Genomic DNA, 1153433 nt, shown 5'->3' with positions numbered 1-1153433 from the left:
AAGTGTACATATTTGCTCTAATAGTAATCTGTGTATTGATATTGTTTAAAATATCCTGATTTACCTTTTTTATCACTTAACTATGAACTATCTGAACTGTCTAGATTGCTGATTCTAAATGGTATCATTTGATTCCTATCTGTTTCTATGGAGCAATGACCTTATTCTAGTCTGGCCTTTGTCTTCCTTCCTGGCTCAAGTTTTAAGTTACATTCTTTCTACTTGGTCAGAACATAAGCCATTTACAAGTTATTTTCCACCTTTGGCCCTGATCCTTGTTTAACTTTTAGATCCACATGCTCTAAATATACTTTAAATATACTTTAAATATACCACATACTTGTCATTATTCTTGCCAGAAGTTGCCCTCACCAGTCACCTCTTGATCAAGATAGAATCCATCCTCTAGCAGGTTATCTCAGAAGGGCTCATGTGTACAGATTTCTCTTACTCCTTGTATATATAATTTTTCAATAGCCTTGATACTTGAATGATAGCTATGAAGCATGTAAAGTCCTTGGCTCACAACTTACTTCCTTTCTTTTGGTTATCTGAAAATAATGCTCCACTCTTGTCTTGCTTTGCATGTTGCTCTCAAATATACTGATGCCAATACAATTTGCATACTCTTTTAGGTATTGTGGCTACTGTGTCTGGAGGCCTTGAGCACGAGTATTTAAAGACTTTTTCTTTAAAGTCTAATAATTGGGTAGGCTTTGTCTGTGACTTGATCATTCTCAGTTTTCCCAGGCACAACCTTGACCTTTACATAAATTTAGGTTTCCTCCTATTTCTATAAGGGTTCTTGAATTCTGCTTTTTTTGTTGTTGTTGTTGTTTAAGATTTTATATATTTATTTCACAGAGAGAGAGAGAGAGAGACAGAAAGAGAGGGAATACAAGCAGGGGGAGTGGGAGAGAGGGGAGCAGGCTTCCCACTGAGCAGGGAGCCCAATGTGGGGCTTGATCGCAGGACCCTGGGATCATGACCTGAGCTGAAGGCAGATGCTTAATGATTGTGCCACCTAGATGCCCCTGAATTCTGCTTTTAATGTATTAGTTCGACTCCATTGTTCCCTCCAATTTTCAGGGACTCCAATGTTCTTGAACCTGGGGAAAGAGGTGGGATATAGTAGAAAAGTGGAGGAACTAGTTTGAGGTAGGAACACAGCTAGCTCATTACTACAATGGTCAAGAAAAGAGAGTGTGGAAATGGATGCTGACAGGTGGTCTTAGGAAGCACACTTTTAGTTGCTTTGGTTTTCTCAGTGATAAGGAAACAAGATTAAAGCTAACTCTCTAATTCTCCCCACCCAGAAAAAAGGATGGTGAAGAGTCCATTTGCCAAATTTAGATTTGTGGCCTGAATATGAGTCATTTACCAAAATTTGTGAACTATGTTTCCCGAAGGAGCTCTACCTGGTAGAACACCCAGAGCTGCTTCCTCCTGGGATTCGTTCATGTCCAGAGGGACCGAAATACAGCACTGATGGGGAATATGAATGGAGGGAGAGGCCAGATACACCTCTGCCAGGAATCTGGAGGATTGTCTGTGGGAGGTATGAGGACCTGCCTTGTAGTGTTTTGGAAGTAGTAAGAGAAAGACACAGGGACATGGCTTAGAGTGAGTATAAGAAAGTGTAAGGGGCTGGGTAAGGCTGTTGTGTGAGGTAGTGAATCCTCTCTCCCATGGAGTATTCCTTAAGTGGCTGAACATCATGATGTCGGGGATGTTGGCTTAGAGATCCCTGGGTCAGCAGGGTGATTGCCAAATAGTCTCCATAGCAACTCCAAGTTGACTATTCACTTTCTCTCTCCATCCAAACCCCCTGTCAACAGCTCTTGTCCACTCTACCTTCAACATATATTCAGAATGCAACCATTTCTAGCTTCCTCCATCAGACTCCCCCTGGACCAATAAATACATGGTTTTGTCTCTCCTGAATTATTTCAGTAGTCTTCTAGATAGTTTTTCTGCTTTTTTCTTGGCCCCCACTCCCTTATCCCCAATCTATTCTCAAAACAGCAGACAGACTGATCTGTTAAACTGTAAGTCAGATAAGGCCACTCCTCTGTGTCAAATTCCACACTACCCATAGTCCTAAAAATGGCCTTCACAGTCACATGTGATCTCTCCCATGGCCTCCTGCCCCAGCCAACCAACAGCATGCCTCCCTGCCCTGTACTTCCTGCTCACTTACATAGGCCCATTGCTATTCCTTAGACATACCAGCCGTGCTCTGTCTGCCCTCAGAGGGTCTTGGCAACTTTTTCTTCCTGGAATACTTCTGCCTCAGATATTTAGAGAGCATGCTTTTTTTCTACTTTCTCCTTAGATTCCATTACCTGTTCAGAGAAACTCTGCTTGTCCACCCTTTATAAAGAAGCACTCCCATTCTTTTGTGTTCCTTTATTTTGCACAGTAGTATTTATCGCCTAGCTATTATGTATTTAATTATTTGTTTATATTCTGACTGCTTTGTCTGGCAGTGGCTTTGTCTGGTTTTCATTGCTAAATTCTCAGTGTCTAGAAGGGGCCTACTATAGACAGAACCGGTGCTCAAGAAATATTTGTTAAGAGGATGAATACGTGAATTGGTGTGATTGTGTTTTCAGGACGACACAGGACAATCTGACAATCAGCCACGACTTGTCTCCTTCCTCTTGGAGGCAGGAGAAGGACCAAGGCTTTTATAACTCAATAAGTCTTTAAAATCTTATTATGTTCCAGTTCCAGGTAGGATGAAGTAAGCACAAGGCTGTCTCTCTCCCTCCCTGGGTATAAAACCCGGACAGAGTACATGTTGCAGCTATCTGAAGTCTCTGAACAGTAAGTACCAGCAAGTGGACTGGGGGATGGGGGAACCAGGAGTCCAAAGACCACCAAACTGGTCATGAATGGGACATATTTTGTACTTGGATCTCTGCAGAGCAGGACTTAGCATAGCCTGACACCTCAAGTCAGTGCTTGGTGAGAGATACAGAAGAAATACAGAAGCAACCCTCTGGTTCTGGTCAGAGCAGTGAAACTGGGAACTCCTACAACGCAGAGCATAGGTGCAGGGGTGGGGGCTCTGATTTTTTCCTTTTGCTTTTCTCCACTCTTGCGTCCCAGCCATCAGGGGGTGGGGGTGGGGGTCCATGGCAGGACCGTAAGTGGGGGCAAACATGGCTGTCAATGTAAAAAGGCAAGTGCTAGGACTCTGAGGAAGGGAAGCCTGTATTCTGAACTCAGGGTGCTCTTTCTTCCCACTTTCAGGGTGTGTATCCCCAGCGGCACTTCAGGACTCTTGATACTTCTCACTCTTACCTATCACTTTTTAACCCAAATCTGTGAGGTTGGGGGTACAACATGCTCTTGAGGACATAGCACCTGTTATGCTTGGGACCAGTCAAAAAGTCTGGCCCCAGGCCCTCTGTACCCCAAAGATACCCCATGTCTGGGACCTGCTCATCACCCCATCCAGGGCCTGGCCTCTTCAGAGGAGGAGCTGGGCTGGCTGGTTGGATCACAATGTAGAGCCACCAACCTTCTAATAACTGTTTTGGCCTCTGGGTCAGCCGTGACAGCCTGAATATAGGGAATGGGTAAAGCTGGAGCCCAGGGGAAGGGACAGAGCAGGAACTCTGAGACCTGACCTTACAGAATGTTTCAAGGGCACTGAATGGGCCAAGCCATGGCATCTGTGATGAAAGATGGGCATCTGAGAGACAGCCTCACTTGATTGCTCAGAGGCTGCATGAGGAGGAAGAGGAAGGCTCTTAGCAGTGTACAAGGGGGGCGAGGGGCAGGGAGGAGCTTGTGTTTCTTTACACAGCTCCTTCTAAGCACTTCATATGCACTGTGCCAGTTAATCCTCACTAAACCTGTGACATGGGGTAGGTCACCTATTTTCCAGAGGGGTAAATGGAGGTACAGAGCAGTTAAACCTCTATGCCGAAGGTCATGGTCCTGGCAAGTGATAAGGCTGAGTAAGCCTTCAATAAACACATTTGCTTCTATTGGAATTGGTATGAACAAAACTCAGAAAATTCTTTGATTCCTAGACTTTTGAATCCCAACCTGTGGGCCATGAACTTTAGAAGGCAGAAACCAGCAGCCGTGTGAGGGAGATGTAGCAATCACAACAGTTCACATCTAGTGGTTTGCTGAATACAAGAGATTCTGCCCCCTGTCATGAGAAATGAAAGAACACCAGCTATGCCCATGGGACCTACACAGGTCTCCCTGAGGAATTTATCTCTGACTGACAAAGACAGCTGGGTTTTCCACACATCTCCCCTGGTTGCCTTGTCTCTGAAGAATGTGCTGCCAGGCAAGGATGGGCTGGCCAAGTTCCTCAGGGGCCATGGGGGCCCTCTCAGCTGAGAGAATTCATGGCCCACTCTGAGGTTCCCTGAAGGCCTCACTTATCCAAGAAAGAGACTAAGGGAGTCCAAGTAGGAGTCAGTCAAGACAGACTGCTGTTTCTGAGGAGTACGAAGCCTGAGGAATAAACCCCAGCTTTTGGGTTGAGGGTTGCTATGGTCCCGTGGGCTTGCAAGGGAGAGTGTGCCTCGGGCAGTGGGCCGGGGGCAGCAGGAGTTTCTTTCGAAGGCCCAAATCAAGGGGGCTGCTTGTCCCTTTCTGAGTGAGGGGCTTTAGTCTGGGCCTCAGTTCTTTAATTGGTAAATGACAATGAAGAGAGATCTAGCTCAGGGAAATGTGTCTTTACAAGCTGAGAAGTACAGAGCAATTAAATACATAACACATAGAACTGGGGAAGCAGAAGTGCTAACAGCCTCCCTTGTATTCATTATGGGTGCTACTGAGCACATTGTCATCATTTACTTCATATTCATGATAATAGTCAGTATGTTGTGTTCTAGAAACACGAAGCTGGCATGGTCAGAACCTCGGAGGCCATCCAGCTTAGTCTCCCTTATCAGATATTAGAGCTCTCTAGCTACTGTTCATGCCAAGGAACACAGATTTTATCCTGAGTAGAAATGAGCACTCAGGAATGAGCAGAATTCATCTGGGGATGGAGGAGGGGTTTTCACGCCACTCCCCCTCCAGGCAGCCAGAGCTATCGGATCCATTCTTGCCCTCTTAGATCCCTGAGTGCGGGTAGAGCCAGCATTCAGCCTGGTCTGCGGTCACCACCTGAAGAGGAAAAGCAGATATGGATGAAGACGTGGACTGGGAAAATTTCTGTGGCATCTGCTATCCTCTCAGCCCAGTGCTGAGGGAAGAAGGAAGGGCAGAGAGAGGCCCAAGGGGGTGAGGGTGTGGGGGCGGCCCGATTCCCCAGGCCCAGAAGGCCCCAAAGGAAATGAGCCCAGATGTTCCAACTATCAACCAAAAGGCCCGGAAGAGCTGTTGGTATCTCCACAGAGCTACATGTGACAAATATGGCGGGGGGCGCCAATTCCCTGTGAATCCCACCCCCCCGGCCACGATGAGGACCACACCCCTGCCACGTGCATCTGCTACCTAGGAGTCAGGCTTTCCCACAGTTGTAATCACTAAGAAGTCCCACACACCAGGGAGGAATGCTGCCCCACCGGCCCCGGGACTTGACCGGTACCTGAGAATGGTCGGAAGTCCCATTCCCTCATGTTGACAGAAACCCCTCCACAAAATGTGATGATGCCCAGGAAGGTGATCCCACCCCTTCAAGGAGCTGTTGTTCTGCTGTGGAGGCATTGAGGCCACAGCAGGTGGTCACTGCGGGAAGGGGAAATAGAGGCAGCCATGCACCAGGCTCCCTTCCCTTTGATTCTTACCTCTCCTCTCTCCCAAGCCCAGTCTGCCTGGGTGGGTGGAAGGTAAACAGACTCTTGTTTCAGCTGAAGCAGGAAGGAGTAGGATAGAAAAACTCTCTTAAAGAAACCTTGTCCATCCCAGCCTGCTGCAAGACAGGCTCTGTGGGGGCCTGGGTGTCCCCCAGGCCCCCAGCCATGGGGGAAGCAGAAGTTCTGGGCTCAGCCCCAAGGCAGGCCACAGGTGCGCCAGGACACCTGGCCAGGGTGCAGGAGCTCGTCCACTCCAGGGGCTTGACTTCAAATGGTTGTAAGTAGAGGGGCAGAGCTGACCTGCAGGACTCAGAGGGGAAGAAGGGGAGCAGAAATGGTGGGAAGGGACCCACTTTCTTCTTGTACCAGGACCCCAGTGCACACCTCAACCCCTCCCTTCCGACAGCCCTGAGGTCCTTCACTGGAGAAAGGAGAAGGAAGAGGAGGAGGAGGGCTCTTCTCCATCTGTCTCTGCTCTCCCTTCTTGCTCAAGTGGGATGTGGAGGGGCCCAGGTCCTATGGGCAGGTCTTTTCCCAGGAAACTGGAGCTCAGCAGCACAAGGAGGGAAGGAGCCTGGGAAGGGCTGGGTGGGTGCTCTCTACATCTGGGAACAGTGGCTTTTCCACATTCATCTCTTTGTATGAAGGAGGTGGTCTCCTGCTCTGTGCTCCGCTTGACTGCCACTGTGGGCTTTGATTCCTGTGAAAGAGAATGATGATGGGGAGACACCTGGAAGGCAGGTGGGAGAGACACGGAGGCAGTTTCCAAGACAGGCCCAGCCTGTGTCCCTGTCCCCCAGCCAGCTGGTCACCCAGATTAGGTCTGTCCCCTGAAACACAGGGGGGGAGGTTGGGGTGGGAAGAGGCCATCTTTAGATCATCTTAAAGGAGAGGAAATGCCTGGTGATTCCCAGACCTGTACCCCTGGGGATAAAAATATATGTTTATAAAAAATAAAAAAATTTAAAAAAAAAAAAAAAAAAAAGGAGAGGAAATGTCAGACCAGAGAGGTCTGGGTGTTCGGTTCAGGTTCCCCACAGAGCATAGAAGGGAGCCCCTGGCCTTGCAGAGGAGATCTCCTGCCCCCAGTTGGGCAGTTCTGTCCTGTTCAGCTCAAGCCCCCACTTGTCACAGTGAGAAGGGAGGTGAGTGAAGGAAGTGCGAAGGAAGCCACTGAAAAACATCCCACAAACCCCCGGGGGAGTCAGCCTCTGGCTCAGGTTGAGACTGGCATGGCAGCTCCTCCAGGCTTGCCCTGCTCCTGGAAGTCCTGCACTCTCCTGCCACCTGCAGGGTCGTCCCCTCTGGAAAGGAGGATGGCATCCTTCCACGGGAGATAAAATACACAGGTAACAGGGTGATGGACATTAAGGAGGGCCTGGGTGTTATGTCAGACTGAGGAATCATTGACCTCTACCTCGGAAACTAATAATGCACTATATACTAATAAACTGACTGACAGAGGACGAGAATGTGGGGCATGTTGGCAGTTGTGACAGGAAGGTTTCAGAGACTTGCACCCAGGTCTTTCAAAATGTCTCAGGGCACGACCCTCCTGCCCTGTGCTCTGGAGAGCTTTGCCCAGCCCTTTCCATTCTGTGTGCTGCTCTGAGCCCCTTCACATGGAAGCAGGGGCTTAGGGGACCTGCCAGGCCAATGAGGACCAGTCCTGCCCCTCGCCACTAGGGCCAGCTCTGAGGAAGGCTCCCACTTACGTCTCCACGTTCTGCTCCGGGAAAAGATCTTATTGAACTTCTTGGTCTTTAACCATGAAGAGGGATGGGTATTCTGCTCTTCTGATTGTATGAATGACCACGCACACACAAGTACTTGGAGCATCCTTGAAATTAGTCAGGCCTGAGTGCTGGAGAACAAGGGTCATATCCATTAGAGTTTCGTTGTACCTCGACCACCACAGACCACGGGTGCTACATGATCCTGCATTTCCCACATACCTCCCATTGGAATGGGATGCCCAAGCTTGGAGGAGGAGGCACTAGGTCAAAACAACCAGAAGCACAGGTCCTTGCAGTCCCCCTCTTCCTCCATCTTCTTGTCTGGGCAGAGATGACATCCCCTCCCCAAGATGGGTCCTGGCCTACAAGTGATAAGGTGGGGGCCAGGGAGCCTGGGTGAAAGGGGAGCCCCCTCCATCCTGTCTGATCTCAGACCTGCCTCGCCGGTGCCCCACGTCTGGCTATATTTAGCAAGCTCAACTCTTTTAACTAGAGCGACTGGGTCACCCCAGCCCTACCTCCCTTCCCGAGGACTCTGCAGGGGCCAGCTTCTCACACCTTTTAATCAAGTCTTCCATTTCTCCAGGCAACCCACACGAAAGGCCTGGGCCAGGTGGTGAGGATGCTCTGGCTCCTACACGGAGGCTCTATTTTCTGTTCTGCCTTCTTCCAGGCTGGGTAATTATGGATCTGTCCTCGGAGACGTTCTGTTTCTGAGCATGGGCTGTTAGAAAGCCCATCCACGTTAAGCGGGTCTCGCCACTTCTGTCTGGTGTTACACTGCAGAGTACTATATCACAGACACACGGCTGCCTCTGCCTGTGTAAACATGGTTGAGTGCACGCTCTGGCATGTGGGGCAGTGTCTGTGCGTGTGTGTGTGTGTGTGTGTGTGTGTATTGGTACATGAGCAGTGTGCTCATTGATCAGTCAGTATTTGCCAAGTGTCCACTACATGCCAAGCCAAAGTGCTCTGGGTGCAAGGCACACCATCGTGAGGGGCAGGGGAAGGATGCTAAGGAATGAAAGGGGCAGTGGGCTAGCTGGGAGTGGCTACTTTGGATAGGGTCATCATGCTCTAGAGAGACTTGAAGCCTGGAGGCCAAGCATTCCAGGCAGAGGGAATAGCAAAGAGAGAAGCTCTAGAAATGGATGAATGTGGTGTTTGCAGCTGGAGAGCCCTAACGTGGTTAGGGGAGGTGGGGCAGCAGCTGGTAGGATCTGAGGTCCGGGATGAGAGCAGGGGCCAGGTCCCAAAAGGCTTCAAGGAGTCAGACCTTGGACTCTGCAGTTTCCTATGGGCCCAGTTTCCTATGGTGCCACTCATTAGCTGTGTGACCTTGAACAAGTTACTTAACCTATCTGCGTCTCTGGGACGGGGGTGGTGGGAGAGGTATGACAGCACCTCCTTTAGAGAGTTGTGATGATACAATGAGTTAATAGAAGTAAAGGGTTTAGTATGCCACCTGTCTCAGAGTGCATAGCCATTCTTTTTAATAAGTATTTGCTATTATGAGCAGCCTTACTGTTAGTACAAAAAAGGAGCTAAGGTTTCAAGAGATGGACGTTTCTCCGCTGGGACCAGTTCTGGTCTGGAAATTAGGGGAGACCTGAGCCTTACTCCTTGTCTGTCTACAAGTCCCTGGGTGTCCCATCCTCTAAGTGGGTTCTAGTCTTATGAGACCCCAGCTAAGCAGGTGATACAGCAGTAACCCCTGAGGTTTTAATGAGAAGATAAGATTGTTACCAGAAAGGGAGTTCAAATCTCATCAAGAGAGTGTCATAGGCAAGATAGAGGTCAAAGGACACACCTGTCGCCTGAAGCTGGGAGGGGAGACAAAGCAAAGAAATGAGAGGGGGCAGGCATGGGGCTGGAGGGGATTGGAAAGCAAGGCTGGTTTCCCATAAGGCGTCTGTATTGATCTGGGCCTGACCATGCACTATGGGGATGGCTGGGATGAAGGCCCAAGGTCAGATAGGCACTGGACTTTTCATCATTCAAATGAGGGAGTTGGTTGAGATGATTAATAAACTCTTTTAAGGCACTCCTCTCAAAACATCATGGGAGGCCGAACTGCTGGCAGGGCTAGAGGCGTACAAGGAAAGCATTCTTTGAGAATAATGAGCCCCAGGTCTATGGTAGTCTTGGGATACAGTGTTTGGTTTCCTTTTTCTAGCTGGAGGTGGAGAAAGAACTAAGGTTAATAGTCCTGGCTAGGGTCCCACTCTGCGATCAGACCTCTTAGGTATGTAGCCAGCCAGTTCTGGGGAGGACTGCCAATAGAAATACTGGCCCCGGGGCGCCTGGGTGGCTCAGTGGGTTAAAGCCTCTGCCTTCGGCTCAGGTCATGATCCCAGGGTCCTGGGATTGAGCCCCAAATCAGGCTCTCTACTCAGCAGATAGCTGAGCAGAGAGCCTGCTTCCCTTCCTCTCTCTGCCTGCTTCTCTGCCTACTTGTGATCTCTCTCTGTCAAATAAATAAATAAAATCTTTAAAAAAAAAAAGAAAAGAAAGAAAAGAAATACTGGCCCCTCTCCCCAACCAGATGAGAAAAAAGCACTGACAAGTTCTGCACATTTACAGACACACATTCATATCCCTGCCATGGACAGGTTTCTGAAAATGTTTAGGTATATCAAATTTTTGTAACTCAAATTTTGTGTTCAGTGTACTTTGGCTGCTTCCTGTTTAAAGAAGCCTGGTTGCAAGTTCTTTTGTGAAGCAAATATCCCCCCTCCTATAAATATCAGTGTTCATATTTAGGCTTTCAAAGTATGGAAGCCCCTGTCTGTTCAGGTGTGTGTGTGTGTGTGCGCGCATTTGCATTCATTCTGTCACATAAAAGGATCCATGAATAAAAATGTTTTCCTTCTCTCTCAGGCTTTGTTGTGATATGTTGCTGGAAAAAAAGACACACTGTTCAAGCAAAGGGCAGACCCTGAGCGGCTCAGATCTCTATCTGAGTGAACTTCCCATCCTTCCTGCGTCTGATTGCTGCTCCCCAGGGTAGACCCCATGGGCCCACCTCAGGGCAAGGCACAGAGGGAACCTCATAACTTGGGGAAAATGCAAAATCTGTCTGCTGCCTGGAAAGGGGGGCAGGGGAGGCAGATGTGGGGGGCATAGAAGGGGTAAATGGGGAATTCTCCTGGAATTCATTCACAAGATTGCACGCTACCATCAATTATTCATCAGGAAACATTCAGGGGGCCACCATTATGTGCTTTCTGCTTGTCTGCGGGACCAGGGTGGCAGCCCTAACTGTTGTTTATTTCACTGCTCCTAAGAGTGGCTTGATTTCCCCTGGTGAATTCATGGCGCCTCCCTGGACTTTAAGTCTTATCTCTCCACCCCACACCTCTGCTTTCTGCCTGGGGAAGGGTCCCCCACCCTCTCCATACTTCTGCAGGCTGGCATGGGGACTGGCTTGGGAGCCTCTAGAAAGACTCTTCTCCATCATTTATTAATGGTCCCTGGCCTCTTCCCTGAAATAATTAGGGTTGGGATATTTTCATATCATGCCGTTAATTGCCATCTGCACTGCTTAACAAGTGAGGGCACTGGGTAGTAATCTGGAGGCCCACCGAGAATGGGACATGAGTCACGGTGTTGGCTGCCACAGCCTCAGGGCGAAGGAAGGGAGGGCGGGAGCTGGCACTGGGATGTGGGAGGTGCTGGACTCACAGTTCACAGGGAAAGTGCTAAGAACCAGGCTTCTCCTTTGGGAGCAGGAGCGGGAGATGAGATCCTGGCAGAAAGCTGGGTTCTCACCACAACAGACACCCACAGGATGTCCCAGGAGCTGCCTCAAAAGCACGCAGATTTGGGATCAGAAGCCCTGTGTTCTAGCCCTCTGTTCCCTGAAGCAGAGTCTGAGCTGGGGATTCCTCTGTGTGTGTGTGTGTGTGATTTGTTGAGGGAGCAAGAGAAGACAGGAAAAGAAGAATCTAGGCCAAGATACCACTTCAGGCAAGGTCTGGCCTGAGTCTGATCCCTTGGGGAAATCTGGAACCTGAATGGCCCCTTGGAGTTTGTCCCACCTGAAAACAAGGGGCCAACTTTGATATTTAGACATCAGTGTTATTATTAGTCAAGGACTATGGGGGGGGAGTCATGTGACAGAGGGTCTCATCTCCTGGGTGTATCCCAGGAAGATGGCTTCTATCCTGCCAAGTAAGGACCACCCATTGGAGAAGGCAGAGTTGTGAGCCATCAGGAACCAACAGCCCAGCAGCTTGGGGATGGAGATCTGGGCATGGGCGGTGGGTGGGGGGTGGGGGGTGTCTCTGACACAGCCTTCCGGGCTAAGAGACAGCAGACATCTGGACTCTTTGAGCGTCCGCAAAGAGGACCCACAGGGCTGTCTTGAGGCACAGAGGGTGGTGCGGAGGCCATCTTGCCTCCGCCATGTGCCCTGGAAGTACTCACAGGTACTACCACACGAACCCCAGCTGCTCAGGGAAGGGGCACCCGGATCCAGCGCTGTAAGCAGCTGGGGCCCCAGACTAGCTTTTGGCTGGATTTACAAGGCTTCCCTCACCACACTCTGGCAGGGCCTGGGCGTCCTTCATTACACAAATGTTTCTCTGGGAAGGTATTATCCTTAGGGATATTTTACAGAGAGGGGCTGATGTTCGGTTCTTGGTCATGAATTCCAGTGTCCCGCCCAGGCCGTGTTAGACTAGAGTCAGGGAGAGGGATGAGGGCCAAGCAGCTAGCCACTGAGGAGACTGTAGGAGGGGCCTCTTCCTGCCCTCGTCCATTCAGGGGCTCTGACTGGGAGGCTAGGAAGGGCTGAGCACTCAGGCTGGTGAGAGCAGGGGGGGATGGTGGGTACAAAGGAAGCCCTCCTCCCTGCCCCACTGAGCCCCCTCTTTCCTTATACCTTGCCCTAGCTCCAAGGAAGGTGTCTTCTGTGCCACAAGCCAGAAGGAGAGGTGATTCCTGGGGGAGGCAGTGTAGGAGGGGAGAAGAAAGCCCTCCCTCCCTTGTGGCTACTGGGGAGGCAGGCAACACTGGGGTCCTAGCAGGTCTGTGGGCTAGAGTGGGGAGGGGGGGCATTGTCAGAAGAGCCCTCTGCTGAGCCTGGGGCTCTGCGTGGCATGGAGGACAATAACTGTTGAGAGTGCTAAGGTCAGAAAGGTTGACCTGCTATCAGAAGTTTCTGGGAGAGAACAAAGAAATGATACTCTGGCACTTTCCACCTCAAGAAATGGCCCAGAGTCCTTTAGCAAACCATCACCTCCCCTTCCCCCGTGAGGTACCTCCGTGCCCCCTCAGGATGGTGCCAGCCTAGCCTTTCCTGGAGCAGGAGGGGTTCTACTCCCAGGACACCTTCCCCAGTCCTGACACCTGGCTTCCTGGGTGCATCCTGTTTCTTGGGAGGCAGCGGTAGGCAGGCTGTCCTGTTCCTCTGCTGGACTAAAAAATCCAGAAAATAGGAAACATGCACTTTAGTCATCATTAATGGGAATGTGAAATTATTTCTTGGGGGAAAACAGCATCTGTGTGTGTGTGTGTGTGTGTGTGTGTGTGTGTGTGTGTGTGTGTGTGTTTCTGTCAGGGGCCAGGTCACGCTGTCCCCCATCCCAGGAATATAGACACCTACTTGAGGAGGGGGTCAAGACTCAGCAAGGACAGGCCTGACTAAGGAAAGCTCTGGCCACTGCTGTTCACACAACATGAGGTTAGGCCCTGTGTCCCTGAGGTGGCCTGGACAGGTGAGCAAGGACCTGCTTTAAGGTCCAGAGACTTGGATTTCCTTGGGGGGATCCCGATTGGGGTCAGGCCCAGGGCACTGGAGAAGGGAGGTAGTATAGAGTCCGCCAAAAGGGTCAGGGTAGGCTGCATGGGGGAGGTGGAGCCGGACAGAAGTACGGCATTTCAGTTGGGAGGGAAGAGGAGGGAAGAGGGATTGCATCGGGAGAGCCACTCTGCTATCCAAGCATGGAGGCGGGAAGCAGAAAGGGAGGCCTGGCTGGAAGAGAGCCTTGCAGGAATAGTTAAGTATCATCGACACTAATGATGTCAATACTAACTGAACACCTTCCATGTGCCAGGCACCATGCTTAGAGCTGCACAGTTAACTTCTTTCATCCTCACAATAACCCCATGGGAGAGGTACTACTATTCCCATTTTAGGGAGGAAGACACTGAGTTCCAGAGGTTAAGTAACTGGCACAAGGTCACAGAGCCAGTGAGTGGTGGGATCAGGATTTGAACCGAGATATCCCAGCTCTGGGGCCTCTATCCCTAATCAGTAAACCTTTGTGGACAGGCCAGCATATACTGCGTGCTTCTTGGGTGCCAACACCATTCTGAGCCTTTGATTCATGGAGTCCTTGTGGTTAAGCCCTTTACAGAGGAGAAAACTGAGATATAGCAAGTTTCACACAAAATTCCTCAAGGTCACCCAGAGAGCAGGGAAGCCCTGCTGGCCCCCAAGCAGTTGAAGTCTAGTGACTCCCTGTGGTGTGGGTGGGGAGACAGTGTGGGTGGGGCCCAGGACATGGAACTGGGAGGTGTGGACATGCTCCCAGGCCCTAGAGCATTTGTGTGAGTTGATCACCAAGAGCGAGGAAGGATGTGGGCAAGATGCACACAGCTGGGGCTGTGCCAAGGGGCCACTCATGACTGGGCAGGAGATGCAGCCAGCTGATAGGCACGTGAAGCCCTTTCTGCAAACCCTGTTCACCGAGCAGCGGGACAGTCTTCCCAGCTGGGGCAGAGAGGCTTTTTCTTCTGTCCCTTACTCCTCCTGCTCCCAGGGGGCCTTCAGAGGCTGGGGCAGCGGCCAGGGTCTGCCTCCTCTGTGGTTCCCGTGGCCTAGTTTCCAGGCGGCTGGCAGGTACTGGGCCGCGGCAGACAGGTTATAAATATCCCCAAGTGACAGCAAGGCCTTCACTGACGTTGATGCGGATTAAGCCAGATATGCAGCCTCAAGGTCACTGGCATGGATGTGGCTTCCACCACTCTCGGTGGGTCTAGGTGAGGGGGGGTGGTGCAACGCGGCCAGAGCAAGGGAGCATGGGCTCACGTCCTGGGGGCCAGCCCAGCTCAGACTCTTCTCCGGTCCGGTCCAAGTTTTTCACTCCAGCTCTTACCTGCTCAGTTCCCCTCTAACCTCCCCCTACCCCCAGCCTCTTCTGCCTGCCCTGGAGCCTGCCCTGAGCAGGTTTTCTTGGCCCATCGGGACCCCAAGGCCCTTAGGACATAAGGCCTTGGTAGGGGTATGGGTGGGTGGCCAGGTAGGAAATAGGTTGTCAGGTGGGGGAATGGGTTGCTAGGTGGGGACGAATAGATTGTTAAGGTGCCCGGGGTGGGTTGTCAGGTGGGGACATGGAGTGTTGGATGTGGGGATGGGTTGTCAGGTGAGGAGAAGGATTGTCGGTGGGGTGGGATAGGTTGTTAGGTCAGGGATGGGTTGTCAGGTGGGGGGATGGGTCGTTACTTGGGGGATGGGTTGTCAGGTGGGGGATGGGTTGTCAGGTTGGGGATGGGTTGTCAAATGGAGGGAATGGATTGTCAGGTGGGAGCACTTCCTGGCCTGTTCCACCTTCTGCTCTAGCCTCACCTCCTCCCCTCCTCCCCCAGCACCATATTTCCTTCACTCTTTCTGAATGGAGCTGGGCAGGAACTCTCGGCTGTGCCAGCAAAGCCGTCCCCCGCTCCCTGGGGATGTCACGTGTGCATGTGTATGTAACCATGTCCGTCTGTTTATCTGATAAGATTTAGAAATCTCAGAGTGTCCCCACGAGGTGGGACCTGAGGGACTACCTCCTCTGATGGAGGCTGAGAGGGCCCATGGGGAGGACATGGCTAGAGTCCAGGTCTTCTGAACTTTCTGACTGCCAACCCAGTGCCTCCTGATCCAGTTCAGTGCCAGGGAGCCCGAGGAAGGTCTTAGCAGGACCCTAGTTAAGGAGCTGATGCAGGTGAGGAACACATGGGCCGGGGCTCCTCTGGCCTGGCTTCGGGGTGGATGGCTGCTGGGGCCAAACCAGCAGAGGCCGGGCTTAGGGCAGGAGGTTGAGTGGTGCTCACAGGCTGGGGCCAAGCTGAAACCAGGCCAGGGCTATAGGGTAGCTGAAGACCAGACGAGCACTGGGGGTACTGGACGTTGTATACTGGTGCTTGGCATTGATGTCCACCCCCTTCTGTGGTTCCCTCTGTATGACAGCAGCTAGAAGGATTAAAGTGACATTTCCCAGAATCTCATGTTGCTGGGATTCTGGCTGCGATTTAAATTTTGCAGACAAGAGGCATGCCTGTGGGATATGGAAGGTGGCAGGAGCCAGAGGCCATTCCTGCTGCAACGGTGTTGGAAGCCCAGTGGGCTCCAGCCAACAAGAACCTTTGCAGCACCTGGCATATCTGTGGTCTTGCCACCGGCTGCCCGGTGGGGCCAGCTGTGGCAGCTTCGGTAGTCCCAGCAGTGGCAGTCGCTGTCTCCTGGTCTTAGGCTCACAGTTGTGTACAGGTGACCTTAAGCCAGAAGCCTAGCAGTTGTCCTTGACCTTCATTGGTCTGACCCATCTGACCGATCTGGAAGTTCCTATTTCCCTTATATGTTTGTTTCTTCTTCCTCCCTCCCTCCCAATTTCTCCTTCTTCCTTTTCTTTCCTCCCCGCTTCCCTACTTCCTTTCTCTCCTCCCTCCCATCCCCCTCTCTCCCTCCCCTCCCCTCCCCTCCCCTCCCCTCCCCTCCCCTCTCCTCTCCTCTCCTCTCCTCTCCTCTCCTCTCCTCTCCTCTCCTTTCCTTTCCTCCTTATCTTCTTTCTTCTTTCCCCCAGGTGCTGGTTTTCTGCATGAATTGACACACGGGACAGAGTGGGAACAGGTGGATGCTGGGCCGAGTGCAGGACTTGGGCCAGATTCAGTGAGCCTGGCATCTGTGACAGGACACAATGTGGTGGGACAGAGCTGCAAACCGCGGGTGTCTGCAGAGCCAGGATCAGAAGCTCTCTGGGCTTCCAGGCAGGAATGACGAATTGGTCTGGACCCTGAGGAGAGATGGTAGACCTCCTAGCAGACCCCTTCAGAGATAACCTAGCACCCTGTTCAGGGACCGGGGGTTCATCCCTCCTCCACAGAGCCAAGGTGAAATGGGAAAGCAGATCCAGGCACAGTTGCCAGGAGCTCGGGAGCCGAGCTGGGTCAGGTTGCCGAGACAATTCTAATTCATCCCGAGGAGGACGTCGTGATGGGTGAGCTGACCCTTTCAAGAAGGCCGGCTGGAAAAATGCACAGACTGTCAGGAGCGTTTCCTGGGGAACTTGCCCAGGCTTCCATAGCCCCGCAGGGCTCATCTTGAACTCCTCACTGCCTCCAGGAAGCCCAGATGCAAATCAATCTGGAAGGAGGAGGCCCTTCCAGGTTGGGGGGATGAGGGGCACACCCAGGCTTGCCTACCTGCCATGCCTACCTGACTGAGACCTGCAGCGAAGGGGACGGGGAGATGGAAGAATTGAGGCTTGGAGAGGATGAGCCCCTTGCCCAGGTCCTCACCATGGACAAGAGGCCACGGGGGTCATGCCCATATCCAGGGCTCGTGCATCTTCTTGGCATCGCTGTGGCACATTCTCTTTACATGGCAGCATCTCTCTCTCTTTTTAAAACTATGTTATTTATTCATTTGAGAGAGAGCATGAGCAAGGGGAGCTGCAGAGGCAGAAGGAGAAGCAGGCTCCCTGCTGAGCACAGAGCCCGACATGGGGTTCATTCCCAGGGCCCTGGGATCATGACCTGAGCCCACGGTAGACACTTAACTGACTGAGCCACCCAGATGTCTCAGCAACATCTCTTCTATCAACTCAATGTTCATGGAAAAACAACGTTCATGGAACATCTCCTTCTTGCAAGGACCTAGGGAGAATGGCCCCTGACTACTTCCTGGGCTGATGGGGAAAGGCAGGAGGAGCAAGATAAGCTTCCATCTCATAGAGACAGTGCTGGAACATTCAAACCACTGTCACCAACAAAATAACCAGCAACATTTCCCAAGGGCTCACTGTATGCCAAGCTGGCCCCGGGGCTTCGCAGGTATTAACTCTGTCAACAGCCTGAATGAGCAGGTCCTGGCCCCATCTCCATTTTAGACAGGACATAATCACATCACAGAGAGGTTAAGTAATGTGCCCAAAGTCACACAGCTAATAAGTGCGGGGCCAGGGTCTCTTAACCATGGCCTAGGCCAACAGAGCCACAGAAGGTGGAGCAAACACACAGACGGTCTCACCAGCTGCTTAAAACAGGCCCCTGTGGGGACTTGGGGACACACCCAGGGGAGGTAATTGACCTGCCTGCCCGAGATCTTCAGCCCATAACTAGTGTAGCTGGGTTTTCAACCCTGATGGCTGGTCCCTGATACTTCCTTGATGCCTTGACCCATACTGGCTGGCAGGACACATTAGCTGACGGAGAAGAGGCGACCTGAGTGTTATGGAAAGGGAGCGTCCTCAGACACCCTCAGCTGTGAGGTGGAAGGCCTCTGTAATTTAGTTTATGGCGTGCAGTCCTGCTGACCTGCATCTGTCATAAGGGGCTTTGCCAACAGCCTCCGTCCCCTGCTTGAGATGTGCAGCCCGCCTCTGACTGACGTCCGCTCAGCCTCGCAATCCCCGAGAGTGATTCCGTCTCATGGATGAGAGCCTCCGACATCTGTACCTGTCGGGCGACAAATCCACACGCACGCTCCCTGTCTGGTTAGAGATGCACCCGGCCTGATTAGGCCTGTGAACCTGCCGGCTGCTCGCGAATCCCTTTACTGGGAGGCTGCAAAGAGAAATGGAAATCGGGGGCAATTCTCGCCGGGAAGTTGCCTGGTGACGTGTCGGGAAGGGCATAGCGTGGAGGCAGGGGGGAGTGGGCAGAAGGACCCTCATGTGACGTGGGGATGGAGGAAATGGCCGACCAGCAGGTGCAAGGCAAGGGGGCCCCGTCCCTCCTCAGTGTCCTCAGTAAGGGCCACGCCGGCTGTGGCTGGACAGAGTCCCCTTGGCGGCCTCTCAAGTAAGCCCCGTCGTTGCCATCCTGGGCTCTCCCAGCTCTTCCTCTCCCTGCCTGTCTGTGTGCTCCTCCTCTTCCCTCTGCCCTGCCCCACCTCCACTGACTCCCTTCTAGCCATCTGACTTCCCTGCCCACCCTGCCTGATTCTCTGAGCCACTTCTCTGACACCTACTTTTCCTCCACTTTTGCCCCCAAACCGGTCCCAGCCCCCCTCTCTCAGGACCCCCAGCCTGCCCACCTCTCACCCCTCTCCTGCCACGGGAGGTAGAGAAGGTCCACACAGCAGCCCATAGCAGCGTCCGCAGCCCCCTGGCAGGCACCATCTTCAAGTGCTCAGATTCTGCAGACTGCCCAGGGGACAGACCGATGATGTAGGATGGACGGGGGACAGGACAAGGCAAGGAAGGGAGGGCAGCCCTGGAGATGGGGAGCCTCAGCTCAAAGACCTCTGAGATCCAGGAGACAGGGCTTCTCCCCTCTGAGAGGGAGCAGGGATTCCAGCACTGGGGCAGAGACCAGGGCAGAGGTGGCCCATGAGGGAACTCCTCTCACTCCTGGCTCAGGATGTGTCTGCTCCCTCTTTCCTTCCGTCTCCCTGTTCTCTACTCTGTCTCTCTGTCTCTGGGTTTCTCTCACTTGGCCCCTTGGTCTCTTTGTATCTCCAGCTCCATGCAGTGTAAAGGGGGAGTTGGAATAACTTCTCAGCATTAACCATCGCTCCTGTGCGGGGCAATGTTATCTTAATTGAGTCTCAGCTTGTTCACAGCCACTCAGTTGCCATAAATAATGGATGTCCAAGTGGACTGTAAACCAGGGTGGAACAATGCAGCACGTTGTGATTGCCACCAGCTCCAGCTTTCTGCGAGGAGCCCAGCCTCCCTCTTAATAATGTATGGTCCAAACCTGCCACAACCAGACATCTAGAGGTTCCCGATGAGAAGCCCCAGTGTGGCTATGGAACAAAACAAAGCTATAGGGAAGGAACTGGGAACTTTCCCACAATCTGATCCTTTTAGTGCAATGGCAGTGTGTGTCCCAAAGACTGCAGGTCTTCTGGACAAACCCTCCTATCCACGATGTCACTAAGACACTGAAACTGACCCACTTTCTCCGTGTGCACTAGCAGATGGTCTCTTGGTCTATAGCTTTAATCTTGAGGTATGAATCCTGTGGCTGTCTGCTCACCAGGTCCCTGAAGATGGCACCATCTTCTGCGCATGAAGCAAGCTGTTATTTAGAGAGTCTGAAGCTATTTAACACACTTGGGCTGTTTGCAGAAACTCCCTGTTTGTAGAGCCTACCAAAGATTACAAAATGAGGGCTGTCTGCAGACTTGGATGCTGTTGGCTGCTTCTGAATTCTTCCCTGAATTCAGTCAATGCCTTACTCATCCCCAAATTCCAGTGCCCACGTGCATTCCCCCTCCTCCCAGCTGCTCTTCTGGCTCAAGATCTTCAGTTCTGCCCCACGGACCACCCATGTCAAAGATACCTCCACCACTATCCCCCATGCTTCTGCTGTGCCCAGAAATAATCTATGTGAATAGGGCTGAAAAATTCATTTCAGATCTTGAGGTTTCTGGGGCGGGGGGTTGAGAGTGCTCTGGAAGGGTGCCCCGTGCTACTCAGCTGTGCTTGGTAGGTGAGGTTCTCAATGCTTCGAGGCTTGCTTTTAAAGCTCTGGGCAAACACAAGCTATTAATAAATCTCAGTGTCCGCTTTATTCTAACACATTCTTGTTGGTTTTGTTTTGGATGCCTGTGGGGTGGATGATGGGAAGCAAGCTGTGGTTGTTTAGTGGTTTTTAACTTTAATGGCTTTGGTAATGTAGCTAAAGCCTGTTCAGCTTCCATTGTTACTGGTACCCAAATGCTTCAAGCACATCCTCACCAGGTTTCTGGTTATCTCTGTAACAGGTCAGGCTGGAGGGACACAGGTCACTGGGATATGGGTCCTCAGAGGAGCCGGAGGTGGTCCCTCTGTGACCAGAATGGAAAGCAATCTCTTTCTGTCCAGTGCTGAGCCTCCCGCTGGGACGGCCTCTTCGTTTCCCCTCCGCGTCCTCAGACTCATTTTGTCATAGGCGGATTTTGAAATCACTGCTACAGGGACGAATGATACTCCTAGTAACACTTTGCGTTCCTATCCCACTGGGCAGCTAACCCAGGGTTTCACAAACATTCCTGCATGAGTTGTTCACGAAACACATGAGGGAAATGAACTTCGGAGATGTGCGGGACTTCTCCAAAGGGTAGACTCCCATGCAGCAGACGCCACATTCAAGTTGCCCCTCTGAACCGCAGTTCTCAACCACAGCATGAAGGTCAAAGAGAACCTCAGCTCCCTCAGGAGTTGCGGGGAACGCCCTGAAGTTTTTCACAAAATACTACGTGGCAGGTGTGTACAGCTGCTTCTGGGGCGAGAGGCTGGTGCTTTCACGAGATGTCAGGACCCCCGCGGCCAGCCTCATGTAGTCAAGACTTCCACAGTCTCATGCGCCCATTGGCATGTGTTCATTGATCACTGCAGGTGCAGGTGGGGGGCACTGGGGGAGCAGATGACCAGGGTGCATGAGGGCCTTGCTCTCAAGGAGCTTTTGTTCTAGTTGAGGAGGAAACAGGCAAGTGAGTTAAAATAAATTAAATGAAGAGGGAAATGCTAGAGTGTGCAAAGAGGCAGGAGGGATATAAATAGGATGATGACCCAGGAAAACTGGGATGGCAGGTGGGGAAGGTCGCCCTGTGACGGGGACCGGAAAGAGTCTCCTTCTTTCCTCAGGCTGGGAACTCCTCAAGGGCAGAAACTGTGTCTCCCCCGTCAGACTTGGAGACCTGGAGCGGAGGGAACCATGAACTCGCCTAACCGCAGGGGTCTAGTGGCATGCTAAGCCCTTCTGTCATCTTAAAATACTGGCAAGTCTGAAATGTCCCTTAAACTTGGGGATCATTCACTCCGTTTATTTGACAAAGACCTTCCCAGTCCTAGCCTCATAACCCCGGTCTTCCTCTCCCTTGGAACAAAGATCACATCCTTTTCCATCCTTATGATTTCTTTCCCAGCATCATATTCCAAGAATAGAGATGGGCTAAAGCTGGCCAGACCCTTTCCCTGGGCCTCCCGCTGCCTCTGCCCCTCGGCCAGGCACCCCTCCTCCCACCCACCCGCCCCATGTTTCAGAAAGCTCCAGCCGCCTGTCCCTCTCCCCTTCACAGCTGAGCATGTAACCGGAATTGGCTGTTGTAATGGCAAACTAAACGATGCCCTAATACCCAGATCAATCTTCCTGTGAAATAACTCATTATTCAGGCTCCAATTGCGGGGGATGGAATGAAGACAAGAACAGTTAATGGAGAAACTGCTGTACAGGTAGCATTTGGAAACTCCCGGGCTAGGGGAGGAAGACAGAAAGGGAGGGGCCGGGCCTGCCAGGGGATACCCGGGCCGGCCAGGCTTTGGAGGAGGGGATGTCAGGTCAAGACATCTCCCCTTAACTTGAGAGGACAGGAAGCTGGATGGTGGGCCACTTCTGTAGAAAAAAAAAAAAAAAAAAAAAAAAAAGAAGGTGGGGGCAGGGCAGAGCCAGAAACAAGCTATAGGGTTGCAATAGGTGACGCTTTGTTCCAACTGGTCCCGTGTTGTCCAGAACACAGGGCTCTGGGGAGACAGCAAGCCAAGCCACAGAGGCAAGGGCCTGGGGGAAGAGACTTAATCTTAGAGAATGGCCTCAGACCCCTGAAGATCATGCCATGGAGAACAATGAACATGGCGTCTATGCACACAGCTGCCAGTGGAGGGAGAGAAGGAGGGCCAAGAGGTCACCCCAAATTTGGGGTGACAACAGGAGCGGTGAAGCCAGGACCTCCTCTGGGGACCCCTCAGCACAAAGGGTCTGCGCCCCCATCCCCAGCAGGTCACCAGGGGCTCCAGGAAAGAAGGATGCTGTCGGAGCAACTCTCCATCCCAATACAATTCATCCATCCATCATTCATTCATTCATTCATTCTCCAAACATTCCACATCTCCTGCTATGTTTCTACCAGTCAGCCTCAGGGGAAGCCATGGTCTGAGAGTTGAGAAACCTGGGTTGTAATCCTAGCTCTGGGACAGATTGGTGGTCTGATGCCAAGACAGCCTCATCGGATTCTCTGGGCCTCGGTCTCCTCATCTGAAGGGTGAGGAGGCTGGGAGTGGGGACAGCAAAGGTCGCAGGCAGCCCTGACGTCAGAGCGTCAGCCCTCAGGGCTGAGGCTGACTGCGCTGGGGGCTGAGATGGGAGCAGAGAGCATGTGGCAAGTGTTTGAAAGAAAGACAGAGGAAGAATGTGACGTAGAGAGAGAGAGAGAGAGAATGGTGGCAGAGAGAACAAGAGAGAGCTAAACCGAGAGGGGGAAGGAAGGGGAGAGGGCAGAGGTGGGGAGAGGGTAATCATCTGAAGAATGAAGAGAAGATCCTGTTTGACCCAGCTCCGTTCAACACCTTCTTGTTGGTGTATCTACCACGTGCCAGGTTCAGTTCTAACTTCTGGGGAACAAAGGCCGATAAGCCAGCGGCTCACCGCCTTTGAGGAAATACATGATAATGTGGAAAAGCTGCAAGATAACACAATGTCACCATTTTTCTATGGGGACCTTCATCTCAAATCCATGGAGAACAAAAGCAATAGCTCACACTAGTTTCTTACTAACTAGCTTAATCTTTACAGTAACCTTGTGAGGTGGTTACAGAGTATCATCTCTTGGAGAGGTGGGGAATCTGAGACTTGGTAGGGGGGTGGGGAAGTGGGCAGTTTATGCTAAGGTCGCCCAGTCTGGCACTGGTGGAGTTGGGATTCGAACTCAGCAGCCTGGTCTCAGAGCCTGTGCTTAACCATCACCCTGTATGGATAGACGGGGAAGCCTGGTGTAGAGAAATGGGACCTGCCCTCTCCCAGCCTCCGGCAGGATAGAAGCAGCTCCTAGCAAACAGCTTCATTCCAAAGAGGACTGATTCCTTCCCCTGCGTCTGCTTTGTTATAAAGATAAGAAGTCTGGGGGCACCTGGGTGGCTCAGTGGGTTAAAGCCTTTGCCTTCAGCTCAGGTCATGATCCCAGGGTCCTGGGATCGAGCCCTGCATCGGGCTCTCTGCTCAACAGGGAGCCTGCTTCCTCCTCTCCGCCTGCCTCTCTGCCTACTTGTGACCTCTCTCTCTCTCTGAAAAAGAAAAAAAAAAAAAAAAAAAGTCTGGGGCTTCATAAAGAAATGCACCTTCTAAGAGAGGAAGGAAAGAAACTGAGTTCTGCCCAGGGGAGCTCTGACTCTGCCCACAGTCAGGACCAGCCCCTGGCCAGGATGGAAAGCACATCAACAGGTTTTTCCTGAGACTTTCTAAACTCTCTCTAAGTGGTAGTGGGTGGGTAGTTTGAGTCTCTGACCACAGACTAATGATTAATTCTCTCTGAAACTTAGTCTTCCCATCTGTGCAGTCAGAGGTTGAATGATACCCATGCACTCTTAATTCTGTGTCCCCTCCACGTATCTCTCCTGTCCTGCATTCTTTTCAGGTGTCACAACTATAAATGTTGTATCAGAAACTGGTTCAGGTGGTAGGCTTGGCAGGTGAGCCATTTCCCACAGGCAGATGAAGAAACAGGGAAAGGAAGGGCTTTGTCTTCATACTGAGGAATCGATTTGCCTATCTGTGCTGAACGATACAACCTAAAGTAGCTAAAACAAGACACAAGCTTATCCCTATCATAAGAGCAATTTGGAGACTAGACAACCATACTAATAGGCCGGATCTTTAGTGTCAGGGACCTGAGATTTTTCCGTCTATGTCATACCTATACTCTGAATGTGGCTTTCTCCTCTTGGTCCTAAAATGCCTGCTAGAGATCCAGCCTTTGCAGTTATGTTTCAACTAGCAACTAAGAGAGAAGGGATTTAGAAAGTTGTGCCTTCTCCTTTTTAAGGAAGGTTTCACATAAATCCCATTCTATGCTTCCACTTAAATCTTGTTGGCCAGAACCCAGTCCTGTGGATACAGCGAGCTTCAAGGGATGCTTGGCAATACAGTGTTATCTGGTAGCTGGCTTTCCAGCCTGGTGCTCAGCTAGCACTTTTGTTACTCTCAAAGAGGGGGAGAATGGATATTATATAGACACTTAGTAGTCTTTGCCTTTTTCTCTTGACTTTAAATATGCTGATATCCAGGATGAGGGAAATTACCAGTCAGGGGATCTATCACCAAAGGTAAGGCCTTGGCATAGAATGCAAGGACAGGAGTCCAACATTCTAGATTTGTCCAGACTGGGGTAGTTGAAGAAGCGTTAAAGGCATGTGACAGAAACTCCAAGCGTGCGGCATGACAGCTGTTGCACTTGCTTGTTCCCCTCTAACTTCCTGTGTCCTGGGCAGGAGAAGGCCCACCTGGAGTAAACCGATGGAGGGGGAATGGGGCTAAGCTTCCTCGCTGTGGGGTTGGGAGCCAGGGGACAGGGAGCTGGGCATATGGCCTGGGAGAAAGGGAAGGGGGAGCAAATGCAAAACGTCAGTTGTTTGGACCAAGGACAGGAAAGTATGGACTTCTTGTCAGCCGCTGAAGCTGATCATGGCCCCAGGGTGGGTCCCCATGGAAGACAGAGAGGGGCCGCTCTTGGGGAATGGGAGAGGGAGAGCCCTGGAAGCTGGCTAATAGCGAACACACTCTGCAATGGAAATGGTGTTCTAAACAGAATAAAGCTTGGGAGGCAAAACAAAGCTATTCCACTGAATAAATGTTCTGCATTAAAGCAGCCAGAATAGCAATGAATTAAACATCAGGTCTGAATGAAGGGAAAATGCCGTGATTTATAATTGCTTCAGGCAGGAGGCAGCCTGGGAGAGAGGCTGAGGCCCCATTGGGGACCGGGTTTCCCCACAGAGTTGTGGAAGCACTGAGAAGAGATATGGGCTGCCTTCAGGATGGGGAGGCTGGAATGGAGTTTTCTAGAAAAAGGGGGCAGGCTGGGGAGAGGAAATGTTACCAGGAAGCCCAGCTGCTCGGCTTAGCTTTGTTGTGTGACCTTGGCTAAGTCACTTGGCGAGACGGTCCTCCTTTTCCCATCTGTCTGATGGGGATAACAACACCTGCTTCATCTCGCTTGGTCCTCTGGAGGATAAAGGAGATAATGGAGGGTAAAGAGTTTTGCAAGTATAACGTGCTGCTCTTGCTTCCCTGGTCTCTGCATCTCTGTGAAGGCTGTGTTCATGCTAATGCTGGGCTGTCTGCTTCTCTAAGGTGATCTGTCTTGGGGAGGCAGAAGACAGGGAGGGGGAAGAATAAAACAAGATATATAGAAATGCCGCTCTGGAGATGCCTGTCAGAACAGCTCCGTGTTGGTGGTCTCCCCCCTTCCTGCAGGCAGCCTGACGTTGTGGTGATGATTCTGGGGGTCTGGCTCAGAGTCGCTGCTCACCTGCCTATGAGTATGGGACAAGGGCAAGTCAGGTAACTCCTCTGCATCTCAGCATAGTAATGGTACCCTGTCTCAGAGTGTCCTCGTGAGGATTACATGAGGTGATCCGAGCAAAAATACTTGCAGTGTTGCTTGGCACATAGAAACTGCCGTGTAATTGCTAGCTCTCATTAAATTTCTCAGCCCGAGCCCATCCGCTACACATCTAGAAAAGGAGCCACGGACTGGCTTTAGAGGCTCCTGAATCCTGCCAAAGACTTGCTACTCATACTTTGCTCTGCACAGGAATCCCCGTGGAGGTTTTGTTAAAATGCAGATTCTGATTCAGCACTCCTGGATGGGAGTCCAGGATCCTACGTTTCTAACCAGCTCCTGGGTAATGCCGGGGCCACATGTTGAGAAGCAGAAGTTGAAGGGATGGTCGCTATTTCAGGAGGCTGTTGGGTGCCTCCTGTTGTGCTGCTGACCCTCCGTCCCCACGTCCCATCTGAAAGGAGCTGCTACCCAAAGCTGCCTTCCTGGGGGGGGGGGCAGGAATCACTGACATACAAGAGGGATAAGCCTTGATTTTCAACTGACAGGACTTTATCAGCTCACAGAAAACCACCCAAAAGGTTCAGGCAATCTGTCTTGCTGGGATATTTCTGATCTATTACAAATGACACAAAAATCCATTCCTAAAAATTCCCAGCATCTGACGATGGTGCCAATGCTGCTGGGAGAAAAGTGTTGAGTGGGCGGGCGTAGCTGTGGGCAGCTCCCCGCTGGACGCCCCAGATCCTGCCAGGCTGACAAGCCTGTCCCTGCGGACTGTGTGCCTGGGGCACCTTCCCTTCCCTGAGCCCTGCTTCCTCGGAGATAAATGGGGATCGCAAGAGACCACACTTTATAGGGCAATATGCACGGATGTGGAAAGTTGTTCAAGAATGACTAAGGGAAGAAACCAAATTGCAGAAAAGCCCAATGCCATTTTAGAAAATGTACAATAATATATATTTGCAAACCCACGGGAGCTTCTGAAGGTATATATACCAAACTGTTAGTAGCAGTTATCTGGAAAGGATTATGAAGGACTTTTACTGTCGATATTGTGAATCTCTATATTATTTGATTTTTTAAATGATGAAAATGCATTACTTTTGTAAATTTTGTAAAAAAGAAAAATCTGCTTAGAAATGGCTAGGGCCAGTCTTACTGGAGAGAGAACAATTGGTAAGATCGCTACCCCTACCCAGCCTAGACCATAGGCTTTGGGGCCTCAATGAGAGTCTCACTTTGCTCTCACTCACTGTGTAAACTGGGCAGCTCCTTTAATCTCTCTGAGCCCTGCATTTCACATCAGCAAAATGGAAATGGTAGTCGTATCTGAACCAGAGATCAGTGTTCAGGGAGCACTGGTGAGGACCAAGCAGCAGCTCCTTTCCCCCGAATTTGGACACCACACACCCCCCAATCCCCCACCCCCCACCAGAAAGCAGGACAATGGGAAGGCTGGGAAACCCACTAGGCTTCTTAGAGTAGCGGAGCTGGGGTTTCCTCCAACCAGCAAGGAGAAGAACAGATCCTGTTGCCCAGACTATGACATAGCTCTCATTACCCTACCTTCCAGCCAACATTCTCAGGCCTCCAAACCTCTGTCTCTGCTGTTCCCACTCCTTGGGAGGCCCCTCCCTCCTTCACCTGGCTACTTCTTGCTTACCCTTCAAGACTTGGCTCCTGCAGGAATCTTCCCTGAGCCCCTTGCCGGGCAGGAGGCAGGGGGCACGCTCGGCGTGTTCCCTCAGCAGGCTACATTTCTCGAACTCCCTGGGCTCATCCCACTTCATAGTCATCGTCTCCTTCCCTGTGTATTTCCCGTTTAAAACAAATGGGCAGGTATAGGTCTTATTTGTCTCTGAATCCCTGGCACCTGGCAGAGAGCCAGACACATATTTTTACCTCTATTTCAGCTTTCGTACATCTTTTGATTTAATCCCCTCCAATTTGTCCTGGAATGTCCTCGTTGGTTCTTTTGGGCCAAGGCCAATGGGACTTGTCTACAAGGAAGAGGGAAATAGAAAGGGGCGGGATTGCCGGGGTGGTGGTGAGGGCATGGTGCCCTCTAGTGGCCAGGTGCAGGGGCGGCTGCAGCATCTCTACCAGAGAAAAAAGGGAGAGGTCAGGTGGGACTGGGGCCCTCCATAAGACCAATGAAGGTCCCCACGAGCAAGAAAATGAGAGGGGGACCGCTGTGCTAGCCGTTTCCCCAGTGCGGTTGGGAGCAGTCCTCCTCCGTGGACCCACGTAGGGGCTGTGGCTTGGATTTAAAATAATTGCAAAATAAGAGGAAGCCCAGAGACTGCCCCCTGGTGGAGAGAAGGAGGCAGCCGCGTGGAGGTGCACGAAGGCAATCCTGAGAGGGGGAGGTGAGACGCAGAGATCCTGGAAGTGTCTGATCTGGAAGAGGGATGTGTCTCCTGCTCAAAGGCTGGTGAAGGCCTGTGAACAGAGAGGTCCTTCAGCTAGGGGGGCCTGACCAGTTTTCTCTTGCAGGGAAATCATATTTGAAAGCCTCTTGCTCCGCCCATCATCCTTCTAGTTTTGACATCCACGAGGCTCCCTTACATCTCCATGACCTTCCCTAAAGACCCCCTGCCCCAGACCCATCAACCAGAGTCAGCAAGTGCTGGACAGGCCCCCGTCCTTCCTGTCATATGTCCCTAGGGACATTATTAGATATCTCTCCCTTGCCACACCTCTAGGACATCACGCCCCCAGTCACCCCTTGTGCCTGGCCATTTGTAGGGCCAAGGAGGGGCTCACTGAGACCTTTTGAGCAGCCAGCCTACCTCCTCAACATATCTCTCCCTCTCAACCAAGCTTCACTGCCTGGAGTGGAACGTAAGTCTTTTTGCTGCTCTATGAACCCGTGTCCCGGAGTTCTGTCCCCTCCCCCAAACTAGAGAGGTGCTCATTAGCATCCACCTGTCTCCCTCAGCCCCATTTAACTCCCACTTCCCCTAGGCTTTCCCTACAGGTTCTATTTTTTTGCCCCAACTCTTCATCATTTCTCCTATTGGCTCTGGCTCCTCCCCAGAACCTCCAAATCCTTCTTAAATGTGACAGCTAAAATAAGATCCGGGAGAAGGCCAAGTGCAGTGGGATGATCGCACCCTGTCTTGCATGTGCTGCTTCCTCCTTCCTGGGTCCTGTCCCAGAGGTGTAGGCTGGCCCGTCACTGGGGGTGTTACCAGGCTTGTGTTCCCTGTGGTCGCAGGTCCCCTTGGATTTTCTCCTTGTCTCTTCCTGGATTGGCAGGGCTGGCATTGACCTTCTAACAGCCTTGCCTTCTATTTCATCCATTCTGAATGGATTGTTTTTCTAATCCACCAAGTTTCTCCTGCATTTTATCATGGCTTTCTTGGACTGTGTCTGCCTTCTGGCGCCCCAGGGTAAGCCAGGATCTAGTTCTAAGATGCACCTAACTGGCTTTGGTTTGTTCATTTGTTTGCTCACCCATCTATTTAGTTAAGGGCTCTTTAGTGAGTCCCTCCCTGGCACAGGCCGCTCTGCTGGCTTGGGGATAATGCCATGTCTAAGGCAGGGTGGGCTGTCACGGAGGACTTGGTCTCAGCAAGCAGCCTTGATTTGGGGCAAGGGCTGTCCGGGGGCCTGTGGGGCACTATGGGGGACTCACGGTCTCTCTGGGAGAACTCACTGTGGCATAGAGTAACTATATTTCTGTAATTCCAGGGAGGTTGTAGTAAATGAACAAGCAAAAAACACCAACCTACCAAACCAAACCAAACAAACCTCCAAGTCCCAGTATATTAACACAATAAAGTCCCCCCCCCCATCATGTGTGCATTCCAGTGTAGGTTTTTTTTTTTCTTTTTAAATTTTATTTATTTATTTGGCAAAGAGAGAGAGCACAAGCATGGGGAGCAGCAGTCAGAGGAAGAGGGAGATGAGGTTCTCCACTGAGCATGGAGCCCGATGTGGGGCTCAATCCCAGGACCCTGGGATCATAACCCAAGAGGAAGGCAGACGCTTAACCAGCTGAGCCGCCCAGGTGACTCTCTGTAGGTTTTGACTCTCTAGGACAGCCATCCTTTCTAGAGATTCCAGCTGCTTCTGTCTTATGGCATCATGACAACACATGTCAACATCCAGGTTAGTGTGGCAGGGAAAGGAGAACTTGGGGATCCCACCCACACTTGCTTGTAAGGGTCTTGGACCACAAGACACCCACATCACTGCTGTCCACACACCACTGGGCAGGACTGTCTTATGACCCCAGCGTCAATGCAAGAGAGGCTGGGAGATGCTGCCTGACACATGTTCAGATGGAGGAGAGAGATTGGTGAACACATAACGTTGTCTCTCCCACTGCGATGCAACACGGCTGGAGCTTAGACAGAAAAGGTCAGCGAGTCACCAACATCCCTGTCAGCCCTCTCTCTTCAGCTACCTGTTTTCAAAGTAGCTTTCCATCTTAAAGAAGAGGGCTAGGGCCAGAAGCCTGATATTTCCTACCCAGGGAGGGCCCTCAACAGGTTCCCATCCCTGGGACAGTCAGTGTAGACCTTGGCTCCAACCTGAACTCGTGATAGGATCTTGGCTAAGGGGCCGCAGAGTCTCAGCACAAGGTGGTCTGGGGATGCCACTGGGTTGGTCTGGAATCTGTTGTTCTCAGATCCCTGCCATGCCCTTCCTGGGCATCTCAGGGTCTGGCCAGCTGCAGGCTGCCTTTCCCAGACTCCGTGTCAACCAGGTTGTGTCTCCCTGGCGGGGACTGCAGGGGTCAGAAAAACAGCAGCAGGGGACTGCCCCTCTCTCCCTGCCTGGAGCAGCTATGGCCCAGCTCCTGTTCTCGAGGCCATTGTGGTCCTAGCTGTCACCGGTGACCCCCTACTCCCAAGCTCTGTTAACAGCTCCTCTTCCCTCTCTCTGTCCAGCTTGAGAGCTGGCTGCGGCTTCTGGAGGTTGCTAATTTCTAAATTGCTTCACCGCTCCATTTGGCTCTTGGCTCCTCCAACATCGTGTAACCAGGCCCTGCAATACATTCCCTCCATTGTGTACTCGAATTGATTTCTCTTTTCTTATTTAGATCCAGACTGGTACACCATGGACTTGGCAGGACCCTGGTGGGGGAGGGAGGAGGCAAGTGGGCAGAAGGGAGTGGATATTAAGTGAGGTAGAAAATATGACAAATAGAGATCAGGCACAAACAATAGTCTCCTTCCGACCCCTCTTTTGTGGTCTCTAACACAGGCATTCACCCTCCCAAGGGCTGTGTCCTCCAAATTGGTCCTTGGCAAGGAAAGGTGAGGAGAGTGGGATAAACGTGTGTTAGAATAGACCCTGGTGAGCTGGTCCTGAGGCAAAGGAGAAAATGGGCCGAGCCCAGTCCTCCGAGTTAGAACAGAACTTTCTAGGAACCCCGTGTAGTCAAGGCCTGGGCTGCCCCATCCATCCCAAAGCCTTGTGGGGGGAGAGCTGGTGGGGAGATGCTGGGGTGTGGGCAGGGCCTCGCTGCATCACTTACGTCACTCTCAGGAAGGGGACCGGCTCCTCAGCCAACACGATGGGCTCACTCCGCCATCCATCCCGGCCCAACTCATGGCAGCCCCGGCCGCGCAGGCAGCAGGCAACAGCCAGAGTTCTCTGTATGCAGAAGAGCAGCTTTGAGGCGGGCAAATAAATAAAATCAGAAACCATAAATAAAACCGCCAGCCTTGCACGGGGTGAACCAGCAGCCCCCTGGGGAGCTGGGCTTTGCTTGGTGATTAAATTCCAAGCCAACCCAGCACCACCGGGGCTGTGGGGCCGCAGCACAGATAGACAATCACAAAATAGTAGAAAACTGAGGGATTTTGGACTAAGATTCAGAACTTTAAAATTTGGGGGGACCTTCCTGGTGGCTCTCAACCCCAGCTGCACCTTGAGATTCCCTCTGGCGCATTTTTTTTTTTTTTTTTTTTTTTTTTTTTTTTTTTTTTTTTTTTGTGGTAAACCAGAGGACCAAACCCTATCCCTCCCCTGCCCCTGACGATGCTGACTCAGTGAGGCTGGGTAGGGCCTGAGCACCTCTGATGTTTCTGAAATGTGCTCTGTTCCAGAAGCTTCCAGCTCCACTGATAAGGAATTCAGGGGTTCTGAGAGCAGGGCCAAGGGGTTCCTCCTTGGAAATCGAATCATGCAGCTCTTTTCCCAATGCACAGAAGAAATCAAAGTAATGATTAGAATGTTCTGTATTTAAAGTTTTCCCCCATAAATTTTTCCTCTCCTTTTGGCACCTGCTGCTGCGTGCCTGCCAGTAATCAGTGAGAAACCAATATGAACAGAAAATCTCAGAAGCAATTGATCACGTCTTTTTTTTTTTTTTTTTTTTTTTTTTTTTTTTTTGGTAAGCCCATGTGCTTCAGCTTATGTTTTTGTATTGTGTTTCTAACACAAATTTAATTAAAGGTAACATTTCCAGGCGATTTAAGCTCTGGATAAGAAAATCAGGTAGTGCTCAAATCTTCTTTAGAACAATGTGGGTTAGGTATAAATAAATAAGACTCCATCTTTTGACCATCCTCAATGTGTCCAAAACAGATGGTACAGCCTTCCTAGAGGTCAAGGCCACAAATCTCAGAACTAGTCTGCCAGAGGTGAGTGTCAACCCCACTGCGAATTAGGCATGAGCCCTTGAAAAAGATAACCTCCCCGTGCCTTAGTTTCTTCATATGGGAACAGGGATAATAAATAGCATCCATATCACAAAATAAGTCTGTGTATCTAAAGGTCTTCAGTTGCATGGGACACTTAGTGATTCTATTAGCTAAACCCATTTGAGGATTCAGTGAGGGTGTGAGGCAGCAGAGTTAGTATCTTTAAAGTATGCTTTAATCAAAGCATACTTTGAAATGGTCTTTTTTCCATTCTTTTTTTTTTAAATTTTAATTTTTTAGAACCATTTTAGGTTCATGGCAAAATTGAAGTGAAGGTACAGAGATTTCCCATATACCCTCTCCCATACATATGCCAGCCTCCCCACTGTCAACATTCCCCAACTGACAGGGTACATTTTTTACAACTGATGAACTTACATGGATTCATTAATATTTTCCAAAGTCCGTGGTTCCCATTAGGGTTCATTCCAAGTGGTGTGTATTCTATGGGTTTCAACAAATGTGTAATAACATGTATCCATCATTATGGTATCCTACAGACCAGTTTCATTGCCCTGAAAAAAAATCCTCTGTGTTCTGCCTACTCATCGTGGCAACCCCTGATCTTTTTCACCTTTTCCAGAATGCCATAGAGTTTAAAACATATAGTAGGTAGCTTTTTCAGATTGGCATCTTTCCCTTAGGGATGTGCATTTATGTTTCCCTCGTGTTTTTTCGTGGCTTGAAGGCTCATTTCTTTTTCACACTGCATAATATTCCATCGTCTGGGTACCACAGTCTGTTTACCCATTCCCTACTGAAGGATGTCTCGGTGGCTTCTTCACATTTTGCGGAATATGAATAAAGCTTCTGTAAACATCCACCTGCTGACTTTCACGTGGACATAAGTTTCCAGCTCCACTGGGTAAATGCCAAAGAGAGCTACTGCTGGATTGGATGGTCAGACTATGTTAAGTTCTGGAAGAAACTGCTAAACTGTCTTCCTGGGAGACTACCATCTTGCATTCCTACCAGCAATGGATGAGATCTCCTGTTGCTCCACACTCTCGTGGGTGTTTGGTGTTGTCAGTGTTCTGGATTTTAGTCATTCGGAGAGATGTGTGGTGATAGCTCATTGTTTTCATTTGCATTTTCCTGATGACATATGAGGTGGGGCCTCGTTTTGTTTCTCACTTGCCAGCTGTAGATCTTCTTTGGTAGGGTGTCTGTTAAGGTCTTTGGCCTATTTTTTAAATTGGATCCTTTGCTTATTGTGGAGTTTTAAGAGTTCTTTGTATGTTTTAGATAACGATCTTTTATCAGATGCATCTTTTCCAAGTATTTTCTCCCAGTCTGTTATTTGTCTTCTCATTCTCTTGACATAATTCTTAAATCACGCAGTAATCCATGAGTCATTCTCCTTCTAAAACCTCCAACAAGATAGTGGTATATAGAGAATTACAAAATACCAGCCCCTCTTCAAGAACCTCTCCATCCCAAGGCCACTTCTTCCCTGGCAGATATCTGCTGTTTTTCAGCAGTCTGAGCACTGCCAAGTCTTCTCTTCAGTCTTACACTTCTGTGTAAGTAAGACACCTGTCCTGTTGTCTAGGGACTGACAGTCTGGGAGGGCAGACAGACAAGCAAAGAAAGCACGGCCGAGGGTGGTAAGTGGAAAAAGGGATCTAAGAGGAAGAAGCACGTGTAATTTTCCAGCTTTACCTGTGAGGAAGTTTACAGAGAGGTCCTTGTACCAGATAAAGAGCTGGACTAGTGGTTCTCAAAGTGGACCAGCAGCCTCAGCATCAACGAAGGCTTGTTAGAAATGAAATCCCCAGATCCACCTGTACCTGTGAGTTAGAAGCTCAAAGGGTAGGTTGCAGCAGTCTGAATTTTGACAAGCCCTTGAGGAGAGATTCTGATGGATGCTGAAGGTTGAGAACCACTGCCCTAGAACTAATCCCTCCAGAGGCATTCCCTGAGACTTCCTACTCTCCAGCTGAGAAACCAAGGAGAGCTATGGACAAAATGGCTGGAGAGCTGCCCCGGGGAGGTGATGTCACAGGCATGAGCTCACCCACCGCAGCAGGGGCACTGAGCAGAGCAATGAAAGGCACACAGCTGCCCATTGGGCGGGGGCGGGTGTTCGGTGTGGAGAGGAATCACATTAGCCATTTCTCCTTCAGACTAGATCTCTTCCTGGGAGACAAGTCTCAGCCCCTTCCCTTTGCTTAAGGGAAGTGTCACTCCACACAGCTTAGCGGATTCCTCTGGAGGAGTCTGCAAAGTGCACACACCATCCATAATGAATGAACCCATTTCCTGTGCAAATCAGGTGGGAGTCAGGACAGATTAGCCCTGGTAATGAAGTTAAAGTCAAGCTCATCTGTTTGCAAGACTTGTTGGGAAGTCCAGTTCCCTTGGTGCAGCTCCGTCTGTTGGGAATGGAGCAAAGAAGGAGGCATGATGCTCCCTTGAGAGTGTGTGTTGCGTGTGCGTGCCTGGGCTCCCTTATGTGTGTGTGTGGATATATTTTCCCGTAGATATTTTTAGGAGAGAGGGAGGAATATGAAAGCCATATTGCACAGCCTGAGACCCTGTCTTGATACAGTCATGGCTGAAGCTCTTCAGCCTCTTGCTTTACACCTTTGCCCTACCTAAGACCCAGGTCTGGCCCTGACCTACAGCCTGGTATGTGGGTAGGTGAGGGAGCTCTGCTATTTCCTCAGTGTGAACCAATGATTTCTTCTTTCAAGGTTTACCTATTCACAAGAGTTAAGATGACAAAAGAACCATTAATTGCCCATTAAACCAATTGGCTCCTCCAAGGGAATAAGTCCGTGAGAGCAAATTACCATGGAAGAAAGGCAGTGAGACTCAAGACCCTCCCTCTTGCCCCCAGAGTCACCCACCTTTGGGTTCTCCCCATGATTACTTTGCCATCATTTGGCTGGCCTTGGGAGCACTATGCCTCCTTTAGGGCTGTTTTCCAAACAGGCCACCTTTTCTTTCCTCTTTCCTTAGGCTGGGAAAGTTAAATAAGGCTTTACTGGAAAATCAAGGATATGATAAGAAAAAGAAAATGCAAAATATTACAGACAACTGGATAGTCTGGATCACAGGGACATTCCCACTTCAGGCAGCTTGGTCCCCCTCCCTCCCCTCCTCATGCCAGCCTCATTATGCTGGGTGCCATCTCAGCCCCCTTGTAGCTGAGATTTAGGAAAATGAGGTCCAAAGAGAGAAGGATGCTCCCTTCTGGTTGTCTGAGAACTGCCTTCTGAGTTCTGGGTGTCTGACTGAGGACTCCACACTTCTAGGTAAGACTGAAAGAGTATAAGAACATTCTTTTTAGGGAAGATAGTATCCCTTCCCCACAAAGGGATACTATCCCCCAAAATAGGCACCGATGCTGGATTTAGACCAATAAAGGAAGTCTAAATCAATTCCAAAGACAAATAAACAGAGACTTAAGGGCCATTACTCTAGAGACATGCCCATGTCCCTGCTTGGTCCCTAGATGGTTAAGACTGGCCTTTCTCAAGCTGCTATATACCCTTCTGACATTGACCTCATGCCAAGAGATGCACCTGGTCCTGCCATCATGCATCCTTCGTTTTCACCCTCCTCTTGGGCGCCTGGGTGGCTCAGTGGTTAAGCCGCTGCCTTCGGCTCAGGTCACCCTCCTCTTAAAGTGGGCAGGCTTTGTTCTGAGCCTAGGACTCCCAGTCTCCCTTCTCCAACCGACATGACCTTTCAATACGTGAGCCATGACTGAAGAAGCTGCAGTAAAGGTTTTCAGAATTACTTGAAGGTATCTAAGAATCTATAGCAAATATGGGCCTAAATCCACACAGAACAAGGCCCAGGGTTAGAGGGGACTCGCAAGTCCCCAGGCATCAGCCACATCCAGGGAGCCAGGCCCCAAGAAAGAGGGTCTGAGGGCTCAGACTCCTGCTGCTTCTTTCTGGGAGAGCCCAGGTCTCAGAGGAGCACATGCCATTCCTCATGGGGGAAGTTAGCCCCCGCCTTTGCTGAAAACCTTTTTATGGCTCCCAACACTTACTTCTGATAAAATCCAAATAGCTCAGTACTGCCCACGGGCCCTCCAGGCCCTTGCCCCTTCCTGGGTGCCAAAGCCACCCATGTGCCTCCTGTCTGTGTTCCACACAATCCTCTGCCTTGTGAATTCTGACCTATCCCGTACAAATGGGACCTCCTCTGGGAGTCCTCCCTGAGGATCCTTGAGCTCTTCTGCAGTCGCCAAGCACCCATGCCTCTGTCATGTCTCCCACAGAGCTCCTAACATCCTTTGGTAATGATTTGTCTACAAATCACAGCAGGCTGTGGACCCCCAGCAAGTGTGGAGGGTGTTTTCTTGTACATTTTTGTCTCTCTGCCACCCACACACTGAGGGACTCGTAGGAGAGGCCAAATGAACAGGAACTGAAGAGGTTCAGCCTAGCCCTGTCTAGAGAGCCCCGCGGAGCTCAGGAGAACATGGATTCCCCAGGGACTCAGCCCGTACAAGGGCCATGCTTTTCTCCTAGCAGGACCCACTCACATTCCCAGAATGCCTTTTTGTCTACCAAAATGCTAAAGCAGAAACTGCAGGGGAAGGAAATATGTAGAAACCCACCAGATGACTTTCCTTATTGTCTCTATGCCAGGTGTCCTTGGAGGGGTCAGAGCCCACTCTCCACTCCTCCCACCTGCCAGATGGCTTCTTTGTAATAGGCAGGTCTAATTTTACAGCCAGAGGGAGGCAGCAAAGATGGAAAACTGCTTCAGGGACTTTAGTACCCTCCCTCCCACGGGACCAGGCTCCTTCCCAGAGAGCAGACCCTCAGAACCCAGAGCCAAGACCATCTTCAGACGTGGGCAAAGAGTGCTTACTGCACCGAATGGTGAGGGAGGGAAGCTGTCTCGGGAAGTGGCAGCTCCCCATCTCCCTCAAATACCTCTGCCCACTGACTGTAACACTGCTCTAAGGCCCAGCAGGGACACTTCATACCTGGGGGTGTGGGTTTAGACTCTAGAATTCAGATGTCCCTGAGAGGGATAATAACTTGAACAGTTATAAGTATATTCTTCAGGAATAGCCACCTTACCAGATAATGAGAACTGTCTTAGTCTGCCCAGGTGGCCATAACAAGATATCATAGACTGGGTGGCTTAAATAATAGCAACTTATTTCTTATAGTTCTGGAGGTTGGAAGTCTGGGATCAGGGTACCAGCATGGCTGGGTTCTAGTGAGAGCCTTCTTCCTGGCTTATAGATAGTGTCCTTCCGGCTGTGTCCTCATCTGGCAAAGAGAGTGCTCTGCTGTCTCTTCCTCTTCTTATAAGGGCACTAATCTCATTGTGGTCCTCCACCCTCATGACCTCATCACCTCCCAAAGGCCCCACCTATAAATACCATCTCATCAGGGGTTCGACATATGAATTCGGAGGCATAAAATTCTATCCCTCACCACCCCCAAATTCATATCCTTCTCACATGCAAAATATATCCATCCCATCCCAAAGCCTTAACTCATTTGCATCAACTGTAAACTTTAAAATCTAAAGTATCATTGGAATAGCTACACCAGACATGGGTAAGACAGATATGACAAAACCCTTCTCCATTTGTGCACCTGCAAATCCAGATAGGTTATGTGCCTCCAGGCATAGGAGGAAATACTCCCATTCCACAATGGAGAAACAAGAAAAGAGGAAGGGATAAGGCATCCCAAACAACTCAAGGAAGGAAAACTTCACTAGATCTTTAATCTTGGGAATAATCCTCTTCAGTTCATTGCTCTACCTTCTGGACCCCTGAGGTGGGGTCCAGTGTATATATATTTCTACGAGTTGGAATTCTGGGTCCATTTGACTGGTGAGGAAGTTGAAATGGGCATGATCTAAGTCACCCAGTGGATAAGTAAGGAACTAGCTAGGCTGTAATGGAAGCCCAAGACAGACCCTCTTTTTCATTGCATTCTGGCCATTGTAGACATAGTCCTGTGTCTGGCTCGAGCATCTTCTATGATGATGTTTCTACTGATGGTCCTCCTTGAAGAGAAGTTGTGGAAGGACTGATATCTCCACATCCCACCCCAACCAGGCATCCTCTCCTCATTCCCCCAGGGATCTCCAGCTCCTCCTGACCACACAAGAGTTCCCTGGCTCAGGACGATGGTGTGCTGAGAGCTGGCATCCCCAAACCCAACTCACCCTGACTGTCTCAAGCCCAGAAAAGGAGGAGGACCCTTTGGAACTTCAGGGTTTTCTTTGCTGGAATTTGGGAGTTGAAGTGAGGAGAAGGTGGAACCCAGGGTGTCTCTCAAGTGAGGTCTCTCCAAAAGCACCTACAGTAAGAGACACTGAGAAATGAACAGGGCTTTCTACTTCACACTGGATGGGGAATCCTCAGGTTCTCCTTTGAAATAATTAACTAGTCAATAATAAAATGAAGAATAATGTGGGTTTGAAGGGCTTGGAGCCTCAGTCAATCAAACATGTGAATGAAGAGTTATTTCTTTTCAAATTGAAATAGAATATACATACAATAAAGTACACAGATCTTAAATGTACAGGTTGTTGAATTCTTACCTATGGATACACCTGTGTATCAATACAGTTTTCTTGCACCCTTCTGCCCAGGCTTCCTGGATTCCCCCCTAGTCTCTAGTCCACCCTAGAGGTAACCACAGTTCTGATCCCTGTCACCAAGATTGCCTTTGCTTGCTCTTGAACTTCATATACATGGACTCATACAGTACGTTTTCTTCTGTGTCTGCCTTCTTCCACTCAGCACAGTATCTGTGAGATTCATCTATGTTGTTGTGTGTAACAACAGTGTGTTCATTTCCATGTGTGCATGTACCACAAAGTAGGTATCTGTTCTACTATTGATAGACATGGCTGGGTTCCAGTTTGGGGGCCATTATGAATAAAGTGGCTGAGGACATTCTGATGCATGTTGTTTTATGGACACAAGCCCTCATTTCTCCAGGGTACATGCATAGCAGTGGAATTGCTGGGGTTTAGAGAGGCTTTCACAGTACAATTAGATTATCTTGGAGGGGTGGGTCAGAGACACTGGTCTCAAGGACCCACCTCACCACTGTTTGATGTTGGGTTGCCTACTTGCCCTTTTTGGGGTCTCAGCATCCTTCATCTATAAAATGAAGGCTAAGACATCCCTCAAGTAGTCAGTGGAAGACCTAAGAGAGAGAATATAACACCTGTCAAGCTCCTAGAACAAGCACCCTTTATTAGGAAACTTAAGAGAATAATAGCTCTGTCTACTTCACTCCACTGCTCATATTTCATTCATCTCAGCCAAGCCTCCCCTCAGGAAGAGAGTCCCTATGCTCTTCACCTCAAAGCCAGGTGAGACATGTAGGTATGCACCTGCCTTCAAAGCTTGTACCAGTCTCCTGTGCTGGAATGATGTGCCCTGTAGGGCCGACATATATGGCTTGTACCTTATCTTCTGGAAAGGCTCCTAAGAACCATGTGATTCTGTTCAGGACTGCTAATCACAGACCCCATTCCTGCCCCCACAGGGCCAAATCTGAGATCAGTGTAGGGTTGATCACATGACACAGGCCTGGCCAATTGGAAGCCTTCCCTAGGAGCTTTTCAAACAGGATCTCAGAAAAGAGAGCCTTTTCCTCTCTGGTCACAGTTTCCAGACAGGGCCACTTCAGAGCTGGTCATTGATCAGTTTCTCAACAATTCCCTACTCTCCATCTACAACACAAAGCATAAAGGTCAGTGAGATTTGAGTTTATCCTGAGAAGAGCTGGGGAGCAGAGGGGAGAGAAAGGGAAAGAGACAGAGCTGCTGACAGCCGTGTTTTTGATTCCAGGCCAGCTTCTTTGCTAGCCTTCTAAGTTATTTAGGTACAGGAGACAATAAATCCCTCATTCCTTTTAAGCCGCCTTGAGTGAGATTTCTGTCACTGGTTCCCAAGATAGTTCTGACAAATATATTCTATGTAAAGAGTTCACACCAAAGGCCCTTGAGGGCTTCCCTCTAATCCTTCTCAAGCTTCATCCACTTGGCCCTTCTCTTTGCACCAAACCATCACAAGCATGCTCCTTGCTTTTGAAGCTATGGTCAGTGGTCCCTTATTAAACACATACATGGCATGTCCAGCCCTGGTGTGGGTTCATGCTGCATGGAAGGGAAGTGGAAGGCCTGTGTCCCCGACCTTGAGCTTTGTACCATTCCTACACAATTTCTCATAATTGCTCTCTGATTTATGCTCCTTTCCTTGGCGTGATATTGACAAACGGAAGATTTGATAGATTCTCTCCAGGTCATCTATTTAAGGTATCCTCAGTTAGTGCAGGAAAGAAATGATGTTCGGTTTTTAAGAGATTGAACTCCAGCCACACGTTATTTTTAGCAACATGCCCAGAGACCTGAGAAGCTGTCCCGGCCCAAGTTGGGGAGTGGGCCCATTGGCCCCAGAAAGATCGATCCTGCTTGACTGCCGCCTTCCTAGGTGGTCTCAAAAAACTCTAAAATTTTGTACCAGCAATTCTCCTTAGGAACAGGCGCATAGTGAGAGAGCAAGACACCTTGACTCTGTAGGCAAAGACCAAATAAAATTGAAGGAAGAAAAAGGTGAGTTTTATCTATTCCTGCCCCAGTGCCTCCAGGACCCTAATAGCCCATTAAACCAACTGCCTGACATGGCCCTTTTGAGAGGGATGCTGGAACGCAGGTTACATTTAGCTGCAATCTTTGTTTGTTTGTTTGTTCTCGTTCTATTCACATCCTTTGCCATATTACTTTGTTGTGTGTACTCACCTGGGTGGAGAAATATCTGTCCCTTGACTTGATTTTAGCTTGTCATGTGACTGCCTTTGTCCAAGGAGATATTCACGGGGAGATATGAAGGAGGCTAGGAAAAGTGTCTCTTATACCTCAGCTCTTACGATGAGCCCATGTCCGGGCCAGCCTGCTGGAGGATGAGAGACATGTGGGGTTGAACCAAGTCAGCCTCGTCCTCCTAGCTACAGCCAGCCCATGTCAGCCAATAACCAGTGCACCTCCTGACACATGAATATATCCAGCAGAGGCCAAAGACGTAGACAGCTGAGCCCAGTCTTTATAAACAAAGACCCATTGTTCAAATGTTTACAGTCTAAAGTCATTGAGTTTTGGGGTCATTTGTTAGGTAGCATTAATTGTGGTAACACATAACTAATATACCTGCTATCAGAGAAAGATTGTCAAACCACACATGTATAGACAAGCTGGGTGGGTTAGAACACTGAACCACTGAAAGATCAGCGTTAGTTAACATATTTGAAGCCAAGAGCTTTTTAAGAATTGCTTCCTAGGGTCTACAATAACTGAAGTATATATACACACATATATAAAGTATAGATATAAAGTTAACCAATTGTCTCAATTATAACCAATTTATTGATATGGCAGTGAGAGCTATTAAGTCATTTAGAAAACAACTTCAGCTGTTAGTCACATAAAATATTTTCCTTGCAATGGGAACAAACCTACAATTTTCTTTATTACAACAATCTTGACCTTTTGTTTCCTCTGCTTTTTTTTTTTTTTTTTTTTTTTAACTTTTAGTCCTCCATTGCTAGCGACCCCTTCTCCACGGGTACCCAGGGCTGCCCTCTGGTTAAAATGCAGTGAATCCTCACATACTTGGGCACTGGAATGGGAGTGGGACTTGAAGTACACTTTTCTGCCAAAAAAATTCTATGATTGGAAGAGAGGAAATGGAGAGCTCAGGGAACCTGAAATGAGCTACAGAGCGCCATGGTGGCACGTCCTTGAAGATTCATATTTAATCTAATAAACCTACATGAAATTTGCCAGCAATTCTGTATTAATGGTCCCCTCAGGAGTCCTGCAGAAACAAACAATCTTTTCTGAAGAACACATTTCAAATACAGATATCAATGAATTCTCAGATAAAATTGCAAAGAACATGAGTTCATGGTTTATAATCACCAAACACACAAGGAAGCAAGCCACCATGGACAAGAGTTATCAGAAACAACAAACTAGAAATCAGATCACCAAAAATAAGAACGATTGCCGTCATAGACACCCAGGACAAAAGTAGTATGTTTGATGCGTTTAAAGGATTGAAGGGGCATTGAAAGTAGAAGGGGCAAAGTGAAGAAGAACTACCCAAATCAACCAATTTGCAAGAACTAAATATGACTTTCAAAAATGAAACAAACGATGAAATAAAAAACTCAGTAGAAGAGGCCAATAGCAGAAAGCATTGCTGAAGTGAGAATCCGTGAACTGGAAAACTGACTGAGTTGAACTCACTGCTAGGAACCTGGGTCCGTGGCATAAAGAGACTTGAACTCAGTTGTTGGGAGTACCAGTGGTAGCTGGACCCAGCCCAGCTGGGGTCCGTCCCCTGTAGTGAGATGGGCGGATAGAAAAGCACTGGCCATTCTACATTCACTTTTAGGGAAGACTTTGTGGAATTGTGAGGACAGAGAAGCAGAGGGAGGTCTGGTCTGTTCAACAACCAGAGGCTGGAGGATCACTTGCAAGGTGGCCCACCTGGCTATCAAGCTGGTGCTGGCTGTCAGCTGGGAGCTTGCTGGGGCCTCAGATCCTCTCCAGATGAGTCTCTCCACCGCTCATTCAGACTCCCTCACAGCATGGCAGCTGACTCCCCAAATAGAAGATGGACATGCATGGCTTTTTTACTATCTAGCCTCCAAAGTCACGTGATGTCACCTCAGCTATCCTCTTTTGGTCGAGATAGTCACGAAGCTGTGCCCTGGTTCAAGGAAAAAAGGGAGTGAAAAGGTTCTAGAAGAGCATATGGGATGAGAGATGCTGCTGCACCTTCTTCAAAAAATGCCACAGGTGATAGCAATCCAGAGTCAGGTGATGGCTGGAGACCTAGGCATGCAGCCAACAAAGGCATCATCGCTGGGCTTGGATTCAGTGGCAGAAAGACACCCCCTGAGTGGGGACAGTTGACAAGAGCAAGGCCAAGCCTGGGAGTTTATTAGCAGATGGTATAACAGAGTGATTAAGAGCAGATTCTCTAGTCAGATTCCCTGCATCTGAATCCTGGATTTCCCAGTTAGTGGTTTAGGATCTCGGGCAAGGAACCTGACTCCTCTTTGCCTAAGTTTCCCCATGGATTGGGATAACGATAGTACTTACCTCACAGGTTTGTTGCGAGGATTCAGCCAGTTAATATAACTAATTGCTTAGAACAGTGTCTGGCCCACGGCAAGTGCTGTGTAAGGATAAGCTAATATTGGTAATAGGCTGTTTCACAGAAAAGCACCGGGAACCAAACAGGGAACAAAACTGCCAAATGGTGTGTATCAGAGCTCTGAAGTAAGGCAAACTTCCAGCAATGAGAACTTCTGGTGATGAGAAGGATACTGGGGGTAGGAGTCTCAGAGGCCCAGGGGTGGGGGAGGTGGGGCCTTGGGGCACCCAGGAAGGGGTCCTTGGAGGGGAGAGAATGGTCTCTCACCTGGGGCCTGGCAGTCTCTCCAGGCTCAGAGGCAATACCAAGTTCAAACACTCTAAAATACTCCGCAAGGTTGTTGGAGCCATAAAAATAGTGAGGAGTCCTGAGGCTACTTAGAAATAGAACAACTGTTTTCTCCTTAATGAGCTGCCATACGAAGCATTTAATTAAAACTGCCAATACTTCCCGAGAACGTGGACAGAGGGAGTGTGGAGGGGCTGGGTCCCTGGAGCTGGCTTGTCAGGGATCTGAGCGCCCCGCAGGGGTGGGGTGCATCCCTAGCCTGCTCCTTTTCCACCAGCTGCACATTGGCATTCCAGGTTCCTGGGAGCCCTCACAATGGTTTCCACCCTCCTCATCGTGGTGAAGAGTCACCCTTCCCTGACCTCACATCTCTATGGGGCCACCGAGGGCAACTTGCTTTGCCTCTCTAAGTTTCCATTTCCCCATTTGGAAAATGGAAGTAAGGAGACCTCCTTGCTAGGGCTGATGTTGGATCAGAGGAGATATATCCTGGAGGGGCCCTGTGCTCCTTTCCTTCCAACCCTGGACATTCCTGCTCAGAACAGTGGGGACCCTGAGGCCTGCAGGATTCCAAGCCATATGCTGTAAGGGGCTCCTGGACGATGGGCTCCTGAAGACCAAGTGAGTCTGGAAACGCTGTGTTCTCCTTGCACAGTTTCCCATGTGCAGGGTGCAAAGCACATGCATATTTTAAAGATTCTGAGGAGTTCTGGCATGGAGACTCCTGCTTTGTTTAACCCCGTGTTTTCTAAAATGTCTCACTATAGAAACACTTTTTCCCTTCTTTCACATGAATTTTCTTTATGTGTTTCACCCATGAGCACCATGGGGTGCAGTCAGAGGAAACAGTGAGGTGGCAGAAATCACATGTGCAACGTCACCTCATCTCATCTGAGAAACAAGGGTAATTGGGACGCCTGGGTGGCTCAGAGAGTTAAGCCTCTGCCTTTGGCTCAGGTCATGATCTCACGGTCCTGGGATTGAGCTGCCTGCTCGGCAGGGAGCCTGCTTCTCCCTCTCTCTCTGCATGATCTTTTCTCTCTGTCAAATAAAAAATAAAATATTTTTAAAAAAGAAAGAAAGAAAGGGTAATTAACACCCACCTTGCAGGTGGCTGTGAGGATGAGAGACGTTGTACACAAAATGCCCAGCCCAGGGCCTGGCACACAGTAGGTGGTCAGGAAGGGAAGCCTCCCTGACTACACAGGCACACAAACACAGGGAATGATACTGGAGGATGCACATACCAAAGGGAGAGCTGAGACAGGGCCTTGACCAAAAAGGTCAAGCTTGGCATGGGCCAGCTGGGGCTGAGCCTACGGCCCTTTCAATCTCTTAGATCATCGTGAGGATGGTTCCCAGCAACAGGCTAAAGTTTGTGCTTGTAGAGGAGGTCTGTGTGGCCTTGGTCAGGGCTTGGAGGACCACTGGGCACAGGGACAGGTAAGGGAGTCAATAGTGACTCTATTTATTGAACACCTACTACATGCCAGGCACTCTTAGTCACCAAGGATACACTGCTGAACCAAGTTCCTGCCCTCATGGAACATAGACTGTCAACCGGATTTTTAAAAAATTAATAATAAATTAGGTGAGGATAAGGAGCTACCAAAAAATTAAGCAGAATATAAAGGGATGGAGAGGGATGGGTGGGTGTTATTTTCCAGAGGATGGTCAGGGAAGCCTCTCTGAGGAGCTGACGTGAACAGAGAGTGGGGAGAGCCAGGTGATTTCATTGTCACCTATTGTCATCCTCACTGCCATCACTAACATCCTCATCTCTGAGCCCACGCCTGCCTGGTCAACTGCTGAGCTAAGCACTTTTCAGGAACAGGCCTTCCCCGGGTGCACTTCCAGAAACTGCCACAAGGTGGAGTAGTGACTCTAACCGGTCTCGGGGGCTGAGATTTTTGCGGAGAAATTCAAAAGACTTGAATCCAAGGCTAGAATCCTATTAAGGTTGAGAATCATCTCTGGCTGTCTGCAGCCCCAGGACCCATAGAACTGGGTTGTAATCAGGACCTATGGTGTGGTGAGGGTCTCTGGCCATCTGCCACCCAGTGAATGGGTGTCTTGGACTGGGTGGTGGGGGGATGGAGGGATAGAGAACCCCACAGAACTTTTAGGGAAACTGAATGAGGGAGGATACACAGACCCCCAGCACAAGGTCCAGGGGGTCCCAAGGCTGAGACTGGCACCACCCAGAGAGCCATTCCAGCCAGGATTTCTCCTCATGTTGGGTGATGGCTTTGGAGGTTTAAGACATCCCTTTGCTTCTAGCTGAGGGGAAGGCAGGTGAGGAAGTGGCAAGAGGAGAGAGAATTGGCTGTAAAAGCTGAGTCCTGATTCAGTACAGTCAGGCAGCAGGGAGCAACAGCATCTCTGCGTGTGGTTTATGGCTGGCTAGCTGTGCCTACAAATTCATCTCAGCATCAGGAGAGGCAGCTCAGAGCTCCCTGGTGGCCTGCCACGATTCTGTGGTGAAGGGGACCCGCTCAGACACCCCTCCCCGCCCCTACTTTCCTTTGGACAGTTCTTGGTGGCAAAACTGCCAAGACCCCCTGTTTGGGGTCATCCCTGAGGGCCTAGTGAAAAGGGGTAAGGTGGCTTGCTCCTCTTGGCAGCAGGACCTATGTCCTTTCCCCCTCCCTGAGAGAATGGATTGCCCTCCCAGACTCATTCCAGAGAGAACTGCAGGGTTTCCAATTTTCCTGGTGTTTTGCTCCCCAGTAACATGTGAACAGATGCTACAAGGTTCTCTCTGTAGGGATGGCAGATTCTCCACAGCGAGGTTCTTTGCTTTATCTGGGAGGAAAAATCCATTTTGCACTGCTCTGTGATTTCACTAATCTTTCAAGGCATGCGCTGAGGACTTAGGGTGTATTTTTACCTGTACTCTGGGTCTTTCCTCCTGGAAAGGGAGCGAATAAAACTTCGTATGGTTATCTGGTCAACTTATTAAGATAATATGGCTAACAGCTCCTGTCACCTCATCAGGACTCCGCAAACAGTAATTATTTTTAGGTCTAGAAAGGATGAGGCATATCTTCATATCTATGATCTTGTTTAGTCCACCAAACAACCCTTTTTGGTGCATTCCTCTTTTTTTTTTTTTTCTTATTTCGTTAAATTTTTTTCCCACAAGAAATACCTGAGAACATTCTCATCATAACAGGATTGAGCACTGCATCAATGTTTGGAGTAAAATATAAGCATCGCCCCTTACCACCCCTTCAGTATATTCCCTACCCCACTTTCCTGCACACAACAGACTCCCCACAGGTAACTAGTGGTGTAAGTTTGGTGTTTTTCTTTCCAGGCTTTAAATATATATCCTTTTTTTTTTTTTTTTTCCCCAGCCAACCTCGTCCTTGAAGCTGTAAAATTCCGTTTCACATCAGATAGCATTAGATGAAGATTATCTTTTGAATAAACTGGAGAGTTCCTGTTTCTCTCGGGCAGCATTTAATTCCATACCAACGCTCAACACGTTAATTGCAAATGAGCTTTAGAAAACAGGCATTCAGGAAGTGGTTTGGCAACACTATGTAAATAATTCCTGTTAAGGTCTAGACAGTCATAGAGATATATATGCGGATTCTCTGACTCACGTTTTACCAAATGGCCACAGCCTCTGTTCCAAGCCCTGATCAGGGGATACGGCGACAGATCCCAAGGACGGGTTTCTTCAGGCCACCTTCTGCCAAAATGAGTAGCCAAACACAGAGGATGTATCTGGCTGCACGAAGTTTAGGTCATACCAAATTCTGGGTTTTGGGCTCTGTCGGGGCACAGAGGACAGGGTCCCGTGGACTCTAAAGAACCCTGAGGGTTGGAAGTGGACCCCCAAGTCCTCATCTGCCCACCTGCCCTCAAGCCTTCCCAGGCAGCAATCGCTGAGCCACACCTCCTGAGTGTCTGCTGGCCCTGGGGTGCACTCTTCCACCCACCCCGCAAGCCAGCTTCAGGAGCTGGGTACGATGGTCGGTAGTCCCCTTTTATAGGTGAAGAGATTGAGCTTTGAAAAGCAACACATCCAAGAACGTACAACTAGGAAGAGGCAGCCCTGGGACCGGAGCCTGGTTGGTTGAAATCCCAGTTTCAGCAAGGGGGACTCATTCTTCTATTTTCTTTTATTTCTCATTTATTCTTTCATATTTTCTGGACATAATATGTGAGTCCATTCTGATTATATGTAAAACAAAAATGAAACGCTTTTCAATCCCCAGTAGTTTCTTCCTTCCCCAGAGCTGACCGCTCTTATTTGTTAAGTGTGTCCTTCTGGACCTTTTCACACACACACTCACACACGTGTGCACACACACACACAGTTGCTATTATAAAAATATAAAAGAGATTACACTGTGAAAATATTTCTATGATCTTTCTTTATTAGCAATGTATTTCCAGATTCATATATTTTGACTTATTTCCTTTTTTTAAATGGCTGGACATTGTTCCGCAGTATGACCATGTCATAATTTTGCTAGTCTCTATTGATGGTCAATTTACTCATCTATAAATTGGAGATAACAGTTGTAGTTGCCACACAGGATTATTAAGAGATCAAATGAGATAATACATATAAATAGCTAAAAATTAGTCACGGCACACGATAACCACACATGCACAACTATTAGCTATCGTGATCTTTACCAACATTGTCATTGCTAATACTGGTGGACATCATTTCCAGTTTTTTGTTATAAAGGATGCTGTAATGAAGTCATTTCTCTTCCTATTTTGTGTGCCTATGTGAGTTTGCCTGTGGAATAGATTTCTAGAATGTTGGGTGAGGAGTCTGGAGAGAGAGGTAGGGTGTTTCTTCCCTGCGTCAGCCCCACGTCTACGATGTAGACATTGTTCTAAAGCTACAGTTCCACAGGGTAGCCCCTCTGCAGACTCTGACTCTCACAGGACCCAAGGAACAGTCTCCCCCTTTCCTGGCCTCTTTAACCCCTGAGTGGTGGCAGCTTCCTGCTGCGGCTGGCTTCTGAGGGGCTTTGCCGTCCTCTGACTCTGCTCATTCCACTAGAAGCTCATCCTTTATGTCATTGCCATCATTTGAACCATCAGGGCGTGACCTCTGTGTTCTGCCTGGACCCTATCTAACACACTGGCCTTTTGTTTTCTACCAATTGTCTGTTCATATTCTTTGCCCATTTTCTATAGGATTGCTTATGATTTATAAATACTTTTTATCAAACATGAATAATAGTTCACAAAGAGGACATTTTAGTCTCAGTTTATCTTAAAACTCTTAATGTAATACATGTTTATAGTAAAAAAAAAAAATTTCTAGGGGCACCTAGGTTGGCTCAGTCAGTTAAGCATTGGACTTTGGCTTAGGTCATGATCCCAAGATTCTGGGATCAAGCCCTGAGCCTGGGCTCCCTACTCAGTGGGGTCTTGCTTCCCCCTCCCTGCCCCTCCTCCTTCCCTGCTCATTCTCACTTTCTCTCTCCCAATTAGATAAATAAAATCTTAAAAAAAAATTTCAGTGACATAGAATGATAAAATAAAAACCAAAGGTCCTGAAGGAGAGGCCTCCCCCGTAAGCTCTGGATATGCACAGGGGTGCGTACTGACAAATCAAGGAAGATGTGATTGTGACTATGGACTGGACACTTGCCACAGTTCCAGCCTCATTCAGAGGTCATTCCATTTCTGAAGATTGTGCCTTCCCAGTTTCAGCCAGGGCTGCACACCACTCCTGCAGTTGGTCACTCCATGCATGGTCCAGGGAACCATTGACTGGCACAGCTGTTCTATGGACACTCTCCTAATTAATCATCTTGACTTTGGCCTGCCTTCTACCTCTGCCCCCCAATTGTAGACTGCAATGGAAGGGGTCTCTCCCACCCCTGCCACCATCCCCAAGTCTTGGTGAGATTGGGGTGGTGGCCCCTGTGCTGGATTCTCCCCTTATCTGAGTCTGTCATTCCCTATTTTCCACCCAGACCTCTGCTGCTCTGATAGCTCCCTCCTGTCCATAGCAGGTAATGGGTATACTCCCTTGGGAACTTCTTAACTGTCACTTCAGTGGAATTTGGGCAAGTGAAAGATATGCTTAGTCCTATATAGGAAGCCAACATTGACTCAAACCACAGCAAATAGTTAGTCCTATATAGGAAGTATATGCTTAGTCCTATATAGGAAGCCAACATTGACTCAAACCACAGCAAATACAGGATTGTTGCAGCTCATGGGGGAGGTGGGTCAGCAGTGTAGCCCCATGTGTCCTCTCTCCCTGTCCTCCAGCCCTTCCTGCTGGCCCCTCCCACACACATGCACCCACCCACCCTGTCTGCTCTCAGACTCTGGGACAATTGTCAGAAAGCTTGTCCACACTGCCACCTCCTTCAGAGGGCCGTGGCCAGAACCTAGCTGGCATTATGAGTTTCCTGTCACTAGTGCTCAGTGTGGGGTCCTTTCCAGTCCCTCCGGTCCTCGTGGCTGAAGCCCAGTGCCCATCCCCCTTCTCCTGAGACTCTGCCTGCCCCAGCTCCTTGACTGTTGGCAGCCTGTAGCCCACTGCCTGACATGGCCAATAAAGTTTCATGTCACGTCTAGAGCAGATTTTAAGCCCAAGCAGCAGAGTCCAGTAGTTGAGACAAAGATCATATGAATCGCAAGACCTGAATTATTTACTGTGTGACCCTTCACAGATGGTTTGCTGACTCCTGCTCTAGGCATTCTGTTCTCCCCTATCTGAAACAGGGAGAAGACTTTGGGACTTTCTGCCCTTGATCTCGTGACCTGGTCAGTTGCTCCTTCTGAAGAATGAAGGAGGTGACCCTTGACCCCTCTCCCTGGTGGTCAGGGTGACAAAGCCTTATATATGGTCCACCATGACCTGGCCTCTGGGCAGGGATGGATGTGTGTGTGGATGACCACACACAACCAGGATCACAGTCTGCAACATGGCCAGGCGGCCAGACAGACAGACATAGGTGTGACCCCAGCCCATCCACTGTGGGTGAGGAAGCTCCCCTGGAGGAAACACTGGTGAGGGTGGTATGCTTGGGGAGGGCAGACTAACAGGTTCCTTCAGGAACCCTATCTGCTAGACAGACAGGGTCATGTCTCTGCAGTCATGGGTGGCCCAGCCATGAAGGCGTTGCCCTCAGGCAGTAGGTGCATGTTCCTCAGGCAATGCTGGGAACTGAGTTCAAGAGCTCCCAGGTGCCACCCCTCCAGGGAACCTTGGAACTCTCCATCATCCCTGGGACACCACCAATACCTCCTCCCTTACCCCTGCCCTGCACCAGTCCCAAGATAACCAACAAGGTAATGCCTTAGAAACTTCTAGTTCCATGATCTACAGAAGCTTCACAAATAGAGTTTTACGTGAACACAGCTTTGCCCATTCACTTACGTATCGTCTTTGGCTGCTTCCTTACTACGATGGCAGAGCGGAGTGGTTGTGACCGACTGTATGGCCTGTGAAGTATGAACCATGAAAGTTCAGGATATTTAGTATCTGGTTCTTTCTTTCTTTCTTTCTTTCTTTCTTTCTTTCTTTCTTTTTTAAAGATTTTTTATTTATTTATTTGACAGAGAGAGATGACAAGCAGGCAGAGAGGCAGGTAGAGAGAGGGGGGGGGAAGCAGGCTCCCTGCTGAGCAGAGAGCCCCATGCGGGGCTCGATCCCGGGACCCTGGGATCATGACCTGAGACGAAGGCAGCGGCTTAACCCATTGAGCCACCCAGGCGCCCCGTATCTGGTTCTTTAGAGGAAGTATTTGCTGACCTCTGATATAAATATCTGCCCTCCAGGGTTGATATACATGAACTAATAAATATAGAATTCTCAGAACAGGACCTGACAGGTGCACGTAGAGAAATAAATAGATGTCAATGACAGGGAATGTATCAGCTACTGTTTCCCCTCTGCCCTCCCGCCTCCAGCCTGTCCAGTGGAACTTCCTCCAATGATGGAAATGTCTCATCTGCACTGTCCCATGCAGTAGCCACCAGCAATGTGCGACTATTGAGCATTTGGAATGTGGCTAGGGTGACTAAGGAATTGATTTTTTTTTTTTTTAACCAAGAAACAGACTCCTTTTTTTTTTCTTTTAAAGATTTTTTAAATTTATTGGACATAGAGAGAGAGCACAAGTAGGCAGAGAGGCAGGCAGAGAGAGAGGGGGAAGCAGGCTCCCCGCTGAGCAGAGAGCCCGATGCGGGGCTCCATCCCAGGACCCTGAGATCATGACCTGAGCCAAAGGCAGAGGCTTAACCCACTGAGCCACCCAGTGCCCCAGGGATCGAATTTTTAATTATGGTTCATTATAACTGATTTCTGTCCTGACTTAAAATAATGCATGTGACTAGGGGCTCCCATAGTGGACCGCAAAGTCCCATGAGAAGACGCATGCCTGGCATAATGAGGAGTGCTTGGTGAATGTGGGCTTTACTGGGTACTTCCCTCTGATCTTCCCCTGGCCTCCATCTGCCCTCGTGGCCCTGTGCTTTTCCTGCCCTCTTTGTCCCACTTGCTCTCCTTGGGGCATGACTTTCCTCTCCCTACTGGTGTTCCCATCCATACCCTGCTGGGCTCTGCAGGCCCTTCCTCACAGAGTACCCGTTGGCATCCACGCCTCATCCTTGGCCAACTTAGCTGTCGCTGTAAATCAGCCCCGATAATTCGCCATCTGGTCCCAGACCTTAGCAGAAGAGCAGAGGGAGCCAGGCCAGGCGGATTCTGGCTGGAGGCGGGTCGGGAAACCAGGCGCTCCATCATTTCTGAGGCTGGCGTGGTACTAGCATGACACCTGGTGCCAGGAGTCTGTGCCAGGCCTGGGGTGGGGGGTGGGGGGCGTCAATCACCGAGGAGCCAGGGGCCTGGAGGGTGGAGAGTGGCCGGGAGGCTGGCTGCAGGTGTCTGGGATAGGGAGCAGATGGATGGCCCAGAGACAGCAATAAGGACAGGGCTCCTGGGCAGCGCCCCTGGAGTGTTATGTTCTATAACCAAGGGGCTTGTTATCATCGCCACAGCTGTGGGCCCTTGTCAGCTGCAGGAAAGGGCGCTGGGGAAGGGTTGTCGGAGAGTGGAGTCCCCATCCAGTGACTGCCTGTGCCCGGCCACTTTGCCGCTGCCAGCCTTCCCCTCATACAGAGGTGGTCAGCAACAGGGCGTCACTGCCCGCCCTGGGTCACTGAAGGAGGGCACCAGATTAGAAGGTGGTAAGGAGACCCTGGGCCCAGAGCTCAACGAGGACATTTAAGTCATTTCTGACCCATACAGGGCTGAGTAAGTACTGAATCCTCCTACTTTTTTTGGGAAGATGCAAGTGGAAGGACTCAGGAAACCTGAGCTCCAGGCCTGACTTGGCCTCTGAGAGCCAGCTGTGTTATGGGACGAGTCACTTGCCTTTGACTGGAGAATGAAGGGGTTGGACTGGATCTGTCATTCTTCATTGAATAAAGGGAGGGTGTTGAGAAACCTGTGGGGGACGCTTTGGGTTGTTCCAGTAACTAGGAGGTGTGATGGGCATGAGCAGGGATGGGGCGGCGCCAGTAGGGGAACCGGGGATGCCAGCATCCTGCGAAAAGTGATTGTTCCACACAAGAGAAGTCATTCCATGCCTACTGGCAGGATGGCTTCTGGTCCCTCCTGCTGAGACATCCTGTTTGTCCATAGCAGCTGGTGCTGGTGCTCCGTGCCACGTCCCTGACCTTGACCTTTTGACCCACTTCTGGATTAACTCCCAACTGGCAACCCCTGCCTTTCCAAGCCCTATGCCTGAGGACGTTCTCTGGCAGCTGAATTCCTCTCTGCCTGCCCTCCTGGCGGCCAGACTGCTGGGGAATGAGCAGGCCCGGGGGAGCAGCCCTCACCAATAAAAATACAAGCAGAACCACAAGGGACTTGGAACTTAACCAGAGCCTGAGGAAGGACAGTGGCTGGGGCAGGGCATACAGATGGCATGGACCCCATGCTGCCCAGTGTCCCCATTTCCTGAGCAGACACGGGGACAGCTGTGGGAGACACCCAGATTCTATTTCTCTCATTGGTACCTTTCTCTAGGCCGATCGCAGGGTGCAACCACTCCCTGGCCAGAAAGGGGGAAGAAATGCCTCAAAATACACCAGTTCCGCTGTAACCAGTGCTCAGTTATTGATAAAAGCCGATGATGCTCTTCCCCTGCATCACGGGGCTGCTTTTCTCAAAGGAGGGGATGGAGTAGCTCATGGCTACTTTCTATCTCTCCTCTTCTGTCTGGTCTCCATGAAAAGCCCAGCATTTACCCTAAATGGTCCCAAAGACCAGGGGCACCCACATGGCCATGAGTTAGGAAGGAAGTGTGTGGTGGGAGCAGGGGAAAAAGCCAGCTGCTCCACAAAGAAGAAAATGAGGCCATGTCTATGAGGCAGACAGCAGAGGTTGGCTTCCCCAGACATCATTCCAACCTCTTTGCTCCTTCCCGACATTGTCACCCAAGCAACAATTGTTCTAGCCAGTGAGTTACAGTAGATACGTGCTAGAGCCCTTGCGGGGACAGTGTTTGCTGACCTGACAAAGATGCTACTGCTCTCCCCTCTACCAGGCTTCTACCTTCTTCCTGCTGGAAATGCAAATATGATGGCTGGGACAGCAGCAGCCATCTTGTGTTCTGAAGGAAAAGACTAAGAAAATCTAGCTTTGGTGCTGACGTCCTTGAACCTGTATCAGCAGCTACAAAACTCTGGATTCTAGTCATGAAAGAAAAACCACCACCACAACAACAAAAAACAAAAAAAAAAACTCTCTTTCTCAGACACTGCAGTGGGTTTTCTCCTCATTGCCACCCAGGACATTCTTCTTCTTCTTCTTTTTTTTTTTTTTTAAGATTTTATTTATTTATTTGACAGAGAGAGATCACAAGCAGGCAGAGAGGCAGGCAGAGAGAGAGGGGGAAAGCAGGCTCCCTGCTGAGCAGAAAGCCCAATGTGAGGCTCGATCCCAGGACCCCGAGATCATGACCTGAGCCAAAGGCAGAGGCTTAACCCACTGAGCCACCCAGGCGCCCCTGCCCAGGACATTATTAACGGACACAACTGGCCATGCTTTCTTGCCATTTCACCATTCAGTTGCATCAGAGCCCGTGTGCACCCGGCCCCTCGGTCCAGCTTGGCTTTGAGACCATTGCTGTGGACATTGGCTACCCATGATGTCCTCTGACAACACCTTGTCTGGGTAGCTCTGCCACTCCCCCTCCCACACTCTGTCTTGGCAGCGGCTGCCTGCAGCAGCCTGCTCAGCCATAGACATCGGCACAACCCCAGAAGTGCAAGGATGTCGACCCTTGCAGGGCAGGAAGCAGCCAGTGACCAGCAGTGATCAGGGAAAAAGGAAACATGGTCCCTCCTTCCCCCACCACTCTGGGTAGACATTTCCAAAGCAGTCGGAAGGCGCCTAGTATTGGTAAGTCACACTTACATCAGCTTGCTCTCCTTTCATTCTTCCCTCCCCCTCCATTTCTGATCCTTCCCCCAATACACTATTCATATCCAAAATCTTGTTTCAGACTTTATTTTAGGAGGGGACGGGGAGGAACCCGGCTAAGACATGTTAGATCACTGGGTGATCTTGGATAGCTTGCTTACCCTCTCTGGACTCAGTCTTTGCTCTATATAGTGGATAGGTATGGGGCCGTGTGTTCTCTGCCCCTCGCCCTCCTGGGGTATCCCTGTGCCCTGTCCTTGCTCGCACTCATGTCAATGGGTCAGCCCTGACTGAAATTTCCCCTGAAGCAGGGCCCACGACGGTCTCCACTTGTTTGTGGGGGATCTGGTCTAGCATCAAACACAGTGAGTGGAGAGGGAGGAGAAACAGCTAGAAGGAAGTGTTAATTACAAAGTGAAGCAAACCAGAAGGAACCCCTCAGGCTCAAAGCCAAATCATGTGAAGGGACAGAGGGTGGAGGTTGCCAGGCCGACAAGAAGCCCATTAATGAGAATGAGTCGGCGTGGTGTGTGCCAGCGGGGGCAGGGGTCAAGCACGCAGCCCGGTGCTAATTAGCTGCAGTGGTTTTGGTCATAGGTCACTGAGGATGGAAAACACTCAGTCCTGCCAGGTCATTGCTGAAGGCGTTGGGGGAGAGAGAAGGGGAACCAGAAGATGGGTGAGGGACCGCTGAGCAGGTGGGAGTCACGGGGCTGGGATCCATGGCTGGCAATGACTTGTCAGATCCTTTGGAAACAACCCCAAATCCCAAGGTCTACTCCTGTGGGCTGGTCAGAGGCCGTTCAACAAGGCTTCACTGAGCACCTGCCTCTACCAGGCTAGGGGTAGAGGGGACATTGTCCCAGACCTCACAGAGGTCTGGATCCAGTGTGGAAAGAGCTTCTAGATGGGGCAAAACACGGCCTAGGGAGCACTCACCAGGGGGTGAAGCTTCAAGAAAGGTTTCCAGGGAGAAGCATCTTCTTCGTTGAAATCTGGGAGAAAAGGAGTAATCCAGGTAAGCAAAACAGGGTGGCTAGGATGGGGGAAGTATGCCTGGCAGAGGGAGCTGTGTGTTCAGATTTCAGAATGGAAGACAGGCGTGACAGGGTTAAGAGCCACAGGTCCTCCTGGATAACTATCCCTCAGCCGGTTGCAGCAAGCCACTGCTCACTGGGACACGTACCTCTGGAGGGCCCCCCACCAGTGGCTTCTACCTTTTCCCCTGGGCCTTCAGTGGAGTAGAACTGAGTGGCTCAGGGTGTGGCCCAAGCTGGTGGCCTAGACCCTGGGCCTCCAGCTTAGGATTCCATTCTGCCCTCTGGAGTTGGAACCAGAAGGGAAACTGTTAGGTGACAATTCCAGGGGTCAGATGGGAACGAATGTCGGTCACTCATTCATTCACTCAATAACCACTAAATGCCTATTCTTTGACAGCCTTTCTGCGGGGTGCAAGAACCACAGAGATAAATAAGTCTTGTCAGAACCCTGCCCTCCCTGAGAACCCAGCACTAGGGAGAAAGACACATAAATAATCACAGAAAATTTTAACGGTCACATAAGCAAGATAGAAGCCTGTTTCTGCTTCACAATCAGTTGGCAGAGATAGGCAGCCCAAGGCTGGTATCGTAGCACTGTATGCATCTGAGACACATCCTTTTTTTCTTGTTTCTTAACCCTCCTCAGCACATAGTGTCCACTGTGTGATTCAGACACACTGTAGCTGCTAGAGCTCCAGCCATCTCAACCACATTCCAGCTAACAAAGTAGAGGAAATGAGAAACAGCAGGGCACTCCTCCCTTTCAGGACACTCCCGAAGAGTTGTCTACACTGCTTTAGCTTTTGTCCTATCAGTCAGAATTTAGTCAAATGGCCATACCTACTTGCAGGATAGGATGAGAATACAGATTTTACTCTAGGAGTCCACGTGCCCAGCAAAACATTAGGGATCCCATCACAAAGAAAGATGGAGGATAGAGATACCAAGAACATCTAAGCAAAAACTGCTAGATCACAATCCTCCCTGACCAAGGATGGCAGAGTTCTGAACTAGAAATTTCCACCTCTGTGTCTGATTTGGGCCAAGGGCACTCTGTTATGTGTCCATTCCAGGATCTCAAATGGTTGTTAGGACCTAGGAGACTGGATCCTTGTGGGCTCTAGCTCCAATAGCAGACTCTCCTGCCCAATCGGCCTCCTCAAGCCCAGATTTTTGTTCCTAGCACTACTTGCCAATAAGGCTTTTACCTTCCTAACTGCTCAGCCTCTGCTTCCCAGAGGTCCGCAAGCCCGGGGGTGCCACAGACCCTGTTCCTGCATCGCTGTGCTCTGCTCAGTGCCACTCCTGCTTCCAGCGGCTGCTCCAAGCCAGGCTTGGACCCCCTTCTAGCACCTCTCCCGGTGCCCTGTGTCTCTTACTTCCCGCCCAGGGCTTCAATGATGCCTCAGCAAAACGATCAAACTCATGTGAGTTCAGTCCTTGGTGAGTCACAGAGAGAAACTCCACCAGGTGAGTTATCCGCAAAGGAAACTTTATTTGCAGCAAATAAGGACATCATGGGGAATAACTTCCAAAGTCCAAAGACTCCTGGAGCAAGGGTGGGATGGGTTCCTTCTGTTTAGGGTTAGGATGAATTTTTAGATGGGGAAGCCTTGTCATCGTTTGTGGAGGCTGGCAGAAGTTTTCGCAGGTGCCCTTAAGAATTCTCACCCCTACACGCACAGTGTCTGGGATGTAAATGAGGCTTGGGCTCTATTTGGGCGGAGACTTTAGTATTATGAGGTAAAGGTAACCGCTGGGCACTCCGTCTTTTGCTTGAGTGAAGAGATAAGCTGGAAAGCTGAGTTTATGGAAAAAATGTGGGACACAGATCAGTAAGTAGAAGCAGGTAGACAGTAAAATTCAGGTCTTAGGGTCTAGTGGGTGACAGCATAGGTCTCCTCGGGGCACTTGCCGGGTGCTTAGGTGCCTCCAAACCAGAAAGCATGGCTTGCCCTGGGCCCAGAGCATTTTTCTGCCTTTCATAATCCTGGGTATAGAGCACTGGGACACTTTGTTCCACGAAGTTCCTGAGACGTCCCGCTGGGATCTAGCGCCTGTCACTCCCCGGGCCAGCCAGGCCCACAATGCAAACTTGGAGTGACTCCTCCTGTTCCAAGTTCTGTTTCCCCATGTCCCTCCCTCATGCTCACAGGGACTGTTAAGCTGCCCACAGGCAAGCAAACCCCTCGGACTGCTCTCCAGCACCTGGCCAAGATGCAGGTTGTACACAGAGGCTTTGCTCTGTCTCTCTCTCCCTGTCCCCCCTCCCACCAACAGATCAGGAACTGCCCAAGAAGCACTTGACCCAAATTCAGAAACCCACGTTCAAGTCCTGGTTCTTTTCAGTGGTGAGTCCCTGGGCTTAGCGTCCCGGTGTCCCCACACTCTGATCAGTTATTTGACACTAGGTGTGCTTCTGTATTGGTCCTGTGTTGTACACCGTCAGGACACACTCTCGTTTTGTTTGGATGGTACCACCCTTGGAGTTTTGCAACACAAGGCCTGGATACACCACAGGGTACATTGAATAGTGAGTGGATGCTTCTAACATGTTGCTTGATACATGGTAACAGGTTTATGGAGTATCATTCCTGCCATTAGTTTGGGGATCTCCTGAGGGCAAAGGATCTGTCTTTCTCATCAGACCGAGAATTGATGAGAGCTAAGACTATGTCTCCTTTATGGGATAAGAGAGCTTTCTGAAGGCAGGTCTCTGCCTTACTCCAACAGCTAGGAACTCCTCCACTACTCTTCTGACTTTCTGAGAGCATTAATTCAAAGTCTTCTCTGAGGGCAGGGCTGTGTCTCCCCTTCAGACTGGGGCTCTCTGAGGGCAGGGCTGTGTCTTCACCTCAGACTGGGGTCCCTGAGGTCAGGGCTATGTCTCCCCCCTCAGATTGGGGCTCCCAGAGGGAGGGCTGTGTCTCTTCTATCAGACTGGGGCTCCTGAGGGCTAGGCTGTGTCTTCCCCCTCAGACTGGGGGTTCCTGAGGGCAGGACTCTATCTTCCCCTCAGACAGGCTCCCTGAGGGCAAGGCTGTGTCTTCCCCTCAGACTGGGGGTTCCTGAGGGCAGGACTCTGTTTCCCCTCTCAGACGGGGGCTCCCTGAGGCAGAGCTATGTCTCTTCCATCAGACTGGGGCTCCCTGAAGGTAAGACTGGGGCTCCCCTCAGACCGGGGCTCCCTGAAGCAGGGTTGTGCCTCTTCCCTCAGCCTCGGGTTCCCCAAGGCAGGGGTGTGTCTCTGTTCAGACTGGGGGTTCCTGAGGGCAGGACTCTATCTTCCCCTCAGACAGGCTCCCTGAGGGCAAGGCTGTGTCTTCCCCTCAGACTGGGGGTTCCTGAGGGCAGGACTCTGTTTCCCCTCTCAGACGGGGGCTCCCTGAGGCAGAGCTATGTCTCTTCCATCAGACTGGGGCTCCCTGAAGGTAAGACTGGGGCTCCCCTCAGACCGGGGCTCCCTGAAGCAGGGTTGTGCCTCTTCCCTCAGCCTCGGGTTCCCCAAGGCAGGGGTGTGTCTCTGTTCAGACTGGGGGTTCCTGAGGGCAGAACTCTATCTTCCCCTCAGACAGGCTCCCTGAGGGCAAGGCTGTGTCTTCCCCTCAGACTGGGGGTTCCTGAGGGCAGGACTCTGTTTCCCCTCTCAGACGGGGGCTCCCTGAGGCAGAGCTATGTCTCTTCCATCAGACTGGGGCTCCCTGAAGGTAAGACTGGGGCTCCCCTCAGACCGGGGCTCCCTGAAGCAGGGTTGTGCCTCTTCCCTCAGCCTCGGGTTCCCCAAGGCAGGGGTGTGTCTCTGTTCAGACTGGGGGTCCCTGAGGGCAGGTATTAGGAGCCTATCTTTTCCTTGCTCCTAGCTCAGCCGCTCTTACTCCTCCAGGCCCTCCACCCCTTCCTGGCACTGTTCCAGTCTCCTTCCTGCTCCGAAAATGACCGTTCTCTTCCAGGCCACATGCTCTCCTGGTCTCTGTCTCCCCTGTTTTGGCCGGGTCAGTCCCCTGCTCATCCCTGCTCATTTCCTGCTGTCCTCTTCCCGCCTGCGGTGTGTGTGAGGACGAACAGGCCGCATCTTGTTAGCTGAGCTTACCCTTTGGTGATTAAAAGGAACATCATGCTGCCAGCAGAGTAATCCTAAGCACAACATAGAAACCACTGCTTTGAACCAAGAGACCAACGGGGACATTCTGTGCCTTTTCCCAGCACAGCGGGAGGTGTACAAAGCTGGCCCAGGCTCCTAGGGAGATGGGTGGCGGAGCTCCCCGGAGAAGCTGCCTGGTCCCCTCTGGTTTGCGCAGAGGGAGTGAAATCCCTCCCCAGGCCAGGTTCATTAACAGGCATCTGTGACCCGGAAGCATGGCCCTCTTCCCCGGGAAGCTGCTGTGAGAACAGCGGCCGAGGCTGGGCACTGGGGCAGCAGAGAAGCTCACACTCAGCCTACCTGCTCAGGGACTCACCCCTGTGGATCTGCTGCACCCCTGCCCCAGTCCACACCAAGGATTCCCTCCCTCCCACTGCAAGGGAAGCCAGAGCTTCTGGGACTCCTTGAGGTGCCTGCAATTTTCCAAGACACAGATCCACGTTTTATATTCATTTCCCCTTCCTTCCCCTCCCCCTCCCTTCCTCTCCTCCTCCCTGACGTCCATCATTAGACGTAGATTTTGGGATGGTGCTCAGCCCTAGGGAAACACCGTCAGCAAGGGAGTCAGGACTTCCCCAGGGCACTTTCGTTCTAATAGAAGAGATATAAGCAAAGAAATGATTATAATTCTAGGGGCGCCTGGGTGGCTCAGTCAGTTGATCATCTATCTGCCTTCGGTTTGGGTCATGGTCCCGCAGTCCTGGGATTGGACCCCGCGTTGGGCACCCTGCTCAGTGGGGAGCTGCTGCTCCCTGTCCCTCTGCTGCTCCCCCTGCTCGTGCTGTCCTCGCTGTCACATAAATAAAAAAAAATAATAATAAAAAAGAAATGATTATGATTCTAGAAAATATTAATGAATAGGGGTGAGGTGGTGGTACAAGGCAAGAATACAGGGTGTCTTATGTAATCTGGGGTTACAACCTTATATAAGAAAGCCCAAAGTTGGGGTGCCTGGGTGCCCCAGTGGGTTAAAGCCTCTGCCTTTGGCTCGAGTTATGATCCCAGGATCCTGGGATCAGGTCCGGCATCAGGCTCTCTGCTCAGCAGAAAGCCTGCTTCCTCCTCCTCTCTCTCTCTCTCTGCTTGCCTCTCTGCCTGCTTGTGATCTCTGTCTGTTAAATAAATAAATAAAATCTTTAAAAAAAAAAAAAAAGAAAAGAAAGCCCAAAGTTGCCATGCATCAGGAGTTGTCACAATTCACCTCTTCATTCATTCATTCACTACGTACAAAGCACCCACTATGTGCCAAGTCCTGTGGCCTGGATGGGAAGGAAGCCGACAGCATCCTTACCTCTCCCCTCATGTCTCTAGATGGGGAGACAGATGAAGGACAGCTCAGACAGTGACCGTTACAGTAATACCCGGCACCAGGCATTTTGTCTTTCAGAGACTTTCTAGACTTTGGTCCTTACTCTGGGAGGCATTGTCCCTCATTTTCCCTCCTCCCCTACACGTGAGGCCACCAGGGTTTCTCTGGTTGAGTCTTTTGAATCTCTTGCAGTAAAAACAATAGAAATTCTGGCAGGTCAAAAGGAAGGCCGACCCTTTCGTAGGAGTCACTATGAACCTGCTGGTTTACGATTGTCCTTCTCGGCCACACTGTCCCCTCGGGGGCCGCCTGACAAGTCTTTGCTGGCTGGACTGAGAAGGCCAGTGTGGTCTGTAGGCCCGTGCAGGTGCCGATGCTGACCGGTGTTTCCAGGCCTGACAGAGGCCCACTTCTTTCCTTGATAGTGACAGTGTCCCGAGGCCTTCAAGGGGGAAATCATTTTAACTGTAATGATTGCCTTTTACATATGTCTATTGACTTTTCTCCACATTCCATTGGTGTTTTCCAATACTTAGTTAACAGAACAGCCCAGTTTTAGCAAGTCCAAGCAAACGAGGATGTGCTTATTCATTGCTACTGTTCCAATCCAGCAGGCCTCAGCCTTGGGGGCCAGACTCACTCTGGGAGTGGAACGTCAGTCCCTTCCTTCTCTTGACTACACTCCAGGCCTTGCAGGAACTCTCCAGCCCGGGGGAGGGAGAGAGGAAGGAGACCTACACATGATTCAATTCACGGTTATCTGTGGTGCCATTTCAAGGCCAAGGACGGGGGATAAGGGTGGGGCAAGGGAGGCTGTTGAGTCCTGGGAGGTCTTTGTCTCATTCCAGGACTTAACCTAGCCCTGGTCAGGCCTGACAGTATGTGTCAGAACTTGGGGAAGTGCGTGGAAAGGCCCCAAGAAGGATCATCTTCCTCCAGGGCAAGGAGGGACACGGCCCCATGTAGCAGGTGCTTCAGAACCTGAATAACATTTCTGTGGCTCTCCCTGTTTTGATCTCTGAGCTGGAGGGGAGGATCCTTGTCTTCTTCTGCTATCTGAAAGGTTAGAGCAGGCCCCACCCACATCCCCCCTGGTGCACACCAGCCACCCTACAAATCCCTACAGGTGCTTTTAACTGTTTTTCTAAAATAAAATGTTTATAAAATACTTGGCCTCTGGAGCCTTTTCTCCTGTTCATGGTGAACAAGAGGAGCCGAGCAATGACCATCGCAGGGACGGTTCAAGCCATGTTTGATGAGAGTAGGGGCATAACACCCCAGGATCCTCACTGCCGGGGCACAGGAGTACAAGATGCCCAGCCTGCCCTGGCTCCTGGAGCGCCTCGGGCAGGTTGTCAGCTCTTCAGTGCATGTGGCATGGGCTTCCTTCCCTTCCCCACTCCTCTTCCTGGGCTTCCTGGGATCTCTCCTATATAAACTCTTTGCACTCAAGTACTTGACTCGGGGCCGCAGAGGGGGACGCCAAATGAAGACAGTGGCATCAATAGGTGTGTGGACTCAGATCCCATTTCTAGGACCTAGAGCTTGGGCCAGTGATTTAAGCTCATTTTGCCTCTTGGCTGGTAAAACGGGCATAATGACAGACCCTACTTCATAAAATTGTCTGAAGATTGCAAGGGTGATTACACAGAAAGCTTTATAATAAATAGTACCTGACTCATGGCAAATGCTCAGATGTTATTTAAGTGTGAGCCCCACAAGATCACAGGCATTTGCAGTCCCGCACACCAGGCATTTGCCTTAACTGTTGTGAGTCTGGGCTCGGGTGCCCAGCCTGGCCTGGCCCCTGGCCCCGCAGTGCACTCTGCCTCTCCTGAGATCGACAACCATTGCCGGGCAGGGGAGTCTGAGGCAGACCCCGGATGAGTCCTTCCAAAGACACTCATCCAGGCTGTGGAGGTCAGACCTGGGAGTGACAATTTCTTATTAAATGGGGCCTGTTCTCTGGCTTCCCTTCCCTTCATGCTGGGCAGGGGTGACCACAAGAGGCCCAGGGCAGCCTCTCTTAGGACTGCAATTTTTAATTAGCCTCTGCTCTTTGAAAAGACTAAAATGTTACACAAATGTGAGTTGTTAATAAAAACAATTAATCTTGTTGGGGCCAGCAGGGTCTCTCCCTTCTCCTTGATGGGGGCAGTTCAATAGAAAACAAAAGGGGGACCAGAGGTCTAGTTCCAGTCTGTTACTAACTTACTCAGTGACCTTAAACAAACCACATCTTTTTTTGTGGGGTCTTAGTGTGCTCTTTGATAAAATGAGGTAGTAAAGACGACTCCCATCTCTGATTCCAAGGCAGATCTCACCAAGGGTTGTAGGTGGGGGACCAGACATTTACCACCTAGATGTGCCCAAGGATTTTCACCCATGGACTAATTTATTCTGCACATGACCCTGTTGTATAAGGACTGCCTGGTTTGTAGACATGGGCACCAAGATGGGGAGAAATTCCCTAACTCATCCACTGTCGTGAGTTAACAGTGATGGGGCTGGGCTGTGGGATCCACGTGTGTGGGTGTGGGTGTGGTTGTATGTGTGCACTTGAACGTGTGTGTGCCTGTCGGTGTGTACACGTGTGTGTGTGTGTGTGCATGTAGGTCTGCATGTGTGTGGGTGCACACGAGTGGCATTGATCGACATCCAGTTTCTCCTGAGAGGTCCTGAATGGCAGGCACCCCCGTCCCATTCTCTCTCCTCTCGCTGTCCCCTCTCCTTTCTCCCCTCGCTCCTTCCCTCTCCTTCCCTTGTCTCCAGACAGCACCACCTGAATTGGTTTTCTTTTGAAAAGAAAACAAAGCCTGTTCTTTCCAAACTCCAAGTGCTTTTACCTGCTGGAAAATCCATAACTATTAACCAGATCTGCTGGAGGGGGGAAAATCCTGGGACCTGCTGAGATGGTTCTAGCAAAGGCGGTCACTCTCAGGAGCTGGTTAAAAATTCAGAGGGAGCAGTGGGCATTGGCATATGATATGAGGAGCAGTCTTTTACTAAAGAGATTTAATGGCCCACAATTCAATTTGAACTGAAAGAATCCCCCCGACGACTCCTTATAAAGTCTTCCCGAGCCCTAAGTCGATATCTATGGGGCTGGTGAGGAGCAACTATCGATTAGCTGTCTCTGCCAATGAGCGTTACAAGCCAAGGAGGCTGGAGGGGAGTCGTGCGCACAGTTACACGGGCGGCACCTTATAAAATCGGCCCGTATTGACTGGCGGCAGTGCCGTCCAGGCCGGGACAAAGGATGGCTCATGCGGGGCCTGAGAGCTAATCAAAGTCCCTGGGAACCCACTGAGACGGATGAAGCCACAGTCTGCTCCCCTTACCGGGCGGCACATGACAAGGGGACAGAAGTCTTGTTTCTCCTCATTTCAAGTCCACCAATCCCCGGGGGCGAGGTAAGACCTGCTCCTACAAGACTTCATGTTTCCTTGTGTTCTAACCAGTTAGCTCACAAAAGAAAAGTAGGAAGTGTCTGGGATGCCCCATTGTCCTCATGCCGCCGATTCGGCGACCTCGGCTGCACAACAATGTAAGTAACCAGGATTCCAGAGTCCGAAAAAAGGGACTTCTGGGCATTTAAAAAATCCTCGAGCTAAAGCTTATGCATTAAAATACATGCAGCGTTCAAGGAATAGCAATTTAGGCCCTCACGCCAAACCTGTTCACTCTTACTTTATCCACAATTCTAATACACTTGGTTTTTCTGGTTTCACATCCCCTTTTTATAGGAAGCAGCAAAGAGGATCTAAGCAGGAAAGGATGACTCTGTTAAAGGTAGTAACACTATTGGCAGCAAGAGGTAACAGCTGGCAGAAAGAGCTAAGGCAATGCACCTTGAAACCAGAGTGGAATAGACCTAGGCAAGTAGTCACACGCTCCTGAGTCTCTGTATTAGTCCATGCTCAGGCTGCCCTAAATAAATACATACATACATAAATACATACATAAATAAATTAGTTAAATTAAAGTAAATACCATAGACCAGGTACCTTAAACAGACATTTATTTTCTCTGAGTTCTGGAAGCTAGAAGTCCAAGATCAGCGTGCCAGCAGGGGTGGTTTCTGGTAAGAGCTCCCTCCCTGCCTTGCAAAAGGCCACATTCTTACTGTGACCCCACTGGACCTTTCCTCTGTGTGCTGCGAGGAGAGAGAAAGCCTTGGTGCCTGTCTCCGTCTCCTCCTGTTCTCATACAGAGAGCAGGCCTGCTGGAGTAGGGCTCCCCCGCTTACGATCTCATTTAACCTTCATTACCTCCTTCAAGGCCCCATGTGCAAATGCAGTCCCAGGGGTGGGGTAGGGCTCCGACTCAGTTTAGTCCGTCACAGCCCCCGTAGTCTGCAGGGCCCCACCCGGTATGACAGCTGATGATCAGAAAGAGTCATCTGGAACAACCTTGAAGTCATGGGTTGTCACTTCTTTTTAAGATGGGGGGGAAATATGGGCAGCATTTCATAAAGATTTCCCTTCAACAAGTAGAGAATATTTGCCAAAATATTGAGTTGTAAGGGAGAGAGCTCCATTTAAAAAGAGTAAATATCATTCATTTTTTTAAAAGATTTTATTTATGTATTTGTTAGGGAGAGACAAAGAGTGAGCACAAGCAGGGGGAGCAGCAGGCAGAGGGAGAAGGAGGAGCAGGCTCCCTGCTGAGCAAGGAGCCCCATGCTGACCTTCATCCCAGGACCCTGGGATCTTGACCTGAGCAGAAGGCAGACACTTAACCGACTGAGCCACCTAGGCATCCCTAAAAAGAATATCACTCTTGCGAAATAATTCTTTTTCAGAGCCCTGACAGAGCTGTGAACAATATCACCTTGAATGAGGGTCCTTTGAAGAGAGTTTAATAAAGGGGCTGTTTACAAAGGTATGGGCAGATAGCGAAACTACAAGGTGGAGAGACAGAGCCCAGTAGCCAGGATGGGAGGGGTGAGATGTATGCCCCTCAGATACATGGGTCAGCCCAGCTCACTGAGCCCCTGAAGACAGAGAAGTCTACCCACAAAGAACCAAAATGTTCACTCCAGGGCTCAGGCAGACCACAGCAAGGAAGAGGGAGATGGAAGGTGAGTAACCTAATCTCTCTCTCTCTATCCACCCTCCCCCCAAGCTCCAGATCTGACCAGAAGTCAGACAGCAGGGGGCCTAGGGGTTGATCGAATGGTTTCAGCCTCTTTGAGTAGAAAGTGGACTTGGAAGAGTAAAGCAAAAATGGTCTCTGACCTGGTCCAAGGTGCACAGGTCACCTTGCCCATCCCTTTGTGCGTTGGGTGCAGGAGCTGGAGCTGGGGAATCCCAACCCTCTCCTGATTTCCCTCTTCCCATCTCTGGCCCAGTTGGATTCTCTTGTCCTCCATAAAAGTGGGGGGGGAGGACTCACTTAAAAAGCCTCCCCAGCAAACCTGCTGTTTCTCACCATCAAACATACACAGTGGCCCCTCTTCAACAGGAAGTGGAACTCCTTTCACCCCATAAGGCATTTCCAAATGAAACACCACCACTTATTTATTCCAACCTTGCCCAACCCAGGGCTGGGCCACCACCGGTGCTGAAAGGAACAGAGCCGGAGCCCAAGCCGTCTTCTCCACACCTGCACCAACTGATTCGCACCAAACGGCTCTAATTAGCACATTCCGAGCTATGATTAGGCTTCCAGGGGAAGCATGCAAAATGCCATTAATTATGGATGTGATCTTAAATTATTCACTTGGAATGTTTTTTTTCCTTGATATGCCCCTTTCATCTCCCACTAACTTTTTGTCACATCCAAGAATAGATCCAATTAAGCCTCAAAAAGCGGAAGTTTGTTATGCTAAAGCAAAGGTAAACTGAAAATTAATCACTTTTTTTTTTCTCCCCAGTTGTGGTGTTGGTGATCAGGAAGCAGCCCAAAGAGGAAAAGGCATTTGATTTTCTTGCCTACCTTTCCTTTCTGCAGCATTGTGGTCCATATGGCTCCTCCGAGCTGCCTTGCTCTTTCTGCTGGGAGCCTGGCTGAGGATGTCTTAGGTGCCCCAGAAGCAGGTCCTAAGCTGAGGATTTGTGTGCGAAGGATGTATTTGGGAAACCAGAAAGGAGCTGGGGAAGCAGGACAAGGAAGGTGAAGCAAGGTACAATTTCAGGCCATGTCTCTCAGGCTCAGCCTGATTCTGCGGGGGAGCTCTGTAATGTAAACTTCACCTGGCTCTCTAAGGCAAGGGAGCTGAGTCCTCAGACTCCCGCACCAGCCAATCATGGACTCAGGGCTGCTGGGGGCTGAAGGGGGTGCCAACTCCCAGGCATTTACTTGCCTGCTGACTACAAGTGTGAAGTAAGCAGTTCTCAAAGGCAGTTCTTTGAAAAGAACATCAGGCAGAGGCCATTAGAAACAAAGTGGAGCTGGAAACCGACTATACAGAATGGCAGAGTCTCCACTAAAGGGGCCTCAACGGGATCATACACAGAAGAATGGGAGCTGGAGAACAATTCTGTTTCAGGCCCTCAAAGGTCAGCATGCCTGCAGCGTGGTCTGTGGGCACGGATGCTCCGAGCCCGTGTGTGGATCCAGCACCGTGCTGTGTGCGGCGGTAGAGATGCTGGCAGATCCCTTGGGGCTTACCCTCACTGCCAGAAACCCAGCTAACACAAAGGGAAGGACAGAGTGGAGGGTGTCTAGATTAAAGACAGAGATGAATGGTTGAGACTTAATTGCTGGAAGGGTTCATAAATGTGAGTCAGAGCTGGGCTCTGGAGGATGGAAAGGAGAAAGAATGAATCCTTACATACGATGGTTTATGAAAAGTACTCTCCTGCGTGTTTTCTCGTTTAAGGATTGGAATAAGACTCTGAGGTGGTATAATGTCCCCATTCTACAAATGAGAAAAATTGAGGCTGAGAAAGGCCGTGGGGTGACTTGTGTAAGACGTTCCAGGGTCCCGTGGCAAAACCACACCTGGAGTTTTTGGCTTTGGATCTGAAGGCCTGTGTGCTTTCCTCTAGTCACACTGTCTCCCAGGGAGGAGGTCTGCAGACCAGGAGGAGAAGGAAGGGCGTTGGGTGGGAGCAACAGTTGGAGGAAAGGGTTGGTGGCTGAAATGGGCCTATAAAGACCATCAGGAAAAAAGCTCGTTTAATTAATTTACATGTTGTGGTGACATCATAAGCCATTGGTTCCCACCCCCTTGACCTGCCCCTACTTGTCACAGTGGAATGAAATAGTCTCTCTCTAGAAGGAACCTAGGCCCAGAAACAACCCCCAGGGGAAGTGGCTGCCCATCGAGGCCTCTTGCTGCAGACAGGAGCCATGCAGGTGCCCTGAAGGGCCAGCACTCATGCAATATAGAGGCAATGCACATGCAAGCTGAGAGCCAAGGGTGTGTACAGGACAGGAAGGACCCTGTTGGCCAGAGACCCAGGCCAGGGAGGACTGCCCCACATGAGCCAGAGAGGCCAGAACCCAAGAACAACCAGAGATGACAAGGACAGTTCTGCCTAGGGCAGTGGCTGCTGTCCTCCATCTCAGCTCAGTTTCAGGGTGGCATTCAGGAAAGATGTTGTCAGACATTTAGTGAGCATCCACTATGTACTGGACAGAAGTACCTAGCCTCCCATAGACTCTGACTTGAAGTATTTTAAAATCCATTCAGAAATTTTTGGTCCTTCTCCCTTCAAGTGGTGAAGCTAGATTCCCCTGTATATGGGCAGGATTTGATGACTCTTTCCCTAGTCAGCAAAATGTAGAAGTGATGATGTGTGACTTCCAAAGCTAGGTCACAAAAGACATTGCGACTTCTGTCTGCTTCTCCTTCTCTCGAATGGCCTATACTGGGGAAAACCAGCCAGCACAGTGTTAGACCCTCGTGCAACCTTGGAAGAGGCTGAGGTGAGGAGGGACAGAACCTCCCACCAACCCAACATCAACTTGGCAGTCCTGTGAGGGAGCCATGTTGGGAGCCGTTGCTCCTTCTCCTGGGCTCCTCCAACCCCGTCAGTCCTTCAGGTGACTGACATCTTGACTGTAGCTTAATGACAACCCCAAGCCTCACCACCCAGCTAAGCCATATCCAAATTTCAGACCTAGAAACCATAAGAGAGAAAGAATAGTTATTGTTGTTTTAGCCACTAAGTTTAAGGGGACTGGAGAAGCAGCAAAAACTAACACAAGACAGAGTATCCAGAACCCCTTGAAAACAGACTTTCTTGATTCCACCTAAGGCACATATCAGCACAGCATCACAGTAAAAACACGAAAAACCTGAATCCAACAGGTTTAAAAAAAATTAATTCAGCTAACCAATATATAGTACATCATTAGTATCAGAGGTAGAGGTCAGTGATTCATCAGTCTTATATAACACCCAGTGCTCATCAAATCACATGCCTTCCTTAATGCCCATCACCCTGTTACCCCTTCCTCCCTCCCCTTCAGCAATCCTCCATTTCTTTCCTATAGTTAAGACTCTCATGATTTTTTCTCCCTCTTCAATTTCTTCCAATCCAGTTTTCCCTCCCTTCCCTTGTGGTCTTCTGCACTGTTTGTTATATTCCACATGTGAGTGAAACCATATGATAATCATCTTTCTCTGATTGACTTATTTCGCTCAGTATAATACCCTCCAGTGCCATCCATGTCAATGTACATGCTAAGAGCTCATCCTTTTGATGGCTACATAGTATTCCATTGTACATATCTGTCACGTCTTCTTTATCCATTCATCTGTTGATGGAATCCAAAACTTTCGAAAATAATGGGCAGCTTTGCTGAAGATTCTTTAGGAAGAGGAGAAATCTGGTAGGAGTTGCATCTCAGAGCAGAGACCCAAACTCCTTACAAACTTCCTTGCCCTCCTCTTCTTTCTGGAGAATGTTCTCTAGATGTATCTGCTTTTGCTGGATCTCACAGCCCATCTGTGTTCTTCCCCAGTGCTTCCACAGCTAGCATTGTTTCAACACTCTCTTACCTGTCACCCATGGCCAGTACATCAGAGGAGTCACCAGGAAGGACAAATGCACTTGGAAGATTACATAGGCTGGTCCTTTTCACATTCATGTGAGCAGCAGTGACAGATGCACAAGGTCAGTGCAAGTCCAGGGCAGAGCATGTCACCTGCTGGGGGGAGGGGCACCAGAACTTCACAGGCAGACGAGCTAAAACGTGGAAGATACCAGGAGAAGGAGAGGCTGCTCCTGGCTGAGTCCTCAGATGGAGCAAAAGCACCATGACGGGAGGGAGGGTGGCATGTTTGTGGAGCACTCCTCCATAGCTCTTATTCCTGAAGAGAAAACTCCAGAATTCAGAGAGCTCCAGCCAAACTGCCAAGGAGCTCTGGGATTCTCGGGGCAACTTGAGCTTGCCCTAACCTTGAGTGTCCTTCCCTTCTTGGAAAACAGCCCTCTCTGGTTCAGTTTGGTCACCAAATAGTGCAGAGGGCTTTGGGCCAGCAAGCTCACCTCTCTGGGCCTCAGTTTACTCCTCTGACTACAAGACACTCTGCTGATACAAGAGGCTATGCAAGGTCACATGACTCTCAAACTGTGATCAGCTTAGGAGAGCCTGCAGAACTGGCTCAATGCTGATTCTGAAGCCAAGTCAGGGCCTGGGAATCTGCATTTCAACAAGAGTTTCAGGTACTTCTGCTCCAGGTGGTCCTCTCATTTTAGTAGTTTTCTAAAGTGTCCCGATGCCAAGAATTACCTGGGAAGTTGTGAAAATAGCTTCCAGATCCTGCTCCTGGAGATTTCGTTTCTGGGAACCAGCCTAAGGCAATGTTTCCCAAAGTGTGGCCCCAGGAGCAGCAGCAAGAGGCACATCTAGGGATTTGTTGTACCACCCATGCAAACTGCCAGGCCTCACACTAGAGATACTGAATCAGAAATCTGTGGGCAGTGTCCCCAGTTGCTTGAACCAGCTCTCCAGTTGAGTGTGTGCTTTGCTAAAGTAAGACATCCACTGGCCTAGAGTTTGTGTTACTGAACAATTACGGCAGGTCATTCTTAGCATTGGAAAAGGTTGGGAAGCCTTGCAATCACTAAAGGCATTTCCAGTTCCTACTTCCCAAGGTTCCAGAGAGCCTAGATTCTCCCCAACTTGCCTCTGTGCCTCTCTGGGAAAAGGTGTCTAGGAAACAGCCAGTATTTCCCCTTTTTAAGTAAGATTCAGAAGAACTGGAAACTGTGTGATTACACTCCTCCCCAGTATACACATGCCCCTTGTATACACACACCCACTTCTCCATGCCTGGCATCCAGGGGCTCCTTTGAGAAGTGGAGGCCATGGACAAATGTCCTGAACCTAAGATTTACCAAGAATGACGTTGGGTCTGCAGGGTCCACTTCCTTTTATTAATTCATTCCCGCCAGCTGACATCTCATTTTCTGGAAGGTGACCTGTGAAGCCTGGTTCCCTCGCCCCTTCCCCCCAACCCCTCTCCTTTTCCTCCCTGCAAAGCAAGAGCATCCCTCAAAGAATAACAAGGAGATTGGAGCAGGTGCTTGGCCCACTAGTCATCAGAAAGATGAACAACTTCCTCTGCTCCCCTTTCAATACATTGTTAATTCTAGGGAAGACCCTGTGTCTCAGGACTGTGGCAAGGAAGGGCCATTCCTGGTCCCTCAGTGTGCTTTGGCTCCAGAAGACCCTTTCTTCTTTCCCTTTCTCCTAGGGTGCCTAAAATCCCACAACAAACTGCAGCAAACTCTCACCTACACACACACACACACACACACACAGACACACACACACACACACATATTATTTATGCACCCATCCAACTATTCATTCTTTCAGCATTTATCTATTCAGCACGTTCTTGGGCTCAATAGGAGTTGAAGGTGCTTGTGATTGCTTGATCCGAAAAAAATATTTAAGCCTTGGCAGACAAAGCTTGATCCCGGTGGCTGCATTAGAGCTTCCCCAATACCTGATAAAGGGATCTTATAGGTAGAGAGGATGGAACTTGGGTTAGGAGGGTGGGGTGAGAGATGGCATTGGGGAAAAAAAAACCCAACAACAAAAAACTTGTCTGCCTTTAATTCCTTTAATTCACCCTAGACACATGTTTACTGGGCAGTTCACACAATAGGGGCTCGAGAGAGGCAGTACAGAGTATGACCGGCAAATTCTGGGCACCAGGGTATATCACCCAGTGGATTTCCTCCTGTGTTGTTTGAGAGGCATGGCGGCGTTGGGGGCAGAGCCTCAGTTCAGTGGTCGAGAGGACTGAATGGTCTCGAGCAGATCCTCCTGAGCTGCCATCTTGGAGAAGCCAATTTATCTGTAAGCCTTCTAACTCCCACAGTTAGTGAGGGAGCTCTCTGCCAAGTGCAGGTCCTCATAACCACCCTGCTGTTACAAGCAGATGAGATGGGATGGCCGCACCTTGCAGGCTGGGGAGAGCTGTGTGGCCTGAGTCATTCTACAAAGATATATCTAGCACCTACTATCTGCCAGACACAATTTAACTGGAGGTCAGTGAACACAATGGACAGAAATCCTTGTTGTCACAGAGTTTCTGGGGCAGGGGCAATGGATGGTGATTAAACAGAAAGCAGGTAACAGATAACACCATCTGGTTAGCTTGACTACCACAGTGTCAAGGGCTCTGGAGAAATATATAGCAGAGTGAGCAGGTTAGGAAGTACTGAGGAAAGGGGATGCTGCCATTTTATATAGAATGGCTAGGGGTGCCTGGGTGGCTCAGTCCATTAAGTGTCTGACTCTTGATCCTTGATCTCAGCTCAGGTCTTGATCTCAGGGTCCTGAGTTTAAGCTCTGCACTGGGATCCACACTGGGCTTGGAGCTTACTTTGAAAAAAAAAAAAAAAAAAAAAGGAATGGCCAGAGAAGTTTTTTAGTAAGGGACAAAGTGACCCCTGAATAGGAGCTGAAGGAAGTGGGGAGGGAATCACAGTGTCATCTGGGAAAAGAGCATACCAGGCAGAGGAAACTGTAAGTGCAAAGGCCCTGAGGTGACTGTGGCTTGCAAAGAGCATCAAAGTTGCTAATGGAGGGGGAGCCAATTGTTAAAGTTTCAGAAATTTTGACAGACACCTTCAAAACACAACTGTTATCTAAAATTATACTACATAGGGTTACCTGGTGGGCTCAATCAGAAGGGCTTCCTACTCTTTTCTTTTTTTTTTTTTTTTAAGATTTTATTTATTTATTTGACAGAGATCACAAGTAGGCAGAGAAGCAGGTGGAGAGAGAGGAGGAAGCAGGCTCCCTGCTGAGCAGAGTGCCTGATGCGGGGCTCGATCCCAGAACCCCAGGATCATGACCTGAGCCTAAGGCAGAGGCTTTAACCCACTGAGCCACCCAGGTGCCCCATCTTTTTTTTTTTTTTTTTAAGATTTTATTTATTTGTCAGAAAGAGAAAGAGAGAGCACAAGCAGAAGGGGCAGAGGGAGAAGCAGGCTCCAGTCTGAGCAAGGAGCCCGATACAGGACTCGATCCCAGGATCCTGGGATCATGACCCTAGCTGAAGGTGCCACTGAGCCACCCAGGCATCCCAGGGCTTCCTACTCTTGATCTCAGAGTCACGAGTTCAAGCCCGAGGTTGGGTATAGAGATTACTTTAAATAAATAAAACCTAAAAAAACTAAAATTACACTATATAAATTATATATACTCTATGTTATATAAATTAAATACTATATCAAAAATATTAATATTAAATAATTATTAAATAATATATCAAATATTATATCAAAAAGAAAAGCAATAAATATTCAAAACCCATTATTTCCTAATTAGCTACACTGTACTATGATCCATACTCTTCAGATTATTTACATCTCTTGTGTCTGGTGTAAATAGCATAAAATGGAGTGCTATCAGGCATCTTTTCCGAAATATGCATAAAGTGACAGCATGTCGGTAGCTTCCAACCAGCCATGCTTGGGAGTATTTATTTACACCAGGGAAATTGGCGAACACTACTAATCATTTTGGCTTCTTCTTTTCTCCAGATAGCAGATTTTTAACACTTTCTAGCCCACTGCACCCTGCAGAACTGATCTGAGGCAAGAGCTTCCTTTCAAGCCGGAAGGTCTCTGAGTCCAAAGGAGGCTGCGGGAGGTGGTGCTGAGAAAAATCTCAGGTAGAGACAATCAGAGTGTGTTGGGCAGGACCTCCAGCCCCAACTTCCTCCCTGAGTCTCCATATTTCTCTTGGAGCTGTCCCTATTGCCTTATTGCCTCTATGTCTCCAATTTCCCAGAGGACTGCCGCTGATCCCTTATTTGCTCAATTCAGTTTAGGGGTCCATCTGAGCTCCTTTGTGTGCCTGGCCCCGTGCTTGCAGCCCCCAAGGTATGATGATGATGATCACAGTTAACATGCATTCAGGTAGACATGGTTATCGTCCTCCTCTCATAGGGACTCTGAAGCACAGAAAGATTTAGCAACTTGGGCAAAATTGCACAGCTAGTAAGTAGCAGTCATAAGTTGAACCCAGGCCATGGTTCCGAGAACCTGCACTGTCAACCAGAAAGTGATGCAGCGAGATGAGAAGTGGAGGCCCTAGCCTCAGGGGGCTCATGCAGAGATTGGGAATGTCTGCACCTGGAAGGATAGATGACATTTGCCGGGAAGAGATGGCACTCAGAAGAGGGGTTCCAGGTGGAGGGAACAACCAGTGTGAAGGTCCAGTGGGAGGGTTAGAAAGGGAAGTGTTTGGGAATAGCTAATGGCCCTTTGAGGCTTTTTCCATATCCTCACTAATATTAGAGAAGTCTGCCTTTGGGTGCTTGAAAGCGACAACTTTCCCCAAATAATTTATTTTCGGGTTTGTCTGTGTTTGATAGTTCTTTGCTTAGTGATTCACATTTCACTCCAGGCAGTAGTAAAGTGAATTACTTTTCTGAACAGAGACTGGGGAAATTGAGCACTCGCTTGTGTGTGTGTGTGTGTGTGTGTGTGTGTGTGTGTGTGTGTGTTGAGGTGGGAGGTGGTAGGGAGGAGCACATGCAGCATGAATCTGGCTTGGGATTAGCATTTTCCTCAAGTCAGTTGATGATGTGTCTCGAGCAAGGTTGGGTAGTAGAGGCTGGTGGGAGGCTGGGCAGGGAGGGGGATGGCTGTGCACAGATGTCCCCATCACCCTCTCTCATGGTTCAGAATCTGCTGGTCACTCTCAAGGGGTTAATGGGACAGTGAACATCTCTGAGTCAACTGTTGTATAACCAACACCCTCTATAAGAGCATCTGGGCAATAAATCTCCCTTGGAATGACAAATCACTCCTTCTGAACACTGAGCAGAGCCATGCCATATGCAGAATTTCCATCTCCCCAGATAAGCCTGTTGGCCACTTTATACCTGCTCCTTTGAACTGTAAGCTCGCCATGGGCATCTTAGGGATTGTATCCTATAAGTTTAATGCTGCTTTGGTAATGGGTTGCAGAAAACAAAAAGGCCCCAATGGAAATTTCCAATGGGCTTTGGAAAAATACTCTTGGGCAAGATAAGAATTTTTTTTTTTTTTTTTGCCTGGAATTTTAAAGAGGAGACTGCTGGTGAACAGAGCCCAGAGACTCATTTCTCTAGAAGGTACCAGAGGTTAGGAAAATCTTGAGGGCACTCACTACTCCAGCCAGAAGCACAAGATCTCTAGAACTGAGAACTCAGGTCTGAGAGGTGAGTGATCCAGGACAATGTCCATTTAACATGGCAGAGGAAATTATGGAATAAGGCCACTGCACCCAAGGTGGGCCAATGGTGAAAATGTGGGTTATATGTGTCTGGAGGGGCTCCTGCAGAGGTTCAGAGGTGACTCTTTTGCACATGTAGTTATTAGGGATTGCTCATTCTGAATCTAAAAGATTGGTCAACCTCCTCCAAATCAGAACCTTTAGCTACAACATATTTTCCTTTTTGCCTGGGCTACCAGGACATTCAGAGGTAAAATTAGTGTTCAGGTAGTGACCAGACATTCCAGGTTCTTGATATGTCTATTTCTTGGTGACTCTGGTTTTGGTCCTTGTTAAAACTGTGCTTAAAAAAAAAAGCGGGGGCGGGGAGTGGTGGGCACCTGGGTGACTTGGTTAGTTAAGAATCCAACTCTTGATCTGAACTCAGATCTTGATCTCAGGGTCCTGAGTTCGAGCTTTGCATTGGGCTCCACACTGGGTAGGGAGCCTATTTTTTTAAAAAAATATATTAGAGGCATATAGTACTAAAATAGAAGTACTTTTCAAGGATGCCTAGGTGGCTCATTTGGTTAAGTGTCTGCCTTCGGCTCAGTCAAAATCGTAGTTTCTGGGATCTAGCCTCGCATTGGCCTTCCTTCTCAGTGGGGAATCTGTTTCTCCCTCTTCCTCTGCCCCTCCTTTTTGTTAAAAGATTTTAAATAAGTAAAATCTTTAAAAAAAAAAATAAAAAAGACGTGCTTTTCAAAAGCAATCCTTACTTGCAAAGAGTGACTCTTCTTGAGGCCTGCAGAAGAAAGGTCACTGGGGAAGAACTACCTGATTAGCGAAGGGGGCCTTTGCTCCCCTCTATGTGGTGTGGCTCTCCTCACCTTCAGGACCCTCTGTTTCTCTCATGATGATCCTCACTTGGTACCTCTAATAAGGCTACCTCCCCAGTGGTTCTAGATTCTCCACATCTGTCTGGCACCATCCCACCCAAGTCCATCCAGGCGTCATCCATCCAGTCAGCCAGCCAGCCATTCATCCACGCCCCCCTCCACTCTTTCAACAAACATTGAACATTTTTCCTCTGTACTAGTAATATAAAGATACCAGGACTCAAGTCTAGCAGACTTTGCATCTAGTAGGGTAGTAGATTTGCCCATGAATAAGTTCAAGAGGTGTTAGACAGCTGGGAGGACAGTCAATACAGGGTTCAGAGAAAAGGAGAAAGCATAGGCTTTGGGGACAGCCTGTCTAGGCTTCAGATCCTCACCCCAGCACTTGATAGTTATGTGACCTTGGGCAAATTACTTGACTTCTCTGTGTCTGTCTTCTCAACTGTTGAATGGTATCCCACTGTACCTACCTCAGAACGTGGTTGTGATGGTTACCCACTGTTCCGTAACAAAGTATTCCAGCCATCTTATTATATCGCATGACCTGGTGGGTCAGGTACATAGGCAAGGTTTGGCTGTTTGATGATTTGCTCTGCATGGTGTCAGCTGAGGTCACCCAAAGTTTACCCAGCTGGCCTGGAGGGTTTCAGATTGCTTCACTCACGTGACTGGAAGGCTGGGTCTAGCTGGGATGTGGACTAGAATGTTCAGATGTGCTCCCTCCAGCATGAACATCTTGGGCTAGCCAGACTCCTTACATGGTGGTCCAGGGCTCTTGAAGAGACTGTGCCAAGAGATGGAAAGGAAGGCTGCTAGGATCTTCAGGCCTGATCTAGAAATGGACACAACACCACTTCTACCACAGTCCATTTGTCAAAGCAGACCTCGAACCTGTCCAGTTTCAAGGTGAGAGGTCACAGAACCCATCTCTCCAGTGGAGGAGTGGAAGGAGTCCATGGCCATTGTTTAAGTCACCATGGATACAAAATGATGAAATGAGTTTAGTACACAGAAAGCAATTAGAGCAGTGAGTGGCAGAATAAGGGCCATAAAAGTGTTTGTTGTTAATGCTATCATTATCCCTCCTTGAGCTGAGTTTTAAAAGGTGAATCTGAGCTCTCTTAGTAGACAAGGAGCTGTGGAGAGAGGGGATTGGAGAGTTCTAGTTAGATCATATTGTTTGCACATATTTGTATCTTGTGAGCAATTGGATGAGAGTTCCTGGCCTTTGCTAATTGAAAGTAGATGATCAGATCACCAATGTATGCAAAACATGTAACTGACTAGTAATTAATCATCTCACATTCCTCTTAAGGAGGAGCAGGAACCTAATGTAGTGGGAGACATGGAGGACAGGATGTCGCTTGGAGGCCACCTCCTTACTCAGGATGTGCAGGCTCAGCTCTGAGGGGCTCACGGACCCTAGGACACACAGATGAGCAGACACAGCTCTGGGCTGCTTGCCTGGGTTCCCCCTCCCGGAGCCCACTGCCTAATTGGAAAGGGCCATTTCAACATCTTAACAGAAAATGGAGTTTTTCTTTCCTTGATGTCGTGATTTGACTGGGAGTTAGCAAAGCATCAGTAGAATCCTAAATGTCTACTTAGAAAAATCAAGCCTTCATCTCGGCTTGGCACGGGGCTCCGCTCTCCCCTTGTGGGAGGAAGATAAAACGCTTTCATGCGTGTCCCCCTGCCTGTGAACGCGGGCTGGTTAAACATCTCTGGTAATGGCTGAGCTGTGCCAAGGATTTTATCTCTTCCCAGGAACAGTTCCTGCCTTTAAATGGCTTCCACAGGGAAGAGCCATAACGCACACTCAGAACACAGGCTGAGAAGAACGGCTTCAGGGCGCAGGGAGTTGTAGAGGGACAGGCTCAGCCATGGTGTGAGCCTTCAGCCCTTTACACAGATTACCTTATGGAATGGAATCCTCACTACAGTGGAGGACAGGGGTGGGGGAAAGAATGAGGGTTATTTTGACCTCCTTTTACAATTGACAAACCTGGAACTGAGAAAGGCTGAGTAGACTGCTCAAGGTCATGCCCATGGCACGGACCAGAATTACAACAGCTATCCAAGTGTGTCTGACACTTGTATTTTTATTCTACCAGGAGATAGGTGGGTCTTTCCCATCTCCCCTCCATTGCTCTTCACCCTGTTGCAAACCCTCATACAGACAAGAACCTCTGAACTCAGAGGGTCCCCACTCTGACAAATGATTAGGGTCCCAGCTTGGTTATATGGCTTCTTTAGGAAGATCTCAAAACATGGTGTGTGCTCAATTTGAACCTAGAATGGAGAGCACAAGGTGTGCTGAAAGAGAAGGAAAGGGAGGCATTTTAACAGAGCCTTAGAAGAAGGGTGAGAGAGGAACAGTAGACAGATCATTTTCTTGCTTGGGGAACCAAGAGCTGTGGGTTCCACATTCCAACCATTTTGTTAAGACACCATTTCATAACTTTGGAAAAATTATGTCTCTACTAAGAGCCCCAGTTTATTCATTTTAGAGTTGAGAGACTCTGCTCTAGGCTTTCTGAGGTCTCTGAGTCCTAAGACTCTGGAAATTTATCAGGGCTGCTGCATACAGTTGTATGGGCTGTGCACTATACAACTCCAGGTAAGTGCCCCTCACAGACTGCCATGTGAGTTGTACATTGCAGTAGGCCTGGATTCTATAAAGGCAGGATGGAAAAAAGGACATAAGTAGGTGGTGAGGTAAAGTGGGGAAGGGTTCCAAGCAGGGAGATGGAATGGCCTGTGACTACTCTTTTCTCCAATTAAGAGGTAGGCAAGTACTTACACTGCATAAAGGAGTGGTCAGGCAGGTATGTCTGATTCTGTAGAAGAGGATCTGTGGGGTTTGACTCTAATTACACTCACTACCCACATCTGATTAGGACCACTTAGATTGGCTCTGATTCAGAACGATAGAGCTGGTGTACTAGGCAGAGTTCCCTTTGATATATGAGATGTGGGGTCACTGGTTTTCAGAAGCAGCTTCCTATCAGAAGTCCTCCGTGACTGAGTCCTATAAGCCTACAGACCCTCAGCCATACTTCCTTCAGGGTTTAGGTGTATGCTCTGTACTTGCTGATAAACTACTGCCTCTAGAGACACAACAGTTTATCCCCCCTCAGACTGGGATCCATGAGGGCAGGACTGTGTCTCCTTCTAAGACTGGGGGTTCCTGAGGACAGGGCTGTGTCTCCTCCCTCAGACTGGGGCTCCCTGAGACAAGACTGTGTCTCCCCTCAGACTTGGGCTCCCTGAGGCAGGACTGTGTCTTCTCCCTTAGACTGTTTACTGACCTCAGAAAGATGTCTCCATTCTTAAATTATTTGCTGTTCACTGAGGACCTATTAAGTGCCAGGCACTATTTAGGAACTCAGAATATTATGTCAATAAACAATAAACACTGTTTAACAATAAGTGCTAAGAAGAAAATAAAGTCACTAATGTATGACAGGGTTGTATGGCTATTCCAGTTGTGGTTTACAAAGACCTTTCTGAACAGGGGCTTCTGATCTGAGATCAAATCATAAGAGGCAACCAGCCCTAGGAAGGTCCAACTGCAAGTGCAAAGGCCCTGAGGTAGGTAAAGAGGAACAGAAAGGTCGGTATGTCTTGACCTAGTGGCACAGAGATGAGGTCAGAGAGGCTGGATTAGGCACTATGGAGATGTCACCAGGCCTTGTAGACCACAGTGATGAGTGGAAGCTGGCAGGGAAGTGGTTGATTCCCATGCCCTGGGACGTCCCTGAACTTTCTATGGCTTTTCTGTGATATTCTGACTGGGTTGAATGTCTGCATATGAGAACTCTGTAGCCTGTTTCACCCTTCTCAGCTCCCTCAGCTGCTCCCAGCAATAAAGGTGAAATGTGCTGCTAGTGTGATTTCCTTTCTGCAGTCACCCAGGCCCAGATTACCCCCCTTCCCTGCCTGCCTGGGGACAACACTCCATGAATTCCCTGTTCCTCCAGCCTTGCTATTACAGACCTGGTCCTGGAGTTCAGCTCTCATTTCCTGCTCTTTAGCAACATCTCTATCAAGCCAGTGAGGGGAAGACCTCCTTGACCCCAAGTTTGGATTTACAGATGGGGTGCCTGAGAAGCGTGTGGCTAGAAGCTAGACGCTAGAAGTGTCTCAGGAAGGCCCTCGCCTCCGGTTGGTCTTATGAAGCTGACAGTAGTCACCTGAGGCCCCCTCCCCCACCACTACCCAGCCCTTTCTCCACTCCCACATCCCAGACAACCAATGACAGGGGTCAGTAAGTGCCTGGCCTTGTCATTTCCCCCACAATCGGGCCAGGAAGGGGCCAGGCTAGGAAGTCACTGACCTATTGATGAAATTTGGCAAATTGTTTAACCTCTCAGGTTCTCCATTCTCCCATCTGTAAAATGGGAATAATGGCATGGACTTTGCAGGGTTAAAGTTAGAGAAGAAATACTTGGGAGGGGGCTCCCCACGTCGTACCATGTAACATATCTCATACTGACTATGTATCAGGCACTGGTCCTCGTTTTTACTGGGGACATCTCATTTGGCCTTCATAGCCCCATGACCAAGGCACATTGTGATCCCCATTTCTCAGATGAGGACACCAAGGTAGAAGGAGGCCACCCAGCTCTCCAGAAGGCGATCAGATGAAGGGATGCCACTCTCTCCCTAGGGGACATGTGGAGACAGGGGCATGTGGTTTGGGGTTGTCACAGCATCTGGGGTGGGCAGGCAGGATTCCCGATCAGTGTGTCCCCTGGGCAATGTGTGGAATAATCCTACACAAGAAGAACTGACAGACCCCTAGTGACAATAGCATCCTAATTTGAGAAACACTCCTTCCAGAACAACTCCTTATGAACAGAGAAGAGACTGAAATCCAGATCGGACCTGGTGCACCAGGTCAGAGCTAGGACCAGAGCCATGTTCCCCAGGACAACCAGCACCTTCACTACACAGAGCGCAGGCCAGGATTTGAACTGCTTTAACCTGCCTTCAGGATCAGGCAGGCAGGCCTCGATGAGTCAGGCCCCTGTGATTCCCCAGTTCCCTGCTTACACAATGACCCCCTCACCCAGCCTCAGCATGAAAGGTGACCTCCATTAGCTTTAATCAGGGTCTCAGATGGCTACTGCCCACGGCCACCTCCCACAAAGAGAAGGTGTTGATCGTGATATTTCTGCCCTCAGTACCCTGTAATTAATAATTGCCATTAATCTGGCACACTTTGTCAAATAACGCAGGGCCTAATTGGCTGCAGAGATTTTCTCCTTTTGATTGAGACAGTCCTTCTAAGCGGTTCTGCAGCCAGCAGCCTGTAACTCAGCAGGACCTGTCAAAGGCTGCAGTAGGATAATTTGCATGACATTTAGGGAGCAAAGGTGAGCAAAGGGGTGGAGGAGATGGGCCTTTTGAGCTGGGGACAGAGGGGCAATGATTAGGAAGTGCTGGGATAGATTTATTGAACTCTTGACTCCCTCTGGATGCCAGGCGGAGCAGCACAGGGTTCTTCCTGGTCTTGGTCCAGCCCTACTTCCTATTTCCACTTGTGAGTATGTGGATCTGGGGTAGACAGGCTTCTTTGTGACCTAGTAGGGGAGGGGGGCATTCCCTCCTTTTTGTGGTCCCTGGTTGCATCTGTTAAAATTCTTTTTATTGTAAATGATAGACCACTTAGCCTGGCCTTAGATAACATGATTGAATGAATAAATTATTGAAAAGTTAAGAGAGAGAGAGAGAGTGAGTCCTGGCTAACTTCAGGCATGGCTTGTTCCAGGGATCCCCACTGGCATCAGGACTCAGAGCCCACTTCTTTGCTATTCTCTTGGCTCTGCTCTACTCCTGGATGAGTTTTCTACTTTGGTCACCACCCCTCCCCACCCACCCACTACCACAATAGTGGCTATGCTACCATCCGGACACACAGATCCTTCCTGAGAGGTCCCTGAAAAAAAAAAAAAAAAAAAGAGAGAGAGAAAGAGAAAGTAGCTTTGGAGAAGCCCCTGGCAAATATCTCACAGCTCACTGACCCAAATCTGTGGTGTGTTCCCTCCACTTCCTTCCTCCAGAATCACTATGGTCCAGGTGATGGAATTAGTATCCCTGGGGTCAAAGCATCATATTTGTTACATAGAATAGGAATCAGCCACGGGGTGCCTGGGTGGCTCAGTGGGTTAAAGCCTCTGCCTTCAGCTCAGGTCATGATCCCAGGGTCCTGGGATCGAGCCCCGCATGGGGCTCTCTGCTCAGCAGGGGAGCCTGCTTCCTCCTCTCTCTCTGCCTGCCTCTCTGCCTCCTTGTGATCTCTATCTGTCAAATAAATAAATAAATTAAAAAAAAAAAAAGAATAGGAATCAGCCAATTATGACCCCTGAGCCAAAGGACATGTGTTCGCAGATAGTGTTCTTGGAACACAGCCATGCTCTTTTTTTTTTTTTTTCCTTTGCATATGTAATACCCCTAAGTAATTCCCCTGGCTAACATGTATCCAGTGCTTACCTGGGCCGGGTGCTGTATGGATTTGTTTAGTCCCCATAAGCACCCTATGAGGTCGGGATGGCCATGAGTCCCACCTTACAGATGAGAACAATGAAGGCTGGAGAGATAACTTGTCCCAAGTCACATAGCCTGTGTGGGTCCTCTGGGAAGCAGACTTTAAGATTTACTGAGGTTTGTTAGAATTAATGCCTGTGACAAATAGAAAAGGGGAAGGGAGTGGAATTGGGCCAAGAGAACCTTCAAACCATAATGTAGACCTAAGAGCTAGGAAAGGAAAGGGGAGGGGCAGTGCCTCCCACTACCATGCACCATGATGGAGTCTTTGCCAGCCCGATGTGGAGGAGAGCGCATTCAGAGGACAGCTCCGGCACCCTGCTGCGGTCACTGCTGTGGCTGACAGGGAGGAGCTGGCCCGGGCTCCACAGCTGAGGTGGACCCTAAAGGTGCTATGGCCTGACATTGTCTACCAACCACCCTCCTGACAGCAGGAATTTGGAACAGCAAATTGGAACAGCAAAATTGCAGGGGAGTCTGAGAGGCATGCTTCTGTGGCCGCCTCACAGCTTGCAGCTCCAGAATAACCCAGGACCCAATCTCCAGCAGTCTGGGCCAGAGGCTTGCATGCTGACGCCCCTGCTATTCCTCCTGCTGGGTGGGGTGGAGCAGAGAAAGGAACTGGAGCTGAAGCCTGGGTCCTATCTCCGGCTCCGCCAACAATGGGTCCTGGGGCAAGCCACTGCATTCATTCATTCCATTCATTTATTCAGCCAGTCGGTCCAACACCTCGTGAGCATTTGGGGTGTGTTGCGTCCTAGGCTAAACCCCAATTCAAATGTAGGCCGTGGCTTCACGGAGCTCTCTTGCGGGAATGGAGGACCACCGGAGGACCGCAGGAGCTCACAGCAGGGCTGGACAATATCATAAGATAGGGATAGGCACAACAGAGTACAGAGATCTGGATGCTGTCATGGGCCCCCATCTGCATCTGAGAAAGGGAACAGTTGGACTCGAGGATCTCTGAGACTCTATAATAATCAGCTGTGGGTCCAGGCTGGGGAATCATGGGGTCTGCTCCAGCAGATCACAAGGCCGGGATGGGGGTGAAGACCTGGCCAGGGAGGCAGCCTGAGCCTGTATAAGCTGGGACATGCACAACCACCTGTCCCTGCTTCCCAGAGGTGGCCTGTTCTGTCTCCAAGCTGCATAGTGAGTCACTGACCTGGGGGCAGGTTCGCACCCTCTGGTTCTGGATACAAAGCTCTTGGTATCCCAGGCTGCAGGACAGGCCCTCCATCTCTGCCTTCCTGCCGACCGCTGGTCCAAGCTGAGAGCCAGGCCAGCTGGGCAGGAACCATCAGTTAAACAACAGACATTCATCAGCTGATAGATGAGGCCTAGGGAGATCAGCAAACTCATTTGAAAAGGCAACCACCTCGAATTTCCTTAGTCCATTTCCTTACCCAGCCTTGCCCAGACACATGACCTTGAAGAGGTCCCTTATCTTTCTGCAAATTATTGCCAGGAAAATCTATGGCCAATTAAACAAGCAAAGGCTCCTTTTGTACCTTTTACTTGTGCTCTCTTAAATAAGCTCTGGCCTGAGACATGCGAGAAGATGCTGGCTTCGCCGCTTCTCTTCATCAGAAGAAACATCTTCCCCCACACACAGGCTCCAGGGTTCGGTTATTAAAACAGCAAAACCCAAATGCTTCCAAGATAAACTCCTGATAATGCGATAATAGCAGTCACTCTGGAGAATTCCAATTGGTGCCTCTCACCAGGGGAAATGTCATCAGCAAGCAAGCATCCCGGCTAAAACAACCCCACAGGTAATTTGCTGGTTTACTGCTCAGGTGTAAAACACAAATGCGACTGGGTTCCAGTGGCCAATGGAAGAGCATTGACAGGGACTCCTGGGTGGCTCAAGTCATGATCCTAGGGTCCTGGAATCCAGTCCTGCATCTTCCTCTCTGCTCGGGGGGAAGGCTGACTCTCCCTCTGCCTACTGTTCCCCCTGCTTGTGCTCTCTCTCTCTCTGACAAATAAACTAAATCTTACAAAAAAAAAAAAAAAAAAAAAAAAAAAGAAAGAAAGAAAGAAAGAAAGAAAGAAAAAATGAAAAGAAAATTATTGACAGTGAAAAGTCCTTTTCCTCAACTTTGCCAGTGAAAGATCCAGAAACACCAGGTGCCCCTGGTCCGTAGAGTCTTCCTCTCTCTCACTCCAAAGCCATTTTGGGCCAGTGTTAAGAAACATGTGGACGATGGGGACTTGGGGGTAGGGGAAGGCCAGAATTTCATCCTTACAGTTAGCCAGATCCCACCCACCTACTGACAGAAATGTTGTGGTTCAGAGCCAAGGGCCAAGATAAAACTCTTGAGATGAGATGTCTTCTTTGCAAAATGGTGGTATAATCAAAGTACAGGGAAGGACCCCATGGGCAGAAAGAGCTGTGCTGGGGTTGTGAGGGGTGACTGGTTATTTACCTCCAAGTTGGGAGGGGGTCGGAGACAGCACAAATCTCCACGGTATTTTGGAAGCAAAGTTTCCCAGACCTTGAGGGGGCTAGCTCTCCTTAGGAAAAGGTCATTTATTGCTGTTCAGTAAAAACTCAATCACGAGCCCCTGCAGATGTAAATCAGTGGGCCCTGGGCTTGGAGGATAATTGCTAACGGGTACCTTGGGGGGTAGAAATAAGGGAAGTTTCCAAAGGAATTTTTATATGCTGCAGAAGACTTACAGGATTGGGGGTGGGGGGTGGGAAAATGTTAGGCTAAGACTGCCTTTTGCCCTTAGCAAAGTGTTAACATCGAGGCAGAGGAGCTCCCCTAGGAAGATCACTCTTCGTGTTGCAAGGACTTGTCAGCGTGCTGTAGGCAGTAAGGAAATTAAATCTTTTCTTTTGCCTTTGTTTCCCACATCACCTACCCTCTCCCAGCTTTGCCAGTAGCACAGCATGTGGCCTACTCCTCACTGTGCCCCCAGCTCAAGAGTCCTTGTCTGGTCTCTAATTTTCTTTTAGTTTCTGCCTGTTGATTCTCTCTCTGCTCTTTTTTCTGTCCTACTTCCTCCTCTTCTCTTCTCCCTCTCCCGAGGTTGGTCCTCGGTGACGGCTCTTCAACCTGTGTGTCCTCCTGTGAAAGTAGGCAGCTGGTTAGGCTTTAAAGGATGCCTAGAAACTAGCAAATGGGGAGTTAAGCCCTTTTATCTGGAAAGGTAGCAACCTGCCCTGCCGCCAAGAAGCCAGATCAGAGCAGACAGGCCCAAGACCAAGAGAGTCGGAGACCCCAGCCAAGTGAAGGAGCAAAGCACAAAGCCCTGCTCCCAAAGATATCCCCTTCCTAAATAATAAATTCTACCCTTCAGATACCATCTGCAGTAAAAGAGAGACCCAGATCCTGGACACAGCTGTTCCCTTGAGCTCCCCACTCCCACATCTCAAGTGTACTCTCTCTTTAATAAACTCTTTCCTTGCACAACTCAACCCCTGTTCGGGTCTATCCACTGGGCAACACTACCGCTCACATCAGGAAATTCCTTCTAAGCCCTAGGCCAGTCTTGGGGTGTCTCAGCCACATTTCCTCCCTCTCCTCACTGTCCTCACTCTGGTGATCGCAGTCTGGTCCAAGGGAATGGTCAGCCTCCCCAGCAGGCAGAACTAGAGCCACCCAAAGCTGCCGCCAGCCCAAGGGGCAGCTCTGTGTCCACTACATGGAAGTGTCCCTTCCTCAGGGCAGATGCCATTTCCATAGCAGAGGGGATATCCCAGAGGACTTTAGCCACATGCTCTCCCTTGGCCAGGTATCCCTGTGTACAGGGCAGGGAAGACAGGAATGCCAGGACCTATTCTCTGCAAGACGCAGCTCTGGGGATAGGAACAGAGGAGCCCTCTGTGGGCTAAAGGGAGTCCTTTCCACTGCTAGGGGCAAAGCAACAGCTATCGACAATTTTGGGGTATAGACTTAAATGGAGAGCTTTTTTAACATTGAAGATTCCTCCTCCCCCCGGGAAATCTGCAGGACCTGGGGTGGTCTGGGACCCCAGAATCAATCTCCCCAGGGGACTGAGCTGCAGGCCACACTTTGAGAATCCCTGGTTCCCCAGTGCATGGCCCCAGGACCTTTTCAAATTTGCATTCCAAGAATGAACCCACGTTAGCTTTTGCTCCCCAAATAATTATATTAACCTGTAAGTTTTGTACATGTGATATTGAGAGCTAGGCTATTAAGTGATAGAAAGAAAAAAATTGTTAAAGATAAAAATAAATATACCTGGAAGATAAAAATCTTAAAGATAAAAATAAATGTACCTGGAAGTTGCAATATTTCCTTCCTGCCAATGCCCCTCCCCCATTCTGTCTTTTAACTCTCAGGGTTAAGGTCCTCCCCTCTGTGGAGGCCAAGACCACAGAGACTGGGAGAAGAGCTTTAGCCACTGAGAAAGGGAGTCACCACACGGGGGGGGCAGATTCTCACCCAGTCCTACCCTCTGCCTTCCTAACCCGAATTAGCAATGCTGATTCCCAGGATCCCACTCCTGATGACCAGGGTGACATCTCAGGCTTTGCTTCCTTCCGCCGTGTTCCTCCTGATTCCATTTTTTTTCAGAGAGGACAATGGAGCTATGGCGGGTCATGGCAGGGCCCCGTTGGCTTTTGAGGTGCTCCTTGACAGTGAATGCTGTAGACCTATGCCCCATGGTTTTGCCTTGCACTGAGGATGTTTGGGCATTTCTCTCTGTCACGTTCGGCCTCAGCCAACATGCTATGAATCAGGGGTGTGCTGATTTAGTGGTATGTCATATTTCAGGGGACAAGCTTCCTCACCTGTAAAATGAGATGGTTGGCCTGAGGGGTTGCTAAGGCCCCTTTCAGCTCTGACAAGGAGTAGGGGGTCCGTAAAGCTTGGTGGTAGCATTCAAGAGTAATAGGTAAGTAGGGACACTCAGAAAACAACAGGGAAGAGGAGAAGCTGCTTAGTAAGGAGATAACCATCTTCCAGCCAGTTCTCAGGGAGAGAAGGACATGAGAAAGTCAAGGTTACTGAAGCAAGGACAGTAGGACCGCTGGGCCTGGTACCACGCAGGATCAATAGCCATGGGATCTGGATCTAGAGCAACCTCTGCCCAGAGCAAGTTCCCTGAACAAATGTTGTTTTTTTTCACAGCCTCAGCTGCTTTTTCCAGACAGGAAGGCTTGGATGATCACCATGGTCCTCATCATGGGTATCATCTAAAATGGGTTTTTTGGGGGGCACCTGGGGGATTCAGTCAGCTAAGCATCTGCCTTCGGCTCAGGTCATGATCCCAGGGTCCTGGGATTGAGCCCCGAATCGGTCTCCCTGCTCTGCGGGTTGCCTACTTCTCCCTCTCCCACTACCCTGCCTTGTGTTCCCTCTCTCACTGTCTCTCTCTCTCTGTCAAATAAATAAATAAAATCTTTAAAATAAAAATTTTTTTTTCAAAGTGAGAGTCATGAAAATAAATTTTAATTATTTAGTGAGGCAGGTAGGGCAGGGCAGAATGGAAAGTTTTCTTGAAAGGTGTGCTTAAGGGGTATGTGTGTTGTGTGTGTATGTATGAGATATAGAGAGAATGAGAGAGTAAGCAACTGAAGGGACCCCATGAAGAAAAGCTGGGCATTTTCCCCCCTTTCCTTCTTTTCCTGCTTCTATTCTTGTGAAGATCTGCACCCCTGCTTCACACACGCCTTCACATATGTCTTCCTTATGAAGGTAAAGGAGCTAATGATTTCTTCTGCATCATCCAAAACAACAGACAACATCTAAGCAGCATCTAGGCGAGGTCATCATGATTGTTTTTTCAAGACCACTGATTCAAGACCTCTTGATGTGAGGACCCTTGGCTCCCGGGCATAAATGACTTATGGAGGACACCTGAGCACTTGTCCTTGTTTGACCAGTTCCTGGATGCCTAAGGACATGCACACGAGACCACCATTCTCAATAAAAACCAAGTCCAAGCAAAAATGAGACTCATGGCTCCTTTTCCTTTTGAAGTCTCCCCAGTGCTCTGTCTCTCTTTATATATATCCTCAATAAAATCTGGTCTCACTTCTTTCTGGCTCTCATTTGATTTCCATCCTTTGCAAAGGTTGGTTCCGTGGGACCTCCTGTGGGTCCTCGGACCCTGTCTGCCTGTGTCATGTGTGCACAGGCTGGGTCACTGTACCAGTTGGGGTCCAAGGGGAAACAGAAGACATGCTTAAATGAGAACAGTCTGAGAAGGGTTTAATAGACTATTTACAAAACCAGGGGATAGGGAAAGCAAGGTGCGGGACACAGAGACCTTGGTCAGAAGAAAAATGGGGAAGGGAATACTTTCCAGAATCCCATAGAGGAGGTGTGAGGAAAAGGCCCGCTTGAGAGGAGCCTTGGCTATTAGTGGAGGGATAGCCAGCCTACTGTGGCAGAGCAGGAAGGAAGCTGGGAGAGCAAATACCCGAGCCTCACTGCCCTCCCTTCCATGTCACACTGGAGCTGCCCAGTGGCCCTAGAAACCCGAGGGCAACAGAGTCACATGTGCAGGGCCCTATACCTCTTGGGGCAGAGGACAGCAGATCCCAAGGGACAAAGGGACAATTTCTTACACAGGGAGGTGTCAAATCTATTTCATACCATGGTTTTCAGCAAAAACACTTATGAGCCATCGCCCACCAGAGACTAAGTTTGCACTGGGAGCCTGCATGAGTTATAGTCAGTCTGAATAAGGCCGGAATCCTGGCAAACTGCCTGACCTTGGACAGACTACTGAACTGCAGGCAGGCTGGGTCTGGGGACCCAGAGAGGGGGTTCTACAGGACTAGCTAAGAAGGTCCTTGAATTCACCCAGGATAGAAATCAGACATGAGCCAGCAGGAGAAGAGAGCAGAGCTTGTTGAAGAGGGAAAGAGAGCAGATACAAATGGACGCTCTGGGAGACTCCAAAAGGAAAGGAACCCAAGTCTCATCTTTGAGGTCAGTTGTTTTTATTGGCAATTGTAATTTGGTGCACATGTCCTCCTAGGTCTTCAGAAACTGGGCAGAATGAGGACAGGGTCCAGGTGTCTTTTATAAGTCACTCATTCCCTGAAGCCAGGGGTCTTGGCATCAAGGTGGCTAGAGTCAGTAGTCTTGGAGAACGTTCAAGAGGACCCCGCCTGGTCACTTCTTAGATATACCTATTGTGCTGGAAGATTCCAGCACATCATCATCTCTTTGCCTCCCACAAGGAGGACGTATGCTATTTGCATAACAAGGTATGTGTAGAACGATCTGGGGATACAGGTCCTAGCAAGAACAGAAGCTGGAAAAGAAACAAAGAGTGGGGGATGGATTTTTTTTTTCCTGGGGTCCTTTCAGTTTCCCTGTCCCAAAGCCATATGAGCCTGAGCTCCGATACATGCAAGAGGTGTGAGTGATGCCGACTGTGTTGGCTTATCACGTGCACTACAGATAGTAATTGGGAAATGCCAGGTTTGTGGGGTGTTTGGTAGGGACAGTGGTGATCCCATGTTCTAAATGCAAGAACAGGAATTATTCACGGCCCCTTCACAGCACTGGGCTTTGGGGAGCAGTCTGGCCCATCTCTATTTCTTTGAACCTCACCCTTGTACGCTGTGGGCCTTCTTTCTCTCCGCGCTTTCCACCCAGCCTATGGTTACTTTGTCCTGTAGGCAATTATTGATGGAATGATTTATAAATTACAAGGTGTGTATTGTTCTTGGAGAAAGCACAGGCCAGTTGTCAACAAAATTTACTGAGAAATTAAGTGGTAAGAAGAATTAAAGCCCAAGGAAGGAACCAGGGCAGAAGCAGGAACGGAAGGAGCTATTCTGGGGAGCGAGGGTCCTGAGTATTCTCCGAATAATTTCCAAGAGCCCTGCACCTCCTGGGGGCAAGGGGCTTGTTCCAGCCCAGCGTGTGGGGGGCTGGGGATTGGGGGAGGTGGAGGTCATCCTCTGCCCCTGCAGCCACAGTTTAGGTTGAACCCATGTTCCCCCAGGCCCCTGCACAGCAGACCCTGCCTTTTGACTTTATGGCAAAAAGTCACTTTATTTCTCTCCTTAACAACACCAAGAGTCCCTTTTCATGACCAATCAAGCCAGATTGCCCAGACTTCTATTAATGGACCATATCTACCAGGAGTTCAGTTTTCTCATCTGGGAAATGGAAATGATAACTCCCATCTTAAGGGATGGCTGCAAACTGTTGAAATCAGGGATCTAGAAAGCCTTGGCCAAGTCTATAAATGGAAGCTTCTGGTCTGGCCCATCCTGGTAAGCATCTTGCACAGAGAACAGCTCTGGTCATGCTCCCCAGGCAGATGAGGCTCTTTCTCTGCTGTGATCCTTCCTCTGTGACCAAAAGCTATTGATGCCATTGCTGACTGCCCTGGGCTCTGGTAAAGGTACTGATAGTTACACGGGGGCGGGGGGGGGGTGTTGAGGGGACAGCTTTGCATTAAAATCTGGGGCTTCACTCACTTTCCAGCTACACATACACACACACACACACACACACACACACACACACACACACACACATGCTTGCTGGAGGCTATACATGAGGCTTGTCCTTTGTGCTTTGGTAGCAGAGGAAGAGGATCAGGAGAGCAAGTGAGGAGCACTGCCTCGAAATGATAATAGTACTGCGGCTCCCACAGATGCTTCCTCCCAAACGGGCTCCTGGCTGAGATTGGGGTTCCAGAACTGGCCTGCTCAGGCTCATCCCTAATCCTAGCCTTCTTGCTCTCCTGCTGGGTGGCCTTGGGCAAGATACTCAGGCTCTCTGTGACTTGTTTTTTTTTTTTTTTTTTTTTAACTGCAAATGGGGACCCTGGTACACTGTGATGCAGATTTCCTGAGTCAGAAGGGGGCAGGAGGCTGGGATAAGCACTGACATTGATGGAATGCTCCAGCATGTGAGGCTCTGGCCGGCTTCAGCTGTATCACCGTCATCCCTCCAAGACAGGTGTCCAGTGAGAGGCGCCCTTAGAAGAACTAGTAGTAATTCCATCATTATGGTTATTTTTCCAAATATAATTTCCCAAATGGGACTTGGGACAAGTCGTGAAGATCCTTACACTTCACCGAAATAGCCAGAATGAAGAACGGGAGGACATTCAGTTGAGGGGGAAAACAGGGGCAAGGGAAGACTGCGCAGAAGACCTTTGGCGTGGTGCTGTGGGGTTTCCGGAGCTGGGCCGTCACGAGCTCTGAGCACCAGAAAAATACGATCAGTTGCAAAATTCACTGACGAACGCAAGTCGGTTGCAAAACGGCTGAACAGCCCCCCAAACAGAAGGTTGAAGAAAGAAGTCACACACAGCAGAGTACGTGCTGTGCGATTCCATTTATATAATCAGTACAAGCACAGGCAAAACTAATCCACGCTGTTAAGTCAGGTTCATTGTTCTCCTTGGGGGTGGGGCAGTGACAGCAGATTGGGGGCAGGGGAGTGGGCTGGGGGTCCAGGTAATGCCCCATTTCTCCAGCTGGGTATGGATGACCTAGGTGTTTACAGTTTGTGAGAATTCATTATACAAGAGGTGTTTGTGTACATGTATTTTTCCCTGAAAATTTCAAATCAAAGCAGTCGCTGGGGGAAAGCACAGCTTTTCTGTACCCTGTGTGTGTGCAAGTAATGCTATTGTTAATGACATAAATAAAGAGCTAACCTGCATTGTGTGCTCTGCTGACCAGTACATGGATTTCCCTCACAGCTGTCCTCCGAGGGGGGCTGGTGCCCTTTTACAGAACAGCAGCTGAGGCTTAGTGAGGTTACGTCACTTTCCCTCACACCCAGACCCCTTCCCTGGCAGAACACGCTCCCCCACACCCCTACCCCCATACCCAATAGTGAACACCTGGAAGATAGAGCACACAATGAGGCATACAACTGGTGCTCAATTAATGCTTGAGGCACAGAGGAAGCAAGGAACATCATTGTGTTGTCACCTGTCAGCCCATCTTGGCATTTGGAAATCATTTTTGTCTCCTGTCTAATTTTTGTCCCACTTATAGGCAGCACCAAAGGGCACATAACTGCTTTTGTTGCTAGTTCTAGAACGTTCTGTCTCTTGGGCCTCTGCCTCTGAGCTGCACAATTGTTTGGCGTGATTGAGGAGTGAAGAGATATACTTCTGCTCTCACTGAAGGGAGCACACTGGGATGGGAGAAGGAGGATGGGGAAAGAGCAGGAAGGTGAGGGTGTTAGTGGGGAATGGATGCCTAGGCCTGACTCCCTCCCTCCTGCCCAAACCCTTAGTTCTTAACCCATTGCCAGGAAGTCAAAGTGAGTGAATGACCCCCAGATGGACAGCCCATCCCCCCACTGCAGGGCCTCCGTTGATCCTGTCCCTATCCTCTGTCTTGGCTCCTTCCCACCCTACTGGATTCTTCCTCTGGATTAAAGTCAACAAATAGCCCAATGTGTGGCCAGTTCACCAGGAAGCCTGCATTCCCACTCTCCTAGCCGAACCCCTAGGGATTTGGTATCTCCTGCAGATACCAAAAAGCTCCAGAGTCCTGGGGGGTGGGGAGGTCGGCACCCTCTTCTCATCCCAGCAGCTCTTTCCCCTTCCCTCCAGAATTGTCAGGGACATGACTTTCCTGCCCTTTGGAAGGATCGTGTCTTTCTGCCACTGCTTGTGTTACACTGAGTCAACATTCAATGAATAATGAATTATAATAATAATAACTTGAGGAAATTTATGCCCTAGCTTCAACTGGGTCCAAAACATAAAGGGAAAATTCACTGTAAATTACATCCTGGGACTAGCAGGTGAATAATGCAAGCGTCTTTCCCCAGAGACTTCCAAATCAACTCATTTAAATTAATAAATCCCAATCTCCTCTGTGCCTGAATAACGGGCTTATTTATATGTCTTAGAATTGGCCAAAATATCCGAGCAAGGGAACAGAGCAATTAGAATGCTTTCTTTACACACAGAGATTTTGGAGGTGCCAGCTAAGCTAGCTAACTCTTGTTTTGGCTGAACGTAGGAAAAGGAAAAAAAAAGAAACCCAAAACTGAATTCAGTCTGATGAATAGATTGCTTCTAAATCTCCATGCTGCCAAATAACCCAATTGCCTGAATTTTTCACTCTTCAGTTACTTTCTTTTCTGATTATCTAGGGATAGGGCTTGTAGGCCTGAAACCTTGATTTGGACCAGTCTTTCTTGGAAAAAAAAAAAAAAAAAAAATCCTTGCCAAGCTCAAGACTGGAAAACAGGGTTTGTTCTGACAGATCCTCTTACGGAAACCCCTTGTATTCAGAGCCGAAATTTAAAATATTTAACAGAATGCGGGTATGAAATCACCAATCAGAGTGGGGTAGGAGTGGGGCACCATGCAGTGTTAACTCTCTAGTTTGGGGGTGTTAGGGTGGGGCAGAGGGGGATCCTGGAGGAGAAGCAGGAGGGCAGCCGCTCTTTACCAATGGGAATGAAGATATTTAAAAATTTCAACAGTACAGATGACCAAATAGCAAGTCTGCCTCTGTGAGTTAGAAAGGGCTGGGGGTGGGGAAGAAGTTCTAATCTGCCTTTTGTGGGTCATATTTGTTTTCCTCCCTCTGACCTTATCCTTGGGCCGTCACCCTAGTTCACACAGCTATGGGGCAATGCAATTCTGATGTGAAGTCTCTGGAGTTAGTCAACTTTCATCAGTTAAGGGCACCGTCCCCAACCAATCTGCCCTCACTTCAGACACTAGCCACAATTTTGGGTATTCTGCAGAGCTACCCATACTTCAGACCAACTGGCTACAAATTCAGGGGTAGCTCTTACCTTCTCAAGTTTGATAATTCACCAGAATGACTCGTAGAACTGAGGAAAGCACTTTATTTAAAATTATCGTCTTATTATAAAGGATATAAAACAGGGACAGCCAAAGGAGGAGATACAGATGAGGCCCAGGAGGATCTTACATGCGAAGCTTCTATGTCCTCAGGACACTTCACCCTCACAGCACATGGATTGTATCAGCAACAAGAGAAGCTCATCCGAGCCACTATCTGGAATTTTTTGGGATTTCATTATGTAGGCATGATTGAAACCTTGGCCACAAGTTGGCCATCCCAGGAGGTCGAGGTGCTACCATGGTTCAACATCCCAACCATCTAATCACATGAGGCATGACAGGTCCACATCTTGAGTCCTCTTCATAGCAGAACCTCAGGTGTCCTCTACAGGCCCACAGGAAATTGCAAGGTTCAGAGGTTTCCTCCCAGGATCCGGAGACAGAGAGCTGCCAAATTATTATACCACCTATGGCTTAAATGAACATGCTTTCACTGAGGCCTAGCTTCTGTGTCCATTAGGTATATCCTACAATGCTATCGTATGTCTGGGGAGTGAGGAAGAGAGAGAGAGAGAGAGAGAGAGAAAGGGAAATTGAGCAGAGACACAAAAGCATCTGAGAAGGTGGAAAGATGCTGAAGCACAAAGAGCCTTGGACTAGAAGTTGAGCCCCTGTTTCACGTTGGGTGGAATGTTATCCTCAGGATGGACAAAGACAGTGGTTATTCTGCCACTAAGAATCACTCAGTACTCTTAGGATTTTGGCTACAAGCTGGAGGATAGGTGGTCTCAAAATGGGCTAGAGGATGCGAAGAATTGTGGTGAGTGAGGCTATCTTGTAGGACATGGCATGTCGGAGTAGGGAATGGCTTGTGTCTACAGTCTTCTGTGTGTGTGTGTGTGTGTGTGTGTGTGTGTGTGTGCCTGCATACACACATGTGAGCATGTGCGAAGGTGAAAAGGAAGGACAAGCTAAGTTGACAATACTCTCCAGATTTGGGGTACAAGATGAACCAATGGCTGATAAATGGTGTCCCTCTCACCATCATGCCTCAGGAACCATTTAGAGAACTTTGGCTCCCCACTCTTACAAAGTTGGGGCCTGCCAGATTCCCAGGGAGGGAGTACATTTCTGCCAGGGGACACTGCACTTGAAGCCATGATCACAATGTGGTCATCTGGGGCTCCTCCTGCCAATAGACCTCTTGCAAGCCAAGGAAGGAGTTACCATACTCTTCAGCAAGAAGTAACTGGCCCTGGCCACGAGGGGAGCTAGGGGTCCTGCTACACACTGCGGGCAGGGAGAAACATATCTAGAACTCAAGAATTCACTGAGCTGGGTCTTCCATGCCAGGTAATGGCCAAGAGTGAAGTCACAGCCTGACAATGGCAAGGTGTCTCAGACCCCTTGAAATAAGGCCCAACAGTTTCCTACCAGAGAAGAAAACCAGATCAGCGGATCAAGGAGAGGGACATCTAGGATGTGTGTTGGAGGAGGGAGAGGATGAGTATCAGTGATGGTCTCAGGACCAGTTACAATGACAGGGACCATAGCTGGCCCCACAGAGCTCCCTGTATTAAGTTTGGGCCAAGACTGTAGGCAGCCACCACCATGAAGTATAGATATTCTAGGGTGAATTGGACGTAATAGAAGACCCAAGAAGATTTTAGGGTTTCGAGGGATGGATGGTGCCACCCACCTGTACTGCTTCACACCCTCTTGTCCCCACTTCTCACTCAGCCATGGCCGTGGCAATCAGTCCTGTGCAGGCTACCACAAGCCTTGTGCAGCTTACAATATCATAGCATCTTACCTACACCCATGCCATGTACCTCTTGCTTCCTGTTCTGGGGCTTCACAGACACCAAGGCATGGACACTGGCAGGAGCCCATTCAGCGCGCACCCATGAGCGATCCAGAAGTGTGTGGTACTTACAGCCTGTGAGGTCACACTTGACTGACGGGGGACGGAAGATGGTAGACTGGGGCTTCTCCCTTTCATTCTCCAAGCACGGACTTCTGAGATATATTTCTCCCAGCTTCCTGTCAAAATCAAACTCCCGTGGCCCATGCTAGTGGCCAGCTTATGAAGAAGACTTCTGGCTTTCCTTCTTCTCCAGCTTCACTCTCTTGCCCTTCACTTTTGCTCCATGGAGTCACATGTCAAATAAACCACCTGCACACAAGCCTTTGTTTTGGCTTCTGCCTTGGGGGATAAGCAGTCTTTTTCAAATGTTTATTTTCAATACAGAAGCTAGAGTGATCCTTATAGGAGTTTGAGCTTGAATCCTCTGCTCAAAACCTGAAGTTCCAGACATGCTCCTCCCAGCTCCCACCTTGTGGCCGCCCCCACCTGCCCCCAGCTCCTTAAGGTAGACAGGGTCAGTTACCCTCACTGGAATAGCTACCCCTCTCCTAGGATACCTGGAAAGATCTGACCCCCCAACAGCCGCTCTGATCTCATGCCCCTCCACCTTCTCTCACCTACCCACTTCTACTCATTCTGCACTCTTTGCGGCTCTCAGACACATAGCCAACCTCCCGCCTCAGGGTTTCACTCTAGCTCTTCCCTCGGCCTGGGGTGCACTCTACTCCAGATGTTCACAAAAACAACATCATCACTTTTTTTTTTTTTTTTTTTAAAGATTTTATTTATTTGTCAGGGAGAGAGCTCAAGCTGGGGGAATGGCAGGAAGAGGGAGAAGCAGACTCCTCTCTGAGCAAGGAACCCAGTGCGGGACTCGATTCCAGGATCTGGGGATCACGACCTGAGTTGAAAGCAGTTGCCTAACCCACTGAGCCTCAACACCATCATTTGTGCCAGTGTTTCCTCTAATAGTATCTCAAGGGAGAGCAGCCAACTCTCCCAATTTGCCTGAGACTCAGAGGCTCCTCAGAAGGTGAGACTGTTGGTGCTGAAATGACAACCCCAGACACACGGGATGCTTGCTCACCATATTTCAATGAGACCAGACTCTTCTATTTAAAAGTTCAGCATCACTTGTTCCCTCCCCTCACATCCCTGATTCCCACTTGTTCTGCTCTTATATTTCTTTTCTTTTCTTCTTCTTCTTTTTTTTTTTTAAAGATTTTGTTTACTTTATTTGACACAGAGAGATCCCAAGTAGACAGAGAGGTGGGCAGAGAGAGAGGAGGAAGCAGGTTTCCTGCTGAGCAGAAAGTCTGATACAGGGCTCGATCCCTGGACCCTGGTATCATGACCTGAGCCAAAGGCAGAGGCTTTAACCTCCTGAACCACCCAGGTGCCCCATATATTTCTTTTCTTTCATAGGATCCTCGCCTCCAATCTCCTACGCGGTTCACTTCAATGTGTTAGGTTTATTGCTTCAGAGTGTTCCCTTGCTGTATCCCTAGAATCTCGAACAGTTGAGGCAGGGTTCTCAAAGTGTGGTCTCAAAGTGTGCTATCTCTGGATAGCAGCAGCGTCACCTGAGAGCTTGTTAGAAGTGCCAACCCGTGGGCCTTACCCCCGGCCCAGGGAGTCAGACACTCCAGGGCTGAGCTCGAAGATCTGTGTGTTAACAAGCCCTCCAGAAGATTCTGAGGCACATTAACGTTATGATGTTATGCTAGGTGCCCTAGCACATAGCGAGTGCTTGCTGAATGACTTCTTGTGGGGTGGGTCCTCTTCTGTCTTCTACAGAAATGCGTCCTTTGTGAGCTCTTCATATAAGGATTTGACTCTGTACCAAGGATTTGTTACCTTGAGCCAGAGGGAGATTTCTCTCCCAGCCTGTGAGCTCCAGCTCGAGAGCAGCCGGGGTCATCATAATTAACCCAACATGGGCTGCCTACGTGCTGTGACAATATTTCGGTGCTTGCTTATCTCAGTATGTAGAAGGTGTTAGAGAAATTGAGCTGCCCTTACATTTTCCCATGATACCTGAGCTGTATTTTTCTTCTTTGACCGGGAAACCTCAATCAGCAACATTATGGTGGATTATTTCAAAGGGTCGGATGGGAGTGGAGCAGGAGAGAGACGCCTGCCTCGTTGCCCTTCCTGCAAAATCAAACATTCTTGAAGTACCGCAGGATTGATTAAGGGTAGACCTCAGGAAGGACTTTCTGAAGGCCAGAGAAAGTGAAAGGGACCTAAAGAAACCGTGAAACCCTCTCTCATAAATGCTTGAGTTGGGGGTTGGTCCTAAGTGTGGGCAGAAGAAATGACCACAAGACTTTCTGGATTTAGGGAATGGATTGAGAGGTGACTGCCTTTCTGTGAGGACTCAGACGAACCGGGGTTGTCTCTCATTCACCAGCGATGAGGCTTTGAACCCATTTTTCCTGGTTTCTTTACCTCAGGGTAATTAAATTAATTTTCAACATTGGCACTACGGAAATTTTTGACTGAATAATTATTTGTGGAGAGAGCTGTCTTGTGTATTGTAGGCTGTCTAACAGCATCCCTGGCCTCTAACCCCTAGACGATGATAGCGTCCTCTTTCCTAATTGTGACAACAGAAAATGTCTCCAGACATTGCCAAATGCCCTGGGGTGGGGACCATTACCTGTACTGTGAGAGTCCCTGAGGATCTATAAGTTCTTATCATCGAAATCCCAGGTTCTCAAATAGAGCAAATACTTTCCCGTGACCCTTAGGGCAGCAGAATTATGGTAGGGCTTTACTCCGAGTAACAGGGATGTGTCACATAAACCATGGGCCACAATGAAGCCAGCATGGCTCCTGTCTGATCTCTTTAAAAGGCTTGTCTTCAAGACAAGCCGGCAGCATCTTCAATAACCCCCTACTCTGGGGATTTCAAACCTAACTGGGCTAGTGGGGTGGGGGGCACTGATGTCACACACCAGAATCCACCCCCTCCACTTGTAAACCAGTGTCCTAGGCCACGCTTTCAGCAGAAATGAATGGCTCAGTGTCATAGCCCACCAAATCCCCAGTCCAAGCAATTTTTGAGGCATTATCCCCAGAAAGATCCTTTCAGGGTGAGGCGAGCAAGGCAGGGTCTCGTCTTGACAAGATCTGGGATCCCAACAATTGGGATTTTTTTTTTTTTTGCATTAATTTTGATTTTTTTAAACATGTTGCATTTAAATATTACTTCACTCCTGAGTTATTTGGTGTCCCTCTGAAATGTTGCACCCTAGCAAGTTTCTCACTTGCCTCCCCCTAGACCTGGTGCTGACAAGATTTTATGATCTGGAACAGCAGGCCTGGAGGTGAGAAGCATGGTCAAGGGAGTAACTAACACTCAGCCTGAAGGCTCAGAATACCTGCTGTTGCAGAAACCCCCACAGCCCCTGCTGAGTGTGAGTGCACTGAGGATAAACTAGGTGGAGCCACCAAGCCCCAGTCCTCAGTGAATGAATGGTCTAGGGCACCACACATCATTCATTCCTTTACTGGCCGTCATTCTCTGAGGACCCACTCTGATGCGGAGTGATCATTTGCAGGCAGGGAAGACAGGCTCATAAACAAACGTAGCCTAATGCCCGTGATAAGGACGGTACAAAGCACCGTGGGAGTCTGCTCGGGCAGTGATTCATCCAATCTGATCGTTGGGGACAGAACCCAAATGCAAGATTCATTCTCAACCCAAGAGAGATCTTGTCAACCACAGGTCATTTTCTGCATTCGCTAACAAGGCTGCCAGTCACACCGTGAGATGTGAACTGGGGATTTACTTAGCCTCATTTGCTTTAGTCACTTGGGTAGTAATCAAGGGACCCCCCACTCCCTTCGTACAGCTGAGGCTCGGTCGGGTAGAAACAATTAATGAAATTATTCCCACGTAATTAAAGGGCTTAATTGATGAAAAGCCAGGGTACGTTTTTTTTCCTGCCCACTCTTTTTTTTTTTTGAGATTCAAGTGGTAAGAGTGGTGGGGACTTTCAATGAGAGGGAAAAAAAAATAGGCTTGTCAACAGTGGTCTAGCTCTGCATTTTACAGATGAACAAACTGAGGCCCAGAGTGAACAACTGAGTGGTTCAGAGTGCCAGTCTTGAAAGAGGACCTGTAAGTAATCATGGTGCAGGCCCACAAGTGAGGGGAGGGGTGTGGGGGACAGAGGTGTCTACCTCCACTTCTCTGGTTGTACAGGGAGGTACACAAGGTTTTTCTGTTAAGAAATTAATTAAGCAACTGCTAATCCTTCCAGCAGCGATGAATAGAGCTAATAACCCAGTGTTTGGTTTGTGGCAGAAGGTAAGGTCCTTTGTGGCCAGTGCCAGGTGTTCCACACTTGAGGGAGGAGGGGCTAGGTGGCTTAAAGGAGGCTGCCCTCACACTCTTGGTCTCCGCCCAGCCCCCCTGTGCCTACCCTGCTATGCCTTTGAACACCCCGCAGTGGAGGCCTCTGTTCACTCACACTGGCACTCTCTGCTCAGGAAAGAGGGCAAGAAGCACCACCAGCTCCATTTCATGGTTGAGGAGATTGGCATTCAGAAATGTTCAGGGATTTGCCCTGGGGGCATTTTGCTAATCACATTGTTAAGCACTTTGGCCCCAGAGCCCAGATCATGTATTTTCTGCTCACCCCAGGCTCTCTCCCCAGTCCTGCAGAGGCTCTGCTCCTGAAATACATGGGTCCTAGCTGTCATCTTTCCACCATGGGGCTGTATGTGGCCATCTCCGGCCATCACCAATCGGGAGACCCAGCACAGTCTACCTTTGAGTCCCCTCTGCTAGAGAGTTCTTTCTTATAGCTACTTTGCTCTCTTTATATAAACAGAGCCCGTCTCCCCCACCAAGACTCCCTGCACTAAGGACTCTGCCTTTTGCCTCCTGCTAGCCCCTGGGTCTGGCGCAGTACCTGGCTAGATATGTGCTCCAGAAACATGGGCTTGCTTCCCCGGCTCTTGTACGGCTGACCTTATAATACCCAGGTGAAGATGATGTTGGGATTCTGATTATCCACCCTGCAGCCAGCCCACTTCCTGGATCCTGCAATAGGATGGTCTTTGTCCTTGAAACAAGGGATTACAATGCGGATGCTTGGGGATGGTTGGTGTGGAGCTCATGGTTGAAGCGGGTACCCCCAAAGGAGAGAAGACCACCTCCGTGGTCTCTAGGGATACCTCAGGTCCACCTAGGTGAGCAGCTCATCTCAGCTCCTATCCATGCCGTTTCCAGGTAACCACGGGTCCTTTGCTTTGTCAAGGGAGACAGAAATCTGGATTTTGCTGTGAAATTCCCTGATGGGACAGTGTTGGTGTTAAATCCATCTTTTTCAAAAGACACTGTGATCAGATCCAACAGAACACAGGTCTGGGCTGCCTATCTGCTTATTGGGGAACTCGACTTAACATTTAACACTTTTGTAGGCTGAAAAGATGGCAGGAAGGGGCCAGGGTGGGTAAGGGTCTGCAGGAGTCACTAAGGATGCCTTCCCCGTCCCCTCCCACCTTGTAGGGGGTGCAAAGGTTTTCCTGCTCTGTTCTTGAAACAGTACCCTGTGTCCTAAAATGCCATCCCCTGCTCTAATGGTCTTAGAGTCTCCGCTCTGCCCGCTCACCCCCCCCCACCCCCACACCCCTGGTTTCCACAGCCCAACCTCATCATTCTCTTTTCTTCCTTGTAGGTAAATGAGAGGGAAAAAACCCATCAAGTCCCATGCTTGCCATGGCTTGGCAATGTTCGACTCAAATGTCTTCTCAGCGAATCTCCCTGTTTTCAATTACCTCCTAACTTACCTCCAGGGAGCCCAGCCAAGCGGGAGGATTAGTAAAATAATGAGTTTAAATTATTTAGTTTTTTTCCCCCCTGTCTTTATTCTGTGGCAATATTGAATCTAATCCAGGTCCAGATGCACTGGGTGATACATGACAGGTTATGGCTAAACTGATCTCATTTTCAAATTAATATGCAAATTCCCTCAGAGCTGAGGAATGGAATGAAAGAGGCCAGTTGGGGACAGCAGGGAAGAGAGGTATGAGCAGAGAAGGAGCAAGAGGGGTGAGGAGGCTGCAGCCCCCCCCCACCCCCTGCCCCGTGGTCTAATCAGAATCTTCATATGAGATACAGGGGAGGGGAAATTTGCTAACAGGGAAAAATCATCTTTGTCAAACAGAGTCCCCAAGTGTACTCATGTCTCCCTCTGCAGGGAGGCTGTGGGATCTTTGGACAGCAGAGCTGTAGGGGAATCCTTCCCCATTTCACAGATAAAGGAACTGAGGCCCTAACATAAAAAGCAAGTTGGGAGCAAGGCTATGCCTACAAGTCGGAATACTGAGGTCCCTATGCCAACAGGAAGGTGTGTGTGTGTGTGTGTGTGAGAGAGAGAGAGAGAGAGAGAGAACTCTCCCTGAAGTGTGTAGCAGGAGAAAAGAGATTCTTTATTACTCCAGACTCTAAAAATATGTCCCTTTTAGTTTAAGGAGCAGGTCCTCTGTGTATGGGATTCTCCATTGGGCCATACCCAGTGCTTGGCCAGAGTGCTTATCATTTCTGATAAATACCAGTTGGGTGGCTGAAAATTCTGAAAGCCGTGAAAATGGGGCACACATTGGGTCACATATGAGAGACAGGTTTTTGCCCTATTTATTAACTTAATCATCAACTTCAGAAAACCAGTGGGAAAGCAGACTCCTGGCAATGACCTGCCAGGAGAGACTTCAGAGCAGAGGTGGCTCTAGACTCCAGGGCTCCTCGGTCTGTCCTAGGGCAAGCTCTGTCTCCCAGGCCAGCTCAGTGGGAGCCACCAGTGTGGTTGTATCCGGCCTGGAATCCCATTGTGTGTTTTGAAAAAGTACATGGAAAAATAAGTTATCTTCCCAACTCACCCTGGAAGATGGGTTATTGGAGGGAAGGGGCCACTGGTTGCACATGACCCGTAGCTAGTGAAGAGGGAGTGGTGGTTCTCTGGGCCAGGAGGGAGCTGGGCCCAGGCATAGTGTCCTGGTGCAAAGATTGATGCCTGGGACGCTTCATTAGGCAGGATTGTCTCAGCAGGATCTCTGTTCCCTTAATCACTTAATCTTCATGTTGGTTTCCTTAATGTGTATTTACCCTCCTGTCTATTTGCTTCTCTGAGCTGACATTTCTGCTGTCACTGGGTCTGTGTCTCACATTCTGGGGCTGTTGAATGCTAGAGGAGGGGAGGCTGTGAGGACAGAAGCTGGCAGACCAATGGGCCTGGAGCTGGAGGAGTCAGCAAGAAGGGCTTATGGAGACTTGAAGAGACTTGCATTGTCCAAAATGATAGCCACTGGCCAAACATGGCTGTTTATACTTACACTAATTAACATTTAGTAAAATAAAAAATTTAGTTGCTCAGTCCTCCTAGCATTCACATTAGTGTCCAACAGCTACCATGTGGCTAATGGCTATTTTGTTAGCATGAATACAGCATTTCCATCATCATGGAAATTTCTGTGGGATGATGCAATTTTCAGGTGGTTTTTGTGTCTTAAGCATCTGACGCCTGGTTTGATTCCCAAGAAAATTTCCCTGGTCTCTGGGCTCTAAGTCCACCTGCGATGTCCAGCTCAGGGCTCTACCTACGGTGGGGCTTGCTATGTGACACCCCATTATCCAAAATCAGAAGAGGGGATGAAGTGACCCAATTCATCCATCCAGGAGTCAAGCTATATTTCAGTAAGAACTCTTAAATTGGTCTTATAATCAACCAATTATAAGTGGGAGTCAGCCCCCTTTGACTTGGGGAGGAGGGATTTCAAGGTAAGAAAACCAGTGAGTACAGAAATGAGGTGGTGTTGGGCTTCTGGGGGTGACACTGGTTCCCTGCTGGGCCTTTCCTTCCCAAATGAAGGGCTTTCCCAAAGTGCAGGACCACATAGGAAACAATAGTTTTTAGATGGACTGCTCTGTCCAGCACCAAGGACAGGGAAGAAAGGAAGGAGAGTGGAACGGAGGGAGGCAGGGAAGGAGGGAGTGGGGAAAAGAGGAATCGGAAAGATGGGAAGGATCAAGATGAGTATAAAACCCCTGAAGCTGGGGGCTTGGTTAAGAGTCTGCCTTCAGCTCAGGTCATGATTTTAGGGTTTGGGGATCGAGCCCTATAGACTCTCTGCTCAGTGGAGGGCCTGCTTCTCCTCTCCCTCTGCTCCTCCTCCTGCTTGTGCTCTTTCTCTCCCTCTCTAACTCTCAAAACAAAACAAAAAAAACAAAACAAACAAAACAAAAAACAAACAAACAAACAAAACAGCAAAAAACCCAAACAAAACAAAAACCAAAGCTGGTACAGTACCTTTGAAAACGTCACAGGTGTCAAAAGCCACGTGATTGCCTCGCATGGTGCTTGCAACATAAAGATGAGGAGGCAGGGGTGCCTGGGTGGCTCAGTGGGTTAAAGCCTCAGCCTTTGGCTCAGGTCATGGACTCAGGGTCCTGGGATCGAGCCCCACGTCAGGCTTTCTACTCAGCAGGGAGCCTCCTTCCTCCTCTCTCTCTGCCTGCCTCTCTGCCTACTTGCGATTTCTATCTGTCAAATAAATAAATAAAAATCTTAAAAATTAAAAAGAAAAAAGATGAGGAGGCAGCCGGACACCTATTCTTATCATGCCCATTGTGCAGATGAGGAAATTAAGGCTCAGAGAGGTTAAGGGCCTTGTCCAAATGAGCCTTCTCTGGCGCCAAGTGGCAGTCCTCTGTTCTGCCTCCCAAGTCTTGTGGCTAAGGGCCAGAGCCACAGAGTGCTGGAAGACCCAGGCCCCGAGCTGCTGGAGGCAGCGGCAAGGAGGAGTAGCTGTATGCAGACTGTGGAGTAACAGGTCTTATTTGCTGGCTGAGAGCAGGAAGCCATTCAGCAGTGGAAGCAGCAGGTGAGACCGCAGGAGAGGAGCTGCAGAGAAGTGGAAGCTGCAGTGGAAGGTGGAGGAGCTGAAACAGGACGCAGAAGTGAGCTCAGCAAAGGGGAGAAGGGGGGAGGGCATGCAACCACTGCACAGGGAAAGGAACCTGCTGCCTGAGCCCTGGGGTCACCTGTCAGGCCAGTGGCCAGCTGGCCGCCGGCCACTGACCCGCAGGGCTGGGAGGTAAGCAGTGGGGCTGCTGGGAAACTTCCAGGTTTAAGTTCATCTCCCTGGCAATTACACTCTTCTCAATCAAATCCCTTTTTGTTACAAGCTGCATAGCAGGTGGGCTGTCAGTGTGCCCCCCACTCCAAAGTAGGGGGCTGGTTGTCTTGATTGCTATTTTGAACATGTTTAGCAATGCTGCAGATCCAAGTAATGAGTACTGTGTATGTCTCTCTGTGACCCCGTACAAATGCCTGCGTTCACGGGTGCACACTCACACACAGACACACACACACTCATGTATCTGTGAACTGAAATAACAGTTTCTCAAAACAGTACTCTTATTGAGATGGACTCTCCCCTTCTCCTTTCTTAGCCACTCTTGCCTCATCTCTGTATTTTTCTTCCCTCTCATTCACTTCCATGGGGAAAAATGCTGGTCACAACCCACTAAATTGATTTTACTCCTCACTAATGGGTCTTGCCCTACAGTTCAAAGCACAGTGATCTGATGAATTGTATGAAAACCTCTTGCTGCCCTTCCTTCTTAACGATGCTGCCTACGTGACCCTTCTCTTTTAAAGATGCAATCTCTGGGAATGTGGGCCTCATAGAAGACCAGGTGAGGGTCTGTGGAGGCTTCTTCCTTGAGGCAGGAGGGGAAAGAATCTCATCATTTCTCCTCCTCAAACACAATGATGCAAATGATATTTATCCGAGAGATGGTCAACTTCCTGGCATGGGAGTTGCCTGTTCTTGTAAAGTGTATCAGCCAGGATAATGGGCAGAGTTATCAGACCCGTCTGTGTACGTGTGCCAGGGCCCACACCAGGAACTTTCAGATTTTATTTCATTTACTCTTTGCTCCAATCCTGCAAGTCCAATATCATTAGTCCCATTTTATAGGTGAAAAAAAAAAAAAACTGAGTGCAGAGAAGACAAATAACTAGTCTAGGGTCACACAGTGGCAGAGTTGGGATTTAAATCCAGGTCTCTGAATATCCAGAACCTCTATTATCTCGGGAACATGAGATTATTTTAACAGTTGAACATCAGCATTACTTCAGAGAACAAAACTGGCGCGTCTGGTGTCCGCTCCCTGTCCCTGTCTCTCTCTCTCTCTCTCTCACACACACACACACACCATGTAATTACTAAATCACATCTGTATATAATTTATTGCCCAATTTGTCTTGACACATGTACCAGGCATAATGGATCCAGCCATATTAGGTCCCCTTGTGCCCCTTCTGAGAGGAAAATGAGCATGATATGAGAGATGGAAACCTCCATGGGGGGTTGTCTGTACGCCAGCAACCTCCTTCTAGTGCAAGCAAAAAAAAAAAAAAAAAAAAAAAAAAAAATTCCTCAGACTTCTTTGTAGCTGTTTTTCTGCATGTGAATTAAATCTTCCAACTGAATGTCTTTGCACAAGACTTGGGAAACAAAGATGAAGTGGAGGCCATCTTGTTGCTTCTTTGGGTTGTTTCCACTGGAAAGGGAGATTGAGGAGAAAGAGTGTGTCCTCCCAGTGATGGCATTCCAGTGCTCGTGCTCCAGCTTCTGGGTGTTGAGAAGTAGCTGGAGTGGGCCCAAAGACTGAAAACTGTATCCTAGGCCTGATCTTCAGCCTTGAGAGTAGTTCAAGAGAGACAGATCCAGGGGCACAGCTGTAGGCTGGTTTCCTGAGTCAGGATTCCTGGGCCCTGCCTCATGGCTGTGGGTATGATCTCAAACTCAACAGCAACAGTGGTGGCCAACAGCTCTACTAGTTGGTCAAAGTCATGGTATTCTAAGGGGCATTCCTGGACCCAGCCTGAAGCCTACACACTTCTTACATTTCCCAGAGGTTTTAGGCACTCCCCATTCCATGTTCTCAATCCCTTTACATTTAAAATACCTAGTTATTTTCCATTTCTGGTACAGAACCTAGCTGATTCATTTTCCTTTGCCCTCCATACCCAGAGCATCCAGCCCCCTTCTAAACATGCCCAGGGAAGAGACTCTCCCTTCCAAGCAAGGATGGCTCTTCTACCACCAGCAGCTGAGGCTTGGTTTAGAACCCTGCTCAGTTTTTCACTTTGCCTCAGTGATTTCTGTGAAGTTATCTGTGCCTATTGTTCACAAATAAAAATGTACTGTCTCATGGACTATTGGCTAGTTTTGTTAGTCAGAACCCTGTTCAGAATCAGGGAGTCTCAGATAATTAATCAGGTAATCCTTCTCCTTCTGGGTATTCTGAGATCCACAGGGATTTCTGTCGAAGTAGGAGGTTTCTAGGGGGAGTCCAATAGGCTGCTTTCCAACCCTGGAAATTGGAAGGGTGTCATTGTGACCAGCTGAGCCCTTGGAAGCCAATTATAGACCACATTTTCAATTCCCTGAGTTCCTAAGAGTAAGGGGAACAGGGTGTTTGTCTGTCACCTGGGCAAGATTTTGTTTGTTCCCCCAAAGAGGGAGAAGTAATAGGGTCTGAGTGATTGGATTCCCCTCATCCAGGTGTGGTCCTGCATTGATGTGATTGCCTGGTTTGAGGAGGTGGCATCTACAATAGGAATCCTGGGATGGAACCACAGGCAGAGAGAGCTACCAAGCTTGCCAAACAACACCACTGAACAGATGAACAAGGCAGAGCCCAAAGAGAGGAAGAGATTGGTCCCAGGTCACAGTGTGAGTCAATGAGAAGATAGGTGACAGCTCTGGACTCCTGAGCCCCAGCTCAGTGCTCTTCCTATCTCAGCACACCATCTTCCCTTTTCTCCAGAGCACACAGGAGAGAGTCATTTTTCCCAAAAGATGGGACTGGGAACACAACCATCATGGTGGAAAAGCTGGGGTGTGAGTTAGCTAGTAAATTGTCCCTGCCCCCCTTTTAGGAGATGAGTTGCATCCACCAGGGTCCTGACAGTAAACAGATGGCACACCAAGTGGGTCATCTGAGGAAAGTTTGATAAAGGGACACTTACAAATCTCCACACGGGGAATGGGGAAATGATAAAGGATTGTACAGTACTGTGGGAGAGGGTTTCGAATCCCACCCTAGGTTGGAAGGCCAAAGGGAAGGATAGTATGTGAAACACAGAGAGAGAGGGAGTTGTGTGGAAAGCCTGTGTGACAGGAACTGGGACCTTTGGTTAAGGGACATGTCCAATGTTCAATGTAAGCAACACTACCAAGAGTGAACCAGGAGATAAAGACCCAGATTTTTCTCTCTCTCTTCCTGCTCTTCTGCCCCCTGCCAGTGCCTCCCATTGGCTGAACCCAACCAGAAGTAGGGGAAAGGGGACCCAGAGATACAGTGCACAGGAGTGAGCTTCTTGGGCACAAACAGTGTGGGGACTGGATCTAAAAGGCAAACTTTTATCAAGAGTCCTTCGCCTTGAGGTCAGGGAGAGAATCAGTTCTCCAGTTTATCTGGGTACTTGCAGCAGGGGAGTGTGAATGGTGGTTTCAGAGAACTAGCCCTCCCCTGCCTGATTAGAATCCAATTCCCCTGTGGAGAGATCCCAGGGACTGCTCAGCCTACCATGACCCTCAGAGATTGAAAGGAATGGCTTCAAGCGCATCTGAAAAGCCTCGTTTCACCAACTTTATTTCTTGGGGAATCAAAAGGATATGTTTCTACGGAGGGGTGATTCCTGCCAACCTAAAGAGGCATGTAGAGACCAACTAATTTAAAAGTCACTTTAGAGATGGGGTGGGAAGTGGTCTGAGACACAGAGCAACACTCTCGGAGCATCCCTGAAGCAGCTAGATTAGGTTTGGACATGTCCTTTAGGCCAGGCACCTGGCATTCCTTCTGTTTACAAATGGCTGCAGCTACCTTCTGAAGAAGGGAGAAGATGGGCAGGAATGTTGGCTGCCATCAGAGTATATGCAGCTATTTTTAATACAATGTGGGAAATTTCAGGGGACCAACCATGCAAAATAGACTTAAGGAGTATGAAGAACCTCATCCAGGTAACTTAACACCAATTTATACATTAAGTGGGCTTGTCTCAACAGTTCCTAGTTTTTGGCTCTGTATCTCCCTCTCTTCTTGGGACTGTCCTTCCACTGGACCCTCTCTTGCTGGATCACCTCCCTCCTATCCCAGGCCAGGCAGTCTTCTTGCTCCCCAAGGTGTTTGATGAAGGATAGCCCCTTTTCTTCTGGGCACCAGGTTCCCCTCCTCAAGCGGGGGTCTCAAAAGGGCAGACAATGTTGAGACAATGTGTAGTTTAGGTCCTTCAAAAAGCAGATGTGAAGATGGGATTGAGTGTGCAAGAACATTAATAGTGGAAACACCTGTGAAGGGAAATGCAGAAAATGTCAAGAGAGGCTGGAGAGCCCATGTAAAGAAAGAAAGACCCTGAATGAAGGAGAGAGAAAAAGAATGTTGGATGGGAACATTGAAGGCTCCTGTGGACTCTAAAGAAGGTTTGGCAAGGCTGCTGGGATGTCCTCAAGCCAAGTCCCTTGGCAGAGGAGCCTGAGTTTCTCAGGGACCTGCTTACTTTAGTATCTTTGTTGCATTCCATCAATGGTTAGCAGCAGTCTATTGAAAGTGTGGCCTTGGCACAAATGTGGCAATATATTTCAGAGCACAGCAGCTGGGGCTCCTGAATAACTAAGATCCTGGTAGTCAGATCTGTAAGGTGCATTCTCAGGGCTGCCACAGCTCCCTACCATGTCCAGCTCACCTTGTTCTCGGCTCACAGATGTTCCTCCACTAGGCTTTACTCCCTGCCTTTTTCAGTGGCTGAAGACTATGTCTTCCATTCTGATGAATGTGTTTTTTCTTTCCTTCAAGTTTCTTCCTCTTGTATGATTTTGTTTCTTTCCTTTCCTTTCTTTTCCTTTCCATGGACTCTTAACACTTCTCTAACTCTTTTACCCTTCACTCTTTCATCTGAATATCTCATATCTTGTTGAATCCAGTTTTCTTGAAAGTCTCAACATTGTCTCTTGAATCTCCAATCTATCATAATAATAACCTAGTTCACCAGTGTTGAACAGAAAACTCCTTTCCTCCTCTCCCCAACTTCAATATCCCCTATGATTATGAATCCTTAACAAAATCTTATCAACCCAAATCCACCAGCATAGTAAGAGGATTATATGCCATGACCAAGTATGATTTATCCCAGGAATGCTAGGGTGGTTCAACAGAAGATAAGCAATCAGTGTAATATACCACATTAATAGAATGAAGGGGAAAAATCCAGAGGATCACCTGAACTGATGATGAATATACATTTGACAAATACAATATCCTTTCATGATTTAAAAAGCACTCAGAAAATTAGGAATAAAAAGAAACTTCTTCAACATTATAAAGAGTATATATGAAAAATCCAAGACTCAATGGTGAAAGACTGACATTTTTCTCTCTAAAGCTCAACAAGAAAACGGAAGCCTGCTTTCACCACTCACATTTCACCACTCAACATTGTACTGGAAGTTATAGTCAAAGCAAGTAGCCAAGAAAAAGGTATAAAAAGCATCCAAATTGATAAGAAAGAAATAAAATAATTATCCATGTATACACACACACACACTCACACACACATATATATCCATATATAATTCCATATATATACATATATAATTATCCATATATATATCATCTCAAAGAAACCATAAGAAATCATCTAGTAGCAATAAAAAAATTCAGCCAAGTTACATGGTATAAAATCAACAGTGTTCCTATAGTTCAGCAATGAACAATCTGAAAGAAATTAAGAAAGCAATTTCATTTACAATAGTGTCTAAAAGAATGAAATACCTAAGAATAAATTTAATAATGGAGGTAAAAGCCTTGTACAAAACTACAAAATATTGCCTGCAGAAATTAAAGAAGACCTAAATAAATGGAAAGGCATCTCTTATTCATGGGTTGCAAGATTTGATATTGTTAAGATGACAATACTACCCAAAGCAATCTTGAAGATTCAACATAATCCCTATAAAAATTCTAAGCCTTCTTTTTTTTTTCCCCCAGAAATGGAAAAGTCGATCCTCAATTTCACATTGAATTTCAAGGAGCCTGGAATAGCCAAAATAATCTTGAAAAAGAAGAACAAAGTTGGAAGGCACATACCTCCCAATTTCAAAATTTAATACAAAGTTGCAGTAATTAAAACAGGGTGATACAGATGTAGGAAAGACAGAGCACTTAATGGAATAGGATTGAGAGTCCAGAAATAAATTCATAAATCTATAGCCAACTGATTTTCAATAAGGGTGCCAAGTTTATTCAAGGGGAAAGGATAGTCAATTCAACAAATAGTGCTGGGACAACTGGATTCCCAAATGCCAAAGAATGAAATATGACCCCTACCTCACACTATATACAAACATTACTCAAAATGGATCCATGGTCAGGGTGCCTGGGCTGGCTCAGTCAGTAGAGCATGTGACTATTGATTTTGGGGTTGTAAATTCAAGTCCCATGCTGGGTGTAGAAATTACTTAAAAAATAAAGTCTTAAAAAAAATGAATCAATGGCCTAAATATAAGACCCCAAATCATACAACTCTCAGAGAAAGAGTTAGGGGTAAATCTAAATGACCTTGGATTCATTAACAGGTTCTCAGATATGACACTGAAAGTATGAGCAACAAAAGACAAAAAAATGGATATTTTGTACAGTGGACATTATCAACAAAGTGAAAATAACTTACAGAAGTGGGAAATACTTGCGGATCATGTACTGAATAAGTGTTTAATACCCAAAATATATAAATAATTCCTAAACTCAACAAAAAGACAAACAACCCAATTAAAAATGGACCAAAGACCTAAATAGACATTTTTCAAAAGACAATGTACAAATGGCCAGTAACCACATAGGAAGATGCTCAACATTATTTGTCATCAGAGAAACGCAAATAAAAACCACAGCAAGATGCTACCTCATACCTACTGGCAAGATGATCATAAAAGCGATAACAATAACAATCATGAAAATAACAAGTGGTGGTAAGGATGTGGAAAGTTGGAAATCTTGTACTTTGTTGGTGGGAATAGAAAATGGTATAGCTGCTATAGAAAACACTTTGTTAGTTTCTCAAAAAGTTAACATAGAATTATTGTATGACTCAGCAATTTCACTCCTGGTATATACATAAAACAAAAAGAGATTCAGACAGAGACTTGTATACCAGTGCTCATGGCAGCAGTGTTCACAACAGTCACATGGTGAAAACAACCTAAGTGTTAATCACCAGATGAATGGATAAGCAAAATGTGGTGTATCCATGCAATGGAATATTATTCAGCCATGAGACAGAATGAAATTCTAATACATGCTACAATATGGAAGAATCTCGACAATGTTTTGTAAGTGAAATCAACCAGACACAAAAGGACAAAAATGGTATGATTCCACTTATATGAAATATCTAAAACAGCAAATTCATAGTGACAGAAAGTAAATTAGAGGTTACCAGGGACTGGAGGTAGAAGAGGATGGAAGATTTATTGTTTATTGAGTACAGAGTTTCCATCTGGGATGATGGTGATGGTTACACAATTGTGAATGTAGTTAATACCATGAACTGTACTGCTAAATATGGTTAAAATAGCATACTTTACTACGTATATCTATATTAAATATAGATAGTAATATATAATATGAAATACTAAAATATATAATATAAAAATAGAGAATATGGGGTGCCCGGGTGGCTTATTTGGTTTAATGTCCCACTCTTGGTTTCAGCTCTGGCTAAGATCTCATGGGTCATGAGATTGAGCCCTGAATTGGGCTCTGGGTTCACTAATGAGTCTGCTTGAGATTCTCTCCCTTTGCCCCCTCTCTAAAATAAATCAATAAATCCTTAAAAATATAGAATATAAATCTACATAGTATGTAAACTATTCCATATTAAATACATATTATATATTCATTTTACCACACACACACACATTTACCACAACTTTTTTTAAAAAGTGCATTATTATTGAGCTGGGGACCACTGTGGGAAACTGGAGTTCAACCCTGTTAGTCCTACCATAGGGAACCACCCAGAATATACTTTAGAATGTCTCTTTGAAGAATGGAAGGCTGGGGTATTTGTCCACTGGTTTCTGTCTCCCTACAGTTGAGAGTAGCCCTTTGGATTGTTAACCTCTCGACATTTCCTGGCTATGCCCAAGGGTGGGCTAAGTCCTACACCTCTGAGAAAGGCCAGAGGCAAAATGCAGAACCTTTCTATACACCCTGAGGTGGGACTCTCTCTGTCATAGACAGTGCCGAAATCAGTGATATGAGGCACAATAAACTTCTGCTGCATGTCTCATCCTCCCCAAGTCTGGAAACTCCCTTCAATCTGTAGTGTTTTTGGAAGAAAGTGGTGGGTTTGTCCATTCTCAAATCTCAAGATGATGACTGAGGGCTTTCATTTCTGCCAATATCTGAAGACAGATAGGATGATGGGTTGAGTCCCCAGGGGAGCCTTCTCAGGGCTCCCCAAACAACATCACCAGCATGCAGTCATCAGGGTAATAGCACTGAGGGTGTTCAACTGAAATGCAGCCCCTCTGGGGTACCTGTCTTTTAAGTATCACTGTATTCAGTTTTCCTTCCCTTCTGAAACCTGAATCTCAGAAATCCAGGATGGAAATAAAGATTCCCAAAGAGATGTCTTCCTAGAAAGTGAACAGATGATTACAGTATCTCCCTGTGGGAAGATAAGGCAGGGACTTCCAGAAGCAGGTCACCTTGAGGGCAAAACCCAGTATAAGTGGAAACACTCAGGTCATGGGGAACAAAGACAGGTGAGTTTCTAAATCTAACTGCCTTTGGAAATCAGCACTGCCATCTCAATATGGGCAAAAAGTGACAGAAATGATGGAATAAACCATCTCCTGGCTAGTGGAAAGAAACAGAAATAGAGGTCAGACTCTCTCAGCCTCCATGTTGCTATGAAGTCTGGGCACCCTTCCCTTCTCAGTTCTCCCCTTCCTGAATCTTAGTTCTCCTGATTGAAAAAAGCATGTGTTAAAAAGGAGACAACTCCTGGGGTCCTCAGTCATAGGATCCTCATTTACATCCATCTTGGGATATACATTCATGTTACAAGTTTCCTAGGCTGAATCTTCCTTTGCTGAAGTTTGAGGGCATGGATTTTTGTCCCTATCATCCCAATGGGTTAGTATTGACTATGTGTTGACAAGCACTCTGTGCTGAGAGCCTGGCTCTGACCTCTACAAGCTCCTGTCATCAAGAGAAAAGACAGGTGTATATGGGGGCACAGATTAATCTTTCCTGTCCTTTTCCATCCTCTTTGTGGAATTTAGTCAGAGCTTGGTAAGTGTGAATTTGGGTATGAGTAGAAGTTGGTGATAGAAAGGACTAGTCATTAGATAATAAAGTATTCATGAGAAGCAGCATGGCATAACAAGGACAAAAAGATTTGCAATTAGAAAGAAGTTCAAATCTTGGCTTTGCAGCTTATTAGCTTTATTTTCTTGAGCAAATTAATAAAAATTTTTTTTTTTTTTTGGTTTGGGCAATTGGGATAATGATGGCACATAGGGTTGTTTTTAAGATTAGCAATAATCTATATAAGTACCTGGTGAATACCAGCTGATCAATAACTGGTGGCCATTATTATTTGGGGCTAAGGCTATAATAGTTAGCATTCTTTTGGTTGCAAGCAACAGAAACTGACTGGCTAAGTTAAACAAAAAGGAACTTAGTCTGGAGGATGCTGGGATAGCTCACAAAAATCAAAGAAATAGCATAACCAGGATGCAAGATGGACAGATTATAGTATCACTTTGAGGATCTAAGCAACAGGAGGAATGGACTTCCTTTCAAGAAAACACTTTTGGAAAAGTCACCTCCAAAAATACCTGGAAGGGAAAAACCACAGAGTTCAGACATGACCCTTGGAAGCCTTGCTACTTCCTGGGTGTCGGAGCCAGACACTGGGAAGTCCTTGAAGACCAGACTACCACCTCAATTAGTGTCCACTAAGATGATGACCTCTTAATGATATCCAGGTCTGGGCTTGACCTTTGCTACTTAAGGGGTCTTGAACCCTGCAGAGTAAACAATGTGACTTTCAGCTGCTTTGAATGAGGTTCTGACAAGTTGAAGCTACCCTCTTCTCCCAACACATACAGCCACAATAAGCTAGAGGATGATTAATGGATCTTGCCTTGCTATGTACTGCTTGCAACTACAGTCACCAGTTACAGGCATGGTTAGAAAAAGATTGCAGTCTATATTTTGTGTTCATTGGTTTCTACAAGCTTCCATTATGCATACTGCTCATCAATATCTATCATATAAATTATACCACAGATGCTTTTGTGTCACACCTTTGCATGCTTCTTGTTCCCTTAGAAACCCAATGAACAGAGAGTCCTACCAACACAATGTCCAACTTATTCAATGAGGTAGCACAGTACTTCCTAGAATACCAAGTGTGAGCACTGAATGGAGCCAGAGAGATCAGCTGGTCCAGACTCTCAGTCCTGGCTGTACATTGGAATCCTATGAGATGTTTAAATACTAAGTGCCCAGGCCCCACTTGCAGAGATTCTGATGTAATTGGTCAGGTAGGGTCCAGGAGTCAGTATTTTAAAATAACTCCCAGGTGATTCTCGTGTGAGTAGAGATTCAGAACTCTTGATTTGATCCAAGCTTTATTTCACAGACAGGGAAGCTGAAGTGCAGTGAGGAAGATGAGGACCTGTGCTTAGGGTCACATACCTGATTCTTTGCTGAACTGGGACTTGAACCCAAATGTCCTGATTATGCATTCAGTGCTCATTCTCCTTGTATAATTGGCTGCTCTTGTCCTGTGAAAAGTTGGAAGGCTTCCAGAAGGAGTGACACGACTTGACATGGAGTTGGGATGGAGTTTAAGGCTGAAGGAAACCAAGACTAGGGCAAGCAATCCTGGGACTCTGAAGCAGTGTAAATGAACTTTAAATGTGAAACACACATTAGAAACTGTAACATATCATACCATGTCAGTTTCTGGTGTGAGTGACTATGCCAGGGAGCACTAGGTCATTGTTTTGCAAACCTGTAGTGATGTGAAAGAAAAAGGCCACTGCTCAATATTTGAGACAAAAACTGGCCAAGAGACTCCTCTCAACTCAGTTTGTCCTGGGACCTTCATGTTGCTTTTTCTCTATGCAGCTAAGCTTGTACCTTTTCTCAGTGTAGGGATACATGCCCAGGTGGGAAAAAGTTTACAAAAACGGTTAAAACACAAAATATATAACGGTTATATCTGGGGGTGAGGGAGTATGAATCAGGGAGTTATACACCGGGGCCTGCTTGGAACGAAGAGATATGCTATCCCTGATATGAGGAAGTGGTGATGCAACATGGGGGCTTAAGTGGGTACGAGAAGAATCAATGAAACAAGATGGGATTGGGAGGGAGACAAACCATAAGTGACTCTTAATCTCACAAAACAAACTGAGGGTTGCTGGGGGGAGGGGGTGTGGGAGAAGGGGGTGGGATTATGGACATTGGGGAGGGTATGTGCTTGGGTGAGTGCTGTGAAGTGTGTAAACCTGCTGATTCACATACCTGTACCCTTGGGGATAAAAATATATGTTTATAAAAAATTAAAAATTAATAAAAAAAAGGAAAAAAAAAGAATCAAAAGTGAGGATATTATATAGAGACTTAGATGACAAAAGAAAAAGCAAATACCTAGAAATTTTACTGATTCAATTTAAAATATAATAGTTTTCAAAAATATAAATATGTTAAATATCAGAATTGAATTCTTTTTTAAAAGGAAACATTTTCTCTAATTGGGGTTCAAAGGCTGTGCTCCCTATCTTGAAAATTGATTTTAGGGGCGCCTGAGTGGCTCACAGGGTTAAGCCTTTGCCTTCAGCGCAGGTCATGATCCCAGGGTCCTGGGGTCAAGTCCTCATCGGGCTCTCTGCTTGGCAGGTAGCCTGCTTTCTCCTTTCTCTCTCTCTGCCTACTTGTGATCTCTTTCTGTCAAATAAATGAAAAAAATCTTAAAAAAAAAAAAAGAGATATGCTAGTTAGGAACAATGTCTCTAAACAAAGCAGACTGCTGGATTTATATAGTTTTGGAGTCAGGGATAATTTGGGGATTGTAATGATTTTAGAGCTGAAAGCAGGCTAATGCTAGCTTTGAAAGTGTGCTTACTTAAGCAAGACTGCACTAGAGTAAGCTGGCTGCTGACTGAGTCACCTTCAACAGCTATCATTAGTTGTTTTTCAGAAGGGTGTTCAACGAAGCAAGTTATCACTGATAAAAGACTGAGGTAAGTTGTCACTGATCAAACAGACTTAAAAGTGGTTCTATAAAATCAGTCTTTGTCTAGATGTATAGAAGTTTCATTTTTATTCTCAGTCGGTGGTAAAAAAAATTATAAGTTAAGGGATCTATGTGCCCAGATTGAAAAAAAAAAAAAAAGAAAAGAAAAGAAAACCTGAACCAGTTGTCTAGCATAATGCTTCAAAATTGACCCAAGGTGAAATATATTATTGCAAAATTTCAGAACACCAGGAACAAGGAGAAGATTCCAAGTCACTTATAACTGATCGTGAATCAGAATGACTTTTGACTTCTCAGTAGCACCTGGGAGCTAGAAAACAATAAAGTAGGATCTTAAAAATTCTGAAGGAGAATTATCTTCAACTTAGAATTCTATACTCAGCCAAACTATCACTCAGAGCAGAATAGGTGATATTTTTTAAATAGGCAGAGTATGAAAAAATGTACTTCCTTGTGCCCTTTCTCAACAATATACTTGGGGATGTGTTTCACTAAAATGAGAGAATAGACCAAGAAAGAGGAAGATATACAATACAAGGTAGAGGAGATGCATCATGGCAGAGAGGCCAATATGATAAATGGAGGTCCCATGATGACGGCTGTACAATAGGCATAGAGGGCAATTGGTCCAGATATGTGTGACTTGTGATATTTCTTGAAGATTTATAAATGAGGATCCTAGCTGCCTATATTTTTAAAAAAAATCTACAGATGGAATGTTCTGGTGAGCCCAGTGCCTATTTGCTCTAGACTTGTTATAACTAGGTACCCTGCTCCCAGAATATGACCAACAAACAGTTCTGCTTAGTTTCCTGTGGGAGATTTCATCTAACAGGGGCCACATTGCCCTGTCCTTACAGGGCTATGTTTGTGCTTGACATTCAGTTTAGGGATACATGCATAGGTGGCAAAAAATAAAAACAAAGAATTACTAATATAAAACAATAGGATGGTTGCCTCTGTGGGTGAGTGGTTATACAATCGAGGAGGCGTAACACACACAGAATTTTAAAGTACTGGCATTTCTTAAATAACCTCATAATGATTCTTTAAACTGTAGCTATTTCTTTTTTTAGACTCTTCTGTATGTATATTTCACAATTTAAACAATCTGTATCATTTGATATAAATAAACCAGCAGTCATGCTTACTAAGCTTCTTTCTGAAGGTGATTATTTTCAATACTATAAAAGGCTCACTGAAAACTCCAAATGGTCAAGATGAACAGCTTCACTGTTCTCTTCCTGCTACAGCAGAAGAGATATAAAAAATAAAAAATAAAAAAATAAATGGCTGCCTGACTGTTTTGAAGGGTAAACACAATGGAACATTCTTTGATTGTTGATTACCTTGTATATTTATTAAAGACAAAACAAATGCTAATTCTCTCTCTCTCTCTCTCATACACATACACACTCTACAAGACTTCCTAATAATTGTTCTATTGGAGGAGAAGTATTTCTTTCTTGACCATGAAATGACACCTGAAACTTCCCACTTAGCTGACCCCAAATGGGAACAGGAAGAAGAAAAGGGTACACTCAGTCTAAATGTGTGCTTATGTGAGAGGGTAAGAGAATATGCCCCAAATGAGCAGTGGCCTTTGGCAATGACCTCACCCAGCAGTAGGACTATGGCACTCACCAGTCAGATCAGCTGCTGTTCTATAGGGAAAAGCCTAAGTAAGATAAAGGGAAGAAAGCCCAATAGTAGTCACTCCAACATTCAGCCATCTTAGAGAATACAGTGAGTCCCCTTTAAGGAAACCAGTGGGGGAGAATCAGCTCCCTGTCCTGTCCAGAGTGAGAAACACGCTAGGTGTAAAAGGAGCAGTATCAGTCAGGATTCAACCAAAAAAGAAGATCCAGCTACAGTGACCTTTAGAGAGTATGCAGGACTACTGTGTCACTCCTGCCTTCCAAACCTTACTCAGATTTTTCCTGTGGCCAACAGTAGCCCAAAATCTACATTCTAGGAAATGCATTTCGGACATAGCCAACCTAACACAGCATGAAGCCACAGTCCATGCTTTAAGGATATAACATCCACATACATCTCTCTCATTTTTTCTCAATCATAAACATATCAACATATTTTATTTATAATCTTTAACGTTTAAGAAAGTGTTTTCTATATACAATTGCATTTGACCCTGTACTTACTCCCAACATACTATTACTAATAAAAATAAGATACTAATAATGGAGTGTCTCGTAAATGTCTTAAACCATGCCATTTTAACCTTTACAACAAGTCTATTAGCTATGTATCATTTTCTACCAGTTTCAGATAAAGAAATTGGAGCTTGGGAGATACATAGGTCTTTATACAGAACCTCCAAATACAGGCAATAACAAAGTCCTGCTTGTACCGAGGCAACTCTGTTTTTCAGACCACCAGTAACACACCAACCTTTCCTCATAAGAGGAGACAGCATTCTTTTTATCCATCTTTAGGTTAAATGAATTCTCTTCTAACTGTGTCATATCTTCCCTTTAATATCTGAAGATACAAAGTTAATTACTATTAATACATCTTAGTTGATAGGATGGGGAGGAAAGATGGGTTAATATCTACAAAATGCATTCATGTCAATAGAAGAAAAACATTCATAACTATTTGCCTCTTTGTTTCTGAATGTGGTTATATAATTATAGCTGGCATTTATAACTTACTTTCTTCCACTATTCATATTACATTCCCTTTGTTCCTTAGCAAACACCTCAAATGCTCATGCTTCTTTGTCCAGTGGGGTGACCCAAAACTTTATGTCTCAAGAATCTGGGTCATTGGGTTTTTGTAGTTTTTCTGTTTAATACAGATGGTGGGAGTATTAGCAGGTACTCCAAAAAATTGCCTGCGTTCCATAAACCCACCCTTATCCCCCTGTGTAGTGTCCCATTTCCCCTTGTTAGTCAGGATGAATCACCCCAGTTGACCCTCTTTCTTTATTTGTTGATTCACTGACATGAAGGGCCCGGAGTGGCAAGGTGGCAGTCCTGACTTCCAGTTTAAGGAATCATAGTTGTGTCTCTTGACAGAACATTTTTCCCTTGGCAGCAGAGCTCAGAGTAATGGGGCTGAGAAGCAAAAATTTAGCTGTGACTCAGTAGGAGTATCAGTGAGAAAAGCCAATATCTTTTCTACCCTCAGATTCCTGTCCCCATAAATCCTGCTATAGGTGAAAGTATATTAGTTTGTGATTTAAATCATATAATACATCCTGGAGAGCATTGTCTCAGTCTTATAAGGTGTTGCCACCTAGCTAGAGTGATGACCAAACCTTCAAGTGACTCTTCCAGTTGATTTTTCCCTCTAGGGTAGCTCTCAGTCCCCAGATCAGGAACCAAAGGAGGGGGTTCTACCAGCTACTATGTTTACTCCAATTACATATTCTTAAAATACAGGGTGGTCTTGGGGACCCACTGGACCCATTGTGATTACCTTATCTCCATAGGCCTCTACTCTGACTCATGAACCACAGGGGCATTTTGAATCTCCATGAACTAGTGTCACTGTCCATTAATCCCTAAAAATTCTGGCTATTTCCCTTTCCCACTGCTTATTCTCCCTGGTAAATGGCCTTTGGTCCTTTTGCGGAAAACTAGGAGGAAGATTTACAGCACAAAATTTTGATGTTGTAATAGGGTCTTTCCTCAAGGAAACCTGGCCTCTTCTTTCTGGAGGTTCTGGGCCTGTGAGTTGACTCAAGTCTGAGAATTGGTTGAAGGACTGGAACCCTCCATCCTGGTAATTTAGACTTCTGTTACCATACTTAAAGCTTTCCACTTACATCAATCAAGTAAAAATATAGTAGGTTGTTTCTCTATCTCCCTTTTAGAACCACCATGATCAATACCAAATATTTCTGCTGGTCAGACCATTCTGATTACTGCTTCAGCTCTGTTGCCCACAAGATTGTCTTGTCACTGGTCATTAGGTGACATCACCATTTATTCCCCCATCACCCAGGGATCCATTATTCCCACTGGATTCAGGGAGCCCAGTTTGATGACAAAATTTCCCATGGCTATTTCTGGCCTTTAGAGTATAGTTACTATAGAGCTCTCCTCCACGATGCCAGGTTTCCCCTGGTGAATAAGATTTTTAGACCCTTAATGAAATGTGTAACCCCTAGGTGGACATATATTCATGGAACGGGGGAGTGGGTCTTAAATAAAAATTCATTCTAGCATTCTAGTTTCCCTAAGCCTTTGGGAGGCTTCCTTTACAGTGTACCAAAGAATAGCCGGCATTTGAACTTGATTTAGTATAGGCCACCATGGGGTTCAGGTAATTCTGCCTAACCCAACATTACATTTCTCACATTCTGATCTAATACATTTAAGTAGCATTTTGTACATATATTCTTCAGATTTCTATTTATATAAATTGGAAGAAAATCATGAAATTCTTTTCAGCACATGTGGAACCTCTTCACAGGTAGCAATGCATACCCTACCCTCTGGGCCTCGTCTGAATTTTTGTCTGGTTATTGGTCTAAGCAATGAGAGGTGGCAGTAGGTCCCAAGAAGAGTCAGTAGTCCCTTACAAGGCAACTACCTAGGGGAGACTGTTACAGGCTCCTTCTATATGGGGAAACTGACCTCCTCAGCAGGAGTAGAAGAGACTGCTTCTTTTAGAAAAGGAGAATTGGCAGGGTTTAGGGGTTCAAGGTTTCCAGCTTCAGTAAAATCTCTTCATATGTCCGCATTGAATTCTACCCCACACTCTCTTTCCCAAGAAAGCCCCTGAGGTTAGCCCAAGAGTCTAAGAGGTTGAAATTCAATTTGCATTGTAATTTAACCACCTGTGAGATTAGACTTAGGGTTTGATTTTCAGAAATCTTGGTGGCTACAGGTGATAAAGATCTCTTTTCAGTCAGGTTTTAGAAACCCTTAGCAGATCTTAAACGGGAATTCAAAGCCCTGAGCATATAATTTGCTTCCTCCAAGTCCTCAAACACAGGAGATACCAGCCAACCCCATTATATTATTTTGTCACCAAAACATTCTACAGCAATAACCACCTGGTAACCTAAAGCCTTGCCTTCCACAGATACTTGATGACAAATTTCTACAAGTGTGCAGACAAAAGAAGCTGTTGTCTACTGTTTGTCATGGGCTGCCAATGTCCTCTTTACCCCTGGGTACATGGTCATTAATGCCTTTACATCTAATCAAATCAGACGACTCACCACAACTAACCCAAAACCAGTTCAGAGAACTCATCCTTTAGATTCTGTTTCCTGGAATCACATCTGATACCCAGTTCTGTACCAGAGATACAGTAGGCACAACATAGAACTTGGGGTTTATTTGAGACATTTGACATTATCTGGAGATGGTAAAATCTCAGTTCAGCTATTTTTTACTGTCTGGTGCTAACCCTGAACTTCTGCACAGGTGCTGTGAAGGGAAAACTTGAACTGGGGTTGGAGTGGGGGTGGGCAGCAGAAACATCTGGATCCCATGAGGAACGAGCTGAAATCTTTGATTGTTTCTCCATCTCCGAACTGTCTCTCTGGATGAATTGAAGGAGATACCGGTGTTGTCCCTGCAAGGCCATTCCACATTGGGCTGCTGGAAGGGATCTCATGAGAGCTGGAGTTGCAGAAGACCTTGCTACTGCCCATGCCAGCAAGGGGAATTAGCAGACCGGCAAAACACATGTGAGCTAAAGCAAGCTGATTTTCATCTTTCAGTGAGTAATCATGGCGAATGCTTCACTTCTATCTTTCAAATCTCCTGTCCATTTCTCCCATGGCTCTAAACCAAGCACATAAGGGGAAGGGAATTCTGGGAAATGCAGTTCAGCTCCACCAAGTCCAGAAGTTATAAAGGTACCATAGTATGCTGGGCAGCTAGAAATACATGTGCAAATGGACAGATTGGAGAAACAGCACGGTGTTCAGGGCAGTTGTGGACATATAAGTTTGTCCAGAATCTCCCCTTTAAATGAATCCAGACTATCCACACTAGGATTGTGAGGAAAGCTGCACAGGCACAGGGTACTACAATCTCAGGTCTATTCAATCCACCACTCTGGATCTTCCCTTTGCTGGTTTTCACTGCCCCAGGCCTTATCTCTATACCGCAGCTCTGAGCCAGGCCCATCAGATTGTTGACTTGCTCCTGGGCCTACCTTCAGCCTCTGGCCTTGCTGTCCTGCTGCTGACCTCTGGCTTACCTGTAGGACCTATAGATGCCCAGTTGCTACAGCCCCATGGACGCCACCTAAACAGATCTATTGTTCATCAGCCCCAACAAAGAGAAGAACAAAAGCAGGAAAATGAGTTTTGCAGAGGAGTAAGGATAACACTGTTGCTTGCTGCTGATGGTAAATTGTCTAGCACCTATGGCTTTTATGGCTTTTTCTTTCTTTATCTGTGTTAAGTCTGGACAAGTTTGAATGAATCATGCCCCTGCCAAGCTGCTTGGGTTGTGGGGGGGAGTGCTGTGAGTAATAGACCCCTATTTGAATTATGGTTAAGAAAATCCTACAGCAGTTGGAGACCTCATGTAAAAATAGCCCATTCACGCCTCCCTAGAAATGGTTTGTTTGGTTTTGCTCATTAAATGTGTATAATTACACCTTAAAGTTGTTTTCATTTGCATTTCTTTAATTGATAGTGTGAATGCCTTTTTCCTTGATATGATTTACCATCTAAATTTCCTTGAGTTAGCATTTTCTTTTCATGTGTTATTTTGTGAAATCTGGGTATCAATCTAATGTATTTAATCAAGTCTTCATATATTTTGGGCAATAAATTTTTCTGATTATATTTAAATATATTTCCCTCTTCTGTTGCTATTCTTCTGGTATTTCTTTCATTGTTTTTCAATGTACAAAAGTCCTTGCTTTTATGGATGTCGACATCCATCTTGTTCCTGATGATATCCTCCATTTTTAATATTCATAAATTTATTTCCTCAAGAACTGTGATAAATGTTCTGTTGTATTTTCTTCTAGATAATTTGTTATGGATTGGATTTTTATATTTTTCCATGATTCCTCTAAAGTCTATAGAGAGTAGTATTGAAGAACCTGGACTTTGGTGTCAGAAAGGTATGAGTTCAAATTCTGTCTTTGCTTCTTCCCTCCCACTAACCATGGAAAAATGTTTGTCTTCTCTGAAGCTGTTTTCTCAGATTAGTTTGCCATACCAGTTTTTCTTCCTTAAATACTTTTGAGAGGGAAATATAACACACACAAAGTGCATAAAACATACCTGCATACCTTGTCATCATTTCTACGTTACTTCTTCATCCTTCATTCTCCACTCTTCATTCTCCATTCCACTCTCAGGTATCCCTGGAGGCTTAATCTGAATTGCATAAAATGCCACTTTTACTGTGGGCACTGCTGGCTTATGTGATACCTGAAAAGGGGGTGTTTGGAGGCTGACAAGATGGCTACCACTGGTAGGTCTGACCATGGAGGTAGTTCACCAAGAAAGGATGTCTCCAAATGAATTAGTAGAAAGATGAACCAGAAACGGGGACCCAAAATTCCATGTTTGCAAATCAGAACTGGGAGGTTAAACAGAGAGGGTGATAATGAAATGAACAAAGGAGGAAGGAAGTGGTCAAAACTGTGTCTATAACATGGGGTATCAATGAGGTGCTCCTTTCATGATGACTTTGCCCACCCTAATAGGCAAGGAGAAAGCACTAATGGGGCTTAGGAGCACTGGGGAAACATAGGGATGCTCTTACCATACTGCATTTGCTATTCCTTGGCATGAGGTAGTTTTCTCTCTCCAGGTATTAATGTCTTCTTTTTGCCATTAAATATTTATAATGTTATTTGAATAAATCTCTCATGGTACAGGTTGATATTCAAATTTTTATTACCATAAATGGGCTCTTTGTTTTCATTTTTCCTTCTGTGTGCTACTAGTATGTAACAATGCAATTGATTTTTCAGGCTGTATCCTGTATCTCATAACTCTTACAGAGTCCATTTATTACCTCTAATAATTTTTTGGTTGATTTCTTTTGATTTTCTAGGTTGCTGGTAAAAAGCAACATTTTTATTCCTTTTCTTTATATATTTATGTCTTTTATTGTCTTTCTTCTCCAGTAGTGATTGCAGGCTCTTCTAGTGCTCTGCTCAATAGATATAAGGAAGAAGACATCTTTGTTTTGTTCCTGTTTGGTTTGTTTTTTTTTTTAAGGAAATGACAAACATTTCTACAACATGTGTCACGCCTCGCCTATATCAGACCCACAATATATGTAGGTCAAAATGAGATGAATAATCCACTTTAAATAATTAATGCAAATAATTTAAAGAAAGAAGTTATCCACCTAATCTTGTATACAAAATGGATTTTTGAACATGCCAAAGATATTTCTGGAACATATTAAGATAATAGAATGACATTTGCTATTTTGCTTTTCTACTAATAAGGGTCAATTATGTTAAGGCTTTTAATTTCTGTGTGACAGTTTTGATCTCTACAATTAAAACTGGTTTGGGTTTAGAGATTCATTCTCTTAAGATTCTTAAAGGATTTTTGCATTTGTTTTTCCAAAATGAATTGTTCTAGTTTGTTGTTATGATTGGTATCTATCCCATGTGAATGAGCCCACATTTGCCTCAATGAATGTTAGCTAACATTTTATCTTCTTTTATAATCTTATAGACTACAATAAAAGTTAAGTACCCTTGATTTTTCTGAAAGTTAAGAAATCTACCTAGGGAATCGAACTGGAGTAGGTTCCTTTTGTGGGATAAATCTTTAATAATAATACTCACTGTTTCCTTTTCTGTTATTAGTCTAGTTGTGTTCTCCTTTTCACATTAGCTGGTGGAATATAAAAACATGTATGAAGGATTATGCACTTGTAGTTAGATATCAATTTTATTACCATGTAACTGAGAATAATTTCCTACTAAATTATAATAAATACAAAAGAAAAATGTATTTCCATTCTCACTTACTGACTTTACTAATAATCTCCTTGAGGCTGGGACTCAGCCTGGTTCACCTATTTTTCCACAGAGCCAAGTGCAATACAGAACTCACTGGAGGCATTAAGTAAATGTGTACAGAATGAGTGAGACAAAGGGGGACCCCCTTCCTGCATAAGATGGAGTTTTAGTTTTCAAAGCTGTCTCTCCTTGATTTTATTCCCAATTCATACTTCATCTTTATATCTTGGGACTCTGAAGTGTTTTATGAAATAATATATATTTTTTAATTATTTATGTCTTGCCTAGTCTGAAAAGGTGAATTGAAATATTAAAGGACATAAAAACATTGTAATTTTCAAGGTAATAAAAAATGTTAGGTGTGAGAAAATAAACATGTTAAGCACTGAGAAGGGTTAGATATTTGCAATAAATGGTAAAATTTAATCTTTAATTTTAAACCAAAGACTGTAGGAAGAGATGAAGAGAGACACTCGCTATATCATACTTAAAGGATCTACCCTAAAAGACGATCTAACAATTATAAATATTTATGCTTCTAATTTGGGAGCAGCCAATTATAACAACCAATTAATAACCAAATTAAAGAGAAATAAAATCTTGCCATTTGCGACAACGTGGATGGAACTAGAGCGTATCATGCTTAGCGAAATAAGTCAAGCGGAGAAAGACAACTATCATATGATCTCCCTGATATGAGGAAGTGGTGCTGCAACATGGGGGCTTAAGGGGGTAAGAGAAGAATAAATGAAACAAGATGGGATTGGGAGGGAGACAAACCATAAGTAACTCTTAATCTCACAAAACAAACTGAGGGTTGCTGGGGGGAGGGGGGTTGGGAGAAGGGGGCTGGGGTTGTGGATATTGGGGAGGGTGTGTGCTTTGGTGAGTGCTGTGAAGTGTGTAAACCTGGCGATTCACAGACCTGTACCCCTGGGGATAAAAATATATTATATATTTATAAAAAATTAAAAAATTAAAAAAAAGAAACACTTAGATAATAATGCTATAATAGTAAGGGACTTCAACACCCCCACTCATAGCAATGGACATAATAATCTAAGCAGAAGATCAGCAAGGAAACAGGTCTTTGAATGACACTTTGGGCCAGATGGACTTCACAGATATATACAGAGCTTTGCATCCTAAGAAACAGAGTACACATTCTTCTTGAGTATACATGGAACTTTCTCCAGGATAGATCACAGACTGGGTCACAAATCAGTTCTCAACAGAGACCAAAGGGCTGGGATTATTCCCTGCATATTTTTAGACCACAATACTTTGAAACTTGAACTCAGTCACAAGTAGAAATTTGTAAGGAACTCAAACACTTGGAGGTTAAAAAGCCTCCTACTAAAGAATGAATGGGTAAACCAGGAAATTAAAGAAGAATTTAAAAAATTCATGGAAACTAATGAGAATGGAAAAACAACTGTTCAAAACCTTTGGGATACAGCAAAGGCAGTCCTAAGAGGGAAGTACTTGTAATGCAAGCCTCTCAATAAATTACAAAATTCTTAAATACACAAGCTAAACTTACACCTAAAGGAGCTCAAGAAGGAACAGCAAATAAAGCCTAAGCCCAGCAGGAGAAGAGAAATAATAAAGATTAGAGTGGAAATCAATGAAATAGAACCCAGAGAAACAGTAGAACAGATCAGCAAAACCAGAGAATGGTTCTTCAAAAGAATTAATAAGCTCAATAAACCCCTAGACAGACTTATCCTAAAGAAAAGAGAAAGGAGGGGCACCTGGGTGGCTCAGTGGGTTAAGCCTCTGCCTTCGGCTCATGTTGTGAACCCAGGGTCCTGGGATCAAGTCCCACATTGGGCTCTTTGCTCAGCAGGGAGCCTGCTTCCCTTCCTCTCTCTCTGCCTACTTATGATCTCTGTCAAATAAATAAAAAAAAATCTTTAAAAAAAAGGAAAGAAAAGAGAAAGGACACAAATTAATAAAATCACGAATGAAAGAGGAGAGATCACAATCAACACCAAAGAAATAAAATAAATTCTGAGAACATATTATGAACAACTATATGCCAATAAATTAGGCAATCGGGAAGAAATGGTTTCATTCCTGGAAATTTATAAACTACCAAAAATGAAACAGGAATAAATAGAAGATCTGAACAGATACATAACCTGCAAGGAAATTAATACAGTAATCAAAAACCTCCCAAAAAACAATAGTCCAGGGCCAGATGGCTTCCCACGGGAATTCTACCAAACATTTGCTGAAGCTGTTTCAAAAAATAGAAATGAAGGGAAAACTTCCAAATGCATTCTATGAGGCCAGCATTACCCTGATCCCAAAACCAGACAAAGACCCCATCAAAAAGGAGAATTAAAGACAAATATCTCTATGGACATAGAGGTCAAAATACTCACCAAGATATTAGCTGATAGGATCCAACAGTATATTAAAAGGATTATTCACCATGACCAAGTGGAATTTATTCCTGGAGTGGAAAGTTCGTTCACCATTGCAAATCAATCAATGTGATACATCATGTTAATAAAAGAAAGGTCAAGAATCATATGACCCTCTTAATTGATGCAGAAAAGGCATTTGACAAAATACAACATCCTTTCTTTATTAAAACTCTGCACAGGAAGATAGAGGGAGCATACCTCAATATCATAAGAGCCATCTACAAAAAGCCCACTGTAACTATCATTTCCAATGGGGAAAAACTGAAAGCTTTTCAGTTAGCCAGAGGAATGTTGAAGAAGCCAATGTTGGTGGCATCACAATGCCTGACTTCAAGTTATATTACAAAGCTATGATCCTTAAAACAGCATGGTACTGGCACAAAAAGAAACACATGGATCAATGGAACAGAATGGAGAATGCAGAATAGAGAACTCAAATCCATGGTCAACTAATCTTCAACAAAGTAGGAAAGAATATCCAATGGAAAAAAGACAGTTTCTTCAACAAATGGTACTGTAAAAATTGGACAGCCACATACAGAAGAATGAGGCTGGACCATTCTCTTACACCATACACAAAGATAGACTCAAAATGGATGAAAGACCTAAATGTGAGACCTCAGCTGCAGGAACTTCTTGCTAGACACATCTCCAAAGGCAATGGAAACAAAAGCAATAATGAACTATTGGGACTTCATCAGGATAAAAAGCTTCTGCCTCACAAAGAAAACAGTCAACAAAACTAAAAGGCAACCCATGGAATGAGAGAAGATACTTGCAAATGACATATCAGATAAAGGGCTAGTATCCAAGACCTATAAGAGCTTCTCAGATTCAACACCCAAAATCCAAAGAATCCAGTCAAGAAATGAGCAGAAGACATCAGCAGACATTTCTCCAAAGAAGACTTACAAATGACCAATAGGCACATGAAAAATGCTCCATATCACTTGTCATCAGGGAAATAAAATAAAAAACACAAGGAGATACCACCTTACACCAGTCAGAAAGGCTAAAATTAATAAGACAGGAAACAAATTTTGGCGAGGATGCAGAGAAAGGGGAACTTCTTGGACTTTTGGTGGGAATGCAAGCTGGTACAGCCATTCTGGAAAACAGTATGGAGTTTCTAAAAACAGAGTTCTAGAAAACAAAGCTCTAAAAGTAGAGCAACCCTATGACCCAGCAATTACACTACTGGGTATTTACCCCAAAGATACAAATGTAGTAGAATGAAGGGACACCTGCACCCCAATGTTCATAGCAGCAATGTCCACAATAGTCAGACTGTGGAAGGAGCTGAGATGTCCTTTAACAGATGGATGGATAAATGTGGTTCATATATACAATGGAATATTATTTAGCCACCAGAAAGGATGAATACTTACCGTTTACACTGATGTAGATGGAGCTGGAGGGTATTATGCTAAGGGAAATAAGTCAGTCAGAGAAAGACAATTATCATATGGTCTCATTCATATATGGAACATAAGATACAGTGTAGAGGACCAAAAGGGAAAGGAGAAAAAACTGGATGGGAAGAAATCAGAGAGGGAGACAAACCATGAGAGAACTTTAACTATAAGAAACAATCTGAGGGTTGCTAAAGGGGAGATGAGTGGGGGATGGGGTAACTGGGTGAGGGGCATTAAGGAAGGCACGAGATGTGATGAGCACTGGGTGTTATATGTGACTAATGATTGTTGAACACTACATCTGAAACTAATGATGTGCTATGTGTTGGCTAATTGAATTTAAATGAAAAAAAAAAAGAAAAAATTTAATCTTTAACTTTGTGGTTTTTCATAGTGCATGTTTAGTTTCCCGGTGGAGTTTGCTTTATGGAATTAAGTGTAGATATTGTCAAAGTTGTGATCTACGTGCCTCTTCTAGAGTCTCTGTACTTTTCCTCTTTGCTATACATGTGCTCTTGGCTCACCACCATTTGCTGTACTGATCTCCCTACTTGGAGATTTCATTCTGCCTGTGCCGGGCCAGGTAGGGGCCAAGGGTTCCAGTTCTCTACACATGGTACAATTTCTTGCCCTACCATCTGTGAAAGAGGCCAGCATTTGAATTTTTCTGACTTTAAATATAACCTTTCTTTTCTCCTTGGCCCCATGAAAAATTCTCTCTTTGTCTTTAAAGACAATTAACAAGTCGGTCTGGTTTCTGGAGGGGTAGAGAAATGCACCCCCCATGATATACCTGCTAAGTTTGCTTTTCTTTTCAGAATACCTTTAGTGATTTATTTTTAAAACTGTGTCTTTCTTATTCATTTAATTTTATTTTTTCAGTGTTCCAAGATTCATTGTTTATGCATCATACCCAGTGCTCCATGCAATAAAAAATGTGTCTTGTATGTTGGGCTTTTTCTCCTTCTTCTAGCAGCTCCTACATTCACATTTTCTTGATCTGTTTTCAAGCTTCATAAGTTTCTCTTCATTTATCCTTTTTAACAAAAATTTGTGGCTACATAGTACCGTAGTACTGGTTTCTCTTGGAGAGCCAACCTCTGCAACAGGGGCTTGTAGGAGTCTGATCTAATACATAGTGCACTTCCCAGCCTGCTGCTGGAGAATGTAGTCTAAAGGGGAACAGGGAGGAGGTGAAGCATGGGGCAGGGGAGGTTTGAGGGAGAGAAGTATATGTGGGCCATGGAGAATTCTGCAAGCTGGTATGACAACAAGCTTGGAAAATGGAATCTGAGGCCTTGAATTAGTGAGGAGGTTGCTGGAATCCAACAGGCTCAGACTAAATCTGAGTTTAAAGACATTAAACTGTCTTTAAACCCATGCCTGGGTAGCTCAGTCAATTAAGCGCCTGCCTTTGCCTCAGGTCATGATCCCAGGACCCCAGGATTATTGAGCCCCGCATGGGGCTCCTTGATCAGTGGCGAGCCTGCTTCTCCCTCTGCCTGCTGCTCCCCATTCTTGTGCTCAGTCTTTCTCTGTCAAATAAATAAAATCTTAAAAAAAAATTAAAAAGACATGTATGTTGCATGTTAGAAACCGGTCTTTCATGTGTTGAAATCAAATAATAAACAGGCTAGGGAAGTTGGACCTTTCTCTACAGACATGAGCAGGAAAGGAATAAAAATCCATATACAAAGAAAGCTGCCAAGAGCCACAGAACTTGCCTTCCCTCGTCCTGCAGTGCTGGTCCCAGGCTGGCTGTGAAATGTGGTGCCCCAATCCGTGCACAGGAGCAATGACCTCAGGTGACTCAGGTCTGACCAGAGCTTTCTGGAGTCAAACTGTGTTTATATTGTGTCCCTGAATCTTATACTTTTATCAAGATTTTCTTCTTTATCAGGAAAGAATTCTTTTCTGCCTTTCCTATCTATGGGTCAGCTGGGGTTGCATGTTGGTGTCCCAGGAGGCAGGTTTGGGAGGGAGTCACTGAGCTGTGATGCTCTAGCCAAGGACAGCCTGGCTGACCCCTGGGAGCCCTGGTACTTCTCAGAGTCGTCTCTTCATCCCCCCTGCACCCATCAGGCATTGGGTATGGACTGCACTGTGGGGACCATGACCTTGGGCAAGTGGCTCTCTGCAGCTGCAGCAATCCTGAAGAGAAGGATCTGTCAGCTGTGGGCTGTGGGCCTCCTGCTGCCAGCACCATTGTCTGGGCAACACTGAAGGGGGATGTGGGCAGGACTTGCCAGTGCCCGCCACAGCCCTGCACCAGGGCCTGAAATCACCAGGTTGAAAAGCCTCTGCTTGTAAAGAGTTCAGACTTCACCGTGTGACTGGGAGACAGGGACGGACACAACCCATTTTCATATAATATGGCAATTACTGTAACTGCAGTGTGCTTAAAATGTCAGCATGGGTTTGTGTATAAGTATGTAGAAAGGATTATTTATAATTACATGGGTTTTAAATTAACTTTTAAAACAAAATATTTTGAAGTCTGTTTTTCCTAAGTCTGTACTCAGCTACAGCTCTTATTGTTCTATTTACAAATCCACTAAATTTTAAATAAAAATGAAATGATCATTTTCCATGGGACTTTTGAATAATCCATCAATTCAAGATGAACACATTTAATTCTCTCTAAAAGTCTATTCTATACACTTAGGTAAATTTACTAAATATTTTAAGTTATATTCATATATTAATATCTTTTGTTTCCTCATTAATGCTTTTAAATACCTCATGACCTTCTGAAATATTTAAATAACTGTAGTAAATTGACTTAATTTATAAATATCAGGCTAACATTAAAAGTTTCACTAAAATTACTAAAATAATTTTACAATTTTCAACCTTAAAATCACAACCCTAAAATCAGTTATTAGGGGGTGCCTGGGTGACTCAGTCATTAAGCGTCTGCTTTTGGCTCAGATCATGATCCCAGGATCCTGGGATCAAGCCCCACATCAGGCTCTCTGCTCGGTAGAAAGCCTGCTTCTCCCTCTCCCATTCCTCCTGTTTGTGTTCCCTCTCTTGCTGTGTCTATGTCAAATAAATAAATAAAATCTTTTAAAAAATCAGTTATTAGTTTTAAATTGGTTTCTTTAACAAATATATTGCAAGGGAATTTTTAAAAATATGAAATGATTAGCCATGAATTAAAACTTAAAGAAAGAACTAATCATTATTTGTGGACCTTACTTGGCTTCAATTCAAAAGAACAGAAAAAACTCTTAACAAAACATTTATGGCATTCATAAACAGAAATCTGAACACTGACTGAACCCTTATTGTTACTAAGGGAGTATTAGTACTTTTTCTATATATATAATGTGCTGTGAAATCTGGGATTTGTTTTCCAATTACGTGGCAGGTGAGAAGTTGATGTAGAAAGGGAAGGTTTGTCCTTGAGTTCATGGTAATTGTTGAGCTGGGTGATAGGCTCCTGTGGGCTCACTGGACTATGCCATAAATGTTTGTATTTGTTTGAAATTCTGCATACTAAACAATCTTCAAAATTTAAACTGGAATTTTAACGCCAATTTCTGAGATGCCTTAAGATACTATATTTTCAATAAAAACCCATGAAATAATAAATTCACAGATTGACCTTATGTACACAAACCATATTCTTTACTAATCTGAAAGCACGAATGACATGGATGTGGTTTGTTTCACCATCTCTTCTAAAGTTACTTAAGGTTGAAATGATATCCACTGGGGAGTGGGACTCACTCCAGGGGGTCAGCATTGTTTTAAAGCCCTCCAGGTGATTTTGTGGGGCTGCCAAGGTTGAGAACATTGTTCAAATACAGCATGAGAGTCTCCTGGAGGGCTTGTTATACTGGGTGTTGGGCCCTGCCCCCAGAGGTTCTGATCCATGGATTTGGGTAGAGACCTAAAGGCTTGCATTTCTCACAAGTTCTAGGTAATGCTGATGCTTCTGGCCCCAGGACCCCACCTTGAGAAACACTGTTGCAAGGCAAGCAGGTGTACTACATAAAGAGAGTGGAAATACCTAGGTCAATAGCTAGGGTCCATTACACTGATAGTGTCTCATGTGGACTGAAGTTGCTTTCTATGACCAAGTATAGGAATGTGTGTGTAGGGGGGGCTTCCTATTCATTTGGGCTTTTGCACTTTTTGTCCTCACACCCTCAAGTCATTGTATCTTCTAAGAAGGGCTTCGGAAAAGCATAGATAACTTCCTTCATCCTACGTTTCTTTCACTGTCTACCTGGACTTTCCATATTTTTAGCTCTCTTAAGACAATGTCTTTTGCTCTAGACAGAAGGCATTTGAACGCAAGAGTTTAGGGTCCTGAATCTCCTCATAGTTTGTCTGATGTTGTCACTGAGTTTTAGCATCACAGTCTGCCTGGGGAATCAGGGAAGGCTTTCAGAGGACGTGGCTTTTAGGTGAGCCTCAAGGGATGAATAAGAGTATGGCAGGTGGACAAAGGAAGCACAGACAGAGGGAACAGTCTGTTATTTTCATAATTTCTGGTATGTCAAATGGGGTGTGTTGAGGGCTGTAGGAGGAGGGAGGAATGAGAGATGAGGCTGAGCAGACAGGCAGGCAGGGACCAGGTATTGTGGAGGGGGCCTCGTATGACATGCAAGGGAAGAGTTAGATTTATCCTAGACACATTGAGGGAACTAGTGAACACTACACCAAAAACTAATGAAGTACTATATAGTGACTAACATAACATAATTTAAAAAATGAAAAAAAAAAGAATTTTGAACAAAAGAGTGACCCTATGAGATTTGCATGTTGGAAAGATTATCCTGGCAGCTGTGTGGAGGATGGACTGGGGATCATGCCCAGAAGCAGGAATTTACCAGCAGGGAGATTATTTGAGTAAAAGAGATACATGAGTACCTGTCCAGGGTATTTGTAGCAGAGATGGGAAGAGAAGACAATGATAAAGGATGGATAAGCTTCCATGCTGATAAGAGGGCATGTATGTGTTTGTAATCTGCTTTGTCCTGAAAGTATTTAAGGCAGCATAGTTAAATGCATAAAACTGAAACAAAAATAAAATCTTTAACAAATGTAGAAGAAAGCAGGACAAACAGAAAAGCAAAATAAAGAAGATAAGAAGAGGCCATGAAAAAAGTTCACGTTGGGGCATTTAGGTCCTTACGTTTGCCCAAGGTGGGTCATGAACTTGTCTGACTTTCTAGAAATCAGTCAAAAGGGAGGCTCAGTCCATTACTTGACTCACAGAAACCATAATGTAAAAGCACTCCAGCAACTTGGGGGGAACACTAAGGGACTGGTTCTGAAAATAGACAAGTTTCTCCCATGGAGCCTCTGAAGGAGAACAAGGGTTGAGGTAGCAAACCAAAGTCTTAATGTCACAGAGTGAAGGGATCTGGTTTTCTAAGAAATGGTTCCTATGGGTAGAGAGTCAAGAATTTGGACAGAAAGATGGGGATTGCTCACTGTCTTTCCCTTCCATGAGGGGCCTGGTAGGCAGCTACCAGGCTGAGCTCTCTGACTTGCAAATATCAGTCCTGTCAAGCAAAGGCGGATGCCTTTCTAGAGATAAAACAAGACAAAACAAACAAACAAACAAACAAACAACAACAACAACAGCCAGCAATAACAGTAAAGATCAGAGAGGTTCTGGAGGAACACAAATCGTAGCCAAGCAGATGTGGAAGATCGAGCCAAGGATTTGGTGCCTTATAATCCAGAAGGCTGAGGGACTGGTTAGCAAGTTAGACCAATGGCTTGGTTGAACAGTTATGCAAAAGCAAACAAAGCAAGAGAGGAAGCGGCTTTGAGGATTGGTGATAGTGAGAGAAATAGTGTTTACTTTGGGGCCACACTAAGTATGATAATCCTGAAAGTATAATCAGGTTTTTTATGGTTTAGTTTTGGTCTTCATGTGCTGTAGGTGCTTCCTGCCATACCCATTTGGCCTACCAAGGAGGTCATTGGTAACAGTTGCCCTGGCCACCCATGGCTTCCTGTCCTAGAGGGCTTTCTTCTTGATGGAGCTAGGTAGGTTGGAAATATTATGAGTTACTGTTTCAGGAGTGACCCTCTGCCAATAATGGACAGGACTTGGTGAATAAATGCCAAACATCCCACCCCTCCAAGTGGATGGTTCTTAGGTGTGTTCCTTACAGCATCTTAGGCAGGACTGACTGCCAGTTGCCCACAGTGGTGACCCACTCATCATTGGGTTCCTTATTGGCTTTCCCACTCCGCATGGAGCTTCCTGGGGTCACTTTTCAATTACTCAGTTGCATGCAAATCCTTATCTGAAGACTGTCGCTGGCTTTTTAGAAAGATTTTATTTGTTTATTTGAGAGAGAGAAAGAGAAAGAACACAAGCAGGCAGAGGGGCAGAGGGAGAAAGAGAAGCAGATAGCCCACTGAGCAGGAAGCCCGACACAGGGTTCGATCTCAGGACTCTGAGATCATAACCTGAAAGGAAGGCAGAAGCTCTACTGACTGAGCCACATAGGCGCCCCAACAGATCAGCTCTTTACAGTAACCATATATGCTAGTCCTTTTTAAGGCGGTTCCTGAGCAGCAGAGCCCGAGATGGGGATTCCCGTTCATGATTTCATTCATTCATTCATTCATTCATCCATCCATCCATCCATCCATCCATGCATCCATCCATTTATTTATTTAGAGAGAGAGAATGTGTGTGCACAGAGCATGGTGGGGGTGGGTAGGAGGGGTAGAAGGAGAGAGAGGAGTGAAGCAGACACTCCTCTGAGTGGGAGTCAGCTGAGTGGGAAGCCGGAGATGGGGCTTGATCCCACCAGCCATGAGATCTTGACCTGAGCCAAAATCAAGAGTCAGATGCTCAACCAACTGAACCAACCCAGACACCTCCTTGTTCATGATTTATTGGGGCAGTCCTCCCAGGAGAAGAGGGATTGGGGAAAGGAAGGGCAAGGGATAAAAAGCTAAGTAAGGATGCTGTATCAGGTAGCCATTTGCATCAGCCTGATCCCACAGGGAGTTCTGGAGTGCAAACTGCGCTGTTAAAGTTGATTCTCACCTTAAAATCAGGAAGCCAGTCCTCTGTGCCAGTAGGTGTGTTAGCTGAGGTCTGGGGAGGCAGGTAGGGTGTACTGCCTCCTGGAGCCAAAGACCTCCCTCTTAGTCACCTCCCAGTGGAGGCTCTCCTTGGCCCTGGGCAATTCTCCTGAATGCACAAACACCCGCAGCATGCCTGTGTGCAGAGGGACACCATCACTGCCCTCTATAGGCATTCTAGAGTAGGACAAGCTTGTATACGGGTTCCTGTAGTTCTCTTTACATTTATGCCTGCGGACTCTGCCAGGTAGTATCAGGGAGAAAGAGCTAGATGAAGTTGAATCCCTGCACTCAAGGAGCTTGCTATCTAGAGAAGGAACTAGACAGGAAAACAGTTTTTGAAGGAACAAGAAAATCACATTGCAAACACGTGAAAGCAAACTGCCTGGGAGCTTAACCCAGGTGGAGAATTTCCATCTGAGGGGATGACAACCCAAAAAGCTTGATAAGGAAGAAATATTCCAGGTGGTACTTAAATGTCATCTTGAAGGACCCTCTGAATGCTAAAATATCCTTTAGATGCTGTGGGGCTGGGTCAGCTGTTGGAGTTTCCATCACCAGGAATGAGGGCTACCCTTCCCCCAGCCCCGACACACACCACACTCTTGTCCTAAAGTTGGAGAAAGAGGCATTTTGCTGGGGTAGTGGGTTTTTATTTCATCTACTTTATTTTTTGTCTTTAAAATATTAGGTTGTTCTTATATGCTTTGGGAGAATGCTGTCAGTATTCTCTTCATAGCTGTCCTGCCCTAGGATATCCTACATAGGAGAGAGAGGACAAGCTCCTCTCTCTCACTCCGTCTCCCTCTCACTACTTAGCAGCCTTCATGCCTCCATAACATGGGCCAGGAATCCTCTCCCGGGGGTAAGGCAAGGGCTGGGTGGTCAGTCCGTTGGGATGTAGGCCTTAATTCCTCTGTGAAGAGGGGGAAACCATGAGCAGCTTCCCTCTCCTGCCCTGTGTGGTCTGAAAGGGTACACTCCCCAAGCAACAAAATAATAGGTTTTCCCTGTCAGTGTTCAATTCCCTGAGCCAGTCCTTAATAAGGTCCACATTTTAGAACCTACTTAAAGCCCGTATTGCAGGGACTGTGGACAGTTTGGGAATTATTAAAAGAAATGGAACTTTTCTTTAATTGTCTTCTGTTGAACCTGGACTCCTGACCCCACCCACCCAGTACTTTTGATGGGGGGGTCAACACTCCAAGAGCTGGGGATGGGGTGGGACTGGGAGTTCCCAGAAAGCAGAGGAATTCTCAAGGAAGGAGACACAGATTAAATCTCAAAGCATCTCTCCATTTATTTAATCTCTCAAGGTTTCAATCAGCCAGCCCTTACCTGACTAACTCCACAAACCAAAGAAAAATCATATTTCCTCTTGAGTGAATCATTTATATCCCATGGTCCAGCTGCTACCTTAGAGCCTTCCTCAAAAGCATTGACAGGCTTGAAGCATCCCCACTTCTTCTAGTTCTTTCTATCTCACACCTCCCTCCCTGGACCACCCCACTCAAAATTTTCTACCTCTGTTAGTGCCTGGCATTGGGGCTGGGAAGTGTGGGAGAAAGAAAGTTCCAAATCCACAGCCTTTGCCTGTGAGAATCTCACACCGTGGGAAGATGACATGTTGCGAGAAGGGATGGCTGTTCTCTCTTAGAGAAGCATTGGAAGGAGGAGAGGTGACTCTCCCAGTCCCACTCCCTGGGCAGTTATCCCTGCCACCCACCAAAAGACAGAAGCAAAGAAGGAGGGAAGGCATCTAGAACTTTCCACATGCTAGCACGGTAAGAAGGATTTTATGTAATGTAAGGTTACTTAATCTTCTTGATTATTATTCTCATTTTTCTAGGGAGGACAAAGAACTGACCCAGGGCCACACAGCTAGTAAGCGTTGGCACAGGATTAATGACAGAGCATGCCTGAGTCCAAAGCCTGTGGTCTTTCCACTTTACCTTGCTGATCAAATGAGTGAAGGTTTGTTATACAAATATTAAATACTCGCCCCAGAGTCCCTGGGGCTATTTTTCCCAAAGCCAGATTGCAGGCTTTGGGAAACCTCAGAGGAGGAGGGAAGGGGTGCTCTTGCTGGCTCACCTGGAGAGCCTGCCCAAATAGGTATTTTTTTTTTTTTTCTCAGCATGCTGGGCCCTGCTGGCCTAGAGACCAGAATAGGGGAGAGATGCTCCACTGGGGGACATACATGGAACCCCCTTGCTACATACACGTCTTCCCAGGCCCCCACAGATGCATGCAGGGGCAAATGGGGCTCTTCTCACTTGTTCCTGTGTTCCATCAAAACCCAGACCAGAGCTTCACATGGCAGGACAGTGGCAGACAGGAAGACCCCTCAGGCTTCTCCCTTCTATTTCAGAGTGCATGTGTATAGGATATTGGATTTAGTTCTCATATCCTCTGCACAAGTTTTGCAAAGCAGATGGTATGCTTCCTCCTCCTCCTCTTCTTCTTCTTCTCATTTTTGTTTGTTTGTTTTGTTTTGTTTTTAAACCAACCTAGTGGTTCTGTGATGAGCCCTCTGGGTCCCTTTCAGGAGGAAAGGATTCATTTCCCCACCTACCAGGGTCCTGAGGATTGCCTCAGCTGAAGAGAGCTTCTTGCCCAGGGTCACACCACTCCCATAGCAGCCCACAGCCAGGGACAGATTGACACAGGGATGGACCAGTGTAGACCAGGTCCATTTTCATATCCCTCCCACTCCACCATAGGGTCAGAGAGACCTGTGTAGACTGTACAACAAACAGAGCTCAACTTCTCCCTCTGTCTCTCCTGCTTCTACCCATTCCTTCCCCAGCTGATCCAAAGAGCCCCCCTGCCACCACCGAGAAACCTCCTGCCCATTAACCTCAGTTCAGAGTCTTCCCCAGAGCACCTACCACACCCCTGAGGCCTGGGCAGTGAGGTGGTATCTGAGGTAACAGAAGGAGGCCCACATGGAGCATCGGGGGTCCTCTCTTTTGTGTTCTGTTTTGCCACTAACAGGCTTTGTGACCTTGGAGAAGCCATTTGGCTCTGGGCCTCAGTTTCCCCACCTATGCCAGGAGAAGAGTTTGGACAAGTTCTTAGTTCACTTGAAAGAACTTAAAAGAACTCACGTGAGAACTGTTTGCAACCCACAACTTCCATGTTCCCCTCTCATCTCCCTCCTAGTCCCTGACTTTGTAGCAGGGTCTGGGCATGGTCCCTGGGTCTCCTAAAGAGATGGCCTCCTGGGCCCAAGCTGAGAACTAAGGAAATCATTCTCCAGGATTTGCCCCTACCCTCTTTTCACTTTCTGTCAAAAGAGAGCCTCACCAGATTGAGAGAGCTTTGATCTTCCAGCAACTTCCATCACCTGGCATTTCACTGGCCAAGGGGATCATGTGAAAGCCCACTGTCCCCCCATTGTCTGCAAGTCCGGTTTCACACTTTGCTCTATCTGACAAGGTGAAAGTGCGGGATGCCAGAAAGAGGCAGGATGCTGTGCTGCATCATGTACGGATGCACTTATACCTGGCAGTGAGGGCTGTAGGTGTGGGTCCCTGTGGTAACAAGATTCCATATGACAAGCAGCAGATCTATGTCCCACTCCCCATGCCCTTCTCTGCAGTGCCCCTTACCCAGCTACCAAATTGCTCCAGCCCACAGACATTTCCAGCAGCCTGCAGAAATGGAATTGTTCTGCTTCTTGGTGTCCAGTCCCTGACCTAGGCTCTCACCATTTAGGTCCCTTCTTCCCTGTCACATTAAGGGTCCATAATCCCTCTTCCACTCTCCCTTTCCTCTGGGCCAGCTGGGCACTGGCCACACGACCTTTAGCCCTTGGCTTGTTTCTTACAACTTGAGCATGACCAACAGATTAGAGAATTACACATGGTTGGCAATACCCCAAAAGCCCATATTGCAAATCGACCGTGCAAAATGATCAGCCTGCAAGCAGAACATCTGTGAGCGGCTCAGGATGACAGGCACCACGACTTGGCAGGACTTCCTGAGAGCAGAGACTGGCCCCTCTGTAGACCTCAGGTGGCTCCTTGCAGCCTTTGATTCTACAAGGCACAACTGAGACTTGGGGCACTGCTGGATCTCTTTCTCAGTACTTCTGCTCTTGGCCTCTAGGGGGATTGCCATCAACTCCTTTGTGAGACCTGTGGTGCAAGTCCCATCTTGCTCATCAGACAGGGGTGTTTCAGAGGGCAGAAGAATCATATCAGACAAGGGCTTGCTGGGGGGAAAGGGTATGTCTTCCAAACTGGGGTTGCCTGAGGACAGGATGCTCTGTCTCCTCCCTCAGATTGGGTTCCCTGACAGCAGCGCTGCGTCGCTCCCTCAGACTGGAGCTCCCTGAAAGCAGGGCTATGTCTCCCCATCAGACTGGGGCTCCCTGAGGGCAGGACTGTGTCTTTCCTTCATATTGGGACTCCCTGAGGGCAGGGATGTGTCTTGCCTCAGACTGGGTCTCCCTGAGACAGGGCTGGGTCTCCCCTTCAGACTGGGTTTCCCTGAGGGACAGGGTTTGTGTCTCCCCTTCAGATTGGGGCTCCCTGAGGCAGGGCTGTGTCTCCCCTTCAGTTTGTGGCTCCCTGAGGCAGGGCAGGATGCTAGATATGGGGATTTCTGTAGGGAAGCCAGACAGACAGGAGGACCCCTGTGGAGGGCACAGTCTTAACTGAGGAGATAGACTCCGGACACACAGAAGCATGCCAATATTGTGAAAGGTGAGTATAGACCCCATGTTTTGTGTGGCAAAGGGGCCTGAAGACATGACTGGGGTGGGAACAGTTAAGTAAACATTTTATCCCCAGTAAAATAGCCAAGCTTCTCCATGGAGATTGAAACCTGTTTACTTAGCTGAAACCAGAGCCATTGAATTCTATGTCTCACACTCTCCCTCACCCCCACCCACACACCCACTTCCTCCTAATCCCCGGGAGCCCATTTCCTACCATTCTGAGAACCTGGTCAGAGGCCCAGAAACACCCAGAAAACTCCCGCCATCCTTTCCAGACATCTTCCTGTGTCTCTCATCGGGAACCCTGAGGATTTCTTCCAAAGACGTTGGGATCATTCCCCTTTATTTCCCTAGTGTGTGTTTTTTCCACAGTGGGTCATTCAGTGTGGAGATGGTCTTCAGTCAGAAGGAACCTGCAGGGCACACATCCTCTGTGATGAAGCTGCAGGAGGAGATGAGCCCTTGAATTTGGCTTCCCTGCTGTTCTCAGGCTGTGGAGACTGGCTCACCTCCTAGTGGCAGCCGGGTCTCACTGTCCCAGGGGAAGCCAGGCTGTCTGTCTCACCCTCCATCCCATGAGACCTCACTCTTGAAACCCTTCATGGAGCATGCTCACTGCCTGTCCACCCCCAGCAGTGTCCTCACAATATCTTCTCCTTCCCAGGCACCCTCTTCTTCCAGCTCTGTAGGTCACACTCTCGTTAGCCTTCATTTCCAGGCCAAATCATTTTTCATCATTTCCTAATTTCTCTTACAAGTTTTGTAAAAGTCAAGGTCCCTGTTAACGAACAATAAGGTCCGCTGGGGAAGTGGTGGAAAAAGCCACCTGAAGGGTTAAGGTCTGCGCAGTGTCCCGTGCTGGTGACAGCAGGTTATGGCTACCTCCCCTGGGCCCAAAGGGCTGACGGGATGGAGTTTCTTCTAGAAAGGCAGACAGTGACCATAGGGAAAGGGCTGCCAACAGGGTCTGTGGCCTTTCCTGAGCCCCCAGCTGCACTAACCTGGCAGGGCAGGATCCCAGGTAATAAAGATCTCGTCTCACTTTCCACCTGTTTCCCCATCTCCTGTCCATACTCCCGAATGACTGATCCCAACTGGAAGCCAGAAGGCAAGGCATCTGTGGACGCAGCCCCTTACAGGTCAGCCTCTCCAGGGGCAGAGCAGGGTCGGCGGGCCAGAGAACACACCCAGACACCTAACAGAAGTGATGACGGCACGTTTATTTCTTCCGGTTCTTTCCTAGTTCTGGGATGCAGTGTGCTCTCTGGGGTCAGTCATTAAATGTATTCTTCTCTGAATGCTGACTGTAGCAGAACCTCCCCCATCTGCCAAGTCCTGTGGCAGACCTCGGTGCATAGAGATAAGACTCAAGTCCTGCTCTCCTGGAGCACAGAGCTATTTTCCTCCCATCAGAGGGCTCCAGCTGCACGGTTTGCTAAATGAGGAGTAGAAGGGAAAATTAACTTACGGACTCGAACCTGCTAATCATAACCATCAAACCCAGATCAGCACTTTGCTACATGCTTTTCCATATGTTATTTCATTTACTCTTCCCTGTGACTTCATACTCACCATTTCTATTATCCTGCAGACGGAGAGGACACAGCTCAAAGAGGTTATGAGGTTTGCTCACGATCGCACAGCTAATAAGCAGCAGAATTCCAAAAGCAAAGAATGCTCTCTCCTCTGAATTGTCTCAGCCCCACCATCTGCCGTGTATGGAGCCTGCTCCACTTTCTACCCTGCGCTATCATGATTTGGGATCAGGCTTTACCTCTCAACCCCCACCCTGGAGCTGCATGAGTGGCTTGCTTTGTGTGTGCCGCACCGTGCCCAAAACACAGCATAGAGTCTGTTAGTACTCGTGAACTGAAGGTTTCAGCAACGAGACCCAAAATACTCCCAGACCCTGCTGAGACCAGTCAGTGAAAACCTCAGTTGAACGTGGCCTGGGAAATCAGGAATCCCAGGTTCTTGTTGGCATAAGACTTATAAGTGGTCATATTTAGGCTAGCATATAGTAGGCAGGCTGAGGGCCTGGCGGTTTCCAAAAATCATTCGGTAGTTCAGAGATCTCTCCATGCATAGTTCATAGACAAGGAAAGTGGGCTCTAAGAGCTTAAGCTTGAGGCCTGGCATCTGGCACATGGCGGACTCGGCATTTGAACCCCTGACCTCTTTCTCAGGCCTTGGCTCTTTCCATGCTACCAGGCCTCCCCCTGGTGGTAGAGGATTCTTCCACTGAGACGAAGGATTTCCAAGTGACCCATTATAGTCCTTCCTTGTCTCCTACCCCTCCCCTCAGCCCACACTCCCCATCCCACCTCACCTGATTGTCCCTCTGCCCACTGGACTCTGGTAGGAGGAATCTTACTGGAGAAAGAGTCACAGTAAAGAATCAAGGATGAAACTCCTGGAAAGGATTCTGTAGGAATTCCTTGAAGTATTTGCTATCCTCCCATCCTCTTCTCTTTCCTTCTGCCAGATTTTCTGGTATTCTGGACACACACAAGTTCTCACAGCCCATGCCCTAGAGAGCAGGCCCCGGGACCGCACACGCGGCTGGCTCTTCAAAGGCACGGCTGTTCTGTCCCCTGGTGGGCGAATAAACACAAAATGCTGCTGTTAAAAAACAAGTCCATTTCACATTTCATTTTGCTTGAGAAAATGGGAATTGCTGAGGAGATGCATGGAGGTCAAGCTCCCCCGGAGTTTTGCACGGGGTCCCAGCTACTACCTGAACCAGCCAACTCCCATGGTCCTGCTGATTACTTGGCGGTCACTCAGTTTTCTTCCCATGCCTGGCCTGGAGCACCCACAAACACATGCCCACTCACATCTACACACTATCTCTCTTTTACCTACACTCCAGAGTCCCCAGAACTCAATAGTCAAATGGAGGCGACTTGCTAAATCCTAGTACCTTGGCGTGGCCTCTAGATACTCATTTCTAATCACATCTTCGAACCTCAAGCAAGGCACAGCCATAAAAGAAGGGAAGCCATTCATTTATACTGTACAGAATTTCAATTTTTCTGAGGTTCCCACACAATCATCTTTTATGAGCTATAGTAAAACCACATGTTTATACAGTCTTTCTCCCTAAGTCCCAAACATTTTAGCAACATTATCTTATGTAACACCTGGGGTTTCAGAAACAGGGCCTGAACAGCCAGGCATCACTTATGCAAACAGTTTTGAATTTTCCAGATGTATCCATTTCCCTTCGAGTTAGCAAAAAGCTTATTTGGAAGACATTGCTTCTCCCCTGCCCACCACCCCCAATCCCTTTCCCTCCACCTGCAGGTAATATTTGCTTTTTAAAAGAATCTCTGCCTTTGCAGTAACATGGAAGAGATTTTTCTGATTTGTTTTGCAATTCCTGATGAATATCTTTATCTACATTTCTGTTATAGAGCAGCAGGGTACTACCTAAAATTAAATCACAAAGTCACTGCTTTCCTCCCTCCTACCCATGCTCAAAATCTGGGATCCACCGTTAACTCTTTTGTGCTCTTCATGTCCTGTACTATTTTAGCTACCAGGACCCTTCACTAGTCGTACAAAGTGGTTTCTGCATCCTCTTTTCATTTCCCATTGCTGCCATCCTACTCAGACTTGTAAATTCACAGTTAGGCTAGTTCACCTGGCTCTGGAGAAGTTGCCTGCTTTAATACATCTGGCACATTCTAGCCTCCTAAATCTTTGGATTCTCTCCTCTGCCAAAACACTGGCTCATGGCTGCCCAGTGTGTGTGTGTGTGTGTGTGTGTGTGTGTGTGTGTGTGTGTGTGTGTTTGTGTGTGTGTGAAGCCTTACTGGAAAACACAACCATGCCCATTTATTTACATACTATCTATGGCTGCTTTTGGCCAAGTTCAAAGCCTCAATTATTTACCATCTGGCCTTTGACAAAATTTGCAGACCCCTGGTGTAGGGAGTATTGCCTGTATCCCGGAGGCACATGGGCCTTGTATGACCTGGCCTCTATCCACTCACCTTCCCCACCTACCCTCTGTGCATGTCCTCCACAACCCGGTACTGGTATCTGCCTAAGCTGGGCGGGCCCCTTAACCAGCCTACATCTTGCCTCTCTACTGCTATCCATGCATTCGCTCTGCCTGGAGTTTTCTTCCACACGCCCAAGCTCCTGGCAAACACCAGTCGTCCAAAATCCAGCTCCAGGCAAGAGGACCCAGTGATGCAGTCTCTGCAGCACAGCCCCACCTCCCTCTCTCTCTCTTCCTGGATTCAGGGCTTTTGTTTCTGAACTCTGACATCTATTTCCCACAACTTCGGCTTATATATGTGTTTCTCCCTCCTTAGGCCACAAGTTCCTGAAGAGCAAATATTGTGTCTTAATCTTCTTTTTTTTTTTGTATCTTAGAGCCAAGTGTTACACTTGAAATATAGTAGATTCTCAATGTATATTGAATGACTGAATGAATGAGTGAAAAAAAACACTGCTTAACTCCTCATCTTGTTCCTTCCTCTTTTTGTCTAGTTAGTTAGTTAGTTAGTTTGTCTAGTTAGTCCCTAACCCACCTCACTGATTCAGGCCCTAAGCTTATGTTGTCCATAAGTGGTGCTGTCCACTCCCTTCTGGATTCTAATCCCTTCTCCTCCAGAGGAAGCCCCTGCTCACTCCTGCCCACACTCCTGTCCTGCTCACCTCTGGTCAGTGTGGCAGCCAGTGACCCTCCTACATCCCATCTTGCTGTGTGGTTTTATTGGGCATCTCTTGCCTGACTGGTAAAGATAGGGACCATGGCTGAGGACTCCTGCACCAGAATCTGGGCTCTGCCTTTTTCTTAGGTCAATTCTCCTTTTGCAAATTAGTACCTCAAATTTCCTCATCAGTAAAATGCAAGTGATTGGATGTATTTCACTAGCTGCTAATGATGTGGGAAACAGAGGCTGAAGAAAAATTATTAAATTTCCTTACCCACTGACAAGCCCTTAAAACAGGCAGAGTGACATTCTTCTAGGGACTCAACTACCTCTACCTTTATACTTTGCTGAGGGCAAAGGGCAGTCATAGCCTGACTGACCCCTAACCCCAACCAGGATCCTGTAAGTCTACTTTAACAATTCCTTTTTAACTTCATCTCTAAACCCTCCAAGATAACATGTTGACAATTGTTCCCAAGCATATGGCCCACTGATATACATCTAAAGGGTCTCACAAAATGTTTTATTACTGGTAATAAATAACCTTTTTTCCCAACAATAACTAGCCCCTCAATGTCCTGGAAACCATGCTTCCAAAATTCCTCAGAGACTTATGCCATCCCTACCCTCCTCCCTGAGTATATAATGGACAATTCTTCACAGCCCTGGGCAACAGCTCTTTCTGCCCATGGGTCCTGTCCCAGTGCTTTAATAAACCACCATTTTGCACCAAAGATGTCTCAAGAATTCTTGGTCATCGGCTCTGGACCTCACCCCACTGAACCTCACCTATGTTCTAGAACTTCATCACTAAGATGACCCTGAGGGATGCACATATATTCATTCATTCAACAAATATTTATTGATCATGCCTGAGGTACTAGTCAGTGATGGGACGAAAACCGAAAAACAACAAGAGAACAAAACCAAAACTTAACAAATAATAAAACTAAGACCCCCATAAATCCCTTCTCTCATGGAGCTTACTTTCTTACTGAGGAGACAGACAAGTACAGTACTTAAAAGGGAGAGGTTCTTGGAGACTGACGGAGCAGAAGAGGGTAGAGATTACAGTAGTCTTAGATGGCAGTTTATTTAAAAGGTTATCTGCCTGAATCAGAAAGGTCTTTTCTTATAACCCTTAGGAACCCCCAAGTCATGCTTTATCATGTTAGCCAGTGGGGGCAAGCACCTAATCAAAATACTCATGGAATGAAAAAGGAAAGAAGGAGGGAAGGAGGAAGCAGTTCCTTCAACATTCCTCACCAAGTACTTTCCAGACATTTCTAATACCAGCCTGGGGAGGCCATCCATGTTCAAAGCATTCTTTCAGGGGTGTTAGTTGGGCAGTAGTGGTGGTGTGAGATGGATCGGTGAGGGAGAAGCTGAATTTGGAGAAACCAGATGTGAGGAGGTTCATCCAAACACCCAGAGGGGGGTTCAGTAAGATTACATTTCATGGGACAATTTGGAGACTAGATCCAAGGTTCCTCAGAAGGAAGCTGGGATTTCATTAATTCTCACCTGATATCATAGTTACAGGGAGAATTCTGGATATGACAAGTGGTAGCAGGTGGTAAAGGAAGAGAGGGAAGGAAAGAGACCAAGCTTGGGTTTCTGGACATTTCTTCCATCCATGCCTTTCCTTTCTTCCCCACCCTAAGCCCTTCTCCACAGTGAGTCTGATCCTCACACCTGAGTCCATCCCTCACACACCAGACTTTCCTGTGAACCATGTGCCCAGAACCCAGTCTGACCCTACTCCTTCATTCCCTCAAAAAGTAATTACTCCCGGGGCACCTGGGTGGCTCAGTGGGTTAAGCCTCTGCCTTCAGCTCAGATCAAGGTCTCAGGGTCCTGGGATCGAGTCCCACATCGGGCTCTCTGCTTGGCGGGGAGCCTGCTTCCTCCCTCTCACTCTGCCTGCCTCTCTGCCTACTTGTGATCTCTCTCTGTCAAATAAATAAATAAAATATTTTTTTTTTAAAAAAGGTAATTACTCCTGAGTGTGAGATACAGGCTCTTCAGTCTTCCAAGACACACAAAAATCAGGGGGAAAAAAGGTACACATGTGCATCATTAGGCCATGACCTATTTGAAGCTGCTCCATAAAGTGGAAGGAACTAGACGGACCTAAGGTCAAATCCCAGCTGTGAGAATCTACAGTTCTGTGACATTAGGAGAGCAAATATGGTGTCTTCTCTCAATTTTCTGATATATAATTTTTTTAAAATATTTTATTTATTTATTGGACAGACAGAGATCACAAGTAGGCAGAGAGGCAGGCAGAGAGAGAGGAGGAAGCAGGCTCCCCGCTGAGCAGAGAGCCCAATGCGGGGTTCCATCCCAGGTTACTGGGATCATGACCTGAGCTGAAGGCAGAGGCTTTAACCCCCTGAGCCACCCAGGCGCCCCTCTGATATATAATATTAAAGGATACTTTCTTAAAGGTAAGATTATGACTCTTATATAAACACAAAATGACTATGTGTCAAAGTTATTATTTATCTTATTTAACTCATTAGCTAATGAGGGAGCCACTAAGATAGAACAACTGGCTGAAGGGAGAATTCAAGGATTACCTGTCTATGGGTGATCAGGAACATTGAACTCAATTTACAAAGATCGACAGAGCTGGTCAATAACCTTTGGGTAATAATCAGCTGCATCTCCACCAAACATACTCATTTGCATTTCTAAGGCCAAGATCATTTGCATTACTATCAGTTTTCTAGGACTTACAGATTGTAAATAGCTCAAAGACAATGAAATGCACAGACCCCACAGAATCAGATAAGCTGGCAGATTGCACTCCAGAGAACCCCCAACAGTCATCTTTTCATTGTTGTTCCTTTTTTTCTTCCCCCATTTTAGCCTTTCACAGATTTTCCCAACAGAAATATGGTGATGTTACCTGAGGTAATGTAGTTAAAACTCCCAGCACAGTTCCTGGCACATAGTGGGGCGCTCTGTGTCTGGAAATTTCCTTCCCTCTCTTTCCGTCTAATAAAATCTCAAGGAAAGAATTTTTCAGAGGCAAATACAGCTAGAGAAATGTATAACAAGGGTTCCAGGATTCAGAGGTGAAATTTCTTGTCTCTGGCTGAGAGTCTTTCTGATAGAAGGGGATGGGTCACCTCAGATCTGTCCCTGGTAGCACTTACCCCAGGGAGGATAGCCAGGACACCTGTGCTGGATTTTTGCTCTCATTTTATAACACATACACTGCGGCCACTCCCGTATCTCGTGTGACTCACAACTCAGTGAGGCGGACTGTCCAGTATTAGAGTCATTCTTATTTTACGGAAGAAGAAAGTGATTCAAGGATTAAATAGCTTTGCTCAACTTCATGGCTGGTAGGCAGCATCAATACTGAACAGAATCCCATGTTTCAGAAGACTTTGGGAAAAAGATATACATCCAAGACCCTCCCCTCTCCTGAAGGCCTGAGTTTATTGCTTTCTCTTTGTATTAGAAATCTCTGAATCAAACTCAGCTTTTCTGGAACAGACAGGTTTAAGCAAGTATTAAGTTTTACATTACAGATTATTAATCTGTTACAGTGATTTTTATCAGCCTGTGAAATAACTGTGTATGTAATGTAAGGTTCCTAACTCCGTCTCCAAACCAAACCCACAAGCATTCCACGGATGCTGGTGTCGCTGGGTTCAGGGGCCCCTGAATGCACAGGGGCAGTCCCAGGGGATGGCTCCGTGGGGGAACAGTTTGCTCCTGCAGACAGAACCTATGCCAGATAAAGGACAGAGCTGGGACAGTTGTCTGCAATGACCACAGTCTCCACCCCAGCCCTTGAACTCTCCTCCGTGCCAGAATCTGAGTCCTTCTCCTCCAAGGGCCCTTGGCTGTGACCTTCCCTTTACCCTTTAGAGCAGAGAAGCCCAGACTCTGCAAACTCCCAGCAGTAGGCTCCTAATAAAGGTTTCTGCTTTTGACCTCTTGCTCCTCCTCAGCCCTAGCCAGTTCACAAGGAGTCACATCATGCCACTCAGAAAAATCCAGTGGCTTCCTGTTGCAAAGGGAGTTTTCCGGTACAGACTGAGCATGGCAATTTAGTGTGCAGGATGTGTAGTAGGGAATGCCTTCGGGATGGACAACTTCAGGGAGGGAAGATTGAGTGGAGAGAGGAGTTATGCTACAATGCAGTTTCAACCCGTGACAGCTTCAGCCGTCCCCAGGAGCCTTCTGGACAACTCTCTTCAGGAACTTGCCATATTTCCGTATCCTCCTCTTGCTACTTCCACCTCCTCAATCACAAGAAGAAAAGATACAGATACAAGGGTCCTTCCTCTGCTGATTTTCTTTCTTCTCATTACCCCAGGCCTCTGTCACACTACAGACAGGACAATGTGGCTGTTGTCTCATTAATTCTCTGATTTCATGTCTCCGTGTCAATTAAATGTTTCCATATTCCTATCCCACAGCTTGAGGAACAATATTAGTTTAATGTATTAAGAGGAAAGTAATTAAATATTTGTTCTAGGGTAATTGTATATAAACTGCATGACAATTGAGCTGGTGATGTAATTAGTGAATCTTAATTAGAGGCCCCTTTACAATCAATGTTTAATTTACTAACAACTGTTTTGGCTTAAGAGCAAATTAAAGGCTTGTCATTGGCTTTCCACACCCATTTCAGGCAGAGCCAGCGACTTACTGGCCACAGTAGTGAAGCCTTCTCTGCTGTTGGCTGGCTCTGTGATCTCCAGGAATTCTTGGGTCCTCTTTGGAACTCAATTTTATTATCTGCAAAATGGGAACATTGTAAAGACTAGGATTAACAGCATAAAGTGCGTTAAGCATCTTCTATTACTAAGCATACTACTACTAGAACAGTTGGAAACTGTTCTGAGCACCCAGGAGCAGCTCATTATACGTGGGCAACTCATTTAGGCCCCAAAACAACCCTGTAATTAGGTGCTATTTTTATCATCTGCATTTTGCAGAAGAGGAAACTGAAACAGAATAGTTTTTTCATGGGGCAAAGAAAGAAAGATCTGGCTCCAGAGCCCAACCTGCCATCAGGTAAGGCCTACTACCTCTCATTATGAAGTCTAGCTTCTCCTTTGGTTCAAACGGACTGTGTACCCCAGCCCTCCCAACACCCAAGCCCTTCTAGTTCATTGTCATTATTTCTCCCTTTTAGGCAAAAGCCTGCTCTATAGCTGAACTCTTGGCTTTGGTCTTTTCAGATTTGTTACCAAAGCTAGTGAGAAAGTAAGAAAGGATTTCAATTTAAAATGGAACCAGAGGCTATGAAATGGAGACTCTGGGGCACGCACCCTCAGAAGAATGGAACTTAGGAATTTAAGAATCTCATTTCCTGTAAATGCCTGATTTATAGAAGATGGAGATTCCTTTCTTGACCAATGAGCATGTATCAAGAATCCCTCCCCATTCCTAAGTCAAGTAACTGCTGGATTCTGGCTGACCTTTGTACTCCTAGCCCATAAATATAGCACTCTCCAAACCCTAAAAAAGACTTACTTGCTTGGGGCATCTGGGTGGCTCAGTGGGTTAAGCATCCAACTCTTGGTTTCAGCTCAGGTGATGATCTCACAGTTGTGGGATCGAGCCCTGTGTCAGTTTCCATGCTCAGCAGGGAGTCTGCTTGAGATGTTCTCTCTTCCTCTCCTTCTGCCCTCCCCTTCTCCACTCTCCCTCTCTGTTTCTTTAAAAAAAAAAAAAAAAAAAGACTTACTTTCTTATAGCTTATTAGAGCACATGTTTCCTGAATTTCAGTTCCCTTGTTTTTCCTGAATAAACTCAATTTCTGGTAATTTGAACTTGCTTCAGTTTACCCGTTTCTTCAGGGTGACCCCAGTAACATCCTGCCTCACCAACTCCCATTGCCTCCCTGTATCAGTTAGGATGGGCTAGAGTACGCCACGGCAGCAACCTCAAATCTAAATGGCTCACACAGAGGTTAATTTCTCATTCATGTTCCATGTCCAGTGTGGGAATTGTAAACAAGTGCTTTGCCTTATTTTCTGGACCTCCAACTGTCCATTTATGGCTCTGCTCTAGGCCTTCTTGCCTCTAGAACCCAGGCTGACAGGATCCCAATGTCATCAAGACCCAAAAAGGGAAAAGAGAAATAGCAGATCAAGAGCTGGTTCTTAACGATTCTGCTCAGAGGTACTAGAACACATGAGACTCCAGCTCCCATTTTATGGCTAAAGCAAGCCACACAGCAACCCCAGAGTTCAACAGAATGGGATTTCTATTCTGCACTTCCTCCACTTTGCACCCTTGCTTTCTGCCTTGAGATAAGTCTCCATTGCTCTGCCCCTGGACTCCTGAGTGCTGCTCCAGGGCAGAAAATGACTTCTTATTGGAATGCTGTCTGGAAGGGCTTGGGAAATAGCCCATTGTGAATACCTGCAGTCCAGAAAATAGAGGAAAATATTTATTTACGATTCATAGCATCTCCCTACATGGTATCTCAATGTCTTTCTCCGCTGGCCTCCTTCCTTTTCTGCCTCCTTCCTGCCCCCAAATTCCTGACTCCATTCCTCCAGAGCCTGCATAACTAAGGCTAGGAAAATGCCCCCAGTTATTTTCATTGTGTAAGTGTTACAGTCCCCTTTGTGAACTGACTCTGAGCTCCATTTTTACCTCTCTGTGTCCCTCTCCCTATCTTAAATGGGAGAAATGAGAGGCAGAAGAGCAGGAGGCAGAGGGTTTCTGTTCCTGCCCCAGCTTAGCCACTAATACTGTCAGCATCACCAGGGGTAATTTTAGTCTGCCTTGCCTGCTGCCTTATCCCAGCACCCTGCCTGGCACATGGTAGGCACTCAATTTTTGTTTCTAGAGTAAATATTTATTTATTCATATGAATGAATGGGTGGTTGGAATTCCCTCAAAAAGGTTCTCCAAGGACCCTCCTAATTCTGAGTTTCCCTGATGCTATGTGATTCTATAAAATTCCCACTCCCAGATTGTCTTTTGGGACTGACAGGGCAGAGATACCAAACCAAAGAGCAATAAATGTGCAAGTGATTTTATACCTAATTGACAAACTAAATGTAGATAAATCACTAGAACCAGATGGTACTTGCCTGAGAGTACTGAAAGAACTGAAGGGTGAAATTAGAGAATTGTTGGCCACAATGTGTAAGTGCTCGTTACGAAGGGATGTGGTGCCAGAGACCTAGAGAGGGTGGTTGTGCTGCCACAGAGGATCCTGGGAACTGTTGAACAATGAGACTGACCATGAAACCAGGCAGGTTATCCACACTAACAATAGAGTATCATCATTAGCCAAAGCTACATGCCAGCATAGAAGGCTACTTGGTTCTATAAGGGGAAATCTTTCCTGGCTAAATCTAGAATTATGTGTGGAGACACATATGGGTAGTGGCAAAGGGCAGCCAGTGGAGGAAAGGATTCTGGCTTTCAGAATTAAATGCTAAAGTCAAAAAGAAAAAAGAAAAAAAAGAAAAAGGGACACATCCAAATCTTAGAAAAAAATCTGATTTAAGACAGGAAACTGTGTGGAACTACTAATGATTTATAATTTCATAGGTTTTTCAGCCTTTGAAAGATACTCTGGAGACGATGATCTTTACAACAACCTTATGAAATTGGTAGAACATTTTTTATTAGCTGTCATTTGAGAAGTGACACAGAAAATAAATGTCTTGTCCGAGTCACACAGTCAATCGGTAGAAAGTCTTACAACCAGAATGCAGGTTTCTTAAATCCCAAGTACGTGTTTTTTTTAAACAAGATGTTTCAGAGCTCAATACCCACAGATTATTCTTATTTATCATGAGGAAGCAGACATACGAGCTTTCCACTGATTAATGTTATATGACAAACAACCTCAGAAACTTAGTGGCGTACAACAACAGGCATCCATTGCTTTTGTAATAAATGGGGTCAGCTGTGGGTGGGCTGCTTCATTCACATGTCTGGGAGTCAGCTGGTGGTCAATTAGGCGATGATCAGCTGATTCAGCTCTGCTCTATGTATTTCTCTCCTTTCTTCTAGGACCAGCAGGTTTACCTGGGCATGTTCTCAAAGACTCAAGAACTTATGTGGAAATACACAGCCTTCTTGGGGCCTAGGCTTGGATTTGGCATACCATCACTTCTGCCTTATTTCCTAGACCAAGGCATGCCACATGGCCAATCCCAGAGTCAAGGGGTAGATCAGGCTATCCTGCCCATGGTGGGAGATCCCCACAGTACATCCCCTGGCAAAGGATGAAAACTTGGGGTTATTATCACACTCAACCACGGAAGGCAATTCCAGTATCATTTCTGAGTTTGTAAAGGACTAAGCTATGCGTGAGAGTGAAATGCCAAGCAGACAGAGTTAAATACTCTGCAGGATTTGGGCCCTGGGGAGAAAAAGGTCTGAAAACTTTAGTTTAGGATTAGGGTCTGCTGAAAGTGACAGGACAAACTTACATAGCCAAGCATGGAGGTGAGCACCCTCATGCTGATGTGGTCACCCAACTTCATAAAGTTTTTAAACTCCTGTGGGTCTTTGTCGCACCATCCTTAGGGGGAGGGATAACGGTACAATGATGCTTCCATCTCCACGGGGTTGCCTGCCATTTGAAACAGACAAAGCAGCCAGAAAACGCCTGTCTCATCGCCACCTTCCAAACCTCACATGAATGCACATAGTGTGTGTGTGTGTGTGTGTGTGGCAGGGGCGATGGGCACCAAATGTGCATCCAAAATCCTAGCTGCAAGGGAGCCTAGGAAACATAGTTCTAAGCTTCTAGCCTTTGCAGTAAAGGAAAACACTAGAAGTTGAGAATGAATGTTAAGGTCCAATGGTCTGGATATACCATACTTTGTAAAAAAGAGGAGAACTTCCAAGAGGAGAAAAACGTATTTCAAAGGATGTGCTTACAAAAGAGTATCATAGTGCTGAAGCCTGGAGGTTTGTGTCCCCTCAGATTTCACATGTGGAGCTCTAACCCCAAGCATGATGATATCAGGAAGTGGGACTTTGGGGAGGTGATTACATCGTGAGTGCAGAGCCCTCATCAATGGGATTGGTGCTTTTATAAAAAGAGTCTCCAAAGAGCTCTCTCATCCCTTCTACCAGGGGAGACTACAAAAAGGAGATGGTCATCTGTGCATCAGGAAGCTCTCAACAAATACCGAATCCTATTGACACCTTGATATTGGACTTCTGAACTCCAAAACTAATGTTTGTTGTTTATGAGACACCCAGGCTATGGAATTTTTGTTATAGCAATGCTGAGGGACTAAGATGCATATATCTGAAGCATATATGTGTGGCAAGAGTGTAAAGTGTCCAGGGTTCAAACAGCTATTTTTTTCTCTGCCCCTCTCTCTCCTCACCTCAGCTCCTTGCTGGAAAGATTGGCATTAGACCTGTCCCCTTGAGAAGTGGGGAAGGGGGAGAGTATGAATCTCCTGTGGGCAAGTCACCTATCATTCTTGCCTTGGAAGGCCAGGGTGGGAGCTGATAGGACTGGGGAGATGAACAAGTGGTTGCAGTGAGTCACCATGATCTTTTCTAACCCACCCACGTGGGGCTCTCTGCGCCTCAGAGAGGCACAAATAAATACAGAGGCACATACATTATTAAGTGTAATTACATTGTTACTTATAGGTTCAATTAAATACTCTGGACATTTTTATAACATAATTTGAGGTGTGATGCGTGCAGCAACAGCATTAACCTTTAATCACAGTTCTTTCCCTTCCAAATGTTGTAATGACCCCATTAATTAGTAATGAAATGATTAAATAGGAATAGAAGCCATCGGATCATGATTCTTCTCACTGAGTCCTCTCCTTAGATTTAAATGAGGCCTTCTGACCTTCCTCCCCCAAAGAAAACACATCTCAGGATGGGTGAAAGGGAGATGTTAAATTTTATGCAGCCTCTTCTCTCCCAGAGGTGCAGAGTAGAAAAGTAGATAAGACAAACATTGTGTTATCAGGGATATTCAGTGCTCACTCTTGGGATGTTAATTTGCTCCTTTGTTTATTTGATAATTGTCCCTTCTCAGCATAAGATTTGGGGATGGAGAGTGGTGTGAGTGATGCAGTTTGGAGCAGCACTAGGCCTTTAATGAAAGCAGCTCAGTCCCGATTATTTCCTTCTACTCACCACTTTCTCCCACCTTCCAATTCCCTCCCAGAAGCTCAATGGACTTTAGAGAATCTATTTGCCACCCTGTGCTTGAGTTGTCTGAAGTCCACACACTCATGTGTCCATGCCGTCCAGCCATCAACTCTCTTTCTGCTGTGGGTCCTTCCTGGTTTACTGGCTAACATTGTGTGTCAGAAATTATGAGAAACACTGAGGAGATAAAAGCAAAAATTGTTGCTCTTGGAAAACCCTGTCAAACTCAGTCAAACTGACCGTTGCAATAACATATTAATAATAGTGATAATAGAAAACATGGTCTAGGGGAGGTTCGGAGGAAGGGCACCTGATTCAGTCTAAAGTGTCATGGAGGGCTTCCTGGAGAAGGTGACATCTAAGCTGAGTCTTTTATGATAAATGAAGCTAACAAATGAAGAAACAGGCAAGGACAAGTATTCCAAGCATGGAATATATCATGAGTAAGAGATCTGAAATAGCTCCTGTTCCCCCTCTGTACTTTAATCCAGTAAATACCCCATAAACTTTCCCATATGATATACAATTCATGCAAATCATTTTCACCCTGCCCCAGTTCCTGGGCCCTACCCCAGTTCCTAACATTTGGGTCTGGCATAGATTTAGCATCTTACTCTGGCTCCTGTGGACAAAGAGGCTGTATCAGGCTCTCCGGTCTAGGAACTCACGGTTATCTTCAGTGACTCCCAGCAAGGTTCTCTACACCAGTTTTCTGCCCTTAGCTTCCTGTGCAGCATACCTTCTCCAGTCCCCTCCCCTTAGCTCCATCCACCATTGTGCACAGCCTGCTCTTTCCAATTTTAAGAGAAAATTAGAAAAACACCACCATATGTCTAAACACACGCACACACATTTTGTGCTCTGGGCCTATCCAGCCACCCAGCTGCCCTCACCAACACTTTCTTCGAATCCTGGGCCCAATATATCTCTGGCATATACCTTCCTCTCACTTATTTAGGCCTGATCAGACACACAAAGTATTTCTGATTTTAACTAAAATACAAATTCAGCTACTTTAACTGAGAAACCAAATAATAACAGCTTAAATAACATAGAAGTTCTTTTTCTTTTCCATAGAGGTCTCAGCGACTCATCTAGTACTGGCAGGGTGATTCCATAATCATTAGAGACCCAAACTCCTTTTATCTTCTTGCTCAGACTCCTTTATCTTCATGCTCTGTCAGCTTCTGTGTGCAGCACCCGCCTCATGGCCACAACAGCTGCTCCAGCTCTGTCCTCTCAGGGAATGCAGGGCCATTCCATTTAAAGACTTTATTTATAATTTGTTCACATCACTTTTGCTCACACACACCAACACTTAGTCATAAAATGCATGGGAGGCTGGGAAATGTATTCTGGTGGCTATGCATGTCCATCTACCCATTTTAGGTAAGAAAGGCATATGGGTTTGGGGAGACAAATGGTAAACCCTTTATAAATCTTTATATAAATAATTATATATGTATATATATTAATATATATTTAATATATTAATATTCATATATGAATATCTGTATTTAATATATAATATTTATTTAATTATATTAATGTATTTAATATATATTAACTATGTATTAATTAAATATAATTAAATAATTATAATTGATTAAATTTATAATTATATTATAATATAATTATATTTATAATTATATTAAATTTATAATTATAATTAAATATAATTATAATTAATTAAAGATATTAATATATATTTTATATATTAATATAATTCATATATAATTAATATATATTAAATATATCGAATATATTAATATAATTAATATATATTTGATGATAAATATTTATATAAATACATTTTTATATATATAATATATAAATCTTTATAAAACTCTTTATAAATCTGCAAGTGTGGGGCTCCCCAGATTTATCAGGATACCAGGAGGCCTGATAATCTTCTGGCTGTAACAGCTTCTTGGCCTCTCTTCCTGTCTTCAATTCCTCATTCATTCAAAATATACTGAGTAGCTACTAAATGGTAAGCCCCAGGCCTTGGTAAAACAATTAACTAACACATTGCTAAAAGGAGAGACAAGTTGTGGATATAACTAATTGTAATATTTGTTTAAAAATGAGAAGTTTCATTAAAAGGCACTGATAAAGAGCTTCAGAAATTCAGGGCATGGAGAGCTCTTTCTTGAAGGATGGGGGTGACTTCATGAGGAGGTAGTGTTTGAGCTGGACCTTAGAGGTCAAGTATGATTTCCAGATTCAAAATGGTGTGAGCAACACTTCACTTTTCTTGATATAGCATTTATTTAGGAAGGCTGCAAGGATCTCATCTTCCTGGTAGTTGAGAAACCAGGCACAGCAGGGAGAGGAAAGGAGGGCCTTCCCACCTGGTTCCGGTGACCAGAGTAAAGCTGTCCCTTACTGAAGGAGTTTGGGAGAATTGCAGAATTCAGGTTATACCCCACGCTATGCTCTAAAAGGCACATAGTCAAAGGCCCTGAACTCAAAGTTTTTATAATCATTAGGGCTTAGAATGGCAATTGGGAGCATAGATAATGGTTCACCATTATTCATTGTTATTGTTGAGGAAAAAAATGAGAACCAGGAACTGTTTTAAGTGCTTAGAAATGGTTTTAGTTATGCAGGGAAAGAAGAGATTCTTCTGGGTTGAAGTGATTAGAGAGATGGAATTTTAGATGATTCTTGAAAGATGGGTAATCTTTTGCAAGGTGGAAAGGAGCTTATGGGGAATTCCAGGGAAAAGCCTGATGGGCAGGGAGAGATATTGTAGTTCCAGGAGACACTGGTATCTTAGTTTGGATTCTCCAAAAGACTAAGGGTTTGCGTATAAGTAGTTTACATGGAAATAATCTCAGAGAACAAGAGGGATCAGGGAAGTGAATCTGGAAAGGAGGGAGTACCAGCTAAGGATGGACTTCAAAGTTGCTCTGTTACCAGTGCCCTCCCCATGTGTACCTCATCCAGGGCACCTGAGGCCTGCATAGCAGATGAAAGAGACTTTTGACTCCCACCTCCACTGGTTAAGGATGTTAACTGCCATGTGAGCCTGTGGGAGTGTTCATTGGGCTCCTGCAGGTGTCCCATGCTTCCTGGGTATCAGAAAAGTCCCAAGGCAGGAATTCAAGGTGCGCAATGAAGGCTAAGGTGAGGTGCTATTAGAGAACACAGAACACCTGCTCCGAGCCTGTGTGGGGCTAGAAGGAGAGGGGCCAACAGGATGGGAAGTGATACCCAAGAGAGGTCCCATTCAGGAAGCTTGAGACATTCTGCCATAGTAAACACAACTCAAGTATCCACAGATACAGACAGGGAATTCAGTGTGTGCAGGTAGTGGGAGCAGGAAAAGAGGAAAGAGGAGAGGGGATGAGGTGGGGGAGAAGATATGCACACGATGTGCTGACTTATAGTAAACACTTCTGACGAGGAGGCTGCAGTGTGTGATTGTGGGGATGAGAAAGGAGAAATGCTGGGGGCTCTGTTCCTTCTGAGCACATGCCCAGAGAGCAGTGGAGCCCCGAGGGAGCAGACAAGGCAGAGATAGAGTTAAAAGCTGGTAGAAGAATGGAAAGTGGGTAAACATGTAGGGTTTCCTGATATGAAGAAGGTCAGGTCCATTTCTGGGACACAGCTTTCTCATTTAAGAGAGGTTGGAGCCATGCTTTCATTCTTCAGAACAATTAACATAAATTCTTTGAAGTTCCTGGAGCCAATACAATTAGGAAGCATAAGCCTTGGACAGCATTCAGGAAGCCATAAATCTTGAACAGATCCTTATATGAAATTACATCAACATGATGGGCGATGTGGTAGGGAAGGGTCTACTTGGCAGGAATAATATTCCACACTAAATCTTGGAGTTGAAGGAGAATAGGATGACCTGTTAGTAAGGGATAACAGTGATGGCACATTTACAGTGGTCCGAGCCCTGTTTTAGTCATTTACACGCATTCATTTCCTTAATCCTCCCCGCAATCTCAATAGTAAGATGCAACTTGTTTCTTACCTCTGGGACTATTTCCTAATGTGCAAGAGACATACAGGTGCACTAGCTCTTCAGATTAGTGATCCTATTCAGAAAATTGTTGGTGGAGGTAATCAAAAAGATATGACCACTGGTTGACCCTAGAGCTGGATCCAGGCAATCAGGGGCTCTTCAGTTCCTCCACATCCTTGGAATGTACATTCTGCCTACCATTGACACAGTGGGAGCTGTTCCAAGGATACAACCTTGAGATGCTGTTGAAACCATATGGAAGGTATATGGGACTGAACTTAGTAAAGGCTTTTATATAAACTTTTAAGAGTTGGCTGGTGGGTATGGAGATCTACTCATCTTGCAGCTATCCAAGATAAACCTCATATGTAAGTTTCCTTTCTTATTAAACCTGCCACTTGGTTTGCCTCTTCCTTTCAGTATTCCCTTGCTCTCTATATACAAAGACAGTTTGTGAACCAACAAAACATTTTCACAGTGGCCAACCCATAATGGGTGCTCAGTGATATCTGAGATATAGGGTTTGGTTATAAATATGAAAGCTCCAGGACATTTCAATATTTGGAAATAAGAAGAAATGTTTAAAATCAGCACCATTTTGGACTCAAAAACTATGGTTTACCCATAGCATTGTATTTCATCAAACAAGTATCTGGGCGGGGAGGGTGTTGCCTAGGTGATTCAGTTGGTAAAGCATCAGACGCTTTTTTTTTTTTTTTCATTTTTTAAAACCTTAAAAAAATATATATATAAGGTATTATTTGCCCCAGAGTACAGGTCTGTGAATCATCAGGTTTACACATTTCATAGTACTCACCATAGCACATACCCTCCCCAGTGTCCATAACTCAGCCACCCTAACCCTACATCCCGCCCCCCAGTAACCCCCAGGTGTTTCATGAGATTAAGAGTCTTACGGTTTGTCTCCCTCCCCATCCCATCTTGTTTCATTTTTTCCCTCCCTACCCCCCAACACCCTCCACCCTGTCTCTCATTTCCTTATATCAGAGAGATCATATGGTAAGTCTTTCTCTGATTGACTTATTTTGCTTAACATAATACCCTTTAGTTCTATCCACATCATTGTAAATGGCAAGATTTCATTTCTTTTGATGGCTACATAGTATTCCAGTGTGTGTGTGTATGTGTGTGTGTGTGTGTGTGTGTGTATCACATCTTCTTTATTCATTCATCTGTTGATGATGGACATCTAGGTTCTTTCCATAGTTTGACTATTGTGGACATTGCTGCTATAAACACTTGGGCACATGTCTCCCTTCAGATCACTACATTTGTGTCTTCAGGGTAAATATCCAGTAGTGCTATTTCTGGGTCATAGGGTAGCTCTATTTTCAACTTTTCGAGGAACCTCCATACTGTTTTCCAGAGTGGCTGCTTTAGCTTGCATTCCCACCAACAGTGTAGGAGTCGATCTCCTTTTCCCCTTTCTCCACATCCTCACCAACTGTTTCCTGACTTGTTAATTTTAGCCCTTCTGACTGGTGTGAGATGGTACCCCACTGTGGTTTTGATTTGTATTTCCCTGATGCTGAGTGATGTGGAGCACTTCATGTGTCTTTTGGCCATTTTGATGTCTTCTTTGCTGAAATATCTATTCATGTCTTCTGCTGATTTCTTGATTGTTCTTTGGGTGTTGAGTTTGATAAGTTCTTTATAGACTTTGGATACTAGCCCTTTATCTGACAGATCATTTGTGAATATCTTCTCCCATTCTTTCAGTTGTCTTTTGGTTTTGTTGACTGTTTCCTTTGCTACGAAAAAGTTTTTGATCCTGATGAAGTCCCAATAGTTCATTTTTGCCCTTGCTTCCCTTGCCTTTGCTGATGTTTCTAGGAAGAAGTTGCTGCAGTTGAAGTTGAACATGTTGCTGCCTGTGTTCTCCTCAAGGATTCTGGTGGATTCCTTTCTCACATTGAGGTCTTTCATCCATTTGGAGTCTATTTTTGTGTGTGGTGTAAGGAAATGGTCAATTTTCATTTTTCTGCATGTGCTGTCCAATTATCCCAACACTATTTGTCGAAGAGACTGTCTTTTTTTCCACTGGACATTCTTTCCTGCTTTGTTGAAGATTAGTTGACCATAGGGTTGAGGGTCCATTTCTGGGTTCTCTATTCCATTCCATTGATCTATATATCTATTTTTGTCTGAGTGCCATACTGTCTTGATGATGACAGCTTTGTAATAGAGATTGAAGTCTGGAATTGTGATGCCACTGACTTTGGTTTTCTTTTAAAACATTCCTTTTTGGTAGGGTCTTTGCCTGGTTTGGGGATCAGGGTAATGCTGGTTTCATAGAAAGAGTCTGGAAGTTTTCCTTCTGTTTCAATTTTTTGAAACAACTTCAGGAGAATAGGTGTTATTTCTTCTTAGAAAGTTTGGTAGAATTCCCCAGGGAATCTGTCAGGTCCTGGGCTCTTGTCAATCTCGTTACTAGATATCGGTCTATTCAGGTTGTCAATTTCTTCCTGGTTCAATTTTGGGAGTTTATAGTTTTCCAGGAATGCATCCATTTCATCTAGGTTGCTTAGCTTATTGGCATATAACTGTTGATAATAACTTCTGATGATTGTTTCTACTTCCTTGGTGTTAGTTGTGATTTCTCCCTTTTCATTCATAATTTTATGAATTTGGGCTTTTTCTATTTTCTTTTGGATTAGTGTGGCCAATGGTTTATCGATCTTATTGATTCTTTCAAAAAACCAGCTTCTAGTTTCATTGATACCTTCTACTGTATCTCTGGTTTCTACCTCATTGATCTCAACTCTAATCTTGATTATTTCCCTTCTTATGTGTGGAGTTGGTTTGATTTATTGCTGATTCTCCAGTTCTTTAAGATGTAGAGACAGCTGCTGTGTTTATTCTGGGTCTTTTCTGATTCCATATAAATTTTAGGATTATCTGTTCCATTTCTTTGAAAAAAATTAATGGTATTTTGATAGGGATTGTGTTAAATGTGTAGATTACTTTAGATAGCATAGGCATTTTCACAATATTTTTTCTTCTAACCCACGAGCATGGAACATTTTCCCATTTTTTGTGTCTTCCATAATTTCATTCATGAGTACTTTATAGTTTTCTGAGTACAGATTCTTTTTTTTTTTTTAAGATTTTATTTATTTATTTGACAGAGAAATCACAAGTAGATGGAGAGGCAGGCAGAGAGAGGGAGGGAAGCAGGCTCTCCGCTGAGCAGAGAGCCCGATGCGGGACTCGATCCCAGGACTCTGAGATCATGACCTGAGCCGAAGGCAGCGGCTCAACCCACTGAGCCACCCAGGCGCCCCTGAGTACAGATTCTTTACCTCTCTTGTTAGGTTTATTTTTAGGTATCTTATGGTTTTGGGAGCAATTGTTAATGCGATTGACTCCTTAAGTTCTCTTTCTTCTGTCTTGCTGTTTCTTTATAGAAATGCGACTGATTTCTGTGCATTGATTTTATATCCTGACACTTTACTGAATTCATGTATGAGTACTAGCAGTTTTGGAGTGGAGTCTTTTGGGTTTTCCAAATAAAGTATCATATCATCTACCAAGCACGAGCTGATTCAGATGCCTTTTATTTCTTTTTGTTGTGTGATTGCTGAGGGTAGGACTTCTAGTACTATGTTGAATAGAAGTAGTGATAGTGGACTTCCCTGCTGTGTTCCTGACCTTAGGGGAAAAGCTCTCACTTTTTCTCCATTGAGAATGATATTTGCTATGGGTTTTTCATAGATGGCTTTGATGATATTGAGGCATGTAGCCTCTATCCCTACACTTTGAAGAGTTTTGATCAAGAAAGGATGCTGTATTTTGTCAAATGCTTTTTCAGCACCTATTGAGAGTATCATATGTTTCTTGTTCTTTCTTTTATTAATGTATTGTATCATATTGATTGATTTGTGGATGTTGAACCAACCTTGCAGCCCAGGAATAAATCCCACTTGGTTGTGATGAATAATCCTCTTAATGTACTATTGGGTCCTATTGGCTAGTATTTTGGTGAGAAATTTTGCTTCTTATTGTTAATCCAGGATATTGGTCTGTAATTCTTTTTGATGGGGTCTTTGTCTGCTTTTGGGATCAAGGTAATGCTGGCTTCATAAAATGAGTTTGGAAGTTTTCCTTCCATTTCTATTTTTTTTTTTTGGAACAGTTTCAGGAGAACGGTTATTAATTCTTCTTTAATGTTTGGTAGAATTCCCCAGGGAAGCCATCTGGCCCTGGGCTCTTGTTTGTTGGGAGACTTTGATGACTGCTTCAATCTCCTTACTGGTTATGGGTCTGTTCAGGTTTTCTATTTCTTCCTGGTTCAGTTTTGGTCGTTTATATATCTCTAGGAATGCATTTATTTTTTCCAGATTGTCAAGTTTGCTGGTGTATAGTTGCTCATAATATGTTCTTAAAAATGTATTTCTTTGGTGTTGGTTGTGATCTCTCCTCTTTCATTCAAGATTTTATTAATTTATTTCCATTCTCTTTTCTTTTTGATAAGTCTAGCCAGGGGTTTAACAATTTTATTAGTTTTTTGAAAGAACCAGCTCCTAGTTTTATTGATTTGTTCTACAGTTCTTTTGGTTTCTATTTCATTGATTTCTGCTCTTATCTTTATGATTTTTCTTCTCCTTCTGGGTTTAGGCTTTATTTGCTGTTCTTTCTCTAGCTTCTTTAGGTGTAGGGTTAGGTTGTGTACTTGAGACCTTTCTTGTTTCTGGACAAAGTCTTTGTTGCTTATATACTTTCCTCTCAGGACAGCTTCTGCTGTGTCCCAAATGTTTTGAACAGTTGTGTTTTTGTTTTCATTTGTTTCCATGAATTTTTAAAATTTTTCTTTAATTTCTTGGTTGACCCATTCATTCTTTAGTAAGATGCTCTTTAGCCTCTATGTATTTGAGTTCTTTCCAACTTTCTTCTTGTGATTGAGTTCTAGTTTCAGAGCATTGTGGTCTGAAAATATGCAGGGAATGATCCAAATCTTTTGGTACCAGTTGAGACCTGATTTGTGACCAGAATGTGATTTACTCTGGAGAATGTTCCATGTGCATTAGAGAAGAGTGTTCATTCTGTTGTTTTGGGATGGAATGTTCTAAATATATCTATGATGTCTATCTGATCCAGTGTGTCACTTAAAGCTTTTACTTCCTTGTTGATCCTTTACTTTGATGATTCATCCATTTCAGTAAAGGGGGCGTTAAAGTTCCCTACTATTATTGTAGATGTGTTTCTCTGATTTTGCTATTAATTGGTTTATATAATTGGCTGCTCCCATGTTAGGGGCATAGATATTTAAAACTGCTAGATCTTCTTGTTGTACAGATCTTTTAAGTATAATATAGTGTCCTTTCTTATCTCTTATTATAGTCTTTGGCTAAAAATCTAATTTATCTGATATAATGATTGCCACCCCAACTTTCTTTTGATGTCCATTAGGATGGTAAATTGTTTTCCACCCTCTCACTTTAAATTTAAAAGTGTCTTTGGGTCTAAAATGAGTTTCTTGTAGATAGTATGTTGATGGGTCTTGGTTTTTTTATCCATTCTGATACTCTGTGTCTTTTGATTGGGGCTTTTAGTCCATTTATATTCAAGATAACTATTGAAAGATATGAATTTAGTGTCATTGTATTGCCTGTAAGGTACTGTTGTTGTGTATTGTCTCTGTTCATTTCTGGTCTGTTACTTTTGGGCTCTCTGTTTGCTTAGAGGACCCTTTCAATATTATTTTAGGGCTGGTTTGGTGTTTGCAAATTCTTTTAATTTTTGTTTGTCCTGGAAGCTTTTTATCTTTCCTTCTATTTTCAATGACAGCCTAGTTGGTATAGTATTCTTGGCTGCATATTTTTCTTATTTAGTGCTCTGAATATATAATGTCAGTCCTTTGTGGCCTGCCAGATATCTGTGGATAGGTCTGCTGCCAATCTAATATTTCTACTTGTTAGGTTACAGACCTCATGTCTCAAGCTTCTTTCAGGATTTTCTCTTTGTCATTGAGAATTTTAAGTTTTACTGTTAGATGACAGGGTGTGGACCTATTTTTAGTGATTTTGTGGAGGGTTCTCTGTGCCTCCTGGATTTTGATACTTACTCCCTTTGTCAAATTAGGGAAATTCTCTGCTATAATTCACTCCAATATACCTTCTGCCCCTCTCTCCCTTTCTTCTTCTGGGATCCCAATTATTCTAATATTGTTTTGTCTTATGGTATCACTTATCTCTCAAATTCTCCTCTCGTGGCCCTATAACTTTGTCTCACTATTGCTCAGCTTCTTTAGTCTCCATCATTTTGACTTCTATATCACTAGTTCTCTCTTCTTCCTCATTTATCCTAGCAGTAAGAGCCTTCATTTTTTATTGCACCTCATTAATAGCTTTTTTAAATTTCAACTTGGTTAGATTTTAATTCTTTTATTTCTGTAGAAAGGAATTTTATTCCTCCAGAAAGGAATTCTCTAATATCTTCCATGCTTTTTTCAAGCCCAACTAGCACCTAGATAACTGTCATTTTGAACTCTAGTTCTGACATATTACTAATGTCCATATTGATTAAGTCCCTAGCCATAGGTATTGCCTCTTGGTTTTTGTTTTGTTTTGTTTTGTGGTAAGTTTTTCCACCTTGTCACTTTATCCAGATAAGAAGAGATAAATAAGAGAATACTAAAAAGGTAACAATGACCCCAGAAAAATATACACCAGCCAAATCAGAAGAGACCTGAAACCAGGGGGAGAAGAAAGGTGGGAGAAATATATGTGTGTGTGTATATATATGTATATGTATGCATATATATACATACGCATACATATTTTGGAAGGTAGTTTCTTCTAACAGACCAAAATACATCCCAAATCAAGTGCGTGACTCTGTTCCATTCATCAGTATGTATGTATGTGTGTGTGTGTGTATGTATATGTATGCATATGTGTACACACACACACACACACATACATACATACTGATGAATGGAACAGAGTCACGCACTTGATTTGGGATGTATTTTGGTCTGTTAGAAGAAACTACCTTCCAAAATTTCAAATACACACACACACACACACACACACACTAAGGGTAAACATGATGAAGAGACGGAATATGACTATAAAGGTGAAAATTAAAAATGATTCTATAAAAGGAATTGATAAGAACTTGGTTGAAAGAAGAAAAGAAAGAGGAAAGAGTGTGATCAGGCTGGAGACTAGAACAAAGCCATGTGCTAGATTTAGAGTATATTTTTATCTATTAGAAGAAATTATATCCCAAAATTTTAAAGAAAAATAACCCATATATGTATACAAAAAATAAGTTTAAATACAATGAAGGGATAAAATATGACTATAACAATGAAAATTTTAAAAGATTTTTAATAAGGTATTGATAAAATAGTTTAAAAAGTTAAAGTAGGAAAGAGGAAACATTTAAAAAATAGAATAAGAAAAAAAAATAAAATTAAAAAAAATAAACTTTGAAAGACCAAAGGATCATGGGGGGAAAAGCCATGAATTCTATGTGTTGTTTTCCCCTAGCTCTGCAGTTCCTCAGTTCTCATTGATTAGTGAACTTGGTCTTGGCTGCATGCTCTTGCTGATCTTCTGGGGAGGGGCCTGTTGCTGTGATTCTCAAATGTTTTTGCTAGAGGCAGAATTGTACCACACTTGCAGGGGCCAGGCTAAACAATTTGCTCAGGTTGGCTCTCGGGAGCTTTTGTTCCCTGAATGCTTCCTGTACAGCTTTGGAGGACAGAAACGAAAATGGCGGCCCTCCAGTCTTCCACCCGGAGGAGCTGAGAGCTTGGGGTCCCATTGTCCCCAATATGCCCTCAGAGAGAAGCAGTCAATCCCTCTCATCTCCCTGGTCTCTGGCCATGCTCTGTGCTCACCTGGCCTGTGACTGGCATTTTTATCTCTGGCACATGGCCCCGTTTTGAGTCTCTGAACCCAGAAGATTCCTGCTGCACTGCTCTTCCCAGAGCAGGAAGGTGAGTCTCCTCAGATCTGCCATTTGTGGGGTTCCTGCCCCAAGAGCAGTGGCCTGACTGTGCCTTGGATCACAGTTTATGGTAACCTCAAGCTGAGAACCCACTCCTTGGCTCCATCTTGAAAGACCCTAGAGGACCCACACCCAAGGACGCACTCACAGACCACTGGATGCAATAAGCAAGAGGATTTTATTCGGGCATGCTCGGACTCCCAGGGACACTTGACCATGAAATCCGCGAGGGATGGGTCAGTTTCTGAGAGCCCCGATCTGTTTTGGGAGTCCCTTAATATAGAATTTTACAGTCCATTACATCAAAGCCCTCACTTTTCTAGCCAGTAATTTCAAAGCATTACAGTAAGGCCTACACATAGTTAGCCAATCCTTTAAAACCAACCATACATTCTGGCCAGTCACCGTTCAGGTAGTGTACAGTAGAGGGTACGTGTTGAATTGCACGTTTCTAACCTTTATCTGTATACGTGCTGAACCGCACGTCTCCAGCTAGCGTACGTGCTGAACCGTACGTCTCCGGCCTTGGTATGGGTTGCGTCTCCGGCCTTGGTACGGGAGGCAACCCTTATCAATTTTACTTAGTAGTAGGGGAAATTCTTAACAGGGGAAGGGTATAACTTTATTTGATTACACAGCGAACGAGAGTTTAAGCAATTTTTCATTTCTTAGCAAAGCATTAGAAGTATTATTATACAGAAGCCAGAAACAGCTGGGTTAAACACAGATTTTTGCTATTCGTTATCCTGTTATGCTGCTTGCTGACTCCCTTATCTATGGTCAGCTGGCCAGTTTCTTAGTTAGCATAAGCTGGTTATAAAAAGAATGTTAAAACTTATAGGCTACACTATAGTTCTGACCTGGGGTCCTTCAATCTCTGCAGCTGGCTTCCTATTCTGATACCTGGGAGCTCTACCACCCTCAGACACTCCTGGTCTTTGTGTGACTGCGTGGGTCCTGAGACCACACTGTCTCCACAAGGACTCCACCCCTGGCTTAGCCTCTTGAGCAATGTCCCTCAGTGGAGCAGACTTCTAAAAGTTCCAATTTTGTGCTCAGTTTGTCTCTCTCTTGCCAGGGGCTGGCCCCTTCCCCCATGGTTTATCTTCCTGTTGCTTCTGATGCACTTCTCTGTGCATCCTACCTTCCAGAAAGGGGTCGACTTTCTGTTCCTAGAATTGCTGCTCTTCTTTTCTTTCTCTTGTTGAGTTTGTAGATGTTCAGAATGGTATGATAATTACCTAGCTGAACTCCTGGGACCTGATGATATTTTGGTCCCCTACTCCTCCACAATTTTGCTCTTCTCCCTAAGCATCTGACTCTTGATCTCAGCTTAGGTCTCAATACCAAGGTTGCAAGTTCAAGCCTGCATTAGTCTCCATACTCCATGTAGTATGGAGCCTACTTAAAAAAACAAACAAAAAAAAAAAAAAAAAGGGAGGTTAGGGGAACCAGGTGGTGGGTATTGGAGAGAGCACAGATTGCACGGAGCACTGGGTGTGGCGCAAAAACAATGAATACTGTTATGCTGAAAAGAAATAAAAAATTTAAAAAAAACCCAGAAAAACAAAAACACAAACAAAATAATTCTAGTATCTGTGGGATGCTATACTGTTCTGGACTCAGAGAATGCAACCTTGACCTGGGCAGACAAAATCCTTGACCTTGCAAAAATTAGTTCTCCTGGGAGGTGTCCTTCATTAAATAGCCCCATATGTAAACAAATATTTGCAAACTAATGAGTTCAATGAAAGCCAAATTCAGGAGCTAACTAGAGGAACCTGATCTAGTTTGGTATAAAAGAGCAGGCTGAGTCCTGCAGGATGGATTGAAGATACTAGGTGAAGGACTGTGGAGAGGGAAGAGGGAGAATGTTCCAGAGAGCAGAATGAGGTCGGGCTTTTATCATCACATAAGGTAGAGCTGGAGTGAGAACATGAGGGAGGCCAGATCTTTGATCCTAGTGTATGGGAAGCCCCTGAATGGATTTAAGTAGCTGGGAGGATTAGTGCTATCTTAAAAATGTTGCTCTGGTTTCAATGAGGAGAAAGATTAAAAAGGGTCAGTGGGGTATAACAAAATATTATAGAGCTTTGGGCAAGACACAATTGTGCCAGGTATTTCCATTTTTTCTTCTCTGGTGCTGCTTTGTGCTCCAGGAAGCAGACCTCGGCTCCTTAACCAAACCCAAATAGAGACGTAGGAGCCTTGTTGGGGGCTCTATTATGGTGACTCAGTATGCCCTGGATGAACTTGGGAATGAGTACACCTTTATATACCTATGGGGAAAGGTAAGCAAGAACATGTCCTGGGAGAAAAAAAAAAAAAAAAAAGCTAGTGGAAGTGGTACTTTTACATCTGTGTTTAATTTTAAAATCCTGCCATGACTGGATTGAAGCTGGTTGAGGCCAGTTTAATGTTCCTCTGAGCCCCAGCACTAGCATATAAGGACTGTCCTCATGGGCTGAGGGTCACCCCTGGAGAGCAGACATTGTCTCCCTGCACCACACAGTCAAACATATTTCTAAGTAGCAGTGGACATCAGACAAACCTGAATTTAAATTTCAATTCTGCTACTAATTAGCTATGAGGCTTTGGCGGTGGGGGGCGGAAACTAGCTTCTCACACTCAGATTTCTCATTATAACAAAAATTTATTAAGCATCTACTATAAGCCAGACAATAGGGCATTCTTGGATCTTTATACACTGCTATGGACTATTTGTGTCCCATTAAAACACATATGTTGAAACTTAATCCCTGATATATGGTTAGGGAAGTGGGGTCTTTGGAAGTGATTATGAAAGTGGAGCCCTCAAATGAGATTAGAACCTTTATTAAACAAGGTCCCAGATGGATCCCACTCCTTTGGCCATGTGAGGACACAGTGAAAAGATAGCTGTCCATGAACCAAGAAGCAGGATCTCAGCAGACACTGAAACTATCTTGAATGAGGAGAAATAAATTTCTGTTGTTTATAAGCTATCCAGTCTATGGAATATTGTTATAGCAGCCCAAATGGCCTAGGACATATACCTTATATAGTTAACCTTCATTTTATAGATGGGAAAACAGGCTCAGAGTAGTTAAGCAACTTGCCCATAGTTATCCACAGCTCAAAAAGGGTAGGATCAGAAATCACACAAGCCTGCTTGACTCCAAAGCCCCTCCACATCTCCCCATTGTCTGCAGACAGAATCAAGAAATGAATGCCAGAGTCTAAGATGGTGCACCTCTCTGTGGATATCCAATATTATCCTCTTGTTTATTGAACTGTTTTGTTGTCATCTTAAAAAAAAAATGTGGGGGTGCCTCGGTGGCTCAGAGGGTTAAAGCCTCTGCTTTCGGCTCAAGTCATGACCCCAGGGTCCTGGGATCAAGCCCCGCATCAGGCTCTCTCCTTGGTGGGGAGCCTGCTTCCTCCTCTCTCTCTCTGCCTGCCTCTCTGCCTACTTGTGATCTCTCTCTGTCGAATAAATAAATAAAACCTTTAAAAAAAATAGATGTGTCAGACACATGGTAGGGGACACTGACTGAAAATGCTGCTCACCTCATTAGCTTGCTCCTCACAAACATTTTCATCTCTTTGCCCCCACCCATCCCACCCTTACCTCCTCCTAATTTCTCTTGTCTCCCTCCCCAACACACCTCTCCCTTTCCTTCCTCTGTCCTCCCCCTTGCTGGGCCATGCTCTTCAGACATCTCATTAAAGTAATTGTTGACCTGAATTCCTATTCTCATGCATCTATAATTATGCTCCACAGGAACCCCTGGGGGATTCAAAACAGACTCTTAATCTAGTCCACATGAATCAAAAACAACTCCCAAGAAAGCAGTTTAATAGCCACAATTAACGGAATGCTATTTGGCCATCCATGGGAAATGTTCCCAGTATAGCACTGCCCACTTCCCTGGTCTTGGTGCTCAGAAACATCAAAGGTACCATTTAAAATGGGTAAGACTTTAGGGTTTAATTTAGTTTTCCTAGTTAATTAACCAGATGCAAAGATAGGTAGTGAATTTTGTGAACAGGATTCCATTGTCTTTACTTTCTCTCCTCTGGGCGAAAGGACCTCATCCAGCCCTTGAAAACAGTTTTTCTCCAACGCAATGTAGAGGTCAGTTCTGCCTATCAGCCCAGGGCCATATATGTTTGTGTATATCACACCGTATTAACAGCAAGGCCAGAGACTTTTCTGCACTTTCTCTGCATCCACTCTCTCTCCCAACCTCAAGAAATCCTTCCCCCATCTCCCCTTTCCATAAATTGCCCACCATAAGACTTCCCCTTCATGGATACCAGGCACCAGCATTGCAGGAATGCCCCCATCAGCAGGATGAATGATCCAACTGCTCATTTTGTGGAAGGTTTCAAGAAAGGTGTGGATGTCAGCACCATCTGCCAGCCACACCCTGGGCAAAGAACTTTTTTCAGGACCGACCTGGAGGAAGACTTGGGTGGGTAATGCCTTGAGCACACCTCCCTACCCTGGGGTCCTTCACTAGTTAAATACCATTTTTCTAAAACCTCATCTGTCTTTCATGTATAGTCTGTAACAGTTGTTTTCAAACTTGAATATGCACCAACATCTCCGGGAGGGCTTGTTAAAACAAATCTCTGCTTCTTAGTTAGGGCCATTCTAAAAGTTCTTTGTGATGATGATGCTGTTGGATACAAGGTCTTTGTTATTCAAGGTATGTTATCAGTAACCAGCCTCACGAGCATTACCTGGACACAGGCTGGAAATGCAGAATTTCAGATCTGAAATCAGATCTGCTGAATCAGAAACCACAATTTAACAAGATCCCCAGGTGATTTGTGTGTGCAGTAACACGTGAGAAGCACTAGTTTAGAGGAATGTTCCTGAGGTTCTAGATAAGCAGGAGTTGAGAGTAAGCTGAGAGGGATGACTGTCCCATCCTGCCAGGGATGTGACAGGAAACCAGTGTCTTCAGAACATCCCTCACCCCTCCCTTCTCACACACACTCACATCCTCTACAGTCACCACCAATGAGAATTATCTCATTGCCCATCTCTGCCAAGGCCTCAGTTTTGGGACAGTTGGGACAGGGAATTTTGCTAGGAAGACTCCACCCACTGGTTTTAGGCTTATTGTTAGCACCTCTGTTCCCCTACAGATGTCTGCCACAGCTGTTTCGGTCCTATAGTTGCTTGTCTGTTTCTCCTTGGAGAGGGAGACCAGCAGCTATTAGTTCCCTTTGGCTTCTAGAATCTTCTTCCAGAAAGTAATTAGAGACCAATAAGATCATTTTGTCTTATTGCTGTTATACCATATCAGCTCTCATGAAGCAAGATTATTATGCATCATGGAAAAAAATTAATCCATTTTTATAATTTCTATTATTTCTCTGTAAAGGGATGAGAAGTCATTTTCTCCAATACCAAGAACATTAACACATCAGCCAGCCTCTGTACCCTGAGCTACACAAGACCCTCTAGCATTCAGGGTTCTTACTCTAGCAGGAATATGTAGATTAAGTGGGGGAAAGGCACAGACACTCTTTAATGGTTTAGGGACTTTACCAACATGTCTTGAACTTCCCAACTATTCTTAATACACCTCTGTTGCCTAGGCTTTGGTCTACATCTGTGTTGGATTTACTTTTTTTTTTTTTTTTTTAAGTTAAAGCATATGAATGGTAACAGCTGAATCTTATTGAGCTGTATATCATTTAGCCAAGATATTTATATGGCAGATGATGATAATAATAATAACTTAGTACTTACAATGTACCAGTCATTATTCTAAGTGTTTTCTATGTATTAGCTCATTTAACCTCACAATAACCCTGGGAGGTGAATATACTATTATAATCATTCTATTTTACTCATAAAAAACTGAAGCCCAGAGAGATTACATAATTTGTACAAGGTCACATAGAGGCACATGGCTAGTGAGCCACAAAGTCAGGATATGAACCCAGATTCCTGCTGTTTAACTGTTATGATATACTACCTCCTGAGTTCTCAAAGTTTATTTATAGTTATGTCAGGCAGGACATTAACTTTTAAACTATGGATAGAGAGAAGAGGCTGAGTTCTTGCTCTGAAGTCTCTTCCCTCTATCACTGATGATATTTGGTCTTCCTGATCTTGCAGGCCAGTTTTTTGTAGATAGAGCTGTTTCTAGAGTCCATGGAGGTCCAGAACTTTCTCTCATGTCCCATAAGAGGCAGAATTTATTTGACTTCTTTATAGCCATCTACTCCTCCTTTTCCTTCTTCATCCATCCACTCAGGAAACGTACATCACACTTGCACCACGTTCTTGACCGGAGTGGAAGTCATTCTACTATCCTTCTGTCTGCTTACAATGTAATGGTATAAACAATCGCGCTTGTAACTGAACACAAGGCAAATAGAATGTGTGTTATATGGAGATGCAAGTAATACCTCAACAGAGCAAAGCACAACTTATTAATCAGAGTGTGAGGTCCTCTAGAGAGATCAGACCTTGGTCATCTTAATTTCTTAACCACTGGTACTTCAGAAAGCGCTTGACAAAGCACTTGGTGAGCAGGTTGAATGAAACTGGACTATTGGAGGAGGATCTGTGAAGATTTAGCGTCTCAGCTGAGTCTCAAATAATGGAATTATTTGTTAGTAGAATTTTGATTTGTGCAGAAAATGAGGGAAAGGAAGTCCCTGGCTAGTGGAACAGTAGGGGTAAATAGAAGAAGCCAGGAAAATGAAGGACCTGTTGAGAGAAGAGAATTGACAGTGGTTTCATTTAGGAAGCACGTGTTTACAGAGTCACTTTTCAAATGCACTACAAGAATAAGAATTAACCACTGAGTTTAACATTTTTCTTTTCTTGGAGTTTTTCTGATCCCAGGTTGAGTGTCTTTATCATGTTCACTTGCCACGGGGATGTTGCACAGTCAGTCACCTTCTTGTCTAAAATGTCTTCAGTCTCCACCTTCTTCTGGCTGCACAGGTCTGACCTTGAGGTTCCTGAAACATTCTCACTCCCCACTATAGTTCCTCTGGTTATAAGGCTCCTGCCCTACCTCATCACTTCATTCAGGTCCAAAGGGAGACCTGCAGCTAAGCCCATGAACTCAATCAGGTGAATTGGCTTTTAATGGATGGACTCCTCTTATGGCTCATCCCTTGAAGGGATGGCAGGGAGCACAGGGGCTGTGAAAATCAGGACTAGACAGTCCCTCTTAAACCCTGCATTCTTTCTTTCTTTTTTTCCAGAAACAATGCTTATTTGAGGTAACTGCTGGGGAAATTCAAATCCAAAGAACAAACTAATAGGAAATATTGGGAAAACTGTAACAGGTTAACAGAAACAACTTCTTCAAAGGGAATTTTGAATACTACCTTTTAGTATTATGCCAACTTCCCTAAAGACACAAATCCTGGGGATGCTTATGTAAACCATAGATTCCAAGGCCTTCACCCAAGATTTACTGAACCATAATTTCCAGGATAGAGCCCTGATAACCTGGCATTTATCAGCACTTCAGGTGATTCTTAACAGGAAAGTTGAACACAAGATAATTATGCATTTTGCCTCTGAACAGGCTGTCAATCAAGGCTGCTGCCAGTGTGGGAAGCTTCCCTCTGCCCAGGTGTTGGGTGAAACCTGATATTAAAATCTCCCTCCCTTTCCCGCTATTGGTGTTTTATGGAACAGGAAACAAGTGGAGGGTATGGGAGTAGTTACTGATTGAAAGGAAGGGAACCAATGAGAAACATAGGAGCCACAGCCTACCCAGGATGCTTTTGGGGACAGGGCTGGAACTAAGGCTCCACAGGATATAAAAACCATGCTTTGTAGCTTGCGGAGTAGTGTTGTGTTCATAGAAATGGCTGTGGCTCCTGGAAGATGTTAGGGCAGGTATATCTGCTGAAGCTTGCCTGAGTTGGGAGGGTGGGGGTAAAAAGCACTTTTTTGCTTTCAAAAGAGGAAGCATTTGGGGGAATGGTGGTCCAGCAGCTCTCTCCAAAAGCCGGTCTCTCTTGGCATTCTCCTGTATGGGCTTTTTCTTTTGTTCTCTTCACGGAGGTCCTGAACTGATAATAAGGACACCTGTCCCATTCTGCTTAGGGAGGTTTTTCTGTCTATCTGAAAAGTCTGAAAAACCTTTTCTTCATGGGTTTTCTTCTCTCAATGAATAAGCCTTAAAACTTATGGTAGTTAAAGCAAATTTACATCTCTTCCTTGGGAAACTTCTCTTTCTCCCAGGAATGACTTTTTTCTGCAAATGGGTTGTTCCAGTAACTAATAGCTTTATTGATGGGGTGAAGGTGGAGAAGGTTAGCACTGCTAAACTCCAGCTATAAAATCAAGCAATGTGAAAAGCTTGTCCACCTGAGGCCCTGAACTGGAGTATATGGACCTAAAGGGATGACTTGCTGTTTCACACTCCCAAGACCCAAATCACAAGTTTCTGGGGAGTGGGGGGGTGGAAAGAACTTCTCCTTAGCCTTTCCTCTGACAGGGTGACAAATTCAGGACTTTCTTCCTATCCCCCGAAGTTCCTCTGTTCTAAGTAAATTCTGGCCTGGAGTCTCGGATCCTAGAGATTGCTGCTCTTTGCTTGCTTCTGAACATTTTCACCTGAGCCTCTAAGCACTCTGAAGCTATCCTCTAGGGACAGAACTGCTGCATGGTAAGAGTGTTGTTGGACAAAAACCTGACAAAACCTAAAAGTTTGGAGACCCGCATGTTTTCTCCAGCTGAAAATATCAATGTGGGTGGAACTAGGACAGCAGATGGTAGTTGAGGCATCAGCCCTTAAAGATAGTTTTCTTCTAGGGATGGTACTAAAGTTCTCCAAGATCCATTCCAGGAGAGTGCTAGTGTAGGAATTGGACTGATCGGAGTTTCTCTAACAGGGTTCTAGCCATACAGCTCCCTGCTGACCTTATCTGAGCAAACCACGCACTTCTCTGCTTCCCTTGAGAGGAAGTAGTGCGTAGAGTCCATGCTACAGCTGTGGCGACAGCTACAGCATCATGGTGAGGAGCCTGGCCTGTCTGACAGGACCTAATACTAAAGCAGACTTAAAGACTGAAGGCCCGAGAGCAGCAACTGAAGTCTACGTACACATGAGGGGAACCCTGGGGAGCTATCAGAGAGCTCCCTACATCATGTGGCAGCCTGAGAAGCAGGAGAACCTGAAGCTTGGAGGTAATCCATCTGCTAAACTAGAACGCTGAGTGGGAAGTTCTGACCTTACCTGAGAATCTAGCAAGGCCAGTTGGCATGGAGTTTGCTCAGCTGAGCCAGTTCTGGGCCAAAATTGACAAAGGCTTAAATACAAACTCCAAGGCAGCTCCTCTGAGAGCCACTCAGTGTTTCAGGAGCTATTGTTTCTCTTCAGATGTGTGAATGGTGAGGTCTGGATTAGCACCAGCAGGAACTGATGTACTATTGCGGTGGAAACCACTGCTGTCCAAAGCCTCAAATCTGATCCTTCATGTAAAAACCTAAATATAAATAAATCCTTCACAGCAGTGTGGCATAGGATGGTGAGCTTGTGCTCAACTGGGTTCTGTCTCAGATTCTTGTACTTACTAGGTCAGAACCTGGGCAAATTACTGATTCAGGGAAACTGGCTTAAACAGGTTTTGTGATTAAATGAGACCAGATGCAGACAAAGGCCCAACTAATATAGACTCAATAAATTTTAGCTGCTAAGTGTCAGAATATTCTGCCCAGTGTGATCCCTATGGTTCTGTCATGGTTGTCTGACTTGACACAAGCACTTTCTCTACATCATGAACTTCACTTGAACTTCATTCCTTATAACCTCTGTAGCTTGTCAGTCTAAACCCTGCTTGGTACCTCATACTTTGCTTACCTCCCTCTTCCCAAGTAGACTCTTTGCACCTGGAATTACATAAACCTGTTATTGTCCTGAGAAATTGCTTCGAATGCCTTGAGTGTTGCTTGTTAATTGCTTAGGGATCAAAGTGGTTGGGGTGGATGGATCTTACAAGGTCGGAGCTAGGCCAGTAATATGGAGAACTCACTTAAGGCTGCAAGTAGATTCCCTAATGAACTAAAACCAGGGTCTGGATAAAATCTCGAGACTCCTGTAGGTTGAACAAACTGGCAAACAGGTTCTTTTTGTAGACTACAAGTGCCACTTGAGGCAACCTTGACCTCCATCCTGTAGCCATGGCTCTAACTTACCCTTGATAACTTACTCTTGATTGAAGGCCATAAAACTATCCAGGGACTCCTCTACAATCAGCTGCAGCATTCAGTTTAGCAGCAAGTCCTTGGGGGGGGGGGTGGCAGGCAGATAGGTGGTGGGACTATAGATACCTGGTAGTGACTTAAGCCCAGATCTAATACCTGCCTGATCCTGGCAGGGCCCAAGAGCTGTAACTTGGGCTGCTACTCAGAGTTAACTTCACTTGGGTGACACTGAGCTTTGTGCCAAGTCACAAGCCTTAAGAACCCATGGTTTGGCGTTATACCCCTGAAAGGGGTCCCAGCTTACTCAGCTGTTAGGTTAGGCATAAGCTAGGTGAGGGCCAACTGATGCTGCCAGGTGTTGCTGATAATGGACTGGATGGTAAATCCAGTGGCTTGTCTAGGCTTTGTCTCCTGCTTCTGGAGAACTGAATGGAGGAGGATGGATCCAGAATGAGGCAAAATCTAGACTGATGGTTTCCAGGGAAGCTATTATGACAAAGCTTGCCTTCTAAGCTTTCCCTAAAGGCCCTCAACAGAGAAATGTGGTGGTTCATGCAATCAAAAAGCTGAGGTCCTGTAGACATCAGGGCTGGATGTTGCTTCAGCCTGGGTTCTGCCATTTCTTATTTTAATTGAATTAAGCCACCAGAGTATTTGGCCTGTTAAAATGAACACACTAAAGCCTATTTCTGAGCCATGAGGTTTCAGCTATAATCAAAGGGAGCTTGGCCAGTCGTATAACCAGTAACTATCAGTTGACAACCTTGTACTTCTTCCCCTGCCTAAGTTCTTTTGTCAGCATCCAGTGTGGTGCTCAAGAGATTCCTATCTTTTGCATAGCTCCCACCCCCTAGCATAAGCTATCCTCAACCCTTACCTGGTTAGTATATTCCTTTTTTCCAGCTTGGTTCCTGGTTTTCCCTCCTCACTAAGCTGCATAACCCTTTGATAGGGTAACTCTTTACTTTGGAAGTCACGGTAAGTGAGGGACAGTGGGGAAGGGGGTTTATTTAGCCAGGTCCTTTTCAAGTGGAGGCCACCTAACAGGAAGAACAGAAGCTCACTCTTTTAGGACTAAGACTTCCTTCTTGTTCCATGAGGGAAGGAGGTCCTCTTGAGGACAGTGCAGGCTGTAGAGGTTCCCACCTCTTGGCCAAACTCCACTTGTCACAGCCCATGCTCTCCTACAGAGAGCCTAGTCCCTGAGCACTTGATGAATCTCCAGCCCAGCATGCTTCCTTCATGGGCATGGGGTAGGTGTTGGGCCTGCTTGTGACCTGTCTGGCTCTATCATCTTTACCAAAAATGATGGCACCATGGCATTGAAAGCTCTTGAGGTGATTTGATATAGTGTGGGAACTGCACGAAAGCCTTAGACTAAGAGGTATCCTTGTGGGGAAGAAATGGTCTCTTGCCATCCTTTTTTCTTCGAGAAGTTTTTCAAGAAATCAAGGTGAGGGCAAACTGCTGACTCCTTGGACACTTGTTTCAGAACTAGTTGCTGGTTCTATCTACTCCTGTCTGCCCCAGAATTACCTTTCTTTGTGGCAACTTTACAGTGTTAAAGCAGGACTGAGAGGACTGATACTTATTTCAACCAATTCCTAGATACCATACTTTTACCACTAAACAAGCTCTTCTGGAGCTGGCTATTCCAGGTCCCCACAATCTCATGCACAATATAATCTGACAGTCCTCTTAACTTTGTGTTCTCTTTGAAGAAAGCCATAATTGGCAGAGGAGGAAAAAAACTGAATAAATGGCTCTTCATAGGAGAATCCCAGAGAAGTTTAAGATCATTCAGATCTGTCCATACTCAAACTTCAGAACTAGTTTACTTTCCCAACCTAACCATCTAAATACCCAAACAAGTCATTTTCAGTCCCCTTGCTTGGAAAGAAGCGCTTTGTATTAGGGATGTTGCAGAATTAATTAATTTCTTTCTTTCTTTCTTTCTTTCTTTCTTTCTTTCTTTTTTTTTTTTTTTTTTTTTTGCTGGCGTTAGGACTCCTTGCCTATTATACACTTGTTTCGGGACGCCTGGGTGGCTCAGTTGGTTAAGCAGCTGCCTTCGGCTCAGGTCATGATCCCAGCGTCCTGGGATCGAGTCCCACATCGGGCTCCTTGCTCCGCAGGGAGCCTGCTTCTCCCTCTGACTCTGCCTTCCACTCTGTCTGCCTGTGCTCGCTCTCACTCTCTCTCTCTCACAAATAAATAAAATCTTTAAAAAAAAAAAAAAAAAGACTTGTTTCATATCTAGTCTGCCCGGTGGCTTTCTTTAGGGCTGCTGGAGTTCTCTTGCTTGAAAAGCCTTTGCTTCAGTAACAGAACAAAGCCTAAGACAACTTTCAGGATTCCATCCATTTTAAATACAAAAGTAGTCTAACTTGTTCTAAACCATTAAATGTTTCAATGACCTTTATTGCATTATCAACCTCTCCTTATTGACCTGAAATGCTTTTATTCTAAATTAACCTAAGTGTACTTCTACTAAGCCCAGTATGAAAGGGCTTAGAAGTAAGGTTTCTTGCTGTAGGGACAGGACTGCTAAATTAACTGAATCAGCTCCTAGATCGATTAGAATTGAGGTCACAGGGTAAACTTCTGTCCTGGAAACTGGTGGGAAAGATAATCTTACCTTGCCAAGAGCAAAAGCCATAGCTGGAACTAGCAGCCAATCAGTGGGAACACTTAAAGGATAATTGTCAAACTGCAGGAGGCTCTGTGGACTAGCTTGAGAGTTAAAAACTCTGGGTACCCGGTTTTAGGAGATCCCCACACTTCCATGAGTTTTACCTCCTAGGTGGGCTGTTTGGGCATGGAGAAACTGGTCCTGGGTTTTTAAAAGAAATAGCTGGCCTGATGGAACAATCTCCTGGAGATCTACCTTGGCTAGCTAAGAAGACCAAAACCCAAGCATTGCCTGAAAGCAAAAAGGAAGGGTGGGAAAGTCTAACATGTCAGCCTGAGGATCCATAGGTCCTGCCTAACCTTCTATGCCAGCATTGCAATTTGGCTGGAGTGGAGCAGGACATAAGATCTGTGAGGGGCACTTGGGAATCTGCTATCCAAGCTTTTAGAACTCCGCAGGAGGGCTTTTTCTGGTACTTTGTCAGGTAGTCCTGTTTCCAGGCTCCAGCCCAAGGGTTTCCATGCTCTATCCTGCCTTGCTTCCATGTGAAAAGCAGAACTGAATCTTCAGACCTTCACAAGTGCAGTTGTCTTGTGTTGCTAGAGTAATCTCTCAGATGCCTACTTAGTTGCTAACATTTAGATAGATGGTAAGTAGGATATAAATCTGCAGTGATTAGAAAAAGCCCTTAAAATCTCCCCAGGACTAAACTCTCCCTTCTGGCTTATAGCTTACAAACATTTTAAGTCCACTGGAAGCCGTATTGCTTGACCTGGTCACCTGTATGGACTGGAGTCTCACAGTGAGGAGACATGGTCTCCTTAAATCCAGCCCATTAACACTTCACTGTAATTAACTCTTGTTCTGATTTGTGCATTTAAAAAATAAATGTTGATCATTCAGACCACTGCAGAAGGTCTTATTGGGAAGGATTCCAGCTAAGGGCAAGATCCCCCCCACCAACCTGTCTAACTCTCCAGAGTCCAATTTCTTTGAGTCCCATTTATTTAATGAGCAGGCATGGATGGGAGTGTGACAAGTTCTATAAGGATCTTGTGTTTAACTTTTGAACCTATTTCTTGTTTTTTAAGCTGCCATGTCAAGTATCTCCTTCCCCATGTCAACAAGATTTCTAGACCTCCATTTGATACCTGATGGCCCGTTTACTTCCACCTTCTGGCCAGGAATGCCTCATACTATCAGCTAGTCAAGATTCAAAAATCAGCTGGCTAACAAGCTAACCAAGAATCCAAAAGTGGATTTCTTCTCTGCTTGTCTAGTGGCTCTCAAAGGTGGACTAACAATGGTACCACACATCCCTTAGGATTCATTCCCCACTGGAAGAATTGAAGACTTCAGACTAAAGCAAAATGTTCCAAAGGTACTGCAACTGCTTCCCTTCCTAAGTATGAAACTAAAATTTGAGGACACTATGCTTAAAGGCAAAGAAGTCCAGGTGCCAAATCAGTCCTCGAGCTTTCAGTAAAATGGTTTTGTGATCCTATGGCATGAGTTGTTGAAGTACCCCATCTAGGGTCCATAATTAGACTTCTAAAATTCAATGAAAGAATTTTGGCTTGTCCTCAGGGGTAAGCTAATCTTGAAGGTTCTGTGGTGTTTCATGCTTGGAATCTAAGTGGAGCTAGCAGATAATAGAGAGCTTGACTTATGCTCCTCTGACACCGGTCTTGTGAACATTTTAACTTTTCATAGAATTCATGGACTTATTGCCTTACTCTAGAGTTCACTGATGAAAAGTAGATGATGGCTGTATTAGTTCATGGCATACATGTTGCATGCAAGTTCTCTGCAAGGGTTTCCTACCCACTTCCTCATCATGCAAATATTCACTTGTATATCTGAAATATGTAACTAAACATCTAACACTATAAAAATGGACTTTGTTTTTTCCACATTTCCCTATAAATATGCTCCCTTGGTATTAGATATGTAAGCTGATTCCCTACTGACCCAGGTAATGCTAAGTGAACTTGAATGGAGAGACATTCTTAGGCAACTATAGCAGCTTTTTGGAAGTACGTAGGTTTTCCTCACCACTTGAGTCAGCTCTGTTCTAAACTTGAGCCTCCTGAGCAGTGTTAAAGACCTTGGATGAACACGTTTTATGAAGGATAAGATCTACTTATTGGGCACTATCTGGAAACTAAACATGAGAATTTTTTAATACTTCTGAGAGAATTAGTTTGGGGAGATTTCCCGAGGTAGAGATGGGAATTTTGCTCTCAGCTGTTCTTCTACTCATATCTTTTTTTCCAGCTTAACTAGGTCTCCATACTTTTTCTTTCCTTTTTTTTTTGGAAAAAGATGACCTCTTATGTTCAGTTAGCCAACATATAGTACATCATTAGTTTTTGATGTAGTGTTCAATGATTCATTAGTCATACTTGCATACTTGGAAGCAGTGCCAATGAATCCTCCTTGAGCGGCAAGATGTGAATAGAACTTTTCCTGACTTATCAAAGGAGTAGAAGACAGTTACTGGAGACTTAGTTCTCCTAAAGGGTCACTGATGAGAGCTAGAAGCAGAGTAAGAAACTAAAGTGTCTTCCGCCTTGGTCACTAAACTGAAAGGAGGCCAAGCTTGGAATTGGATAGTATTGGGAATTGTTCAGCTCCAAACTCTACATGTAACTAAGTACCATCTGCAGAGCTGAACAACCATCTGCAGAGCTGAACAAGTAGCAGGGAAGATAGCCCTATAGGGTCAAAAGGGGATTAAAGACTGTGAGTTGTCCTACTTGAAGGAATGCCTGCTTTAAAGGAATAGTACCAGGCACTGGCATCAGCAGCAGATAAAACTAAATGGGAGAGGAAATCCAATCAGAAACCAAGAATGTAGATGGATCAGAATGTGGTTGATAAACCATAAGATAAATCTTCAGAGACTATAACCTAGGGAGTGTCTGAGGCCCTTAACACTGTCCTGACTGTGCAGTAGGGTGGGTTAAAAAGTCTACTAAGCAGAAATATAGAAAATGTGCTAGTGGGAAACACTTAAATCAACAAAATGCACTTTATTAAGGATGCCTTGAGGTGAGGTTCAGACCTAACCATCTCTCCAGAAAACTGGAGGCCTTCTCTGTACCTACTCTAGCAGCCTGCAGCTGTTGAAAAAGTTGGGTTTGGACAAGGAATGAATCAGGCTTTTACCAAACCTCCAGTTGTTTATGTACAGTCCTTGCTAACCTGAGCTTTCATTTGTACGTTAGCCTCTGCCCGGCTATTCCAGTCTTTATGTCCCCATATCTGTTAACCAGGAAATCTGAACAAAGTGAAAACTAGTTTCAAACTTAGTCACTTTTCTAGTCTTGGAATTTAACTATCAGAACTAAAAAGTAAGCTTAACAGTAACCTCATTTGAAGATGGTTTATAACCTCTGAGTTTCCTTGAAACTAGCTCTAGATACAATGCAATGGCTGTTTTTTCTATGAACTTCCTCAAACTGGACATACCATGGGGTTGGCCATTAGCATGCTTCCTTAAAGTGGTTGAAGCCCAAGAAATTCAATCCTGAGAACACTTTTAGATACTTCTACCCTGACCTCACACTGATGGCGCTCTTGGTGTTCTAAAAGTAGCACACCTACGTGCCTAGTGAATGCTCAATAGCCCCCCACTTAAAGACAAGTAGTAACTTAGATCTAGATTAAGATGCTCTAAATCTTGGAACTGGTGAAGCTTTAACTTTTGCATGAAATTAAGTTTGAGGGGAAGTATTGAATATTGTCACTGTCTAGTCAAAGACTTGAATTGTATAGGAGTTGACTAACTTTCGACTATTAATACCCACCCTGGCTTACGAGGGACTCTGTACAGAATTTTGTAAAGGGAAACTTGAGTGAGCAAACAGTATATTCATCAGCTGCTTAGTCATGAAAGATCTCAGAATGCTTATGGCTGGCAGTAAAACTCTGAAGTAGAAGTACTAATGGAATGGCAGACCATGAGCTGGAGTTCAGAGAAATGAACATAATGAAAACTGCCATAGTGGTGGCAGTAGAGCTTAGTAGCTATACCAAGTAATGTCAAGATGGACTTGCTTAAAGAATCCCTTAATGTGTACATGTGTATGCCTTCTTCCTGAACCTTCCTCCTTGAAGTGCCCAATCAGATTCAGTCTGTCTTCTGTACTTGCCCATCACCAACCCCATCTGCTTCAAGACCTAAATTTTGTGTAGGGTATGCACTTGTCAAATACCTATTTCATGGAAAGGGATTGGAATCCTTACCACCCATCCTACTCTTGATGTTAAGATTCAAGGTTTCCTAAGTGGCCCTTGAAGAAAAGTTCATAGATCTGAAAGATTGGGGAAGCTCTTCAGTTGGACAATAACCAAGTAATGAAGAACAAGGGAAAACTAGAGAGGATTGGGAAGACCATTCACCTTAAATGGAGGGGAGGGTGAAGTGCTGGAATTCACATGTCTGTTCTGACCATTGAGGAACTTCAAACTTAGTCCTATCCTCCTAGAACTTTCTCCTTCATAAACCTGTTAAATCTTCTAGAAGACAGGTGGCCAAGCGTGGCAGGCAACCATTAGCTTATGGAAATGAACCTGAGGTGGAACTGCAGTGACTTTTTTGCCTGAGCCAAACACAAAATTAGAACTCTTTAAAGACTCTCACAGAGAGCTGGCAGCTCACAAGCGGGGAAAAAGCAGAGGGAGATGGAGAAGCAGGCACTAGGAGCCTGACATGGAGCTCCATCCCAGGACCCTGGGATCATGTGCTGAAGGCAGATGCTTAACTGATGAGGCACCCAGATGCCCCAAGATTAGAACTTAAACACTCCGACTTCGTAATTAACTTTGTTTAAAACCTATTCAAACATATCCAGTTCCTACTGAGGTAAGGAGCTTCTGCTTCACCTGAAAGGATCCCATTTTAGTCTGGATTTCCTTGAAGCCTGATATGAGCATTTGTATTTAATATTTGGGGTGTGGTCCCAAGATGGGTGGAGATAGAGTGTTAGTATTCCTGTTAGTTTCAGGGGCTTAATTCTGAGACCACCCAGATGCATTCAAAAGCCCTCCAGGAATGATTTAAAGGGTACAGAGCTAGAAACACTATCAGCTTGTATGCTGCAGGCTTCTTTTAAAACTTAGAAAGTTCTTCCCTGCATCCACATAACTGGAGACCTGGATCTGAGAGTTAATGCTGGAGGGGGTTCTACTGGGCAAAATGCTCAGCTTGAAGTGTTGATGCCTACATGGAGCCCTAGGAAATCAGACTGCAGGTGTAGGCCATGACTGAAATTGAAAGTAAAGCTGAGCTTGTTGGTATTCTCAGGGATTGCATTAAATGTGTAGATTGCTTTGGATAGTGGAGACATTTTAACAATGTTTGTCCTTCTAATCCATGAGCATAGAATGTTTTTCTATTTGTGTCCTCCATAATTTCTGTAGGTTTTGGAATACAGATCTTCTAACTCTTAAGCTTATCCCTAGGTATCTTATGGCTTTTGGTGCAATTGTAAATGGGATGGGACTCCAGTTTAGGATGCTACAGCTTCAGAAAAGGCTTGTTCATTTAGATACAAGATATTGAGAGTGCCAGGGAATGTGGCCTGCATGTGGGCTCACATTGGAAAAGTAACCCAGGGTTTGTTTGTTTGGGGGGGGGGGTTGTTTTGTTTTGCTTGTTTTTGGTCGTTGTGCAAAATGTTTTGTTTCTAAAATATGTTAATTGTAGTATATATGGTTAATCTTCAAAGCTGAAATTGTAACAAATGCATAATATGATGTCCTCTTCTAGCCATAATCTTTTTCTTATCATACATATTACAACTAAAGCTACATTTGAGTACACTGGCAACACTTTCAAGGAACAAATAATGCTATGCTAAACCAAAAGCAAATTGAAGGCCGATTTTTAAATGTTTAAGTAGAGAACAATCCCTAGAGTGGTAATATTTCTCACTATTCCCAATACCGTAGCTTTCCCAAGCTGAGATTCTGGCACCTTTTTAACAGGAGGATAATGCTTTCTTAAGAATGATTTATCTAACTCCATTACAAAGGTAGTAGACCTCCCTCATAATAGGACTAAGAAAATGAGCTTAACCTTGTTTGGGGAACACGGGAGTATAGGAACTGTACTGAATCTGAAAGCCATGTGCTGGAAACATCCACTGGTTAGGGCAATGGTGGCTAGCTATTCCTTTTTAATTCTCCCCTCCCTCATTAGTCCACAAGTGAACTGGCTGTTCTCTAGTCCTCATTAACTGATACATTCTCCACCCTGTTCTCTGTTGCAGTAGGGGTAGACCCTTATGCATCACCTAGTAGCCCCTGAAAGCTGATATCCAGATAGGTTTTGCCACTGGGAGGTATTGGCTAGAAAAGATACACGTGCTTAATTCCCAACTCCTGCTTTATAGGGACTTCTCAGGCCATAGGTATGTCCCTCAACCTGTTGCTCCTGCCATGTATGTATAGGACCTTCCTTCTTCCATAGTTCTGGATTTCACGGAGTTCAGTAACTTACTGCCTTTTGGCTTTATTGGTTGGTAATAGCTTCCCACCACTGCCAGCCCCTGTTTCCCTCTGCTTTTGTTGGCTTAATACTTTATGTCCCTCTGAGGCTTGCCAGTATTTTTCATTCAAACTATTTGAGTTCAGTTACCTGACACCTAGAACTTTCCATCTTTTTAGCTTAGAGAAGAGTAAGACTCCCTAATGTCTTGTTGCTCTTCCATACTAGAGGAGAAGTAAGGTTCCTCTTTATCTGGTATATACAAAGAGTCCCTTCTGGGCCTCTTGGGAGATATGCCAGACAACCTCTGAATGGAAGGAAGTGGGAGTCTCCACCTAATGTTTCTAAGTAACTAGTTCAGCAGAAGACCCTAACCCATGACATGATAGGTGGAGAAAGAGATGGACCAGGAGCCACAAACTATAGCTGATACAGGATATGAATATCCAAATACACAGATGCAGGTCTACCTCAGAACATCAAGTTAATCTTGGAAGCTGCAGCCTGGGGGTCTTATTTCTGGAGAGGACATACCCTAAATTTGCTCCTGGAAAGACTTAGGGGTCAGGCTTTAGTTCCAATCACCCAACTTGGATATTTGGTTCAGTATCCTCCAGTATCTATTCAGTGCTTCAGAGGGATCACTGGGGTCAAGCACAAGGCTGACAGCCTTTGGTAGAATTCTGAGCTACAGAAGTATCAAGGTACATACTTTGCCATCTCACATAGTTTTATCCACATCCTTTCTCCCAGGGCTCCTTGTCTCTCACTTTGCAGTCTTGTCCCTCCTAGAACCCTGATCACCCACCTAAAACTAGCCATTAGTCACTACTCAGTAGTTGTACCCTTACACTTGTTTACTTCTTCTCCCTCAAGCAGGTGACCAGATACAGGGCTTGAGTTTTTGCCCATGAGGACTTCTAATAGCGCTGCTCTCGGAGCTATGAATGAGACTGCGATACAGCATCTTTTTGGCTCACCGATATCTAGCTGACCATCTTCAGCCAGTCTGTCTCAACCAGTCATGAGGACTGCCTCCCCATATTACCCAGTAAGGCCTAGATGTCAGTTGGAGTTATAAGTGACCTGAAGCTCTGGGCCCCTATGTATTCTACCCTCTATAATATTTCCGTTAAAGTTTCCAACTATGCTTAGACTTGAGTCAAATACCATGAATGAAATAGCAGCTCTAGTTCTATAGTCCCTTGACGTCTTAGTAATCCTGCCCCTCTTAGAGGCTAGAATCAGATCAGGAGCTACTTTTATGAATATTGAGTGGTTCTGTGCTATAGAACAAATCTATTTCCCCAGAACCCATGTGCTGTCTTTATCTATGTGCTCCTTTGACATCTCTTATCTGTAGTATCATAGGGCCCAAACTGTACAGGAGATTATATAAAATCCTGGACTTTTTGTAGAGCTTTCATTCTAGGCCTTGCTGAATACTATTCCCAAGCACAGGTTTGTGCTGTTTCTCAAATCCAAAGAGGCCTACCAAGGGGCAGGAGGTGCAAGGGTGCTAGAACAGAATAATTATTCTCTTATGGAATAGATGTTCTGGCATACCCCAAACTACTGGCTCCCTCAGTCAAATAGCTGGCCTCTGAATATCTGAAGGATTAATCTTCTACTCTTTGGCATGAAGGTGTTCTAGTAAGGACGTCAATAACTTCTTGATGTTCATCAGGTTGAACACTTATCATTGACTTAATAGACCAATGTGAACTGTGGTCTTCAGAATCTCAAGACTATAGACATCACTTACACTATTGTGGCAGAGCAGGAAAAACCTATAGATCACTGAGATTAAGATAGTATACTGCTGCTCATCCCAAGTAAATATGACCCTCAATCTTGCCATAGGGGTTGAAGAGCATGAATTTACTAGATCAATAGTTTTTGACTAAGTGTTCAAAGGGACTGATCAGTAGAAATGACCCATCTAGCACAGAAGACCATAATTGAGATACTGTATTGAGTTTATGCCATAATTCAGCTCACTTCTCTAGGAGCCATCAAGTGAGCCCCTTCCTCAAAAGTCTTTTTTTAAATTGGGATGATATAGCTCCTAAATTACTTCTGGCTGTGTATGGAGGGAAGTTTTAGGGGATTCTACTTGGTCTTTCCCACCATGATTTGCTTTTGTTCCATGGGCTGGGAACTAGTGTGTGGTTTTCATCAGTTGCTAAGTGTGTATCTGATTAGGTTGTCTGGTCCTCCTCATGAGATCTAAGTCTACAGACTCTCGCTAGAGCCACTGCAAGATTCTCTTGGTCACATTTCATTCCCTATTCCTCACATATCCTATCCCACTTCATTGAGGGGAATTAATCAGGCTTGAGATCACTTGATATCTGGGTCCATTCAGACCGTCTATCCAATAGCCTGTGACCTATGAGTGTTCCCTTTCTCCATTAGTTCCCCCAGGCTAATGGGCTTAGATCCTGCGTAGGGAAGTGTGGGTGCATAGTTACTGTACATTTGCTGTGACATTGTAGGTCCTTTAAGGGAGCCATCTATTTCCTTCAATCTATGGACTGAACCTAGCAACTTGCTTAAATTCAGAACTTGGGTGAGGAATCACAGGGTTCAACCAGAGGAGCAGAACCTGTAGGATGAATATAGCAGTAATCTGAATTCATTATAAGGAATTGGCCTATGCGATTGTGGGGGCTGGTGAAGCAAATCTGAAATCTACAGGATGGACAGTCAAGATGGAAAGATAACAGACAAGTTGAACTCCCAGGCATGAGCCAAAACTACTGTCCACAGGCAGTTAGAAAAGGAAGATCATGGACAGGATTGAATTCCTTCAACTGATAAAATTACCCAGATTATCCAGGATAATCTCCCTTATTTAAATCCAAATGATGGGGGGCTTTAATCACATCACATACCTTTTTATAATCCCTAGATTAGTGTTTGGCTTAGGGGCCAGTACTGAAGCCTAACCAAACTAACACCAAAGTCCTCAGAGGGATCATGACTTTTCCTTGCAATGGTCGATATTTACCTTATCTGTTCTTGATCTTTTAATGATCATACTTTGGCTGCCCATCTTGCACTCCTAGGCATAACATGGTTTGAGCTATTGCCACACATTTTTACAGGTCAGGACCATTCTGACATTGCTACCAGTTATGCCTGCTATACTCAGGAGTTAAGTGTAGTCATATTGACTGACACCAGAGAACCTAGTCCCATAGCAGCATCTCTTAGCTGACACACAGAAGAAAGCCCCGCTGGAGTTCTTGATAGGTCAATGAAGTTACTAAAACACTCACCATCCCTTTAGTGAAAGCCTGTTATTTTCCCAGCAAAATTGTCAGGTGGTGGCTTCCCCATCATGAATTATGCTCTCATGACCATCTTTGAGTCTTTTGGCCACTTAATTACCGCTCACCCCCTTTTATAATAGGCCACTGGGTCCAAGGATCAAGGAACCATCCCAGCAGGTAGAACTAGCTTCAGGTGAGGGTATTAAGGAGGGCGTGGACTGCATGGAGCACTGGGTGTTACTCACAACAATGGGACATGACATCGAAAACTAATGATGTACTGTATGGTGACTAACATAACAAAGAAAATAAATGGTTTAAAAATATGCTTTAAAAAAAAACTAGCTTCAGGCACTCTTGCTGAGATTTTAACTCCTGAGCCCTAAGAAGATAATCCTTATTAATACTTTCCTCCATACAGCCTGTATTCTGTCCTCCAAAATATTCCAGCTCCTGCTTGTGTTTGCTAGATCCTACTTTTTTTTTTTTTTCCCCAAGGAATAACCTACTTTCTCCCATTAGAGACCTTACTATCCATTCCATATTAACATAACCCTGTTTACTGGTGCCTCTACCTGACTTTAAAGAATCCTGAGGGGGCACCTGGGTGGCTCAGTCATTAAGCATCTTCCTTCAGCTCAGGTCATGATTCCAGTGTCCTGGGATCAAGCCCCATATCCGGCTCCTTGCTCAGCAGGCAGCCTGCTTCTCTGTCTCCAGCTCCTTTGTGCTTGTATTCCCTCTCACTACCTCTCTCTATCATAAATAAATAAAATAAAAATAAAAAGAATCCTGAGTGTCCAGACAGCACAAATATATCTTGCTTAGCTGCATGTGCTGGCTTTTTGCTGTGTCCTACATGTTCATGAAGGCCTGGTTTTGAGACTAGTTCCATCTTTCATTAGAACTGAACACTTTAGGAACCTACATTCCATACATGATCATACAAATTTCAATATGGTCCATGAAAATAGTTCTTAACCTGCACCTATTTAGAGAACTACCTCAGCAGTTATTAAAAGGTAACTCCTAAAAGCTGGACTTACTTGAAGGAGGTTGAGAGTTGGAGATCTAACCCAATGTTTTCTTTATTGGAGCAAAGAACCATCCAGCCTGTGTACTAAATTGGAATACTCATAGTTCAACTACAGGACAGGGCAAGAACACAAATCAAAATCCAGTCCTCAAGGGCATGAGGTAGCCATGGAAACTTGGTCTAGCTTGAAGGATGAAATGGTAAGGCAGGTTACTGGGATCAGAATGGAAGAATTCTAAAGGTTGGTGGTTGGAAACCGCAAGAAAGTGAAGACAAAGGTCCCCCAACTCCTTGGTTACTTTTATTATAGCTTCCTTTAACCCCAGCCATGGGAAAGTATAAGTTGGAGTAGGATCAGAAAACATCATGAAGTCAGGGTATTAGGAACAAGTTAAACTCCTAGATATTCCATGTCTATACCTTACCACATCTTTAACAACTGGGACTCTGCCTGAATGATCCAGGATACCAGCTCCATAAGCTTGGTAGGGTAAAGATCTAGAAATCTAACTCCTAGACCTCAGGTAAGATCTGCCTTAATTTGTAATGAAAGGCAGGCTTTATAGATCCAGTGAACTTGTTTAGTAGGCCAAAGCTCTCAATCAAGGGGTCCCTGATCCCTGTTTCAAGTTGACAAGCAAAACCATATGATAACCGACTCTCCCTGCTTAACTTATTTCACTCAGCATAATCTCTTCCAGTCCCATCCATGTTGACAGGCAGAAAAAAAGCTTAGAGACTAGATATTCCATGTGAAAGTAGGGAAACCTATTGTAAGCATAAGCAAACCTATTATAAACCTATTATAAGCCCTACATGGAGGCACATGCATGTTTCTTTTTAATTTTTTATTTCTTTTCAGTGTAACAGTATTCACTGTTTTTTGCACCACACCCAGTGCTCCATGCAATCCATACCCCTCTCTAATACCCACCACCTGGTTCCCCCAACCTCCCACCCCCTGCCCCTTCAAAACCTTCAGACTGTTTGTTTCAGAGTCCATAGTATCTCATGGTTCACATGCATGTGTCTTTAAAATATCTTCACAACATGCCCTGAAATACAGGTACTATCAGTGAAGATAAAGAGCATCAGTCTTATCCTCCTGCATGGACTCATGTAACATGGCTTAATTACTATCCAGCACTGACATTAATTTGCCATGCTTTGTCCATCCTTTTGCTAACGTCTAATCACTTGCTGTGTTGAATAGAAAGGATGATTAAAGGGCTCTTAGGCTGGTTGCTTGTTTGTGACTCTTTTGAGATGCAACATTTACCTATCTTAATGGGCCCAAGTGGACTTAAAAAACATTGGCATCAAGTTTGATCTCTTGACCTACCTTGTGGCTTATCCTTTATCTGTTCTGTTCCTTCCCTTAGATTCCTGGAACAAGATATCTAGAGTCTAGATCCCAAATTTGAACTTCTCACTGCTTTGAAGCATATCTTGGCTCAACCTCCTTTTATGTCAGATTCAGGGTAATCGATCTGCCAGACTAGAGGCTAGCCAAGGGTATATAAGTCAATTTATCCCCAAAAGCATTAGTCATGTGATCTATCTGGTAGAGCATAGTGATTCAGACTATGGTTTTCTTGATGAACATGGAGAAGGATATGCTGGTACCGTTTTCAGGAAAGCCACTAGATCCTTCTTCCAAAACAATACTGTTATAGAATCACTCTTCCAATGGTAGTACCTGATAATGCCCACCCATTCCATTCCATGGGAAATAGGTACTGACTCTGGATTCATGGAGTTCATAGGAGTCTTAGGATATGCAGAAGCCTAAGAGCTACTGAATGTTGTGACATAGGGATGACTAACCAAAAAGTGATCTCACCCATGAAGTAGCATACCAAAGGACATCAGAAAGGGCTTCCCCATGGAGTATGAGAAACAGCCAGAGCCTTGACTATCTTTCCTGGAGGTAATTCTGATAATCTGGACTACCACTGTGCCCTGGTTCTCCCAGAAGCAAACTAGTAAACCTGTTTCACGAACAAGAGCTGGATCATCAAAAGGTAGTTAGTCATGAATTAAGATAACTACTGGATATCAGAATGGAAGAAACCAGAATGGTAACTGACATATAGAGGAGAAATTCTGAAGACTTGATTTTTGAGACCCTACTGATTCTGGAGCCTTGGGAGCCAGTTCACTGGCTCGCCCAGACTTCTCTAAATGGGCAAACATTTATACAGGACACTTATGCCCATTGACACACATAAAACTTGACCTATTGCTCCCACTACAGTAGTAAAGATGACAGACCATTGATACTTCTGTGGCTAGTCAACTTGTGAACTCTCAGCTAACAAAATTTTGTTATCTGTTCTATTGATCTAAGTCACGAATCCAGGAACTACAAATACACACTACTCTTTATTGTGAAGGGAATATTATCAAGTTGAAGGATTAAGAATAGCTTCAAAAGATTGTCTATCAACCTGAAAAGTCACATTGCTACCTGTCTCCTGTCATATCTTCTCTGAAGATTTACTTTCGGTCCAAGAGTTCACTTTATTTTTTTTTAATTCTTTTTTAAAGATTTTATTTATTCATTTGACAGAGATCACAAGTAGGCAGAGAGGCAGGCAGAGAGGAGGAATCAGTCTCCCTGCCCAGCAGAGAGCCCGATGCAGATCCTGGGATCATGACCTGAGCTGAAGGCAGAGGCTTTAACCCACTGAGCCACCCAGGTGCCCCCAAGAGTTCACTTTAAAATTATTTTTCAAAATGTTGAAAATAGAACTGCCCTATGACCCAGCAATTGCACTACTGGGTATTTACCCTAAAGATACAAACGTAGTGATCCGAAGAGGCATGTGAACCTGAATGTTTATAGCAGCAATGTCTACAATAGCCAAACTATGTAAAGAACCTAGATGTCCATCAACAGATGAATGGATAAAGAAGATGTGGTATATATACACAATGGAATACTATGCAGCCATCAAAAGAAATGAAATCTTGCCATTTGCAACAATGTGGATGGAACTAGAGGGTATCATGCTTAGTGAAATAAGTCAAGTGGAGAAAGACAACTATCATGATCTCCCTGATATGAGGAAGTGGAGATGCAACATGGGTGGTGAAGGGAGTAGGAGAAGAATAAATGAAACAAGATGGAATTGGGAGGGAGACAAACCATAAGTGACTCTTAATTTCACAAAACAAACTGAGGGTTGCTGGAAGGAGGGGGGTTGGGAGAGGGGGGGTGGGGTTATAGACATTGGGGAGGGTATGTGCTTTGGTGAGTGCTGTGAAGTGTATAAACCTGGCGATTCACAGACCTGTACCCCTGGGGATAAAAATATGTTTATAAAAAAAATTAAAAATTAAAAATTAAATTATCTACCAAAAATCTTGGACACATGGTCTTTTTCCGTTGTTTTTTCAAGGCAAAATTTTATTTCTGTACACTAAATGGCAGCATCTGCAAAATTTATGAAGATGTAGATACTACATAGGGCTAGGCATAATTCCGTGACCATGCAGTCAAAAGTAGTGACAATCTCTCACAGGGAAATAAATCCTCAAGCTCAACAGTTTAAGCAAATGGTTTAAGCAAAATAAAGATAACTCCCATTAACTTCTTGCTGAATGAATGATGTAGAATTGTCATCTATGAACTCCATTTAGTTTGGCCCTTTCAGACCTTACTGGTGGTGTAAGTTACCAAACTGCTTTTCAGAGGTTATAAGAACCACAAACTGTCCTTTGACCCATTTCAGTCTCCTAAATGGAAGAGGTAGGGTTAGAGAAAAGCAGTAAAACTGTGTGTATTGAGTCAATAGATTGGTCAGACTAAACCATGGCACTAACTAGATTTGCCTAAAATATAGAATAAGTGACTAACATAACAATAATAAAACTCTCCAGTAGTGATAACACATGTGTGTGATTTGATAGTTGTGGAAGAACCCAATGAAATGAGTAAAATACTTAATGATTATACTGGCATTGGAATTAACCCATTTCTCAATTCTGAAAATTTAGTTCTAAGACTTGGACTGACTTAGACTGTCTGACAGTACCATCAAAACAGACACTAATATCCCTGGGGACACAGGCCATGAATGGCATTCTCACAGAGGTCTGAGATTTGTTCAGAAAAATGACTGCTTGCTGTGAGCTAGAAGATGGATTTCATTGCAAGGCCAAACTGTCAACAAATAGTCACTAGTCTATAGCTGGGGGTCCTTGTCAGCTCCAGCATCTTATCCCCAAAGGGAGAGCACCTAACAGTCACATCCCTTCTCAGGTTGGGTGTCTAACCTTCATCTTTGATATACCTATACCTGGGTATGTAGGTCTAAATTACTTCTTGTGAGTTGTAGCTATTACTCAACTTTACATGGCAGCTAATATGTTGAGAATCCCTGGACCATGGTCCTTAATTTTTATCTTCTCTAATGCTCTATTCATAAGTTGTGTCCAGGCGTATATTTGTTTTTTGACCAGAAGTGTGTGTGTGTGTGTCTGCAGCAGGCTCTGAGGGAATTAAGATTATAATTCTGTTATAATCCACTGAAATCACCCTGGTAGGGTACCTGGTGCCAAATTTGGGTGTTCTTGTTCTCCCTGCAGAAAACACACTGAAAAGGCATATGCATCCTTGAAAGAAGTCATACCTCTGTTTCTAGTATGTACTTTAGTTGCTAGTTTTGGATTGTTAAGCCAGGGTGGGGGTAGAGGGAGTGACTTCATGAGCTTGCCATAAACGTGGTAAGTGAGTGTCCCAGTTTCCCTGGGAAGAAGACACTTTCACTGCTAAATGAGCATCTCTGGCAAACCAAAACTAGTTGTGCACCCTAAGTAAAGCACAGCTACAGAAGATGCATGTTGCCTGAAGAAAACATTTGATTAAATGTCTCAATTTGACCTGCACAAGTAAGTTGTTAGATTTCATCAAAGACCTATGGAACAAATGACCAAATGTGGGCACTGCCAGTTAGGATTCTTTTTTGGCCTCCCTGGCTGACTAGCAAGTGCTCTGGACTTGCTTGGTATCAGATGTCTTAGTGCCTCCAGATGTTTTTGTAACTGGGGCTGGTGTTATCAATGGACAAGGAGAAGTCCTGTGAATGAACACGGCACAGGTATATTGAGGAATGGAGCTCAGAATGTGCAAGTGTGTCACAGGTGACTAGGGCCAGGACAATTTCAGAGGCCTGAGGCGGGATAAGGAGTTCCTTAGTAAGCGGAACTTTAAAAATCAAACATGGGGAGTTAGAAGGGGGTTGGGGTAAATTGGAAGGGGAGGTGAATCATGAGAGACTATGGACTCTGAAAAACAATCTGAGGGGTTTGAAGTGGCGGGGGGGGGAGGTCGGGGTACCAGGTGGTGGGTATTATAGAGGGCACGAATTGCATGGAGCACTGGGTATGGTGAAAAAAATAGTGATACTGTTATGCTGAAAATAAATAAATGAAAAAAAATAAGTAGAAGGCCAAAAAAACCAAAGCCCATATGCTATGATAAGGAACCATATTCTGGAAAAGACAGATGACTTTTTGGGATGGTAGAACTTTGAGGATTTGGATGATAAAGTATCAAGTATTGGCTATTGAGCTGACCCCCTAGAACACTGTGTAAAGTTTCCATGGGCTCGAGGGTTTGTAGTGGATTTGTCTGGCTGATTTAACGTAGGATTGAGGGATCAAGATGATAAGAATGGGAATTTCCAGATGCCAGTCTTGAATGTCACAGGGGAATAGAAGTTCCCCAGATACTTCAGGCTCCCTCTTTGCACATAAGCAAAGCAAGTTTTTGCAGTCCCAAGTTATCTCCCTAACCAGGATAGCAAAAGAGCTATCAGGATGAGTAGAGTTTCTACAGCCTTAAAAGTTGGCAAGAACCCACAGAACTTTTCTAGTCTGAAGATTATAGATCACCACTCCTTGTACTTAACTCTCCACCACTGCAGGGTAACCCTATGTACAACATGTGAGTTTGAACTGTGGAAGGAGGCCATATAGTAGGAAATCCAGGGCTTAATATTTAGAGTTGAAGCCAGTCAGATTTTGAGTGATGGAAATGGTATAAGATAGGTTATCTTTCTTGGATAGAGTAGTTGATCCCAGTATCAACCATAGAAACTCATTGTTATAGCTATTATTCACGAGCACTTGAACCAAAAGGTGATAATCATCTAACTCCAAATATTCTAAGCAGAACTGTGGGTACTACAGAATCATGGTTGATTGACTTTGTTTTGGCAAGTAAATGTACTTTCAAATGTACTATATTTGAGGGACAGTCTATTTTGGCAGAAGTATGATCAGATTATAGGATGGAATAGAGAGGCAGTAGGTATTTGTTCAGATTAGGTTCATTTAATCTAAGAAGGTAAAATAAAGGACTCAACTTTTTTAAATGAGTCAAACAGACCCCTAAAGCATAATATAGTCCTATCTATAAATCCTTATGACCAAAGGCAACAAGGAATATGTTCAACATCTAAACACTAATTTTATGTGGCCTCCATGTTAAAGGATTCCTATTACAAGAATAGGTCTCATTTTGGGGGTGAGATTAAAGTCAACAATGCAGACCTCTCCTTTCAGGATTATTTGGAATTGGTCTAGGGAATCATCCCAAAGTACTTACCCTGTGTCTTCACCTGTTTGCATAGCCTAACATAATCCCTATTGTGGGAACTTGGTTTTTGGAGCCTATATCCCCTATGGGGATTTAACTCAGTACTGCTCAGGTAACATTCAGTTCACTGCTCCTACAACAATATACCCGGGGAGTGAGGTAACGACTTCTGTGAAGCTGTCTCATCAGTCCATTGTTGGAAATATCTGTTGCTTCTAGACATACCGTTACTAGGAAGTCAGATGTCAAGGTAAACTAAAACTCAAATGGCATCCAAGCTCTATCAGGCTCTCCCTGCTGGGAACAAAGGGCATCATCAAAACTGGGCAGGTCCTCAGAGCCAGTTAGAGTCAGTGGTCCAAAATAATGCAGTCTAAAACAAGGGTGACGCTGAAGGGAAGAACTGATGTTGACTATGAGATTCAGAATAGAAGGGTTTCAGGCCCTATAAAGGCAGAAGCAAAGATAAAAAATGAGAAGAATAAGACAGAATGCTATTCAACTTAAGCCCAGTGGCCACACTGTGCTGGCAAAGGGATGTTGAAAGGCTCCTACTCAGAGCTGCATCAATATTCAGAGATAAGAATGTATCTTTGTAAGGTCTGAAATCTATATATGTCCCATATTGAGCTAGGTGAATCACTCTTCAAACCCTCTATATCTTGGATTTCTTGATCTTTCAAGGAAGTTAAGTTTCTAGGAATTCTCACTTCAAAACCTAAGCAGAGGGAGAAACAGACTCCCCTCTGAGTGGGGAGCACAATGCAGGGCTCAATCCCAGGACCCTGGGATCCTGACCTCAGCAGAAGGGAGATGCTTAACCAAGTGAACCACCCAGGTGCCACTGACATATTGATTCTTTTAAATAAAAGAATCTGAAGATTCTTGAAGAGAATCTGAAGAGAAGAGAAGGTCGCTGAAGAGAAGGTTGGTAGAGGAAGGGTGCTCAGACCCTCCTCCACCACCTTGGAAGCAGGAAATAAGTCTCCCAAGTGAAAACTACCCTCCCCATATCAGGAGGTCGAGAGACATCCCCATCCCCAGACTGGGAAATTTTGAGCAAAGTAGGCTGTAGAAACAACCCTGGTTATTTTTACTAATGTACCACTCCCCCCAAATGCCACTGAGAATTCTTTACTAATTGAGCCTCTTCAAATTATGTTTTTCTTTCACCTGTGACTTCCTCACAGGTATATTGTCTTTGTCTAAGAAGTATACAAACCTCCTGCTGTGATCCTTTCTTTGGTCTCAATTTCATTATTGGGCTTCCCTGTGCATGTAATAAAACTCTGGCTTTTTCTCCTGTGGGGGGAGAGAGAACTAAGCATAGGTAGACTTGACTTACAATCTAAACACATCTAAAATCATTACCATTTTTTTTTTTTTTGTCACAGCTTTTACTGTTTCTGGTTTTTTGCATTACTCAATTTCTTACTACTGTATTAGTACTTGGCATATATTAGTACTTGGCAGTTAGTTTTGGCAGTTAGTTTTGGCTACTTCTGTTATTTCATCTTTCCTACTATAAGTTATGTTTTTAAATAAAATGGATAAAGCCTATGGCATAAGAAATGTCATTCTGTACCTGAAACCTTTACATCTTTCATACTTAATCCTTTCTTACATCAGTTTGTTATTGCTTCCTCTTGTGTACCATTTCACATTCCTTCTGCCTCACCTCTGATCCAGCTATGGTTCCTAATATAACTGATAGTACCTTAATTCACTCTCATACCAGCTACTTCTTAATTTCTGCCTCAGAGCTTTTCTCTAATTTGGAGGCATAGGATGTTCAGAATCCATGGAGTATTCATGCCAAGCAAACTGGTAGTATGGGGTACTTAGCATTCGGAGGCAATCCTTGGCAGATGGAAGCTGGGATCCAATGGATAAATGCATTTCCTTATCTTCAGTCCTGGGATGGATTCCATAAGTCTTAAGTAAAATTGTTGGAGAAGCAAACATTTGCTGGTATTGGTGGCCAACTTAATGCAAACTTCTTTTGGCCTCCCCCTATCTTTACTCTTAAATCATTCCCTGATCATGTCCCTAAGTAAACCATTGGTACAAAATATTTTTCTGGTTTTCCTGAACCTGAAACAATAGTATCTTGATCAACTTTCTCTCCAGTCATCCTCTACTTGTTGTTTTTGAAACCTCTACTTATTCTAGTGGGGTTCCTTTTCCATTCTTCATGGTTCTATCTAATCCCGTGTTTACCTTAATAGCTTCCTGGTAGATCTTCAGGGATCAACTCTAAGTCCTGGTGTGAGAAAAGTCGAGAGAAGGGGTAAAATATATTCATGGAACAGTCCTTGGGATAGGGTTGTAGGTATGTTGCTGTTGAGTGGCACCTAGTTCTTAAATTATTATGCTCAAATGCCATTATGGAGCCAACATGCCACATTAGGTTTCTTTGAGTTCAAAATACTTCTAGTCCAATAAACTTGGAGGGAAGAAAGGGGTTAGGAGACGTACTTTCAGTGGAAGGACCGCCAAATTATATCCAACTCTTCCATCTTCACCATTGTCTAGTCATGCATCTATATCCAACTGCAAGAAAGATACGGAAAAGCAGTCTCTAGTTGTGTTTCCATGTGCCTAGAGAGAACCTGTTACCACTGAAGGAAAGAACATTGAGGGGATAACTGGCAGATACCATCACCTTGATCCTAATTTTCAGACTGTCTTGCCCTTTGAGTGGGGGGAGAGTATTAATTTGCTTAAACTCTTCTAATGTAGGACTCAGCCTGAGATGCACAGGATGGAAACAAGGAGTGAATTCAAGACCAGTGCAGAATTCATGAAAATACCAGTAAGTGGTCACTGACCTGGGTCTGAAGCTGAGAGCAAGGACCCCTGTTTTGATCTGTGTTCCTTAAAACGCTTTTCAGTCTGACTAGGATGCCAAAGATGTAACTTGCTTGCTGGCTCTACTTGTAAATCTAGGTCTATGCTTGGCCCATTTGTCTAGTAAGTTCTCAGCATCTTCCAAGTTTTAGGACTTCCACAAGCATGGGGGAAAGGTCAAATATTGCTAATAACTATTCTACCATTTTTTAATATCTGATTCATGCTAATGAAGGTACGGTAAAGCTTGTCTTTATGATCCAAGATGGCCAGTTCTCTAGAGATGACACATTGACAAGAACTATGACACTCACAATTGTTTGTTCAAGGGATGCAATCTACAAATGCATCTTTTTTTCATTTATTTATTTTCAGCATAACAGTATCATTTTTTCACCACACCCAGTGCTCCATGCAATCCGTGCACTCTATAAGACCCACCACCTGGTACCCGGACCTCCCACCACTTCAAACCCCTCAGATTGTTTTTCAGAGTCCATGGTCTCTCATGATTCACCTCCCCTTCCAATTTACCCAACCCCCTTCTCTCTAACTCCCCATGTCCTCCATGCTTTTTGTCATGCTCCACAAATAAGTGAAACCATATGATAATTGACTCTCTCTGATTGACTCATTTCACTCAGCATAATCTCTTCCAGTCCCATCCATGTTGCCACAAAAGTTGGGTATTCATCCTTTCTGATGGAGGCATAATACTCTATAGTGTATATGGACCACATCTTCCTTATCCATTCATCCGTTGAAGGGCATCTTGGTTCTTTCCACAGTTTGGCGACCGTGGCCATTGATGCTATAAACATTGGGGTACAGATGGCCCTTCTTTTCACTACATCTGTATCTTTGGGGTAAATACCCAGGAGTGCAATTGCAGAGTCATAGGGAAGTTCTATTTTTAATTTCTTGAGGAATCTCCACACTGTTCTCCAAAGAGGCTGCACCAACTTGCATTCCCACCAACAGTATAAGAGGGTTCCCCTTTCTCCACATCCCCTCCCACACATGTTGTTTCCTTTCTTGCTAACTTTGGCCATTCTAACTGGTGTAAGGTGATGTCTCAATGTGGTTTTAATTTGAATCTCCCTGATGGCTACTGATGATGAACATCTCCCCCTTTTGTTTATCTTCTGATATCAGTCCGACTTTCCCACTCTGCTTTACCTTCCCACTGGCATCTTCTGCTCCAGTAGAGATCCAGACGTGTATAATTCTGATCTCAGGCTGATTTTCGTGAGTGACTGGAGATCTTTGGAAGGTAATCAGCTCACTTTAGGGTGCAGGTTGAACGGGCGCCTCCTCCTACTTTTCCGCCATCTTGTCTCCCCCCCCCCACCTTCATCATCACTACAAATGCATCTTAAGGATGGAAAGTCTTATATAAGGAAAGCCTAACTCTAACAGCAGTACCCCACCCCTCTGAAGCAAAAACCTAACTCAACCACAAACTTGTTTAAATCCTGTTAGAGAAATGATAGTCTTCCTAGAAAGAATGTCCCAGTTCTCAACTGATTGAATTTAAATTAAAAAACCAGATTGCTGAGGCTAGGACTTCTAGTACTATGTTGAATAGCAGTGGTGATAATGGACATCCCTGCTGTGTTCCTGACCTTAGCGGAAAAGCTTTCAGTTTTTCTCCATTGAGAATATTTGCAGTGGGTTTTTCATAGATGGCTTTGATATTGAGGTATGTGCCCTCTATCCCTACACTTTTAAGAGTTTTGATCAGGGGACGCCTGGGTGGCTCAGTTGGTTGGACGACTGCCTTCGGCTCAGGTCATGATCCCGGAGTCCCGGGATCGAGTCCCGCATCGGGCTCCCAGCTGCATGGGGAGTCTGCTTCTCCCTCTGACCTTCTCCTCGCTCATGCTCTCTCTCACTGTCTCTCTCTCAAATAAATAAATAAAATCTTTAAAAAAAAAGAGTTTTGATCAGGAAGGGATGCTGTACTTTGTCAAATGCTTTTTCAGCATCTATTGAGAGTATCATATGATTCTTGTTCTTTCTTTTATTGATGTGTTGTATCACATTGACTGATTTGCGGATGTTGAACCAACCTTGCAGCCCTGGAATAAATCCCACTTGGTCGTGGTGAATAATCCTTTTAATGTACTGTTGAATCCTATTGGCTAGTATTTTGTTGAGTATTTTCGCATCTGTGTTCATCAAGGATATTGGTCTATAGCTCTCTTTTTTGATGGGATCCTTGTCTGGTTTTGGGATCAAGGTGATGCTGGCCTCATACACTGAGTTTGGAAGTTTTCCTTCCATTTCTATTTTTTGGAACAGTTTCAGGAGAATATGAATTAGTTCTTCTTAAATGTTTGGTAGAATTCCCCTGGGAAGCCGCCTGGCCCTGGGCTTTTGTTTATTTGGAGATTTTTGATGACTGTTTCAATCTCCTTACTGGTTATGGGTCTGTTCAGGCTTTCTATTTCTTCCTGGTTCAGTTGTGGTAGTTTATATGTTTCTAGGAATGCATCCATTTCTTCTAGATTGTCAAATTTGTTGGTGTAGAGTTGCTCATAGTATGTTCTTATAATAGTTTGTATTTCTTTGGTGTTAGTTGTGATCTCTCCTCTCTCATTCATGATTTTATTTATTTGGGTCCTTTCTCTTTTCTTTTTGATAAGTCTGGCCAGGGGTTTATCAATTTTATTAATTCTTTCAAAGAACCAGCTCCTAGTTTCATTGATTTGTTCTATTGTTTTTTGGTTTCTATTTCATTGATTTCTGCTCTGATATTTGATTTCTCTTCTCCTGCTGGGCTTAGGGTTTCTTTCTTGTTCTTTCTCCAGCTCCTCTAGGTGTGGGGTTAGGTTGTGTACCTGAGACCTTTCTTGTTTCTTGAGAAAAGGCTTGTACCGCTATATATTTTCCTCTCAGGACTGCCTTTGTTGTGTCCCGCAGATTTTGAACCATTGTATTTTCATATCATTTGTTTCCATGATTTTTTTCAATTCTTCTTTAATTTCCCAGTTGACCCATTCATTCTTTAGTCTCCATGTATTTGGGTTCTTTCCAAACTTTCTCTTGTGGTTGAGTTCTAGCTTCAGAGCATTGTGGTCTGAAAATATGCAGGGAATGATCCCAATCTTTTGATACCAGTTGAGTCCTGATTTAGGACCAAGGATGTGATATATTCTGGAGGATGTTCCATGTGCACTAGAGAAGAATGTGTATTCTGTTGCTTTGGGATGAAATGTTCTGAATATATCTGTGATGTCCATCTGGTCCAGTGTGTCATTTAAGGCCTTTATTTCCTTGCTGATCTTTTGCTTGGATGATCTGTCCATTTCAGTGAGGGGAGTGTTAAAGTCCCCTACTATTATTGTATTATTGTTGATGTGTTTCTTTGATTTTGTTATTAATTGGTTTATATAGTTGGCTGCTCTCACGTTGGGGGCATAGATATTTAAAATTGCTAGATATTCTTGTTGGACAGACCCTTTGAGTATGATATAGTGTCCTGCCTCAACTCTTATTATAGACTTTGGCTTAAAATCTAATTGATCTGATATAAGGATTGCCACTCCTGCTTTCTTCTGATGTCCATTAGCATGGTAAATTCTTTCCCACCCCCTCACTTTAAATCTGGAGGTGTGTTTGGGCTTAAAAAGAGTTTCTTGGAGGCAACCTATAGATGCTTTTGTTTTTTTATCCATTCTGATACCCTGTGTCTTTTGATTGGGGCATTTAGCCCATTAACATTCAGGGTAACTATTGAGAGAGATGAATTTAGTGCATGGACAGCCACATGCAGAAAAATGAAATTGGACCATTTCCTTACACCACACACAAAAATAGACTCAAAATGGATGAAGGACCTCAATGTGAGAAAGGAATCCATCAAAATCCTTGAGGAGAACACAGGCAGCAACCTCTTCGACCTCAGCCACAGCAACATCTTCCTAGGAACATCGCCAAAGGCAAGGGAAGCGAGGGCAAAAATGAACTATTGGGATTTCATCAAGATCAAAAGCTTTTGCACAGCAAAGGGAAGAGTTAACAAAATCAAAAGGCAACTGACAGAATGGGAGAAGATATTTGCAAACGACATATCAGATAAAGGACTAGTGTCCAAAAATCTATAAAGAACTTAGCAAATTCAACACCCAAAGAACAAATAATCCAATCAAGAAATGGGCAGAGTACATGAACAGACATTTCTGCAAAGAAGACATCCAGATGGCCAACAGACACATGAAAAAGTATTCCATATCACTCGGCATCAGGGAAATACAAATCAAAACCACAATGAGATATCACCTCACACCAGTCAGAATGGCTAAAATCAACAAGTCAGGAAATGACAGATGCTGGCAAGGATGCGGAGAAAGGGGAACCCTCCTACCCTGTTGGTGGGAATGCAAGCTGGTGCAACCCCTCTGGAAAACAGCATGGAGATTCCTCAAAATGTTGAAAATAGAACTGCCTTATGACCCAGCAATTGCACTACTGGGTATTTACCCTAAAGATACAAACGTAGTGATCCAAAGGGGCACGTGCACCCGAATGTTTATAGCAGCAATGTCCACAATAGCCAAACCATGGAGAGAACCTAGATGTCCATCAACAGATGAATGGATCAAGAAGATGTGGTATATATACACAATGGAATACTATGCAGCCATCAAAAGAAATGAAATCTTGCCATTTGCGACAACATGGATGGAACTAGAGCGTATCATGCTTAGCGAAATAAGTCAAGCAGAGAAAGACAACTATCATATGATCTCCCTGATATGAGGAAGTGGTGATGCAACATGGGGGCTTAAGTGGGTAGGAGAAGAATCAATGAAACAAGATGGGATTGGGAGGGAGACAAACCATAAGTGACTCTTAATCTCACAACAAACCCAGGGTTGCTGGGGAGAGGGGGGTTGGAAGAAGGGGGGTGGGGTTATGGACATTGGGGAGGGTATGTGCTTTGGTGAGTGCTGTGAAGTGTGTAAACCTGGTGATTCACAGACCTGTATCCCTGGGGATAAAAATATATGTTTATAAAAAATAAAAAATTAAAAAAAAAATAAAAATAAATAAATCAGTCAGTCACAGAACTATACTTTGAATCTTTCCTCATTCATTTATAGTAATATAAACAGGCCCACTAAAAAGCTGTGGTTGGGACTTTTTTTTTTTAAGATTTTATTTCACAGAGAGATCACAAGTAGGCAGAGAGGCAGGCAGAGAGAGAGAGAGAGGGAAGCAGGCTCCTGGCTGAGCAGACAGCCCGATGCGGGACTCGATCCCAGGACCCTGAGATCATGACCTGAGCTGAAGGCAGAGGCTTAACCCCCTAAGCCACCCAGGCACCCCCTTACTTAACATTTTTGAAAGGTGGTACAAGTGTCTTCATTGTGGACTTGATTTAAATTTGCTTCTGACATTACTAGGACACCTTCTGAGTAGGCCAATTGCCCCGTTACTTCCCTGCATCTTGGAATACTAAAAGAAGCAGAGATGTTTGTCATTTTGTTTTTAATTAGTCACCATACAGTATGTCGTTGGTAAGAAGCAGAGATTTTTTTTTAATAAACCTACAAAATATTACTTCAGAATGGCCAGCTGGATATGCTGCAGTCTCTTGCTGAAATTTGTCCAGTGATGATTGATACTCCCCTTCCTCCTACCACCCTTTCCCTTCATATGCCTATACTTCTGCTGATCTGGGTTACTTGCCTATTGAAAATCTAAGACACCACTGTTCCAATAGGACTGAGGCCCTAGTTAATAAGTCATTATCATGCTATTGTTGAAATTACTTACACAGTTATCTAAAACATGGGAATACCAAGAAGCCTCTCATGTTTCCAGACACATTTCTTAAATCCCTGTTATGTGGCAAGAGACTTATCTTAACATAATAGACTTATCTTAACATGCTTGCAGTTTCCAGGTCCTCTGGTAGGACCAAAAATTGTTGTCATATTCCCATTGTCTATCTACTTATAGAATGGATTTCTTAGTTTGAGACTTGTTATATAATTTATAGTAAACCCTTGGGTACAGCTGCCAGCCAAGATACTGAACAGGAGAAGCAAGCCCATACCAAGAACTTTAAAAATGCATATTCCCATTAAGGATTAATCACTGCTCCTTCACTAGTTATTCCTGCTAATAAACTACTTTCTTTACTTGCTGATCTAGGAGTTCAGATTCAGTAGACCCTTTGCTGTGTCCTGACAGAGGCATTCTACTTTCCCTCCTCGATAACCACACATCAAGTCAATAGCACTTAAAGGTCTATGGAAAAGCATTAATTTCAAGTGGGCTATGATAAAGGAGTGATGCTCCTTTTATCCCTTGCTTCCAAGACCCATGTTCTCTAGCTAGTGGGAAGAAGACCCCATATAATAGCTATTGGCTTGAAATATCTCTTCTTAAAGACTGTGCCCAAGTACTGAAGTATTTTATGTCTCGGTTGGTTTAGGTCTTTATGGTTCATGTCTTTATGTTGGTTTATGTCTTAGCCATACCTTCAAAAAGCCATTCTAACATCTTTTTTTAAAATTTTTTATTTTTTATAAACATATATTTTTATCCCCAGGGGTACAGGTCTGTGAATCTTATTGGGCTTGCAGTTTCCAGGTCCTCTGGTAGGACCAAAAATTGTTGTCATATTCCCATTGTCTATCTACTTATAGAATGGATTTCTTAGTTTGAGACCTGTTATATAATGTATAGTAAACCCTTGGGTACAGCTGCCGGCCAAGATACTGAACAGGAGAAGCAAGCCCATACCAAGAACTTAAAAAATGCATATTTCCATTAAGGATTAATCACTGCTCCTTCTAGGCCCAATGGGATCCAATATCCAACATGACCCCAAGTTACTGGTCTACCTCGTTGAGAGAGAGTGAACTTCTCTACATAGCACCATCAAGATGTAAGCATATGCCGCTTACAGGTTAGATATTCAACGGTGGCAATAACTAGATAAATTTTGTTGAGAAGGAGTTCATGCTGTTGGTCCCATGAAATAATTTTCTTTCTTGTCACCATGAATACTTCACTGGTTCAGGAAGCACTAGAGTGACTAAGGACAGAAGCTGGTTGATTTCAAATAAACAAGTTAATCATTTTATCTTGTTCAGTATCTTTCAATGTCTTAATGAACATTGCTGTTAGACACTCAAATCATTCTACTGATCAAATGACCTGCCCCTTCCTCAGAATTTTATAGTCCTTCTTCCATTCTCATTTCTTCCAGACACTTGACGAAACAACAAAACCACTTGCTTAGAAGTCCCTGAATATCCTTGCCTCAGGCCACTGTCTTTCCTGTACAGGGTTAGATATGTAGGATTACCTTGAAGATATTTCAGGTAAGGTTCCATGCCTCTGCAATAAAGTGAGTCAAATGAATTTTTTTGGTTTTCCACACATTCAGTCTACTAAGTGTACATACCTTATCTGTGCTTTCAATGAGTTATAATTTGCTGGGGGAAGGTTTTGCTTGATGGTTGCTGACTGATCAGGGTAATGGATGCTGAAGGTTGAGGTGGCTATGGGAATTAAGACAATGAAGCTTGCCACGTTACTTGTCTTTCAGGAATGATTTCTCTGCAGCATATAATGACCTACGTTGGCATTTTACTCACACTAGAATTTTCAGAATTGGAGTCAATATTTTCAAAACTTGCCAATGTTTATCAACTAAGTTTATGTAATATTCTAAATCCTTTATTATTCAATCTTCACAACGTCTTCCCCAGGAATAGATTCCATCTCAAATTTTCTTTCCTTTTTTTTTTTTTTTCAAACTTCTCTGTTAAAGTTTGATCATGAGACTGTAGCAATTCAGCCACCTGTTCAGACTCTTGTAGTTCTCTTGATCCTTCCACACATCTGAAGTTATCTTTACTGAAGTCTTAAAATTTTGTTATCCATGAGGGTTGAAATCCACTTCTCCCAAGCTCTTATGTTTTGACAATTTCCTTTGAATCACAAATGTTCCATCTAGGATAGCCTTCTTTCCAGAAGGCTTCTCTTGAGAGGCATTACTATCCATGGCAGCTATAGCCTTATGAGATGTATTTCTAAACAGTAAGACTTGAAAATCAGAATCACTTTTTGATCCATGGACTGCAGAATAGATATTGTGTTAACAGGCAAGAAAACGCTAATCCCCTTGAACATCTCCATCAGAGTTTTTGGGAGATCAGGCACGTTGTTAATGAGCAGTAATATTTTGAAAGGACTCTTTCCCTTTAGCAATAGTTCTCAGTGGTTTTAAAAATTCAGTAAACCATGTTGTAAACAGATGTGCTGTTCTAGGCTCTGTTTCATTTGTAGAGCATAGGAAGAGTAGAGTTAGCATAATTCTTAAGGGCCCTGGGATTTTCAGAATGATAAATGAATTTGAAGCTGATGGTCAAGTCATTGGCTGCATCAGCTCCTAATAAGAGTCAATCTGGTGGGTATTGTGGAGGGCACATATTGCACGGAGCACTGGATGTGGTGCATAAACAATGAATTCTGGAACATCGAAAAGAAATTTAAAAAAAAATTAAAAAGTTAATTGTCTCTTTGAAGCTAAAACCATATCTGGCTTCACTTCTCTAGCTATGAAAGTCCTAGATGTCTTCTAACAGAAGGCGGATTTTCTATATTAAAAGTCTATTTAGTGTAGCCACTTCCTTAATTATCCTAGATAGATCTTGATAATTGCTGCAGCTTCTACATCAGCACTTGCTGCTTCATCTTGCATGGTTTCTAAAGCCTTATGAACCAACTTCTAGGTTCATCTCTAAAGCTACCTTCCTCACCTTTCAGCCTTAACAGAACTGAGTCGGGGTCTTGTTCTGGATTAAGCTGAAGACTGAGATTTTAAGGGAATGCTGTAGCTGGTTTGATCTCTATCCAGACCACTGAAATTTCCTCCGTATCAGCAATAAGGCAGTTTTGCTTATTTGTGTTCACTAGAGTTGCACTTTTTTTTTTTTTATGTTAGTTGCCATACACCAAACACATCATTAACTTTTGATGTAGTGTTCCATGATTCTTGCATAAAACACCCTGTGCTCCATGCAATTAATGTTTTGTACTTTAAAAATTTAATTCTATTTTTTTAGTGCTCCAATATTCATTGTTGATGCACCACACACAGTGCTTCATGAAATGTGTGCTTTCCTTGATACACACCACCAGGCTAACCTAACTCCCACCCCCCTCCCCTCCAAAACCCTCAGTTTGTCTTTCAGAGTCCAGTATCTCATGGTTTGTCTCCCCAACCCCCGATTCCCCCAATTCACTTTCCTTTCCTTCTCCTGATGTCCTCCGTGTTATTCCTTATGCTCCATAAGTAAGTGAAACCACATAACTGACTCTCTCTGGTTGACTTATTTCATTCAGTATAATCCCCTCCAGAACTTCATTTTGCTTACTGATGCAAGATGCCTAACTTTTCCCTGTTCTGGCTTCTAAGCTTAATCTTGGGTAGCTTTTGACTTAAAGTAAGACATGTGCCTCTTTCACTTCAATACTTAGAGGCCACTATTGGGTTATTAACTGGCCTAATCTAATTCCGTATCTCTGGGAATAAGATGGGGAGACCTAAGAGGCCAGTTGAAGTCTCATGGGCATGGTTCATGCCACTCCATAACAATTATAATGATAACATCGAAGACTATCAATCACAGATCACCATAACAGAGGTAATATTTCAAACATTTTCACTAGAAGAGCTATAAAATGTAACACTCCTAGAATAGTAATATTTGGGGGGAGGGGAATGGCATCAACAGACTTGATTGACACAAGGTTACCACAAAACTTCAGTTTAAAAAAGCTATGAAGCACAATAAAGTGGCATAATATAATGGTATATGTCTGTATTTTCCAAATCTATGTCCACTAAGAGGCTTTCCCCTTATCAGTGTTTTTTCAGACTATACCCTAGCACAGCTATAATACAACAGTGGACATTCTACTAGCACCTTCATTGAGCTTTGACCTGGAGCCACTTTTTTTTCCTCCTGTTGATTGATTGTAAGAAACTACTCCCCATGAGGTAATGTGTGAAATTGGGGGAAGAGATGATACTAGGTTGGACCACATGCTTATGTAACTTGTGCCTTCAAGACTTCACATCCCACCTGAATGTACTATGTCCATTTTTAAAATGTTTGACTTTGCCCACCTAACCTTGTGATTTGGTGGGTCTTTCTATACTAGCTCATGATGGCAAGTACCCAGCCACTTAGAAGTCCCAAAGGTAGACCCCATAGTCTTCTAGGGCCCTGCAGTATGTCAGGAGCTAATCTATGACTAAATGGTTCCATGCTGCAATTAAAATGGCTTTGCTTCAGAAGTCTTAGGGCTTTCAAACTATGGCTTGCTAGACATTCCCTATTGGTGTTTGTACCAAAGCTATCCCTTATTGGATTTGGTTGGGTTCTATAGGTCAAGTGGCAGAACTTCCTTACAGAGCCATCTACCTTTGGGCCCATTTGAAACTTGTTTTGTTTTTGTTTTCCTATTGGAACTTAGGCCTTCAGCATAACCTGACAAAGCTGTGATCACCAAGACAGCATGGTACTGGCATAAAAACAGACACATAGACCAGTGGAACAGAGTAGAGAGCCCAGATATGGACCCTCAACTCATAATCTTCGACAAAACAGGAAAAAATATACAGTGGATAAAAGACAGTCTCTTCAATAAATGGTGCTGGGAAAACTGGACAGCTATATGTAGAAGAATGAAACTCGACCATTCTCTTACACCGTACACAAAGATAAACTCAAAATGGATAAAAGACCTCAACGTGAGACAGGAATCCATCAGAATCCTAGAGGAGAACATAGGCAGTAATCTCTTTGATATCAACCACAGCAACTTCTTTCAAGATAGGTCTCCAAAGGCAAAGGAGACAAAAGCGAAAATAAACTTTTGGGGACTTCATCAAAATATAAAGCTTCTGACAAATATATTGGAACAATGTTCCCAAGTGTCATATGCGGCTTCCATTTTAAAACTGTCCCCCCCCCCCAAAAAAAAGCAAATTTTGTCACTTTCTCTGGCAGTAGGGAGCACATACTGTGTCCTTTATCTGCAGTGTCCCAGTATATATCAGATGACTGGAATCTTAAAATCCTCACATTGGTAACACTCTGGGTGTGGTTTCTCTTGACACCTGGCATGTCTTTCTAGGGCAGCCAGGGAACATGCTAGTCCTGTCACCAGGTATGATTTGCGTGGCCTCAACATCGAGGATTAATGTGGTGTTTTGTGGTATATCAGGGTGATCAAGATGCTATGACCTTTATAACCAAAGTGTAGGAAAGTTAAGTCTTTTAAGGCTTTGGAATTGTACTGCTTGACCTCCTCCTACAAGTGTAAACTGCCTCAAATCATCTCATGGGAATTGAGAACCTTTCTGCCATGCTCCTAGAGCATATCAGGTGCATGTCATATTGGTATTTTCAAAGATACCACATCTCACAAAGCAGCTGCAGTTGGGGTTCACATGGAGAACTAACCTTTATCAATATCTGCCATGATGCATCTTGTTTGTATAAAGACCATAAATAAGATGCAGTGCTGGTGATCCCCATGTTGAGTCTTTGTTATGGTGTCATCCCAGAATTCAGTATTGCTTAGAATCAGTATGTTGGAAAGAACAATTCCAACCCTTGAGACTGTTCTTCTCCATTGCTCTATACACCAGGCTAAGGAACAAATTGAGTTATTCTAGATTCAGGTCTATTCATCCTAAGTATGCATGCCTACACTCAGGAAATACTTCACAAGGTAAAGTTATAGCTCTGGAACCATTAGACTATGTGAGACTGACCTGAGTTACAACTCTTACATGGCCTCTACTTTGAAGGAACATGGCAACATTTCAAATCTCTTGGTCTGAGTTTTAGCTCTGATGTTAAGTAGCCCCTTGTGTAAAACATTGGTAAACATATCAATATGACCCTTTATCTTGATTAACAGTTTTCTTATGTAATTGGCTGCTCCCATATTGAGGGCATAGATATTTACAATTGTTAGATTATCTTGGTGCATAATCCCTTTAAGGATTATGTAGTGTTCTTCTGTATCTCTGACTACAGTCTTTAGTTTAAAATCTAATTTATCTGATATGAGAATCGCTACCCCAGCCTTCTTTTGAGACCCATTGGCATGAAAGCTGTTTCTCCATCCCTTCATTTTCAGTCTGGGTGTATCTTTAGGTTCAAAATGGGTCTCTTGTAGACAACATATGGATGGGTCCTGTCGTTTTATCCAATCTGCCATTCCAGTCAAAATTCCACTGGTATTCTTCAAAGAGCTGGAGCAAATAATCCAAAAATTTGTATGGAATCAGAAGAGACCCCGAATCGCTAAGGAAATGTTGAAAAACAAAAATAAAACTGGGGGCATCATTTTACCTGATTTCAAGCTTTACTACAAAGCTGTGATCACCAAGACAGCATGGTACTGGCCTAAAAACAGACATGTAGACTAGTGGAACAGAGTAGAGAGCCCAGATATGGACCCTCAACTCTATGGGCAAATAATCTTCAACAAAACAGGAAAAAATATACAGTGGATAAAAGACAGTCTCTTCAATAAATGGTGCTGGGAAACTGGACAGCTATATGTAGAAGAATGAAACTCGACCATTCTCTTACACCATACACAAAGATAAACTCAAAATGGATAAAAGACCTCAACGTGAGACAGGACTCCATCAGAATCCTAGAGGAGAACATGGGCAATAATCTCTTCAATATCAGCCACAGCAACTTCTTTCAAGATAGGTCTCCAAAGGCAAAGGAAACAAAAGCGAAAATAAACTTTTGGGACTTCATCAAAATCAAAAGCTTCTGCACAGCAAAGGAAACAGTCAAAAAAACAAAGAGGCAACCCACGGAATGGGCAAAGATATTTGCAAATGACAGTACAGACAAAAGGTTGATAACCAGGATCTATAATGAACTCCTCAAACTCAACACACACAAAACAGACAATCATATCAAACTTGGGCAGAAGATATGGACAGACACTTCTCCAATAAAGACATACAAATGGCTATCAGACACATGAAAAAATGTTCATCATCACTAGCCATCAGGGAGATTCAAATTAAAACCACATTGAGATACCACCTTACACCAGTTAGAATGGCCAAAATTAGCAAGACGGGAAACAATGTGTGTTGGAGAGGATGTGGAGAAAGGGGAACCCTCTTAACACTGTTGGTGGGAATGCAAGTTGGTGCAGCCACTTTGGAGAACAGTGTGGAGATTCCTTAAGAAACTAAAAATAGAGCTTCCCTATGACTCTGCAATTGCACTCCTGGGTATTTAACCCAAAGATACAGATGTAGTGAAAAGAAGGGCCATCTGTACCCCAATGTTTATAGCAGCAGTGGCCACGGTCACCAAACTGTGGAAAGAACCAAGATGCCCTTCAACGGATGAATGGATAAGGAAGATGTGGTCCATATACACTAAGGAGTATTATGCTTCCATCAGAAAGGATGAATACCCAACTTTTGTAGCAACATGGATGGGACTGGAGGAGATTATGCTAAGTGAAATAAGTCAAGCAGAGAGAATCAATTATCATATGGTTTCACTTATTTGTGGAGCATAACAAATAGCATGGAGGACATGGGGAGTTAGGAGAAGGGAGTTGGGGGAAATTGGAAGTGGAGGTGAACCATGAGAGACTATGGACTCTGAAAAACAATCTGAGGGGTTTTAAGTGTTGGGGGGGTGGGAGGTTGGGGGAACCAGGTGGTGGGTATTAGAGAGGGCACGTATTGCATGGAACACTGGGTGTGGTACAAAAACAATACTGTTATGCTGGAAAAAAAAAAAAAAAGCTTTGGTAAACAGCCTTGACAAAGGATTAAAATAGTTATGGCATACTTACACCATTCTGGAGACACACTTTGGTAAGATTCTATTTATTACCTTTAGGTAGTGAAGTCTAAGTTTGAGGACTACTTTAGATCTGGCAACTGGGTGAAGAATCATGATTTATACTTCTCTGGTTAATACCATCCTTCCCAGCTCTCAGGACTCTCACTGCCCCCAATCTGCAAGTCAAATATTCCAGTCATTTGCACATATTCCTTGCATGTTAGGAAATATTGTGTACTAGCCATGATCAGAAGTCCCTGCAAGCCACAATACACTGGTGGCTATGCCAGGCTTTCTGCTCTTCAGAATAATTTCTTTGCCTCTAAAGGCTACATGCCAATTCTGGTTGCTATAACCATCTATACTAGGGAGCTCTGTTTCAGAGCAACTTCTTTCTCCTTTTTGGCCTGTAAAGGACAAACAGTCCACCCTAAGCTTATAAACAATTACTTGTCCTCTTTAATGTATTCTGTATTGTCTTAGTGAAGGATATGTCATCTGAGATTACTAGAGGGAATGCAATCAGCTGATGGGTATATTACATATATTACATATATTACATACATTATATATATTATGTACACTTATATAAGACTAATGCTGCTGAGCATTGAAGCCTTGACACTATAGTCAGTTCTGGAACTTCCACCTTATTTGTAAAGGCCATTATGATGTTGAAGCTTGAAGAAAAAAATCTCAGCATTAGACCAGCTTTGGGTGCCCTGTTTAGGATGTTAAATCCTATGCAATAGTGGTATGTCAGTCTATCTGGCTTTTTAATCAGCCCACACCCTTTCTAACACCCTCAATATCTACTTTCCAATTCCTGTTGACACATAGTAGGTTGTAGAAATATTTCAGTGAATGTTTATTTCTTCTTAAAGAAAGATTATTTTCCTCTTCAGGAAGCCCTAGTTATTTGCCTTGATGAATTGAGAAAAGGTGCGGAACTAGTTTGATGACAAGCATTATCTTGTATCTGGTTTTTTCATTTTTTTTATTGTTATGTAAACAATGAATCTTGTATCTGTTTCAGGTGGTATCTTAGCATGATCTCCAGGAAATGGGCAGTGGATTTCCACTTGCAGGTGAAAGGGTCTGCCATCCTGAAGGTTTCAGAGAAATCTGATTCAATATTCTTGGGCCCATCTACTTAGGATAACTCTGACCCAGGTCTGAGTTCTATTCCTCCCTTATTGGGTCTTTGACTGTAGTACGGAGGACCTACCAGTAATGTACATCTAATCTTCTGCATCTTTGCTATTCTTCAAGCCCAGAATCAAATTATTATAGCCCTTTAGTGTAGGATACAATGCCCTCTTTTTAGGTTGCCATAGAGTCCCTGGCTGTCACCACACACCCTAAGTTTAGTTGACAGCTAGGAGTCTGTCCTTTTTTTGTTCAGATTTCTAAAGCAATTAGCAAGTACCAGCCAACTCTTCAACTATTACCATTGTTCCCATACTGTAGAAGTGCTAGAACTGTTGGAAACCCCAAATGTTTCCCCTTTATTCTGTCTTATCCAAATACACCATAGGTGAGTCTCAACTGTGATACTGTATCATGCTGGCAGCTATCACCAGCCCACTTACCAATGGCATTGTAATACTTACTTTCAACTTTCCAGTTCCAAATTGCTCTCCTAAAAGTTTTCTTTCTAGGGCCTCTTCTGTTTTAGCTCAGCTTCCTTGAAAGCAGAACTCGAGACCAAAAAGTCAGTGTAAGTGGTCTACTTGAAAATGAATTCCACAGAATAGGACTTGGAAAAAAAAAAAAAAAAAGAGTGAAAAGGAAAGCATTGTGGTTTCTATCATGGGCAATGGGAACTTGATGCCACTGAAATCTCCAGAGATGTATAGGATGCCTTGCAACACTGTCAGTCAGAAGCCTGGGAATCAGGAACCTCTTCTACTTAATGGATTTCTGCATTCCATTGGTAGATGGTTGCTTTCAGGTATTTAGCCTGAGAGCTGTTGGTGGCTCGCTGGAAACTGATCTGGGGCAAGAAGTAGTTTCACCTCAGTCATGTTCCTCGTGTATCAATCTCCACTTTCATGGAACTACAGCTAAAATCAGCAATGGGCAGAGGGTATATGACAACAGATATGTTAAGCTGTATATGCTTCTAGTATTTCAATAAACATTTGAAAAATGTTATGAACTACTTCTAAATTTTACCCTTGTTACTTTTAAATCATCTTAGCATAGTCTTGAATTAGAATGTTTTCTTGGCCATGAGTGACATGTAAGCTAGTCACAGAAAAAAATCAATGAGTTTGTTAGAATGTAGTAAACATTGTAATGGAAAGTATTCAAAGCTAAGGATTTTTTTTTCTATATTAAGTACATAAAAACTAAATAGCTCATTCTGTACCTGCCAGGAAAAGAAGGAATCTACTAGACAACTTGGAGAATGAAAGGACTCTGTGGGCTAATGGCTAAGTGTTGGGGAAGGTCATCAAAGACATGACTGCTAGTTGCCCCATGACCTGAACCTGGGTCCTCAGACTCCTCACTACCATGGCATGGAATGTGGGTTTCACTTGCCTTTTCTACCTCAAAGTCTGTTCCAAGGACCTAGCCTTTAGATAATATGGTGTTGAACACCTGCATAGTATAAATGACTAAACTCCGTTAAGGCTTCTTTATAAATTCTAAGAATTAGAGTGAGGGGATCTATTTGTCTTGCTGCTGTCCAAAACCAGCCTCATGTGAGGTCCCTTTGTTAAAGCTGCCACCTACCAAACTGCAACGGCCTGCCTCTTTAATCTCCCTGCTCTCTGCATATGGGGGAAGTTTCAGATCATATCTAGGAATCTCTCTAGAGTTTTGTGAACTTCCATTAAGGTGGAGGATACCCTTCTCTAGGAGGGGATATATTCTCCATTAACAAATTAAGGGAGTTTGTTGGCTCCAGAAACTGAGAAGGGGAGAGGCTATGAGCCTGTGTTTCTCCAGTTTTGCTTTTCTGATCACATCTAAATGATTTGTCTGGTTTAAGGTTGAAGTAGGAAGGATGTTTCCAACTTAAGGGGGTGAAAAGAATTATCCAATGTCCCCTGGGTCTCCATGTGTCCCTTCACAGAACTTTTGTTGGCTCCATGCCTTGGGAAGATGGTGAAAGAGCTAAATGTGAAGAGGCCCCTGGAGATATGAACTAAGGCAGGAGTTCCCTGCTTTCCTACCCTCCTACCCAAGCTGTGAGTGGAGACAACCCAAGGTGGAGGGGGTAGAGTGAGGAGAGGCTAGAATTGGGAAAAAATTTCTGATACCAACCTAGCCACAACTTTCTGCTCCAAGCTCTGCCCACCTGTTCTGCTCAGCAGATGGTGGCTAGGATCTCAGTAGAGGGGCTGACCTAGCATAAGTATCCCCATTCAACTGGCCAAGTCCATGCTTATTTGGACCATACTTCTTTCCTCAGCACTTGGTGCTTACTCTTTCAGGAACTTGATGTATTCCTGGGGGCTTGTGGAAAGGCACTACAATTGAAGCACCCCTGTACCCAGGCTTTGAGGTGAGAAGTGAAGCAAAAGGGTCTTGGGAACCTCCAATTGCACTTCAGTCTACTGGGGAAGATGAACTTGGATCTACCCCACTGCCTGCTTACCTCCTTACCCACTTTCATAGGGTAAATAAACACTTGTGCATAGACATAAACATTATAAACTTTTTGCACTGGCTATGACTTCTAGGATGGTGTTGGATAGAAATAGTTGTTGTCTTTTAACCTTGGGGAAAACAATATTTCATAATCAAGGATGGCACAATCCACAGGTAACTTTATGAATATTATTTCAGTTAGGTAAGTTGTCTATTTCCTATTTGCTGAATAATTGTGATGAATAGATATTAAATTTTGACCTGCTTTTCCTGTATCTACTATGATTTCTCTCCAGTTAGTGTGATGAATTGATATTTCTCTTTCATGTTAAACTAACGTGGCATTTCTAGGATAAGTTTTACATAGTTATGATAGTTTTATATTTGTTGGATTTAAGTTAAACGCAAAAGGATCTTTGAAATACTTTGAGGCATCTTGATCTATAGTTTTCTTGTAATACCCTTTTCAATTATATCAAGGTTATTCTGGCCTTAAAAACAAGTTGAAATATTCCTTTCTGAGTTTATGTGGAATCACTTCTTTGTCTGATACATGCTAAATTTTATAAATTGAGGAAAAATGATAGTCCACGTTTTGCAAGAAAGTTGTCAAGACTGGATTAACCATGGAAGAAACTTACTGCAAGAAACAACAGTTGTGAGAAAATGGGAAGAATCAATGAGGCTGGAAAACTCAGACTGCAATAGAAGTCTGGCCTCAAGTAAATGGAGAAGGAATGAAGTTTTGGTGGAATGGCCTTAAGCTGCATTGAGTCCAGCAAAAGCTGCTTGTCAGGAGTCCCACCTCTCCCAGGAACAGACCATTAGTTGTACCTGAGGGTTCTCCCCCTCTGCCATTATCAGTCAATGCCTGGGAGTAGCCATGAGAAGTGTAGCCTTGGTGTACTATGCACTGATATGGTTTTGAGCACAGTAGTGCAGGACATTGTTTAGTCATCCTCCCTGCAGTCAGATTTGAGATTCATCCCCTGGTTGTCACAGAAGACTCTCTATTTGTCACATTTCTATGCCATGGCCTAGGAGTTGAAGGGCAGACCTAATTGAGTATATACTACTACTGCTCTAGATCATCTCTCCCAACCCCCACCATGGGAGCTGGAGCCAGATGCTTGGGAAGTGAGGTGGACTTGACCACAGCATGTTCTCTAGCATCAGCTTGCAGATGATAACAAAAACATCTAGGCATACCAGATCTTCTAGATTCTAGTTAGTTGGTATGGTTCCCATGATCAGGATGGTGTCTTTCTGACTAGCAGCAAGAAAGAGCAAAGATGGTGGTAATCTAGGACAATACTGGAGCCCTCAGTATTGGGTAGGTAGACTTGGGCAATATTGGCATTGGTGGATAAGCCTATTCTGAGGGGCCGACATGTACTTGACATTAGTCATCTGTCACAGCTCCTCCAGCAACAGGCTTGTTCATAATATTCCTGGTATTGAGAAACATGAACTATAGGAAGCTTCTACCAACTGAGATGGTAGGTCTTATTCATGAAGGTGCCCCACAATTTCTGTCTCCTTAGGTCATGAATTCAGGGTCCTGGGACCAAGCCCTTTTTGGGCTCTGTACTCAGTGGGAAGTCTGGGTATTCTCCCCCTCTGCCCTCCCTCCCCCTCGCATGTATTTGCACCCTAAGATAAATCTTTAGGGTGCCTGGATGGCACAGTTGGTTGGGCCTCTGGCTCTTGATTTCAGCTCAGATCTTGACCTCATGATCTCCAGGTCATGATATCTGGCTCTACGCTCAGTGTGAAGTCTGTTTAACCCTCTCCCTCCCTTTTTGCCCTCCCTCAAACCCCATGTGTGCTCACTCACTCTCTCCACCTCCCAAATAAAATCCTTAAAGTAAAAAAATGCCGTGTGTAGCCCTTACCATCTGGACTGGTCTGGTTGCAGTTATGGTTGCAGTGTATTAGAAAATGAGGAGCTGTTCTTATTTCATGGCTTCCTCTGGCATGATCCTGTGTTATCTTTGGTATAGGGTGCCCAAGACTTTTGTACTGTGAGGCACAAGATGTATTTCAGAATCTTAGTAACAAAGCAGCCATACTCTAAGGCTATGAATCTAAATTTTGACTCTTGTAAAAAATATAAATAACAACTTAGCTATAAGAGTCAGACCAAAGGACAATAGGTCCTTCATGTCCTGGAGGAAGGCTGTCACATTCAAGGTAGATTAGGCACAGGAGTTCCTTTTTTATGTGGCCTTTGTTGGTGTAAGTGATGTCTCAGTCCCAAGTGCTAGATTTGTCTTTGAAGTTGTACTGAGAACTCAGTTTGGTGCACCCTCGGGTTGGAGCTTCTTGGGCTCTCCGTACTTAACAGTGACAGGGGCAATACTTGTGCCAGATGGTTCAGAGAGGTGTATAATCATGGCTTAAACCTGATCCCATTGGTGTCTAGCCAAAGTGGATGGCTTTATTGAAGACATCTCAAGGCAAGTCAAGGTTGAAAAGGACTGAATTCTGGGGCCTCTCAGAATATTGCCTACTTGTGGACTAACTTTGTCTGGAAGTTGTGATTAATGGCAAAGCCCTGCCTGACCCATAGCTTAAAGACCTCTCAAGTTTGGGAAAGACCTAGCACCTTTAGTACTGGTTGTTTGTGATGTTATGAATGACGTGAGAGATTGTAAGTCTAACCTAGAACTATCCGGGACTTAAGGAACATAGCAAGCTTCTGAAGTGAGCCTGGATTTAGGGTATGCGTACTAGGAGTAGGGTATGAGTACTAGCTCAGTACTCCTTTGTGTCTACATGGCATATAAAACCTTTACATACTACTATGTCTCAGGGGCTGAAAGTCTTGTTTTTTCTAGCCCATGAAGTGTCTAAATTTTCATATTGCTATATCATTTCTACCTTTTGACACAGACTGCCATGGCAAAATCCAAGGAAAAAAAACAACAACAACAACAAAAAACAAAAACACCACAATGCAAAAGCAAGAATTTTGTCTAAGTCTGGCTAGGATGGTATTGATGAACCTCAAGTTGGGTGGTTTCCAGTTCCCAAGCAGACAACTTGGATGGTACATCTGTTTTTGTTGCTTAACATTACACTCTGTTCTGGGTGTACACCTACAAAATAACCATTTGAACATCTCTGGTTCTGAATCAATAGTAGAAACTAGTTACAGGAAAAAAATTTTTTTCAGAATCATGAAGATGTTCTATCCTGAGAGATGAAATGCTCTGAATCTATTCTGACTTAAAAAAAAATTCTTAGGACAAGAACACCCAGAGAAAGTACATCTTGGTTTTGCTGAAATCCTTATAATAGAATTAAACTAATGGGAATAGGCAAATGTGCATGTTCCAGAGAACTTTAAGGATGAAGCATTGTTTAACCTGTATTTATAAAATAATATTTCTGTAACTTAAGTGATGTACCAATTCTTGTCTCCTCCTTTTTACATCTCTACTTTCTTTTTCTCAGGGGCCAAAATTAGCTTGGCCAGGTACTTGTTTAAGTGACCGTAGCTTGGTCCGGGGAAGCCAAGAGCAGGGTAGGAGGTGAGGTCTCCTGAGGGAAATAAGAGGTCTGAGAGCCACAAAGACAAGTAGGGACCATAGGTTGAAGGAGCACCTCCACTGCTGCAATTGACTGGGAACTGTGTCCAGAGGCATTGGAAGTAGAACTTGAGGGTGCCCTTATATCAGTATTAGCCTTCTCAGTTCATGTCTATGTTCCAACAGGAGCCTATTGAATAAGTAGTCTGGCTGGATAAGACAATAACCAAACAGATACCTTGTTGTTATAGCTAGATTTTCTCTAGATTCAGGTTATGATCATGTGAAGAAGCAGACTTTAGAATTGTTCTTCTGGCCAATGCCCCCTTAACATCTCAGGGATTGGACATGGTCTGGTGATCAGTTATCAAGAATCTTATTTCCCTCTCTTATCAAGGAAAAATGACTGTGAGCAAAAATACTCATTCAAGTCCAATTCTTCTGGTCTCTGTAATATCCAGCACAAACACACACCTTTTAGTTCCACTATTTGCATCCATTCTCTACCCACCCTTGCCAAAACTTCTTACAAAATGAAACCTGGAGAAGTCCTCTGCCTTTCTGTCTCTGCACCAAGTACCAATTAATCAAATATTTGAAAACTTACTTTGTGCTGGGCACACTCCAAAGTACTGGGCATACACCAAATGTGTTGGAAGCACACCAAATAGAATTGGAAGCACCAGAGCTCTGTTGGCCTCATGTTTAAGTCAGAGGGTTAGGGAGCCAGAAATATGCAGGTAAAGCCTCCAGACTAACTAGTGTCAGAAAATCTATTAAAGTGTATAGGCTCAGACTACTGCTCAGTATATGGGGGAACAACAAGTCAAATATGTTTCTATTGACCATTTCCCTCACTGAGTACAGATAGCTAGACTTCAGGACCTCTACCATTCTGGGGATTGCTTGGAGAAGGTGGCATCAGATCAACTGCTGTTCTGAATTCCAAAAGTGTTATAGTTAGAGGCTGTCAGACATTCCTCCTCACTAGTGTCCAGTTCTTTCTTGATAGGAAGCTTGGAGGGCACACCTCTATGGCTGTTACAGTCCAACCCCTATGCCATGTGGATGTAGGTTTGTATACATGTTCAAAGAACAGGTCCTCCAGGGTTCTGGTAAGTGTCTTGTACTGAAAGAAAACTTCTTATAAATACTTGTGTGATGAATTATCCTATTGCTTTAATTGTCCTCAGAGCCACAACTAGTGCTCATGTCTTCACTTCCTGCTATACTTCAATTCTCTCTGCTCTCAGATATCACCTCTGCTGGTCTTCATGATTTACCTAGGTACCTTTTTTGTTTGGGTGCAGTTATAATTGGGATTGATTTTCCTTGACTTATCTGCTTCAGTGTTAGTGTATAGAAATGCAACTGACACCTGTGCTTTGATTTTTTTTTTTTAAATCTTGCCACTTTGCTGAATTCCTGTATCATTCTAGCAACTTCTTCCTGGAGTCTTTTGGGGTTTTCTACACAGAATATCCTTCATCTGTGAAGAGTGAAAGTTTGATTTCTTTGCCAACGTGGATGCCTTTTATTCTTATCTGATTGCGGAGGCTAAGACTTCTTGTACTATGTTAAATAGTAATGGTGAGAGTGGAAATCGCTGTGGTATTCCTGACCTTTGGGGCAAAGCTGTTTTTCCCCATTGAGGATGAGATTTGCTGTGGGTATTTCCTATATGGCTTCTAGGATATTGAGGTATTTTCCCTCTATCCTTATACTACAAAGCCTTTTTGTTTTTTTAATTTATTTTCAGCATAACAGTATTCATTGTTTTTGCACCACACCCAGTGCTCCATGCAATCCATATCCTCTCTAATACCCACCACATGGTTCCCCCAACCTCTCACCCGCCCCGTCCCTTCAAAACCCTCAGATTGTTTTTCAGAGGCCATAGTCTCTCATGGTTCACCTCCCCTTCCAATTTCCCTCAACTCCCTTCTCCTCTCCATCTCCCCTTTTCCTCCATGCTATTTGTTATGCTCCACAAATAAGTGAAACCATATGATAATTGACTCTCTCTGCTTGACTTATTTCACTCAGCATAATCTCTTCCAGTCCCATCCATGTTGCTACAAAAGCTGGGTATTCATCCTTTCTGATGGAGGCATAATTCTCCAGAGCCTTTTAATCAAGAAAGGATACTTCACTTTGTCAAATGCTTTTTCTGCATCTATTGAGAGGATCATACGGTTTTTATCCTTTTTATTAATGTGATGTGTCATGTTAATTTGGGAATGTTGAACCAACCTTGCAGCCCAGGGACAAATCTCACTTGGTTGTGATGAATAATCTTTCTAATGTACTGTTGGATCCTCCTTGCTAGTATCTTTGAAAATTTTTGCATCGATGATCATGAGGGATTGGTCCATAATTCTCCTTTTTGATTGGATCTTTTGTCGGCTTAGGGATCAAGGTAATGCCTCATAAAAAAAGTTTAGAAGTTTTCCTTCCTTCCTCTATTGGAACAGTTTCAGAAGAGCAGGTATTAATTCTTTAGGTGTTTGTAGGATTCCCCTTGGAAGATATCCAGCCATGGATTCTAATTTATTGGGAGCTTTCTGATTACTGTTTCTATTTCTTTGCTGGTTGTAGGTCTGTTCCAGTTTTCTATTTCTTGTTTCGTTAGATTATATCTAGGAATGCATCCATTTCTTCCAGATTGCCTAATGTATTGGCATATAATTGCTCATAATATTCTCTTATAATTGTATTTCTTTGTGATCTCTTTTGTTCATAATTATATTTGGGTCCTTCCTCTTTTTTCTTTTTGATAAGTCTGGCTAGGGATTTATCTATCTGTCTTTCAAAGAACCACCTCCTAATTTTGTTAATCTATTTTTTAAAATTTCTATTTCATTGATTTCTGCTCTAGTCATTATTTCTCCTATTCTGAATTTAAAGTTTATCTGTTCTTTCTCCAGCTCCTTTAGGTATAAGGTTGGGTTGTATAATATTTATTTCTCAAAAAACTTGTATTGCATTTCATACTTCCCTCTTAGGACTGCTTTTGCTGTATCCCAAAGGTTCTGAACTGTCATGTTTTCATTTGTGTCCATGTATTCTTTTAAATTCCTTAATTTCCTGGTTAAATGACCCCATTTTTCTTCTTTTTTTTTTCATTTTTTTTTCTTTCAGATTTTATTTATTTATTTGCCAGAAGGAGAGAACCCAAGCAGGGAGAGTGGCAAACAGGGAGAATGAGGCTCCCCACTGAGCAAGAAGCCCAATGCAGTACTTGATCCCAGTACCCTGGGATCATGACCTGAGCCAAAGCCAGACACTCAACCAACTGAGCCACCTAGGCGTCCATCATTCATTTTTTAGTAGGATATGGTTTAACCTCTATGTATTTGTCATCCTTCCCATTTTGTTCTTGTTGTTGTTGACTTCAAGTTTGAAGGACTGTAATCTGAAAATATGCATGGAATATTCTCAGTCTTTTTGTACTGGTTGAGACCTGATTTGTGACCCAATATGTGATCTCTTCTGGAGAATATTGTTCCTTTCTGGTCTTTGACAAGAGAGACCAAAAGTAACAAAGGATCCCCTTTTAATTCTTGCAGGGCTGATTTAGTGTTCACAAATTCCTTTAGCTTTTGTCTGTCCTGAAATCTCTTTATTTCTCCTTCCAGTCTGAATGACAGCCTTGCTGGATAAAATACTCCAGGCTGCATATTTTTCCAATTTAGCACATTGACTATATCATGCCAATCCTTCCTGGCCTGTCAGGTCTCTGTGAACAGGTCTTCTGCCAGCCTTATGTTTCTACCCTTGTAGGTTAAGAAGTTCTTGTCCTGAATTCTTTCAAGATTTTCTTTTTCTGATTTGCAAGCCTCACTATTATATGCTGAGGTGTTACCCTAATTTTTTGAGGGGGGGTTCTCTGTAACTCCTGAACTTGAATGCCTGTTTCCTTCCCAGATTATGGATGTTCTTAGCTATGATTTGTTCAAATAAACATTCTGCCTCTCCTCTCATCTTCTAGTACCCCTGTTATCTAGATATTTCATTTTACAGTGTTGCTAATTTCTCAGTCTTTCATGATCCAATAGTTTTTTCTCAGCTTCCTTATTTTCCATCATTTTGTCTTCGATATCACTGACTCTTTTCTACCTTATGTTATCCTCACTATTAGAGCTTCCATTTGTGACTGCATCTCAGTAATGGCATTTTTAATTTCAGCCTAACTAGATTTTCATTCTCTTATTTCTATAGTAAAGGATTCTCTAGTGTCTTCTATGCTTTTTTTCAAGCCCAGCTAGTAACTTCTATAACCACTATATTCATTCATTTATTTAAATAAATGTTTTATTTTCAGTGTTCCAAGAGTCATTGTTTATGCACCACACCTACTGTTCCTTGTAATATATGCCCTCCTTAATATCCACCACCAGGCTCACCCATTCCCCCACCCCCTCCCTTCCAAAACCCTCAGTTTGTTTGAGTCCAGTCTCTCATGGTTCATCTACCCCTCTGATTTCACCCAGCTTACTTTTCCTTTCCTTCTTCTAATGTCCTTCATGTTATTCCTTATGCTCCACAAGTAAGTAAAACTATATGATAATTGACTCTCTGCTTGACTTACTTCACTCGGAATAATCTCCTCTAGTCTCATCCATGTTGACAAAAAAAAGTTGGGTATTCCTCCTTCTTAATGGAGGCATAATATTCCATTGTATATACAGACCATATCTTCTTTATCCATTCATCTGTTGAAGAGCATCTTGACTCTTTCCACAGTTTGGTGATTGTGGCCATTGCTGCTATGAACATTGGGGTAAAAATGGCCCTTCTTTTCAGTACATCTGTATCTTCGGGGTAAATACCCAGTAATGCAGTTGCAGGATCATATGGTAGCTCTATTTTTGATTTCTTAAGGAATCTCCACACTGTTTTCCAAAGTGGCTGCACCAACTTGCATTCCCACCAACAGTGTAGGAGGGTTCCCCTTTCTCCACATCCTCTCCAATACTTGTTGTTTCTAGTCTTATTAATTTTGGCCATTCTAAATGGTATAAGGTGGTATGTCAGGGTGTCTTTTTAAATTTTTATTTATTGATTTCAGTGTTCCAGAATTCATTATTTATGCACCACACCCAGTGCTCCATGCAATACGTGCCCTTCACAATACCCACCACCAGACTCATCCCCCCCACCCCAAACCCTCAGTTCTTCAGAGTCCACACTCTCATGGTTTGTCTCCCCCTCCAATGTGGTTTTGATTTGAATCTCTCTGATGGCTAATGATGGACATTTTTTCATGTGTTTGTTAGCCATTCATATGTCTTCTTTGGAGAAGTGTTTGTTCATGTCTTCTGCCCATTTTTTTTTTTTTTGACATGATTATCTGCTTGAGTGTTTGAGGAGTTCTTTATAGATCTTGGATATAAGCCTTCTGTACTGTCATTTGTGAATATCTTCTCCCATCCCATTGCTTTTTCTTTTCTTTCTTTTTTATTTTTATTTTTTTGTTGTTGTTAACTGTTTCCTTTGCCTTACAGAAGCTTTTTATTTTGCTGAAGTCCCAAAAGTTCATTTTTGTTTTTGTTTCCTTTGCCTTTGGAGACATATCTTGAAGGAAAGTGCTGTGGGCGATGTTGAAGAGTATGACCATCTTAAATTCTAGTTTAGACATTTTTCTTATATCCATATTGATTAAATCCCTGGCAGTGAGTACTACCTTCTGTTCATTCTTTTGGGGTGAATTTCCCCCATCTAGTCACTGTGTCCAGAAAAGAAAGGAGAAAAGAAAAAGCAAAAAGCAATAACACTATTTTGGAAAGTATTTCTTGTGTATGCTGTGTACATCCTGCTGTTGTGTTTTGGCTACTTTTTCCCATTGGCCCTTCCTCTAAGAGTTCCTCCTTGTTGGTAGTGGGGAGTGTTTGGACCTTTAAGTAGGTGTGCTTCGATAAGTCTCTAGGAAAAGTGAGTCCCTGACGTGAATATTCTATCATGCCAAATGTATCTGCTGCTTTCTTTGAACACTGATATTCTGTGACAAGCTGTGATAGTCTAGCCAGGACCCCTGCCTGGTGTGTCTCAGAGCACCCCATCTCCTGCCCTGCCTCTCAAGGTTGTACCATCTCCAAGAAAATCCAGCTTTAGGATTGCTTCTATCAACAGCCTTAGCCTGCAGGAAAGGTACCATTAAACTTAGTAATATGGAACCTCTTTCACAGTACATTGATGGCCTTGATTAATGATATATCTGTGTCCTCTCATGGAACATCTGGATTTTCTGGTCTTATGCAATTCATTCCAGAATGCCCAGAGATTTCTAGTGCTTTCTTCTTTGCTCTGCAATTTCAGAATGATAGAGACGGTCAATTCTAAGGAAAGTTAAAATACATAAGTTTCCTAAAACTGAAATTGCCTTATCTCTGGGAGTTCTTACCAGTGTTTAAATATAGTGTCCTGAGAAAGTACTCCTAGGTTTTACATTCTTCTCCTTCGAGCAAGTATCCTTAAAATCTAGTCCTATAAATATTCCTTGGGTTTCTGATGTTTGCTAACTAGTTCTAATATCTTCTTGGGATATAATTGATTTCTTCATTTATCGAAACTCAGTATGTCCTAATCTCAACTATGTTGAGGTATGCTGAGATTTAATCCTGGTTATTAACCTGGCATTCAGGAAAGGATGTCTCCCTATGGGGTAGTCTGTTAGCTTGTGTGGTAGAAGCCTTTGTGGTGTCTTCCTAAATTGGGGAGGAGGAGGCAAGGTCCTAATAGAGGTAGGTACCTGCTATTGGCCATAAAGGCATTTGTTCAGAGCTGACTAAAGGATCTCTACCTTTAGGCACATCTACTCAGATTTCCCCACCCCATGTTTCACAGTCCCCAGGTTTTTTGAACTAGGGCTCTGAAATTGTGACTGACCTGCCTTCACAGAGCATTCAACCATCTTTTTTAAGCTTGGTAACTTTGAGACCCTGAATTTGTTCCTCAGCTGTGTCCACTCTATTGCAGGAGATGAGGGCCTCTTAGAAGCTAGCTACCAGAGATACCTTCTGGCTCTCACTTGGCCTTAATGAACTCTTCAGTCTCTCATCTTTCAGCAGGGCATCACTACAATGTACTAATTAACCAATTCCATTTCCCAAGTACTTAAAAACCTGAATCGTTGCACTGGCCAGAGAATTCCCTCCACTTCCCCTTAACAGGAACATCTTCTTGATCATGGTTGGCAAATAAATTGCTAAAAATTTTCACCACTCTGTATCAGGAGCTACTTTTGTCACACATCAGTTGGGATTGGGTCCTTCTTAGCTGTCTGGACAGAGGTGATTCAGTCCCCAAACCATTTCTAACTATGTTGAGTCCTCAAGAGAGTAAATGCTGAGCAAAGTTGGAAACAAGACTTATAGGGGAAAATACCTAAGAGAAAAGGAAGAAGAGGCAGGCATCAGGAAGGCAAGCCTTCAGATGGCAATGCTGATCTGACACTGATCAATAGGAGGGCTGGAAGATTAGGTAGCAACTCAGACTGCAGTGCCATCCTGAGAGTCTTAATTCCAAAAAGAAGATTCATTGCAAAGAATACTTATAGAGGAGTTCTTAAAGCATAGCAAGGGTAACCAGAACATTTCTATCTTAAGTGTGGCCTTAGTTCACATGCTGTGGTGGATCTTGCAGGTGCTACAGACGGAGGCTGTTGGCTAGTGCATTCCCTGATGATCTGACAGCATACTTCTGCCTGAACATCAGTCTAGGCAGATGTGTTCTCATGGGAGAAATAGATAAGATTTAAACAAGCTATTTTTGATTAGTGATAAATTCTATAAAGTTAAAGATAGGATCTGGAATTCATTGTAAAGGCAAAGAGAGTGGTCAGGAATCTTTCAGAGAGGACATTAACATTTTGTCCTCTTAAATTTTTGGGTTTTAGAATGTAAGGACTTTAACAGAAATCACAAGAGTCCTGGAGCATAAGTAGCTAGAATGCTTGAAGGACCAAAAGGAAGTCATGTGGCTAATATTTAATGAGCAGAGGGAAGAGGCAGTGAAAAGGAGGGCCTATATCATGAAGAATCCCAAGTCCATTGTAAAGAATGTAAGTTTCATTCTATAACAAATGGAAAGCCATGAGGAAAGTTTCAAGCAGTGGAGCATGGAGCAACATGAATCCCTTTTTAAATCCTCACTCTCCTTCCACTCTTAGTCCCTATAATCTGCTCATAGAGGAGCAGAAAAAAATGTCGCTGGGGCTAAGGTGGGACAGTAGAAATTAAAAAGTTGGATAGATCCAGAGTGTATTTTAGGTTTATAAATATATATTTCTATCTAGAAATGAAGTGAACAGTGCCTGCTGTTAGGTATAGAGAATGAAGGTGGAGAAGGATTCCTTGCTTTCTGTCTCCCTGAGTAGATTTTAGTGCCACCAATAAGATGGGAAGGACTAGAATAAAGTTAGGAGTAAATCCAAATATTTTTGCCCGCTTAACTTGAGATGCCTATTATGGTGCCCATGTAGAAATGTCATGTAGATGCTTGGATGAATCAGGAGCTTAAGAGAGGAGAAGGGAGTTGGGGGGAATTGGAAGGGGAGGTGAATGATGAGAGACTATGGACTCTGAAAAACAATGTGAGGGGTTTGAAGTGGTGGGGAGGGTGGGAGGTTGGGGTACCACGTGGTGGGTATTATAGAGGGCACGGATTGCATGGAGCACTGGGTGTGGTGCAAAAATAATGAATACTGTTATGCTGAAAATAAATAATAAATTTAAAAAAGTATTCAAAACAAGAAATTCTAAGTTGTATCTATTGTTCTCTATGGTTATGTGGGAGGACAGTCTTGGAGCTGCTGATTTGACTACATATCCTCAGAAATTTGACCCAGTAGAAGTTCTTGAGAATAGCAGGTAGCAATTACATGCTTTATAATCAGCTTTAGGGAGCTGTCAGTCATTAGCCAAAGGTTTGGAACTGCTTTATGAACTTGAAGCAATGGCAGTAATGGCGTCCCAGAGAGTCAAGAGGGGAATGCTCAAGGCTAAAGGTACACACAAACTCCTCAGAACATTAGTACCAAGATATATATATATATCAAGATGTGTCCTAGTTCCCACTGGACCATCTAAACTTGGTATTTCTCTTAGGGTTTCAGAACCAAAAGACTAGTGATTTCAGCAAAGTGAAAACTAGCTTGGTTATCAACAATTTCTTTCATAATGGCTACAGAGCTAGACTTCAGGGTTTAAACCAGAAGTTTCTGGTTTAAGTAAACAGAGTAGGTTGCAGGTACCAAAACATGGAGAGCCTAGGAGTATTCCTTTAAGCAAGAACTATCCTGAGTGTTAGGTAGAAAATCAGAGGTTCAAAAATGGTCCATGGCCAGACTAGAAAATGATTTGAATTAAAGGACAGAATAACTCAATTTTCCTCTTGTGACTCTCCTCCTTTATGAAGATGGCTGTGTTGAAGACTCACCGCCCCAATGACAGCTACACTATCTGCTAAACAACTTGAAAGGGCATGTGTGACTTGGGAGTTTGAGATCAAGATAAGAGGGGTATGTCCTTTAAGAATCAGTGTAAAATACTTTCATTTCTGGTCTAGATCCTGGACATCAACCTTTTGTCTGTACAGTCATTTGCAAATATCTCCTCCCGTTCCGTGGGTTGCCTCTTTTTTTTTTTTTTTTTGACTGTTTCTTTTGCTGTACAGAAGCTTTTGATTTTGATGAAATCCCAAAAATTCATTTTCGCTTTTGTTTCCTTTGCCTTTGGAGACATATCTTTTTTTATTGTTTTTTAAATTTATTTTCAGCATAACAGTATTCATTATTTTTGTACCACACCCAGTGCTCCATGCAATCTGTGCCCTCTATAATACCTACCAACTGGTTCCCCCAACCTCCCACCCTACCCCCGCCACTTCAAACCCCTCAAATTGTTTTTCAGAGTCCATAGTCTCTCATGGTTCACCTCTCCTTCCAATTTCCCCCAACTCCTTTCTCCTCTCTAACTCTCTAAGTCCTCCATGCTATTTGTTATGCTCCACAAATAAGTGAAACCATATGATAATTGACTCTTTCTGATTGACTCTTTTTTTTTTTTTGATTGACTCATTTCATTCAGCATAATCTCTTCCAGTCCCATCCATGTTGCCACAAAAGTTGGGTATTCATCCTTTCTGATGGAGGCATAATACTCCATAGTGTATATGGACCACATCTTCCTTATCCATTCAACCGTTGAAGGGCATCTTGGTTCTTTCCACAGTTTGGCGACCGTGGCCATTGCTGCTATAAACATTGGGGTACAGATGACCCTTCTTTTCACTACATATGTATCTTTGGGGTAAATACCCAGGAGTGCAATGGCAGGGCCATAGGGAAGTTCTATTTTTAATTTCTTGAGGAATCTCCACACTGTTCTCCAAAGAGGCTGCACCAACTTGCATTCCCACCAACAGTGTAAGAGGGTTCCCCTTTCTCCACATCCCCTCCAACACACATTGTTTCCTGTCTTGTTAATTTTGGCCATTCTAACTGGTGTAAGGTGATATCTCAATGTGGTTTTAATTTGAATCTCCCTAATGGCTAGTGATGATGAACATTTTCTCATGTGTCTGATAGCCATTTGTATGTCTTCATTGGAGAAGTGTCTGTTCATATCTTCTGCCCATTTTTTGATAAGCTTGTCTGCTTTGTGTGTGTTGAGTTTGAGGAGTTCATTATAGATTCTGGATATCAACCTTTTGTCTGTACTGTCATTTGCAAATATCTTTTTCCCATTCCGTGGGTTGCCTTTTTGTTTTGTTGACTGTTTCCTTTGCTGTGCAGAAGCTTTTGATTTTGATGAAATCCCAAAAATTCATTTTCACTTTTGTTTCCTTTGCCTTTAGAGACCTATCTTGAAAGAAGTTGCTGTGGCTGATATCGAAGAGGTTAATGCCTATATTCTCCTCTAGGATTCTGATGGATTCCTGTCTCACGTTGAGGTCTTTTATCCATTTCCAGTTTATCTTTGTGTACAGTGTAAGAGAATGGTTGAGTTTCATGCTTCTACATATAGCTGTCCAGTTTTCCCAGCACCATTTATTGAAGAGATTGTCTTTTTTCCACTGTATATTTTTTCCTATTTTGTCGAAGATTATTTGCCCATAGAGTTGAGGGTCCATATCTGGGCTCTCTACTCTGTTCCACTGGTCTGTGTCTGTTTTTATGCCAGTACCATGCTGTCTTGGTGATCACAGCTTTGTAGTAAAGCTTGAAATCAGGTAACATGATGTCCCCTGTTTTATTTTTGTTTTTCAACATTTCCTTACAGGACAACAACTAAAGCATCCTGGAAATCCCCACATCCAGAGTTGAATTCATGTTCACCACTATGCATCTAGGTACAGTTAACAAGTAGAGAAGTTAGTGAAATAGGTGAATTAGAGGCTCTGAGTGAGGGATAAGTTAATGGCACTGATAATCAGTGATAAGCAATAAGTATTTCATTTGGTTTCTTGGAGGCACAGTTAGATATAGACATGTTTACAAAGTTATGCCTTAGCCTTCTGGAGTATGGCTTCCCTGGACTATTGGTAGCTGATTATATTAGAGCATGAACTCATGGAGGGTGGTCTGAGAATCAATCTAGTATATTTAGTCTGACCACTAAAATCATGGTCCCAAGATGGGAATTAAGCTGACATTCAATATTTTTAAAAGACTGTTAGAGAAAGTTATTTTATGTGCTCAAAAGATAAGGACCCTGAGCTTTTGCAAGCTGCCTTGGGCCTGTTTCATACCTCCATGCTAAGTAGTGCCTTATTAGGGATAAACTCTTGTTGCTTGGCACATCTAATGGTTATAGATCAATTTGCTCGTGGTTTGCTTCTATATTTATTACTTGCTATTTATGATTAATGGCTCATGTATTAAGATGCCTCTAAATATCCCATGCCCCAAACATTAACCCATGACAACTGAAAGATATGGCAATTTAATGGCTTATTCCTTAAATAAGTCAGCTGTTAATAGTTTGGGTCCACTCAGGAAGCCAAAGTCAAAGCTAAGTAGTTCAATGGAAGGAATTAATGTGGGCAGTAAGCTACAAAGGCATTTTAAGAGCTGGAAGCCAAACAGGAAATCCTTGAGAAATCCAGACTATTAGCAAAAAGCCACTTCTAGGGTTGCCTGGGTGGCTCAGTGGGCTAAAGCTTCTGCCTTTGGCTCAGGTCATGATCCCAGGGTCTTGAGATCAAGCCCCACATCATGCTCTCTGCTCAGCAGGGAGCCTGCTGCCTCCTCTCTCTCTCTGCCTGCCTGTCTGCCTACTTGTGATCTGTCAAATAAACAAATAAAATCTTAAAAAAGAAGCCACTTCTACCTTTAAGGATTTGAGGGTAAAGGAGCAATGGTAATACTATAGTAGGGGAGATTCCACAGAGGGGTTTAGAACCATGGCAGGGGATGGTTGAAAGAAACTGGACAAGGGCTCACTCTAGAAGATATAGTGAAATGGCCACTTCTGGAGGGATTCTGCTGAAGTTGTGATATACCCTGGTGTCTCCCTTCTGCCTGCCTTCCAGTCCCCCACCAAAACTTCCTGTTGGCCAAGTCCAGCTGAAAGCCAGATAGCAAGGTAACCTAGGGAACAATTTGCTCTTGGGGTCATGAAACTTTCTTCTTGCTTTGGTCTGTGTTATATAGCAAAGACAAGGGTTAGCACAACATCCCAACCACGTTATACCTAGGATGTGCTCTTCAGTGTTTACCAGCCAAGAATAGTCTGCCTTCTAGTTCCCCGGTTCCCTCATCAGTGAATAATGTACCTGACACATGTTTAATATCAAATTATCTAAGATTTTATCATGAGCTAGTATGGTGTGATGGATAAAATTGGTACTGGAAACACCAGGTACATAACACATTCATAGGAAGGAGCTGTCTTTAAAAAGGATAACAGGGTAATCAGGATTTCAGGATTCTTGCTACTTGATTTTTATATTAGCAGATCCAGTAACTTAATATTGTGATATATTTGGTCTTTAGCTGTCTGTGGGGAGGCCTAGTAACTGTTTTTAGAGGTAACATTGAGAGCATCTAGAGTCATAGCTCTAGAAATGAATGTGATCTAGTAACCTATGGCATTGGGACAATACTCCTAAAAGAGTAGTTCTAGTAATTACTGAAGGGATAAAAGATGGAATGCAAATCTAACATTCTGAGGAGTGCATAACATCCACCTGGATGGTGCTAAGACTATGAGTGCTGGAAACACCACTGCTTCCCATCTTCCACTGTCAGCCTGAGATTTCTTAACAGATCAGCATTGGCTCCCATCTTCCCTCCTCAGCCATCAAGCCTGAAGAAACCATATAGAAGCAAACATGGAATCCAGGAATAATTACCATGGGGGGCTTCTGGACAGACTAAAAGGGGTAGGGGCTCTTGATGTGATATGAAGTGGTATACATAAGATGACTAGGTTAGCTCATGACCAGCAGAAAGATACCCAGAACTCTGTACAGCTCTAAGAAAATCTCAGTCACCCTAACAGGTACTTTCTGGTACCAAGACTGCCCATAGAGGGATCCTATTTTGAGCAGAACTAGCCAGGTTCTGGTGTGCTGTGCCCTGCCCAGTCATTGGGGAGGAGCTACCTGGGTGAAGATGGTCCTTATTTCTTTTCTTTTTTTTTATTTTCCTGGTGATTGACTTTATTTTTTTATTTATTTTTTACTTATTTTCAGCATAACAGTATTAATTATTTTTTCACCACACCCAGTGCTCCATGCAATCCGTGCCCTCTATAATACCCACCACCTGGTACCCCAACCTCCCACCCACCCGCCACTTCAAACCCCTCAAATTGTTTTTCAGAGTCCATAGTCTCTCATGGTTCACCTCCCCTTTCAATTTCCCCCAACTCCCTTCTCCTCTCTAACACCCCATGTCCTCCATGCTATTTGTTATGCTCCACAAAAAAGTGAAACCATATGATAATTGACTCTCTCTGATTGACTCATTTCACTCAGCATAATCTCTTCCAGTCCCATCCATGTTGCTGCAAAAGTTGTCTATTCATCCTTTCTGATGGAGGCATAATACTCCATAGTGTATATGGACCACATCTTCCTTATCCATTCATCCATTGAAGGGCATCTTGGTTCTTTCCACAGTTTGGCGACCATGGCCATTGCTGCTATAAACATTGGGGTACAGATGACCCTTCTTTTCACTACATCTGAGTCTTTGGGGTAAATACCCAGGAGTGCAATTGCAGTGTCATAGGGAAGTCCTTATTTCTGATACTACAGCAGATCCCAAAGAAGCTGCAGCTGAAGGCTGTGCACTAACTTCATAAATTGGGTCGATTCTCTCAGGGAGATCTGAGTGGTACATCTCCATGGTTGCTACAATGCCCATATAATTGTTTTTACACTCCAGGTATCATAATTGGGCAACGGTTACTACTCATAATTGCACTAGGGCAACAGGCATAAACTGGAACTACCTGGGCAAGCTGACCCATACCATGTCCATAAGTATAATGGCTGTGCCCTGAGACAAAGAGCAGCTGGCAGAACTGTGTTAGAGAATGTGACTTCAGTTCTGCTCTTGGCCTCTTCCACATGATTGCTTTGAGATAATCATTGACTGTTGCCTAGCAGAAATCAATAGCAACACCACATGCTGATACAGATGCTTACTAAATAAGATCAGGTTAGCATGGAAGCCCTGATACCTAAGGGGGCAATGATCAGCCCTCATTTGTTTCCAATCTTGGAAACAAATCCTATCCTTCATCCTATCCTCTTATGGAGCTGGTGAATTCCAGTCTGGGATCCTGCTTCTTCCTAGTGCTGCCCCTCTCAAGCAGGGAGCCCATAATCTAAAGTTTCTTCCTGGAAATTACAAAATTTCTTCCCCGAAATTACCAGTGCTGAAACAACCAGAATCTTGCCTTTTGGTCTCTATTCAACATGGTATTATTGGATAAATCCTATCCTCCTTAGGGAACTGGCATTTTCACAGGCCCAAACAAGACCCTGGAGTACAATACGTCAAAAGGAAAATTGAACAACACAGACCACTGGAAGCAGAAATACTGGAACATTCAGACTGAAAACATAAATTATAACAAATAGACCCAAGATAAAAGATCTTTTCATTAAAGTGGTGCATAAACAATGAATTCTGTTACACTGAAAAGAAATTTTAAAAAAAATAAATGAAAACAAAAATCAAAGAATCAGATGTAAGAAAAAATAGAAGTTAATAGGACATAATGGAAGAACAGATATAGCTGAAGAAAAAACTATGGAGTCAAAGATCAGATTGAGGAACTCTCTCTGAAGGGACAGACACATAGAAGATAAGGAAAATAGTAGAGGATAGAAAAACTGTAAACAAGCACATAGCTTCAAAAAAAAAAAAAAAAAAAAGCTGAAGTAGTAAAACTTCCCAGACACAATTTCACTTTCCAAGAGCTTGTAGAATGTAGAAAGAAGCTCTACAACTAGGGGCAATAACAAAAACACTTAAACCATTCCCGGGGTGCCTGGGTGGCTCAGTCATTATCTGCCTTTGGCTCAGGTCATGATCCCAGGGCCCTGAGATCAAGCTCCCTGCTCAGTGGGAAGCCGCCTTCTCCCTCTCCGACTCCCTCTGCTTATGTTCTCTCTCTCACTGTGTCTTTCTCTGTCAAATAAATAAAACCTTAAAAAAAAATCCAAAAGCTTCCAGAGAAATTACCTACAGAACAAGAATCAGAATCTCACAGGGCTCAAACACTAGATGAAGTAAATGCTAGAGAACAGTTCTTAAAGAATTGAACTTGATTTTATGCACCACTTTAAAACTACATATGTAGAAAATAATATGAACAATGTGCCCATTATTCAGTTTTAGGAACTACATTTTTTTCAGTCATTTTACCTGAAATGTTGATATAGGTAAGAAACTTTATGGGTTTCTACCTTAGTTTGCCTTGCTGAAGTTCTTTCAAAGCAAATACATGGTCTCCTATCCTTCTACCCACAAATATGGATTGAAAAGATTTTGTTTTTGTGTTTTTTTTCCTTTTGGTAATCCCTGTCCTGCATCTACAAAACCAACAATCTCTTAATAATCTTATCAAACTGCACTGCTTGTATCAAATGTCTTACATCTGGCTCATTCAATTTGGGCTCCGAACAAGTCCACTGCCTTTGGTTGCTGCCTTACCCAAGCTCTCTAGGAAATGGAACTGAGGCAAACACTGATTGGTAATGTTTAATCCGAGAGGTGCAACTCCCAAGGAGCATTGAGGGAAAAGGAATATTAAAAAAGAAGAAGAATAGAACATACATATAAACTTGTGTGTTGCCACTGCTTCACAAGACCACAGCTAGTTTCTGCATCTGAATCATAGACAGTATAGGGGGAAGAAGGAAGAATTAATTTGTGGATTTGTCCTGCCCTTTAGCCCTCACTGGTCAAAATCTACCTCTGAGTAAGCTCTACCACTCTACAGATGGTTAGCTAATCCATTTGGCAGCTGGAGAGAAATACAAGTCCCAGGAGTACAGTATGGCACCTCATCAGAGCCCAGAAGCACTTGGAACAGAAGCTCTAGGCATGCTAGTAAGCAGTGTAAAGGTATAGAACAGCATAGTGTTAGTCTGTGTCTGAAAGACAGGTGACTCCAAGAGAATCTGAGGGGATACATCCAATGTTTCCACTAGTGTTTAGGCTGCTTAAACTTCTTGTAACTCTACCAGTGTCCTTGATAAATTAAAGAAACTTGGTCACATGTCTTTTAGAATGCCCTACTTTCTATACTTGCCTTTTTCCACCCAGTATTTAACTTGTCCTGCTTTTACCTATATTTACTGTAAACTGGTAGTGATGCTACAAGTTTCAAATGTTCTTTGGTGAGAAGACACTATAGGTGACCTGTGCTTCCTATTGCATCACCTCTGAAAGTGCAATATGTGCCTGTTCCATTTGCAGTGGTGCTAAATCAACGATAGTTTCTCATCAGGACTTGAACTCCTGGTTAAGTTACAACTAAAAACCCAAGTTCTGCATGCTTCTCTATCCATATGCTTTACAATATGACTTTGCTGTTCTTCCAGTCAAGAGTGTGTTTCCTTGCTCTTAGACTCTGAGTTGACTTTAACTTGCCTTGGAACCTAGAATGTGGCAGAAACTGCCAGGTCAAGCCTAGGCTTCAGTGAGCTGTGTGTCTTCATTCCTTCTTCATGAGAATGAGCCCAGGCTATGGTGAGCTGACTGGAGATGAGTGCATCCTGTTATCCCAGCTGAAACCATTCTAGACCAGCCTTAGGCGAGCTGACCTTTATAGAGAGCTACCTCTATAAAACATTTTGAGGCCAAACGTATAAAAACACTGCTAGGCAGACTCCCAGAGTTCTTCAGAATATTTCTCAGTATTCAAAATATTTTCCCTAGTCACAGCTGCTAGCAAGGATGCTAACCCTAAGGGTCAATGGAGATTCATAAGGTTAGAATCTATGTGCCCAGGTGCTAGAGAAGGTATGACAATGGTTGCTTCAGTCCTATTTCCTTAGCCTCCAGCAAAGTACTTCCTGGATTTCTGCCAATATTGTCAATAAAAATGGAAAGCTGGTTTGAGCTACACAAACCTAACTGCTACATGAAAGAACTGTAGTATATGGGCTCTTGCCACTTTGCCATGCTTTTCCCATCAGTCCCAGCATTTGGGGAAACATGAAGAAGGAATAAGTGATTTCAAACCATAGTATTCAATAACCACTACCATCAGAATTCCCAAGGCATGAGTAGATGCTGTAGCTAGCCTTCTGCCAGCCCTGTCAAGCCCTATGAGTCTGTCATGCTCATGTTGCAAAAGAATTGGTAAATGGTATGAATGTCCCAAAGCATAATGGGCTTACCCAAATTGTTTTTATCCTGATCCACATACACAATTTGCTCATTTAGGGCTTTGGGTTAGACAGTTCCATTGCAAGTACTGTCTTCTGGTTAGCAAGGCCCATAATAGCCAGTCTGATTCCTTCCAAGGAAGTTTCCTTTTGGTATTGAGATAACGATGGTATTTCAGAATTCAATACTCCTGAATTGGCTCAGTAGTCCTAGAAGAATACCCCATTCGCACCAAAATTCTGGTCAAGCTTCCTTGGCTAATGGTGTTTATAGATGAGGAATCCTGGAATTCAGGTGAATATTTTTGTTTCTGTCCAATTTCTTAGAGGCTACTGAAATAAGATTAGGATTGGGATAAGTGGCAGCTCAGAAACACAGGCTTAGGTTGCTAGAACCCTACTCTCTAGTTAGGGTTCTCTGTAGGATGGTAAATGGACTTGCTCCTTATACTGTTTTGGGAAATGAGCATAGCAGTCTATAATCCTTTTAAATTTTGGTAGATGCTATAAGCCTGCTAGACTCAGGGAAGGAAGATCATTGGGTCAGTTCCACTGAAGTCTGTCTTTTCTCTAAGGGAAATTTGTAGACTGGCAAGTAGTATGCTTTATTTTGAGATTTTTAAAAATTCATTTTAACTAATATACTGACAACTTCCTACATGCTTAGCTTTAAGCTATGCAATTCACATAGTATGTTATATCACAGGGCATTTGTGGTGATTAAAATGAAAGTAGCATTCTTTATGGAAACAAGTGAATGTTCTGAAGTCAGGCCCTGGTTTAACTCCCATCTCCACTTCTTACTATGTGAACTTTAAGTTTCTTTTTTTTTTTTAATTTATTTTTTATTTATTTTCAGCATAAAAGTATTCATTATTTTTGCACCATACCCAGTGCTCCATGCAATCCATGCCCTCTCTAATACCCACCACTTGGTTCCTCCAACCTCCCATCACCCCTCCGCCACTTCAAACACCTCAGATTGTTTTTCAGAGTCCATAGTCTCTTATGGTTCACCTCCCCTTCCAATTTCCCCCAACTCCCTTCTCCTCTCTAACTCCCCATATCCAGTTTCTTAATTTGAGCCTCTTACTTACAACATCCTTGTGGATAATGCATTCATTCTGAGTTGAACCTTTTTATCTTCAAATGGTATTAAAATATCCAAAATTCTAGGAAAACTAGTGGTGAACTTAAAAATTCCCTTGGAATTCTATGGGCTAAATAAAAAATAAAGGTAATATAGTATGTTAAGTTAAAAGGAAAAAGCCCTATCCTGATAACCACTATTGTAGTGGTTTCAACCTCACAATAAAAATATCAGCCAATGAACTGAGGGGTTTTAGAGAGGAGGGGTGACAGGAAGGGTTAGCTCTGCAACAGGTATGAGGGAGGGCATAGATTTCATGGAGCCCTGGGTGTAGAATGAATCATGGAACAATGAATCATGGAACACTACATCAAAAACTAATGATGTACTGTATGGTGACTAAGGTAACAACAACAACAACAACAACAACAACAACAAAAATAGAACAGAACAGAGAGAAAACCACCTTTGTCATTTAAATTCCTAATGCATATTATGGTCTGATACAAGCTCATTAACTCCTCATGGACTAATATTAGTTTGTAGAATGGCATTGGTGTGTGGATCAGACTTAGTAGCCCTGATGTATATCTGTTTTCTCCACAGTGGGGCCAGACTCAGTCATGCTCCCACTTAACTGTAAGAACCCAGAAAACATTGTATCAGATGATGCTGTATCTTCCCCAATCATACCTGGTTTTCCACTCTGTGGTCTGCTTCTCCCTCTGCCCTTCCCCTGCTGCTTGTGTGTTCTCTCTCAAGTGAATCTTTATTTTTGATGGGCAAGAGAACATAAGAAGGCAGAGCAACAGATGAAGAGGGAGAAGCAGACTCTCTATTGAGCAGGGAGCCTGATATGAGGCTCGATCCCAGGACCCCAAGATCATGACTTGAGCCGAAGGCAGCCGTTTAACCAACTGAGCCACTGGGGTGCCCCTCAATCAATCTTTAAAAAACTTGGAAATTAACAAATCTTGCAACAATTCAGGAAAAAAAAAGCACAATATAATTGCAAGATTTGTGGTATTTTAAAATGTCCTACTCCCTTCCACCATCCTCAATGCCAGCTCTGTAGTTAATGAAATCAGCAGCCTGACAGTAACAAGAGAACAGAATAGGATTAGAACTCTTTCAAAGCTTGATTTACGAATTGTCACTATCTGTCCTATGTGGTAGTTTAGTGGAAGACACCGTGCATAATGCCGTCTTTCTTCAACCTGACTCCATGGTCACCTATAGCAAAAAGCTTTTTCCTGAAGGAATTCACCAAAAACAATTAAACATCAATAGTTTAACATCTCATAATAACACCATAATAGTTTCCTAAGACTGAGGATAATAGTTGGGGGGAATGCTAAGCTAACCAAAAAGCTTAAGAGGAAAAGCCAGAAATTAGATGCCTGGAGGAGATTTAGAAAGCTCCAATATATTCCTAGGAATACTAGAAAGTCAAAGACATGTGGCTGTGTAAATGCCAGGAAGTACCTTAGAAGGCTCTGTGGTCTCACCTCTTTCTGATCTTAAAGCTCTGCAAAAGCTGGAAATGAAGGTTAAGGCAGTTTTCAACTGTTTGGCTGAGTTCTGAAGACTTAGAAATTCTGTTAGTATTTCCTTGGTGTTAGTTGTGATCTCTCCTCTTTCATTCATGATTTTATTTATTTGGGTCCTTTCTCTTTTCTTTTTGATAAGTCGGGCCAGGGGTTTATCAATTTTATTAATTCTTTCAAAGAACCAGCTCCTAGTTTCGTTGATTTGTTCTATTGTTTTTTTGGTTTCTATTTCATTGATTTCTGCTCTGATCTTTATGATTTCTCTTCTCCTGCTGGGCTTAGGGTTTCTTTCTTGTTCCTTCTCCAGCTCCTTTAGGTGTAGGGTTAGGTTGTGTACCTGAGACCTTTCTTGTTTCTTGAGAAAGGCTTGTACCGCTATATATTTTCCTCTCAGGACTGCCTTTGTTGTGTCCCACAGATTTTGAACCGTTGTATTTTCATTATCATTTGTTTCCATGATTTTTTTCAATTCTTCTTTAATTTCCCGGTTGACCCATTCATTCTTTAGAAGGATACTGTTTAGTCTCCATGTATTTGGGTTCTTTCCAAACTTCCTTTTGTGGTTGAGTTCTAGCTTTAGAGCATTGTGGTCTGAAAATATGCAGGGAATGATCCCAATCTTTTGATACCGGTTGAGTCCTGATTTAGGACCGAGGATGTGATCTATTCTGGAGAATGTACCATGTGCACTAGAGAAGAATGTGTATTCTGTTGCTTTGGGATGAAATATTCTGAATATATCTGTGATGTCCATCTGGTCCAGTGTGTCATTTAAGGCCTTTATTTCCTTGCTGATCTTTTGCTTGGATGACCTGTCCATTTCAGTGAGGGGAATATTAAAGTCCCCTACTATTATTGTATTGTTGTTTATGTGTTTCTTTGATTTTGTTATTAATTGGTTTATATAGTTGGCTGCTCCCACGTTGGGGGCATAGATATTTAAAATTGTTAAATCTTCTTGTTGGACAGACCCTTTGAGTATGATATAGTGTCCTTCCTCATCTCTTATTACAGTCTTTGGCTTAAAATCTAATTGATCTGATATAAGGATTGCCACTCCTGCTTTCTTCTGATGTCCATTAGCATGGTAAATTCTTTTCCACCCCCTCACTTTAAATCTGGAGGTGTCTTCGGGCTTAAAATGTGTTTCTTGGAGGCAACATATAGATGGGTTTTGTTTTTTTATCCATTCTGATACCCTGTGTCTTTTGACAGGGGCATTTAGCCCATTCACATTCAGGTTAACTATTGAGAGATATGAATTTAGTGCCATTGTATTGCCTGTAAGGTGACTGTTACTGTATATGGTCTCTGTTCCTTTCTGATTATTCACCACGACCAAGTGGGATTTATTCCAGGGCTGCAAGGTTGGTTCAACATCCGCAAATCAGTCAATGTGATACAACACATCAATAAAAGTAAGAACAAGAACCATATGATACTCTCAATAGATGCTGAAAAAGCATTTGACAAAGTACAACATCCCTTCCTGATCAAAACTCTTCAAAGTGTAGGGATAGAGGGCACATACCTCAATATCATCAAAGCCATCTATGAAAAACCCACCGCAAATATCATTCTCAATGGAGAAAAACTGAAAGCTTTTCCGCTAAGGTCAGGAACACGGCAGGGATGTCCATTATCACCACTGCTATTCAACATCGTACTAGAGGTCCTAGCCTCAGCAATCAGACAACAAAAGGAAATTAAAGGCATCCAAATCGGCAAAGAAGAAGTCAAATTATCACTCTTCGCAGATGATATGATACTATATGTGGAAAACCCAAAAGACTCCACTCCAAAACTGCTAGAACTTATACAGGAATTCAGTAAAGTGTCAGGATATAAAATCAATGCACAGAAATCAGTTGCATTTCTCTACACCAACAGCAAGACAGAAGAAAGAGATATTAAGGAGTCAATCCCATTTACAATTGCATCCAAAACCATAAGATACCTAGGAATAAACCTAACCAAAGAGACACAGAATCTATACTCAGAAAACTATAAAGTACTCATGAAAGAAATTGAGGAAGACACAAAGAAATGGAAAAATGTTCCATGCTCCTGGATTGGAAGAATAAATATTGTGAAAATGTCTATGCTACCTAAAGCAATCTACACATTTAATGCAATTCCTATCAAAGTACCATCCATCTTTTTCAAAGAAATGGAACAAATAATTCTAAAATTTGTATGGAACCAGAAAAGACCTCGAATAGCCAAAGGGATATTGAAAAAGAAAGCCAACGTTGGTGGCATCACAATTCCGGACTTCAAGCTCTATTACAGAGCTGTCATCATCAAGACAGCATGGTACTGGCACAAAAACAGACACATGGATCAATGGAACAGAGTAGAGAGCCCAGAAATAGACCCTCAACTCTATGGTCAACTAATCTTCGACAAAGCAGGAAAGAATGTCCAATGGAAAAAGGACAGCCTTTTCAATAAATGGTGCTGGGAAAATTGGACAGCCACATGCAGAGGAATGAAATTGGACCATTTCCTTACACCACACACAGAAATAGACTCAAAGTGGATGAAGGACCTCAATGTACGAAAGGAATCCATCAAAATCCTTGAGGAGAGCACGGGCAGCAACCTCTTCGACCTCTGCCGCAGCAACATCTTCCTAGGAACAACGCAAAAGGCAAGGGAAGCAAGGGAAAAAATGAACTACTGGGATTTCATCAAGATCAAAAGCTTTTGCACAGCAAGGGAAACAGTTAACAAAATCAAAAGACAACTGACAGAATGGGAGAAGATATTTGCAAACGACATATCAGATAAAGGACTGGTGTCCAGAATCTATGAAGAACTTAGCAAACTCAACACCCAAAGAACAAATAATCCAATCAAGAAATGGGCAGAAGACATGAACAGACATTTCTGCAAAGAAGACATCCAGATGGCCAACAGACACATGAAAAAGTGCTCCATATCACTTGGCATCAGGGAAATACAAATCAAAACCACAATGAGATATCACCTCACACCAGTCAGAATGGCTAAAATCAACAAGTCAGGAAATGACAGATGCTGGCGAGGATGCGGAGAAAGGGGAACCCTCCTACACTGTTGGTGGGAATGCAAGCTGGTACAGCCACTCTGGAAAACAGCATGGAGGTTCCTCAAAATGTTGAAAATAGAACTGCCCTATGACCCAGCAATTGCACTATTGGGTATTTACCCTAAAGATACAAATGTAGTGATCCAAAGGGACACATGCATCCGAATGTTTATAGCAGCAATGTCCACAATAGCCAAACTATGGAAAGAACCTAGATGTCCATCAACAGATGAATGGATCAAGAAGATGTGGTATATATACACAATGGAATACTATGCAGCCATCAAAAGAAATGAAATCTTGCCATTTGCAACAACATGGATGGAACTAGAGCGTATCATGCTTAGCGAAATAAGTCAAGCAGAGAAAGACAACTATCATATGATCTCCCTGATATGAGGAAGTGGTGATGCAACATGGAGGCTTAAGTGGGTAGAAGAATAAATGAAACAAGATGGGATTGGGAGGGAGACAAACCATAAGTGACTCTTAATCTCACAAAACAAACTGAGGGTTGCCGGGGGGAGGGGGTTGGGGAGAAGGGGGTGGGATTATGGACATTGGGGAGGGTATGTGATTTGGTGAGTGCTGTGAAGTGTGTAAACCTGGTGATTCACAGACCTGGGGATAAAAATATATGTATATAAAAAATATATGTTTATAAAAAATAAAAAAAAAAAAAAAAAAAAAAAAATTCTCAGGCCCTGCTCCAAACCTGTAGACTCCGTAAGGAGTAGGACTAAGGAATTTGACTTAATAAATTATCCAGGTGATTCTTAAAAAAAAAAAAAAAAAAAAAGAAATTCTGTTTGGACACAGGCACAGAGCTTCTCAGAAAAGGCTAGAAGATTTATGGTCCCAGGTGATTACCTACTGATCGAACAGTTTTCCTTAATCACTTAGCTAACCGATAGATTTCAGAAGTCACATGACAAAGAATACTGATCTTACTTAATAAAGTTACTAATTGAGCAAATAACAGTAACCCTGGGGAGAATCTGATCTTCAGAGCTGCCACTTACATTGTCCAATTTTCAACAAAGTTGAAACATAAACTGCCTATCTACAAGAAAAATGCAGTCAACAAACTGTCCTGGGAAAACCCAGGCATTGAACTTGTTAGACTTAAACCAGCTATCAAATATTTTCAAAGAAACTAAAGTAGCCATGTCTAAAGTATTCTACAGGAAGTCATGAGAAAGAGGACTCATCAAATAGAAAATACCAATAGATTTTTCTAAAAGACCTAAATAATAATTCTCCATGCAGAATTCTTCATGTTGGGGGGATAGGCCCATGTTTGATAGGATCCTTCTGAGAGAAGTTTGGACAGTGTCAACCATCAGGTTTTTTTTTTTATTTATTTTTTTATTTTTTATTTATTTTTTTTTTATCAGCTTAATTTTAGCTCTAGAAGTTGAGTCCAAAAATACCAAATATTGGAGAATTTTTTTTTTTTAGGAGCAAAAGCCAACTTTATCTGTAATTGTCCACCCCAATATGCAGACAGTTTCTTCTTATAGGAAAATAAGTATGACAGTTGGGTCCAAAGGCTCTGGTTTCTGTTGTGTTTTTTCTACCATAAAAAATAGGGGAATGAATATCTCTAAACCATAGCTTTGGGTATAGAATCAGACCTAAAGGAAAACAGTGGTGAGAGAAAATGTGGAGAGATCCCCCTGGGAATTCTGGTGTGACCTAAAACCGTAATATTTACATTTTATTTGAGAGCGAGAATGAGTAGGGGAGAGGGGAAGCAGGCTCCCTGAACACTGAACAGGGAGCCCAATGTGGGCTCCATCCCAGGAACCTGAGATCATGACCTAAGCTGAAGGAAGATGCTTAAAACACTAAGCCACCCAGGCACCCCTAAAACCATAACTTTTTAAATCTATGGAGCTTAACCATTATGGCAGTTCTTTGGATATCTAGTTTGTTCCTGTGCTATAGGGATCAATAGCCTTAAGGAGGCAGAGCAGCTGGGACTGGACCAGCTAGTAGTACTCTGGCTCCTGCTAGCACTCAGACTGGGAGAGGTACTGATAGAGGCAAGTGAACTTGGAATTCTCCTCTTCCAGACACCCATACACTTCCACGTTGTAAGAGACAGAGGATAAGGCAGGCACTGTGGTCACCCGCCTGTCCAGCTCAGGGTCACACTGTTGAAAAACCCTGTCTGGGTTTCCAGTACCTGCCTCTGAGAAATGAGAAACTCTGGGGAGAATAGGCCCACTGTTGGCAAGGTGTCTGGGTGCTGGAACTGTGTTCCTCTTGGTTGAAGGGGTATGGGCTGGAAGCCCTGCTTCTGGCTCTTCCTGGACACTTTTTCTCCATTTAACTCAGTGGTACTTAAACCAGATTTTCCCTACGGTGTACTGCAAATTGATTTTGAAAAATTTTTTTATGCCAGTGCTTCCTGGGTGATATAATCTGTAAAATGAGTCAGGAGAAACAAGGTTTCCAGCTCTGCCTTCTGATAGGAGGTGAACAGGGTGTGTTCTTGGCTTCTCTTCTTCAGTTTTGACTAGTAGCTGGTCTGCCATTTCTGCTCGGTTAGTAGGAAGTCTTCCTCAGGCTTGCTGTTGTCCTCATTGTGTTTCCTCTAACACAAGTGTTTCTAAATATGGTGTTCTAAGCTGCTGAATAATGAAGAAAGCTCCAGTGGATTATTTTACCCAGAGAGCCTCCAGCAGCCCTGGACTCCTCCCTTCCTGCTCCAAGGCACCAGCCCCAAATATTGAAGAAAATTTAAAATGCACACATATCAAATAAATAAATAAAATCTAAAAAAAAGAATAAAACTAATTTTTTTTTAAAATGCACATATAGCTTGGGAAAAATGTTAAGATTCAAAATATTTAACTGTACCTTTCTTGAATAAACTGTAGTATAGCCACTACAGGGGATATCATCCAGTCTAAAAAGCCATAGAAAAACACTTGGGGAAAACCATAATAGAACTATAGATACCAATTATACTGAATTTATAATCACTATATTTTCTAACTATAATGAAAAAGTAGTACATAACTTCTAACTTTTTATATCTTTAATGAACATATTTAAACTTTAAAGAAAACAAAACCAGGATGTAGCATAAATCCCATGATCATGACATATTACTAATAGCACAATTTATCTTGCTGCCACCAAGCTCTTCTCTCTCTAAATGCTTGTATATGAAATATTAAGGTCCTAGAGGATCCTAACTTGTGATCTCTTCTTACACTGATCTGAGACTTCTTCAGGAAAGCCACACTTGATCAAGGATGATTAGTCAGTGAACTTAAAATGCTGTGATGACTTGGACAGGCTTAAGTGGCCTTATAAAGACAGGCTTCACAGATGACGAAATAGTTCCCCATGCAGTGGGGGAAGGCACCACCAAAACTGGTTAGAGGAGGGGGGTTATTAAAATGGACCTAGAGTCCAGCCTCTTCAGTTTGCTCTGCAAATGGAGAAAAGACTAACATGGAAGCTGCAGTAAGAAGGGGTTCCATTACAGATATTATTAACAAGATGCAAGATCTTTTGAATCCCTGAAGCAGATGTCTTGGGGAGGTAGTTCATTTGGCTATGCAAATAGTTTATCAGACTTGCCTTTGAATAGGGCTATTCTATGGATAGTCTTCTATGAAGGATCTAGGCTCTGGTGCACTACCTTTATAGATGGCTAGATAGCACCAGCTTCTGACTTTTGTATCTAAAAGATTCACTTAGGGACAGTACTACTTGAAATATCATCTCACTGATATACAACAGATATTTGAGTAAGGCTTTTCCCTTAGCACTTCCTTTCCTGAAACCTGACCTCTTATACACTTCATGTGTGGAATTGCATTTGTGCTTTCAAGATCTTTGGGGGAGATAATATCCCTAGATACTGAGCTCTTATATCTTGGATTAACCACATCAGAGAAAATGGCTATTGTCTCAAGCCACCAAATTCCAAAGCCTTTTCCTCTGTATTTGAAATAGTGTGAATGCATCCTGCCCCCTTAGGAGTTTGAGGTCTTCAGGAGAGAAGCTGGCTTCAGGAGAAGGACTTTCCATTGGAAAATGGGCCTGATTTATTTTCAAGGCCTAGATCTGCTTTAAGAAGAGAAACACCTAGAAAATTGGTGTTTTACAGGTAGACCCAAAGATCAAACAATGAATGGATACTTTCTTTATAGACCTTTGTTTATCCTGGGTTTCTTGGATGAGTCTTGCCACCTTCTCTCCTTGAACCAGGCAGGTGGAAGATGCCAGCCTAGGAGGCTTTCATCCAATGTTTTCTATTAAGTTCTGTCTCTAGGTTTACCCCCCTCCCCACCAAAACATACATATACGTACATCCCACACCATACTTGGAAGCCAATAGTTTCCTGTTTTCAGTTTTTAGTGGGTTGGTCTCCAGTTTCTAGGTAAGTGGAATGTGGAAGGCATTCTCACCAACCAACATACAGATCAGTCTAGAGAACATTTGATCCAAGCTATCAGTGTATCAAGTATGTATCAAGTATCATAATATATATCTAAGATATATCACTGTAGACCCTAACAACAGGCTGAGACATGAAGTCTCTGGAACAAAAAGAATGTAATATACAAATGTACAAATGTACAAATATACAAGGGTCAGTCTGAGTATTCATAACTGAGCTGGATTTTGGTAGCCAAAGTAGATCAAAGACTTAGCACCAAAGAGTTACCAAGACTTACAATCAAAGATGTAGTGAACAGAAGAGCCATCTGTACACCAATGTTTATAGCAGCAATGGCCATGCTCGCCAAACTGTGGAAAGAACCAAGCTGCCCTTCAATGGATGAATGGATAAGGAAAATGTGGTCCATATACACTTTGGAGTATTATGCCTCCATCAGAAAGGATGAATTCCCAACTTTTGTAGCAACATGTACGGGACTGGAGGAGATTATGCTGAGTGAAATAAGTCAAGCAGAGAGAGTCAATTATCATATGGTTTCACTTATCTGTGGAGCATAACAAATAGCATGGAGGACAAGGGGCGTTAGAGAGGAGAAGGGAGTTGAGGGAAATTGGAAGGGGAGGTGAACCATAAGAGACTATGGACTCTGAAAAACAATCTGAGGGTTTTGAAGGGGCGGGGGGTGGGAGGTTGGAGGAACCAGGTGGTGGGTATTGGAGAGGGCACAGATTGCATGGAGTACTGGGTGTGGTAAAAATAATGAATACTGTGGGGCGCCTGGGTGACTCAGTGGGTTAAGCCGCTGCCTTCGGCTCAGGTCATGATCTCAGGGTCCTGGGATTGAGTCCTGCATCGGGCTCTCTGCTCAGCAGGGAGCCTGCTTCCTTCTCTCTCTCTCTGCCTGCCTCTCAGTGTACTTGTAATTTCTCTCTGTCAAATAAATAAATAAAATCTAAAAAAAAAAAATAATGAATACTGTTACGCTGAAAATAAATTTAAAAAATTAAATTAAAAAAAAGAATTACATTAATCAAGGCCCACAAGTTTCAGTCTGGAGAATAAATAAATGGAAAGAACAAAGTAGCACCATGATCTTCCAAAAAGACTCAAGAACATACAAAGTACAGGAGCTATAGCATGGGTTTGGCAGTGTCAGACAACCTATAGATTTCAGTCTCAAAGGATGCTGTGTACTCTCTTTGTATCCATCAGGGTCCAGCCAAGAAAACATCCCAATTATCATACCTAATTCACAAGGTTATAATGAAAGAATTGTATCTAGTTCATCATAGTAAAGATGTTAGACGGACTGAAAAGGCCAACGGGAAATTTGAGGCACCTCAGAGTTTAGTGGCAGAGGAAATCTCTACTATCTCTGTGGCTGGAGGGGTAATGAATAGAGGTGTTATTATTAGTCCAAGGGGCATAATTCCAGGGGGAGGCAAAACAGATGCCACCCAAAGCAGATGTAGAGGTGGAGAAATGTGCTTTCTTTCTGGCTTTCCCATCTTAACCCACTGCCTCCCATTAGACAAACCTCAGCTAGAAGCTCGTTTGCCAGGAACCTGGGAAAAGAAATTCCTTTAATAGGAGTTGATCCTTACTAGTAGGCAAGGCAGAATAGCACAGGAATGGATCTATACCCTTTATCTAGAAAACTTTATCTAGAAAACTTCTCATATGGATGGACACAGGCCACCAAAGTAAAGTCTTACTTTCATCTTTATTATGGCTATATTTCCTCCCAGACGAACCTCCCCTGCTCCTATGTAGATTTTATTATTCATGGAGACCTATTAAACTAGGCCTATTTTGTCTCCCAGTCTCTTCCAGCCCCTGGCTAATATGGAGTTGCTCACCAGAGAATTGAGCTGTTCATTTATCTGTGGAGAGAAAGCCCCATAGTGGGCTTAAGACTGAATTGATATCTACAGTCAACCCAGTGAAGTAAGAGACGATGGATTCTGCCTGTCACACCCTGTCATTCTTTCTGCCTGTCCCTTGACAATCCCTGGCAGAGTATCTCATTGCTTCTATGGATGAGGGGCTAGTATCCACCAAAACACCATACATAACTATGATTTATGCTCACCTTATAAAACTTCTCTGTCCTTTATTATCTTCTTACTGTTTCCTGTTGGAGTACAGAATCTCACCTGATTTGACCATCCAATAAAAATTCTAAAATAATCATAAGCCTTTATAGATGGGAGGACAGTTCTCCAGTGAGTCAAATGATCTTGACTAAAAATGCAGGTATTCAGAGGGCACCAAATATTTATCCAAGCCTTCCTTTTTGGAAATCAACTAAGTATTTTCCATTTCATTTATTGACATTTAAAAGACCTTTTAAACCCAAGAGAGCCATCAAATCTAGTTGGAAGCCATGTTGTAGGACAGTAGACCCCATCTATACTTCCCCTACCTCTCCTTACTTTGGAAAGGGAAGGAAGAAATGACAACCCCAGACCTGCTTAGGCCCTCTCTCAAATGGACAATTTCCATCATAAGATAGACTTAGTGGGTGTGACCAAGTGCTTGATTGGCAGCTCAGTCAATCTTGATATCCTGTGGTCAGTACACAGGCTCTGAGAGGACCCAGGATCTGCTTTTTTTGTTGGGGGTGTCATAATCTTAGAACTCAAGGGATCAGAGCTGTCATTCTGCTTGAGCTTGCCAAAGACCATTCATAGCATGCCTATCTGCCCCTGAGATCTCAGATATCACTAGGATTGCTTGCTAATATGGTCCAAGTTTGCATTATAGACAGGATCTACTGTAGTACTCCCTATTTCTCTGAACTCTACTCAAACAACTTCAAGGACCCAAGAAATGGATCAAAGTAATTTTCCCAAGGCTGTGGCATATGCAATGTACATTCATGGAAATGGGGGAAGGGGAAGTTAAGAATAGTGTATGTGTTCTTCCCAAATCTAAGGGCTGTGCTTCTTAGTAGTAGGTGGTCAAACTAGAATAGTTGTCTTTTAGCTTAAAATATTGCAGCATGCTTCCAGAATATTGTACCATTTAGGCCTTACTGTCATGGTAAACTCTCATGTCTTATCATCTACATTCTGGCATACATGTCTTGGACATTTAATAAACTGGTTACTCCTGTCCACTGGGTCCAGTTATCATGATGTCACCAAGTACCCAGTGTTCTGGAGAATGTCAAGATTTCTGTCATACCAAACTGTTGTAACAGAGGGGAAAAAGAACAAAACATTGCCACAAGGCAATGTCATTTTTTACTGACAGGATTCTGAAAAATGCATTTTACAGATTAATAGCTACATATAAGTGTCAGAGCTATGCTAATATGCTCCCATAAAGAAACATCTGGCACAGAAGCTGTGATTAGATCTACTATTTAAATTTAAAATGATCAATTGTCGTCAGTCATACCTATCTGGTTTTTTTAAGGATCAGAGAAATGATGCGATGATAACAAACAATTGCCCCCACATCCTTTTAGGTGTTTGGTACTAATCCCTATAATTCCTCCAGGGAATCTGTGTTTTTGATAAATATTGGGAGGTTGGGATGGGTTAAGACGGTGATACAGTTCAGAGAATTCTACTTGGTCTGGCCTTCCCTACCTTCATATCTTTTATTCTACTATGGTCAATGAACCAAAATGAGTTAATAAGCTTCTAAGTATTCTATCAAAATCCTTCACTCTAAGGACTGTAAAGACACAGGGTGGATTTGTTGAGCCATTGGCCCCACAGTGGCATGAATGTGAACCAGGACTCTATTTACTCCCTGTTTTTCATTAAACCTAATGTGAACATGAAGCCCATTGTGTTTGGAGTTCCCTGGTATAGATGCTACTCAAGTATGAGTATTCCTTACCTAGTGTACAACTCTAAAATGGCTCTCTATATTTTTGAATAAACATTAGGGAAATATTTACTTTTGTGATATTGTAGGGCTTTCCTCAAGAAGACCCATGCTCCTTAAATATGACATATTGTTCAGACCTGGAAACTGCATAGACTTTTTTCATTGTAATACTGACATCAGACTCAGGTTTTGGCCCTTGAATTTTTTTTCTAGTTGTACAAATGGGGAAATACCTTTGTTGCTGATCTGTCTCACCTCTAGAATGCCATGTATTAGTCAATGTCACAGATCTCTGTGGGTTAAGGTATCCTGAGACTATGCAGACTTTGCTGCTTTTTATAGAAATTATCAACAGATATGAGGTCAGGAGGTAAAATGCTACTTCCTGACCAGTGTAGAATCTTACTATCCCCACTGATGTTAGGAGCCAAATTCCACGGCAACATCTTCTACTGCCAAATTTTGATTAGAAAGGACAGTTTAGCAATGATGTTGCCACCCTAATGGATTCTTTATTGCCTGAGTCTCTTAGGAGAATGTAGAAGACACTACCAGCCTATTTAGGTGAAAGATTCTCTGATCTCAAGCAAAAATCCATGTAACATCCTCCCTTCACTTTTTGATCCCTTTTACAATACTCTGCTGAATAAATTCAAGTATTTCCTTTTTGTTTGCTATAGGTCAATATTTCCAAGCTTCAAAAGAACCCTCTATGTGACATCTGATTAGGGTCATGTCCAGATATCCTAGCCAGGATATTATGTCCTGAGTCATGGAGGAGTGTTCTTGTGTCACACACTCACTTATCCAAACTTATGTTCTTCTAAGCTGCATAATTCCAATATTAAAAAAAAAAACAACAACAGCAAAAACAAAAACTTCCATGTTCTTACAGGTACTACCATATGAATTTATCAGGGCTTGCAATCCTTTCAGTGAGAAGTTTCTTCATCTCAGGACAGAAACTGAGTTCTTGGCTTGGGGGACCTGACCCTATTTATTTCCCTTGAAATAATAAGCAGAAGAAGGGGGTGGATTTTTAGGCATGTAACATCCTTCAAGGGATCTGCCTTGTGTAATCTTTTCATGATCTCCAGTCAAGGAGAGCCTGCTGCTTTCCAGCAGAGGAGAGGGGAGGATTACTTCTCCAAGTTTGGAGGATTTAAAGGATAAGATTTTGGTTGTTGGACATCACCCAAATGTACCCATCCTGAGATGCAGGGCCCCACTTTTTGCCCTACCAAGGCTGTGAATGTAGAAAAACCCCATCAAGAGTCCTCACATCCAATGTCATTGGTATCTCTGCTACCTTCATAGTCAAATCCTCAACCTGATTTATCAATGTGGTCTGCCCTCCAGCTACAGGAAATGAAGATTTCCTTAAGTGAAGTCCCTGAAATGTCCTTTTACAGCATGAGTTGATAGTAGTCTGTTGATCTATCTTCAAGTTTTTTAAATTGTTTTTTTTAAAAAAGCTCAGCTCTTCTATAACCCTTAATTTTCATTATTACAATACTGTTCAATATTGCAATACCAGAGCCACTGCATTATCCAGTGCTTCCCTCTCTACTTGTACCTCCACCCAGGAAAGGTGAGTTTTAAATGGTTGTGTTGTAGGGTGTTGCTTGAGATCTCAACAGAATCAAGACAAGGGAGATCTTCCAAAATCATCTCTATGAAGGATGCACATCTGGGGCACGTATCCACTACTCTACTCCTTTTACATGTTGGTGGAGATATGCCCTGAAGTTAATACCCCTCACTTCCAAAATGTGCTTACATGTGTGCTGAGCTGACTTCAGGGGCTTCTGAGAACAGAAAGCACAAAGACACGTAGCTCACTTGTAGCCAGATGCTGTCAGCATGAGTTCAAGCTCATTTTAGAAGGGCCCAAAACATCTATAGCCAAAATTATAAGTGAGCTAGGGGAGTGTGACTCAGAAAAGGACCTGTTACTGTCAGGGAAAAGGGAGCAATAACAACCAGACTGACTTCTTAATATTGTCAGACCCTCCTGAGACTCTATGTAATTTGTGCTGGCAGTTCACTCATAAGAGAGAAAGGAAGAATTGATCTTCCAGCTCCTGTCTCCCATGAGTCAGAGGCAGGTTCCATGTAGCCTTTCCCTTTCATCACATTCACATGTGCCTGGGCACCGAGCAAAGATCTCGGCCATCCGATGTCCCACATCTGAATAGGGAAACCCAGGGGCAGGAGTTGAGGTGTTAACATGAATGTGATACAACATGCTGTTAGGTTATATCATTGCGAAACCTCCTGCTAGAGCAAGGAATAGGTGAGACTGTAGGGATCTGAAGCTCTACGCAAAAGGTATGATGTAACGTATGATACGTTAGGTGGGCAAAGATAGTAAGAATGTCAAAAGATTGATCAAAAAAAAGAAAAAACACTACACAGATATGACCTGAAGGACACACGATCCCGCTCACCAATCAGAACCTAATAATTCAGACTATATGCAGTTTCAAGTACACATGAAATGCTTAGAAAACACCCGACATCAGGCCACAAAGTTTCAACAAACTTCAAGGCACTGCCGTCACCTGTTTTGGTCTGGTTATCCCAGAAACAAGAGCCTGGGAAAACAACCTGGGTACAGGTGACTTATTTGGGAGGTGATTACTGGGAGCAGGAGGGAGGAGGGGGACAAGAAAGGGCTGTAAAGAACATGAGGAAGCTAGTGAGACTTGACCCCACTGGGGGCCTCTGAGGAACCCTAGAAAATGTGCAGCAGGTGTGCCTCTGAAGTATGGGAAGCCAGAGAATGTATCCATTACTTTTCAGCTCTGCTAATTTGATGGTTGCCCTCAGGATCATCAACTCCCTTACGCTGAGTTACCCTATCTCCAGATTGAGTGAGTTCCTGGTTTTTGGAGAAATCCCTGAAGAATGGGAAAGAAAGGACCTAATTAGCATGAAATCAGGTGGGCCAAGGGATTGGAGTTGGGCTGCCAAAACTATCTGCTACACACAGATCACCTTCTCTGACCCAAATTTTGTTATCTTCGTTGAATTCAGCTTAACACCCACACATTTGGAATCTAGGAGCCATCGATAAATTCTTGGTCTAAGAAAAAATCCTAAAGAAAGGTAGAAGATACTAGAAATAAAAGATAAGTGCTGCCATAAATCAAAACTTAAAGGATACAGAAAATAGAATTAAAAAAAAAAAAACTTAAACTACTTTTAGCACTTCCTAGGTTTGTGAACAAATGTCACTTCTGCCTTTTTGGATTTTCTGTGTGTATATATATACACACACACACACACACACACACACACACACACACACACATATATATATATATATACACACATACTATATATATATGTGTGTGAGTATATATATATAATCATATGTATACAATAGCAGAAACCAATGAACTAAAAAGCAGTGATTCTGTGGAAAGGCCAAGGAAATAGAAGCCTGGTGAAACTGGTGTGAGTGGGCTCTGTTGGTGATATTCCTCCAATCTTAACACATCAGTGAACACAGGCTAATCTCCAGCTGCAATTGTCACATCGCTGTGTGAGGGCTTTCCCCAAAGCTGTAGAAGACCTCTTTGTCTTTGCACAGGGCAGGTCTGACAGGCTGGGGAAATTAACACATATTTGAAGTTAGTCGGTTAAATGTCCCAGTGTGTTTATACAGGATACATCAGAATTTCCCCCAGGAGATTAGCTCCAATCATTCCCAGTGGTAAGAGCCTTAATAACCCATCACGTATTGGTTGTCTTCCCTGGTCTCTCCTCTCCACTCTGCTTACTGGTGTTTCCTAAATAATCTTCTTGCACCCAAATTCTTAGGGTCTACTTTTGGGAAAACTCAAACTAATTGGTCAAAAGAAGTTCCAAGTAAACATTTGGATTTTTGAAATGGAATGTATTTATAGATACAGAATAAGAATTTTATGAGCCACTTTATGCCAATTTTGAAAACTTGGATAACATGAACATTTCTAGAAAAACAGTATTCACCATAACACAATGAAGAAATAACATATCTGAATAGTTCCAAAAATAAGCTCAGGCCCAGACTGTTTCTTAATTAAGCTCTCTCAAACAGTTAACTCCAATCTTACAAAGTCTTCGAGAGAAAAGAGAGAGGACCCTTTCTCAATTCATTTAAAGCCTAAATAACCTTATTAATGAAACTAAGGATAGCACAGAAAGAAAACTGGGGGCTGTTACTCATGAATAATCTCAACAGACTATATAGCTAATAAAATTGAGCAACATGTCCCTTTTTAGAGCGCTTTTATATATGTATTTTTCAGGAATGAAAGTTTGGTTCAAAGTTGGCATATCCATCAGGGTCCAAACAGAAAAACAAAGTCCCTTTGATTGGTATATCCAGTCTCACGTTGAGGTCTTTTATCCATTTTGAGTTTATCTTTGTGTATGGTGTAAGAGAATGGTCGAGTTTCATTCTTCTACATATAGCTGCCCAGTTTTCCCAGCACCATTTATTGAAGAGACTGTCTTTTTTCCACTGTATATTTTTTCCTGTTTTGTCGAAGATTATTTGACCATAGAGTTGAGGGTCCATATCTGGGCTCTCTATTCTGTTCCACTGGTCTATGTGTCTGTTTTTGTGCCAGTACCATGCTGTCTTGGTGATCACAGCTTTGTAGTAAAGCTTGAAATCAGGTAACGTGATGCCCCCCATTTTATTTTTGTTTTTCAACATTTCCTTAGTGATTCGGGGTCTCTTCTGATTCCATACAAATTTTTGGATTATTTGCTCCAGCTCTTTGAAGAATACCGGTGGAATTTTGATAGGAATAGCACTAAAAGTATAGATTGCTCTAGGCAGTATAGACATTTTAACAATGTTTATTCTTCCGATCCAAGAGCATGGAATGGTCTTCCATCTTTTTGTGTCTTCTTCAATTTCTTTCATGAGTGTTCTGTAGTTCCTCGAGTACAGATCCTTTACCTCTTTGGTTAGGCTTATTCCCAGGTATCTTATGGTTCTTGGTGCTATAGTAAATGAAATCAATTCTCTAATTTCCCTCTCTGTATTTTCATTGTTAGTGTATAAGAAAGCCACTGATTTCTGTACATTGACTGGTATATCCAGAGTGTTTTCTAGTACAACTGACTTTTATATAGGTGATGGAAAATTGGAAAAGCTTAACAGGGTTCCTGAACCAACCCAGAAATTAACAAGAGTACACACTTTATAATTTAGTTTTGACTACTCTTGAATTCCATATAATCTGATACATTGTTTCCTGGGGTAGAAGGAAGCTTTCTCAGGTAATAGAAATGTTCTTGCCCAGAGAAGGAGGTAAGAATAAACATATCAAAACTCACTGTACACTTAGCATATATGTATTAATTATGTGTACCTTCTATAAGATCTTAATTAAAATAACGTATCTTTAGTTGAAGAATGCTGCTAATTTTTTTTTTTTTTTTTTTTTTTTTTGCTAATTTTTACTTCAATGGATCAACCAGTTCATTTCATTGTGACCCCAATGCCCAACTCCTTGGCTACCTCTCCAGAATTGCTCATTAATTCCTTATTTTCATATCTTTGAACCATAAAAATATATTTGTGTTTTTTCAAGCTTTTATATAAACCATAATCCTTCTGTGGTCTATTCACTCATTGTGATATTTATCCAGGTATGCTCCTGGATTTACACATTATTCATCACCAATTTATTCCAATTGATAATTTGTAAAGGTTTGTGCATTTTCTTGTTTGTGGACTTTGAGTTCAGATGCTTTCTTTTATGATTAGTGTTGCTTTGTACATTCCTGGACAACTCTTATACGGATATACACTATCTCCTTGCACGTATATCTCTCAAGGGTATATACCTGGAAGTGGGTTTTTAGAGCCTGGATATTTTTAACCTTATGTTTCTGAGTTATACATTCTTACTAGTAGGATATAATAATTTCCTTTTGTTCCACACCTTTGCCAACTCTTAATATAGGCAAAAATTCTAAATCAGACAAAATCATAACATAATACAAGAATCATAATTTTAATTGATTATATACATGAAAATATGTTCAACTTGAATTCATTTTTTGGCAAGGTTTCATGGTAGATCTATAACCTTATTTTTGTGCTCTGATTCCTAGGAGTTCTCCATCTATTCTGGGTACTAACCTTGTACTTATTTTAGGCTTCAAATCTTCTGGTTGTACCTTTTATTTTCATTCCTTTAGCTTTTGAACATAAACTCTTAATAGTTCATGGATAATACTTATTATATTTAAGAAACATTTTATTACTGAAGTCATAAATATATTTTATAAAGTTCTACCTCAGGTTTAAGTATTCACCCTAGTCACAAACCAAGTACAGATGAATTTAATTCTATTTTTCTCCCTATCTATAACCTATTGGAGAGTACATCCCTCCCCCTGCCACTAGCCAGCAATAGAACTGTCAGTATTAAGTTGCCGTATGCATGAGTTCATGTCTAAAATCTGTTCTTTTAGTCTATTTGGACATCCCAGCCCAATACCATACTTTTACACCTATACAAAACTGACAGCTTGTATAATCCTAAGAAACTGATTTGGTAGTCGGCACACTTCCAAGTCAAGCCCTTGGCTTTACTTAACCATAATAGCTTTCACTTGCATTTTGGGTAAAATGCTAAAACAGCTGCCCTCCTCCTACTTACCAGCAAATATGGTGAATCAAAAACGGTATCACACCCCAGAAGGGAGTGGTGGAAGGTTACATTTACAAATATCTAAAAGAGACAAGGACAGTGGTACTCATCATATCTCTATTGAATTCACCAGTCTGATGGCTGCAAAAAAACAAAGGATCTGGAGTGAGTTTGCTATGTCTACTAGGTAGCTTCTTTTGCAGCTGCAGGGATATCAAATATGTTTGTTAAAAAAGATTAACTTGGGGGCGCCTGGGTGGCTCAGTTGGTTGAGCGACTGCCTTCGGCTCAGGTCATGATCCCGGACTTCCAGGATCGAGTCCCGCATTGGGGCTCCCAGCTTCTTGGGGAGTCTGCTTCTCCCTCTGACCTTCTCCTCTGTCATGCTCTCTCTCAAATAAATAAATAAAATCTGTAAAAAAAAAAAAAAAAAAAAAAAAAAAGAAAAGATTAACTTGACCTTAGGTAACATGGTATCCAATCATTAATATGATAAATATGTTCTATCAGAAAAACAGAAGTAGTTCACATTTCCATTGAATGGATAGCATTATTAAATTGTCTTCTCCCAGAGCTGTGTAAACTGTTCCATACTCTCAAAGTTTGAAGAGATCAGAACCATCAATGTCTGAAGGACAGCATACTGACTCACCCTACTGATGGCATGCTAACTGGACTAGATGAGCAGAAAAGGTTAACACATTAGAGATATTGGTAAGGCAATATGCTTCTTAGTGTAGAAGACCATTCATATTCAGGGGCCTACTCATAAGTAAAGTTTTTGTTTGTTTGTTTTTTGTTTTTAATTCATTTTTACCTATTTGTCAGAGAGAGAGAGCACACAAACAGAGTGGCAGGCAGAGGCAGAGGGAGAAGCAGGCTCCCCGCCGAGCATGGGAGCCCGATGCGGGACTCGATCCCAGGACACCGGGATCATGACCGAGCCGAAGGCAGCTGCCCAACAAACTGAGCCACCCAGGCGCCCCCATAAGTAAAGTTTTTATAACTCGAACTCAGGGGTGTGTTGTGTTATTTCATGCAAAGTAAAAGATGAATTACTATACCTTATACCATGAAGAAAGCCTAATACTTGGTGGGGCTTCTTAGGTTTGAAGGCAGTATATTCCCACCTAGGATGACTACTTTAAACCACATACTGTGTGACAAAGAAGGCTGCAAACTCCAAGTGGGGCCCAGAGAAGAAACTGGCTCTTTAGTAAACCAGCCTATGCTGTTTGAGATCCTCTAGAAACACTATTAGCATGACTGAGCAATCCCTTCTGAAAGGGTTAAAGTACTAAATGTCTTAGGCTTTGTAAGACATCTGGCATCTGCAAATATTAACTCTCCTACTATAGTGCAAAAGCAGCTATAGACAACTCCAAAAAGGTGGAAAAACAACAGGTCAGCAGCAGTCCTATATAAGCTCAGAAATTGTTATAGCTTTAACTCTTTTTTTTATTATTAATTTCTTTTCAGTGTAACAGAATTCATTGTTTATGCACCACACCCAGTGCTCCATGCCATATGTGCCCTCCATAATACCCACCACCTGGCTCCCCCAACCTCCCACTCCCCGCCCCTTCAAAACCCTCAGATTGTTTTTCAGAGTCCATAGTCTCTTATGGTTCATCTCCCCTTCCAATCTCCCTCAACTCTTAAATTAGGTCTGTAATCCATTTCAAATTAACCTTTATGTATGGATTAAGGTATGAGGTAGAATTTGTGATGAACTCTTTCCCATATGAATACCTAATTATTTTAGTCATGTTTATTAGAAAAAGGCTTACTAAATTATGTTTGTACCTTTGTTAAAGATTGAACATAGAGAACTATTTCTGGACTCCTGTTGTACTCAGGGAAGGACTCAATGCCCAAATACAAGGTATAGGACTATTGGTCACCTTCCATCTGTTCTTTAGGGTCTGCCTTAGCTTTTAATGTGAGGATGTGAGGTCTTGCTCTTCAGGGAAGCCTCCAACCAATGACTGTATCACCACGTTGGTCAGTCATTGGCTGGAGGTTGTCCAGAGAAGAGCTTGCCCTAGTCTACTGCTACTTTGGTTAAAGAATTAGCTATTTCTATCCATTTTGGCCCTCCCCTCTGAAGAAAATTTTTTTCATTGCAGATACTTCCGGGTCTGCATTGCAATCTTGTGGACCCTCTTATCCTCTCTCTCTTCCAAGTATTAACTCCCTCAAATTTTTTGCATCCCTAAGCCTTGAATATGCTCCTCAGAAATCTTAAGCTGGCCAGTAATCTATGACTACTCTTATGCCGATATCACTATCTTGACTATTGTAGCTTTTGGTCTCAATTGGGTAGTAAAGGTCCTCTACTTTGTTCTATATTAGAATTACCTCAGCTAATCAATATTTATTTCTGTATGAATTATTGTCAATTACTACAGAAAGAGCTGATATCTTGTTTAGTATTATGTTGCCTATTCTCTCCCATAGATCTATATAGCCATCTTAACATGAGTTAGGTCTTACTAATGCATTAGAGATCATTCTACTTAGATCTTTTTCTCTAACATTTTAGATAAATGTTATACTTCAAAAATAAAAAAAAAATTGAAAATAAGGTCTTTTGTCAGTCAACATTGGCTCAGTTCTTTTTACTGGACTTTAGTCCAACAAACACTTCAAGAGAAGAATCAGTATATCCTAAAACAAAAGCAAAAAAGAATCAGTGGAGTAACTCAGATTGGAAATAGCAGGCAGCCATTAGCACCTCATTAGACTAATAAGATAAAATGAAAATATGGCAGTCCAGGGTCACCTGAAGGCTATCTGGCAAGTGCAGGCAGCATGGAGAATATGTAGTCACTAGAAGATGGTACTCAAATCTGAGAGAAAAGTCAAAGTATTTGAGTTTCTATTCCTCTACTGCCCAGTATTCTGTTAGTATGTGCCATTTGCTGAACAAGCCAGAAGCTTGTTGACAGATGTTTTAGTTATCTACTGCTACATAAGAATACTATGACTGTTGTAGCCTAAATCAACATATTTATTAGCTCCATTCCAATGGATCAAGAGTCCAGGCATAGTTTAACTGGCTACTCTGCTTCATGGTCTCACAAAGCCACAGTCAAGGTGTTGGGTGAGCTGTATTCTCATCTGAAGGCTTGACTAGGAAACAATCTACTTCCAAACTCAGATGGTTGTTAGTAAAATTCAATTTCTTGTGGTTTTGGACTAAGATTTTGTTTCTTGCTGGTTTTTGGCTGGCAGCCATCCTCATTTTCTAGAGACTTCTGGGTTTTTTGCCACATGGGTTCCCTAGACACCAGTGAGTGCTTCATAAAAGTCGAAAGGGAAATAATATATTTACAAGATGAATGTCCCAATCTTACATAAAGTAAGCATGAAAATGGCAGATTTTCATTTTGTTTATGTCTTATTAGACTCAGGTAACAGGTCCTGCCCATTTTTGAGGATCTTCACAACTATGTGAAGAGGCCAGGACCATGAGGGCTATCTCCAGAGGTGGTGCATCACTAACAGGGGAACCTGGAAAGTCCGGTTTGCAGAGAGAAGGGTAGCAATTATCTAAAGACAAAACAAAGGACTTGCATGAACATGATCTTTTAGGTGTCAAATATCAAATGGTTTGAACCAGAACTATTTTGGCCACATCTATTTCCTTTTCTGCTTATTGATTTCACTCCATTCCAACCTCTCTTATAGCCAATTACTCTAGCATGTGTTAAATGTCTGAAAAAATGCATCTATCTTTGGGTAATAGGTTATAGGTATTTTTAATTTACATAAATGATACTGTGCTATAGATCTCTCATTTTCATTAAACACTCCAAGATTGGTGATGGTTGTTATACTACATGCAGTTTATGGTTTCTAACTTCTGCAATTCAATTTTTCATTTTCTAGAATAAACCTCTAGATTCATTGCCAGCTTTTCTTAACACCAAAATGAATATTCTAGAATATTCCCTTTATGAATCTATGAAATTATGTCTGATAATTCTAGGAATGTGACTCATTAGCTTACATCTCTTCATCTCCTATCTGATACCATTAAAGTAGAAGAAAAAATCTGGAGCTCTATGCTAAATTGATAATTATACATTGAACTCTGTATCCTATTAACAGAGCATACATTTTCCAAACATTCCTCGAAAACTAATGGAAATCAATATTATAGTGGATTAGAGATTCCTAAATCTCAAAACATAGAAATTACATTGTTACAAGAAAATATAACTTGCAGAGAAAAAAAAAATTCCTATAGCCTTTCCTATAGCCTTCTAATTTGAAGTGCTTTGCTTCATAACTCCTGGGTCAAAGAATAAATACCCAGAGGTAAACCCACAGCCTTAAATACTTTCAAAAAACACATTTTTCCATTGTATCTACATACCACATCTTTATCCATTTGTCTGTTGAAGGGTATCTTGGTTCTTTCTACAATTTGGCTATTGTGGACATTGCTGCTATGAACATGGGGTGCATGTGCCCCTGGCCACTAACTGGTCACTTAGCTTTGGACAACTGGTTTCTCTTCTCTGTTTAAACTTACTATCTCTAAGGTAAGCTGAGATCAGGGGGAAGAACATGGGGTGCATGCGCCCCATCTGTATCTTTGGGGTAAATACCTAGTAGTGCAATCACTGGATCGTAGGGTAGCTCTATTTTTAATGTCTTGAGGAACAGTACATATATATGATGGAATATTGCTCAGCCATCAAAAAGGATGAATGCCCATCATTTGCATTCATGTGGATGGAACTGGAGGGGATATGCTAAGTAAAATAAGCCAAGCAGAAAGAAACAATTACCATATGATGTTGCTCATGTGTGAAGCATAAGGAATAGAGCAGAGGACCACAGAGGAAGGGAGGGAAAACTGAATGCAAAGAAATTAGAAAGGGAGACAAACCATGGGACTCTGGACTCCAGTAAACAAACTGAGTGTTACAGAATGAAAGGTGTTAGGGGGATAGGGTGACCAGGTAATGGGTATAAAGGAGAGCACATGTTGGGACGAGCACTGGGTGTTATATGCAACTAATTTAGTGCTCAACAATTCAACAAAAATTTATGATGTACTATATATATGTTGGATGACTTAACAAAATGAAAAATAAAAGTTAAAAAATAAAAACTTCTTTTTTTGACAAAACATTCAAGCCTAACCATAGCTTTGGCCAAATTCTACAAACACTTTTTTGTTCCTGGTGGTGGGTATCCACATATTGCATAGAGCACTGGGCATGGTGCATAAACAGTGAATTCTGGAACACTGAAAAGAAATTTTTAAAAATTACTCATAAGGGTTAGGTGTTTATCCTTTCTGATGGAGGCCTGGAATTCCATTGTATGTATGGACCATGTCTTCTTTGTCCATTCATCTGTTGAAGAGGGTCTGGGCTATTTCCACAGGATGGTGAATGTGGCCATTGTTACTATGAACATCTTGTAGAGCATAAGGAATAAAATGGCGGACATTAGGAAAAGGAAAGGAAAAGTGAATTGGGGGAAATCAGATGGGGAGACAAACCATGAAAGACTATGGACTCTGAGAAAAAAACTGAGGGTTTTGGAAGGGAAGGCGTAGGGAAATGCATTAGCCTGGTGGTGGGTATTAAGGATGGCATGTATTGCATGGAGCACTTGGTGTGGCACATAAACAATAAAACTTGGAACATTGAAAAATAAAATAAAATAAAATTACCAAAAAAATCACTAAAGAACAAGAAAACAAGCAGAAATTGACACACAGTTGGTAAATGAGCTTGCTCTTCAAGGAACTGGGCTGAGTGGGGAATAGGCTTCCACTAGCCTTTTTGAGGGTTATGAAGTAGATGTGTATTGGATAAAAGATAGGACCTGGCCACTAACTGGTCACTTAGCTTTGGACAAATGGTTTCTCTTCTCTGTTTAAACTTACTATCTCTAAGATAAGCTGAGATCAGGGGGAAGAAAGGGAGGAGAGAGGGAGGTTTGACAACATACTATTTAAGTAAATACTAGTCTTAATTTTGACTTCAAAACTATTGAGCCAGAATATCTAAGCTTATGGATGTCAAGAGGCTTAAGCCACTGAGTCTATCCGGTTCAGTAGAGGTCCCTCTCCTACCCTCTACTTTTGAGCATAACCTACAGGAAGTTGTTTGTACTCATCCCTAGAGTGATAGAGATAAGTGGGCAGTGTTGTCTTAAGCAGAAGATAGTTCTCTGTGCAGGACTCGTGGGACATGAACTCGTTGTTATAGGGGAGTAGGACTACTTCAAGTCTAGCACCGCTTTTGACCTCCCATTTCAAACATAGCCACATTGTACTTTATGAACTTCTTTCTAACATTGACAAATAAGGTAAGGAATAATAAATGTCTTCAGCATGTGCTCAGTTTACCACCTTGAACTTGAAATATGATAGCTACAAATACTTCTCCCTCTCTAACATCAACATTATTTAACTTGCTGGGATAACATTACAGTGGTGAAAAATTGTGGTAGCAGTAATGTCATTTTTCTAACTAAATTGGATGCTTCTAATGGTTCATCATTAAATGATGTTTGCTCTAAGCCTTTGGAGGATTCCTTGTATTGAGTTACAGACATTTCCTTTTATTCCTAGCTTGACAAAATTTACTCAAAGTTTGCAAATGCTTTTTTTTTTTTGAAACTTGAGATAAACCACATTATCTCCTTTAACATGTTAATGCAGTGAGTTATTGATATTCCCTTCATATTGATCTATCCTTGCATTTCTGAGATAAATTCTACTTTGTCCCTATATATTATTAATTTAATATACTGCCATGTTTGATTTTCAAATATTTTTAGCTTCTTTGAATCTTTGTTAATGATGTTGACCTATAGCTTGCTGTTCTCATTCTCTGTGGTATCAAATTATGCTAGCTTTATAAAACTAAGCAATTTTCATCTTTATTTTGGCATTTTCTTTCTTTGCACAATGTATCCTCTTTTATCACTCAAGGTCTAAACCAGGGAAACAGAAAACATTTCAAGTATTTACTACAAAGGGAATCTAATCCAGATAATGAGTTCTTCTGAAGATGAATGTGCTAGAAGCCAAACAGGGGATTGAGATGGTGAGGAAACTGAAAAAATGGAGGCTGCAGGGATCCAATATCAGCCTAGGCTGGGGAGATAATGAGGAGGAAACTGTGTTAGGAAGCCCAGGTTGGGGTACCTGGAGAAAGAGAAGCCAAGGTGGGTCTAAGTCCCAGAGTAGCTGCCTGAGACAAAGAAGGGGGAGGAATACCCTGGATTTCTGCTACCATCCAATCCCCTACCAGCCTTCTCACTGGGCAAAAACTGCTAAGACCCAACAGAATGGGGAGCCTGGGAAATTCAGCCTGCAAGTACAGTCAGCCCTCTGTAGTACACTGACTAGAACAGAAGGACAAAGACTGAAACTGAAAACAAATGTCAATAGTTTGGGATTCATTCCAGGATCTTGCTATCTGAACAATGCTATGAACGTTCTTGAATGTGTTTCCTGGTGTACATATTTAAGAGATTCTTTATGGTGTAATCCAGGAGCTGTTGGGCATGTAGACCTTATATTTTATTGGAAACCACCAAACTATATTACAGTGCACTTGTATGTTTTCTATCCTCAGCTGTGTATTAAAGTTCTTGATCCTTGTCCCTAACAATATGAGTTTCAGGGATCTTGTTTGCTTCTCCAGACTCCCTTCTTTTCTCCATTCTCTTCTGTGCTTCCAGAGGCTGACCTGAACACTTTATCACTCAGACTCCCAGCCCTTTGATTGGCCTTGCCAATGGGGAACACTGGCAAGAGATCTGAAGGAAGGTAACTATTCTTCCTCCAGGTCCCTCTAGGGGTAGATAGCCACTCTTCACTCTTCACTCTTCCCCTTGGTTACTACACTATCCAGTGTTTTCCCTCTATATACTGCCAACATTACTGTAAAGAATCCCTTTGCAAATTGTCTTATTTTAAACTGATTAAGCCATTTAGTTCCCATTGGGTCTCAGAAGGATAAAGAGTATTCATCTTCTGAATGGTTGCCAATCTGGGCTTCCATAATCTTGTGTTCAACTTCCATCCCCAGTCATTAGTGTCATTGAACATCTTCATGTCACTGGCTATTTCTGCTTATGTGAGTTTTTCTGAGTTACAGGAGTTCATTATGTAATCTGAATATTAGTCTCTTTTTGGGTTTATATGGTAAAAATATTTTCTCCAAACTTAAAATGTGTTTTTTCTCTATATAATGCCTCTTTAATACTCAATTCTTTTATATAGCACAAATTAATCCATGCTTAATGTGGTTTTTTACATACCAAAAATTTCTTCTACTTTACCTCAAAGTCCTAAGATAACTTCAGAAGACAACAGAGTAAGCTGCCTTTTACATCTACATCTTTAATATATTTGGAATTGACACTTTCTGCACATGGCGAGAGGTAGGGTCCATACTCATGTTTTTCTATATGAATAACTTCCTGTCTTAGACTCATTTGTGGAAGCATTCATTCCTGACTCACCCCCTCCCTGCTCTGAGGCAGCTGTGTCATTTTAGACTTCCGCATACTTGAGTCTATTCTGGGTTCTTCATTCTGTTCTGTTGGTCTTCATTACCACTTTTTAGTCTTTTTCTAGTAGAACATGCCTCTGCTTTGTTTTTCTTTAGCAGTGCATTAGCTATTCTGGTCCCTTTGCTTTTCATATAAATTTAGAATTAACTTGTCAATTACTAGAGAAAACAAAACTTTTGGAGTTTAATATAATCCTGTTAAATCTGATTATGGATGTATTTATTTTGACATTCTGCTTGTGTTCTTAGAGCTTCTAGAATATGTGGTTGTTACTTTTTTTAAGTTTTCAGCCTTACTATCTTTATCCCTCACTTTTAAAAATAGACTATTTTAAAGTAATTTTAGGCTTATAGCAAAATTGTGCAGAAGTTAGTGTTCAAATGTTATCCCTTGGCCCCACTGTTCTATCTCCTACATATTTCTTCTGCCTTCTTTACACTCTTCTCTTTCTGGGAATTTGATAATATTAAACCATGAGATATTGTTCTGTATGTCTTGGATTCTGAGGGGTTTGTTTTGTTTCAGTTTTTACCATTTTTTTCTATTCAAATGTCCTCAAGTTCATGGATTCTGTTTTCAATTAGGTCAAGTCTTCTGAGGAGACATATAGAGACAATCTTTTTCTGATATCATGTCTTTTGGTAACTTTTCCATTTAACATTTTAATAGTTTCTATTTCTCTGCTGAAATTTTCTACTCATGCATATTGTCTGCCAAATCTTTTATCTGATGGCTTAAAACCTGTCTGCTGTTCTAGCATCTCAATTTTCCTTGTCGGTTGTGTTGACCATTTCACCCTTTTGTAATAAGCAGTTCTTCCCATTCTCAGTTTGAGCACCAGCTACTGTGAAGAGATAAATAAAATTCTCACTTAGAAGTGGGCTACTAGGCAGTTAGAGGTGGAGGTATGGGGTAGTAAGTCAATATGATCGGATGTTGACTTGGTTTTGGGGTTTTGTTAATTCTCTTACCTTTATGAGTTTCAGTTTCTGTACTGGAGTTTGCTTTCCCCTTTTGTTTGTGGTGCCAGAGTTTGGTTGGTTGGTTGGTTGGTTTTTCTCTGTGTTCCTGTCCATCCTCTGCTGTTAGCCATTTCTCAGTGCCTATACCATAAAAAGGGATCTCTCCATGGCCTTCCTCTGCCCTTGCAGTAGACTTTTGAGCTTGTTACAAGTGCTAAGATTATGACAAGGGCAAAGCTGTCCTCTATTCTCCTTGACCAGCCTTAGTCTCAGGTTGGTCCTGTGTGCTTGGTCCTCTGGGGGTGGTGGTTTCTAAGCTATTCTACCCTGTACTCATGGCAGCAACACTCTCCCTGGTCTGAGCAGCCAAACATATCCTACCTGACCACCAATGGTATCATGCCTCTATATTGGTGTAGGAATGGGGGCAGGCTATGGGTTTTCTGCTCCCTTTTTCTCCCAGATGCTGTGGCACTTGTCTTTAGTCCTGGAAACAGGAAACACCTCTCTTACAAAAAAAGATGAGTTTTGCTTCTCTTCCATAAGCTTTGGTCTTTGCCATGCTCTGGGAGGAGAGCATTTCTCAATCCTCTCCCAGTAGCACAATAGTTTATTTCCTTTTGAGATTAGGTCCAGGGAAGGGGCAGTTATTTGTACCTTGCATCCAGCTGCAGTTAATCCTGAGCTACATGGCTATGCTACCAAGCAGAACTCTCTGGTCTCTGCCCTACTCTTTCTCATGAACAGCTCAAGAAGGCCTTTGACAAAGATCTTGAAAGTGAACATCTCATGTTTTGCATACCCAAATATTTCAAACTTTGTCCCACACTTGGCCTTTAAGAATTCCTGAACATTCTGAACATTCTGATTTCTTCTTACTCATTTCTATGCAGGCTACTACCCCTCCCTTCTGTGTTCTGCCAATGTAAGATTGTTCTCTCTCCTCAGAGGAGATTAACACTCTGGAATCTAGTTCACTTGGATGCTTTGTAACCTTAGGCCTCTGGGCTCAAGACAAATTAAAATTTTGTAGATCATCTGGCTTAAGGGAAGAGTGTTCTTTTGAAGTTTTCTACACTCTGAACAGAAAGTATACCTTATCCTCCAATTCCTAATCTGTACTGAGTTTTTCCTTGATCTGTGGATTACCTTACAAGTGAAACTCTTAATTCCCAGATATTATATTTTCCATCATTTTTATTGCTTATTTCTAGTCTACTTTCATTTAATTGGCATTCAGTATAAATTGCTTTTGAATTTTGCTTTGCTTTATTTTGCAGAAGTTCTGCATGTGCTTGAATGTGTTTTGCATTTACTGGGTACAGTGTTCGCTGTATGTGCTCCAGTTTATTAATTACAGTGGCCAAATCTTTGACTTCCTTACTGATTTGTCTGTTTTTCTATCAGTTACTAAGCCAACTAGATTAATAGTCCAATATGATTATAGATTTTTCATGTCAAAAGAACTACAAATCTTAGCTGACATATTTTGAGGCAGAAAAGCATTAGAGATAGTTACTTCAAAATGATTGTTCAGTTTGAGTACACATAATAACTTGATCTCAATTTTTTTTTCTGACATGTTAGACATAACTTTGGGTTTTAATTTCTTTCTATTTCCCTCCATCTCTTTTACATAATTATTTTGTAGATCATGTGCATAGCTAGGTTTTCTGAGGCTTGACATCTTAACTGAAGCATTTAGCCCTTTGTTACTAATACTTGGATTTAAGATTTATTCCACAAGGTCTGATTCTTTTTCTCTCCCTGCTTTCTTTTGAACTGATTACAGTTTTTTTCCCCACTATTTCCTTCTGTTAATGAGGTTATTCTTTCTGTGATTTTAGTGGCAATGTTAAAAATTACAAAATGCATTAACTAACGGCTAATAATCAGTAGCTTAGCTCTCTGCCTAGACAACTTTACAAATTTGAGGTGTTTAATCTGTTGAGGTTGTATTTATTCTATCTTCAGCCAGTGAAAGCCTCTGCCTAGAGTTGGTACTCCAGAATTTTTTTTAAATGTTCAGTTAGCCACTGTATAAATACATTATTATCTTTTGAAGTAGTGTTCAATGACTCATTAGTTCCGTATAACACCCAGTGCTCATCACAACATTTGTTCTCATCTACTTTCGTGCAACAAGACCAAATTGCAGATATTAGGGGAGTGGCAATAACTTCTATTATACCAATGACTCCCAAATTTTGGTGGAGATCAAAATACCTACCAAACTTGGTGGAAAATATAAAAGCAAGACCATTTCCTGCCTCAATGAGTCTGGGCCTTTATGCTTGATTAGCATTTCAGGGGATTCAGATACAGAATTTTAGTAGCAATGATGCTATAATGCAGAAGGTTCTCAGAGTTCTCATCTGTGGTTGTTAGGGTACGGAATCGACCACCCCTCAATTAGAGAACACTCTCGATAATGCAAGTCACATAGCGAGGTTTATTTCCAGCTAGCTGGGGTCCAAGTATCTACTTGGCGCAGCGATTTTCAACAAGGACCCTGAGGACTTAAAGCCAAGGGTTTATATAGCATTTTCAAGGCACTTTTTCATTGCTACATACATATCATGCACCCTACTTTGATAGTTTAACTTTGTTTAACCTTTTGCCACACCGGGGTCACCCTGGCATCATCCTGGCAGTGAAGAGAGATTTAGGTTTAGAGGAAATTTAACTTTATTTACATTTCCTTCTGCCTTAGCCTCCTTCAGTTCTAAGGTGGGACCTTAGGGCTTGAGGAACTGAGCCCTTTGTCTCTGGAAATTGGGCCATTTGCAGAGATAGCCCTTTTTGTTGTAAATCACCAGGATATTTGCAAACCAAGTGAGATTCCTGTCTTGCAGGATTGTGATCTCTGTAAGTTAACTATTTGTTTTTCTTTAATATCTGGTCCCTGTGGCACCCTTGCCTAACCGCCCTGGTGGTATATGATTAAGTTGATTTTTCAGGTTTTAGCTACTTTCTCTTATCTCATGTCACATGTGCCCTGTGGGCTGGTTAGGGACGCTCAGTAAAATGGCTTCCCGGCCTTCAGGATGGCTATTCTTATGCTAATCCACTCTTACAGTGCAAGACGCCAGCTTTTGCTTTGCCAAGATGGCTGTACTTATGTCAGGGCATTCCGAGGTGGGTACAGCCTTGTTTTTCTTGGCCTTCACACCTGGAGCTGGTTTCTGGGACTTGTTTTTAAGTCCCTTGGGGGAGGGGAGCAGGGACAGTAAAATAGGTCCTTGCATGGTGAATGAAGATGACCTAGAAATCAAAGAGGATATATTGGTTTATACAATTTCTCTATCATTTGAGAGCAAGGGAGGCAACAGTGATTACCAGGATTGAGAAATTGGTTGTTAATGGCCAGAGTAGCACTGGTGAAAGAAAAGGGAAACACAGTTCAACTAACTACAAACTATGGCATCTTCTAAAGGAATTCTCATCTTCTATAGCCAAAGTGCACATGCTAAGAATCAGACCCAGGATATGATTAGGACAATAGCAGAATTACAATGGATGTTAAATTCTACCTCTGGTATACTAAAGTCTTCTAAAGTCGGGTCTTGGTAAAGGAGTTAGAATACTGGTTTAGACACACCTGGGAAGATGCATTTTAAGTCCTTGAACTACTCATTTCTCAGAATCCTTTGGACCTCTCCTTTTGCTTAAGGGTAATGCAGAGGCCTCACCTGAGACATGTCCCTCACAAGGTGATATTTACTCCTTTATAAGAGATGCTGCCAGCAGTGTAAGAGGGCTCCCCTTTCTCCACATCCAACATTTGTTGTTTCCTTTCTTGTTAATCTTTGCCATTCTAACTGGTGTAAGGTGATATCTCAATATGGGTTTGATTTGAATTTTCCTGACAGTTAATGATGATAAACATTTTTTTCATGTATCTGCTAGCCATTTATATATCTTCATTGGAGAAGTGTCTGTTCATGCCTTCTGCCCATTTTCTGACATGATCATCGTTTTTTGGGTGTTGAGTTTGAGGAGTTCTTTATAGATATTGGATATAAGCCCTTTGTCTGTAGTGTCATTTGTGAATATCTTCTCCCATTCCATGGGGAGAAGAGTGGGGGTATAGGTGAGCCTGCTGGGGGTATTAAAAAGGGCACGTATTGCATGGAGAACTGAATGTGATAGGTAAACAATGAATCTTGGAAGACTGAAAAAATTAAAAAAAAAAATTTAAAGATGCCCCATATCCCACACAGCTTCCAGACCAATTACTGGTGTCAAGTTCTGCACGACCTAAGTGGGGCAGTCTCTCCTTGAGACAAAGAGGAAGGATTATCCAACAAAGAATCTATAAGACCTGGCTACTCTGTCAGTAGGAACTCAGAACAGACTTATGGATCTTAAAATTTCTAAAGCAGAGAAGGTAGAAGAAAAAGCCAGACAATGGAGAGTTGTTTGATGTGAGGTGCCCGCACAGGACTAACTAATGTCCTGGCAAAGATGTGGAACCAGTCTTGATATGCTGCTCGTATAGCTATCAGAAGTTCTAGATAGGGTGGGAATGTGGAAAAATGGCCTATATCAGCAGTCTTCAAACTTTGCTGTACATTCAAATCATGTAGGGAGATTTTTTTTTTAATCTTGACCCTTAACCTTCCCATAATCTCTTACAAATAGATCAATCTCAAGACCTAAGACACAAACATCAGTTTTTAGAATTCCCCTGGTGATTTTTGACATCAGCCAAGTTTGAGAGCCACAACAGCAAATGTGGCGATAGCACAGTTACCTTGTTAAGTTTTGGGGAAAGAGCTCAGAGATGGGCCAGCTACAAGCTTTTTGTTTCTTCTTTTTTTTTAACAAGTCAGGATGTTCCCCAGGGTGCTCCAGGGATCAGTCTTTTCCTTAAAATGCTTCACACTAGTGATAGAAGGCACCAGCCTCACTAAAAAGCAGAAGTGGCAGTCATCTACAGGCCTGGGTTGGTGGTGGGTTTATATTGAACTGGACTCACTGGTGTCCATGAAAATAGTAGGATTCAGAAATAGCAGAGGTCATGCAACAGCACTGATCACATCTACATTGCTGTAAAGCCAGAGTAGCAAGTAGAAGTCTTGATCCACGAGGCAATTAGACCATGACACAGCTAGTGCAAAAGATTGACAGCCACAAAGGTATTGCTTGACCTGTATAACAAAAGCAATCAAGAGCAGGTGAAAAAACTTAAACAGGCTGTCCCAATAGGGAGCAGCTCTCTTACTCACTTTTCACACTTGAGCTAAATCCAGCTAACTCACCTTGAAGGAAGAACCTGTGATATTACAGCAAATACATACAGTAGTGATTCCCCAAAGTCCATTCCCATCCTATGATCATTTGTGTGAGGAATTATATACTAAAGAAAAGAAAACACTAAGCTCTTTCAGAAAGTGCTGGATAAAGAGTTGCACATGTTAGTTATATGAGGGATGGAAAAAAAATTCTCTTGAATTTCCAACTAGACAGGATGTAGGGGTCTAGTAAAATCCTTGGTCAAGGATTCTTCAGAATGTCTGGTATCACTCCATGGTTATTTCCTTACTCCTCAGTGAGTAACTATGAAGGTATACTTGGAAAACTCTCATGTTTCTCCTATTCTGGGGACTATATTTTAAAACATATGAAGCAGGTGGCCTGAATGGCTTGAATATTTGACCAGAGTAATCAAGTGTTACCTGTTCCCTAGAATGCCCCAGCAGTCACTCCTTTCTCTAGAACTGAAGGAAAGCATTAATGAGGATGATGCCAGTCTCTATGAGAAGCTGGTGTGTTGGAGGTCTCTTGTAAGCCAGGCTACATGATTATGGCAGGGGCTACACAGAGTTAGGCTTCCTGGTGTCTGTGGGGACAGAAGGATTCAGAAATGCAGAGGTATATCACAAGCACTTAATTACATCCACATTGCCTCTAAGGGTTGCCGTGAAAAACCATGAAGTCAGAGTGGAAAGGAGAGACCTTCATCCACAGGGCTACTAGACCAGAATCTATGAGGTTAATAAGGAAGTCAGATAGTGAACAGAAGTTTTGATTTATACAACCAAAAGGAACCAAGAGTAGATGAGCAGAGGACTAAGACCAGTTGACCCAGTGAAAAGTCCACTATCCCCTGCCCAGTACTCACACCTCAGCCAGCTGGCTAATGTGATAAGTACACAGAGCATTCACTCCCCAAGTCTTTCCCCAAAAGCATCTATGTTCACTTAATTTGAGGAACTCAACCCTATGAAAAGGAAACTACTCAGATTTTCAGGAGTTGTTGGATACATTACTGATATGAGAGACCTGCAATACTTACAACTTTTCTATTAAAGGGTATGGGGGGTAGTTATCACCTCCCAAGTTTCTCTGATCCATTCTGTGGTCCTTTCCCATTACATGTGAAGGCCTGTCTGTAGTGGTTGGATCCACTTTGCAGTTGGTAAGGCCGTGTTGTTTCCTGGTATGTGGACTAAGGTTACACAGGCAGGAAAGACCTCCATTTCAATCCTAACCCTTCAAGGGAGAAACCTGTGAAATTATACCCCACCCAAGACTGAAAACTGGAATGCTGTATATTAGAATGTATACTGGAACGGTAGGTACTACTGTTACCTTGAAATTTTAAAGAATGTAGGAATCATGGTTCTCATCAATCATATCCCCATTCAGTGTTGTGCATGGTACATTCAATAATCAGATGGACTCATGGTAGATCATGACCAAGCCCAACAATAGGCACAAAAAGGAACACAGTCTGTTATTGTATATTGCATAGCCCAGAGGCTGCTGGCCTGACATACTTGAGTATGGCCTCTGGTCTACAGTTGATACATCAGCTTTGGTGCACTTGACATTCTGCCATTCTGATAGATGGGTACATATTCTGTGCCAACAGCCACAGTGAGCCAGGGCCATGGAGAGTCTGAGGGTAAGAAAAATCTAGAATGGGTGGTAGAAGAGGAATAGAAGAGGAATATCAATCCTGACCCATTACAAATTGGTTCTCCCCAAAACAGGTGCTAATACAAATAGGGGCATAAGATATTAAGGATGAGCAGCTGCAAAAGGAATGGGAGGAAGCCAATTAAGTAGATAAAGAAGTCAAGTTGAAGCATGCTAGAGAGACCTTGACCAATTTGAGGTGCTCTGATATAAGAGTTGCCCATCAGTGTCCCATATTGTGCCTAAACGGCCATTGCCTTATTTTCCTTCTTCACTCACTGTGCTACCCCAGGAAGAAATCTACATTGAGTGGGAAGGCTCTGGTATAGACCTTAAAGGAACTGGTGAACTGGCAAATTCCAATTCCAGGATGGGCAGCATGTTGGCCAGGCTAGATTGTCATAGTGGAGTTAGAAGGTAGTTGAAGTCCTATGAAAAGTGGGGAAATAGATGTAGATCACATCAGCAGCTTCACCCACATGCTTGAACTTGCCAATTGCCAACCTTTCTGTTTACAAGTGGGGTCTGCTCTCCCCTATATTACCAAGGCTGTCAACTGATGCTGTCCCTTTTTGTGTAACCTGGTTAGTATAAAGCTGCTCTCAGTCTCTTTGAAATTTCTTCATTCCTTATTTCCCTAGATTGTTCTGTGTTTTGGTATGACCTTGGACCATACCAAGGTTGATTTCTCCCCACCTAGTAATAGTCCTATTCCTGCCCTATTATGGATTCCCTATAGGGCCCAGTGTTATCAGAATTCTTTAGCCTGACTACATTGAGACATCCCAGTCACTGGAGTGAGCTGAGCTGGTAGGTGACCACATGGTTTCTAATAGTAGGAATGAAGGTACCCAGATTTCAGCTGGGAACACATAAAGTTGACCAACTACCAGCAGGGTGCCCTGATGTCTGGGAAGGCTGAGCTAACTGAGAAAATTAAGTATAAGCAGAGTCAACATGGACAAAACTTATAATAAAGGATTTACCAAAATCTCATCCCAAAAATATGAACTAGGAAAATATCATCAATGTTTTATCAGAAAGATACAATCAGACACTAGTGTCTTCTGATCAAGTTTCAGAGCACAGCACTTCTGGATTCAGACATGCACCATTCTGGACTCCTTCACCTGTCAGGTTCCAGCAGCTCTAATGCTGATTAGTACTTTTCCTGCAGTCTAGGAAGAAGGGTTGCTCTGATATAAGAGTTGCCCATCAGTGTCCATATTGTGCCTAAATGGAAGAAAGCATATTGTGCCTAGGAAGAAGGGTTGCTGCTACCTGAGCTAATTGCCACAAAACAAGGGATTTTTAAGAGCTGCATTATGAGTCGTCAGGTTGTTCACAGCCTTGCCTTATTGTGCCTCATTTGGAGTGTGAGACCACTGGGGACCTTCTGATTGCACATCAGATGTGCATAGGAGTTAATAGTCCTTGGGGCAATTTTGACAGTGGGAGAAAGTAGGTGGTGAATATTCTCCATCACTTGGAGGGATTTGGGGGGAAATTACTTCCTTGGTCTCTAAAGACTTTCAGGCCAATTAAGAAATCAGCTTTTTAGGGAGCTATGACCAACCCAGAAATATAATTTATTATATTTGCCATCCCACCTCCCTTGTTTTTTCCCTCCTGTTTTTCTTTATTGTAATAAAGTATAATCCTATCAGCAAAAAAAATTTGTTTCAGGCTCTGTTCTGGAATACATGGTCTAAAATCAACCCCTATTTTATTGTTCTTGCTAAAATACAAATTTGATTCTAAAGTGCCTGCATCTAACTTTTAATGTGTAGAAGACAGATGAGACAGAACACAAATGACACCAAGGGAATAAAATCTTCCAAATCTAGAATCTGGAACTATTCACAGAGCAGATGATCCACTTTTAAGGAACTGTTTGAAACTGAGTGGATTTAGATTTTAATTGAGAAGAGGCTTCAAGGGTATTGGTGAAACTTTATTTCTTGAGATGAATTATTTATAAACATAGATGTTTACTAACTCTTTAAAACTACATGGGCCATAACTATTTCCCCTCCTAATACAGACCAGGTCAAAAAGTTGGAGGAGGAGCACAATTGGATATGGGACAGCAGTTAGGTTTTTGGTTAAGAGGATTCCAAGTCTCCAGTAGTTGGAAGAAATGTACATAATTGGTGAGAGATGTAATATTCAGTTGTGACCTGTTGAGGTTTGAGGTAATAGAGATGTTAATGATTCTAAGGTCCTCAGAGGTGCTCAATCAGATGATGGTGTCTCTTACTAAAATGAGAGGCAAGTTGAGAGGAAGAAGTTTAATTTTGTTGGAACTTGATTCCTGTAGTTCATTCATGTAGAAACGGATATTGGTAGCAGGCTGGACAGAATCCTGGGTGGAGAAGGGGACCTGTAGGTGAGCAAATACAAGACAGTTAGTGACTGAGCTTACTCCATGTCTTTTAGACCTTGTTTTGGGGGAAACCCAAGCTGAGGCTGATATGCAGATAGTTTATTGCAAACATAGCAGGACCAAGTGTTAGTGGGAAATGAGAGACAAGAAAGATGCATTGAGCTGGTCATCACTACAGGTGACTGATTGTTTCATCCACTGATTGCCAGGAGAAGAGAGAAGAATTTATTCCGGGGAGGGTGGGGGGGTTCTTGCTTCTATTGATCAAATGTTGTCAAATGTAACTCCATGGTTTCTTAGTCATGTGTGCATAAGTACTGAGCAGATTTCCAACAGCGTCTATGTGATAGAAGTTCCAGAACAGAAAGCCGGGTGGGCGACATGATGTTGTGTTGCTCTTGGGTGAAACTAGTCCCTGTTAAAAGAGAGGTGAGGTCAGAGAGAAGTGGTACACAAACATTTCCAACCCATTTCAGGGGGAGCACACAGAGAAGTAAATATAATTGGCAATACCAACCTTTAAGAGATAGGTAGAACAAGGTGCCTAGAGGAAGACTTCAAGGATTAATAGGAAAGGAAAGAGGGAAAGTTATCCCAAAAGCTATGGGGGGGATTCAAAAAGGAGGGATTAGAAAAATGGTATCAAATAAAGCAAAAATCGAGCAAGGCAGGTTGTGACTAATACATTTGGGGAGTCATTAGCTAAAGTCTAGTTCTGGAATGAAAATGATAAAAGGCTACAACATAAAAAGCAGTAAATATATTGTGATCTGTGTAGACCAATGACGTAGTATGTCTGTATACTCCTACTATATGTATATGCTACTATACTGTGGTATGTACATTTTCAAACAGTCATGGAAAACAAATGCCCTAAAACATCTAACATTTAATACAAAACCTCTTCACAAAAATATGAAAACATTAATTTGTCAGTGATGTGAAAATAAGTGCGCTATTTTCAAGTTTTTTTTTAACCTCATTTAATACAGCATTTTTAAGATCTAAGTTTAATTTTGTTTTGATTGTTGATTTTAAGGATTGATGTAGCTGAGAAAGATACTTTACAAAGATTGGTAGTTCAAGATGAAGGAACTCTACACCGCTTGTGGTTTGTTATATTGTGAAACTCAATGTTTAGTTCCATCTACCAATCATGCAAAACTGATTTTTTTGTGACTTCTGGAAAATTCCTACTCTCAATGTCAGTTAATGGGTGCAAACTAATTGGAAGGTGTTGCATTTCTACATTTAAACAGTTAGCCCCCCAAACCTGCCGAAATTATTTGAAAACCTAATTTTCTAGTCTGCTGAACTCTTCCAGATTTAAGTATGCAGGCATAAGAGACTTTAGTAGATACTTTTTTCCTAGTATGCAATCTCAACAGTAGCAACATGTCAAAATGTGCTTTTAAAATACTCTGTGCATAGCATGATTTTTTTCAAAAGATGTTGTCCCTATATCACTCCTACAACTTCACCTTTATCTCTTGTCAAGATCAGCAAATATGGAATATTAGAAATTTTTAAAGGACAAACGCATAACTCATTTTTAAGTATATTCTTTCCATTTTAGAGATAGGGAGTGATTAATTTTTTTCATACTACAAAGACATTTGGGTCAAGTGCAAAGTATAAAAAGCGGACTATAGTTTAAAAGTCTTGTGTTCATGAAATTAGTCCCATGAATGACATCTTAGTACTATGTACCTTGATTTCAACTTCTTCCTGGCAACTTCCTATTTGTAAATGATGTGACAGATGAATTGCACACGGTGTAATATCTGTAAGCTTATTCTGGGATAGTAGCTATACTTATATTTTCCATGAAGGGGCCATTTATTGTTGAGTGTGGCTTACAAAAGTAATTTTAGGTGTATATCATTTTTTTGAAATAGAACCTGGCAGGTACCACAATCTGAGACATGTTCAAAACATTTATACTTTCATCCAACTGTATTGCAACCTCCCACACTATGTAATTTGTTCTAAACCTTGCTGCTGCAAATCTTAAGTATTTTCTGAGCATCTGCCAATAGAATTTGGTGATAGAGGAATACATTTGGCTTATTCTATTGTTTTGGTGTATTCTAGCAATTTCTATAATGGTAGGAAGAGCCAAGTGACAAATGGATTTTTATCTTTCACTCTTAAACACCAACTGCTAAATTTAGTGAAATCTTATGGAGTATTGGAATAAGAATTACATAACTCTATAGAGCACTGCTGTCAGTGGAAATTCTTCTGTTCTGCATGCTTAGTATAAATGTATCAGGATTAGCAAGACTTCAAAAATGATATTAACCTACCCAGTCACTGTGTATACTTAGAAAATGGAATTTTTCTGCTATTACTCACAAACATTACCCTAATAGTCTTGATAATTTTAATTCTTCTGGAAGATTTCTTGAACTGATTAGTTATAACATGGCTATTGAAGAATTTTACTAGGAAATAGAAACTATTAGGTTTTCAGCTCTGCTCAATTGCTTGTATCAATCTTTTCAGTCTGTATTTTCATTGCAACAATCTAAATCACATGCTGCCCATGTTGTGAGGATTCATTTGAACAAAATAATTGTCATCACTCAGTGATGGTTTGACCTAAATGGATTGATGGGTAGGCTGTGCCTAAGGGAGACTTTGTCAGCATTTCCAGATTGTGGAGCTCCCTCTCTGCCCACATCTTGTGTCCCAGGTAACCTATGACTATCCAGTGCACAGAGGAGCAGAAATCAACCTGTATGTCCAGTGTCCTTATCAGAATTTACCAACATGAATGTGAGAATCTCTTTGCCCCAAGACGTTTTATTGGAATAGTCTGTAGGTATATCCATCTCAATTTGGAGACTCCTGCTGTATGAACAAACATATTAAGGAGCTGATCTATAAGGAAATCAGTTAGAAAAAAATCAAAGTTAATTTTTTTTTATTAGAAAGGGTAACAGTAGTATTAGGCTAAGGGGAAGGGAATCACTGGGAAAAAGCCAAAGGTACAGGAAGAGAAATAATAGAGTAAGTCAGAAAAATAAGGAAAAGCCTGGTATATAGGAAACATGAGGAAGGATTAGCCTTCTAGATCAGAAGAGGCCATTTCCTGATAAATTGAAATGGGGTGGAAGATCCTAAGTAACTTTGGAGATAGAGCGCTGAAGGAGTTCAGAAGCTGGAGGCAGGGCTATGTGCTAGAAGGAAGGGGCATTAGGTCTGTGGAGACAAAAATATTACAATAGTCGCATTATGTAATGAGAGCTAAGGAAGTATATGTGTTAACTTCAAGACAGTCACCTTGCTCTTCCTCTGAGAACTAACTGGTTTATGAAAGCTACAGTTGTGGTAGCCAATGGATCTCAAACCAGAAAAGTGGCAGAGTAAGAGTCTGGACTCTATATAGGCAAACAAGTGCCCCAAATGCCCAAATACAGAATGATAATAAATGTAAGGCACATCCATCCCCCAGTGAAAGACTGCAAATGCTCTCTGGACACCTTGAATAGACAAATAATAGAGCTGAAAGAAAGCTATTAAATGTTAGATCTGCCTATTTTACAACATCAAACATTTTTTTAACTACTGTTTTGGTCTTTTTTTTTTTTTTTTTTGGTAGTCATGTTATAGAACAATTCACTCTTCATATGCAGCTTCAACATTAGTGTTCTGATCACTAGCAACATACGGAGTCATCAAAATCTTCCAGAGCTTATGTGCTCAGTCACATAACAGACAATAATACTTGAATCAGACACAGCTTCAGGAAAGTTGATACCAGGCCACAAGGACCCATTTACACAATGTAATCAGCCTTTTCCCTTATTTTTCCAATGACAAGAGATTTGTTTCCCACAGCATAACTTACTCTGATGTTTCTAAAAGGGATCTCTAAAAGGTGTGTTTATAGTGACCTCCAAACTTTGGTTGAGGACAGGAGATCTACAAATTAACAATTAACAACTGATGAACAATTAACAAACTGGTGTCACTGTGTGCACACAACTGCTCACTGCTTTTGCCAATTCGGTCAGATGACCTGTAGCATAGTTCTGAACAGCATCGATTGGAGTATTGTGTGATTAATGCAGTCCCCCACTTTTACTCAAAATAAAGCCACTGCAAGATTGCACCAAAATGTGAGTCACTGTGAACTCAGTCATTGTAAAGCTCAAAGTCATTGTAGAGCCTCATAATCTCTCTTTTCTGAGAGATGAGCTCTTGAGGGAAAATTGTTATATCCAGGCATATGCCATATGTTCTTCATAACCCACAGTCCTGGCAGCATACTGCATGACACATGGCTAACTTTTAACAAACAGTCGCTAGTGTAATAGGGTCAAATGATGAATATTAGAGTGTCCTCTGCCTCCTCCCCTTCTTCCTGCATCTCTGCCATCCCTCAAGCTCTTGAGAGTCATTCAGATTCAGGTAATCATTTAGAGGAAAACACGAAAAGTGAGGAAAGTTATGTTTGTAATAGAAAGAGGGACTCTACTGCCAGGAGAGAAAATTATTGTAGAAGTTAAAACGGGGGAAAAAAATCTTGGGATGAGTGGGAGTGATTCTGGAGGCTGAGCAGAGTTTAGAGATCTGCCTCCTGTGGGAATGGCAAAGGCCATGAACGGGGAGAACATTCATGATCTCTCACTGAACAAAAGATTTCAGTTTACTCTTCAGGATTTTACTCAGTCACAACACATACTTCACTATGTTAGACTGTTTCTTTGAAGAGACTCAAGGACCTGGATTGTCTTTGAGGCTAGACTATGATCACCTGATAGTACCAGGTGCTTGATTAGGGATTCTTTCAATCCTCTGCAACTCTGAGGCCAGTCTTCAGATGAGAAATCCGAGGTTCACCAGTTGCCTCAGATCCTGGTTATAAGCAGCAGCTCCTAAGAGGCACACTCAGGGGATTGTGAAGAGGAGGAAAGACTTCTCCTCTACCTTTTAGGTTCTGGGACTAAGCTTGATTATTAAACTGGCAAAAGAAAGATTAACAGGAGAAAAGCATATAAACTTTACATGATTAGATGTTCTTCATGTATGTTTGAAAATAAGAAATGAAGACCAAAGAAGCAGATAGGATTTGCATACCTTTTCAACAAAGAATGACAAACTGGAGAGACAAGGCAAAGTAAAGTGCAGCTTGGGCTAGGGGCAGTAAATTGTAGGACTGATTGAGGAAATAGGTAGTGGAAATTAATGAAAGGTAAAGTTTGTTAGTGGGTTGATTTGTACAGATGCCTCTCAGTGTTGACTCCCTGTCTCCAATGATAAGAAAGAAGGGGGTCAGAGAGCCCTTTCTGCATCTGCTTTTTCTCAAGTGCCTTCAGCTCAACTATCAATCTATCAACTGGCATGTTTTGTGGGTGGCATATTCTGTTCTCCTTCAGTTGTATCAAGCTATTGGGTGTTCTTTTAACCATTACTCAATTATCCCTCTTTATCTCCAGATGAAGAACCAAATTAACATAACACCATCTCAGGAAAATAATGGTAAATAACTCAATGTAAATGTCAGACTGCAAAGGGAGAAGGGACAGAAGTTAAAATTGTTTTAGAGGGCGCCTGGGTGGCTCAGTGGGTTAAGCCACTACCTTCGGCTCAGGTCATGATCTCAGGGTCCTGGGATCAAGTCCCGAATCGGGCTCTCTGCTCAGCAGGGAACCTGCTTCCTTCTCTCTCTTTCTGCCTGCCTCTCTGCCTACTTGTGATCTCTCTCTGTCAAATAAATAAATAAAATCTTAAAAAAAATTGTTTTAGAACAAGATGGAATAGATACCCAAGCTATCTTGGGCTGGCGCCATGGCCAGGTGCAAGATGTTAAAGAGGTTTAACTATAGAGGCTCTGCTAAAACTCAGGTTTCATAGAAGGGGAAAAAATAAGTATCTTGTCAAAGGTTGATGGGCAGAGAATCCAGGGGAATAGGATATCCTAGACCCCTGTGTCAGAGTTGTAACAAATATTTTCATGGAGGTAACAAACTGGTGCCTGGACTCCATTAGAAAAGGGGTCAGTGTCTTTCAGTGCTGGAGTTAAGCTTATCTGACCTGCCTGTGGTGGAACAGATTAGACTATTAATCACTGAAAATAACTTTATCCTATATTTTGTCTGCTTATATCACTTTAAAAATGAATGTAAGATTGTTTTTATCAATTTCCTTTTAATACTTATTCTTTATTTAGTTTATTATTTAAGGGTTTTTTTAAATTTATTTTTTATTTTCAGCATAACAGTATTCATTATTTTTTCACCACACCCAGTGCTCCATGCAATCCATGCCCTTTATCATACCCACCACCTGGTACCCCAACCTCCCATCCCCCCGTTCCTTCAAAATGCTCAGATTGTTTTTCAGAGTCCATAGTCTCTCATGGTTCACCTCCACTTCCAATTTCCCCCAACTCCCTTCTCCTCTCTAACTCCCCATATCCTCCATGCTATTTGTTATACTCCACAAATAAGTGAAACCATATGATAATTGACTCTCTCTGCTTGACTTATTTCATTCAGCATAATCTCTTCCAGTCCCGTCCATGTTGCTACAAAAGTTGGGTATTCATCCTTTCTGATGGAGGCATAATACTCCATAGTGTATATGGACCACATCTTCCTTCTCCATTCATCTGTTGAAGGGCATCTTGGTTCTTTCCACAGTTTAATGACTGTGGCCATTGCTGCTATAAACATTGGGGTGCAGATGGCCCTTCTTTTCACGACATCTGTATCTTTGGGGTAAATACCCAGGAGTGCAATGGCAGGGTCATAGGAAAGTTCTATTTTTAATTTCTTGAGGAATCTCCACACTGTTCTCCAAAGAGGCTGCACCAACTTGCATTCCCACCAACAGTGTAAGAGGGTTCCCCTTTCTCCACATCCTCTCCAACACATGTTGTTTCCTGTCTTGCTAATTTTGGCCATTCTAACTGGTGTAAGGGGATATCTCAATGTGCTTTTTTTTTCCTTGTCAAAAAAATTTTTTTTACTTTTAATTTTTTATTTTTTATAAACATATATTTTTATCCCCAGGGGTACAGGTCTGTGAATCACCAGGTTTACACACTTCACAGCACTCACCAAAGCACATACCCTCCCCAATGTCCATAATCCCACCCCCTTCTCCCAAACCCCCTCCCCCTAGCAACCCTCAGTTTGTTTTGTGAGATTAAGAGTCACTTATGGTTTGTCTCCCTCCCAATTCCATCTTGCTTCATTGATTCTTCTCCTACCCACTTAAGCCCCCATGTTGCATCACCACTTCCTCATATCAGGGAGATCATATGATAGTTGTCTTTCTCTGCTTGACTTATTTCGCTAAGCATGATACGCTCTAGTTCCATCCATGTTGTCGCAAATGGCAAGATTTCATTTCTTTTGATGGCTGCATAGTATTCCATTGTGTATATATACCACATCTTCTTGATCCATTCATCTTTTGATGGACATCTAGGTTCTTTCCACATTTTGGCTATTGTGGACATTTCTGCTATAAACATTCGCTTGCACGTGCCCCTTTGGATCACTACGTTTGTATCTTTAGGGTAAATACCCAATAGTGCAATTGCTGGTTCATAGGGCAGTTCTATTTTCAACATTTTGAGGCAAGATCTCAATGTAGTTTTAATTTGAATCTCCCTGATGGCTAGTGATGATGAATATTTTTTCATGTGTCTGATAGCCATTTGTATGTCTTTATTGGAGAAGTGTCTGTCCATATCTTCTGCCCATTTTTTGGATATGATTGTCTGTTTTGTGTGTGTTGAGTTTGAGGAGTTCATTATAGATCCTGGATATCAACCTTTTGTCTGTACTGTCATTTGCAAATATCTTTGCAGATGACATGATTCTTTATATGGAAAACCCAAAAGACTCCACCCCCAAACTACTAGAACTCATACAACAATTCAGCAACGTGGCAGGATACAAAGTCAATGTACAGAAATCAGTGGCTTTCTTATACACTAACAATGAAAATACAGAAAGGAAAATTAGAGAATATTCCATTTAATATAGCACCAAGAACCATAAGATACCTGGGAATAAGCCTAACCAAAGAGGTAAAGGATCTGTACTCAAGGAATTACAGAACACTCATGAAAGAAATTGAAGAAGACACAAAAAGATGGAAGACCATTCCATGCTCTTGGATCAGAAAAATAAAATTGCTAAAATGTCTATATTACCTAGAGCAATCTACACTTTTAATGCTATTCCGATCAAAATTCCACTGGTATTCTTCAAAGAGCTGGAGCAAATAATCCAAAAATTTGTATGGAATCAGAAGAGACCCCAAATCGCTAAGGAAATGTTAAAAAACAAAAATAAAATGGGGGGCATCACGTTACCTGATTTCAAGCTTTACTACAAAGCTGTGATCACCAAGACAGCATGGTACTGGCATAAAAACAGACACATAGACTGGTGGAACAGAGTAGAGAGCCCAGATATGGACCCTCAACTCTATGGTCAAATAATCTTCAACAAAACAGGAAAAAATATACAGTAGAAAAAAGACAGTCTCTTCAATAAATGGTGCTGGGATAACTGGGCAGCTATATGTAGAAGAATGAAACTCGACCATTCTCTTACACCGTACACAAAGATAAACTCAAAATGGATAAAAGACCTCAATGTGAGACAGGAATCCATCAGAATCCTAGAGGAGAACATAGGCAGTAATCTCTTCGATATCAGCCACAGCAACTTCTTTCAAGATACGTCTCCAAAGGCAAAGGAAACAAAAGCAAAGATGAACTTTTGGGACTTCATCAAAATCAAAGGCTTCTGCACAGCCAAGGAAACAGTCAAGAAAACAAAGAGGCAACCCACGGAATGGGAGAAGATATTTGCAAATGACAGTACAGACAAAAGGTTGATATCCAGGATCTATAATGAACTCCTTTAATACTTATTCTTGTTCAGAAAATCTAGTATCTACCTCTGGAGGCTGGCCCCAAAGTATTGAGAGCCGTAGGGATAAGTGTGGTCCTGTGAAGGAAGATCAGTCCTGTTCATTCCTGTTAGTTACTTCCACAGGGTGGAGTCCCTGAGAGTGAGTCTGGATATCTTTTTATTCTATTAATCCAAATCCAGTCAGAGATGCAATGGGATTCTGTTACAATGCCAAAGTTACAGCTTCTTAAAAAAAAAAAATCATATTCCTGTGTTCAACCATTGTTTCCAAAATGCAATGTTTGTGTCAAGGGAGCATCCAGCATCAATTTAATGTCAGTTTGAGCCCAGACTATCAACCTGAAATTCCCTCTTTCTCTAGACCTATTTCAGGGACCTCATTGTACTTTGCCAAGGCCTACACCACCCCCCACTCCCCCTTTTAATCTAGGGGAGAAGTAGTAGTGATATAGTGTGAGGAGCCCAGGGGCTTCGAAAGAGATCTCTTCACTTTTTATGTCCCAATTTTGCACACCAAAATAAGAGTTGCCCTTTGCAGAAGTTCATGTTACAAATAAAGCCCAGGGCAATGTGACTGTCCTCAATTGTTTTTTTGTTTTGTTTTGTTTATTATTATGTTAGTGATTGTATGTCCTAAGTTGCTAATTAAAAATTACAAAATGCCTTTCACAATACATAAGGAAAAATTAAGTATGGTGGGCATTTAGTGCTCCATGCAGACTCTCAATTCCTTTTGTTAACTATGGCAAAGATATATAAAATTTAACATCTTGGCCATTTTTAAGTATACATTTTAATATTTGGTTTCACAACAGTGAATATACTTATTTCCAGAACTCTTTATTTTGCAAAACTGAAACTCTATACCCATCCCTTTTCTCTCCTTCCCACTAGTAACTGCATTCTGTCTATGAATTTGACTATTCTAGGTACTTCAACTAGAATCACATTTGTCTTCTTGTGATGAGCTTGTTTCACTTAATATAATGGGTTCAAGATTCCACTGTGTTGAAGCTCGTGAACTTGTTTGTCAGAATTTCCATTAAGGCTGAACAACATTCCATTGTATGTATATACCACATTATGCTGATCCATTTACCCGTTGGATGCTTGGGTTGCTTCCAACTTTTGATTATTGTGAATGTTACTATGAACATAGAGTACAAATCTCTCTTCAAGACCTTGCTTTCAATTCTTTTGATTATAAACCCAGAAATGAAATGTTGGATCATATGGTAATTCTATCTTAAGTTTTTTTGTTTTTTGTTTTGAAGAACCACTAATGTTGTCTTCTGTAATGACTACACCATTTTACATTTCCACCAACAACACACAAGTGTTCTAATTTCTTCACTAATTTCTTCACTCATCATTTATTTTCTGTTTTTTTTTTCCCCAGAGTATTTACTTTTTATTAGGCATGAATACGACTCTTTTTTTTTTAAATTTAAATTCAATTAGTCAACATATAGTACATTAACCAATTAATAACCAAATTTAAGAAACACATTGATAATATAATAATAGTAGGGGACTTCAATACCCCACTCATAGCAATAGATCATTCAGGCAGAAGATGAACAAAGAAACCAGGGCTTTGAATGACCAAATGAACTTCACAGATGTATATAGAATATTCCATCCTAAAACACCAGAATTCTCATTCTTCTTAAATGCACATGGAACTTTCTCCAGAATAGATCACATACTGGTCACAAATTAGGCCTCAACCTGTACCAAAAGACTAAGAATATACCATACATATTTTCAGACCACAATGCTTTGAAATTAGAATTCAATCACAAGACTTGGAAGGAACTCAAACACTTGGAGGCTAAAGGGCATCCCACTAAAGAATGAATGGGTAAACCAGGAAATTAAAGAAGAATTTTAAAAATTCATGGAAACTAATGACAGTGAAGACATTTTTGTACAAGAACTTTTGGGATAGACCAAAGGCAGTCCCTAGAGGGAAGTACATTGCAATACAAACCTCTCCCCAAACCACAAAAATCTCAAAAATACAAGCTAGCATTACACCTAAAGGAGCTGGAGAAAGAACAGCAAGCAAAAGCCTAAACCAAGCAGAAGAAGAGAAATAATGAAGATTAGAGGAGAAATCAATGAAAAGAAACCAGTAAAACAGAACTGATCAACGAAACTAGAAGTTGATTCTTTGAAAGAATTAATAAGATTGATAAATCTCTGGCCAGACTTATCCAAAAGAAAAGAGAAAGGACAAAAATTAATAAAATCATGAATAAAAAGAGGGAGATCATGGCCAACACCAAAAGAATATAGAGATTTTTAAGAACATATGAGCAACTATACGCCAACAAATTAGGCAATCTGCAAGAAATGGATGCATTCCTGGAAACTTATAAACTATCAAAACTGGTTTCTGGGTTTTGTTTTGTTTTGATAGTAACCACCCTAATGGGTGTGAGGTGATCGCTCATTTGGTTTTATTTATATTTCCCTAACTATTAGTGGTGTTAAACAGCCTCATGGGCTTATTGGTCATTTGTATATCATATTTGGAGAAATATCTATTTAAGTCCTTTGCCCATTTCTAAGTTGGGTTGTCTTTTTTTGTTGAGTTGGTATGACTTATGTATTCAGGAAAGTAGCCCCTTAACAGATAAATAATTTGGAAATATTTTATCCTTTTCCTTGGGTCATCTCTTCACTCTGTTTATTGTGTCCTTTGCACATAAGTTTTAAATTTTGATGTAGTTTAACTTATCTATTTTTGCTCTTATAGTATCTAAGAAATTCTTACTAAATCAGTGTTATAAAGCTTTCCCCTTATGTTTTCTTCTAAGTTTCACAGTTTTAGCTCTTAGGATGTGTAGGTCTTTGATTCCTTTTAAGTTGTGCTATAAGGAAAGGTTCCAACTTCACTCATTTGCATGCATATATCCAGTTTTTCCAATACCATTTGAAGAGACTATTCTATCCCCTATTGAGTGGTTTTGACACCCTTGTCAAAAATCATTAGACCATATATGTGAAGGTTTACTTCTGAGCTCTCTATTTGTCCATATATTTGTCTTTATGCTGGTATCTTACTGGGGCTTTGTAATAAATTTTGAAATTAGGAAGTGTAAGACCTCCAAATTTGTTCTTTTTAAAATTTTTTATGAAAGTATAAAATACAGTATTAGTTTCAGATATGTAATAATTCAACCATTCTATACATTTCTCAGTGCTCCAGATAAGTGTACACTTAATATCCTTTATTTCACCCAACTCCCTACCCACCTCCCCTCTGACAACCACCACTTCTGTACTTAAGAATGTTTTGTCTTTTTCTTAAATTTTATGTATGAGTGAAATCATATGGTATTTGTCTTTCTGACTTGTTATTTTTCAAGATTTGTCTATTCAGGGTCCTTTAACTGTGGGAGACCACAATAAGGCTTGAGACAAGGACCAAACAAGGCTCTGACTTGTGCCTCCTTTAAAGTCTGAATAATCTAACAAAAGGTTTAAGATGGGAAAAGTTGAGTAGCACTGAGAAAGGGTCTGTGCTATGTGTTGTGTGCTCACCTACGTGACTTCCCACACGCTAGCTAAACAAATGAGATCAATTCAGTTGGGGTCACAAGTTCATGGCTGGTCCTTGCTGCCCTAGTACAGCCCATAAATTACTTTCATGTTTGCTGTATCAATACAGAACACTTGTACCACCATCAACCATTTGGCTTCACAAGGTCTGCTTATAGTTACTTGTGAAACTTATTATGGGAACTCGTGGTTGTTTAATTAGACACAGATGTATTGCTTCTCCTATTATAATATCACTATATATATGGCCTTAATGCTTTGAATAAACTTAGCACTGTTGGACATCCTCCTCAGTGCTCCTCCTGCCCCCACCTCTCTGCTTCTCAAGTTCTTCTCTTCATCCTCTTACCCTCACATTCCTGGTCAATTTGTCATGCCGGCCACAACAAGTCGTGCCCAAACAGGGACCTGAGAACATTTCAAGGGAGTGCACATACAGGTAAGTAGTCAACTGTCAGGTAAGGGGAGCCCAGGTTGACAGGTGACAGCAGGAGCAAAATAACATGGAGCAATCGCAGTCTATAGAACAGGTCTTCATAAGGCTTTGCAGGCCCTTATGAAGCAAAAAGGGTCCAAGGTCTCTAAAAGGGCCTTGCAGATAATTACGTAAATAAGCCTTCTTCTAGTATACCCAGGTTGCTTGGCCATCCCTAGCAAAGGGGACTCTGACTTTCTCTCCCTCTGTTTCTCCTAATATATGTGGGGACTTCTCCCTCACTCATTTCCCTTGTTAATGGCTATAACTGAAGCCAACTGGGGTTAGTCTAACTTGAGACAGAGACTGTAGGGAATATATTCCCAAGCAGCTGCTGAAACTCTCTTTGTTCTGGGGAAGTTTCCCTGTCTTCTCTGGCCCGACTTGGACTGCTTAACCCTTCCCCCCTTGCTGGTGGGAAAACGTGGTGTCTGCTCCTCTCTTGGAGCTGATGAGCTCTAAAACTGGGAATCCTTTCTCTGCCTCCTATCAGCACTTTGTTTCTTCTGTCTCCCCCTTTTCCTGTTTCTGCACCAATGTGCATGAAGCCTGCATGACTAGCCTTTAGATCACGCACCATGGCTCCTTCTCTCTTCACTGTCAAGGAGCAAGAAGAGCACCCCCTGGACCTAACGCCCCCCACTCCAGATCTCCCCACTCATGTCTCAGGTAAACATTCAAAGTGGAGTGGCCCCAGGTGGAACGTAAATCAGTATTGGAACTAAGTTAAGTTTGTTGGTTTAATTAAGATAGACATGTCTTTGAAGTTACAGCAGTAAATGTGAAACTTTTATTCTATCAAAGTTTACTGAAGGTGAAATAAGCTTATGTTATTTGATAAAATCTGTTAGCAAAGAAATGACTAAACTGATAGTTAACTGTCTCAAGGTCTTAATGGGTAATTACTGAAGTAGCTTTCAAAGTCTTTAGTAACCTAAAAGTTTAAAGTTTTGGTTGTATGACAAATGGAATTAAATTATGGACATCTTGGTCTTAACCAAACAGGGTAAAATGCTAAGTCATTAATTACTAAACATAGGTTTGTACTTTTGACTTCTTACAACAAAGAAAATAAGAATATTTAAATCTGTTGGTAAACATGTTTTGCACTTAACTGATTCATAAATTGGCATCTAAAGAATTCTGTTGTAATCGTTCACAATTGGTTAATACTTAGTCTTCACTAAAGATTAAGGTGTTTTTAAGAGTACAAAATTCTACTAACTGTAAGACTGATAAAAACAAAGTAAGCAAATCTATGGAAAACTAGATGATATGTAAGAAATATTTAAGGAATTGAAATACATTGTATTAAATATAAAAGGTAATTTTGTCCTAAATAAGATGGTTGTTTGGAAGAAAATGGCTTGGGACAAAACCTAAATGCAAAAGAAAGTTGTAGAAGTTTTATGAAGTGAAACCTTCAGAAAAGGAGAAAAAGACCAGATGCCTGATCCTGTCCTCCACAGAGGATGCGGTCATGCTTGTGTTTTTCCTCAGGATGAGGATACACCACGCTGGCTTCCAGAAAGGTGGTGCCGTATCCTCTCGTCTCCAGCAGAGGATGGCTCACCTCACGTTGAATAGCCAGAACAGATGGAGAAAAAGACGTCTCTTTGCTTACAGCCAGAGGGATGTTTCATGCAGAACTCTGGAAACTGGTTGCTGCCCTGGGACCAATCTGAGTGTAAATAGTCAGAAATGGTTATACTGCCACAAAAGACTTCAATCTGACTTTGCGGACCTGTGTTCCTAGACCTTTTTCACTGGTAGTGGGCTCAGGATCAATAGTTCTCACCTCTTTCCAAGGGGGACATCAATTGTATAATATCCATTGTGACCATTGTGTGTTAACAAATTGTCTACCTGTGTCCCTGCCTTCGTCAGGCACAGGTCCCATGATAGTGTTTGTAACTATGCAACCTCCATATATGTTATTACCTGTGGAAGTGAAAGGACCTTGGTATGCTAATTATGGTCATCAGTTTGCCCTTGAATTGCAGTTGCAGCTGAAATGAGTCAAACGTTTTCTGGGTCTATTGATAGCAGGAATAGCAGTACTAGTAACACTCATTCTGGTTGTTTACTGGACTCCTCATTATATTACCTGATTTTCTTTTAATATGGTGCATTGTACAGATTTGTACTAGGATAGCAATGATTACATGCGCAAGCACAAATTCATGTGCTTGACTTATTTAAAAAGGAAGAGGGTGATGTGGGAGGCCGCAATAAGGCTTGAGACAAGGACCAAACCAGGCCCTGACTTGTGCCTCCTTTAAAGTCTGAATAATCTAACAAAAGGTTTAGGACGGGAAAAGTTGAGTAGCACTGAGAAAGGGTCTGTGCTATGTGTTGTGCGCTCACCTATGTGACTTCCCACACACTTGCCAAACAAGTGAGAACAATTCGGTTGGGGTCATAAGTTCATGGCTGGTCCTTGCTGCCCTAGTACAGCCCATAAATTACTTTCATGTTTGCTGTATCAATACAGAACACTTGTACCACCATCAGCTATTTGGCTTCCAGAGGTCTGCTTATAGTTACTTGTGAAACTTATTATGGGAACTCGTGGTTGTTTAACTAGACACAGATGTATTGCTTCTCCTTTTGTAATATCACTATATATATGGCCTTAATGCTTTGAATAAACTTAGCACTGTTGGTCATCCTCCTCAGTGCTCCTCCTGCCCCCATCTCTCTGCTTCTCGAGTTTTTTTCTTCATCCTCTTACCCTCACATTCCTGGTCAATTTGTCGCGCCGGCCACAACATTTAACATTCCTGAATTTTATGATGGATTATTTTTATTTCTATAAAAAACACCATTAAGATTGATAGGGATTGCAAGAAATCTGTACATCAATTTGGGCATATTAATTTCTTAATATTCTAACTAATGAACATGCTAGCTCTTTCTGCATATGTGTGTTTTTAATTTTTTTCAGCATTTTTTAGTATACTCCTCTCTTGCCACCTTAGTTAAAGATATTTCTATGTATTATATTTTTGATGCTATTGGAAATGGAATTGTTTTCTTTTCCAGGTTGTTTATCATTCATATATAGAAAAACAACTGAATTCTTATTTTTTATATCCTGCAACTTTACTGAACTAATTTATTCTAACATGTTTTTGTGTAGAATCCTTAGGATTTTCTACATGTAAGATTGCTAACAGATAATTTTACTACTTTCAGTTTTTCTTAATTGTACTAAGTACTAATTGTACTAAAATTTCCAGTATGATTTTTTTTTATTAATTTCTTTTCAGTGTAAGATAATTCATTGTTTATGCATCACACCCAGTGCTCCATGCCATATGTGCCCTCCATAATACCCACCACCTGGCTCCCCCAACCTCCCACCCCCCCGCCCCTTAAAAACCCTCAGATTGTTTTTCAGAGACTATCCAGTATCCAGTATGATTTTAAATGGAAGTTGTCAAAATAGGCATCCTTGTGTTCCTAATTTTAAAGAAAATCTTTCAGTCTTTAACAATGAAGTATGAGAGTATTATTCTAGCGTAAACTTACATATATAACCTTATTATACTGAGATAATTTCATTTCCTTTCTGGCTTGTTTTTATCATGAAAGAGTATTGAATTGTGTCAATTTGTTTGCATCTCTGATTGTGTAATTTCCCCACTTTTTTTGTGTGTGTGAGAGTGTACACATGAGTGTAAGTACAGGGAGGGACAGTGGGAGAAGAGAGGAATCCCAAGTAGACTCCATGCTGAGAGCAGAGCCCGATGCAGGGCTTGATCTCACAACGCTGAGATCATGACCTGAGCTGAAACCAAGAATTGGATGCTTAATCCACTGATCCACCCAGGCTTCACTCCCTGCTTTCATCTGTTAATGTAGTATATTGATTTCTCACATGTTTAACCATCCTGGAACTCTAAGAATAAATTCGGCTTGACCATGTGTATAATCCGTCCTTCTAATGTAGTGATGAATTGTTTGCTAGTATTCTGCCAAAGTTTCTCATGTCAACATTCATCATAATATTGGTCTGTAGTTTCCATGTGTCTTTATATGGTTTTGTAATTAAGGTAATGCTGGTCTCATAGAATGAGTCTGAGCATGTTCCTGCCTCTTCAATTTCTTTTGATGAGTCTGAGGAGTACTGGTGTTAACACTTCTTTACATGTTTGGTAGAATTCACCAGTGAAATCATCTGGTCCTGGGCTTTTCTTTGGAAAGTTTTTGATTACTGATTCAATCTCTTTATAATTCATAAGTCTGTTGAGATTTTCTATCTCTCCATGATTCATTTGGGGGGGGGTGTTTCTAGTAGTTTATGTATTTCATCTAGATTGTCCAATATATTTGACATACAATTATTCATAGTATTTTTACAACTAATTTTACAGAAATAAAAAAAGGATTATAATATCCCCTCCTCCATTTCTGATTTTATTTTCAAGTTTTTCTTTAAAATCCAGCTAACATACAGTGTAATGTTAGTTTTAGGTGTACAATATGACTCAACACTTCCATACAACATCTAATACTCATCACAAGTGCTCTTCTTAATCCCCATCACTTATTTAACCTGTCCTTCCCCGCCACCCTTCTGGTAACCACCTGTTTGGGTTTTATAATTAAGAGCCTCTTTCTTGGTTGGATTGGTTTGGATCCTTTGTCCACTTTCTCATTTTTTTTTTCTGAAAATCCATGTATGAGTGAAATCTTATGTACTTATCTTTCTCTGACTTATTTCACATGCATAATACTCTCTAGCTACATGTCATTACAAATGGTGAGGTTTCATTTTTTTATGGCTGAGTAAATAAAAATGTGTATATATACAGAAGACACTTCTTTGTTCATCAGTGGGCACTTGGACTACTTCCATACTTTGACTATTGTAGATAATTTTGCCATAAAGATGTATGTAATCCTTTGACTTAGTATTTTTGTATCCTTTGGGTAAATACCTAGTAGTGCAATTGATGGATTGTAGGGTAGTTCTATTTGTAACTTTTTGAGGAAATTCCATATGGTTCTCCAGAGTAGCTGCACCAATTTGCACTCCCACCAAGAGTGCAAGGGTTTTCCCATTTCTCCACATCCTTGCCAACACCTATTATTTATTGTGTTGACTTTAGTTATTCTGACAGGTATGAGGTGTTATCTCATCATGGCTTTGATTTGTATTTCTCTGATCAGTGATTTTGAGCATCTTTTTTTTTAATTAATTTTTAATTTTTTTTATAAACATATATTTTTATCCCGGGGTACAGGTCTGTGAATCACCAGGTTTATACACTTCACAGCACTCACCATAGTGCATACCCTCCCCAATCTCCATAACCCCACCCCCTTCTCCCAAACCCCCTCCCCCCAGCAACCCTCAGTTTGTTTTGTGAGATTAAGAGTCACTTATGGTTTGTCTCCCTCCCAATCCCACCTTGTTTCATTTATTCTTCTCCTACCCCCTAAAACCCCCATGTTGCATCTCCACTTCCTCATATCAGAAAGATCATATGATAGTTGTCTTTCTCTGACTGACTTATTTCGCTAAGCATGATACCCTCTAGTTCCATCCACATCATTGCAAATGGTAAGATTTCATTTCTTTTGATGGCTGCATAGAATTCCATTGTGTATATATACCACATCTTCTTGATCCATTCATCTGTTGATGGACATCTAGGCTCTTTCCATAGTTTGGCTATTGTAGACATTGCAGCTATAAACATTCAGGTGCATATGCCCCTTCGGATCACTATGTTTGTATCTTTAGGGTAAATACCCAGTAGTGCTAATGCTGGGTCATAGGGTAGATCTATTTTCAACATTTTGAGGAGCCTCCATGTTGTTTTCTAGAGTGGTTGCACCAGCTTGCATTCCCACCAACAGTGTAGGAGGGTTCCCCTTTCTCCGCATCCTCGCCAGCATCTGTCATTTCCTGACTTGTTGATTTTAGCCATTCTGACTGGTGTGAGGTGGTATCTCATTGTGGTTTTGATTTGTATTTCCCTGATGCCGAGTGAAATGGAGCAATTTTTCATGTGTCTGTTGGCCATCTGGATGTCTTCTTTGCAGAAATGTCTGTTCATGTCTTCTGCCATTTCTTGAATGGATTATTTGTTCTTTGGGTGTTGAGTTTGCTAACTTCTTTATAGATTTTGGACACTAGCCCTTTATCTGATATGTCATTTGCAAATATCTTCTCCCATTCTGTCAGCTGTCTTTTGGTTTTGTTAACTGTTTCCTTTGCCGTGCAAAAGCTTTTGATCTTGATAAAATCCCAATAGTTCATTTTTGCCCTTGCTTCCCTTACCTCTGGCGATGTTCCTAGGAAGGTGTTGTTGCAGCTGAGGTCGAGAGATTGCTTCCTATGTTCTCCTCAAGGATTTTGATGGATTCCTTTCTCATATTGAGGTCCTTCATCCATTTTGAATCTATTTTCATGTGTGGTGTAAGGAAATGGTCCAATTTCATTTTTCTGCATGTGGCTGTCCAATTTTCCCAACACCATTTATTGAAGAGGCTGTCTTTTTTCCATTGGACATTCTTTCCTGCTTTGTTGAAGGTTAGTTGACCAAAGAGTTGAGGGTCTATTTCTGGACTCTCTATTCTGTTCCACTGATCTATGTGTCTGTTTTTGTGCCAGTACCATGCTGTTTTAATGATGACAGCTTTGTAATAGAGCTTGAAGTCTGGAATTGTGATGCCACTAACTTTGGCTTTCTTTTTCAATATTCTTTTGCCTATTCGAGTCTTTTCTGGTTCCATATAAATTTTAGGATTATTTGTTCCATTTCCTTGAAAAAGATGGATGGTAAGTTGATAGGAATTGCATTAAATGTGTAGATTGCTTTAGGTAGCATAGACATTTTCACAATATTTATTCTTCCAATCCAGGAGCATGGAACATTTTTCCATTTCTTTGTGTCTTCCTCAATTTCTTTCATGAGTACTTATAGTTTTCTGAGTATAGATTATTTGCCCCTTTGGTTAGGTTTATTCCTAGATATCTTATGGTTTTGGGTGCAATTGAAAATGGGATTGACTCCTTAATTTCTCTTTCTTCTGTCTTGTTGTTGGTGTAGAGAAATGCAACTAATTTTTGTGCATTGATATTATATCCTGACACTACTTAATTCCTGTACAAGTTCTAGCAATTTTGGAGTGGAGTCTTTTGGGTTTTCCACATAGAGTATCATATCATCTGTGAAGAATGATAGTTTGACTTCTTTGCCGATTTGGATGCCTTTAATTTCCTTTTGTTGTCTGATTGCTAAGGCTAGGACTTCTACTACTATGTTGAATAGCAGTGGTGATAATGGACATCCCTGCCGTGTTCCTGACCTTAGCGGAAAAGTTTCAGTTTTCCTCCATTGAGAATGATATTTGAGGTGGGTTTTTCATAGATGGCTTTGATGATATTGAGGTATGTACCCTCTATCCCTACACTTTGAGGAGTTTTGATCAGGAAGGGATGCTGTACTTTGTCAAATGCTTTTTCAGCATCTATTGAGAGTATCATATGGTTCTTGTTCTTTCTTTTATTAATGTGTTGTATCACATTGACTTGTGGATGTTGAACCAACCTTGCAGCCCTGGAATAAATCCCACTTGGTCGAGGTGAATGATCCTTTTAATGTACTGTTGAATGCTATTGGCTAGTATTTTGGTGAGAATTTTCGCATCTGTGTTCATCAAGGATATTGGTCTATAGCTCTCTTTTTTGATGGGATCCTTGTCTGGTTTTGGGATCAAGGTGATGCTGGCCTCATAAAATGAGTTTGGAAGTTTTCCTTCCATTTCTATTTTTTGGAACAGTTTCAGGAGAATAGGAATTAGTTCTTCTTTAAATGTTTGGTAGAATTCCCCCGGGAAGCCGTCTGGCCCTGGGCTTTTGTTTGTTTGGGGATTTTTGATGACTGTTTCAATCTCCTTACTGGTTATGGGTCTGTTCACGCTTTCTATTTCTTCCTGGTTCAGTTGTGGTAGTTTAATTGTCTCGAGGAATGCATCCATTTCTTCCAGATTGTCAAATTTGTTGGCGTAGAGTTGCTCATAGTATGTTCTTATAATGGTCTGTATTTCTTTGGTGTTAGTTGGGATTTCTCCTCGTTTATTCATGAAGTAGGTCCTTTTTCTTTTCTTTTTGATAAGTCTGGCCAGGGGTTTATCAATCTTATTAATTCTTTCAAAGAACCAGCTCCTACTTTCGTTTATTTGTTCTATTGTTTTTTTGTTTGTTTGTTCCTATTTCATTGATTTCTGCTCTGATCTTTATGATTTCTCTTCTCCTGCTGGGTTTGGGGTTTCTTTCTTGTTCTTTCTCCAGCTCCTTTAGGTGTAGGGTTAGGTTGTGTACCTGAGACCTTTCTTGTTTCTTGAGAAAGGCTTGTACCGCTATATATTTTCCTCTCAGGACTGCCTTTGTTGTGTCCCACAGATTTTGAACTGTTGTGTTTTCATTATCATTTGTTTCCATGAATTTTCTCAATTCATCTTTAATTTCCTGGCTGACCCATTCATTCTTTAGAATGATGCTGTTTAGTCTCCATGTATTTGGGTTCTTTCCAAATTTCCTCTTGTGATTGAGTTCCAGCTTCAGAGCATTGTGATCTGAATATGCAGGGAATGATCCCAATCTTTTGATACCGGCTGAGACCAGATTTAGGACCCAGGATGTGATCTTTTAGGGAGAATGTTCCATGTGCACTAGAGAAGAATGTGTATTCTGTTGCTTTGGGATGAAACGTTTTGAATATATCTGTGATGTCCATCTGGTCTAGTGTGTCATTTAAGGCCTTTATTTCCTTATTGATTTTTTTGCTTGGATGATCTGTCCATTTCAGTGAGGGGAGTGTTAAAGTCCCCTACTATTATTGTATGATTGTTGATGTGTTTCTTTGATTTTGTTATTAATTGGTTTATATAGTTGGCTACTCCCATGTTGGGGGCATAGATATTTAAAATTGTTAGATCTTCTTGTTGGATACATCTTTTGAGTATGATATAGTGTCCTTCCTCATCTCTTATTATAGTCTTTGGCTTAAAATCTAATTTATCTGATATAAGGATTGCCACTCCTGCTTTCTTCTGATGTCCATTAGCATGGTAAATTCTTTCCCACCCGCTCACTTTAAATCTGGAGATGTCTTCGGGTTTAAAATGAGTTTCTTGTAGGCAACATATAGATGGGTGGTTTTATTTATTTTTTTTTAATACATTCTGATACCCTGTGTCTTTTGACAGGGGCATTTAGCCCATTCACATTCAGGGTAACAATTGAGAGATACGAATTTAGTGCCATTGTATTGCCTGTAAGTTGATTGTTACTGTATATTGTCTCCGTTCCTTTCTGATCAACTACTTTTAGGCTCTCTCTTTGCTTAGAGGACCCCTTTCAATATTTCCTGTAGAGCTGGGGATTTTTTTGCAAATTCTTTCAGTTTTTGTTTGTCCTGGAAGCTTTTAATCTCTCCTTCTAATTTCAGTGATAGCCTAGCTGGATATAGTATTCTTGGCTGCATGTTTTTCTCATTTAGTGCTCTGAATATATCATGCCAGCTCTTTATGGTCTGCCATGTCTCTATGGATAAGTCTGCTGCCAATCTAATATTTTTACCATTGTATGCTACAGACTTCTTTTCCCAGGCTGGTTTCAGAATTTTCTCCTTGTCACTAAGACTTGTAAATTTTACTATTAGGTGACAGGGTGTGGACCTATTCTTAATGATTTTAGGGGCGTTCTCTACACCTCCTGGATTTTGATGCTTGTTCCCTTTGCCATATTGGGTAAATTCTCTCCAATAATTCTCTCCAGTATACCTTCTGCTCCCCTCTTTCTTCTTCTTCTGGAATCCCAATTATTCTAATGTTGTTTCATCTTATGGTGTCACTTATCTCTCAAATTCTTCCCTCATGGTCCAGAGGTTTCTTGGTCTTCTATATAGCTAATTCTTTCTTCTGCCTCATTTATCCTAGCAATGAGAGCCTCCATTTTTTATTGCACCTCATTAATAGCTTTTTTGACTTCAACTTGGTTAGATTTTAGTTCTTTTATTTCTCCAGAAAGGGCTTTTATATCTCCCAAGAGGGTTTCTGTAATATCTTCCATGCCTTTTTTGAGCCAGGCTAGAACCTTGAGAATTGTCATTCTGAACCCTAGATCTGACATATTACCAATGTCTGTATTGATTAGGTCCCTAGCCTTCGGTACTATTTCTTGTTCTTTTTTTTTGTGGTGAATTTTTCCATCTTGTCATTTTGTCCAGATAAGATTATATGAAGGAGTAAGTAAAATAGTAAAAGGGTAGCAACAACCCCAGGAAAATATGCTTTAACCAAATCATAAGTGATCCCAAATCGTGATGGGGGAGAAAGGGGATAAAAAGAGATTCAGAAAGAAAAAAAAGAAAAGAAAAGAAGCAATTAAAAAAAAGAAAATGAATAAAGAAAAAGTATAAAAAAGAACAAAAATATATATTAGTTAAACCAGTTAAAAAATGTTAAAAAGAAGAAAAGGGTAAAAGTTAAAATTTTAGCAGAAGAAGAGGAAAAAAATTGAAAAAGAAAAAAAAAATTAACCACAAGACCACAGAATCATGGGGAGGAAGCTATGAGTTCCGTGCTTTGCTTTCTCCTCCTCTGGAATTCTAGTGCTCTCTTTGGTATTGAAACTGCACTCCTTGGTAGGTGAACTTGGTCCTGGCTGGATTTCTTGATCTTCTTGGGGAGGGGCCTGTTGTAGTGATTCTCAAGTGTCTTTGCCCCAGGTGGAATTACCCTGCCCTTACCAGGGGCCGGGCTGAGTAATCCCCTTCGGTTTGCTTTCGGGAGCTTTTGTTCCCTGAGCGCTTTCCGTAGAGTTCCAGAGGACAGGAGTGAAAATGGCGGCCTCCCTGTCTCTGGCTTGTAGGGGCCAAGAGACCGGGGCCCCACTCCTCAGTGCACCCTCAGAGAACAGCGCCCAATTACTCCTGTCTCAGTGGCCTCCAGCCATGCTCCGAGCTCACGGAGCCTGTGATGGGTTCAAGGTAACTCTGAGCTGGGAGCTCACTCTTCAGTTCTGTCTCTGTAGCCAGCTTCCCTGTTCTAATATTTGTAAGCTCTGTGACACTCAGACACCCCCGATCCTTCTGTGACCCTGCAGGACCTGAGGCCACATGTGGGCTTCACCCCAGTTTAGCCTCTGGAGTGATGTCCCTCAGTGGAACAGACTTTTTAAAGTCCTGATTTTGTGCTCCATTGCTCCACTGCTTGCTGGGAGCTGGCCCCTTCCCCCAGGGTCTATCTTCCCTTCACCTTGGATTCACTTCTCCGTCAGTCCTACATTTCAGAAAGTGGTTGATTTTCTGTTTCTAGAATTGTTGTTCTTCTTGTCTTTGATCTGCCATTGGATTTGTAGGTGTTTGCAATCTTTAGATAAGCTATCTAGCTGATCTCCTGCTATCTGAAGTAGTCTCAGCCTGCTACTTCTCTGCCATCTTGACTCCTCCTCTTGAGCATCTTTTTATGTGTCTGTTGGCCATCTCTGTTTTCTTTGGAAAAACATGGTTTTTTTTTTTTTCATGTCTTCTGCCCATTTTTAAGTTGGATTACTCATTTTTTGAGTGAGTTTTATAAGTTCATATGTTTTAGATACTAATCCATTATCAGATATGATTTTTTCAAAGATCTTCTCTTACTCCATAGGTCTCCTTTTTGTTTCATTGTTTCCCTCATTGTACAGAAAGATTCCACCAAACTGCTAGAACTGATAAAGCAATTCAGTTAACTCACAGGATATAAAATCAAGGTACAGAAAACAGTTGCATTTCTATAAACCAATCATGAAGTAGCAAAAAGAGAAATTAAGAAATCAATCTCCCTTACATTTGCACAAAAACCAATAAGATATGCAGGAATAAGCCTAACCAAAGGGTTGAAAACCTATACTCTAAAAACTCTAAAACACTGATGAAAGAAACTGAAAGCAGTACATAGAAATGGAAAGACATTCCATGCTCCTGGATTGGTAGCACAAATATTGTTAAAGTATCTATACCCAAAAAATCTACACATTTAATGCAATCCCCATAAAAATAACAACAACATTTTTCACAGAGCTAGAACAAACAATCTTAAAATTTGTATGGAACAAAAGACCCCAAGTAATCAAAACAACCTTGAAAAAAAGATACAAATCACAATTCTAGATTTCAAGTTATATTAGAAAGCTGTAATAATCAAAATGGTATGGTACTGGCATAAAAATAGACACAGATTAATAGAATATAAAACAAATGAACCCACAACTATATGGTCAATTAATCTTTGGCAAAGCAGGAAAGAATTTTCAATGGGAAAAATGGTCTCTTCAACAAACAGTGTTAGGAAAACTGGGCCACTTTCTTACATCATACACAAAAATAAATGCAAAATGGATTAAAGAACTAAATGTGAGACCTGAAACCATAAAAATCTTACAGAACACAGTAATTTCTTTGACCTTGGCCATAGCAACTTCTTTCTAGATACATCGTCTAAGGCAAGGGAAACAAAAGCAAAAATAAGCTATTGAGGGGCACGTGGGTGGCTCAGTGGGTTAAGCCTCTGCCTTCGGCTCAGATCATGATCCCAGGGTCCTGGGATCGAGCCCCACATCGGGCTTTCTGCTCTGCAGGTAGCCTGCTTCCTCCTCTCTCTCTGCCTGCCTCTCTGCCTAATTGTGATCTCTGTCAGATAAATAAAGAAAAAAATCTTAAAAAAAAAATAAGCTATTCAGATTCATCAAAAACCATTTCTGATTTTAGTTGAATCTTTTTTCTTAATCTAGTTAAAGGTTTATCAATTTTGACTGTTTCAAAGAACCAACTTTTGGTTCCATTTACCTTTTTTTTCTCTTCTTTTTTGTTTATTTCTGTTTTAATCTTTAAAGCTAGACAAAGAAGGAAATAAATTTTACTACTCTTTATAGTTTCTTAACATGTGAGGTTAAATTACTGATTTAAATTTTTTTTGAGGTCTTTAAAAAGTATGTTTACAGCTATAAATTCCCCTCTTTTGGGGATACCTGGGTGGCTCCTTTGGTTAAGTAGCTGCCTTCAGGTCAGGTCATGATCCTAGGGTCCTGGGATCAAGTACCACATTGGGCTCCTTGCTCAGCAGGGAGCCTGCTTCTTCCTCTCCCTCTGTCTGCTGCTCCCTCTGCTTGTGCTCTCTCTCTGTCAAATAAAATATTTTAAAAGATAAATAAAAAATTCCCCTCTTTTCACTCCCTCTCCTTTCATTACATTTCATTAGTCTGGGCTTTTTTTTTTTTTTTTCTTCCCCCATTCATCTCAAGATGCTTTCTAACATCCCTTGTGATTTCTTATTTGATCTATTAGGATTGTGTTGTCTAACATGAAAATCCAAAAATTTCTGGAAGTTTTGTTTTCTAGTTTCAGTCCATCGTGATAAGAAAAGATATGAGACTAATGATGTAATATATATTGGCTAATTGATTTTAAATAAAAATAGAAACTTTTTTAAAAAAGATACTGTTCAGATTTCAATCCTTTTAAGTTTATTAAGTCTTGTTTTGTGGCCTAACATATGGTCTTTCATGGATTATGTTCCATGTGAATTCGAGAAAAATGTTTTCCTTCTTTGGGTAAAGTGTTCTATATATGTCTCTTATGGACAATTGGTCTATAGTGTTCAAGTACTCTACCTTTTATTGGTGTTCTTTCCTCTTTCTGTCCACTATTGAAAGTGAGGTATTGAAGTCTTCTATTTTAGAACTATTTTTCCCTTCAATTCTATCAATATTTACTTTATACACTTAGGAGTTCTGATGTTTGGTGCTTGTGTTTATCATTATTTGAATTCTAATCCTTTTATTATTCATTATACAAAGTTCTTTGTTTCTTGTAACAGTTGACTTAGTCTATCTTGTCTGATATCACCACAGGCATCCCTGCTCTTCTGTTCCTATTTGTGTGGAATATATTTTTCTATCCTTTCACTTTTAACCCATGCATGTACTTAGATCTAAAGTGGGTCTCAGGTTCTGAATGTCAGTTTAGAAGTCACCACACTGTCTTCACAAAAAATAGTTGAACAAGCAGGAAAAATTCACACTTCCTCTTATATCCATAAGAGAGGGGGAAGACATAAGGCAAATTGCTGTCCCCAGACTAGAGAGAGAGCAGGAAAATATAGGTAGTCATGGCTTACAGAGCCAATACAAGCAAAAACTATTAAGAACCAGTGCTGGGTAAGAAAATTTGAACTGTAATTCACAAATTCCTGGAGGCTTAGTGTGAACAACTCAAAGTTAAACTCTAAGGGACCACAGTATTTTGAAATTTACCTCTGAGCTCAGCCAAGTTTCAACAGTAAATACTAGAGAAAAATTTCCTCAGGCTTGCTGCAGGAAGAGGGGAAAGAGGAACCATTTTGAAATATGCCAGAGAACTCTGTACTTTCTAGGAAGGCCTCCCTTCAGTGGAAACTATTTAACTACAGCTTAGCCTGCTGGAGTTCCATCAGAGCCTAACTGACCTGGGGACAGGAAATCCCTAACTCCAACCCATTCCAGCCAGCCTGTTTCACCAAATAATGGAGAAAAACTGGAAAACATTTGAAATCTAGTCCTGAAGCTCACTAAAAGACTGAGACCTAATTATAGAACTACAGAATATTCCCTCTCCCTTTCCCTTCATATGTCATCACCACATTATTGAATGCCTATTTACTGTTCTTTTTTACCTGGTACATCAAGTCTGGCTATGGCTATCACGAAAAAATTGTACTGATTATTTCACAATATATGCGAATATTCAATCACTGTACACCTGACACTAATGCTATGTCAACTATACCTCAATTTAAAAAAAAAAAAATGGAAAGGCATACCAAAGGAGTGGGGAGGACATAATTTGAAGAGACAGAGCAAGTATTAGAGCTAGACATGGCAGAGATGTTGAATCTAAATCTGGCTTTAGATTTAGATTCAGATTTAAACTGGGAATATAAAATAATTATTATAATAAGGGTGTAGTGGATAAAGCAGACAGCATACAAAGACAGATAGGCAATGTAAGCAGAAATAGAAACCCTAAGAAAAACAAAGAAATGCTAGAGATTAAACCAAAAAAAAGTGAAAAATGCCTTTGGGACTACCTGTAGACTAGATATGGCTGAGGAAAGAATCTCTGAGCTAGAGAATATATTAATGGGATCTTTAAATCAAAAAGCAAACATAGACTAAAAGTCCAAAGACTATGGGGCAACTACAAAAATTACAGCATATGTACAATGGAAATATCAGAAGGAAAAGGAACAAAAGAAACATTTGAAATAACTCAGATTTTCCCCTAAATTAAATATCAGACCTCAAACCACAGATCCAAGAACCTCAGAACACAAAACAGGATAAAACTCAAATGAAAAACAAAATCTATGCTTTGGCATATTTATAAACTACAGAAGATCAAAGATATAGAAAATCCTAAAAGAAGCCAAAGAGTGGGCACCTGGGTGGCTCAGTGGGTTAAAGCCTCTGCCTTCGGCTCGGGTCATGGTCTCAGGGTCCTGGGATGGAGCCCCAAGTCCGGCTCTCTCCCCAAGTCTGGGGAGCCTGCTTCCCCCTCTCTCTCTGCCTGCCTCTGTGCCTACTTGTGATCTCTGTCTGTCAAATAAATATATAAAATCCCAATTATCATATGGTTTCACTTATCTGTGGAGCATAACAAATAGCATGGAGGACAAGGGGAGTTAGAGAGGAGAAGGGAGTTGAGGGAAATTGGAAGGGGAGGTGAACCATGAGAGACTATGGACTCCAAAAAACAATCTGAGGCTTTTGAAGGGGCATGGGGTGGGAGGTTGGGGGAACCAGGTGGTGGGTATTGGAGAGGGCACGGATTGCATGAAGCACTGGGTGTGGTGCAAAAACAATGAATACTGTTATGCTGAAAATAAATTTAAAAAAATTTTTTTTTAAATTCAAGCATGAAGAAGGGGGAGTGAAATATTTTAAGTATTAAGATAACCCACCAACCTAAAATTATGTACCCTGTAAAATATCTTTCAAAAGTGAGGGAGAAAGAGTCCCCGACAAATTAAGGGAATTCATTGCCAGTAGACCCTCTTTGTAAGAAAGGTCAAAAATTTCTTTAGCTGTTGAGTCAGTTGAGGAAACTGGAATCTAAAGTTTAGGACCCCTAATCCAAGGATTTGGTTGGTATGGGGAAAAATCACTATTGCCCTTCTGTCATCCCAGAATTTTGTCAGGAATATATTGGTTCTTCATACACCTTGATGCCCCTCAACAATCCTTAAGGAGTCTGGAAATAAGTAGATGGGAGACACCTGAAGTATTGGAAGTAAGGCCAGCCATATGGTTGGTATGGGCTGGGTGGAGGTGAGGATGGCACCCCAATGGCAGGTGGAATGACCTCTAAAAGAGGCCCTACAACTGAATCTGAGGCTGACCTGGGTAAGACCATCTAGGAGAGGTGCTGAGCCACCTTCTGTAGACCACTGAGTCATGGAAATGGCAGAGATGGTAGAGGGGAATCTTTCCCAGATACCCTTATATGACCTCTGTGGAAGAAGAATAAGCCCTGGGAGACTGAAGCACTGTTGTATTTTTTTTTTAAGTTTCTCTTTAATTTTTTTAAAAAAATACATATTTCCTAGAGTATTTTTTCCAACTTTATCGAGGTATAACTGATATACAAAACCATAAGATTTTAATTCTTTAGAGAGAAGGAAAACGTAGGTCAAACTCAGATTTATATAAAAAAGGAAGACAATCAAAGAGGGAATAAATGAAGGTAAAGTAAAGTGATTAATTTGTAGGCAGCATATAGTCAGATACTGTGTTTTATTCATTCTGCTAATCTGTCTTTTGATCAAGTAGTTTAATACATCTACATTTAAATTAGACTTTGTTTTCTGTATGTCTTAGTTTTTCTGCCTTCCACTTCCTCCTTTACTTTCTGTATTAGTGTGCCTTGATATTTTTGTCATGACATGCCCTGATTCCCTTCTCATTTCTGTGTATATTATATATTTTCTGTGGCTCCTACCAGGATTACATAACACAACCTAAATTATAACAATCTATTTTTAACATGATAACTTCAGTTGAATACAAAAATTACCTTTACAGTTCCATCTCCCACACTTGATCTTATGTCACAATGATATCTCTATATTACATACCAATTAACAGAGACTTAGTTTTTATTATTTTATCTCAAATTTTATAAGACAAGAGTTATATAATAAACTAAAAAATGGCACAGGATTTTATATTTATCTATATATTTACCTTTACCAGAAAACTTTATATTTCCATATGGCTCTGAGTTACTGTCTGGCATTCTTTCAAATTGAAGGACTCCCTTTAGTATTTTGGTAGGACAGCCATGAATTCCTTTAGTTTTGTTTTGTTTTGGGGGGGTTGTTTTTTTTTTTTTTTTAACCTGAAATGTATTGCTCATTTTTGAGGACAGAATTTCCAGATTATTTTTCCCTGTCAGTACTATGAATAGATCATCTCATTAGCTTTTGGTCTATAAGAAATCTGATAATTTTAAGCTCTTGTACATGGCAAGTTATGTTTCTCTTTCAGATTCTTTATCTTCCACCTCTGGCAGTTTGATTTGGTCTCCATGCTCATCTATTTTATTTTACCCTACCTAGAGTTTATTGAGCTTCTTGCATTTGTACACCCATTTCTTTCATCAAATTTGAGAAGTTTTAGGCCATTATACAAGTAAGCTCTCATTACAAGCAAGCTTTTTTTTCTTTTCTGGGACTCCTATAATGCATCTATTTGCACATTTGGTATTGCTCCATAAGTCCCTCAGATTCTACTCACTTTACTTATTTTGAGAAAGAAAGAGAATAATTGTAAATACTTGTCTTCAAGTCCACTGATCTTTTTTATGTCTGCCTGTTCAATGGGCTGTTGAACCTCTTTAATGAATTTTTCACCTCAGTTATAGTATTTGCAGCTCTAGAACCTACCTGAATTTGTTTTGTAATTTTCACCTGTTGACATTCTCGTTTAGTTCATCTATCATTTTCCAGATTTAGTTTCGTTGTCTCTGTTCTCCTTTAGCTCATGAACATACTTAAGTTGGTTGTTTTAAAGTACTCCTCAAATAAGTCAGAGAACTGTATCTATTTAGGGTAAGTCTGTAGAGCTTTATTTTGTTCCTTTATGTGGGTCACATTGCCCTTTTTATTCATTTTCATTGTGATCTTTTGTTGAAAATTGGGAATTTGAAAAAATTCACCTCTCTATCTTTGCAGACTTTTATGCAGGGAAGAACTTTAAGCAGTCCAGCATAAAGGTGTAACGTTCTCTCCAACCTTTTTTTGGTGATGCATCTTCCCTGGGCCTATGTGTGCTTATTCCAATTCCCTATATTTAGGTTGCTTTTAAAGATCTTAACTTCCCTAAGCATTCCAAGTCTTACCTCTGCTTCTTAAGAGGCTTTGATGTCTTATTGTATTTCTTTGTCCATAATCTCTTGATCCCAAGAGCCCATGTGCCTGTAGCCCCCCAGCAGCTCATGGACTGTGGTGCCTGCCCCCACTTTCAGGCACCTCCAACCAGATATCCAAATCCTGCCCTTCCCTGAATTGAGAAAAAAAGTAATCTTTTAGGCAGCCCCCAGACAAATCATAATATTGTAAGCAAGTTTAATTATTTTCCTTCCCTCCCGAGGGAAAAACCAGGAATTGGGTAGCTTTTTCTCAACTGTTGACAGACAGGATGGGGCAAGGGTAGCAAAAATGTCAGTTTTCTACTATTTTGAGTACAGCTTTTTGTTTTTACTGTGGTTGGTGCAGCTTCTTAACTGGGTTCTGGAGTTTTTCAAAGCTACTTTGGCTTACATATTGCTTATTCAGGGGGTACTCTCAGTTCCTTTTTACCATTTCTGTATATCCCAGCTTTGAACTTTTGCCTCCAATAGCCTGCATCTGAATGTCTGTACTTGAATCTGCCAGTCTGGAGGATTTCCCTCAAATTTGGAACCACCTCATCTGCACGTACAGGGAATCAGAAGAATCTGGGAAATTTTCTCCCTGGGGCCATCTTTAGCCAATGACTGTCTCTACCTGAGGCAAAGGGAGCTGGGTTTTCCTATCTCTGTACCCATAAAATTTGGAAACCTAGCTTTTATCCTCAAGTTCTCTTGTAGAATCAAGCTATACCCAACCCTCTGTGTGACCTTGCCTGAACCCTATACCTGCTTTGATTTCTCCCCTTTCCTTGCCCTGCTTCCCAGACTACCTTGCTACTCTCCTTGGAACTTTTCCCTAATCACATGTACATATCCTCATGTCAGGGTCTGTTTCTGGAGACAATACAAAGTATATGTTGCATTTCTCCCTCAACAAATAGCAACTTACAGATCATCAAGATTAATCAAACCAAAAACTGCACGTTACTCTACATTAAGCTCCTCATTATAGATTTTGAAAGTAGGCTTTTCCTAAACTGTCTAATTTGCAGAAGATCTTAGATATTGCACAGGAATTTGGGACAAGGGAAATCAGCATGGAGGAGAAAATCCCTTGATTACTGGTCCATTCAGATCCTAGCAGGAAATATATGGTACATTTCATAGATTTAACTAAAGAGTAGTTAAAAAGGGGACAATTTAATGAGGCAAAAGTAAAGTTAAGGGAGATAACAAAGAATAGTGAAGCACAAAGAGAACATCAACAGATTGATCTGTTATGGCTACCAGGACCTGGAAGTATATGGGGAGGAAGTTGTTACTGGAACCCAGTACAAGCTGTAGCCATGGGAGAAATCACACAGGAGTTGTGGCTTTTGGTATAGCAATACAGCCACTGCTCATCATGGCCTGTCAGGAAGGAAGCATGGGGAATAAACACTCCATCCTTTCATTCCACTCACCCTCTGAACTCCTGTGAGTGCCTTCCATTGGCTGAATATTCAAGTCAGAAGACAAGTGTGGAAGGCACATATGTCATTCCTTCCAAGGACCTCCTTTCTGCCCAGCTGCAGAAAGCCAATCATTCAAAGTTATGCCGGAGTGGGAGCAGCCCACATCCAGTGACTGAGCAAGGTGTGTTATAAAGTCCCAGCTATGTCTTCCACTCAAAGGACACTAAAATGGACAAGGCTTAAGAAGTCTTAGTCAGGCTGGTCAAAGTCTGTTGGGTGTATTTCAGTTTGGTCTCTTTCTGCTTGGTCCTGCTTTCTTCCCTCACTTTCACTGGTGTTGATACCTAGTAATTATCCTGCATCCCAAATTCTATTTCAGTGTCTCCTAGAGAGATAAACCCACGACAGCAAGAGAGATGGGTGCTGCCTTCCCCATAAAACATCCTCCTATGTACAGAGCAAGATAGAGAATAGCTCTGGAAAGGTAAATGCAGAACAACCAACAAATAACTCATAAACTTACACTTACTCCTAGTCCTGTGCTTTCAACTGCTCCCTCCCTTTCCTTTAAGTGTAGAGTGAAAGTGAACCCAGTGCCCTGTGATCTGAGGGCGCTCACACAGTTTGAAGACATGTGCAGGGACTGGTGGAGCTGTAGTGAGGTGTATATACCCTCACATGCTATCCCTGTCACATATACACTCCATGTGAGAATCTGTACACGTTGTCACCATGTCTCCAGGGACCTGTGTTGCATGATGCATGTCAGGCCTTTGTGCAGCTCCCCGCTGTGTGCCATCAAGGGAAGCCCCACACAATGCTAAATGATGCGGCTCTAAGTGAGCTGATTAAGCAGTTCAGTTACCCAATCTTCCCTGGGAGACGAGGAGGCTTCTGGGGACATGCCTGAGGGAATCAGAATGGGATTCTAGTGAAGGTGGCTAGCATGATCGCCTGCCGTTATGGTGAATGCCCCTTGTCCTAGGGGCATGCTGTGCTCAGACCTGAAGGGCAGTGAGGAGCCACTGAGATGGAGAGCTGTTGGACTGAAGCAAGCTTAAGGCAGAGTCTGTTCTGACTACCATGTTATTTGTTCTCAGCCCCTCTGGCTTCTTTGAGTAATTCTGCATCTCAACCAGATTTTTTTTTTTTTTTTTTTTTGCATCTGAATATTTGTTTTTGTTTTTGTTCTTGATTCTACTCTGAATCCTGTCTCCATCACATGGGAAGCTCCTTTAAGGATGGGACTATATCTCCTTTGCAACAAGTTTCTCCATGTTGCAGGGAGAGACTGAGACAGACTTCGGAATACCAGGTGTTGATCCCTGGTCAACACCTATAAAAGGAAGAGAGAGGAAGCAAAATGGGGCAGAGAAAGAACTGAGATTCAGACTCTGACAAAGCCCGGAGCAACCTTACAGGGAACTCTGCAAACACTGGAGCCCATCAGTATTGGGCTGAAATGCCAGGTCTTTATTCATATACTCCTGTTACTGGGCACAAACTACCCCAGAAACACGAGCATCCGGTTCCTTCTTGATGGACATCTCAGTGGCACATTTCCATGTCTGATGTTTTCCTAGATGAGGCTTTTTCTTGCCAATTCTCTGTGAACTCCAGGCAGTGGAGGGGAAGGATAACAACCCCTGAGTCCCTGAGAAGGAAGCAGGTGGGGCCCTATAAGGGATCATGGTAGTTCCTGTTAGACATGAATTTCATGTCTAACTTGAGCTGGTCTTGAAAAGCTGGGCTAGAACCAGAGTCACAGCTACCTCTGGCACCTCCAGCTCCTTCCTCCTTCCCTAAACAGCCAGATTCAAACTGAGACAACAGGACAGAGGCCCTGGGAATCCTCCTTGGGGAGAGCTAGTGATTACAGAAAAGTAAATGCATTAAAGAACTAGATAATTAGATAAACACAGTAATTCAGAGTTAGCAAAGCTGCAGTATTTCCTTGAGATAAGAATGCTTTTCCTCTCTTGGATACTTTTTGTCCTTTATGATAATCTAGAATAGCAGTTCTGCTGTTTTGGAGCTAGAGGAACTGAAGTGCCTTCTCTGTCCTTCAACCTTCTCCCAGCCTCCCAGGGACCCACTTTTGGGTGTCAAGAGCAGGAGGAACATTTTAGGCCAGCTGTCTTGTCCAGAAGCTGGGAAATGGCTCTAGAGCAGTTTCAGTCCCCTGAAGATTCCCATAAACCTACTCTTTCTCCACCTTTGGGTAGTTGGCTAAAGGCTGTGCTGTGGCAGGGCTAGATAGACCCTAGGACCCATTTACCTCTGTTCCCTACCTGACCCCAACTGTAGCCATTTGGCCGCTTGTCACTTGTCTTCCTGAGATGCTGTCTGTACAGGTGAGGCCCACTTTGCCTTCTGCCCAGCCCTAGTTGAAAGGCAACTGGAGGAGTGTCTTTGTGACATCCCTCAGGACTGCACTAAGCCAATTCTCATAGGCACTGGGGCTAACTTCACCAACTTTCAGGATCCTTCCTGGCTGGGGATGCCCAGTCTCTGACCTCAAGAGCCACCTCTTCCCACAGACCTGAATCTGACTGTGCCATATGCTACTTCTCAGGGTATGTCCCACTGTCAGGGGCTCCTTGCATGACCTAAAATACTGCTTATTGGCATAGGGTTGGTGAAACAGATGCTGATGAACACTAAAGCTATTCCTCTTTCTCTCTGGGCACCTGTCAGTAGAAAAGCAAGCAATTCCCAAAACCTGCCTTCTGCAACCTCTATCAGAGAAGGGAGCTGCATGCCAGGTGGTACTACTGATGCTGAGGCTGATAGAGCTCTGCAGTGTCTCATCTCTCTGGATATGTGCCAGTGGAGTCCCAACAGGAAACAGGCAGCTCACTCAAATTTGGATCATTCGGTGAGGGATTATTTCTAAAAGAACTCCTCAAAAGCTGTGAGTGATATATAGGAGAACCACAGAAGTAGCCTATAACAAGCAATAAACTTGTCTTCCTCACCTTGGGGCCCAGAGGTGATAAGGAGGGGAGACTTCCAGAACTCAGGGAGCAAGTCCTGAAGAGAAGATCACCTTGAGAGTAGCAGCACCCCTTGGTAGAGGTGACAACCAGCTGAAGGTGACCTCCTAGCGGGAATAAATCCTATCCTCCCTTTGTTCCTCTCCCTTTTGCTGATATCCTGCCTGTCCTCCCCATGAACTGAACGTAACCAGGGACCAGAGGGTGGCAGCAGAGCCTGTCCATCCTGCTCGGCCTCCCATGGCAGAAAGGGTTGGGAATGGTGAATGTGAACAAGTGGAACCCATCTGGTAGGGTTTTCCTAATTTCCTTTTCAGTTAGTAAGTATATGCCCTCATCAAATCTCATTCTCAAGAGTTAACTGAAAGACTGTATCTTTATGTGCTCGTATTTGATATCTATTGCTGTGTCACAAATTATCTTTTTTTTTTTTTAATTTCAAATCCTGGCTTTATTATTCTTAGACTCTTAACCAGGTTAGCACACATCCCAATAATGTTGAACATTAGGTTTTCTTTCACTAACACTCAAGAAATCATATAATTATTCAAGAAAATATAAGGATGTTCTTAAAGGAGGTAGAGCTTACATTCTATCATAGCTTCTGTCCATCAGGAATCTGAGGCAGCAAATCTGGGTGGTTCTAATATAGGGCATCTTCTGAAAGCTTGACTGGTGCTAGAGGGTCTGCTCCCAAGGTGGCTGACTCATGTATCTGTGGTTATGGTGACCAATTCATCCTGGCTCACCCAGGAAAATTTAAATTATTGTCTGTGGCTGCCATGGCATTCTACAATGGAGGCATTAGTTGGATAGTTCAGACAGAGACCAGTTGGCCTTCAAATCCTAAAATATTTAGGATTTGGTGCTTTATGGAAAAGATTACTAGTACTTGACCATAAGCCCATGGTGAAAATCAACTCCAGAGGAGATACAAAGTCTTTCAACCTCCACATTGGTAGCAGCCTAGGTGACTAGACACCCCCAAATACTCCTCAGGACTACAGTTAGGCTATCCCTACAGGTACTGGGGCTGGGGTTTCTGAGAGTCTTAAGGATGACATCTGGCTGTGGATTCCAAGATTCTGCAGCCTGAACAGTTTAAATATAGTATAGAGCACTTTAAATAGGTACTATCGAACTTGGTATTCTATGTGAGAAACTCATTAAAGTCAGATGGTGTTGGTGACCTGTCCATGCTTCCTGGCTTTTACCACTTTAGTACACTCATGTTTGACTTCTAACTGCACCTATAATTCTTTACCTGAGGGCTTTTTCTGGATGTTGAAATCGGGTACATGGCAGTCTTGAAGAGTCAGGGAATTAATGTCACTCACAGCAGTCCTTTGCTAATGACTAACAGGAGGTGATGTATTAACACACCTCTACTCTGAGGGGAGTTATATGACTCTCCAGATTCCCCAGTGAAACTATGTTCCAGTTACCCACAGTGATAATGAGTTTGATGACTACCATGCATTGACTGCCTTTCCTTCTTTGTCTCACTTCTTTTGTTCCTTATGGGTGTTTTCCTGGGCTCACCTCCTAAATAAACTTGTTCTCCAATCTTTGTCTTAGAGTTCCTTATGTCAGAACCCAACCTGAGACATAAGAAATTTCAACATGACATAGCCTGAAAAACTTTTAGACTTAGCCTAGATGGCTGATTCCAATGGCTGTTTTTGTCACTTATTTGCTGTGTCTTTGGTTTGATAGCAGAATGATTTTTTCCAGTTTTCATCTATAAAATGGGAATATCAAATCCTGACATGAATGAGAATTCTCAAAAATCCCCAAGAGTTCTTATGTGAATCCCTGAGTCTGGAATCCTAGATGAAATTTTCTGAATTTATCCCTGTTCTAGGCACAATAACCAACTCTTCTTTACCTTCTATCAGTGCTATGGTCAAGAGTGCTTCCCTGAGTAGCTGCTTAAGTAGATCAGGCAAGAAAGGACAATGATGAGAAATAGCACCTGAGGGTTTTCTCTTCTCTAAAGAGCCTGAGCTCTAGGTTTACCTTCTTTATTGGAGCAAGTAGCTGGAACCAGTTGTATACATGGTGCTTTTGTATTTAAGATACCAATGGGCACAAGTGAGGTTCTCTTGGTACCCAAGCCTGGGGGCAACTCCATCTGCTAAATTTATTATTTTTTCAAATGTACGATGATGCTAAACCTACTAGTACCCTCTTAGTAAGAAGGAATAATGGAGAAGTGGTGTTCCAGGGGAATTTAAGACATGACAGAGACAAATCTATAGGTCAGTGGCACAGGAAGTATCTGATATGTCCTGAATATAATATACTTCGACTGAATTATTGAATCAGATCTTAATTTCATTGTATCAACTAATACACAATACATACTAATTTTATTCTGTTAGATGATCTAACATTGGTCTATGACTTGAAGTCCAATAGGTAGAACTACATAATATTAATCTCAGCACTGAGAAGACTTCTTATCCCAGGGATGAGAGTGAGGGCTGGAGAGAAGGGAATGGTGGACTAATAGCTCTAACATTTCCTACTTTGTGAGACTAAGTAGGGAGGCAGGACAGTACCAGATGAGAATTCTGGGTAGAATACGTCTCAGAAGAAGTACTGGAGGTGAGGAATATTGAGCAAGACTGTGATAGAGGGGGTGGGACTGAGGAAAGGGTAGGCTGGCAGAAGTAATAGTATGACCAAAAGGCTCATATTATGAAGAAGAGTTCAAAAACTTCAGGAATATTTTGGAAGAGATTGAATGGTCACATAGGCATGTGGTTTTCAAATTAGTCTTGAGTTTGAATCTGGTGTAACCACTTACAAAATAAGAGAACTTAGACAAGTTGTCTGATTTCCACTATAATTATTTAAATTATATAAGATGGGAATTTATAAGTAACGCTTAAGGGTGTTAGGAGTACAGCAGCCAACAAGGTCAACGGGCTAGCATGGTGCCTGGCGCTTAGTAAATAATCAACATATGGTGGTCACTGCCTTTATCACTCCATGTTTGAAGGCAGACCTATGGAAAAGGGGCAGCAGTTGCTCTGCATGGCTTTGACAGTAGAAGTTGAAAGAAGACATATTTATTTGGCTTTAGAAGAAATTTCCTGGCTCTTAGAGCTAGATGAATAATAGAGTGGATCCTCCCAGGAGCCAGGGGACCCTCCTCCAGTACAAGTATTTGAGCAGCAGCTGCTACAGGCTCACTCCTTGGCTGGACTGCTAACGGAGTTTTTGAGACTACCTTGGATGGGTGGTCACATGAGAGACTGAGATCACTTCAAACATCTGTGAATGATGTTTTTCAGGCTTACTAGACTTTGAGGGGACCCTGTTCTGACCAAACACTCTGAAATCAACTCTGTTTCTAGATCTTTCCTGTTTAAAACCTTTTCATATCTCATTGCCTGATCAGGGATTTTTATTAGAAGAAGGAGGGAGAGAATAGGTATGAAAAGTGTTCTGACCTCCTTTAAATCTAAGAAAAAATGAAATTACATTCCAGCAAACTTATTATGATTTGCAATTCTGCATATAGTCATGCCCACCCTAGACATGTTTTTGAACCTGTGAAAATTAAATCATTTTTAAATGCCCTGGGAGAGCTTACTATTTAACTCCCATTGGAGGAAGATTCTTATGAAAAAGGATTCATAATAAGATGATTGGAACTGTGTGTATTAGATTTAAAGTGACTAGTGAAAACCATTTTCTAATTACTTATTATAAAATGAGAGTTGTGTTCTTGTGGGGGATTTCTAGGATCATTGGCTAGAAGAGTGGAAGAGGGAGGAAAGACAGACATCAAGCCATATAGATCCTGGTTCTTCTAGAGATGGTCTTGCCATGCCCTTATGAGCTTCCCTTTGGATGTCATCTGGTTATGTATGTTATCTGCCAAGGCAGAATCTGTGATTTTCATTTCCCTTGGACTTTGAGTATCAGGGCTGACTTATAACTTACAGTATTGGTATCTCTGTGCCTGATAGTTTTGTCTCAATTTATAGGACAATTGACAGCAGACCCACTAGGCAATTAACATTCCCTAGGAGCTGCCCTCAATTAGTGACTAAGAAGAGTATAAACACCCCAACTCACATGCACACCTACACCTTAGAGGGATTATTCTGAGGCATTTGTTTTGCACAATTACCCAGGGTCTCCAAGTGGAATTAAGTTCCAGTTGCTTTCTATAGCTTTGATACTCCTTCTTTCCCAATAACTTCCCACACTGCTATGAGTTCCTCTGCACTTCTCAAATAAGCCAAATCTTCATCTTAGGGCCTGTTTCCGGGGGAATATAAGCTAAGACCTGAGCTTTGTAAATTCCTTACACACCGTACTTTGAATTATTGAATGTCAGACCTGTGTGTATATGCATACACACACATGCACACATATTCTGTCTTTAAAGTTCATGAGAAGGAGAGGTGTAGCCTGGATGCTCTCATATACAAGCCTTTAAGCTGCACATGGTAGAGTCATGAGAGCTGGATTGGGCTGGAGGGTTCAGGGAGCTGCACTCTGGAAGTAATAGGAGACCCATTTGGCTAGTCGCTGAAAGGTCACCTCTTAAAACAAGGGCATAGATGGGCACAGAGGGACAAGTTCTAATTCTCTGTTCTCTTACCCTGAAAAATACCTATTTATCAACTCCAGAAAGGTATAAGGATTATTCTGTTTCCAAGGTGAGTCTTTAATGTCTGTGCCTTTTGTAGTCCATTTGAGGAGGACTACTGTGTGGATGCCTACCACTGTCTCCTACAGGAGAATTATCTGGTTTCCAAACAACCTGTCTCTACCTATAGCCACAGAATTGGGTGCAGGGTCTCTTTTTTGTTGTTGACTGGAGGATTGGTGAAGTTACTATAGCTTTAAATGCATTGTTTCTCCCAAGGGAGATTACAGCCTATTAGGAAGAATTGAGTAAAACTGAGGCAAACCCCACAGGCTTATTGGCTGGCTCCCATATCAACAAATAAAATTCAGTCAGTGACAATTAGTTTCTTCTAGATAGGAGTGAGGTTGAAGTTAATGCAGGTCCAAAGACCTGGGCTGGCTGAGGTTTCAGTTAGTATGGACAGATACTCTTTATTTCACTTGCCCCTCACATTCCCATCTATGGACAGATTGCCTGGGGCATTTAGAATTTCATGTTTTTGAAGAGGAGAAAGTGATGGTCTCTTAGATGGTATAATGGGCCTGTTTTGTGGGCTCCTTCACACCCTGTGTGTAACCAACTCATGTTATAGAGCTTATAGAAGTGCCTGGCTCCATGATCAGAGGTTTTGTGACCCTGAGCTGGTAAGAAGGAACAGAGAAGAATCAAATGATCTTTACAGGGAAAATGAATTTTTGACTTGAGATGACATCCAGTCCTTTTTCAAGTAAATATCATTTATAATTTGCTACCAGTGATCAAGTTATAGCCAAAGGCAACAGATATATCCATCAGTACCCTTTGGTTTTCTGTTTCTGGTTTTCATTGGTACTGAGAAGTGCCCTCTGTGTTCCTTGATTTTCATCTAGGGGTTTTCTAGTAGGAGGGGGCATTTCAGATGGCCTTGTGGAGAAGGGGACAAAATGGAGAGACATAGTGTAGGATTCCATAAGCTTAGAATCTTATGTTTAATTCCTTTTAGTTACCTTATTTTTTAAAAAAATTTCTCCCCAGTTAAAAATAATTCATAGCAAGACTTTTGGGAGGGAAGGAGAGGAAGGATGAACTTTGCTGAAGTCATCCCTCTGAGGATCTGGAACAAATTGTGCAGAATAAGGAGTTTATCATTTATCTCCAGAAATATCTATAAACCGGTATATGTGACTGAGGTTACAAGGTGAATATTTAGCATCCATGCCACCATGTGGTCCATTTGAAGAGGAGGGTTCTGGTGAAGCTTCTTAAATCTTAGGCAGAGATGACCAAGTCACCAATTCAGCATCTGGAAGCTGGGCCAGGTTGCAGACCAGTGTAAGACTGCAAGACTGTAAGCTGCCTCAAGGAAGGCAAGACTGTCTTATCCACCTTCATTTCCTAATGATAAGTAAGACTTTTTGATACAAGTTTGTGTTTGGAAAATGCAAGTTTGATCAAATAGCTCCCAGGAACTGTCTGGGCTATTGGAGGCGAGCTCAGAGATCTGGGCTCCATAAACATCAGCGTCCTCAGAAGGGAGAAGTAATTACAGTCCTGATACTTAAAACATGAGCCAGAGCTTATAGAAGTGCCCGGCTCCATGAACTATTTTGGAAATTACCAAGTGGAGTAGGCAGCCAAGTTCCATAGGGCAGGGGAAGGGTCTCTTTAATCTTCCTGCTTTATGCTCCTTCCCCTCCCAGCCTTCCCATACACAGGTGTCTACACTTTTGGTTCTCGTCAGTCCAGACTGATACAGTTTTTAGAATGTTTTGGTGAGGTTTTGTGGAATCCAAAGCCAATGGCCAAGAAAGAATTCTTGATATACCTTTGGTGCGAAATGGTGGTTTTAGTAAAACATAGGGACAGGACCTGTGGGCAGAAAGAGCTGCTGCTGCTTGTTGTTCCCTGTTGCCCTCTGCAGCCCTGGAATTATGAGGAGCAAGTGATTATATACCTGGCAGTTGGGGTAAGTAAAGATAAAGGAAGTTCCAAAAGGACTTTCATATATGAAAGACATCTCAGGATCCTGGAGGAATGTTATAATCTGCTTATCTCAAGTATCTGTCAATGGTTAGAAGAATATTTAACTTTATCTATATTTCCTTCTGCTTTTGTTTTCCATATCACAGACCTGCCTCCTTTGCAAAAGGAATTTTCAGCTCAGATTGACTTTAGGGTTGTCAATGTGCCTTAGATAGATACATGCAGTTATTGGAATACCCCTGACTCTTGTGTTCAGTTCTAAGTCAGTGCTTCCCATCCCTTTTTATTCCAAGGAACACAGAGAGAACATTCATTGTACTGAGGTCTCTGAAGGCCACTTGCCTGGAGGCTCCAGCTACTCAGGCTCCTACCAACTGTCCCAAGAACTAAGGGAACCTGTATTCCATTCCCCAGTAACCTGTTCCAAGTGTCCATTGGAAAGATTCCTTTTAAATAGTTTTCATCTTCATTTGTTCCCACAACACCCCATTTTCATGGGGGGAAAAAAATAGAGAAAAGTCAATTACTTTCAAGGCCAGACCTGGATGAAATAACTTAAAGGTTCATTCATTTAGCAAATATAATGGGTGTCTTTAATGAGCCAGTTACTGTGCAGGGACTGGAGATTATCTGATGAAGTAGATGGAATGGTCCCCTCAACAAATAAATAGGCAGTCACAATATAATGTGAAAGATGGTGAAAAAGGCACTTGCAAAGGAGCTGCATGGTTATGGGGGTGGGTTGGGAGAGGAGACAGGTTAGAGAGCTTTAGGAAAAAATCATGTGCATGAGGAAGAAAATATACTCCTTGAGTTCTAAGCCAGAAGTCAGTAAGTCTTAAGGGGCAAGATGATCTGCCACAAACATACACTGTAGCTCAAATGCAGCAAAAGACAACACATAGCATGGAGGACATGGGGAGTTAGGAGTTGGGGGAAATTGGAAGGGGAGGTGAACCCTGAGAGACTATGAACTCTAAAAGACAATCTGAGGGTTTTGAAGGGGTGGGGGGTGGGAGGTTGGGGTACCAGGTGGTGGGTATTATAGAGGGCACGGATTGCATGGAGCACTGGGTGTGGTGCAAAAATAATGAACACTGTTATGCTGAAAATAATAAAATAAATAAAAAATAAATAAAATATATAAATATATAAATAACAAATAAATAAAAAATAAATTTTATAAAAAGACAACACATAAAAGAATGACTGTGGCCATGTTCTAATAAATTTTTACAGAAACAGGTAGCAGTAGTGAGTACATTTAGACTAAGCGCCATAGTTTTTCAACTTACCTAAACTAAGGAAGAATAATCTATCAATCTCTTTAGATTTAGAAACACTAGAAGAGGGAACTCTGGAGAATTTTATCTAATCCAAATTTGGAAAAATGAGTCTTGAGTCCACAAGTCTTTAGTTAAAAATAGAGACTGTGACATATGGCTCCATGCAGGCATCAGTATAAAGGCAAAACACATATCCCAGAGCATGGTGTGGGGCTAAATGCTGAGGAACCACTGACCTTCATGTAGAAAGGGAAAGAAAAGAGGCTTGCAGGAAATGGCAGCAGAAGGGTTCCAATGGAAAGGTGTCCAGTGAAGAACTTTGAGATGAGGCTGGCTGAGTATTTCAGGAAGGGTATAACATTCTTTTTGTTTCTAGTTCTGCAGGGATATAATCCTTCATCCTATATCTCCAGCTTTTCAGAAGATGGACAATAGGTGAATCAGAGACAGTTCGTTTCCATCAAATAGTCCATGTGTTTCCCAACGTTCCTAGACTCCTTTGCAATTAGGTTGGGACTATTTCTGGCCAATGGACAATGAGTAAACATAACATGTATAACTTTTAGGGTAAGGTAGTTAAGATGTTTTCCCTAGATCATTCTCTTTTCTTGCCATGATAATCACAAAGGCCTAGAGTTTCAGATGGCATAGTTGCAAGATTTAGAGAGGTGACCCAATCTACATTGTACTTTATATGAGCAAAAATTAACATTTTAAAGTATTAAGTGGCTGAGATTTCAAGGTTTGTGATTAATACAATAGGCTTGGTAGTGGTGCTTTGGAAAAAATCTGCATGGGCAATTCAGGGTAGAGACAACAATAGCCACAGGAAGTAAGACATTGAGTAACTAATACCTACTTAAAATATTTGGAGTTGAATACCATGTATTAAGCAGGATATGCTAGATTATGCTATAGTAACAAACAGCCACAAATTCTCAGTCTCTAAACAAAAAAAAAGTGTGTTGTTTTTGTTTTCATTTTTAAATTCATGTAAAATCCAGTTTGGGGCTCCAGAGATTCTCCAGACTAGCTCTCTTCCATGTGATATTGTAGCTTCACATCAATACTTTTTTCTACTATTAACTGGGGTAGAAGGGAACAGAATGATCATTGGTGGGGTAGTGAGTCAGTGATCGGCAGTTAAATGCTTCTACTCAGAAACGACATACAGATTTCATTGGCCAAATTACATCACCTGGTCACACTTAACTTCAAGGGGATGGGAAAGTACAAGTGCCCTCATGGATATCCGTGAATAGTGGTAATATCTGCTACACATTCCCTGCTACAGAAGCTTCCCAAATCTTGGAACTGATGTAGTTTTGAAATGTTGGTGAGGTCTGGAGTTGACAGCCAAGAAAGAATTCTTTAGGTCCTCAATGCTTTATTAAAGTACGGGGAAAGGACCTGTGGGCAGAAAAAGCTACTGAGGTTGTGAGGAATAGCTGATTATATAGTTGGGAGTTGAAGAGGTAAGGACAAAAGGAAGTATCCTAAAGGACTTTCATATGATTAGGACTTACAGGGTACTGGAGGCCTTGCTATTATTGCCAAGCTTAGGTTGTTTTTCCTTCTAGGAAGGCATTAATGTTAAGCCAGTTGGGAATTTCCTGGAGAAAAGTTATACTCTTTCTATTACAAGTCCTTGTCAATAGGCTACAGGTTATAAAGAAACTTTTGTTTATATTTCCTTATGCCTATGTTCTCCAGATCAGTCATGGAAGACAGGGTGATGTTAGGGCTCCAGGAAATTGAGTTATGGGTCTCTGAAAGCTAGGCTATTGATAAGAGTGCTTTTTCCTTATAAATTACTAAGACTTTGGTAAACTGATGGAGACTCATGTCTTTCAGGACTGTGATCTCTATCAGTTACCCATTTGTTGTTCCCTTCCCTTGGTTTTAGGCAGTCAAGAGTACTGAGAAGTGTCACAGATATCCCACCAACGAGTGGTGTGAAGGTATGTTGTAGGGTGTCAGCTTGTGTTTTGTCTCTGGCTTGCCTTCTGCTCTATCAGAAGGTATATTCTTCCCAGAAGTCTAGAAAACTTAAGACTTACAGAATGAGTAGCAGTTGGCCAAGGAAAGAAGGGTAGGTAGAAGGTGGAAGAGCGTTCTTTCTAAAAAGGAACATGTATTTTTTTAAAAGATTTTATTTATTTATTTGGCAGAGATCACAAGTAGGCAGAGAAAGAGGAGGAAACAGGCTCCCTGCTGAGCAGAGAGTCTGACTTGGGTCTCGATCCCTGGACCCTGGGATCATGACCAGAGCCAAAGGCAGAGGTTTTAACCCCCTGAGCCACCCAGGTGCCCCTAAAAAGGAACATATAAAGGTCTGCAAGCATTTAAGGAATAAGACTTTCAGTGTGAGTGGGGAAAACAGTCTAGGAGTAGGAATATTAACAACACATTTGGACAATTGTGCAAAGCAATTTAAGGCAAAACTTCTGACGGTTTGGGAATGTAGAGTGCTTATGGATATTTCATACTTTTTTTTTTTTTTTTTTTTTCGAACCTGTCATGTGTACCCATGCTGGCATCTGCTATAGTGGAGATGGAGAGCCTAGCCTGAGAAAGTCCAGGGCACTTTAACCCCCAATTTTTCTGTTGGCAAGTGTGAGATTTCCCAGTATCTAAGATCTTTTTAGATAACTTGCTACGTCCCTGAACTGACTAGACCCCTCTAAGCATTTAGCTCCCCATCCCTCCCCTCAGTGAGTGACAAGCTAAGTAGAAGGTCTTCACCATGACATTATCTCTGGTGAAATAAGTAGTAACCATGGCTGTTTTTTCTTGCCTACAACAGGTTTACAACAAGGAGGAATGGGATGAAGTTATAGCAGAAGGAAACATAATGCTTTAGACCCAAGCTCTCTGATTTGGGTTCAGAAAATAAGAGCCCATGTTAAAATTAAGGTCTGACAACTAGAATTCCATGATCTCACCCAATCTCTTGCTCTCTGATCATACTACTTAGAGGACCCCTGAAATAATTCATATGTGGGGATTTATCTGAAATTAAACAATCAAATAGTCTAGATTCTATAAGAACATTCTCCAGACTAAAGAGATGGTGATTCTTTTAAACAGTTTCCTTTGCTTCTGTATTCTTTCTTTCACTCTACAGTACCAGGAGAGGAGACATAACATAAATATATGTTCAAATTCCATTTAAAAATCACAGGAGAGGATATACCCTTGGATTTGTCTACTATAGCACCTGTATCAAAATAAACTTACTTTTAATGGAGTGGGAGTCAAATTATACTAATTAAAGCTTCACCAGTCATTTATTAACATGTAATTCCCAACATTTTATGGTTGTCCTTGTCTTCATTTGTCCCGTTTTATGTTTCTACTACTCCAGCACTCTTATTGCGGTTCTATGCCCAGATCATAACTTAAAGTAGAAATGTTCCTTGAGGGATAAGTTATTAACCAGAACATTCTGGATATAAAGCTTTAGTTTATAGGAACAACTATAAAGTCAGGAAATGGGGCATGATCTGAGATGTGAATGTATGTAAGTGGAGGGCAGACGGGCATTGAAGACTTTTTCCCTATGGACTCCTAGTTCCTAGAGTGTTGGAACAGTCTTATTTATCTTTCTACCCCAGTATCTGACATATATAATTAAACAACTTACAATGTAACCAATTCCCTGTCAGTCGCTTCCAACCATAAAGAGAGCTGGTCAAAAAATGAATGAATCCACTAAGGGTACTTTTCCTAACGGAATTTCCCACTTTCCTTTAGCCTCACTGTTGTTGCCCAGCTTGTGTCAATGGGTTGAATCCCCTGGATCAAATTAATCGTGCTGACCTCATTGAGGAGGTAGAGAGGAATTACATCTGTGACTAAGTCCACCAAAATACCACAGTCTATTAAAAGCATCAGTTCATCAAAGTCCATGATGTTAATTTGCCAGGAAAGAGTCCCACTGGATTAGACTTCTAATTGGTATGAAATGCAGCCCAGAATATGGGGGTCTTGGGGAAATTTCGTTCTGTAGCCTGGCAGTAATTAATAGGCCTCCTCCGGAGTTATTGCTCCCTGGTGTATTGGAGTTGTTAAATTACCAGGCAGGGAAAAAAATTCTATTATCCAGAAGCTCAATCCTTAAAAATTCCCAGTGTTCTCCTCCAATCCTTCCCCATCTTTCTTTGAAGGAAGTGGTAAATGAGTGACCTCTGACCCAAAGCTTCTAAAGACTCTTGGACTCTATACATCTGTGTGATCATGAGCAAATCATCATCCCCTGGGTGTTAGATCTTCTCCAGCTTATTTTTAGGGCAAAGATGTGGGAGTCCTTTAGACCAGGACTTAGGGCACAGGAAAATGTTTAAGTCAGAACTGTGGGGCACTGATACAAATTGTGATATAATCATACAGTATAATAAAAATATAAAATAAGAAAAGTTATATTTCATACAATCAAATAAAAATACATGGTAAAATATAAAAATTAATAGAAATAATGTACAAATTAACACAGAATATAAAATTAATTTAAAAATGAACTGTAGATACATATGACAATATGGATGAATCTGAAAAACATTAGGTTTAGTGAAAAGCCAGACACAAAAGAGAAACTATGGTCCTTACTTATGAAGTTCAATGGCAGGCAAAACTAATCTATTGTGAAGGAAATCCAAAGGGATTGCTTATGAAGGTTTGGGGTAGGAATTGACAACTGAAAGGGGGCATGAGAGAACTTTCTTAGGTTATGGAAACAGTTTGAATCTTGAATAGATGGTAGTGTATACCTTTGTCAAAATTTAGTGGGTTGTATACTTGATCTACAAGTAAATTTCACCCCAGTGAAAGAAAATTAGGCTTGAAGGCAGGAAGAAAACACATACCCCTGTTAACTTAGAAAATTTCACTTGGAGAATTTGTCATTAGACAGGTATAAAAAAGGAGTCATTGTAATGCTTATAAAAGGAAAAAACTAGAAATGTAATTTAAATACTCAGTAACATGATTAAATTATGGTAGCTCGACATAACAGAATGTTCTATAGCCATAAAAAATGTCAACACGTACTTTGACATGTAAAACACAAAATGTGGTGAATTAAAAACATTATAGAATGTAGTCTCATTTGTGCAAACATTAAATGTAACGATGGCTTATTTGGTATGGTTTTATTACAGGCAGCATGTATGGTTTTCCAAGTTCTATCAAGTATATGGAGTATATGGGTCCATAATCAGTGTTTATTACTTTAAAAATACCTGTCCATTTTGTTATGCATTATCAGAGTCGGGACTGCACCCACCACAATGCCTAATGCCTAGACTGCCAAGATTCACAGGATTATCTCCCTCTGGTTTTCTCTCTTTCTCAAATAAAATCTTTTTTTTTTTTTTTTTTAAATGAGAAGGGAATCCAAAGCATCTAGTGAGAAAACAGATAAAGTGAAATGGGAAAGAACACCAAAATAAGTCCATGTTTTCTATCAAACTGGTCATCGCTGTGAAACTGCAGGCATGTTCTCCCAGGGGACTCTGAGGAGCTACAGCAGGGCCTCTCAGAATTGTCCATCCACAGGGCAAAAGGGGAGAGCATGATATTTCTTGGTTTCTTCCTCCATTGGTCAAAAGTTTCCCTTTGTACACTAACTGCTCTGTGGCCATGCTTCCAGCTGTGCATGCAGGAGTCCAGAGTGGGAGAATCCTGGGTAGAATGACAGTGAGCAATGACTGCAGTCAGAGGTGAGTCAGGAGGGTAGGAGGCAGAGGGTCCCATGTCATGGCCTAGAGAAGTGTCATCAGACTAAGAGCACCAGCTCTGAGACTTTGGGGGAAATGGAAATGCTCTTGATGTATAACTAAACACCTGACCTCAGAGGCTTGTTGAGGATCCAATAAAATAGATATCAGCTAGTATATCCCCAGCTGTACACAATCATCCCAAACACAAAAATTTGTCTTTCGACATCTACAGTTACCCAGGTGGGGGTTGCTGCTCAGCAACCACAGAGAAGGCTCCCTGCCTTCTTCTGGCCCAGTGATGGGCCATTCCCAGCCAGTGCCCAGCTGCTCCATCAAACCACAGACACTGCATGTATTTGGCCCTGTGCTTAGTGGGTTCTGGGACAAGATGCTAACACTGCTGCTCACCACCTAAGAAATGGGGCTTTCTGTCCCTGTGGTAGGTGTTAGCACCCCCTAATAGCCCAATTGATTTTTCATCCTCTTTCTTCAATATGCTGTGCCTGACAGCAGGTATCATAATGTTATTTTTCAGAAGAAATATTTTATAAATATTGTAATAAAAAAATTAAATCATATTTATAAGAAATAGAACTATAAACACAAGTATATTTATGGAATTATATAAACTTTATAAACTTATAAGGCTACAAACATCAAAGTTCCAACCGAAACAGATGGCTCACTTCTATTAGGAGTTGGAGGGTGGTTTATTTGTATGGGGGCTCTTTATAAAGTGAGGGCGAGGTGAGAGGGACTCACAAAGGATACTGTCCTAATGACCAGGACTGGGTAATTATAAAAGATACCTTCTCATTCTTATTTTCTGAGGAGCTCAGAACAAAAGTTGACTGGGATTTTCTGGTACCTGGAACACTCCACACGAGAGGTGCTCCCTCTACAACCCCTGAGCAGTTTGGGGTCAACCTCAGTTAGAGTTTAGCCTTTCTCATAAGCATGACCACCATGAAAGATGAAAATCCCAGAAGAAAATGCTTGCAGGACAAGAAGTTTTGGGAGCCAACTATTGAAACACACACACACACACACACACACACACACACACACAGGATTACAATTTTTCTCGAGCAGAAATATTAAAGATAGGCCAAGGATTTAAAACTAACCTAATAACCATAATAAAGATAGAGATTTCACAGTTTGAAACAAAATATCCAAAAGAACAAGCACTGATAGTTCTTGAAAATATAACTGAAATAATATAAACACATTATATAAACCAATAGGTAAAATAACATTATGGGTACAATTAAGAAATAAGCAAATGGGAAGAAAACATGAGGAGAAATACAACAGTTTTGAAATTTCTTTAGAGAATATCCTGATGAAGTCCCCATGGTTCATTTTTGCCTTTGTTTCCCCTGCCTCTGGAGAGGTATCTAGCAAGCAATTGCTGTGGCCAAAGTCAAAGAAGTTGCTGCCTGTGTTCTCCTCTGGGGTATTGATGGATTCCTATCTCACATTTAGATCTTTCATCCATTTTGAATTTTTTATGTATGGTGTAAGAACTAAATTGAATTTAAATAAACTAAAGAACTAAATTAAATTTAAATAAATTTTTAAAAATTTCTTTGGAACTTCTCCAATCAAGACAGACAAATGGCTATCAGACACATGAAAAAATGTTCATCATCACTAGCCCTCAGGGAGATTCAAATTAAAACCACATTGAGATATCACCTTACACCAGTTAGAATGGCCAAAATTAACAAGACAGGAAACAACATGTGTTGGAGGGGATGTGGAGAAAGGGGAACCCTCTTACACTGTTGGTGGGAATGCAAGTTGGTGCAGCCTCTTTGGAGAACAGTGTGGAGATTCCTCAAGAAATTAAAAATAGAACTTCCCTATGACCCTGCAATTGCACTCCTGGGTATTTACCCCAAAGATACAGATGTTGTGAAAAGAAGGGCCATCTGTACCCCAATGTTTATAGCAGCAGTGGCCACGGTCGCCAAACTGTGGAAAGAACCAAGATGTCCTTCAAAGGACGAATGGATAAGGAAAATGTGGTCCATACTATGGAGTAATATGCCTCCATCAGAAAGGATGAATACCCAACTTTTGTAGCAACATGGATAGGACTCAAAGAGATTATGCTGAGTGAAATCAGTCAAGCAGAGAGAGTCAATTATCATATGGTTTCACTTATTTGTGGAGCATAACAAATAGCATGGGGGAGGGCATGGGAGATAGAGAGGAGAAGGGGTAAATTGGAAGGGGAGGTGAATCATGAGAGACTATGGACTCTGAAAAACAATCTGAGGGGTTTGAAGTGGCAGGGGGGGTGGGAGGTTGGGGTACCAGGTGGTGGGTATAATAGAGGGCACGGATTGCATGGAGCTCTGGGTGTGGTGAAAAAATAATGAATATTGTTGTGCTGAAAATAAATAAATTAATTTAAAAAAATTTCTTTGGAGAATAGAAATGGAAGTGTTAACATTCCAGACAAGAGAATTCAATGAAAAGGACCATGAAGAAAATATCTGAAGAATTGATGGAGATGAATTACTCAATGAGACACCTCAGATTGAAAAGGCCTATAGAGGGCCAAAGAGAGGAGGAAAAACCCATCTCTGGACACATTATAGTGAAATATAAGACTTTAAAAGACAATAGATTCTAAAGCTACAGAGATTTATTATCTTGTATTCAGTTTGTTGAAAAATTTATCAAAATATTAGATGTCAAAATATTAAAAGAAAATAATTGCTATTCCAGAAATGTATATCCAGTCAAGCTAACAAATGATTCAAACATTCTCAGGTAATCAAGGCTTTAGAAGCTTGTCATAAAAACAACAACAACAACAACAAAAAAAAAACACATTGGAAACAGTTTCAGACAAAGCACTTATGTAAGGAGAGATGAAACTAGGAATTGTTGCAGGAGAGAAATGAAATAAAAATGATCAGATGCCTTTGGTCTTAGCTATTTTTCTTAAGATAACAATAGCCTTACAAAGGAAAGGGAGAAAATATTTTAACCCAGTGTTGAGTCTATAGGCTATTAAAATAATACAGATTGTGTGAAGAGAAAGAGAAACAAGGGATATAAAATCATACTACAGCTGTCATGCTATGAAGAAGACCTAGATTATTAACTACATAAAAGTAAGATGGGATATAAAAGATACAGAAAAAAAAAATGGGAAGGTGTCTGAGTGGCTCAGATGGTTAATTGTTTGCCTTTGGCTCAGGTCATGGTCTCCAGGTAAGGGGATAGAGCCTAATGTAGGGATCCCAGCTCAGCAGGAAATCTGCTTCTCCCTCTGCCTCTCCCCCAGCTTGTGCTTTTACTCTTTCAAATGAATAAATAAAATATTTTAAAAATTGGAGAAAAAAAGAATATAAGATGGTAGAAATCAGAATAAATTTATCTCTGGCCATACTACCCTGAATGCTCTTGACCTCATCTGATCTCAGAAGCTAGACAGGGTTGGGCCTGGTTAGTACTTGGTTGGGAGAAATTGGCATAAGTTCAAATTCACCAACTTCTGAGAAATCTTGACAGTAATTTTAAAAAGTGACAAAATCCAGGTATAAGCTATTTATCAGACATACATCTAATATATAAGAATAAAGATTTAAAAGAATGAATAAATAGGTTAAAAAACTACTGTAGCATATTGATACTAAATACAATAGACAAAATATATAATTGGTGATAGAAAAAGTAGTACATAGCCCTAAAGGATTAAATTACAGCATTATTTATAATAGCCAAGATATGGAAGCAACCCAAGTGTCCAACAGTAGATGAATGGATAAAGATGTACGGAGTGTGTGTATATACATACATACAGTGGAATATTAACCATAGAAAAGAATGATCTTGTCATTCATCACAACATGGATGGACCTAGAGGGAATTATGCTAAGTCAAAATACTCAGGGTAAGAAAAATACCATACAACGTCACTTATATGTTGAACCTTAAAAAGCAAAATAAATAAATAGATTAATTAATTAAAATAAAATACAGAGGATTAGTGAGTAGTTTGGGGAATAGGAAAAATAAAGGAGATTAAGAGGTACAAACTTCCAGTTATATAATAAGCTATGGAGACGAAAAATATGGGGAATATTATCAATATTTTATGATAACATTGTATGGTGATGGGTGGGTGACTACACTTATCACAGTATTAATATATAAAACTGTAAAATCAATATGTTATGCACCTGAAACATTAATGTAACTTTATATGTCAACCACATTTTATTCAGTTTTTAATTTAATTTTTTCAGTATTCCAAGATTCATAGTTTATACTCCACACCCAGTGCTCCATGCAATACATGCCCTCCATAATACCCATAACTGAGCTCACCCATCCCCCCACCCCTCTCCCCTCTAAAACCCTCAGTTTGTTTCTCCAAGAGTCCACAGTCTCTCATGATTCATCTCCCCGTCCAACTTTCTTTGCATTTTCCTAATGTCCTCCATGTCATGCCTTATGCTCCACAAATAAGTGAAACCATATGATAACTGACTCTCTCTGCTTGACTTATTTCACTCAGCATAATATCTTCCAGTCCCATCCATGTTGATACAAAAGTTGGGTCTTCATCCTTTCTGTTGGAGGTGTAATATTCCATTGTATATATGGGCCATATCTTCTTTATCCATTGGTCTATTGAAGGGCATCTTGGCTCTTTCCATGGTTTGATGACTATGGCCATTGCAGCTATGAACATTGGGGTACATATGGCCCTTGTTTTCACTCTATCTGTATCTTTGGGGTAAATACCCAGTAGTGTAATTGCAGGGTCATAGGGTAGCTCTATTTTTAATTACTTAAGGAATATCTACACTGTTTTCCAAAGTGGCTACACCAACCTGCATTCCCATCAACACTGTAAGAGGGTTCCCCTTTCTCCACATCCTCTCCAACACACGTTGTTTACTGTCTTGTTAATTTTGGCCACTCTAACAGGTGTAAGGTGGTATCTCAATGTGGTTTTGATTTGAATCTCCCTGATGGCTACTGATGATGAACATTTTTTCATGTGTCTATTAGCCATTTATATGTCTTCTTTGGAGAAGCATCTGTTCATGCCTTCTGCACATTTTTTTGTCAGGATTATCTGTTTTTTAAATGTTGAGTTTAAGGAGTTCTTTATAGGTCTTGGATATCAGGCCTTTGTAGTGTCACTTGCAAGTATCTTCTCCCATTCTGTGGGTTGCCTCTTTGTTTTGTTGACTGTTTCCTTTGCTGTGCAGAAGCTTTTGATTTTGATGAAGTTCCAAAAATTCATTTTTGTTTTTGTTTCCTTTGCTTTTGGAGACATGTCTTGAAAGAAGTTGCTGTGGCCAATGTCGAAGAGGTTACTGCTACGTTTTCCTCTAGGATTTTGACAGATTCCTGCCCATGTTGAGGTCTTTTATTCATTTTGAGTTTATCTTTGTGTATGGTGTAAGAGGATGGTCAAGTTTCATTCTTCTATACATAGCTGTCCAATTTTCCCAGCATAATTTATTAAAGAGACTTTCTTTAAAATATCCACTGGATATTTTTTCTTGCTTTGTTGAAGACTATTTGACTATAGAGTTGTGGGCCCATATCTGGGCTCTCTACTCTGTTCCACTGGTCTATGTGTCTGTTTTTGTGCCAGTACCATGCTGTCTTGGTGATCACTGCTTTGTAGTAAAGCTTGAAGTCAGGCAACGTGATGCCCCCAGTTTTTTTTTTCCTTTTCAACATTTATTTAGCAATTTGGGATCTAATAAAAAAATAATGTTGAGGTTTTTTTTAATATAGTAATTTTAAATTCTCACACATGCATTACAAAAGCTTTATAATATGGAAGCAAAAATTAATAGACCTTTAGAAAGATGCTGATTAATGAAATCCCATTGTGGAAAATTCAATATACCTCTCAAATAGGAAAAAAAGGTCAAATAGGAAATGTCAAATAGGAAAAAAGTATATCAATAGGTATATCAATACAGTATATCAATAAAAAGTATATCAATAAGGATATAAGTGAAAAATTCGGTTAACAAGGTTGACCTAGTATTCAATAATTATATCAACTTTCAAGAGTAAATAACTTTTTTCAACCATGCAAGGAAATTTTTAAAAGAATGAGTATGACCAGGACATAAAGTTTAACATTTAAAAAGCAGGTTTCATGAAGACAATGGTGTCTGATCATAAATTAGAGGCTTATTTAAAACATTCCAGCATATTTGAAGTTAAACACTAAAAACCTAAAGAGAAACTTGAATATCTAGAACTGAATGGTGATAAAACGATATATTATAACTTATGAGATTGAAGCTAATATTTAATAAATACCTTTTTAAAATTTTTTAAAAGATTTTACTTTAGAGAACAAGTGGAGGAAGGAGCAGAATAAGAGGAGAAGGGAAAGAATCTCCAGCAGACTCTGCTGATCATCCACCTATTTACCTACATGGGGCTGGATCTCATGACACTGAGATGACTACCTGAGCTTAAACCAAGAGTCTGATCCTTAACTAATTGTGCCACCCAGGCATTCCCATAAATGAGAACATTCAAAAACAATGAGTCAAGAAGATAGAAAATAAACAAGAGAATAAACCCAAAGAAATTAAAAATATATTATTTAAAAACATAAATGAGTAAAATAGAAAACCTTCAACAAGAAATGCCAAAAAGTGGAATTGTCGAAATATCACAGTACATACCTGCAATAACACTGATAAAGATAAGACACAAATTATATACATAAAATGGGGGAGATAGCTACAGATGAAGTAGACAGTCAAAAGATAAAAAGAAAATACTATTAACCATATACCAATAATTTTTAAAAAGTTAGTTGTCTGTTTTAGGAATTCTCATTTTGTCTAATCAGAACTGACTTAAGAAGAAATAAAAGGCTCTAATAGTCCTATTGAAGAAACTGAACAACTATCGAAAATCTCTCTCCAAAGAAAAGACCACACCTAGAGGGTTTACAGATAGAATAATCTGTTCCTTGACATTTTAATGTAATTAATATTAAACATAATAGAAAATGAGGTAGATTTTCAAACTCATTCGAAGATGCAAGGCTTTGTAAAACCTAGTGAAAACATTGTGGAAAAAAATTACAAGCATATTACCTTGATAAACATAGTTGTAAAAATCCCAAATATTAGTAAATTAAATACAATGTATAAAAAGATACCATGTTCAAGCCAGGTATTTACAAAGATGTTTTACTATTAGAAAACTCATTAATATACTCTGCCACATCAACAAACTGACAAGAAAACATTTTTGAAAGGCAGTTCTCCATTAGTTTCTTAGGTTTCTGTACATCTTGTGAGAAACCCCCATGACCTTTGTTCTAGATTATATTTTTTAAGATTGTTGTATAGAAAATAACCTTTAAATATGTTGTGCCACTTCCTAAAGCAGATGGCAAGGTTTTTATCATCCAGGAAAATATCTCACTTCAGGGAAAGTGTTAGGCAAGTCCACCTGTAGCCTATTTTTAAAAACTCAGTTTTCCTCAGCTGTAATGCAAATCTACTACTTTGTATAGCAGTTTGGCTATTCTGTGTTGCTCCCATGGGGCTCAGGGGTCAAGGGAACTGACGTGAACATGAAGATCATACTCCCTAGTGCACCATGAGTCATAGTCCTTTATTTCTTACCCAAGAGTCGTCATGTCTTCTGCCAGCATCTATAAAATTATGGCAGGATAGAGACAAAATGGCAGAGAAGTAGGAGGCACTGTTTCAACTTATCCCCTAAAGTGAGCTGATTACCTACCAAAGAACTCTGATCATCCATGAAATCAGCCTGATATTAGAATTATACATTTCTGGGTCTCTATGGGGGCAGAAGATGTCAGTGGACAGGTAAAGTGGAGTGGGAACATTGGACTGATATCACAAGATAAACAAAAGGGGGAAGGAGCCACCAGAAGTGACCCATTGGAAAATAATACCCCAATACAAGAGTGCCCTGTGATTGGGGACAAGCATTAACTTGGAGTCTGGTTGAAAACACTCAAAAGGAGCAAAAGATCTTAAGGGGAAATTGGTGGAATTGGGAAGTTAGGGACAGGGACTTAAGCCCACAGACCCAGGACAGCCACAGCTGGCACGGAACCAGAGAGCAAGCACATTGAAGAAACCAGGTCTTGGTCCCTGAGTCACTGGCATGCCTAAGAGTGTCTGGGTGGCAGCACCCATTAGAGTGAGGGAACCTGCTGTGGACACCAGTTGGCAAAACCACAGCCTTTTGCACTCTGCACACCTGCTGCACAACCAGAGTCTGAGTTGCACCCACACCCTCCCCTGAGAGAGGTCCGTGCAGGCACCAGCCAGCCAGTGCTCTCCAGGACCCAGAGAGTCTGAGCATTCTCAGCCCAGGCCAGCATGAAAATCTCAATGCACTATCTCTGCTTGGGGCCTCTCTGGTGGTCTGGAGCTGCCCAGACAGCTGCAGTTAGTATTTCTCGTGGTTTGGGGTACAAGCGACAGTTCCTGTGACTCCAGAGACTATGACTGGGGACGTCCTCTGCCAGTGGCAGAGGGAGAATTTATGTGCTCTGGAGAACCCAGAGGGAAACATACTGAGATGGAGGTCTGGGTACAGTTTGCTTTCCTCTAAACCCCCAAAGAACCACCAAAAGCCACCAAGGGGAGAGAAAACAAACTAACAAACAAACAAAAAAACCTCCAAACAACAAAAGTCTGAAAAACCTGTTTTCTCAGAGCCCAGCCCCTTGATGGGAGCAGGAGGACTCAATTCTAGCAAGACTCCCTGAAAAACCACAAGGCAAGTCCCTCCTGCAGAAAGCCAGCCAAAAACAACAACAACAGGATAACCACCACTACTTCATAGATACAGCTTTTATTTTTAATTCGTTCCCACTATTCTGGTTCTTTTCATTTTTTTTTATATAACTTTTTAACCTATTTACCAACACAATGAGTTGTTCAGTACATCAAATTTCATAATAACCTTTTAACCTGAACTTTTTTGATACACATACCTGTGTTTTTCTTTTGCTTTTCTGTTTTTTAATTTTTTGGGGTTCTTTTAATATTCATATAGAGATAAGCTTCAAGGTAATCCTCTTTCCCCAATCAATGTTAACCCTATATGTAAACCAGTTTTAATCCCCTTTATCTCAGTAAAGTTGAATCCTTTAACAAAGATATCAAGATACATCCAGGAAGAATCAAAATAAACTTCCTCACCCACGCTGAGAATTTATAACCACCCTCCCATCTTTTTCTTCTGTCAGTGTTTCTGTGTATTTTTTTTTTTTTTGTTCTGGTAGTATATAAATCTTATACCTGGGGTTCATTTTGATGGGGTTCTTTTTTTTAATTTATTTTTTTCTCTTGTCATCTACTTTTGTCAGTCTTTTTGTTTGTCCGTTTTTGTTTGCATACTTCATAAATCTTACCTTTGGGGCCCATTTGGGCTGGGCCTTCTCTCTTATCTTTCTTTTTTTCCCCTGTCTCTCTCTCTTTTCTTTCTTTTTGGTGGGGACTCTCAATTGTTCAGAAGCATTCTGGGGTGCACCTTGCCTGCACCACGTTTAATACATTCAGCTACACATCCATTCAGCCATCTCTCACCAAAATGACTAGGAGGAGGAATGCTCAACAGAAGGAAAATTCAAAGACTGGGCCCTCTCCATCAGAGCTTTTGGATATGGACATAAATAGTATGTGGGAAAGGGAATTCAGGCTAACAATTATCCAGGCAATAGCTAGGTTGGAGAAGGCCTTTGATAACAAAATGGAATTGATTAGGGCAGAAGTGAAAGCCACCAGGGATGATGTTAATGCTCTCAATGAGTTCCAATCAAATCTAAATTCTCTAAAAGCTAGGGTAACTGAGGCAGAAGATAGAGTTAGTGATCTAGAGGACAAACAGAGAAAAAGGATCAGGAGGAAGCCTGGAACAAAGAGCTTAGAAACCATTAAAACAGAATTAGGGAAATAAATGACACCATGAAACATTCCAATGTCAGAATTATTGGAATCCCTGAGGGGGAGGAGAAAGAAATAAAACTAGAAGATATAGTTAAACAAATTCTCCATGAAAATTTTCCCAATCTGGCAAATGGAACCAATGTTCATGTCCTGGAGGTAGGAAGTTCTCCCCCCAAGATCATAGAATCTAGAAAGACCTCGAGACACCTGATTGTGAAAATGATGAATCATAATTTTTTTTAAAAGATTTTATTAATTTATTTGACAGAGAGAAAGATCACAAGTAGGCAGAGAGTCAGGCAGAGAAATTGGAGGAAGCAGGCTCCCGCTGAGCAAAGAGCCCGATGTGGGGCTCGATCCCAGGACACTGAGATCATGACCTGAGCCGAAGGCAGCGGCTTAATCCACTGAGCCATCCAGGTGCCCCTGAATCATAATTTTAGACAAGAGCTCTTGAAAGCAGCTAGGGGGAAGAAAGGCCTTACATACAGAGAAAAGCCCATAAGAATAACATCAGACCTGTCCACAGAAACCTGACAAGCCAGAAAGGGCTGGCAAGATGTATTCAGGGCACTAAATGAGAAGAACATGCAGCCAAGAATACTTTAATCCAGCAAGACTGACATTCAAAATGAATGGAGAGAGAAAGAGTTTCCAAGATCCACAAGGTTTAAGAGTATGTGACCACCAAGCTGGCACTTCAAGAAATATTAAGGAGGGTTCTATAAAAGAAGAAAACCCCCAAGAATACCATTGAACAAAAATATATGGAGACAATCTATAGGAACAAAGACTTCACTGGTAACATGATGTCAATAAAAACATATCTTTCAATAATCATTCTCAATGTGAATGGCCTAAATGTGTCCATAAAACGACACAGGGTTGCAGATTGGATAAAATGACAGGACCTATCCATATGTTGTTTACAAGAGACCCATTTTGAATGTAAGGGTACATCCAGACTGAAAGTGAATGGATGGAAAAGCATCTTTCAAGCCAATGGGCCTCAAAAGAAGGCTGGGATAGTGATTCTCATATCAGGTGAATTAGATTTTAAACCAAAGACTGTAGTCAGAGATACAGAAGGACACTACATAATTCTTAAAGGGACTATACACCAAGAAGATCTAGCAATTGTAAATATTTATGCCCCCAATATGGGAACAGCCAATTACATAAGAAAACAGTTAATCAAGATAAAGAGTCATATTAATATGAATACATTAATAGTAGATCTTAACATACCACTCTCAATAATAGAGAGATCATCCAAACAGAAAATCAATAAAGAAACAGAAGCATTGAATGACACATTGGACCAGATGGACCTCATAGATATATACAGAACATTCCACCCTAAAACAACAGAATACTCATTCTTCTCAAGTGCACACGGAACCTTCTCAAGAATAGACCACATACTGGGTCACAAATCAGGACTCAACCGATACCAAAAGACTGAGATTATTCCCTGCATATTCTCAGATCACAATGCTTTGAAACTGGAGCTCAACCACAAGGAAAAGTTTGGAAGGAATTCAAACACCTGGAAGATAAAGACCACCTTGCTTAAGAATGCGTGGATCAACCAGGAAATCAAAGAACTTAAAAATTTATGGAAACCAATGAAAATGAAGACACTTCGGTCCAAAACCTATGGGATACAACAAAGGCGGTCCTAGGGGGGAAATACATAGCCATCCAAGCCTCCCTCAAAAAAAAAAAAAATTGAAAAATCCAGAACACACCAGCTGTCTCTACACCTTAAAGAACTGGAGAATCAACAAAAAATTAAGCCAACTCCACACACAAGAAGGGAAATAATCAAGATTAGAGCACAGATTGATGAGATAGAAACTAGAGATACAGGAGAATGCATCAATGAAACTAGAAACTGGTTCTTGGAAAGAATCAATAAGATCAATAAACCATTGGCTAATCTAATCCAAAAGAAAAGAGAGAAGGTCAAAATTAATAAAATTATGAATGAAGAGGGAGCTATCACAACTAACACCAAGGAAATAGAAACAATCACCAGAAATTATTATCAACAGTTATATGCCAATAAGATAAGCAACCTAGATGAAATGGATGCATTCCTGGAAAACTACAAACTCCCAAAATTGAACCAGGAAGAAACTGACAACTTGAATAGACTAATATCTAGTAATGAGATTGAAGCAGTGATCAAAAACCTCCCAAAAAACAAGAGCCCAGGACCTGATGGATTCCCTGGGGAATTCTACCAAACTTTCAAAGAAGAAATAACACCTATTCTCCTGAAGCTGTCTCAAAAAATTGAAACAGAAGGAAAACTTCCAGACTCTTTTTATGAAGCCAGTATTACCCTGATCCCCAAACCAGAAAAAGACCTCACCAAAAAGGAGAATTTCAGACCAATGTCCTGATGAATATGGATGCTAAGATTCTTAACAAGATCCTAGCTAATAGGATCCAGCAGCACATTAAAACGATTATCCACCATGACCAGGTGAGATTCATCCCTGGGTTTCAAGGATGGTTCAACATTCACAAATCAATCAATGTGATATACCAAATCAATAAGAGAAGAGAGAAGAACCACATGGTCCTCTCAGTTGGTGCAGAAAAAGCATTTGACAAAATCCAGCATCCGTTCCTGATTAAAACACTTTAAAGTATAGGGATAAAGGGAACATTCTTCAAATTCATAAAGTCTATCTATGAAAAACCCACAGCAAATATCATCCTCAATGGGAAAAAGCTAACAACCTTCCCTTTGAGAACAGGAACATGATAAGGATGCCCACTCTCACCACTCTTGTTTAACATAGTATTGGAAGTCCTAGAAAGAGCAATCAGACAACAAAGAGAAATAAGATGTATTCAAATTGGCAATGAAGAAGTCAAAGTCTCTTCGCAGATGACATGATACTTTATATGGAAAACCCAAAAGACTCCACCCCCAAACTACTAGAACTCATACAGCAATTCAGTAATGTAGCAGGATGCAAAGTCAATGTACAGAAATCTGTTGCTTTCTTATACATTAATAAAAAAATACAGAAAGGGAAATTAGAGAATTGATCCCATTTACTATAGCACCAAGAACCATAAGATACCTGGTAGGAAACCTAACCAAAAAGGTAAAGGATCTGTACTCGAGGAACTACAGGACACTCATGAAAGAAATTGAAGAAACAAAAATATGGAAGACCATTACATGCTCATGGATCAGAAAAATAAACATTATTAAAATGTCTATACTGCCTAGAGCAATCTATACTTTCAATGTCATTCTGATCAAAATTCCACCAGCATTTTTCAAAGAGCTGGAGCAAATGATCCTAAAATTTGTATGGAATCAGAAGAGACCCCAAATTATAAAGGAAATGTTGAAAAAGAAAAACAAATTTGGGGGCAACACGTTGCCTGATTTCAAACTTTACTACAAAGCTGTGATCAGCAAGACAGCATGGTACTGGCATAAAAACAGACACATAGACCAGTGGAACAAAGAAGAGAGCACAGATATGGACCCTCAACTCTATGGTCAAATAATCTTCCACAAAGCAGGAAAAAATATACAGTGGAAAAAATACAGTCTCTTCAATAAATGGGGCTGGGAAAATTGGACAGCCATATGTAGAAGAATGAAACTTGACCATCCTCTTACACCAAACACAAAGATCAACTTGAAATGGATAAAAGTGCTCAATGTGAGGCAGGACTATCAGAATCATAGAGGAGAACATAGGCAGTAATCTCTTCGATATCAGCCACAGCAACTTCTTCCAAGATATGTCTCCAAAAGCAAAAGAAACAAGAGCAAAAATGAATTTTTGGGACTTCATCAAGATCAAAAGCTTCTGCACAGCAAAGGAAACAGTCAAAAAAATAGAGAGGCAACCCACAGAATGGGAGAAGATATTCACAAATGACAGTACAGACAAAGGGCTGATATCCAAGATCTATAAAGAACTCCTCAAACTCAACACAGATAATCATGTAAAAAAATATGCAGAAGACATGAACAGATGCTTCTCCAATGAAGACATACAAATGGCTATCAGACACATGAAAAAATGTTCATCATCAGTAGCCATCAGGGAGATTCAAATCAAAACTACATTGAGATACCACCTTATACCTGTTTGAATGGCCAAAATTAACAAGACAGTAAACAACGTGTGTTGGAGAGGATGTGGAGAAAGGGGAACCCTCTTACAGTGTTGATGGGAATGCAGGTTGGTGCAGCCACTTTGGAAAACAGTGTAGATATTCCTTAAGTAATTAAAAATAGAGCTACCCTATGACCCTGCAATTGCACTACTGGTATTTACCCCAAAGATACAGATAGAGTGAAAACAAGGGCCATATGTACCCCAATGTTCATAGCAGCAATGGCCATAGTCACCAAACAATGGAAAGAGCCAAGATGCCCTTCAATAGACCAATGGATAAAGAAGATATGGCCCATATATACAATGGAATATTACACCTCCCACAGAAAGGATGAATATTACCACCCCAACTTTGGGATGGGACTGGAAGAGATTATGCTGAGTGAAATAAGTCAAGCAGAGAGAGTCAATTATCATATGGTTTTACTTATTTGTGGAGAATAAGAAATAACATGGAGGACATGGGGAGTTAGAGAGGAGAAGGGAGTTGGGGGAAATTGGAAATGGAGGTGAACCATGAAAGACTATGGACTCTGAAAAACAATCTGAGGGGTTTGAAGTGGCGGGTGGGTGGGAGGTTGGGTGAGCCTGGTGGCGGGTATTATGGAGGGCATGTATTGCATGGAGCACTGGATGTGGTGCATAAACAATGAATTCTGATACACTGAAAAGAAATTTAAAAAATAAATTTTATTTAAAAAAAGAAACCAACTACAGAGTACAATGAACCACAACTTTCCTTTCCTTTTTGTCTTTTGATCTATAAACTGCAAGACAATTGTTGAAACCTTGAGTACATTTTCATTTCAATGAAGTGTCTACAAATGGAAAAAAAAAAATTATGGCGGGATAACTTCCTAGCTTCTAAGAAAGGTAAAATCTGGAACCCTTCACATTTCTTGATAATTATTTTAAAATGTCACAATAAAGCAGGTGATACTATTTTATAACAATTTATGATGAAAATTCTTAAATGGAGAAACATTCATTTTAAAATAAAATGAAACAAAAATTTTCACCATAATCTATTCTATATGATATCAACAATCCTATTCAGTGCAAGAGGAAAAACAATCATAAGGATCAAAAAGGAGGAAATAAAATGGTCATTGTGGGAGATAAACCCAAAGGAATCAGAAAAGTTATTGGAATTAATATGTATTAGAATGTCTGTGCATAAAGATGGTACACTTAAATTTGTTGTATTTCTGTAAACCAGAAATAAACAACTAGCAAATGTCATTGAAGAGAAGATACTACTTACAATAGTCCCAGAATATTAAAGATCTAATAAATCCAACAAAAAATGTGAAAGATCTTTATAGGAAAAATAAACCTTAAGACGTATTTTTAAAGAGATAAACAAATGATTTATAGCATGTTGGTAGTTTAGTGATGGACTTTTATAGAACTAATAAGATAATTATAAATCTTATATGGAATAGTAAAGGCCAAAAATATTTTTTCAACATGTCTTTCTATATCAAATATAATTATTAAACATGATGCTATATTAAAGCAGGTGGCATTGACAGAATAGACAAATTGACACATGGTATAGAATAAGGAACTCCCAAAACAGAACATAATGGTGGAATATCATGTTGTTGAAGAAAAAAATTTTTCAATAGATATATTGCTAGAAAATTTTATCCTTATAGGATAAAATCATATCCTCACACAACTCACATATGTATGTACATATATCCAATAACTTTGCATGAACTAAAGATTTCATTCATATTTTGTTCTGCATTTGGAAGTTTTATTTTTTAAATCTGGACATATGGAAAAATTTCTTATGACATGAAAAGCCTTAACCATGAAAGTTGACAAACTTATTTTTAAACAACTTTTAATTTTAACAAAGTAAAAAGATAAGTTACAAAGTGAAGATTTTTGTAAAACATACAACTTAGAAGATTAATATTCAAATTATAGAAAGAACACCTGTAAGTAAATAAGCAAAAAAAAAAAAAAAAAGACAAAGACTTAAATGGGCATTTCACAGTAGGTGAAACCTGTATAATAAAATATGAAGGGGTGGTTGGGTGGCTCGGTGGAGTAAAGCCTCTGCCTTTGGCTCAGGTCATGATCCTGGGGTCCTGGGATCAAGCCCCACATCAGGCTCTTTGCTCAGTGGGGAACCTTCTTCCTCCTCTCTCTCTGCCTGCCTCTCTGCCTACTGGTGATCTCTGTCTGTCAAATAAATAGATAAAATCTTTAAAAAAAACTATTTAAAATGTGAAGAAATTTCATTAATGATTATAAAAATGCAAATCAAAATCACAATGAGATTCCATTTTATAACCATTCAGTTGGCAAAAAAATTAAATTCTAGCAATAATAAGAGTTGGCAAAGCTATGTATCCACCAGATTTCTTCTATATTGCAGGTGAAAATATAAATTGGTATAATCACTTTGGAAGATAGCATTAATTCCATAATGCAAAATTCTTTGCATGTATGTAAAGGGGAGGAATTGCTGGGCTGTAAAGTATCTCTTAAAACTGAATATTCAACCTCTTCCAAATACATCTGGTTCTCCCCTCACCTATGGAAATGTACATTTTGGCCTCTAGTGGTTGGGTGGGACTACAGATTTAGTTTTAGCCAGTGAGTTATGAGTAGAAGTCACTTATGTCACTTTCATGGCAGAGTACTGAAATGCTGATATTAGATCTTTCAATGTTGTTTATTTCCCTCTGGCACAGCTACTGGTGACATTTGAGATAATGACTGTTTTGCAGGCTTTGGCCCTTGAGTGATTATAATAAGCAGAGCTTTCTCCATTGACTGTAAAGGATATACAGCATGAAGGAGAAACCGTTCTAGTTTCAAGCTGCTGAGAATTTGGGAGCTGTTTGTTACTGCAGCAGAGTTTATCTTATGCTAACTGATACTTGTACAGTAGGAGACATCTAGAAGTCTGGTTCTGGCACAGTATTCACAATGGCTTTGAAAACCATCACAAATGCCTGTCCCCTAAGGAAGAATGAGTAAATCGTGGTACATTTACTAAGTGGGAGATTATTCAGTGAGGGCAAAATGACTATAGTGACCTATAACAATATGTATGAGCTTAAGTAATATACATAAACTGAAAAAGTAAATCCAAAAGATTATAATATATGTAATTATATATATCAACATGACTTTCCTATAAAATCAAAAACTAAAATGCAAACACTCTTTAAAAATACTGGTATATGGGGCGCCTGAGTGGCTCAGTGGGTTAAAGCCTCTGCCTTCGGCTCAGGTCATGATCTCAGGGTCCTGGGATCGAGCCCCGCATTGGGCTCTCTGCTCAGCAGGGAGCCTGCTTCCTCCTCTCTCTCTGCCTGCCTCTCTGCCTACTTGTGATCTCTCTCTCTGTCAAATAAATAAGTAAAATCTTTAAAAAAAAAATACTGGTATAACAAAATCTTCTAAAAAGGGAAACAGGAAGTGAAAACCACAAGATTTAGGATCATGGTTACCTGAAGCAGAAAGAGCCAAAGTCATGGGATGGAGGAAACTGCATTGTTAGATGTAGGTTATTATCAAGATCTTAACTGGGGGGGGGGGGGGGATGGAGAGGATGGTGAGTGAAGAACATAAGTATTAAGAATAGCTAAATAAATTATTGGCAGGTTATTTGTGGATTAATAATGCTTTATAAACCAAAATTATTACTAATCCATAATCCAATTCTACATACCTGGTATTTTAAAAGACCATGATAATGGAAATGGCCCCACTGTCATTACCTGTGTGAAAAGAGGGTTATGTATGTGAAGGGATTCTCAGTCATCCAGGAGAGTTAAAAGTTAAAATATGTTTGCATACCATCCATCAACATTAAGCCCTGGAAGTAGCGTCATATGGGACCAAAGGATTTTTTTTTTCTTTCTGATAGCATCCCCGTCAGCCTGAGAGTTCATGTATCCCATTTCTTTTCCTATAAGGTTCTTAGTTCTATACGCCAGTTAAAGGCTGATTAGGAGGTAATTTCTGCAAATAATAAAAAAAAAAAAAGATTAACAAATACGATGGTTGCTGACCTGTTGGCCATCTTACTCATTTGTTCCTATTCCTTTGCCAGTCATTGTTCCCAGAGCCGAGGGTCGAATGGTACAAAGGGTGCTTTGGAAAGTAGGGAAGTCATAGTTGGCTGGGACATGTAGGCAAATAAGGGGGTGCTAGTTCTACTCTAATAATGAACAGGTGACATCCAAGCTAAGGCCTAAGGCACTACATAGGATCTATCCAGGTAAAAGGTTGGAGTTACGAGAATAGGGTGGAAAATAAAGGAAGAAAAGGGCATGTTTCAGGCAGAAAGCAGTATGTGTAAAAATGTTCAAGGGAAGGAGATTTTAAGCAACTCTCAAGTTCAGTTTTGGACTGAAAAGAGCAACAGGGAGGATGAAAAGAGGAAATGTGAGAAGAAACAGATCACCCGGGTGCCTGGGAGCACTTTGGACTTTGGCCTAAGGGCAATTAGTCATTTGGAGTGTGTTAATCAGGGGAGTGATAGCTGATACGTTTTCAAAGAATGTGCAGAATGAATTACAGGGCCTACTGCAGGGAAATCATTTAGAGGTGTATTAGGGTTCCCATAGGAAACCGCACATTCAGTTTTATTGAAGAAAATCTAATGAAAAGTTATTTACAGAGATATGAGCAGATTAAGATAATCCAAAGGGGCAGATTTGAAGATTAGCAAGGGTGAGAGACTTTGACACACCAACCCCATAGGGTACTGGGGAGGGACTCGGGGCATGGGAGAGGGGCCATGGAACACAAGCTGTGTCTGTAGAGGAACACAGCCACTGCCAAAACCATACCCAGCAAGTAGGGAAAAGGGGAGATCAGATCGGGACCCCTATGACTTCAGTCCATGCTTCCTGATAGTCTAACCTAACCAGAATATAGATGGTATGGGAACTTGGGTGATGCAGTCTGTGGAGGGCAGCCTCCTGGGGCACAGAGAAGAATGTGAAGGGGCAAGTAAAGAAAAGGTTGCATGTAAGGCTCTAGTGCTGATCCCAGTGTTTTGGTGGCCTGAGCTGGGGACATGGCCCAGGAGATAAAGAGAAATAGGAAAACCTGAAAGAGATTTAGTAAACATATCCAACAAATAGACCCATGATCAGTAAAACGGGTACTGCATACAAGTACTACAGACATGGACCACAGGAAAATGGACTTCCTTTCCCTGTCCATGTGGAATCATGAGAACACTAGAATGTCTAATATCTTTCAGCACCACCTCCTTCCTATCTAGGAGAAGAATGGCTAAAGCAATAGCTCAGAATATGACATTCACAGGTCTATATTTCACTAGCGGGCAAAGTTATTATGTCAATACTCTTATATGGGATGGTTTTCTCTTACTTTCTTCTATAGAGTAGCCTCCTCTATGGGTAGAATTGGTCAGCTGAGCCAGGTTCCCCCCTATGATCAGGTCATATGTTCTACCCAGTGATTTTGTGCATGTGTCTGCTTTATAGGCTCTAAGGGTATAGAGTATAGACTTACAGAGCTGGAGGAGGGAGGATCTTAGGAGATTGAGGTTCAGATCCAAGCCACATTCTCTAATCCATCACTGCCAGCAACAAAGTTTATAGGCTGATCTCAACTGGGCTGTCCCCAGTGTTTACATTCTAGCTGGTTATGAGAATTTAGAAAATGGGTGATACTCCCAGAGGCTACACTACTTGCTATGGGTTGTCCACACAGGCTGCCAGTCCCATGGGCTTCTGGCTGAACCAGCCATAAGTTCACCATTCAACCAGCAAATGTTCACCAATGGACATTTAGATTATAATTCTTAGGTGCTCTTTTACGGTTTAAATAATTGGGACTAGCCTTCAAAGAACAGCTTCTCTAAATTGGGTTCTAGCTTTGGGAAATTGTGGGGAGGGTAAAGAGGACTGGGCAAAAGATCGTTCCTTGCAATTATTACACATTGAGATTCACTTCAGAAAAATTAGGTGTGTTGTTAAGGCAACATGCCACCAACGACATGAAATCCTCTCTAAAAAACAAAGACCCAGATCTGAACAGTTAAGATGTGGCCATAGAAGAGTACATCATAGGCCAGAGTGTCTGGGCAGCAGGGATAACTTTTAGAGAGTAAGTTGTCATTTTACCCAAAAAGGAGAGCCACAGTATAGTGACACTATCACTGCTGGCTCTCACTTATTTTACAAAGTATATTGAAGAGAAATAAATTGTGTTCTAAATCACAGAGGTCTGCAGTAGCAAATTATGGATAACTAGAATTATTAAAGCATAGTGAATGAAAGCTCTGAGCAATGTCTTATGGGGTTGGTGCGTCAAAGTCTCTCACCCTTGCTAATCTTCAAATCTGTCCTTTTGGATTATCTTATTCTGCCCACATCTCTGTGAATAACTCTTTAGACTTTCTTCATAAAACCGAGTGTGCGGTTTCCTGTGGGAACCCTAATACACCCTCTAAATGATCTCCCTGCAGCAGGCCCTGTAATTCATTCTGCACATTCTTTGAAAACGTAAAACATATTTTATATACATGGGTGTGTATAAACAATCACTTGAATGTGCAAGGTTTACCTTACACTTACCTTCACTGCAATAGAGAGCATCTAAAAAAACTTGTATGGGGTATGGAACAGCGTGGGGAACAGAAGAAATAGCAAATAATGCAGACCGGAGTGGGAAGGAAGAGGACCTGGATGAGATTCATCAACTTCCTAGCACAAAAGATCAGCAATACTAGGTTTATGCGGCTTGAAATAATGTTTGTAAACTAAGCTTAATAATCTAGCCTACCAGCCACTCTGGATTTATTCATGCCTACTTATTCTAAAAATGAGTGAGTGACTATGCATATCATAGAATATTTGCAATTTGTAAAACCATTCTCTTGTCTTTATATAAAGGCTAAAGTTAAACAGCCCCTTCGAGTATTATAGACAATTTAAGGTGTTTAGTTCAGATATTTGAGCACCAAAACCATCTCTGTAACTGAAGATAATGCTTAGTTCTATCCGAGCACATCACATTTGAATATGCAGAATTAGCTGAGCTGTAAACATGGGAGATTAGTTACAAGAAGCAGGCAATCCCAATGTCTTTGTCTCAGCATCTGTTTGTGGAGGAACCCAAACGAAGATTTGAAGGCAAGTAGTTTATTTTGGATGTGATCCCAGGAAACATGGGTTGGGGAGTGGAGAAGTGAGACAAGGAAGAGAAGCAATCAATAAAATGTGTATTTCTTGCCACTGTGGGCCCTGAATCTTAATCCAGGTGAGGAATTCTGGGACGCATTACAGGAAACGTGCCTCAGAGCTATCTTACTCAGAAAGTTCCTGAGCACTCGTGTCCAAAATTTTGAGAACCTTTCATCCTTCATGAAAAAGAAATGGGTGGCTTGAGCCCCAGACACTCTGGCCTACGGTGTGCTCTTGTATGGCCATGTCTTAACTGTTCAGATCTGGGTCTTTGTTTTTTTAGAGAGGATTTCATTTTTGGTGAGATTTTCTTACTCTCAGCATGTTGCCTTAAAAACACTAACTAATTTTTCTGAAGTAAATCTCAATGTGTAATAATTACAAGGAATGACCTTTTGCCCAGTCCTCTTTACCCTCCCCACAATTTCCCAAAGCTAGAACCCAGTTTAGAGAAGCTGTTCTTTGAAAGCTAATCCCAATTATTAGGTGCTTAGAGAGCACCTAAGATTTATAATCTAAAGCAGCACTTCTCATGAGAACCCCTGCATCAAGCACTGGGGGAACTTGTTAAAAAGGTATTGTAATAGTGTTGCATGGTGACAGATGGTAGCTACACTTGTGGCGAGCTTGGCATAACACATAGAGTTGAGTTTCTACTGTCTACCGAAAACTAATGTAACATTCCATGTCAACTATACTCAAATATAGATCTATAGGTATTGATATCAATGAAAGCTAAAGAAAAAAAAAAAAAAAAGTAGGTTTCTGGGCTTTATGCTATACCCACTGAATCTGAATCTCTGGGCCTGAGTGCAGGACATCTGTACCTTATTGGGAAAACCTAGGTTGTTTCTCGATATAACCTGGACCTGTAGTTCTTAAATTTTGCTCCCCAGGTGATTCCAGTGTATAACATCTCACCCCCACACTCCATACCTCACCTACTGCCCATTCCCCCTGTGCTCAGGTCACACCCAAGACCAGTAAAATCAGGCTCCAGGAATGAGATCTGAGCACATCATGTTGTGGGCAGCAACCTATGAGATAATGGAGATAATAGCTAATGGAGATGATCCTTTTCAACAGTTAACTGAGAAGCCAGAGGTTCCAATCTTTTAAGAGTTTTTAAAAACAGGCCCAGGCCCTCCTGGCCTTAGAGGTCTTCTTAGAGACTCAATTTACAAAGGAGGAAACTGAGTCCTAAAAGGCATAAAAAAATATAAACAAAAAAATGAACATTCTTGAATATTTAGTGCCAATACCCAGTAGGCATTTAATAAACCATTATTTGATGAGAAATCAGATGCATGCGACCCATATATTCTTGGCATCCCTATTGCCTGACTTAAGAGTTCTTTATATGACCTTGCTTTATACTTTTTCCTTTAATTTCTAAAAACATTTCAATATTTTGATGTCTTGACCAGCCTCTTTATAAAGAATAAAAGCAAGATTTGGAGGTAAAAAAAAAAAAAAGTATGTGCATGTATCTTCGAACAAGAATTAAAAAGTCCTGGGGTGCCTGGGTGGCTCAGTCATTAAGCTGCTCCCTTCAGCTCAGGTCATGGTCCCAGGGTCCTGGGATCAAGCCCCATGTCAGGCTCCCTGCTAGGCTGGGAGCCTGCTTCTCCCTCTCACTCTGCCTGCCACGCCCCCTGCTTATGCTCGCGCTCTCTCTCTCTCTCTCTCTGACAAAAGAAAAAAAAATCTTAAAAAAAAAAGAATTAGAAAGTCCTCAAAACTAAATATTAAAAGCCACAAGTTTTAATGAGTAAAAGAATCACATGCAAAACTTTGCATAGTCACAAATAGTACAAGATTGAAGTACTCTTGACTTTTATCTTGACATTTGCAAGTCTATGAAAACATTACCAACTGCAATACATGCATTTTGGGATTTGTGAGTGCGTATATATTACCATAGCTTTACATATTTTCCCCCATATGGAAATAAAAAAGTAACTCCAGTTTATTGGTTTATTTTAATTTTTGAACAGCTCCTGTGCAGTGGAACACCATAGGGCAAGTTTCAAGAATTGTTTTGTTTCCATGATATTTTGTTTTGCAGAAAATCACTAAGTAAAATGTCGGTTATTTCCCTTCACTTCGGTGCACCCTACTTTATTTTCAAATGAAGAAAGTCTCACTCCCGGGGAAGGATGAGACCAGCTCTTCCCTACAGTGAGCACAAACTTTTAGTTCTCTAGAAGTACCATATGCCCACATGAGAAACCCAATGAAACCAGTCTCATCCAGTGAAATGTGCTGAGGAACCATAAATGGGTTTAGGTATTGGTAATAGAGCTTTCAGCTGAAGATTTAAATATATACATACATATAAAGGGGGAAAAAATAAAAGCACCTTTTAAAAGGAAAGTTATAGGTTTCCTATAGGGTGCTTGCTTAATTATAAAGGTAATTCAATTACACTGAAATCAAAGTGTAGCTAGTCTGATTTTTCTTGGAGCCAAGAATCATTTGCTTCTTGTGTTAAATTCTCAGTTTTTCTTTATGCTTCAAAACTCTCAGTGAAAATTTTTAAATATTCTAGGTAGTCATGTCTGTGTTTTTTGGCAAAGCCTAGGTTTAGCCTAGCATAAAGGAAACTGTCACCTGGGACATTGTTTGAAATAATCCGAAAGCAGGCAGTACAAGGCATTTTTTGAAAGGGTTTGGTTTCTGCCTAAAGTGACTCCTTTCTAAAGAAAAATATTTCCTATTTCTAGCTCCCTTACTCTTCCATGTGATAAGAGTTGATGTGTAAGATATACGCCTATAGCCCAGAGCAGCCCATTTTAGAGACTTGGGACAATTGGAATCCCAGCAATATAGCCCTGTATGTATCCCTGGTGTGGGATACAAAATCACTCCAACTCTTTGCCACTCTATTCTAGAGTCTCAAGGTGTGATATACTAACATTTGATTGTCACAGGTTCCTGGCTCAGAATTCCTAAAACCCTTGGAATTCACTGTTTTTTTTTTTTTCTTTTTGTATGCTAATGAAGTGACTCCTGGATTGGAAGTGGGTCACTGGATAGCCTCTGAATGGGACTGGTTGCCACAAAAACAACCACATACTTAGAAGATTAAAGATTTTAGTCCTTACCCTTCAACCTCTGGGAGAAGAGAGGGGCTCAAAATTGAGCTCAATCACTGATGGCTAATGATTTCATCAATCGTGCCTACATAATAAAACCACCATAAAAATCCCTAAATGATGAGGTTGAAGGAATTTCTTGATTAGTGCACATAATGAGACGGGCTGGGCAGGTGGTACTGCTGGAAAAGGCATGGAAATGGAAGCTCTGGACCACCCCACCCCTCTACCCTGCCCTATGCATCTGTTCCATTTGGCTCTTAACATCAGCATTGAATACCTAACTGATGTCAGAGTTGGTGTGAAAAAGTGAGACTTACATGTTTATTCACTCCATTTTTGTCCTCTTCTGATTTCCTAGGGGATAGAACCTATGTTAGTCAAGGTCCAGTTAGGACAATGGAAACTATTCCAAGTATTCCAGGGGGTGGTGGGGGGAAACTTAAGGTGAGTCTCAGCTGTTCTGTTTCTAGGGATTTAATCCATCTGATCCCCTCTCTGTGAGAGACAGGAGGCACACCGCTTCCTGCGGCATGAATACAAGGTATCCTAGAGATGCCTTTCCATCCTAGAGATACCTGATTTCCTGAGTTACCTCAGGAAGAGAGAGAAAAGCTTCCTCCCCAACTCTACAGTGGTTCTCCATCGGCCCAGAGCCTCAGTCTGCTGGAGCTAAACTCAGACCTCCACCACTTTTATAAGAAAACCTCCCATCCAGCATCTATGCACATAATCAGGTACATTTGACAAAGAGTGAATAGAGGTGTTGCCTATACAATGAACAAGGCCCAGCTCAGCAGCCAACAAGAAAAAAATTGCACAGATAATTAAGAAAAGCATTAGCATAGGTAAGTGTAAAAAAATAAATCTCTAACCTCCTTTCTCAAGCTGTTTATATACCCATTCCCTTCCTATTCCTTTGCCCCTCCCAAAAGAATAAAGAGTTAATGGGCAGGCCAGGTTTACTCATGCCCAGGATAATGACCGTCAACCTCAAAATGTATAACCAAGAGGCTGAATGTTGCTTCAAGTTCCAGTCCAAAGTAGGCCAATTGGAGTTTGGGAAGGCTCAATGATTCAGAGTCATTGGCCTTTTATTAGTTGTTTTTTGATATGTAACAAAATGCTCCAAAACTTATCAGATTAAAAGAACAAATATTATTTCACAGATTGAAGGGTCAGGCATTCAGGAGTGACTTAGCTTGCTGGTTCTGGCTCAAGAATTTGCAGTCAAACTGTTGTCTTAGGAAACCAGACATCTGGGGCTGGAGGATCCACTCCCAAGCTTACACATACGGGTGTTGGCAACCCTTGATTTCTCCCCAGGCTGCTGAAATGAAGACCTCATGGGCCTCTCCACAGGATTCCCTGAGTGTTCAAAACCCAAGGCAACTGACTTCCCTCAGAACCAAAAGGGAGATTCAAGTGATCCAAGACTTTGGGGGGGAAAGGACTGCCCCCTCAAAGAAAAAAAAAAAAGCCTAGTATCATAAAATCTTATTTTATAAGTGGCATACCATCACTTCTTCATGCTGTTGGTTACACAGAACAGCCCTGAAACAAAGAGGGCGGGGACTACACAAAAGTGTAGATACCACTAGGTGGGAATCTTTGTGGGCCATATTGTACGCTACCAAGCCCTCTTAGATCTCCTACTAGCTTTTTCAAAGAATAAATATCAGAAGAAAGTTCCTGGTCCAGCCACAAGCAGTCATTTCTTTTCAATTCAGCTCCTGTTCCTTGTGTTTTTCTAAAGAATGTTGTGAACTGGAGGGACAACTGACATTCTGGAGTCTCATGGTATACCATCTAACACTATTAAACTCCTCCCCCTCTTTGGGTAATCATGACAGATCGAGTACATTCACAGAACTGGGGACCCAAGCACTATATTAGAAGGTTGAGGTCTCTAGTATTATACTTAGTTCAGGATCTTGAATAAGTTTGGGTCTTTTCTTGGCCTGCATTAAAAATGTCTTTCCTAGGGTCAAGGGAGACTTACTTGGGACCATTATACTGTGGAAGTAATTATGCATACAATATGTCTCTGCCTGCTAACCTCACTCCAAGTGGAGAGGGTGGGGCTCTGGCCTGGGCCAGAGCAAAGGCGATTCAAAACAAGCCCTTTAATCTTTGGTGGGTAGAATAGCTTTTGTGATTACAACTCCATCTTCCTCATCTACAAAAAACAAAAACAAAAACAAAACAAAACAAAAAAAAGCACCTCATTCTCAAATGCTACTCAAGAGTTTTTTTCTTCTTCCACAGGGGAACTGCTGCTGTAGGCAAACTGGTAGAGGAAAGGGATTTGGGTGCTGCCTTCAGAGTAACATATCAGCCAAAGTCTTGGTGATCCAAGTCTTAAGGGAGACAAGATTTTAGAGAGTAGGGGGCAAATGCCCTAATGTATTTCCCTGAGTTTCTGAAGTATAAGCTAGGGACAGTTGCTGTAGTTTTTAAAAGTTGGGCTTCTATGAGACTTAGGGAAGAAACAAGTGGTAAACATCATTGAGTTCACAAGGGTTCTATGTTAAAATATTTCATAACCCTTAAGATAAGCTAGATTGTACTGTAGAAATACACAATCTCCAAATTTTGGTGGCTCAAAGATATTTCCCTTCTACTTCATGCTCATAATGGATTAACTTGGGTGTTCTGCTTATCTTAGTCACTCAGGGTCTCAGGTTTGTGAAACATCTACCATTTTGAACTCAGCTGGTCAGAATGCCAGAAGGAATGAGTGCTCTAATGATTCTTGCTCCAGGTATTAAATGCTCAGCCACAAATAGACACACATCATTTTTAGTCATCTCTAATCATAATTTATTGCCTGAATTAGTCATAAGACCCCACTCAATGCCAAGAAAAGATCAGGAAATATAGCCCTTTTCTGTGCCTGGAATAGGGAAGATGGGAGGGTATTTGGAGAACAGCATTTCTGAGGACCACAACAGGCATCCCAGGGAAGCTAAAACCCAGATTTTCTCTTCTCTTTTCCTTGTCTACCTTAATTCTCCCAGATAGAGCTTTGCCTGTGTTAATGTTGACAGCTGGCAAGAGCAATGTAGGCCTAGAGACCGTAATAAGCACTGTGTTCTGGAAACATCACTCTTGTTTAGGAAATGCTATTGTTGTAACTAAATAGTATGGGTCTAGAATTGGTACCATGACATCTGTGTGTCCTCTTATCCTTTGGAACTTTGGAAAAATGGAACAGATGAGACTTCAAGTTGGAATTATTTCAATAATGCAGGTGCTAAAATGATTCCATTCACTCTGGTGGAAGACATCCCAGAATGCTGATGTTGGAGAAGAGCCCATTGTATCCAGGCTGCCTTGTGCCAGGTATTTAAGTGGGAAGTCAAGGTCACAGTAGGAAGCAGGATGCAAGTCCAGTCGTTCAAAGGAATAGGCCTTAATTAAAAGACTAACAGAGATGTGGACAGAATTTGGAGAGTCAACAGGGTTGCTGAGGAACCCAAGGCTGGCAATAGCAGAAACCTGGTAATACCCTCAATAAGAAAGAACAGGAAAAACTGGTCTCTTAGCTCAGTAAGAGATACAACTGGGGAGATGGGGTTATTGGACAGAATCTATAGTTGTTGAAGTACAGAACCACTACCAGAAATGTGTCCCAAAGCAGGGAGGAAGCTGGAAGAACTATTCCAACTCTTTTTTTCCCAACTGCCAATCTCCTATCAATCTCTCTTGTTGGCTGAACCAGACGAAAAGTCAGCTGACAAGGGAGCACCAATGATACAGTTCCCAGACACCAGCTTTCTGGGCAGAGGGAAGGGAAGGAAAGGATCAGAGGAAGGTGAGGGGTGGGAAGATGGGCCCTGCAGGGGAGTAACCAATCAACACAGTGAGGCTGTCTCCAGCTGGGATTGGACAAAATAAGGAAATTGCTATGAGACTCCTGGCCTTTAATTTCTCTGGAACTTTAATTTCCCCAAAGGAAGAGAGATTTTGTTTTCTCCATGGCAACAAAGAAAGGGAGTTTGTTACTAGAGCTTAAATATCTCCGAGGGAACTTAATAAAGTTTCAGTTGGGGGCATTTTTTATATTATGGACACTGCGCTACTCAGGTGTTTAGTGTTCCAGTGAACCAGATTTTTCTAAGAGGTTGGGAATTCTTTGAGTTGAGAAATAAAGCACGGGTCAATGTTGGGTCAATATTTGGTCAATCTATGACCTTGGGCTAAATGTGTTACTCTGTCAACTTCAGAAATTTCTAAAGTCAGCAACAGAACTGCCTATTTTTCTGGACCATGTAAGAATTAGTAGTAAATATTGGGGACAGCAAAGGGGTTTCCCTTGGTGACTATTGGTCTTTTCCACTCAGGGGAGTTATCTCATTCCTAGTTGACCATACACTTGAGTGAGGACTATGCCTCTGAGCTCACTGGGCCAACAGAACACAGAAGGAACAAATGCAGAGGAGGAAACACTCCAAACACTTCCACCAATCAACCCACCCCTTCCTAACTCCTACCGACCACACAGGGAGCATTTATCTATACAGGTGGCTGAGACACAGATCTACTATTTGGGACACAGCTCGGCTTCCTAGGGGGTTTCAGATTCTGTCAGCTAGAATGAGAAAGTGCCCCAACAAGCTTCATGGTCTTTATTGTGTCGGTGACTTCACCAAATTCCTTCCTCCTTGTGGTTTGAAGCTCTGCTCTGTTTTCCTAAGCATGGTGGTTACTGATCTATGACTTCTGAGTTTAAGAGATAGGCAGAAAATTCGACTTTAACCTCAAAATGAAGCCTTGTGCTTAATTCAGAACTTTGTGTTGAGGGTTACATGTTACTGACCTGACTAGTAATAGACACTTGGAGATTAATTTAATTTCCTTTTTTTATTTTATTTTTTCTTTTGTAAATGTCTCCTTTGGGCACGTGGGTGGCTGGGAAATGGGCATCCATTACTGCTTGCCCAGCACCATTTCCCCCTCACAGCTATCATTTCCTTTGGTAAGAGCACTTTCCTTTTCAGAAATTCTCCTGTCTTGCCCCAGTCATGCCGATTGAACCGAAGGCTGTCAGTCATAGACTATGGGCACATGACCCAGGAAAAACCAATCAGGACACATAAACCCTTGACGACAATAGTAATGACTGACCCTGATTTGATCACAGGCTTATCTTTTTGCAAGTGTCATTCCTTGTTATTTAACTGAATCTTCGTTGAAGAGAGGTTTTTCCTTCCTGGTGGTGAAGTTGGCAAGAAATAAGCATAAAGCAGTTAGGATCCATGTCCTCTACCAGTGGGAAAAAATCAGCCTTCCACAGCAAAGAATGAATTTGACACTTAAAGCAACAGAGAAAACAGCAAAAATGTTCAGAGAGATAATATAAACCTTGCTTTCAACCTTTCTTACCTGTACCTGCACCCTTTGTGAAGCCAGTAATGTTTCTTTTCTTGTCCAGGGTAAACTTAATTGGATTTGTGTCACAACCAAGAAACTCTTGACTAATTTGGTAGGGGATTATGGGGGGGGGGGGGTAATGTGGGCATTTCTTGGTCCCTGGCTGTTATACAACCTTCAACCTATGAGCTAAACGATACAGAGTAGGTAAAGTAAAGGCACAAGTCAACAGTGATCAAATCTCCCAAATGGGCCAGGAGATGCTTCCTAAAGAAGCAGTTTGGGATCTGTTAAAGGTTTAGGTTTCAGAACATAAAAAGTGCCATACATAGTTGACAGAGCTTCAAGTAACATAGACCCTATAGTAAAAGTGAGGAGATTCTGCACCATGGGGAATATTTTATAAACTATGCTATAGCATTTGAACTTTATCCCACAGGTCCTGAGGAGCTACAATGTAGCTGCCATCCAAGACTTCTAACCACACTGTTCAAAGCACTTTTTTTGTTAGGAGGTAAATAAAGAAAAGAGGTTAAAGATTTAAAACAAAACAAGACAAAAACCTTCAAGAGTATTGAAAGCAGAAACTGAGATGATTGTGTTGTCCTTAGAAGCCTGAGGCAAGGAGAATGGAACAGTACTAGCCATGGGTGATCTGTCCTGCCTCCCCAATTCTCTATATTCTCATCTGTGTAATGACATTTCCCATTCAGACCAGACTCCTTCTGAGAAACCTTTGTAGACTCATGTGCTGACTGACACCGCCATCTAGTGGGAACCTTTGGAAATTATCTCACAAGATCATTTCTGCCCCCACCTCCCCACTTCTACCTCCCCACCCCGGGCCCCAGCCTTTTCACTGCCATGCACATGAATACAACTGCCTGCATAGGAATTGGGTTCTATAACCTGCAATCTATGCTCACTTATCAGCCTCTGTGGAAAGTTCATCAAAAACACCCGTAAACAGAATGCCAATACTATTAAAACATGGGATTTCTCTGGATCTTTGCTGTCTGTTTTGAATGACCTCCAGGCCCCTTATATTCTTCCCCAATGATTTTGGGAACTGTTGTCAATGCCAGTTGACAACTCCAGTCATCTTGGTGACTATAATGTCTACCATGTTTGCTTTAAAAAACAAATGAAATAAAAAGTCTCTATTTTCACTCAATGGGCTGATTTGTCCTTCTGTAGTTCATGAATATCCTTTCCAGCCCTTTGCTTAATGAGCTACCAAAGGCATAGGAGATATTGAGGGCACTGGTGTCTATGATGAAAAGGTCACCATCAGATATCCCCTAATAAGTGAGTTACTGGGTTCCACTGTCAAGGATATTTGCTGTGCTAAAGTGGGTATTACCAGAACAACACCCCGTTCCATATCTCCTCACCACAGCTGTTGTCATCAGTGAAACTCTAGATACCCAGTGTCCTATGAAGACACCAGAAGGCAACATTCCTGCTCTACAGCCAAAATTTTGGCAAAATATTCCTAATGAAAAAAGCTATGCCTATCTCCAGTTCTACTTGTTTGTTTCTATACCCTATCTTCTACTCACTTCTTTTCAACCCAGTGGCCAGAATAGCAAATACCTCTGTTTGCAACCCTGGGCAGTTTCACAAAAGTAATCTGTGATTCTTTCATCCCCTAAAACTTAAATTGGAATGAGGTCAGCTATGAGACTGGGTAGGAGAAGAAGTAGAGGGACATACCTTAGTGTTCCTGTTCCTCGCTGATCTGGACTCATGATACTATCCTCCATGGACTTCTAGAACTAGGTAATTCCTTGAACAACAACTGCTTCAGCCTGGACCTCAGTTGAAGGAGGAGGGAACAGAAGAGTTGACAGAAGGGAGAAAGTGATAAGGAGGATATAATCAAGATTCTAAGAAAAGTGGAAAGTATCTACATTTTCAGGTCATTTGGTATCTTTTAACATGACTCTTTTTTCTTTCATGTAATGTCAAATTAAAATAATTGTTGGATGACTTGGTGTATGTTCAAGTCTGCCAGTGGGGAAACAGAGAGAAGGGGTGTTTTTGTTTTGTATCTATTTTGGGTGGTGCATTTTGCAAGGTTGCTGTTGTTAGCGTACATCCCAAGGATTGTTTATTGTCTCCTGTCAGCTCAAGATCTTACCCTACTTTGCTGAGGAACTGGGCCTGTCTTCTCCACCCATCACTTGGAAAAGAACCCAGAGGAAGGAGAGACTTGAAAGGCTTTCAAGAGATTGAACCTTAACTGCCCCGAGAGGAGGCAAATGGCCCAAGTCCATAGAGCAGAAGGCTGGGCTTTAGCTCCTGAATTACCATTCCTGCGTTGAACACTGTTCAATCCCACGTAGCAAACTCTCATTGCAGCCCTACTGCGCATCATGGCATATGTTAGGTGCAAGAAATCTACAAGTTAGCAAAGAATGCCATGGTAATGGGGAAATACCCAAAGACTGATCCAGATGTAATATATAAGACGGTAGGAACAATAAAGGAAGAAGCTATTCAGTAGTTGAGAGGAGAGGTGGACTACAACAGAAGAGGGAAGGACAAATTCAAAAAAGAGAAAGTCCTACAGAGGCACTTAAAAACAATCTGAGACTAAAATCCTGCAGTGTTGGAAATAGAGTTTAGGGAAGTTCACTGTGCCCAGGAGGTAGTGTTCTTGATTCTGCCACCAGTATCTGGGCAATATCAGACAAGTTTTTCTACTTCCAACTCAGATGACCCGATTTGCATTGTTCCAAGTTCCTGTAAGAAGGGAAGAGCCCACGTGGCTATGAAGGAATCATTTATTGTAAGACACAAACATGGCATAAGAATAATGTGTTCTCATTGTACAATTTAGACAGTACAAGGAGCCAGAATAAAAGTGCATTTGCAGAGCCTGAAAATTGGGACTCCTCATTCACAAATGGATTGAGTGTCTGGTATATAGTAAACTCTATACTGAGTGCATAAGATAAAAATGAGTAAGTTGCAGCTCCTATTCTTAAAGAGTTCTTAATTACCCAGTATAGTCATGCTTCCTTTACTCCAGAATATCTAACTCCAGCATTCCTTTTTTAACTAGAACACATTTCTTCCAGTTCTCCCAATGTATGCACTCACTGATCCCATGACCACGTCCACCATACATCTACCAGTTTGTCCAGCTCCCTAAACTCTTTTACCTTTATATGTGCCTTGGAATCCATTCTCACCAACCCCCTGAAATCCCTGGTACCCTTGACCTTTGATCTGTCTATTCTGCCAGTTTCCAGTTTTGATCCAGCTCATGCTTCCATCTTCTGAAAAAAATGCTCCTTAAGGTCATTAAGCATAAGGAGGATATAATCAAGATTCTAAGAAAAGTAGAAAGTATCTACATTTTCAGGTCATTTGGTATCTAGATTCTGAGGACAAATCAGTAAGAACAAAATCCCCTGTGGGGCTTAGCACTTAGTACTATTTTCACATAAGGAATAAATATATAATAAAAAGTAAGTGTAGACTATAATATCACATAGTGATAAGGGCCACACACCCATGATTAAAAAGGGTGGTCAGGGAAAGACTCTTTGACATAAATGAAGTAAGAGTGGGGCAGGACGTTATTTTGGATAAGAACATTCCAGGAAGAGGCCCTGAGTTGGGAAATAGGGTTGGCGTGTTCAAGAGATGGCAAGATGAGTGTGGCTGGTTGAGATGACTGACAGAGTGGTAAGAAGTAGAAGTCAGACACCAGATCGGATAAGGTGATGTAGGCCATGTTGGACTTCTAAATGTGAGGGAAGACACTGAGGAGGGAATGTTTGAGAAAGAAAGTGACAGAATCAGTGGAACCAACCAGGTGCTATTGCAGGAGTCCTGGGGAGAAGCATTGGTGGCTTATACCTGGATGAGGCTGTCATTAGAAGTGATAAGTACTCAGGTGCAGGATATAGATTCATAGGTAGAACTGACAAGATTCACTGATGGACTGGATATGACTCATTAGGGAATGGTGACAAGACACTAGGGAATGACTCCAGGTGAAAAGAGATGTTATGAGAGGAATCACGGGAGAAAGAGTAGGTTGGCAGACGGTGAAGAGGGAATCAAGAATTGTTCTTTTCACAGGTTTGAGATGTCTGTTAGGTATCCAAGTGAAGATATTAAGCAGGCAGTTTGACAGACAATATGAAGTCATCAGATTACCAATGTTTAAAGCCAAGATACGGATGAGATCATCTAAGGAGTGGGTGTACATAGAGGAAAGATCCAAGGACTGAGCCCTGGAGATACCCTGACATCTAAAGGTCTAGAAGGGTGGAAAAAATAACGAAGGAGACTGAAACAAGGAGCCAGAAAAGTAGAAGGAAAACCAGATGAACCCAATGTCATGGAAGCAAAGAAGCAGCATGTCAGAAAGGAAAATTTTGATTTTTCTGCACACCCACTTGGCAGCCACTGAGATCCTGTATCAACCCACAGAGCCAGGGAGCTTGTTTGTCCCATGTATTGATGTTTTCCTACCCTAAGTAAGCCATAACAGTAGTGAGTTCTCCCCCTCAGTCTTCGCTGGGTACTGTTCTTGACCGGGCCACATATTCCTTCCACTTTCCCCATCCTCAACTGCTTCACAACCCTCAGATAGCCTGTTCCTTCAGGAGAAAGGAAGGAGCCGACCCACTTTTCTTCATTTCGCCTTTCCTGTCAGAGGAACAGATAGGTACTTTCCTAGTTTTCTTCTCTTGGCCTTCCCCCACTTGCCACCTTGATTCTCAGACTCTCAGTCACTAAAATCCTGGACAGAGTACCACCTTGCCTTCAACCAGTGTCCCTGTCCCACCCTTGGAAACAAATACTGGTTTACCCCCAAGGCGGACAGTCTCCTCTCTCACTCTACATTTACCTTCCACCAGCAGCATCCTTAAAACTCAGATCATAATGTTTCCCTATTCAGAAACCTTCAGAGACTCCTTCAGAAGAAAGTTCACATTTAATACAGGGTGTCAGGTAAGGCCCTGGTGCAGTCTGACTCCCTAGTCCTCCATCCCCTCCTTATCTCCTGCTGGGCGTAAGTGCCCCATTACATAGGGGGAACATAACCCTCCCCAAACTGCCGTCAACTTTCTTGACGACAGGCCAAGTTAATCCCTATGCCTGGTTCTTCCAGGAAGGCCTCAAGATATCAACACAATCATCATCACTGTCGAGATGTTCTAGACCATCTGCTCCCAAAATAAATCTCAGCCTCACTGGGTCCTAAAAAGGGATGGACATGGTAGCTTTCAAATACAGTGACTTTCCCTTCCCCATTTCACTGTTATATATTCTCATCTCTGTACACTTTGAAAAGGCAACTTGTACTGAAATGAATTACCCATAACCACAAAGGGCTTTAGCACATTTTTAAGTTCACAGCCTTACCTGGTAGGAATCCAAAATCACACACACCTGGCCTGGTAACTGCTTTCCTATTCTCTCAAGGATTCTCACCCAGGCAAATCCCATTCTGGTTCTACAACCCGGCCTGGGCTTCTCATATTCCTACAATCAACTACGACTCACAAAAAAAAAAAAAAAAAAAAAAAAAAAAAAAAATCATACTAAGCTCTTTCTCCAAAACACACTGTTATTAGGAGTTTAAAACTGAGATAAGAGTTTTAATAGAAGTCTCAGGAAAAACAGAATGGAGAAACTGAGGGTAGGACAAGAAGAAAGGAAATAAAGTATTTAAGAATATGTCTTTAAATTGAAAGAGCCCATCTAGTCTTAAGCAGGAAAAAATTCTAAAAATATACCTAGGTATGTGCTAGTGACATTTCTGTATCTCAAGGATAAAAAGAATCTTAAAAGCTTTCTGGGATGAAAAATATATATATATCTATATATATAGTAAAGGAACAAGAATAAAAGAAGATATAAGACCTTGTCAGCAATTCTGGATGCTAACAGATAATGGAGCTCAATGCCCTCAAAAATGAGAAAGAAAATGACTGGGTATAGATTTCTAAGTGAAAATACAAAATCAACTATGAGGGAAAAATAGAATGTAAGTACAGACTCTATGAGAAACATCCCAAAATGGTATTGTGGGTATAAGAAATGTATCAGAACAAACACCTGTAAGAGACCAGAGAGCCTGAGAAGTTGGGTGAGCTGTCAGACCATGAGACTAATCTGACTCCAGACAAAGGAGAGAGAGAGAGAAGGAAGAAAGGGTGAATGGAGTATCTTAGCCTACAGTGCAATTTTAGAAATTTCAAAGAGCTTCCAGGAAGTCCTCAAGTCCAAGCAGAATCTCTGGTCTCCCTGCTCATCTTGGGTTGGACACAAGCTCTGAGAAGATGCACCATGAACTTGCTAATGGATCTCAGAGGCTGCAGGAGGGACTCAGTGCTCCTCTTTGCAATCTGAAATCCAAGGAACACACACTGATGGTAGCCACAGAGGAGTTCAGATGTGCAAGGATTATAAAAGTTTGCAGTCCACTCACATGAAGAATGTACTGGGAGGAAAAAAAAGGAATCCAAAGTAAAATATGAGAAATAGTAGGAGCTAAGTGCATCCCAGAACCAGAAAAAGAAGCTAAATAATTATGAAAGGGAAGCCCATGCAACCTCAGTGCCTGGCCCAGTGTCCTTTAAGTGACATAGATGATAAAACATTGCACTTCCCTTTTAATTATACCACTTCACATTCTGCTACAAATAAAAAGCTGGATGATCATAATCATATAAATAAATCAATTTCTGAAAACTGAAACCCAGTAGAAAGAGTGCCCAGAAAGAGTAATTTTAAAGGAGAAAACAAAAATATTTGTGAACCTTGACAAAGTGAAAAGGATAGCATAGTAAGTCAAGAGGGGGGAAGAGGTAAGGGAGACAGAAAGAAGTGTAAGCCTACTAATTTTCTCACCTTTCATACTGTAGGTATATCTAAATATGAGCAGTCGGCGCTGCTCTATTACCTAAAATGATATACAGATAACTACCAGAGGTAATATTGGAAGTTTAAATGGTTTTCCTTGGGAAATAGGACTAGGGAGGGAGATTTTAATTTGTTTTATGCTACTCTACATTGCTTGGGCTATACATGTGGATTGATTTTTATTATTTTAAGATTTTAAGTATTTAAAGGGTCCTCTTAGATATTAAGAAAACACGTCTTATTTGAGGAAAAGTTTTAAACTTTAGTTACGCACCCATGAAAACCATCTAACATTCTTAGTTTAAGGGAGACTGCAATTTTTTTTTTTTTTTTTTTCCTGAGTGCAAACATTTTAAGCTGGGTCAGAGACGTTAAGTGTCTTGATACTATTTCTGGTTGGGTTTAACTTTTGCTGGACTATGTCCTTAGTTCATTCATAAACATCTATTTAACGTGTACTATCTGCCTCTGAATTGTTTATTCTTAAAAGATTTACTTAGGATTTCCTGTAGAAAACTCCTGGAATATGCACACAGAAAGTAGCCTAAAGGATCAGAAGGCATATCCTTATCTCATGAAGATAGCAAAAATCCTAAAAATAATTAGAGGTGAAAGGCAAAGTTCATCCCTGGACTGAGGTCCCAAGTCCAGTGATGTTAAAAATTCAAAAAAAAAAAAAAAAGAAAGAAAGAAAGAAAGAAAGAAAACATTACAGAGGAGTTCTAATATCTTAATTTCTAATATCTTAATAATTGCTGTCAAACTGACAGTAAAACCATGCAGCATAATTTGGTAGTATTAAGAACATTCATATTGTAATGCAAACATCACTACCATTCATCTCCAGAACACATTTTATCTTGCAAAATTGAAACTTCATACCCATTAAACACTAATTCTCCCAGCCCCATCCCTGGTAACCATCATTCTAATTTCTGTCTCTATGATTTTAACTACTCTACATATCTCTTATAAATAGAAGCATATAGAACTTGTTTTTGTTGTTGTTATTGCTTTGTGAAATCATGTCCACAGAGTTCATCTATGTTACAGCATGTGTCAGAATCTTGTAGAATCTTGTCTTCCCTTGTAGACTGGATGATATTCTGTAGTGTGTGTATATTACCTTCTGCTTATTCATTCGTCTGTCAATGGCCACTGCGGTTGCTTCCCCTTCTTGGCAGCTATGAATAATGCAGCTATCAACATGGGTGTGGGAATACATCTTTGAGATCCTGCTTTCACTTCTTTGAAACGTACACCCAAAAGTAGAATTGTTGGACCATATGGTAATTCTACCTTTAATTTTTTTTGAAGAACCACCATAATGTTTTTTTTTTTAATATTTTATTTATTTCTTTGTCAGAGAGAGAGAGAGAGAGCAAGCTGGGGAAGAGGCAGGTGGAGGGAGAAGGAGGCTCCCAGCTGACCAAGAAGACCAATGCAGGACTTGATCCCAGGACCCTGGGATCATGACCTGAGCCAAAAGCAGATGCTTAACCAACAGAGTCACCCAGGTGTCCCCACCATAATGTTTTTAATAGCAGCTATACTCTCTTGTGTTTCTTGCCAACAGGGCACAAGGATTATAATGTTTCCATACCTCGCCAATCCCCCCTCCCATGGAATGGAAGTGGTATCTCATTGTGTTTTTTATTTGCATTTCCCTAATGATTAGGGATGTTTAATGTTTCATCATTTGCTTTTTGGCCATCCAAATATCTTCTTTGGAGGAATACCTGTTCAAGCCTTTGGACTGTTTTTTAACTGAGTTATTTGGTTTTTGTTGATTAATTTTTATGATGACTATTTGTCCAATAACTCTAACATCTGTCATTTTGGTATCACATCTCTTATCTTTTTCATTCAGTTTGAGACCTTAGTTCTTGGGATGAGTGATTTTTTTTTTTTATTAAAACTTGGGATTTTGGGGTATTGGGTCTGAATCTGGATCTTATCCAAACCTTCTGTTCTAGCTGGTTTTCCTCTGAAACTGCTCTGTTAGGGGAAAGGAGTGTCATCTTTTTACTGCCAGGTGGGGTAGAAATCCAGATTTCCCAGGCCTCCATTGGCCTCCATTAACACTTAAGATGGAGGTTTCCTTGTTACAAACAGGCAGGGATGGGAGTTCTGGCTCCCTACGAGGGTCTTCCTGATTGCTTCATGAGTGCTCCCCAAATGACCTCCCCCTGACTCTACAGGGGTAGAAAGTAGCCTCATTACTTACTACCTGAGTAGCTGTGAAAGCCCCATCTCTCTACTTGGCCTCCTCTAACAACATGGTAGGGTGGGGTTTTTTGATACCTAGCAAGACTCTCCACTCAGCCTTTGCTAGCATGGGTGGGGTGAGGCCACAGTTTTTTCTGTGATATTTGGTAGAGTGTTTATTGATCAAAAATTGTTGCTTTTGCTAGGCTGACCCTTTCTTGCTTCTGTGGCTAGAGAAGGCATAACATTGGACATTCTTTGTCTGTACCCATTGGCTTTTTGGTTTCTGGAGTATATAGCTTCAAATCTTGGAGATAGACTATACACACACACACACATACACACACGCACGCACACACACATGCACGCACACACACACACACACCCCTATCTTCTTTCAGCTTCCAGAGGAAGGAATAGAAGAAAATATATTTAACCATAATCTACTCCATCTATTTTATCAGAAGTCTAAATTACTGGTTCATTTAGAAAGTAGTTATAAGCCTATTCAGATTTTCTATTTCTCTCTCTCTCTTCCCCTCCCTCCCTTCTCTCTCTCTTTCCACCCAGTTAATTAACATAATGTTATATTAATTTCAGGTGTTATACATTTTTTTTCTTTTAGTTGATTTCAATGACTTGTTTTTCTAGGGCATCGTCTAAGCTTTTAAACTCATTGGCATGAAATTGTTCACAGCATTCTTTTCAAAGTTCTCCGATATATCTATGGTTACATTCCTTTTTTTTGTTCATCATTTTGGTTGTCTCTTTCCTCCCGGTTCCTCCACCTTCCCCCCACCCCGCCCCCACCTCCTTTCATTGTATTTGGCAAAAGTTGTGACAGTTGTCTTTTCAGAAGATCAGATTTTAGGTTTGGTAATGCTCTGCTATACCTTTGGTTTTATGAGTGAATCAGTTATTGTTGTCATAATATTTCATAACAAACCAAAACTCAGAATTTAAACAATTCTATGAGTCAGCTGCTCTAAGCTGGAAGAGGCTAAAATCCAGTCTCTATGCTCCCAAGTTGCAGGTTCTGTTTAGGTCATATCCTCCTTGAGCTGGACCAGCAGTTGCCCAGGAGTGTTCTTCTCATGGTGAATGCCAGGCATACAAGAAACCAAACTAAATTGGGCAAACATATGGAAGTCTCCTGTTCCTATCAAATTTTCTAACATTACCTGGGCTAAACAAATTTTGATGGTGAAGCCCCTTTTCAATTGGAGCGAAAAAGTATATTCTGCCTGATAATTTTGTAGTACTCTCTTACTGTGGGTGAAAGGTGTGAATATATAATCCTACTAAAAGAAAGTGAAGAACTGAGACCCATAATTCAATCTACCACAATTAATTGCTGATCTTATCTTTATTATTCCCCATTTAATTACTCTGGACTCTGTTCTCTTCCTAATTTGAGTTGGATGATTAACTCATAAATTGACTTCTTTGAGAATGAGGCTGTAAGTTTCTCTAAAGGTACTACTTTAGCTGCACCCCATGAGTTTTCGATATGTAGATTTTCATTATTATTCAGCTGAAATACTTCCTAATGTCCCTTACATTATTCTCTTTGATCCAGACTACTTCACAGTGTGGTTTTTAAATTTCTAAATATTTTTATATGATCTTTTTGCTATTGCTTTCTATCTGAATTGTACTATGGTCAGGTAATATAATCTAATGTTGATTCTTGTAGCACTTGGAGACTTGTTTTGTGGACCGATATGTGACTAATTTTCCTAAGTGTTCCATTCGTGTTTGAGCAAAATTTATGTTTCTTAATTTGAGAGATAGGGTTCAATATATGTTCATTATATCACAATCGTTACATTACTAATATCTACACGTTTTAACTTTGCTTGATAAGTTATGTGAAAAATTCCCTTCTAGTGTAGAATTTGACATTTTTGTTGTAATTCTCTGAATTTTTTGCATTATATATTTTGAGGCTATGTTTTGGGTATATAATTTTGGAAACATATCTTCCTTATGAATTGAAATTTGATCAATAAAGTGACCCTCTTTAAAGCAAAAAGTGTTTCTGAAGATAAAGTCTTTATCTCATTTTTTGAGATACCTATTCCAGCTTTGTTTTGGTTAGTATTTGCCTGGTATTTTTTTCAGTTCTTTTATGCGTGACCTTTTTTTTTCTTTGTGCTTGAAGTATGTCTCTTATGAATTTGCCTACAGCTAAATTTTAAAAATACAATCGAATTAGACAATCTGATCTTTTAAATAGTTTTAGTCCCTTCATCCGTGTTTTGTGTTAAAAGAGTTCATCCATTATAAAACAGACATTTTCCCCATATTTTAACATCTTTGAAATTAGAATATTTCTAATTGATTTGTAATTAGCAGCTTTTACTTCTTAGTAGCATGTAAAACCTAGGTGTATTTTACAAGTTATGCCAACTTAGATTCTATAAAATGATATTTACTCTTTTATTTCTTGTTTCTCTCCCTTCCCCTCTCTATCTTTATCAACTTATTAAGGATTTTTTAAATTATTTTTTAACATATAATGTATTATTGGCCCCAGGGGTACAGGTCTGTGAATCATCAGTCTTACATATTTCACAGCACTCACCATAGCACATACCCTCCCCAATGTTATTAAGGGTTTCTTTTTTTTTTTTTTAAGGGTTTCTTAATTTCCTTTTTTTCACCTATATTTGTTTGGCAGTTACACATTCTATCTGTATCATTTGTGTAATTTCTCTTAAAATTGTAACAAGCATACCTGAATTCATTTCTAAAACTAATCAGTGTCTTAGGTCAGATCTCCCAAAAGTTGCCCTTGAAACCTTGGGCCATCAGCATTTGTGAAGTGACATCAGGAAGACAAACAAGGGAATATAAGAAAGTGAGCCAGGAAAAGAGAAAAGACAATACGGAAACACTCACAAGCAGGTTATTTTTGTGGGTAACAGGAGTTCAACCCCTCTGAACAACCAAGTAGAACTTGACTCAGAATTGTTCTGCCTAGAGATAAGGAGGTTGGGTATTTATCTACTGACTCCCTCAATGGTTGAAAGTTATCCCTGAACCTCCAGTCAGAGAAAGGTCTACAGTGCAGGAGAAAGCCATCAGGAATGGAAAGGGGACCTGTTCGAGAAACAGTCTCCCACAGCTACCCATGAACTTGGGTAGGCAGAGAGGATACAGAGGGAATATCTAGTGTCTACTACAATCAATATTCCCAAACTCTTCCTGCTCTTTGCCACAACCTTGAACTCTTCATTCCCATCATCTAGTTTACTTTACGTGTTCTCAGCATATATTTTAGTTACATTTAAATTACGTTAGTTACACATATACCTCTACAAAGAGTGATTTATTTTTAAAGATTTTTTGATTTATGCTAGAGAGTGCATGAACATGTGCTGAGCTAGGGGACAGTGGTGCAGAGGGAGAGAGAGAAACCCAAGCAGACTCCATGCTGAGCACACAGCCTGACTCAGGGCTTGATCTCAGAATCCTGAGATTGTGACCCAAGCTAAAATGAAGAGTCGGGCACACAACTGACTATACCACCCAGGCACCTCAAAAAACTAATGATTGTTATTTTAAACAACCAATGATTACTTTGATTCACCCATATATTTATCAATTTCCTTGACCATCCTTTGTTCTTAATCTCACTTCTTTGTGGGTTAATTTCTTCCTTGAATGTAAATTTTCATCACCATTTGAATTATTCAGTTCCTAGTTTTGGATAATGAATTTTGGTATTAAGGTTGAAAAGTATACTCTGTTATGCAAATCTTTTTTATCCTGTATTTCAGATAGCAATTAGCAAGAGTGTTCATAGAGAGCAGCTCAGCAGTGTTTTTCAGTAAGTGTCTGTTATGGAGTTTAGTTTTTCTTTCTGAAAATGACTTTTGCTTCCCCATTTCTGAATAATAGCTTGACTGGGTATAAAATTATAGGTTCATTATTACTGTCAGTACTGTGAAGATAATATTCAAGTGATGCTGATTAGAAGCCTGCTATTTATCAAAAGTCATTATCATTCCGCTTTAGTAATTTATCATTTTTCTATTGTTTTTAACAGAATCTCAGGATTTTATTGCCTTCATAATAAATCAAAGGATAGAGCTTTAGAACTGAGTTTTTGGCTCCTTCTCATCTTAAATCCTCCCATTTCAAAATCTTTGCACTTCTGAATAGCAGAATTATCTTCCATCTGCAGTTGGGCTTAATATAGTCAAACCTCAGGGCACCTGGGTGGCTCAGTGGGTTAAAGCCTCTGCCTGCGGCTCCGGTCATGATCCCAAGGTCATGGGATCGAGCCCTGCATCGGGCTCTCTGCTCAGCAGGGAGCCTGCTTCCCCCTCTCTCTCTGTCTGCCTCTCGGCCTACTTGTGATCTCTCTCTCTCTCTCTGTCAAATAGATAATAAAATCTTTAAAAAAAAAAAGTTTTTAAAAAAAATATAGTCAAACCTCAGCATAATCATTTTTGTGGCTTTAGCTTTTTTCCTGGAAAATTGACTTAATCTGCCCACCATACCCACTCTGCTTCCTTACTTACTGCCACTTTCTCTAGGCATACAGAAAATTTGTGCTTTTCTTTTACTGTATCACTCTGTGCGGTTGGTGCTTGCCACACTTCTCACACAAAGTTCACTGGGTTTTAGGTACACTCACCATGTTTGCAGGACTATTAATGGCACAGAAAGCTCTGGTTGTTCTAAGATGTTCTCTTTGTCTTTGCTGTTCTTCTGCACTTCAGTGTGTCTAAATGTGTACGTATTTTATTTGTGCCATTTGGGATTGTTGTGCTCATAAAGCCAGTTAAAGAAAATAAGCAGAATATGCCTGGATTCTGCCAAAACATTATACCCCAAACACATAGGAAAAAATGAAAATACAAAGTTCAGTCAGGTAATTATGAGATTAGTGAACAAATTCATCTGCCATCTGTTTGGAGGTTGTGGAATTTAGATGATCAAATCAGGTAATCAAAACTGGAAGAGGTTACAAAAAGTGTGATGATTGTATAATTGAAACAGGAGGCAACAGCCCTACCTGAAGGGTATAGACTATCCCATAATTTCAAAATTACTAAAACTGGACTTAGTATGTCAATCTATGATCCAGGAAGAATCCTGCTGGGCATAGGCAGCAGGCTTGGCATCACCGCACTAAATGTGTCTGTCCAATAAGCAACCCAGCTTGCCTCAGGTGACAATCATTCTCATCATGAATCTGAAGTTACAGTAAAGCTTAGTGGATTGTGTCTCTTAACCCCAGAGACAGAGATCTTATATAATGTATCAAACTCTTGGTTTGTGTTGCATTCAAAATAATCTCTGTGGTATTTAAAATACTTGTAAACTATAATTGAATCTGGCATATTAAAGTATATGACAAATTGGCCTGTGATTCCAAATTAAATGCTTGATTGTAGTTGAATGGTATAAAAGGAAGTGACTCAGTTCATAGAGTATGGAGGGGTTAAGAGAACTTACGTTAAAGAATTGTTTAATAATATGGGAAAGCTTAGACTTTTGGGTCTTGAGTTTGTTGACTGTAGACATTCTCAGTTCTTTTTTTTTTTTTTTTAATTTGATAGGCAGAGAGGCATGCAGAGAGAGAGAGGAAGGGAAGCAGGCTCCCTGCCAAGCATAGAGCCCGATGCGGGGCTCGATTCCAGGATCCTGGGATCATGACCTGAGCAGAAGGCAGAGACTTTAACCCACTTGAGCCACCCAGGCGCCCCAACATCCTCAGTTTCTTAAAGAAAATTGAACACATAAAATTTATAAAAAGGGGGCGCTTGGGTGGCTCAGTTGGTTGAGCAACTGCCTTCAGCTCGGGTCATGATCCTGGAGTCCTGGAATCAAGTCCCGCATTGGGCTCCCTGCGGTCAGAGTCTGTTTCTCCCTCTGACCTCTCCCCTCTCATGCTCTCTCTTTCTCATTCTCTATCTCTCAAATAAATAAACAAAAAATCTTTTTAAAAATTTATAAAGTATTTAAAAGTAATTAGTCTGTTTAACACAAGCTTATTTAACATTAATCAAAGTCAAATTCCCTTAAGTACTCAGCCCAATTTATATTAAAGTTTCCATGAAAATTATTTCTATTTTATATAAAATTTATAAGATAAATTTAGAGGTTTGGACAAACTAGGCTTTTATACTTATAATTGTAATAAGTTCAAAAAATTAAACCCCAATGAAAATAACCTTCTTTGCACATAAAAGCTGTCCTCGGACATCAAAAGTTTCACACTGAAACTGAAAGTAAGTCTTCACATTTTTAATCAATGTAATCCTTGCTCATTCTCTCTAATCACACCTTCTAAAATTCTCGTTGGGTATTCATTGGACCTTTTACTCTGTCTTCCACGTTTCTTTCCCTCCCACTCCCTTCCCCTCGTTCTGACTTCTTTATCTAGAATATAACACAATCAAGTAACTTTTTAAAATTATCTCTTCCAGTCTTACAATCTAGTGAGGTCTTTAATCTATGCACTGCAAAGTGTTTAAGAATTTTACTGACTGGATTATTCCCACATCAGAGTCACAATGCGTTCCTTGTTCTCAAAGTTCGTCCAGCCCCCAGCAACTCACAGGAGTGTGCAGGCATTCGGCTTTTGCTGAGCTCCCTGGGCTGGCAGGAGACCTGGGATTGATTGCATTTCTTTCACACTGCCCATGCCAGGGGTGTCTGCACCAAGTTGCCATTCTACTTCCAGACAGATCTGGTTTCCTAAGTGGCATCAAAGGATGGCTGAATGGCATCTACGGATGAATAATTCTGGGGCACCTGGCTGGCTCAGTTCGTGGAACATGTGACTCTTGATTTTAGGGTTGTGAGTTTGATTTCCACATTAGGTATAGACATTATTTAAAAATAAAATCTTTATATCCTGCCACGTTGCTGAGTTGCTGTATGAGTTCTAGTAGTTTGGGGGTGGAGTCTTTTGGGTTTTCCATATAAAGAATCATGTCATCTGCAAAGAGAGAGAGTTTGACTTCTTCATTGCCAATTTGGATACCTTTTATTTCTTTTTGTTGTCTGATTGCTGTTGCTAGGACTTCTAATACTATGTTGAACAAGAGTGGTGAAAGTGGGCATCCTTGTCTTGTTCCTTATCTCAGAGGGAAGGACGCAAGCTTTTTCCCATTGAGGATGATATTTGCTGTGGGTCTTTCATAGATAGATTTGATGAGGTTCAGGAATGTTCCCTCTATCCCTATACTTTGAAGCGTTTTAATCAGGAACAGATGCTGGATTTTGTCAAATGCTTTTTCTGCATCAATTGAGAGGACCATGTTGTTCTTCTCTCTTCTCCTATTAATTTGTTGTATCACATTGATTGATTTGCGAATGTTGAGCCATCCTTGTAGTCCAGGGATGAATCCCACCTGATCATGGTGGATAATCCTTTTAATGTGCTGTTGGATCCTGTTGGCTAGGATCTTGTTGAGAATCTTAGCATCCATATTCATCAGTGATATTGGTCTGAAATTCTCCTTTTTGGTAGGGTCTTTGCCTGGTTTGGGGATCAGGGTAATGCTGGCTTCATAGAAAGAGTCTGGAAGTTTCCCTTCTGCTTCAATTTTTTGAAACAGCTTCAGGAGAATAGGTGTTATTTCTTCTTTGAAAGTTTGGTAGAATTCCCCAGGGAATCCATCAGGTCCTGGGCTCTTGTTTTTTGGGAGGTTTTTGATCACCGCTTCAATCTCATTATTAGATATCGGTCTATTCCGGTTGTCGATTTCTTCCTGGTTCAATTTTGGTAGTTTATAGTTTTCCAGGAATGCATCCATTACATCTAGGTTGCTAAACTTATTGGCATATAACTGTTGATAATAACTTCTGATGATTGTTTCTACTTCCTTGGTGTTAGTTGTGATCTCTCCCTTTTCATTCATAATTTTATGAATTTGGGCATTCTCTCTTTTCTTTTGGATTAGATTTGCCAATGGTTTATCGATCTTATTGATTCTTTCAAAAAACCAGCTTCTAGTTTCATTGATATGTTCTACTATGTCTCTGGTTTCTACCTCATTGATCTCAGCTCTAATCTTGATGATTTCCCTATTTATGTGTGGAGTTGGTTTGATTTGTTGTTGATTCTCCAGTTCTTTAAGGTGTAGAGACAGCTGGTGTATTCTGGATTTTTCAATTTTTTGAGGGAGGCTTGGATGGCTATGTATTTCCCCCTTAGGACCGCCTTTGCTGTATCCCATAGGTTTTGGACAGAAGTGTCTTCATTCTCATTGGTTTCCATGAATTGTTTCAGTTCTTCTTTGATCTCCTGGTTGATCCAAGCATTCTTAAGCAAGGTGGTCTTTAGGTTCCAGGTGTTTGAGTTCCTTTGGAACTTTTCCTTGTGGTTGGGCTCCAGTTTCAAAGCACTGTGATCTGAGAATATACAGGGAATAATCTCAGTCTTTTGGTATCGGTTGAGTCCTGATTTGTAACCCAGTATATGGTCTATTCTTCAGAAGGTTCCGTGTGCACTTGAGAAGAATGAGTATTGTATTGTTTTAGGGTGGAATGTTCTGTATATATCTATGAGGTCCATCTGGTCCAATGTGTCATTCGATGCTCTTGTTTCTTTATTGATTTTCTGCTTCAATGATCTATTTCTGAGAGAGGCATGTTAAAATCTACTACGATTAGTGTATTCATATCAATATGACTCTTTATCTTGATTAACAGCTTTCTTAAGTAATTGGCTGCTCCCATATTGGAAGCATAGATATTTACAATTGTTAGATCATCTTGGTGGATAGTCCCTTTAAGGATTATGTAGTGTCCTTCTGTATCTCTGACTACAGTCTTTAGTTTAAAGTCTAATTTATCTGATATGAGAATCGCTACCCCAGCCTCTTTTTAAGGCCCATTGGCATGAAAGATGCTTCTCCATCCCTTCACTTTCAGTCTGGTTGTATCTTTAGGTTCAAAATGGGTCTCTTGTAGACAACATATGGATGGGTCCTGTCGTTTTATCCAATCTGCATCCCTCTGCCATTTTATGGGTGCATTTAGGCCATTCACATTGAGAGCGATTATTGATCGATACGTTTTTATTGACGTCGAGTTAACATTAAAGTCATTCTTTCTGTCAACTGTGTGTAGAAATCAGAGGCTTTCTTATTCACTAACAATGAAAATACAGAAAGGGAAATTAGAGAATCGATTCCATTTACTATAGCACCAAGAACCATAAGATACCTGGGAATAAACCTAACAAAAGAGGTAAAGGATCTGTACTTGAGGAACTACAGAACACTCATGAAAGAAATTGAAGAAGACACAAAAAGATGGAAGACCAATCCATGCTCTTGGATCGGAAGAATAAACATTGTTAAAATGTCTATACTGCCTAGAGCAATCTATACTTTTAATGCCATTCCAATCAAAATTCCACCGGTGTTCTTCAAAGAGCTGGAGCAAATAATTCAAAAATTTGTATGGAATCAGAAGAGACCCCAAATCGCTAAGGAAATGTTGAAAAACAAAAATAAAACTGGGGGCATCACGTTACCTGCTTTCAAGCTTTATGACAAAGCTGTGATCACCAAGACAGCATGGTACTGGCATAAAAACAGACACATAGACCAGTGGAACAGAGTAGAGAGCCCAGATATGGACCCTCAACTCTATGGTCAAATAATCTTCAACAAAACAGGGAAAAATATACAGTGGAAAAAAGACAGTCTCTTCAATAAATGGTGCTGGGAAAACTGGACAGCTATAAGTAAAAGAATGAAACTCGACCATTCTCTTACACCGTACACAAAGATAAACTCAAAATGGATAAAAGACCTCAACGTGAGAAAGGAATCCATCAGAATCCTAGAGGAAAACATAGGCAGTAATCTCTTCAATATCAGCCACAGCAACTTCTTTCAAGATATGTCTCCAAAGGCAAAGGAAACAAAAGCAAAAATAAACTTTTGGGACTTCATCAAAATCAAAAGCTTCTGCACAGCAAAGGAAACAGTCAAGAAAACAAAGAGGCAACCCATGGAATGGGAGAAGATATTTGCAAATGACAGTACAGACAAAAGGTTGATAACTAGGATCTATAATGAACTCCTCAAACTCAACACACATAAAACAGACAATCATATCAAAAAATGGGCAGAAGATATGGACAGACACTTCTCCAATAAAGACATACAAATGGCTATCAGACACATGAAAAAATGTTCATCATCACTACCCCTCAGGGAGATTCAAATTAAAACCACATTGAGATATCACCTTACACCAGTTAGAATGGCCAAAATTAGCAAGACAGGAAACAACATGTATTGGAGAGGATGTGGAGAAAGGGGAACCCTCTTACACTGTTGGTGGGAATGCAAGTTGGTGAAGCCTCTTTGGAGAACAGTGTGGAGATTCCTCAAGAAATTAAAAATAGAACTTCCCTATGACCCTGCAATTGCACTCCTTGGTATTTACCCAAAGATACAGATGTTTGAACAGAAGGGCCATCTGTACCCCAATGTTTAGAGCAGCAATGGCCATGGTCGCCAAACTGTGGAAAGAACCAAGATGCCCTTCAACGGATGAATGGATAAGGAAGATGTGGTCCATATACACTATGGAGTACTATGCCTCCATCAGAAAGGATGAATACCCAACTTTTGTAGCAACATGGACGGGACTGGAAGAGATTATGCTGAGTGAAATAAGTCAAGCAAAGAGAGTCAATTATTACATGGTTTCACTTATTTGTGGAGCATAACAAAAAGCATGGAGGACATGGGGAGTTAGAGAGAAGGGGGTTGGAGTAAATTGGAAGGGGAGGTGAATCATGAGAGACTATGGACTCTGAAAAACAATCTGAGGGGTTTGAAGTGGCGGGGGGTGGGAGGTAGGGGTACCAGGTGGTGGGTATTATAGAGGGCACGGATTGCATGGGGCACTGGGTGTGGTGAAAAAATAATGATACTGTTATGCTGAAAATAAATTAAAAAAAAAAGAAAGATGCATATAAAAATAAAATGGGGGATGTGGGGGAAAGGTTGGTGAAGTCTGGGAGAATCATTAGACCATAGTCAAAGTCTAAACCTTGGTAAAAAAGAAAGTGAGGGAACATGGGCTGAAGGTCTTAGACTCCAGAGCAGTCTTAGTAAGGTTTAGCAGTGCTGTTGGAGGTGTCTTTGAGCTAATGTTGACTGACAAAAGAGTCCCACATTTCCCACAGACCTACCTTATTATCCCTGCCATATTCAATCATTGCTGGAGAGAAGCCCATGAAAGAGATGACCCTGTCACAGATGCCATGATGGATTCCAAAGTGCAGCAGCTGGGGCCCTCAGCTATTCATGCTCCAGGGACTAGAAAGTCTGCCAGGTGTATTTTTACCACCACCACCATACCCACCTTAGAGAGAAGGAAACAAGCACAGAGAGGCTAGCTAACAGTTTACTTGTGCAAGGGCACACAGCTGGTACATATTGGAACCAGGATTCAAACTTAAGTACTTTAGCTCTAGGACACATCTAAGCTACATACATACATATATAAGTGTATATACATACATATATATATATACGTGTGTGTGTGCATGCATGAACCTGTGTATAGTGTGTGTCTATTTATATATATATATATATATATACATATATATATATAGTGTACAAATGTGTGTATGTGTGCATTTATGTGCATGTATAAATGTGTGTACGTATACACAAACTAATGGAGATTAATCTTATTGCATTGGAACTACATGTAGGAAAAGTATTAAGTTAAATGTGCAGGTATTATAAATTATAACTTATATATAAAATTATTTTTATATGTAAATATGTGTGTATATAAATGTAAATTATAATTTATGTATATATTTTCATAAGGAAAGTTCTATTTTTTAATCAGATTCTACAAGGGGGTCTATGATGGGGCAAAAACACACTTCAAAAAAACCTTTAACAGTTAGGACCCTCAAGGGCAGAGGCCTATGAGTTTAACAGGGACATCTCAGATGTGACTCTTACTAGAAACCCAATGATTATTTTTTAAAAGATTTTATTTATTTATTTGTCAGAGAGAGATAGAGAGAGAGGGCACAAGCAGTCAGAGTGGCAGGCAGAGGCAGAGAGAGAAGCAGACTCCCCACTGAGCAAGGAGCCCAATGTGGGACTCCATCCCAGGACTGTGGGATTTTGACCTGAGCTGAAAGCAGCAGCTTAATCAACTGAGCCACCCAGATGTCCCTAGAAATTCAATGAATACTGATGCATTTCTCTCCTCAGTTGGGTTAGTTATAACTTTTGTTTCTTACAGTACATCTTTATTTTTCCCCTCTATTCCCTCCCATGACAGAGACATCTAGCTGCCTACTCAATATCCAATCTTCCCTCTTCATTACTAATTATCCCTAAAAAATCAACAATAAGCTACCCATCTATCCCTCATATGTCACTATGACCATCTAAATAACTTCTAAGTATAAGTAAAAATTGTTGGGTGAACCTTTCAGGAAACTTTCATAAAAGGAGTTGACTCAGTTGGCTTGGGACTTGTATCCTTTAGGGATTCAGCAAAGAAACAGATAGCACACTAAAATTAGGATAACATGGGGAGGTTTTCTATGTAATGGGACTATTGTTAAAGGTGTTGGCAGAATGTATGGAAATCATGAAGAACAGCACAGGAGCATGAGATTAGAATCAGCTGAGCTGTTATCATTACTATTTCTGAACTGGTAAAGAGAGAGTCGGGTAGAGCAGACTGCCCCGAGAATAGGTAGAGAGATGCAGCCAGCCAGATGTGACTGTAGGAAAGGAGTCAGGGGAAAAAAATATCCTAAGCTCATTCTTTTCTCATATTCTAATCTCCTGTCATGGATCTCTATTGGTTGGACCCATCAGAAAGCCAAGGGCAAGGAGATCACTGATGGAGCCCACACAGGCCAGCCTGCTGACACAGAGTAGATGGAACAGGAGAAAGGCAGAGAATCGATACGAATTAGAATATATGGACAAAATCAAGCAAATGCACTTTTCTTCTTCCTTTTTCCTTCTCCTTTGGTATACAAATGTGATGGCTGGAGCAGGACTGGCCGTTTTGTAACCTTGAGGCAAACCTGAAGATAGAAACAATCTTCTAAGGCTACTAGAATGGAAATATGGACGAGGTCTGAACATTAATAATAAGGAGCAACTACAGTCAGTCCTGAAATGCCCACCCTGATCTTGTTTTATATTAGAAAAATATAAGCCTTTGTCTTAAGTCACTGTTCTTCAGATTGCTTATATTTATAGCTAAATACAACTCTCAATGCTATACCTTCATAGGTATATACTCAGTATATGCCTTTCTTGTTCTTCCCCTGGACTATTGTCTTTACTTTTAGTTAACAAATAGCTTTTTGTCCCCCCTTCTTCATTCTCTGCCTTGTTGCCAGAATGATCTTTCTTAAATAGTTCAGACATATTGGCCCCCAACTGTGGTTATCTCTCATGTGGGGAACTTGGTGTCTGAGGACCTTTTTACTGCATTATGTGTTGCATTATGATTTTATATCCTATATACACATTACCTAAAATAATTGAAAATGTGGTTCTCTGAAAAAAATTAAAGATCAGTTTAAAATATTCCATCATGTCACTCCCCTCCATAGGATTTTCAAAAGGACATTTGGAGTTCAGCTTCTTCCAGTAATAATGTATCTTGCCAGTTTGAAAATGAGCATTTTTCACATATTAGTATTTCTGAAGTTGACCAATTCTTATAACTGTTGTTATCCAGGCGACAGCCATGACATAGCTGTTTTTATCTGTCCATGCACAAACTTAGACGTCAGCCCTCATTCCCATTGTCTTTAAATGGTTTGTTGACTGAAGTGGAGAAGAGCTACAGTTGTCCAAAATGCCACCAGAAATGAATCCAGGCTGTTGACTGCCAAATTTTGACAGTTTCAGTAAAATCACTAAAATGCCAGCATCAAAGAATGAGCTCAAAGAATGAGAATTGGCAGCTTGGGGGAAAAAAAATCCCAGTGACAATACTGGAACATTCTTAAAAATATTACCAGAGCTCCAGATTACTCAGAGGATAATAAAGTGTGGAAACTCTGACATCAATTCTCCATTGAAAATAACTCAAAGGACTTGGATTCTAAGGGGGGAAGTTTAGTGATGTTTTAACCAATTCTTAAAAATTTCAGATTTATTGAGATGTAATTTACATATAGTAAAATTTACCCTTTTCAGGTATGCAGTTCTATGGATTGATAAAAATGTATGTCATATATTCACAAAAATCAAGGAATAGAATAGTTTGAAAGTTTCTCCATGCCTCTTCATAGTAAATCCCTCACCCATACTTCCAGCCCTTGGCAACCACTGATCTGTTTTCTATCTCTATTGTTTTGCCTTTTCTATAACGTCATGCACCATTTTAAATGTAACTTCTTTTATCTAGTGTTTTTGCATTTATCAGTAGTTCATTCCTTTTTATGGCTAAGTAGCAAGGATTCCACAGTTTGTTTTCTATTGTTTGTCAATTATGAAAAAGTTAAAATGTTCAGGTATAGGTTTTTGTATGGATATATAGTTTCATTTCTCATGGGTAAAAACTTCCAGTAGAGTTGCTGGTCATATGGTAAGTATATATTTAACTTTGTAACAAGCTGCTGAATTTTTTTCAAAAATGTCTGCATCATTGTACATTTCCACCAACAATAAATGAAAATGCCAGTCACTCTACAACACCAGCTCTTGATATGATCAGCTTTTTAAAACTGTAGCCATTGCATATATTTGTAGTGGTATCTGACTGTGTTTTTAATTTGCATTTCCCTAATGGTGTTGGGCATCTGTTCATGGGCCTATTTGCTATCTACATATTCCCTTTGATGAAATGCGTGTTCAAATCAGTTTTAATTGGATTATACTCTTATTGAGTTATGAGGGTTCTTTATATGTTCCAAACATCTTTTATCAGTTATGTGTTTGCAAATATTATCTTAGTCTGTGGCCTTTCTTTTCATTTTCTTTTAGTGTCTCCCAAAGAGCATACTTTCTAATATTTATGAAGCCCAATTTGTCAAGTTTTTTTTTTTTTTCCTTTTATGGTATCTTAGGAAATCTTGGTGTTTTTGTTTTGTTTTTTTTTTCGTATCTTAGGAAATCTTTGCCAAACTCAAGCTCACAAAGATTTTATCTTTCCTGTAGAAGTTTTGTAGGCTTTATTTTTTACAATTAGATTTATAGTCTATTTCAAGTTAACTTTTGTATATGGTGCAAAGTATGGGTTAATGTTGTTTCATTATCATTCCTTGAAAAACTTTCTCCATTTAATTGCTTTTCAACTGCTATTGAAAATCAGTAACATTGTGTCTTTTTTTCTGTTCTGTCCCATTGATCTACTCATCTATATTTTTGCCAATTCTAAACTACCTTAATGCCTATAGTTTTATAGTAAACCTTGAAATTAAATGGTGCAAGTCCTCCAACGTTGTTCTTGTTTTTCAAAATATTTTGGCTGTTGTCACTTAGCTCTGCCATAAAATTTTAGCATCAGCTTCCCCATTTCTAGAAAAAAAAACCTGATAAAATTTGGGATTTGGGGATTGTGTTGAATTTAAGATACCAGTTGTCCTCAAATGGATCTCTAACAATCTTCTGATCCATGAGCACAGTATCTCTCTGTATTTTATTTAGGTGGTCATTTTTATTCCTCTCACCACTCTCCTATAGTTTTAAGTATAAAGCAGATATATGTAAGGTTTATCTATAAATATTTCATGAGCTTTTTTAATGCTATTGTAAATGGTATATTTCTAAATTTATAGTTCATTGGTAGTGTATGGAAATAAAATTGGTTTTTATATTTTCACCTTGTATTTTCCAACCAGGATAAATTCACTAGTAACTTGTTTTTAGATTCTTTGGGATTTTCTATATAGACAATCATGTGATCTGCAAACAGCATTATTTCTTTCTAATTGTTATGACTTATTTCTTTCTTGCCTTGTTGCACTGACTAGACCCTCCTGTGCAATGTTGAATAGGAGTAGTTATTTTCCTCCCTTGGTATATATGAGGCTGATTGATGATAAATCTAAGTATAAAAGAGCTCTTCTGATGAATACAGTAAAACAATCAAAATAATGAGAGCATTTTGTTACATTTAAACCATTGGCAGCTTTTTGCTTTTTCAGTGGTGCCTAATATAATGGTGCATTTTACCATGGATGGTGTTAGATATAATCAAATATTGTAATAGAGCGGCCACATGGCATGTTCACAAACTGTGATGTGAATAGTTATCTTGGAGTTACATAATGTTGAGGGCCTAATATTAGGTCACTTGTTCCAAGGGGCTTCACAGTTTATACCATTACCTCTAAAATCACTTCATTTACCTGAGCACAGGGTATTCATCTTAAGCCTGACCCAGATCTACTTGATGTTCCCTAAGGCTAAAGATGGCTGATGAGCCAGAGGCATCTACTGGGTGTTGACCATGGTACATTTGATCAGATGATTCTCAAAAACTGTGAAGGGTCTGAGATTTTGCCTTACTTACAAGCTAACCAGTTGGTCTGGCAAAGTTTGATGGCTGCTTCCAGAAGGCACAGAATGCTTGGACAAGAGACTTTGTTACTACTAGCACAGCGGGCAATATGAGCTCCCTGTTTTCATTGGTTCTCCTTGCCCACTGAGTGCCATGGGACAATGTAGGGCTGGGCCCAGGTGAATGTTGAGTCCCAAACAAATTTATGTCACTCCCCCCCAAGAAACCCCAAACTTGAGAAACTCTAGTCTTTATAGGCTCTGCAAGCAAATGTGTTGAACCTTTGCCTCAAAAGGAGACATTATATTTATTATCCTGGATACCAAATGTGTGCTCTATTACAGAGGGAGACACTATTTCCATCTTTCAAGGATGCTTGTAGGACGCCAGTGGGAAGAGAGTCCAGAGTGCTGTCAATGCCTTTGCTCAGATGATGAGACCCATAAAGAATTGTGTTCCAACAGTAATTCAGTCTCAGTTGTTACCTAGGGAAAATGTTTGAGTAGAGGGTAATGATGCCACTGAGTTTGTCCCCAGGTGTCATAGTCTTCCTATACATTCAACAAACCTTTCTTCTTTGTCTAGACCCACAGCTTGACTGTATTTCCCAACTTCCTTTGCAGTTAGGTTTGGCCATATGAATGAGTGGGCCAATGAAACCTGGATGGAACTGATGTTGCCATGTCTAGATATGGCCTGTGAAACCTCCTCACATAGTTCCTTATGGCCTCCCTTTCCCCACCCTTTTCCAGCACTGGTTGGATGTAGAGAAAGGCAACAAAGTCCTATGGTGGAAGGCAATCAGGTCCTTGAATAATTACGCAGAGCAGAAATTATCTTCCTGCCACAATATGCATTGAATTATAATAAATGAAAAACCATTTAGTGGCTTGACAATACAAACTCATCAGTTATATACCTAGCAATACATACTCTAGTTAAATACATCAACCTTAACTTTATGCCACTCCTAACTTAAACTGCTCCCTATTACATCAGGCCAAGGGGATACCAGTTTACCTATTATATTTTTTAAAAGCCCTCTATTAGATGTTAACATAAGAGAGACTAACATAACATAAGGAACCAAGATGGTGGAGAAGTAGCAGGCTGAGACTACTTCAGGTAGCAGGAGATCAGCTAGATAGCTTATCTAAAGATTGCAAACACCTACAAATCCAACAGGAGATTGAAGAGAAGAAGAACAGCAATTCTAGAAACAGAAAATCAACCACTTTCTGAAATGTAAGACTGACGGAGAAGTGAATCCAAGGTGAAGGGAAGATAGACCCTGGGGGGAGGCGCCAGCTCCCAGCAAGCGGCGGAGCAATGGAGCACAAAATCGGGACTTTTAAAAGTCTGTTCCACTAAGGGACATCGCTCAAGAGGCTAAACTGGGGTGAAGCCCACATGGGGTCAGCATGGCCTCAGGTCCCGCAGGGTTACAGAAGGATCGGGGGTGTCTGAGTGTTGTAGAACTTACAAATATTAGAACGGGGAAGCCAGCTACAGAGACAGAGCCGAGGAGTGAGCTCCCAGCTTGGAGTTACTTTGAACCAGTCGCAGGCTTGGTGAGCTCGGAGTGCAGCCAGAGGCCATGGAGACGGAGTAATTGGGCGCTGTTCTCTGAGGGCACACTGAGGAGTGGGGCCCCGGGCTCTCGGCTCCTCTGGGCTGGAGACTGGGAGGCCGCCATTTTCATTCCCATCCTCTAGAACTCTATGGAAAGTGCTCAGGGAACAAAAGTTCCCGAAAGCAAACCGGAGGGGATTACTCAGCCCAGCCCCTGGTAAGGACAGTACAATTCTGCCTGGGGCAAAGACACTTGAGAATCACTACAACAGGCCCCTCCCCAAGAAGATCACCAAGAAATCCAGCCAGGACCAATTTCACCTACCAAGGAGTGCAGTTTCAATACCAAGGGGATCAGCGGAATTCCAGAGGAGAAAGCAAAGCACGGAACTCGTGGCTTTCTCCCGATGATTCTTTAGTCTTGTAGTTAATTTAATTTTTTTTCTTTTTCAATTATTTTTTTCTCTCTCCTTCTGCTATTTTTTTAACTTTTACCCTTTTCTTTTTTTAACGTTTTTAAATAGTTTGCCTAATATATATATATTTTTTTCCTTATTCGTTTTCTTTTTTTAAATTCTTTCTTTCTTTTTTTTTTTTCTTTCTGAACCTCGTTTTATCCCCTTTTTCCCCACTCATGATTTGCGATCTCTTCAGATTTGATTAAAGCATATTTTCCTGGGGTCTTTGCCACCCTTTTAGTATTTTACTTGCTCCTTCATATACTCTTATCTGGACAAAATGACAAGACGGAAAAATTCACCACAAAAAAAAAATAACAAGAGGCAGTACCGAAGTCTAGGGACCTAATCAATACAGACATTAGTAATATGTCAGATCTAGAGTTCAAAATGATGATTCTCAATGTTCTAGCCAGGCTCAAAAAAGGCATGGAAGATATTAGAGAAACCCTCTCAGGAGATATAAAAGCCCTTTTTGGAGAAATAAAAGAACTAAAATCTAACCAAGTTGAAAATTAAAAAAGCTGTTAATGAGGTGCAATAAAAAATGGAGGCTCTCACTGCTAGGATAAATGAGTCAGAAGAAAGAATTAGTGATATAGAAGACCAAATGACAGAGAAAAAAGAAGCTGAGCAAAAGCTTCTTCCAAACAGCTGCTGGACCACAAGGGCAGAATGCGAGAAATAAGTGATGCCATAAGACGAAACAACATTAGAATAATTGGGATTCCAGAAGAAGAAGAAAGAGAGAAGGGAGCAGAAGGTATATGGAGAGAATTATTGGAGAGAATTTCCCTAATATGGCAAAGGGAACAAGCATCAAAATCCAGGAGGTGCAGAGAACCCCCCTCAAAATCAACAAGAATAGGTCCACACTTCATCACCTAATAGTAAAATTTTAAAGTTTTAGTGACAAAGAGAAAATCCTGAAAGCAGCCTGGGAAAAGAAGTCTATAACATACAATGGTAAAAATATTAGATTGGCAACAGACTTATCCACAGAGACCTGGCAGGCCAGAAAGAGCTGGCATGATATATTCAGAGCACTAAACGAGAAAACATGGAGCCAAGAATACTATATCCAGCTAGGCTATCATTGAAAATAGAAGGAGAGATTAAAAGCTTCCAGGACAAACAAAAACTGAATTTGCAAACACCAAACCAGCTCTACAGGAAATATTGAAAGGGGTCCTCTAAGCAAAGAGAGACCCTAAAAGTAGTAGATCAGAAAGGAACAGAGACAATATACAGCAACAGTCACCTTACAGGCAATACAATGGCACTAAATTCATATCTCTCAATAGTTACCCTGAATGTTAATGGGCTAAATGCCCCAATCAAAAGATACAGGGTATCAGAATGGATAAAAAAACAAAACCCATCTATATGTTGCTTACAAGAAACTCATTCAAAACCCAAAGACATCTCCAGATTTAAAGTGAAGGGGTGGAAAACAATTTACCATGCTAATAGACATCAGAAGAAAGCAGGAGTTGCAATCCTTTTATCAGATCAATTAGATTTTAAGCCAAAGACTATAATAAGAGATGAGGAAAGACACTATATCATACTCAAAGGGTCTGTCCAACAAGAAGATCTAACAATTTTAAATATGTATGGCCCCAATGTGGGAGCAGCCAACTATATAAACCAATTAATAACAAAATCAAAGAAACACATCTACAATGATACAATAATAGTAGAGGATTTAACACTCCCATCACTGAAATGGACAGATCATCCAAGCAAAAGATCAACAAGGAAATAAAGGCCTTAAATGACACAATGGGCCAGATGGACATCACAGATATATTCAGATCATTTCATCCCAAAGCAACAGAATACACATTCTTCTCTAGTGCACATGGAACATTCTCCAGAATAGATCACATCCAGGGTCCTAAATCAGGTCTCAACCAGTATCAAAAGATTGGGATCATTCCCTGCATATTTTCAGACCACAATGCTCTGAAGCTGGAACTCAATCACAAGAGGAAATTTGGAAAGAACCCAAATACATGGAGACTAAACAGCATCCTTCTAAAGAATGAATGGGTCAACCATGAAATTAAAGAAGAATTGAAAAAATTCATGGAAACAAATGATAATGAAAACACAACAGTTCAAAATCTGTGGGACACACAAAGGCAGTCCTGAGAGGAAAATACATAGTGGTACAAGCCTTTCTCAAGAAACAAGAAAGGTCTCAGGTACACAACCTAACCCTACACCTAAAGGGGCTGGAGAAAGAACAACAAAGAAACCCTAAACCCAGCAGGAAAAGAGAAATCATAAAGATCAGAGCAAAAATCAATGAAAATAGAAACAAACAAACAAACAAAAACAATAGAACAAATCAACGAATCTAGGAGCTTGTTCTTTGAAAGAATTAATAAGATTGATAAAGCCCTGGCCAGACTTATCAAAAAGAAAAGAGAAAGGACCCAAATAAATAAAATCAAGAATGAAAGAGGAGAGATCCCAACTAACACCAAAGGAATACAGATAATTATAAGAACATACCACGAGCAACTCTACTCCAACAAATGTGACAATCTGGAAGAAATGGATGCATTCCTAGCTACATATAAACTACCACAACTGAACCAGGAAGAAATAGAAAACCTGAACAGACCCTTAACCAGTAAGGAGATTGAAAAAGTCATCAAAAATCTCCAAACAAACAAAAGCCCAGGGCCAGATAGCTTCTCGGGGGAATTCTACCAAACATTTAAAGAAGAACTAATTCCTATTCTCCTGAAACTGTTCCAAAAAATAGAAATGGTAGGAAAACTTCCAAACTCATTTTATGAGGCTAGCATCACCTTGATCCCAAAACCAGACAAGGATCCCATCATAAAAACGAACTACAGACCAATATCCTTGATGAACACAGATGCGAAAATTCTCACCAAAATACTAGCCAATAGGATTCAACAGTACATTAAAAGGATCATTCACCACAACCAAGTGAGATTTATTCCAGGGCTGCGAGGTTGGTTCAACATCCACAAATCAATCAATGTGATACAACACATTAATAAAAAAAAGAACAAGAACCATATGATACTCTCAATAGATGCTGAAAAAGCATTTGACGAAGTACAGCATCCCTTCCTGATCAAAACTCTTCAAAGTGTAGCGATAGAGGGCCCATAACTCAATATTATCAAAGCCATCTATAAAAAATCCACCACCAATATCATTCTCAATGATGAAAAGCTGAAAGCTATTCCACTAAGGTCAGGAACACGGCAGGGATGTTTATCACCACTGCTATTCAACTTAGTACCAGAAGTCCTAGCCTTAGCACTCAGACAACAAAAGGAAATTAAAGGCATCCAAATCGGCAAAGAAGTCAAACTGTCACTCTTCGCAGATGATATTATACTTTATGTGGAAAACCCAAAAGACTCCACTCTAAAACTGCTAGAACTTGTACAGGAATTCAGTAAAGTGTCAGGATATAAAATCAATGCACAGAAATCAGTTGCATTTCTCTAAACCAACAACAAGACAGAAGAAAGAGAAATTAAGGAGTTGATTCCATTTACAATTGCAATCCAAACCGTAAGATACCTATGAATAAACCTAACCAAAGAGGCAAAGAATTTGTACTCAGAAAACTATAGAATACTCATGAAAGAAATTGAGGAAGATACAAAGAAATGGAAAAATGCTCCATGCTCCTGGATTGCAAGAGCAAATATTGTGAAAATGTCTATGCTACCTAAAGCAGTCTACATATTTAATGCAATTCCTATTCAAAATAGTATCCTTTTTTTTTTCCAAAGAAATTGAACAAATAATCATAAAATTTATATGGAACCAGAAAAGACCTTGAATAGCCAAAGGAATATTGAAAAAGAAAGCCAAAGTGGTGGCATCACAATTCCGGACTTCAAGCTCTATTACAAAGCTGTCATCATCAAGACAGCATGGTACTGGCACAGAAACAGACACATAGATCAATGGGACAGAATTGAGAGCCCAGAAATAGACCCTCAACTTTATGGTCAACTAATCTTTAACAAAGCAGGAAAGAATGTCCAATCGAAAAAAGACAGCCTCTTCAATAAATGGTGTTGGGAAAATTGGACAGCCACATGCAGAAAAATGAAATTGGACCATTTCCTTACACCACACACAAAAATAGACTCAAAATGGATGAAGGACCTCAATGTGCAAAAGGAATCCATCAAAATCCTTGAGGAGAACACAGGCAGCAGCTTCTTCGACCTCAGCTGCAGCAACATCTTCCTAGGAACATTGCCAAAGGCAAGGGAAGCAAGGGCAAAAATGAACTATTGGGATTTCATCAAGATCAAAAGCTTTTGCACTGCAAAGGAAACAGTTAATAAAACCAAAAGACAACTGACAGAATGGGAGAAGATATTTGCAAATGACATATCAGATAAGGGACTAGTGTCCAAAATCTATAAAGAAGTTAGCAAACTCAACACCCAAAGAACAAATAATCCAATCAAGAAATGGGCAGAGGACATGAACAGACATTTCTGCAAGGAAGACATCCAGATGGCCAACAGACACATGAAAAAGTGTTCCACATCACTCGGCATCAGGGAAATACAAATCAAAACCACAATGAGATACCACCTCACACCAGTCAGAATGGCTGAAATTAACAAGTCAGGAAATGACAGATGCTGGCGAGGATGTGGAGAAAGGGGAACCCTCCTACACTGTTGGTGAGAATGCAAGCTGGTGCAACCACTCTGGAAAACAGCTTGGAGGTTCTTCAAAATGTTGAAAATAGAACTACCCTGTGACCCAGCAATTGCACTACTGGGTATTTGTGCTATAGATACAAACGTAGTGATCCGAAGGGGCACATGCCCCTGAATGTTTATAGCAGCAATTTCTACAATAGCCAAACCATGGAAAGAACCTAGAGGTCCATCAACAGATGAATGGATAAAGAAGATGTGGTATATATATACACAATGGAATACTATGCAGCCATCAAAAGAAATGAAATCTTGCCATTTGTGACGACGTGGATGGAACTAGAGGGTATCATGCTTAGCAAAATAAGTCAAGCGGAGAAAGACAACTATCATATGATCTCCCTGATATGAGGAAGTAGAGATGCAACATGGTGGGTGAAGGGGGTATGAGAAGAATAAATGAAACAAGGTGGGATTGGGAGGGAGACAAACCATAAGTGACTCTTAATCTCACAAAACAAACTGAGGGTTGCTGAGGGGGAGGGGGGTTGGGAGAAGGGGGATGGGATTATGGACATTGGGGAGGGTATGTGCTATGGTAAGTGCTGTGAAGTGTGTAAACCTGGCGATTCACAGACCTGTACCCCTGGGGATAAAAATATAGTATATGTTCATAAAAAATAAAAATAAAAATTAAGAAGCAAAAAACAAAAGAGAGACTTTCAACCTTATTAGCTATGAACATAGTGTAATTTGTGTAATTTTTGGCAGCACATGGTGCCACTATCCAGTAGTACAGCTTTGCACTGGGTGCAAGGGTGAGCACATCTAAAGGCAGAGGGTCTTTCACATCATAGAACAGGTCTTAGTTACTAACATCATGTGGGTGGGGGAGAGGAGCAAGGGGGGAAATACTATGTACTGCATGTATTAGCAGCTTTGAGACCTCCACTGGGCCTCCCAGAATTCCCCTGTTAGTGGCCAAAGCTAGGTCAAGGAGACCCAAGGAACATAGGCTACATGTTTCTCCCCATAGCCCTTTTAATACTTCAGAGGTCAAATCCTACCTGCTACCTGTTTAAGACTTTTTTTTTAAATATTTTATTTATTTGACAGAAAGAGAGAAATCACAAGTAGGCAGAGAGGCAGGCAGAGAGAGGGGAGAAAGCAGGTTCCCTGCGGAGCAGAGAGCCCAACACGGTGCTCGATTCCAGGACCCTGGGAGCTTTAATCCACTGAGCCACCCAGGTGACCCAAGACTTTTTTTTTTTTAAGAGCACTTTTAATTTCACAAATGCTGGGGAAACCAGAAAAACTTCCCAGATGCCTCCTGCCCCCCTACACCTTGTCCTAGTATCACCATCTCACACCAGAGTGATATATTTGATACAAGTGATGAACCTACATTGATACATCATAATTACCCAAAGTCCATAATTTAAGTTGTGATTCATTCTTTGCCTTGTATCTTCTGTGGATTTGAACAAATGTATAATGATATGTATCCATGATTCTGGTATCCTACAGAGTGCTTTTACTGCCCTAAAATTCTTCTGTGCTCTGCCTGCTCATTCCTCCCCAGCCCCTTCTCTGCTCCTCCCACAACTCCTGGCAACCACTAATGGTTTTGCCTTTTCCAAATTATCATTTGGAATTAGAATCATACTATTTGTAAGCCTTTTCAGATTGGCTTCTTTCACTTAGTAATATATATTTCAGGTTCCTTCATATCTTTTTATACCTTGATAACTCATTTATTTTTAGCAGAGAATAATAACCCATTGCATAGATATACCATAGTTTGTTCATCCATTCATGTACTGAAAAATCTAGGTTGCTTCCAAGTTTTGACAAGTATGAATAGACCTGCTATAAACACTTGTGTACAGGCTTTTGTGTGAACATATGTTTTCAATTCCTTTGGGTAAGTTAAGGAACATGATCACTGGATTGTATTATAAGAATATGTTTTGTTTTACAGGAACCACAAAATGGTCTTCCAAAGTGGCTGTATCATTGTTCATTTCTACCAGCAAAGAATGAGTTTGTTTCTCCACATCCTTGCCAGCATTTGGTGTTGTCAATGTCTTAAATTTTGGCCTTTATAATAGATGTGTACTAGCATTTCACTGTGGTTTTAATTTGCACTTCTCTGGTGACCTACGATGTTAAACGTCTTTTCATGTGTTTATTTGCCATCTGTACATTTTCTTTGGGAAGGTATCTATTATAATTTTTGGCCCATTTTTAAATTGGGGTATGTGTTTTCTTACTGAATTTTAAGAGTTCTTTATAAACTTTGGATAACTGTTCTTTATTAGATTTTCTTTTTTTAAAAAGATTATTTATTTATCTATTTATTTATTTATTTATTAGAGAGAGAGAGGGAAGCAGCCTCTCGGCTGAGCAGAGAGTCCAATGAGGGACTTGATCCCAGGACCCTGGGATCATGACCTGAGCTGAAGGCAGAGGCTTTAACCCACTGAGCCACACAGGCACCCCTAGATTTTCTTTTGCAAATATTTTCTCCAAGTCTGTGGCTTTTTTTAACATTGATTTTTGTAGAGTAAAAGTTTTTAATTTTAATGAAATCTAGCTCATCAATTATTTCTTTCATAGATCATGCCTTTGATGTTGTATCTAAGTCATCTGTGGCAACCATAGTCATCCTAGGCTTTGTCCTGTTATTTTCTAGAGTTTAGTTTTACATTTTATACTTAAGTCTGTGACTACCTGTTTTTGTAAATAAAGCTGTATTGAACACAGCCACACTTATTCATTGACATATTTTCTGTGCTGTTTTCATGCTACAGCAGCAGAATTAGTATCAAATCAGACTGTATGACCCACAAAACTTAAAATACTTGCTCTCCGGTCCTTCACAGAAAAAGTTTGCTGATCCCTGGTATGAAGCCATTATTAAACTCATTGCCGTATGTAGAAACTGATGGTCTATATATTTAAATAACTGGATTTAATTTAGAGCATGTTAGTGGTTGAGCCAGCTGGTCAACTAATACTTCAGATTCCATATAAGTCTTTTCTCACTTGCTCATTCTATAGAAATTCTATGCAGCTCTCCTTAGCTCAGAGTGTTTGATTAAAATAAAAAATAGACATACGGTGTGTTGGATCCCTAGCATGCTCCCTTTCCATTCTTTCTGTCCCAAGAGCCAAAGTGACCAAACCCATCTTTGGAAGAAAAAGACAACAAACACTTTTCCAGAGCCCCTGGTCAAAGGAAAACTGTGAAATGGCCAAAGTTATAAGGACTTAATTTTGAAGATGAAGGGAATGGGGCCCATAGCCCCCAGGAGCCCTTTTGAACTAAGAGCCCAGCTGGACTGATATTTAGGGGACATGACATCCAGGAAGATGAAACCCCAGAGACATTTCTCAGATTTCTGAGTCTAGTTTGGGCTTTTCAATGTTTGTTGTGTTGCCATCAAGCCTACTATAATTTGTCACGTGTGAATTATGATGTGTTCATTTAGAAAACAGAACCCAGGAAACCTCTTGCCATCAGTATCTCCCTCTGAATTTTATTTTCTAAATGACCTCTGAATTTTAAATGCCAATATTTTACCCTCATTCTTCCTCATTAGCTTTTATTTCTAGCTCACTATATCTTGCTTGCTGTCTCCTGTGTGTGTCCTCCACTCCCCTCTCCCATCCCTCCCCCTCTGAGTTCATCTGAACATTAAGTCCCTGAAGTATTCCATTTTATCCTAATCTATCAGCTCCCTTCCAAATTCCCTTCTTTCCCCATCCATCACTTCAACCACTCTATTACCCTCAACTCAGATATTGCCCAGTTATCCTTACATGTACCTGGCAAATTTCCAATTTTGAATCAATCCCACTGTTCACTTTCTCTCCTCCTACAACGAGCCTACTTTGAGCTGCTGAGGACAATCCTAAAACCATGACGCATGAAGCCACTACAAATTCCTCTGCTCCACACTCATCAGAACCCCACCTCAGCACATACATACCTTCTTTCAACTGCTTTCCCTTTCCTCAGAAACTGTGGTAGACATTTGTTTGTTGATTTCCCAGCATCCACTCCTCCTTCTCCTCCCCCAAGCATCCAAACTTTCCTTTGAGGAAGTTCCCTGTCCCCATTCCCAATGATACCATTTGGGTGGGCTTGACCTCATTTCTATTTCTAGGGGTGGGCCTGATGAGGCTAAGATAATCAGCTCTCCAGTTTTTCTGGCCAGAGAGATTGGTTTATCATGGATGAGCACACTACCAAGTTTGGGTCAATGAGACACCAGAAGACAATTGTAGGGGATTCTGGGAAATAAGCATTCTGTCTCTTCTGCAGAAGCCGCAGAGGAGACCTTCCCTCTCTGGGAGGTTGTAACGTGGGTATGGTGTCTCTAGCTGCTGAAACACAAGGACAGGTTGGACAACATGAATCTCAGAAGCCAGGTAAAATCCTTAGCCAGTGGGTCAAATTATGCCTGCATTCAGGTCTACCTTTAGATTGTCAAGTTCTACTAGTAAATTTTCTCATTGTTTTTAAAACCATTTGTGTTGAGCTTTTTATTATTGCATCTTAACTCAGGCCCGGTTCCAAAATTCTATATCTACAGTCAAATTCCCCATTTCCCTCTAACCCCAGCAAATAATCTTGTCTCCTGGTTCAAGGAGGAAACTGAGGCCAATTAGCAGGAATGCCATCAGTTTATTTCCTTGTCACCTACTAGTGTTTCTGAATCTGAACCTACCTTATTCCTTCCTTCTAGTCTTTCCACCTGCTCAGAAACTCATCTTCTCCTGTATCTTTGCCTTCTTTCTTTCCACTTATTCCTTCCACTTGCCTTTCATCTAGTTTAGAGTGCTTCCCAAAGTAAAAACCACCATAATCTTTCTCAACCCCACTTCCTCATGTCCCTGACTCTCTTCTATCCTTCATTGCCAAATTTCTTTGGGGAAAAGTAGCAACTTCAGTTGGAGGCATGTTCAAATATGGATAGGATTTCCACCTAGTAGGCAGGTTTGCATAGAGAGAAAGAGAGGTGGCTCGACACAGAGGCCTGTGCAGGAGACATAAGTTGAAACCTCACTGAGCTTTGTTATTGTTACACTCTCACACCCATGAAGTTGGTGGGACCTCCCAGTGAAAACGAAGAGTAGGAACAGGACGAGAATTGAGGTGGAGCTCTGGGGGACATGGATGTTTTACAGGGAAGTGGGAGAAGAGTTCTTTGAAATCATGACAAATGCTCAATGGTAAGAGGAAAATAAGAAAGGAGGCTATTAGAGGAGCCAAGAGAAAAGCATGCTCCAAGGAGGAAATTGTCAGTCAACTGTCACCAAGAAGTCAAGTATCGTAGGACAGAATCATGGAATTTGGCAGTATCTAGAGTTTCAAAGTGGCTGGAACATAAGCCAGCTTTTGGTCAGGTAAGAGAATAAATGAGAGGTCAATAAGAGGAGGAAAGAACAGCTATATATGATTTTTCCCCCTTTCCAACTCTTAGTTAGAAGATTGCTCCAAGAACAGACTCTGGTTGAGTATTTAGCCACAGTAAGTATATTTGGGAGATGAACGCTGGAAACACAAGTAAAGTAGGGCAAAGGGGAGACAGAGAAGGGAAAAATGACAGTTAAGGCAGCACTAATTGACAAGACTATGCACCAGGCCTCAGCGTGGTTCCATGGACTTGTATCCACTGACTCCCATGCCCTGTTAGTTAGGGATGCTTCTGGAGGCATCTTACCCTCCAACACTCACACCCTCACACTTGCCAAATAGGTTCCTATGGCATCTGAGAAAACCTTCAGACTACAGGTGGGAAGAACTCACTGTGTAGGACCTGAAAAACACAGCTGCTATGAATGCTGCAGTTCAGGGAATGTGGGGTAGGGCATCAGCCCATTGTCTGCCATACCAACCCCACACATGTCCACTTCACCAAGTAAACATAGCTAAGGTAATAAAAGAGGGAGCCTTTTGAAGTAACTCAAGGCAGGCATGGCAGAGTAAATAAAAAATACACTATGGCAGAAGGAGATTAATCCTTGCAGAGGTAGGAGAGGTCCCATTGAGTTGTAGGTAAAAAACGTTTCTTAGCCCCATGTTTTCTTATTGAAATTAGAGGGAGGAGTAGGGAGATGTGCAGGTGGTATCACAACACTCTACCCTTGGATCCTTTGTTGTAGAAGTTGGGAAGAAGGATGTAGCCAACCTCTTTTTAGGTCATCTTACTACCTTTTTCCTTTTTGACTGAGCTGTATATACTCTATATTAAGATAGCCCATTGACTTGACCTTTCTTTTCTTGCATATACCTATACCATCATTGTTCCTCAACAGTTACTGATCATGCACCATGTGCTAAGAGCTGGGGAAACAATTTGCCCTAAAGGTGAGCAATGAACCTTAGACCCAGACAAGAAATGGCTGGCTCCAGGACTGTGACTGTGCAGTCCTGAAGCAAGCATGGCTGTAAGATGACCCAGTAGGCAATGACTCCTCCTCCTTCCCTCTCCACTCTCAGCCCTTTCTCCAAAGGTCAAGGATGCAAGTAAAGCAAGGTGTGCTGAGGAAAGAATAAAACCAAGATGGCTAGAAGAGATTGGAAGTGCTTAAAGCTGAGCTGAAGTTTGGTGGAGTTGTGAGGGACATTAATAACCTCCAGCTCTACCGTGTTATGTCTCCCATCTATTGTATTGTAGGGACAGAATTGCGAGGGTACATCCATCGCTCCTGGATACATGGTCTGGAGGAGGGGGAAACAGCCAATGAATGAAAAGGCAGGTGACCCACAGGTAAACTCTTAGGAAGTGAACTGAAGGATTGGATGCCTATGATCTTGGGTCTTCCCTAGATGACCTCAGTGTGGCTAGCTTTGATTAATCACTAGCCCCTCACACATTTCTGGGGCCCTTCTTGTGTCTGAAAAAAAAGACTCTATAGATAAAAACACAATGGGGAAGAAGCATGCATATTTATAAAGTTACAAATGCTGGGAAATAGGAAGGGGGAACCACGAGCATTTAGAAGGGCTTAATGATGGACTTGTTTTAGAAACAGAGTGGAAGATGATGCCAGGACAGAGGTCTGTGGTTCAAGCCGGAGACAAACATTTTTCTTATTGTTACACTCTCACACCCATGACTGGGATGGTACCACTCACTGCTCAAGGGCACATTCCTCTCCTCTCTTAAGCTTCCAGCTGAAGCCTTCTTTCTGCCTGCCTTTCTTTCTCCAGGGAGCAACCCTACCCCTTTGCTCAGGTGTGGCCTTGCAGCTTTTTCCAGGCTCACAATGTCTTCCCTTTCTAGCTTTTCAAGCTCTCTGCCTGTCTGCATGAAGAAACTCAAACTGCAGCTCTGAAATTTTCCTTGATCACCCAGCAAAAGGAGACAGGACTGTGGGAACCATGTTTGTAAGGGAGCAAATCCATTTTCACTTCCCTCCACTCACTGTCCTCCAGAACAGCGGAATGACTTCTACCCTCCCTGCAAGCTCTTCCAAGGTCTCTGCATTACTATTATTTTTATGTTCCCTCTGGTTTGTGCATCCCATGTGGGAAATGGCCATTTTTATAACTGAAGTGATGAGCAGCCCTGCTTAGGTGCTGACTGCATGTTACACAGACCTCATGAAGAGTGTGGTGGTGCCAGACATGGATACAATGAAGGTTTGAAAGATAGATGGCAGGTAGACCAATGGATGTCAGAGGTAGTTGGATTGGCTGAAAAGCCACCCCAAATGCACTTACTTAGAAAATAGAGAAGGAAGATAGCAGCCAAGACACACCACAGAGAGGTTAGCAACCAATTCCAATAAACTAGGTAACAATCATGAGTGTCCAAATTTCCAGGAATGACTGTAAGCCCAAGCTCTCTGTAGTAACACATCTGAACTTCACACTTTTATATACACATATTGTGTATATAACAGAGGAAGCTGGCAAGTGGTGGGAACAAGATCTGACCCAGGCACCTTGGCTGCAGAGCCCATGCTCATAATCACTGCTTTTCTACCTTGGAAGGGTTGCAAGCTCCCTGTCCTACAAAGCCTTGCCAGGACTAAGAGCCCTTTCAGATTATCTAGAAGAATAAATCATGCCCGTCTAAGACCAGGTTAGCTCTTACACACTTATAATCTGTACATGTGCTAAAGAATTCTTCCCCTGGCCAAGTGTGCCTTATCTTCCTTGTGGTGATATAAAGGGTGTATGATTGTTGGGGACACTGTACAGATAGGGCACCATCCTCAAGCTCTGTGTGACAGCACAACCTGGTCCAAGCACTACTTTCCCGCAGTAAGAACTTCTGAAACAGAACAAGGGTTAGTTTTCCAGATGCCTCCTGGAGCCACCAACAAGCCCTTGGACCACCATATGGCTCATGGTCCAACATGCCTATATCCCACTTTGTACCAGAAAGGATTTAAAACAGACCATGCATGGAGTCAATCTGTTCTCCTGGGGTAATCACACAGGAAAGGAACTGAGGGACTGGCATCCAGACTCTACTCTTCTCCCCACTCTGATCTTCTGCCAGGGTTTCCCATTGGACAAACCCAGTTAAAAGCCAAAGGGTGAGTTTCACCTCCATGAGCCAGGCTTCTAAGGCCCAGAGCAAGGTAGAGAACATGGAGAGGGGGTCTAGAGGTGCAAAGAGAAGATATTCCCTACCCAAAGCAAAAATTCTGATTTCCTTCTTAGGATCAGTATTGCATAGTATATGGACTGCCCCTGTCATCCAAACCTCAAGAGGTTCGGATCTTAACCAAGGGAGAAAACAAAGCTGTAAAACTCTACCCTCTTCCCTGAGGAGGAAACTAGAATTAGAAGGGGAAGTGTGTACTCCTCCCTCTGATGAAACATAATGATTATTATTAAGTTACCCCTGTCCCAATTCTATATTATGTCATGTCCTCAATTATCTATCCATAACTCCAAAATTCAAACTACTTCTGGAAACAAAGTTTTTTCATACTCTGTCAGCAAAATATGACCTATTGACATGAACTATTTATTATTCTATTAAACTATTTATTAGCTGGAGCATCTATTTTCTTGCAGATTAATTGATTATCGGAAACTTTCCTAGATTCTGTGTTATGTAACATATTCATATACTTTTATATACACATATTGTGTATATAACTTCAGTCTATGACTATTCAAAACTCTTAAACATTTCTAAATTCCACCTTTGACTTCAGATAAAAGTTTCTGGACTTGTATGCTCCTTCACTTTAGCTCCATAATGTTCTTTAGAAAAAAGAGAGGAAACATTATCTTCTGCATTTATAATTAATAGACCTTCTTTACTTGGACTTTGACTTGGATATGATATAAAGTTCTTTTAACTCAAAATTAGTTTATCTTCCCTCCTCCTTTTGAATGTTATATACAATTGTGAAAGACAATAGACTATAGTACAGAATCCTAAGACAGAGATGAGTGAGCTAAGGGATGCTCAGAATTTTCTGAAAAACTGAGGGGTATGGTCAGCATGAAGGCCATGAAGGAAGTTAGTGCCTAAGAGCAGAGATTCTAGAGCCAGACTTCCAAAGTCCAAATCCCAGCTTCACCACTTACTAGCTATGTGCTCTGGGGCTCCTTACTTAACTTCTTTGTGCTTCATCTTATATTTTAATAATACATTAAAATCCCATTTAATTGATTTTTCACAACCACCATCCTGTGAAGTAGGTAAGACAGACAAGTTTCCCATATGAGGAAACTAGAGAAGTTAAGCAACTTGCCCAAGGTCAGGCACTGAACTTGGGGCAAGTGAGGACTGGCAGTAAGATCTCCCCACTGCAAAACTAGGTCTCTTTCCAATTCCCACCTGCCTAATTCATAGATCTTTGCTCTTCCCTGACGGCTCCAGGAGGGAAACAGGTTACTTGGAGTTTCTTGGCCAAGCCAATTCTCAAGCAAGCAGGAAGAATTCCTGGGGTGTTCCCAGAAATATTAGCCTTTTGGTATTCCTTGTATTACATCTCCACCCTGATGATTTAACAAAAAACAATTGCATAATCCAGATAGTGAAACCCTGATTTTGCTTGCAGAGGGATCAAGCCTGAATAAGTGGATTTGATTGTCTTAGGGGAATTAGAGGCTAGTTTCTAGTTTAAAGGAAGAACGAAGAGTGAGTTGCTTTTTTTCTAAATGCATGGGGCTTAACATGTGAACTTCACCTCCACAGGTATGAGTAAAATAAAGTAATGTGTAAGATCAACTTTTGCCTCCCTAGGCCTGGTGGGAAGAAAAGGGGAGTCAAAGGTGTAGATGGCCAGAGTGCTCTCATCCTGCCCTCTCCTCCCCTACTGTGCTTTCCATAAATGGAAACCAAACAAAAAGCTGAGGACAAGGAGGCCATGGAACCAATCTTTTAAAGTAGAGTAGGGCAGAAAGAGGTAGGAAAGGATCCCCCAGGTAAGAGTGGAACAAACAGGGAACAAACAACCAGTTCCTCCAATCCAGTTATCAAAGGGCATCCCTTTCCTTGCAGTGGGGACAGGTAATACCTTTAAAGAAAAAGTAAGTCATAGGAAGAATTGACACACTTATTAATTACCCATCACTGTGTAACAAGTCTACCCCACTAGAAACTAGCTAAAACCAACACATATCTATTATCTCACACAGTTTTGAGAGTCAGGAATCTGGCATTGGCCAGCTGGGTGGCTCTGGCTTGGGTATCACATGAGATTGCAGTCATTTGAAGCTCCCCTTCGAATTGAAAAACCTGTCTTCAGGGTGGCTCCCTCACAAGGCTGTTGGCTGGAGGCCTTAGTTCCTCATGTCTGTCAGTGGGTCACATCAGTTCCTGGTCATGTTGGCCTTTCCAAAGAGCTGCTCAGAACATGTAACTGGCTTGTCCCAGTGTGAGTCAAGAGAGAAAGCAGGAAGGGAACCACACTGTCTTTGATTAACTGCCCTTAGAAGCATCGTACCATCACTTTTGCCACATTCTATTTGTTAGAATTCTAAGTTCAGCCCATAGTTAGGGGGTGGGGAACTAGGTCCATCTTTGGAAGTACAGAGTATTTAAGAATTTATAGGCCAATTTAAAACAACACACACTCAGAAGGAGGTTAGGAGGAGAAATAGTTTGGGGTGATTTTAGAATAGGGTTAAAGGACCAGTCTACAAAAGATCTAGGAAGATCTCAGCAGGCTCTTGATATCCTTTCAGCCCTCCTCTTCCCCACACACTAGGGTCTCAGGGATGCCTGGAAGTTCGGGCCTTGTCAGGACTCATCATTCTGGGAATCCCTCTGCCTTCTCGATCTTCCCAACTCATTGTTGTACCTACCTTATTCCCCCTTATTGTTCTTGGCTACCCATTCTTAAAAAATAGTTAGTTAAACTAATTTGAGGTATTCACAGCTTATAATGGACCCACAAATCCCTTATAGGGGTTACCTAATTATTTTTTTTAAGATTTTTAAAAATTTTTTATTTTTTAAATTTCTTTTCAGTGTGCCAGAATTAATTGATTATGCACCACACCCAGTGCTCCATGCAATACATGCCCTCCATAATACCCACCACCAGTCTCACTGGGCTCCTACCCTCTTCCCCTCCAAAACCCTCAGTTATTTCCTCAGAGTCCCCAGTATCTCATAGTTCATCTCCCCCTCCAATTTCCCCCAACTCCCTTCTCCTCTCTATCTCCCCAGGTCCACCATGTTATTCCTATGCTCCACAATAAGTGAAACCATATGATAATTAACTCTCTCTGCTGACTTATTTCCCTCAGTATAAATCTCTTCCAGTCCCATCCATGTTTTTTGTTTGTTTGTTTGTTTGTTTTCAGCGTAACAGAATTAATTGTTTTTGCACCCCACCCAGTGCTCCATGCAATGCGTGCCCTCCATAATACCCACCACCTGGCTCCCCCAGCCTCTTGCCCTCCCCTTCAAAACCCGCCGGTTGTTTTTCAGAGTCCATAGTCTCTCATTGTTCATCTCCCCCTCCAGTTTCCCTCAACTCCCGTCTCCTCTCCATCTCCCCATGTCCTCTGTGTTATTTGTTATGCTCCACAAATAAGTGAAACCATATGATAATTGACTCTCTCTGCTTGACTTATTTCACTCAGCATAATCTCTTCCAGTTTGGTCCATGTTGCTACAAAAGTTGGGTATTCATCCTTTCTGATGGAGGCATAATACTCCATAGTGTATATGGACCACATCTTCCTTATCCATTCGTCTGTTGAAGGGCATCTTGATTCTTTCCACAGTTTGGCAACTGTGGCCATTGCTGCTATAAACATTGGGGTACAGAGGGCCCTTCTTTTCACTCCATCTATATCTTTGGGGTAAATACCCAGTAGTGCAATTGCAGGGTCATAGGGAATCTCTATTTTTAATTTCTTAAGGAATCTCCACACTGTTTTCCAAAGTGGCTGCACCAACTTGCATTCCCACCAACAGTGTAAGAGGATATACCAGACTGAAAGTGAAAGGATGGAGAAGCATCTTTCATGCCAATGGGCCTCAAAAGAAGGTCAGGGTCATGATTCTCATATCAGATAAATAAGTTTTTAAGCTAAGGACTGTAGTCAGAGATACAGAAGGACACTACATAATTCTTAAAGGGACTATCCACCAAGATGATCCAACAATTGTAAACATCTATGCCCCCAATATAGGAGCAGCCAATTACATAAGAAAACTGTTAATCAAGATAAAGAGTCCTATTGATATGAATACATTAATAGTAGGAGATCTTAACACGCTCTCTCAGAAATAGACAGATCATCCAAACAGAAAATCAGTAAAGAAACAAGAGCATTGAATGACACATTGGACCAGATGGACCTCATAGATATATACAGAACATTCCACCCTAAAACAACAGAATACTCATTCTTCTCAAGTGCACATAGAACCTTTTCCAGAATAGACCACATACTGGGTCATAAATCAGGGCTCAACTGAATCCAAAAGACTGAGATTATTCCCTGTATATTCTCAGATCATAATGCTTTGAAACTGGAGCTCAATCACAAGGAAAAGTTTGGAAGGAACTCAAACACCTGGAAGCTAAAGACCACTTTGCTTAAGAATGCTTGGATCAACCAGGATATCAAAGAACTTAAACAATTCATGGAAACCAATGAGAATGAAGACACTTCAGTCCAAAACCTATGGGATACAGCAAAGGCAGTCCTAAGGGGGGAAATACATAGCCATCCAAGCCTCCCTCAAAAAAATGGAAAAATCTAGAGCACACCAGCTGTCTCTACACCTTAAAGAACTGGAGAATCAATAACGAATTAAACCAACTCCACACACAAGAAGGGAAATAATCAAGATTAGAGCAGAGGTCAATGAGGTAGAAACTAGAGATACAGTAGAACGTATCAATGAAACTAGAAGCTGGTTTTTTGAAAGAAACAATAAGATCGATAAACCATTGGCCACACTAATCCAAAAGAAAAGAGAGAAAGCCCAAATTAATAAAATTATGAATGAAAAGGGAGAGATCACAACTAACACCAAGGAAGTAGAAACAATAATCAAAAGTTATTATCAACAGTTATATGCCAATAAGTTAAGCAACCTAGATGAAATGGATGCATTCCTGAAAAACTATAAACTCCCAAAATTGAACCAGGGTTTACCTAATTCTAATAAATTCTCCCCTGGATTCCTAATAAACCCAAAGGAATCAATCTCTATAATCTATTTCATGTGGGGAAAAGATAGTTTCAGTGACAGCAATAAGACACTCCTTGCTCCCAAACAATGCTATAGCAGAGCACTTGCTTACACATTTTATGACTTAATTGTCCCAACAAAAATGAAGACAAGTTTATTACTACTAAGTGACAGGGAACATAAACCAGTAGAGAGAAAGTGACCTAATGTCAGAGGTTATACATGAAGTGTGGGGTTGGTTCTCAGCATGAGGCTCCTTCATTGAATCTGATCTATTAGGGAGGACTCCTGAAGCCATTATCCCACCATTGCCCCCTTAGCAAAATAAGTAACTCATTCCAGGAGCCCAGGAAAATAAGGGGGTTGGCATGAATTTCTTTTATTTTCAATGGTTTGTGGAGGAGAATGTAGGCATAGAACAATTACAAAGCACTCTAGGATGCCTCTGGGGCCTCAAAAGATGAGGGAATATATGTTATGGCAGCAGATCTCAAACTTTTTCCAGGAACTACCTGTACTCTTAAAAGTATCAAAGACCCCAAAGAATGTTTGTTTTTGTTTGTTATATCTATATAATATCCATTTGGTATATCAGTTTAATTTCTATTTGCCATATTAGAAATTAAAAGAGAAAAAAAATAAATATTTAACTCATTTAAAAATAACAAGGACAGTAAATCATACTATATGTTAGCATAACACATTTAAGAAAATGACCATTTTCAAAAAAAAAAGGTTATTTTTTAAAATCTCTTTAATGCTAGGCTTACCAAAAGGCAACTGGATTCACCTTTCTGCTTTTGCATTCAATTTGATATGAAATCACAATCAGATGGGTTGTAAACAATTCCTCCATATGGTCATTAGAACATGAGTGGAAAGGCAGATAATATCTTAGTAGTATCGTGAAAATAGTTGACCTCAGTAACCCATGCTTTGAGAACCAGTGAAATAAAGAGGTATTACAGATTCTCCTCCTAATTTCATTGATGGCAGATTCTAAACAAGACAGTGCTGGAGTCAGTGCTTTATGGCTCTGGGACTATAGCTGACATGTGCAGACACATAAGGCCACCATAACTGTTTTCATTATACAACAGAAGTGACAAGGATGAATAAAAGGAAGTCCTGGGAATGGAAAAGTCTCTATGATACATTAGAGCACACAAGTGTTCCTTGGCAAGATTGTTACTGTTCTGCCCAAACACACTTCTCTGTGGGAGAGCTGAACTTCTTTTCCTTTAAAATTAGATGTGGCCACATGACTTGTCTGAAGCAGTGTGATGTGTGGCATTTCCAGGAAGAAGCTTAAGAGTAGTTTGTTCTTTATCACATTCTTTCCCTCTTGGCAATCACCTGTATTCTATGTGAATATTAGCTGCCCTGTTAGCATGGAGACAAGGATGAGGGCAACACTGATAAGACACAATCTCTAGCTAACCCTTGCTGGACATGTAGCACAAATGAGAAACATTTGTGGTTTTCAGCCATTGAGTTGTTGGAATTGTTTGTTATAACTGCACAATCTAGCTCATCTTGACTGATATAGACACTTCACTTGAAAGGTCAGTCAAAGATGTGGAACACACCATTTAATGGTCATTTATTGTGAGTTTTCTGTGCATTAAACACCGTTCCAGGTACTATGATTACAGATGATACCAGGAACCTGAGGTAATGACTTGAGCCAAAGGTAGAAGCTTAGCTGACTAACCACCCAGGCATCCCAATAGTGCTGGTTTTGTATCGCCCTCGACCCGCAAGGATGACAAGAAGCCCCAGATCAGATGTATCTTCTCTCTTTATTTCTGCAAGTCTACACACTTATATACGTTTACATGACTAATCAGCGAGCAGGGTACAGGAGGGAGCGAATCACGCTGTGCACCTAAACAAACAACTTCGCTAGCAACCAATGCTGTTTACTTCCTCTTTGGGCATTCTGCTTAGTCTCACAAGGCAATCCTAATCTGGCAACTAGCCAGGCGCCATCTTTTAATGGTGGAGGCCGCCCTGGCCAGGGGCCTGCCTCCGACATCTCCCCCTTTTTTCTTTTATGGCAAGGATCGTGCCTGTCTTAGGTTGTCAGTGGCGGGGAATATCCTTACCCGTCATCAGACGGCAGATATCAATGATCTGCATCCTGTCTTAGGTTGGTATATTTCCCCCACCAATCTTACCCATCGTTGACTACCGATCCAGCATACTTAGCCACACTTGGGGGAATGTTCCAGCCTCGATGGCTAACAAGGCCTGCACCATGGCTTGCTGTTGCCTAGGTTGCTGTCACCTCCAAATTTGCAGTTTTCTTACTAGTAGAATCAAGCCCACTACGAGGATTGTCATCAGACCAATTACCCTAGCCCATTGTTTTGTAAAGGTTAACCCATCTTGCAATGTTTTGATTATCTCTGGGAGGGTTACAAGCTCAACTCTGGTGTTATTTATCCTTGTTATGCCTAGTAGCAGGTGCTGAGTGTAGTTTTGGAATTCTGTGGATTAATTCCCTCGCAAGTATTGGGAGAGCTGTCGGGAGACATTCTGTAAGTCACTCATATTAGTATAGGCTATGGGAGTTACACAAATTGCCGGGAAGGGTGCTATACATCCCAGTCCCAATAGGGCCCCCAATATGTCCATTTGTTCTTGAACCAAATCCACTCTCTGGTTGACTATCAGGATTCCTGCTTGCAGATGTGCATTGATCTGACTCTGTGTTTGAAGGGCAGCCACTGTTCCTTCTGCAAGGGTGTTCACAGCTTCCGCAGTGGGTATAGTTGTAGCAAGCGAGACTGCTGCTGCTGCGGCAGCTGCTGTAGATATAGCCAATGCTGTCACAACGGCGGCTGTGATACCAAAATCTCTCTTCTTTCTGGTAACTTGTCCTCTGGAATGGAAACTGGGATAGGAACATGGGTAGGGATATGCATAATCACAGCCAGCTTGAAGGCCGTGACATTCCAGCACTGGAAAAGACAGCGATTCTTAGTGCAATTTAATGTATCATTCAACTCGCTAGCATTTGTTACGAGGAAAAGGAACGGTGGCGAGACGTATATGGGAGTGGGCTGATAAGTAATATTATTGGGACAAGACACATTAACTGTTGTCTCAAAGGTACTAGAGTAATTTTGTTTATAAGAACAGTTGAGGAATTTGCCACCATTTAACATGGACACTGCTGAGATATCAGTACATGCTCCTAGCAAGTTACAGACCTGCCATGCATCAAAGGGAGAGGAGGGATTGCCTTGCTTAGGATTTTGAAAGGAATAATTGTAACCTGTAAAGGTATTATTTTTATGAGTAGGAAAGCGTGGAGTGAGTGTAAAGCTATGCATTTCATTGATGTAAACTGAGCGCAAGGTACTCTGACATCCAGACCACTCCGGTGGCCATACCCTGTTATTGGTGCACCTGGGCAACTTAAAAGGTTGATATGGCCCTGAGGCATTAATAGGTTTCACAGGGGCCAAACCCTGGATCACAAGTGGTCCCATTGAGGTATGTTTAGCAAGCCTTCATCTAGGAAGCATGGAGCCGCCTTTTCCACTGTATTCAAAAAGGCCCAAGCAGTTTTTGCTTTTAGTGGAGTTCCATTAGCTTTCAGCAGGTCTTCTAAAGACCCTTCCAACCGCACTTTAGATATTTCAGATCCCATTATGAACACACAGACAACAGACGCGGACGTTAAAGACACTAACTAGCACATTAACTTTTTACACGCATATACTTCAGTTGACCTTTACTCCCTGCTTTACCGCGGAATTCCCACTTTTGAACGTGGCTAATGTCCCCGCTTTCCTGCGGATTACCTTGCAAGATTCCTTTATTTAGTTCCCGGGTGCCGGCGCCATTTGTCGCCCTCGACCCACAAGGACGACAAGAAGCCCCAGTTCAGATGTATCTTCTCTCTTTATTTCTGCAAGTCTACACACTTATATACGCTTACATGACCAATCAGCGAGCAGGGTACAGGAGGGAGCGAATCAGGCTGTGCACCTAAACGAACAACTTCGCTAGCAACCAATGCTGTTTACTTCCTCTTTGGGCGTGCTTAGTCTCACGAGGCAATCCTAATCTGGCAACTAGCCAGGCGCCATCTTTTAATGGCGGAGGCCACCCTGGCCAAGGGCCTGCCTCTGACAGTTTTGAAGATAAAGAAAGCGACCATGAGCCAAGGAATGCAGCCTTGATGTCAGAAAAGACAAAGAAAACAGATTCTCCCTTAGAGCTTTTAGAGGGAGTGAGTCTGACATCTAGAACTGTAAGAGAATTAATTTTGCTTTAAGCCACCAAGCATATGGCAACTGGTTAAGAAGTTATAAGAAATTCATAAAGCTGGGACAGAGTTGATTAAGAACTAACAGTTACCTCATTGTGGTTGTGATTTGTATTTCCCTGATGCCAAGTGATGTTGAGCATATTTTCATGTGTCTGTTGGCCATTTGTATGTCCTCTCTGGAGAAATGTCTGTTCATGTCTTCTGCCCATTTCTTGACTGGGTTATTTGTTTTGGGGGGTGTTGAGTTTAATATGTTCTTTATAGATTTTTGAATACTAGCTTCTTATCTGATAAGACATTTGCAAATATCTTCTCTCATTCTGTATGGCTAAAATTAACAAGTCAGGAAACAACAAATATTGGCAAAGATGTGGAAAAAGGAGAACCCACTTACACTACTTGTGGGAATGCAAGCTGACACAGCCACTCTGGAAAACAGTATGGTGATTAATCAAAAAGTTAAAAAAAAGGGTACCTGGGTGACTCAGTGGGTTAAGCCTCTGCCTTCAGCTGAGGTCATGATCTCAGGGTCCTGGGATCAAGCCCCGCATCCATCTCTCTGCTCAGCAGGGAGCCTGCTTTCCTCTCTCCCTGCCTGCCTGCTCCTCTGCCTACTTGTGATCTCTCACTCTGTCAAATAAATAAATAACATCTTAACAAAAACAACAACAAAAGGGTAAAAAGACAGCTACCAGGATTTGCACTACCAGGTATTTACCCAAAAGATCCAAATAGTGATCAAAAGGGACATCTGCAACCCCGATATTTATAGTAGCAATGTCCACAATAACCAAACTATGGAAAGAGCCCAGATGTGTACCAACAGATGAATGCATAAAGAAGATGTGATATATATATATATAACATCATATATAGATAGATAGATATAGATATATATGAGATAGACTATTACTCAGCCATCAAAAACAATGAAATCTTACCATTTGCAATGATGTGGTTGGAACTGGAGCGTATTATGCTAAGTGAAATAAGTCAGTCGGAGAAAGACAATTATCATGTGATTTCACTCACATGTGGAATTTAAAATACAAAACAGAGGAGCATGGGGGAGGGAAGAAAAAATAAAATAAGATAAGATCAAAGAAGGAGACAAAGCCATAAATGACTCTTAACTATAGGAAACAAATGGAGGGCTGCTGGAGGGAAGGAGGGTGAGGTTGTCCTAGATTTAAACCTGTTTTGCCACCTATCAACTGTATGCCTTCAAGAAAATTAACCTAAGACTCCATTTCTTTAGTTGCAAAATTCATTCTATTAATTGCAAGATTATTATAAGTATTGGACATTGCCTGGCATGGTTCTTGGCATGTAAGAAGTGTTCCAAAAATGGTATCCACTTATTCTATGACTTCTTCCCATATACCCCTTTTTTTAAAGCAGAGAGGGTAAGCGTTAATGTCCCTTGGGGGCACAATTGGAAATGTATCTATAAGAGGGAGCTGACCAGACTTCAGCCAGGGCCTAGACTACCTACAAGGGAGTGAGGAAAGTCATAAATGTGCAGGGCCAGATCTTGTTTTTATATAAAATATTGATATTCTGTTCATCATGGACTTTTTTTTTTTTTTGCATTGATTCTGACTTCTAAAAATACTGCGTTAAGTATTATTTATCTTGATAACCTACTTTTTTGGCACCCCTTTCCATTTTGTGCCCAAGGTTTCATTCACCCAGCTCTAGTCCTGCTCTTCCCACAGCACTTTGTGCTGGTCACACCACCATCTAGGTCTTAGACTAGCGCAGGTGAAGAAGTCCATAAAAAAGACCCAAGATCTTCATCTTTTTTTTTTTTTTCTTAAATCTTTTCAGTGTTCCAAGACTCATTGTTTACGCACCACACCCCGTGCTCCATGTAATATGTGCTCTCTTTAATACCCACCACCAGGCTCACCCATCCCCCCACACCCTCCCTTCCAAAAGCCTAGGTTTGTTTCTCAAAGCCCAGTCTCTCATGGTTGGTTTCCCCCTCCAATTTCCCCCAATTTACTTTTCCTTTCCTTCTCCTAATAGCCTCCATGTTATTCCTTATACTCCACAATAAGTGAAACCATATGATAATTGACTCTCTCGGCCTGACTCATTTCATTCAGCATATCTCCTCCAGCTGACTTTGACCTAGCGCTCCCCAAGTCCTAGAATGCATACTGGCGAGGGAAGGAGAAGAAGTGGACTACAACTTCCAGAATGCCCCACGGCACAGCGCCCTCGCTGGATTGGCTGCGCGAGCCCCGCCCCCGCCCCGCCCCTACCGCGAGGCCCTAGGGCACCGAGCCCAGGTCTAAAGCGCTTCCGAAGCCGGCTACCCAGTGGAATTTCGCCTGGCCCCCGGACTTCATGGCGGCGAGGCCCGTGTCCCGGATGCTGCAGCGGGTGCTGAGGTCCGGCCTCCGGAGCTGCAGCTCCGGGGCTCCAGTGACGCAGCACCGCCCCGGGGAGCCCCCCCAAACTGCTGCGGAGGTGAGCCCGCCCACATCCACACCTTCCCCGGGAAAGGGCGACCGGCCATCTGACCCTCACGCCGAGAAGCACCCAGGCGGGGCTGCGACGGCGGCTTCTGGGAGGGACCCCCTCAGCGCTTCCTTGGGGGTGGGGAAAGGTGTGGAGGGATACTCTCTAAGCTGCCCAGTCTCACCTGATACCCAAGGGACGGGCGCTCCTTGGGGTGCCGCTTAACCAACCACCTTCCTGCCCACCCAGCCATGCAACCCCCTTCCAGGTCTGAGTGACTACCGGAGATGGGGAGCAGGCAGGTAGGACTCTGGGTCCGGTGAGTTGTTAACTGAACCCCTTCACAGCCTTGCCTCACCCCCCCTGTTTCTTGAACACTTTCCTCTTTCCTCCACAGTGGAGGCTGTGTGTGTGTGTGACCGGGTGTTCTTGTGACACCCTGCTTCATAGTGTGACAGTGGTTAAAAATGTCACCTTGGTGCCACCAGTAGTCACTGGTCACGTCTGTAGTTACAGGGCTCTGTGACTTGTCCTTCACACTTTCAGTTTCATCTTCATGCCCCTTAGGAAGGCTCAACCTCATTCTTGAGCAGAAGGGAGCAGGATCCCCGTCCAGATGAGGAACTCAGTTTTCCTGAAGGTTTGGGATAGGCCCCTTCAAGTGCTAGATAGCGTTCCACAGAGTGATTCATGTCATAACAAGTTTTTTTTAAGTTTGGTGTTCTTTTGCCCATGTGGTCAGGAAATAATTTGGGGAGAAGCCTCTCTTTTTCATTTTCTCCACCCGCCCGGTCATTCTTTTCCCATTTCTTAGCATAAGACTTCACACCCTGGGAATCATCAGATCATATGCCCCCACACCCTCAGGGGGAGGGCATTGGCCTAACTTGCTTTCCTGGAGTCTCATCCTTTCTGGATCTTCAGATAATCAGGCCTCATTGCTGCGAAATGAAATTTTTCAGTTTCCTTGAACTGCGAACTTTATTGAGGGGAAAAGTAGGAATGCAAGGATTGGTGAGAGAGCTTTAAAGAGTTCAGGGACAGGGAAGTTTCTTCTTCCTCATGCCCCTAATTTCCTTTAGGAAGGGATCCATGCCAAGTGACAGATCTCTCTTTCTCTCTCTCCCTCTCTCTCTCTCTCTCTTTTTTTTTTTTTTTTTTTTTTTTTTTTAAGATTTTACTTATTTGTCAGCTAGAAAGCACAAGCAGGGGGAGCAGCAGGCAGAGGGAGAAGCAAGATCTCTGCTGAGCAGGGAGCCCGATGCAGGACTTGATCCCAGGACCCCAAGATCATGACCTGAGCTGAAGGCACCAACTGAGCCACCCAGGTGTCTCCGTACTTGGTCTCTTTTAGTCCTCACGGTAAACCACGTGAGGTCAAGAGTTTGTATTTTCAGGTGAGGGGGCTCACTGAAATTAACTTCCTGGAGTCACAGAGCTGAAAATAATGGAGCAGTAACTCAAACTCTAGCACCTGTGCTCCCTACTCTTCCTTTCAGGTAGAGTAGGATGAGAGGCACCCCCACCCTTTCCTTTACCCTGTAAAGGGAAGTGTAACTAGCAGCGAAGAACACAGATTCTAGAGCAGGATGCCAGCTTGGGAAGCCTAGCCTTACCACTGAGTAGGTGTATGAACTTCAGCAAGTCCCTTTGCCTCCCAGTGCTTCAGTCTTCTCATCTATAAAATGGGAATATGTGTCTACTTCATAGTCCTAGAGATTGAGAGAATTAGTATATGTTGATATGTGTACTTAGAACAAAGCTTGACACACATACGTGCTGTGTTATGTACATATTTGTTGTAATTACTGTCAGTCTTGCCACCATGGACACATGATGTGTCCCACAAGCCCCCTCCCCCTGGACACTCAGGATAGCCACTCTGTGAACTCTCTGGTTCTAGACCTCCTATGCCCGACACTCCCTATTAGGGTTATCCTCAGCAGGCGGATTGCTCCTCGAGTGCCGGGTGCTCTCCCACCTTTCTAGGTATTTCTGCAAGGTGCTGAACATGGTACTCTGCAGGCAGTGGGGTCAGCAGATGTTTTTGGCTGTTTGAAACTCACCTGGTAAGGGGGGGCACATGGAATGGTAGAACATTGCCCAGGAATTCCCAGGTTTTCACCTTCACTCTGTCTCCAGTTTTACTTTGCTCTGGGGCTGTCACTTTCCCTCTCCAGCCAAAGGGCTGAACCAGCCCATATTTACACCATGAGGGAGGGCACAGAATGTCTTTAAGAAAATCTCCTAAGGTGAGGCAAATCTGGAGATCTTTTTTTTTTTTTAAGATTATTTATTTATTTATTTATTTGACAGAGATCACAAGTGGGCAGGTCAGGGGAGTGGGGGTGGGGAAGAAGCAGGCTCCCTGCTGAGCAGAGACCCCCCCCCCGCCCCAAAGTGGGGCTCGATCCCAGGACCCTGGGATCATGACCTGAGCCCAAAGCAGAGGCTTAACCTACTGAGCCACCGAGGTGCCCCGGATCTAGAGATCTCTATGGTCAGCTTCTTCACAGAACTTGCCAGCTGGCAAGAGCAGGAGTGGGGCATTGGGAACCCCTGTCCTCACCTCCCATCCTGCAGGGTGCCTTTCCTTCCACCCTGAGAAGTGTTTGGAGAGACAGAGCGAGAAGCCACCGAGTATTGTCTGTTTGTGTTTCAAGGTGGGGGTGTGAGAGATGTGAGGTGTGGAATGGGAGCTGGCTGTGAGGACAGTGGAAAGTGAGCCTTGGGCTTGGTCCAAGGATGGGTTGAGCGACTTTTACAGGTGGAAAGGGGAGGTGGTGGGGTGTGAGTTAAGTGGGGAAGTGGTTGGGGAGACACAACTACTGGCTGTCCTGATTGGGGTGACCCACATAACCTCTGCAGGGCTTACCCCAGCCCAGAAGCATGACACCCTTCTTTCTTCTTCCCAGGATCCATGCGGGCTTTGTTGGGACCACAGGGGTTAGCCTCAGGTCCTGGGCCTGTTGCTTTAGGACGGGCAGGGCAGAGAGAGGGTGGTTTTCTGCAGGACAGAGACACCCAGTATTCAGAGGGTCACAGTGAACAAATATTGGAGAAGGGGTGTTATGAAGGAAGGAAGTGGGTGTAGGAGAAGGTGGGAGGAGACAGTAGGCCTGGCCTGGGACAATGACGCACAAAGGGAAAGAAGTTCCAATCTAAGTGTGACTGTCGGTGCTGGGAGCCTGAGGTGTAAAGACCCCACACTTAGGGAGGGATGGAGGAAGAGGGGGGATCCAGACCTCAGGCTAGGCACCTTGCTGGGTCTTCTTGTTTAACAGAGATGCTTTTCAAGGCACCCAAGTACATCCTCCCAAATAGCAAGGATCCCAAATCAGAGCCACTGATATCTGAGTTTGGAATGTATTCTTTTTCTCCTGTATAACCCTATTTATGATACTCTAGAACTGTTTGGGGGCTGGCCTTTATCATTCAAACCAAATCCCAGAGTTCGTGACTATTCGGAGGGCAGCATCCCTCCCTTAACTGACTCCTTTGCACCACCCTTGCCCACCCCGACCCCGTGCCCCAGTCCGCACTGGGCAGGTAGAAAAGACACATTCAGTAGCAGGTGGCAGGCTTCCTTGTGCCTGGTCATCTGTGGTCCTGGAGGAGTGCAGGATCCACTTGCCCTGCTTTGGGGGGGGTGTGACAGCCGGTCTGAAACCCCAGCCTTGGCCCATCTGCCATTAAGTAGGGCTGGGCCTTGCGGGACTGACTCGGGGAGCCGGCAAGTGCAGGAAAACGAGTCACAGCACACGACTAGTGCTCCTCCACAAATATGTATGTCATAAATAGATGGATATAGATAGGAATTCTGTTCAGAAAACTTACTGAATACCTGCTCTGTGCTACAACTCTTCCAGCTGAGTCTGGGAGAATTATTTTCCACCCTTTGTGGATGAGGAAACTAAGACTTAAAGAATTTGGGTGATTTGCTCAACAGCTACTTAGTAATAAAGCCGAGCTTGAAATTCAGGTTTACCGACTCCCAGAGCCTATGCTCTGAACCACAACTACCAGCCCTGGATTAAAATAGTTCCTGATCTGGGTGTCGCTGGGCCAGTGGTTCTCAGCCAAACTGCAGGCTGAAGAGCTGAGACGTGAAAAAAAAAAAAAAAAAAAACAACTCAGGACCCTATCGCAGAGCAATGGAGTCAGAATCTTTGGAGTGGGGCTCTCCAGCCTCAGCACTTCTTAGAAATACTGCTGGCAATTTTGATGTGTAAACCTTTGAGAGCCACTGTCCTAGGCAAAACCATTTTGACAGTAGAGACCACCCCGGAAATGAAGGATGACCCCAGTGTGACTAGTTTTGCACACACCACTTTTCTCTTCCAATTAGTCCACTGACACAGTGACATACCTGACATACCGTGTAGACTCCGGGATTCTGAATCAGGCTGGGGGGCTCCCCACATGGGGTGGTGGGGGATGGGTAGGCAACAGCCTAGTCGAGGCTGGGCTCTGAGGCTATGAGCTGCTTCTGACATGTCCCAGCCCTTCTTGGGTGAGAGGCATCTCTGTCCACCCTGCCCAGTCATGCCTTCTGGATCCAGGATTCCTCTGACTGGTGCTGATACTTTTTTCCTGCAGGAGGGTTAAAGGAAAGGCAGATGGAAGGATGAAAGTAGGACATGCAGTGCTGGAGGAGAGAAGAGGCAGGGGTGACATCACAGTGAGGAGTTTGCAAGGCTGGCGGGGTGAGAGACTGTGTGTATGCGTGCGAGCGAGCGTGTGTCCTCCTGCCAGTACCCAGGCTGCTGAATCTAGATAAAGTCACTCCAGGTCTCAGCGGTGAAATCCAGCATCCTCCCTGCCCCCACGGAGGGCCACAACAAGAGATTCTGATTGGGAGTTCCTCTGGTGCCCGTTACTCTGCTTGCTCCCTGGTTTTTGCTGAGTCATGCTCCTTGGTCCTCTCACTTGCTCCCAGTTGGTACACTTTGACTCCCCCACCCAGCCAACAACCCCCGGTATGTTTAGATTGGGGTGAGAGCGACTCCTGAGGGGCAGGGATCCTGAGTGACTGACAGATTCCTAAGTTGCAAAGAACTGTTGAAGGATTGGGGCAACTCTGCTGGAAACTCAGGCTTCCAGTTATCTGATCTCTTGGACTGCAGTGGCCAGTGGGGCTCCGGTCTGTCTTGTCCTCTGCCCCACCCCCAAAGCTACAGGCGGAAAGGCAGTGGGGTGAGTTGGGAGGTAGGAAGAAGCACTGTTAGGATTGTAACAGACAGCAGTTTGGAGAAGTGAGTCCTGCTTGCTTGTCATGGGACTATAAGCACTTTCTTGGAGATTAAGGGGGATACTGGTCTTGGGTGAGCAGAGTGAGGTCACTTAGGCACCCAGGAAAATCCTGGAAGCACGCCCCATATATGTTCACTCCTGTCCCTTTTATCTCCTGAGTCAGTGGCCCTTGACCCTGGATGTACCTTAGATTCACCTAGACAGACTTAAAATGTGAGTGCTCAGAGATCCAAATTCAGTTGCTTTCCAGTGCAAGTCATTTCTTAAGCTGCCAGGTGTTTCTGACTTGCAGCCCAGGTGGAGGAAGTCCCTGAAGCGGGGCCCAAGGCCTTCTCCTCTCTTAGGTTACAAGATCACAATAATCCTAGGTGTTTACTTGCCAGCTTCCTGACCCCCTTCCCTTCGCTTACCCGAGGCCATAGCTGTGTTCTTATTTTACAGCGGGGAAGGCAGGCCTGGAGAAGTGAGGGAACTTTCTCAGGATGTCAGGTCACACCTGACCCCGTATCCAGTCCAGAGCCCTGTCTGAAGACCTCATGAGCGACCTCATGATCGACCTCATGATTTCTTTGTTATAAAGATTCTAAAGAAAGGACTTCTCCCCTATACTGCACTATACTGTGTTCCTTCTTGGATTCGCCTTTTGCAGTGAGAGGGAGGAATTTAGATCTTGGACTCAAAAGACCTGGATTTGAATTCTGGTTCTGCCAGTGGTATTCTTGAACCCCATCCAAGCTTAAGTTATGGTAATCCCTTATGGGGTAGGTGTGGGAATGGAACAGAGAACATTCTTTTTCTTTTTTTTTCCTTTTTTTTTTTTTTTAAACAGAGAACATTCTTTGGTAACTTAAAGGTGTTTTGTAAATGTTGCTTCTGTGGAGCAATGACCTCATCAGCATCTGTTGTGACTGGGGTTGTATGCTCAGGGCAGGAGCTCAGGCTAGATCAGACTTGGGGAAATGCAAGGGTTGGCTGTCTCCTTTCCTCCTTTCTCTCCCCCTGGGAGGAGTTTGGGTGGGCCTTGCAGGGAGGCTCCAGGATTCTCCTCCCTCTGAGCCCCCAGACAGTGTTTAATCCTTCCTTCCAGCAATGGGTGAGGTGAAGGATGAAGCCTAGTAATGATCTTTGCAGGGGGTTAGTGGGCGATCGTCTGGGCCCCTCCCTTCTACCTTTTGAGAGGCTGGCAGTCTCGTTCCTTCTGCAGGCTTCCCTGGTTGTGCTGTCCTTGCCCCAAAAGCCTTCTGCATGAGGGGAGCCCCCGCAGCTCGGTGTGGTCCTCAGCAGCTCCCAGTGGCTTATTGGGTCTTCCTGGGCAGTGCTGAGGTCCCAGGGAGCCCAGTGGACGGGGGAGTAGTTACGGGGAGTCAGCTTGTGTGACACCCACCCCCCGAGTTAGTGAGTTGGCTTTGAGTTCTTTCTGTTTCCTATAGTAAAGGGAGGGAATGGGAGGTCTGGGTTGGAGAAGTGGCTCGCCGTGTCCCAGGCAGCCACCATCCTGCTCAGTTATCTGCTTCCTCTCTCCTTTCTGGACACGCTTGCCAGCTGGCATTGTTACCAGGTGCTGAGTGGCATGTTCTCTCCCACTGGCCCATCCAAGAAATACTGGAGATGTTTGTTCCTGGACAGGCTTCCTTTGAAGGAGGGGGGTTGGGCAGTAGGATGGTAATAGGGAGAGAAAGGGGGTGGGGGTAGGGTGCAGGCAGCTGTGTTCCTATAGAGGTCCTGCTCCCTGGGGCTGAGCTGGGGCCTTGGGGACAGGTTCTAACCTTTAGGCCTGTACCCCAGTCTGTGAATGAGAGGGAGAATCTCAGCTCCCCTAGGACTGCGGAGATGAGGGTGGGGGAGGGGATGCCTGATAGGAGGGGGCTTATGTCCTGGAGGTGGTGGGCTCTCCATGCCCATTTCCCCCAGTCAGGGCCCAGAGGTCCACGTTTCCTCTGCCTGACACTGCAGGAGTTGTCCAGGAGGAGACAGTTCCTGCAGGAGCACGCGGCCCCCTTCTCCGCCTTCCTCACTGACAGCTTTGGCCGGCAACATAGCTACCTGCGGATCTCCCTCACCGAGAAGTGCAACCTCAGATGTGAGTTCCCTCCCTGGGCCCCTGTCCCCTTGCTGAGGCAGCTTGTGAAATCTCGCCACATCCAGGAAGCCTCCTCATCCCTCCCCATTCCCTTCCCAGTGTCTCCTCCCAACCCCTCTTCCCTGCTTGCCGGGTGGGGTGGTAGGTCAAGATAAGGGTCAAGGTTGACTTTTAGGATCCTGGGAGCTGGGTTCTACTTGGAACTAGATTTGAAAACAGAACTGCAGTGGAGATTGGTCCTAAATCTCAGTCTTCAGGGCTCTTCCTTCTTCCCTCCTGTTTCCCATGGTTCCCAGCTTTTAGGATGTGGCCAGGGGCAGGAGTGAGGGTGCTGGACACCGCTGACACATGAGGTACACAGCAGTGCCGGCCGCACTGCCAGCCACTGAGACACCCAGGCCTGTGACAGAAGTTGCTATGGCCCAGGCTAATACACTGAGTATTCATTATTCATTTCGTAATCATTTATGGAGTGCTTTGGAGGTGTAGCTGCTGCTGGAGGGACTTCCAAAATTTCTCTGTCTCCCTCTCTCCTGCTTTCCATGGTTGCTCCCAATAAGAAATGTGTTTACTTCATGGCCCAATAAAGATATGCACGTATATAGTAAACGTTTAGCCAAACAATACTCACTGCATGCAGTTCTGATGTTCTTTAGCTATTCTATTCTATCTTTAAAGACCAATTCTGGACCCTTTACTAATTTGACTAAATAACCCTATACTAGATCTTGACCCAGTCCTTGATAAAATCCCATGGGAGCTGATGGGAGGGCATGGTGCCCCCTTAACCTGCCAGAGCTCCCCTCATTTGCCCCATTCTGCCTCCCCTGAGCAAGTAGTACCTCAGTTTTCCCAACCTGTGAAATGGGACTAATTATCTGAAATAGACTGGACATGAGGGCACTTGTCACTACAGAGGAGTGTGACTTTCCACGGGTCAGAGAGTACCTCCCAGCCTCATGACCCAAACACATAGGGGTCACTATTTGCCGCACCGGATGAAATGAAAGAGGGTGACCAGTGCCAGAAGGAATGGGCTGAAGGCCAGGCAGACCCTGCTTAGCCGCCCCCCACACTGAGGGAATCAGTGTTTTGACATCCCCCACCTCAGGCCGGGTTCTGCTCTCTGCCTGATTCATCCTCTTTAACCCATTCCTCCAGCCTCCCCTCTGAGGGAAGAGGTGGTGTTCGTGTGTCACAGGTGAGAAAGGCAAGGCCTGGTGAGACTCTGTAGCATTTGTACCCACTCAGACTTGGCAAGCTCGTTCCTCACCATCCAGGTGGGGTTCAGGAGAGACTTCTGTCCTGGTAGGGAAGTGGGGGTCTGGAAGCACCGTGGGCCCCACTGCTATGGTCATGGCTTACCTCTGCAGCCCCTCCCTTCCTCAGGTCAGTACTGCATGCCCGAGGAGGGCGTCCCACTGACCCCCAAGGCCGACCTGTTGACCACAGAGGAGATCCTCACCCTCGCACGGCTCTTTGTGAAGGAAGGTATAGATAAGATCCGGCTTACGGGGGGAGAGCCGCTCATCCGGCCAGACGTGGTGGACATAGTGGGTAAGTTTGACAAAAGCCGTGGCCACTTCTCTAGCTCCCACTGTATCCAGCTGGATTTCAGTGTTCATATCAGCGGCTGACGTCCATTCCGAACATAATGCTCACTTGGCCCTACTGCCCTCTGAAACTGTCATTATTCCCATCTTGTTAGGAAATGAGGCCCCAAAGTTCAGTGATTTGCTCACAGAGCTGTTAAGTGCCAGAGCCAGTGGTTTGCATTTAGGCTAAAGTCCTCACCGGGGCCTTGAGGACCATGTGGTCTGGCTCTTGCTGATCTCTGGGACCTCTCGCCTGCCTTCTGCCTCTGTCCCGCCCCTCCGTGCACACCCCCACACCTTTGGACTCACTCTTCCCCTTGCTGGGAGCAGAGGGCACACTGCCTGACTCGTTCAGGTCTCTGTACACATGTCCTTTCCCTAAGGAGGCTTCCTTGACCACTCTTTCCAAAGTACATCCCCACATCCACACCCCAGCCACTCTCTGTCCCAGATGTTGGCAAGCTAGAGTCCACAGGCCTAATCTGGGCCACCACCTGGTTTTGTATGGCCTGCAGGCTAAGAATGGTTTTTATATTGCTAAAGGATTAAAAATCAATCAAAAGAAAAAAGCATTTTGTGACACAGGAAAGTTATATGAAATCAGAAATTCACTGTTTGCTAATAAAGTTTTATTGGAACGTAGCTGCGCCCGTTCATTTACGTATTTCCCAGGGCTGCTTTTGCAGAGCTGAACAGTTGCCACAAAGACCATGTGGCCAGCAAAGCCAAAGTAGTAACTGTCTGGCCTTTTGCAGAAAAAGTGTGGCTGCCGCTACTCTATCCCCTTGTTCTTCCTTATTTTTTCTTCATAGCATTTGTCTCATCTGTGGTTACGTTACTTGATTCTATGTTTATGTTTCCTTTGTACTGTCTCTCCCTCCCAATAACTGGCATGAAAGCTCTGGGAGCCGAGGCAGCTTTGGTTCCCAGCCACGTTCCCAGCATGTGGGCACATGCCTGACAAGTAGCTGGTGCTCGCTGAGACTTGTTGGTTTGATGTGTGATCTCTCAAGTAGAACATTCCTGCGTGCGAATGTCGGCTGTGCCTCTTACTAGTAGCATACCTTTGGGCAAGTTTTTTTTTTTTTTCTTTTTAAGATTTTTAGTTATTTATTTACTTGAGAAAGAGAAAGAGAGAAAGCATGAGCCCAAGCAGGAGCGGAGGCAGGAATGGCAGAGGGAGAGGGAGAAGCAAACTCCCCGCTGAGCAGGGAGCCTGCAGGGGGCTCCATCCCAGGACCCTGAGATCAGGACCTGAGCTGAAGGCAGACGCTTAACCGACTGAGACACCCAGGGGCCCCTGCACAACCTTTTTAAAAATCCATTCTAAGTCCACAGGCAGAGATAAAGTTTACCTGAGCAGGAAATGAGCAGAAGTGCCTAGCACATGGCAAAGTGCTCTGTAAGGGGTTACCCGGGAAGGCCTCTTGCCATGCCTTGCTTCTGAGCACCAAGGTTAGGCATGAAGAGACCTTAAGCTTCTATAGTTGTAGATGATGAGATCAGAGGAAAATAAGGCTCCCAGTTCTCAGATCCGAGCCCCCACCCTTGCTGCCCTGGGTGGGATCTCCCAGGCCTCCGGTCTCTGCCTCATTTGCCGGTTCAGTGAATGTTCTCTGGAGGCTTCTTACGTGGCTGGTACTGTGCTGGAGGCACAGAGGTGAATAAGCTGCAGACCCGGCCATTGATGATCCACAGCCCATTGGTGGAAACAGCCACCAGAGCCAATGTCTGATAAGGACAGAGAATGAGGGACCCAGGTACCCTGCAAGCCTAGGGGAGGTACCCCTGACAGTCTTTTCTTCCCTCCTTCCCCATGGCCAGCTGACTCCAGCTGCCACTGGTTATGTGCCCTGGGATCCTGCCGTCATTCCTGTGCTGGAGGAGCTGGCCCAACGGAGCTGACCCCCTGTTCCAGAGGGCCCCTCAGAGCTGAAAACAGCCTGGGTTCCAGGAAAGAGCTGAACCTGCTGAGCCCCACTGACTGCCAGGCCCCAACCCCTGATTCAGGCTGCATCATCTGCCTTCTGGCATGGGTCCTATCTTAAACCCCTGCGTTCCATCCCATGGTCTGCGGGAGAGCAGAGCTGGTGGGGATCACTGCTGGTCAGAGGGAGGACTGAGTACAGACACAAGGACACAGGCCTTTCCATAGTAGCCACCGACCTGCATAGTGGCAGGAATAGAAGCCAGAACGCCCCGTTCGCACTCTGCTATTGCCTAGCCAGGGGAACTTGTGCAGATTCCTTCCCCACTCTGAACCTCAGTGTCCTCATCTGTTCAGTGGCCCCTTCAAGGGCCTTTTGTGCTGTGCTGGCCCATGGTTTATGGGTCCTAGCTGACCAATAAGAGTTGATCGGCATGTAGATGTTAGGTAGGATAAGGCCCCAACTGCAGTGACCTCAAGTGGGATTTATCCCACCTCCAAGAGTGCTGGCTAAGGGGGAAAGACAGGCCTCCCGTTCCTCCCAGTGCTGCAAAAGATGACAGCTGCTAGGCCACTGACCGCTGTGGCGCTGAGCTTGCTAATATCTGGACATCTCTGAGCCTGGCTCCTTTGGTCTTCCCCAGAGACAGTTCCTCAGAGCAAAGCTGCCCTGAAGGGCAGGGCAGGCAGGTGCCAGTGGGGAAGCAGGGCTGAGGGGTGGGGAGGGACAAGCCCTCCAAGCTGGGATGCTTACCAATCCTTGTCCCCACCCTCAGGTGGGAGTAACAAAGGACCCCACCCAGGGGAGCAGAGCAAAAGCATTGCATGTTTGGGGGAGCCTGCTGTCTTGATTACTTCGGATCCCTGCCCGAACCCTGGTGCAGCAGAATTCCCGAGTGGAAGCCCACTCTGGGTCCCTATCTGCCATGACCTTGATCCCCCTGGGCCAACCCAAACTCCTCACTGCTCCTCCCTGCCAGCTTGTGTGTGCAGGAGTTCCTCTACCCCTTCTTTTGCAGCGGACCTTTCTGGAGTAGGACAGGCCACCAGAAATCTTCTGGCTGGTGGCATCGCTTGCTCTCAGTGCTGTGCGACAGGGTGACTGGTGCTCACACGCAACCTTGGGCACTTGGTGTGTGGCTGCGGTGGGATTGTAACTGAGTGGATGTAACTCATTACGTTTTAATTAGTTGAAATTGCCGCACATGGCCAATGGCCATGCTGTTGGACAGTGAAGTTGCGGCATTTTTGCATTTATCATTGCATATCTCATTTTTAAAAATGTTTTTGGATTTGATGAGGATCCTGCCCGGTGTCTTTCAGGGCTTCCCCTTTCCATCCAACCAAACTTCGCACAGGTCCTCCTGAGCTGCAGTCTACTTATGTGAGGCTAGCACCCTTTATCCTGCTGGAGAGCATCTGGACTGTCCCCAGTGTTTCGATGTTTCAGGCAGCACTGTTTGGAACATTTTCATTTTGGCTCGTGTGTCCCGGAGTGCACTTCCTGTGGGAGGGGAACTGTTGCCTGGTAGGATGGGTGAATGTTTAACTTTGGAAAACAATTTGGTGTTATCTTACAAAGAGTTCCTTCCAGCTTCCTCTGACCCAAGTCGTCCTCTGCACTCAGTATTCTTATTCTGGATTTTTGCCAGTTGAACAAGGATGAAATGGTATTTTATTTGGTCTTAATTTTTTTTTTTAATTGGTCTTAATTTTTATTTCTCTGTTTAAGAATGAGGTCAAGCATCTCTCAACATATGGATCAGCTCCAAATATCATTTTTCTTTCCTGTGTAATACCACCTTGTGTCTTCTGCCCCTGTTTCTCTTCTTCCTGTTTTTCTTTCATATTGGTGTGGTAAAAGTTCTTATGTTGCAAATGTCTCTTCCCAGTTGGACAAAATAAGCAACATTTTGTATAAGAATTCTTTTCATCAAAAGTGGTTGTTCAGTGGATCCCTTTTGTCCTTTATAGTCAATGCTTTTTATGTCTTTTTAAGGCAACACCTCACCCAAGGTCAGAACAGCTCCCTCTGTTTCCACTAAAACCGTTAAAATTCTGCCTTTTGAGCCTGGCAGTGGGTATTAAGGAGGGCACGTATTGCATGGAGCACTGAGTGTGGTGCATAAACAATGAATCTTGGAACACTGAAAAAAAAATTAAATCAAGTAAATAAATAAATAAATAAATGGAATTTTGCTTTTTGCTTATCTAAGTCCTCAGTTCATCTGTGGCCAGTTTTTGGTAACCCAATTTCATTTTTTTTCCCCCATGTGATAGTCTCATTTTCTCTGCATTCTGCACCTTCTTACTGAAGCCTCTGGCTCCTCAGTAAATCTGCCATATGTGCATTTGTGTGTTGGGTGCTGTTCTATTGGTTGGCTCGTCTCTCTCCATGCCAGTATCACATGCCTCAATCACTGTAGCTTCACAGTAAGGCCACTATCTGCTCAAGCAAATTCTTTTTAGTCTTTAGCAGTGTTTTAGCTATGATTTGTCCATGGACATTTTAGAATCAGCTTAGTACGTTCCATGGAAAATTCTGTTTGGATTCTTTTTTTTTTTTTTTTATTGTGTTAAAATACACATAGCATAAAATCTACCAACTTAACATTTTTCTTTTTCCTTTGGAGAGGAAAAGCGCACCCATGTGTGTTGACATGTACATATGAGTATGCCAGGTGCATTCAAAGGAAATGGAGAGAGAATGTTAAGCAGGCTCCACATCCAGAGCAGGGAAGTTTGCGATCCTGACCTGAGCTGAAATCAAGAGTTGGACGCTTAACCAACTGAGCCCCTTAGGCACCCCTATTTTAACCATTTTTTTTTTTTTTTTTTTTTTTTTTTTTTTTTTTTAACCATTTTTAAGCAAATAGTTCGGTGGTACTAAGTACACCATACTGTTGTGCACCATTCCACCATCAATACCCGTAACTTTTCATCTTGTAAATCTGAAACTCTCTAACTATTTAAAAATAATTAACTATTTACAAATAATTTCCATTCTCCACTCTCCCCAGCCCCTGGCAAACACCATTATGTTTTGTCTTTATGAGTTGAGCTACCCTAAGAATTTCATGTTAAGTGGAATCGTGCAGGATTTGTCTTTTTGTCTCTGACTTATTTCATTTAGAATAGCGTCCTCAAGGTTCATTCATGTTATAGCCTATTGCAGCATTTCTTTTTAAAGCTGAATAATATTTATGTATATACCATGTTTTGATAATCCAATCATTGGTCAACTTGGGTTGCTTCCACCATAATGCTGCTATGAACAGGTGTGTAGAAATCTCTTCGAAATTCTGCTTTTAGAAAGATTGTGGAAGTGGAATTGCTGGGTCAGATGGTAATTCTGTTTTTAATTTTTGGGGGAATACCCATACTGTTTTCCACAGCAGCTGTATCATTTTACATTCGCACCAACGGTGCACAAGGTTCTACTCCCCACATCCTCACTAACACTTGTTTTTCTGTTTTTGTTTTGTTTTATTTTGTTTTTTGATAGTAGGATGTGGGGTGATATTTCACTGTAATTTCAATTTGTATTTCCCTAATAACTAGTAATGTTGAGCATCTTTTTATATGCTTATTAGCCATTCTTATATCGTCTTTGGAGAAATGTCTATTCACATCCTTTACCCATTTTTGAATTGGGTTGTTTGGTTCTTGTTGAATTTTAGAAATTCTCTTATATTTTCTGGATATTAACCCTTTATCAGATACATGATTTAGAAATATTTTCTCCTATTCTGTGTTTGCCCTGTAGATCGTGTCTTTTGATGTACAATTTTTTTTTTTTAAGATTTTTATTTATTTTATTTGACAGAGAGAGAGATCACAAGTATGCAGAGAGGCAGGCAGAGACAGAGGGGGAAGCAGGCTCCCTGCTGAGCAGAGGGCCCGATGCGGGGCTCCATCCCAGAACACTGAGATCATGACCTGAGCCGAAGGCAGCGGCTTAATCCACTGAGCCACCCAGGCACCCCGATGTACAAATTTTTAAATATTCCTGAAGTCCAATTTGTCTATTTTGTTTTTGCGTATGCCTTTGGTGCCACATCCAAGAAACCAGTGCCTAATCTAGTGTCACAGCTTTTATACTATGATTTCTTTCAAGAGTTTTATTGTTTGAGGACTTATATTTCAGTCCTTGAGCTATTTCAAGTTAATTTTGAATAAGATGTTTGGTAAGGGTACAACTTCATTCTTTGGCACATAAGTATCCAATTTTCCTAGCACCATTTGTTGAAAACACTGTTCTTCCCATTCCTTTTTTTTTTTTAAGATTTTATTTATTTTTTATTTGACAGACAGAGATTACAGATAGGCAGAGAGGCAGGCAGAGAGGAAGTGAAGCAGGCTCCCCACTGAAGAGAGAGCCCGGTGCAGGGCTTGATCCCAGGACCCCAGGATCATGACCTGAGCTGAAGGCAGAGGCTTTAACCCACTGAGCCACCCAGGTGCCCCTCCCTTTTGAATGGTCTAGGTACCCTTAAAATCATTTGACCATACATTCAGGGATTTATTTCTGGACTGTATTTCATCAGTGTGTATATCTATGCCAGTTCGACCCTGTTTCAATTACTGTAGCTTCATGATAGGTTTTGAAACCAGGGAAGTGTGAGTCTTCCGTTTGTTCTTCCTTTTCAAGATTGTTTTGGCTATTTGGACTTTCTTGAGATTCCATATGAATTTTAGGGTGTTTTTTTCTATTTCCATAAAAAAATGCCATTGGCTTTTGATAGATATTGCAATGAATCCTTGGGTTTTTTAAGGGAGTATTGTCAAATTAACGATATTGTCTTCCAATCCATCATGCATGTCCATTTAACTTTCATTTCTCTTGGCATTGTTTTGTAGTTGTCATTGTAGGAAACTTTCACCTCCTTGGTTAAGTTAATTCCTAAGTCTTTTATTCTTTTGGATGTAAATGGAATTATTTTTGTAGTTTTCTTTTAAGAGGGTTCATTGCTTATGTATCTGTTGGGATTTTAATTACATTAAACCCATATATCAAATTGTTGAGAATTGGCATCTTTTTTGTTCATACCCCCACCTTGTCACAGCCATCTACTTCCTTTGCCCTTCTCTTTGCTCTAGGTGGCTGACACTTGGGGTCACCCATGGTGACCTTGCCTATTGGGTTTCTGATGCATTTAAGTTTCTGCCCTGGTTTTTGACAGAGGCTGAATTCTCTCCAGAACTAAAACTCCCATAGGGGATCCTTGCCCCCATGGTGATTTAGTTGGATTCCTAAATTAATTTTTCCTCCATGTGCCTTTGGCCCTAGGTATGGTAATGGATCCCCCCCAATGGTGCTAGTCTGAGTGCTATGCTATTCATTGTTGGAGCTTTTAGTTCTGTCCATACTGGGACAAATAGTTCTTTCATTAACTTCTTCATTTTAACCATCGGGATTAATCCTGTTTTATGCCAAGACCCTGATGGATAGTGTCTTTTTTTAAATTACATTTTCTAATTGTTTTTGATATATTATAGCATTGATAGGAAACTTAGGAAAATATGTTTAAATTCTTTGGAGTTTTCTATACTAACAACTAGATCATGTGCAACTAAGGGAATTTTTTCTCCTTATCTGTCGCTTTTAATTTCCTTTTCTAGTCCTGTTGCAATATCTAAAATCTCAAGTGTAATTTTCAATAGTAGTAGTAATAAAAGAATGCTCCTAATGTTTCCCCATTTAGAATATTTCTTATTTTTTTCACCAGCAACTTTAATCAAATAATGAAGTTCCCTTCCTAGTTTAAGTTTTTTTAAGATTATACTTTTTTACGTATGTTAGGATGAGCTATGATTTCTTTTCCCCTAGTACTCTGAATGACATTATGGCTTATCTTATATTACTCCTGTAGTACACCCGACCTAGTCATGGTAAACTGTGCTTTTATCTACTATTAAGTTTGGTTTATTGATACTTTAAATTTTTGCATCTGTATCCATGAGTGAAATGGCCATGTAATTTCCTCATGCCAGCTTTAACTGATTGTGAAATTAGGTTTCCAAGAATGAGTTGAGTAGTAGTATTAGTCCATTCAGGCTGCTTTGACAAAATATAGATTAGGTAGTTTATAAACAGCAAACCTTTATTTCTCATAGTTCTGGAGGCTGGAAATCCAGGATCAAGGTGCCAGTATGGTCAGGTGAGAGCTCCCATCTGGGTCAGAGTTACCATTGTATTGGTCACATGGCAGGAGGTGGTCTGTGGTATCTCTTATTAGAGCACTAATCCTCCCACCTTCAAGACCTAATCACCTCCCAAAGGCCCCACCTTCTAACACCATCACACTGAGCATTAGGATTCAACATGTGAATTTGGGGGGAGGTGAGCAGGAGACAAACATCATAGCACAGAGTATTCCCCCCAGTTCTTTCATCTGCAAGAGTTTGTGTTAGTCTGAGAATCACTTCTTTGAAAATTTGATCTCACCTGTAAAATTGTGCCTGGTATATTCTTTGCAGGGAGATTTTTAACAGATGCTTTAATTCCTTTAATAGTTATTGCATTAGGCAAATTCTTGACTTCTTTTAGAGTCAGTTTTGGTAGTTCTCTGTTTTGTTTCTTTTTTTTTTTTTTTTTTAGACATTTGTCATTATTTCTGATTTCTAATTTATTGGTATGAAATTACTAATAATATTTTCTTATTTTTTAATCTGTTTTACTTGCAGTTTGGGATTTCTTAATATTACTATGTTTTATTTGTACCTTATCTCTTTTCTGTTTCTTGATAAATCTCACCAGAGGTTTGTCTATTGTGCTAGTCTTCAACAAACCATTAACTATAACATTTAGTTATAAGTATTTAATTTTAATTCTGATTTGTTCTTTGATCTATGACATTTATGTACTGTTTTTAATTTCTAAATATATAAGGATTTTTCATTTATATTTTATTAAGTTATAATTTAATTGTGTAGTAGTCAGATATCTATATGATAATTATTCTTTAAAATTTATCGAGACTTTCTTTATGACTTAGTATATTGGCAGATTTTATAAATGTTCTGTGTGTGCTTGCAGAGAATGGTTATTTAATTATTGGATGGAGACATCTCTATTTGTTCTTTGGAGCCAGCTTGTTAATTTTATTGTTCAAACTTTTGTTTATCTCCATTTGCTGGCTTTCTACCTGTTTGGCCTGCCAATAATAAATAAGTGGGTAGATTTGTTAATTTCTCCCAGAGGTCCCATTTCTTTTTATTTTATATATAATAGAGATGATTTTATTAGGTTCTTATGTGATTAGAATTGTTATGTCTTCTTCATGAATTCAGTCTTTTATCACTATGTAGTAGCTCTCTCTATAATGATATTTTGGATCTTTAAGCTCTGTGTATTTTATTTTACTAAAGTTGTGTCAGCTTGCTTTTGGCTTTAGTAAGAACCTTGTATCAGGTTTGACTTTTTATTTTAAGCCTTTTTATGTTCTTATGCTTGAGATCTGTTTGTTGTAACAGCCCGTAGCTATTACTTGCGTTTCTTTTACCAAATTTGACAATCTCTGACTTAACTAGTGAGTTGATTCTAGGTAACTTTATTGTAACTATTGAAATATTTGGACTTGTTTCTATAATCTTTTATCTGTCACACTTTTTCTATGTTTCTTTTTCTTCTCTTTTGGCTTTTAACTAAATGATCCCTCCTTCTTCTTCCTAACAAGGCAAGAACTTTAGCACACTCTCAGGCCCTTATGTTTGTCACCCCTCACCCACCCTTACTGTTGATATTTTCTAGAATTTTATCTCTATGTTATTAGGACTAGGTTGCCCATCTGTGTGTGTGTCTCTCTCTTTTTAATTTAAAATTTTTTTTTTGAAGATTTTATTTTTTTATTTTTGAGAGAGAGCCAGCACAAGTTGAGGGGAAGGGACAGAGGGAGAGTAGACTCCCCGCTGAAGCAGGGAGCCCCATTGTGGGATTTGACCAGGACCCTGGGATCATGACCTGAGCTGAAGGCAGACACTTAATTGACTGAACCACCCAGGTACTCCCTCTTTAACAATGCTTTTTTTTTTTTTTTAAATCAATTTTATTTATTTGAGAGAGAGAGAGCTCACGTAAGTGGGAAGAATAGAGGGAGAGGGACAAGCTGACTCCGTGCTGAGCGTGGAGCCTGATGTGGGGCTTGATCCTATGAACCTGAGTTCATGACCTGAGCTGAAATCGAGAGTTAGATGCTGAAAAGACTGAGCCACCCAGGTGCCCCCCTCAGTGGATGCTGATACTCCCAGGGCATGGGGAAGTTATGTAATACTGTTTAGTAAAATCCTCCCACTGCTTCCTGACTCTGTTGTGGTTTGCCTGTTTCTCTTTTTCCCCTAATGCACAGTTCCTAGGAGATGGGAGGGTGTGGCTTGTGCCAGCCATAGCTGGAACCCCAGTGTCCTGGCTCCCCACTAATATTCCTGGCTTCCCAGTTCCCACACAAGGTCTCACACTGGTCTATCCCAGCAGTTACTACTCTGCTGTCTCAGGCCTGGCCACCCTAACTAATGAAGAGCAGATGTCCCCTGTGGGGGGTCTGAGCAGGATCCCTTTCCTTCGGCTTTTCTTAAAAAAAAAAAAAAAAAAAAAAGTGTTTTTGTTTGTTTGTTTTTTAAGGAATTACTAAGATATTTGCTTACCCTGTATTCCTATAATTCCTGCAGCATCTACTGAATTGGTTTCTCATCTTATTTGTGTATCTAATGGTGAATCTAATTTTGGTGGTGAATCTAATTAAATCTGGCAGGTAGTTTTTATAATGTTTTAGAGTAGTAGTTTTATAATCTTATTTGAATGCATATAAAATTTTAGGTTCAAGTTTCATTCCTTTGTTCTGTTAAGAATGTCACTACATTGTCTCCTGACGGCCAGTATTGCTGTTGAGAAAAGTCTGATGTTGGTTTGATTCTTGCTCCTGGTGGATGCTGTGTTCTTTCTCTCTGGAAGTTATTAGAGTGTTTCCTTTGTATCTGATTTTCTTAAATTTTGCAATAAGATCCTTAGAATAGGCTTTTCCTTATTTGTCCCGTTGACATTCAACAAAATTGTTCCTTCAGTACTAAGCCATTTCTTTTAAATTTGGGGAAATTCTCTCCATTGTTTCTTCAGATAGTTCCTCCTTGCCAGCTTAATTTTTTTTCCTTGGGACCTCTGTTATTTGGATGTTGCCTTTCTACTTAGAGCCACCACTGTTTTAAAATTATATTTTGATTTCTTATTCTCTTCCTCTGTTTCATTTTTTCAAAGATTTATTTGAGAGACAGCAAGCAGGCAGGACTGGGGGCAGAGGGAGAAGGAGAGAACATCAAGCAGACCCTGCCTTCAGTGCAGGGCCTGACTCAGGGCTCGATCTCACCACCTTGAGATCATAACCTGAGTGGAAACCAAGAGTCAGGCACTTAACCCACTGAGCTACCTAGGTGCCCCTCTCTTCCTCCTTTTCCTGGGAGAGCCCTGAATCTTATCTGTAATAAGAAATTAGATATACAGTAAATAGTAAATCTAATTTCTTGTGTTCTTTATTTCATGATTATGCCCTTACCTACTATTTCTTTACCCTTGTTTTTTATGATGAAAAATGATTCATCTTACTAATATCTTTTGTTATTTCTTTTACTGTATTGATCATGTTTCTGTTACTTCAGTCTGTTTTAATCAGTCTGTATATAAAAGTATATACCAATACTTCTATTGGTATATATTTTATAGGGTTTCTGGGGGATGGGGTGCAGGGATCCCAGTTGTCCTTCCCAAAAGTCTCCTTAGTTTAAATAGGTAAATTTGTTCCCCTGAGGATATTCACTATTCTGTATGTCAGTACTTGATGGAAAAAGATTTAAGGCCAGATCTTAGTCTCTGATAGGCCCATGGGGCTAAAGAACTGAGAATATGACAGTTACCACTCATGTTTGTCATCTCCCCACCAAAAAACTGGCCTTGCCATGTGCGACTGCATGAATCATATACTGCATGACCCCGGGAGTGACTATTCATTTAGATGATGGAAATGGCACCTCCCACCATTATCTAATATGGCAGCTCTGCAAGTCTTCACCTTCAAACCCCCAGCGAGAAACAGATTTGGCAAGAGGCAGTTACCCTTGATTTGAATCCACCAGTTGTGGGGCTTTGGAGGAGGTAGATGGAGGAAGGAATGCCTAAGACTGTTGTCCACTCCCATTCCAGAAGGGCTCTGGCAGATTCCCTGAATTTACCTCTAGTGGATTCCCCAGCTAGTGCGCTGGAGTGGTTGACACCAGATTTCTTCAATGAAGGGACACGTGATGATTGCTCTAAGGCATCAGTGGCTGAGGGCAAGAATGGAGCTTGAACTGTTTCATTTTCCTTGAACTGCTGACTTTCTCTGCCAGTTGCCTTCAACCCCAGGCTACTCTCCTTCTGGTGTTCCTGGAGATTTTCATTTTGTAAAAGTTCCTAGACTCTGTGTTTCTTCAGAGTTGATTTGCTAAAGGGAGCCAACTACTGCTAATTTTCCATATTTTACTTTCTCACCGTCGGGCTCTTCTCTTCCTTTTTTTTAATATTAAAAACTGCCAGTTATTCACCAACAGAAATGGGTTTATTCGAGGATGAAAGAGAATTACAATCTGGGCTGGACAAGCTGTGGCAAAACCATAGGAGAGTCTGGAGAACAAAAGGAGGTAGGCTTTTTGTGAAGAAAGGGGGTAAATCAGAAAGGCTGCTATAAATGAAAAATCTGTTGAAATCAACAGGGAGTTGCAGCTATGGTGGCTTCTCATTGGCTGAGCTGTTGCGAAGGGGAAAAGGAAAGTGTTTCTTTCTCCAGCTGGCAGAATAAAGTAGTATTCATTTGCAAGATCCAGTCCCTCTTCATGTTTGCTCTGCAGGTGTTAGAACTTGGTAGAGTTTGAGGGTGCTCCCCCTGTGGAAACCTCCCAACTTCATTTTCGTGGGGTTTCCCATGATTAATTTTCACACTTTTTAAAACAACAACTTTTATTTTTAAGCTTTTATTTTCTTATTACAAGAATAGTGCATGTTTATTTCAGATAAGCAAAAAGAATATCACTACTGCCCCCATTACAATTGTCAATATTTTGGTTTGGTGACCTGCCTGTCATTTTGCTTTGCATCTGGTTCCTAACTACTGTTTTCAACCTGGACTTTAATATAGCATGTATATTTCCCAATATCCCTAACACCATTTTAAGAGTCATTTTTTGGTTACCTAATATTTCATCATCCAGACAAAGCATAACTTAGCCAGTTTTCTGTCTTCAGATACAGAGCTTATCTCCAGAAAAGTTACATAATCATACTCTTAAATCATGATCATGTTCATTTCCACACACCCCTACCTAAACTGGGTGTTAACTTTGTGAGCTGCTGTTGTCTTTTTCTCAGTCCAGCTTGTCTTGGGCACTTTACTTCTGGTTTCTGCGCTCATGCACAGCTAAACTGATTGTTCACCAAGATTCGTGCATTCAGGTAGTTTGAAACAAATTTTAACTCTGGATAAGTGAATATAAAAATCACCTATAACCCTCCTGACCAAAGATAACTACTGTGGACATTTTTACACAGTATCTTTTTCTATATTTAAATATAAGCCTTGGGGTGCCTGGGTGGCTTAGTGGGTTAAGCCTCTGCCTTCTGCTCAGGTCATGATCTCAGGGCCCTGGGATTGAGTCCGGCATCAGGGTCTCTGCTCAGCAGGCAGTCTGCTTCTGCCTCTCTCTCTGTCTGCCTCTCTGCCTACTTGTGATCTCTGTCAAATAAATAAATAAAATGTTAAAAAAAAGATTAAAAAATATATATATATATAAGCCTTGGGTTTTGTTTTTTTGGGGGGGTTGTTTTGTTTTGTTTTTGGGGGGTCCCATTTCATTGTTTTGTATGTAATTATGGGAGAATCCCTTTGCTCAATTCCAGGTCACTCATTTGCTCTTCATAGCTGTCCATTCTGTTTTCCCATCTAGCTTTTTCCTTTTTTTTTTTTTTCCTTTTAAAGATTTATTTGAGAGAGAGTGAGTGCACTAGCAGGAGAGGGAGAGAGAGAATCTCAAGCAGATGGCCTAATGAGCATGGAGGTCAACTTGGGGCTCCATCCAGGACCCTGAGATCATGACCTGAGCCAAAATCAAAGGTCAGATGCTCAACTGACTGAGCCACCCAGGCACCCTAGTTTTGTTTTGTTTTGTTTCTTTCTATAACTATACTTTTATTTTCCAGAGTTCTGATTAGTTCTTGTTCTTGTTTTCAGGATGTAATATTTATCTTCCTGAGGATATTAACTCTGATTTTTTGACCTGTAATTCACATATAACATTGTTAACTTCAGGTGTACAGCACAATGATTCAATATTTGTATATACTGGAAAATGAACATGATAAATCTGGGTAACATCTCTCACTAATTATAATTATTTTATAATTATAATTATAATTACTTTCCTTGTTATTTATGATTCCTTGTTATTTCCTTGTTATTTAAGATCTACTGTCTTAGCAGCTTTCCGATGTTGAATATAGTATTAACTATAGTCACCGTGCCGTACATTACATCCCCGTGACTTGTTTTAAAACTGATGCGTGTCCCTTTTGACCCCCTTCACCCATTTTGCTCACCTCCTATCCCTCACCTCTGGCAACCTGTTCTCTTTATCTGCGAATTCAGGGTTTTTTTGGTTTTAGATTCCACATACAAGTGAGCTTACATGGTATTTGTTTTCCTCTGTTTAACTTATTCCATTTAGCGTTTGCCTTCAAGGTCCATCCATGTCGTTACAGATGGCAACACTTCCTTTTTTATGGTGAAATAACATCCCATTGCATATTTGTACGTGCGCGTGCGCGCGCGCGCGTGTGTGTGTGTGTGTGTGTGTGTACCACATTATTTTTTATCCATTCGTCATCAGTGGACATTTAGGTTGTTTCCATGTCTTGGTTTTTGTAAATAATGCAGTGAACAATGGGAGTGCAAATATCTTTTTGAGTGAGTGTTTTTGTTGTGGGATTTTTTTTTTTCCAGATAAACATATCCAGAAATGGAATTGTTGGATCATATGATAGTTCTAATTTTAAGTTTTTGAGGAAACTCTGTACTGTTTTCCATAGTAACTGTATCAATTTACATTTCCACCAACATTGTACAAGCATTCTTTTTTCACCGCATCCTTCCCAACACATTATTTCTTGTCTTTTTGATCATAGCCATTTTAAGAGGTGTGAGGTGATATCTCACTGTGGTTTTGATTTGCATTTCCTGGATGATGAGTAATGTTGAACAGCTTTTCATATATCTGTTGGACCATCTTATATATATATTGGAAAAGTGTCTGTTTAGATCCTCTGCCCATTTTAAATTGTCTGTTGGGTTTTTACTATCAAGTTGTGTGAGTTCTTTGTGTATTTTGGGTATTAACCCTTTATCAGATATATGATTTACAAATATCTTCTCTCATTCAGTAAGTTGCCTTTTTATTTTGTTGATGGTTTCCTTTGTAAACAGAAGCATTTTAGTTTGATGTTTTCCCACTTGTTTATTTTTGCCTTTATTGCCTTTGCTTTTGGTGTCTACTCCAAAAATCATCATCAACACTGATGTGAAGGAGCTTATCACCCCTGCTTTCCTCTAGGAGTTTTATGGTTTAGATCAAGTTTTTAATCCGTGTTAATTTTTGCACATGGTATAAGGTAGTGGTACACAATGTGTTGAAAAGACTCTCCTTTCCCCATTGCATATTCTTGGTTCCTTTGTCATACTTAATTGGCTACGTATGCATGGGTTTACTTATGGGCTCTGTGTTCAGTTCCATCAATCTATGTGTCTGTTATTATCCAATACCATACTGTTTTGATTACTATCGCTTTGTCATTTAGTTTGAAATCAGGGGACATGATGCCTCAACTTTGTTCTTTTTTTCTCAAGATGGCTTTGTCTATGTAGACCCTTTTGTGGTTCTATAAATATTTTGGGATTGTTCTATTCTTGTGGAAAAAATGCCAGAATTTTGATGGAAGTTGCTTTGAATCTAGATCACTTTGGATAGAATGAATATTTTAATAATATTAATTCTTCCAGTTCATGAGCACAAAATATCTTTCCATTTATTTGTGTCTTCTTCAACTTCTTTCATTAATGTCTTAGAGTTTTCAGTGTAGTGGTCTTTCACCTCCTTGGTTAAATTAATTTCTAGGTATTTTGTTCTTTTGGACACAATTATAAATGGGATTGTTTTCTTTATTTCACTTTCTGATAATTTGTCATTACTATTTAGAAATGTAACAAAATCTTGTATATTGACTTTTATATTCTATAACTATACTAAATTCACTTATTCTGATGGGTTTTTGGTGGCTTCTTTAGGGCTTTCTCTATGTAATATGTCATCTGCAAATAGTGACCGCTTTACTTTTTCTCTTCCAGTTTGATACCTTGTATCTCTTTTTTCCCCCTAAGGTCTAGCTAATAAGACCTCCAGTACTATGTTGAGTAAAAGTGGCAGGAACAAATATCCTTGTCTTGTTCCTAATCTAGCTTTTCACCATTGACTAAGATGTTAGTTGTAGGCTTGTCATATAGGGCTTCTATTATGTTGAGGAATGTTCCTTCTATACCCACTTTTTTTTTTTTCTTTTTAAGAGTTTTTGTCTTGGGGCACCTGCGTGGCTCAGTGGGTTAAGCCTCTGCCTTTGGCTTAGGTCATGATCTCAGAGTCCTGGGATCAAGTCCCACATCGGGCTCTGCTCGGCGGGGAGCCTGCTTCCCCTCTCTCTCTGCCTACTTGTGATCTCTCTCTCTCCCTGTCAAATAAATAAATAAAAATCTTAAATTTAAAAAAAAGTTTTTGTCATGAAAGTTTGTCAGATTTTGTCAGATGTTTTTTCTGCATCTAATCTGATAGTCATCTGATTTTTATCCTTTTTTTTTTTTTTTAATGTAGCATATATCACAGTGATTTTGTGAATGTTTGAACCCTTCTCAAATCCCTGGGGTAAATTCCATTTGATCTGATGTATAATCCTTTTAATATGTTGTTGAATAGGGTTTGCTAATACTTTGTTGAGGACTTTGCATCTATGTTCATCTAACTCTGATTTTTTTTTTTTTTTTTAATTCAAGTAGCCAACTGATAGTACATCATGCATTTCAGGTGTAGTGTTCAGTAAATTGGGGTGATGGACACTATGATTTTTAATAAAAGAATCCTCTTCTGTTATCTCTGTCACTTTTCCTTCCTCTGTCATTCTTCTGTTTGTGGAATTTATCTTTCTTTTGCAACATTTTTTTTAAATGTGTGCTGACTCTTGGCTCTGTACTCATCTCAGTGCCCAGGGCTTTTGTTGGCCTGGCTGTCAGTGTTGTTTGTATTCATGCTGGTTTCCCCTACCTCCCTCAACTAGCTTAAGTCCTCTAGCCTTGGGGTAAAAGCTGCAGCCTTCCTCCTTCAGGCAGGGATGGAGGGAAACCAACTTACCCAACTCAGGCAAATACAGTTCCCCACACTGGTAATATCCTCAACAGGCGCAGGGTCCTTCCTACACCCTGTGTAGGTGACTGCTAAATTTGGGGTATGCTAGTTCCCCTCCTACTCTGTACAGAACCTTCTGTATGTGCTTTGGGCTATGGTTTCCTCAATCCACGTGAGCCCATCTGCTTTCTATCTTTCAGGATTCCTCCACTTATCTGGGCCATTGAAGGCATGCTTCCTTGCCTTCTGAGGCTGTTGTGGACTCTTTTTTCATCCTTCTGTTAACTCTAGGGACATGGGGTGGAATGGAGGAGGCAGTTTAGCAAATAATCCAAACACTTCTTTGCTTCTCTTGTGCAGAGTATGAGCAGCTGTGAGTTGGTTAACTGGGAGCATAGTCTTAGAGTCAAGTACAGGGGGATTGGAATCTCAGCCATTCTTACTAACTGTGCGACTTCAAGCAATTTTCTTAATCTCTCCAAGTCTCCCTTGCCTTATCTAGTGAATGGGGATGACCCTTGTTGTGAGGCTTCAGTGCGCTGAGGCACACAAAGCCTCAGCAGGGCCTCTACCAGAGCGAGCACTCAGTGTTTAATCTTTTTGGTTATTTTTATCAGACTCTTTTCTGTTTTTCTGGAGTATTTTTGTTTTGTTTTGTTTTGTTTTTTATTAAGCGAAGCCCAGTTACTAGAAGAGTCCAGACAACCCCTTTTCCATCCATCTCATTTAGACTTGGAGTTTCTTCTTCCAGCCCTTCCCCAGGCTTCTCCAGGAGTACCCAGACTGACTCCCCACTCCCGCTCTGTCTACAGCAAGGCTCCACCAGCTAGAAGGGCTGAGGACCATCGGCATCACCACCAATGGCATCAACCTAGCCCGGCTGCTCCCTCAGCTGCAGAAAGCCGGTCTCAGTGCCATCAACATCAGTCTGGATACTCTGGTGCCAGCCAAATTTGAGTTCATCGTTCGCAGGAAGGGTGAGCAGATGTGGCTTGCATTTGAGGGCAGCCCTCCAGGGGCCCACCTGGCGGAGGAGCCATGGCAGGGGGCCTGGCTGCTCCCTTTTTGGTGTCTGAGCTATAGATGAACCGGGGCACTTATTCCTCACCCTTCAGCTTTACCAACTGTCTTGTGGGATTCGATGCTAAGACCGGTGGTGACCAGTCTCCTCCTGCTCTGCCCCCAATGTTCCCAGGACTAAGAGTGTTGCTAGAGTGCAGGCCTTTTCATTTTAAAACCAAGGTGGTCGCTGGCAGGTGGGACAAGTCGGTTACCCCATAATAAGCTCTGAGGAAATGTGGGGCAGCCCAGGGTGAAAGCAGCTGCCTGGAGGTGCCAGGGTCAAGGCCAGCACTGCTGTGGCCTTCCCTTACCAAGCTTCATCAGGGAGGGTACAGGCGTTGGCGGGGGGAGGTAGAGCAGCCCTAAGCCCCATGTCTCATTAGATCAGCACCCAATATCTCCTGAGCCATGGACTTTAATTTGAGATAGGAAGTATCTAGGGTTGGATGCCCTTTGATTTGGCGAGGGTGGTCTCTTACTGAGACTTCTCTGCAGGGTCAGAGACTCAGCAATCCTTCCTCTTCTCTGGAAACAGCTTCTAGCTCCCAGCCCAAGTTTCTTTTTCCCCTGCTCCATGTGGTGACTCCCTGTTTACACTAACTGTGCGCTGAGGATGGGCTCATGGAGTCCTTGCCCTCTGGAAAGAGCTGCTCCGGTGCTGGAGTAGGGACAGAGACACACAGGACATTGCTGTGCCTTACACGCCAAAATATATGATGCTACTAGATTACCTTTGTTTGCCTTGTGGTGTTGATTAAAGTGCTACAGAGGAGGAGAGAGAACTCAGCAAAGGAGACCTGGAGGGCTCCATGGAGGAGGCACTTACTCTGGGCCTTGAGTAATGAGGAATGGGGAGAGGAGTTAGATGAAGGGAGCTTACTTTGAAGGAGAATGTCAGTTGGGAACCTGCAAGGGCTCTGAGGCAGGCAAGTGGAAAGTGTATTTGTGGGTTTCACCCCCTCAACCTGACCTCCATGTCTCCCCTGCCTCCTCATTTCCTAGAACAAGGATTGGAGACAGTAGATCCTGATGTCAGATCTGCCTTCCCATTTATACTCCCATGTCCACCACCTCCTTTTGGAGGGAGAATGCTTCACAAAGCCAAAAACTTCTAGATGATCATAATAGCATTTTCTACGAAAGCTGCACTTTCCTCCCTTTTGCCTCCCTGGCCAGGCCACCTAAAAATGCTGCAGGGAAACTGTGGAGACCATCATCCGTCCTCCCTCCCCCAGGGGGATGGCCCAGCTGTGAACCACACACCATCCCCAGGCTGTGTGGTGTGGCATAAGGGCTGGTGTGTAGGAGGCAGGCACTTAAATGTGTGGACGCACGAGTGAGTGGAGAGTGAGCCAGACAGTGAGAAGGAGCTTAGGTGGGATCGCAGGTACTGGGGGTCAACCACAGAGATGGGAGACCCACTTGCATACTAATCGCTCACCGGCACTGGTACAGCCCTTGCACAGAGTCAGTGATGGGGAGAGCAGGCAGAGTGCATGAATGGACAGACTTGTAAAGCACTGACAAGGGAGTCTAGAAACCTGCATTCTCGGGCATGCAGCGAGAGGTCTCCAGCAGGGCACTGCCTCTCCTTAGGGCCTCGGTTTCCCCATCTGGACAATGAGGGGGTCACCTAGATCAGGGTTGGCACACTACGGTCCACCAGCCAAATCCAGCCCCCTTCCTTTTTTTGTTTTAATTTTATAGCCTAGGAGCCAAGAATGAATTTGGCAGATAATATTTATAATCCACTTAATGACAGGGAACATTAACTATGAACTCCCAGTTAAGCAAAATATTATCCTGGCAAAAAGAATTCCATTCCTCCATTATATGTGTAGAGCTATGTTATAAAAAATGGTACTCAATTACTAGACTCTGAAATTAGCTAATATAGTCTTTACAGAATATACCTAATAATTTCCTCAATTTCACCTCTTGGCCCATAAAGCCTGGAATATTTACTATCTAGCCCCTGGATGTGGTGGTCTCTGAGGCGCCTTACTGCTCTGCTGCTTCCCTCTGGTTGTAAGGGAGGCGGGGGAGAAGGATAAAGTTTCCAGACCCTTCTCTTCTTCCTTGCAGGCTTCCATAAGGTCATGGAAGGCATCCACAAGGCCATCGAGCTAGGTTACAGCCCTGTGAAGGTGAGTGCATACTGTTGCTTTTGACTTCTGACTTCTGCCCCTCTGCCCTGGCTAGGCCTTCCAGTGCCACCATCTGGGTCCATGGCAGCCCCCTGCCCTGGCCAGTGCAGCCATCCCCCCACCACTCTCTTGCCCCCTGCTGGTATCCAGCAGGCCCCTACAAGGGAGGGGAGAAAACCAGTGACCCCCTTGGAATCCCCAACTTCAGAACTGGGGGAGAGAGACAAGGAATGGGGCCCTCCAGTGGAGAGCCTAGGCAAGCACCAGACCCCCTAAGGTCATTCCTGAAGATCGCAGGGGGAGCCCCCCCTTGTTTTCCCCTTGTCCCTGGCCAGGTGAACTGTGTGGTGATGCGAGGCCTGAACGAGGACGAGCTCCTGGACTTCGTGGCCTTGACGGAGGGCCTCCCTCTGGACGTGCGCTTCATAGAGTACATGCCCTTCGATGGTCAGTGACCTGGGGTAGGAGGGAAGAGGAGATGGGGCCTGGTGGCAGAGCTGGTCCGGCGCCATGCTGAGAGTGTAGTGCAGGGATGCTGAGGACTTTGGGAGGAGTTGAGTGGGGTGGAACAGGTCTGCTGACTGGGCCTGTGGATGCTGCTGATCCTAGGTCTGGCTATGTGCATAGTGGTGGGGGTGGGGGCGGGAGGAGTTGGGCAGGTGCCAGGGCTTGGGCTATGATAGGGCATCAGAGGCATCTCCAACTTGAGCACTGGTATGGTTTGACCCACCCGGGTTAGGCCGGGCTTCCCACCCTTCCATCCAAGAGGCGGAACTGATTCCTGGGCCCTGTGGGAGGATGGACCTGAAGACCCCAGGTCACTGCAACTCTGTGGCTCAGTCGCTTCCAACCCCAACACAGGTAACAGGTGGAACTTCAAGAAGATGGTGAGCTACAAGGAGATGCTGGACACCCTCCGGCAGCAGTGGCCAGAGCTGGAGAAGCTGCCTGAGGAGGAATCCAGCACAGCCAAGGTTGGGGGCTGGGGAATCCAACACAGCCAAGGTCGGAGGCTGGGGCCAAGTTGGGAGAAGGGGCGTGGGAGAGTGGACGCTGAGGTCAGAATGCAGCGAGGCAGGGCAGTGCCATGTAGCAGGAGGCATGACCGTGCCTTCACAGCTGCCTCCCTCCTCATGGACAGAGCAGCTGGCTGGGCATGGGGCATAGGATGGCCATAAGTACCCTGTCCTAGGCCACACTTCAGTGAACAGTGGGCAGGTGCTCTGGCCCTGTGGCCCACAGGCCTCCGAATCCATAACTGGTTTCTTGTCAGGCAGGTCAGGTGCAGGCAGAGAGCTCCTAGGTCATGCCTCGTGCCAGTGTTCTGTTGGCTGGGGGCCAGGGGTGCTCCCTTCCATTGGGTTCCTCCGGAGAGAGCTGTGGAGGGGGGGCTCTGGTGCCCTCAGTGGCCCATCGGGTGCCAGCTCCTCCACTGCCCTTCCTTCCCTGCTCACCCCAGGCCTTTAAAATCCCTGGCTTCCGAGGCCAGGTCAGCTTCATCACGTCCATGTCTGAACATTTCTGCGGAACCTGTAACCGACTGCGAATCACGGCTGATGGGAACCTCAAGGTAAGTGTCCCTCTCCCCATAAGGGCCCCCTTGTCCCTTCTGTGTTATGAATCTCCCTTCGCACTTGTGCCCCTGGTGGGAGGGGAGACCAGCAGGTAGCAGAACACATAGCATGGCTGGTGAAATAGCGCCCATTTTCAGGAGCACATGGGGACAGAAGGGGAAAGTGAACCCATGGCCTGCCTTCCTGGGGCCCCTGAGGTACCTTCCGGTTGATCGAGAGCCACTTGCCTGGACTCGATGTTAGCATGCTGGGCAGGGGAGAGGTGAAGGGTCTGCGTGCACTGGGCCCCAGCCATCACCTCAGTGGGCCCCTCTCCAGGCCAGGGGCTCAGCTCTGAAACCAGCATCCATTACTCATACCTGCTCAGCACACGCTGTGCCTTCAGCACTGTGCGGAATATCTGAGAGCTGTAGACACAGCATTCCCTTCAGAGGTAAAGTCTCCCCGGTAGGACCTCCTAGTAAGGACGTGATTCTGCGTCCGACGAGTGGCCAGACAAGCTGCAAGGGTGGTGGACCTGGAGAGAGTGAGTCGTGGACACTGGTGACCTTGAAGGGTGGAGAAGTGAGGGTGATGGTTGTCTCGAGTTCATACTGACATGCGAGGGCCGACGAATGCCAGATATGGGGAGACCGCGTGCTGGAGGGCCTGAGCGCCCAAGGGAAAGGTACGGTGTGTGTTCTGTGGGTGGTCGGGGGCTGTGCGGTTTCTGGACAAGGGAGGACGTGACTCCCGTTCATGTTTGAGGGAGACAACCCACTGGTTGGATTTGGAAACAGGAAGACTAGTCAGAGGGCCACTTAACAGTGTTCCCCATAGGGGAGAATGTGAGGCAAGGACAGGAAGAAGGAAGGAGCTTGGTAAGGCCCACGGAGGGCCCCAAGAAGGCATCTGGGGGTGGGGGCGGTGGGCTTTGGGAGCTGGTCAGCACTGGGGAGGAGGGGGTTGGAGGGCAGATTCATTGAGTAGGACGTCCGGGGACCATCCAGTGCTTGTTCAAGAGCCGGGGGATTTCCCTGGGTCTCTCTAAAGAGAGGCTCTCTATAGCGCAGGGTGAATGGGGACTTAGAGGGGATCCCGGGGCACCTGGGGGAGGGGGAGGGGAGGAAGCAGGGTCCCCCGGGGCCCACTGAGAACTAGAGCCAGGTGGGCAGCCACCTGGTTGGCGCTACAGCTGTTGGGGAGAGCAGTCGCCTCCTGACACAGCAGAGCCCGGGAGAAGCGGGGCAGAAATGCCTGTTCTTTCTTTCCTCTCACTCTCCAGTCTCCCACCAGCCAACTGAGGCAGGAGCCAGGTGGGGAGGCTCTCAGGAGGTGGAGCCCCTGGGGCAGAGGGTGGCCCCTGGGACCTGGTGGGGAGTAAAGGAGGGGACTAGCAGCTGGGGGAAGTAGGTATGCCTTCTTAGATTAGATTTAGATTCTGCTCGTAGCTTCTCCAGTGCTCTCTGCCCTCAGGTTTCTCAGGTTTCCCTCCGTCCTCTGTCCACAGTGCCTTCTACAAGCACCTAGGAGGTGCTTTAAAATATTTTGTGGGAGAAGTATGGGATCTCGCTTGCTGGGACTGTCTCATCCAGCCCTGAGCCCCCACAGCATCTAGCCTCTCCTGGAAGCCGGGGAGCATCAGTTTGAATGGCCTCCGGTTGTCCCCTCCAGCAGGCCCGTGCTGTCCAGCCATCAGCTCGGGTCACAAGCTGGAGTGGGTTCAGAGGCAGGCGGGTAATGTCCGGGCGCATAGGGACCATGAGGGGCCAGGGGTAAAGTGGGATGTTCATGCCACGTCTGGGGGCACTGCGGGGACTCAGCTGACTGGGGTCTGTTCTCAAGGCCATAAAGAGGCAACTCTGTGGAATGTCTCAGAAGGTATGGACCAGGATTTTTATGTGCTGTTTCTGTTGGCAGCTCTTTAATTTTTTGTGGTATGTTCTGTAAGCTGAAGGTAACATGACTGCAAATCAGATACAGACTTTGGGATGTCTGAGTTTGCTTCCTGCCCTTTGGCTTCTGTGACTTCACCATCCAGCACCTTCTATCCCTCCCTGCCGGAAGTCCTGCCTTGAGTATGACCCAGCCATAGGAGGCCTGGGTGCTGGCACTCAGGCCACAGGGGACTCTAGGCAGGGGGAGCCAAGGTTCCAGGCCAAGGGAGGCATGTCTGCCTCACCCCCACGGTGACTGCCCACAGGTCTGCCTCTTTGGGAACTCAGAGGTGTCTCTCCGGGACCACCTGCGGGCAGGGGCCTCCGAGGAGGAGCTGCGGAGGGTCATCGGGGCCGCTGTGGGCAGGAAGAAGCGGCAGCACGCAGGTAAGGGGTGGGCACAGGGAAGGCTGGGCGGGCTGCTGAGTGGGCCGCAGGGGCTGAGGGGACAGAGCAAAGCTTGACAGGAAGCCAGCAGGACTCCGTGCCAGTCCTGGTGCTCAGTCCCTCCTGTGGCACTTGTAGACCAGGGGTGTGGTGATGGTTCTCCTCCCTCGGGGGCATGGGTACAGCAGAGCCCGTGCAGGACAGGGCGCCTGAACTCTCCTGAGCTGTTTTATCAGGTAGAGGGGAAGCGGGGGGGGGGGGGCACTGCACCTGTCATCCCACACAATGCCTTCTGTCGGGGCTGGTCCCAGGCATCCACCGTGTCCCCCAAGGGCACCCATTCAGGCTCTGTCGGGGATGACTTTGCAGTGTGCAGCGGGGGCTTTCTGTCAGGGCGCACCCAGGTGAGTGCGTGTCCTCGGGTTGTCCCACCACTGTGTCCACCACGGTTTCAGTGAACTCTCCTTTCCCTGCCCCTCCCTTCTCCCTTTCCTGCTTTCCTCTCCCTCCCCGTCTTTCCCGCACCCCAGGGATGTTCAGTATTGCCCAGATGAAGAACCGGCCCATGATCCTCATCGGTGGGTGACCCATCAGTACGTAACCACTCACCCTGGCCCTGGGGATCCCGCAGGGTGGGGCCCCGGCCCTAGGGTACCCTGTCCCCCGATCCTGCATTTCATCCTGATGTTGGCATCTTTGTGTTTCTTCTGCTCTTCCTCCATTTGCTCTCGCCTCTCTAGGTCTCCTGTGTCTTCTCTTCCCTGGCCATTGCTCCCCCTCCCTCTGCGTACCAAAGAAATCATTCTTCTGTCTTACCGGAAACTGAGGCAGGGGGTCCTCAGAATTATGATCACTAAGGTTGTTGTGCCCCAAACATGGAACTCCTGGTTAAGATGGAGACCCCGTCCTTGGCTCTAGAACCTCCCCGCCTAGATGCCATTACAAGACCTGGGCAGAGCTTTGGACAGCCAGCTAAGAGTGCTCCTGATCTTTTCAGGAAGGAGGCCTGCCTAACTCCTTAACTCCTGAGAACTTACATGCATAAAGTCCTGTGTGTTTTCTGGGGAACTGGCTGGTCCACCAGGAGCTTTAGGGATGCTGTAACCCTTCTGCCAGATACCCAGACGAGAACAGGGGAGACCTTGCCCCAAACTTGGCCACAGCCAGTTCTGGGCCTCTGAATTGTACCAGCAGGCAAGAGAAAGCAGTGAGAAAGACTAGGGGAAGGGATTCTCTTCTTCAGGGGTTGGATCTTAATGAGTGCAGGAGCCCAGAGGAAGACAGGCTGGCATGGACCAGAGACAGTCCAAGGACTGCCTCCCATACCAGCCTCCCAGAGAAGGAAAGGCAGCTCACCAAAGCTCTGCCCTGGGAAGAAAACTTGACCATCTCTCTTCTTCCCTCACTTCCAGCATCATAGTCCTACGGCTGGGCCTTGACCCATGCTGACACATCTTGACGGCAAGGAGTGGGTGTGCCTTCGTGGCTGCTCTGGGAGGGAGGTTGTACCTCTGGTATTGGCCGGGTGGGAGCCCAGAGCTGGGAACCTGGAAATTAGAAGGACTGTTTGTTTCCTGAGGTATATTATTCCTCTCAAGGACATAGAATAATAAGTTGGTCTGGTTTCTATAAAAGCAGGAGTTGCCTAGAAAAGGGCCTCCGACTTTCATGTGCACGTGAATCACTTGGGGATCTTGTCATTTCAGAGTTGGGTTTAGGAGGTCTGGGCTGGGGTTCTGCACCAGACCACCCTTCAGGTAACAAGAGCCTGCAAGTCTCCCAAGGCCCTTGGCACTGTTTGTATCTGCCTGTCACTCTGCGGGTCCTTCTGATGGCCTTGAGGGGCCTTCAAAGACGTTGTGGAAAGAGATACAATATTTTCTCTGTCTTCTCTATAAACTCAGTAATTACTATTAAATCTTTCTAGAGAATGTGAAGAGGAGAGTAACTGTGATTGGTAGTTCAGGCTGAGACCCCACTATAGCTTCTAGAAGAACGTCGGGACAGGGAGAGGTCACGTGATCGGGCTACAGTCTTCAGCCCCTTGGTGTTTGTGAAAAGAACCTTGGCGGCGAGGAAGTTGGTGCAGAGGGGACCCTGGAAGCGCTCCCCCCCCCCCCCCCCCGTAGGCCCAGAGACACTGATAGGGCTGTGCTCTGCATACCGTCTGCCGTGAGGGGCTGCAGACCTGTATTCTGGGACCCTCTGTCTGTACCTCCTGCTTTCTCTCTCCTCCTGTGCTCTTTGCTCTTCACGCCCCCCACCCCACCCCGGTGGAAGCTGAACTCAAGGTGGGCAGGAAGGGGTGGGAGAAGAGGTGGGGAGGGAAACTTCCCTTTGGGGCTTAGTCTTTCTTCTTTTTCCTTCTTGCTTTCCAGAGTTTCTTTTGCTGCTCCAGGATTCCCCACCAGCCATCCCAAGCATTTTCTCCCAGGACCCCTTTCGTGTTCAGGGTATAAGACACAGAGTGAGTTTCTCCAACCAGAAGGCAACTCTGTGGGAAGGAGGCTGGTTCCCCCGGACCCCTCTTCTTGCCCAGTGGCGGCTGAGGTCCAGCTGCCCTCAGAGACACTACAGCTCCCACCTCGACTCCGATGCCAACCCGAAGTGCCTTAGCGCAGTGGCCCAGGCTCCTGCCACCCCCTCAGGACCCCTGCCAACTGCGGACCAGCTAACCCATGTGGACACGGAAGGACGGGCAGCTATGGTAGATGTGGGTGGGAAACCTGACACGGAGCGGGTGGCTGTGGCCTCAGCCGTGGTCCTCTTGGGGTCCGTGGCCTTCAAGCTCGTCCAGGAAAACCAGCTAAAGAAAGGTGATGCCCTGGCGGTGGCCCAGCTGGCTGGAGTCCAGGCGGCCAAGCTGACCAGCCAGCTGATCCCTCTTTGCCACCATGTGGCCCTGAGCCACATCCAGGTGTGGCTGGAACTGGATGCCACACGCCACGCGGTGGGGATCCGGGCGTCCTGCCGGGCTCGGGGCCCCACCGGTGTGGAGATGGAAGCCCTGACCGCCGCTGCCGTGGCTGCCCTCACTGTGTACGACATGTGCAAGGCTGTTAGCAGAGACATCGTGTTGGGGGAGATAAAGCTCCTGAGCAAGACCGGGGGTCAGCGTGGGGACTTTCAGCGGACTTAGAGCTCTTACTTCTCCGCCCCCGGCCCAGCCAGGTCAAGATGGGCTGCTGTTCCGGCAAGTTCCTATAACTCCATCCCTGTGTACCTCCGCCAGCAGGAGCCCGAGGTCAGCGCCCCCTTCACCACTACACCATCTCTAGTGAGCTACATGGTCTCCTGTCACCCTTCCTGGACACTCCAGTCACGGGTAGGGGATTGCCGTGAGCAGCACTAGGGAACCGAGAAATCCCATGGTCTGCAGTAGTCCCCAGATAACACATGTAGCTTCAGACAGGACGGCCCTTAACTTCCACTCCTCATTTTGGGTTTTCTCTTCTCCTTCCTGGGGAGAGAATAAGGGCTCATGAAGCAGAGGGAGCCCACTGTGAGGAAGGAAGAGCACGGTTTGCATTAAGAATGTTGCACTACTTCTCTAAAGCGGTTTTGCCTTCCCAAGTTTGGGGAGCTGCACCCCCACCATCCCTCCGAAAGGGCCAGTTCTCCCCTCCTCTGGCCTGCATCTGGGTCCCCTCAGACTTGCAGGGTTTTGGCTTCACCCTTGCACTTGTCCTGCTAGCAGCTCCCTTTCCTGGGCCCCCCTGCTCTGGGACAGGACACACACGGGCAGCAGCCCTGGGGACAACTGCCCCTGCACACTGCTCTTCCACCCCCACCCCACACCCACAGCCCTTTGTTCTGGAACATATCAGGGAAAGAAGAGAGTGAAAGACTGCCTTCACCCTCATAGCGCACAAAATAAAGCCACGATGCCAACTTTGGAGATGCAAGAATGGGGACTTTCTGAGCTGCCATGAATTCATGCCCGCACCCTCGCCCCCCCCAGGGAAAGAGGAGCAGGAAGGATGCTATCAGCCAAAGGGGCACATTCTCTGTGGATCCCCTCTCTTCCCTTGGGAGGCCAAGAGAGGCACCGCCTGCCGTACGTGGCCAGTGGGGGCGTCCAAAGCTCATCACGGGGTTTGCTGGCTATTAGAGATCATGGGGTGCACTTAGAGGTTCCTTGTCTGCACCTCCCCAAACCCTGGATTGGCTGGCTGGGTTCACCTCTGTGGCTTGGCGTTTGTGGGTCTATCCTCAGGGGCACCCCCTGCCTGCTCACCTCCCCTCTGCCCGACACCCACGGGTGCTGGCGCGTGTCAGACAGCCACCTCTTGGGAAAAGAAAAAGCCAAATTCCGTGGCTAACATCAAGCTGCCCATACGATGTGAACTGACTGGCAGAACTTCTGGAAATGGAACAATTGGTACTCTCAGAGTGGATGGGAGCAGGCTCCAACCCCCCACTGGCTGTGACCGCCCCTGAGCACAGCTCCTGTGCCCACACGGGAAGAAGGCACAGCTTTCACGGCAGGCTGGAGGGGGATGGTATGGATTTAATATTTTTTAGTATTACAATATATTCTTATAAAAATGGTGCAGGTAAAAAGGACACTGCCGATTTTGTACATTAGCCTCACTTGTCGTCTGAGACAGTTTGGTGACAGCAGCTGTGGTGTAGAGGCTGGAGGAACAGTCATGGCACCCCAGTTGGTAAAAATGGGATGGGGGGGAGAGTCTGGACCAGACCCTTCCCTCTCCACCTGGAGAATTTTGTTTCCTCTTGTTGCCCCAGAAAACCTACCTTCCCTCACTGGGGAGGGGGGTGGGTGCTGCTGCTGAGAAAGGGACAGGTTGGATTAGGTTAACTGCATTCTACATTGGACACATTAGACAGCTGGAGAAATTTACCTGAAGGGAGCAGGAGGGGTGAGAAGGACACTGGGCAAAGACTAAGGAACAAGTGTAATAGGCGTAAACATTTAGCATATCCATGACCAACTCCCCCAGCCCCACGGGGCACCAGCCCCTCCTTGCTGAGGCAACTGGGATGGTGAGTGGTCCAAGGCACGGTTGTAGATCTGGCTATTCTACTGGCCAGAGCTAGAAAACAATAAATAGAGAAGGGAAAAAAACCTTTTGGGGTGAGAAGCCTGAGCCCTGGAACAAGGTATGTGTCCTCTGTAAACAGTTAAACCAAAGTGTGCTTTTCTGTGGATCCAAAATACCTTAAACAACTTCTATGTTCCTTGTCTTTCCTGGAAAATCCAGTCTTCCGTGGCCTGAGGGAAGGCCAGAGTTTGGACATGCTGGTGATAGAAACAGAGCCCTCCCCTGTCCCCTGCTGGGGAGGTTAACCTCAGCCCAGCCAGTTTGAGAGAGGAACTTCAGAGACCCCACCTGTGACCTTCCCACCACCCCGATGCCAGCTTCTGGCGGTGGGGGCTGTCTGGTGGACAGATGGGTAGACCAAAGCCCTCATCTTGCCTTCAGCTGGACTCCAGGATGGCCTCTTTCCCTTTAGCCTGGCCAGGTTTGCATTTGCTCACATCCCTCCCCACTCAAACCAACACACATGCTGGGCTCACCAACTCTATGTTTCTCCCCGCCCACCACAGCTACTCTGGCCCTACCCCCCGAGTCTGATGTAGGGAAAAGATGAGATAAGCAGCTGAAGAGTGGACCTAGCCCACCAGTGTGGCCACTGGCAATAACCCTGAGCTGGAGAAGTAGGTTGAAAAGTGAGACACAAAGACAAGGGCTGGGAGATAGAATGGCCAGGAGCTGGATGATGGAGAGTCAGGAGGGCTGCACACTGAGGATGATAGGTCAACTTCTAGGGGGAAGAAATGGATCGAAAACAAAAACCTTGATAGAGTTGACCTCTCCTTCCTTCTTTCAGAAGATAGTTTTGTTTAGACACAGCCTTGATCCCCTCCCCCAACCAAAGACAACTCAAAATGAACAGCATGGATGGTGGGAGTGGCTCGGAGGGCTAGAATAGGAGCCCTTGGAAGTCAGATTGAAGAAATGAGTTGAGAGGTGGGTCCCAGCCCCCATGTCTGGTACCCAGCCTTCTATCCTTGATTTCCTTCAGGCAGTGCACCCCCAGGGAACTTGGCCCTTTTCCTCTGTATTCCATCTCCCTAGCTTCCCCTGCCTGCTCTGGCTCCCAGTCTGAATGCCTCAGAGATCACATGTAAAGGCAGAGGGCAGCTCTGGCCCTTTGGACCATCTCAGGAACGAACACTCCAGGGCCAGCCTTAGCCCGGTGCACGTGGTTCGAAGCGGCCTTCCACAGGCTGGACAGAGAGGGAGGTCTCCGTGGCTTCTGCCCTGAGGCAGACCTTAGAGAAAGAGTTTGGGGTCTGATGAACATGCAGTGGTAGACTGGGAGCACCAGAGTGGAGCTGGGCGTTCAAGTGCTGCCCTCTAGTGGGGGGCTAGCAGAATTCCCAGCCAATGCGTGTGGTTATAGACCAGGGTTGGGTTGTACAGAGGAGGTGTGAGGAGTTTTGTTCCAGGGTCCGTAGGCCCAAGGCACGAGGTGCGGTGATGATCGGAGTCTTTCTTGAACCCCTTCCCTTACCAGATTCATCAAGTACCTGATCGTGAGCCATAGCTGTGGTAACCCAAAGGTGAGTGTTCTGGGATTCAGGATTAGTAGATAGGAGAGAGATGGCAGTAGGGAAGGGAGGGAGAGACTTACACGTAAGAGAGGGGCCAGGGGACTTGTGATGTAGGAAACAGGCACTGCTACTCTGTGTCCTGATGACTTGGTCCCTGCATCGTCCTCCCCACACTTTTTCTGAAACCTATCTAGCTAGAGTATCTAATGCCTCTTCCCTTTACATCCAAGAGGAAAGTTTGCTCCCAGATCCATGTTCCATTATGCCTCCTCTTAGTGGATGGGGGGGCCTGCATTCCCTCACTGGCTCTCAGGGGGCCCACCCCACCATGAACTCCCTACTGGACATTGAATCCAGACAAGGCCCATGGACCTGTCCAGTCTAGATCTGGAACAGTTGTGTACCAACATGTGCATGCCCTTGCTGGAGGCCAGGGGGCAGGGCTCCTTCAGCAGGACCTGCCAGGGATGTCCAAGTCTGCCTTGGAGTGACCCTGGGGGGGGGGGCGGGATGCAGAAAGAATAACGGAACAGGAGATGCGAGAAGCCCCTTCAGGTAAGTGTGGGGACCCCTGGTCCTGCCACACACCGCCCCCACCCCAGGACCCAGCCCAGGGCTCGTTTAAACCGAGCACCAAATTGTCTAAGGATCCCGGCCGCCTCCGCTTAGCCCCTCGGCCCACCCCGTCTCCTGTCTCCTGCTGCGGCCAGTCCCCAGGTCAATAATTTAGCCTGCTTATTGCCCGTTCCCGGGTGACTTCCAGCGCCTGGCTCCCCGACCGCTTGCGGCTGCGTTTCAGCTTGCATAAGTCCTTGTCGAACACTTCCCCAGAGCGCAGCGCCGACACCAGGTCATCGAACTCGCCCCCTTCCTCCAGCGTGCTGCCCGCGTGGGCCTTCCGCTGCCTCTGCCACCGCTCCCGCTCCCGCTGCTCCTTCAGCTGGAGGAGGAGGAAGAGAGAGGTGGGCTGAGACCAGAGCAGCCACCGACAGTCCAACCGCCGAACCAGTGGCCTCCCAGCAGGCACAAAGTCCCACCTGTTTGCCTGGAGGCCCGTGTTGACCAGCTGGCTCCACTTTCTTCCTTCCTAAGACACTCCTGTCTCCCCGCCTGCCTCCTGCTCTCACCCAGCAGCACCCCCCTCAGCTCAGCCCTCTCACCATGGCTTCCATGCGTGCCCGCCGTTCCTCCTCCTCTTTCCTCCTCCTCATGGCCTCCAGGTCCTGCCGGGCCTCTGAGAAGGCCTGCAGGAAGGTGTCGAAGATTCCAAAGAATTCGTCTGGCTGCATCTTGCTGTCCTTCTCCCCAAAGTGCATCAGGGCCTTGGAGAACTGTTAGGGGGCAAGGGGTGGTGAGAGTCTGCCCCTGCCCCCAAGCACGGTGGGTTCAGCCCCTGTGGTGAGCTGGGTTCCAGTCAGAGCAGAGCCCAGTCCAAGGGGAGCAGGGCTGGAGGAGAGCGGGGGGATGCCTGCTAGCACCAGGGCAGGGATAAGGCTGAAGGAAAAGTTTGAGGCAGACACCAAGGGGAGGTGGGGGATCCAAGCCATCTGACAGAGGCTGCCCAGAGCTACCATGGGGTCTGTTATTGGTGTAGGTATGGGTCAGGAGCTGCAGACCTTGGGAAGTACTTCTTGAGGTCACACACTCAAAACGACCCAGAGTTCATATAGTTATTGGACTAATTTAATTCCTCTATTTCCTCAGTTTCCTCAGCTGTAAAATGGCGACAATAGACTCTACCTCATCATGTTGTGAGGGTGAGGTGAGTTACTAGACATAAAGCATTAGCTCTATTTATAGGTGTCAGGCACTGTTCCAACATTTATTGACAGCCACCATCTCTAATTCAAGCCAGGGTGTGCAGCCTGGACCAGCAGGGGCATCTCAGACCTCCTGCATGAGGAGGCCTACCAGTGGGATCCATGGGGATGTTAGTGTGAGAAGCCAGGAAGAGGCAATAACAACTGTGACCAAAACTGAGCTCTGGAGTCTGGATTCTAACTCAGGTCTGTCCAACACAGCTGGGAAACCCTGGGCAAGTTTCTTAACCTCTCCAGATCTCAGTGTACATACTTGTACAATGGGGTAGTAACCTTTTAAGAAGCCCATACTAAAAGGATTATGACCTTTGCAACAGACTTGCTATTGCTTTTCTTAAGGGAGTGACGAAATTACTTTTCCTCAAAGCTCAGTGACTCTGGGTTTGTCCCTCTGGGCCACCCAACACAGGAATGGGTGAAGGAGCCTTTTCTACGTAAAAAAAGAGGGATAGGGTTAGGATGGGGACCAGACTGGGAGCTTGGGCCACACTTACCTTGTCCCTGGCCTCATTCAGCTGGTCTTCCAGCTCTGAGAAGCTAAAGCTGGAGACAGTGATGAAGTCACTCATGACAGGGACAAACTTGTCATTTGGTTCCCGTGCCTGGCGCTTCTGGTATTCCAGCTCCTGAGGAGGGAGAGTGATGTGCTGGTTAGAGGGGCACCAGCACAGAAGTCAGGAACTCTGAGGGTCACCCCCATCTCCCACCCTTCCTGCCTAGTCTCACACAATTCTGAGGGCGGCAAAGATTGTGAGAGCTATCCCTCGTGCACCACTGCTATCTTTCTTTCTCTCGATCCTTGCTTCCCAGGGTGGTCTGGGACGTCTGAAGTAATACAGACTCTCAGGGAATGAGAATCTGCATTTTAACAAGACCTCTAGGTAATGCATGGGCCGATTCAAGTGTGAGATGTCTTTCTAAATCTCCTAGCTGATACGGATGCTGCTGGTCATGGGCCCTGCTGTGAGTAGCACTTTTAAGGGCTATAAATTGGAAATTGACCCCACCCCCACCATAGTGGCAATGAATATTTCTTTCTCTTACTTACCTTCATTCTCTAACTCATTGTCCCCTTACCAGCCTACCACCCCCTTCCCCCAGTAAAAATGGAAACATTCTCAAGTTCCCAAATATTGAAGAAAAACGATTGGGGCCATTGCCATATGGGACTAGCCTAGCCTCAGGCCAGAGACCATATCATCTGAGAAGCCATCAGAGCAGGACTGGTGAAGACGAGACTCCTGGGCGCAGCCCCTGGGTCCTCTACGGACCCAAGGAGAAGAGGCATCTGGCAGGAATTTCTGGAGATCACTGTGCCCAGTGTCACACACTATGGGCTACCTGTGCCAGCTGGCTTCTGAGAGATGCAGAAACTCTTTCCTATCCACTTGAATTAGACTTAGGCATGGGGCCAACTTACGATTCATTCTCCACCAGTGTCCAACAGACATGCTGGACAGTGACCTGGCTAGTCTCAGATGGCCCCTCCATGAGATTCTAAATTTAAGTCCTAAATAATCCAGTCATTCTTTCCTGAGGGCTAGCTCTGTTGCTGCCTATTAATTGGTCAAATGATAGGTCCCCAGATAGTAGGCCCCCAGATGGAAAACACTGTCTGATGCATTTCTGTGTCCCAGAGCTCCTGGTTGGGGTGCCAGAGTCACTGGCACAGGGTCTGGCCTTCAGCACAGACACAGAAAGCAACCCCGCAAACCCAGGCAGGCATAGATGGTGTACTTACCACCTCAACTGCTCGGAGGCCCCTCCTGAGGTTGCCCACCTCCTTCTCCAGCTCTGCCAGGCTGCAGGGAGACACACAGGAAGGGAGAATTGCTGAGCATGGTTCAGACAGATGGCAGTGCAAAGCACAATGGCCTTGGAGTCAGTGGACCCATGCTCTAGGCCTGCTGCATCACCTCCCCTCTGTGTTCTGTCTGTGCTTCTATAAAATAATAGGATTGAAATTTAGGTTCTGAAGATCCTTCCAGATCAGAAATGTTATGTTGAATATTAGCTTTCTAACACATGGCTTCTGACTTGAATTTTTTTTAATACCAGTAGGTAATACTTAAAACTCTTAACATGTTGTCCTGTGTGCAGTAAGCATTTGTTGCATATTAACTATTTTCTACTGTATTTCTGCTTCTGTTAGAAATGCTTCTATCAGCCTATGTCTCTTCAGGTCTGACTTTTTGCCTATAGGAGATATCATTGGTGCTACATCCATATCTCCCTGGACCATCCATTGTAGTGTACAATCCTGACTTCTAATGATACGAGCACTTTCTCTGGATCCCAGAGTTCCCTTTGCCTGTACCTATAGCCAGAGTCATGCCCTGCCCAGAGACGTTCAGCTAATGACTGACCGGAGATGGGCTATGATATCCTAGTTCCCTCACCTCTCGGATGGGGTAAGTTGAGTAAGTGTCCTATGTTGTCTCACAGACTTCCATGGAGGGAGGTTCCAGGGGTAGCTGGCTTAATAATACTTTGTTATTAAGTGAGCCACCCCTGGCTCACTTCCCCACTGTTTCCTAGGAATATCTCTGAAATAAGAATTTGAGAGCAAGTAGCCAGTCTTCATTTGGTTCTCCTAAAGGCAGACGCTGAGACAGTGCCCATCCCTAGTCATCCCACAATAGCAATGAAAGGAAATTTAGACAAGAGTGCTATGATCACAGGGGAAAGAAGGGTCCCTCACTTGACTTTGGCGGCTTCTGGAAGATGCTGTAGCTCCGAGGGCATGTTCAGGATGTCAGGGAAGTGCTTCTCCAGGATCATGATCAGGTAATGGAGCAGAGAGATATTTCTGTGGATGAAAGTTCAGGGACAAAGGAATGAAGGCCAGGAAGAAACGAGCGGGAGGGGTCAGGGGAAAAGGCAAGGAGTTTGAGTCAGAAATGGGAGGAGGAGGGAAGAGGCCAGGGGGCGGGGGGTGAGATGGAAGATAAGGCAGCAGACAAGATCCCACCTGTCAATGCTGGACTTGGTATCTGCAATCTTATTGAGGCTGGCCACCCGGAACCCATAGGCTCCCCCGCGCTGCCCTTTGTTCATGAAGTTGCCAATGGCCAAGACGACCTCAAGCATCTGCCTTAGACGCTTGCTGCGGATCAGCTCCTGGGAGGCCAGCAGGATGGCTAGGAGAGGAGGGACAGGTCATAGCCCTACAGAAACTGGGCCAGAAACTGGGCCAGGGCAGCTGGTCCCCTTGAACACCAGGATGATGCCACCACACAGTTCAGTCTTCAACTTTCAGAGGGGCAGACTATACCCACACCTCAACAGACTGATCTACTTCATACCTGCCCACTTCCAAGGGAAGCAGGTAAATTGGCCAAAAGCCAATTTAACAAATAACTCATTCTCAGAATGTGCCAATTCTTCTTAATATATTTAAGAATATCTTTTCTTACATATATCCAAAGATGATTAGTAGTTCTTTCTATGGATATATACAAGGATATAATACTTTTACTTTTTTAAACTTAGTGATTAAAATTTTAAATTTCAACATTTTACATAGTATGGGACTGTTTCTGCCTCTTTTAAAATGCTGTTTAACTTTTTTTTTAAAGAAAAAATCCCTGTCAATTAAATTATCATGTCACTAATATAATATTTCCATATTTTTGTTCTATAAGATAAGGGTATGCCTTGCAGTTAATGCTATCTTTGATTTAAGAGTTTACTTGACATCTTGTTGAACATCATTTAAATTTTTCCCCAACTTTTAGGAATTTTAACAATTTCTCCCCAATGCCTTAAATGATACATTTGCTAGAAATATGATTTAAGGTTAACAGTAACTGAAACTTCAGTATTTCATTCGAGGATGGATGCGCTGGCCCATTCTCAGCTATTGTGTACTAATGGGATACAAATCCTACAGTGAAATTTTGGCTACTACTTATGGAATATGCTTTCTGATTATTAAGCGTGGTGATAAGAACACCAAACCATCCCATGAATTTTAGCTTATGCCAAACTGAACATTCTTTAAGATGCTGCTATGGATCTAAAATGAGAACCATCTGACCAAAAGTTTGCAGAAATCCTCAAAAGCAGTTAAAAGTAAGTAATTGGGGGAGGGGGGAAAGGCTGTAATGTAGAGATCATCAGGACCTCTCAGCTTGTACCTACTTCAGCCTCAGCTGTCCTTCCAGGACACTCTCTGTGCAGAAAGTCCCAGGAACACCCTGGCCTGCAACCACTTCAGCTCCAGCGATCCCACCAGGGTGTCCTCAGCCCTCACCAGCCACAGGGAAGGGAAAGTCACCAGATACACATAGCCTACACGGGGGATAACCATACACAAGGCCATTCCTTCAAGTTTTAGAGAATTAGCTGTTCTGCCTAATCACAGAAATAAAGACTAAAAGTTAAGAAAAAGGGGAGTCAGAGGAATATGCTCCAAACAAAACAAAACCTCAGGAAAAGAACAAAATGAAATGGAGATAGCACTATTCCTGATAAAGTTAACAAATAGAAAATATGAAAAAAATTCAGAATTAAAGAACATAAATGAAAAATACACTAGAAGGAATCAACAGATTAGCAGATGAAGAAGAGATCAGCAATCTAGAAGACAGAGTAATGGAAAACAACCAAGCTGGGTAACAAAAAGAAACATATTTTAAACGAGGACAGGTTAAGGGATCTCTTGGACAACATCAAGTGAACAAGTATTCATATTGGATCCCAGAAAAAGAGCAAAAGGGACAGAAAAGTTACTTGAAGAAATAATAGCCAAAACTTCCTTAACCTGGAGACATCCAGGTTCAGAAAGCACAGAGAGTTCCAAATAAGATGAACCCAAAGAGGTCTACACCAGGACACATAAGAACTAAAAATCCAAAGATTAAAGAGAATTTAATAGAGAATTTAAAAGCAGCAAAACAGAAGGGAAGTTACATACAAGGGAAACCCCCATAAGCTGATTTTTCAGCAGTGACTTTGCAGGTGAGGAGGGAGTGGCAGGATATATTCAAAGTGCTGAAAGGGAAAAATCTATAACCAAGACTACTTTACCCGATGAGATTATCACTCAGGATTGAAGGAGAGAGAAAAGATTTTCCCAGGCAAAAAAAAAAAAAAAAAAAATTAAAGATGTTCATCACCCCAAACCATCCTTACAAGAAATGGTAAAGGGACTTCTTTAAGTGGAAAAGAAAGGGCCATAACTAGAAGTTTATATATATATAAATTATATATTATATAACTGTATATAATATATAATTCATATTTGTATACATATATACCAATAAAAAGATGTAAAATATGATACCATATACATAAAATGTGGAGGGGGGAGTAAAAAATCATTTTAGAATGTTTTCAAACTTAAGTGACCATCAAGTTAATATAGATTGCTATATACTTGGGATGTTATATGAACCTCATGACAACCACAAATCTGTAATAGATACACAGAAAAAAATAAAGATAAAGAGTCACACTAAAGGAAGTCACTAATCACAAGGAAAGAAAGCAAGAAAAGAAGAAAGAAACAGAAGAGCTACAAAAACAACCAGAAAACAAATAATGAAATGGCAATAAATATATAACTTCTGATAATTTCTTTAAATGCAAATGGTCTAAACTCTAGAGTGCATGATGGATTAAGAAAAATTCCTCTATATGTTGCCTATGAGAGATTCACGTCAGACACAAGACATACAGACTAAAAGTGAAAGGATCGAAAAAAAGATATTCCATGAAACAGAAAAAAAAAAAAGAGCCAGGGTAGTAATACTTACACAAAATGACTTTAAGTCAAAGACTGCAATAAGAGACAAATAAGGGCATTACATAATGATAAAGGGGTCAACATAACAAGAGGGTGTAACGATTGTAAGTATCTATGCACCCAACATTGGAGCACCTAAACACATAAAGCAAATATTAACAGACATAAAGGTAGAAATTGACAATAATAATAGCAGAGACTTTAATATTCCACTTACATCAACAGATAGATAATCCAGGCAGAAAAGTCAATAAGGAAATAGTGTTGCTCGGTGACACATCAAACTAGATGGACTTAGATATACACGGAACATTCCATCCCAAAATGAGAGAATACACTTTACAAGTGCACAAAGAACATTTTCCAGGATAGATCACGTGTTACACCACAAAATAGTCTTAATAAATTCAAGATTGAAATCATATCATGCATCTTTTCTGAACACAGTGGTAAGGAACTAGAAATCAATCACAAGAAAAAACTGGAAAAATACAAACATATGGAAGCTAACAACATGTACTAAATAGCCAATGGGTCAATAAGAAGTGACAGGAAATCAACAAATACAAGGAGAGAAGTGAAAATGAAACCACACTTATCTAAAATCTTTGGTACTCAGCAAAAGCAGTTCAAAAAGGGAAATTTATAGCAGTACAGGTCCACTTCAAATTAAAAAAAAAAAATCTCAATCTAACCTTATACCTAAAAGACCTAGAGAAAGAAAAATCCAAGGCGAATAGAAGGAAGGAAATAAAAGAGCAGAAATAAATTAAATGGAGCCTTTTAAAAAAGTGAAAAAGATCAATGAAACCAAGAGCTGGGTTTTTGAAAAGACAGGCGTAAGGGATAAGCCTTTAGTCCTATTCATGAAGGAATAAAGGACACAAATGAAAAAAATCAGAAATGAAAAAAGTGACAACTGACACCACAGAAATACCAAGGATTATGAGAGTACTATGAAAAATTATATGCCAACAAACTGAACAACCTAAAAGAAATGGATAAAGCCCTAAGAACATATAATCTTCCAAAATTGAATCAGAAGGAAATAGAAAATCTGAATAGACCAACTACTAGTAACAAAATTGAATAAGTAATCCAAAAACTCCCCAATAAACAAAAGTCCAGGAGCAGACTGATTCACAGGTAAATTCTACTAACCATTTAAAGAAGGGTTAACACCTATTCTCAAGCTCTTTCAAAAAAAAATGAAGAGGGAGGAAATCTTCCAAATACATTCTATGAAGACAGCATCACCCAGATACCAAAAGCAGACAAAGACACTACAAAAAACAAAACAAAACAAAACACCAAAAACAAAAAAAAACACGAAACAAAAACCCCTATAGGCCAATATCCCTGATGAACATAGATGTAAAAATCCTCAACAAAGTATCAACAAACTGCTTTCAACAATACACTTAAGGAAATCATTCGCAAGCAAGTGGGTATCATTCCAGGGATTCAAGGATGGTTCAGTACTTAAAAAATCAACATGATACATCACATAAACAAGAGAAAGGATTAAAAAAAAAAAAACATATGTTCATTTAAGCAGATGCAGAAAAATCATTTGACAAAATTCAACATCTGTTCATGATAAAAATTCTCAAAGTAGTTAGAGGGAACATGCCTCAACATAATAAAGATTATATATGAAAGACCCACAACTACCATCAAACTTTATGGTGAAAAATAAAGTTTTTCCTTTAAGATCAGGAATAAGACAAGGATGTCTACTCTCACCACTTTTATATAACATTGTAATGGAAGTCCTAGCCACAGCAACCAGACAAGAAATAAGAGGTATTCAAACTGATAAAAAGTTAAACTATCACAACTTACAGAAGACATGATACTGTATGGAGAAAACCCTAAAGACTCCATTAAAAATCTATTGGAATAAATGAATTCAGTAAAGTAGCAGGATTCAAAATTAGTACAAAGATTTTGGTTGCATCTCTATACACTGATGATGAAGCAGAAAGAGAAATTAATAAAATAATTCCATTTATAATTGTATCAAAAAGACCTGGAATAAACTAATGAGGTAATAGACCTGTATTCTGAAAACTATGACACTGCTGAAAGATTGAGAAAAACTAAAATAACAATAAGAATCATATGTCTTTGGTTATTCATCTTTTAACAAAAAAACATTTTCAATTTTAAATGTAAAAACAAATAAAACAAGTGGAAAGATATTCCACACTTGTGGATTGGAAGAATTAGTATTATTAAAATGTCTGTAATACCCAAAGCAATTGACAAATTCAATGCAATCTCTATCAAAGTACCAATAGCATTTTTCACAGAACTAGAACAACAACAACAACAACAAAAAACCCTAAAATTTGTACCATACCATAAAAGACTCTAAGGAGCTAAAACAGTCTTGAGAAAGAAGAACATAGATGGAAGTATCACAACTACAGATCTCAAAATAACCTACAAAGCTGTAGTGATCAAAGCAGTATGAAACTGGCACAACAATAGACACATAGGTCAATAGAATAGTATAGAGAACCCAGAAATAAACCCACAATTAAATGGTCACTATGACAAAGGAGACAATAACTTTCAATGTGGGAAAAGATTACAAATGATGCTGGGGAAAATGGACCACTTCCTGAAGCCATACACAAAAATAAACTCAAAATGGATTAAAGACCTAAATGTGAGACCTGAAACCATAAAAGTCCTAGAAAAAAACATGGGCAGTAATCTCTTTAACATTAGCCTTAGCAACAATTTCTTAGATTTGTCTCCTTAAGCAAGAGGAACAAAATCAAAAATAAACTGTTGGGACTACACCAAAATAAAAATCTTTTGCACAGCAAAAGAAACCTTTGACAGAACAACAAGGCAACCTACTGAATGGGAGAAGATAATAGCCAGTGATATCTGATAAAGGGTTCATGTCCAAAATATATAAATAATTTATATAATTCAACATCAAAAAACAATCCAATTTAAAAATTGGCAGAGGACCTGAATAGACATTTCTCCAAAGAAGACATACAGATGGTCAACAGACACATCTGCTCAACATCACTGATCATGAAGGAAATGCATATCAAAACCACAATGAGATATCACCTTACACATGTCAGAATGGCTAAAATCAAAAAGATTATATCGACTGTTGTTAAAGATGTGGAGGAAAAGGAAATCTTGTGCACTGTGTGTGGGAATGTAAATTTGTATAGCCACTGTGGAAAACAGTATAGAGGTTCATCAAAAATTAAAAATAGAAATATTACATGATCCAATAATTCCAGTGAGTATTTACCCAAAGAAAATGTAAACAGTAATTCAAAAAGATATCTGTACCCCTATGTTTACCACATCATTATTTATAATAGCCAAGATATGGAAGCAACCTAAGTATCCACTAATAGATGAATGGATAAAAAAAAAAACACAGTTGTGCCAAAGCTTTTTATCAAAATAAAAATAGTCCCAATAGTCCCAATAGTCCCAATAGTTTGTTTTGGCTTTTGTTCCCCCTGCCAAAGGAGACATAGCTAGGAAAATGTTGCTTAAGGCTGATTTTAAAGACATTTATTGCTTATGTTTTCTTCTAGGACTTCTATGGTTTCAGGTCTCACACTTAGGTCTTTAACCCACTTTATTTTTGTGTATGATATAAGCAAGTTGTCCAGTTTCACTCCTTTGCACATGGCTGTCTAGTTTTCCCAGCACCATTTGTTGAAGAGACTGTTTTTTTCTCATTGTATATTCTTGCCTCCCTTATAGATTAATTGGCCATATAACTGGGAGTTCATTTCTGGGCTCTCTATTGTGTTCCATTGTTCTATGTGTCTATTTCCAAGCCTGTACCATATGAACAAAGAAAAAAGAGACAAAAAAACAGACTTTTAAATATAATGAACAAACTGGTGGTTTCCAGAGGGGAGGGGGGGTTGGGGAATGGGTGCAATAGGTGAAGGGGATTAAGAGTACATTTATTGTGATGGGCACCGAATAATGTATAGAATTGTTGAATCCCTATACTGTACACCTAAAACTGAATATAACCCTGCATGTTAATTATACTGGAATTTTAAAAAAAAGCCACTGCCTTAAATATATACAATTGTGAATCTTAAGTATATAAACTTGTACATCTTAAATATATACAATTTTTGTCAATCATAGTTCAATGAAGCTGGGAGAAATTTTTCAGTCACCAACAAAGAAAGAAGATACAATGTAATATTATTCATCCATAAAAATGAATGAGATCTTACCATTTGTGACAACATGGATGGATGGATCTAGAGAGTAAAATGCTAAAGTGAAATAAGTCAGAAAGAAACACCATATGATTTTACTTATATGTGGAATCTAATAAACAAAGTGAGGGTTGCAGAAAGGAAGTTGGGTAGAGGGATGGGGTAACTTGATGATGGACATTAAGGAGGGCATGTGATGTGATGAGCACTGGGTGTTATACACAACTAATGAATCTTTGAACATTATATAAAAAACTAATGATGAACTGTATGTTGGCTAATTGAATTTAAATTTATTTTTTTAAAGATTTTATTTATTTATTTGACAGAGATCACAAGTAGACAGAGAGGCAGGCAGAAAAAGAGAGGGGGAAGCAGGCTCCCAGCTGAGCAGAGAGCCTGAAGTGAGATTTGAACCCAGGACCCTGAGATCATGACCTGAGCCAAAGGCAGATGCTTTAACCCACTGAGCCACCCAGGCGCCCCTGAATTTAAATTTAAATAAAGACTTAAAAAAAGAAAAATAAAAAACAAAATGAACAAACAAAAACCAGACACAGACTCATAAATACAGAGAACTAACTGATAGTTTCCAGAAGGGAGGCATGTGGGGGGATGGGCAGAATGAGTGAAGGGAAGTAATAGATGCAGCCTTCCAATGATGGAATACATAAATCATGGAGATAAAATGTACAGCATGGGGAATATGGTCAATGGTATTATAATAGCCTTACATAATGTAGCTACACTTGTGGTGGACATAGCATAATATATAGACTTGTCCAATCTCTATATTGTACATTTGAAATGGATATAACATGTATGTCAACTGTACATTATATACACATCATGAAATTAACAACAAAATAAAAGTAGAAGCTTAAACTGAAAAAAAAAAAGAAGCTATAAAAGTCAATGATAAGTTTTGTCAGTACATAGTCAGTCTATGACCTAATAGCAGAATTACTCTTGAAGGGTATTAGAGTGGTTTCTAGACTTTTTTTTCTTAAATTACAAAGAGATTGGTTAAATTAATTATGGTATTCAGACAATGGAATAAAGTGCAACACTGAAAATGAATAACTCACTGTTAGCGGTAACAATAGGGTAATTTACAAGCATAATGCTGAGCAAAAGGAACCAGCATAAAATTATCCATACTCCAGTATACAATTTATATAAAGTTTGAGACCGACAAAACCTTTAAAGAAGCTAGACCAATGGTTGCAAGGGGTAATGTTTGAAAGGAGATATGAGGAAGGGGTGTTTAGGGCTGGCAACATTCCATTTCTTGACTTGGGTGTTGATTTCACAGGTGAGTTTACTTTATGATAATTCATCAAGTAGGACACTTGTGATTTATGTACATTTCTGTATGCATATTTGAATAAAAAGTTTACTTTTATAAGTAGTTCTTTAAAGTTTTTGGCAATTCATAGTGGTTGGGATGGTTTTTCTAAGGTTGATATGCTACTTGAGAAATTTGCAAAAGAATCCTCCTAAAAATGCTAAAATGTTGGCAAAACAGAAATTGACAAGAGTTCAAAGGAAATCAGTATAAATGGGAAAACTCCCATTGCAATGCAGACATTTTAGATAAAGTCATAAGAATAATATATTCTTGAATATATTCATAAGAATGTTTACATTTGAAACCATATTCATCTTGACTATATTCAGTAAATGGATTCAAAATGAGAATCAGTAAATTTGGTATATTCAACAATGAACAGATTCATAAGAATATATTCAAGAAAAATATGTTTCATGAATATATTCATAGAATTGGTAAATTTGTCAAATTTGGTGAATTGGCTTTTGGCAAATTGACCCAAAGGCCCTGGTGGAAATTGAGGAGGGTAAGATATCAAAAGCTCATCAGCAGCTGAGATAGGCCAAATATTAGCTTACCAGGAATATTTCCTAGAACTGGAAGGAAAAATAGGAATTCCAACTCCTGTACAATTAATTCTCTGGTCCCCACCCCTAGTTCAAGCCACTGACCTGATTCTGTAAGATACCACTTCAGCCACCTCCTTCTGACTCTCAGAGGAAGAGCCATCCAGACCTTTCTAGAAGAGCTAGCAGCCATTGCTACTGCAGAGCAATTCTTACTTTCCCCAGTAGGTTATCCAAAACATGACTTGCTCTGCACAGCTTGATATTAAAGGGAGACTTTCCTGAGCATTCATAGGGTAACACTTAGGGGGAGTTTTGGAGTGGACTCTGAGATTATCTGAGATTCACCCTACCCAGGGGCTAGGCTACACTGGTTCCACATCTCCAAGTGGCAGTTGCTCACATTTGCTCCACTGACCCAAGACACACAAATGGTTGAGCAAATATCTTGGCTCATCCCTGCATCCAGTGTCTCAGGCCCCAAGGGCAGTCTGCAGGAGGACAAAGAAGGTTGTATGAAGGTAGGGATTCACTCATCACAGGGCAGAAGGTACTGCCAGACCTCAGACCTACAGAGTCACAGCTGTCCTCGATCCTTCTCCCTCAGAACAATCAATAATTATGATTACACCCAGCCTGCAGTTGCCTTGTGTGTGTGAATACACGTGGAGGGGGGCGGGGGCAGATTGCAGAAAATGTCTACCTCCAGCTCTGTCACACACCCCCCACCTCCCACCCCCAAACCTCCCTGAAGCAACTCTAGGAAGGGCCCATCTCTGGACTGGGCATCCCAGGGAGTGCTGGTCAGCCCTGGTGTCCAGCAGAGGGGCCCACGCTCTGCTCCACCCCCAGCCTATCCCCCTCAGCCTCCTGGACTCAGGATCTCCTGTTCCACTCTGCTGTCCTATCTTTCCCCCAAGTGAGCCTCACAGCCTCTCCCACTTCTCTGCTCGTGGGTCTTCTTGGACCTTCGTGGACGTTCTTCCCCAAATCTTTGCCCCTCTGTCTTCTGCTGTCATCTATCAAGTACTGCAGGACAAAGAGTGGGGGATGAATTCTGAAGAACAAGATCTGGGTTCTAATTCTGGGTCCACCACTCCCTGAACATGGCCTGAGGCAGCATGACCCCATTTTAGACCTGAGAGAATGGACACACCCAGAGGGATGTTGTGAGGACCAATGAGACCACCCACGTGGAATGTTTCATGCAGTGCTTGCTACAGAGTTCTCATTGAATTACAAATTGACCATCTGGAAAAGGCCTGCATCAGAAGGGTTCCCTAACCCAGAAAACCAGATACCGCCAGGAATTACCTTGCGAATTTCCTACTTTTCTGAAAGCTCACACTTAAAATAATGTGTCCAGAGGCCTTCTATGAACTTCGCCCCTCTCAGGTAGGGTAAAGATTGATGAGCTCAACACATGCCAGGCCCTGTTCTAGGAACTTGCTATTATCATCATCTGTTCAGCATTTCTGTCCCATGCTGAGGCAAATGTCAACAGACCCCCCCCCCCCTTCCCGGAGAGTATCCCAGGCTGAGGCACAGGAAACATATCACATGTTTGGCACATGTGCTCATATAAACAAGTGCATATATCTATAATAATCATAGTTTCAAATTTGTCCTTGGCTTTGGTTTTTTGTGGGGAGAGGCCGGGGCGGGGATTGAGAATGAGAAAGTTTTCTTCTACCCCTGTTCATTGATTTCCACTCCTGGGCTCTCCCAGATGTCTCTCCACTCTAGGCCTCCCCACACCCTCAACCATACCTTCCACTTTGGGCTTTGCCTCAGCCAGTCGCTCCTGGAACTTCTTCTTGAAGAAAAGGGCCTGCAGTCGCTGCTGGTAGTGGTCGATCCTGTGGACAGGGCAAGCTACATTGTGAGGCCACCCCCTCCAGCCCCAGGAGCTAGCTTCAGCCCCTCCTTCATGCCTGCTGCCCTGACCTGCTCATTTCATAGAGGAAGCGGTCAGCACGGGCCATCCGCTCTATCTCATGCTTGTGCTCCTCGAGGAGGTCGATGTCACTTTTCTCTGGAATGAACTTGAGGAGCTGCAAAGAGCATCAGATGAACATCAGACAGGAAATTGGTGAGAAGCAGATATTGGGAGTTCCCTGCACAGATGCCCATACACTGACCATGCTCAAGATGGGGGCGGGGTGGTCCTTAAAAGAGGCATCTTCATGCAGTGGGTTTATGTTTCATTTGCCTAAAGGGGGCCTCAGGGCACCTGCTCTAGACTTTTCTTTTTTCACTTTTTAAAACTGAGATGCACTTTTTTCTTTTAAAGTTTGTTGAGGTATAACTTATATAAAATGCATCCACCTTTTGTTTTCTTTAAAAAAAATTTTTTTATTTGTTTATCTTAGAGAGAGAGCACATGCACACAGGCTAGGGGAGAGGCAGAGGGAGAGGAAAAGTCCCAAACAGACTCTGTGCTGAGCTCAGAGCCCCACACGGGGCTCAATCCCAGGGCCTGAGTTCATGACCTGAGCTGAAATCAAGAGTCAGATGCTTAACCAACTAAGCCCCCCAGTGCCCCAAAATGCATCCATCTTGAGCGTGCAATTCAATGAGTTTTGACAAAACCACCCAGTGAACTCCCATCCAGATTAAGATACAGATTTCCATCCCCCAGAAAGTTCTCTTGTACTTTTTCCATAAGCAACCCATCCCCGTCCCCGTTATAGCCTCCCAACTGAATTCTATCACCTTAGATTAGATTTGCCTGTTCTTAAACTTCGTATAAATGGATTCATGCTGTGTGCTTTCCCTGGTGTCTGGCTTCTTTTGCACAACATAATGTCTGAGACTCATCCATACTGTAAGTATGGGTAGTTTGCTTTTTATACATTGATGAACAGTATTCCATTGTAAGAATATACCACAATGTATTTATTCATTTTCTTACTGATGGACAGTTGGGTTGTTCCATGAATAAAACTATTACAAATATTCTTGCCTATATCTTTTATAGTCAATGTTTGTAGTCATTTCTCTGTACGCTGCAGTGGGACTGCTGGGCAGGAGGGTAGGTTTAGCCTTTGTGTATGCTACCAAATTGTTTTCCAAATTGTACTCAATGAGAATTCCAGTTGCTTGATGTCCTTGCCAACACTTGGCATTGTCAGTCATTTCAATATAGTTCTTCCGGTGGGTGTGTGGTTCTGCCTTAGTGTGATTTACTATATATCTCTGATGACTAAGAGTGTCAAGCCACTTGGAAACTGTCTTTCATGAAGTACCCATTGAAGGCTTCTGATTATTTTCAGGTGGAGGTATTTGTCATTTTCTCTCCCAGATTTGTAGAGCTCTTTATTCTGAATAGGAAGTCTTTGCTACATGTACATAAAGTAAATGTCTTCTAAAGTTTGGCTTGTCTTTTCACTCTAGTAATGGTATCCTCTGATGAACAGAATTCTTCATTCTAATGAGGTCCAACTGATGGTGCTTTTGTTGGTACCTTCCAGGTTTCTCTTGAAGGACCCAATAAATAGAGGTGGAGGAGGTTGGGGAAATATATGATTATGGCTCACTCTGATTTTGCCTTGAGACCCAGGGGGAATCATAGCTTATACCTCTTGTCAAAGACCTCAATCCCCTAGAAAAGATGCAGCCTTTTCCAGCCTCCCCTCAGAAAGGCTGGTCCAGGGAGTATCTATAAACCTTTCCCCACCTCCTCATCTTCCAGTCTGATTTTTTCCTTGACCTAAGAGTTGTGGCCTCTCTGGGGACAGGGAGGGGTTCAGCTGCCCCCTAATTTCTGCTCTCATCCCTTCCCCACTAGGGACCTCACCTGCTCCAGCATGTCCTTAGCGAGGTCCTCCTGTTCATCCATCTTCAGGATGGCCTGCCGGATCTCCTCATTAGAAAGCTTCAACCTAAGGCAAAACGCTGCCCCTTAAGCAGTCTGGCTTGGCCCCTCCGCTCGGGACAAACCCCAGCCCTTCTCCTCCCCTGCATTCTCTCACTCACATGAATATGGGACTGTATCCCTTAGTGCTCCCCACTTACCTCTTCTGCAAAGCCTTCTCTAACTAAACTCATATGGCCTACTGAAGGAACTCAATAATAATGAGATATTTTGATTTTTAAGGATAAACTTGAATCTGCTGTCTTGCTAGAGTCTCTGTCATGACTGATAGGGACATTTGGGAGTAAAAGGGCCATCTTTAGTGTAGACAAAGAGGGCAAAAGGTTTCTGATCCTTCTTCTCCTTATGCCTAAAATATCTACTGCACCTCCACGCGAAGATGGGACTATTGACAGACCACAAATGGGGCTGCTTCCTGCTTCCTTCATTGTCAGAGACAGAACAGCCCTCAGTCTTCTGACAGTGCCTCAGCTCCCACACAGCTGTTCCCATACATCTTGCTGTCTGGGTGAGGGAAAAGCCACCTCCCTACACACACACACACACACACACACACACACACACACAAACACACACAGTCCTTCCCTTTTCCCTCCAGATGCACACCACTTGGAGCCCTGGAGATACAGAACTCTCCCTCATCTTCAAGAGAGAGAAACTGAGGCCTGAGGCCTGTGGGAAGAAAGGGGCATGGATGTCCCAGAGATGGCTGGGGCAGCACTAAGAATAGTATGGGTGGCGGTGCCCTCTGACCCTGGCTCGGGGGGAGGACCCACACAGAAGCTGTGCTGTTCATGCAGATACTGCCCTGTTTGTTCTGCAGCCACGGGAAATGCTTGGGGGCTGAGATCATGCTGCTCTGTGGCCTAAGCCTAGTGGGGCCCTCCATGGGCTTAGAGCAATTCTGCTGCCAGACGATGACCAGGCTGGTCATCGTGACTGGGGCAGTTTCCTGTCTGCAGAGCCCCACACTGCTGCTGAACATAAGCTCTCAAGAGAGGGTTCTAGATCGGTGGTCTCCTCCCATTCCCAGAGGACAGTGGGGGCAGGGGAAGCATAGAGACAGCTATCACCCCATTCCTTGGCCACCCCTGTCCCCCAGGCATTCAGTTCCACTATATGTTTTTGCTCTAGCTTTCCCAGGGCTCTACTTCCTTGGAGGGATCCATCCCTCCCAATAGGGGCTGAAGAGGCAGGACAAGCACATACTTGGAGAGAAGGATGATGCAGTTCTGTGCCCTTCGGCCGTCAATGACTGACAGCTCTTTGACTTTGCGGGAGGCCAGGTAGATGTCCTCTGTAGAGCCCAGCTCTTTCTGAAACCAACAAGCCAAGTAAAAAGGTTGAGGTATACATGTATGCTCCAATCCTCTCCTTGCCCACCCCCCAGGAGCCACTCCCACACCAACCAAGAGATACTCCTGGTGTGAGGGGAAGAAAGACAGGGAAAGAAAAAGACAGGAGAGAGAAAAAGGAAGGTGGTTAATAACCATCTCTACTAGGAGACATCTGGGATTTTACCATGGGCTAGAACGGACTGAGGGCAATGAAGAGCTCCCCTTTTTAAAGACCGCCCTTTCTGGACAAACTAAAGAAAGAACTATTCCAGTGGAAGGGGGGTGACTGGTCCCTATGGCTTTGAGCAATGTTATGCAATCCCCAACATCCACAGAATCAGCCCTCACTCCACCACCCTACCCAGAGAGCTTCTCCAAGCTTATTATGGGAAGTAGTTTCCAAATCCCTATCAAGCTACAGTTCCTGGATTCCTGGAGACTTCAGGCACAGCTCAATGTGCCTAGATTAGAGGGCATCCACAAGTTCAGAAGTGGGGAAACTGAGACAGAGTTCCATGAAGAATTCTCTCCACTGGGGTTCCAGCAGCAGATTCCCCAAAAATCAGACACCCTCTCTTCTCTTGGGCCCTCAAAGAGGCAGATAGGAAACTAGTTTTTACCCTGAGAGGTCCCTCCAAGCACATGCTCTATATTGCACAATGATGTGAGGCTGCCACTCACATCATTATCCTTATGAATTGTGCCCTTGGGATTATGCAGTGCCCAACCTATGCAGTCTTACAGGACGGCTTTGCCTTGGGCCAGGTAGGTAAGACAACAGACCTGGAATCTTTCTCCTTACTACAGTAGACAATCACCTCCATTGCTGGTAGGGGTCTTTTTGAATTACTTCCCACCCCTACATTTCTGCTTTCTCTTTGGGAACCCTTTCCTGTGTTGCTTATAGGGATTGGTCATAAAGGTAGAAGGCAGAATGAATAAGCCCTCTCTTTTGACAAGTACAGGGCAGCAGCCCAGGACAGTGGTTAGAAGTTAGAGTGTCCAGAGCCCCAAGAGTGACTCACCTGCTGAGAAGGATTAGTTATCAGCTCCTAGGCAGGTAGCAGCCACAGCCAACAGAGAATTAAACATGCACAACGTTAGCCAAGAGTTTCAGGGACCCCAGGGACAGTAGGAGAGACATGGGGATCTCTGAGCATTGACTCTGTCCAACCCATCCCAATGAGACCTGCATGGTTGGAAATGGAGACTAGCAATTACCCTGGACAGAAGGTGCTTCTAGTGGACATACACTCCCAGAGAAGCCACAAAGTGGGGAGCAGGCAGGTCCCCTGCCTGTCCTGGGCCCAGTGGGACCACCACTCCCCAGCTGGGGCAGGCCAGGCCCCCAAGCTTCCCAACACCAGGCCTTGGTTGTTATTCTTCCTTTCTTCTCTGTTGGGAAAATGCTCAGAGGGCAGAGAGCATTTCTCTGCTGCTGGATGACTTCACCTTTCTAAACAGAAGAGGAGATATAACCAGAAGGGACCAGAAGCATGCAGAAGTTGCATTCATTGAGGCAGAGGAAAGCAGGTGTCCCTGAGTTTCACCCCTTCCTTTTGTCTTTTGGTTTCCAAGGGAACTAAGGAGGCAGGGCCCACACCCAGTTCTCCCTTTTGGGCCCTAATGGAGTTGAAGTCACTAACTCAGGAGCTGCATAGGACACAGTGGGAAGACCATAGCTCATGGGACCTTTCCCTCCCCACCAAAACATGCAACCTGGGACCCAAAATAGGGAGAGGCGACCAGGGCCACACAGCCTCTGGGATCTTTCCAGCTCTGCTGCTGTGAAGTCAGCCTGAGTCTGGGCGACCCACCAAGTGACAATAGTCTGGGTGAGCCCAGACCCTCAGTAGGGGATTAAGAAAGGAGACAGGGGACTCAACGGGACTTTCCACATTGATTTTTCTCCAGTCACTAAACCAAAAGGCCCTAAACCCAGTTTGTTCTAAACCCCATAGACCTCTTTCCCCACTGCTCCCCATCTTAGCCTCACCTTGGAGCCCAGACACTGGGTGGGCTGGCTTGGAACACTGCCCAAGAGAAAGACTCTCCAACCAGGAGGAGCTGTGTGATTGACCATGCCTGATGCACCCCTTGTACATGCCCCCTCCATCCCACTTGGGAGCACCGGGGCACAGGAGCACCAAGGACTCAAGAAGAACCCCTTTCCACTCCTGTTAGACCACAGATGCTGCTGGTTGCCATGCCAGCCTGATGTGGGCAGAGGCTAAAAAATGTTGCCTGGAATGAGGGTAAAGAATCAAATACCTTGATCACCTACTTTTAACTTAAATAACAATCGCTTTTCTAGAATGCCAAGTCAGGATCAGAGCCCTGCCCCAGCTCTGTCCCTTTGGCTAGGCTCCTAAGAGGAGTCTCATGTGCCCTCAGAAGGGACTGTCCACAGGTCTAAACTTGTCAGAATGCAGAGGGGGGCCCAGCCACAACAAGCAGCTGCTACTCAGGGCCCAGGAAGCCACAGACCCTACTCACAATCATCTGGGGTGTCCTCAGGGCTGGCACCCTGGGCTCAGCTGAGGGGACCAGAGAAAGTGGCACAGTGTGGAGAGGAAACAACCCTCAGAGCTCACTCTAAAGCCTCAAGGCTGGGAATGCCCAAACTGGACTGGGCGGGGGAGGGCCCCCAGATGTGCTAGCTACAGTGCGGATTCCTCGGCCGGCCCGACTCACCTCCTGACTCACATTCATGCGAAGATGAGGAGTTAGAATCAGCACATTTGGCAATCCGCACCGCACTGCCTCGGGAGTGCCCTGCATTCTGCCACACTCCCACTCCCCCTACTGCGGTCGGAAGAGCCAGCTGACAGGCCAGCCATCTGTAAGCACAGTCTGCAGAGCAAAGCTCAGGGCTTTCCCAGCCTGCCCAGGCCCAGACCCAACCTCAACCCCACAACATGACCTGGAGCAGCTCCACCTTCCTGGAAACATGGACATCCTCAGCTAACTGACTTGCAGGGGTGCTGGTAGGCTATGGTGGAGAGAGCAGTTTGAAATTGATCATTTCTGCTAGATGTAGTCTCCAGACCCTGGGGTCAAAGAGAGAACAGGGTTCAACAGTAGTCAGGGCTGTGACTCCACCTCCAGGGCTCCAAGATGAAAGAGAAATGGACAAAATGTTATCTCATCCCTCAGTGTATAAATACACACAACTGTGTGCCGGAACTATAATACAACAGGATATTTCCCCTGCTGCACTGCATGTCTCTAATTCCAATCCCTATGCTTAGTAAAGCATGGTACCTAATAAGGAATAAAATCATTCAGTATACATGGGAGGAAGGGAGGGAAAGAAGAAAGGTTGAGGGTTGGGTTCAAGGGGCATAGGTGAAGTCAAAACTAGAAGTCAAGACCCAAGAAGATGGGGGTGGGGAAGGGTCTTACCTGGTGCCTCTGATAAGCTGAAAACATTTTTTCAAAGTCCTCTAGGTCCAGAATGCGAAATACCTGCATGTCATCAATCTCATTCCATACGGTGCCAGGGACACGTGCCTAAGATTCAGGAAGGACAAGACCCAGCGTTTGACCCAACTCCTTCACGATGGAATGGTCCAATGTCTCTCTATCTCCGCCTGCTCCCAGCTGCACAAACTATAATAGGCTTTCAGACCTTCAGAAAGGGAGTCCATTCGTCTCCCCCAAACCTTCAATACTCTGTTCCAGGGCAGAGGCCAGAGTCAACCTCCTTGTCCTTCCTTTCTCCTGGGGCCATACAGACATGTGTTCCATAAATCAAACAGAAGGCAGGAGTGAATGATGGCATGCAAACTCCTTCCAGAAAAACCAAACCAAACCAGTGCTCTTGGGGCACACTCCCTATAGGTCAGGGTTGGCTAGAGTCACTACAAGAGACAATGCCCGCACATATCTGAGATCTTCAAATCCTCAATGCGCACTAGATTTCCCATATCTGAGATGGTCATTTTCTCTCCCAGAGGGTCTTCCTCCCACTTTCCCAGATTCCCAGAAAGTAGGAACGACAAATTGTCAGAAAGTGGGAAATGCCAAAGGCTGGGATATCCTGATCCTTGGAGTGACTGCTCAGGCCAGCGAGACTGCCACAGCTTCCTGTTGGTCAGACCCAGGGAAAGTGGCCTATCCCTCATGGTTGGAATGCATCAAAGGGTTCACATTTCCAGCTCTTCCCACCTAAGCACTGCCCCACCTCTGTGTGGGACCTTGGCACTGAACCCCCACACTGGGGAGAGGCTCCATCAGCAAAGCTGAGAACATCCCAGTGGTCTTACAGCACCCCAACAATGGCTCAGAGGCCAAAGCTCAGCCCCTCCCAGGGTGCTCACTTCTGTCCTCCTACGAGTATTTGCCCCATCCTGAGCTTTGCTGTCCTTTAAAATGGAATCTCCCACCTTCCTCTGCCTGGGGGGCAGCTGGGGAACCTTCCTAAGGCCACTACCCCCTTCTCCCTCCATCTCCCCCTCAGCAAGGCTTAGAGAGCAAAACATACCTTTCACTCACTTTTATTTTCTTAAACTCTGGAAAGGGGAGGCTAGGCCAGAGCAGGGGGGTGTGGGGACATTCCTGTGGCCTTCCTAAGGCCAGGGACCCTCTTGTGGAATGCCGGGCTGGGAAGCTTAGAGCAGCAAGGGATACAGGCAACTGGCCAAACCCAACACAGACACATTCTTTTCATGGCAGAAACAACCACTGTGTGTGTGTGTGTGTGTGTGTGTGTGTGTGTGCGCACAGGAGCATGCGTGGAGTAAGGGAAGGGGACTGGGGAAAGGAGCCAGGCCCCTGGAATGGAGTAGATGGGAGACAGAGAGAAGATGGGAAGGGAAACTGAATCAGGAAAGTAGGGAAGGGAAAGCTCTCAGTGGCCAGGCCTGGAGTGGAAGTGAGCTCCATGGGAAAGCCCACACAGGTAAAGCTTGCTGCTGTTCTTTACTCCCGCTGAGGAGGGGCTAAGACAGGGCTGGAATGCAAGAGCTGGATGGACAACAGCAGGGAGACTTTCCCCGGGGAGAACAGACTGAGTGCCCAGCTCTCCCACCCTCCTTGCCAAATGCCACCCCATCCCCCTACACAGCCCCTCGCGGAGGCGGAGGTGAAGCCGAGCTCTGGAGCCATAACCCATTTCCTAGTATTCTCCACGTCCCATGCTTCACTGAGGCGCCCTGATGGCCCACTGTGTAGAATGATCCCTGGCTTTAAATTTGCATCACTCTGGCCAAAACCTTATCAACTCCTGTTTAAATCCCTGGGGCTTCGGTTCCTCTAGACATACCCTTTATACGCCAGGGAAATCTTTCTCCAAAACCCTTTTTCTTTGTGTTTCTCTCACTGAGCATTTGGGGTCAAAACTGAGCAAGTGAGCTTGCACTCCCAGCCTCATGACTACTTGGGACCATTGGCAAGTAGGAGGGTATCATTTTCTTCTTGTTTCGCACAAAAGGAAGCAGTCTCAGCAATGCTTGCTTAGTGAGTTGAAGGATTAGGTGAGATAACATACTTAAGGCGTGCATGGTTGTGCCACTAATAACTCACCTAATACTATTATGAATTCCTGAGTCAGTCACCGTTCCAAGTACTTCATATGTCAATTAATCCTCACAATAATCATTTGATGTGGGTGTCATAATTCCCCCCATTTTGTAGATCAGGAACCTGAAGACCAAGTGCTTAAATAACTCCTGGTAACATGATTAAAAGCTTGGGAGTGGGCTAACAGGTCCACAAATATTATTCAGTCCCCTCCACTCACTTCTGCTGAGCAATGTCTACAACTCCTGTGAGTGCTCCCCCTAATCCCCCATTCCATCACACCTGTATTTTCCAGTCCAGGAATGATACTCTGGCCTGCTTTGGGTTCCTGAGGAATTTATATAGATTTTATTATTACTGGACCCCAGAGAAAACCCTATCCATAGCTCCATTTGATGAAAATGTTGCAAAAATATTAGTTGCCTTGTCTATTTTCCTTAATTGTTGAGGGGTCTAATCAACTTTTCATTACCTTTAAAAATTTTTTAACTATACAAAAAGGCAACTTACTGAATGAGAGGTGATATCTGCAAATGGTATATTCAGTAAAGGCTAAACACCTAAAACAGATAAAGAACTTACACAACTCAATGATGTCTGCATGGCCGCTGAAGTGTGTGTATGGGTCAGCTAACTGAACGCAGTTACCATGTATGTATTACAGCTAAAGGACAAAGTCACAGGTCCTAATAGGATTTAGTACAGAACCAGAGGTAGGGCTCAACCCAGGCTAGAACTGGACTTAAATTACTAGGAGCCTAATGTAACCCAGGGCAAATCTACTCCATGTTTGTGAGAGTCCGACAGAGGAACCAACACCCACATATGGACCTGGGATTGGTGATTATTAGAATAGATAACATTCATGAGCAGTCTAGAAAAGTACCCAGTGTGTCTACTTCCCACTGGGAGGATGCCAGAATGGCTACATCTTGACATGAAACTCTTCATGGCAAGGGTACTGTCCTGTCCCCTGCCAAGATCTCATCATTTCAGTCCTTTGAACACACCAGCCTGATCTTTACCATCTCTAGACCTTGGCCCAAGTTATTTGCCTATATCTTCCACTCTTTTCCTCAAATACACCCTATTCTTAAAACTCTAGCCCAGCCATTGTATTGTCCAGAAAGTGACTCTGTTTGGCCCATGCTTTGGTATCAACATAACCGTATTAAACCTCATCATGTACACATTCTGTCTGCAGGTGGCTTTTCCAAAATGACCCTTAGCACATGCCAAGCTATCTTCTTCCAGCATAGATGTTCTTCCCAATGGACAGTGAGCTGTCTGGAATGAGCAATCCCATCTTCTGCATCTACTGTGCCTTTCCTTCCCCCTGCCCAAAGAAGGAACCCAGAACGGGAGATCTACAAACAATGGGCAGGCAGTCTGTGGGGCTGATTGTCACTGGCTATGGGAGAATGGATCTACTGATCTTTTCTTTGTTACTTACCTCATTTAGCTTGACCCAGTTGAAGGACTTCAGTGGATGGGAAGGCTGGGGGACACACTTCTTCCTGAGTGGGATATCACTGCTGGGGCAGGGGTCTGGAGGGAGAGGCAGGCCAATGCTGAAGCACGGTGGGGCACCAGGAGGAGTGGGAGGTCCACCAGGTGGAAGAGGTGGTGGTGGAGGTGGGGGACAGCAGGCAAATGGGAGAGGGGGCGGAGGTGGAGGCAGGTCACTGGTTGTCATTGAGGAAGACAAGGTAAGTGGGCCCCCAGGGGGAGGTGGGGAAGATACTGGTCCTGTCTGTGGGAAGATGGAAAAATCAAAAAGACAAAGCCATCAAGCAAGGATACCTTTCAAGTCCGCACCACACTATTCCTTTCCTTATTCTTACTCATCTATACTAGAACCCCAATCCTGCTCTCACCTCTCTCATGCATTTTATCCCCCCATTTCCTCTCTGTATCCCAAATATCCAATATACAGAGACACAACCACAGACACATACACATAGGTAAAACACACATACATAACACTGGACAAAGTCATAGTTATCACAATGCAACAGCAGGAGCGCTACATATGGTTATGTATGCTACCACCTCCACAAGGACATACAGCTACATAGGGAGGGGGCACAAAACCATACTTGCACTCTGCTTTGCCAGGTGTGCTTCCTGGGACAGTGTCACCCAAGGAAAACAGTATTGCAGTATTGGTTTGTTTTTTTTTTCCCCCTAATTAACACAAACGTAGCAACCCTTACAGACTCAGAGGTCCTCTCTATCCTGGCCTGAGCTGCTCCTCTAAATTCTCCTTCATCTTGAGGTCCTCAGCCCTTCCCCATACCTGTTCTTCCCACCTCATCCTGAAGGTCTCAGCTCAATATGTAAAGAGAGGAGGGTATCTACATACTGAGATTTCACTGAGTTGGGCTACCAGCTCTGCCACTTGTCCTCGAGCCTGGCGCAGCTCCTGGGACTCTCGAGCCAGCTTGTCCTTCATCTTGTTCAGTGTCCGCATCATCTCTTCCTTCTCTAATGTTTTTGTCTCACATTCTCGCTCCTTCCTCTCCAGCTTGCTCACCAGCTCCATGTGTTCTGGAATGGGAGTAGGACAGGAGAGAAAATGGGAAGAGACAATTGAATATGCATGGGTCTACCTCTAATGGGTCCTGGGCTGGGCACAGGAGGGGTTGTGCAGAGCACGCAGTGGTTTGAGGCAGAGCCCCTTACCTTTCCGGAACTTCTCTGCCTGGTCTCGCCATTGTTTTACCTCATTCTCATTGATGAGCCTGGTGGGGGAACACAGGGAAGGGTCTGTTGATTGTTGGCTTATTACTTCCCAAAAGATATATTATCCCCCTATTCCCCACATCAGTTCCATGATCTCCAATCCCAGTCCAGCCACATCAAGGAGGCTAGGATTTTTGACTCTCCAGATGTCTCTTCAGGTCCCCAGGTCTTCCCAGTTCTCATTGTCTCTCTGTGGACTGTGAAAACTGAAAAGACCCTCAAATAACTTATGATCCAACCCCTTCGGATATAGTTGAAGCTCTTGAGAGCAGAGATGAAGACAATAGCTTAACTAATGGTAGAACGAGGACTAAATCTCGGGCTTCTTTTAGTTGTCTGATGACTTGTACACCTTTGTAAAAATAAGTTTTTGCTTTGAAAGAGATCAAAATGTTAGCCCTACCATGGTACGGGCTTCCAAAGACCAATGTATAAGAGTAAGAGAAGTCACCCATCCCAGCACCACAGAATGAATATGTTGAGGGTAAAGAGGGGATGTATCTAAATCACAGGAAGTCTTCATTCATGCCGAACTCTTGTAATGGGGATTAAGCTATTATCTAGACATCACAGTGTAATAGAAATGAAATCCCAAATGAGACCCAAATAATCAGGATTTTCTTTTTTGTAACTCTAAAAACATGGCAGAGTTAGATCCATGAATTTTGGCTTCCTCAATCAGATGAAAGATATAAAGAGGAGACAGAGTATGGAAGGGAACATAATTTGTTAAGAGAGTCTTTGGAGAGAGCCATTGCTGTCCTTCTTGGAGATCCTACCTCTTTCACCATCATCCACTGTCTCTGTTGAACCCAATTCAGAGTGTTCTGACCTACATTCCCTGATGTTGGGAAGGAGGCTTGGTGAACTGGGGTCCAACTTGGGGCCAGGCAGGTCCAAAGAGTGAAGAAACATTAACAAGAGAGAGAGTGGTGCTCTGCTGGGATATCCAGCACTCTTAGACTTTGTTGGCACAGAGATTGCATGAGGATTTCTCATGCAAGCATCATGGAGAAATTGGGCTGATGCCATTTTAAGTCCTGTTTAAGATGTCCACATAGCAGAGAAGTGGACACTTGAACATTGTGCCATTGTGTACTAGATTGCTAGTGAATCAGGGGCTGATGGAAGGGGTGGTACCACCCAGTCCCAAGTGATAAAAAGGCCTTAAATGGTCAGTGGCCAGGGTTTTATAGTAAGATGCATGTGCCAAAGAGCTTCAGAAGATCCCAGAAATAATTCATGTCTTCACCCATGTGCCAAGGCCAGAGAATAGGAAGACTGTTTACTAAGTTACCTGATCAAGTAAGATCTTTTCTTCTTCTCCTTCCTTCCCCTGCACTGTGATAGGGGTTTAAAACTGGTTAGCTAATAGAAGGGGATATGTGTGTACAATGGGTTAGAAGAAAAACAGAACAGAGAAAGAAAGCCAATCATTACACATGCCCTTCCCACTACAACTTCCAGCTCCAGTCCAGGGAAGAGAGAGAGTGAAGGCTAAATCTAATCTAGAATTCACATAGTTCACATCTGGGACTAGTTCTAGTAGTTGCAGATTTGAGACTGTTTAAAATGATTGTGCAAGAAGAAGCAAAAACTTCATTGGATCTGAGGACAGAGGAAAAGCTTCCCCACTAAATAGTGCAAAGAACTGGTAGAAAACAAAAATAAAAATCAGAAATAAAGTTGCATTTTGATTACTTTTCTATTTGCACTTATCCAGCAAACCAGGTAGGATTAACCACATCAATACCTAACTACTTGTAAAATGAAAACAATAGCATGAATAGTTAAAAAATCATTATCTACTTGGCTTTGGCATGTGACCAAATTGAGAGCCAACTTATCTCCTTAAAGGGCAACTGGATCAGACTTCCACTAACAGCAACATTATTTGAAAAATCCAAGATTTGAAAGAAGCCCAAGTGTCCATCAATTGGTTATTGAATAAGAAGATGTGGTGCATTAAAAATGGTGGAATATTATGCAGCCTTTAAAAAGGACGAAATCTTGCCATTTGCAATGACATGGACAGAGCCAGAGAGTATCATGCTAAGTAAAACAAATCAGTCAGAAAAAGACAAACCCGTATGATTTCACAGATAGATGGAATTTAAGAAACAAATCAAATGAGAAAAGGGAAAAAAAGAAAAAGAGACAAATCAAGAAATTGACTCTTAACTATAGAGGACAAACTGATGGTTCCCAGAGGGGAGGGGGCAGAGGGATGGATGAAGCAGATGACGGGGATTAAGGAAGGCACTTGTCATGATGAGCTCGGGGTGATATATGAAGTGTTGAATCACGACATTGCATGCCTGAAACTAAAATAACGCTATATGTTAACTAACTGGAAATTAAAAACTTAAAAAAATAAAGTCCAGTAAAAGTTTAAAATTAAAAATTAGTATGTTAGCTTAACATCTGATTACTACTTGACGTGACTTTAAACTTGGTTCTGTGTTTCTCAGTACACAGGGTCAAAGATAAGCCAGAAGACCTTAGGCTCTGACATCCTTATCCAACAGCCTTAGTTAAATTGCCATGCTCTATTTCAGTGATCGGCAAACTTTCCCTAAAGGGTTAGAATAAATATTTTAGGTTTCATATAGCAGGTACAGTCTCTGTCACATATTCTCATTTGTTTTTAAAAACACTTTAAAATGTAAAACCTATTCTTAGCTCATGGGTCATGCAAAAGCAAACTGGAGGATTGGTTATCTCATAGACCATTGTTAATAAGTTTAAATTCTTCCTCTATCCACCCCATGCAATGAATCATTAAAAGCTGAGTACAGGGGCACCTGGGTGGCTCAGCTGGTTAAGTATCTGCCTTTGGCTCAGGTCAGGCCAGGGTCCTGGGATCGAGCCCCACATCAGGCTCCCTGCTCAGTGGGAAGTCTGCTTCTTCCTCTGGCTCTCCTCCCTACCCAAGTTTGTGCTCTCTCGATCTCTCTTTCTCTCAAACAATAATTTTTTTTTTTTTTAAAGCTGACTACAATGACAGTACAGACAAAAGGTTGATATCCAGGATCTATAAAGAATTTCTCAAACTCAACACACACAAAACAGATAATCATGTCAAAAAATGGGCAGAAGACATGGGCAGACACTTCTCCAATGAAGACATACAAATGGCTATCAGACACATGAAAAAATGCTCATCATCACTAGCCATCAGGGAGATTCAAATCAAAACCACATTGAGATACCACTTTACACCAGTCAGAATGGCCAAAATTAGCAACACAGGAAACAACATGTGTTGGAGAGGATGTGGAGAAAGGGGAACCCTCTTACACTGTTGGTGGGAATGCAAGTTGGTGCAGCCTCTTTGGAGAACAGTGTAGAGATTCCTTAAGAAATTAAAAATAGAGCTTCCCTATGATCCTGCAATTGCACTCCTGGGTATTTACCCCAAAGATACAGATGGAGTGAAAAGAAGGGCCATCTGTACCCCCATGTTCATGGCAGCAATGGCCATGGTCGCCAAACTGTGGAAAGAACCAAGCTGCCCTTCAACGGATGAACGGATAAGGAAGATGTGGTCCATATATACTATGGAGTATTATGCCTCCATCAGAAAGGATGAATACACAACTTTTGTAGCAACATGGATGGGACTGGAAGAGATTATGCTGAGTGAAATAAGTCAAGCAGAGAGAGTCAATTATCATATGGTTTCACTTATTTGTGGAGCATAAGAAGTAACACAGAGGACATGGGGAGATGGAGAGGAGAAGGAAGTTGAGGGAAATTGGAGGGGGAGGTGAACCATGAGATACTATGGACTCTAAAAAACAATCTGAGGGTTTTGAAGGGGTGGCGGGGTGGGAGGTTGGGTGAGCCTGGTGGTGGGTATTATGGAGGGAACATATTGCATGGAGCACTGGGTGTGGTGCATAAACAATGAATTCTGTTACACTGAAATGAAATTAAATTTTAAAAATGAGAAGAAAAAAAGCTGACTACATTCCCTACAAACTTGTGTTGTTTGATATGATAGTCCCTAGCCACATTATATGGCTATCTGAATTTAAATGAAATAAAATTTTAAATTAAGCTCCTCAGTTACACTATCCACATGTCAAGTGCTCAGCAGCCAGGTTTGAACAGGGAAGATATGGAACATTTCTATCATATCAGAGAATTCTATACTGGGCATGTTCCTTAAGGTGCATTTGGAGGCATCTGGTTTACAAGAGAGCGAGAGGAGAGAGGAAGGAGGAGGAAGACAGGTGAGAGCTGGCCACTGCTCACATGTTGACAATGTTCTTGACATTGAAGTTCTCCAAGGGAGCCAGGTCAGGGTCCACACCCCTCTCATCCTGGAGGACAATCTGCTGAAGGATTCGGTCCAGGAGCTGCCATTGCTGGAAGTAGCCACCGTTCCGCTTGTCTGCAAGGACAATAGGCATCATAACTTTACTGAGCCCTGGAACACCCTGGGGTCCTGCCCTAGAATCATGGCATGGGCACAAGCTGATGAAACGTGCCCTCTCCCGCCCTTGGAAAGCTCCCAGTCTGATGGAAGAGGCAATGATGCTACTGATGCTGATGGTGATGATGGAGATTCACAAATGCAGCCATTTCTTGATGATCTGCAGCTGACTTTCTATGAGTGTGTCAATCCTCTAGATACATTTCTCTACTCCCTGAAGGGCTTCTTGGCTGTCTTTGTTCCCTGTAGGCACCCTGAATAGCCTACACCTTGGGAATATAAATTGTCTTTTCCATTATCAAAAAAAAAGCACCTTTCAAAAAGTAAATCTGCTCCAAAATATTACCTGCTAAATAATGAAGTCTCCAGGGAAATTTAAAAAAAGAAAACGTTTTAGGATTATCTAGGCTGTTTTTCTACGGTGAAAAATGAATGGAAACTCATTACAGGTATGCACTGAGAAAGAGAGAGAGTCAGAATGTGTTGGAGAAGTGCTAATGGAATCCAGGCTGATTTCTTGATGAAGGAGACCCGGAACTGTGAAGGCAAAGGCTTGTGTGTGATGCCTGACCTCACAGGGCTCCACTCCTATCCTCTGTAGTCATGGCTTGGTGGGACATGGGTTTTCTTTTCATGGCTAGCCACAAGCCCCTCTTTCTCATCTTGATCCCAAGTGCTCTGACCAACCAAAGGAGGTCAGCCAACATGATGCTGATCTCAGAGTCAAACCATAATGCTTAAAGGTGGAAGGTTGTCTGCAAAGCCCCATTTTGAAGGAAGACACCCGTTGACATTACCCATGGAGCACCACACACAGAACCTGAGAGAGGAGAATTTGGGTTTCTCAGGCACTTCCTACATCTTTCGTGAAGGTCTCTGGACTGAGCTTTGGAGAACTGATAGGTTCCTGGTCTAGGTCACTGTGTCCTGTTTCTTTTCCAATACTTCACTGACAAAGGCACTGCAATGTGGCATAGTTTTCCATTTACCCTTCACCCAGGAATACAGGGTAAAGCCAGGTCACTGGCTCACAGAAGTAGAACAGGTTTCATCTAAAGCCATAACCCCAAAGAAACAAAAATTCCTTTCTATGTACAGAATCACCAAGCCTCAAGTTCATCCACTATAAATCAAGTACAATAATGCACACCCTTAAGTCATTTTGAGGTTTAGAGACACTGTGCCAAAGTGCCTTGCGTCATGCATGGCCCAGCACTGGCACACAGCAAACTGTAGTCATTGCCACCATCACCACAAAAACAAATGCCACCATCACCACCAGTAGAGAGTCTTCCCAGGTTGACCATCTTGGTTGGCCATACTAGTCTTCCAAATTTGTGGTTTTGTGAAGAGCTTAAATATCAAGTGATACAGTTACAGTTCATTTCAAATTGCATGCTGGGGTGGCTATTAGTGATTATATGTAATTTATTCAGTCACTGTGCACACCTGGATCTTAAAAAGCTTAGCATCTGCTAAGCTTATATGCTAACATCCAGTACTTGCAAAGAGATGCAGGGGAAAGTGCATTAAAGTGGAGCTCATAAGACCTGGATGGAGGAGTTGATGAAACTCTGGAAAAAGGCATGCTCAGTCTAGATCTGTGGCAGTCCCCCAAATACAAAGCTGCTTCTTGGAGCCCCCCAAGAGGACTGATCACTCTCCTGTCATAAGCTGACAGTCAGCTCTGTTTGATTTTACAATGATCAAGCTTCTTCCTGGTAGACCAGAACATCGTTGTTCAGGCCCAAGTTCCCAGCTGCTCACCTGGGTGACAGTGGAAGTCTTGACCCCAAAGAGAGAGAGAAGGACAAGGGCCTGCATCCTGTGGCCAGGCCTCCTGGAGACATGTGCCAAGGGAGACCCAGCCAGACTCACCAACTCAGGGAAGTCCTGACACATTGTCTCAACCTGCCCCAGGCCAACGTTCAGGCCAGCTGAGGAAGTGGTACATGTAGCGTACTCACAGGGCATCTGCAGACAGTGGTGTAAAACAGACAGCAAGCAGGGGTAGGCCTCAGTGTGCTTTAGCTTCTTGTGGATCAGCTCAAACATCTGGGAAGCACTCTTGGTGTCAATGTGGACCTGAGGGAGTGGAGGGCACAGTAAACAGGGAGGGATAAGCCATGGAAGAAGAGAGGAGAAAAACCTACTTCCATCCATGGAGCCCCATTTCCCAGGACAATGTTCCTTCTCCTGCTTCTGGCCAGGCTTCAAAAGAGAGGCACAGAGAAAAGGCGGAGGGAGTTGTCCTAATTACACGAAGCAGGATTTCTCCATTTCAGCACTATTGGCATCTTGAACCAGATCATTCTTCGGCATGGGAATCTGTCCTGTTCACTGTAGGCTGTTCCATACCATCCTTGGTCCATATCTATCAGATGCCAGATGTAAGGAGGGCAACCTTCTTACACCAATTGTGACAACAAAAATTGTCTCCAGGCATTGCAAATGTCCACAGGGGAAGACGGAAGCAAAGACACTGCTGGTTGAGAGCTACTGATTTAAACTAAGGGAAGGGGACAGGGACATAGGCAATTCAAGGACCACGTAGCATAGTTTCACGCAACCTGGGTTCAAATCCCAGATCTACTCTCATTGTGTGACAAGGCAAATCTCAATCTCCTTGTTGTAAATCCAAGGTTTATGTGACAATATAAATGGATAGTGATGGGTGACTGGAGCACCACCAGATGTAGGTTTCTATTTGAGTGGAGATTTTATAATACAATATTTAAGTAGCAGAATTGTGTATTTTCAGGGTTATTGAGATTGAAATGAAAAGACAATCTGGTTTGTGAAACATGATCTGGTTAGTGACGGGGAAAGAGGACTCAGGAAATTGCTGAAAGGCAGAGGAAGAGTAGCCTGGAGAGAATTTGAGACTATCACATGTAAGAACAGGCCCTCTTTCCTTTGGGGGTTGCAATCTCCCAGCAAAGGAGATGCCCTTGGTAGGTAAGGCCTGCTAGGTGAGGCCTTGCAGAGTCAACACACTGCCAGGCTCCAGAAGCAGGACCTGGCTATAGGGCCACTCACCAGGGAAGCCAGTCAACACTGGACCCACTACATCATGGGATCTGGAGAAGAGTTTGTGGGACCACCTGGGACCCCACTTCTGTAGCCCCATCCCTGTAGGCTTCTCACCATGTCAAACCTCCTGGCTAGCTCCAGGTCATCCTCATTCCGGACCATCTCAAAGAAGTCTAAATGCCTAGATAGGATGGGGGGATAGAGAGAGTAGATATTACTTTGAGGATGTCCCTATTTGAGGGTCAACCCCTTTAACTCCCCAGTGAACTAAATCTGAAAGCTTCATTCCAGTGAGGCCGAGGCAAAATCAGAAAGAAGCCACCTGTCGCAGGCCAGCACTCTCCTCCTTTATAGAACCCCATGCCCCCTCCTCAGGCCGGCTAGCCCAGAGGCCTGTCCCCTTAGATCAGCCTTTCTCAATTTTGTCATTATTGATACCCAGGGCTAGATCTGCCTTGGTTGTGGGAGGCCAATCTGTGTGATGTAAAAGGTTCAGCAGCATTTCTGATCTCTACCCACCAGACACCAGTAGCAGCCCCCACCTTTGAAGTTGTGACAACAAAAATGTGTCCAGACTTCGCCAACTGCCCCTTGGGATAAAATCACCCAGTCAAGGAATACTGTTCTGCCTTCACCAGGACTCTCATACTGTCCATATGTCAACCTATGAAGCCAGTTTATGGCTCTGTCATTTTCCACCCCATCCATTCTCCAGCTCCATTTCAAAAGGGCCCATCCTGTCTCCTTTAAGACTCAGTGCAATAAAATAGTCTACCAATGGGACAGAACCAGAAGAGACAGATAGGAACTTAATTGGAATTAAGGAAGACATAGGAATTTAATTGTGCCCTTTTATCAATGAAGGCTTTTATGGCTTCCATTTGGAGTGGAGCAATTCCCTTGCTAAGCAGGAGTGCCCTGCAGGATGTTTAGTATTCCTGGTTTCCAACTATCAATACCAGTTAGTGTCCCCCAACCAGCCAGTCTGAAAGCCAAAGGAATACCACCAAGTGTTTCCAAATGCTCCCCCACCCACCCTGGGGAAGTACTGCCATGATTGATGACTACTGGGTCCACCTGCCTATAACATTGGAAATGAGAAAGCAGGTCAGCCAAGAGAGCAAGCAGGGACATAGGTAGGATGTGGGACAGGCGGGTGAGAGTTGTCCACCTTCCCCACATAGAACTTATTTTGAATTGATACTGTGTATGGCAGGTGGTTTCCAGTAGGAAGGGCAGCCTCCTTGAAAGTCCTGATCATCCCCAACTGAGGCACTGTCCCTATATGACTGCAGTGGGGACAGGTGGGTCTTACTTGTCCAGGATGGCGTTCTCATGCTGCCGGAGTTTGTCAATCACAGGTTGGATCCCCAGCATCAGGAACTCATACCGTAGATGAAGGCGGAACTCCAGATTATCCTGGGGGTCACCGAAGCAGGACAGACTCATTGGCTTGTGGCTCTTCCACAAGAGTCCCCAGCAGACCCACTCCAGTCATTGTCCCACTACATCACCTACAACAACCCATCTGAAATTGCCTTGGGTCCAGAGTTCCAAGAAAGGGCAGGAGGAGACATACTTGACCTTGTTATTTACTCCCATTAGGTGTCCTGCCTCACTTCCTTTAAGTCCTTTACCAGTTTTCTTAGCCTTTGGCCTCCAAGAGTGGGATCATAACGTAGAACATAAGCTTTGATTTCAGACAGATCTTTGTTTAAAATCCCTGCTCTGACACTCACCAGTTTTGTCATTTGGGGAAAACCTTAGTTTTCTCATCTATAAAATGGCAATGATATTACCAACAGGATGATATTACATTACCTGATGAAGTATGGTTACCGTTACCATCTAATCAGAACGGATTAGTATAGCTAGTATTGACAAGGGTGACGTCGACATCTCAGGGACAGACTGTTCTCCCACCCACCTCACCTAACTTAGCTCATCAGGGCTGGTTGCAAGAAAAGTGTGCTGGTAGAAAAGAAGGAAATGTAGAGATCATTAAATTGCCCCCTTGACCTTCAACAAACTGACCTTGATTGGAGCATCTGATTCCCTTAGAATTTGGGGAGTTAATCTGCTCTTCAAGTTCTTCTTCAATTGTTGCTATTTTTAGTCTGAGATCCTATTCTGATCCCATAGTAAGGAAAATCAGAAGCCTAACCTTCTAACAGAAGGTGATAGAGGGCATGTCCAGCCAACTCAGAAGCAGTTCAGAAGGTCTGGACTAGCTCAGACTTAGTCCAGAAGCAGGTCTTTGGAAAACTCTAGAAAGAATGGCCTACACTTGCCCTCCTCCCATAAATGATCCCCCACCATCCTAAGCAAGCATCAGCCAGCCAACTTAGGTTTTGTCCAGGACACACCTAATGCACAATGCTACCCATGCAAGAAACTCCTCAAGAACCCCTCATGACAGCAAGGTTCATGATAATCCATTCTTTCTCAGCCCCAAGTGAAAGAGGCAAGAGTTGATAAAGGTAATCTGAAGACAGTTATGGTAGTGACAGCCCCACCAACTGGAGGTCTTGGCCCCATCCCTCTGCTACATCCCCAGGAGGCACTTGCACACACTCCCCTGGGGCCAGAAAGTCCAGGAACAGTAAGGGCAAGGAGAAGATGCCTCACCTCTCCAGCTCCAGCATTGAGGACAGCATTGATGAAGGACATGATAGCTGTTTTCAGATTCACTTCATCCCGGTACCGGCCCAAACTTCGGTCTAGCTCATTCAGCAGTGTCTGGATGGAAAGGCAGGACAGGAGAGAAAAGGCGGGCTCAGGATCCTACAAGTCCAGCCTCTGTGCCCGTGTTCCCACCATTCTAAAGACCTAGCATGCCCCACTTGCTTGCTATACCCAATCCATCTAGCTTACCCTGGGCCTTCCTAAAAGCTCAGCTTTTCCAAGAAGTGTCCTTTGCCTCTCCACGCCTCAGTCTCAGTCCTGCCACTCACCTCCAGAGCTTAGTTTATTTTGTAGGGCTGTGCCAAAACGCTGATTCAGCACGTTAGAGCTGTTTAGAGCTCCAGCTGCTTACAGCTCATAAATCTTCCTGCCCAGCTCCCTGACAGCATGGACACTGCCTTTTACCTCTTTGGCAAAGGGTCAGGGGCCACTTTCCACACAGAATAAGTGCTTAAAAACCTTTTATGACAGAATATACAAATAGCTTATACAGATAAACCATAGCATTTTTAGTGACAGTTTAGATCTATTGACACTGACTCTACATAAGACACTTTATACTTACTATCTCATTACTTTTCTGGGGCAGATCAGGGAGACAAAAAGAGAATAGCATGACTTAAGTATCCAGCACTGTTCTTGGGGTCCCCACAGTAAGCACTGGCCCAGGTATAGGGCTTAAAATCTTGGCCCCAGCAACTGCATTCAGGTCCATTCCGGACTCAACCTCTGTGATTCATCAGGCACTGAGCTCAGAGACGTCGACCCATATACCAAGAATCCAGCTTCAAGGAACCCATGGTCTAGTGAGGGGACCATTATCCTAGCCAAACCCATATCTCTTGAGGTCCCTTATGTCTCTTCATATAAGCGCTCAGCTAGCCCCTCACCTGAAAGCGGGTCCGCTCAGCTGCGTACACCTGGTAGTGGAGCATGGCCTGCAGCACCTTCTTGTGGCCACCAGGAACCAAGCACACAGCACCCAGGATCTCCAGCACGGCCACCTTGGTCTTGCTGTTTTCTGTGCGCAGACTCTGCGCAATGGTGCTGATGGCCTCTGGCTGTGCCAGCACATGTGCCCGTCCCTGGGAGTTGTTCATCAGAGCCTTGATGCAACCGATGAGGGAGGTGTGGATACGACTTTCACAGGTGGCGTGGTCCATGCTCCGGAGGAAATTCAGCAGACAGGTCAAACCCTCCAGCTCAATGAAGCGAGTCACGAACCTGTCCAGGCCAGCGCCATTAGCACAACAGGTATCCTGAATTTGTATAGGATTCTGTATACACTTTGCAAATAGTTACCCCGGGACCTGTGTAACACTGTGTCCCACCTACAGTAGCCATTTGGTTCATTTAGTGAGTTTATCTAAGGCATTAAAATCCTATCCCCTTCACAGGAGACTTGTGCCTTATTTGCACCTTAAATACCATGCTTTTGCAGGTCATCGGCTGTCAGTCGCCTGGCTGTGATGGTATACACATGAAGGGAACGATTGCAATAATTATTACTATAATTATCACGGCTAATAAACCTGAAAATTCATCTCCAGAGAGGATGGGAATTAAGAGAATTACAGTCAGAAGACAAAGAGAACTTCCAAATGGGGGGGAACATCAGAGTCACTGAGTCACAGGACCAAGGCTGGGAAAGGCACCCTTCAAAGGATCCTGAAGAAAATAGCGAAGTTATCTTGAATATTAACCAAAAGCATTTAAAAAAAAGTGTTAGTTAGTTCAGAGGTTCTTAACCTGGAGTCTGTGTTCCCCTAAGGGGCCAATGGCTATCTTGCAGAAGTCTGTGAATGTGGATGGGAAAAATAAGTTATACTTTTATTTTTGGTAACCTCTACCTGAAGTGTATCATTTCCTCTTATGATGAACGTGGACAATAAACTATAGTGGGATTAGTAGAACCTGTGACTTTGTCACCCAAAGAAATTAGCCATTTTCATATCAAATTATAGCTGTTACAGGTGTCTCAGACTATCCTTTCTACTCATCAACACTTCAATATCATGGTGGTTGCTAGCTCATGCCGCTTAAGACATAAAGAAGCACCTTAATCGCTATCTCACAAATGTTTCATATTTGGTAACTGTATTTCACTTTAAGTGGCTTATTTTTCATCTTATCTATTTTGTTATTTAAAAGCATCATTTTGATAAGAGGTCAATAGTTTTCATCTGGTGTCAAAGTTACCCACGGCACACGTGTCTTTACACACACATACACACAAAGATGCTTAGTACACTCGAATTCATAAAACAGTAACGGTCCAAGGAAATGTCATAAATGGAGCTGAGGGAACCCTTGCATATAGTTAATACATTTGGTCCCAAGTATATTTGTGTATTTCCACACTATTATATAAATATCTCTACAAAATGAAATATACTCTCAAATTAAGTCATTGAAATAGGTATTATTTGTTTCTATTATATGCTTTTCTATATTCTGAGAATTTCTAACATGACTGTCCACCATGACTGTCAGAATTTTATTAAGGGAAAGAACAGTAAACTGAAGTGGGAGAGAAACCTGGCAAACCTCCCTCAACCTCTCTCCTTCTCAATGTCCTCATCCTTCCTGCACCCCCTTCCTACAAGTGCCCCACCCCTGGAACCATGCAGGATTAAGATGCTCCCATTCTCCTGAGGCTCTAGTTCCAGGCTCCCAAAGTAGAGAAAGTAGAGAACTCAGCCCAAACCACAGACACACACACACGCACACACACACACACGCGCGCGTGCGCGCACACAAACACGCAGACCAGTATGCTGGTAAAAACATTTAACAACTGGCTCTCTGAAGAAAGAAATAAAAGCCTGATGATAGTGTTTGCCAATTTCCACAGTATACATATCCCCAGCATAGCTGATTTCAAGCTATCAATGTGACAACACTGAACATGGAGTTGGGAAGAAATGCAACATTTATAGCACAGTTGGTCCTTGAATAACACAGGTTTGAATTGTATAGGTCCACTTATATGGGAAGTTTTTCAGTAAGCACAGTATAATACTATGGTTACATTTTCCTTATGATTCTCTTAACAGTTTCTTTTCTCTAGCTTCCCTTGTTATAAGAGTATAAGATACATGTAACATATAAAATAGGTACGAATCAACTGTTTATATTATCAGTAAGGCTGCAGGTCAACAGTAGATGGTTAGTAGTTAAGTCTTGGGAGAGTCAAGAGTTATATGCAGATGTTCGACTGCACGGGGCTTGGCACCCCTAACACCCTCCTTGTTCAGTGTCAGCTGTATTTCCACCAGGCATATACAACGAATATAAACTCAAGAGCATATATAACAGTCGAGAGCATACATAAAACTAAAATGTAGTAAGATCATTAGGTAATTAGGGAGTGAAAAGTTTCAAGTATTTATTACTTTTGTTTTTGGTATGATTTATTTAGTTTTAAGTTTATGCCACTTATATTCTAATCATAGCCATGTTTAAAAAGCAGCTTGCAAAACTGCTGAAAACTTAACAGTCAGTTCCCATGAGCAGCTACAAGCCAGCTCTCTGGCACGAGAAGAAGCTGTGGCTCTTGGCCCACTTTGGACGTTTGTGCAGTATGGCCTGGGAAGGGGGAAGGTTCCTTCTTAAAATCATTCCCTTTGCCCTGCCTGCATCACTCTAGGTGGTGGAATCTGGTCCACAGACACCACATCTCCCCCTAGTGGCTAGAGTCTCTCTCGCCCGCACTGCCCTCCTCCATGGTAGGGACACTGGTTCTCAGGGCTCTTTCTTATGTACTTTGTACATAAGACCTCCTTCTCTCCCATTCTGTTCTCTCAAGAAAAACAAGTACCTGCCCTCAATTTCTGCTCAGATAGCTCTTCAGGACCTGAGGTTTATGCCACACTCCTCTGCCCTCTACCCTGGTTCCCCTCATGCCCTTCCTCTGGCAACCTCCCAGCTCTTCAGAGAGAGAGAGCTTGTAGGAAGCAGGAAGTGGAACAGAGTGCAGAGAGCTCTAGGAGATGCCGGCGGTGGGGAGGTGGGAGGAAGCTGTGGAGATGGTAAGGGGCCTGGGATGGGAGCAGAGCTTTGGGTTAAGCTTCAGAAAATTGTGGGGAACCACCAAGTGAAGGGGTGTGGAAGGAGGGGAAACATGAGATCACCTCATGGGTTGTGTCCGGAGAGCTGTCTTCAGGTCTTCCACAATTTGGTTCCTCATCTCGGTCTCTTCCTCATCAAAGGCATACAGACTCTGCATCTGAGGTAGGTGGAAAGGGGTAGAGGTCCTGCTGGGCTGCCTGATTCCCAGCCGCCAGCACCCCCCCAGAGCCCAGGTGTGACCCAGGAGCCACCGTTGACTCAGAAAGGGTGGGGTCTCAAGGAATGGTTTCCTAAGAGGGTCAGATTCTGAGAAGACCCAGGTTCCAATCCCAGACTTCACTTTCCTCATCTGTAGAATGGAGAAAATTATTGGCTCAGCCTATTTTCCAAGACTGTGTGATATACCAATGGTTAATAAGTGTTTAAATGCCTGGGGACCTCTTGAGACACAGAGAAGGGAGGCATTATGATTAAAAAAGTAACTGGAAATCTACTGATCCCCAGTGAGTGGGGTGTGAAGGGCAGGGAAAGATGCAAGAGGATCACTCTCTCCATTGGCTTTTTCAGGTGGGGGGGGGCAGGGGAGGAGCCATCGCTCACCGCCGCCATAGAGTTGATGCGGTCAATGTAATAGTCAGGCCAGCTGGTCGCCAATTTGTTGGGGTCCTCCTGTTCCTGGAAGAAGGAGAAAGACTGTATGGACCACCTGGCAAGATGGGCCCATGGCCTGAGGTCCTGAGCTTCATTCACTGACAGCAGATTCACTCTCCAGCCCCACCCAGATAGGGATAACTTCCAGGAAGTTTCAAAATCTCTCCAGGCTTCCATTTCTTCCATGGTAAAAATGTAGATAATGAACACTGACTCTCATGACCAACCAGTGACACAGACAGAAATCACACAGATATGTGCATTTTCCATGAACAAGGTAGAAAATTAAAAATAAATTCTTTTTTTCCCTGTTGTATCTGTTACCTCTTTGCTTCTTAATAAAATATAATTTTATGTCTATTGAACCTGATAAAAATCTGTGCTTATATTTTATACATCTGTTTTTTTTAAATTTTACTTTCTAATACCATTCTTATTGTATTTTACAAAAGTATTGATTTTTGAGAGTTTGGAACTTAAAAAAAAAAAAAACTTGCTTTTTCTCCCAGATTGTCTGAGAAGCACTGATATAAAGCATTTGGTGCAGTTCCTTGGTACATGGTAGGCACTCTGTGAATAGTAACTTCACTAAAAGAGGGAGAGAGACGCCCAAAGCCCTGGGTTATGGAGAGACTTGGTAGGGCTTGGTGTAGCTATAGCTCTGGCAGAACCCAGAGCATAGGGCCTTTGGCCCAGCCCTCAGGTGCCAAGGGAAAGCTTCAATCCTTCCCCAGGATGGGCAAGAACAATGAGAGTTGAGTAAATATTAACGTTGATTGAAGATCTAGCCCTGTCCTTCAGCCAGTGACTCTGCTTCTGCACATTACATACACCCTGCTCCTTCCTGTCCCTGTCTTATTTGGACGTTCCTCTTCACCTGCCTTCTGCTAATTTCCTGCTTTCAAATCTGCACAAAAACTTGCCTCCTCTTGCAGAACCCTGCTGACAAACTACCTGTCTGTCAGCTGACCTGGACTTTGCCCTGTATCCCTCAGCTCTATCTACTCAAGCTTCACAATTTCGTTTCACAAAATTCAAATCTTAGATCAGTGAGAAACCTGCCTTGATTTGGCCTTTATGACTTCTACATGGCTATGTGTTAACTCTTCATGATGGAAGACCCCCAATCCTATCTTCTGACCTTGGAAAGGGGATCGCAGAACTAAAAACAAATGCATCATCAAATATACACTTTTCTGCCTCTGCCAGCTCATCATTTATCCATCCCATAGGCATTAAATGAGTGTCTACTACATGCCAACCACTGTTCTGAGCCCTGAAAGTACTGAGCAAAAAGTCAGTCTCTGTAATTCAGGAGTCAATCCCATTTACAATTGCACCCAAAACCATAAGATCCCTAGGAATAAACCTAACCAAAGAGGCTAAGAATCTGTACTCAGAAAACTATAAAGTACTCATGAAAGAAATTGAGGAAGACACAAAGAAAGGAAAAAGTGTTCCATGCTCATGGATTGGAAGAACAAATATTGTGAAATGTCTAGGATACCTAAAGCAATCTACACATTTAATGCAATCCCTATCAAAATACCATCATTTTTTTCCCCAAGAAATGGAACAAAATAATTCTAAAATTTATATGGAACAAGAAAAGACCTTGAATAACCAGATAAATGTTGAAAAATAAAGCCAAGGGGCACCTAGGTGGCTCAGTGGGTTAAAACTTCTGCCTTCAGCTCAGGTCATGATCCCAGCGTCCTGGGATCATGCCCCACATGGGGCTCTCTGCTCAGCAGGGAGCCTGCTTCCTCCTCTCTCTCTGCCCGCCTCTCTGTCTACTTGTGATCTCTGTCTGTCAAATAAATAAATAAAATCTTTAAAAAAAAAAAAAAAAGAAAGAAAGAAAGAAATCCAAAGTGGGTGGCATAACAATTCCAGACTTCAAGCTCTATTATAAAGCTGTCATCATCAAGATAGTATAGTACTGGTACAAAAACAGACCCATAGATCAACAGAACAGAATAGAGATCCCAGAAATAGACCCTCAACTCTATGGTCAACTAATCTTTGGCGAAGCAGGAAAGAATGTCCAATGGAAAAAAGACAGTCTCTTCAACAAATGGTGTTGGGAAAATTGAACAGCCACATGTGGAAAAAATGAAACTGGACCACTTCCTTACACCACACATGAAAACAGACTCAAAATGGATGAAAGACCTCAATGTGAGAAAGGAATTCATCAAAATCTTGAGGAGAACACAGGCAGCAACCTCTTCAACCTCAGTTACAGCAACTTCTTCCTAGACACATCACCAAAGGCAAGGGAAGCAAGGGCAAAAATGAAATATTGGGACTTCATCAAGATCAAAAGCTTTTGCACAGCAAAGGAAACAGTCAACAAAACCAAAAGACAACTGAGAGAAAGGGAGAAGATATTTGAAAATTACAAATCAGATAAAGGGCTAATATCTGAAATCTATAAAGAACTTATCAAACTCAACACCTGAAGAACAAGTAATCCAATCAAGAAATGGGCAGAGGAGGGGGAGGAGTCAAGATGGCGGAGAAGTAGCAAGCTGAGACTGCTTCAGCTAGCCGGAGATCAGCTAGATAGCTTATCTAAAGATTGCAAACACCTGAAAATCCATCGGCAGATCGAAGAGAAGAAGAACAGCAATTCTGGAAACAGAAAAACAACCACTTTCTGAAAGGTAGGACCGGCGGAGAAGTGAATCCAAAGCGACGGGAAGATAGACCCCGGGGGGAGGGGCCGGCTCCCGGCAAGCGGCGGAGCAACCGCGCACAAAATCAGGACTTTTAAAAGTCTGTTCCGCGGAGGGACATCGCTCCAGAGGCTAAACCGGAGCGAAGCCCACACGGGGTCAGCGTGGCCTCAGGTCCCGCAGGGTCACAGAAGGATCGGGGGTGTCTGAGTGTCGCAGAGCTTGCGGGTATTGGAACGGGAAAGCCGGCTACAGAGACAGAGCCGACAGTAAGCTCGCAGCTCCGTGTTACCTTGAACCGGTCGCAGGCTCGGTGAGCTCGGAGCGCGGCCGGAGGTCAGGCAGACGGGAGTAACTGGGCGCTGTTCTCTGAGGGCGCACTGAGGAGTGGGGCCCTGGGCTCTCGGCTCCTCCGGGCCGGAGACCAGGAGGCCGCCATTTGTATTCCCGTCCTCTGGAACTCTACGGAAAGCGCTCAGGGAACAAAAGCTCCTGAAAGCAAACCCGAGCGGATTACTCACCCCGGCCCCGGGTAAGGGCGGTGTAATTCCGCCTGGGGCAAAGACACTTGAAAATCACTACAACAGGCCCCTCCCCCAGAAGATCAACAAGAAATCCAGCCGAGACCAAGCTCACCTACCAAGGAGTGCGGTTTCAATACCAAGGAGAGCAGCAGAATTCCAGAGGAGGAGAAAGCCAAGCACGGAACTCATGGCGTTTTTCCTGTGATTTTTTTTAGTCTTGCAGTTAATTTAATTTTTTCTTTTTCATTTTTTTTTTTTTTTCTCGCCTTCGGGTAAAATTTTTTTTTTTTTAACTGTTACCTTTTTCTTTTTTAACGATTTTTTACTAGTTTATCTAATATATATATATATTTTTTTACATTTTTCTTAGGTGTTTTCTTTTTTAAAAAAAAAATTCTTTTCTTTTTTTTTTTTTTTTTTTTTTTTCTTTTTTCTTTCTTCCTTTTTGAACCTCTTTTTATCCCCTTTCTCCCCACTCACGATTTTGGATCTCTTCTAATTTGGCTAAAGCATATTTTCCTGGGGTTGTTGCCACCCTTTTAGTATTTTACTTGCCCCTTCATTTACTCTTATCTGGACAAAATGACAAGACGTAAAAATTCACCACAAAAAAAAGAACAAGAGGCAGTACCGAAGGCTAGGGACCTAATCAATACAGACATCGGTAATATGTCAGATCTAGAGTTCAGAATGACAATTCTCAAGGTTCTAGCCGGGCTCGAAAAAGGCATGGAAGATATTAGAGAAACCCTCTCGAGAGATATAAAAGCCCTTTCTGGAGAAATAAAAGAACTAAAATCTAACCAAGTTGAAATCAAAAAAGCTATTAATGAGGTGCAATCAAAAATGGAGGCTCTCACTGCTAGGATAAATGAGGCAGAAGAAAGAATTAGTGATATAGAGGACCAAATGACAGAGAATAAAGAAGCTGATCAAAAGAGGGACAAACAGCTACTGGACCACGAGGGGAGAATTCGAGAAATAAGTGACACCATAAGACGAAACAACATTAGAATAATTGGGATTCCAGAAGAAGAAGAAAGTGAGAGGGGAGCAGAAGGTATACTGGAGAGAATTATTGGGGAGAATTTCCCCAATATGGCAAAGGGAACAAGCATCAAAATTCAGGAGGTTCAGAGAATGCCCCTCAAAATAAATAAGAATAGGCCCACACCCCGTCACATAATAGTAAAATTTACAAGTCTCAATGACAAAGAGAAAATCCTGAAAGCAGCCCGGGAAAAGAAGTCTGTAACATACAATGGTAAAAATATTAGATTGGCAGCTGACTTATCCACAGAGACCTGGCAGGCCAGAAAGAGCTGGCATGATATTTTCAGAGCACTAAACGAGAAAAACATGCAGCCAAGAATACTATATCCAGCTAGGCTATCATTGAAAATAGAAGGAGAGATTAAAAGCTTCCAGGACAAACAACAACTGAAAGAATTTGCAAATACCAAACCAGCTCTACAGGAAATATTGAAAGGGGTCCTCTAAGCAAAGAGAGAGCCTACAAGTGGTAGATCAGAAAGGAACAGAGACCATATACAGTAACAGTCACCTTACAGGCAATACAATGGCACTAAATTCATATCTCTCAATAGTTACCCTGAATGTGAATGGGCTAAATGCCCCTGTCAAAAGACACAGGGTATCAGAATGGATAAAAAAACAAAACCCATCTATATGTTGCCTCCAAGAAACACATTTTAAGCCCGAAGACACCTCCAGATTTAAAGTGAGGGGGTGGAAAAGAATTTACCATGCTAATGGACATCAGAAGAAAGCAGGAGTGGCAATCCTTATATCAGATCAATTAGATTTTAAGCCAAAGACTGTAATAAGAGATGAGGAAGGACACTATATCATACTCAAAGGGTCTGTCCAACAAGAAGATTTAACAATTTTAAATATCTATGCCCCCAACGTGGGAGCAGCCAACTATATAAACCAATTAATAACAAAATCAAAGAAACACATAAACAACAATACAATAATAGTAGGGGACTTTAATATTCCCCTCACTGAAATGGACAGGTCATCCAAGCAAAAGATCAGCAAGGAAATAAAGGCCTTAAATGACACACTGGACCAGATGGACATCACAGATATATTCAGAATATTTCATCCCAAAGCAACAGAATACACATTCTTCTCTAGTGCACATGGTACATTCTCCAGAATAGATCACATCCTCGGTCCTAAATCAGGACTCAACCGGTATCAAAAGATTGGGATCATTCCCTGCATATTTTCAGACCACAATGCTCTAAAGCTAGAACTCAACCACAAAAGGAAGTTTGGAAAGAACCCAAATACATGGAGACTAAACAGTATCCTTCTAAAGAATGAATGGGTCAACCGGGAAATTAAAGAAGAATTGAAAAAAATCATGGAAACAAATGATAATGAAAATACAACGGTTCAAAATCTGTGGGACACAACAAAGGCAGTCCTGAGAGGAAAATATATAGCGGTACAAGCCTTTCTCAAGAAACAAGAAAGGTCTCAGGTACACAACCTAACCCTACACCTAAAGGAGCTGGAGAAGGAACAAGAAAGAAACCCTAAGCCCAGCAGGAGACGAGAAATCATAAAGATCAGATCAGAAATCAATGAAATAGAAACCAAAAAAACAATAGAACAAATCAACGAAACTAGGAGCTGGTTCTTTGAAAGAATTAATAAAATTGATAAACCCCTGGCCCGACTTATCAAAAAGAAAAGAGAAAGGACCCAAATAAATAAAATAATGAATGAAAGAGGAGAGATCACAACTAACACCAAGGAAATACAAACTATTATAAGAACATACTATGAGCAACTCTACGGCAATAAATTTGACAATCTGGAAGAAATGGATGCATTCCTAGAAACATATAAACTACCACAACTGAACCATGAAGAAATAGAAAGCCTGAACAGACCCATAACCAGTAAGGAGATTGAAACAGTCATTAAAAATCTCCAAACAAACAAAAGCCCAGGGCCAAACGGCTTCCCGGGGGAATTCTACCAAACATTTAAAGAAGAACTAATTCCTATTCTCCTGAAACTGTTCCAAAAAATAGAAATGGAAGGAAAACTTCCAAACTCATTTTATGAGGCCAGCATCACCTTGATCCGAAAACCAGACAAGGATCCCACCAAAAAAGAGAGCTATAGACCGATATCCTTGATGAACACAGATGCGAAAATACTCAACAAAATACTAGCCAATAGGATTCAACAGTACATTAAAAAGATTATTCACCACGACCAAGTGGGATTTATTCCAGGGCTGCAAGGTTGGTTCAACATCCGCAAATCAGTCAATGTGATACAACACATCAATAAAAGAAAGAACAAGAACCATATGATACTCTCAATAGATGCTGAAAAAGCATTTGACAAAGTACAACATCCCTTCCTGATCAAAACTCTTCAAAGTGTAGGGATAGAGGGCACATACCTCAATATCATCAAAGCCATCTATGAAAAACCCACCGCAAATATCATTCTCAATGGAGAAAAACTGAAAGCTTTTCCGCTAAGGTCAGGAACACGGCAGGGATGTCCATTATCACCACTGCTATTCAACATCGTACTAGAGGTCCTAGCCTCAGCAATCAGACAACAAAAGGAAATTAAAGGCATCCAAATCGGCAAAGAAGAAGTCAAATTATCACTCTTCGCAGATGATATGATACTATATGTGGAAAACCCAAAAGACTCCACTCCAAAACTGCTAGAACTTATACAGGAATTCAGTAAAGTGTCAGGATATAAAATCAATGCACAGAAATCAGTTGCATTTCTCTACACCAACAGCAAGACAGAAGAAAGAGATATTAAGGAGTCAATCCCATTTACAATTGCATCCAAAACCATAAGATACCTAGGAATAAACCTAACCAAAGAGACACAGAATCTATACTCAGAAAACTATAAAGTACTCATGAAAGAAATTGAGGAAGACACAAAGAAATGGAAAAATGTTCCATGCTCCTGGATTGGAAGAATAAATATTGTGAAAATGTCTATGCTACCTAAAGCAATCTACACATTTAATGCAATTCCTATCAAAGTACCATCCATCTTTTTCAAAGAAATGGAACAAATAATTCTAAAATTTATATGGAACCAGAAAAGACCTCGAATAGCCAAAGGGATATTGAAAAAGAAAGCCAACGTTGGTGGCATCACAATTCCGGATTTCAAGCTCTATTACAAAGCTGTCATCATCAAGACAGCATGGTACTGGCACAAAAACAGACACATAGATCAATGGAACAGAATAGAGAGCCCAGAAATAGACCCTCAACTCTATGGTCAACTAATCTTCGACAAAGCAGGAAAGAATGTCCAATGGAAAAAAGACAGCCTTTTCAATAAATGGTGCTGGGAAAATTGGACAGCCACATGCAGAAAAATGAAATTGGACCATTTCCTTACACCACACACAAAAATAGACTCAAAATGGATGAAGGACCTCAATGTACGAAAGGAATCCATCAAAATCCTTGAGGAGAACACGGGCAGCAACCTCTTCGACCTCTGCCGCAGCAACATCTTCCTAGGAACAACGCAAAAGGCAAGGGAAGCAAGGGAAAAAATGAACTACTGGGATTTCATCAAGATCAAAAGCTTTTGCACAGCAAAGGAAACAGTTAACAAAATCAAAAGACAACTGACAGAATGGGAGAAGATATTTGCAAACGACATATCAGATAAAGGACTAGTGTCCAGAATCTATAAAGAACTTAGCAAACTCAACACCCAAAGAACAAATAATCCAATCAAGAAATGGGCAGAAGACATGAACAGACATTTCTGCAAAGAAGACATCCAGATGGCCAACAGACACATGAAAAAGTGCTCCATATCACTTGGCATCAGGGAAATACAAATCAAAACCACAATGAGATATCACCTCACACCAGTCAGAATGGCTAAAATCAACAAGTCAGGAAATGACAGATGCTGGCGAGGATGCGGAGAAAGGGGAACCCTCCTACACTGTTGGTGGGAATGCAAGCTGGTGCAGCCACTCTGGAAAACAGCATGGAGGTTCCTCAAAATGTTGAAAATAGAACTGCCCTATGACCCAGCAATTGCACTATTGGGTATTTACCCTAAAGATACAAATGTAGTGATCCAAAGGGACACATGCACCCGAATGTTTATAGCAGCAATGTCCACAATAGCCAAACTATGGAAAGAACCTAGATGTCCATCAACAGATGAATGGATCAAGAAGATGTGGTATATATACACAATGGAATACTATGCAGCCATCAAAAGAAATGAAATCTTGCCATTTGCAACAACATGGATGGAACTAGAGCGTATCATGCTTAGCGAAATAAGTCAAGCAGAGAAAGACAACTATCATATGATCTCCCTGATATGAGGAAGTGGTGATGCAACATGGAGGCTTAAGTGGGTAGAAGAATAAATGAAACAAGATGGGATTGGGAGGGAGACAAACCATAAGTGACTCTTAATCTCACAAAACAAACTGAGGGTTGCCGGGGGGAGGGGGTTGGGGAGAAGGGGGTGGGATTATGGACATTGGGGAGGGTATGTGATTTGGTGAGTGCTGTGAAGTGTGTAAACCTGGTGATTCACAGACCTGGGGATAAAAATATATGTATATAAAAAATATATGTTTATAAAAAAAAAAAAAATAAAAAAAAAAAAAAAAAGAAATGGGCAGAGGACATGAACAGACATTTCTGCAAAGAAGACATGCAGATGGCCAACAGACTATGGAAAAGTGCTCCACTTCACTCGGCATCGGGGAAATACAAATCAAAACACAATGAGATACCACCTCATGCCAGTCTGAGTGACTAAAATTAACAAGTCAGGAAACAACAGATGCTGGCAAGGATGCGGAGAAAGGGGAACCCTCCTACCCTGTTGGTGGGAATGCAAGCTGGTGCAGCTACTCTGGAAAACAGCATGGAGGTTCCTCAAAAAGTTGAAAATAGAGCTACCCTATGACCCAGCAATTGCACTACTGGGTATTTACCCTAAAGATACAAATGTAGTGATCTGAAGGGGCATGTGCACCTGAATTTTTATAGCAGCAATGTGCACAATAGCCAAACCATGGAGAGAACCTAGATGTCCATCAACAGATGAATGGATAAAGAAGAGGTGGTATATATACACAATGGAATACTATGCAGCCATCAAAAGAAATGAAATCTTGCCATTTGCGACAACATGGATGGAACTAAAGGGTATTATGCTGAGTAAAATAAGTCAATCAGAGAAAGACAATTATCATATGATCTCCCTGATTTGAGGAATTTGAGAGGCAAAGTGGAGGGTTGGGGGTAGAGAAAAAAATGAAACAAGAAGGGATCAGGAGGGAGACAAACCATAAGAAACTCTTAATCTCACAAAACAAAGTAAGGGTTGCTGGGGGGAGGGAGGTAGGGAGAGGGTGGTTGGATTATGGACATTGGGGAGGGTATGTGCTATGGTGAGTTCTGTGAAGTGTGTAAGCCTGACAACTCACAGGCCTGTACTTCTCAGGCTAATAATACATTATATATTAATAAAAAATTTTTTTTAAAAAGTCAGTCTCTGTCTTCCAGAGAATAGTCTAGTGCCAGAGGTAGAGTGACAAATGCTCTGTGGTAGAAGAATCTATAGTGGGCTGTGGAAGCCCAGGGTGGGGGCTTCTCTCTCAGAGATCCCTCAAGAGCTTTCTGTGTTAGATGCCCCAACTTCTTACTGAAACTAATACAGGTAGGGAGGATGTTAAGGATAGAGGAAGCACCACATAGCAAGAAAGGGGTGTGTGAAAGTATGGAGGGAGATTACGAGCAATCTGGTTTGGAAGGTAGAACAAGTTGTTCTTACATTTTAATTCATTTTTTATTGAAGTTGTGCAAGAGATCCACTTGCAGGAACTCCATAGTAAATCCATTTGGAAAGTGGAGAAGCACAAGACATGATAAACTACTCCTGAAGTTAGTTTTCTCCTCCCTCCCTCTCATAACTTGCACTTTTTAAAGATCTTCATTTTCACTATAAGAGCTCTGGACACAGCACATAGTATTCTGCAGGTATTCTGCAGTATTCTACCTAATAAATGTGCATCAAGTATACTAGACTAGTGTACATAGCCCTTACATCTTGCCACAGGCCCTCAGACTCCAGCAGGTCTGGGTTCTAGCAATGGTGCGGCCACTGGCCATGACTGGCTGGGACCTTCAGGCAAGTCCACTGCCTCCCTAGGCTGTCCTCACTTCATATGCAGAAGAAAGGACCAGACTGAAAAGTTTCTCAGCTCCTTCCAACTCTAGAATGTTATAGCAGTCTAATCCCCAATTTTATTTTATTTTTTTTAATTTTTTTAGAATTTATTTATTTGAGAGAGAGAGATCACAAGTAGGCAGAGAGACAGGCAGAGAGAGAGGAGGAAGCAGGCTCCCTGCTGAGCAGAGAGCCCAATGCGGGGGCTTGATCCCAGGACCCTGGGATCATGACCTGAGCTGAAGGCAGAGGCTTTAACCCACTGAGCCACCCAGGTGCCCCTAATCCCCAATTTTATAAGGTCATGGAGCCCCAGATGAGACAAATACCCTGGGTGAGGAGAAGATGAAAAGAGCCATGAACAAACAGGCTCAGGAAACATAAAGAAGCAAAGGCTCAGGACTGCCCAGACCTGCCTGTCTCCTCCCAGCAGGAGCAGGTCCGAGCCTCAGGTGCAGGAATAACTGGGTCCTAACTCCCAAATTCCTATACTCTAAGGTCAAAGGAACAAGCTGCTAGTCTTAAAAATGGGAGGGTGTGATAGGAGAAAGTGGAGATACAACGTGGGGGGTTAGGGGGCAGGAATAGAACAAATGAAACAAGATGGGATTGGGAGGGAGACAAACCATAACAGACTCTTAATCTCACAAAAAAAAAAAAAAAAAAGAAAAAGGAGGGTTGTCGTGGGGGGAGGGGGAGGGAGAGGGTGGTGGGGTTGTGGACATTGGGGAGGGTATGTGCTATGGTGAGTGCTGTGAAGTGTGTAAACCTGGTGATTCACAGACTTGTACCCCTGGGGCTAATAATACATTATATGTTAATAAAAAATTTTTTTAAAAAATGGGAGGATGGAGGGGAGACAATGAAGATGGACCAAGAAAGATAGAGGCTAATAAAATAGAAGGAGTGCAAGAGAGATACAGACAAAAAGATGTATAGGAGAGACACAGATATGGAGAAAGACCAAGGGAAGCAGAGGGGAGGAGATAAGATTTAATGAAGCCCCAACTGGCGCTTGGAACACCCCTTCCTAAGGAGGACCATAATCAGGAGACCAATGACATCTCTTAATGAAGAAGAGGGGAAGGAGAAAGTGGGGAGAATGGAGACCAATGTGTGACCTTGATATACTTGCTGCTCTATAAGGCCAAGCCTGGGATGGGTAGAGGGGCCAAAGATCCTGAAGAGGCCACCCTGGCTCCAAACTGATACCTCACAACACAAGGCAGCCCTTAGGTACAGCACAGGACAACACCCTCTCTAGGCAGGCATGGGAAGAGAGTATAGGTTTGTCATCTTGGTGTCTCCTGGACCTAGTCCTGCTCCTGGAACCCAGTGGGCACCTGCACCAAAGATTTCTGGAAAACAGAATCCCATTTCCCAGAGGGTCAGCTCCATGAGAGTGGAGAATTTTTTTTGCCTCCAACACCTAGAATGATGCGTCATATAATAAATATCTGTTGACTGAGTGAGCAAGCATGGAGGCAAGAGCTGCCCCATGCTGGGGACCCTGAGGTGGCCGTGGAAGGGGTCAGACAGGGCACCTTCTTCTTGCTGCAGTAGATCTGCCATTTCTTCTCCGGAGGCAGTGCAAACACAGCCTCTCGGTTCTTGTCAGTGAGATCCAATTCATCCTGCAAAGACAGGAAATATGTCAGACCCAGAGATGGTTGACATTAGAATATTCAGTGTTTCAGGAAATTGTAACTCCTCCAAACCTATCCCTCAGTCTACTGTCTCCCTCCAGAGAGTATCAAAGCATGATAGGGCAATTCTTCTTCAGCTAGAAATACAGCCCCATACCCCCACCCCCATTCCCTTACATCCACCCAAGCCTGGGCTGCTTCTATTCATGCTTCCCTTACTTCCTGTCCACTCCCACTTGTCTCTACAAATCCATCCTCCTCCTCCAACTCCCTGTTCCCTGCTCAACTCCTTCCTGCATTGCTTTGCAAGTTCCTAACCGTCTTGCCCCAGGTTTCTGCTCTTTATTCCTTTGTCCTTCTTAAGCTGGTCAACATCATAAGTCAAGGCCTGACAAAGCACTCAGTCTATAGATCTAGTTTTTGCCCCATCCTGCAAGTTTCCCTGTCCTTTGTGTTTCTACCCCAGAAATTCTGGCTCCCCAAAACCTCAGCATGGTCTCAGCACAGGCTGAGAAGAACTGGTGAGGACAAGAAGCTGTTCTCTCTTGGCAAGAAGAGTATGCCGTGGAAAGGGAGGTTCTGACCCACTTCCCATGGAGGTGTGCCTGTCAGGGGCAGCTCCTCCGCCCACACAAGGCTGGAGGTTCCACTCGACTAGGAGTAGAGTTGGGTAGTTCTGATATCATCAAATGTAGGGTCATTCCATATGTAGTTTGGAGTGACACTGTAGGTTTGGCTGCACTAGATGGGCTCTAAGACGCTCTCTTATTGAAGACTTTTCTCTTGTGATTCATAAGCTGTGCTAAGGCTCATAAAAGAAAGAGTTAACAGGCCACAGGAAATAGCCTGCTTTTCAGCTCAAGTATTGTGAGCTTTCTTTTTAAATAAAAAGCAATACTTGCATTAAGACAATAAAGTAGGGGCACCTAAGCATCTGCTTTGGACACAGGTTATGATCTCAGGGTCCTGGGATTGAGATCCATGTTGAGCTCCCTGCTCAGCCAGGAGTCTGCTTCTCTCTCTCCAACTGCCCCTCTCTTATTCTCTCTCTCTCTCTTTCTCTCAAATAACTAAATAAAATATTTTTTGAAAAGATAATAAGGCACATTATTAATAATCTTTATATTTTCAAGGATGAACAGTGAAAGTAATATCTAAGAAAATATATGTCTTAAATATCAATATCTCTTATCCCTATACTTTAAGGAAGAACTTGAAGATTTTCCTTTACATAGATCAGAACTGTCCAATAGAAAAATAAGGTGAATATAAGGTGAGCCAAAGGTATTTTTAAAAAATTGCTAGTCATAGTAAAAATTAAGAACGGGTGCAGGCATCTGGGGGGGGTTTAGTGGGTTAAGCCACTGCCTTCAGCTCAGGTCACAATCTCAGGGTCTTGGCATCCAGCCCCGCATGAGACTCCCTGCTCAGCGGGGAGCCTGCTTCCCCTCCCCCCTGCCTGCCTTTCTGCCTAGTTGTGATTTCTCTCTGTCAAATAAATAAATAAAATCTTAAGAATGGGTGAAATCCCTCAGGGCACCAACCTAGATCCTGGGGTTCTGGGGTCTGTTTCCATGCTTCCCAGTAAAGACTTCTCAACCATTCCCAAGAACTGTTACTACCCCAAACTCTCTCAAACCTGTGTCTCTAGCTCCCCAGTTTCCTGAGCTCCAGACCCTGGGATCCAACTGCCTCCCAAGCCCATCTATTTTGACATCCCTCAGGTACCTCACACATTTATGTAGTATCACTACGTGCCAGGCACTGTTCTAAGTGCTTAATATTTACTCATTAAGATTACAACAACCCATTTTAAAGATGTGGAAATTGAGGCACAGAAAGAACATGCAAACTGAGTTCATCACTCTGGCCCCTAACCCTGAGTTTCATCTGGCATCTCCTGTCTTTTATAGGGTCCCAACATCCACCCAGTTCCTCATATCAGCAACTTGGGTATTCCCTGATTCTAGTCACTCCCCAAGCCCAGCAAGTCCTATATATCCCCCTAAATAGCTCTTCAATCTGTTCTCTCCATTCTCACTAATAGCATTTAGTCTAAGTCACCATTCTCCCTAGTTTGGATTGCACTAAAACCCTCTTAATGTCCTACCCATAATCCTTCTTCTTTTAGAAGACCACCCTGCTCCATTGACTTTCTGTTACTCTTAAGGTCAAGTATGAAGTTCTGTTGCTCTCATCTTCCATGGTGAACTCCTAAAGGCCCAGCTCTTTTCTGACTGAAGACTCACATATTATGCTTCTCTTACTGGGGCAACCTCTGTCACTGCTCTGCAACCCTATTCACTTCTCCAGCTATCAATCTGCTTTTGGATCTCAATGGAAATGTCATCCTTTGGGGGCACCATTTTAACCCTCAGTCAGGAATTAAACTCTGTTTAGACATTGCCACAGGCCCATGAATGTTCCCTTTCCAAACACTCACTACATTTGTCATAACTGTTCAAAATCAGTCTTCTCTATTAGACTTTATGTTCTTGGATCAGCATACAGCGGGCTCTCAAGGAATATTTTTCATTTGCTCAATGCTAATCTCAGTGTTAGCTCAATGCACAAAACAGGCTCAATGTTAGTTTGCTCTGTTTGTTTGCAGATGCCAGTCTCCTTGCAGACAAGACTTGTGTGACTCATCCTTGTTTTTGTCAAAGTACTTTGTAAGGAATCCTGCTCACTAAAGATGCTCAATAAATACTCACTAAATAAAAGGGCCAAGGAGAGGAACATCTTTCATCCTTTCAAAACTCATGTGCTCTGTTCAAGAAAATGTCCATGCTGTGGCAATATAAGAAATATAGTTTTTCATCTGGCTATTCATTTGTATTCTTCAGAATATCCTTTATAATGCATTGATAGTAGTAAGTGAAGCCTTCCCCTACATTCTATGAGCCATTCTAGCAAATTATCCAACTGAGGAGAGGATCATGGGAACTTACAACTTACAGCCATGTCTCTCTAAAGTGTGGGGCAACATGGGGACCTACTACTTCTGATTGGTGTCTGGGTAGGGGGCCATCTGTGGATCTGAGCCCTTCCTCTGTGGGGTCTGTGTGAACTCTGGGTAGTTAGTGTCAGCATGGAGTTAAGTTGTAGGACACTAGTTGGTGTCTGCAATGAACTAGGAAATTGCTTGGCATCAAAAACAACATATTTACTGTCAGCAGTATTCTGAGTAAAATAAACAGAAAACAAACAAACAGATCTTGGAAGTACTAACACCAATCATGTTCCAAATGTCATTCTATACTAGTAAATACTTTGTTCTCTCCCATTCATTGCTCTACACAGAGTTCAGCCCTGAATCCCGGGGGGAGGGGCGGTCTGGCATCCCTGATCTGAGAGTCTCTTTGACTTTGTCTCACCACCATACCTCCAAGAAGAAGAATCATGCTTCTTTCCTGCTCTGTCTCCTTGTGGTCAGAGTATAGAATTTCACATGCTCACTTTGTGAATGGTTCTCACAAAGGTGTAGTGCTGCTCTAGTCTGAATGGACATCACAGAGTCAGGAAGAGCTGCGACCAGTCTCAAAGACAGAGCTTCCACCTGCCATAGGCTAGACATGGAATATAATCACCCAGCCTGGGACCAGGCATGAACCAGTTACAATACAGGCACCTCTACCTCCATATTTCTAGTTAATCATACTTGCTTTGAGGACCTAGTCTCTGCCTACAAAGTCCCACTTTGTCCCTTGCTCTTGTAGTCTGTATTCCGTATTCTTGTATTCTTGTATTCTGAAAGAATTCCAGGGAAGTTCCAGAAAGAAGGTGTCAAATGTTCTGGTATTCTTTGAAGCTCCTCACTGCCTTATTTCACAAAAGCCTGGACCTATTCATTTCAAGATGGCCTAGCTGCTGTACCATGAGATCCAGAACCAGCTGGAGATATGAGGTAGGTCCATTCTTCTAGGGACATATTTCATGGTATTCTTCCTAGTAAATGACTTATTTTTCCCTCATAGCTGAGGTGTCCTGGGGGGCTCACCCTTACCCGAACCAGAGTTTCATAGGTAGAGATCCCAGCACATGGGTCTCTGCCTTCTGTCCTGCTCTGCCTACCCCAGAGTCCCACTCCCCATTATCAACATCCTCCCTTCTCTGTCCCCTCACTGACCACCAGCTCTGCAAAGCGGACGTTGAGCTCCTCTGGGTTCGGGATAGGACTTGAAAACTCCATATACTGCAGAGGGTGGTTGTCCTGGAGGTTGATCTCAGGGAGGCTGCTGCCCCCAAAGCAGCACAAGAAGCCCAGGCCATGGCGGCTCCTCTTGCGGGGGGCCATGATCACTCCAGGCCAGGGGGGATAGTCAAAGTCGATGTCCTAGGTCCTCATTGTGATCTGGACAGGAAAACAGACAGCATAGAGGGGTCAGGCAATGGCAGCCAGGTAGGCAGGGACAGTGGTCACTGAGCCACCATTATTTCTTTGCCCAACTGCTAGAAGCCCTCGACCCAACAATCAGGCCCACCCTCCCTTCTCTCACAGCTTCTTTCCACCTGGAAGCATTCTCTCCCCATCATCCCCTCCAGTGTCTCCTGCCACAAACACTTGCAGGTACTCCCTCCATGCCCTCAGAGAACAGAGGTGGGTGGTAGTCACAGAACGTAAATTGCACCTTCTCCATGACTGTACAGATGGATATCCCAGTCCCTTTCCTCTAGCAGAGCCATTTTCAGCAGGGCCAACTCAGTCACTAGATCCATTTTAAGATGTATGGATGCCTGGTTTAAGGGTTTCATCCAGTGGGAAGGGAAGGATTAAAGTAGGCTGGAGAAGAGACAGCAAGCTAATTATATGGCATGGCTCCTAGGGAGCAGAGGATAGAAGTCTTCAGAGACTCACGGGGTTTTCTGTCCATTGTGCCCAGGCATGTTTGAATGAATGTGAAATATTAATAGAACACGGGCTCATCACCCATCTATCTGGAGGGAGAGGTAACCTGGGGGAGTCATCAGAGTGAACCCTGAGTGAGGAAATGGGGCTGATCATTGGAACAGTGTTGAGCCAATACTGAAGGAGATATGGTCAGATTCATTTTCTATACCAACCAAGAACAGAGAATACCACTTTGGCCAGACACCAAAATTCATGAACACCCAACAGTTGAGTGGTCATTGAAGCAGAAAGGGTTAAGTTTTTAGCTGGCTCCTGGGAAAAACTTGTTCAACAGTGCCCGAGCTTGGAAAGAAACACTGGCTAGCCCTAGTCGTTGATGCCACATAGCTTCTAGATGGATAAGCCCAACTACCTGTACATAGGCTTCCCCAAAGTGTTAAAACTACCCTTGACCATTACTGGTTCCCAAATATGCTTTCAGATAACCTGAAGCTCGGGAGAGCTTACCCACAACACTGCTGTCCAGCCATGCTCTCCTCATTCAGTATTTGTTTATCTTAGTTTGGATGTTATTGTTCTTTATTAAACATAAAAAAGATTCTACTTTTTTTCCCTATTATCACAGGCCTGGGGTTAGGGTTTTTTTTTTTTTTTTAATTATAAAATACACAACACCAAGTTGATCATTTTAACCATCTTTATGCATACAGTCCAGTGGTTTTGCCATTCTTTTTTTTTTTTTCATTGTATGTTGCTTTTATTATTTTTTTTATTTTTTATTTTTTTAATTTTTTTAAATTTTTTATTTTTTATAAACATATATTTTTATCCCCAGGGGTACAGGTCTGTGAATCACCAGGTTTACACACTTCACAGCACTCACCAAAGCACATACCCTCCCCAATGTCCATAATCCCACCCCCTTCTCCCTAACCCCCTCCCTCCAGCAACCCTCAGTTTGTTTTGTGAGATTAAGAGTCACTTATGGTTTGTCTCCCTCTCAATTCCATCTTCTTTCATTTATTCTTCTCGTACCCACTTAAGCCCCCATGTTGCATCACCACTTCCTCATATCAGGGAGATCATATGATAGTTGTCTTTCTCTGCTTGACTTATTTCGCTAAGCATGATACGCTCTAGTTCCATCCATGTTGTCGCAAATGGCAAGATTTCGTTTCTTTTGATGGCTGCATAGTATTCCATTGTGTATATATACCACATCTTCTTGATCCATTCATCTGTTGACGGACATCTAGGTTCTTTCCATAGTTTGGCTATTGTAGACATTGCTGCTATAAACATTTGGGTGCATGTGCCCCTTTGGATCACTACATTTGTATCTTTAGGGTAAATACCCAATAGTGCAATTGCTGGGTCATAGGGCAGTTCTATTTTCAACATTTTGAGGAACCTCCATGCTGTTTTCCAGAGTGGTTGCACCAGCTTGCATTCCCACCAACAGTGTAGGAGGGTTCCCCTTTCTCCGCATCCTCGCCAGCATCTGTCATTTCCTGACTTGTTGATTTTAGCCATTCTGACTGGTGTGAGGTGATATCTCATTGTGGTTTTGATTTGTATTTCCCTGATGCCGAGTGATATGGAGCACTTTTTCATGTGTCTGTTGGCCATCTGGATGTCTTCTTTGCAGAAATGTCTGTTCATGTCCTCTGCCCATTTCTTGATTGGATTATTTGTTCTTTGGGTGTTGAGTTTGCTAAGTTCTTTATAGATTCTGGACACTAGTCCTTTATCTGATATGTCGTTTGCAAATATCTTCTCCCATTCTGTCAGTTGTCTTTTGATTTGGTTAACTGTTTCCTTTGCTGTGCAAAAGCTTTTGATCTTGATGAAATCCCAATAGTTCATTTTTTCCTTTGCTTCCCTTGCCTTTTGCGTTGTTCCTAGGAAGATGTTGCTGCGGCAGAGGTCGAAGAGGTTGCTGCCCGTGTTCTCCTCAAGGATTTTGATGGATTCCTTTCGCACATTGAGGTCCTTCATCCATTTTGAGTCGATTTTTGTGTGTGGTGTAAGGAAATGGTCCAATTTTATTTTTCTGCATGTGGCTGTCCAATTTTCCCAGCACCATTTATTGAAAAGGCTGTCTTTTTTCCATTGGACATTCTTTCCTGCTTTGTCGAAGATTAGTTGACCATAGATTTGAGGGTCTATTTCTGGGCTCTCTATTCTGTTCCATTGATCTATGTGTCTGTTTTTGTGCCAGTACCATGCTGTCTTGATGATGACAGCTTTGTAATAGAGCTTGAAATCCGGAATTGTGATGCCACCAACGTTGGCTTTCTTTTTCAATATCCCTTTGGCTATTCGAGGTCTTTTCTGGTTCCATATAAATTTTAGAATTATTTGTTCCATTTCTTTGAAAAAGATGGATGGTACTTTGATAGGAATTGCATTAAATGTGTAGATTGCTTTAGGTAGCATAGACATTTTCACAATATTTATTCTTCCAATCCAGGAGCATGGAACATTTTTCCATTTCTTTGTGTCTTCCTCAATTTCTTTCATGAGTACTTTATAGTTTTCTGAGTATAGATTCTGTGTCTCTTTGGTTAGGTTTATTCCTAGGTATCTTATGGTTTTGGATGCAATTGTAAATGGGATTGACTCCTTAATATCTCTTTCTTCTGTCTTGCTGTTGGTGTAGAGAAATGCAACTGATTTCTGTGCATTGATTTTATATCCTGACACTTTACTGAATTCCTGTATAAGTTCTAGCAGTTTTGGAGTGGAGTCTTTTGGGTTTTCCACATAGAGTATCATATCATCTGCGAAGAGTGATAATTTGACTTCTTCTTTGCCGATTTGGATGCCTTTAATTTCCTTTTGTTGTCTGATTGCTGAGGCTAGGACCTCTAGTACGATGTTGAATAGCAGTGGTGATAACGGACATCCCTGCCGTGTTCCTGACCTTAGCGGAAAAGCTTTCAGTTTTTCTCCATTGAGAATGATATTTGCGGTGGGTTTTTCATAGATGGCTTTGATGATATTGAGGTATGTGCCCTCTATCCCTACACGTTGAAGAGTTTTGATCAGGAAGGGATGCTGTACTTTGTCAAATGCTTTTTCAGCATCTATTGAGAGTATCATATGGTTCTTGTTCTTTCTTTTATTGATGTGTTGTATCACATTGACTGATTTGCGGATGTTGAACCAACCTTGCAGCCCTGGAATAAATCCCACTTGGTCGTGGTGAATGATCTTTTTAATGTACTGTTGAATCCTATTGGCTAGTATTTTGCTGAGTATTTTCGCATCGGTGTTCATCAAGGATATCGGTCTATAGCTCTCTTTTTTCGTGGGATCCTTGTCTGGTTTTGGGATCAAGGTGATGCTGGCCTCATAAAATGAGTTTGGAAGTTTTCCTTCCATTTCTATTTTTTGGAACAGTTTCAGGAGAATAGGAATTAGTTCTTCTTTAAATGTTTGGTAGAATTCCCCCGGAAAGCCGTCTGGCCCTGGGCTTTTGTTTGTTTGGAGATTTTTAATGACTGTTTCAATCTCCTTACTGGTTATGGGTCTGTTCAGGCTTTCTATTTCTTCCTGGTTCAGTTGTGGTAGTTTATATGTTTCTAGGAATGCATCCATTTCTTCCAGATTGTCAAATTTATTGCCGTAGAGTTGCTCATAGTATGTTCTTATAATAGTTTGTATTTCCTTGGTGTTAGTTGTGATCTCTCCTCTTTCATTCATGATTTTATTTATTTGGGTCCTTTCTCTTTTCTTTTTGATAAGTCGGGCCAGGGGTTTATCAATTTTATTAATTCTTTCAAAGAACCAGCTCCTAGTTTCGTTGATTTGTTCTATTGTTTTTTTGGTTTCTATTTCATTGATTTCTGCTCTGATCTTTATGATTTCTCTTCTCCTGCTGGGCTTAGGGTTTCTTTCTTGTTCTTTCTCCAGCTCCTTTAGGTGTAGGGTTAGGTTATGTATCTGAGACCTTTCTTGTTTCTTGAGAAAGGCTTGTACCGCTATATATTTTCCTCTCAGGACTGCCTTTGTTGTGTCCCACAGATTTTGAACCGTTGTATTTTCATTATCATTTGTTTCCATGATTTTTTTCAATTCTTCTTTAATTTCCCGGTTGATCATTCATTCTTTAGAAGGATACTATTTAGTCTCCATGTATTTGGGTTCTTTCCAAACTTCCTTTTGTGGTTGAGTTCTAGCTTTAGAGCATTGTGGTCTGAAAATATGCAGGGAATGATCCCAATCTTTTGATACCGGTTGAGTCCTGATTTAGGACCGAGGATGTGATCTATTCTGGAGAATGTTCCATGTGCACTAGAGAAGAATGTGTATTCTGTTGCTTTGGGATGAAATATTCTGAATATATCCGTGATGTCCAACTGGTCCAGTGTGTCGTTTAAGGCCTTTATTTCCTTGCTGATCTTTTGCTTGGATGACCTGTCCATTTCAGTGAGGGGAGTGTTAAAGTCCCCTACTATTATTGTATTATTGTTGATGTGTTTCTTTGATTTTGTTATTAATTGGTTTATATAGTTTGCTGCTCCCACGTTGGGGGCATAGATATTTAAAATTGTTAAATCTTCTTGTTGAACAGACCCTTTGAGTATGATATAGTGTCCTTCCTCATCTCTTATTATAGTCTTTGGCTTAAAATCTAATTGATCTGATATAAGGGTTGCCACTCCTGCTTTCTTCTGATGTCCATTAGCATGGTAAATTCTTTTCCACCCCCTCATTTTAAATCTGGAGGTGTCTTCGGGCTTAAAATGAGTTTCTTGGAGGCAACATATAGATGGGTTTTGTTTTTTTATCCATTCTGATACCCTGTGTCTTTTGACCGGGGCATTTAGCCCATTCACATTCAGGGTAACTATTGAGAGATATGAATTTAGTGCCATTGTATTGCCTGTAAGGTGACTGTTACTGTATATGGTCTCTGTTCCTTTCTGATCTACCACTTGTAGGCTCTCTCTTTGCTTAGAGGACCCCTTTCAATATTTCCTGTAGAGCTGGTTTGGTATTTGCGAATTCTTTCAGTTTTTGTTTGTCCTGGAAGCTTTTAATCTCTCCTTCTATTTTCAATGATAGCCTAGCTGGATATAGTATTCTTGGCTGCATGTTTTTCTCGTTTAGTGCTCTGAAAATATCATGCCAGCTCTTTCTGGCCTGCCAGGTCTCTGTGGATAAGTCAGCTGCCAATCTAATATTTTTACCATTGTATGTTACAGACCTCTTTTCCCGGGCTGCTTTCAGGATTTTCTCTTTGTCACTGAGACTTGTAAATTTTACTATTAGGTGATGGGGTGTGGGCCTATTCTTATTGATTTTGAGGGGCGTTCTCTGAACCTCCTGAATTTTGATGCTCATTCCCTTTGCCATATTGGGGAAATTCTCCCCAATAATTCTCTCCAGTATACCTTCTGCTCCCCTCTCTCTTTCTTCTTCTTCTGGAATCCCAATTATTCTAATGTTGTTTCGTCTTATGGTGTCACTTATCTCTCGAATTCTCCCCCGTGGTCCAGTAGCTGTTTGTCTCTCTTTTGCTCAGCTTCTTTATTCTCTGTCATTTGGTCTTCTATATCACTAATTCTTTCTTCTGCCTCATTTATCCTAGCAGTTAGAGCCTCCATTTTTGATTGCACCTCATTAATAGCTTTTTTGATTTCAACTTGGTTAGATTTTAGTTCTTTTATTTCTCCAGAAAGGGCTTTTATATCTCTCGAGAGGGTTTCTCTAATATCTTCCATGCCTTTTTCGAGCCCGGCTAGAACCTTGAGAATTGTCATTCTGAACTCTAGATCTGACATATTACCGATGTCTGTATTGATTAGGTCCCTAGCCTTGGTACTGCCTCTTGTTCTTTTTTTTGTTTTGAATTTTTACGTCTTGTCATTTTGTCCAGATAAGAGTAAATGAAGGGGCAAGTAAAATACTAAAAGGGTGGCAACAACCCCAGGAAAATATGCTTTAACCAAATTAGAAGAGATCCAAAATCGTGAGTGGGGAGAAAGGGGATAAAAAGAGGTTCAAAAAGGAAGAAAGAAAAAAAAAAGAAAAAAGAAAAAGAAAAAAAAGAAAAGAAAAGAATTTTTTAAAAAAGAAAACACCTAAGAAAAATGTAAAAAAGAAAAAATATATATATTAAACTAGTAAAAAATCGTTAAAAAAGAAAAAGGTAACAGTTAAAAAAAATTTTACCCGAAGGCGAGAAGAAAAAAAAAATGAAAAAGAAAAAATTAAATTAACTGCAAGACTAAAAAAAATCACAGGAAAAAAGCCATGAGTTCCGTGCTTGGCTTTCTCCTCCTCTGGAATTCTGCTGCTCTCCTTGGTATTGAAACCGCACTCCTTGGTAGGTGAACTTGGTCTCGGCTGGATTTCTTGTTGATCTTCTGGGGAAGGGGCCTGTTGTAGTGATTCTCAAGTGTCTTTGCCCCAGGCGGAATTACACCGCCCTTACCCGGGGCCGTGGTGAGTAACCGCTCGGGTTTGCTTTCAGGAGCTTTCGTTCCCTGAGCGCTTTCCGTAGAGTTCCGGAGGACGGGAATACAAATGGTGGCCTCCTGGTCTCCCGCCCGGAGGAGCCGAGAGCCCAGGGCCCCACTCCTCAGTGCGCCCTCAGAGAACAGCGCCCAGTTACTCCCGTCTGCCTGACCTCCGGCCGCGCTCCGAGCTCACCGAGCCTGCGACCGGTTCAAGGTAACGCCGAGCTGTGAGCTTACTGTCGGCTCTGTCTCTGCAGCCGGCTTTCCCGTTCCAATACCCGCAAGCTCTGCGACACTCAGACACCCCCGATCCTTCTGTGACCCTGCGGGACCTGAGGCCACGCTGACCCCGCGTGGGCTTCGCCCCGGTTTAGCCTCTGGAGCGATGTCCCTCAGCGGAACAGACTTTTAAAAGTCCTGATTTTGTGCGTGGTTGCTCCGCCGCTTGCCGGGAGCCGGCCCCTCCCCCCGGGGTCTATCTTCCCATCGCTTTGGATTCACTTCTCCGCCGGTCCTACCTTTCAGAAAGTGGTTGATTTTCTGTTTCCAGAATTGCTGTTCTTCTTCTCTTCGATCTGCCGATGGATTTTCCAGTATTTGCAATCTTTAGATAAGCTATCTAGCTGATCTCCGGCTAGCTGAAGCAGTCTCAGCTTGCTACTTCTCCGCCATCTTGACTCCTCCTCCCCCAGTCCAGTGGTTTTATGTGCATTCACATTGCTGTGCAACTATCCCTACCATGTATCTCCATAATTTTTTCATCTTGCAAAATAGAAACTCTGTACTCATTAAGCACTAATTTTTCATTTCCCTCTCCCCTGAGCCCCTGGCGACTACCACTTTACTTGCTATCTCTATGAATTTGACTACTCTAAGCAGAAGTATGAGTAGAATCATGGGATTAAAGTCATACAGCATTTGTCCTTTGGTGACTGGCTTATTTCACTTAAAATAATGTCTTTAAGGTTCACACCTTAAAGACATTATTTATGTCTCTCACACATGTTATAGCATGTATGAGAATTTCCTATTTTTTTTAAGGCTGAATACTATTCATCTGTATTTATATACATTTTGTTTATCCATTCACCATCAATTGACACTTGGTTTGCTTCCTCCTTTTGGTTATTATTAATGATGCTACTATGAGCATGGGTGTGCAAATATCTCTTTATGTTTCTTCTTTCAATGCTTTGGTACACATACCCACAAGGGTATTTTCGAGTTTGACTCTAAGCTATTTCTCCTAGATTTGGTCATTAACAGAAACTTTCAGAATATACTCATGTTCTTTACCCATACCATTGCTAAAAATGTTGATTACAACAAAAGATTCAGACAGAGCCAGATGACATAGCTACAACATCTGGGAATGCCAACAGACTAGTCATCAACGCTCTCAGGGAACAGTCCTTCAACCAGCTTGGAATCCATGAACCCACACTCTTATCTTGCCCTCTTTGCTATAAAGACAGCATACAAGATCTTTCCTGAAGCCTTGTGGAATTTGAGAAATGCCAAATGTAAGGTGTACCTCAGAATGGAGCTCTAGAACCTTATCAGAAAAAGATAAATGTGTCATAACTTGTTCCTAGTGAACTCAAGGTAACTTCTGGTGAACATTGCTTTATTTCCTAAACCCTAACAATCCATCTAGTAACGGTCTAATCTGATCAGGCCTCTAAGTCATCACGCATTTTAATTGTCATTCTAGAGGTTTTTTTACTAGCTCCATTTTATCTTTCTTTATAACCTTTGTGACAAGCTTTTTAATAGACCCAGAAGAGCCTCAATTAACACACTGCAGTGGTCTCATATTATTGGTTATCTTTTTTATGTTTATATATTGGTTCTCCACAGGCATAGTGAAGACTTCTTGAGGGTGGGGCCATGCTTCCTACTTCTTTGATACCCCTCCCATTTCTACAGCTAATAAAATGCCTTGCATTTAGTGGTGCTCAGTAAGTATTTCTTGCTCAATTGGGAAATGGCCTGTGCTCATGGAAAAGAAAGGCCTTCCTTAATCAGTCAAGAAATATTAGCTGAAATCTCTGACTCCTAGAAGTTGATAAGCAATCAGGAACCTTTACAAAGAGACAAGGCAGCAGTCCTGAGGCTGGGGATAAGGTAGGAAGCCAGTGAGCTAACTCAGCAATCCTGGTACCTGGTGGCAAAGACCAAAAATAGGCTGGCATCTGAGGAAAATGAAAGAGGAAAGGAGGCTTTTGGGGTCTTCTATGGGACTTGATAGCCAGTAGCCAAGAGTAGGTGAGGCAAAGCCCTGGTCTCTGACTATCAGGCTTAGTAAAGCACCAATTCTGCAAGCAGATTGGGGTCAGCCACCCTGCGCGTCCCCTGCCCATAATGCTGCAGAGTACAGACTAAGTCCCCTTTGTTTTGTCAGCCTCCAATATGCAGCTGTAGCTAGTGGAGAGGCTGTTTTTTCAGGGGACAAAGCATGAGAAGGACACTCCCAGAGGCCACAGTGAGGCTAAGCTGACAGGATGATAGGGTTCGAGGGAGGGACGAGCTGATGTCTGGGAAGACCAGTGAACTTGCTCCCTGCCTTCACCTCCTCAACTTTTTGCTCTTCAGCTCTTGAGCCAGACTTTCCTAGGAACAATCAGGAGTCGGGGGCAGGGTGGGCATACAGTTGGCACACCCTGTTATAGTCTCATACCAGCTGTTTACAGCCATGACTGCTCTGATTGGTCGGGTTATGCTGTATTTGTCATTATATACTTCTTAACATTTTCCCCCAGTACAGGGAGTGAGGCGGTTTGGCCTCAAGAGGACGGGAGACAGAGATACTGACCTTCCAAACAGGAAGTACTGTCCCCACAGAGAAGGGCCTGAACACCAGGGGGAGACTGCGTATTTACCCTTTAAAGAGGCAGCCTGTTTAACAGCTCCCCACTATGCTGATGTTCCCCAGAATGCCTTACTCCCAATAACTGTTTCTTAAGACTGTTGAGGCCCCACTTGAACATTTAAGACTAAAACCATAAGCTCTCTGCTGGAACGCATGTAGCTTTAGAGCATAGAGCAGAAAATTGAGATCAAAGGGGGAAAAGTCTTCTCTGAGGTCACACAGCTAGGGACAGAGCTGGGCTTAAAACTGAAGACCCCAGTGTTCAAGCTGTGGTCTAGTATTCATCTTCCCACATCAGTGGCCCCTTTCCCCATCTTGCCACAGCCCTATTACTCTATTGCCTATTACCCTATTACTCTATTACACCTCTCCATCAGAGAAGATAAATCTTGACAGCTTTGTTTAGAAATATCTCCAGTCCTGAGGATGCTGTTGGGGCCAGAAGAGGGTTACAGAGATCCTGAGATCTTCCTCTTCTCCACTGTGAGGACAGCTTCCACCTCCCACTGCCCCATTTCTCATCCATCCTGTGCTAAGGCCTCCTTCACCCTAGCAATCTTCCAAGTCAGATGACTGGGACTTGACTTCTGGCTTTGCCTTCCCAGCTGGGTGACCTGAAGCACATTTCTTAAAGTCTTAACCTCTCAAAGCCTTGGGTTCTGTGACACCAAGATAATCACAGCACCTTCCTCAGTGGGTTTTGGTGAAGAGTCTGTCCAATAATGTAGATAAGATGTCTGGAGCACACAGGGCACTCTCTGAAGGAGGCCAGCACTGCTGCTATGATTTTGTTATCATTGCTGCCAAGGCTTGCCCTGCCCAGACACAGCCTGTAACCACAAGCTCTCTCCAGGCACAGCAGGGATCACCAAAGCCTGGCATTGTAGGGATCTGCCCAGCCTGATTTAAGAAGCCACCCAGCTTTGCCTTAGGCCACTGGGAAGTCTGGACCTGAGGGGCTTGGATTTTCCTTGGGCTCTAAGCTAGCTCTGGTTAGAAGGGGAAAGCCTCATCCCTGACACTGGGAAGGGAACAGAAAAGTGAAGGGGGCCAGAGTGTTCCTATCTGCAAGAGCACTTCATAAAGAGAAACAATGGAGGTGCCCACCTTGAAGATAAATTGAGGAGCCATCAAAAGAAATGAAATCTTGCCATTTGCGATGACGTGGATGGAACTAGAGCGTATCATGCTTAGTGAAATAAGTCAGTCGGAGAAAGACAACTATCACATGATCTCCCTGATATGAGGAAGTGGAGATGCAACATGGGAGGCCTGGGGGGTAGGAGAGGAATCAATGAAACAAGATGGGATCAGGAGGGAGACAAACCGTAAGTGACTCTTAATCTCACAAGACAAACTGAGGGTTGCTGGGGGGAGCGGGGCTGGAGGAAGGGGGTGGGGTTATGGACATTGGGGAGGATATGTGCTATGGTGAGTGCTGTGAAGTGTGTAAACCTGGCAATTCACAGACCTGTACCCCTGGGGATAAAAATACATTATATGTTTATAATAAAATAATAATAAATCTAAAAATTTTTTAAAAAAACATAAATTGAGGAGCAATATAGAAAAATGAGAAGCAACAATAGAACAAAATCCACTGGACTTAAACCCCAAAAGAGGGATTCAACCCATCCCTACCACCACCCACCTTTTTCTCCGTGAATATTCACTGAATACCAACACCTCTGTGCACTCCACATCCTGTTTCCTTGTCCCTTCTTCTTCTCCCTGGGGGATCAAGGTCTTCCCAAGCCTGTGGGTACCTAAACACAGACTAACTGGCCTAAAACAGACAACCATCAATGAAGAAATAGCCTTCCTGTAGGACTGTAAGGTCCCTTTCAAGGCTTTCCTCTAGTACTGTGGTTCCTGCCAGATTTTAACTCTTACTCACATCCTTTTACATCCTGGAGAAATCATACCTAACTCAGGAGACAGAGGCTAGTTCCAGCTCTCACATTATCCAGACGTGGGTCAGAGGGCCAAGGTTTTAGGCTCTCTGGGACCTGGGTTCCTCCCTGTGTGATGGCGGGGCCTGGTCAACCATACTGTTTGGCTCCATTCCAGCCCCAAAGATTTCCCCAGAGGCTCTCCTCATGTGCACAGAGCATGCCTCCCACATTCCACCCCAAGCCAGGAAGTACTTCCTATCACTTGAGTGCAATACTCCCATTTGGCTTGCAAAGATGAAAAATCTAACCCTTACCCCCAAACTGTGGCCCTCTATATACCAGTTTTTACACTAACTAGGACTTCAAAAGCCCTATATCATCAATGCTTGTTCCTAAGTCATAAGTAAAAGCAGAATAATATTAATACTTGAGACTTGGTGTAGACCAGACCCTGGGATCTACTCACATTTCATCCCCATAACAACTCTCTGAGATATGTGGCATCATCTTTAAAAAGTCCTTAAAAGACAAACCATGGTTCAGAAAGCTTAAGTAACTTACCTAAGGACACACAGCCAATTAGTAGCATAGCTAGGACTCAAGCTCATGATGGCATGACTTTAAAGCTATAAACCACTAAGTCATATGGCATGTGCCCAAGAAACACCCTAAGCTGAGCCTCACTCAGAGCTTTCTCAAGCATTCTATAGATCCAGACTCAATAATTCATGATTGAGAATTCCCTCAGAGCTGGACCAAGTGTTTTCCCAGGTCTTCAATCTCATGTCAGCCTCACAAGGACTTTATGAGGTCATCATTACTCTCCCCGCAACAGATAATAACATTGAGGTTTATAATGGTATTACCAGCAGTCACACGGCTTGTCAATGGTGCCCATTGCTGCTAAGAGGCAGAGCTGGAATTCACAACTAAATGTTCTGACTCCAGGCTCAGTTCTCTTGTTGCAAAAACAAAGCTGATGCATGAACCCTGACTTTAGCACTTGAGGCCAATGCTGTAGCTTTGGGGTATTCGAACTGCCTTCTCCTCTCATCTTCCCCTACTCCATGCATGGGGGTCATGGAGGCAAGGATACGTATAGCCACTTCCAAAGTGCTTGCTAGGAGCCAGTCACTGTGCTGGCAACTTTCTGCTTTACCTCATTTATTTCCACCAACCCTCAAATCACTGTCCCTTCCTGGTGATGACATTAAGACTCCCAAAGCCCAGGCAACTCGTCCAAGGGCCACATCTTATAGGGGAAGGGACAGGCTTTTGTGGATGGTGATGTTGCTTCAAACAGGTTGCTTTGAACCAGCTTCTAGCCTGTGGAGGCTACGCTGGACACGGGGGTTCACCTTGGTGGTGAGGACACAAGAGCAAATAAGGTACAGTCCCTTCCCTTGAGGGGTCCCCTTTTGGTAGGGAAGCCAGAAGGGTTAAGGAGACAGGGGCTTTGGCAGCACTAGGAAGGGGGCCTGGGGTGTGAAGAGGAAGTGAGAAAAGACTTCCAGGAGGTGGCACCAAGCCAGTCTTGAAAGAGGTGAGAGGACTAAGGAAAGGTACAGAGGTAAGAAATCCTTTCTGGGCAAGGGGAATGGCATAAAGAGAAAAAGCCTGGTGTGCACAAGGCCAGAGTCCTGACCAGTGGCCTGCTCATTGGTGGCTAAGTTAGTAGGCAAAGGGGATCAACAAGGTATACAAGTCCCTTGGCTTGACACCAGAGCTAAAGCATACTGGGGAGCCTGCTCTTTGCCCCCGTCTTCCTACCAGGTCCCCTGGGGCCCAGGTCTGGGAATGGGGCCCAGAATTCCCCAGAGATACTGCATGGAACATAAGGAATGTAAACAATTTCCTGCTCCACAGGCCAGAGATTCCTCCCTATATACTGACCCTCCATGTGTCACTGGAGGTCACCTAGGAAACAGCCCCAGACACAGGGCCATGACCCAGGGCTTAGCTTCTCAGAGAAGAGTCTGTGCTTTTCCATCCCAGGTCCTCTGCCCACCCATCTCCTCACTGCCCACCTCTACCATGCCTGCTGCCCCTTTAAGGACCTGAAGACCATGCTTTGTGAGCAGCAAACAGGCTTGATAACCCCCACTTCCAAACTGAAGCAGCCTGAATTTTGCAGATGTCAAACTTGACCCTACAAACTCAGCTGGGTTTTGTTCAACTGCTACCCACTCTAACTATGGGACCTCAAACAAGTTACTCAGCCTCTTTGAGCCTCACTTTCTTCATCCATAAAATGGGGCAATAATAACAGCCCCTACCTCATAGGGTTGTCGTGAGAATAAATTAGTTACTCTTTGTAAAGTGTTTGGAACAGGGTCTGGTAATAATAAACACCATCATGAACTCTACAGCTAAGCTACAGTTATAATTGGGAAGATTCCTGGACACTGACTGTATGAATCACAGAAAGTTCACTCTACATAAGAATGAAACTGACATAGTCTGATGGGGGTTGGCAAATATTATAGAGGCTAAATTCAACCCATTTTTGTAAATATGGTTTTTCTGAAACGCAGCCACACCCTTTCATGTAAGTATTGTCTACAGTCCCTGCCCCTTTACAGAAAATTTGCTGATTTCTGTGTTATTAGCTTGAATCATATAAGTGACGGTATTCAATTATGCTCAATCTACAAAATCATCAATTTCATGTGGTTCAACTTAGTAATTCAAATTGGCTTATCGCTTGTCCTATTGCCTTGCCTGTTAAAACAGAGCGGCGTGCTCTAATTTCAGTGATTCTAATCATAACAAACTTATGGTCATCATCCACTGAGCGCTACTATAGTCAAAGTTTACCTCAGACTTTCAATACACCCTGGCAAGGTAAATATGACCATCACCCCAGCTTGTAGAGAAGAGGAAATCTGAGACTTGGAAAGATGTGCTGTGTGAGCCTCGGACTTGATCCAGGTCTCCAGACCTGGCGACCTCTCCCACATCTGGTGGCTGCGTCACACAGCTGGTGGGCTGTCCCCCCACAGTGCTCCCCAAGAGGCCGTGGGGAGGGAGACCCATCTGATTAGGACAGGACCTGGAGAGCACAAATACCTCTCATCCCTCCCACTTTTCTGCTGGTCCATCTCTCAGACAGGGCTCGGACCCCCTGGTTGATGAGGCCCCATGCTGTGACTCCCCTGCCAGCCTCAGGACAGTGCTCAGAAGCATCTGGCTTGTAGTGCAAGTCTCCAGCAGGGCTGGGGAGGGAGCAGGGAGCAATTTCAAAAATAAGCAAGTTCTCTTTCCAGGACTGGGGGAGCTATTTTTAGCAGCCGCCTAAATTACGGTTCCCCCTCTGCTCTGGGAAAGGCAAAGAAAGCAAAAGTAAACTGTCTCAGCCCCAGGGTCCCCCTCCATGCAGGTTGAGGGGTGGGAGATACAGAGCCAGGGGAAACAGGGATGAAGAAAAAGAGGGGTCTTTCTGGGTAAGCAAAACTGAAAATTCCCCAATGTGACATTTCTCTGACTCGGGGGTGTTGTGTGGCAGTTGTGGATTTTCCCAATCCGTTTTCTCATTTTGAGAAATGATAAAGAGAACATAGATTTCTTTGTCTCACCAGGGTAGAAAACAAGGACATAATTGCTCTCCTATGTCCCAGTCAAGCATGTGTTCATTCGTTCATCCATCTATGCCCTGAGTGACCGTCATGTACAAAGCAATATTCTGGGTGCTTTGGATAAACCCAACATCAAATTCCAGCCCCACTGGGTCTACAGACTTTCTGGGGAGGCATGGGCATAAACAGACCCCAGGCCTAAGCACATCCACCCATGGATGTGGCATTGAAGCTGAGAGTCAGAGGAAGGAAAGATGTGGGTGCATCTCATGGGGATGGTCCAAGAAATCATTCACAACAAAAGGTATGCCAGAGGGAGGACTTGGTGTCAAGAAAAACCCTAAGTTGAGTATGAGGTGAAGGGAAATCCCACTCACCTTTGAACCATGGGTTTTCGGGACACAGACTCCTCTCCCACCCCAGTAGCAACTCCACATAGAACTTATGACTGCCCCAAATGTCATTCCTCATTGCAAGAACCATGAGAGATCACTTCTTACTGCTATCCGCCATTTACTGAAGAGACACCTTGTTCCCGAAGAAAGGATTAGTGTCACACAGTGTTTTCAGCGGGGACAGCTCTTGAGCTCGCAGCAAGAGTAACAGGAGGTGGCTTTGAAATGGTTACAGGACAGCACGTACTCCAGTTAATTTTATGCAGTTATGATTTAATACGGCATCTTTACCTTTGTTTACATTTCTCTCAACTGTGGTGGCGCCATGAATGGTCTGTGTTTGTGCAAGCTTTGATAAATTTTAACTTTTTGTGATAGATTTGTGTCTATTTTTTGGTAGCATATCAGAGAATAGAGTAGCATCTACAAAACTTTTACACATTCATGACCTACCGAACTTTTTAATTTTTTTTTCTCGAGATTTCCAGGCTGTGTAGTTCATCTACACTTTTTTTTTTTTCAAATGGCTGAAAATGTCCAAAAAAATCTTCCAAAATGTTTACTGAAAAACAGCCACATTGAAGTGGACCTGCACAGCCCACACACATGTTGTTTGAAGATTCACTATTATTTTCTCAGGCTGAAATGTAGGACTTAAAGAGGGGTGGTGGAAAACAAGATTGGGGCCAGATAAAGGAAGGCCTTGAATGCCCGTTTAAGGAAGGGGAAGTCACTGAACGATGGGTGGCTGGCTGATAGAAGCGAGATCTTGAGTTGGGACTCAGATCAGAGCTGGAATTTGGACAGGCAATTTCTGGTGGCCCTGATGGAGGGCATTACAGGAAAAAGGGACATCAGAGGGAAGATCTAGACAGCATCTCTGCGTGAGTAAGAGTTAATGAGGCCCCACACTGTCGAGAATGGAGGGGAGGGGATGGATGCTAGAGATGTCACGGAGGGGTGTGCACACTAACACATGTGTGAGCTGATGAGGGGGCTTTGGCAAGACATGGACTGGACACAGAAAACAAGGACTTGGGCTGAGATTGAGTGGGAGTGGTGGGGAGCTCTTTGGGCAACAGCTGTGAAGTAAAAGAGAAGAAGGAATTTCCACTCCAAGTCTCTGCTACCCATTAGAGCCAGAGGTCTGGGGTTCCTGGCCAAAGGGAAACCACCCTACACGTGACATGGGTTGCCCCTCCCTCACAACCCTGCTCCCTCCCGCCCCCCACCCCGCCTCTGCTTCTGGGAAGCCAAGTCCCTCCCCTGGTTCACACAGATGGTGCTGTCCTTACTGAAAGGATGCAAGGGAAAATAGCGCACAGCCTCTTCCCCGCACTCCTACATCAGAACACCCAAACATGCTGAGAACCCACATTATTGGAGGCAGCCAGCTCCCTCCTGACCACTCCTCCTGGTCCTCTTCTCCTGGGGTCCCAGCACAAAAGCATTCTCTCCCTCAGGAAGGCAGAGCCCCAAGGAGCTGCCAGGGCCAGTCAGCCCTGGGACCCTCAGCTGGGCTATGTTCATGGTCATACTCTGGACCCTGGGCTGAGTCTTCCTCAGACATGGTGCCCCCCCCCCCTTGTCATCCTGCTAGGCCTTCCCACAGTCCTGCATTTATACCAGAAAAGGCCCTGTGTGTGGCCTCAGGGCTCCACTGGACATAAATCCTGGACCACAAGCACATTCCAACTCTCCAGGGTAGGAGGCAGGGGGAGGGGGACTGTAGGAACTGGGGAGGGGAGACTAGGAATGGGGTTGACCCCTAGAAGGTAAATGTGATTGAAAATGTAGACCCAGGTGACCTCTTGCTGCCCTTCACTCTTGTTTATACAATTCCATCGGTTCGTTCATTCATTCTAATAAATACTCATTGCACACCTAAATACCATGGAAAGGGTGTGAAAAAATACCCTATGGAAAGGGCTGGAAAAATACCATGGTAAATGGGAGCTCAGTTTGGTGGGGAAGAGAATCAAGCAAACCAACATACTAAAGTGTAGACATGGTTAGGATCAAAGTACAAATGTTTGAGTGTGAGGAATGTTGGTGGAACTCCATCCCAACAGGTGTTCTATTCCTCCCAGAGCACTCTGCTCATCCTAACGGTTTAGTGGAGACATCCTATAAGAGAATAAGTGCTGGGAATACTCAGGGTGCTATCCAAGATTAGGACCAGATGTCCACCCCAGGATTCATAATATAATAAAAGACTGAAAACACCCAAACACCCAAACTACTAAACCATAGGGGATAGTTTAGACAGATGGACATAGAGACATCAAATTGTACACACTTGCACATGTGCACATGGCTGCCTAAAGTGATTATACTTGGGTTGCTGGAATTTGGGGTTATTTTTCTTATTTTTCCAAATTTCCTATAATGTGAATTTATCCTTTTAATCAGAAAAAAATGATGTTCTTTTTTAAAGAAGATAAACCCTAGACTACAAAAGAGGAGGCTTAGGACTGAATCCAGTCTCTGCCCTTGCAGGCTACCTGGGACAAGAGAGCATAACTTCTTTGAACCTTGTCAGTAAATGAGAAAGGCAAACTCCATGCTCTTCAGAGCTTCTTCCAGCCCTGACACTAGGTTCTGTGCCACAAGCTACATAAAGTACTAAATAATGCCGTTCAACCAGATCCTATCCCCTGAGCTCTGACGAGTTCCTCATTCACCCGTTTGCTCATTCCTGCAACCACCACTGCTGTCAGCACTCCCTCCATGCCTGGCACTGCTCTTGGTGCTGGGGGTGCAGAGGCAACTAATGAAACACGCACTGCTCCTCCCCTCACAGAGCTAGGTCTCCCAAGCTCAAGGCCTCCTTCCACTGCTCTTCTCTTCCACCCCTAATGCCCTATCCCATTAATGATTCTTGCCATCACATTTCCAAAATGCCTCAGGGATGTGTGTTTCATTCCCAAACACCACATTCCAGACCTGATCCAATCCCATGTAGTCTCATGCTGGGACCAGTGTTGACTCCACATGCCTCCCCTTCTCAGCATCCTGCAAAAGGTTTTTGACTGATGTCTCCAGGAGCACCTGATTCTGCATCCCTTGGGTCGGCATCCCTCAGAGTCCCCAGTCTAAACTGAAAGCCATCTGCTTCAATCATTAGATTTGGCCATTGGGGGGGACTCACAAATTCCATACCAACCAAAGCTTGAAATCAGATCTACACCCTACAGACCAATGAGGATTCGAAGAACTGGTACTCTCTTGCACCTGTGGGTGGGAACGTAAAATGACATAGCTATTGTGGAGAATGGTTTTGCCACTTCTTAAAAAGTTAAACAGACACCTCCATATGATCCGGTTGTTCCAATCCTAGGTATTTACCCAAGAGAAATGAAAACATATGCCCATATAAAGTCTTGTTCATGAATGTGCTTAGCAGTTTTATCTGTAATAGCTCCACACAGGGGGCACCCAAATGCCCATTAACAGGGGAATCCATAAACAAATTGTACAGTTATCCATATAATAGAATACTACTCTGAATTTAAAGGGAACAAACTATTGATACATGCAACATGTGGACAGAGCTCAAAATAATTATGGTAGGTTAAAAAAAAAAAAGTCAGAGGAAAAAAGGATTCATATTGTACAATTCTGTTTATCTAAAGCTTGAGAAAATGTAAAGTCATCCATAGTGAATAAAAGCAGGTCGGTGGTTGCCTCCAGAGGCAGTGGAAGACAGGCAGGAAGGGGGTGGATCTTAAAAGGGCATAAGGAAACTTTTGGGGATGATGAATATGTACATAATCTTGACTGTGGTAGGGGATTCAGAGGTATGTACATAGCTTAAAACATATCAAATTATGTACTTTAATTAATAAGATTATTGCATGCTAATCATACCTCAATAAAGTTATGAAAAACAAAACAGGTCCATTTATAGCCTCACACCATCAAAGCACCAAGGGCTCTGGCCACTACAGTTGGTTACTCTCTAGAAGGTTCCTAATATTATACACTACTGTAAAGATTCTAGGTAAAACCTGAGAGGTGCAGGACGGGAAGAAGGAATCCCCCAACCCAGGCCCAAACATCAGCTGATCTGGTCCCATCTTGTTGGAGGCACAGTAGTGGTAAACTGTAAAGAGTATAGACTTTCATTAAGCCTGTGGCTATATTACTTAGTTCCTAAAAGCCTCAGTTCCCTGTGGACACACGGATGACGGAGCCCACCACGAGCGCCCTATGAAAGGACACGTATCATGTGCCCAGCTCAGCACCGGGCACATCCCAGGCCCTCAAATTCTGTTCCCTCCTCGTCTCCCAGCCCTAGGCTCCTCACAGTGGTGCTAAGGTTCATAGCTCAGCTGACCAAAGCAGGAGAAGCTGAGGGACTCCCAGGAGTCAAGTGAGGAGGAGGTTAGAAGCCCAGTGAAACTCAAACAGGCACAAACCTGATTCCATGGGGAAGTCTCTGGGGCTAGGGCTGAGTTCACAGCAGCCCAGGGCCTCTGGGTGGGTTGAAATGGACACTCAAAGCCTGGGTTACAGTCCTGGAGTTTGTTAAAAGCATTAGAGATGCTGAGGGGAGTTGAGAAGAGTGGCCATGACATGGAGTTTTCAGGAAAAGGGATGGGGAAGGATGTGGATTTAGTAGGGTGTGAAGAGGAAGACACCTGACCCTGGTACACTACACAGGTAGGTATAGGAAAGGCCCAGAACTGACCAAAGAATAAAAGGAAAGAAGAAACTAATGCATGGGAGTGTGTGAGAGAGTTCAACTCTGTGATGCAGAGGTGGCTATGCAGGATGGTTATGTGTGATACGTGTGGTGTGTCTTTATCTGTGTGCATATATATATATTTGGTCTATGTATATGTGTGTTCATCTCCAGGAAACAAATACATGGGATTCTATGGACTTTCAAGTCTCAGCAGAGAGAAGACCCAGTTAGTTTCCCAAAGTACAGAAGCAGAGGAAATAGCAACACCACACAAAATCAGCCCCCTTAGTTTATAAGAAGTTACCCACGCCTGACACTCAGGAAGTATCACTGTAGGGAACGCAGTATTTGCCCTTCAGTTCACTGTGTGCCTCACTATGGCCTGGGAGGGGAGACCCATTCCAAAGATGCTTGCCCCTGCCAGGGACCCAAGACCAACATTCCCATTCATAATCTCATTTCATCTCAAGAAAGCCCAGTGAGGTCAGGATTTCTGATTGAGGAAACATGGAGGTTCAAGGCTAAGACAGAATGACATCCAGACTGGGGCTCTTTCCTGTAACACACCATCTCATTCCAACCCAGTCCCTATTCCACTCCAGGTACGTGCATATGCACGTCCCTGTGACCACGTGTATCTGTATCTACGGGTGTATGTGTGTCTGTGTATATGCGGGTCTAGCAGGTATAATTAACTGGGTTTCCTTTAGGAAATACACAATCTCTCAGCCTCTGCTATTTGAAATATATCCCCAAACTAGCCCATGCGCCACACTTTTACAAGATAGATATTCAAAACATTTCCAGAAAGAAGGATTCACTTAAAAATAGGTTGGGCTCAAACTTCCACATTGGCTTTTACTGAACTATCCTGCAAAGATGATATTATGGTTTGCCTTTTTACTTATAGGGAAATTAAGGCTTAGAGAAGGTAAGCAACTTGCCCAAATTAGTAAAGTACATAAAACATGTGAGTCTCAGTTTGGTCCATTCCAAAAACTCAGACACGGCCTCCCTACGGCACAGAGATGGCAGGGTGTGTAAACAGTTGGTGCCCCCACAGCCATGGCAGCCTCCTGTGGTGCCCCGTCCCTTCCCCATCACCCCATGCCAACTCTCAGGGGACGACACAGCACTACTAGGACAGAGAAACCCTGTCCCACGACCACAGAAAGCAACCCGGCCCATTATCTTACCACACACACTGAGTCATAGAAGGGTCCAGGCTGTTTCCTCCTCTGGGTCAGCTTCTTGGGCGCATGTGCTGGGCAACCTCAGAAAGGCCCCCTGCTTGCCTGAAGGCTCTCCTGTTGTTGTCCTGAATCTCTGCTAACATTTGAACAAGGAGCCTTGCATTTCCATTTTGCACGGGGCCCCGCAAATCGTGCAGCTGGCCCTGCCCATCTTCCCCGGCAGGGAGCTCAGGGAGCCTTTCCCAGGAAGAGCAGCCCCGCCAGCCACTCCCTGTGTGTTTCCAAAAATGTTACCCACAGCCCCTGAATGGTCAGGACAGAACAGAGACAAGTTACTTTAATCTGGAGTGGCTTCCTGCCTGCCTGGCCTTGATGGGCAACTCAGTAACTGCTAGACAGCTCCTCGCCCCGTGTCTCCTCGGTATCCTACCTCACTCCTCCGCTCCACCACATCCCCTGGTTTCCAACCATGTTGTCCTTCTCCTCCTTAAACGCACCATAGCTCACAGGGTTGAAATTCCCAGAGAGCATGGGCATTTCCGCTCAGATCCCCAATTCCCCCCATGGAGCTTTTTCAAGCACACGCAGCAGGAACTTGATAAGTGTGGGTGGATTTAAATAAATGGCAGTATTTCCTGAATTCCTGACCCTATCATAAGACATATCAATGTGACATTACATTACATATACACAGAGATTGTATTACCTTCTGCAATGGGATAAGCACTAAATACAAGAGACTGTGTTAGTTCTAACTCTGCTCCATTTGGGCTCACAATATTTCCCCCATCCTATTGTCCCCATGGCCATCTCTGCTTCCCCTTCCTCCTCTCCCACCCTCTGCAGATCCTCCCTTCTTTAGGCAGCCTTCCTGATCATCCCAACCTACTCGAATTCTCCAAAACACACTCTGAGCACTCTTTGTTCTGTTTAGAGGACACCTGACCATATACCACGTCACGGCACCCCCATGTTATTGGATTTCTTGTGCTAACTTAAATTTTTTACATCAGCAAACTTTCCTCCTTATCTAGGCTCTGAGCCCCCACAGGAATGGTTCTTGGCACAGTGCCATGTATGCTGCAGGTCGTCTCCCTGATGGAAAGACGTCTAATGACAGTAAGTGGTAGTGGGGCAAAAAGAGGAGAGAAAGTTATTAATTCCCAAGAAGGAAATCCTCGTGGCAAACCCAATAAGCTTAGGTACTTTGATCCCTTCTCTTCTGGAGTCCACAAGAGGTCAAACACATCCAGACCTTGGCCAGATACCCTGAAGAGGCATTGCAAGTGACACTCAGCAGGAAGCAAAGGCATGCTCCTTTATGAACCTGCATGGTTAAATCACATCTTGGCATTCCCAGACAAAAAGCAGGACATTTTCATTTCTGTTTGTAGCTATTTTCTGCCCCCCTCCATCCTACAAACAAAAGGCGTATGCCCTGTATAAAAGGCGTAAGAGATATTTTTCTTCTCTATGCTTTGAGGAAAGGGATGTTTTCTCCAGGGGAATGGGGACCCAGGCTCCAGGACTTGAGACTCTGGAAGCCAAGCCACCCCTCCCAATGGCTACAAGCCCCAGGAGATGTCTTTGTGTGGACTCTCTCATTTCTAACCCACCTTTCTTGGACTGACATCCCTGCAAGCTCTGCCTTGATTCTCTCCACCAAAGGGGCTTTATTAACCTAGGAGGACTGCTCATCTGCCCCCTTAGTGCCCAGCCATAGAGACCCATGACCCTCCTGAAACCTCACCTCTGGGTACCTCTTCTGTCCTGTCACCCCTCTAAAGGCTCGTTAACCTCTTCTCCCTCCCCCCTGGTATTTCGGAACACTGAAATGCTGATACCTGGCCCCATGGTCCAGGCCACTCTCATGCCTCTGACTTCAACCAGCTGCTTCCCCCTGTCTGGAGCAGCTTCTCTCTGGCCTTCCCCAGGTGCCTGGCCACTCACAGGGCAAGCCACACTCCTTTCCCCACAGGCGGGACTTAGACACCCCTCCCTGGCAACCTGCGTCTCTCCCACCATCAAACGTCAGACAGACCTGCTATTTCTTCCTGAACTGTGGTCACTATCCCTGGAATGTGACCTTCTTGGGGTCGGGGACAGTGCCACATGGTTTATCAGGAACCCACACAGAGCCTGGCACTCAGCAGACCTGCCCGGGCTTTGCCAAGGTTCATATCTCTGATCTCCATCCTGTTTTGGCCTTTCTCCCTCAAACAAATATTCCATATCCTTACTTCAACTAATCCGGTGACAGTCACTCCCAAATCCACCTCCCCCCATGCTCCACCTCCATATGTCCAGCTCCCCACCTCTCCATTTGGATGTGCTCACACAATCCCACCAACTTCCTCTCAAATGGACTTCATGTCCCTTCAGGCCACCCTGGCTTCCTTCAGTGAAAGACACCACAGTCCTGAGGTCCAAAGCTATGGAATCATCCTAAACTCTTCCTCTGTTGTCTTAAGCCCTGCCACATGCCAGGATTTTATATGCATTATTTCAGTGCAATGAACACTTAGAAGTGGATGTTCACATCCTGATTTTACACAGGAGGCAATGGGTGTCTCCACCAAGTCAAGGGACTTGCCCAAGGTCAAGCACATAATCCACTGAGCTGGGATCTGAGGCAGGCGACCTGCTCACACCTTCTTCTTGGCTTCAGGCCCAAACCACCAACAAGCTCCCTCCTAGGAGCACATCATGGCTTCTCATCCCTTTTCCCTTGATTTAGCTCTTGGTTTGCCCACTCTCAGGAGATCTCCAATGATAGTACACCCTCAGGGGCTGAGCAAAATGACAGGTTTCAGGGCCCTGAGATCTGAGTTTGAGTCAGCAAGGACCCAGGAATCTGTATTTTAACAAGCTCCCGGAGGGACCAGGAATGCAAGTAGTTTCATTCTCTCTAGGTTCTCTTACCTCCTCTTACACCAGCATCTGTCCTCAAACTTCTTCACGATTCACCCCTTCTCTCCCGAGCTGTGGTCAGGTCCTCCGGTGTCTCCTCACACCTCACAGTAGAGGAGAATCACAGGGCCCGTTCAAAAATATCAACGCATGGATCCCAGCCAGAACCAACTAAAACGGAATCTCTGGGCGGGTATCAGGCGAGCAGTTCATCACGCTTTACCCCAGATTTCCCTGGTTTGAATAATGACAGTCCCATATCGCAGGGGACCTCTCAGTCCTGGGAAAACCAGAACAGTAGTGATCACATGGGCTCTGGCCTTTGTAAGCCTCCCTAGGTGATTCTAATTTGCAAAACACTGGACCACATCTGGGTCCAGAGGAGTCTCTCTCACTCAGACAACTGCCACAGGACATTCCCTAAAGCTGGAGTTCATTTGCCTTTTGTTTTCATTTAACTCTGGTGATCTCAAAATGTCTCTCTAGACCAATGGCATCCCATTACCTGGGAACTTGTTAATAAAAAGCAGAGCTAATTCTAAATCATTTGCTCTTCTCTCGTGTTCACTAGATCTTTGGCAAATCCCTCCTGAGAGCCAGTGGCATTGACAGATTTGAAAGAAGTGGAGTTTAAGGAGTTAACTGTCAGGCATGAGAGGGTATGATGGTGGAGATGGTTTGAGGCTGGGAGGTCAGTCCCCAGGGAGGTGTAGTGGCGCTCAGAGGGGGCCTGGCTTTGTGTCAGATGCAACAAATGTTTGCTGACCACTAACTAACCAGCAGGCTTGTTCATGCCACTTCACTAAATTCAATACTAACATGGTGTTGGGTAAAACCTGCTGCCTTCTCTTGCTTGAGCTCAGGACCATTTGAGAAAGGGATGTGTGAAGCTGACAGATGGAGGTCACAACATCAGCCAGGCTCTGATAAAGCTATCCAAGTATGCAGCTTTATACCTCTGGACGAATGGACTGCCTAACATTCCACTCAGTGAGGCCAGCACACAGGTCCAGGCACTGGCATAGGAGGGTTGACCGTGGACCTCACATAGGAGTGGGCTCGTCTCCCAGAACTGGCCAGACACACCCACCCTGCAGACAGCAGATCCCAGAAAGGGGCAGAAGTATTGGCAGGCCCACCTCATAACTTCTTCTAGAGTCACTGGTTAGAGATGCCTCGCCTATTCCCTAGAGGAAGTGATGGAGAGGATGAGGTGTGAGAGTGAACAGCCAGGGCTGTCCCCCGCCTTCTCCCCATGCATGTTAGAACCCTCATGCCCTTGCCCACCCCCCAGAGATGCTGGCCCGGTCTGGGGGAGGAGCCAGTCACTGATGTCTTATAAGTTTCCCTGGCAATCCTTAGGGGCCATCAGGCTTGCATAACCACCCTGGGGAGATCCTCTCCTAGAAACGAGATACCAGGGATGTCCTCTGTATGGGTTGGATTGTTCCTATCTCACAACCAGGGAAACAAGTGCTCAGGAACATCTCTCCCTATACCCAGAGCTGGTGGACAGAACTGTAAGGGTGAGTAATGGCAAGAGACAGATCTGCTTTCTCCAAATATGCAGACTTACGGGTTTTCAGCCAGTTTGGAGCCAGATCAGCTAAAGCAGAAGTTCTAGAATCTCCTGGGGGGCTTGTTTAAATGCAGTTCTCTGAGCAGCACCCCCAAGCAAGTCTGATTCAGAGGGAGGGCTGTGTAGCTGTGAGGAGAGAAGACAGGCTGATTTGGTCTCTCTCAGACAGATGGAGGTCACAACATCAGCCAGGCTCTGATAAAGCTGTCCAACAGGATTTGGGATGACCTTTCCTGACTCACCCAACCTCTCTGAGGCTCAGTTTCTTCATTTGTCAAACACACATCCCAGCAGTAATGACCTCATGTGTTTTTTAGGAGATGACAGGGGACACACAAAGCTCCCCAGGTGGTGTATGGCCCAGAATGGGGATAAACTGTAGATGTTAATTATTATTTGTAGATATTGCTATGTAGGGGTGGCTTTGAAAAGACTGGAAGGAGGTTGGGGATGCAGGCAAAAATACCAAGAGGCAGAACACCAAGGAGAGAGTGAGCCAAGTCTAAGAGGATGCAGGAAGGGGAGCTAGAAACGGAGCATAAGCCAGGGCACAGAACTGGCAGAGGATGCAGGGTGGGGGCTGCAACGATCGGGCTGGGAGAGGGGCTGGATTCAGAGGCACCCAAAGTAGAACTTCCTCTCTCCAAGCTCACGATTTACTCCACCCCGCCACCCTCATCTCTCTGGGCCCTACACGACATGCCTCTGTCCAGGCTCATTTGTTAGAACTGCCCCCCTCACTGCACCCCCACCCCTGCCCTAGGGACTCAAGGAATTTTAGCAATGTGTCCAGTTCTTGTGCTGGAGGGAAAGAAGCAAAATAAAAGGGGGGAAGCTCTCTCTCTAGGCCTGTGTCTTTGTAGGACTTCCCACAGCTCCCTAGTCCTCCTCTCCCCCAGGAGATAGCCGTCCTGAGTCAGCATCTGGTTAAAAGTATCCAAACCAACAGGGACCCTAGTGGCCTGCCTCCCTTCATCCAACCACGAAGCTGCCTCTGCCATGTCAGCCAACCCATGACCCTTTCCTCTCTCATAACTAGACTCAGCGCTCATCTTCCTGAACTTCGTGGGATTACAAGAGTTTCTCCCTCTGTGTGTACACCTATTCCTTCCATCCATTCCATAAGTGTTCACCACACACCTACTCCATGACCAGGCACTATGCTGGGCAGTGGGGATTCCAACATGAAGAAGGTACAGTCCCTGCCCCACCCCCATGGGCTGAGGAAGGGAGCACTAGATCTGGAACTCACAGGAGAAAATGGGGGGCCTTGCCATGTTCTTCAAGTTCATGTTCTTGTTCTTCAATCTCCTCTTCTAATGTGAGAAGAGACCCCCCAGCCAGTGGTGGGGTGCCCCAAATTCCCCTCTTCTCTCTCTCTCACCCACACAAAACACACCAAAGAAAATACGCCCATCACAGACATGAATAACACACTTCATGGTTCCATGCTGCTCTCCATTCTGTGGATTTTAGAAATTTGTCTGAGCCTCAGTGTAGGTCTTCTTCAATACCTGCCCTGACCTCTCTATCTGGCAACTTAATTTTATTGACCTCTTGGATGTCCCAGCACTGGAGATACAGAGAAGAATAAACTGTATTCCTGAACACCTAAAGATCCAAGTCTAGTGGGAGAGCCAGGCACTTAAACAGTCATAACACAATATGGGACACTCAAGCAAGACTTTGGGATGTGAGCATAATAATACATCCCCTCTAATACCTCCCAGTTGTTGACAAGGAAGATACGAGGGGAGGCTTCCTGGAGGAGGCTATCAAGAGAAGAAGTAAGTCTGAAATTGAGCCTATGCATTAGCTTAGTACCTGTCATTTCAGGCTGTCTTAATCACTTCCCACTGACTCTGCTCCCATCCCCTCCATCTCTGAAAGCCCAGGACACCGGGGTTTTGGAAAAACAAATCCATGTGCAAACGATGTGATTATGGGTGGATTTTCTCTCTCCTTTGATTTAGAGTTAACGTTATAATACCAAGAACTACTTATGTAATAAAAACTAAATTTATAGAAGAAGAAGCTATTTCCCCTGGCTATTTTTAGGTGGTTGCCCAGAAAACCCACCTAGATACCCACCTTGGCCTTTCACCTTCAGTGTAAATGAAGGCCAGTGTGGAGTTTTCAAATATGGCACCCCTATCCTCGCTAGCTGGGAGCAAGCAGTGCTTTAGCAGACTAGAGGGCTGGAAATCAGAGTTGTCCCAGGCTCTGCAAAGAAGGAACTCAACTGCGAGCCAAAGGCTTCTTTGACTCGGGAAGCAGAGTGGGAATGAGGTTGTCGCCCCAAATTCTGATCAAGCACAGGGATCCAAACAGGTAGCGAAAAATCATTGTTTGTGTCAAGACTGAAGAACAGAAAGATGTAAGTTTTTGTGTGTGCAGGAACAGGAGAGACTCAGAAGCTTGAATAGCCCTTGCTAACGTGAATCGAGATTTCCTCTCAAGCGAGAGGTTTGCCCTGATATTTACTCCTGGTTGGCTTGACCGAAGCCAATCCCCCTTTCTCTGGGGGTTTTATCAATTATTCAAGGGGCAACATTTTATTTCACTGAGACTTGGCTGAAGAGCCTTGGCCTTGAAACTGCTTATTGAAAAGTAGCTAAGACCTCAGGGATCGGATGCAGTTGAGAATTTAGAATTTTACCTTCTAAATTTGGCTCTGCTGCTACTTAGCTATAAGACCCCAGGAAAGTTAACTTCTCAGAGTTTCACCTTTTTCATCTATTCAAAGAGAGTATGACAGGACATACCCGTGACATAGTCATGAGGAGTAACTGGCAACTCAGGAATAATACTGCTTGTCTGATCCACAGTATTTTACAAGGAAAATATTTAAAATATTTCCTAATATATTTTGTCCCTGGGAAATCCAGGTATTTCATTTTTTTCCCTTTCCTTTCTCTTGTACCCTTTTAATATCAGCCCTAAGCCAAGACCTTCTCTCCCCCAGGCAAAGAACACACGAAGAACCCCCAGAAAACAAAGGTCAGCAGAGTTGGAAATGGCTGCGGAGAGGTAATGCTCTTTTCTCTAGTCAGGAATTGAGAAGAAACCTTTCCAGGACTGGGAGGGAAATGAAGTCAATGGCCATGATTTCACTACTCCCTTCCCCAACAGGGGGGTGGGGAGAGGGACAACATTAGAAACGACCAGTGACTCAGAATCCCAGAACAGGGAAACGCCTTGGACAAAGCCAGCCTTTGGCGGGGCCCAGAGCAACATGGGAAGGTTCACAAGGACCAGGGGCTGCCCTCCGGCCCATCTAGAATCCCCGCATCTGTCTGTAGAAGAGCTAGACACTCAAGCCCTCCAGGGACAGGGGCGAGTCCCAGGAGAGCCAGGGAGCCTGAGGATGCCGAAACTTCAGCAGCAGGCCCCAGGTCTGCCTTCGAAAGCCCTAGGGACAAGACCAGACACGGCCCCTTCAGTGAATTCCAGCACAGGAGCTCCAGATGCAGACGGGACAGAGAACACATCTGTGGAGATCAACAGGGACCCTGAGGTCCCACGGGGAGACACCCTCCCAGGGCGTCTGAGTTGGGACCTCATTGAACCAGGAGCCAGTTTCACATCAGGACAGGCTAAAGTACCTTTATTAACTGAGCTAAGATTTTTACGGCAAGTGACCGATTACAGGAAATAATTGGTTTTCCCTGAATGTGGGAGTTGTATATATTTGAACTTCCCATTTCTGTAAGGTTTTGGCCAATATTAGCTGCTATCACCATCATCAGTAACAAAATAAGTTATTCTCAAATTGACACAGAGGGAGGGAAGGCCAGGGAAAGAGCAAAAACAGTCCTACTTGTGTCAGATCCAAGTCCTAGGAGGGCAGAGGGTGGCTGGTTGGAGGCAAGGGACAGCGAGGGGAGGAGAGGGGCAAGGTACCACCTTTGGGCCTTACGTCCCCTCTCCTGTTCTTAGTCTTTGTAAAGAAGTCAAACCCTACAGTTTCACCCAGGTTTATAGCTAAGGAATCTCTCCTCCCCTCTACCCTTTGCTCTATACTCACCTGGCCTGTGAGGTAGGGGCTACAGGAGTAACAGGGCTCCTCCTCTCTCACCAGGCCCCTGGCTGCAGTCACGGTCATGGTCACCAGCCAGAGCTGGAGAATCAGGTGGCCTGAGCACAGATCCCAGCACCGCTTCTCATCTGCTATCATCTCTGGCGAGTTCCCTGTGCCTTAGTGTCCCCCCTGAGAAAGAGAATCTCAGCCACATGCGTCATAAGATTACCGTCGGCGTTAACTAGCGCGCTTGATGACAAGGGAGTGTCTGGCCCCTGGCGAGCACTGTGCCAGCATCAACAATTGCACACGTTCTCAATGACTATTCCAAACAACCCCTCTGCCTCCCATTTTCCACATACACTTACGACTGTGTGAGATAACGTTACTTTTTTATTATCTCTCTCTCCTTGAGACATTTTTGTTCATCATCCACCATTCTATCCACAGGGCCTAAAATCACCGTCTAGCACATAGAAGGAATTCTTATGAAATTTTACTCACTTTTAACCTTCGGCAGATTATATAGAATGCCACATGCCTCAGTTTACTCATCTGGAAAATGGGGTTCAGTGCCCATATAGCCAAACTGATGTGAGGATTAAATGAGGCACCATTTGTGACTATGCCCACACCAGCCCTGGGTACATGACGGATGGGTGCTGGCCCATCTGGGAAGAAAGTCCTGCCCCTCATTGGGGCAGGGTCTGCAACGGTTAATTCCAGACTCATTTCCCCCAATATGAGGCAAGGCTGGCCAGCAGGACAACTGGCAGCCATCCAAGGAGAGGGCAAATGTCAGAAATGGGTGCCCGCAGGGCTGCCCTGGTCCTGATATGGGGTCTTGACCCAGGCAGCTGGAGTCTTTCCCCGCCCCCTGCTGCTGAGAGACACTGCCTGGGCCTGCAGCATTTGGGAGCCAAAGAAGGAGCTGAGCGGTGGGAACCTCCACCCGCCTGGGTCCCACGCCACATCCTGGCCTTGGGGGAGGAGGGCCCAAGGCTGGGACTCGCTTCCCAGCCATTCCCGGGTGGCCTGCTCTCCCGCCGGCCCAGCTGCGCCGACAGAACCCGAGGGCTGGAGGAGCAAGTCTGTCCCTCAGCACTGCCTGGTCCCCCCACACACGACAAGGCAGACCCAGACCTCAGCACAAGGTGGGGCTTGGAGTTTGGAGCGCAGGTCCATGAGCCCTGCAGCCCACCTGCCTGCCCAGCCTACGGGAGGGAGTGTGCTCAAACGCCAAGTCATGCAGGGGACACAGGGAAGAGATGGTTTCCAGCAGGGGTTTCCTGCTTTTCCCATTTCTCACAATTCCCCAGCTTTCCAGCCACTTCCCCTAGTATCAACTCTCTGACAACGGACCCAGGAAGAAATGAAAACAGGCACACAGGCTCAGCACGGATGGTGAAGAGGAGTAAATGAAACCCAGCGTGCATCCCATGAATTCATTCCTTCCACAGTCACATACAGAAATTCTACCCGGTGCCAGACGTGGTCCACTGGGGGATATGAGCTAGAATACAACAGAGCTGCTCATCAAAAGCACTGTTGGAGAGGAAGCAGGTCCGAGTGGTGAGCAGACAGGGGAGGGGTAGTGGGCAGGGTAGTGTACAGGGCGTGGTGGGAAACAGGGGAGGGGTCTCTAATAAAGCCTGCGGAAGGAGGCGGAACCAGGAATCCAGAAAGGGTGATTGCACAGTGGTCTGGCAGGCAGCATCTTGGGGGAGAATAAGAAGCTGACGAATGAAGAAACCACATCCCGCACCATGACATTGGCTTAGAATCTGCAGGGGACACTGTCTCCAGAATGATGGTGGCCTTAACGCCCATCCCCTCAGGTTTCAGGGATTTTCACTAGAAAAGAAGCCCTCCAAGAGATGCTTGGGTGGCTCAGTTGGTTAAGTGTCTGATTCTTGATTTCAGCTCATGTCATGATCTCAGGGTCAAGGGATAGAGACCCACCTCAGACTCAGCACTCAGTGTCTCTCTCTCTCTCTCTCTCTCTCTCTCTCTGCTTCTCCCCACACATGCTCTCCCAAATAAATAAATAAATAAATAAATAAAATTTTGCAGCCGCTCTGGAAAACAGTATGGAATTTCCTCAAAAAGTTAAAAATAGAACTACCTTATGACCCAGCAATAGCACTAGTAGGTATTTACCCCAAGGATACAAACATAGTGATCCAAAGGGCACATGCACCCCAATATTTATATTTACAGCAGCAATGTCCACAGTAGCCAAACTATGCAAAGAGCCCAGATGTCCATTGACAGATAAGTGGATAAAGAAGATGTGGTATGTAGATATACAATGGAGTATTACTCAGCCACCAAAAGAATGTACTCTTGCCATTTACAACAATGTGGATGGAACTAGAGGGTATTATGCTAAGTGCAATAAGTCAGTCAGAGAAAGACATAGATCACATGATTTTACTTATATGTGGAATTTAAGACAAAAAAAAAACAGATGAACGTAGAGAAAGGGAAGAAAAATTTTAAAAGATATAAACAGAGAGAGGCAAACTGTAAGAGACTCTTAACTCTAGGAAACAAAATGGTTGCTGGAAGGAAGAAGGCTGGGGGATGGGGTAAGTAGGCATTAAGGAGGGCACATGATGTAATGAGCACTGGGCAGTATATGTAACTGATGAATCACTGAATTCCACCCCTGAACCTAATAATACACTATATGTTAACAAAATTGAATTTAAATTAAAAAAAGAAAGGAAATAAACCCTCTGAGGCAGGGACAGGGTCAGATCAGTCTCCACCCTCCGAGCTTAGAATAGTGATGGACACGCACATGGGAGGCACTTGGCAAATGTGCCTGAACGTGTCACTTAGTAAATAAACTCCTTGAAGGTAAGGTCAGGACTGACCCAGAAGAGCCCTTGCACCCTTCTTATCTTACCAGGATTCACAAAAATTCTGTTTTGCAATTTCTTGCATGCTGCAACTCTCTAACTCATACAGATAAGATACCTTCTTAGCCTCCAACACAGGTGTCTTTCCAAGGCACCAACAGTGGAGTCTGTCTCCCAAAGTGCCACCAGCTTCCCCATATAGTCACACTCCCTCCAAAAGCCCTGGCCACAACTATGAGAATCACATGCCAATGGGGACAGCAGGCAGCTGGTGCCAATGTCCACACCTGGGTCTCTACAGAAAAGCACGGTGTTGCCACCCACACCCAGCTGCGGGCACACTGCAGGCCTGTGCACACACTGGTCCCCAGCACCCCCACCATAGGAAGCCTACACAGAGGAAACACCAATTAGAGTGCTTGGTTTGGATACCAGCATGGAACTGGCCCCTGGGCCAACTGCCCAAACACCAGCCATTCTTATTTCTTAGCAGGAGATCGTGAAGACTACAGGTTCCCCTCATTCTTCACTCAGCCAATATTTAATGAGGACTTAATATGGGCTAGACCCTGTCACTGGGACTAGGAATGCACAGTTGGCCCTATCATAACCCCTGCATTCTGGAAGCCCCTAGTCTAGGGAAAGACAGGGAGAACTGTGGTTTTCATACTCTGTGCACATACTCTGTAGCATTTATGCTACATCCAGGGCAGGTCTTCAAGGCCACAGATGAAGGAGAACCTCACCTCCCTTAAACTGGTGGGGAGGGGAAGAGGAATTAGAGAAGCTATAGACATAATTGTGCTTGGAACTACATCTCGAAGGATGGCTAGGTATTCACCTCTGGAGGTACCAACCCTCCACACAGAAGGAAGGGGAAAGTTTAAATATAGGCTGTGAGAGGTGGGCGCACAGATATGGTCCTGTGCTTGGTCATGAAGGGGAATACCCTCCTTGGATTCTGAAACTAAGTTTGGGATTTTCCAAATTCCCCTTTGGTCCATTGAGAGAATCCATTTCCAGACCAAGGAGGTCAAGGGGAAGCACACAACACACAGAGACAAAAGCAGCTCAGCAGCTCTGGGACAATTCCCCACCCCATCAGGGTCAGGGCTGCCTCGACAGACCCCTACTCAGAGAGCTGAGATGTGAGGACCCCTGACCTCCAGAGCGACCAAATCCTATTCCACAAGCTCGGATGCAAAAATCTGACCCTGGGGCAGACCACCATGAATGGCGACACTCTTGATGCCTGTGTGTGAAAGAACTCAGTCCCAACTTTTCTCTGACATACCCTACAGGTGACTCCCACACAGCTGTTGGGAGGCACAGGATACTGACCATGGGGGTAGCTATCCTTACCAAGACCATTTTACAGGGAAGAACACAGGATTGAGAAGCAAGGCCACTTGCCTCAGGACAAACTCATGACAGACCAGGTCTAGAACCCCAACCCCAAATTCTCAGCACAGGACTCCCCTTTCCCACTAGGGGACAGTGGCAGGCATACCCTCCTTTGGTTCTTGGCTTCCCCTTAAGTGCTTTCTCCTGAAGGTAGTGTCCATAGTAGAAATAACAAATACAAAAGTCTAATTAAAAACAAAATAATACCTCTGAAATTCTCAGCCAAGATGCACTGGTGAACATTTCCCTAAATACTGTGAGTCCTGCAAGGGCCCAACTACATTCCCCCATCTCTTTGGATGGTGTTACCTAATATGCTGGAAGCAAACTCACAACTTCTGGTCTTTACCGCAAATTTTCCCTCTGAAGCCTGGAGAATACTTAGAAATGGTGTTTAAATGAGAGAAGGGGCTCCCAACAGTCCATCAGAAAGGTTCTGATCTGCCAGGTCAAAGATCTAGAAACTCTGAGTGTGCGTACAGAGATCACTACCTGCCTGCCATCAGCAGGATCTTTTCTATGACGCAGTGAGAGGAATCAGCAGCAGCAGCAGCAGCAATAGCATCAAGCAAACAAACCTGCCTGGTATCCAGGGACCTGGGAATTTTAGGAGAATGAGGTGATATTTTGATTTTCCAGAAAAGAAGAGCCATCAGTCATGCCAAGCTATACAACTTGAGAATTCTGATGGAAATGCAAAAAGACAGAGAGAAAGAGATTTGAGACTCCCCCCAAGCCCCAAAGGACTCTTCTCCAGCTTCTGAACACCACAGAGATGCTCAACTTTTGAAAGACTTGCTTTTCCAATAGGATCTTACCTGTTCACAGAATGTGTCCTGTCTTGGGAGTGATGAAGCAAGGACTTCCAGAAGGCAGGGATCCCAGAAACTCCCAAGGGCACAAGAGGAAGGCTCTCAAAAGCCAAAAAAATCTGTACCAAGTGTTGGTTCTTTGGACAAGTTACACCAGATCCCGAGATCTGGCCCTACTACTACTTCCTCCCTAGGCCATTCTTCCCACCCCTGACCACATACCCGAACTGCAGGCAGAAGCTGAACTACAACAGATATCTGATGGGGAAGGAAACCATGTTCACTGAGGTAGGCCTGGGATATGCCTTATCTCATAAGGACCCAACATGCCTACCTTTTAGGACACACATATAGTATGAGCCTCGCCCCCAGTTTCCCTTAGAAACTGGAGAACACTGAAGAGGTGAGCTAGCTGTTTCTACAGCAGTAAGCTTACTCCTCCCACTGAGGAACACCACTCTTTAACGTCACGTTAAAGCAGCATCCCTGACCAGAACTTCCCCTTGGCAGGACAGCCACCTGGGCTCCACTTGAAGCCATGCCCAGGTTACCTCTCTCCACTGTCCCTCACTAGCCAGGCCTTCAGAATAACCAGGTTCTAGAGAACCTGCTTCTTCACTCTCTTGGATCTTCCTCTCCTATTCTCTCACCCAGCTGGCCTCCCTCCAAATTCCAACCACTCAGAAAATGCTCTGGAAGAGGAGGGACGACCAGAGGTTCATGTCTGGGCCACACCTGGAGCTGGCTCCCCAGGACATGGCTTCCGTGGCACCTTCTCTCATGGAGAAAGCACCAGTAGGTTCCCTCTGGCTCACACATTCCCATCTTCCAGCCCATCCAGCCCGCAGGGGCTGGAGGCCTCTCCCGCAGGCTGATGTGAACGCTGTGTCCTGACTCTGCAAAACCATCTCTGTCAGGGATTTGGGGTTTGTTTTCTTAATTAACTGAAAATGTTAACACGGGAGCCCAGGCACTGGCAGGGGCCTGGCCTTCTGCGGCTGCTAGAGAAAATTATTGCTTTGAAATCTGGATCTCTCAGGTCTCCCCTCATGCCCCTCGCAGGATGTCAAAACAAACGGGACACCTGATCATGGGGCACGGGGAGTGGGCAGGCTCAGGTTTCAGGCCAGTGACGGATTTAGCTACAGACAGCTTCACTGTCCTACTCACGAGATCTTGATTTCCCAAAATTGCTCAGCTCAACCCCGAAAAGCCACCTGCTGTGGCAGGGGCTCTCTGGGGGAAGAGGAGAGGTCATGGGGTTTATGCCAAGGCAGTTTCCTGAATGCCTACTGCCCGGCAGGCCTGGTGTTGTTCTGGGGGAGATGGCCAAGTCCTACCAATTCCGGCCCTTGAAGAGATAAGCCAGGAACAAATTACTGAAGTGTAGCACATGGAGGGTCACTCCCCAGGCAAGCGCAAAGTGACAGGGTCACGGAGGAGGAACTCAGCGTGTTGGAGGGCTGAGGGGCAGAGGGTCATGGCAGGACACAAAAGAGAAACATCTGATCTGAATAAGGAGTCAACATCTCAGGAGTAGAGAGGCTGCATGAGTGGGAGGAAGAGGAAGAGGGCATTCCGGGTGGAGGGGACTGCAGGGGTGAAGGCTAGGTGTAAAGATAGAATGTGTTCGATAATGGGCAGGCAGGCAGTGTGGCTAGAGAGAGGGACTGCTGGGGGCTTTGGAAGGACTGTGGGAGATGCACCCGGAGATGAGGAACGGGGTGGGGGGCACATGTGAAGGGTCCAGTAGACCATGGGGAACTAGCAAATGTTTTTTAGCAGAAGCTATCTCCATCTGGGTCAGGGGAGGCCCAACATTGCCCACTGCCAGGGTCATGGGCACACCTGTTCATTTACATATCATCTGGCACTGCTTTGGTATAGGAGTCAAGTGATCACAGCAGAGACCGTGGGGCCCCCAAAGCCAAAATATTTGCTCTTGGGACCCTCACAGAAAATGTCTGATGGCTCCTAACACAGGAGATGGACAGGGAAGAGAGGTCTGGAGAGAAGACCAGATGAATGCCCAGGATCCAAGTGAGGGACAGTAACCAGAGAGTGAAGATACAGGGGGTCATGACTCAAAAGTAGGTGTGACCATGAGCTGCCTCATGGCCATACCCAAAATCTCAGCAGCAGAAGGAAGAAGAGATGGAAGAAGAAGTCCTAGATCTCTTGTCTCCACCTGCCTGGTGGGATATATGATCCCCCCAGGGGGCTCGTGACCCAGCCCTGTGTAAGAGCCAAGATAGCCAAGATACAGAGCCAGCATGGTGTGCCTACAAATCACAAGAATCCTGCTTCAGCCTTCTCACCTAACAGCTGGACCCTGGGAAAGTTCTGAAATTCTAGAAAGTTCCAAGAAGAACCCCCTGTGAGAGGAGACAACCCATTACTCCCAGGAGGCCCCACACTCACCCCTCCTCGCCTTAGCACACCTTGTTCCATCTGTCAAGGTTGAGAGAGGAACATCCTTGCACTGTAGGTCAGAGACACTGTCAGAAGTTGGGGTCCCCTAATTTGGGGTCTTTCATTTTTCCTGACTTGCATGCCCCTGAGTCTCTGTCCTGGGTCTACCTTGTTCCTGTAAGGATTGACACCTATCCACTGCTCTGTTGCAGCTGAGCCCGACTTACTCTGCCCCAAGGAGAGGGGTGACAGCTGACCCATCTCCCCCAGTCACCCTGACCACACCTCTCCCATCTTGCACTAGATCAATGGAGCCTTTCTTTATCTCTGGCACTTTGGGCTTCCCAAGCTCATGATGCAAAGCTCAGCTTCAGAAACAAAGCCGTAAAAGTTAAACACTATCATTTTAGGAAACCGCTTGGTGCCAACTTGCACAGAAACATAAACTCAGGTCTCAAATCGCAGGCCAGTTGGAGGTTATGTGATAGCCATTCAGGCAATGCAGAATGAATGCATTCAGTTTTTAGGTGACTATTAAAATGAAAACAAAATGAAATATTTCTCAAGAAAAAGATGTTGTTCAAACAGAGCTCTCAACGCACTCCTCTTAGGTGTCTCGGCACCCATCTGGAAGACTCTGCAGGTGTGGAGGACCCTGGATGCGCAGCTAGGTCTCCAGTCTTACACCCTTCCATGTCTTCAGTGCCCACCAGAAGAGTCAGCAAACAGAGACCATTAGCTCAACTCTGCTGAATCAAAGCATGAAAGAATGATTGAATGAAGATGTTTGCATCCTTGCTGACAATCTACCAGTCCTATGTCCTCAGGGAAGGCCCTGCACCGCTCTGAGCCACTGTTTCTTCACCGGTAAAAACCCCTCCAATTACAGGCACACCTGAGAGGTCTCACTGGTCGGGTCCCAGACCACTGCAACAAAGCAAACATCGCCATGCAGCAAGTCAAGCTGGTTCTGTGGCTTCCTGGTGCCTACAAGAGCTATGTTTGCCCTGTACTGTCGTCCATGATGAGTACAATACCATTATGTCCAAGAAAACTGTGTCCATACCTTAATTTAAAAATATTTTATTGCTAAAAACTGTCACTCAACCTCTGAGCTTTCAGCGAGTCTTAATCCTTGTTTGCAGGTCACCATAACAAATACAATAATAAGTTTGAAGTATTGTGACAATTAAATGTGAATTCTTTTTAAATGTGACACGGAGACAGGGGGTGAGCAAATGCTTTTGGAGAAATGGGGCCAATAGATCTGCCCGCACAAGGCTGCCACAAACCTACAATTTGTAAAAGAACAAACAAAAAACAAACAAACAAAGAACCCCAAAGAAACAAAAATACAATGATCTGCCAAGTGTAATACTGTGAGATAGGCTTATATTCATGACTCAAAAAACTACTGAACGAACCAAATGACACGGCACTCATAACGCCCTCGGCACATTCACACCCCAGGACAAATGGCAACTGTTATTGTTACTTTTCAAAGATGTCTTCAATCACACATTCAAAACCCCTTTCCTGACCCTCACACCCTCCTGACTCCATCATTCCATTTTTGTTTCCATAAACCCCCATCTACAGCTCAGCACAGGTTGGGGCACAGGAAAGAGCCGCGGGAGCAGAACTCAGCATGGGGCTTCGCTGATCCAGAATTCACGGTCTTGTGTAACCACAGGAGCAGAGCCTGTGACTCCCTCCTGTCTCCTCTGTGGGAGGCCACCCCTGTGCCCAGAGTCCAGCCTCCAGACTGCACCTGGCATTCAAGGCCAGGGAGCTCACCTGTACCCAGGCGGGGGCTGGCTGGCCATGGGGCTCTGCAGAGGTGGGGTTTGACCTCAGATCCATGCTGCCCACTGCACAGACCTCTCTCCCAGTTTCTTTCTCACACTGAGCACAGGGCATCCTGAACCTCCCCCCAGGATGGCGTTCCCAGGCTCCAGAACAACAGGCCTCCATTCTTCCCGGCCCTTGGCAGACTAGCCTTCTCCCACTACAGCACAGCCTTGCTGCTGCTCACGACAGCTGCCCCAGTCCAAAGGGCCAACACAGACTCTTTGGGGCCTGGAGAACAAGCCCAGAGCCTGGGGTGTCCCCTCAACCCCAGGAGGAAGAGGACTTGGCTTGAGTTCCCTGCTGAGACAGAATTCCCGGGTCATCACTTCACCCTCAGGCTGCAAGTGTCATTTGGCCTCGGGCATCTTTACAAACAGCCCCACACTTTGTTTTCTCCAAATGAGAGAGAAATCTGGCATCAGCTCTTCCCTGATCTTCACCATTTCTCCCTGTTCCCCACCCCCAGCCCCGCCAACCACCAAATTCCAGAGACTTCCAGATGTCAACCCTCAGCTCCCTGCCTCAAGGGTGACAAGCAGTGGGAGGAGGGGGCGGAGGCTATCCCCAATCCAAAACTCCCTACCCACGGGGAATCCCAACCCCACTTCTGTCTGCTCCTTCCCACATTTGCCCATCAGATTCCATCCAGCAACAATCACCAAACTCCAACCCAAATCTGTATTCCGCAGAATGGAGGAGGATGCAACGTGGGTTTCTTTCACTTACCAAGTTTATCCAGCTAGTTTCCAACTTTCTTTTTAGGGATCCTGAGCTCAGTCCTTAAGAATGATTCTTATATGTCCCAGAGCCAGGGCTGGGGGGTGGGAGGCAGGGGCCACTGTGGGGGCTGATGACAGGGAGTCCTTCCTCGGGCATGGATTCCTGGGAGATGTGCACTTGATTCAAAGCAGCCCCCCTTCTCCAGAGGGTCCAGCACTCCAATCCAGCCCAGGAGGGTCCCAGCTGTGGCCCAGCCAGGCACCCAGCAGGGGAGGCAGGGCCCCATAGTGTGTGGCTGCCTTTCTTAAAGGAACAGCCTGCCCAGAGATCCCGTGGGGAAAAGCAAGACAGGAAGGAGTAAGCAAGGATGAGCCAGCTTCCTCCAGAGAAAATCTGTGAAAAATCACCAGGATCCTGGCGCGGTGCTTGCCTAATCCTGGGAACTTGACAGGCTTGCCCCTCTCCTGATGTGGGGGACACTTCCATAGAAAGACCCTTTTGCAGCAGAAGGTTCCCCCATGTGGCACCTCCTTTAGGGCTGAACAGACCCACAGGACAGGACAATAACCAGTAACAAATATTGATCACTTACTATGTGCAAGACAGTTTCTTAAGTGTTTTGCCCAAACTCTGGTCCCCAAATTTGAGGATGTAGATGTCGTTATTGTTTAGAATGTTAGGATTGTTCCCATTTTACAGATGAAGAAACTGTAGGGAGACTAAGTTGCTGAGGTCTCACAGGTAATGAATGGAAACATTAGGACCTGAACAGAAGTTCTCCTAGTGTTCCACCACTGAACTTTCTCTAGAAGGATTATGGGAGCATCATGATAATGATCAATTTCAGGTGGACCACTTGCCAGAGTCAGGTTCATGCAGTGGAAAAAGAAACAAGGTGTCTGCCCTGTAAATGCTCGCTGGAAGGAATTACCCAAATAGTAACACCAGACTTGTCTGGAGGGCGGCATCACTGTGCTTTTTGTTTTTTTGTAGATTTCTTTATTTTTCACACTTCCCTTTTATAAAGAGCAAAAAAATAATAAAGATCCCACTTCCTACCTCCTGCTCAAATATTTCAAATGACCAAGACTAGAGCAGGACCACTTGAGTGCTCCCCATGGATTCTAGGAGGAAGGAAAGCAGCGAAATAAACAGGTTGGTGCAGCAATGCTGAGAGTAAATCTACTTCTTATAAATCAGTTTTGCCCATTATAAATCCATAGGCTGTTTTTTTTTTTTTTTTTTTTAAATCAATTTAAAGCCATCGCTTCTTCCTTCAGCCAAAACTAAAATAACAAAGTGTTTTCAAACTAGGTAATTTCCAAACTCGCTTAAGAACCAATGCCTCATACTTTATTCCAAAACTTTCCTAATTTGATCACCACCCTCCCGGGAAGCTCCCCCTCACTTTGTTCCCCCCACCCCCACCCATCAGCCAAGCCAGTCTTCCAGGGCTTTCTCTGTGCCTGCCCAGAACTCTGACACTTGCTCAGGCAATGCCTTCTGCCTGGCACTTCCTTTTCTTCCCATAAAGTCCTTGACATCCTTCAAGACCCAGCTTACTTGTCACTGCTCCCATGGAGCCTGCCACCCCCACAAGCAAAATTAATTGGCTCATTCTCTGAGCTCCCACAGGCTTGGCTCATCTGGAACATGCTATTAGAGCTGGCACCATACTGAATTCTAATTAAGTTAGTGTCTTTGCTCACTTCTCTATCCCTAGCACCTAGCGTCAAAATAGCCATGGAATAAGGCAATACATGATAGTAATAATAATAATATTATCTGAAGAGCACTTATAGATTTCCATGTACTTTCTCCAACATTATCTCATTCGAGCTTCGAAGCAATTCATTGGGATGGAAAGGAAGGAAGCGAGTAGTACCTGGGGTCCTTGGAACTCTACCTTTTGCAGGTTAGGTTTGCCCAGATGGCCCTGAAGGGCTGGCCTGGTTCCTCAACCTCCCTTTCAGCTAAGCCAGACCATTGCCATCTCTGGTACTCCATCCCAACATCTCCTTGCCCCAGGCTCCCCCATCAGCCAGGCAGGGGGATACCAGATGGCCAGTGGGCCTGGAGATGATGCTTCCCAGGTGGTGAGTAGCACTCATGTTCTCTAGGCAAGTGAACATAGCAAGACTAGGACACTAATGAGGCCATAGCTTCTAGTGAGAACCCAGAATGATCTTGTTACTTTTATGGAATAAAACTCTGTCATGAAGACCTGGCTGTACCCAAGCAGACAGCCAGTCCACAAACTGGCTTTGGGGTCACAGGGAAAGGGTGAGAACCGAAGGTGCACAGAGTATTAGAGCCAGAAAGCAACTCAGAGACCCCATTGTCCAACGCCAGCCCCCCCCTCCCCGCCCCGCCAGACAGCCAGGAAAATCAAGCACACACTGGGAAGGGACTTGTCAGAGGCAGAGAGGGAGTTGGTGGCAAATGGAGGGCTGGCCCTTGAGCCCTTTTGGGTCCAACCAAGGAAAACACAACTGGTACTAAAAGGAAGCCACAAAAGTCAAACTATTTGGCAGGACATTCTTCAAGAACACAACATACAAATGGTATTTGAATGCAATACCACACACAGAAAACACTTAATGACGGAAAAACAGAGGAAAGTGATTGGTAACAATCTTAAATTTTAGTACCCCTGAAGGCCAGGCCATGTCTTAACCCACCCATCTCCTTATGCTCATCTCCTATGAGCAAAGGGGGCATGTGGGTCAAAGTCCAAAACTATTTCTGGGTTGAATTCAGCAGAATGCATTGAAGTGAGGATACTGTGAAGTGATAACAGTATTTACAGTTGTGATAGTTATTGGTACTTAGTGAAATATCACTGGTCCCCACCCCTCACTCCAGGCATGAAATAGATTGTACTTCCTGGCCACTTGTATTTGAGTACAGCCACATGTCTAGTTCTGGTCCATGAGCTGTGAGTAGAAGCTGAGTGTTGTGATGGTTAATCGTATGTATCAACTTGGTTAGGCCAAGGTACCAGATACTTGGTCAATGTTGATTTCACCATGAAGGTATTTTTTTAGATAAGAGAGACACTGAGGTCAGTAGACATTGGGTAAAGCAGATTACCATCCATAATGTGGTGGGCCGCATCTAATCACTTGAAGGTCTTATTGAAAAGACTACCATCCAAGAAAGAGGGAATTCTGCCTTCAGACTGACTTTGAACAGAAGCTGCAACATGTACTCTTCCCTGGGTCTCCAGCCCGCATGGCTGCTCTGCAGATTTAAGATGTGCTGGCCCCCACAATCAAGTGAGCCAATTCCTTAAAATAAATCTAGATAGATAGGTAAGATGGATAGGTAAGGTGGACAGACAGATACATGGATGGATGGATATAGAGATATATATACATCCTTTTGGTTCTGTTTCTCTGGAGAACCCTGACTAATACCGTTGGTCATTAATTAGTGGGCTAGAATGTAGAATCAGCAGGACACAATCCCCTTTCTCATTGGCGCAACAATCAACAACATTTAAGAGGGGCCAGTTTTGCCAGCCTGGGTTCCTGAGTGATTATGATATGTAGAAGTCTGTGCTGACCCACCACACACAATAGCACAAGTAGGAAATAAACCTCTCGTTTTAAGTCACTGAAATTTGGGGACTGTGTGTTAGCACAGCATAATTCAACTTATATTGACAAAAGCACTGGCTGTTTGTCTTAGATTTGAGGTGCTGGAGTGTGAGGAAAGACATCTAAAAAAGTAAAGGAATCATAAAAGGTTTTGATCCTGGCTGGCCACCGAGTCCCAGATACATGGCTCCTCCCCAGCTACACAGCTTCCCTCACAGTCTATGTTGGGATCCTGGGACATCTTAACACACAATCCAAACACAGTTGTGTAAATGTATCAAAGGTACAATCTCACTGGTGAAAGAAACTTCCCTAGAAAATGTTCAGAGTTCTGCTGAGGAATCTGACCCTGGGCCTGGAATGGGAAATTCTCCAAAGAACAAAAGTTTCCACTACGGCAACAAGAATGTTAAACATGATTTAAAAAAAAAAAAATCTTTTCTCAGTAAGAAAAATGAGACCATGGGTATTTATAAGCCAAAATCCAAAGGCCATTCCCTGGTTCCTACGAGGTTTCCTGCTGTATAGGGAGAGTCAAGCACATGAGAGAAGGTATTAGAAGGGAGCGGGATGTCCTTGGCTTGAAGGCAGGTGGGCTAAGTGTGGGACCTTTGAGGAAAGCTATCACAGAGTAACTGGTGATTCTCCTTAGGGGAACCCAGAGGCTCCTGGGACTCTGTATCTTCCTTCTCAATGGATAAGCCCAGTCTCCTAACCTTAAATATGCTACAGAGATGAACTCTGGGATACCATAACATATAATAGTCCTGGGGTGCCTGGGAAGCTCAGTCAGTTAAACTTCTGACTCGATTTCAGCTCAGGTCATGATCTCAGGGTCCTGGATTGGAGGCCTGCACTGGGCTCCCTATTCAGTGGGGAGTCCACTTCTCCCCTCTCTCTCTCCCTCTGCCCCAACCTTGTCTCTCTGTCAAATTAATTAATTAATTAAAAAAAGATATAACAGACCTAAACTATTATAGGAAGAATTAAGCTTAGGCTAGTGACTCAACAGGGATAGTTCCCAGAGACATTTGGTGATGTTGGGAGACCTTTTCGGCAATCAGGACTGAGCAATACTACTGGCATCCAATGGGTAGAGGCCAGCAATGCTGCTAAACATCTTATGACACACAGGACAGGCCCTCACCCCCAACAAAGAATTATTCTGGCTAGTATGAAGGTTGAGGAAACACTAAGTCCCTAGTTATGAGGGGGTGAAGATTTATTTTCTTATTTTTTAAAAAGATTTTACTTATTTATTTGAGAGAGAAAGAGAGCAAGAGAGAGCACAAGCGGGGTTTGGGGCGTGAGGAGAGGGAGAAGCAGACTCCCCGCTGAGCAGGGAGCCCAATGCAGGGCTCAATCCCAAGACCCTGAGATCATGACCTGAGCTAAGGGCAGATATTTAAGGACTGAGCCACCCAGGTGCCCCATAAGGTGTAAAGGTTTAGAACAAAGAGCAGGAATAAATGCTCTGGAGTGAAATGCTCCAGTGGGGGCCAGGTTAAAAAGATCCATATTTATGTCTATGTCCATATTCATATCTACATAAATATTCAACTCCATATATAGATACACATAAACGGACTGTACCACTGAAGCTTTCTGAGAGGTAGCACAGTTCCCATTGGTAGGGAAATAAATTGCATTGCTCCCTCGCCTCTCTGATGAGGGAGGAAGCCACCTTGCGACTCAGAGTAGCAGGTCCATTGTTTAGAAGCTGTCCTGAGATCTGCAAAGTGAGGTGAGAAGCAAAGGATCAGCGCAGGGCTGGGGAATAAAGCCAGCATCACAAATAGAGCGGGTAAGTTGTGGTGAGCACAGACAGGGAGGACAGAAGCAAGGCCAAGCGACAGGACCTCTGGCCAAGCAATCAACCTCTTTTAGAACAAGGTTGTCCAACATCCAATTTCAAATTGTTTGGGCTGCTGTGATGTGAACACCATTGATCTAGGGAACATGTTCTTCAGGCCTACTGTGGGTTAGGCAGTATGTGAGTAAGTGGTGTGCAGTCTCACTGGAGGCTCACAGCTGTCCCGTAGGAGTAACAAGTCTCCAGTGGGAGAATTTAAGCCACTCACTGAGGGACACACAGTGAGCTATCTGTAGAGACAAAACTCAGATGTACATGTTCTAGCTCCAGAACATGTTCTACACTTCTGGGTTGCCCTGCTTGTAACCAGCAATAATTAATACTCATAACTAATTAGATGGAAATAGGAAGTCAGAGCAGGAGGTAACAGGAAATGTGTAAGCCATGAGCCCTTACTTTAGAATCCTAGACCAGAGGTTCCCAGACTTGAGTGTGACCAGTCTCGATACAACACCAACAGCTAAGCTGTGCCCCCCAGAGTTTGATTTAGCAGGTCTGGGGGGGTGGGCAAGGATTTGCACCCCTAATAATGCGTGATGCTAATTAATTCTGCTGGTCTAAGGGCCCCTCCTTGAGAACCGCTGCTCCTTCCGAAGGATGTGGGTATTCCTCTTCTTGTGAGGGCTGGATTTAGTTAATCTATGCTGAATCTCGAAGACAGTGCAACATCTGGTCAGAAGATCAACTACAAAGTGGCTATGAATTGGAGAAAGCTAATAATGAAGAGAAGGGAGGGCAAGGAAGAGTGTCAAGTAGAATTCAACCTGGAAGGCTTCCGGGAGGAAGAGTCACGGGGCAAGAAGAGACACTAGCATTACTCATTTGATACACACTCCAGATAGCAGGTTCAAACCTGCAAGGTCCGTTTTAGAGGAACTCAATTAATACCAACTAGCTACCTCCCCTCAAACTCCTGGGAGGGTACCCCCTTGTTCTTTGGTGAGTCCATCCAGGAAATCTAAGCAGCAAAGTGTACTGGCAGACAAACTCTTTCACAGAATGGGAAGCTGCGCAGGACAGCAGTTAGAAGAATGATGAACAAGTTCAGATTTCAGCTCTACTGCTGTGTCATACAGACCCCCCCTCAAAGTTCTTAACTATAAATAAGCCTTAGTTTCCAAATCTGTAAAATGGAGGAACTCAACCTAAAATTCAGAGTTACAGAAAACAATTGTATGTGACACACTCGTGACCGTGCCCGTTCTACACCAAGTCCCAATAATGGCATTAGAGCTCTGTCTGTGGCCAGGGAACCAGCCACAGTCAAAGGAAGACTTGCTCTGGGCTGCTCACTGCTCTTGCGGGAGCTGAGAGGTTAAATTTTGGATCTCCCTCACTGTCTGCAATTGAAAAGATCTCCCATCCCAGTGGACGGCCCTCCAATGTTTTAGGACCTTTCCCTCCTTCTGAGCTTGTTCTTTATCAAACCATGTATAATGACCCCTTTCCACACCTCACTCAACACTTCTCTCATTTATAAAGTTAGTAACACTAAGGAAAGGGGATGAAATCAAAATACAAAACTCTCTAACATCTGCACATACAATAGGGACTCAACTTTGCTTTGAAATGCCTGCAGAGAGAAAAGACTAGCTTGTGAATTACCAAATGTTAACTCAACCAGGAAGGCAAGTTCCCCAAGTGTGGTTTGTGAGCAGGTGGGAAACTGGGGGGGGGGGGGGGGGGGTGTGAGCATGGGTGGAAGGGCAGAAAGTTCCAGGAACCTCTCAGTCATCCAGTGGTAGACATAGAGACTAATTTAATTTCTTTTTCCTGCTTCTACACATTTTCTGTAATGAACCTGCCTTTCTTTTACAATCAAAGAGGGAAAGTTATTGCAGTTTTTTTTTTTAATCTTCCTATCCTTCTAAAGCTTTTCTTAATTATAACCCACTCCACAGCCACCTCGTCCACATTGCTCACGTGCTGCCTCCTGGCTCTTGTCCTCTAGCATGAGTTTGCACTAGTAGTCATGAGAAGGTTCCTTCTCCATGTTCTTGAGCAGATTTCCCGTGCATTGGCCTGAGATTCACTGGTAAGTGGAATGGCCCCCAAGTGGGAGGAGAGGTTTCCTCCTGTGGAAGAGCGGCAGGCCCACCACCTGCCATTCCCTGTCCTGGCACCCACTCCCAGCCCTAACAAGCTCGTTAGATGCTTCTTTGTGAAGCAAGTGATACATGCCAAGAGGAGCAACAAAGGAGACCTGCGGGTGAGAACTGTGCATATGCGCACACACACACACACACACATCCTCCTCACACACATGCGTGCACACACACTCACACACCCCAATCTGCCCCTGCCTTCCTTCTGTATCTGGAGGAAAATGTCATCCGGTTAGTGCCCTCAGACGAACCAGGAAGGCAAATCCCCCAGATGTGGTTTGTGAGGGGGTTGGGCAGCTGGGAGTGGGTGTCAGAGCCAATCCGCTGCTATCTGGCTCTGAAATTCACACTTATTTTCCCGTACTGGACTAGGATCCCGTTTCTCAATGTGAGGAGTCTTGCTCTCTCTTGGTGACACACACTTTCCCCAAGAATGCTGGACTTCTCAATGAAGAATTCTTGTATATTTGGATTCTTGGAATCTGGACAAAGACTAATGAATTGCTGGCTCTACTCTAGATTTGGAAACCCTCTAGAACTCACAGGCAGGAGGGAAAATGGGAGGCAGGGAGAGAGGCTGTGGGTGTGTTTGCTGTAGAGAGGAGTTGGCAGGACTGAGAAGCAGGATCCCAGTGTCCGAGGGGCAGCCACTCCAAAAACTACCCACTGACTCCCAAGTTAAAAGTCACCTTCTGCTCTGGGACTAGAAGGCTGACGGAGGCAGGCTGGGGTGTGGGCAACACTGAATGTTTATTGGGGCTCCAGAGTTATAATAGGTTGGAAGTCAGCTTGTTGGTGGTTTTGTTCTCACAAAGGGAGGAGGTTGTGACCTATCAGGGTTCAGTACAGAGAGCATGGGTCTTGGAGCCAGGCATACCTTACCTGGAATGCCCTCTGTGCCTCTAACTAAGCCACGTGACTTCAGGCAAGGTACCTGCATGCTTGGAACCTTGGTTTTCTCTTCTGTAAAATGGGATAACAGCTCCTTTGCAGGTCTACCATGAGACAGGGATGTGCTGAAGGGTGCCAAGTGCCGAGCCCCATGCCTGGCACATAGTAGTCCTTCAAGATGGTAGGTATTGTTTAGTGAGTTTGAAGAGTAAAATGTTCATAAAGCTCTCTGTGTAGTGGGCCGGCTGTGGAAGGTCTGACAGCCCTGGGGATGACCACGCAGTAAGAAGGTGTAGCTCTCTAGAATAATGGCAGATAAGTTTAAGCTCCTTCCTTCACACATTCCTCAGGAGCCTTCACAGGTTTTGGAGGGTTTGGGCCATGCCACCCAACCTGACACCCCACCTGTAGAGGGTCTGCTTGAATCCAAAACGTGAATGTGTGCATTCCAGATCACTAGAATGACATGGTAGAGGGTCCACAGGGGTCCTGGGGCAGGAAGCATACTGGCCTCTCAACAAAGATCAAGCAAACCACACAATCCTTGCTGTCTAGAGACCTCCGTGAGTTCCTAAGACATCCTGAAGAACACAGCAGCCGAGTTCCTGCTACCCCCCCCCATCTCCCCATGAGCCCCCTGCCAAGAGCTCCAGTAACCTGGGCAAACAGACCAGGCCCCCAGGGTGTTCTCAGTCTAACTGAGAAGGCAAAACACAGACATAAAAGACTTAAGAATACAAAAAAACAAGGGGGAAAGAAAATAATTTTCTTTCAAAGGAGCTCATATATGCAGAGGGATCATGAGGTGATCTAAGGAATCCACATTCCACAGGGTTAATCCTGGGAGACTTTCTAGACAGAGTGGTGATGGGCAGGCCTGCCACTTAGTGCCACCACAAGTTCTCTCCCACAGTCAGACCCTGTGGCCTGACTGACGGAGAACAAGCACTTTTGCCTGAAATAGTAAATTTACATAACCTCGCCATCGTAGCGATGCTCAGTGCAGCTCTAGTTACAACAACAAGGGTTGAAGAACTGGAGAGTTTGCAATGGCAAAGGCAGAGGGGGAAAACAAAACAAAATCCACATGAGGTTTTAATTTTCTTTAGCCACGTGAGAATGGCCCCATAGATCCAGCTATAAATACCCAACTGCCATTGCCACAAGATGGAAAATCTCACACACACACACACACATACATGCACACACAAATCCCTTCAAACATTTTGTGCAAATTAATATTTCTGTCTTGAGAAGATGCAGTCCTAGACTCCCCTTGCTCAGTGTCTTGCCCTAAGAGTTATCTTGTGTCTTGCACTCCCCAAATATATTTGGGCACTATTAATATGTAGTCCAAGGCAGGACTTGGAAGGAAGTTATCTCTAAAGCCATCTCCAGAGCCAAACATGAAGCCGTCCCCACAACACACAGGCCAAATCAGAGCACAGCAGTGGCTACCATCAGGACTGACAGAAACGGTTTTAGATGGAACCCCTTAGAAGGAAACAAAGAGCACCCTGCTGGACCCTGGACACCTTGTGTTAGGGTCCCAGAATCAGAGTCTGAGACAGAGATTTGTATATATATATGTCATGTATGGAAACTGTTCTCTTGGGAGAGACCAGGAAGGGAATGAGGAAAAGAGAAGAGGGCAGAGGAATGATCCATCAAGGATGTGGTTTTGGGGGAGATCTAGCTTTAGTTCTGCCCTGTGGGGAGCCATGGAGGAGAACTGCCCTGCCACATGGCATCCTACCTTGGGCCAAGGGAGTGGAGCTCTTGTTCTTCTCCTTGCTAGTCATTAGCCACAGAATTCGGGGGAATGGCTGGGCAAGCATGGTGCAGCTCCAGACACCTCTGCACAAGGTGGTTCAAGAAGCCAAGGTCAATCCGTACAGGTGCAAGCCATTAGCTGGAGAACCCACAGCAGCTGGGGACTCTCACAAGCTACCTACAGCAACTTCTGTATAGGGTGTGTGAGCCCAAGGGCCTTGTTGCTTAGAATTTGTATTTTCTATTGATTACAAAGGCTTATTGGTTTGTTTGGTTTTGTTTTCTTTTGCATGCAATGCTTTTGGAATTATCCTGCTGAAGAGAGAAGCAGAAGTGTGACCAACACAGTGCACAGTGCAAACTGCCCCCGTAATATCTCTTCTTGCCTTCTCCCGTATTCATAGGTCCCAGCTTCTGTGTGAGGCAGCAGCACGCCCAACTGAAAATTATTCTATTTCCCCCAAGACTCCATTGCAGTCTGAGGTTACTACTTACAGTTTGGGCCAGTTTCTAGAGGGACCTTTCAGAAAATCTTGTTAAAGAGAGCAGAATTAGCTGGCATACACTTCTTGTACTTTCTTTTCTGCCTGGAATGCAGATGTGAAGCAAGAGGTGATGCAGCCATCTTGGAATCATGAGGCAGTGAGCACAGGGACAAAAGTCTTTTCTAAAGAAGGCTGATGTAGAAAAACAAAGGGAGCTTCGGTCCGTGACAGCACTGTGGTGCCACTCTGCCGACTCTGGACTATGTCCGCTGGACTCATGTAAGAAACATAATGACCTCTTGTTGACAAGTCAGCTTTCCATACCATGTAGCTGAATACAAATTCTAATGGATACATGAGCACTAGTTTTGTGGGGCATCCTATGGAAAAAGGCTTCTTAAGATAAATAAATTGAGAGAACGCTAGTTGGAACAATGTGGAACCTATTGTTTGTTACCATGCTTTTCTAAGTGCATGGCTCTGTGCTGGTGAGGGTGAAGGAGAAGAAAGAGTGCTGCATGCATTATTTAATTCCAGAACTTTTCTTCCCAGGACCATTGTGAGAATCTGGTGTTTTATCAAACGGGACTTGGGAAATGCTAGTCTAGATGACCTCTTAGGACTTCCTTTCTTTTGAACATTTCATGATTCCCCACCTGGGGGGAACTGAGCAGATGGCCAGACCCACAGTGGCCTTAGCGTCTACCCCTCCATGGACATGTGTGTGCACCAAAGAATTAAGTCCTATGAAGATGGTTGGAAATGTGCTATGAGCTAGATGAATTAAAAGACTCAAGGAAAGACCAAGTCTTTTGGAATTTTGGAGGAATTTTTCCTCTTCCCAAGCAGGGATAGGCACTTGCCCCCAGAGATAATTATCATCATAATAAATGACATTGATACAGCCAACATTTATTGAGCATTCATTATGCACAAGGCACTGTACCTCACACGAATGCCCTCAAGCAATCCTCATAATTGTCTAATAAGAAAAAGAACTTCCACTTACCCACTTTGCAGATGGAAAACCTAAGGCTTATTGAGATGTCACACAGTTATCCAGGGTCACTCAATGACCACCTGACAGAACAGGGACCCTCTGCCCCCATAGCCCACAACTTCAATGGTGTCAATTCTCTGCCAAGCAGCCATTGTGTTTGTATACTGTGAACTTTCACTTGAAGTACTGTTTGCTGGTGTCCCTAGGAATTGGGTGAGGACACTCTGACTCATAGACTGGACTGGGAATTGTCAAAGGCAGGTCCCCTACCCCCATGAGTTCAGATATGTTATTTTCTCCTTTCCCTGTACTTTGCCACAATATTTAGAGACTATGTCTCCACCATGCAATGCCACTCAGTCAAGGCTGCCTCTCCGACATTTATCACAGACTTCACAGGAGCTAAGGTGTGCTCAAGGGAGCCTTCAGATAAAGGTGATGAGTAGTGCAGGTGGAGATGGACCCAGGAGGCAAATGCTGGAATGGTTAGCTCCAGCTAAGCTCATTTTCAGCATCACATGCTTATCAGGGCACTTGAGACCAGCATCATGTGTGTCACATGTACTGGGCTCGGACCAGGTCTCAAAGTCTTCAGCCTGCTACATGAACCCACTGGCTCAATCAGTTCAAGGTAGACACATGCTCCATTCTCTGGTCTGTAAAGTATTTAGAACATGACAAATAGCCAATCCCCAAGTCTCATTCAAAACATCTTCATTTTCACAGCACAGTACAAAGTATCTGACCCATAACCAGAAATACCTCTTCCTTTCTTGCCAGACCCCATTCCTGACTTATCCATCCATGTCAGCCTCCTGGAGTCCCCCAGTCCAAAAACAGCCCAAATTTCCCCAAAGCAATTCTAGTTTGAATCAAAGGGGGACTTCCCCTCATGCCTGGTCTCTCTAGTTATACAATGAATGCACACAGAAATATCCAAGGCTCTAACTATTCTCGGCTTGCCCCTCTACCTTCATTCCCTGCCCTTTTCTGCCATGCTCCCGCCCAGGGGGCAGACCTCTCCAGAATGCATCACCCAGATTCCTGGGCTTTGGGTGCCCCGGTGATTCAATCAGTGGGCAGCAATAGCAGGAGACTGGAGGGCAGAAGGAGAGGGACCACAGGCATTTATTCCCCTATCCCCTCTCCACTCAGCCATGGGTCTGGCAGTGATGGTGCTCCTTTAGGGCCAGGGATCTGGCCAAGAGGCCATAATTCCTCAGCCTCAGTGGGCACAGGGCTCTGATAACCCATTTCTCCCCCTCGCCCCTTCAGGTGCACAAGTGTTAACATCTTCCTGCTGTTGATCATCCTTGGGTGTCTCCCATCTCCTCCAGGATCTTTTCTCTCTGCAAATAGTCCTCTGATTACATTCTTATCAATTAAGCCCTTTTGGGAGTGCCAACTGTTTCCCGCCCGGAGCCTGACTGATATAAGACTGCAATGTACATCCTCAGAGCAACCATCTAGCTGGGTTTGCTCTGAAACAGCTCTCAATTTTGTGTGATTTTCTTCCTTTTAATTAAAGTGAATTACATGATGTATAAACAGGAGGTGCCGAGGAAAGCCACCCCAGCTTTAGGCTGCCATGCAAGCATCGTACCAGCCAGATGAGGGGTTCCTTTTTGCAGAACTGAGCACTGAGGTTCATGAGCTTGGTCAAGGACAGAGGCTGCATAATAGAGGACAGGGCACTCAAGGCCAACAGTTTGTGTTACTTGGATTGGGCTCAGACCAGATTCCAAGGGAGAGGGGGCTGTGACAAAGAGTAAGCCTGAATCAACTGGATTTCAATAAGCACCCTGAGAAGAAGATAGCATGGCTTCATTGTCCAGTAAAAGAAAGTGAAGGAGCTCCCGGTGGTGAGCACTTTCCCACTTTGGGGCAGGATGCTTGAACAGGAATGGAGAAGTGGTGGTATTAATGAAAGTCAGAAGGATGGCAAACTTCATCTATACCAGACAGTTATGGGGAGAGAGAGAGAGAGTCTTTCAGTCTGGGACAATGAGAAATACTTGAGACTGTTGGTCCCATTGCCCTTATCAAAGGGCTGTCAGGATGATGGTCATGGCCACTTGCCAGCACATGCAAGAAACCCCAGTAACTCCCATGGAAGGGGTGGGAGGAGAGAAGACTCCAGCAATCTGTTATATAGAAAAGGAGCTAGAGAGCTGGTGTTTGGTTTCTATTAGTATGACCCTATCTTGCATTTTACTAACATGTCAAAATACGATCCCGAACATCAGAAGAAAACAGATCAGGATTTTTCACTCAAAAACAGGGATTACCAGGGCCCAGTGTAGATGTCTGGCGAACAGCTCATTTGAAGAGGATCGTTTCTACCTGAAATTTCCCAGAAGAACCTGGAGCAAATGGGAAGTGCCTTCCTATTCAATTTTCAGCATGCCCACTAGCCAATGGGTAGAGGAGACAGATTAGGAGTTTGTGCCCATTTTTTAAAATTACGTTTTTTCAAATGAAAAAACAATTATCACTATCTAGAGATACAGGCAATAATAAAATAAACATTTGTGTACCCATCACCCAGTAGAAGATATAAAATCTTACAGGTTTACATGGAGCCCCTCTGTACCCCTTCCTGCTTGCCTTCCCTAGAGGGAGCCCATTTTCTGAATTTGCTGGTTATTCCAAACCTTTTTTCAAACTTTACTTATACATGTAAATACTTGTAAATAAAGGACTTATTTGGAAGGATTTTAAATTCAATATTAATAACATTCTTGTACAATTTGCTTCTCCACCCAATATAATTTCCACTTAATATTATTATACCTCCTGAGAACAATCTATTCATTTTTTTCTCTGTAATACATAGGATGCCACTGCATGCACATATCAAAATAGTTAGCGAATCTTCTGGGTACCAGAAAGTGGGGAGGCTTTCTAAGTCTTAAAAGCCATGCTGTAACAAGTATTCCTGAACACAGTTCCTTTTTATAGGTGTTAGACTTCTTCTAGATTTACCTAGGAATGAAACTGCTGGGTCATAGGGTAAGTGCATCTTCAGTGTTACTAGATTTACCAAATTGCTCTCCAAAGTGTGCATACCAACTTAACCCCAACTATTAGTGAATGGGAGTTCTTTTGGCTCTACATTCAATGTGAAGAGTATCATTTTGGGGGCCAATCTGATGAGCGTGAAATTATATCTCCCTGTGGTTTCAATGTCTGGTTATTTCCCTGATTCCAAGCAAAGCTGAACATCTTTTCCTGTGCTTATCATTCCACAGCATCATTTCACTGTTAGATCTGCATACTCTGAAAACCCAAAAGATTCATTCTTGTAATTTATCAAAGTCTGAACTAACTGAGTACTTCATTACTTCCTCATTGGAAAACTGGGAGAGGCAGGAAGAGCTGTGGATACCTGCAAAGGGAAGACCTCCCTTTGCATACTGGCTTTGAGACAGGGATTTTTCAGATAAGCCCTAACTTTAGAGATCAAGTACATGAAGCAGGAATTCCAACGATCCCTGGGCAATGTGGGGAATACATCCTGTTAGACCTCATCAACCCTGTCCAGGAAAAGTTCAGAGTGTTTGCACTGTGCCCTCCACCTCTGTAAGATACACACAAGGTGGACACTACGAATGGGCTGAAGGAACCATCGGAACCAGCTGTCTATCTTCCTGCCACAGAAAGCACCACGTATTTACCATTCCAGCACACAAAATCGCTCCTCTAATAACTCAAGCCTGAAAGGAGATTTCACAACTTCCTCACATTTCCAAACACTCTTCAGTGGAATCTAAATTTCTCCACTTTGAACACATCTCTCTCACAGCACTGATGTCATGGAATAGTACCCTTCACTTCTAGATTTTGTCTTGACAATGCTGTTAGTATTTTGAGGGCTCATCTGAAGGTCTCCTATCCCTAGCACAAAGGTGGATGAACAGTTGGATATGCACGAGGGCCAGGACCACATCTTATTCAGCTTCCAAATTCCAGGACACATTTGATTTCTATTTCTTAAGGGAAGGCATTTCTTCCATACTAAATCTTCTTTTCCAAGCCTGAAGACCAGAGTAATTGTGGAAATGAATCTTCTTGTTCAGGGCATAGAACTCTAAAAAATACCTTGGAAATCTTCCCTATGAACCCTTCCTTGACTTCCCTCACCTCAAAATAATCTTGTTTCCTCTGTATTAATTACATCAGTACCACACAGTCCCGAGTATTCTGATGGAAAGCAAGTAATTTGGCAAACAACGATCATAAAGATTTACAGAGTACAGACCATGTTCCAGGCACAATTTTAAGTACTTTACAAATATTAATTTTGTCCTCCTTTGGAGGTAAGTATTATTACTGTCCCCATCTTACAGTTGAGGAAACAGAGTCTCAGGGAGGATACAATTCTAGAAATGGTGGGATTTAAAGTTGGATGCTTGCAGTTTGACCCAGGATCTGTACCAGAAGCCACTATGCTACACCAAAGCTACAGCTAGCTAGACATACATAAGCACTTCAAATGCTTCTTGCTGTTGTTCTAGTGAAAATACAGCTGTATGCTTAATGAGAAATTAATTATCCCTGGATCCTTATCTCCAACACCCACATCAAATCCCCAAGGCCCTGAAGAATTTGCTGATCCCTTCCCTATTTATTAATGAAAGCTTCCAGTCACATGGACTGGCCACATACACACTGGGTCTGCCTTCCTTGAGGCCAGAGAGGCCCCGGAGGGAGGCAGAGGCAATGTGGCTCACAGCTGCCCCCACCCCCACCCCAGCACGCAGTGCCTTAAACCAGTGCTTCTCAGATAATCCTTGAGCCACCACCAATGGTAACTGCACAGCACTTTGCACTTTTCATTGACTCTACGTCACAGACTCACTTAGCTCCTATGCCACAGGTATTCCCGGTATGTTAATTTCACACATGACAAAATTCCCAGGCTCAGAAATACCAAAATGCCAAATTCCTTATGTAAAGAAGCTGGGCTAATTAGCAGATGTTTACATTCAAACCTAGATCCTTACTTAGAATCCCATGATACAGCGTCATTTCCTACTCATTAAGTTGGTCCCTTTTATTTTCTGTCCTTGGCATGTACACACATACACAACTGACTTCTCTTTCTGGACCAGTGGAATAGGAGTCAGATTAAAAAAAAAAAAAAAGGAAAGCCATCTAAAGTAAGCTCTTGTTCTATGAACCATGAATGAATAAGAACACGGATAAGAGTTATGTACAGTCAACAAGGATTCCCTGGATGCTAGCTCTGTGTCTGTCACTCAGCTAGGGGCTACAAAGACCCCCAGCGACTAAATCACAGCCCTAGCCTTCTAGGAGCTTCTAGTCTATTAGCATATGTGTCTCCATGGTAACTAGATCTGTCAAAGGAAGCTCACTTTGTCTGAGCCTCCTCTGAGCAAGGAATGGTGTGCAAAGGGGAAGAAGAAAACCAGATCCTGTTTTAGCATAAGCAGGAGACCAGAAGTACATTGTGTTGGGGAAAACTCCAGACATACAATGTTCAGAATGAGTTAAAAAACACCTGTAGGCCCCACTGACCAGGGAAGCAAAACCCACTCAGCCTCCGAGCTGACCCGGGACAGTGTCAAAACATGCCTGCTTCCACTGTGTTCCATCCAGTGACCCTTTCACTCTTGAAAGAGTCCTGGCTTAGACAGTAAATTACATGTCATCCTTGCCTTCCAGGAAATTTATGACCTTTTCCAACAGCCCCTGGGCAGGAAAACAATTTGGCTTCCCAGGGTCATTGAGTTGTCTTCTTTCTGCTCCTTGTTACAGAGCTTCTCCTCACAGCCACCATCCTGCAACCAGCACAGACTCAAGGAGGACAACCTTCACAATGGTGTGTCTCTGCTCAGTGTTAGCACTGAAGCCAAAACCATTCACCATCTGATCCCCAAATGCACGAGCTGTAGATTCAAGCATATCTGTCCTGTAGCCTGACTCTGAAAGTTTCTGGCTGGGTGATCTTAGGCAAGCCACTCAGTCCCTCTGTGCCCCAGTTACCTCATCCATAAGAGGGGGTAATGACACCCATCTCATCTTATGGGACTCTTGTTGGAAGTAGTCTAAGTGAAAACACCCAGCCCAGTTACTGGTCTAGGACACATCTACCTGCAGCAGGCTTTCTGGAACACATGAGCTCTCAGAAGTAAAAGGCATGGAGGATATGAACATCTCAGGAACTGCACTATAGTACTGGGACTCACACCCTTCACACCCTCCCACCAAGTGGGAGCTACTTCTTCATTTTTACAGAAAATGGAAAACATGGCATGAGCACTTCATAAGACTGATGGTACCTTCTGAAACTGACCACACGCATTCCCTAAGATCCAGCATTTCCACTCCTGGGACATACCAAGAGGAACGCATTCATAGGTTCACCCAAGGACAAGTGCACAAATGCTCCTAGCAACACTGTTCACAACAGCCCCAAACTTGGAAACCAACTCTATGCCCATCAACAGAAGGGTGGATACATAAAGTGTGTTATGGTCACATAATGCAATACTACACAACAGTAAGAAAGAATGTTCCATGCAACAACACTATGCTGAGCAAAAGGAGTCAAACAAAAATGAGGACATGTCGTATGATCCATTTATATGACATTCAAGAATAGGCAAAACTAATCCACAGTGTTGGAAGTCTGTAGTAGCCAGAAGTGGGAATGCACACAGAGCCTCTTAGCACAGAGACAGTGGAGGGCGCTTTATAGTATTTTGTTTCTTGATCTGGATGCTGGCTACATAGGTGTGTTTAGAGGGTGAAAACCCACTGAGCTATATACTTATAGGCTGTGTATTTTTCTGAATCATTTTGAACTTCAATAAAAAGTTTTTTTTAACATTTATATATTAAAGATTTATAAATCTTTAAAATCTTCACAGAGAGGTGAAGTAACTCATGCATGGACACAGAGCGAGTAAGAATTTAAACCTCAATCTGAACCCAGGGCCGGTGCAGTGACCCACAGCCTTCTCCTCAGAAAACTGGAGTCTCAGCTCTGTTAGCCCCTGCTCCCATTTAGACAGCTGCAAACCTCCATAACATGACCCCTGCTCAGGGCAGCAGTGATGGGAAATGATCATGTGTGTCTTGGAAAGGCAGTTCCTAATTCTGGGCAGCTGCCAGCCCCCTTCCACATGACAGGTGACATACTGATAAATATATTGACAGAGATTAAAAAAAGGAAGGGAAGGTTAAAATGCTTTGGCCTTTCCACTGCCCCAAGTCTGCAGAAACTCTGAATTTGCTTCCAACTTCCAAAGCCACCTTGGGCAGTATGGAAATACTGACCGATCTTCCCACTGACCTAAAGTCACTCCCTTCCCTCGCTGCCTGGTCCTGGGTCCTTGACGCTGGGGACTGTGGTATCTGGAAGGAAGTGAGGAAGTATTGACGTGGCCCCTGAGCTGTGAGTCTAGGTCCCTGAGTCTGATACATTGTGCATCTATCTCACAGGCAAGCTTGGCTTTGGCACTCAGGTAGATGATCAGTATATGTAACCCGAGAGGCAGAAGATTCAACACAGCACCAAAGCCTGCCTGTGCTTAGGACAAGGCAAAGGGAAACAAACATCCCTAAGGGTGATTCAGATCCACCAGAGATCCATGCAAACACTCGGTGAATATGTCTGCAGGTGGGAAAGCTGCTCCTGATGGGCCAGCAGGGTTCTCTGACACTGCACCCCACTTTGTATTACAGAAGCACTATTAAGATGGAAAGGAATTCCCAAAGGCCAACTTGTCCTGCCCCCCTTCTCCATCTGGTCATGCTTCTATCCACATATACCCAAACCTTTTGGCCTCACAGGGTTGGGACAGGGCAAACACAAGTTTAGCAATAAAATTCAAAACTCTTGCTCAGTCTGTCCAGTTATGACACAGCGCTATTTGTAGGGAAATCAGTTGGGTCTCACCTAGAAAACACACAAGATAGAGCACAGCCACGAATGATTACCTAGAAAATAATGGGTTGCTCCAAACCAATTTCATATGAAAGAGTCAAAATGTCTGAAGCAGGCAGCAGGTTTTTTGGAAGGGCTTTTAGAATCCATCCCCCATGGGACAGAGGGATGGACAGGAGGGAGCACTGGGCAGAAGGAGAAGTGCAGTTGCCAGGCCCTCAGTGAAGGCCTCGGTCAACCCCACGCAGAGCCCGGAAGCTGGGATGCCCTTTAGAAGCTTCCCGAATTGGTACAGAGAGCCCAAGCCTTCATCGCTCCCACCAGTCATTGGGTGCAGGTGACCCAGGAGGGGAGGGTGGGCAGGGCAACTCTCTTCAACGGAGGCCAGCACAAAGTGGGCTGGCCACCGGGTCAGTCCAGAGAGAGGGTCAGAGCGGCACAGCCTTTGGCACAGCCTAATTCCGCTATGTGGGGATCTGGACCCCGTAGGTGATCTGAGTGTGGAGTCCACACACCTGACCATTACACTACACTGCCCAATCTATTTCCATCAGGACGGTTTTCCCATCTAATGCATGTCTTTGATATTTCCTGCTGCATTCCTGCTCAGTCAGTGATAGAGGAGAAAGAAGCCAGGAAGGTTAAATTGGATGAGAAGGGGGAGGGCGAGCCAGAAGGCCTGATGCTCGACAGCTTCCCTAGGGAACCAAGGAGGACTACGTGAAACATGCGCTCCTATCCCAGATGGTCACCAGCCTAGGTATGTCCATCGCTCAGCCTGAGTGCCAGAATGCAACTTTCCTGAGTGATGGATGCTTGATATGTCAGAAGCAGAGACCCAAACTGGTGATCATCCAGGATGAAACCATGTTTAATAACTGACTGATGCAAAAATAAATATGCCTACAAGAATGGCATGATCTCAAATATATAGAGCTGTGTGTATCTCAGCCTAAAGAAATCAGAAAAAAATAAAAAGGAGTTGATGCATGGCGGGGGTGACCTGATAGATGATCAAGGGGAAGAAAAGTATGCCATGGAGTAACATACAAGGGTATATTCAGTTTTATGAGAAATAAATGTTCAGACAACAGGTCCCATCTATCTGTGTATGCACTGGTAGTATTTGTATCAATGAAGTACAAGGTAAGTTGGCTGTAATCTAGGCTATTAACATTAATGGCGAGGGGGTGGAAGGATAATGTTATTCATTTTCCACTTGTCTTGTTTTTCTGCATGATATTGATTCACTTGTTTAAGCAAGTAAGAATTATTCAGAATGTGGAAAAATCAAAGAATATGCTTTTTAAAATGATCAGCATAGTGCCAGGTGCAGAGTAGGGTCTTATATAGAAGTATTATTTCATTCCCCCTCCCTGCCCCTCACCTCAATTTAAGTAGCTCTGAATGGTTCATTGGGGGTTGATCAAAAGGCCAAGATTTTTCTGTGCCCTCTTCTTAATAATTAGAAGAGAACTTTAATAATCTTCCACACAAAATATGTGTCTGCCATCAAAATAAATATGCCACTGAAAGCTATAAAAATTATGCAACACGTTCTAAATGGCAATGCTGTGAATTATCTGCTGTTTGCTATTATCCGTGACCGTGCTTCTCTCTATGACCATGCTAACAAAAGCTGACCATACCAAGCCAACTCCCAATTATCTTGGCACATATACATGCAAAGCCTGGAGAAGCCAAAACCCAACTTTTCACCACATCTGCTGACCAGAAACCAAAGGGTTGGTTTTATGTTTCTTCCGCCTTTCCCTGTCCCTGGCTACCCCTTAGGAGAGGTGTTCCAGAGGGAAGGAACCAGGAGAACCCAGGAATGAAGACACAAAGGGTCCCATCGTCTATAAACTGAGTGGCCCTTCTCTATGCGGTTGGCTATGGGGATTTTCTCTTGAAGCCCCGTTAGCACCTGGGTAAGCCCTATTCACCCCTCAGGAGTTAATTCAGATATCATGGAGTTGAATCAAGGGTCTAGTAGACATAATTTGGCTACCAGGTGGAGTCAATGATGCAATTTGACTTTTATGAGCTCCACACGTAGAAGGCATAAAGGAGACTCATTTCTTGTCTGATGATGCAAGGTGTTTGATGTTGTGACAGAGCTGGATGCTGTGTTTGTGAGTCAAGAGGAAACAGTGATTGGGGGAAGCCTCACAGAGGGCATCTGACAGAGAAGTGGACACTGGAGTGAGCCTGGCAGGAAGACAAGGACTGGGGAAGGGCTTTTCAGATAGACAGAACTATGAACAAGGGTGCAGAGGTGGGATGGGCTTATGACCAGATTGAGCGCAATAAATCCTAAGTGAACCCGGAGGAATGATGACAACTGCTGGTCGACATAACACTCAGACATTCAGGAGCACCTGTGTTGTCTTGAAAGGACAATCATTACCTCAGAAACCCATTTTTCTTCATCATACCACCTCACTAACTGATTCTGTTTGACCACCACCTCCCTTATTTCTGTCCAGAATATTAGGTGTGGATTTTTTACTTTAATCTAGTTCTTTTTGCTTTTACTTGGTTAATTACCAGTCCTCTCAAATCCTCTCAACCATCCTGCGAGGGACACGTGATTCATTATCATCCCCCATCCCCCTTTTTCAGGTGAGAAAACTGAGACTCGGGGAGTAAATAATATGCAAGGTCTTACATCAGGTAAGTGTGGGAGCCAGGATGCAAGCACAATTTGCCTGATTCTAGAACCCATATTCTTGACCACCATGTTGTCCTGTCCAGCTCCAAAATATGCCCTCTGTTTCCTTCAGAGGTCCAGAGCAGGAACCATCAAACCTTTGCTTTTCTGTTAAAGGTTCAGACAGTAAGTACTGTCAGGTCTGCGAGGCTGATAGTCTCTGCCACAACACTCAACTCTTGCCCTTTTAGTGCAAAAGCAGCCATAGACAATCTATCAACAAATGTCATGGCTGGGTTCCAATAAAACTTTACTTACAAGACAAGGTGATAGGCTGGATTTGGCTGTTGTAATTGCTGGCTCCTAATATATAGTAGTTTGTTCATTCATTCACATAACCAACATTCGCTGAGTGACTTACCTTGTGCCCGGCACGTTATGGGGCTACAGGGATTACCATACAAGCACCGCCCTTTTGAAGTTTAAATCCAAGCAAAACATTGGCTGGTTCTTTTTTTTTTTTCTTTTCTTTTCTTAACCCATGCCTGACACCCTGAATCTTAACGTTGGTACTCTCCACTTTGACTTTAGGCGGTCACTTATATTCGGATCACTTGGGGAACTATCAAGACAAAACTATCCATACCTGGGCCCCACTCCCCAGAGATTCTAATTTAATTGTTCTGGGGTGGGTCCAGGCCCACACATTTGAGACTTTTACTAGCTTCCCAGGTGATTCTAATGGGCAGCCAGTATTGTGCCCCATCGCCTGGGGAGCTGTTCCCTTCCTGTTGCCTCCACCCGCTGGGGGAAATAGGGTAAGTCTTTTAAGCCCTCAGAGTTTGAGCTGTAAAATATGGTCAATGCCAATCTCATAGGATTGTTCTAAAGATGAAATGAGGCCACCTGCTTTTCAAACTGTAGGCTGTTATGCAAATGTAAGGCGCTATTGACATCGTGCCATTATTATTCGGTTTCAATATCAGTGATTTCTTTCCCTGGTGTTGACTTTAATTCTTTGAGCCCAGACTGCATTTGGGATTTCTAAAACACGCTCTATGGAGAGTTCACTAATAGCCCTGGTTCGTGGGTCAGTGAGTTGGTGGCCTTTCCTTTCTTCCCATAGAAGATCACATGGGGCTCCCATTTGTTTGGCATGGGGAACACCAAGCTGTGCCGCCCCACTTCTGAATTAAAGGTCTCCATCTCCAGCCTGAGATTAGCTGACCATTGAGCACGCTGCTAAGCCTTGAATAAGTAGCTTATTTGCTTTGACTCGTGGACAAATGTCCAAATCTATGCACTTTCTTGAGCTTAGAACCAGAGGGGGAAAGGTCCCTAACATTTTGCTAAGCACTGGGCAGTTTGCTAGATCCTACCCATATATTATTCTGTCTTACCTTCAGAACAAGTCTGTGAAGTAAGAAGAGTCATTGTTCTCATTTGACGGGTGAAGAAGGATCAGAAAGGAAGAATAGCTTGTGACCCGCTGGTGCCAAACTCAAACCTGAATCTGCTTGATTCTGAGCCTCCTTTCATAGAACCATGAGGTAGCCTACAGGTAACTCAGCTCCTCTCCGACCAGAACCCAAAGAGATACCAAACTGCCTAAGGTTTATATTTTTCCGGGTTCTTTTTGTTCTTTGCTTTTTTTTTTTTCTCCTGTGGATGGGAACCCCAGAAAGAACCCCACAATATCTGCTAACCCCCTTAGTCCGTTAATCTTGCACATTACTGGCAGAATGACACACACGAGTCCGAAGAAAAGGCATTCTGTTTCTACACAGTGTCTTGACAGTGCAGTTTTACAACCTCATAAAGACAAAAAAACAAAACAAAACAAAACAAAAACCGAACACCAAAAAATGTGAGAAGGGAGCTGGAGAACTAGATACTGCCAGGAGTGAGGAATTCACTGACCCCCAATCTGGGCCATCTCAAGAGAAGTTGGCCACGGGCTGAGCCTCTTAAAAGCTGAAAAGTCATCCCAGGCCATGGTTAAAGAGAGAGCTTGAACAAAACAGAAACAAATGTGATCTTCAACATCTTAAATGTCAAGTTGACGGATAACTTAGAAGCTCTGAGATGGGCCCGGAGAACCTGCAGATGCTTTCTCCAGCCTCTGGTGCTCCTTCTGTCTGTGGGACTAGCCACTCCCCAAGATAGTGTATCAATGGGGGGCCACCTCCCCACTCCATACACGCCATAGACACTTGGGGATAGCTTCCATACTTTATGACCCATCACAGTCTCCCCTTACTCTGACTCGAGCGTCCTGAGGAACAGTGGCTGCCTAATGGATCTCAGACCTTGGGCTGATTCTTCGAGACTCACCTGGTTCTTGATCTTCCGGACCCACCCACACCCCCCAGGCCCATATGAATGACTCTGCTGCCATCCTCCCTTCTGAGAGATCTCCAACACAGAAGTGGTTTCTGGGCCAGAAACCCAGGAGGCCTGCCACCTCCTCCCACTACTCGGGGTAACAGACCGGGCATGCTCCCAGATCATCCCCACTGGTCATCTTCTCTAAAGGGAGGAAATAAGGGTGACCAGAGCCCTGGGACTGCCACCTATTGGCTTTTAATAATGGAAAACATGAGGTTTGGGGAGAGGTCCTTTCCAAAAAACATGGATTCCTGATGGCTGAAAAATGAAGAAATAACATTGTGCTCTTCCCTTCATTAAGGACCTATGACATCGTTAACTTTGTTCTTAGTCCTTTTGCACAAATGCTATTTTTGCAATAACCTTGTGAGGTCATTGTCCCCATTTTACAGATGAGGAAGCTGAGGCTCAGAAGGAGTAAGTACTATCTACCTCGGGTTCCTAATCCTTTCCCAGGGCCGTCTGCTCTGAGATCTGCACTCTCTCTGCTATCCCAGGGTGTATTTGAAGTTCAGGGCTGAAGGATGCAAGATCCCCAATCACAGAGACTCAGGCTGTGGAGGCTCTCTGCTATGAAAGCCAAGTTGTTCTGCCTGCTAGGTGCAGCGACCTTCGGGAAAGAGCCTGAGTTTCATCCTATCTAAGTATGCCGATCTCCAAGATGACCCAACAACCGGCCAGAAGCTGGAGCTGACAGAAGAGGCAATGAGATCAGCCCAAACGCCAATGTTCTGGGAACTCAACCTGGGTCTGTAGTTGACGAAACATCTCCCAGAGCAAACCCAGAAAGGTTAGAACCCCATGAGCCCGCCAGAGAAAGCTGACATGACGGAAGAGTTGTAAGCGCAGTTCTTGCCCTCGGCTTTCCCTGAGGGTTCCTGCACAGGGACGAGAGTATTTCTCAGAGTCCACCGGCTCCACGTCTCCTGTGTCCCTGAGTCTTCAGCCTTCTATTTGCACATAGCAGGAATGGGTGGGAACATTAAAAAATGGGATTTCCACTGGCTCCACTAAAATCAAAGAAACAAGCCTCTGCCTCATTGATTATCTTTATAGTGTCCCAATCACCTGCCCTTAGGTTCACCCCCTTCTTTACAGGGGTAAAGTTGGACAACTCTCTTCAGCGAAAGGCAGAGTTTAACCTGTTTAGTTTCGAGAACTCTAAGAGTGGGGGGTTGGGAAAGCAGACTGGGGAGAGAACATGTTCCCACAGAAAGCAGTAGGCTTTCAACCTCCCCCACACTCACCAAAAGAAAACACATTCACAGGCCTTCCTACTGGTCCTGCCCTCTCTGCCTCCCGCTTCCTGAACTCCTGACTTTCTTCTTGAGGGCTAAGGCCCAGGAGAAGTTTCCTCTTTCTGTCCTGTGGGGGGCACGAGTATTCGCTCAGCATCCCAGGATCTGGAGGAAAAGCTCTGGAAACTCGGGAGTTAGGAGCCAGAGCAGGCAACAGAAGCAGGCAGCAAGACAATAATAGCACAGTTGTTTTTGGTAAAGGAAGAAACGGGAGTCGGCTGCAGCTCCCAGAACAGAAGAGAAATGGGCTGTTTGTGCTTTCATGCCTGAGGCCAGGACCATCCCCGCACAGTCACGAAGGCATAAACATGTGCCTGCACGTGCACCTCGTGGTACCCAATGACCCCTGCTTACACGCACTTTTGTTTACACTGCCCTCGGAATGGTTTCCCTCTTCTTCATGACATTTAAGTTGAAGACACAACTTCTGAAGTGAAAGGAGTCTTTCTGACATTGCTGTCTGCTCGGTCCTTTACGGCACTTCCGCAGGGGTCAATTTGTATAATGGCTAAAATCTACCCCAAATCTCGAACTTCCTGTGGGTCCGTTTTTATATCCAGATGACCTCCCTGTTCCTTCAATCCCTCCTTTTCCTTAGGACACGGGGAGAGTCCGGCAATCTTCCTCCCACCCAAACATTGTAGGTTGGCTCTCTTGCAAAATACAAAACCAGAGACCGAGTGAGGGTAAAGTGAAAGGGCTCTCTTTGTGGTCCTTGTTTCTTGGGCCCAACTACTGACGTCCAGCACCGTGCCTGGGGCCATCCAGGGCTAGCCAATGCCTAGCTACTGGCTCTGAGAGCACAGTCCCCCTCTGCTTCCTAGGGAAAATCCACTCCCTCCAGCAGCCCACTCTTCAGAGAAATCCAAGAAACTGACACCAAACCCGGAAGAAGGGAAACACAAAACTAAACTCTTGAAAGATGGGAAGTTGCTTTCATTCCCATGTAGATTTCAAGGAAAACCTCCAGGGACTCTTTCCTGGAGAGGTGTAATTTTCCTTCCTACCTTCCCAGGAACTCTGCAAATTCACCAGAGAGGTGGAAAAGTGGCCAAGGCAGAGAGAGAAGAGTTAAATCAAGCCCAGACCTCGGCAATCTGTGTTCAATTTTGATAAAAATCTCTCTCCCTCTCCCCCACCACCCCCCTTCCTCCACCCCACAGTTCAGACATGTCTCTTTATGTTAGGAGCTTGCATCTTGTTTGGGGCACTGCGGCTCCTCGAGAACCGGGCACATCCTTCCCTGTGGGCCCCTGTGGCAGACGCACCCCTCCCACTCCTGGGGCAGGACTGGCCACCGCACAGAAGTGTCCAGACCACCACCACCTCCGCCTCCTCTTCCTCCTTACAATTACCTGCCTCCAGCCCGGATCCTTCCTTCCTCTGTTAAGTCAAAGTCCCATTGCCTGGTGATGTCAGGGCCACAGCAGGAGGCTGGACGGCAGCTGCAGGTGCTGAGGTCCCCAGAGTCAGAACCCCTTTTCTGGGATGCTCCTTCCCTCGCCCCAGGTCCCACTGTGGCTGAGAGCAAGACCCTCCAGCTCCCTCTGCCCTGCCTGCTGGCCAGAGGCCAGCCTTCAAGTGGGAGCTGGGGCTGGGGAAGAGTTAAATCACCGGAACGAAGTCACAAGCTGAGCGGGGGGGGGGGGGGGGGGGGGGAAGCCACCACCAAAAAGTTGTCCGCTTAGGGGTTACTGGCTATGTGGCTATGTTCGTCCACTTGTGACAACAAGGAATCAGATTTCAAAGCCACGAAAAAAAAATTTTTTTTCTAAGTTTCCCAAAGACATTTCCTGTGTCCAGATGTGCCAATACACAGACACAGACACACACGCGAATCACACCCGTGGGCGCACAGACACGCACACAGGCCCCGGGAGCCCACTCCTGGACCGGTGGCTCCTGCAAACACTTTGCAGAAACAAAACAGGCAGCCTGCGGAGCGGCCGCCTCTCCGGTCCCCTTTCAGCACTGCAAAGAAAGCGGGGTTGGGGGGTGAGGGGTGTTGGAGAAGAAGTGTGGAGGTGCCGGCAGAAAGCGCCCGCCGCTCCGCCCGCCCCGCCCGGCGCGAAGCGGGGCAGAGGCAGGGCCGCGCACTTACTCCGAAGACCCCATGGCGCGGCCGCCGCTCCCCGCAGCCCCGAAGCCGCCGCGCCGCCGCTGCCGCCGCTGCCGCCGGCCGCCGCTCGCCCCGGCTCCTCTGGGCGCCCCCGGGCTCCGAGAGCGGGCGGCGCGGCTCCCCGCCCGGCCGGCCCGCGCCCCCGCCCGCCCCGCTCTGACGTCAGGCGTCTTGGAGCGGGATATTTATGGCAAGGATACTCTGAATGTTCCCTAGGTAGAGTTCTGATTGCAGCTCCTTGGGATTTGTAATTTTCACACTTTCAGACAGAAAGGAGGGGAGGGAGGAAGGGCGAGCGCGGCCGGCAGGGCGAGGCAGACAATGAGGGTAGCTGTTTCCAACTTTGGCAAGGAGCCTTCTCAGGGCTCCCTCTGTTTGGGAAACAAGTTGAGGGTCAAGGAGGCTAAGAGTGGCGACCTGGGCAGCGGGGTTTGGGGCCTCTCCTCCCCTGGGGAAGGGGCAAGAAGACCTGGTCTGAGCCGGCTGCGGGGGTCAGGTGCCAGGGGATGCCTCTCGTTCCCCAAAGTGTCCCTCCAGGGGGGACCACAAGTCCCAGGAAGGTGCTGGGGCAAGGACAGAGACAAACGAGGCAGACCAGAACAGCTAATTAGAAGCTCTGGTCCACACCCTAACAACTTTTCCATTTCTTCTTTGGGAGTGTGTACGTATAAAAAAGTTAATTTTTATTAAATTACGTTCCACACTCCCTGCCTCTGTATAGCTTTTCCAACTCAGTGCCAGTCAATTCATCTTACTTCACTGCTTATATACAGAGTTTGAGCCGTTTACAATAGCTCTTATTCATAGTTTTAAAAAATTACTTTTTTTTTTTTTTCTTAAAAGTGATTGTGATCCATCTCTTTGACTCCACTGGAAATCGTCTCAGTCAAGAACAACCGTGTCTTCCATGATTGGCACCATTGTCAGGGTGAGTGTTTGATCTCTCTACCCCATCCCCCAATCCCAGGAGTGTGCAAGCAAGGGTGCCCACACTAGGTGATGACTCTTGCAGAATTTTCTAGGTGTTTAGGACTGGATTCCAGCAGTCACCTGTCCCTCCACCCAGCTAAAGGGACTTAAAAGGGTTTGGCTTAACTGCCATCTTTCAAGAGAGGAAAAAAAGAGGCATAATGCTTTATCTTTCATGATTCCTGCAGACTGGAGAATAAACATAAACGTGATACACATGATTGTATAAATTGCTCTGGTAGTTCGATTAACAGAAATGTGTATGTATTCAACTCCCTGTTAATGGGAAGGAGCACAGATAACCGCAAAGCATCACTAAAAAAACACAACTCTGGTGAACTTTCCATTAGCCCAGATGGGGTAGAAGTGGGGGGATGTCTTAACCACAGTTACAGTGCAGCAGAGATTCAAGGAGTTGGAATGTGTTTACCCCTTTGGCAGCAGCTGGTTAGGGCTGATTGCCAGAAGGAGCCAAGTCTTGGGTCTGAGCCTCTTGGTGGGGGACAGCCAAAATGTTTAGGTCCAAGCCACAGAGGGCCCACAGCCCTGCTGTTTGGTCACTGTCAGTTTGCCCTCCTGAGCATAATATCCCACTGCCATCTCCCTCCATCCCCTTCCTCACATTAAGGCTCCACTGGCAAGATGAACTGGGCTCTGTAGTAGACATTAAAAATGGACTTCCTGAAGCCATTGACAGGCTCCTTGTCCCCAGCCTTCCACAACTAAAGAAACCGGAAGTCTACAATATTCACCACTCCGGACTCCGTGGTAGCTAGGGATAGCTAGGACACCCACTTCTGGCCGGTGAGGTTGGCATGCAGAAGGCAAGAGTTAGCTTCCAGAAAAACTCTGTAAGAAAAGGTCAGATTCAGATGGCATGCCCCTTCAACTCTTTGATGCTCCGTATTCCTCCTTCCACCATTTCTTCTCTTTTGGAACACGGATATCATGCCTGGAGACACAGCAGCCATCCTGTAGCCTTGAGAACAAAAGTCACTCACTTTTGTTGAGTGCAGGATGGTAGAAGGAGTTGAGGCCCGAGGACATCCATAAATGGCTGTGCCTTCCTCTGACTTCTTGTTAGGTGAGAAAAATAAATGTGTATGTGTTTAAATTAGAGTTGAGTCTTTCATTGTTTACAGCCAAGTATAATCTTACCAGATACATCTCGATCAGCTCACCGAGATATAATATTGGGACAATTCCCAAATAAAAACATTAGCTTATAGGGATGATTATTTTTAACATGAAACTTTGCACTGGCATAATTCTTTATAGTTTTCAAAGCCTATACACATATATCTCCTCTGAACCTCACAATTCAGGGAGCTATCACTATAGCCTCCGTATTTTTTTATATATATAAAAGCCAGATCTGATAAGTGTCTTGCCCAAGGTCACACAGTCAGCAAATAAGATACCTTGAATGCTAACCTAGTTCCTCGGACTCTGATTCTGTGGACTTTCCACACCTTTATAAAATCACAACAGAAATGTATAATGAAGAATCTGTATTCCTACTAAGCTGAAATGAACTTTACTTATTTCAACCTAAATGAAGCAGTTTGCAAGTAAATTCTGAAACTGGAAAGTGCCACAGTCCACTAGGGAATTAAGTTCCCAGATCCCCTTCACCTTCCAGCTCCCTTCTGGCATCCTGCCCTGAATCCCTGCAATCGCTCTTTCTTAAGTCAATGACCTTTTCTATGAATCCGTCCTGTCCCTCTTCATTCCCACATCCCTTAAAATGCGTATGCCACCCTTTTCTTGAAGCTCCTTTCTCTCAGGGACATCTTCCCATCACTTTGACTTCCTTATGTGGTTTCTCTTCCTTGATCTAGATGTTGGTGTTCCCCTAGAATCTGTCAGCAACTGTCCTTCTGAGAGTCACAGACTGTCCTATGATTTCATCCTTTGTTGTGAATTCCACCCCAAGTTCTTGGGGAAAGTCAACCACTGTTTCTACAACTAAATGTATATGCCAACCACCATTTTCTTCTCACTTTTCCAGCTATTTATTGTCATATGGCCCAGCATGTGTCAATGGTTAAATAAATGGTATGTATTTTTAATTATTACTGTTTTTTAAAAGATGCAGAAAAGTTCCTCAGGCATAAGAGACTTTTATGACTGACTCATTTCTAGTATCAGGAGCTATGATGTGACCATTCTCCCTTGAAAATCATACCATAGGCCAATTGAATTGTCTACAGTCATAAGAAGATGTGGTATAATTCATGGAAATGAGCAGCAGCAGTCCAAATGGAAATGAAGTGGTGGACCTAATGAGAAATAGAATATCTTCATTAACTGCTTTTAGAAATAACTCCTTTTACAATATCCTCATTAACTCATTCCAGAGAAAAGAGAGAAAGGAAGGAATTAAAGATGAGGTGGGATAGGGCCAGACACTTAGCCGTGGTGCGTGAGAACAGGAGAAGTGAGGCTGTGTAATGGAATATTCCAGGTCTAGGAGAAGGGAGTCTATCCCTCCCCAGGTGAGCCTACTCAGGTTCTGTTGGGGAAAGGAGCAAGGGAAGCTCATAAAACATGTGGATTTCAGTGCCAAGGAGTTTTTTTTTTAATTTTTTATTTTTTATAAACATATATTTTTATCCCCAGGGGTACAGGTCTGTGAATCACCAGGTTTACACACTTCACAGCACTCACCAAAGCACATACCCTCCCCAATGTCCATAATCCCACCCCCTTCTCCCAAACCCCCTACCCCCAGCAACCCTCAGTTTGTTTTGTGAGATTAAGAGTCACTTATGGTTTGTCTCCCTCCCAATCCCATCTTGTTTCATTGATTCTTCTCCTACCCACTTAAGCCCCCATGTTGCATCACCACTTCCCAAGGAGTTGTTTTTGAGGCTGCTGAGCCCTGAGGAGTTCATAAAGTGGAGGGGCCTTTCCAAGGTCATGTGATTCACTCAGTACCCTATCCCCCACCCTGTAAAGCCCTAAGGTAAGGAAGTGTCTCCTATTCTCAAGACTACCAGGGAGGGAGCCCCATCATCCTTCACCCGTCAGTCATCATCATGTTCCAGACATGTTCCCTGAACACACAGTAAGCTCTGTATAGCACACCAGTCATCTGGAAAAGTCTGCCTCTTCACTAAGTATCTTCAAATAGTTCACCGAACTTGCCCTGGCTTCCAGAGTCAACCACGCACTTCCAAGACTCAGCCTATTCAAGGGGAGAATTAGGCTTCACAAAGGTCCTTCCTTGCTCACTCCCAGTTTATAATGCATGGACTTTAGTGGCATTTAATGATGACCTTTTGGAGAATGAGTGAGAAGCCAGTGAACAGGACATCTAATCAAGATGAGGCTCTCTATGTATAAGATGCCGCTTTCCCTGATTTACTGACATGGGCTATAGAAGATCATGAAACGAACTCTTTAGAATCAGAGACCTTGGTTAAATCCCCAGCTGTGCTTCTCAATGCTGTGTGATCTCAGCATGGTAGGTAACTCTCTGAAGCTTAGTGTTGTGATGGTTAATTTTATGTGTCAACTTGGCTCAGGCACAATGCCCAGATATTTGGTCCACCATCATTCCAGATGCCCTATAAGAATGTTTTAGGCTGAGATTAACAATTAAATTGGGGAACCTCCCTAATGTCGTGGGCCTCAATCAATCAGTGGAAGGCCTTAATAGAATAAAGATTGATCTCCAGGCTTCTGCCAGCAGTTGGCCTTCAGACTTGAACTGCAAGTCTTCCCTGGGTCACCAGCCTGCCAGCTTTCCCATCAGATTTTGTACTTCTCGACCCTCCACAATTGCATGAGCCAATTGCCTTTTTTTTTTTTTTAAGATTTTATTTATTTATTTATTTACTTACTTGCTTACTTACTTACTTACTTACTTATTTATGGCAGGGATGGAGAGGGAGAGAGCACAAGCAGGGAAAGCAGCAGGCAGAGGGAGAAACAGGTTCCTTGCTGAGCTGGAAGCCTGCTGCAGCACTCGATCCCGGAATCCTGGGATCATGACCTGAGCGGAAGGCAGCACTTAACTGACTGCACCACTCAGGCACCCCATGAGTCAATTTCTTAAAATAAACCCATCTACGCATCTGCACACTCGCATGCGCGCGTGCGCGCGCGCGCACACACACACACACACACACACACACCCTGTTGGTTTTGTTTCTCTAGAGAACCTTAGTACAATGTTCTCATCAATAACATGAGATGAAGATCATCACACTTCAAAGGATTGTTGAATTGTGGGAAAGCAGGTTGAAAGTCCCTACCCCAATGAGTCCTTCTGAAACGGGGAAGGAAAGATCACTGATTTGCAAGCTTTCCCTGATCTCACCACGGACGCTGTCAGAACCGCCTCACTGGCCCCCAGGCTCTGCTCATGAAAGTGCCAAACTCTGTATCAAGGGCAATGTGAATGCTTAGAAGGCAGAGGAAGCTTGTTCTAAAGCGGACCTAGTTCAGCAAGGACACATCTCATATCAGGCATTTTGATCACAGCCCCCATCCCGCTTCTCTCACTTATAATAAGGGATGAAATCTCCATTGTTTAGATCAGGACTCCTGGCCTTCTATTATCAGACAGTAACATCCAAGGATACAACTAAAGAAAGAAAAAAGTCCAAACAGTTCTTTACTGGAAAGGATCAGGAGGACATGAGCTGATCATGAATGGTTTAGGTCCTCATTGTGGTATATAGTAGAAAAGCCCCCAAATATGGTAACAGGAAAACCTGGTTTCTAATCCCAGCTCCGGCTTTTATAGCTGAGTACAAGTATCATTTGGCTTCTCTGAACAATACAGATTAGCAGGAGGATCAACTCCATAATGCAAAGTGAGAATTGAACTACAGAACGTTCGTACCTTACAGACAGCCATTATTCTTATATGCTTGTCTTTCTCTTTGTCTTTTCCCATTTCCCACCAACCCCCTCAACACACACACAGCTCCTGTGTTAGTTAATACTGAGAATGCATTTAACATTGATGTACAATTCATTAGGCTCCTCGTATCCAGTTCTCTGCAAACATCTTTGCCTGGAGTTAAGAAACTTCCCCGGGATCAGACATGACCACACCAAATAGGCTGCGATTGGAAAATTGCCCCATAAAAGCTGTCTCCTTCCGAGGCGCAGGACTGCATTTTTTTGAGAAGCCTTCTCAGGTTGTTTGCAGTGGCTTTGAGGGTCGGCTGTGCTGCCTTGCCTACGTCAAAACCCTAAGTGTTTAACCACAAGACACACAATCCTGGGACATCGTGGCGGCAGCCCTCCACCCCCACGGCGAGGCAGGCCACGCGTGTGTCTAATCTGGTATGTGGCCCCCCAGCAGGGCCAGTGAGGCTCCGCACCTGGCCAGATGGAGGATGGAATATCACACAGTGTGCAGAGGGCACGAGTGGGCAGGGAAGGGGTGAGATTCCTTCCCACCTCCCCCCGACTCCAGACAATGTGTGATCAGAGCCTAAGGTTTCCAGGCTGAGGAAGGCCATGCCCGCTAGTAGCCACAGCTGCTCATGTTATTTCTGGAGTCAGAATACTTGCCCACTCACAATGGCATACAGTCTGCCATTCTAGTCCCATTTTCAGTAGCTCAAAACCCTGTGAAAAATAATGCTCAGGGCCAAGTGTTTCGGTTAGCTTCAGGGTAAGTTGTATTTTGAAATGTGAGAGAAAGGAATCTTTCCACTGATCTCTATTGAGGGTGAGAATGGGTTACACAAACACACACACACACACTTTTCTCCATTGAAAAATAATTTGAGACTGCTTAAAATCTTCAAGCATGTGTGACTCTGGGCTGGTAAATATATATGTGTGTACAACTGAGCAGGAACTTGTGTGAGACTAAGGGACTTTGAGAGAAGCATGACATGTTTCATCATTTGGTGGTTTTGTCTTTTAAAGGAAAATATCTTAAAAATGGCAAAGTGATGATGTTAGGAGTCTGTTCTTAATTACCACTCAGTAACTTGGCGATCTGGCATATCCCATTCACTTCTTTTGGAAAGTTCTCAGTAACTCGTCTTTTCAGCTGTGTGTACACAATCAGACACAGATAGAAGGAGAGATAAAACCCACCCTGGTTGCCCTTAGAAAGAGCACAGGACATTTGCACACTTTATGAGTTCTCCTGTAAATATGTAAATATGTACAAGCACAAATTTTCACACACTGGGGACTTTCATAGTCACCCAGTAGGTTTGATTGCTCTATATATGTGGTTTGGGACTCTGGTGAGAAGACCTTTCCTTACTTTCTTTAAAGAAAAGGAAAAAGAAGAAGGTGGAGGAGGGGGAGGTGGAGGAGGAGAAGAAGAGACACAAGAAGCAAGAGGACAAGGAAGGTGAGAAATCCTCCTCTAATGCCATTTGTTCATTCATTCCTGTTAGTTGCCAAGCACCAAGCACTGTGGTAAGCCTTGGAGATGCAAAGATGAACAAGATGGGATTCCTATCAACGACAAACTTAGTTTAGTGGAGAGACCATGCAGTCAAAATCAACTACATTCAGGTTTTAAAAAAAAAAAAATAGAAATCATGAAACTTTCAGAATTCTTGTGATTAGCAGGAGGTAAAAGGCAGTATCACATTTCCTGCCTTAAGGGAGTTCTCTGGATGAAGAAGAAAATACCATCCCTAATTTTTACTGGTACCTTCCAGGCCAATATTTCCAAGTTGTGTTTTATAGAATGCAAATCCCTTAAATGACTTGCCAAAAAGGTAGTATGAGAGTTCCTCATGGTCAAGTAAGTTTGATAAAATTATAAATTCTATGAGCCCCAACCCCCTTACAATTACTCAATGCATGTTAGCAAATTGAAGGTTCTAAGAAGGCCTACAGAAAAAGAGACCTGCCTATCTTTGCTTAGCACAGTATTCCCCAAAGTTATTTACTCATAGGACCCATTTTTCACATAACATTTATGAACATTCCATAACTTGAAGAAACACTGTTTAGTCTAAAGGGGACCATAAGAAATTTCTAAAAATAAACACAAGTGTAACAGGATGCTGAATTGGAATTTTTAATGAGGCAGCAAGATACAATAGATAAGAAATTCTAAAATAATATTTCAGAGTGAGAAGCAGACTTTAAAAAGAAAATATCTGGGTACTGGTTTTATGCCTCCAAAAACCCCTTTCTATAAAAAGAATTGGAAATGTGGAAGTTGAGAAAGATTGTTATGAAGAGGATTTCTTTGAAAGACCTGCACCAGAATTCCATGCCTTTACCCCCACAATGAGAACAGCTTGAGGGTGATGAGTCAAGGACCAAAGTGCTTCCCGAAGCTGGGAACTGTGGACAGTGTTGGACCCCAGCCTGGAAATCTAGAGGACAAGAGACAGATGATGAATTGATTTCGTGGTGGATCAAAGGAGAGCAGTTGCTTTATTGGGAAGGCTAGCACTCTCTGAGCTTGCTAGGACATGGATTAATACATGTTTCCTGAGGACCATATGTGGGCCACATGGGAGAGAAAGTGAGCCAGGAGCCCTTTTTAGATCCTATCAAAGAGGACTACCTGAAAGAATTATGGAACCACAATATCAAGAGTTGACATGGAGTGGACCATTGGAAAACCAAACTAAGTGGAGAAAAAGCAGATGAAAGAAGAAAATGCACATAAAATAGGAGTTGCAAGGGCCCAAATGAGTAATCTCTGAAGAATATACCAAAGGAATCAGGAAAAACAATCTGATGTATGCAAAACCATTTCACAACAATACCAATCAGATAAAAACTTCTTTGTCAGGAGGGACTTCTGACCATGGCTGAGTAAGGAGATTAGCATACCTTATGTCCCCAAAGCAACTATAAATCTGGATTAGATTGATAAAAATAGCCATGTCAGCACTCTGGAAATCAACTAAAGGCATATGACAATCTGAGAGGTGGTTTATATTTCAAAAACTGATGAACTTTGAGTAAGAATAAGGGAATCTTTGATGTTCTGGCTTAAGGCTGTATGAAATCACCGACTGGCCACTAAGAAGACACAAGGGTGACCTTTGGGAAGCCAATTTTACAAATAGAAGAAAGAATATTCAAAATATAACTGAGCTGAGACATCAGTGTTTGTATACTGCAGGTTTCACAAATTTAGCCAAGGCAAGTTGCAAAACAAACAAATATAACAGCTACAGGAACCTTTAGTGTTGAGGAGAGGATAAGAATCTAACGTTGCTATAATAAGCCTTCTAAAATGTCTAATTTTCAACAACACAAAAAATTTATAAGCCACACAAAGAAACAATGAAGTGTAACCCATATGCAAGAAAAAAAAAAGAGTGGTCAATAGAAACTGTTTGACTGTCTTCAAATGCTGGGTTTAGCAAAAACCTAAATTAACTATTCTAAATACGTCTAAAGAACTGAAGAAAGCCATCTTTAAAGAATTAAAAGAAAGAGTAACAACAATGAATGAATAAATAGGGATTCTTTATCAGGACACAGATATTATAGTTTGAAAAAAACTATAATATGAATCATAAGATGAAAATTCTGGATTTAAAAAATACAACTAAAGTGCAAAATCCATTGTAAGGCTCAGTAGGAGATTCAAGATGGTAGAAGAAAGAATCAGTGAACTTGAAGATAGATGAATAGATATTACCAGTCTAGGGGTGCCTGGGTGGCTCAGTCAGTTAAGCATCTGACTCTTGATTTAGGCTTAGGTCATGATCTCAGGGTAGTGAGATCAAGCCCTGAGTTGGGCCTCATGCTGGGTGTGGAGCCCGTCAAAGATTCTCTCTTTCCCTCTCCTTCTGCTCCTCCCCACTTTCTCTCTCTCTAAAAAAAAAAAAAAAAAAAAAAAAAAAGGAAATGACCGATCTGAAGAACAAAGAAGAAAAAAAAGAAGAAAAACCAGTGGAGCCTCAGAGACCTGTGGAACATCATCTGTGCCAATATGCATATAATGGAAGTCCCAAGAGAAAAAAGATAGAATTAGATCCCCCCAAATTTTAAATATGATGGTATAAATGTTTTAAAATTTAATGAAAATGCAATGATCTACTTAAGCTATTGATGAAAGAAATTCAAAAACTGTAAGTGGAATAAACACAAAAGAATTCAGACCTAGACATATCACAGTCAAATTCTTCAAAGCCAAGACAAAGAGAAAATCTTGAAATAAGTGAGGAAAAAAGACTCATTACATGCAAGGAGTGTCAATAGGATGATGGCTGGGTTCTCTCTTCTCATTGGAAGCCAGAAGGCAGTAAAATGACATATTCAAACAGCTGTAAGAAAAATATTCCTAACTAATAAATTCTAAATCTAGCAAAATTATTCTTCAAAAATTTTGGCAAAATTACCCCATAGCATAGTTAAAATAAAAAGAAATTAAAAAGATACTCCTTGAAACCTTATTTAACACACACAAAAAGCTGCCAAGAAGGAACAGAAAATGAACAGAAAAGAATGAAAAGAAAAACAAAATGATCAATGTAAATCCAACCATAAAAATAAGTACATGTAGAATCAACTATACATTATCTGCAAGAAAAGCATCTTAGGTTCAAAGACACAAACAGGTTGAAAGTAAAAGTTTGGAAAAACAATATACTGTGCAAACAGCATCCACAAAATATCTAGAGTGGCAGTATTAATGCCAGACAACACATACTTCAGAACCAGAAATTATGTTATAAGCAAACAATATTTCATAATGATAAAACAGTCAGTGTATCAGAAAAGATACAAAAAATCATGAAATCAGGTAACGTGATGCCCCCAGTTTTATTTTTGTTTTTCAACGCTTCCTTAGTGATTCAGGGTCTCTTCTGATTCCATACAAATTTTTGGATTATTTGCTCCAGCTCTTTGAAGAATACCGGTGGAATTTTGATCAGAATAGCATTAAAAGTATAGATTGCTCTAGGAAGTATAGACATTATTTTTAAAGATTTTATTTATTTATTTGACAGGCAGAGATTATAAGTAGGCAGAGAGGCAGGCAGAGAGAGAGAGAGGAGGAAGCAGACTCCCCACTGAGCAGAGAGCCTGACGCGGGGCTCGATCCCAAGACCCTGGGATCATGACCTGAGCCAAAGGCAGAGGCTTTAACCCACTGAGCCACCCAGGTGCCCCCAATATAGCCTGTCTTTTTTCCACTGTATATTTTTTACTGTTTTGTCAAAGATTATTTGACCATAGAGTTAGAATGGTAGAATTCTAATGGTAGAATTCTCTGGGGAATCCATCAGGTCCTGGGCTCTTGTTTTTTGGGAGGTTTTTGATCACTGCTTCAATCTCGTTACTAGATATTGGTCTATTCAGCCAAATGTTAAAATAAACATTTTAACAATGTTTATTCTTCCAATCCAAGAGCATGGAATGGTCTTCCATCTTTTGGTGTTTTCTTCAATTTCTTTCATGAGTGTTCTGTAGTTCCTTGAGTACAGATCCTTTACCTCTTTGGTTAGGTTTATTCCCAGATATCTTATGGTTCTTAGTGCTATAGTAAATGGAATCGATTCTCTAATTTCCCTTTCTGTATATTCATTGTTAGTGTATAAGAAAGCCACTGATTTCTGTACATTGACTTTGTATCCTGCCACGTTGCTGAATTGCTGTATGAGTTCTAGTAGTTTGGGGGTGGAGTCTTTTGGGTTTTCCATATAAAGAATCATGTCATCTGCAAAGAGAGAGAGTTTGACTTCTTCATTACCAATTTGGATACCTTTTATTTCCCTTTGTTGTCTGATTGCTGTTGCTAGGAATTCTAATACTATGTTGAACAAGAGTAGTGAGAGTGGGCATCCTTGTCGTGTTCCTGATCTCAACAGGAAGGACGCAAGCTTTTTCCCATTGAGGATGATATTTGCTGTGGGTTTTTCATAGATAGATTTGATGAGGTTCAGGAATGTTCCCTCTATCCCTATACTTTGAAGCATTTTAATCAGGAACGGATGCTGGATTTTGTCAAATGCTTTTTCTGCATCAATTGAGAGGACCATGTGGTTCTTCTCTCTTCTCTTATTAATTTGTTCTATCACATTGATTGATTTGTGAATGTTGAACCATCCTTGTAGCCCAGGGATGAATCCCACCTGGTCATGGTGGATAATCTTTTTAATGTGCTGTTGGATCCTGTTGGCTAGGATCTTGTTGAGAATCTTAGCATCCATATTCATCAGCGATATTGGTCTGAAATTCTCCTTTTTGGTAGGGTCTTTGCCTGGTTTGGGGATCAGGGTAATGCTGGCTTCATAGAAAGAGTCAGGAAGTTTTCCTTCTGCTTCAATTTTTTGAAACAGCTTCAGGAGAATAGGTGTTATTTCTTCTTTGAAGTTTCTTTCAAGTTTCATTCTTCTACATATAGCTGCCCAGTTTTCCCAGCACCATTTATTGAAGAGACTGTCTTTTTTCCACTGTATATTTTTTCCTGTTTTGTCGAAGATTATTTGACCATAGAGTTAGAATGGTAGAATTCTAATGGTAGAATTCTCTGGGGAATCCATCAGGTCCTGGGCTCTTGTATTTGGGGAGGTTTTTGATCACTGCTTCAATCTTGTTACTAGATATTGTTCTATTCAGGTTGTCAGTTTCTGCCTGGTTCAATAAAACTGGGGGCATCATGTTACCTGATTTCAAGCTTTACTACAAAACTGTGATCACCAAGACAGCATGGTACTGGCATAAAAACAGACACATAGACCAGTGGAACAGAGTAGAGAGCCCAGATATGGACCCTCAACTCTATGGTCAAATAATCTTCGACAAAACGGGAAAAAATATACAGTGGAAAAAAGACAGTCTCTTCAATAAATGGTGCTGGGAAAACTGGGCAGCTATATGTAGAAGAATGAAACTCGACCATTCTCTTACACTGTCCACAAAGATAAACTCAAAATGGATAAAAGACCTCAATGTGAGACAGGAATCCATCAGAATCCTAGAGGAGAACATAGGCAGTAATCTCTTCGATATCAGCCACAGCAACTTCTTTCAAGATATGTCTCCAAAGGCAAAGGAAACAAAAGCGAAGATGAACTTTTGGGACTTCATCAAAATCAAAAGCTTCTGCACAGCAAAGGAAACAGTCAAGTAAATAAAGAGGCAACCCACAGAATGGGAGAAGATATTTGCAAATGACACTACAGACAAAAGGTTGATATCCAGGATCTATAATGAACTCAAACTCAACACACACAAAACAGACAATCATATCAAAAAATGGTTTAAAAAAAAAGATACAAAAAAGTATAGGACCTCAAAAGTCATAAAGTTAAAAAGTAACAGAATTGAAAGAAGAAATATAAAATTCAATAATAAGTGATCAAATCGCTGGATAGTAAATTAGCTAGGATATAGAAGACTTGAACAGTTCTATCAACCAACTTGACATAATTAACATCTGGTATGTATTGTGTATGTACATGTGTGTGTCTTAAAGTCTACTTTGTCTGATACTATAATTTAATTCCTTTGTGGTCAAACACCATACTTTGTGTAATTTCAATCTTTTTTAATGTACTAAGACTTGTTTTATGGCCTATTGTATCCTTTCCAGAAGGATATTTCAAATGTGCTTGATAATCTGCAGTCACTGGGTGACCATTTTATGACTAGGAAGTATCTTTCTCTCTAATACTGTTTCTACTTAGTATACCTGCAACACTCTTCAGCAGAGACCATATACTGGAAAAAATAAGTTTTGATAAATTTGAAGGGATTGAAATCATGCAAAGTATGATATCTGACCACAAAGGAATTACATTATGAAACAACAACAAGAAGAAATCTGGGAAGTCCCCAGATATTTGAAAATTAAACAATATACAGTAGTACCCTCCATTATCTGTAGGAGTTAAGTTCCAGTGGATGCCTGAAACCACAAATATTACTGAACCCTCTATATAATATGTTTTTGTCATAAACATGCATACCTAAGATAAAATTTAATTTATAAATTAAACACAGTAAGAGATTAGCAACAACCAACAATAAAACAGAACAACTGTAACTATATACTATAATAAAAGTTCTATGAATGTGTTCTCTCTGTCAAAATATCAACTGTACTATATTCATTCTTCTTGTGGTGATGTGAGATGATAAAACATCTATATGATGAGATGAAGTGAGGGGAATGATATAGGCATTGTGACATAGTATTAGGCTACTATGGACAGTACTTCAGAAGGAGGAGCATCTGCTTCAGGACTGTGACTGACCATGGGTAACTGAAACCATAGAAAGTGAAACCACAGATAAGGGCAGATTCCTATACTTCAAAGTGTTCATGGATTGGAAGACTCAATATTTTTAAATGAGATTTCCTCCAGATTGATGTATAGATTCAAGGCCATCCTATCAAAATCTAACCAAAGTTTGTGTTTTTGTTTGTTTTTGGCAAAGAAAAAGAAATTGGAAGGTTTATCTTAAAATTCATACAGAATGTAAAGGAACTAGAATAATGGAAACAAATGGAAAATGAAGAACAAAGCTGGAGAATTTACATTACCAGACTTCAAAACCCATTATAAATGTACAGTATCAAGACAGCATGGCAGCATACAAATGGGCATATAAAATCTACATATGACCTCTATTACAGATCAATGGGATAGAAATGATGGTTCAAAAATAAGGCTTTACATTTTTTTTTAGATTTTATTTATTTATTTGACAGAGAGAGACACAGGAAGAGAGGGAACACAAGCAAGGGAGAGGGAAAGGCAGGCTCTCCGCTCAGCAGAGAGCCCAATGCTGGGCTCTATCCCAGAACCCTGGGATCACAACCCAAGCTGAAGGAGGCACTTAACAACTGAGCCTCCCAGGTGCCCCCAAACTTTACATTTCTGTACAATTTATTTCCAACAATTCAATGGGGAAAGGACTTTTTTTCAATAAATGGCTGAGCAGTTGGAGATACATATGAAAAAAATTAACTCTAATCATGGACTTAAGTGAAAGAATTAAAACTATAGATCTTAGAATAAAAATAGGAGAAAGCCTTTGTGAACTTGGGTTTAGCAGAGTCCTTAAATATGACACTAAATGCATAATCCATAGGAGGGGGGAAAAGGGACAAATTGGGGGCACCTGTGTGGCTCAGTGGGTTAAGCTTCTGCCTTCGGCTCAGGTCATGATCCCAGAGTCCTGGGATTGAGCTTCGCATCATGCTCTCCGCTCAGCTTCGCATCGTGCTCTCTGCTTCCTCCTCTCTCTCTGCCTCTCTGCCTACTTGTGATCTCTGCCTGTCAAATAAATTAATAAAATCTTTAAAAAGAAAAAAAGGGACAAATTGGACTCCATTGCAAGTTCCAAGTTTTGCATTTTAAAAGACCCTATGAGAATGAAAAGACAAGCCATATGTGGAGAAAATACTTGTAAATCATATATCTGATAAAGGACTAATAGGCAAAAAAAATATGTAAATTTTGTAACTCAGCAAGATAAAGACTAATAACCCAATTTTAAGATGGACAAAAAATTTGAATAGACATTTAAGGAGAAGAATTAGAAAGCTAATAAGTACATGAAGAAGAGCTCAACATCACTGGTCATTAGGGAAAAGAGAATTAAAGCTACGATGAGATACCCCTATACATCCACTAAAGTGCCTTTGTATTCAAAAGACAGAAAACACACTATCTTGTACAACCAAAACTAGTAGAACACTGTATATCAACTATAGTGATATTAAAATAAAGAACTTGATGAGGATATGAAGAGACTATACTCATCAGACATTGCTGATGGGAATGAAGTACAGCTTCTCTGGAAGACAATTGGCATGTTTCTTAGAAACTTAAATATAAACTTATCATTAGAGTCAAAAATTCCTTTTCTAGGAACAAACCCAAGAGAATGAAAAGATATATCCACAAAGACACATATGTGGATGTTCATAACAGCATTGTTCATAATAACCAAAAACTGAAAACAACCTAAATATTCATCAACTGATGAGTAAATAAATAATACGATATAGCCACGCAATAGAATACTATTCAGCAATAAAAAAAGAATGGATTTTTGACTCATATCATGATATGAATAAATATCAAAAATTAATAAGTGAAAGAATCCAGATGCAAATGTAGTATATGATTCCATTTATAGGAAATATCCAGAAAGGCAAACTTATAAAGTCAGAAAGTAGGTCAGTGGTTGAATAGACATTTTAGGAGAAGAATTAGAAAGCTAATAAGTACATGAAGAAGAGCTCATGTACTTTGACTGGGAGAAGAAATGAGGTTTAACTGCAAGTTAAATCAAGAACATTTTTTGAAGTAATGGGAATGTTCTAACAAAGTTGAAATTATGGTGGTGGCACATCTCTACATATATACTAAAAATCATTGAGTTATACACTGAGATGAATTTTATGGCATATAAACTATGGTGTGCAAAACTGCTTAAAAAAACAAACAAACAAAATGATTTTCCTGTCTCTCCTCTCTCCTCTAAGCTCCAATCCTGGAGGAAAAGCAGGGGAATAATCAGGCCAGAGAGAGAGAAGGATGCTAACCACATCCTTTCTCCAAAGATGGGCAGTTAGACAGCAGTTAGGTGGGAGGAGATAGGTATAGGGGGTTAGAGAAGAAGAGTCTTGTTCTAAATATAAATGAATATTCCCAATTAATATACAGAATTAGGTATTTTAAGATAAGGCTATGTTTTACCCCCCCAACATGTTTGTAGAACATTCTATTGCCTACTAATGAAAAGTCACAGGGCCTGAGATTTTACCTGACAGCCAAAAAATGACACCCTCATGTTGCAGGTGTGACAGGGTAGAAGGAGACAAAGGTAAAGTTGATTTCATGATCACCTTCATGAAAACTAATTTTTAGCTTCACCTCTGGTGCCACAAGGACCAGAAACAGAGACAAAACACAAAAATTCAAAGTGTTTGGCCAACAGAAGAATTTTGAACTCAGGCTTAGACCTGGTTTGGAGTCCTAGCTTGGCTATTTAATAGCTATATAACTTCAGGAATTTTTACTTAACCTCTCTTATTTCAAATTTCTTGTCTTCAAAATAACAATAGTAATATCAACCTCAAGGGGATACTGTAAGATTAAGTAGATAATAAATATAAAAGGATTTTGAGAGACAACTTATCAGTCTAGGTGTATCAGTCAGGGTTCACTCAGGGAAGGTGAACCACTAAGTATGATACAGAATAAGAAATGTATTATAGGAATGAGACCCAGTGTAGAGGACAGTAATGCAGTCTATTTAAGGCTGTTACTTCTATATCTTGTTTTGGGCACAAAATCAGTAGAGCTGGAAGCTATAAATGGAGGATGGATATGAATTGGGAAAACTAAGATTCAGCTGGAACTTGGAAGAGTAGACTAGAACCATGTCTGTATTTCACCACCTCAGTTCTAAATGACCCAACATCCTGTAGCAGTATAAGTTGGCACCTTTTCCACACGTATTCACATGTATCTAGCTCAGGGTTAAGAGAAGGAAGGAGAGTATCCAGTGGGAGATGGTAGAACTGCATGCCCAGATTCTACCCCTCACCAAGGTGAGCCAGCATATCAGTCACAAGGCATTTGAGTTTCAACATCTGCTTTACAACAGCCTTCAAAGCATAAGAAAATGACTACAGTTTTACTTTTACCTTTCAAATCTAATGCAAATTTCTCTTGTGGCCAATCTTAACCTGGAACGATGCAGAGAAGAGAATTTTGGAAACATAGTTTCAACTTAGATTGACATACTACAATGCCACTACAGTCCACCCCATGAGAGTTTGGTGTCCAAACATATTTTTGCAATCATATTTAATGTCCAAATAAAGATAATAGCAAGATTACACTTTGCCTCACAATGCAACTATTTCATGTACCACCAAAAACACATGAACTTTCTCTGTAAAGAAGGTACAGAATTCTTTTACTTGTTCATTCCTCTTATAGCTGAGTCAAGTTCATCTGGGGCTATCTTGTAACTTAAATACTAAGAAATCAAGCTAACTACTGATAGATCCCCAAGAAATGGGTCCATGATCAAAGAAGCAAGACTGATACAAAGCGAAGGTCAAGCAAAGCTTTATTTCGCGCCAAGCATTGAGAATCAAACCGATCAGTTGGGGCCATCTCTTACAAAGAGGTGACCCCTCCCAGCCTCACAGGCTGACTTTTATAGAGCAAAGGCCATGTGGTTGAGCCTGGCCACACAGAGGTGGCCAATGAGATTGCAAAACACAGAGAAAACTGAACAATCATGCTAGGTCACACACGGGTGGCCAATTGAATTTCAATTTACCCTAGTAGATATTTGAACTAGCCTATCACCTTAGTCAAAATTGCCACCCAAAAGGCGAGGCCCACTCTCCTTGGTAGCTAGGAAGACAGTGTGCGCACCCCACTGATTGGATGTCTCCACCTGGCCTGACCCGCCCTTGTATCTGGGCTTTGCTACCTGGGACTGGTTTCCGGGACTTGCTTTTAGTAAGTTCCTCTGGGAGGTCAGGGTCAATCTAAGTTTACTGCATAAACAACAAAATGGCTCCCTCTGGCTAAGTAGGCCCTTACACTACTATTAACACATCTTATGTTAGAGGTAAATAAATGGGGCAGAGGGGGGGAAAAGGAGAAAAATAAGTTAATATAATCATAGAAAAATAAGGAAGAAATACTGATAACTATTAAGTGACATGTTCCAAGACCACCAATGAATGCCTGAAACCTCAGATGGCACCAAATTCCATATATGCTATGTCTTCTCCTATACATACATACCTATGATAAAGTTATATATAAATTAGACACAGTAAGAGATTAAAAATAACTACTAAAAACACAGAGCAATTACTGTAATGTACTGTAATAAATGTTATACCTTTCTCTTAAAATATCTTATTATACTGCACTTACCCTTCTTGTGATGATGTGTGATAATAAAATGTCTACATGATGAGGTGAAGTGAGATAAACAACATAGGCATTGTGATGTAGTGTTAAGCTACCATTGGTATTCTGATGATGCATCAGGAAGATACCTGCTTCTAGATGGCAGTTGACCATAGGTAACTGAAACAACAGAAAACAAAATCACAGATAAAGAGGGACTATTATATATATAGTACCCTCCAACTGGTCATGTGGCTGTAGCTGGTAATTATAAACTATGTTTTTCTACTACCCATTCAATATTCCCTTTGCCTTCAATGAGCATTTTCAGGTAGCCAAGATTTCTTACCTGATGAGAGTGACCCAACCTTCATCCTTAAAGGGTCTGGACCACTAGCAGAACAACCTATACTAGGTTGCTATAGTTTCCCATCGATTTTTGTCATAGGACGTTGGAGAACTAAGAGATGCCTCAGGGGATCTCCTGCATTCCAGGCATATGAGCATATTCCTCTTTACCCCCATTGTATATTAGCAACAAATTTCCCCTTGATAAGATAAATTTCATATGCTAGCACGAGAGTCCTTCTCTGCCTAATGATTCTCTAGCATGAAGAGCTTAAAGAGTTCAGGAGGCAGTCCCAACTTCTAGTGTAATGGAATTATTGCTGTGATGGATGTATTTTTCTTTTGGAAACTAAGACCTCCAGATGAGAAGAGTCCAAAATATGCAGGGATAAAATGCAAAACTTCACTAGTGATATCATTAGTGGTAATAGTGACAGAACACACTCCCACTTCCACTCCTTGCTTCAAAAATGCATGAATCTTGACAATGGACAAAAAAGCACTAAGGAGTTGACCCTTGAACAATACAGTTTGAACTTCATGGGTTTACTTATATAGAGATTTTTTTTTCAGTAAATACAGTATAGTGCTGTAAGTGTATTTTTCTATTTCTTATGATTTTCTTAATCACATTTTCTCTAGTTTACCTTATTTTAAGAATACTGTACATAATTCACATAACATACAAAGTATGTGTTAATTAACTATGTTATCAAAGGCTTCCAGTCAACAGTAAGTTGTTAGGAGTCAAGTCTAGGGGAAATTGAAAGTCATATGCAGATTTTCAACCATGTGGGGGTCAGCACCCCTCTGCACCTCTAATCCTTGTGTTGCTTAAGTGTCACTTGTATATTGGTCACTGATGTAGAACATATGCCTCATCCTATAGAGCACTGCCCCATCTCTGTGAGGTATTGTCACCTAGATGATGCCATTACTATGTCTTCAAAAGAATATTTCATTATTCTGTCAATTCAGCTGCTTCAGGGTGATAAAGAGCAGGGTAAGATCAGGAAACTCCATGAGCATGAGCTCATCACTATACTTCATTGGCTGTGAAATGGTTTCCTTGGTCAGAAACAATACTGCATTGAATAAGATGACAGTGAATAAGGCACTCTATAATTCCATGTAGAGTGGTTTTGGCAGAAGTATTATGAGTGGGAAAGGCAAATCTATTTCCAAGGAAAGTATTTACTCTGGAAAGAACAAAGTGCTACCTCCTTCCATGATGGAAGCAGTTTGTTATAATTGACCTGCCATCAGGTGGCTGATTCCCCACAAGAAATGGTATACTATCAAGTGTTCATTGTCAGTTTCTGCTGTTGTCATATCGGGCACTCAGCAGGGGCTATAGTCAGATTAGCCTTGGTGAAGGGAAATCTGTGTTGCTGAGCCCATGTATAACCTCCCTTCCTACCACCATGACCACATTGTTCACAAGCCAATTGGTCAAGGAAAGGTGGCTGGGGAAGGAGGCCACCTGAGCTCTGCACTGAGTCATCTTGTCTGTCAGATTATTAAGTTCCTCCTCTGCTGAGATTATTCTTTGGTGGGCAAAGATACAAATATCTTTACACTGTGTGCCCATTCAGAGAAGACAATCCATATACCTCTTTCCCAGGCCTCCTTGTCACCAGTTTGTCAAGTCACCATCCATTCAGCCACACCATTATCCATTATGCATGAATCAGTGTAGATCCAACCTTTGGCAATCTCTTCTTCCAGGAAAGATGAATAACTCTATATGTTAAAAGGATAATTCTTCATCATTGTCCTTCTGGGACATTGTCTTTTCATCATTGTCTTTCTGGGACACTGTAGCATGGAGCTACAGTTTTGTAACCATCCATCTTTGAGTAATGTCAGCATCTTGCAAGAATCATACATAAACCAAGCTTTTTTTTTTTCTTCTTCAGTCAATTGGTCACTGAAAACTCCCCATGCAATCATAGATGCATGTTCAGTGGGAAGAGGCAGTTTGGCAGGAACAGAACTGACTACAATTTCTGGAGCCCAGAACAAAATGAAAATGGACTCCTTATTCAAAAATTATTAAGAATTTCAAAACAGTGACAGCAGAGCCTTAAACCAAATGTGGGGTCCTTCTGAACATAGGCCCTGTGAGAATGCCCAGGTCACATGCCCATGAAGCTGACCTCTGCAGGAGTATGGGCCATGGCATCTGGGCTACTTATTCATGCAAGTAAACATATTGCTTGTGCTTTAAGACCTGTCTGAACCTAAATTCATGTATACCACTTCCATTTGAAGACAGAATGATGCATGCATGCTCAACTTTATGGTTTAACATATTAGACAATGAACACCTGGTTCACAATGAGCCACTGAAGTCACATGGTAACATGCTTGTTCATAGTTAAGTAGGTGTAGCTTCTACTAGGACCAAGGAGCAAGCTAAAGGTGTTTTCTCAAAGGAAAATTGTTATCCATAGAAGATGGCATATCTGCTCAAAATGCTGATGATCTTTGTTTTGACTCACTAATTAAGGCCTGCCATGGGTTTCACATAAGCAGCACGATCCACCCCAGATACTTAGGGCACCATTGAATATGCTGGGTCATCTAGTCCAAGTGGAAAAACAGTTTACACAGCAACCTGGATCCACTGAGATGCCCTTTCTCATTTGGGACCCCATTCAAAACTATACAATCATAAGTTAAAAAAATTAAGTGAGTAATGTGTATTAGGCATGGGTCACAAGTATGGCCACAAAGTGGAGCAGACAAGAAATTATACATAGATCCATATGATTCTATCATCCTCCAAAAAAGATCACTCCTGGGACATGGTCTGTTGATGCTTGGTGAGTAGTACTGGATTCCTTGAACAGAAGAGCTAAGATATAAAAAGTCTAGAAGAGTGCATGGTATAGTAGTTAAGACTGGGGACTCTGCAGTCAGACTGCATGAACACCTAGACCCAAATCTAAGCCCCCATCACTTTCAAGCTGTTTGAGTTTGGGCATGTCACTTATAACTTGATCTCTCCAAGCCTCAGGGGGGATAATAGTAGTTATCTACAAGTTATAACCATAAATTGTTATAATAATTACCTAATATAATCTTATAAGGTTATTGCAAGTATCAGAGGAATTCCATGTGTGAAGCACAGAGCAAAGGCACAGAGTGAGCATTCAACAAATGATTCACTGTTCTTACAGATGAACAGAATTTAGAAGGCATTGAATTTGGATAAGAAGAGATCATGGGTGAGGCTTATGGGAGGGCTGCCCATTAAATAAGGAAATTGGACTCTGTATACCTGACTTTAAGTATAAAGAGAGGAGTGAACATTGGACATGTTCAAGTTACTGCTCTGCCATTACAAACCATTGAGACCTTGGGCAAGTCATTCCCCAGCTCTGTAATCTGGGATTTAAAGCAGTAGGACTGATCTTCAAGATTTCCCGATCTCTCCTATCTATGACAGTCTGTGATAGTGTGGGGACTCCTAACTGTTGTGAGACGGGTGTCCCTCCTGCCCTGCTGCCATAACAGCTCACCCAGGATCCCAGGAGAGAGAGCATCAGACAGGTCCCTGCAACTTTTTGTCCCAGAAGCAGGTCCAGCAAAGACCAAAAAGAGGCTTTGGTATTTATTAAAGCTCTGGCAATGGCTCCCACATATACAACTGAACTATTTTAAGTCCCAGCTATTTTCCTTTTCTTTTGAAGAGTGGGTGGATATTAAGACAAACAGACTAATTAGGTATATGTTAGCATTGCCACAAAAGCAAAACAGTCAGATTTCCCAACACAACACCAAGTCAGGATTTGGAATTTGAAGGATTCAAAGGGAAGTCCAGTGGTTATTCCATTTCCCACATCCAGGGGTCTTGGCTTTCTGACCAACTGTCCCCCGACTAGGCCTAGAGAGGGGAGTTTCTGTGAGGGTCTCCATCCTGGGGATAACAGGATGGGGACAATAAGATTCCCTCCTTCCATTCTCCAGGCCCCCAAGTTAAGAGCAAAGACACCACAAACACTTAAGCAATTAGAGAATAATTTAAAACAAATGTGTGCTGGAGTCTACAAGAGAAAAGTAGGCTTGGCTTAATGTGCAGTGTAGCAAGAGTTCTCCTTGTGCTTTATCTTTGCTGCGGAAAAGAGACTCCTTCCTGCACCAAACATACCTAAGATTTTGCTGCAACCTCCCTCTCTCAAAACACACAAGTACACAAAGGCCCCTCATTTTATTTGCTATTCTAAAGCAGCCTCTGGCCCAGCGGAGCTGCCCTTGAGCATAAATTTCCCGGTGTCTCAACTAAGTAAATTTTGGCTGCATAAAGCAGAAAATCCAAAATAACAACAGCATAAATGTAATAGACTATTATTTCTTCTTCATGTAAAAGAAGTCCAGAGGTAGGGAGTCCAAGTCTGTGCATGGTACAGAGGATATAAGGATGTAACCAGGTGTACCCAGGAATGAAGCTGCTCTGTCGAAACATCCAAGGACATGACTCTGACCTTGAGCCATCATCAAACCAACGAAGAGGAGGGCATCTGTCTCAATTTACCTATTATATGCCTACTAGATGTTTATTATTTTTCATTCATCCATTCTACTAAATATTTACTGAGTGGTCACTCTATGCTGGGTACTACACTAGGTGGTAGGGCATAGTGTGACTAAGACAACTAGGTTGCACACTCTTACAAAGCTCATAATTAAGTGGGAAAGACAGATAAAAAATAAGCAAGTGAAATGAAAATTGTGGCTAAGTGGTTTAAGGAAAGAGAAAGGATGCTGTGATATAGAATAGCAGGAATGACCTACAGAAATGGTAGGGGAAAATATCCATGGAGGTCTGCAGGCCAGCCAGGATTCTCAAGAAGCAGATAGAAATGATGGCAGATCTTCAGAACATTGTTGCTGCCAACCAAGTAGTAGTCAGCCACACTGCACAGGGACTCCCATGATTTAGGAGAACGCATAGCACTCTAACCACAACCAGGCCCGTGCTAGCCCTGTACAGTTCTGTTAAGCCTGCAAAGTAGAGAAGATGAGGCCCACTAATGTCACTGATGCTCACTCTGGGCAGCTGCAATGACTGGTCCTACTTCAAATTAAATAGCAAGAAAGAAGCAACGCTGAAATTTGAACCCAAGTCCAGGATCCAAGTCCAGGCCTTTTGTGCGTACAGCCACTCAACTCCTAAGAGGAAACTGATCTATTTTGGAGTATCTGTTTGGGTTAGGGAGAGCAAGGTACTGGTTCAGAAAGCTCTGTGCTGGTGCCCATGGAGAACTGACAGACCTACAAGGGCCACAAAGGCCAGCCAGCCTAAAGCATCACATTACACTCCGCAGACCTAATTGCTTTACAGACTAAACAGCAAAATTTAGTCAGCTCTGGGATAATGACCTCTTCCAGTTCTGCTCTGTTCTGAGGGATTCTAGCATTTTCCTCTGAGACATTAGACAGAGGCTTGTAAGACTGTGGATCTCTGGGCTCAAAGGAAACCATTGTGAAAGACCCCAAAGAAGGGTCTGTTGGGAGGAAGAGGTACTAAGTGCTATTGCAGGCCCTGTACCACAACTGAGCAGCCACCCCAGATAAATGTTGCCAGAACTCCCCTGGAGAGAAAAATGATGCCACAGAGGTCAACCAGAAAGCCGACAAATTAACTGCTTTGTGTCCGTTCAAGATTTTAAGCAATCAAATTACTCAAACCCGGGTAGACAGTCTTAATCCCCACAAATAACTTGCATTATTCATCCACAGAAAGCTATTTCTCTCTACTTCCCCAAGTCTCCCTTTTACTAGAAAGTAGTCATTTTTAAATCAAAAATAAACCCTTTCAAACAAGTCAAGCTATCTTTCTGTGTCGTCCATTTAAAAAATACAACCTGAACCTCATAAAGTGTTCTTCCCTTTTTCTACAGAGTACCATCTTCATTGACTTCTAGGCCATACCCTTTTATTTATTACTCCAAAGGCCAAATGTTATGGACACCATTGACCCTATGTGTGGAGATGTCAACATGAGAATTCTCATCATTCTTACGCAAGTGTGCACTCAGAATGTGCGAGAGAGGTTGCAAAACCACTGTCAGTAGACTTCCAGGTTCTCTTCATTTTTGTTTTTCCAACTTTCCTTTGAAGGTAAGGAAAAATGCATACATACATATAAAATGGAGAGGAGTAAATAAGAGTATGGGTTGAAGCTAAGCTATTACCATATTTATCTATTTGTGGAGTTTTCATCCGTTGCTCAGTTGTCTGTGTTTATATTAAGGTTAGACATGCAACTGTCAACAACCTTATAATGAGACCAGATTTAATCACTCAAAGGCCAGTGCCCTTCCACTTTATTGAGTATTCTTAAGTGTCCTCAGGCATCTTTGCCTTTTCTGAAGTGAAGAGTTCATAATTCTGCTGGCTTTGATTTATCAAACTTCTTGGCATGTTGGCATGTCTGCAACAGCAACCAACATAGGCAGCAATGTGAGTAAAAGGTGAATTCAGGGGGTTGCCAGACCTGGGTTTAAATCTGTTCACTATGTCTTAGTAGCTATTTGGTTATGATCATGTTACCTAACCTCTCTGTGCTTTGATTTTCTCCTCTGCACAATGGGAATGATTGAAATGGTAACAACTTTTGATGTCCATTAGAACAGTAAAAGGTTTCCCACCCCCTCACTTTAAATCTGGAGGTGTCTTTGGGTCTAAACTGGGTCTCTTGCAGACAGCATATCAATGGGTCTTATTTTTTTATCCACTCTGATACCTTGTGTCTTTTGATTGGAGCAATTAGCCTATTTATATTCAGGGTAACATTTGAAAGATATGAATTTAGTGCCATTGTATTGCCTGTAAGGTGACTATTACTGTATATTGTCTCTGTTCCTTTCCGGTCTATGTTACTTTTAGGCTCTCTCTTTGCTTAGAGGACCCTTTTCCAATAATTCCTGTAGGGCTGGTTTGGTGTTTGCAAATTCTTTTACTTTTTGTTTGTAATGGAAGTTTTTATCTCTCCTATTTTCAGTGAGAGCCTACCTAGGTACAGTATTCTTGGCTGCATATTTTTCTCATTTAATGCTCTGAATATATCATGCCAGTCCTTTCTGGCTTTCCAGGTCTCTGTGGGTAGATCAGTTCCCAGTCTAATATTTCTACCATTGTAGGTTACAGACCTCTTGTCCTGAGTTTCTTTCAGGATTTTCCCTTTGTCACTGAGACTTGTAAGTTTTACTATTAGATGATGGGATGTGGACTTGTTTTTATTGATTTTGAGAGGAGTTCTCTGTGTCTCCTGGATTTTGATGCTTGTTCCCCTTGCCAAATTAGGGAAATTATCTGCTATAATTTGCTCCAATATACCTTCTCCCCTTCTCTCTCTTTCTTCTTCTTCTGGGATCCCAATTATTCTAATATTGTTTCATATTATAGTATCACTTATCTCTTGAATTCTCCCCTCATGATCCAATAGTTGTTTATCTCCCTTTTTTTTCAGCTTCTTTATTCTCCATCATTTGGTCTTCTATATCACTAATTCTCTCTTCTCCCTCATTTATCCTAGCAGCAAGAGCCTCCATTTTTTATTGCACCTCATTAATGGTTTTATTGATTTCAACTTAGTTATATTTTAGTTCTTTTATTTCTTTGGAAAGGGATTCTCTAGTATCCTCTATGCTTTTATGAAACCCAGCTAGTATCTTTATTTTTTTTTAATTTATTTAAAATTTATTTATTTTCAGCATAACAGTATTCATTATTTTTGCACCACACCCAGTGTCCCATGCAATCCATGCCCTCTCTAATACCCACCACCTGGTACCCCCAACCTCCCACCCCCCTGCCACTTCAAACCCCTCAGATTGTTTTTCAGAGTCCATAGTCTCCCATGATTCACCTCCCCTTCCAATTTCCCCCAACTCCCTTCTCCTCTCTAACTCCCCATGTCCTCCATGCTATTTGTTATGCTCCACAAATAAGTGAAACAATATGATAATTGACTCTCTCTGCTTGACTTATTTCACTCAGCATAATCTTTTACAGTCCTGTCCATGTTGCCACAAAAGTTGTGTATTCATCCTTTCTGATGGAGGCATAATACTCCATAGTGTATATGGACCACATCTTCCTTATCCATTCATTCGTTCTGTACCCCAATGTTTATAGCAGCAATGGCCACGGTTGCCAAACTGTGGAAAGAACCAAGCTAGTATCTTTATAATCATCATTCTGAACTTTTGTTCTAACATCTTACTAATGTCCACATTGATTAGGTCCCTAGCAGTTGATACTGCCTCTTTTTTTTTTGGGGGGGGTGATTTTTTTACGCCTTGTCATTTTGTCCAAAGAAGAACAGATGAATGACAGAACAAAATCCTAAAAGGATAACAATGACTCCAGAAAAATATACACTAAACACATCAGAAGAGATCCAGATCTGGGGGGAAAAGAAAGAAAACAAACAAACAAAAATATGATCAGGATATTGAACAGAACAGAGCTACATACTTGATTTTGGGTATATTTTGGTCTGGTAGAAGAAACTGCCTCCCAAAATTTTACAGAAAGAAGAATACACACACACACACACACACAAAAAAAAAATAAAATAAAAAAATAAAGATGACTACAATGAAGGGATGGAATATGACTGTAAAGATGGAAATTTTAAAAGATTTTTTTAAATGAATTGATAATATAAGAAGTTGGTTGAAAAAAGAAAGAAAAAAATTTTAAAAAGAGAGAATGTAATCAGACAGAAGACTAAAACAAAGCCACACACTAGATTTAGGGTCTATTTTGGACTCAGAATAAATTGTATTCCAAAAATCTAAAGATAGAAAAACTATTTAATGATATGAAAGAAATTAGAGAAGACACAAAAAGATGGAAAAGCATTCCATGCTCACGGATCAGAAGAATAAACATTGTTAAAATGTCTATACTGCCTAGAGCAATCTATACTTTCAATGCCATCCCTATCAAAATTCCACTGGTATTTTTCAAAGTGCTGGAACAAACAATCCTAAAATTTGTATAGAACCAGAAGAGATCCTGAATTGCTAAGGAAATGTTGAAAAAGAAAAACAAAACTGGGGGCATCACATTGCCTGATTTCAAGCTTTACTACAAAGCAGTGATCACCAAGACAGCATGATACTGGCACAAAAACAGACACATAGACCAGTGGAACAGAGTAGAGGGTCCAGATATGGACCCTCAACTCTATGGTCAAATAATTTTTGACAAAGCAGGAAAAAATAAACACTGGAAAAAAGACAGTCTCTTCAATAAATAGTGCTGGAAAAATTGGGCAGCTATATATAGAATAATGAAATTCAACCATTGTTGTACACCATACACAAAGATAAACTTGAAATGGATAAAAGACCTCAACATGAGGCAAAAATCCATCAGAGTTCTAGAGGATAACATAGGCAATAACATCTTTGACATTGGCCACAGCAACTTCTTTCAAGATATGTCTTGAAAGGCAAAGGAAACAAGAGTAAAATTGAACTTTTGGGACTTCATCAAGATCAAAAGCTTCTGCACAGCAAAGGAAACAGTCAACAAAGCAAAGAGGAAGCCCATGGAATAGGAGAAGATGTTTGCAAATGACACTGCAGACAAAGGGCTGATATAAAAGATCTATAAAGAACTCCTACAACTCAACAGTCACAAAACTGATAATTCACATCAAAAAACTGGGCAAAAGACATGAACACTTCTCCAAAGAAGACATACAAGTGGTTAACAGACACATGAAAAAATGTTCATCATCACTAGCCATCAGGGAGATTCAAATCAATACCACATTGAGATGCCACCTTACACCAATTAGAATAGCCAAAATTAATAAGGTAGTAAACAACAAGTGTTGGAGACAATGTGAAGAAAGGGGAATCCTCTTACACTGTTGGTGAGAATGCAAGTTGGTGAAGCCACTTTGGAAAACAGTGTGAAGATTCCTTAAGAAATTAAAAATAGAGTTACCCTATGACCCTGCAACTGCACTACTATTTACCCCAAAGATACAGATATAGTGAAAATAATGGCCATTTGTACCCCAATGTTCATAGCAGCAATGTCCACAATTGTCAAACTGTGTAAAGAGCCAAGATACCCTTTAACAGACAAATGGATAAAGAAGATATGGTCCATATATACAATGGAGTATTATGCTTCCATCAGAAAGGATGAATACCCAACTTTTATATCAACATGGATGTGACTGTAGAAGATTATGCTGAGTGAAATCAAGTGGAGAAAGTCAATTATCATATAGTTTCACTTACTTGTGGAGCACAGGAATACACCAAGGACATTAGGAGAAGAAAAGGGGAAGTGAATTGGGTGAAATCAGAGGGGGAGATGAACCATGAGAGACTGTGGACTCTGAGAAACAAACTGAAGGTTTTTGAGAGGAGGGGGCTGGGGTGATGGGTGAGCCTGGTGGTGGGTATTAAGGAGGACATGTACTGCATGGAGCACTGGGTGTGGTGCATAAACAGTGAATCTTGGAACACTGAAAAATTTAAATTAAAAAAAAGAAAAACTTATATATACACAAAAAGGGTTAAATACAATGAAGGGAGAGAATCTGACTATAAAAATGAAAATTAAAAAAGATTTTTTAAAAAGGTACTGATAAGGAGCACTGGGTGAGCTCCATAAACAGTGAATCTTGGAATACTGAAAAAATAAAATTTTAAAATTTTAAAAGGTATTGATAAGATACTGGTTAAAATAGGAAAGAGACTATCTTTTTTCCACTGTATATTCTTTCCTGTTTTGTCAAAGATTAATTGACCATAGAGTTAAGGGTCCATATCTGGGCTCTCTACACTGTTCCACTGGTCTATGTGTCTGTTTTTATGCCAGTACCATGCTGTCTTGGTGACCACAGCTTTGTAGTAAAGCTTGAAATCAGGTAACATGATGCCCCCAGTTTTATTTTTGTTTTTCAACATTTCCTTAGCGATTCGGGGTCTCTTCTAATTCCAAACAAATTTTTGGATTATTTGCTCCAGCTCTTTGAAGAACACCGGTGGAATTTTGATCGGAATGGCATTAAAAGTATAGATTGCTCTAGGCAGTATAGACATTTTAACAATGTTTATTCTTCCGATACAAGAGCATGGAATGGTCTTCCATCTTTTTGTGTCTTCTTCAATTTCTTTCATGAGTGTTCTGTAGTTCCTCAATTACAGATCCTTTACCTCTTTTGTTAGGTTTATTCCCAGGTATCTTATGGTTCTTGGTGCTATAGTAAATGGAATCGATTCTCTAATTTGCCTTTCTTTATTTTCATTGTTAGTGTATAAGAAAGCCACTGATTTTTGCACATTGACTTTGGAAAAAAGACAGTCTCTTCAATAAATGGTGCTGGGAAACTGGGCAGCTATATGTAGAAGAATGAAACTCAACCATTCTCTTACACCGTACACAAAGATAAACTCGAAAGGGATAAAAGACCTCAACGTGAGACAGGAATCCATCCGAATCTTAAAGGAGAACATAGCCACAGCAGCTTCTTTCAAGATATGTCTCCAAAGGCAAAGGAAACAAAAGTGAAAATAAACTTTTGGGACTTCAACAAAATCAAAAGCTTCTGCACAGCAAAGGAAACAGTCAAAAAAACAAAGAGGCAACCCATGGAATGGGAGAAGATATTTGCAAATGACAGTACAGACAAAAGGTTGATATCCAGGATCTATAAAGAACTCCTCAAACTCAACACACACAAAACAGGCAATCATATCAAAAAATGGGCAGAAGATATGGACAGACACTTCTCCAATCAAGACATACAAATGGCTATCAGACACATGAAAAAATGTTCATCATCACTAGCCCTCAGGGAGATTCAAATCAAAACCACATTGAGATATCACCTTACACCAGTTAGAATGGCCAAAATTAACAAGACAGGAAACAACATGTGCTGGAGGGGATGTGGAGAAAGGGGAACCCTCTTACACTGTTGGTGGGAATGCAAGTTGATGCAGCCTCTTTGGAGAACAGTGTGGAGATTCCTTAAGAAATTAAAAATAGAACTTCCCTATGACCCTGCCATTGCACTCCTGGGTATTTACCCCAAAGATTCAGATGTAGTGAAAAGAAGGGCCATCTGCCAATGTTTATAGCAGCAATGGCCATGGTCGCCAAACTGTGGAAAGAACCAAGCTGCCCTTCAACGGATGAATGGATAAGGAAAATGTGGTCCATATACACTATGGAGTATTATGCCTCCATCAGAAAGGATGAATACACAACTTTTGTAGCAACATGGATGGGACTGGAAGAGATTATGCTGAGTGAAATAAGTCAAGCAGAGAGAGTCAATTATCATATGGTTTCACTTATTTGTGGAACATAACAAATAGCATGGAGGACAAGGGGTGTTAGAGAGGAGAAGGGAGTTGAGGTAAATTGGAAGGGGAGGTGAATCATGAGAGACTATGGACCCTGAAAAACAATCTGAGGGGTTTGAAGTGGCGGGGGGGTGGGAGGTTGGGGTACCAGGTGGTGGGTATTATAGAGGGCACGGATTGCATGGAGCACTGGGTGTGTGCAAAAATAATGAATACTGTTATGCTGAAAATTAATAAATTAATAAAAAAATAAAATAAATAAAATAAAATAGGAAAGAGGAAAAATTTTTTAAAAATACAAAAGGAAAAAAATAAAGAAAATTTTAAAAATTATCTTTGAAAAACTAAAGAATCATGGGGAAGAAGCCATGTATTCTAGGTGTTGCTTTCCCCTAGCTCTGGAGTTCTTTCTGCTGTTCTCATTGATCAGTAAACTTGGTCTTGGCTGGATGTTCTTGCTGATCTTCTGGGGAAGGAGCCTATTGTAGTGATTCTCAAATGTCTTTGCCCAAGGCGGAATCATACCACCCTTGCCAGTGACCAGGCTAAGTAATCTGCTCGGGTTCATTCTCAGGAGCTTTTGTTCCCTGAATGCTTTCCATACAGCACTGGAGGATGAGAATGAAGATGGCGGTCTCCCAGTCTCCAGCCCCATAGAAGCTAAGAGCTCAGGGCCCCACTCCCCAGTGTGCCCTCAAAGAGAAGTAGTCAATTCCTCCCATCTCCCTGGTCTTTGGCCACATTCTGAGTTTACCCAGCCTGTGACCAAATGTTTCTCTCTCTGGTACCCACCCTATTTGGAGTCTCCAAATCCAGCTGATTCCTGTCGTGTGCTCCCACGCCACTCCTCCCTAAGGAGGAAAGTGAGTCTCCCCAGATATACCACTTGTGGGGTCCCTGCTCAAAGATCAGTGACCTGAATGTACCACAGATCATGGTTTAAGGTAACCCCAAGCTGAGAGGCCACTCCTTGGCTCCATCTCTGTAGCTGGCTTCCTGCTCCAATACCTGGGAACTCTGCCACACTCAGACACCCCCAGTCTTTTTGTGACCATGTGGGTCCTGAGACCACATTGTCCCTGTGAGAGGTCCCCCACCCCCACTTAGCCTCTACAGTGACATCCCTCAGTGGAGCAGACTTCTGAAAGTTCTGATTTTGTGCTTCACTGCTTTACTGCTTAATGGAAGCCTGCCCCTCCCCAAGGTCTATCTTCCCGTATATCACCTCAGATTCACTGCTCCACATGTCCTAACTTCCAGAAAGTGGTCGCTTTTCTATTCCTAGAATTGCTGCTATTCTTTTCTTTGATCTCCTGTTGAGTTTGTAGGTGTTCAGAATGGTTTGATAACTATCTAGCTGAACTCCTGGGACCAGATGAAATTTAGGTCTCCTACTCCTCCACCCTCTTGCTCCTCCACCCTGAAACGGTAACAACTTAATGCATGCAGGGCGTAATGCATGGCACAAAAACCCACTAACTACTGTTGTTAGAGCAATAATAATCATGTACTTTATATTTATTAATTTAATTTATTAATATATATTAATTTATATTTACATCATGTAATTTATTATTATTATCGACATGAATAGCCCTAGAATGGACAGCATTAATATATGCTCTTTAGAGAATATGGACATTTTCACTTGACACAAATTACACACACATTGTTATGTTATTTTCTTTTTTTTCTAATTTAATTTTATTTTTTCAGTGTTCCAAGATTCATTGCTTATGTACCACCCCCAGTGCTCCATGCGATATATTATTTTCTATCTTTTCATCTGAACAATCTAGGCAATAAATAAACTAATGCACATAGATGAAAAACCCTATAAACAGGACAATGAAAAGGACCAGTAGTGTGAATAATCCTAACTGGCAGGTCATCAGTATTTGATCATTTGGGCATGTGCAAGATCTGCTGCATGGACAGATCCAGGGCATTTCTTGCTGGTGTTTGCAGTAGAATTGAGTGTGATCCAAATGGCAGGACAATCATGCTCCTTTTAGAACAGAGCATCAACCCTTATACCTGTGATAGAGAGGGTAGAAGAATGTGTTTTTTTAAGTCAGAGTCTGAGTGGCCTATTCCAAACCAGGGACTCAGGGTCTAGTCAAGTCAGAGAAGCCAGGTCACAGAGAAGAATCCATGAAGGGAAGCTGGGTTGTGGCAGACAACATCAGTGCTCCAAGGCAGCCTCCTAGGATCCCTTTTTATCATGTCTCTGTCTACCTCCTACTTTTTTTGATGTGTGAGTTCAATTACCTGCGCCTGCAACTCATCTTTGGCGGCCTGTCTTCTGTCTATTAGAACCACTTTGTCCCCTCCCACAGAGAACTAGAGGGTTGCTTTATGACCCTCTCCCCACCCCTAAGGCCCATGATTATGGCAAGGAGAGTAAAAAAGCCTGGGTCATTTGCCTCAGATTTTGGCCACTTGGATACAGAACTTCTAGGCCAGAGGCCTCCTGCTAAACCAGGCTGATCCCCTTTCCTTGTAGCTTTTTGCTTGAGATAGTTCCTTGCTCCCTATTCTCCCCCTTCCCTATTAAGCCCCTAGGGGTATCCTTGCAACAATTTCTTTTAAAAATACTTATATACAAGTCATTGTCTCAGATCTGCTCCTGGGAATTTTACCTAAATCATAGGTCAAAATAAGAGCCCAGAGTAAGGGAAGCTGTTAATGTAGTCCTTAGAATTTCCTTCTTTCAGTCAGATACTGAAAATGAATTTCAGTCTTGTCTTTGTGTTGTGGGATTTAATCCCTTTCAGAGGAAGCAAGACTCTTTCTTGAGTGTTCAGAATTCTAATCCCTGGTTCTGACTCTTTAGCATCTTCAAACCCATCTTCAAACATGTAACAGTGACACATGGGGTCCTGGGGCTTGGGAGCCCTTCCCAAGGGGCCAGGCAAGCTTCCCTATTCTAGAACAGTGGGTGAAGCCTTTGCAAGGTGAGACAGCACTTTGCAAGTCCCTCATAGCTCTCTTTCTCTGATGGGCAGTTCAAACTCAGGAGACTTTCTGCATCTATTTGTAAGCCTGATCCAGTAAGGGATGAGATCCTTTGGGAACTCAGGTTCCTGATTGACCCTACAACTTATCAGTTTGCCCTAAATATCTCAGTAAGGAAACTCAGTCTGTATCCAGGACCCATACTGAGGCCCCTGGAGCATAAAACCCTGTTGAGTCCCCTATTAGCTCCCTTACTTGGGAGACCTTTGAAAGAAGACCAGGAGAGTGCTTATTGTGCTCTCTCTAGTGTCTCATCTGTGTGCAGGAGTAAATGGGGAACCCAAGTTTGGTAAAGATAACAGAACTCAGGAACTCTGAACTCAGGAGTGGAGCCAGCATCACACCTTTCAGAACCCTAAGCAAGCAGTGAGGAGTTGGACAGGATGCACATTGGGAGGAAAAAAAAGGAAAAAGCTCTAACAACTAGATCTGATGTCCTAAACCTCCCAGCAAGTCCCAAAGTGAGGACTCAATAACAATCAACACTTGTGAGAAGGATGTCCTACTATCGTGACATTTTGAGTTAATATAATTCTAGCCATAAACAAAGAAATTTATTCTTCCACCAACATGTACAGTCTTATTACTGAAGAAATAGCCTTTAAAAAAAAAAAAAAAAAAGCTTCCTTGAAACACTGAAAACAACTCATCACTTTTGATGGACCCCCCCAACAGCTTGAAAACCCTAAACAAGGAAGCACTGGGGTAGTCCTTTTCAAGGTTGTTGTTATCGTTGATGATGTCCTTGGTGGGGGGGGGGTGCTTAGGAGCAGATCAAAATTGATACAGTCAATCACAATGATTTCCCCTGAATCTCTCCTGCCAACATAGGACCTACTGTAGGGTGATGAGAATACTTGAAGGGAGTCTTTGGAGATCAGGGTCAGACAACCCCCTTAACTTGACTAAACCACCACTATGTTTTCCAGTGGTCTGAAGGGTTATAAGAGTAGACTGCACCAGCATCAGTCTCCTCTGTTACTCTGGTCTCACTCATTGGAACTGGGCCATTTCCCCACTGCCCAAATGCATGTGTGCTGTGGCATTTTTTTTTCTACAAAAAAGATTAATAAGCATTGGCAAACCTTGTAAGTAGGATAAGAAGTTTACTCGAAAAAAAATCACTTGGAAGTAATAGGTAGGGATCTTGTCTTCATGTGCCCCAGCAGCCATACAAGACACAGCCACAGACCTTGGGTTTGCAGCAGTCTAGGTGTCTGGAAGCCCCAGACAGCAGACTCAGGGATATTTGGCTGCAGCACAAATGGCTTCCTCTCATTGTGCACTACTTGTTTCTTTTTATCTTACCCCTAACTTTTTATGGGATTCTGCATGTAAGACCAAAGTTATAGTGCCAGAAAACACACAATGTTTCCATGGGGAAATCATTATTCTTGTGTGCTTGAAGCACTTGTTTGAACCGTCTTTAAATTATTTCTCTGGAAATCGGTCTGGCTTAAATGTGTTTATCCCTCTGCCTTTGTTAGTCCTTGTTTGCATTCGCTGGGCATTAGTAACAGATGAGCACAGTCATAGTAAGGTATTTAGCTCTTTGAGGCTCTGTAGTTGTTTCCACATTTCTAGCCTAGATGAAATCAACAAGAACTAGGAAGGATGCTATGGCTAGAAGACCATGGAGAAGAAAGTAGGATTTGGCTGGGGATAGAGAACTCACAAGGGAGAAGATGGGAATATATCTTCACTTATATAACTGAGTATATGTATATATATATATACACCTACACACATTTTTTACCTTTTGTTCTGAAATATGTAGATCTTGCAGAAATCCCAAATCTGAAATGGGCTGATGAGTGAAAACTTATATCCAGAAACATGAAGCAAAAGCAATGTAGAAGTTCTATGTTTGGTCTTGTCTGATCTCCTGTGTGCTTCTAAATAAGTCTGTTTCCTTCTCTGAACAGTGGAAAGCTGGACCAGAGCCAAGAGCCTTCCCAAATTTGATTTTCCAGGGCTCCAAGATATAGAAGAGTTAACAATAAAAAAAAAAAAAAATCCCCAGTTTGGCCAGACAAGGGGGCTATCCCAGACCCAGAAGTTACACTGTGGGGGAATAAGGCAATGGCAGGAAGTATGGCATCGTAGTTAATAGGGAAGTTTCCAGAGTTCCACAGCAGTAGTTCATACCCAGGCTCTGCTACTCCCTAGCTCTGCAACCTTGAGCTGGTTCTCTGTTCCTTCATTTCCTCATCTGTAAATTGAGGCTAATAATATACCTCAGAGGACTGAGTGAGGAGTACATAATTTGCATAAGATATTTAGAACTATGCTTACCTTCACAGTAAGTGCTCAACAGATACTTTCATATATGTTTATATGTCTACATGCATTTATGTGTGTATGTATATGCCTATGTGTGTATGTATATATACATACATACATACACACACACATATATGATATATATGGAGTGATACATATAAATCACTCCAGCAGTGTTAGAGGATCTACCAGTGGGTGTGACAGAGATTGGCAGATACCTCCCAAGAGTCTTTCAGCCTTAGGGGAAAATAAAAACAAACACTTGCTCAAGATGCCAGGATTCTAACATTGGCAAGCTGATCCCAGAACCTAGACTGCAGGATTTGAAGAAGGCTGAGGGACTGTGAGGTTAGGGAGGTAAATTGTAGGTTGAAGTGTGAAGGACTAACAAGTCTGGTCTGTGTCCTGCAGACTGCAAGGAAGCCTCTACAGCTATAGAGCAGGGCATGGCTGTTATCTAGAGGGTTTAGGAAGGACAGTGCAGGCTAGGTGAAGGCTGGGCTCAATGGTGAGTAAAGACTGTGGCAGGGAAGCCAACAGCAAGTTGTTTTAATCCTCCATGGAGATGAAAAAGATCTGAGTGAAGACAGCTACAGATGGACTGTAGATAACAGTGAGGTCTCAGAAGACCCTCAATCAGAGGATTCTGAATTCTCCCGCTTGGGGGAATTGGAAAGAATTACACTAATGACTTACATGAGAAGCAAAGGGGAAGAATATTTGAAGAAGAGAAAATGGCAAGCTCAGTTTGGGATATTAAGCTGGAGGTGTCCATAGGGCCCCCAAAGAGACATATTCTGTGATTTTTAAAATAAGAGGAGTCTGTTGCATAGGAAACCAAGCATTCCAGGCTGGACATAGAAATCAGTGGGGATGGAGGGAAATCTTGGTAAAGCCCTGGGAAGGGTTGGAATAGCTCACGGAGGTTTCACAGAGCAGAAGAGAGCATGGCGAGAGCCCAGCTTATGTGGGGTTCTGTCCTTTTCTTAGCACATCCAAAGCATCAAATGCCAACTTTGGGAAGCAAATCAGCTCCCAGATCTTCAGCATCCTGGTATCCTCTGTGGTTCCTCTGAACCAAGCCTGGGGCCTGCCATCTAGCTCCTTGGCTCACTTTCAAAGCCTTGCTAGTCCTACACTGGAATACTCTTACCAACCACTGACCACGCTGCCCAGCCTTCCCTCTGATCTCCATCCATGGCAGGCCCTCCCTCAGCTGGGTTCTCATTCCCAGATGAGTCTAAGGCTCCTTCAGAAGAGACCAGCCTGTAGAGGGACTTTGCTTTGGTTCTCCAACCTCATCAGGGGTTCCACTGAGCCATTCATATACCCAGTCAGGTGTGTCTAATGATGACTGATGTGTCAGGCAGGAGAGGATGCCTCCTTAGCTCTCCAGCCTTTCCATACTCTTATCAGCGTGATCGTCATAAGGACACTTTTCCATAAAAAATTTAGTACAACAACTGCTATTTATATTCAATCCAATTCTTCTCATTTACCATTTCTGTCTCTTTACTTATCTTTAAACTCAAAGATGGTGGGGAATAAGCTAGTAAGGCAGGGAGTAGAGAAAAAAGTAGAAGTATGGAGAAGATTGTTAAGAATACTGAAGATTTATTCTAAGTTGTATTTTCAGACTAGAGAGTTCAGGAAAGGTTAAACTTGTACTGAGTTCTCACAGACAAGGTGGATATTCTCTGGCTGATCAGCTGTCTGGTCTGAGAAGATGAGTTCTCCCCTCCACAGAGGGGTGGGGTGGGGGTAAGCAGCTACTTCACAATCCACATGTCTGAGAAGTGATTTGATGTTTAGCTCTTCTAAACAGTAAGAGTGTAGCAAGAAAGAAGGTTACCAAGTAAAGCAAGGACTATTTGGGTCAGACATAAGTAAGGACTTCTAGGCAGTGAAAACCATTAGGAGAAAGTTCTAGAAATAGTATGTATCTAAGATATTGTGGTTGTAGTTTCATGGGAAGGCAAAAGAATGGACAGGGTGAGAGCTATCTTCCATACCTGAGAAGATAGTTAAATATTCTTAAATTCTGGTGAAAAATTAGTTGGTGTGGCAGTGTGGTGAAATGCATTGTGCCTGGGCTTTGGAGCCAAATGGGCATAATGTTTCATCTAAACTTCAACACTTGTTAACTGGGTGACCCTACCCAAGTGAAAAATAATAATACTAAACCTTGGTTTTCTCAGCTATAAATTAAGGATAATGGGGATGATAGTAAATTTTATGGATTATTTTACTTGCTAGAAAAAATGTGTGTAAGGCAACTCACACATAGTGGATATTCAATTTTTTAAAACTTGGATTGGGTTTTCCATTTACTCCTGATTTTTGTTTTGTTTTGTTTTGTTTTGTTGGACACATCATAAAGCCCCAAAGCACAGTTCTGGTTTCTATTACATTTGAAAATGTATTCACATCTGACTGGGAGCAAGTGCAGATTCTCAGGGCAAAAAACAAACTCCATTGTCTGCTTGTTTATAATTAGTGACATATTACCCATTACATCTAGGACTGGTTGTGACTGGTGAAGGAAACAAAGGCCCTATGAAGTGTCTAGTTTGTGCTCTGATTTAAGCTGCAGAGTTTTATGGCACAACATCCATGGCTTATTGTAATAAAAGCAAGGTCCAGGTTCCAGTGAAAATGCCCAACACCCAAATGACCCCTGGGGAATGTAAATGAAGGGGAATTTCACTTCACAGTAAAGTGAAAGCCAATCATTTGTCTTTTCATCATGTCTCCAATGCTTACCACATTGCTTCTCTAAAACACAGCCTCAATTCCCTCTCTTGGGCCAGAAGCAGATTTTTAAAAGCTGTCTACATTGGGAACAACTCAAAAGCCTAGACATTGAAGTTGTATTGTATTTGTGAACTCAGGGGAGCAAAGACAGAATAGCTGTATCCCAGTATTAATTGTATTTGGCAAATGAAAAAGACCTACCACCTGCAGGTCTTTAACAAGCAACATGGATCTATTATACTATCTCATCTGGACTGTGAAGGGAACTTGATTGTGAGATGGCTGGCAGGGCTGGGTATCCTTCATGCCCATGAACAGATATGAACAGGCTACATGCTGGACCCAGATCTCTATCTTACGCTTGGTGTAGCAACCTGCCTAGCCCACCTTTGCACATAGGTCTCATTATGGCTGAGTTCTTGGGCATATTCTGAGGTACTAAATGTCATGTCTTTCTGATTTTTGTTCTCATTCTATCCCAGAAGGACCTCAGAAATCCTGGAGGTAAAAGAAGAAAGATTCTCTTAGATTACAGACCCCTCACATAAACTCTTTTGTTAGTGTTCAAATCCCCCCATCAGTTAATATGGGTTGGGTTTTATGAGATACATGGCCTATATACACCAGCAAAACCTATTATACTTTGTGTATCAAGAACATGTCATGACCCATAAAGAGATGGAAAGCCAATCCATGCTCTTGGATTAGAAGAGTTAATGCTGCTAAAAGTCCATGTTACCCAGAAAAATCTACAGATTCAAGGCAAGTAGTAACAAAATACCAACAGCATTTTTTAAATAAAACTAGAAAAAATAATCCTAAAATTTGTATGGAACCACAAAAGACCTGGAATAGCCAAACAATTATGAGAAAGAAGAACAAAGCCGAAGGTATCACAGTTCCAGATTTCAAGATACCATAGTAATCAAAACAATATGGTACTGGCATAAAAATAGATACAGAGATCAGTGGAAGAGAATAGGGAACCCAGAAATAAACCCACATTTATATGGTCAATTAATCTACAATAGGGGGTACAAGAATGTACAATGGGGAAAAGACAGTCTCTTCAACAAATGGTTCTGGAAAAACTGGATAGCTACATGCAAAAGAATGAAACTTAACCACTTTCTTATACAAGAGTCAAAAAAAAAAAAAACCCTCAAAATGGATTTAAGACCTAATGAAACCATAAAACTCTTAAAGAAAACATAAGGAGTAAACTCTTTGACACTGGCCTTAGCAACATTTTTCTAGATACTTTCCTGAGACAAGGGAAACAAAGGCAAAACAAATTATTGGACAACACCAAAATAAAAAGTGTTTGCACCGTGAAGGAAACCTCAACAAAACAAAGGCAATCTACTGAATGAAAGAAGATATCAGCAAATGAAATATCCAACAAGGGCTAATATCCTAAATATATTAAATACTTATATAACTCAGCACCAAAAAAATCAAACAATCTAATTTTTAAATGGTCAGAGGGCTTGAATAGATATTTTCCCAAAGAAGACATAAAGATGGCCAACAGGCACATGAAAAGATGTTTAACATCACTATATCACCATCAAAAAGATGTTCATCATCAAGGAAGTACAAATAAAAACTTCAATGAAGTATCACCTAGCACCCGTCAGAATGGCTAAAACCAAGAAGACAAGGAGCAACAAGTGTTGGTGAGGATATGGAGAAAAAAGGAACCCTCATACACTGTTGGTGGGAATGTAAATTGGTACAGCCACCATGGAAAACAGTATGGAGGGTTCTCAAAAAACTAAAACTAAAAATACCATATGAGCCAATAATTGTATTATTGCACATTTACCCAAAGAGAATGAAACACTAATTCAAAGATACATGCACCTCTATGTTTATTGCATTATTATCTACAATAGTCAAGATATAGAAGCAACCTAAGTGTTGCTATTCATTAATAGATAAATGGATAAGGAAGATTTTGTACATACACACATAAATACACACACACACACACACACACACACACACACACACACACACAATGGAGTACTGTTCAGCCATAAAAAAGATGAGTTTTTCCAGTTTTTCCAGCAATGTGGATATACCTAGAAGGAGCTATACTAAGTGAGACAAGTCAAACTGAGAAAGACAATACCATATAATTTCACTGTTATGTGGAATCTTTAAAAAAAAAAAGTGAGTAAACAAACAAAAAGCAGACTCAGATCTCTAAATACAAAGTGATGGCTGCCAGGGAGCAGGGAAGTTTGGAAAAAATGGGTGAGGGGGAGTCGGAGTTATAGACTTCCAGTTATGCAATGAATAAAAGGCAAAGCATAAGGAATATAGTCAATGACACTGTAATAGTGATGCTTTAGGACAGGTAGTAGCTATGTTTATGGTGAACAGAGCATAATGTATAAACTTGTCAAATCACTATGCTGTGCTCCTGAAACTAGTGTAACACCTGAGCCAACTAGACTCAAATTAAAAAAAAAAAAGACAAAAAAAGAGATGTAATAAGAGGGAAAATTCAGAATGCATTCATTGGGGAAATTTTTTTTTCAGCATACAGTAGAATCCAACATAAAATGTCCTTTCTTGTTTTTTTTCAAAAATGTGATCAATAAGCTACCAGCAGTATCAGGACCATATTATTTATCAGAGGTCAGTGAAATTGTGAATGTTTGCCAGTACTGAAATCAACATTTTTCATTCACATCCAATGTTAAAGGATAATTAAATAATCTGGATGTTATATTTAAAAAAAAAGAAGAAGAAGAAGAAAAGAGAAACTGCATAAACCAAAAAATATGCCCTAATCACTTAGCAATTATCTGGATGAGTATCTTTAGGGCTTTTAAATAGAGCAGGGTGTATCAGTCAGGGTACCAGAAGGAAAGAGGCAACTATTCAAATGGGATGACTGAAAAGAGTGTAAAGACATGCTGTGGGCAGAGCACCACAACCAGGAGTGGTGCTGCACCCAAAGGCTAGCAACAGTGGAAACCCATTACCACCTGTATTTGCTTCCTACTGATGCCATAACAAATTGTTGCAAATTTAATGGCTTAGAATGACACCCATCTATCACAGCTGAATAAGTCAAAACTGTACTTGTAGTGTAATTCAGCTGGGTCCTCTACTTCATCCCACAAGGCTAAAATTATTATGCTGCCAAACCTATGTTCCTTTCAGGAGGCTCTGGGAATGAGTCTGCTTCCAAGCCCATGCAGGTAGTTTGCAGAATCCAATTCCTTATGAGCGTAGGATATAGACTTGTTTCCTTACTGACTGTCATCTGGGGCTGCCCTTAGCTCATCGTGCCTCCTCCTTTCTAGTCCAGCACCAGTTTATATCCTTCTCACACTTGGAATCTCTCTGATTTCTTCCACTGCAGCATCTTATTGCAGCTAGAGAAAGTTCATATAAACTTCATGTGATTAAATTGGGCCCACTTGGATAATCCTAGATACTCTGTTTTAGAAGGGCCATGACCTCGGGTGCCTAGGTAGCCCAGTTGGCAAAGCATCCGAATCTTGATTTGGACTCAGGTCATGATTTCAGGGTCATGAGATCAAGCACTGCATTGGGTTTTACACTGAGCATGGAGCCTGCTTGGGACTCTTTCTCCCTTTGCCCCTGACTCCTTACTAGAGCTCATTCTCTCTCTTTCTCTCTCAAAAAATAAAATAAAGGGTCATGACCTTAATCACATTTGCAAATCTCCTTCTGCCATGTCATGTAATATATTCAGTTTCCAGGGATTAGGTGTGGTCATTTTGGTGGGACTATTCTGCCTACCATGTCACCCCTAGGATTGAAAAGGTTAAGAGAGGGCACTCTTACCAGAATGCAATGAAAACAGTAGCCCTGGTAGAGGTAGGAGCTGGGGCCATACACTGGGTGACCAACTACTGCCAAACAGCAGCCTGGCAGGGAGGGATGGGGCGGAAACATTCTGAGATCTCTCTCTGCTTACTCGCTGATGTCTTGTCACGACCTTCCATTGCCTAGGCCCAACTGGCACTCAGAGGGCAAGGAAGCTGAGGTGAAGGAGTCCATAGAGTTCAACTTCCCCAGGTTCAGATTGGGGCAGATAAGAGCAGAGTGGGTCTCTAGGGATGAAAGCAGAATGGCCAGCCTATGAAGGTATCAAGTGAATCTAGGCAGTATTCTCCTTGGAATCCAGACTTTTCTAGGCAGGTCTGGAAGAATAAATAGCAGGGCACTGTTTACATGAGTAGCTTGACTCCTGAGAAAGAACACAGGGATAGATGAGTAGAGGTGGGGATGTTGGCTTAAGGACAATGAGCTAATAAAACAAAGGGAGGCCTGATTCTAGATTGGTGTATTATCTGTTACTCATATCAAACTCAGAGCCATTCTACTGGGCTTATGCCCAAGTCTTTGGCCAAAAGTGTTCTGTCTGATAAAGAGCAAGCAAAGATGATGAACATCATCTCTATAGAACACTGAAAGTGTGAGGAGTAGAGCATGGCCACCCAAATTGGTGATGGCTGCTGTAGTTTGTAAGTCATAATGTATATAACCTATGCAGGTGCTTTTAGTGTCTGCATCAGGAACCTTGGCCCAAACATTCTGCAGCCGCTGAACTAGGGAAGCCACGAGGGGCAAAATGGTTGCTGCTGCCTTTTGAGATGCTAGAGCTGTTAGCACACTAAGCTGGAGCAGTAATGGAAGAAGGTAATGCACCCCATGGGAAATTGTTGTAGGGCAAGGAGCATGGGAGAAGGGAAACAGAAATATTATTTTGTGTCTGTTATTATTATAGTATAGCCTGGGAAATGTGGAGTTACATATAAAGACAGGTGGGGCTAAGTCTGTGTTCATCAGAGTTCTAGCAGGAAAGAAGCTGTCACACTCAAACTAAGTTATTTAAAGGTTTTTATTTTATTTATTTATTTATTTGACAGACAGAAATCACAAGCAGGCAGAGAGGCAGGCAGAGAGAGAGGGGGAGGCAGGCTCCCCGCTGAGCAGAGAGCCCGATGTGGGGCTCGATCCCAGGACCCCGAGATCATGACCTGAGCTGAAGGCAGAGACTTCAACCCACTGAGCCACCCAGGCGCCCCCAAACTAAGTTATTTAAGACCAGCTTAATGAAGAGATTTCTTCCAAAGTTGTGAGTGGGAGAAAGAATCCACAAAAGATAGTGCTATGTCCTGGGGGCTAGGTAGCCACAGTAGAGAGTTATTACAATTCCTAGGTCTGAAAGGTAGAAGGGAGAAAGTGGTTACTAGAAGGCAGAAGACAGAGTGAGCTCCAGACTTCAGTAGAGGGAAGTGGCTGCCACAGGTTGGAAACCAGGGGTGGGAGAGGCAAAGCTGATCTCTTTCTTTGAGTCTCCCAGGGTTGGAACCCTCACATGGGACAAATCTAAGGTCAATCTCCCCAAGGAACAGAGGACTGTAAGAGGGACTAGGGAATGGATCTAGAGTGGAAAGTTAAAGATAGTTCCTGAACTGCTTTTGAATGTGCCACAGAAAGATCAGGTCAGATGTTCCGTGTGCAGTAGGAGGTCGATGAGAATTGAATCAATGCCATGAAGTAAAAAGCCACTAAACAGTTCCCTAGTGACCTGAGTTAATCAGATTTCACCAAATGCTTAACCATATTGTAGAAAAGAGTTTACATATGGGAGATGCTGGCTTGTTGCATCTACATTTGATCTCTTTCTCCTTTGAAGCAGCATGTTTCCTACAGGGTGACTTTTTAAAACTCTAACCATTTAATTTGGGAGAACAAAAAAAATATTTTTTATAAAGGAAAAACTCAACTTCATATGTTTTCCTCCAAATCCCTTGACTTTCTGAGATTATGTATTTTGCTGTTGGGCAGCTTTTTCCTCCTCAGTTATACAATAAACTCTTTGTTGTTCAACATTCTATTAACCACAACCCTCTAGTAACCAGCACATCTGTAAATCTCCAGTACAATAATTGTTGTTCATAATCATGACCCTGGGGCTCTGCATGGTCTCAAATGCCTTCCAAGCCATCAAAGAGAATGCACTAAAATGAGTTTGCATTCCCAGGGCACACATCAACCAACCGCAAAGAGCAGGAGTCCAGATAAGTGCTAGGTAGAAGAAGAAAGAAAGTGGGGATTTCAAATTTGTCACAGGTAATTCAAAGTGTGGATAATAAAAATCTGTACTACATCTGTTAGAACTTCCCTCTCTCCTGACTTTCTTCATGGTCAACATGAACTCAACTAAAATACCCAAGTACTACTTTCAATCTGTAAAAGCAGATGTCAGTGTACCCAATTAAATCACTGCTGTTTGTGCCTAATCTGTAATATTCATTGACAAATCCGAAGAGGTTAAAAAGCTTTTAAAATTTGAAACTTTCTGAGCTTAAGAGTGAGTGAGACATACTCTCTCCCTTTGGCCACTACTACATTATAAGTCCCATCTGCTGACCACACAGCAGCAAACTCTTAAGCCATTTCCAGACTTTGGATGGACAATACCAAGCTTCACATGGAATGCTCTCCTCTCTCTGAGAAAAATCTTGTATTCGTCGCAGCCACATATAAGAATGAAAGCATTAAAAAAAAAAAAAAGGAGAAGAAGAAAGAGATTGAAGCTGAGATGGGGCGATTTTCTGAGCAGAACAATTATGACTCACAAACTCAAGCTTGCTTCTTAGATAAAGCACTGCAAGAGTATGTTTCTACAGCATGAGGTAAATTTCACTCTGGAAGAGAACTAGCTTATTATATCCCATGTAAGGATTTTTATATAAGTCAATTTCAACTACTATTACAGGTTGGATGTGACAGACAATGTAGAGCTAGTTGATAGGCACAGGGGAAATCTGTTGCATTAGGGAAGAACAAAATATGATCACAAACACAGTTAGCAGAAACCTATCTTCACAGCAAAACTGAACATATTTGGTTTTAAAGAAGAACAGCAAAAATGGGACACCATGATTTCCACAGATGGAGATAAGCCAATCCCTAGAAGGAATTGTTCAAAAGATTATGGTAGAGTCTTATTTCTATAAAAAATATATAAAATTTCTTGATTCTCCATTTAATATTTCCGAAGGGTTGAGACAAGTAAGAGAATGTGTGTTTCCAATGGTGGCATTCTTTGGTATGTGATCTGAAGAGTGTGTCTTCTATAGGCACTGTACTTCCTACAATTTAGCATCAAGCTTGACTCTGGTCTTACCAGAGGACAATGACCTATAATGGGATCTCATAGTTTTTGCATGTTCCAAATTTCATGCTTTCCACCCAAATATTCTACATCAGCCCTATTATCTAACATAGAGTTTCTCAACTGGGGTGCTTCTGGCATTTTGGCTGAAATAATTCTCCTCAAGTGTGTGGGGTGTTTGGATGTTTAGTCTCTCTGGCCCTATCCACTAAAAGCCAGTAGCACTCCCATACCCCCAAAGTTGTTAGGGCCTACACCACAATTACAAGCACTCCCTAGAAGGCATTTCTATCTCCCTTATGAGAACCACTGGCTACTTCATGTGAAGGCTCCAAGGCAGCAGCAGGAAAGCCAGTTGCAATCAGGACAGGGCCAGGCAACAGATTACTTTTCTTGCCCCATCTTTTCTGGGCCACTCATCTCCCTGCTCGTTTCCTAAAGCCACAAGTTGAGAGTCATCCATGATACAAAGATGATACAAAAAGTCCTTGTATTTGTATAGACATTCAGTTATTTTTTAAAAAGTCATGGTTTTATGGCAAATCTGATTCATGCTAGTATAGCTTTCCCAGTTCCGTTTTCTCCTATCCCCTGGGATTCCTCAAGATTAACTTCCTGTATCTCTGAACTTCTACCTAAATTTTGGTGCCAAATTGTCCAAGGCTTAAAAAGATTTTCACACCACGTTTGCCTCCAGATAAGGCTCTCCCCGCTTAACTTGATTTCATTCTCTCCCCCAAAGCTGTCCACTGCCAGCCCCATCTTCTATACTATACTATAGTAGAGACTCTCCAAAGAGAGCTACCATTGATTCTTTTCCTCCTGTATGTACATGCTCCTCCCTCAAGATGAGGGATCTATTTTACTTCCCTTTGAATTTTGGTTGGCCTTTTGTCTGGCTATGACCAATCAAATGCAAGAGAAATGATGAGTAGTAACTTCTGAGACCTTGCAAAATGAGCTGCTATATCAGAGGTTGGACTATTCTGAGACCACATGCTATAAGGAAGACCAAACTAAGAACATGGAGAGGCAACCAGAAGGAGTACTAAATCAGCTAACCTATAAGTATAGCCTTCCTAGACCCACCAGCCCAAGCACCAGCTGAATGTTAAGTATCCCAACTGACACCACATGGAGAAGAAAACTACTCAACTGCGTCCAAAATTAGAAAAATAAATTGTTGTTTTGAGCTACTAAGTTTTGGAATAATCTGTTATACGGCAATAAATAACTAAAACACAGGCTGTGTTTAAAAAAAAAAAAAAAAAAAAAAACAACAACAACAACCTCTGTCCCAGGCAGCATTGGGGACTATGCTTTAAATCTATTAATTTGAGCAGAACTGTATTCAACAGTTTGCCAGATCACAATAGGGAAGGAGAAAAGGAGAGGGCTTGCTAGCTGCTGCACTAGCCCTCAGCCACTGGCATTTCTTAGATCCCTTTTAGTAGGATTCCACTTACTTGCAGCATCTTGTCAAAGAAAGAATTTTCTTCCTATAAGTCCAACCTCTTCTTTTCATATAAAGGACACAAGAATCAGCTGTAGCTAAGCTTCCTAGGAATTGGTGTTCCACTCTTGTGGTGACTCCATCCTAGTTTTATCTATTAGATGTAATTTTTCTTCAAGGGCTGTCTTGGTAACCACGTGGGGACTTCCATTCTATTCCTCCAGAGATCATTTTTTCCTTGAAGTATAGACTCATGTTTAAGTAAATTGATCATATAATCTGTATGATTTATTTCCCTATTGAACACAAGTTGCTTACTTACCAGATTTTTAGAATATTCTCACATTTTCATTCTCTATGCCGAAGACTTTTTGTTGTATCTCTATTCCTATGCTTTATTAACTTGTAGGAGTTCACCATCACATTTGAAAAAGAGCAAAAATGTGACGAACTGTCTGTTATTATCTCTGCATAATCCTGCCCTTCACCTCACAAAACTTTCAAGTTCTTTCCAATCCATTTTTGGGAACCAACTTCACTTTAAGTTTAGAAAACTGTGAGATGTAAATTTTGATTTGTAATCACTGTTATATAACCTTACCCCATAGCAAATCCCTTGCAAAACAGAATGGAAAGCACAATTCTAAACTAGGCACCATTTGGCAACTACTTTATTAAGAAATGTTTTGGGGCACCTGGGTGCTTCAGTGACTTAAGCCTCTGCCTTAGGCTCAGGTCTGATCTCAGGTTCTTGGGATTGAGCCCTGCATCAGGCTCTGTGCTCAGCAGGGAGCTTGCTTCCTCCTCTCTCTCTCTGCCTGTGATCTCTCTCTCTTTTAAATAAATAAATAAAATCTTAAAAAAGAGAAATGTTTTAATTTTTTTAAAATAAAATTCATACCAACTAGTTTATACATTCCTCTAAAATTTGGACACATCAAAGTCCAAAACATATCAGCATGCTTAAAAAGATTATTTTACCAATGACTGCTGCTTTGGTGATATTACTTACTATCCTGTTCCAAAGTTCATTTGGGAAACTTTGAAAACACTTTGAAGACATGTTTATAAAGGCCATATGTGTTCAACACAGAGGCAGAGGGCAAGAATTCAAAATCATGTTGATGAAACCAAAGCCAAAGTTTGGAGAAATAATTGGTTTTTTTGAGCTGAGATGTATTTCTATCAGTATTTTTATTTTTTTTATTTTTTTTTTAAAGATTTTATTTATTTATTTGACAGAAAGAGATTACAAGCAGGGAGAGAGAGGGGAGGAAGCAGGCTCCCTGCTGAGCAGAGAGCCCGATGCAGGCCTCGATCCCAGGACCCTGAGATCATGACCTGAGCCGAAGGCAGCGGCTTAACCCACTGAGCCACCCAGGCACCCACTATCAGTATTTTTAAATGGCCCTAGAAATGCCACTTCTAGACTATAGGAGTAAATGACAAGGCAATACAAGAATAAGGAGTAGGAAGTCCCATGTGCCACAGAGACATCCAAAGTAGAGTTGGGTTATTTGAATTATAGATCTGGCAGTTTGGGGAAGCCTTTTAGGTTTTTCAACTCTGCCCTTATAGAGAGATACAGCTGGGGCCCACTCGGGCTCTGAGGGTGGGTGAATTTAGTGAATAAAAGATGGGACAGCTCTTTCTCCAGCCCCTACAGTGTGCCACAAGTATACATACATAATCTTAGTTAAGCTTCACAATAGCCTAGAGAGGTAGAAAACATTCAGAAATAAAGGAAACTAAAGCTCAAAGAGCTTAAATAATTTGCTCAAGGTCATTCCCTACTTTAATGAGATACCCTGGGACTTGAACTCTGATCTGATGACTCAGAGACTCTTTCCTCTACACATCAGAGACCCTCTGAAGCCAAGAACAAAGACTGTTAGTTTGTCTCTGCACGAACACAGACCCCACTTTTAATCTTGGTGGATAGCTGCCAAATACGTGCCCTGGGTAATGGAGATTAGATAGAAGAAAGTGGATGGGTAAGAAAAAAAAAAAAAAACTCACAACTTATGAGCAGATGTTAGGTCTTGTTTGTTTCAATTTCCTAGCCCTATCATCACAAACACACTGTCTCTCCATCGGACCCTCATAAAATACTGGTAGGTGTTCATGATCTTTGTTGAGTTCAATCCATAACTAATGAGAATGATGATGATGATGATGATGATGGTGATAATAAAAACAATGACAAAAAGTTAAAATTTAGTGAGCAATTTAGTGCATGATAGACACTGTCCTACACATTCTGCAACCATTAACCTTTGGGTGCTCAGGATAACCTATGGGGAGGTACTATTCATTATTACATTTTACAGATAAAAAACTAAGGCACAGAAATATTAAGGAACTTGTCCAATACTACACAGCTAGTGAAGGTCAGAATAAAAAATCAAAGTGAATCAGGCTAGCTTTAGTACCCATCCATGTTCTTAATCATTCTAATGTGTTTCTCAAACTTCCTAAGAATTACTTGAAGCACTTGTTAAAAATACTCTTCCCAGTGCCTTTCTCTGGAGACTCTTGTCTAGAAGGTTTGAGTTGCAACCCAGAGCACTATAATTTCAGAATCTTGTGAGATTCTTACAATGAGAAACACTTCATTTCCTTCTGCTACCTTTCACTCCTGAAGAAATCCCTCCAAAAGCACATTCGTACGCTGTCGGATGCAGCATTTTTGGAAGGAAGAGTGAATTTATCTAAGGGTACTAGGAGAATAACTTCCATGAGGAAAAAGGTCATTTTTTTCTTTCTCCTTCCAATACTCTTAGCTCAAAAGACGGAGATCGGGGTATAGATGGGGCAGGGGATGGGTTTTCCTTGAAGTCCCTGCTCTTCCAACTCAGACAATGTTCTCTTTGCACATTATTGCAGCCTTTGTAATACTGCACATTCATCTTTCTTCTGCTGCCTCAGGAGCTTGAACAAAAGAGAGGAATCTTGGATAAAGCATAGGAAGCTCTTTTCCCTCCATGGTCATGGTATTTGGAAAGGGTAGACACAGCCCACTGATGACTGAGGAGTCAGCAAGTTTGTAGTGGGGTCTGGATCAAGAATGGCCTCACCTGTTGTGTCAGTTAGGGTCTTCTGAGAAGCAGATGTACAGATAGGATTAGACATGCAAGAGATCTATTGGGGAAAAGGGAAGGAAAGAGAAGGATAAAGGGAAAGGAAACAGGCAAAGGCTAGGGCATCCTTTGAGTTGTGATTTGGTTTGACATCTCTGAAAGGAAAGAGGGAAGCAGGGATTGTTGGAAAGTTGTTGGAAAGTATTCCAACTGCAGCAAAGTCCTGAGAAAGCCTTGGCCTGAGAAAGTTTAGGAGTTTCTGAGCAAAGGTTGCCTGTCAGGAGAGTCTTGCACTGTGAAGGCTGGCTTGGCTCTAGTGTTACCACTCTGCTCAGTCATTGTCTAGGGCCAGTCTGGAGCAAGAAAGACCTTGGACTGAGTGCTATGTTGGATCCACAGCTGTGGTAGCTGGAGGATTTCAACCAGCATGCTCTCTGCTGCAGGTTCTTTGGGGAGAGGTCTGAGGGTGTCCCTCCATAGATGTCACATATGCATGGCTAGGGAATTTGTGCTTAATCCAGGAAGCAAAGAGGATTTCAGAAAATATACTGTGGAGATAAAAAGACTGCTCAGTAGGATAGTGCAGAAATCCAGCCAAGAATGGAAAAGAACTGAATTTGAGGAAATAACTCTGTGAAGGGAGGCATGAGCTAGATTCAAGAAAGCTAAGAAGTTAAAAATGTTAGCTCTCCAAAAGACAATATTCAGAAGATGAAAAAGCAAGTCACAGACTGTGCAAAATGTTGGCAAAACATACACCTGATAAAGGATTTATATCCAGAAAATTTAAGCAGCTTTTACCACTCTATGATTAGAGACAACTCAACAAAAAGAAAAAGATGTCGAATAGATACAACATCAAAGAAGATAAATAGATGACAAATTTCTTGAGAAGCTGATCAATATCATTAGTCATTAGAGAAATACAAACTAAATAATAATGAAATCCCCCATTACTCCTATTATAATGGCAACTATTAAAAACTAAACTCTATCAAGTTTTGATAAGGATTTGGGAAAACTGGAACCTAAATACACTGTTGGTACAATCCCACTGTTGGTGGGATTGTAAAAGACAACCCCTCTCACTTGTAAAACAGTTTGGCAGCTTTTTTTTTTTTTAATGAGCTTTGGCTTTAGTCCTTCTTTTTCTCAGGCCTTGGAAAAATTAGCATATTGGGGTTTTTTTATGTTATGTTAGTCACTGCACAGTACATCATTAGTTTTTGATGTTATGTCCCATGTTTCATTGTTTGCATATAACACCCAGTGCTCGATGCTATCTGTGCCCTCCTTAATACCCACCACCAGGCTAACTCATCCTCCCACCCCCTCCCCTCTAAAACTCTCAGTTTGTATCCCACAGTCCATAGTCTCTCAGGGGAGAATTTGTCTCCCTCTCTGATTTCACCCACACTTCGTTTTTCCCTTCCTTCTCCTAATGTCCTCCATGCTATTCCTTATGTTCCACAAATAAGTGAAACCATATGATAACTGACTTTCTCTACTTAACTTATTTCACTTAGCATAATCTCCTCCAGTTCCATCCATGTTGATGCAAAAGTTGGGTATTCATCCTTTCGGATGTCTGAGTCATATTCCATTGTATATATGAACCATATCTTCTTTATCCATTCATTTGTTGAAGGGCATCTCAGCTCTCTCCAAAGTTTGGCAATTGTGGCCATTGCTGCTATAAACATTGGGGTGCATGTGGCCCTCCTTTCCATTACATCTGTATCTTTGGAGTAAATGCCCAGTAGTACAATTGCTGGGTCATAGAATGGCTCTATTTTTAACATTTTGACTGTACCACTGTGCCTTCCCACCAACAGTGTAAGAGGGTTCCCCTTTTTCCACAACCTCTCCAACATTTGTTGATTCTTGCCTTGTTAATTTTTGCCATTTTAACTGGTGTAAGGTGGTATCTCAATATAGTTTTTTTTTCATTTATTTATTTTCAGCATAACAGTATCATTATTTTTTCACCACACACAGTGCTCAATATAGTTTTGATTTGAATATCCCTGATGGCTAATGATGATGAACATTTTTTCATGTGTCATTCAGTTACACCCTACACAAAGATAAGCTCTATATGGATGAAAGACCTCAATGTGAGACAGGAATCCATCAAAGTCCTAGAGAAGAACATAGGCAGTAACTTCTTCAGCATTGGCCACTGCAACTTCTTTCAAGACACATCTCCAAAGTCAAGGAAAACCAAAGCAAAAATGAACTTTGGGACTTTATCAAGATAAAAAGCTTCAGCACAGCAAAGTAAACCATCAACAAAACAAAGAGGCAACGCACGGAATGAGAGAAGATATTTGCAGATGATACTACAGATAAAGGGCTAATATCCAGTTTGGCAATTTCTTAAAAAGTTAAACCCACTTATCATGTAAACCAGCAATTCCAGGCCTATATGTCTACCCAAGAGAAATGAAAACCTACATCCACACTAAGATTTACATGAGGATGCTCATAGCAATGCTAGTCATAGTAGCCAGAAACTGGAAAGGCAACCAAAATATCCAGAGACAAGCAACACGTGGTATACCCACATGATGGAACATCATATTACAATTATAAATTATAATTATAAAAAGGAACTAACCATTATCATAAAATTATAAAGAGTAACTAAACTTATATCAATTATAAAATTGTACATTATATCAATTATAAAAAGGAACTAACCACTAAAACATGAAATAAGATAAACGAATTTCAAAAACATGAAAAAATGAAAGAAGCTAAACACGAAAGACTTCATATTGTGTGAATTTATTTACATGACATTTCTAAAAAGGCAAAATTGTAGAAGCAGATAAGTTGGCTATCTGAGGCCAGGGGGGAGTGCAAAAAGGTGTAGGGAACTTTTTGTTGTAATGAGAATATTGTAAAACTGGATTGTGATTATGGTTACACACTTATATACATTTATTAAGACACCTTGAAGAACATATTTAACATGGGTGAGTTTAATGGAATGTAAATTAAATCTCAAATAACTGTTAAAAATAAAAAGAGTTAAAAAGGCAAACAAGATGGGCCATGGTAACTGAATTGCTAGAGAGTAAGACTGAAGGAAATGTCGTAAACAATGACAAGGTCTCATTGGCTAGGGTCCAGTAGGAAGGATAGTGTTATAAAATAGTATTTGGAATATAAGAAAGAGCATATTTGGAGTTTAGCTTTGGACATATTAACTCTGAGCTGACTGTTGAACACCCAAGTGGAGGTTTCCAGTACAGACTTGGAATCAGTGGTGTAGAGGTCATGGAAGGGATATGAGTTGCACAGTGATTGAAAATCAAACACTTTTAGGAGGTGGCTGAAGCTATATGAGTGGCCGAGATCATACAGAGATAATGTTCAGTGTGAGGGATCCTGGTTCAACTGAAATACATTTCCAACTAATTATGAGTAGCCCAACGAAGGTCAGTTTCCTTACAGAGTGCTTCACTACTTTTGTGCTGATAGGAAGGAATTTTCCCATATTTCATATATTTGTCTGATAGCTCAAAACACTGGAAATTCTGCTTCTGAATGTCAGAACTATATAAGCAGAGGTAATTTAATCTAGCCTGTGCTGTCAAATATTTATCTTATGTCACATAACTGGAAGCTGAACTATAGCAAATTAACTATATTTGAGGATTTTCCATCTGCATGACAATGGACCAAAACACTCTTAGGATTGCAAGGGAATTTAAGTCTCAGAAGCCGATTATAAGAAGTACATAATCCAATCTTATAGATTCTATACTTTTCAGCATAGGGATCCTGAGGTGGGCTAGGAATGATGAAAAAAGGACTAAGAATCCATTGTCCTCTAAGGATAAGGAAAAGGCTATAAAGATCTGTTGGGTTGCTTGTCTCTAAAATAAGCCTTGACTGGAAGTAAATTTAAGGAAGCAGCTCAGGCCAAAAGGGCTTCTGTTTTGTTTCAAAAAAGTTAGTTTCTTGTGGGTTTCTTTTTTAAGCTTGCATTGGTCATTTTATTTGAAGTAAATTTCATCCTGATTTTCCAAGAGGCATGGTAAGCATTATTTTCAGAAGCCATTAATATGTTGTGCGATTCCTTACAAAATGAGTGTGTTCCAGACAAAAGAGAAATGAGGCAGGCTCCTGGCCCTTTCATAAACAACCTTCCTACATGGAAATACAGATGCAGGAACTTGAGCTGGATCTGACAAGTGAGTTAAGTTATGAAAGAGAAAGGCAACTTTAAAACTCTAGCCAGAGGGAAAGAGCTTATTGGCTGAGATTGACAAATGGGTAATGAGGCCTCTGAAAGCCACTGAGGAGAAAAAAAAGAAGCAGGTATTAAGAAGTGAGAACACAGAGAGACAACATGCTTTGACAACATTGGGTAGCATCCCCCTACAATGCATTATGTGGACAACTACAGTCATGTTCTGAATGATACAATAGCTCCAGGTAAGAAAGGGCTGGAGTGGGCCATGGGTTCCACTGCCAGACAAGAGAAAGAACACACATACTATATTAGGTCCATGTAAACTCTGGGTAAGCTTGAAATAAAATGTGGTCAAAGAATGGCATGTCTCTGCTGTCCTCCAATTGAATATCAGCCAAGAGCTCCAGAACGACCTGGAGGAAGGAATATGCCACCATGTCAGCATCCACAGTTTATGCTTCAGTGCGACCCAGAGCCAATGTCCTACCACTAAGCTAGATATATCTCCAAAGATACACTTTCAGAACTGTCTCTGGCAATTAAGTACCACTGGAAAAAAGCAAAATGTGTTAACATCCTTTGGAAATTTCTTTTTCCTTTTGCATGCAAAATGGATTTTTTTTTTCCAAATCCAAGTTTGTCAGTTTAAACTATATTTTTAAATTATCTAAAAATCACTTTCAAGAGGAAGAATTTTGTATATATACCCTCTATAGTATTGAAGTAAAGTAAAAAAAAAAAAAAATAGTGAATTTAGATTTATTTCTGATTTACACAAGCTGTATTCAATTATGTCCATAGTATTTCTCTACTGCTTACAAATGTTAAATGGACTCCTACCACCATAAAAGAAAACCTTCATGACTTAAAAAAAAATGGGCAGATGATCTATCTCCATATAATCTTGCTGATTATTAGGATGAATAACAAGCATACACAGAGATTCTTATACAGTTATTGTAATCACCACATTTTGCTTCAGAATTGTCATTGTTCTTGTTCTTAAAGGTATTGCTATCAGAATACATGGGACAAAAAAATTTGGTGTGAGGTGGAGTTCACATATTCCCAAGAGCTTGAGTAGACATGAGCAGGGATCTAGCAAGACGTCCCGACTCCTTCTGGTCCTCCCTCCCACAGAGGGATTTGCACATCTACTGAGGCTCCCATAAAGCTTTTGGCCCCAACCACATATCTACCTGCCCTGGATAGGACTGTACATTCTTGTGTTTATATCTGCCTTTGATGCCTCTGAATTCTGTAATTTTCTTTAAGAAAATTTTCTTTGAGAAAAATTTTGTGCTTTTGGACACATTGAGTACCTGGATTTTATTTTTAATACATATTGATTTTATTCCTGAATTGGGATTTATTGAGTCTGTTTGGTTTGAAATTTGTCCCATCTCATTGGATGCATAATGAGACAGAGATGATCTAACACATTGGAGACTCACAAGCCAGTTTCTTTTTCACTGTTCAGGCTTTACATTTGAGTTTGAAACCAGAATCATAGAGAAAGCCAAAAAACACAGAAAATTCCTTAATATTTCAGGTTTTTTAGATGCCATATCAAAAAGACACAATATTTCATAATCTGTTGTTTCGCTCTAGGTGTTAGTTTCATCTCATAAATAAAATGCCCAACCTAGTCTCATTGACACTTTTGTTGAAAGATCATATCTGTACCTTAAGTTTCTTCTTTTGTTGTCATTGCTTTTCAGTGACACTAAGGACCCATTTTATATTCTCCAAAGTGCTTGTCTTGGCCATAATTTACATTTAAGAACCAAATTGCCAACCCAGATACATCCTTTACATCAAAGAATCTGCCTGCTTAATGAAAAACATTGTTCTACAGCTGCACTCTCAATTTAACCACTCTCAATTTGCTTGGGTGTAAAGATCAGTCATTGTATTTAAAATAAAATTTTTTTCTTCCCTCAGAATAGGTGTCCTACCATAAAATATTGAAATGCATTTTATAAATTATTCAAGACATATTTATAAGTATTGTTACTTTTAAAGTCATTTGCTTTTATGTAAATTAATATATCTGCTTGTTTGCTATTACTCTAGGTAAAGATGCATTTTTTTTGTTAACCACATTTTTAGGTTAAAAAAGAATATCATTCACATTTTATAGAGTGCCTAAATCACCACGTTTATAGCTATTGGCCTCAGTGCAATATGGAAATGAAATTTGTATATTCCTTCTAAGGCATATTATATTTCCTAATATATATTACATCTCAAGTTGTTTTCTTACAATATGACTGTTCTCACTTTGAGTCTGCATGGGGGTCTTGATTGCATCAATGAGCTAAAGATGACAGAAAAGATGCTATCTGACTTCCCAGCTAGGTGGTAATAGTTTTAGCCTTATTCTTTCTCTCTATCTGTTTTTTCTCTCACTAAAAGTGCTGATTCTGGAAGAAGCCAACTCTAAGCTATGAGGAAGTTCAGATTACTCCATGAGGAAAGTCTCATGGAGAAGTCCTTATAGAAATTTGCTGAGACTCCTAGCAAATAGTCATCATGAAGAGCCAGATATGTGCATGAAAGAGAGTGTAGGTGCCTTCAGATGATTATATGATTCTGTCCCTTGCTACAAGTCTTCCAGCAGAGACTCCAGACATTGTGAAATAAAGAAAAGCCTTGCTCATCCTATCCTTTCTGTACTCCCAATCCATTGAATCCATGAGCAAAATAAATGATTGTTTTATTCCACTGAGTCTTAGGTGATTTGTTACACATCCATTGTATCTAGAACACTTCTTTTTCTCTTCCTAGTTTTCCCTTTCCTAGTCCTCTAAGGTTAGTATGAATGGCATGGGGAATATCAAGGAAGTTGTGATAATAAGACTGGTAAAATGACATGATACTTTTGTTTTTTCTTTCCTGCTTCTTTTGGTTAAGAAATGTTTAGTTAAGAAATGGTAAGGAAAGTGAGCTCTAGAGCTGAACTGCTTTGTTAGAATCCTGGTCATGCACCTTGCTAATTGTGTGACTATGGAAAAGTAATTTAACACTTTTCTCATTTGTAAAGTAGTAATAATAATCATACCTATCAAAGAGAGTTACTGAGATAACTAAATGAGCTAATACACTTAAAAGGCTTAGAATAGGACCTGGTACATAATAAGAGCTCATTAAAATATTAGTTATGACCATTCTACCTTTACCTTAAGGCTTCATTTTATTTTTTATAATTTATGTTTAATACAAAATATATTTCAATATAAATAGAAAATTTAAACACACACAATACCAATACCTTATCAATTGATTTCATTTTTCCATGTTCTCTTCAGGTCCCCATTTTTACATAAACATTATTATTATTATTATTATTATTATTATTATTTTAGGGAGAGAGAGCGTGTGTGTGTGTGTGTGTGTGTGCACGCACAAGTTGGGAGGAGGGACCAGGGGAGAGGGAGAGAGAGAGAATCTTAGTCAGGATCCATGCCCAGCGTAGAGCCTGACATGGGGCTCAATCTCACAACTGTGAGATCATGACCTAAGCTGAAATCAAGAGGCAGAGGTTAACTGACAACCTTCAGCCCTACACAAACATTATTTTTAAAGTCATAATCATTGCAAAGACCTGGGAGGACAGATATCATTAATTAGGGTCCATTCTATGAGAAGATTATCATTGTGAGCCAGGCAGCTGCCCCAAGAGGTGGAAATGTCCCATCTTATAGATGAGTAAACTATCATTCTTTTGGTCAACAGAATATTATACAGATATCAAAATTATAAGTAAGAAGATTAAGTAACACTATGTGTATAATGTAATATGAAGTGAAAAGAGTAGGATATAGAACTCCAGATAACAGAATTATTAGAGATAGACTATTTAAAAAGCTGTATTTAATATATTCAATGAGCTAAGAAGACAGACTGAAAATTACCACATGGAACTGGAACCCATACAAGGTGACCTGAATGTTTGAAAAGCAATTGAATAAAAACTCTAAGAGTGAAAACTATAATTGCCAAAGTGAGACTTCCGTGGATAGATGTAGTAGCATTCAAAGAGGGACTTAGAGAATTGGAAAATGGGTTCAAAAATATTTTAAAATGAAGCATTGAGAAACAAACACATATAAAAACCCTAGAAAATACAGAAGCAAAGATAAGGCGCTTAGAGTACATAATGAGGAATTTTAGGATGTCTAATTGGATTCAAGAAGAAAAAGTGAAAGAGAAAGGATAAGAAGCAGTATTTGAAGAATGACGGATGAAAATTTGACAGCACTGATGAAAACCGTCAATCTGGTGTTTCATGTTCCCATTCAAGGAGCCTACTGAGTCAAGAACAAGAAAAATAAAGGAAATTCATACTTGGGCATACTAAGAGAAACTACGGAAAACCAAGACCAAAAAAAAATCTTAAATCTCCTCAAAGGGAAAAACAGACTACCTCAAAATACACTATAATTAGATGGACAGCTGACTTCTCAATAGTAGCAATAGAAGCCAGAAGTCAACAGATTGATGTCATTGACGTGCTGAAGAAAAAATAAGTAACCAATAATCTAGAATTCTTCACCCAGAAAAATATTCTTCAGGAAAGCTATTTTTTAAGATTCTATTTTATTTTATTTTATTTTATTTTAGAGGGACAGTGTGCACAAGTGAGGTATGGGGGATGGGGGAGGTAGAGGGAAAGGAGAGAGAGAATCCTAAGCACTTTCCAGTTTCCACCACATGGAGCCCAAGCTAGAGCTCAATTTCACAACACTGAGATCATGACCCGAGCCAAAATTAAGAGTTGGATGCTTAACCAACTGAGCCACCCAGGTGCCTCAGGAAAGATACTTTCTTTTAATCATTGAGATAGATCATCACTAATTGATCACAGTGAATTATTTTCTAAAGGTTCTCTGTAGGTAGAAGAAAATAATCTCAAATCTCAAATTAATTAATCTGAATGGTCAAGTTAAGTTTTAAATACATTTTTAACATGTGATCTTTAGGTTTATTAACAAGGGAAGGAGAGATAATTTTCATTATGTACCATTTTTGTTCCTTTTGATTGTATTCCTGATTTAAGAAGCCTATATAGAAAGTATTTCTCTTAGTATATACTGTATGTTGATAGAACTAGATTAAATGAAATTTAACCCAAAAGTTGTTGTGGTCAGAAAATAGAAAAGAATGCAACAAGGACTTTCAGGACCACTATGGGAAGTTGTGTGTTAACATTATCTCAGCCATAAAGGTGTGTGTATATTTATCTCTAGACAGTGGAGACCAGGCTATGGGTATAATGAAAAACTAGCCAGCAGAATGTGAAGAAATGGAACACTTTATATCTTACATATTATCTCTGGATAATATGTTCAGAAGGACATACTGGATTCAAGACTACAAATTTTGCTTGTCATTTCCATTTAATCATAGTATCATAAAAATGTTATGGCTGGTGTTATCCCACATTGTACAAACATTCATATTAATAAACTATAGAGAATCAAATAGATCAAATCACAATAGTTTAGAGTTGGAAATTACTCAGAAACATAGGTATTATGTCTCTACTATGCCTGAGAAGTTTGAACACATCCACTGATGAGGAGCTCATTGCTTTCTCTTTTATTCCTGAACATTAGCAATTCTCTGAAAGATTTGTAAATAACCCAATTGTCCTGCCTATAACTTATTATTGGTGTAGCTTTGTTCTTTCTGTGGTAACACAGGACAAGCATACTCCTTCTATAACACAGATCACCAAATTTTAAAAGGTGATGATAATGTCTACCTTTAGTATTTACTATTGTAGGTTAAATTTCTACCATGCAATTAAGCCCTGCCCAATCTGCCTGCACTTGGCTAGTCAGGAGAGAAACAGTCTAATTCAAGGAGGGGATGGATTATGCTGAGTGAAATAAGTCAAGCAGAGAGAGTGAATTATCATATGGTTTCATTTATTTGTGGAGCATAACAAATAGCACGGAGGACATGGGAGATAGAGAGGAGAAGGGAGTTGGGGTAAATTGGAAGGGGAGGTGAACCATGAGAGACTATGGACTCTGAATAACAATCTGAGGGGTTTGAAGGGGTGGGGGGTGGGAGGTCGGGGTACCAGGTGGTGGGTATTATAGAGGGCACGGATTGCATGGAGCACTGGGTGTGGTGCAAAAATAATGAATACTGTTATGCTGAAAATAAATAAAAAATAAATTTTAAAAAAAAGGAGGGGATGGAATATAAATGGTGGGGGGGACAAGAAGTAGAAAATATCAAGGCAGAGAAGGGGAGGTGAGCTTTGAGGGAATAAACAGAGCCAGCACATGCTTTATAAGGTTAAATATAACTTTTATGTTCTTGGTGACTATTTTTTTTAAAAATTCAAAACTCCTATTAAAAGTAGGAAGACTATTTTTTACCATGTTTTAAAGATATAAATCTGGGGCTCAAAGTAACCTAGGAACTTACCCTGATAAAATGATGACATCTTATTCTGAGATATGCTCCTAAAGGCAGTATCAATCTATGACCTTAGATTTGAAACAGCGTACTATAATAAAGGATTCCAATTAAAATTATCTAGCTAAAGATCTCAGTAAAAGGAAATATACTTGTGAGGTCCAGCCCACTCCATAATATAACTGTAAAATGTACCTGTGGAGCAAGGAATCCGAGAAAATGCACTTCTCTCTTTGGGGATATAGGTAAAACAAGGAAGATCCTGTCATTTCATGTTGATGTTCACTGAGCATTGCACTGGACACTTGAACAATAACTAATTATCAGAGATTGTTAGTATTCTTGGGGAAAGATTAAATTTTAATGACTTTTTCTATTGTCGTGAAACTTGGCTCTTACAGCTTAGAACCTGTGCCATCACTCTTGTATAAATCATAACATAACAACTTGATAGACATTGCAGTTGTTAAGACCTATCACCAGTAAGGACAACTCAGAAATGACAGCCTTTACATTCTATAATTCTATACAAACTGATCCTATTAAATGAGACTCAGAAAATCTGCTCAGAGCACATTCTTGAAGAATGGGCTAGGCTGGAAAAAAAAAAAAATCCACGAGAAGATGCTAACTTGTCAGATCCATAGCTACAGATATTCACTTGTGTGTTTACCCTGGCAAATTAATGCCTTGTGATGGGTTTTATATTGACTCCACTGTCTCTGGGACACATGACTGGAAGATGGACAAGTTTTCAGCCAGCTATTGCTCTAATATGCTGTGTAACAAAACTCAGTGGCTTATAAACAACAAGTGTTTTATTTTTCTTATTCACTGGTGTGTGGACTGGCCAGAACAGCTCTGCTTCAGGTTGCAGGTTGACTAGTTTAGGTCAAGGTTGCAGATCAGGTTTGTGTAAACTTAGTATGTTACATTATGGGCCCAAATTGAAGGGACAGAAGCTAGCTGGCCCTGCTCTTCTCATGGACCTCACAGGAGTGCAAGAATTCAAGCCAATCCATGTAGGCATGCATAAAGCCTAGTCATGTAATTTTCACTGCATTCCACTGGTCAAACCAATTGCTAATAAAGTGGAGTTTGGAGGGAAGCTAAGTCCCTCTGCTATCCCATTGTCCTGGTGGGGGGCAGAACCAGATGCAAGGCAAAAGGTATATATGTATAATCCTATTGCAGGTAAGTAAAGAGTTGGACCAAAGTTTATTCCTCCAGAGTAAGTAGAGTGTGTGTGTGTGTGTGTGTGTGCGCGCGCGCGCGCACATGTGCTATTTTTTGGGTAAAATCTGGCCTAGGTAACTGCTTTGTTTAATGCAAGGATAATATTTTAGGCTAAAGCCTGACAGTGTTATATTCAGTGTACCCATAATCATGAAAGAATTGACAACAGTGAGAAAGTCATTCACCATAAATCCAAGAAATTTAAAATACTCCCAGCTCTGTGTGAAGGTCTTCTAGTGCACAGAAGTGATGGGGATGCCTCAGGCCTCAAACCTCAGCAGGCTGAGCAGAGAAGTCACACTGCTACTCTAGTGGGTTCAGGGCAGGGCAGACACACTCAAGCTTCCTGACACTGCCAGTGACTCCAAAAAAAGATGTTCTAGCTGCCAGTAAAAGTGCCATTAAAAAATGGAAATGAAATATAAAACTAAGGAAAGTTGGGATCAAATGTAGAAGTGTGTTTATGGAAAGACCTATCCATTTCTAAGTGATGTAATGGAAAACCCATCTTTGGTCTACCCAAGTCAAGGACATTTTATAAACTGAATAATGTGACAGTTTGTGACAAACTCTAAAGCCACTAACCAAAACCTCCTGCCCCTGGGAAAAGGGTAGCTGGAATTACTGAAAAAGTATAATTAGGACTTAAAGCTCCAGGGAGAGGCAATAACTCAGAAATATTTAAGACAGTATAGATGTACGTGTGTGTGCGTGCGTGCATGTAGATGAATTAATGCATGCATATACATAAACACACATACTATACGTTCATTTTGCCAACCAATACTTACTTCTCAAAGAAAGGACTTGATATTTCAGTATGCTTATTGCTTATTCTTTACTAAGACTCATTGTAGTCATCTTATCTGATAAAAATTAAGCTTTCTTCAATTCATATTTACCCAACCTCAAATATCTTTCTAGAGTTAAAACCTTGATGTAAGAAAATAGAGCATCTTTTTTTTTTTTTTTAGTCGACAGAGAGAGATACAGTGAGAGAGGGAACACAAGCAAGGGAAGTGGGAGAGGGAGAAACAGGCTTCCTGCAGGGCAGGGAGCCCCATGTGGGGCTCAATCCCAGGACCCTGGGACCATGACCCGAGCCAAAGGCAGACCCTTAACGACTGAGCCACCCAGGTGCCCCAGAAAATAGAGCATCTTAAAGCTTGCAATGGTCAAACTGGAAGCAGAGTGTTCTGAGGTAAAGGCAAAATGTCTCCAAAGGCACTCAATTCAACTCAATGCACCTCATACCTTGTATAAAAGTGAATGTAGTGCAATTCCAGGGTCATAGGGAAGCTCTATTTTTAATTTTAATTTTAATTTTTAATTTCTTAAGGAATCTCCACATTGTTCTCCAAAGTGGCTGCACCAATTTGCATTCCCACCAACAGTGTAAGAGGGTTCCCCTTTCTCCGCATCCTCTCCAACACTCGTTTCCTTTCTTGCTAATTTTGGCAAAGATACAGATGTAGAGAAAAGAAGGCCCATCTGTACCCCAATGTTTATAGCAGCAATAGCCACGGTCGCCAAACTGTGGAAAGAACTAAGATGCCCTTCAACGGATGGATGGATAAGGAAGATGTGGTCCATATACACTATGGAGTATTATGCCTCCATCAGAAAGAAAGAATATGCAACTTTTGTATCAACATGGATGGGACTGGAAGAGATTATGCTGAGTGAAATAAGTCAAGCAGAGAGAGTCAATTATCATATGGTTTCACTTATTTGCGGAGCATAACAAATAACACGGAGGACCTGGGGAGATGGAGAGGAGAAGGGAGTTGAGGGAAATTGGAAGGGTAGGTGAACCATGAGAGACTATGGACTCTGAAAAACAACCTGATGGTTTTAAAGGGGGGGGGGAGTGGAAGACTGGGGGAGCCAGGTGGTGGGTATTAGGGATGGCACATATTACATGTAGCACTGGGTATGGTGCAAAAACAATGAATTCTGTTACACTGAAAAGAAATTTTTTAAAAAGTGAACGTAAAATGTATTGGAATGCATGATAGAGTTAAAGTAAAGCTACTGGTGTAAAACTGTAAAACTTGTAGGGATGCCTCTTTGTTTTGTTGACTGTTCCTTTGCTGTGCAGAAGCTTGTTATCTTTTTTTTTAAATTAATTTATTTATTTTCAGCATAAGAGTATTCATTATTTTTTCACCACACCCAGAAGCTTGTTATCTTGATGAAGTCCCAAAAGTTCATTTTTGGTTTAGTTTCCCTTACCTTTAGAAGAATGACTTGAAAGAATTTGCTGTGGCCGATGTCAAAGAGGTTACTGCCCATGTTCTCCTCTAGGACTTTGATGGATTCCTGTCTGACATTGAGATCTTTTATCCATTTAGAGTTTATCTTTGTGTATGGTGTAAACAAATAGTCAAGTTTCATTCTTCTGTATATAGCTGTCTAATTTTCCCAGCACCACTTATTGAAGAGACTTTTTTCCCATTGGATATTTTTTCCCTCTTTGTCGAAGATTAGTTGACCATAGAATTGAGGGTCCATATCTGGTCTCTTTATTCTTTTCTATTGATCTATGTGTCTGTTTTAATACAAATACCATGCCATCTTGGTGATCACAGCTTTGTAATATAGCTTGAAATCAGGCAACATAAATGCCCACACCTTTGTTTTTCTTTTTCAACATTTCCTTGTCAATTCAAGGTCTTTTCTGGTTCCATACAAATTTTAGGATTGTTTGTTCTAGCACTTTGAAAAATGCCAGTAAAATTTTGATTGGAATAGCATTGAAAATATGGATTGCTCTGGGCAGCATAGATATCTAAACAATGTTTATTCTTCTGATCCATGAGCATGGAGTGATTTTCCATCTTTTTGTGTCTTCTTCAATTTCTTTCATAAGTGTTCTGTAGTTTCTAGAGTATAGATCCTTCACCTCTTTCATTAGGTTTATTCCAAAGTTTATTCTTATGGTTTTGGGTGCTATTACAAATGGAATTGATTCCCTAATTTCTCTTTCTACAGTTACATTGTTAGTGTATAGGAAAGCAACTGATTTCTGTGCATTGATTTTTGTATCCTGTCACATCACTGAATTGCTGTATGAGTTCTAGTAACATGGAAGTGGAGTCTTTTGGGTTTTCCACATGAAGTATAATGTCACCTTGAAGAGAGAGAGTTTGATTTCTTCTTTGTCAATTTGAATTCATTTTACTTCTTTTTGTTGTCTGATTGCTGTTGCTAGGACCTCTAATACTATGCTGAATAATAGTAGTAAGAGTGAGAATCCTTGTCATAATCCTGATCTTAAGGGAAATCTAGGAGAAGATATTTGCAAATGACACTACAGATAAAAGACTGATATTCAAGATCTATAAAGAACTTCTCAAACTCAGCACCCAAAATACAAATAATCATGTCAAAAAGTGTGCAGAAGACATGAACAGTCACTTCTCCAAAGAAGACATACAAATGGCTAACAGACACATGAAAAAATGTTCATCATCATGAGCCATTAGGGAAATTCAAATCAAACCATATTGAGATACCACCTTAAACCAGTTAGAATAGCCAAAATTGACAAGGCAAGAAAGAACAAATGTTGGGAGGTGGTGGAGTAAGAGGAACCCTCTTACACTATTGGTAGGAATGCACGTTGGTACAGCCACTTTGGAAAACAGTGTGGCGGTTTCTCAAAAAGTTAAAAATAGAGCTACCTTATGACCCTGCAATCTCACTACTGGGTATTTACCCCAAAGATACAAATGTAGTGGAAATATCTAGAACAGTGGAAAGAACATGCACCCCAATGTTCATAGTGGCAATGTCTACAATAGCCAAACTGTGGAAGAGAACAGGATGCCCTCCAACAGATGAAGGAATAAAGGAAATGTGGTCCCTATATACAATATACAATGAAATATTGCTCAGTCTTCAGAAAGGATGAGTACCCAATTTTGCATTGTCATGGATGGAACTGGAGGGAATTATGCTAAGTGAAGTAAGTCAAGCAGATAAAGTCAATTGTCATATGTTTTCACTTATTTGTAGAACATGAGAAATAACATGGAGGACATTAGGAGAAGAAAGGGAAAAATGAAGGAGGGGGGAATCAGAGGGAAAGATGAACAATGAGAGACTATGGACTCTGGGAAGCAAACTGAGGGTTTTAGAAGGAAGGGGGTGGAGGGATGGATGAGCTGAATGACGAATATCAAGGAGGGCACATATTGCATGGAACACTGGGTGCTATATGCAAACAATGAATCATGGAACACTACATCAAAAACTAATGATGACATGTGTCATCATTACATATGGTGACATAACAATTAAAAAAAGAACTTGAGGGTAAAAGTAGTAGAAAAGTCCTCACAGCCATGAATTAGACAGTTCTTGGCTATAACACCAAAAGCATGAGCCATCAAAGAAAAAAATAATAAATTAGACTTTATTAACATCTTAAAAACTTTTGCCCTATAAAAGACATTGTTCAGAGGATGAAAATCTACAGACTAGAGAAAATATTTGTGCATCATATGTATGTATATATGTATGCATGCATATATAAACTCAACAAAAAGCAAATAAACAACCCAATTAAAAGGTGGCCAAAAGGTTTTCATGTCACCAAGAAGATATACAGATGGCAAATGAGCACATTAAGAGAGGCTCCACATCATTTGTCACTAGGAGAATGAAAATTATAACCACATGAGATACTAGTACTTAGTAGAATTCTAGAATTTTTTTTTCTTTAAGTGCCAATAACAAATGTTGATGAGAACACAGAGTATGTGGAATTCTCAAATAGTGATCATTGGAATACAAAATAGTACACTTTGGAAAGTAGTTTTGGCCAGTTATTATAAATTTAATCTCATACTAACTACATGACCCAGCAATCCCACTACTAAGCATTAACCTGGATATATAAAGACTTATGTCTTTCAGTGAGTGAGAGAATAAACAAACTATACCACATCAAATCCATGGACTACCACTCAGCGATATGAAAAAATGAACTGCTGCATGCAACAAAATGGATGGGTCTCAAATACATCTCACGGAGTGAAAGAAGCCAAAATCAAAACTACCTAACATTTGATTCCATTCATGTGATTGTGGCAATGGTAAAACCAAATGGTGGAAAACAGATCAGTGGTTGTCAGGGGCCTTAAGAGAGGAGAGTGTTTGAGGACAAATGAGTAGCATGAGGGAATTTTTAGAAGATGATAGAATTGTTCGATCTTCCAATTATGGTGATAGTTATACCACTCTACACGTGTCAAAACTCACAGAAATGTACACTTCAAAAGCAAATTTTACTGCATATAAATTTAAAAATAAATTTTAAAAATACAGTTCAACAAAAACTTAATGTTTCAATATTATGTGCCAGGAAGCCTGCTAAGGTAGTATAAGATACAAAAATGAGAGTCAGAGCCCCCATCCTTATTAAATATTTAAAAAGCAAGCCTTTAGGCAAGGGTGGAGAATGACACATTGTCACTAAAAACTGTGCTGGAGAGCAGTCTATATAAAGAGCTTCAAGAAAAGTACATACAGGGGCAAGGCGCTTAAAGGGAAGACAGTGGAGAGACCACTTTGTAGACATGATGAGAAACAAAGACTTAGGGAATTTAAGATGGACTTTAAAATAGAAGCACCATTTAGTAGACAGGGATCAAAGATGGGAGAGAAGAAAGGTCAGGTCCAAAGGAAGCATAATAGCATGGGTGCAGGTAGGTAGGCGGACTGTGTGGAGAGAACAGCAAGTGGCTTATTTTGGAGAAAAAGTGGAAAGTGTTGGAGCTAATTTAAGGGGTGTCTTGGATGGTGTGGCAAGATATTCTTAATTCAATAGACAGTGGAAAGCCAAAAAAACAAAAACAAAAACAAAACAAAACAGAAAAACCTTTCTGTAGGGCTTGACTTTAGGACAAAATTTCTCAAGACCATTTGACCATGGGGCACTTAAAACTTGAAATGTGTAGATGGTATACCAGCGTGTTTCTTGGGAGAGATAACACTAGCTTTTTGCTAAAATACATTTGATTTACCAACTGATCCACAGGAGAAAATGCATAGTACAAATGTTTAGCTCATAAAAAACATCGAATATTACCATAAATATATGTTGACACTGTAAAACATGGTGCAGACATAGACCAAAGATCATCAAGTAAGCAAGTAATATCAAAGGTGTGGTTGGTTGGTAAAGGTGGCCAGTAAACATCTATTCAAAGATTGGGTGTCATGTGTTTCTATAGGAGACAAATCTCATGTGGTTTCCTGTGACTGCAGAAGGCACTACACTATTATTTAGAGGTAGATACTATTACCTGGAGGTAGCCAATTATGTAAGACTTAGAACTACTTGGTAATTTTCTAACATACATTTTTTAAAAAATTTTTTCATAAGAAAAACAGTAGTAGTACTTACTGTAGAAGATATTACTGGTGACCTCATTGGTGACCCATTGCTATCTCTTCAGTTCACTCCACATGCCACTGCAACTCTGATGGACATACCTGTGCATGCCAATAGCATTCTACCTCAAGCCCTTGGACCTCTATCTGCCCAAGGGCTTTCTTGAAATGTTGGTACACCAGGTGGACTGAGAGTGCTGGAGAGGGAGTTACTTGCAACCACAAGAGCAGCCTGCAAATAATGAGGAGCAAGAGCTGCTGGATAGATGCCCCAGCTGCCTTACTCCTCAGGGGAACAAGACTGAGCTGTGTTATGCACAATATTTCAGAAGGTCCTGGGTGGGATTATGCCTTAGTTTCCTACCATGACAATTCACCCATAAATGCACCCACCATTGTTTTCCTCCCTTCCCAAATAAATTTCTTACACTCAAATCCTTACCTTAAAGTCTGTTTGAGGAGGATGGCAGGTCTCAGACAATGTTGATTCCTTTCCCCCACCAAGCCCACTTTCAATCAATTCAACAAATGTATCAATTTTCATTAAATATGTATTTATTAAGCACTTGCTACCTACATAGACTGAGAGTCTGATGGTGAGTAAGTAATAGGTAATGATGACAAAGTGGTGTAAGGATACAAGGGGTGTGGGCAGGTGCTAAGGGCACATGTAGCTTGAGCTCTCTATATAGTTTGAGAAAATCAGGAGAAGCTTCTCAGAGAAAGAGGTATTTAACCTGGGGCCTGACCAATAAGCAAGGGCTGGGGAAACAGGAGGGAGAAAAGTACAACAAGCTGTGTAATTTAGGAAATATTTCTTTAATGTTTGCAGGAATAAAAATCGTGGAGAAGAGGAAGAGCAGTTGATTGAAGTACCAAAGACTGCCTGGGTCAAACTTCAGAATAAGCCTTTTATAATATGAAACAAAAGAAGGTGAGTAATCATTTAATTGGTTATTTTTTTAACATTTTATTTACTTATTTGACAGAGAGGGAGAGACAGACAGCTAGAGAGGGAACACAAGCAGGGTGAGGGAGATGACGAAGATGAGGGAGAGGGAGAAGCAGGCTTCCTGATGAGCAGGGAGCCCTATGTGGGGCTTGATCCCAGGACCCTGGGATCATGACCTGAGCCAAAACCAGAGGCTTAACGACTCAGCTACCCAGGTTCCCTTTAATTGGTTATTTGTAATGGTGCCTTCTTTTTAAATTAAAAAGCAGTTAATTCCTAGATTCATTAAATGGGTGGCAGGCATCCTGGATGAAACTCACTAATTTAACAATGGGCTACTTTGCTTCTGTACTTATCATTCTGTTTCTGTTATCTTCCACTGATACAAATGTTAACCATGTTACCTCTATCACCCTGGGAAATTTGTAACCATCTTTTTGTGCCTGAAGAAAGAGGGTTCAGAAATTGAAACAATGATGCTGTATTTGTTTCCAACTCTTTCTCTTGTTCAGTGTCTACTCAATGTGTAAATTACCTTTGTTCTCTTGGGTGGAAGGAGAAAGTCATTTTCTCCATGGAAATATGAACCTCACATAAAAATTTTAAATTATAAGAGTCTGATTTTATTGATTTCTTGCAATGAGTCATGAGTCCACTCGTTCATTCATCAGACATGTAGAAATCTCTGGTATGTGCCTAAAACCCTGTTTGTCACTGAGAATACAGACAGATAAACAGCAAGCAGCCATTGCCCTAAAGTAATCTACAGTGTGATGGGTGGGGGGGCAGGTACATACAGGCAACACTGACAAGACAAGAAGTGCTATTCCAAAGGAACATGTAAGATGTAGCTGCACAGAAGAGGGTCGCTAACTTTGACTAGGGGACATGGGGCTGATGGTCTTTCCAGAGCAGGTGACATTTGAGTCAGATCTTGAAAGGGGTGTGTGTGTGTGATTTCTTAATGGGCAATGTGGAAAATGGCACTGAACACAGACGGTGGACACAGAAGCGTAGACAAAGGTATGAAGACATGCAAAGGTATGGCATGTTTAGGAACTACAGGGAATCAGTGGCTAGAGTAGAGGCTCAGGGAAGAAGGATGGAGGACACAAAGAAGGGCTGTGAAATTGATGTAAAGATAGTTTAGGACCAGCTTATGAAGGTTCTTTGGACTAGATTCTGTGTGTAACGGGATGTTTTGGAGGTTCTCAAACAAGGAGTTTGAGAACTGATTTCTCAAGGAGATGAACTGATGTCAAGGAGACATGAACTGATTTGCATTGTATAAAATTAACCCAGTAACAGGTGTAGAAGATGGGTTAAAGGAGAGGACTGGATTAGAGGCAAGAAAAGCAGTCAGGGTACCTTTCCTAGTTCAGGCAGACATGAAAAGCCACAGTCAGGCAATAAGCATTGGGCATGGAGTTGATGGGGAAGAGACAAAAGATCTTTGGGAGGCAGGATCCTCAGGACTTGCAAATGGAATATAGCTATCAAAGGGACAGGATGCAGCAAGGGACAGCTCTGAAGTCAAACCCGGACAGTTGGGTCTATCATGATGCTATTCCAGTATGTACAGACAGAAAGTATTACTGTAAAGTTGCAAAGGTTAAAACAGTTAAACAGGTTCTGTGGAGTGTGGGAGAAGCCAGACTATGAGAGGTTGAGAAGGGAAGAGGAGATGAGGAAGTAGAGGTCTGGATAGATTAGATTGTGAAGAAGCTAGATTCAGGATGCAGGAGCCAAGACTGGATTTGGTGGCAATCGTAATGAGTTAGATAAGGGAACTCTGCTATGCAAACCATTTTCTTTGATGTCTTAAGTTATGCTATTTGGTAAGCACTTCCTGTAATTCTGAAATATGCAGGGAAACACATTAAACACCCAGAGAAGATAGGACAGGGTGGGTAATTTACTTAGAAGAGAGGCATTCTGGAGCTATTTCTAACTCAGCCCATCCCTTGCTTCATTGGGATGTTGGTGAAACATTCAGGTTGTTTATGAGGAGCCTGGGTATAAATACACAAACAGTCATATTTTCCAGTCAAAACTGGAGGCCTTACCAGCCTTCCCTCCATGTCATGGACTGTCATTTGATTCATATGCTACACTCTGTAATCCGGCAAGAGCCTGGGCTGTAATTCCATATGGCTGGCCACCAGCTTCCAGCCATAAATGACTTTGATGTTGCTGTTCAGGAGGAGCCCCAGGAGGGCTGCGGGAAGAGGATCAGACAAAGCAGGGAAAAAGGAGCCTCTGCTTCTCAGCCAAAGAGGGGATGGACCCAAAGGAGAAGGAACCCAGTAAGGTGTCAAAAATCTGTATCCGCCATCTCGTAGGAAAAGGGAAAGAGCCCACGTTTACCAAAACCAATGATTCCCACTGATCCCATAAACCCAAGCAACCTAAAGCACTACTAAGTTTTATGAATTCCACTCTGCTATGTGTGCAAGGATGGTTATGTTAATTAAATGATGCTTTAAATTAGCTGAACATATTCTCAAAGAATTTTTTTGCTGAAATTATACATTGCAGATTTTGCGGTACTCTCTCTCTGCAATTTAACAGCATGATGCTGTTATTTAGCATTTAATGAGTACCAGAAAATGCTCTGTGTATTCTCTATAAGATTCAGAAACAATGGACTAAGTGGATCTTTTTGAACTGATGGGAATAAGGGGAGGCCTCTTGTAGTGACCACACAAGAAACAGAGGGATGGGGACTCAGATGAGAAGGGATTCCTAAGGAATATGTCCTCCTCAGGAAATGTGCTCTTTCTTGCTCATCTTTTAAAATCCTCAATCAGGGACACTCGGGAGTCATGCCTGATGTCCTATTGATTATCCCCAAACACATTCTTACTGGGAGTCAAAGCAGTTTTCATGATCCTGTAGGCACAGTTTTCATCAGTTGATTTTTGTTCTATTAATATCACCATTTGCCAATAAGCAGCACAGTTCAGGTTTCTGGTCTTGCTTCTTGGAATAAACTAATAGAAAAAGGCCCCCAATCAAATGGTTTCTGTCTTATTAATGAGCAGCCTCCCACTCCTGTCTGAACATGCTTGTTCATCTGATAGTAAAGGGGCAGTGTCGTGTTGTAGCAATGAAAGATGTTAGAACAAACTATCATTAAGTCCCCCAAAGTCATGGAAAAAACAGGGGAGGGAAAGTATACTGCAATTAGGTAATTTTATGTACATATTCTATAATATCAAAATTACCAGCCCATAAAACGTTAACTGGTCCCGTCAGACTTACAAAGAAAAATTATGCATTTTACAGTTGTAGCACCAACAGCTAAAGAAGTAATTGAAAACTCATACCGGCACACAGTTTCAATCTTTCTTAAAAAACATACAAACAAAACCCAACTCACTTGCCTATGGACTAATTCACTTCAGGCACAGCTTAATTTCTTTCAGATCTGAGGCCTATAAACCCTGGCTAATTTGTGTGGTACAATTATACATTATTTTGGCAACTACAGAGCTCAAGAATCCCTTCAACAATTTAAAGACATCTTAATTCCCCCACTTAAGCAAGTAGATAAGGTGCAAATAATAATATGGAATATATACCCAGTTGTGGGAAAGACACTGTAACTTGGAGATTTAATCTCAGAACTTATTTAATACCCATTTGGGCCATCTGTTTGAGATTTAGGTAAACCTGTCAGAGGCTTTGGCCTGGGAGTTATTGAAGTCGACTATACCAGGAACAGAAACAGAGGTTGTAAACTGGGGCTCACAAATGTACTTTATTTAGGCAGCCTTGTGTTTTAACTGTTTCGCATGTGAATGTTTTTAGTTGAGGGCATGTAGTCTCCAGTTCACAGTGGGACAACTGCCTATTGTCACAGACCTGTCTGTTCAGCACACTTACACCATCAGTGTGGGCCCAGGAAATAACTGAGTTTGCAATCTTCTGTATGGCTTATGTACATACATACATGGTTGCTTCTGCTTCTTAGGAAGTGTTTAGAATACAGGACAGCAGAGTAACATTCTTACATAACCGTCCATAGATAGCCTGCATGCCAACTGCATGAGGTAGCTGCTGTCAATTATGGATCCCAATACATGCCCAAGGTCACAACTTCAGGTTGATACAGAGCAGGATTTGAACCTGCACTTCCACCCTGTCAATGCCTTTGATCATGTGACCTGGTGTAGAAAACAGGAAGTATCAAGTTCCCACACCTGGATCCCACAGATTGTCCTCCTAATCTCATTCCACTCTTTCATGTCGAAGACCACTAACATCTTTAAGCAGCCTGGATCTTATGATTCAACACTTAAAGATGATCTTTTGCCAATACCCTTGGCTTTTTTGCCTCCTCTGTTGCATTCTCTTGGTATAATTCCAACTTTTTATCTGAGACATCCACACATTTTCTCCTCTTTCCTGTTCTTTCAATGTCCCCTTCTTTATTGGCTTTGCCCCCTTAGATAGGAACAAAAGACCCTTCTTGACCCTGGGTTCCTGAGCTTTTATCCCATGCTTTTCTTCTTTACAACTCTACACCACCAAGCTTCCTGAAAAGTAGCCTCACTTGGCTGCCTCCACTCCCTAACCTCCCATTTACTCCTGGCCCACCTACAGTCTGACCTAGACCCCCATCACCCCACTGGAGCCTTGTCTAGGTTACAGGTGACTTTCCAATTGTCCGAGTGGATGGACATTTTCAAAACACCCTTTTTAGTATCCAACACTATTGAGCACTTTCTTCTTCTGAAAGAGTCCTTTTCCATAAATGTCCATGACAACAGCATTCCCCTTCCTCCCTCCAACCTTTGCTCTCCAGCTACTCCTCTCTGTCCCTTTGGCAGCCCCCCTCCACCTCCAACTATCGGCACTAGAATTGCACCCTCATTCCTAATGAGACACTTGATCACTTTCTGGAAAAGAAACTCTGTGATGACTCCCAAATCTGTATTTTTAGCCAGAGCTTTCTCCTAAAGTTTATCCATCTACCCACAGAAGACCCATAGGCATGTGACATCTAGAACATCTGCAGCATCTTATTTCCCAGCTCTCCATTCTAACCTATTTTACCTATCTGGGTACATATCTGCACCATCAACCCAATAGCCCAATTTCTCTCTTCACTTTTTTTTTTTTTTGCTTCATTGAAGTATAATTGAAAATATAAAACTGTATATATTTAAAGTGTACAATGTGATGACTTAATATACATACGCATTGTGAAACTTTTACCGCCGTCAGGCTAATTAACACATGCATTACCTCACCTAGTTACCTTTTAAATTTTTCTGTGGTGAGAACACTTAAGATTGACTCTCTTGGCAGCTGTCAAGGATACAATACAGTATTATTAACTATAGTCAACATGCTGTACATTAGGTCCTCAGAATGTATTTATCTTATAACTGAAAGTTTATACTCTTTCACCAATGTTTCCCATTCTCCCCTCCTCCTCAATTCCCCAGTCCCCGGCAACCACCATTCTGTTCTGTTTCTGTAAGTTTGATTCTCTCTCTTTCTCTCTCTCTCTCTCTTTTTTTTTTTTTTTTGATTCTACATATAAGCGAGATCCCAGAGTATTTTCTTCTAACTTATTTCTCTTAGCATGATGTCCTCAAGGTACATCTATGTTGTCATAAATGGCGAGATTTTCTTCTTTTTATGGCCAAGTACTATTCTATTATGTGTATAGATAGACATAGATAGACGTTTCCCAAATTTTCTTTATCCATAGATAGACAATTAGGCTGTCCCACTTCTGAAGGAAACAAGATCAGTATCTTGAAGGGGTATCTGCACTCCCATGTTCTCTGCAGCATTGCTCACAACAGTTAAGATATGGATGCTGCCCCATCTTAAATCATCTCATCCTTACCACCCAGTTCCAGGTGAAAAAGACCTTAAAGTCTATTTCATAAATACCTGGTTCTGTCCTGGTTCTCTGCTCTTCTCCATCCCTGCTACCACTACACCTCCTATACCTGTTCATACCCTGTCCTTTTCTTTTTTTTTTAATTTTCTTTGATTTTTTTAAAAATTTTCTTATACTAGTATAATGTGCATACCATGTAATTCTCACTTTTAAGTTCTATGAGTTTTGACAAACTATATAGTCATATAATTGCAACTACAGTCAAAATATGAAATAGTCCCACAACTTCCACTCTGGCCCCAAACTCTCCCATGCTCCTTTGCATTCAGTTCTTTCCTTCTTCTTAGCCCTGGCAAACAGTCATCTCTTTTCTAACCCTACAGTTTTGCCTTTTCTAGAATGTGATATAAATGGAATTATACTGTGTGTAACTTTGAGTCTGGCATCTTTTACTTAGCATAATAAATTTGATATTCAGCTATATTGTTGCAAGCATCAGCAGTCTATTCATTTTTATCATGTATATGTGTTAGTTTATCCAGGTCACCAGTTGAAGAACATTTACTTTGTTTCTAGTTCAGGGCAGTAGTGAATAAAACCATAATAATCATTCACCTTTACCTCTCTGTGGGGACATCAGTTTTCCTTGAATTGGGTAAACACCTAGGAGTGTAGTTGCTGAGTGATATAGTAAGTGTATATTTAACTTTATAAAATAAGCAACAATGAAGCTATTTTTCAAAGTGACTGGTCCATCTTGCATTCTCTTCAGCCATGTTTGAGAGCTCCAGATGTTCTCTATCTGTGCCAGCTTTTGGTATTGCCAGTCTTATTTTCTTATTTTTAGCCATTCCAAGAAGTTTGTAGTAGTGCCTCATTGTGCGTGTGTGTGTGTGTGTGTGTGTTTAAAGATTTATTTATTTATTTTTTTAGAGAGATAGAGATTGAGAGAGCACAGAGTTGGGGGATGGTTTGCAGAGGAGAAAGAGTGTTAAGCAGACTCCATGCTGAACTTGGAGACTGAGGCCAGGTTAGATCTCACAACCCTGAGATCATGACCTGAACTAAAACCAGGAGTTGGACGCTCAATAAGTGCTCCTCATTGTAGTTTAATTTGCAGGGGTTTTTTTTAAGATTTTATTTATTTGACAGAGAAATCACAAGTAGGCAGAGAGGCAGGCAGAGAGAGGAGAGAAAGCAGGATCCCCGCGGAGCAGAGAGCCTGATGCGGGGCTCGATTCCAGGACCCTGGGATCATGACCTGAGCTGAAGGCAGAGGCTTTAACCCACTGAGCCACCCAAGTGCCCCTAATTTGCAGTTTTTTAAGGATTAATTATGTTAACATCTTATGTTAAACATGCTTATTTGCCATCCATATACTGGGAAGTGTCTGTTGAAATCTTTGATTCCCCCCTTCAAAAAGTAAATTGGGTTGTTTTCCTATTTTTTTAATTGAGTTTTAAGAGTTTTTAGGTATTCTGGATGCAAGTTCCTTATCAGATATGTGTTTTGCAACAATATTCTCCCAGTTTGTGGCTTGTCTTTTTATTCTCTAAGGGTTTCTTTTTAAAAACTTTGTATTTTGAGATAATTGTAGACTCACATGCAGTTGTAAGATATAATACAGAGAGATTTTTCGTTCCCTTCCCCTGGTTTCCCCAAAAGTTAACATCTTGCATAACTATAATACAACATCACAACCAAGGAATGGACATTGATACAATCAATCCATCTTATTTAACTTTCACCAACTTTATATGCATTTTGTGTGTGTGTATGTGTGCGTGTGCATGTGTGCTTCATTCTATGAAATTCTATGCAGATTTCTGTGACCACCACAGCCAAGATACAAACAGTCCATCACCAGGATCCTTTTATAGCCATAGCCATCTTACCCCCTCCCTTCCTCTCTAACCCCTGGAAACCACTAATCTCCTCTTCATCTCTATAATTTTGTCATTTCAAAAATGTTATATAAATGGAATCATACGTATTTGACTTTGAGTCTGGCTTCTTTCACTCAACATAATTCTCTGGAAATTCATCCAAGTTGTTATATGTACTAGTGGTCCCTTCATTTTTATTGCTGAGTAGTATTCCACAGAGTTTTGTTGTTGTTGTTGTTGTTGTTTTAAATCCATTCACTGTTTGAAGGACATTCTGGTCATTTCCATTTTGGAGCTATTACAAATAATGCTGCTATGAGCATTTAAGTACTGGTTTTTCATGTAGGCACAAGTTTTCATTTCTTTGGGATAAATGCTCATGAGCATAATTGCTGGATCTTACAGTAGTTGCATCATTAGTTTTGTAAGAAACTGCCAAACTGTTTTTCTAGAATGGCTGCACCATTATCCACAATACATTTTACATTTTATATCCCCACCAGTAATGTATGTGTGATTCAGTCTCTCTGTATCCCAGTTGGACCTGGTTTTGTTGCTATTTTTTATTGTAGCCATTCTGAGAGATGTGTAGAGACATCTCATTTTGGTTTTAAGGTATATTTTCCTGGTTGATAATGATGTTGAACATTTTTTAATGTGCTAACAGTGTCTTCCAAGGTAGTCACCCTTTCTTATGTATTTATATATGTATACGTGTATGTAAGTATGTATTTTTCAGCTTTATTGAGAGTTAATTGATGTACAAGTTTTAAGGTGTACAATGTGATAATCTGATCCATGTATATATAGATCTTCCTCAGTTTTTGATGGGGTTATGTCCCAATAAACCTATCTTAAGTTGAAAATATCATTAATTGGAATGCATTTAGCATACCTAACCCACCAAACATCTGTAGCTTAGCCTAGCCTACCTACTTTAAATGTGCCAGAACACTTAGATTAGCCTACAGTTGGGAAAAATTGCCTAACACGAAGTCCATTTTTTAACAGAGTATTGATCATCTCGTGTAATGCATTGAATCATGCACTGAAAATGAAAAACAGAATGGTTGTATGGGTACAGAATAGTTCTAAGTACATAGGTTGTTTAACCTTATGATCATCTGGGGCTCACTATGGTTCCCTCCTACTGCCTAGCATCATGAGACAACATGATACTGTATATTGCCAGCCTGGAAAAAGAACAGAATTCATAACTCTAAGTACATTTTTTAGTGAATACATATTGCTTTTGCACCATCATAAAGTCGAAAAATCATTGGTTAAACCATGGTAAGTCAGGGATCATCTGTACTGTGAAACTGTTAACACGATAAAGATAACACCTCCATCATTTCACATAATTACCATCTATTTTTCTGGCAAGAATATTTAAGATTTACTGTCTTAGCAACTTTTAAATATATAACACAATATTTTTAACTATAGTCACCATGCTGTACATTAGATTCTCAGAACTTATTTGTCTTATGACTGGAAGTTTGTACCTTTGGCCAATATCTGCCCATTTTCTGCATCCCCAGCCCCTGGCTACCTGTTTTACTCTGTTTCTATGAGTTCAGCTCTTTTAGACTCTACAGATAAGTGAGATCAAACACTATTTGCTTTCTCTAAGTTATTTCACTTAGCATAATGCCCTCCAGTTTCATCTGTGTACCCGTAAATGCCAAGATTTCCTTGTTTCTTTCTTTTTTTTAAATTAAAAAATTTTTTATAAACATATAATGTATTATTAGTCCCAGGGGTACAGGTCTGTGAATCGCCAGGTTTACACACTTCACAGCACTCACCATAGCACATACCCTCCCCAAAGTCCACAACCCCACCACCCTCTCCCTACTCCCTTCCCCCCAGCAACCCTGTTTGTTTTGTGAGATTGAGTCTCTTATGGTTTGTCTCCCTCCTGATCCCATCTTGTTTCATTTATTCTTTTTTTTTAATGACAGAAAAATATTCCATTATACATAGAAGAGAAATAATATATTAAATAGTCTTCAAATATGCCCATATCACATTTCCTTTAGGCATTTATCCACTGATGAACACTTAAGTTTTTTTTCCATGTCTGGTTAATGCTGCAATAATTATGGGTGAGCAGTGATCTGTTTGGCATCAGATTTCAATTCTTTTGGATATGTTTCCAGAGGTGGAAGTGCCGGATCACATGGCACTTCCATTTTTCAGTTTTTGAGGAACCTCCATCCTGTTTTCTATAGTGACTGCACAAATTTACCTTCCTACTAACCTTGCCCAGGGGAGCCCAGCCAATCCTGACAGGGCCATCGGCAGGGCAAACGGCCCCTCTCTCTTCAGGTCTTGACCTCTTCCAAGACAGAGATAGAAGAGGTGCATCTTGTGCCCAGTCCTGGTATAACTTGGAACTTCCTGTGGAAAAGCTGCCTCCTTCATCAGACCCTGATCTCTAAGTTGGCAGAAGCCGTTGTGCTTAGCTCAGGATAACGCCCAGCCAGCATACTGCTTGTCACAGATCAAGTGACATTTCTTCAATGAATGAACAATAAAAAAAAGGAATGACTTCAGTGCTAAAAAGAGGTGTTGGCACAGAGAAAGAATGGATTAAGGAATCGTTCAGGGCATGGTGGTTGTCACCCCATTAACCACTAAGTAGGCCAGCTGTGGAGCTAAACCTGGTGCCCAGACCTTGACCCCGCGCGTGCGTAGCGCTGGCCACTCGGCCCCGCCCCAACCCCGCCCCAACCCCGCCCCAACCCCGCCCCTCGGGACTTCCCTTCAGCCCCCTCTGCAGTCCGTAACCAATTAGGGAGAGGAGGCGGTCCTGGGTGGCGCGGTGCTCCTTGGGTAGTGTCCCTAGTTACTGTTGCTAAGGCTGCGGCTGGCCGGAAGTGGTGGGAGTCAGAAGTTTTAGGAGCCCCCTCCTGAGAGAGGTCAAGGGTCAGTGCAGAGCCAAGAAGAGATGGTGAAGCAGACCATACAGATTTTCGCGAGGGTGAAGCCCACTGTCCGGAAGCAGCAACAAGGGGTACGGGCAAGGAGGGCGCCGGCGCGGCGGGGCCCCCCAGGCAGGGGAGGGACGGCACGCGGGGGCCTAGGCTAGGAAGGGGGTTTGGCGCCGGGCGCGGGATGTCGACCCGAGTCCCGCATACTCAGTTAAGGCGCCGCCCCGACGGCCACGCAGACACGAACGCCGCGCTGTCAGGGACGCGGGCAGACAGCCGGGCCACTCCCACCCTGCAGCGCCCCGCGGGCGCGGACGCGGACGCTGTGCACAGAGCCCCACACAGGCGCCCGGCGCACGTGTTCACGCGGGGGCCGACGCGGGCGGGTGTGCCCGTGTACGCGCTCACACGGGGCCTCATCTTGCGCACTTCTGGCTGCTTTCTGGCAAGCGGTCACGCAGCTCTGCACACTCTGCGCACACATAAGCCCAAACGTCTTTCTCAGTCGAGCGGCAGGTGCCAGCTGAAGATGTGTCCATACCTGTCTGAGATGTTACAGATGATGCAGGTAGTTACACAAACTCAACACCTATGACTGTGGCTCTGTGCACGGTGGGCCCTTAGGAATTTGTTGCCTAACTACATCGTCCTTCTGCGACACAAACATGAACCTTTGACATAATACTTCTTGCAGATATACATATTTATGCATCTCAAAGCATATATATGTATTTTAAATATATTTATATATTTAAATACATACATTTTTAAAAGTATATAAATGTATCCATATATATACTTTTCATTCAGTAAACATCGACTGAGTGAGTATTTACTAGGTGCTTCGTCTAGTGTGCTAAGCTCAGAGGTACAAAAAGGTTAAGATTTTGCCCTTGCCCTGAGAAGAGATGTGCTTCTTAAATGTTTCAAAACACTTTTTTTTCCCCCTCTCTAGAAAGAGCATAGTCGTTTAGATTCATAGATTCGGCATTATCTCTGATTCTCAGGAGAACTCTGCAAGGTCGATGTAGTTTTCCTCATTTTGTAGATGAGGAGACTGAGTCTCACGTTAAATAATACAGTTAAGCCATCCACCCAGTGAGTGGCAGAACCAAATTTTAATGAAGGATTTTATTCTACAGTTCTTGGCTCTCAAGACCTAACATTTTGCCTCCCAAAGTGAGAACTTAGGTAAGGGCAGTCTGGATCTTACTCATGAGTGCCTGGAATGGGTATATTATTAATAATATTTTATATCTATTCCATATCTATGATATATATGTAACATCATAGTATATCATAATGTAGCTTTTGCATTGTGCTATTTATGTATTTGGAGCAAGAATATGGCATCTTTGTCATCATCATCATCAAAAGTTTTTTACTCATGGACTACCTGAGGATAAGATGCATGAGAAGACTCCATAGAAAGTATAGACTTTTTTTTTAAAGGAATAAAACAGTATAGAAAGGAACTATGGATACTTTAGCATTTTCTCTCCTCTTATATTCACTTACAATAAGGTTTTTAAAAGTTAATCATGTATACCACGTGTTTTATATGTAAAGTCCCTTCATACCTCTTCAGGTTCTTAGCCAAAAATAGTGAGCTTGTCTACATAGATTCAGCAGTGGGAAGCAGGTGTTTGGATTTGGTAGTATTAGAAGATTGGTTGGGTGAGGGGGTAGAGGGAGTATGATAGGGGGTTGATGAAGAATCTTGGGTGCTATTTTGAGCTTTCTCTTTTTTTAAAGTGCAGTGTTTGGATATTTTACTGTGCTGCCTTTTGCATTTCTTTGGTGAGATTCTGTAGGGTGGATTGTTTGATACTCCAGGAAGTATTTTTAGGTGTTACTATGTTTTTAAATAGCAGATACTTACCAAGATGCAACATTATGCCACATACACAAAAATAAGAGAACATAGCTGAACACACTTTGAGTTAGTGTATTCCTGCTCTCCCTTAGAAATCCCACTTCTAACACCCGATCTTTTTGCTCCTGGAGATGTATGGTTGTTTCTTTGCCTGTGACATTCAACTAGGAGTGATTCAAAGGTTGGTTTCTTTCTTTCTTTCTTTTAATATTTTATTTATTTATTTTATTTGAGAGAGGGAGACTGAGAGAGAGTGGCAGAGGAAGAAGGAGAAGCAGGCTCCCCGCTGGGCAGGGAGTCTGATGTAGGGCATGATGGCAGGACCCTGAGATCATGATGAGCCAAAGGCAAATGCTTAACTGACTGAGCCACCCAGGCACCCCTGTATTTTTCTTTCTTTCCTCTTCATTTTGTGGTTCCATTACTTCATTATTCTTATTCCTTAAGGTAATATAAAGTAAATTATAATAATCTTTAGAATGGTAACTTAGAAGATGCATAAGACAAACCTCTGATAATTTTAACAACGGCCATGCTTTTCATTTGTATAGTGCTCAGTACATTTCAAAACATGTTCACATTCATTCTTGCATTTCTTGTAATTGCCTTCTGGGCCTAAAAACCCCCACTGTGTCTCAAATAAGTATTGTTATGACTAAAGGTAAAAAGTCAATCTATTAGACTAACTAAATTTTCTGGTTGAGAGGGACATTTCTCAATGCCTCAAAGAATGGCTTAATCAGCGAGGTAGAGGGTCTTTTCTGTCTTCGGAGCACTGAGTGTTACAGAATTTTTGAAAACACCGTGACTCGCATTGAAAGGAGTACCTCACTCTTGTATGTTTCATGTCTTAACACACCCCTTTCACTCACTCACCTGCCTAGTCATTAACTTTTTTTTTTTTTTTTTTTTTGGTGTAGTGCCCTACAGGATATAATTTTTAAATGTCTCTTGAGAAGCCTAGTTATGGAAAGTCTCGGACCTGATGCCATTACTTTCTACAAATAATTTTATTTTACAGGATGACTTTTCTGCATGAATTATTCACATTTTAGGTGAGAAGTTTCAATAAAAAACTGCTTAGGAAAATTATTTACTTTTGGGAGATTTAGGTAAGCTTTTACTTGTTTAAGAATATGACTTTTCCTCCATAATCAAGCATCTAAATGAATCTTGAACAGGAAGTATTCCCTGTTAGAAAGACTTTTATTTCCTGGTGAAAGACAAAAAGTCTTTTAAAAAAACAAAACAAACAAAAAAACCAAAAAGAACCTCTCGATCTAATGACTAACATTTTTTATAGTACATTACAAAATGCTTCCAGTTCCATGACATCATTTATCCCCAAAGCAATCTTGTAAGGGAGGCAATTCTGTTTTCCTCATTTTATGTATAAAGGAAGTGAGATTCTGAATGTGGTGGCTGGTCACACAGCTGGTAAATTGAGCTCAGTGTTGGACACCAGTCTTTGGGTACCAAGTCATGCTATTCTTTATTACACGTGACCTCTTTATAGGCTTAATCCATGATTTTCCTGGCCAATAAATAAAGGAGTAGGTAACCAAGAAGAGAATCAGAGAATTTGCAGTGGAACAGGTGCTTGGTTAAGACCCTTCATTTCCATATCAGTTTAGAGAGGTTAAGTGATTTCTTCCAGGTCCTTTGCTAATTAGTGGCTGAGCTGGGAGGAGAACCTTGAAGATGACATCAAAGACATGAATTATATATATCTTTTGAAACCACATGTCTTTTATCAAATCCTGAATATGTCTCATGGAAACTTGGGCTGCTTTGAATATAACTTGAATTAGAGCATTCTTGTGAGCTCTCTGAGAAGTCTCAGACCTAGTCCTTTGATCTATGTCGGCCACGTTGTAAATGCTCAGAAATGCTTATTCCTCATAGAATGATATTAATTTCTGGTACATAATTCCAAAGCAGTACTTAGATTAATGTCCTGCTTTCAGAACTATTAGTTTCTCAACAACAGAGACATTCAGATGCTCAAATTTGAATAGTAGATCATTCAGAGAGGACCTGAGCTTTGGTAGAGCATTGATTTAGATTTTACCTCTTTTTCTGTTCCATATATTTTTCAGAGTCTATGCACAGTTCAAAGAGGAAAATTATCCAAATTATACTATGTTATGACTTATCTTGAGTGCAATTTTTTATACAATTACAATATCTATCATAATAACATGGTCATAATTCAAGCTGTAATTTTACTATGCTATATTCATTTGCTGTCTTCACATTTGCAGATTTACTCTATAGATGAAGATGAAAAACTAACCCCTAGCCTGGAAATTATCTTACCTCGTGATTTGGCAGATGGATTTGTGAATAACAAGCGAGAAAGCTACAAATTTAAGTAAGTTTCTCTTTTGCCTTTGTTTCTGTTTCACTATTGAACTAACTCTTGTGGTGCATTAATTATCCCCTGTAAAATCACTAGTGCCATTTTCTTGGGAAGAATGTGGTCCTATTTTCTATCTCATCTAGTAGATTTCAAGCTGCCTTTTCATTGCTGGGCCCAGAGTTGAAAAGAGGGAGTGTTTCCTTTCTTTTCTTTTTTTTTTCCTAAGAATTTATTTATTTATTTGACACAGAGAGAGAGAGAGAGAGAGAGAGAGTGCTCGCACAAGCAGGGGGGGAGCAGTAGGCAGAGGGAGAGAGAGAAGCAGGGTCCCCGCTGAGCAGAGAGCCTGCCCGATGTGGGATCATGACCTGAGCTGTAGGCAGAAGCTCAACCAACTGAGCCATCCCAGCACCCTGAGGATGTGTTTCTCTCTGTCTAAGATGCTGTCCCCAAATCCCAGCCTTTCTTTGTTACATCTGTTTCTCCAGTGTTGTCCTTTTCCTCCTTGGCCCACTATGATTTAGGACTTATAGGAAGCTCAGTGTATGACTAAACTTTATTCAAGTTAGTAACTCAAGGTATAATCTGTGTGCTGTATCCATGAGCTTTCTTTATAACATAAATGATATCTGGGTCTCATATGCCCATATGCACTCTCCATATTTCTACTGTGTCATGTAGTGGCCACGAGCCACAGGTAGCTCTTAAGTACTTAAAATGTTGCCAGCCTGAACTGGGATGTGCTCTAAGTGTAAAATACATTGAGGATTTTTGAAGGCTTGGTGTGGGAAAGAAAAAAAAAAAAAAGAATGTAAAACATCTCAAGAATTTTTTCATACTGATTGCATATTAAAATGATAAAGTTTGGGGTTACATTGGATTAAAAATAGGTTCTTAAAATTAATTTCACCTGTTTCTTTGTTTAAAAAAGTGGCTACTGGAAAATGTTAAATTGCATATATACTCACATGTGCAGATTGCATTATATTTCTCTTGGACAGTGCTGAGCTATAGGGATCAGGCGAAACATAACCAACAGGCACCCCTGGATTGTCGTCAGTGCCTTTTGTCCAAATTCTCTTCTTCTTCTTCTTCTTTTTTTTTTTTTTTAAGATTTTATTTATTTATTTGTCAGAGAGAGAGAGGGAGAGCGTGCCAGCGCACAAGCAGGCAGAGTGGCAGCAGACGCAGAGAGAAAAGCAGTCTCTCCGCTGAGCAAGGAGCCTGATTTGGGACTTTATCCCAGGACCCTGGGATCATGACCTGAGCCGAAGGCAGTGGCTTAACTGGCTGAGCCACCTATGCGTCCCAGTCCAAATTCTCCTTGAAATGGGGGATTTGGGCTCCTTTATGCTGCCTTTATTCTCTGGTTTCAGTCTGTGCTATTTTCTTTCTTCCCCACTTTTGGCTTTTTGAAGAAGTTTGAGCCCAAGTCAAAGCCATATTTGATCTCTGCCTAAATTTAGGTAGTGGATTTCTGGGTCCCCTGGAAGGAATCCTAATTGCTGTCTTGCATTTCTTTCTGGGCTGTTTGGCTTGGGCCCTGTTTTCGTACTGTTTTTGCCCTTGCCCTTTGCATAAAACCAGTCCAGATATTTTTATGGTTTTCTCTTGAATTCTTATATTTATTTACTTATGTCTTATAAAATTCCCATTGGTCTTGACAGTTTATCCTTTGTGTCTCATTTACCCCATCTTCTTTTATAGCTCATCTTCTTGTGTCTAGCACATGGCTGCATAGTAAGGTGTGCTTACCCTGTCTTTTTGGCTCCTCATTGCCTTTCATTTTGTTCTTTAAGGAACAGCTTTATAATACATGACTTACTTTTTCTGAAGTGGGCCTTCCCCCACTGATGTAAGCATGCCACATACTTCAGTGGCTATGACTTCATGACAGCTGAGCGGGGTCAGTCTCCTTTTATAAAGCCACAGTTTGCTGAAACATTTTATTCAGCATGATTCTATGTGATTCTTAGGAACAACTGGCCATGTCTCTATCTATTGTCCTTTTCCAAAGTATTCTTTATATTATATAGATAGAAACAGTGCATTTAAATCTGTTCATTGAAAATGTGTTATTTGCTTTTGTAAAAATCTTACTCATTCTTTCTAAATCTCTGGATTAAAAATATTGGCTTTGCATTTTATTTTTATTTATTTATTTAAAGATTTTTATTTATTTATTTGACAGACAGAGATCACAGGCAGGCAGAGAGGTAGGCAAAGAGAGAAGGAGGGAAAGCAGGCTCTTTGCTGAGCAGAGAACCTGATGCAGGGCTCAATCCCAGAACCCTGGGATCATGACCTAAGCTGAAGGCAGAGGCTTTAACCCACTTAACCACCCAGGCGTCCCTGGCTTTGCACATTAAATCAAGAAATTAGTAAGGTATTTAACTTATATCTATGTTCAGAGATAAATATTTCAGCATCTTAAGGGTGTTTCGTCCCAAGAACATTCATTCATTCAATCAGTAAATGTTTATTGACTGTCTTCCATGTGCTGTTTTAATGGCTAGGAACATAGTAGAGAATGCAGCAAAGGTCCAGCTTTTATGGGGCTTACATTTTAGTGAGAGGAGGTAGATAGGCAGACCCTTAAGTACAGTGTATATTAGAAAGTGTTAAGTGCCACAGAGAAAAATAAGGCAGGCAAGGGTAATAAAGAGTGCCAAGAAGAAGGGCCGCAAAGGAGAGGGATAGAGTGTTTCATAGGGCAGTCAGGGAGGGTATCCTAGGAGGGTGATATTTGAGCAAAGGCTTAAAGGAGGTGAGGAAGTCAGACATTCAGATATTGAAGGGATTGGGATTCCAGGTCAAGGAAAAACCAAGAACAAGTCTTAGAGACGGGAGTGCTGGCATGTCTGAGGAAGACTAAAGGGGTCTGTGTGGCTGGAGAAGAAGAAGGTTAATGGAGCAGCAGAGTGGCCAAATCCTAGGGAGCCTTAGAAGTCATTGTAAGGATTGTTTGGGGGGAAAAGTCATTGTAAGCTTTTCCCTCCCAATGTCTTTTGGGAAGATAATGGAGGGTTTTAAGCAGAAGAATGAAATAATTTCACTTAGGTTTTAGCAGGATCATTTGTCCTGGCACCTGAAAAATTGACTGTAAGAGCAGTCTGTTTGAAGGAAGTCCAGGCAAGAAATTATGGTAGTTTGGGCCACGGTAGTAGCAAGTGGAAATGTGGAGAAATAGTTGGATTCTAGATGCATTTTGAAGGTCAAAGGTGACAGAGTTAGTGAATGGGTGGGAATGAGAGTATAATGGTGAAAGAGAGGAGTCAGGATGTCCTGAGGGCTTTGGGCTGCATGTTTGGAAGGATGGAGTTGTTCTGTACCAGGATGTGGAGGACCAGGAAGAACAGGTTTGGGGTGGGAAGAGGTCAACATATGCCAAGGTCGAAACAGATTTTACAAAAAGCCTACTCAACTTCCTGATAACTGAAAAGACCTCCTCAGAATCAGGACACCGAAGTTATGTTTCAGGGTGCGGTACTGATTAGCTCCAGGGCTGTGAATAAATTGCTTTCTCTCCCTGGGCCTCAACTTCCTTTTCTGGAAAAGATTCCACGGAACTCTTTAAACTCTCTGATTCTATTTTGTCCTTCCATGGTTTTCAGATGCCAGCTGATCCTTAATGACTTTTCAAATTACTAGGTAACTACATTACATAAACTTAAATATTTTGGGATGATGATATTTGGTCTTTAAGTACCATCGTATGATTTACTGAAACTCTTGCTATCTCTTGGGTTTACATGGTGATCGATGTAATTCCTATTACTTAGGGGGGTGGAGTTGGCAATGGCTGATGGATTCACTCAGGCATGGCCAGCCTGGTTGAAGAAGCAAATCAGCCCGATCGCCATCATCCTCAAAAGCACCGCTGGGTCTGTGCTCAGATATCACAGTAGGTAGAGCTCTGAAGAGCGCTTGAGCAGCCCTGTGTTATGTCAGCATTCATATCTGAAGCTGTGACGCACCTGCAGGGTTTTGAGGAGTGTTCTGAGCAAACCGGTAAATACTGCTGTCTAAGATATAATCTCGCCTGCTAAATGACCTGGTCGCCAGAGTGTCTGACAATCCCTCTCTTTGTATAGTTTCATTATTTGCTTCTTCAAAAGGGAGGTTGATAAGCTCTAAGGATCTTTTGAAGTTAATGTTGATTAAAGACCATGAATTTCATTCCATTTTGTATTTCCTGCCCAGCTCCAGACATTCATCTGAACTCCTGGGTCATGAAAATAGTCCCACATCTCCTGTAGTCTCCACTTTTTTTTTTTTCCCTAAAGATTTTTTATTTTATTTATTTATTTTTTTATTTGTCAGAGAGAGCACAAGCAGGGGAAGCAGCAGGCAGAGGAGAAGGGAGAAGCAGGCTCCCCACCAAGCAGGGAGACTAATGCTGGACTCAGTCCGAGGACCCGGAGTTCATGACCTGAACCAAAGACAGATGCTTAACCAACTGAGCCACCCAGGCGTCCCCATGTAGTCTCTACTTTAATAGACCATGTGTCCCACTTGTGAGTCACAAGTGAGACCCATGGACCAGAAGTTCCTAAGCTATTCTGAAAGCTGCTTAGGATGTGCTCACATATGTTTGTTTTAAAGGTTTTGCTTTAAAGCCACACCACCCTTATTTTTTTTATTTTTGAAAAATTTTAAACATGCAGAAGAGGTGGAAGAATAATGCAGTATAACCTCTCTTGGACCCTTGGTGGGAGATTCACTGATTGTTAACATTTTGCCCTATATCCTTATGCTTCTCTCTCTCTCTCTCTTTTGCTCCCCCTTCAGCCCCTCTCCTCCTTTACCTCCCCATGTGTTTCCCTCTTCCTCTTACTTCCTTCATGATGTTTTAATGAGGGCCATTCCTGCCGGTAAGCGACTTATCACACTATAAAAGTTACCTTGATTTTCCCACTGTGCCCATGATCTCATACTAAGCTCAGTCACCGCACCATTGCGAGATAGGCAGCATCGACACCATTCCACCACTGCACGCCCCTGGCCTTGGCATTCTGATAAAGACATCTCCCTACAGACCCATCTGGATTTACTTTTTGACTTTTGATTCATGATCAACCCAATGGGGCAAAACTACCCTGAGAGTTTAAGTGGCCGATACCAGGATGTAGCACCTACTGATGAAAAATCAACCTCAGTTCACAATTTAAAAACTAAGTTCGATAATCATACATTTCACAGCTGCGTTCTGTCCTTACAGGTCAGACATCAGAAGTTCACTGGCTTATTTACATCCTGTTCTTGGGTTTCCATTTCACATACTTATCTGGATTTGAATTTGATGCCAGTTGCAGACACTGTCCCTCTTGAGGGCTAAAGAACACACAGTTTATTATTTGGTTCAAAGCTGCTGCAGTTTTTCAGAGGGATTTATTGTGCAGATCTTGTCAAAGCAATACTGTTTACCCACCATTTGTATACAGGGGTACAACAGCGCTGTGTGGTCAGGACTACAGGGCAAACATTGTGTCAGGTTAGGTAAGCCCAGTGATGTAAATATGGAGTAATTTGCAAAGCTTTTAGGAAAAAAATATTAATCCAATTGTGTTTGAAGCTCAGCTTTTCAATAACTACCACTTTCATATTTGCAGATTTCAAAAGATTTTTGATCAGGGTGCAAACCAAGAGACCATTTTTGAAAATATTGCCAAACCAGTTGCCGAGAGGTAGGATTTCCTGTATTTTATTCGGTGGGTTGGTGGTTTTTCATCTTGTCTTCAATTTTCAGATAATTGTGGTAATGTGCTTCAATGTATCAATCATATACTCATTGCTTCAGGACATGCAATGATGCTAGTATTAATACCTTCTACTTATATAGCTGTTCATTTTAGATGTAGATTTTGAGCCTTAAAACAAACCAGAGAGGTAGAAGAGCCATTATTACTTGCATTTTACAGGCTGTGTAACTGAGGACCGTGTAACTGCTCAGTACTGTGTGGCTCATGGTAATGGAGTGCCATACTGTTACATCCGGGCTCTTCCTTCAATATAGCATTTCTAACATCTGACCAGAGGGATGAAGGCTGAGGTATGGGTGACACCAGGAGGCCTACTAATGGTTGACCCAGCCCAATCTCACAGTAATAACTACTTTTCAAAGCTTGGCCCTTAACTTCTAGGTCCCTTGTGTTTCTATGTATTCAGATAGTTCGAGGCTATTGACTATTAGAACCAAATTCACATGACAATACCGAATAAATCAGAATGCTATTTTATTAGCATATATTGGCAAAAGTCTCCTTTGGACTAGACACTCAGGCCCTTTTGATAAGGACATTCTCCTCTTATAGGAAATCTATATGAGAAATTACCTCTACCTACAGTTGCTTTCTTATCCTTGTATCAGTTGGGTGATTCCAGTGACCTCATAATCTCCAGATACATCTATATTCATGATTAAAATGAAAAATGTTCAGGCAGTCCCCAGCTTAGGATGGTTCAACTTATGATTTTTTGACTTTAGGGTAGTGTGAAAGTGATAGGCATTCAGTAGAAAACCTATTTTGAATTTTGCATTTTGCTCTTTTCCTGGGCTAGTGATTTGCAGTAGAGTACTCCCTTGTGATGCTGGGCAGAGACAGTGGGCACAGCTTCCAGCCAGCCATGTGATCACAAGGGTCAGTAACCAATGCACTTGCAGCCATTCTGTCCCCATATAACCATTCCATTTTTTAAATTACATGAGGTAGTCAATACTTTATTATAAAACAGGCTTTCTGGCAGATGATATTTACCCCCCTTCAGGTTCAGAGCACACTGAAGGTGGGCTAGACTAACATGTGGTGTCTGGTGAGTTAGGTGTATTAAATGCATTTTCGACTTGTGGTAGGTTTCTTGGACAGAGCCCTATTATAAATGGAGGAAGATCTGTATCCTTTAAATAAGCCCATTTTTCAATTCCACTCATCAGTATACCCTTTCCCGTAGACCTTGCTGGAAACCCATAGTCACATTTTGTCTCTCAAACTCTGTTTTCTTTTTTTTAATTTTTAATTTTTTTTATTTTTTTAAATATTTTTATTTATTTATTTGATAGAGATCACAAGTAGGCAGAAGGCAGGCAGAGAGAGAGGGGGAAGTGGGCTCCCCGCTGTTTTCTGAATCCTACTCAAACGAAGCCTTTCTCTGTTAAGACAGTCTTCCTTTACGGTGAGTGAAATGCAATCAAGTAGGCTTTGGCTGTTTCAGTTAGAGTCACAATCCGATAACCTCTCCAGATTAAATTCAGGTCTCCTTGACTGTGTGTCACACATCTCTAAAATTCTCTTCCTTGTAGTAATCTTTTGGGTTATGTCATTTTTCAGTAAGCTGACCTCATGTGTTTTATTTTGAAACTTCCTAAAGTCCTTCAGGGAGGGAGCCTTAGTTTCTGTTTCCTGGATGTCTGGTTCTTTCTCCACTATTAATGAGCTCATCCATCTTGAGCCCACTTCCCCTTCCAGCTCTTGCTGGGTCCCTGGCCTGGAATTGTCTTCCTTCAGAAATCTGCATCATTGCCCCCTTAGCTTTGCTGTCTTGCCCATATGTTCCCTTCTCAGTAAGGCTTGCCTTTGATAACTGCACTTGAAATTGCATTCCCTTTTACCCTTCTCTGTTTTGTTTTAGTTTTTTAGCACTTACCACCATCCAACATGCTGTGTAGTTTTGTTGTTTGTTAGTGTTTTAGTCTGTCTTCCACTGGAACAAAAGCTCTACAAAGGCTGGGGTTTGTTTTGTTCTCTGACTTGGCAATGACACCCAACCTGATGATGACAAACATTTTTATCCAGGCTGCTCAAGTGTTCTTAGTGGATTCTATCTTTTGAAGAGAAGAGAGAGCAGAGTGGGAGGTGGGAGGAACGGAGAGAGAGGATTTTAAGCAGGCTCCATGCACAGCATGAGCCTAATGTGGGGCTTGATCTCACGACCCTGAGATTATGACCTGACCTGAAATTAGGAGTTGGATGCTTAACTGACTGAGCCATCCAGGTGCCTTCTTTGTCCTTTTTAAGACTTTTTTCCTTATATCCCATTTTTTCTGAAACTATTTTTGCTGTTTTGTTTTGTTTTGTTTTCTGTTAGCCTTTATCTGGTTTATCTTTCTCCATCTCTTAATTCAACTACCCTGCAACATTTTGTTTTTAAGTATGACCTAAATAAAATATAGCTGGCTTTTTTTTTCCAGCCACACTCAGAGTCCCTGATCTTTAACTGGGTACTTTGACCTGTTTATATTTATAAATATAATACACAATGATGATAATGATGTTTGGAGCTATTCTTCGATCTTAATTTATTTTTTCCATTCACCATACTTTATTGTTTTCCTTTGTTGCTATTTGTTGGTTTGACAATACTTGTTGCTGCTGCTGCTGCTTTCCATTTTCTCCCTGAAGGTGTACATTGTACTTTAACAGCCCCAGTGTAGTTTAAGTTCAGATATTTAAACTCATTTGTAAGTTCAGATATTTAAACTCATTTGTAAGTTCAGATATTTAAACTCATTTGTATTTTTTCTCAATATCTTAACTTTTTCCCTCTGCCTCTCACTTTGCACACCTTAACTTTGTCTTTCTGACCCCTATCATTTCCAGTGTTGAGACCAACTGATAACTGCATTCTGGGTTGTTTTTAATCATTTTTATTAATAGCATTTATTTAAATGTGTCCCTGAGTTAATATTTATTACTTTGCTCATCATTGTTCCTTATACTCTTCTCTACTTCTTAGATTCCTTTTTGCTAGTCATCATCCTTTAATAAATTTTTAAATGGAATTTGACTGGGCCTAGGATAATCCCAGCTTAAACATTTCCTTTCTCTTGTAACTGTGAAGATACTGCTCCATTGCCCCTTCATTTGCAGTGTTGCTGAAGAGATGTCAGTGTCAATCTGGATCTTATTTCTTTGTAGAAAATGCCTTTCTTTTTTCCTTTCTGGAAGCTTTTAGGATTTTTTGATTTTGTTCTTTTTTTGTATCAATGAATCAACAGATCATGTAGGCATGATTGTTTTTTCATGTATTCATGTATTCTTGTCTCATTCAGCCACTTCAGTCTGAAAACTCTTACATTCAAGCTCAAGGGTCAGGTCATCATGTTGATAATATCTTTAAGAATGAACAAAATCATTTCCTTCTGTCCATCTTTTTATTTTCTCTTTTTTGGAACTTGTATTTCCAGAACTATCACTTCTCTCCTTCAAATATTATAATTGTCCATTCCTAGTTCCCATCTCTTTGTATTTTGGTTCTAAGTTCTGAAAAATTTGTTAGCTCAGTCTTCCAGCATTGGTAATTTGCTTTTCAGTTGTGTCATGTGCATTCTCTTCACTGGCTGCTTAAATTCTAGAGATGGGGAGAGAAGGTCTGTTCTTGTTTATTGATGTAATGTCTGTAATGTCCTCCCTTTTCACTCTGAAGACAATTATTTGGATTGGCTCCCCCCCGCTATGCTTTTTTTTTTTTCTTTTTTTAAGTTTTTGTGCCGATTGTTGCTTTCCTGGTGCAGATTTTCCTCAGATATTTGGTGATTTTAAGAAATACCTTCTATTCCCTGTGATTAGTCTTCAGGAATAAAAGCCCAGTGGAAATCCAGCCACTCTACACAGGCCCTTTCAAGCTGTTCTGTTGGGTTAATATATTGTAGCTTAATTTTGGTTGCTGTGTACAATTAAAGTGAAATAAAAATTAGTTCTATTTCTTTCTAAAATTGTGCAATTCAGGAGTCTCGCTAATTTAGACTCATCTTATCCTACCTAAGTCAGAGAATGGTAAGACTACAAGACTGCAGAGCTTCATGACCAGTGGTGAGAATTTTTTTTGAATTTAATTTAATTTAATTATTATTTTTTTAATTTCTTTTCAGCGTAACAGTATTCATTGTTTTTGCACCACACCTAATGCTCCATGCAATACATGTCCTCCCTAATAACCACCACCTTGTTCCCCCAACCTCCTACCCCCCACCTTTTCAAGACCCTCAGGTTGTTTTTCAGAGTCTATAGTCTCTTATGATTCATCTCCCCTTCCAATTTCCCTCAACTCCCTTCTCCTCTTCATCTCCCCATGTCCTCCATGTTATTTGTTATGCTCCACAAATAAGTGAGGTGGTGCAGTGGTGAGAATTTATAAAGATTTACATTTGTGTCATTGGAGATTAAGTAAAGGAATCTTCGTGGTTAGTTGTTTATTATTGAGTACATTTCTGTAGGAAGTACTTTGTCATCCTGCGTCTTTTGAACTTTTTCTGAAATATATCCTGTGTTGCTTAGTAACATGCAGAAACAGCCTTTTTTCATATTAGTTTTGCTTATGGATTTTGGATTAGATTTTTATAAAGATAAAATTTAGTAGGCACACAAATCACACAAATGTTTTTAGTACATGGTATTGTGTGATATGAAAGAGATTGTAGAGGGTTTTGTTTTTTTTTTTTTTAGTTTATTATTGAAGTATAGTTGTCATACAGTGTAATATTCATTTAAGGTATAAGGAATTTGTGGTTTGATGTGACATTTCACCCAGTGTTCTGGTTTTCAAGCTGGTGTGCAACTATTTTGGGAGTATGTAGTAGACTCTCATGGGTCGCCTAAAGTTACAAGCCAAATATGGTGCCTCATCCTGAGAGCGAATTTGACTGAAAAATTGAAGGAGAGGAGGTTGAACTCTCAACTTCTCTGAGGTCCTATCCCATGCACTTGTAAGTCTACAGAATCCCCATTTTTCAGTCTTAGGTTTTACCTAAAAGCTTGGGGTGTAGGAAATATATTTTTATGTGCAGTGGGTGCTTTTGGAAAAACATAGAAATTTAGTATTTTAGAAAAATGTAGTTTGACCAAAATGAGTAGGGTGCACACCATCAGGGGGATTGATTAAGCCAAAGACAGAGGTCCCCACAGCTGGCAGTGGACAAGCTAATGCATCTGCAGTGCAATGAGGCCAGCGCGGTGATGATGCTTTTAGTCACCCTGTGAACCAGTTCGTTCGTTCTTTCTTTCTTTCTTTCTTTCTTTCTTTCTTTTTTAATTGAGATTCTATTTATTTATTTCAAAGAGAGAGAGACAGTGTGTGTGTGTGTGCATACAAGCATGGGCGGGGCGTGGGGCAGAGCAGGAAGCAGACACCCTGCTGAGCAGGGAGCTTGATGCAGGACTCAATCCCAGGACCCTGGGGTCATGACCTGAGCCAAAGGCAGATGCTCAACTGACTGAGCCATCCAAGCACTCCGAACCAGTTCTTTTTAACCTCTGATTTTACCACGGTTGAACAATACCAAGTGCAAGCTGAGAAGAGCATGAAGAGAGAAAGCAGGCTCCAGGACTGCCAGCGCAGTCTTAAAGAGGGATGTATTAGAATACTTGCCCGGTGCTGTGGCTGGGCAGTAGGACAGGCCTCGGTCAAGGAGATAGGCTTATGGGAGGGGTGGTCCCACACTTCCAGTGGGGCAGGGTCAGGACTCTGCAGCATGCTGTGGCTCTGGGAAACAGGCTCTGCTGATGCTGCTGTTAGTTGCATAGCTTGTCTAGGCCTGCTGCACTAAGCAGAGACAAGGAGACCAGAGTGGAGTACAAGAGAAGCCACAACAGGAGTACTGAAAAAAGTAAACTCAAATCTCACTGGCCGGTTTTTCACCTCTGTGTACTCATGCTTCTACCTTATCTGGCTCCAACAGTGTGGCAATGGAATGATCTGATTCTGCTCTCGGCCCTGTGATTTAGTTACTCTGGGACTCTGAGTCTGACCTGCCCCTTCCAAATCAGTTATCCCCTCAGAGAAAGGCAGACACCAATATGACCAACTTTACAAGATTGTTTTGGTATGAAAAGAAAGAGTACATTCAAATGTACTTTGGGAACTTCAGTGCCTTCTTTATTCTCAGGGTTGAAAAAAATTAGACATTTTTTTTTCCACTTTAAAAATATGCCCAGTAGCTTATGGCTTCAGACCAAGATGAAGTAGATACACTTCTCTCTATTCTTCTAAGTACAAGTAAAAACTCTGGGCATTATATATAAAAGAGACATAAAAAGATTCTGAAAGTTGGGGAGAAGAAGGTAGACGAGCCAGAGGAACTCAAGACCTGAGGAATGATGTGGGTTTGGTTTGGTTTTGTTGTTGTTGTTGTTGTTTTATTTTTCGGGTTTTTTTCCCCTCATGTGTCCCAGACTGGATGCTATAAAAACTGGCAACCCAGAAACACTAATAATCTCAGTCAAAAGTGACAAGAAAAGTCCGTTCTCTACAGCCAGAGGACCAGGAAAGGGGCAACTGTATGAGACAGAAACTTCTAGATACTAGTTGCCTTACTCCATCCAGATACCATGGAAAAATCCCCAGCCCCACCCCAACAGCAAAGGCCTGGCTGTCACAAGGGACCCCATTCCCCACTGCCAGGGTGGTATCAGAGGAGTGGAAAGAATTTCATCGCCACTTGGAGATAACAACTTCTCCCTCTCCCCTGCCCCAAGTTGTCATTGGAAGTTATGTGGAATGCTGGAGTTCACCACCATCCAATAGGAGCAAGGCCTCCCTCACCCCGATGTGGAATGAGTGGGCAGCAGCAAGGTCCCCCTTCCTCTCCTTTCCAGGGTGGGTGTCAGATGAGGCCTAGAAGGGAGCCTGAAATTTCACCCCTACAGCATGCCAAAACAAGATTGGAATTATGATCTAGAATCTCATAACATAGTACCTAAGCTATCTAGGGTACAATTGAAAATCATACATCAAATATGAAATATCAAGAATCAGGAGAACATCAGCTCACATAAGAAGAAATAATCCACAGAAGCCAGTACATAGATGACACAGGTCTGGAACAATCTAAAGATTTTAAACCGTCATGTAGAACTGCTTCCATGAGCTATTAGGAACATGCTTGAAACAAATGAAAAAAATCAAAGTCTCAGCAAAAAAATAGAAGATATAAAGAAGAAGCAAATTAGAATTTAGAACTGAAAAGTATAATGACTTAAATAAATTAGAAAAAAAGAATGACAGATGGCTCAACAGCAGAAGGGAGAGCTCAGAGAAAAAAAAAAGAAACAATGGATTTGAAGAGGATAACAATAGAAATCACCCAATATGGACAATAGAAAGAAAAAAAGAAAGAAAGAAAGAAAGAAAGAAAGAAAGAAAGAAAGAAAATAGGTTGGGAAAAAAGTGAGGAGACCCTCAGGGACCTCCTGAGAACTATAGCAAAAAATCTAACATTCATGTCATTGGAGTCCCCAAGGAGAGGAGAAAGAGTGTGGAGTTGAGAAGTATTCAAAGTAGTAATGGTTGAAAATTCCCCAGTTTTGGCAAAAGCCATAAATCTAGAGCTTTAAGAAACTGAGCAAACCTCTAACAGGATAAACTCACATCCCCACTAAGCCACATCATTGTTAAACTTCATAACACTAAAGACAAAGAGAAAATCTGAAAGCAGTAAGAGAGAGAGATGATACTTTACATACAGGAAAAAAGAATAATTTGAAGTATAGTGGATTTCTCATCAGAAATCAAGAAATCTAAAAGGAAGTAGAATATTCTCAAGTGATGATAGAAAAGAACTGTCGGCCCAGAATGTATACACAGTATACACAGTGTAATTAACAGTCAGGAATCAAGGGGAAATAAAGATAAGTTCCGACAAAGGAAAACCTAAGAGAATTAGTTGCCAGTGTACCTTCCCTAAAAGAAGGGATAAGGGAGGTTCTTGAAAAAAAGGGAAATGAAAGAAGAATGAATCTTGAAACACTAGCAAGGAAGAGAGAACAACAGAAAGAGCAAAAATATGCATTAATAAAATAAACTGTTTCTTCTCAAACCGTGTTTGGTGAAGCAAAAAATAAAGCACTGTTTGATGACAATTATACTGTAAACAAGGGAGGGTAGAAGGTTTTTATACTTTATTCAAACTGATAAGATGTCAACATCAGTAGATCTCTGGTGATGGAAGGGTTCTTGATATATTTTTTTTCTTAAGATTTAACTCATTTATTTGAGAGAGAGAGTGAGCACAAGTAGGGAGAGGGGCACAGAGAAAGGGAGAGGGAGAAGCAGACTCCCAGCTAAGCCAAGAGCCTGACGTCGGACTGGATCTCGGGACCCTGGAACCATGACCTGAGCTGAAGGCAGATGATTGAGCCATCCAGGCACCCAAGGAGTTCTGGATCTGAATTGCAGTGATGGTTTCTTGTACCTACACATGTGATAAAATGACATACATATTGTACTGATGTCAGCCTCCTGATTTTGACAACATACTCAAGTTATGCAAGAAATAACCATTGGGGGGAACTGGGTGAAGGGTACACAGAGCCACTCTGTCCTCTCTTTGCCATTTCCTGAAAATTTGTAACTATTTACTTTAATAAAAAAGTAATATTTACAGATCTGAAAACTTTAGTGTCATTTGTTCTGTGATGTTCTTCTATTCAGTAAATTTGGTAATACAAATTATTAGACTTCTCCCTCATGGGACTCAGTAAAACTAATTCTATTAGACATTGACCACAACATGCCTGCCAGTAAACACTTTATTTTCTCAAAGTTGGCTTTTTAGTAGAAAACATTGGTCACCACCAAATTATACAAAAACCCACTGGCTCCCACAGATCTTTTCAACTTCTGGCCACAGTTTTATTTCACCAGATGGATCGTTTATAAACACGTACCTGTGCTTGGCTCCACTTCCTGCTCTGCTGAATTTCTTGAATTTCTAACTTTTGTGATTTCACTATTATTCTTAAATGGAAACTCTTAAGTGTAGCTCTTTTAAAATTTTATCATCAACTGAAAACATGGCTTTGTGCTTAAAAACCAGAACACATATCAGCTTTTAAACTCCCCTGAAATTATATAAGATGATGACCTAAAGATGTTTAATAAGGATCATATTACCATGCTGTGCACAGCTTGTGAACTTGGAGAGAGCATGGCAGTCTACCTGACAAACACAGATGGTATTAAGGGTGCACATTTAAAGTAATGAAATTTACTATTGTAGGTAAACAAATGAGTCTAAATCTGGATGTCTCTTCTTAGGAATGGCCATTCAAGAAATTGCATGCCACCGTCAGTTTTTCAAGGATAACTAAATTAAAGCTATTTGTGATGCACATGATAAAATAACTCTAGAAATGGTCTGAGAGTTGTATGAAGCAGTTTGACTGTGGGAACTAGGAGTTCTCTGACAGAGCAGAGATATGCGATGAAAATTGCTGGGTCAGTGGTAAAATAAGTAGCATGGCTAAAATTAAAAAGACAATAAAAGAGACTGACTTGTGGATCAGGGGTGCTTTCTCTCACAGTGATGTGACTCCTTCCTTAGCCAGAAGATACTTGTGTTAGGCTAGCATACCCCCTACTAAAACAGATCATGAGGCCAGAATTGTGAAGGTGAGCCCAGGGAGCACCACCAGGGAGTTGGGAAGTGAGACAGTGAAAGAAAGGAAGCCACCAGGAGTTATGTCAAGAGAGTTTGTTACTATTTTGGGAGCTGGGACTCAATCCCACTGGAGTTCTCTGGGGGACTGTGAAGGGCATGCCTCAGAGGTGTTCCACCCAAGAGGCAAAGAACCTCCTCTATATTCCACCACACCTGTCTATCATTGGCTGGTGGCTGCTTCCGGGGTATGAACACGTGGCACTTCTAGCCTCACCCCTACGTGGACTAAACAAGCCTCCTAGGCCTGGTGAGTATGCGGGAAGAGGGCAGCAGGCTCTTGCAGTGAGAAGCCATTTGCGTGAATGGGAACAGCCAAGTCTTGAGTTGATAGGGATGGGGCCCCTTCTAATTTCTGCGGCAGGACACCCGCATTTCTGCTGATTGTCGCCAGAGAACATCTGGGCTTCTCTCCTGCGCAATGGCCCTGATAGGAAAGCAGATCAAAACAAAATTCAAAATGAAAACGAAACCCGATGTGATCAGTAACTACGTCTTATGTTAAGACTGTGCTCTTAAAACATTGTAATACTGGAATGAAGAGAAATTATCTGCATGTTTTCTTCCCAGTTTTCTGAACTTCACATACTCAGTATCATTTTGCCCATTCATCCTTGAGGAAGTAAAACAGTTTCCTTGTCCATTAAGAACATTTTTTTAATATGTGCTGGTCCTCAAAGACAGCAAGTGTGTTCCCAGCTCAGGGCCTTTGCACTTGCTATCCCTTTTGCCTGGAACTCTTTCTTGCTCCTGGCTTATACCAGCAGGTCTCTGCTCCCATGTCTTCTCAGTGAGACCTTCCCTGACCACCCATGTAAGAAAACAGCCCCCACCCTGCTCTTATTCTTACTGTGCTTGATTTTTCTTTATAGCATGTGTCACCCACTAACATACTGTACACAGAGTTTACTTGTCATGTTTGTATATTGTCTGCCTCTGCCCATTCAAATGGAAGCTTCATGAAAGCACAGACTCTTCATCTGCACTTACTGCTGTAACCTTGGCTCCTAGGAAGGCGTTGGATATATACTGGATATTCAGTGAATTGCTGTTGAGGGAGAGGCTCAGGACGAGGAGGATCATTCTTTCAGGGCCGTAGCTTTCCCTCTCTTGTTGAATGCATGGTGATGGGCTCTTTTTGTTATAAAAGCAGTTTTTACTTTTGCTTCCTTCCTGAGGTATTTTTGTGGACAGAGGCCTTCCCGGTGAATCTAAACATGACAGATAGCTGCTTTTTTTTTCTTTTTTTCTTTTTTGTCTAGTCTGGTGGTTTTCAAAGTGGTGACCTCGGAACTTGGGAGGCATGCGGATTCTCTAGCCTCACTCAGACCTGCTGAATCAGAGCAGTCTCTTCTTAGAAAGGCCTGTACATGCTTCTGATACACTAACCCAGAAACTGAAGCTGGAGATTGTGTCATCTAGGCAGATGGCTTGGGAGAGTACACTCCTGGTGTTTGTCTGGAGGGGTATCTTTTCCAGAGATCTGAGATATACTCTGAGCAACTTTACACTTCTGAAATTTTGGTGCGTGTTTATAATTGTCATGCCACTTCTTTCTAAAATTAGTGGAAACACCTCACCCTACTGCTGAGGAAGGCTTCCTGAGTATGAGCCCCATGTGCAGGGCCCCCTGTGCGGAAGGGCACCTGTCTTAGTTTAACACTCTGTTGTTCATGTTTATAGGACAATTAAAAAGTAACAGAGAAATCAGAAACTATTTGGCTAAGGTTCTTAATCAGTTATGACTAGTTTTCAGGAATTTGAACACTTTCTCTAAAGAAATAAATGAGGGAGATTATGTAACATGTTAAGACTGTGGACTTTGGAGCCATAAAAGTTTGGTTCAGTTCCCACCTTTAATACTTGATAACTCTGTGGCGTTGAGCAAGTTACTCATTCCATGTCTCAGTTTTTTATCTGTAGTTGGGGAAAATGGCGCCACTCTAGCTACTTTGTGAGGATCAGATGAACTGGACACAAAAAACGTGCCCCAGTATACAGTGTGGGCTCAGGAAGTGTTAACTAGCACCCATTTTGGCTCGTCACCACTACTTTTCTGGACTAAGATTTTTCATTCCAGTGCAGGGTTTTACCAAGTTGTGAATGCTTTTCTGTATGGACTGCCCTCCCCTGCCCCCTGATTCTTGTTAGATTTGGTTTTTGGTGAGGCAGAAATCTGCCATTTTATCAGAAATCTTTACTTCTGGAAATGAAGATGCAGTCCCAGATGATCCAGAGATATTTCCGGTTATTATTATTCACCTTCTTATCTTATCAATGAATGATAAACAAAGAAAGCAAATGGAATGCAAAGGCTTCTGGAAAATCCTTCCTACACAAATGTGAAGTGATTGATTACAACTGGCAAGGTTTTTACTATAGTTATTTGAATTTACAATTGAATGGCAAAAAGCACAACCATAGTTAAAATATGTTGTTTAAATTGTTGGGGTAAATACAGCAGTAAATTTACTTAGTGCGCGATCTAAATGTCTTCTTTTGAAAGTTGTTTTACTTGGAGCAGATCTCTTAGCAGAATTTCTGTTATTCTCAGTGAATGTGGCCATTCCTATGCCTGGCCAGGTGTTTTTGGTCAGATTTTTAACATAATTCTGGCTAAATAACATGAACAGACTTACTTATTGTCATTTGATAACAGCGAGAATACACTTGATTTTATGTGGAGCTTTGCCAACCTTATAGTACTTGCACACACATGATCTCGCACAGTTTTTACCTCAACCCCATGGGTAGGCAGGTCTTACTTTTCCCCTTTTAGATAAGAAAAGTAGGGCTCTGAGTGTTTAACTGACTTCCGTGGGGTCACACAGTAGTTAGGTTGTGGAACTGAGACTAGAATAGGTCTTTCTTTCATGGTCCTTTGATCTCTACATTGCTCTATCACACAGCAGTGTTTGTGTATTTCATTGCATTTCAGTGAGATTACCCTTCTAAATTCACCAGTGAGGTTGGTGTCACCAAATCAGTGGGCAGCTTTCAGTCCTCATCCTGGTTGACTTTCAGGAGCATTCAGCAGTGTTAGCTCTTTCTCTCCTGGCCATTGTAAACAGACACAACTGAGGTGTTGGCTTTGTCTTGGTAAGTGCCGGGGGTGGGGGTTCCGCAGGTGTGGGAAGTGAAACACAACTTCTCTTTCAGTTCCCTCCTGGATTTGTTCTTTCTGTGCTCTAGAATCCATGATCTCTGTGGTCCTGTAACCACTGTGCCTTTTTCCCATGCCCTCTCAAATGTTCATGTCCTCCAGATGACTTTTCTTCCCTTTGTCCATAAAATGTCTTCATTCAGTGTGGCTATTCTTTGAGGAAAAGAACTAGATTGGATAAATTAACCATTATTTATCACTCATTCAGCTAACATTTTCTGAGCGCTGGGTATATATCAGGCACTGAAAGTTAAGTCTTAACTTTCTTAGAGGAATTTTTGTTATATGAAAAGATCCTTGTTTACCAAAATCAGACCTGGACTGATAGCATCTCAGGCATGAAGATACACTGAAATGAGAGATGTTAAGCTGTGTGTTGGAAGATGTTTTGATCAAGTGTCGAATTAGGTTATTGCCAGGCCCGTCATTCTCACAGATTATGATAGGGGAAAACTGTCTCACTATAGTTTCTAGCAGGACAGTTGTGACCCTGTAATGTGGTCTCTGGCAGCCATGGCCGATGGGACCAGAGCAAGGAATCCGAGTCAAGGGCAGCAGTGCAAAGGCTGCCCATGACTTTGGAGATCTAGGGCCAAAAGTGTTACCCAAATAGAAATGGGCTGGGGCTGGTTGGGTGTCACTCTTGGCGGAATATGAACTAGACAAATCTGGACAAAGCAGACCAGTGGAGCAGGAGCTGGAAGAGTGAGGGTAGAGAATGAGAGTCTGAAGGGGTCATCGTGGACTACACAGCAGTGACAGTTAGGAATTATCATAGCCTCTGCTAGTTCATAACTGGTGCACAAGATAAAGGTCCTAATTGTAAGAGAGGCCTGGAGGAAATCCCTGTTTCTACATGTCCTCATGCTCTTGCAGTTACCTTGCTTCTCTGGGTCTTTGTTCATTCTGACCAAATGCATTTCATTAAATCAAGGTCTATTTTATAAGTAGACTTGATCTACTTTGTTTATACCTGATGTTAGCCTCAATACAGATGTAGAAATTATTTTTATTCCTACTTTTGTTGAGACGTGACTGACAAAATTAAAAGTATATATTTAGATTGTTCAACATTCTGTTTTTAAAAAAATTACTTTTTGAGTATACTGAATGTTCGAAAGCAACCTAATGGTTGTAAAAATTATGTTTAATACTTGAATCTGAGCAGTTGGAGTCCAGTTTTCTGGTGTGAAATGCAAAGCCTATCTTCCTGTCTAGTTACTGCATGTGTCATTTCTATGCTCAGAACCCTTCAGTGGCTCCTTGTTTCATTCAGAGAAAAAGCCCAGCTCTTTATGATGGCTTAGAACCAGCTCCAGCTTTATGGACCTTGGCTTTGCAGCCACTCAGGGCCCTATACTGAAAAGGGCCCCATGCCTGGTTTCGTCCTCTGCTATTGACATCTTGGAATTCCTAATAAGTTTATATTTGAATTTGCATTTTGTAAGTGAAGTCCAATGGGACAGAGGAGCATTTTCTTGAAGAGCAGAGATTCCCTGTAGCAGCAGGCTGCACATGTGCTTGGGGTCCAGCTAGCAGCTGACACGCACACAGCCTTGGGCACAGGAGGCAGCACCCACCCAGTAGCCTTTGGCCAGCTGCACATCAGAGCAGTCCAGGGTGCCGCACGTCCCTGAGGGCATGGGCATGCTGGGGCATGGTTCTAGATGCAGAGTGTGACCACTGTAACATCAACAGAAGGGCATCTCAGCCATGCAAGACAATGGGGAGCTAAGGACCTGAAAGATGGTGAACATTAAAAAAAAAAAAAAAAAAAGCAGGGGCTTCTTAAGGGGGCAACACCATGACAGCCACGGGAGGCTGGCTGCCCTGTGTGTTCCCAGAGCTGGTCCTGACAGTGTGTGATATTTAACTCTTAGTTTTGGGCACTGGAACAGAACTGCTAGCACTCAGGGTGCAGACTTGATCAGTAAGCTATGACAAAATAAAAGGGGACATTATGGACATGGGGGAGGTTATGTGCTTTGGTGAGTGCTGTGAAGTGTGTAAACCTGGTGATTCACAGACCTGTACCCCTGGGGATAAAAATATATGTTTATAAAAAATAAAAAAATAAAAATTAAAAAAATTAAAAAAAAAAGGGGGGACATAGGAACATTGCAATAAAGCATATCAAAGAGTTAGAATTCCTCAAAGAGGTCAGAATTTCCCATTTTGAAAACATTGCAGGTAAAGCACATATCCCCAGGCTTAGAAACAGAAATTAAATTTAAGATCATGCAACAGAAAAGGATACTATTTGTACAAGAAGCTTCAGATGAACCAGTTACTGATATTTTAAAATGAAAATTTTAGGAGATAATTTTAAAATTAAATTTTTCCTGATAATCATAGATATAGCAATAAAACTCATAAATAGGTGTCTTGGGTTCTGCACAAATTATGAAGCCACTTCCAGTTTCTTGTTCCATCTCCATGAGTGACAGGAGATGTCAGAGCAAAGATTAAAATGCATTGGGTATAATTGCATTTAAAATTACATCCAAACGACATGAAACTGATTTGTATGAAGAGTTCAATCTTTTTAGAGAAATTATTTTGTAAGATTCATCAGCTTAGAGGTACTAAAATTTGTATTTTGAAGTAATTTGTAAGAAATTTATTTCAATGTTGTCGTAACCTATAAAATACTCATAATAGCTCCAGTAACAGTTGGATCAGCAGAAAGATCTTTCTCATAAGTAAAGACTATCAAAAACTATTTGTATATTACATACCCATGACTTACTTATTTTATAACTGGAACTTTGTACCTTTTGACCCCCTCTGCCCACTGTGGTAACTATAGTTAACAATACTGTATTTTATATTTAAGTAAAAGTTGCTAATAGATCCAAAAGTTTTCATCACAAGAAAAATAATTTTTGAAAAAAAACCTATTTATGATCTTGCATTTGCTGACACCTTTCAGTTAAATCAATTGAAAATGATGTGAGAGATATAAATTTTGATAATATAATAAATGAATATATAGTAAAAGCAAGCCAGGAAAATTATATGGTCAATCAAGACATATTAATAAAATATTTATAAATTATTGTATAGATAATATATGTAAACATTAAATAATAAAGTTTTATATGTATAAAATTATAATTCCAATTTATTGGACATTTGAAAGTTTATCATTGTGCAATATAATACCGTTATGCCTTGAATTAGAAGTAATCCCTATATTATAAATACTAAAGTATCTTTAAGGAAAACACTTTATATTCTAATAACTCTGACAGCACTTTTTCTCATTTTGAATAAAGGGGCTATGCTTTTTCATCATTCACTGGGACTTGCAAATACTACAATTAGCCCTACCATAAAAGGTCTTCAAGATCTGCTTCCCCTTTGTAAACAAAGGGGACTTACCTTAAAACTTTTTTTTAAATTTTTTCAATTTATTTATTTTCAGAAAAACAGTATTCATTATTTTTTCACCACACCCAGTGCTCCATGCAATCCGTGCCCTCCATAATACCCACCACCTGGTACCCCAACCTCCCACCCCCCCCCCCCGCCACTTCAAACCCCTCAGATTGTTTTTCAGAGTCCATAGTCTCTCATGATTCACCTCCCCTTCCAATTTACCCCAAAACCCTTCTCCTCTCTAACACCCCTTGTCCTCCATGATATTTGTTATGCTCCACAAATAAGTGAAACCATATGATAATTGACTCTCTCTGCTTGACTTATTTCATTCAGCATAATCTCTTCCAGTCCCGTCCATGTTGCTACAAAAGTTGTGTATTCATCCTTTCTGATGGAGGCATAATACTCCGTAGTGTATATGGACCACATCTTCCTTATCCAGAAAACTTTTTTCTTTTTCTCTTATATTCTCCCATTTGCTCACTCACTATGCTTCAGGTTTTAACGCTCGAGGAATTTTCAGCCTCAGGTAGGGCTTTTGCCCTGGCTGTTTTTTTTTTCCTACCTGGAATGTTCTTCCCCCAGATACCCACATAGCTCATACTGTCACCTCTTTAAAGTTTTTGCTCAAATGTCAGCTTCTTTTAAAAAAAAAATTTTTTTTATTTATTTATTTGACAGGGAGAGATCTCAAGCAGGCAGAGAGGCAGGCAGAGAGAGAGGAGGAAGCAGGCTCCCTGCTGAGCAGAGAGCCAGGTGTGGGGGCTCAATCCCAGGACCCTGAGATCATGACCTGAGCCAAAGGCAGTGGCTTAACCCACTGAGCCACTCAGGCGCCCCTCAAATGTCAAGCTTCTTAATGAGGCACAGCCTGATCACCCTAGTTAAAACTGGGTGATCTCTCTGACTACCATAGACCTCGTACCCTACTCTGCATTTTTCTTTTTCTCTGTAGAACCTATCACCTTCTGACATATATAATTGCCTACGTATTTTGTCTGTTGTACATTATCTGTCTGCTCTGCTAGAATGTCAGAATTAGTATGTAGGATTTTTGTTCTGTTTGCTGATGACTCCCAAGAACCAATAATGATAGAAACCCGGTGAGTATTTGTGGAATGAAGTCTGAAACCATTAGATAAACGTGTAGTCACTGTACAAACCAAAATTATTCATATAACTGCAGTGTGTTTGCCTTTGTTGTACATAGGCAAATCAGATTCTTGATTCCTCAAATTGTTTACAGCTAATGCTTTTGTATTTCCATCTACTTTAATTAATGAAAATTCCCATTATAGGACCATATACTCATTGCATGCTAATTAAATTGTGCTGTTCATATAATTGTAGCCATAAAAGGCTTTCAGAACACTAAAAACTTTGTTATAAAAGCTTAAACAGTTAAAATAAAAAGAAAACCCCAGTGGCTGAATTCTTTATTTGCTTGTTAAGAATATTTATCCCCTATGAGACCCTGTTTAGCCTCAATCTAAATGATAATAGAAGTACAGTATGTTTTCACTTAGGAGTGTCTGTATTTTCATTCTTAATTTAGGTGAATAGGCAATTGCATCAGGAATTATTCTTATTCGGAGATAAAATATTCTTCACCCATAGCTCTGCAGAAATTCATTTACTAGCTTGTGTGCACTTGCGAGCACTAGAATCTTTGAAAATCAATATTCCTTTTACTTCTGATTTAATTTTGGTTTATCATGAGAACACCCATTTTTTTTTCTCACTGAGATGAAATCAGGGTTATTAAACTAGGAAGAATCTTTTTTTTTTTTTTTTTAAATACCAAGCTTGTGTTGCTTGCTACTTAAAAAAAAAATGGAATAGCTAAATGGAATAGCTTCTTTAATGGGAGAAATTGTTATTGAAAGTTGCTGGGCTATCTGTATGTTTCTGGGAGAGGGAGTATTTATATCAGGACAATAAAATTTTGAATTTTCAAGGAAGCCACCAGAATAATGAAACATTTAAGTAACATATCAAAACTATTTTCTAAATGTTGATATGACATAAAATCTTGATTAGCTTCTTTAAATGTAATTAGAAGGTGAAAATCATGATGATAGCTTCATATCTGTATCATATAAAGGCATGGCTCCAAAGATTTCTCAATTTCCATATGATATTCATATATGAGCAATAAGAATTAAAATTTTATGGTACTAAGAAGATCCTAAGATGGATACTACAAAGTTGCTGATTCTGTAGTTTTCTGATCTATTTTTATCTTCAATATCATTGAACCATGGAAAAAATGATCAGTATAATATTAGTCTTCAGAACTTTCTCAATGACAAGACATAGAAACCTACCTCAAATCCTAGAGAAAGGAATTTACTGGCTTATGTTAGTAGGAAGTCAAGAAATGTGTTGACTCCAGACTCAGCTTCTTCCAGGTGGCCAGCAGCTCCAAATTTACAGGCTTGTAGAACCCCAACCCTCAAAACAGGACATTTACCTTTCTTAATAGCTTCAGTAGAATGATCATGTGAGGTTCTCTATTTGCATGGCCATCCCCAAACAAATCACTATCATTAGAGGATGGGGTACTCTCTTTACCTAGATTTCCCCAACCTGAGTGATAGCCCTACCCAATACCACTTGGAGGTAGGAAGAGGTTCTGCCAAAGGACAGGTTATTTATTAGCAATGCCCGAAAAAAGGGGCATAAGAAGATAAGCTAGACAGATCGGTCTCTGCCTTGAATCTATAGGCAAAGTTAAAACAAACAAACAAAAACAAATAAATAAGAAGATACCTATGAGATATTTAAAGCTTGAGGACATTCAGGGGTGACTATAGAAAATGAAGACCAAGAGCAGGGCTCGTTCACATTTTGGCTGTGTCCTTTTATGGTATCGAACAATTAGCTCATTTGTCTAATAAGGGGAAGTTATGGATGTCTGTATGTTCGGGACTGATTGTAGTTACACTAGATAAAGAAGAACTAAATGCATATTAGGTTTCTACTAGGTGTTAGGCCATACACACTTTGCAGTATTTTACACACATAGGTATACATTCTAGTTGAAACAATGAGACATTGATTCATCTGTAAGTAAGAAAAACTTAATAGTGGTTTAAAGATATGAGCATTTATTATTTCACATAAAAGAAACCCATATATAGGCATTCCAAGGCTGTATGGGAAACTCCATGACCACCAGGGACCCAGGCACCCTCTCTCATGTCCCACCATCCTTATTTTATACCACCTCATTGCACAAGATGGCTGCTTGTACTCCAGTGCAAAGATGTTCCTTGTAGGCAGCAGAAAGGAGAGAGGAGAAGAAGATTGCAGCCACTCCTTTTTAAAGAGAATTATTGGCAGTCCCATACAACTTTCCACTTGGCTTTCATTAGCCTTAACTTAGTCACATGGGCATAACACACAACAAGTGGGGGGGGGGGGATGTAATTCCTATAGTTAGCCATGTGCCCAGCTAAAGTCTGGGGTTTGGCTACTAAGAAAGAAGGGCAGATGACCATTGGGAGGCAACCAGGAGTCTCTGCCTCATACTTTTATCTCCTAAGGTGTACAGCAAACATTGGTTGTGGAGCTGGAAGACCATGTGATCCAACTTTGGAAAAGTCTTACTATCTCTGGATTTGAACTACTTTGGTATCCTTAAGAGCTCCCTTCCTTCTCTTACATAAGGCCTCAGACATGCTATAAAGAGGCTTTTGGTGGATCTTCACAGAGTCCTGGTATGAACTGACTTTCCAGGGGCCTCTGTGCCTGTGAACTCGGGGGGTGTGGCTCTACACTAAGACTGCATGTGACCACTGCTTTCTCAGATGCCATCTGTTACTACCACCATTCTTCCCTAAATGAATCGGAGGGTGAGAGTTTATGATAATCCTCTTGCTGCTGAGAGGGTACCTCATTTCTGTCCTAACTAGCTGTTGCTTTGTTGTGTCATTTTTGAAAGTGAGGCTTCAATATATTAAGTACAGCAAACTCTTCTCTCATGAAAAGAAATTATTGAGTATAACTCTTCTGTTTCACCTCACATATTGCAAATCCTTTAAGGAACAGTAAGAGTACAATAAGGTTGTTTTTTAAGTAGCCTCGAGTAAATTTATTAAAGTGTGGATGTGGTAAAAATATTTCCCCTTAGAGATTACTTGACAAAATAATGAACAGAGGTTCGGAAATATCTCAGTGATATAGCCATTATTCTTCTTTGTTAGACATATAAAAACACATAGCATATTTTATTTGAACCATAAACATGTTCAAATGTGGTTAAGGCTGCACTGTGATGAGTCATATATCACAATTTTATATTGAAAAAGTTGTGTGACAATTTACCTGATATTTTCAGCCTCTCGAAGATTAGAAGTACAGACAAGAAAGCAAATGTGAAACTTCCTCTATAAAATTCTTGTAGAGCATAATTCTGAGTGACCTATTCCAGTGACTTTACAACAAACCAAAGTGTAGTGTTGTCTCCTTACGGCCATCATGTTATGAAAAGAATGTCAGTGGTTACTTTGGGGAAATTAGGTGGTTTCAAAAACAACCGAATATAGAGAGACTTAGTTTTAAGTTTGACTTTCTCTTAACTAAATTTACCACATAGGCCTTTGTCTCTAGTCAGCCTCTTTCAGAAGCTTGTCTCCCAGTTCACATGCAGCTAGGGTTGCCAGATACAGCAAATGAAGATACAGGATGCCACCATTAAACTTAAATTTCAGATAAGCAACAAATACAGTTTTAGTATAGATATGTCTCAAATGTCTCATGGGTCATCCTTATGCTAAAAAATTAATTTGTTGTTTGTCTGAAACTCAAATCTAGCGGGGCATCCCCTATTTGAACTGGAAACCCTACTTCCAGCCCTTATCACTGTGTTGTTGTCATGTATTTTCTTCGTTGGAGTTCACATCTCCATCAGTGTGCTAACCTATGCTGACAACCTTCTGTCCCTATATCTCCTTCTGCCTGCGGCCATTTCCATCCAGATGGCTTCTCTTCTTCCTTTGTTGCTTTACCAGCTTAATGCAGTCATTCATCCATCCACCCCTCCTCCTGACCCCTCCCCAAAATGACATGGTATTGTCTTTGCTTGACACCCCCAGGTTATTTGAGTCACCTCTACCCTTGTGCTCCATTTTTGTCAATCAAGGCCATCCATTCTTCCTTCGCAGTCTGTTTTTCCTTCCCTTTTTCCTGGCCTTTCCCTCTGCTTCTCTCTCTTTCTCTTTCCAAGAGCCCTCATCTGTCCATTCCCCTCGCTGCCTGCAGTTTAGGTCCTTGTCTGCAACTTTTCCAGTTGGCCTCTAGCTCTAGTCTCTTCCTACCCCTAGTCATTCTGAAATTGGGGTTCACATTCTAAACTATTGTACCAATTTTATTCCTTCTCAGCTAAAAGCCTTCGGTGACTTACTGTGGTCCACAGAATGAAACTTAAGCTCCTTATTTGAGGCCTCCCACAAAATACTTTCCCCAATTGATTTCTGCTGATTTCTCTAGTCTTGGTTGCATCAGTACCTTTGATCAGTGTTTATTCCCTGTTTAGATTCACTTAACCTTTCACCATAATATAATATTGGAAACTCCCTTAGAAATGTTTCAAATTATGTAATACTTTGGCATATAGACTATTTCTAAAATTTTTTTAAAGATATATATTTCAGAGAGAGAGAGAGAGAGCATAAGCAGGGAGGTGGCAAGCAGAGGGAGAAGCAGGCTCACCAGTGAGCAGGGAACCTGATGTGGAACTTGGGATGACCTGAGCCAAAGGCAGCCTCTTAACTGACCGATCCACCTAGGCATCCCAGGCATATAGATTAAAAGGAAGTAATATCTCAGTTTTATGTTACTGTATTAGTAAGTGTTACCTTATAAAGTTTATTCCTAATAAAAATTTAATACTATCCAAATTGTGTAAATACAAAGAAATATTTTGACTTTTCCTCATTTACCAAATGACACATCCTTTCTTGTGGTTTGAATTAATTAAATAAGAAAAATGTGACTTACTAACGTTTAAAATGGCTCCTTGCATTCTGTTTGGCTTTGTGACCAAACGCACATGGAAATGTGTATTATTAAACTATGTAGCAGCAGCATTTCATGACCTGATATTTAATTCTTAACATTTTGCTCTTAAAAACAAACTTTTCTGTAATTTCAAAAATTTCATACCTTGCTTACAGTATATTTCTCAGTGATAAGAAAGTAGGTATCAAGTTGCCATTTTCCAGCATTTTCTATAGGTCATATATTTCAGAATTAGATAATCTTTATTCATGGGAAATAAAAAGCTCAACTATGTAGTCATCTGCTTTCTCCTCATGACACCATTTGCCCAAGCTCTGGAGAATATATCTTTCAGACATGGGCTTGGCTTTGTTATAAGATACTGTCATAGCTCTTGTAAGTCTACAGCTAGTTCCCATGATATTTCTTTTCTCATTCTTTCTCCGGAGGCATAATAAGTTGAGTAAATAATGAGTGTCTGGTCTCTGGCCTATAGTAAAATGAAAATAAGGTTGTATTAATCTTGAACTGCAGTCTGGCTGAGTTTATCTCAAGATAGGTACTGATCGGCATGCTGTAATGAATTACAGTTAATGTGTATTTGTAGATGTGAAGGATTAAAATCATCAGAGTTTCAGTACATAGAAGTGCTTGAGCTGGATCTCTTCTTTTGTCTCTCCAGATCTCCTGTCTTGCCCTTTCTACTTGGTCTCACCCCAATTTGGGGCCTGTGGGGGCTCATCAACCTGCTTACTGCCCTCCAGCTTCTGAGTGGTTTCAACCAATGGAAAGGTCCAGGAGGTGATAAGAGGGGAAGGGACAGTGTCTGGGTTCCAGAATCTTTCTTTCTCCTTGTACCTGAAAGCCTAGAGGTGATATCAGACCCATCACTACCAGCCCTGGATTTCACACTCTTCCCTGTGTCCCACAGTTTTGTAAACAGTCCCTTAGTGAATGGAGTGTGCCATGGATTTCCTGTTGGGATCTCACTGATACAGTGCCTTACATGGTGAAACTAATTTAATCCCTTCATCTGTACCATGAAATAAGCACAAACAGCATCCTTATTCTAGAGGAAGGGAGAGTGAAGCACAGAAACACTAAATGCCCTGCAAAGATCACAGGGTTAATATGTGACAGAGCCAGGATTAAAGCCTGGATCCAGGCTACACCATCTTAACCATTACTCTATACCCAGCTATGATAGTATGAACAACAGTGATTTTATCATTGTTTTGGGAATATTCACAATAACAAAATATATTAACATTACCTATGTTGATGACATGTATAGATTGATCAAATTATCGCCAGTGCTCTCTCCCCACGTAGAACTTTCATCTGAATACTTCAAAAGAGAGTGATTTTTTTTTTCTCTGTTATCCAGGAAAGATTGAAAGAATGATATTCTTTGATGTTAAGAAATAAGAAGTTCAAATTTTATTTATTATCCTCAGCCCTATTCAAAAAATTCTTCACCCATAACAAGTATTCTTTTTAAAATATGAACTCATCAAAGGCTCAAATTTAGCTTCTTTCTCTTCTTAAGAGCCTGACATTAGGAGTTAGTATTCCTTTCTCACAATGACCTAGTTTTTTTTACATAATTTTGGTCCTGTCAGTTCGTTCCCAGAGCTGACGTAGCCATCATTCTGTTGTCTGCTTTGTGTTGGGTATGTGTCTTCTTCTGCCCTACCCCCCACAGTCCCCACACATTATTCATTGTTCATTGTCCTCCATCTTCTTCTGGGGTGGAACCTGTCACATTTTCCGTCCCCTTGGGCTTGTGTTGTGCCGCTATTGAATGCAGCTGCACTATGTTGATTCTGGACTCTGGATATCCTCGGTTGCTACACTGTGCTGCTCCTGGCCTGACTTATTTGGCAGTTAACATTTTTTCCAACACAGCAGCTTCCTAAAGTGTAGCTTCGTTTCTTCATGCTAAAAGAGTGAGAATAAAGAAACAGCTCTCTTGCAGTCCCTTTGGGATCCTTGGATCATTAAAACTTCACAGGATGATCGCCTATAATTACACTGGTCTCGGGTATATGCAAACTTGAAAATGCAGTTGGTGTTTAGCAGCTTGGAGAAGAAAAACATACATTTGTGTTTCAGGTGTTCTTGTTAAAAATAGTGCATTTGAATGAGTGGCTGTTTATAGTCTGGGTTTTGGGTGGTTATTCTGTAGCGAAGGTCCTGTCCTGTTCTTGACAAATTTGCTTCCCAGTCATTTTTTCTAACGTGGGCGGTTGGGTCATGGGAGAAGGCCAGAGTTTCTTGGCAGTTCTCTTTTCTTGTTGCCTGGAACCCCATTATTACCATGGGCTTCAACTGCCAAACTCGGGAATTTGATCAGAAATTCAAATCTGTGAGTACAAGCAATCATTTATATTCTCTCAAACTACTTACCTTGGTGTTGTATTTAAGATTTATTCTGAAACACACGGTAGCTTTAAGGCTGTAAGAGAAAGCTGCATATTGCAAAGGTTCTGTTTCACCACGTGATTGGTATAGATAGCACCTTTTTGGTCAAATGCTTTTGCTTGATGAAGGTATATGTTTTTAAAATTTTTTTATTTAAATTCAATTTAATTAACATATAGTATATTAGTTTCAGGGATAGAATTTAGTGATTCATCAGTTGCATATAATACCCAGTGCTCACTACATCATGTGCCCTCCTTACTGCCTATCACCCAGTTACCCCATCCCCCCACACACCTCCCCTCCCACAACCCTCACTTTGTTTCCTATAGTCAGGAGTTTTTTATGATATATCTCAAGTGGATTTTCAAAGATTTCCTCAAATAGGGAAATTCTGAGGTAAACTTCCAGAAAAAAAGATCTATGTGGTAGTATCTTTTCTTTAAAAAAGAAAACAAAAAACATTTTATGTACATTTGAGATCTAGATAGATCTATTAAGCTAAACACCTCACCAAATATGATTTACTCTATTTTCCTGGCAAAGACTTAAGAAGAAAGTGTCATGTTGAGCTATTTGGTTTATTTTCATCAAAAGGCTCTTTCATCTGTCATCCAAATAAGGGATATTTAAATTCAGAGATGTTTTAAAATCCAACCCTCTTTCTAAAATAACAAGATTTCAAGAAAACTTGTCATTTAAATCAATTAAAGAAAAATAAACTTTTGCCACAGGGCTTTGCATTGTATTCATTATAAATGTTGATATCTGTGAGTTCAGTTAGCAACAGAGGAGGAGTAAGTACAGAGATTGCCCAAATGGAGGAAAAGCAAAGGAGTAGAAGGTTTTCTAGGGGTTTGGAAAATTGAAGGAGCTGTAGCCACTCAGTCAGTATTAACCACCATCAGGTGTACCCATTTATGACTTCTGAGCCCCATCTGGGGTTGGATCCATGGCCAAGAAATTCCACTTATCCTTCCGCCTCTTTCCCCATCATATACTTAAAAAACCTCTTGTCTTGTTAAACCTAATCAGCCAGCTACACCGTGCCTACACTTAGGCCTCTGATATTGCTACAGAAAAACATCACATTGATTGGTCTCACCATAAACTCATGCCCACACACCTCAAGTAGACACTCAGGGTATGTGAGAGTCCTAATACACTTCCTGGTGTGCTTGCTTTCTCACTCTCTGAGATGACGCTTTCCCAATTTAATTCTTCTCAGGCTCCCTACATTCCTTTCGCTTTTCCTTGCCCTCAGCTGCTTCATACTTCACTGAGTAAACAGACCCAGTGAGACAAGCATTACCTATCTTCCTGCTGCCAAGTCTACCAGCCTGCATCTGTACCCAACTCTATGGCTTCCTTCCTGTTATGGTTGTCAGAACTCCTCTCTCCCTGCCAGAAGCCAGTTCTCCATTTGTATCCTCTGGCCTTCCTCTCCTACCTTCTCAAGCATGCTGCACTTTTAATTTTCTTTTTTGTGCAGCATCATTGATGTTTCATATCTATGGGATCAGTCTCATCAGTATTTTCTGGTATCTCCTATCTTAAAATTAAAAAGTGCCCTCACATACCTGTATCCCATCCAGCTTTTTTCCATTTCTGTGCTCCCTGTTCTCAGCAAAACTACCTGAAAAGAGTTATCTGTCCTCTTGTTTCACTTCTTCACTTCCTGTTCATTCTTCGACCCTCTCCAGGTGGGCTTCTGTCTGCTATGCTCTCCTGAAGCTGATCTTGTTAAGGTCATTTGTGACCTCCATGTTGTCAAAAACAATAGCCACATGCCTATTCTTGTGTTACTTGATGGTTAAGCAGCATTTGACAGGGCTGACTTCTCCCTTCTCTTTGAAACATTGTTTTACTTTTGGGTTACATAACATCACACCATGGTGGCTGTGGAGGTGTGCCTTTTAGATCTCCCTTCATGAGAATTTCCTACAGGGCAATAGCTGCCTGAAGCCTTCAGCTACCATACCCTTACATCCAACACAGTGGAAACACAGTCCAGGCTTCCTTAGAATGTTCCCAGTGAATAACCGAGAACTGGGAACTTCTTTCACTACGTGAGATTCCTCCAATAGATATATTGGATCAGAAAGTCCCCATTGGCCAGGCCTACTCTCTCTTAGAACGGGGCCGTGGTCTAAAGCACTTCATTCGCAGTCCTTCCATCCCTCTCCCTTTCATAGATGTCAAACCTACAAACCCTCTTCACCTATTCCTGACCCTTCCTCCTTTATATTTCTTTTGTATGTCTCATCCCACTTTGGTGTCACCTTCCCAGAGGGCTCAAATGTACTCACAAACTATCCTATTCCCTCACCCGCTTGGCAGTTCCTTGTCTTCTCACCTCCTTTTTTCCACCAGCCCGTAACACTGATAGGCTCCATTCCTGGACGAGCTCTGTTCTTCTTTATGCCTTTGGAACCTCATTCATTCCTTGCTTTAAATACAATCTTTATGTTACTAGCAAATCTGTATCTCTGATACTCTGAATTTTAGAAAACCAACCAATTCTGATTCAGTGTCGTGCCCAAGTACCTTTTTTTTATAAACAGGGACCAATGCCACATTGCTTTTTGTATTTCTTTTTTTTTAATGTTGCCAAAACCAAAAGTAGCTTTTTTTCCCCTTGTATTTTGCTACTTTGCAGTATTTGTGTGTGGTTTTTTTTCCCTTAATTTGAAAGGAACAGCACTGTGTATGTTTATAAACTAAATGAAGATATTATTTTGTATACACATTCATCTGAGAACAATCAGAGCAGTAGCCACATGGTGCTGGCTCGTTTGCAGCACAAACCTGGTCATCCTCATGACTACAGAAGGAAGACTTGAAAAATCTCTGGTTCTGATCTTTCCTCCAAACTCTAGACTTCTTTTATACCTAATCATGTTCTGACATCTGTAGTTGGATCTTTAGTGGTCATCTGAAAGGTAACATGATTTAAGGAAGCCTTTTTTTTTTTTTTAAGATTTATTTATTTATTAGAGAAAGAGAGAGTTGGGTGGGGATTGCAGAGGGAGAGAGAAACCCAAGCCAACTCCTTGCACGGAGCTTGATCCCAGGACCCTGAGATCATGACCTGAGCTGAAATCAATAGTCAGATTAGTCAGATGCTCAACTGACTGAGCCACACAGGCACCCCAGGGAAGTCATGATTCTCATCCATATCCATTCTCCTTCAGTAGCCCTTGTCTCAGTAAATGGCGCCAGTCTCTTCTCTTTTCCCATCAGCAAGTCCTAGCCACTGAACTCGAGTGTCTCCCAGATCAATCCGTTTTTCTTTGTCTTCACAGATGCTGCCCTATGCAGTGTTGCAACAGCCCTCTCTCTTGCCTACTCATAATCCACCCACCACTCAGTAGGCAGAATGGGATTTTTAAAAATGTGGATTGGGTCCAGTCATTTCCCTGTTTACAGTACTATAAAGGCTCTTCATTGAACTTTGAACAAAACCCAGATTGCCTTATGTTGTTTACAAAAAAAAAACCTTCATAATTGGCCTGTTCTGGCCCCCAGATCTACTTCTTCCTTCCCTTTGCTCCAAACACAACAGCCTTCTTTCTGTCCCTAGCATAGGTAAAAGTCATTTTTGCCATCAGACCTGTTACCATCTCATGCCTCGGTGTTCTTCCTCCTCATCACTCAGAGCTCAGCTTAAATCACCTCCTCTGAGAGGCCACCTCTGACCTCTCAACATTAAGTACTGTATCTAGTTGCTTTCTAGTGTGTCACCATATTTTCATCCTCTTCATAGCACTAACACTTCCTTATCCTTTTCTGTTTTACTTACTGTTTCCCCACAACTGGAACAGAAGCTCCATGAGAACAGGGTCCTTTTCTCTCTTGTTCATTGCTGCATTCCCAGACCTCATTCACTTCATTCAGTGCCTGGTATGTATCAACATTCATATATGTTGATAGAATGGGAGAATTGACAGAAATTCATTTGTTCACCTCCATGAATAAATAAATATATATATATATATATATATATATATATATATATATATTTATCTTTGTTCTGAAGGGGAGGAGGAGTGAGTTTTCTTAATTCTAGTCTTCTGAACTTGAAGCTTTTACAATATTCACCATTCCCCGAAATGTAATTTTCCTTGAATTTATACATAATGCCAATACAGTTAAAATCCCATTATGGTGAATTCCATGGGGGATGCTATTGGCTTTGCTACAGTGGAATTTGTCGCAGAGCCAGAAATTGCATTTCCAGTCCACAGAACTAGGGGTGAAACAGCTGATTCTCTATTTCTCTGAAGAATGGGAAGGGAAAAGCTTGGACTTTGAAAGGGGGAGTGAGTGAGGTGTAGCGAATCTCCTGACTGCCTTGTCCAGGCTCCTGGATATTCTACATGGAACGCTGGCTTTGGGAGTTGTGTGTTTCTTGCTGAGTGATTCGAGGACTGGAAGAAGAGGGGTAGTTGAAGAGAGAACAATGAACAGGCAATTTCTGTTTGGTGACAAAAAGATTCTACGTTCACCTTTTTAAAGTTTCAGCTCAACGGTGTTCTCTCCTACTTTCTGTAGCGTGAACAGCTGCGTAGTCAGGTACTGTGTTTACACATGGGAAGATAAAATGAACAAGGGCCAGGAAACGAAACAAGACAAAACAGAACACAGTCCCTATTTTGAAGTATTTGGTGCTGACAGTTTGTTGTAAACAGAGCCGTGAAGGTTTTTTTGTTTTTGTTTTTAATTGCATTGTCTTCTGAAATGTGGCAACACCTTTGTTACATTATAAAGATCTTTCTTTCATTGTAATGGTAATTGTGTTCCAATCAGATCCTCAGATTTCTGCTTTAATGCTCAAATGTTAGGAGCCATATAAATGTTATGTTATATAAAAATGTCTTGAGTTACTTTTTAAAGTCGTCCATTAAGAACTTCTTCTCAGATGGTGGTAGTTCTACCCTTTCCCTTGCTCTTTTGATAGTTGGTACATGGTGCTTCTCGTACTGTGATTGTGTTCATCTGTCTGTGTCCTGTACGGTGAACCAACATACTAAGGACACGGGCTGTGTTTTACTCCTTTGTGCATTTATCACCTGTACTCTCCCTTCCACTCCCCCTTTCACCTGGTATAATGGTCCCTGCAAGAAAGGGTTTTAAATACATGTTTATGGATTGGTGGTATCTATTTCTATATTTACCTTAGCCTATTCCTTACATTGCCCATTACTTCTTATCCTGCCCTTGGTAACAAAGCTGCTTGCTTAATGGGCAATTATTTCTAGTCTTTGTCAAGCTATCAAGCAGGGTGGGACATTAGCTTGTCCCTAGCCTGTTTTATTGCCTTTTTCGCCTGTCTTTTAGTTTTTAGAGTAAGGTCTTCTTTGATAGTACGTCCATCTTGTTGGGCGCCTAGGTGGCTCAATCATTAAGCGTCTGCCTTCAGCTCAGGTCATGATCCCAGGATCCTGGATTGAGTCCCACATCAGGTTCTCTGTTTGTGGGAAGCCCGCTTTTCCATCTTCCACTCCTCCTGCTTGTGTTCCCTCTCTTGCTATGTCTCTCTGTCAAATAAATAAATAAAATCTTAAAAAAAAAAAAGTCCGTCTTGTCTTCCTCTACCAAGAAGCATAATCTGCCCCCTAAAAAAACACCTGATCCCTTTCCATTCTACGGTTTTACATATGCTTCAGTGGATTTTCTTTGTCTTTTTTTTTTTCAGTGAATTTTCTGTTGGTGTTGTCTTACTTGTCTTTTTCCCCAGTTATCTATCTAAGTAATACTAAATTGTTTGAAGGCCAGTCTATCAGGCCAGTCAGGGCATATTCATTAAAAACACTGCGACCAGTTCAGTGGGAAAATCGACAAATATTAAGATGCTCTGTGTGCTCTCAAGGAACTGATAATGTGCTTGGGGGATTGAAACTAACCATGCTTGCTTTATTCGTGATGCCAGAACTTGGTGAGATAGACCATTATGTTAGTAATAGCTTTCATGTAAGAACAGAAACCCTGCCATGTGATGTCTATACAATTCTTGTAAAACTAATCTCAAATCCACAAGCCTGGGTGTCCCAGATGGTATTCCAGAGAGATGGCATGACATGTATGAAAGCCTAAAGGAATTTAAGGAAAAGCTAAAGGATCCAGAAACTTGTGGGACAAATGATTGTTCTGTTGACTTTTTCTTCCACCCTCCTTGCTCTTCCCTGGTGGTAAGGTAAACATCAGTGAAGTTAATTCCTCCTTAATCCTTCCTTTTAAAATGATGTAAGGTAAGCAACCTAATTGGACTCTCTAAAAGGAACACTGAGATATCATAAATTTGTAAATGTAAATGTAAATTCATACATCAGTACACACAGCACTATTTTCCACACAAGTAGGTACAGTATGAGCCAATTAAATCATGGCTCCCTTTTGTCCTTATCTGTTTTTATAACAGTAGAACTATAACTGTATATACAGACTGATGTTTGGGCCAAGTCTGTCTTTAGAAAGATGTTAGTTGTAAATTTAGCCTGTTACATTATTTCAGCATGTGCTTTGTTATTTATTTTTCCTTCTAGAATGTTGCTTTCATTTGTTTGTTGAACATCAATACACCAGGTTTTTTTTTGTTTGTTTGGTTGGTTGTTTTTTTGTGTCCCTGTGGTGAATGTCTGGGAGGAAATATTGCTGCCTGGCAGAGGGGACTAGGGCCTTGTATGATTTATTTCTTCTAATTTTATTCCATTGTAAAAAGTCCAAAATGTTGTATTGTAAAGACTCCAAAATGTTACAGAAACTTGAATAGTTTCAAGTTAATTATTTTGAAATGTAGTTTTTTGCTCATCTTTCAAACTGATGACATGACTGAGGTTTAGGAAAATTTGGCTCCAGTTGTTGAGGAGGGTCTAATATAGGTCTTTGTTGCCGAGTGAAATTCAGTGGTTTGGCTCATGGGAATTTGTGCAAAATTGTTGGTTTGTTTGATTTGGTTCCCTTTGGACTATACCCATGAAGATTTCTTTGGGTTTAGCTTGGTGATCCCCACCCCACACCAAACTCAAAGTGGAAAACAGTGGGAATGTTGAGGTTTATACCTCAAGCTATAACTCATCCTAGAGCTTTACCCAGTTTTGAAAAAAAGAAAAAAGAAAAGCCTGGATTTTAAATCTTTGAGTGAAATATTTATTGAAACTAGACTAAACAATCTGAGAGTTAGTTGGGATCTTAGAGGCCATTTGACCAGACTCTCCACCTGATACGTGATTCCCAACGATCAATTTCAGATTGTTTAAAGTCTTTTAAGAGCTAATTAACTTCAATGCTGGAGTCCATGTTTGTCCTTTGATTTAAGCCTGTTGACATTGTGGTTCAAGTTTGCTGTATCTGTATGACTTTTTTCTTTTTAATCTATCAAGAACCAAAAGAGGTGTGTAAAAACTTGCAGATGTGTGAATTTATACTGGTAATTCTGTCAATTTATGTCTTTTATATTTGGAGGTTATATTATTTAGAATTGCTTCATTTTTCTGAGAAGCTTTCCTTTTATCCTATGATGAAAGGAAATTGATGATTTTATCTCTAACGGTTCTTTATATCCTAAAGTCTATTAAAAAAACTCATCTAGGCCCATATCAAAAGGCAACAGTACATGTACAGAGTTTTATATAACAGCACTAAAGGGTCTGGGCCAGCATGCCGTAATCAAGCACATTGATAAAATCACAACAAAAGGTGTGACTATTTAACTAAATGGAGTAAATAAAAATATATTTTTCACCTTTTTACCTTTCTATGTTCTTATGTCTCAGTTGTGTCCCTTTATAAATGACACATGGAGAGACGCCTGGGTGACTCAGTCAGTTAAACAACTGACTTTGGCTCAGGTCATGATCTCAAGTCATGCGGTTGAGCTCCATGTCAGGCTCCGCACTCAGCACAGAGTCTCCTTGTCCCTCTTACCCTCTCCCCACTCATGTTTTCTTTCTCCCACAAATAAGTAAACAAAATCTCAAAAAAAAAAAAATGACAAATGAATGACTTTTACTTTGTCAACCAAGTTTTAGTTGTGATTACTGATATTTGCAGTTGTTTCTATCTATATTTACATTCTATTTTTCTTGTTTTTTTTTTTTTCCTGTTCCCTTTCTTTGTCTCCCTCTTTTTCCTACCTTCTGTTTTGCTAATCAACTTTTCCTTATTCATTTTTTCTACTTCTTTTATGGAAATTTTATATTGTCTGTCTTTAATTTTAGTAGTTATCAATAAAAGCTTATAAGGATACTTGACTTTATGAAGTCTAGAATTAATATTTCTTATCTGCTGATCTTTATGATTAACTTTAATCATATTCCCCTCATTTTATCTTAACATTGGTAAATGTTTTAATACTACATTTTTAAAATATGATCCAAACTAGTCCTCATTGTTATTTTATTTAAAAAAATGAATGCTTAAATTTTCCCCATACTTTCCTTTCTTTGCCCAGTGTTGTCTTCTTTTACTTCTTTCTGGCTTCCATTTTGCTTTTCCTGAAGCACACCCTTTGGTAGTTCTTTCAGAAAAGGTCTATAAAGGGTTCACCCTTTCAATGTTAATTTTATTGGATTTGCATAGTAGCTGAGTATGGAATTCTTGGTTAATAGTTCTATTTCTCAATATTTTAAAGATAATCATTCCATCATATTTTAACTTCTGCTTTTGAGAAGTCTGTTCAGTCTAATTGGTCTTTTTTAGGCAATGTCTTTTTTTGCATTATTTTTAAGAGCTTTTCTTTGTATTTATGTTCTGATGTTTCATAATGGTGTGCCTCCATATGGATTTATTTTTAATTATCTTACTTCGGACTTGTGCTTCTTAAATATGAGAACTCATGTCTCATCAATTTTGGGAAATTCTCAGCTATACTTTCTTTGAATAGCTTCTCTCTTCCATTCTTTTAAGTGTCTGCTTTTGTAACTCATATTAAATACACATTCCTTTGCATTTTGTGTAGATTTCTTAAACTTCAAAAAATATGTATTTTCTATATTTATATTTGTTCTTTGTTGCATTTTGGATAATTTCCTCAGATATCTCTTTTAGTTCACTAAGTCTTTCTTCACCTATGTCCAATCTGTTTAACTCTTCTATTGAGTTTTTTAAGTTTCAATGATTATATCTTAATATTTAGAAGTACTACCCAGTCATCTTTTCTTATTTGTTCTTGCTTTTCATAGTGTCTTTCTCGTTTAATATTTTTTATTACTTTTTTCAAGTATTTAGTAGTTTTACACACATTTATCGCATAGTCTATATATCAATAGTTCTTGTAGGCGGGGACCTGCTATTTAGTACACCTGTTGGCCCTTTTCTGGCAGATTGTATTTTTATGGATCTTGTTGCTTTGGACTGTGAATTCATTTTCAGTGGAGTTTTGTTTGTCAGAATCCTGTACTACAGCATTAAGGGCATGTGACTCTAGGCTAGATATATTTTTGCCTCTGCCTACTGCCTCAGGGCTATCATCACTTTCAAACCACTTTTTGTATTACTTTTAGGGATTGAGATTTGCAGACCTGTTGATTACTGTATATTTATGCCTCCATTATGTATGTGGATAGGTCAATGATTACAAATGTTCAAGGATGACCTTTTATTTCCTACTCATAGTTAAAGCAGAGATAGATAAGTTTCTTTATCATTTCCTATGCTGTTAGGTGGATATGATTTTCTTTCCTTGTTTGTTATTTTAGTGATGGGCCCAGGCTTATAAGGAATCCCATTTATCCAATGGGAACTGGATATTTAGGAATATCCAGTTCCCATTGGCTTAAACCCTGGTTACTGATACCAGCATTCTTTTCCTACTTCCATACTCCTGGGGTTGCCCAGTACTATCTCATGTACTTTTACTTTCATGGTCCCTCTGTATTTTCTACATCATGTTTTATCCCACATTTCCTTTCTAAAAAGATTTATTTATTTATTTGGGGAGGCGGGGGGGATTGCTCAAAGGGAGAGGGAAGAGGAAGCAGACTCCCTGCTGAGTATAAAACAAGACACAGGGCTTAATCTAGGACCCTCAGATCATGACCTGAGCTGAAATCAAGTCAGATGCTTAACCAACTGAATATTCAGGCACCCCGCCAAGTTTCTAAGTAGGTTTTGGAGGATAAATTTTCAACCACTCTGGACAACCATAATGGCAGAATTGGAGGCCTCAGTCATTTTACATTTTCCTGTCCTGTGCTAATGTAGTGAGTTTGTTTGTTGTTATTATTGAGCTGCAGAACTTTCTATTGATCTCTGTTACATTTTTATAGTTGTTTTCATTAAGTGTGGTCCCTCCTTCTAGCTTTAAAAAAAAGAAAAATCCTGACTCAGTTATCTAATACATTAGCTTTACCTCCCAGACCCAAGTCATTTGTATGTTTCAAGTACATACCTTTTGATTTTTCCATAAGTGTTTGGTAAAAATATTAAACTGGGACAATCCATACACATAGTCAGGATATTCCACTAAAGATCTCTGTGTCAGAGAACATTGATTATATCTCTTTGAAATTATTTATATATATGTCCAACTCTGCTATTCAATTCAGCTTACACTCACCTTGGCTCACAAGGCTTATTCTTAGTGAACTTGCTCAGCTCAGTCCAATTTATTTCCACCAATATCTCTTAAGTACACCCTCTGGGCCATTGTGTGTACTGTGTGTACTGAGACATAAAGAAGAGTAAACCATAGTTCCTTCCTTCATGATGCTCATACCTCGTAGAGGAAAACTTCAGGTAAGCAAATAAATCAGCCATATGGTAATCTCTTTCTGCATTTTGCTCAGGATTGGCTTCTTTCTCACTGATTGCTAGTTTATGGCACTCTCTTTGCTTTTTCTTGCTGTACCATGGACATATCAGTTGAGTTTATATGATTGATTTGTGGGAAAAGTTCCACAGGACTATTTTTCATATCTCTCCTCTCTATAATCTTTTGTGAATAAATTCATTTTGGTATTTTATATTCCTAAATTTTCAGAATATTTTTATATCAATAAAGGATTACTAAAACTATGGGGCACATGTTAGGTTACTTTCATATTTTATTTGCTTTTTATTTCTATTTATCCCCTTGGTTAAATTTTTTCTCAAATTTTCCTCTTTCCCAGAAAGATAGTGCAATAATACATGTCTGATATCAATTTTATGTTTTTTGGCCTGGTTTCTTATGTTGACTTTTTTATCCAGGGTATCCTACTTGGTCCAAGACTTCAGCTAATTTTTTATTGTTAATTTTTGAAAATTTGTTAGGCAAACTAGTGATGCAACAACATTTTCAGTGAAAGAGCTTAATTTAGTTGAGGGATGAGGGTTTTTTTTTTTAATTTTTTATTTTTTTATAAATATTTATTTTTATCCCCAGGTGTACAGGTCTGTGAATCGCCAGGTTTACACACTTCACAGCACTCACCAAAGCACATACCCTCCCCAAAGTCCATAACCCCACCCCCCCTTCTCCCAACTCCCCCTCCCCCCAGCAACCCTCAGTTTGTTTTGTAAGATTAAGAGTCACTTATGGTTTGTCTCCCTCCCAATCCCATCTTGTTTCATTGATTCTTCTCCTACCCACTTAAGCCCCCATGTTGCATCACCACTTCCTCATATCAGGGAGATCATATGATAGTTGTCTTTCTCTGCCTGACTTATTTCGCTAAGCATGATACGCTCTAGTTCCATCCATGTTGTCGCAAATGGCAAGATTTCATTTCTTTTGATGGCTGCATAGTATTCCATTGTGTATATATACCACATCTTCTTGATCCATTCATCTGTTGATGGACATCTAGGTTCTTTCCATAGTTTGGCTATTGTGGACATTGCTGCTATAAACATTCGGGTGCACGTGCCCCTTTGGATCACTACGTTTGTATCTTTAGGGTAAATACCCAATAGTGCAATTGCTGGGTCACAGGGCAGTTCTATTTTCAACATTTTGAGGAACCTCCATGCTGTTTTCCAGAGTGGCTGCACCAGCTTGCATTCCCACCAACAGTGTAGGAGAGTTCCCCTTTCTCCGCATCCTCGCCAGCATCTGTCATTTCCTGACTTGTTGATTTTAGCCATTCTGACTGGTGTGAGGGGATATCTCATTGTGGTTTTGATTTGTATTTCCCTGATGCCGAGTGATATGGAGCACTTTTTCATGTGTCTGTTGGCCATCTGGATGTCTTCTTTGCAGAAATGTCTGTTCATGTCCTCTGCCCATTTCTTGATTGGATTATTTGTTCTTTGGGTGTTGAGTTTGCTAAGTTCTTTATAGATTTTGGACACTAGTCCTTTATCTGATATGTCGTTTGCAAATATCTTCTCCCATTCTGTCAGTTGTCTTTTGATTTTGTTAACTGTTTCCTTTGCTGTGCAAAAGCTTTTGATCTTGATGAAATCCCAATAGTTCATGAGGGATGAGTTTTTATTGGAACTAGAAGTTTTAGATTTGATCTTTACTCTTCTCTGTAACCTCAACCAATATTCATTAAGCAGAAAGTCCCATCAGTATTTCCCATTGAAATATTTCATATCTTTTCCTGGTATCTTAGTCCCACATTTAGTGTCCCGGCTGACACCTTTATCCTTTCTAACTGATAATTGGGTCACTTCCTAAATGTTTTCCATTTCTTCTTACTTTAAAGTCCTGTGTTTTTCACATTGCAGTTCCCAATCTAATAGGTTATAAAGTCAATTTTCTTATTTATGATCAGAATTTTCTAATGATGTAAGATAGAAGAGAGAGATAATATTGCAGTCCATGTCTATAACCAGGTTGTTTTTTCATTAAAATTTTGTTTTTTTATTATATACATATACCAACCATTAACTTATTATTAATAATAGGAGATAATAATTGCTTGGGTTTTTGTCATTTGGAGGAGTATTTCCCTAGCATTTGAACCTTTTCCCTAAGTCTAGAGAATTTTCAATCATCTGAGTCTTGATAGGAGGTAGGACCCATTTTGTATTTCAGATAAAGAAAAAAATGCCTATGGCTTGCCTTTTCAGCATCCCTTGCAGCTGAAGCACTGGCTTCTGACTAAGGCTCACTTACCAGCTGTCTGGGATGTTGAATTGGGACTGATAGGGTCAGAGAAAGTGAATATGGAGGCTGATGGTAGTGTCAGTGACCATGCACTGGTGTTTGGTTTTCTAAACCACATGGGCTAACAGCCATGGCTGTGGCATCCACTGGTAGCAGTGGGGCCTCATCAGAATGGTTTTGAGAATAGTTTGGGAATGTTTCTGGATGTGTAGCTTCCTTTTGCTTTTGCCTATTTTGTCATTCTGGTACTCTAAATTTCCTGGAGATTTTATGAGCTGCTTCATTTCCATTCAGTCAGTTTCTTGTCTATTTGCTATGGACTGAATTGTGCACCTGTCCTTCATTGTTGTAGCTTTAACCCCCAATGTGACTGTATCTGGAGAGAGGGTCTTTAGGAAGTAAGGTTAGGAAGTGAGGTTAAATGAGGTCATAAGAGTGGAACCCTAATCTGACAGGACTCTAGCATTATAAGAAGAGGCTTTCTCTGCCATGTGAGGACACCAGGCAAAGGTGGAGAGACCTGCAAGCCAGAAATAGGGTTTTCACCTGAAACCAAACCCTGCCAGATCTTGATCTTGGACTTTCAACCTCTAGAACTTTGATAAATTAATTTTTGTTGTTCAAGCCACCCAGTCTTTGGTATTTTGTTAATGGCAGCTTGAGCTGAAGTACAGATTTGGGTATGAACTTGGGTACAGAGAAGTGGGTGACAAGCACAGACTTTCACAGAAAGAGGGAGGCAGAGCCCTATGGATTTCCCTGAGCATCACCATGGAATGGGGACTTTCTTACTGGCTGAGCCAGGGCCTGGGGTAGCCTTTTCCACAATGGACCCTTTCTCAGGGTCTCTAGGAGAGTGGGCCATCTGCTTTTCACTCACTAGTTAGAAAGGCACTTTTAAAGGTAGAGAAACAAACAACATGCAGTTTGCCATCACTGGCAACATTTCCACAAGTCTGAGTGTCCTGGAGTCCAGGCCTAAGGACCCAGGAGCCTGCTCAGACAGCACCTGCCATCTCTGCCCTGACCTGGCCCCCAGCTGTGACTGCAGGCTCCAAGCTGTGTCTCAGCACATCTAGTCTATTTCTGAGAACTGGATCTCTTAACATCTTGTTTGAGGCACAAAGCTCAACTACCCTGGCATGACAGAGATAAGTCAGGCTATGGAAAAAAATCCAGGTTTTTTATTACAGGGTTTGTTATTACAATTAACATTTTTAAAGTAGCTATGAGTGAACAGTAACATTTTCAAAAGAAAACAAACTGAGAATGGACCTGTGTGAGATGTGGAAAATATTTTAAAGCTAAGGAAATGATTCAGCACCTCAGTGACGTGGCACTTAGATGAATTATGCAGGTCAGTTTTTAACTTCTGTGGAGAACCTCTATGTCTTGGATAAATCCATATGTGTGTGCTTTGCATAATGCTCATGGAAGAGTATTTAATATTAGAACTCAGAGGGAAAGGAGCCCCTTTGAATGATTTTAGCTGTTTCCTCTTAAGAATCAGAATGGTGGAAGGGGGTGTAGCATGACTTGTGGAGCAGAGTTTTATATCCACAATGGACACTTTGTCACATAATTAAAAAAGTGACCTTTGAAACACATAACTTGGTTTGTTTTGTTAGATTTTCTCATTTATTTTTTTTCCCCTCAGGTCTGTTTTTGCAACTTCTCATAACATCTAAGCGAATGCTTCAAGAGAATATATTTTCCCTCGATTTCATAAGTCAAATGTACAGGTGTTAAGTAAAAATAAATAAATTATTTTGAAAAGCAAATATTCACTTTGTGGACATTAACTAAAATAAGGATTTTATGGTATACTTGGTATACTCCCAAGTGCTAAATATTTAATCTTAGGAATGAATGTTTCAGTGTTTTTTTTTTTTAATTTTAGGTATTTTCCAGATAAATTTGGTTTCTAGTAGATTCCATTTTTCATTACTGAAAAGGGGCTAAATAATGTGTATTTACAGAATTGCTTTACTACATTGAAATCAATATTAAATATTTCCTAAAATTACAATGTAGGAGGATTTAAATTGCATTTGTGTTTCTTATTTGAGAGATTTAAAGAACAATTAACTTAATTTGGAGGACCTGATGATCAAAGCAGAAACACTTAGGGTGAGTTACCAGGAGATGCCCTGTACCTCTGGGTACTGAAAGATTATGTAGTGATGAAACTTGACCCAAAGTGAAATGGCTGTTCTGTGAGGTTATGAACTTCTCATCACAGGATGTATTCAAGCAAAGGCTGAATGTCCCTCTGTCAGGGATCCTAGAGTTATACTGGGTCTCTGCGTTTTGTGGGAAGGTGTTTGGTAGGGAGAGACTTCTGAGGGCTCTTTGCATTCTATCTAGGGCAAGAGTTCTAAGTAGTTCAGTTTGTCTTAGTCATGTACTTTTGGTTGGATGAGTCAGTGTTTGAAGTCATTCTATGATCACTCTAATTTTGAAGACAGAACCTAAGGGAAATTTCTCTTGGTTATTTAAGATGCAGTTAAATGCTTAACTTTTCTAATTTTCTAAGCTTAAGATAAATCACACAGGGGAAAAGGATTTATTCAAGTTTTGAAAGGCAATGCAAAAGGTCTCTCTAACTAGTTACCCTTACAACTCTAACTCCAGCTGGAGAAGAGGAAACTAAACATGTTTTAGCTATTTTTTTCCTTTAGATTTCTTGTGCTTGTGATTGATCTTGCTTGTAGTCAGCTCATGTTTCTTCTGTACATAACTAATTCACTGCCAAACATGTTTCACATACTTTTATGTAAGGTCAACTGTCATGAATAACATGGTGCATTTGGGGACCAGAGGACCCAGATTTATTTAGAAATGTCAGGAAAGGACCTATAACGACAGCTCCTTCCACATCCGACCATCTGCCAGTGAGATGCTAAGGGGGTTAAAAAGAAGCCTTATAGTTTTTAGTCTCAGAATCAAGGCTGCCATCAAGTGGGGAAATTAGAGGTAATTGTCATGCCATTGTCTAAGGCTGAATGAGATTCCCAGAGACTATGATTTCAGGATCCCCAGCTTCCTCCCTCCTTTCTCAGCCTTCTCTCTCCCACTCCCAAAAGGCCAGCTGGACTCTCTGATCTGTTTCTCCTTGTCTCAACAGTCCTGTGGAGTCCTTTCATTCTCTTTCTCCCTCCCCTGCTTTATTATGTTTCTTGATAACACCACGTGGAATTGCATTATATACAGCTTTTATTTTACTTTTTAAATTAGTATTAGTTCTGATCCTAATTATTTTGACTAGATTGTAAGTCCCATGTGGGCAGGGGACCCGTCTGTCTTGGTCACTGCTGTTTCTTCAGCTCATAGAGTTAGGACCTGGTATATATGCGTGCTAAGGATAAATCTTCCCACATTTTTATTGCTGCATTTGTCTGCTGAAATTTCTGGCAGCATTCATTGAATTGACTTAGATTTTTCTTGTAAAATTGTGCTTCCTCATCTGATGTGATTTCCTTGCCTCCCCCCAATCCTCACTTTTTTCCTGTCATTATAAAATGTTCTCCTCGGTCTGCATCTTTAAGAGAAGCCAGCTCTCACAGCTTAAACAAGACGATAAAAGGCAACTACTTCCTCAGACTTGTCTCTGTTTTTTTACTTACTATTCCTTGTCATTACTTCCATTCCCAGCTCAGGTCTTGGAAGAGATGGTCTGCTCTGCCATCTTGGCCACGTTCCCTTTAAAACTCTCTGCAGCTTGATTTGTGCTATATTTATATTTCATAAGTTCCTCTCATCAACACACTTCTTCCTACAACATCTCATAGCCACATCTAAAACTGCTTATACTATGCTCTTTTTGACCTTTTCTACAGGTCCAATACCATGCAATTGGCCATCCTTCTACTCTGATTTCAGTAGCACATGGGCCATCCTTCTGAGAGGACTTTGAGGCTGGTTAGCTTTATTTCTTACTCTACAATGTATTGCCCAACTCCTTACCTCTTTGTTTCCATCTGTAATCACCACTCAGGGAACAAATCCTTGTAGTCTCATTCTTATAGTTCTGGCTCCCCGCAGCATCCTTTGACAATTTTGTTCCAAAATTTGTATTTCCTTAAATCTACACATATCTTAGAACACTGGTTTTTCCATTAGTGTTGGTATGACTGGCTGCTCTAATTTGATTTTCTGAGTGATACCAAGTTGAAGTTTAAGATAGATTCCCAGCTCAAAGTCCTACATTCTGGTATTCATTTGACAAGTATTTCTGCCTGCCTGCCATTTGCAGACATTGTCTTAGGCTCTGAGTTCACCAGGATTAACACAGCAGAGAAAACCCCTGCTTTCTTGGAGCTTACTTTCAGTATGAGCATTTTATTGTCCAAGGGGAATTTTTAAAAAGGGCCTTCTTACATTTAATTGGGCTTTAAATTAATATTTAATCTATTAAAGATGTGCATTCAGAAACCTATGCAACCTACAAATCTTATGAGTCTATTTTTAAATCAAGTCATTATTATAATAAGAACAGGTTCTTTCATATTTTATTTTATTAACATTTGGTTAATTCAAGTTTAAAAGTTGAAATTTCTCTAAATAATTATTCTGATTCTAGTTTAGGTAATTCAGCTCCCTTAAGCATTTTAAACCTCTTTTAAACATTTAATATATCTGATTTCTCAAGCACCTCAACTGCCTGGTGGGGCAGACTTACAAACCTAAGAAGCAAATAATTCTAAGAACATAAGCAACTTAAAAAATAACGATCAAACATATACATGTAGTAAATCAACCTCTGTTAAACACTTCCACACTGTTTCCAAAATTAAATCAAATGTTCTTACACCTTCCAATTTAATATCACAAGTTTGAAATCAATTGCATGTGTCAAATTGAAATCATAATCTCAAAGTATTTCAGACTCTTTAAGTAAACATACTTAGAATAGCCAGTGATGTGAAAATTACTTTTAAACATATTCCATAAAAAGTATAAAGAGTGTGGGTTTGATTTATTTTGTTATCTCTATTCTATTGATTTAATCTTTCCTGGGTGGCAAAGTCACCAATACAATTAAGGTAAGGACTTACACTATCTTTGGAGGGCTGAGGTTATTAGGTTGAACAATCAATATATTCCTATGGTGAGTGATTGCTCAGAGATTGGCCTGATTTCTGTTTTTCAAAGATGGCTCCTGGTCTAGGTGATGAAGGATTAATGGTAATGGTAGTGGTGGGCAGAGAAGGGGGGTAAGGGGGGGTGGCTCAGAGAATATCAGTCTGGCAGTGACTCAAGGGTCTAACTTCATCAGCGTCTTCATGGGAAGGGACTTTATTTGACTCTCTTAAGATACTCTTAATAGTTTTCACATCTCTGCTGCCTCTTGTACCCTTCTCTTTTATTCTTTCCCCTTCCATGTGCTTCTCTAACTCCTTTTCTTTTTTTTAAGATTTTATTTATTAATTTGACAGACAGAGAGATTACGAGTAGTCAGAAAAGCAGGCAGAGAGTGGGGGGAAGCAGGCTCTCTGCTGAGCAGAGAGCCAGATGCGGGGCTTGATCCCAGAACCCTGAGATCATGACCTGAGCCAAAGGCAGAGGCTTAGCCCACTGAGCAAACCAGGCACCCCTCTAACTCCTTTTCTGATCCTTTGATTTTCATTTGCTTCTAGTTCTACTATTGGAGGTGAGGTAAGATGCTTTCGATGCTGGGAGTGGAGGAAAATCAGGCCCTGATAAGAAAGTGGGTTGGGGATTAGAGTTGGTAGTGGAAAAATAAAATAAGAAAGAGAACATTCTCGACACAGGCACGTAGACAAAAATCTAAAGGTATACACAGCATATGTTAACCTGTATTTGTAGGACAAAGTTATGAAGGACTTTGAATTTCTACTCTATTCTGTGTTCTTGACACAGTTCTTGACTTTGAATTTATACTCTATTCTGTGTTCTTGACAAGAAACATATATTGTTCCTATAATCCGAGAAATTTTAAAAAATAAATAAAAAGAGATGCAGGGATTAGTGTGGCAATAGAATTACAAAGGCCTTCGAAAGATGGTAGAGTGAATCTGGATGGAAAATTGAGCCTAGGGATGCCTGGGTGGCTCATTTGGTTAAGCGGCTGCCTTCAGCTCAGGTCATGATCCCAGCATCCTGGGATCGAGTCCCACATCGGGCTCCTTGCTCAGCAGGGAGTCTGCTTCTCCCTCTGCCTCTGCCTGCCACTCTGTCTGCCTGTGCTCACTCTCTCTGACAAATACATAAATAAAATTAAAAAAAAAAGAAAATTGAGCCTACCTATGTAAAACAACATTATTGTTATTTAATCTTCTATCAATATATAATTATAGGGTAAGAACAGCTTTTGAATAGTAGATTTTGATGTGTCTTTTCAGACAGATTGCGAACGAAAGTCACTGTGCATAGGTTTCTGTATTTATCAGCCTTTTGGGAGAGTGATTGTTTCCACAGTTTAATAATTGCAGTGAAGGTAAGACCAATTTGGATCTTGTGAGCACCAGCTTTTTGTATGAAGCATTTCAAGGTGCTTTCATGGGATTTACAGGGAATGAAAAGGAAATTATCACTTGCCTTAGAAAACGTGATGTAATTATAGAATCATGCATAATGTCCTTGCTGACCGGAATAACTGTATTTTAACTTTTTACTTATTTGAAAAGATAGTGGAAGCTTCTGGATCACATTAGTCTACTTAGACAATATTATTATCTCATGCTAATTGTTAGCGTTTTGAAGTTGCTGCAAAGTTCTTTTACAAGGCCACAGTACTCTGTATGTTTAGACTGATGACAGTCATATCATTGAATAGAATAAACTGAATATTGGGGCTCCTAGCTCAACAAAATTTGACTCTTTAAAGGCTGTTTTATAATTTTACATATTTATATTAGACTCTACATGGAACAGTGCTATGGAAGAAGGGAAATCATCAGTGTTTGTTGGAATGAATGCATGAAGAAATGGATGAGGGGATAGATAATAGGCCTTCCACAAATTTTTGACTGTCAATTATGATGACTATGAACATGAACTTATGGGTGGATGTTCTATGGCTAGGTTGGCCAACTTAGCTAGTTTTCAGCCTGGCCAAATTTAAGCCATTTCTTTGAAGCTAAGTCATACAAAATACAACTTTATTGACTCTGATTGTTGCATAGTTGAGCTGATCAACAACCATGAATGTGGTGAAAAATCCAGTTTGACTGCTGACTGACCAGTGCAGTGATAATATATAGAACAGGTCTTTTTCTGTGATTAGCTGCTTTGCTGGCCTTAGACTTGTGGCCACAATTAAAGAAAGAAACCGAGATTAATGAGATGATATTCCAAATACTGAAACAAAATAGGACATATATTTTCTATATGTAACACTTTCTTGGCCCAGATACTCTTAAGTAACTGTTGGGAAATTGCTATAAAATATAGATAATTGGTCCTATTGTATGAGTCTTTATGGTACAGTATAACCTCCAGGTTAAGGGACCACATGTTAAAGTCACATTGGGGCTGGTTTTCCGGTTTAAATTTCAGCACAAAGGATTTACTGGAGATACTGGGAAGATTTCTTGACAGAGCTATTTAATACTAGAATGAGTGGATTCTCTTGGCGGGCTCTAAACCTAGTTCCGTTCCTCCTCTGTCCAGGATAGATTATATAGGCCTACCTGAGAACAGAAGGACAAACCAGATAGGTCCTTATAGCCCCAAGGTTTGGTGGTTCATTATAACCCAAAAGGAAGCCTGTGGTACTTAAATGCTTTAGTAGTTCTTTTTCATGTATTTTCATGTGTGAGAGCCACACACCATGTTGGATTTTTACACTCTAGCTTGGCTGACCACCTCTGTGTGAAGACCTTCATTATTGAGTTTTATTTTCATTCACTCTAAATTTTTCCCCTTTGGTGGAAATATGTGTGCTTGGCCTCAGTTTATGGGGAAATTATTTAATGTATAACTCTAAACTTAATATACTAAGTCAAGCATTGGTAGAACAAAATAAGGTTTTTTCCCCTCATTTGTGAAACAAATGATGCTCTTCAAGAGAAGTAGGTGCTTATTTCCAAGCCAACAGAATTCTTTCTAATATTTTTGCATAAAAAGAGTTTAGGGAGAAAATAAAATAACAAATAGAATAAAAAAGATGTCATAAGACTCTCAGGTATAATTTTTTTTGCTCTTTCAACCATTACGGAATTTTCAAGATACCTAATCAAATCATGTCTTCTCTTACTTGGGAATAGGTGCTTTCTATATTTTGTTTAATTTTCTAATCTAAGAATATGCTAAAAATGCATAGCAACTTTTTAAGGCACCGTGGAGATGTTTTTGATGCAGTGTGAATATTCAACTTTAAACCTCCTGAATATTTTAATAAAATCGGCTCAGTTCCAACTCCTCTGCATGTATCCATTATGTATATGGAAAATAGATCATATTAGTGTGTAATTCTTTGAAAATAAAAGTAGACATCCTAAGCAATGTGAGAGTTTGGACTATTCATATATGTGTCCTTTTTGTGTTCTAGCTCAATGCTTAACCTTTTAGTATCTAAACTTAACACACGTAGAATAAGGAAGGAGGGTGAGTTAAAGTTGTTATGAGGGCTATAACTTCTCAGTTTCCTATATGTTTAAATTTGAAACCTTAATGTTGTATTAATGGAATTTTGTGTTTTATATGTGCATGCGCAAATCTGCTAGGCAGATGGTAAAAATGCCAAAACAGGATGAATACAACTAAGAAAACAAATAAAAATGTTCTGTAAATGTGATTATAGGGTTTAGGCATCTTGTTGAGATCATATTTTTTTTTTTTTTGTTTTCTGACAAAGCTGGCATAGCTGATTGACCTTTAATACGCAAGAAGAATGTTCATATATGCCAAAGAGCATCCTTCAGTTTTATTTGAGTACAGGTTGTCTTAACTTTACAGACTAGTGGAGGACTGTGGGCAAAGCAAATATTTGTATATTTTATCACTTATTACCATCAAATTCCTTTATTATTTTAGAAATGAAAATTTCAAAATATATTGGCTAAAGGCAAAATAACCTTAGCAACTTTAAATTTAGAGAGAATTTGTCTGTGGCATTGCACAATTCTTATGAGTGTGCCAGAAAAACAATTATGTGATTGTGTCTATGGTATTTGTTAAGATAGAAGATAAGGTTAATTCCACTTTCTCCTTGGAGATTTAGTTGTTTGGTCATGAGGTGATGCTACTAATTTAAATAGTGATTATCTATCTATCTATCTATCTAAGCTTTTCAAGAGTAGAGGCAGTGATCTACTCATTAAACTCTCCCTCTCTCCAGTCTTTTCTTTCATTCCATTCCACTGAATACCTCGGCTTCTAGTTACCCTATCCTAGGCTTAGGAGACAGTGACTTGATTAAGATAGGATTCTTTTTTTAAGATTTTACTTATTTATTTGACAGACAGAGATCACAAGTAGGCAGAGAGGCAGGCAGAGAGAGAGGAAGGGAAGCAGGCTCCCCGCCGAGCAGAGAGCCTGATCTGGGGCTCGATCCCAGGACCCTGGGATCATGACCTGAGCTGAAGACAGAGGCTTTAACCCACTGAACCACCCAGGCACCCCTAAGATAGGATTTTTGACCACAAGGAAAACACAACCTTATGGATCAAACAGACAAGAACATCAGTCACGTATTGATTCAGTGGGAAATATAATGAGTGGAAAAGGGATACAGAAGAAGACGTTCCATTCTTTTCTTGGGATAGCACTGGGAAGGTGGAAGTGACAGTGGAGAAACAGTCAGGAAGAAATGTAAAGAGAAGCTAGTGATGGAATTATGCCTGAGACTTGGAGCTGAAGGTGTTATACAAGCAAACACATGTGAGAAAAGAAGAAGTCTGGTTGGGGCAAAGGGTTGGAGAGTGAAGTTTATGGGTGGTGGGTTGATTTAAACTTCCTTCCACACAGAACAACTTAAATTCAAGTATGGATGAATATGTGGGAAATCCTTTGGGAACCGTAAACAGGCCCAATGGCTAGAGAAGAGGAGAAATAATGGGAAATGACACATGAGAAATATTTCAGGTGATGGCAAGCCTCCTTTGGTCTACAGAGAAAACTGGATCTTATCCTAGAACTAGTGAGAAGTTGCCAAATAATTCAAATCAGAGCGGTGGCCCAGTTATGTAGGTTATAGAAAAATCGTTCTGGTGGCAATGTAGAGAAAGGATGAATTGGAGGGACACAAGGCTATTGAGGATGGAGTTACTGTAACGCAGGGTTCTCAGAGGCAGAGGCTGCCTAAAGTCTAAGTAGATAGCACAAATAAGTGAACAGGCCAAATTCAGAAACTGGAGAACTTGGACTTAGGGCCTAAGTAAATAAAAGGGGCAGTCACACTACTTGGCTGCAGGCAGTTGTTGCCATTTGGGAAAGCAAAGACACCCCACCACACACATACACACACCCTGTTGCACATTCATTATTTACTTTTGGCTCTCAGATGGGTGTCAAGCGTTTTTAAAAACATGAACAGGTCAACACTATACTGACCAAACAAAATAAATCTTAGGGCCAGATACAGCCTAAGCCAATGTATCACTGAAGTGTGTTCTTTTGAACATTGATCTTTGAAAAATGAATTCTGTGGTCAAATAAATTAGAAGCAATTGGAACTTGACAAAACTGATTTTAAAATTCACAAGGAAAAGAAAATGTGCAAGAATAGCCAAGATAATTTTGTAGAAGAACAAGGACATGCCCGACCAGACATTAAACCGTATTATAAATCTATGATCATGAAAATAGTGTGGTTATCAGTACAGAAATGGATGAATCAATTAATAAGATAGAATGGATGTTTCAGAAGCCATCTCATATGTATCTGACAACTTAGTTTATGGTAAGAGTAGCGTTTTAAATGAGTCGAGGAACGTTGGGTCATTTAATAACTGGTGCTGGGGAAACTAGCTATTGACTCAGCAAAAACAAAGTTAAGCGCTAAAATTCATGCCCTCAACAAAAAACAAACATAAGATAAATAAATAATTAAAAAATAAGGCAATAAACAGGGAAATGGAGGAAACATGTTTATGATGTTGGAAAACAGAGGCCCTGCTTATTACATGCAGAAAACAAGGGTGTTTAGCTGGCTCAGCTGGTAGAACATGCAACTCTTGATCTTGGGTTTGGGTTCATGAGTTAAAGCCTCAAGTTGGGCATGCAGCCTACTTAAAAAAAGAAAAGAAGAGCACCTGGATGGCTCTATGCTCAGCTTAAGTTTCTCTCTTCCTCTGCCAGTCCTCTCCCTCCCCTACCTACTCCCCCATTCACACAAGTACTATTTTTCCAAAAAAAAAAAAGAGCCAAAACCAAATTCATTTGACATGATTAAAAAAAACACAATTGGGCAACATAAGCCATCATAAACACTAATAAAAGGTAAGCTACTATCTAGAAGAAGATATAAAATATATATAAGGCTTGATATCCATAATGTGGAAATAACCCCTCCCAATTAAGAAAGAGGCAAATAATTTATTACAAAATTAATCAAATGGCATGAAAAGTCAGTTCCCTAAAGAGGAAATATAATTAGTCAATAAGCATATGAAAGTATGCTTCTGTGAATATGAAAATATGCTTAATCACTTGTGATCAGATAAATGGAAATTAGAGATATGAGAGGTCTCCTCCCCTCACTAAGTCGGCAAAATAAAAATTTGGTAGTATTAAGGATGAGAATCTAGGAAAATAGGAACTCTTTCATTATAGATGTATATAAACATTGTTGTGGTCACTTTAGAGAGCATCTTTGTGAGTATCTATGAAAACTCCCAAGGATACCTGCTCCGTGATCCAGAAATTTTGCTTCGGACCATCTACTAAAGAGAAGTGGTAAGGGCTTTTTCTTGGTGCTATGGTAAATGGAATCAGTTCTCTAAATGGTAAATGGAATCAGTTCTCTAATTTCCCTTTCTGTATTTTCATTGTTAGTATATAAGAAAGCAACTGATTTCTGTACTTTGATTTTGTATCCTGAATTGCTGTATGAGTTCTAGTAGTTTGGGGGCGGAGTCTTTGGGTTTTCCATATAAAGTATCATGTCATCTGCGAAGAGAGAGAGAGTTTGACGTTTTTATTGCCAATTTGCACACCTTTTATTTCTCTTTGTTTTCTGATTGCTGTTGCTAGGACTTCTAATACTATGTTGAACAAGAGTGGTGAGAGTGGGCATCCTTGTCGTATTCCTGATCTCAAAGGGAAGCCTGTCAGCTTTTCCCTATTGAGGGTAATATTCACTGTGGGTTTTTCATAGACAGATTTTATGAAGTTGGTGTGGTGCATAAACAATGAATTCTGGAACACTGAAAAGAAATTTTAAAAATAAATAAAAAATTTTTTTTTAAATTTTAAAAAAAGTTTCTCCCACTCTCCCTGCTAGTGTTCCATCTCTGTCAAATAAATAAATAAAATCTTTAAAAAATAAATTAAAAAATAAAAAATTTAAGACATGTATATGCATGCATTTATGAACTACTAATCAAAATAAATGAAAATATTTTCCACAATGAGAGAAACTTGTGTCTGCCTATTTTCTAAAAAGGAAGCAAACAACAGAAAGGAAGGAGTCAAAAGTACAGAGGATGAGTTAATGATGAAGAGGAATATATATATATATATATATATATATGCGGGTGGAGGTAGCACGTGGAGAGAGAAGCTGAGGAATTTCCTTTAGGGTGACCTCTGTTTTCTCTTTGAAGTAACAATTTGTTTGCCACCACCCTTATGCCCTGTCATATCGCTGTGGATATCAGTAATGTGACTGCATGGCTTCTCCACAGCTAACCTCAAGCACATTTAATGTTATTAGTATCTCATTGCTGTTGCACTCCGTCCTCTTGCCATCTTTGTGAAGATTAGCTCGTTACTGCCATTGCATATGCTCCCGTAAGTTGTGCAGTGCTATTGAACACAAGGTCCTAACAATGGGCCAATTTCTGTTGTCTGAAGGAACCCGGGTAATTGCTTTCAAATGTCTTGCTTTCATTCCTAGTGTATCCCATTTTGTACCCCAAAGTTTTCCTATTTCCTTTGCATTCAGAGGACCATGTTCCCAGCTTTCTCCCCAGAGAAACCTCCCCACACCAACATTCTCTGGAATTTCTTTCTCTTTCTTTCTTTTTTTTTTTCTTTTTTTCCTTTTTTTCTTTCTTCTTCTTTTTTTTTTTTTTTCAGCCTCACAAAGCCTTCTGTTGTTCTTTAACCATCAGCTAACTGTGAAGCTGGGAAGAAGTGGTTCTGCCCTTCCCTCTCTTTTAGATTTTAAGAGCCTTCCAACAGCCTGACCTTACCTTTTATGTAAAATATACTTAGCCACTCATTGCTTGTTTCAATTCCTTTGTGATCCTCGGGTTCCAGATGGGGAATTGAAAAGAGTTTTTAGATCAGGCATCAAAGGACATTAAGGCAAATAAATATCTGAGTCCTTTCTTCTGCTCTGAAATTTCTGACTTTCCTAGAGGCTGTCTCCCCCAAGTCTCTGGTACTTTCTCCCTTTGATAGCTCCCTCCAAAAGGAAAAATCCTAAACAAATTAGCCATTCTGTTCTGTCTTCTATGCTGTTAATCCTATTACTAACGTAAAGGCACATCTTTCGCTTCTTTCTCAATAGGTGATACAGATTTTTTATTGTTAACATTCTGTCCTTACCTTTAACCATCCTACTTAGTGGTAAGCGTTATGAAGTGTTTGCAGGATTATGCTGTATAATTAATACAAGTCAAGGTACTTTTTATGAAAGGATTATAAATATGTAGTACATTCATACCTATAAGCTGCTTACTACATGCAGTGTGAGCAAAAAAGGTGTGACTTTATGATGAGAACAGATGAAAACTATTTGAATGGGTAATTTAATTGTATATATCTTAATATTCTTAGCTCTCACATTTATTTTTTAAATGAAGTCAGTAAACTTAATCTCTAAGACTTTTATGTTATTTTTCCTGTGAACTTCTGAAGAAAGCAACTTTGAGATGAGTATTTCTCTGGATATGATTCCAGTGAACACACTGGATTATTTAGGATTTTTTAAAGATTTTATTTATTTATTTGACAGAGAGAGATCACAAGTAGGCAGAGAGGCAGGGAGAGAGAGAGGAGGAAGCAGGCTCCCTGCCCAGCAGAGAGCCTGATGAGGGACTCGATCACAGGACCCTGAGATCATGACCTGAGCCAAAGGCAGTGGCTTAACCCACTGAGCCACCCTGGCACACTGGATTATTAAGTTTTTTTTTTTTTTTTTTAAAGGTGGCCAAATCCATTGGATAACGTAATTTGGTAATAGAAAGACTATTATATTTGGAATCAGACCTTGATTTCGGTCTTATCACTTACTGTGACCTTGATGTACTTAACTTCTCTCAGATTACTTTTTTTTTCCCATCTTAAAGTGGGGATAAAAGAGATGTCTCAGGAGAAATTCTCTAGAGAATGAAGGAGGAGGAATATGTTCGAGAGGGGGAAATAATGAGTTCGGTTTTGTTCAAACTGAGTTTGAAGTGCTACAGAAACATTTAGATATGTAAATTTTGATTGACTGCTTTAAGACTTGAGAGTTTTTAGTTTATTGAGACCATATTATTCAAAGTGTTTGGTAAGATGGTATTTCAACTATACGATTCATCAACTAATAGTAGGACATGTTTCTCACAAAAGTTTTTGAACTTTTCCCTCTTGTTCTCCTCATGTCTTGTCTCACCCTGTGCTGTAAGAAAGCCCCCGGTATGAAGTCTTCCCAGCCTCCTGCTTCTCTCCTTCCTCCCTCATCACCACTAGTCACCTCTGGCCACCTCTCCCCTGTATAAACCCTCCAATGGCTCTCCATGGCCAGCAGGATGCACTTGACATTACTCAGCTGTACAGTCAGCTGAATAATGATGTGGCCCACACATTCTACATCATTTTCTGCTCCTTTCCTTCATCCCCTTCACTTATGAGTGGTCCCAATCAAGGCACATCTTTCTACTTTAGACTGGCAGCTCTTAAATTTCATTGGACAATTGTTGGCCTGATATAACTAAAACCACAGAGAAGAGTGATTAGCAACTTCATGAGATGTATCCTTACTTATCTTTCTGTCCCAAATGGCAGTATCCCCCCCATCTTGGTTATTGTCTGTTGAAATCAAAATGTGTGTGGATTTTCCCAAGCATGTGAAAACTGTCTTCTATTTCACACAAAATTGAAATCAAGTTAGATGGTCTTATTTAGCAAATAGTCTTGAGACTCCAAGTACAGAGAAAAAGGCTTGTAACTCAAATACAAACTCTGCTATAGCTCCAGGTGGTCCAGTCTGTGTACAGTGTCACTTTGGAAGAATCATGAAGTTGGATCTATTCAGGCTCTCGAGGAAATATGTGGGGTAGGAAAGTGTATTTGCAGTGCTGCACAGTCGTGTTCAGAGTCCCTTCCCCATTGCTATTTCTGTTAACAGCTCCCACACCCAGGGCCACTCCCTGCTGCCCTCCCCACCACCCTTCACTTCTCTGTTTCCCACTTGTGACCCCTTCAGAACTGTTCTGACTGCACTTCCCCATGAGGTTGGCCCCTATGTCCCTTCTGTCCTATGCCCATCTTCCCTCCTTCTTGGGTTCCTACATTTCTTTTGCTCCCTGCTCAGCTGGAGAACCCCAAAGCTGCATTCAGCCTTATGAGGAAAAATGGAATCCCCAGGAAATCCTCACAGAGGACTTTCTATAAATTCTTCATCTCTCTACAGATATGTTTATAAATAAGCCATTTTGTTTTGTTTAGTTTTGTTCTGGTTAAAGATTAATGTGTAAATTAAAAGATTATGTAGTCGTAATGTATGCACATGTTCATATATTTAAAGATACTTATCTTGCTAATTATTTTTTTACCTTGCATTTTTTTGTTTGTTTGTTTTTCCTGTAAATTCACATAGAGAATAGTAGCAGGCCTCTAATGTAATATAGTCAGTGCTTTAAAAATGTGGTTGATCAATTTACTGACAGAAAACTTAGTGTTACAATTTTAGGAAAAAGTGTTTTCTATTTTCTTTTGTGTCCTTAGAAAAGAAACACAAAGTAATAATTCAGACTTTATGCAAGATTCTGCCCAAATAAATTTCTATAGACAATGGGTTTTTCCACATTACCATATAAAACTTCTGTTGGTTCATTTGAGTTGCCTCCTTAGATGGTCATCTGAGAATGATTATGTTTAATGAATCTAAGGGTTTATTCTCAAGGGTCATGAAAAAAAATCTGTCAGAAATGCTGCAGTAAATTCATTTTTCATAATGTAAATAAGATAAAAACACAGCTTTTGCTTTCTAATACAGTCTACTGGACTTCCAACTGAAACATTTCAGAGCTGGATTGTGTTCAGAGGGGTCATTTTCTTCTATTAAAGTTCCATGCATCTCTCTTATGTTTCCAGCTTTAAGCTGCTTATTATTAATACTAAAGAAAATGGTTTCTTCAGGAACTTGGGAAATAATAAACAGCCTCATTTAGAGAGCACTTTGGCCTGGATTTGGTCCATGAGCTTATGGATGTGGAGCTGTTTAGTGTGCTTAAGATCTTGAGGATCCTTTCAAGGGAGACTGTTTAGATTTTGTACCCCATGATGTGTTTGCCTCTTGCAAAGTTTGTTTTGAAGTAGTGGGGACAAGACTGCGAACAAATCCCTGAGAATCACAGAGCTGGAAAGAACCTCAAAAAGATTTCTCTTTCTCAGATCCCATATCCAGGGAGGAGAATTTGTGAGTCATTCAAGACAGGCAGTGACTGATCCTGTGTTTGTGACACATCCAGGAGTGGATGTCCTGATTGTGCCAAAGTGACTGAGAAAAATGGGCCCCAAATTCCAATCTTCCTATCCCATGTTAAAACTTACAATGCCAGCAATGATGAGAGAGATAGCCTGTCTGTTTCTTAGGTGCTTGACTGGAAGGGGACTGCCTAGGACATTTCAAAAATCTGGAAGATCTATAGTCATATCGTTCTTATAGGTTAGTTTGTTTCTTTCTTTCTTTCTTTTTTTCTTTCTTTCTTTCTTTTTTTCCCCTCTCAATCATAGAGCTCCTCTCCTCACATTTATCTGTGTTGCTTTATACCAGGGATTGCAAAACTCAAAATTCCATGAAGGGCAGGCAGCTAATCTGTAGTAAGCCAAGGAGAACAGTAGGAAGTAGTGGTGTCTGTGCAGAATGGGGAGCACAAGTCTTGGCAGCAAAGAACGTTCCATTTGGGTTTCTTTAAAAATGACAGTGCTGGATCAACAGATGCTCTGCTGGCTAAATTTAGTATGCGGCTTCGTATCTGTGACCTGAGTCCAACAGCCAGTTTACCCATGGGCACTTACAGAAGAGTTTTAAATGATCTCCAGTGTTTCAGTTACCACTTAATCTACATGCACAGCTTTAGTTTTCTGAAAAAGACATATTTTAGATTGTGTAGTTAATTGTTTCCAATCTGAATATCCTTGCCTTAGATAATCCTTTGCCCCAAGTAGCTAATGTTCTGATTTAGAGCTAAGGTTAGCTATGTAACCTACTTTATTTCTGTATCAGGATCTATAACTCGATCAATATAGCATACAAGCAAAGCTCTCAAGACCTTCGAATGATCTTGCCAGAACACACTTTGAGAAGGAATGAGGTCTAAACCCGGAGAACTAAGCTCCGATGCTTTTATCTAGGACTTCCACGTTATATACCTCAAGGGGGCGTGATTCACAGGAGCCTGTGTGGATGACTGAGCGCAGGGCAGGTCTCCTGAGCAGTGGCATTCAAGTGGCCTACACCAAGACTGGCGAATCCTTAGCGCACAGCAGTGCAGTCCTGCCTTCAAGCCTGGACTGGTTGTTATGCGCTTGGGAAGCAAATGAGTCTAAGACAAGAGGGAGTTTGAGGGACAGTGGCAAACTGGAGAACACACATCCCACATAAAAGCATTCACATTGAGATAAGTTTAAACACTTCTATAGGTAAGATTCACCGCTAGTTTGAGACCCATGGTCCACACTAATGGATAAAAGATGTTTTTCAGAAACTTTGCATGAGTTTGGACTTTGCTGGTTAATTATAACAGAATTCCAATTCAAAGAAAAGAGAGGATTTCTTGGCTCACAAAACTGGGTTAGCTCAGAGAATTGAAGAGAGTGCTATAAAAATCAGGGTTGTAGCTACTTAAACTAAGTACCGGACAAAGCCAAGATTACTTCTCCACCCATCTGACCTTTGCTTGGCCCTGCTTCCTTGTACAGAAGGGCAGGAGACAGGGCCTCTGGCAGCAGTGCTTTAAAGACCCCAGCAGAAAGAGAGCTTTTGTTCCTCTAAGAATCTGGACAGGAGGGAACCTTATTTGCTCGGCTTGAGACCCATCATCTTGGACTAGTAGCTATTCAGAGGGGTCTGGGGTTAGGGGGGGTAGTCATGGTGGAATGAGGTAGCATGATTGGCCAGTCCTGTGTCTTGTGCCCCCCACACAGCCTGCTCCTCAGGAGTGGAAGAATGGACTGGGAGCAGAGCTGTTACCAGAAGAAGAGAGACTAAGCAAGCTTTCTAGCCAGAAACTAGAATTCTCCCAGTCGGCTGCCCTCTTTAACTCCCTAGAAGGGTAGTTCCCCAACTTCTTTTTTCCTTCTCCTCACAGCAAAGGGAATGCCCCATAACCAGATTTTGCTGGAAATTTTACAAGTTGTATGCTCATTTGGCTTAAAAGATGGGAAGATTATTTTTATATATGGTAAAATGAGTTGTGTTAAATTGTGTTAATTATGAGTTGCTATTGTTTTTGGTTCAAATTCCTCTTGAAAATTATGCACTGAGAAATATTCTGAAAGTGAAATGATTAAGAGTCTAAGAGTCTCCTTCCCATTTTCTCTGCAAAAAACAATGGACCACACCAAAGAGCTGGGGATTCTGCACGAAAGGGATTTTATTCTAGGAACTGGATGGCAATGGAGAGCAGTGAACTGTTCTGAGAATCAAAAACAAATGAAAATAAGTATATTCCAGCTACTGGGGCTTTTAGAACTGTGTGAGATATAAGATGGAGCAATTGGGTAATTATATTTAAAACAGAGGGCTTAATTTTGATAATTCTCTTCCAGATTAGTTTTGTTAACCTTGAGCAAAGATTTTTAATCAAGTTGAATGTAAATGTAGTATAATTTCTATTAGCTTAAAAAATTGTTCTTCATATTGTCTGATTTATTTGTATTTTCTGAATGAAGAAATTGGCTTAGTTCTGATAAACAGTTTTTTAAAGTTTAAGTATGTAGGAGCACCTGGGGGGACTCAGTAGGTTAAGCCTCTGACTCAGCTCAGGTCATGATCTCAGGGTCCTGAGATCGAGCCACACGTTGGGCTCAGCACTTAGCCGGGAGTCTGCTTGAGACTTTCTCTCTCCCTCCCCCTCTACCCTTCCTCCTGCTCTCTCTCTCTCTCCTTTCAAAATAAATAAAAAAATAAATATATAAGTATGTATTTTTTCTGGGACTCTTAATATTTCTAAGGCTGAATATCACAATCTTTTAAAGTACCACCTCACCTCACTCTCTACTCTCAAAAATGAATTCACCTGGATTCTCTGATTCTATCCTGTTCCTGAATCTAACAGCTGTTTAAGCATAGCTCAGATATATGGTTTTCAGAAATGCCCTAGAAGGAAATCTTCTGTTGGACAAAACATGTTAAAAGGCCTCTGATGATACCAATTATAAAATCCATGATCCCATTATTTAGTTGTTAATGTTGTTTACAGCTATGCTGTATCTTCAGATTTGAGGGACTAAAATATATCATTTGTTTGGCTCTGTGAACTAAATTTTCATAGCAATAATAATTTTTTGTTGGTTACTTTGATTTTGACATCGAATAAGGAGATTCTTAAAGCCTTCGCATTTGAGTAAACCAAATGAACTCTCACTTTATTGCATATACTTCAAAACAGCTTTCTTCTACTTGGGGTGTAGTTAAATAAAGAGTAATATAAGTGAAAAACTGAACGTAAATGGTTTGTATTTTTTTCTGACATGTACATGTAATGTGTGTGGAGTAATACTGCAGTTTATAATTTCCAGGAGAGTAGAAGCTTTATTTTTGTCTTAGTCATGCAAATATTAAAAGTAAAAAATGACAAAATATCTCAGCTTTGTAATTTAGATTTCTAGGGAAAATGCATTTTGCAAAAGGAAGGAGAGAGTTTCTACTCTGGAGATTTCCTCTGATCACCAAACGCTGGTTTAAAAACGTTGATTTATTTACATATCAGAATTGTCTCTAGCTGGGATGTATTAGGCAGTCACCTGCATTGTTGATTTTAGGAAGTTGAGAAATATTTCTCACCAAAAACATCCATCCCATCGTTCACTGCTGAAACTTAATATTAGCTTTTCATCCTTTTATTAATTACTATTCTGTCTTTAAAAATTGCTACTGCTAAGCAATTGAAGCACATCTAATTAGTACCAAAGTAGAATAGATTCCTTATTATTTTATTTTTATAACACTTTATTGAGGTATAATTCACATACCAGAAAATTCATTTTCAAATGAACATTTAGTAGCTTTTAGTACAAATGTGCAACTATCATTGACTATAATCTAAATTTAGAAATATTTTCATAAAAGAAGCCCTGTACCATACCCATTAACAGTCATTCCTCCTTTCCCCTTATCTCAGCCTCTGGCAACCACTAGTTGATTTTCTGTTTCTATGAATTTGCACACTAGACATTTCATGTAAGTGGAGCCATACAGTATAAGACCTTTCGTTGGTGGCTTCTTTCACTTAGCATGTTGTGAAGATTGATCAATTATTGTAGCATGTATCAGTGGTTTATTCTTTTTCATTGCCAAATAGTATCCCATGGTATGGATATGACCCGTTTTGTTTATCCACTCATCAATTGACGGACATCTGGGTTCTTTTCACTTCTTGGCCATAATGAATAATGTTACTATGAACATTCATTACAAATTTTTGTGTGGACATATTTTCCATTCCACTGGGTATATACCCAGGAATGCTGGGTCTTATTTATGGGAACTCTGTGTTAACATTTTGAAAAACTGCAAACCTTTTTTAAAGCAGCTACACCATTTACATTCCTACCAACAATGTATGAGGTTTCCTCTTTTTCCATTTCTTCAGTAATGCTTGCAGTTGTCTTTTTTCCTTCTCTCTCTCTTTTCTTAAGCCATTCTAGAGTGATTATGAAATGAGTATCCCATTGTGGTTTTGATTTACATTTCCCTAGTGACTGATGATGTTGAGCATCTCTTCATGTGCTATTGGCCATCCATATATTTCCTTTAGTGAAATGTCCATTCAGATCCTTTGCCAATTCTTTTTCTCTCAAAAATCTCTGATGTGTTCTTATTTATTTATCTATTTAAAATTTTGTCATTGATGTATAATTGATATAAAAATTATATTAGTTTCAGATGTATGGCATATTGATTTGACAACTCCATACATTACTCAGTGTCACCATGAGTGTAGCCACCATCTGTTACCATACAGTATTCTTACAATATTATTGACTGTGTTCCCTATGCTGTACTTTTCATCTCTGTGACTGATTTATTTTATTACTGGGAGTTTGTACCTCTTAATCTTCTCATCTCTTTTGCCCATCCCACTTCACCTCTTCTCCATAAACCATCAGCCTGTTGTCTGTATTTAAGAGTTTGTTTTTTTTTTTGTTTGTTTGTTCCTTTGTTTTGTTTTTAGATTCCACTGATAAGTGAAATCATTCAGTATTTGTCTTTCTCTCTCTGACTTATTTCACTTAGCATATTACCCTCTAGGACCTTCCATATTGCAAATGGCAAGATCTCATTTTTTTTTTATGTCTGAGTAATATTCTATTGTGTGTGTGTATATATCACATCTTCTTTTCCACTTATCTGTCAATGGACATTTGGGTTACTTCCTGATCTTGGCTATTGTAAATAATGCTCTAATGAACATAGGGGCATATATATCTTCTTGAATTAGTGTTTTTTGGTTTTTGTTTGTTTGTTTATTTGTTTTTGAGTAAATACCCAGTAGCAGAATTAGTGGATCATATCTATTTCTATTTTTAATTTTGGGAGGAACCTACATACTGTTTTCCACAGTGCTTACACAATTTACATCCTCACCAGTGGTGCATGAGAGTTTATTTTCTCCATATCCATGCCAACACTTGTTATTTCTTATTTTTTTATACTAGCCATTCTGACAGTGATAGCTGTCAGGTGATAGCTCATTGTGGTTTTGATTTACATTTCCTTGATGATTAGTGATGAAATCTTTTCATGTATCAATCATCTGTCTTTGGGAGAATGTCTATTCAGATCTTCTACCCATTTTTTAATCAGATTGTTTGTTTGTTTGGTGTTGAGTTGTACAAGTTCTTTATATGTTTTGGATATTAACTCCTTATCATTTATATCATTTGCAAATATCCTCTCTCATTCCCTAGAGAATGTTTTTTTGTTTTGTTGATAGTTTTCTTTGTTGTGCAAAAGCTTTATATTTTGGTATAGCCCCAATAGTTTATTTCTGCTTTTGCTTTTTAATTGAGTTATCTGTCTTTTTATTTTTTCAGCTGTAAAGATTCTTTGTATTTTATGGATTATGGATTGTGATAAGTGTCCTGATACATGTATGATTTTTCCAACATTTTCTTCTACTCCATGGGTTATCTTTTCACTTTCTTAATGGTGTCCTTTGAAACACAGAAGTTTTTATTTTTTATGAAATCCAGTTTATCTTTTTTCTTTGGCTGCTGTGCTTTTGATGTAATTTCTAAGAAACCATTCCCTAATCCAAAGTCATGAAGATTTACCCCATGTTTTCTGCCAAAAGATTTTTTCACTTTTAGCTCTTTTATCAGGTATATGATCCATTTAGAATGAATTTTTGTATGTGGTATGAGGTAGAATTCCTGCTTCATTCCTTTACATGTGATTATCCATTGTCTAAGCATCATTTTTTGAAAATAATCTTCTTTCCTCTATTGAGTGTTCTTGACACCCTTGTCAAAAATCAATTGATTGTAAACATAAGGGTCTATTTCTAGACTCACAATTCTGTTTTATTCATGGTATGTTTATCCTTATGCCAATATCCCACTGTTTTGATGACTGTTATGATAGTAGGTTTTGAATTAAGGGGTGCCTGGCTGACTCAGTTGGTAAAGCATGCAATTCTTGATCTCAGTGTTGTGAGTTGGAGCCCCTCATTGTGTGTAGAGATTACTTGGAAAGTGAAAAATAATAAATTAGAAAATTAAAAAAAACAAAGAAATGTGAGTCCTCTACCTTTGTTATTTTTCAAGATGTTTTGACTCTTCTTGAACTCTTGAATTTCAATATAAATTTCAGAAGTTGGTCAATTTTTCCAACAAAACAGTTTGGATCTTAATGGAGTTTGCAAGAACCTATAGGTCAGATGGGAGAATGCCACTTTTCATTAAGTCTTGTACCCTACAACCTTGATGAACTTGTTTATTGCTTTTAATAGTTCTATGGTAGAGTCCTTGGAATTTTCTGTATATGTACAAGATCATGCCATCTACAAATAGAGCATTCTATATCTGCAAAAAGTCATTCTTTGAAAGTGAAGGAGAAATTGATATTCCGAGATAAACAGAAGTGGAGAGAATTTAATGCATTTAGGCAAGAAAAATAAATAAAAGCCATCTAGATTAGAAAAGAAGAAGTAAATGTTTATTTTCAGATGATATGATTTTGTATGTAGAAATCCTAGGTAATCCACTCTTGGAGGATAAGAAGAAGTAAACAATTTCAACAAAATTTCAGTGTCCAAGGTCAATATAGAAAAATCTATTATAGTTCTGTAGAGTAACAATAAAAAATCTGAAAACAAAATTAAAATGTAAATTTTGGGAGACTTGTTAATTTTTGCAAAGGAAGATATACCAAACACTCTTTCAGTATTTTGAATGTGTTATTCCATTACCTTCTGGCCTCCATGATTCCTGATGAAAAATCCTCTGTTAATCTTTTTTCTTTAAGCTTTTTAAAAATTAATTAATTAATGTATTTATTTTTATAAACATATAATGTATTTTTATCCCCAGGGGTACAGGTCTGTGAATCGCCAGGTTTACACACTTCAGAGCACTCACCATAGCACGTACCCACCCCATTGTCCATAATGCCACCTCCCTCTCCCAACCCCCCTCCCCCCAGCAACCCTCAGTTTGTTTTGTGAGATTAAGAGTCACTTATGGTTTGCCTCCCTCCCATTTGCATCTTATTTCATTTATTCTTCTCGTACCCCCTTCACCCCCCATGTTGCATCTCCACTTCCTCATATCAGGGAGATCATATGATAGTTGTCTTTCTCCGCTTGACTTATTTCGCTAAGCAAGATACCCTCTAGTTCCATGCACATTGTCGCAAATGGCAAGATTTCATTTCTTTTTGATGGCTGCATAGTATTCCATTGTGTATATATACCACATCTTCTTGATGCATTCATCTGTTGATGGACATGTAGGTTCTTTCCATAATTTGGCTATTGTAGACATTGCTTCTATAAACATTGGGGTGCATGCACCCCTTCAGATCACTACATTTGTATCTTTAGGGTAAATACCCAGTAGAGCAATTGCACACTGGGTCATAGGGTAGTTCTATTTTCAACATTTTGAGGAACCTCCATGCTGTTTTCCAGAGTGGTTGCACCAGCTTGCATTCCCACCAACAGTGTAGGAGGGTTCCCCTTTCTCTGCATCCTCACCAGCATCTGTCATTTACTGACTTGTTAATTTTAGCCATTCTGACTGGTGTGAGGTGATATCTCTTTGTGGTTTTGATTTGTATTTCCCTGATGTCGAGCACTTTTTCATGTGTCTGTTGGCCATCTGGATGTCTTCTTTGCAGAAATGTCTATTCATATTCTTGGCGCATTTCTTGATTGGATTATTTGTTCTTTGGGTATTGAGTTTGCTAAGTTCTTTATAGATTTTGGGCACTAGCCCTTTATCTGATATGTCATTTGCAAATATCTTCTCCCATTCTGTCAGTTTTCTTTTGGTTTTGTTGACTGTTTCCTTTGCTGTGCAAAAGCTTTTGATCTTGATGAAATCCCAATAGTTCATTTTTGCCCTTGCTTCCCTTGCCTTTGGCTTTTGATCTTGATGAAATCCCAATAGTTCATTTTTACCCTTGCTTCCCTTGCCTTTGGCGATGTTCCTAGGAAGATGTTGCTGCAGCTGAGGTCGAAGAGGTTACTGCCTGTGTTCTCCTCAAGGATTTTGATGGCTTCCTTTCTCACATCGAGGTCCTTCATCCATTTTGAGTCTATTTTTCTGTGTGGTGTAAGGAAATGGTCCAATTTCATTTTTCTGCATGTGGCTATCCAATTTTCCCAACACCATTTATTGAAGAGGCTGTCTTTTTTCCACTGGACATTCTTTCCTGCTTTGTCGAAGATTAGTTGACCCTAGAGTTGAGGGTCTATTTCTGGGCTCTCTATTCTGTTCCATTGATCTATGTGTATGTTTTTATGCCAGTACCATGCTGTCTTGATGATGACAGCTTTGTAATAGAGCTTGAAGTCCGGAATTGTGATGCCACCAACTTTGGCTTTCTTTTTCAATATTCCTTTGGCTATTCGAGGTCTTTTCTGACTCCATATAAATTTTAGGGTTATTTGTTCCATTTCTTTGGAAAAAAAAGAAAAGAATGTTATTTTTATAGGAATTGCATTAAATGTGTAGACTGCTTTAGGTAGCATAGACATTTTCACAATGTTTGTTCTTCCAGTCCAGGAGTATGGAACATTTTTCCATTTCTTTGTCTCTTCCTCAATTTCTTTCATGAGTACTTTATAGTTTTCTGAGTATAGATTATTAGCCTCTTTGGTTAGGTTTATTCCTAGGTATCTTATAGTTTTGGGTGCAACTGTAAATGGGATTGACTCCTTAATTCTCTTTCTTCTGTCTTGTTGTTGGTGTGGAGAAATGCAATTGATTTCTGTGCATTGATTTTATATCCTGACACTTTACTGAATTCCTGTATAAGTTCTAGCAGATTTGGAGTGCAGTCTTTTGGGTTTTCTACATATAGTATCATATCATCTGTGAAGAGTGATAGTTTGACTTCTTCCTTGCTGATTTGGATGCCTTTAATTTCCTTTTGTTGTCTGATTGCTGAGGCTAGGACTTCTAGTACTATGTAGAATAGCAGTAGTGATAATGGACATCCCTGCCGTGTTCCTGACCTTAGTGGAAAAGCTTTCAGTTTTTCTCCATGGAGAATGATATTTGCGGTGGGTTTTTCATAGATGACTTTGATGATATTGAGGTATGTGCCCTCTATCCCTACACTTTGAAGAGTTTTGATCAGGAAGGGATGCTGTTCTTTATAAAACGTTTTTTCAGCATCTACTGAGAGTATCATATGGTTCTTGTTCTTTCTTTTATTAATGTATTCTATCACATTGATTGATTTGTGGATGTTGAACCAACCTTGTAGCCCTGGAATAAATCCCGCTTGGTCATGGTGAATAATCCTTTTAATGTACTGTTGAATCCTATTGGCTAGTATTTTGGTGAGAATTTTCACATCTGCGTTCATCAAGGATATTGGTCTGTAGTTCTCTTTTTTGATGGGATCTTTGTCTGGTTTTGGGATCAAGGTGATGCTGGCCTCATAAAATGAGTTTGGAAGTTTTCCTTCCATTTCTATTTTTTGGAACAATTTTAGGAGAATAGGAATTAGTTCTTCTTTCTACATTTGGTAGAATTCCCCTGGGAAGCCATCTGGCCCTGGGCTTTTGTTTGTTTGGAGATTTTTGATGACTGTTTCAATCTTCTTACTGGTTATGGGTCTGCTCAGGTTTTCTAATTCTTCCTGGTTCAGGTGTGGTAGTTTATATATCTCTAGAAATGTATCCATTTCTTCCAGATGTCAAATTTGTTTGCATAGAGTTGCTCATAGTATGTTCTTATAATTGTTTGTATTTCTTTGGTGTTAATTGTTATCTCTCCTCTTTCATTCATGATTTTATTTATTTGGGTCCTTTCTTTTTTCTTTTTGATAAGTCTGGCCAGGGGTTTATCAATCTTATTAATTCTTTCAAAGAACCAGCTCCTAGTTTTGTTGATTTGTTCTATTGTTTTTTTGGTTTCTATTTCATTGATTTCTGCTCTGATCTTTATGATTTCTCTTCTCCTGCTGGGTTTAGGGTTTCTTTCTTGTTCTTTCTCCAGCTCCTTTAGGTGTAGGGTTAGGTTGTGTACCTGAGACCTTTCTTGTTTCTTGAGAAAGGCTTGCACTGCTATATATTTTCCTCTCACGATTGCCTTTGCTGTGATCCACAGATTTTGAACCGTGGTATTTTCATTATCATTTGTTTCCATGAATTTTTTTCAATTCTTCTTTAATTTCCTGGTTGACCCATTCATTCTTTAGAAGGATGCTGTTTTGTCTCTATGTATTTGGGTTCTTTCCAAATTTCCTCTTGTGATTGAGTTCTAGCTTCAGAGCATTGTGGTCTGAAAATATGCAGGGAATAATCCCAATCTTTTGATACTGGTTGAGACCTGTTATAGGACCCAGGATGTGATCTATTCTGGAGAATGTTCCATGTGCACTAGAGAAGAATGTGTATTCTGTAGCTTTGGGATGAAATATTCTGAATATATCTGTGATGTCCATCTGGTCCAGTGTGTCATTTAAGGCCTTTATTTCCTTGTTGATCTTTTGCTTGGATGATCTGTCCATTTCAGTGAGGGGAGTGTTAAAGTCCCCTACTATTATTGTATTATCGTCGATGTGTTTCTTTGATTTTGTTATTAATTGGTTTATATAGTTGGCTGCTCCCACGTTAGGGGCATAGATATTTAAAATTGTTAGATCTTCTTGTTAGATCCTTTGAGTATGATGTAGTGTCCTTCCTCATGTCTTATTATAGTGTTTGGCTTAAAATCTAATTGATCTGATATAAGGATTGCCACTCCTGCTTTCTTCTGATGTCCATTAGCATGGTAAATTGTTTTCCACCCCCTCACTTTAAATCTGGAGGTGTCTTCGGGTCTAAAATGAGACAGCATATTGATGGGTTTTGTTTTTTAATCCATTCTTATACTCTGTGTCTTTTGATGGGGGCATTTAGCCCATTTACATTAAGGGTAACTATTGAAAGATATGATTTAGTGCCATTGTATTGCCTGTAAGGTGACTGTTGCTGTATATTGTCTCTGCTCCTTTCTGGTCTACTACTTTTAGGCTCTCTCTTTGCTTAGAGGACCCCTTTCAGTATTTCCTATAGGACTGGTTTGTTGTTTACAAATTTTTTTAGTTTTTGATTGTCCTGGATGCTTTTTATCTCTCCTTCTATTTTCAATGATTGCCTAGCTGCATATAGTATTCTTGGTTGCATGTTTTTCTTATTTAGTGCTCTGAATATAAAATGCCAGCTCTTTCTGGCCTGCCAGGTCTCTGTGGATAAGTCAGCTGCCAATCTAATATTTTTACCATTGTATTACATTTTTACCATTATATTACAGACTTCTTTTCCCAGGCTGTTTTCAGGATTTTCTCTCTGTCACTAAGACTTGTAAATTTTACTATTAGGTGATGGAGTGTGGACCTATTCTTGTTGATTTTGAGGGGGGTTCTCTGCACCTCCTGGATTTTGATGCTTATTCCCTTTGCCATATTAGGGAAATTCTCTCCAATAATTCTCTCCATATACCTTCTGCTCCCCTCTCTCTTTCTTCTTCTTCTGGAATCCCAATTATTCTAATGTTGTTTCGTCTTATGGTGTCCCTTATCTCTCACATTCTCCCCTCGTGGTCCAGTAGCTGTTTGTCCCTCTTTTGCTCAGCTTCTTTCTTCTCTGTCATTTGGTCTTCTATATCACTAATTCTTTCTTCCGCCTTATTTATCCTAGCAGTGAGAGCCTCCATTTTTGATTGCACCTCATTAATAGCTTTTTTCATTTCAACTTGGTCAGATTTTAGTTCTTTTATTTCTCCCGAAAGGGCTTTTATATCTCCCAAGAGGTTTTCTCTAATATCTTCCATCCTTTTTTTGAGCCCGGCTAGAACCTTGAGAATCGTATTCTGAACTCTAGATCTGACATATTACCAATGTCTGTATTGATTAGGTTCCTAGCCTTTGGTACTGCCTCTTGTTCTTTTTTTTTTTTTTTTTGTGGTTAATTTTTCCACCTTGTCATTTTACAGATAAGAGTATATGAAGGAGCTAATAAAATACTAAAAGGGTTGCAAAGACCCCAGGAAAATATGCTTTAACCAAATCAGAAGAGACCCCAAATTGTGGGGGGGAGAAAGGGGATAAAAAGAGGTTCAGAGTGGCGCCTCGGTGGCTCAGTGGGTCAAGCCTCTGCCTTCGGCTCAGGTCATGATCCCATGGTACTGTGATTGAGCCCCGCATTGGGCTCTCTACTCAGCAGGAAGTCTGCCCACTCCCCACCTGCTGCTCTGCCTGCTTGTGATCTCTCACTCCCTCTCTCAAATAAATAAAAAAAAAAATCTTAAAAAAAGGTTCAGAAAAAAAAGAAACTATTAAAAAAAAGAAAACGAATAAATAAAGATATAAAAATGAAAAATGTATACATATATATTAGATAAACTAGTTAAAAAGCATTAAACAAGAAAAGGGTAAAAGTTAAAAGAAAATTTAACAGAAGAAGAGAGAAAAAAAATTAAATTAACTGCAAGACTAAAGAATCATGGGGAGAAAGCCATGAGTTCTGTGCTTTGCTTTCTCCTCCTCTGGAATTCCGCTGCTCTTCTTGGTATTGAATCTGCACTCCTTGGTAGGTGAACTTGCTCCTGGCTGGATTTCTTGTTGATCATCTGGAGGAGGGGCCTGTTGTAGTGATTCTCAAGTGTCTCTGCCCCAGGCAGAATTTCACTGCCCTTACCAGGGGCCGGGCTGAGTAATCCGCTCGGGTTTGCTTTTGGGACCTTTTGTTCCCTGAATGCTTTCTGTAGAGTTCCAGAGGATGGGAATGAAAATGGCCTCTTAGGCCCCAGCCTGGAGGAGCCAGGAGCTCAGGGCCCCACTCCTCAGTTCGCCCTCAGAGAATAGTGCCCAATCACTCCCTTCTCCCTGGCCTCCAGCCGCACTCTGAGCTCACCCAGCCTGCGACAGGTTCAAGGTAACCCCAAGCTGAGACTCACTCCTTGGCTCTGTCTCTGTAGCCAGCTTCCCTGTTCTAATACCTGCAAGCTCTGTGACACTCAGACACTCCCAATCCTTTTGTGACCCTGCGGGACCTGGGGCTATGCTGACCCCGAGTGGGCTTCACCCCTGTTTAGCCTCTGGAGCGATGTCCCTCAGCGGAACAGACTTTTAAAAGTCCTGATTTAGTGCTCCATCACTCCGCCACTGGCTGGGAGTCGGCCCCTGCCCCCACAGTCTATCTTCCCATCGCTTTGGATTCACTTCTCTGCCAGTCCTACCTTTCAGAAAGTGGTTGATTTTCTGTTTCTAGAATTGCTGTTCTTCTTCTCTTTGATCTCCTGTTGGATTTGTGGGTATTTGCAATCTTTAGATAAGCTAGCTGATCTCCTGCTAGCTGAAGTAGTCTCAGCCTGCTACTTCTCTGCCATCTTGACTCCTCCCCCCCCACCCTGAGAAATCTGCTGTTAATCTTAAAAAGGAATACTTGTTTGTGATTAGTCACCTCTCTTTTGCAATTTTCAGGATTTTCTTTGACTTTAGACGATTTGATTATGATGTGCTGAAGTTTGGATACCTTTGAGTTTAATGAGCTTCTCGGATATGTAGATTAATGTTTTTCATCAAATTGGGCTACTTTTTGGCCATTATTTTTTTTTTTTAAACATTCTCTCCCCTCACCATCTGGGACTTTACACAAATATTGATCTGATTTCTCTGTTCATTTTTCTTCAGTCTTTATAATTTCTATTGTGCAGACTGAATAATCTCAATTGTCCTTTCTTGAAATTTACTTTCTTATACCAACTCAAATTTACTGTTTTAGTGAATTTTTTATTTCAGTTATCATACTTTTCCACTCCAAAATTTGTTTTATTCTTTTTTTTATCTTTTTATTCATATTCTCTTGTCTGTGTAACATCATTTTCATACTTCCCTTTAATTCTTTAAACATGCTTTACTTTTGTTCTTCGAGCTTATTTATAATACTTACCTTGAACTCTTCCTCTAGAAGTCAAAATCTGGGCTTCCTCAAGGGCTGTTCCTATGAAACATTTTATTTCCTGTGCATAGGAAATACTTTGCTGTTAGAGATTCTCATATATTTTTTTGGTGAAAACTGGGCATTTTAAGTAATAGGATATGACAGCTCTGGAAATCAGATTCCAACCCTCCCCAAGTTTTGTTGTTGTTATTGTTGCTGCGGCTGCTTGTTTGTTTAGTAAATTTTATGGCCTAATTTCATAAAACTTGTGTTTTTTGTTATATGCAACCCCTGAAATCTCTGTTCAGTAAATTTAGTGGTCAGTTAGTGCCTGGACAGAGATTTTTAAAAATGCCTTGAATCTATCACTCTGAGTCTTTGGTAAGGTACTTTCTGCATGTGTTGGGGTACCCATTCAGTACTGGAAGTTTATAATTTTGGAAGTTTATAATTTTGTCTTAGCTCTCACTTCACGCTTGTTCAGGGCCTCAAGGTCAGCCAGAGGTAAGATATAGGGCCTTCTCTGGTCTCTTCTGGGCATGCACACAGCCCCATACATGTGTATGGTCTTGTAGAGTCCCAAAAATATGTCGTTACTTTTCAAAGCCCCTTATATAGCATGGTATTCCACAGATTTTTACTTTAAAGTTTTTTTTTTAAGATTTTTATTTATTTATTGGACAGACAGAGATCACAAGTAGGCAGAGAGGCAGGCAGAGAGAGAGAGAGAGGAGGAAGCAGGTTCCCCGCTGAGCAGGGAGCCCGATGTGGGACTCGATCCCAGGACCCTGGGATCATGACCTGAGCCAAAGGCAGAGGTTTTAATGCACTGAGCCAACCAGGCGCCCTACTTTAAAGTTTTGATCACCCTCTTGTTTGCCTCACTGGTATTGCAACCTAGGGCAACTGTCATGTTGAACACTTTCTGCTGATTTGTTTTCAGCAAACTCCATGGGGATATGACTTTTTTTTTACTCAGTAAACTAAGGTCACACAAAGACAAGTACTATGTGTAGGGCTATTCCAGGGAGCTGCGAGATGGGTCAGAGAAGTACAATTCTGTGGACCTTTTGGAGATTTCCAAACCTGTACTACCCATCCAGTGGTTGCTGTACTTATGTTTTTCACAGTTATGTGGTTGCAAGTCTGTTATTTTTCAAGACTATTATGGAGTTGGGGAGAGGGCATGGGAATGGTCAAGTTACAATGTCAGAAAGCTCACTGGTCTTACTGAGATTCAGCCATTTTACTTGAGTAAACACTCCTTGGATTGTTGTGAGCTTTTGGATAACTTCCAGGATTCTGAAAAAAAAGTGATTTTGACAATTTTGCCACTGTTCTCATTATTCTTGTGGAGGAGTGGATTTTCAGAAGTCTTTACTCCACCTCTTCTCTTTGTTTTTAATAGTAACTTCTCTTAGAATGGATGAGACTACAAGCATATGAAATTGTCCAGTGTTCAATGGAAAGGAGGTGCAAGATTAAGTAGAAAATGCTCTGGAGAGAGGAATTGGAGATAAATGTTGCCCATTCACATTTTTTCATTTAATTTTTTATTGTAGCAATGTAACAAATATCAATAGATTATATATTGGTGGAACCTACATCCTTTGTATTTTAAATAGCATTCTATGAAGATTTGCCATCTAGTTTTCCACAGCAGATGGGGGGAAAGGAAGAGAGTATACTAGGACAACTGGTAGTGAAAAAGACTTAAATATTTTTTTTAAAAAACCCTAATAATCAGTAGATGTCAATGTAGCATACCACGGTACTCACTTTTCTTAGGCTGTCACGAAGTCAAAATAAAAATGATAATCTGTACAGTTTTTTGCTTTTCAAGACAAGGACAGACTAATATATTTTGGAAAAATTTCTATCAAACATTTTTAAAATGTTTAAAGTTTGATTCTTTAAGTTATCAACTTCATTTACCTAGAGCATTTATGGTCAAGAGATAGCATATATTCAAAGATAATTGCTAATGGAACATAGCTGTTTCATTGGTGACAAATGTCATTGAGAAGAAAGATTCTGTAATCATCCAACTAATCATTATAGTTCCAACTCCATGTGAAGACACAGAGAAAAATTATTAAACCTCTCAGAAATGAGAAGTTGAACCACACAGTACTCATCCATTTTTTGTTTACTTAATGTGCTGTCTTTTAAGTTTATAAGCACCAATAACACCTTCTACCTACATAGCAAATGATGCATTGAGTTGTTGTTATAGATATTATTCTTAGTTTCATAGTTGTATAAGGTGCCTGAGACTTAACTGATTACTTCACAAGAAGCTCTAAGCAAAACCTATGTGTTTTGAGGGGGCATGATGATGATAAATCACTTAACATACAAGCATGAAAGCATAGCAAAACATAGAACTGTGAGCATTATCTCAGAAGAAGTGCTAGAGCAGGAATCTCAGTGTGAATAGTGAGGGGTGATTCTCACAGGAGCCATATATCAAACATCCATTTGCAGTGAAGCCACCATTAGCTGACATCTTCATAATTGTTTGGTTGAAAACATCTCACAGATGAAGGGTTACTTTGAAGAAAAAAGATCATAATGCTATAATAGTTTGCTGTTCTGTGCAGTGTAGAGGAAAGATCCACTTGTAAAGACAAAGAGAAAGACAGAGAGAGAAAAAGAGAGAGGGAGAGAGAAGGGAATGGGAAGGGGGAGAAGTGAAGCAGAGAGGAAAAGAGAGAAGAGAGATGGTGGCTGAGAAGATCTAGTGTTCTTTTTCTTTTTAAAAATTTAAAAATTTTATTTTTTCATCATAAGTATGCTTTTTGATCCCCATTGTCTATTTTCTTCATCCCTCCTACTTGCCCTCTGGTAACCATCAGTTTATTCTCTATAGGTAAGAGTCTGTTTCTTGGTTTGTCTTTTTTCATGCTGTTGCAAGTGGCAAGATCTCATTCTTTTTTATAGCTGAATAATATTCCATTGTATACATATACCACATCTTCTTTATTCATTCGTCTATTATTGGAGACTTAGGCTGCTTCCATAATTTGACTATTGTAAATAATGCTTTACTAAACATAGGGCTGCATGTGTCCCTTTGAATTAGTGTTTTTGTATTTTGGTAAATACCCATTTGGTGTGATTGCTGGATAATAGGGTAGTTCTATTTTTGACTTTTTGAGGAAATTCCATATTGTTTTCCACAGTGGCTGTACCAGTTTGCATTCCCATTAACAGTGCATGAGGGTTCCCCTTTCTCCACATCCTCACCAACACCTGTTGTTTCTTGGATTGTTGATTTTAGCCATTCTGACAGGTGTGACATGATATCTCATGGTAATTTTGATTTCCATTTCCCTGATGATGAGTGATGTTGAGCATATTTTCATGTGTCTGTTGGCCATCTGTATGTCTTCTTTGGAGAAATGTCTATTAATGTCTTCTGCCGATTTTTAAATTAGATTACTTGTTTTTTGGGTGTTGAGGTGTTTCAGTCTTTTAGATATTTTTTATGCCAAACCTTTATTGAGTATGTCATTTTTCAAACATCTTCTCTCATTCTATAGGTTCCCTTTTAGTTTTGTTAATTGTTTCCTGCCACTGTGCAGATGTTTTTCATTTTGATGTGGTCCCAATAGTTTATTTTTGCCTTTATTCCCATTGCCTCAGAAGACATATCTAGAAAAATATTGCTATGGCCGATGTTGGAGAAATTGTTGCCCATGTTTTTTTCTAGGATTTTTATGTTTTCAGGTCTCACATTTAGGTCCTTGATCCATTTTGAGTTTGTTTTTGTGTATGGAATAAGAAAGTGGTCTAATTTCATTCTTTTGCATGCTGCTATCCAACCTTCTCAACACCATTTGTTGAAGAGACTGTCTTTTCCCCCATTGTATATTCTTGCCCCCACATTGTAGATTAATTGACCATATAAGTGTGGGTTTATTTTTGAATTTTCTATTCTGTTCCACTGATCTATGGATCTATTTTTGTGCCAGTACCATACTGCTTTGGTTACTATAGCTTTGTAATATAACTTGAAGTCTAGGTTTCTTACAATTTCCATCAAATCAAAGGCTGCTCTTTATGACTGAAGAGCACATCTGGATTACTGTTTTACCAAAAGTCATTCCACGAAAACTGAGGAGGGGAATTCTTAAAGGATTTATAGTTGGTGTTGATTGTTAAATTATATGAGGTTACATTACAAGGTATGTAGTGGTAAACATTCTACATTCTATACCTGGTATTCTAGGAGGTAACTTAATGTTGTGAGTATTTGCCCCATGAAGTGCCAGTTGTCAGGTTTGTAGTTTGCCAAATTATAGGTATGGTTTCCTCAGAACTTTTACCTTCAACATATACTAAAGTATACTAAAGATGAAGAAAATACTTAGAGAGTGATTTCAGCAAAATGGTAGTACAGGAATTTCTAACACTTGTACCTCCAGAAATATCAATTTGAATAACTACCACGCATGCAAATACCTTCACAAAAGCTAAGGATTCCAGTTGAGGAATTAGAGCATTGGGATGGGGCACAGGAAAAAAAAAAAAAAAAAAAAAAGACATGTTGAAGAGGGTAGAAAAGATAGATTGACATTACCCCATTACCCCTCCCTGAAGCCTAGCCATCCTAGCACTGAGAAAGACACCATTCCTGTGGAAGGAGACTGAAGTGAGCACCTGACTTGAACTGCAGACACCAGTGCTGGCCCATCCCAGCATCAGCTGGTTCCAGTGGCCCCAGGCAGCTCCCATGGCCTAGGTGACATCCATGGCCCCAGCTGACTTCGTGACACCAGACTCTTGACAAGCTACTGAGAATCCAGTCCCCTGGCCCACCCTACCACTTGCCCACTCCTTTAGCCCCAAGCAGATCCTGAAGTGGCAGGCTACCAGCAGGCTCCCATAAACCAGGCTTCTGATTTACCCTGGGGCCAGAAGGCTCCCATGGCCCCAGGCAGCTCCCATCATACCAGGCTCCCAGCAAACTCTAGGAAATCCAGGATCCCAGTCTACCCCTGTTTGTCAGCCAGCATGGTCCTGGGTGGCTCCCGTAACTCCAGTATCTTGGTGGGTTTCCACCAGACCCACATGTCAAGCCCTCCCTAATGCCAGGCTAGCCTCTGCAGCCTGAGCTTTAAGGCTGGCTCCACAGATCTAGGCTCCTGGCCTGCACAACACCACATTGGTCACTGAAGACCCAACCTGGCCCCTGAGGCCCTATTTTATAAACTGACTCCCATGACCCAAGACTCTAGGCTGGTTCTAATTCCTGTGGCCCTAGCCTCTTGGCTCTCTTCTGTGAAACCAGGCTCTGCGCCTGTCCCAGCACTAGACTGGTCCCTGTGGATCCAGATACTGGGCCCATCCCAGTGATTCCCAGCGACTGGCCAGTCACTGTGTACCCAGCATCCAGGTCCAACCACACAGGCATGCGATCCCCAAAGGAAACTAACAAAGGTCCAGTGACTGACCCTAATGAAATGGAGATCTAGGAACTAACTGTCTGACAAAGAATTCAGATAACACTCTTAAATTCAGTGAATTAAAGAAAATAAAGACAACTAAATGAAATTAGGAAAATAATACAAGAATAAAATGAGAAATTCAACAAAGGAATAGAAGCCATAAAAAAACCTCAAGCAAATCCTATAGTTAAAAAATCACAGTGGTCAAATTGAAAATTCAATAGAAAGCTTCAACAGCAGACATAATCAAGCAGAATAAATTAGTTAACTGGAAAACATGTCATTTGATATCATCCAGTCAGAGAAGCATAAATAAAAGAGAAAGAGTGAAGAAAATCTTTGTGAATTATGGGATACCATTAAAGGAAACAATCTCACATTATTAGTCTCAGGAGAAGAGAGGGAGGAAGGAGGAGAAAGTATATTTAAAGAAATAATGGCCTAGGATTCTCAAATCTAGGGAGAGATTTGAACATTCATGTTCATACAGCTAAAAGGTGACCCTATAATTTCAAACCAAAATGATCTTTTACAAGACCCATTAAAATAAAACTATCTAAAATCAAAAACAACGAGATAATTTAAAAAGCTGCAAGAGAAAAAAATACCCACACAGTAAGGGAACCCTCATAATGCTATCAGCAGATTTCTCACCAGAAGCCTTACAGGCCCTGAAAGAGTGGGACAATACATTCAAATTTCTCAAAAAAGAAACTGCCAAGGGTATTTTACCCAACATAGTTGTTTTTTCAGAAATTAAGGAGAAGCAAAGATTTCCCAAACAAACAAAAGTTGAAGGAGTTCATCACCACTAGACCTACCTTATAAGAAATGCTGAAACATGAAAACATATGAAAATATAAAGTATGCTGCTAAAAGCAAGCATAAGCAAATTCATGATACTCTAATAATATGGTGATGTGTTAATTACTTAATCTAGTATAAGGTTAAAGGATAAAAGTATTAAAAGCAACTATAGCTATAATAATTTGATAATGAAGACACACTGTAAAAGAAGTTAATTGTGACATCAAAAACATTAAAAATGGGATGAATGGTAAAAACCAATAGTAGACACACATAAGATAAAGGAGAAGGAATCAAAGCATACCACAGGGAAAATCACTTCACAAAGAAAGACAGTAAAAGAGGAAGAAGGGAACAAAGGAAATACAAAACTAGAAAACAGTGAATAGGTTGGTATTAGTAAGCCTTATTTACTTTTAATGTAAATGGATGGATTAAATTCTCTAATCCAAAGGCATAGGGTGACTAATGAACTAAAAACAAGACCCAACTATATGCTACTTATAAAAGACTCACTTCAGCTTTAAGGACGTACTTATACTAAGGTGAAGGGATGGAAAAAGATACTCCATGCAAATGGAAACCAAAAGAAAGCAAAAGTAGTATACTTCTATCAGATGAAATAGACTTTAAGCCAAAACTATGATGAGGCTGGGGTGCCTGGGTGGCTCAGTCGGTTAAGTGTCCAACTCATGATTTCTGCTCAGGTCATGATCTTGGGGTCCTGAGATCGAACCACTTGTCAGGCTCTGCTTTCAGCATGGAGTCTGCTTGTCCCTCTCCCTTTGCTCTCCCCCCTTCCCACTGGTGTTCCCTGTCTCTCTCTTGGATAAATAATTAGACTCTTTATAAAAGGCTATGAGACAAATAAGGCCATTTTATAGTGATAAAACAGTCAGTTCATCATAAGGATATAACAATATATATGCCTCCTACATCAGAATGCTTAAACATATTGAGCAAAGCCTAACAGATCTGAAGGGAGAAATAGACAACAATACAATAATAGTAGTGGAATCTGACACCCCATTTTTTTTTATTTCTTTTCAGCGTAACAGTATTCATTGTTTTTTGAACCACACCCAGTGCTCCATGCAATACATGCCCTCCATAATACCCACCACCTGGCTCCCCCAACCTCCCACCCTTCGCCCCTTCAAATCCCTCAGGTTGTTTTTCAGAGTCCATAGTCTCTCATGGTTCACCTCCCCTTCCAATTTCCCCCAACTCCCTTCTCCTCTCTATCTCCCCATGTCCTCCATGCTATTTGTTATGCTCCACAAATAAGTGGAACCATATGATAATTGACTCTCTCTGCTTGACTTATTTCACTCAGCATAATCTCTCCCAGTCCCATCCATGTTACTACAAAAGTTGGGTATTCGTCCTTTCTGATGGAGGCATAATACTCCATAGTGTATATGGACCACATCTTCCTTATCCATTCGTCCATTGAAGGGCATCTTGGTTCTTTCCACAATTTGGCAACTGTGGCCATTGCTGCTATAACCATTGGGGTACAGATGGCCCTTCTTTTCATGACATCTGTATCTTTGGGGTAAATACCCAGTAGTGCAATGGCAGGGTCATAGGCATGTTCTATTTTTAATTTCTTGAGGAATCGCCACACTGTTCTCCAAAGTGGCTGCACCAACTTGCATTTCCACCAACAGTGTAAGAGGGTTCCCCTTTCTCCACATCCTCTCCAACACGTTGTTTCCTGTCTTGCTAATTTTGGCCATTCTAACTGGTGTAAAATGGTATCTCAATGTAGTTTTAGTTTGAATCTCCCTGATGGCTAGTGATGATGAACATTTTTTCATGTGTCTGATAGCCATTTGTATGTCTTCACTGGAGAAGTGTCTGTTCATATCTTCTGCCCATTTTTTGATATGATTATCTGTTTTGTGTGGGCTGAGTTTGAGGAGTTCTTTATAGATCCTGGATATCAACCTTTTGTCTGTACTGTCATTTGCAAATATCTTCTCCCATTCTGTGGGTTGCCTCTTTGTTTTGTTGACTGTTTCCTTTGCTGAGCAGAAGCTTTTGATCTCGATGAAGTCCCAAAAGTTTATTTTTGCTTTTGTTTCCTTTGCCTTTGGAGACATGTCTTGAAAGAAGTTTCTGTGGCTGATATCAAAGAGATTACTGCCTATATTCTCCTCTAGGATTCTGATGGATTCCTGTCTCACATTGAGGTCTTTTATTTTGAGTTTATCTTTGTGTACAGTGTAAGAGAATTGTCAAGTTTCATTCTTCTACATATAGCTGTCCAATTTTCCCAGCACCATATATTGAAAAGACTGTCTTTTTTCCACTGTCTATTTTTTCCTGCTTTGTCAAATATTATTTGACCATAGAGTTGAGGGTCCATATCTGGGCTCTCTACTCTGTTCCACTGGTCTCTGATGACACCCCACTTTCAATGATGAATAGATCATCCAGATAGAAAACCAGTAAGGAGAGGTGCCTGGGTGGCCTACCTTGTTAAGCATCCAACTCTTGATTTTGGCTCAGGTCATGATTTCAGGGTCATGGGATCAACTTCTACATTGAGCTCTGTGCTCTGCAAGGAATCTTCCTGAGATCCTCTCTCTCCTTCTCCCTCTGACCCCCACTCTCCCTTCTTTCTTTCTTTCTCTCTCAAAGAATAAATAGATAAATCTTGAAAGAAAGAAAGGAAGGAAGAGAGGAAGGGAGGGAGTGAGGGAGAAGGAAAGAAGGAAAGAAAGAAAAAAATCAAGAAGGAAACATTGGATAGGAACTATACCTTAAGCCAAATGAACCTACCAGACATATATATATATGGAATATTTCACCCAGCAACAGCAGAATACAGATTCTACTCAAGCACACATGAAACATTCTCTTGGATAGATTACATGTTAAGCATAAATCCAGTTAAGAAATGGGCAGAGGACTTGAATAGAAATTTATCCAAAGAAAAAGTACAGGTGGCTAACAGATGCATAAAAGGTGTTCAGTATTTCTAATCATCTGGGAAATGCAAACCAAAAACATAAGACATGTCCTCATACCTGTTAGGATCGCTATTATCACACTGTCAAGGACAGCAAATGCTGTCAAGGATGTAGAGAAAAGGGAATCCTTGTGCACTATTGGTGGAGATGCAATCTGGTGTAGCTACTATGGAAAACAGTATGGAGTTTCCTTTAAAAATTAGAACTAGGTCTGCCAATAATGATCCAACAATGCCACTTCTGCCTGTATTTCACAGGAAATGAAATCTTAGAGGGGCATTTGCCTCCCCATGTTCATTGCATTTTTCCCAGTAGCCAAGGCATGGAAAAACCTAAATGCCTATAGATGGATGAATGAACAAAGAAGATGTGGTGTACACACACACACACACACACACGTGCATGCATGTGTGCATGCACACACACACAATGGGATATTAATCAGCCATAAAAAAAAGAAAATTCTGCCATTTTGCAATAATGTAGTTGGAGCTTGAAAGCATTATGCTAAGTGAAATAAGACAGAGAAAGACAAATTCTGTATATTCTCATTTACATGTAGGATCTAAAAAACTGAACTCATAAATATCAAGAAAAGAATGGGGGTTGTCAGGGGATGGTGGGTGGGGGAAATGTGGGGATGTTGTTCAGAGAGTAAAAACTTCCAGTTATTAGATGAATAAATTCTATGGATCGAATGTACAGCATAGTGACTATATATTATATATTTGAAAGTTGTTAAGAGTATCTATCTTAAATATTATCACAAAAATGATAATTATGTGAGGTGATGGATGTATTAACTAATCTTATTGTGGGAATCATTTTGCAGTATATTTATGTATCATATCATCACATTTGTGTACCTTAAACTTACATTTATGTGTCAGTTATATCTCAGTAAAGCTGGAAAAAAATTAAAAGACAATATATAAAAACCAAGGACATTTTTATAAAATGTATATATATCAGTATAGTTTCTTTAGTTGTAACAGGTGCACAATAATAATGTTATCAACAGTAGGGGAAACCAGGTGTAGGGCATGTGTTAGTTCTGTACTATCTTTATAACTTTTATGTAAATATAAAAGTTTTCTAAAGAAAAATTAGGTTAAAAAATACTTAAGATGAACAGACTCCATTTGAGTTATACAGAGAAAAGGATTGGTTGTGCTGATTTTCCTGGATTTAAAAAAATCTGAATTATTTTAGGTAGATACTCACATATAGAGATACTTTATAAATGTCTTTTCACTAGTGTTGAATAAGGCTGCTATTAGAATACAAGCCACTTAATACTTGTGCAGTTAGTCATTTTGATATTAAAGTGTGCCATTTCTTTATGTAGTGTCTTGGCAGGTTACAATGGTACCATCTTTGCCTATGGGCAAACAGGCAGTGGGAAGACATTCACCATCACGGGTGGGGCAGAACGCTATAGTGACCGAGGTATTATCCCAAGGACATTGTCATACATTTTTGAGCAATTACAAAAGGTATGGAACTTTAAGTTCATTTTCTATTTGATATATTCAGCAGAAATTTATGGTGGGTAAAAAATTTATTGTGACATTTTATTATATCTAAACGAGGAAGTATTATTGTGTAATAACTCTGGCCTTTATATTTAAGGGAAGTTTGGGATTTTGCTGAAGAAGTAGAAATTAAGGTGCTTTTCATTAAAGGGATGCTGTTTCAGCAAAGGTTCAAAGGGAGTTCCTTCTGATACATCCATGGAGGTTAAAAGAACAGATAACACATTTTACCAACTAACATCTTATATTTCTCATTAAGAAACTGGATGTCCTTTTGCTAAGACATCTTTATTTCGGCTACTAAAACACTGAATAAGATGATGTGATTGTACCTTTTTCACAATTGTAATAGAAGCCCAAAAGACTTTTACCAGAGTAAAACTCCTATTTCAATTAATACTGTTATGAAGAGATGTTCTCTGCATTATATGCATCATTTATTGTGTGTCTCTAAGTGCCTATTGCTTTATTACATATAATACTTTTAATATAACATATACACATTATTATATATTAATATAACATATAATACAACTAGCAAAGTAGGTATCCTTATCCCAATTTCATAGTTGGGAAAAATGAGTCTAAATATCTTTCTCTGAGTCTTCATAACTGACTTAGAGGTCCATCCCAGGTCTGTGTGATGCCATACTCTGTGCTTTTTACCACTACATACACTGCCTCTCTGTCTCAGACTGGCTTTATTTTGTTGGTTGTATTTAAACAATAGTGAGTCCCATAACTTCAGTAGGTTTTCATTTCCCCCCTCTGTGAAACTGGGGAGTGCATCGTACTAGAAGATCTCCATTGGCCCTACTAATAATTCCTACACTTACTTGGTTTTTATGAATTCTGTATAACAAATATTCTAACTAGGTCACTGTAACAGTTTTTCCAAAATTTCTTGACTGTATGCTTTTTGCCTTTTGAGTTGCAAAGATGAGAAGAAATTGCTGAGATCTGCATAATTCTAATTTCCATCCATAAAGTAGCAATTACCCATTAGTTCAACTCATCTCTCACTTGCTCAAACATGCCAACTCTGCATGCCAGAAAACGTAGAAGAGAAAGGGTTGAGTACAGTGTATAAGTTGGATTCAGATCCTGTCTTTTCATTTACTCATTTATTTCTGACATTAGCTGTTTTGTTTTGTTCCCAGATTTCACAGACTGGGAATATAATTTCTAATAGTTTTTGCTGCTGTGGTCCAATGTTGTCTTGGAAATATCACTGAAGTTGGTGTAGGCCAATCTGGTTCTGAGAAAGTGTACCACTTATAGCATGTGTCCTGGTGGCAGTTGAGACTTAAGGTCTCAGGGTTGTGAACTCGCTGTGAGGGCTGAACATACTGTATCTAAAGATATTGTCCAGTTCCTCGCACATAGTATATGCTCAACAAATGAGCTCATTTACAATTGCTCTTAATATGTATATTCTCACACACACACACACACACACACACACACACGTGTGGCCAAACAATCCTGATTAATTTCAAAGAATCCTTTGAAACTAGAACAAATGAAACCAATTTCCCTGATTAAGTTAAACAGAATAAACAAATCCTTACCTAACAGAAACATTTATCCCTTCTAAAATTTTCTCTATGGATACCAAATGCTGTAAAAGTCAAAATGTCTCCCAAGTACCTACCATCTCTTGGGTCCATTGTTATATATCTGTTTGGTCACTGACATTATTGTAAACCTCATTTCATTTTGAATGATTCTAAATCAGTTCCTGGACTAGAGAGAGCTCCTTGGACAAATTTATATCCAGGACAGCTCTTTGTAAAAGGATGGATTTCCCTGATGGGGCACAATACATTCATTATAATCAAACCAAACTGCTGCAAAATTAGTCAGAGGCAACTTGAGTTTCATCATTAAGTTTGTCCACATTGTGTAGCTGAAAAATGCAGACAGGTACTCAGATTCCCCCAGTCAATTGCTTCAGAGGGCCACATGGAGCTCTCTAGAATTCTTAAAGGAAATATTTGACTTATGCAAAGTATTTATTTCAAGATAAACTAAGAACAATTGTATACTGGCTCCTAAAATGCTGTGAGTGTGATGGGAGCACATTTACAGTGATTTTAACAGAAGACAATTGATTCCATTTATTTTAGAAATCACTGCTCATTATTTTTGAGTATTGTGAGGTTCAGACTTGTTTGGGGGCAGGAGAAAAGGCTGTCTGCAGGAAACATGTGTGTTACATTATAGTCTGGCAATCCCAAACACTAAAAAAGTAGTAATAAGGAAAGGTAGCTTGCCACATTGCTCAGTGACTTTTAAGTGTATATTCCAATAAAAGTCCAGAAAATGCAGAAGCTGGAGGAGCCAAAGGCATTATCCCCATCATCTCAGGGGAGTGGACCTGCCATTTTCCTGACTTACGATGATTTCTTCTACTTACTGGAAGAAAGAGAATTTCTTCACTGCAGATGAACATACAAGTTGGCTGTTGTTTTTCCTTTCTTTGCTTTCTCTTTTATAGTCATGTGCTGAATTCTCCATTTGGAGCCCTTTAGAAATAATAGAAACAATAACAATAGCAATAATAATAGCAGTAGCAAAGATTTATTAGGGATTATTACAGGGCCACATGTTCTTGGTGGGATTTTAAGTTCAGAACCCCATTTCCCTGTCACAACAGTTATGCAAGATGAGGGTTATTCTCCCCAATTCCACAATTAAACAGCTGCAAATAATGCACGATCACTCAGTTATAAATGCCAGATTTGGTGTTCAGACCCAGCTTTTTCTGATGCTAAGATGAGCGCTGAACTGTCTGCTAAAATCTCAAACTATTATAGATGGGATATTTTAGATATGGTCAGATAGGTTTTAGAAATATATTGCTTTTGAACAGGATCTCAGGAAGTTGGTAAATGATCCCCGTGGCCTTTAACATGCTCTGAGAATCTTCTAGAGAGGGACAGCATATATATTGATCATGGAACACTTTTTCCACAAATTCCTTCATGGGACATTTTGGGGAAAACTATTAGACTAAAGGCCATGCAGAATCTGCCTAGTATTTATGGTCTCTGATACCTGTGCTAAGCCAAGTTATAACCCACAGAATGATGTTGAAATGTGCCTTTACTACACTAATCTGATCGACAGGCCATGTGTTAGGATAAGCAGCCAGAGTCGCCCACATCAGGAAGATTTCCAGCATTTTCTTGGGAGAAATTTGCTTAGTGTAGACTCAGTCCATTCTGTCACCTTCCCAAACCACAAGAACATGGAATTTCAGCAGTAGCTTGAGTATTTCATAGTCATGTGCTGCTTAAGACTTGTCTTAATTTTTCAGGTGTTGTTTTGTTTTTATGAAATCTTGGTGTTTTTCTTTGGGTAGTTTGAGCCATGTTAGGACCAAAGAATCATACTAATTTTAACTGAAGAACACATGGGGATTCGTTATTCAGTTGCCTTACTAATGGTTATAGAAACTGAAGCCTGACATCACAGGTGCTCATAGCAAGTAGGCCTAGGATTCCAGCTTTGGATTTGTAGGCCCCTGCTCTTCCCCCATTTCTGTGACTTGGTCCTCTCTCTCTTTGAATAGTATCTGTCAAATGGATTGCCTTGGATATGGGTGAGAATCAATGGGAAAGTCATCCTGAGCAAATTCTCTGGCAATCTGCTGACCTTCTTGCCATAAGACACAAATATCTTGTCCTCTTATGAGAAGTAGGGCTCTATTTGCCAAAATGGAAGAATTTGTATTTTGGGGAAAGCAAGAAAAAGTGCTAGAAAGTGATACTTGGTCTTGAAAACTGAGCCAGGAATTTTCTTGAGACCTGAAAAAATTCCATTTTATTCCATCTCAGAGAGAACAGGTACTTTTTGTCTGCTGGCAGAACTGAGACAGCAGTTTTTACCTAATGACACTGATGCCTGTGTCATTGCACTTCCCCAGCAATGACCCACAGAAAATATCCTCAAACCAATAGCTCAGTATCCCTGACCTGCCACGTAGCTAGAAAAATTAACCCAACAGTAAGATATAGGCATTGAACTGTGAATGTCCACTCTCACTGTTACCTGATTGATCTAAAGTATTTCTGTCCCCTGGGATTCATTTTCCATTCTCTTCTATTGTCTGTTATCTCTTTGTCTCATCAGAAATTTTGAATATTGGAAATTTTTTTTAAAAAATAATTATGATTAAAGATGGAAACTCTTATGCTACTGAGGTTTTTAAACTGAAGTCATGATTCTGTTTTCTTTTATGAATAGGCTATTCACAGGATGTAAGTTTATTTTTTCATAGTAACCTTTTTTGGGGGGTCTGGAAAGTAAAAAATGATGTGTTATACAGTTCTGCAACCAAGTTGGCTCATTTTAAGTGTATATTGACTCTTCATGTATAACGTGGAACCAATAAAAAAACAACATACTAAAGTTGCTTGTAATCATGGGTGTTGGCCATTTAAAAAAAATGCTTCATGCATATGGTAACTGGCAACTTGAAAGTGTCACGAACTGAAAATGGAAACCATACAAAGTGAAGAGAGTAAAGGAGAGAAAGCTGTGAGGAACTGGAGTGATAAATGTGTTCATCCTCCTCCCAGCTGAGTCGCTATTTATAGCCATTAAACAGTGTCTTCCCCTTTTCCAATCAGGACAGCAGCACAATACATACAACGCACATTTCCTATTTGGAAATCTACAATGAATGTGGTTATGATCTATTGGATCCAAGACACGAAGCCTCCAGTTTGGAAGATTTGCCGTGAGTAGCAGAACAACAAAGAAGGGGGGGAAATCACTTTCAGATGTTCTCTTCAATTGTTTCCTTTGAAACTCTGTATGTTTCTGGTCTCAATCATAATTAACAAATACTGGATAACAGAATCTTTTTGTAATATAATGGATATTTTTTCAGTTATGACAAACAGTATTGATGGGAGTTAAAATTGCTTGAAACCCATTTCTTGGGAAAATCTCCTTTGGAGGCGGTACAAGAGAATACGCTGAATGTTCTCAGAGTGGGTGCTGAGAGGACTGGTGCCATATGCCAGTATTGCTTTACTCTTGTCAGATCAAACCCTTTACTCATCTAATTGTGGGCTCTGAAGAGGGGATTCAAATTAGGGCTCAGGCAGCAATAAGAGAATCTGAAAGAGAGAAAATAAAAACTTTGTTTTCCTCATTGCTTCTCTACTGTTATTAAGACTGACATTGACAATCATTTGGTCAGATTGGCACTGATTACATCATGACTGAAATATAAATAGTCTTAAGAGCTTACCTACTAACTGAGTCAGTTACTCTGCCAACGTTTGTGTAACAATATTCGCTGTTTGTTTGAATAGCTGTCTAACTTAGGTATTAATGGTAATACTTCATATCCTTTTGTCCAGACATCTTCATATATCAGAAGCTGGTAACCAAGAAAATGTACTTTCTAAATAAATAAATAAATAAATAGAATGTACTTTCATTTTCTTATTAAATATTCTAAAACAACTTAAAAACATATATTAATCCTTTACTACAGAGACCAACAATTAGTTGCTTGCTTTAATTGGCAAAGGAAATAAGAGAAAATACTAAAGAAAATAAGTTACATTCTTTACATCACCTTTATATGTATTCTTCCTTTTAATGTTGACGACAGTCTTTACATAGCATCTCTGTTATGCCAGCTATATTCATTAGAGGGAGTTAGAAAAGGGGATTATTATTGGTACTCTAAATATTTATGTTAATTAAATAATATAAGAAGAGAGAGGAAAAATCTGACTCCATGGAAGAAATCAGTCTTAAGGAAGCTATTGAAATTAAGTTTGAGGAAAGGTAAGAAGTCCCTCATAGGAAGGTTAGAAACAACAACATTAAAAACATGAAGGTAGAACTAGAGGGTATTATGCTGAGCGAAATAAGTCAGTCAGAGAAAGACAATTATGTGATTTCACTCTTTTTTTTTTTAATTTTAATATAATTTTTTATTTTTTATAAACATATATTTTTATCCCCAGGGGTACAGGTCTGTGAATCACCAGGTTTACACACTCCACAGCACTCACCAAAACACATACCCTCCCCAATGTCCATAATACCACCCCGTTCTCCCAAAACCCCTCCCCCCAACAACCCTCAGTTTGTTTTGTGAGATTAAGAGTCACTTATGGTTTGTCTCCCTCCCAATCCCATCTTCTTTCATTTATTCTTCTCGTACCCACTTAAGCCCCCATGTTGCATCACCACTTCCTCATATCAGGGAGATCATATGATAGGTGTCTTTCTCCGCCTGACTTATTTCGCTAAGCATGATACGCTCTAGTTCCATCCATGTTGTCGCAAATGGCAAGATTTCATTTCTTTTGATGGCTGCATAGAATTCCATTGTGTATATATACCACATCTTCTTGATCCATTCATCTGTTGATGGACATCTAGGTTCTTTCCATAGTTTGGCTATTGTGGACATTGCTGCTATAAACATTCGAGTACACGTGCCCCTTTGGATCACTACGTTTGTATCTTTAGGGTAAATGCCCAATAGTGCAATTGCTGGGTCATAGGGCAGTTCTATTTTCAACATTTTGAGGAACCTCCATGCTGTTTTCCAGAGAGGTTGCACCAGCTTGCATTCCCACCAACAGTGTAGGAGGGTTCCCCTTTCTCTGCATCCTCGCCAGCATCTGTCATTTCCTGACTTGTTGATTTTAGCCATTCTGACTGGTGTGAGGTGATATCGCATTGTGGTTTTGATTTGTATTTCCCTGATGCCGAGTGATATGGAGCACTTTTTCATGTGTCTGTTGGCCATCTGGATGTCTTCTTTGCAGAAATGTCTGCTAATGTCCTCTGCCCATTTCTTGATTGGATTATTTGTTCTTTGGGTGTTGAGTTTGCTAAGTTCTTTATAGATTCTGGACACTAGTCCTTTATCTGATATGTCGTTTGCAAATATCTTCTCCCATTCTGTCAGTTGTCTTCTGATTTTGTGAACTGTTTCCTTTGCTGTGCAAAAGCTTTTGATCTTGATGAAATCCCAATAGTTCATTTTTGCCCTTGCTTCCCTTGCCTTTGGCGTTGTTCCTAGGAAGATGTTGCTGCGGCTGAGGTCAAAGAGGTTGCTGCCTGTGTTCTCCTCAAGGATTTTGATGGATTCCTTTCTCACATTGAGGTCCTTCATCCATTTTGAGTCTATTTTTGTGTGTGGTGTGAGGAAATGGTCCAATTTCATTTTTCTGCATGTGGCTGTCCAATTTTCCCAGCACCATTTATTGAAGAGGCTGTCTTTTTTCCATTGGACATTCTTTCCTGCTTTGTCGAAGATTAGTTGACCATAGAGTTGAGAGTCTATTTCTGGGCTCTCTATTCTGATCCATTGATCTATGGGTCTGTTTTTGTGCCAGTACCATGCTGTCTTGATGATGACAGCTTTGTAATAGAGCTTGAAGTCCGGGATTGTGATGCCACCTACGTTGGCTTTCTTTTTCAATATCCCTTTAGCTATTCGAGGTCTTTTCTGGTTCCATATAAATTTTAGAATTATTTGTTCCATTTCTTTGAAAAAGATGGATGGTACTTTGATAGGAATTGCATTAAATGTGTAGATTGCTTTAGGTAGCATAGACATTTTCACAAGATTTATTCTTCCAATCCAGGAGCATGGAACATTTTTCCATTTCTTTGTGTCTTCCTCAATTTCTTTCATGAGTACTTTATAGTTTTCTGAGTATAGATTCTGTGTCTCTTTGGTTAGGTTTATTCATAGGTATCTTATGGTTTTGGGTGCAATTGTAAATGGGATTGACTCCTTAATTTCCCTTTCTTCTGTCTTGCTGTTGGTGTAGAGAAATGCAACTGATTTCTGTGCATTGATTTTATATCCTGACACTTTACTGAATTCCTGTATAAGTTCTAGCAGTTTTGGAGTGGAGTCTTTTGGGTTTTCCACATATAGTATCATATCATCTGCGAAGAGTGATAATTTGACTTCTTCTTTGCCGATTTGGATGCCTTTAATTTCCTTTTGTTGTCTGATTGCTGAGGCTAGGACCTCTAGTACTATGTTGAATAGCAGTGGTGATAATGGACATCCCTGCTGTGTTCCTGACCTTAGTGGAAAAGCTTTCAGTTTTTCTCCATGGAGAATGATATTTGCGGTGGGTTTTTCATAGATGGCTTTGATGATATTGAGGTATGTGCCCTCTATCCCTACACTTTGAAGAGTTTATATCAGGAAGGGATGCTGTACTTTGTCAAATGCTTTTTCAGCATCTATTGAGAGTATCATATGGTTCTTGTTCTTACTTTTATTGATGTGTTGTATCACATTGACTGATTTGCGGATGTTGAACCAACCTTGCAGCCCTGGAATAAATCCCACTTGGTCGTGGTGAATAATCTTTTTAATGTACTGTTGAATCCTATTGGCTAGTATTTTGTTGAGTATTTTCGCATCTGTGTTCATCAAGGATATTGGTCTATAGCTCACTTTTTTGGTGGGATCCTTGTCTGGTTTTGGGATCAAGGTGATGCTGGCCTCATAAAATGAGTTTGGAAGTTTTCCTTCCATTTCTATTTTTTGGAACAGTTTCAGGAGAATAGGAATTAGTTCTTCTTTAAATGTTTGGTAGAATTCCCCCGGGAAGCTGTCTGGCCCTGGGCTTTTGTTTGTTTGGAGATTTTTAATGACTGTTTCAATCTCCTTACTGGTTATGGGTCTGTTGAGGCTTTCTATTTCTTCCTGGTTCAGTTGTGGTAGTTTATATGTTTCTAGGAATGCATCCATTTCTTCCAGATTGTCAAATTTATTGCCGTAGAGTTGCTCATAGTATGTTCTTATAATAGTTTGTATTTCTTTGGTGTTAGTTGTGATCTCTCCTCTTTCATTCATGATTTTATTTATTTGGGCCCTTTCTCTTTTCTTTTTGATAAGTCGGGCCAGGGGTTTATCAATTTTATTAATTCTTTCAAAGAACCAGCTCCTAGTTTCGTTGATTTGTTCTATTGTTTTTTTTTGGTTTCTATTTCATTGATTTCTGCTCTGATCTTTATGATTTCTCTTCTCCTGCTGGGCTTAGGGTTTCTTTCTTGTTCTTTCTCCAGCTCCTTTAGGTGTAGGGTTAGATTGTGTACCTGAGACCTTTCTTGTTTCTTGAGAAAGGCTTGTACCGCTATATATTTTCCTCTCAGGACTGCCTTTGTTGTGTCCCACAGGTTTTGAACCGTTGTATTTTCATTATCATTTGTTTCCATGATTTTTTTCAATTCTTCTTTAATTTCCCGGTTGACCCATTCATTCTTTAGAAGGATACTGTTTAGTCTCCATGTATTTGGGTTCTTTCCAAACTTCCTTTTGTGGTTGAGTTCTAGCTTTAGAGCATTGTGGTCTGAAAATATGCAGGGAATGATCCCAATCTTTTGATACCGGTTGAGTCCTGATTTAGGACCCAGGATGTGATCTATTCTGGAGAATGTTCCATGTGCACTAGAAAAGAATGTGTTTTCTGTTGCTTTGGGATGAAATGTTCTGAATATATCTGTAATGTCCATCTGGTCCAGTGTGTCGTTTAAGGCCTTTATTTCCTTGCTGATCTTTTGCTTGGATGATCTGTCCATTTCAGAGAGGGGAGTGTTAAAGTCCCCTACTATTATTGTATTATTGTTGATGTGTTTCTTTGATTTTGTTATTAATTGGTTTATATAGTTGGCTGCTCCCACGTTGGGGGCATAGATATTTAAAATTGTTAAATCTTCTCGTTGGACAGACCCTTTGACTATGATATAATGTCCTTCCTCATCTCTTATTATAGTCTTTGGCTTAAAATCTAATTGATCTGATATAAGGATTGCCACTCCTGCTTTCTTCTGATGTCCATTAGCATGGTAAATTCTTTTCCACCCCCTCACTTTAAATCTGGAGGTGTCTTCAGGCTTAAAATGAGTTTCTTGGAGGCAACATATGGATGGGTTTTGTTTTTTTATCCATTCTGATACCCTGTGTCTTTTGACAGGGGCATTTAGCCCATTCACATTCACATTCATATCTCTCACTATTGAGAGATATGAATTTAGTGCCATTGTTTTGCCTGTAAGGTGACTGTTACTGTATATGGTCTCTGTTCCTTTCTGATCTACCACTTGTAGGCTCTCTCTTTGCTTAGAGGACCCCTTTCAAGATTTCCTGTAGAGCTGGTTTGGTGTTTGCAAATTCTTTCAGTTGTTCTTTGTCCTGAAAGCTTTTAATCTCTCCTTCTATTTTCAATGATAGCCTAGCTGGATATAGTATTCTGGGCTGCATGTTTTTCTCATTTAGTGCTCTGAAAATATCATGCCAGCTCTTTCTGGCCTGCCAGGTCTCTGTGGATAAGTCAGCTGCCAATCTAATATTTTTACCATTGTATGTTACAGACCTCTTTTCCCGGGCTGCTTTCAGGATTTTCTCTTTGTCACTGAGACTTGTAAATTTTACTATTAGGTGACAGGGTGTGGGCCTATTCTTATTGATTTTGAGGGGTGTTCTCTGAACCTCCTGAATTTTGATGCTCGTTCCCTTTGCCATATTGGGGAAATTCTCCCCAATAATTCTCTCCAGTATACCTTCTGCTCCCCTCTCTCTTTCTTCTTCTTCTGGAATCCCAATTATTCTAATGTTGTTTCATCTTATGGTGTCACTTATCTCTCGAATTCTCCCCTCATGGTCCAGTATCTGTTTGTCCCTCTTTTGCTCAGCTTCTTTATTCTCTGTCATTTGGTCTTCTATATCACTAATTCTTTCTTCTGCCTCATTTATCCTAGCAGTGAGAGCCTCCATTTTTGATTGCACCTCATTAATAGCTTTATTGATTTCAACTTGGTTAGATTTTAGTTCTTTTATTTCTCCAGAAAGGGCTTTTATATCTCTCGAGAGGGTTTCTCTAATATCTTCCATGCCTTTTTCGAGCCCGGCTAGAACCTTGAGAATTGTCATTCTGAAGTCTAGATCTGACATATTACCGATGTCTGTATTGATTAGGTCCCTAGCCTTCGGTACTGCCTCTTGTTCTTTTTTTTGCGTTGAATTTTTACGTCTTGTCATGAAAAAGAAAAAAATTAAATTAACCGCAAGACTAAAAAAATCACAGGGCAAAAGCCATGAGTTCCGTGCTTTGCTTTCTCCTCCGCTAGAATTCTGCTGTTCTCCTTGGTATTGAAACCGCACTCTTTGGTAGGTGAACTTGGTCTCGGCTGGATTTCTTGTTGATCTTCTGGGGGAGGGGCCTGTTGTAGTGATTCTCAAGTGTCTTTGCCCCAGGCGGAATTGCACCGCCCTTACCCGGGGCCGGGGTGAGTAATCCGCTCGGGTTTGCTTTCAGGAGCTTTTGTTCCCTGAGCGCTTTCCGTAGAGTTCCGGAGGATGGGAATACAAATGGCGGCCTCCTGGTCTCCGGCCCGGAGGAGCCGAGAGCCCAGGGCCGCACTCCTCAGTGTGCGCTCAGAGAACTGCGCCCAGTTACTCCCGTCTGCCTGACCTCCGGCCGCGCTCCGAGCTCACCGAACCTGCGACCGGTTCAAGGTAACACCGAGCTGCGAGCTTACTGTCGGCTCTGTCTCTGTAGTCGGCTTTCCTGTTCCAATACCCGCAAGCTCTGTGACACTCAGACACCCCCGATCCTTCTATGACCCTGCGGGACCTGAGGCCACGCTGACCCCGTGTGGGCTTTGCCCCGGGTAGCCTCTGGAGCGATGTCCCTCAGCGGAACAGACTTTTAAAAGTCCTGATTTTGTGCGCGGTTGCTCCGCCGCTTGCCGGGAACCGGCCCCTCCCCCCGGGGTCTATCTTCCCGTCGCTTTGGATTCACTTCTCCGCCGGTCCTACCTTTCATAAAGTGGTTGTTTTCTGTTTCCAGAATTGCTGTTCTTCTTCTCTTCAATCTGCCGATGGATTTTGAGGTGTTTGCAATCTTTAGATAAGCTATCTAGCTGATCTCTGGCTAGCTGAAGTAGTCTCAGCTTGCTACTTCTCCGCCATCTTGACTCCTCCTCCATGTGATTTCACTCTTATGTGGAATTTAAGAAACAAAAGAGGATCATAGGGTAGTGGAGGGAAAAATAAAAGAAGATGAAATCAGAGAGGGAGACAAACCATAAGAAACTCAACTCTAGGAAACAAACAGGGTTGCTGGAGAGGAGGTGGGTAGAGGGACAGGGCAGCTGGGTGATGAGCATTAAGGAGAATATGCGATGTAATGAGCACTGGGTGTTACACGCAACTGATAAATCACTGAACTCTACCTCTGAAACTAATAATACATTATATGCTAACTAATTGATTTTAAATTTAAAAAAAAAAAACAACCATGAAGATGTGGTCAGAGAAGCCATGTGGTGAGGAGTCATGTGAAGTAAAATCAGAAAGGCCAACAGGCCTTTTTTTGAGCAACTACTTTTGAGGGACTTGAAAGACAGGCTTTTGCTGTGAGTTTGATCTTTATTCTAATAGGCTTTTAAATTAGTTTTCTAGCCTCCAGTCTAACCAGGACCTCTAGGCTATATCTTGCTTAAAATTACTTTTAGCAAGTCACATCTACACTGAAGAAGCTTGAAGCCTCTTAGCCATAACTCAGAAATGGTTTGGCTCTGATAAACATGAAGGAGGAGAGAGAAATGTAAGAGATATGCATAAAAAAAATAAATAGATGACAGGATACCTAGGTGGCTTAGTTGGTTAAGCATCTGCCTTCAGCTTAGGTCATGATCCCAGGGTCCTAGGATCAAGTTTCCCATTGGACTCCTTGCTCAGGGAGCCTGCTTCTCCCTCTGCCTGCTGCTTCTGCTGCTTGTGCTCTCTCTCCCTCTCTCTTGACAAATAAATAAAATCTTTAAAATAAATAAATAAATTGATGATAGAGAGCTAGGTAGATACATAGATAGAAATAAAATACATTGATTATGCTCACCTTGGATTTGAAAAGAAGGTGAATTATAGCAAGTTCATTCCCTGCATTTTACTGATTGAGTAGAGTAAACCCAGAGAGGTATGACTTGCCCAGAGTTTCAAACTGATCTGTTAATGGTACAGCAGGAATTGAAAACCACATAGTCCCACTTCCATTCCCAAGTAGCAAAAATAGCTTCAAGATTTTACTGTAGAGCCCAGAGAATTAAGGAAGCATTGACTTAAAAGATGATCTGCTAGAAACCTTGATTGGGTGGTGGTAATGAGTTTCACATACATACATAACTTTGGTGTCTCAGAGTACCCCACTTGATGTTTAGAATAAGTTCCTCACAGGTAGGAAGCATGCCTTACTTGAGTTGGTAGTCTCTCTACTGCGTTCAACCAGAATAAGTTCTTAATATTTTATTTATTTTTTTAAAGATTCCATTTATTTATTTAACAGAGAGAGACATAGTGAGAGAGGGAATACAAGCAGGGGGAAGGGAGAGTGCAAAGCAGGCTTATTGTTGAGCAGGGAGCCTGACATGGAGCTTGATCCCAGGACCCTGAGACCAAGACCTGAGCTGAAGGCAGACACTTAAAGACTGAGCCACCCAGGCACCCCAGTTCTTAATGTTTTAAAAAATTATCTGTAAAATTGGAGCTGTGACATAGACTTTTTGAAGATGAGCATGAAAGGGGAAACAGCGTAAGTTCTATAAATCAGAGTCTAATAGAGACATAACGAGACACAGCCTGACTATGAGAAGCAGGAGTGAGAAGAGTCATTGAATTTAAGAGAGGCAGTGTAATAGAGTCAAGAATATTTGATTACAAGTCAGGAAATTTGGGTTCTAGTCCCAACCCTGCAATCTTAGATGCATTTATTTCACTTTTCTAGGTTTATCGATAGAATGTGGCCATTGAGTTATATAATATTTAACAACTTTCCAATTTCCAATATCTAGAGTTCAAAGATTGGTAACCTCACTTACTTGGTTACTCTTTTCCCACAAAAAGATTAAGAAGTATTTATATTTTTCTCCTAGAAAGAGCCTTCAGCCTCTTGAGAGCAAAGACAATGCTTTAATTCACTGTATGTGTCTGTGTTTCCTGACATGCCTGACAGTAATGGTTCTCAATGTAGATCAGATTGTCTCTGTAGATGTCACTAGCTTTCTATCTTAAACTACTGCTCCTTCCTTGGTAGCCTTGTCCTCCTGTTGGAGAATGAGTTTACCGATTCAAGTCAGAAGTAACCTCAGTTACAAAACAGATATTTTCAGTGAACTATCACCCTCTCCCACAGGCATACAAAAGTGGACAGAAAGATGTTCTTATCTTGTGTTTTGGGATATAATTACATGACAACAGTCCTCATTAAAATAAAAATGAGAAGATTCTCATTATGAAAGAAGATTCCCATATCCCAGGAGTATAGCCTATTTACTTCAAATATATTCAGTACTATAAAATTCCAAAACAACTTGAGAATTGCAATCTTATGGTGTGGGGATTATAAGATTTGGCTGGTATTGAGTCTGCTGGCTTTCTGGGGATTTTAGGTTTGTGTTTTACTAAGATTATCAAGTAATTCTTCATAATGGAAGGTGACTTTTGCTATACCTGGGTTGCATTAAGAGTATGTTCAGTTATTCTGGTTTCACACACTCTTGAACTGGGACGAGCTCTAACTCTGCAATACTATCCTTCTGGTTGACTGCTTTCATTGTCACAAGCTGGAATGTCCCAAACACTTTGAATACAATCCCCCAAAAATAGTAGGTAAAATGTCTGTTGACTTTGGTTCTCTCCTGCAGCCATCCATTTGAGGGACAATGATAATATACACATTTGATCATTTCCACATTCTTATACTTGGCATAGCCATGTGCAATCAAATCCAAGATCACTTTGATGTTGCGTAGTAATAGCCATCAGTAGCACGTTTCTTACCCCTGAGCAGGAACACCACTTCCCCCAGTTCACCTGCTGGATGCTCTTCTCATGAGCACTCTGCTTTTCTCCTTCTTGTTCTTTTACATCCTAATTTGAGCTCCAACTCCCTGCTGTTACTGAAGCATTTACCTATAGACTGCCTGCAGACTTTGTATATATGATGTCAGGGTGCCAAAATAAAGTCAATTGCTTTTTGAAAATACTGCTCTAGTCATTTAGCAAGGAGTTTTTAGATACAACACCAAAAGCATGATCTGTGAAAGAAAAATAAAATAGATGACTTGCGTTTCATTAAAATTAAAAATGTCTGTTCTCTGAAAGACACTGTTAAGAAAAGATAAGCCAGAGACAGAGAAAATATTCCCAGACACATGTCTGATAAAGGACTTTTATATAAAATATGCAAAGAACTCTTCAAACTTAACAATAAGAAAACTAACAATCCAATGAAGAAATGAGAAAAAGATCTGAACAGACACCTCACCAAAGAAGACATACAGATAAGCATGTGAAGAGATGCTCAACATCATCTGTCTTTGGGAATCACTAATTAAAACTATTATGCACCTACCAGAATGGCAAAAATCTAAAAAAAAAAAAAAAAAAAAACTAGCAATACCAAATGCTGGAAAGAATGTAGAGCTACTAGAACTCTCACTCATGCAGTATAGTACAGGTACTTTGGAAGTCAATTTCCAGTTTCTTAAAAAATAAAATAGTTCTTAGGATATGACCCAGCAGTTATGATCCTGGGTATTTAACCAAATGAAATGAAAACTTATATCAGCACAGAAAGCTGCCCATGAGTGGATATAGCAGCCTTATTCATAATTGCCAAGAACTGGAAGCAACCAACATGTCCCACTGTGGGATATTCATGCAGTGGAATATTATTTGGCAATAAAAAGCAGTGATCTATCAAGCCACAAAAAGATATCAAAAGTCTACCTGCTGCATGATGCCAACTATAAGACATTGTGAAAAAGGCAAAAATATAGATACAGTAAAAAAATCACTGGTTGCTAGTAGCTGGGGAGAGGGCAGGTAGAGGGATGAGTAAGTGAAGCACAGGGGGCTTTGGGGCAGACAAGCTAGCATATACGGTAGTATGATGGCGGTTGCATGATATGCATTTGTCCAAGGTCACAGAATGTACACCACCAAGAGAGCCCTAATGGAAACCATAGACCTTTCATTAATAAAATAACAACAGCAAAAAGGAATGAACTCTTGATCCATTTAACAGTGTGGGGGACTCTCCAGGGAACTGTGCTGAGCGAAAAAGCCAATCCCAAAAAGTCATATGCTGTGTGATTTTATTTATGGAGTATTTTTTAAATGGCAAAATTATAGAAGTAGATAGCAGCTGAATGGTTGACAGAAGTTAGAGAGGGAGGTGGGAATGGTTATACAAGGCCAGTGAGAGATGCTTGTGGTAACAGACTATTCTGTATCTAAACTATGGCTGTGGATACACAAAACTACTCATGTGATTAAATTCCATAGAACTACACACACACACACACACACACACACACACAAGTACTGGTGAAACTGGGACATCTGAATAAGATCAGTGGATTGTATCAATGCCAATGTCCTGGTTGTGATATTTTAATATAATTTTACAAGATGTTAACATTGGGAAAAATTGGGTAATGGGTGCATTATTTCTTACAGATGCATGCAAATCTACAAGGATCACAAAATACAAAGTTTAATTTTAAAAAGTGTCTATATATTTATGTAGAGACATATGTGTATTTAATGTGTTCTGTATTTAGTAATTTAAATGAAAATAAAACATCTATTTTTGAAAGTCCTTATGTCATATGCTATAAATGGAATATAGTTAGAATCTAAGTATGTCTTATGAAGTAAAATAGTATAACTACTGGTCTTAACCATAAGGAAAATAGTCACCTTACTTTAGTGTAATTTTAGTATTCCTAAATAAGGATACATAATAGATTTAAGGTTTCAAAGACAGTCATGGTTATTACTGTTAGAAAAAAGTCCATAAGCCCCAGAATCCAGTATTGAAATCTTGGCTGTATTGTAAAATAATTTGTCATCAAAGAAAAAAAAGTTGATGAATGTTAAGTTTAATTCATCACAATTCTAATACCTACCGGATATGAAACACTGTTGAATGTTGCATGAGTTACAGAAAAGATTAATGCACAGTGTCTGTTCTTATGGCTTATAGTCTGGTCATGTAGAATCATTCATTTTTTCAACATTTATTGAGATCCAGCTTGATTCCACACTTAGTGCTAGGCACGGAGACATAGTCTCTTCTTTCCTGGTGCTCACAGCAGAGTAGGTACACCTTGTACAAAATAGCATAAAGTGGAATATGAAAACCATCATAAGAGAGGCACAAAGAATGACTTGGGCTTAAAGGAGAAAGAATTTCATTAGGTCAAGTGATCAGAAAGAGATTCACAGAGAAGGTGGTACATGATATAGTCCTTGAGGGAAGGGGTAGGACTTGGAGCAGTGGAAGTGGCATTCATGTGGACGCAAAGGTAGGGAAAAGCATAAAGCTTGTTCTGTCATAGGTAATAGACCTGTTTGACTGGACTCCAGTAAGGGAGTAGGTGAGACCATCAAGACTGGAAAGGCAGGAATGCGTGGATTTGGTAGGAAGGTGTAGCCCTCAGAGATTTTTTTATTCAAGAGTATAGCAGGTTAGAACTGCCTTTTAGGAAGAGAACCCAGTCAGTAGCATGTAGGGCTGAAATGAGATGGATGGGAGTCAGAGAGACTCCAGAGCATTGTGGGAAATGATTAGGACCATTTACGTTGCAATGGGAGAGAGACATAAAAAAGAGAGACATAACTAGAATACATAATCCAGTGGCTTGACATTTAACCATGTATGAGAATCATGTGGAGTGTTGTTAAAAGTGCAGATTCCTGGCCTTCACCTCCAGAAAGTTCAGATATGTATGAATAAGCAACCCAGGTGATTCTTTTTTTTTTAATTTTTAATTTTTAATTTTTTATAAACATATAATATATTTTTATCCCCAGGGGTACAGGTCTGTGAATCGCCAGGTTTACACACTTCACAGCACTAACCAAAGCACATACCCTCCCCAATGTCCATAACCCCACCCCCCTTCTCCCAACCTCCCTCCCCCTAGCAACCCTCAGTTTGTTTTGTGAGATTAAGAGTCACTTATGGTTTGTCTCCCTCCCAATCCCATCTTGTTTCATTTAGTCTTCTCCTACCCCCTTAAACCCCCATGTTGCATCACCACTTCCTCATATCAGGGAGATCATATGATAGTTGTCTTTCTCCGCTTGACTTATTTCTCTAAGCATGATACGTTCTAGTTCCATCCACGTTGTCACAAATGGCAAGATTTCATTTCTTTTGATGGCTGCATAGTATTCTATTGTGTATATATACCACATCTTCTTTATCCATTCATCTATTGATGGACATCTAGGTTCTTTCCATAGTTTGGCTATTGTGGACATTGCTGCTATAAACATTCGGGTGCACGTGCCCCTTCGGATACCCCAGGTGATTCTAATGAAGGCGGTTTATAGTCATCCCTTCCCTCATCCACCTAGGGAAAGTTCTTTTTAGAGATACCAGAAAAATCTCTCCAAAGAAGGACATGGGTACCTATTGTGTGCTAGTCCCTGTCCTAGGGACTTTAAATACAGTATCTCATTTGAGGAAGTAGGTATCCTAATCTCTGTTTTATGGATGACTAAATTGGGGTTCACACAGGTAGTGTGATATTTCCGTAAGATTCCATGTCTGCCAAGAATGGACCAAGATATCAACCTCCATCCATCAAACATCAGAGCTGGGAATCCTGGTGCTCTTGCCTGGGAGATCTGTGTTGTGTCCTGGCATTCCATCTGAGCTCTGAGCTCTGAGCCATGGTTTCTGGGCTTCTGCTGGCCTCTGGAACCTCTTGTGTGAGCCAAAGCTTTGAGTCCTCTTCAGCTCTGTCTCTTGTGTGTCTAACCCTCTGCAAGGCTTGGAGAGTACCTGCTCTTTTACCTCCAAGGGAACTTAGTCTAATAGAACAGACTCACAAATTGATCATTTCAGGCTTATACAGTAAGTGGTAAGATGTCCTGGGTTCTTTAAAGGTACATGGGAGGATGGTGATTTCTACCTGAGGGTTCAGAGAAGGCTAGAGAAAAAGTCTGCCACATTATGGTCTCCAAGCTCAGCTACACCCTCAGTCTGCTAAGCAATACCTTCATGTACCCAGTACTTTTTCTCCCATTGCCCACAATATTTATATCAAATGTCTCTCTCTGTTGTCATGAACTACCTGCTCCATTTCTCTTCCAAGCCACTTGTATCCTTACCTCAGAAGCTGCCAAATATGTTCCACTCACCTACTTTTCTCTAGCCTCGGGAAACTCTGTCCTTTTACAACTCAATATTCCCACTTACGCTCAGGACTCCCCTTGGATGGGCAGCAAATCTACTTTATTTGGCCTACACATTTTATGTTTAAAATTTTTGAATTTAGTGCCTTTAGCTGAAGCATGGGTCCTCAGTTTTTATTCCTACCTACTGCATTATATTTTTCATTTGTGTTATTTTTCTGGTCCCATTGAACACTTCTGGAGGTTCCTGGGCCTATAAATACAGATCTTAGAGTTAAAACTAACTCCAGTCTTCAACTGAGTCAATTACTGATATAGCTGGGAGGCAACCTCTTGAGAAGTAGGGCTGCTGTCTTACAGGATGATCTGAGCAAGTGACCCGTGACTAGTGATGGTCACTTACACTTTATGTCCTTCATGGATTGGCCAGACACTGTTTCTTGGAGAAACAGAACATTGGCAATGACCATAACAGAGGGAATAGAGAACCGTTACAGGCTCAGAATGACACTTTTTCCCAAAGCCTGTCTTATTGGCATAATAACCCTTACTCTGAATGGCCAGTTGGAAGAGATCATTCTCAACATCTGAAATGTCTCATATAGGAGACTGTTTTTGTCGGCTCAGCTACTGGAACAATATACTGTAGACTGGGTGGCTTAAACAAAAGACACTTATTTCTTATAGTTCTGGAAATTGGGAAGTCTAATATCAAGGAACTGGCATATTTGGTTCCTGGTGAGACCTGCCTTCCTGGCTAATAGATAACTGCCTTCTTGCTTTTGTCCTTACATGGTAGAGAGAGAGAGAGAGAGAGAGAGTGCACGTTCTGGTCTCTCTTCCTATTTTCATAAAGGCACAGACCCTATCCTGTGACCTTATCCAAAACCTCATTACCTACCGAAAGTCCCACATCTAAATACTATTGCATTAAGGATTAGGGCTTCAACATACAAGTTTTTGTGGGGCATAACCATTCAGTCCCTAAAAAAGGTGTTAGCTTTCGCAAACAGTTGCCTCATATGTGATGTGTAGAAGGATGGGAAGAAACAGATGCAGCATTTTCACCCATACATCTGGAATGTAAAAATATATCTGTGATATTTAGGGTTGTTAGTCACTTGAGATTAATTAACGATGGGGAAAACACTGTCACCTCAATCTATTCCATCTTTCTCGTATGTTACATATAAACAAATGCATACAGTTTCTTTTTCTAAGATTAAGAGTTGAAATGCACTTTTAAAACTATGTGTTAATGTGGATTTGTTTTTCTTTGACTTTTTGTCCACTTACTCTTCATAATTGCTCTATGAATCATTTGGTTTGGTCTTATACAATGTAATTTTTCAATCTGTTTTAAATTTTGAGTATAAAAGCAAAACCATAAGATTACCTAAAAGAGTGTTGAATAATTTAGGCTTGCTTGGTCACTTTATTCTTTCATTTAGAAGAATACATAGTGTTTGGAAACCCATCTGACTAGTACAGTTCAACAATACAGAAAAAATGAGTACAACCGTTTGTGAGTGTCAGCATCATATATATACCAAGCAATTATTATACTGTAGGAATCTCAGCTCTTCTGGGGCATTACAAAGAATTCATACTGTATGTTTATCGTCAATGAACTTACCATTTATTTGAAATATGCAGCATCCACATGAAACACCACAAGAAACCTCTGTAAAACACAACCACTCTCAACTGTGTAGCCAATAATGTGTGTACATGCAAAAAAGACATTAAAAGACATTAAAATGACTTATAGCTGCAGTAGTCTCATGAATGGGCCACATCAACCAATGATCTCCTGTCATAGCCTACACCCTCAATGATCTTCTCATTTTACTGGCATATGCCAAGACCAGAGTTCTAACTGAGCTGAGAGCTGGCAGTGCTGTAGATGTGAGCCAATCTAGAGAGAGGATGCATGGGGAAAAGCCTTTCCAGTGAAATCTAGAGTGAGGGGGAGAGTATCTATAGACAGCTAGAGGGCTCATCTGCACCAGGTGAGAAGTGTAGCAGGTAGTGCATTACTCTCGCTGCTCTGAAACTTCCATGCCAGTTAGCTTATGTACTGTTTAGCTAACTGTAATTGACCTTGTGTTTTCATATTGAGTTCTAAGACAGCTGAAGACTGTAAGATACAAAGTGTAAGTTATTGTAAGCCAGAGATCAGACTAATGCTACTTAGGCTGGCTAGCCACCTATTATCTTTTAGTACATGTGTGACTCAATCCAAGAAGGAAACCCTAGGAATAACCCAGTTAGAAGAAATAATGGTAAAAATAGATCCCTTTTACAATAGCAAAAAGAGGTAAAACGTTCAGGATCTTTGTGAAGACAATACAGGTAGTGCCTTCTTTGTTGAGAAATAAAAGACTTTGAAGATAAATGGAGAGCTGTTAATCTGGTTCTGAATGAGAAGTGTGAATATCTTGAAGAGGTCAGCTCTTCCCATTTTTAGAGGTTCAGTGAAGTTCCAAGCCAAATCTTAAAGACTTAAAAAAAAAACAAATAGGAGTCCAGAGTTTATCTGAAAGGAAAAACAACCAAGATGAGCAAAGAAATGTCTGAAACAGACTGGAGAAATGAGAGCGGACCAGAGATGCCATATATTCAAATTAGGTAAAACTCTAATAATGAAATTGTGTTGTACCACTTCAGAATTGGACAGATGAGGAAGAGAGAACAGATAAACCAGAATTAGATTCTATAGCATGTCACTCTTTAATGTGGATAAAGGGGAGAGTTATTCAGTCACTGGATTGAACATCGTCTTTAATGAATTAACTAACAGCGGCTTATAACAGCAGCCCAATTTATAGTGGCTTGATTAAATAGTCTGTCCATCCCCACCCATGACTCCTGCCCTTGCCCTGCCTCAACCCTGCACACACAGTAAAGATTCTAGAGATGGGAGCCAGGGCTGCTATAGAAGTTGCAGGATGCCGCTGGGGCTTTCTTTTATCATTCTGCTAGAGCCATGCTTAGCAGGTGGCTTTAGTCCTCATGTAGAATGACTACCGTACCTTCAGCAGCATATCCACATTCCTGGAAGAAAAAATAAGAAAGCAGGCATGTGCTAGCTGAGCCTGTCCTTTTAACAGTTTTCCCCAGAAGCTCTGTCCTCTGACTTTCACTTACTTGTCACTGACCAGAATTATGTTACATGGCCAGTGGTAGTTAGTTGCAAAGGAGTCAGGGAAAGTCTAGTATTTTTAAATAATAACCTGAACAAAAATCAGAGCTTAGCAGTTACACAGATGGGGAGGACAGATTCCATAAAGGCAACCTGCACTGTGAGTCACAATTTGTTATCTGGGGAGGAAAATCCGTGTATATCCCTTACTTCCTTCCCTGCACCTGCATCCTAAAAAATAGAAGAAAATGTATTATTAATACTAAAGGATATAATAACATGCATGCATTTATTTTTTTTACCACAAATCTGCTAAATATTTAGCCTAAGATAATCACTTTAAGGAAATATATCAATGGATTATCATTGTCCCTGTGGTGGGATTCTGTTTTTATTTTTTAAAATTCTTTCAACTTTTTAAAATTTTCAAACTTTTTCACAAGAAGCGTGTATTACTTTTATAGTTGGACAAAAATAAACCTTATGTTTTAATGAAAATAAATAAAAGTAAATAAACACAGAACTTGTCAAATGTAATGGCATAATCTTAGAGGTGTATAAAGCTATTTTCCTGCGGGAAAGGCTATGGTTTTCCAAAATTAGAAATCCATGGCCTCTAGATCTATTTGATGCTACAATTCCCCCTAATGTGGAAAACTTGACCACATAATTTTGATGGTGCAACCATAAAGTCTGAATGAGAAAGCAAGTATTAATGAAAAATGAGAGGAAAAATATTTTCTTTGGGGAAAAAAGTTGATTGCTCTGAAAAAGATAAATTTTTTAGTGTATGGCTCTATAATTACCATATGGAATTAGGTTAAATAAGACATTTCTATTAAATGATGGGTTATGTGAACCTAGAACACTGGAAGGAACATGATATATATGGCAGGATATAACTGGAAATTAGCAAAGCATACTAGTGTAAGAGAGAGGTACTAGCATAAGCCTTGTATTTGATGTGTAAAATATTCATTTTCGGAAAATTATGCAAATTGCCTGTAGACAATAGATAAGTGTAGGGGAAGCCTTGGTTATGTACATTAGATTTGGGAGCCATTTGTTTGTTCGTGGTTGCACAGTGATACTGTTTGGGGATGAGAGAAGTCCAGTTACTTTAATATAATACAGAAAATATAATATACTCAGAAAATATAATACAGAAAAGTGACCTTACCAAGTTCTTAACAGTCAAAAAATTTATTCTATTTAGATTAATTTGGGGAAAAAAATAGAAGTGAAAAGATGTTTCATATGCATACTAAATCTTAGTGAAATAACTGAATTACAGTAACCAATAAATACATAAGTTTTGGTTCTCTTACACATTAATTGTACCGAGTATGATTCTGTCTTTGACTACTATGGATAATTTTCATTTTAGTCTTCCATTTCCATAGCAGTGGCCAACAGCTTCCAGTTCTCTGTTTTAAGTTCTTTTAATGACTTTTGTTTTCATAGCATTTGAAAGCATGAGCATAATAAGTTACCTTAGATGACTTAATCCTTGCTCATTTTCAGACAGTGAATAAATAATGTACAGGTGTCAGCATCTCTGAAATGGCAGACTATGGAAGTAGAATAAATCTTAGGGTGTTGGTTAACTTCTTTGGGAAATCAAATGGATCAGAGAGTTCAAGTCTAATAATGTTATAATTTAGCAACACAGGTAGATACAGTTAGGTTAGAAATAGTAATGACACTATTTAGGAGAGGATATTTACCAACTGAATGAAATTAATACGGATAACAAACAAGAATTCATCACAACATTCACTCAGAATATTTTGGGGCTTTGAATTTGGACTTGTTCTTTTTTCTGACAAAGTATTTCACTTGTTCATATACCATGTGTGTCTTTTAAAAAGTTAAAACCAAGTTTTTTTTTTTTTTCTTAAAGACTTAAATTTTTAGAGCAGATTTAGGTTTACAACAAAATTGAGAAGAAGGTGCAGGAATCTCCCATCACCTCCCATCCCTATATGTGCATATCCTTTCCCACCACTCACCAGAATGATATATTTGTTACCAAGAATGAACCTACATGGACACATCAAACTCACCCAAAGTCCATAGTTTACTGTATGTTTGTAATACTCTTGGTATTGTACATTCTGAGGATTTGGACAAATATATGGTGGCACCTGTCATCATGATAATATCATACAGAGTATTTTCACTGCCCTAAAAGTCCTCTGTGCTCTACCTAATTGTCCATCCCCTGCTACCTCTTGCCTCTGGTAACCAATGATCTTTTTACTGTCGCCATAGTTTTGTCTTTTCCAAAATGTCATACAGTATATAGCCTTTTCAGACTGGGTTCTTTCACTTAGTAATATGCATCAAAGGTGTCTCCATGTATTTTCATGAATTGATGGCTCATTTCCTTTCAAAATTATATTCCATTGTCTGGATGTACCAAAATTAATTTATCCCTTTACCTACTGAAGGGCATCTTGGTTGCTTACAAACTGTGACAATTATGAATAAAACTGCTATAAACATCCATGTGAAGATTTTAGTGTGAACATAAGTTTTCACCCCTTCTGGGTAAATATAAAGGAACATAATTGCTGGATTGGATGTCATGATTGCTGAGTCAGTTGGTAAGAGCATGCTTAGTTGTTTTGTTTTCTCTCTTTCCTCACTTTTTTTTTTTTTAATTTAAAAGTTTCTTAAATTTAAATTCAATTAATTGACATATAGTGTATTATTAGTTTCAGAGGTAGAGTTTAGTGATTCATCAGTTGAATATAACATCTAATGGAGCATGTTTAGTTTTATAAGAAATAGCCAAATTGTCTTCCAGAGTGGCTGTATTGTTTTGTATTCCTACCAGCAGTGAATGAGATTGCTCCACTTACTCACTTATACCAGCATTTGATGTTGGTAATGTTCTGGATTTTGACCATTCTAACAGGTTTGTAGTGATATCTCATTTTAATTTGCATTTCTTTGATGAAATAAGATTTGAATCTTTTCATATGCTTATTTGCCATCCATATATCTTATTAGGTAAGGGATCTGTTAAAGTCTTTGGACCATTTTTGAATTGGATTGTCTGTCTGCTTATTGCTGAATTTTCAGAGTTCTTTGTATATTTTGGATAGCAGGTCTTTCTCTTTTCTTTCTTTATTTCTTATTTATTTATTTATTTATTTATTGCATGTGGATGTCCAATTGTTGTAGCACCATTTGTTAAAGAGACTATATTTGCTCTACTGTATTGTCTTTGCTGCTTTGCCAAACGTGAGCTTACTGTGTTCATGTGGATCTATTTCTGAGCTCTCTATTTCATTCCATCGATCTGTTTATCTATGCTTTCACCAGTGCCACACTGTCTTGATTACTATAGTTTTATAGTAAATCTTGAAGTCAAATGATATTGATCCTCCAACTTTGTTCTCCCTTAATATTGTTTTTGGTATTTGGGGGTCCCTTGTGTCTCCATATACACTGTAGAATCACCTTTTCAATATCCACAAATAACAAGGAATTTATTGGGATTGCATTAAATCTATAGATCAAGTTGGTAAGAACTGACATCGGGACAGTATTGAATCTTCCTATCCATGAACATGGAATATATCTTTTTTGGTTTCTTTCACCAAAGTTTTGTAGTTTTCCTCAAATAGATCTTACGTGCATTTTGTTTGATTTATACTTAAGTATTTCATATTTTTTGGATGCTAATGTAAGTGATATTGTGTTTTTAATTTTATTTTACTTGTTCATTTCTGGAATATAAGAAAGCAATTAACTTTTGTATATTAGCCTTGTATCCTGCAATATTGCTCTTATTACTATGGTTCTAGAAGTTGTGTTGTCAATTCTTTCAGTATTCTACATATATGACTATGTCATCTGTGAACAGGAACAGTTATAGGTCTTCCTTCCCAATCTGTATACTTTTTATTTCCTTTTCTTGCATTGTTGCATTGGCAAGGATTTCCAGTACAATGTTGAAAAGCAGTGGTAAAAGGGACACCCTTGTCCTATATCTGATCTTAGTGGAAGTGCTTTGAGTTTCTCACCATTAATTATGATGTTAACTCTAGGTTTTTGGTAGTAGTCTTTATTAACTTGAGAAGGTTCCCCTCTATTCCTTATTTACTGAGTTTTTATCATGAATAGATGGTAGATCTTGTTACTTTTCCTGTACCTATTGATATAATCACGTGGTTTTTCTTTTTTAGCCTGATATGATGAATTACATTAATCGATTTTTGAATGTTGAACCAACCACATATACTTGGGATAAATCTCACTTGGTTGTGGCATAAATTCTTTTTTTACTTTGTTGGATTTGATTTACTAATATTTTGTTGAAGATTTTTGCATATGTGTTCATGAGTGATATTAGTCTATAGTTTTCTTGCAACGTCTTTGTATATTTTTGATATTAGGTAATTCCCATAAAATGAGTTAGGAAATAGTTCTTCTGCTTCTTTCTTCTGAAAGAGATTATTGAGAATTGAAATAACTGATTCCTTAAATATTTAGTAGAGAAACTGGTATTTTTAGTAGGTGAAATTAAATAACTTAGTTTTTAAAATGTCATGTGACTGGTATATTCTTCATTATCAGTAAAAAGATACAATATTAGATAAAACTATAAAGAAAAGAAATGTTTTTCAACCTACTAGAAAGTATTTTCAATAAACAGAAAAAATATCAATTCTTTTTAGTCCCTTCTGTCTAGGTTAAGACCAATATAAAAATGTATTACAGGTTTGGAAAACTTCCTCAAGGGATATGTTTTAATTATTATACAAAAGAGGAAATCTTAAATTTTTAGTCAATCTGAAGAAAATCTACCTTTAAAATTGTTTAAGTGCAGGAAGGATAGTTCCACTTACATATCTTCTAAAAATTTGCATCTTTCTTTTTCTCAAATCTTTACCATTAAAGAGCTTCTGAGAATGTGTGTTGGGGTGGGGGTGGGGGAGAGGCTGAAAACCACTGAAGGAGAGAGTGTTTTCTTCATTAAAATGAATAGTGTGACTGTATTTACAACATGTGCAACATATCCATTTATTTAGAAGAACCTGACTGGACACCCTTCTGTTTTCATGAGTCTGACCTGCTATTGATATTTCTGAGTCAAGGTAATTAACTAGAGAGGGCTACTTCTCTTCTGGATAGCAACTTCATGTGAATTATTAAAAGGCACCCCTGCCATCTGTTGGAAAACTGTTGTAATATGCTAGTTTTGTTAGAAGATGCTTACTGCCCTCTGACAGACATTTTTTCATAATAAATATATAAACTTATGATGTGAATTGCACCCCCTTAGACATAGTGTCCTTATGTAGGGCATCGCCTGCCCAATCACACAGGACATTTGCAAGTAGGGGGGAAAAATTAGCACCATGGCAACACATGTTTACAATATGAAAATGAGAAGCCAGATTCATTGCAGTAACTCCTGGAAAGTTCCTGTTCAGCAAGTTGGTGGTATTGGAATGTTGTGGAGGTAGTGTGTGGGGAGGGGAGGGTTCTTTCATTGATGGCCTCCATTATTGAGAACAAGAGCTTGGCTATTGCTCTTTCTCTGTCTTCCAGCCAGTTAGAAAGAGTGTACAAATTCCAACTACTTAGCCAAATGGAAAAGATTCTCTGTTTACAGAGAAAACACAAAGCCTGCTTCTTCCCCATCATTAAACAGGCCGAGTATACTTAGCTGAACTTTTCCACTTAGGTATCCAAGTTAAGGCTATCAGTGACTTTTTGCTTGAAATCTAAACATTTTAGAAACATTTTGTAGGGAAAACTATTCACAGGCCCTTTCAAAAAGAATCAAATAAATAGTTTGGGGGGGTTCCATCTTGGAATTAGGATGTTTGTTTAAGAAACTCTAATAAAGTCCTCTTTCAAGCCCATGAAAATTATAGTCAGAATTGAGTGGTGGACTAAGAATTCAGGAAATAGCTATTGATTTGTGAGAGAGAGAGGGAAAGAAAAATGCCAAGGAAGGAGAAGCAACTTGGTGAGAAACTTTTGCTAATAGTTCTTATTTTTCCCACCTTTGAAAATGCATTTCATTAGCAACAAAGTTTAAAACATTCTCACTCCCAGGTTAGCCCACCTAGGCAAGAGTTAGTACCCAGGGCATGGCTTAGGCTGGGCTTCTGTGAGTAAAGGCATGAGTGTGGGTGGGGCTGACACGTTGGCTGTCAGGCTTAATGCAAAAGGGATTTTCAGTGAAGACAGGCAGGGCTATGAAGGAAAGGACAAAGTCTCATGCCCAAGGGATTAGGCAGAAACCAGGAAAGAATCTGAGGAGGAGAACTGGCAAGGGAGATCCTGACTGGAGAGAGAAAGTTGCACCACAGAAGATTCCAGAAGGATGCCAGAGGTAGAGCCTTTTATAGGGTGGCCACAGATGAGCCCTAAGTAGAGAGAGAATCATGAAAGAAGCCAAAGTAAATTGAACGCCAACCTGCAATTTCATTTACTTTTCAAAACCTCCATGGGCAAGAAATCAGACAATTGTGAGGGAAATATAATATCAGAAAACCATCAGAGAGATGCATAGCAATGGGTCACAAAAGACAACTGAAAGTTCGAACAGATAATTTGCGAGTGTGTGCAAGTTGTATTTTGATCAAAGTGACAAAACTAGGCAAGGATCTGGAAGTACATACAGAAGTGTAGTAGCCCTGAAGTAGCCACACTGGAGATCAAAGGTTCTGAATGATTTAGAAGAAAGAAGTAGCTTAGCCAAATGCCTCTGATGACCTTTCACACTTATACCTTATGCGTCTAACTATTCTGTGTAAATATAATCCCAAATCAGTGATCCATTTAGGCTGCCTAACAAATGAACACTTTCATAATTCCAAACCTGCTTGTTTTCTGCATTTCTTATTTCAGTGAAGTAATGGTGAGTAAGGTGAGTCCCTACCAGTACTTGGGGTTTTTTTGATTCGGTAATGTTAAAAACCGTATGGATGTTTAAGTAGATCATAATCCCCAGTTGAGCATTAGTTATTGCAGTGGCTGCTGGGTGACTTAGATGACCCATCAACTGTATGGGAAGTCAGGGAGGTAGACAAGAAACTTCCTGTGAAAAGACTAGCTTTTTAAAATTCACACTGATCTTGCCTATTGGTAGGTATAGCTCAATGGTAACTTCCTGCAGCCCATAAGATGAGCAATTTTCCCCTTTGGGCATGGGGTGGATCTGGGGGGAAAGTAAAGATAAAGAAACCAGAAATCTCTACCCCCATGTATTTACCTTATAGGGTTATTAAAGATGAAGTCAGTGGCTTTCAATCTTGACTATATGGTAGACTCACTTGGAATTTTCATGAGTTTGGTTTTTTTTTTTTTTTTTTTTTTTTTTTTTTTTTTTTTTTTTTTTCCCAGACCAAGCCCCAGAACCATCACATCAATATCTCTTAGGATGGGGACCCAGCATCAGCTTTTTATTATTTGCTTTATAGTTCCCCAGGTCATTCTGATGTGCAGCCAAGATAAGAAAACTGGATTAAATGAAACAATGCTGGTGCCTGGCATACTTTGGGTGCCCAAAGAGCATGAGCATTCTCTTCTTTGAATGATTTCCTCCCCTAGCCACCCCTTTTCTGAACTTGCACAAGATAGTGCTGTCTCTGGCTTGGTCATTCAACATGTATCACAGATGGCTTGGCCTCAGAGCTAGAGAATTGATTTTTATCTCTGTGTTGAAAATAAACTCTCTTCTATTTTAATTCTGAATGTACCATTTCCTCCCTTGTTTCCTGTTTTCATCTTCCTTCCAGTATTACTTAATTTCTTGCATCCAGAAACAGTGGATTTAGGAAGAATTCTGACTTCTGTGTCCCTAGTGATTGAATTTAGCTAAACCTTCTCGAGCACTTTATAAAGTCAGGGTGGATCTAAAGTTTAAGGAACAGAGAGGGTTCCTAAAAATAGACGACAATTCATCCATTTCAGTTAAAAATGCCTTCATGTTTTCCAAGCATTTTTCAACTCTTAAGCATTTTTAATATGTTCACTTATGAATCTTGTTGAAAAATAAATAAAATACACTTGTTTTCATTAAGGGAAGAGATCTTTTTCCATCTTAGTTGGTATTGTTGAAGGAGACAAAAAGAAGTCCAAAACTTGGCAAAGGACTATATTATTAGTGACATATTGGTCACAGATGTGCTGTTAGAACTACATTTTCTTCTATCAGTTAGTATGTTACCCACAAACTACATATGAAAGCTCAGATGACCTTTTTACCAAATGGAAGGAAGAAAAATAATGATATTTGCAAATCTTTATTTTTAAGGTATTCTAAATGTGATTTTATAGACAAGTGACACAAGTCCATTGGCTATTTATATTTTTAAAGGAGAAGTAATGCTAGATGATGCCAGCCTTCATTTGTATCAATTCTGAATGCCTTAAGCAAGTGCAGATAAGCCAAGGTACTTTTTGGCAGTACTAGTGAATTATAAGATTTTCTTTCCTTGACAATTCTTAAGAAAATCAAGGAGGTGAAACTGAAGAGTCAGAAGGGAACTCTCTCTAGTAATTTTATTGCTTGAGTCGGTGGGTCTTTGAAGCAGAGTATAGGGAGTTCACATTGTATTCAGTCGCAGAAAGTCCTAAAAGGACTCCAAGGAGAGTATTGATAATCCAACTTGGGAAACAGGGTTAAGATTCACTTGGGAAGAAAATGAAGGCAGTTGTAATAGATGAACATAATTCCAGACCTAAAGCTTTGGCCATAAGGATGTAATGGAGGGAAATGCTATGTTATAAAAAAAAAAAAATTTTTTTTACAAAAAAGGATCAAGAAATACATTTGATGGACATGAAAATATTAATGACAAACTAAAACTTTATTGTAAAACTTCTTGAGGATTTTAAAACTCATCTTGATAAGAAAACTAGACAAGGTAATAACTGCGGGAAAGATGACAGATACTTCAATTTCCAGCATGTTTAAATTGATGAGCTAACCAGTTTGAAAGGTTATGTAAATTGAAAGTGATATGAAATTGAACAAAAGGGAAAAATCAGAAGAAGAATCCGTGCATTTTCTAGGTAAGAAACTGAATTATGACAGAGAAAAAGCAATGTGGCCAACTTTTCTGATACATAGGTAGAAGATTATTTATTTGCATTTTTAATTGAACAACAATATGTATGGTTTAGTGATGATTGCAAAGACAGAAGGAGCTTGTGATATACTTTTCAGCCCCCAAACTATTTAATAGTACTATCAAGGGGATGTCGGTGTTTGATGTGAATCCAGTACTGTATGGTGTCTTGTGTATTGTTTGAGTTTATAAGTTCAAGATGTAGTATTCTACAGCATTTTAAAAATAAACCTATAAGAAGACCTCAAGTTCTTTTCATTCTCAAAGTCCCTTGTTTTGTTGCTTCCCATTTCCCTAGGAAAGTGACAATATTGGAGGACCCTGATCAGAACATTCACCTGAAAAACCTGTCTCTCCATCAGGCAGCCACGGAGGAAGAAGCTCTAAATTTGCTCTTCTTAGGAGACACGAACAGAATGATTGCAGAGGTAATAAACTTTTCTCTGCAAGTTGCTTTCGCATATTATACGATCTAATAGAATTTTAGCGACAGCACAACCTTAAAAAGAATCTCATCCAAATCTCATGTTACAGATAAAAAATCTTAGATTCAGAGAATTGAAACTTTCCCAAGGTCATTTGGCTTAGTTAATGAGCAGGGACTGAAATCTAGACTCACAACTTTGATATTTTCAATTTTCTGCAAATTAGTTTACAGATAACCAATGAAAACTCCTTAATTGTTTTAATCATAGGAATTTTTGCATAGCTTTTAAAATTTAAAAATACACAGTTCATTATTCCTAACCTCAGATCATCCAAACATCAGCATATGTTTACATATCCATATATTTTCGTGTATTTAGGGAATTAATATTTATATGGCATTTAGAACAATACATGGAACATGAGATGGGCTGTATGTATTTGCCCCTGTTGTTGGCAGATTTGCAAATACTGCCATGGAATGTAGTAAGTATGCCTCAATGCAATATTTGGGATATATTTATACTAAATCTTACTTATTGCTAATCTTATATTTGGACCTAACTGGGTGCCTATATTTCACCTGGAAGCCCTACACAGGAGCCAGGAATGACTAAGCTTGGACAGAGGCCCTGACCCCAACCAGTTACTGACTGAAGATGAATAGTCACAAATCTTTCACCCAGTGACAGTGAAGTAAAGGAATGGGTGTGGGGGTGGTGTGGAAAGAGTTCCCCAAATGAACAGCTTATTATTACCAGTGGCATTTCCTTCTCTGTTTATTTTTTAATTGAAATATAGTTAACATGTGATGTTACATTAGTGTTGGGCATACAACAAAGTGATTTGACAAGCCTGTATGTTATTTAATGCTTGCCACCATGAGTCTGGTCACCACTGGCACCATGCAATGTTACTACAGTATTACTGACTATATTTGCTATGCTGTACTTTTGATCTCTGTGACTTATTTATTTTATAACTCAAAGTTTATACCTCTTAATCCCCTTCACCTATTTTGCCCATCCTCATTTACTTCCACTCTGGCAACCCACCAGTTTGTTCTTTGTATTTAAGAGTTCTTTGTATTAAGAGTCTATTTGTATTTAAGAGTTTTATTTATTCATTTTGTTTTTTAGATTCCACATAAAAGTAAGAGAACATAGGATTTGTCCTTCTGTCTGACTTAACTTCATTTAGCATGATGCCCTCTAGGTTTATCCATGTTGTTGCAAGTGGCAAGATCTCATTCTTTTTAATGGCTGAGTGATATTCCGTTGCTTCTACAGACTACATCTTCTTTATCCATTTATCTACTGGTGGACATTTGAGTTGCTTCCATATCCTGGCTATTATAAATAATGCTGCAATAAATATAGGGATGCCTATATCTTTTTGAATTAGTGTTTTTTTTGTTGTTGTTGTTCTTTGGGTACATACTCAATAGTAGAATTACTGGATCATATGGAAGTTCTATTTTTAGTTTTTCAAGGAACCTCCATACCTTTTTGGAGTGGCTGCACCAGTATGCATTCCCACCAACAGTGGACAAGGGCTCCCTTTTCTTCACATCCTTTCCAATACTTGTTATTTCTTGTCTTTTTAATACCAGCCATTCTGATAGGTGAGGGGTGATATCTCATTGTAGTTTTGATTTGTATTTCCCTGATGGTAAGTGATGATGATCATCATGTGTCTGTTCGCCATCTGTATGTCTTCTTTGGAGAAATGTCTGTTCATGTCTTCTAACCATTTTTGGGGTTTTTTGCATGTTAATTACTGAGTGAGCATGTTCTTTTTTTTTTTTTTCCTGCCCATTTTTAAATTAGATTATTTATTTTTTGAGTGTTGAGCTGTATCAGTTCTTTATATATTTTGGATATTAACCTTTTATCAGATTTATCATTTGCAAATATCTTCTCCCATTCACTAGGTTGCCTTTTTGTTTTGTTGATGGTTTCTTTTGCTGTGCAAAAGCTTTTTATTGTGGTGTAGTCCCAATAGTTTATTTTTGGTTTTGTTTCTCTTGCCTGAGGAGACATATCCATAAATATGTTGCTAAGGGCAGTGTCAAAGAGATTACTGCCTATGTTTTCTTTTAGGACTTTTATGGTTTCAGGTCTCACATTCAGGTCTATAATCCATTTTGAGTTTATTTTTGTGTATGGTGTAATAAGCTGCTCCAGTTTCATTCTTTTGCATGTAGCCATCCACTTTTCCCAGCACCATTTGTTGAAGAGACCGCCTTTTCCCCATTCTATATTCTTGGCACTTTCCTTTGTAAACCATGCTCCCTGAGTTCCCTGTTTTACCTTGTCTTAAATAACAAGCATTAGGTAAGGTTAGTAAGGTGGGGGCGGGGGGGATAAGATGTCTGAGAAAATCTCTATCAAATGACTTTTTCTTCCTGTCCATTTCTACTCTCCAGATTGTACTGCTTTAGATATAAGATAAATAAATGGAAACCAAAATCAGATAGTGAAAGCGTGCTGCTGACATCTGTTACTCTGGATTTTTGGTTTTGCTGTTGTTTGTTTGTTTATTTATTTTGCCAGTTCCGCATGAATACTTTCCAATAGACTAACTTATATAGGTTGAGCTTATGTGCCACATATAGCATGGATTTAAGAACCTTGAAATTATTATTTTCATTTAAAGAAAGTTTTATGTATTTTTTAATTTCCAAATACCTTGTTTTGCTTTAGTGTTTTGCATTTGTGTTTTCCTTCAACATTCATTGCCCATGTGATTATCCACCATGCTCTTATTTGTCATGATAATTGAAGCTTAAGAAATAAAAGTGGATTCAGAATTAGGGAGTATAATGACAAAAGATTTAGAATTCCCTACTAAAAATCCTCATTCTCCATACACAGTTTAATAAAGAGCAAACCTAGAGATACAGGATATAACTGAGTCCTGGCCACCAATCAACTATGAAAGAGAGAAAAACTTAATTCGTACCTGCTGTTAGAAAACAAATAGAGAAACCTGTCCCTGCCATGATGCTAACCTTCCTCTAGAGGTGACTCATCCCTACAGAAACCAAGGCCTTCCCCTCACAATTACATTCTCTCATCTTGAATAGGTTACCGAGGGAGGGCTCCTGGCCCTGGTTCACCATGACCTCTATTATTTAAAAGCTTGGCTATTTGATATTTCAAAGTTATGCATTAACTTTAGCTGATGGCATATTTTCAGACTATTGTTTTCTAAAGTTTTGAGAACTTTAAACTTTTTGTGCCAGAGGATCTGTCATGTTCCACCACCTTACAGAATTCCAACAGTGTTTTCCTATTAGTGCTGTGTAGCTAATAATAGTATCATATATAGCTAAAACCTGACAAAGTTCAATCCTAATGATGCTGGTTTTGCCTTATTTTTTTATATATTCATTGTTTTTCTAGGTAAAGCCCAATTTCTTTTAAACCAAGTCTGATGGGTTTTAGATGTTTCTCTGCTTGCTTTTTATTTTTTCTTTAGTAGTAATAGCCACCATGTTATATTGAGAACCTGCTCAATAGACTTGGCATTGCTGTGAACACTTGTATGTATATATTATTTTTGGTTCTTATTTTATAGCTGGAAACTAAGGCTCAAAGAGTTAGACTACTTACCCAAGGTCACACAACTAACTAGCAAGTGACAGGGTCATGGTTCATCTTCAAGTCTGACTGATTTAGAAGCTTTTGCTCTTTCCTTTTATTATACCTCACAAGTACAATAATCAAAGTGACATACATCAACTTTTTCAAGGGAGGACATATTTCTGAGTTATTTAAAAAGTATAGCAGTTATTCAGTGCTTCAGTTTATCTCTCGAATTCATTGAAAGCAAATACATAAAAATATAAAGGAACCCCTGGAAACACTTTATTATTCGGAGCCTCTAAAAAAGTATGTTTTAGATTACAACGTAGCTGTCAGAAATAATTTGTCAGCACAGAACGAGCTTACCAGGATAAAAAGAACACACTAATCATTTTTTTTAAATGAGGTTCCCAATTTCCCATTTATACAGAGACATCCAGAAGTTGTCATGGTAACCAGAAAACATTTGCAAAACAGAGCCTGAATCTGAGGGATACAGAGTGGAGCACTCTTTCCCTCAGTGTTCTCTACCCCTAGCCAGCATTCTAAGGAAAAGTAATTAAGAATAGCTTCATCCTCTTATTATTTATTCAGAACTCTTAAATAATTTCTGTAATCCTACTAATATTTTGACTAAAACCTGATTATGTCCTTAGGGTAGGTTTTTTTAAAAATGGTTGACTTGCTGTGCCAAAGAGGATGAATTGTCAAAGCTGAACTGTGTGTAACCCAGTGTCAAAGCCCACCAGTAGCAAGTGTGACTTGATCCTTTTCTATCTTATCACGGAAATGTTTCCATCAATTAATCAAATCTAATTGACCAAGACATTCTGCATTTGACTGTTAAGCCCTGCAAAGTCCTATTGCTGGGACCATTGGTTCAGCCCCACCAATAGTCTAGACCATTTTGTGCCCCAGTTTGGCCTGAGGTAACTTGCACCACAATACCCTGTAGTGGTCAAGAGACCTTTCTTGGATCTCATTTCTGATCGATGGATTCAGAATCTCCATGGTGGAGCCCAGGAATATACATTTTAGCCTTTTTTTTCTTTGTGCTAGAACATATACGAAACTGTTACTTTAAAAAAATTTCATTTGTCCCCCTGACTTGACTAAGCTCTTTCAGGGCCCAGATCTTTCTACATTTTCTTCATCTTTGGGTCCCCAGTACCTCAAGCACTGCCTGGTATACAGTAAGTTCTTACAGAAATGCTTAATGAATGCAAAATCTACAGGTATAAAAATTTTCATTTCATTTCATTTCATTTTAATTCCAGTATAGTTAACATACAGTATTATATATATATTTTTTAATTTTTTTATTTTTTATAAACATATATTTTTATCCCCAGGGGTACAGGTCTGTGAATCACCAGGTTTACACACTTCACAGCACTCACCAAAGCACATACCCTCCCCAATGTCCATAATACCACCCCCTTCTCCCAAACCCCCTCCCCCCAGCAACCCTCAGTTTGTTTTGTGAGATTAAGAGTCACTTATGGTTTGTCTCCCTCCCAATCCCATCTTCTTTCATTTATTCTTCTCATACCCACTTAAGCCCCCATGTTGCATCACAACTTCCTCATATCAGGGAGATCATATGATAGTTGTCTTTCTCTGCTTGACTTATTTCGCTAAGCATGATACGCTCTAGTTCCATCCATGTTGTCGCAAATGGCAAGATTTCATTTCTTTTGATGGCTGCATAGTATTCCATTGTGTATATATACCACATCTTCTTGATCCATTCATCTGTTGATGGACATCTAGGTTCTTTCCATAGTTTGGCTATTGTGGACATTGCTGCTATAAACATTAGGGTGCACGTGCCCCTTTGGATCACTACGTTTGTATCTTTAGGGTAAATACCCAGTAGTGCAATTGCTGGGTCATAGGGCAGTTCTATTTTCAACATTTTGAGGAACCTCCGACCTCAGCCGCAGCAACATCTTCCTAGGAACAACGCCAAAGGCAAGGGAAGCAAGGGCAAAAATGAACTATTGGGATTTCATCAAGATCAAAAGCTTTTGCACAGCAAAGGAAACAGTTAACAAAATCAAAAGACAACTGACAGAATGGGAGAAGATATTTGCCAACGACATATCAGATAAAGGACTAGTGTCCAGAATCTATAAAGAACTTAGCAAACTCAACACCCAAAGAACAAATAATCCAATCAAGAAATGGGCAGAGGACATGAACAGACATTTCTGCAAAGAAGACATCCAGATGGCCAACAGACACATGAAAAATGTTCCATATCACTCGGCATCAGGGAAATACAAATCAAAACCACAATGCGATATCACCTCACACCAGTCAGAATGGCTAAAATCAACAAGTCAGGAAATGACAGATGCTGGCGAGGATGCGGAGAAAGGGGAACCCTCCTACACTGTTGGTGGGAATGCAAGCTGGTGCAGCCACTCTGGAAAACAGCATGGAGGTTACAGTATTATATTTGTTTCAGGTGTACAATATAGTAATTTGATACTGTCATACATCATCCAGTGCTTATCAGGACAAGTGCACTCCTCAGCCCCCATCACCCAAACCCCCACCCACTCCCCTCTAGTAACCATAAGTTTGTTCTCTATAGTTAGAGAGTCTCTTTCTTCATTTGTCTCTCTCTCTCTTTCCCCTTTGATCATTTGTTTTGTTTCTTAAATTCCACATGTGAGTGAAATCATATGGTATTTGTCTTTCTCTGACTGACTTATTTAGCTCAGCATTATACTCTTTGGCTCCATCCATGTTGTTGCAAATGGCAGGATCCCATTCTTTTTATGGCTGAGTAATATTCCATTTTACTTCTATACTACCTCTTCTTTACCTCTTCATCAATCAATGGACACTTGGGCTGCTTCCCTAATTTGACTGTTGTACATAATTCTGCTAGAAATATACTAGTGCATATATCCCTTTGAATTAGTGTTTTTGTATTTGGGGGGTAAATACCCAACATTGCAATTACTGTGTTATATAGTAATTCTATTTTTGACTTTTTGAGGAACCTCCATGCTGTTTTCCACAGTGGCTATACCTGTTTGCATTCCCACCAGCTGTGCATGAGGGTTCCTTTTCTCTACCTCTTCACCAGCGTTTGTTGTTGCTTTTGTGTTTTTGATTTTAGCCATTCTGATATCTTACAGTTTTGATTTGCATTTCCCCAATAATAAGGTGTGTTGACCATCTTTACTTGTGTCTGTTGGCCATCTGTATGTCTTCTTTGGAGAAATTTCTGTTCACATCCTTTGCCCATTTTTTTTTTTAAGATTTTATTTATTTGTCAGAGAGAGAGAGAGGGAGAGAGAGTGAGCACAGGCATACAGAATGGCAGGCAGAGGCAGAGAGAGAAGCAGGCTCCCTGCCGAGCAAGGAGCCCGATGCGGGACTCAATCCCAGGACGCTGGGGTCATGACCTGAGCCAAAGGCAGCTGCTCAACCACCTGAGCCACCCAGGTGTCCCCCTTTGCCCATTTTTTAATTGGGTCATTTGTTTTTCAAGTGTTGAGTTTTATCAGTTCTTTATCTACTTTGGATATTGGGTATGTCATTTGCCATCTTAGTATTTTAAATGTGTTCAGGCTAAACTTGAGGACAGTTTGGGTTTTATCATTAAGAGCTGGTTGAAACCCACTCTCAGATAAGTAAGTGGCCAAGTCCATATTCCATACCCTTGCCAACACCACAAAATTTGAAACTTCTGCTAATTTGGTACACACAAAAAAATCTTGTTTTAATTTATTTACCATTTGTATTTCTGTTTTTGTTTATGTCTTCTAATTGTTTTTCTCTTGGAGTCTTAGGGTAGGTCTGGTTGATTTGTTGACTCCATGAGGGCTGGGACTTGGTCTTGTTCACATCCATGATACCGAGAAACAGAACCTGATATACAGTAGGTGCTCAGTAAATAATAATTGAATGAATGAACATTAAAGATAATAACTTTTTGCCCTTGCCATATATTTAACAAATAGTTTTAAATTTTAAAAATTTTCTTTTGGTTTTTCTTTCTTCTTCTTCTTCTTTTTTTTTTAACTGTAGTTAATTGGGTCTTTTTATTTTATGGTTTCTGTGTTAGATGCCATGCTTAGACATGCAGTAGCTCATTGATGAATAATTCTACTTAATAGAAAGCATTTTGTTTTTTTTAATTGAAATTTTATGCCCAGTAGCATCTACCCCATTGTTCACATTTTGACCTGGGATGTGGAAAGGGATGATAATCGTCAGGATGGAGCAGATCTTATCAAAGATAGGATGAGAAAAGAACACTTTGTGCCAACATTAAGAACGTCCAGGGTCCCACTGGTCAGGTTGTTTGCTTTCTTCCCCTTCCTTTCCTGAGTGAACCATCAGGTAAATTCTTCCAGTCAGTGTTGATATCCACTCTTTCATTTCTTCACCATCACTGGGCATTCCTGCCAGGCAGTGGTGTAGTACATGGGTTTTGGAGGTGACCACCTACCTATTCCACTCCTGGCTCCACCTTGATAAGTGTCTGTCTTTGGACAAGTCAGTGACCTGATGTGAACCCGGTTTCTAACCCATATAATGGGCACAATGATACCTACTTTCTAGGGTTATAGTAAGAATTAAGTAGCATTTGGAAAGACCTTAAAATTTTCAGCTAACAACTATTTAAAGGTAAGCATATCAGCCTGTTCAACTCTGTTCTCTCAGCACCTGGCAACCATCAATCAGTCATTAATTAATTACTTAGTTCCATTGCTGGAGAGAGGAAGATTTGGTGATTTTAGGAGAGAAGACCTACAATCTCAGGCCTAGAATCAAAAGTGGTTTTATAGTACACCATCCCTATTGGAGAATACAGGGTACATCCCAAACAACTTTGACATTTTAAAATTTGTGATACTCCAGACCTTTTGGAAGAGATTACTTTCCAAATAATCAGCCTATCAACAGTGTTTATGGGATTTAGAAGTCATTTTGTCAGGAGATATTAGTGGTCCTTCTACCTAATTCTTTGCTTGAAATAAAAAAGGTAGATTTATCTGAGTTGCACTGATATGTTTTATAATTTCTCAGACTTTGCATATTATCCAACTTGTGGAGTGACTGTTGGATCCTGTGGAAGTGCAAAGTCAGCTGGAGATAGGGCGTAAGTGGAGTTGGAAGGAACCACTGGCTTTGGACATGTAATCTAATAACATGAGGACAGCAAAGGAAAGAAAGAGCACTTTTAGTGTGTGATTGTGTTTGCTAACAACCTTCTAAGCCTTGATCTGGTGTGGTGTGTGTGGGAAACAAGAGGATTTGGGTTGCACTTAGCATTCTGGGATCTTATTCTGCAAGACTGACTGTTAGAAGGAACACTGACTAACACATCCCCACAGCTTTTTGTTTGAAAGATATATTAATTGTATGTAATTAGCAAGTTTATTCCAAGATTTGTGTGGCTGGGAAGAGCAAAAAACAGCATGCAAACTACATATTGATCCTGCTCTTTTTTTTTTTTTTTTTAAGATTTTATTTACCTATTTGACAAAGACATGGCGAGAAAGGGAACACAAGCAGGGCGTGTGGGAGAGAGAGAAGCAGGCTTCCCACCGAGCAGGGAGCCCAATGCAGGGCTCAATCCCAGGATCCTAGGATCATGACCTGAGCCAAAGGCAGACGCTTAACCACTAGGCCACCCAGCTGCCCCTGGCCCTGCTCTTATTATAAAAATAACATCTCTTATTAGTAGGTCTCCACAGAGCAAGTGGATGTGTTGATAATTCTAACCTCTTTTATTCACTGAAGGAAGGAAACTTTAATTTTGAGTACGTACTATATGCCAGACATTTCTTTCTTTTTCTCATATTTTATATATGAGATATATAATTTCTTAAAGATAGTGATTCTGTGTTATAACATAGTTTGCATTCTGCTCTCATCTAACCTGATAAGTAGTATTACGTGAACTATGAGTTTTGAAATCTAAACTATTTATTAAAATAAATGAAGGGGTCTGGCACAGCCATTATTATAAAGTTAAAAGACACATATTCAATATACATGGTAAGAGAAACATAATTTTTCTTTTGAGAAACATAAATTTTGACTTAAAAGTTTAGCTCCGAAGTTTCTCCTGATCTTTCAAATTCTCATTTATGATTAAACGAGGAGAAGAAAGTAATTTTTGCCCTACTCCCTGTTATCGAAATTCCCCAACAGCAGCAATAAAATATAAAAACAGAGGGGAAAAAAGCCATCTTCAGTGAAAAAAGAAAATAGCCCTAACCTCAAACCATGAGGAAAGCTGCCAAATATTATGAAATTTGAACTATGATGAGGGAGGGTGCTGAGAGCCAACACATTTATCCTCCAACCTCAGGCAGGATACAGTTTCCCCTTAAAGAAAGGGTCACAATTCTCAAACACAAATCCAATGATCCTTTGGTTACAGTGATGAGATTTAAGAACATAGGCAAGTACAGGGAAGGGGGCAGTATTAGACACATTCATTCTACACTATGAAAGGTGGATCCAAGGAAGAAGCCTGAAAGACAGGTCATTTTTATGGTCAGAGGTCTTGGCTCATGGCCAGAAAGATGGTGTTTGGTGAATGGGGTTCAGAGAATTTGTGACTTAAGGGGTTGTACCATCCCAGGCCTCTTTGGGTAAAAAAATCAAGGAAACTATATACTCTTCAGGCTCAGAATATAACAGATATAAAGTAGAAGTATTCAGAGCACAAACTTAATTTGAATGTTCCCTCACCCATCCCCTAGACTATTCTTTAGGGGAAAAAAAAAAAGGATGTATTCAGAGGTAAAATTATCAGAAAGAAAGCAGGCGACGAGGAGCGCCTGGGTGACTCAGTTAAGCATCTGCCTTTGGCTCATGTCTTGATCTGAGTCCTGGGATCAAACCCCACATAGGGCTCCCAGCTGAGCAGGGAGCCTGCTTCTCCCTCTCCTTCTGCTGCTTCCCCTGCTTGTGCTCGCACCACTCTCTCTCTCTCTCTCTCCCCACCTGCCCCCCCCAACAAACAAACAAACAAACAAATAAATAAAATCTTTGAAAAAAAAGAAAACAGCTGAAGACTTATCCATGTATATGGAATAGGGTGGAGGATGGCTAAGGAACATCTGTTTGAAGGCTAATTACATCAGCGAGCAGAGAAAGTGTACTTCATACTCTTAAATATGTTACCTCCAGTTAATCTGTGTTTAAAAAAATAAAATAGCTCTAAAATATAGAAGGGATTACAAGAGAAGAAGATGAAAAGCAAACCTGGAGAACTCAGAGAAGAAAAAAAGAAGAAAGCCATTGTAAAGATGAAAGTGCCATTAGAAACAAAAAAGGAGAAAGAAGAGAATGAGGAAGCTGAGGACGGGAGAGAGAAAAGAAGAGGAAGAAATGTGGTGGAGAAATAAGGATGCAAAAAATGAGAGAAGGTGCCACCTAGGAAGAGAGCTCAGAAAGCCCTGGGAGCTGCCACTCTTCAGAGGCAGATCTCACCCAGCCAAGGCACTGGCAGGAGATGGGAGGGCATGAGCAAGAGAAAAGCCAGAGGATTTCTCCCGCTCCCTGACTTCTCCAGTTAGATGCCTGCAAAAAAGGGGGCCTTGGGAAGATGCCACTTTTAGGGCTCAAAATCTGTGGTACAGGAACACAAACTAACAAAAAAAAAAAAAAAAAAAAAAAAAAAAAAGAGGAAGGGAGGAATGGATCAGAGGGCAAAGAAGCCTAGGATTAGCCCCTGAATAAAACTATTTCTATAAGACACTGAGATAATAGCTCAGATAGATTGCTTTTGGCTTATCTTACAAATCAGGAATACACATGGGGGAACTGGCAGGAAGTCCATTTTGGCTGTGGTTTTAAGCACAGAAGCTATTCTTTTAGCATTTCTTGCTGATAGATTTTTTAAATTTTTTTTTGGCAGGCTAACTTTTGTATCTATTTCTTATATTGGTTCAAGCTCGGAGGGAGGATACAGGGGGCTTATCAATCACCCAAAAACCTTCAGCAAGTAATTTGATCATGTTTTGGGTATGCCATTTGGAGTCTTGCCAGTTGTAACAGCAAGAGATCTTCATGATCATAGAGAGAACTGTAGAATCTTCAAAATGTGGAACAAATATTGGACTATAAAACAGAGTGAAATAATGTATCTAGGGACATCTGGTGGTTCAGTGGGTTAAGCCTCTGCCTTCAGCTCAGGTCATGATCCCAGGGTCCTGGGATTGAGCCCCACATCGGGCTCCTTGCTCAGCAGGGAGCCTGCTTCCCCCTCTCCCTCTGCCTGCCTCTCTGCCTACTTGTGATCTATATCTCTCTGTCAAATAGATAAAGTCTTTAAAAAAAAAAAAAAAAGGAAAGAAATAATGTATCTAATAGTAACCTTCTGTGCTTCTAGAGTTCTTCTGTTAGCTGAGTGACACTATCCTCAAATTCATGTCTGTTACTCACCTTGATGTCTGACCTTAAACATTGCATTGAGAGTTATCACAATCAATCAGATGGGGTAAACTTCTTTATTTATAAAGAATTCGTATTTATAATGTGAATGTATATATGAATTCTGCTTGGCATGATATCAGTACTGATCTCGTCGTCTGTACACAGGATAGGAAAGGGTATTTTCAGCTTTCCTACAATCTCAAGCTATGTAATGTGTATAAAATAGGTTTTCTCTAAAGACAAATCCACTAATTGCTGTCAAATTCTTGAGATCATTAGCCTTTGGGCCCCATAATACTGTTGTTCCAGTTATGTGTATGGTCACACTTGGAAATTGTTAAGCCACACTGAATTTTAAAAGGAAAAGAGAAAAAATTAAATTCAATTTAAAAGGTGCAAAATGTGCTAGATAAAAGGATGAGTTACTTATTGGCATCAAAGAATAAATTTAGCTATGATTCTTCTTGCAGTCAAGTAAAAAAAAGTGGGGGTGGAGGTCGGGGAATATTTGGTTCATAATTTCCATTGTTCAGAGAGCAGACCTTAACTCTGGAGATAATATGATGATACCTCATTCAAGGATGATAAAAAGAGAATATAGTTGAACAGAATTCTGATTCAAGATATGGGTAAAATTCCTTCTCAGTTTGCATATGTGCCGATTTTAGCATACTTGGCTTTTTATATAAATGTGCTTGACTTTCATTGTCAAATCCTGAAGAAATGACCCATAGGGAGGCAATCTTCTGAATTCTGACATCTAACAGAGGAAGAGCCATCCCTAATTCTGACATTTAGTTTTTTTAAAATTAAGTCACCTAATTGATACATCTTGGAAGAATGTGAAAGTTAAAAAAAAAAATGCATCAAATTGATTCCAGACTTGTTAGGAGGGATATATAATAAAATATAATAGTCTATTCTTATCAGAAAAGTAAATCATACTTGCTAGAATGTTCCTATTATATGTTCCAGGTTGCTCCAAAGCTTGCTTTTAAATTTTAAACAAAATTGGTGTGCCTAATCTGTCTTTCTCTTCTACAAAACTATTTTGACAATATGCAGGGCCTAATCCCACAACTAGAGAAAATGATATTGACTACTTTTCTAAAATCCAGGGATCTTATAAAGGGAAAACTCTGAAAAACAAGCAGTTAGGATCATTAATTCCAACAGAAGTTTCTCTAATTGGAGATATTTTGCTGCTAGGCACTATGGTCTAAACCAGCCTCAGGAGGGATCAAGGCCAGTGTTTATAGTGTCAAGTGCTGTACCACCAGGTTTGTTCAGGCCTCACTTCAGTCTGAGTTAGTGTACATCAAAGGCGTAATGGGCCTCCTAATCCAACCCATTTGCTATTGGAAGAATTAGACAAGGAATCATTTAACCAGTGGCGGGATGGGGGGCGGTAGGGAGTGTTTCAACCTGAAAGGCTGGGGTAGCCTAGAAAACACATAGAAGTTAGTATTTCCAGTCCTTAATTCAGATAGAATAAATGAGCAGAGGAACAGATCAGTTAGGCTATCTAACTAGAAAGTATTATCAAACAAAGAGAATTGGAGTGGAAATCTGAATTCTGGATTCTGTGTGCACTTTTGTCCTTAGTTGGTTTGCTTTAAAGAATCTCAAGTGTATACATTACATACTCTGTTCAGTTGAAGAGATTTTCTTCACCTGACTTGTTCTAGTGTAGTGGAAATTCTTGTTGAGATATTTCACTCCAAAATAGAGGGGTGATTGAAACAAATAATAATTTGGTACATAGGAATGGAATATAAGCTTTTAAGAAATAAAGTAGTATTCAAAAGATCCTAGACATAATGTTATATGTAATTTGAAGAGATTATTTGAATTATTGTAGACTATATTATCTATAATCATTTTGACTGAAGACATATTAACTAAAAGAAAATTTTTTTACCAAAAGCATAGTAGTATATTATGTAAACACAAAACAGTATTTTACTTATCAATTCTTGCCCATAAAATCAAAATGTTCAACCTTGAGAATGGTCACACACAAACTCACACACATACATACATACAATGACACACACACACACACATAAAACCTGTTGTAAAATAATGGGAAAAAAAGTGAAAATTTTAATTCATAGGGAATCCTTGTTGATCTGCCAAAAATTGAATATGTGTAACAACAACAAGAGAATATATGTAATGAAATAATTGGGCATCGGGATTGGTTGTTGTACATCTGCACAATCCAAAAGGGAAGATGAGGGGTGCTAGGGTGGCTCAGTCAGATAAGCATCCAACTCTTGATTTTGGCTCAGCTCATGATCTCAGGGTCCTGGGATCAAGTCCTGTGTAGGGCTTTGCACTCAGCAGGATTCTGCTTCAGGATTCTCTCTCTCCCTCTCCCCCTACATCTATGCCTTCTCACATACTCTCTCTTTGAAATAAATAAGTAAATCTTTTTTTTTTTTTAATAAGGTACGGTGAATGAACAGCCTTTTGAAAATGTTCATCAATGTTCTCGTCACTAAACCATTTCTTTTCAAAAATTTCTTTCAGCCTACCAAAGTCTCCTGCTTTGTAGAAAATGGTTCTTCTTCAATAAAATTTGAGATTTTTATACTTACAAAATAGTTTCTAGGAGTGGTAGCCCAGCCAGAGCCAGTAAAGGCTTGGAAGGCAGGAGAAAGAATTTTAGTCTTCACTGTGGGCATGTGGTATTTTCTTGATTTAATGCTATATTATGTAAAACGTTCTACAAAAGCAGTTTTTTTCTTTTTTTAAAAGATATTTTATTTATTTATTTATTTATTTATTTATTTAAGAAAGAAAGTGCACGCACAAGCAAGGGAGAGCGGCAGAGGGAGAGGAGAAGCAGGCTCCCCACTGAGCGTGGAGCCCAATGCAGGACTTGACCCTAAGACCCTGGGATCCTGACCTGAGCCAGAGGCTTAACTGACTGAGCACCCAGGTACTCCTGCAAAAGCAGTTTCAAGTACCACTCCTCAGCCACATTGCTGCTCCAAGCCCTTCTTTATAGACAGTTTGAAGTCCCCATTGTCTGACAGGGTCATTTTTGAGTCACCTTTCATAATGTGCACTGCTTTTTATACCGTGCAAAGTGGGCTGGCCACCAAACACTCATAGAGCACACCATCACCCCTCACTGCCCACTGTAGCAATTATTCATATTTATAATTTTTAAAATGGTGAACATTTAAAAATCCATTTGGAACAATCAATCCTTTGAATTTTTCCAGATTTGGATATTAATGATCTTCTACTATATGCACAAATGTCAAATGTCCGTTCTGAACACAATGGCTAATGCCAGTTGTGAACAGTCCAAGCGAATTCATGAAAATAAATGAATTTTGAGTTGGCTTATTTGGGAAGGAGGAAGAGGGCATACTTTTCCAGTAAGAAATGCTAGGTGATACTTGAATAGCGAGAAGACATTCTAGGTAAGAGAAAAGGCAGTAGAAGATACAGAGGGTAGTGGGAGAGCTCTGGAATCAGGCACAAAAAATAATGGAAGCCCAAGATAGGTAGACAGATTTGAGTTGGTCTTACTTTTTCAAATCATCCTAATTTTTAGACTTAAACAAGTTATATTCCATGGACTTATTGAGGGGGAGAAGAAGTTTCAGATGTGGTCTCCAAATGGTACGGAGACTTTTAGAAATTATGGAGCATGTCATAGAGATTCCAGAAAACTAGAAATCAATAAGTCAGCAATTAAACAAGTGATTTTGAACACATGTTATGTTATGCTAGGGTCACAATAATGAATAAGACATAGTCTCAGCCTGAAGGAACTCAGAATCTGGGTTGGAGGAGGAAGTAGAGAGCTTTTGTTAGAAGAGGTAATCATTCAGACAGACCTTATTATGATGAATATGTAAGGGACCCAGTGAGCCTGGGTTTTTAGACACTTGCCTCCTAAAAGAAAGTCATCTCTTTTTAACTTTTACAAAAAGGAAAACATATTTGGAAAATGGCCAGTTGATTTTTTTAAAAGATTTTATTTATTTATTTGATAGTGATCACAAGTAGGCAGAGAGGCAGGCAGAGAGAGAGGGGAAGGGAAGCAGGCTCCCTGCTGAGCAGAGAACCCTGGGATCATGACCTGAATGGAAGGCAGAGGCTTTAACCCATGGAGCCACCCAGGTACCCTGCAAGTTGATATTTTTGACACCAAGTCCTAAGATAAGAATCTGATCAAGAATTCTTAAATAACTTTCAGTAAGCAATTAGGAAAAGGTCAACATTGATTCACCCTAAACTAATTCCATTCACTTTTTTGATAAGGTTATAAAAATTCATAGATAAAATGAATCCAATATATTTAATAAAGTATCTCAAAATATCCTTGGGGATATAAAGAGAAACTGAAGGTATATGAAAGTACTTGGGTTGAAGCCAATTGGAAAATGTCCAAAACTATTGCCTAACAGGACAGAGAGAAGGAGTGTTCATGAAGTGTTGTTGTTCTGCTCTATTAGATGTCTTACAAATTATTTGAATAAGGATATTTTCATTTGTAGATAGCAAAAAATTGCAAAAAAAAAAAAATCAGTTCCAGAAATATCTCAAGAGATTATAACATTCTAATGAGATCACTCATCAAAGAAATGTGTGTGTGTGTGTGTGTGTGTGTGTGTGTGTGCATGTCCATGTGTGTGTGCATGTGTGTTTGTGTTTCCCAAACAAATTTCATAGCATGGGTAAAAAGGTAGAGCAAATATTGTAGAATACTTTAAGTGCTATTTACTAGCAACACAAGATTTAGAATGCCCCGATTCCAATGTCCTCTACTGTGGTAAGGCTATATTAGAGAGAATGTAGGCAATTCAGGGTGTCACAGTACCTGCTATATTTAAAAAAAAAAAGATTTTGAGTTACAGCTGCTTGAGAAACATTTGAAGGAACTAGAGATATTTAGTCTTAGGGAGTGTAATAGTTCAGTTCAAGGATGTAGGTAGAATTGACATAATCAAATATATCTTTTAAAAATATTATTACTCTGTCTGGAAGAGGAGACAAGAGTATGACCTGGGTGAAAGATAAAGGATATTTGGAGACAAGTGGAGGTAAATTCAACAGGAATAGAATGAATTGGATACCCATGCGTAGGATACAGAATGAGGAAAAGTATTGAGGTGGTTTGGGGGGAGCATTAGGTCGAAGATGCTGGCAAGTCATTTTAGAGATGATTATCAGTCAAGCTTGTAGACATTCTAATCTAGTGTACAGAGAAATTGTGCTTGGAAATAAGGCTATGGGAAGCATCTGAATTGGGTGAATATCAGCAGGGATGGACATTTATATGATATTTTATGGTTCATGGGCCACTACAACAGTCACTGTAGCTCTTTGCAACAAAGCAAGTCTTTTGTTTTAAGATTTTATTTATTTATTTATTTATGAGAGAGAGAGAGAGAGAGAGAGAGAGAGAGAGAAAGCAAATTGAGGGAGGGCAGAGGGAGAGGAAGAGAGAGAATCTCAAGCAGACTCGCTTGAGATTAAGCCAGATGCCAGGCTCTATCTCATTACCCTGAGATCATGACCTAAGCAAAAACCAAGAGTGGTATGCTTAACCAACTAAACCACCAAGACATCCAGCAATGCAAGTCTTATTATGGCACTGCAAGGACATGAAAACCAAAATTAAATTTGCTTAAAATTTCAACAGTAGTGAGTGACAGAACCAGGACTTGAAGCCAGGTGTTCCAATACCAAAATCTAAAATCACTGGTACGTGACTTTTAATCACACTACAGTGTCTCTCCCTTGATAATCAAAGCTATAGAAGAAGAACTCTCCAAGGGGAAGAAATATGATGAACACAGCGTGGGACATACCTATTTTATGGATTGGAAAGAAAAGGATCCAATAAAGGAAAAAGACAACAGAAAGTGCCAGAACACAAGGAGCCTGGGTAGCTCAGTTGGTTAAGCTTCTGACTCTTGATTTTGGCTCGGGTCATGATCTCAGGGATGTGAGATTGAGCCCAGTGTTGGGCTCTGAGCTGGGTGTGGAGTCTGCTTCAGGTTCTTTCTCTCCACCTGCCCTTTCCTTCCCCCCAACCCCTCCTACCATCCCCTGCTTATGTGAGCTCTCTCTCTCTCTCTCTCAAGAGAAAAAAATATGCCAGAATAATGTTTGATTATAGGAACAAGGAGGGACAGGGTGGCTGGAACTTCCAGAATAAGGGCATGGTTAGCATTCTTGGGTATTACCTAAAAGATCAGGATGCTCAGTTCTGAGAACAGATCACTTCACTGAACATTTGCCCTTTTCTCATCTTTCATTCTCATTTTTCTTGTTTTGTCTTTAGCTCTTGAACTAGATTATAAATTCCTTGAAGGCAAGGTCTATGTCTTACTTTCCTTCTAGTCTTTGTGCTGCCTGATGCAGAACTGTAGCCATAGACTGATATGAAATGTGAAAGCTCTCTCCATGCGGATGATTAATCATCACTAAAATTTTTCCAAAGACATAAGCTGTAGTGCCAAGAGCACATTTGTTTAAAATGTGTGCTTAAATTTGAATGAATCTGCCTAAATGGTGCCATCTGTTCTTAGGCAGTTTCAGAAATGTTTTAATACAATTTTACCTTTGAAAGGGCAAACGTAGGGGCATGCCTATGAGACATAAAGACACCCCTAAACAAACACAGAGCAGACACCAACACATTCAATCACACTTAAAACAGCTACACATAAAGAGTGTTCTCTGAGGTTTAAGAAAATTTTAGCTGAGAGGACACCAACTACTACTTCATGCAGGAAATATTTATGAGAAGTTACAAAATTGTAGGCATGGACTCCGACAGCATTTTAATTACAGACTCCAGAAATACAATTTAATTTAATGTAAATCTCACATTCCTTTGAAATGGGCATGCTCTTCCATTATTTGCTAATGGCCACATTTTACTGTGATTTCAATATATCCACATAGAAGCTGAAGACAGCCGCTGGGGACAGTCTCCGTGTTACTCATTTATATCGATCGTCAATTTGACTTTTGTGACAGTACTGTAGGATTTATTGTGCGAATGTAACAGTGAAATGAAACCCATGTTTAAGTTCTGCAAATAACTTCCAGTCACTTTCAAGACACCTCAACTTGGGTTCTAAATTTGAGTTTGCGGTTTTTCAGGCACAGTTATTTGCCGATCCACTTCAGCAAGCAAAATCACACACTGGCCAGATCTGGGTATAGTTATTGTGGCAACGAGTAATGGGTCACATTTTAACTCACTGTCTACATGATCACCAAAACAATGTTAGTATTTTGACATCTGTGTATTTTACTTCTTGGTATAAATCAACAGTGGATCATATATCAAGAACTCATATTTACAGAAAGAAATTTCTGGTTAAAATAGCATCCAAGGGGCGCCTGGGTGGCTCAGTCGGTTAAGCATCTGCCTTCAGCTGAGGTCATAATTTCAGGGTCCTGGGATCAAGCCCCAGGGTGGACTCCCTGCTCAGTGGGGAGTCTGCTTCTCTCTCCCTCTGCCCCTCCCTACCTCTTGTGTTCTCTCTCTCTTTCTCTCCCCCTCAAATAAATAAATAAATAATATAATAAAATAATATAGAATAACATCCAAGTATGTTACCCAAATACATGTGCATCCATATGGAAATTCTTTCATTAAATCCCATTTTGCAGAGGTAGAAAGATGAACATATTTACTTATGTGAGCATTCATTTGGAATATTTTTAGATGATTTTTTTATTTTTAGGTATCAGAATTTGCTTCTGATCATTTTAAATACATAGGCTATTACACATACACTTGAAGTCCTCTTGTTGGCTTTTTGCTTTGTATCCCTCACAAAAGCAGTTCTTATTGTTAATGTGCTATGTCCTTCCAGTCTGTATTTTTATACTTTAATGACCTAAGTTATAGAGCCATGAACAAATCTTTTAGATAGCATTGCTTCTTTGGTTCCCTAAGTTCTAACATAGATATCATTTTGATCATCTAACTTTACATCATTCTTTAATATGCTTTTATTTCTTCAGCGTTTCAGAAATCCCATCTGCCAAACGGCTTCATTTTAACTTCTCTATAGTTTGAATTATCCCAGTGTATTCATCTTTTCCACCACAGATGTTCATTTACGTGATACATCTTGCACCACTTTCTTGCTATCCCCAAACAGTGTCATAGTGAATGTTCATATGTGTGTATATGATCCACACTTTTCTCTCTCCTAGTATTCCTTGTTCCAAATTTTCTCCCCAGGAAATACACCTCATAGTCTGCAGCTGGATTGTGGGTTTTATGCATCTACAATATTAACCACATATTGTCAAGTTGCTTTCAAAATGGGTTCTTAATTTATGTTGTCACCAGCAGTATGTAAAAGTTCCTGTTTCCTTGTATCTTTACAAACCTTATCTCTTTAGACTTTGTTTCTTTAAAATGTTGCCAGTCTGATGGATGTGAATGAAATAGTTTATCATTTTGGCTTGAATTTTTTGTCCTGATTATCTGTGAATTTGAGCATTTAAAAAAAATACTTATTGACCATGTTCAGATTTCCTCATTATGGGTTGCCTATTCATATCCTTTGCTCATTTTTTTCTGAGTTGTCTTTTTCATATTGACATATGGGAGTTCTTTATTTCAAATATTAATCTTTTGTTAGCCATATGGATTTCAAATGTCATTTCCCAGTCTTCTAACTTTGTGGCAGATTTTATCACCCAGAAGTTCTTCAGTTTTGGATAATTTGGTCAAATACTTTCAATCACTTCATTTTTGTGTTTAATGTCTTATCATAAAAGATTCGTTACTAGGGTGCCTGGGTGGCTCAGTTAGTTAAGTTGCTGACTTGTGATTTTGACTCAGGTTATGATCTCATGGTTCATGAGACTGACCCCATGTTAGGCTCTGCACTCAGTGGGGAATCTACTTGAGATTGTCTCCCTCTGCTTCTCTCCCCACTTGCTCTTTCAGTCTCTCTCAAATAAATAAACAAATATTTATTTTTTAACAAAAAAAGATCCATTATTACCTTGGGTTGACTATGATATGCTTCCATATTTTCTTATATTAATGTTAAAATTGTATTAATTTACACTTAAGTCTTTAATACATTCTGGACTTTATTTGTGTGTCTGCTGTGAGAAAGGAACCTTAATTTATTATTTTTTTAATAATTACCACACCATTTGTTAATTAGTCCATCCTTTCTCCACTGTGCTCTGTGTGTCCTCTATCCTATGCAGAGTGCCTACCCAAGCCCAGCCTGTTTTACTGACTGTGTTATCTGTTCCTACAGCAACACCACACTGTTTTAATTACTGTGGCATTATGATATACCCTGATGTACAGCAGGACACGTTGCCTTCTCATTCTTCTTTCACAGAATTATTTTTGTTATTTTTTTAATATTTGCTCTTCCATCTGTGTTTTAGAATTGATTTATTTGTTCTATTCCACAAACATAATGTGTGGTATTTTTATTTCAATTGCATTGAATATATAGGTTAATACAGAGAAATTAACATAGAGATGAATTTTCAGTTTTCCCATCCTGGACATCGTATATTAATATCTAGGATACCTTTACTCAGGTTTCCTTTTTGAATCTTTTAATATCATTTCCCAGCAAATCACACATTTTTATAAGATTAATCTCCTGTTATCTCATTGTGGCCATTATGAGTAATATTGTATTTCCTGCTTAATTATTGCCGGGTTATTAGAACTTCCTTGATTTGGCATGTTGATCTTGCATCTAGCAGCCTTGCTAAACTTCTTAGTTTTTAACGGTTTATATGTGCTCTTGCATTTTCTATGTACATCATCATATTTCTGTACACAATTATGTTTTAACCTCTTTTTTTCCTGTCACTATGACTTGTATTTCTTTTTCTTGTTTTTTTTTAAAGATTTCACATTTTTATTTTTTAAAAAAATTTAGAGTTTATGATGAAATCTAGTCTTGTGATCCCAGAATAATTTAGAAACCACAGATTATGTGTTAGATAAACTTTTATTACCAAGTATAAGTTTCCATTGCCTGATTTGTATTTATATTTTTCAATAAAGAATCATTTTTAGTCCAGATTAATAATTTGCATCTTGGAAAGATTCAACTAATACTTATGATAAATTCTTAACAATTTATCATCAATATTTGGGATTGCAGAAATATAAATGTATAATTAATTAAAGTTACAAATATAAACGTAGAGACAGAATTTTCAGCCTCTTTCTTATAGTTCCACATTTTTAAAAAAATTTATTTATTTTTTTCAGCGTAACAGTATTCATTGTTTTTGCACCACACCCAGTGCTCCATGCAATCCATGCCCTCTCTAATACCCACCACCTGGTTCCCCCAACCTCCTACTCTCCACCCCTTCAAAACCCTCAGATTGTTTTTCAGAGTCCATAGTCTCTCGTGGTTCACCTCCCCATCCAATTTCCCTCAACTCCCTTCTCCTCTCCATCTCCCCTTGTCCCCCATGCTATTTGTTATGCTCCACAAATAAGTGAAACCATATGATAATTGACCCTCTCTGCTTGACTTATTTCACTCAGCATAATCTCTTCCAGTCCTGTCCATGCATTGGCTGGGATCCTCATTCACTATGATAGCAGTGATACTGGGCATTCTCATCTGTGGGTTGTGTTAATTACAAGTGTGTAATGAATTCCCCCAGTGCATCCATTTTCACTTTTTTCCCCATGACATTCCCATCGAACATTTGCAAGTATGGCTACCCAAGGTTAAGATAAGGACTGTGGTCACGTAATGAAATTAAGTTACCATATTAGTAAGAGGATTCATGCTTTACTTCATTTGAACTCTTTCCTCACTTTCTGAATCAACCCACCCATATCTGTTGTAAGTCATTCAAGAGACAGTATATTAAAAATAACTCACTTAAAGTGATCTCAGCTACAAGCTTTTTGCTGAGTTTGACAGCATTGGCTTCAAAGTCATACTATTAGAGACATACATCTAAACTTTTTGATAGTTTGCAAAAATTCTCAGTGTTCACATTAATTTTGTTTTGCAATTTCATTTTATAGACTCCAATGAACCAGGCTTCAACTCGATCCCACTGCATTTTCACTATTCACTTATCAAGCAAGGAACCAGGATCTGCGACTGTCCGGCATGCCAAACTTCATTTGGTTGACCTGGCTGGTTCAGAGCGAGTTGCAAAGACTGGAGTAGGGGGCCAACTTCTAACTGAGGCCAAGTATATCAACTTGTCCCTACATTACTTAGAACAGGTAAAAATAGGCATAATGGGATGTAACTGTATCTACCATTTGTTAAAAGACTTTGCATCAGGCACTTTGCTAGCATTATTTTTGTTTTCTTCTTTTATTTTGGTAAAATGTGCATAATATACACTTCATCATTTTAATCATTTTCAAGTGTACAGTTCTGTGTCATTAAGTTCACAGTGTTGTGTAACCATCACCACCATCTATTTCCAGAACTTTTTCATAACCCAATCAGAAACTCTGTACTTATTAAACAATAATTTTCCATTTCCTTATGCTCCCAGTACCTGGTGACCTCTATTCTACTTTCTGTCTCTGTGAACTTGGCTGTTCTAGGTATTCATGTAAGTGGAATCATATATTTGTCCTTTTCAGTATGACGTATGTCACTTAGGAGTAATGTCTTCAAAGTCCATCCATGTTCTAACATGTGTTTGAATTTCATTCCTCTGTAATGCTGAGTAATGTTTTCTTATTGCACATGCCATGTCTTGTTTATCCATTCAGTCATCAATGGATACTTAGGTTGTCACTACCTTTTGACTATTGTGAATAATACTGCTGTGAACATTGGTGTAGCTACCAGCATTTTGTCTATACCATTTCATTTAAACCTTGCAACAACCCTACTCTGTGGGTATTACTTATTCCCATTTTATATATTTTGAAACTCGGGTCTTCCTGAGACCTTCCTGAGGTTACCAGTTAATGGTGAGATGAGGATTTGAATCTTGAATTGCTTGGCTCCAAAGCCCGCGTCTTCTCTCACTATACCTTATTATTTTTGTTATAAAATTTGTAATGGGTGTGAATATAGGTTATAAATGGCCTCCCATGGCCTGTCTTTTCAGGCTAGTAGATTTGTTGTGGGAACATAATTTAAAGATGACTAATAGCTTTTTAGCTTCTGGTGACTTCATCTAGCTGGTGATTGTGATTCTATGAAAGTTCTCTTTGCTTTAGCTTCCCCTTCCAGCCCTTACCCCAAATTTCCTGCAGTCTACCCCAGTGTATGCTCTATTTTTGACTTCTGAATTTATCTCCCAAGTGCAAAGAAAGCTCATCTGAATTTAACTAAATAAATTTTCCAGAAAAAAAAAAAAAATCCTCACCCCTAAAATGAGCATATTGAATTAGATGATTTCTCAAGTTCTTTCAGCTCCATGAGTAAAGTGCTGTGAGTTGAATGTTAAAGATGGCAACTACTTCCAAATTCTAAGGGGGGGAAAAAAAGAAACATGATCAAAAACTGGAGTGGAGACGTACAGAGTATATTGGCAAGGCAGAAGGACTTGCTAATGAGTGTTGGAGGCTAAAAGATTTGAAAAAACAAATAGAACTCCCCCCTCTTTTCTTTTACTGCCTAATGAACCCTTTTGAGACTGATATTGTCCTGATGTTAAATGCTTCTAATGGTCAAGTTGGCTGAGAAAGCAGATTGAGAGAAACCTAAGGGAGCTGTATCTGAACGAGGTGCCTGCAGTTAGGCTCTGACTAAATGAACCCCAGTAAGGCAGGACCCAGAGATTAATGGCCTGCATGTGTTCAGATGATTTTAGTGTTTCTGACAAGACTCAGCCTTCCCTAGCTGTTCTTGCTCAAATATTAAGTAGTACTTTTGCTTAACAGAGCTTTTTCTTAATTGAACATTTATAAAACCCTGATATGAAAACATAATGGACTGTATTCAAAGTGCTTTATTTCAAAGAAATATTCCTAGTTGTTTCTGATGGTAGCACTGTCTGCTTTAACTCCCATTATGCCCATCTGTTCATACAAAATTATATTCATTAGTTAAATCAGAATTTCCACCAATTGTTATCACTCAAGGAAAACATTCTGCCCCTAATCCTCTCCCTTCATTCTATACAACCTTTGCAAGCTGCTACTTCTCATTAAAACTCTTCCTCTCCCCACATCTCTTCTCTTCAAAATTCTTGCAACATCAGCCTCATGTGAGTAATCTTGGTGGCTCTATGCACTTGATTTTCTGTATAATGAATTTATGTATTTAACGAACATTTGTAAGGAGCAGTATCATGCTGAGGACTACACCAGGCACTGGAGCATAGTGCTGAGCAAAGTAGAAATGGTCCTTGCACCAAAGGTCTCAGGGGCTGGTGCAGGGAGATGTGCATGGAATAAATAGTCATTAAATACTTGGCTGTTATCCAGGTGAGTTGTGCAGAGAAAGGCCAACGGGCGAGGGGAGCTTATAATGGGGGACCGGTCTTCGGCTGAGCAGGGCAAAGGGAATGAAAGTTCTCTCAGGGCTGATATTAAACAGAGACTCAAGGAACAAGTAGGAGAGAACCAGGCAGATCTGGGGTTAGAGCATGTCAGGCAGTGGGAACTGGGAGTCCTTTAAACCTTAGCTCCAGTCCAGGGGCTCAGTTCAGCCAGGGCCACAGCAATACTCACATGTCATTGACCTTTGGCTTTCTGAATGTCAACTATCTGTTTTATATGTACCCAATGCATGATTCTAGCTGCTAACTACCTACACTACTCTACAAGGGTTTTCCTAGAGGTTATAGCATAAGATAACAGAGAGAAGGGGAGAAAGATTAGCATCAGAGTTAAGAGGGACAGAAATAGGGGCATCTGGGTGGCTCAGTGGGTTAAAGCCTCTGCCTTCGGCTCAGGTCATGATCCCAGGGTCCTGGGATCGAGCCCCGCATCGGGCTCTCTGCTCGGCAGGGAGCCTGCTTCCTCCTCTCTCTCTCTCTGCCTGCTTCTCTGCCTACTTGTGATCTCTGTCTGTCAAATAAATAAAATCCTTTAAAAAACAAAACAAAACAACAACAAAAAAAGAGGGACAGAAATATGGAAAACTGCAGGTATGGACATAGATATGTGGGGTTGAGTAAATCTAGGAGTTGTGGCAAATAAGGAAATAGGTGGGTCACAGCGAAATTTTGGAATTTCACACAGAAAGAGATAAGTGAGGGAGAACCAAGGAGTACAGGGGAATAAGAGTAATAAAAAGAGGGGGCAGATACTATTAATAAAATAATAGAATTCAAGGATTTTTATACCCGGGTTTTCTTTATGAAGAACTTGATTTTGTGGCTAATGAGACTGGAAGTGTAACACACTTTAGTTTAACTGCATTCATTCATTAATTCAACAAACTGTAACTGTCTGTGAAGTGCTTGAATTATGTCAGACAATGAGGATAAATGCATCATTGAGAAATGGTGCTATCATGTTATCTAGTGAAGGAGCAACACGTATAAACAGATCCTTACATAAGGTCAGATAAATGCTGTTTCAGCAACTCATGTAAATGTTTGTAATTAATTACATCCTCTCCATCTTAGTTTCAGTATATAGATGGAAATGTCCTAAGAAATAGTTTGGTAACCTCTCTTACACTTATTAGCCCATGTTGGTTATAGAAATTCCATGCAGAACTGCCACTGTCCTTCTGGCCATCATTGTGGGCCTTACATCTGCTCGCAGCTTACAGACTTTCTGAGTTGCATGCCCCTTACTGTACTTATCAGTAAATAAATTTCTGTTTGTCAGAGTACTGTTGGTTTTGGAGTTTTCCTTGTGTATGTGGTACTCTTTCCAAAAAGTCTCCTCGAAAAAATTTTAAGCCACAATAACAGGGTGCATATCAGCCCTGGAAATTAAGTGCATGGAAGAAAAGGAAGGGGACATGCATACTTGTTCTAACCATTAGCCTCACCGAGTGCTCCTGGTGTGACCTTTGTTCTCTGTCAGCCCAAACATCAAGTGAGAAACCACTGGGAACAGTGTGTTTGCTCTCTGCCTTTACAGAAATCAGAATCCGGGTTCCCTTCAACCAGTTATCCACCATAAGCAGGATTTCTTCAGAGTTTCAGTTTCCACTTGGCTTCCACTGAATGTGTGTGTTGAGGAGAAAAACGAATGCTGCCAATGACAGTTGTAACCACTCCAAATCATTGTCAGTTTTCAGAGGATAATTTTCCATGTGCTTCTGAGCTCTTTAAAAGAAAATCTCTTCAATTCATTAAATAGTAATCTGAGTGATTGATTCTAAGAATAGTTTCTAGGTACTTGGAGATATTAAGTATAATGTGAGTTTCCATTCTTTGTTGCTTAAAGAATGTCTTCAGGAACATTTTGTTATATTTATGTATGAAATCCCAAATGGAAATAAACATTTTTTTAAAAATCCAGGTTGTGTAACTATCTCCTTAGCTTGTGCCATTCAGATCATTTGGTTCTGGCCCAATTTAGAGAGCCCAAAGCATCCCCATAAAAAATAATCCACCTTTGCCTCTTTCCCGAATACTGGCCATTTCTGGGTCACTCTGAAGATCTATATCTTCTCCAAGGGGTCTAGACTTATTCTGATACTCCCAGGCTCCTTTAGAGCTGAGAAGGTGCCTTTTCAGGGCCCTCTGTTAGAGAAATGGCCCAGGACTAGCTTTATAGGGCTATAACAAGTGTCCAGAGGGATCCTAAAGAACATAGCCTGGATACCCCTGCTATATGGAGTGCATTTTGTTTTACTATCCCAGAAACAATCTCTATTCATCTTTAAAACATTTCTCTGAGATAGGCAGGTATTCTAATCCTACTTTTACAGGTGAGGAAACAGAGACTAATAAACTTAAGAGATCTGTCTAAAATTGCACAAGTGGGGCAGCTAGATTCTGCCTCTAAGTCCTGGGTTCATTCTTTTATTATGAACTGCTTTCATTTTTCCCAATTCTAAAGACCATGCTTTCCAATCCATAATCACATTTGGAATTTTAATTATTCTCTTGAACCATTTTAGAACCATTTCTGGAAAGGGCATTGGAATTTCCTCTACAACATTCTCTGCAAGAGTAGCAGCCATGAGCCCATCCCAGCTCCAAGAGTAGACCTTGACTAGTCTAAACCAATTGGAGACTTGGCTGTAGTGATTGGTTCAGAGATGGGCCTATGACCCACGCTGGTCCCTAGGGAAGCTCAGGGTATATATTTAATGATTAGAGAACTTTCTCACATCAGTTATAAATAAGGATATTTGGCAGCCATCCCGTGGCTGTGAAGAGAGGCAGACTTCTACAACATAGAAGGTAGAGCAGAGATATTGGTGAAAACTAAATCCTTGGTGGTAGCACTGACCTTTTGGGTTATGTGTAACCTAAAACCTTTCCTATTATAGATACATGGGCCAATAAATTTCCCTTATGATTAAATCCAGTTTGGGTTACATTTTCTGTTGCTGCAACCAATAGTAAATTAACTAACCCCATTGAATTTACTATCAGCGGGAAGCTTAATAAGCATATTCTCTTTTATGTCACCTAAGTTGTCATAAAGCTGCTGAATAGAGGAGGTATTGTTTCCTGAATCAGGAAAAAAAAAAAAAAAAAACAGTGACATTTGTTTTATGAAAGAATTTCAAAGTACTTAGAGCATTGTCAGACACTTAATTATGATTCATAAGCAGTTATGCCACCCTCCCCACACATCTATCAGACCAACCTCTCTTTGGTTTGGCTTGGTATTTGGGCCTGCCTTGATTATTAGAGGTATTTCCTTTGCCCTCTTAGCTCTGAGGGTCTGGAGTTCTGCTCAGCATTCCCTGCTACCACCTTGCCACTCAGACTTGGGTCTGCCATGTTCCCTACTTCCTTTCCAATTACACTGAAACTCAGTTCCACCAAATCTCACTCCATACTGTTGACCCTTGCACTATCTTCCTAGGTGAAGCTAATTAATCTGCTCATTTATTTGTTCATTTCACATAACGGTGTCAAACACATGTTGTATTTGTCAGATTTCCTTATCATAAACCAGAAACCCTACTGTAGCTGATTTAAGCAATGTAGAGTTTATTAAACATAAAGAACCTCAAGAAAAGTTAGAAAACTGGGCTTGGATACTACACAACCTAGAGCAAAGCAAACAGGAGACAGTCCAGCCACAGCACTGAACTGCTCTTGGCAGTTCAGAACTCCGCCCTTGGCACCCAGGACAGTAAGTCCTGGATTCCAGAAGTTTGTTGCAGCTACCTCGAAGGAACCAGATGCCTTCACCACCACTCTCTCCTATATATCTGATCTTCCTTTTTGTGGCTACCACCTCTCATCACTCACCTCCCAGCCCCACACAAGGTGTCCTTTTGATGGAGCTAGGTCTCATGTAGAACGTTGAGTTATAAGAGAGACTAGGAAGTGTAACTTCATAGTGAATGAAACTAGAATGGGGGTTATCCTGAGAATGGAGTAAAAAGACAATGTAGTTTCTGCCCCATAGACTGGGGGCCAGACACTGCTCTAGATGGTGGCATAGAATTGTGAATGAGAGAAACAAAGTCTCTGGCCTAATGAAGCTGAAAGCCAAGTGAGGGAGCAGATTTTTAAAAAAAGGTAAATAAGTGAATAGAATTTCAAATAGTGATAAGAACAGGAAGAAAAATGAAATCGATTAAAATCTTGGAGATAGGTTACATTTGACAAGGTGTTTAGTGAAAGCCCTTGTAAGGAGACAAGATTTGAGCAAAGATTTAAATGATGTGACATAGGAAGCTATATGAAAATCTGGGCAAGAATATTCTAGGTAAAAAGAACAAATTCAAAGGTGGTGACGTGGAGACAATCTTGTTATGGTGGAGGAACAGTGAGGCCAATGTGGGCTGTGAAAGGAAAGCACAATAGAAGATGAGGACAGATAGGTAGACAGGGACTAGATCATGCAGGAGTTGGGTCATTATGGTGTTTCAGGAAGCTACGGGAAGGTTGTAAGCAGTGAAGTGACTTGAAGTAACTTATATTTTGTAAAGATTTCTCTGCAGAGAGTAGATCAAAGGGAGGTGAGGGGTGTGGTGGGCAAAAAGAGAAACAAGGATAAGTCAAAGCCTTGTATAGCTGTCCAAGGAAGGAGTGATGGAGGCTTGACCTGGAGTGGTGACAGAAGAAGTGGGAAAAGTGGCCCAATTCTGGGCATGCTGTTTAGGTAAAACAAATAGAAATAACTAGTGGATTAGATGTCAGAAATGAGGGGAAATAAGGATGATGTGCAGGGTTTTGACCTGAGCCAGTAGGTGGATGGTGGTGCCATCAGTAATGATGGGTAAAACCCAGAAAAGAATCAGATTTGTGTGGAGAGGGGAGAGACGGTCAAGAATAGACATTCAAGTGGAGATTTAGGGTTGCCACAGAGAGAGCAGCTCAGGGGGAAGCTGATGGTATAAATTGGGGAGATAGCAGGATATATGTGTATATATGTATTTAAGGGGATTGGATGAGATTCCATATGGAGAGAGTATAGATAAGAATGAGAAACCCTGGAGTATTCCAATGTCTATAACTTAGGAAGAAGGAAAGGAAGCATTCATTAACTAATGTTTGAGAAAAGATGAAAACCAGGGAAATGTGATGTCCTGGTTACCAATGAATAAAGTGTTTCCAAAAGGATGCAGAGAGTACCTGTGTTGAATGCTTACTCGACTCAGAAGTCTAATAAGATGGCCATAAATACTTTGGGTATAGCAGGGGACTGCTGAAAACCTTAGGAAGAGCCATCTTGGTTTTTAGACTAGAGGACACACAGGATGGGAATGATCCAGGTGAGAGAGAGAAATTGATGCAGAAATAAAGGGGTAAAAGGTACAGATGTAGTGAAAAGAAGGGCCATCTGTACCCCAATGTTCATAGCAGCAATGGCCATGGTCACCAAATGTGGAAAGAACCAAGATGCCCTTCACCAGACGAATGAATAAGGAAGATGTGGTCCATATACACTATGGAGTATTATGCCTCCATCAGTAAGGATGAATACCCCACTTTTGTAGCAACATGGATGGGACTAGAAGAGATTATGCTGAGTGAAATAAGTCAAGCAGAGAGAGTCAATTATCCTATGGTTTTACTTACTTGTGGAGCATAACAAATAACATGGAGGACATGGGGAGATGGAGAGGAGAACGGGGTTGAGGGAAATTGGAAGGGGAGGTGAACCATGAGAGACTATGGACTCTGAAAAACAACCTGAGGGTTTTGAAGGGGTGGGAGGTGGGAGGTTGGGGGAGCCAGGTGGTGGGTATTAAGGAGGGCACAGATTGCATAGAGCGCTGGGTGTGGTGCAAAAAACAATAAATACTGTTACGCTGAAAAGAAATTAAAAAAAAAAAAAAGAAGTAAAGGGGTAATTGTAGGAGCAAGGTAAGTGAGAAGAGAAGAGGGAGAGGATGAAGGGCTAACCTTAGAAGGAGCAGTTTGGTGACACAGGAAGGGCAGAGTGAGACATTTAATGATGGGACGGGAGATGGTTCTGGTCAGGCTGCTCCCTTCTAATGGAAGGGTGTGTGACAATCAAGCTAAGACTAAAGGCAGGGAGGGAAGGCTGGATGGAGGTCTGAAACAAAAGGATAAAATATGAAATCCTCATTTCTGAGATTGGAGAAGTAATTTTTGGGAGAAATGATCAGTAATTTTTGGGAGAAATAAAATCTGTGGTCATGAATTTAAAGCAGGACCTGTGGTATTATGTGTTTTTGCCCCAAACAGCCTTTGAAAACAATTTTGTTTTATAAACCAGGAGGGTAGAAGAAGTTCTGTTGGTGGGGATTACACACCTGAGGGGAGGGAAGGTTAGAACAATGGTAGGTGTTAGCCGAGGTAATTTTCAAGGGTCTGGGCCTCATGATGCCTCTGAAGTCACATCTGTGGGTGCCTTGTTCCTGATGCTTGGGATGGACATCCTAGCACTGGGTTCATCTTCCCAGGAAAACCCTGAAGCCCTAGTGGCTCCCTTTGGGCAGCAGCCTTTCATCCAGCTGGTACCTTCCTATTAAATGAAGAGTAAGATGAGTGAGACTTAGTTGACCCAACATAAACTTACCCCCATCACTTAGACTGGTAGCAGCCATTCACACAGCACTGAGCTAGCTGGCTGCTTCTCAAAATTTGTGCATTTTAACTCAGTCACTCCAACTCCCTGTGAGGTAGCTGTTATCCGTTCTCTGTTTTACAGTTGAGGACACTGAGGCAGGGATGTTGAGTGACATGCCCTAGTAAGGCTAGAATTTGGACCTGGACAATGTAATACCAGATTCTTGAGTCTCCATCACTAACCCCTACTGTCTCTCATAGTTCTTTACTGCTCTGCCTCTTCTACCTTGAAGATGGGTCATAGAAATCAATTTTGGTGGGGATTTTAAAACTCTGGCATGATTTACTCTTGAGTTTTACATGAATATTCCAATGGCCAAAGACAGGATAATAATGTATCCTTTTCTATGCCAAGTTATATCCTCTCTCCAAAAATTACAGTGTTCACAGTGGTATGTTTTTGTTAAGTTTACTTCCCTCCATCTTCACCATTAGTGTACCAAATCATGTTAAAATATTTATTATGAGCCCAGGTTTTAGATGTCACCCTGCAATCAGTTATGATTTCTGTTTGAATTTTCACTGCAGTTGCATTTTAGCTGAGCGTAAGATGTGCATTTTCTGTTAATCTAATGCCATTATTTTTCTGCCACACCACAGGTGATCATTGCTCTTTCCGAAAAACACCGTGCACACATTCCCTACAGGAACTCCATGATGACCAGTGTCCTAAGGGACAGTTTGGGAGGGAACTGCATGACAACCATGATTGCAACACTCTCTTTAGAGAAAAGGAATATTGACGTATGTTGGTTCTTTCCAGAGATCTCAGTCTGAGTTTCAGTAGCCAGTGTCTGAGATGGCACTGAAGGTCCCGGGAGGGTTTTCATCTTTTCAGCCAGGTTGGGGCATGCTTTGAGATATAAAACACAATGAGGGACCAAACCTCCAAATGAGGAAGTTTTGCTCTAGAACATCAGTTTAATTATTATTATTTTTTTTTTGGCCTAATAAAATTGTGAACCCTGCAGAGTTCACAGCTTTGGCTGGTTGGCCAGCATTATAATTACCCCCATTTGAGAATGGACTTCACACAGTCCAGGATGGTGGGAAGAAGGCTCAGATACAGATTTTGGGAAGCCTCCTGCTGGGTTAGTTATCTTGGCCAGAGGATATAAGAAAGGAGATCCATTAGCTGCTTTTCTGTTTAGCTCTTGATTACTAAGATGTCCCTAGACCTGTCACTGAGTTCAGTGTACAGGATACTTTATCAAGGCCTGGCTACTGACTGACTTTCCTGGGTTGCTTTAGACTCAACTTCATGTTTTATGCATTGCAGTCCAATTCTTAGAATTTCAGAATTTCTCTAGAAGAGGAAAATAAGAAGTGGCAGGACATCTTCCAAAACGAGGCCAACCCCTAAGTGCATTCTAAGATGTCTTGCAAAGCCTCTTTCTGGCCTGTTACAAATGTTTATTTTGTAGTCATTCAAGTTATAATAGTATCTGCCATAATTATGATTTCTATCTGGGGCTCTGATTTCATAGATCAGTAGTTGAAAAATAACATAAGTTGCCATGTAGGACCTCATGATCTCCCACATGTTTACCATGGATCATTTTATTAGGCCAAAATAAAATTTTAATTAAACTGATGTTCTAGAGCAAAACTTCCTCATTTGGAGGTTTGGTCCCTCATTGTGTTTTATACACATCACTCTTTAGATGTGCTTCTTTCTTCTGTGAACAAAAATGAAGGGTTATCTTTCTAAGCCATAACATTTTAAGGAGTTATTTTGCTTTACAGGAGTCAATATCTACCTGCAGATTTGCACAACGAGTGGCACTCATAAAGAATGAAGCTGTTCTTAATGAAGAAATCGATCCCAGATTGGTAAGCAACTTTGAACTTACTACGTTGGAAGAAAAATCAAAGTGGATTAAAGATTAGCAAAACTCAAGAGGCACATCCTTCATACCAGGCAGTGTTCTAAGTATTAGAAACCTATTAATTTATTGAATTCTCACAACAAGTTTTAGAGTAGATGTCATCCCCATCCCTGCTTTACAGATGACAAAACTGAGGCCCAGAAATATTAACTAACTTGCTGAGAGTCACAGCCCCCATAAGTGGCAGAGCCGGGATTTAGGTACAGACGGTCTGACCCAAGGACCTGGCAGCTGCAGTCCCCTCAGTCCGCTCCTGAGATAGTGCAGTGAGTCCTGAGGATGCATGGGACTTGATCAGGGCCAGTTCTATTTACATGCAGGTGGTAGCCTTTCAGAAAACTTCAGTTGAAGTTTCTAGAGATAATAATAAAAATAGACCATCTTCTATAAAAGCTAACAGAGGAAAACGAAGTTCTAATGGTTATTAAGTAAAACCGTATTTTTTACAACTTCCCTGCTGCTTATTTTAGAGATTAGAAAAAAATTAATCAGTGGGGTCCCTGAGTGGCTCTGTCTGTTAACCATCCAACTCTTGATTTCAGCTCAGGTCATGATCTTAGGGTTGAGGGATTGAGTCCTATGTTGGGCTCCATGCTCAGTGGGGAGTATGCTTGAGATTCTCTGTCTCCCTCTCCCTCTGCCCCTCCTCCTGCTCCCTCACTTTCTATCCCTCTCAAAATAAATAAACAAGTCTTTAAAAAACTTAATCATTAGTTGGGTCCATGGAAAAATAGCTGAACTTCTAGTTCTCCAACAATGAATCCTGCTTTATCAGAGTGCTTATTTATTTATTTATTTATTTATTCATTTGAGAGAGGTACAGAGATAGAGATAGAGCACAAGCAGGGGGAGAGCCAGAGGAAGAGAGAGAAGCAGACTCCCCACTGAGCTGGGGGCCCGATGTGGGGCTCCATCCCAGGACCTGGGGATCACGACCTAAGCCAAAGGCAGATGCTTAACCATCTGAGTCACCCAGGCACTCCTATCAGAGTGCTTTTTTAAAGCAAAAATATTTGCAAGTTCCATGACTCAGATCCTCATTTTAAATGCAGATGTTTTTTCTCTGTTTTGTTAGTCTTCTCTAAATGAAATACAACATGAAATCAACTTATGCCAACATTGAAAATGTAGAAATAAAATATTTTAATTTTATACATTCCCAAATTAAGATTATATTACTTTCCAGATCACTCAGTTTTTAAAAATTTTCTCTAGAACATAAGCTGGTGTAGGCTTAGCAGTATGCATTATAAAAAGGGTGTGAAATCTCACCAACAGTGCTTCATTTATAAATTCCTCAAATTCCAAAATAATAATAATAATAACCTTCTAAATTCACTGTTACCCATATTAATTATTTCCTTCTGATTGTTTGCCGTGTCTCCCTGAAATCATTGTGCTGAAGTATAGAGGCAAAGGAGGTTAAAAGGATAGTGGAGTTATTTGTTTTACCCCGCTTGTCTCAGGAGCTTGAGCTGCCCAGCTGGAAATCTCTTCTGGAGAAACCAAGTGGGTGATGCAGGGTCTCTTTCCAGCACAGACCCTGCTCAGACACCTGCAACACACAGTGCCCCCACTGGAAGAAGGAGTTGGAATTCAAAGGCTTGAGTCAAGTGGAAGGAAACACATAGGATGAATTTTTCTGCCATCCCCACCTCCCCAGCAAACAGCCCTGTTGTATCACAGAACAACCCGAGAAAGACAGCCATGAGTCATTAGCCTGAAGACAAAAATTAGAGCATAACTGAAGGAAAATAAACATATTAAATGCTGGAGGGTTTTTTTTTTCTTTAAATTAGGCTAGAGAGACTTTGAAGTTACTTGAGGAATGTGAAGAAAGGTGAGCATTGTCATGTGTTTGATGTATGACTGCAAAATATGTAAAGAAGAGAGAAATCTGAATCAAAGCTGACAGCTGTTAATTGAATAAATATTGAGGTCTTCCATGTTAATTTTAGCCATTCTGACTGGTGTAGGGTATCTCATTATGGTTTTTATTTGTATTTTCCTGGTGCCAAGTGACACTGAGTGTTTTTTCATAGGTCTGTTGGCCATTTCTATGTCTTCTTTGGAGAAATTATTTTTCCGGTCTTCTGCCCATTTCTTGATTGGATAATTTGTTTTCTGGGTGTTGAGTTTGATAAGTCCTTTATAGATATTGGATACCAGCCCTTTATCTAATATGTCATTTGCAAATATCTTCTCCCATTCTGTGGGTTGCCTCTTAGTTTTGTTGACTATTTCCTTTGCTGTGAAGAAGCTTTTTATCTCAATGAAGTCCCAATAGTTCATTTTTCCTTTTGTTTCCCTTGCCTTTGGAGATGTGTCTAGCAAGAAGTTGCTGCAGCTAAGGTCAAAGAGTTTGCTGCCTATGTTCTCCTCTAGGATTTTGATGGATTTCTGCCTCACATTTAGGTCTTTCATCCATTTTGAGTTTATCTTTGTGTATGGTGTAAGAAAACGGTCCAGTTTCTTTTGTGAAGTGATGAGCTGATGAGCACTGGATGTTATATGCAACCGATAAATTATTGAACATTATATCTGAAACTAATGATGTACTATGTGTTGGCTTATTGAATCTAAATAAGAAATAAAGTAAGATTTGTTATATATATATATATATATATATATATATATATATAGAGAGAGAGAGAGAGAGAGAGAGAGATATCTTCTGGTGTAAAACAATCTATAATTGATAAGTGTTATCTCCCATTCTCTTTTATAATGGCTTCAAAAAACTGACATTACTATTCATGACTTTATGGACAGAGCTTTTCTGAAGCACAGGTGACAATTGCAAATTTGTCCTCAAAACCACCCAAAACACAATTTGGAGGGGATTCCCAATATATAGCTCTCAGAATCCAATGGCACACATGAAACCAGCCCTCTAAGATCAGGATCACCAGGATTTTGACTTGCTTTCTTTACAAATCTCATTAAGACAAGGTGATAAAAGAATTATAAAGAGGCCAGAGTCTGTGGTGACTCAGCATGGGCCAAAATCTTCTATGGATGGCTCTCATTCCAAAGTTTCTACAGCAATTTGATGGGAGGTATGATTGTAATAATCTCAAAATCATGAAAGTTGGCTTAGTTTTGAGATTTCTGCTCAGTGACAGAAGTTAATTTGGTTGTTATATTTGACTTTGAATGCCTTAGCAGATTAGAAAATATGACATCAATATTAATTTGGGGGTGAAGGGAAGGAGATACAAATGAATAACTCACATAATTCCTGTCTGAGAATTTTCACTGTGCAGAGCTGGATGATTCTGACCATGTTTTTGAAAAGAAGCAAATAACCAAAACCCACCCTATCCTGTGCATTTAAATGAAATTCCAGGAGAACTGACATGTTCAAAATACTCAGTGTCCCATTCTTTGGAAATTCTGGTCCTGTCAATATGTCAGAGATAATAGGAACCCTACCTATATATAAAATTTAACAAGTACTTTTGAAATGTATGTCTGAGGTTGAATGAGTGAAGGGAATTCTCCAGGGCTCAGAAACCAAGCTGAGGCTGCAGTTGTCCTGGAGTAGAGGGATGAAGGGAATTGTAAGAAAGCCATCAAATATGGAGCCCTGGAACCTTGGAAGATGGGCAATGAACATATGTTCTCTGCTTCTCAATATGAAACTGGTGAAAGGGTGAACCAGATAGGAAAAAATCTGCCAGTTGGCATAGGGAGATGCTAGGGAAGCTTATCTGCCTTAGCCTGGGCTTCAGGTGGAGCAAAAGTTGGTTTCTCTGCAAGTTTTAAATCCTAAGCCTCTGCTTCCCATGACTTCAAAGTTCAAATTTACAAACTCCCTTGGTCTAATGGACCCCAAGCCAAGAAGTTAGAAAAATAAGCACTAAAATAAATTCAAAAGAGTAGAAAGACAGAAATGAAAAAGTGTAAAAATGAGCAAAAACAAAACCCAAAGCAAAGATACAGTAGAAAGGAGTAACCAAAACTGAAGTTGACTTTTAATCTATTAATAAAATGAACAAACCTCTGGAAAGATTAATGAAGAAAGGAATAAAGAAGGCAGAAATTGACCCAGTATTTGGAATGTAAAGAAGACTTAACCATAGGTACAACAGATAGCTTAAAATAATAGTAAGGTATTTTGAATGACTTTATTGGCAGTAAATTTAAAAGCAAAAATGGACAATTTCCTTTAAAAGCAACATTGAAGCTAATGCAAGAAGAATTTATTTTATTATTTTAATTTTTAAGAAGAATTTTTAAAAACATGAATATATCTATGACTATTAAATAGATTTAGTACTAACAGAGGTACCAAAGGGAGAGAAAGACAAAGAGAAAGAGAGAAAGAGGAAGGAAAGAATGGAGGAAAGTGGGGAAGGAGGGAAAGAAGACAGGAAGAAAGGAAGGATGGAGCAGACCCCATGTTGTTTTTAAGTTTATCAAATATTGAAGGAAGAATATAAGTTTAAATCAGTCTGCCAATTCTTCTTTTAGGAACTTTGCATTATGATTATTAATATGTGGTATCATGAGCTAGTTGGGTTTATTTGGGGAATTGAAAGATAATGTGTCATTAGAAAACATTTTAGTGTATATAACAAAAGAAAAAGAGCCATGGGAAAAATAAACACCAAATTTTAGGTAATGCTAACAAGAGATTTATTTAGAGAAAGCTATACAGAGGTTCAGGCTTCAAAAGCATCTGTAATGTTTTATTTCTTATGCTACATAGTAGGTATAATGGTGTTCACTTAAGCTAAGTAGTGGGTTTACAAGGTACCCTTTATATATCTTTTTGTATATCTGAAGTAGTTTATACTAAATAAGAAGTCACATGAATGAAGGTGATTCATAACAGTCACAGTTAAAAAGAGAAAAATTATATGCTTACATCACTAGATGCAGAAGAGATATTTTTAGCATTAAACATTCATCCATAGTTTGAAAAGACTCATCAAACTATAAATATCAGTGAACAGCCTTAAAGTGATTAAGGCTATCAACCAAAAACTACAGCAAACATTTTGAAGGTGAAATGTTAGAAGGAATAAGGTAAGAATGAACGTCTGAAGCATTATACTTGGAAGTTCTAGCTAGGAAAGAGACAATTAAAAAATAAAAGGTATGAGGATTTGAAAAGGAGGAAACATTTGTCATTACTTGCAAACAATTTGATTGCTTATATTGAACACCTAAAAATATTTAATGATAAACAGAACCAAACAATGTCCATATATAAAAATTAATTGCCTTCCTATAAATGAAAAGGTAACAATTAGAAAATACAATTTGACAAAAACTTCATTAATAGTAGCAACAAAACTCCATGGGATGCAAGCATGGTTCATTCACAAATCAACCAATGTGATAGAACAAATCAATAAGAGAAGAGCGAAGAACCACATGGTCCTCTCGATGCAGAAAAAGCATTTGACAAGATACAACATCCGTTCCTGATTAAAATGATTCAAACTATAGGGTTAGAGGGAACATTCCTCAACTTCATAAATCTATCTATGAAAAACCCACAGTGAATATCATCCTCAGTGGGGAAAAGCTGACAGCCTTCCCTTTAAGATCAGAAGCATGACAAGGATGCCCACTTTCGCCACCATTACTCAACATAGTACCAGAAGTCCTAGCAACAGCAATCAGACAACAAAAAGAAATAAAAGGTGTTCAGATTGGCAATGAAGAAGTCAAACTCTCTTTCCAGAGATGACATAATACTTTATATGGAAAACCCAAAAGACTCCACCCCCAAACTGCTAGAACTCATACAGCAATTCAACAATGTGGCAGGATACAAAATCAATGTACAGAAATCAGTTGCTTTCTTATACACTAACAATGAAAATAGAGAAAGGGATATTAGAGAATCAGTTCCATTTACTATAGCACCAAGAACCATAAGATACCTGGGAATAGCCCTAACTAAAGACGTAAAGGATCTGTATTCGAAGAAGAAATTGAAGAAGACACAAAAAGATGGAAGACCATTCCATGCTCATGGATTGGAAGAATAAACATTGTTACAATGTCTATACCACTTAGAGCAATCTATACTTTCAAAACCATCCCGATCTAAATTCCACTGGCATTTTTCAAAGTGCTGGAACAAACAATCCTAAAATTTGTATGAAACCAGAAGAGACCCCGAGTTCCTAGGGAAATGTTGAAAAAGATAAACAATCAGACAATCAGACAACAAAGAGAAATAAAACGTATCCAAATTGGCAATGAAGAAATCAAACTCTCTCTATTCACAGATGACATGATTCTTTATATGGAAAACCCAAAAGACTCCACCCCCAAACTACTAGAACTCATACAGCAATTCAGCAACGTGGCAGGATACAAAGTCAATGTGCAGAAATCAGTGGCTTTCTTATACACTAACAATGAAGATACAGAAAGGGAAATTAGAGAATCAGTTCTATTTACTATAGCACCAAGAACCATAAGATACCTAGGAATATACCTAACCAAAGAGGTAAAGGATCTGTACTCAAGGAACCACAGAACACTCATGAAAGAAATTGAAGAAGACACAAAATGATGGAAGACCATTCCATGCTCTTGGATCAGAAGAATAAACATTGTTAAAATGTCTATACTGCCTAGAGCAATCTATACTTTTAATGCCATTCCAATCAAAATTCCACCAGTATTCTTCAAAAAGCTGGAGCAAATAATCCTAAAATTTGTATGGAATCAGAAGAGACCCCGAATCGCGAAGGAAATGTTGAAAAACAAAAATAAAGCTGGGGGCATCACGTTACCTGATTTCAAGCTTTATTACAAAGCTGTGATCACCAAGACAGCATGGTACTGGCATAAAAACAAACACATAGACCAGTGGAACAGAGTAGAGAGCCCAGATATGGACCCTCAACTCTATGGTCAATTAATCTTCGACAAAACAGGAAAAATACAGTGGAAAAAAGACAGTCTCTTCAATAAATGGTGCTGGGAAAACTGGGCAGCTATATGTAGAAGAATGAAACTCAGCCATTCTCTTACACCGTACACAAAGATAAACTCAAAATGGATAAAAGACCTCAATGTGAGACAGGAATCCATCAGAATCCTAGAGGAGAACATAGGCAATAATCTCTTCGATATCAGCCACAGCAACTTCTTTCAAGATATGTCTCCAAAGGTAAAGGAAACAAAAGTGAAAATAAACTTTTGGGACTTCATCAAAATCAAAAGCTTCTGCACAGCAAAGGAAACAGTCAAAAAAACAAAGAGGCAACCCATGGAATGGGAGAAGATATTTGCAAATGACACTACAGACAAAAGGTTGATATCCAGGATCTATAAAGAACTCCTCAAACTCAACACACACAAAACAGACAAGCATATCAAAAAATGGGCAGAAGATATGAACAGACACTTCTCCAATCAAGACATACAAATAGCTATCAGACACATGAAAAAATGTTCATCATCACTAGCCCTCAGGGAGATTCAAATCAAAACCACATTGAGATATCACCTTACACCAGTTAGAATGGCCAAAATTAACAAGACAGGAAACAACATGTGCTGGAGGGGATGTGGAGAAAGGGGAACCCTCTTACACTGTTGGTGGGAGTGCAAGTTGGTGCAGCCTCTTTGGAAAACAGTGTGGAGGTTTCTCAAGAAATTAAAAATAGAACTTCCCTATGACCCTGCCATTGCCCACCTGGGTATTTTCCCCAAACATACAGATGTAGTGAAAAGAAGGGCCATCTGTACCCCAATGGCCACGGTCGCCAAACTATGGAAAGAACCAAGATGCCCTTCAATGGACGAATGGATAAAGAAGATATGGCCCATATATACAATGGAGTATTATGTCTTCATCAGAAAGGATGAATATCCAACTTATATCAATATGGATGTGACTGGAAGAGATTATGCTGAGTGAAATATGTCAAGCAGAGAGAGTCAATTATCATATGGTTTCACTTACTTGTAGAGCATAAGGAATAACATGGAGGATATGGGAAGATGGAGAGGAAAAGTGAGTTGGGGGAAATTGGGGGGTGAAACAAACTATGAGAGACTGTGGAGTCTGAGAAACAAACTGAGGGCATCTATTGCCTGGAGCACTGGGTGTGGTGCATAAACAATGAATTTTGGAATATTGAATAGAAATAAAATGAAAAAAAAGCAACAAAAACTAACAATCTAGGGAAAAATCTGATTAAACATATTTTTATAGAGAACATGGTAAATCTTTATTGTAAGGAATCAGTGGAAATCATATTATGTTTGTGGATGAGATGATTCAATGTTATTAATTTGATAAGTCTTACCAAATGACTCTTTTTTAAAAAGATTTTATTTATTTATTTGACTGCAAGAGAGCACAGACAGGGGGAGCAACAGGCAGAGAAAGAGGGGAAAACAGGCTCTCCACTGAGCAGAGTGCCCAATGTGGGGCTCTTTCCCAGGACCCAGATCATGACCTGAGCCAAAGGCTCTTAATCAATTGCCCTTTTAATCAAATTTATTTCTAGTTAAAAATTGAGGAGGACCTTTGGTGGAATTTTATAAGCTGTGCCTCAGACTTCTACAAGAGAACAAATGACCAAGAATAGCCATATCTATTTTGGAAAAGAATAAAATGGTGGGGGCTTATTCTATCTTGATGTCAAAATTTCATAAGCTATAATAATTAAAATAGCATAGTATTGCTGCATGTATAGTCAAGTACATAAATGTTTTTAACCAAGAGCTCAAGAAAAAGACACATTTATATGTAGAAACATGTTATATAACAAAATTATAATAGCAAATCTTACATGGTTAACCATATAAAAAGCGAAATTAGATACATACCTCATACTTTATACAAAAACAAAAGCCTAAATGTGAAAAGCAAAGATTTAAAACTTTTATAAGAACATATAGGAAAATATTCCTATGGTTTTAGGTAAAATGGATTTTAAAAGGCACAAAAATGCAACTCATAATGGAAGAAGTCAATAATAAAATTATATTGAAATTTAAAATCTTTACTTAACAGAAAGAACACCACAAAAAGCAGAACACCTGGGTGGCTCAGTTGGTTAAGCGTGTACCTTTGGCTCAGGTCATGATCTCAGGGACCTGGGATAGAGCCCCACATCAGGTTCCCTGCTCAGTGGGGAGCCTGTTTCTCTGTCTTCCTCTGCCTGTCACTCCCCCTGTTTGTACTCTCAATCTCTCTATCTGACAAATAAATAAATAAAATCTTTGAAAAAATGAAAAACCTGGAATAGACTGGGGAAAAAACATGTACCTTGTGTAAAATTAACAAAGGATTCATATATAAAGAAGCCAGCAGACCAACAAGGAAGAGAAAAACAAGACAATTGAAACATGAGCAAGAATATAATAAATAAGTAATTTACAGAAAAGGAAACCCAAACAGCCAATATACATGTGCAAAGATGATCAACCTCCCTAATAATCAGAAAATGCAGATTAGAACTAAATGAGATACAATTTTACACCTTCTGGACTGGCAAGATTAAAGTGTTTGTCAATACTACATACATAGTGAAGTAAATGTGGGGAAACAGGAACTTGTACATATTGCTTATGCAGAATGTAGGTTTATAAAATGGCTCTGAAGAACAGTTTAACAATATATACTAAAGAGAAGATGCACATACTCTACAACCACACAATTTTATTTCTAAGCACCTCCTATAGAGAAACTCACATATGTGCCCAGAGATTTATAGTGTTAACAGCAACACTGTTTGTAATAGCAAGAGGAAGGAATCCTAAATGTCCATCGACAGGAGACATGGATAAATTGTGATATATTCCTTCACTGAAGTAGTATATTTCCATGCAAATTAATGAACTAGAGCCACATGAAGCAGGATACATAATCCCAAAAACCTAATGTGAGGAAGAAAAAAGCAAGTTACCATTCCACGCAGCATGGTAACATTTACATAGAGTTTAAAGCATGCAGAATGATACCATATATTATTTATAGTTTAATCCATAAAGATGGAGTAAACATATGAAAACATGCAGGGAAATGCTCCCGATGAAATGCAGTACAGTGATCACCTCAAGAGACAGAAAAGAAATAGGAATGAGGGGCTCCAGTTACATAAGCACTGCCTTATTTGTTAAAATGAATTCTAGAATGATTTTGACAAAACATTAAGAATTAACGAAGGCTGGTGGTAGGTACGGGGTGGCTTTTGTATCATTCTCTGTACGTTTTCGCATCCTCTAAATTGCTCGTAATTTTCAAAGATGTTATGTTCTCTGTCACCAAGTTCCCTTTAATGAGGAGTTGACATTTATTCTCCCGCCTTGCCATTTGTAGATGATTATACGCCTACAAAAAGAAATCCAGGAACTGAAGGATGAACTGGCCGTGGTCACTGGGGAGCAGAGGACAGAGGCGCTCACAGACGCAGAGCTCCTTCAGTAAGCCTGCAGACTTGTTTTTGGGTCTTTAACTGTGAAAGTTTGTGTTAACTTCTTTGTTGGCCCCAGTGTTACGAATTCACCTCAAAGCATTAAGGTCTCCTGGGAGAGTCTGAAATTGCATGTAGGCGCCAGTTAAGAGTGGCAGCTTTCCACGAAAAGCTGGCAAAGGCTGGCAATGTTTTTGCCGCCTCAGCTTTGAGGGAGTAAAGAACAGAGCCCATAAAGGATGGGAATAGCCTTCTCATGCCAACTGAAGAGAAGGGCTTGTATAATAGTCATGCAATTTTAAAACATACACACCAAACACTCCTAAGCTGTGGATCTCAGATCTAAAAGGAATTCAAGAAACATCCTTTGTATTAAAAAGCATCTTGCTGCAAACACCAATTTATCCCATGCCAATGTACCTCTCTCCTTTAATAAATAGATGGCCCATATATTCAAGTTCAAACACTGGAAATGGGAATGAAAGCAGGGATTCAGGGCCTTTCATATCTGCAGCCATGTGGCATATTGGGGGCATGGTGTGGCTCTCGTTTTTTCTCTGATCATGAGCCACGCTGCTGGGTTTTCTTGTTTCTGTGCAACTCACAAAGCATTTATGGAGTGATAATAATGGGCTGGGCCTAAAAGCCAGTGATATTCTCAATTTCCAAATGAGAAATAGAGCTACACAAGATTTTTTCTAAGGGTTTGGTATCATTTCACCTAATCCTCTCCTAACAGAGAAAATGGTAAATAGTAGAGATGATGAAAGTGTTTTCTTTAAACTATTTCATGGCTGTGCCCCTTTAGGCCAGAGGTAGGCCTAAAGCTTGAGGAGCTCTAAGCAAGGTTTCTGCTATAATCAAAGATTTCACTCCTCTAGGATACCATTTTGTAATTCTAGAACACTGTGTTTAATAACAGGAGAGGCTCCTAAGACTTTCCTTGCAAATTCGCTTTATCGCATATATGCAATTCAAGTAAACTACTTGCCCAAAGTCACGTTTTGAAGAATTCCCTGTCACTCCTTGAAATAACTTGGGATAGCTTAGATATGGAGAAACTTCTCCAGGTTGAGTATTCCTTCACTCTGATGCTCCCTTCCCCTCAAAGAAAGGAATTATCAATTATCATCTTTGAAGATGTCTCCTCAGAACTGTGAGCTTCCAGTCAGGGTTCAGCCAGGAAAACAAAAGCATCCTAGGCCTCTCAGCAAAACTTAAACATAGGAGATGTTGTAAGGAGGTGGTATTATAGGAAATAACACAGCACCCCAGAGATCAGGAACAGCAGTGAGCCCTATACTCCTGGGACTGGGGAGAGGATGGTAGAAGCTTATGTCAATAAGGTCTAAGACTAGAGCCGACCAGTGGAGCGAGCTCATGATGAGTGCTGGGGCCAGGGAAGAGCGACAGGTGTTATCAGAGGCGTCATCCTGGCAGGGAGCCTGAGCTGCTCTCTCATATCACTTCCCATCATCCACCCATCAGCCTATTGGCTGAACTGGCCCAGAAACCAGGTGTTAGGAGAGTCAGGGAAGGTAGTTTCCTGTGATGCAGGGTCAAAGAGGGGAAAAATAGAAGTTGGATCCAAGAGCAAAAAGGAAAATGGCCAACATGTCAAATAAATACCAGAGTTTTCTCCAATTCCAATATATCCTATCTGTTGTGCAGGAGGCTCCAGGTAAGGTTAAGATTATGCATGTGCTAGTTTCAAGATGTCCGGTCCCTCCACTGTGCCAAATCTGAAGAATTTTAGAACTGATACAAAGAGACATCTGAATCTCTAGCTATACCGAGGAATTATACATAAATCTCTCAAGGGACTAGGGGCTTCAAGGAATTCCTAGCAGATTGAAGGGTGGGGCCGACCCAGAGCCACCATGGAAAACCTACATCACTCTGCGTGCTGGCACCCTGGAGTGGGAGAAGTGTGGCAATAGCCTGGTACACTTGAGTTTGGTACAGCCCTAGTGGTGAGAGCAATTTGTCCTGTGGATCCCTGTACGTTCCTTCTTCCCTTCTCCATCCAGTGTTTACGTCAGAGTTTAGGATGGAGAAACAGGGAAAGGCTCCAGGTAGCTGATGATATCCAGAATAATTTGGGGGCCTAAAAAGCTCTGAAGTGAGCAGTTGTCCTCAGCTCTGCCTGTCCCCCGTTCCCACTGAAAGTGGCAAGGAGCACAAGCACCCACTGCTGCTTAGCCCCTCCTCCAGGACCAGCTGCCATCGCAGAGAGTCTAGAAAAGATGAGCTCACAGTCGGAAACAACCAGAAATAGAAGGACTGCTGACTTGGAAAAAGACCAGAACAAGGAGTCTAGTCTAAGCTTGGAGGGCTTCAGAACCAAACATGATAGGAAGAGTGATTAATACCTTTGGAGATGTAAAAGAAGGCATTACATCCATGAAACAACAGGATTTTTATTTTTATAAAACAGACTCAAGAGGAAATCTGAAAAATGAAAAAATGTAATTGTTACCATTAAGAACTTAAAGGATGGCTCAGGGGCAGCATGAAAAAACAGAGGGACAAATTAGTCAGCTAGGACTACTTAGCAAGGCTAAGGAATTCTTCCATAATATAAGATGAAAGGGTAAAGAGAAAGTTGAAAAGAAAAGAATCTTGAAGAATAGCTCTAGCTTTACCAATATCTAACAAAGAGACGTTTTTTAAAGGAGAAATAGAGGTAACACAGAGGAGCCAATGGTTAAATAAATATTCTCTTAAGAATTTCTTAGAACTAAGAAAAAAAAAAAAAAAGACTTAATAATGGAAAGGTTACCATGTACTAAGCTGTATAATAATGTAGAAAAATTTTAAGACCTCAAAGTATAGGAAAGAATCCTAAAAGTTATCAAAGAAGAAAAATATCATTTACAATGAAGAATCTGATTTAGAGCAAACTTCTCATCAGCCTCTCTGGAGACAGGAACCTCTGGACCTCTGGTGCCAAAAAACAAAACAGGACTTTGAATGGAGATTTCTGTATCTACCCAAATTAGCATTCAAATGCAAATGCGAAACAATGCCTTTTTCAGACATACCAGCTTTGAGAAAGTTAGCCACCCCAGTCCCTTTCTAGAAGAGATTACAACAGACTACATTTTCACAAAAAGAAAAATGCTACAAAGTATAAAAAACAATGAGCAGATGTTATTTCTTTACAATACTTAATATTGTATTATATTTACATTGTCTCTTTTACTGACTTGCCACTTCCCACATACACAGATGTTGTTGTTTAAAAATTATTGACAACAATCAAATTTGCCATTCACAGAAGTTTGGGAGGGTAGACTGGAGAGAAATAAAAATGGGACAACTGTTTTAAAATATTGACAGACTCTTGGATGTAGTTGGTTTCCTTTGATCCACAGGTAGCAATACATATACACATGTCAATTGAACAGATTCTCTATATACAGTGTGTAGTGTTGTCTTTAGTTTTTCTGGGCAGTTGGTTCATTCATTCATTCAACATTTATTATTCATCTAGTGTTTATAAAACTCCACCCTAGGCCTTGAGAGATGAACACAAGATGAACAAAACCTAGAGCTGGCTCTCAAAGGGTTCACAATTTACTGGCACTGACAGACACAGCACAAGTAATCACGATGCAAAATGTAAGTGTTATGAGAACAGATAAATAAAACACGAGATTGGGAAGATAGTACGGATTAATTTTGAGTTCAGGATCCTCATGTAAAATTAGTTTGTGTGCTTCCGCCGTTCCCAGTGAAATGACTTCTCTGCTGACAAGCTAAGTATACCATATAGCATTACATCTTATTAATGACTTTTGATGAGCAGCGAGAGAGAACAAATGTGGCAAAAGGTTATACCTACTCTGCCAAAGCAAAGCACAGGGGTTCACAACCATCTGGTGCTCCACCTTGGGTGCTTGTTCATACTGATAGTAAAGATTTTTCAGATAATGTGGGGTTTTGTTATGGTTTTCATTCTATTGTTGTTACAGTTATGTTTTACCAGAATCCACTGGATTGAATATTGGCACAACTTAAAATTCATCAGACTTTAGAGTTCTGTATCATCATAAAATCAAAGAGAGAAATTAAAATTTGCCTGACATGTGGCACTGCTATTTAATATCATTAGTCTGTGCTGCTTTGTCTTCTGGGGATGCTGGACATTAATTCAGGAGTATGAATTCGATCTAGCCTCTCATTGTGCCTGGACTCCATGGATGGTGAGGGTAGGAGGCGGATAGTGCTGTTGGAGAGAAGAGTCCCATGACTTGGCAGGACAGAATGGCAGAAATGTAGTGGCTTTGGTCTACTTTCTCTGTCCTGCTGTCCTGCTGTTCCCAGGCTTTATGCTGATCGCATGACATTCCTATCAGAGATTCTATGAAGGATATTAGAAAGCAGATATTTAATACATAACCTATTCTATATTCTATGTTATGTGCACTGAACACTTTGGAGATGTCTGTGAATATCTAGCCCTATCAGATTTTTTGAACTGTTTCCTAACATTCTGGCTCTTAATGTAAATATTTGTTGCATTGACTCGGATGCTTCAACTGAGGAGGCTTACAGATGTCAGCCTCCAGTTATTCTGATATTTTTAGTTTACATCTTTTTTTTTTTTTTTTTGGCCTGTGTAAATTTGAGAAGAGACAGCTGGATGAAGGCTGGATAGCCAAGTTAATGTTTATACAGAGCTTCTTGGGTGAAGATTTGATTCTGATTGATTCTCTAAACACATACCTCTTTTTTTCTCTGGTTTAAAAAAATAATAATAAGCCTGTAGATCTCTGGTTAAGATGGAAGTATTATATCCTGGCCCAAGTCTAAATAGTAGAATATTTTCTGCATAGCAACATTTTACCTTTGAGATGGAATTGAACTGGATCTTATGGGCTCAACTCTGCCCAAAGTAAACTTCTGGATCCTTTTGTTGTTTTTTTTTTTCTGTTTTCCTGTCAGCCTTATTGAGACATAATTGACATATAACATTGTGTAAGTTTAAGGTATACAGTGTGATGAATTAATATATGTATATATTGTGAAATGATACCACAATATGGTTAGTTACACATCTATCACCTCATGTGTGTTTGTGTGTGTGTCTGTGTGTTAAGCACCTAAAGATCTACTCTCTTAGCAACTTTCAAGTACACAGTACAGTATTGTTAACTATAGTCACCATGCTATATACTAGATTCCAGAACTTACTCATCATATAACTTGAAGTTTTTGCCTTTTCGACCAACATCTCCCCCGTTTCCTCTTCCTCCCAGTTCCTGGCAAACACCAGTCTAGTCTCCATTTCTCTGGGTCCAGCTTTTTATTTTTCACACATACGTGACTTTATATAGTATTGGTCTTCCCCTGGCTTGTTTCTCTTAGTTATTTTTTGCAAGTCAGTCCTTCATCCTGAATTTATTGAGCACCTACTCGATGCTAATCATTTTAATAGGTACTTTTGGCTTTTCAGGAATATAGGGCATGTAAAAAAATTCTAAGCAGTGACAGTTTTATCGGGGACATAGTGTATATAAACAAATGCACACAGTTACACACACACATGCACATATAAAACAGGGAATAAGATAGCATATTAGTGAAAAGAATAAATGGACACTAAGAACTGTAAAACCTTAATTATAGTTCTAATTCTACTTGTATTAGGTTTTTAATGACTCTCTAGATTTGGGTTTCCTTGTATATAAAGTAAGAGAAGTGGACTAAATGCTATCTGGGCCTCTTTCAGCTCCATGTTTTTAAATGTCATATCAACTTATTACACATGGTTTAATATGTTATTTATTCATTATCTATGATAATGAAAAGCTCAATCATGTAGGAATTCAGAAATGGGGAAGTCATTACAAGTATCACCACTGAGGAAGCTAAATAAGCCTTAAAGGACGTCAAGAGGAAGAAGGTACCTCACTAAGAGAAAGAGGAGAGACCACATAAAGGAAGGTGCTGAGAGGGAAAGAGCATAGTGTCTGTGAGTGCATGCATGTGCGTGTGCACGTGTGTGCATGTGTTGGGGGGCAGGGGACAGTGGCAAGAAACCAGAATGGAGGCTTGCATGTAAGAGGCACTCCCTAATGAGGATCTGGATGAAACTGGCCTGGCAGGAGCCAAGGGTTCTCCTGGTAGAATTGAAGAATAGGGTTAGACACTTAAGCAGTAATCTCATGATGAGTTATGAACACCATGTGTAGAGGAGCTACTGCTTTATTTAATTGGGACTAGGAAACATTGTGCTTGGGAGTACTGCAATTCATTCATTTATATAATAATGTTTATTATGCTCTTCCTTTGTTCTAGGCACTGTTCTAAGTGCCAGAGATATAGAAATGAACAAAACAAAGTCCTTGCACTCATGGAGCTTACATTCTGGTGGGGAGAGAGATCATATACAAGATAAAGAACTAAAATACAGAGCATTTCAGAGAGTAGAAAGTGCAAAAAGAAAAATAAAACAGGAGTTGCAATTTATAGGATAAAGATTTTTTTTTTAATGGTTGCTTATAGCAACAAGTAGATGTGATAGCAACAAATAAAATGAGCAGAAGTGAGAAACCAGGATGATATTACCATTAGGTATAGAGTGATGAGGATTAAAAGGCTCCAGTAATGACAGTGAATACAGAGGACGAGACAAATGTGAGATACTTTATTGAGGAAAAATCAATAGCAGTGATGACTACCAATATAAAAGATAAAGAAGGAAGAATAGTAAAAGGTCAAGACTTTGGGTGAATTATCAAAGGTTAGAAAAAGAAGCTTGTTGAAGTGGCACCTGGGTGGTTCACTTGGTTCAGCGTCTGCCTTTGGCTCAGGTCATGATCCCAGTGTCCTGGGATCAAGCCCCACATCAGGTTCCCTGCTCAGCAGAGTCTGTTTCTCCCTCTCCCTCTACTGTTCCTTCCTGCTCATGCTTTCTCTCTCTCTATCAAATAAATAAATTTTTTTTTTAAAAAGCTGGTTAAGGATAAGAAATTTTCAGTTCCTGACATGATGAAGGAATATACAATATACAGAACTTTTAAAGTTCTGGAACTTTACAAGAAGGTTGAGGCTAAAGACTTAAATTTTGGAATGACTCATACTGAGTTGATTTAATGCTGAAGTCAAGTCCATAAGCCAGCTTAGAAATTCCCTGATATGATTTGAAATGTGCAGTAATCAGGATCAACAAGACCATGTCTCGCTACATTCAAATTTACTGTAGGCAGCTTGCCAACTCAATTTACCTTTGTACTTGGCCACATCATATCCATTCCCTCCTTTATGTCGATGTACATATAATTAGATATTCCATTCTTGGTTATTTTCCAATGGGAAAAAATTCTCCTTTATGACTCATAGTGTTAATAATAAACAGTATAGGAAGATGAGACATTAAAAGGATAAAAAGGGAATATTATGAACAACTTATAACAATATATTTACTAACATAAATCTGACAGATTTTGAAGGTACAGACTACTAAGGAGAAATAGAGGAACTTAATAGTCCTATATCTACCTAAGAAAATGAATTTGTAATAAAAGCCTACCAACAAAGAAAACTGCAGGCCCAGATAGCATCACTGTAAATCCTGCCAAACATTTAGGGAATAAATAATACCAATTCTACACAAACTTTTTTCAGGAAACAGAGGAGGGAACAATTCCCAACTCATTTTATAGGCCAGTGTTGCCCTAATATCTTAAGTAGACAAATACATTCACGAAAAAAGAAAACCAGAAACCAACACCCCCTATGAGTAAAAATGTTAAAAAAATATTTGCAACTTGAGTATACCAAACATAAAAAAATTAATAAATCATAACCAAGTGGGGATTATTTCAGGAATGCAAGACTGGTTTAACATTCAAAAATCAATCAATGAAATTCACCATGTCAACAAACTAACAACAACAACTAACAACAAATATTTGATCATCTCAGTAGATGCAGGCAAGCATTATACAAACTTTGACATCCACTCATGGTGAGAGAATAGAAGGGAACTTCTATCACCTAAAAAGTATATTTACAAAAAACAATAGAGCTAATTTAGCAATTGACAGTAAAAGAAAGAATTCTTTCCCCCTAAAATGGGAAATGAGGCAAGGATGTCTTTTCTCACCTCTTCAACATTGTACTAAGAGATCTAGTCAGTGCAATACAGCAACAAAAATAAATAAAACACATAAAGGATTAGGAAGGAAATAATAGAAATATATTTATTCACAGACAATATGTTTGTCTATGTAGAAAACTCAAAAAAAAAAAAAAAAATCCAGAAAATAAAAAGGCAACTGGAACTAATAGATGAGGTTAGCAAGATTGTAAGATACAAGGTAAATATACAAACTCAATTATATTTCTATATACTAATAATGAACAACTGGAAATTTAAATAAATCCAGCATCATTTATAATATCATCAAAACCCGAAATACTTAGTGGTAAATCTAACAAAATATGTACAGGATTCATATGCTGAAAATGATAAAACATTGATGAAGAAATTAAAAAATGCTTAAGTAAAGGCAAAAATATACTAGTACATGGATTGGGCTATTTAATGCTATAATGTCAGTTCTTCCAAAATTGATCTGGAGATTTAATGTAATCCCAACCCAAATTCCAGCACGCTTTTTGTTTGTGTATGGAAATTGGCAAGTTGCTTCTAAAATTCACAGAATTGCAAAGGACCTAGAATAGGTAAAATGACTTTGTAGAAGAAAAACAATCCATAATTTACACTATATACAAACATTTGAAATGAATCATAGCTCTCAATATACAATGTAAGATATAAAACCTCTAAAAGAAAAGATAGAAAACCTTTGTGACCTTGAGTTGGGCAAAACCTGTATAGGACATAGGAAGCACAAACCATAAAAGAAAAAAAAAGATAAATTGGACTCCATCAAAATCTAAAAAAACCTACTCTTTGAAACCCACTTTAAAAATGATCACAATTCAATAATAAAAAAACAAACAATAATATGTACAAAATATTTGAGCAGACGTATATCAAAGATAAATGGCAAAAAAGGATGTAAGGTCAACATAATTAGTCATTAGGGAAATCAAATTAAAACCTTAGTGTAATGATACTATACAGTTTTTAGAATAGCTTTTTAAAACTAGCCATAGTCAACGCTGGTAAGGATGAGACCCTGAAACTTTCTTACTTTGCTGGTGGGGATGTTACAAGTGGGAGTCCCCGCTTTGGAAAAACAGTTTTGCAATTTCTGATAACATTAAATATTATACTTACCATAAACTTCAGCAATCCCATTACTAGGAATTTTTCTATGAGAAATGAAAGCATATGCCCACTCAAAGACTTCTACATGAATATTTACAGCAACTCTCCTCAAAATCTCCCAGAACTGGAACCATCCTAAATCAGTGAGTGGTTAAGCAAATGGCTGTACAGCCATATAGTTGAATCACACCCAGCAGTAAAAATGGAGTAAACTATTGATGCATTCAGCAACTTGGATGAATCTCAAAAGCATTATGCTAAGTAACAGAAGCCAGATACAGAAGGCTACATACCATATGATTCTATTTATGGGACATTCTGTAAAAGGCAAAAGTATAATAAGAGAAATCATATTAGTGGTTTCCAAGGTTGCTGGTGGGGGCCAGTAGGAACTGATTACAGAGGAGCAAGAGGGAATTGTTTAGGGTGATAGAAATATTCTATATCTTGATTTTAGTGGTGGTTACATAACTATACACACTTGTCAAAATGCATAGTCTACACATCTAGAAAAGGTGAATTAAAAATTTTACTACCTGTAAATTTAACCTCAACTAACCTGACCTTTAAAGACAACTTGAAAAATCTGTATGATAAAGGGTAATATAAAATTTTAAAACCAATCACTAAATACAGCAAAGCCAAGTAAAACAAAACCATACAGTGAGGAATTTTCCTTAGGTAAAACTGTGCTGTAGTTAGTTTAATAATAGAAACTTATCTTTGACTATAAGCCCCTCGTTTCACAGAGACATATCTTTTTACCATTAATTACTGCATGCCCAAATTGAGGAGGACTTCCTCAGTCTCCTGCTCTGCTACCAATCTGAGTATTTCCCCACCCCTCCTTCCTTCCTGTTGCAGTCATGTGTCTCCTCTCCTGCTTAGAGCTCCCCTCACCAAACGTGCTCTCAGTCCCAGTCCCTTCTGCCATCTCAGGAACATCCTTTAGCCTTCTTTTTAATCTTCAAGTTTTTCTTATATGTATATATGTATATGTGTATATGTATATGTATGTGTGTGTGTGTGTGTGTGTGTGTGTGTGTGTGTGTGTGTCTCCTTTTCTTCTTGAAGCTCAACTACACCAAGAAGTTGCTTTCACTCACAGTGTCCATTCCCTTCCGTCATCCTCAACACCCTCCGATCTGGCTTTTACTGCCTCCCGCTGAAGAGCCATAACTCTTACAGTTACTGATGACCTACATGTGGACAAATGTAATGGGTCAATTTCAATCCTCATCTCTCTTGACCTGTTGGCAGCATTCACCATTATTAACAACCCTCTCACTGACACACTGTCTTCTTGGGACCTTCCCCTCCCCTGATGCTCTTTGGCTTCCCTGGCACATTCTCCTCCTTTCGTGTTGGCATTCCTTAAAGTACTATTGCAGGGCCTCCCCTTCTCTCTCTACTTTATATTTTTTCCTAGGTGATCTCATCAACAGCCACACACCCCTGGTGACTCTGATTTATTTTTCTAGCCCACATTTTTTCTCCTCTGAATGCCACACTTATCAATTGCATTGCCTACCTGCCAGCACACTCTGAACTCCACCTGCCCCCAACTGAACTCTGATCTTTCTCCAGACCTGATCTCTGCCGCTGTATACCCATTAGTCATTGTCACAGCCAGCCCTATAATTTCCCCAGCCAGAAACGTGGAAATTACCTGTGACCGTACTTTTCTTCTCACCCCCATCCCTGGCAAATCCAACCCATTGGTAAGTCCTTTTGATTCTTCAAAGCGTGTCTTAAATCAGACAACTTCACACCCACTCAGCCACCATCTTTTCACTACTAAAATGCTGCCATAATAGGATTTCCTGAATCTACTTTGCTCCCTACTTTGCTTCTAATTCTTTTTTTGTGTGTGCAGCCAGAATATTCTCTCTCTCTCTCTTTTTTTTTTTTTAAGTCAAGTTCTTATCATTTGACTCTTTCTAAGACTCTTCAGTGAATTCTGACTTCCCACCGTTCTTGGGAAGAGACGAGATTTCTTTCTATGATCTGTAAGTGTCTGCCCCATCTGACCCTCTTCTGTGTTTTCAGTCACACTTCACATACATCTCCCCCTTGTCCCCGAGCTTCAACGGCACTAGCCTTTTGGTTCCTTGAATATTTCATTCCGTCTCTTACCCTGGGGCCTTTGCACTTGGAATTGCCTCTGCCTTCTGATTGGGATGACCTGTGTGTACATGGGACACACACACATACATCTTGATTGGTTTGTTCTACTCCTCCTCCAAATCTCGGTTTAAATTCTCCCTCCTTGGTTGATCTGCAGCCCCAACTAAATCATGACAGGTTTTCACCTTTTCTGTACATTTCTGTCAGAATACTTATCTCTGGTTAGAATCATGTACCTGGGGTGTTGTTTGGTTGCTATCTGTTGTCCTCCACCACACTGAAAGTCATTTGAGGCTATGTCTGCTTACAGTGAAGATACACAGCACCTTAATTTGTATCATTTTGTGGCACATAATCAAATAATATGCAGTGAATATTAATACAGCAAAGAATACACATAAGCTACATTATGCAGGAAAAAGCTTGAGAGGTATTTGACCCGTTCATGAACACTTAATTGCACAATTTGAGAGATGGAGCTACTGAAATCCATCCATGCAAGCATGTATCACCCTGAGCAGATGAGGCCTTAGTTTGGTGTGCAGTTTACCAAATGGGAAGTGGTTCCTGCAGTGACAGGGTCACTCCTACTCCTCAGGAGTTCCCAGATTGCTCTTGCTGGGCTTATTGCTCCTGTTGGGAAATAATGCCATCCTTCCAGACTGAAACAGTTGGTTAAGCTGGCAGCTGTGCTGGAGTTGACCCTCAGAGAGTAGGCCTTCACTTTCCATCCTTGGGGCTATCTATACTCTGTGTTGGGGCTCATTTGGAGATTGTTATCTGATGGGATTTTTTTTGTTTATTCTTTGTCAAGTTAAATAATTTAAGACTAAATATAGTTTAAAATCAAGCACATTGTATTATCAGAAGCACAGACACAGAATTTGTTTCAAAAGAATGGATCTGTACTAATAAAAGCTTCCTTGATGCCCAGACTTCTACTTGGACATATAAATGAATATACGTGAAGGAAGAGTTCTAAATCTTCATTTTCCCATCAAATAAATCTCACTTTGAAGTAATTTATACTTTCATTCATTCTTTCTAGTGAAGAAACCCTCACTGGGTACCAACGATCCCATGTCATGGGACCTGTTAGGACCTCGGAGCCAGGGGCAGATGACCAGACGTACATGCTTCCTGGTGATGCTGAGCTGCTGTCAGAGACGCTTGGGTCCAAGATGGGGAGGGGAGTTTTTGTAAGGGGCAGGGGAACAGAAGAAAGACTTTATAGAGGAAGTGACACACAGAAAACCCATCAGTGCTTTCATCCTCTTGCAGTAAGCATTTCAAGGTGACTTCAGGAGAAGTCATTTCCACCACAGTTAACTTGAAGTTAAGATTTTTTTTTATTCGACTAGTCTAATAAAAGTTTAATTGGGTTCAGTTCCTCAATTTGTTTGAACTGGATTAAAACCATAAAATAGATTTCAACTCCAGATATAGTGGCTCTCCTGAACCTAAAATTTGATAACTTGTTCCCCAAGGTATGGGACAAAATGATTAAAATCAAGACCATCCCATAGAATTTGAGATATACCATCACCATGATTGTAAGTCTTGTACTGTACCCTCAGACTATTAGAGAAATGAGATGAAGCAGACAAAAAAATAAATAAATCCCCACAATATTGGAGTTAATATAGTTCTAGTGAGAATTAGATACCAAGCCAGTCTTTTGGGGGAGAATCTCTTGTCAGTACTTAACTCTGGATACTTTATCCTTTTTATATTCAGTTTATTGTCACTGGCCTCCAGAGTGGTTTTATTTGTCAAGCTGTTATTAAAAATATGCTTCAAAATCATAACTTATGCTGTGTAAGTCCTATGACATGACGAGCTATCCTGATTGGTCTGTGGAAGAGTCTTCACTGTGGAGGCAGGGAGGAATGGATTTCAGGAAACCATGCTCCCCAAGGATGGAAGAGAGAGAGAGAAGGTTGTGGGGAGAGAGAAACAATGGGGGAGAGAAAGAGAGAAGCCCAGGCAGGAGTCTGAACAATCTCTTGAAAATTGTTTGAAACATGACTGAACTTTTTCCTGCACCAGATTGCCCATCAGAAAATGAAAAGTCTCAAGAAAGTTTGTGCCTAATTTCTTGTCATTATGGATGAAATTATCCTGTTGACAGCGATATGGATTATCTCTGATTCTCCAGAATCTAGTCCCAGGACCTGCTGGGGCTGCCTGTGGTCTGGCCCCTGGCAACTGCTGGGACCTGTTCCCACCTCCATCCTCTCTCCCCCTGGCCTCCTCATCAGGAAATGCTCCTGAAATGCTCCTCCCTCACTTCATTACTCAAGTGTCACAGTATCAGGAAGACTTCCTTCCCAGGCCACCTTATCTAAAACACACCTTCCCATTACTCTTTATCCCCTGTATATGGAGTTATTTTTCTTCGTAGCAGCAACAGGATTTTTAATGTTTCATTGTCCATTGTCTGTCTCTGCCTCTCTGCCTACTTTGTGAGACCTTGGTCTTCGTCTGTGTTGTTTGCCATTATGTCCCTGTCACCTAAAACAGTACCAGGCCCATGAAGATAATGTGGTGAATGAACTGGTCAACACTCTGTGGGGGGTCTGAGTTCCATCTCTGGCTTTTTTTTTTTTTTTTTAAGATTTTATGTATTTATTTATTTATTTAGAGAGAGCATGAGCAGATCTCTGGAGACTCCAGGCTGAGCAAAGAGCCCAATGCGGTGCTTGTTCCCATGACCCAGAGATCATGACCTGAGCCAAAATCACACTCAACTGATTGAGCCACGCAGTGCCAACTGACACCCACCCCTTCCCTGGCTTTTTACCTCTCCAGGGCCCCACTCAGAGCAGCCCCTACATGTTGTGTGTGAGCAGGGCCCCTCAGAACTAGTCTCTGTGGATAGAAAGCACTTCCTGACATTCATATTCAACTTCACTGGTTTGGGATCCACGGTCTGCTAGGTCTTTGAAGGATTTATCAGTGTGAATGATGAGGAATTATTTGCAATATTCAGAATTTGGCCCACAACTATTTTTTGAACTTTGTCCAGAGTTACCGAGATCAGGCAGAGAAAATTTATTGGAAGGAACTGAGTCAAGAGACTCGAATTCTAATTGTGACCTGTCTTCTAGCCTGCTGAGATGCGTTACTTAAAATGTTCACTCCACCTCAATTTTCTAATTTTAGGTGTGTGACCTTGGGCAAATTATATCATCTCTGTGTGTCCCAGGTATTAATCTGTTGTAACAGAGGAATAATGGTATCTAACCACAGTGCTGTTCTGAGGGTTGATAAATAAACCCGTGTTATGCATTGAACACAATTATTATTATTATTATTATTATTATTATTTCCCTATGATTCTTTGATATAATTTTTACTGGTGCTGAAGAATCTACTTATATTTTGTCAGGCTTCTTTACTTAGAAATGAAGAAGCAAACCACATTTTAGTATCTCTCTTTAGAATCTATATGCAGTCACACATTCATACACAAAGGAGTCCCAGAAGGAAACACCACAAAAATGTTATTTGAATTACCAGGTTTTTGCTTTTGCTTTCTAGTTCTTTTTACTTGACTCTATTTCCTAAAATTTCTGTGGAAAATTAAAGTTTACTTTTAAAAGAACAAATGTCTCCTGTCTATTTTACAGCTCCAAGTGGCAAAATAAGGTCATTTCACCTAATTAATGAACAGCAGAAAAAAATGTCCTTCTTTGTTAACTCTACTTTTACACTAAATTTCACAGCTGAATTAAAAGCAAATGTTCTCTCTTGGCATATTGCAAATTATTGCACAACCCACATACTTGGTCCTGAGATCTAAATTACATCTGCTTCTGGAATTTTAACTTTAGTTTTATAGTTAATATTCATATTATTTTTTGTATATTTGGGCTATAATATTGTGTATTATTAATCAGTCACTTCAGAGTGCTGCTTTTCTTAGACAGTTGATCTAAGACTGTATATTTAAATGGCTAAATAAAACAAAACCTATAAATTACCAGAATGGAATGTTCATAAAATGCTTCCAAATTGGACTTGCTTGCTTTGCATCTTCCTGTCCACTTCCTTAACCATAACAGTGCTCTACATACTCCAAAAGTGAGAACAATTTGTTGAAACTTTCCAGATAATTTGGAAAATTAAAGATAAAGTAGCAGCCTGAATCATAAAGAGAACCGATGCCTAAAGTTTTTATTTGTATTTAAAGTAACATTATAAATTAGAATAAAATCTTTGTAAATGTATGTATGTAATTTTACACTATGTATACACTTATGTGTATAAGTATATAAGGGACGTGTACTTAACAGAAATTCTGAAAAACAGAGACAGACAAATAAAAAAGCCATCTGTATATGCACAGGCCCATATCTGAGTGCATGAGCATCATGCCAGAGGGAAAAGCAAATGCTTTTCTCTTGAATGTTGTTGGTGAAGGCTTTTCCCCCAGGTGACTTTGCCAGCCACTTGTAGATGTTTTATCCAATATTAAGGCATATCCTGCAAGCCCCTGTTCTCTCTCCCCCATCCCTTTTCTTCAGGATCCCCACTAGCTGGAATTCCCCACATCTCTCTGTGGAAGTTAAATGTGAATAGTTTAATTTGTTTTAATAACTTCATACTTCTTTCAGGTACTTCCCAGTTGTTTTTATTTTTGAGTCCCCTATTCTTTCTTTCCAATGCCGGAATTGTCAACAAAGCCTTCTGTTTCCCATTTTCTGAATTTAGCATTTCAACATCTGTATAATAGCTCTACTAAAAATACTCAAACATACAATTGTTAGTGAACATCCTAAAATCTTATAAATGGGCAAGATAGATTGAGTTGAGATTTTGTAGCTGTCATTACTGAGAAAAATTTTGTTTGATTACTTGTTTTTTGGGGGGCAAAGGGAGGCTAACTTGTCTTATGACCTTAAGAACCTAACCTTTGGGTATGTCTTGTAATATAGCTCATTTGCTTACAAATCTGTGGACTCCTGAGAGTTCCAAGAGAACAGTTGGTCTTGGCTTTTTTGAGGCTAGGGAGAGGACATGTAAAGATTTCTCCTTTTATTCTAATCCTTGGCCCTGCTTCAGCTGAAAATTGGCGATTCAGTTCTATCTGGGACTTAATTGTCAATCCCTGAGTATTATTAAGCACATCACAGCACTAGGCTAGAAGCTGCAAAGATGTAGAAGCATAAAGCACGGTGCCTGGCCAGAGGGAACTATGTGAGGACATGTGACATCTGCTTTTGAAAAAACAACAACAAAAAAAAACAAATTAAAGATTAAAACATATAAATGGTTATGTACAGAATAAGCAATAACAACCAGGAGCATAAAGGACTTAATGAAAAGAAAGATTAATTAATTACCCAAATAACTGTCTGTATAGATCCAGCTTTCTTAATAAAATGTAAAAGTGGCCTGCCTGAGGAATTGTCCAAACTCAATATGAAGGAAAACTCTTAAGGACTCTCAGAACTGCTACCAAGTTGCGTGGAATCTAGAATTAGACAACTGGCTTTTATTTTTCAGCTTCTCTATACAGTATGGACACCCATGCTTCTTCTCTGTGTCCAGGATGGATAGCCATGCCCCCTGCCATTCAGATAAAGATCTGAGAACTTGTGAGAAAATCCAACAACTTTTTTATACATTAATGAACCCCAGCACAGGACATCCCAGTGCCAGTAAAGTTAAGAATGCTCCCAAATGGAACAGGGGTAATTTGTGTCATTCACTGGACTATGAAATGGTGACTATTTTGTATTCAGCTGAACATTGGTATAAATCCTACTTCTTTTTTAATTCTATACCTATTGATAATGGTAGTTCGACAGACCCTTTTAGTTTGGCACAATATCATGGAGAATTGTCTCCAAATAACATAAATCTGAGTTCATGGTATACCTCCAACTCCCAACAGAGGCACACCAAAATAAAATGTAAGATGCCTCATGCAAGTATTCTGTTTCTACCTCCAAATGATGATAGGCTTTCTTATAGAAACCCTGCTTTATAGTCTGCCTTTACATCCTTATCGGTGAAGGACAAACATCCCCCAAGACCATACAAGGACAGGCTCTTAGCCTACCCTGATTGGCCTAGCAGACAACCTGTCCAAATTCTAGAAGACCTAACTCTAAGGAGCTAAGCTCAGTCATGACTCAAGACTGGGTGTTTTTGTACTTTATTCCTCTGAGTACAACATACCTTGTTTATTGTACTTTGCTTTATGGCACTGCACTTTGCAGATGTTGCATTTTTTACAGATTGAAGATTCATCACATGCTACATCAAGCAAGTCTACTGGCACCATTTTTCCAACAGTATTTGCTCCCTTCATATCTCTGTATCACATTTTAGTAATTCTTACAATATTTCAAATGTTTTCCGTATTATTTAATTTCTTATGGTGCCCTGTGGTTAGTGTTCTTTGGTATTACTATTGTAATTGTTTGGGCACACCACAAATCATACCCATGTCAGATGGCAAACTTAAATCGACAAATGTGGTATGTGTTCTGAGTGCTCTACCAACCAGCTGGAATACCCATCTCTTTTCCTCCCCTTGGAATTCCCTATTCCTGGAGACACAACAATATTGAAACTAGACCAGTTAATACCCCAACAGTAGCTTCTAAGTATTCAAGTGAAAGGAAGAGTCACATGTCTCTCACTTAAAATGAAAGGCTAGAAATGATTAAGCTTAATGAGGAAGACATACCAAAAGCCTAAACAGGCCAAAAACTAGGTCTCTTACACCAAACAGTTAGCCAAGTTGTGAATGTGAATGGAAAGTTCTTGAAAGAAATTAAAAGTGCTACTCCAGTGAACACACAAATGATTACTGATATGGAGAAGATTTTAGTTCTCTGGGTAGAGATTAAACTCGCCACAGCATTCCTTTCAGACAAAGCCTAATCCAGAGCAAGACCCTAATTCCAGTTCTATGAAGGCTGAGAGAGGTGGGGAAGATACAGGAGAAAGGTTTGAAAGCGTGAGGTTGGCTCATGAGGGTTAATGAAAGAAGCTGCCTCCATAACACAAGTGCAAGGGAAGCAGCAGGTGCTGGGGTAGAAGCTGCAGTGAGTTCTCCAGAAGATCTACCTATGCTAATTGTTGAAAGTGGTTACACTAAACAACAGATTGGAAGAAGATGCCATCTAGGACTTTTATAGCTAGAGAGGAGAAGTTAGTGCCTGGCTTCAAAGCTTCTAAGGACAGTCTGACTCTCCCATTAGAGGCTAATACAGCTGATGACTTTCATTTGAAGCCAATTCTCACTTACCATTCTGAAAATCCTAAGGCCCCTAAGAATTATGTTGATTATGCTAAATCCACTCTCCCTGTGCTCTGTAAATGGAACAAACCCTGAATGACAGCACATCTGTTTACTGAATATTTTAAGCTTTAGCTAAGATCTACTACTCAAAAGAAGTGATTCCTTTCAAAATATTACTGCTCATTGACAATGCACCTGGTCACTCAGGAGCTCTGATGGAGACGTTTAATGAGATTAATGTTGTTTTCATGCCAGCTAATACAACATCCATTCTGCAGCCCACAGATCATAGAGCCATTTTTACTTTCAAGACTTATTCTTTAAGAAATACACTTCATAAGGCTATAGCTGCTATGGATAGTGATTTCTATGATAGATCTTGGCAAAGTCAAATGAAAACCTTCTGAAAAGGACTCACCATTCTAGATACCATTAAGAAACATTTGTGATTCCTGGGAAGAGGTCAAAATATCAACACGAATAGGAGTTTGGAAAAAGTTGATTCTAACCTTCATGGAGGACTTTGAGGAATTCAAGATTTCAGAGGAGGAAGCAACTGAAGGTGGGGGGTAAATACCAAGAGAACTAGAATCAGAAGTGGAGCCTGAAGATGAGACTGAGTTGCTACAATCTCACGATGAAACTTGAACTGATGAGGAGTTGCTTCTTAAGGATGAGAAAAGAAAGTGGTTTCTTGAGATCTGTCCCTGGTGAAGATGCTGTGAAGATTATTAAAATGACACCAAAAGGATTTAGAATCTTCCATAAGCATAGTTGATAAAGTAGTGGCAGAGTTTGAGAGAATTGGCTCCAATTTTGAAAGACATTCTACTGTGGGTAAAATGCTATCAAACAGCATCTCATGCTACACAGAAATTTTTCATGAAAGGAAAGGTCAATCAATGTGGCAAACTTCATTATTGTTTGATTTTAAGAAGTTGGCACAGCCACTCCAGTCTTCAGTACCCATGACCCTGCTCAGTCAGCACCATCAACATTAGAAAATACTCTCCACCAGCAAAAATATTGTAACTCACTGAGATCTCAGATGACTAACACTTTTAAGCCATCAGTATTTTTTTTATTAATTTTTTATTTTTTATAAACATATATTTTTATCCCCAGGGGTACAGGTCTGTGAATCACCAGGTTTACACACTTCACAGCACTCACCAAAGCACATACCCTCCCCAATGTCCATAATCCCACCCCCTTCTCCCAACCCCCCTCCCCCCAGCAGCCCTCAGTTTGTTTTGTGAGATTAAGAGTCACTTATGGTTTGTCTCCCTCCCATCAGTATTTAAATTAAGGTATTTACATTGCCTTTTTAGACATAATGGCATTTCACACTTAAAACACTACAATATAGTGTGAACATAACTCATATACATGGGGAGACCAAAAAAATTCATTTGACTCGTATTCATTCATTTGACTGTATTCCTCATTCTCACTCCCATCCTCCCAGCCTAATTTCCTTATGGTTCTCTCTGTGTCTATCATGAACTGATCATACGGATGACCATAACCTCAGACTCCAGAACTTGTCACTATTAATGTCAAGATAGCTACTGCCGAGTGTATAATTTCTTCAGTTTCCTGGAGGAATAAGATTTCCCCTTCTCATTCATAAACCCACCTTCTACTATCACTGCTTTCCCACTGCTTTGCTCATCCAGGTACTTTCCAGATACTTCATCTAGCATGTGCTGTGCAGAGTTCAGTACTGTATATTTACTTCGCTATAGAATCTGAAACTCTAATTGAAAATTACAGCCACGTTCCCCTTTTTTGTGCATCTCACTTTTTCTCATGTTCCCTGTTTAATAGCCATAACTCTTCCTATAAATGTGGATGAAGAAAGCAACCATCAGGAGACCGAGACATTGCTAGTTATCATAGAAAAGCAGATTAAAATGAGATGCAATTTTTTGCCAATCTTATTGGTATGATATCCCATGTCAGGGAGGGTATGGATGAGCTTCTACACCGGAGGTAGAGTGGACAGGGCCAAAGGTGGGTGGTCCAAAGGACTGGGCCTGGGGTAAATCCCATGTAACATTTTTATCTTGTGCCCTCTTCCTGGACCGCCCTAAAAAGCATTTCTCCAAACTTTTTCAGTGAGTATACTTTTTGGCTCAGTAATTTAATTTCTAGAAATTTGTCCTTAAATGTACAAAGATGTATGTATGAAGTTGTTTTTTACACCATTTATAATAGGGAATTGGGTTTTGATACATTCATTTAATTGACAATAATGCAGTAATTTTCTTTTCTTTCTTTTTTTTTTTGTTTTGTTCTGTTTTGTTTTAAAGATTTTTACTTATTTATTTATTTGACAGAGAGATCACAAGTAGGCAGAGAGGCAGGAAGAGAGAGAGCAGGCTCCTTGCTGAGCAGAGAGCCCGATGCGGGGCTCCATCCCAAGACCCTGAGATCATGACCTGAGCCAAAGGCAGAGGCTTAACCCACTGAGCCACCAAGGCATCCCTGGATTTTGTTTAAGCTTTGCTTTTAGTGATGGACAGTAAAAAACAAAGTATTTTCAGTTATTATTTTTATTAGTTATCTCAGATATAAAAATATGATTATACAACTTGTCAAAAAAAAACCTATTGACTTCAAATCACCATTTTATTCTATTAATATCAGCTGTATACAGAATCAGCTGTGCTCATCTCTATGAGTGGATCTCAATTCAACTTCTCTGGAGAAAAATATACTCTCCATGAGAGTGTGAACTGTGCACATTCATGCTGCTTACTTAACCATAAGTTTCTTAGGGGCAGGCATATTCAATGTATGCAATGTTTGGCATACGTTTGTTATGTTGTCAATAGTAAAAAAAAAAAAAAAAAAAACATTCTTTTACTTCATGAATAAATGCCTATCACAGTATTACAGAGAGGAAAATGCCTTTAAGGGGAATACAATTCATATTTTCAATGTCAGTGAAGATCTGTGTAAATACTGACCTGGGAACACTTCCCAACTATGTGTTCTGTTACTTTGTAACCAAAAAAATGCATTTTTATGTATACACTTACACAGACACGCACACACACACACACACATATACACACTTATAAACTAGTCTAGAATTGTAAACACCAGAATTTCACCATCTTATCTCTGGGTTCTTAAATTAGAGTACTCTTTTTCATTCTGCATACTTTTTGCATTGGGCATGTATCATTTTTTGATCAGATGAAATAACAGTATTTAAATCCTGTTAAAGATATAAAAGTGAAATATTCTCTAGCTCATAACATTTTCCATAAGTTATAATCAAATCACTCAGCAAGCATGCAGTAATAATTATTATAAAAATAAATATCATGTATTGAGCATTTGCTGATAGGCATTTCATTAATTTTTTGTATGCATAATCAGATAAAAACTCCACAATAACTCCATGAGGCAGATAATATGAGGCTAGCAAGATGAGATACAGAATCAGAATGTGAATCCTATTTTGTCTGTCTCCGAAGCTGCTCTTTTGTGGCCCTCGAGCCACAAAGATGTAAGGTGTTGTGATGACTTGCACCTGAATCCTGTTTCTAAGAGGATTACAGGGCAAAATGCATGCCCTGTTCTAGAACTGGCAGGATTTCTCTGTATTGCTCACTGTCGGAAACTAAGGGCTGTCTAGAGTTCTGGGTTGACTTCACTGTTGTTCATTCACTCTGTCATATAGAAATGGTCTTGTCTAGACTGTCCAATAAGAGACAAGGAAAGGATCTATATGTTTTCCCTCGTGAGGAAATGTATCCCCCTTTCTGTCCTAGGGGATTGGCTTCTGAACTAAGATGGAGAACAGGGCCATAAAGTAAATATCCGCCCACTGCTGTTGGCTCATTTTTGGTGTGTTAGAAGTGTATTAACTAGTGCTTGTTTTAATATGAGACAGTTTATGTAGAAGTAACCACAGCTGATAAAACTCAAGAGTTCATGCCAATAATGAAATTCCTCATAGTTCAAGTAATCATGGGGCCACTAACCTATGAGGTAGTTGCTAAGAAACACAGGGACAGATTCTAATTATTCTTATTAGCCACCATTTGGGTCAAATGACTAACTTTTCCAAAGTTCATTCCTTCGTTCTTCTTTGTTATCAGCCAAAGGGGAATAGCGGAAATGTATGGGATTTTTTGTTTGTTTCGGTCAGTATCACTGATTTCACAGAAACATGTTCTCAGAAGACTTCTGTTGACTGTGTCACACAACTAGAAGTTCAGATGGCTGGGGAGAAACCCTGGGATCTCCTCATGCCTAACCTCATAAATGCAGGATGTAGTTTTTTGGGACTCCCTGGGTGACCCTGTCCTGCCCATGACTTCCCCAGGGACCCCTCCAGGTGCTGAGTAGAATCTTCTTCCTTGTATGAGCTAAGCTTTGAACCAAAGCATTGTTGTTTCCTCACTGAGTTAGGAAACAACAGGTTACACATACTTGTTTCTAAAAGATTTGAGTTTGATATTCATGTTTGTTCTGGTTGTTCTTTTCTTGAAAAACACTTTATGACTTTCATAAATATTCTTTGCCGATAATATATAGGTTTGTAATAAGTTATGTGGGTTGGGTTTAGCTGTTGATCCTCTCCTAAGGTAGGATTTCTTCTGATTCTAGCTTAGGTACCCTTCTCTCATGGTTCCGGTTCTTTTTTTTAAAAGATTTTATTTGTTTGTTTGTTTGTTTGTTTTGTTTATGGGGGTTGGGCAGTGGGAGAGAGAGAGAGAGAGAATCTCAAGCAGACTCTGCACTGAGTGTGGAGCTGGACACAGGGCTTGATCCCAGGACCCTGAGATCATGATCTGAGCTGAAATCAAGAATCAGATACCCAACCAACTGAACCACCCAGGCACCCCTCTCCTGGGTCTGGTTCTATCTGTCTAGTTTGAATGTTAACCCATGCTTTTGTTGTTAAGGCAACTTATCTGCTCAGTCCATAAGTGCATTTTTTTTTAAGATTTTATTCATTTATTTGACAGAGAGAGATCACAAGTAGGCAGAGAGGCAGGCAGAGAGAGAGAGAGGAGGAAGCAGGCTCCCTGCTGAGCAGAGAGCCCGATGTGGGACTTGATCCCAGGACCCTGAGACCATGACCTGAGCCAAAGGCAGCGGCTTAACCCACTGAGCCACCCAGCCCCCCATAAGTGCATTTTTAAATCCAGACTTTCTACCACAATTACACTAGCTCAGCAGTGTGTTCAATGGAAGTTTCCTTGCTTTAGCTATTTTTATTTCTGTTTGCTACAGCTCGGCTCTGTACAAAGGCAGGACATCTTAAAGAGTCTGACTTAAATCAGAAAATGCCCAGCAAACAACTTCTGCCTCTGAAAAGGCTGCAGCATCTGAGGCACAAAAAAAAGACTGTATCCTCAGCCCACAGCAGGGGCATTAGATAAAAGAAGGTCCTTTATGCAGGGATGGCCAGGAAGGGACAACAAAGATGAAGTTAGTGACAGACTCTGGCTTTAAGGAGCTTCAGTCTTGTAAGAGAGACACGTACATGAATATCTATACTAAAGGTGAAAGGTAACCCCTGATACAAAATTGCTGGGATAATTGGAAAGGCAGAAATTATGTTTGAGTGGGAAGATCGGGGATGACTTTTAGCAGACTTGTGAATTAAGACAAAATTTAGGAAAGAAAGCTGGGCAGGGAGCACATTTCAGAAAGAGGAGCATCAAAAGGAGCAAAGCTGTAGTCTGGTCTCCTTATTTTATAGATTCATAAACAGATCCAGAGAAATGATATAACTTTAAAAAGATAACTACCAAGTCAGATATTTCCTGAGAAAATCAGCCTGCACAAATCCTGGCTCCCCGAAGGCTCTAAACAGTTTTATCAGTCTCTGAATTTTTAGTGTTTAAAATCACTTGGGGGCGCCTGGGTGGCTCAGTTAGTTAAGCATCTCCCTTCCACTCAGGTCCTGGGATTGAGCCCCACATCAGGCTCCTAGCTCAGCGGCGGAGTCTGCTTCTCCCACTGCCTCCTGCTTCCCCTGCTTGTGCTGTCTCTTTCTGTCAAATAAATAAATAAAATCTTTAAAAATAATAATAAAATCAATTGAAAGTGTAGGGTATCAATATTATTATTTAGTGTGGAGACATTTAGACACTGCAGACAGTGTTTGTGGTGTGTTTTATTTTCTGAGGGAAGAATGGTGGCATTGGGCCTTGCCTGTCTTTATGACCAGTGAGTAGGTTAGGAACCCAACAGCAGTCGCCAGTGCCTGCCTACCTGCCAGATCCAGGCACCCCAGCCATGTGCCTCCATAGGCCAGCATAGCACTGGATTCCCTACAGGCTTTCCAGCTTCCAGCCTAGGATGGCCACATCTAACAAATAAAAATGCAAGACATCCACTTAAATTTGAATCTCAAATAAACAACATTTTTTTTTTTTGTAGAAGTGTGTCCAATGTGACCTTTGTAACCTGATTTCAGTTTCTTGTATGATCAGAGTTTTTACTTTTATTTAATTCCCATGGAGAGTTTTGTCTTAAAAACAACTAATTGACATTCGTGTTTTTCCTTTTTTTCTTTTTTAAGCACCATTAAACACAGCCTTAAAGATTTTTAAAGATCAAGATACAGGGGAAGTTAAGGTGAAGAGAATAGACTTGAATGTGTCTTTCATCTTTATATACCCAATAGCTGCTTCATGGTAGACGGCCAGTAAATGGTGTCTGAATAAACCTAAGAATGAAGGAGTTAGCCCATTCTGGTTTTTATACCCTGTCATCTGAAAGTCTCCCTTTATGCAGTGATAAATTTAAGCCCCAAATGTAGTTCTTTTCTAAAATAGCTCATTGGGTAGAGAATGAGAAACATCTCATATCATGGTTAGTGTTTGCCAGTGGGTTAATTCACACCTCCTGAAGAGAAGTAGCCCAAGTAATCAGGCATTGTTTACATTAATTAATTAACTATTTAATTGGCAGATTATCTGCTAATGTGGTCCTGAGTTCACATCTCTTGGATCCTAAACATTCTTACCCTAGCTTCTAAAATGGCTGAATATAAAGCAATAACCTACACTTGTGGATTACATATCCCAGAGGTCATTAATGGCTAATGCTCCCTCTCTTATTTTGTAAGAAATCAGATCCCTGAAATCATTCATGAGATATATAATTCACTACAGATGAGGTTTCTCCACTTTTGTACAAAGTGTTTCTGGTCTTGACACTACATTTTGAAGGTATTAAAATGAAAACTAAAAGCATGGTCTACAGCTTGTGTTAATTATCCTTGGGTAGTTTGTGAAAGCGTTGAGTTCTTAAGACATAGTTATCTAATATGATTAAAAAGGCCTGTCTCCGTGTTAGGTCTATTTCTGTACTTTAATGATTATTTGATTGTCCTGAAGTTTAAGTGCTTTGGGCTCTAATAGGCCAGATGAATGGATATTGAAAGCAGATAATGAAAAGGGGACGGGGCGTGAGCGGCAATGCTATTTGTTGGACCACAGCTGACACATTGCATTCCTTTGGCCTGGACAGCTCTTGCCTCAGAAGTCCAAGTACTTGATTCTAAATTAGAGAATCTTGAGTAGGAAAGCATGAACATACTGTTTCATTCTTCTAGTTATTCAGTGCTTTCTCACTGTTAATGCTTTTTGCTAGTTGGGTTTTGTGAGCTCCAGGGAATTCTTTTAAAAGAAGAAATGAGATCCATCACCACAGCCAGGAATATTTGTATTTCTCTCTTGCTTTCCCCAATAACCTTTTCATGGGAAAAGTTTGCCTACACATGGCACTAGACATTTTTAAAGACTTCCTGAAACAAATGTTTGTTCTAATTACAGTTTTATATAATTTATGCCACTTAAAGAAAACCTACAGTGTCAAAGTGTGCACTTATGGAAATAATAAATTATAGCAATGTCTAACACCTGGTTCCTGATAGCTTGCTCAAAGGATGCATGAACAAATGCAGAAATAGCCACCAACCAGTATAATCAGGGCCATAAAATAAGTAATTAGATCATATTAACAAATCAAGCCCATCTGGAAGCAGCAGAGGAATGACTTTGGGTTTTAACCAAAGGATCTAATTCATTTCAAGCACATAATAGCAAATAAAGTGTATCTCTTTCCTATAGTATCATCTTCAGGGAAAGCAATGCGAAATGCTATAAATTCATGTTTAGAGTTTCATCTGCTTTTTTTTTTTCCAATTCTGCTTTGAGAATGGAGGGGTTTTATAATTTCTTATTTTGCCAACTATTCACGTTCATTTTGGAAAAGTGCTAATGGACAGGCAAACAAAAAGAAGATAGAAACCACTGGTAATTGTGCCGCTCAGAGATAACAGCTGTTATTATTTGGTTGTAATCCTTCAGTATTTTCAGTGAATACATATAAATGTGTATTTTAATAAAATGAGCTCACGGCAAACCCCTGGGGTTCCCTCCCTCCATAGGAGCTTTGTACTATCACTTTGCTATCCCTCACTCAATAAACCTTGCTTTGCTGCCCACGCCCTCCCCCCAAAATGAGCTCACACTTTATTTACTGTTTTTTTAACCTGTGTTTTAATTTGATTGTGACATATTCTCATATCAATATGTATGTATATCTTTGGTCTAGGATCCACGTATAGATTTGCCAGGATTTGGGGATCCTGCACCCCCCAAAAACGATACGAAATTTTGTGGGGGCTATGTGTATATATATTTCTAGAAAAAAAGATGCATTCAGATGTTTATTGATTTACTTTAACTTTTAGTGATAAAGTTAGGGAGAGATTACAGTCGTGCCTCTTCTCACTCAGGAGTACAGTAAGCCTCCCAGTGTGTGCTTGTCCTCTTTGTTCCCTTTCTAAATTTTTACTTTTTTCTGTATAGGTCCTCCGTCACTGTTTTAATAACTTAATGGTCATCTTTTTAAGAAAAACATTGAATTTATTAAGGTTTAGATATTTCTTATGATTTTTATTATATCTCAAGGTCTCTTTTGTTACCTTGTAAACTCATCTTCAGTTTAATATAGAACTAATATAGAATATATAGTGATAATGTAAGGTTCAATTTACACAAATTTACTCTAGATTTACATTGCATGAACATACGTTTTATACCTATTTCATACACATTTCATAAATAGCTATGTGCCATTTTCCATATGATAGAATAAAACAAATTATTTGTTATCAAATAATTGGTAACATACCCACAAGGATTTCCTTGTATTTTTACATACCAGAATCTTGTAAAATCTGTCTTTTAAAAATTTTTACAACATGGGGCGCCCAGGTGGCTCAGTTGGCTAAGCGGCTGCCTTCGGCTCGGGTCATGATTCCAGGATCCTGGGATCGAGCCCCGCATCAGGCTCCCTGATCAGCAGAGAGCTTCTCTCTCTCCCCCTCTCCCTGCCGCTCTACTTACTTGTGCTCTCTCTCTAGCTCTCTGTCAAATAAACAAATAAAATATAAAAATTTTTACAACTTTTCTAATTAAAAATATATATATGTTCCGCATTTTTGTATATAAACCAAGGCCGTCGTTCAAAATTTTCACTAAAGGAACCAGATGAGAAATGTTTATGTCTAAAGTTTCATGTTATCTACAAATATAGTTTCTTACAAGACAGAATTATAGAAAAGGAGTTCAGAGACTTGGAGCAAGGGGTGGATAAAACTCTCACTACGCCTTTAAATTAATGAACGGTCTGGAGAGACCTGTGGACAGGTCCACATTTCTGTGGACAGAAATGAACCATGGAGCCATATAGTGATGGTAAAGTCCAACCCATTTCCACAGGCCCTATTCCTCCAGATTTCCCAGTAAACTTTTGTTCCATGGGTAGGCTCCTGTTTTATCCCTCGGAGATATGTCTTTCTCTGTCTCTTCTCCCTTTCTATTCTCCTCATCCTCTTCCTGCCCCACCTTCCTATACCTATTTCCTGCCTCACTTCCTGCCTCTCTGTCCCTTCTCTCTTCTCTTGCCTCAGTCCCCACACTTGATCTTCTCACAGTCCCCAGTGTTCTGCTCAGAGGGGCTCTCTCTGTAGCTTCTGCACATTTTATTTTAATTTTTTTTTAAGATTTTATTTATTTATTTGACAGACAGAGATCACAAGCAGGCAGAGAGGCAGGCAGAGAGAGAGAGGGAAGCAGGCTCCCTGCTGAGCAGAGAGTCGGATGCAAGGCTCCATCCCAGGACCTGAGATCATGACCTGAGCAGAAAGCAAAGGCTTTAACCCACTGAGCCACCCAGGCACCCCGCTTCTGCACGTTTTAATCCAATTTGCCTTTTCCCCCTTGCCTTTGGTGTCTGTCTCTCTACTCCCAGTTTCACTTCTCTCAGCTCCCCGAGCCTCTGACACAATGACAGGAAATCTTTTCTAGCTTGTTTCTGTTCACTGTCATCGCTGCCTTCCAGAAAGTGACTTGTCTTATGTTTTCCTGACTCCAGCTACTCTGCTGCTCACTAACTAGCCTCTCTTCCCCAATCCTACCAGACCACCATTTTCTTTCCTGTAAGTCAATTTCTTATTTATTATGCATTTATGTAGATGAGTACCCATGTTTACATGAAAACAAATAAGATAGTGTTTGCCTATAGCCAACAAAGGGTTCAAAAGATACAACAGAATTTAAAGAGATAGTTATTAAGATCTGTGGATTGATTGATTTATGTTATTTTCATTTCTTATTTACATTTGTTCTAAACCACTGAATCTTTCTACATCTTGAAGTTAAGATATTTTGATCATATCAAGAACTATATGCCATTAAATTGGGTATGTGAATATCGGGATTGACAAAATCATAATCATTTTCTGTAACTTTTCAAAACCTTCATCATTGCATTACAAAAGTACTTTTAAAATATGTCTTTTGAGGATCACCTGGGTGGCTCAGTCAATTAATTGTTGGATTCTTGATCTCAGCTCAGGTCTTATTCTCAGGGTCATGAGTTCAAGTCCTGCGCTGGGCATGGAACCTATTTAAAACAAAACAAAACTGTTAAAATATGTCTTTTGAAGAAAAAAAATACTGAACTGCTAGAAAGGAAAAAAAAAAACCAAAAGCAGCAACAACAAAAAGTCAAAAAGGCTTTAGTATCTTCAAAGTTGTCTTAGTTTATTTAAAAATTATTTCAAAGTAGTTTTTGAAAATTCCATAAACTGAAGTGCATGACCACAAATGCATTTTCCTATAAATAGGCTATACCTTCACCATTAAAGAGGCAAACCAGTCTGGTTTTTGATATGGGTTTTTCACAGTTGTCATTTCAAAACACAGAAAGAATCAAGCAGTTGTGCGACTCTGCATTTGAGGTGGCAGATAACTGTGCTTTTATGGAGGTAAAGGAAATATTCCTTACTAAGACAAATCTTGAAGATAAACTTTGCATAGGAATTTCCTCTGCAACACAGAAACCATGACTTTTCTGGCCCCCTACTGTTATTAAAAAGAGCTCCTTCCAACAAAGTGGCTGACATTGAACTCAATTCCTTGTGCATGAAAGTCCATGTCTCTCACTTACTGATTAGAGCTGGGGGAGTGTATAACGTTTCTAATACTTGTCACAGGCCGGGGAATTCTAAAAGAAAAAAATCTTGAAGCAACCACCTTTAAGCCAATTGGGAATGCTGCTTTCAGCAGAATCTAACAAAAAACAAACATGAAACTAATGACCCTGAAAAATATTTGTATAGTTTCCTTTGGCCCTGGTCCTATTGGCTCACTTTCAGCCTTTAGTTTTTCGTGTCCTGTGGATTATAGTTAATCATAAATTGTGAATTTATTGTTCTTATCTGAACTCTCCTTTTGTAAATTACATGCCATCCCAACACTATGTTTTAGAGGGTGACACCCCATAAAAGAGGCGTGTCATGTTAGGAAGGTCAAAATAAGGCCTTCCTTTGCCCCCCATAATTAGGTCTCAAGAATCCCCACTGTTGTGTCTTGTTAAAAATTCTTGTCTTGGAGATGCCAGACACAAAGTTGACCTTGTTGTTTGCATCTTTACATCTTAAAAAAAATTTTTTTAAAAAGTCTATGGGCAGTTTTGAATAGAAAATAAAAATTCAGTATAACAGAGATTATGGCAAGTGCGAGGCATTTTTCTGAGTTGATTGAGAGGCTTTGTGAAATATGTGGAAAGAGGAGGGGTTTCCGATGCAAAAGACCAGTTTTTAAATCCCTGTGTTTCAGTTTTCTAAGTTTGTAATAATATGCACATTACTTAACTTCTGAGCTTTCCTGTCCTCATCTCTGAAAGAGGGAAAATAATTTATAGGTTTATGGTCCAGCTGAATAACAAAATGCATATGAGGGTGCCTGATGTGTAATGGATGTTCAATAAAAGTAATAATAAAATCATTGGAAAAAGGCAGTTTTAAAGAGAAACAGACTATGAAATTCTCTTTAATTCTTTTTCCACTTAAATAAGAAAAAAAAAAAAGAAAATGTGAAGTAACTAGCACAGTGGCCACGACATAGTTGGCCATCAAGGGATGTTAGTTACTCTTTTATTCAAAATTTCAAGTTATATATTTGCTTGGTTTCCAGGGCTGACAAGATATTCTTGACTTGGCATTCAACAGTAGATTGCCTCCTTGTAGTGCTTCTTAAATACTAATGTGCACACAGATGACCCAGGAATGTTGTTGAAGTAGAGATTCAGTGGATCTTGGTAGGGCCTGAGTTCTGGTTCCGTGGGTCCAGGGTGGGACCAGTGACTCTATTTTTCTAAGAGGCTCCAAGGTGATGCCTTGAGGTTGGCTTAGTGCTCACACTTTGAATCTCATGGCATCAATGGGCCAGACAATAAATATGCTGCCTTTGCTTCTTACAATATCTTATTTCATGGAGCTGAGAGAGCTTAGAGATGATATTATTTTGCACATTTTACAGATGAGCAATTTGTGACCACAGAGGTTGATGAATAAGTTAATAGTTGAGATCCTTCATCCTTATAGTTCAGCAACATTTGTTATCTACCATGATCATTTTTTTTAATTGTTTAACTGTTCTCCCATCCTTCTTATTTAGTTGTTTTGTTCCTAGAAGTTAAGAGTAATCAAGTTTCTTCTTCTATCTTTATTACTATTTTCCATCTCCTTTTGAGATCTTTGCTCATGTTTGTATGGAACCATAGTTTGTCAGCCTCTGCGTTGCATAACCCAGTCAAGAGACAGCCCATCCTTGATAGAGCCCTCTGTAGTGGCAAAATGATTGGTAAAAGTCAGGCAGATTTTGATGCTTTTTGGCATAGTTAATAGCAGTTGGGTTTTTATATCAGAACTCCTTTCTAGTTTTTTGGAATAAGCTGCCTACCCCTCCCCTAGAACCAACGAGAAGACAGATAATCTAAGAGCCGTCAGTTCAGGGATGCTAGGCATTTCCATTGTTCTAACCACAAAACAGCCCTGACCCACCAATGGGGATCTATTTTATCTACTTCAGTCTTTTCAGGTCAATATCAGAGAACAAGTTTCCATTGCTGTGGACTCCCTGGCCTCATTTTTGTAAATTCCATGGAATAAATACTCTGCTCTGGGACACTTCTATTATGTTTGTACCCCCTTTATGAAGGCACACCCCTTCCTCTCCCCAGGATACACTCCCCATGGTTAACCAGCCAGGGTCTCCATGAGCCAAGTTAGATATGCTCTTAATAATGCCGCATTCCTCTTTTCTCCCAGCTTTCCCACATCCAGCACCATAGACTTATGGTTTCTAACTCATTTTTAGAAGCTAATGCTGAGGGGAACAGGCTCATAAACTTTTTTTTAAACAAAGATTAATTCAGAATAACGAGAATGTCATAATCACACTCAAGGTATAAATAATGACTTTAATTTAATAAACAGTTAAATGTAACATAATCATAAGAATATTTTAGAAGAGCCAGTTTAGTTTGGATCACTGGTCCTTCTTCACAGGGAGATAATAAATGTTCTTGAGCCAGAAACAACTGGGTATAAGTCTCGGGACTGCCTTCCTTCCTTCCTTCCCTCTTTATTTCTTATCTTCTGTCTTTTGGGTATGTTATAGGGTACTTGCAGAATCCCTGTAAAGGATTCATTGTTTACCTGTTATAATATAGCACAAATATTTTTAATGTTAATACATACACATTTTTACCATTATTTTTTAAAGATTTAGTTGAGAGAGAGAGAGAGCAAGAGGGGAGGGGAGATCCAGAAAGAGAGGGAGAGAAGGAGAATCTCAAGCAGACTCTTGCCTTTGGCAAGATATTCGACTTCTTTATACCTTAGTTCCTTCACCTACAGTAAGAGGATAAAATAGTACTTATCTCATCTAGTTGTGAAGATTAAGGAAACTATGTATTTAAATGGTACAGAATAGTATCTAGCATTTAGTACTTGCTCAAGTTAAATTAACTACTGTTAATGATAATTAACTTGCTCTTTTATTCACATTCTTTAACTTAAACTTCCACCAAAATGTGGCTGCAAACAAAACTTCATTTTTCAGCAAGAAATATTAGGAGCAGAAAGAGAAGACTAACGTAATCTCAATATGGTCAATTCTTATTACATGTTTAAGTATCAAATATTTAATACGGTAGAGTTGCTAGACTAGGCTCCAAGCTATCAGAGACATCTCTCTAGTAGTCAAGGTGGTGGAGATAAACATAGTCACCAGACATCCACCAGTCACCTACCGTCAACCAGGTTTTGTGTTCAGACACAGGTAGATTATCTGTGATCTTTCCTGTCCATATGGACTAGAACTGAATGGCATACATTTATTTTTACTTCTCCCCTAGGATTCTTTGCTCTTTCTTCTTCTGTCCTAGTGAAAGTAGAGAGAAAATAAAGTGTTTTTTGTTTTGTTTTGTTTACTTGGGCTTTTCCTAAAGAACAGACTTTATTGTTCTATTTGACCTCCTTAGAGAGCCTGTTCTGCAAACAGTTCTTCACTATCCAGCAGGGTTCTGGCATTTGGGAGACCCCTCAGTGGGAGCAGTGACTAGGTATGAACTTGGGAACTATTTTTGGGAGATAGGAAAATGTACAGAATTTGGGGTCAATCGTTCACTCTTAACTACTAGAGAAGTACATCAGAAACATTTGAATTAGGCATTTTTCTGTATTTTAATTGTTAGATCAAGTCCTTGGTTGATAAGAAAATAAATTCTACAATAAATCAAATGTATGAAGGAAAGACCAGGCATTTTTCTTATCTAAAGAGGCTCATAGTCTCAAGCACTGAGAAAAAAATGCACATCAAAAGGCCTGATTTTCATGCTTAGTTTTGTACCAGATTTAGTTTTGTACTAGAAAGGGTAAGGCAACCTGGTTCTTTCATTTAGACAGGAGTTCCTGGTCCTCCTTGTAATCTTATACTAGTACTGTTCAGGACAAGAATCTTAATGGAATAGCCAAAGCCCAGTGGGGCTAGTGATCTGTGTGTAGTCACTCAGCTAATCAGCAGGCTTGTATGTTATAATGCTTTCTTAAGAACTAGGATTCTACTTCAGCCCTCCCTCATAGGAAATTTCCTAAAATATATGCTTTCTGATCAAACTATACTTTAGACGAAATAATATTCTAAAGAAAAAGCAAGAAGGAAAAATTGATTAACCATAGCTCCTAGAATAGTTTCTGTTGAAAATATTATGGACACTGAAAACCACAAAATGTTTTTACTTCAAAAAATGGGTATATCCTAGTACTAATAGGGATTTTAAGAGTTCCAGAACTTCTGGGAAAAATATTCAGAGAAAATACAAGTAGATAAACATTACTATTTTTTTGAAGCCTCATTAAATGGCAATTGTAGATTCAGTCCTCCTCAGAGGTTACCGAGGAAAGTAGCAACTGTGAATATGTCTCCTCTGTGTTAATCATGAAAGGATCAGTATGCCTATGCTATGGAATATTATATGGCTATTAAAATGGAATACATAAAAATGAAATACACTAGTGCATTAGAAATGAAATAAAATGACTGGAAGATCTGTGATAAATTGTTTAGAAAAATAATGGCAAGAGTACTATTCAGAATGTGATCTCTCAATTTTGTAAAGACAAACACAAAACGTATAAACATAAGGACTTAGGTGCCTGCTTGGGTCAGAGCTAGAGGAATGTATTTCAGTTGTTGGCAGTGGATCTCCCAAGCTATTGCAAGTGAATAGAGGAGATGCGAATGGTGGCATGGCGTAGGGGGGAGGGGAACAGAGAGGTATGTTTACTTTTTAATTTATTCATGTCTGTGTTGTTTGGAATTGTTCTCTTAAACATTTTTATAATATTTCATATGAATATATTTTTATATTATACTATTATAATATTTTATATGAAAAGCCATATAAAACCTTTGTACCAGAAATGAATCTGTGTGCTCTATTCTTCAAAGAAACATGGTATCATGCAGCAAATAGTGCAAATGACAAGTATTCCTCCACCTAAGAAACGCCTTACAAATTACACTATAAATTGTTTCACACTTGTAAATATCAGCTGTACATGTTACAGATTATAAGAAGAGAAAAAAATTAAGTCCAAAGCTGCTATAGATGGAAATCATTACATCTAGTTTGAGAGGGTGATAGTAAAAGCAGAAGGGAAATGTGTACAGGTAAAAAAGATGCTAGAAGTGTGCAAATATTTTCATAATTATGTGAGAAAGATGGGGTGCCTGGGTGACTCAGTTGGTTAAGCGTCTGCCTTCAGCTGAGGTCATGATCCCAGAGTCCTGGGATGGAGCCTGCATTGAGCTTCCTGTTCAGCGGGGTCTGCTTCTCCCTCTCCCTTTGTCTGCCACTCCCCTCCACTCATACTCTGGCTCTCATCTCTCTCTCAAATAAATAATAAAATCTTTAAGAAAGATAGTAATGTGAGAAAGATATGCTGCTGCTCTATTAGGATACTTAGCATCTTAGATACTGATCACCATCCCTATGCCCTCCTCTTCAAGAATTTTGTCTCAACATAGAGGTGAATAATTTCCATGGAAATAAGTCCATTAACTAAGACTTATTAACTAAGAACACATTTGTACTGAGAACATAATGCGTGGACTGCTTTAGATACAGGGTGGGAGAGGGGAGCGCAAAGATGAAGAAGAGCTAAGCATTGCCTCCTGGTGCTTGCAATCTAGTGGGGGACCTAAGGTGGTGCACTAGCTCTGAAGTGCCATGGGGACTGTAGGAGGCACACAAATGGGTAAACTAAACTAGGACTTCAGAATAGAGGGGATGGATGCTTCCTCCAAGGGGAGGTGTTCTGTTTTTTATTTTGTTTTGTTTTAGAATGGAAAAAACATGAACATTATTGTAAGTCAGCATGGAGAGGTGACAATGGGGTAAGAGAAAGGAGGTGATGAATAGGAGGTAACCCAGACAGAAACCTGAAGAGAGAGGCCAGGGGGAGAGAAAAGCCATGAGTAGGAGGAAGGATATTACACAAAGCATGTGAAAGAAAGAAAAGGGTCTGTGTGGTGAGACAGAGATGCTCCAGGAGGTGAAGGAGGAGGAAACTGGAAGAGTCCATTTATAACAGGTTTGACTTTGTCCATTTAGTGGAAGTTACAATATTGCCAGAACAAGAGTCATGGTAGGCTTGGGGGCTATGAAAAGACTTGAAACAGCCACTGTGAAGAATATAAGTCAACCAGGGGATAGTACTTTTGTATTCTTTGGGTTAATACGGAGTAAGGCAATCGCTGGATTATAGGGTAGTTCTATTTTTAACATATTGAGGAACCTCCATCCTCTTTTCCAGAATAGTTGCCTGGTTTACATTCCCATCAGCACTGCATGAGGATTCCACTTTTTCCACATTCTTACCAACTTTTGTGTTGCTAATTTTAACCATTCTGACAGGTGTGCAGTGATATCTCATTGCAGTTTTGATTTGTATTTCCCTGATGATAAGTGATGTTGAACATCTTTTCATGAGTCTATTGGCCATCTGGATGTTGTCTTTGGAAAAAATGTCTACTCATGTCTTCTGTCCATTTTTAAATTGGATAATTCATTTTTTGGGTGTTGAGATTTATAAATTCTTTACATATTTTGGATACTAATTCTTTATCAGAAATGTCATTTGCAAATATCTTCTCCCATTCTGTAGTTTGCCTTTTAGTTTTGTCAATTGTTTCCTTCACTGTACAGAAGCTTTTCATTTTTATATAGTCCCAATAGTTTGTTTTTGCTTTTGTTTCCCTTGCCTCAGGAGACATTCCTGGAAAGAAGTTGTTATGGCCAGTGTCAAAGAGGTTGCTGCCTAGAAGTCTCCCCTAGGATTTTTATGGTCTCAGGTCTCACAATTTGGTCTTTAATTTATTTTTAATTTTGCTGCCAAAGAGGTCGCTGCCTAGAGGTCTCTTCTAGGGTTGTTATGGTCTCAGGTCTCACAATTTGGTCTTTAATTCATTTTGAATTTATTTTTGTGCGTGGTGTAAGAAAGTGATCCAGTTTCATTCTTTTGCACTGTTGCTGTCTACCCTGTTTATAGCAGCACTACCTACAGTACAATGGAAACAGCCCAAGTGTCTATCAATTGATGAATGGATAAAGAATATCTGAAATATATATATAATATCTGAAATATATATAATATATATATGCATATATGCAATGGAATATTTTTCAGCCCAAAAAAGAATGAAATTTTGCCATTCTCAATGACATGGATGGAGCTAGAGTATAATGCTAAGTGAAATAAGTTAGTCAAAGAAAGACAAATATCGTATGATTTCAATCATATGTGGAATTTAAGAAAGAAAACAAATAAGCAAAGGGGAAAAAATAGAGGCAAACCAAGAAACAGACTCTCAACTGTAAGAGAACAAACTGATGGTTACCAGAAGAGAAGTGGGTGGGGGATGGGTGAAACCGGTGATGGGGATTAAGGAGGGCACTTGTGATGAGCACTGGGGGATGTATGGAAGTGTTGAATCACTGTATTGTCTGCCTGAAACTAATAATACAGAATATGTTAACTAACTGGAATATCAACCAGGGAGCATTAGCAGGGTTGTGGAACATCACTGAGGTCCCACCTGAGGTGGAGTGGCATGAATCTTTAATGAAACTAATAAAAAGAAACATTTTGCATTACTTTCTTTGGCATTGTGGCAGCTGGGCATAGAGGCATGGAAATTTAGCTTCACCAGAATGCGTATTTTGTAGAAATCAAGGGATTCTTCAGTTGAAAGCTGGGTATGAAAATTTTTCAGAAAGTAGTCAAATAATTGCATCATTTCAGATTTCACTTTGTCAATATGTTTCATTCCCCTTAATTTTTAGTTAAATCAGTTAACTGTATTTCTATTAAAAAGTAGGAAAATATCCAGTACTTTGAATGTTAACTAACCAAGTAATGCCATTAGAATTTCTAAAGTTTCTAGCTCATAGTTGCTTCTCATACCTTATGTATTTTTAGGCTGGAAAAACTAATAACATCCTTTTTGGAAGACCAGGATCCAGAGAGCAGACTCGATGTTGGCACTGATATGCGTAAAATTCATCACTGTTTCCATCATTTAAAGGTAAAGTTCAGCATTTCCTCTAGTAGAAGCCATTGTGTGCCATGTTGAAACTGCAATAAAGTTTGCATAGTTGACCAACTCTTTTTTTTTTAATATAATTTTTTATTTTTTATAAACATATATTTTTATCCCCAGGGGTACAGGTCTGTGAATCACCAGGTTTACACACTTCACAGCACTCACCAAAGCACATACCATCCCCAATGTCCATAATACCACCCCCTTCTCCCAAACCCCCTCCCCCCAGCAACCCTCAGTTTGTTTTGTGAGATTAAGAGTCACTTATGGTTTTTCTCCCTCCCAATCCCATCTTCTATCATTTATTCTTCTCGTACCCACTTAAGCCCTCATGTTGCAACACCACTTCCTCATATCAGGGAGATCATATGATAGTTGTCTTTCTCCACCTGACTTATTTCGCTAAGCATGATACGCTCTAGTTCCATCCATGTTGTCGCAAATGGCAAGATTTCATTTCTTTTGATGGCTGCATACTATTCCATTGTGTATATATACCACATCTTCTTGATCCATTCATCTGTTGATGGACATCTAGGTTCTTTCCAAAGTTTGGCTATTGTGGACATTGCTGCTATAAACATTCGAGTACACGTGCCCCTTTGGATCACTACGTTTGTATCTTTAGGATAAATACCCAATAGTGCAATTGCTGGGTCATAGGGCAGTTCTATTTTCAACATTTTGAGGAACCTCCATGCTGTTTTCCAGAGAGGTTGCACCAGCTTGCATTCCCATCAACAGTGTAGGAGGGTTCCCCTTTCTCTGCATCCTCGCCAGCATCTGTCATTTCCTGACTTGTTGATTTTAGCCATTCTGACTGGTGTGAGGTGATATCGCATTGTGGTTTTGATTTGTATTTCCCTGATGCCGAGTGATATGGAGCACTTTTTCATGTGTCTGTTGGCCATCTGGATGTCTTCTTTGCAGAAATGTCTGTTCATGTCCTCTGCCCATTTCTTGATTGGATTATTTGTTCTTTGGATGTTGAGTTTGCTAAGTTCTTTATAGATTCTGGACACTAGTCCTTTATCTGATATGTCGTTTGCAAATATCTTCTCCCATTCTGTCAGTTGTCTTTTGATTTTGTTAACTGTTTCCTTTGCTGTGCAAAAGCTTTTGATCTTGATGAAATCCCAATAGTTCATTTTTGCCCTTGCTTCCCTTGCCTTTTGCAATGTTCCTAGGAAGATGTTGCTGTGGCTGAGGTCGAAGAGGTTGCTGCCTGTGTTCTCCTCAAGGATTTTGATGGATTCCTTTCGCACATTGAGGTCCTTCATCCATTTTGAGTCTATTTTTGTGTGTGGTGTAAGGAAATGGTCCAATTTCATTTTTCTGCATGTGGCTGTCCAATTTTCCCAGCACCATTTATTGAAGAGGCTGTCTTTTTTCCATTGGACATTCTTTCCTGCTTTGTCGAAGATTAGTTGACCATAGAGTTGAGAGTCTATTTCTGGGCTCTCTATTCTGATCCATTGATCTATGGGTCTGTTTTTGTGCCAGTACCATGCTGTCTTGATGATGACAGCTTTGTAATAGAGCTTGAAGTCCGGGATTGTGATGCCACCAACGTTGGCTTTCTTTTTCAATATCCCTTTGGCTATTCGAGGTCTTTTCTGGTTCCATATAAATTTTAGAATTATTTGTTCCATTTCTTTGAAAAAGATGGATGGTACTTTGATAGGAATTGCATTAAATGTGTAGATTGCTTTAGGTAGCATAGACATTTTCACAAGATTTATTCTTCCAATCCAGGAGCATGGAACATTTTTCCATTTCTTTGTGTCTTCCTCAATTTCTTTCATGAGTACTTTATAGTTTTCTGAGTATAGATTCTGTGTCTCTTTGGTTAGGTTTATTCCTAGGTATCTTATGGTTTTGGGTGCAATTGTAAATGGGATTGACTCCTTAATTTCCCTTTCTTCTATCTTGCTGTTGGTGTAGAGAAATGCAACTGATTTCTGTGCATTGATTTTATATCCTGACACTTTACTGAATTCCTGTATAAGTTCTAGCAGTTTTGGAGTGGAGTCTTTTGGGTTTTCCACATATAGTATCATATCATCTGCGAAGAGTGATAATTTCACTTCTTCTTTGCCGATTTGAATGCCTTTAATTTCCTTTTGTTGTCTGATTGCTGAGGCTAGGACCTCTAGTACTATGTTGAATAGCAGTGGTGATAATGGACATCCCTGCCGTGTTCCTGACCTTAGCGGAAAAGCTTTCAGTTTTTCTCCATGGAGAATGATATTTGCGGTGGGTTTTTCATAGATGGCTTTGAAGATATTGAGGTATGTGCCCTCTATCCCTACACTTTGAAGAGTTTTGATCAGGAAGGGATGCTGTACTTTGTCAAATGCTTTTTCAGCATCTATTGAGAGTATCATATGGTTCTTGTTCTTACTTTTATTGATGTGTTGTATCACATTGACTGATTTGCGGATGTTGAACCAACCTTGCAGCCCTGGAATAAATCCCACGTGGTCATGGTGAATAATCTTTTTAATGTACTGTTGAATCCTATTGGCTAGTATTTTGTTGAGTATTTTCGCATCTGTGTTCATCAAGGATATTGGTCTATAGCTCTCTTTTTTGGTGGGATCCTTGTCTGGTTTTGGGATCAAGGTGATGCTGGCCTCATAAAATGAGTTTGGAAGTTTTCCTTCCATTTCTATTTTTTGGAACAGTTTTAGGAGAATAGGAATTAGTTCTCCTTTAAATGTTTGGTAGAATTCCCCCGGGAAGCCGTCTGGCCCTGGGCTTTTGTTTGTTTGGAGATTTTTAATGACTATTTCAATCTCCTTACTGGTTATGGGTCTGTTGAGGCTTTCTATTTCTTCCTGGTTCAGTTGTGGTAGTTTATATGTTTCTAGGAATGCATCCATTTCTTCCAGATTGTCAAATTTATTGCCGTAGAGTTGTTCATAGTATGTTCTTATAATAGTTTGTATTTCTTTGGTGTTAGTTGTGATCTCTCCTCTTTCATTCATGATTTTATTTATTTGGGCCCTTTCTCTTTTCTTTTTGATAAGTCGGGCCAGGGGTTTATCAATTTTATTAATTCTTTCAAAGAACCAGCTCCTACTTTCGTTGATTTGTTCTATTGTTTTTTTGGTTTCTATTTCATTTATTTCTGCTCTGATCTTTATGATTTCTCTTCTCCTGCTAGGCTTAGGGTTTCTTTCTTGTTCTTTCTCCAGCTCCTTTAGGTGTAGGGTTAGATTGTGTACCTGAGACCTTTCTTGTTTCTTGAGAAAGGCTTGTACCGCTATATATTTTCCTCTCAGGACTGCCTTTGTTGTGTCCCACAGATTTTGAACCGTTGTATTTTCATTATCATTTGTTTCCATGATTTTTTTTCAATTCTTCTTTAATTTCCCGGTTGACCCATTCATTCTTTAGAAGGATGCTGTTTAGTCTCCATGTATTTTGGTTCTTTTCAAACTTCCTTTTGTGGTTGAGTTCTAGCTTTAGAGCATTGTGGTCTGAAAATATGCAGGGAATGATCCCAATCTTTTGATACCGGTTGAGTCCTGATTTAGGACCGAGGATGTGATCTATTCTGGAGAATGTTCCATGTGCACTAGAGAAGAATGTGTATTCTGTTGCTTTGGGATGAAATGTTCTGAATATATCTGTGATGTCCATCTGGTCCAGTGTGTCGTTTAAGGCCTTTATTTCCTTGCTGATCTTTTGCTTGGATGATCTGTCCATTTCAGTGAAGGGATTGTTAAAGTCCCCTACTATTATTGTATTATTGTTGATGTGTTTCTTTGATTTTGTTATTAATTGGTTTATATAGTTGGCTGCTCCCACGTTGGGGGCATAGATATTTAAAATTGTTAAATCTTCTTGTTGGACAGACCCTTTGAGTATGATATAGTGTCCTTCCTCATCTCTTATTATAGTCTTTGGCTTAAAATCTAATTGATCTGATATAAGGATTGCCACTCCTGCTTTCTTCTGATGTCCATTAGCATGGTAAATTCTTTTCCACCCCCTCACTTTAAATCTGGAGGTGCTTCGGGCTTAAAATGAGTTTCTTGGAGGCAACATATAGATGGGTTTTGTTTTTTTATCCATTCTGATACCCTGTGTCTTTTGACAGGGGCATTTAGCCCATTCACATTCAGGATAACTATTGAGAGATATGAATTTAGTGCCATTGTATTGCCTGTAAGGTGACTATTACTGTATATGGTCTCTGTTCCTTTCTGATCTACCACTTGTAGGCTCTCTCTTTGCTTAGAGGACCCCTCTCAAGATTTCCTGTAGAGCTGGTTTGGTATTTGCAAATTCTTTCAGTTGTTGTTTGTCCTGGAAGCTTTTAATCTCTCCTATTTTCAATGATAGCCTAGCTGGATATAGTATTCTGGGCTGCATGTTTTTCTCATTTAGTGCTCTGAAAATATCATGCCAGCTCTTTCTGACCTGCCAGGTCTCTGTGGATAAGTCAGCTGCCAATCTAATATTTTTACCATTGTATGTTACAGACTTCTTTTCCCGGGCTGCTTTCAGGATTTTCTCTTTGTCACTGAGACTTGTAAATTTTACTATTAGGTGACGGGGTGTGGGCCTATTCTTATTGATTTTGAGGGGCGTTCTCTGAACCTCCTGAATTTTGATGCTCGTTCCCTTTGCCATATTGGGGAAATTCTCCCCAATAATTCTCTCTAGTATACCTTCTGCTCCCCTCTCTCTTTCTTCTTCTTCTGGAATCCCAATTATTCTAATGTTGTTTCATCTTATGGTGTCACTTATCTCTCGAATTCTCCCCTCGTGGTCCAGTAGCTGTTTGTCCCTCTTTTGCTCAGCTTCTTTATTCTCTGTCATTTGGTCTTCTATATCACTAATTCTTTCTTCTGCCTCATTTATCCTAGCAGTGAGAGCCTCCATTTTTGATTGCACCTCATTAATAGCTTTATTGATTTCACCTTGGTTAGATTTTAGTTCTTTTATTTCTCCAGAAAGGGCTTTTATATCTCTCGAGAGGGTTTCTCTAATATCTTCCATGCCTTTTTCGAGCCCGGCTAGAACCTTGAGAATTGTCATTCTGAACTCTAGATCTGACATATTACCAATGTCTGTATTGATTATGTCCCTAGCCTTCGGTACTGCCTCTTGTTCTTTTTTTTGTGTTGAATTTTTCCGTCTTGTCATTTTGTCCTGAGAAGAGTATATGAAGGGGCAAGTAAAATACTAAAAGGGTGGCAACACATAGTTGACCAACTCTTAAAAGGTCAGGACCCAACTTCACATGTGCAGAACAGTATGATCTTCCAAAAAGGCTGGGATTATTCTGGAATTTTTTCAGGGGTTTTATCTTACCTGCCAGTGAATAAGCTCAGACCATAGACTTGTTATTCTTTTGCCAGAAACCTCTAACTTGTACACAGAATAATTCCATGTTCAAAAACCATTTATTTTGCACATATATCAAGAAAATTGTGTCCTGTGTCTTTCCTAGCAGTTTAGATTTATCCATATAAACCCTCAGTTTTTCTCTGCCTTACATTTTACCTTTCATGATGACACAGTAGGAATATCATTATCTTTTATTTCTACCTCACTTGTAATTTGGCATTCTTCACTATGATAATAAACATTCATTGTGAGTTTGCTATGGGCCAGGCCTTTGGGAAAGCAAAATTGAGTAAGTTAAGTCATGAAGAAGGCTTATGTGTAGAGAATAATTATAACACATGATAAGTGATATTTTTAAAAGTGTGAATCAAGCGATATGGGGTTAAGGAGTGAGAGAAGTTCAAGAGGAGATCATGTTTGAGCAGGAATTTCTGAGTTTCGGGAAAGAGACAGATAATAGCAGAGAACGGGATAAGGAAGGGGAGAAGAGAGGGGACAGGGAGACAGGGAAGGCAGCTGCACTGTAGAGACAAGGAGGCAAGAAGGGACAGGCATGCCTGATTTGTGCAAAGAATTGTCTAAGGCAAAAAGAGTCCAAGAAACCCAGAGATTTGGAAGAGAAGTATGGGCTCTAAACTCTTATTTCCTCTTACAGAAACTATTGAATGACAAGAAGATTCATGGAAAAAGCACAGTCTCCTCCGAAATCAAAGATCAAGACTGCCAAGAACCATTAAAGGAGGAAGAATACCAAAAGCTCCGAGACATTCTACAGCAGAGAGATAATGAAATCAGTATCCTTTCCAAAGTGATTAGAAACTGACCCTCTCCTGGCCAGAAAGAGGGAGAGGGAACAACTTTGATGCTTTCCGCTAACCACATCACCTAGATCCCCACCCTGCGTCCAGTTCACAATGCTTCTTGTCATTTAGGAGAGGTCCCTCCGACGCACAGAATGTAGCCACCAGTGAAAAATACAGTTACTAAAAAAAGAACATTTTGACTTTGTTTTTAGCTAGATAGTGACTGTTATGGGGAATATTTCAGTTTAATGAAAAGCATGGTCTTTTTTACACCATCTCTTAACAGGAATTGTTTTTTTAATATATTTTTTGGACTACTCCACTGTGCTCTTTCTGTTTTAGTTCTGAGCCAAGAAGTTAGCTGGTTATCTTTAGCTGACTGACCGGACACTGGGCCCACCACAGCCTCACCAGGGCCCAGAATTTGTGGCTGGTGTGTGGGCGGCACTCAAATGGTGGCTGAAAACTGACAAATGGTATTTAGTTTATGGAGAGCAGAGATTGATTTAAATGTAACTTTTTTCATTTAAAGGCCAGTTCTACTGCTTTGGGTTCCACTTAGCAGATGTTCCCAAATTTGGAAAGGAGTATCGATGGGCATTCGAGATAGAATCCTTCTTGACTCTAGGAGGCAGTATAGGGTGCGGGGTGAGCCAGCAGCCCATTGGAGCTGCCTCCAGGTACAGGCAGGGGGGTGGGGAAGGGGGCCTAGACCTCAGGTCCCCCCAGCATTTCTTCAGTCTTGTTTCTCACTTTATCTGTCCAGCTCAGCTTCTTGTAAAAAGATTTGACATTTTCATTGCATTTGCAGACTGTAAACGTGCACAAGAGGCTATTTCGGTCTCTCATCAACAGGTATTTGTGTTCATTTCTAAAAATTACTAAAGGGCCTTTTAGCTGCAGCTAATGTGAAAAAAATGCATAAAATCACCTACATCCAGTAAATAAAGAGGTAAAAACAAACCACACACAAGGTAGGCACACTGCCTGATTAACCTCGGTCTCTAATTTTAGCTGAGTATTAGCAGACCCTGTATGCCTGATCCAAGTGAGTTTTAGCTGCTTTCTTATCCAGCCAGCAACAGTAGGTTCAGCTGCAAATTCTACTCCCACACAAGGCCTTGTCTGTGAGTGCTGCCCACGGGGTCACCCTGCATTCTTTTTCCTCTCTCTTACCCTATCCAGCTCCAGGGATGCTCCCAGCCCAGACCTCAAACCTGGGTCTGGCACCCATCTGAGTTCTGCATCTTTTCCAAACCTTGATCCTATTTTAGGATCTTCTCCCCTAAACACTCCTACCAACTTCTTAATCCCCTGCTGGGCTCATGAATATGTGTGCCGATAGGAGGGATGAGATATGAGATATGTCAGCAAGGAACCAGTCTGGGCTTTTGCATGTATGTTTATTTAAACAAGAGAGTGACAAAGAGACATACATCATCTCCCTTATTGACCACCCGATTCAGGTGCCACTGTTTATGTGAGGCTGGCCTGGATTCTTCACTAACTGGGAATGACCTGAGCAGTGTCTCCTCCTTCTGAGACTCATGTTCAACATGATGGTGTGTAGGAGCCATGGTGAAAAGATCATGGAGCTTCAAATTCACACCTGGATTGATATCCTAGTTCCCCCTGCTTAGCTCCACAGCTATTCCATGGAATGGTTTCCTCCTCTTCTGTAGTAGGACCATAAAGCCTGCCTTGCCAACCTCACAGTGCTGAGCAGAGCTGGTAAGGTAAGGTGCTGGAAAGTGCTTTGAGCACTCTTGAGCATGTGGTGTGATACGATGGGAGATATGAAAGTTTCTCATGCCAGGGTGGAGGATATTTTCACATCTAGTCTGTAGAACCACCAAGGCGAAGACTGACAGGAGGAATGAGAAAGATCTGGTATATGGGAAAAACAGGTGGTAATACTTGAGCTCAGCAAATGACAGTAACGCAACCAAAATGACAGTGAATGACACAGAACACTTCTTGGTAAGGGAGTGAAAATGACATTTTCAGTGACATTATCAGTCTGCGTAAAGTCCAGAAACCCCTTCACCAAACATGTAACAGTGTGTCATGTAACAGTGTGTCATGTAACAGTGTGGAATGGGCTGGGGAGGAAGACAAAGGAAAGGTGGGAAGAAGGAAGGCAGCCGAGCAGATAAATCTGTACTCTGATCTCTATGAAATGTACATTAGAACGCTGCATGTTTCTGGTTAAATTCTGCCAGAGCCGGTTAGAATGAACCTCAGCTCCTTACTCCAGATCACAAGGCCCTACATGACAGTGCCCCTGCCACACCTCTGATTTCATTTATTCTGTCTCTGTCCTGTATGTATCAGGCTTTGGTCACAGTGTCCTTTCTGTGGTGGTTCTAACACCGGCTTTGTTAACGTTGGCACTCTCGACCCTTGGGGCTGTCTAATTCTCTGTTGTGGGTGCTTCCCTGTGCATTATAGGATGTTTGGCAGCCTCTCTGGCCTCTACCCACTAGACTTCAGTAACAACACCTGCCCCCCCACCCCGCCACTGTAGTATGCAACCATAACTGCTTCTGGATGTGGCCAGACATCCTTTGAGAGGTAAAATAGCCCCTGTTGGGAGCCACTGACAAGGCTCTTCTCCTTAGGGTTTTAGCACTGGCCATGAACTCTGTTGACATATTCTTCCTCTGGCCGTTGCCTCTTGATGTTCATCTTAAATGTCACTCTTAGGAAAGTCTTTTGTGAGCACCCAGCAGAGAGTAGCCACTCAGTCATTCTTGACCTTTTAAAAATGAGCTACCCTTTCATCCTCTAACATGAGGTATGTGTACTTGAGATCTGACTTTCCCCAGTAGGACCTCTGCTTTGTGAGAGCAAGAAACTCATATGCCTTTTCACTGTTCCGTCCCTCTGCCTAGAGTCATGCCTGGCATAGAGTATAAGCTCCATGGCCCATAGTCGAATGGGTGAGCACATGGATGCTGCCAGTGTGAACCAGCAGAAGCTTCTGATGCTGTGGATAATCAGTTCCGCATGAGAAGTGGAAGATGTGGGCAGAGCACTGCTCCTCTCTGCCAGGCCAAGGCCCACACACCACCTCTGGTAAGAACACATTTTTTGAGGCAAAGATTGGAAGCCACATCAGCGACTCTGAGAGAAAGAGTGATTATGCTTCTGGAAATCTCCAAGAATTTGGAGTTAAAGCTGAAGAGGAAGATGAAAATCCAGTGACACCCCCCCCCCCATGAGACTTGCCCAAGAACAGGCATCAGAGTTACAGTCTTCTCTCCCCACCACCTCCATATTTCCTCACTCCCCATCTCTGGGCATGCTTGAAGGCCTGCAGTTCAGCTTACTGCGTGAACACTTGTGGAGTTCTGAAATCCTCAAGAGGGATTTTAGTCTGTTTTTCCAGTGATGGCAGAAATCCCTTAGGTTTCTCAGCATCTTGAGCCCGAAAGAACAGCAAAGGAGGGTGGCAGGCAGTGATACCATTGCTCCTCATCAGTGTTCCCAGTATACTGAAATCGCCCACCAAAATGTGCACCGTAAAATGATATGTCTGTACTAACCATTCACTTCTTTCCAAGTCCATTTGGGACCAAGATTTAGAGACTTTCTTAAAAAAGTAACCGTAAGTCCCATTCTTATGTATGCTAAGCCAGCATGTGTTGAATGTGGGGTACTCTGGCCACCAAAGCGGATTTAGCTGCTCTGCCAGCTGGATGGACTCTGGTGTTCTCCCTCTCCACTCCTCCTGCTGCCTCCTGAGCAGCATCATGGATTCAAGTCTTACTTATGCAGATACATCCATAGCTCCATTGCCTGCTCCTATTACGTGTTCATTTTATTTCTTGTAAACCCTTTCATAAGAATTTTAGGTCTTAACAAGTTTAATCTCAAAACATTTTAAAGACCTTCGGGTTTGCTAACTTTTCATATAATGGTGCCATATTGAAAGACCAGTTGCTTCCTAAACTATCTGTAACTATATAAGTTTGAAGTCTTCCTTCAGTGGTCTCTTTACCATATGACAAATAGCAAATATTTTTGGATATAATAATGTCAACTGAAACATTAGTGTTTTAATCATTGCAACTTAGCATGAGTCACTAAATCCTTAAATCAAGTTTCAGATATTCTGGTCAATATGCTAAAGAAGGAAAAAAAGAAAGCTCAAGATGCTCTCCACTTATCCAGCATGGGTAGAAGTGAATGGAGACATTCACAGAGCTCGCCCTTGCCACCTGGGAACTCAGAAGGTGTGAGGACGTTGCCATCCTCAGCAACCACACAGGTCCAGGATGTCAGCACTGTGGGGCACAGATCCAGTTTGCTCCACAGAAAAACAGGTCAGTTATATTTACACATATAGATCTATAAATTATCTGAAGTATGGAAAACATAGGCTTAAATGAGAAAAATAGGCTATCATAAATCATACATCTACAGAAAAGGTAAATAAACATAGAAATGGTTATAATTTATCATTCTATTCTTCACCATTGTAATTCTTATTGTTGGTATTATTACTAGTATTTCTTGCGGTTTTAAAGTTGTACCAGCAACAGCTCCAGCAGTAATAACAAAAATCCCCAAGTAAAACGTATCAAGAAAAAATAAATAAATAAATAAAAATAAAATAAAATAGATAAATGTCTGGCATTCCTCATCCTCCATAATGGAATTCAGCATAGCATTTTTGGTTTTAAATATGAAGAAATGGCAACTTATGTGTTATAATTATTTTTTATAACTATCAAATCTCTTAAATACCAGTTTCCAAAATTGATGACTGAACTGAAAACACAAAGTTTAAATTGTGACAGAGCTCAGAGGCAGAAACAGGTGGGTCCAGGGCAACAGGAGAAAAGTTAAATTTAGAGAAAGGAACAAAACCTTTCCTCTGATAGGGGAGGTAAGGAGTAAGGACAGATGTTGCATTGCCAACGTGATGACACAGTATTTATTTCTAAATCTGAATAAGCTATCTGCAGCAAAATAATTTAAAAATATTATCACAGTCTGCCTTAAAGGATACTAAACAAACAATATTTTATCAGATAGTAGGATTTGACTGAGTTGGACCAACTCAGGGGCACTTTCCCCACTTATAGCTTTTGATCAGTATGTCAGTTCTGCAACTACAGAACCACACTAGAGGCCCTGGTTGCTTTGTGTTATTTTCTCTTTCTGTTAGACCAGCAGATCATGATGTACAGGCATGTGATTGGTACCTTTCTCTTGAAGACATTGAGAAATCTGAAATATGGAAATGTACTAGAACAAAGGGGTGAAAACCTTCCCTTTTTGGCAACATAGGTTGAAATTTTCTGTATAAATGTTTGTTGGGATAGATGATCTGATATGCATGGTTTTCTACAGGATTTAGCTGGGGAATAATTAAAGGATGGTATTCATTAAGAAGGACACTTTTTAATTAATAAAGACAAGGTCGAGAAGCCTGGAAATATACTTCATGATATTATATCCCTTTATCTCTTAATTCTGAATCTCCTTGCTTTGAATATTTAGTTAGCAATACAGTAGAATAAATTCAAAGTCAAAGGAAACCAAAAATCCTATTTTTACCATGATCGTGGCAGTAGACAAGGAAAGCAATTGTTTCTCTCTGTGACTGTTTACCATACAGCATTCCTGTACTCTGTTATGGGTAACAGCTGGTTCTAAAAAATAAAAGAGACCCTCTGGATTCGTGAATTCATTTGTTCATCCATCAATTTATATATTCCTTTATTCTTCAACATATATTTATTGAGCACACATTTTGTTCTAGGTACCATGCTAATTATTACTATTATGGCTACAGCTTACATAGCTGTATATATGTATGTATGTATATGTGTATACATCCAATCAGATGACTTTGAATATATTCAAAGTTGTTATTTATATATATGAATAAATATATATTCAAAGTTGTCATTTATTCAAAGTTGTCTGATTGAATTAATTCATTTAATCCTTATTCTATAGGTTGTTGTTTTGCCCCCATACTATACAAGAACATATGAGGACAAACAGCTTCTGATCTCACAGCACTTAGAGACTGACAGAGAAGAAAGCTTTGAACAATTACAAAATTATACCTCTGTGTTACTGACAGTGCACATATCAGGGAACCCAACCTCAAGTTAAGATCAGAAGGATCCAAAAAGGGTCATGAGGAGCAGAATGTGGCTGGAAGCAATACTGTAAGCATAAGGAATCATTTGAATAGTTTTTGGGGCCTTTGTGGTAGAAAGGAGCATTTTAAGAAGTAAAAAGGCCTTGATGGGTGGGATGTGGGCAGGGGGAGGCTGGGAAGACAGGTTGAGTAATGTGCGCAGAACAGATAGGCACAGGACACACGGTATGCATGAGTAATTAGAAGGTCATTGTAGCACAGTGGTCCAGACCAAAGGATGGGGATGATGAGAGAGAGATAGGGGGATCAGAAGCACTTAGGACAGAGAGTGAGCAGGGTTTGGTGACTAATGAATTTGAAGGGTAAGGGTAAGGAGGGCCCCAGATCTCTGGTGGCTGGTAAGGCTCTTCACGCAACAGTTGGCATTGTTAGCTATACAGAGCAGCGCCTGGCATCTCTACTGACAGGAAAGGTGGGAGTCTGTACCCAAATTAGAACCCTGTGCTCACAATGGAAGGAACTGTTCACTGGCCTTCTCCAAAGATGCACACCATTACGCCTGTGAAGAAACGGCCCGGGATATCACTGCCCCACCCCTTGCTGTGTGCCAGACCTTTTCTGTTTCTATTTTCTCTTGCCCACACCATCTCCCTTCTCATAATTCTTCTTCCCCACAGCATCTCGTAATCTCTCTCCTAACTCATAATTATAGTCAACTTTTTCAGTAACCCTTCTCCTCCCTTGATACTACTATCAAGACATACTGTAGTTTTATTTGGAGAATGAATTAAGTTCACTTGCATAGAAAATCACTAAAAAATAATAATAATAGTGGAAATTGTTTGTAAAGTCCAAGTACGAATGAGGTAAAAGAGTTTTGGAGATGAGCCTTATAGTTGAAAGGGTTTTTGAGTTGTTTTAACTGTTGTTGGATATAGTTCTACCAAAGACTTTAAATAGGAGTAGGCTCACAAATGGATTGATAATGATCTAAGCATTTGGAGGAGGGACTGATGAAGGATTGATTTTATTTTTTGGCAAAACTACAGATAGGATGAAATTGTGGATGAATCTGTGCTGCAAAGCAACAGGTAATGGGAGAGTTTATTACAATGTTTAAGATCCTGGGAGCTGATTAAGCTTTTATTATTGCATTATTTTATACAAGAAACTCACGTAAATGAACCCAAATACAAAAAAAAAAAATTAAGAAGCATGTTGTTTTGAAAGATTTCCGCCTTATGTAGGTGTTATCAATGTCTGTTAACCATCCACTGGGCTGCATTCAATGCAGAAAGCAAGAAGATTTGACCTTGGCCACCCTGAGACTGCGGTGAAACTGTCTCCGCTCTGATGACCCTCCTCATTCTTCCTTTGACCCCCACTTCATCCTGAAAAAAAAAAAAATGACTTCTTTCAAATTTCTTGTACTAAAAGAAAATGAGACTTAATTCATGGTTCACTAGAGAACCCACACAGTCACTGTGCAAGCAGCCTGCCAAGGCAGAGGAAGGAAGGTTAGGCACTCTGGGGCTTCTTGGTTTTTTGGAGGTTAAGTGTCTGTTTTGCTCTCACCGAAGTAATGAGAGGGATTGTTGAGCTCCACATTTTGAAAAGAGTCATATGGTTCTCTTTAAAATAGCAGGACTTTGATAGTTTGGTTTTCTTGTTTGGTTTTTTGGGGTTTTGTTGTTGTTTACTTTTTTAGTTCTCTGATTGTGTGTCCCAGATGGTCACCTGGAACTAGTCAGTGTTCCCAAACCTCCTGATGATTCACCACATCCTTTAACTGAGATGCTAACAGCACCCACTCATCACAGGTGATGACACTGGCTTTTTAAGAGGTGAATTGAAGGACACCTGGGTGGCTCAATGGGTTAAGACTCTGCCTTCGGCTCAGGTCATGATCTCAAGGTCCTGGGATTGAGCCCTTCATCGGGCTCTCTGCTCGGAGGGGAGCCTGCTTCCTCCTTTCTCTCTCTCTGCCTGCCTCTCTGCCTATTTGTGATCTCTCTGTCAAATAAATAAATAAGTTCTTTAAAAAAAAAAAAAAAAAGGTGAATTGAAAGCCAAAACCATAGCCTGGAGGCTCCAACCTCTTTTCTTTTATTCACTTTTAAGAATGTAATGAATCCCCACTATGTGCATGGAAGGTCCAAGGGTAGGGTGGTAGGGGCCATCAACAGAAACTGAAAAGTGGTGTCTGCCCCTGAGAGCTTACATTTAAATAGCAGAGGCTGGCTTGGTACCTAAAGAGTAGAGAATAAAGTAACAAGTGCTATACTCAGGAGCTACAAGAAATGCCATGGGAAGTCAAAGGAGAAGGCAGGATTTTAATAAATGATTGGGAAAGCATTACAATGCAAGTGACATGGAAGTTAGGTCTCAAAGGATTAGTAGAATTTGGACAAAGATGGAGGGAAGAACATTCTCTTACATTCCAGATTTAAAGAATATTATGAGTAAAGGCTTGGGAACAGGAAAGCAAGGGAAAATATGTGGAGTTGGCAAGGGTACTTGTTTAGCTGGGGCCTTGGAGAGGTACAGGAAGTCCAAAGACATAAGGCTAGAAAAATGAGTGGAAAATTGTTGGAATGGCTGCTTCAGGAAGAGAGAGTAGAGGAATAGATGGGAATGTCCTCTTTTAATTTTATATGCTTTCATGTTGTTTTAATTTCTTACCATGTTAGGAAAACCCTTGACTGCCATGCCAGGGAATTGCCTTCCTCAAGTTGCAGGGAACCACCAAGACAGAGGGGGCATGGTGATAGCTATACTCTAGAAGACATTTGTGGAAGAAATCTTTAGAGTATCTTGGAGATGAGATGCCTAGAGATGTGAGTAAATGGTTTAGGAAATAAAATAGTCTAAGGTGGGAGTGATAGAAGCAGAAGAGGCAAGGGCACGAAGAGATACAATGGAGGGAGACCACAACAGTTCTCCATGGCATAAACAACTCTTTCTTCTCCCTCTTCTTGGTTTTCCCAGTTCTGGCATTGAGAATGCAGCCACAGGCATGGCCAGGAGAACAGGAAAGCTAGAGCTTCTCTGGCATGCTGCATCAAACCTGGAGTCCGTTCCTTAAGTTTGTTTCATCCATGCTCAAATGATTGCTCTCTGGACCAATGGCTTTTGTTACAAAGGTTTAATATACCCCCATCATCACTAAGTTGAAAAAAAAAAGCTCAAAGAGAAATCAATAGAGCAAAACTCACCCATAAAACCAGAGAAAAAGAATAGAGTTTAGATTTTTCTAAGATCCTTTCCAACTTGCTTTGTTGTAAGCCTCAGGCACAAAGGTTCACCTCTTGCTTTTCTTTCTTTTTTTTTTTTTAAGTGGTTTACATTTTAATTTTTTAAATTAACATGTAATGTATTATTGGTTTCATACGTACAGGTCTGTGATTCATTAGTCTTATATAATACCCAGTGATCATTACATCTTATGCCCTCCTTAATGTCCATCACCCAGTTACACATCTCTCCACCCGTCTCCCCTCCAGCAACCCTCAGTTTGTTTCATATGTTTAAGAGTCTCTTGTGGTTTTTCTCCCTCTCTGGTTTCATCTTATTTTATTTTTTCCTCTCTTTCCCTATGATCCTCTGTTTTGTTTCTTAAATTCCACATATCAGTGAGATCATATGATAATTATCTTTCTCTGATTGATTTATTTTGCTTAGCGTAATACCCTCTTGTTCTATCTACATTGTAGCAAATGGCAAGATTTCAATTTTGATGGCTGAGTAATATGCCTATATATTATATATAATATAATATAATATAATATAATATATAATATATAATTTATATATTTATTTTATATATAAATTATATAATTTATATATATTTTATATATAAATTATATAATAATTTATATAAATATGTGATATATAAAATATAAATTATATAATATATAATTGTATATTATTTATATTATATATTATATTATAATATAATATAATATAGGCATAAAGAAGCCAGTTATCCAGTGGACATCTGAGCTCTTCCATAGTTTGGCTATTGTGGTCCTTGCTGTTATAAACATTGGGGTGCAGGTGCCCCTTCAGATCACTACATTTGTTGCTTTTCAAACCTCTCATGCTCCATCTTACCCTCTTTTTTGGAACTGACCACACTTTTGCCTTGCATTTCCTTATAAATGCACTTAAAGAGATGGTCAGTAAATAGATCATTGCCTTCTCTGTAGCTCCCTGGCCAATCTCACTTCTGCCTGGCACAGTATTGAGGTTACTCTGAGCACTATCCCTGAGAAATGCATCTTTGCATCCCTCCTATTTGAAGGGTCCATAGATTGGATGAAATGAATACATGATGTCCAAGAAAGAGAAAGAGAAGAGAGAGAAACTAAGAACAGATCTCTGCTTTAGGTTTAAAATCAAGGCTTACCCCCATTTCCATTTATTTTATCTGATAATCTTTGTGATTCCAAAAAGGTCTTCAAACCTAAAAAGTGAACAAATACAAGTCAGTGTGTTTTTTAAAGGAAAGCAGCATAACCCTAGATGGGACTCAACTATCTTAGAAGTCATCATCTATGAGCATCTCAGGAATTTTTAATTTAGTCAGAGAGATAAGTAGGTAGATAGAGCTGTTTTTAGTATAATGAGAGTCTTCAAGAAAGGGGATTGGAGATTTGAGGATTCCTCCAAAACTGTAGCTTAGTTGACCATCAACTCCATATTATTAGGGGGAACAGTTTTGTCAGGAGGGGAACACAGATTCTGAATATGGGGAGGAATCAAAGTACTAGATGTATCAAAGAAGCAGTGTTCTATTGCTTATGGACATTAAAATTGCTGAGTTGGATATGTAGAGGAAAACCATGGCCCAATACCCAAGCGCTCAGTAAAATGATGAAAGCAGAGAACTTCTGATGACAGTAAGAAAGAGAGGGTAGGAACGCCTGGGTGGCTCAGTGGGTTAAAGCCTCTACCTTCAGCTCAGGTCATGATACCAGGGTCCTGGGATCGAGCTCCACATCAGGCTCTCTGGTCAGCAGGAAGCATGCTTCCTCCTCTCTCTCTGCCTGCCTCTCTACCTACTTGTGATCTCTGTCAAATAAATAAATAGAAGCCCTCTCGAGAGATATAAAAGCCCTTTCTGGAGAAATAAAAGAACTAAAATCTAACCAAGGTGAAATCAAAAAAGCTATTAATGAGGTGCAATCAAAAATGGAGGCTCTAACTGCTAGGATAAATGAGGCAGAAGAAAGAATTAGTGATATAGAAGACCAAATGACAGAGAATAAAGAAGCTGAGCAAAAGAGGGACAAACAGCTACTAGACCATGAGGGGAGAATTCGAGAGATAAGTGACACCATAAGACGAAACAACATTAGAATAATTGGGATTCCAGAAGAAGAAGAAAGTGAGAGGGGAGCAGAAGGTATACTGGAGAGAATTATTGGAGAGAATTTCCCCAATATGGCAAAGGGAACGAGCATCAAAATTCAGGAGGTTCAGAGAACGCCCCTCAAAATCAATAAGAATAGGCCCACACCCCGTCACCTAATAGTAAAATTTACAAGTCTCAATGACAAAGAGAAAATCCTGAAAGCAGCCCGGGAAAAGAAGTCTGTAACATACAATGGTAAAAATATTAGATTGGCAGCTGACTTATCCACAGAGACCTGGCAGGCCAGAAAGAGCTGGCATGATATTTTCAGAGCACTAAATGAGAAAAACATGCAGCCAAGAATACTATATCCAGCTAGGCTATCATTGAAAATAGAAGGAGAGATTAAAAGCTTCCAGGACAAACAACAACTGAAAGAATTTGCAAATACCAAACCAGCTCTACAGGAAATATTGAAAGGGGTCCTCTAAGCAAAGAGAGAGCCTACAAGTGGTAGATCAGAAAGGAACAGAGACCATATACAGTAATAGTCACCTTACAGGCAATACAATGGCACTAAATTCATATCTCTCAATAGTTATCCTGAATGTGAATGGGCTAAATGCCCCTGTCAAAAGACACAGGGTATCAGAATGGATAAAAAAACAAAACCCATCTATATGTTGCCTCCAAGAAACACATTTTAAGCCCGAAGACACCTCCAGATTTAAAGTGAGGGGGTGGAAAAGAATTTACCATGCTAATGGACATCAGAAGAAATCTTAAAAAAAAAAAAAAAGAAAGAAAAAAGAAAGAAAGAGAGAGTAGAAGAAGCTGTAGCCAGATGGAATGAGCTTGAATGGGGAAAGGTTTGCCTACATTGTATTTTTGCTTGTGTGTTTCCATTAGCATGAGTGAGTATAATTCTAGGGTCACCAAGAGAAAGCAGATAAAATGAAGACCAACATCCTCATTTCCCTACTTGGTTGTAGGAAGATTCTGATTCTGAGATAATGCCATCTTCCTTACCTTGCCCTGAAGTTCAGGGTGAAAGGCTGTATTTCTATTCCATTATGTCAATAGAGTAGATAGAATATTGCCTGCTCAACAAATTGATTCTTCTAATAGGAGGGACACCCCCAAATCTCCTTCAAAACTTGCTACCAAAAGGTACATCCTCAGGCCTGGTAGAGGACCCTAACCAAACAACCATGGAAGACCAGATGCCCAAAGGGTTGTACTTATATGCAGCAAAAAGTTAGTGATATTTCTGGGCCTGGGAACCCTATCTTTTGGCTATAGGATAAAAGATCATAAATATGAAGATTGGATCAGAACACAGGTCATTTTCATTTTTTTAAACATTGCATTTGAAAAATGATTTTTCTGCTGATTATTTAGAGCTTGGGCTTCATTCTCCCATATACAGGGAGGTTGGGTTTCCTGGGAAGCAAAGTCTCAGCAAGATGTTTATTAGAGAGGGCCCTTAGGACCAACAGCTATGGACGGGAGAGGAAGAATGCGGGACTTGGCAGAGGGAGAGGCTGAGTTATGATGCAGTACTGACAAAGGCTTCAAGGGCTCGGACACGGCACATGTCCTTCAGAGTTGCCCAAAGTTGAGACAATGGGACAGGCCTTTCTACCTTCATGATGATCAGTCACTGGATGTGGGCCTGCCCCTAAAAGGAGGCAAGGCTTTGAATTAGGTAGTTTTCTTCAGCTGAGAAAATCTCCAAATTGGGTTGACAATTGACAACTTGCTGCTAATGTACTTAGGAGCTGGAGGAACAAGTCCTTCATTCTTGTTTTTCACCCTAAATTTTATTTTCATCACCCCCACCCCCCATGTCTGGGAATCACCAATCTATTCTCTGTATCTATGAGTTGTTTGTTTTTATATTCCACATATAAGAGAGATCCTACAGTATTTGTCTTTCTCTGAATTATTTCACTAAGTATAATGCTCTTGAAATCAGTCCATCCATGTTATCACAAGTGGCAAAATTTAATTGTTTTTTGTGGTTGAATGATATCCATATCAATCTCACAGTTTCTTTATCCATTCATTATCAATGGACACTAGGTCATTTCCATATCTTGGCATTGTAAATAATGCTACGATGAACAGGGAGATGCATATATCTTTTCGAATTACTACTTTCCTTTTCTTTGGATCAGTACCTAGAAGTGGAATTGCTGGACCATATGGTAGTTCTATTTTTAGTTTTTTGAAGAACCTCTATACTGTTTCCCATAGTGGCAGCACCAATTTATATTCCTACCAACAGTGCACAGGGGGTCCCTTTTCTCTACATTCCTGCCAACACTTGTTAATTCTTATCTTTTTGATATTAGCTGATATCACAAATGTAAGGCAAAACCTCATTATGCTTTTGATTCGCATTTCCCTAATGATTAAAGAGGATAAGCATCTTTTCATGTGCCTGTTGACCCTCTATATGTCTTCTTTGGAAAAACATCTATTCAGATCTTCTGCTCTTTATTAACTGGGTTGTTGAGGGATTTTTGTTGCTGTAGTTTTGTTTCATTTTGAGTTGCATGGGTTCTTTATATTTTGAATATTAGCCCCTTGTCAGATATATGATTTGTAAATACCTTCTCCCAATCAGTGGTTTCCCTTTTCATTTTGTTGATTGTTTCCTTTGCTGTGCAAAAGCTTTTTTAGTAAGATATAGTCCTACTTATTTCTGCTCTTGATGTCAGATTCATAAATTCTTACTGCCTTCTAGGAGTTTTATGGTTTCAGGTCTTATGTTCAAATCTTTAATCAATTTTGGGTTAATTTTTGTGTACATTATAAGATAGCAGTCCAGTTTCATTCTACTTTATGTAGCTGTTCAGTTTCCCCAGCACCATTTATTAAAGACTGTCCTTTACCCATTCCATATTCTTGTCTCCTTTGTCATTAATTAATTGGCCATGTGTGTATGGGTTTGTTTCTAGAATCTTTATTCTATTCCATTGATCTATATATCTGTTTTTATTCTGATATCACATTGTTTTCATTATTATAGCTTGCAATATAGTGTGAAATTGGGAGCACAATGCCTCTAGCTTTGTTTTCCTTCTTAATATTGCTTTGGCATGTATGTGTGTGTGTGTGTGATTCCATAAATTTTATGACTGTTTAGTTTTTTAATTTTTATTTTTATTTAAATTCAATTAGGCAACATAGAGGACAACATTAGTTTCATATACAGAGTTCCATAATTCATCAGTTGCATGTAACACACAGTGGTCTGGGTCCTGTGCTCTCCTTAAGGCCCATCACCCAATTACCCCATCCCCCCACCCAAGTTCCCTCTAGCAACCCTTAGTTTGTTTCCTATAATTAAGAGTCTCTCATGGTTTTTCTCCCTCTCCAATGACTTCACATTCAGTTTTCCCTTCCTTCCCCTATGATCCTCTGCACTGTTTCTTATATTCCATATATAAGTGAAACCATATGATAACTGTCTTTCTCTGAATGACTTATTTCTCTTAGCGTAATACCCTATAATTCCATGCATGTCATTGTAAATGGTAAGTGTGCATCCTTCTGATGGCTAAGCAATATTCCATTGTATATATATATACCACATCTTTCTTATCCATTCATCTGTCGATGGACATCTTGCCACTTTCCACAGTTTTGCTATTGGGGACGTTGTTGCTATAAACATTGGGGCACAGGTGACCCTTCAGATCAATACCTTTGTATCTTTGGGGTAAATAGCTAGTAGTACAATTGCTGGGTTGCAGAGTAGCTTTATTTTCAACTTTTTGAGGAACCTTTATTTTCAACTTTTTGAGTGGCTGTACCAGCTTGCATTCCTACCAACAGTGTATGAGGGTTCACCTTTCTCCACATTCTCGCCAGCATTTTTTGTTTCCTGGCTTACTAATTTTAGCCATTCTGACTGGTGTAAGGGTATCTCATTGTGGTTTTGATTTGTATTTCCCTGATGACAAGTTATATGGAGTATTTTTTCATGTGTCTGTTGGCCATTTGTATGTATTTGCAGAAATGTTTGTTCAGGTCTTCTGCCCATTTCTTGACTGGATTATTTGTTTTTAGGGTGTTGAGTTTGATAAATTCTTTATAGATCATGGATATGATGAGCCGTTTATCTATATGTCATTTGCAAATATCTTCTCTCATTCCATAAGTTGCTTTTAAGTTTTGTTGACTGTTTCCTTAGCTGTGCATAAGTTTTTTTATCTTGACGAAGTCTGTTTATTTCTTAGCACAATTCCATTGGAATTTTGATATGGATTGCATTAATATGTAGATTGCTTTGAATAGCATGAACATTTTAACAATGTTGATTTTTCTAGTCAATGAACTAGACTGTGTTTTCTTCAATTTCTTTCATTATTTGAGTGTTCTTCAATTTCTTTCATTAATGTCTTGTTAGATTTCTATATATAGGTCTTTCAGTTCCTTGGTTAAATTTATTTCTAGATGTTTTATTCTTGAAGTTCTTCATTCTTGAAGGGGTATCTGGAGGGCACATCACAGTATCCACCAAAGATAGTAAGTTTTCTAGGATATCCAAAATACCAATGTAGTGCTTAATTTGCTGAATTATGTTACTTACAGCTCATAATGTCACTCTATAGTCGTATGACTCATAAAGCTAAATAAATATAATTGTTTTATCCAATCACTGTTTTTAGCATTGTTAATCTACATTCCTACTTCAGGTGTCAAAAACACATGCCCTTTCACTCTGGCAGCAGAGGAACAGAATCTTGCTCTCTCTCTCTCTCTCTCTCTCACACACACACACACACACACACACACACATGCATGTGCACACATGCATATCCATACAAAGTCTTACACAGACTTTGGCAATAAAACATTACTTTTTCACCAATTGTGTATTTGCTTTATGAAACACACAAAAAAATAAATATAATTGTTTTATCCAATCACTGTTTTTAGCATTGTTATTCTACATTCCTACTTCAGGTGTCAAAAACACATGCCCTTTCACTCTGGCAGCAGATGCTATTCTAGATGATGTGGAGAATATGAGGTATTCTGCTACAGAGGCTCTGGGAAACATGAAGGACTATTCTTAGCTTCAGGAGCAGTGGTTCTTATTAATTCATTTAATAAACATTGACTTGAAGCTATGTACCAGTTATTATGCTAGGTGAATGAGCCCCAGTACCTGTTTACAATCCAGAAGAGGACCTGTAGTGAACATGCACAGAGAGTGCCATGGGATGTGGAAGAGGAATGGTCAGCTCTTTTTGGGTAGCTTCAGGAAAACTTGTATGGAAGAAGTGGTACTTGAAAAAATCTTTAAAGAATTCACACTTATGTCTAGCAAAATGAATAGAGGGGGAAGGAAAAGACAAGAGCACCTTGGAAACTTCTCAAGCAACAGCATGGAGGTGTGGAACATAGTATGCTTGTGATGTTAAAGCTTTTGGTTTGGCCAGACCGTAAGGTTTGTGTGAATAGGATCATGTTTACCAAGAACTAAAGATAAAGAAGGAGGAGCTCATGAGAAGCTTAAAAGCCATGCTTCTAAATTTAAAACTTAATTGTCCTGGCAGCTAGGAGCTTTATATAAAAAAAAAGATTATATAGCTTTAAAAAAAATATTTTATTTATTTATATTAGAGAGAGAGTATGAGTGGTCCCCAACAAGTGGGGAACCTGACACAAGGCTTGATTGCAGGACCTTGGGATCATGACCTGAGCCAAAGGCAGAAACTTCACTGACTAAGCCACCCAGGTGCCCCCATTATAGCTTACTTTTAATTAACATATAATGTATTATTTGCCCCAGAAGTACAGGTCTGTGAATCATCAGTCTTACACAATTCACAACATTCACAATAGTACATACCCTCCCCATTATCCATAACCCAGCCAGCCTATACCCCCCCACACCCTGGCAACCCTCAGTTTGTTTCATGAGATTAAGTGTCTCTTATGGTTTGTCTCCCTCCCAATCCCATATTGTTTCATTTTTTTTCCCTCCCTCTCCCCCATGACCTCCTGCCCTGCCTCTCAAATTCCTTATATCAGAGAGATCATATGACAATTGTCTTTGTCTGATTGACTTATTTCGCTTAGCATAATACCCTCTAGTTCCATCCATGTCGTAGCAATCATTATAGCTTTTTAATAGGAAAGTAACATGATCTTATTTCTGTTAAGGAAAGATCATTGACGGCAATGTGCTGAGTAAACTGGGAACTAAGGGGAAGGTAGAATGAAGACTATTGTAGTACTAGCCAAGGTCAGAAATGATAAGAGCCTGGATCAAACCACAGTAGGGATTGAAAAGATGAGAAAAGTATTAGGGATACATAGGAAGGAGAACTGGCTATGACTGGTTGGAATGGGGGTGAGATGAACAATCTGGGATGACTCCCAGGTTACCAAGACCATGAGCCATGAAGGGAAGCAGGTTGGAAGGAGGGTCTATTCATTTAATTATGAATACGTTGAGAAGGAGTATGAAATGGGAGTGTCTAAGCTAGTAAATATGCAGTTTCAGGGCTCAAGGCAAGGGGTTAGGGACTTGGATCGCTGACTTGTAGCCATGAGAGGGGATTAGGTGGTCCAGAAATTGGTAGCAAGGAAAAAGAAGACAAAAGGGCCAAAGGCAGAACACTTAAGATTCCCTACATTAATGGGGTGGGCTGAAGCAAAATAACCAGCAAAGCAGAACTGTGAAAGACAAGTGAGGTCAAGAGAGAGTGAGATCTCAGAAGCCCCAGCAGAGTTTGTGTTCCAAGGAGCTGGATGTGGTTAACAGTGTTGGATGTTGCAGAGAAGTCAAGTTAGATGAGAACTGCACAGTTGATTGGATTTGGATGGGAAGTGATCAGTGACTTTTGCCAAAGCACTTTCAAAGAGTGAGGGAGCAGAAAGCTCACTGTACCAGATTGAAGAGTGGGAGGAGAGGAAGTGAGGCAGAAATAGTCACAGAGATCATTGGAAGTGAAAGAATTTTGAGGCTAGCATTGTTAAATGGAGTTTCTTTGTGGGTGTTGAAGTCATTTCGGATATTGGCAGGAAATGGGATGGAAAGGAAAACTGTGAGCCAGGAGCCCAAGTTCTGCTTAGGGTAGCTGAGTGGTTTGTTCACTCTTTAGACTGATATATACCTTAAGTTGCAGCATCAGAGAGAGTGGGTAGCAGGACCAAATGGCACAAATCACAGAGGAGGAAAGATCTGAGCCTTGATGTTAAAAATAGTGATTTTGAAATGGTACTGTTGCCTCAGAAAAAGGCCACACTGTCTCTGGCCCTTCCAGTGTTTACACTAGAGTAGAATGAACATCCTCCACTTGAGAGGACTTCAGATAAGTCAGTATCCTCGAAGGAAAGGTCAGTTTTCACTAAAAAGAAAAAACTGAAGGGGGTATTCCATAAAAATGATGAGCACATGGGAGAGCTTAATCTACAATGAATGTGGGGTCCAGAGAGCAGAGTAGGACAGGTTCGCAGGGAGGCCAGCAGTGGAGGGGGAATGGGTAGAATGACATTGAGGTAAGGTAAGAAAGTAAAGAATAATAAGTGAGATGACAATTGCCAGCAGGGGCTTGCATTTTGTGGGTGGCCAAAGATGATAGGGATAGAAGTCATGGCAGGATTGATTATCCTTGAGGCTTCAGGCCTGGGAAGTGTGGCAGATTCAGTCTCTTATTGGTTTTTAAATGATATGCTTCTGATGATTTCCTTTGACATGAACTCTCCCCGGATGATGTTTTGGAATGAGGGTTGGGGCGAAAGATCAGCTGGCTTCTGGAACATTCCACTTCCAGAGAAATACACAGGACCCTGTGAGCTTAGGACAAAGGTACAGCATGGGAAAGCTTGGAAAGGGACTGGAAATTCTCTGATAGAGTTTTCCTCACATCATGGGGAGTAGTTTGTACATCTCCCACACATTCTTCCCTTGAAGGAGTCCTGGGTGATTCCAGCAGTAGCAGCCACTCTCCTAGTGATGGGGACGCTTGCATCAATGCTAGTTCTGTGGCTTTGTAGATAGGGGTCATTCCTAAGTCAGATACTTAGAATTTTGGTATTGCATTTCCTAAATTGTAGGCTCCTAAATAGGCCTTGTGTTCGGAGGCCTCCACAGAGCCCCCTCTGGAGGTAACAGACACTAAAGCAAGAGAAATAGAATTGAATCAAGAAGATCCTTTTTCTGGTCTGCTTGATTTGGGTCAGGCACAGGGCTGAGAATCTCTAAGCCTCCCATCCGACAAAGTTAACTCTGCCATTTCCCTCTGGCCATCATATAATCAGACTTCCTCTTGCAATGAGAGACAGTAATTGCACAGAACTACAGCATTTGCCTTGACCATGGAGTTTGAGAATGCACCAGCTCTTCCTTTTTTAAATATGGTTTTCTGGGATTTATACCAACAAAGATGGAAATAGTTTCTGTCACTGTATTCAGCAGGGAATGTATTTTGAAAATGTGATAGGTGAACCCTGACTTTATTTGTAGCATAAGAAATGAACTTTGTAAAACATCTATCAATTGCTCTGACAACCCAAACCAGAATTTACCACTCTGCTCCTACTTGAGTTAAGTTGTCATGTTTATGGTTGTCATTGATATTTACTACAATCAGTCTATAGGTTGAGGAGCAGAGTAGGTGTGGTTACAAAGACCACCTGGGAAACAATGAACCTTTCTCCACTGTACACATGAAGTTTGTCTTTTGATTAGACCCTGAGTCATCATTTGAAAAGCTTTTTGTCACCTGTTACTCTACCTCTTAACCTCCCTCAGCCAGAAAGTTTTGCACAGAAACACTAACTACGTCATGCCCTCCAGCTGCATTTCAGGCTGATCTTCCGATTCCCTAATTTCTTTTTTTTTTTTTCTATTAGACATGGTGGTTTTATTTTTCTTAAATTTTTTAAATTTATTTTCAGCGTAACAGTATTCGTGTTTTTGCACCACACCCAGTGCTCCATGCAATCCGTGCCCTCTCCAATACCCACCACCTGGTTCCCCCAACTGCCCACCCCCCACCCCTTCAAAACCCTCAGATTGTTTTTCAGAGTCCATAGTCTCTCATGGTTCACCTCCCCTTCCGATTTCTTGATTTCTAGTGATGCTTCTGTGGCTCTGGTAAATTTTTCACTTTAGGTTATTCTACTTCATTTTGATGAACAGCGATTTCTTGGGACTCCTACAGCCATCCATTTTCTGAATATCTTGAACCTCATAAGCTTGTGTTGAGTACTGTCCCAAAACCTCTAGAAGAGGTGTGCTTCTGGTTGGGATTTCCAGATTTTGGAGTAAATAATGCATGATATTTTAGTGTAAATGTGTCCCAAATAGAGAATGGGACCCGCTTATTCGAAAACATTAAGTTTGGTGTTCATCTTAAATTCAGATGTCACTGGGCAATATTGTATTTTACCTGACAACACTACCCCTGGCCCTTTTCTTTGTTGTGATGTTTCCTTGGTATAAGTGTTCCCAGACAGCCTTTAAGGAACCACTCCAGCAGAGGAATAGGAGATCTGTGTGGGTCCATTGGCATGCAGGACTCCTGCAGGGTTCTTGTGTTGGTGGGGGTGTGGGGACATGGGAGGGGGCGGAGTTGATCTTCATGCTAGCACCAAACACTGCAGTTTTTTATCCTTTGTCCTACAGGTACCACTTTCTAGACTGGTGGAATTCCCAGTTTGTGATCCTAGCAGGAAGACAGAGAATGCCTGTCAGTACCTCACAGGAGGCTTGCACTGTCTAGAGCACCTGCTGGGCAGTGTTTCCCAGGAACATTTTTTGCTCCATGTAGAGTTCATCCAAAGCTACTCTACCCAGCTATTTATTCTTCAGATTTATTGTCAGGGACCAGTACTGGCTCAAACCATGGCATGATAAACTCTGTATCTTGTTGACAGTATGTTCCTAGTGCCCAGTGATTAGTATACGGTTATTTTTGGAAATGAGGTTTATAACCAATGCTCTCATTAATAATGTAGCTTATTTCTATTGGAAGTTTTTCAGATGCCCAGAAATACTCTGAGCCTAGTTTCCTTAAGCTGAAAAGCCAAAGTAGAGCTATCATAGATAGTACTTTCTTCCAGTGAAGTACTCCCACTCTAACTTGACCAACCATACAGTCAGGATAACCTGTGGATATTTCTGAAATTCTCAAGGCAGCCACACTTAGAAGCTTTCGTAGCTCAGTTCTGTGCACGATGCCATAGCTTCTGTGAAGGTGACAGGTATAAATAGGGGATATTAACATTTAACATAGTAGCCTTCCCATTCACTGCATGATGGAAATTATCTCATTGCCAGGTTCCCCTCACCAGTTGTGCGGTTTAGCTGAGTTTACAAATCCCTTTTTAAGAGGTTTATTTCTCTAGAGCTCAACATTGACCATGTGGATGGTTTGAGCGATGTTTTGCAACAAGTGCATTACTTTACCCACAAGAGTTTAGTGGGAGTCCGACAATGGTTATTCCAAGAAGTGCCATGAAGCGATGAGCGTGGCCTTCAGGTCTCATTTCTAAATGTGATCTAATTGACTTTAAGTACCATCTGGATTTTGAATGTAGGCATGGTATCTTTTTTTTTTCTTTCACTAGAAATTTATATTTGCAATCACAAGCGAATGCCTGGCATATTCTTCTTACAAGACTGTAGCATAGTACTTCATATTTCAAGTCCCACGTTGCTCAGTCATTCTCCCATATTACAGTAAAACTCACACTGAGATATGTCACCTTAGAATTTTACAGCCACTTATATGAGAAAGAGAAATTGAGCCTTTTAAACTATTAGTCTGCAATGCTCATCACTTAACTCAAATAACACGGGGTGACTAGATCATTCTGTCAATCACAGCTATGCAAATACATGTGTGTGTACATATACTTTCATGCACACACACCGCAGACACACAATACACTGTGTACACACACACACATACCACACTCACACATAAAACACATGGCATGCACACCAACTCTTTTGTTCTTTGTCGTTTTCTAGTATATCCTGTCTAGTCTAGTCTTCTTAGTCCATACTAAATTAAGCAAATGTCCTGCCATATTTACTGGTCCAGAACTATCTAAATGGTTGATTTACTGACTCATAGGTTAAATTTCAATTTTGTTCCACTCTGTTAAATCTGGCAGCTACTGGGTTGCTATCCTCTAGCATTTATCTGGCTCTTATGATCTCAGTAAATTCCTGTGACCCACTTTATTCTGTGAACACAAGCAGGAGCCAAACAATATTTGATATGTATGAGATCATGGAAAAATGATCCTCTGCCGTGTGTGTGTGTGTGTGTGTGTGTGTGAAAGAGAGAGAGAGAGAGAGAGAGAGAGAGAGAGGGAGGGAGAAAGATTTTTCTTACCAAGGCCCGAGATGGTTTTTGGTAATGCCCTACAGGGAGATAGACAGGATTTAGTGGTCTATTGCTCTCTACAAGCTCATAAAGGTTTGTTAAGCTGATTATGTTAGCTTGGATATACAATAGATAGGCTCTTTTAAAAAAAATTTAAGGAGAAGTAAAAACCTAATTGGTTAGCGTATTCATTTCATAACTTCATTGCTCATTACCCCTTCCATTTTAATTACATATGCTGTGTGAAATAATCAGTTTTTGCCATTAGCAAACAGAGCCCACAGAACCTCATTATCCCAGACTCATTGCTTCTGTGTTCAATTAACCACTTTCCTGGGATAGTTTTGTGGGACAGAAGATTGACTTCAGGATTGAAAACACCATTTTTTACCAGGTGCAGTAGGTGACAGTGCTATGGATGGTATCTTACTTGTCCACAGAGGGGAATTCCCATCAGTCTGTGTCACTGACTGTCACAACTCAAATCTGCCAAATGTTAAGATGCAAGATGGTCAGCCGGTCCCTGCTGCAGCCTGGATTCTCAAAAGAACTCTCTCTCCTTTCCATGTCCCTAACAGTAGAGACCTCTGGTGGGGGCTAGAAATGCTCTGCCCCAAATATCCTCCTACTCTCTTAAGCTTGAAATTTTGTTAGTTTCAGTTTCATTGGGGTAAATGGGATAAAAACCTTAAGAAGGTTAAGCTAGGAATATCTATCAATCTACCTTAGTGTGTTTCATTTGGTCACCTCTTTTCTTAGCTAAGATAAATGGAGGTAATCTGAGGAGGCTGCATGCATGGACAGGGTACTTAGAGGTGAGATCCCATTTTCCAGAAGCCTGGAAAGCAGCATGCTGGCCAAAGGGAGACGGACAGAGGCACAGTGAGAGAGCGAGGAGAATGAAGTAGGCCACTCTGAAATGTGCTTGCTCCTACCTTCCCTTCTCCCAGGGCTCATTCCACATTAGGAAAGAGCAGGAAAGGAGTTGGGGAAGCAACCACAGCTGGCTTGGTGGTAACAGGCACAGAAATCTGGGAAGTGTATTATCAAGACAGACCCCAAATTTGCTCTGTGCTGCCGGTAGGATTTTTGTAACAAACAAAATTTTTGTAACAAAAAGGATTTTTTAAGTTTCTTATATGTCACATATGGCTGTAACATCCACATAGTTTAGCAAGAATGATGCCATAGAACTTTTAATTTTACAAGTAATACTTACACATATTTTCCTTTAAAAATAATTAAAACCTTATAAGTAGCGCTAACTTCCATTTGACAACCCACGCCAATCTCTAAATCCCTACCTCCCCAGATAGAATTGTGTGTATGAGATCATTTTTCTTACTTTTTCTTTATATATATATGTGTGTGTAATTTCCCCTTTTCTATATATGTATGTATGTACATATATACTTATACATATATGTTTGTATTTTAGAGAGATATACATAATTCAAAATATATAAATAATATAAAATTTTACTTATATAATATATTTATATATTTAAATGTAAATAGAAATATCTTAAACATAAATATATTTAAATAAATAAATAATAGAAATATATGTATATGTTTACTACATATGAATACCTATTTTTATTTACATATAGTAAATCCATAGAGAATATCTAATATTATTTTATGTGAACATATTTGTGTGTTGCTCCGTGAATAATGATTCAATATTCAGCAAATGTGAAGTGTCTGCTCTATCCTGAAACACTTCTAGGTGCTGGCAGTTGAATCCTAAATAAAACAAAGATCCTTGCCCTCATGAAACTTTTACTGTAGTAAGTGCTGTCATTCTCGAACTCTTCTTTCACTCCATAATTGTCTTGGAGGTTTATTCATTTTCATACATAAAAATGTACCTCGGTAATTTTAAATGATGCATAAATGTGGCTACATCACATGTGATTTAGACATTCCCACATTGGTGGAATTATTGTAATGAAGTTGATTTTTTTATCAACACATAATGTATTATTTCCCCCAGGGGTACAGGCCTGTGAATCGTCAGGCTTAAACACTTCACAGCACTCACCATAGCACATACCCTCCTCAATGTCCATAACCCAACCACCCTCTCAATACCCCCCTCCCCTCAGCAACCCTCAGTTTGTTTTGGTGAAATTAAGAGTCTCCTATAGTTTGTCTCCCTCTCAATCCCATCTTGTTTCATTTTTTCCCTTCCCTACACCCCCAACTTGCTTCTCAAATTCCTCATATCAGGGAGATTATATGATAATTGTCTTTCTCTGACTGACTTATTTCAGTCAGCATAATACCCTCTAGTTCCATCCACGTTGTTGCAAATGGCAAGATTTCATTTCTTTTGATGGCTGCATAGTATTCCGTTGTATATATACACCACATCTTCTTTATCCATTCATCTGTTGATGGACATCTAGGTTCTTTCCATAGTTTGGCTATTGTGGACTTTGCTGCTATAAACATTCAGGTGCATGTGCCCCTGCGGATCACTACATTTGTATCTTCAAGGTAAATACCCAGTAGTGTAATTGCTGGGTTGTAGGGTAGCTCTATTTTCAACATTTTGAGGAAACTCCATGCTGTTTTCCAGAGTGGCTTCACCAGCATGCATTCCCACCAAAAGTATAGAAGGGTTCCCCTTTTTCCTCGCCAGCATCTGTTGTTTCCTGACTTATTAATTTTAGCCATTCTGACTGGTGTGAGGTGGTATCTCATTGTGGTTTTGATTTATAGTTCCCTGATGCCAAGGGATGTGGGGCACTTTTTCATGTGTCTGTTGGCCATCTGGATGTCTTCTTTGCATAAATGTCTGTTCATGTCCTCTGCCCCTTTCTTGATTGGATCATTTGTTCTTCACGTGTTGAGTTTGATGAGTTCTTTATAGATTTTGGATACTAGCCCTTTATCTGATATGTCATCTGCAAATATATTCTCCCATTCTGTCAGTTGTCTTTTGGTTTTGTTGACTGTTTCCTTTGCTGTGCAAAAGCTTTTGATCTTGACAAAGCCCCAGTAGTTCATTTTTGTCCTTGCTTCCCTTGCCTTTGGCAACGTATCTAGGAAGAAGTTGCTGCATTTGAGGTCAAAGAAGTTGCTGCCTGTGTTCTCCTTAAGGATTTTGATGGATTCCTTTCTCACATTGAGGTCTTTCATCCATTTTGAGTTTATTTTTGTGTGTGGTGTAAGGAAATGGTCCAGTTTCATCTTTCTGCATGTGGCCGTCCAATTTTCCTAACACCATTTGTTGAAGAGACTGTCTTTTTTCCATTGGACATTCTTTCCTGCTTTGTCAGAGATTAGTTGACCATAGAGTTGAGGGACTATTTCTGGGCTTTCTATTCTGTTCCATTGATCTATGTGTCTGTTTTTGTGCCAGTACCATACTGTCTTGATGATGACAGCTTTGTAATAGAGCTTGAAGTCCAAAATTGTGGTGCCACCACCTTTGGCTTTCTTTTTCAACATTCCCCTGGCTATTTGAGTTCTTTTCTGATTCCATGTAAATTTTAGGATTATTCCATTTCTTTGAAAAAAAATGGATGGGATTTTGATCGGGATTGCATTAAATGTGTAGATTGCTTTAGGGAGCATAGACATTTTTACAATATTGTTCTTCCAATCCATGAGCATGGAACATTTTTCCATTTCTTTTTGTCTTCCTCAATTTCTTTCATGAGTACTTTATAGTTTTCTGAGTACAGATTCTTTGCCTCTTTGGTTAGGTTTGTTCCTAGGTATCTTATGGTTTGGGGTACAATTAAAATTGGATTGACTCACTAACTTCTCTTTCTTTTGTCTTGCTTTGGTGTATAGAAATGCAACTGATTTTGGTACATTGATTTTATATCTTGACACTTTACTGAATTCCTGTACAAGTTCTTGCAGATTTGGAGTGGAGTCTTTTGAGTTATCCACATAAAGTATCATATCATCTGCAAAGAATGATAGTTTGACTTCTTTGCTGCTTTGGACGCCTTTTATTTCTTTTTGTTGTCTGATTGCTGAGGCTAGGACTTCTAGTACTATGTTGAATAGCAGTGGTGATAAGAGACATCCCTGCCGTGTTCCCAATCTTAGCAGAAAAGCTCTCAGTTTTTCTCCATTGAGAATGATATTCACAGTGGGTTTTTCATAGATGGCTTTGGTGATATTGAAGTATGTGCCCTCTATCCCTACACTTTGAAGAGTTTTAATTGAGAAAGGATACTGTACTTTGTCAAATGCTCTTTCAGCATCTGTTGAGAGTATCATATGGTTCTTGTTCTTTCTTTTATTAATGTATTATATCACATTGATTGATTTGCAGATGTTTAACCAACCTTGCAGCCCTGGAATAAATCCCACTTGGTCATGGTGAATAATCCTTTTAATGTACTATTGAATCCTATTGGCTAGTATTTTGGTGAGAATTTTCGCATCTGTGCTCATCAAGGATATTGGTCTGTAGTTCTCCTTTTTGATGGGATCCTTGTCTGGTTTTGGGATCAAGGTGATGCTGGCCTCATAAACTCTCCTTCTATTTTCAATGATTGCCTAGCTGGATATAGTATTCTTGGTTGCATGTTTTTCTTATTTAGTGCTTTGAATATATCATGCCAGTTCTTTCTGGTGTGCCAGGTCTCTGTGGACAAGTCTGCTGCCAATCTAATATTTTTACCATTGTATGTTACAGACTTCTTGTCCTGAGCTGCTTTCAGGATTTTCTCTTTGTCACTAAGACTTGTAAGTTTTACTATGGGGTGTGGACCTATTTTTATTTATTTTTGAGAGGACTTCTCTGTACCGCCTGGATTTTGATACTTGTTCCCCTTGCAATATTAGGGAAATTCTCTACAATAATTAACTCCAATATACCTTCTGCCCCCTCTCTCTTTTTTCTTCTTTTGGAATTCCAATTATTCTAATACTGTTTCATTTTATGGTATCACTTATCTCTAATCTCTATACCATAAGAGAGAATTTTTTACTGTACCTCATTAATAGCTTTTGTTAATTGCAGCTTGGTTAGATTTTAGTTCTTTTATTTATCCAGAAAGGGCTTTTATTTCTCCAGATAGTGTTTCTCTAATATCTTCCATGCCTTTTTGGAGCCCAGCTAGTACCTTGAGAATCACCATTCTGAACTCTAGATCTGACATATTACCATACCAATGTCTGTATTGATTAGGTCCCTAGCCTTCGGTACTGCCTCTTCTTTTTTTTTTCTTTTTTTTGTGTGTGGTGAGTTTTTCTGCCTTGTCATTTTGTCCAGATAAGAATATATGAAGAGCAAATAAAATACTAAAAGGGTGGCAAAGACCCCAGAAAAATGTATGCTATCCAAATCAGAAGAGACCCCCAAATCAGGGGGAGAAGAAAGGGGTTAAAAAGAAATTTAAATTATATATGTATATATGTGTATATATATATATATATACACACACACACATACATATATATGTATATATGTGTACTTTCTAAAAAATATTTAAAAATTTTAAAAATGTACATATATATGTGTGTGTGTATATGTATATACACACACACACATACACTGGTGAATAGAACAGAGCCACCCACTTGATTTTGGCTGTATTTTGGTCTCTTAGAAGAAACTACCTTCCAAAATTTTAAAGAAAGAAAAAGTTATATATATACAAAAATAAGGCTAAACACGATGAAGGGATGGAATATGAGTGTAAAGATGAAAATTTTTAAAAAAATCTAAAAAAGGAATTGATAAGATAAGTTGGTTGGAAAAAGAAAGTGGAGATAATTTGTTCAGGCTGGAAATTAGAACATAGCCCTGTGCTAGATTTAGGGTATATTTTGATCTATTAGAAGAAATTGTAACCCAAAAATTTTTAGAAGAAAAAACTCCAAATGTATATAAAAACTAAAGTAGATACAATGAAGGATAAAATATGACTCTAATAATGAAGATTTAAAAAGATTTTTTTAGAAAAGTATTGTTAAGATAAACTAGTTAAACATTAAAAGAGGAAAGAGGAAAAGTTCAAAAAAATTAAAATAAGAAAAAAATAAAATTAAAAATATTTAATTAACTTTGCAAGACTAAAGAATCATGGGGAAAAAGCCATGAATTCCATGTTTTGCTTTCTCCTTCCCTGGAATTCCACTGTTCTCCTTGATCAGTGAGCTTGGTCTTGGCCAGATGTTCTTGCTGATCTTCTGGCGGGGGGGCTTGTTGTAGTGATTCTCAAATGTCTTTGCCGGAGCTGGAATTGTGCCGCCCTTGCCAGGGGCCAGACTAAGTGATCTGCTCAAGTTCACTCTTGGGAGCTTTTGTTCGCTGAACCCTTTCCATAGAGCTCTGGAGGATGGGAATGAAAATGGTGGCCTCCCAGTCTCCAGCCTGAAGAAGCTGAGAGCTCAGGGGCCCCACTCCTCAGTGTGCCCTCGGAGAAAAACTGTCAATCCCTCCTGTCTCCCTGGTCTCTGGCCAGACTGAGGTTACCTGGCCTGTGAGCAAGCATTTCTATCTCTGGAACACAACCCCATTTGGCGTCTCCAAACCCTGCAGATTCCTGCTGCTCTGTTCTTTGGCGGAGGAAGGTGGATCTCCCCAGATCTGCCACTTGTGGAGTCCCTGCTCAAAGAGCAGTGGCCTGACTGTGCCGTAGATCATGGTTTAAGGTAACCCCAAGCTGAGAGCTCACTCCTTGGCTCCATCTCTGTAGTCAGCTTCCCTGCTCTGATACCTGCAAACTCTGCTACAGTCAGACACCCCAATCCTTCTGTGACCCCGTGGGACCTGAGACCACACTGTCCCCACGAGGGCTCTAGCCCTGCTTAGCCTCTCGAGCAATGTCCCTCAGTGGAGTAGACTTCTAAAAGTTCGGCTTTTGTGCTCCGTTGCTCCACCACTTGCTGGGAGCTGGCCCCTCCCCCCATGGTCTATCTTCCCATTGCTTCAGGTTCACTTCTCTGAAAGTCCTACCTTTCAGAAAGTGGTCAATTTTCTGTTTCTAGAATTGCTGCTCTTCTTCTCTTCAATCTCCTGTTGGGTTTGTAGGTGTTTGGAATGGTTTGATAACTATCTAGCTGAACTCCTCTGACCTGAGGTCATCTCAGTCTGCTCCTCCTCCGCCATCTTGACTCCTCTCCATCATGAAGTTTTGAACTAGCGATAGGCTCTGCTAAATATTTGTTTACAGTTGACTGGCTGTGGGGAAGGCCCCCTTTGTAGCTCTTCCTTCCCTATTTGTGGTGGAAGAGATAAAGTAACTGCATCTCCTATATCATTTTATGATGATTTAGTTGGTTGCATCCTGGGTTGTCAGACCAGAAGAATAAGGCAAGAGAAATATTTGAACGAGTTGGGGAGGGAAAATTTCTTTTTTTCCTTGGGATAATGCATCAAAGATTTAATGATAGGAATCAAAGTGAGAGTGGTGACCAGGGGAGTAGAAATGAAAGAGTTGTGGCCAGAAACTACTTGTGAAGGATGGCAGCAGGAGAACACTGGGGGCAGGGCCTGGATGACAGCAGCAAGTGACCATGATCTATCAGAGCAAAGGGGAGGGGGCCAGCTTTATCCGAGTCCACATCAAACATGAGGAAGGCTTATGTTGGTACTAACTTTCTATTTTTCATCTTCCAGTATGGTTCTTATTCATGACATCACCTAGTTCCCTTCTTAAATCCCCCTGAACTAGGAAAGCCTGAGTTCCTGTTTCTAGACATTCAGGTTTGATGAGGATGTGAAAAAGCCCTTCTGTCTGAACAAATAGAATGAGACTTATGAGAAGAGCTTCAAGTATGGAATGAAATCCAGTCCTCATGATGGAAATATTTTCCTTACCTCATTCTGATCTGCATGCATTTAATGTGCATTATATAGGAAAACTTATTGTCATATCATTAAAGAAAATTGGTAGGTTTCATGGTTTTCTCTTTCCAGTTGAGGCTTCAGGGAGTTTATTATAGATCTGCTTTATCACAGTATAACATAAAAACATGATTTAAGCTTTTCTTTGGTTTCTTCACTTTAATCATCAGTGAAAATAATGCTGATTTTTCCCTGATTAGTCAAGTGTTGATGTTCAAATTAGTGCTAATACTTTCCATTTGTCTATCTAGTCATTTAACCTGAAAATGGTTAAACCAAATAGTAACAGGAATTATCTCCAGATAAAAAGTCTTGAGTTTGGATGATTATTTTTGGAAACTTCATCCAAGTATTTTCATAAATGAGATAATCAAATGCACCTCATGACATCTTCTATGTGAGTATTATATATGGCTTCTATATGTGCTTATTAGCAAGGCAAATATTGGTGGACTTAATTGAAGTTGAATGATTTCATTTTTTGGCATTTCAGAGTTATTCTAAGGAATGCAAAAATTAAATCTTATACACTTTTTTTTTTTTTTTTTGAGAGAGAGAGAGAGAGTCATGCAAACTGGGGAGGAGGAGAGGGAAAGCGAGAATCCCAAGCAGGCTCCACACTCAGTGCAGAGCTGAACTTAGGGTTTAGTCTCACAACCCTGAGATCATGACCTGAGTTGAAATCAAGAGTCAGACACTTAACCAACTTAGCCACCCGGGCACCACTAAATCTTACATTTTATATTTATGTTTGCATGTAATTAATAGACATTTCATGTCTATTAATAGACATTTTGTGTTCTTTTCCAACTCTGTGCCCTCTATGAAAGAGGGTTTTCTTTCAATCTCTGATGTCATTGCTCTGCCTACATGCAGATTTCTGGGTGGGGCGGGGGGAGTCAGTTCACAGTTGGTATCAGGAAACTGGGAAAGGACAGGGATTTGCTCCTCATTTGAACCATTTAACCCCCAAAGGAAACAGAAGAACAACAAGAACATTTTTAAAAAGAAAAAAGCCTGCTGACTTTTTATATGTTGTACCTCTATATCTAGATAGCCCTTTTGCAAATTCCACTATCAGAGAAGGATCCAGGTTTCCTGGGACCTGAAGCTTATGCATTGATGGGGTAGGGGGTCCTTTTTAAGAAAAAAATTCAAAATTAATTATTCAAATGCAGACATGAAATTGAATATTTATGAAATAATTAGAAAAGAACTATATCATAGCACATTATAAATTTTAAAAAGCTAACAAATAATGAAATCCATAAAAATATAGTATTTTAATTAAGTGCTTGACACACTGCTAATACTTTTTCTTGTATTTTTTACTTCATAATCTTCACTACTTCACATAACCATCTTGTCATATTATCTTCTATAGAAAGAAAAGGAAGATTATTCAATTCCTTTTCTTTTTTTTTTTTCAATTCCTTTTCTAAACATGGTTGGCTGAAACTTATTTCTCTTATTGGCAGTTTAGAAAAGATCCTTTCATCTTTGCAGCCTGTCATTGTTAATGTCATGTAAATTGTTAGTATTCTCAAATTTGGGGAAACTCCCATCATGTTTCTTTCATATGCAAGCCATCCCATTTGGAGGAATTGTGTACCTGCACAGACCCATCTCCGTATTCTTACATTTCAACTTTGTTTCTACCCCAATGCCCAAATCTCCCAGTGCTGGGTGCCACAGAGGATGTTCATATCATAGAATAACCTCCAGAGCCGTATCTTCATGCCAAAGTGCCAGGTGGGTTGGCACAATGAGTGGAAAATCTATTGCTGGAAACTGTTCCTACACCAGAACCACTGCCAATAAGTTAGGCATAAACAGAAGCCACTAAGAACCATGTAGCTATATTATTCTCAAACCCTACTCTAAAACCTCCTTCGTCAGATCACCAAATGCCACTAGTCACTCCATTGCTCCAAACTTCCAGACTAGATGGGAATTGTAACTGAGGGCAAGTCCAAGTGAAAGATCCAGCAGTCTTGACTGATCACAATTAAAATTCCTACCTTTGAAAAATACTAACACCTCCTGGCCATGTGTCCATGCTACCAAGACCCACTTAGGGGCCCATGCAAGAAAAGGTCCTAAAGCTTGAGCTTCCTTAGCTTTTGGGCAATGATGCCATGGCATATTTTGAATCACAGTGATCTGGGACCAAGAGGGTAAAGCAGTCAGCCTGCCAGTACCTGCTGTTAAAGGACTTGGGTGAGCTCAGGCACCTGGAAGTCTGGTAGGGAGGAAGAAGAGGAAACCTGATGCAGATGCCACAGGTACTTGGGGAAGCAAACCTAGCTGCAGGTTGGCTGACCCCCAAAAAGGCAGCTGTGGGAGCTCAAGTATCATGGTAGACTCAAATGGGGACAACCAGCAGGGAGCCTCCCATTGTGGTATTGAAGAAAGGATATGAGCTCTAGAGTCATGAAGACCAGGACTAGAATCTTCATGAATATGTACTCAGTAGCTGTGTCACTTCAGGCAAGTTACTTAGCCTCTCTGAGCCCTACTTCCCTTATCTTTAAAAATCTACTTTGTTGGGGAGGGGGCCAAAGAACTAATTGGGAAATGAAAACAAAAATATACAAATATGCCTGGCTCATATTCCAAATTTTAGTGCACTTCTTTATTAGAGGCAGGCAAAACTCAGGTCAGAAACCTTCCATCAATCTTCATCAGCTATCAGTTTGTAATAAGATCTTAGCCTGTGGTTGGAGGTACAAGAAATAGAAGCCAGTCCTGTAGGCTGAAAGGATCTGTGGGGGTGAAAATGGATGTCAGGGTCCCGGCCAAGGTGAATGAAGCTCAAGATGGAACTGCATTCCAATGGGGATCTGAAGTAGTAGGCAAAGAAACTGAGGTAAAATTCTTTCTGTCATATAGCCTGTGCCCACATGGAGGGAGGAAGGGGAAAAGTGCCCAGGTTCACCACCAGAAACATCAGAACACTGACCAAGGGTAGTAAAACTCACAGCAGAGCACAAGGACTAGGGTTGCTAATGTGCAACCTGCTACAGCCAAGACAGATACAGGCTGTGAGTGGGAGGCAATGGAGACCACACACCCCAGTGGGTTACAAAGGAGTGGATGGGCAACTTTCAGAAAACCTGGAAATGCCTGCCTTCTTCATGGCCCACCAGTATCACAAGCATATGAACAAAGGAAGGCAATTAAAACATCTACAAAATCCTATATTACACATCAAAAAAGAATCAGGACAAAAGGAAAGAAAAGTGTTGTGATGAGCACTGGCTGTTATATACAACTAATGAATTGTTGAATACTACATCAAAAACTAATGATGTACTGTATGTTGGCTAATTGAACATAATAAAAATAATAATAATGACATTATTGTTTCTAACCACCACCACCCCTTTCATCTCTCTGCACAGAAGAAAAATTCTTTTTTTTTTTATTTCTGATTCTTTATACTGGCTGCTTTGTTACTGATTATAGCATCTGGAATCCATTGGTTATCAAACTTTCTCACACAAAGGAACCACCAGTTGGATCTTTGTGGCTAGGCCCTGGGAACCTGCATTGCTAACCCATGGAGCACACTTTGTAAGACTGTCCAGCCTATGCTTAGAACTCTCCTGACCCCAGTCCTTGTCTCTGTTCCAGTTTTGTTTCTTACTGCCTCCCAAGTCCAGACTCCTAGGAACTAAATTTTTAGACAAAAGTATGTCATATCTGGAGAAAACATCTTTGTCAAAAACATGAGAATTTTCATGGCACCTGGATGGACACCCAAAGAGCAGAACAACTTTTATAAAGTAATTGAAGAGGCAAGTGGTAGGATATGGCTTCACTGGGGGAGAGGGAATTCCCACTGGATCTGCCTATAACAAATTCACAAACCCTTAGCTCCCAGACTTTTGTCCATTTCCTTCTAGTCTTTTCCCTAATGGATTTCAGCCCCTCTAAGAGCTCAGCTACATTCTCTCTGGAGGCAACTTCCAATTCTCTACCTCTGGCTCTATCCCTGTCTTCAACTCCATACTCCCATCTCTGTTGAGATGACCCTGTCACAACAACAATGACATTTGTCAAGCACTTTTATGTATCAGGCTCTGGGATAACTCTTTTCTTGCCTTATCATTTAATTCTCCCAGAAGCCCCTGAGCTAAGTAACACTGCCCATTTTACAGATGGGAGAACTGAGGCAGAGAAATTTAAGTAACTTGCCTTCAGTCATAATGCTGGTAAGTACCCAGCCAAAATCCCCAAGGTACCTCAGGACACCCCCTTAGGGAAATGTGTCCAAGTTCAACTAATTATAAATCCCTAGCTCCTCTTCCTATATTTTTCTTCCTCAGTTAATGACATCAGCAGTGGTCATGGTGGGAAAGCATCTATTTTCAGATTCCTTCATCCCCTAGCTCCCCACTACCAAAGTGGTTATTTATTCTGACCAGTTCTCCCCCTGAACTCTGGAGACTGCCTCTTCTTTCCCTTGCCCTCATCTCACCTGTATGATTGCATCTGGTTTCTTTGTCTCCATTTGTACCATCTGCAATCACTTTCATGCCACAACCAGGTGACCCTCCCACAGGACTGCTGGGATGTCCCTCATCTGTTCAGCTCCTTTCACCATCTTCCCATCCCTGACTCATTAGAGTCCATAATTTGATCATAGGACAGCCCCAGTTTCCCTTTCTAACCTCATCTTCCATATACATCCCACTCTGCCCTTCCCTGACTGAAGGCACCTCAGATGTCATCCCCCATCCCAAATATACATACATCACGCTGCCTCTCCCTAGGTGGGGGCAGGACATCACCAGGCAGTGTTCATCACTGTCTCCCTCATGAAACTACAGCACCTTGCCTGTACCTCTATCAAGCAGTTCCTCATCCTTGCTTGGGAGAATTAATTCACATGTCTAACTACTGAACTAAAACGTAAGCACTTTCCAGATAAGGTGAAACCAATTTTGCTACCTGGAACTTTCTATCACTCACTTTGAGGCTATCTAAGGGATGCTGAAGAGGCTAAAAGTGGGGATTTCTTCTGAGAAAAAGACTTTCCTACTGCTGGCCCAAGGAGAGGTGGAGGTGTTTACCCATCTTCTCCATTCAAACTTTGCAGTCCCAGCAAGAATCAGACAGAGATGGCATGCTCAGCTGGGATATTTGCAGAGGTTTGTAAAGGAAGGAAATATTTAAAGAAGTGCACAGGGGAGGGGACCAATAGGGGCTTTGGGCTGTTGGGAAACTGTGACCCAGTTGGCCATAAACCAGATATGCCAGTGGGACACAACCCCATGCAACGTGAACCTGATCCCAGGCTTGGGATCACCATTTTGTCATTTCTCATCTGCATGCTTTTCCTCGTGTTTTTGACTCTTGTAATGCCCCTTTTCCTCTTCATTTTAAAAAATTGAGCCAACTTCTCTTTAACTCTCAAGGTTCTATTTGTGTCACCCGCTTCAGGAAGCACTCCCGCACCACCAAGCTGAGCTAGATCATCTTCTCTTGGGTCTCCACTAACCTTACACATGCAGCTCCAGCCATCTGGTTAGGAACCTATACCCTATGGGATTCAGTTTCCCTAGGGGAGGATTTTAGCCATGCTCAGTGCCCAGTCCACTTGACAGAATTGAATTAAGGTCTTTTGGCCCCAGATTCTTAGTACTCTCTTTAGCTTCTATCACAGGTTCTATAGCAATAAGTGGTTCCTCATTATTTCCAGAGCCTTTATCAACTATTTTTTAAATTAGGATTTCTTTTTTCCCCCTTCTCTATTTATTTCTTCTTCCATGTGCTCACAGCAGAGGCCAGAGGGCTTGAATATGCTAATATTCAATATTCAGTATTCCTTATCTGCTGAGAAGACCACTTCTAGCAAGTGTGCCAGTCAGTTTTTCTCTTTCCAGGTGTTTTAAAAATAATTTTCCAAAAATGCAGTTAGAACTCAGCACCCTAGCATCTCTTCTCTGAGAATTTTGCTTAAAGTTATTTATTATAATATTGAGTCTAAACCTGGCATCAGCAAACTATGAGCCACAGCCTATGGCCAGCACCCCACTTTTATAAAGTTTTACTGGATCACAGTCATGTTTATATGTTTGCATGTCTGTGGCTCCGTTCATACTATAAGAGTAGTTTGACTAGACGCAACAGAGACCATGTCATATAGCCCACAGAGGGAAAAAAAATATTTACTATCTGGCCCTTTCCAAAAGAAATTTGCTGACCCCTGCTCTAAAAGAAACTGTTAAGGAGTCAATATTTGACTGTGGTCATCCAACCTTCTCTTTTCTGTTGTAGACTCAATTATTTGAGCACTCATCATTCTGCCCCTCTCTTCACCTTCTAAATTCTCCTCACCCTCGACTTGGTGCATCTGCTAAGGGAGAAGTGAATGTCTTCTCTGATGGGCTTTGGAATTATCAACAGCTGATTAGGGAGATATTTTGGAGGAAGATGAGGGAACTGTATGGGCCAATATTTTTTAAGTGAGGTCTGTGGCTCAGTTACATCTAAATCATTTGAGGAGCTTTTGAAAATGTAGACTATGCAGGGCCCAGGAATTGAGAGAGAGGAAGGGTCTTGGTCTCTGTCTAGGCCAGGTTTGTCAAAGTGCCAAATCTTGAGCTCCGTGTGGCCCGCCCCCCCAGGCAAACTGCATTTTTCCAAGTTCCTTATATGACTCTGATGCATCCTGAAGTTTGAGAATCACAGAATTCTTCTCTCTGTAAGACATCCTAGATTCTTAGTTATAGGTTAGAAGCTTTCTTTAAAGATGAACAAGAGTTAGTTGCAAAATAATTCAGTTGACTCTCTAGAGCGCAATCATTTGTAATATACTAGATGTTCACTTACAGAAATCTGGAGAAAAATAGAACAAGGAGAGGGCTGCCTGGTAAAGAGGACAGGGAGAAAATCTGTAAGAACATGAAATAAAAGTTAGGAAACAGGAGTTTGGGTCAGGAAGGGGAAAAACAGGAGAGTGAGGGGTTGTCAAAAGTGACTTCAATATGTTTCTTACCTGGAGGTCTGGCCCCATAGGGCCACACAGAAGCTGTCACTATGGTTGAAATTTCTTACTTTTTAATGTATGGAACAAAGTTTTGTTCTAGCCTGCCTTAGGCCGGTGGGTAGTCTCCTTGAACACTGTGCTTTGTGCTAGAATTGGGTGGTAAATGGATCAAATAATCTCTTCCTCTCCATACAGAACCACCTGCCTGAGATATTGGGAGGTGAAAAATAAAATCTGGTGATCCCAAGCAACAGGTCTGTCAGAAACCTGCAGTTCTTTAGGTCTTCTTCAGACCTGGCTGATGACAATGCACTTGAATGGCATTGACTTTATTTGACAACAATACCAATTTTCATGCAGACAGATTTGTTTTTCTTGGATCTGGAAAGTCGTCTTTGAGTAAGGAGTGGTGGGGTGGCGGCATGACTCTAATTCAGTGCATTAGCCACACAATGCCCGGTGTTGATGTTGGACCCAAGCCTGATGCTGACTTTTGGCAGCCTGGCTCCTGTCACTGAGGAACTTACCAAGATTGGAAAAGGGAGTTGATGTAGCATGAGCAGTTTTCTATGTGTGGTGTAGTCCAGCTGCTGCTCTGTGGAGGAGGCACTTAGAACTCCAGTTTGCAATCTTCATTTTGTGACCCAAGCAATTATTTTAGCTTGGTGATGGTTCTGTAAATCTGATAGAAGACTTCAACGTTTTTTTTTAATTTATTTATTTTCAGCATAACAGTATCATTATTTTTTCACCACACCCAGTGCTCCATGCAATCCATGCCCTCTATAATACCCACCACCTGATACCCCGACCTCCCACCCCCCCGCCACTTCAAACCCCTCAGATTGTTTTTCAGAGTCCATAGTCTCTCATGATTCACCTCCCCTTCCAGTTTACCCCAACCCCCTTCTAACTCCCCATGTCCTCCATGCTTTTTGTTATGCTCCACAAATAAGTGAAACCATATGGTAATTGACTCTCTCTGCTTGACTTATTTCACTCAGCATAATCTCTTCCAGTCCTGTCCATGTTGCTACAAAAGTTGGGTATTCATCCTTTCTGATGGAGGCATAATACTCCATAGTGTATATGGACCACATCTTCCTTATCCATTCATCCGTTGAAGGGCATCTTGGTTCTTTCCACAGTTTGGTGACCGTGGCCATCGCTGCTATAAACATTGGGGTACAGATGGCCCTTCTTTTCACGACATCTGTATCTTTGGGGTAAATACCCAGGAGTGCAATGGCAGGGTCATAGGGAAGTTCTATTTTTAATTTCTTGAGGAATCTCCACACTGTTCTCCAAAGAGGCTGCACCAACTTGCATTCCCACCAACAGTGTAAGAGGGTTCCCCTTTCTCCACATCCTCTCCAACACATGTTGTTTCCTGTCTTGCTAATTTTGGCCATTCTAACTGGTGTAAGGTGATATCTCCATGTGGTCTTAATTTGAATCTCCCTGATGGCTAGTGATGAAGACTTCGACTTTTTAAGCAATTTGATGAAGCACTGTAAGTCAAAGTGGAATTCCTAAATTTGTTAACTTCCTGAAGGATCTCAAAAAAGTAGAGTTCCTGAACATGTTGGCTAATTGAACATAATAAAACAAAACAAAACAAAATATAGATCTATATTAACCCAAGCTCTGGCTCATTTTAGTCATGTAATAACTAAATGTATATTCATCGTTCTGAGCTCAATGTGAAAATGTTAGTAATTTACTGTTTTTAAGTGGCTTCTGTTGATGTTAGGTGGTGAGCATAGTTTCTCCATAAGTAAGATTTTCACATATAAATAGACGGTTACCCTATTGACATGTCAGGATTGAAAATGGTGGGGGGAGGCTTATTTTGATCTAAACTTCATTTTTTCTCTTGAGTCTGAGCAGGAAGACAGGTGTACAAGTGTAGGATCTGCCATTTACAAGGAAAGGGAAAGTTTCTTAACCCTCAGAGGTTACACACATATGCACACGCGTGCACACACACACACACACACAAACACACGTATACAAAGTGTTTAAAATCATGACTGACCACAATAAGCACTTAAGGAATGTTAGTGACACTGTGACTATTACCATTACTATGGGAGGCAACTAAGCCTTTTGAGCACATAGTCTACATGTAGAAGGCTCTGTCTCCCCTTATGACTTCCATCCATCCTTTGGTTGTATGGAAAATGAAGTATGTTGTGACAGTGATCTGAGGGACTTTAAGTAGATCTCCTTCAGTAGATCGTTCATACTGCAGCCAGAATGTAATGGGCTATGAATTGTATGGGATTTGATGAATCAGAGCAGGCAGCTTAGAGGTTTACAGGAAGAAAAATGGACTGTCATCTTGAGGAGAAAGTAGAATCCAAGAAATAATTTGTGATAGAGACCTTTGCATGTGTGGCTAAGGTTTCCCACACCACAGCAGCCTGAGATGAAATAAGTCAAATTTGGTTCTCACCCCTACTTCTTATTCTGGGGTCCTCAGCTCCCTGAGAGTATTCCCCTCCATTAATTGTTAAAGTCCATAGAGAGCATTTCACATTTGCACCCTGCCCATATCATGGCAACCATTTTCCCCCTTTTCCTGCTCCAGCCTCTTTGGTGCCATCTACTACCCACCCCAGGTGAGGATGTCTCACTTTTATCCTCTGTTGTTAGAGTCCACAAGGCCAGTGCCAATGTTTGCTCCAGTGGTGATACCACTGCTTCTCTTTTTTTATTTTTTAAATTCTTCCCAGCTTTAGTGAAGTATAATTGACAAACAAAAACTGTGTGTGTGTGTGTGTGTGTGGTTATAACATGTTGTTTTGATATATGCATATATTGTGAAATGATTACTATAATAAAAACTAATTAACATATCCATAACTTCACATATTTACCTTTATTATGCATGTGGTAAAGATATTTAAGATCTACTTTCTTAGCAAATGTCAAGAATGCAATAGAGTATTATGGCCTTCAGTTACCATGCTATAGAGCTTATTCATTCTGCATAAATGAAATTTTGAACTCTTTGAATAACATACCTTCAATCCCCTAGCCCTTGGCAACTATCTACTTTCTGCTTAATGAGTTTGACTCTTAAATTCTTCATATAAGTAAGATCATAATATGTTTGTCTTTCTTTGCCTGCATTATTTCACTTAGCATAATGTCCTCCAGGTTTGTCAGTGTTGTGGCAAATGACAGGATTTTCTTCTTTTTTAAGGCTACATAATATTTCAGTGTGTGTATATGTGTGTGTGTGTTTGTGTATGTTTCTCTTCTTTATCCCTTGATCCACTGGTAGATACTTGAGTTGTTTCCATTTTTTAGCTATTGTGTATAATACTGCAATGAATGTGAAGAGTGCACATATCTCCTTGAAATACTGATTTCATTTTCTTTGGATATCTATACCCAAGAATAGGATAGCTGGATTTTATACAGTTCTATTTTTAACTTGTTAAGAACTTTCATACTTTTTTCATAATAGCTATACCTCCAGTGCTTCTTTTTTTAAAATTTTTTCAATTTATTTATTTTCAGAAAAACAGTATTCATTATTTTTTCACCACACCCAGTGCTCCATGCAATCTGTGCCCTCTATAATACCCACCACCTGGTTCCCCAACCTCCCACCCCCCCCGCCACTTCAAACCCCTCAGATTGTTTTTCAGAGTCCATAGTCTCTCATGATTCACCTCCCCTTCCAATTTACCCCAACTCCCTTCTCCTCTCTAACACCCCTTGTCCTCCATGCTATTTGTTATGCTCCACAAATAAGTGAAACCATAGGATAATTGACTCTCTCTGCCTGACTTATTTCACTCAGCATAATCTCTTCCAGTCCCGTCCATGTTGCTACAAAAGTTGGGTATTCATCCTTTCTGATGGAGGCATAATAGCGGTACCTCCAGTGCTTCTTGAGGCTGCCATCTCTTGCCACTGGTTTAGCCTCTTGGTACTGGGAAGGGGCGGGTTCTGGGTGCCACTGCCACTACACTGATATCATGGGACTCTAGAAATTTTATTGGCACCCATTCTGCTTAACATTTTTGTTAATGAAAGACACAGAACAAAGTTAGCTCACCAAAATTACAGATTCATGCCACAATTGTAATTTATAAACATTTATTGAGTGCAAAACACCAGACACTGCCAACTGCTGGAGATAAAAAGATGAATTTTGAATGGAATTCACTAGAAGACTATCCAAATTAAAAGAACAGAACTATGGATTAAAACAAACAAAATTGATCGAGGAGTCAAGATGGCAGAGAAGTAGCAGGCTGAGACTACTTCAGCTGGCCGGAGATCAGCTAGATAGCTTATCTAAAGATTGCAAACACCTGAAAATCCATCGGCAGATCGAAGAGAAGAAGAACAGCAATTCTGGAAACAGAAAAACAACCACTTTCCGAAAGGTAGGACCGGCGGAGAAGTGAATCCAAAGCGACGGGAAGATAGACCCCGGGGGGAGGGGCCGGCTCCCGGCAAGCGGCGGAGCAACCGCGCACAAAATCAGGACTTTTAAAAGTCTGTTCCACTGAGGGACATTGCTCCAGAGGCTAAACCGGGGCAAAGCCCACACGGGGTCAGCGTGGCCTCAGGTCCCGCAGGGTCACAGAAGGATCGGGGGTGTCTGAGTGTCGCAGAGCTTGCGGGTATTGGAACGGGAAAGCCGGCTGCAGAGACAGAGCCGACAGTAAGCTCACAGCTCGGTGTTACCTTGAACCGGTCGCAGGCTCGGTGAGCTCGGAGCGCGGCCGGAGGTCAGGCAGACGGGAGTAACTGGGCGCTGTTCTCTGAGGGCGCACTGAGGAGTGGGGCCCTGGGCTCTCGGCTCCTCCGGGCGGGAGACCAGGAGGCCACCATTTGTATTCCCGTCCTCCGGAACTCTACGGAAAGCGCTCAGGGAACAAAAGCTCCTGAAAGCAAACCCGAGCGGATTACTCACCCTGGCCCCTGGTAAGGGCGGTGCAATTCCGCCTGGGGCAAAGACACTTGAGAATCACTACAACAGGCCCCTCCCCCAGAAGATCAACAAGAAATCCAGCCGAGACCAAGTTCACCTACCAAGGAGTGCGGTTTCAATACCAAGGAGAGCAGCAGAATTCCAGAGGAGGAGAAAGCCAAGCACGGAACTCATGGCTTTTTCCCTGTGATTTTTTTTAGTCTTGCAGTTAATTTGATTTTTTTCTTTTTCATTTTTTGTTTTTTTTTTTTCTCGCCTTCTGGTAATTTTTTTTTTGACTTTTACCTTTTTCTTTTTTAATATTTTTTAACTAGTTTATCCAATATATATATTTTTTCTATTTTATATTTTTCTTATTTGTTTTCTTTTTTTTAATTCTTTTCTTTTTTTTTCTTTTTTCTTTTTTTTCTCTCTTCCTTTTTGAACCTCTTTTTATCCCCTTTCTACCCCCTCACGATTTGGGATCTCTTTTAATTTGGTTAAAGCATATTGTCCTAGGGTTGTTGCCACCCTTTTAGTATTTTACTTGCTCCTTCATATACTCTTATCTGGACAAAATGACAAAACGGAAAAATTCAAAACATAAAAAACAACAAGAGGCAGTACCGAAGGCTAGGGACCTAATCAATACAGACATTGGTAATATGTCAGATCTAGAGTTCAGAATGACAATTCCCAAGGTTCTAGCCGGGCTCGAAAAAGGTATGGAAGATATTAGAGAAACCCTCTCGAGAGATATAAAAGCCCCTTATGGAGAAATAAAAGAACTAAAATCTAACCAAGTTGAAATCAAAAAAGCTATTAATGAGGTGCAATCAAAAATGGAGGCTCTCACTGCTAGGATAAATGAGGCAGAAGAAAGAATTAGTGATATAGAAGACCAAATGACAGAGAATAAAGAAGCTGAGCAAAAGAGGGACAAACAGCTACGGGACCACGAGGGGAGAATTCAAGAGATAAGTGACACCATAACACGAAACATTAGAATAATTGGGATTCCAGAAGAAGAAGAAAGAGAGAGGGGAGCAGAAGGTATACTGGAGAGAATTATTGGGGAGAATTTCACCAATATGGCAAAGGGAACGAGCATCAAAATTCAGGAGGTTCAGAGAACGCCCCTCAAAATCAGTAAGAATAGGCCCACAACCCGTCACCTAATAGTAAAATTTACAAGTCTCAGTGACAAAGAGAAAATCCTGAAAGCAGCCCGGGAAAAGAAGTCTGTAACATACAATGGTAAAAATATTAGATTGGCAGCTGACTTATCCACAGAGACCTGGCAGGCCAGAAAGAGCTGGCATGATATTTTCAGAGCATTAAATGAGAAAAACATGCAGCCAAGAATACTACATCCAGCTAGGCTATCATTGAAAATAGAAGGAGAGATTAAAAGCTTCCAGGACAAACAAAAACTGAAAGAATTTGAAAACACCAAACCAGCTCTATAGGAAATATTGAAAGGGGTCCTCTAAGCAAAGAGAGAGCCTACAAGTGATAGATCAGAAAGGAACAGAGACCATATACAGTAACAGTCACCTTACAGGCAATACAATGGCACTAAATTCATATCTCTCAAAAGTTACCATGAATGTGAATGGGCTAAATGCCCCTGTCAAAAAACACAGGATATCAGAATGGAAAAAAAAACAAAACCATCTATATGTTGCCTCCAAGAAACTCATTTTAAGCCCGAAGACACCTCCAGATTTAAAGTGAGGGGGTGGAAAAGAATTTACCATGCTAATGGACATCAGAAGAAAGCAGGAGTGGCAATCCTTATATCAGATCAATTAGATTTTAAGCCAAAGACTATAATAAGAGATGAGGAAGGACACTATATCATACTCAAAGGGTCTGTCCAACAAGATTTAACAATTTTAAATATCTATGCCCCCAACGTGGGAGCAGCCAACTATATAAACCAATTAATAACAAAATCAAAGAAACACATCAACAATAATACAATAATAGTAGGGGACTTTAACACTCCCTTCACTGAAATGGACAGATCATCCAAGCAAAAGATCAGCAAGGAAATAAAGGCCTTAAACGACACACTGGACCAGATGGACATCACAGATATATTCAGAACATTTCATCCCAAAGCAACCGAATACACATTCTTCTCTAGTGCACATGGAACATTCTCCAGAATAGATCACATCCTCCGTCCTAAGTCAGGACTCAACCGGTATCAAAAGATTGGGATCATTCCCTGCATATTTTCAGACCACAATGCTCTAAAGCTAGAACTCAACCACAAAAGGAAGTTTGAAAAGAACCAAAATACATGGAGACTAAACAGCATCCTTCTAAAGAATGAATGGGTCAACCGGGAAATTAAAGAAGAATTGAAAAAAATCATGGAAACAAATGATAATGAAAATACAACGGTTCAAAATCTGTGGGACACAACAAAGGCAGTCCTGAGAGGAAAATATATAGCGGTACAAGCCTTTCTCAAGAAACGAGAAAGGTCTCAGGTACATAACCTAACCCTACACCTAAAGGAGATGGAGAAAGAACAAGAAAGAAACCCTAAGCCAAGCAGGAGAAGAGAAATCATAAAGATCAGAGCAGAAATCAATGAAATAGAAACCAAAAAGACAATAGAGCAAATCAACGAAACTAGTAGCTGGTTCTTTGAAAGAATTAATAAAATTGATAAACCCCTGGCCCAACTTATCAAAAAGAAAAGAGAAAGGACCCAAATAAATAAAATCATGAATGAAAGAGGAGAGATCCCAACTAACACCAAACAAATACAAACAATTATAAGAACATATTATGAGCAACTCTATGCAAACAAATTTAACAATCTGGAAGAAATGGATGCATTCCTAGAGACATATAAACGACCACAACTGAACCAGGAAGACATAGAAGACCCATAACCAGTAAGGAGATTGAAACAGTCATCAAAAATCTCCAAACAAACAAAAGCCCAGGGCCAGATGGCTTCCCAGGGGAATTCTACCAAACATATAAAGAAGAACTAATTCCTATTCTCCTGAAACTGTTCCAAAAAATAGAAATGGAAGGAAAACTTCCAAGCTCAGTTTATGAGGCCAGCATCACCTTGATCCCAAAACCAGACAAGGATCCCATCAAAAAGAGCACTACAGACCAATATCCTTGAGGAACACAGATGTGAAAATTCTCACCAAAATACTAGCCAATAGGATTCAATAGTGCATTAAAAGGATTATTCACCACGACCAAGTGGGATTTATTCCAGGGCTGCAAGGTTGGTTCAACATCCACAAATCAATCAATGTGATACAACACATTAATAAAAGAAAGAAAAAGAACCATATGATACTCTCAATAGATGCTGAAAAAGCATTTCACAAAGTGCAGCATCCCTTCCTGATCAAAACTCTTCAAAGTGTAGGGATAGAGGGCACATACCACAATATTATCAAAGATATCTATGAAAAACCCACCACAAATATCATTCTCAATGGACAAAAACTGAAAGCTTTTCTGCTAAGGTCAGGAAAACGACAGGGATGTCCATTATCACCACTGCTATTCAACAGAGTACTAGAAGTCCTAGCCTCAGCAATCAGACAACAAAAGGAAATTAAAGGCATCCAAATCTGTAAAGGAGTCAAACTATCACTCTTCGCAGATGATATGATACTTAATGTGGAAAACTCAAAAGACTCCACTCCAAAACTGCTAGAACTTATACAGGAATTCAGTAAAGTGTCAATGCATAGAAATCAGTTGCATTTCTCTACACCAACAGCAAGACAGAAGAAAGAGAAATTAAGGAGTCAATCCCATTTACAATTGCACCCAAAACCATAAGATACCTAGGAATAAACCTAACCAAAGAGGCACAGAATCTATGCTCAGAAAACTATAAAGTACTCATGAAAGAAATTGAGGAAGACACAAAGAAATGGAAAAATGTTCCATGCTCCTGGATTGGAAGAATAAATCTTGTGAAAATGTCTATGCTACCTAAAGCAATCTACACATTTAATGCAATTCCTATCAAAGTACCATCCATCTTTTTCAAAGAAATGGAACAAATAATTCTAAAATTTATATGGAACCAGAAAAGACCTCGATATCCAAAGGGATATTGAAAAAGAAAGCCAACGTTGGTGGCATCACAATTCCGGACTTCAAGCTCTATTACAAAACTGTCATCATCAAGACAGCATGGTACTGGCACAAAAACAGACACATAGATCAATGGAACAGAATAGAGAGCCCAGAAATAGACCCTCAACTCTATGGTCAACTAATCTTCGACAAAGCAGGAAAGAATGTCCAATGGAAAAAAGACAGCCTCTTCAATAAATGGTGTTGGGAAAATTGGACAGCCACATGCAGAAAAATGAAATTGGACCATTTCCTTACACCACACACAAAAATAGACTCAAAATGGATGAAGGACCTCAATGTGCGAAAGGAATCCATCAAAATCCTTGAGGAGAACACAGGCAGCAACCTCTTCGACCTCAGCCGCAGCAACATCTTCCTAGGAACAACACCAAAGGCAAGGGAAGCAAGGGCAAAAATGAACTATTGGGATTTCATCAAGATCAAAAGCTTTTGCACAGCAAAGGAAACAGTTAACAAAATCAAAAGACAACTGACAGAATGGGAGAAGATATTTGCAAAGGATATATCAGATAAAGGACTAGTGTCCAGAATCTATAAAGAACTTAGCAAACTCAACACCCAAAGAACAAATAATCCAATCAAGAAATAGGCAGAGGACATGAACAGACATTTCTGCAAAGAAGACATCCAGATGGCCAACAGACACATGAAAAATGTTCCATATCACTCGGCACCAGGGAAATACAAATCAAAACCACAATGAGATATCACCTCACACCAGTCAGAATGGCTAAAATCAACAAGTCAGGAAATGACAGATGCTGGCGAGGATGCGGAGAAAGGGGAACCCTCCTACACTGTTGGTGGGAATGCAAGCTGGTGCAGCCACTCTGGAAAACAGCATGGAGGTTCCTCAAAATGTTGAAAATAGAACTGCCCTATGACCCAGCAATTGCACTATTGGGTATTTACCCTAAAGATACAAACGTAATGATCCAAAGGGGCACGTGCACCCAAATGTTTATAGCAGCAATGTCCACAATAGCCAAACTATGGAAAGAACCTAGATGTCCATCAACAGATGAATGGATCAAGAAGAAGTGGTATATATACACAATGGAATACTATGCAGCCATCAAAAGAAATGAAATCTTGCCATTTGCGACAACATGGATGGAAGTAGAGCATATCATGCTTAGTGAAATAAGTCAAGCACAGAAAGACAACTATCATATGATCTCCATGATATGAAGAAGTGGTGATGCAACATGGGGGCTTAAGTGGGTAGGAGAAGAATCAATGAAACAAGATGGGATTGGGAGGGAGACAAACCATAAGTGACTCTTAATCTCACAAAACAAACTGAGGGTTGCTGGGGGAGGTGGTTTGGGATAAGGGGGTGGGATTGTGGACATTGGGGAGGGTATGTGCTTTGGTGAGTGCTGTGAAGTGTGTAAACCTGGTGATTCACAGACCTGTACCCCTGGGGATAAAAATATATGTTTATATAAAACAAACAAAATTAAATGGGATAGAAATAAATTTAAAGTTATGTTCTTAGTATTAGAATGCCAACATTAGAAAAAACATTTAGTTTGGAAAATAGGAAGTAAAACTACCTCTCTCAGACATGACATAATAGATAATTCTGAAGAATTTACTAAAAAAAAAAACTATTAGAACTAACAAGAGTTTAGCAATATTAAAAAGTACAAGATTAACATGTAAAGAACTATTTTAACACATTTTGAAATGAACAATCTGAAAATAAAATTAATAAAACAATTCCAGGTAGGAAAGTAAACAAAAGAAAGTAGTGTAAAGTCAACAGCAACCCTCTTTAGGGAACCGCGAGAGAGCGGAAGTTCATAATTGAGTCCCTTGGTGCAAAGCTGCATAAACGCAGCTAAACATTCGTCAAGACGGGCTTGAGTTTACCTCAGCTCAGGTTGGCTATTATTGACAATGGTACTATAAACGTCAGGATTCATATACATCCAGGAAGAATCAAAATAAACTTCCTCACCCACACTGAGAATTTATAACCACTCTCCCATCTTTTTCTTCCGCCTGTGTTTCTATGTATTTGTGTTTGTCCTGATAGCATATAAATCTTATACTTGGGGTTCTTTTTGATGAGGTTCTTCTTCTTTTTTTTCTCTTGTCATATACTTTTATCAGTCTTTTTGTTTGTATACTTCATAAATCTTACCTTGGGGCCCATTTGGGCTGAGCCTTCTCTTTTATCTTCCCTTTTTTTCCCTGTTTCTTTCTCTCTCTTTTTTCTTTTTCTTTTCTTTTTTCTCTCATTTGGGTGGGGAATCCTGATTGCTCAGAAGCGTGCACCTTGGGTGTACCTTGACTGCATCACAGTTGATACATCCAGCTACATCCATTCGGTCATCTCTCATCAAAATGACTAGGAAGAGGAATGCCCAACAGAAGAAAAATACAGAGGATGGGCCTTCTGCAACAGAGCTAATGGCTATCAACATAGACAATATGTCAGAAAGGGAATTCAGGCTAACAATTATCCAGGCAATAGCTAGGTTGGAGAAAGCCATGGATGACCAAATGGAATTGATTAGGGGAGAACTGAAAGCCACCAGGGATGATGTTCACAATGTTAGGGCAGAACTGAAAGCCACCAGGGATGATGTTCAAAATGCTCTCAATGCTGTTATGCTGAAAATAAATAAATTTTTTAAAAAATTATTTAAAAATGCTCTCAATGAGTTCCAATCTAATCTAAATTCTCTAAAAGCTAGGGTAACCAAGAGAGAAGGTAGAATTAGTGATATGGAGGACAAACAGATAGAGAGAAAGGATCAGGAGGAAGCCTGGAACAAACAGCTTAGGAGCCACGAAAACAGAATTAGGGAAATAAATGATGCCATGAAACATTCCAATGTCAAAATTATTGGAATCCCTGAAGGGGAGGAGAAAGAAAGAAGTCTAGAAGATATAGTGGAACAAGTTGTCCATGAAAATTTTCCCAATCTCACAAATGGAACCAGCGTTCATGTACTAGAGGCAGAATGGTTTCCCCCCAAGATTATACATTCTCGAAAGTCCTCGAGACACCTAATAGTAAGAATGAAGAATTACAATTGTAGGCAGACCCTCTTGAAAGCAGCTAGGACAGAGAAGCTACTTACATACAGAGGAAAGCCCATCAGAATAACATTAGACCTGTCCACAGAGACCTGGCAAGCCAGAAAGGGCTGGCAAGATATATTCAGGGCACTTAATGAGAAGAACATGCAGCCAAGAATACTTTATCCAGCAAGACTGACATTCAAAATGGATGGAGAGATAAAGAGTTTCCAAGATCGGCAAGGCTTAAAAGACTATGCAACCACCAAGCCAAAACTGCAGCAAATATTAAGGAGGTGTTATATAAAAGAGGAAAATTCCTAAGAATAGCATTGAACAGAAATATAGAGACAATCTATAGAAGAAAGACTTCAAAGGTAACACAATGTCAATAAAAACGTATCTATCAATAATCACTCTCAATGTGAATGGCCTAAATGTGCCTATAAAACGAAACAGGGTTGCAGATTGGATAAAACGACAGGACCCATCCATATGTTGTCTACAAAAGACCAATTTTGAACCTAAAGATACACTTAGACTGAAAGTGAAGGGATAGAGAAGCATCTTTCATGTCAATGGGCCTCAATAGAAGGCTGGGGTAGCGATTCTCATATCAGATAAATTAGATTTTAAACTAAAGACTGTAGTCATAGATACAGAAGGACACTACATAATTCTTAAAGGGACTATCCACCAAGATGACCTAACAATTGTAAATATCTACACCCCCAATATGGAAGCAGCCAATTACATAAGAAAACTGTTAATCAGCGGGTCACCCAGGTGACTCACTGGGTTAAATCCCCTGCCTTTGACTCAAGTCATGATCTCAGGGTCATGGGACCAAGCCCCACATCAGGCTCTCTGCTCAGTGGGAAGCCTGTTTCCTCCTCTATCTCTGCCTACTTGTGATCTCTGTCTGTCAAATAAGTAAATAAAATCTTTAAAAAGTGGGGGGGGGGGAGCATCTGGGTGTCTCAGTGGGTTAAGGCCTCTGCCTTCAGCTCGGGTCATGATCCCAGGGTCCTGGGATCGAGCCCCGCATCAGGCTCTCTGCTCGGCAGGGAGCCTGCTTCCTCCTCTCTCTCTGCCTGCCTCTCTGCCTACTTGTGATCTCTGTCTAATAAATAAATAAAATCTTTAAAAAAAAAGAAAAAGAAAAATATTAATCAAGATAAAGAGTCATTTTGCTATGAATACATTAATAGTAGGAGATCTTAACATGCCTCTCTCAGAAATAGATCATCAAAGCAGAAAATCAATAAAGAAACTAGAACATAGAATGACACATTGGACCAGATGGACCTTATAGATATATACAGAACCTTCCACCCTAAAACAACAGAACACCCATTCTTCTCAAGTGCACATGGAACCTTTTCCAGAATAGACCACATACTGGGTCACAAATCAGGATTCAACCAATACCAAAAGACTAAGATTATTCCCTGCATATTCTCAGATCACAATGCTTTGAAACTGGAGCTCAATCACAAGGAAAAGTTCCAAAGGAACTCAAACACCTGGAACCTAAAGACCACCTTGCTTAAGAATGCTTGGATCAACCAGGAGATCAAAGAAGAACTGAAACAATTCATGGAAACCAATGAGAATGAAGACACTTTGGTCCAAAACCTATGGGATACAGCAAAGACGGTCCTAAAGGGGAAAAACATAGCCATCCAAGCCTCCCTCAAAAAATTGAAAATTCCAGAATACACCTGCTGTCTCTACACCTTAAAGAACTGGAGAATCAACAACAAATCAAATCAACTCCACACGTAAGAAGGGAAATAATCAAGATTAGAGCAGAGATCAATGAGGTAGAAACGAGAAATACAGTAGAAAGTATCAATGAAACTATAAGCTGATTTTTTGAAAGAATCAATAAGACCAATAAACCATTGGCTACACTAATCCAAAAGAAAAGAGAGAAAGCCCAAATTCATAAAATTATGAATGAAAAGGGAGAGATCACAACTAACACCAAGGAAGTAGAAACAATCATCAGAAGTTATTATCAACAGTTATATGCCAATAAGCTAAGCAACCTAGATGAAATGGATGCATTCCTGGAAAACTATAAACTCCCAAAATTGAACCAGGAAGAAACTGACAACCTGAATAGACCAGTATCTAGTAACGAGATTGAAGCAGTGATCAAAAACCTCCCAAAAAACAAGAGCCCAGGACCTGACGGATTCCCTGGGGAATTCTACCAAACTTTCAAAGAAGAAATAACACCTATTCTCCTGAATCTGTTTCAGAAAATTGAAGCAGAAGGAAAACTTCCAGACTCTTTCTATGAAGCCAGCATTACCCTGATCCCCATGCCAGGCAAAGACCGTACCAAAAAGGAGAATTTCAGACCAATATCACTGATGAATATGGATGCTAAGATTCTCAACAAGATCCTAGCCAACAGGATCCAACAGTACATTTAAAAGATTATCCACCACGACCAGGTGGGATTCATCCCTGGGTTACAAGGATGGTTCAACATTCGCAAGTCAATCAATGTGATAGAACAAATCAGTAAGAGAAGAGAGAAGAACCACATGGTCCTCTCAATTGATGCAGAAAAAGCATTCGACAAAATCCAGTATCTGTTCCTGATTAAAACACTTCAAAGTATAGGGATAGAGGGAACATTCCTGAACTTCATAAAATCTATCTATGAAAAACCCACAGCAAACATCACCCTCAATGGCAAAAAGCTTGCAGCCTTCCCATTGAGATCAGGAACACGACAAGGATGCCCACTCTCACCACTCTCGTTCAACATAGTACTAGAAGTCCTAGCAACAGCAATCAGACAACAAAGAGAAATAAAAGGTATCCAAATTGGCAATGAAGAAGTCAAACTCTCTCTTTTCACAGATGACATGATTCTTTATATGGAAAACCCAAAAGACTCCACCCCCAAACTTCTAGAACTCATACAACAATTCAGCAACGTGTCAGGATACAAAGTCAATGTACAGAAATCAGTGGCTTTCTTATACACTAACAATGAAAATACAGAAAGGGAAATTAGAGAATTGATTCCATTTACTATAGCACCAAGAACCATGACATACCTGGGAATAAACCTAACCAAAGATGTAAAGGATCTGTACTCGAGGATCTACAGAACACTCATGAAAGAAATTTAAGAAGACACCAAAAGATGGAAGACCATTCCATGCCATTGGATCAGGAAAATAAGCATTGTTAAAATGTCTATACTGCCTAGAGCAATCTATGCTTTTAATGCCATTCCAATCAAAATTCCACAGGTATTTTTCAAAGAGCTGGAGCAAATAATCCAAAAATTTGTATGGAATTAGAAGAGACTCTGAATAGCTAAGGAAATGTTGAAAAACAAAAATAAAATGGGGGGCATCACGTTACCTGATTTCAAGCTTTACTACAAAGCTGTGATCACCAAGACAGCATTATACTGGCACAAAAACAGAAACATAGACCAGTGGAACAAAGTAGAGAGCCCAGATATGGACCCTCAACTCTATGGTTAAATAATCTTCAACAAAACAGGAAAAAATATACAGTGGAAAAAAGACAGTCTCTTCAATAAATGGTGCTGGGGAAACTGGACAGCTATATGTAGAAGAATGAAACTCGACCATTCTCTTACACTGTACACAAAGATAAAGACCTCACTCAACGTGAGACAGGAATCCATCAGAATCCTAGAGGAGAACATAGGCAGTAACCTCTTCGATATCAGCCACAGCAACTTCTTTCAAGATATGTCTCCAAAGGAAAAGGAAACAAAAGTGAAAATAAACTTTTGGGACTTCATCAAGATCAAAAGCTTCTGCACAGCAAAGGAAACAGTCAACAAAACAAAGAGGCAACCCACAGAATGGGAGAAGATATTTGTAAATGACAGTACAGACAAAAGGTTGATATCCAGGATCTATAATGAACTCCTCAAACTCAACACACACAAAACAGATAATCATATCAAAAAATGGGCATAAAATATGAACAGACACTTCTCCAATGAAGACATACAAATGGCTATCAGACACATGAAAAAATGTTCATCATCACTAGCCCTCAGGGAGATTCAAATTAAAACCAAATGGAGATACCAACTTACACCACTTAGAATGGCCAAAATTAGCAAGACAGGAAACAACATGTGTTGGAGAGGATGTGGAGAAAGGGGAACCCTCTTACACTGTTGGTGGGAATGCAAGTTGTTGCAGCCAATTTGGAGAACAGTGTGGAGATTCCTTACGAAATTAAAAATAGAGCTTCCCTATTACCCTGCCATTGCACTACTGGGTATTTACCCCAAAGATACAGATGTAGTGAGAAGAAGGGCCATCTGTACCCCAATGTTTATAGCAGCAATGGCCACGGTCGCCAAACTGTGGAAAGAACCAAGATGCCCTTCAACGGACGAATGGATAAGGAAAATGTGGTCCATATACACTATGAAGTATTATGCCTCCATCAGAAATGATGAATACCCAACTTTTGTAGCAATGTGGATGGGACTGGAAGAGATTATGCTGAGTGAAATAAATCAAGCAGAGAGGGTCAATTATCATATGGTTTCACTTATTTGTGGAGCATAACAAATAACATGGAGGACAAGGGGAGATGGAGAGGAGAAGGGAGTTGAGGGAAATTGGAAGGGGAGGTGAATCATGAGAGACTATGGACTCTGAAAAACAACCTGAGGGTTTTGAAGGGGCAGGGGGTGGGAGTTTGGGGGAACCAGATGGTGGGTATTAGAGAGGGCACGTATTGCATGAAGCACTGGGTGTGGTGCAAAAACAATGAATACTGTTATGCTGAAAAGAAATAAAAAATTTAAAAAAAGAAACAATTCCATTGATAACAGAATCAAAGACAAAAAAGTATTTAAGAACAAATTTAATAAGGGGAGTATAATACTTCTTCTCTGAAGATTATAAAAATTATTGAAAGAAATTAAAGATTTAAATAAATGGAAAGGTAGCCCATGCTCGTGTATCAGAAGACATAATATTGTTAACATGATAATGCTCCCCAAATTAATCTACAGAGGTAAGAAATTCTATCAAAATCTCAGCTGGCTATTTGTAGAAATGACTAGCTCATCCTCAAATTCATATGGAAATCAAGTAACTCAGAATAGCCAAAATGTTCTTGAAAAAGAAAAACAAAATTGGAGGACTCACTACTTCCCAGTTCAAAACTTACTACAAAGTAACAGTTATAAAGACACAATGATATGGTTTAAAGATAGATATATAAACCAATGGAATAGAATTTATAATCTGGAAATAAACCCATATATCTAAAGTCAATTGATTTTTCAACAAGGATTCCAAGGCCATTCAATGGGGGTAAAGGATTCCAAGGCCATTCAATGGCCTTCCCAACAAATGGGAAGGGGGCAAGTGGATATCCACATTCAAAGGAATGAAATTGAACCCCTATCTCACACCATGTGCAAAACTTAGGTCAAAATTAATCAAAGAGATAAAATTGCAAAATGCTTACCAAAAAAATTGGTATAAATATCTGTGACCTTAGCTTTGGCAATGGCTTCTGGATACAACATCAAAAGTGTAAGCAAAAAAGAAAATAGATTCATTGGACTTCACCAGCATTCAAAGCTTTTGTGTTTCAAATGATATCATCAAGAAAGTTAAAGACAATGTACAAAATAGGAGAAAATATTTGCAAATGATATATCTAAGAAGGATCTGGTATCCAGAATATATAAAGAATACTGGAGGTGATTATGCTAAGTGAAATAAGTCAAGCAGAGAAAGACAATTATCATATGGTTTCACTCATATGTGCAACATAAGGAATATCACAGAGAACCACAGGGAAAGGGAGGGAAAATTGAATAGGAAGAAATCAGAGAAGACAAACCATGGGAGACTCTGGACTCTGGGATGCAAACTGAGGGTAACAAAAAGGAGGGAGAATGGGTTACCTGGGTGATGGGCATTAAGGAGGGCATGTATTGTGATGAGCACTGAGTGTTATATGCAGCTAATGAATCATCAAACACTATATCGAAAACTGATGATGTACTCTATGTTGGCTAATTGAACATAATAAAAAATAATAAATTTTAAAAAGGAAAAAAAATTTTTTAATCATATTTGTTATGTTTTAAAGCTAGTGATGTAATTTTAGGAGGAGAGCAGTCAACTTATTTCAAATGAACTTTCTCCAATTTGTGAAAACATGAAAAATTATCAGAAATTTGTCTCATGATGATGTGTTATTTAAGTAAGGCATTTCACATTTTGTTTAACTTGATATATATCATGAAAAAAATACATTTCAAGTGTTGATTTGAAGTATCTACTTGCCAGCTTTGCGCAGTGGCAGTATCGTAGCCAATGAGGTTTATCCGAGGCGCGATTATTGCTAATTGAAGTATCTACTTGCCAATTTTTCAAATCCTACTAACCTAAACATAATAGAAACAAAAAATAAATGCCCTCTTAGTCATAAACTTCCAAAATAATAATAATAATAACAATTTTTAAAATAATACTTTAACTCAACAATAAAAAGCCAAATAACCCAATTAAGAACTGGGCAATGGATGTGAGTAAACATTTCTCCAAAGATATACAAATGACCAATAGAAAGATGAAGAGATACTCAACATCAATTGTGGTCAGGGAAAAGCAAATCAAAACTACAGTGAGATACCACATCTCACTCCCTATGACTGCTTTTCTCCAAAAAGTCAAGTATTGGAGAGGATGGAGAGGAATTGGAACTCTAGTATGCTGCTGACGGGAATGCAAAATGGAGCAGTCACTTTGGAAAACAGTCTGGGAATTCCTCAAAAGGTAAACATAGAGTGACCACAGGACCCAGAAATTCCATTCCCAGGTATATACCCAAAGGAATTGAGAACATATGTTCACACAAAAACTTGAGCACAAATGTTTATAGCACAATTCTTTATAATAGCTGAAAGATGGAAACAACCCAAATGTCCATCAAGTGATGAATATATAAACAAATTGTGCTATATCCATACAATGGAATATTTTTCAGTTTCAAAAAAGCATGAATTACTGATACATGCTACAACATGGATGAGCCTTTCACATCAATGGAAGATGCCAGTTGCAGAAGACCACATGTGATTCTATTTATATGACATGCCCCAAATAGGCAAATCTAAAGAGATAAAAAGTAGATTAGTGGTCACCTGTGTCCAGAGTGGTTGAGGGACTGGGAGGTAATGACTAAAGGGTACAGTGTTTCTTTTTGGCATGATGGATATTTTCTAAAATTAATTGTGGCAATAGTTGCACAACTATGAATATACTAAAACCTATTGGATTGTAGATTTTAAGTGGGTAAATTCTGTGCTATGTGAATTACATCTCAATAGCTGTTTTATGCAATATGCAACTGATGATTAACTGAACTCTACACCTGAAACTAACAATGCATTATATGTTGGTTAATTGAATTTATATTTAAAAAAATTTTATAAAGCTGGTTTTTTTTTCAATTTATTTATTTTCAGAAAAACAGTATTCATTATTTTTTCACCACACCCAGTGCTCCATGCAATCCGTGCCCTCTATAATACCCACCACCTGGTACCCCAACCTCCCACCCTCCCGCCACTTCAAACCCCTCAGATTGTTTTTCAGAGTCCATAGTCTCTCATGATTCACCTCCCCTTCCAATTTACCCCAACTCCCTTCTCCTCTCTAACACCTCTTGTCCTCCATGATATTTGTTATGCTCCACAAATAAGTGAAACCGTATGATAATTGACTCTCTGCTTGACTTATTTCACTCAGCATATAAAACTGCTTTAAACAAACACACAAATAAAAAGAAAATGGCAAAAATAGGGTATCAGGAGAAGCAGCTCCCTGTGTAGAAGAGCCAGGAATCTCCATTGGCTGCTAACTTTGAGTTAGCTTTGAATCAGCAGGATCGTGTGATGAATTCCCAGCAAAGCCAATGTGATCCTGAGCAGATGGAGAGAGGCAGTGTTCAAAATATGGCAGTAGTGGCAATCTCACCAGTTAGATTGCCTTGTTTGGATTGCCTCTGACATGGCAAATTCATTCCGGACACGTCATTCTATTCTTTTTTTTAAATCCAGTATAGTTAACCTATAATGTTATATTAGTTTTACTACAATATAGTGATTCAACACTTCCATGCATCACCTGGTGCTCATGATAACAGGTTTACTCCCTCCATCACCTATTTCACCCATTCCCCACCCACCTCTCCTTTGGTAACCATCATTTTGTTCTCAATAATTAAGAATCTGTTTTTGGTTTTGGACCCCATTCTTGAAGGTTGTTAATGAACATTCCCAAAAGAGAGAGGTCATGGGGATATGTGGTGAAACTGCCTTCCCAATTTTTACAGTGTGGAAGGCAGAAAGACTTAATAAGGCAATGATAAGAAAGGATGGTAATATTACAGGGGAAGAAAATCTAAAGAGAATAGTTAATATAGAAAAGAAAAAAACAAGGAGAAATAGGCTGTCCTCAAATATCAAATGAAAAGAGTAAGACTTATCCTATGTCAATTCAGTTTAAAAAAATATGGAGCACCTACCCACATAGAAGGCAGCCTTCCATAAAGTACAGTCCTGGGAAAAATCCATAAACAAAGGCTTCTCTGATCAGAAAGCTTGAGAGATGCTAAATAGTCTACTTTCCCCCTTTAAAGATCATAGTGTACACTAATTTACTCAAAGTCTTTCTGGGAAATCTCCCCATGCAACAGTTTTGTTTAATCGATCATTTTTTTAATTTATTTTTTTATTTTCAGCATAACAGTATTCATTATTTTTGCACCACACCCAGTGCTCCATGCAATCTGTGCCCTCTATAATACCCACCACCTGGTACCCCAACCTTCTACCCCCCGCCCCTTCAAAATCCTCAGATTGTTTTTCATAGTCCATAGTCTCTCATGGTTCACCTCCCCTTCCAATTTCCAATTTCGATCACTTTTTAGGCTTGTTTGGTCACTGCACTTCCCCACACCTTTTAAATGTTTAGAACTTTTAGCATAGCAGATTCACTGCTCCTTGCAGCATATTGCAGCAAATGTTGTTAGAAGGCACAAAAGTGTGGCCACTGAAGAGTGATACAAAGAATAGATGTGATGGTCACTTTGCCTGCCCTTAGGAAGCTTCCATCTCAGTCTAAGTTAGGGCTGGAGCTACAGGGTGCTGCTCAGCACCCAGTGAGCCCATGTTTGTACCAAGCACTTTCTCTTCCCCTTGACCTAGGAACTGTTGCTCTGTTTTGTTGCTGCAAATTGCTAAATCCTGTGTCTCTTCCCCATTAGATCTTCCTTAAGTATAGAGACATGGAGACCAGAGCCCAAATTGAGTGTCAGTTATCACTTCACTAGTGCCTTAAAAGAACTAAAACTCTATGGAAACTTTTAATTTTGGTAATTTGTCCATTTTGTGGCTGCTTGAGAATGTAGCTATCTCATCTGCTGAAAATGTTGTTGGTGACTAGTTAGTTGGAAGTGCCCACCAACATGGGATGTAGGAGCTGTGGGTACACATTTTTTTCTACCTTTATTTCCTTTCCCTAAATAAATTTGGCAGTTCAGAGGCCCTGGTGTCCTGGTGTCTGGTGTCCCTATCTCCACTTCCCCTGAGAAATTCCCTGATGCAAAAAGTATGTTTGGAAGCTGGTTAAAAATTATCCTGGCATCTATAAAGAACTCCTCAAACTCAACACTCAAAAAACAGATAATCATGTCAAAAAATGGGCAGAAGACATGAACAGATACTTCTCCAAAGAAGACATACATACAAATGGCTGACACATGAAAAAATGTTCATCATCACTAGCCATCAGGGAGATTCAAATCAAAACCACATTGAGATACCACCTTACACCAGTTAGAATGGACAAAATTAACAAGACAGGAAACAACATGTGTTGGAGAGGATGTGGAGAAAGGGGAACCCTCTTACACTGTTGGTGGGAATGCAAGTTGGTGCAGCCACTTTAAAAAACAGTGTGGAGATTCCTTACGAAATTAAAAATAGAGCTTCCCTATGGCCCTGCAGTTGCACTACTGTGTATTTACCCCAAAGATACAGATGTAGTGAAAAGAAGGGCCATCTGTACCCCAATGTTTATAGCAGCAATGGCCATGGTCACCAAACTGTGGAACGAACTAAGATGCCCTTCAACGTATGAATGGATAAGGAAGATGTGGTCCATTTATATTATGGAGTATTATGCCTCCATCAGAAGGATGAATACCCAACTTTTGTAGCAACATGGACAGGACTGGAAGATATTATGCTGAGTGAAATAAGCCAAGCAGAGAGAGTCAGTTATCATATGGTTTCATTTGTGGAGCATAAGGAATAACACGGAGGACATGGGGAGATAGAGAGGAGAAGAGAGTTGGGGGAAATTAGAGGGGGAGATGAATCGTGAGAGACTGTGGACTCTGGAAAACAATCTGAGAGTTTTAGAGGGGAGGGGGTGGGAGGTTGGGTGAGCCTGGTGGTCGTATTATGGAGGGCATGTATTGCATGGAGCGCGAGGTGTGGTGCATAAACAATGAATTCTGGAACACTGAAAAGAAATTACAAAAAATAAATAAAATTTTTTTAAAAAATTATCCTGGCATCTACCTTGCCTGTTTAGAAAGTTGTTTTTTTTTTTTTTTTAATTCATCATGTTCATTAGTTTTTCTTTTTTTTGGTCTGCAAAGTTTTTAGGAGCATTTCTTATAGGTTTGATCTGTTTGCTATTAGGTACCTCACCATTTATTGATCTTGATTATTTTTCCTACAAAAGGGGCAAGGATTGAGAACAAGAAAATATCACCATAACTTTTCTGCCTATGAATAAAGTACCACCTTATTTTATATATGAATATTATAGTTTCTTTCAAAAATTCAGAATCATAAAAGCATTGATTTGTTATCAAATTAAACATATGCTGTTGTTTGAATAATACAGTTCTCCATATTTCTTTTACAAAAATACTATTTCAAGTGTCTACACCTTCTCTAATACTCCAAAAATGCCTATGATTATTTAACCTTTTGAAAAAAACACGATTTTTTTTATTGGGTGTTGAGTATTAATTTGTTACTTTGTCACTCATTTCACTATAAACCTTTTATTTTAGAAACTTCTTAAGGAAGAGGCTGTATCTACTTCTTAATAGAAACATCCAAGTGATAAAACTGAGCACTGTTGCTAGACCTTAGTCAATTTAATCAAGGTGCAGTCTTATACTAAAGGTAGTATTAAATTCTGTTGAGTACCTAATGATATACCGGGACTACCCAGAGTCAGTGACCAGATATCACTCTCACCTTCTAAGCTACATATCAAGTCAATAATAAACTCAGGACAAGAAATAAAGTAGTAAGGATGGGAGAATCCATATTGCACACTAAAAATCCTACAGATTAAAAATGTAGTGGGTTCTTTGGTGAGATTTTCCTAAGAATATCAAGAAAGTTCTTACTGTTCTTGGAAACAGGGAATATTCCTCATGTAGGGAGTTGTGCAATAAGAAGTTTGGTGCCAGGGGTGGAGAAAATTCTGATGAAACATGCCAAGACATCATGAAGCTGTGTGCAGAAAAAGATCAAAAGAAGATTCTGAGAGCCAGGAGGGGTTCCAAGTTGAGCTTCATCTTGCTGAGAGGCAATGATGGGTTTTGGGAAAGGCCAGGTGGTATTCCGGAATAGGCCAAAGCACTGGTAAGAAGGATTGCTGTAAAACTTTGAATTAAATGGAGCTTGTACAACTTGAAGGTGGCTATCTGAGAAAGAAGAATATTCTGTTTGAAAAATAGCCAACTTATTTAGGTTTTGATTATCTGTGGTAAGGTGGTACAAAAACTATCTGCCTTAATAATATCAAATCACAGGCAATACTATGCCAAAGGCAAGTTTTAACATCCCCACCCATCAGACTTTTTCTAGAACTATTAAAAGGGGATTCAGTAGACTGGCTTGAATGCATCTCTACTACCTGATTCTGTTTAAGGACATCTAGTGAATATATATCAAAGGGAAACAGAAAAGGAAAGACTCGACCACATGCCTTACAAATAGCAAGTTCTCAGAAAAGTTTGTTGAATGCAGGAATGGAAGGACAGGAGAAATTTCTAGTCTGGGCTCTGTCATTAATTATGTGACCTTGGGCAGGTTACTCAACCACATTATGATAAATCATCCCACTGATCTATAAAACCTCAATGTCCTCATCTGTAAAATGAAGGGATTGAATTATTGGATCTCTCCCGTCCCTTCCAGTTCTAAAATTCCATAATATACAGGAATTATCTTGCATAAATAGTTTCTGAGTCATCCAGAACTGAACTAAGAATTCTGTAGCTAGGAGAAGTATAACCTCCTAGGTTCTGCAGAAGGAGAAGGAAGGGTACAAGGCTTTCATCACCATTTAGTTATCATCAGGCATTTAATATAAGCCCAATAAACATAAGATCCTGAGCTGCATGCTTGGTGAAGTGAAGCTTCATTCCTGCTCCAAAGGAGCTTATTTTCAGTTATGAAGTAGTCATGGTTAATAGTTTAGATAAGTTAGTAGTTTATATGTTAAGGAGAAAAGGAAATCTAGACAGTTTCTGTGCTTTGAGCTATAATTTTTCCTATAAAAATCAAGAGCCTGAAGCAAGCATTAGGCTCAAGGTCTAGGCTCTAAATCTGGTGTGCTTCCTTGAATACTTCTCTGGGAGTGCCCACTTACCAACTGAAGACCAGTAGGGACAAGTTACCCACCCCCCTCAGATACAATATACAATGGATATGCTGAGCTTAGTGCCAAACCCAGATAAGTGCAGTAGATACTCCCTTTTAAAAGAAGGGGAGAGGGTTCCTCTCCCCTTTATAAAGTCTATCCAGCTACATAGTTTCAGGACCCTCATTCAAACCTAATTTGACTTCCTAGTGTTTGAGTTCCATGGCTTTGGCTCTGCCTTTGGTTCTAGTCTCTGGGTTATGCTCTTTTCCCCCAAAGAAGTGGCCTGTATTAGCAATGAGCAACTGTTTTTGGTTTTTTTTTTTTTTTCTTTTTTTCCCAATTGAACACTTTAGCTTACTTCCTATCTGCAAAAGTTTGGGACTCCAAAGATTTCTTTATATTTCATACTATCTCAGTCTACTTCAGCCCAAACTAATACAATTTCCTTAAAAACTTTATGGCCTTATGGTTTGTCTCCCTCCCAATCCCATCTTGTTTCATAAGGCCTTAATCTCACAAAACAAACTGAGGGTTGCTGGGGAGAGGGGGTTTGGGAGAAGGGGGTGGGATTATGGACATTGGGGAGGGTATGTGCTTTGGTGAGTGCTGTGAAGTGTGTAAACCTGGTGATTCACAGACCTGTACCCCTGGGGATAAAAATATATGTTTATAAAAAATAAAAAATTAATAAAAAAAAAAAACTTTATGGCCTGCCTGCATCTCAATTTATAATCCACTCTGTTAGGTAAAACCCATACCCATGAATCTCCGCAAGATGAGTCCTTCTCTACTTTCAGCTCCCTGTGAGGCTTCTGTGGGATGATACCCTTAAAATCATTTGAAGTCCTATTACTTAACTATAAGGATCAGTGAGACATGCCCTTAAAATCCTTAAGAGAACTTTTGACTGTCTGAGAGGGCCAAAGAGATCCTGCTCTAGATTTTTATGAGGCCTTTTTTTTCTTTTTTAAGATTTATTTATTTATTTGGGAGACAGAGAGTGTATGTGAGAGAGGTGAGGTATCGAGTGTGAGCATGACAGAGGGAGAGAAGTAGACTCCCCGCTGAGCACAGAGCCCAATTTTGGGTTCCATCTCACCACCTTGAGATCATGACTGGAGCCAAAACCAAGAGTCAGGTGCTAAACAACTGAGCCACTGAGGTGCCCTAAACTTTACGAGGTCTTAAAGAGGATCTTAACATCTCACTCTAGGTAATATCTTTTCCAGGAAGCATTCCTTAAGAACACCTTTGTGGGCTGAAAAGATTCTTCTGGACCTTATTCCTTACTTCATTTTTCTACTCTCCCATTTTAATATAGGCTGCTGGGGGTGCCTGGGTGGCTCAGTCAGTTAAGCATTCAGCCCAGGTCATGATCCCAGTGTCCTGGAATCCAGTGCCATGTGGGATTCCCTGTTCAGTGGGATTCCCTCCTTCCTCTCTCTTTGCCCTCCCTCCCTGCTTATACCCTCTCTCTCTCTCTCTCTCTCCCTCTCTCTCTCTCTCATAAATAAAAATATTTTTTAAAAAATATATACACAGCTAGAAGAAACTGAGCAGCACCCTTACCACTCTTCCTGGAACTCTCCCTATCTCAGTCATTGTATTCATTAGGTACAATCTCTACTTACCACATTATGCTGGTGACACTTTTGTGAAACTTCCCCCATTACATGAGTATCTTTTCCTCCAGCTCAAATGATATCTCTCTCACTTTCTGGGAAGCCCTCATCAACACCCCTCAAGGCTTCTGCTAACATGCTTTTTAAAACTCATTAGACTTTCACTGGCATACTCTTTATGTCCCTTCTGGCTTCCTACTGCTGTCTAAACCCAAAGCCAAAGGCACATGCTACAGGTTTTTGTTTACTGCAATACCCCCATTTCAGGTAGCAACGTTACCCAAATCTACTGACTAACTATTGCTGGCTATTGCCACTACTCCAAGCTTACTGGCTTAAAGCAACAATCAATTTATTATCTTTCATGGTTTCTCTGAATCAGAACTTTGGTAAGGGCTTGACTGGGCAGTATTGGTTTAGAGTCTCTCCCGTGGTTGCAGTCAGATGGTAGCTAGAGCTAGAAGAGTGGGGGAAAGGATGCTAGAGAAATTGGGAACTGTCTAAGCCTCTCTTCACATTGTCTCAGGACCTCTCCTTGTAGTCTCTGGATGGGCTGTCTTACAACATGGCAGCCTCCAGCATATAAGCAGCCAGATTGCTTGTTCAGCAGCTAGAGTCTTCAAGAGCAAGAATTCCAGCTAACAAGTCATAAGCTACATTACCTTGCATGATCTAGAGCCAGGAGCCATCCAGAATTACATTTGTTCATCCCGTTGGTTATAAATGAGTCACAAGTCCATCCAGATTCAAAGATATGGAAATTAGACTCTACCGCTTGATGATGAAGGGACAAAATTCCACATAGGATAGAAGATAGCATTGTGGCCATCTTTGGAAAATACAATCCACCACACCTAGGGTGCGGACTGCAATGAGGGTTAGGGACGGTAAATGCAAAGTTCCTGGCACACAGCCAAGTAGTTGCTAAATAAATTATTGTTATTATTACTCATGTCATTATTACTCTTACTCTTCAGTATTTTTTTTCCTGAGTGTTATCAGAATCTTCTCAGATAAAGTACTGTTTTAACTTCCTTTCTCCATCTTCTTTATAACTTTTATCATGCCTTTAATTGCTAGTAGATTACTTCTATAGATAATTTTAAATCTCATAAAATCACAGAATATTAGGGCTATATATACCTTATTTATCATCTCAAGAAACCATTTTATGTTAGAGATGACAAACCCAAAGCTTCGCACAGCAAAGACACTTGCTCCACTCACAAAGGCAAGTTATCAGTCACAGACACCAGACCCCAAAACCCCTGGTTTAGATTCTCAGACCCATACTTCTTCCCATGTAACATTCCCACTTGTCTCATCAAGAAAGGCATGATGACTCACTTCTCCTTTAGGATAAAAGCTTCCATTTTCCCTAACTGGATGTCTTCCCAAGCCCTTCTGCTTTCACATAGTCTAGAAGCCTACTGCTGCAGGGTATCAGAAAGTTTACTTGGAATCCACGAAGCTTCTTTGGGCACTCCAAGTGTTAGAACACACTGACATTAGGGAATGCAGAGATGGAGCCTCTTCAGAGAACATAACACCATGCTTCCGATCTATCCAGCATTCCTCATCTGAAACAAGAACTGATGGCCCAACAATCACGTCCGCTTCTGTTTTATTAATGTCTTTGAAAAGATACTTCAGGCCAAATTTGTCCTTTGAGCATTCACATTTAACTTCCATTTAATTTAGTAAGAACTGTTACATATATATCTAAGAGTGAAATTTGACCAGAGAATAAAAAGAACAAAACTGTCACGGGTCACGTACATCACCAGTAGTTCATTTCTGAATGTATTTTCTGCCTTCTGCTTTCTGCATCGTTCCCTGGACTCTGTGCCCTGCTCTAAAGAAGACCTTAATTTTTCCTTTGGAAATGACTGATAACGATATAAAGTCGTAATGCCTCTAGGTTTGTATTAAGTAATTTTGTAAGGTTTGGCTTGCTCATTTGTAAGACCTTTATCCTTCCTTCCCCTTCTCAGATGGCTCTCCCTGGCAGCTTTTTTCTTGGTTCTATTAAGCCAGCCATTGGGGGAAAATGTTCTGTCCTGGAACAGTATGGCCACTTGAAGGCCCTGAAATACTATTGCCCTTGTCGCAGTTAGCATCCCTCTCTGATCTTTACTTTTCCTGTTGGAGATTTTTGCTCAGGTGCTAGTATTGTTCATTTTCTATCCTGGCAACAAGTAAGAAATAATTGAAGGTTATTTTTAATGATAACAGTAATTATATAGGTCCATGCAGACCTTGCTTGGTTCCAGCTGAGATTTCTCTCAAATCCATTGCCATGACTACCCCTGATTTTTAAACTAACAGATGTATTCAATGTGCCCCAGTTCATGTGATTTTGAACAAAAGCAGTTTGGAAAATTGTTAATAGTCTTCCTTGGGGATGGGGGGTGGAACTAAGCCTCAAAAAGGAAAAAAAAAAAAATCCTACAAAAGAAATCCAAATAATTAAAGGCCAAGAACTCTAGATTTCAGGTATTGGCCCAGCACTTAAAATTGATGTCAGGGAACAAGGTAAGATTATCAGAGTCACACATCAGATGGCTGTGATCAAGACATTAGTTTATGAAACTAATGAAGACTGATTCATGTGAACATTGAGCTATAAATCACAAAATGTCGATTGACAATAATTCACAATTATTTATGTTTACCAAGCGAGACAGGATTCTAGTGTTTGGTTAGGGAATAGCCAGTGGAGACAATCTGTCTCTAGTAGGACTATGTACATGGCTAAACAGGTAGTTGCTTATTCAGCAGATATTTACAAGATGTCAAGCAGTGCCAAACACCATGTCAGGTTTTAGGGAGTCATAGCTAAGTGAAATATAAGATATAGGGACTGGATGTAGTCCCTAAGCTCTTGGAGTTCACCACCTAGTAAACAGCAAGGATAATGGTCAGCTTCAGAGACACAGGAATGAGATCTAACCCAGCCCCAGAGAGGCAAGGGAGGCTTCTGGGAGAAGAGAGCATCTTTGTTGAGTCCTGAAGTATGCATCGCAGTTGTTCATCTGGCCGGTGGGACAGGATGAAAGAAGCAAAGTGCTATATAAGGGTTTTTTTGTTTTTGCTTTTGTTTTGTTTTGTTTTGTTTGTGGGATTTTTTTTTAATTTTTTATTTTTTATAAACATATATTTTTATCCCCAGGGGTACAGGTCTGTGAATCACCAGGTTTACACACTTCACAGCACTCACCATAGTATATACCCTCCCCAATGTCCATAATCCCACCCCCTTCTCCCAAACCCCCTCCCCCCAGCAACCCTCAGTTTGTTTTGTGAGATTAAGAGTCACTTATGGTTTGTCTCCCTCCCAGTCCCATCTTGTTTCATTGATTCTTCTCCTACCCACTTAAGCCCCCATGTTGCATCACCACTTCCTCATATCAGGGGCTTTTGTTTTTTTTTTTTTTACTTTCTTTCTTTTACTGTTCTTGCATTGAGACTTTCTTTCTAAAAATGTGTCCATACCCTTGTTTAGGCTAGACATCTGTGACTTGCCCTTTTGTTATGGTCCAATATACCTGAGAGGCCAACACACTGCTTTCGTGACAGGTGCTCTCCGCATGCTGATGATCAATGGGACGAATGAGATCAGAATCTCCCACTGAGAGGTGGGAGTGTGAGTGGTGCTTTTTCAAGTTCTTCCTTGAGAATCCCAAAATTATAGGTTGTATTAATCCATGGCTTACTGTTCATTGCCAAACCCTGTTCTGAGTGTTGGGGATTTGAGTCTGATTAAGATACAAGGTTGCAGCCTTCAAGGGACTCATATTCAACTAAGTGCCACAGTTAGTGACCAAGTAAGCAAAGATATGATTGATGCTCTGAAGAAAATCAAGAACAGTAGGGAAAGATGGGGGCAATGGCTTTAGATAAAGTATTAGGGGTGAGCTCTTTGTTCAGGAGACCTGACCTGTGAACAGTTTCACAATTCCTCATACCTTAAGTTTCTAGGGCTTTCCTTTCTTCCTTAATTTTTGGGACATCCTATGTATGAAGTAGCTCTGCAGATGGTTAATCTCACCCACTCTGTGGAGACTGTATTAGTGTCACAGCTAGACAATGACCAGTGTCCCAGCCCCAGGACACCACTACAGGTCCCTTTCTACTAACTGTACCTCTTAGCAGTGTGAGAGTGGGCAAATTGCTTAAACTCACAAAGGTTTCATTTCCTCATCTGCAAAATGGAGGAATCTTCAGGGCAAGGGTAAAGCTCTATGGGTGATGGGTGATAGTGAATTGTTGGGAAGAGGGAAGCTGATAAACAAAGTAGCCCAAGTGGAGAGAAGAGGCCAGAGAAAGGGCCTGGGCTTGGTAAGTCCACGTGGTGTAGACTTGGTAAGAGGAGCTTCCCTGGGGGAGGCAGACACCAGACTGAGTAGGGGTAGAAATGATGGCAGTCACAATGGTGGGCTGACCACCTGAGCCACTCCACTGTTCTGTGGCCTGGCCTCTGAATGAGGGAAAGGTGTTACCTTTGTATAGAAAGGCCCAGACTGTAGCACAGAGGATGTTGCTTAATGCATGCAACAATCCCACCAAGGTTCACAGTCCAGGTGGCTTTCAGTAATTGCTAAACTCCAGTAATACTGCGACTTCTGAAATTCATTACTTCCATCAATCTATCAACCATAGACTTTTTGTTGCCTGGAAAATAAAGTTCAAGGTCTTCCACACGTCATCAGCCTGTCTGCACTTCCAGCTTCTGCCACTCCATCTCCCACCACTTTCTTTCCAGTGGTTCTTGTCCACACTGCTCCTTGCTCTTTCCTGGACCTCAGACCTTCCTGTTTCTCAGAGCAGACAGATCGTCCTGGCCCTGAATTCCCACAGCACTCTGGTTTGTGTTTCTTTTATAACCCTTTTTCACACCGTGTCTTCCGTTTTCACTGCAAGTGGGACTGAGTGTATCCATCATCCTGAGTCTCCTCGACTTCTTGTCTTACACCAGGTCCCAGCTGCACAATAAATAATTGTGGATCTAATTAAATAATTATTATGCATCTGCTATAGAGCAGACCCTGTAAAGAAAATGAGTAAGTTGAAGAGTGGCCCCTACAACGTAGTAGGGAGATAAAGTAGAAATGCACAGGTGTGCATGTAGAGTGGTGTACAATTAGCACAAAATGAGTGTTCGCAGCAGGAAGTCCTTTTGAGTCCGTCCTGAAAGCATCCCCTTTGCTCTGTGCCCTCATCTTCATTATCATTTGTTACACTGTCCTGAAATTACCTGCTGACGCGTGTGGGCTTCCCCCACACAGTGAATTGAAGAGCATGGGATATGACTGATTCATGTTTTTATCCCTGGGTCCTGACCCTCGGTCAGAATTCAATAAATGTTTTTGGAATGAACAGAGCAGCTAGTCACCAAGAATGTCACTTTTAAATACCTTGTCTTCCGTCAGAGCCTGTCTCATTTCATTTATTGATCCTGAAATGCTGGTAGGCCTTTTTCCATTTCCTTTTTCTCTTAGGGCTAATATCCTGGATCTTACAGCACCAGTGCTTGAGTTTTTCCTCTGAGTCCCGGAGAAAGGCCTGGAAGAGCAGTGAAACATTTAAGTGCACATGCCCTTAATGTTGGGGTCAAACCTTAGATCTCTTTCAGATGCTTGAAATGCACAAGTTTAAAACCTACTCTATATCAGTGGATTTCAAATTGTTACTGTGAGTGAAAGAATACCTTTTAAAAAGCTAGCAGAGAAAACTTGGCATGTCAGCCAAAGGTACACCCCAGTGTGATGACTCATAATGTGATATGGCAGGTGGGAAATCTTAAAAAATCATTGTTTCCTCATAAACTCAGCTGCAGAAATCAGATGTGGAATGGGGTGGGGGTTGTATGTGGCAGAGCTGGAGGAAGTAGCTTCAGGAGAACAACAGTTGTGGAGGGAAAGGACCTTGGCACATGCAAGAAAGGTTTGTAGGCACCCTCAACTCTAGAATATTCACTCTGTTTGTGTACTAGCCAGATACTTTCCTACCTCCTTCCCCTTCAGACTGCCTATATTTTGCCTCTTCAGTTCCATCTAGTTCCCCCCACCCCGCACAAAGGATAGGCAGAGAGCCAGAGAGAAAGGAGAAAAATATCTCAAATCTGTTGACTATTTTATGAAACATTCATAATTTCTTTTGTAGAGGGGCAGTGGGAAGGAATGGAAGAATAAAACTGTTAACTAGAAATCAAGGTTTTAGGTAATTTGTTATTTTGCTTATCCTTACTTTTCCATTTATCAAAAGGAAGGAAGGAAGAAAGGGATGGAGGGAGGGAGAAAGGGGGTGGGGAGAGTTGGAGGGAGGGAAGGAAGAAGGGAGGGAAGAAAGAAAGGACCAAAACAAAACAACAAAAAGAAAATCTTACAATGTAATGGAGAAGAGAGAGAAAGAAGGGATCCAGGTTTTGTTCCTAGCTTGATAAGGAGAACTTGAACAAGCCACTTCCCTTCCCTAGGGCTCAGTTTCCCTGTCTATAATATAGATAGGATCGAAGGATGACAAATGCACACACACACACACAAAAAGCAGCCTCCCATTCTGAGCACACGGCAGACATCCTAATGGAATATGGTACTCTCTCCCAATGAGCCAGACTGGCTTTCAAAATCCTTCCCAACAGGATTCCAAGAAGCCACTATGAATTGATGGGAGACAGTCAGCACTCAGGATGAAACCTGTTGTCCATTCCTAACACTGGCTCTAAAATTCTGTCACTCGGACTATGTGTTCGTTGTGTCAGTGAGACCATGGTCTCTACCCTGCGGGAGGAGCTAGTTGGAATGTATCAAGTATAAGTTGAAGTTCTCAAGGCGTCATCTACTTGGGTGGTGTGGATGATGTTGAATCAACAGAACTAATTCAGATCTTTCTTGCTCTTGCCATTACCCACTTTCATCCAGAACCCCCTCACCACCCAGGGATTTCTGACAGTTTCTGGGGTATCTTACATAGCTCGAGAACTGCTCTTTCTTGTAATTCCATAGTGGTCCCCTCCCTGTCATTCAAGGCTTGAGGTGTCACTTGTTGCCCTACCCTTGCCAGAGTTACCCTGCTAAGGCTGTCACTTCTAGTGCTCCTCAGAGTTGTAAACCTAAAAAAAAGTCAGATCTGCCTTACCTTCTCTCCACTTCTCACTGTCCCAGAAACATTCTGGCATGAATAGATGGCTTGCTGGTAGACTACGAATTATATGTTGTGGTTCTTGGCATTCCTCATGGAAGCAGACCCTTTGGGTCTGCCCCTGTTTCTCACTCTATAGTGCTCAGACATGGGCTCATACGGACTGGGAACAGACGCTGTATCCTCTTCTCTCTTATGTCAAGTGCCCTCCTTCCTTTTCCCTCATCTGGTGGTAGGTGTGTGGGGACTGACAAGCAAACAGGCACCTCATGGGACCACTCTTCAGTTCAGCAGACACAACCAGTAATGTCTGGATTTCAGTCTGGCCCCATGGTAGGGTGTCATGCAAGTAACAATTAACAGACCCTGGCTCGGGGTCTCTAAACCCCCATCTGAAGCAGCAACTGGGGTTGGGCTGGGGTCTGGACAGTCCTTACAGCTGTGACATGGATAGCCTCTTGGTAAGACCCAGAAAGCTGGAGATGCGTGTCGTGGATGTTGCTGCCTGTCAAGGGTCTCAGGGTGTGTGTGTGTGTGTGTGTGTGTGTGTGTGTGTGTGTGTGTGAGTGTGTGTGTGTAGGTCCCATTGTAGATCTCATTGACTTTAAGGACCTAACAATCTCACCATGAAATCAGAATTAAGTATGGAATGCTGATGGTTAAGTATCATGGAAGTCACATAAGGAATAGATCAGTATGGGTTCAAAGCACAGCCTTTTGGGAAGGGAGGAGCCTTGGAAAACACTGGGGCTGAGGATAGACAGAGGGCAGGGTAGAAGACACTCCCAGGCAGAAATAGCCCAAGCAAAGGCAGGGGAATGGAAACGTTCAAGAACAATGGCAAATTCAGCCTGATGGAAGCACAAGGTTCTTGTTGGGTATCTTAACAGTGGACATTAGATTGCATCATTTGGGTGGATGGGTTTGTGGAGAGCCCTAAAAGTCAAACAGAGATGTTTGAATTTGATGCAGAGACCATAAGGAAACATTTCTGGCAATCTGTCTAAAGGGATATTTGGGAAGATTAATCTGGCAAGGGTTTATAACAGAAGAGGAGAGGGAGAAACTGTCGGAGAGATTAACTTGAAAGGCTCTTATGTGATTCATCCCTTGAGGAGTTTTAAGTTTAATTAGAAAATAAGGCAGCAGTGTGTATTATACATATTCTTGGAACATGTGTGTGTGTTCCCTAAAAAATTTTAAGAACATACTTATTTTATTTTTTTGAAGAGGTAATACATCCAGGTGGATCTTAAATCCAAGCAATATAAAGAGGTGTACAGTTGAAGAGATCTGTTCCCACCTTGGTCTCAACTGGTCTCATTCCCACCTGGCACATGCCCCACCCCCAGCCCCGCAGTACCACCCCTCCAAGCCATGTACATGGCTTCTTTATGTATGCTTCCAGAGCTTCTTAATGCAAATTCAGGCAAATATTAATGCATGCTCTCATCTTTTTTTCTTTTTACCCCAAAGATAATAGCCTATGTACTTCTCTTTTTGAATTTTGCTTTTCTTGTTAAAGATAATAAATGAAAGAAGATGAGATAGGGAGGGAGACAAACCATAAGTGACTCTTAATCTCACAAAACAAACTGAGGGTTGCTGGGGGGAGGGGGTTTGGGAGAAGGGGGTGGGATTATGGACATTGGGGAGGGTATGTGCTTTGGTGAGTGCTGTGAAGTGTGTAAACCTGGTGATTCACAGACCTGTACCCCTGGGGATAAAAATATATGTTTATAAAAAATAAAAAATTATATTAAAAAAAAAAAGAAAAAAAAATAAAATGGCATTACTCCTCAAAAAAAATAAATAAATAAATAATTGATCTTGAAGATTTTTCCACATCATTCTTCTTGTCAGTGGCAGAGTATTATATTATGTAGAGAACAAGACCCGTATCGAGAGATGTGTTTTCTAACATACTTTTGATACTGTATATATATATAGTGCTGTAAAAAATAACTTGCCCTGTACCATTTTGTATGTGTGTATATATTCACAGAAAAAATTTCCACAAATAGTTTCATTGCATCAAAGTTTACATACATTTATAATTTTATTTTTTTAAAAGATTTTATTTATTTATTTGACAGACAAAGATCACAAGTAGGCAGAGAGGCAGGCAGAGTGAGAGGAGGAAGCAGGCTCCCCCCCAAGCAGAGAGACTGACGCGGGGCTTGATCCCAGGACCTCAGGACCATGACCCAAGCTGAAGACAGAGGCTTTAACCCACTGAGCCACCCAGGCACCCCACATTTATAATTTTAATAGCAATTTGCAAATTGCCCTGATAAGGAGTTGTACTAATTTGCATTCTCACCAGGGATATCTGGAATTGCCTGCTTTCCCACAGCCTTGCCAACACAGTGGGTTATCACTTTGGGGACTTTTCTGTTCTGTTGGTGAAATCTTCATGCAGCTCCAATTTGTTTTTCTCTTATTATGAGTGAAGTTGAGCATCTTTTCATATGTTTATGGACCCAGTAGATTTTAAGCTCCTTCTTAGGGGGCTAACTTCATCATTTCTGTGCCACCCTTTCCAGGCCTCCCCAAAGGCCTCTCTACAGAGCAGGTTTTCAGTCAAGATTTATAAACCCAAGAAAAGTTTGCGTGAATGAATAGATAAGTCATTGAATACATGGTCATGCTGTTGGAGCTATAAATCTTCAATTAGGTATGATTCTTCCCTCAACCAGCATAAGATAGCATAAGCTTACAGGGCAGATATAAAAGTAACATACTTGTAAATTCAAAGATTACAAGCCCTATTCTAAGAGTGAGTAGTTACTTGCCTTAGGCTGAAAAGTGAAGAAACTTACATGAAATACCTTGTTCATCCCCAGAAAGGGATGAAGGAATCCCATAGCTCTTTTCCATAGTTTCTTGTTTATTTAAAAAGTGGTTTGGGGGGCGCCTGGGTGGCTCAGTGGGTTAAAGCCTCTGCCTTCGGCTCAGGTCATGATCCCAGGCCCCACATTGGGCTCTCTGTTCAGTGGAGAGTCTGCTTCCCCCTCTCTCCCTGCCTGCCTCTCTGCCTATTTGTGATCCCTGTCTTTCAAATAAATAAATAAAATCTTAAAAAAAAAAATAAAAGAGTGGTTTGGAGCTGGTATGATTAAGTGGTTTCCATAGAACTAGTAGCAAATCAGACAAAATAAGGCCCAGCATGTGAGTTCTCAGGCCCCTTCCACCTTCGTTTCTCCTCATAATCCACCCAGAACTCAGATCCTGTGGTAGAGTAAACTGTCATTAGCTACAGTTTGAAGCCTGAGTTTCTTAATTGTTCCTCTGTGTTCTCACATCAAAATACTGTGAGCCACAGCAAAGCATATTTGTTTGTTTGCTAGTTTTATGAATTGTATGGAATTCTGTTCTCCAGGAGCACATTTGCCAACTGTCTGCTTTATGCTATCTCCAGTCAAAGAGAAGCCCCCGCTAGACAGGTGGAGGGTGAGAGCAATTGTCAGCTAGACCAGAGCAGAACTTCCATGGTGTATTCTTATCAGAAGTGACTTATCTAACAGCTGTGCTTGAACTGAACCTTTCCCTAAAGGAAAGCCTACCCCCAAAACCCATGAAGCCCTCCACCTACTTAGGAGACTCCCCCTTCATCCTTAAGCAACAAGAGCTGTCCTCCTAGTCACAGCCCAGAATATAGAATCACATCAAGCAATGGGTTTAGTCATCTCTGACAGCCACCTAAAGAGCAGGGAGGCAGAAAGGGGACAGGAAAAGAAGAAAGAGAAGGTAAGTCTGAATTCAGGTTAGGATCATGATTCCAGACCCTCTATAACTAAAAATAACTAAGGACTATTGTCAGGGACCTGGGAAAATAATATGAGTGGGGATTCAGTATTTTGAATGAATCTATTGATGGAGATTAACTATTTAAAATAAGGATACTTGGAAAATTAAGATACTTGCAACCATCCCATTAGAGGTTCTTTCCATTTCTGTTGTTACTTTTGGGGGGGTGGGGGGGTGCGGGGGTGTGTGTGTTAAAATGGCAGATCAAAAAGAAACAACTTTAACATATGTTCAATGTTTAAAAGTCTATTTAATGCATGTGTGTCTGTTGTGTCACTTCCTATAATGAACACCCTGTGTGTTATTTTCATCTCTACTACTCACACATTTTGTAGACAAAGAGGAGCCAGAAGAGGTTGAATGACTTGATCAAGGTCACATACTTCATAAAAAAGAGCCCAGATTTTGACTTACGTCTTCTGAACCCCAAACTGGAGTAAAGATTTGTTTCTTAGCTTGTTGTAAAATTGGTCTCAGGGAAGACATTCTGGTGCTGAGAAGTGCCAAAAAAGAAGGGTTATCTTCATTTTCAGCAACAGAACCACTCTAAAATTGTTTTGTGATAATCTGAAGCCTTAGAAACTGTGCTGTATCCAAAGAGGGTTAAGTGAGTAGTCCATACCTCCGGATGATCATCCTGGGGATTATGCCACAGGGCAGTGGGTCCACTGCAAGGCAGTTCAACTACAAGTTAGAACTGGAATCACTTTTTTAAAAATTTTATTATGTTTTTTCAGTGTTCCAAGATTCATTGTTTATGCACCAAACCCAGTGCTCCATGCAATATGTGCCCTCCTTATTACCCACCACCAGGATCATCCAACCTTCCACCCCCATCCCCTCCAAAACCCTCAGTTTGTTTCTCAGAGTCCACAGTCTCTCATGGTTTGTCTCACCCTCCGATTTCCCCCAATTCACTTCTCTCCATCTCCAATGTCCTCCATGTTATTCCTTCTGCTCCACAAGTAAGTGAAACCATATGATAATTGACTCTTTCTGCTTGACTTATTTTACTCAGCATAATCTCCTCCAGTCCCATCCATGTTGATAGAAAAGTTGGGTATTCATCCTTTCTGATGGAGGCATAATATTCCATGGTATATGTGGATCATATCTTCTTTGTCCATTTGTCTGTTGAAGGGCATCTTGGCTCTTTCCACAGTTTGGTGACTATGGCCATTGCTGCCATGAACATAGGGGTACAGATAGCCCTTCTTTTCACTATGTCTGTATCTTTGGGGTAAATACACAGTACTGCAATTGCAGGGTCTTGGGTAGCTCTATTTTTAATTTTGTAAGGAATCTCCACACTGTTTTCCAAAGTGGCTGCACCAACTTGCAATCCCACCAGCAGTGTAAAAGGGTTCCCCTTTCTCCACTTGTCTCCAACACACGTTGTTTCCTGTCTTGTTAATTTTGGCCATTCTAACTGGTGTAAGGTGGTATCTCAATGTGGTTTTGATTTGAATCTCCCAGATGGCTAATGATGATGAACATTTTTTCATGTGTATGTTGGTCATTTTTATGTCTTCTTTGGAGAAGTGTCTGTTCATGTCTTCTGTCCATTTTTTGATGTTATTATCTGTTTTTTGAGTGTTGAGTTTTAGGAATTCTTTATAGATGTTGGATATCGGCTCTTTGTCTGTAGTGTCATTTGTGAATATCTTCTTCCATTCCGTGGATTGCCTCATTGTTTTGTTGACTGTTTCCTTTTTTATGCAGAAGCTTTTGATCTTGATGAAGTCCCAAAAGTTCATTTTTGCTTTTGTTTCCTTTGCCTTTGGAGACATATCTTGAAAGAAGTTGCTGTGGCTGATGTCAAAAAGGTTACTGCCTATGTTCTCCGCCAGGATTTTGATAGATTCCTGACTCACACTAAGGTCTTTTATCCATTTTGAGTTTATCTCTGTGTATGGTGTATGAGAATGGTCAAGTTTCATTCTTCTATACATAGCTGTCCAATTTTTCCCAGCACTATTTATTGAAGAGACTGTCTTTTTTCCACTGTATATTTTTTCCTGCTTTATCAAAGATTAGTTGACCATAGAGTTGAGGGTCCATATCTGGGCTCTCTACTCTGTTCCACTGGTCTATGTGTCTGTTTTTGTGCCAGTACCATGCTGTCTTGGTGATCATAGCTTTATAGTAAAGCTTGAAATCAGGCAATGTGATGCCCCCAGTTTTGTTTTTCTTTTTCAACATTGCCTTAGCAACTCGAGGTCTCTTCTGGTTCCATACAAATTTTAGAATTGTTTGTTCTAGCCCTTTAAAAAATGCCGGTGGAATTTAGATCAGGACGGCATTGAAAGTGTAGATTGCTCTAGGCAGTATAGACATTTTAACAATGCTTATTCTTCTGATCCATGATTATGGAATGCTTTTCCATCTTTTTGTGTCTTCTTCAATTTCTTTCATGAGTGTTCTGTAATTCCTTGAGTACAGATCCTTTACCTCTTTGGTTAGGATTATTCCCGGGTATCTTATGGTTCTTGGTGCTGTAGTAAATGGAATCAATTCCTAATTTCCCTTTCTATATTTTCAGTGTTAGTGTATAAAAAAGCAACTGATTTCTGTACTTTGATTTTGTATCCTGCCACATTACTGAATTTCTGTATGAGTTCTAGTAGTTTGGGGTGGAGTCTTTTGAGAACTGGAATCACTTTTGAAGATTTGCCACTTACCTAAAGATAAACTTGCTAGGTCACAATTCATAAACCACAATGTGACAACACACAGTTCCATTAAGGATTTATTTTGTTCTTCCACATGACCACAGAACTTTCACAGGAGGAACTTATCAGTTCCAGCCCAATTACATGAATGTACTTCATTCATGCAAGTAAAGGAAAATTTATTGAGCAGTACTATGTACCAGTTACTTTAGTTACCAGATGCCTGCAATTAAAGAAACTTCTTAACAAAGAAAGAAATTTGCTTTGAGAATAAATAGATTAACTGAAAAAAAGGTTATATATTTATTAATTATTTTGCTTACTTTGTATTTAGTCACACATCATGGCTTACATGTAACCAAAGATTTATAAATATCTCAAACTTTTAAAAATAACTGCCCGTTTAAACATTCCCTTATCAAAGACTCCTTCCCCCAGTCTTTACCTGTTTTCAGATAAAAGCTTTTCTACAGAGTCACACAGAAATAATATGAAAGCTCTTTGGAAGTACACATCTATTATTTCCAAGGATTGGATTTTCCAAAGGCCAAATAAAGAACAGAAATCATTGATATTGTCATGGTCAGAATCCTGGTCCTGTATCAAAACTCAAATGAATTTTCCACAAAGAAAATTATTCATTGAAAAAGGATGTGTTTTGAATTTTCTACCATACTCAAGTTACCAGATTAATCAGTGAAGCTCTTCAGCAGAAGGGAAAATAAAGCTAAAAGTCAAAATTAGAGATAAATATACCCAGTGTTTTAACCCTGATTTCTGCTTAGTTTTTGGCCTCATATTTAGTAGAGTCATTTGTCCTGTACTAGTGGTCAATGAAGTTTTTCAGATAAGGGAAATTTGCAAAAAACTGAAGCTTATCTCCTTCTTTTTCATTTTAAACAATTTTATGTTTTGAGAAACATCCTAAAAATCAATTGCATTGCTCTGTCAGTGTAAGGAAAGTATATTGTACAACATTTAGTCCCTTCCTGATACATAGGGCCCTGCTTCTTAAACTTAATATCCACAGGTAAGCAGCAGTAGGTCTAGAGGATTCAAAGCCACTAAATTAACATGAAGCAAGTCTTCTTGTACATCTAATATACTGGCGAATGTGTAGGAGAAATATATGAACTTCAGTACTCTTAAAAGTTTTTGTCATGTCAAACATACAGAAACATTAACAAAATCTTTTCTACAAAAATCAATTTTATCTTTTTTCTTTTTAGGCAAATGCCTAGAAAGTAGAAATTTTTATGCTCAGTAAGTGATTGAAAAATATGCAACATTTTTATTATTGGAGAATCTTGTGGTATTGGCATTGCAGTTATATTAGAACAAAAAAAGTGTGATGGATTTATCAGAGACAGTGTGAATTGCACTGACCTGCTTGGCCAGGACTCATCTGTAGGAGCAGAAAATCTGAAGTGCTTGATTTTTCAGCAAGACCTAGAAAGCCCAGGCAGCTACATTTTTTCAAACTAGAGTGTCACATTAGAATATGTATATGTTCCAGGGGGTGGAGAGGTATTGTTGTTATTAATTGTTTTGGTTTTACTTTGCATTCTGGGGAAAGTCCTAGAAATCTGCTTGAAAGTCCTTGAAATCTATAGCAACTGGCACCAACCATTTCTTTACAATATGGGGCTATGTTTAGTTCCCCAGCAATGTATAAGCAAAGACACCAATGATTAATCTTTTGGAGTCATTCATTATTTGTCATTTTAAGAGTAACAATTTTTTTTGCAGGTGAACAATGCATATTTCTTTTCCACTTGAAATTCAAAGTTTTATTTTACTTTTTCAGTGTCACAAGATTTATTGTTTAACACCACACCCAGTGTTCCATGCATTATATGCCCTCTTTAATATCCACCACCAGTGTGGATATCTAACTCCCCACCCTGCGTCCCTCCAAAACCCTCAGTTTGTTTCTCAGAGTCTCTCCCACAGTCTCTCATGGTTTGTCTCCCCCTCCGATTTCCCCCAATTCACTTTTCCTTTCCTTCTCCTAATGTCCTCCATGTTATTCCTTATGCTCTACAAGTAAGTGAAACCATGTGATAATTGACTGTCTCTGCCTGACTTATTTCACTCAGCATAATCTCCTCCAGTCCCGTCCATGTTGAGGCAAAAGCTGGGTATTCTTCCTTTCTGGTGGAGGCATAACAGCCTTCCCTTTGAGATCAGGAACATGACAAGGAATAACAATTTTTGAATTACATTTTCACCCAGAGACAGGAAAGTTTCTAGCTAGAGGGTAAGAAAGAATACAATGCCAGTGTTAAGTAGAGAAGGAGCCTGCTATGAAAACTGAGCAGGGGTAGATAGACAGGGCAATGGGAGGACAACCAGCAATGAGGAGTACTGGGAACCAACAGAACAAAACTGGGATTAGTTCATGGTATCAAATCAGATGAGGACTACAAAGACACTATTGGGGATTTCTGATCCAACATGTGAGAAGCTTAGAAGTCATCACTCTCTCCTAACAGCAAGTAAAAAGCTGGACAAACTGAAAAATCAACAATTCTTTTTAGATTTATAAAACAAGTGAGGTCACAGGGCCCTGACTTCAAAATTGGAGACAGGTGAAGACAGAGAACCACAATTTACTGGAACAGAGACTCATATATGGATACATCTGTGCAGAAACTAGTGGCAAGTTAGGGAAACTGAACCATAATTGACAAATTGTTGGATGTCCCCATACTTTTGTGAGTTTTACCTCCAAGAGCTCTACTATATCCTCAAAGTGAATATTGAAGAAAAATCTCCTAATGCTTCTAGCAGGGGCAAGGGGAAAGGAACATTTTTAAATATGCCAGAGCACTCTGTTCTTATTAACAAGGTCTGCTCTTAGGATAAACTCTTTAACATGAGCCTCACCTGCTGGGTTTTTATCAGACCCTAACTGGCCTGGAGGAAGGTAAATGCCCACCTGCACCCCTGTCTAGCTTTCTATATAGGAAAGAGGAAATACCCAACTCCAGCTACTCTTGCAATCATGTTCCACCTAAGTACAAGTGGGGTGTGGCAGAGACTGAGAAGCATGTATGAAGTTCATTAGCCAGAAGTATAGGCTTATTAAAAGACTGAGACATAATCACAGTAGTATAGAATGCTTCCCCTCTTCCTGCATCTTACCATCACATTACTAAAGGCCAATTTTAGAAGTTTCTTTTACTCTATACATAATGTCTGACTATAAAGAAAAAGTTGCAAGATGTACTAAAAGGCAAAAACAAACAAACAAACAAACAAAAAACCCATAAAACAGCTCAAAGAGATAGACCAAACATTAAAACTAGACACTGATAGGGCAAGGGTGTTGAAGTTATCATACCAGGAGTTTAAAACAACAATGATGAATATCCCAGGTCCTAAAGTGGATAAAGTAGACAGCATGCAAGAGAAGATGGGCAATGTATACAGACTGATGGAAATTCTAAGAAAGAATTCAAAAATGCTAGAGACCAAAACACCACAACAGAAATGAATGTTCTTGGTGGCCTTATTAGGAGATGATATATGGCTGAAGAATCTCTGAGCTTGAGGATATACTAACAGAAACCTCTCAAACTGGAAAGAAAAAAGACTGAAAAAAAAAATAGAATTGAATCCTCAAGAACTATGGGACAACTACAAAGGGAGGGGTCACATAGATGTAATGACTATACCAGAAGCAGAAAAGAGAAAGGAAGAGAAGACATATTTGAAACAATAATGACTGAAAATTTCTCTAAAACTTATTTCAAGCACCAAACCACAGATCCAGGAAGCCTAGAGAACTCCAACTAGGAAAATGACTGAAAAACTGCATATATTTATATACTTTAAAAACTACAGATAATCAAAAATAGAAAACAAAATCCTGAAATAAGGTGGGGGTGGGAGGGAAGCACTTTACCAACAGAGGAGGAAAAGTAAGAATTACATTCAATTTCTCTTCCAAAACCATGCAAGCAAGAACAGAGTATAGTGACACGTTTAAAGTTTTGGGAGAAAAAAGTCACCAAGCTAGTTATATTAATTTCAGTTGGAGCTGACTTCACAGCAAGATTAGTTATCAGAAATAAAGAACATCACATAATGATAAAGGAATAAATTCAACACAAAGACATTCTTAATGTGTGTGCAAATAACAACAGCATCAAAGTATTTAAGGCAAAACCTGATAGAACTGCAAGGAAAAATAGATGAATCCACTATTATAGTTGTAGACTGCAACATCTGTCAGAAATGGGCAAATCCAGCAGGCAAAAAATCAGTAAGGACATAGTTGAACTCAATAATACCATAATTCAACTGTATATAATGGTCCTCTATAGACTGTTTCACCCAAAAACAGCAGAATACATACCCTTCTTGAGCTCACATGGAACATATGCCAAGATAGACACATTCAGGTTTATAAAGTATACCTTAACAAATTTAAAAGAATAGAAATCACACAGTGTCTGCTCTCAGACCACAATTGAATTAAACTAAAAATCAGTAGCAAAAAGGTAACTGGAAAATCCCCAAATACTGGGAGATTGAACAGCACACTTCTACATAATACATGGGTCAGACAAGAAATATGAAGAGAAAATTAACAATACTTTGAAGTAAATGAAATGAAAATGCAACATCAAATTGTGTGGAATACAGCAAAAGCAGAGCTCAGAAGAAAATGTATAGCATTGAATGCAATATTAGAAAAGAAGAAAGATCTAAAATCAGTCATCTAAACTTCTACATTAGGAAACTAGAAAAAGAAGAGCAAATTAAATCCAAAGTAAGCAGAGGTAAAGAAATAAAAATTAGAGCAATAATCAATAAAACCGAAAAATAGGAAATCAATAGAAAAAACTAATGAAACCAAAAGCTGTTTGTATGAAAAGATCAGTAAAATCAATAAGCCTCTAGCCCAGCTAACTAAGAAAAAAAGAAAGACAAATTATTAATATCAGAAATGAAAGAGGAGACCTCATTACAAACCCCATGAATATTAAAAGGATAATAAAGAAATAATACAAACAACACTATGACCATCAATTTGATAGCCTAGATGAGATAAATGTGTCAATGCCTTGAAAGACACAACCTGCCAAAACTTAAGAAGAAGAAATAGACAATCTGATTAAGCCTATATCTATTAAAGAAATCAATAATTAATAACCTTCTAAAACAATGGGCCCAGGTGGGTTCACTGGAATTTCATCAAACATTTAAGGAAGAAATTAGACCAGTTTTCCACAATTTTTTTCAGAAGGTAGAAACAGAGAAAATGCTTCTTAATTTATTCTGTGAAGTCAACATTACCCTAATAACAAAAACAGATCAAAGCATTACAAGAAAACTACAGAACAATACCTCTCATTAAAATGGATGCATGAGGAGGAGTCAAGATGGCGGAGAAGTAGCAGGCTGAGACTACTTCAGCTGGCCGGAGATCAGCTAGATAGCTTATCTAAAGATTGCAAACACCTGAAAATCCATCGGCAGATCGAAGAGAAGAAGAACAGCAATTCTGGAAACAGAAAAACAACCACTTTCCGAAAGGTAGGACTGGCGGAGAAGTGAATCCAAAGTGACGGGAAGATAGACCCCGGGGGGAGGGGCCGGCTCCCGGCAAGCGGCGGAGCAACCGCGCACAAAATCAGGACTTTTAAAAGTCTGTTCCACTGAGGGACATCGCTCCAGAGGCTACCCGGGGCGAAGCCCACGCGGGGTCAGCATGGCCTCAGGTCCCGCAGGGTCACAGAAGGATCGGGGGTGTCTGAGTGTCGCAGAGCTTGCGGGTATTGGAACGGGAAAGCTGGCTACAGAGACAGAGCCGATGGTAAGCTCGCAGCTGGGGATGACCTTGAACCGGTCGCAAGCTCGGTGAGCTCAGAATGCAGCCGGAGGTCAGGCAGACGGTAGTAACTGGGTGCTGTTCTCTGAGGGCGCACTGAGGAGTGCGGCCCTGGGCTCTCGGCTCCTCCAGGCCAGAGACCAGGAGGCCGCCATTTGTATTCCCGTCCTCCGGAACTCTACGGAAAGCGCTCTGGGAACAAAAGCTCCTGAAAGCAAACCCGATCGGATTACTCACCCCGGCCCCGGGTAAGGGCGGTGCAATTCCACCTGGGGAAAAGACACTTGAGAATCACTACAACAGGCCCCTCCCATAAATGATCAACAAGAAATCCAGCTGAGACCAAGTTCACCTACCAAGGAGTGCGATTTCAATACCAAGGAGAACAGCAGAAATCCAGAGGAGGAGAAAGCCAAGCACGGAACTCATGGCTTTTTCCCTGTGATTTTTTTTTTAGTCTTGCAGTTAATTTAATTTTTTTATTTTTAATTTTTTTTTTTTTCTCGCCTTCGGGTAAAATTTTTTTTTAACTGTCACCTTTTTCTTTTTATACGATTTTTTTGTAGTTTATCTAATATATATATATTTTCGTTTTTATATTTTTCTTAGGTGTTTTCTTTTTTAAAAATTCTTCACTCTTTTTTTCTTTTTTCTTTTTTTTTTTCTTTCTTCCTTTTTGAACCTCTTTTTATCCCCTTTCTACCGCCCCACGATTTTGGATCTCTTCTAATTTGGTTAAAGCATATTGTCCTGGGGTTGTTGCCACCCTTTTAGTATTTTACTTGCCCCTTCATATACTCTTATCTGGACAAAATGACAAGACGGAAAAATTCAACACAAAAAAAAAGAACAAGAGGCAGTACCGAAGGCTAGGGACATAATCAATACAGACATTGGTAATATGTCAGATCTAGAGTTCAGAATGATAATTCTCAAGGTTCTAGCCGGGCTCGAAAAAGGCATGGAAGATATTAGAGAAACCCTCTCGAGAGATATAAAAGCCCTTTCTGGAGAAATAAAAGAACTAAAATCTAACCAAGTTGAAATCAAAAAAGCTATTAATGAGGTGCAATCAAAAATGGAGGCTCTCACTGCTAGGATAAATGAGGCAGAAGAAAGAATTAGTGATATAGAAGACCAAATGACAGAGAATAAAGAAGCTGAGCAAAAGAGGGACAAACAGCTACTGGACAACGAGGGGAGAATTCAAGAGATAAGTGACACCATAAGACGAAACAACATTAGAATAATTGGGATTCCAGAAGAAGAAGAAAGAGAGAGGGGAGCAGAAGGTATACTAGAGAGAATTATTGGGGAGAATTTCCCCAATATGGCAAAGGGAACGAGCATCAAAATTCAGGAGGTTCAGAGAACGCCCCTCAAAATCTATAAGAATAGGCCCACACCCCGTCACCTAATAGTAAAATTTACAAGTCTCAGTGACAAAGAGAAAATCCTGAAAGCAGCCCGGGAAAAGAAGTCTGTAACATACAATGGTAAAAATATTAGATTGGCAGCTGACTTATCCACAGAGACCTGGCAGGCCAGAAAGAGCTGGCATGATATTTTCAGATCACTAAATGAGAAAAACATGCAGCCCAGAATACTATATCCAGCTAGGCTATCATTGAAAATAGAAGGAGAGATTAAAAGCTTTCAGGACAAACAACAACTGAAAGAATTTGCAAACACCAAACCAGCTCTACAGGAAATATTGAAAGGGGTCCTCTAAGCAAAGAGAGAGCCTACAAGTGGTAGATCAGAAAGGAACAGAGACCATATACAGTAACAGTCACATTACAGGCAAAACAATGGCACTAAATTCATATCTCTCAATAGTTACCCTGAATGTGAATGGGCTAAATGCCCCTGTCAAAAGACACAGGGTATCAGAATGGATAAAAAAACAAAACCCATCTATATGTTGCCTCCAAGAAACTCATTTTAAGCCTGAAGACACCTCCAGATTTAAAGTGAGGGGGTGGAAAAGAATTTACCATGCTAATGGACATCAGAAGAAAGCAGGAGTGGCAATCCTTATATCAGATCAATTAGATTTTAAGCCAAAGACTATAATAAGAGATGAGGAAGGACATTATATCATAGTCAAAGGGTCTGTCCAACGAGAAGATTTAACAATTTTAAATATCTATGCCCCCAACGTGGGAGCAGCCAACTATATAAACCAATTAATAACAAAATCAAAGAAACACATCAACAATAATACAATAATAGTAGGGGACTTTAACACTCCCCTCTCTGAAATGGACAGATCATCCAAGCAAAAGATCAGCAAGGAAATAAAGGCCTTAAATGACACACTGGACCAGATGGACATCACAGATATATTCAGAACATTTCATCCCAAAGCAACAGAATACACATTCTTCTCTAGTGCACATGGAACATTCTCCAGAATAGATCACATCCTCCGTCCTAAGTCAGGACTCAATCGGTATCAAAAGATTGGGATCATTCCCTGCATATTTTCAGACCACAATGCTCTAAAGCTAGAACTCAACCACAAAAGGAAGTTTGAAAAGAACCAAAATACATGGAGACTAAACAACATCCTTCTAAAGAATGAATGGGTCTACCGGGAAATTAAAGAAGAATTGAAAAAAATCATGGAAACAAATGATAATGAAAATACAACGGTTCAAAATCTGTGGGACACAACAAAGGCAGTCCTGAGAGGAAAATATATAGCGGTACAAGCCTTTCTCAAGAAACAAGAAAGGTCTCAGGTACATAATCTAACCCTACACCTAAAGGAGCTGGAGAAAGAACAAGAAAGAAACCCTAAGCCTAGCAGGAGAAGAGAAATCATAAAGATCAGAGCAGAAATCAATGAAATAGAAACCAAAAAAAACAATAGAACAAATCAATGAAAGTAGGAGCTGGCTCTTTGAAAGAATTAATAAAATTGATAAACCCCTGGCCCAACTAATCAAAAAGAAAAGAGAAAGGACCCAAATAAATAAAATCATGAATGAAAGAGGAGAGATCACAACTAACACCAAAGAAATACAAACTATTATAAGAACATACTATGAGCAACTCTACGGCAATAAATTTGACAATCTGGAAGAAATGGATGCATTCCTAGAAACATATAAACTACCACAACTGAACCAGGAAGAAATAGAAAGCCTCAACAGACCCATAACCAGTAAGGAGATTGAAACAGTCATTAAAAATCTCCAAACAAACAAAAGCCCAGGGCCAGACGGCTTCCCGGGGGAATTCTACCAAACATTTAAAGAAGAACTAATTCCTATTCTCCTAAAACTGTTCCAAAAAATAGAAATGGAAGGAAAGCTTCCAAACTCATTTTATGAGGCCAGCATCACCTTGATCCCAAAACCAGACAAGGATCCCATCAAAAAGAGCACTACAGACCAATATCCTTGAGGAACACAGATGCGAAAATACTCAACAAAATACTAGCCAATAGGATTCAACAGTACATTAAAAAGATTATTCACCATGACCAAGTGGGATTTATTCCAGGGCTGCAAGGTTGGTTCAACATCCGCAAATCAGTCAATGTGATACAACACATCAATAAAAGAAAGAACAAGAACCATATGATACTCTCAATAGATGCTGAAAAAGCATTTGACAAAGTACAGCATCCCTTCCTGATCAAAACTCTTCAAAGTGTAGGGATAGAGGGCACATACCTCAATATCATCAAAGCCATCTATGAAAAACCCACCGCAAATATCATTCTCAATGGAGAAAAACTGAAAGCTTTTCCGCTAAGGTCAGGAACACGGCAGGGATGTCCATTATCACCACTGCTATTCAACATAGTACTAGAGGTCCTAGCCTCAGCAATCAGACAACAAAAGGAAATTAAAGGCATCCAAATCGGCAAAGAAGTCAAATTATCACTCTTTGCAGATGATATGATACTATATGTGGAAAACCCAAAAGACTCCACTCCAAAACTGCTAGAACTTGTACAGGAATTCAGTAAAGTGTCAGGATATAAAATCAATGCACAGAAATCATTTGCATTTCTCTACACCAACAGCAAGACAGAAGAAAGGGAAATTAAGGAGTCAATCCCATTTACAATTGCACCCAAAACCATAAGATACCTAGGAATAAACCTAACCAAAGAGACACAGAATCTATACTCAGAAAACTATAAAGTACTCATGAAAGAAATTGAGGAAGACACAAAGAAATGGAAAAATGTTCCATATCCTGGATTGGAAGAATAAATCTTGTGAAAATGTCTATGCTACCTAAAGCAATCTACACATTTAATGCAATTCCTATCAAAGTACCATCCATCTTTTTCAAAGAAATGGAACAAATAATGCTAAAATTTATATGGAACCAGAAAAGACCTCGAATAGCTAAAGGGATATTGAAAAAGAAAGCCAACATTGGTGGCATCACAATCCCGGACTTCAAGCTCTATTACAAAGCTGTCATCATCAAGACAGCATGGTACTGGCACAAAAACAGACACATAGATCAATGGAACAGAATAGAGAGCCCAGAAATAGACTCTCAACTCTATGGTCAACTAATCTTCGACAAAGCAGGAAAGAATGTCCAATGGAAAAAAGACAGCCTCTTCAATAAATGGTGCTGGGAAAATTGGACAGCTACATGCAGAAAAATGAAATTGGACCATTTCCTTACACCACACACGAAAATAGACTCAAAATGGATGAAGGACCTCAATGTGCGAAAGGAATCCATCAAAATCCTTGAGGAGAACACAGGCAGCAACCTCTTCGACCTCAGCCGCAGCAACATCTTCCTAGGAACAACGCAAAAGGCAAGGGAAGCAAGGGCAAAAATGAACTATTGGGATTTCATCAAGATCAAAAGCTTTTGCACAGCAAAGGAAACAGTTAAGAAAATCAAAAGACAACTGACAGAATGGGAGAAGATATTTGCAAATGACATATCAGATAAAGGACTAGTGTCCAGAATCTATAAAGAACTTAGCAAACTCAACACCCAAAGAACAAATAATCCAATCGAGAAATGGGCAGAGGACATGAACAGACATTTCTGCAAAGAAGACATCCAGATGGCCAACAGACACATGAAAAAGTGCTCCATATCACTCGGCATCAGGGAAATACAAATCAAAACCACAATGCGATATCACCTCACACCAGTCAGAATGGCTAAAATCAACAAGTCAGGAAATGACAGATGCTGGCGAGGATGCGGAGAAAGGGGAACCCTCCTACACTGTTGGTGGGAATGCAAGCTGGTGCAACCTCTCTGGAAAACAGCATGGAGGTTCCTCAAAATGTTGAAAATAGAACTGCCCTATGACCCAGCAATTGCACTATTGGGCATTTACCCTAAAGATACAAACGTAGTGATCCAAAGGGGCACGTGTACTCGAATGTTTATAGCAGCAATATCCACAATATCAAACTATGGAAAGAATCGAGATGTCCATCAACAGATGAATGGATCAAGAAGATGTGGTATATATACACAATGGAATACTATGCAGCCATCAAAAGAAATGAAATCTTGCCATTTGCGACAACATGGATGGAACTAGAGCGTATCATGCTTAGCGAAATAAGTCAAGCAGAGAAAGACAACTATCATATGATCTCCCTGATATGAGGAAGTGGTGATGCAACATGGGGGCTTAAGTGGGTAGGAGAAGAATAAATGAAAGAAGATGGGATTGGGAGGGAGACAAACCATAAGTGACTCTTAATCTCACAAAACAAACTGAGGGTTGTTGGGGGGAGGGTGATTGGGAGAAGAGGGTGGTATTATGGACATTGGGGAGGGTATGTGTTTTGGTGAGTGCTGTGAAGTGTGTAAACCTGGTGATTCACAGACCTGTACCCCTGGGGATAAAAATATATGTTTATAAAAAATTAAAAAAATTATATAAAAAAAAATAAATAAAAAATAAAATGGATAGAGTACCTGAAGAGACATTCTTCTAAAGAAGACATACAGATGGCCAACATTTGAAAAGATGTGCAGTATCACTAATTATCAGGGAAATGCAAATCAAAACCTCAATGAGATACCACCTCACACCTGTCAGAATGGCTAGAGCAAAGAAAACAAGAAATAAGTGTTGGTGAAGATGTGGAGCAAAAGGAACACTTGTGCATTTTTGGTGGAATGAAATTGGTACAGCCATTGTGGAAAATAGTGTGGAGGTTCCTCAAATATTTTAAAATAGAAATACCATATGATCCAATAATTCCACCACTAAGTATTTTCTCATAGGAAACAAAAGCAGTAATTCAAAAAATGTGTGCCCGCCTATGTTTATTGTAGCATTATTTACAATAGCCAAGTCATGTAAGCCACATAAGTGTTCATTTATAGATGAATGGATAAAGATATATATAAAGGAATATTACTCAGCCATTTTTTTAAAAGAATGAGATCTTGCTATTCACAACAGTATAGATGGGCCTAGAGGCCCAGTATTATGCTAAGTGAAATAAGTCAGACAGAAGAAGACAATGCCATATGATTTCATTTATATGTGGAATCTAAAAAGCAAAGCAAATGAACCAACAAACAAACCAAGGAAAAAAATTTAAAAAATGAGAAACAGACCCATAAGTGCAGAGAACAGACTAATGTTTGCCTGGTATCGGGGGAAGGACAAAATAGGTGAAGGGGAGTGTGCAGGTTTCCAGTTATAGAATGAATGAGTCACTATATATTATATAGTTCACATACTATATAATATATATGTTATATATAATATATATAAACTACATATTATATAGTTATATGGTCATATATATAGTTATATATGTGTATATGCACATACCTATATATACATTTTGAACTTTATCAGAATCTAGTTCAGATTAATTCTAATTAATTCTAATCAATACTAATTAACCTAATTAATAATAAGTAATTCCAGTGAGATATAAAAATGAATCCTATATAACTCTACACCATCTTTCCTTTTTTTAACTATTGTTAATACACATATTACATCTCTATGTGTTACAAACATATAATACATTGTTATAATTATTCCTTTATAAAATTGTGCATTTTAAAGAAGCTGAGAGAAGGAGAGCAATTATATATTTACAGAATATGTTATTTTTTTGATTTACCATTTCTGGGCCTCTAATTTATTCCAGTGGATTCAAGTTACCACCTGGGTAACCTAGTAATTTCCTTACACCAATACAGCTTTGTTCCCCCACCTCTTTTATGCTGTTATTGTCAACCATATTAAATCTTTGTGTGTTATATGCCACATACTACAACTACCTTCATATTGTCTTGTGCTATTACTTTTGAAATCTGTTAAAAAAAGAAATATGCAATATACTGTCTTTTATAAATACCCACATAATTACCTTAACTAATGCTCTGTGTTTTCTCTTGTGGATTGAATTAATGTCTGGAGCCACTTGTGTTCAGCCTGAAGAAATTCCTTTAGTATTTGTCTTGTAAAGTAGATCTGCTAGCAATGAATTCTGTCCATTTTTATTTAAGAATGTCTTTATTTCATCTTAATTTTAAAAAATAGTTCTGCTGGATATAAGTTCTTGTTGACAGGTTTCTTTCCCCTTTTCAGGACTTTGAATATATCATCCCATTGCCTTCTGGCCACCATCATTTCTAAGGAGAAGACAGTTCTTAATCTTGCTGAGGTTCCCTTGTCCACGACAAGTCATTTTTCTCTTACTGCTCTCAAAATTTTCTCTATCTTCAGCTTTCAGCGTTTTAACTATGATGTGCCTGGGTATAAGGTTCTTTGTATTTATCCTACTTAAAATCACTGAGCTTCCTGGATGTGTAGGTTAATCTTTTTTATTTTTTTAATCAAATCAGGGAGTTTTCAGCATTATTTCTTTGTTTTTTTGTTTTTTTGTTTTTTTTTCTGCTCTTCTCACTCTCCTCTGCTAGTATTTCCATTACTTGTATGTTGATGTGCTAACCATGTCCATATTCTTCTGGGGCTTTATTATTTTTTAATTTATTCTTTTTTTCTCTCTGTTCTTCAGATTGCATAATCTCTAATGATCCTTCTTGAAATCCATTAATTCTTTCTTCTGCTGGTTCAAATCTACTATTGAGACACTCCAGTAAAAGTTTCATTTTGAGTAGTGTGCTTTTCAATGTCAGACTTTCCATCTTGGTTTTTATTTTAATAATATCTAGCCATCAGGGAGATTCAAATTAAAACTACATTGAGATATCACCTTACACCACATAGAATGGCCAAAATTAGCAAGACAGGAAATAACATGTGTTGGAGGGGATGTGGAGAAAGGGGAACCCTCTTACAGTGTTGGTGGGATTGCAAGTTGGTACAGCCTCTTTGGAGAACAGTGTGGAGATTCCTCAAGAAATTAAAAATAGAACTTCCCTATGACCCTGCCATTGCACTCCTGGGTATTTACCCCAAAGATACAGATGTAGTGAAAAGAAGGGGCATCTGTACCCCAATGTTTATAGCAGCAATGGCCATGGTCACCAAACTGTGGAAAGAACCAAGATGTCCTTCAACGGATGAATGGATAAGGAAAATGTGGTCCATATACACTATGGAGTATTATGCCTCCATCAGAAAGGATGAATACCCAACTTTTGTAGCAACATGGACGGAACTGGAAGAGATTATGCTGAGTGAAATAAGTCAAGCAGAGAGAGTCAGTTATCATATGGTTTCACTTATTTGTGGAGCATAACAAATAGCATGGAGGACATGAGGAGATAGAGAGGAGAAAGGAGTTGGGGGAAATTGGAAGGGGAGGAGAACCGTGAGAGACTATGGACTCTGAAAAACAATCTGAGGGTTTTGAAGGGGCGGGGGGTGGGAGGTTGGGGTACCAGGTGGTGGGTATTATAGAGGGCATGGATTTCATGGAGCACTGGGTGTGGTGCAAAAACAATGAATACTGTTATGCTGAAAATAAAAAATAAATTATTAATAATAATAATATCTATCTTTTTATTGATAATCTGTATTTCATAAGGCATGCAGCACACCTTCCTTTAATAAAGTATGGTTTTCTTTGGTTCTTTATAATAGCTGGTTTGAAGTCTTCATCAGCTAAGCTGACATATGAAACCGCTAATAGGCAATTTCTGTTGCCTCCTTTTTTGTGTATTTTTTCACACTTTCTTATTTCTCTGCATTTTTCATAATTCTTCATTGAAAATTTGACATTTTAGATCATATATTGTAGCAAGTCTAGATGGTGATCCCTCCCCATCCCCCAGGGCATAGTTATTTGTTTATTTGTTTTGTGATTTGGCTGGATTATCTCAGTGAAGTCTAATCCTGTGCAGTGTGCAAGTTCTAGTGATGCTCCTCAGAGGGCACAATCCTAGGCAGGTGCATAGTCACCTGGGATGACAGCGGTTTTAGCAGGCCTCTCTTTAATAGCCTCTTTTCCTGATTTCTCTGTTGGGCTGTCTGTCACTGTTGATATCACACCTACCTGTTAGCCTCCACTAATTGACAGCTGGTTTCTCCATTGTTTTCAGAGATACTTGGGCATAAATTGCTCCAGATTTTGATACAATTAAATCCAGCCCCTTTGCAGTAGTCTTTAAGGTCAGTCTTCAAGGATTGTTCTAACCCCAGAAAGGCTCTTATTAACAGTGTCTTTCCCTTATTCTCTATGTAAAACTTGTCTCATCTCTGTTAAACAAGTATATTTAGTTTGTTGCCTTCAGGGAGCTACCAGTTTACTTTTAATTACTTGCCACCCAAATCTCCATTGTTTCCATAGAACCTTTAGACTTGAACATCTCCATGCTTTCTTTCTAAATAAGGCATTTCCCTGGGAGAGCTGTGAAGCTCTCTGGTGTTATACCTGCCTCTTCCCATGAGTCAAGCCTCTGAACCTCTGCTCTGGAGTGGAGGGTGGGGACAGTGGTCTGTTTCTCTTGAAGCAACGTCATACCTAGTTTATGAGAGAGGTGCTGGCCAGGAGCTGTGTCCTTTTCCCTCAGCACCTTGCCTCTTCCAGTATGTAACCATCTTTTTATAAACAAACTGAGGAAGAGATGAGCAGAACCCAGTAGTCTTGGCCCACTACTCTTGGGGTAGAGCTTCTGTCTTACAAATGGGGGATAGGGAGAAGAAGGGAGCTCCAGACATCTCACCTGCTCTTACCTAGAATAAAGCTTCTGCAACACAGAGCTGGGGATCATGAGAAATTGTGGTAGCCTTCTTCTCCTAGGGAGATACCATAATACCAGACTGCGAGATATGGGGAGAGGGAGCCTTGTGTTCTAATCTGAACTCACCCAGTATACAATTTCCATCACCCTGAGGTGAATGATGGGAGGGAAGGGAGTCATGGCTCTAATGCCACAAACTTTTGATGTTCTTACCAAGATTTATTGGATATTTTCAAATTAATACTTCTCCATTTGCTATGTGCCCTTAGGATAACTTCCAGGAACTTAAAATAGTTGTGGGCTTTTTTGGTTGTGTTTTTTCTTTTTTCTTTTTTTTTTTTTTAGTAATTTTTCACTAGCTATGGTTGTTTTCCTGGTGAGAGGACCCTCTGAGCTCCTCACACCATCATTTTGGGCATACCAATCTCTTATCTTTTATTTTTAACTAAGGAACCATTGCTCTCTGTTCTTCCAGAAAGTCCAAAAGAGTTCTGGTACAGTGTCTGTTGGTCGGAAGGAAGGAAACAAGCAAGCTGGTCTTACTGTCACACAAAATTGTTTATCATCATAACTTGTCCACTATCATAATTATGTATTCAGCAAACATGAATGAACACTATACACATATGCTAGTTCCTGGAGTACAAAGTCCTGAGGTCAAGGAGTTCACAGAAGTCAAAGAGGTGGATAAAAGTAAAGGAGCCCTTACCGTGTAAGGCAGCAGTGATGAGGGAAGCATGTGGAAAGTGCTGTGCCATGGAGAAGAGGGAGGGACATTCTGCCTGGAAGTGTTAGGGTGGACTTCAGGGACAGCAGCATCTCAGCTGCCTCTTGAAATAAAGCCCACAGTAGTGGTGGAGAAGAACATTTGAGAAATAGGGAATAGTGTGGGCAAAAAGAAGAGAGACACGAGAAAGCATATGTGAAACATCGAGAGGACTTGAAGCACTTGACTGTGGGACACAGTCAGAATATAAAATGTACTCTGTGGGGGGAGTGGCAGAAGAGACTTCAGTTGGGGCCCAGTTGCTAAATCCATAAGGCTTGGAAATGATGGTGTAAACATAAACACTAAGGAGCCTCTGAAAGTGCTTAAGTGTCAGAGAAAAACTATCAGGTTTATTTTAGAAGGATACTCCTGACAAGCATTTGAAAGGCATTTAATCCATTGTAGTTCTATCACTGCATTGAATTCAAAAAGTCATAATGATCACCCACAATCAGGAGACCAGTGGGCTCCTTTAGGATCTTGTTAGCACAAGCTCTGTTCCACTGAGTGGTGCTCAGTACTGGTCTGACCTGGCCACTTCAGCCTGCTGGCATCCTGGCTGTGTGGGGCAAGCTGCCAAGTGATGGCCTGACAAGGCTGAGGAGGAGGAGGCCAGAGACTGTTTTGCATTTCACATTCAACCTGTAACCAGATGCTCACAATTTTCAATTATAAAAGAATAGCCATATAAGATAAAGAAACATTAGATGCAAAAGTAGGGAACTTCATGGGGTCCTTAAGTTAGTGCACAAATTTATGCTTAACATACTGGCTAATCTAAAGCAGATATTGGATTTAATTGAGATCATTTTTTCCAAAAGGAGGGTAAGCCTCCCATATGCTCAGAGGATCCCTCATCCTCCAGATACTCAGCAGCCAAAATAAATATGTTTTCATTTAGCCTGGAAATACAGATGGTCTCCAAATGCCTGATAGTCTATCTTGTTAATCATAGTCGGGCCAACATTAACCACTCCCTGCTGCTCAGCTCTGAGCATGAGAGTAGTCCTACCTCACACTTCCCTTCCAGAACCTCATAAAGTGCAATGGGGGGTCAAGAAGAACTGGCCCCCGACCTACTAGCTTTGCTCCTCCTTTGCTTGGCCCGCCATGCATGTCCCTGGCACCCTATCAGATCATCTACATGTGCTAGAAACATAAACACAACCAGCACACTGCTGAGGTCATAAACATGTGCTCTAGATAAACCAGGATATGTGAGATATAAAGAAGGAGGTAGTGAGAGATTTGGGAATGACACCGAGGTAAATTTTAAGAAGAGCAGTGATTTGCCTGGGATATAAGAGAAAGAAAATGAATGATGGCTCAGGAGAGAAACAAGTTGTATATGGGAAGGAGGGAGCCAATTTATTTCGCTAGAATATGAAACACCAGCTGGAGGATAGAAGCAGATGTAGAATTATAGCACCTGACAGGATCCAAGAATGGGAATTTTTATTTAATTCAAAAGACAGTTGTCAGTCCCCCGTGGGGATGCAGAAAAGAGTTGATATAATATGTGATGATATAATATGATATAAAAGTGATGATATAATATGGCTAAACAAGTTCAAGAATGGTCACCTGATGGGTTCATACAGTTATTTTTTAATGCTTTTGAAGAACATTTAATGACACAGGAAATGTTTTATGATGGGAGGAGAAATAAAAAGGATAAATGCAAAGTTTTGTTTATAATATTTCAATTATGTTACCAAGATCTAAACCTACATAGAAAAAAATTCAAGTAGATACACTAAAGTACAGTTAATATCTCTATCTGATTAGTATATTATCTTACTGTCTTATTTTTTCTTTTCCATTTAAAAGTTTATTCCAAATAGACTCCAAAGAATATGTTTTTAAAATCTGTAAAAGAAAAAAATTATGTGTGTTCTTTGAAAAATAGTATCAGAAGAATTTGATTGGATTATAGGTTGGAGTTGGTGAGGCTGGTGGCATATCATCCAGTACGGGTTTGCACAGTATTCAAGCAGTGAGTTGGAGACCTGGTTTCACACCGTGGGAGTGAGATAAAGATGATAAAATAGGGGAGCTTATTTAGGAAGAATAACAGAAAGGACACCATGAAGCTAAGTACTACATGTTCAAAGAGATGACAATAAAAGCCAAATGTCAGAGGAAGGATAAAGGTGCTACCTAGTAATTAAGTTGAAAGTAGAAAGTAGAAAGAGTTAGGCAAAATTCAATTTAATATGGTCCTTTTTGTTTTAAGTGTTTATGGGATATAAAAGTTAGGCCAAAGACTTTCTATTTGACATACTAATAATGGAACCCTTAATAGGTTTCCTCACTGAGGGCTTTCTTTTGTTGGGGTTTCTTTAATGTTAAGCATTTGATCTATGTTAAAACCCAGTCTCGATCCCCCTGACTCTGTATCTAATCATTCAGCTAATGACTATTTACTAAACTTTCTCTGTAGAAATCCCCAGCCCTTATAATTTAATAACCAAAAAAAATGACTTATGTATAAACTACCATAGAAAAGAGAGGATATAATAAGTTCTATATGACAAAGCATATGACTGGATTTTTCAGCTGAGAAGCCTTGCCTTCCATTATCTGGCTCTGCCCCATTTCTGCTAACTTACTATTATTCTTCAACATATACCATTATTCTTCAATATACACCACTATTTGCTCCTGATGCCTAGTGTCTCTTTACTAGTGTGCCATACTCATTGTAGGAATGTTTTCCATTGCAAGTTTTATCTACTAATGACTTACAGTATAAGGACAGATGTGGTTTTCTTATGAAGAAATTAAATGGCAGGGAATCTCAGAGTTGGTCCATTGATTATCATCCATATTTCTAAGTTATTACTTCATCATTCTTAGTGAATTGATTTTTTATCCTTGTGGGTTGTCTCATAGTGACAAGGTGGCTGCTATAGCCCAGGGATCACATGTTTACTTTGAAAGCAAGAAGGAGAAGAAAGGAATAGCATTAGCCAATTTTCTTCTTGTGATTATCTCTTTGTCAGAAAATTAGGGTCAGAAGACCATTCCAAACTTTCTCACACATTTTCTTAGGTCAAAAATACATCACAAAACCACCCTAACGTGAAAGGAGGTCTCAAAACATGGTTATGGCTTCCAGCCTGTAGAGCTGCACTGTCCAATGTAGCCATTAACTACATGTGACCATGGAGTACTTGATATGTGGTGAGTGTGTGTGATGCTCTGAATTGCTAATTTTATTTAATTTCAATTAATTTAATTTAAATATCAAATTGAAGCAGTAAAAAGCAATTTTCCACTAGCTACAACTTTATTGTTTTGGTAGAATTATATTTCACTTTAATCATTGCATGGCACAAAATATTATTATTTTATTATGCGACACATGTCAACAGACACAGAAATTGTTTCTAGTATTACACATAAACCTTTCATTGACAAGTTTTGTCAATAGGATTCAAATATTAAAGGACAATACATTTTTTAGCTCTCACTTTGGTTATTTGAAAATTTTTAAGGTTGTTTGGAACAATTGGATATTTTATGAAATAAATATAAGTGATATTTCCTGTGTGAACACAGCCTCTGTGCTATAAGTATATAATATGCAAAGGAGTCCAAAGATTTAATGTAAAAAAGCAAATGTAAAGTATCTTCCTAATTTTGTAAATATTGATTACATGTTGAAATTATAATATTTTAAATCTGTTGGGTTAAAAAATATATTATTAATTTTACCTGTTTCTTTTCACTTTTTTAATGTGTCTACTAGAAAGCTTAAAATTATATATACAAATTGCATTACTTTTTTATTGAATAGTGCTTGTCTAGAGCTAGGAGAATATAAAGGTTAGGAGGATTAGGAATGGTTTTTCGGTTAGCCAACCAATACAGTTGGCCTCACTCATGTGCCTGCAATACCTACACATGAAGAATACCTCTCATCTCACTTGTTTTTTTTTTTTTAAAGATTTTATTTATTTATTTGACAGAGAGAGATCACAAGTAGGCAGAGAGGCAGGCAGAGAGAGAGAGGAGGAAGCAGGCTCCCTGCTGAGCAGAGAGCCCGATGTGGGACTCGATCCCAGGACCCTGAGATCATGACCTGAGCCGAAGGCAGCGGCTTAACCCACTGAGCCACCCAGGCGCCCCCATCTCACTTGTTAATTGGTACAGAACAGTGCTCAATAAATCCTATTTATGATTTATTATTATTCCTATTGCTATTAGGCTGGCCTTTAAACAAGATCTAACTGGGTGGTAAGTAAATTCCAGCTTCAAGCTGACCTCTTCCAAACATTTTTCTTTGATCACCTAGTTCAGCACTCTTACTCTATGTCCATGCTCACTTGCATATAACAAAAATTTATTATACATTGAAATAAATGGTAAAGAATGTAATAATAAAGTTAATAATTCTGCCAGGAGGAGTCATGAAAATTTCCCAGAAGAGGTTGCACTTTAACTGAAATTAGAAGAATGAGCTGGAGCCTACCACATGGGAATGGGCATTCCAAAATGAGGAGATATTATTGCAAAAGCACGAAAAGACATAGTGCCTTTGGATACTTGTGAAAATTTTGTGTAGCTAGAGAAGGCTGCTTGGATTTGAGGCTAGAATTTGGGCATTCTGTAAGGGTGAAGTGAGGAATAAGCAGGATATTTCTCTAAGCAGGCAGATGATGTGAACAGATTATATCCTTTCTCCTTGTAAGAGATTTATTCTGATTTTGTGTCTCTATCTTTCCAAAGTATATGCTTATTTCATTAACTTACAGTGTTCTTTCTTTTCTAATATAACCCTTAAGCTATAGAATTGCCACTAATAACTGATTTCACTCTATTCCACAAGATTGGATATGAATACATTAACATTGTTATAGATAGCACCTACTTTCCTTTTTAGTTTTTCTTTGACCCGCAAGTAATTTGGGGATGTTCTATAATTGTTCAAACATATGAACTTTTTAAAGCTGTCTTTTTGTTATTAGTTTCTAATATTATTGCACTATGACCAATGAACATGGTTTCTATGACTAAATCTTTGTACTTGTTAAAACCTGATTTGGGACCCAGTACATGTTTGCTTTTGTCAATTTTCCATGTATGTTTTAAAAGAATGTATATTTTCTTATTTGTGGTTATATGATTTTCATGTGTTCTTTTGATGAACTGGTTATTTCAAATTTTCTTTATTTTTACTCATTTTTTTCTAATCTTTCAATTATTGAGAGGTATATTCAGCTGAGTATAGAATTCTAGGCTAATATGTATTTTCTCTCAGTGTTTTAAAGGCACTATCCTATTGTTTTTTTGTTTTCATTGTTATTATTGGGAAATATGCTGTCAATCTAACCATCTTTCCTTAGTAAATAATATGGGTTTTAAACCCCTGGCTACTTTTAAGATTCTCTTATCTTTGGTGCTCTTGGTATCAATGTTATGCCTAGAGAATGAGTTTTGTTTTTATCTTGCCCAGAATTCATTATGCTTCCCAAGTACCAGGATTTATATATTTATTATTTCAGGAAAATACAAAGCCATTATCTTTTTAAACATTGAGTCTACCCTGTTCTCTGTATTCTCATCTTTAGAAATTCCTGTTAGACCTATGTTGACTTTATTACTCTATATCTCACATCTCAATCTTTCACTCATTATTTACTATCTGTTTAGATGTCTGTGCTACCTTTTGACTGACTTCCTTAGATTAGTCTTTTTCTTTTGCTTTTTGAGTCTTTGTCTCAAAGAATGACTGAAATCAGCATTGCCTTTGCATTTTTTCAATTACCTGATACAATTCATTTTTTCAAAGCTGGCTTAAAGTTTAGTTTCTATTATTTGCAACACAGAAATTCTAATATATACTCACACACAGCTAGCCATCATGTTCCAACAGAAGTGTGTACTGAATTCAACACTTCCTTTCCATCGCCACTGAACTTCTCCTTGTCAGTTATGCTGCTCAGATAGACAGAGAGTATAGCAGCCAGTAGAGGAGGCTCAGAATAAACAGTCAGAGACATAGAAGGAGAATAATGAGGGAACTGTGCCAAGATGCCAGAGAATGAAATCTTAACAGTTAAGGAATATTCAGTTTAATATTCAGTTTAAGTGAATATTAAATATTTAACTGAATATTAAACTGAATAATTAAGGAATATTAAATCGAATAGTTAAGGGATATTGAATATTGAATAGTTACAGAATATTGAATAAATTGAATATTAAACTGAGTAGTTAAATAATATCCAGTTTAATAGTGAGGGAATACTGCAGAGAGGCCAAGGAAGTATGAGAATTGAAAACTGAGCAATGGAATTGCCAATGGAGAGATGATTGCTGACCCTTATTCTGCCTTTACTTTTCATGGATTTCATTGAATTCTTATTAACTACAGTAATGAGCAGAAAGCATAGAAGATATATATTCAAAAAATATTAAGTGATTGATTAATGAATTTTGTTTGGGATTTGGGAACATACAAAGATAACCATTTAATCACCATGGTTTCTGTGTAAGGGGCAAAAGATAATAGACTAAGAAAATAAGAAAGGCAGTTTTAAATTGAAAATAATTTGGAAAGGATGTAAAATTTGTAAGTCAATTTTTTTTCATTATACAATAAACAATTTATATTCATTTCCCATGCCTTAGATTCTTTCTTCTTGGTGGGGTCACTTTACTCCAGGTTTGGGCAGGGGTGGTAGTAGTGAGTGCCTATACAGGCTGGGCCAATGAGGTAAAGTTCATTTTTTTTTCTTGTGATGATAAATTCTAAGATTTACTTTCTTAGCCAATTTCAAACTTGCACTACAATATTATTGACCATAGATCCATGCTTACATTATATCCCCATTACTTATTTTATAACTGGAAGTTAGTATCTCTTGTACTCCTTAACCCTTTCACCCACCCCCAAGTCCCCATCCCCTCTGGTAACCACCAATCTGTTCTCTGTATCTGGATTTTTGTTTTGTTTGTTCATTTGTTTTGTTTTTAAAATTCCAGCTACAAGTGGAATCATACAACATTTGTCTTTCTGTCTCACTTATTTCACTATTTACTGTCAAGGTCCATCCACATTGCAAATAACAAGATTTTATTTTTATTATAACTGGGTAGTAGTAGTCCACTGTGTGTATATACCACATCTTTATCCATTCATGCATCAGTGAACATTTAGGTTGTTTCCATATTTTGCCTATTATACATAATGCTGCAGCAAACATGGGGATTTTGCATATAACTTTTTGAATTAGTGTTTTCATTTTTTTCAGATAAATACATAGGAGTGGAACTGCTAGATCATATGGTAGTTCTATTTTTAATATTTTGAGAAATCTCTGTGCTGTTTTCCATAGTGCCTGCACAAATCTCCCATTCCCACACTGAGGGTTTCCTTTTCTTCACATCCGCACCAATACTTGTTATTTCTTACCTTTTTGATTTTAGTCTTTCTGACAGATGTGAGATAATATCTCATGGCAGTTTTGATTTGCATTTCCCTGATTAGTGATGTTGAGCATCTTTTCATGTGTCCATTGGCCATCTGTATGTCTTCTTTAGAAAAAAGTCTATTTAGATCCTCTGCCCACTACCTAATCAGATTTTTTTTTTTTTTTTGCTAATTACTTGTATGAGTTCTTTATACATTTTGGATATTAACCCCTTATTGCATATATGACTTGCAAATATCTTCTTCCATTTAGTAGGCTGCTTTTTAAATTTTGTGGATGATTTCCTTTGCTGTGCTGAAGCTTTTTAGTTTGATGTAGTCCCATTTGTTTGTTTTTGTTTTAGGTACCACTGCTTCTGGAGTCAGGCCCAAAAAAATTTTGCTAAGACTAATGTCAGGTAGCTTACTATCTATGTTTTCTTCTAGAAGTTTTATGGTTTCTGGTCTTACATTCAAATCTTTAATCTATTTTCAATTCATTTTTGTGTACAGTTTAAGATAGTGGTCCAGTTCCATTCTATTGCATGTGGCTTCCCAGCAGCATTCATTGAATGCCCTTTCCACACTGTATATACTTGCCTCCTGTGTCATAAATTAATTGACCATATATGTGTGGGTTTGTTTCTGGGCTCTTTGTTCTGTTCCACTGACCTTTGTGTTTTTAATGCCAATTCCATCCTGTTGATTAGCTTTGTAGTACAGTTTGAAATCAGAAAGCATTATGCCTTCAGCTTTGTTCTTTCTCAGGATTTCTTTTCATTCAGGATCTTTAATGGTTTCACACAAATTTTAGGATTGTTTCTTCTATATCTGTGAAAAATGCCATTGGAATTTTGATAAAGATTACATTGAATCTTAGATTCCTTTGGGTAATATGGACATTTTAATGTTAGTTCTTCCAAACCGTGAGCACAGAATATCTTTGTGTCTTTAGTTGTGTTTCCTTTCATTTATTTCATCAATGTCTTATAATTTCCAGTGTACAGGTCTTTCACCCTCTTGGTTAAATTTATTCTAGGTATTTTATTCTTTTGATGCAATTTTAGAGGAAATTTTTAAAAATTTCTCTTTCTGATAGCTCATTGCTAGTGGATAAAAACACAACAGATTTTTGTATATTGATTTTTTATTTTGCGACTTTATTGAATTTTTTTATTAGTTCTAACTTTTTGTGGTGAAGTCTTTAGGGTTTTCTAAATATAAGGTCATGTATTCTATAAGTAGTGGTAATTTTACTTCTTCTTTTCTAATTAGGGTGCTTTTTTATTTCTTTTTCCTATCTAATTGCTATGGCTAAGATTTCCAATACTATGCTAAATAAAAGTGGTGAGAGTAGATGTCCTTGTTTTGTCCCTGATCATAAGGCAAAAGCTTTTAGCTTTTCACTATTAAGTATGATATTAGATGTGGGCTCACCATATATGGCCTGTATTATGCTGAGGTATGGTCCACCTCTACTCATTTTGTTGAGAGTTTTTATCATAGTAAGTCAGACACATTTAACCCAGAGCCACATTCTTCAGGTAGTTTGTGGTGTCTTCTACAGTGGTGTAGATGAATGGGCAGCTATTTAAAGGGATTAGTTAGAAATTTCAAACCACTCTTCAAGAAAATACATACTTGGCCACATAGCCTTACAGTTTACTACTCTCAGTCCTTTTCTCCTTATCATTGTTTGAGGAAAGTGTTAATCATACCCAAGGCATCAGAGAAGAAAAAGTATCTTTTTAGGGATGCCTGGTGGCTTAGTCAGTTAAAGATCTGCCTTAAGCTCAGGTCTTGATCCCAGGGTCCTGGGATTGAGCCCTGCATTGAGGGTCTCTCTCTCACTCCCCCTGCCTGTGTGCTCACTGTGAGTGTGTGTGTGTGTGTGTGTGTGTGTGTGTGTGTGTGTGTGAAATAAATAAATAAAAACCTTTTTAAAAAATCATCTTTCAGATCAGTTACTATTCTTGCAACTGATGAAGTAATGATCACTTCTAATATTTCCTCAACTAAAGTCCATTAATGTAGCAGGTGTCCTCAGGAGAAGGCTCTATAACAGAAGGCCTTGGAATTCTCCTTCCACCACAGACTCATCACTAGATCACATTTATTTACTATGCTCTATCAGTCCATCTGTCTAAGTAACTAGCTTTGGGCAACTCAGAAGCATCTCTCATCACTGACTAACAAAACTGTGGGTTAAATCAACCCAAAGAAGGACATTTCTTCCTTGACCTCAATTCCAGTAGGTCCAAGTGAGTTGGAAGCTAGGCAGGGGAGAATGTCCTAGAATCCTAGCATTATAGGCATCGTATGCTGTTGGCTGCAAAAGTTGGGTTTGCATCTGTTCTGAAATTAATTTTCCTGATCGTTTGCTTTCTGGTCCATTTTTACTATTTATTTTTTGTTGCTTGGCTTACCCTGGGCCTGAGCTTGACTTTGGTCCATACGTCTGGAAAGCATAGTGCCGTTCATTTGCCTTCCACACATCCTGCTCTTTTAATAAAACTGTTCCTTTTTTTTTTTTTTTTTTTAATACAGAATGGCTGATCACAGGATTTGGTAACAGGACAAAAACTGATAATTTGCTTAAAATGAGTCACTTTTGCGCCAGACTGGGAGCCCCATGACTCATAATTACAAGTTCAAAGCCTGGCTGTTTGTAAGAAGAGGAAACCCAGCCAGAGGGGCTTTCAGCCTGCTCACTCTTTGCATTCTTTTTATCCAGAGAGCAAATTACTGCCCAAGGCAACCCAAAACTCATTACTGAACCCAGCAAAGACAGGCAGCTTCTTCAGCTTGGACAGAGAGGAGTCTTTCTACCCTGCCATGCAAACCACAAACAGTTAACCAGCTCCTAGAGCATCTGCCAGTGAGCATTTTCCACCACAGATGAATGCCAGTCTAAGAAGCTTTAAGCAAATTAAATTTAGATTCCTCTTTGTCGACTAACTACTTCATCTACTTAAGTTTTAGTACCCTCTCCTTCTTCTTCCTCTTCCTGCCATTGTAGCAGATGGCAACAGTCGGGGCCCCATGCCCTTGGCATTGTTTTCCACAATCTAGTTCTGCTTCTGGCTTAAGGCAAAGACAGGATTTTAAAAAGTAAAAAAAAAAAATTAAACAATAGGGAAAGAATTCAGACAAAGCTATTACTGCAAGTATGGCTTATGTGCTGCTACCACATGAAGAGAGGTGACCAAGAGCAGAAGATAGACAGAAGTAGGAGCCAGGAGCCCAGCAGTTGATGGAGCAGATCTGTGGCTGCAACTTGGCTGCCTCAAGACTATGGAACCCTGGACATCACTGAATTTGGGAACACAAAGGGTGATACTGGTAGTTCTGTTTAATGTGTTTCCTACCCCATACAGATCTGCACTCTCCAAACAGGTTGTGCAGGGTGCCCAGTCTGACAGACCTTACAAAGAACCTCTTCTGGGATCAGGAAGATATGAAGTGGGGAGTAAGCTTAAGAAGAGGGGTGGAGGGTAGAGGTGGAGGGATCTTAATATGAGGGAGACACTCTGCTGGAAGGACCAAGAGGAAATAAGGAGATGTAATTCCAGCTGTTTTCTAAATCAAGTTAATCATTTTATTTTTTTTTTAAAGATTTTATTTATTTATTTGACAGAGAGAAATCACAAGTGGGCAGAGAGGCAGAGAGAGAGAGGAGGAAGCAGGCTCCCTGCTGAGCAGAGAGAGCCCGATGCGGGACTCGATCCCAGGACCCCGAGATCATGACCTGAGCCGAAGGCAGCGGCTTAACCCACTGAGCCACCCAGGCGCCCCTAAATCAAGTTAATCATTTTAAATGCAGAGAGCATTTAAGTCTGATGCTAAAATAGACAGCTTTGATAACTTTGCTTATGATCAGCCATAAACTAGGGCCTCGAAACTCCTTCCTTGGAGTTTTTTGTCAACAGCAACACACCTTAATTATCTTAGGTGCAACAAAATGTTTTTATTGTGATAGATCTGAGAACTCAAAAGAATACCACCCAAATGCAGGTGTATATGCAAAGACACTCTCCAGTTCTGGAGTTGGGAGAGACACAATTTACTTAAATCCCATTGCCCTACCTCTTTACTATCCCAGATCCTTTTCTACCTAATCCATCTACAAAATGAAGGAGAGAAACAGGCATTTATTGAAGGTCTACTATGACCAAGACACAGTATTGCGTTCTTTCCATATTTCAATCCCTTGAAATCTTCAGAAGAGCCCTATGAAGTCAATACTACTAGCCCTGTTTTCTTTGATTGAGTAAACGGAGGATAACACCTATTTGCAGACTTATGGATGAAAAGGAGCTTGTCTGACTGACACCTCATGAGACACATTGTACTGCTGTGTGGTGACTGGTCATCTAAGACCTTCCTTTTTCAGCTCCCCAGTATCAAGAAGCTCTTCCCAAGAGGTTAGGTTCTTTCTTTTACTTAGCCTGCATTACTGACCACTTACTATGTACCAGGCACAGTAAACGTTCATGCCACACTTTCCAGACCCTCTTTCAATCAAGTCTCCATCAACTAGAATGCCCTGCACACATTTCACAGTTCAAACATTCCCTTTTCACAGACATGTGTTCGCTCCCTAACCCAGTCTTCTGGAATGCAAAAACCATTAACATCTCCTCTCCATGGCCATCCCCGACCATCCTGCCTCCACCACATATGTGTGCCCACACACATGAGCATGTACACATACAAACATAATTATTTCCACCTCACACAGGAAAATTAAGGAATACAGGAATTAAGTCACTTGTTCAAGATCGTACCCTAGTAGGGTACATTTTTATGACTGTTATTTCTTCCAGGCCCTGCTGAGAACTGCTGTTGAAATAAACTGGCTTCCTAGAAAGTAAGAACTTTAATTCAGAAACTCCCTCTAGGAATCTAGCCTACAGAAATAATCCAAAATGCCCTGTACAAATACCACTTCCTCAGAGAGACATTTCTCTAAACCCCTAAGGAAAACAGCCTCCTGCATCGTTGGGATCTCTCCATCCCCATACTTTGCCTTACCTCTCTTCACAGAGCCAATGGATAGTGTTTCTCTGTTTCTGTTGTCTGTCATCCTCAGTAGAATGTCAGCACTCCAAGGAAATAAGCTTTTATTGACCAGCTCCAAGAATAGTAACTGGGATATAGTAGGCACTCAGTAAATATTTATGTTAATTAACTAATTAAGTACTTAAATGTGGAATAACATTTACACACCAAGACACTCCCTGCAGCATTACTTATATAGCATATATATATATGTGTGTGTATATATAGATATACATATATGCATATATATAAAATAATGTACAATTCTAATTCTAGAGAATAGACGATAATGAGGAAATATTACATAACCACAAAAAAGTAATATTTATGAAGAATTTGATGATTAGGAAAAAGAATTATGAGATAATTTTAACTGAAATAAGCAAGCTACAAAATTGTATATACATTATCCTCTTAACTATGTCATAAAACAAAGCAGAGAAAAAACGGCAAGGAAAGTAGAGGGATTGTGAGTTAGTTTTTTCTTGCTGCTTTTTACCATTCTTTAATTCCCACATTTTTGCAAGGGACAAGCTATACCTTGATGATTAGAAAAGCAAAATAATACCTTATAGATGTTCTTACCTCATCAGGCAAAGATATAGGGGGTTAAATATTTAGAACTTGCTTTCTGCATGAATTATGTTCCTCTCTGAATTCCTAAAAGATAATGCATCTTTGAAAGAAAAATTCCTCAGAAGCCTTCCTGAACAACTTCTTATAAAATGGTTCATAACGGTAAATTACCTCTCTCTGTTGAGGATGAACAAATGCTAGGCACAGCATTTGGGTGACCCTATAGTGTTCTGAAATAATGCTAGATGTCCCAAAAGATTCTCATTTCTCTGTCTCAGAAATGGAAGCTCCTTCCAGGAAAAAGAAGAGGAGATAATCTCACAAGCCCACTCACCGTTTAGGTGTGGCATTTAGTCTGGCTCTCTTTAGAAATAATTATTTATAGGTTTAATATGCATAAAACAGAAACAAAAAAGAACCACCACAAAAGGGAAAACCAAAGGAGAGAGAGATTAAGGAGTGAGGTGGTGAGGTTATTCAGGGAATGGGTTAGCAGGGAGCTCTGGAAGTTGACTGAGGGCTGGGTTCCTGAGAAAGAGGGGGAACTTTAAAAATTCTGACTGTGGAAGGTGCCTGGGTGACTCAGTCAGTTAAGCGTCTGCCTACGGCTCAGGTCATGATCTCAGGGTCCTGGGACTGAGCCCCACATCGGCTGTCTGCTCAGCTGTGAGTCTGCTTCTCCCTTTCACTCTCCTTCTGTGCCCTCTGTCTCTCTGTCTCTCTCTCTCTCCCTTCAAAATAAATAAATAAATAAAATCTTTTTAAAAATTTCTGACTGTGGGTGTAGAGGGGTGGGAGCTGAAACATGGGCATCAGGGTTCTCATAGGAGAGCAGTTTGGACTTGAGCAGGAGGGCAGGAAGCAAGGGTGCAAATCTGGTACATATTAGTGGCCCCTATTTTTAACAAAACTGTTGACCTTCCTCCCTCCCTTTAGTTCTCTCTTCTTTCCTTCCTTCCTTTCATGCTTAGTTCCTTCTTCTCTTCCTTCCCTCCTAGTGTTAGAAAAGGAGCAATAAACAAGACAGATCACCTTTGTGGAGTTCTCATTCTATATAATACTATATATACATGTAGTTTCTGAGGATGACAAGTGCTAGGAAGGATCTAAAACAAAACAATCGGATACAAAACAGGGTGAGTTGGAGACCAGAGAAGGTGATATGGGAGCTGAGAACTGAATGAGCCATAAAGATTCAGGGAAATAACATTCCAGACAGAAGGAACAAACAGCAAGTGTATAGGACCAGAGGTAGGAACATGGTTGACATATTTGAGGAGCTGGAAGAAGGGCAGTGAGCTGAGAAGATGTGAGCAAATGAAATCTATGAGGAGCATGAGGAAAGGGAGATGTAGGTAGACACCATGATGTGAAGTCCGCCAAACTGAGTAGTTTGGATTTGTTCAGGAGCCATGGGAAGTTACTGAAAAGTTTAAAGCAGAGCAATGACATGATTATATTCTTTTAAATATCGCTTAGGTTGTTAAGTGGAGAATATGTTGTAGGAAGGCAAGATGAATGGTGGCAAAGTAGGAGACAGCCTAAGTGAAAAATGATGGTTACTTCAGTTGGGATAAGCAAGGAAACAAAGAGAAGCAAAAAGGTCTAAGGCACACTGTTTTGTTTTGTTTTGTTGTTTTTAATTTTTATTTATTTTTAAAATTTCTTTTCAGTGTTCCAGAATTCATTGTTTTTGCACCACACCCAGTGCTCCATGCAATACGTGCCCTCCATAATACCCACCACCAGGTTCACCCAACCTCCCACCCCCTACCCCTCCAAAACCCTCAGATTGTTTTTCAGAGTCCACAGTCTCTCTTGGTTCATCTCCCACTCCAATTTCCCCCAACTCCCTTCTTGTCTCCATCTCCCCATGTCCTCAGTGTTATTCCTTTTTCTCCACAAATAAGCAAACTGTACACTGTTAAAAGAGTTCAGACAGAATCTGTTGGTAGAACAGTTGTGGGATCTGAGGACTCACGGATGAGCCCTAGGATTTTTTGCTTGAGCAAGTGGTATGATTTACTGATATGGAAACAATTAGGGGAAACATCTTGGGGTAGATTTTGGAATGGAGCATGAAATTAAGGGTTCTGTTTGGAACATGTTAAGTTTGAGATGCCAATTAGACATTAAAGTAGAGATTTCAAGTGGGCTGTTAAATGTCCCAATATGGCCCTCAATGGAGAGGTCAGAGCTTAAGATATAAATTTTGGAGCCGTTGGTGTATAATACCTTTTAAAGCCATGAGACTAAATGAAATCACCTGTTGAAAGACAAGAGTACCCAGGACTGAGCCCTACCGCACTCCAACATCTGGAGGTTGGAAGAAGCCAGGAAGATGGAAGAAAAATTAGGAGGGAGTGATTTCACAGAAGGCCAATGAAGGAAGTGCTTCAGGCAGAAGGGAGGAGTCAACCATGTAGAATGGTGGTGTGTATTGGTCAGGATTTACTAGGTTATCCTCTGGTAATAAATTAGCGCTAATTCTCAGTAGCTGATCACAACATTTATTTCTCATTCACACTGTATGAATGCTGTGGGTCAGAAAAGGTGGAAGTTCTGCTCCATAAGTATCAGGGACCCCGGGCTGATATAGACTCCATATCTGGGATGACACGGATCACCAAAGTGAAATAAGAGAGAGCATGGAAAATGGCACAGCGAGTCTTCCGTGCTTCAGCCACGGGGCAACGCATATCACAGCCACTCACAACCCACTGTCCAGAAGCAATCATGTGCACCTTCCCAACCCACTGGGCACTTAGGGACTGGGTGCTGGCATGTCTAATGGTTGGAGACTTTATTTCTCTACCATTTGCTGAGAGGTCAACTAAAATGAGAACAGAAAACTCACCACTGGTTTTAGGTATGCTTAGATCACTAAGGATGTTAAAGGGATACTCTCAGTAGAATGGAAGGAATGAAATTCCCTTAGACTGGATTGAGGAGACAATGGGAAATGAGGGAATAGAGATGGTAAATACAGATAACCCTGAAGAGGCTTTTATTTTTTTAATGAAAAGTGACCAGAGAAATAGATAGATAACTGGAAGGTTAATGGGGAGAGGTGGATATTTTTAAACAGTATTTTTTCCTTCCTCTGAGAATCTAAATGCCCTTGAATCTCTTACTCTGTGATCCCTCTATAAATAGATGAACTTGGCTCCTATTTCACTAATGAAACCAAGACCAATGAACACTGAATATTTTAGCTTTCTATTTTATACCTACAAATTCAGAGATAGCTACATCTAACTATATCCCATTCAACATGGATTTTAAAATATGGTTTTGAGGTGTGGAAATAATCCAAAGAAGAGGGGGACAGTTGCTCAGGCAAGAGAGAAGGGATAAGAGAAGAAGGCCAGGGGAGTTTGAGAACCACAGCTCAGGTAGAGGGGTTGGCCTTTGATGATGAATGCTTAATCCATTGTCACCAGAAGGAAAGCCTGGTTTGCTGTGAGTTCACCAGGCAGGACTGATGAGGAAGCCCCTGTCCTGTTGTGCTTCTCTCCCCAGTGAGAGCAGATTGTTACTGTGGAATGAGCCTGGCTGGGGTGGTCAGGAACCAGAGAACACAGAGGCAGTGAAGCCCACCTGACCGTTTAAACCACTCTCTCTTCTCCATTGCTAACTCATAACTAGCAACTACCTCCAGAACGTTCCTACTGTTTTTAAGTTGTTCTTGCATTCTAAACAGCTTGCTGTGGGTAGGTTTTTAGATGACTCATTATTACTTATGATAATAATAACTCATTTTTACAATTCACTTTTTGTAGTGGAGCCCATATTTATTCATTTATTCTGTCAGACTTTCAAATAAATGATTCATAGCTGCTGTATTCAGTTCTATTACTGTAAAATAGATACCTAGAAGACTGCCTAGAGATGCATGTACAGTTTAACAAATAATGTTTTTAAGAAAAACAAGTTCACTAGATGTATCTCATCGTTGATCATTCATTTGACAAACCTTGTTTGGAGTATCTGCAGTATTCCAGGCACCGAGCTGGAGCTGGGGCTACAAACGCATAAGGAAAAATCACGTGCCTTTGGAGACTCAGAGCCTGAGGGGTGAAGAAGGTGGGCAGATATGGTAGTCATGCAGATAGTTCATGGCAAAGATATTCACCGGTTCCAAAATGGAGAGATGCTCCAAGTGCCACCATCTTTCATTAACACTTCACAGTAACATTAAGAGACAGAAGTTTTTATTAGCTTCATTTGATAGACAAGGAGCTTGAGACTTACCGCAATTTAAATGGCAGATCCTAGGTCATACAGCTAGTGAGTTAAACCAGTGCTCAAACCCATGTCTGCCTACTTGAAATTCTATCACCTTTTCCCAACCACTGCACAAGAGCAGAAGAGTAGCCCAGAGTTATACTCTAAAGCAGGTATTCATCCATCATCTGAGGGAGGAGAGTAGCTTGACAAGTCTGTGGAAAACTCCAGTGTGCTTCTCCTGGGAATGTCCTGGGAATGCAGGGAACTCATTAATGGTGTGGTGTCTGGACCTAGAGGTCACTGGGCCCCACTTCCCCCCACAGTCAGAGGAAACCCCAAGGTCATTCTCAGGCTGCCTGTATGGCTCATTCAGTTAAATGTCTGCCTTCGATTCAGGTGATGGTGCTGGGGTCCTTGGATCGAGCCCACGAGCAGGGAATCTGCTTCTCCACCTCCCTCTGCTGCTCCTCCTGCTTGTGCTCTCTCTTGAATAAATAAATAAAATCTTTAAAAAAAAAAATGAAACCCAAGGTGCTTTTAGTCGATCTCTGTGCCTGTCCCTGAACATGGTGGGCCCCTCCCCGCCCCTATGACCTTGCCTCTCTGTGTTCCCTATGCAAGGAGTGACACTGGCCTCCATTCCTCCAGCTCCTGCTCCTCAGTTTCCCTAATCCCTGCCTTGGGTGGCACATTTATTGAAAAGTCTTCTGCAATCTGACCACGGTCCTTTTTTCACTTTCTTGTGATCATCTACACCACTTGCTCCATACTACCACCAATGCATTGTCTATGAGTGTTTGCCAGCTTTCTAATGTAAGCTTTGACCTTCCTACACCCCCAGTGCTTTCTATCACAATGTCAAGGACAATATTTCTTCTATTTATCTGTACCATTAACCATAGAAGAGGACTGTCAATAGAGCAGATACTCAGTACTACTGACAGATGGTCTACTTCACCAGTTGTCTCACTGTCTCAGTGAATAAACAAATGTTACATTTAAACAATGAAATTCTTTCTAGAGGAAAAGCAGTCAGGATAAAGAGGGGCCAAAGGGAAAATGATGACCCCTTGGATCCTTTTCATCTCTTTCTCATGGCTGTTGCTCATTTGGGGACAGGAAATTACTCTCTGCCAAAGTCCACACTCTCAGAACCTGGACCCTACCCCTTCTCTCTATAGTATCCCCCTGCTTTGGTCCAACACCATCATTTTAAGTGCATAAACTCTTTGACTATGGAGACTCTTCAGAACTGAAGCTCCATATAGATTAGGGAAAGATACTTACATGGGTCCGACCTAGTTGGTTAACTAATAAAGTCCTTATGGCAGAGAGCTAAGCCTCCCCCTACAACCCTCCCTTTCCCTCCGATCCTCACCCAGGCCCTGGGGCTCCAGGTGGAGCAGCTCTTCTTGGCCATCTGGTGCCTGCCCAAGCTTCTCATTCATGAACATCTCCAGCTCTCCTGAGCTGCCATGTGCATTCATGGTTTTCAGTGCACAACCCAACACACAACCCTCCCAACACGGTCTTTTTCTCATGACCTCCTGACCCCTTAGGTCTGACCTCGGTGGTTTGCTGGTATTCGTGAGGTCATTTCTACTAGGCGAGTGATTTTCTTCTAACACGGCATGCAGAAAAAGGGTTCCAGAGTGAAACAAAGCTGAGATAAAGTTATGGCATTGCCATTTTGCTAACTGTTGTCTTGGGGTCATTTTAACCTCTTTCAACCTCAATTACCCTACCTGTAGAATGGGACCAATACTACCTAGTTGATAGGGTCACTGTGAGAATTAAATGAGACAACATACGTAATGCCTCTAGCACATGCAAAGTTCTCAATAAGCATTAGATCCCTCCCATCACCACCAATAGACTTGTGAGATTAGTAAATATCTGTGATTTCTTATTTGTGAAGCATGAAAGAGTGCCTGCCACATAGAAGACACACAACAAGTAATTTCCTCCTTCCTTGTTTTTTGCCCCCCAAAAATGAATACCAGTGTCCCCAAACTCCATTTTACCTTTTGCTTACTTCCAAGCCAGAGAAACAGAATTTTATTTAAATCTACATGCATTTCAGGGAACAGGCTACTAGTCTAGAATGTATTTTTTTAAATTCTCTTTTAAGAATGTAGCAGAATAAATTTGAGAGTACAGTGGAATTCATTCCTAATTCAGGAGTAGATAGAAATCTGCCTTCATTTGTCAGACAATAGGGCATGTGAGCAATGCTCTAACCACTTCCCCCAAAGCACAGGATGACATAGAAGCCAGCCAACAGAACCCTGTTGACCATGGCCTTTGGAAATGGTCAGGACATTTCAAACTCAGGGAATCCTGTGTTTTTCAGATTCTGCAGCATTTGGAGCCACTTATTAGCTGAAGAGAAATGCTGCCTTTCAATTCAGTGGGCCACTCCATCAACTGCCCTTTAGCCCATAAAGGGCTTGAGCCCACATGTCCTTCCACCCACATTTCCAGTGTTGGTCCAAATATTGGGCATGGAATTGGACACCAAGGCTGACTGAAATCGATGGAAAAGACTCCATAGATCCAGTTTCGCCTGGCAGCAGGAGCCACGCCATGCTGTCTTATTTAATGGAAATGTTGCTGGCCTCCAGATTCCTGAGTTAACTCCAAAACGCAGAAATGCCAACATGACCCAGGCTCTTCTCCAAGCTCCATGCCTGTGTCTGTCCATGGGTTTTTCTAAGCAACCCACATGGGCACTTTGTCCTGAATAAGAACGCTCACAGAAGAAAAACCCCAGAGAGGCCGGGTTAGGAAATGCAAGGTCTTCAGCAGATGACCTTCAGGACCACAGACTTAATGTGACTGTTGGAAATGAGCCACTGCCCTCAAGCAGCTGCCATTCTTCTAGGTGCTCCAAGTCTGTCCACTCAGTTGGCACACTAGGCCTTTCAGCACCCTCTCAGACTAACATCCAGCATGCAGCTGCAGCAGGAGGGTGAATCAGACATGGTTACCAAGACGAAAGAAAAACACAACCAGCTTCGAATACTGCCCCTTAAGTCCACCCAGCCCACATGGTCTGCGCTGCTGGGCCTACAAGGCTTGCTGGTGGTATGTGTGATCTCTGGCACCAGGAACCAGGAGCCCATTTGATTTATTTAGATGTGGTGCCACTACTGGGTGGGTCTCCTAAGGTTTCCGTGGCTTTCCACTTCAGATTTTCCCTTTACTCCACTCCCTCGAGCCCCTGCCAAGCTTACCATGCTTCAGTCTGGTCCAAGCCAGCCCTAAGAATCTAAAAATTAAAGGTTCTCCTTTGATGGCTTTCATGTGGCAGTTTAGGAAACTCCAAGACCAGTCCTAATCTGAGGACTTCAGCCCAGGTGGTATCTTCTGGTTTGAACATAGGCCTTTAACCCCAAGGCCTAGGGCACCAACTCATTCCAGAAGTGTCACTGAAAAGCAGGAAGTAGGTTGGGCAAGCTTCCTTGGTCACCCCAAAAGATCTACTCTTGGTCTTCACATCTGCAGTCACTTTGGCCGTGGCTAAGTGGTTTTGTCTTCCCCTCGTCCTCAGATTCCATACCCTGCTGCACCCGCCCAGCACCCCCTCAAATTGTAGCTGAGCTGGTCCTTAAAGTAAACAGACCCATGGCACATGACACTGTTTCCTATGGTGGCCTCCACCGCTCTGGTGGCGGGGAAACATGGACAGAGGGCTCCTTGGCATATGCTCCCAGACAGCCCCTCTCAGTGACTCCAGTACTTGGGGCATGATGCTGCTCCCTGGGGAAAATCCCCTGCATGTCAGCCCCAGAGGTGGTAGAACTGGGCTGTTATTTTTCCCCAGAAACATAGGAATGAGAAAAGTTAATAACAGTTGTCATTTGATTGCATGGTAATCTGGGAGCCATGCGTGAAAGGAGACAAGTGACTTAGGCTGCCTGAAAATGCCTTCCGTGAGTGTGAGGAAGGAACATGGGAAGGCAGTGTCTACCTATGCACCATGCAGGTCTTTCACATAACTTCCAGAAACCTCCTCCTTCCTAAACGCAGCATCTGCCCCACAGTGAGGGGAGGAAGGTAAAATGTCTCAAATGTCCCTCTGAATCTTTCTGGAAAATGGGCCATTTCTCTTTATAAGATCTTTTAGCACCTCCCCATCTCATGCGTGTTTTCAGTCCAGCAGCAGTGGACACTTTGCTTTCCATGCTAGAAGCTGCTGACTTGTCCTTCGCCGCAGAGTTTCTGGCTGTAGCCATCATTTCCATTCAATGGCTCTTGGGACATCTTTATTCCAGACATCGTTCCCAAGAGTGCTGGACCACTGAGCTTTCCTTCATTTCCCTCCTGACGTTTTATGTTTCATGCTGCTTTGATAGATTTATCCCTTCCTCTCATTTAAATTCCTCCTTCCTCTCCCTCCTACTGATCCATTCATTCTAACTTCTCTATACACCAAAGGATGGAATTCTCTTAAAATTATTTATAGGAGGATACTTATTTTTAAGATAGTATTTATTTATTTGACAGACAAGTAGGCAGAGAGGCAGGCAGAGAGAGAGAGGAGGAGGCAGGCTCCCCTCAGAGCAGAGAGCCCGATGCAGAGCTTGATCCCAGGACCCTCAGATCATGACCCGAGCCGAAGGGAGAGGCCCCAACGCACTAAGCCACCCAGGTGTCCTAGGAGGATACTTTTGTATATTTCACCTAAGTCAACATTTGCTGAGAAATTTCAGTGCCTAGAGAATTTTGTATCACATACTGTACAAAACCACACTCTATCTCTGCCCGTTGCTTCTCATTTCTGTTTGCACTTCCATGTCCTATATATTGTAGGAATTCTTCATGCCACTATATCAAAGCCACTCCCTCACCTGTGGTTTCAAAAACTTCTGCTACCAAGCCATAAGTCATGTAATCATGCCCCACATCCAGCTTCCTCCCTGTCTCAGCCTTGAATGCCTCCTACCCAGCTCTGAGCCTTCTCTTGCTTTTAGTCCCCACCAGTGTGATCCACGCCCCCATTCCTGTCAGAATCCCACCCCATGGCTCACTTTTCTTCGTTCCCTGTGGGTGTTCTTTTCTCCCCTTCCTTCTTCAGTCAGAGGGAACTGAGGCACCACATGAATGGACGTCATTCCTAAGGAAAACAGATTTTTGGCTCTGACCAGGGAATCCATTTTTCAGCATGAATAACACAACTCTCCATCATTTTACCTTTGTCAATTTTTAAGCAATAGCTTAAGCAGCAGTAGGTTGTTTGGGGCAGCCAGGAAAATGAGCTCTGGCCCTTGTGCTCCAGACTAAAGGAAATCAGACAGCAGGCCCAAAGGCAGGAGCATAAACTCTCCACTTCCGATGTTTTTCCTTTCCATTTGGTTTCCATGGGATCCTGTCTTGGGGGCGGGGAGAGCTTCTAACAGGACTGATGCATATTCTCCAGCAAAACAAAGGGCCAAATTTCAGGATGGCAAAAGAGAGAGAGCGCGCACATTTTAGAAATGGGTGAGGGACAAGAACCGAAGAATTTTGTATGCCTAACAGTATCAGAAGCTACATGTCAAGGCTGATTTTGTGAGTGCCTTGTTGTCTCCCATTTCTACCAAAGTGCTGTTCATAAGAATTATCAAAATCCAGAAGAGGCTACGTCTTTAGGATTTGGAAGTGTTTTCCATCTAGCTCACAACCTAGAATTGCAGTGTCGCGTTTTGGGGACTGAGATGGAGAAACTCCTCTCCTTCTTTAGGGTTTTTGGTTCGTTTGTTTGTCTTTTGGTTTTTGCTTTGTTTCGTTTGAAATTTTATCCTGGCCTGTAATATTTTATGTGCTCTCCTCTGGGTCTTAAACTGTCCTGTGCCTCAGCAAGCCAGCAGGCTCCTCTGAGTCATCCATGCTTTCTGGGATTCGACACTGTGACCTACGACTGAAATTCACTAAAAGGAAACAACCACGAACTAGAAATGGTCAGGGCAAGCAGGAACTCCTAAGGTCCTCTGCTTTGATGCGCAGCTGAGTCTAACAGACTAAACAAAGTTGGGGAGAAGGCACAATTGGTCTTTGCCATTGTGCCTTCCCTTTCAGGCTCAGATTTTCCCCCATTTTGGCACCAGCCTGAGACACCATCTTATGTCTTGTCTTTGCAGAACCTGTTAGCTAATTGTCAACAGATTGTGGAGTTTGTCTTTGCTAGCTCCAAGACAGGGATGCCTTCAAGAGTATTTGCATTTTTATAAAAGCTTCTTGGAGCTGGAATCTCTAAGGGCGGGCTATGAAGCATAATAACATGTAGTGGGAAAAGATGGTGTTGATTTTCATGTGTGTGTGTGTGTGTGTGTGTGTGTGTGCATGTGTGTGTGTGTGTGAATTTCTAAAATCACACTATACAGGAGATGCACCCACCCAGGGGTGTGGTGGCTGAGGGAGGAAGAGCCGTGGGAGCGCTTACCCTGTCATGTTACAGTATGCTATGCTAGAAGGAAGAACATTAAGCACATAAGACATTCATTTATTCATTCCAAAGAATTTGAGCTCCTCCTACATGCCAGGTACCATCCAGGTGCTAGAAATACTGCAGCAAACAAAACTCACAAAAATCACTGCCCCATGGAGTGCACATAGTCTAGAAATAATAATAGAAACAGTAAAACAAAATTTGTGCTTCTGTTTTTTCTGTGATACTGTAAAGAACATTCAGGGTTTTGGACAAGATAGACAGTAATGAGAGTGAAATCCCATGGACATGGGCAGATCCACCCTTAGCAGGGCACTTTGAGGCCTACCACTTGCCTCCTCTCTCAGACTCCCTGGAGAAGTGGATCTGAGAGCAGAACTGACTTCCTCTAAAACGCCGGGCTGTTTTGACCCCTTTATAACATTTCTTTAACTGAGCTTCAGTTCCTTCCTCTGTAAAATGGTATCTGACCTGGGATCATGGAGAAGTTTAACTGATACAATAGGTAAGGAAACACTTAACACGGTGACTAGTGTAAAGTACGTAAGAAATTCATTTTATTCTCCCCAAAGACCATTCCTGTTCTGTGGCAGAACCGTGCATTTGAATCAAGTTGCCCTTTTGCTCCATCCTCCTCTTCCCCCTTCATCAGGGATCTTCTTCCACTCCTGCTCTACCTGGCAAATGCTGCTTGTCCCTCGGAATCCTCCCCAGTCTCCCCGACAGGGCTGACCTTCCTCCTCTTTATTTCCTGGTGCTGGACACATGCCTGCCTTACAGCAAATAGCAGCTTTTGTGGCAACTACTCACGTTTCTTTCTCCTTCACTAGACTTTCAATTCTTGAAGGGCAAGGATCAAAGCTTTAATCTTCTTGTTCAAGTTTATAGCTCGGCCACATGCCAACCGCAGTGCCTAGGAGAAATAAATATTGGTGGAGAGAATAAATAAATAGATGATTATCTCATTAGCTTTTAGTCACTCTAGTGCTCCAACTGCTCTTACTCCTTCTAATGGGGACATTGTGTACTTGGAGGCCAGAGCTTGCCATATAAGAAAGCTGTTTTCTAAATCCTGAGAGGGGAAAACAACTGTTTAGTAGGCTTCCAGGCCCTACATTGCCTCTCTGCCTTCAGAAGCTGGGCATCACAGCCACCACTCCTTGGCCTCCCTGAGCAGACATGGGGAACACAAGCTGCCAGAATTAGAGCCCTCACATTAACGACCACTCACCTGAGCTCACCACCATCAGAGAACTCCATCGTCACTGGAGGAAAGCTGATCCCATGTTCCTGACAATACGCCCAAAGCACTGCAGGACCCCAAGGACCTCTTAAATCAAAAGTATGAAGTGCTTCCAGTGTAACTTTCTTTCTCGTAACATGTACTTCACCGACTTTTAAGTCTTGGAAAATTGGTGGCACCCACATACTGTGATACGGCGCTGGCCCTACATTTTTTAGCAAGACTTTCAAGATCCTCTGGAAAGTGAAAGCAAATTACCTTCCTGAGCTTCTCTCTCCTGTTCACCCCACGTCCTTTCTGTTCCTACTACCCAGGCCCCCTCTGCACTTCAAGGAAGATGCAACAGGGTTTTCAGTTGGTTCTAAGTTCTTCCAGGACCGGCTGCTATAACAGTGCCATGGGCGCTGAGAAATCTCGGCATGGCCACTGCTCCCAGCTGTCGATTTTGGACTCTCAGCTCTGAAAGAAAGCAGAGCCTGGGAGAGAAAAGGCCATGAACCCATCTCCTTCACTGCAGCTTTTCGAACAACCCTCTCCCCGCCCCTCACCCCTGCTGCTGCCTTCTCATCACCTCCTCTGTGGGAAGCAATTTGGGGGATCCCCCAGGCAGGCTCTCCTGTGGTCTCCGTGGCGCTCTCCTCAACCCCCACTCCATTCCAGAGAGATTTGCTCCCTCTACCCCCTGTTGCTGTTTCATTAGCAGTGAAAAGCACACATTGTCAGAACTAGGCACAGATCAGGGGCAGGGAGAGGTATGGCGTGAGTCCCTCGGCTCCCTGTGGGCTTTGCTGGATGAAAAGTGCCCCTTGGTTAATGCGTCTTGTACAGTAGAGCTCATCTTTCCGAGTCCCCCCCAAACCCGTTCCCAGGCCGGCCCGGTTCTGGAGTGTGCAGGGCAGATGTGGAGACAAAGCCAAGACGTGCCCATTTGCTTCTGATTGGAAAAGGGTGGGGCGTCTTGTGTGCCTCACCATTTAGACATTCTTCATGGTGCTATTTTTATCAACGGTAATCATTAAATTGGTGTCAGATGGGCTGGTCCGGTTCCTTACCCCGAGGCCTGGTGATGAGACTCCACGGGTTTTTTCCAGGCAGGAGGAGATGTGGTATGTGGCCCATATGTATGGGTCTCCGGAACCTGGGGCCTCACAGCAAACCCCTCTCACCCTGGATCATGTTCATGTGGCAATTAGAGCAAGGCTCATTTTCACTCCTGGTTCATTCCTGACCTGATTCATTTAACACACATCTGTTGAGCACCTTCTAAATGCTAGACATTGAACAAGACACTAGGGATTCACAAAGATGTAATCTCTACCTCCTAGAAACATGCCTGTCACCAGAAAGGATTGTCATGTGAAGTGACAGTGTCTACTGGGCTGTACGTGTTACAGATGCATTGATAGGTACATAATAGAGGGAGGATTCATGCTGCCTGGGCCTCAGGGAAAGCTTTTTGGGGTTGGTAACACTCAGCCAGGGCTTCAAAGATAAGTAGAATTAACTGGATGAAAACATGGGGAAAAGGAACCAAAACTTAAAAGAGGCATAAAAAAAAAAAAAAGTCTATAGATTCACCCCAAATCCAGCTATGTATTCAGTTGTCACTTAGGGATCCCAGGCATGCACCAGCATTGACCTTTCCTCTGGGAGGCTGGGAGAAAGAGGTCTATGGTGCAGAAATGCCACCTGTTCACTACATCATCCCTAGCTGTCCTGACTCTGGATTTCAGAATTTGGCTCCTGAGCAAGGCCCAGTAGCAAGGATAGCAACCCAGAATGTTGGAGTTAGACATGGCCTAGGAGCTTCCATCACAACCTGCTCATGGATCTTTCGATGGAAAATCTATCCTCAGAGTAAGCACCAAGGCCCCTCTCTAGACAGAGGAGACAAGGATGAGTCATTATATGGAGACTAAGAGTAGAATTTTCTAGATTCTGTATCTTTCAGTCTGGACTGTACCACTTTTAACTAAATGCCTGGAAATCCAGCATGAAATTGAACAGAAAACCAAAACAGGGCATAGCAGGAAAATGGGGAGAGCCGTGGTACCGAATGATGGCAGAAAGTGCATTTGCAGATGTTCTCGGCAATCCAGGGCCTGGCACTCTGGTTCTCATTTCCTCCGACCAAACATTCCAAACTCCACCCCCCACAAGTTCACATGCCTGCACAGGCACAGCCCTGCAGGGTGCAGGTTGTCGCTGGAAGGGCCTCCTTGCTGGGTCGGTGGCCAGCTGGAAGAGGCCAGGGCCACCTGTCTGGTCAGGAGCCTCTCTGCTGTGAGCCTCTTGGAGCCAGGGCTGGCTTTGTGGTCCACCTAAAATGACAGTGAAATTAATGGGATCCTGATGCCATGACTGAGGCCATTTCCCCGTGTCTCCAAACAGGGATGAGAGAAGAAATGTCCTTAGGACGACAAGAGGCTTTTGAAATCTTCAAGAGGGACCACGCTGACAGCATTACCATCGAAGATAACAAGCAGATTTTGAAGCAGAGGTAAGGCTGGCTCACAGGGCCACTGGTCCCCCGAAGCTTAGCCGGGCCAGTCTCAAAGAAACTTGCTATTCCATTGTCCCTAACTTGCTTAACCTAACTTCTAAAAGAAGGGCCTGACGTGTATTTAGCTTCACAGTGAACTGTGTCCAGCCCGGCAGGACTTTTCCTACATGGGAACCTCCTCATCCCTGTACCACTGGGGTATGCAACATCAGGGCGGGATCTGACACTGATAGCACCAACTTTGTCTCCAGTTCTCCCCTGTTACACTAATTCCTATCTGCCTGTGACTTTGTCCATGTCATACTGCTCCAAAGGCAAAGGAAAAAAAGTCTGTAGACCGAATTATCATCTCAGAACTCTGGACCCTCCAGCTGCTGCAGCCCTGTGCTTCCTACTCAAAGGGAGTAAACGTGTGCACAGCTTGTGACCCAGAGGCCTCTGGTGCGTTCTCCAGCCGGAAGCAGAGCGGGCAGCAGCGTCTGCTGACATACTGTCAATTTGGCCTCTGGAACCTTTAGAAAAAACTTCAGGGTACATAATTCGTTTCAGCTCATACGCAGTTTAGATGCATAGCTGCAGACTGTGGCAGACAGAAAGATGGCCAGATGCCTGGGTCCAGAGTTCAGAAGAGAATGTCCTAGCCTGTGAACTCTTAAACTGAGTCACACGTGATTCTGGATCTTAGCACACAAACATTTGAAAATGTTCAAAACCAATGCATTGAATTAAAAGGAGATCCAGGTTTGGGAGTCATATGCTTATCAATGCTTTAAGGAAGTCTAAGGAGTGGCCAAGCTCAGGAAAACAGGTAGAGATGCAGGGGTCTAGAGGGTAGAAACGGGAAAAGCTCTAAAGGACAGGGAGGGAGAGGAGGCTGTGAGGGAGGCTGAGAGAGAAGGGAGGGAGATCCAGGGAGTTCTAAGGAGCAGAGGGAGGCTGAGAAACAGAGAGAGAAGCAAAGGAGACCCAGGAGAACATGTTGAACTGAAAACCAAGAGGGGAGTGGCTCCAAGAAGCATGCTGTGAGTGGTGTCCAACACCAGAAAGAAAGAAGCAGGGGAGGCTGGACCCAGTGCACCAAGCAAACAGGCGACCATGGACCATGGGTCGGAGGGCTGGGACTGAGGGAGCACGTGAAAAGGAGCTGAGCAAATGGAGCACACGTGAACATGTGTTCAGAAAGTCTGTGATAGGGCGCCTGGGTGGCTCAGTGGGTTAAGCCGCTGCCTTCGGCTCAGGTCATGATCTCAGGTCCTGGGATCGAGTCCCGCATCGGGCTCTCTGCTCAGCAGGGAGCCTGCTTCCCTCTCTCTCTGCCTGCCTCTCTGTCTACTTGTGATCTCTCTCTGTCAAATAAACAAATAAAATCTTAAAAAAATAAAAAAAAAAAGTCTGTGATAGACGACAAACATTCGAAGGAGGGAAAAGGGAGGCCTCAGGAGAAGAGAGGTTTGTTTCAGAACAGGAGAGAAGTGGTGAACACTGCAGGCCGCAGAAGCAAGCCTGTGGAGAGAGAGGCAGACAGATGGACAGAAGGAGAAGGACTGATGCAGCAAGGCCTCAGGGAGAAGGTCTGGGGAGGGAAGGCCTCAAAGATCCCAGTGAGGTGAGCCTGGAGAGAAAAACGAGGCAAGACAGGGCTGCTGTTGATGCCCTTGGAAGCGAAGGGAGGGAGTTAAAGATGGCCTCTATTTTCTCTGTGGAAGTTGAAGTGGAATAAGAGTCGTGAGGGTAGTGGCAGATGTGGTGGCAGAAGTTTCATACAGATGTCATAGGGAACAGGAAAGAAGGTAGAGCTGAAAAAAGAAAAGCGCAAGCAGTACGGAGGGCCCAGCTTGATGGTTAACCACTGGCTTTCTCACTTTGGTGCCTTGTGAATGGGGGGGTCTCAGATCACTTTAGGAATCCAGCAATGGTGGGAGGGGTGTAGCCAGGAGCAGCCTTCCAGAGCGGTGTGCAGCCCCCTTAGTCCATGCAAGTACATGCGGCCCCCGCGGCCCAGTGCTTCTGCTTCCCGGTCTATCTCCCCGGAAGCTCTCCTGTGGGCTCCGAAAGGGACATACACGAGGATGTTCTCAGCAGCTCAGTTTGTGGCTGAGGAGAGCCCGAAGCCTGGGTGTCCATCCCCGGGGAAGCAATGAGATAAAATCTCGGGGAAGCTGCCCATGAAGTCAGGAGCAATGGATGAATATACACACACCAGCACAGACAGCACTAAGAATGCACAATTCATGGAGATAATAAATAGACACACCCAAAACAAACAGAAGAGGCAAAGGTAAAGATAGACTGTCACATGCTTTAACCATAAGAATGGTTACCTGTGTGAGGGAGCAGAATGAGAGCAGGACGGGGTGGCGGGAATGAATAAATGAATAAAACAAGGGCTGGGGGAGAAAATAAAGTACCTCTAGTGAAAGCTGAGGACACTCCCTCTGGAAAAATGGCTATATGCTCACCCACACAACTTTTAGCAAATGAACCCTGGGGTTTCACAAACCTTCTAACACATATCCACAGTAAGCCATGATTTTCTGGGGTCGTCAGTTGGATGTGTTGGAGCAAAACACCTGTCTCTCTGAAGGTGAGCATGTCACACTAGCTGCCTCATCCAATACGGGGCCCTCAGCCTTGTCCTTCCCTGGAGCTTCAGAGCTTACATCAGTGCCTGACAAATCTGACTTTATAGGAAAATGAGCCACATAGCTTGTAAAAGTTCCCAACACTGGGCCTCATCCCTCAGATACTCTAATTTAATTAGGTAGGAGCTAAGCATCCATTTGTCTAAAGATTTCAACATGAAAGCAGGTTTGAAAACCACCAGCTGAACAGTGTCCAGAGTCCTGGAGCTCCAGAACTTCTGAGGCAGGATCCCCAAACTCTACAGACAAAACCAGTTCCCAAGGGATTCTTTTGTACACTTGAGTTTAAGAAACACAAGCTTAAAAAGAATTCTATTTTTAAAGAGTTTATTTATTTGAGAGAGAGAGAGAGAGAGAATATGAGCAGGGGACGGGGGCAGAGGGAGAAGAGAAATGTAGACTCCCCACTGAGCAGGGAGCCTGACCTGGGGCTCTATTCTGGGACCCCGGAATCATGACCTGAGCCAAAGACAGATGCTTAACTGACTGAACCACCCAGGCACCCCAGGAATTATTCTGGAATTGGTATGTTTCCTGGTTCTGGTTTATACTAGAGTTCAGGTCTGTTTCCAGCGGGAGAGTGGGTTGGGATGGCAGGGCTGAAGATGTGGTCTTTGAAAGCCTCTCAATACAGAGCTCACTTAACTCTAGTAAGGTTCTGACAACCCTGTGACAAATGTGCTTTTGGGCTGAAACATATCCAATCAGATAGGATGAGCTGGTAACACTGGTGGTCCCATCTTGCTTGTGGCCATAGAGCAAAGGAATTAATGAAACTCACACAAAGCTTTGAAAGGGTTTTTCCCAGCAGCTAATCAGTCTTTTTAAATCAAATGAAATGTCAGGAAGACCAAGCCCACATTTTTAAAAAATGTCTACATCTGTTTAATGTTATTGTAATAACAATCATTAAATGAATATTTGGTACCGAAGGGGTGTAACCCAGGGTCTACTCCCTTCTCAGGATTGGAGCTTTTGTTTGCATTCGTGGAGAGTATTCAGTTACTAAGTATTACATGCTCATAGCTGCTTGAGGCAGAAGACTAAAAGAAAATGTTTTTCTGTGAAAAGAAATAGCTAAAGCCCCGCTCTTACCGCAGACATCAGAATAGGGTCCCACTGGTGCCAACGGGTCCCACAGGTGCAACTTCCACACCGCCCTTACCTCAGGAAGCAGTCTTCCATAACCCTTATCCCCTCCAAGCATCTGTTGCTGGTCTCCCTGGTGACGGGAAGCACCATGCACCCCATCTGCGGGAGGGCTGGCCGGTCCTAGGAATGCAGACATTCTCCCCAAGATTTTAGTCAGGATGGTGCTAAATGCATTTCCTCACTCTGCTCCCAGGAGACTTCCTCAGAGAAAGTCTCACTCTCTGCTAGCCCCCAGCAACGAGACCCCATCCTCCTGGCCTGCCATTCATTCCCAACTTTTCACATCACATCACTCTACCATCCAGGTTTCCAATGTTGGGACATTGTTGGCAAAAGGACTCATTGCACCCACACAAGAGCCTGGGGGCAGCTCAGCCTCTTTAGACCATGGCAAGGGGCTTCTAAGCCCAAATGAAGGAACCATTGGTGGCCCTGAATCCCTTGCGATCGCTCAGTTCCCCCAGAGTGCAAGGATTGACTTGGAGCTGCAAGAGGGGTCCATCCGTGGCTCACATGTACACACCCATGTTACTGGATGGAAAGATTTTCTTCCCCATCTTACCTGGACCCTTTGCTGTCCTCCCAGGCAATTTCTAGGATCTCCTAGCCCTAGTCCCCAGTCTGGGGGAGTTCATGCTGCCTGTCTGTGACAAGAAAAACAAGACACTGGCACATTAATGGGGTGTTTACCCTTTGCTGAACTAGAGCATGTGAGCCAATTCTTAAGCTGGATTTTTTCAGTGGAAGACAACTACAACTCAAAATCACATTTTTCAGGAAAGACTCATCCTTGTAGTACATGGTAATATGAAGAGAGGCTGGAGACCCCATGGTTGGCAAAGACCAGTGCCCAGGCACCACACAGCTAACCTTCTTCTGTGGCAGGTCTTTGATACAAACTGAGTCCCTCTGTCACAGACTTCCATTAAATAACAAAAGAAGAGATAAATAGGGAGATTAACTGCAATTGCAAACAAAGGCAATGATAGTGTGAACTCAACCCAGAAAAGCGTCTCTTCACTCCACTGGATCCTTCAGACACAGAATACAACAGCAATCTAAAACCAACAGGAAAACCGGACCGAGGCTGGAGAGCAATCTCATGGCACCATCTGGAAATAACATCCATGACAAATAGGAGTTCCCTGGTTCCTATTAGACTCCAATTTTAACTTTTATTATTTTTCCATTTGTTTTTTGTATTTACACCTTGTCTCCTGAACTAGAATTATGGACTCTGAGAGCTGAGATTAGATTAGAATCTTCCCAGCCTCCCCATAGTTTTTAAACACAGTGCTGGCCACAAAAACAGTACTCAACAATACTTCTTTGGCTCGAGAATGATACTTTGAAATTGGCTTTGGGAAGTCTTAGCAGCCAAGCAGACTGCTCAAGACCTACTTCCTAGAAGCAAGAGAATGCAATGGCAGACTTCTTGAGACTCAGAAAAGGATCAGCTCAACAAGACACAGGAGGGGGCTGCCATCTTGATGGGAAACAAGATGGAATAGAGAAGAAGTATTGGTATGAAGGAAAAGGCTAAGGGAAATGAAAGGTGGATCTTCACGGCAATACAACAGAGAGAGCTAAGGTGCCATGTCAGGGATGGGTCTACAGAGGAAGGAAATGCATAGATGCAGGCCTACTCTTCCTCTCTGATAGGGAACAGTATTGCATGTTCACTCTGTAAATAATCAACATATTAAGTTAATTGCTCTAGACAAGAAGACTAGGAAAGGTGTTAAGAGGAACCCCCTTGCCCTCCAATGACATATTTGCCCCACTGGCCTAAAAAACCTTCCCAGATGACGTGACAGGGAATAGACAGCAAAGGCTCTTAGAGACTGAGTGACTTATGAATACCAGCTACTCGTCTTAGCCCATAGGTTAAAGCAGCTGCTGCCCCTGGTCCCCAGCAAACTGTCTGTGGTTCTAACTGCCCTGGGGCAGAGCCACGTGTCTTGCTTCCTCAGCTACTCCCCCAGTGGGGATTTATCTCTGCCTGACACACACCAAGGGCAGGATGGAATTCTCCCAGGAACTGCTGGTCTTGAAAGTCATATGACATTCGACCTCAACTCCCATCCCTTTTATTCCCCCTGAAGATTGAGAAACTCAGCAACTATCCTAGGTGTCCTTGACCACAGACTTGCAAGGATCTTTCCTCTGACCCCTTGGTTTGCTGAGAAGATGATACTCATCATTCCTGTCTGTGGTTGCTGCTTCCAACACTCAATCCCACATCACAGTTCATCACCCAAGCAGGTCCCTACACTGCCAGGCAGTGGTCATGATCTAGGTACAAAGAACATCTGTATGCATGTACTTCCCACATCAACCCTCCCCGGAGAGCCGTCTCATATTAATCTTACAAACAAGGGCTCTCAGATTTATCTAGACATTCAAGTCCAAGTCTCTGCACCCCAGGGAGTGCCGTCTACATTGCACACCGTGCCTGTGAGACATGCTCCCTCACACACTGCCACTTGCATGCTACAGATAGGTATAGTATGCTCACGTAGTACGTGGCCCGGGTCTAAGCTCCAGGGAGAGAAGTGTGAATTAAACAGCTGTGGTCACTCTCCTCGAGGCGCTTACAATACTGAGAAAGGGGACAAAGCACGTCAGCAGGCAATTCCCAATGGTTTGCCCATGATGACAGAAGTTCAGAGTTCTCTGGAACACATGGGGCTGCAGATCTGCACAGCCCTACAGAGAAAGAGACATCTCTGCTGCACCGGCAGGGTTAGGTCAAAATTAGCCAGACATCCCATGCAAAGGGAACAGCCCTCAGGTGAACCAGTGTGACACTTGATGGAACTGAGACCATTTGGGCCAGCCAAAAAAGGCCGGGGGTGGGGGTGTTAGAGAAGATTCTGGCAAAGTCCACACCAGCCAGAGTATGAAGAGTTTATTTAGCCCTGTTAAGGAATTTGGATTTTGTCCTGTGGTCCCTGGGGAGCCCTTGAAGAGTTTTAAGCAGGAGACTAATAAGATCAGGTATGCATTTAAGAACGCTCACACCAGGCACCTGGGTGGCTCAGTGGGGTAAAGCCTCTGCCTTCGGCTCAGGTCATGATCCCAGGGTCCTGGGATCAAGCCCTGCATCCAGCTCTCTGCTCAGCAGGGAGCCTGCTTCCTCTTCTCTCTCTCTCTCTGCCTGCCTCTCTGCCTACTTGTGAGCTGTCCAAATAAATAAATAAAATCTTTTTAAAAAAGAAGAAGAAGGTGGCTTACACCAGCTAAAGTGTGGGAATTGGCCTGAAGGCAGATAGCATGAATGCAGGGAGCCACTGAAGTCCTTGTCCCTTGGACGTAATGGGGTGGGGGAACTGTTCCTTCTCTGAGGCAATGAGAGGAAGAATGAAACCAGGTGGAATGCTGTGAGAGATACAGAGGACGAGGACAGAGGGGAGGACAGGGGATAGATGCGTTGAGTGAGGATGGCAGTGGAGGGAGGGGCAGGAGCACGTGGGGGAGTGCCCATCCTGGACGGTGAGATGAGAAAAAGCAAGAGGAAGGAGAGGGATTTGGGGAAGCGGGGTGGGGGTTGGGGGACGATCAGTTCCTCAAGTGTGTTTGTCAAGAAAAAAAAAAAAAGAAAGAAAAGAAAAGAAAAAAAGAAATAAACCAGGACAGGGAGGGAGATCTGGGAGCTGTCTGTGGGGATGACAAGTGAAGGCACTGGTGTGATGGGGTGTCTGGGGAGAAGAGGTCACACGGGGAGAGGGTCACGACAAAACCCTGCCCACACCTGATTCGCAGCGTCTAAGGAACAGCTGCAGAAGAGGAGACAGAAGGAGCAACCAGGGCGAGAGAGGGCTGATGTGACGTGGAAGCCAAGAAAGAGAAGGGTTTGCACTCTGCGGACAGTATCCGGCACGGCCCTGGGCGCACCATGGCTGCTGTGGGATCAGTGACGGCTCAGTGTCACGGGAAACCAGGCTTGTGAAAGAGCAGCCAGAGGACTGCATTCCTTCTCCCTTCCAAGCCCAGGCCTTGCCCCGAGGTGGAGATTTCTGAGCAGTGCACAGAGCCGCCTGCCAGCCCCCATGCTGGAAATACCCCCTCAGCAAAGCTGCCTTCCCGAAATGAGCCGTGCAGCCAACGACTCCCAGATAGGAGTGCCTTGGTGCCAGGAGGAGACCCTCAGGAGCGCCCGGGTTGAGTCACAGAGCCTTGTCCCTGGCCCTGCCCAAGGTACAGCCTCCCCGACATAGACCTAGCCTCCTCCCCATGAGCAGCAGCTGAGGCTGTCCTCCAGAGGAACAGTGCACCCTGGAGAAAGTCAGCACAGGTCCAAGCACCAGGGACCCAGACTAGCTTCCTGAGCCACTTCATTAAGGGAATGTGCCTCTGTCAGGTCAGGAAGGAGTCAGGAGTCTCCCTTTCCTAATGATCAGAACTCAGTCTGGAGCCTGAGAGAGGGGAAGCAGGGGGGCTGAGGGCGGTGTGGGCTGGGCAGGTACAGAGATGCAGGTGGGCAAGGAAGAATGTGGCAGAAATGGGGGTCACCTTCTTTCTCATCTCTTCCGCCTCCCCTGCACTCTCTTCTTCTCCTCAGGGCTGGGCTTTCTCAGGGAAGAGTTTGTCTTGACAACTGGAGATCAGGAACACATGTGGGTGGGGTGGCCTGGAGCAGTGACAAGTGCAGAGTTAAGGGAAAATGGTCCCATGTGGACAGCACGGCCCTCGGCGCACACCTCTTCAGTGGGCAAGTCCATTTTAGCTGAGCGCTGTGCTGCAGGGGAGAGACTGGAACAGCTCATGGCTTCCCGCGCTGGGTCTGCCAGCCCTGGCACGGCAGCTCTTTTGAGCAGGTTCACCTCAGCACAAAGCAGCTCCCTCCAGGACAAATGTGGGCACCACCAAGGCTTGGGGGACTCCAGCCCAGGCCCTCTGTCAGGGCTTCTCTGAAGAGTCACTGTGGAGACAGCCTGGACTGCCTCAGTATCTCCCCTTTTCTTTCTCTACTCTGGTTTTCTCCAGAATTGACATGAATTTCAGCAGCTCTGCAACATTGTTCTTATATCTTCCTGATTCTCGAAAATCCAAATGGGTGAGTGGACGCTATGGGAGCAGGCACTACGAGGAGTCTTTCACCAAGCAGGGAAGGATTATCAAGCCCTGTGGAGTCCTAGGTTCTGGGGATGGACAGAGCCAACAATCTGACAGTTAGAGTCCCCCCGCTTGGCAGAACTTACAGGATGAAAATAGCCCCGTCTTCTGAGTGGCCTGGCCCACAGCTAAGATGCTGCCTGTCTGGCAGGCAAAGGCCAGCTTGAGCCCACAGAGCCCAGCACAGAGACTTATGAGAATGTCTGCTGAACCGAATTCAGTCTGAGTGGCATCAAATGTTCCTGCATTTCTCTCCCAAAGGGGACAGGCCCTAGCTGAAGAGAGCACATCCATAAATCTGTCACAAGCCTGAACACCCTAATAAGGGAACTGGGGTGGAGACCCAAGAAGCCTAAACTGAGAGGAAATTTAGTCCCCTTCCTTGGAAACTTCCCATCTGCAGTCACAAGCCAAGCAGCCAGACTCGGAAAATAGCAGTGACATAATTCACACTTCTCCCTCATCAAGCAGAGGGCCGTCGCGGCACTCTGGCCTCTGCTCACGTTGTTCCCCTGCCTGGAATGCCCTCCTCTTCCTACTTCCTCTAACAAAATCCTACACCACTAAAGAACTTAACAGACGAAACAACATGATACCTGGGATATATGGGATCCAGAAAGATTTGGGGGGTGGGGAGGGAATGCGGAGAGAAGAGATCGTTAAAATCAAATTGACTCAGTGTCTATAGTTAATGAAGCATGATGGTGGGTAGAGTTTTCTAATATGTCCTATACATCCATGAAAGCCGGGTCAATCCTACCTTGTCATGAAGCTTTCCTGACTACGCTCCACTTATGGAAAGGCCCCTCCCAGTCATACCCTAGTGGCTTAGCCAGGGTTAGCCACGGTGGTGCAATGATTTACTGTAGCCATTTATTATGGATTTGTTTCATAGCCTTTCAGTTGCCCTTTAAATTCCATGGCAGAGAGGAGAAGGGAAAGGCTTCTTTCCCTTTCTTTCTTAAGGGTCCCCCATGTATAGGAGACCAGACCGCATGTTTCTCACATAGACCAGATCCTAGGCCACTTTGCCAGCGCAATGTTGGGCTCTCAGCAGGTATCTCATACATATTTGTTGGCAAATATGTAGAAGTCATTGAGTAAACATCAGCACGACCACCCAGCAGACTATAGACAGCCATCAAAGATAATGGACATGGAGATGAACCATTAGAGATGGTGGACTCTGAAAAACAATCTGAGGGTTTTGGAGGGGCAGGGGGTGGGAGGTTGGGTGAACATGGTGATGGGTATTATGGAGGGCACGTATTGCATGGAGCACTGGGTGTGGTGCATAAACAATGAATTCTGGAACACTGGAATCAAAAAAATAAATAAAAATTTTTAAGAAGATAATGGACAAGTTTCTAATGATGTGCAGAGGGATTAGTACTGTTATGTAAAAAATAATCAATGCACAAAATCATGGGGATGGTATGATCTTAACTCTATAAAAAGTGAGTAGAAAAAAGACTGGTTGGAGCTCAAAATGAGCGGGTTTCTGGGGCGGGGTTATTAGGAATCTTTTTTTGTTTTGTTTTCATACTTTCAAAGTGTAATTTAACATCATATGCAACAGGAGTCAGCAACCTTCTGTCAAGGGTCACATAGTAAATATTTTCAGCTTCACAGGCCATACAGTCTTTGTCACAACTACTCAGCTCTGCCAACACTACCTGAAAGCAGCCATAGACAATATCTAAATGAATCGTGGTGGCTCTGGTTCAATATGATTTTATTTACAGAAGTAGGTGGAGGACTGGATGTGTTTCACAACCAGCCATAATTGGCCAGCCTCGGACCTATTAATTAATAATCAGAAAAAAATGTTATTTAAGTTATAGTAAGCATGTATTCTCAACTATAACTAAAAGCTCTCGATAATGTGATTAATAGAGAAGAGCAGGGCACAAACATCTTACAGTGCTTTATTCCAGTACCCTTGCATCATAAAACACTCAAAATTGTAAGTCATAATTCTGTGCTGGATAAAAAAGTAAAAATTCACAGTACCAGTAATTAATACAAATTTTAGCTCTATTTTTAAGCCCACTATATGTATGCCATTTATTTAGATTTTCTTTTATCTCTTTCCATAAAGTTTTAAATTATTTTAGAGAGTTCCCAGAAATTATTATTTTTAATGCATAATTTGGGATGAACAGAAATCGGCAATTTTTTTTTTTTCTCCCTGCAGATTTTCTGAAGCGAAGGCCCTCGGAGAAAGTATAAATGAAACAAGAAGCAAAATTGGTAAGCAGATGTTATTCTGTAAGCGTCTTTCACAGACCATTTTCCTGATGAAAATCAGGTCATGATGTCCCTCCAAATAACCATCAGGCCGAGTTTCAGGACATCCCTGCCAAGGAAGCCGCTTTGAGAGTGCCTTTCCTTGGAAGTTTGTCATCTCCCCTACCATCCATCAGGAAAAGTGTTTTCTTTTGTCTAGAACTTGAACTTTTCATCCTCATGAAGGCCTGAGCTCTAGCATCCCAATGAGAAAGTTTTGCTTTTCCCCCAGTGTTCCTCAACAATAGCTCAACTAGTCATAAAGGCAAGACTACAGTGAAGTTTCATATTTTCAAGTGCTGTGAAACACTTCTACACCCACCCCCCAAAAGCTTATACTTAGCATTTTTGGCACAGGCATGCATTTTTCAGCACCATTCAATAAGCCCGTGGAAGGAGGAGAAGGAAAATGAGCCTCTGTGCCTTGCCAGGACACAGGCTGCCCAGCAGGGCCCCGCCATGTAGGTGAACATCCCTGGAAAGATGAGGTTTAGGCAGGAGGCAAACTCAATTAAAGTATGCTTCATATTTTTCTCAAAGTGAGAGGAAAATGTTGCCTTTATCCCAAACTAGAAGACACCTAGGGACCCATCTCCCAGGCTGGGGCAGCTCTGTAGAGCAGAGCAGAGCAGAGCAGTGCCTTTGCCTCTTGTCAGAGAGGCTGACTTCCTACATCTATCTCCCTTGTCCCCGTCTTCCTCCCCTCATACATGAGGGCAGGACAGAAACCACTGTGAGTGTCCTCATTGGCTTTTCCTGCAGAATATGGAAAATTACAGCAGCTTCAAACACTCAGTCCCTAAATAGGAGTCTTACGTTCTTCTCTGCTGCCTGAGGCAGCCAGGCCCTGGGCCATGCCCAACACCATGCAGAGAATCTCTATAGTCTTAGGGGTTCGTAACCTAAGATCTGGGAACTTGGACAGGGGGAAAATTAGCCTTTATTTTCACCAACCTCTAACTGCAATTAAGCGTATTTTCAGGGATGAATGGAGGCAGCTGACCCCAGTAGGACTAGCAACACCTGTCATCCATGGAAATTGCAGACATTTTCATTCCACAGCCCAGTGTGGCAGATATCAAAAAATATCTTTTATACACATCAGGACTTCAAAATTATGGTAGTTATTAGACTCAGCATTTGATCTTATTATTTGATGCATTTATATAAAAGCATATAGATATTTCTGTACCACAAAAAGTAAAATTTGGATAACTATTTCAGTATAACTCATTTCTCTTAAAATCCTTTTTTTTCCCCATGCTATGTACCAAAAAAATCATCATTCTGAGGAAGGGTCTATGGTTTTATCAGACTGCCAGAAGGATCCCTGGCAAAAAACAAAGATTACAAACTCCTTTCTTGACCTGGATTTCCAAACCCCTAAAACTGCATGAAAAAGAAAACTGGATGTTAAGGGTGTGTACATTTTTCTGGAGAGGTCTGATTATCAGAAGGGTCAGTGACCCAAACCAGTAAGGAAATTGGCTCTATGGCAGTGCCCCATCAGCTATGCCAGGACTTGAGGGCTAAGGAGCATCCCAGGCCCAGCAGCAGGACCATTCTGGCCCACCTGGATGGATGACCTGGAAGAAAGGGAGGTAAGGAGAGAAGGAGAAGCAGGCCTCAGTGTATCCGGGGTGGAATTAGCAGGCTTATGCGACTCAAAGGATCCAGTGGTCTGTTTTTATCCCAGGAGGGATAAGAGGGAAAGACCTTTTATAAACTGCTTCTCCCCAAAAAGTAATATGAAGTTTTTCTCTTGAAAAATATCTCTCTCTGGGGAGGAGTCAAGATGGCAGAGAAGTAGCAGGCTGAGACTACTTCAGCTAGCAGGATATCAGCTAGATAGCTTATCTAAACATTGCAAACACCTAAAATCCAACGGGAGATCAAAGAGAAGAAGAACAGCAATTCTAGAAACAGAAAATCAACCACTTTCTGAAAGGTAGGACTGGCGGAGAAGTGAATCCAAAGCGACGGGAAGATAGACCGTGGCAGGCGAGGCCAGCTTCCGGCAAGCGGTGGAAGGATGGAGCACAAAATCAGGACTTTTAAAAGTCTGTTCCGCTGAGTGACATCACTCCAGAGGCTAAACTGGGGTGAAGCCCACGCGGGGTCAGTGTGGCCCCAGGTCCTACAGGATCACAGAAGGATTGGGGGTGTCTGAGTGTTGCAGAGCTTATAGGTATTAGAATGGGGAAGCCAGCTACAGAGACAGAGCCGAGGAGTGAGCTCTCAATTTGGGGTTACCTTGAACCAGTCACAGCCTGGGTGAGCTCGGAGCGCAGCCAGAGGCCAGGGAGACGAGAGTGATTGGGTGCTATTCTCTGAGGGCGCACTGAGGAGCAGGGCCCTGAGCTCTCGGCTCCTCTGGGCCGGAGACTGGGAGGCCGCCATTTTCATTCCCATCCTCCGGAACTCTATGGAAAGCGCTCAGGGACCAAAAGATCCAGAAAACGAACTCCAGCAGATTACTCAGCCCGGCCCCTGGTAAGGACGGTGCAATTCTGCCTGGGGCATAGACACTTGAGAATCAATACAACAGGCCTCTCCCCCAGAAGATCAACAAGAAATCCAGCCAGGACCAAGTTCACCTACCAAGGAGTACAGGTTCAATACCAAGGAGAGCAGCAGAATTCCAGAGGAGCAGAGAGCAAAGCACTGAACTCATGGCTTTCCCCCCATGATTCATTAGTTTTGCAGTTAATTTAATTTGTTTTTTGTTTCTTTGTTTGTTTTGTTTTATTTATTCAATTTTTTTTCTTTTTCTTCTGCTAATTTTTTTAAATTTTACCTTTTCTTTTTTAACTTTTTTAACTAGTTTATCTAATATATATATATTTTTATTTTTTCTTTATTTGTTTTCTTTTTTTAATTGTTTCTTTTATTTTTTTCTGAACCTCTTTTTATCCCCTTTCTCCCCACCCCTGCCACGATTTGGGGTCTCTTCTGATTTGGTTAAAGCATATTTTCCTGGAGTCTTTGCCACCCTTTTAGTATTTTACTTGCTGCTTCATATACTCTTATCTGGACAAAATGACAAGACGGAAAAACCCACCACAAAAAAAGGAACAAGAGGCAGTACCAAAGGCTAGGGACCTAATCAATACAGACATTGGTAATATGTCAGATATAGAGATCAGAATGATGATTCTCAAGGTTCTAGCCGGGCTCGAAAAAGGCATGGAAGGATATTAGAAGAAAGGATAGAAAGGATTAGAAAAGGATATTAGAGAAAACCTCTTGGGAGATATAAAAGCCCTTTCTGGAGAAATAAAAGAACTAAAATCTAACCAGGTTGAAATTAAAAAAGGAATTAATGAGGTGCAATAAAAAATGGAGGCTCTCACTGCTAGGATAAATGAGGCAGAAGAAAGAATTAGTGATATAGAAGAGCAAATGACAGAGAATAAAGAAGCTGAGCAAAAGAGGGACAAACAGCTACTGGACCATGAGGGGAGAATTCGAGAGATAAGGGACACCATAAAATGAATCAACATTAGAATAATTGGGACTCCAGAAGAAGAAGAAAGAGAGAGAGGAGCAGAAGGTATATTGGAGAGAATTATTGGAGAGAATTTCCCTAATATGGCAAAGGGAACAAGCATCAAAATCCAGGAGGCGCAGAGATCCCCCCTCAAAATCAACAAGAATAGGTCCACACCCCGTCACCTAATAGTAAAATTTACAAGTCTTAGTGACAAAGAGAAAATCCTGAAAGCAGCCTGAGAAAAAAAGTCTGTAAAATACCATGGTAAAAATATTAGATTGGCAGCAGACTTATCCACAGAGACCTGGCAGGCCAGAAAGAACTGGCATGATATATTCAGAGCGCTAAATGAGAAAAACATGCAGCCAAGAATACTATATCCAGCTAGGCTATCAATGAAAATAGAAGGAGAGATTAAAAGCTTCCAGGACAAACAAAAACTGAAAGAATTTGCAAACACCAAACCAGCTCTACAGGAAATATTGAAAGGGGTCCTCTAAGCAAAGAGAGAGCCTAAATGAAGTAGATCAGAAAGGAACAGAGACAATATATAGTAACAGTCACCTTACAGGCAATACAATGGCACTAAATTCATATCTCTCAATAGTTATCCTGAATGTTAATGGGCTAAATGCCCCAATCAAAAGACACAAGGTATCAAAATGGATAAAAAAACAAAACCCATCTATATGTTGCTTACAAGAAACTCATTTCAGACCCGAAGACACCTCCAGATTTAAAGTGAGGGGGTGGAAAACAATTTACCATGCTAATGGACATCAGAAGAAAGCAGGGGTGGCAATCCTTATATCAGATAAATTAGATTTTAAGTAAAAGACTATAATAAGAGATGAGGAAGGAAACTATATCACACTCAAAGGGTCTGTCCAACAAGAAGATCTATCAATTTTAAATATCTATGCCCCTAACATGGGAGCAGCCAACTATATAAACCAATTAATAACAAAATCAAAGAAACACATCAACAATCATACAATAATAGTAAGGGACTTTAACACTCCCCTCACTGAAATGGACAGATCAACCAAGCAAAAGATCAACAAGGAAATAAAGGCCTTAAATGACACACTGGACCAGATGGACATCACAGATATATTCAGAACATTTCATCCCAAAGCAACAGAATACACATTCTTCTCTGGTGCACATGGAACATTCTCCAGAATAGATCACATCCTGGGTCCTAAATCAGGTCTCAACTGGTATCAAAAGATTGGAATCATTCCCTGCATATTTTCAGACCACAATGCTCTGAAGCTAGAATTCAATCACAAGAGGAAATTTGGAAAGAACCCAAATACATGGAGACGAAACAGCATCCTTCTAAAGAATGAATGGGTCAACCAGGAAATTAAAGAAGAATTGAAAAAATCATGGAAACAAATGATAATGAAAACACAACGCTTCAAAATCTGTGGGACACAGCAAAGGGAGTTCTGAGAGGGAAACATATAGTGGTACAAGCCTTTCTCAAGAAACAAGAAAGGTCTCAGGTACAAAACCTAACCCTACACCTAAAGGAGCTGGAGAAAGAACAAGAAAGAAACCCTATACCCAGCAGGAGAAGAGAAATCATAAAGATCAGAGCAGAAATCAATGAAATAGAAACCAAAAAAACAATAGAAAAAATCAATGAAAAGAGGAGCTGGTTCTTTAAAAGAATTAATAAGATTGATAAACCCCTGCCAGACTTATCAAAAAGAAAATCTGAGAAAGGACCCAAATAAATAAAATCATGAATGAAAGAGGAGAGATCACAACAAACAATTATAAGAACATACTATGAGCAACTCTACGCAAACAAATTTGAAAATCTGGATGAAATGGATGCATTTCTAGAGACATATAAACTACCACAACTGAACCAGGAAGAATTAGAAAACATAAACAGACCCATAACCAGTAAGGAGATTGAAACAGTCATCAAAAATCTCCAAACAAACAAAAGCCCAGGGCCAGACGGCTTCCCAGGGGAATTCTACCAAACGTATAAAGAAGAACTAATTCCTAGTCTCCTGAAACTTCCAAAATATAGAAATGGAAGGAAAACTTCCAAACTCAGTTTATGAGGCCAGCATCACTTTGATCTCAAAACCAGACAAGGATCCCACCAAAAAAGAGCACTACAGACCAATATCCTTGAGGAACACAGATGTGAAAATTCTCACCAAAATGCTAGGCAATAGGATTCAACAGTACATTAAAAGGATTATTCACCACGACTAAGTGGGATTTATTCCAGGGCTGCAAGGTTGGTTCAACATCCACAAATCAATCAATGTGATACAACACATCAATAAAAGAAAAAACCAGAACCATATGATACTCTCAATAGATGCTGAAAAAGCATTTGACAAAGTACAGCATCCCTTCCTGATCAAAACTCTTCAAAGTGTAGGGATAGAGGGCACATCCTCAATATCATCAAAGCCATCTATGAAAAACCCACCATAAATATCATTCTCAATGGAGAAAAACTGAAAGCTTTTCTGCTAAGGTCAGGAACACGGCAGGGATGTCCATTATCACCACTGCTATTCAACATAGACCTAGAAGTCCTAGCCTCAGCAATCAGACAACAAAAGGAAATTAAAGGCATCCAAATCGGCAAAGAAGAAGTCATACTATCACTCTTCGCAGATGATATGATACTATATGTGGAAAACCCAAAAGACTCCACTCCAAAACTGCTAGAACTTGTACAGGAATTCAGTAAAGTGTCAGGATATAAAATCAATGCACAGAAACCAGTTGCATTTCTCTACACCAACAACAAGACAGAAGAAAGAGAAATTAAGGAGTCAATCCCATTTACAATTGCACCCAAAACCATAAGATACCTAGGAATAAACCTAACCAAAGAGGCACAGAATCTATACTCAGAAAACAATAAAATACTCATGAAAGAAATTGAGGAAGACACAAAGAAATGGAAAAATGTTCCATGCTCCTGGATTGGAAGAATAAATATTGTGAAAATGTCTATGCTACCTAAAGACATTTAATGCAATTCCTATCAAAATACCACCCATCTTTTTCAAAGAAATGAAACAAATAATTCTAAAATTTATATGGAACCAGAAAAGACCTCAAATAGCCAAAGGAATATTGAAAAAGAAAGCCAACGTTGGTGGCATCACAATTCCAGACTTCAAGCTCTATTACAAAGCTGTCATCATCAAGACAGCATGGTACTGGCACAAAAACAGACACATAGATCAGTGGAACAGAATAGAGGGCCCAGAAATAGACCTAATCTTCGACAAAGCAGGAAAGAATGTCCAGTGGAAAAAAGACAGCCTCTTCAATAAATGGTGTTGGGAAAATTGGACAGCCACATGCAGAAAAATGAAATTGGACAATTTCCTTACACCACACACAAAAATAGACTCAAAATGGATGAAGGACCTCAATGTGCGAAAGGAATCCATCAAAATCCTGGAGGAGAACACAGGCAGCAACCTCTTCGACCTCAGCCGCAGCAACATCTTCCTAGGAACATCGCCAAAGGCAAGGGAAGCGAGGGCAAAAATGAACTATTGGGATTTCATCAAGATCAAAAGCTTTTGCACAGCAAAGGAAACAGTTAACAAAACCAAAAGACAACTGACAGAATGGGAGAAGATATTTGCAAATGACATATCAGATAAAGGGCTAGTTTCCAAAATCTATAAAGAACTTAGCAATCTCAACACCCAAAGAACAAATAATCCAATCAAGATATGGGCAGAGGACATGAACAGACATTTCTGCAAAGAAGACATCCAGATGGCCAACAGACACATGAAAAAGTCCTCCACATCACTTGGCATCAGGGAAATACAAATCAAAATTACAATGAGATATCACCTCACACCAGTCAGAATGACTAAAATTAACAAGTCAGTAAATGACAGATGCTGATGAGAATGTGGAGAAAGGGGAACCCTTCTACACTGTTGGTGGGAATGCAAGCTGGTGCAACCACTCTGGAAAACAGCTTGGAGGTTCCTCAACAAGTTGAAAATAGAGCTACCCTACGACCCAGCAATTGCACTACTGGGTATTTACCCTAAAGATACAAACGTAGTGATCCAAATGGGCACGTGCACCCGAATGTTTATAGCAGCAATGTCTACAATAGCCAAACTTTGAAAAGAACCTAAATGTCTATCGACAGATGAATAGATAAAGAAGATGTGGTATATATACACAATGGAGTACTATGCAGCCATCAAAAGAAATGAAATCTTGCCATTTGCAACGGCGTGGATGGAACTAGAGGGTATCATGCTTAGCGAAACTAGTCAATTGGAGAAAGACAACTATTATATGATCTCCCTGATATGAGGAAGTGGAGATGCAACATGGGGGGTTAAGGGGGTAGGAGAAGAATGAATGAAGCAAGATGGGATTGGGAGGGAGACAATAAGTGACTCTTAATCTCACAAAACAAACTGAGGGTTGCTCGGGAGAGGGTGTTTGGGAGAGGGAGGTGGGGTTATGGACATTGGGGAGGGTATGTGCTATGATGAGTGCTGTGAAGTGTGTAAACCTGGAAATTCACAGACCTGTACCACTGGGGATAAAAATACATTATATGTTTATAAAAAATTTAAAAAAATAAAAATAAAAATAATTATAGGTTGGAGTTAAAAAAGAAAAAAGAAAAATATCTCTCTCAACCAAAATAAACCAAAGTGTTCATTCCAACACTAGTGAAATAGACTCATGATGAAAGACACCAATGGCCTATACTAATATAGTTTTTCACTGTGAGTACAGGTGGTTGTCACAAATAATTCTGAATTCTCCCTAGTTTTGGTGCAAGATCGTATGTTCATAGATCTGGTTTGCCACATTCTCAAGAGGAGGCAAGTCAGACGTTGACCTACAGCTCTGCAGGTTGTGCCCTGTCCAAGTCCAGGTTCCGAGGGGGGGGGGGTGCTGTAATTTATTCTCAGTGAGGATGATCTGGACACACAAAGGGTCCAGATATGTCAGCAGAAACCCTGGGAAGTGGACCTTTGTTTTTTCTGGGTCATAACAAGCAGAGCTCATACCAGTGTTGAGATTCAAGCATTCACCACTACCAAGAAAGTAGCTAGTTTAGTTGTCCCAATAGTCCCAATGTCACTTTTCCCTTACTTTGTGCAAAAAGAAGACTAAAACCCATCCCCTGGCCACCCAACTTCCTAATGTGCTTTTGATCCAAGGGGGCCCAGGTGAGATGGATCACTGATATTCAGCCTTATTACTGAACAAGTTGTCATGGTCCGTGACTTAAGGAAGCAGCCTGCCATCACTGCATGTCAGAGACAAGGTTAAGATTAAGGAAGTGTTAGGTGGAACTTGTACACACATTTAAATTTAAAATCTCCAAGGGAGTCTTGAAGGAAACTGACTTCAGGAGATTTGTGACCTTTCTAAGCATACTTTTTCCTAGGGAGAAATTAAATCAAGTGGAATTTTTAGTCCCCAGTGACTGAAATCTTAGACTTAGTGAATCTAAAAGTCAGGAGGTGGGAGCTTGGCACAGCTGTACCATCACATGTGTGGTATGGTGACTCAGCTCCACTCCCAAACTGTGCCACATCCTGCCTCTGGACCCTGAGGCAGGAATGGGATGCTGTGGAGTACACATGGAATTGGCCTGCAGAAAGGAAATGAAAACTGTTTGTGAACTACAGATTACCCAGCCCATGTGTTTCAAGTTCAGGTTCCTTCCTGGGTAATTTTTCTCTGATATTGTGATCTAGAACTGTCACTTGAGTGTCATCCTCAAAAATTCTTAAAGGCTAACAATTCAGTTATAACCACATAATATCTAATTTTACATGGCATAATGTCAACCAAAACTCCCATGTTATTTTCTTTTCTTGTAATAAGCCAACACAAACTAGGTGGATAAACTCTTGCCATAAAATCCTTTTCTGTCCCTCTTCTGTACACCATTTACATCAATTCTGATGTCGAATCAGTTGAAATCAGAAATGGAAGAAATAGCCAATTTAGAATCTCCCCGAAAAATGTAGAGTCTTTGTTTCTGTAGAAGAGGTGTCTTCATTGTATTTATGTGTCCCATACACAAGAGCATTAGACTGCATTTCACCACCTGGGCTGTGTATTTGACACATTCACATATGCCCTGCTTCCATTCATCATACCTCTGACACTGCAATTGAGTCCAAACTGAGGGGAAGGAAGATAGACTGTGTGAGAAGCAGTGGCATCAACCAAGCCACTTTTCACTTGCTAGAATTCTGGCATTCCTTCTTCTACATCAGTGTTCTACCACAGGCAGCATTGTCTTTGGCAACAAGGAACAATGAAGGGCTGTCCTTTGGCATGAGGCCCACACCTAGACCAGTCCAGGAGTCAGCTCCTTTAGGAGAGAGGAAAGAGCTTGATTGACAACCTCTTCATCTTCCACTGACCCCTCCAGGCCTAAATGAAAACTAACATCACAGGATGCCACACAGAAGGGTTTTCACTAGTGGGCCAATCAGTGATCAATTCAAAAGTCACAAAAAATGTAATGGCAGTAGCTGTTAGCAGGAGGTAAAGGGAAATGCTAGAAAGCTAACAAAATGCTCTGGAAGGTTTCTTTCTTCTAACTCAACTTCAAAGAACCCCAACCACCCCTCCCTACATTTGAACAACACTCTTTTATAAAATGTTTCTCTTACATATTTGGGCATTAAGAAAAATCATTTCTCAGATCCAGGTCTCCATCAGCAGGGTAAATAGGATGATTTTCAGTTGTGTGCCTTTCTGTCCTGGGATCTTCCCTTGAGGTTTGCTTTTGGACCTGTTGGTGCATGTTGATTTCTAGTAGCTTATCCAGGAGTAGGGGAAAGATGACATCTGGGTCATTTTGCTAGCTTATGAAGACCTGAATTAAGTATATCTTTTGTTACTCTTTGTCACTAGTCCCAATTAACAACTGCCCTAACAACAGCTTCCACCATGTATTAAGCACTGACTGTGTCGTGCCAAAATTTGACATACGCTATCTCATTTAATCCTCACAAAGAAGAGCCATGACCTACAGGGGAACAGGAGTATTACCTTATGTCATATATTATAGATCATGATTTTTAGTGTTAATGCATCTGAAAATCAAGATATATTTGGCCATTTTTTTCACAGTTTACAAGCCTCTAGAATGAAGATGAGTCTTAACATTGATGTAATCTAGGTTCTGTGAAATAGGGAATTATCATTATTTTGCAGATTTTTTAAAAAATGAAGTTTCAGTGAGGTTTCCTGCTATGTGACTAAGTAAGAATCAAATTTCATTTCTGTCCAACTCCAAAACGTTTTTTTAACATCTTTATTTTATTTTACTTTTTTTGGTGTTCCAAGATTCATTGTTTATACACCACACCCAGCACTCCATGCAATACATGCCCTCCTTAATACCTACCACCAGGCTCACCCATCCTCCCACCTCCCTCCCTTCCAAATCCCTGTTTGTTTCTCAGAGTCCACAGTCTCTCGTGCTTCACCTCCCCCTCCGATTTCCCCCAATTCACTTTTCCTTTCCTTCTCCTAATATCCTCCAAAACTTTTAAATATAGTTTATGATCTCCATAAATTCAGATTAATCTGACTTTGACATTTGTTTTTGAGTTTAAAATTTTACTCAGCTGTTACTCAGGTCTCTCTTTGGCCTTTATCCGTTGTACCCAACAAAAGACTCAAACTTCAGTCTAGCTCATGCACACACAGCTCATGAAGGTGAAAAGGGTCTTTGTAACATGATTAACGAGAGGTTGTCTTGTGCCTGTTGGGGCTCAGTTGCAGGGGCAGGTGGTACCTGAAACACAGCCTGCCCTTGCTGTCATTTCCATGTGCACCAGCCCAGGCTTGTGTCTGCTCTTAGGAAGGGATGACTTTTTCTGGTTTGCAGAAAGATATGCTATGGACTTGCAGCAAGCCTGGTAGGATTCAGTGCCCCACATGGGTTTCAACCATTCTCTTCAGTGGTTTAGAAAATGAAATAGTGGGGTTGTATTTTCAAGCTCTGTACAACTGAGTGGGTTTACTGATGCTTCAGGAAACATGAGAGAATTTAAAGCAGTAACTTAGATGAGGTGTAGTAGGAATGAGTGTCATGAAGTACTTATGCTTCATGTAAAACAGTAACCAATAAGCACTGGAGAAAGCCTGATTAAGGAAAGGCATAGAAATCATGAGTGACCACAAGATAAAAATATGTTACCACCAAGTGAGAAAATACTACATTCTCAAAACTAAGAAACGCAGAAGCCAAGACTTCCGCTCTGCCCAGCACTTCCTTGTGCACATTGCATTTGCTCCATGAGGAGAGAGATGGTTCAGAGAAAAGCAGCTGAGGGAATGAGTAGATCTTTGGCTTTATGAAACAGTTCACCACATGTTTATTTTAAATAACAAGCTCTGTCTGTGCTCTAAAGTATTTGTGTGATTGTTTTAAACTACATTTATCAACAAAACTCAATTCAGGGGCGCCTGGGTGGCTCAGCGGGTTAAGCCGCTGCCTTCGGCTCAGGTCATGAACTCCCAAGTCCTCGGATCGAGCCCCGCATCGGGCTCTCTGCTCAGCAGGGAGCCTGCTTCCTCCTCTCTCTCTACCTGCCTCTCTGCCTGCTTGTAATCTCTGTCAAATAAATAAATAAAATCTTTAAAAAAAAAAAAAAAACTCCATTCATTTATGCTCAACTTGTATTGGCCAGGATGTTTGGCTATAAGCATGAAAGGAAATTTACTGTCTCATGTAACCCGGAAGAAGTACAGTTGGCTTCACATGTACCTTCTTTCCCTCCTCCTCCTCTTCTTCCTTTTCTGTTTCTCCTCCCCTGCCTACCCCTCCTTCCATTCCTCCTCCTTCGGTTCTACTTGACTAAGTTCCCTAATGGCTTAACCCCACTTAGTGACAAGGTACCCCTGAAAAATCTCAGTTTACATGGCCTGTGGAATTCATAATCCCAGTAAATGCAATCTTTCCCAACAAAATTGGCAGAAAGTCCCTGGAGTGAGGACACTTAGCCTCACTTAAGTCATGTGTCCATCCCTAAAGCAATCCCTCCAGCCAAGGGAAATGAAACATGTTTGTTGGTTGGGCCCAGAAGCTCCACCCATTCCTCAGGTTGCAGGGATGGGAGGGTTAATCCGCCTGCACCACATAAACTGAACAAGATTTGTGAGGAATTGAAGAGTTTTCTTTCTCCAAAGGAAGGAATGCTGGGCACACAACAACCAAGTTCACTACAGACCTTTCAGAAATGTGTCTGTGGTTTGAAACAGAAAAATATCTGTAAGGGAATGAATTGTAGGTCCTATGAGAAAAGATAACAGTTAAAGTGATTTATCCTATACAAAAGATATCTGTGCACGGGAAATTTAAAAAGTTTGTTTTAAGTATCAGTGCTTCTATTATGATGGAAGAAATGCAGAATTGCATGTGAAAAAACAACCAGGCTGGCAAGAAAATTGAGATTGGGGCGACCTCTCAAAACCCATGTAACTTTATAACTGGAGCTCTAATGAAACCAATTACAATCCAAATAAAAATAATGCTATAAACAGAAGGAAGTGTTAAATTTAGATAAGGAAACACTATCTAAAACATCGATTTGTTGTCCAGTTTGAGGCTTTGCGAGAGAAGAGGGGCCATCAGGAAGGGTTGAGGTGCTGAGTTACGGAAATGTGACCAATACCCACAAAGACTGGAACTGCCGCACAACAAGAAAGCCCACTGACCATGCTAGACCAGGAGAAGAAACGCTGTGTACAGTCCTTGCTTCTCTACAGCCCAAGGGGGCTCAGCTCTGCAAGCTGGCTTTTTATTTGGTGACATTTTTCCTGGTTGTGCAAAAACATTAACTTACTAGTGAAAAAATCCTTTATGAGCAGATGAGTCTCCTGCGTGATATGGATTTCTGCCAAAGGAACAAAGTCATACAGGCGATCTGACTGTATATGACACAATGTCATACAGAGGGACCAACAAGTCGTAATTCACCTTTCAAGGATCTGAAAAAGGAAGAAGATAATTTTCACTTGTATTGAAGAAAACACAGTTCACCGTGGGAAAAGACATTGTGTTTTTAATTGTCGTAATTAAATGGATAGAGACTCTAGGAATCTTATTTAGAAACAGGAGAGGTGGGCCTCTTTGTGAGATGGCTCAGGGCAGCTAGAAACAAAAAGGGCGAAGCTGATTTCTCGAGGTCCCTCCTGCAGCAATCTGGAGCACTGAAACTCCAAGACAGGCAGTTACGAGTGACAGCCCATAACCAGCATGACTGATGTCTTCACGGAATGGACTGAGTGCTCTGCTGTCATAGTTTGGAGATCAAACAAACAAAAATGATCTGAGCAAGCTGGAGAGCTGTAGAGTATGTTAAATGACAAGAGGTAACACTAATAATTGTCATGTATAAGGAAGGAAGCCATGATTTGGTTCGAATGACAGCCAAGAAAGATGGATGACTGCTCTCCTGGCATCCTGACAGAGTGGTCTTACATTAATGAAGGGACCAGCATCTGGGATCTGGCCTTTCTGGATGGGTTCAGGAAAGTCATGCCAATCAAATTCACTATAAACTGAAGAAGCAAGTGTTAAATGGACCATGGAAGATGTTCCTTTACAGACAGAAGCTCTTAAACTGCCTCCGTCTGGGGCATCTTCTCTTAAGAAACAAAGTAGATTAGTTATTGGAAGGCTGGCAAATAGGCAGCCCTCAGCACAAACAGAATCAAAACAAAGAAAAAAGCTTTGAAAGACAAGTTCTCACAGTCGTGGTGAAGCCTCCCAGGGTGTCCATTGCCCACAGGAGCCAATATCCCTATAGCAATTACAGTTGGTCTCCAGGCTGACCAGACCCCTTCTGTGCAGAAGAACCCTTTCTCCAGAAAAGATAAAATACCATTCATTAGGGTGCTACTTCCTGTAATTATTTCCCATACCCGTCTCTCAAGGATGAAGTCCACATCACTTTGAACTGTGCTCTGGGTCCTAGAAACAATCCCTTTTAGTTTGGTTCTTTCAATTTTCAGAACTAAAAACCTCACCTAGCTCAGGCTTAGGAGGCAAAAATCTCCTCAATATGTAGTAATAAGAGCTGAGACCTGTGCAAACTGAGGGGAGCCAGAACCGGGACCCAGGGGGACTTCAGGAACCAGATTGGCTCTAGAGCCCAGTGCACCCTCCCCAGGCCTTCCTCAGGGTCTCTTGCCACCTCTCTCATGCCAATTCTTGCAACCTGCTGGTTTTGCTGACCATAGGCCTTGTTCTCTCATCTTTGGTTTGCTCTGGCCCCAGGTGACCTGAAAGCATCCTTTAACATTCTGTCCCCAAGGTGAGTGGGCTCATTATTTGCCTATTTCTTAGCTCAGAGTTACAGGAAAGAGAACTTGAGTGGCCTGCTCTATACTTTCTACGCCTCCAGGACAGCAGCTGCAGGTCAGCTTAAGAATGTGCTGTCTTGAGGTCAGAAACCGACTGCTGGTCCAGGCAGCCAGGGAGGAAAAGAGGTCTCAGAAAAAGGCCACCTAGACAGCAGGAGAGATTTCTTTTTTTAAAGGAGGATTGGTAGAGCAGGCACAGGGATTGATGTCCTGTATCCTCTGGGCTTTGTCTTACAGTTGTGTACAGATGTTTGCTAGTTCAGCTCTTACAAGATTCGATCAATTCCTTCATTTGCAAGTTCTGAAGGAAGCAGTGCACCATTTTGCCTATGGTTTACCAACAGTACTAGTGACTAATCTTTGTAAAGTGTATTATAATATATAGGGTTTTATTTTGTTATTTTTATATACTCAAACCCATTGATCTTTTCTTTTATGACTTTCTTCATTGCTTTTGTACTTAGAAAGGGTCATTGGAACAATAATAACTACGGGTTGTTCATTGCTGAGTATTTGTTTAAAGCTTTCTAAATTTTCTTATAGTTCTTTTATTGTCTATTTTTCACACTCAACTAATTTAGGCTTTACTGTGGAATATGGCATCAGCTAAGGCTCAAAGTGGAATCTTTTGCAAAGAACCAATTTTCCCAACACCTATTTGGTTTAATGAAATGCCTTAAAATAAAATTTCTTCCCCTCATAAGAGAGTCATTTCAGATTTTCAGAAGGCAGCTGATGCATCTAATCTCATCATAGCAGTGATGTACATCCTCGACATGATAATTTTCTTACAAGTATTACAAAAATAACTTTGCCAGCCAATACTATTATCTGGATATCAGAATAAGCCTGCAGAGGAGTGCCAACTTTTATGTAAACCAGGAAGTTCATGGAGGGGGAGTGGTGGGCACATATCTGTAAGTGGGTGATCCATGCAGTCTAAGGGCCCTCTCTAAACCCTGTGAAGGAAGGAGGCTTTCCTTTTTTCCTTTAATTTCTTTATTTAAATTCAGTTTAGTTAAAATACAGTATCTTTTTAGTTTTGGGGTAGAATTTAGTGATTCATCAGTTGCATAGAACACCCAGTGCTCATTGTATCAACCGCCCTCCTTAATGCCCATCACCCAGTTACCCCATGCCCCACACACCTCCCCTCCAGCAACCCTTAGTTTGTTTCCTAGAGTTCACTGTCTCTTATGGTTTTCCTTTCTCTCTCTTTTCATCTTATTTTATTTTTCCTTCCCTTCCCCTACATTGATCTGTCTTGTTTCTTAAACTCCACATATGAGTGAGATCATATGATAATTGTCTTTCTCTGACTGACTTATTTTGCTTAGCATAATACCCTCTAGCTCCATCCAGGTCATTGCAAATGGCAAGATTTCATTCTTTTTGAGGGCTGGGTAGTATTCCATTGTAGATGCCTACTGCATTTTCTTGAACCACTCATCTGTCGATAGACATCTGGGCTCTTTTAAGGAGGTTATCTTTAAACCCAGCAGCACGAGCTCGGGAAGATAAATGGTACCATGTTGTTTCACCTCTAAGGAGAAAACGTGAGTTACATTATCTTACATTGATTAAACAGGAGAAATAATTATAGCTCTCTTAGAATTGGGTACAGCCTTTGCCAATGATGCTGTGCAGGCAAGAGCTGAACCTAGCAAAGGGTTTGCCATGACTCCTGTCAACCGCCCTGAAAACACTAGTGCGTTCCCCGCTAAAAACCAGCAAAAGCTTTCAAAAGCAGAAGACACGCAAGGGTGGTTCCTCCCCCCACAGTGGTCGTTCTGTTCAGTGGGGAGACAGCTTGGGTTTGCTATTGGCTTCATGTAGTAACACGACCCTGTGGACCAGCCATACCCCCAACATACAGTCTGCACCACAGCTTACCAAAGTGAGACTAAAAATAGGCATTGGCAGCTCCACCACAAGCTGTGCTGGTTAAAGCACAGACCTGCAGAGCGGGGACCAGATGCCATTCAGAGACATCTGTCTCTGCTGCAGGGACTCAGCACTCTTCTTCCAGTAGGTAGGTGTCTGCTGTTGGGCAACATTTAAAAAATTGAGATCTTCCCAAGCACATTCACACTGCATTACTAATCAGGCATCTCCTGAACGAAAGCCCAGCCCTAGCAGTTTGTGTGGGGAAAATAGTAACAACAGGACCCTGGGCACCTGGCTGAGCAAACCTGAAAGGGCAGCCATAAGCAGGACCAGCAGGAGTACCACTGGGACTCCCTGAAGTTTGGGATCAATATTTGGACAGATTGGGGTTGCCTGAAAGGAATGGGAATAAACAGAGAAACTTGAGGCCAACCATTGTGTGTCTAAGCACAGACTTTGGGCCAGCAAGAGTCAAAGAGGTAGAGTCCCCACCATGATAGTAATAATAATTAACTTTGGTAGAGATACTAGTATTATCCTGTTATTATAGATTAAAAAAATAACAGTATTATCCTGTTATTATAGATAAAAAAGCTGAGACTGAAGGAGGTTAATAAACATGCTCAATAATACCACACTTAGTGAGGGGTAGAGCCAGAGCTGGAACCAGTTTCTTTTGGGCTCCAAGGCCAACACCTTCGGTTAGCAGGAGAATTCACAACTCAACTAAAAAGGTGTTAGGCTCCTGTTGTGTAAGTGCCCAGGAAGGTCACATGTTCTCTCTGAGTCCAAGTTAATGATAAAAAGAAGGAAAAGGAGCCAGCAAAGAAAGGCTTTACCCCCCTCTTTACTTTCAACAACATAATAAGGGAAGGAGACAGAGAGGTTGGCAGGAGGTAGAAAAGGGCTAAGTCAGCCAAGGCAGAGCAGGCCTACCTTCCTAGGCTCTCTCCCCTGATGTGGAGTTTAGAAAGTTATAAATTGCTTGGAGGTTTAGTTTCTGTCTCTTTTTAATTGTACACGGGATTCTTGGATGTAGTTTCACTGCAGAATGTTCAAACACTACATTAATATACGAATCAAAATGTGACAGCCCTCTTAGTTTCCTTTCCCCAGTACCAACTATAGCCCCTCCCCAGAGGGGAGTAACCAGAGGAGAGTTTTGTTGCATAAATGAGACCATAATGTACATCTTACTCACACCTTGCTTTTCTCATGTACCAGTGAGTGTGGGTCTATTGCTCACTATTTTTGATGGGGCTATTTTTAAGTATGAATAAACCATGATCTATCTAGCTACTCCCTTGTAATGGCCATTTCACTTTTTTCCCCCAATTTTTTTGTGTCACAAATACTGTATGCATTTTTGTGTACAAATGTGATTGTTTCTTTGCGTTATATGCCTGGAAGTAGAGTTGGAGAAAACAATGATGGATGTGTATTTTTCATTTTAATGAGTGCTCCCCAGTTGCCTTCCCAAGAGGATTTTATTAGTTTGTGTTCCCATCAGTGTGTGACAGTACCCATCCCCCTGTCCCCTTACTTGTACATGATAATATCAGTCATTTTATGTTTTGCCAGTTGGAGAGCAAAAAATGGTATTTCATTATTGTCTTAATTTGCATTTCCCTGACAGCTGGTGGAATTGAATGCTTTTTCATGTGTCTCATATCTTTTGCCCATTGGTTGGTTGAATTGCTCTTTTTGATTTGTAGGAGTTCTTTGTGTCCTCTGGATATTGGGCCTTTGTCAATGGAGTAAATAGCAGATGTTTTTCTTCCAGTCTGCCACTTGTTTTAATTTTCTTAAGATTTTTTGAAGAACTCTAGGACAGTTGCTTTTCCCTAACTTAAAAAAAAAAAAAATGCCTTGGGTAAGACTGGTTTTTCTGCTCTTCTTCATTGGAAGTTGCCTGTAACTGGGAGTTATCCACCCTACCTTACCACAGATCGGCTCTTATCTATCTCTCCATCATCTTGCCTAACCATAGCACTGCCCTAGAGAAGATATCCAGGGTAATGTGATCACACTGCATAGCACTCACCAAAACATATATGGGCCCAAACTGGATATGACCATTTCAGATCATTTGTCTTGTAGCCACTGACCACTACATCAGTACATGACCCCTGCATACAGAATGTTAAACCTTTTACCAGACCACTAGTCTGGTGATTTTATTGCTGAAGACATAAGCTTTGTAATGACTGATTTTATTAATTTAATCTTTACTGAAGTTATCTTTAATGGTGCCTGAATATTTTTAAATTTTTATTGTATTTTGCAAAACAACTTATTAACACATGTTGAGATGATGCTGAAGTCTAGAAAACCTCCTAATAAATAATTGGAATATAGCAGTACCTAGCAACTCATTAGCAAATAGCAAGGTCCTTGGGTAGACCCTTCTGCTGGAAGACAAAAGCATATAGTTAAGGAATGGCTACAGAAATGGTTAATGTACCAAGTAAAATTAATAGACAAGGGACATCAAAGACAAAAAGTTTACTAATCACCTGCACCAATAACCTAAAGCAAGGGTAGATCTATGTCTGAAAGTTATGAAATGATATACTCCTTCCTGCAGGGGTAAATATTCCAGTCTTGTATATATGTCATGGAGAGGAGTCATGAAGGTTTGGCTTTGCTTTATACACAGTGAGATAACTAGAACAAAACCTTTATTAGCCCCCATGACAGAGGTGATGCCATGCAAAAAGGGAGGCCTTATACCATATCCACAAGAGGTGAAGCTGAACTGGAGAGGCAGGCCTTTGGCCTAACAGCCACTAATCCATGTGTGATGGGGACTCCCTAGGCAGGCAGGTCTCAACAGGACAGTAATAGCAATACCTTTCTTCTGTTGTCACCTAGGGGGAAATGATAGGCTGCAGCAGAGGAAGAAGTTCAGAGTCAGGGTTGAGTCAGACTGCTGCCAAAGCCACAGAGCTATTCAAATGCTAGAGAATAATCCATGGATGCTGTTTCTAAACAAGAAATCCACTGGGAGAAGGTTTGGTGGTGAAGGAAACAGCAGATTTGGCAGTAGTCTGCCAATAGGAAGTTAGCCACCTTTAATATTAGAAAATCAGGTAATAAGTAATAAAGATTGCATTATATTCATATCCCTAAACCACAGCTGCAGCCAATCTCTCTCCTCCTCACTCCCACTCATAAACCTCTGAGACCTACAAAAATGTTCATGCCCCTTAATCTAACATTCAGATTCTGTATCCATGTTGATATAATTATATTAACATTCACTTACTTATATGGGGGATTAGGTTGCTTGTCCTACAAAAAAAAAAAAAGATAGAAATCATCATGTACAATTTTTCTGTATCCTGCTTTTCACTACATCCTAAATTTCATATATATAAATTTCATATATGGCTATATTGTATTCCTTTTAATGGCTGCATAATATTCTACAGAATGGTTGTAGCATAATATATTCTATAATTTTCTACCTGACAGGTATTTGCTTTATTTCCATTTTTCTGAAACTATGCTGTAGTATCCACATATATCCTTCTATACTGGCATTTCTACTTCTATGGAAACTTTTCCTATAAGGGACCAGGTAGTAAATATTTTAGGCTTTGTGGGCTTCTTATGGTCTTTGTTGCATATTCTTCTTTTCACAGTCCCATAAAAATTTAAAAACCATTCTTAGCTCTCAGTCCAAAGCCATAGAAAAACAGACCGCAGGACAGATTGACCTGCCAGCCCCAGTTTGCCAGTCCTTGGAGTAAGAGTCCAAGGAGTAGGATTTCTTCCTAAGTATGTTATATTTTTTTCCTGCTTTTGTGAATGGAATATTTTTCTACTTCCTGGGGTAGAAAAATCTATTTTTAAAAAATATTTTCCTATACCTAGTCATCGTACCAAATTCCCTTTTTAATTTCAATGGGATTTTTCTTGTTATAGTTTCTTGAGAATTCCATAAATATAGTCCTATTCATCACAAAAGAAAAATTGTTTTCCAATATTTACACTCAATATTTTATTCTCTTATTATATTCATTGGAGCCTCTGAATCACTATTCAGCTGCTCACTCTTAGCTTATAGCAGTAACAGCCTCTCTGATCTTGTTCCTGAGCATAATGAAAACAGCTTAAGATTACATAATTTAGAATGACAGAAGACATCATATGAATACAGTAAGGGTTGTATATATCACCTTATTTGGGCTGTTAGAATTTCCATAATGTGAATTTGAGATGAGAGAGATCCATAGTGCTCCAGAGGCAGGAGAGGTAATGGAGAGATTCTGTATTTGAGCATTGGCCTGATGAGGAGGTCCAAGGATTATGTAAACATAAATATCTCGGGAGTGATAAAGCATTAAGTACAATATAAATAGAATTGGCTAATGAACTTGGTGAAGGAGGGAGATTGTATCTGACCATATGATGAGAAAGAGAAATGAGGTAAATGTTATAGATGAGACTTTTCAGACCGAACCATACAACTGGCCAGTGAGATGGATATTTGCTTATAATAAAAAATAGTGTAAGGTTCCAGTTCTGGGGAAGGCAGAGTAATCACACTCCATCTTGTCTTTCCCACTGGAAGGAACTGTAAACCATGGACAGAATGAATGGAGCAGCTAGCTAAGAACTCAGAAGAATAAATGGTAGCAGGCAACTTAGAGAAGGAGACCAGAATTCAAAGTACCATCAAGTCAACACCACTCAGAAAATCCTCTGGTGGCAGTGAGAGCAGAAGCAGACAAACAGAAGCCTAAAACTCTAATGGAGAGAGATTCCTTTGAACACAGGAGCTGTGGTACCAAAAATGAGAAGAATATCCATGGCTTTATCTTCTCTCCATCCTTCCACCACTTGGTCCCAAATGTAGATATAGTCATGAGAATTGCATGGCAGAATTGAGGAGTCCATAAGTGGGCCTCAGGGAGTGCATGTGTCAGGCAGATAGATCCCAGAGAGGAAGGAAATCAAGACAGTGATTCCATAAAGTTGTTTACATACTCTCCTTACTTTCAAGCTGAGCATGCTTGAATCCAAAGGCTCTAACAATCCTGCTATAAGGTAGATCAACACCCAGGTCCATACTGGCCACTGAGTGGCACACACATGAGCCAAATCTGAATATCACTACAAAGCATTCAAAACAGAACTGACACTGGAACCACAGGTGAAAGAAACTATTGGAATTTGTGACCTGACCTTAGCCAGACTGACTGTCTGCTTAAACTAAGAAACAACAACAACAACAACAACAAAATGGTCTTCTTAGAATTTAAACAAGACCCTGAAAATGTTCAGGGGTGTGACTGAAAATTACCTGGTATAAGAATAAAAATTTTTAACTCAAAAGAGAAAAGACAGTCAATCATTGGAGACCAGCCCCAACTGGATAGTGTTGAAATTAAAAGGCAAAGACTTAAAGCAGCTCCTAAAACCATGCTTCAGGAATTAAAGACAACCCTCTGGAAACAAACTGAAAGATAAAAAGTCTCAATAAGAGACTCTGAAAAACAATCTGAGGGGTTTGAAGTGGCAGGGGTGTGGGAGGTTGGGGTACCAGGTGGTGGGTATTATAGAGGGCACGGATTGCATGGAGCACTGGGTATGGTAAAAAAATAATGAATACTGTTTTTCTGAAAATAAATAAATTTTAAAAATTAAAAAAAAAAGAATATAGAAAACAGTGTAGAGATTCCTCATGAAATTAAAAATAGAACTTCCCTATGACCCTGCCATTGCACTCCTGGGTATTTACCCCAAAGATACAGATGTAGTGAAAAGAAGGGCCATCTGTACCCCAATGTTTATAACAGCAATGGCCACAGTCACCAATCTGTGGAAAGAACCAAGATGCCCTTCAACGGACAAACGGATAAGGAAGATGTGGTCCATATACACTATGGAGTATTATGCCTCCATCAGAAAGGATGAATACCCAACTTTTGCAGCAACATGGACGGGACTGGAAGAGATTATGCTGAGTGAAATAAGTCAAGCAGAGAGAGTCAATTATCATATGGTTTCATTTATTTGTGGAGCATAACAAATAGCATGAAGGACATGGGGAGTTAGAGAGGAGAAGGGAGTTGGGGGAAATTGGAAGGGGAGGTGAACATGGACTCTGAAAAACAATCTAAAGGGTTTGAAGTGGCAGAGGGGGTGGGAGGTTGGGTGAGCCTGGTGGTGGGTATTAGAGAGGGCACGTATTGCATGGAGCACTGGGTGTGGTGCAAAAATAATGAATACTATTATGCTGAAAATTAAAAAAATAAATAAATAAACAAGAATACAGAAAACATAAAAAGAACCAAAAGGAAATTTTATAAATGAAAAATAAAATAGCCAATGGACTCAAGAAAATAATGAAGAAGACATAGGGAGAAGTTAGAAAACTTAAAGAGGGAACAATAGAAATTATCTAATCCAAATAATAGACAGAAAAAATGTTTTCAAAAACGTGAACACATCGACTGATTGTCATGGGAGAGTGGAATCAGAGGGTTTGCAGGCAGATCTGGTAGATGGTAGGCACTGAAACCAACAGCAATATGTTTTGGACAGTGTGGGATCTGAAGAAGAATAGCAGGGGGTTAGGGGTTTAATATTAAAGAGGAAAAGAAAAATCATTCTGCATTTTCTTTTATTATGTTCAGTTAGCTGATGTCTAATACATCATTAGGGGGTTTTTTCCCCCAAGAATTTATTTATTTATTTGATAAAGAGAGCAGAGATGGGGAGGGTCAGAGAGAAAAGCAGACACCCTACTGGGCAGGGAGCCTGATGCAGGACTCAGTCCTGGGACTCCAGGATCATGACCTGAGCTGAAGGCAGACACTTAACCAACTGAACCACCCAGGTGCCCCATCATTAGTTTTTGATGTAGCATTTTGAAGGGAAGGAAAAATCAAAGAAACCATTTGTGACAGAGAGACTTTTGCATGGACAGCTCAAGTTTTCCCACACCACAGCTGCCTGAGACAGAGTGACTCACATTTAACTCTCATCCCAACTTCTTATTCTGGGGTCCCCAGACCACTGAGAGTATTCCCCTTCATTAATTTTAAGGGTCCATAGAAAGCATTTCACATTTACACATGACCAAGGTCTCTCCCGCTACATCATGATAGCTATTATCCTCCTTTCCTGCTCTGACCTCTTTGGTACCATTTGCTGCCTGAGTCAAGTGAGAATACCTCACCTCTGTCCTCTGGAATTAGTGTCTACAAGTACAAGTGTACTTGTACAAATGTCCCCATTGCTTCTTGAAGCTGCTTCTGGTGTGGCCTCTTGGTACCCTGAAAGTGTAGCTTCTGATGCCACTGCCACCACCTTGATATCCTGGGGCCCTAGAAATTTTACTGGCACCCCTGTTGCTTGACACTTGTAAATAAACACAGTAAAAAACACAAAGAAGACATCCTTGCCAAAACTGCAGATCCATAACATAATCTTAATCTTGCAAACATTTATTGAATGCAAAGCACAAGACACTGTGCCAACTGCTGGGGTAAAAAGATGAATTGCAAATAAAATGCATTAGAAGACCATCCAAATTAAGAGAACTGAGCTATGGTTAAAACAAACAAAATTAAATGTAATAGGAATAAATGTAAAATTCTGCTGTTAGTATTAAGAAGTCAAAGTCATAAAAGGTATCTAGATTGGAAAGAAAGAAGTAAAGCTATCTTTATTCATAAATAAAATGATCTTATATATAGAAAATTCTAAGACATTCACTAAAAAAAAACTATTAAAACTAATAGAGTTCATCAAGGCTGCAGGGTACAAGATTATGTATAAAATTCAAATTGTATCTCTATATACTTTGCAGTGAACAGAGGAAAACTAAGAAACAAATTCATCTAGAATAAAATATTAGGAATAGGGGTGCCTGGGTGGCTCAGTGGGTTAAGCCTCTGCCTTTGGCTCGGGTCGTGATCCTAGGGTCCTGGGATCAAGCCCCGTATTGGGCTCTCTGCTCCGTGGAGAGCCTGCTTCCTCCTCTCTCTCTGCCTGCCTCTCTGCTTACATGTGATCTGTCAAATAAATAAATAAAATCTTTTTTAAAAAATATTAGGAATAATTTAACAAAAGAAGTACAAAACTTATACTCTCAAGACTACAAAACAATGCTGAAAGAAATTAAAGATCTAAATGAATAGAAATATCTAAATAAAGAGCCTATGTTTATGAATCAGAAGACTTAATATTGTTAAGATGGTAATACTCACCATATTTATCTTCAGAAGCAATGCAATCTCTATCAGAATCCCAGCAGGCTTCTTTGTAGAAATGATATGCTCATCCTAAACTTCATAGGGAAATGCAAGGGATGAAGTTAGCCAAAACAATCTTAGGAAGAAAAAAACAAAGGTGGAGGACTCACATTTCCCAATTTCAAACTTACTACAATGCAACAGTAAGCAAGACAGTGTTGTAATTCTATAAAGATGGACATACAGACCAATGGATTAGAATTAGAAGTCCAGAAATATACCCTTGCATCTATGGTCAGTTGATTCTCAACAAGGTACTGAGACCATTAAAGAGGTGGGAGAATAGTCTTTTCAACAAATGGCACTTGTACAAGTGGATATTCACATTACAAAGAATGAAGTTAGAACCCTACCTCACACTATATGGAAAAATTAGCTCATTATGGATCAGAATGCTAAAATGAAAACATAGGAGTGAATCTCCATGACCTTGGATTTGGCAATGGTTTGGGGGTTATAACATGAAAAACATAAACAGAAAAAGAGAAAATAAGATAAATTGGACTTCACCAGCATTCAAAACTTTTGTGCTTGAAAGGATACAAACAAGAAAGAGAAAAAATTTTTAAAAATAGGAGAAATATTTGCAAATGAAATATCTGAGAAAGGTCTGTTATCCTGAATGTAAAAGGAATACTTTAACTCAGCAATAAAAAGTCAAAAACTCGGTTAATAGATGGGCAATGGATTAAAATGAACATCTCTTCAAAGAAGATGTACAAATGATCAATAGGTAGATAAAAAGATACTCAACATCATTAATCATCAGGGAAAAGAAAATCAAAACTACAATGAAATACCACATCACACATCTTAAACAGCTCAGCTCCAAAACATCAAGTGGTAGAGAGGATGTAGAGGAATTTGAACTCTGGTACACTGCTGGTGGGAATGAAAAATGAAGCAGTCACTTTGGAAAATAATCTGGCAGTTCCTCAAAAAGGTAAACATAGAGTGACCACAGGACCCAGAAATTCCATTTCACAGGTATATACCCAAAGGAATTGAAAACATATGTTCACATAAAAACTTGTACACAAATGCTCATATCACCATTCTCCACAATAGCTGAAAGTAAACAATCCAAATATCCATCAGTTGATGAATATATAAACAAATTCTGCTCCAGCCATGCAATGGAATATTATTCAAAAAGGCATGAGTTACTGATACATGCTACAACATGGATGAGCCTGGAAAACATTATGCTCAGTGAAAGAGCCAGTCGCTAAAGACCACATATGATTCTATTTATATGACATGCCCAAAATAGGCAAAGCTATAAAGACGGAAAGTAGATTAGTGGTGGCCTATGTCCAGAGGGACTGGGGGGACTCAGAGGTAATAACTGAAGGGTACAGTGTTTCTTTTTGTCATGATGGACATGTTCTAAAATTAATTGTGGCAATAGTTGCCCAACTGTGAATATACCAAAACCTATTGGGTTATATACTTCAAGTGGGTGAATTTTATGCTATGTGAGTTACATCTCCATAAAGCTGTTTTGAACATGCAAACAAACAAAAAGAAAATGGCAAAAGTAGGGAAAAGTATCAGGAGTATCAGGAGAAGCATCTCCCTATATAGAAGGGCCAGGGATCCCAGTTAGCTGCTAGCTTTGTGTGAGTCAGCAGGATCATGTGATGGCTGCCCACAAAGCCAAATGATCCTGGGCAGATGAGAAAGTCAGTGTCCAAAGCACGGCAGTAGTGACATTTTCACCCATTGGGTTGCCTTGGTTGGATCACCTCTGACATGGCAGGTTCATTCTGGATACCCAGTTCTTCAAGGTTGTTCATAAACATACCCAAAAGAGAGAGCTCATGGGGATAAGTGGTGAAACTGCCTTCCCAGTTTTTACAGTGTGGAAGGCAGAAAGACTTAATAAGGCAATGATAAGAAAGAATGGTAATAATTACAGAGGAAGAAAGTCTAAAGAGAATAGTTAATATGGAAAAGAAAAAAACAAGGAGAAATAGGCTGTCCTTAAATATCAAATGAAAGGGGTAAGACTTAACCTTTGTCAATTCAGTTAAAAAAAAATATGGAGCACCTACCCACATAGAAGGCAGCCTTCTGTAAAGCATAGTCCTGGGGAAAATCCATAAGCCAGGGCTTCTCTGATCAGAAAGCTTGAGAGATGCTAAATAGTCTACCCTCCCCATTAAAGAGTCACACTGTACACTAACTTACTCAAAGTCTCTCTGGGAAATCTCCCCATGCAACAGTTTTGTTTAATCCATCATTCTCCAGCTTGTTTTGTCACTGCAGTGCCTCACCCCTTTTATATGTATAGAACCTTAGCATACCAGAGATTCACTGCTTCTTGCTGTTGATAAGGTTTCTACAAATCCCACTCAAAGTAGTAAAGTATTAATTCTATGTATACTTTGAAAAGTGAAGTAACTATATTGTGACCCCTAACCAGTCACTTAAAAAAGTATTCAAAGAAATATAATCAAACATTGAATCAATAAATTAAGATGGAATTCAAAAACACTCAGATTAAAATTAGGTAAGAAAGGGAAGAGAGAATGAAAAACAGAAAGAACAAAGGACAAGAAAATGGAATACCTAAATCTAAACACGTCAGTAGTTACATTGAATATAAACAGCCTGAACATACCAACTGAAAGGGAGAAATTGGCAAAATCTATTTTTAAAAAAGATCCAACCATTGTTCTATTTACAAGAATTATATTTTAAATATAATAGGAGATAGATTAAAGGATGCAAAAGTATATGGCATGAAAACACTATTTAAAAGAAATATTGCATGGCTATATTAAATTCATATCAAATGTGAAGGAAGGAAATTACTCAGAATTAATTACAAGGATAAAAAGGACACTTCTCCAAAGAAGACATACAAATGGCTATTGGACACATGAAAAAATGTTCATCATCACTAGCCATCAGGGAGTTTCAGATTAAAACCACATTGACCTACCACCTTACACCAGTTAGAATGGCCAGAATTAGCAAGAAAGGAAACAACGTGTGTTGGAGAGGATGTAGAGAAAGGGGAACTGTCTTGCACTGTTTGTGGGAATGCAAGTTGGTGCAGCCACTTTGGAGAACAGTGTGGAGATTCCTTAAGAAATTAAAAAGAGAGCTTTCCTATGACCCTACAATTGCACTACCGGGTATTTAGCCCAAAGATAGAGATGTACTGAAAAGAAGGGCCATCTGTACCCCCAAATTTCATAGCAGCAATGGCCATGGTCGCCAAACTGTGGAAAGAACCAAGATGCCCTTCAGCAGATGAACGGATAAGGAAGATGTGGTCCATATACACTATGGAGTATTATGCCTCCATCAGAAAGGATGAATACCCAACTTTTGTATCAACGTGGATGGGACTGAAAGAGATTATGCGGAATGAAATAAGTAAAGCAGAGAGAGTCAATTATCATATGGTTTCACTTATTTGTGGAGCATAAGAAATAACACGGAGGGCATGGGGAGATAGAGAGGAGAAGGGAGTTGGGGGAAATTGGAGGAGGAGATGAACCATAAGACTATGGACTCTGAAAAACAATCTGAGGGTTTTGAAGTGGCAGGGGTGGGAGGTTGGGTGAGCCTGGTGGTGGGTATTATCGAGGGTACATATTGCATGGAGCACTGGGTGTGGTACATAAACAATGAATTCTGTTACACTGAAAAGAAATTTAAAAAATAAAATTTTTGAATAGCAGTGGTGATAATGGACATCCCTGCCGTGTTCCTGACCTTAGCGGAAAAGCTTTCAGTTTTTCTCCATTGAGAATGATATTTGCGGTGGGTTTTTCATAGATGGCTTTGATGATATTGAGGTATGTGCCCTCTATCCCTACACTTTGAAGAGTTTTGATCAGGAAGGGATGTTGTACTTTGTCAAATGCTTTTTCAGCATCTATTGAGAGTATCATATGGTTCTTGTTCTTTCTTTTATTGATGTGTTGTATCACATTGACTGATTTGCGGATGTTGAACCAACCTTGCAGCCCTGGAATAAATCCCACTTGGTCGTGGTGAATAATCTTTTTAATGTACTGTTGAATCCTATTGGCTAGTATTTTGTTGAGTATTTTCGCATCTGTGTTCATCAAGGATATTGGTCTATAGCTCTCTTTTTTGGTGGGATCCTTGTCTGGTTTGGGGATCAAGGTGATGCTGGCCTCATAAAATGAGTTTGGAAGTTTTCCTTCCATTTCTATTTTTTGGAACAGTTTTAGGAGAATAGGAATTAGTTCTTCTTTAAATGTTTGGTAGAATTCCCCCGGGAAGCTGTCTGGCCCTGGGCTTTTGTTTGTTTGGAGATTTTTAATGACTGTTTCAATCTCCTTACTGGTTATGGGTCTGTTCAGGCTTTCTATTTCTTCCTGGTTCAGTTGTGGTAGTTTATATGTTTCTAGGAATGCATCCATTTCTTCCAGATTGTCAAATTTATTGCCGTAGAGTTGCTCATAGTATGTTCTTGTAATACTTTGTATTTCTTTGGTGTTAGTTGTGATTTCTCCTCTTTCATTCATGATTTTATTTATTTGGGTCCTTTCTTTTTTCTTTTTGATAAGTCGGGCCAGGGGTTTATCAATTTTATTAATTCTTTCAAAGAACCAGCTCCTAGTTTCGTTGATTTGTTCTATTGTTTTTTTGGTTTCTATTTCATTGATTTCTGCTCTGATCTTTATGATTTCTCTTCTCCTGCTGGGCTTAGGGTTTCTTTCTTGTTCTTTCTCCAGCTCCTTTAGGTGTAGGGTTAGGTTGTGTACCTGAGACTTTTCTTGTTTCTTGAGAAATGCTTGTACCGCTATATATTTTCCTCTCAGGACTGCCTTTGTTGTGTCCCACAGATTTTGAACCGTTGTATTTTCATTATCATTTGTTTCCATGATTTTTTTCAATTCTTCTTTAATTTCCCGGTTGACCCATTCATTCTTTAGAAGGATACTGTTTAGTCTCCATGTATTTGGGTTCGTTCCAAACTTCCTTTTGTGGTTGAGTTCTAGCTTTAGAGCATTGTGGTCTGAAAATATGCAGGGAATGATCCCAATCTTTTGATACCGGTTGAGTCCTGATTTAGGACCGAGGATGTGATCTATTCTGGAGAATGTTCCATGTGCACTAGAGAAGAATGTGTATTCTGTTGCTTTGGGATGAAATGTTCTGAATATATCTGTGATGTCCATCTGGTTCAGTGTGTCGTTTAAGGCCTTTATTTCCTTGCTGATCTTTTGCTTGGATGACCTGTCCATTTCAGTGAGGGGAGTGTTAAAGTCCCCTACTATTATTGTATTATTGTTGATGTGTTTCTTTGATTTTGTTATTAATTGGTTTATATAGTTGGCTGCTCCCACGTTGGGGGCATAGATATTTAAAATTGTTAGATCTTCTTGTTGGACAGACCCTTTGAGTATGATATAGTGTCCTTCCTCATCTCTTATTATAGTCTTTGGCTTAAAATCTAATTGATCTGATATAAGGATTGCCACTCCTGCTTTCTTCTGATGTCCATTAGCATGGTAAATTCTTTTCCACCCCCTCACTTTAAATCTGGAGGTGTCTTCGGGCTTAAAATGTGTTTCTTTGAGGCAACATATAGATGGGTTTTGTTTTTTTATCCATTCTGATACCCTGTGTCTTTTGACAGGGGCATTTAGCCCATTCACATTCAGGGTAACTATTGAGAGATATGAATTTAGTGCCATTGTATTGCCTGTAAGGTGACTGTTACTGTATATGGTCTCTGTTCCTTTCTGATCTACCACTTGTAGGCTCTCTCTTTGCTTAGAGGACCCCTTTCAATATTTCCTGTAGAGCTGGTTTGGTATTTGCAAATTCTTTCAGTTGTTGTTTGTCCTGGAAGCTTTTAATCTCTCCTTCTATTTTCATTGATAGCCTAGCTGGATATAGTATTCTTGGCTGCACGTTTTTCTCGTTTAGTGCTCTGAAAATATCATGCCAGCTCTTTCTGGCCTGCCAGGTCTCTATGGATAAGTCAGCTGCCAATCTAATATTTTTACCATTGTATGTTACAGACTTCTTTTCCCGGGCTGCTTTCAGGATTTTCTCTTTGTCACTGAGACTTGTAAATTTTACTATTAGGTGACGGGGTGTCGGCCTATTCTTATTGGTTTTGAGGGGTGTTCTCTGAACCTCCTGAATTTTGATGCTCATTCCCTTTGCCATATTGGGGAAATTCTCCCCAATAATTCTCTCCAGTATACCTTCTGCTCCCCTCTCTCTTTCTTCTTCTTCTGGAATCCCAATTATTCTAATGTTGTTTCGTCTTATGGTGTCACTTATCTCTTGAATTCTCCCCTCGTTGTCCAGTAGCTGTTTGTCCCTCTTTTGCTCAGCTTCTTTATTCTCTGTCATTTGGTCTTCTATATCACTAATTCTTTCTTCTGCCTCATTTATCCTAGCAGTGAGAGCCTCCATTTTTGATTGCACCTCATTAATAGCTTTTTTGATTTCAACTTGGTTAGATTTTAGTTCTTTTATTTCTCCAGAAAGGGCTTTATATCTCTCGAGAGGGTTTCGCTAATATCTTCCATGCCTTTTTCGAGCCCGGCTAGAACCTTGAGAATTGTCATTCTGAACTCTAGATCTGACATATTACCGATGTCTGTATTGATTAGGTCCCTAGCCTTCGGTACTGCCTCTTGTTCTTTTTTTTGTGTTGAATTTTTACGTCTTGTCATTTTGTCCAGATAAGAGTAAATGAAGGGGCAAGTAAAATACTAAAAGGGTGGCAACAACCCCAGTAAAATATGCTTTAACCAAATTAGAAGAGATCCAAAATCGTGAGTGGGGAGAAAGGGGATAAAAAGAGGTTCAAAAAGGAAGAAAGAAAAAAAAAAAAGAAAAAAGAAAAAAAAAAAAAAAGAAAAGAAAAAATTTTTTAAAAAAGAAAATACCTAAGAAAAATGTAAAAAAGAAAAAATATATATATTAGATAAACTAGTAAAAAATCGTTAAAAAAAGAAAAAGGTAACAGTTAAAATAAAAAATTTTACCCGAAGGCGAGAATAAAAAAAAAAAAAAAAAAATGAAAAAGAAAAAATTAAGTTAACTGCAAGACTAAAAAAAAATCACAGGGAAAAGGCCATGAGTTCCGTGCTTGGCTTTCTCCTCCTCTGGAATTCTGCTGCTCTCCTTGGTATTGAAACCGCACTCCTTGGTAGGTGAACTTGGTCTCGGCTGGATTTCTTGTTGATCTTCTGGGGGAGGGGCCTGTTGTAGTGATTCTCAAGTGTCTTTGCCCCAGGCGGAATTACACCGCCCTTACCCGGGGCTGGGGTGAGTAATCCGCTCGGGTTTGCTTTCAGGAGCTTTTGTTCCCTGAGCGCTTTCCGTAGAGTTCCGGAGGACGGGAATACAAATGGCGGCCTCCTGGTCTCCGGCCCGGAGGAGCCGAGAGCCCAGGGCCCCACTCCTCAGTTCGCCCTCAGAGAACAGCGCCAGTTACTCCCGTCTGCCTGACCTCCGGCCGCGCTCCGAGCTCACCGAGCCTGCGACCGGTTCAAGGTAACACCGAGCTGTGAGCTTACTGTCGGCTCTGTCTCTGTAGCCGGCTTTCCCGTTCCAATAGCCGCAAGCTCTGCGACACTCAGACACCCCCGATCCTTCTGTGACCCTGTGGGACCTGAGGCCACGCTGACCCCGCGTGGGCTTCGCCCCGGTTTAGCCTCTGGAGCGATGTCCCTCAGCAGAACAGACTTTTAAAAGTCCTGATTTTGTGCGCGGTTCCTCCGCCGCTTGCCGGGAGCCGGCCCCTCCCCCCGGGGTCTATCTTCCCGTCGCTTTGGATTCACTTCTCCTCCGGTCCTACCTTTCAGAAAGTGGTTGTTTTTCTGTTTCCAGAATTGCTGTTCTTCTTCTCTTCGATCTGCCGATGGATTTTCAGGTGTTTGCAATCTTTAGATAAGCTATCTAGCTGATCTCCGGCTAGCTGAAGCAGTCTCAGCTTGCTACTTCTCCGCCATCTTGACTCCTCTTCCCAACACATTTTATGAGGACAGTATTAATGCCAAATCAGACAAAGACATCACCATAAAACTATAGACTAATATCCTCTATAAACATACATTTAAAATACCAGCATATAAAATCCAGCAATGTATAAAAAGAATGGCATACTACAGCTAAATGAGGTTTACCTCAGGAAAACAATTTTGATGTATTCAAAAATCAATCCATATAACACACCATATTAACAAGCCAAGGAAAAACACATGATCATACCAATTGAAGCAGAAAAATATTTGATAAAATTTAACATTCATTAACAACAAAAACTCTAGGAAACTAGAAATAGAAGGGACCTTCCTAAGTCTGATGAAGGGCAACTCTTGAGAAACTCATGGCTAGCATCATACTTACTGGTGGATGTCTTAACACTCTAAAATTGGCAACAATTGAGATCATGCCCATGTAACACCAAAATTTAATTTAATACCAAAAGTTCTAGCCAGTGCAATTTAATAAGAAAAATATTAAAAAGGCCTAAAATTTGTAAAGAAACAATGAAACTGTCCCTATTTACATGTGACATATTTGTCTATTTAGATAATTCCAAGAATCTATAAGACTGCCTTGAAGCAATAGAGTTTAACAAGGTTGCATGATCCAAGGTTTATGCACAAAAGTTAATTATACTCTAGAGTGCCTGGGTGGCTCAGTGGGTTAAGCCTCTCTGTCTTGGTCTCAAGGTCCTGGGATCAAGGCCTGCATCTGGTTCTCTGCTCAGCAGGGAGCCTGCTTCCTCCTCTCTCTCTGCCTACTTGTAATTTCTTTTTCTGCCAAATAAATAAATAAAATCTCTTTTTAAAAATTTAATTATACTCTATATACAAATCACAAATAATTGACAACAAAAACCAAATATTTATCATTTCATACCTTAAAATACATAGTTATATAACATATATTAATTAGTACATGATTATAGAGGTTGAAAACTAAAGAAATAGGTATAAAACTAGTAAAACATATGGAAGGAAAGCTACCAAACTCTAATGAAAGGAATCAAAAAAGAACTAACTAAATGGAGACATGATGTGTTCATAAATTAGAAGAATCAATATAGAAAAGATGTCAGAGAGAGTCAATTATCATATGGTTTCACTTATTTGTGGAGCATAACAAATAACATGGAGGACAAGGGGAGTTAGAGAGGAGAAGGGAGTTGGGGGAAATTGGAAGGGGAGGTGAACCATGAGAGACTATGGTCTCTGAAAAACAGTCTGAGAGGTTTGAAGTGGTGGGGGGTGGGAGGTTGGGGGAACCAGGTGGTGGATATTAGAGAGGGCACAGATTGCATGGAGCACTGGGTGTGGTGCAAAAACAAGGAATACTGTTATGCTGAAAATTAAAAAAATAAAAATAAAAAAAGAAAAGAAAAGATGTCAGTTGTCCTTAACTTATCTTTAGATTTAATACAATTCTAATCAAATCTGAGTGAACTGTTTGTAGTTACAAAGAAGGTGATTCTAATATTTATATGAAAAGGCAATGGAATTAGAATAGCCAGAAGAATCTTATAAAAGAGTATTGCTGCACTATCCAAGTTTGAGACTTTGAGAAGCTGCTGTAATCAAGACAATTTTGACATTGGCAAAAAGATTAACATGCAGATCAATGGGACAGGTTAGAAAATACAAAAACTGGCAGTAATCTCTTTGATATCAGCCACAGCAATTTCTTTCAAGTTCATCAGATACATGAAAAAATGTTCATCATCACTAGCCATCAGGGATATTCAAATTAAAACCACATTGAGATATCATCTTACACCAGTAAGAATGGCCAAAATTAGCAAGACAGGAAACAACATGTGTTGGAGGGGATTTGGAGAAAGGGGAACCCTCTTCCACTGTTGGTGGGAATGCAAGTTGGTGCAGCCACTTTGGAGAACAGTGTGGAGATTCCTCAAGAAATTAAAAATAGAACTTCCCTATGACCCTGCCATTGCACCACTGGGTATTTACCCCAAAGATACAGATGTAGTGAAAAGAAGGGCCATCTGTACCCCAATGTTTATAGCAGCAATGGCCACAGTCGCCAAACTGTAGAAAGAACCAAGATGCCCTTCAACGGATGAATGGATAAGGAAGATGTGGTCCATATACACTATGGAGTATTATGCCTCCATCAGAAAGGATGAATACCCAACTTTTGTAGCAACATGGACAGGACTGGAGGAGATTATGCTGAGTGAAATAAGTCAAGCAGAGAGAGTCAGTTATCATATGGTTTCACTTATTTGTGGAGCATAACAAATAGCATGAAGGACATGGGGAGTTAGGAGAAGGGAGTTGGGGGAAATTGGAAGGGGAGGTGAACCAGGAGAGACTATGGACTCTGAAAAACTATCTGAGGGGTTTTAAGTGGTGGGGGGGTGGGAGGTTTGGGGAACCAGGTGGTGGATATTAGAGAGGGCACAGATTGCATGGAGCACTGGGTGTGGTGCAAAAACAAGGAATACTGTTATGCTGAAAATAAATAAAAAATAAATTTAAAAAAAAGAAAATACAGAAACTGAACAACTGACCCACACATTGAAGATCCATTGACTTTTCAGTAAAGGTGTCAGTGCAAGAGGGAAGAATCACATTTTTGACAACCAATATTAGTACAATTGGACATCCAGATGCAAAACAAAACTATGTTCTTATACCACATAGAAAAATTAAGCCAGAATAGATTAAAGATCCAAATGTAAAATGTAAAACGACAAAATTTTGGAAGAAAATATTAGAGAAGCTCTTCATGACTAGGGTTCTTAGATATACCAAAAGTACAGTCCACAAAAGAAAAAAAGGTGCTATACTGCGGTTATCATCATTAAAGCTTTTGCTCCATGAGAGATGCTGTTGAGAGCATGAAAAGACAAGTGACAGGCTGGGAGAAAATATTTTCAAATACCATATCTGATAAAAGACCTATATTCAGAATATAATAAATAAATAATATAAACCCTCCCAAAGTTCATACTTGGAAAATGAGTAAATTTTTAAATATTTGTTTATTTGTTTGTTTGAGAGAGAGAGAATGGGGGTGGGGCAGAGGGAGAGAGAGAGAGAGAGAGAAGCAGACTCCTTGCTGAGCACAGAACCTAACTCTGTGTTCAATCTCACCTCCCTGAGATCATGACCTGAGCTGAAATCAAGAGGCCAACACTTAACTGACTGGGCCACCCCAGCACCCATAGACATCTGGTTTCTATTAAAATCTGGTCAGTAGAAAACAAGTGGCTGCTACAGGCATTCCTATCTGCCAGGTCAGAAAATAAACTTGGCCCCAAAATACTAGCCAGGCCTATAAGGAATCGGGCAATGGACTGGCTAGAATAGTTCATTTCTTTTACCTGTCACTCCTCGGTTGGTTGGCTTGGTTGCCAGAGAATTAGCTCTGTTTGTAAGAAACTATACTGACAGCAGGAGGTACTGGTCTTTCTCAGCCAAGGAGGATGAAGAAGGAGAAACAAAGGCTAGACCAGATGCTGTCAGAGCCTAACCCATATGCCCTTGGGTACAATGTGTGTACACTAGCATGGTTTCATCTGCTAGCACCTTCCTGTCTTCCTAAGAGCATTCCCTGGCCATCTAGAAAAGACTAGTGCCAGGGAATTAACACCTTCCCCACTCCGCCCCCCTCAGGACCCAGGAGGGACAACTTGGAGATGTGGGTCCTGCACTGTCCCCCAGAGGCGCCCAGTGCAATTGAGCTGCATTGCCCATACTTGACAGCTGGGCTCCTACTGCTCCCTTCACTGCTCTCCCTCCCTGTCTCACTTCCCCTCTTTCTTATCCATTTGTCCAAGGCTCACTTTCCAAATAAGCTACTTGTCCTGGGGTCTGCTCCTGGAAGAGATGAGTCCTTGAAATGGCTTGGTACTTCATGCCCCCAGCCAGTGTCCACCTCTGCAAGGGTAGGTCAAAGTGACTTCTACTGCCATAGCCGCACATCACTGCCTTCCTTCCACTGCACGTTAAGACAGGGGGTCTCCACGACTCCAATGGTCAAGGGAAGACAGAAAAAACTGTGATCAGGGTTATGCAGGCTGGATGGAGGGGCACGGAAGTGGATTGGGAAACTGCAGGAAGGCCTCAGGCACTCCTTGAGAGCTTCCTAGAAGTCCTGTCAGTATTGATAATATCACACTGTTAGGAAATTAGGGTGCCTGTTTGCCAGCCAGATGCTTTGCTGTTTCCTCAGTACATGAAAGATCTTAACTCAACCATCATTCATCTGTTGTATTGGCATAGTTGGTGAGTTCCTGAGATCCAGGTAAAGACCACCAATTCCACTAAACGCCCCCTAATTGTTAAAATAACAACCCCCAGAGGATCATTCACGTTAGTCTGCTAACATGTCTTCTATAGAAAACAGATTTCTGTGATTCTGGGGTACCGAAAATTATTACCTCAAACATATTGTCTGCAGTAGACAATATCCTCAGGCCCAGACCAAAGTTCCCACCAAAAATTGCATGTCACCCATATTCACTCTTCATTACACCCTTGACTATGAAGTAAAAAGATTATATTCATCCCCATGAAGAAGGAGTCAGATCTGTTTCCAATGACAGATCAGCATCAAAATCCTTTTATATGAACCTGAATGGATTCACAAGCTTCTCTCCCACAGCCCTGCCCCCTCTCCTTGCCACACATTCACCCAAGTCCTCCAGAGCAAGAGCTATTTCAAGTTGAGGACTTTCAGGATAAGGAACAATCCTTGAATTCTTCTGTTAATTCCTTGGCCTCCTTGGGCCTCCCAATGCTGACCAAATGTAGGTCAGGTGTGTTTGTTTTGGACCTCACCAAGCCTGGCCAGCGTGGCCAGCATAAAGCCATCTGCAAAATATAAGCTTCTGATATTTTTAAGGAGGGTGAAAAAGAACAAATTTAACCAGATCTCATTTCTTCAGCAGTCAGGGAGTGCAGACTGGCGCTGGTTAGGAATGGAATCATCCAGCCATATCTGGAAGATTCTGTCCTTTTCACATGGCCTTCTTACATCTCACTTGCCCTTAGAAGGCTTCCATTCTCATTTCTGGAGGGGATAGCATCAGAGGACACCCCTCCCAGTGAGTCTCATGTACCCTTGGCCTCACCAGCCAGTGATGGCCCAACAAGACTGTGTCTCCTTTTTATTACCAAATTATTAAGGTTGAAGTCTCTGAAGCTTTCTTGCTAAAAATTAGTCACTTGTCTCAAAACAAGTCCCCAAACTGATCCTGAGAGGGTCTCCAAGGATGGCCTCTTGAATTCTCATGCCCAGGTACTTGCCCAGGATCGCTCGTCTTCCCTGGCTTCCTCACCTTTCCACGCACTGCAGGGACTGCTATATGCTGGGCCTGCTCTCAAGCATCACTGCGGGCCACTGCTCCAGCCCTGGGCACCCTGCTTCCTTGGCTACCACATTTGACTAGGCCAGGAAGACTTTTATAAGACCTTACCAGAGCTTGCGCTAACAGAGACTAGTGAACAGGAGATAATGTCTCTTTCTGGAAGTGGGGCTCTTAGAGGGCAGTCACCCATGGCTCTGGGCTCAGAGGCCCAACTGCCTCTTTACATACTCACTCTCTCTAGGTCATTGCCTTGACTCAGAGCCCTGACAAATAGTTCATAGCACTTTGGTTTCCCCACACCTGGGCTATTCAGTCTTAAAGGACACAAGCAAGTGGCTAGTCCTAGTGGGCTGCACAGGACCAGATTCCACTCACTAAACACTAGTTGTGTCTGTCCCCTGGTCTTATGATCATTGTTCGGCTTCTAAATGAGAGACACCATTCATGTGCAAGGTGAGGACCAGAATAGGCCTGGACATTTATCCCACCGTGGTCTGTCTTCTGCTTCCAAAGTGCTAAAGCAAGTGCTTGGACAAGAACACACACCCACGCCACCTGTATTAGTCAGAGTTCTTTAGAGACTTAGAGCTAATAGAGGGGTGTGTGTGTGTGTGTGTGTGTGTGTGTGTGTGTGTAGAGAGAGAGAGAGGGAGAGAGGCGAAACACTGATTTATTTTAAGAAATTTACTCATGTGATTGTGAGGCTGTGCAAATCTGCAGGCTAAGTCTGTAGGCCGGAGACCCAGGGAAGAGTTGCTGTCGCATCTCAAGACCCAAGGCATTCTGGAAGTACTTCTTTCCCAGAGAACCTCAGTCTTTTTCCTCTTAAACTTTGGGTGAGACCCATCCACATGATGGAGAGTAGTCTGCTTTATTCAAACTCTGCTGATATCTAAAAGCAACATCTACACTGGTGTTTGACCAAACATCTGGACAGCATACCTCAGCCAAGTTGGCCCATAAAATGAGCCATCACATGGTCTATGCACAAACAGTACTTCTAAGGCATATGACAACCTACATTGAGATTTAGGAGGGGGATAAAATTCTGTAGCTGTGCCGACACAGTTCTGCTAAAGAAACACAGATCCATTGTGTTTCTGAACATAGAGCACCTAATTCTTACCCTGAAACACCTGCATTTGGCTTATCCCATTTTTAGATCTTCCCCAAGAATAGTGGAGCTTAGCCTTATATGTAGGGACCTCAAATGGTCCATTAAATGATTAGATTATCTCAAACAGCACTGTTTGCCTTGAGAATGATATCTAGACTCCCCCATAAGAGGCAGAAACTGCTCCTAATTCTGAAAATTTTAACTTCCCCAAGTTCAAAGAATATGAAGGTCTTCTGTCCTGGCCCCTGTTAGTCCCCTGGGGCAGCTAATGACCAATACACTCCACGAGCTGAAGAGAAAACAGCTTCTGATGAAATGAGAGTTCCCAACAACTGCTGGACCCTAGGATATACACTGTCTTTGTCTTCTGATTTGTAGAGTGCAGTTGTCCATCCATCCCCAACCGTGAGGGACCAGAACACCCCTGTGATAAGAAAAGCCGTAATTAAGGAGTAAGCCTTTATATGAAAAATAAGATGGAGTCTGCAAGTAAACTTATGAAAGGCCTACAGTATTTGTATATTCAACAAAACAAAACAGTAAAACCAAGACACCAAAGAGCATATAAGAGCATCTAATTCATCTTCAACTTGTCATAATGGGTTGTGTATATTTAACTTCCACTTATCATTCCTTAATATGCTGAAATTTTTTCAGGATCTCTCTCCCCAGAAGTTTCAACATGAAGCTTGTAAGTTATTTTTATCTTTGCATATTATGGCAATTCCTTCTCTGTGTCTGTTTTTCTTCTGAGTGTTCCCTGCCTGCTGTTATCACTTGGAGCAGTACTCCTCAGAGACACAGCATCAAAACTTGTGCCATGGATCCTACTCACACCCCTTCCAACTCCCCAGTCCCTCTCCTCACCCATTCTGATGAATGAAGAAGGTAGTTCTCAGGCTAGGTGGACTTTACCATTCAACTTCCTTTATCTCTCCCAAAGCTTCTCCGCAAAACCTCCCTTCCAGTTTTGCTGTCTGCTTTCCTCCTTTCTCTGGTCCTAAGTCCCTTGGTTTCCTTCTTCTCCACTTATCCCCCAAATGCACACCTGGGATAGAAATCTCGACAGAAATAGAGCATTTCATGTAGGCAGAGCTCAAGTTCAAGGAGGGAAAACTATATTCTCCCTGAACCATGTCATTTCTGTAAAGCATCCTCTGCAAGATGGTCAGCAAGTCTCTTCCTTTCTTTTTCTTCCCCTCTCCTCTTTGAGAATATTTAGCCATAAAAGAAACAAAAAGAGGAAGACTTCTGGTGCTTATTTTCTGGAAGAAAAATAAAATAAAAGGATGAGGGTAGGAATCATCCCAGGCTCTGAAAACAAGACTGTTACCACCAGCATTTCAAGCAAGCTTATTAAAAAGTCGTTTATTTCCAATTACGGAAATCAATCATCTTTGATTTTATGAAGGAATATGAAAGACCCAGATATTAATGTAAGTAATAGTGAATTTGAGGGTGAGTAATGATCAGAAGGTAGAGGTTTAGAATGGGGGATCCCTACATTTGTTTAAAAAAAATTTCATGTTTTAATTCATCTGAAAACTAAACACACTGCCAAATCAAACACCTTAGTGCCTGGGCTTTACTTTATATTCCTAAATGAGCCCTGCTCCCTATATCCACAGTTAATAAGGGGCTTGTACAAACTATTCTCCTGTGTGGGCTGGGGGCACTAAGAAGTAGAATATACCTGCTCCACCCACACTGGAGCAGAAGAGGCTTGAATGTGCCTAGGTACCTCTGGGAGTGTCCCCTGAGTGTGTCCCCTGGGTGTGTCCCCTGGGCTACCTCTGGAGCTTTGGGATGGAAGTCAGAGGCCATGCTGTGGACCCTCTCCTTGCCCCAGATAGCAGCCTTGGCAACCAGAGCCACATCTTCAAATGGAAAGAAGGATTGTGATCTATGTTACTCTTCCAGGGCAGGTCTTGAAAGATGGTTAGATCTTTCCCTTGCTGAGCTAAGAACTTCCAAGCACCTAAGTAACATCTTTTGAATGGAAGCCAACACAATCATGAGCCCTCAGCTCCCTAAGATGTTTAGTATTTAACAATTCATGCTGGTTGCTGAGCTGAAAATTTTCCTTCTGCTTACCTACTTGCACATTTATTTGAGCTTTTAACAAATGTGCTTATTTACTTAATTCTCCAAATATGTTTATGGAATATTATCACCTACTGGAATAGTGATACCAGTAAGCTCCTTAGCTTAATTAAGTGGATACAATAGCCAAATGCCTAAGCTTCAGACAGAATGTGCTAATCTCGTATGATTATTATGATTACGTGGGTAACCAGAATGAATATCCCACAGGAAAAGAATCAGGTCTCCCAGACATGGTATAATTTGGTCATTTTTTATAAATGAGAGCATTCCCCCAAAATGTGATCATCATGTACTGTCCTATTGATAAGAAAGGAGCTGTGTTGAAGCCCAGACTGCGGTCTGGTGTTTTCATCCTGAACTGAAATGCTCATCAATTACAGGGCATGTCCTCCTCTGCAAGATAAGGCCAAGGTGATGGGGTGCTTTTGAGAAAATCCTGGTGGGGGGAAATCAAGGCAGGTTACAATGTGTTTTTCTTGAAATTACTGATATGAAGAATGAGCTGCTTTTTTTTTCCTCTCTCCGTGACTTAATAATGTTACCAAGTGGAAGAAAAGTCTTGGAATCTGGAAAATTGAAATGTCATGTTGGAATGAGAAGGCTTAAAAACATTTGCCCAACATTTAGACCATTCCTGGTCTCCCACTCAGTGCCCTGTCACTGAACCTTTTTCTTCAGGGACTCCAGGAAAAGACCTGTCCTCCCTCTCCCAGGGAGGGTTGAAGGCTTCTCGGGGACCTCCCCCAGCCTAAGCTTGTCAAAATCCCTTGGGTTGTTGCCGCTGTTCTGGGTTTCCTCTGACTATCCTCCTTCAATCCTCACCTTTCTTGCACATGGTCCTGTGTGCTGAAGATAACCTGGAACAGAGTTCTGGGGATAAGCTGGAACTCCTCATCACCCCCAGCCCGGCAGTGGGTGGGACTCAGGCTGTGACCATCTTCAGTCAGCACACAGGACTGATGAGTGTCACTGTGTGGACAGTACCCAAAAACAATTGTCAACATGCGGGAGGAACATCCCATTCCCTTTTAAGGAAGCAAATTGTAGTGGTTTTTTAAATTTTAATTTCTTTTTATAAATACACATAAACAGACTTCTACATAAATCATAATATTATTCATAGCAGTTTGTTTGTTTTTCATCTCTCTCGGCTCTCACCTTTCTGACCCAATTCATCCTCCACACTCAGGTAACTCATTGTAACAGCTTTATGGGGACCCATTCACGATACCTCCATGTTCAGGGATGCCTGGGTGTCTCAGTGGGTTGAGGGTCCCCTTGAGTGCCTGCCTCGATTTCGGCTCAGGTCATGATCTCAGGATCATAAGATCGAGCCCTGAGTCAGCCTCCATGCTGAGTGCAGAACCTGCTTAAGATTTACTCTCTTCCTCTGCCTCACCACCCCCTTGTGCACTTTCTCTTAAAAATTGACTAATTAAAAATAAAAGTGCTTCCATGTTAATAAGGCCACATATGTGTGTATGTGCCACACACACACAGAGTTCTATATCCATTGTTTGATCAAATGCAGGATCTTTTACACCGTTTTCCCCCATTGTCTTCTTTGCTTCATTTTTCTCTTTCCCTGATCTACTGAATCATCAAAATTTTGGCATTCCTTCCCTACAGTCCTCCCTGCTGTCTTTTTCCTGATCCTCTATTGATTTGGTTGTTAGAGTATGTATTTTTTCTTCTAGAGTTTAAAAGTAACTATAACGATGCCTATAGTTATTGCAAATATACCCTCCACCATCTACCTCCAGGGCTGTAGCTTGAACATCCCCTCACTGTATCTCTATCTTATTATTATGGCTTCATGTTTTAGTTTTCATACACACACACACACACACACACACACACTCACATACAGGGCTTTTATGGTTAGTAGTGGTCAGTAGTTAAGTATTCTTACTTATTCTTTTTATGCTCATCACTGTTTCTTTTTCCTACATATTTCCTACATATTTCTCTGTGTTAATTTTTCTTCTTGCTGATCATCATAATAACTTTTTACACTTATTTGGTTCTTATATCCTAAGCACTCTCCTAAAGATATTGCATAGGTGACTTAATTCAGTCCTCACACCGGATATTGGTACTAACCCTGTTTCATAGAAGAGAAAATGAGGCACAGGGCCATTCAGTAGCTTATTCACCTTTAAAAAAGGTGAAAAGCTAATTCACCTTTAAAATACATCTGGGGGTGCCTGGGTGGCTCAGTTGGTTAAGCAGCCAACTCCTAGTTTTGGCTGAGATCATGATCTCAGGGTTGTGAGGTGAATCCCCCACCTTGGGCTCCATGCTCAGCATGGGGCCTGTTTGAGATTCTGCCCCCACCTCACCCTTTGTCCTTCCCCTGACTAGCGCTCTAAAAAAATAAATAAATAAATGTCTTTTTAAAAGCTATGTCCAGTCTGGGGTTTATTCCCTTATTCTCTCTATTGTTCTTGGTTGTTGGTCAATGACTCTATTTTTCATTTCAAAACATCTCTCCTATCTGCCTATTATTCTGGTTTCATTCTTATTCATACCTATTTGTTCTATGATTTCTTATTCTTTTCAAAGAAAACATAAGCTGTCACTAACCTCTTTGAGTATTCTCATCATACTTACTTTGAAGTCTATCTCAGGAGCCTAGAGTGGTACGATCATTATGGAGGCAACACCTCCAATTAACACGGATCTGCTGAGACCCAGCAGGGGCTTCTCTCTCAGACCTATAAGATTTCATATTCCAGCATGGCCATCACAGCACTGCTGGTGTTAGCAGGAGTGGGAAGCAATCCAGTTGTCCTACACTTGGGGAAGGGAAGTAAAATGCACTATGCAATGTATGCAATAGTTAGAAACTGAGGACTAGATGCGCATATAGCAAAATGAGTAGTTGTCAAAAACACAGTGCTAGCAAATAAATGGGAAACACAATGAGATCTGTAGCTCAGTATTTCTTTCATAGCTTAAAAACTTCACAGAAAACATTAACACAAATTATAAGAATATATGTGATAAAAGAGTATGTATCAAACCAATCAGAATGGCCACCTATTAGAGGCATAACAGTAGGGGAATTGCAGATGGGGCATAAGGTATGGGGATAAACACACATATATACATATTCTCTCTCTCTGTCACACACACACGCAGGGCTTTATCCATACTGACAAGGATAATGTGCTGTTAACTAAAGAATAAGACTAATTCAACCCTTTGTAATTCTGCATCAATAAGTGTCTGTAGCTGTCTATCCAGAAAATTACTTTCATCTCTAATGAATTCATGTTCCAGCTATTAATTTTACTATCTTTTTTTAGCATTAGATTTATTCATACATTTTGGCATTTTTGTGGCCAGGTCCATTTTTAATGAAACCCATTTTATTTCTCTCTCTTTCCCTTTGTCCATTTTTTCTCATCCCTCTCTATCTGACAGGCCCTCCAGGCCCCCCATCAGGAAGACAATTGGGAGTGACTGCTCCATGGCAATGTTGGGATGTGGCCCACCTGGGCAGACAGACTATCAGTGGGCAGCTTGGTGGGCAACTGAAGGTAGCTGCAGGTGTACCCTATTTTCCTCCTTGGGCTTGCAGTAGGACATGAACTATAGCCCTAGGCAACATCTAGCAGCACGTTTTTTCCTCAGTCCCCCTTCAGGCACAGGTTGGGTGGTGGGGGACTCTCACCCCACCCTGCTGCTTCAGACTGTGTCTTGCTTGCCAGATGCACTTTTAGTCACCTTCTTGCTTCTGGACCTGGAACCCTGCCAGCCAAAATCTTGGGCTCCTCCAACCATTCTTCATTTCTGTCCCACTTCAAATCTTCAGAAATCTGTCTTGAAAGCTAATCCAGCAAAGTCTCCTTAATATTCTCTTGTTTTATTTTCTTCACTATTGCTATGGTGGGAAGAGGTGGGTGCTGCCTCAATTGATTTTCAAATTATCCAAACAAGTTTAGGTACAACCTGATGAAAGAGTAGCAAGAAGGAGATGAATGTGCCTGATTTTAAGACTTCAAAGGATTTGCACACTCTTGTTTGTTGGAAATTCATCTAAGCATTACACACATAATTTATGCTGGGCCCATTAATTTTACAAATAGACTTACAAATGGTCTTTGGGGAGTCTAACCTTTTTGTAATCACAGTCCTCTGTGTTAGAATACAAAGAAACTGGCATCCCACGTCACAGCTATAATCCACACTCTGAGTTCATACCCACTAAACTAGACTTTCCTTTCAAAGAGGCCCCTCAGGCAGGCAACACAATTCTGTGTTCTCTTCCCACACCCCAATCCTGCTACTGAAGTTTAATTTGATTTACTGAATTGCTGTAGTAGTAGTCAAATAGAAGAACAGATTTTCACTGGGGTCCAGACCCTTTAGGGATGACCCTGGACCCTGAACTGTATAGTCTCCCCCCAGCCCTACTCCTCCATTCAAGCCCTCCCTTCCAACCTCCACCCCAACCAAGGGCATGCCTGGCCTTCTCCACCGTTGTGGCCCCCACCATTGCCATTGACTGCCATGCCTTCCCCAGCCTCACCTTAACATCTCTGCTCCCTTCACAATCCACCCAAGGCTCACCATTAGTGATGATGCCTCTCCTAATGCTGCTAACCTACCTTTCCTCCTCTAAACTCAGGTTTACCACTGATTTGACATTTAACCACTCGTCCTTCAGGCCAGTCATCTTGTAACTATAATAACCTTTCCATATGTCTGAAAGTGCCTTCATGACTAAAACTAGTCTGGTGTGCCACATATGCTGACACATTATCCGTTATCCTCCCAAACGTCTTGAGAGATGGTAAAACAGATATTATCCCAGTTATTTTACTGTGACCCATTTTTCAAGTGATAAGATGGAGTCTCAGAGACATTAAGTAACGTACTCTAGTAGAAGTCACAGAGTTGGGATTTGAACTTAAAATCTGTAGAACTACAAGTTTGTAATTATCTTCTAGTTTATCCAAAATGGCAAAGAAGTTCGCTTCATCTCAATGCCAACTCTCAGCAATCAGACATAGCTGCCCAAAGTGCTGTGTTGAAGAGCCAAACCCAGGCTCAGCAGGAACACAAACCGTCCAGGAAGGAAGAGCAAGGTCTGCCAGGGGTCCAGCTTTTAACAGGAAGAACATGCAGGTGCCCTGTTTATGGTCCCCTGTATCAGGTTAACTTTCTCAAACTAGAAGAGACTTCTTTTTTTTTTTTTTTAAGATTTTATTTATTTATTTGACAGAGATCACAATTAGGCAGAGAGGCAGGCAGAGAGAGAGAGGAGGAAGCAGGCTCCCTGCTGAGTGGAGAGCCCGATGTGGGGCTCGATCCCAGGACCCTGAGATCATGACCTGAGCCGAAGGCAGAGGCTTAACCCACTGAGCCACCCAGGCACCCTAGAAGAGACTTCTTAACTAGTCTATTTATTCCACAGCACTTAGAACATGGTGCTTAACATATAGTTCATGAGCGAGAAATATTTACTGCCTGGTAGTGACCTCAGCATCCTCAGTAAGGCACCACATCACACAAATTGTGCAAGCATCCTGCCTGAGGGCCCTATTCTGGGTGGGGGTCAAAGTGAAGGGCTTGCTCCAGATCCCACTCAAGCAGCTTTCCCTTGGTGACCAACTTCAAACTACCAGGCATGCAAAATAAAATGTGAAATGTAAGGAAAATTGTTGTATCCAAAAGACTATCATTGTAAAAAATAATAATAAGTGTTGCTTCTTCACGATGATGATAATACTTTTCATATGAACTACTTGGTACAGAAAATCACTAAACCACGCTACCCAACATGTGGCAGTTACAAAGGCCAGGCATCTCCACTGGCGCTCTCCGTGGGTGATTGCGTGTTCCAAGTACCCCTCCACCCCCTGCTAACACCCCAACTCCAGCCATCAGTGAATCAGAAAGGGAGAGAATGTGTTTCTGGCATACGCTATTGTAAGGTACTGGAGACAAAATTACTAATTACCACCATTTGCGTACAAGCCGAGCCTCCCTCCCGCCCCCACCGCACCCCAGCTTCCCTCCCTGACCATGTCCTGCCTCAGGCTGGGAGTTCTCTGTTTCCGTTTCATCTCTTTTCCATACCTCAGGATGGAGATGTGTCCAGGAACCCCAGCCAAAACCAGCAAATTTATCACCATGCTAATGACAGCAAGCCGCATGCTGAGTGAATTCTGCTTTCCCCCTCAACTCCTTCTTTTGCCAAAACCTGTGGAACTGCAAGATCCAGCCGATTACAGAGACTGTTATCTTCACATGAAGAATGGCTCTGGTAGAAAATGCAATTAGGTATCAGCTCTAAGGCTATTTTTATTTTTTTTTTTTTTAAAGATTTTATTTATTTATTTGACAGACAGAGATCACAAGCAGGCAGAGAGGCAGGCAGAGAGAGAGAGAGAGAGGAGGGAGCAGGCTCCCCGCTGAGCAGAGAGCCCGATGCGGGACTCGATCCCAGGACCCTGAGACCATGACCTGAGCCGAAGGCAGCGGCTCAACCCACTGAGCCACCCAGGCGCCCTCTAAGGCTATTTTTAGATGCTTGTTTGGGAACATCTCAGAAACAAAGATCGCCATGTGGAGGCCAATGTTATCCGAGCCACCCAAATTGAACATCCATACGCACAATTTAAACCTACCTTTCTCAATAGGGGCATTATAAAGCATTATAAAGACCCACCCATCCCGTCAGGATGGCTCCTTGTTCTGGAAATAGATATTTCTGTTTGCGGAGTTTATAGAACCGCAGTCCTGGGGGCAAATCCCGCTGTTTACTTACCGGAGCAGCTCTTGCTGGGGACTGCCGGAAAATCTCTAACCCTGCTTCCCCGGGATTTGCAGAAGGGAGCCCAGTGGATCATTCTGCTGGGAGCAGGGGAAATCATGCCACACTAGACTGAGTACCTACAGGGGTGAGGCATGAGCATGGGAGCTACGTAGTTGGGGAGACCTACTGCTGGGGAGGCCCATGGTCAGGGGGACAAGCTGTCGGGAGTATGTCAGGGGGATAGTTTCTCAAGGAGGAACGCAGCCCAGTGTGTCCTCCAAAGGAGCAAGTCCCCATCCAGTGTCAGCAGGAAGGAGGTAGCCAGGCACAGACGAGGCTTGTGGTGGCAGGTGCCTATGCCAGATACCCAGGACCCAGACCAGGCACCACAGCGGCATTCGCTGTTCCTGCTGTGGGCATAAGAAAGCCCTTAATGACCTACACTCTCCACCAAGGGCTGTGTCTAAATGGTGTGTCGCATTTGTCACAGCACTACCTCCTTTTATTGAAAAACACATGTGCTATGCTTCTTTACAATTCAGTTCAGTGGTGTTGGACATAGACTGGAATCTCAGCCCAGCACCACCCTGCACCCCCATCTTCTTCTCTCTACTGATGTAGACAATAAAGGTCACATTGCTGAGAGTGGGAACAAGATCCCATCTGTGGCTGTGGCTGGCCTGGGTTTCAGGTCATTTTCCTGTTGGCGTCAGGCTGGTCAAATTCTCACCCATGGGCCAGATTGCTACTTCCCACCTCTCCCCCCACCCCATCCAATACATTCCCTAAATTCTTACTCACCCTCACTTCGAATCAGGGTGCAATATTGCATATGCCCAATTCCTGGATTCCTCTCTTCACAGTCCTCTCCAGTGGGGACACATGAAAGGCAAGGCACAGACTCGCACTCTGGCAGGAGCTGAGGGACAGGTGACATTTAACCCAGAGAGGACGAGTCCAAGTGAAGAAATCATGGCATCCTCAAACCCTCACTCTCAATGAGAGAGGATCCTTCTTCTGTGCTGTTCCAGAGAACCAACCAGGTCCAAATCTGGAAGTTACAGGGAAGCAGGTGTCAATATCATATCAATAACTCCTTATATACAGTTTAATCAGTGGAACAGCCTGGACACATACAAGTCATACAAGTAGCAGGGACTCCTGAATTGAGTGAGACCTTAAAGTGAATGACTTCTGCCATGCCTCCCAGTCACAGTATTGTAGAAACTTTCTGTGAGTGATGGGGTCTTCTGTGACTGCTTCATTGTCTACTGATCTTTTGAAAACTCAGGTCAGTCATCACCTTTGAGGTGTCCAATGTACCTCATGTGAAGAAATGAATACATTAGACCAGGGAGCAGCGAAATTCCCAGGCTTTCTCAGGGTCCCCAGGAGCCTGATCACATCTCCCAAATGGGACACGTGATGCAGACGGCACTGACATTTTAACAAGTCTTCTGAGCCCTTGGATATGAACAAACCCCGGTGGGGGAGGATGCTTCACTCCACCATCCAGCAGGAATTCATAGCCGTATCATAGAGATGGAGGAAGCCTGAAGGCCACTTCACCCCAAGTCCTCCCCAGGGCAGGAGTTCTTGCTCTCACACCCCACAAACTGTCCCCCAGCCTGTGCTCTAACATTGTCAGGAAGGCCCTCGCTGCTCTGCCAGGAAATGTAGTCCAGTTAGAGACAACTCAATCCATGTGGAGACAGTGTTTGTTGTGAACTGTTTCTTCCTCATATGGAGCCCCTACTTGGTCTTTATTCAACTTGACTTCTGCCCTCAGCAGTGGGACAAAAATCTCTTCTCTCATCCAGATGACAAGGTTTGGATTTTAAGATTTTATTTATTTGGGAGAGAGAGAAAAATCATGAGTATGGGGGGGAAGGCAGAGAGAGAAGGAAAAGAGCAGGGAGCCTCGTATGGGGCTCAATCCCAGGACCCTGAAACATGACCTGTGCCAAAGGCAGATGCTTAACTGACTGAGCCACCCAGACACCCCAACAACATTCAGATTTTTAAAGACAGCCATTATCTCTGAGACTCTTCTCCCTCCAAGTCTTTCCTTCTCCATCTGAACATCTCAAATTACCTCAAATATTTCTCATATAGCATGGTTTTAGACCCCTAACCATTTTCTATAAATATTTTCTATTTGACTAGTATTCCTTATGAAGAATAAACTCCCAGAACAAATGCCAACTGTGGTCTGACCATGACAGAGTACATATGCAGGGTCTACCACCATCACCTCCCTTCAACTGCACACTATACCTTTATTAATGCAACCTAGAATAATATATGTTTCATAGTAAATGATCAACTGCTGTGTTCATATTAAGGTTTTAGACCTTAGACCTCTAGACCTTAGATACTAGACCTTAGACCTTTAGACCTTAGACCTCTAAAACCACCATCTTTATTCCTTGACACAGTTTCATACAGCCTAAAAGAAAAAAAGTAGATTTGAAAAAAAGTAGATTTAAAAATAGCCCTGTACATTATTACAAGATCCAATCCTGCCACCCCTCTCATTAATAATAGACAGAACTACTGAGGAGACTAGGACCCCAACAAATGTTGAGAGTGACAGCCTACGGTAACTGAACCCAAAGATGAATTGAACCCAAAAGTGAAATGTGTATTTGCATCGATGTGCCAAGAATCCAGCATGCCAGCCTGTTCTTCCAACACCATCCAGTGCATGGAGGGCTCTTCTTGGAAGCTATGCCCACTTTTATCTTCCTTACTCTACCTTGTTTGTTTGTTTGTTTGTTTGGGGTTTTTTGTTTGTTTGGATGGTTTTGGTTTGTTTTTGTTTTTGTTTTTTTGCTTACATGCTTTGGAGGCAAAGTCTTCCTCCAACCTGCAGGAAACTCACTAATGGTTTTCCTTTGTGTCTTTGACAGGTCGCCTGAAGGAAGAAATCACCCAGCGACATATGCAGCAGGTAGCTCTAGGTAGGTACAAAGTGAAGTCTGCGGGAAAAAGGTGAAGGTAAGACAAGCTGTGTGGTCTTGGAAACCTAGCTAAAAGATAATCCATCTAGAATGGATAAATAAGATGTGGTATATAAATAAACAGTGGAATACTATGCAGCCATCAAAAGAAATGAAGTCTTGTCATTTGCAATGTCGTGGATAGAACTGGAGGGTATTATGCTAAGCAAAATAAGTCAATCAGAGAAAGGCAATTATCATATGATCTCCCTGCTATGAGGAATTTGAGAGGCAGGGTGAGGGGTTTGGAAGGTAGGAAAGGAAAGAATGAAACAAGATAGGATCAGGAGGGAGACAAACCATAAGAGAGTCTTAATCTCACAAAACAGACTGAGGGTTGCTGGGAGGAGTGGAGTAGGGAGAGGGTGGTTGGGTTATAGACATTGGGGAGGGTATGTGATATGGTGAGTGCTGTGAAATGTGTAAGCCTGATGATTCACAGACCTGTACCCCTGGGGCAAATAAGACATGATATGTTAATAAAAATAATTAATTAAAAAAAGAAATGCATCTAGAACCCTCAAGAAGGTTAAGGAAAGCAAGGTTTGCTGTCAGTAAAGCTTCCTCTGGATGTCCCTCCTCTCTGGGACTAGTTACCCCCATCCTGTGTGCTTGCTCCCAGCCCTCCAGCCTGGCACTCCACCTTCCCAGCTGCTGCCTCATCCCCCTGACCTTTCCACCCCACACCCCAACTTAAGTTCACCCCTAGGTCCCAGCTCCTCAGGGCTCTACTCTGAGCTTTCCAGAGCTGCTACTAACTAATCCTAACAGCAACCATGGGTGATGAAGAAATCATGTTTTCTGAACCACCCCGGGCACTGCTGTGTATGCACGGCCTCCTTTCTGCCTTGCGACTGTCCTTAGAAGTAAGTGCATTTTTTGGGATGCAGGTGACTCAATGACTTGCCCAGGGTCACATAGCTAGAAATCATCGAAACTAGAATGTGAACCCAGGTCTCTGAGTACACACCTGGTGCTCTCAGCCCCCATGCTATTCACTGCCAACAATGATGGGCTCACTTAATACATTAATAATGCAAACGCTAACCAAAACAGTGATATTCTAAGAGGAACTTGGCCCCTTTCAAGCAGTGGACCTCTGCAGAAAACTCCCCCCTTTTGATAGGGGACCCAAGGAAGTCACTTGGGGGGAGAGTTCAGCTCCCGGAAAGGCTGGTGGAGCAGGTATTTGGGCACGACCACCTTGTTTCCTCTCCAGCTGGCCTGGGACCAAGTGCTTAGAGTGCTCTGATTAAATAAGCAATTCATGTACTCCAAACAAAGGGTTCCCTTGAGATGGCCTGGCCCCTGGAACCTCCTGAAATTAGAGAATTCCAACACCCAGGACCTCTAGAGGGGAGATGGAGGAGAGCCCCAGAGTCAGAGAGATGACCTACTGAACTCCAGTAATTTGGATTATTAGGAAGGTGGGTTGTTTAGTTTCAGTAATAATAATGAACACATCACAGAGCCACTGGTTGCATCAGAAACAAGGAAGAAGGAAGCCTGAGGCACACTGACCAGAACTTGAGCTTCCCACCATTGACCCTGGCGCTGAGAGCTCAGGTCAACATGCCAGGCTGGCCCTCCCATGGCCAGAGATGCAAGCAGGGAGTCAGAGCTGAGATGCTCCTGACTGCTTCTCAGGAAGCAGCCAGGACTCCCCCAGGGCCCCAGCTCATAGGGCTGGGCTGGGGAAGGTCTTAAGGACCTCTGTTGGGAAGCTGTGCCAAGGTGATCCTTGGGCGTCACCAGTAAGTCACTGGGTAGGGCAGCATCTCTAAGGACTGCCTTTAGACCCTGTATCTGAGGGCTGCCGTGTGGCCTCTTCTCCAGTCTTCATGATGTTGTGTGACTAGAAACAATGACTGGAAAACACTGGTCAGTTCCTGGGGCTGTCAGAGCAAGAGATGTTCCATCCTCTCTGACCGCCTCCCCACCCCAATCCCAGACAGTCCTGGGCCTGTGGGAAACGGCTGCATGTCTTCTCCGCAATTCCTCTTGCTCCTCTGTCTGGGAGCCTTCTCTTGAATTACAGCAGGTGTCAGGTTCAACAGGGCCCAGCTTTGCCTGAAGTAATCAGCAGACTTCAAATGGAAAACACTCTGGATGGAAGTCTAATTAAGAGCATTTGAAATACCTATTTATTTTAAAAGCATACTATCCCAATTAGAAAAGAAGTGTTAACATCTCCCAGCTGCCATTTTGAGCTTAAATGCCATGTTTTTAGTCCACACTTCTCAGGAGCTTGTCTGACAGAGCTTTGGAACCACCGGCGCTCATAGGTTCCCTGGCGACCACATTTCAGAGTTCTTCTCATGGGGAGAAACCTCTCACTGCAACAGACTGTTTCCAGAGTCATTTCCTGCCTTCACCCTCGCCCCTCAGGCCCACATTGGGGCTGAGAGCTGGGAACCAGGGCTCCAGTGAGACACAAAGCAGCTCAGTGTACTTGATGTTCCGCATGTCCTGGTGTTCCATAGTTGGGGTTTCCAGTTGGAGGAACAGGGCAGGCATGACATCTGACCTTTCCCTCCCTGCCCTCTGTTCTCTTTCCTTTGTCTCCTTCTCTCTACTTCCCCTCCATTTTAAGTATTCCCTTTCGGTACTGTTTCTTTCTTTTGCCTCCATGCTCTGAGGTTTCCATGAAAGTGTAGGTCAGTTTGGTTGGTTGTTCTGGGGGGAAGAACAGAGGAGGTAATGAGCAAGGCTGAGCAAGAGAGGTTTCCTCATGTATTTTGTGTCAGAATAGATCTGTGTATGGATGAGGGGATGTATGCCCCAGAGAGACGTGTGTGAAGGCAATCTCATATCTCAGAGGAGCACAGACTTCATGGTAGCATGAGAAACGCCACGTGTAAGAAGCTGTCGGCCAGTGATGTGCTGGAGCCAGCTCTGCACCCATCGGAGAAGCGACTGTCACCATTTCAGCTATTTGGGGAGCCATGATAAGACACGACTGTTGTTAAAAATTAAATTAGAGAGGGACTTCTAGGTGGCTTAGTTAAGCATCCAATTCTTCATTTCAGCTCGGGTCACGATCTCTGGGTCCTGGGATCGACCCTGTGTAGGGCTCCGCACTCAGCGGGGAGTCTGCTTAAGATTTTCTCTCTCTCTCTCTCTTCCTCTCCCCATCCCCGCATCCCCGTATCCTGCACCTGCACGCATGCTTTCTCTCTCTCTCAAATAAATTTTAAAAATCATTTAAAAAATTAAATTATAGAAACTTACAACTAAGTTAGTTCTATTAAAAAACAAAGGCAACAAATCTCAAAATGTATCACCTCCTAATTACAGATCTTCCTCGACTTACAGTGGGGTTGCATCCTGATAACCCCATCATCTGTTGAAAATATCATTAACTTGAAATGTGTTTAATATACCTCACCTACAAAACATCTAGCTTAGCCTAGCTGCTTTACACATGCTCACAAAACCTACATTAGCTTACAGTTGAGCAAAATCATCTGACCCAAAGCCCATTTTATAATAAAGTGTTGAGTAGCTCCTGTAATGGATTGAATTCTGTCCTGAAAGTGAAAAGCAGAATGGGTGTCTTGGTACAGGGTGGTTGCAAGCTTACCAGGTGTTTACAGGGCAGTCTGGGAGCTGGGGTCTCCCTGCCATGGCCTAGCATCACAAAAGCCTGCCCGTCATGCTTTCTCTCGCTAGCCTGGGGAAAAATCAAAACTCAAAATTCAAAGTAGTATTCCTCCTAAATGGCCATCGCTTTTGCACCATCCAAAAGCCAAAAAGTCCTAAATTGAACCATGGTAAGTTAGTGACCATCTGTTATTTATTACATTTTACTATTATTTCTGCCCTTGGGGTTATTTGCTGCCACTGTGTCTATATCATGGAAATACTGTCTTAGGGGGCACTACTGTGCACCTCTTCCTAATTTTGCATGCAGTAACGTCACTCCGGCAGCTTGAAACCAGCCTCGTGGGACTAGTTACACCACAGAAATTGACAAATTTTATTATAAATTGGGGCACTTTTTTCCCCACCATGGCATCCTGATAAGCACCCATTTGAAGACAGTTTTGTGCACATGTATGTTCTTGGGAAGACTTCTTCTCCTCTTCCTGGTTCACTATCTAGATGACAGTTCTCCATTTACTGCCTACCCTGGGGAAACCTGGCCCTTTAGAAAATGAGTAGACAGAGAAACCAGGGAAGACAGATGTGGGCCAGGAGAAGCACTGGCCCCAAAGGGCCCCTCAATGTAACAGCCAGAGTCTTGGGACCTCTAAGAGAAATACCAATGATCAGTTCTATGAACATCAACAAACACATGTTCCCCTGGTCTTAGAGGAGAGCCTACTCCCACACATCATTTCAGGAAACAAGAAAACAGTGCTCTTTTTAACCAGGCCTCATTTGGAACTGGTATTGATTGAACTAGATTCAGCAGGTTGGGTTGAGCAGGCTTTGCTTCATTTAGTTGTGTGTTGTTCTCCCATTTCATTGTACTGGCCGCCCTGAACAGTTTAATGTTGTCGGTAACGCAGACGAGGCTGGTCAGCTAATGTTCCTTGAGAACCTGGTGTGTGCTCGGCGTGGATCTAAGCTCTCTATGTGTAGCTTCTTCTTTAATGTTCCTCAAACCCCCATGAGGGAGACTTTACTGTTACCCACACTTTACAGTTAAATCCCAAAGGGGTTATGTGAACCTGCCTAACTTTGCTCAGCTCAGGGATGCAAATGGACACTCATGTCCAGAGCCTGTGCGGTAACCCCCGTACCGTGTTGCCCTCAGCCCTGTGAAGGGCATCGTAGCATTCACAGAGGGACAGAGATACAAGGTCCACTCTCAGAGGGTTTCTACTCTAGCCAGCTTAAGGGGAAATACACATAAAAAGGTAACTCTTTATCCAATTTTGTATTTAATTACACATATTATGCTATTCACTGTGCTCATCCCACTGTAGCCCCAAACCAATTCAGCCTCGGCCTCTGCCATGAAGCCTTGCCTGGCCCCTTTTCCCCAAGCCTGCTTTGTCCTCTAACCTCACACACCTCCAAAAGGCATCAGCCTTTTTTTGTAATGTATATTTTCCATAGCTGTATTCTCCATGCTGAAACATGAGCTCCTGGAAAGCTGGGTGGTTCGAATTAATCTTTGTACCCCTCGCAGCCAGTGCAGGTGATAAATAGGGCGAATCAGTGCTTCTCCAGATGACTGCCAGACTCACATATCTTGCAAAAGTATAATGAGGCATTTGAACATAAAATAAAATAAGCCCATTTAAAAGAAGTAGAAGGAGTAAGTGCTTTTGGACCCCACAGCTGAGCTGATCACAATACAGAAGCAATAAATTTGACTCCCTCTTATCTAGTCACTAAGCAAAACGAGAAGCACCCAGTATTACATAGTTTTCATTTTCTGACAACAGGAAGCGTACCAATTAATTTATCTGCAGAAATGAAATTTCTTCCTGGAACGAAACACAAACCAGAATTTATTGGGCAGATTCTTATTAAAAGGCACTGAGTGACACAGTGAACAATGTCTTCAGCCGCAGTCTTAAAAAGATACCGAAATGTTGTTCTACCAGATGATTCTTATATCGACCCTCAATAAAAGCAAGAGGCCTGACATTAAAGCATAACTCATCGAAAACATTTATGTGAGCGGCTGAAGTCCTCTGCTGCAGGTGTTCTGGTTTCTGATGGTTGCACAGAGCAGGAATAAAACCAGGAAAAGCCAGCCCCAGGAAGGTGGGCCATGGCCTCTCTCTTAAGTGTCTCTTTTGAGCAATATTTGGTCAGCGACAAGCTCTTGCTTTGCTCACAGTCCAAACTCTACCAAATGCCAGTGATTCAGATCTATGACACATGGTACTAGCAGTATATGAAATGTGTCAGGTGAGAGAGCCAGGCCATGAGAGCTCTGGGAACTTCCCAGAGGGAGTGACCCCCAGCAGTTGTCACCAAGGCCACAGGTCTAGGCCAAACCATGAAGAACGGGCAGGATTCAGAACTTCAGAGCGGAGTGGGGAGGTAGTTGTTGTGTGTGTGTGTGTGTGTGTGTGTGTATGTGTGTAGTGTGTGTGTGCAGGTCTGGCGTGTGTGGTGTGTGTGTATATGGTGTGCCGTTGGTATGTGAGGGTGTGTGTGCGGTTATGTGGGGGCTGTATGTTTTGTGTGGGGTATGTGTTTTTGTGTGTCAGGGGTAGAGTGAGAGGACTTTCTTGAGAAGTTATTTGAAATAGTGGAGGCAAAAATCTGAAATGGGGAGTTGGGCCAGTTGACTGAGAGCCTTGAATCTGATCATTTTAGCAAGGAATGTTTGGTCAAAGAGGCCTTTTAAGAAAAAAAAAAAAAAAAAGCCCCCAAGCAGCCATTCCAATCCTTCAGCATTTCTGACTCACTGATGAGTAAATAATCTGTACCACACCACCCCCAGCCCCTTGCCTACTTGCCCTACAATAGCTGTTCCTCTGGGCACACATGCTTCTGGCCCAAGCTCAGGGAGGGTCTCCAGGATGTCTGGCTATCTTAGTAAATCTGTTGGCAACCTCACCCCCTGAGATATGATGATGTCCCGGGGAGTGGCACACTGACCATTTGTCCTGAGCACTGGCCCAGTCCTTTGTGAGTAGGTGGTCAATCCATTCTTTTGTTCTGTGGTTGATGGAAGTGGGAGATCACTGCCCTTGAGAAGCTCACAGATGTGCCCCACACAAGCTGTCCATGTTGGGTAACACCACACCTTTCTCTGCATTTATCCCTTGACCCAGCTTCTGTGAAAACATAACCTACTGGAACATTCCATTACCTCTATGTGTAGGCATGTTTTTTTATATACTGTTACAGAAGATAAAAATAATAGTGACTCATAAATAAAAATTCATGAACATGGCATTGGCAGGTTCCAAATGGCATCCTGAGTTTGCCCCCACCCCAAATACTAGCCTCTTGAACACTAGTCTTCCTCTCCCCTCCCCCATCCCTCTCAGCACCCTAGAAGCAGAGATCCTTTGAACAAAAGAAGCCCCCAAGGACAGTCTGTTGTGGCTGCAGTGCCACATGGACACTTGGATTGCTCCTTAGGTGGTGTGTGCCCCCTGACCCTGAAAATGGGACAGTGACAGCTCCTCGTCCCCAGCAGGGGACTTGAGGAGGGTTGGGAGAGCCACTGAGGCCAGAGGCAGCCTATTCTACCATGTTGTTCCAGCTTAGTCTGCCGAGGGGTTCTCTTCTCCCAAACAGAATTCCCACAGTGGCCTCTTGAGCCATCTCCACCACTCTCTAGAGGAGGGCCCTGCCATCCCTCTGCCCCTCTGAACTGTCGTTAAAGACTGAATCTGGCACTTTTTTGGAATTCTGTTCCTGGGGATAACAAACGTGAGAGTCATCCATTTCTATATCAGACTTCACTGAGCACCTCCGATGGTCCAGACAGCGTGTGAAAGCAGGAAGTCCAGGCTGTGGGGAGGACCCACTGATTGGCATGGAACTAGAGGGGCCTCCCTGCATTCTCTAGCTCAGTGGTTTTCAGAATGAGTTCTCTGGGACCTATGTGTTTTTGGGGAGCATGAGGCAAAGGGGAGAGAGGCAAATGGCAAGACCCCAGGATTTTTGCCCACCGTGATTCAACCAAAGCAACTGCTATTTCTCTTTTTGCCATGAAGCCTTTGTTTGAAGAAAAAAAAAAAAAAAGGCTCTGCAGCGTTTAACACATCTTGCTTCAAACCTGTGGCTCCAAGATATTTCCAGAGGCAGATACCCAGTTCCCCTCCCAAGAACTATCTGAGTGTCCTCTGGATTCACACAGAATTCTGCTTGTACCTCTCTGATAGGACTTATCACATTGTGTGATAACTAATCAGCCTTTTTTTTTTTTTTCATTTCCCCCACTGGACAGAGGATCTTTATTTCCCCAACACTGGGCACAGTGGTAGGCCCACAGTAGGTCTTCCATGAAGGTTTGCTCTGCACCAAGGTTCCAACATCCATAATATGAGGTGGTCGGACCAACTGACATCCTGTGCCCAGCACATCCTGAAACTGAGCTGGCGTTTGCTGGTTGCCTATTGAATGAATAAACAAATCTAACACTCCTCAGCCCTCAGATGCCATGATTTTACTTCTTTGTGAATGCACACTTCCTTAAGACATGCAGGAAAGGTAGCCTTGGTGAAAAGATACATGAAGGCTTGGATTATAGGTGTCTTCTTCCTCTCAGAAAGGAATGATCAAAATGTGAACCCCTGGCGTTGGTGGTATAGTGGTGAGCATAGCTGCCTTCCAAAATGTGAACCCCTGGAGTAAGGCAGAATGTAAAGGAAGCAGCTGTCCCAGAGGTTGAGATGACATCACAGTTGGTTCCAGAAGGATTCAGTTGGCTCTGTAAGAGAACAGTGATAAATTCTGTCCACCTGAGTCAATCCTAATACACAGTAGCTTGTGAATACAGGACGAGCTTCTGTGACATGAGGCCAAATTTGGCCAGATTCCCAGGCTCAAGTTGGAGCCTGCAGAGTTCCCACCCCAATTCCTTGCCGAGTTCCCAATTTCCAAGGCTCCAGTCCCTTTGGGTAGTTCCAGACTTCCCCACCAGCCATTCTGAAGAACAGAAGGAGGCTCTGGGCATCAGCCCTAGTGCCGGCCTTGAACTACAGCTGTGGTATAGTTAAAAAGAACACTCACCTTGGAATCAGGAGGGACCTGATTGTATCATGCCTCTACCCTTTGCTAGTCATGTGACCTTGGTCCATCAACCTTCCTGACTTTCCATTTCCTTGTCTATAAGAGAAGAATATCTGTTCCCCAGGGCTGGTCTGAGTACCAGGTGAAATGCGTGTGTGACGGAGTTGAGGACAGAGTAGATGCTCAGCAAATCTACATGGAACCTATCTCTGAGTGCCAGGAACCAGACAACCAGATGCCAGGCAGCAGACACAGTCCCCAGCTGCAGAACCGACCACAGCTCTGGGCCAACAGCACCAGTTGGCATAACCGGTGAAGGTCGCCACATTTCTGCATTCACCACATCCCTCCACCCACATATGCTCACAGGCCCCATTAATCACTCTACCCTGAAAAAATACAGTCACTGTCTCTCCCATTGAGCACTGATTAAGGATGGTCCTCTCACCAGTTGCCAGGGCAGTTTTATTCATCATGTAAATGTGCGGGAACCATGTATGATACTTTGAATTAATGAGGCATTTGACCAATGTCCTAGTTAGTTGGGGCTGCTTTAACGAAGTACCGTAGGCCAGTTGCACGATGAACAACAGGAATTTATTTTTTTACAATTCCAGAGGCTTGCAGCTGGAAATTAGTGTGACAGCATGGTTGTTCTAGTAAAGGCCCTCCTCTGGGTCGCACCCTGCCAGCTTCTCATTGTGTCCTCACATGGCAGAACAGGGGTGAGCTAGCTCTCTGAACTCTTTTTATAAAGGCACTAATCCCCTTCATGAGGGCTCCACCCCCATGACCTGATTACCTTCCAAAGACCTCATCTCTGAATACCATCACATTGGGGATGTGATTTCAACATATAAATTTTGGGGTTACACAAACAAACATACAGACAATCATATCCAAATATATAATATATTACAAATATGTGCAACATATATAACAGATAATAAACATATAACCAGTCAAATATATAGAAGACAAAATTCTAACCTCTTGATGTCATCTGGTAGGCTAAAATGTATCATGGCTGGCCCCTCTAACTGACATAAGTCAGCTAGATATGGTGATAAAAATCACCATTTGTTCTTGACAAGTACCAGCCCAAGAAAGGTCTTGGGGTTCCCTAGGAACAATTCTGTTGCATAGTAATGGAGCTAGGTAAGATTCATTTCCCCAAAAGCTCACTCATTTCCCCAAAGAAGTTGATCATGAGTTTGAGTTTGGGGAAGACCTACCAACAGGAAACCAGCATCATTCTTATAGCAAACAGCCAAACAAACCAACAAACAAGACAGAAGATAACCCAAAGGTCCCCTGAGTAGGCAGGTAGATAAATGATCTAGGACTATGATATATGCATATAATTCATATTCATATAATAGAACATCATAGAGAATTAAAGATGAATAAACTAGAACTACATGTAGCAATATGAATAAATCTCAGAAACACAATGATGATTGCAAGAAAGAAAATTGCTGAAGGATATTGTGGAATGATGCCATTTTATGTAAATTCTAAAATTGCTGATATTGTGTATCGGGGGGAGGGGAGTGGGAGCTTTGTGTTATGGTGCAAGATAATGTAAGTACAGAAAAATGCATAAAACATATGTACAGATGTACAATCCAACAAATACTTACAAATAGAACCCCTCTGTCACCTCCCCTTAGGTCAAAAAATAGCTAAGTAATGAAGTAATTTTAAGGGATGTTCGAGATACAGGGTAAGAGAGTGCCAGCAGGAAGGGGAGGTCTGCAGTACAATCAGGATAGTGTTATCTTTGGGGGTCAGGGATAGTGGATGGGAAGGAGGGCTACGGAGGCCTCTCCCAGCTCTGCACCGTTCTTGTTCAACACATATGCACACACATGGAGGCACCTATGGCGTACTATAGGGATTTTTCAAAACATGGAGGCGGTATGTGGGTGTTATTTATATCATTCTCTAAACTTTTTTATGTTTGAAATGGTTTATAATAATTTCCAGAACTCGATGAAGGATTAGATTCCAAGGATTCAGAGATCAAACAATTACTGTTTAGTGGAATCCCCATAATAGCGGTGGTTATAAAACCCAAATCCCTATTCAGTTCTGATTAACCTTCATTTCCTCACTACCGTTTGTGTCAGGAGCATTTCACTTAAAGATGGGAACAGAAAATTTGCCACTTCTTATTCCCTTCTCTAGGTACCTTATGTCCTCTAGGAGGGACTTCATAGCTAAAGAAGGTGTGCCTGACCCACTGAGCAATGCGGGGGAAGTGCTTGTAAGACCACCTTCTGTTGTTCTTCTACCATCTCTTTAAGTCCTCACAGTCGTGACAGTTTGGCCTCTGCCCTGGTTGGAAACTGGACAGCTCAGTAACTCAATTGCTCTTTCATTGCTAATCACAAACAAAGCAAACAAGTACCAAAAAATATTGGTCATTTTGGACTTTAACTACAGTCTCAACAATTCAAATTTCACGTAACGCTCAGACTTCTCTCCTTTTCCCCAGCTAAGGCTAACTCCGAATTCAGGAGGAGGTATTCCTGGAAGGATAGGGTATCCTGGGAGGAAAGGGATACAGTCAGCTCCTTCTCTTTCTAAGACACTTCCTTCCTCAGTCTGATGAGCTCAATTTCCCCTGACTCCCAAGAAGGAGTTGGAGAGAAGGAGGAAGGGCAGTTGGTAAAGTTGTTACTTGACTGGTACTCTGTAACATGGCTTTGTGCTCTCTGGGCCAGGCAGATGTTCCAAGCTGACTCCTCCTCACTTTGAGTACCTTCTTGTGTCCCTGGAGGTCCCTCAGCAGCAGGTCCCTTGACCTGATGGAATGTACCTGATTGGACATTTGCTTACCCACTTTGAGCCTTATGGGTCAGGTTCTAAACACAAAACAGATTACTCGAATCAATAATCAAATTATGTGAGGCACCTGGGTGGCTCAGTCAGTGAGGTGTCCTGATTTCAGATCAGGTCATAGTCTCAGAGATAGGAGATGGAGCCTATCTCCAGCTCTGTGCTGAAGTGGTGCCAGCTTAAGATTTTCTCCCTCTGTCCCTTCCCCCTGCTTGCACTCTTTCTTTCTCAAAAAAAGAAAAAAAAATCAAATTAGATGTTGTAAAGAGAGTTGAATAAAAACCTATTAACAAAGGTCTTAGCAGAGTACAGGGAAATACAGAGGTCATAACCAGCAGGACAGGAAACATTGCTGCCCCTAGACCTGAGGGGGCAAGAAGAGTGAGCAGTTACCTGAACCCAAAGGCAGAAATGGCTGTGCAGAAAGGCTCAGGCCATCTGATAGGAGCTGTGACCTTCAGTCAAGCAGTGCATCCAACTCATGGCCCCTCAACCTCTCTCCCCTCCCCCACTTCCAGTCACTTGCCCATGCTCACCATTGGCTGAGCCCAGCCAGAAGTGAGGGGTAAGGGAGCCCATTGTTCCACCAGCCAGCCTCCCAGGGCAAGTAGCAGAAGAGTAGAAGATGGAGGGAACTTAGGGGAGAAAAATAGATAGGTACAGGACTCAGCCCACAAGCATTCTGTGGTCCACTGCCAAGTTTCTTTCTACCCAGGTCCCATTGCCCTTCTGACTTGTCCCACTAAAAAGGATCTGAGATTTTTGCACTGAAAAAAAAAAAAAAAAACTGATATGAGTTTTAAGTGTGTGCTAGAGGGTGTAAGTGGTGTGCAGAGCCAGCTTATATTGGCTCGTGAGAGTTGACCGTGTACATCTCTTCTCAGCCCCGAATTCAGGAACATCATGTTGGTAGCTTGAAATCAGCTATAATGGGAGCATTTACACCTCACATTGTTTCCACAGGAGCACAGCTGCAGCTCTGGTCTTGCTCCCAGCACGTCAGCCTATGCCCTGCTAGAGAGTTTTTGAATGGGAATCAGATTTCTGTCCACTGTGCATGTATACACACACACACACACACACACACACACACACACACAGCACACCCCACACACATGCACAGATTCCTGAGGATTCTAACCAATCTTTCTGAGCATCTTCAAACCCCCTCAAGACCTTTGAGGGAGGGAGAAGGACCTCCACACACACCGCCCCCCATGAAGAAGGTAAGGCAGACTTAAAGCAATCTGCCAACTTTCTTTAGAGAAATTCTTTCCAAAAATTTCTTTTGGCCCTTGTCTCGATGTGGGGTATTTTGGTTGTCTTGCAAGCTCTTGCCATCGTACTTTGAAAATGTGCCAGCTTGACTGTGTGGTCCATCTTAGAACTCACTTCTGACTCTAGTGTGTAATAAACTTTTTGGAAAAGAACAGATGATTTACAAATTGGCTAGTAGCAGATAAGTTTCCTCAAAGTGGCAGGAGATGGTTTTATTAAGGATCCTCAACTCAATTCCTAAAAGTCCTAAAACGTCTCTTTTAAGCCAATCAACCGAGTTGAACTAAATCCTGCAAACCATCATCATTAGGGGTTTTTAGAGGAGAAAGGCCCATGCTTACTGTTAGAGGCATGAGAAAATCTGCCCTCCCACAAGACCGTATGTGTCCTGAGAATGCTCCAGACTGGCTTGTTCCAGTGTGACAAAGATGTGACTGAGTTTTAGGGATGCCAACTTCTTGCTAACTTCTGTTGGAAAAGCCACTCAGACTGAGGACACCACTGGTCAGGGAGGCTGCAGTGACAGACAGTAGACTCACCAAGGGACTTGGGTTTTGAGAGAAATCCTATGTTCCAAAATATGAGCTTGCTTCTGAGGAGTGGGGAGCTTTGATGGGCCAGTAAGCAGGTGGGAGCAGCATCCGGACCCTCCAAAGGAGAGACACCATGCCAGGCTCTGAGTGGTCGCAGCCAGAGAACACTGACTGCAAACCACAGATGGATCTGGGGCTCCAACAGAAAGGACGGTGGAGAGAGAGGAGATCCTCTTTGAACAGAGGTGAACATGGAAAGGACCCGGTGCCAAGCTTAAGCAAGTAATGGCAATAGAAATGTCTTTCCTGTGTCTGCAGTATGCTCCCGGGATGTACCTGCAAGTCCACCCCGTCTCTGCTGCACACTGACTCTTTGAGCAGTTCACCTCCCCCGACAGGGAACACAGAAAGAGAGAAGAAACCAAGGCAGGAGAGGGGCCGCCGTCCCAGAGCCAGCAGGTCTTGGGCAGAGAAGCCCAGAGTAGAACAGGGGAGGTTACTCGAGCAGTGGGAGACAGCAGCCTTCTCAGGGAGTGTGTATGTCTGCATTTTGTTCTAAAAAGGCTTACCCAACAGTTCCAGTTGTCCAAAAGCATGGCTGCTCTCTGGATTTGCTGAGTGACTGTGGGCCTGTGTCTGTAGGGGTGAGTGTGCCCAAGAAATTATCGGTCCTCAGGGTATTCATCACACCCTTAAGCCTGAGAGTGCCACAGGCAGCTAAGGTGTTACAAAATCAACACCAAGATGGATGGTGGCTCTGAGCACCTGTCAGTGCGTGATCACCCCAGCTGACAATAAATTTGAGCCATTAACAGGAAATGGTCCAATTGGAAAGCCAGAATCTTTGCCTCTGAGCCGCTGACCATTGTAGTAATTGAGCTAGTGACACCATCAATCTCTGTAAGAATAGACACGTTGACCTCTCAAACAGGTGAGGCTGAGTGATCTATGGCTCTATGAGATGGTTTAGCCCCAAAAGGCCCAGAGTGGGTGTTCAGCAAATGAATCATTATTGGACAGCTGAGGAGATGAGCTAGAACACCTCCCTGGCCCTGAAGTCTTATTGGTCACAATAAGTTCTGTAGAGCCACAGAACTCATGGCTTCCTTCCATGCAGGGCACTGGACCAGCAACTGCATGTTGGACCCTGTAGCTTTTGCTCCACAGAAGCCTCCAGAAGCCCTCGGGGGCCCTTTTGGCTCTGGTGCCCAGTTGGAAATTTCATTATTGCCTTCCTTAGGATCCCTAGCACCAAGTCTAGGAGATGAGCAGACTGGCTTTGAGTATTCCAGCAACTAAACTTAGGAAAGGCGCCGATTCCAACAAGGACAACTCACACCCAGCAGGTGAGCAGCAAATACCAAGTGAGATCAGGGTGCAGGCCATGGTTTTGGTTAGTAAAGGCCAGTCTTCACAGGTCAGCACTCGAGGAGAGGCTGAGGCTTTCTTTCAGCCCCAGCCCCCAGATATGAAGGGCATTCATGGAAAAAGGGCATTGCCTTCAAATACCAAGGACAAGTCAATACTGATGTCAATGATCTCCCCCATGGCTTCCTTCATTATCAGAATCACTTCCAGAGGAGAAAGTACCAGCTTTGAAGTGAGACAGAGCTGTGTCCTGACTCCAGTTCTACTGACTAGCAGTGTGATCCTGGGTGGATTATTACCCCATCAGAGCTCGGTTTCCCCATCTGTATCTTATATAAGATAAGATGCAGGAAGTATCTGACCCACAGAGGAGCCTGGTCGGGGATCTCACAGCTCACATTTTGTCTACCCTTTACAAGAGTCAAGTGCAAGCAGCTCCAGCCCTACAAAGAGTGTGTCGTCTTCCTTGCTGGAAACGCTTGGGCCCCTCTTCCCCAATGGGGCTCCCAAAAGTCTGGAAAGCAGATGGGGGCAAATGGACACACTAGCCCCATATACTGTGCCATCTAAACCACTGCAGATTCTTTGTTCCTTGTAACGCTTGCATGGAACTGTTGCATTGAACCTGGTCTCAAAACCTGGAGCAGTGTTCTTAACCAGAGCTGAGCATCTGCGTCTCTGAGGAAGCTACTGGAAAATTCTAGTTCAGTAGGTGTAGTGCAGGGCCCCACTCTCTCTGTACTTTTACCAGCCTCTCATGTGCACATCCAATAGAGAGCCACTAAACCAAAAAAAATGAAATTCTGCACATTTCAGACACTGAATAACTGTAGGAGAGTTTGGGGTGCATGAGGAAGGTGTGGGGAAGCAGGAAGATCTTTTCAGTGTCTAATGATCTTTTCAGTGTCCCAAGATCCCACCAGGTAGGAGGGGGCCCACCGGAGGCCGGCCTGCCCAGCAGAGGCCTCACTTGTCCTGGTGCTGCTGGTTCCCGAACACCTGACACATCAGACACAGGGCCAGCCTGGGACGGTGGGGGGTGCCCTGTTTGAAGTTTCATACACTGTTCAACCACTCAGGGCTCCCTCCTTGTGTGACATTCAGGTCTGCGCCTGCTGGAATAAAACCCTTCTTTCTTTCTTTTGTATTGCTTTGGAGCCGGCTGCCTGAGCAGAGTCACTGTGTCACCTCATAGGCCACTCAGGACTACGACCCCCTGTGTTCCTGTCCCAGCCAGAATCCTGTGGTTGAAAGGATGGCCCCCGGTGCCTCCTGTCAGGTGACTGGAGGCTCTGTCCCTGGCCCCGGTCCCAGTGGGCACGGAGACCTACAAAGCCCGAATGCCCTTCAGTTACTCCCTCTTCCTCTGTTCTTGCTCAGCCGCTTTTTGTTCCTTTTCCTTTCAGTTCCCAGCCCCTCTTTCTCTTCAGACAAGACTGATAAGCCCAACCTCAGGAAGCATCAGAAGCAGCCAGGGACTGTCTCCTGCTGGGGTTACAATGCATTTCACTAAGTAGACATCACCTTTGGCAATAACTCATTGGTTGCCATGACAACATGGACAGCTTGTGTCTTGGGGATATGTTGTGCCCTCATTCTGGCTGCCCGAGGTCCCTTGCCCCAGCTTTCTTTCCCACATTTTTTCAATAGGCTTACAGCATCCTGGCACCAACTCACAAGGACCATTCTTTAGTTTGGGGCAGCTTTTCTTGATCAGCAAAAAACTGCTTGGCTTAGCTATCAAAGGAATAGATGGAGCCATTTCTGTCCTCAAAATGCTCTAGCCTCTGACTCTCTCAAAGCTAAGATCCTTATCAGGGCCTACAGGTCCTATGTGATCTGACCTCAGCTTCCACCCCTCTGCCCTACCAACTTTCCCAGACACCCCGGCCTTTTCACAGTTCCTCAGAAGCACCAAGCAGATGTATCTCAGGCCCTTTGCACCCCCTGCTATACTCTCTGTCCTGATTTCTGCATGCTTGTTCCTTCCTTTCATTCAGGTCTTTGCCCCCTCCTCAGAGATGCCTCCCCGACCACTCTACCTAAAATCGCAGCCCTCCACCCTTTATCCAGCTTTCTCTCCTCGTGGTGCCCTTCAGCCCCTGGCATTATGTCAGCTCAGTTTTTTGTTGGTTCAATGTCCACATTCCTCAGCAGACTGCCCCTTGTGGAGGCAGCCCATTTGTTACATGAGTGAATGAATGACCAGCCTTGCATTCGAAGCTGCCTTTTCTATTTGGTAGCTTTAGGGCAGGTGCAAGCAAACCACCTGGTCCCCCAAGCCTTGGTCTCCCTGTCTGGAAAACAGCGGTGATCATATCTGCTAGCTAGAATTACAGGAATAAATGAGGCAGTACAGAGGATAGAACCCAGAACATGCCCCACACACGGGAGCTGACATCATCTCTTATTCTGGGGGCACCTGCATTCGGAACAATGCTCTACCTGCCCTAGGCTCCTGGACACCCACGCATCTCCAAGACACCTGCCACTGTGATCTGCCAGGGGAGCCTGCCAGGTGCCCGATGAAAAGACAGTGAGCAATGGGGCAGGGTGAGAGCCCTCTCCTGCATATGAGCTCCACACTCCTCCTGGGGCAACCACAGCCCTTAGGTGGGAGACCAGGTCATTTCGGGCTCCCTGCATGAGGTCCTTAGAGACAGCCTCCTCCAGGCTGGGTGAGACGTCTCTGTGCTGATCCAGCGGCCCTGCCATGCCCCACTCCCTCCCGTGACCTCTCCTACAGAGTACATCTGTGGGCTGCCCGGCCAGCCACTGTGGAGCAGGGTCTTCGCTGAGTTTCTCAGGGGTTCCCTGGGCACGGAGCCAAAAAGTGTTAAAAGGAAGAAGGAGATCCACAGATTTTCTTTTTCAACAGGCCGGAAGATAGATTTGCTCATTTCTGAAACTGTTAGGAGACAGCGAAACATTCTGTCCATTTCAAGTCCTACCATTATCAGTTTGATGTTAAGATACTATCTTTGGTTTATCGCAGCTACCATTTTTCCGAGAGAGCAAGGGCTGGTGCACGCATATAGCACTGAGTGTCCCCTGCACATGGGGCCTGAACAGAGAGCAGGGGAGATACGATGCACAGCAGGACCGGTCCCCGCCCTCCAGGGGCTTCCAGTGCCTATGCCTGGGGGAGCATGGGCAATGTAGACAGGCAGCCAAATCATCAGGGCCAAAAATCACACTAGCCCAGGTGACATGTCATTCTGAGTTGGCAAGTCGAGTGGTATCTGCATCTCCCATGTTTAGATGGAGTAAGGAAGACACTTATCCAGTCAGTTTTCCAAGAGACAGTTGTCACTTGGCTCATGGAAGAGAGAGTATCAGTGCCCAGAAGATAAAGGACAGACTCCTGATCTGCTTTGCATGTTTATCAATGAGTTAGATAATGGCACAAAAGGCAACAGAATGGACAGAATAAAGGCATGGCAGAATAAGGACCTCTCAGAAGGCTTAACCCCCAATAGATCGAAAGTGTGGCATTTAGAGTCAAAGGACAATCGCACTGAAATAGGATGTGTTTTGACAACCACTCATAAAAATATGAAAGTGTTGAAATGAACCACAAGCTTAATAGAGGCCAGTGACAAACCAACAGGCCATGACAATGACAAAACTGCAGAAAAACAAAAATGGCATGGGGTGGGGGGGATGCCTGGTCTACACAATGAGCTCTTTGGAAACAGAAAAATCTGAGTCCAAATCCTAGCTCTGCACATTAGCTGTGTGACTTTGGGTTATTCATCGCCCTCTCTGAAACTCAGAATCTAACTGAAGTGAGATGATAAGACCCTCCCTCCTGGGTTACTTTGAGAATCAGTAACGTGAGTTGGCACCTAGCCCAGTACCCAGTAGAACTTGGCAGACAACAGGCATTCAATAATAGTCATTGTTCATTATTTACCTGCTAGAGAAATAGAGAACGCACATTTTTTAAAAGGTTGGAGTAAAAGCTCTCTGGAATATTATGTCCAGATTTAGTCCTTAATGCTTAAGGTCAGTCAGAAAGCAACCATGTCACTGAGCCCTTGATGAGGGAGTTGGGTAGAATTAGCCTGAGAATAAAGCTCCAAAAACATGGTTGGTAAATTATATTTTTGTCATCATTGTGAAAATCTCTAAAGAGCCATCAGAGAAAGGAAGACAAGCTATGCCGCTCTTAAGACCCAAAGTCGAGGTGGAAAGAAGTGATTGGGGTGGATCTCAGCTCAAAGGAAAAGGAAACAGAGCTACCCATCATGAAATGCGCTATGGTGCCAAAAAGTGAGCTCCCCACCCTTAGAAGTATTTGGGCAGAAAATAGATGACCATCTGTCAGAAATGCTAACAGAAGAAATTTCTGGATCCAAGGCCCTTGCAACCAAACACAGCTGGCTTTGGATCCGGTTTCCTGAAGTTAGCCGGATGGCCTTGGGGCAAGTTAACGTCTTTGAGCCTCAGTGTCCTTCTCTGCCAGATGAGAATGATAATGCTTCAAATGAGTACTAGAAGGATGAAGTCCGATCATGTCCAGAAAGCACCTGGCCCAAAGTAGATTCTCGCCTACTTGGAGTAAAAAAGCAGACCTGTGTGACTTCCAAGACACCCTCTCTGAGGCTAGGAAAAGCAGAGCAGCCACGGAGACTGCTAGGAGGATAAATAGAGACTGCCCAGCACGCTAGGGAAGGGCCAGGCCCCCAACAAGCAACCAACCACAGTGGGCAGCTTTGTAACCAGCATCAGGGGTTCCCAGCATGCCTGGGAACACGGCCCTCATCAGGACCTTGCCATGGTCTCACGGGCAGGGGTCTGAGCCTGTTCTCAGCTCTGGCTGCATATTACCCTTGCTCAGTGTCATCAAGCTTGGCAACCTCCTCTTGGGAGGGAAGTCACAAACTGGAGACATGATTGGAGGCCAGAGACCCTCAGCACCTCAACTGGTACAGGGACAGATGTGACAGATGTGACAGATGTGAGACGGGTTAGTGATGTCTTCCCATTTGTGAGGGGCTCGGGAGCAGAGGATGGGAAAATGCTATTTTGCATCTTCCCTGAGGATTCAAGAGGAAATAAGTGAAGTCCACAGTAAAAGGATTAATAGCAATGTAAGGACGGGTTCTCTTCCAGTGACAGATGTTGGACTGGGGGAGGGACGGTGGAAATCATCATGGAAGCCTCTCCTGGGAGGCTTTCAACCAAGCAGAGATTGCCATCCAGAGGAGGGGGCTGAACTCTCACCCAGAGGCCCCAGAAGGTCCTCACAGAGTCCCCTTTCATCTTGGGGCTCACATTTCCCTGTCCTTCGCCCTGAATCTCACACATCTTTTGCCATTCTGCCTTGTTGGAGTAACCCATCGCCATCTCCCTTCCACAGGCCTCTCAGAAAACACAGCCTTGCCTTCAATGCCAGACTCGCTGGAAGAGAAGCTTCGATCCCAACTGGAGGAAGAAAAGAGAAGGTACCCTTTTTTTCACCTCACACACCCTGACCCCAGCCTGCAAGGGCCCTCGGGGATGACCTGGAGCGGCCCAGGCCAAGCGGGGTGGCCACTCCCCAGCCTGGGTCTGGAGCTGCTCTGGGAAGCAGGTCCAGTGGTTGGGTCCTCAAGTAGGTGGAGGGCATGCTGCCTTTGAGCAGACAGATATGGAATGCAGGGACCATAAGCAGCATGAGGCTGGAATCTCCAGAGCAGAAGACCTAGCCAGGCCCTCGAGCCCATAGGGAGGTTTGCTTGTTGGCATCCTACCCACCGCCAGCCCAAGGTCCTGGGCTGCCCCTCAGGAGCAACTAGGCTTAGCTACTGCTGCCATCTAGTGGAGCCCAGAAGTATGACCATGGAGGGCTCCCTCCGGCCTATATGTCTGCCCCCACTTCCCTCCGGAGTCTCCTCACCTGCAGAGCATCCGGAGAACCTCACACCCTCTTGCAGCCAGTCAGGTTCCCAAGATGACGTCAGTAACAAAGCGGCGAGAAACCTCCAGCATCGGCAGACACGTGGCCGTAACTGATCCTCAGGATGGCCCCAGAATCTCATTAAACGCCACAGTCCAGCTTCGGCCTTCATTCCCTGATTGATGCATTTGACCAATGTTTGCTATGCCCTTCAGGCCACAGAGAGGCTCTGGGGAGAGTCAAAAAGTCACCTTCCGGGCCCTCGGGTTGCTGAGGGTGTCAATGCTACATGAGCCACTGCTGGGCTAGGGAGCTGTGCTCCCTGAGCAAACCCAGGCATTCTGGCCTCCCCACATCCTCCTTCCAGAAAGCCTTGGGCTGGCCTCTCAGATGTGCCACTGTTGCTCTCCTTCCTCACTGTTTGTTTTCCCCCATTTCTTTCTGACCCACTTTTCTTGTATCTTTACCCCACCCTGTGTCTTCTCCTTGGTCCGCATTCCCAACCTCAGCGTCCTCAGGAGCAACACTGTGTCCGCAGTTCCCGTTGGACAACTTCTGCTTCACGGCCACATGCCCCAAATCTATACGCACAGTAATAAATGTAGAGTGACTTCTGTCCTCAGTACAAAGTGAACCAATGGAATAGAGAGGTGGCTGAGACTGTGGTTTCTAGACCCGGATGGTGGGGGCTCACATCCTGGCCCCTCTGTTTATTAGCCTCCCCGCCACAGAGCAAGTTATGTATGGGGGGGCAACTTATGGGACCTCCATGCCTCAGGCCCCAGATCTGTAAAGTGGAGCATCTTCTTCACAGGACAGTGCAGAGGACTGAATCCATTGTTATGCCAAGTGCCTAGAACAATGCCTACCCCCTAGTAAGTGCTCAGTAATGGTAGCCATCCTTCTGGAAGAAGGGGGTATTCATCTCATACACAGAGCCCATGGGGTCTGCTTATCTGTGAGGGTCTCAAGCCCAGGTCCCCAGCCCCTGGCCTCCGTGGACTGCCCTGGGGTCCCTATCCCTGGTTCCAGCATGACACTGACAGACTTCTAAGACACAAACCCCACAGTAACACTCCATTCCCGGCCTTTCCTTGCTGCCAGTGACTTTCAAGGCTCTTCCCTGATTCCACTGTAGGTATAAAATAATGTTCATGCGCCTGAAGGCCCTGAAGGTGGAGATTGAACACTTGCAGCTGCTCATGGACAAAGCCAAGGTGAAGCTGCAGAAAGAGTTTGAAGCATGGTGGACAGAGGAAGCCACCAACCTGCAGGTATTAGTGAAGGTCCCCTTCCCTGCCCCAGAGCCCGCCCTCCCCCTAGGGCCCAGGGAATATTAGGGAGGCTGGGGAGAGGCTGAAGAGTGGGGGCTTCGACCCACAGGCCACGTGCTCTCAGCCTTGGTTCGCGAGGCAAGTGCTTATCTTTGTAACAATGCCACAGCCAGGGGCTCCCTGTTTCCGTGCTCTGGGGCCTGACACGTAGAAAGGTGGGGGACGGAAGGGGTGCCCAGACCGGCAGATTTGCCACTGTTGCTTTGTGTAATACCTCATTGACAATATCAACTGTTTTTTATTAGAGTCATATGTGTGTTTGTATCCATAATGTACATATATGTAAATATATATTTCTCTAATTTATATATAAGCTATAGAAATTTTGAAAAATAGAGGAAAACACAAAGTAAAAATCATCACCACTTAAGGATAACCAATATTATCTTATTGGATTAGATTATTTTATCTTTTTTCTGATGCATACATTTCCATTTATTTTTATAAATATAGAATCATATTGGTCTTCAAGTATCATAAATGGCTTTTGCTTGTGGATCTCACTGCATTGCATGACCGCCATTCTGTGATACTTTTCTGTATCATTCTAGTGACCATCATTGTTCCCTTCTATGAATTTATTTTAATCTGCTTAATCTTCTACTGTTTAATGTTTAGGTTGTTTCTAGTTTTACACTGGAGACATATTTATAGATAAATGTTCACACATTTACTAGACAGATTCCTGGAAGTTCTCTACAATACTATGAAAGTAAAATGGCTAAATAAATGTAAAATAAGAAGCTAATACAAAACCCCAATTCCAATTGTCCTGTAATTCATCAGCTGTGGTATAATGGAAGTGACAAGATTCATACTATCCAATCACCAGTGTGGCTGGTGGAATGCTCAGAGATGAACAGCTGATCCCTTTATCCTAAAGACAAGGAAGCAGAGAGCCCAAGAAGTTATTTAGCCAATGACACACAGCCAAGCAGTAACCAGTATGTTACCAATAGCCATGGTTACTAGACACTAGAGAGAATATTTGGATAAAATTTAATACATGAGATGACAAAGAAATCCAGTAAGATGGAAATAAATTATCAAAATATTCTTAAAGCAAAGTCATAGTATAATAAGATGTAAACCACTTTACAAATGTATTAATAAGATCTAGGGGGTGGGCTCAAAATTTAACATAATTTCAAAGTAATGGGGAACAGAGTATTTTAAGATTTCTGCAATGGAGTAATAGGATATGAAAATATCTGTGCTTTCTAACCAGTGACAAGTCACTGATACTACATATACTGCTATGGTCTGTTGTCCACATTGTGTTGTTGAAAGAAATGCTAAATCTCAGGTGGAAGTTGGGAAAATTGAAAATGTCATTGGTTCCTATCCATGTTCCCAGCACCCCCTGCATTCTGTCCATTCTCTGGTTAAGAACGCTTCGAGGAGAGGCCATCAACCGCTGCTGGTGCCCAGGGGCGTTTAGTCACTGGATAGTAGATGACGAGGGTCACTTTGGGTGACGCAGGGAGTCAAGGCAAGGCAGCTGGATTTAGGCCGCGTGTTGCTCATAGAGACAGTGAAAACTAGTGTCGCCAAAATGTCCATTCTGCGTGTCCTCCACCCCACAGGAAGTCACTGAAACAAAACAGACCAGATGACTGCAATAGGAAAGATGGGGCACCCCGTTGCTGAGGAGTCAATTCTATGCTGCCTCTAGGCGGTTTTATAGCCTGCAAATGTACCCTGAGGGGAGCGAGGCAGAAAGCTTTAAACCTCATCAGAACATGAGAGGTGATGAGAAACTGTCCCTCAGTTGTCCCCTGACCATCTCCTGGGGAGCTAGGAAGGCAAGTGGGGAATGAGCCTTAGAATAACCACTCAAATTCGGGGAGGATCACAGGGCACTCTGCCAAGACTCGGAGATGCTGCCGTTGAAGCCGTGCTCACAAGCCCTGTGTGGAGACATGCAGGGTTGCTGGGGCGCCACTCTTCCTGTAGATGAAGAGCTCAATGGATTTCTCCTGCCTCCAGTAGCATCTCTTCGGGGGACGAGGGGAGGCAAAAGCAGAGAGGACTTCTGGAGAATTGTCAGATCGCATTTTAAACCCTTTTTCCTACCTACAAACAATGAACACATGCTCAATTTGGAAGGCGGAACACAGAAAGGAACAAAGAATACATCAACCATTATCCACAATCCCGCCAACCAGAGACAATATTTTGATGCCCATCATCATAGCCATGCAATGTCTAGCTTAATTTTTTTCTCCCACACATGTTGTACATAGCAACTTTGAAAGCAGGTTTTTTCACCTTAAAAAATACATCAAGGACCTTTTCCCTGACTAGGGGAATTCTTTTCCGTGTCAGGGAAAAGGTCATACTGTGAAACTCTTTCTTGGTCCAACAGGTAAACTCGCCAGCAACGAATTCACTCAACCACATGAGGCCCTTTCCCCAGACGCCTGAGTCCCAGCAGGAAAGGTCTCAGCTTGTCTCTAACAGGAGGTAAGGAGAGAACTCTACCAACAGAGGGAGGCTGCAAGAAAGTTTCCTCACCTCTTCCCCATCGGTTTTTCTGCTCTAAGTGTGTCTCTATACACCTCCTGACCCAGGGAGATGAATCGCGTGTACTGTGGCGTTGGCGTCAGGCCAATGGCTTTCGGATGTTTTGAGCAAAGGTTGTTGAGCACACCTCCTTGGTCCTTCTCCCCTGGCTCTGACAGCCAGCAGACCTACTGCCATGGCAACAAGAGACGAGTGGTTTAACTGTACGAAGCCCAGGTCCTGCCCCCTGGGTAGGAAGAAGGGGCTGGCAGTAGAGGGGGGGTGTGGCATGGGAGAGAGAGGGGGATGTTGGTGGTAGATCAGAGGTTAGCAGGCATGCCAGGATACAGAGGAGCTCTGGGAAATGACTCTGTCCTAGCACAGACTCAGGACAGAGGTGGGCAGCCTCCCATGAGAACAGCCTCCACCCGAGGACAGCCCAGAGCCAGTTTCCTTGATTGCTGGCATGATCCAGAAGGGACTCCACTTCCTCTGACCCCACACCCACTTCTGAAGGTAGGTTCCTTCTTATGCCATCCACACGATTACCTTTCCAACCACACAACTCAGGTGGTAAGGCCAAGGACGCAGGCCTCAACCACCCTCCCTCTCCCAGACAGATCCACTACTGTCAGGACAGAGGCCAGGGAGGCACAAGTAGGGCATTGGCCTCTGCCACCGAGGAGCAATCCTTTGACTGGATTGGAATAGGGACTGAGCTCTCAAGGTGGAAAATGTGAAATAGAGCTTTTGAAAGAGGTAGTGGGGCACGTAAGTGGCTCAGGCAGTTAAGTGTCTGCCTCCGGCTCAGGTCATGATCCCAGGGTCCTGGGATCGAGCCCTGCTTGGGCTCCCTGCTCAGTGGGGAATCTGCTTCTCCCTCTCTCTCACCCACCACCCCCTTCACCCCACTGGTGCTCTCTCTCTCTCTCTCTCTCTGTCTCTCTCATGTTCGCTTTCTATCTCAAATAAATAAAATCAAGAAAGAAAGGAAGGAAGGAGGGAAGAAGTGGTGGGTTCAGGGGGGCAGGTTGTGTCAGTATCTTTAATGTATGTTATGAGAATGTCACATGACTTTTTTAAAAGATTTTATTCATTTCTTTGAGAGAGAGAATGATCAGGGAGAGGGACAGAGGGAGAGGGAGAAGCAGACTCCCCACTGAGCAGGAAGCCCAACAGGGGACTCCACCCCAGGACCCTGGGATCATGACTTGAGCCGAAGGCAGTTCTTAACCACCTGAGCCACCCAGGCACTCAGCCTCTATGCTCTTTTTCTCAAAATCCTATAACCCCAATCCAGTCATGAGGAAAAAACCAGAGGACACTCTACAAAATACCTGACCAGTCCTCCTTAAAACTGTCAAGGCCATCAAAAACAAGAAAAATGTATGGGGCACCTGGGGGGCTCAGTGGGTTAAGCCGCTGCCTTCGGCTCAGGTCATGATCTCAGGGTCCTGGGATCGAGTCCCGCATCGGGCTCTCTGCTCAGCAGAGAGCCTGCTTCCCTCTCCATCTCTCTGCCTGCCTCTCCATCTACTTGTGATTTCTCTCTGTCAAATAAATAAATAAAATCTTAAAAAAAAAAAAAAAACAAGAAAAATGTAAAAAACTGTCACAGACAAAAGGCAACTGAGGAGACAGGACAACAAAATGCAAACTGCGAGCCTGGATGGGGTCCTAGGTCAGAACAACACATTAGGGAAAAACTAAGAAACTTTAAGTAAAGCATGGACTTTAATTAATAATCATGTATCGGCATTGTTTCATTAGTTGGAAAATGTGTACCATACCAAGGTAAAATTGTATGATAAGGGAAACTGGGTATGAGGGACATGGAAACCCTTTGTACTATCTTGACAAATTTTCTGTAAACCTAGAACTATGTTTTTGTTGCTGTTTGTAATATGGTTGACACACTACATTGTTAAATTAATGCAGGTATACAACGTAGTAATTCCATAAGTCTATACCTTATGCTATCATCTGAAACTATTATTTAAAAAGAAAATTTAAAAAGTCAGCCAGTGAGCCCTCCATCACCTTATCGACATTTTCCTTGGGCTTCTGCTCACCCCTCCCCCCAAAGCTGGCCCTAGGTGCCAGCACTTCCACTTATGTCCCAGTTTTAGGAAACACCTCCTATCTGAGCCCCTAAATCCAAGGTCAACAGCAGGGAAAGTGTGTTCTGTTTAGTTATACTGGTGTTTTAAAAGGTAGTGTAGATACAGAAATGAAAAAATTGCTAAGCTAGACTTTATTAAAACCTAAAACACTGCTCTGCAAAGACACTGCTAAGAGAAGGAAAAGATAAGCCACAGACTGGGAGAAAATATTTTCAAAATATGAATCTGATAAAGGACTTGTATTCCAGAATACATAAAAACTTAAAATTTGACAAATAAGGAAAACAACCCAATTTAAAAATGGACAAAGTGTCTGAATAGCCACCTCACCCAAGTTGATTTACAGATATATGTGTATGACAAAATGCTCAAAATCATATGGCATTAAGAAATTGCAAATTAATATTTGCAAATGACATATCAGATAAAGGGATAGTATCCAAAATCTATATAGAGCTTATCAAACTCAACACCCAAAGAAAAAATAATCCAGTCAAGATCCAGAGTGTTGCAACCACTCTGGAAAAACCACTCTGGAAAACAGCATGGAGGGTCCTCAAAATGTTGAAAATAGAGCTACCCTTTGACTCCACAATTGCACTACTGGTTATTTACCCTAAAGATATAAACGTAGTGATCCAAAGGGGCACATGCACCCAAATGTTTATAGCAGCAATGTCCACAATAGCCAAACTATGGAAAGAACCTAGATGTCCATCAACAGATGAATGGATAAAGAAGATGTGGTATATATACACAGTGGAATACTATGCAGCCATCAAAAGAAGTGAAATCTTGCCATTTGTGATGACGTGGATGGAACTAGAGGGTATCATGCTTAGCGAAATAAGTCAATTGGAGAAAGACAACTATCATATGATCTCCCTGATATGAGGAAGTGGAGATGCAATGTTGGGGTTTAGGGGGTAGGAAAAGAATAAATGAAACAACATGGGATCAGGAGGGAGACAAACCATAAGAGACTTAATTTCACAAAACAAACTGAGGGTGGCTAAGGGGAGGGGGGTAGGGAGAGGGTGGCAGGGTTATGGACATTGGGGAGAGTATGTGCTATATTGAGTGCTGTGAAGTGTGTAAACCCAGCAATTCACAGACCTGTACCCCTGAGGCTAATAATACATTATATGTTTATTTAAAAAGAAAAAAGTAAGAAAGAAAGAAAGAGAAAACGAACAAATTAAAGCAACAATGAGATTCCTCTGCAAACCTATTGGAATGGTTAAAATCCCAAAACACTGACATCCACAAATGCTGGAGAGGATGTGGAGCTACAGAAACACTCTGTCTTTGCTGGTGGGAATGCATAACGGTGTGGTCCTTGGGAAAACAGTTTGGTGGTTTCTTATTAAATGAAACATATTCTTACCATACGATTCAGCAGACATGCTCCTTGGTATTTACCCAAATGAGCTGAAAACTTATGTCCATACAAAAAAACCTATGCGTGGGTGTATACAGCAACTTTATTCATAATTGCCCTAAGCTAGAAGCAACCAAGATGCCCTTCAAATGATGAATGGATATATGAACAGTGGTATATCCAGAAAATGAACTACTATGCAGTGCTAAAAAGAAATGAGCTATTGAGCCATGAAGAGACATAGAGGAAATTTAAATTTATATTACTAAGTGAAAGAAGCCAATGTGAAAAGGCTACATACTGTGTGATTCCAACATGATATTATGGAAAGGGCAAAACTGTGGAGGCAATAGAAAGACTAGTGATTGCCAGTGTGAGAAGGGAGGGGTGGAAAGGAGGAATGGGGGAACACCGTGAATTTTTAAGGCAGTGAAATTATTCCGTGTGATACATAATGGTGGGCATATGATAACACCCATTTGTTAAAATCCATAGAACTGTACAACTAAAAGGGTGAATCCCCAGATAAACTGTGGACTTGAGTTAATAACAATGTATCTATATTGGTACATCAGTTGTAGCGAATGTACAAAGCTAATGCAAGATATGAATAATAGGGGAAATCACAAGGCTCAAGAGGGGAGTTATATGGGAACTCTCTGTACCATCTGCTCAATTCTCTTACCTCAAGACCTCTTACAGAGATCTAAATTCTCTTATAGAAAATTTAAAACTTCTCAAAAAAATTAGTCTATCAATTTAAATTTTAAATTTAAAAAATTTAAATTTTTTAAAACGTCAGTGTAAGTAGACTTGCTCTACGGCAATACAGGCAGCTTAGCACTAATGTCCTACACTGGTCCTGTCTGTGCATTCCCTCAGGTACCTTCCAACCTCTGGGACACTTGAGTTTGTAACCCCTGTATAGCTGTCTCCTTCCCCTGAAACTCCTGGACTGCACAGAACGTGTCTGAAAAACACTGACCCAGCCTTTCCTTGGTCATTGCTCTGGCTCAGTCCCGAACCTGTTGTGTGTTTCACGCATTAATAAGGTCTCTTCCCAATGATGAGGCTCAGAACCCCTAGCTATTTCCCCAGCCACTTTTCCAGATCTCTTGCATGTTTCCTTACTGATAGAAATATCCTGTCCAACAAATAGGAAGCTCCAACTTTAAGTTTTCTTTAGTTTCAAAGATAATGCATTGTGAGCACGTGTGTGTGTGTGTGTGTGTGTGTGTAAAGGCCCAGTACACACACTCCAGGACTATAAGGTGGAAATAGACTATGCCTTCCAAGTAAAGTTCAGAACCCTGAATTTCAAAGGTGTGTATCAGATTACCCATGGGAGCTTTTCTCAAAATCTTGCTCCCAGAGCACTACCCCAAGCCCCTTCACTGACTGCTGGCAGGAAGGTCTTTGGAGAGATGGCCCAGATAGGCCTTGGAGTGCTGTTCAACCCCAGTGGCAGCCAGTGCTCTGGCTGTCTTCTAACCCTCTGAGATAACCAAGCGTTCTGAATGGTGTTTGCTAAGACACCTCAAATGCAGGTGGTTGGCACCCCTAAACTCCCTCCACGCAGTAGTTTGGATACCCAAAATTGTAGTCAGAAAGTTTGCAATAGGTAAGAGGAAAAGCTCCCTGCTAGAGCCTGAAAAGGCAAAGGTATAGGGGCTCCACCTCTGACAAAGAAATCACCTGTCACGTGCTTTATAATGCTGGCAGAAAAGAACTCACAGGACTCTAGCAGGAGTGAGATAGGAAGGACACGATGTCCCACGTCATCATGGCTTCTCAGACCTTCTCTGCCAACACCCAGCAGTGGAGGATGAGTTGTCAGTGTCCTTAAATTCCCCTGAGGAGATAGCTTTAGCTCTCTTCTCTTATTTCTTTTTATTTCTCTTTTCTTCTCCTGGGCCTTGTAGGCCAAGCACCGAGCAAATGTGCAACATAAATCATTGTCCCCATTTTACAGATGAGAACACTCGGGCTCTGAGAGGTCAACTGACTTGCTCAGGGTCTCCCAGCTAATCAGTGGTAAGGCAGGGTTGGAACCCAGGCCTGTCAGTCTCCAGCTACTTGCTCACTCCTCACCTCAATGACTGCCCTTGAGAGGCACATGTATTTTCTGTTGCTTAGTAAGAGGAGGCATTTTCCAGCCCATATTCTGTGCTATTCTGTATAACCACGCTTTCTTTGTATTGTGCCACATGCCAGGTCCTCCTGCTTGGGCCTTCTGCTCTTTCCATGTGTCCACAGCCTAATTTTCTCAAGGGGCCAGGATTCTCAAAAAGTAAATCTACCCTTGCCTACAGAGCCAACCTCTGATTGGAAAACCAGCCCTCGTGCTACTTGCCCCCACCATTTCTGCCGAGAAGCCCTGATTTCCACCCCCCTCATTTAACTAACTGAGGCCCAGAAAGGAAAAGGGATGTTTCTCTGGCTGTCATTGATAATGCAAAGAGCTACAGCTTAGTCCTGAACTTCAGGCTCCAGGCTGAGCGGTGGTGCTGCCTTTCATCCTACTTTCCCTCCCCCCACCCCCTCCCTGCCTCTTCTCCTCTCTTGGCTTCACTCCTGCACTCTATTCTTCCCCATTCCTTTCTCCCACTTTCTTGCTCTGCTCATCTTTATCCCCAACTTCCATTGCCCTCCTCCCTCTTCTTTTTTCCTTTCCCTTCTCCCTAGACCTTTTGTCCCTCTCCCATGCTCTCCATTAGCCAAGGCTGCCTCTCCATATTGCTTTTCCATTTGTCCCCTCTGCCACCAACCTTTACCTGCCAGCTTCTGTGAAGGAGTGCCCACCATGGAAAAGGCTAAGAACCAGCCACTGGGCAGGGCCTTCTAGAATCTTCCTGAGGAACCAAGAATCATGCTCCCCTCCTAGCACCGACCTGTGAGAGAAGTAGTGTCATTCCTGAACATGCCTTAGATATTTCAGGTGAAAGAGAGCCTTAGCCCCAAAGCTCTGCGCAGTGGATTTCAGAGGGTTGCATCACATCACCATGGGTTACCTGCAAGGAGTTCCCTCGGTTTAGACTTCCACAAAGGATGTCTGAAACAAATCATCATTTTAGTTCTTTCAAGCAGCATGCTCTTGTGCAAGACAGTCCCACACACCCCCTTGCGGATTTCCTCGACTCATCTTTGAGATGCATCAAGGTCCCTCTGCAGGGACACCACAAACAGACAAATGTGCCAGGGAATGGAAGAGCTGCAGGGGCAAGAAAGCCAGAGTCTGCTGGCTATCCTCCCCCCACCTCCAGAGCGCCTGCTCCAGATGGACTCGCTGCAAGCCTGGGGCTTGTCCTCTGCTCCTCAGGTTCTGGAAGAAACTTCCTCAGGGATGTCCAGGGCCTGCGGACCAATCACAGTAAATTCCCAGCACTCTGACTGGCAACCCAGGAGACCTATTATTAATACTACCTATTAATCCTTATTAAGAAAAAGATAGTTAATTCTGATGGCTGGTGTGTTCTTTCTCCAGAAGGCATGTCAACATGAGAAATGAATGCACTATGCAAGGCTAGTTGGTCAGGAAAGAGGAAAAAAAATAATCTGTGGTGGGATCCCGAGGGTCAGAAACTGAGCTGTGGCAGCCAGGGGCACTCGAGTAGCTTCAAGACTGGAAGAGTCAACTCCCTTAGGACCCCCAAGCCTTCATGGTGTGCCGTCCTATTGCACAGTCGTGGCAAGATACTGGGCAACTGGGCTCGGGCAGAGGGTGTTGAACACCCCCATCTTTCCACGGTGTGATCATGATACCTTGATGCCCTGTCCATATCCATCTCCACCCCTCTGCCATCCACTGCCAACCCTTAATAGTTTGTACCCATAGACCTCCCTGGATTTTTAAATAAGGAGCCTCTGGGGACCCACTGGGAATCCATTGAGTTAATGAGCCATTTGAGTGCCTGCGACCTGATTTTGCAAGACTTGCTACAGTTTCCACACTGACTTTGGCCTGGCATAATCCAAGCTCCTATAGAATGGAAAGCTCTTTCTCCTTCCTTCCTGGAGGCCTGCACCAGAAACCATTCAGGAGTCCTGATCATTGGCCACTGTTCTCCAAGGAAAAGCGTGCAGAGCCTGCCACCTTGTGGCTGCCTCTGGTTCTACAGCACCCCAACCAGAAGCACAGATGCTCCTCTCTCCCCACCACCCAGTGGAGTCTCTGGGATGCAGGGAAATAGGCGTGAGGGTGGCTCGGATTCGCAGGCCCTGATATCTCTTTCCATGCGTTTGACCCAGTCTCGAACCTATGGAGGCAGGCCCAGGGAAAGAGGTCCAGCAGCTAGCTGAGTTGGGAGAGAGTAGAAGGCTAGAGTGAGGGAAAGTGTTGTATTTATGGGTGAGGCAGCAGGTGGTCCAGCCTGTGGAGCACCTCAAACTGTTGGTTCAGGTTAGGCAAAGCTAGCCCCCCTGTCCAACCCCAACCCACCTCGCAGCCTGAGTGTCCCCATCTGTAAAGGAAGTTTCTGACCAGGTGACCTTTCAGGTCTCTTCCAGCTCTGATATGGTGCCTAGACAGGACCATCCCAAAGCAAAGGAGAGAATCCCAGCCTGTCACTGGCACCTGGGACAGCATTGGCCTCTTCACCTCCCAAGCGGCAGTGTTGGGTTCTGCTGTTTGCAAGCAGGAATCCAAGGCAAGGCGCACCCATCAGGCAGCCTGAATGAATCAGATGCCTGCGCCATTGGGTCTGATTCATCACTCAGGGGCAGGGACTGGTCAGTTAGGGTGGCAAGGGGTGAGCTATGCATCTCCAGCCGAGTCCAGTTGATAAAGTGTCATGGCTTAGAGCACGGATCCTGACCCCTCACAGAATCATGGGTCAGATTCAGATTCTGCCCTTAGCCAGCTGGTAAGGAATTTCTTTAACCTCCCTAAGCCTCCATTCCCTCACTTGTGTAATGGGGAAAATGAGGCTCTTGGCAGGAGAAAATGGCATGATGTGTGCAGAGCACTTTCCAAGACTTGGTGAGTAGACGGCGTCTATAAATGCCATCTGTTCTGTGAGCGTGTGCTGTTCTTCCAAGTTCAGGGAAGAATGACCCCAAAGGCAATTGAGACATCATCCCGGCTGCCTCCATTTCAAAAGTGGTGGGCATTGCCTTGCTTTCAACAGAGCAGATAGCCTCTACCCAAGTTGCTGGGCAGGGCCTCCCTGCAGAACCATGAAGGCATGACCCCAGTCCTGCAGAGTCCAGCAGGGCCTTTGCTCAGTGAATCTAGAAGACGGGACCATCATGCCAGTGAGTTCAGAAGGCAGAACAATGGACCAGAGAGGATAATTTTCAAGCCTTAAGAGCTCATGGAGTTTGCATTGCTAGGTTTCATATCTGCTTGGGACCTCACAGCTCTTCCTTCTGTCTTCTTCCTCCCTTGTGGAATGGAGATGTCTAACTTATGCCTGTCCACCACTGTGTTTTAGAAGCACATCACATGTCTGTTTTCCCAGCTGGTGAGTTCCACCTCAGGAGGATATGACTTCCAGTCTCACCCATATCAGATTTAGATGGGACTTTGGACTTTGGAGTTGATGCTGGGACAAGTTAAGGCTTTGGGGGCTGGTGAGATGGAAGGAATGTATTTTGCACATGAGAAGGACATGAATTTTCCAGGAGTGGAGGGAGAGGGCAGGTTAGTATGTGATGGACTTAATGTGTCCTCTAAAAATTGATTTGTTGAAACCTAATCCCACATATGATGATATTTGGAGGTAGGTCTTTAAATCACAAGGATGGGGCCCTCATGAAGGAGATTAGCACCTTCATAAGAGGCAGAGAGCTAGCTCACTCTCTTTCTGCCTGTGAGAACACAGGAAGAGTTTGGCAATCTGCTGGAAGAGGACCGGCCTGAGAACATGATCATGCAGTACCCTGACCTCAGACTCCCAACCTCTAGAACTTTGAGAAGCGAATTCCAGTTGTGTGAGACACAGGTCTAGGATGTTCTGTGACAGCAGCCTGAGTTGACCACGACACTGTCCATGACACGGGATTCCTGGCTCCTCTCGTAGTCAGCTTAGGCTGCCATAACAAAATACCATAGACAAGCTGTCTTAAACAATAGGAACGTATTTATATCTCACAGTTCTAGAAGCGGGAATTCCCAGATCAAGGTCCAACAAATTCAATTGTTGACAAGGACCCTCTTCCTGGCTTACGGACAGTACATTCTTGCTGTGTCCTCACATGGTAATGAACTCTGATCTCACTTCCTCTTCTTGTAAGAGCACCAGTCCCCTCAAAGTCACCCACCCCCATGACCTCATCAAGCCCAATTACCTCCCAAAGTCTTTCCCTCCAAATATATCACACTGGGGTTTAGGGCTTCAACAGATGAATTTGGGGAGACACATGCATTCAACCCATACATCTCCTAATATAAACCTAAATTTCTTGTCTGTAAACCTCCTCCCATTCCTTTTCCTTTTGTCATTTTTTCTTTTGCAGTGATGTGAACACCAGGAAAATCTTGCCCTCGCCTCACCCCATTCCACAGAGTTGGGGGCACAACAGCACCAGCGCCTCCCTGGAAAGCAGGTCTGTCTTCTCCTCCTCTGATGCCTGTGACAGTCCCTGCTATGCGTGGGATGAGTCAAAATTGCCAGTTCTCTTCTCCCACATCCCAAGGAGCCCCTTGTCTGGTAGCCACACAGACAGAGCTCAGGGCTGGTCTACCCTGGTACCCTAGGAATACTATGGAGTCTCTCATAGATGCTGAGTGCCAAAGCTGGAGTATTTTCTCCCAGAGGTCTTGGTGGCTCCATGCAGGCAGACTTGCTTCAAGTCTCCTTGTAAAGAGATGTACCCAGGGCCATTAAAGGAAAGAATTGCTGGCTCACAGGTCTTTCCAGTCCCACCATAGTGTCCCCAGGCAGGGAAGGACAGAGAGTTGACAAGACTAGCCTCAGGCCCTGTGAACTGTTCACTGCAGACTGAACAAAGCTGACAAGACCTCTCCCCAGCAGTGCTCTTTGTGCCCTCTAACTAGAAGGCTTGAGCACCCCTCTTCACCTACATACCCCCCAAACTGTCCAAGGGTGAGGTCCAGCCACACTCCTCCTGGAGCCCAGACAGAAGCTATACCCCCGCGGGCTCCGCGGGACCACTTCTGGATTGCAGCTGGATGCCAACACAATTACTTGTGATCGTGAACAGCCCTTTATTATGTCCTGTCCTCACTGCCTTCTAAGAGAGTGGATACTGTCACTTGCTGGGTGGAGTGACAGGATGTGGGTTATGCTTGGCGAGTCAGGAGGGAACTGCTTTGAATTTTCTATAGGGACAATTTGTTGGATGGGAAAATAAGAGGGAGGAAAGCACAAACATTCTTCCTTTTTCTAAGGGGATTTCTTGGAACTTCCACACTTCTCATAAATCTCATTGGTTGGAACCTGATCACCTGACCACACATAGCTGCAAAGGAGGCTGGGAAATGTAGTATTTTTTTTTTCAGCCATGGTAACATACTCAGCTAAATACGTTTTTATGAAGAGAGGAGAGAATAGTTATCTGTCCCAGGAGCAACTAACGAAGCCATGGTAGAGTAAGGGTACACATAGGGGAGACGTCCTAAAGGATGTGCCATCTAAGTTGGGTGCTGAAGGAGACAGTCAAGCCCCAGGTGGATCAGACTTGGTGGAGGCAGGGGTTGGGAGGGATGGGGAAGGTGCTCAGACAAAGCACATTCAGCCATGCAAAGGTCTTGAAGTAGAACAGTCCAGGGAAAGGAAACAGCTAAAGCAAAGGTCCTGAGACCAGAAGGAACTCATGTTACTGAGTAACAGAATAACAGAAAGAAGGGCAGGGTGGCCAGAACACAGTATGCAAGGGGCCAGATCACACAAGAAGAGAGTCTGAGTTTCATTCCAAGAGTGATGTGAGAAGCCACTAATGGGTTTAAGGGTTAGGGTTAGGGGAGCACATGACATGTTTGCACATGAAGGGATTGCTGTGGCTTCTGCCCAGATACAGTGGAGGGATGAGGAGGCAGACTGCCATCCCACGACCTCCTGGGTGAGATCGGGTCACTGATCTACGCAAAGCACTTTGGAAAGGTAAGCGTGGGGTCCAAATGTAAGTCGCAGTGATGCGTGACTTGTGGTTGTCCTCAGCATCTCTGAGAGGCCAGCGTCATCCATCCCTCTCACCGGGGACAGCCAGACGGACTCCGACATCCTGGCATTCATCAAGGCCAGACAGAGCATTCTCCAGAAGAAATGTAAGTGCACCTTCCTCCACAGCTCTGCTCACCAGCCCTTGGGAATGGAGGGGGAAGGCCAGAGCAAAGAGTGGGCTGAGAAGGAAGTAGGAAGCTTCCTGCCTCTTCCTGAAACCACAGGACTGACCCTGTGATCACCTCACATGTGCCTGGCCTCTGCTTCCTCCAGGAAAAAGTTCCAGGAGGCGACATCACAAACACCAGGACAGACCCAAGGGGGCAGCGGGCCCAGGCCCTCCCACTCTTCCTGGCAAAGCCTCCCGCCCTCTTCCAGATCTTCAGCTCCTTGTATTCTCTGTTCCCAAAGCCATTCACCTCTGTTTAGCCTTCTCCATACAAGAGGCTGAGTGATGGTTTGATAACTTGAATCCCCACCTAGAAATATCACTCTCCTATTGGAGCCTGGTTCTTACCAGTGAGTTGTAGACGTAATCACCATCTGAAGGCTCAGGCCTGAGGACACCTGTAACAGTTAAGGAAGAAATACCGGTGGCGTGTCAGACAACAGGAAGAGAAAGAAAAGGTCCTCCCTGGCCTTTGTCACCTCCTCCCCCACGCCCCCATCTTCCTCTTGGCAGCTGCCCCCCGACTGTGGACAGGCCTTCTCTTCTCCTGCCTCCCCTCTCCCTAGAGACCCCCAGGGATAAGACCCAAGACCCCTTACCCGAGCCCTACTTTTAACCTCGTCCCAGTAGTAAGCCAAAAGCTACCAGATGGGCCAAGCGTTGCTTTCCTGTGCCAACACTCTGATGGATGAAATGGCAGACTTGGATCATATCAGGACTGACACCTGCCCCGAGAGGCCCACAGTCAGTTTCACGGCCAACTTTCTGCAGTTTAGACCCTAGGAGATCTGCACATGGACGGAGCATCACAAGCAAAGGATGGCCATGCCACGTCATCCTTCCAGCAGCAAGCAGGCACCCTCACTGAAATGCCAGCCTGCCCACTGTTCTCTCTCTACCACTGGGATCAGCTTCTCTGTGGTGGGGTTCCTCTGACACCTGAGATAGGCTGGCTCTGCCACCAACCCCCTTACACCATAGCTTGCCTTCTCTCCTCCATTTCCTTGTTGAAAAAAGAAAGGACATCAACAAATACGTAAGATTGTTTGAGGTGCTGAGAGAGAGAGCAGGAGACAGCTCACAAGCTTGTTGGGCAAGGGTAAGGGGCTTGGCTTCTATTCCAGGTGTCCTGAGAGCTCCCTGAAGAATTTAAGCCATGGCTTGATGTGGTCTGACTGGAGCTTTGGCAGGCTCACTCCAGCCACTGTATACAGCAGAGACCGTAGAGGCCCAGGAATAGCAGTTTCCAGATCCTGGGAGGTCCAGGCAAGGCGTGAGGGCAGCTTGACCCCAGCAACAGATCGGCCATGAGTGTGAATGAAGGAGAGGAGAGCCAGGAGGGCCGGTGGGCAGCTGCTCTGAGCAGCTAACAGAACAGCAATGTCAACTGGCAGAAAGGCAGGCAAGGGTGGACGCCAGAGGGAAGTTGCTGGGGCATTCAGAGTTCCAGTTGGCCCATTCAAAGTTTCAGAAGCCCTCTGAGACCCCACAGGAGGTAAGTAGGCCTCTGAACACGAGTCTGGGTGGAGTATTGCGCCACATCCTGAGTGAAATCCCTGTGGAAGAGAGAAATAGGGTTATTCTAATGTCTAGCTCAGACCACTGGGCAATCTGATGTTTGGAGGTGAGCGGGAAGATCCAGCCATAGCTACAGAGAACATTCGGCCAGGGTGGGAGAAGGGCCAGCGGTGGAGTGAGCGTGGCCTCAGGCAGGCCTGCAGGAGAACATGGTCCAGGGGAGAAGGGCCAGTAGAGCCCAGCGTTGCTGGAGGCTGAGGAAGCATGGATGGGACACTGCCCACCGGCCACTCCACCTGTCACAGTGGCCGAGGACACCTGCCCTGTAGGCAGGGGACCAGGAGGAGGAAAGGCCCAAGGTTGTTGTTGAGAAAAGAAAGGAGCCTGAGTGGAGATGGGGAATGGGGCCAGCTGTCCCAGGGGCTGAGCTGGGAGGACGAGCAGCCCGGAGCTGGGGCCAAGGAGAAGCAGTGGTTGTGCAGCCGTGTTCTCGCGCTGAGAGGAATGGGCCAGCAGGAGAAAGGAGGCGGGTGAAGTGGGAACAAGGACCAGATCTACAGGGGAAACTCTTCCGGGAAGTAGAGGGCGTGGCAGCCGGGACTTAAGTGGAGCTGCCGTTGGCATTTGGAGCTGGGAGGCTCCTCTTGCCTGGAGAAAATGCGTAGACATCAACCATCATTCATCCCCTCAGGAAGCCAACACGTAGCAACATTGTTAAGTTATGTTTACCAAGCTTTTGCCTGGATAATAAAGACGCCCTTTCCAGCCCTCTCCCAGAAGGAAAGGCATTAACCCAAGGCCTATGTGAGGATGGGGTCCTGCTACGTACACAGTGCCCAGATGGTACAGAAAGCTGGGCTGAAAGGCAAAGCCCTCTTCATGTACTGAGCCAAGAGTCCAAACCCTCTTTTGGCAGATGGGGAAACTGAGGCACACAGCAGTTGCCTGGCAGAGCCAGGACAACCCCCCGGGCCACACTGTCTTGAAAAGCCGCTCTGCGGCCGCCTGGTGTCAGTTTCTTGGCCCCCACCATCCCCGCAGCTGGGGAGCTTTGTTCTCCAAACAAATAGTCGCCTGGAAGTAATCCATCAAAACAAAAGTTCAAGGGTTCAATTTTTATTCTTAAGGGAAAAAAAATAAATAAATAAGTGACCATGAGGCTGCAAAGGAAGTTGAAGAAGGGTGACGGGGGATCCCCGTTCCGCCAGGTCAGGGCCAAAGGGCCAGCAGGTGCGGCCTCACCGCCCAGCGGCAGATGGCCAGGACCCAGCAGGCAGCACTTTCCACGCAGCCCCCTTATCAGGCCTCCCCGTCAGGCAAACATGCAGACCGGCCCCAGGCACCTTCCCCAGCCAAAGCAAACACTTCCCTCTCCCCTGCCCTGGGCTCCCTCTGCTCTTAATTTAGCGGCACTGTCTGTCTGGGCTTCTTCAGCAGTGCTCATTATGGGGAATTTGTGACTATCAGCCTGGGAGCAGGAGCCCAGAAAAGGTGATTTAACGTACGCCTCGCCCGCCGGCTCTTGCACTCCACCAAGGGCCAGGATGAATCTAGTTGATTTAGGATTCATGGAAAAGCTGTGGAACGTTTAAATCCCTGCCAGGGGCACGTGTGGACAGGTATATATCCCCCCTATGGGGCGTTTGTCATCCATGGTGTCAAATCTGCTGTTTCTAACTGCCGAGCACGGCTTTAAAATCTGAGAAAATGAGATTAACCCCTTTCTAGAGTGCTTTAAAAAAAAAAAAAAAAAAAAAAAACTTCCTTAATCCCTGCAAAACGTTTGGAACTTTTTGCATATGGACAGGAACCTTGGTGTGACCCCCATGACCACTGTGCCCTTTTCTTTAGCTGGTGCCAGGAAGAGGCTCTGCCAAAGACCTCAGAGCCTCCTGCCCCCTCCCCCGACTCCTCCATCCCCAGCCAGAGAAACCCTCCAGCTCTCCTCTGTGCTGGATCCATCCCAGTGAAATGGAGAGAACCTAGAACTGGGTGAGGGAGGAGGCCCAAAGGCAGGACTCCTTGAAGCCCTCAGCCCTGTGTGACCTTGGGCACGTCACCTCCCCCGGCCCCCTTGCACATCTATCAAGTTCAGATTCTGCCTCCATCTGCGTGGCCAGCCCCTCCTGAGATAACGTCCATAAAAGTCCCCTCTACGCAGCCAAGCACCAGGGAGCCGTTAGTGGGGAAACTGGCCTTGGTGGTAAGAACTGGCCCCACACGGTAAGGGATGATTTCCTGTCCGTGGTTTCTCTGCGGCAATACCCTCCAGTCTGGGAACCTACAGTCAAGAAACCCCAGCACAGTCTGACAGCTCCACCACTTCCCGGAGCTCATCAAATCAAGAAAGGGCACCTTTTATCTGGGGTGGAGGTCTGTGTCTGAGGGGCCCTACGAGCCCTGCTCTGTGGCGCTCCACCCCAGCCCCGCCCCTGCCCCAGGCACCACTGCAGGCCAGTGTCTGGCCGGGAGCTGGCTCAGACCCTAGGCCCCTTTCCATTGGCAGCGCTGACGCATCCTGGCCCAGGCTGCACGTGGCCAGACCCACGTGCCTGCTGAGCCCCAGTACCTGCCCTCACCATCCTTGGACTAGAGAGCCAAAGACAGTGGGCTTCAGCCCTGGCTCTTCATGGGTACTAACTGTCCCCCACCCACCCCTGCCCCATGCCCTGGGCATGGGTTTCTAATGTGCAGCAGAGCTGGGAACCATGGGTCCAGAGTGCCTGGAACGCATCCCTTCAGATGCCCTGGGGTGCCTGGTCTTCCTTCCTGCCCTAAGATTTAGTAAGAACAGCGAGGAATGTCTGAAAGCTAAGGACCAGCTCTATTTCATTAAACAGCCTGGGGTCTTGCACTCAGAATTAGATCTGAAAGACCAAGAGCTCACTGCCTTGACTTGTTTTCAACCTCTTCCTCCCCATCACCTGCCACATTCAGTGTGTCACTGAGAATGACCTGGTCGTCCTCTGCAATGTCAGACAGATCGTGCCCGCCCTATACTCCCTGCCCCTCGCCGCCCCCAGGCCAGGTCCCTGTGGGCACACTCAGATGGCCGCTGCCTTCAAGCTCTCTGCCCACTGCAATTGTTTGAAACACTCTCTTCCCAAGCACTCTGGCCTATTAAGATAGCCAAACTTTAAACAAATTAACTGCTTGTCACTCACACCATTTCTTCTCACGTGTTAATATGCCAGGACATCTAGGGGTTTTGTTAAAAGGTAGGTCCTGGTCCAGTAAGTCTGGGCTGGGGGCCGAGATTCCGCACTTCTTAACAAACTTCCTGGGGACGCCAGTGCTGCTGATGGACACTTTGAGAAGCAAGGAGCCATGCTAGCTAGCTTGCTTCTTCCAGAGACCTCACCTGCTCCATCAGTCTGGATACTCGGAAGGAGGCCCACAGAATGAACATGATTTGCCCAGCCACACCACGGGCTGGCTACAACCAGGGGCCCTGGCTCTTAGCCCAGAGAACCCTTCTCCTTGTCCAGCTGTGTGGTGAGAAAGAGCCACCCTGAATAAAATGAGCATCAGGAGCCAAAAGCAAAAAGAGACTCTTTTGGAGAATCGAGCAGGGGTGTCTGTGAAAACTGTGGGCTTGGACAAGGAGTACTGGTCCTGGCTCGGAGAAATTAAGCTTTTGCAGAGGACAAAGGAGGTGTCATCCTGCAGAGCTGGGGGATAAAGACAGCCCCTGGGAGTCGGGGCACTGGGAGGCACACCACCCCAGAGCCGAGGGAAGTGACCTACAGCCTCCTCCCCGTGCTCCTTGCCCTTCCATTTGCAGAGAAACTGGTGCCCCGATACACATCCTAACCGAGAACATCCCATCTCCTTTCAGGTTTCCAGTAGGTGTCCAGCTGCAGGAACGGAGTACGGATGAAGGAAGGCGCCTTTTCTCACTCAGCCTGGCTTCAGATGTAATCTGCGGGCTGCTGAGAGCTTCTAGTGATTTTGGCTCCAATAGAAGGGGCTGTGTTTCCTTAAGGATATTGTCCTGGAGGCCACCAGTGAGCCTGGGGCTAGGACTTAGGGTGCTGTCCTTGCTGTGGGTGCTGGAGATAGTGCCAGGATGCTAGGGGTGGGACAGGGGCTTCTACTCACTCTTGTAGTGATGCTTCCCATGGTTGATTATAAACAGTACATTATGAAATAGTAGACATTATGAAATAGTACCATCAGAACGTAGTGGCAGGGGAAGCTCATGCTGGTAGAATAGCAGAGAAAGCTACCTACCAGCCAGCTGCACGAGCCCAGGAATGGCTAGGACAAGCCAGGTAGCAGAATACAACACAGAAGAATACAAAGCATCTTGATGACCAGTCCTGATCTCCCAAACCAAACTTCTACCATCACCCTCATGGCCCGGGTGACCATAGGCAGTGCCTGAATCAGCCATATCTCCAGAGAGCCACCCAGTAGGGTCCAAGGACATCACTGCACCCCGAGAGCAGGAGATGGCTCCCAAGAGCTCTGCAGAGAGCTTGAGAAGGGGTGGTATGGGCACCTAGGGCCTCACACCCTCACCCAGCCACTTGGGGCTCTGTAGGATTTGGGCTGAAACCTCCCACTCCCACCAGGGAAACAGAGCTGCTAGGGGCTTGCCTCTGTGAGCCTTTCCAACACTCCAGGGCCTGGCTGCAGGATACAAGGGGCCCTTGGAGAACCACTGCCTGGCCTGCATCTGGACAGCAGCAGCAAGGTCCCAGGTCAGCTGTAGGTGGGGAGGGGTGTGGAGTCGGGAGAGAAGGGCACCTGCGATGAAGCTAAGTGAATAAAAATGTTCGTCTACCACCCCCACTGTCTCTGTCCTGTGAATACAAGACCTACCACCCTGGAGAGAGCGCTGAGAGAAAATACATATAAGTGGCTTATTTTCTCCCCTTGCCCAGACTGGGTAAAAGGATCATGCAGGAGAAGCTGATGATGACAGTTCAGAGCCAGGCCGCCCATAGAGCCCCTCTAACCCATACCCTCATTGATAATATTAGAAACCTGAAACAAAGTGGAGGGGCTGGCTTCTAAGAGCTAGTTAGCGGCAAGTGTCCCCTCTTTGGGGGGCTTTCCCTGACCCCCTGACAGGAGCCACCACCGTTTCTCTGTTTCATTTTGCCCATCACTACGTGACATATCATCTTTCTCTATTTGCTTATTTCTTTATGGCCTGCCACCTCCCCCCATCCCCCCAAGACTAAATGCTCCATGACAAAAGGGACCTGTGTGTCTTGCTCATTGCCATGTGCCCAGCACAAGCTGGAACCAAATAAATACTCCTTCAATTAATGAGCAGCAGAGTCGGAGCCCAGACCTCCTATTTCTCAGGCTCACATCTGTCCCATGCCTTTATTCTGGCTCTGCGACCAAGGCCCATTGAGGCAGAGTCCAGTCTCCCTGGTCAACTTCCAGCCCTCGTGGTTCTGTGGCACATAGTAAGTCCTCCATAAAGTCTATAGAAGCCGGGAAGATCACATAGAGCTCTTGCAGCATGATCCTCGAATCCTCCCTGAAGCCACAGGGCAGACACGTAGCAAACACACACACTCTCAAGAGTGCAGAGAGCAGCATGGTGTTGGCCAGAGCCCCGCAGAGACAGCCTCAGTGTACCTAGCACACCTGAGGGCCTGCCACCCTCTAGAGCTGGTTAGAGTCTATTGACTTTAGATCTCCTGCTGAGAACTTATCTCCAGGATCCAAAGGCCTTATTGACAGAGATGTGTGGTATGGCCCCACGCAGGGTGTGAACCCACAAAGACAAGGGAGGAAATGAAGAAGAGAGAAAAACAGACAGCTGGGCCATGGCGTCCTGCGGGGAGTCATATACAAAGCATATGCAGCCCCTAGAGAGGGAGCTTCTCTCCAAATTTCCCCTCCCAATGGAGGCTGGCCCTTGGACATGGACACAGGCGTGGCCATAGTGCATCTTCTCCAAAATTTACTGGCCTCTGAAAGGGGAGAAATGGATGCAAGGCTCTGGAAAGACTGTCCAGCAAGCCTGAGTTCACCCCAGGCCAAACTGTGGAGCTTTCCAAACCATCTTCTGGAAAGCAGCCTGGCCAGTGACTCTAGCCCTGTCCCTACTAGAATTCAATTTGCTCTGCTGTTCACTTAATAGGGGATGTGAGGAGGAAGGCGGCTATGATGCTAGGAGGAGGGCTTGCCCAGATCTTACTAAAAGGGATTTTTAGAAGGTAGATAGAGAAACTGGGGTAGATCGAATAGCCAGTCTTAAGGCTTTACCCCCTATAATAAAATTACACATTCAAAGCTTCGCCATGGCCTCACGGCAGCGGGGTCTACTTCCTACCCCTTAAATCTGGGCTTGGTCCTGTGACTTGCCTTGGTCCATGGGATGTTAGCAGACATGCATGATTCAAGTCTTGAGTGCTCAGGCTTGCCTCTCTGCACTCCAGGGATCTGCCTTGAGAAGAACATGCCCGGAATAGGTGCTGCCCCTTCAGCTTCCATCCCAGAACATTTGGAGAGCAGATCCGAGCCCAGCCTACATACTGGAGCCAAGCCCAGCTGACCCATAGCTTGGAGCAGGGCTTCCCGGCCAAGCCTAGCCCAGATGAGCTGAACCCCGGCTGACCCAAACACTCCACTCTCAGGAGAATAAACACTTGTGACATAAGGCACTGAGACTTGGGGTGATATGTTATGGAGCATTAACTGTAGCAATGGCTAACAGACACAGATATTGAAAACCAGAATCGATATACAGCTAGACGCAGGACTTCTCAGAGTTCCCTGTTTCTTTCCATGCTGCCTACTGAGAGTAAGGACTTGAGAGTTGCACTTGAGAGTAAGCTGTGTATAAAAAAGCAGGACATCACTTAATGGCCATGATAGAGCAACAGGGACCTGACTTACCCTCCTGCTTGAAATAACTTAAGACTAGACAAAATGTATAAAACAATGGAAAAAGGCAGTTACAGGACACGGACCCCAAGGGAAGGGAAACAAGTGAGATAGGTGAGCCCAAGATGGTGGAACTTAGCGGCCCACAGGGCTTGGGCCTCAGTCCAGGAAACGGCCACCAGGGGGCGCCTAGTAGTTTCCTGAGTTGAGGAACTGGTACCAGGGGTCCAGGGAGGCGAAGGTGGCTTCCATTGGCAAGGTGAGGGGCAAGGGATGAGCGAGCCACAGAGAGTGAGAGAGCGGACTGACTCCGAAGATCTTCAGAGCTTACTCTCAGGTCTTCAGCTTACAGCTGGGCCGTGCATGTGGGGGAGGAAATCACTCAGTGCTGGGGAAAGAACCACCAGAAAGGAGCAAGTAGAAAAATTTCCAGAAATAACACAAGCTTGGGAATAGTTGGTGCTCCCAACAGCTGCCATGGAGAAACCTTCTCACAAAAGAGTCATTGAACAGAAATCCCATAAAGGTGCTGCCATGCACTTGGGACCAAATTAGCTGTAGATCAAAGCTCTTCCAGTCCTGCCTAATAAAATCAAAAAAGCAAGCCTCAAAAGAGGCAAACTGTTTTTAGTGAGTTTCCAAACAACACTCAAAAATATTTAAAGGAGGGATTCCTGCATGGCGCAGTCAATTAAATATCTGACTCTTGGTTTTGGCTCAGGTCACGACCTCAGAGTTGTGAGATCAAGCCCCCACATCAGGCTCCACACTCAGTGAGGGGTCTGCTAAATTTTTTCTCTCCCTCTCACTCTGCTCCTCCCCATGCTCACTCCCTCTCTCAAACAAATAAATCTTTTTAAAAAAAATAATTAAATGAATAAAAAAAAATCTAACCCCTAGCAATGTACAAGTGACACCCAGTAAAAAAAAAAAAAAAAATTACCAAGCATTCATTGAGGCGGAAAGTACAGCTCATAAAAAACCAGTCAGAAGAATTAGAAACAGCCCCATGAGTGACACAGATAATTGAATTAATAGACAGGGACTTTTTTTTTTTTTTAATGCAATGGGTATATGTTTAAACTATAGGGAGAAAGATGTACCTTGTAATTCCTTAAATGTAAACATGACTCAATCATCTGGTCATTCTTTTAACAAGGATGTGTCAGCCACTGTGCTAAATTCCAATGACTCAGAGGTGACCAGGACAGAGAAAGTGACAACCATCTTCGAAATTATGTTCTAATTAGGGAGATGGACAACAAATAAGCAAGGGAAACTGAGCTAAGAAAGAGTTGCAAAGGGATAGGGTGGGCCTGGGCTCAATGTCAAGGTGGGTCAGAGTATGAGAGCCAGGGCGGGGTACCAAAAGGAAGGGGGGAGAGTCAGGCTCAGGACTAGAATGGTAGGTAAGGGGTTCAATGATGTGAAGAGGCCTGGGGCTGAGCTGTGGATTTGGAATGTGGAGCATGGCAAAGGGGGCCCTTTGGGGATCTGAGCCATCGAAGATTATGGAGGGAGACTATTTCATGATGTGTGTCCAGGGGTCTACCAGGGCAGCCAGGCAGAGGAGGTGTGGAAAGCTTGGCTGTGAATGTCGGAAGTTGAAAATATCCATATAAAATATGGGAGGAAAAACAGCATTTCTATCTCCAATGTGGCAAGTGGCCACTGACCATGGCCCCCGGTGCTTCTGTCAGGGCAAGGGAGGAAGTAGCAAACGTTTTTAGGGTTAACTGCTCTGTTTGGGTTTCGATGGCCAAGTGCTGGCGAGCAGGCCTAGGCCCGTTTTACGCACTGAGGGGGAATTCAGAACAACCAGCAAGCAAAAAGCAGGTGAGGCATCCCTCCCTCTCACTTCACTCACTTCCTTGTCTTGAGAAAGCAGCCCTTCCCTAGAGCAGCCCTATACTGCCTGCACTCCATCCCCGGCATGAGATACTAGTGTCATGTCTCCTTGGAAGTATCTTTTGGGTTTGCCTTTTCCATGACTTTCCTTAGAACAAGGCAAGGAGATGCCCTTGGCCATGCCTCAGAGTAGCCGACACTTTGAAGTATCTTGCCAGAAAGTTTCTAAATCTTCCAGTGCTGGGACCTGCCCCGACCAACAGGGTCATCAACAAGACCCATGTGGGCCTTGTTCCCTTTTCTTCAGGTTATGTTTTTTTAAGATTGGTCGATTGATTGATTGATTGATTTGGCAGAGCACAAACAGGGGGAGAGGCAGTCAGAGGGAGAGGGAGAAGCAAGCTCCCCTCAGAGCAGGGAGCCCAGTGGGGGACTTGATTTCGGGACCCTGGGAATATGACTTGAGCTGAAGGCAGACGCTTAACCAACTGAGCCACCCAGGCGTCCCTTTTCAGATCATTCTTGCATGGGGTGATTGACCAGATGCCCCAAGCTACTCTAGAATTCATGCCTATGGAGGTGTTCTGGGGTCCCTTAAGCAATCCTTCGTTCCAGGAGAACAGCCTGGTGAGCAGGTCATTCTACTGAGCGGTGCAGCATTCCGCTCATGACCCTGCTCAAGACCGGGCCACCAGAGTGGTGCTGACCCACTCACTTAAATGACTCTCACGTAGAACAAAGAATCTCCACATGCCCTCAATGGAAAAACCCAGAGCTGTAAGAACAGCTCCACAAACAAATCCATGAGTACCTGCTCTCTGCTCCATTCTGAATCTTCACCAATAAGTCATACCTCACATGGGACAATTTTAATCGAATTGCTTCTAGGGACAGGAGCAGGCCTGGCCTTTCCTGTACTCTCAATTCCTCCATTCACTATGTCTCTCGGGCCCTGAGGAGGCTCGACTCCTCCCTGCAGCCAGGATGGGCCCTACCTTGGTCAACACTCCACGTCCACACCCTGGTCCATTCTTCCTGGGCTTATTTCTGCTGTTGCTCCAATGCATCTTACAGCTCTGGGTTTTTCCATAGTAGGCAGATGTAGGGAGACACAGGGCAGATGTAGGCAGATGTAGGGAGACACAGGGGTTTCTTTGGGGGTGTGGGAGGGCTTCTTTCATACAGGGTATCTGATGGAGCCCTTACCAATCCCTTTGCCTTGCTCAAATTTAGTGGCCGTCAAGAGAGAGGCATGATCTTCCCACTCCTGTCATCTCCCAAGGGCATTTGTCTGACAAGCTGAATGACTCCAGTTCAGTTCCACGGATGAGCTATTGCCCTGCAGAACTGACAACTATAATGACTCAGGAAAAGAGGCAGAGAACCAAAAGTCTAACAGACCCTGGCAGTGTTCCCCAGCCGCCGCCCCCCCCCCCCGGAGGTCCCATGTGAACAGTCCCTATCCACACCAACGGCTTTCCGTCTCAAGTACCCATCTGTCTCTACCCGAAGGTTCTCTTTGGCCGCTCTCTCGGCCCACGTGCAGGGCAGACCAGCAGCCCAGGAGTTAGTCTCTCCTAGAATAATCCTAAACTAATGAGGTGGGGAGGGGCTGGTAGATAAACACCCCCAGCTTCCTCGCCTCCCTGTGGGACAACTCTGAAGTATTTCCCACACAGTGTCCCAGAGCTCCACAGCGGCACACCGCAGTCACCTGTTTGATAACTCACCTTATATTGACTGCCCCTGTCTCTCCTCCCCGGTCTCTTGGGATCACCTCCTGGCATCACTTGCCCCGTGAACCGCTCACACCCAGATTTTGCGTCAGGGTCTGCTCTGAAGCAAGCCCAAGGTGAACAAGGGCATCTACTTCAAAGTCACGGTAGGGGGCGCTCTTGCAACCAAGCCTTTGGGCTGGTAGCGCCGGAGTCCAGTCCCCAACTTCAACCAAAGCCCTGCTCTTCGCGGTGCCACATACTGGGCCACAGGGGAAGAGTTCATGTGCGAAAGGAGTCCTGCTGCTCCGAAAAAACACAATGGAAAATTTGAACAAGGTCAGTACCAGGTGTGTTTGTTTGTTTTAATCTTTTCCCTCAAATCACCCCTCAGCTTTCTCCCTCCTCTCTGCCGGCCACAGAGCTGGGCCGGGCCTCCCTGCCGTCCCACTCTCTGGCCATGAGAGCAGAGCCCCACACAAACCCACGCTGCCCCTGCCCCCAGACATGATGCTCTCCCGCACCCCTCACTGTGGGGGACATCCACACAGGGGACCTGACCTGCCGCTCTGGCCCCATGGTGCTGCCCGTCCGGTGGGCACAGGGAGGCGGCGTCTGAAACCCGCGCTCCTTTCCTCCCCTTGCCCTTTTCCCCACAGGGGACGTCCCTGGGGCGGGTGGGCCTTATCTTTTCCCTCCAGTTCCGGTTTGGAACGTGCCCTGTCTCGCCCGTGCGGATATGTGCCTATCGAGTGACTCCCCAAGCGAATGCCGATGTTGGTTGGTGGGGTGGTGGCCTGTCCTTTTCCTTATCTCGGGGCTCATTCAGATGGAAAGGGGCCCCAGGCCCAGCTGCTCTGTTTACTCTGCATTCTCTGCCCATTGTACACAAAATTGATCTGAGAGGGGTTTTGTTTTTTTCTTTTTCCTCCAATCTCCTTATTAGTTCAGCCTCAGAAAGTCCCTTATCACTGCCGGATGTCAGGCCACACTCTGCCACCAGGCCTGGCCAGGTTCGGCTCTCCATTAATTGATTTTGCCCTCCCCACTTGGGGAGCACAAATTGGCTCTGCCCATTAGCAGAAACAATTCCCTGAAAGGAATTATAAATCAGGCCCCGCGTCCACCCATCCCTCACAGCGCTGTGTGCCCATGTGGGGAGGTGTCAGGCAGGGAGACGGAGCGCTTGAGGGCCAGGGCAGGTCCCCGCGGTCATGCAGCTTCTCCCCGAAACCAGATGGAGGGAGGTCTCAGCCGACAGAAGGAGTGCCTTAAAAAGGTCCCAGCACAGAGGGTTCAACGAGCAACAAGTGTGCGCTGACTGAGTACGGGGACAGAGAAAGGGGCCTTGAAGGCCTCTTGACTTGACCCCCATCCACCGGTTCTGCCATTCCGTTAACCACCCTTTGGCTCTGTGGCCTTAGGGTTTTCCTAACGACCCAGTAAACTGGCAGTGCTCCTGGGAAGGATTCTATCTAAATTCCCGTCAGGTCTCTGGATGTGCGAAAAGTGAACATGAAGACAGGACCCAGGGTGCAGGAGCGAGGAGCGGAGAACATCAGAAGGGAAGGCCAAGAGGCCGGGCAAGGGGAGACAACATTGCTGGTGCACAGGAGGCCCCCAGTAGGTAGGCTGCAAGTGAATGGACTGTCTTGCTCCCGATGAACCTGCCCAGGACCAGAGGCAGCAGGAGGAGGGGAGCGGGTGCTCCAGGGAGGACTGATCCAGACCTCCCTCCACCCCCAAAACATCAGAGACCTACCTCTGGCCCCCTGCACCCACCCTTTTCTCCCACACAGGTAGTCCACGCTCTTCCCCTTCATTTCCTTCCACCCGAGAACCACCACCATTCCCCGTGGACTGTGTCCAGGACCGTCGAGGCCGCTCAGGCTACAGGGGATGATGCTAAGACCTGCCTGAGATCCCCCAGACATCCACAGATGAGCTTTCTAAATGATACAGGAGAGAATGCGTCACGCGTTGAGCTTCTCTAGGGCAATAAAATGGGATTTGATTATTCCATGGTCTTGCAGGTGTAACTACAACCCTAGCTTCACGTCAGGAATTATTAGCAAGTCTGTAATGACGGGATGTGGCCAATACCTTGTCATCCCATTTCTCCAGACCAGAAAGAAAAGTCCTGACACTTCCTTCCTCCTCGAAGATGAGCCCACGTCCCTGGCATGGTGCTGTCTGGGAAAGCCCTGGGTGCAGAGGAGTGTCGTACAGGAGAGCTTGAGATCCCCCAGGTGGCTTTGGGGAACCCAGAACATGTAGAATGGCAGAGAAGGCAGCTGCCAGGCTGGGCCGGGCCCCACCTAAACCCCGGGATGGATGAGGTGCTCCAGAGGACATGGAGGACACCACGGCCTGCCCTCGGCACCAGTTACAACGCTGAGATGTCCCCATGCTTAGCCTCCACATACTGCCCTCACCTCGGCTCCCTGGGATTTATTGTGCCGGTTCGGGCCTCAGAGCAGATTAAGACCATATGACACTCCCGCTCTCCTGATCATCCCTGTACTTGGGATGGTAAAATTCTCCCCTTGGCTTTTACTTCCTACCATCTCTCTCTTCCCCTCCCTCGCCCTGGACATACATGGCCACTATCTCTGCCTCCCCATAGCCCCTTCCAAGGGACCCGTGTCCGTGTGCGGCCCCCACACCCCTGGCTGGGGCAGAGAGGCTGAAGGTAGTGCCCGACACAAGGATGGCCGGACGCATGTGAAGTGGCCCACGTGAAAAGGCTCCCTCAGACCCTTGGCCTCTCACCACAGAGGACCTGAGGCAAAGAGTAGCAAGAGGAAGAACAGGGGACACAGCACTGTTCGCTGTCCGCTGTTCACACACAAATCCTGCTCTCAGGGCTGCTCCCAGAGACCCCGATGAAGAGCCTGGGGAGCAGGTTTATCATGATGGGTTGGACGGATCACGCTCCATTGCCTGGAGCTGACATGTACACACACACGTGGGGCTCTGTTAGCTGGGAGGGAGGGAAAGGGTGCGGGCGGAGGCTGGTGTTGTCCACTGCCCCAGCTCATCAGACAAAACGTGAGCAGGGAACTTGATTCTCACACAGGGCCAGTACGAAGATACAACGGTGCGGCTGCTTGGGGAGAACAGTCTGGCACTTCTCAGAAAGTTCGAGTGACCCCACACCAGTACTCCACTCCTGGAGACATGAAAACATACATCCTCACAAACACTTGTCCACGAATATTCGTGGCAGCATCATTCATAAGAGCTGAGAAGTAGAAACAACTCAAATATCTATCCGCTGACGCATGGATAAATAAAATTCTCTTCTCTGTGCTACGGAAAAGGACACAGCTCTAAAGAAGGATGAAGTGCTGAGATGCGTGCCATGGCACGGATGAACCTTGAAAACAGCAAACCAAGGGGCCAGACACAAGAAGCCCCGTATGGTATCATAGCACGTCTATGAAATGTCCACAACAGAGAAACCCAGACAGAAAGCAGATGGATGGCTGCCTGAGGCTGAGGGGGCAAGCTGGGTGGACGGGGAGGATAGCTAAGAGGGGACAGGGAATTGGGGACATAGCATGATTCTGAACATACTAAAAGCCATCCAACGGTATACTTTAAAAGTGTGAATGAAGGGCACGTGTGTGGCTCAGTCTGTTAAGCGTCTGCCTCTGGCTCAGGTCATGATCCCAGGGTCCTGGAATCAAGTCCCACATCCGGCTCCTTGCTCAGTGGGGAGACTGCTTCTCCCTCTTCATCTGCCCTTCCCCCTCCTCATACTCTCTCTCTCTCTCTCTCAAATAAATAATAAAATCTTTTAAAAAAATAATACACGTGGGGCGCCTGGGTGGCTCAGTGGGTTAAGCCTCTGCCTTCGCCTCAGGTCATGATCTCAGAGTCCTGGGATCGAGTCCCGCATCGGGCTCTCTGCTCAGCGGGGAGCCTGCTTCCTCCTCTCCCTCTGCCTGCCTCTCTGCCTGCTTGTGATCTCTCTCTGTCAAATAAGTAAATAAAATATATAAAAAAAATACACGTGTGAATGATACAGTATGTGAATTATATCTCAATAAAGCTATTGCAAATACACACACAAGCAAAGAAGAGAAAAAGAGGAAAACACCCTCAATTCCACTCCCCTGAGAGAATCCTGTGAACATCTCAGGTCAGGATAGACTTCGAGCTTCTTTTTTGTTCATGCATACATCTTGCCGTTGTGGTATGCTCTGAAGGCAACCTGCTGAAGAACTTCAGGCACGGAAAACCATCAGCAAAAGCTATGAAGCAAGTGGGTCCAACTGCTTAGGGACATCAACCCCAATACCGCTCCTGATGGAGGCTGTTATGTGTCTATTTGCTTTGCCCTGATTTGTCACCGAGTTTACTTACCCTCGGGTTTCCCCAATAGGCAGGTCAATCCTCCCAGCCCCATTCTGTAGCCAGGGCAACTGAGCACAAGGCTGAGTCACACCCATCCCGATTTATTTTTTTGTAAGGTTTTATTTATTTAGTTAGTTAGTTAGTTATTTGAGAAAGAGAGACAGCATGAGTGGGAGGGGCAAAGGGGAGAGAGAAATAGAATCTCAAGCAGATTCCACACTGAAGAGGGACCCCGATGTGGGGCTCGATCCCAGGACCCTGAGAGCATGACCTGAGCTGAAACTAAGAGTCAGATGCTCAAATGACTGAGCAATCCAGGTGCCCTTCCCCTACCAACATCCTGATTTCTTCCCAGCTTGGGGCCTGAAGCATTATGGATGAAAAACTGGGGGCTGCGGAGGGCACCCCTTCAGACCAGGGCAGAACAAGGGGGAAGCATTTGATTTGGTCCAGAAGTACCCATCCAACCTAGAGGCCAACGACAAGGCAAGATGACCTCAGGAGGACCCTATAGGTCTCTTTGAGGGGTCCATGCCACTGACTTGTGCTCTGTATGGTGGAAAAAAAAAAAAAAAAAAAAAAAAAAAGCTGGTTGGGGGTGGCAGGCCTGTTTGCACTGGAGGCACTTAGCGCAGCCAAGCTGAGCCGCACTGTTCAAACAGACTCCCCGGCCTTTAGACAGCTGTGCTGAGGAGGACGAGAAGAGCAACGCAGGCAGGAGGCTGGACGCGGGTCCCTACGCACGTTCCACCTCTCCTCCCACAGGCAGCCCCCCAGGCCCCAGCAGCGTCCTGGCCACACCATGCCCCGAGCCGGGCTCTGCAGCTGCTGGGGAGGCCGGGTGCTGCCCCTGCTGCTGGCCTATGTCTGCTACCTGCTGCTCGGCGCCACTGTCTTCCAGCTGCTGGAGAAGCAGGCGGAGGCTCAGTCCAGAGACCAGTTCCAGTTTGAGAAGCTGCGCTTCTTGGAGAACTACACCTGCCTGGACCAGCGGGCCCTGGAGCAGTTTGTACAGGTGAAGGGGAGAGGCTGGTATGGGATGGCGGGCATAGTGCGGGTTCTCACAGCAGGTCCAGAGCTGCCCCCCAGGGGCCGGTGCCCTGTTCAGACGCAGCGCATGCCGGCTGAGCCCTGGGCTGGGTTCTGGCCCCAGGTCCAGAACCAGATTGCCATGCCGCATTGAGCCAGCTGCTTCCACCCGCTGGCCCCAAACGTCCTCCTCTGCAAGGTGAGGAGAATGACCTCACGTGAGCTGCAGACGTTTACAGCAAATCAAAAGCACCTTTTTAAGCTGACACTCGCGGCATAAACGTGAACTACGTGTCAGTGTTATCAACATCACCAATTTCCTTCTCCCACACTCTGCCCTTCCCCTCTCCCAACGGCACGGCTGCTAATCCTGCTGTCCTCTCCCTGCTCACACCCGTGAGGGCTGACAAAGATGGATGGGGAGCCGGGGCCAGGGAGACAGCCCCAGCAAGATGTCCTTAGGGGGAGGTCTCTGGTGGCAGAGCTGTTCCCTCCACCTGACCTGGGCCCCTTCTGCTTCCCTGCACAAACTCTGGGGCCCCAGCACCCTCTCATCAAGAAGCAAGGCAAAATCACAATGAACGCCTTGGAGACCAGGGGGCCCCGTGAATGACAATACGCACCACGAAGGAACAAGCCGAGTGCAGAGTCATCACAAAGACAAATGACACTTAGTGGGCTTGCCAAAAACAGTGGGGAAGACGGGCATCCTGATGGGGTCAGAGCAGTCAAGATGCATCCTCTGGAGTCGAGCATTTTGTATGTGTTTCCTCATAACAACCTATTACCATCACTGTCTCCAGTCGGCAGGTGGAAACTGAGGCAGAGAGGGGCGGAGTGTTGGCAAGACTGCAGGGTGAGTGATAGAGACAGATCTCACCCTAGGCCAGATGCTCTTACCATACAAATTAGCATAAGAGCGGGGTTGGGGGCAGGTAGAATAGGGCCTAGAGCAGCGGTTCCTCAAGTGTGGACCAGATGTGACCGCATCACATGGGAGAGTCCTTTGGAAATGCCAGCAATGGCACCTGGCCCCAGACCCTTGGAATCAGCAGCTCTGGGGGCAGCCCAGCAACCTGTCCTTCATCAGTCCTCCAGACCATGCCCATACCCTCAAGATGGAGATGAGATGACATAGAAGATGATGGGTTGGCTGAGTGGTCAGAGAGAACGTTCTGGAGATGTGAGACCCCTGTCCATGTCTTGCTCCCAGGAAATGAGGATTCTTTGCTCTCCGGCAGTATAGGCCTGGGGCCATGGCACCCCTGTGGGGCTGAGAAGGGCTCTGGAGCCTCCCAAGACCTCAGGGGATAAGGCAGAAGCCCCGGAGTCCATGACACCTCCTCCTCCCTCAGCCTAGGGTTAGAGGCGAAACCCAGGAGCCAGAGGGTGCTAGAAGGATCGGAAGCCGGGATCTAACTAGCTCTGTAAACAGAGGTGGGAGACAACAGGCTTGATGGTAGCCCCAGCTGCTGATTAATGACACCCCGCTCTGGCCTCCTCAGGGGAACCAGGATACCCCTGTCCTCAGCTTCCTGGGGAGGGAGCGTCAGTTGCCAGGGATGCCCGGTTGACAGGAAGAACGCTGGTCTAGAATTCCAGAACACATATTACTGGTACAATCACGAGAGGAAAACGCTGTTAGCAGCACCAGAAGCTGTATTAGAGACTCCTCCATAAGGAAAAGGCCTGGCCCGGTGTCACAGGACTCATGTCTGACTTTCCCAACTACATGTGGATTCTTAGAGAAAAATGGAAGGTTGCACTGGGGGCCCCACCCTCAGTACCCTCACCAAATCAAGGCCTCTTCCTCAGTAGGATGGAGATCTTCAGGTTGGCCGTGGGAGACAGCTGGGCCCAGGGCAAATGCTGCTCCCAAGGGGGAGGGTCTCCAGGGAGCTAGCGTGTTCCAGAATGTTCCTTCCTGGCCTCTCGGGGTGTGTGGGAAAGGGAGGGAGACCAAAGTCCACATTCGAAGAGAGCAGTTCTGCCAAAGTGAAGAAAAGCAGACAGCCTGTGTCATGACTCCCAGACTGGCCCAGCCTACCAGGGCCACCCCACCCTGGCAGGGAGCACGCTCGTGCAGCCAGTGGGGAAAAGGTTCTCACGGGAACTAGAGGCTGGAGTTGCCCTTCCCCCACTGCCTCCTCCTGCTTTGGGGGCTCTATCAAGTGGCAAGGCGGTGCTGCTGCCTGGGACAATGCACGGTGACAGGATGGGACTGGGGGACAGACTGGAGAGGGACCCCTAACCATCTCCAAGAGGCCTGGGCCTAGGGACGCAGGGGCTTTGGTTGAGCCCACAAGCGTTCAGGTTGTGTAACACACTCAACACATATGCACACACATGCAACTTGGAGAACCCATGCACGTCGCAGGCATACAACACACCACCCAGAAACATTGCTACACACCCAACCTTTGCCCAGGCCTCTGATAGAATGTCCCTTACCCGTAGTCCCAGGCTGGGAGTCAGTAGGGGGCAGCAAAGAGCAAAGCCGCCCCCACACCTGGAAGTTTGGAGAACATAGGATTCTAGGTCTCCATCATACACCCTGTTGGGAGGGCAGACCCATGGTTTTCCTGTGGTCCCCCAAACCCCACATTGCCCAGTAAGCCCTTCTGGAAGCATCTGACCTGAAGTCGTCCCATTGTCCTCACAACACACCTACACCTCACCCTCTTGGCCATTAGCAGCATCTCCCACGTGGCCCACCCCATAACCACCCTCTGCCTCCATAGGCCCCGTCTCCCCTTCCCCAGCCCATGTTTACAGCTCAAGTGGCAGTCAGCCCTGGCCCATGGAACAAGCCGTGGATTTGGAATCCAATGACCCTTGACAAGTCGTTTATTTAGCTACTCAGCCAGAGCCCTGGTTTCCTTTCCCACAAAATGGAAGCAAGAGCCTCTAAGAATATCATTAAATGAGATAACAGGAAAGCACCCTGCTTGTCCACCAGCTGATGCCTCTGCTGCATCCACCTCCGACCCCATCCCAACCTCCCCTCCCCCGCCACAACAGGTCATCATGGAAGCCTGGGTGAAAGGTGTGAACCCCAAGGGCAACTCCACCAACCCCAGCAACTGGGACTTTGGCAGCAGCTTCTTCTTCGCAGGCACAGTTGTCACCACCATAGGTAAAGGGTTGGGGTGGGAAAGGGCTTCCCCAAAGCCCCTGTCTTGGTTTGGGTTCCCCAGAGCAGAGGCTGAGACCAGGATATGGTTTGTCTAAGAGATGATGCCAGGAAGCATGAGCAGAGAGGTAGGAAGGCCGGGCAGGAGAGGAGAAAATGCAGCAAAGTTCGCATTGAAGTGCAGGGTCCCAGGGAGGGCCACTGGCCTCACTCCCACTTGGACCCTCTCAGAGGCCAGGCAGAGCTCAGCCTCAGAATGGTGCCCATGAGGGGCGAGGAAGCAGGGCTATTTACCTACCAGCTCCTGCCCTCGCTGGATGAGAGCTGATCCCAGATCAGCTCGGAACTTGCCCATACACCCAGCATACTCTCAGGTAGAGAGAAATGCAGGGACTCGGGATTCAGAGCCACCTGTGTATATAGAAACCGCGCCCCTCCCCCGAGCTGCAGGGGATGCCCCAGGTGTTCTGACGGGACAGGGACAGGCCACCCAACAGCACCTGCCTAGCACCTACCCCCTCACCTAGAAAACCCACACCACCTCTCCCAAGGAAACCCCAGACCTCCCATATCCAAGGCCTCCCCATCCATTCAATTAAGTTCAATTCCACTCACCTTCCTTGACCTCAGGGGATAACTGTAGCAGAAGGAGTTGGGGGTCGGTAGGGAGGGTACAGACTTGGATCAGATCCAGGCTCAGCCCTCAAGGAGCTTCTAATCCAAGGAAGAAGAATGAGATAAGCACACAAAAAACAATAGTACAAGGCAAAGTAGATAATTAGAGAGGAATGACACAAAGCACTATAAGGAATAACTCCTAGTAGGGAAGAAGATGGTGGCAGTTAAGAGGGCCTCCTAGAGACAGAGTCCTTGGAGATGTGCCTTTCAAACACAAGCAGATTTTTTTTTTAAGATTTTATTTATTTATTTGACAGAGAGAGATCACAGGCAGGCAGAGAGAGAGGAAGGGAAGCAGGCTCCCTGCTGAGCAGACAGTCCGATGCGGGGCTCGATCCCAGGACCCTGGGATTATGACCTGAACCGAAGGCAGAGGCTTTAACCCACTGAGCCACCCAGGTGCCCCCACAAGCAGAATTCTTACAAAGAGAGATCATTCTAGTGGGGTGGGGGGTGGGTGGCGGCAGAGAGAATGTTCTTGGGAACAGAGGAGCTTCCCCTCCACCCCCAGAGGTAGTGGAACACCACTCTGCTCAAGTCTGTGGGGGAGGCCATTCTGAACTCTCCTCCATATTTGCACACTCCTCCTCCCCCTGCAGGATATGGTAACCTGGCACCCAGCACAGAGGCAGGCCAGGTCTTCTGCGTCTTCTACGCCCTGGTGGGCATCCCACTCAACGTGGTCTTCCTCAACCACCTGGGCGCAGGCCTGCATGGCCACCTGGCTACCCTGGAGAGATGGGAGGAGCAGCCCAGGCGCTCCCAGGTAGGGCCCCTTCCCACTTCCAGCCCTGCCACAATGGGATCAGTTGCAGGTTGACACCAAGATACAGTTTGACAGGCAAGGTCTTAAGGGTCGATGCCTGTGGAAGAAAGGGCCCTGCAGAGGGAGAAGGTGAATTGTGATTGGGGTGGAATGAAGACTTGGACAGCCCCCCCCCCCGGAGTTCAGCATTGTATGTGTGGCCATTGGAGTTGGCCCCACAGGGGGCTGAATTGGCCAGGGGTTTATTCCCTGGTGTACATCAGGCACATCCTGGGAAGGGTGTGCCCTTAAGCCAGGCAGTCCTCTGTAGCCAAGGGCCACCTCCGAAGAACTGAGAGCTGGAGGCCACTGGTTGAAGGCTGGTCAACAAGGCTTTCTTTGCAGGGGGATCTGGGTGGCACATCTTTGCGGTCATCACAGAGCTCCAGCACCTCCCCTTGTGGCTGAAAATAAGCTCCAGGCCACCCAGCACACCCCCAGTGCCCACCAGCTTGGCCAGCATGCAAAGCCAGGCGCATGAAGGAAAGCCAAGGTGCAGAGGAGTCTGGGATAGTTCAGATCAGAGTCCCCGTGGGCCTATCCAAGTGTGATCTCTAGGCCCAGAGGAGTCTCCAGATTCCAGCCTGACCCACTAATGAAATCCCTCTGAGCAAATATTTCCCCGGCCTGGGCAAGAGCACACACACACAGTACAACCCCTACCCCAAAAAGGTCTGCAGGCAAGGAGGGGACATAGCTGTGGTCTAGCTCCACTCCCAGATTTGTGTCCGCCCACTCCCCCCACACACACAAATACACAGTCCTGGGGTCTTCCAAGTAGACTGAGAGGCAGACTCTCTCTCTCCCAGCTGCTGCAGATCCTTGGCCTGGCTCTGTTCCTGACCCTGGGGACGCTGGTCATTCTCATCTTCCCGCCCATGGTCTTCAGCCATGTGGAGGGCTGGAGCTTTGGGGAAGGCTTCTACTTCGCCTTCATCACTCTCAGCACCATTGGCTTCGGGGACTATGTTGTTGGTGAGAACAAGGCGGTCACATAGCTCAGGGTGGGGGCCACGGGGATTCAGGGGATGGGGAGATGTCTGCAGGTGGTAACCATTAAGCATCAGATCGTCCCTGGGTATCCGGGGGAGACCAGCGGTTGGTGAGGCTGCTGAGGATTCTAACAGCCTTAGACATCTGCGGCCTGGGACACATGGCCCTTTCCCCAGGGGAACCCCACTACAGACCCTTGTTATGGAGAGACTAGCGGGGACCCCTATGGAACCTGGGGCGATGGGGATTGTGCCTTCAGATCCCTGGCATGTATCATGTCTCGTTCCCTGCCAGGCACAGACCCCAGCAAGCATTACATCTCCGTGTACCGGAGCCTGGCCGCCCTTTGGATCCTCCTGGGCCTGGCATGGCTGGCGCTGATCCTCCCACTAGGCCCTCTGCTTCTGCACAGGTGCTCCCAGCTCTGGCTGCTCAGCAGGGGACTCAGCCTCAAGGACCGGGGAGCCCCAGAGATGGATGGGCTCCCCAGACCTCAGAAGATCCCCATCTCTGCGTGAGGTCTCCAGGGGCTTCAGGAGCCCTTCCCACTTCCCCAACCCTTGTATGCCTTCCGGACTTCCTGTTCTGTGTCCTTTCCCACTCTCTTCCTAGCCAGGGCTGGTCTCAGGAGCTCTCCAGAGAGCAAAGGAGACAGGTTGCCCAAGCAAGTCACTGCAAGGAGATGTGGGACAGGATGAAGGACAGATGTGTGTGGAGTGAGACGTGCATTGTTGTCCCAAAGCTCCTCCCCCAAACATGACCTCGCAAAGTCGAATCCAGATATGGGTCACTCTGGCCAAGTCCCCATCACGCCCTACCTGCATTTCCCCCCACCCACCCACCCAGGAGACTTAATCCAGTATAGCAGACAAAGGGTGACTTTATTTTCACCTCACATGATACATGCACAATGAGCATCTGCCTGCACGTCCGGCAGAGTGCCAGGCTCTGGGGGCACAACAGTAAAAGATCTCACTCTCTGTGTGCGTTTGATCCAGTGGAAAGACTAGACAAGCAGAGACGCCCCGACCCAGTGCCCCAAATGGGGTAGGGGGGGTATGACAAGAGCCCATAGGAATGGCTGGCAGGGACCATCAAGGAGAGAGGCTGGGCAGGGACTTTGGAGCACCTTCTGCAAACACAGTATCTGCCCTCAGGAAGCCAGCAGCTGCTTCTCCAACCTGCCAGCGCCCCTTGCCTAGAGGTCTGGAGCCAGCCGTCCTTCAACAAGGAGGAGCTCTTGGATGTTCCACCTACCTTCCGGAGTATGGCCTCCCCTGACTCCTCAGGGCACCCCTTAGCCTCATCACCCCTTCTGAGTGCCTGTCCTAAGAGCTTTCCAAACACAGCCTGGGAAAACAGGGAGCCAGCAGATCCCAAGAGATCTCCAGGAAACGAGCTCCGTGGAGGACTGGCCTCCTTCGGGAATGTGCTCTGCAACCCTGACCTTTCTCCTGCCAGACTGTGACATCTCTGGCCAGAAGGAGAGGAGAGATTGAGACCAGTCCATCTAAAGCCCAACTTCATCAAGGACTCCAACCTCTGCCCCTACATCTGCCACCAAGGAAGGTCCATAAGTGTCCAGGGGCTCTGGACAGGACTGAGGCAAGGCTGTGACACAGAGAAGGCTCCAGGTGGGACACACAGGGAAGGATCTACAGCAGCAAGAGAGACCCAGGTTATAGGGCAGGACTTCCTAATACGGAGAAGAGGCCTGGGAAACGAAGACCCCCAGGGGACTCCTTACATACCTTACATTCCTCCAGGAAGGGAGTAAGGGGGCCTCTTCAGAATCAGGGAACGGACAAGCCCACTAGTGAAGGATCCTCTTGCCTCCCAAGTTCATAGACAAGTGGGGATCAACTGGGGTCCCTCACCTTTGGGTACACAACAGAAAGAAGAGTGTTACAAGAGATCCAGGGAGACTCCACAGGCGGCAAGTCCTTGGTGATAGTCCCAGGGTCCAAGAACTTGGGCTGGGGCCCTAAGGCAATAAACTTGGCTTCTACTTTCTCTTCCTCCAACGTGCAGTCTCCAGGAGTCTCTCCCGCTGCTCCCTACAGTAGGACAGGCTGGGGCCCCTGGGCCCCTTCATTCTCAGTGCCTGTGGTCACCCCAAGCCCTCCCCTTCTTCCTGAGCTAGGCCTGGGTGGGGAGCACTCCACGCACACTCAAGGCGGGGCCAGATGCCCCACATCTCCAGCTTCATTTTGTCCCTGGGATTGGATCCCTGGCCGGGGCGGGGCCGGGCTGTCCCATTCCCCAGCAAGCCTCCTCTGCTGAGAAAACTGGCCACAGGCAGGCGTCGACCGAGGAGAGGACCAGCCGAGAAGTCCCTAGCCCTTTCTTTCCACCTCAGTCCCGGCCCATGGCTCCAGGCCCAGGGCTCCCTGCCTCTCTGGCTCTGTGCAGACCCCGCGCCCCGGCGGCGGCTGGAGACAGGGCGCCGGAGTGCGCGGTACCGGGCACCGTGCTCCTGTTGCTCGCCTACCTGGCTTACCTGGCGCTGGGCACCGGCGTGTTCTGGGTGCTCGAGAGCCCCGCGGCGCGCGATTCCAGCGCGAGGTTCCAGCGCGACAAGTGGGCGCTGCTGCAGAACTTCACGTGCCTGGACGGTCCGGCGCTGGACTCGCTGATCCGGGTCAGGGGCTAGCGGGGCGGGCGAGCGGGGCGGGCGAGCGGGGCGGGCGAGCGGGGGGGGGGGCACGGCGGGGGCGAGGGGACACGCCCTGGCTGCGGCCCGGGTCCGGCCGCGAGCGCTGAGGGCACAGAGAGGCGGACGGGGTCGAGGCGGGCATCCCGGGGCGGGCGGGGGCAGGAGGGTCTGGCTGGAGCGCTGCGAAACGCGCGGCTGCGGCGGCGGGAAGAGGACACGGCACGCGGTCAGTCCCCCTCTGGGGCCGAGAGGGCACGACCTGTCCCGCGGAGAGGGCTGCCAGGCCCAACACCGGAATTTGAGCGTGGGGACCGCAGGGGGCGCGCCGACTCGGGGCCGGGGCCGGGGTCGGCAGGGCTTGCCCGGTGCGTCCGCAGCTGGGCCCGGTGATCGTAGGGCGGGGGAGGTGGCGGGGCAAGGGTCCCAGCAGACCCGCACCGCAGGGGTCGCACCGCACGCCAAGGATGGAAGGGCAGGCCTGAGCCCTTGCGCAGAGTGCAAACATGCGAACTGGGGGCGAGGAGGGCAGGGGGCGACGAGCACTGTCTGAGGATGCGCTGAGTGGGAGTCGGGGTGGGAAAGGTTCAGGGCGCACTTGTCCCAGCGGGTGAGTGGGATGGGGACGGGAGCCGGAAGTGCGCAGACCCGCTCTGAGAGAAGCAGAGACAGACACGGGAGCGCTCTTTGACTGATCCCGCTCTATTCCGGGTCTTCGGACTCAGGGACTGGACGTGTCCGGGCCACGCACTACTGAGCGGCTGGGGGACCCAGCGGGGCGTGGGCGAGGGGGAAGGTACAGGAGGGTTCCTGAGAAAGAGGGGGCATTGCAGATGGATGGAGGTCCCCTTCCATTCCGGGCAGGCCACACCCGACTGGGACCCGCCTAGAATTGGGTGCTTTAACATCCTGGGACCTCCCTTGGTCCGGGGACACAAACGTGTCCCAGGACCAAGCCCCCAAAGCCCGGCCATTTTCCCGCAGTCTCAGCGCCACCTCCATCCAGGCAGGGTCTGAGTCCCAGGGCTGCCAATCCAAAGCCAGTTCCCAGAAGGTCACAGGGAAACGTTTCTGGGTGGGAAGTGACCAGGCATTGGAGCAGTGGTAGAGTCCTGAGGCCTTGCACTGGGCTGATTGGGCAGCGGAAGGACTGTCTCTGCTAAGGGCCTGTTGTGGCACCTCTATCCCCCAACGTCTACACTTTCACAAACACAGCGGCACTGCCTGGTCCTCTATGCTGGGCAGCACCCCCTTAGCAGAGGTGGGGGGCCTCCCTTACCTGCCGCATGGGCCCAGGGAGGCTGACAGTGATGGCAATGATAGCCGGGAGTGCTTCTGTGGAGCACTGGCTGTGTGCCAAGCATTGTTCCAGGCAATTAATTCCTATTTACTCCTTCCATCCTCACCTACCTAACCAGTAGGTACCATTTCATCATCCCATTTTCAAGATGAAGAAACTGAGACTCAGAGATTAAATACAACTATATGGCTGCATAGCCAGGGAGCGGGGCCTGTTAACCACCAAGATGGGGTTCAGTGCAGATCTGTGGGAGGGGTTCCCCAAAGCTCCCACATGGCCTTCATCTCCTTACCTTCCCCTTCAGCCCCTCTGCTCCCCTCTGCTACTTCACCCCGCCTCAAGCATCCCGTGGCTTCCATCATCCCCAAGATAAGGATTGGGCGTCTCCAGCCCAGACCTCCCCCTGAGTACCGACAGATACAGGCAGCTTCCCCAGATTCCCCTAACGTCAAGAGCAAGCAGCCTGCCTCCTCCCAGCCCTGCGCCTCCATCTATTCCAAATCTCTGTCTTTGGCCCCACGTCCACACACTCTCACAGGGGTCCTAAAGGCTTTCCTCACTACCCACACCAGATGGGGCCAGCGTCCCAGGCTTCTGAGTATCTCCTCTCTGTTCCTCCTGGGCCACTGAGGGCCAGGGTGCAGGCGACTTGCTCCGGCAAGTGTCTCTCTGCTTCTGGCCTGCTCACACCTCTGCTGCCAGCTGCCAGGGAACACACAAAGCAGATCCTGCTGCTTCTTTGCTGGGTGAACTTGGGAGAGGCCTGCTGCCCCATCCCTGGCATGGCATAGCCAGGCATGTCCTGGTTCCCAACGGCCTTTCCGTCTCCCTGTACTAGATCCCAGCTACAGTCCTGCCTCGCAGGCTCTGCCCCTGCTGTCCCATCTCCCCTGAATGTCCTTCCATCAGGAGCAGTCCCTTTTGTCCCTCAAAGAAGGCCCGACTAAAACATCACCCATTCCATGAAGTCTTCTGCCCCTACCCCCATCAGAATGAACACCTTTCCTCTCTGCATTCCTATATTCCTATTATTATATTTGTAACCATGACGATCATGGCAACCCCTCACACTTACCATACACCGAATACCTCATTTAACCCCCACACAACTCTGTGAAGGAGGTGATATTAGCATTCCCATTTTACAGATAAGTAAACTGAGGCCCGGAGAAGTTGGGTATCTTGTCCAGGATCATGCAGCTCTACTGCCTTAATGCCCAAAGCATTAAGGGGAATCTGCACTGTATTAGTTAAGTCTGTCCCTGTCCCCCTGAGGACTGAGGGCCTGGTTCTTACATCTCTGGGTCCCCTAAGACACCAGGTATCCTGCCTGGCACTGCTTGTTGCAAGGATGGGGCAAGCAGGGGAGGGGGGAACAAATGGCGTTCTTCAAGCTGCTGAGACACCCTGAGCTGACCTAGGCTCTAGGGCAAAGAAGGGAAGAAGCTGTCCCCTTGGCCCCTGCGCCCGGGGAGGCCCTGGGTGGAGGGAAACAGCCTCCCTGCCCTGGAAGGACTGAGATCGAAGAGTGGTTGTGAGGATTGTCCGTGAGTGTTTGTGTGTGCGTGTGGGTGTATGTGCACACTCATGCACATGTATTCATGCACACACGTATATATGTTTGGGGGAAGGGGCCCAGTTGCCCCCAGAGCCTAGTGGTCACTGCAGCCTCTCCCCCAGGGCATCATCCAAGCATACCAAAATGGGGACATTGTCCTTGACAACACCACCAGCATGGGGCGCTGGGAGTTCATGGGCTCCTTCTTCTTTTCCGTGTCCACCGTCACCACCATTGGTAAGAGTGGATGGGGCTGGGGAGGCTGGCCTCCCCTTACAGGATGGGGGACAGGGGACCAGTGCCTTTTGGAGGGCTCCCTAGGGCCCCGTGACTCCAAGTGTAGCTGGCCCTTGCAGTGTGGCCACTGCCTATGGGCAGAATCCTGGGATCCCCTTGTATCTGTGGAATCCGATTCTGCATTTCACCACAGTCTCCACGAGGCTTATGCACAACACTCAAGTTTAAGAGGCACTTCCCTGGAGGGTTCTGCCTCACACAACCTCTCGGGAAGCAGAGGGTCACCCCTGTGCAGCAGTAAAATTGCCTCTTGGCTTTATAAGTGTCCCAAGCCAAGACCACCCAACACGGAGCCCAGGGGTAGAGGCGGGGGGCAAGGGAAAATTGGGAAGGAAGGAGGGGTAGAAATCCATAAAGAGCCTTTCCACACCCTATTCTCGGCATTGGGAAAATGTGGCCATTCCTGGAGGCCTCACCCCAGCTCCTCACCAGCACCCCCAACCATCTCCAAGCCCCCTTTCTCCCTCTCTCTCTCCCGTTTCCCTAGCCCTGCCTTCAGGAGGGCAAAGGTAGAACTTGTTCTGGGATGTTAGATAGGATAAGAGAAAAGCAGCCTAGGTCCCTCCAGCTCTGAAACCCAGGAAATAACTCAAGTCCAGAGTCCCAAGCCCCCGCCCCCCGGGGGGGGGGGGGGAGGGAGGTTAATGGTCACCTCGCCCTGCATGACACTGAACATACCACCAGGTGGCAGGCTAACACCACGGCTGGCCAGGGCCACCTCCACACCTCCACCAGCTCTGGGCCAGCCAGGATCTTCTCCCCAGCAACCAGTGTCCCAACTTCTGTCCTCCCCAGACCAGACCAGAGCCAGGCAAGAAAACCCAGATGATTCTCCATCTAGTTTAAACCAGCAAATACTACTTGGAAGCAGGTCTCAGGGCTCTTCACCTTGAGGCAAACATGCTTGGTAGGGGACCTCTCAGACTCCACGAACCCTGTGACTCTGAAGGACTAGCCAAGATGGCATTTATTCCTCTTTACACCCCCTGGGCCTAATACAAGGCCCCGCATACAATGGGCACCCAACAAACACTGACACAGTTAATGAATTCCAAAAATACCCATTCCACCTGCATTCCTTGAGTCCCAGGGCTGGAGGGGACTCCTTGAGTTCCAGGGGATTTGGGGGCTCTGTGGGAAGCCCTCCCAATTATGGGGGTCTTTATTCTCTAAACCCTGCACCTCCTACATCCTTTGCCTGAGGCCTGGGACTTTGGCCCACCGAATTCCGAATTCCGAGTTTAGCAGCCTGTCCCTTCCTCTTTACTCAGCCTGAGCCAGCTCTCTCTGAAGGGAAGGACAGGGGAAGGGGGAGCCCACCCCACACTGCACATACAGTCTACTTGTTGTGGGGGCTCTTTTACAACTGAGATTTCATTTTGTCCATATGACCCCGCCTCCAAGGACAGGGCTTATTGTTTTCATGTCATAGAAGAGGAAACTGAGGCACGCAGAATTTGCTCAGTTTCTCCAAGGTCACGTAACAGTGAACAGCAGAGGTGGAATTTGAAACCCAGCTGGAGGACAATATTGCTCTTTTCAGTACTGTAAGCCTTTAGAAGGTTTACAAGATAGAGTGGGAATTCTAAACAACAGGAAGAAAGAGGAAACTATTCTGCGATGGACAGTAGGGAAGCTCATGACCCTGGGATTCTGACCACGCATGCACGAGCACGAGGAGGGGATGCAGAGAGAGGAGGAGGAGGGCAGAGACAGGAAACAGGTACCTACGGAACCCTCCACAGGAAAAGGAAGGGATAATCCGAGAGATACAGCAGAGGACTGCCTCCTTGGGGTCCCTCGGGCCCTGAGTCCAGCACCCTGTAAGGGCTGTTACTTTCCAAGACCCAAAATGAAATAGGGTCTGACAGGGCCTTGAACACTTCTAGACCAGCCAGACGGGCCTGAGCCCTCACATTGTCCATCGCCTATGGCATCCCTGGCTTGCTCATCCATTCACTCATCCAGCCATGCGGTAGCTGTGGGAGCCCGACATTTCTGGGGAAACGATGAGGAGAGGAAACTGGCAAGTTCCCGCCCTTGGCGGATGGACATTCTAGTGCAAGAGGACACCCAAGAAACAAACAGATACATAGACAATATTCAGGGAGTGAGAGGTGCTTCAAGAAAAATAATGCCAGGTAAGGGGGTCTGATAGTGATAGGGACTACTGTATAGGGAGTGGCTATCAAAGGCCTTGCTGGGACAGTAAACTTGAAGCAGAGACATGAGCAAAATAAGGGAGAAAGCCATGTGAATACCTGGGGAAGCAAATGCAAGGGCCCTGAGGTAGGAGTGTGGCTGGTGGGCTTGGACAACAGGAAGGAGGACGAGGTGACTGGAAGGTGTTGGAAATGAAGGCTGACTTTGGACAAGGTGCAGGGCAGCCACACAAGGCCTTCTCAGGATGTCCTGGGTCTGGACTAGCAATGGGAAAGAGGTGACAGGTGGGAGGCCTGCTGAAGTGGGATGTGGCTTAGCTGGAGTGGTGGTCTCCAAGCATGGAACAGGCAAGTGCAGCTTCAGTGGTGTCCGCTGACTGCGCTGACCTAGGGCTGGCTGAGAAGGATGGGAAGGAGAAAATTCACTTAATGTCAGTCTGAAAAAAGGTGGGAGCTTCATGGGAGTGGGGAGGATCCTCCCAGATTTGGAATCTAAGTGCCACCATTCCATGGGTTAGAAAGACCCCCAGGGACAGAGGGTACTTGGTGGGGGGACCCACAGTCAGAGGAGGGGGGTCAGGAAGGAGTCAGGCAGGGAGGTTTACTGAGACACTTACCTCTCCCTGGATGCCCAGAGAGAGTTCCCTCCTTTAGGTGAGGGATCCTAGGAAGGCCAAGAGATGGAGGATGCTTGCGGCTCTAGAGGTGGCTGCTGATGTCCTCAGACCAGTGGAGTTGGGTCACCATCCATTCATTCACAAAACAAACATCCATTTAGCACCATCTGCATGCTAGATGCTTAAAGGGGACCCCTTCTTATCTGACACACCTCCATTGCCTCCTTTTGTCCCATAGCACACTGCGAGGTACATGTCCACCTCCCCACCTTACAGACAAGGACACAGAAGCTCAGAAAGGTCAAGCTGCTTGCCCAAGGTCCCACAGCCTTCAAGGGCTAGAGCTGGGTTTCAAACCCAGGAAGCACCTCTGATTCCAAAGCCCGTGTCCTAGACGAGTGCATGCTTTGGCTACTCTTGAGACTATGACGTCTGAGACCCCTCAGTAAGGTGAGGGTGGGGTAAACCACCAATGCAAGTGAGCATGAGGCATGTGAGAGTGCTGACCCAGTCGGGGGGTGGGGGGAGGCCAGGCAGGGTGCAAGACAGCTGTTCATCTATTTACTCATTCATTCCTGTATCATTCATTCATTCATTCATTCTGAATCATTCAATACACATTCGGTGAGCACCTACGGGGTATCAGATCCTGGGCCAGTTGCTGAGAATATAAAGCTGATTATGACTCAGCCCGTGCTTTTGAGGGGCGTATGAACTTTGAGGATGGCAGGCTTGGAAACAAGTCGTCCTCATACAGCGGGTTACCCTCCAAGCTGCCAGAGTGCTGGGAGGAGCCACTTCAAGGGGGTCACCATCGACAGACAGGCAAGGAGGGATGCACACTCTTAGCAGAGAGAGAGTCATGCTCAGAACACAGAGGCATAAAGGAGTCTGGGGGTACAGCAGGGCAGGAGAATGGCCGGAACTGGAAAAGTGGGGGACCAGATGAGCTTGGAGATAGGCTGGATGAGACTTTGGGCTTTCCTCAGCAGACTCGAGAAATGATGACAGCTTGTAACCTGGGAAACGATAGCATAAGGCTCGCATTTCAAACAAGATAGGAAGGTGGTGCTGACCAAGAAGTAGGGGAACAGAGCTGGAGAGGAATGACGGGGAAGGAATGCCCAGACTGATGGACTCCCTTGGGGAACACCTCCCCATCCCTTATCTTCATGACAAAGAAGATAGCCAACCTCCACCTCCCCCAGGGCACCTGGCGGTCCATCCACCACCCCTCACTCACCCCTGAGGGGCTCAGAGGGAAGCCCAGGTGTGTTAGTGAGGGCCCTCTGGAAATCAGGTATCAAGACAGAATCAGATGTACAAGAGATATATCGGGGGAAGGGAAGGAGGTCTTTGAAGGATGAAGAAGGAGCCAGACGCAAAGATGGTGGGAGCCTTCATAACCCCAGCTACATGAGCCAGGGACACCCAGCCTGGGGGCCGCACCCAGAGGCAGGAGCCTGGAGGCAGCAGGGCGGAGGCTGGAATGGTGTCTGTCCCTGAGGGGCAGCATCTGGAAGCTTCAAAACCTTCTGTGCCCCTTTGCACATCCTTCTGTCTGTCCACAGAGCGGGAAATGAAGGGAGAGAAGGGAGTTTCGCTCACACTGCTGAGCCTCCTGGAGCTTCCGTTTTCCAGTCTATAAAACATGGGGTGTCATCTCCACTTGGAAGGCTGGTTGTGAGGGGGCACTGAGGGAAGGCAGGCACAGTCGTAGCCAGTAAATATGAGCTGCTCAGTCTGGAGGGGGTGGGAGTGAGGGTCCCTGGGCATGGAAGGGGCCCCTGAGGTGCCTCCGTCTTGCCTCACTCAGGCTATGGCAACCTGAGCCCCCGAACGATGGCCGCCCGCCTTTTCTGCATCTTCTTTGCTCTCCTGGGGATCCCACTCAACCTCGTGGTGCTCAACCGACTGGGGCATCTCATGCAGCGGGGAGTGCAGCGCTGTGCCCGCAGGCTGGGGGGCGCCTGGCAGGTGAAGGGGCTGTGGGAGTGAGGGGAAGGGTGGGTTCCTTCCAGGATGAGCTAGGTCCTGGGAATCGGGGGCACAGGGGAGCTGGGGTTACTTATGGGAAACAGGGTTCCTGGGGGGGCAGGTGTGGTGGGATTGGAGGCCACTGCCCAGAATGGTACAAGCCAGCCAAGATCTTGCCTGGGAACCTGGAGAACTTAGGGTAGGTGGAGGGATCCCAAGGGCAGCGCCTTCCTCCCGGCAGGGGCTGTTTATCCTGCTTCCAGCTCAGGACCACTCCCCCACCCCCACCCCAGGCTGTCTGTTCCCCCCAGCACTGGCTAGAGGCCACACGGGGGCCGGGGTTCTCTGTGCACCCACAGGACCCAACCAAAGCTCCGTGGCTGGTGGGCGCCGGCGCCCTCCTCTCCGGCCTCCCGCTGTTCCTGCTGCTGCCCCCCCTGCTCTTCTGCCACGTGGAGGGCTGGAGCTACGTGGAGAGCTTCTACTTCGCCTTCATCACCCTCAGCACCGTGGGCTTCGGCGACTATGTGATTGGTGAGAGAGCCCTGCAGGCGATGGGAGGGCGGCCTGGATACTCAGCTGCCCTGCGTCCCCTCCCCGCTCCGCCGGCTGGCCCTCGCTATGCACCAGGCCCCGTGGGGGCTCGCGGGCTCCAAGTCCAGAGGACTGGGTCCTTGGCGAGTTCAACCTGCTCTGTCCTGCGATGAGTCAAGGTCCAGCTAAAAAGGGACACCTGGAGTTTGACCCCAGGGCTTGGGGCTGACTGTAAGTCACACTCCGGCCTTCTTGACAGCACTGGAAACATCAGAGGCTCAGCTATTGTTATGAGCTCCCGCCAAGTTAGGGGAGTCCCTGACCTCCCTCCCTGACCCTTCCTAGTTCCAGGGTCTGTCCTCCCCATTCACCCTGCCCCATGAAATGCCAAGATTCCCACCCTCCCAGGGAGAGGAGCCATATGTTCCACACCACAGACTGCAGAGACTAGGCAGGAAGAGTCTGGAAGACTTGGGAAATGCCAGCACTACCCTCCCACCCCCACCGGCCTCCACTGGAATACAATCAGCAGACAAACTCTGAATGCCCAGCAAAGAAGGACTGTGTGGTCCAGAAGGTCCAAGGTGAGGTTCAATCAATGGGCAAGGTGAGTGGCCCAGAGGCCACCGGCCTTGCATAATAAAGCTGAGGCAGGTGCCCAGCAGGTGGCGATGGAGGGACATTCTGTGGGGCGGCAGGGCCCACCGGGCCCTCCACGCAGCCTCATTGGCCCCCTCTGCTGCCCCCATCCTGCCGCCCCCTGGCAAGGTTCCCCACAGGAGCAGTGACCACTGGTACCACCAGCACTCTGGTCGCAAGGGACTCTGCTCCCTCCCTCAGATCCCTGGCCCTCAGTTAGGGAGGAGGCCCTGTTCTTCCCATCTTTAAGAGTCCTGATCCCAGCCTAGAATATTGAAATGAGGTCTTACAAAAGTAGCAAGCAGCTAGCTCATCAAGGGACCTTGAGAAGGAAGCGGAAGCTACGAGAGGCCAAGCCATTTGCCTGAGACTGCACAGCTAGCTCAAATTCTGATCCATGGACTCCCAAGCTCATACTTTTTCCAGACCACCTCACACGTCCCCTCTCTGGGCCTTAGTGTTTCTATGTATAAAATGGGCGACCTGGCTAGGTAATGGCCTCCTCACCTGTGTGCAGGGCCCCCTTCCCTGAACCTCTCCTTCCTTAGGTAGAAGGGTCCTGTGTCAGCCACATTCTGTCCCTTCCTGATATCCTCCATCCTGGGAGGAAGCCTGTTGCTCTGGAAGGAAATCTTTGAGAAGATTTCCTCCAGCTGGGTACAGTCCCATTCCTATCCTCAAAGTGAAGAGATGTGTCTGAGGAGAGCTGAGCCCACTGGCTCCAAGGACCACATCTACCCCCCGAACAGCTCAGAGAGCAATTCTTGGATCTGTCCTCTCTTCTCTGTTCCCACAGCCATGTCCTTAGACCAGGCAGGACTGGTTACGTAGATTGGGCAATGCACAACCCTAAGGGGTTGCCATTCACACAGAGCACAATGGAACGGCACCTGTGGATTTGTGCAGCCTATATCTTTGTCCCCCCGCCTTGGCCCTTGGGGCCTTTAAAATTGACAGGTGCTATCATGTCACCTAGCCAGCTCCTCCAAAATCCTCCAGTGTTTTCCCATAGTCTTAGGATAGAGTCCAAACTCCATGCCTTGGCCTATGAGGGCCCCCTGTGTGGCTAAGCCCTGCCTCTCTCTCTTCTCTGAGCCCTCCCTCTTCTACACTGCACCGGGGCCACCAGGGGCTCAGCTGGAACAGCCTCAACCCGGGCATGTGAGATGTGACAGGTCCTGCCTCCCTTACCACCAGAGCTCAGAGCATGAAACTCGGGATTTGCCCCAGTGGTAATCCTAAATCCAGGAGGCCTGTTGCTCTGAGGGTATCCAGTGCAAGGAGAGGGGAGGGAAAGTGGGACCAGGAGTCTTTGCTGCAGTCTTTTCATGCCTACTGATCAGCAGGTCCCCCAAAGTTTGGTCCAGGGTGGGGATAGCTGAAAGCAGTCTCCCCTGGAAGCCTCTATGGGGCTGAAGGGGCATCTCTGTGAGGACGTCCTCAGGTGCCACAGTCCCCTGAGGCAGAGTGGGCAGGAGGAGGGCAGCTCTCTGTAGACACAAACACCCTGGAAATGGGCCTCCAGCAGCATTAAGGGAGAGCCAGTGACATCCACAAGCCCTCTCTGTGGGAGCAAGGAGGGCTGATCAGGTCACTGCTTCCTGTGAGCCACCCTCAGGGGAGTGGCAGGGCCAGGGAGGCTGGAGTATGGGGCAAAGACTTCCCCAAGCGCCCTTCTACCGACATCCTGACTGAGGAGGTCTGGTTCCGATCCACAGGAGGAACTCTTCTAGGCCCCGGGGCAGACCACTCCCATGGAGGGGCACCAGGCAGAGCTGTCCCCTCCACCACATCTCCAGACATTGCTGCTTGCTCTGATGCCTTCTGCAGCATGACAGTGCCTTGTGGCAATTGACCACATGGAGAAGCGTTGAGTGCCTCATCTGCAAGGAGAAACTGAGGCCCAGGGAGGGGAAAGGTCCTAGAGCAGGCATGCCAACAGGACAGACTCCCAAGTCAGGACACCTGTGTTGCAGAATCTTCCACAGCTGAGTGGGGACACACCCCATTCCCACCTCTGCCCTCTGTCTCTCAGTCTTCTCTGTCCTCCACGGACAAAGTCAAACCCTTTCCTTGGATGGGAATGCTGACGCCCATGATCTAGACTTGGGGTGCCCATTGTCCCTGTGTCAGCAACCATGGGGGTACTGTCTTCAAGCCACCCCTTTCTCCCCCGAAGGCTGTGGCCCGAGCAGCACCCCAGTCCCAGCCGCCTGCTCCTCCCCAGCCTCACACCCCCACGTCCCCCAATTGCATTTGCAATTCATTGGAGCGCCTTGCCAGCTGCCAGATCTCCCGCCACTTATGATTTCGGCTAAAACAATGAAATAAAAGGGGAGAAGGACACCTCCTCCCCTTGGTTGCCAGGAGCAAGCCGAACTGGTAGGTGGCAGGGGCGGAGAGCTGGCTCACTGCTGATCTCATTTGGGACCGTCAGCGGAATCTTGGCCCCATAACCCAATCAGCTTAATCCAATCCTGACTCCCGCCAGGCGGTGAGGTGGAGTCCAGGGCTGCCGGCTCATTCCCGAGCTGGGGCCCAGGAGAGGGACCCAGGCTTGAATGACAGGAACGAGAGGCTACCTCGGGGGCAGCCAGACAGGATGGGGGTGGACAGAGGGGTGGGTGGAACAGGACATCAAGACAGAAAAAGAGATTGAAGAAATAAGACAGATCTCGCCCTTTGAACAAACCCGATCTGATAAGGGAAGCAAGATAGACCCCTGGCTAAGAGGGAAAAATTAAGTTATGGAGCAGGCTAAGCCTCCCAGTGACCTCCACCTGTCCCTTCCCTCCACCATTACTGACCCAGTCCTGACTGTGTTGGGGGCACCCGTGTCGGGGTCTAATGGTGAGTAAAACAATCACCCAACTACAGGTCACCTGTTATATGCCAGGCACATTGCTGAAAACCTTAGATATTTGGACCCAATCCTGGAAGGTGGACCTCTTGTTTTCTCTGTTTTATACAGGAGGAAGCCAAGGCCCAGAGAGAATAAGCAGTTTACTCAGCAGAGCACAGGGGCTGGGAGAGAGAGCCCTCCTCATCTCTGGGAGTGAGTCTCAGCAGATAGCTGAGACCTATCTGCAGGATGAGGGGAAGTCAACTAGGCCAAGAGGAATCGGAAATGAAGAGCACTGTGAGCAGGGAGGGCAACATATGCAAAGGCCCTGGGGCAGGACTGATTGTTAGATGGAGAAAGGGGAAGTTCCAGAGTGACAAGCGCAGCACTCAGCAGGAAGAGGTGTGCAAATCAAGGCCAGAGGAGTAGATAAGGCCATTGGGAGAAGAGTTTATGATTTCATCCCAAAAGCCAGTGGTCTGCTTCCCCATTTCCCAGGTGAGGAACATTCAGACAGATGAAGGTCATACAGCTAGGAAGAACTGAGGCAGGATACAAACTCCACTGGTTCCATCTGTTCTTCCTAAGGCTCCTGGCAAGTTGCCTCTGTTTAGATATGAGGAAACCAAACACAGAGACAGGCAAACAACAGAGAGGGCATTCGAATCTCTTGGAAGACTTATTAAAACACAGATTGCCGGACCTGCCTCCAGAGTTTGCAATGGTAGCTAGAGAGGCTTGACCATTTACATTTCTAGCAAACTCTCAGGTGATGCTGATGCTTCGGGTCCAGTGAATCCACTTTGAGAACCACTGGGATAGACCACAGAGTCTGTCAGAAAGCCCTATAAGAGGAAACTGAGCTTCCAAACCCAAGGTGTCAACCCAGGGAGGCTTCTTAGAGGCCTAAAGAGGTGGCCATAAGGCCAACAATCTCGAACTTGAACCTTGAACTTCCCTTATTCTGCTCATATGCATCAAGCCATGTGTGTCTGTTTCTGTTTGATTATGACCTTCCAAGGCCTCCATCCTCTGACCTTGCCTCTCCCCACAGGGATGGACCCCTCCCGGAGGTACCCACTGTGGTACAAGAATACAGTGTCCCTATGGATCCTCTTTGGGATGGCATGGCTGGCCTTGATCATCAAACTCACCCTTTCCCTGCTGGAGGCGCCAGGGAGATCTTATTCCTGTTACCACCACAGCTCCAAAGAGAACTTCCAGCCCCAAAGCTGGAGGCAGAGCCTGGATGGGGAGGCAGAACCCCATTTACCACAGCCAGGTTGCCATCTGGAGGAGCCTATGGGAATCACACAGCATCCAGAACCCTCTACTCAGGTCTCATGCTGTGGAAAGGATAGCTAGTTCTACTCCAGTATGTGTTCATCTTCTTCCTCAGCACCAAGACCCCTGGTTTTAAGCTTAGCACATGACCACCCAGACTAAAGACTAAGTTCCTTTTTTTAATCTCCCTTTGAGGCTATTTGCAGCTATATGATTAAATTCTGCTCAATAGAATCCACAGAGAAGTATCCTGTGTGACTTAATGAATGTGACTTTTCGCAGCAGGGAGGTATGCTCCTCTTCACTACTTCCTTTTTCTAGTTGGCTGCAATGCTGATACCATGGCTGGAGCTCTGGCAACCACATTGCACCATGAGGTTGCGGTCGTTTGAGATTGGTGATACAGTAAGACAGAAAGAACCTGGGTTCTTTCTATGGTGGATTGCAGAGCTACCATAAGTAAGGTAGAAAGAGCTACCACAGTAAGATAGAAAGAGCCCGGGTTCTTTCTATGGATGGTTGCAGAGCTACCACAACAAATCTGGACTGAATACCTTCAGACATCATTTATGTGAGAGAGAAATAAATGTCAGTCTTAATGACTATTGTATTGTTTGGACTTTTCTGTCACTCATAGCCGCAGCTAATTCTAATTGACATACATACCCAGAGATAAAGATAGCATCTGAGCCGGGAACATACACAGCGAGATGTTTGTTTCCCAGATGAGTTTGGCCAGGACTCCGTGGTGGAAGGGATGGACTGAAGGCAGAAGTACAAGGCCTCCTCCACCTCCAGAGAACTTCTAGGTAAACTCACTAAAGATTTGCCGATCATTATCAGGGCTGAAATAACCAGCGGTAGCTGGTTCCAGTTTGGCTGCAGAATCCTTGCCCTAGCCTAGAACTTTCTCACACCGGGAAGGGGTGGGGGGTGGGGAGCCAGGGGCAGGCCAGTGGGCTCCTCCTGCTTCACCCCACCCCACTGCATTTGAGGACTCCAATCACAGTTTGTGAAGCCAGGTAGGCTTTGTGGATGTCATTCAGTATGTAGATAATCTCACCCTGAGCATTTCTGACTCTCATGTAGGATGGTGGCACACTCTCTATCACACCGAGGTCCCGGAGCCCAGCCAGGAGCCCCAGTACTGTGGCAGTACTAGCCACACCTGAGGGTCGCCGTGGGCACCTAGGTTCCTGCCCTTGTGGATACCTGTGACTTTGACTCCCTTCCACTGGGCTACATGTGGTGGCACAGGAACCCTGGGGGCTCCATGTGGGCCTCTCCCTGTGGACAAAAACCTCGGCCTCAGAGCCCTCCTGGAAGTGGGTCAGGGGCAGCCTTTTGGCCAAGAAAGAAGGAGGGGTTGTTACACCATCCAGCTTACGCCATCTGGCCTGGCCCTAAGTGGACCAAGGCCAGACCCAGAAGCAAACACCAGCAGGTAAACAACAGGGTCCATGCCCTCTTCCTAAGGCCCACAGGCTGGGCAGAGGAAAATGGAGGTGAGGAAGAGATTGCTGGCCGTTTGGAACCGGCGTCCTTGTACTTAACACACTCGGGAGAGAAGGCCCGTAACTCAAAATTGGGAGAGACAGAGAGGCCAGTGTTGGGCTAGTTTCTACGGTGCCAATTCTGCTTCGCCTTGAGCCCCTCTCTCCCAGGCCTGGACTCTTAGACAGAGCCCCTCTCACGCGCATCAAGCCCTTTACCCCCACGGACACCCACACCCATGCTCCCAAGGCCTGCCCTTGGCTAGGGAAGAACAAGCCCGTGGTACGCATAGTGAGGCAGAGGAAGGCTTCTGATTGGCCAGTTGCCTGCGGGTGTCCACTCCACAGCCAAAGAGAGGAGTCGCTGGAACCTAAGGCGCAAATCTAGAAAGCGAGAGGAATAGTGGGGTGGTTACATTGATGAGGAGCGAGCGCTGTGAAGAGGGAGCAGAAGCCGCAAGAAGCCATGTTGGGAGCCCCTGGGAGAGGTCTGGTTCTGGGAGAGGCGCCAGAACGGAGTCAGACCTCAGCACAGAAACCATGGACTAGAACGGGCAGCGCCGTCTTGCACTCGCAGACGTGCAGGCGTGCTGCAGGCAGCCAGAGAAAGCTGTCCTGCGCCTGAGGCCAAGCAACCAAGTCCCTCCTTCCCTTGCACCACCTGGGCCCTGAAGCGGAGGGGGAGCGGCCCCTCGGGGCGGCAGAGCCCGGCTGTTCAGGGTGCAGAGCTGGGAGCCAGCCTACCTGGTTCACCGTCTAGGTGACCTGTGTAAATCCCTTCACATCTTGCATCGGCTTCTTCTTCTTCCGCAAAGGGAGATAAGAGCCCGGCTGATGGCCCAGGCTTCCATGAGTGTGTCAAGTACCAGCAGGGTGTGGGTCGTCCCCAAGGAGGCGGCGAGGTGCGCATCTCAGCTTCTGGCGTCCCACAGCGGGCCCGGGGACAAGGCAGGGGGCAGGGCTGGGCAGGCTAGTGGCCACGCTCCAGGCAGCGCCTCCGCTGACCCCTCTCGGGGCTTAGGGCTGGGCCAGGCGGTGACGCAGGACTCAGCCCCGCCCGGGGGGGCTTCCAGGCTGACACCATCACGCTGCTGGCCAGCATGAGGGGGTCTGGACACGCATGAATCATAGAGGATCCTCCTGGCAGAGGCTGGGAAGTGCGTGCCCAGTGTGTAAACGCAGGGTCGGAGGACCGGCCTCCGCTGCTCACACAAGGCAGAAGGGCAGGTGGGCCCCTCGCACCAGTGGCTGCCCTATCTCCGCTCACGACAGGCTGTCCAGTTCTGTGGCCGCAGCCCGGCCAGGGCAAGATCGAACTATCATATGGTGGTTTCCTTTAAACCAGCGATATTCGTCATTACCACGTCATCATCACGGACATCATCATGATTTCCTAATATATATGGAGTGCTTATGGGCCAGGCACTGTTTTTTGTAAGCACTTTGCTCCTACTGAGTTATTTACCTCTCCCATCAACTCCCAGAAAGGGACTTCTCTGTAATGCAGTTCTAAGAGGGGGAAATTGACATTTTCACTAGATGCAAAGCACAGGCAGCCTCCAATCGTGTGGGTGAGCAGGAGAATAAGGGCCTGGTCCCCAACGGGAGACCCTCCCTTTAAGCCCTGTGGGGTGTTGATCAGCCACTTCCCTTTCTGTGCCTCAGTTTATTCATCTGTACAAGATGAGGCTGGCTTCAGAGAGTCTGCATCTTACTGGCGCTAGTCCTCAGTTTTTGACTAGATTGTTCTAGTTGACCGTGTCTCAGGTCAGTTCTGGGTCCCACCCATCTCCTGGACTGTCTTAAGCATTTAGGTCCAAGGAAGTCTCACTCTGTCTGTGTCTCTCTCTCTATCTCTCTCTCTCTCCCTCCCTCCTTCACATGCATACACACACACAGACTCACAGGCACACAAAGTTCCCTAGGTCCTTCCCTCAGGGCCCCTCCAACACTGGCAACCTGGCTGTGAGAGGGGTCTCCATTCATTTTAGGAGCCGGGCCAGAAAAGGCTAGACTCAGTAGGAACCAGAGGACCCCCCCAGTCTGGACAACATCTATGCTGAGACTCTCCCCATCCCCAATTCCCTCTACCCTTACCTCACTGGCTCCCCACCCCTGGGCTCCAGGCCCAGAGAGCACTGACCCTAAGTTGACCCTCTGACAGCCCCCCAGTGCTCTCCCTAAACCACCCATACTGATGGTCTCTGGGCTCGCCACTCTACTGTCCCTCCCACCCCCACACCCTAGATGTTCAATGCTGGGCCCTGGCCCCACTGACTCTCCCTCCTTCTCCCCCATATACTGTGCTGTACCCTGTTATATCCTACCCCTCTCACCCTTTGCTAACCAAAACTCATCTCCAGTTAAAATTGTTCCTTGGGGTTAAGGAGATAGCAATCTCCCTCCCACAAGGCCACCTCAGCCCATTCCTAGGGTCTTTGCCCAAGATTCCTAGCCCACCCTGACTCTAGTCATAACACCCCTCCCAATCCCCATGGCAGCCTTGGGAAGACCTGGAGCCAAGAAGGGCAACCAGAATTAGAGACCTCCCACCCCAGTAATGGCTTTTGTGGGGAGCTAGGGATACTCCCCCTGCCACACCAGCATATTATCTAGGAGTGTGAAAGCAAAATCATTCAGACTCACTACCCATCAGCCACTGAGCCCCCTGCCCCTGCCTGGTTCTGGGGTTGGGATCCTGTCCAGCCTTTACCCACATTCCAACCTTTCCACATCTTTTCAGACCAACTTTTATCTCACTTACTCTTCCCTGGATTCGGGCAGACATGAATCTATATCCTGACTCTGTCAATTACTTACTTGCTGTGCAACATTTGAGAAGTCACATAACATCTCTGAGCCTAAAATGGAAACGCTGATACCCTCCTCAGGAATGTTTGGATGAGTGTAGGGGAGTGAGTAATGAATGAGGAAGCACCCGAGTTGGATCTGCTACATGGTAGGGCTCAGAAATATTTGTTCCCCTCCCTTTCTCCTCTTGGCCTGAAGCTCTCCCCCGCCCCACCCTCTTTCATCAGGCAGCACATGGAGCCCTTCTGCACCCTTGCCTCTGAGAAGACCTTCCAGACCCTCCCACCCTTTGGCCTCCAGTGGACTTGGGAGGGACAGGAAGTGAGGTGGGGATGGAGGAAGTACATTAGCCAAAGCTCTGTGTGGCTGGAGACAGTGTGTAAAGTGAGAGGGTTCCTGTGTGTGTTGGAGAAGCGGCTTCCACTCCGCCCACTGGCCGACCTCTTGGGTCAGGTCACTTCCCTGAGGGGTGGGTGTGAGCACTCCTGGATAATCTGTTTTGGCTCCTTCTCCCCATGCACTCTCAGACTTTCTCTGAACCTCTGAACCTCTCCAGCAGGGGACAGGGTCTGAGCCCCATGGACTGAGTCTCCCAGGCTCCTTTGGTGTTTGGCTTCTGCCTTGCTGAGGCCCAAGAGTGCAAGTGATGGGAGGGGAAGAGGAGAGAGGAGTCAGAGTGCCTGCCCCCTCTCCCAGCAGGCCCTGGCTTTGGCAGTGCTGTGCTCCTTCCCTAAGGGCACAGCGCCTGTCCTGGCGCCCTTCCCAAGGTAGCAACACTGACTATGGTTCTAGTAAGAGTGCCCCCCCACCCCACCCTTTCAGGACCCGGGGTGGTAATGACTCCCCATGGTCTCTAGTCCCTAGAGCTGCACCATCACCTAGGCCTGCCCACACTCTCCATGCTCCCTTCATTACGCTTTCTGCAATGAACCCTCAGGAAGTACCATCTGCTTCCGGCAAAGACCCAACTGATCCAAGCGCCCAGTTCATCAGCCACTCCCCACCCCCTCCCTGGACCAGACTGCAGTCCAGCTGGGAGATGGAAGCTCAAAACACGGAATTAAAATCATGGAGGAATCCACCCAGCCTCCCTGATCCAGGAGAGGCTCCAGCTCTGGCTCTGGGTAACAAGAGTGGAAACCCAGGCCAGGGCCCAGGCATACCCTGTCACCCTTGCCTGCCTCTGCCTGGCTGGGAACAGCAACATGAAGGAAGGGAGGAAAAGCTCCCCTCAACCACATTCTGGGCCACGCAGAGAAGTTGGGGAAGAAGGAGCAGACCCTGTTCCCCACAGGAAACTCCTTGTCAGACCGGGAGCTCCATGACTCCTCCATCTGACTAGCTGAGTGCAGGGGCTGGTCTCATTCATTTATTTTCTTATTATCCACAGCATCTATCTCAAACAACAAACAAGTCTTCAGTGCAAACCTTAGAGAAACGGACAAGTGCAAAGCATGACCCACCACCACCCGCTCCCTCCTCCTCGCCACCTGGAGAGACAGTCTCTCGAAAAGGCCCACAATGCAGTGCAGCTCCTGCTCTGCAGGTGGTCCGGAGCTGGTCCCTGGAGCCCTTGCCTGGCTTCAATCCCATCTTGCCAACTCAATACCTATATACCCGTGGACAAGCCACTTCAACTTGAGGTGGCCAACGGGTCCCAGTTCTCTGGTCACTGCCCTAGGAAAGTGCTATCTCTGAAGGCGCCCTTTACTCCTAGGAAGAGTGGGACAGTTATTCGCTCTACTTAACCTCCCCCCATGCCTCAGTTTCCCCCTATGTGCCAATAGCGTCTGCCTCCGGAGGAAAACCGTGGTGTAGAGGGAATGAGTTCATTCAAATCCAGAACCTAGAAAGCACCTACATGAAGTCAGCTCTATACAATTTACCTTGTTGGTCTGAGTTTCCCAGGAGCAGATCATGGGGCAGGATCTGGGTGTGAAGTAGGTGACTGGGGACATGGCTCCAAAGAGCACCAGTAAAGAAGAAAACCATGGGAAGAAAAGGAGAGCGACCCAGAGAGTTGACAGGCTGGGGAGGGCTGCTGGGCTCTGGGGCTCCAGCTCAATGCAGAACTCTGGCTGGAGCATGCCTCAGAGCTGCCCATCCCTAGGGGCAAGGAAATGGAGGCATATGACCATCACTCCCATTTCTCACCATGTGAGGCTACTGCCTGAGAGGGAGGTGTTTCCTGCCCGGCACATGTGGCAGAAATCTGCAGAGTACGTGGGAACATGTCAGTGCCAAGCAGGCAGGGTGCTGTCATGTAACATTTACATGTTAACTACACTTGGACTGGGCAGGAGACATGGGAGCAGAGGAGGCACCTGCCCCTGCTGTGGGATAGGGGGTCAGAGCAGGAGGAGATATTTCCCGAGTGAGCTTTGAAGCATGAATACAAGTTTTCTAGGCAAAGCAGGAAGTAGGCCTCGCCCGGGATGGGCTCACAATAAATATTTCAATGAATGCCAAAGAAGTCCAGAAAGATTCAAATGCTTGAGTTAGTGGGACTGATTCATGGCCAGTCAGTGGAGGAACTGACATGGTCAGATGCCTGTGGGCATCACGAAAGGCTAGATCAAGGCGTAAGGGCTTAAGCAGGTCCCTGGTTGACAGGTGAGGAAGAGGGAAGGCAGGCCATGTGAAAAAACCTCAAGAGCAAAGGCAGAGAAGCAGGAATGGGTAGGGCTAGAAAGCGATGCCAAAGAAAGGGAAAGAAGGGGAATGAAGGGAAGGAAAAATTAAGGAAAGGAAAGGAGAAAGAGAAAGGAAGAACTGAACTTGGGGAGAGGAGAAAAAGAAACAGAGATGCAAAAAGCTCAATCACAGGGGTAGAGGGAGAACCACAGAGTCCCGCTTCACAGAGGTCCAAGGAAGAGAGTGAGAACAAGGCAGTATCAAGTTCTCAGGAACTGAGTCCTGCCCAGAGTGGAGGCATGAGCCATCTGGGAAGACTTCCCAGAGGAGGCCAGCCCTGAGCCAGCAGCTGCTGTGAGCCCAAGAAAAGGAGCTGCAGGGGCCCTGAGAGTGAGAGAGAGCAGAGAGCAAGGCGCTGCCAGCAAGCCAGAAGGAGGGCGGGTTCTAGTGGTTATTACCAGAGCTGCACAAATATTGTTGTTTTGACTGGTAGTGGGGATTGGTTTATTTTTCCCTGGGAACCACAAGTGTGATGCACAGGTTCATTTTAGAACATGACACCGCGGGAAGAGCGACAATCTTGGCCTTGGCTTTCCCACTTCTGGTGAGAGGCACACATGCACACCCACGCAAACAGATGGGCACGCGCGTGCACGTACACACACGTGTGTGCACATACACACACCCACACATACGGAGCCATAAAAAATAACCCAAACCACAAATGTTTAATCCACCAATGCCAAGTGTCTTCTGGAAATATCTCAGTTGTCACCATGGTAAGAGTGTCCCACTTTTTTATATGCAAAACACTTGCAACACTTGCAACAGTGCCTGGAACATAAACATCTTTACTATCATTTGGCGGCTGAATAGCCCAGTGGGTAAGCACTTGGACGTGCAGCCGCAGCATCTGAGTTCAGAGCCCAGCTCCACTATTTACCAGATGTGTGATAGCAGACGCCTTGCTTAACCTCCCCGTTCCTTCATCTAACATGGGGATAATGACACCACCTCACTCAAACGTTTCTAAGAGTAAATGCGTCAATATATAAAATGAGCATAGAAAATGGCGTTACTCGGAACAAATATTACAGACAGGATGGTCCTTGTCATCGTCATCACCATCACTCCTGCCCATGAAATGCCCAACTCCTCAAAGCCTAGGCCATAGACTCCCAGCCCTCCTACCCCACAACTTGCCACTGAAAACCAACCACATGCTAGCCCATAGTGCCCCAGGACCAGGTGGGACAGAGAGAGAATGCACGATGTTGTGCATTCAACAGGAAATGTCAGATGCCTAGGAAGCCTTGATTACAAGATTGTGCAAATCTCCCCCTTCCACCCCAAAACTACATATCTACACTCAGGGCCTGACACCACAACTATACCCCTCCCCACCAACCTGCTTCAGGCATCTCTTAGGAGAAGGCAGAGTCATTTCCCATCTGGCAGAGACCCTGCCTATATCAGCTAAGCTAAGTTCCAGGGGCAGGGATGGCAGATGAACGAAAGCTTGGATCTGGTCAGGGTGAACTCTCCCTTGGTGGTGGGGTTTGTCTGGGGAAGGAGAAGGTAAAGGCTAGTGGGTGCTGTTTCCAGATTCGTCTCAGAGGAGTAGTCCTCAGACCTGACTATGCACCCACAGCCCCTGGAGGGCTTGTTTGAACACAGATTGCTGGCCCAATCCCTGATCTATGCGATTTCTAGGACAATCTGCTTTTCATACAAGTTCCTATGTGGAAGCTACTGGTCCAGGAAGTACACTTTAAGAACCACTGGTTTAGGACCTTGACTTTGAATCCCAGTTTTACTCCCCAGATCTGTGTGACCTTGGTCAGGTCACATAACTTTTTGGGTCTCAGTCATCCACTTCTAAAGCCAGGACTCTAATACCTGCCCTCAGGAGGCTATGAGGATTCCACAAGGACATGGAGGCAAAGTGACCAACACAGAGCCTGACTCCCAGTAGATAGACACTGTGACTGTTGTCATTATTCCTCCAGCGTCTGGAACTGGTGGTTTTCCTCTAGCATCTGCTCTTTCCCAGTAATGGCTTCCCAGAATAAAGACTTCATTTCTTTGAGGCAGTGCAGCCTTATGATAAGAACTTAGAGTTGTAGAGACGCTTGACTCAGTAGGTTAAGTGTCTGCCTTCAACTCAGGTCATGAACTCTGGGTCCTGGGATTGAGTCCCACATATGGTTCCCTGCTCAGCGGGGTGTCACTCCTCGCTCTGCCTGCTGCTCCCCCTGCTTGTGATCTCTCTCTCTTTCTCTAAATAAATAAAATCATAAAAAAAAAAAAAGAACTAAGAGTTGTATACTAGGTGCGGTGTGGTTTTGCTACTGAAACAGAGATGCAAAATGTTAGTAATCTAACTAATGGAGAAATGTATTTATGTTTCATATAAAGGCCTACTAGGTTGTCTATGACCCTTCTATCTTGTTCTATCATTCTCAATATAAGGCCTTCATCTCATCATACAGCATGGCTGTTGCAGTTCCTGCCATCACATCCACAGCCCAGCCAGTGGGAAGGAGAGAAAGGAAAAAGGTCATACTTGTTCCCTTTCAGGTCACAACTAGTAGCTGTAAATATCATTTCTATTCACACTGTATTATTTGGAAGTCAGTCACATGACTATATCACATGACCACGTCAGTCGACCAGGTTTATAGTCCGTTAAAAACGCCATTACTCTGTCAGAAGGGGTGAATGGCCACCATGAATGGCAACTGGATAGAGTCACTTTGTGTGCACAGCCTCTAGGAGTTGTCCTTAAAGGAAAGGAGCCTTCCCTTTTTCAGTTCTTACTTCTTCCTGTTGTTGGAATATTCTAGACATGATGGTAGAAGCCTGAAGCCTCTTTGGACCATGAGCTGAGAGCTGTGTTAAGAAAGTAGACTGACTCCTTAGGAGGACTACAGCCCTAAACATGGTGCAACCACACCAGCCCTGAGCTGCTTCCCTCTGGGCTTGGTTTACCAGAGAAAGAAATATGCCTTCACTTCATTTAACCCACTGCTATTTGGGATTTTCTGTCCCTGACAGCTAAACTTAATCTTAACTATTGGTTCTCTTCCCAGCACTGAGCTACTCCTCTCCTAGCACTCCAGCTTGGCTTCCCCAAATTGTCAGCTGTCCCATGTTCTGGGAAATGGGAAGGAAGGGGGGACTCAGGGGACACTCTAATATTTTACTCACCCCTGGCCCTGTGATGCTTGCCATCACTGAAAAGTGGCCCCAAGTCTTCATCTTTTCCTGGATCTCTCCCATTTGCAGGCTGACTCTGCAATGCTTTCCCACGCTCTGTGTGACTTGCTTTGGCCAATGGGGTGTTAGCAAATGAGAGGCCCACAAAGGCTCAAACAGTACTTAAGAGTTTGAGCTTCTCCCTCTCTCTCTCTTTCTATGTCTGGCTCTGGCTCTGTCTGCCATAGCCACATGAACATTTCTAGACTAACCTGCTGGAGGAAGAGAGGCAATGGAGCTGGGCATTTTATTTCAGAAACAAGAACCAGTATAAAATGTGGGAAGGAAGGAAGTGCCAACGTCCTCAACACCTGCCATATGCCTGGACTCATCAGTTCATTTCACCGAGGTGGTAATACCAGGGGTTCCGTCCAGCCAGGCTTCTGTTCAGCCCACCTGGCATTAAAGCCCTGGGTCTCCACACTGCCCCAGAGTGCCCCCAGAGACAGCCCCTGACGCTGCTTCTCCTAACTCTTCCCAGTGCAGAGTCAGACCCAAAGTGTTTTTCCTTGAGGACAGACCTCCAGGCTGTTAAGTCAAGTGTATTAGTCAGCTCAGGCAGTTATAACAAAATACCATGGACTAGGGGACTTAGAAACGGCAGAAATTTATTTCTCTCAGTTCTGGAGGCTGGGAAGTCTGGGATCAAGGTGCTAGTGTGTGGTAAGTGCCCGCTCCTGGTTCATAGATGCCATCTTTTCATTATGTCCTCATGTGGTGGGTAGGGAGGGAGCTTTCTCCAGCATCCTTTGCAAGGGCACTAATCCCATTCACACAACATCTACCCTCATGGTCAAAGCACCTCCCAAGCCCTGATCCCCTGATACCATCACTTTGGAGGCAGTGTTTCAACATACAAATTTTGGGGGGAAACAATCAGCTGTTAGACTCAGCTACACTTTCCAGCCTCATCTTTCTTGTCCCTCATAACACACTGGCACGTGTGTGGCTATTCTCTGCTGGATGTCCTGCTGCTCACCTAGACACACTTCTCAGGTATAGCAGGATAGTCATTTTTTCTTTGTTTTTTTTTTTTTTTTAAGATTTTATTTATTTATCTGACAGAGAGAGAGAGAACACAAGTAGGCAGAGAGCAGGCAGAGAGAGAAGGGGAAGCAGGCTCTCCGCGGAGCTGATAGCCCGATGCAGGGCTGGATTCCAGAACCCCGAGATCATGACCCGAGCTGAAGACAGAGGCTTAACCCACTGAGCCACCCAGGCGCCCTGTCTTGTCTTTATTTTTGTCCTTCTTTTATACTTTCCTCTTTTCTCTTCCTTCCTACATTCCTACCTTCTCCCTTCCTTCCCTCTTTCCCTTTCTTTCCTTCCTGAAATGGAGGATGACTGACCTTTGTCAGGTAAAGTTTTGCTTCTGGTGAACACTTAGCTACTCAAATGCAGGGCAACCAAGCACCCATTATTCTGAGCTTGGGGGAGCAGCTGGACAATTAGTGAAATCCTTAGAGATATTCAGAGAGAGGAATGTGCCGTACCAGTTACAACAATGACCTATGGCCATGAGATTTGCGGGCAGATGAGACTACAGGGCTCCAGTCCCCTCTCACCCCATTGTTAACCTCAGCCCCCAGCCCCTTGGGACGGAGAAGCCCCCTGAGAATGTTGTCAGCTACAGATAACAGAATTCCAGTGGGAGATGTTGGAGCTCCTGCAGTAGGGCCCTTGGAGCCTAGAAACTTTAACTGGAGTCCTAACTGCCATCCCAGACCAGCTCTATTTTCTGCAAATGTTGGTTTTTCCCAAGGTTCATCCTTAGGCCATCTTTTTTTCCTCATTCCATATTTTCCCCCTAGGCCATCAGTGCCTGCCAAGATTTCAACAATCAACCACAGCTTGACCTCTCTCAAATTTTCATCTCTAAATCAGATTTCTCCTTTGAGTTTTTGAAGCTAAGCAGTTGAGATCATCACCTTCTAAACATCTCCTGGTCAGGAGGGCCACGTGAGCTCCAGCCATATTGTTCACGCTCACTCAGGAAAGAGGAAGAAAGTTGCTCCACACTCCACACACTTTCAAGGAGATTTCTTTCTTTCTTTTTTTTTTTTTTTTAAAGATTTTATGTATTTATTTGACAGAGAGAGATCACAAATAGGCAGAGAGGCAGGCAGAGAGAGAGGAGGAAGCAGGCTCCTCGCTGAGCAGAAAGCCCGATGCGGGGCTCGATCCCAGGACCCTGAGATCATGACCTGAGCCGAAGACAGTGGCTTAACCCACTGAGCCACCCGGACGCCCCTCAAAGAGATTTCTTAAAGAACCAGGAACCCATGGGCTTCTATTTCAAGTGCTAGAAGTTTGTCACAAGATCACATCTCACTCCAGGGGAAGCTGGGAAATATAGTGCTTTAGCCAGACGACAAGAAGCCCAGGGCACCACTGGTCTGGTCTTTGCCTACCTCATCAGGCTTGTTTTCTGTGTCGCTGTCATACAGAGCCTTCTTCCCTCAGCAAAGGTCACGCTGACCCTCTCTTAGTTCTTCAGACAAGCTCGGTTTTCTGAAGTTTTTGCATAAACTGTTTCCTCTGCCTAGAACAGCATGTAGGCTTTCCCCTCACTCCGTCCCACATGCTCAACCCCATACCTGTCACTGCCATCTCCTCAGAGACCTTACCAAAAGGAAGGCATGACCCCGCCTGAAAGCTCTCACATCTCCCCAAAAACCTTTTTCTATAGTACTTAGAAGTTTGTAATTACATATTTATTTTGGTGTTTATTTCAATTCAATTCCTATTATATGCAGCACCTCCTCCTGGTCCCAGTAACTAGCTCTCAAGGGCTCCCTTTCAGATAATTTCTCTGTATTTGCTATTTGCCCTGGAGGGACTGGGACCACACCAGCCAGTAGACTTGGGCAAATCATGACTTGAGACAGTGAGGACTGTCTTTCAGTCCTTTCCAGGGTCTGGGTGGCCTAGTGGCAGTCAGGGCCAGTGGGGAGCATGGAGCAGGCTCCTGGAGAGTGAGTCCTGGATCAGCTCTGCCACCCACTGGATATGAGACCTTGAGCCAGTGACTACATCTCTCTGGACTTCAGTGTCCTCATTCGTAAAAGGAGTAAGTCTCCCAGCCTGACTTTGGATGAATGTTCTCTGAAGAAATGACCAACACTTTTCCGAAAAATCCATGATGGGCTTTGGGTTTCATTCATTCACCATTTTTCATAGACTCATTGACATGTATTTGTTGAGTGTCTTGTCTGTAACAGGAATTATTCTGGAGCTGAGGAGTCACGGGCAACCCAGTCAATGAGGAATGGGGTCAAGGACGTAAACATGTCAACAAGGGATCCCAGGACGTAAACATGTCAACAAGCGATCCCAGTTCTGTCTGGAAAGAGAGAGCTCCACCTACAACCTTGAGTGGCTTGAAGGCTGTGTGGGTCATCTACAGTCACTGGCTCGCTTGTGTCTGGAACGGACTGTTGGTTGAGACCTACCACACCTCCATGTGACCTAAGCTTGCTCATGACTTACTGGCTGCTGGGCAAGCGTGAGCCCTGAGGGGAGATAGATGCTGCGCTGCCCCGTACAGCCTAGCCTGGGAAGCCACACAGGATACTCACGCTGCCTTCTGTCCATCCAGGCATTCCCAAGCTCCCACCCAGTTACCATGGGATGAGGAAATTGAGACCACTTCTTCTGGAAGAGCATGTGGGGAAGCAACTGGTCTGTGACCATTTTTGGAAAATATTGTCTACCATGCAGGTGGAGAGGGGACCTCTTTACATTTTTTCCCACTATTCTGTTTATTGTGGTAAAACACACATAACATAAAATGTATCACCTCAACCATTCTGAAGCGTACAGTTCATGTTGTAGAGCAACCATCCCTGCTATCCATCACCTAACTCTTTTTGTCTTATAAAACTGAAACTCTGTACCCATTAGACAATAATTCCCCATGCCCTCCTCACCCCTGTCCCTGACAACCACTGTTCTACTTTCTGTCTCTATGATTTGACTATTCCAAGCTCCTCATATAATTGGCATCCAACTGTATTTATTTTTTTTTTGGGTGGTTTATTTTATTTAACATCCTCAAGATTCATTCATATTATAGCATACTACATAACTTCCATCCTTTTTAAGGCTAACAGATATACCATTGTGAGGATAGGCGACATTTGCTCATCTGTTCATCCATTAATGGACGCTGGGTTGCTTCCCTATTGTGGCCATTGTGGACAATGCTGCTATGAGAAGTGCCTGGGTGGCTCAGTGGGTTAAGCCTCTGCTTTCGGCTCAGGTCATGATCTCATGATGCTTCTCCCCCTGCTCATGTTCTCTTTTTCTCTTTCTCTCTCTCAAATAATAAATAAATAATATTTTTTAAAAATAATACTGTCATGAACATGGGTATACAAACCTCAATGGAAGATCTTGTTTTCAGTTCTTTTGGGTAGATATCCAAAAATGAAATTGCTTTTTCCAGTAATTCTATTTAATTTTTGGAAGAACGGCAATACTGTTTTCCACAGCTACCATGTCATTTTTTAAAAAGATTTTATTTCTTTATTTGATATGCAGGGAGAGAAAGCACAAGCAGGGGGAGTGGCAGGCAGAGGGAGAGGGAGAAAAAAACTCCTCACTGAGCAGGGAGCCCAATACAGGAGAGTCCGTCCCTGGACACTGAGATCATGACCTAAGCCAAAGGCAGACCCTTAACCAACTGAGCCACCCAAAGTAGCCCCCCACTACTACACCATTTTATACTCCCACCAACAGTGGACAAGGGTTCCAGCTTCTCTAAGTCAGTACTTGTTGTATTGTTTGTTTGGTTTTGGATAGTAGTCATGCTAATGGGCGTGAGATCATATCTCATTGTAGTGTTGGCTTGCATATCCCTAATGATTCGAATAATTAGTGATGTTGAGCATCTTTTCATAGGCTTACTTTTTTTTTTTAATGTTTCCCCTATTTTTCATTCCCCAATCCTTGTAGTTCCCCTGAGGGCTTGGGGTTGAGACACAAAGGCCAGAGTCTTTTCTGCTTCCTGATTTGTTGTGGCCCACCCTTGAGAGAAGAGGACACCACATCACACTACACAAGCTCCTCACCCAGCTGTGAGGAGAGGTACTCTGGGAGCCTGAGGAAGAACTTCCCCCCAGGCCTGGAGCATGAGAGACAGGAATGTGCAGGATGAGTAAGAGGACATATGATTAAGAGTCAGACTGTTGGGGGAGAAGAATGGGGCACATGATTGGGATGAGGGGAAAAGTGTTCTATATTGAGAGGGAACAGCATGTGCAAAGCTTCTGACAGAAAAAAGAAAAGGATGTCAGAGTCTAGAAAGAGGAAAGAGATGAGGATAGAGATAGCCAGACCAGTTGGACTTTGTCTGGATTCTAGGGAGAGAGGATTTAAAGAGTTTTAAACCAAAAAATAAGATAAGATCTTGAGATAAGATTCAAAGATTATTTTGAAGAAAATGTCAACAAAATTAAAATACAATCTATGGGAATAGGAAAGAATACCTGCAGACCATGGTGGGCTAATATCAAAAATGTATAAAGAATTCAAGTCCTTTGATAGCAAAAAACAAAACAACAAAACAAAAAAACAAAACAACAACAACAACAAAACCCACAAATAATTTTTTTAATTAAAATGGGCAAAGGACCTGAATAGACATTTTTCCAAAGAAGACCTATGAATGGCCAACAGGTCCATAAAAAGGTACTCAATGTCATTAATCACCAGGGACCTGCAAATCAAAACCACCATGAGATATCACGTCACACCTGTTCGAAGGGCTGTCACTGAAAAGGAAAGAGATGAATACCAGACCCCTTATGCACTGCTGGTAGGATTGTAAACTGGGACAGCCACTATGTTTCTACACTGTTTCCACTGTATAACAGGTCCTCAAAAAATTAAAAATAGGAATATCACATGATATCTTATGAAGTCCACTTCTGGGAATATATCTGGACATAAGAGATATCTGCATCTCCATGTTCATTGCAGCATTATTTACAGGAGCCAAGATATGGAATATAACCTGAGAGTCCACTGACAGTCGAATGGGTAGAGGAAATGTGGTGTATGGATACAAGGGAATATTATTCAGCCATAAAAAAGAAATTCTACCATTTGTGACCACATAGGTGAAGCTGGAGGGCATTATGCTAAGTCAGATAAGTTGGACAAAAAGATACAATCTGTGATCTCACATGTGGAAATCTTAAAAAAAAGAAGAAGAAAAGGGGGAAGGAAGGAAAGAGAGAGGATGGGAAGGAGGAGGGAACGAAAGGAAAGAGCTCATAAAAAGAGAACAGATTTGTGGTTACCAGAGGCAGGGGGTCGGGGAGGGAAAATTAGATGCAGGTAGTTGAAAGGTACAAACTTCTGGTTAGGGGTGAGCTAAGCCCTGAGGAGTTAAGGTGTAGCACAGTGACCATTGTTAATACTGCCATATGGTGTGTTTGAAAGTTCCTAAAAGAGTAGATCCCAAGAATTCTCATCACAAGGAAAAAACATTCTTTTTCAGAGGCGCCTGGGTGGCTCAGTGGGTTAAAGCCTCTGCCTTCGGCTCAGGTCATGATCTCAGGGTCCTGGGATCAGGCCCTGCATCGGGCTCTCTGCTCAGCGGGGAGCCCGCTTCCCCATCTCCCATCCTCTGCCTGCCTCTCTGCCTACTTGTGATCTCTGTCTGTCAAATAAATGAATAAAATGTTTAAAAAAAAAAACATTCTTTTTCTTCTTTATTTATATACCCATATGAGATGATGGATGTTAACTAAACTTACTGTGAAAGTCATTTCACAATATGCAGAAGTCCAGTTGTCATACTGTCCATCTAAAACTTACACTGTGCTGTATCTCAATGACTTCACAATGAAAGGGGTGGGGGATGAAATGAAATGGATTTGAGAAGCATTTGGAGGACAGAAACTTTGGGTCTTGGGACTGGTTTGGAGCAGGAAGGGGAAGCTCCCTGAGCTCAAAGAAGCTCCTCCTCAGGGCATGAAACCTCCAGACCCCGCCAGGAGCTGCTGTGTGCCACACGCCTGCCTGTCAGGTGGCCAGCCTTGTGGGCATGACAAGGCCTTCTGGACCCAGATATGGCAGACATCCCCAACTGTCCCTGGATTCACTAACTGCCTAAATCCATTAATGGGACTCCTCTCAAGTCTCTTCAAGGGAACAGAGCCAAGTCGTCCCTGGAAGGAAGAGCCATAGAGCCCTACACACAGGGGAGCACATCCTCAACTCATCACCCAGCCCTGTTCACATCCTCAGGTCGTTAAGTGACCGTGGACCTTCAACTAGAACACCTGGGTAAGGGAAGTAAGGAAGGTCAGAGACCTTTTATTTTTTTAAGATTTTATTTCTTTATTTGAAAGAGCGAGAGCGCGCAAGTATTGGGGAGGGGCAGAGGGAGAGGAAGAAACAGACTCCCTGCTGAGCAGGGAGCCCAATGCGGGGCTTGATCCCAAGACCCCAAGATCATAACCTGAGCTGAAGGCAGATGCTTAACCCACTGAGCAACCTGGGTGCCCTGACAGAGAGCCTTCTTGCACAGCTGATGTTGGGTGGCAGGTTTACTCTAGGACTAAATTTAAGGCAACATGAGCCCTGTGCCACTTGCATTAGGTTCCCACCGCTGGCACCATTATGTCACCATTTTGCTTTGGCCACAAAGCCAAGGGATAAATGTGCCCCATCTTCCTGCAACATCCATTTGACTCAAAGAATGTGAGGAAAATAATATTATTTTTGTATCAAACACAGTTATGATGGAATAGAATGCAAAATTTATGTGTGGGCTTTAGATAAACAGAAGCCCTGAGATCCAACTAGGACTTTGAGCTGGCTGTTTTGAGCCAAGGCCCTTGGGGGGAATGTGGTCTGGTCCTTTTGGACACCATTCTGGTGGAAAAGTTTGAGAAAAATCAGCGTTCTTTAACAGCCACGATCCGAAGGACAGGCTCTGCAAAGAGTAGCTGCTGCTTCCAGGGACAGCTGTGTGTGGAAGGGGCCGCCAGGTCAAACAGGAGTCACCCTGGGCTGCCCTAAGGCAGTGACGTCAGAGTCACCAACAATGTAGGGCATGGCGGATGTTGGCAGACTCTCTCACAGGGAGCTGACGTTCGCTTCTCCTGGTCCCAGCCAGTTATCAGCAGAGCATTCCTCTTATCTCCCCCTGAGCACAGGCAAGCCGGTTCTCTGGCCCTCAACTCCCAGTGAAGACAGAGCCAGAGCGAGCCCAACTGGACTTCGGTCAGCCATTGGCAGGAGGAGGCAAGAGGGAAGACGGCCAGTCCTTCCACCGTCTGTTTGGTCACTGGTTTCACCTGCAGTGTCCAATTCTGTCACCTTTGCTCCCTGGTCGATGAGTAGCAGAGTGGTTCGAGGCTAGTACAGGGGACCAAAGGGCTGGGTAGCGATAGATTCAACGTCGGATAGGTGGGGAGAAGATGAAGAAAGGGTTGCAACCCTTTGTGGTCTGATTCGGAGCAGGAAAAGGCAAGAGGAAAAAGGAACATGGAAGAGCAGTGAGAGACTTTATGTCCTGGCATCTTCCTCCCCAGAAGGCCACCTAGTCTGTTCCTGACAGTGGGTCCAATAGTTCCCCTGAAGAGGTACATAGTGACCCTCGGCTACAGGAGGCTTGATATGGATAAATGAGAGCTGAATATATCCCCTGGGAAACACCTGATAGAGGGGTACACACAGCCCTGCCCTCAGGGAGCCCCAGTCTGAAGGAAAAACACAGTCCTGCCCTCTGGGATCCCCAGTCTGAGGGAAGACATAGTCATGCCCTCAGGGAGTCCTAGTCTGAGGGGAGACACAGCCCTGCCTCAGGGAGCCCCAGTCTGAGGGAAAGACACAGCATTGCCCTCTGGGAGCCCCAGGATGAGGGGAGACACAGTCAGGACCTCAAGGAGTCCTAGTCTAAGGGGAGACATAGTCCTGCCCTCAGAGAGCCTCAGTCTGAGTGGGGAGACCCAGCCCTGCCCTCAGGGACCCCAGTCTGAGGGGAGACATAACCCTGCCTCAATCTAAGAGAAGGTAGTGCCCCTGTCCTCAGGGAGCCCTAGGTCTGTCAGAAGACCCTGGCTGTGCCCTAAGAGAGCCCCAGCCTGGTTGGAGAACCTCATTAGGCCCCCACAGAGGCTTTTGTCTAGCTGGCCACAAATACTACTGTGGCTTTGCTTTGAATTCCTGTAAACAGAAGTGGGAAATCCCAGGAACTGAAACACTTTTAATCACCCTCCTTTATTGCCCTTCCCTAGGTGACTCAGCAGTAGGAAAATCACAGCTCCCGAGAGGGAGAGAGAGAGAGACAGAGAACCAAGAATGAAAACTGGGAGAGTGATGAGAGGGAGGCAGCTAGTGACACAGCCTCCACAGCTGGCCCATCTCATCCCTACAGTGGCTGCTGATGACCAGTTGAGAGCAGCTACTGAAGCTGCTGACAGAGCCAGCGTGACCCACAACACGCTGCCCCCAGGGATCCCCCACAGCAGAACTGGGCCTAGGTCCAGTGCACAGAAGTGAAGGTCTGAGTGGTCTGAGGGAGGTTGCTCACCATCCAGGCCTTTGATTCCTGGCATTTCAGGTGCATGCCCTGCCTCTCAGCCAGAACGCACCCCCTTTCCCTCCGGTGTGCCCCATCCTACTCTCCTTCAGTCCCACCTGACCCGTCAGAGCTGCCGTCACACCCTCCGAGCCCACACTGCTGTCATCTGACTGATTTGGGGTAGACGGGGGCTTTTGACCTTTCTTCTCCTCTCAATTCTTAAGCCTCAAGAATAGGTGGGCACTTGGGTGGCTCAGTCGGTTAAGCGTCTGCCTTCAGCTCTGGTCATGATCCCAGGGTCCTGGGAGAGAGCCCCACACTGGGCTTCCTGCTCAGCGGGGAGCCTGCTTCTCCCTCTGACCCCCCACCATGCTCACTTTCTCTGTCTCTCATTCTCTCTCTCCAATAAATAAATAAAAATCTTAAAAAAAAAATGGGTGTTGGGCCAAATGGGCGCAGTCCTTAAGAAAACGTGAATGAATGAATGAATGAATGAATGAATAAAAGAAACTAGAACCCAAACCCAGTTTTCCTGACAGAAGCAAGAGGGCAAGAGACATCTAGCCCCCGCTGCCTTTCCCTGGGAGCGTGGGAGGGGGACCCTCTTTGAGCTGAAAAGGGTTTTAGAACTGTCTTGAAACTGAGGCTTACCAAGGGTAAGGGCCTACCCCAAATCACATCAGTTTACCGGAAACAGAGCCAAGACTTGAACCAGGGTCCACTGTTTCGCTCTCTCTGCCTGATTCTCCACCCTTGTACCTGGACCCGGGACTCTGGGTCAGGCTGACACCCAGAGGGAGACACGCTGTTCTGTCCTCGCCCGGGTGGGGTGGAGCGGCGTGGCCATGCCAGCGGCTGACGGGCCCCACCCACAGTCGGTACATTTCATCACCGGCAAAGTCTGGTTAAGGCTCGCCGCTTCTGTGCCCAGGGGGAGCAGGGCTTTGCCAACAAGGATCCATTTGGATCCCCCATCCCAAATTTGTTGCAAGCACCCAGGACATCCCAGCCCTGGCGGCAGGGAGTAAAGGGCTGCCTGGGTACCCTTCACCTGGGGGCAGCTCTTGGGCTCCCTCAAGGCTAGGGGGTTCGCAGCATAGGCTGCTCAGCTTTTCCTACCCAGCTTTTCCTACTGCCCCTCAATGGCAACTGAGTTTGGAGATGATTATAAAAATCACTACTCCCGAGGCACCTGGGTGGCTCAGTGGGTTAAAGCCTCTGCCTTCGTCTCAGGTCATGATCCCAGGGTCCTGGGATGGAGCCCCACATCGGGCTCTCTGCTCAGCAGGGAGCCTGCTTCCACCTCTCTCTCTCTCTCTCTGCCTGCCTCTCTGCCTACTTGTGATCTCTGTCTGTCAAATAAATAAATAAAAATCTTTTAAAAAAAAAATTACTACTCCCACTTATTTTGCCCGTCCCTTCACAAATATTTCCTCACCCACAACACTTACTCACCCAATGAGAAGATAGTGTTACTAGCCCCATTTCCCAGAATGAGGATCCTGGGGCCCAGAGAGGGGTAGTGACTTGCTTGGGGAGCTCAGCTGGGGCTGCCCAGCTCCAAATTCTTGCTGTTTACCAGCACACGACCAGGACCCAACGGCTGCCTCACCCCTCAAATTCCTCAAAGGCCACCCAGAACCCTGAGAGCAGGAGACAGACTCTGGATAAATTACAAAGTGGCTGTGGGTACAAAAGGGAATGGTGGCGGGGGGGGGCTGGCTCCTGCACTCGGGCCGTGATAAAGGCGTAAACGGGAAACCCATTGGAGTCTCCCTTTTGCCTACCTTCACCCACTAGGGAAGGAGGAGGCAGGAACTAGCATTTGGCATGGTGCTTGTAAGATGAATTGGGACCAGGGCAGGTCAGTAATTTCCAAGTTCTTTGGTGTTGGAACCAGCTATTTGTAAGACTGGTTTCCTGGGAGTGACACCTTCTACAGAGGGGGCCCAGGGATCTGCTCTTGGATCCTTCCTGGCCAGTATCGTCACTAGCGACT

General features: G+C 42.5%; 5 protein-coding genes, 2 long non-coding RNA genes and 1 pseudogene across 23 annotated transcripts; 5 read left to right on the top strand and 3 right to left on the bottom strand.

The window, feature by feature from the left end:
- Positions 1-413664: 413664 nt before the first annotated feature.
- Positions 413665-451835, top strand: MOCS1 (molybdenum cofactor synthesis 1). Of its 5 annotated transcripts, none has more exons than XM_059177863.1 (11): positions 413665-413876; positions 421074-421200; positions 422590-422757; positions 440994-441158; positions 443329-443390; positions 443726-443837; positions 444252-444364; positions 444850-444960; positions 447147-447267; positions 447798-447845; positions 449646-451835. In XM_059177863.1, the coding sequence occupies exons 1-11, from the start codon at positions 413754-413756 to the stop codon at positions 450404-450406; spliced, it is 1911 nt and encodes a 636-aa protein (XP_059033846.1). In that variant the 5' UTR covers positions 413665-413753; the 3' UTR covers positions 450407-451835. The 5 variants fall into 5 exon arrangements, with proteins under 5 accessions (XP_059033846.1, XP_059033850.1, XP_059033847.1 ...); XM_059177867.1 differs by having other exon boundaries at positions 447798-447860; positions 449646-449786; XM_059177865.1 differs by lacking the exon at positions 413665-413876 and adding an exon at positions 414146-414169.
- On the bottom strand, positions 451758-580759 carry DAAM2 (dishevelled associated activator of morphogenesis 2). Of its 5 annotated transcripts, none has more exons than XM_059177850.1 (26): positions 580630-580759; positions 512157-512381; positions 507926-508015; positions 495869-495943; positions 495331-495425; positions 492088-492421; positions 491141-491251; positions 489828-489931; positions 488627-488693; positions 487447-487564; positions 485299-485437; positions 480979-481037; positions 480659-480843; positions 479747-480046; positions 476176-476283; positions 473796-473822; positions 472643-472749; positions 471356-471440; positions 469504-469610; positions 469327-469415; positions 458642-458810; positions 458372-458479; positions 457412-457472; positions 456165-456296; positions 455011-455181; positions 451758-454790 (listed from the first exon to the last, which is right to left on the bottom strand). In XM_059177850.1, the coding sequence occupies exons 2-26, from the start codon at positions 512322-512324 to the stop codon at positions 454569-454571; spliced, it is 3231 nt and encodes a 1076-aa protein (XP_059033833.1). In that variant the 5' UTR covers positions 512325-512381; positions 580630-580759; the 3' UTR covers positions 451758-454568. The 5 variants fall into 5 exon arrangements, with proteins under 5 accessions (XP_059033833.1, XP_059033835.1, XP_059033837.1 ...); XM_059177852.1 differs by lacking the exon at positions 580630-580759 and adding an exon at positions 579884-580036; XM_059177854.1 differs by lacking the exon at positions 580630-580759 and adding an exon at positions 542486-542504.
- Positions 580760-580789: 30 nt separating this feature from the next.
- KIF6 (kinesin family member 6) lies at positions 580790-1099209 on the top strand. 6 transcript variants are annotated; one of them, XM_059177857.1, is made up of 24 exons: positions 580790-580863; positions 581491-581575; positions 651023-651124; positions 665972-666081; positions 671682-671756; positions 751268-751415; positions 756092-756201; positions 783227-783356; positions 806410-806616; positions 816099-816242; positions 817245-817331; positions 827697-827800; positions 865813-865918; positions 871956-872094; positions 876216-876431; positions 994003-994111; positions 1005224-1005279; positions 1056609-1056659; positions 1076745-1076829; positions 1078402-1078537; positions 1080966-1081063; positions 1091063-1091152; positions 1092727-1092833; positions 1098255-1099209. In XM_059177857.1, exons 3-24 carry the CDS (start codon positions 651110-651112, stop codon positions 1098263-1098265), a joined length of 2334 nt encoding a protein of 777 aa, XP_059033840.1. In that variant the 5' UTR covers positions 580790-580863; positions 581491-581575; positions 651023-651109; the 3' UTR covers positions 1098266-1099209. The 6 variants fall into 6 exon arrangements, with proteins under 6 accessions (XP_059033840.1, XP_059033841.1, XP_059033839.1 ...); XM_059177858.1 differs by lacking the exon at positions 580790-580863 and adding an exon at positions 581146-581308; XM_059177856.1 differs by lacking the exons at positions 580790-580863; positions 581491-581575; positions 651023-651124 and adding an exon at positions 661748-661914.
- On the top strand, positions 928256-928369 carry LOC131834874 (U4 spliceosomal RNA; annotated as a pseudogene).
- Positions 1079581-1093378, bottom strand: LOC131833931 (uncharacterized). Its single transcript, XR_009354692.1, has 2 exons — positions 1093247-1093378; positions 1079581-1080673 (listed from the first exon to the last, which is right to left on the bottom strand). It is a non-coding gene; the product is annotated as an uncharacterized LOC131833931 (long non-coding RNA).
- Positions 1099210-1109933: 10724 nt separating the features above from the next.
- Positions 1109934-1117852, top strand: KCNK16 (potassium two pore domain channel subfamily K member 16). Of its 3 annotated transcripts, XM_059177870.1 has the most exons (6): positions 1109934-1110211; positions 1113247-1113361; positions 1114636-1114802; positions 1115651-1115816; positions 1116129-1116269; positions 1117433-1117852. In XM_059177870.1, the coding sequence occupies exons 1-6, from the start codon at positions 1109999-1110001 to the stop codon at positions 1117609-1117611; spliced, it is 981 nt and encodes a 326-aa protein (XP_059033853.1). In that variant the 5' UTR covers positions 1109934-1109998; the 3' UTR covers positions 1117612-1117852. The 3 variants fall into 3 exon arrangements, with proteins under 3 accessions (XP_059033853.1, XP_059033856.1, XP_059033855.1); XM_059177873.1 differs by lacking the exon at positions 1116129-1116269; XM_059177872.1 differs by lacking the exon at positions 1117433-1117852 and having other exon boundaries at positions 1116129-1116567.
- LOC131833930 (uncharacterized) lies at positions 1111925-1118487 on the bottom strand. Its single transcript, XR_009354691.1, has 4 exons — positions 1118335-1118487; positions 1117586-1117711; positions 1113974-1114072; positions 1111925-1112212 (listed from the first exon to the last, which is right to left on the bottom strand). It is a non-coding gene; the product is annotated as an uncharacterized LOC131833930 (long non-coding RNA).
- KCNK17 (potassium two pore domain channel subfamily K member 17) lies at positions 1118073-1132300 on the top strand. Of its 2 annotated transcripts, XM_059177868.1 has the most exons (6): positions 1118073-1118475; positions 1121468-1121582; positions 1126238-1126398; positions 1126758-1126932; positions 1130543-1130710; positions 1131468-1132300. In XM_059177868.1, the coding sequence occupies exons 1-6, from the start codon at positions 1118203-1118205 to the stop codon at positions 1131776-1131778; spliced, it is 1203 nt and encodes a 400-aa protein (XP_059033851.1). In that variant the 5' UTR covers positions 1118073-1118202; the 3' UTR covers positions 1131779-1132300. The 2 variants fall into 2 exon arrangements, with proteins under 2 accessions (XP_059033851.1, XP_059033852.1); XM_059177869.1 differs by lacking the exon at positions 1130543-1130710 and having other exon boundaries at positions 1118077-1118475.
- Positions 1132301-1153433: the final 21133 nt, after the last annotated feature.

The sequence above is a fragment of the Mustela lutreola genome, chromosome 6 (assembly GCF_030435805.1).
Source record: "Mustela lutreola isolate mMusLut2 chromosome 6, mMusLut2.pri, whole genome shotgun sequence".
In the NCBI taxonomy this organism is placed as follows: Eukaryota; Metazoa; Chordata; class Mammalia; order Carnivora; family Mustelidae; genus Mustela; species Mustela lutreola.
Note: the sequence above shows the minus strand (reverse complement) of the source record. Positions and strands in the feature narration are given on the sequence as shown.

What these genes read in the sequence shown, in the direction of transcription:
- KCNK17 (XM_059177868.1), top strand. Translation starts at nt 1,118,203, where the DNA reads ATGGCTCCAGGCCCAGGGCTCCCTGCCTCTCTGGCTCTGTGCAGACCC. An exon ending in CGCTGGACTCGCTGATCCGG is followed by an intron (nt 1,118,476 to 1,121,467) that starts GTCAGGGGCTAG and finishes CCTCTCCCCCAG; the next exon opens with GGCATCATCCAAGCATACCA. An exon ending in CTTCGGCGACTATGTGATTG is followed by an intron (nt 1,126,933 to 1,130,542) that starts GTGAGAGAGCCC and finishes TGTTTTATACAG; the next exon opens with GAGGAAGCCAAGGCCCAGAG.
- KIF6 (XM_059177856.1), top strand. Translation starts at nt 661,849, where the DNA reads ATGGTGAAGCAGACCATACAGATTTTCGCGAGGGTGAAGCCCACTGTC. An exon ending in GCAGAGAGATAATGAAATCA is followed by an intron (nt 872,095 to 876,215) that starts GTATCCTTTCCA and finishes ATCAAGTTTCAG; the next exon opens with ATATTCTGGTCAATATGCTA. An exon ending in CAGCTTGTCTCTAACAGGAG is followed by an intron (nt 1,081,064 to 1,091,062) that starts GTAAGGAGAGAA and finishes TTTCTTTTGCAG; the next exon opens with TGATGTGAACACCAGGAAAA.
- DAAM2 (XM_059177850.1), bottom strand. Translation starts at nt 512,324, where the DNA reads ATGGCCCCCCGCAAGAGGAGCCGCCATGGCCTGGGCTTCTTGTGCTGC. An exon ending in ACCAAGTCCAGCATTGACAG is followed by an intron (nt 458,480 to 458,641) that starts GTGGGATCTTGT and finishes TTTCATCCACAG; the next exon opens with AAATATCTCTCTGCTCCATT. An exon ending in TGAATGAGGCCAGGGACAAG is followed by an intron (nt 455,182 to 456,164) that starts GTAAGTGTGGCC and finishes GCCCCCTAACAG; the next exon opens with TTCTCCAAGGCCCTGATGCA.
- KCNK16 (XM_059177870.1), top strand. Translation starts at nt 1,109,999, where the DNA reads ATGCCCCGAGCCGGGCTCTGCAGCTGCTGGGGAGGCCGGGTGCTGCCC. An exon ending in CACAGTTGTCACCACCATAG is followed by an intron (nt 1,113,362 to 1,114,635) that starts GTAAAGGGTTGG and finishes CTCCCCCTGCAG; the next exon opens with GATATGGTAACCTGGCACCC. An exon ending in CTCCCAGCTCTGGCTGCTCA is followed by an intron (nt 1,116,270 to 1,117,432) that starts GCAGGGGACTCA and finishes GGCTCTGGACAG; the next exon opens with GACTGAGGCAAGGCTGTGAC.
- MOCS1 (XM_059177863.1), top strand. Translation starts at nt 413,754, where the DNA reads ATGGCGGCGAGGCCCGTGTCCCGGATGCTGCAGCGGGTGCTGAGGTCC. An exon ending in TAGGTTACAGCCCTGTGAAG is followed by an intron (nt 443,391 to 443,725) that starts GTGAGTGCATAC and finishes GTCCCTGGCCAG; the next exon opens with GTGAACTGTGTGGTGATGCG. An exon ending in GAAGAAGCGGCAGCACGCAG is followed by an intron (nt 447,268 to 447,797) that starts GTAAGGGGTGGG and finishes CCCGCACCCCAG; the next exon opens with GGATGTTCAGTATTGCCCAG.